This window comes from Podarcis vaucheri (assembly GCF_965113315.1).
Source record: "Podarcis vaucheri genome assembly, chromosome: 17".
In the NCBI taxonomy this organism is placed as follows: Eukaryota; Metazoa; Chordata; class Lepidosauria; order Squamata; family Lacertidae; genus Podarcis; species Podarcis vaucheri.
In genome coordinates, this window is record NC_138755.1 from 30873977 (window position 1) to 31970043 (window position 1096067).

Below are 1096067 nucleotides of genomic sequence, written 5' to 3' on the forward strand. Positions count from 1 at the left end.
CCAGCCAGCAGATCCCTCCAGCTAAAATATCACCCACCATAGATAATGCCCTCCACATTCTGTTTCCTTTCATCGCAAAGAGAACATGGGCTAAGAATAAAAATGATAGATTTTCACGTTGGCTCCCAGAACAGGCAGCTCAAAGTAAAGGACACACATTGCTCCCGTATGTGATGGATGAGGAACCTGCGGCTATTCAGCTGTCGTTGGACTGCAACTGGCATAATCTCTGGCCATTGGCTATGCTGACTGGGCCTGATGGGAATTCAGCAAAGTGTCCACGGGTTCCCCATCCCTGCTGTTGATCTGGGGGCAGTGTGTGTGTTTTGTCTGTCACAGACAGGGTAAAGGATGAGTTTCCCATGAAGCCATCTGCCTCAGAGATGAGGAAGAAGGACTATAGTGACATGCTGTACTAAATCAAAAGCCGCCATTTGCCAGGACACAGGCTAGGTGCAACTAGAAGTGTTGCTCTATCCCTCAGTCTCTGTGGCGAAAGGCGCATGTTCCTGGCATTGGCAGTCAGAGTGGCAACTAGTTGAGATTAATCCAAGAAGTGGGACAGGAATCCCTTGTCACCTGCACCTTCCTAGGGAGACCCAACCTGTAGCTGAGAATTGTCAGTCCTGTTACGTTATGAAGGGCGAAACCAGCCATTAATGTAGACCGATTGATAGTTACTGTGAGAATGAATGAGCCCAGAAATGTGGCATTTGTGAGGCAGTGGCTCGCAAGTAGCTCATTTTTCACCAGTGGTTCAGAAAAGTCAGCAAGCTGTCCAGTTATAATGAGAAGAGAGAGACAGCAATAAAGTGACAGAACCGATTAGCATTGTCTGAGAAGGAAGAGGCGACCTTGGCTTCACTGCTGTGTGTATCGTCTCTGGTGGAGTGCAGGCAAAAAGTGAAGATGACTTTAAAAAGCTGGGGGGGGGGGGAGGAAACACCCACTGTTTTGAAAGCTGGGGAAGCAGGTAGAGGTGAGGAAAAAAGAGAGATTGCAGTTACCAACATGTGCAAAGCCATGATATTACATTGTGATTTTCTCTGGCTTTTTCCGTAGATGGAACAAATTGAATTATTCAGGAGCCTTCTGTGTTGCTTGGCTGTTGGCCTCTATGGCTGTTTGCTGAGTGGTGTTTGCAAACTCTAGAATAGCAGCTTTTCTTGGAATGGCTGTGATGTAGGTTCTGACATGGTGTTCACCCTAAAGTTTGGAGTAGGAATTATCAGGTGGTGGGTGGTATTCACCTTGCTTCCACTGAAGATGCAGAGTCACGGGGTGGTCAAGATTCGTACAGTTAAACCACTGTAGTCTGATGATCAAAGGAGAGGGAGTGACTCTTTATACCCTTCCCTTGGAGGTTAATGAGCTTTGCATCAGCTAAGATTTGGGAAGGGAGGATACATATTGCAGTCATGCAACAACTGGGTGACCCAGTTACGACTCTTTTGAAGGAGAGATGACTGTGTGTGTGTGTGTGTGCGAGAGAGAGAGAGAGGAGTGCGCACAGAGGAGCTGATCCAGTATAATGCCCATATTTGTGTCGGTTACAGTATGCTTTAGGGTGCCCAGATTCACAGCTTTGTAAGAGTTTCAGGCTGAGAAAAGCTGCTCCTTCTCAGTCTACCTCTTCTGCAACTGTTTAAAGGCACACAAGCACTATCTTCTTTTGCATTTCCCCCTATATATACCCACCCCTTGACAATCTGCACTGTGGGGCAGAGAGCTTTTCTCTTGGCCAGATAGCACTGTCTTGGGGGTCTCATCTGAGAGGTGGGTGACGCAGACATTGTTGGAGGCTTAGGGTTGTACTCACTGTAATGCCTACTCAGAATAGACCCAGTGAAATTAATGGACACAACTAATTTTGGGCCATTAATTGCAGCAGGTCTGTTTAGAGTGAAGCTTAGTTGAATGCAACCCTTAGTACTTGGTACCACTTCCTAGGTGCAAGTTGGCAGTGTCTTTTAGAGCAGTGGGTGGCTTTGTATTCTGGGGGACAGGAGTACTTGTTTTGTCTGCCTGACAGTGGCCCTTGTGCTGGAACTGCCTTTTGTGCAAACCTGATCCCTTCACTGATGGTTCTATGAGTCTAAAGATGGTTTGAGCACGGTTTCCAAAGAGAATGAAAGAACATTAAATTATAGAAGATCTCTCTCTCTCTCTCTCTCTCTCTCTCTCTCTCTCTCTCTCTCCCCTCCACACACACACACACACACACACACACTTTGAGTATTATTTTCTTTCCTGAATGAATGAATCTGTGGGTGTTTTAGTGACCTGGATTGGCCCAAAGGCCAATGGCCATCTTTGCTTTAGAAAATTGGCAGGGAGAGGAGAGCGGAAACCAGTAAAAAAGCTGAGTACTGGTAGTTCAGGGAAAGGAAGGAAGGGCACCTGGGGAGATCCGTATCCTCAAAGGAAGGTTCCCCAGTGAAACATTCACCTTGCTCTTTTGCCCATGGATAAAACATAGCTACTACTGACATGCCATCCTCTCCCCCCCCCCCACTTCCTGTTGTTGAGAAGCTAAGGATGCAAACTGAGCCCGTTGTACACCATGTTCCTGTGTGGTAGCTTTAAAAGGCTGGGTAACTGCAGAGCAACCTTCTGCTGATCATTTTGCAGTACTGCAGGGCACCAAAATAGCCCCCGAGATGGCAGTTTTAAGTTGCACAATTGAAAGCTGGAGTGTGCTTCACACGTGCTCTCGTTCGCAATGTGTACCATAATGAATGCCGAAGCCTCATTGTGAACATTGGCGGAGCAAATAAATTGAAATGCTGCATTTTATATCTGTTCTTTCTTATTTATTTTAAGAACCATAGGGGAATTCTAATTATTTATTACTAGCAAAATGTCCGTCATGATGACGGAGCGTATCTGTTGAGGGAGTGCTTGTAAATTGCAAGGACAACCCCCACCCCACCCACCATTCCCACCCTGCGCCTCTCAGACAGCATCTCTGTTAGGCCCCTGAAGGTTTTGCTTTCAGTGCAGCATTGTTCCCAAGAGTAGCTCTTTGCTTTTTCTCAAAGCACTACGTTTATTTTTCCTGTATATTTGCTTCACAGGAGAAAACTGAAAAATGCACTTGAGGAAGCTAAGCTTTTTCCCCACCCCTGGTGACACGGGGACTCCAGCTGTTTGGGGCTCTGTTTCTTGGTCACGCTAGAATGCGACTGAACTATGGGTTGTGGCTTTTATATACATTCAGATACTTCTTTTATATTCACTTGAGAAGAAAGCTATAGTTGTTCTGATCTAGCATTTCCATAGTGGTGATAGGGACATACATACTCAGACAAAGGTGAACATTGATACAAAAGTACATCCCTACCTGGAATTATAAGCCATGTGCTTGACCTTAACTGGGGCCGGTTATTCCTTGAAATTATGCCTTGTTATTCTTTTAATCACTTCTCTTTCTTCTTCTCACCCCTCTTGGCCTTAACTTTCACCCCTGGATCTGTTCTTTGTGAAACAGCTCCACATTCCACAACACAACACTGCAGAGTAGTGTCTACATCCATGTGTATGTTAACTTGGCTTGTACAGTATATTTATAAATACTCTGTTGGTTGTACAGTATATTTATAAATGGTTGGTTGGTTGCTTGCTTGCTTTTAAAATTGAGAATCCACATAGTCCACAGTGTAGTAGCAATCTGGGTTTTCAAAAGGAAATAGGAATGCAAGCAGCGCTTAACCTTCTGTACAAGAATTGACCTTTAATGGAGGGTGGCCGACTAGGCTCAATGGGGCACTGCTCCACCCATGTTAGTCTCTCAGCCAGTTCCCACTAGCCTACCTTCTTACTTAAAACCAGTCCAGGGAGAGGCACTGGCTGTCAGCTTCTTCCCCCTTAGTCTCAGTGTTGCCCTTGCAGAACTCAGCGGGGAGGAGAGTTGGAATAAAAGTAGAATTAGTTGGCTCTACCTCTCATTGGCACTGGTTCTGTCTACTGTTTGGGCTCCCTGCATTCCACCCCACCACCTTTGATGGGCACCAGCCAGAACTGATGATGAGGTTATGATGAGATGGCCAAAACAGATTAGTAAAGTGTTGCTTTGTCTGCTCACCTACCGCAAGTAAGAATTGTCTCCAGGGAAACCATTCAGGATAGCTTTAGAAAATTCATTTACACAAATGACTAGCGTGGGTATGTGTGGGCAGATAGGCTTATAGAACTTTGGGTGTTAGTAGTTTCTGTGGTCTGACTTGCAAAGCTGGCCCAAATGCATCTTCAGCCGATGGGTTTTTGCCTAGTCAGGTTCCTCTCACACAAACGGAAATGGTTGGAAAGTATTCCAAATGCTGATTGCTCCCCATCATGTGCACATGCGCAGAGCTCTCTAAGTCAGTATTTCAGTTTTCCTCTGAGGAGTCTATAAGTAAACCATAAGTAAACTAAGTTCTGCTAAGCTGAGATCTTGCATCTGTTCCTGTTTTATTGCAATTAGATGCTAAGTAAAAATTATCTTTGAGAAAGAAAGAAAGAAAGAAAGAAAGAAAGAAAGAAAGAAAGCTCTTCGTTTATTTAAAAAAGACGATTTACAGCCTAGCCATTGTTCAAGGAGTCATTTATATTCTCCTTTAATTGTGAATATGACATTCCTGAGCTCAGGAAGCTTCTGGCAGACAGTTTGTATGGCATATGTGCTTGCTTTTAACATCTTGCAGTCATATCTTGCAGCTTCTACAACTTGGCACCTTCCCTGTGCCAAATTTGTGATCCGTTCCCAGGATCACTCCAAATGGTGGATTAAATCAACTTAATTTTCCGATTTGCAATGTGCCCTAGGTACCATTGTCTGCAAAGAGGTAATGTGCTCACGTTTCTCAGCAGACAGACTTGTCTGAAAATCAGTGATTGATTTAAATTCCTCTTTCAGACTGTCAAGACTGCTTTAACTGGTACACGGCAGAACAAAACTGTCTTTTCATCAGGCACTGTGCTAGAGTTTACTAGGTTGCCAGACATGGTTGCAAGTTTCGGAAGAGATTGGGGTCTTTATGTGAATATTTTTAAGCAAGCCTCCATCTCTAAGCCTCAGCTCCCCGTCTGCAATAGGCAGAAGATAGCACTGGGCTGCCAGATAGGGTTGCTGCAAGGCTTGCTGTGATAATTTATGTTCTGTGCTTTGAACACTCTGGAAATGTTGAAGTGCTAAGAATGATTCTATCCCAAATTTCTGGATTTCGTTTTGAATTTGGGCAGAATGAAAAGATGCGGATGGGAGGAGCGTAGTGGGTCAGTACCGTGTCTGGGCTATTGCCAAGGAAAACAGGCAAGATCATGAGGCAGAACATGAACCTTTGCTAAATAATGGGTCTTGTATTCTTGATGAAAAGGCCTGTAAAATATTTTGGACAGCTGGCTAGTGTCTCCTCAAAATAAAAACAACAACAATTCTTTATAGAGGCATATCGTAGCACTTAGGATGTCATACTGCATGTGAATTTTGCCTTGAGAACTTGAATCGACTGGCAAATTTAGAACTTAAATTTCACCTTGTACTAGTAACGTGTGCCATGCCTTTTAAGTGACTGTGTGTTGTATGACAGGTAGCTGTTGTGGCAGAATACAATAGGTCTCCTATTGTATAATGAGCTTATTATTTCTGGGTGCTTTGTTTTAGTCATCATTTCCTATCTCTACCCCCCCCCCCAAAAAAAAAAAAAATCACCTGTGAATGGATGTAAACTACAGCAAGCATTTGCCTCTTTTTCAGATGCGGCTTTAGGAAAGAAGCAGCCAGAGGCATTAGCTATTTTGTTCAGTTTACATAAGGATTGCTGGATAGTAATTCCAGAAATGTTCCCTTTAGTCCAAGCCTTCTCTGACTTCTGTGTTCATAGCAGAGATGGCATTTAAACCGCACGTCCTTCCCACTTGTTTCGACTTACGTTTAAAGTTTTTCTGTGTTTAGAATAGTGGTTTGTCTGAAGCAACTGTAACCACCTTTGCCCAATCCATAGCTGCAGTGAGCTTTCCATCCTCCCTTACGCAGAGGTATGTGAGATTCAAAAGCTTACATATTCATGTGACATTAGAAGTTAGTCCAGTCGGGACCCACTTTATTTCTTTGTTACCTCTTGAAGAAATGGTGTAGCTGACTTGACATTTGCAGTGATTCTGAGGATGAGGTTTTATTTATTATTTCTAACAGGGAAATGCCAACTCAAGGAGATCTTTCTGTACCATTGTTTTGTGGTTATTCATTTGATTTCTTGGTGGAGACATTTCCCTGTCAAAGCTGATTGTAAATGGTTAGTGGGAGTTTAAAGTAGTACCGCTGCATAATGTGTCGGCATATGAATCAATCGGTTGTGCATAGCAGTACTGAAATGTGCTCATGGGATCAGAAATACCATTAACAGGGACTTCATGCCTTGCTTCTGTTTCAGTAAAACGCCCTTAACACTTGCTTAGTTCCTCCACTGAAATTATACACAAGGGCTGGGCTGGACCCTGCTCTAGGTCTTGAAAGCCCATGTCCTGAGCGGGGAAGCTTTCACCATAGCAACACCGAAAAGGTAGCACACCATTTCTCTTTTCTTGGATCGCCCAGTGTCAAGGAAGGACATTTAAAGCTTACCCACACTTTAACTTTTGTCTCCCTCTTTCCATGCACAGGTCTGCACTTAAAAGTTCAGGGTCCAAGCGTTTTATTTTTCCTCCGGAGCTTTTCCTGCAAAAACCTGCTCTTTAGCACTCAATCAATCCAAACATCAATTTGGCTTGTCGTTTACTCCAATTAAGCTTTAAAGAGCGGGTTTTTGTGGGAAACCTCAGGAGCAAAAGCGGGGGGCGCTTGGACAGAGAGCTTTAAAATGTGGACTGTACCTGGAAAGAGCAGAGGAAAGCATGGATAAGCCCTTAAAGTCAAGGCAAAACATGGAGCTCTTCCCTTCCTCCTAAGCTTCCCCTCTCACCTCTAGTTCATCTGAGGCCTGCACACAGAAGAATCAGAGTTAAGATGGAAAGCATATCTCTCGAGTATCCCTCACATTGAGGGACATAGTGCATTACGCACTACTGCCAACCTCCAATGACTTGATGATCTTATCTCAAGACAAGGAGAGTAGACCAGACTTTTCTCAAAGGTAATCAAAAGGGTGTCCTAATGAAAAACATGTGGATACTGTTGTAGAAGGCAGCATGTGGAAGAGTTTGGTGCTGGTGGTGTTGAAGGCTGCCATCGGCTGTGGTGGCTTGTGACAGGTCTTCAGAGCCACACACAAGTCAAGAGCATCAGCCTTGAGTTGAGTTGATGGAACTCCCTCCTACAATTCCAGCAGCCATTGAGAATGCTGGTGTCAAGGTTGAACTTCAGCAGTCCTATACACAGCTGCCACCAAAATGGTTTGTTCTTGCTGGTACGAGCTTATAGAACATGACCTCTCTGGGGAATGTTGATCATAAGCATAATAGGAAGACAAAACAATTGTTCCTGTGCACTCATGCACACACATACACACAAACCTGCATGCAAACAAACTGGTGCAAATTCCTTTGTTACCCCTTTATTTTTATTTTTTTTAAGCAATTGTCCGTGTATATTCTAAGCTAAAATCTAAACAACAACTGAGGTTGAATTGTAGACTATACTAGCCTTCATCCTGTTACACGACTTGAGGTTGGAATAACAGACTATAACCCTAACCATGTTACCTGGCCTCCATCAGTCTTGGTTCACGGCCAACCCTTTCCCCTAATTGTTGTCCTTCCACTACTGTTCATTGGCCAATTGTACTATTGACCAATCATTTTCTTCTTAGATACGGAGTAGATTTTGTTATGCCAGGCAGGATCCTGAAGCTACTCTATGTGCCAGGATTCTGCCCATGAAGGTTAATTTCTCCCTATGGGAACAAGAAGGGGCAAAGCACAACCTACTTCCTTCATACCAGTAGCCAAAGGGTCCAAAGCATTTTGTTAATATTCTCTACAGGTACTATAGAATTTCCTTTAAAATCTCTATTCCCTCTTTACAGGTACTAGAAACGCAATTTCATATTTAATGAAGGCACTTATGGAGATCCTCTTCCACATGGTAGATGGACTCACTTATGTGGATATTGTTTTTATATCATTGAAATAATATTTTGGGGATTAAGTTTACATTTGCTTTTGGGTTTTTTCCTGTATATAAATACACTTCTGTCTGTTTTACCATTGCTGGAGTCTCCCTTCTATGGTATGCAGACAATAATTTGCCTGATGTTACAAAGCTGTGAGATATCGTAGTTTCCCCCCCAGCCCCTTTCTTGTGTACATGTTCATGACCATGACAACTACATTTTTTAAAAAATGAGTTGGAATATTCTTGCTTTGGCGCAACGAAAACATAAAGCCTCTTGGATGGATTTTTATGTTTATGGAAGTGAACAAGCTGGTGAAGGATTTCACTTATGTATATGATATATGTATATGTAAAAACAAAACAAAAAAACTAGAAAAGAAATAAACCAAATGTATTTCATCTGCTGGAACGGAAGGTCATTATTTAAGCTTGCCCTGTGGTACCGTTGCCAAAGAACAGCATAATTATCTGATTGGTTTTCACATTCTCAGAGCATCCCCACATTGTGAGTCATGTGTAATAATAATAATAATAATAATAAGGCACAAATCCCCATTCAGTTTTTTTTTGTTTTTTTCCATTTTTAAAAAATCGATATTCAGTTTAAGGTAACATTTCATTTTTCAGCTCCATCAGCTTTCACTCCCAAGTTTTTGTGGGCTCTTGACCCAGTGGGCTGTCAGCGAACACTGCTAGTGTCCTGAGGAAGATTTTGAGCATTTATCAAGCATGGTAGTCCACTGGAAAAGCTATTAATTCATATTGTGTTCATTTGTGCATTTTTCACCCATTGAATAAAGGCATATCACTGGCCTGTGAAACCATCCTCATAGTCTAATCCTCTCAATGCTCCGACTGCCTTGGCCAGCTTCTCTGCTAATGCATTAGACCATTCTTGACCTGTACATCCAGCCTTTTCTCCATGGAATAAATACACTTGTTGACAAACCTGGTGACACTTATGACAATTGTTTTTTTTCTTCCTTAAATCACTATTTAAAACAAATTTGGTTACATAACAAAAAGCATAAGGACAACTGGTTGATTTTTTTTTTTTTAGGCTGATACTTCCAGGGTAAACATTTCACATGAAAGACTGATCACTGGATAAGACCCAACTAGTTCAACCATTCGTGAAATATTTCGCTTTATCTATCTGTAAAAATGGCAAGCAAATACAAGGCAAAGTTCTAATATGTTTTAAAGGCTCCCTGGGACTACACTACATCATAAGACATTAGTATATATTTCCCAAACAACATATATAATCCCTGAACCCCATTCCCAAGCCTTGTATCCCCTCCTTGCACCTTACCTGCACCCCCTGTGCTTATTGACCTTGGGCAGTTGCCTCTGGATCACGTTTTGGACCTGAACCAAGTCTCTGCGCTGGACCCTGACTTGCTTGGGTGGTGTTGCGCCTTCAAACCTGCTGTCCTTGGTAAGTGTTCTGGTAAGAGGCTTATATCTCCTGGCACTGGGACATTAGCCCCCAGGGGTACCCACTGGAGTTTGACAGTCAGCATCATAATCCCTTCCCAGCACATCTCTTGCCCAACACAGAGAGAAGGGCTACCTAAAATGGCAAAGCTACCTTTCTTCCGGCAGAGAACCCAAGATAGCATACACGTGATTCCTAGGCAGTCAGCCCTCCAGGAACTGACCAGATGCAGACCTGCTTAGCTTCATTAAGCTGGTGGCCTTCAAACCATATTCTGGGATCATGTTTATCTGTCTTAACGATTTGGAATTGATGGAAGAAGTTGAAGCTCTTGCTTTTCCCATCTTGCCCCGAGAAGTAGGTATGGTGTTGAGAAGTTTTACCAATAAGATTCCTGTTTGCCATTCAGTCATTAAAATTAAGCTGATATGCCAGCCAGCTAGTAAGAGTCACGCTCTTGATTTTACCCAATTTTGATCAGGCTGTTAACCTATCCCAAAATATTACACTATTACATGAATGTTAATGTCATGGATATTCACCATCTCTATATCATCATCTCTCCCCCCAACCCTGCCACTGACAGCTCTGATAAGCATTTTCTCCTGATCCCTTTAATCTTTACTCATCTCGATTGCTCAGAATACATTAAGCAAGAATGGAATGGAATGACAAAGCAGTAGCTTCAGATTGCAAACTGGAAGACAGTTGTGCCTATTTTGACTGGGGCTGTATACTGTGCATTCAAGCCAAGGGCAGCCTTTGTTCGTTCATTTAAGAAATTCACATCCCACCTTTCGAAGGGGGGGGGGGAGGAAGAAATCCTTGCAAGGCAGCTTTACAAAATCTTTAAAGCAGGATCCAATAATTTAAATACACTTAAAACCAGCCAAATCCCCAAAAATAACAGCAGTCACTAACAACCAGCATGCATCACGATTTCTGTTCTCATCCTGAAGCAAAGTTCTTAACCTGAAGCACTATTTCTGGGTTAGCAGAGTCTGTAACCTGAAGCGTATGTAACCCGAGGTACCACCGTACTATAATATTTCTTTAAATAGTCCGAAAAAGGCATCCATTCTTCCATAAAGCACTCATCATTTTGCTATTAATGTTGCCAGTTCTGCCTTGTGCATTACCTTACTTATCTATTCTTTGGTTGGAATTCCTTCTTCCTTCCATTTCTGCGCATATAAAATCCTAGCTGCTATTGCTATGTACATAAAAGTCTAAACCACCTCAAAGGGTTGTGAGGATAAAATGGAGATAGGAAGAGCCATGTGTGCATCTTGAGCATGGTGGAATATATGCTTAAAAAATAATAATGAATCATTAAATTAAATAATACTGCCACCAGCACAATTGACTTATTTGTAATGCCAAAGAAGAGATGAGTAGGGTTGGCACGTCACGTCCAGCAGACCTGAAATCTTACCAGCTGCGTGACTTTCATGCAGTTGTTAAAGGCACCAAAGATGTGGCAGGGTAGAAAGTTGGCATGGTACCCTTTTGCTCTCTGGTGCCAGAAGGAGGACCAGCCTTGTCTTGCTGTATCTGTGAAAACGAGACTCATCCTGCCAGATGCCAGGAACAAGTACTCTCCAATGCGAATGGAGGAATGTTTGCTTGAATGCTTAAGGCCAGGCAAAAAGCCAAACTGTACTTCTGGTTTTAAAAAGGGGGCGGGGAATGGGAGGCTGCTGAAGAGCAACCAAAAGGAAGGATAAGGTAATCTCAGGCCCCAGGCAAATTCTTGTGTATCTGGAGTGATGCAAATGATTCCCCCCCCCCCTCTTCTCTGCGATACCAAGTTGGAATGATCATCAGTAGCCTTGCGGCTGTGCAATTGCAATTGAGAAGGGTGTGAGAAGAGTCACTGAGAAGTGGGGGAGGCCAATTGGCTCTGTTTTCCTAATGCTAATCTCCCACTTCCCAGAATACAACTGAAAATTAACTGGACCAAATAACTAGCGGCCTTTCTGGTCTGGTCAATTTCAGTTTTAAGGTGATGGAAAGTGCCCCAAGAGGTGAGCAAATCTGTTGGCTTTGGTTTCTCATAGTTTGTCATGTTTGTACCACATTTGTCACTGTATGTACCACATACAGTGGTACCTCGGGTTAAGAACTTAATTCGTTCTGGAGGTCCGTTCTTAACCTGAAACTGTTCTTAACCTGAAGCACCACTTTAGCTAATGGGGCCTCCCGCTGCCACTGCACAATTTCTGTTCTCATCCTGAAGCAAAGTTCTTAACCCGAGGTAATATTTCTGGGTTAGCGGAGTCTGTAACCTGAAGTGTTGTAACCTGAAGCATATGTAACCTGAGGTACCACTGTACATTTTGCCACATTTCCTTATCAGTTTGCAGTCATCATGAAAATCATCCCAGTATGCATATTTTCTTTGCGTTTACCCCTAATACAATGCCTTATGCTATTTTCACCAATCTATACAGGTTTTTTACACACTTTCCCAAATATACAATTTTTTACACATTTTTTTAGGGCTGGAAAACTGCACCACAACATTCAAAAAGTGGGAATTTCAATGGACAGCTGCATTTTGGTTTGTGCATCGTTGGAGGGAGCGCAAACAAGGTAGGTTTGCATTAAAATGTGAAAAGTACAAACTCCCCCTCATGCCTTCACGAACTTAGAAAAAAACAAACATTTTAACACATCAATAAAAATGCTCTGAGCATGTGGTGGGAGAAGGAATTGTAACTCATGGTTTCTCTTCAGTAAGTGGTCATTATAGTTGCACCCAGTGCTATTTTTCTGGAAAAAGAGGTGCCGGAACTCACCACGAATCCCTCCCTTGTTCTCCTATAATGGTGATGATACCCACCTGAGAAGTGCTGGAACTGAAATCCAGTGAGTTCTGGCTGGAAAAAAGCCCTCGTTGCACCAAAGCAATGACTCAAACACAAGGCTGTTCCTAACTGGACACATGCGGCATCAGGTGGTGAGTTGCATGTGTTGTTGCTTTTTGAAGTCTTTTTTGTTTGATTTTACAAATATAAGTTTATAACAATCCAAATACATATCCATATAGGGTGGCGCTTTGGGTTAAACCACTGAACCTAGGACTTGCCGATCAGAAGGTTGGCGGTTCGAATCCCCGTGACAGGGTGAGCTCCCATTGCTCGGTCCCAGCTCCTGCCAACCTAGGAGTTTGAAAGAATGTCAAAGTGCAAGTAGATAAATAGGTACTGCTCCGGTGGGAAGGTAAATGGCATTTCCATGAGCTGATCTGGTTCGCTAGAAGCGGCTTAGTCATGCTGGCCACATGACCCAGAAGCTGTACACCGGCTTCCTCGGCCAATAAAGCGAGATGAGCGCTGCAACCCCAGAGTTGGTCACTACTCGACCTAATGGTCAGGGGTCCCTTTACCTTTTTGCATATCCATATATGGAGATTACTCAGAATCTCGAGGCTTCCCCCCATCCCCTCCATGGATCCTAATGTTAACATTTAAAACTGCATATTGTTCCATGATCCATATTTTATAACAGTCCATATTGTCCGTTGCATTTGTTACATTACAAGTGTGGTTAAAATCCTGCTAGTTTTTTCACCTGTTTGCAGTGGTCTCCTAATTGGATTATAAATTTTCCCATTTTTTAAAAAAGTTTTTGTCCTCTTGGTTCCTGAGGCTTTCCAGTCAACTTTGCCATTTCAGCATAGTCCATCTTGATTTGCCATTCCTCTTTGGTAGGTTTTATTTTATTTGTTTTTTATTTTTATATTTTGGAAATGTACATCCAGTTTTCCCCCCTTTAAATTTTTTAGAGAGTGAGGCCCTAAGCTAAAGCTTGTTTAGCTTAGACGTAAATCTGGCACTGGCTATACCAACCTCTGGCATGTAGCTTTCAGACTGAAGAAGGCTCCTCACCCCTGCTTTATATACTACTGGAGCAGAGAAACTTCCTTCCATCGATGGGGAGTGTTGAAGTGAGGGTAGCATCAGAGGACGTGTGCTGTCTTGCCGTTCGAAACGAATGTTCTTTCCACCTTTTGTGCAACAATGCATTATAAAAGGAAGCGATGTCTGCAGCCTGAACACCAAGCTGAGCAGACTCTTTGTTAGCGCCGGTGCCTTTTATTTTAACAGTATTTCTTAAGCACTGGGAATCAAGAATTGTCAGTCTGCATATGCAGGGTGGAATATTCCTGCCAAGCTACCGGGGAGTTACATGCTGTGTATAAATATCAGAATGTACTTGCTTTCCATCTCGCCTCTGAAGCCAAATTTCTCTCAGCCAGCCAAGGGACTGTATGGCCCTCCTGCTGAGATAGCTGGGGGTCTCGACCTCCTCTAAGAACATCAAGTCTCTCAGCTGCCACCCGTCTCACCTAGCTTTCCCCCCACCCCTTAGGAGTTTGCAATTCTAAGCATGCCGTGCTCAAACAGGCCCCATCACGCAAGATCCTTTTGCACTCATGTGCTTCTCAAGCTAGTTTAGTACTTTGGCTTTCTTTGAGAGGGGATCTCTTTGTTCATGGCTGAGAAACACATTCAACTCAAGAACAGCATTCCAAGTAGATGCTGTAAGCCACATTGAGAGTGGAAAGGCAGCATACAAGTAAAATTATTATTTGTTTCTTGTTCCAGAAGGCAGTGGGTACAGATTTTTTCCTCAGGGTTTACTCCCAAAGCCACAAGGCAGCGGAGGTTTAGGATCAGAGTTTTCCTTCTCCTAGATGGGCTATGAAGTGTAGGTGGGTTCCCATGATCAAGACACAGTGATAACAGCAAGAACCTTGATTGAATTAACAGAACTGAACAACAGGGGCAAAGCAACTGCTTACATACATTTCTGAAGGCCTGGGCCACTCCCACTCCCAATGTGATTGGCTATCTAAACTACCAAGCTGCGAATCATAGCTCAGAGCTTAAGGGCCAATGGCAGAGGCCCAAATGCTGAAATGTTCTGTGATTGGATATCATGTATCGAATCAGAACACAGGGGCTCATAATCCTTAGTTTAAACTCAAGCTCCACTGAATACATAACAGGCTACCTTCCCAAGTTGATGAGCCCCATTTGCCCCTCACTTCCCTCTACAACATGTGCAGAAACTGCCTTCTTGACATTTGGACCCACAATTGGTCTCAGCTGCCCATTCTGCCAGAGCCTGTCTTCGCCTGCAGGGGAAATCCCTAACTGACCGACAGTCTGAGACTGTGGGCATAGCCGGGAGGTGGGGGGGAGCTGCCCCCTGGATCAAGTAAAACAATACAAATATTTAACTAACTGACCAATCACCTCGGTTCTGCTCCCCCCTAACAACAGTCCTGCCTCCACTAATGAAAATCCTGGCTATGTCCATGTCTGAGACACACCGGCTGCTTTCACCTGGTTTAGCCACCCAGTCAAAGCTATTCCTGGGATGTGTCTGCTGACACATGCCGACAGCTTCTAGGAGCCATAGGTGAGAGCTGAGTGCAGGGTGGGGACCCAAGGTGGACAAACTACTCCAGGAGGATCACATTGTGTCCCCCACCAGAGGTACAAACCAAGGGAGACATGCTGGCTCCCTCGGCCTGAAAGCAGAGATGAGCGCCACACCCCATAGTAAAAATTAACTGGACTTAACTGCCCAGGGTTTCTTGACCTTGACTTTTACTACTCTGCCCCTAACACCACGTACACCGTACCCAAATCCAGAGTGGAGTCCCTAAGGATGGGTGGCTGGCACCTTGTACGCCGCCTTCTGGTAACTTCTGCGGCCAAGAAGGTGCCAGAGGTATTGCTCTGCTTTCCTTTGGAGCACATCAACGAGGTTGAGAGGGAGGTCTTGTCTGGGCAGCCCAGGACCTCCAAACACACTGCCCAGGCCTGCATCCAGGGAGGTTACTTCGGTGCTGCTAGCACAGCAAAAGCAAGGCAGAAGAGGTTATTAGTGCATGTGCTTGTATATGTGTGTGGGCTGGGAGAGGGGATTTGTCTACAGGTATATGTGTGGAGTATGGGACACGGGTGGCTCTTTGGGTTAAACCACAGAGCCTAGGACTTGCTGATCAGAAGGTCAGCGGTTTGAATCCCCACAATGGGGTGAGCTCCCGTTGCTCAGTCCCAGCTCCTGCCAACCTAGCAGTTGGAAAGCACATCAAAGTGCAAGTAGATAAATAGGTACCACTCCGGCGGGAAGGTAAACGGCATTTCTGTGCGTTGCTCTGGTTCTCCAGAAGCGGCTTAGTCATGCTAGCCACATGACCCGGAGGCTGTACGCTGGCTCCCTTGGCCTATAAAGCGAGATGAGCGCCGCAACCCCAGAGTCGGCCACGACTGGACCTAATGGTCAGGGGTCCCTTTACCTTTACCTTATATGTGTGGAGTAGAAGGAGGTGTGGAGGGTATCAGTCCTTAGTCTCTCTCTCACACACACACTGTTCTCATCTACTATCACAGGTGACATCCAAGGCTCAAAGGTCACTCTGCCATGTGCTGAGCCCTGACAGGTGTTTGAAAAGCAGCAAACACCTCCCCAGAAAAAGCAGCAAACCCAGGAGAGTTATTGAGCCCCATAATATGTAGCTAGAGGGTTATGACATTCTCAGGCCAGGGCTAAAACCCAGCTCCGATAGAAAACTGCCTAAGAAGGAATGAGAACTGAATTTCAGTCATGGAACTCATGCCCACGTTGTGTTTCTCAGGCAACTGAGACACTTGAGTGGTGGGTGGTAGCTAGCAGTTTCAGCTGTATCCAAGAAACCAAGAAAATCCCAGTCCTGTGTGTGTGTGTGCGCGCGCGCAATTTGTGACTACATTTAAGACAGGCTGGTGTAGTTCAACTCAGGCTGACCGAAAAGCAAAATTATTCAGAAGGCCAATAAAACAGCATAGTCACGCGACAAAGGGGTGGAGGCTGGAATCAAATTTGTTTGGCCCTTTCTGGCAGAGTGACCTGCCATTTTGTGTGCTCTGTGGAGGCGGCAGCTGACATCTGTTGATCTTTTTCTGCTTCTTGCTCGTTGCACAGATTGCGTTTTTTTACCTGTGGCAAATTGGTCCCCCCCCCCCCAGAGTTAGCTGACATCCATGCTGGTGTTATGGTGCACTCACAGTTAGGAATTTTGATAAACGATTTGATGTGTAAAACCTTTGGGCTGATTAAGTATGAAGAGCTCCATTGCTCTGGCATCCAGACGGATGCTCGCTATGCTGTTTTGACCAGCTGGTGGGGAAATTGGGGGGGGGGAACTTCACGCTAATTAACAAGAAGCTTGGCAATGATTATTTATTACCCTTCTTTCCACACACCCCACCCCCAAACTTTGTCGTGAAAGGGGAAAAGCTACGTAACCCTTTGAATTTCAAAAGTGGGCTTTGCTGTTTGAGACTTCCACACAACCTATTTAGCATTCATCCCGATTTGTTTGCATGGAGATTAGACAATGTTGGCTATTTAATGAGCATTTGTTTATATTTGTTTGCAGAGAGGCTAGATGACATTGCTTCGAAGCAAGTGTTATATCACACTTTCCAGGGCATTTTCCTTACTGCAAAAAGTCTAGCCTTTCAGAGGAAATGGATTTGTTGCGCTAGACATCCTAATCAACCATAATTGTGCAACCTGAATTTGCCAGATTGTGACAGTGTCAGTGAGAGTCTGGGCATGCCGTGACTGTAACTGCTGGGGGAAGACATGCTCTCAGTCCCAAATTGGGTGTGTGTGTGTCTTGTGACTAGAAATAACCAACCAAAGAACAACAGCACTGAGAACAATTATATGCCAGAACAATGAGCATACAGATGAAATAGAATCCAGAATGTAAAACCAAAGGAACATTTTTATAACAAGCTATTGTACTCTGACTGTTCCACCTAAAACCAGCAATTTCCAGCATGCCAGGACACGCTGTGGCACTGAGAAATGATTTAACGAAAGGACACAAGGCTTTTGCGAGCACAAAGACAGAAGCTGTGGAGAAACGTACTCGTTGTGTCCTTGGGACTTAAGACTCTGTCATAGATTCAGTCAGACTGTATGTTAATCTAGCCCAGCATTGCTTGTTCTGACTGGCAGAAGCTCTCTAGAATCCCAGGAAGAGCGTCTTTCCCATCACCTGCTCTCTGAACCATTTTAAGTGGAGACGCCAGGGAGTGAACTTCTGAATACACAACATGTGAACTACTACTGAGCATGATCGGATGCTCTGATCTTGTCTTTTTGGGGTGGCGGGTATTTTGCCTGTCGCTCTAAGGTAAAGGTAAAGGGACCCCTGACCATTAGGTCCAGTTGCGGCCGACTCTGGGGTTGTGGCACTCATCTCACTTTACTGGCCGAGGGAGCTGCCATACAGCTTCCAGGTCATGGGGCCAGCATGACTAAGCCGCTTCTGGTGAACCAGAGCAGCGCACGGAAATGCCGTTTACCTTCCCGCCAGAGCGGTACCTATTTATCTACTTGCACTTTGACGTGCTTTCGAACTGCTAGGTTGGCAGGAGCAGGGACCGAGCAACGGGAGCTCACCCTGGTGTGGGGATTAGAACCACCGACCTTCTGATCGGCAAGTCCTAGGCTCTGTGGTTTAACCCACAGTGCCACCCGCGTCCCATCTGTCGCTCTAGATGCAGATAAATCGGCAGATCCATCCCTCCTCAGAGAAGGCTGTGCATTTTGTTGCTGGCTGAATGGCGACCTATTTGAGACTCTCTAGGAACCATAGAATCATAGAATTCTACAGTTGGAAGGGTCCCCGAGGGTCATCTAGTCCAACCCCCTGCAATCCAGGAATAGCAATAATCGCTTCCTCTGTGCCAGGTTCAGAACAGAGGCCAGTGGGCCTCCATTGGCCCCCAAGCACAGATCTAGACAGCTTCCTGAAGCACTCCAAGACCAGGAAATGCCACAAAACCCATTATTTTATTACAAAGACCTCACTCAAGATGGTGTGGCTGTCTTGCATTGGTAGGGACTGGACTAGATGAAATTTGAGTTCCCTTCCAGCTCTATGATAGCGTGATTCCACCCAAAGCAATAACTTGCACAGCAACAAAAACAAATCCTCTGAGAATGGATCGTTCTTATTCTTACACACTTAAAAGTAAGGCTTTCCTGTACAGTGTTTGAGAGTGAAGTGGTTTTGCTTCAGAAAAAAAGTATGTACCCTCAGGTATGAGAAGTTAGAAAACACTGATCTAAACAGAACTCTGACTTGACTGTGCCTCACAGTCCTGAGATTGTTTATCCTTTTTTTATTTAAAGAGGAAATGTCTTCCGATTATGATGGGGTTCCTCAACAAATCCCTTCACAAGTATAGAGAGCTGGGTTCTCTGAAAGACCAACTGCCCTGAGACTGCCTACTAATGTGTTTTGGTAAGTGTGTTATTAAAAAAAATGTCACTGGCTACCTCAGGTGTGGATAGCTTGTTATAAAGAATAACTCGTGTTGTGGACAGATGTTCCAATCCAGTATCCAGGCCAAATACATGGGACAAGTCATATGTAACTATGCCAGCTTGCGATCAGGCCATTCCCAGTAGTACCTCAAGGTGGACAAGCATCTTCTATGGTCAATTTGGCCTTCCTGTTTCCTTGGCCTAGTGATTACTTCAAGCCCTTACTGTTTCTGTCCCTTTTTCTCATTTTCTTAAATTCCAACAATGGCACATTCTTCAACATTTTCCCAGAGTTACCACAGAACTTTTTACATACAGTCATACCTCGGGTTAAATACGCTTTGAGTTGAGCACATTCGAGTTGCGCTCCGTGGCAACCCGGAAGTAACGGAACGCGTTACTTCCGGGTTTTGATGCTTGCGCATGCGCAGACACTCAAAATGACGTCATGCGCAGAAGCAGAAGCAGCAAAAAGCGACGCGTGTGTGTGCAGACATGCCGTCAGTAGATACGTTTACCTCTAGCTAGATGCGAACGGGGCTCTGGAATGGATCCCATTTGTATCTAGAGGTACCACTGTACTTATTTTGCTCTCTGGATACCAACCATGGTCACACGGAGTCTTTCTCTATGTGGTGCAGTGATGTTAATGCAGAAACGCTCATATCTGGACATTTCAGCAGCCCACTGGGTTGTTGCCAGAGGAATGATAACCTCACCACTAGTTTGGATAGCACCATATAGTCTTTGCCTTCTGTTTTTTTGATCAGCAACCGAAGTTTAAGCTTGAAGTCTTTGAAAGCGTTGAAACAGAGACATTCGAGACAGCTGCTTTTTAGGCAGACTAACAATCAAAGCTTGAAGCAACTGCTCCTTCGAGGAAGAGGCATGTTTTGCTTCGCTGTGACGTCTTTGGACAGTTGTCTCATTCTCATAGCATCTGTTTTCCGTGTCTTGTAGGTGGTAGCTGCTTTCAAGAGAGAATCCGGCTTGTGTGTGTGTGGAAAACCATGGTTTATCAGCGTGCTTGACATAGGAGAGTTTGCAATCAATGGCTAACAAAGTCTTGACAGATGCACCAACTCTTGGGGGGCGAGCTGTCTTCGGACCTCTCAATATTTGTTTGATGAGGGTCCGGCGCCCTCTACGTTGAGGGGCCAAGCACGCTGCCACAGAAGGCTACACCAGGCTGCACAGCCTTGGGAGACACTGCAGGGACTGGTCTTGCTACTCCATGTTTTGGGATCGGACAAGGAAGGCTCAGGATGGTTGTTTTGCATTCTCTAAAATGGGATGAAGTTTCAAGAGAAACATTTCCTTTGTGGGGGTGAATGTCAGAAGCTTCCTTGCAGGAGTAGCTATAAGCAATCACAAGAGAAGAGAAGGGAAATTGGGGTCAGGGGTGGTCTACTCCTTAAGTCTCTTCTTGGTGAGAGATCTTTCAATATACCTTTCCAGTCTTTGAGAGGAGACACTCGCCATATTCCTGAAAGTTGCAAACACTTCCCTTTGTCATTCTCAATTTCCCCAGTAAGTGGTCAGCTACACAATTGTTTTGTTTTTACTCTTGCAAAGACATTGTTTCTCATTAGATGACTGGTATCTTCTTTTTTTTCTTTTCATTTTTGGTGTTCTTGCCAAGATACCTTTTATTTATGGGAACAATGGGTAAATTGGATTGTTGTGTTTACTGATATTTTAGAGCAATATTCATTTGTACAGAGCATATCTGGCCAAGTGCATCAACGGTATCACCCTCATTCCTCTTGGGAATTAAGCTTGAGACAACAAACCCCCACCCCCCTTGCGCCATTGTAAGATGTAACTTCCATTAAAGTAAGGAAGGAAGGAAGCAAAGAGATTGATTGTATAAATGGCCTAACCAGCTATTAAGATCTCAGTGTGGAGCAGCAAGGTTTTCCTTGATTTTGTAAAAGGTTTTTAAAATGGCATAGCACTTTGTTCTTGATCGCAGCTTACTGGAGCCTGAATTCTCATTACTGCTCCGTCTGACAAAATGGTCAGTCAAAGCCTTCACCATTCCATACTTAAACGGGAAAATATGGCCAGTATGCAACATGGGAAGCAATGAGGCAACACAAAGAACAGGTAAAGGTAAAGGGCCCCCTGACCATTAGGTCCAGCCGTGGCCAACTCTGGGGTTGTGGCGCTCATCTCACTTTATTGGCCGAGGGAGCCATCGTACAGCTTCCGGGTCATGTGGCCAGCATAACTAAGCCACTTCTAGCGAACCAGAGCAGCACATGGAGACGCCGTTTACCTTCCTGCCAGAGTGGTACCTATTTATCTACTTGCACCTTGACGTGCTTTCGAACTGCTAGGTTGGCAGGAGCAGGGACCGAGCAACAGGAGCTCACCCCGTCGCGGGGATTCGAACCGCCGACCTTCTGATTGCCAAGTCCTAGGCTCTGTGGTACGGTGGTCACTGTTAAGAAACTCGCCTAGATTGTGGGCTTTTCCACCCGCCTCCGGAAATTCAGGCACCATCCTGTGGGTTCACAACAACAGAAAATCTTCCATGTCCAGCAGCTGATTTGGATAGGCTGAAATCCAACACAGATACAGGGAAGCGTTGGCCCTCCAGGTGGTCCTGAACTACAACTCCCATCAGCCCTAGCAAGCATGGTCAGTAGTCAGGGTGGATGAGAGTTGTAATTCTGCAGCATCTGGCAGGCAAAAGGTTCCTCACAATGGGTCTAACAGATTGGTTCCAAATGGGATATCAAAATCAATATTAATTTTGGTCTTACAACAGGAATAGGGAACTGTCACAGGAGTCAGTAGTCACACAGTTCGAAGTCAGAGTTGTCTTTATTAGCAAAAACACCATCTCTACAGACTTGGTTGAGTGTCAGGCCTAGTGAGCAGAGCAGCTCATTCCTGGTTGTCTTATTCTATGAAAATCAGGTGCCAAGACTGAAAGTCCCCACCTCCCCACAGGTGTCTAATACCCTTCCTCTCCAAGGCTTTTCCCAAGCACCCGCAGACTATGCCTGCATGCAGCCAACCTCTCCCCTGCCCTTTTCGTGCCTCTTCTGGTTCTGGGAGACAAGTATTGCAGCAGGAGGGGGAGAGACCCATGACTCATCAGCAGCCTGACTCATCTCTACTTCTGGGACTCCCTCCTCCCATGCTCCTGCTTCAGCTTCGACCTCTTATTCTGGACTGCTCTCTGCCACAGGCTCTCCCAGCTCACTAAGCCCTGTTACCTCTTCCACATCTGACACCTCCTCTTCCCAGTCTTCTCTCTCTGGCCACTCATCATTGTCCCACCAACCCTCCCTGGGCTCTGAGCCTTCTTCCCTTGAGGGTTCCCCAGCTGGTTCCTCCCACTATTCCTCTGTGTCCAATCAGTCCGTCCATGACAGGAACCTTAACCCCAGAGGCCACGTATTCCCAAGATCTCTGTCGGGCCTTGAGAACCTTCCCAAGCCACACACCTCACTGATCCTGCTTCTCGCCTTCCTCAAATGACTTTGCCAGGCTGAAATACAGACTTGTAGAAGGGCAATGTCTCTTGCTTGCCAGAATGGGGTGTGCGTGTAGAAATCTCCGGCTTTTGCACGGCTGGGACGTAGCCTACCATACAGAGGGTAAGAGTTGCACCTGTTGCTCCAACCACTTTGTCTCTGTTTTTGAAAGTACAGTTGGAAGTACCTTGGAAGTCGAACAGGTTAGTTCTCGAACGTTTTGGCTCCCGAACGCTGCAAACCCCAAAGTGAGTGCTCCGGTTTGCAAACTATTTTTGGAAGCAGAACGTCCAATGAGGCTTCCACGGCTTCTGTTGGCTGCAGGAGCTTTCTGCAGCCAATTAGAAGCCATGCTTTGGTTTCTGAATGTTTTGGAAGTTGAATGGACTTCCAGGACAGATTCTGTTCCACTTCCAAGATACAACTGTACTAGTAGTAAAATATCCTTTTCAAGTTTTCAGATCTGTTGTCCAGTTAATTGGGGCCTCTTTATACACGATCAAAAGGTTTGTATTCATGGCCGTACTAGTGGCACTGTTTCTGCCATGGACCCCTCCTTGGGTTTATGTGAAATATGAGATTTGGCAATCCAAGAATCTCACCAGACAAAACAGATGACGAGTGGGAGGATTGTGATGTGGAGCAACCGATATGTGCTATTATTCAGATTTGCTTCTCCGTCCTTGCCGGTAAAATGAATAAGTGCTCATCAGGTGCTTCGACCAAGCCAAGAACCTCATGCGAAAGGTTAATAAGGGTCACTTCTCTGAATCTTCACCTGTCGTAATTCTTCCTGGCAAGAGCTAAATTCTTAGAGATATGCAAAATCATTAAAAAAGCTCCAATGAGTTCTTTAAAATTTTGCTGGGAAGGTTCATGCCAATAAAAACGACCCTTCAATGAGCCCATCTTTCCTTCTCCTTAACAGCTTGGAACTATTTTAAAATATTCCACAAGGGGTTATCTCTTTTCAAGTTAGCCTGCAGTGACACTGCAGTGCCAGTCAGTAAAATAAGTGTCCTTGCTAGCTAGGAATATATTCGTGCCAACGAATGCTCAACTGTGTTAAAGGCCCTTGTGCAAAATTACGGAGGAGGACTAAAAGGAATACAGTGGTACCTCGGGTTAAGTACTTAATTTGTTCCGGAGGTCCGTTCTTAACCTGAAACTGTTCTTAACCTGAAGCACCACTTTAACTAATGGGGCCTCTTGCTGCCGTTGTGCCGCTAGAGCACGATTTCTGTTCTTATCCTGAAGCAAAGTTCTTAACCTGAAGCACTATTTCTGGGTTAGCGGAGTGTGTAACCTGAAGCGTATGTAACCTGAAGCATATGTAACCCGAGGTACCACTGTAATGCATAGTTATTCTCTATTAGGATGATTAAGAATAATAATGAATGTTGTTATTATCAGTTCTGATTATTGTTTATGAAGACTCCCAAGCTTTATATGTCGGATGCTCCCATCAGCCCCAGGTAGCACAGCCATGTTGCCAGCAGCTAATGTTTGGCGCAGTCCAATACCCGCTGCAGGGCCACAGATTCCCCTTCTCTGTCCTAGGAAATAAAGTTTTCTGATTGGTAGAGGATAGTGAGAACAAGCTGATGACTCAGTCCTTCAGCTCTCCTCCTATGAGATGGAGCCAGGGTGGAATGGCTGGTGAAATGTGAGAAATGGCCGTCGCCTTGGCTTTGGTGCGTTGCACACATAAGGCAAATGAGTTTGCCAAGCCTCCTTATTAATTTGATGCTGTGAGCAGCCATGAAACATTTAGAGTCTGTATGAAATATTCAGATTCCTCTGTGGCGATTTTTGAAAGGCTGTGTGCATAATTTAAAGGTAAGTGTAATAACACCAACGTCATTAGGAGCATCAGTGCTCAGTTTAGGGAGGCAGGAACAGAACCGGAACAATATGAATGTACGATCTTAGAAAAACACCCTCTTGAGCATAAGGCCACACACCAAAAGAATGTCTATCGCCCACACATTTTTAGCTGCTATTTAGTTATGTGTTTTGTCCTACATTCAAAGAGCCCAGAGTATTGTGTATATCCACCCCCCCCCCCGTGGCATTTGCCCTCCTAGGTGGGCCATAAGGAAAGGGTTAAATGAGTGTGAAGTGATTGGCCAGTGGGAACCCAAGGGGAGGAGTTAGAGTTGTTGGGAAGTCAGTTGGGAGTTGGAGAAGGAAGAGGGAGGACAAGTCTGTGGGTTGGTTTAGTTTTGATGTGTGAGAGTGAGGGAAACTGTTAGGAGGAGTCAGACAGATAGCTGGGATAATCATTTAGAAGTTATTAGGAAGGTATAGGCTGGTAAAGAAACTAAGATTAAGAAACTGACAAGAAAAATTATCTGAAACCATAAACCTGTTCATGCTTATCAAATAAACTTGCTTATTCGATTTAATGTTAACAACTGTCTAGACTCTGTGTCTACCCGAGAGAAACGGGTTGGTGGCAGCGGGGAAGCAATCACAGTGGTGGCACAGGGATCAATAGACCGTCAAACGTCCGGGGACCCTGTCTGATCGCCACCCCACCCATTATCTTCACAATAGCCTTGTGAGGTAGGCTGGAAGGCAGAGAAGTGGCAGCTTGCCCAAGTTCAGCCAGTAAGCTTTGTGACTGTGTAATTTGAACTTGGCTCTCTAGCTCAGTTGGTTAAAGCATGGTGCTGATAATACCAAGGTTGCAGGTTCAATCCCCGTATGGGACAATGGCCTATTCCTGCATTTCAGGGGGGTTGGACTAGATGATCCTCAGGGTCCCTTCCAACTCTACAATTCTATGATTCTATTATTCTGCTTGGTCGGCCACAGCACTAACCACTATGCCACACTGGCACTTGTATGTTTAGATTGTTTCTGTGGCTATGAGTACAGTTTGAATTCAGGTAGCTCCCACACAACTTCCAGAATGAAGAGTTTAACATAAAAGAAAGAACCAGGGGTCTAGTCCTTGAGCGAAATTAAAGGTAAAAATTAATTCAGAAGTTATGCATATCACTTGTCTTAATGTCGCTTATCTATGGCAACTCAATACTGCTAGTAGCCCATAAATTGCTTTATATTTTAATTCCAAACTGAAAAAGAAGACAAATCCTAGATAATACTTAACTCAATGGGGCTTACTTCTGAGTAGGCATATTTAGGATTGCACTGTTTGTGTAACAAAATTGTATGGAGAGCAAATATATCATACAGATTTTTTGAATAATTGCAAAGTACGGTGACATATTTCTTGCGCCCGTCAAACGCACTTCTCTTCCTACACTATAAATTTTTAACTTTTTAATTTGGCTTGAATCAAATGTTTACAAGAAAGGAAACAGAACAGAAAGAAAAGAAAACTCCAATGCAGTAACTGAAATGTATCATGTCATTGAAATCAGGACCAACAGATCTAATTATTCTAAATCCAAATTCTGATTCCAATAATTTTGTAAGGCTGCCATTTCTGAAAAGCCAGAGAATGATCTCTTTAATCACTGCCCCTCGGAAGGATGACAGTAAATCTGTCCATATATATGATGTCTAATAGTTTTGTCAGCCTGCCTGTAGTTATGGATAGACATCGCAAGCAATGAGCTAAGGCCATTTTTGCAGAAAGTTCATAAACCAAAGCTGAGTTCTCTAATAAGGTTCATCATCAAGGTAAAGCTTGAGAAGAATTGAGACAATATTCTTCCATCGTACTCACAACATAAATTTGCTGACTTGAGAATTACGTCCCACAGTTAAATGGGTTCACGTGGTAAGTCTCTGGGGAAGGGGTCATTGTTCAACATATTTTTAATGTTTTTTAAAAAAATAAATTTATTAAAGAAAGAACAACACAAAAAAGAGAAGGGGGTGAGAGGAAAGCAACTAAACAAAGACAACACTGTCAGCTCATCTTCGCAATATATCAATACATCTGTCATCATTTACACATACAGATCCAAATGTCTGAATATGTATCCAGACATGGTTGATGTTTTTAGAAAGTGCATTCAAAAGTAGAAAGGGTATTAACATCTTCAAAATATTGTGTAACAGATGGTGAATATTTACCCTCCCAAGCTCAAACTTTAAGTATCTTAGCAAGGGCAACAAGTTAGTCACCGCTGCTCTGAGGTACCATTTTACAGGAGCCTATGATGTGTCTCCTGTTAATTAAGAGATTAAGGTAAAGGTAAAGGTACCCCTGCCCGAACGGGCCAGTCTTGACAGACTCTGGGGTTTGTGCGCCCATCTCACATCTATTGGCCGGGGGCCAGCGCTGTCCGAAGACACTTCCGGGTCACGTGGCCAGCGTGACAACGCTGCTCTGGCGAGCCAGAGCCGCACACGGAACGCCGTTTACCTTCCCGCTGGTAAGCGGTACCTATTTATCTACTTGCCCCCGGGGGTGCTTTCGAACTGCTAGGTGGGCAGGCGCTGGGACCGAGCAACGGGAGCGCACCCCGCCGCGGGGATTCGAACCGCCGACCTTTCGATCGGCAAGCCCTAGGCGCTGAGGCTTTAGCCCACAGCGCCACCCGCGTCCCCCAATTAAGAGATTATAAACTGCTTAATTGTTTTGCCAACCTAGCAGTTCGAAATCCCATCAAAGTGCAAGTAGATAAATAGGTACCACTCCAGCAGGAAGGTAAATGGCATTTCCGTGTGCTGCTTTGGTTCGCCAGAAGCGGCTTAGTCATGCTGGCCACATGACCCGGAAGCTCCCTCGGCCAACAAAGCGAGATGAGCGCTGCAACCTCAGAGTCGGCCACAACTGGACCTAACGGTCAGGGATCCCTTTACCTTTACCTAATAATGTGTCTCCTGTTATTTAAGAGATTATAAACTGCTTAATTGTTTTGTGGATCTTGCCCCACATCTGATTGGACGTAGCATTCCCTGTGTCTCTAAACAGTCTTAAGAACAATCTCTCTTTCCCTTTTCAAATTCCAGATGATCTGACAGACCATTCGTTCAGTGGCTGAGCAGCTCCTTTTTTTACAAAGTCTATGGCAAGAATCTGCATTTGAGCATTTGCAAAATTGCACAAACCCAAACAGAAAGCAGTCATCATGAAATTATAAAACCGTATTTTAAAATCAAAGTGCTCAAACAGTAAAACACATCCGAAGGCAGATGTCGCTCATAATTAGGCAAGGAGAAAGGCCTGACTAGGAAGGGAAATGACACGATGCGTGGCTTCAAGTTTCAGTCGTGCAGCCTTCTCCAATAAGGTCATGTTGACTAGGGCTGATGGAAGTTGTCCAAAATATCTTGGTTTGGGGATATCAGTTTGGGGAAAGCTGCAGTAGTGGCTGGATGGCAAGATTTACCAGAAGGGGGAAAGACCTGATCTTGGATGTGCCCAAATGCTTCATTTTAGGACCCTTTGTTGTGGTTCAGTTTTTTAAATATCTCACAATGATCAATGGTGCAAATGTTCCTGATGGGGTGCTAGGGGAGGGGTAGTACCCCTAGTGGGGGTCCTGTTGTGCTCCTTCTGGAATAGTTTGTCCACCTTTGCTCCCCAATCAGCTCCTAGAAGCTGTCAGAATGCAACAGCAGCTACACCCCGGGAACAGTTTCAACTGGCCAGTTCTTCTTTCTCTTTGGTGATCCCTCATAGCCAAATAACATTGTCCTCCATTAATATGGTCTTAGCAGTGTGTCCATAAGTGACTGTGGAGGCCAATTCTGGATCCACACGTCCTTCCACAGTGGGGACATCCTCAAGGTGAGGATCTGCCACACGTGCCTTCCTCTTAGCTTGTTTCTCCCTTTCATGCTTCTTCAAAGTTCACAATGCCTTTGGTGAAGGCTACTCTCCAGCTGGAGTGCTTGCAGGCCAGTAATTCCCAGTTGCCAGTGCTTAAACTACATTTTTTAATATTTGCCCTGAGAGCATCTTTCAACCTCTATTGTTGTCCACCGGCATTACTTTCTATTCTTAAGTTGGGAATAGAGTACAGTGGTACCTCTAGTTAGGGACTCGATCCTTTCCGGGGTGCCATTTGCACCCCGAAAAGTCCATAACTAGAGCGCTGCTTCTGTGCACACACTTGGTGCGATGGAGCGCTTCTGTGCATGTGCGATGCGCACAGAACGCTTCTGCGCACACATGCATGGCGAAACCCATTTGCAAGCCGAAAGGACACAACATGAACCTAATGCAACATGAGGTATGACTGTAGTCGCTTTGGAAGACAGTATTCAGGCATCTGAACAACATGACCAGTTAAACCAGGTGATCAGCCATTTGCTTGCCACTGCATCTCACTGGTTCTCAGAGTTAGGGTTGTCAACACTGATTCTGGCCAATAAGTGAGGAGCATGCGACAGATCCCACAGCCGGTCCAGCGGCAGAGCCTGGGGAACATCTCCAGATACTATTTTTAATGGCACAATAGTTACCCATTTATTTCGGGGGTACAGTTAAGATAGGGGAATCGCTGTTGGGGAAAGAAAGCCATGGCCTTGCCCCTTGCTTTTCTGGCAACTCCCCTGTAAAGGGGATTGGGGTTGCTTGTGCATAGATGTAGCTGCTGCTCTAGGCAACGTTCCCTGGCTAAACCTTTCCCTGGCTGAACAGCCCTTTCTCCGTGGCTGTGTCAGTCGCTGGCAGAATCCGTCAGTGGGCGTTTCCTGAACTTCCTCCAACATAAAAACTCCTTGACACCAAGTCTCCGCCTAGACTCCCTGCGCGGAAGTCTCCTGCGCAGAGTGGGCGTGGCCAGCAGAGGTCCTGGACTCTCTCCGCTGGTCTCTGTGGAAGAGTCCTGGAGCCCTCTCTCCGAAGTCCCTCCCTGCTCCCCTTTCTCCCAGGTGTCACACTGATTTCCTTCCCCAACGGAAGTGTTCTCTCTCCCTCTGCTGGTCCCTTCTCCCGCATCATTGGGGAGCCTTACCTCCACTCTTGGCTCCAATGGCAGTTCCCTGACATCCCCTTAAGTCTGGTGTGTGGTGGGCCAAGGTGGCTTTTTACCTGGTTGGGCCTCGCAGTAGGTGAGCAGCTGAACCATAGATGCACAGCCTTCCCCCCTTGGGCCTCCCCGGACCTCGTATCCACAAGGCTGGGGCATGAACTGGATACGCGGCATGAATATTTCATCCCTCGTTCTCCGAGCGAACTCCAGGCTCCCATCAACAGCACCAGTGTGTCAACATCATCAACAACTCCTTCTACCTTGTTCCTGTCACAGCAGACAGTAGAGTGCAGCGGATTCCCTCCTGAACAAGACCTGCATAGTATATGCTCCAGCAGTTATTAAACACATCACTCACGGAATGATGTGACCTTCACAGGGGATCAGGCAGTAGAGTTGGCGATGCAAAAACTGATACTCTGTACCTGATCGGAATTATTTCTGAGGGAGGCAGGAGGACTGCTGAGGGGAGGGAGGAAAACTCCAGTCACGCTGCATAGCCGCTGCTCTCCAAACAACTGCAATCCTGCCATGCCTTATTTCCCTGTTTATCACAGATGGGTGCCTATTCAGCTCAGTTTTGAGAGTGGAAATATAACACCCTGCGTGACTTGGGTGTTTTAGGATGCTGATAGATGGAGGTGGGAGTGTAATGCTTAGGGGTATGGCCATGAATGCATTAGCGGCCTCCAGGTATACTAAAACACTGTGCTGTAAGCCTCTCCCCTCCCCTCCCCACTGCTTAATCTCAGGGGAGCTGTTATGGGCTAGCCTAGGGTCTTTTCTTTTGCTTCCACCCCCCTTCTGAAATCTTGATTTTAAAAACAACTTTACTTACAGGATAGCCAAACACGCTGCAAAGTGCAATTAGATCTCAGTCACCCACTGTCTTAATTTATCGAGAGGCAAATTATTATTATTATTATTATTATTATTATTATTATTATTATTACCCCAGCCACTCTGGACAGCTTCCAGCGAAATATAAAAACATAATAAAACATCAAACATCAAAAATTTCCCGATACAGGGCTGCCTTCAGATGTCTTCTAAAAGTTGTGTAGTTCTTTATCTCCTTGACATTTGACAGGAGGATGCTCCACAGGTAGGGTGCCACTGCTGAGAAGGCCCTCTGCCTGGTTCCCTGTGACCTCACTCCTTGCAGTGAGGGAATCGCCAGAAGACCCTAGACCTCAGTGTCCAGGCTGAACGATGGGGGTGGAGACGCTTTAACAACAAGAGACAAGAGTTCATCACTGTCCCCGTAAAGTGGCTTAAGTCTTCATATTTCCTTATAACTTAGCATATTATATTTCCTGCAAATTTGTGCCATGGCCCCGTGCCCCAACTATTTTAATTACCTAGAAACATGCAGCCTGTCTGTCATATGGGGGTAAGGTAAAAAGTAAAAGATAAAGGACCCCTGGACTGTTAAGTCCAGTCAAAGGCGACTATGGGATTGCGGCGCTCATCTCGCTTTCAGGCCGAGGGAGCCGGCATTTGTCCACAGACAGCTTTCCGGGTCATGTGACCAGCATGACTAAAATGCTTCTGATGCAGTGGGACACCATTTGAAAACCTGAGTGCAGGGAAACACCATTTACCTTCCTGCCTATTTATCTACTTGAACTGGTGTGCTTTTGAACTGCTAGGTTGGCAGGAGCTGGGACAGAGCAACCGGAGCCCACTCTGTTGCGGGGATTAGAACCGCCAACCTTCCAATCGGCAAGGCCAAGAGGCTCAGGGGTTCAGACCACAGCGCCACCCACGTCCCGATGATAATACTAGTCTACCTATTACTATGGTAATACAGTACTAGCCTATCTTACAGGGTTGTTATGAAGATGAAATCGTATGCACGAATCACTTTGAACAGTCAGAGGGCTTCTCCAGATCACTCATTTAATGAGCATCCTCTTGATACGCTTGAACAAAGTTTACGTGGGGATTGTACTTTCTACATGGAAGGTTGTATTTCTATTTGATGTGCATTTGTTCTAATACGTTTGCAGGAAGGTTATAAGGCAATGAGCATTCATCCTGCTGACACAACTTCTTTGTGCATTCCACATACTTCAGTGCATTTACTCATCCCTTTCCAAGCCACAAAAGTCTATTTCTTTTTTAAAAAATGGACTTACACTTTCATCCACTCTAACTGCACAAGCCTAAATTTTCTGATCTGTGGCATGTGCTTGAACCCCTTCCAGAAAGTCCTCCATGTATACAACACTAATGTCTCACAACAAATGTAATCGATCTGTAGAAAATACAACCTGAAAAAGAGACGTGGCACGTACTTTTGTAAACCAAGAATTTTTAAAACAAAATTTATTATAAAATAAAAGCAGTTATCACTTATGGTCTTGCCAGAGGTTTATTTTAGCTTATCTTCTCCTGTGTGCACATTTTATTTTGATACTTTTTGTGATGGTCTTTTTTAAATGTAGATTGCAGATTTGAAGTACAAATTATATTATTTTGCTATTTGTCATGTCTGCTCTGTCCTTTGGCTGCCAGCAATGTAATGAACTTTAACTTAATGGGTGCTGCAGTCTAACCAACACCTGTCTGCTCAGGCCATATGTCTGCAGAATTCATTAGATGAACTCGGCTGTGAATTTTGTGACTCGAAGGCCAAAGATTGATAGCTGCAGGGTGGGGTGGAGGGATACATTAAACAGTGATGTGGAAGTACTTCAGACAAAGAGCGGCAGGTCCTAAGAGTAACGCCCACACAGAGGCACTTGTTTGCCATGTTGGCATTGCTGGAAGGAATCTTGCAAGGTTTCCCACACCCCTATCCATGACTGGTATGCTGATTCGCAGGCAATAAGAATTGTCTCTATGTGCATCTGTAAACAAGCAAGTTGAGGGGATGGCACCACCACAGCAAATAAAATAAGGTGGAAAAGAACGGGAAGTAGCAGAACTTCAGGATACTTCAGGCAGGATACTTCAGGCAGCAGAACTTCAGGCAGTTATCAGACTAGCTCCGTGTTTCAAATGCCTGCAAACGTGACACAAAGGCCAGCAACAGCAAATGTGGGAATCCCTTGCAGACCACAGCACTGCCTGGAGACAGTCAAGCTGGGACCAGAGGAGAAATGACCGCTGGGAGGAACACAGAGAGAAGAAATGCCATGGTACATCAGCAGCAGCACAACCGGACACCTTCATCTGCCCCAGCTGCAGCAAAACATGTCTCTCCCGCATCAGTCTCTACAGCTACAGCAGGCACTGCAACCTTCCAACAGTTTGGCTTCACCCTCAAAAGTGCACTCCTCCATCGTTCCCCAAGACAGATGGATGCCAACCAAATTGATGGCCATTCCTTGAGTTCTGTCCTGTGCTGATGGAGGAACCAGTCTTGGAACTTGAACTAGCCAGAGCACTCCTGAAAGTGCTCTGGCTAGTTCATGGAGGAAAACAGCAGAGGGGTGATATATTCTAGGCATTACTATTCTAGCCACCCAGAGTGGCTGTGGCAATCCAGTCAGATTGGCAGGATATCTCAGCTAAAGCATCTGTGACAGATAGCCATCCAACCTCTGCTTAAAAACCTCAAAGGAAGGTGAGTCCTAAATGTTAAGTTGTGGGTGAACATATCAGACGACACAGCGATTCTCCAAACAGCTCTTGTTTATTCACAGGTCAGAAGAGAACTGAACTGAAGGGTTTAGCCAGTCTGCTTATATAGAGCTCCAGTACAATTAACTGTAACAACTTTCTGTAGCTATCTAATCACTGAACGTCACTTTCTATCCCTTATTTGCATATGTGGACCTGAACTATCGACAGTATCCCCCTGCTGGCCCAGGGTGAAACTTCAGTACATAACACTAAACCTTTCAATAATCTAAGTGATTACAGTTCTCTCCTTTCAGACGGTGGGTAGTAGTGGTACATGGTCTGAATCCAAAAGCAAGTATTATTGTAAGGTCACAGAGCTGGCAACCTAACTCCCGTTCTGCCATGCTTCAGCTCATCACTTTTAAGAGCTGGCATTGACTTGAGCCCTGACTGTCTCACGAGGGTTAGGCTCACAGAGCAGTGGGAGGGAACTTGAATGCTTATTTTTACTAGGCTGACAAAACCACACCACCGACTCTGCTTGCCACACTGCTGATCTTGTCCCCGGATGGGAAACCTAGGGCTGTCCAAATGTTGCTTGACTACAACTCCCATCACCTTGTGACCAAGCTGGCTGGAGCTGATGGGATTTGGAGTCCAACAACAGCTGGAGATGTGCTCAAGTTTCCTGTTCCTGGTCTGACCACCATGGTGCTCTCTCAGCCAATGTTACAAGCAAGAGAAAGCCAGTGTGATTGGATATGTTCTATATATAATGAATATTCATGAGATGTTCTGCTTATTGCCTGCTTTGCCTCCCCCATCACCCTTCTTTATGTGGTGAGGCTAGTGGAGGCTCACTTTTGACTCGGTGCTACTTACCTCATACAAAAGATACTGGCAGCCAAAATGCACATCTACAGAAGGATCTCTCAGGGCAAAGAATAAAGGCTTACTGTGCAAAACGGCGGCTGTGCTGGCACTAATCGATACTTGCCTGATGGATGGCCTGCCAGGAGTCTTTCAAGCACATCAGTTCAGCAGTGAGATTTTCTGCTTGCTCACTGCTTAACAAAATAAATAGAGATGAATCCAGGCATTTAGCATTAAGTTCTGATTCAGGACTCAGATTGTTTAAGATGCATTGCCGTCGCTGCTGGGTTTCATCCTTGTAAAAGCATGCTACGCTCTGAATTGTTTTTTAAAGTGTTTTTGTGTGAATGTTTTTTTTTTAAAAAAGAACTGTGCCCTAAATATAAGAATGCTTGGGAAGTAAACATTTTTCTTTGAGGGAGGGGAGGAGCAGAGTTCTGTTTTTCAAAAGAATCAGGCCAAGTATTCCCTTCAGTTTTATAAACTTTGGTTTCTTGCACTAGGCATAAAGAAGGCTGATCGCCAAAGAATTGATGCTTTTGAATTATGGTGCTGGAGGAGACTCTTGAGAATCCCATGGACTGCAAGAAGACCAAACCTCGCCATTCTTAAGGAAATCAGCCCTGAGTGCTCACTGGAAGTACAGATCGTGAAGCTGAGGCTCTAATACTTTGGCCACCTCATGAGAAGAGAAGACTCCCTGGAAAAGACCCTGATGTTGGGAAAGATGGAGGGCATAAGGAGAAGGGGACGACAGAGGACGAGATGGCTGGATAGTGTTCTCGAAGCTACCAACATGAGTTTGACCAAACTGCGGGAGGCAGTGGAAGACAGGAGTGCCTGGCGTGCTCTGGTCCACGGGGTCACGAAGAGTCGGACACGACTAAACGACTAAACAACAACAACAACCAAGCATAAGCAGCTGCAACTTGGGGAGTAGCTGAGATTGCTCAGCTAGTAGAGCATGAGATTCTTGATCCTTAGGGTTGTGGGTTAAAGCCTCACGTTGGGTGAAATATTTCTGCATTGCAGGGAATTGGAATAGATGACCCTCAACTCCATGATTCTCAGAAGGGTGTCAAATCCAGCCCCCACTTTACATGCTGTCACTCCCTTCAGAAATCTGGCTTGAGGTGGATAGAAACAGGGTCTTTTAAAAAATAATAATATTACTGTCTCATTGAATGTTCTGCCTACCAGACCTGACCTGGCCAGTTCACTGAGACAGAAATCAGCGGGCCTAAGCTAGTTGCAACTCCCTAGTGATTTCAGTTAGACCTAAGCAAAATTAAAGGAAAATCATTTGGACTAGAGGCCGTATGTTTTAACCTGTACGGTAGCCACCACAAAAATTAAAGCAGCCCCATGTTGGTACCAAGTAAATTTTGAAATGATGAGACAAAAGAAGGGGATAAAAAAAGCAAAACCCCCGAATAACACCAATGTTTGGGTGGTTGTTGCTTAAATCAGATGGATGCTTTTTAAAAAGAAAAGTAAACACAGCTCAGAATATAGTTGTATTTGTCTGATATGCTATGCATCATTTCACTAAAAAATTTGCATTATGTTTTGCAGTGGAAAATATGGATTGTGTGAGTGAGCAACAGCTTAGGTTTCGGTTGGCTTCTGCTTTAATATGATAGGATTAACAACTCTGCCAGGAGAGAATGAATGCAGAGCCTTAGAACTTTTGTTTGCAATTTCAAAACTTCTCCATCTCTAGCTGAAGAGTCTCCCCGAAAAGCCGGGGGAATATAATACAATTTAGGCTGTGATGTCATATGTACATATTTATGATGAAGTCCCACTGAACTCAGCAGGATTGAGTAGATTGCAGGATTGCTTTAAAGCAGTGTTTTTCAACCACTGTTCCGCGGCACACTAGTGTGCCGCGAGATGTTGCCTGGTGTGCCGTGGGAAAAATTGAAAAATTTGAAAGATTTTTTTTTAAAAAAATCAAATTTTTGTCTACTAGGCGGGCGCCGGACTGTGTCCTGGGTATGGGGTGGGGGTGGGGTTTTTGACCCCACCCTCGGCCAGCAGGGGTGCCGATTGGCGCTCCTCAGGGGGACACCCTCCACTTTTCTGATGTCCGGGCTGTGATTGGTCCAGACTCCAGCCTGGACCTATCACAGTAGGACATCATCTTCTGACTTCCTTCCCACCCAAGCACAGTGTGCGCAGCAGTGGAGAGAAGAAGACGTCGCGACTCAAGTCACCAGGAGGACCGGAGAAGTTGTCATTTTATTTCTCTTCAGTCTCCACTGAATGCCTTGACTGGGTTAGGGACCCTTATAGCTCAGCATCAGTTGGTGGAAAGGACATGACTTTACAGGAGCAGGAGGAACTAACTGAACTGAGACAAAATCGTGGTTTCAAGCTAAGATTTGCTGATCTACCTTTGGACAGTTTTTGGTTGGATACTGCCAAGGAGTTCCCCCTTCTGGCAAACAAAGCTATTTTGACATTGCTCCCATTTTCCACTACATATCTGTGTGAGATGAGCTTTTCAAGCATGATTGCTATAAAAACTAAATACAGAGAGAGACTGAGAGCTGTTGACGAAGAGCTACGTGTGTGTCTTTCTTCGATTCCAGCCAGAATATCAGCTTTGTGTTCAGCCAAACAGGCCCAGGTTGCGCACTGAATAAAGTACTTTAGGATTTTTCATATTTCTGTTTACTTACTATTTCATAATAAAGTAATTATAAAATACTTTCTTTGTGTTTATTTGATTCCTATTCAAGAGAATTACTTTATATATAGTCAATATAGGCACAGAGTTAAATTTCTTAACATTTTCTAATGGTGGTGTGCCTCGTGATTTTTTTCATGAAACAAGTGTGCCTTTGCCCAAAAAAGGTTGAAAAACACTGCTTTAAAGGCAAATTAGGCAAATTAAATGGAGGTTAAGGCTGTCATTGGCTTCTGTCCAAGAGGGTTAGTTACCTTCTGCCTTGACGGTTGGAGGCAGTATGAATCTGAAAACTAGTTGCTGGGAATCCCAAGTTGGAAAAGTGTTGTTGTGCTCAGGTTCTGCTTTTCAGTTTGCGATGGGCAGCTGGTTGTAAGAACAGGCTGCTAGAGTAGATGAAGCTTTGGCCTGATCTGAAGCTTCGGCTCTTCTTACATTTTTATGCCTGAGATCATGTTCCCAGCAGAATAGAGAAACTCACCTAGCAGCTTTGAGCAAGCCGTAGAGGGCTTCTGCATTTTCAAAAGCAGTAAATGGGAAATGATATGTAATGAATTAAAAAGGATGTTCAAAATAACCTTTGTGTAAAAAACACAACAACCCAGAAGCTTTCCTTCTGGGAATTATAGGGACTGAACTACCTAAATTGTCTAGAAATTTATTTATGTATGCTATTACAGCAGCAAAAATGCTACCATATTTTTCGCCCTATAGGACGCACTTTTTCCCCTCCAAAAATGAAGGGGAAATCTGGGTGTGTCCTATGGGGCGAATGCAGGCTTTTGCTGAAGCTTGGAGAGCGAGGTCGGTGCGGACCGACCCCTCTCGCTCTCCAAGCTTCAGGAACACATCCGCAGCCTAGGCAGACCTACGGGAGGTCCGACAGGGATGTCTAGGCTCCGGATAGCAGCCTGCTGCCCAGCGCGAGGGGCGCCCTGAAGCAGAGCGCCCCCCGCGCCAGGCAGACATCCGCAGCGTGGGGAGCCTTGCAGGAGTTCCCGGCAAGGCTCCCCACGCTGCGGATAGCAGCCTGCCACCCCGCGGGGGGGTGCCCTGATGCAGAGCGCCCCTCGCGCGGGGCAGACATCGGCCAGCCCCACAAGCTCGGGGGACAGCAGGGAGGCGCAGCGCTGCCATCCCGCTGTTCCTCGACCTGGTTCTGTTTCCCCGACCTGCTTTTGGGGGGGAAATAAAGGGAAATTTTTCCCCCTTTATTTCCCCCCCAAAAAACTAGGTGCGTCCTATGGGACGGAGCGTCCTATGGGGCGAAAAATACGGTACTTGCCCCAAAGTGGAAAGAAGCAGAAGTCCCAGCAAAGGAAGAACGGATACAAAAATTTATGGAATATGCAGAAATGTCGAAACTTACTGGAATAATAAGAAATCAAGATAACAAACTTTTTAATAAAAGAATGGAAATGGTTTGTTGAATATTTACAGATAAATTGCAAACAGATAAAAACATTGGCAGGATTATTGTAATAACCTGAAGTTTCATAAGAGTACATATTTAAAGTAGATGAGCAAATTAGCAAATTAAATGAGTTTGGAAATGCAGAAGATATTTAAAAAATAATAATTTAAGGAACCGCAGAAAGAGGTGGAAAGAAGTCAAGTTCTGAAATGTCAAAACAATTGTAAAATTAGTGAAATGTATAAACTTGAAAAGTATAGATAAATAAAAATAAAATAAAAAGGAGGCTTTAAATACCCTGAGAGAGGACCTGAGGGAAGCCTATATACTCTGTCAGGTTCACCCCCAAGGAGAACCTTGTCTCCAGGCCTGCCTGCTATTGGCCATCTGTAGGTAGGGGACTTCCACATGTTCAAAAGCATTTGCATAGTGTAAAAGACTGAGATGTGAGCAGGATATGCAGGAAAGGGTGGGAGAGTCAGATGCAATGCAGGGCAAAGCTTGATGTGGTTGGTTGATAATTCTATATCTGGGCAGATGCAGCCATCAGTGATGGTGGTGGTGGTGGTGATTTTATTATTTGTACCCCGTCTACCTGGCTGGGTTGCCCCAGCCACTCTGGGCAGCTTCCAGCATATACAAAAAACATAACAAAACATTAAAAACAGGGCTGCCTTCAGATGCCTTGTAAAAGTTGTATAGTTACTTATCTCATTGATATCTGATGGGAGCATGTTCCACAGGGAGGGTGCCACTACCAAGAAGGCCCTGGTTCCCTGTAACCTCACTTCTCACAGTGAGGGAAATGCCAGAAGGCCCTCGGAGGTGGACCTCAGGGAGATGCTCCTGATGTGTACATGCCCTTCCCAAACTGTCTCAGATCCTGATAAATCTTGTGTCCTACACAGGCATTATCCAATCACCTGCACTGATCCATGCATGGTACTTACCAGCTAAAGAGTTTCAGGGCATCGGGAGTATTTGATTAAACTGCATCTCTTATCGCCTCTAGGCTGTGCTTTGCTCTGTCATTGTCACCTTCCTGCCATTTCTGATCTTGTCTGCTCTGCTTTCCAGAGTAAGTGGCAACATTAACTCTAATGGCATTTAGACTAATAGGACTCACTTACTCCCAGTTCCAGCCCAGTGCTTTTGCTTGACAAAAGAGAAGGGGCTAGAACATAAATTAAGCATCTTGTGTTTGGTGAGAATGCATTGGAATGGCCCTGACATCTACTCTGTCCTCCTGCCCCTTCCTATCAGCAAAATCTAACTAAATATTTTCCAGGCAGTACAAGGGTTACAAACACATTGAGTTACAAACACTTCGGGTTATAGACTCCACTAACCCGGAAGTAGTACCGCACGTTAAGAATTTTACCCCAGGATGAGAACAGAAATCGTGCGGCGGCAGCAGGAGGCCCCATTAGCTAAAGTGGTACCTCAGGTTAAGAACAGTTTCAGGTTAAGAACAGACCTCTGGAATGAATTAAGTTCGTAACCAGAGTTACCACTGTAGTGAATTTCTAGTCTAGGGGGAAAGTGTCATGGGATGGCTTAGAGGAGACACCAGTCAAGAAGCTAGACAAGAACTTTATTGTCTCTCTCCAACAAGAACAGAACAGTGACGTGAAAATTCAGATTCCCCCTACATACAACCAAGTCCAGCGCCACCTTGTGTTTAACCACATGATGACACTATGTACAGACAAAAGGACAGCAGATAGGAGGAAATGAGAAGGTAATTTTGTCTTTAGAGAAATGTAGTAGATTTTGTAGCATTATTTTGTGTGCATCTAGGGCTGGCCCTGACCCTCAGCAGAGTGAAGTGACCTGCTTCATGTGGCACCATCAGAAGAGGATAGATGAAGGCAGAAATAAGGCAGGAACACATTTTCAAAAGCTGGACCCAGCAAGAAAGCAATGGATCTGTTAATTTTGGTTTTTTGAATGTATCAATTTATTCAATCAACAATTCAGTTCTCCATATGTCTGATGCAATCTTTCTTTCTCCTTCCTTCCTTCCTTCCTTCCTTCCTTCCTTCCTTCCTTCCTTCTCCTCATGAAAATTGAACTTTTTGGTCCACATTTTGCCCCAGTTTCTTCCAGCTATTTTTTGTGATTAATTTAGCCATAGTTCCTGAATTTTGAAAAATGTGCTTTAGATACGCACATATATATTAATGTCAGCAATGGTTTATATGGAAAGCAAATATATATGGACCTAGCTGTATGCTTGACCAGCCAGTTGCTAGCTACAAATTACTCCAATAAAACACATGTAAGCTAGAAGCTAAACAATTCAGCTTACAGCTTTGTTATTTACCCTAAATCTCAAGATAAATGGATTCTTTATTGCATTTTGCTTAAGATGCCCAGCAGCAAGTTGGGCTTTTTATGCTTTGGGGAGGGAAAATAATATAGCCCTTGCAAACAAAGGATTCCTTAAGTGTTCACCCTGGTTAGTTTCTTCAGTGGGCTATTGGAAATTCAACAGAGCATTTAGGATCATGGGATGCTGTCTTGTGTCAGTGAGACTATTGGTCTAGCTAGCTCACAATGGTCCATGCTGATTGGCAGTGGATCTTGGGAGATTCAGATAGGGTCTCTCCCATCTGTACCTGGAGAGGGCAGGGGTCCAACTTGGGACCTCCTGGAAGCAAAGCCTTTCAGCGTCTGCCCAATTGTAACCATGCACTAGCTTGTTTTCAGCCTCAAATGAAACTTTTTGGTGTGACTTCCCTCTAAGCCCATGGGCATGAAGACCACCAAAACATCTTGACTGCCCATTACTTCATTCAGCCTGAAGTTCAGAAGCACACAGAGGAGGACCCATCATTCTGTATGCTTAGTTATAACGTCCAGGGTTTACTCCCTGGTTAAAGCAGCAATAGGGCTCTACGTGGGGCTCCCTTAGAAGGTGACCCGGAAACTACAACTAATCCAGAATGCGGCAGCTAGACTGGTGACTGGGAGCGGCCACCGAGACCACATAACACTGGTCTTGAAAGACCTACATTGGCTCCCAGTACGTTTATGAGCACAATTCAAAGTGTTGGTACTGACCTTTAAAGCCCTAAATGGCCTTGGCCCAGTATACCTGAAGGAGCGTCTCCACCCCCATCATTCAGCTCACTGAGGTCCAGCTCTGAGGGAACCAGGCAGAGGGCCTTCTTGGTATTGGCGCCCGCCTTGTGGAACACCCTCCCATCAGATGTCAAGGAAATAAACAACTGTCTGACTTTCAGAAGACATCTGAAGGCAGCCCTGTTTAGGGAAGTTTTTATTGTTTGATGTTTATGTCAGGATTCCAGCCGCGGTCAGAGGTACACTGGCCTCACTCCAGGCATTCGGCTGGGATCCTTGTTGACCTTCCGTCTGCGTCTCCCGGCAGGCAAGGTCGTAAATCGGCGATCCTCCTCAAACGTGAGGAGAACACACCCTCCTCCTTCTCTCCCTCCCTGCTCTCCCCCAGGGAGGGGAAGAAAGACAAACAGGAGTCCTTTTTACATGTCTTTTATTCCTGTCGTTCAGCAGTACAGAGAAAACGTGTCTGTACCCTCCAGACTCCAGCAGTAGAGTCACTGCTCCTCCCCTGCACTTCCAGTACAGGTCAGATGACACTCTGAGCTAACATCCGGTGCTCAGTACAGAGAATGGACTGCCCCTTTTTCCCACCAGTACAGTTGCAGACATCAACATCCTGTTTTGCTTTCCAGCCACCTGCAGCTGGCTTTTGCATTGCTGCTTTTTCCTGACAGTTTAATCATGTTTTAATATTCTGTTGGGAGCTGCCCAGAGTGGCTGGGGAATAAATAAATAAATAATAATAATAATAATAATAATAATAATAATAATAATAATATCTGTGGCATCCTCAGATGACACTGGACTCCAAGCTCCATCAGCCCCAGTCAGCATGTCTAGTGGCCAGGGATGATGAGAGGTGGCCCAACTCCATCTGGCCCTTTAAATAATCCTCTACCCTGTTCTTGTTTGCATAAATTGATGGGCAGAGATGAGCATGGAGCTCTCCCACAAACACTACCCACCTTGTACCTCTTGCTTTAAGTCTGCAGTCCTCCCAACTGACTTGGAAGCAAGGCCTACTGAAATCAACAAGACTTGTTTTGCAATCCTCACCCACCTACCAAGGAGTAAGCTCCATTGAATTCAGTGGGGCTTACTTCTGAGTAGGCATGTTGAGGATCGTAGCCTTAGTTCTCAGTCAATGGGATTAGGACAAGGCAAAGGCAGCAGGTAGGTCAGAGGTTAGATACTCCTCCATGATACATATCCCCTCATACACATACGGATGTCAGATGTGTAGGACCACCCACAGCAACACAGCCCAAGTTTTCAATTGTACATGCTTGGGATTCATAGCACATTGAATAAGCTTACAGTTTTCAAGTCAGGGTGAAGCTAGCTTGCGGGGAAATGCCTCACAATGCAATATTTCAAAAGGAACTATAAGTTACCTGTGGGTTGTGAGTAATCTCTACTGCAGAAAACAGGTGGGAACACACTGGGACCAGAGTAAATGACAATGTGCGCACACAGCCTGATTCTCTAGTGCCAGTTTCTAGTCCATTTAAATATCATACAGCAAAAAAGGTATTTCTGAGTCTATAAGTCATTAAAATTACAGGCAATAGCAGGATTGCATACTTATCAGCTTCTGTAGTGCCTGATACTTGCTAAATATTAATGCATGTCAGGCAGGAAAATTAACAGCAGCAAATTGTGTCTATACATATTTAATAAAGCGTTCCAATGTATTAAACCATATGATTTATGCTTAAACATGAATATTTATTGCTTAGTACGATTATTGAGGGCCTGGGTCAAATCAACAGATGATTTAACCCAGTGCTAGTCCAATGATGTCAATAACAGCGATGATAATCTCATACCCTTCAACATTTCTCTGATGAAAATAGGGACGTCCTGTATAATAATAATAATAATAATAATAATAATAATAATAATAATACCCTGCCCATCTGACTGGGTTGCCCCAGCCACTCTGGGCGGCTTCCAACATTTAAAAAAACTTAATAAAACGTTAAACACCTGCCGTATACAGGTACTGTATGTCTTCTTAAAGTTGTACAGTTACTTATCTCATTGGCCTGGGGGAACCTCCAACATTTCTCTGATGAAGATAGTGACGTCCTAAAGGAAAATCGAGACATTCCAGGATCAAATCAGAAACAGGGACAAGACTGTTCCTGGAAAAAAAGGACACTTGGAGGGTCTGAAAGGAGATGGTGTTGGACTTTCAGAGGAAGAGAGGAGAACTAGCCCCGCTGTACATCGAGGAGGGCTGTGTGGAGAGAGTCTCTTCCTTTAAATTCCTAGGAGTTTATCTCAGTGAAAACATTACCTGGAAAATAAATACAAGCCAGGTGGTTAAGAAAGCCCAACAGAGACTCCATCTCCTCAGAGTATTGCGAAAGAATGATGTCAATCAACATTTGATGATCTCCTTCTACCGGTCCACAATAGAAAGTGTCCTTTCATACTGCATCACGGTGTGGTATGCTGGTTTGACATCAACTGATAGGAAGTGCCTACAAAGGGTGGTGAATACAGCACAAGATACTATGGGCTGTGCCATGAATCTGCTGGATGAAATAGCGGAAGAACGTTGCCTCAGGAGAGTGAGGAAAATTCTCAGGGATGATTCTCAGGGATGATTCATACCCTGGCCGGCACTTTCTTGATCTCTTGCCCTCGGGCAGAAGATTTAGAAGCATGATTAGTTGCTCATGTACTCTCACTGCATACAAGTTGTACAAGTGACAATAAAGTATTTCAATCCATCAAAGTTTGGAACTTGGACGAGAGTGGTTGGTTCAATAATGAAGCAGCTCAGCCTGGTAACTTATAAAGACTCTGCAGGCTTCAGCTCTTCCTGGTCCTCAACCAATCTTCTTATGTTCTTATGGCACCATCTCACTTGCTTTCAGGTGGACCAACCACCATCTCCCTTCTTCACAGACAGACAAAACAGAGTCTGGCCTAAGCAACTTGTTCTTCCACTGCTTATGGCACTGAAGTGAACTTCTGTAAATGCGGGACTGTCCCTGGAAAATAGGGACCCTTGGAGGTCTGCATGTGCAAGATCTTCAGAAATTGCTGTAGCAAGGGCAATAGTTGGTTGCCTAGTTTCTCCCAAAGACCATTGTGATGGGCAGGCATGCTCAGTTATTGCCTAGAAATAACCTCTTACACCAGTGAATGATATGCTTCAAAAACAAAACAGTATTTAGCAACTTGAGTGCAAGATAAGCAGGCTCCTCTGGGATAGATCAACGATCTATCTCAACTCACTACTTTTAAATCAATAAATCGCCTACCCACTTACGTTGCCCTTGAGTGCTTATTAAAACGCTCTTGCTCAGTGTTATTGCAAGCACTGACCTTATCCAGTTTGTAATTCTAATTTTTATTCTTTGTTTGAAACTTGGCTCTTTGCCTCAGCAATGATGGAGAATTCACAGCTTGGGTATATAGCTCGTGAAAAGATTTCACTGCAACTGCCTGAGGTTTATGGCCTGTAAACTTGGGTGCCGGCTAGTCCTGGCTTTAGAGATTAGTGGAATTATCTAGCTGAACCTCACCAGACAGTAGGTTATTTCATACAGCTCTATCAGCCTCTCTGCGGATATGTGGTCTCATTTTAAATAAGGGCCAGGCTGTAATAATTTGCTATGGTGAGTAACTTTATATAAGCAGTTTCTTTAAACTCCAGAGGGGTTAACTAACAGGGTAAAGTTCATAAGTATGAGTATTTTATAGATCAAATCTGTATTAAGCTTCTAAGCATGACTATAAATGTGGGAAAGGTGTAGGGAACCTTTGGCTATCAAGATGATGCTGAACGAACTACAACTCCCATCATCCTGAACCATTGGCTATTGTTAATGGGAGCTAATGGGAATTGTTGTGGATCCAATCTAGCCCTCCCAGTGGTGAGTTTGGATCATTTGAACCTTGCCCCTCCCACTCTACCCCCTGTTAAGCAGGAGCAGGAGGTCAGATGAGTCTGGCCATATCAGAACAGTACCATTAGCATTTGCGAACTAGGCACTATCCTTCTGTTGACGCTGTCTAGAATTGCATTAGCTTTCTAGATCACTGCATCACAGTGCTGACTCATGTTTAGCTCGTGGTCTACCAATACATCCTCTTCCCCCTCCTCTCTCCTTTAATTTTGAGTTAAACCCTACATTTTAAATTCCAAAGTGTCAAAGTTTCTCATCCCTAAATTCAAATGGCAAAACTGGAAATTTTGGTCTCTGTGTGTGTCAGTGAAATTCGTTTCACCTCTATAGAAGACACGGTAACGTGGTAAAATTCTAGATAGGTTTGCAAGGGTAAGGATGCCAGGATTAGTTCAGCATCCCTCCAGTAACAGATGAGCATATGCAGGGTACACCAGTGGTCATGTCCACAAAGTGCAAGGTGGCAGGATCTCCAAGGACATGCTCTATGGGGAATTGGCTTCTGGGACTAGGCCTGTTGGCAGACCAACTCTGTGTTATAGAGAAAGGCTGGCAACACCAACGCTGCCATATGGGAATCCCTTGCAGATGACCACAGGGCCTGAAGACAAGCAGTCATGCCATGTATCTGTTAGAATTCCTGCTCCATGATTGCAGTCATGGGATTGTTGTCTTTCACATGGTAGTATATGTTTTGAGTGGGATGTGACGGAATCAGGATGTTTGTGTTACTGTGTTCTGTGAAGTGGGACTATTGTCCTTTGTTTTTCTCTCTTTGCTGTCTGATGCTAAAGAGAGAGGGAGCCATGTTGCAGTGCTCCGTGTGTGTTTACATGTAAATAAAGTAGATTATCCAAAATGCTGAGTTGCTGAGGCCTGTTACGCATGATGCACAAACTCTGCGGATCCCTAAGTGTGCCAGTGTCTGTTGGCATTGGTCGCTGTGATGTTCAGGCTGAAGAAAGCTTTTGAAGCTCCCGAACGATTGACCAGGAGGGAGAGAACATGCCAGTCAGGCATGTGTCTCTACCAGGGTCCTACTCGAGTGTAGGCTGAGCTCCTGACAGTATCCATAGCTGTGACCAGAGCAGAAATGACTGCTGCAGGGAGCACAGAGAGAATAAATGCCATGGTGCATCTCCGGCAGCACAACATGCCCCAGCTGCAACAAAACATGTCTCTCCTTTATCATTCTGTATAGCCACAGCAGGTGCTGCAACTCTCCAATGGTTTGACTTCATCCCCGAAGATGCACCATTGTCTCCTGAGACAGACAGATGCCAACAACTAACAACGCCAGACCAACATCCCTCCAGATAGTCCAGTCCAGTCCATGCACGCCCCTGTGAGTATACTGCGTTCAGAACAAATACAGTGCAAGAAACAATCTTCTGTCACTCCAATTCAGTTTTTTCCCAACCTACACAACCTATCCAAACATATCCTCTTTTTAGAAATTATTAAACGTATCATCACAATTCCACAGAATTTATGGGAGTATTTGATTTCAGATAGCATGGGTTTCTTTTTTCATATTTGAATGTTCCTACACGCAAGAAAAACTCTCTTTATGTGGAAAATGAATTTGCCAAGAAGAAACCCACACTAGAATGCTTCTCCCTGACTTGCCAGTTTCCCACAGACAGGAAGATTTTTTTTGTGTGGGAGAGCATTCAAACACGTTTTTCTCCGCTTGCGATCTGAAATGGTGCAGTCCCAGAAATTCTGTGTATCAGCTCTAAATTGAAGGATGGGCAGAATTTTCAGACGTGCCCCAATTAGAATGCGAAAAGCCCTTTACCTTTAAAGGGACCCCTGACCATTAGGTCCAGTCGTGACCGACTCTGGGGTTGCGGCGCTCATCTCGCTTTATTGGCCAAGGGAGCCGGCGTACAGCTTCCGGGTCATGTGGCCAGCATGACTAAGCCGCTTCTGGCGAACCAGAGCAACGCACGGAAACACCATTTACCTTCCCGCTGGAGCGGTACCTATTTATCTACTTGCACTTTGATGTGCTTTTGAACTGCTAGGTTGGCAGGAGCAGGGACCGAGCAACGGGAGCTCACCCCGTCACGGGGATTCAAACCTCCGACCTTCTGATCGGCAAGTCCTAGGCTCTGTGGTTTAACCGACAGTGCCACTTGTGTCCCAATCTGTTACATGGTTGCAAATATGCACATACATTAGACTGGGATCTATGGCCTTTATATGCCTGTGTATGTATGTGTTTGTCTGTATACGTGTGGAAAGCTTTAAGGCTGTGTGGGCCATCAAAATCAGTGTGCAGCCTATTGACTCAGAGCTCACAGAAATGCTCAGGCGAACATGTGTTACAGTCCTCCATCTGGCTGATCCATCTCAGAAGCCATGTGTCCCACATTTTAAAAAATCTTCCTCCTTATGCAAAGCAAGGCATATCAAGAAGAATGTTTGTTCATGCTCCTGTGAGAGGACTGTACCACATGCACGTTTGACCTATGGATGGTTTTAAGCAAGCAATCTTCCATGGGCATTCTGATACATCACAGAGACAACTTTCCATGTATCTCTTGCTTAAAAATGAGTTTATTTAGGGTTAGAGTGCTAGCCATTTATCAGAGTAAGAGATGGTATTTTGGCTTGTTAGGCATTTGGGATGCTTGGGAGCAGGGAGGAGCTGGATTTAAAGGAGGAAATTTCACTAACTTTCTTTTAAGAATTCCCTAAAGACTTCAGATTTGATTCTCTTAAGCCGCTGAAACGTAAAGTGGGTTTTTAAAAATAATAATAAAAATCCTCAGCATTGCCACTAGGGGGCATTGCTTACTTTCATATGGCTGTAAAGAATTCTTGGAAGGTTATGCAAGTTTCTGTGAAGATGCGCGTGTGTTATAAAAGACAAATGGGACTTGCAACAAATTCTTGTAGTAAATATTCCTGACACCCTTCCTTCCCCTCAGGAGCGCTCATGTTCAGTGTTTCAGCCATCCTAGCCATGTCTTTGTCTACAATACTATAAACTACAGCAGTGTTTCCCAAACGTTTTGGGGCAACGGCACACCTGTTTACCGGGAAAAAATCTCGCGGCACACCACCATTAAAGCCCCGCCCCGTGACGTCAGCGCGCAGCGTCACGCCGGGAGGGACGCACAAAAGTGAACGTTTTTTCCCTTCCCCTTGCCGGGGTGGGAGGAGGCAGCAGAGCGAGGGACTGAGGGACGGCGGCAGCTGAGGCGGCGGCGGCTGTTGTGGTGGTGGCGGCGATAGCGGGCGGAGGAGGAGCCGTCGCCGGGAGTTGCTGCTGCTGCTGCTGTTGCTGCTGCTGCCCGGACATGCCGGCCTCCTCCTCCTCCGCTGTCTCGCGCTCCTCCCTGCCGCTCGGCACCACCACCGCGGAGCCGCCCCCGGCTCGACGCGGATCCTCGCCGCCGCCGCCGCCTCTCGCCACCCGACTCGCCCGCCTCCCTCCCACGGCACACCAGCCGGTGTCTCACGGCACACTAGTGTGCCACGGAACACCGGTTGGGAAACACTGAACTACAGTATTGGGGCTCAAGCAAGCCAAATGACCCCAACCCTGGCCTGGTCTGCTTTTCCTTTAGAACTGACACTTAGTATTCCATGGCTCATGCTGTAAATTAAGAATGCTCAGTCTTCACTGGGCTGCTTTTATTTATTTATTTATTTATTTATTTATTTATTTATTTATTTATTCATACATACATACATACCTCGTCCATCTGGCTGGGTTTCCCCAGCCCCTCTGGGCGGCTTCCAAAAAAGATTAACAATGCATTAAAACATCATTCATTAAAATCTCCCCTAAACAGGGCTACCTTCAGATGTCTTCTAAACATCAGATAGTTGTTTATTTCTTTGGCATCTGGTGGGAGGGCGTTCCACAGGGTGGGCACCACTACCAAGAAGGCCCTCTGCCTGGTTCTCTGTAACTTCACTTCTCACAGCGAGGGAACTGCCAGAAGGCCCTTGGCGCTGGACCTCAGTGTCTGGGTTGAACGATAGGGGTGGAGACTCTTCTTCAGGTATACTGGGTCAAGGCCGTTTAGGGCTTTAAAGGTCAGCACCAGCACTTTGAATTGTGCTTGGAAACGTACTGGGAGCCAATGTAGGTCTTTCAAGACTGGTGTTATGTGGTCTTGGCAGGCGCTCCCAGTCACCAGTCTAGATTAGTTGTAGTTTCCGGGTCACCTTCAAAGGTAGCCCCACATAGAGTGTGTTGCAGTAGTCCAAGCAGGAGATAACTACAGCATGCACTACTCTGGCGGGACAGCCTGCGGGCAGGTAGGGTCTAAGCCTGCATACCAGATGGAGTTGGCAGACAGCTGCCCTGGACACAGAACTGACCTGCGCCTCCATGGACAGCTGTGAATCCAAAATGACTCCCAGGTTATGCACCTGCTCCTTCAGGGGCACAGTTACCCCATTCAGGACCAGGGAGTCCCCCCCACCCTGTACTTCTGTCTTGTCAGGATTCAACCTCAATCCATTAGCCACCATCCATCCTTTTAGGGGGTTTTAGGGACCCCCCCCCAAATTGCATTTCTGCAAGGCTCAAGTTCCTCCCAGATGTCTTGATATACCTTTTGCTTGTAACTCAGTGGCCTTATTTTGGCTCACGCCCTGTGGGGCTACTGAGTTGGCTTTTCTAGGAGAAGTTGCTGAAGTAGGCTCCAGGCAGCCTTCCCCAACATAGTAGACGTTTTGGGCTGTAACTCCCATCAACCCCAGCCAGCATGTAAAGTCCCGAGGGGGAATGGCTAATAATAGGATGAGAGGAAATGTCAGTGGCCCAAAGGGAAGTGGGAATGGATGCTAAATGTGGGGGAAATGCAGAAGTGTGGAGGCCAGTCATCGGGGCCCTTGGATGCTCATAAATGATCATCCGATGAGAACAATCTGTTTCTAATTATGGAGAAGTCACATGTGGAATCCCAGATGCAGAAATGCATCATTGATGCTGCTACTGATGTTTGAGGAAACCCCGACTAAAGAACTGTGGCAAGAGAAATTGATGGACTACGCAGAATTGGCAAAACTGACACACAAACTACATGACAAGGATAACTGTGATTTTAAAGAGGAATGGGAACCCTTTACAAAGTATTTAAAGAAACAACAAAATGAACTGGACTCCTTGGCAGGTTTTGCATAAACATTCACAAACTTTTTATTGATAACATTTAGATAGATAAATTAAGGATCTGTACCGTTTTGTAACATGCAGGAAAATAGCATATGTTTATAAACCAGAGATAGGAGCTGAGGGAAGTCGGGGGGGGCTATGTTTTGGGGAGGCGGGAGGGAAAGAATGGGGGGAATATAAGGATGATATGTTTTTTGATAAAATGTTATGTTGAAATTACTAATAAAAATACATTAAAAAATAAAAATAAATGATGATCTGATGAGAACTATCTGTTTCTAATTATGGAGAAGTCACATGTGAAATCCCAGATGCAGAAATGCATCATTGATGCTGCTGCTGATGTTCGATTAACACAAGTGGCAAAGAGGTTTGGAAAAACTAATAGTTAAACCACGGGGAGGGATATTTATTTATTTATTTATTTATTTTAAAATGAGACTTGCTCTGGTGGAACTAAAGACTGTGATTGGCTACCGAACGCTTCATGGGCATCATCCTGTAGTCATTTGGGCTCATTTACAGGGCACTCAGCAGCTCATTACCCACCATGTCTACTGATGGAGTCTGCAGCAGTTAACAGGTCCCGGCAGCAATACTAAGGTCTGTTTCTGCAGGACCTGGGAGAGCTCCTAGGAAAGAAGGATGTAGCTCCAGCAATGTCCAAAGCTCATTTGAGGTCTATATTTTCCTCTTCCCATCTTAGGCTTCATCCGCACCAAACTTGTAAAGTTCTTGGAAGAGCCACTACCCTTTGGAGTCGTCGCTACCAAAATAGGTGGGTTAGTTCTATTTGGCGGGTTCACATGTTCAGCTGCTCCTGTTCCCTTGTCTGACAGGCCTTTGGGCAGTTCTTGGCATGGATGGCAAGTTCTGGAGGCAGAGCTGGCAATGACCAAGCAAGCTGTCAAGCTAGCAGACAGAGTAAACAGTCAGAAAGATGAACACTCTTGAGACGAGGCCAGTGTCTATAAATTGTGCAGATGGGTGAGCCAGGACAGTGTCGAAGGCATAACAGGGGCACATGAAGACACACCAACACCTTGTGCTGCCTGACCATTGCTGAGTTGGTAGCTGTGGCACCACCCTACAGCCACCTTCCTTTGTGGTGCCAAAGGACAACTGGTGGGCCAGCAGCTTTCTCCCCTAGGAAGGCGCAGAGAGTGAAGGTACCTGGTCCAGTTGAAGGTCACTGGTGTGAGAATGTCTACAGTTCCCTGGGGATTCTAGGTCAGGAGCACCTGAGAACTGTAAGACCTCTTGAGGAATGGGATGGCCCTAGCTTATTATCAGAGCAGTCACCGTCAAGCCATGTCAGGGGTACAAGAGCCAAAAAAATTATTTAGCTGAAGATTAGGCTGGTATAGTACAAGAAGCACAGTTCAAAGTGTTGGTGCTGACCTTTAAGGCCCTAAACAGCTTTGGCCTGAAGGAGCAGCTCCATCCCCATCATTCAGCCCAGTTCATTCTGGCGGTTCCCTCACTGTGAGAAGCGAAGCTGCATGGAACCAGGCAGAGGGCCTTCTCGGCAGTGGCACCCGCCCCGTGGAACACCCTCCCATCAAATGGCAAGGAAATCAACAGCTATCTTACAGTGGTGCCCCGCAAGACGAATGCCTCGCAAGACGGAAAACCCGCTAGATGAAAGAGTTTTCCGTTTTGGAGGTGCTTCGCAAAACGAATTTCCTATGGACTTGCTTCGCAAGACGAAAATGTCTTGCGAGTTCCTGCGGGTTCCCCCCCTTTTTCCCAAGCCGCTAAGCCGCTTATCAGCTGACCCTAAGCCGCTAAGCCGCTTAACAGCTGATCCGCTAAGCCCGCTAAGCCGCTAATAGTGCTAATCCGCTAATCCGCTAATGGGCTTGCTTCGCAAGACGAAAAAACCGCAAGACGAAGAGACTCGCGGAACAGATTCTTTTCGTCTTGCGAGGCACCACTGTACTTTTAGAAGACATCTAAGGGCAGCCCTGTATAGGGGAGTTTTTAATGTTTTATGTTTTACTGTGCTTGATGTTTTAATTTGCTGGAAGCTGCCCAGAGTGGCTGGGGCAACCCAGTCAGATGGGTGGCATATAAATAAATTATATCATCCTCATTATCCCTCACATTCAGATCACGAGAAGGGCCATGATTCAGATGTTTGCTTCATAATTCAAAGACAGCATAAGGGCACCTGTTCCTCAGCTCAGGACAAGGTGACAGACTTCATCACCATTGACATTAGTTTATTATCATTAAAAAAACCCATAGCTCTTTTCATTGTTTAAAGTGCTTCAGCTGAACTTACTCCAGATTCTCCATAGTCAGAGTGACGTCTCCTTTTCCGATTGTTTGGACAACAAGCCAGTGATGGCTCTTTTGTGTCTGTACAGAAAGTTCCCTGGTCTCTCTGCAGGGATTCATTAAGAGCTGCCGCAAGGCAAGGAGAGAGGAAAACCACAGAGTCGAGTGTTGGACTTGGCGTTTAGCTGGGACTATACGAAAAGGAGTTTTAATGTTCAGTGAGTCAGCTTGCAAAAGGCTGCAGGCTCCCTCTTCCTCTCCCCTACCATTACTTGCTCTCGTTACGGTTTTGCAAAATATAGATTATTTTCTTAATGCAAATCCTTTGGCTGTTACTCAAGTTCCCATGTGGAGTGTTGTGCATGACATACCATGCTGGAACCAGTTCCATTCTGCCCCTCCTTCTCCTGTTCCCTTCGAGGGAGACAGTGCCTGAGATTAGCTTTGCTTCATTTCTGAGAATAACTCTAGGGGACTCTGTGGTTCCGTTTCAATTGAAATGGCACAGAATAAACCATTTCCACAGAATAAACAAGCATGGATGACAGGCCGGGAGAAACGGCTGAGTCAGAAAGTTCCTTTTCCTTCCTTCCCACCCACCCACGCTAGATCAGGGTCTGTAATTTGTGCTGGGGCGTTTTCAGCGCCATAGCTCAGGGCTTGCTCCAGGTTCTGAGGAGGCCCTGAGAAAGGAGGCTTCTTGCAGGAACCCTCCTCTGGTCAGTGAGGCCTGATGGATTCACCTGAGCTCCAAGCACTGCTGGGAATTTGGGTCTCGCTCGCCACCCTTTTGATTCCCCACAATGTTCCACAGCAGTGATAGGTCAGAGGTGCAGTGGGAACTTGAAAGGAAGGCTTAGTCACGTAGCTCCCTGGTAGAGCAACTGCTTTGCATGTAGCGGGGCCCAGGTTCAAATCCTGGCATCTCTAGGTAGGGCTGGGAAGGAAGCCTTTCTGAAATCCCTGGAGAGTCAGTGTGGACATTATGGATGAAATATACTCAGAGTCGAGAGTGGATTTCATGCTCTTTATTCAGCTCATAGTGGTGGGGAGGAATGGAAGTTCCCCCAGAATGTCTACTTTATATACATTATTTACACAATGGGCCCCACGTGATTGGCTAATTCCGGGATTCACCTGTAGGCCAATCAGGTTGCGGATTCACTTCCACCTGGAGCTGGATTGGGTGGCTCCTGTGGACCAATCAGACTGCTGCATTCTGGATCCTATTGTTCTAGGACCAATCAGACTGCTGCATTTTGGATCTTATTCAACTCAGTACGTAACAATGAAGGTAGATGAACTGATATTCTGATTCAGGATAAGGCAGCTTCCTATGTTCCAAGATCCAGCCACCTGACACTGCTCAGTGCCAGACTAGAAAAAATGAGATAGATAGATGATAGATAGATATAGAGGTCTCCATCAGCTGTGCCCCACTCCACCAGGGTACTGGGGGTCTGACAGTTGCCCAGTGGGGTCTGACAGTTGCCACAGCATAACCCTGGAAAGAAAATACGATCATGTCCCTGAGCAGGTGCAGAGTGCAGAGTACGTTGTTGCTCAGTTGTAGAATAAAATCTTCCACAGAGTTAGAGGCACTCAACTCCAATGATCACAATGGCCTCTGTTAACTGCACAATGCTTCTCAGTTGTGTAATGATTGTGTCTTTAATTTATTTTCCAGTGTGGGTTCATCAGTTGCCCAAATCTTGTTTACTGGAAGGGCATTTTGTTTGCTCTTTTGTGCTCTGAGTTTCCCTGGAAGTCCCGCAGGACTACTGCGGCTGTTTAGATTGGATGCTACCTCTCTGTAGAGAATCCTGCCTATGCTCTTCTGTTATCTCTGGTGCTCCACTGCATACAGAAAAACCTCTTCACCCCTCATCTGGTATTGACACAAGCCTTACCAGTGCATCACAGCTGCCCTTGGGCAGCTTGCCTAGCACACGAGAGGCTTTTGATGAGGCAAATACACACAGAGCGGCGGAAGTGTGCAAGATGTGTACTTGTATAACTTGGAAAAGGAGAGCCAGCCAGCGGTAGTAGTTCTGTTGACTTAACCGCAGATAACCACAGGCCAAATATGCAATGGAAACAGATGCACCCAGCACAGTGGCAGAACATGGGGGAAACCACATAGGTAGTTGCCCTGGGCACAAAATTCTTAGGGGTGCAAAAATTTCAATGCCCAGTGTTGCCTCCATACAGCTATGCACTTCCACCACTGTGCTCCATTGAAACCGACTTCTCCATGCAAACCAGGAAGTGACTTCTCCAGGCAATGGAATGACTCTTCTTTATTTACCACTGCATCTGCGATTTTCTGGGTGACAAGGACGCCATCAGGCAGTTGAATGCGCATGTGTATTCCAGCTGATTACCTCCCTCCCACTGCCCCTTGGTGCTGGGCACCCGCGCTATGCCACTGGCACAGCATAATTGAATACACATAGGTTTTTTTCTATATAGAAATTTGCATTTGTTACTCAACAGTTATATTCCAATTCAACAAAACTAGTGAATTCCTGCTCAAGCATGGGAAGGGTGGAAAGAAAAGAGATGGAAAGAAGATAAAGTCCCTACCAGAGAAGAATGGCAGGTCAAGTCGTTGGAATCTGCCGAAATGGCCGAAATGACTGGAAGAATCAGAAATCAGGAAGACCAAAATTTAAATAAGGAATGGGGAAATTTTATAACTTACCTTAAAGACCATTGTAAACAGATAAAATCGTTACTGGGGTTGGAATATCACTTGTAGTTTAATGGTGAATTTTAGATACAGTGGAGAGGTAAAAGATTTGGATTATTATAAAAGATGCAGAAGGAAATGATTAACAGTGGAACCCACAAAGGGGAAGATGGAAGTCTAGGAGATGCCTTGGAATCTTGTTTTTATGTTGTATGTTGGATATGTGACTGTAAAATGTTAATCTGAAAAACCAAATAAACAATTTTCTTTGGGGGGAAAAAAGAATTCCTGCTCACCCAACACCAATGTTTATAACTCATATTACACACAATTGCATTTTAAGGTTCTGCCTTTCACCCTCTCCAATATGTTCAATGGTCAGATTTGGTGTGAGGCAGCTTCCTATAGACAACATCTCATTTATTCTGAAATGAGGAACTTTTACAGCTCTCTCCTCAAATTGATTATTAGTATTAGTGCACTACGCTTGGATCTTTACCCCTTCCTCTGAGGAGCTCAGCCTGATTTCCTGGGAGTTATGCCATTTTATCTCCACAACGTCCCTGTAAGGCAGGCCAGGCCAACAGACCCAAGAGGGAGATGCTCCTGCTAAGTGCGGACGGGAAGAGCAAGTGAGGCCACTCCGGGGGAACACGAGGGCAAAGTTCTCTTGCTGCAATGCCGACAGTAGCTGCCTTGGAATGTGGCACTAGGACTTGCCGATCAAAAGGTCAGCAGTTCGAATCCCTGCAACAGGGTGAGCTCCCATTGCTCAGTCCCAGCTCCTGCCAACCTAGCAGTTCGAAATCACGTCAAGTGCAAGTAGATAAATAGGTACTGCTCCGGCAGGAAGGTAAACAGCATTTCCGTGAGCTGCTCTGGTTCACCAGAAGCGGCTTAGTCATGCTGGCCACATGACCCGGAAGCCGTACGCTGGCTCCCTTGGCCAATAAAGCGAGATGAGCGCCACAACCCCAGAGTCGGCCACAACTGGACCTAATGGTCAGGGGTCCCTTTACCTTTATCTTTAAGAACCACCAGGGATGTGTCCACCAGCCATGCAAACATATGTCCAGAAACAAACAAGAGCTTTGCACATATGGACAAAAAGCATTAAGGCCTTGAGGGGGAAGCTTGGGAGCTCTGAACAAGCTCACTGAGAAGCCCTGTGCTCACAAGGGTTTCCCTGCTCTCTTCCTGGAGCGGCAGAATGATCCATGCCCAGGGCGATAAATGACCGGGGAAATGCAAAGCAGGTTCTGTCAAAGAGGGAAAGGGGGAATCCCTTTCAGCTGCCCTCTGACCTGGGAGAGCAGACATGCCGTTGAAACAGGGAAAATCCATTCAGAGGGGAGAATCTGGAGTGGGGGAAAAGGATTTGGATTGGGCAGGGAAAGGGAAGGCGTCTCCTCCTGCCTCCACATCTATGCCACTCACATCTGTAACCTCTCAGAGCAGCTTTTTCAATCATGAAAGGGTGCATTGGTGAGGCACTGCCTTCTCGCCCCCCCCCCCGTCTTTAGATGGTATTATCACACTTCGCAATGTGATAAGCTAGCCCCTGCTGTTGCTCCTTCTGCTGAGTTGGGTCCTGGACTTCTGCCACAAAATCCTGCCCTGACGACATCACTGATTTGCACAAGAACATGTAACTTTGCCTCGGTGGTGGTACTAGACGTCCCAGACAGCAGCGAACAAATGCCAGAGTCTCATGCCCCATTGCCCATCCTCTTCCATAATGCCAAGTTCAATTCGCCTTGTGTCCTCCTCAGGAATAACTTCCTGGTGGTAAGAGCTGTTTGACAGTGGAACGGTTTTGCTTGGAAAGTGGAAGACTCTCGTTCCTTGGAGGTTTTTAAGCAGAGGTTGGTTTGGCCATCTGCCATGGATGCTTTAGCGGAGATTCCTGCATATTAGAGAGTTGGAATGGAGGACTCTTGGGGTCCCTTCCAGCTTTATGATTCTACGATTCCTGCTGGCGATACGCTGAGCATTCCCTTTGCCCTTGTCAGTGATGGCCAATCTATGCTCTGGAGCAACGGCAGGTCACCACAAACGGTAATAATAATATTAAGACTGAGAGGTAAATTAAAATTAAATTAAATTAAGACTGAGAGGTAAACCCAACATAAGGCTGCAGCTTTGGGCAACAGTTCCAAGTGCATTTTGGTTATATCTCCTTAATTCGACTTGAGTAAAAAAGGAGATTTCACTCACAGAAGAGTTCTCATTGCACAGCAAATTGGAATGTTGCTTACCAACATTTTGGAAGACATCTGAAGGCAGCCCTGTTTAGGGAAGCTTTTAATGTTTGATGCTTTATCGTATTTTTAATATTCTGTTGGGAGCCGCCTGGAGTGGCTGGGGAAACCCAGCCAGATGGGCAGAATATAAATATATTATTATTATTATTATTATTATTATTATTATTATTATTATTATTATTACCACCATTGACCAGTAGTGCGATCCCATGCATGTCTACTCAGGCCAGAAGTAAATCCCATTTAATTTAATGGGATTTACTCACAGGTAACTTTGTACGCCTGAATCGTGAGCAATGAAGAGCCTTGTGCAGGAATGTAAAGACTAACAAATTTATTACAGCATAAGCATAACTCATGATAACATTCCATGCATCTGATGAGTTGGGCAGCAATCCATGGAAGATGATGGCATAATAAATCTGTAGGGTTGCATCGAACACTGACAGAACTTCCCTCTCCTCTCCTCTCCTCTGGAACCAGTGCTATTTTTCTAGAAAAAGAGGTGCCGGAAGTCACCCTTGTTCCCTTAGAATGGCAGCGGCATCCATCTGAGAGGTGCCAGAACTGAGTTCTGGTGAGTTCCAGCTGAAAAAAGCCCTGTCTGCAACCCCTCAGGTTCGAGAAACTTTCTGGAGCAGATGTTGGGTTGGATCCAACTCTTAATCTTTGAAGTGCTACAAGACTCCTCGCTGCAGCACACCGCCGTGGCTCTCTCTGAAAATCTGAGAAAATGAATGTTACTTTTAAAAAGCTAAGTTGAGAACAATATTAAAGCAGAAACATGTTTCGAAAGTCATTTCCCTTCAAACTGGCCTACTTTAATAATCCAAAGAAGACATATCTCTAGGTTGCATGGATTTTAGTTAAGAGTATTGAGCATATGCTTAAATCTCCGCCTTGGAGAGCAGTAGGTCAGAGAACTTTAGCTGGACCATATGTGCTCTGTTTTCATAGGGTGTTTTTATTTTATTTTATTTTATTTTATTTCATTTCATTTTATTTCATTTTACAGTGGTACCTTGGGTTAAGAACTTCATTTGTTCTGGAGGTCCGTTCTTAAACTGAAACTGTTCTTAACCTGAGGTACCACTTTAGCTAAAATAAAATAAAATAAGCCAGTGTGGTGTAGTGGTTAAGAGCGGTAGTCACGTAATCTGGGGAACCGGGTTTGCGTCTCCGCTCCTCCACATGCAGCTGCTGGGTGACCTTGGGCCAGTCACACTTCCTTGAAGTCTCTCAGCCCCACTCACCTCACAGAGTGTTTGTTGTGGGGGAGGAAGGGAAAGGGAAATGTTAGCCGCTTTGAGACTCCTTAAAGGGAGTGAAAGGCGGGATATCAAATCCAAACTCTTCTTCTTCTTCTTCTTCTTCTTCTTCTTCTTCTTCTTCTTCTTCTAATGGGGCCTCCTGCTGCCGCCGCACCACCGCCACGCAATTTCAGTTCCCATCCTGAAACAAAGTTCTTAACCCGAGGTACTATTTCTAGGTTAGCGGAGTCTGTAACCTGAAGCATCTGTAACCCAAGGTACCTCTGTATTTGCAAATATTTACCACCGGAAAGGACTGACCAAATTCTTCAAATTCACAGTTGAACTGTAACTTTCAGTGAATCCACAGTTCTTATCAAGCCATGTTTGTTTTGTTTCTAGAACTGTCATGGCAAGCCAATTAAGGACGAAACCCTATACGCACTAACCTGGAGAGTGATTTTTAACTGAGCTTAGTGGGATTTACTTGTGAGTAGATTTGTGAGAGTGGCTACTACTCATTGCAGTGGAGCTTGTTCATGAGAATTTCCCAGCGGATCATGCCCTAAACATCTGACAAATCCTCTAGAAGTGGATTTTCTTTGCATTGCATTCCACGAGATCTGAGTAGCAACATCTGAACGCCAAGATTCTCCCCAAGAGCTTGTTTTCTTCTGCTAAATCAGGTAGCTAACACTGTGCCCCAACCTGAAAGGACCTTTTCAGTTGTGGTACCATGACTCTAGTACACACTGTGTGTGTGTGTGTGTGTGTGTGTGTATGTATGTGTGCGTATGCCATCATTTTATTGGGTCATATTTCTATTGGTTTTAACTGTAAACTGCACTGCTAATCCCAACTGAAAGACATGGTGTGCATTTTACTAAATAAATAGAGGCTCATGGTAACTCCAGGAACATTATCAACACAGTTCAATGACTTGCCTTTTTTCTGATGAAAGCAGATGTGCGCCTTTGGCACGCATGCCTCGCGTACGGGTCTGTTTGCTTGTTTGGAATGGTGTGTGTTGACAGAACCTGTGGGCTAAGCTGATCGGAGATGGATGTACTTCTGGAAAGTAATCACCTGTGGTCTGAAACAAGCGAGTGATAAATGTCCCTCCCTCTCCCTAAACAATGCCCCTGAGAATCATAGCTGTCAACTTTCCCACTTTTTAAAGGGAAATTCCCTTATTCCAAATAGGATTCCTCGCAAGAGAAGGGGAAAGTTGACAGCTATGCTGAGAATTATGTGTTAACATGTATACTGATCCTAGACACATTAATTGTGAAATGAATATGAACTGGTTATTTTAGGAGAGGAGTAGGCGGACTTCAGGTTTATGAGATTATTATTTTTATTAATTAGACCCCAATCTACCAACCAGAACCAGATGCAAAAGATATCAATGCAGAATTATACTGTTAGAATTAGGGGTGGGGGATAAATTTGATGCAGTTTGCTTTTAAAAGCGAACCAAACTGATTCACACTTTCTGGAACAAAACAAAGCCACTTTCAGAATTCTCACTTCTCTGAATTTTGCAATGTTGTTCTCTGGCCAAGAAACACACAAATATACATATACTAAGGTAAAGTGTGCACCTTAGTGAAAATACCATAAAGAAATGTATTTATATTTGGGAAAACGTCTTTGCAAAAATGTGTATATTAGGCAAAAATTGCATACAAACATGGATATATAAAGGGGAATTTGCACTAAAATGCCGGTGAATTTTCAGGAGGGTTTTTCTTTTCTTTTTTTAATCACAAAACTGATGCAGAATTGCGGAGAACTGAATTTAAGACTGCAAAAGTGAGAAACTAGGAGAAAATGAAATGGACAGATACACCCAACCCTAGCTGGAATTAAGGAACAGGGTTCCTTTGAGCACATTCTGAGGCTAGGCATTTGATTTCGGTATCAGAATTGCACTGCACGCAGTCCTTTCACACTCCCACTCCTGGTTATCTTCCTTCATTAATTTATTGCGGGGGGGGGGGGGGAGCCATTTTCTCATTGTTATTACTGGGAGTCAGAAACCTTTACTGCAAATCACCCAAAGATCTAACAGGAGAGCCTGATCTACCGTCCACCCATCCTGGTCTTAGGAAACCAAGGATAATAACAACAAAATCACCGGGGGGGGGGGCCTACATTATAATGACAGCTAATACATTATCTTCCCTCTTGCTCCAAGACACTTCATTAATTCTCTTTGCCCTCCAAGGGAACAACGGATTCCGCCTCCTGTAGCGTTAAGTGGTTGGCAACTGGAGCCTGAATTTGATTATTACAACTGAGAGCCAAATTGCACCCCCGAGAGCCACACTTGGAGAGGAGGCAAACCACGTCAGCACATGCTAAAAGTGCCTGGTATGTGTGGGCGTCTTGGAAAAGAGACGGAAACGCCATTGGCAGGCATCCATCTCCTGTACACACATACAAACACACCGAAAGAAAGCAGTTTGCAGTTGCAAAGCTTAGAGGTGGCCGTGGCAAGGATGCATTTTTCTCTCCATCGCCCCAGGGATCCCATTGCCAGGAAAGGAAGAAAATGTCATATTGTAAAGGAGACCAAGAAAAATAATTGAGAAGATGTATGAGAAAAGGCGGGACGCAGGTGGCGCTGTGGTCCAAACCACAGAGCCTAGGGCTTGCCGATCGAAAGGTTGGCGGTTTGAATCCCCGTGACAGGGTGAGCTCCCATCACTCGGTCCCTGCTCCTGCCAACCTAGCAGTTCGAAAGCACATCAAAGTGCAAGTAGATAAATAGGTACCACCCCAGCGGGAAGGTAAACGGCATTTCCGTGCGCTGCTCTGGTTCGCCAGAAGCGGCTTAGTCATGCTGGCCACATGACCTGGAAGCTGTATGGCGGCTCCCTCGGCCAGTAAAGTGAGATGAGTGCCGCAACCCCGGAGTCATCCGCAACTGTACCTAATGGTCAGGGGTCTCTTTACCTTTATGAGAAAAGGCAAAGTCATGGCTTGCATGATTTTCAAAGATCTCTTCCTCTCTCTTCAGCCTAATTATGTTTACAATGCATAAATAATTTCAGTTCATAGTTCATAAATGATGCAGTCCACGCTTAAGGACATGTGGTATCTAGGATGCCCTCTGATGCACAGAAAAAGCCTGGGGTTGTACTGAAGCAAGACCTTATTGGACAAACTGCCCCAGAAGGAGCATGATGTGTCCCCCACTCCTCCTCCCCTAGTTCTCCATAAACCCCAAATGACTCCTGTTAAATGTAATAGTTGAGCAGGAGAGGGGATTTCAGCATGTGCAGCTTTTCTCAGTCCTGTATGGCTCAAGTCACACCTTCCAAAATTCCCCCATCCATAGGACTATTAAACAGGAAGCCCAGCAGGACCTCTGCTGCTGAGTCCCTCCTCCAAAGTCCTTTGGCCCATTCCTTCATCTTGCTGATGTTGCGTCTTCATCTGGCCTCTCCAGGAGACAAGAGGTCCAAAGGAAGGAGAAGCCCTGCATGCTCTCCTTCTGGGAAGTGGCACAGATTGGGGCCAGAGGGCAAGCGAATGGGTAGTGGCGACAACGGCACTGAGCTGAGTCCACGTGACCTAAAATCTGGAGCCAATGCTGCTGTTACAGACTAGCAATGTGTACATTGCAATCCACCCAACCCCAGAAGACGCAATGCGTCTTTGTGTCCTCTGCACACGCAAAAGCACGTCATCTCACATGTCAGCAAGGCCAGGCCACCCAGGATCGGGGGTTCGGTCCTGGCTGCAACACTGTCCCCAAGTGCTGTGCTTTCTTGTTTTCCTGTAGGAATGAATGTCACATTCACAGATATGGGATAAAATAATGGTCTTCCCGGGACTGGGGCACAGGCTAAATCTGCTCCCTGGATGCCCATCCACTAACTATCAAGCCAAAATTTATCTCCATAGACCCAGCATGGTTTCTGTTTCTGCGTCACAGGATGGAGTGTGTTTTTTTTTATTTATCCCATTAAATTTTGTCCATTAATCTCTTCCCATGAGTTGCTTCCAGAAGCATTTAAACAACAATAATAACAACAAAAAACCATCAGCAATAAAAACATCAGTAAATACGATTCTAGGGCCAACATGGGTGAAGGCCGCGATCAAAATCTCCACTTAGAAGGCTTGTTGGAAGAGGAAGTTCTTTAATAGTTGTAAAGACAATGAAGGCAATGGGTATCTAAAGGCTGGTGCTTCAATAGGGTGGGTGCTTCCTGATAAGAAGTTATCCACAGGAGGCTGTCTCCTGGCACAGCCCAATGACCGAATGGGTATTCAAATGGGTGGGGTGGTATTTCAGGTATCCTGGTGCCAAGCTATATAAGGCTTTGTTTGACAGCACTAGCACCTTTAACTGATCCCAGCTGCTGATTGGCAGCCTGTCCTTCAGCAGTGACTTAACCTGATGGTGACTTTCTGCCCCAGCAAGGTGCTGCATTTTGCTCTAGCAGCAGCTTCTGGCTCAACCTCAGGGCAGCTCCACATACAGCACATTGCAGTAGCTCAACCGAGAGAGTACTAGCACATGGATGACAGTGGTCAGGCCTGTCCTGTCCAAGAGAATCCCTAGTTGACTTACCAGTTGAAACTGCTAAAGTGCACTCCTAGACGTCACCGTGTGTGATGGCCTGGGACTCGGGCTCAGACTCAGAACCAGAGGAGACTGAGTCTGCACCGGATCATTTGCATCACCTGAACCAAGTCTAGGGCCTGATCCTGAAGAGTCCCAGTCTGCACAGGTTCCCCTGCAACAAACACCAGCTGGGCCGAGTCAGGGGCCTGAGCCTGCCATGGCTCCAGATGTGGGGACTACCTTGTTGCCTTCAGCTGGGCCATCATTTACAGCTGCTCCACTATCGGTTTGGTCAGGGGAGGCTGAGGTGGCCCCTGGGTCTGGTAACCCACTGACGTCTCCCGAGTTACAGAGACTAAGGTCTGAGAGAAGGAGAGACCTGAGTACTCGCAGGAGGAGTGCTCGCCTTCAGGCAAAACAGGGAGGTAAGTCGCCAGGGGATCAGGACCGGCCGCTACCCCAACAAAGATAACAGGCTGTCGGACCCTGCTCCAAGTTGCAGGAGCAACGTTGCTGTATGCTAGATCCTGCCTGAGACCCTGTTCCTGTCCTTGCCTGGTTTCCTGCCTCGTGTCCTGCCTTGGCCCTGTCGAACTGACTCCTAGAGGAACGTCCAGATTCTGGACAAGTCCTGGACCGCGTTTTGTGGGTTACCCCCAGGCCCAGGAGACCGTGGCCTCTAGAGAAAGATGGTTCTAGGGCGACCTCCAGACTACAAACCTATTCCGTCATGGGGTGTATGGCTCCTTCCAAAGCAGGCAATTGACCAGTTACCTGGACTTGTGAACTGAGCTCACCCAGGGTGCCTTCCCCGGGATTCAGAGCCAGTTTGCTAGTACTCCTCCAGCCCACCGCAGAGTCCAGGCACTTGTCTAAGACTTTCACAGCCTCTCCTGATTCAGATGTTACAGAGAAGTAGAGCTGTGTATCATAAACAAACTGATGGTACCGAAATCACCGTAACACAGTGGCCCCAATACCCTGTTCACTGAATTTGTTCAGGTCAATGGTATGAAAAGCCATTGAGATATCAAGCAAAATTAACAGAGTTGTACACCTCCTGTTCCTCTCCAGATAAAGGTCATTCAACAAATTGATGAAGGCCAATTTAGTCCCCAAACCAGACTGGAGCCTGGACCAAAATGGCTTGAGATAATTAGTTATCATGGCTGAGCTGGGACAGGGGAGTTCTGTCGGTCCTGGCTCAGCTGGGACATTCCAAGATCTGCCTATTCCAGACTTGCTCATCCTGGGGGGACCTTGGGCTGGCTTCAATTAAACAAGCAGGAGCCGACACAGGGTGCCCATTCCACTACCCTGCGCTCCCTGCACCTCTCAAATAAGCTCTGGAGGGAGGAGGAGAGGGGAGACTGTTTCGTCTGGCAAGCAGAACTGCTTGTACAGACGGAGCAATAATAATAGCCCAATGTTGAATTCCTCCCCTTGCATTTGGATCTTACTGTTACATGGAAGTGTCATGTTGATAATTTCCCATTGCCAATTGCAGTACAAGGTGACATCTTTGTGGTAGGTCATGACTCTGGGCCCCAGATCTTGAAAAATCATGCCTTCAGGGGTAGACGCATTTGCATTTCTGTCTTTTATCCATGTAGAAAATATAGGAGCTACATTCCCCTTTGCATCTGGTGACATTGGTCCAGAATCTGAACCCCAAACCCTGGTGCAAAATGAAGAGAAGTCAAACTCTTCCAAGATGCTTTTGCTCTACTCTTTAGTATTTTCTTTCCTCCCCCCTCCCCAAAGAAAAATAATATTTAGCAATTGCTCAGTCTATTTCCTAAGCAAGTCGCACCACGCAATCAAATGTCAGACTTTCTCAGGGGGGTTGGTTGTGCCACAAAGTCCAAGCTCAGAACTGTGGAATGTATTTTAAGTGCAGCAACCACCAGCTGCCTCTGAACCTCCCATGCTGCAGACCTTGGTTTCCTCGCTTGTGAAAGAAGCAGCCCTTCTGAGCTTCTGGGGCAAAGATCTTGGAAAAATCTGGGGAGGAAAAAAGCCAGCAGACTTTGAGAGTACCCATGCACGATACGAGACAACAGACAGACCATTGCGTATTTGAAAGTTAAAGGTAGTTTGTACAACTGAACAGTGGCGGCGGGGGGGGGGGCGGGCGGAGCACAGGAGCAGTTGCCCTGAGTGCAGAATTGTTAAGGGGCACAACATTTCAACACCTGGTTCTGCCTCAATACAGCTGCACGCATCTGTCGCTGGACTCTGTTGAAAACGGCCTCTCCATGCAAACCAGGCAGTGGCCTCTCCAGACAATGGAACAACTCTTCTTATCGCTGCGGCTGTGATCTCCTGGGTGACAAGGATGCCATTAGGCAGTTGAATGTGCATGCATGCTCTGTCTGTTTCCCTTTCTCCCTCCCACCCACTCTGAACGGCCCCTGGCAACCCACGCTATGCCACTGTGATGGAGGCATCATTTCCCAGTGGCATGAAACAGAAAGGCCCTTATCAAGACCTTGGGTGGTGGTGAGGAGTTCTCCTCTATGACCTGATCAAATTGGGCTCAGTGAAAAAGTAGGTCCCTTGGAGGGCATTGCTCAGATTCCTAGTGGCCCAGCTAGTTAGCTATTGCAAGTGTCGTAGGGCAAGGTTTCTCATACTACATAAAACAACTGCTGTGTTGTTTTAATGGCTGCATCATCTATTTTAATGGTGGGTGCCTATATTTTAATGTTTGTGTAAAGGTAAAGGGACCCCTGACCATTAGGTCCACTCATGGCTGACTCTGGGGTTGCAGCGCTCATCTCGCTTTATTGGCCGAGGGAGCCGGCGTATAACTTCCAGGTCATGTGGCCAGCATGACTAAGCCGCTTCTGGCGAACAAGAGCAGCTCACGGAAATGCCATTTACCTTCCTGCCAGAGCAGTACCTATTTATGTACTTGCACTTTGACGTGCTTTTGAACTGCTAGGTTGACAGGAGCAGGGACTGAGCAATGGGAGCTCACCCGGTTGCGGGAATTTGAATATCCAAAGTTAGTTCTACCTAAATGCAAGTTTTCTGTCCGAGGTTGTAGTCTGGCTGACTGCTGATAACAAAGCAAGCAAGCATTTTAAAAAGTCATTTAAGTCGGAGATGAGTGGGCAGATTTCAAGATGCACATTTACAGAATTCTGAGCTCCATAATTTGACTGAAGTACCAGAATAGAAAAGAGATCTCCTGTCGCGGGGATTTGAACCGCTGACCTTCTGATCCTTCTGATCGGCAAGTCCTAGGCGCCACCTGTGTCCCTCTCAATGTTTGTGTAGCTGGTTGCTATACTTTGTAAACCACCTAGAAATCCATTTTGGCATTAAGCAGCATATCACATCTTGAGTTGGAAAGGCAGATAGCAAGATAGGATCATTGGAAAGGTGTGTTAAAGAAAGAGGTTGTTATGAAACAAATCCCACAAAAAACACATTACTAATGAATGGGGATGTTTTCATGACCACGTTTGCTGCTTATCTGAGGGTGGGGCAACTTACCTTTCTTCTCTTGGTAGCTGCTTCCTTATGCTTATCGTTGTATTTCCACATAATACCCTGGATGTTGCATTTCCCCAGAGCATTCTGGGGGAAATGGTGACTGCCATCGAGACTGCTGATTTTCTTGTGTTGACCACCACCCCACCCCACCCTCAGAATGCTCCCAGAACAGAGCACTCTAGGAAAATAAAATTGCTGGTACCAGGAAACAGTCGCTGGAAAACTCTGCTCCCACTACTTCCATAAGCTATGTAAAAAAAGCACAAATAAGCACAAATGCATTTTTTAATGAATTAATGCAGGCAAACTTATTTTACAATGGAGTCATTCAGGAGAACTTCATGACGGACTGTGCCCAGCGAATGAATAAGATTGCGACCAAGCCAAATGTTTCGGCTACATTCATGTGGACTGACATTGAACTGTAGCATAAAATGCACTCTTCAAATACACATTTCCCCTACAATCCGTGAAAGGCCATCTTCACATTTAAATGACACGAATGCCATATTTTGTTTTCCAACACACTGCATTCCAAAAAACACAAAGGAATTGAGAAACTGAAAATTCAACACATAGGGGCATGTGCTGTTTTGGATCTAATTAAGTCCTGGAGTTCGTCATAGTATGTATTATGGTGTATGCAGAACAAATCAAATCAAAACATGATTTGCTTAAAGGGGTGGTGGCAGAACACAATGAAATTACAATGCTTCGTTCCAGTGGAATTTTGATCCACCCTGGATAGTTTTAAAAATAACAACCAATTCTCCCAGGCCTTTGGCTAATTAATCTATGACCTTTTTTTGAACTGTGTGTACAAGGGGAGTTTATTGTTTTGTTTGTTATTATGTTATGTATCATTGTGTTTTTTATATTGTATACCACCTTCCAATCCTCAGATGAAGGGTGGCATTTAACTTGAATGAATGAATGAATGAATATCAACTGCCAGGGAGCAGAAGAGACAGCCATACACACATCCCTGGTTCCCTACCACCTTGTATCTTTCTTTGCGTTAGATTATAATAGATTGTACACCAGGCAAAATACAACCATGTGCAGAATTGCAGCTTTGCTTCTGCCCCCTGCCCTCTGTGCCTGTCCTCAAGTCAACTGATTAATTCTGTGAACTCAGATTAGGTGAATGCCAAGGTCTGCTTCTGCAAACAGCTGGAACAGCTTCTATGAGCTTCTAGTAGTTACCCTTTTTCTAGGTTCACAAAACTCTCTTCTAATTCCCCCCCCCCCTTACAGAGGTCCTGTACCTTTAGCAACAGAGCTCTGTGGGTTGTGCTATTGCAGTCCGCAGGTAGAAGAGGACAGGTCTGAAAGCTCAACCACATTGAATAAATAAATAGACCTTTCCTACATACAGGAAATTAGACAATTTGGGATTATCAGTATCTACGTATTAAAAACAAAAAGACAAAAACTCCTTAGGCTCCAATCCCATGCTAATTTACTTGGTAGTAATTTCAATTGTACTCAGGGGTGTTTCTTCAAATAGGTGTACATATGTATTGGGCTGCATGTTATCAAACTATAACCCCCAAAGTGCCCTCATGGAGCAAACTGCAAACTCACCTGTTTTGCAGGTATTTGTGGTGCTATTTTCTTCTATACAATGCTGTCAACTGCTCATCCAAGGCAGACTGCATAATAACTATGACTTGTAGTTAATTCAGACTTGGAGTTTGATCTTTGCGGAGCATTTAAGCCTCTTAGGAAGACACTGAATGGGGTCTTTATGTATGTCAAACACAGAGTCATTTATTGCCTCTTTGGGGGTCATTGCATAGTGAGTTAGCAAAGGGATTTGCAAGAGCAACTGTTTTCATTTCTTGGCATTCCTCTATGACAGCACAACAATCATATAAACCCTAGATGAGGCCTACAATTGTAGATTTTGTACCACATGGTAGACTCTTTATGGAATACAGTGCAGTGAAATTTAGGTCATCTCCAGAATGACAGTATTTTGCGGGAGGGATTCAGGTGCATACAAAAAATGTAAAGGTAAAGGTACCCCCTGACTGTAAGGTCTAGTTGCGGATGACTCTGGGGTTGCGTACTCATCTTGCTCTATAGGCCGAGGGAGCCGGCATTTGTTCACAGACAGCTTCCGGGTCACGTGGCCAGCATGACTAAGCCGCTTCTGGCGAACCAGAGCAGTGCACGGAAACGCCGTTTACCTCCTCACCAGAGTGGTACTTATTTATCTACTTGCACTTGATGTGCTTTCGAACTGCTAGGTGGGCAGGAGCTGGGACCAAACAACGGGAGCTCATCCCGTTGCAGGGATTTGAACCACTGACCTTCCGATCGGCAAGCCCTAGGCTCTGTGGTTTATGTAGGTTTGCACAAAGTGAGTTTAAGTGCTCTGTTACCCTGCCACAAAGACCTTTTTGCTGTTAGAAAAGTGATAGGGCAATGGGATTAATGGGAAGACGCAGGACTGCAGCACAAACAAATCAGAATGAATTAAGGGACAACATTGTTTGTCGTATAACCCCCCCACTCCGCAAACAAATGGCGAGGAATGCTCAATAGAGACCAGACATTGTGTAAGTTTTGTGCAAGCAAATCAGGATAAATGCTCAATAAACAGGTCTTCTGGGGAACCCTGAGAAGAGAGGGAATGACCTATTCCTAGAAAAGCTGCTTGACGTTTTTTCACAGCACAGAGATCAACATTATTGCCTGCCAATGACCAAACATCAGGTTTCTGTTAAAGGCACAGCTACAGTTGAAAAGCTGGCAATCCTGGCTTGTGGGGGTTGAATGAGAAAGAGCAGTGGGAGTCCAGAAACTTAAATTGGAGAACTATCCAAAGCTCACCATGGCGCTAATGCCCTCTGTGGATATGCCATTTGTTGACAATCTGGCGGACTCTGTTTGGCGGACTCATGCAGGATTTCAGCCCACTGTTTCTGTAGCAGAATTGCTTAGGCAGGGTTTGTTGAAAAAGAGATGCAAAATTCTGAACAGCAAGGAGATGTTTCCATGCAATTTTCGTTGCTGGCAAGCTCATTACCAAAACTTCAGATTTCTGAATTTCTGTGGCAGCCCCCCTCCTCACACCAACCAGTGCCAAAATGTTAGTATTTCACACGCCCAAGAAGATGAGAAGCCGTTTTAGATCTTGGCACGTTATTCCACTATAAGCATTTCACTAAAACTGTAGGACACCAAAAGGTGCTTCGGAGGTGAGGGAAGCTAACTGAATTAAATGGTTTCAAGAAATGTCGAATGAGTTTGGCCCAGCTGGTTGAAATTCAATTTAGCACTCGACATCGACCCAAATCTGAAAAAGTTGCAAGGACCTGGAAGCAGGGGGAGGTTAGAATTGAATTCAGCATTAACAGGAAGCGTGTGCAGCAATCGCCAGAAGATACGATTAGAATTGTAGGAAGGCTCCAGACAAACTTAATTGCCTTTCAGGAGGTGACCAGTGTTACTGAAAAACTAAGGAAAAGCATACATAAATGCTGTAATTCGGAACCAGATCAAAGATAAGCAAAAGTGACTTAGGATATGAACACCCTGGAATATAAGAAGATGCAATTATTCATTACTGAGTATTCTTTATTGTGCGTGGGTGTTCCTCTACTTCTCCCAATTTTATTTTGTTTGGAGAGAAAGGCTGTGGTCGACAGAATGAAGAGAATCTGTTCCCATGGCTCAAACGATTTGTTTAATAAATATATGTAGGACGGAAGGGAGGTGGGGGTGGTGGAATTGGCTGGTTCAGAGAGGGCTGGCAAGGGAAGCGACTTTGTCCGTGAGGAAGACAGAGCTCCGCAGGAACTAAACGTTTTTCTCTTGGACCAAAATAAATAAATAAAGCAAAAGCCATCATTCCCCACCCTCCTTTCCCACCAGCCAATCATTTCCTCACTCTTGCACTTTTATGCAGCCTGGCAAAGGGCTGGAGGGACGATGTCTTTCCCATGCTGCAGAAATAGCCAAGGAACCATGTGAGCCTGATCAACAGAGGAGGGAAAGAACCAATAGCAGAAGGGACTCAGGCTCCACACCCACCACCCACCCCTGTAGTGGGAAGGGGCCGGCACCCGGCTGTCTCTCTGCATTGCATGCTTTTAAAAAATGGCTGGCAAGACAACCAGATACACTTGGCGGGTGGTATCTGCCCCTCTGGCATTACGAACTAGACGGTACTCAAAAAATGCAGCACGGGCTGTTTTAAATCCAGTGTCTGGATTTTCCTGGAATCTGGCTTTTGTTGTATAAATCGACTTCTTTGCCTACATGAAACAGAAGATTCCCTCCTGCTAAAATTGGAAGAGTCAAACATGTCTCTAAATTGACCCATGGGTGAAAGAGATGCAGACTGGAAGTTAGAGAAGAGGGAGAAAAGACAGAAAGAGAAAGAGAGAGAGTTAAGGGCGTCTGAAGGACTAGAGCAGAGAGCCACTATTCTACCTGGTAGAGATTTGAAGAGAGAGATATCAAAAGGAGACACCTGCCCAGAAACTGAAAGCTGGATTCAGACTAAGTTAGTTGAACTTAGTTCACATTGAAATCAATGGGACTGATGTTAAACCATGACTGATTTGACCCACTTATTTCAATGGGACCTACATTCAACTAATTTAACCAGGATCCACCATGGAGTAATTTGGACAGCCTATAATGCAAACAAAGAAATAGGTCACCAAGGGTCATACCACAACAAGAACCCTATTCGCTTTTCCAGTGCCAAAACTTTATCTCTCTTGTCTCAGTTATCACAACCCCAAATATTCTCTTCCTGCCCTTGTTGGTTTCTCTATTGCTGGGTGTGTGAAATTGTTAATAAATAATAATAATAATAATAATAATAATAATAATAATAATAATAATAATAATAATAATATACCCCACCCACCTGGCTTTTCCCAGCCACTCCGGGTGGCTCCCAAGAGAATATTAATATTATTAATAATAATAATAAAGTGACAGAACATCAAACATTAAAAACTTCCCTAAACAGGGCTGCTTTCAGATGTCTTCTAAAAGTCAGACAGTTGTTTATTTCCTTGACATCTGATGGGAGGGCATTCCACAGGGCGGGTGCCACTGCCAAGAATGCTCTCTGCCTAGTTCCCTGTAACCTCACTTCTCACAGTGAGGGAACCGCCAGAAGGGCCTTGGCGCTGGACCTCAGTGTCTGGGCAGAACAATGGGGGCGGAGATGCTCCTTCAGGTATACTGGGCCAAGGCTGTTTAGGTCTGTGAAGGTCAGTACCAACACTTTGAACTGTGCTCGGACTGTGCTGGTCCCATATGGGCCAATAGAAAGAGCCAAGGAGGCCACTTACATACAGGGTCCCATAGAAAGAAAGGGGTCAGACTGGGCCCGGACCAAAGGCCTGGCAGAACAGCTCCATCTTGCAGGCCCTGCAGAAAGATGTCAAATCCCTCAGGGCCCTGGTCTCTTGTGACAGAGCGTTCCACCACACTGGGGCCAGGGCTAAAAAGGCTCTGGCCCTGGTCGATGCAAATACATATGTAATACATTGGATTAATTAAAGCAGGTCAATATGCCTGTCTGCCTAGCTATCTGCTATGTGTTCCGCTCTCCTTTTAAGGCATTTAAGACAGGACGGTTTCCATTTTATCTTCACAACAACCTTGCGAAGTAGATTAGGGCGAGCACTGATGTCTTGACAAGGCCACCCAGTCAGGGCAGGACATGTATCTCTTATTGTGGCTGGGTCTGTAAACATATGCATTCCTTGAGCAAGTGAGCTAAGCAGAATCAATCATTTCCCAACTAGTTTATATGAAAATCTAGCTAACGCAATGTGTATCGTATTACTTTAGGAGGCTTGCTCAGTCCTGGCTCTGCGACTCTTTGGATATTTCTGGGAGTTTTTTTCCAGCTGCAGATAATTGTAATCAGGTTGAGAAGTGTTTTGTGCCATGGCCTAAATATGCTCAGTCCAATGTTAGCTGGCTTTGAGCCTCAAATCCTCGGCGAAGTACGTAGCCTTAATATGCTAAACATTATTAGATCTTCAACTTAACTCTCCCACTGACACCAGTGATATTCCAAAGTGCTTAACTAAGGTTGGATCACAGAATCCTAGAGCTCAAAGGGGTCCCTCAAGGGCCATCTAGTCCAACCCCTTGCAAAAGCAGGTGCCCATAGAGAAGTCAGCAAAGGCAGTATGGCAAAGGCAACCAGTTTATTATGGTCATAGACCAGCAATTTAAAAATGGCCAAAAATATAATAGTTATAAGAACAAGATACAATAGTTATCAAAACAAGCCAGAATAAAAACAGGGAGACAAAAGAGTCGCTAACCAACTAGAATTTTAGCTGTTACTAAAACAATTCAATTGCATGCCCAAGAAAAATATGAATGCAGCTTTGGAGGGGGGCCAAACTGTCTGTTCTCTCTCACTTGTCTTCTCAGGAGTGTAGAGCTTGGTGACTGGACAAATAGAAGCAACAGAGCATGTGCTTCTCCAGTGCCTATACTATAGAGACCAGGCATCCCCAAACTTGGCCCTTCAGCTGTTTTGGGACTACAACTGCCATCATCCCTAGCTAAAAGGATCAGTGGTCAGGGACAATGGGAACTGTAGTCCCAAAACAGCTGGAGGGCCAAGTTTGGGGATGCCTGATAGCTAATACATTCATATTCGCTTCCCCTCCCCACTACTCCATAAGTACCCAGGGTGCATAGGACAATTTTATACCTCCCTGCTGCTGCCAGATACCAATTCTGCTACAGCATACAGTGTTGCCAGATTCTGCACAGCAGCATTCAAAATTTGTCATATGATGACGACCTGTGCCACAAACTAGATTTAATGAACACTCACATCAGGGTGCTCTCTAAACTGATAGTTGTAGTCTTTTATATACTAACCTTTTATGCTCTTCCATATCCATTTAATGTTCCCAACCCTTCTTTTAGATTCTTATAGTCTTTTAGATACACCTTCTGTTTTAATACTTTTTAGCCTTCCAAAACATTTTACAGATTCTAAATTGTTGTACCCCAGCCTACTTATGCTGGTCTATGACCGTAATAAAGATCTGATCGATTGGTGAAGAAACTCTCCATGCAGTTAGGAAAGTTGCAAAGTCCTGGGACTAAGGTTACCAGTGCATTTTGGCTGTAGTGATAGTGAAAATTCTGGAGCAAGTTTGGAGGCCTCTGTTCAGGAAAAAAAAAACTTGCAAGGAAGAACGCAAGAGAAGTTCAGGAAGGTTTGTGATATTCCTTGGGCGGGGCAGGGGAGGCAGGGAGGACTCTGCATGTTCCAAATTGTGAAACAGGAGAACATGAGAAAATCAGATGAGCCTCCTGGATCAGACCAATGGGCCATCTAGCCTAGCATCCTGCTTTCACAGGGGCTGACTAGATGCAACAGCACTCTGTCCACTTATGATTCCCAGAAACCAAGAGACTGAGGCAACCTCTGCAAACTCTGGAACATCTTACCAATGAATTTTGGGCACAATACCTCAGGAAACTCTCTTGCGAAAGCCAATTGAAATAAATCTACTTTCATGTGGGACATGTGCAGGAGAAATTCTGGATGGATATTGCCCTTTATCTTTAAGGTGCATTTTTCCAGACCATATGGAACACACATTTGACACTTTTTCATTTAAATGCCCAACACCTGTATATTCTCCCACTGTATACTACCATGTGTGTGTAACTGCTGGTTTTTTTTAGAAGCTTAAATGCAATGCACTACAGTGGTACCCCGCAAGACGAATGCCTCGCAAGACGGAAAACCCGCAAGACGAAAGGGTTTTCTGTTTTGGAGGCGCTTCGCAAGACGAATTTCCCTATGGGCTTGCATCGCAAGACGAAAGCCCATAGGGAAATGCTGGCGGTCAGGAGCAAAGACTTTCGCCCACAGCCGGCCTTCAGAAGAGGACCTCTTCTGAAGGCCGGCGGGGGGCAAAAGTCTTTGCTCCCCCCTGCCTGCCTCCCCCCCCCGCCTGCCCCGGGCGATCTTAAAATGCTGGCGGGCGGGAGCGAAGCGTTCGCTGCCGACCCCCAGCATTTTAAAATCTCCCCGTGTCCTGGGAAGATTTTAAAATGCTGGGGGTCGGGAGCGAAGCGCTGCCGACCCCCAGCATTTTAAAATCTCCCCGTGTCCTGGGAAGATTTTAAAATGCTGGGGGTCGGGAGCGAAGCGCTGCAGACCCCCAGCATTTTAAAACGCTGTTCCGAAGTGGGGCGGGGGGGGGTCGGGAACACCTGGCCCCGCCGCCCCACTTCGGAAAGCTCTTCCGAAGTGGGGAGGGGGGGCGGGGACACCTGGCCCCGCCGCCCCACTTCGGAAAGCTGTTCCGAAGTGGGGCGGGGGGGCGGGGACACCTGGCCCCGCCGCCCCACTTCGGAAAGCTGTTCCGAAGTGGGGAGGGGGGTCGGGAACACCTGGCCCCGCCGCCCCACTTCGGAAAGCTCTTCCGAAGTGGGGAGGGGGGGCGGGGACACCTGGCCCCGCCGCCCCACTTCGGAAAGCTCTTCCGAAGTGGGGAGGGGGGTCGGGAACACCTGGCCCCGCCGCCCCACTTCGGAAAGCTCTTCCGAAGTGGGGAGGGGGGGCGGGGACACCTGGCCCCGCCGCCCCACTTCGGAAAGCTCTTCCGAAGTGGGGAGGGGGGTCGGGAACACCTGGCCCCGCCGCCCCACTTCGGAAAGCTCTTCCAAAGTGGGGAGGGGGGGCGGGGACACCTGGCCCCGCCGCCCCACTTCGGAAAGCTCTTCCGAAGTGGGGAGGGGGGGCGGGGACACCTGGCCCCGCCGCCCCACTTCGGAAAGCTCTTCCGAAGTGGGGAGGGGGGGGCAGGGACACCTGGCCCCGCCGCCCCACTTCGGAAAGCTCTTCCGAAGTGGGGAGGGGGGTCGGGAACACCTGGCCCCGCCGCCCCACTTCGGAAAGCTCTTCCGAAGTGGGGAGGGGGGGCGGGGACACCTGGCCCCGCCGCCCCACTTCGGAAAGCTCTTCCGAAGTGGGGAGGGGGGTCGGGAACACCTGGCCCCGCCGCCCCACTTCGGAAAGCTCTTCCGAAGTGGGGAGGGGGGTCGGGAACACCTGGCCTCGCCGCCCCACTTCGGAAAGCTGTTCCGAAGTGGGGAGGGGGGGGCGGGGACACCTTCTGAAGGCGGGCAGGGGGCGAAAGTCTTTGTCCCCCCCGCCTGCCTTCCCAGGGGCTTTTAAATCGCCCCGGACAGCGGAGAAGTCCTCCGCTGTCCAGAGCGATTTTAAAATGCCGCCCGCCAGCATTTTAAGATAGCCCCGCACAGCGGAGAAGTCCTCCGCTGTCCCAGGGTTTTTTAAAATGCTGGGGGTGGGAAGAAAAGCCCTTGTCCCCCCCCCAAGCCTTCAGAAGAGGTCCGGGGACAGACTGTCCCCGGACCTGGTCTGAAGGTGGTTTCCCTAGGAACGCATTAATTGATTTTCAATGCATTCCTATGGGAAACCGTGCATCGCAAGACGAAAAAACCGCAAGACGAAGAGAATTGCGGAACGAATTAATTTCGTCTTGCGAGGCACCACTGTATATCCAAAGTTAGTAAAGGTAAAGGGACCCCGGACCATTAGGTCCAGTCATGACCAACTCTGGGGTTGCGGCGCTCATCTCGCTTTATTGGCACCAGAGCAGCGCACGGAAACGCCGTTTACCTTCCCGCTGGAGTGGTACCTATTTATCTACTTGCACTTTGAGGTGCTTTTGAACTGCTAGGTTGGCAGGAGCAGGGACTGAGCAATGGGAGCTCACCCCGTTGCGGGAATTTGAATATCCAAAGTTAGTTCTACCTAAATGCAAGTTTTCTGTCTGAGGTTGTAGTCTGGCTGACTGCTGATAACAAAGCAAGCAGGCATTTTTAAAAGTCATTTAAGTCGGAGATGAGTGGGCAGATTTCAAGATGCACATTTACAGAATTCTGAGCTCCATAATTTGACTGAAGTACCAGAACAGAAAAGAGATCTCCTGTCCCTTTCTTAACAAAAACATTGTTCTAGAAAATTCATCTCCATTTTTCTTCATTTCAGCAGAGGGTGCTGGGGTGGGGGCTCATTTTCGTATTGGTTAGCAATTGGGACTACATTAGAAATCCTTGCTCCTAACTTATGTATTGTGCAGTGTGAGTCCGATCGATGCAGGTATTGCATCTGCCCCGCCCCACCTTTGCGGGAGTAAGGCTGCAACCTTGCGCAAAACTCCTCCAGTTCCCCTGGCCTGAACACAGTGGGATTCCACTTTGGCAGGCACAGGTATTGATGAAAGTATGGTAGCTTTGGGGAGGAGATACCAGGTGGGAAACCAAACCAGTCCGTCTGGTCCCGCTCATGAATCTCCTCCATCAGCTCTGGTTTAGCAAGGATTTTCCTATATCCACGTGGCGACTTCGGGGACGCGGAGACCCCTGAGCATCTTAATTCAATTCCCCAGTGGTTTCCTTCCGCGCCTTTGCAGCCCCTCGTCCTTTAAGTTTGGGGCTTGCAAGGCATTCCTCCGCCCACTGCCTTCACGGCTCCGAGCAAATCCAGCTGCGCCAAAAGGAAGCGAGCCTTGCAGAACGGTTTGAGCGAAGCCTTCCTCGCGCAAGCAAGGGGTCGGGCCCCTCCTCCCCTCCTCGAACCAATAGGTGCCGAGCTTCATTTGCATATTTCTATAAAGCGCCGGCTTGGGCGGGGTGGGGGGCAAGCGCGAGTATCTTGCCTTCGTGCCATTCCGAGGGCGCCCTCCGAATCCTCCCCGCCTTCGCCCGGCACAAGTTGAGGGGAAACTTTCCCGCACGGACGCCGCTCGCCACCTTGCGCTCGCGGAGCTTCTACCCGGGTCTCCGGAGCAATGGACAGGCGCGCGCTGCTGGCAGCCCTGTGCCTCGTCGCTCTCGCCTCCCAGCCCGCCGCCCCGAGCAGCAGCAGCAGCAGCAACGCCGCCTCCTCCGCCACCAGCACCACCTCGGTCCCAAGTAAGTGCAGACCCGCACGCAGCCCAGAGAGCGAGGCGGCCGCGCGACCAGCGAGCGCTCTGCGAAGCGAACCTGGCTGGGGTTGGCGGGAGAGAAGGAGCGTCGCGCGGCGCCCGCGCTGGCTTTGGGGTGGCGGGAGGGCGAGCAGTAGTAGCAGGTAGACGCGTCGAGCGGGCGGAGTGGAAGGGAACCCGCGGAGGCGGCTGAGGGGCAGAGAGGGCAGGAGGAGGACAAGCGGACGTCTGGAGCGCGAGGATAAGGCGCTGGTCAGTCAGAAGCGGGCGCCAATTTTTGCGGCGGGTCTTGGAAGGGCGGCTGACAGGGCGAGCTCACTGGGAAGTAATGCGCGCCGACGTCAGGGGACTTGGCTCCCAAGTTTGAGTGCAGGGGACGGTGCCATGTGTCAAGCGGGGAGGGGGGGTGTTCGGAGAAGTTCATACCTGAGGATGGTAGGGAAAGGTATGCGCGGAAGCGCGGAGGACCCTGTAAGGGCTTGTGGCACAGTCCGCGTTTCCGCAAGCAATCCAGCCACGCGTCCAGCGCGCGCGGGATGAGGCGACTCAAGTTTTTCCCGCCTGCCCGCGACTGCGGAAGAAGCAGGTGTGCTGTTTAGCGGTGAACCTGCCCCGCCCGCTAGGGCTTCTCTGTGATGAGGCGCCCTTAAGAGAAGGGCCTGCCGGGTGGACCATTGCGCGGCAGTTTTGTGCGTATTGGCGGGGAAATGTGAGGCGCCGCGGAAGGGAGAGAGAGGGGAGAAGACGACCCCAAGATTGGAAGGGCGAAAGGAAGGGGAGTGGTGGCGGCGGCGGGTTAAGATACATAAAGAAGTTTGGGGACGCTTGACGGGGTTACGGTGCCGCAGCTCGACGCCCTGCGGAACTTGAGCCGAAAAGGAAAGGCGCGCTGAGGCGAAGGGTTTGTGGGGCTCGGCGTGCGCGTCGGGGAGGCGCAGGTTCTGTGGCTCGGGGCGCGCACGCTGCGAGGCGCGAGCTACCTTCCCGCCCCTCGGCTGCTTTTGCGCGCTTCCTTGTTGCTGCCCGCCGCCCTTCCTCGTGTCAGCGCCGCCGCCGCCGCGTCAGGAGTGGGCAGGGCGGCTCTCCTCCGGCACCCGCGCGCTCCGGAGGAGTGTGCTGGGCGGGGAAGGGGCCCGCCGGCTGACGGCTGCTGCTGGTGACCGCTAGTAACTCCTCCGCTCGCGAGCCCAGGAATGCCTGGAACGTGGGCCAAGGTCACCCTGGTTCAAGGGCTGCTGGGAGCCGGTGCAGGCAGGGAAGGAGGGGAGGGGTCGTGCGGAGGGAGAGCGGCTGCCGCCTCGGCTCCAGCTTCCGTGCCGGGGGAAGCCTGACTGGGATGCTCCCTGGAGGATGAAAGCGCCACTCAAGGGAGGGAGGGAGGGGGGAGGAGGAAGTGCCTGTGGAAAGTTGTGTAGTAACCAGAGAGGGAAGGGAAGGGGAAAGCGCTGTTTCGCGGGTGTTTTGGTCTCCACAGGGTGCGTTGGAAGTCAGTCCTCTAATCCTCATGCAGGCGCATGTTCTTGTGTCCATTGGATGCCAATATAGCCACACACACCCCAATCTCCAGATGCAATCCTTAGAGAGCCGGGAAGAAAGCTGAAAGGATGGAAGAAAGATTGGCCGTACACTAGATTTGTACTGTAGTTCAAGGGAGATAGATGGAGAGTGCCTAAAATTCTCCTTTCCGCCCCTCACACAACTCACACAAAACTTGGCAAAGTGTTAGCAAAGGGCTTAGCTAATCGCACTGTGCACACTGCATATTTTATATTTGCAAGATGTAGCCCTTGTTTTCTGGTATATATGCTCCTAGTAAAGTACTTTCGCTGACTACCACCACCCCATTGGGCTCCTTGAAGACGTTGTTGTTGTTGTTGTTATTTAAAAGCCTTAGTCGGAGTTGCTAGAGTTGTTGAAAGTCCAAAGTTGCTTGTGCAGAAAAAGCACCTATTCGTTGCTTTTTAAAAGCACCTTTCACAACTGTAGGTAACAAGTTACCATCTGGTAAGGTAGTGTTTAGTATTCAGGTCTACATATTACAGATTAGTCACTCTGTGACCACATTCCAATTTTCATATGTTGCATTATTCCAGTTTTATGGCTGCATGAGCAAAAGGGCAGGACTAATGTGCTTTTAACAGATTTGTGATGGGTAGAAACAGCAAGTTCTGCCTTTCCTAGCTTCACATATTCTGAAGTCAAGGGTCATTTTACAGTTCACTTGCTTGCTTAACAGGTTGTAGTGAAGAAGGAGATCCTTTAACCATGATCCTGGGTTCACACAACACACAAAACCAAACCTTGGCTTAGTTGCTGTGCCATACTGACATAATAAGCCTGAGAAGGAACAAAAGAGGGAAATTCTCCTCTGGGAGATAGCATGTTTGCATGGTAATGGCAAACCAAATTCTGACTTACCATGGCATGTGAAGAAGGCAATAATTTGAGCACATGTGGATTCTTTCAGAGTTTCTGTCTCATGCTGCTCTGTGAATAACACTAGCATGCATGTCCTGCTCAGGCTTCTTTATTTATATTGGGGGTGGGGAGACCATTCACATTTATTTTGCATGTGTAAGGTTGGCAGTTCCATTCCAGAAGTTACTACAATGGATTCAAACACAGTGCAAGCATACCTGTGCTGTATCACTGCCACCTGGGAGGCCAGCATAATAGACCAGATCTAGAGGACATTGCGGGCAGCAGACATTTGGCCATGCCTCTGTTTATGAACTTAATCAGTTCCGGAAGTCCGTTCTTAAACCAAAACTGTTCTTAAACCGAGGCTCGCTTTCCCTAATGAGGCCTCCGGTCGCCGGTGCACTTCCACCACTCGGATTCCATTCTTAGACCAAGGTAAAGTTCTCAAACCAGGACACGTTTTCCGGTTTTGTGGAGATTGTAAACCAAATCGTTCTTAAACTGGACTATTCTTAAACCGAGGTACCACTGTACTGTTAAGTCCTGCATACTTCACCAGCAAAAGTTTAGGCCACCAGTCTAAACTGGGCAGAACAGGACCACACATCATCAGCTTGAAACGTTCTGTGCTGTGCTCTGAAAGCATACATAGCTAAAATGCAGAAAATGAAAAGAATGACAAGGAGAACTCTTTAGTCAAGTAGGAAAACCCCCAAATATTTTCTTAATCCCCCTTGCAAAATACCTCACTTGCAACCAGGTTAAACACCCATTTCTCAAAGATTAGGCTTGGCCTCTGGTTCACCATCGGGTGTCAGTCGGTGGGCTTTTGTTCCTGATCAGCGAAGCTGTTTACAACATACCACTTGCCAGCCACTGATCACAGCATCTTTTTTTGTGTCCTTCCTAGCATGTTAGATCATAAAGTCAGTGAGTTACACTGCAGGAAGTTAAGTTAATGTAGCTTATTTAATACATATTTTTCCTATTTCCATAATAGGGAAAATAATAACTACTTGAAAGGAACTTGGCAAAGCTTCATTTTATTGTGAATTGTAGAATTATAGAAAGTTTGTGACCAAAACTTAACATAACATTGGTCAGTTAACAGCTGAATTGCCAGGTTCTTATCTGTAGCAGTTGTTTCTGGAATACACTGTTTGTGTAAATGCTGATACAGTAGTTGCAAATTTTGAGTATTGTTGTTCATGTCAATTGCAGCAGTTTTGTGCACAAAGTTCAATAAATGCTTTCCTTCTGTGTTCAGCTGATATGAATGGTGGTTGCAGTGTTTTATAGAGAATACTCTTTCCCTGATATTAAACTAGCAGCCTTCTTTTCATTTTTAGTGGCTAATGAAGCTTCTCTCCTGGGATTAATAACAGCGTCAGGTGGAGAGGGTGGGGCTTCACCGGAAAACATTAACTCTATCCCTGATTGGAGGTTTTGATTGGGCCTCCAGATGGTTGGCATTACAAATTGCAGCAATAAAACAATTCTAATGCAAGTGTTAGTGTTGCATCCTGCTTTTGGTGCTTGAACCCTGCTTTTGATGGTTACTAGCATTCCTACTATACGTAATTGTACTTGAGAGGTAGGAAAAACATTCCCACTAACCTTTACTTGCTTGGTGAATTCTATGATTCTAGGGCAGAGCTTCCCAAAGTTTTCATGTGGGTGACACACTTTTTAGACATACATCATTTCGCAACACAGTACTGTAATTCAGTTTTACTAGAAAACCAGTGGTTAAACTAACCCCTTTCCTCCAACCCCGGGAGGAGCGCGGGGAGCGTTCACGCAACACACCTGCACACTGCAGCTGACACACTGTGTCGCAACTCAGTTTCTAAAGCTCTGTTCTAGGGTGTATAGACTGTTAGTTGGTCTAGACAGTTCATATTTATTTGAGCTCTTCAAAGGTGCTGTAGAAATCTTAATAACAGTCATATGCTGCATAAAGGCAGTATATGTGTATGCTATGTATACTTAGCTGGCAGGCAGCAATTCAAATGAAATAAGCTTGGCTTTTCATGCCAAGATGTCTTGCTAGGTATAAACTGGTAAAAGTTTTGTGTTTATGAAATTATATGAACTTACTGGAGTTGTAGAGTAGCTAAGTATAGAAATGCAAAGGTGTAAATAAAATACAGACAGGGTGTTCTTCTTTGTGTTTCTGTTTGGAACAAGAACCTTTCATGACCAGAAGTCTATTACAGGGTTTCCTGTATGCATTCTGTATAGCTGAAGGCTCTTTTTATTCCATCCAGAAGTCTGTCGATTCATCACTTAATGGAGCAGCAAAGAGTTTGTTTTAACTTAGCTTAAGACCTACTCAACTATGAATTTCCTTTTCTTAGTGGGTAAAATGAATATTTATTTAGCAATCTGTGATAAACCTAAAGATATACTTAGGAACAGGCAATAGGTTGAGGAGACAATGCATTTGTTTTGCAAGGCTACTGTGAGTAGTACTTGAGACTAAGAACAATAAGGTGCAAAAGCTGCCATAAAATATCATAAGCGATAATATGAACTAGCACCAGTCAGCATAAAAAAAGAAACCCTGTACCATTAAACAGCATGAACCTGGGAATGCCTGCCTGAACCAAAATTCTTCAGCTAGGACTGAAGGAATAAAATGTATTTCTCTTGAAAGGGAGCTCCCTGAAGATGGCAGTGAGTCCTAGCAGGTTGAAAGGCATTATGTAAAATAAACAAATGGGGGAAAAATAATTCTAAAATTTATTTAGTTCTAATAAATGCACAATACGGTATGTGTGATCCCAGCCATACTAAAATATTTTCCTTCAGAGGCAGGGGAGCCAAAGAGTCACAGATTCCAAAGTCTGAGAATAATTTCCACAAAAATAAATGAGTTTAATTGCTTCCTTTACTTCCCTTCCACTACACACACCTTTTAGCCTTCCTGGCACCAATGCACAGAAGCCAGTGAGACAAAAGTCCTACTGATTTCAACCCAAGGAATATGGTGCTGGACTCATTTTGCAAATATGGGAATACACCCTTTGAAAATGCTGGCATTTCTTCACCTAGAGCTTAGGTTAGGGTATTAAACATATAACTGTTAGAGGAACCATTGGCCTACTTGGATATGATGGGCTGAATCACCCTGAGACCTCCAGATGTAGGGTGGTATATTAATAATAGTAATAATATAAATAAATTCCAGCGCAACATTCGTGATTTCAGTGGGAAAACCTGTCAGTTCAATATTTTTGGTGTATATACATCCTAGGATACATGTAATAGCATGATAGTTTTTGTAAAGGTCGCAGAAAGTAAAATCTCAGCCTAATTAAGAGTAATCCAAGTCTCTGTTGTATTTGTACACATATATTAGACGCTGTGGTTTCGTCATTTCCTTTGCTAGTTCTGAACAGCACTCCACAAATATGTTCCCAGAACATTGTGAACCTCTTATGTGAAACAACAAATTGAATACACAGTTAGATAAACAAGGCAGCTGTAGTACCAACATTTGCTATGTTATGAGAAGGTGAATAAATATTTGATAGGTAGAAGCAGACCAAGAGCTGCCTATTGAGCAAAGGACTGAGATTAGACCATGCTTAATGTTAAAATTGGAGGGACGCGGGTGGCGCTGTGGGTAAAAGCCTCAGCGCCTAGGGCTTGCCAATCGAAAGGTCAGCGGTTCGAATCCCTGCGGCGGGGTGCGCTCCCGCTGCTCAGTCCCAGCGCCTGCCAACCTAGCAGTTCGAAAGCACCCCCGGGTGCAAGTAGATAAATAGGTACCGCTTACCAGCGGGAAGGTAAACGGCGTTCCGTGTGCTGCGCTGGCTCGCCAGATGCAGCTTTGTCACGCTGGCCACGTGACCCGGAAGTGTCTCCGGACAGCGCTGGCCCCCGGTCTATAGATGTGAGATGGGCGCACAAACCCCAGAGTCTGTCAAGACTGGCCCGCTCGGGCAGGGGTACCTTTACCTTTAATGTTAAAATTAAGCAATCTTCACTGCAAAATATGTTGTCTGCCCCTTTTGTTAAAGAGCAAGATGGAAGCTGCTAGTGAAGTCTAAATGTCTTGATTCAAGTAAAGTAAAATATTTGATGACGGTAGGATTTATAGATAGCCAGGCACACAAGCCAGGAAAGCTTTTATAAACTGTGTTTTGTGAACTGTGCTATGTACACACACATGCAGACAGATTACTAATGTTTGTGAATTAACTTGCAAGGCTAATTGGTAATGTGATATATTTTAAAATTGAAATGGTATGCATTTTCTTTGTGCGGCAAATGATCTACATGCTGATGAATTCCATTGTAGCTAGGGATCAGAAACAGGGTGGCACATCTGCCTCTTTAGCTGCTAATACAGCTGCTAAAGCAATGATAGTTGTGGGCATTGGTCTTGCCAGCATTCTAGGGATGGGCAGGGGACAGTGGTCCACCACCCTCCATACCATCCTCAAGGAAGACCCTTCAAGAGAACTATGGCCACATAGGCTGTGTGTGCAATGCAGAACAATCACATTATTTGCTGGCGTTCCTTTTCTTTTAAGTCATTTTAATGTTTTCATGTTTTGTTCTCACGTTAGGGAGCACTACGGACAAAAAGTGGGACTTCAGCAGCATTGAGAGCAAATTTTCTTTAAGGACACCTGGGAAGCCTGATGAAGACACCTGCCTCATAGTTCCTGGCCAGGAAACCAGTGTAGCACAGTGCAGCTTTAATCATACCAGTAAAACCTTTGTGGTTATACATGGATGGACGGTAAGAGGGGTTGCAGTTCTCCTGATGCTTCAGTTGCTTTCTGATTCAGAGCGGTTTGAAGAGTCTATTAGCGAATTTTCTGTATCATTCTCATATGCTATACTACTTAATAATAAGAATAAATTTTATTTATATCCCGCCCTTCCCAGCCGAAGCCAGGCTCAGGGCGGCTAACAACAATAAAATAGTACAGCATTCTAAAATAATTTCATTATAAAATTAATTCAAATCAAATTAATGTCAACCATTGGGCTAGAGTTCTGTGCAGATTGCCAAAGGAGGGAGCCAGGCTGTGCCCTGACCAAAGGCCTGGTGGAACAGCTCTGTCTTGCAGGCCCTGCAGAAAAATGTCAAGTCCCGCAGGGCTCTAGTCTCTTGTGACAGAGCGTTCCACCAGATCGGAGCCCCAGCCGAAAAAGCCCTGGCTCTAGTTGAGGCCAGCCTAACCTCTCTGTGGCCTGGGACCTTCAAGATGTTTTTGTTTGAAGACTTCAAATAGTTGTCACATTTCTGGGTGGCGGATAGCCTTCTGAGCTCCATTTAGTGTTAAAAAGTCTTTAGACTTGTTCTTAGAAATACATATTATGTGTTTATAAGTAATTTGCAGCAAATATAATATTAAGCTTAAAAAATAACTGTATCATAACCTTTAGCAAAATAAGAGCAGCAGAGTTCAATGAGAAAGCAAGGGCCAGTCTAGTGCAGGGTTTCCCAAACTTAGTTCCCCAGCTGTTTTTGGGACTACAACTCCTATCATCCCTAGCTAACAAGACCAGTGGTGAGGGATGATGGGAATTGTAGTCCCAAAACAGCTGGAGACCCAAGGTTGGGAAACACTGGTCTAGTCCATCATTCTGTTTCCACCGTTGGCCAGCCAGATACTTCTGGAAGCCAAGAAGCTGTCAAGGGTGAGTTGTAGGCAGCTGTCAGAGGTGGTTCAAGAGCCAGAGAGTCAGGGCTAAGGGGCGAAGTCAGGCACAGAAGAAACACACCACTGTTGAAAGACCTTACTATTCAGGTAGTGTCCCAGCCCAAACAGGGAAGGCTTTCTGATCCAGGAGGGCCCAATAAGACAGGGCCACCCAGAGCTTGAGAATACTTCATTGCTGGGAAGATGTTCTTAGCTGAATCACTTGCCAGGGCCCCATATGGAACTGAAGGTTCCCAGTACTAGCCCTGGTCCTTAAACAAGCAGGGCATTAAGACCAGGGCATTGTTCTTGTCTGACTCCAGCATCTGATATTCAAGGGATATATTGCCTCTGTGCATGCAGTTTCCATTTAGCTTTCATGGTGAATAGTAGACTTATCCTTCGCAAATGTGTCCAGTTCTGTTTAGGTAGATTTTCATGTTCTGCCTCCATTCCATTGCCTCCACATGCCTCCGAATGACAGTTGCTGGGAATTGCAAGTGGGCAGACCTTGTGCCCAGGTCTCGCAGGCTTTGCACAGGCAGTGAGAGAACAGGTTGGCAATTGTCAGAACAGGATGCTAGACTAGACGAGTAGAGTTTCATATTCTTATTTAAAGCCATCTAGGCTACAATTGATCACCACATCTTGTGAGAGGGAATTTTGTATGTGTTCACTATACTAATAATAGGTCTAAATTGGAAATTTGTGTATTCTGTGTGGAGTCCCCAGTCTAGGTGTGCATCTGCATTCTATGATTTTGATGGTTCAGGCAGTGGCTGTTTATATATATACACACAGCTATATATGGGACGTAGGTGGCGCTGTGGGTTAAACCACAGAGCCTAGGGCTTGCCTATCAGAAGGTTGGCGGTTCGAATCCCCACGACAGGGTGAGCTCCTGTGCTCAGTCCGTGCTCCTGCCAACCTAGCAATTCGAAAGCACGTCAAAGTGCAAGTAAATCAATAGGTACCACTCCAGCGGGAAGGTAAACGGCATTTCCGTGCGCTGCTCTGGTTCGCCAGAAGTGGCTTAGTCATGCTGGCCACATGACCCGGAAACTGTACTCCGGCTCCCTTGGACAATAAAGCGAGATGAGCGCCGCAACCCCAGAGTTGGTCACGACTGGACCTAATGGTCAGGGGTCCCTTTACCTTTACAGATATATATATATTATATATATTTCTTTTCTATGGTTTTGTCATGGCATTTGGCTCGTACAGTAAAGCTTTACTTACTTACTATACTAATACTGCTGAAATCTGTCCTCAGTGATTCCCATCCCCCTAAAATATACTTTAGATGCTGCTGTGATATAATTCCCTAATCAAACAGGCTTTCCTCTTAGGTTCCCACACTGGAAACCTTTGAAAATTGTGTTAATCTTGTGTGTTCATACACTGCTTCCTTGGTTGGGGGGTCCCTGTGACAGCTTGAGACAGAATAATGTGGTTTCTATTCCTGTCTTGCAGGTGATTGGCATGTACGAGAGCTGGGTCCCCAAGCTGGTAAAGGCTCTGTATCAAAGGGAACCCCATTCAAATGTTATTGTCGTTGATTGGCTGTCTCGATCCAGCTTACATTATCCAGATTCTGCTGCCTACACAAAGGAGGTGGGAGAAGATGTTGCCAAGTTTGTTGACTGGCTGGAGGTAAGCAGTTGCATTCATTTTTAGTGCATAATACATTCGAGGAAGGTTAAAGGTGTAGAATATGTACTATAAACGCTATATATTAAAGCATAGCTATGCAGTCAGTGAAATCTAGCGGTGCATCTCTTGTTGAAGTGTGCCACATGGGGCTGCAGGTGGGGCAATTACATGTTTAAATAGTCTCCCAATGGAGGGAACGTTCTGCATATAGACTGGGCAGAAGGCCAGACTAGAGAACCTTCTTTCCATCCTATTGGATTTCTGTCCGGGGATTTTTTAATATGGAAGAACATCTGAGAATCCGAGCTGCAGCTTGAAGCGGTACACTTTGGCAAGGATCACACCTCTTTGTCCTTTTTTTCTTTTCTTTGTCCTTAGTCTCCTGGATATATGAATAGTAGCCATGCTCCCCCAACCTTGGGTCTCCAGCTGTTTTTGGACTACAACTCCCATCATCCCTGACCACTGGTCTTGCTAGCTAGGGATGATGGGAGTTGTACCCTGCTCTAGCGCAAGTTGAGTGGGTTTGTGGTAGGCTTCCTGCTGTAGTATTTTTGGACTAAATCGGGGTGAAGGCCACATTCTTGTATAGATAACCTTCTGGGAGCCTCATTCCTGTGCTGGGAAGCACTGGAAGCAAAAGTGGGCATAGTAGCAGTCAATGTGAACTTTGTACTGTAGGTTGGTATCCACCCACCCACACACACACACACACACACTGTTCTGCAGCCTCCATCCAAGCAGGAAAGAGGCATGGTCAGAGTTCAAGGAGCCAATCCAGGCAGGCAAAAGCACTCAATGAAGGTGCAAAGCAGCGCTGGGCATGACGTGTGTGTGTGTGTGTGTGTGTGTGTGTGTGTGTGTGTGTGTGCGTGTAGTCTGGGAGCAGCCCAAGTGCTAGGCTGGCCCCTGTTGCAAATCAGTTCATCGGCTGTTCAGTGTCAAGCAAGATAAAAACTATAGATTTAGAGCTTAATCTTTTTAATATGATTTTTTTTCATAGGAGCAATTCAGTTACTCACTGAACAAAGTCCATTTGCTGGGATACAGCCTTGGTGCCCATGTTGCTGGCATTGCTGGGAGTCTGACCACTAATAAGATTAACAGAATTACTGGTAAGCTAATATTGATGCCATTGAGTTAAAAAAGGAAAGTTGAATGCCGTGGTTCCTTCCGCGTTACAAAATGAATTATCCTCAGAACAAAACCAGGCAAGGGTCATTAAAATGTTACATAAAGGCTTTACAACCTTTCTGAAATGGGATGTAGTGCTAATAGTTATAGGATTCTGTTTCTAGCATCACCATCACCATCATCATTTATTATTTATACCCTGCCCATCCGGCTAGGTTTCCCCAGTCATTCTGGGCGGCTCCCGAAGGATTAAAAACAGAATAAAACATCAGAAATTAAAAACTTTCCTAACAGGGCTGCCTTCAGATGTCTTCTAAAAGTCAGATAGTTATTTCCTTGACATCTGATGGGAGGGCGTTCCACAGGGCAGGCGCAGGTGCAGTTGAGAGCTATTTATATCTGTGGGAATTTTGCCATTGAACTGAATGAGAAATGGGGAGGAATTCAATGTTACACCAATCCATTGGTACAAGTATTTCTACTTTCCTGACAAAACAAATCTCCCCTGTCCTCCCACTAGGGTTCTTCCAACCCTCATTTGCGGAAAGAGAGGGGGCAAAGGCCCGTTGTGCTAATGGGAGACCTTGCACTGGCTTCTGCTAGAATGCAAGGTTAGGTGAATCCGGCCTATGGAACTCTACTACTAATATTCATTCTTTTAGACCAGAGTTTTCCAAATTGTGTGTTGTGACACGTTAGTGTGTTGGCTGCAGTGTGTAGGTGTGTCATGTGAATGCTCCCTGCACTCCTCCTGCAGCTGCAAAGGGGTTAGTTTAACTTCTGGTTTGCTAGTAAAACTGAATTACTGTGATGCACCATATGTCTTTAAAAAAGGGTATCACCAACATGAAAAGTTTGGGAAGCTCTGTTTTAGACAATGTGTCGTACAAAAGCATCACTACTTACAGGGATTTCTAACAGTTTTCTTCCCTCCTAAGGTTTAGATCCTGCTGGCCCTAACTTTGAATATGCTGATTCATCCGTACGCCTTTCCCCAGATGACGCTGTCTTTGTAGATGTCTTGCACACTTTCACAAGGGGTTCCCCAGATCGCAGCATTGGAATACAGAAACCTGTTGGGCATGTTGATATCTACCCTAATGGAGGTATCTTCCAACCTGGTTGCAACGTCGCGCAAGCCCTGCTCCTGATTGCAGAAGGAGGACTTCAGGGTGAGTTTTCAAGTCTGATTCTTAATAAAGGCATAAATATGACCGAAAGCTAGTGGTTAATTGTGTTCATATGTGCTACTGAACATTAAATTCTTCTGAAAACTTGCTTCCCTTTTTTCAGATCCTTCGCAGAAACATCCATTAATTTTATACTTTTTCTTGTTTGAATTCACGCTTATTCCAAGTTTAGCTACATTTTTTTTTTTTTTAGTTTCCCAATCACATTATCAATTCTCAACTGGGGAATTCAAGAGATGCAGTGGATGAATGGTTAATAAAACACTCAATATTCTCCAGAGGTGTTATGCATTAGAGAGCTGCTTATTTTAATGTTGGATGGCTAGGTCCAGCATATCCACTGCAAATTGGGGACTTGACCCACAATATTTTACTAGTAAAATACAATCAACAGTGTCATAGAATACATCATTCTTAAATGTGTCAGAAACACTCATTTTTAATTTATGATAGCTTAATCAACTATGGGACGCAGGTGGCACTGTGGGTTAAACCACAGAGCCTAGGACTTGCTGATCAGAAGGTCGGCGGTTCGAATCCCCGTGACGGGGTGAGCTCCCGTTGCTCGGTCCCTGCCCTGCCCACCTCGCAGTTCGAAAGCACATCAAAGTGCAAGTAGAAAAATAGGTACCGCTCCAGCAGGAAGGTAAACAGCGTTTCCATGCGCTGCTCTGGTTCACCAGAAGCGGCTTAGTCATGCTGGCCACATGACCCGGAAGTTGTACACCGGCTCACTCGGCCAATAAAGCGAGATGAGTGCCGCAACCCCAGAGTCTGTCACGACTGGACCTAATGGTCAGGGGTCCCTTTACCTTTAATCAACTATAGCCTTCAAGGTAATAGTATTTAACCTATATCATATATATGTGAGAATTGATCTTCATGCTGGTCCCTATTACATTGGTTATTTCTTCTTATCTATAGTGAAAATCCTTGCATTGGAATGAGCAGAAAAATCACATTTCTTCTTTTTCTAGGGGGGAAATCTGCATCATTGAAACTTACTGATTTTGGCCTCCAAAAAGTCAAAACTGGAGGCCATTTACTGCGCCTGCATATATTGTATATGTTGTTTAACAAAGGTCACGCATCTGTAAGCTGTGCATCCGTAACGTAATGGCTTCCTTTTCCCTAAAGACGCAGATCAGCTGCTGAAATGCTCCCATGAACGCTCCATTCACCTCTTCATCGATTCCCTCTTGTACGAGGAGAAACCAATCATGGCCTATCGCTGCAACTCAAAAGAAGCGTTTGACAAAGGGCTCTGCTTGAGCTGCAGAAAGAACCGCTGCAACAACTTGGGCTACAAAGCCAACAGAGTAAGAAGCAAGAGGGGCACCAAGATGTACCTGAAGACTCGAAGTCAAATGCCTTACAAAGGTAAAAGTGGTGACTTTCTCTATTCTAATCTCTGGGGGTTTTTTGTGCATGAATATATATAGTTTAAAGAGAATGATGGAAAAGCCTGGTAGTTCTCTTGCATAGGCACTACTTATTCAAAGGAGCTTGTGCAGGAACCTTCCACCTGAATCATGCCTCTCTTTCCCCGAGTAAGGAGAGAAGCAGGCTGCGGCCGTACCAGCTGTTTTGTCTGGATCTGACATTGTTAATTTCGCTGGTCGCCCACCTCTGAACTGAGTTGGGTCTCCCCTCGATAACAGCTGGAATCAATCTAGCCTACCTCAGATACTGGCACAGACTAAATGCCTCTGAGGGCCATATTCCTACTAAGCTCCTCTGGTTAGAGCAACTAAAAACAAGTGGCTGGGTGCAAAAGTGTCACAATAAGTTTAGGGCTTAAAATCTCCAAATGGCCCTGAGTTCACATGACCTTAGAAATTGGATCTTTGACCAGAATGCCAATCAAGATAGAGCATCCATTATAGCTGCTCGTTACTCTTCCTGGTACCCCCAAATTAAGATCAACCATTCAAGACCTTGAGACACTGACTTTCCCATGACTGAGTGGGGCATTTGTTGAACTAAGGTTCCAACAGATGCCCTCAGCATACTTAGAGGGGGAGATACCTGGGAATTCCCAATATGGAATGCAAATGCATTGATGGATGCAATCAGGTTGAGGATATCATGTGCTACCTGCTAATTTGCCCCCACTGTATACAGTATAGGGCCAATCCCCCTAGGAAGTGGCAGTCGAACTCTGATAAAGATCTACAGATGACACACCTGGTACCCAAATTTGCTCTGGCAGCTAAGAAGCTCTGTTCCAGACATGCTAATGCTCTCTAATTTTAAAATTTCATGCTGTAAACTTTTTATGCTGCAGACCTTTATAGGGTATGTCATGCAATTTCAGAGGAAAGCTTTGCCTTGCCCTCAGCTGTACATTGTAAAGGCCTTTGGCTATGAACAATAAATTGATTGATTGATTGACATTGTTAATTAATTCCATTATTGTCCAGAATCCAGTCACAATGCAAAAAAAAGCATTGTTTGCAGATATGAGATAATCAGATAAAGTTCTATGATTGGGTATAAATTGATTTATTTGTTAAATTTATACCCCACCTTTCCATCACATGATACAGAAGGTGATTATCAATGGATTTTATAATCTTTTGTTAACTGATGGTGAATAAATCTTACAAAACTGACTTTGTGACTTGGATGCAGAAGTATTGATATGCTTGAATAAAAGTAGTGGCTTCTAACTCAAGATAATTAAAAAGAATTGAATTTAGGTTTTTCATCTGTTGTTTTTGGTCTCTCTTTTTGTTGCTTAGTCTATCATTATCAAGTCAAGATCCATTTTTTCGCAAAGGTGAATACAACCAAGAAAGACCAGCAATTCCGTCTCTCTTTCTATGGCACGAAGGATGAAAGTGAGAATATTGCAATTTCACTGTGAGCATTGACAAACAACTGCATTTATTTTGGGTAGTAGAAAAATGTTAAATGTATGGACATACAGACAGACACACAGAGTTATACAAAGACTCTATAATCAATCAGTCATGCAGAGGCTTGCTTCTCAGTCTGCATCTTGTAGTCTGACTGAGTCCAAAACACACCTCAAAACACTTCCGCATACAAAGGCAGTCATCCAGTTTGAGAAATAGTTAAGGAGCTAAGCAGCTATGCAGAGCAGAGAGTAAAATCACTTTGCCTCTTTCTGTATTATGGGACTCAACTGACCAGGTATGGCAAAAGCTTCAAATTGTTAAGGAATTGTGTTGTGTAAATGAGAAAGCTATGAGTAGAAGTCATATGTGTTGTTCTTTGTGTATGCAGATCTCCACCCATTCACTTTAAAATAAAATAAAATGAAGAGTTCAGTAGGCACTGTATTTTTATGCCCTTATGTCTCGTGACTTAATCACATAGATAACTAAATTTTTATTGCCGAGTTCCTCTAATCATATCTTTGTGTACAAAGATTACAGTCACAAGGCAGTTAGGGCACCTAAGTCCACCAGAGATTTAAAATTAAATCTGAACTTCCTTCTCCCATGTGAGATTCTGTGGGCAGACGTAGTCTAATACAGTGGTACCTTGGGTTACAGACAGTTCAGGTTACAGACGCTTCAGGTTACAGACTCCACTAACCCAGAAATAGTACCTCGGGTTAAGAACTTTGCTTCAGGATGAGAACAGAAATCGTGCTCCAGCAGCAGCGGGAGGCCCCATTAGCTAAAGTGGTGTTTCAGGTTAAGAACAGTTTCAGGTTAAGAACAGACCTCTGGAACGAATTAAGTTCTTAACCCGAGGTAACACTGTAATGGTATTGAACAATGGGTTCTGTCTCTCTACTTCATGCTCTTGTTTTGAGTCGTCTCAGCTTGGTCTCTTGCAAGCCACTGCCCCTCTCTCACTCACTCTCGTGTGCCTGTGTGGATGCTACAGTAAGGATTGACATAGTGGGTAGAATTGATTATTTAGTGGAACATCTTTGCTCCTATACATGTTTGATACGATGTGTGCTATGTCCTATGAGCCAGCACCTTAGTCTTTTCCATGTTTCCTCATTTAAGAAACAACTGCATTCTCAGATAACTGAATTCTTACAAGGTTTCAGGGAAGTATTGCCTAAGAATAGATTTTCTTTTTTAACAGGCCCGAGATCTCCACAAACAAAACTCATTCGTTCCTGATCTACACAGAGGTTGACATTGGGGACTTGCTCATTGTCAAAATCCAGTGGGAGAAAGGCTCATTTCTCGACTGGGCCGATTGGTGGGGTACCCCTGAGTTTGGCATCCAAAAAGTCAGAGTCAAGGCTGGAGAAACCCAGAAAAAGTAAGAGAATGGATTGTGCCGTGTGTGTGTGTGTCATTTACCTTGCAGCGCATTTTGCTTTCATCTAGGACTAGTTGCCATCTATCCATTCTCTGTGAAAGTGGTATGCTGAAATTTTCTGTGGATGGGAAACCCAGATGAGTTCAGGCAGGGCTGGTGAACCTGTGGTCCTCCATCATGGCCCATGGTCAGGGAACATGGGATTTATAATCCAGCAATATCGGAGTTCCACGGGTCCACCAGACTTGAGTTAAAACATCTCTACTAGCAGAGTTGAGAGAGACCTTGGCATCATGAGGTGCACCATGTGAGCGAAAGGCAGTTCTTCTCATGCAAGGGAGACTCCCCTCACCACCAGCAGCCTTCCACACCATATCCCACATTGTTTGAGGGTCCTCTGACTCTTGTGATAAGCTGCTTTGGGGATGCTGGAGGATGGAGAGGAACAGCCCATTCAGTGAGCGGAATACTTGGCGCTCTCTGGACACTTTAGACCATGGGTTGGCAAACGAAGGCCCCGGGGGCTGGATCTGGCCCAATTGCCTTCTAAATCCGGCCCACGGATGATGCGGGAATCAGCATGTTTTTACACGAGTAGAATGTGTGCTTTTATTTAAAATGCACCTCTGGGTTATTTGCGGGGCCTGCCGGGTGTTTTTACATGAGGAGAATGTGTGCTTTTATTTAAAATGCATCTCTGGTTTATTTGTGGGGCATAGGAATTCGTTCATTTCTTTCCTCAAAATATAGCCCCCCCCCCAAGGCCTGAGGGGCAGTGGACCGGCCCCCCACTGAAAGTTTGCTGACCCCTGTTTTAGAGTGTCTCCCAATCAGAGTAGACAATATTGAGCTCTATTAGCCAATGGACTGTCTTGATATAAGGTAGTTCCATACAGTCAAACTCCCAGAGAGAGCATAGAGGTGGGCTTCCTGTCCTCTAGAGTGCAAGGAATCATCAATACATTGTGCAGCAAGCAAGGAGGAAATGCTGTGATATGGTCCAGTAAAAGTTTTACCATATAGGTTTGCTGACAGTGTCAATAGGATAATCAGCAAGCAACATTCCCCCCCCCCCAGTGTTTTTCTAATTTAGTCTTCTGCTAAAGATCTGACATCAGTGGGAGTATATAATTGTAATACTACTCTGCACTATACAGTGGAAGCTTGCAGTATTAAATGTTTTACAAAATATGGTCCAGGATGGTATTTTTAATGTCACAAAATCTTTGTGGTTTGTAAGCATAACTTGCTTCTCTGGAATAATTGAAAGTGCCATATGTATAATTTCATCATAGAAGAAATAAAGTAACATGTTAACCTGTCTCCTCCCCGCAATTATAAAATGCCACTATTCAGAAGACTTTTCCAGTGTAAGAAACAGATTAAATAACAAGAGATAAGACGTTGCATTTAGGATGGTGTATTAATAGCTGTTTCGGGAAAGAGCTATGGTAATATTCTGTGTACTCTGCAGGTTGGTGTTCTGCTCTCGCGATGGATTCTCTTACCTCAAAAAAGGAGGCGGAGCTGTGGAATTCGTGAGATGCCTTGGAAAAAACTCCGTTGATCACAATTCATGGTAAGAACTTTGCAGCTGTATCACTGAGAACTCGGTCATGAGTGATGGGTTGCCACCACCTTTCTCACAATGGGTGGGGCAGGGCAGTGGCGGGTTTGGAACTGCACAGGAACAGTGGCGGACATGATCCAGCACTTCTGCCGGTGTGCCCTCACAGCCCTTACGTCATCACTGCCCTGCCCCATCTAAGTCTGATTCAGGCAAGCTGCAGCAGAGGCATTGCTAGTTAGCAAGGTTAGTATCTTGAGTGCAGCAGCTCCACCCCACCCCACAGGTCACTGTAGAATCCAACCCAGGCCTGCTCTTCCTAAATGGTGATTAAGAGCCAAGTTTCATTATAAGCAAAATCAGGTGATGCACTCTTGCTAGAGTGACGGGGCCAGTTAGGGACAGAGGTGCCACCTTGAGAGTGATTAGGTCGGTGTGTGTATGTGTGAGCATCGTGCCTCCCTCCCTAAGCTGGGCAGAATCTTTCTGGGGTTTGGGAAGGAGGTGCCAGGCCTCTGACAGGATGCTAGAGCTCTGCTTCCTCTTTCCCAAAGCTACCTGGCTTTGGGAAGGTGGAAGGAGGGCTCTTGGACCCATTGGAGCAGCGTGCCCCTCTCCCTAAGCCAGGCAGAAGCTTCCTGGGCTTTGGGAAGGAGGTGCCAGATGAACATTTAAGGGGTTAGCCTAGACCCCCTAGTCCACTGACCGCACATACTGCAGGGTTCTCCTTGTTCTGTACGTAACCTGCTAGGGCATTGTAGGGAAAGCCAAACATAACGCTTCTCTCTGATTGTGTGCAGGCATGAGATATAATTCAAACATATCCTGAGGGAGAGAAAAAAAAAGCACAAACCACCAAATACTTGTGGGAATGTTCAGGGATGCAGGAGAGGATATATTGTTTGGTTAACTCGTGTTAACAAGTTCTACAATTTAGCTGAGTAACATTCCCCTTTTTAAACTTGCACAGCGGATGCGTTTGCTCAGGCTCGCTAAAGCCTCTAAAATACGTTTCCTTGTTAATTCCCCATTTAGTCTCTCACAAGAAGATAGACATGACAGTCTTCTATAAAAGTATAAAAAGAGTTTACTCACACATTCTGTTCACAAATGGATCCCAGAAGACAGACCTAAGTTACAAAAGTAATATACACCTGGAAACTATCCCATAAGGAGACAGCTCCTTTGTCCTCTCTTGGCTGGAAGCCAAGACGAATGTGGTCACAGAGAGAAAGAGATGGCTGACCAGTCCTGCTTTTTGGTTACCTTTGCAGGTGAGGTCACACCTAACTCTAGTCACATGCAGAGGAAGTCTGTCCCAGCCTAGGAGAAACAGGAAGTTCCCACTGGCTGGTCCAGACATCCCCTTTTATGTCCACTCTAGGGATGCTGTACTTGACTGCTCTTGTGTTTCACATCCCACAATACTGAACCCTGGTGGGCTCATGCCGACAAGCTATTTTAACTGCCCCCTCTTCTGCCTTCTGTCAGCAGTTCCCACCTCCACCCCCAAGTTCAATTCCCGCTGTGCCCATGGATCTCATGTTCCTCTTTCTTTGCCACCCCATTGTTTTCTTTTTTAGAGACCAGGTCAAGTCACAAAATAAATATCGGCGCTTGAGTTCCTCGAAGGATAGCAAGTGGGTGAAGAAGTTCCATTCAGGGAAAGAGCCAATATGTTGGCTGTTCGGGGGCTGAACCCAATGAAATATTTATCGGTCTTCTGCAATGCTGTCTACTTTCTTCGTTGCTCTAAGAGACTCTCGCCCAACCCAGGCTCTAGACTGGTTGCACCAGAATGCGGTTGGGGTTGCCCAGTTGAACGCACACCCAACTGAAATGAATGCAATGCAATAGACAACATTTTCAACGAGAATTCAAATCCTCACTGTATTCCCGATCCAGCAAATGATATGCGTGCAGAAGCCTACTGTAAAATATGGGGATGCCCTTCTCTGGGTCAGAGCATTTTTGTTACATCTCAGTATGCAAAAGAGCGCACACTAGCCAATTGTTCTTTTTTAAAAGAAGCCTCTCGCATTGCATTGAGAGCAAACTACCATAATTGTCACACCACCTTGTTACAGCTTCTCACTTTTTTATAATGTACTGTGTGTAAAAAAAACCAAAACTATTTATTGAAAGGCTAGATATTTCAATTGATGAGTTTGTATTTTTATAGGTTTTTTTAATGATCACTTGGACATTTTGCTGGACAATTTCCATTCAGGTCATTCATTCAGTGTTGCATCCTTTGACTGAAAGGCAATAATTTCACTTGAAGGGGGAGGGCAATAGATAGAGTTCTCACTTAACATATTCCTGTTACATACATTTCTCTTCCAACCCTGAACATGACTGAAAGACTGCAGGGTGAAGTCTCTGCAGTTGGTCAGCACTTATGTACACTTAGGTATTACTTATTGAACACTTACTTTTTAAATAGGATAATAAATTTTCCAGAGAAGAAGCTAGCATTTTTTAAAATGTCCTATCTTCATTTTTTAAACAAGAATGCAGTGCATCTGTATAAAAACATATGCACTCTCTGGCACTGTACCAAGCAATTAGTAAATAGGAGTAACGGTGTGTTAAAAGATTGCAGGAACACTATTTCCGTTATCAATTTCAATTTGACAACTCCTAGTCTTGAGCAATTGTTACAGCTGCAGTCATTGTTCCTAGGACTAGGATAAAGGACAAACACCTCTTTGTTGCTGGTATTCTTAAATTTGGGGATGGAACCTCTTTTGTTGCTCAGCAATATGAACAGCAGAAGCTTGAATAACAGTGTTTGTCTGAAATCATCTAGGTTTTAACAAAAAGCAGTATTGCACACTTTTAGAATATGCACACTTTCATATTATGCACAAGCGTTACACCCTTTGAATCAGAAAGTCATGGACAAGCTATAAAACAAAGGGGCCCTAAGAAGTATTTACTAGAATGCTCAAAATACTTTAGTAATCATTTCAGTTTTGTAGCTGATAACTCAGTTAAAACAAAAAGCTGTTGTTTTATGAGGATACCGGAAAAAGCATACCTGGAAATATATATGCACTGACCTTCTATCTCTTGTTCCGAGGGGCTATCTGACATTTAATATTCATTGTTTGAGCAAAAACATGTCACAAATAAATTGTTACCAAAATCCTGTGTGTGGCGGCAAAACTGTGGTCCAGTACGCACGTACCCCAGTCTAACACAACAAACTGCATCCTTCAAGAACATGCTTTTTAAAAAAGAATTTATAATAGTTTGCTGGCTCAAAAATGATTTCTATGCCCTGATGAACTATGGTGTAGGCATGATAATTTTGAGTTTGATAACTAAGTTCTGAAGGAGATCTATAAAGATGAGGCAGTGTTTCTTCTTGACGAAAGTTCATACTTCCATTTTCAAATTCCTGAAAAGTGAGGGTTCAGTATCTATAAATGTATTATGAATTGCACATTTCAAGGCAAAATCAAATATAAATATCAACAGCATTTGATCACCAAATGGTGAAGTATTTTATATGTGAGAAAATAAAACTAGGCTTTAAATGTTCTTATTTATTATCTGTAAAATACCTGTATGTATATGTGCCAAAAGGTTAGTTTGTATATATTGCTGAAGTTATCACGGCTATATGCATAATAAAAAAAGTGCCAATTTTTCTAAATGAGAAATTATCAATCAGTTATATGAAAAATGCTGCAATGAAAAACCTTTCCCCCTCCCCAAGATGCATCTCCATTTTGTACTACGCCGAAATATGAAAGCCTATTAAAAGTTAATTTAGAATGAAATCACTGGCATGACTTTCTTTGGAACAGGTGGGGAACTAGAACAGATCATACTTACAGAAAGAAATTTAGCAATGCACTGGAATATATGTGTGAAATTAACACTTTCATCCCGTCTGCAAGCAACACCCTGTCTCCATAAACATGCCCTCTAAATAGGACGGGCAGTCCATTCATATAACTAAAATCCCAGCAAAATACTGAGAAGATGAAAACTTGGTGTGATACATTAGAACAGTCCATGGGAGGAAATCAGTCCTTTTTTGCTTCGAGGTATTTCAAATCAATTGATCATAAGGTGCAAATTGTCCTAGGATCCCTACCAGAAGCTAACTCAATTATGTAGAACGTTCGTGTGTTTCCTTAAACCATTTGGCACTAAGGACATCTCTTACATGCTGTTAACAGTTTCACATTAACTAACTGTTGTGGCATCCCTCAAAGAATATCATCATCATCATCATCACTATTTATTATTTAACCCTGTCCTTCAGGCTGGGTTTCCCCAGCTACTCTGGGCGGCTTCCAACAAAATATTAAAAATACAATAAAACATCAAACATTAAAAACTTCCCTAAACAGGACTGCCTTCAAATGTCTTCTAAAAGTCAGATAGTTGTTTATTTCCTTGACATTTGATGGGAGGGTGTTTCACAGGCCGGGCACCACTACCAAGAAGGCCCTCTGCCTGGTTCCTGTAACCTCACATCTCACAGTGAGGGAACTGCCAGAAGGCCCTCAGAGCTGGACCTCAGTGTCTGAGCTGAACAATGGGGTGGAGATGCTCCTTCAGGTCTACTCGACCGAGGTCGTTTAGGGCTTTAAAGGTCAGCACCAACACTTTGAATTGTGCTCGGAAATGCACTAGGAGCCAATGTAGGTCTTTCAGGGCCAGTGTTATGTGTGAGGTCATTTTAATTTGGTGAGGGTGCAGAAAAAGAGGCCCCTGTCTCACTCCTCTCCACAGAACTACAGTTACTTTTTAGGTCATGAGGCAAGTTGAGGTTGGCAGCCGGGGGCAGCAGAATCCACAGGGTTTAGCAGATCTGGCCTCTGAGGAATGCATCACTCACTGCCACAGTGTCAGTGACAGCTGCGGCTCACTTCATGTAATTCAGATCTGCCATCTGTTCAGCAGCCCTTTCCTCCACGACATCTCACAGCCCTAGTGAAGAAATGCCATTTAGTGGTTCGCCTCGGGTGCCAGAATGCGTTGGGGCTGGCCTTGTTTTAGTTGCTTCCAGTGTGGAAGTGTGTGCTAAATATTGCAAATGGGTATCGCAAATGGGTCATTGGCAGCTGGCTGGTGTCTTGTTTTAAAGAAACTTGCTGCAGTTTCCATGGAAGGGATCAATCAATTAAACTGGGAAGAACGAGGGCTGACATTCTGATGCCAGTGATTATGTGAAAAACGTAAGTGCGTGAGGCGCACCCATCACACAACAAACAACCATCTGGAACCCCCACCCACAGGGAGTGGAAACTGTTGTGAAACCAGTTTATTCTGTATGGTAGATATACCTCCTTTTAAACCCTCAATGGTTTTCTTTTTCCCCCCTTATAAATATTTATTAGGATTTTACAAATTATAACAGATATATCAATACACACAAACACAAACAAAAATAAAATAAAAAAGAAGAACAAGTATAGTTTCAAAACCTTATTTTCTTAAAACTTATTACACCGACCTCCTCATACCTCCCCTTTCTGCATTCCCATTTCTAAACCCTCAATGGTTTTCACATGGCTGGAAATACTGTATTTTTCGCTCCATAAGGCGCACCTGACCATAGGGTGCACCTAGTTTTCAGAGGGGGAAATCAAGGAAAAAAATATTATTCTCTCCCCCCCCCAGCTCAGGGAGAAGCGGACAGGCTGTGTGCAGCCTGTCCACTTCTCCAAGAGCTTCTCGGGGCTGCCGGGGGAAGCCTGGTTTCTTTCCCACCCCAGCCCCAAAGAGCAGCTCAGGGAGCAGCAGACAGGCTGCATGCAGCCTGTCCGCTTCTCCCAGACCTTCTCCCTGCTTTTGTGGGAGGTGGGGGAATTCCCCCACCTCCCACAAAAGCGCACATTTTGGGGAGTAGCCTGTCCGCTACTCTTTGGGGCTGGGGGGGGGAACCTGGTTCTCCCACCTCCCGCCAAAGCCCACAGGAGCCACGCACCCTTCAAGGAGCGCGTGGCTCCTGTGGGCTTTTCTACGAGAAGGGAGAAGGGACTGAAGCGGCCAGTCAGTCCCTTCTCCCTCCTGGGGAAAAGCCTGCAAGAGCCGCGGGGGATTTCCGTGCCTGCCACCCCCCTGCATTCGCTCCATAAGACGCACACACATTTCCCCTTACATTTTAGGAGGGGAAAAGTGCGTCTTATGGAGCGAAAAATACAGTAAATTCAAAACAGCAGCGAGGAGCACAGGAGTCTGTAAATCAGGCTGGTGGTGTTTTGTTTTGTTTTCATTTATATTCAAAAGTTTTATGTATTGCCTTTCTCCGTCATTGTTTCTATGATGGCTCTGACTGATAACACCCAAATGCAGAGGCCATAAAAGTCTTACTGGATTCGTAAATTTAAGACAAATGAGCCAAATGGCAGCTCTTTAAATGCTGATGCTCTATTTTTAGTTTTCTAGCTCCCTGATTTTCAGGACCTTTTTCTCGTGAACTGTTGTTATCAGGATATACTGTATAACCTGTTGCCCACTTATCCAAATAGCTTGGCTAAATAGTTATGCAATTTTATTTAGCAATAAAATAGTGAGAGATCCTGTTGTGAATGGGAGATATAAGAAGCATGTATATGGTCAAAGCTTTCACTATAAGCCCACGTAGCTTCAGTGGCAAGGAATGCTTATTCCCAGCTTCAGCTGATGCAGTAGCTACAATAATTTCTGAACTGGGATAGCTTCGTGTAAGTAACCTATGTTCTAATATGTCCAGACATTGGGCTGTCCGTGAAGTTTGTCTGGAAGCTAAAGCTAATGTTTGAAAACACTACAGTCAGCCCCTGTGTGCCATCCACAAGGCTCAATTCAAGGCTCTATACTCAAGTATAGAGCTGTTGACATCTCTTAAAAAAAAGACAGGGCCTTTTTTCAAAATGAAAGTTGGTATATACTGCAAATAAGAGAAGGCAATGATTTATTTAAAGCCAAAAAAGCTCTCAAAGCTACTGACAAAGATCAGTAGTAAGACAGCCCCTGATCTCAGGCTTGCAATCTAAGAATCCTTCTCCAGAATCTCCTGAAATTAAATCTCCCAAGGGGTCAGTAGAGGCTGCCCAACAACCCTCAAGGAATAACCAGGAATAACCACCACTAAGGGTATGGTACTTTCTTCTAAATGGACTTGCATAGGACTCAACACAACTCAGCTTGCTGTTATTACTTGGCTAAACAACTGAAGTAAAAATAACCTGGGAAAGCTCAGAAGCACTGATCTCATTACTCCTCTGCGAGTGAAAGTTTAGTTAATAATAGCGCTCCACAGTCTGAATTGGTGCTGCCTCCTCAAATAAACTAATATTTTACCAATAGCTTCCCTTCTACATTCTTCGCTCGTTCTCACTATTCATATAAAAATACCCTGCATATGCTCAGAGGGATTTTTCCATGGCCAGGGAATATATTTTTGAGACTGAAAAACCCTCTTGAGAAATTTAATTAGTCGTACTGAAACTCTTCTAGCTCCACTTTAAATTACTCTCTCACCCCACCCCCGAAGTAGGAACCTCTTTGGGAACCTAGAAGTGTGAAGATGGTGAGGGGAGACAGCTGAGGAATTTTGCTGGTCTTATCAAAACTTGTTTGGCTTGCTTTGAAATTCCCCAGATGTTTTCAACAATCAAGAGGTCCCAAGTGTGCCTCAAATTTGGCTTTAGGCAATACTTGAGGCCAAGCTAGAGGTATTCTAGAAGCCAAGGGGATTATACGGTGGTGAGCACTGCTGAGATAATATATGTGGTATGTTCTAAAGTACGATATGGATGACATATATTGCTATTTCTAGTAGTAATAGTACTAGCACTATTGTGGTAGTGGTTACAGGAGATCCTGTTGACAAAATATCCATCGCTTTAGTCCCATGTGAGTGAAAGCTGAATTGCAGAGTCAAGACAGTAGATGCAGATCTTTGTCCTCCTCATATGATCCTCACAACAGCCCTGTGAGGTGGTTGGACCTGAGAGATGGTGGCTGACACAAGGTCATTCCAACAAGTTTCAGGGCTGAGTGGGGATTTGAACAGGCCTCTCCACTCCTGGTCTGTCACATAACACAAGGGGGGACTTATTCCAGAAGGAGGGACTAATACTATCCTTGGCAGCCTTCCAGGAGCCACGTGCAAGTGGTGGGTGGTTCCAAAGGCAAAAGTGGACAGGTGTGTTGAACCAAATGTGAGCTGCTTCGGAAGCTCTGATAGCGCTATCTTGGCACTCAAGATGACCCCACAATCAACTGGTAGCGGTTGTAGCCAAGGTCTGTGTTCAGCTTGCTTTGAGGGTACCCTTTTGGGCTTGGGATACCGGGTTCTGAGGCCAGAGAGAGGGATATCTGTGATGTTTTGGGTACTGGCTACCTGCCAGTCAGGTGATTTACGTATTTTGCTTTGCTGTATTAAGAAGCTAGTAGTATCCGTGCTGCTGTTGTCGCATACATAAATAATCGTCTCTGCTCCTTTGGTATCTCTGCACCTAAAATTCCTAATGAAAAGGCCTCTGGATACTATTGGCCCAGAAATGGAAAGAAGATAAAGTCCCAACCAGAGATGAATGGCTGATGAAGATGATGGACTACGCTGAAATGGCGAAGTTGCCTGGGAAAATCAGAAACCAGGAAAAGAAGAACTTTAAGAAGGAATGGGGAAAATTGACAATGTACTTAAGAGAACACTGTAAACAGCTAAAAACTTTGGTGGGATTTGAATAACGTTTGTAATGTACTGAAAACTAAGGTAAAAATGGATTATGTAAGAAAAATAGAGAAAATAAGGGAAGCAGTGGAAAAAGATTGAAAATGGTAACCATGGAAGGGTGGAGGGGAGTAAAAGGATGCAGGGAATCCTAAATGATGATGATGATTGTTTGAATTTAAATTTGCAATGTAAAATTCAATTAAAAATATTTATAAAAGAAAAAAGAAAAGAAGAAGAAGCTACGCCCTTTTGCTTGCATGTGGACAAGCCATCTCCTTGCTGCAATGCCTGCATGCTGCAGAGTCTGTAAGGGCAAGGGGAACTAGCAGGCTGCTTCACTGTAAGTCTATGCCTTTCTTTAATAAAACATTAGAACTGATCGCTCTGATGTTTCAGAATTCTTCCTTGGAACTCTTGCGTATCACAAACTCCCAAGAGCCCTGCTCTGGCTCTGTGCCGAGCAGCGACAGAGCAACAGACGTAGCGTTTCCTCTGCGCAACGCTTGCACACAGATACTTGCACTCCAGCCACCCAAAGTAGTTTCTACTCATCCACATCTCTCTCCATCCTGGGAAGAAAGAGACTTTCTCTTTCAGTTCAAAGACACATCCCAGGCACACAATTGCCAGAGAGCAAAGCATTTCTGCAGGAAAAAAACCCACTAGAGGGAACAAAATTGCTCAAGATCTACTATTTCCAATAGCCAGCGTCCCCCAGATCATCAGTCCAAACTGGCCTAAGCTCTGGGAGGACTGAGGTGAATGTTGTGGTGAAAATGTTTAGAAAAGAGGTTAGAGCAGATATTTCCCTCCCAAAAAACCCTCTGACAGTGACAAGAGGAGTTCACGATGGAAAAAACTCCACCACATGTGGAAATATGTGCCTGGCAAATTACAGCCCTTCCAAAACCCAAGAAGGAAGAGATTTTTTTTTTTATTAATGCACCAATGTTGGGCTGTTGCTGTACAATTCCACCACTATACCAGTCAAGCATCTTCTCTAATCATTGCCAAGACTTATTTCAACAGTAGTTTTTAATGATCTAGCATTCTAGTTGTAATCTAGCTTGCTTCCTACATTGACTTTCCCCACCTCCTTCAGCCCGGCAGCACAGTTCTGTATCTTTAAAATGTGCAGCTCATCGATGGAGGACTGTCCTTCAAAGAGAGGACTGCGGGACACATGTCAAGCAGGCCACATGACCATTCTAGTCCACTTTCTCACAAGCTTTCTTTCCACATTAATTGCCTGGTGTGTGATACAATGACGTAGCCTGGGATGACATGGTAATTCATAGGCGATGGCTGCTCATATCGAGTATTGTTGTTTAGTTGTTTAGTCGTGTCCGACTCTTTGTGACTCCATGGACCAGAGCACGCCTGGCACTTCTGTCTTCCACTGCCTCCCGCAGTTTGGTCAAACTCATGCTGGTAGCTTCGACAACACTATCTAACCATCTCATCCTCTGTCATCCCCTTCTCCTTGTGCCCTCCATCTTTCCCAACATCATGGTCTTTTCTAGGGAGTCTTCTCTTCTCATGAGGTGACCAAAGTATTGGTGCCTCAGTTTCAGGATCTGTCCTTCCAATGAGCACTTAGGGCTGATTTCCTTAAGAATGGATAGGTTTGATCTTCTTGCAGTCCATGGGACTCTCAAGAGTCTCCTCCAGCACCATAATTCAAAAGCATCAATTCTCCGACTATCAGCCTTCTTTATGGTCCAGCTCTGCAGGGCCACCCAAGATGGACAGGTCATAGTGGAGAGTATTAGAGATATATTAATGAATGGGGGAGTGTATCTGAGTGTGGAGAGCACAGCTGCACTCAGATCTTTCTTGCCAGCTTCTCTTGGGCATCTGGTTTTGAAGGAATGGCCACTGTGACAACAGAATGCTTGGCGGAATGGGCCTTGGATCTGATCCATCAGTGTTTTGCTAAGGGTTTTAAGCATCCAACAAAAGGGGGGGGCAGATTGAGGCTATGGGCATAAGCATAATGGGGCAATATCTAGTTATATGCCTACTGGGAATGAGGAAATGTTAAAAAGATGACAAAATATGGCCAGGGGACCGTGCACTTATCTGGAAGCAATACAACAATGCAAAAGGAGCAAGATATGGATAGCAGGCTGTCTGATCTGAAAGCAGAAGATTAGGAAAGTGTTTGCTGTCTGTGTCCTGAAAAGTTCAGCACATCAGCTCAAGACATTTGGCTGACCCCAGGAAGCTGCACTGCACAATCCAAAAGTACATTTCCTTATTCCACCATGTTGTGGTGTTGTGGTTTTTTTAATGAAGCCTTTCTCACCAGGCATGTAGGTCAGATATAACAATAACTTAGAATTAAAACATTCAATGGTATTAAAAATAGTCAACATAGTTAAAATTATTGGAAATTCCACAACCAAGTTTAAAAAGTCAATAATTTTTGAGTAGTTGTTTGCAAAGAAAAACTAAATTATATCAAATTCAAGTAGGTAGCCGTGTTGGTCTGCCGTAGTCAAAATAAAATTTAAAAATTCTTTAAAAAGATAGTTAAAAAGACTTTTCTTAAAAACCTCAAAACTCCCTTAAAAGAATCAAGTCTTTAAAAAAGTTATATGATCTAAGAAAGTATTTAAAAGAATCCTTCTATAAGAATTTAAAAATTATAAAGTAGCACCCTAGAGACCAGCTGAGTTGTTTTAGGTATAAGCTTTCGTGTGCATGCACACTTCTTCAGATACATATAAATTATATTAATTTAGCCAGCTTTTTAGCACCCATCATTTTTGGAATTTGAAAGCTGAAAAATTAAACCCTCCCTATTTATATAGTTATATACAGAGAATGCATTAAAACAGCAATCAGCCCCAGTAGAACTATGTAATTACAATATAATATGCATGGTTGGAAAAGAAGATTTGCATCACCAAGAGCGAAGGACTAAAGAGGACACCAATTTACATTAAAAATGCATATGGTAATTTTATATGTGTAGGCACAAATTTAGAAATGATCACTATAATTAGAAAAGCAGTAAATCTCAATATAATCAAAAAGACACCAGGAAACTTGCATGCTTGCTCATTCTGCTGACCAGGTGGTGCTGTTGATGGCAACTTCAAAGCTCTCACCCTTCATTTTTCTAGCTCTTTATCTTTAAACCAGTCTCAGACTTGGACAGCTGTCAAACAGAGTACGCTTTCAAACAGGATTTTGGCAGCCTGATTAAAACCATCACCAAAAACCCAGTTTTCAAAGCCTGCTTAAAGGCTTGGCAAGGGGGAGCCTGTCTAATCACACGTCGAACACAGTTCCACAAAGGTGGGGCCACCGCTAAAAAAGCCCCCTTCTTGTCCCTGCCAGTATGTTTGCTCTCCCAGGTGGGTACACAAACAGGGCCTCAGAAGCAGAACTCAAAGTGTGGGCAGGCTGCTCCAAGTCCAGTATAAAAATTAAGAACCTCAGTAATTATTTCTGAATTTCCATCTATGTATATAAATTAGCAAATACAAATCTGTGTCCTCCATGGTTCTACCCCTTGTGTGGTCACACATGTCTTCATTTTTGGCTGTGCACACATTGTTAGCATTTGTATTGTATTTGCATTGTAAACGTATTCCACAAAGAATATATGGTATTGGGGAAAGGAGGTGGTAGTTGGAAATTGGCAGCTGGCAAGTGACAGTTGGGAATTGGTTGGTTATTCTGTTAGTTGATTCTTCATGAATTGGGGAGTGTGGTGACTTCAAGCAGAAGTCTGTAGGAATTTGTGAGGGAAGGCAAGCTATATAACTTATGCACTGCTACAAATGAGTTTTTTTTGCAAACAAAAAGAACTAAACCCTCTCTTGGGCTCAAGGGAGAGGAATGTATTGGTGTGTGTGTGTGTGTGTGTGTGTAATACTTGTTCTTCAACTGCTGCCAAACTGACAAGTAAAGATTTGTCTTCAAGTCTTATGTAAGGCATCTATTTTATATTTTTATATATATATCAAAAATAGCTAACATAAATGGCCACCCTAACACCTATTCTCAAAGATAATAGTTTCCCTATTCAAATAAATTTGCTAGTTTTGTCCCAGGTTGTCTGGATCTTGGCACTTGAAGGAACACCTCCGTCTTGTATGTTCTTCTATGTGCCTCAAGATCATTAGATGAAGTCCTGTTTTGTGTCACCCAACCCCCATTGAATGAGGTAGTTTTAGGCCATTTCTTTAATAGCTCTTTGGAACTCCTTGCCTTAGGCCACTTATTTGGCCATTTCACTGCAGGTTTTCAGAAGACTTGGGTGAGACCTTTCGACTCAGCAAGGTACTTGGATTGTTAGAAGGCAGCTGGTAGTGATTTGATTCAGTTCTCATCCTGTTTCTGCTTTTCATCTGTGACTGTTTTATATCAGGGATGTAGAGCCTGGATTCCTCCAGATGTTGTTGGAGTCCACCTCCCATCAGCCCCAACTAGCATAGCCCACAGTCAGGGATGATGGGAAGGGCAGTCCAACAATCTTTGGAGGGCCTTTCTTATATTGTGGTTTTAAAAAACTGTATTTTCAGATGATGGAGTGTTCAGAGCTAGCCGACCTGACCGGAAGAGTCCGCGACCAGAAGGAGGAGGAGTACCAGGAAGAATGGAAGAAGTTGAATGATTGTTTAGCTACCTATGTTAAGTTAAACTAGTTGGAAAAACCTTGCAAATACCGGATAGGCTTAGGATTGCAATATGTATTAAGTGATGAATCAATATGTTTAATATTGAACTGGGAAGAAAGATGTCAAGAGATAAAGTTAATTTTATAAGAACACTGATTTGGAAAACCGTTAAAATGATACATATTGAAATCCAACCTGGGGGATACGAGGAAGTCACTAAACAATGTTAATTAGATTAAGGTTTTAAAAGGCTATGATCTATGTTTGTTTGTTTATTTGTGTGTATTTGTTTGTTTAAATTTTGGTGAAAAACTAATAATTTTTTTAAAACAAACAAACAAACAAACAAACAAACAAACAAACAAACAAACTGTATTTTCAATACTGTGCATGGCTTTGCAATACAGCAAAACACAGAGCAACACAGCATTTACATTTGCCCTACACTTGATCTTAGCCCATACCAGGTCGAGAGGCTCCCTAGCTTTGCAAAATATGCTACTAGAACATGCCAAGTTTTTCTTTTGCGGGTTGCGTCTGTATTTGGGATGTTCCTTGCACTCACCAAGGCCTCCACTGGAAACGAGTCCCAATTTATGCATGTTACAACTTCAGCTAGGATTCTCTATGCACAATAATGGAACAAAGCAGAAATACCCACTAAAGCAGAATGCATAAGCAAGGTGATGGATTAAAACAGAACTGACGAAGTTAATGGTTAAAATAAGAGAACCTAATGATGAAGGTTTTGTGGAAGAATGGAAACCCTTTTTTAAAAATCATTTAAAGAAATACTATCATATGATGAACACACGAGCAGGATTGGAACTATGAGCAACAGATGGGATTAAAGATCATAGTAGTTTTGTTAAGGGTTAAGAGATAGAAGACGTGCACCAGAGAGAGAAACAGAAACACCTTGGGTCAGCAAGTTGGGGGGGGGGGAGTTTTTTATTATGTATGTGTGAAATTTTGGAAAATGTAATTTTAAAAAATGGAAACAAGTCCTGAGAGATTTTGCATGAAGCAAAATTCTCTGGTGTGCAGATGCACATACACATACACATGAAGAGCCAGAAAACAGTGTGGAGAGTCAAAAATCAGTTTGTTTGCCAGAATCAAATGGGAGGATGAAGAAAACATATTTCCTTGTCAAGCTTCGTAACATAGCAAATATTCAATTAATTTCAGACCATTTTTATTATTCTTGCTTTTAGAGCCATCTTCAGCCAGCTGAGGAAGAGACATCTGAAAGTGGATCAAGATAAAAAGAAAATCCAATATAAAGTTATCTTTACTCCTCTTAAAAACAGTCATGCGAGGGAATGTTATCATATGTTGGCACAATGCCTAGTGACATAGGAAGTTTGATCTTGGCTGAGGTCCCAACACAGTATCAAAGAAATGATGGAGAGGAAACTGGTTTGCTTTCTTTATCCTGCTCAGTTAGACGTCGCAGAGACGTCTCTAGAGGCCCATTTTAATATCAGTCTTAAATTGCAGCCTTCTTTATTAATTCATTTTATGGAGCTTCATGTAGAGATTTAGTAATCTGCATGATATGTCTGTCTGAACCCTACAGAAATTCTTTTCACTTCCCTCAAGGCTTGAGGCCCACAGATGAAGATTCATACCTGGTTTTCCAAAAAGTTTGCTTTGCCACAAAATGCAATATTTTGAAAAAAATCAAAAATACTGTTCAAAGGAGAGTAACTTCTTGAAACCCTGTGAGATACTGTTACATTTACCCCACTTGAGAGTCAGCATGGTACAGTGGTTTGAGTGTCAGACCAGAACATGGGAGGCCACGATTCAAATCCCCATTCAGCCATGAAGTTCACTGGGTGACCTTGTGGCAGTCACTACCTCTCTCAAGGTTGTTTGTGGGGATTAACTGAGGAGCAGGGAGAACCATGTACGTTACCTTGAGCATCTTGGGGCAAAAGGTGGGGTATAAATACTATACTTTTACCTGCCCTACCTGGTAAAATACTGAGTCCAGTCAGGGTTAAATTGGAACATAAACTTCTGTTTATTTATTGCCATTTAACAAGCGTGTGGTTTTCATAAACAGTATCAGTCAATTACAATCATGGGGTGCCTATGCAGACCTAATACTTCTGCTACCTGCTCTCACTCACTAAACCACCTCTCAGATATTTCCTTGTCTTCCTAGCTCCTAACCGTTCCTCAAACAGCTTATTTCGCTACACTAACTCAACCTACCCACAGACTCTATCCCAATTCACTCCCACTCCAACCAACCTACCAACTCCCAATGAACTCCCCCTTCGCCCCTCCCAGAGATGGTTTCATAGTCCCTCTGACTCCACCCCCTGGGTTCTGATTGGGTAACCTGTTTAACTATTTCACCTCCAGCACTCTCATATGTTAACGTCACAGGCACCAACCCCCATCAGCCCCTGCCAGCATGGCCAATGGCTAGCAATGCTGTGAGCTGGAGACTGAAATGTATCACCTTTTTAAAAGGCCTTCTCCACTCCCCCCCAGAATGTAGAATGGAGAACAAAACATGGCAAGACATTTTATGAGGAACAGGCATGGTGCAAATGCAGAGCAGTGATTAGACTGGTGAACTAGACCCAAGAGACCAGGGTTCGGATCCCCACTCAGGCATAAAGCTCTTGATGTCACCTGGGACCAGTCACAGTCTCTCAAGCCTATCAAACCTCAGAGGGTTGTTGTGGGGCTGAAAATGGGGAAGAGGAGGACCACGTACGCCACCTTGTGTATCTTGGAGAAAAGGTGAAATATAAAGGTAATAACAGATGGAAAAGTACAAGAAAATGGGGACTATTCCTGGTGTAGAGGGAGAGTTGCAGTGCAGTCTGTGTTGGCCAGCTGTGACTTTCCCTTCTTAAAGAAAATGCATCCCATGAAACAAAGCAGTTCTTCAGTGCACATATAACCCCCTCTTTTTCCTTGGTGACATTTACTCTACTCATCTCTCAGTGACAGTGTCTGCCAACAGGGAACTATATTCCATATGTCTCAACTCCTTAGAGATGTAGAGGGTTAGATCGTGATTCAACAATCTGCTATGCCTTGGGAACAGTGGGTAGCAGGGCACAGATCGAAAGTTGATGTGGAGTCAAGTTTCATTTCCTAATAAGCTATGCTACCCTGAGGAATACGTAAGCAATTCCCTGACTGGTGGAAGAGCCTTGTGCCAAGAACTGAAGGTATGAGCCCCCTCACTGTGGCATTTAAACACGGGAATATAGGGAACGGTCTTAGACTGAGCCAACCTCTTTTTTTGGTATATTTTTTATTAAATTTTAGAATATTCATTTAAACAACCTTAAAATACCAGTGACTTCCTTTCTTCTCTCTCCATGGTTCATTTTGCATCACATAAATCCCTGCATATTTTATATAAACTAAACCATTCAGTATTCCATTGTTACATCCACCAAAACCTATTTACCCTGTTGAATTTATATTAATGCTGCCCATGTTTTCAAATACAGTGGTACCTTGGGTTACAGACGCTTCAGGTTACAGACTCCAAACAATGTCAAGCACACTCCATCTAGAATTTGCATATTACTGGGGTACATGGTTTTCTTCTACTTCCTAAGTTATAGCCCAGTCTGCAGACTTGCCATGTCCATAAACACATGCCTAAGACAGGTGTGCAGACTGTTAGAAGATTACCATGGAATGCCGGGAATTAGCTTTTGTACGTCAAGATTTCATGCTGATAGACATGGCTGTCAACTTTTCCCTTTTCTTGTGAGGAATCCTATTAGGAATAAAGGAATTTCCCATAAAAAAGGGGAAATGTTGACAGCTATGCTGACAGAGAAAAACAATTGATTCTCTTTATGCTGCAAGTGCTATTGGGACTCACTCAAGAAGATAACCATGATAACCATGCTCCTGTCCCCGCCCCCTTTGGTGAAAGTGTTTTGTGAATTGAAGTTTTTTTAAAAAATAATAAAATGTAAAGATTGAATTTGCATTTAACTTACAGCTGAGCCACTCAATCAGCAGACTTAGGTAAGGTAATATATATATGTTGCTGGATTGTACCACTTCATAGTGCAGGGGAAGACTAAATCTGAATACTGTAGAATGCTTCCTCCTTATCAAACTCTTGGAACGTACAATAGCATCAGGGAGAAAGTTAACCCCAGATTGCCTGGTTAACTGCACTAATATTTGAAGGACACTTCACTTGCTCTGGATTGTGCCCCATGTTTCCCCTCATTGTATGATTCTGTCGCCTATCACAAGACAGGCTGTGAATCCCAGCTAACTCCCCTTTACTGAACTTCATGTTGCAGAAATGACATTTGTTTGCACTGGCTTCAGGAGAGTTAATCCGATGGTCTTTGCCTGGAGAAAGCAGTTTCGAGTTCTCCAGCAATTCCTGGCTATCTCTGTTTCAGGTCCTTCTGCTAGGTTGATCTGTATCTCTGGTGCTCTTCGCAATCGGCACCTTTTAAGTTAAGCCACCCATCCAACAAAGTATCTGAAGAATGTCATTTTCCTCTGAGAAACGATGGTGGAATTTCTCCTAACTGATGCACCAGTGCAAAAGATAATGATAAATTGTAGGATTGCTTTGTGTAAATATTGTTTCACGGTTATCTGTTTCCCTATGGTGTGGAGAGTTCCAAGAGAGAACGTGGTCCAGCACTGGGCAAAGGAAGTTTGAACCCACGAATTTTAATGGACTTGAGTGTGACTAACACCATGTAACCATAGTGTTTTTATGACATCCATTTATATATAAATCACAAGCTAAGAAAGGGGCAGTAACCTGGAAAATGCCTGCCTTTAAAGTATCATCTGTTTCCCCAAAGGAAACATGATGCAATCTCAGATTCCCCAATCCCAAAGGCAGCAATTGGCCAGCTGACAGAAGTTCTTTCTCCTTCGCTGGCTGCATTTGAGGACAGTGATAACCTTCTCCTCCATGAAATTGTCTTATTCCTATATCAACTTTGCTGAGAACCTTTCATTGCTACTTTGCCTTATCTTCCATAACTCCATTACTACCTGGGAAGTTCTTTCTTCAGCCTTTGACACGAATTTGGTGGGGTTTACTCCCAGGTACATGAGCATAGGTTTGAAGCCTTCATGACATTATCCAACTGAGAGGTAATTTGGGCAAAGGACATGGGTTCTTCAGTAAGATAGAACAGAACAGGAAGTAGAGGCATGACACAAGAATTGGAATCATGGCACTGGGTGACTCCATTGGCTTTGGGTAAATTTGAAAAATATACAACTTGAGGATTCAGTCAGGCCTGCCAGTTATTGGGTACTGAGAATTGCAAAAGTTTAAGGGTTCTTGCGGTCATCTCACTTTGGCCCATATCTCTTTTCTTCCACTGCTGCTATAATCACACTGGACTTTACCCGCTACTATCCTAAGGGCTCTCTTTGAAACCTTATTTCCCCTTCCCACTACCCCACATGGTCTAAATACTTGGATGATGCATGGTGATAAAAGACCTCTTATACAGAGACACAGCTGATTTAAACCACCACCACCAGTTCAATGGAGTCAGCACATAAACATTGTGTCCTGAACCAAATTTAAAGGGGAAGTGGGGGTGGGGGTGATTTTTAGCAGCATGTTTCGGCAGGCTGACCAGGAAAAAACACACTGATGGAATAGGAGAGGTCATGCCCAATGGGGTTTGCACAATTCTGCCCCTCTGTTTGTTTTTTAAGAGTAACTGTGACTTCCGCACAGGAAGTGAGGGGAGCACAAGATAGGAGCATGTCATGAGGTCTTTATTAACAGTTCTGGCCAATTATGGTATCAGGAGGAAGATTGCATTAATTGCATGAGTTGCGCCCCATGTGCATGCATGCCAGGAAGAGATTAAGCAGGTCACCCGACCCTAAATTTCATATCTGAAGCCAGTTTGGTGTGACTAGGACTGGGGAAAACCACACTCAGCTAGTACGTTCACTGTGTGACTTTGGACCACTTCCTATCACTCAGGCCTGACTTAACTCTCAAGATATTTGTGAGAATAAAATGGAGGGGACCATGTGTGCTGCTCCAAGCTCCTTTGAGGAAATGTGGGAGAAAGATGTTAGAATGTCACAGTCCTGGGAGAATCTCTTATCCACATTTTCCTCATGTTACCTATTAAGACTAGACTGTAGCATCTTGAGATGACCACTGGGGAAGGACCATATACCGTATATACTCGAATATAAGCTGACCCAAATATAAGCCGAGGCACCTAATTTTAGCACAAAAAACTGGGAAAACTTACTGACTCGAGTATAAGCCGGTTCACCACACCACAAACCTGGTGGTGGCAGCAGCAGCGGAGGAAGAACAAGCAGCCCGAAAGGCTGCTAGTTCCTCTGCTGCCAACAGCGGCAAAGGCAGAGGAGGAGGAAGGAGCAGGGTTATATTTTGACAGTTCACAGTTTACCAGTATAGAAAAAAAAGAATCCATTCCCCTTCAAATCACTGGTCCATTTTACTCACTGTCATCTACACTGACAGGCAGCAAGAGGCCCCATTTCCAACTGGGTTGAACCTGGGATCTTTTGCATGCAAAATATTTGCTCTAACACTGAGCTGTGGTCCTTCCCATTTAGCCATCATTCTTCCCCATGAGCTGCCGATGTTTCCTGGTATGCCGTATATACTCAAGTATAAGCCGACTTTTTCAGCACATTTTTTAATGCTGAAAAAGCGCCCCTCGGCTTATACTCGAGTGAGGCGGGCAGCAGAGGCGGAGAGACGAGAAGCCCGAAAGGAGCCCTTTCTCACCACTGGTCCTGCCGCCACCTGCCTCTCACAAGGGCAAGCATAGGATCCGCGGTTGGGAGAGGCACCATGAAGTTTGTTTGTTTGTTTATTGAAGGCCCAGCCACAGTGGCTAAATGCAACATGTGATTAATAAACTCAAGCAGACAATGATCCGGACTAGAAATGGCCACAACTTTATTGGGCTGGATTTTTGGCTCAGGCCAAATATTGATTAATATTGATTAAATTGATTGATTAATATTGATTACATATATAAGTGGTACAGGGCGGTATATAAATTCAATAAATATAAAAAAGAGAAATAATTATTTAATTTTAAAAATGTAAGGGAACTCAGTTCCCCTGTGTTCCTACTCAAAAACAACAACAAAACCCTGAGCCTATGACTTATGTATTTATATATATTATTGATGTAATGTGTATGGGTTGCTCGTGCGTAAGTTGCCGCCTCTCCAGGCTTTGTTGCCTTGCTAAACCTTTCAGTCTGGGCAGCCCTTCACTTCGTGGCTGCCTCAGTCACTAGCAGAATCCGTCAGTGGGCGTTTCTTAAATCTTTTCCAACATAAAAGTTGTTTGACACCCAGTCTCCTCCTACTCTCTCTGCGTGGAAGTCTTCTGCGCAGGGTGGGCGTGGGTAGCGGAGGACCCGTGCTCTCCCCGCTGGTGTCCGGTGAAGTGTCCTGGAGCCCTCTCACCAATTCCCCCATCAGCCCCTCTATATCCCTGGTGTTGCGCTGATTTGCTTCCCCATCTGCGGAGCTGCCTCTCTCCCTGCTGGGCCCTTCTCCAGCATCATTTGAGAGCCTTCCCTCCGCCTCTAGCTCCGATGTCAGTTCCCTGACAATTGATTTTTAATTTCAGATAACGAAACATACCCACAGAAGCGGCAGCAGTGGGCACTGCTGGGCCTGCATGGTGGAAAGGCTTCTCTTCAGCACCAGACACTTACCGGTAGCTCCCAGGCAGGCCTTGTACACAGCAAGAACAAGAAAAGCCAGCACAGCGCCTGCCTGCCCGGCCTCCCACTTGTCTGTCCATTCCCAACTGCAAGGGCTGGCGGACTGGATGACGGGGCTCTCTCGCTTGCTTGCTTACTCCGAGGCTTTCCTCTGGACCACATCTGTGAGACCAAGAGCGGGGTCTTGTCATCTGGGCAGCCCAGGACCTCCATACACCCTTCCCAGGCTTGCACCCGAGGGAGGTCATTTTGGTGCTACTAATGCAGCAGTTTGACTTCACCCCCGGAGGTACACTCCATTGTCTCTTGAGACAAACGGAGGCCAACAATGTCATTGTGGCTTGTATATGGTCATCCTGCTTGGCCCCTGTGGGGAGCAGGATTAGGTAGGCCTTTGGTCTGACCCATAGGAGCCAACTCCTAGGGCCCGAGGGCTCTTCTACCCCCACCCCTGTAACATATTTGAAGGGACCGCTCCGTCCCCAAAGTTGGTGGTGTTATGTACTGAAGTTCTCACCCTGGGCCAGCAGGGGGATACTGTAGATAGTTTTCACTCAGGTCCACATATGCAAATAAGGAATTGAAAGTGATGTTCAGTGATTGGATAGTTACAGAAAGTGGTTACTATTGCATTGTAGTGGAGCTCTATATAAGCAGGTTGGCTGAACCCTTCAGCTCAGTTCTGTTCTGGCCTGTGAATAAACAAGAGCTGTCTGAAGAATTGCTGTGTCGTCTGATATGTTCACCCACAACTTAACAGGTGGGCATTGCCATTCAAATGGTGTGTGTGCATTGCATCTTGTGGTCAATTATGCAGCGTGGGGCTTATCTGCCCCCCCCATATTTTATTCAAGTTGGCACCCCTGGTCTGAACCAGCAGGAATTTTCTTAGGGCTGAGCCAAAGTATACACTGTAGTGCTCAGTTTTGCTTTCAAAGGCGCCTTGCAATATAGCCAGGGGTTATCTGTTTAAAAAAAGAGAAATAAAACATTCCACAGGAATCTTTCTGCTTCTGTCTGAGCAGATCTTCATTTTGTTTTTTGTTTGGCTTTGCTTTTTTCCAGACATCCAGAATATGCAAGCAGCATAAAAACCAGAAGCCCCATAGACTGATGGGAAAGCATGATAACCACTTACCCCAAGCGACTCCCAAGGTAGACATAACTCTTCTTCATGCTAAAACGGCAAGGTTTTCCCTCATATCAGTAATTTTCCAAGGCAGGTTGTTCAGCAGCTCATGTCAGATAAGAAGATTATAACTCATTGCCTCTGCTCTGAGCTACTTCCAGCCTTAGTTTTTGGATTGTCTCCAATCCACCGCACAGCAAGCAAAGTTGCAAACGTCAACATGTGCTAATTAAGACTGGGATTGTTAGAAACTTTGCCATTACATATATGCGTACAATCATTTAATTTATATGCCACCTGTGCTTGGTTCAAAGCATGCTCAAGATGGCTTGTGTGGAAAAAACACATAATTACAACATAACAAAAGTAGCCACAAACAAGAAATAAAAGTGCAAAAAAATACATAACCTAAACTTCCTAACCTGCCTTCCTAAACTCAGCATTCTTCCACTTTTGCTATGTTTGTTCCTTGCCCTTTGCAAGGTTATATCTTTTCTAAATCTGACTATAGAAGACTGTCTTGTACTAGCTAAGACTAGTATTGTCTTTTCTGATGGGCAGCAGCTTTCCAGGGTCTCAAGCAGAGACCCCTGCTCCCTGACCCTTTTAACTGGAGTTGCCAGGGATCAGAAATCCTGCCTGTTCAGCCTTTGCTTTGCAGTCCCTTCTCCAAGCAAAACATATGGGGATACACTTGTAAACAGGGCCAACTTAATTTACACATTTTGTTCTTGAATGCACAATGTCGACGTTTGGGGTGGTCAAGGAGGTATGTCCTTCCGTGGGCCTCATCCAATAATGAATCCTGCTCCTATATATTACTGGGGGGGGGGGGGTAGGCATAGAAGCCACTGAGTTCCTTGATCAGTGTCTCCAAATGCCTATATCTGATCTGACCTCGTCCTTTGGCACTAGAACACTCTTATTTAATCTTCTGCAGAGAATATTACTTGCTGCCCTGTGGCCTTGAGCCAATAGCTGATTTCTCAACATGTGCATGGCCTAAGAGAGTTGAACAGTGCCTTACACAACATGGGTAGTTCTGCTTCTGCATTTTTTCTCCCAGCTGTTCATCTCCAAGTGGGAAAATGAAGCAAGAATATTTGCTCTGGGTTATGGGTGAACAGCAGCAAAAAGGCAAGAGCTGGTGGCAGCAGGATGTATGTGAACATTCTCCTACCCTGGATGGAAAATGGGAAGATGGAAACACCCCTGCTTTGAACAGCTGCTAGGACCAGCTTGAAATGGTGGCGACCAAATTTCACAACCCTGCTCCTGGAGTTTGCAGCTGGAGCCATTTCACTTTTTTAGTTGGAGAGAGAAATGATTTGTGTTATTCGGGTGTGGGCTTCCCATGAGCATCTGACTGGCCAATGTGAGAATGGACAGGCCCTTGGGCTGTTGCAGTAAGGCTCTTCCAATGCTCTGAGGCATGTACAGTGGTACCTTGGGTTACAGATGCTTCAGGTTACAGACTCCGCTAACCCAGAAATAGTTCCTCGGGTTAAGAATTTTGCTTCAGAATGAGAACAGAAATTGTGCTGTGGCGGTGCGGCGGCAGCGGGAGGCCCCATTAGCTAAAGTGGTGCTTCAGGTTAAGAACAGCTTCAGGTTAAGAGCGGACCTCCAGAATGAATTAAGTTCTTAACCCGAGGTACTACTGTATAGGATTGTACTGCCTTAGGCACCCTACAATCTCTTGGTCTCAGCCCCTCACCTACAACACGAATACTCATTTATCGTTTAAGGGTCATAAGAACCAATGCAATGAAGCACACCTAGCAAGCATTGCCATCTTGTCCTTAGAGCCTCTGTGCAGTGGATCCCAGCACCAAACCTTTAGAGATAAATCAGAAACAAAACAGGGACCTTGCACTACTCTGCATTTAGAACTAATAGAGAATTAGCTGATTTGCAAAGATATATGTTTTATATGCTCAGTTGGACATAACATCTTCTCATTCAGTTGGCAATTCTTGAAGCGCATATAGTAAAAAGTGACCCAACAGCACTAAACTTTCCATTTGTAGATTAACATAACTTGGTTAACAAGACTATACGGCAAACCCTCAGCAGGGACTTGTAGTTTTATTTTTTTTTTCACAGTGCCTTGTGCAATCAGTAAGAGGAACCTCAATGTTTTATTTCTGCCTTCACAATTCATAATAGTGAAGGCCAGTACGCACAGGACAGAGAAGGGCAAGTATTTTTTCACGTTATTGGTAAGTGACTTAGGGGAGAAACTACCACAACACGCGGTGATAAGTCCAGATGAATTCCTAAAGTGACAAAGTCGTGGAGGACACATTTATCCATTCCAAAATCCGTAGACGGTTGATACTTTTATGAGGCCAACCAAAATGTTACAAAATGGCGTGCAAGCTTATCAGTGTACATGGTAACCAGGCCAGCCCCAAGACATTGTGTTGCCTGTGGCAAAGGACAAGATGGTGGCCTCCTCGCATTCCATGTACAAAAGTCAATCAGACCGAGAGCTGAAACTTCCTCCAACGGTGGCAAAGAGACAGCAGTGCATCTGAGGGCAGCAGGCTAATTTAGGGGATGCAGGGCAGGCAGACTGGATGGCGCACACATACTCTAACACGAGGGGCATCAACATAAGAAAACCCAAATGGATCAGAGCAAAAGTCCATTTTGTCCACCATCCTGTTCTCATTGTGGCCAACCAGATACCTGTGGCAAAGATTTTCAACCTTTTTCAGTCCACGGTTGCCTTGACCAACTACTTTCTTTCTGCGGCACCCCTGTAGGGCTCAGGAGCCCAGTTATGTCACCCCTTGCCTGCAGAGCTGGCAGCCTCTCACCCTTTTTCAAACACCCTCCCCTGAGGAGTGTTCCCTCAGCCTCCTCTCTTCTCCCCTCTCCTTGGGAGTTCTCTGGGAAGCCAGTGCTGCTGCCCCTCATCTCTGAGCCACACACCTCGTGCCCCAAAGAGAGGTGCCTCCTCACACTGCCCCACAGGGGTCTGGAAAGAAGAGTTCCCCAGCCTTAGCATCCCAACGGAGACTGGCCAAAAGTGAACGTGAGGCCAGCACCTTACCTTGGGATACAGCAGTGGCAGCAGTAGGCACTGTCGGGCCTGCATGCACTGGGCCCTTAGCTCCCAGGCAGGCCTTGCACACAGCAAGCACAAGAAAGGCCAGCACAGCGCCTGCCTGCCCGGCTTCCCACTTGCCTGTCCATTCCCAACTGCAAGGGTTGGCGGACTGGGTGGCTAGTCTCCCTCACCCACTTGCTTGCTTACTCCAAGGATGCCTCAGCTCCTGGCAATCAGCACCCCCTGGCCAGCCCCAGAGGCACCTTTGGGTTGTCTCTGCCTGCCTTTGGGAGGCAGAGATGCGAGAGGGCATCAGAGGATGGAGGGAAGGAAAGGAGGCCAGAGGCCAGTGTTGCCCATGGCACCCCTGACCATCATTCAAGGCACCCCAGGGTGCCACGGCACACGGGTTGAAAACCACTGACGCATGGGATTGGGCAGCCTACAGATTTAAAACCTTACATGTTCTTTCAGATTCCTGAATAATCAGTGGGTAGTTAAGTCCCTTGGTGGCACCAGATGTTTCTGGTGTCTATTCTTGTTAGAGAGAGACAATAAAGTACTTGTGTAGCTCCTTGTCCAAATGATAAGTTTCACCATGGAAGTACTAGCGGGACATGCTTTAACCCTTGCTCTGTGGCTTTCTCAGTGCATATTAGGCCCCCCTCCAGTTGGTATTTGCATTGGGAGAGAAGCTCCCATTGCTGCCCATGGGAGCTTCTCCCCCAAGGCAAGTAGCAACTGGAAGGGGTCTCCACTAAGGGTTAGGACTGCCATCAGGGCAATGGATCAACTTCCCTCTCCCTTATGCTACAGCCTCAATTCAGATCAGAATGGTTAAATTTAGGTGTATATACAAGTATACATATATACACAAACATGCGGATGAATGATATAAATCTGCTTTGGCCTTAAAATTGTGCAAAGCAGAAAACAGGATACTCCCTGGCTGACACTGCAATGAGTTCTTTCACTTTTATGATATCTCTTCAAGGGAATGAACTTACTGGCCAGATAACTCAGGCTGGAGATTCCGGTAACCTGAGATGGTGTGTGTATTTTCCAAATATGGATGGACATCTGGAAACACTCAGCCTCATGTGTTTGCAGAAACAATGCCCTGAGAATATCTGCATTGAGATGTGAGTTGATTTGGGCAAGGAGGTGTAATCTGATCAACAGTCTTGATGATGTTCCAAATGCAGGGTTCTCAAGACCAGGTTCTTGATTGCACAGGGAGTCTCCATTGGATACGCAAGACTCCCTGCTACAGAAATTTACTCCATCACATGAGGGGCTGGAAGGAATCATGTGGCCCTGTGGGTGAGGCTAAACCTGTTCCCCCAGCCATCCTGCCCTTTTAGGGTAATAATTCCTGAAAAAGACTAAAGGTATTGTGAGATGGTTCATGAGACCATAACAATGGTGCCTGGCCTGTTGTGGAGCAGTTTGCAATACTCCTTGAAAACCAGGTTTGCAGCTTGAGGGTGCTTTTAGAGCCAGTTTGACAGCTGTCAATGATGTGCCTTGTCCCAATTTGAGTTGGTTGATTGACAAGAAGCACGCTCTTCTGCAAAAGAAATCATCTGGCCACAGTTTCCTATCACACTTTGCTAACATCATTAGACTAGCACTGCAATATGTGGGGCTGCCTTTGAAATTGCACCAGGTTCAGGATACTAGGCTGTTGAATGGGACCCATGTTGTGTTGGCTGCCAGGTTCTTCCCAAGCTCAAGTCAAAGAGCCCCTTTGAACCCCTGTAAGTCCTAAAGGGTTTGAAGCTGGCGTACTTGAAAGACCGCCACGTTCCATGTGAATCTGCCCATTGGCTGAGATCCTCAGATCTGAGGATCTCCTCCTTGAATACCAGCCATTGAAGATTCAACAAAAGACTGCAGCACGGTGGGGTGGAAGCATTTCTCTGATCTCCTGCCAGGTGAGGCACTGCTGTTTACCAGGAGAGGCAGTGGCAAGGGTGGTGCAGTGCAAACACACCAATGGAGCCAACCCAGTGGTCCTGCCAGCACATTTTCACCGCACTCCCCTCCCCACTACCTTGCCCTTCCTTGTAAACGACAGTGACTCACCTGTTTGGACATCTCAAAAGTGACTCCAACCCACCACGCTGTTTCCTATTGACTGACTGGCAGAAGTTCTCCAGGGATTCTGGCAGGAGTCTGCCCCAGCCTTCCCTGCAGATTTTCAAGGACTGAACCTGGGACATTTTGGATGCAAACCATAACTCCACTACTTACGTCATTCCCACATTACTATTTCTTACATACTGTCCATCTTGTTCTTTTAACACACATTTTATTTTATCTGTCTGTAGACAGATAAGCAGGCAGTGTCACTTAATCAGGCCTCCTGATCAGTAAGTGCTGCCTTGATATATATATATATATATATAATCAGGAGAACAAATTTTTATTCCCTTAAAGGGTCTAAAAAGCTTGATGCACCCAGTTGGCACATAGAATATAGCAGCCCATTTGACGTCAGCGAAGCAGAGGCTGTTTGGAAAACTGGGAGGATAATCTGGTCCCCAGAGTGTGCTCGGCTGCAGTTTTAAGCAAAATAAAGATAAAATTCAAGGTTTGTTTGAAATCTACCACAAATTAGAAAGAGCACGATAGCAGTCGGTAGCTGCTTCCAGAAGGGAGCAAGAAATCCTTGATTTTCTGCTGTAACGTACAAGTGGAACTGCAACTCGCTTTTTTCACTATTCGAGATGTGGGACTTTTTCCTGTGGGTATCTCTATACATGCATTGTACATTTAAAGCAGTACCATACCACTTTAAACAGTCACAGCTCCTCCCAAAGAATCCTGGGCCCTGTAGTTTGTTTATTATCCCCTTTACAGAGCTACAGTTCCCTCGCAAAGAGGGGTTAATTGTTAAACCAGTCTAGGAATTATAGGGGAAAGAGGGGTCTCCAAACAAATAAACTATAGTTCCCAGGATTCTTTGAGGTAAGCCATGAATGACTGTTTAAAGCTGCCTAACACTGCTTTTAGGGACGCAGGTGGCGCTGTGGGTTAAACCACAGAGCCTAGGACTTGCCGATCAGAAGGTTGGCGGTTCGAATCCCTGCGATGGGGTGAACTCCCGTTGCTCGGTCCCTGCTCCTGCCAACCTAGCAGTTCGAAAGCACATCAAAATGCAAGTAGATAAATAGGTACCACTCTGGCGGGAAGGTAAACAGTGTTTCCATGCGCTGCTCTGGTTCGCCAGAAGCAGTTTAGTCATGCTGGCCACATGACCCGGAAGCTGTACGCTGGCTCCCTCGGCCAATAAAGCGAGATGAGCTCGCAACCCCAGAGTCGGTCACGACTGGACCTAATGGTCAGGGGTCCCTTTACCTTTTTAACACTGCTTTTTAAAAAAACTTTTCATTTGTGTAATGCTTTTCTATATTGTTATACACAAGCTGAAGAAACAACAAAGATCAAACACCTTATAACAGATCTGATACAATACAAAAACGTAATAATAAAAACATAACTTTCAAATAAACAACCTGTATCAAATAAAGTAATATTCAGTAACTCATTGCAATATAATAGCACACAGTAAAATTAAATATCAGCAAATAATAATTAAACAGAAATCCACTCTTAACAATGACAATAAATAATTTCTAAACTATAAAAATGACAGCAAGTCACAGTGCATAAGATAACAATAGAAATCGAGAAGCAAAGACGCAGGACAAAAATTATCCCTGAACTCCTGCTTTAAAGGTACAGATGGAGCCTCTGTTCCATCCACACCAATGGGCTTGACATACCTGTTGCAGCTGGAGAAGATGGAGACACAGTTTACTTGAGGGGATGTTGAATGAAAAGTTCCAAGAGGGCTTTTTTTAAAAAAAAAACCACCCACCCACCCACCCACCCACCCCATTATTTATTTAGTGCCAAAGAGCTTATTCATTTAAGCATGATGACCTGATTACTACCCATGAAGCGCCCTCTCCGATTGCATGGAGCCTGGACAGCCCCGTGGTTTTCCACGGATCTGAGGGCATTGCATGGAGCCCGGACAGCCCCGTGGTTTTCCACGGATCTGAGGGTAATGAAACAATCGTTGAGACGGCTAGAGCGCCGGTGGCGGATAACTCATTCCGAATCTGACCGGACACAGGTTAGAGCTCAACGTCGAGCCTACCAAGTGGCGATAGCGACAGCGAAGAAGAATTTCTTCGCCGCCTCTATTGCATCTGCAGAAAACAGCAGCAGGAGACTTTTTCAGGTGGTTCACAATTTAGCGGAACCACCTGCAACATCGGGGCCCAGTACGGGCCACATGTTCTCCTGCAATGATTTTGCAAAGTTTTTTTGCAGATAAAACCGCTCAGATTCGGGAAGAAGTAGACTCCACCGTGGGAGCAGGGCCGGGGCGGGAGAGTGCTAGAGTTCTGTCTAGTCAAGTTGAGTGGGATCAATTCCAATCTGTTACCTCCGAGGATGTGGACAGGCTGCTTGGACGAGTGAAACCAACCACCTGTCTCCTGGATCCTTGCCCATCCTGGCTTATAAAAGCTAGCCGGGAAGGACTGGGCGATGGGCTTCGTGGGGTGGTGAATGCTTCCCTCCGTGAGGGAGCCTTCCCAGACCCGCTGAAAGAGGCGGTTATTAAACCGCTTCTTAAAAAACCATCTTTAGATGCGGCCACGATGGCCAACTATCGCCCAGTCTCAAATCTTCCATTCCTGGGCAAGGTGATTGAGCGAGCGGTTGCCGAACAACTCCAGGCACTCCTGGAAGAAGCGGACCATTTGGATCCCTTCCAGTCGGGATTCAGGCCTCATCATGGGACTGAAACTGCCTTGGTCGCACTGGTTGATGATCTCCGGCGGGCTAGGGACAAAGGTGAGAGCTGTTTCCTAGTTCTGCTGGATCTCTCAGCGGCGTTTGATACCATTGACCATAGCATCCTTCTGGGCCGTCTTGAGGGGCTGGGAGCTAGGGGCACTGTTATACAGTGGTTCCGCTCCTTCCTCCTGGGCCGTGTTCAGAAAGTGGTGGTGGGGGATGAGTGTTCAGACCCCTGGGCTCTCACTTGTGGGGTGCCTCAGGGTTCTGTCCTCTCCCCCATGCTTTTCAACATTTACATGCGGCCGCTGGGAGAGATCATCAGGAGGTTTGGGCTGGGTGTTCATCAGTATGCGGATGATACCCAGCTCTACCTCTCTTTTAAATCAGAACCAGTGAAGGCGGTGAAGGTCCTGTGTGAGTGTCTGGAGGCGGTTGGAGGATGGATGGCGGCTAACAGATTGAGGTTGAATCCTGACAAGACAGAAGTACTGTTTCTGGGGGACAGGAGGCGGGCAGGTGTGGAGGACTCCCTGGTCCTGACTTGGGTAACTGTGCCCCTGAAGGACCAGGTGCGCAGCCTGGGAGTCATTTTGGACTCACAGCTGTCCATGGAGGCACAGGTCAAATCTGTGTCCAGGGCAGCTGTTTACCAGCTCCATCTGGTACGTAGGCTGAGACCCTATCTGCCTGCGGACTGTCTCGCCAGAGTGGTGCATGCTCTGGTTATCTCCCGCTTGGATTACTGCAATGCACTCTACGTGGGGCTACCTCTGAAGGTGACTCGGAAACTACAACTAATCCAGAATGCGGCAGCTAGACTGGTGACTGGGAGCGGCCGCCGAGACCATATAACACCGGTCTTGAAAGACCTGCATTGGCTCCCAGTATGTTTCCGAGCACAATTCAAAGTGTTGGTACTGACCTTTAAAGCCCTAAACGGCCTCGGTCCAGTATACCTGAAGGAGCGTCTCCACCCCCATCATTCTGCCCGGATGCTGAGGTCCAGCGCCGAGGGCCTTCTGGCGGTTCCCTCATTGCGAGAAGCAAAGCTACAGGGAACCAGGCAGAGGGCCTTCTCGGTAGTGGCGCCCGCCCTGTGGAACGCCCTTCCAGCAGATGTCAAAACGATAAACAACTACCTGACATCAGGAGACATCTTAAGGCAGCCCTGTTCAGGGAAGTTTTTAACGTGTGATATTTTATTGTATTTTTGTTTTTTATGGAAGCCGCCCAGAGTGGCTGGGGAGGCCCAGCCAGATGGGCGGGGTATAAATAATAAATTATTATTATTATTATTATTATTATTATTATTATTATTATTATTATTGTATTAAAGGAAATAAAGACTTCACCGCTGTAAAAAAGAGCCAGTGTGGTGTAGTGGTTAAGAGCAGTAGTCTCGTAATCTGGTGAACTGGGTTCGCATCTCTGCTCCTCCACATGCAGCTGCTGGGTGACCTTGGGCCAGTCACACTTCTTTGAAGTCTCTCAGCCCCACTCACCTCACAGAGTGTTTGTTGTGGGGGAGGAAGGGAAAGGAGAATGTTAGCCGCTTTGAGACTCCTGAAGGGGAGTGAAAGGCGGGATATCAAATCCAAACTCCTCCTCCTCCTCTTCTTCTTCTTCTTCTTCTTCTTCTTCTTCTTCTTCTTCTTCTAAATTGCTAGTGACGGTCAGAAGCTCTTCCCTCAGCAAGGACCCTGGGGGTAACAGTGCCCTTTCTGGGGTGAGGCAGCGGACCAGACATTTTCGGGAACTTGCCTTCCCCTGCAATACAGATCAATGCAGACAGTGGGGCATTTTTAAAAGAAACATTACATTACATAAGCTTTACACCACTTTCTCACTTAAGTGCTATTGCAAAAATGTTTTTTTTAAGATGTAGTTGAAGAAGCATTGGCTAATAATAATAGTAATAATAACAGGGAAACTTGGAGGGTCTGCTGAAGTGGCAAGTAAGGTGACACATTTGGTACACCAGAATTTCCCAATTGCACTGCAATTCCCATTCAGAGGTTAAGTGTGCCTTTGAGGCTGCCATGCCAGTCTTCAAGTATTACACAACATGCAATAGTATGGAGAAAAAAGCAGACTTTTTAACACTGCTGTCTGTACACTGTGCCCTACGCTCTAAGGATAATGGAGCCAGACAGCGCCAATGCATTATGAAAAGGCTGGGAAAGAGACTGTATCTCTTCTGCCATCTTCCGGCCATTAAAATAGCTACAATGGGTTATGGAGCTTTCCATTCCAATGAAAGTTGCACAATTTCAGATACATTTGAATGACAGGATCTAAATAGTTTTAGTGGAAGCAACAGGTCTCTACCCACCCTCTGAATTCTCCTTGGCAAGAGGAGCTCTGAAGTTCCCTTCAATGTCTCTGTATTTACTTAGTTATCTAAAACATTTTCGTCTTGGCTCATCGTATGGCTTTACAATCTAAAAGCCACAGGGTCAAAAACATTGCAATGTGATAATGGAATCAAAACTTGACAGTAGTGAATTTCTGTTTTAAATTACATTTTGGTGGGAGCTTTCCCAATTGCCTCTGTTTGAATGGTCAGGGACTTTTCCATGGATTATCAGCAGGCAAATCCTTCCCAAGAGTAAGAGATGCAGTGATCAGTATAGCCACAGCTGTTGATTTCCAGCTGTTGATTGCTGAGTTGCAGCAAGTCAACAGGTAAATATTTTCTGCAGCACAAAAACAGAGTGATAGGAAAAGTTGTAGTGGTTAGATTTCTGTCTTTTGTGGAACTGTTAGAAGCACCTGTCCATTAAGATTCCTTTTTTAAAAAAACCAAAACCCACAAGTGAGGTGCACTAAAAGTTTGCAATGGGAAATGTTCCTGTTCTTGATTCCAGGCAGCTGGCTATCACCACCTGCAGGATATTCCATTCCCCTCCTCCCATTTTCCCATTACTCCCTCCCAACAGACAGACAGCATTCTGTTTCCACCAAGATTCTGTTCCGCATCAGTGGCTTGCGGTCAATGGACTAGGGGGACTAGGCGAGTTCCTTAAATGTTCCGCGTAAATTAGAGTATTTTAGTATTAAAAGCTTGCAAGTCCTTTCCAAAGCCTGGGAAGCTTCTGTTTGGCTGAGGGAGGGAGGTGCAATGCTCACATGCGTGACATCAGCCAGACGCACCCCTCCAATAGCTCTCGCAAGCTGGCACCTCTGGCCCTAACTGTTCCCCTACGAAAAAGTTCACCGCATGCTGCCAGTCCTCATCAAGGTTTCCCCCCCCCTTAAAAAAAAACTTTCCCTATTTTTTGGTACTTCTACTAACTTTGGGGTTCCCCTAAGACTGCTGATTCCTTCCTCTTTCACATGGATGGTACCAAAAGAGGTTTGATGGAGATAGCAAGCTGTTGGCTTGCTGTTGTTTACCAGAAGGATGCAAATCTGGCACACCTGGTGGTGCTTTGCACCGCACTGACCTAGCAGCCACCTGGGCCGTCCCTCCTGGTAAGCAACAGTGACCCACCTGAGAGGAAGCTAGTGTTGTGGCTCTGTCTCTTCTCTGGCATGGTACCATTTTGGCTTTAAGAGCAAACTTATACTCCAAGAATGAGTTTGCTATTAGTGCATAAGATGCTTTTCAAGAAAACAGCAACACCAGTGAACAACTTTGATTTTGTAAATCAGAGACACCATCAAATGCATCGTCTTTTCCTCCTTGAGTGCCTCCTGCTGTAATAATAATAATAATAATAATAATAATAATAATAATAATAATAATAATAATAATATTTATACCCCACCCTCCCCGGCCAGAGCTGGCCTCAGAGCAGCTAACACCAGTAAAATTACATAATAGGGGAGAAAAAACCCCAATTTAAAATACAGGTTAAAATGCAATTTAAAATGCAGCCTCATTTTAAAAGAAGCCCATAGATCAAAACCATAAGGGGAGGGAAACATAAGGGTCAGACTGAGTCCAAACCAAAGGCCATTTCTGCTTGCCATCAGTGGGTTTCAGATTGTGCCCCGAGGATCCTTCGTGTGTGTGTGTGTGTGTGTGTGTGTGTGTGTGTGTGTGTGGTTTCTAGGGCGCCTTCTTAGAATCATAGAAGAGTAGAGTTCAAAAGGACCATGAGGGTCATTTAGTCTAATGCCCTGCAATTCAGGGATGTTTTGCCCAACGTGGGGCTTGAACCTGAGACTCAGTTTAAGAGTCTTATGCTCTACTGACTGAGCTATCCTGGGAAGTACCGTATTTTTTGCACCATAACACTCACTTTTTTCCTCCTAAAAAGTAAGGGGAAATGTCTGTGTGTGTTATGGAGGGAATGCCTACGGGTAGCATGCCTATGGATTTTCCTCCTCTAAAAACTACGTACGTGTTATGGTCGGGTGCGTGTTATAGAGCGAAAAATACGGTATTTTGCAAGCCTTCCTGCACTCCCCTTTAACCTGCAGCATCAGAGGTTGAAGCAGGGAGCACGTTTTGCAATCTTCCCTGTGCTTCTTCCGTCCTCCCACAATATTGGAGGCGCAAAGGAGAAGTGCACATCCTTTGCAGACATCCTACTTTGAACCCTCGGACGCCTTACAAAGTGCAGGAAATCCAGGGCAAATGTCCACAGAGGTGTTCTGCAGTGGATCATGTATCAACAATGCAATATCCCCCAAATACAGGAGGCTTCAAAAATTCAGACTGGGGTGACTGCAAAACTGTATCATCTCAAGGAGACTGGTTTCACTAGGCTTCTACCGTCCTGGAAAAGAAAAAAACATTCAGGGACGGCAAGACTACATATTTCAACCTTCCTAACTACTCAAGTCATCTCCCAATGGAGGCCTTGTCAGGCCAGGATGTTTGTGATGACAAGGATCTGGCTTCTGCAGCCAAAGGTTGTTGAACAATGTACAGTTGCTTCTGAAATGCCTTTTTGCCGCTGCCTAGTACACAATTCTGCTTACTCAGGAAAGGCTTGCTCCAAGGTTCTCAGTTTGTGCATGTATTATGGCTACGCTGGGGTCAAGTAGGAGTACTTATTTGCCCAGCACATTCTGTTGCACAACATTAGAGAGCTAAGAAGGCAAAAGGTTTTTTGGGGGGCGAGGGAAGGAAACTACGTTACTAGGGAGCAGTGCCATAGCTACAGGGGTGCTAGCTGGGTTTTCTGACCTGGGTGAAGCCTTCTGAGGAGCACCGTTGAGGCTCCCAGCCCCCCCTCTCTTTGTGTGTGTGTCCCCACAAATGTGAGTGGCAGGGTGTCAAACTGGGTCTTTGACCTGGGTGATATAAAGCCTAGTTTCGCCCCTGCTGGGGAGGAAAAGAAAACCCATGACACATTTAGAACTGTGTGTCCTGTGCTCTGTGTGAGGGTTTAAGGCTGCAATGTTATACATCTTTACCTGGGGAAACTCCATGATCACTGCAGATGGTGACAGCAGCCGCAAAATTAAAAGACGCCTGCTTCTTGGGAGAAAAGCAATGACAAACCTAGACAGCATCTTAAAAAGCAGAGACATCACCTTGCCAACAAAGGTCCGTAAAGTAAAAGCTATGGTTTTCCCAGTAGTGATGTATGGAAGTGAGAGCTGGACCATAAAGAAGGCTGATCACCGAAGAATTGATGCTTTTGAATTATGGTGCTGGAGGAGACTCTTGAGAGTCCCATGGACTGCAAGAAGATCAAACCTATCCATTCTTAAGGAAATCAGTCCTGAGTGCTCACTGGAAGGACAGATCGTGAAGCTGAGGCTCAAATACTTTGGCCACCTCATGAGAAGAGAAGACTCCCTGGAAAAGACCCTGATGTTGGGAAAGATGGAGGGCACAAGGAGAAGGGGACGACAGAGGACGAGATGGTTGGACAGTGTTCTCGAAGCTACCAGCATGAGTTTGAACTAACTGCGGGAGGCAGTGGAAGACAGGAGTGCCTGGTGTGCTCTGCTCCATGGGGTCACGAAAAGTTGGACACGACTAAATGACTAAACAACAACAACAAAACCTGGGGGAAAGTCCCACTGAACTCTGTGAGGCTTACTGCTGGGTAGACATGATTGCGTTCTAAATGGGTGTTAAATGTAAAACTCAGCATCTTGGCTTTGTTTCCTCTGCAATTTTCTGCAAAGGTAAGGCTGGAAGTGTGGGAAATGGGCAGGATCACCTGATATGAAAGAAGAGAGATTCGGCAGAGAATGGAGCATGCATGTCATGATTCACACCTGATGCTCTCCTTGACTGGCAGATGCGGAATCAATCATGCAAATAGTCAAACATATCATTTGCATAATAGATACAAAACATAAAATATTACATTTGTGAGAATGGAGTTCACCATGATACAGAAGCCCATTTTTATTTTGGATAACGTAATGCAGTATTTATTTTAAAGGGATAGGCAAAATCTCTAGCACTCGCTTAACTCTCCCACTGCAATAAATAGAGCATGGATGAGGAACCTGTGGCTGTTGGACTTCAGCTCCCATCAGCCCCAGCAAGCATGGTTGATGGTCAGGGATGATGGGAGCTGTAGTTCATCAACTTCTTAGAGGACCACAGGCTCTCCACCCTTGCAACAGAGCTTCAAAGAGTTATTGTCGGTCAGAATGATCCACTAAAGTATCACAAGACAGTGATCAAAGTGCCAAGTTTGGCAGAACTCTTCATCAGATGATTTTTAAACAGTGTTATGTATATTCTTGTCAAGATATTTTTATCCTGCTGTGCGCCACTTTGTGCGAACTTTGTCCCAAAAGCTGCTTTACAAGTGTGTATAGTTTTATAAAAATTTCAATACATACATAAATAAAATGCTATCATTCTATGCATGTCTTCTTAGACATATATACCCCATAGAGGTCAATGGGACTGCAATCCTATAATGACTTACTTTGTTGTAAGCCCCACTATGTGCAATGAGACACTTTTTAGTTAGTTGTGTGTAGGACTGTCCTCTAAGAAGCTACATCCACATTTCTGTTTGCTCTGCCACTTCCCCCCGAGGAAACCTGTCATTTAGTGCTGAATCGGAACAAACTACAATTGGATTTACCACAGGTTGTCATTTGTTCCAATTTAGCATTAAAGAGTGAGTTTTCCAAGGGAAAGCAGTGGGACAAAAGCAAAACAGTTCAGACACATGCCTAGAAAGCATGAGGCAAGCAGTAAACTGCTCAGAAACATGGAAGTGTGGGTAAGTCCTTAGTTAGGCTCTACTAAGAGACATCACCTTGCTGACAAAGGTCCGTATAGTTAAAGCTATGGTTTTCCCAGTAGTGATGTATGGAAGTGAGAGCTGGACCATAAAGAAGGCTGATCGTCAAAGAATTGATGCTTTTGAATTATGGTCTGGAGGAGACTCTTGAGAGTCCCATGGACTGCAAGAAGATCAAACCTATCCATTCTTCAGGAAATCAGCCCTGAGTGCTCGCTGGAAGGACAGATCCTGAAGCTGAGGCTCCAAGACTTTGGCCACCTCATGAGAAGAGAAGACTCCCTGGAAAAGACCCTGATGTTGGGAAAGATTGAGGGCACAAGAAGAAGGGGATGACAGAGGACAAGATGGTGGGACAGTGTTCTCGAAGCTACCAGCATGAGTTTGACCAAACTGCGGGAGGCGGTGGAAGACAGGAGTGCCTGGCGTGCTCTGGTCCATGGGGTCACGAAGAGTCGGACATGACTAAACGACTAAACAACAAAAAAAGTGTTATGCAGATCCCAAGTTGCACTGGAGGCTGATAGGACAAAGAAAGGAATCATGACTGATCCCCCATTTTTGAAAATATGAAATCCAGCAGTTTTTATAAGGCAAGCTAGCATTCACCCATGGGCTGCTCTTGACCCATGAGCTTCCAGCTGTTTACTACTGCTTATAGATTACAGTGAGAAATGGGTTTATATAACCCATCCTTAAAGCTTTATATATTTTCCCATTTTACTGATCAAAACATTTGCCTGAAACCGCATGTGGTCTTGCTAATGCAGCCTACTACAGACCTGGGTCATCTTTCTTCTGTTTGGTAAGCCTTTGCCTGAGAGTGTACGAGCATAGTCAGGTCGGTATTAACTCACGCATGCCATCAACTTGTCAACATGACGTTGCTTAATCTTGAGGCTAATTGTTTCCTTCCCTGCCCTTCTCTCTAATGCTCCTCAGACATAGATGGCAAGGGGAAATATGCGAAATTTAGAATGGTCTGTGAGTCATTTACCAATCACGGGGGAAATGTTGCTAAAGTAGTGCAATCTCACATGTTATATCCGGATAGATAAGGAAGTCAGTGGTATATTAGGCTTTAGCTTGTGGAAGTTGCTGGCCACAGGGTTACACAACCCTGCCTTTGCCAAAACAATACCAGTTATTCTTAACATGACAGGAGCAATCTGGGTACATTCACGAGGTTAGTAGTCAGGAAACTGTCAACCCCTTTGAGAACTTTAAAGTGGTCTATAAATAAATCCTTCAGGTGGGTAGCTTAGTTGGTCAGAGCCTGGTGTTGAAAACACCAAGACTGCAGGTTCTTCTTCTTCTTCTTCTTCTTCTTCTTCTTCTTCTTCTTCTTCTTCTTCTTCTTCTTCTTAACAATGAGTCCATAAGTGACTGCGGAGGCCAATTCTGGATCCACATGTCCTTCCACAGTGTGACATTGGTTTCTGGGTGGGAGTTGATCACGGTGTGGATTTGCCAAGCGTGCCTTCCTCTTAGCACGTTTCTCCCTTGTGTCCTGAGTTTTAGTGTCTTCAAAGCCCATGACACCATTGGTAAAGGCTGGAGCGCTCGCAGGCAAAGTGTTTCCCAGTTGTCCATGTTTATAATACATTTTTTAAGATTTGCCTTGAGACAGTCTTTAAACCTCTTTTGTTGACCACCAGCATTACGCTTTCCATTTTTAAGTTCGGAATAGAGTAGTTGCTTTGGAAGACGATCATCAGGCATCCGCACAACATGACCAGTCCAATGAAGTTGATGTTGAAAAATAATTGCTTCAACACTGACTAGGTTGTATTGATGCTTTTGCAAGACTCTTGCTGGTTATGCACACTGTCACCAGGGTTTCCTACCTGACCCTATGTACCAGGGCTTGTCTCTATTTTCTGGGACTTGCCTCAGTTAAGTGTTATTTTTTGTCTTTATTTTGCCATTCACAGAAATGTTAGGGATGCTTCTTCAAAACATTGATAGTGCAGAGAGCTAGCAATTAAGTCATCGCAGGGGAGGACAGGTGTGCCTTCTCTCTCATGAGCCCTTGCCTGCTGGTAGGACATCTACAAATGGGCATAAGATGCTTCCCGCCTCCATCCTCCCATAACCTCCCATTAAACCATTGATTCATTAATTGTCGCCAAATATGTTCAAGATCTAGCTGTTTCATTTTTAAAAAGGTACAATCAGATCCATTATGAGAACAAACACACAACAACAACAAATAATTATACAATTCTGGTCCCTTTCTAATAGACTGTGTCTGATAAAGAAAGCACTGGAAAAAAGGTGATTGCAGAAGGAAGGAAGGAAGGAAGGAAGGAAGGAAGGAAGGAAGGAAGGAAGGAAGGAACAGAGAGAGAAGAAAGAAAGAAAGAAAGAAAGAAAGAAAGAAAGAAAGAAAGAAAGAAAGAAAGAAAGAAAGAAAGAAAGAAAGAGGAAGGAAGGTAGAGAGAGAGAGAGAGAGAGAGAGAGAGAGAGGAAAGAAAGGAAGGAAGGAAGGAAGGAAGGAAGGAAGGAAGGAAGGAAGGAAGGAAGGAAGGAAGGAAAACTTCCAATACTGTAGTGATGAGGCTGATGAGATTGACTCGGTATCCTAGGAAGGAACATAGGAAGGCGCCTTACACAGAAACAGACTCTATTCCCATCTAGATTGGTATTGTCTGCACTGACTGGCAGCAGCTCTCCATATCTGGAGATGCCAGTGACTGAACATGGGACTTTCCACCTGCCAAGCCTAGGGAGTATTCTACACTGTCTTGGATTCATCGCAACACAAACAAGCTACAAAGAGGAGCACTTTGCATTCACTGCATGCATGACATGAGATCACCCCCTGGACAGCCACCTCAGTGTAGCTGCCCAGATAGGACTAGTGCAAACAGTGGAGGATGCAGAAAGAATGTGACCCCTGATACGCTGCAGTGAGGAAAGGGAGAAGCCCAAAGGGTGGGGAGAAATCTTTCATTTCTTAAGCTGCAATTGACAAGATAGGCTTTGGGGCTTTTAGGCTGATCCTTAGGCAACACCTGCTGATCCTTTGTGGTGAAAGTCATCCTGTATGTGTTTGTTTGTTTGTTTGTTTCTGTTTCTTAGCTCACCTTCCTACAGCCAGCGGAAGGCTTAGCTGGATATAATACCAAGGGCACCGCATTCAAAGTCATATTGATTCACCACCATGTTCTAAGCAAATCAGATTGTGTGGGAGACGAGGTCTGTCATCACAGAGATTTCAGCTGGATGCATGTAAAGGTAAAAGTAAATGACCCCCTGGATGGTTAAGTCCAGTCAAAGGCGACTATGGGGTTGTGGCTTTCATCTCGCTTCAGGCTGAGAGAGCCGGTGTTTGTCCATAGAGAGCCTTCTGGGTCATGTGGCCAGCATGACTAAATCGCTTCTGGCACAACAGAACACCGTGACAAAAACCAGAGCGCCGTTTACCTTCCCGCCAGAGTGGTACCTATTTATCTACTCACACTGGTGTGCTTTTGAACTGCTAGGTTGGCAGAAGCCGGGGCAGAGCAACGGGAGCTCACCCTATCGTGCAGTTTCAAACTGCCGGCCTTCCCATCAGCAAACCCAAAGAGGCTCAGTGGTTTAGACCACAGTGCCACCTGTGTCCCTTGAATGCATGTAGTCCTTTCAAAAGGGCAAGAAATATTTACTAAATTGAAGAATATATTAAGGACTGGGTCACATCACCTTTTTTATTGTTATGCACACCTGAGTACAAAATACAGTGGTACCTCGGGTTACATATGCTTCAGGTTACATAAGCTTCAGGTTACAGACTCCGCTAACCCAGAAATATTACCTCGGGTTAAGAACTTTGCTTCAGGATGAGAACAGAAATCGGGCTCCGGCGGCACGGCAGCAGTGGGAGGCCCCATTAGCTAAAGTGGTGCTTCAGGTTAAGAACAGTTTCAGGTTAAGAACGAACCTCCAGAACGAATTAAGTACTTAACCCGAGGTACCACTGTAGAGACAAAACTTGTGAATTAAAGCATTCACACATGAGTGGCCATTTCTCCGCACAAAATACACGAGTTTTAATTGTTTTTACCTGCTTGAATTTTATCTTATTATTATGGGAGTAAACAGGCATGTGATACACAAAAGTCATGCCTGTACCCTTTTAAGGTGGAATGGAACTATATCCTAACAGGCGGATCATCTATGCTGTTAAATGAAGTGTCCCCTGACTGAGCGATCTCTCTCTGTGCTTCTTCTAACCCTTTGTAACTTGGCAGCTCATCAGTCTCTGCCTCATTATCTCCCTCACAGCTCGGCTGTAATTCTTTCTTTTTTTTAATATACATTTTTATTAATTTTTTAACATATCATTTCCAACAGTCATTTAACATAACTTCTTATCTTATACAATATTTTAGACTTCCGTCAGCAACCTCTGAAGATTTTCCGTTCTTTATCACTTGTTCTGCATTTCTTAGTTTCTCTATTACTTTTAATTATCATTAACTAATAATTCTCTCCATAGTCTTCCTTGCAATATTTCACATAATCCTCCTTACAGAACTTCTTGCAGTCCTACTAGCGTAATCTCTTTATTACAATTGCTTTTCAAATAGTTCAAGTATTTACTCCAGTCTTCTAAGAATCTCTGGTCCCGCAGGTTTCGAATCCTTCCTGTTAATTTATCTAATTCTGCATAGTCCATTAATTTCATCTGCCATTCTTCTTTTGTCAGTAGTTCTTATTGCTTCCATTTTTGTGCCAATAATATTCTTGCTGCTGTTGTTGCATATAATAACAACTTACAATCCTGTCTGTTAACATCCTCCCCAACAATGCCAGCTCGGCTGTACAGTGGTGCCTCGCAAGACGAAATTAATCCGTTCCGCGAGTCTCTTCGTCTTGCGGTTTTTTCATCTTGCGAAGCACGGCTATTAGCGGCTTAGTGGCTTAGCGGCTATTAACGGCTTAGCGACTTAGCGGCTTAAAGAAAAAGGAAACAAACTCGCAAGAACTCGCAAGATGTTTTGTCTTGCAAAGCAAGCCCATAGGGAAATTCGTCTTGCGGAACAACTCAAAAAATGGAAAACTCTTTCGTCTTGCGCGTTTTTCGTCTTGCGAGGCATTCGTCTTGCGAGGTAGCACTGTAATAAAAACTTTGCTCATGTGCTCATGACATCAATTCCATAAAACATATTTTGTTGCACTGTGCAAAATATGAGCAAGCCAGGGCTGAACTGTTACTACCCTTGCTGGTACCTTTCCCGGGAAAATCAGAGGCTCACTATGTCAGGTTCCTAATGGAAGACTGGACAAATGCTAGAACATTAGCAGTGGCAAAGCTTTTATTGGTGGTTGCAAGAACCAATGATCCCTATATTCTGAACAAAATGCTTGTTTAACCTGGAGGTAGGCTGTATGAATTGTGTATTGCTTTGTAACGATTTGTTGGGTCTTTGGACCGTAATAAAGATTGTTATTGTTGTAATTCAGACTGGCTTCCCTCCTCCCTGTCAGCTACAGGAGAAGGGCGAGGAGATCTCCACCATTCATCTTCCTCTTGATTCCAGTCCCTGACTGCAGGCTCCGGGACCCAGAGACACACATGGGCAGGGCAGGGAACACAGTGGAAGCTGGCACCTGCATGGGCGCACCTGGTTTGCACCACCTCAAAATTGTGTGCCCAGAGCCACAGTCCCCCTAACTCCCCCCCCCCGCTATGCCTCTGGAATTATGTGGCCATATTCTACCCCCAAATGAGCACCACGTTAGCATGGAACATGGCTGTCTTGGGGCCTTCTTGGTGGTGTCCAGCTTGTGCCCCTAGAAAACACCAAAGCCCCCCAAAAAAACTTTTGGTGTTGTCTGAATCTGACAGTGGCCTGGTTCACAGTTCACATTTGTTGTTGTTGTTTAGTCGTTTAGTCATGTCCGGCTCTTCGTGACCCCATGGAGCAGAGCACGCCAGGCACTCCTGTCTTCCACTGCCTCCCGCAGTTTGGTCAAACTCATGCTGGTAGCTTCAAGAACACTATCCAACCATCTCGGCCTCTGTTGTCCCCTTCTCCTTGTGCCCTCCATCTTTCCCAACATCAGGGTCTTTTCCAGGGGGTCTTCTCTTCTCATGAGGTGGCAAAAGTATTGGAGCCTCAGCTTCACGATCTGTCCTTCCAGTGAGCATTCAGGGCTGATTTCCTTCAGAATGGATAGGTCTGATCTTCTTGCAGTCCATGGGACTCTCAAGAGTCTCCTCTACCTCCATAATTCAAAAGCATCAATTCTTTGGCGATCAGCTTTCTTTATGGTCCAGCTCTCACTTCCATACATCACTACCGGGAAACCCATAGCTTTTACTATACAGACCTTTGTTGACAAGGTGATGTCCCTACTTTTTAAGATGCTGTCTAGGTTTGTCATTGCAGTTCACATTAAACCATAGTTAAACCGCATGCTACTCCTGCCACTCCTGTTGCTGCCAGAAACGAAGCCATAGTTTGGCTTAGAGTTATGTCTCTGTATGCTGTGGTGGCTAGAACCCTGATTGTGAAAAATGGGGAAAAAAGAAATAATTCCAACAAAAGAAGAATGGCAAGATAAACTATTTACTGATTGACAGATGCGACCAGAGGTCACAGCAAACAAAAATTTCAAGAAGATTGGAAGAAATATATACCAGAAAAGGCAATGCCTGCAAATTACTACTTGGACTTGTTTTAATTAACTTTTGCAAATTGATTTATGCTTAGAATATAAATAAATAAATGGAAATATAAAGAGAGTAAAAAAGAAGATAAAAGGAAGCAGATTATTATGGTTGATAACAGAACCGTGCAGAGGATGAAGGAAATCATCAAAGAAAATGGATTTGAATTTTAGTTAAAATATACTGTCCATTAGGGTATTTTTCAGGTACAGTACACTTTTATTTTTGTTATGGTTCTTTTTGTTAATATTGTTATTCCTTTTTTGTTTTTCCTTTGCTTTTGCTTTTTTCATTTTTATTTGTTATATAATATCTGTTATGTTTGTTCGTCTGCACATAAAATAAACAAAATTTAAATTTAAGAAAGAAAAAAAGAGTTATGTCTGAATCCAGGCCTGTAGTTTGTTTCTCACAAAAATACAGTCGTATCTTGGTTGCTGAACACCTTGGAACTTGTACATTTCAGCTCCTGAATGATCGAAAACCGGAAGTGAGTGTTCTGGTTTTCAGATGATTTTTGGAAGCTGAATGTCCAGCGTGGCTTCCACGTCTTCTGCTTGGCTGCAGGACATTCCTGTAGTCAACTGGAAGCTGCGTCTTGGTTTTCGAACAGTTCCGGAAGTCAAACGGACTCCTGGAACGCATTCTGTTCGAGAACCAAGCTACGACTGTACTTTGATCGGTCAGTCAAAAATAAATCTTAGTTGCTGCTTAGGGCTTGTTTAGAGACATCACCTTGCCAACAAAGGTCCATATAGTTAAAGCTATGGTTTTCCCAGTAGTGATGTATGGAAGTGAGAGCTGGACCATAAAGAAGTTCTGATCGCCGAAGAATTGATGCTTTTGAATTATGGTGCTGGAGGAGACTCTTGAGAGTCCCATGGACTGTAAGAAGATCAAACCTCTCCATTCTGAAGGAAATCAGCCCTGAGTGCTCACTGGAAGGACAGATCCTGAAGCTGAGACTCCAATACGTTGGCCACCTCATGAGAAGAGAAGACTCCCTGGAAAAGACCCTGATGTTGGGAAAGATGGAGGGCACAAGGAGAAGGGGACGACAGAGGACGAGATGGCTGGATAGTGTTCTCGAAGCTACCAGCAGGAGTTTGACCAAACTGCGGGAGGCAGTGGAAGGCAGGAGTGCCTGGCGTGCTCTGGTCCATGGGGTCACGAAGAGTCAGACACGACTAAACGACTAAACAACAACAACAACAGGGCTTGTTTGGAGAGAAAGAAAACCACAAATGCAGCTTCAGGCATAAATCTAGCCCAAGCCATGGTTTTACTCCTGGCTGCTCAGCAACAGAGCCAGAAGCAAGTGAGGGAGAAGCAAGGTACATGGAATTTTTAGCAGTGTGCACATTTAAACCATAAAGCTGATGTCCCCTTCATTCTTTTTCGCCTTCCCAGCCCCCCACGCTGCACCAAATAAGCACCAAGTTGCCATGGAAAATGGCTCAGCTGGGGAATATCTAAGATAAATATCTCTTATAGTGCTGATCTTGGGCGCTTGTGAAAAAGCCTCTCCGTTGAGGGGGGCGGGACTGAATACAATGGTCCTTGCAGTCTCCAAAATATTTCAAAACAAATGATTTTAAAGGTATTGCATGCACATTTAGAAACAGATTAAGCTGAAATGTTCTAATCCCAGAAGATGTTTGGCGGGATTTCCCACCTAATCCCAGGAAGCCTCCGAGCGTATATAACTGCTGCAGATACATCACAGGTATCAAGCCAAGAGAGAAGTCCAAGCTGCTAAGTGAAGACCAATAAAAAGGTAAGCAATAATACTTGCACTGATATGTGTTTTGTGTCTTTGTCTGTACTTTTATGGTAAACAGGAATAATAGGTAGGTTGAAAAGTAAGACGAGAGCCAGCTTGCAAAATCTAAACTGCCTTAAGCTCCTTGAGTTCAGTGGAAGTAGCATCTCCTGTTCTTTCACATCAAAATCAAATGACTTGTTGTGACTTTGCGCTCCATTTCTATAATTTCTATAATTCTGATGTCCTGTAAAATGTGTGTGCTCTCTACTCTTATCAGTTTGCATAGTTAGTGATGGTCATTAAATGCATGGTGCTTTATTATTATTTTTTGTAAACCACACTAAGAACATATGACCGATTAAAATAGCTATAACCAATAAATAAAAAAGGAACATTTACTCTTCTTTCTTTCAATAGCATCCTCCTAATGCCCAAACGAAAGCAGCTACATGAGATCTGCTTATAGTGAATAAGTTCACAGAGTCCAGCACTGTCTCCCCTGAGAGGCAGAAATTCCAAGTTCTCTGGAATCTTTCTTAATTTACCTGTGCTCTTTTTTTAAATCAGAGATGCCAGAAGGCGAGCCTGGGATTGCTTGCATGCCAAGCCTGGGCTCTACCCTTGAACTATGGCCTCCCTCTAATAAAACTGGACAAGCACAACCCAAATTAAATCTTGACTTTGGATCCTGTCCACGTTTTCATACTGGATTCAGTATCTCAGGTTATGGTATGGGTCTTCTGAATGGCACAGGGTACCCACCCAGGCTTGTTGACTGTAATAAGGTTGGAAAATCTCCAGGTGAATTATTTGAAGAGCAACTGTAATCAACAAATTACGCTAGTAGGACTACAAGAAGTTTTGTAAGGAGAAATATACGGAGTGTTACAAAGTAGAAAAAGATAGAGATATTGGTTATGAGTTTGAAATGTAATAGGGAAAATAAGAAATGCACACCAAGAGATTAGACTGGGAAATTTTCAGACAGGACTGATGAAAGTCAAAAAAACTGAATAAGATGTAAAAGTATGTTTAATTATTGTTGAAAATGGTATGTTAGAAAACACACACACACACACACACACACACACACACACACATATATGGAAAATCTCCAGGTGAAACTACAGCTGGAGAAAGAGATTTATTAAATATTGCTAGGACCGCCAATTATAGGTAGTAACAACAACAACAACAACTTTGAGAGTGAGATAGATGCCACATACCCAGAATGTTCTGGTCAAATATAGCCACTTTGTTCACTTCCATTCTACATCATTTCTTAATTCTTGCCCCTGCCCATTCTCCCTCTCTCTCACAGTCCACATGTGAATACCTAAGTTCAATTTTAGTAACGCTAGCATTCAGTGTTGATTGTATGAGGCTGTTTTTGCTCATTGCTCTTAGGGATCAAACAAGCAGAATGAAGACTCTGGTTCTTCTTGCCTGCCTCCTGGCCCTCACTGCTCATTTTGAGGTAGGCATCGAGAGTTGCAGTTAAATTGCAGCAAGGGCTGGGAAGTGGGGGTTAGGCGAAGGTCAGGCAGCAGCGGCATGTGGCAGTGGTGGGTGAAGGCTGGGCGGTAGTGGTGGCAGGCTGCGGTGGCAGGGGGCAGTGGTGGCAGGGGTGGAGGCTGGGCGCCCACAACAAAAAAAATTGTGGCCCATTTTTGCAGTTCTGGGCAGGCAGCAGAAATGGTAGACTGGCTGATCACATGCTAGCTTGCATTTGGCTAGGAGAGTTGCATTTTTGGATAAACAGTACGATTGATGATGAACTTTGACTTGCCATAAAGGGCTCCTTATATCTACAAATGAAGTAATGGCATAGGAAGAGTGAAGTATTTTTATTTATTTATTTAATTCACCATGGGAATAAGCACAGAGTTAAATGCATTTATGTTTACCAATGTCTATGCCAACTCTCCATTGTTCTTCTCTGTCTCCTCTGTCCTCCCAGGCTAGCAAGAGTGGAAGTGGAAGTGACGAAAGAAGGTATTGGAGACACTTCCGTCCACAACCAGCCTACTTCCCTTCCTATGCAAGGAATCCATACTTTGCACAAGGGCCTTATGGATACCCCTCACAGAATCCATATTTCTCACAACCACAGTATTATTATGTCTTTCTCCCTGTCAACGCTACCCGTTGAGGTAAGTGTCCATTAAAATGGTAGTAAAGGATTGAGTTTTCTGCCGCTCCGCTAGGGACCAGGTGAGCTGGGCTGTTTTGAGCAGTCATTCAGTGACTGCTTGCAAGGAAAGTTCAAGCCCAGCTTCTATCTTTTTCACTGGAGAACTTGGCTTCATGACTTCATGAATGGTTTCAAGGCAAAACCCTAAACATTTTGTAAACAGTTTTTGGTGGTTGTATACCTGACCAGGCTAGCCTTCCCATGAGGAAAGGTGAGGTGACCACTTTAGGTGGCAGGATCCCCAAAGGCAACAGATCCCAATGTAGATCTTTACCCCCCACTGTTCCTGATGTAGATCTTCACTGATCTTCTACACAAAATCAAGTGGTGATTCTCTGGCTAAACCAGTATAAAAATAGCAGGCTCTGTTTGGTTTGTGTCTGTGTGTGAATGTGTTCTGAATAACTTGAAGCTGAAAAGAGCTTTTTCCACCCTTATGGATTTGATTATTACCGATTTGTTCTTTTCAATTAACAGGTCTCTCTGAGATGCGTTCTTCAAGACGGGCTCTCTAAGAAACATTTTCCTTCTGTTGCCATGAATCACCTGATATAATGCATGATACAAGATTTAAATTTTTGGAAAAAAATATGCTTTGAAATATATTCCTTTGAATAAATAAGTCCAGCATCTACTTAAGTTTCCTGTGGGTTGTTTCTTCCTTTCTCTCTATTCCCTGTCAGGGATGGCCCCAGACATTTTGGCGCCTGAGGCAAATCAGAAATTAGAACTCTCCCATAGGAGTCAATTCTTAGGCGCTGAGGGGACTTTGCACCCCCTATAAAATATTTGAGGGGGCCAGCCCTCCAAGTTGATGGGTATTGACATTCAAATGGTGTGGGTGCACTGCATCATGTGATCAATAATGTTGGGCAGTGCTTACCTCCCCCCCGCAATATTTTATTCAAGTTGGCACCCCTGAACCCTCCCAATTATAGTTTGCTAAACGTACTTTTTATATACTGTCGAGGCCCCTCACGCCCCACCACCCTGATGCTGTAACCCTTGCTTCCAATGCTGATCTTCTCTTGGGGAATACAGTGGAACCTCGGTTTTCGAGCGACGCGGAAGCCAAACAATTTGGAACCCGAATGCCGAAAGCTCGGAAGTAATTGCTTCCATTTATTAACGTGCCTCGGAAGTCGATAGAGTGATGCTTAAGATATAAATCTGCTTTCACTGATTGTTTTCTTTAAAAAAATGTTTAGGGGTACTCTCATTTTACTATTCATATTGAAATACTGCCCATCGATGAGGCCAAACTTAGAGTCACAAAATGTTTCGGTGTATGCATCCCCCTGCGTCCCCCAAGGAAAAAAAAGCACTGGAGACAACACAGGAGAAATGTTGGAAATGGGAGAGTCAAGATTGGCATCGGAAACAAGGGGAGGGAGTCAATATAAGCATCTTAAATGAGCAGGGAGCATGGAGATCAGCATCAGAATGAAGATCTTCACTCTCCTCTTCACTCCCCAATTTTACCCGGTGCCAGTGGCGTAGCGTGGGGGGGCGGGGGGGGCGGCCGCACCGGGCGCAACATCTGGGGGTTAGGGTTAGGGGGCGCAAATCCACGGGTTAGGGGGTGCAAATTACTTGCCTTGCCCCGGGTGCTGACAACCCACGCTACGCCACTGCCCGGTGCTGATGTACACTCCTTCCTTCTTAAACGTCACTCTTTGCTGCTTCTCCCTCTTCCCCAAGAGAGGGAAGTGAGGCTGTGAAACAACTCCCTTGAGTTAGGGGAGGTTGGTTGGCTCCCGGCAGCTGTGATTCCCTCCCTTAGTTCACCTTCTCCACTGTCTAGGCCAGGGGTCAGCAAACCTTTTCAGCAGGGGGCCGGTCCACTGTCCCTCAGACCTTGTGGGGGGGGCGGATTATATTTTGGAAAAAATAAATAAATAATGAATGAGTTCTTATGCCGCACAAATAACCCAGAGATGCATTTTAAATAAAAGGACACATTCTACTCATGTAAAAATCTGGGCTGGATTTAGAAGGCAATTGGGTCAGATCCGGCCCCCAGGCCTTAGTTTGCCTACCCATGGTCTAGGCGGTGCTGCAAACTGGGTTGTTGTTGTCCTATTATTTCTTCGTGTATTTCACTTATTAGTTACTCACTACAAAAGGTTCTCTAAGCTACTGTCAGGGACTGGGCAGAGGAGGAATGGTGGAGACCGCCTCCCCATCCTGACCCTCCCCGGGGGGAGGAAGAGGAAGACAGTATAGATTTACAACAGTGGTTTGTGGAGGTCACAGCACAGAGGCAGATGAGGGGGAAAGTTGGGAAATAATAGGAGAGGAGGAGCAGACAGCTGGTGGACACAGTGTCGTTAGAAAGCATTCCAGACCCTCCATCTCCCAGAATCCGGAGAGCCTTAAAAGTAGGGGAGCAAAGAGCAAAGACAGAGGGCACGTAGCAGCACCCAGAAAAGTGACGAATGAGGAAGTGGGAGAGATGGGGGGGTGGGTTTTCGCTTGTGACAACGCCATTATCCAAGAGGCTGGGTTCTATAGCCTCTCTCCGTAAAGATTAAAATTACAAAGAAACTTTTCCTTGTCTTTATACTTTCCTGGGCAACCAGCTGAGAGCCGCTGACAGCATCCTGATAGCAACATACCAGAGAGAGAGAGAGAGAGACTCAAAGGCATAACATAAAAACAAAAATAATGCATTGCAGCAAACCTAAATTTCTTAAATTTATATCCTGCTCTTCCTCCTGAATGATGCATAAACAGACCCAGAAAAACAACATCAGAAGATGAAACTTAGCTACAAACAGCAGAATATTTAGCACGATTTGTCAAATGCCTGGGAGCAGTGAGAGTTTTTCACATGGGGCCATAATGGTGTCAATGATTGTGTCTGGTGGACTTCACTGGGGAGCTGCAAGTGGGGAGCCACAGCTGAAAAGGCCTTGTCCCATGTTGCCATCCTCTTAATCTCCCTCAGAGGGGTTACCTTGAGGAGGGCCTCAGATGAAAGCCCAAGGACTTAGGTTCATACTAACTCTTCATCGAGTCTGATTCCCCCTGCTGTTTAGGGTGAAAGGACAAGGAGGTGAGCAGGTGGCAACAGCTGCTAGTGCTTCTCATTGCTCCTAGCACCCACAAATTTTCCTCTTGGCAGCAGTGGCAAAAGAAGTAGCTGCGGGGTCCCTGCTGAGGTTGTGGGCCTTGGGAGTTACCTGAAGAAGCCAACTTCTGACATCAGCCTTGGAGACAAGGAAAAACCAGCCTAAGAAGCATCAAAAGGGAAGGGTGATGGGGCAAAAAGAGGAAGGTGCTGTTGAAGGATGTCAAGGCCGGTGACTTTAATGCTGGTCATTAAAGTAAGTCCCACCAACCTTATTGTGAATTGAAGACTGGTGGTTGTGGAAAATGGAGGATATTGGTCCCAGTCTAATGACAGTCCCATGTTTAACCAGGCTAGGGGCATAACACGAAACTGGCATATATGCTATGGCAAGGAGATTGGCATTCCGTAGTGAGATTTGAAAATTTCCTGGTTGTATTCTTCAGCAGAACTCACCATGAGTTTTCTGCTCCAAATCCATGACCTGGTGGCTTCCAGTGGGGATGGTAAAACTCACTAGATGACACCCATGACCACACGGTGTGCTCTGTTATGGTCAGTGTGGGTGTGTTGGGAGGGCAATTTGTCATCATAAGCCACAGCAACATATAGGCCACCTCTCATTTCAGTCTCTGGGGCTTCCTAAACTAAAGCACAACGAAAGCAAATTAAGGGATTATCATCACACAATAGTTGACTTTAAGAACAAAACCCAGTCATTCCTTTCCTTCCAATTCATATCAGCCAAACCACAAAGCTCATCTTGATGAGGCAACAAATCCTTTTTGTTTCCAGGTCCTTCAGACTTAAATTCTTATCTCAATCCTACAAACATTATTATTCATTAACACGTTTGCATGAATCAAACATGTGGTTTTGGGCTTATTTTTTTAAAAAAGAAAGTTGTGCACTGATAACAGTGATACTGCCTTTGCCGTGACTAATGCAACTTTGGAGAAGCCAATAGGCTGGGTGATAAAGGGGGTCAGGTATAAATAGCATGGATTGCCGTGAGGCACCCGGTCCAAGGTGCCACAGCCAGTTTTTCTAGGAGTGTTGCATTAGGAAGGAATAGTCAACAGGTAGGTAAATTATCTGTTTTTCTAATTGAAGTTGCTTTATATTTTTCCTTGTCGTATAGAGTGATGCTTAAGATCTAAATCTGCTGTCACTGATTATTTTCTAAGTGGAAGCTGGGCTTAATCAGGCCCTTGATGAATTTTGAGTGAAGAATAGCCTAAAATGACTACAAGACAGGAAGAAGGGTCCATGGGCTTAAATTAGCCATAACTCAGTGATTCCTGGGGTCATGTCTTTGGGCAAATATATTACCGTATTTTTCGCTCTATAACACGCACCCGACCATAACACGCACATAGTTTTTAGAGGAGGAAAATCCGTAGGCATGCCACCCGTAGGCATTTCTTCCTTAACACACACAGACATTTCCTCTTACTTTCTAGGAGGAAAAAAGTGAGTGTTATGGTGCAAAAAATACGGTATTTCATAACACATGAACCTGTGAAATTCATTGTCTGAAATTCATTGACTGAAGCATCTGGAATTGATCCCTCTTCATGAACTATCTTTCTGCCTATCTTATATAGTAATACAGAAATTTTCTTTCTTCAAGTAACATATTGAATTTTTGATATTTTTCCATTATGAATATTATTATTATTAAAAACATCCCACTCTTTCTTCAAGGAGCTCAACAGAGCATACAAGAGTCTCCATGTCCCTCACCCAGTGCTATTTTTCTAGAAAAAGAGGTGCTGGAATTCACCATGAACTCCTCCATTGTTCTCTTATAATGTCAATGGTGCCCACCTGAGAGGTGCTGGAACTGAGTTCCAGTGAGTTCCGGTTGAAAGAAAAAAAGCCCTGTCCTCCCCATATTTTCTAAAACAACCCTGTGAGGTAGGTTGGACTGAATGAGTCCAAGGTCACCTAATCAGCTTTGTGACCGAGTAAGGATTTGTAATCTGGATTCCCCACTTCAAAGCCAATACTCTAACCACTATGCCACACTGAATTTCTGTTCCTATGGCCTATTTCTCTGTTCTGCTTCAACAGTCAGCCTTCCAAGAAATAGCACCCACCTATGAAGTGACTGGTTTGGGGAGGACTATGGAGACCAGGCGCACAGAAGCTTAGGGCTCCTATATTCTTATCAGACCAGCAACAATGGGGATAGCCACAGTGCCAATGTGGGTAGCACTGTGGTCTAAACCACTGAGCCTCTTGGGCTTGCCAATCAGAAGGTCGGTGGTTTGAATCCCTGCTGTGGTGGTGAGCTCCCGTTGCTCTGTCCCAGCTCCTGCCAGCCTAGCAGTTCAAAAGCATGCCAGTGCAAGTAGATAAATAGGTACCACTGTGACAGGAAGTTAAATGGAGTTTCCATGCGCTCTGGTTTCTGTCACAGTGTTCCTTTGTGCCAGAAGCGGTTCAGTGATGCTGGCCACATGACCTGGAAAGCTGTCTGTGGACAAATGCCGGCTCCCTCGGCCTGAAAGTGAGATGAGCGCCACAACCCCATAGTCGCCTTTGACTGGACTTAATCATCCTTTACCCTTTTCTTTTCTTTTCTTTTCTTTTCTTTTTTCCATCTTTTAGTCACCTTTTCTTCCCAAGAATACCTCACCAATTTTTTAACACTTCCAATATAGCCATACGCCAATTCAGCAAGTCACCACAGTAAAGTATTCTTCAGGTTGTTAAAAGAAAGAAACAAATCCTTCTGCCATCTCACGTAAAGTAAGTAAAAAAAATATTAGCATTCACTCACAACCCCTAAAGTTCAACACAATATTGGGGGAACATTTTTTACCCCAACCTGAAACTAATGAAATTCACATGGGCTGAATATTCGGCCCAACATGAATGCAAAGGTTTCTAGAGCTGTTTACAAAGATCAGTAATAAAACTAGGCAGTCATAAGGTGGTGTCCCTTTGAAGGAGAAATTTAAAAACATTGAGGAAGTGGGAGAGGAAGTGCAAGCACTGTGTTGGTTGGAGGAGGCAAGGAAGTGTGAACACAGAAGGGATGGTGTCTGGAAAGAAGTGGAAGAAGTGAGAGATGGAGGAGAAGGGTGGAAGAAAAGAAAGCAGCGAAGGCAAGTAAGGAGGGGGGGGAGAGAAAGGTAGCAAAAAGCTAAAAAGAAGAAATGAATTGGTGGGGAATTAAGGGAACAAGGAAGTGAATGGAGCTAAGGCAGAGGTCGGCAACCCGCGGCTCCGGAGCCGCATGCGGCTCTTTTACACCTTTGCCGCGGCTCCGCAGATCCTCGGGGACCCTGAGCAGAAAAGCAGAAGCGCCAGAAAGAGGAGGGGGATGGAGCTGGGCAGCCGAGCCGGGCAAAGCAAGGCAGCGGCGGCAGCGGAGCTCGAGAGGCGGCGGCTGTTGGGATGGAGGAGGAGGCGGGGGCGGCGGCCAGAGAAGGGCTGCTGCTGCTGCTGCTGCTGCTGCTGCCGCCGCCGCCGCCAGAGGGAAGTTCTGCCAGGCGGCTTCACGGCTCATAGCTTCCCCAGGCCACGCTCTCCTCAGCCCCGCGCGCGAGGCACCTGAGGCGAGGGGGAGAGAGAGCGCGCGCTCGAGATGGCGGGGCGGTATGTGTGTGTGTGTGTGTGTGTGTGTGTGTGTGTGTGTGAGAGAGAGAGAGAGAGAGAGAGAGAGAGAGAGAGAGAGGTGGCGGTGGTGCTTCGGGATCCTTTTCCGTGCCTTGCTTCTGAGTGGCTGCCGAGTTGAGGGAGAGCACCTGAGGTGAACCACAAAATGGGCCCGCCCTCCCTGTCAGGGAGGAAGGGGTGAATAACGTCAGTGATGAGGAGGGGGTCCAGAGGTAGCCAGCAGGAGAGGCGGGGGAGTGCGAGAGCAATTGCAGAGGGAGGGGGACTGTTAGGCACCAAAATCCTGCATGCGGGATTTCCCCCGTTCTCTTGTGCCTATGCAATTCCTGCCCTTCTCCCTTCCCCCTCAAGATTTGCTGCAGAGACAAGCAAATGAAGAAGGGAAGAGTATTAGCTGGCATGTCCCCGGATCCCATGGAAAGCACTACAGATTCCTTTGCTTATTTTAAGTTGGCTTCAAACCTGTAATTGTGTAGGTGTATGTATGTATACATATACACATATAAATATTCATATCTCTTCCCTCTCACCCTCCTTTCACCCAGTTTCTCTGGCACTGGTTTATAAATGCTGCTATGTAGAAATGATGAGAAAGTTGCACCAGCAGAAGGAATGGATATGTGCTGTTAGTAAAAAGAGAGGGAGTTGAACTGCAGGGAGGGACAGACACTTTTCTATGTATTAATTTGTATAATGCCCTCTATGCACATGGTGCTTTGCAAAAAATGGATATGAGAGGTACCATACCCCTCTTTGCTATCTGAAATAGACTCAGGGAAAAGAGAGAGAATGGGGGAAGGGGAAGAATGTGTGGTTATTTACATTTGGCTTGTTTTGCGGCTCCCAGTTTTTTTTTCCCCTTCGGAAACGGGTCCAAGTGGCTCTTTTTGTCTTAAAGGTTGCAGACCCCTGAGCTAAGGGAAGCTGAGGAAGCAAAAAGGAAAGGATGGGATGAAGGATGAAAACAAAGGTAAATAAATAGATGGAAAGGCAATGGGAGGGTGTTGTGCTCCCCTGTGATCTGGCCTACCACTGATATATGGCCTGCACAGGTAACAATAATATTATTGTTACTATTAATATATTAATTATTTATATAATATAATATACTATTTATATCATAATATATAATATATTAATTAATTAATAATAAACATTATTATCCTCATGAATAATATCCTTAATGAAGACAAGTAAAGCAATTGATGTGTACATAAGGAAAACTGCCCCCCCCCACTTTGTCGGTGTCCCTCACCCTCTGAACTTTGAGACTGGCTATGAGAGTAAGGCTCCAGCTAATTTGTATATTATCCTGGTATGTGGCTGAGACAATTTTTTTCTACCCTGGCGTGCAACTGGCACTTGCTTCATGTCACTCAGCTGGTTTCTCTCCCAACAGAAATCATCTGTACCAGATGAGACCCGCCATCCTGTTGCTGCTCTTTTTATTTGTCACCATGGGTTCCTCTCGCTCGGTGCGCAGAGTGAGTATAATTACTTTGTGACAGCCGGCATCTAACAGCTTGATCTGTCTGTCCAATCGACTGAAGTCACAGCCTAAACTTTGTGCTCTGCTGTGTTGTGCTGGTTGTCTGTGAACCTTGCCAAGGCATATTCAGCAATAAATAAATAAAATGGTCCCCCTAGTGCCTCTTAATGTAAGCACAAAAGGCATTTGATAGAGCAGAAGGAATTTTTAAAACTGCTGATCAGGGCTGGCCCAAGACATTTTGCCGCCTGAGGCAAAAGAGAAAACGGCATATCCTCCCTCCCTGCCACCTTCTTTTTACTACCTCACCGCCCTCCTCCTCCTCTGCTGCCTGAAGCAACTGGAGGTGGCCCAAGGAAGCCCCATCACACTGAAGACAGCGGAGGAGAAAAAGGGAGGCCAGAGAGAAGAAGGTTCCCGGGTGATGCCAGAGGGTGGCAAGTGCAGAAGGTGGCAAGCATCCTCCTCCATGGGAGCTTGGATCTGCTGCCCCTCCAATCTGCTGCCTCACTGAGGTTAATGGATGGGCCGGTCCTCCTGTTGATGCGGGGCAGCCGCACCATTCAAGAGAGCGGTACATGTGACACTAAAGCATCAGAGATGATGAAAATGGGATGTGGGACCCCCAGATCCAGTTTGCAGAGGCAATTGCACCACCCCTCCCCACTGCCAAACAGGGGCAAAAGCAGCAGGGGAGGGGCCCCTCCCCTTAGCCCTGGGCCAAAGCATGAGCCAGGACTCACCTCTGGTTTGGGCATAGGTTCAACAGTGCGACGGAAAGCAGGAGACAGAGACCAGCAGCGCAAGGAGACCCCATTCTTCAGGAGCCGATCTGCTCCTACCCTCGGCTCAGATCCCCACTCCTCCCAGTGCTGTGGGGCGCACGTCCACCCACCAGCCACATGCAAAAACACATGTCTTTTGGTCCTGCTGTCTCATGAGAGAGTGCGGAGCAAAAAAGCCGGGACCTTCTAGGATCCATTCAGAAGCCAGGATGGTTTCTGTAATTCTGGGGTGTCCTGGTCAAATCAGGATGGTAGGGGGATATGTCCATTCAGAGCTGAGGAAGGTCTCATTTGGTGGTGGCTCAGTGGGGCTGAACAGCCCTTATGATTCTGAAAGGGAATGTTCAGAATCTGGTCTCCAGTCACATCCAAACCATCCATTCAAAACACTCTTAATACCATTTCAACAAACCACGGCTTCCCGCAGAGAATCTCAGGAACTGCAGTTTCTAAAGAGTGCAGAGAGCTGTCCGGAGACTCCCTTACAGGGTTAAGCTTCCCAGCATCCGTAACAGACTATAGTTCCTGGGATTCTTTGTGGGGAAGCGTTAACTGTTGAAGTGATATGAGCACTTAAAATGTGTGTTGTAGGTGTGACCTTCTTCTCTGATCTCTCTCCAAGACCCTAGCAGATCAAAACAGATGTTTCCACTTGTCTTCATTGTGCAATGAAATTACCAGCGTACATGAGAACATGATTTGTTTTCACAGCCTAGAAATGGAGATTGGACCAAGTATAGGCCAACGCTTGGACTTCACTACTGGTGGTTCTCAGGAATTCCCAGGCTGCCACCTCATTTTGTGGCGGTTTATGTGCCTTTCAAGAAGCCCTCCGTGACCTCTGGTAATGCAAAGCCTGTGACACCTGGAAGAGTTCCGGATATAAACAGAACTAACGCAACACCGGGTTCAGAAACAGGAACCAGTGGTAGAGGAGACAGGAACATGGGAAGAGGGGATCGCGACCCACTGGTCACACCTAGTCAATACTGAATTGCTGAAGGAGTCCATGGTTAGATTTCCTGCATTTCAAAAAGGCAAATGCAGCCGAGTGTGTGTCATGCAGATTAGGTGTTGAGAAGGGGGCTTTAATTTCCCCACCCCAGTGCCATTTTATCCTGATCTAAATTGCGCTCTGGAGCTGCTCTGTGCTTTGGGAGGCAAAACATACAAACGCTATACGGGCTCCAGTATGCTTTACGCCTTAGCACAAATAGCAGTTGGGTGGGGTGGGAGGCGGGATTTAGGTCAGGTAAATGGCATGAGACGAAAGGGTTAACAGTGGTTCTGAATCCCCCCCCCCAGCTCTATTTTCTTTTTAAAGAAACTGTTAGAGAACCAATCATGAATCTTCTGCGCTCTCATTTTGTTGAGCCCTCAGATGCTGCACAGAATTGAAATGAAACACCATGTAATCAAAAGGAATTACAGAGATCTCAAACTGAGTTAGCATTCATATTGGGGTATAGTTGTTTTTTTAGTTCTTTTAGGGTTTTTTGGGTTTTTTTGCTGAATGGAAAAGTAAGAAGGATAAATATTAACCTTAGCTGTGTTTTCTTTTATTTCTGTTTTCTTCCTGTTCCCCTCAGAGACTCAATAATCCCTTAGTTTCTTTCAAATTTGTTTTCTTTCTGTATTTTTGTAAATCATCTTTATTATCTTTTATTGGTTGAAAGCTAGTTATGACTTTTGTAACCATTTAATATATATACGTACTTTTACATTAAATTGGAAATCCATGTTAAATATCATGCCAATGATATTTTATTTTTTTAAAAATAGTGCTTGGCTGACACGGTGTTTAAATAGTGCTTAAGTTCAAAACACTTTGACCACAGTGTCTGATTTGTAAAGTGCTGGCTTAAAAAACCCAACAGTTTTCTTCAATCTTTACATCTCTGTACCACATATTACAATCATAACATGTTGTATACCAACAGAACGGTGAGATCAACTGTGACAGGTGAAATAGGTTGGATGGTATGTTGCATTAATAAGTGAAGCTGAACCAAGCAAACAATTGTCTGTGGCTAACAAATCAATAGCCAGCCTGATCTTTGTAAATGGCATGATTGCTGTATTTCCTAAAATGGACACCAGAGGGAGGAAAAACACAAGCTTCTGCAGGATAGCATCTTTTTTTATTTTATATTTTAAAAACAACTTCATAAAAGAGAAATAAACGATATTTGTTTTGAGTTCAATACAATTTCTAAGATCAGGAATTGTAAGGAAACGATTGGAAACATCAGTAGTAATCTTCTAAATGAATATAAGAAAGGCAAATATAATACCTTGAGCTGTTTTTGGTGCTAGAGGTAGGTGTGATGTTTTTATCTTGCACTTGTATCTTGCATTCACCAAGAATCAGAGAAAAGGAAGTCTATTTTAACTGACAGTGCAGAGTCGGAATCAATGCCGGATTCACGTATAAGCTAAACAAGCTATAGCTTAGGGCCCCACTCTCTTGGGGGCCCCCAAAAAATTTAAAGGGGGAAAAAAACCCCTGGATGTACATTTCCAAAATATAAGATAAAAAACAAATAAAATAAAACCTACATACAGCAACAGTTCTTTGTATTGTGTAGGCTCCTATGATGTAAGTAATGGGCCCCGTCTGCTAGTCTCCTCCCTAAAATATCACTGGTTTGCTATTATTATTTCATGTTATAGCAAGTTTCTAGAGACTAGATTGTGAGTCTTTGTAAATTGTGTGTCTAAAGGAACCTTTGTTATTGCCAAATGCCAATGTGTTTGCATTATTAAGTTTGTTATGAATAAAAAAAATCATTTTAAGTTAGGGCTTAATAATTATTTCACTATTAATATACTTCTTCTCAATTGTATTTCAGTTCAACAATTACTTTGATAAAGTACATATTTTGTTATCTGCAAGTGCCTTTAGGTACCTATTAGGTTCATAAATTACCATATAGCAGATATTTAACACAAAAAAACCAGCGGCAATTTGTTGTTGACAAAGGACAGCTGGACATATAAAGGGCCTCATTACCTTCAGTAGCTTAGGGCCTCATCAGACCTAAATCCAGCCTTGGTCAGAATCATCCAACAGCAAGTGCCACACAATACAGTCCTAGTGATTGAGGCACCCTGGATTCAGCTGGCCTTGTTCTGCTGGAGCTTCAGTACAGGCTCCTGCAGTTGTGAACCCTTTGTAGCAAAGCAGCTGGAGGAGGAGGAGGAGAGGATAGAGGAGGAAGAAAGAGCTGTTAGTGGAGAAGGAGCCTTTCCCCATCCTTTGGACCCCCTGGGAAACTCAACAAACCTGCTGCACCTGGAACAGGGTGTGGAGAGCGCAGCTGAAGGGGACAGAGCTGTGGGCAGCCAGAGGAAGGGCCATCCATCTTGGGTCTACCCATAAAAGCAAGTGAGAGACTAGGGTGATGTCTACAATTTCCAGGAACTCTTCTTGTTGTGAGATTTTTGTGGGTGAGCTGAGAATTTATTTGGACCCTGGGTGAGAAGCCAGAGACTGAGAGAGCTGATACATGTAACTTTGTATTAATACAGTGGTACCTTGCTTCACGAAATTAAAAGACGCCTGCTTCTTGGGAGAAAAGCAATGACAAACCTAGACAGCATCTTAAAAAGCAGAGACATCACCTTGCCAACAAAGGCCAATATAGTCAAAGTTATGGTTTTCCCAGTAGTGATGTATGGAAGTGAGAGCTGGACCATAAAGAAGTCTGAATGCCAAAAAATTGATGCTTTTGAATTATGGTGCTGGAGGAGACTCTTGAGAGTCCTATGGACTGCAAGAAGATCAAACCTATCCATTCTGAAGGAAATCAGCCCTGAGTGCTCACTGGAAGGACAGATCCTGAAGCTGAGGCTCCAAGACTTTGGCCACCTCATGAGAAGAGAAGACTCTCTGGAAAAGACCCTGATGTTGGGAAAGATGGAGGGCACATGGAGAAGGGGAGGACAGAGGATGAGATGGTTGGACAGTGTTCTCGAAGCTACCAGCATGAGTCTGACCAAACTGTGGGAGGCAGTGGAAGACAGGAGTGCCTGGTGTGCTCTGGTCCATGGGGTCACGAAGAGTCGGACATGACTAAACGACTCAACAACAACAACAACCTTGGTACCCAAACAGCTTGGCCCCCAAACAAATCGGTTCCTGAACACCGCAAACTTGGAAGTAAGTGTTCCGGTTTGCAAATATTTTTTTGGAAGCCAATCATCTGTTTGGGCTGTCAGCATTGTTTCTGAGACCAATGAGCCAATGGTTTGCGAATGTTTTGGAAGCAGAACGGATTTCCAGAACGTATTGAGTTTGAGAACCAAGGTACCACTGTATATGTAACTGTGCATTTCTCTAATAATTTAAGTTGTCTGCTATTTCTCCAGGTGTTTTGGGTTTTTGTTTTGGCACACAGCTTAGAGATATTTTAACATATTAAGTGTTGAAGAAATAATTTTATTTGTACCATGGGCTAAATTATAATGATACCCCCCCAATAGGTCTAGGGTTTGAGCCGAATTTCAAAACTCAACAGAGATTTATATCTAAAACATACATGCTTCCGCACCTCAGCTGAACACCTTAATATCCCCCCTACATCTCCAGTTCGCATGAGCCGGAGCAGCACGGGGGTTTGCTTAGCTGAGGTGTGGCTCCCCCTTGCATCACCTGTTAGCTGGGCTGGGAGGCTGAAGAGCCTCAGGAAAGCTCAACTGTGCCTCCAGCTCACGAGGAGACCCTCCCCAGAGCGCGTAGAGGATGTTCCCTTCAGGCTCCACGGAGGGTCTCCTCATGAGCTGGAGGCACAGCCAGGCTTTGCTGTGGCTGGTCAGGTCTCTCCCCACACTTCCATGGACCAGCTGAGAGGTGCCAGAACACTGTTCTAGCTGAGTCCAGCTGAACAAAAAGCCCTGCTCAGAGCCAAGTGGTGGGACACTGAAGACAGGTCAGTGGATAAGTGGGGTAGGCACTTGGGTGCTGAACAACCAACAGGCTTGAGTGAGAGAGAGGAAGAAGCAGAAGCAGAAAGCATTGCAGACATAGGACAGACAGCTGAGGAGGAGGTTGGGGCTGAGGGGGCTGAGGCTGGAACAGATTCCCTGGAGCCTACAGATCCTGCTGTATTCAGCGCCCCTCCTTCCTTGTCTCCAAGAGCATGGAGAGTTTTGCATGTAGCAGAGCAGAGAATGTGGGGTGTGTGGCTCTCCTGTGGAGTTTAACACTGCTGGGAAAACAGCTGCACAGTGGAGAAGACTTCGGGGGAAGGGGGAGCCACAGATCTGCTTTGCCGGGGCCAGTCTTGCCCATAAGTTTCTCTGTTTGTATTCTGTTTCCCTGAATAAAGAATCAACTTTACTGCTCATCTCTGAGTCCCTTTGCTGACCTGCAATAGCCCTGACACCAGGTGCAAGCAGGCCTTTTACAGAGGCGGAGCTAGGTGTGCGGGGCTAGCAGCGGGGGCGAGCTTCCCGGGGGGGGGACCTGAAGGGCCCTCACCTGTGCCGGATCCTCGGGAGCAGACACCAGCTGAATCTGCTCACCAGAGGTGATCGAGGACCCATTGCCTACAGGTGCTCCACTATCAGCCCCGTCAGGGGAAGGTGAGGTTGCCTCTGGGTCCAGTAACCCTCCAGCCTCTCATGAGCTCCAGAGGCTCAGGGCAGAGAGGTGGAGGGAACTAAGTTCCCGCAGGAGGAGTGCTCGCCTCCAGGCCAGGAGAGGCGAGTGACCTGTGGACGGGGACCGCCCTATGCCTTGGGGCAAATAAAAGCCAGCCAGCCCACTCCCAGGTTGTGGGAGCAGCATTGTTGGTAACCTGTTCCTGCCGGCACCTTGTCCTGCTCTTCTGCCAGAGTTCCTGACCACACCTGACTCCCTGCCTTGGACCCCGCTTCAGCTTTGACGGACAGCCTCCATACCACACCCTCAACCTCGGACTGGACTCGGACCACGCCGCATGGTAACGCCCCAGGGACCAGCACATCCTTACTGAGGACAGGGATAAATCAGGATTGTTGATGTGGTATCCTGCAGAGGTTTTGGCCTCCGACTCCCATCATTCCAGCCAGCTTGACTGGTGGTAGAACATGATGAGAATTGTAATCCAAAACATTGAAGGGGCACCACATTAGCCTTAAAATCAGGCCTTAAAACCCTAGGTAAACACTTGGGACAGGTATGGGGGGAACCTTTGGCCCTCCAGATGTTGATGAACTGCAGTTGTCATAATCCCTGGCCATTGGCCACACTGGCAGGGCCTGATAATCATTGTAGTTCAGCAAATCTGGAGGGCCAAATGTTCTCTACACCTGGCTTAGGAGATGGAGGTATAGAAGCAGCCTAGCTAGGAGGTTAAGGTTGGAGCAGGGATGTTGTTATTGTTGGCATCCATCTGTCTGAAGAGACAATGGAGTGTGCCTCCAGGGATGAAGTCAAACTACAGAACCAAAGTGACCTCTCTGGGGTGCAAGCCTGAGTAGTATGTATGGAGGTCCTGGGCTGCCCAGGCGACAAGACCTCCCCCTCGACCTCACAGATGTGGTCCAAAGGAAAGCAGACCAATACATTTGGTACCAGCTCAGCTGCAGAAGTTGCCAGAAGGAGACATTCAAGGCACCAACCAACCGTCTCAGGGACTCCATTCTGGATTGGGGTAGGGTTTACTTCTTAGCCTGTTCTTCTCCTGAAGATGTCCCACAAGGCAGCAGAGGTTTAGGACCTGAGCTTTCCTCCTCCTAGATGGGCTTCCTTCCCAGGTTGCCAAGCCCCACGAGAAACAAACCCTATAGAAGAGGGATGGAGAGATAAAATTTTTAGCGCACAGACGTGCAAAGGATGAGTTGAATCAATGGTTCCTTTATGTGGAGCAGCAAATGTGAATAAGAGAGTGGGGGTTCTGTAGGCTCTCCCCGTTTTGGAACCTACCTCTGCTTTATCTTGAGAAAAGAGGAGGCCTTTTTCTCTTTAGGAGTGTTCTGCAGGGGGATTTCATTCTCCTTAGGCACCCAGGAATAAAGAGCAAGTGTGGGTTGTGTCCTTTCAATATGTTGCACTGCCAGCCCAACTGATTTTGATATGCAACTGATTGCATATCAAACAGCCCAACTGATTTTGATATTTGGCAATTTCAGTGTTGTGAGTCAAGGTGAGTTTGGTGTTACATTACTAGTCACCAGACAACCAGGAAGCCCTTAATTGGCAGCAAAAATCCGAAGTTTTTTTAGGAGATCAGTATGGGATTAGGAGCACCTTTTGAATCAAATGTGTGCACTGGTTCTTGCTCATTATGTCTACTTATGCTAAGTCTATTATGAATCACATTTTTGCTTACTGCACACTTTGAAAATAGCCCATTTATTACATGTAATTCTTAACCTAAATGGGAAACATTAGTTTCTTCATACTCTAGAGAAAAGTCGGGGAAGTAAAATTATATACCACCAGTCGATCTGTCATTTTCATCTATATTATCACAATCTAATTAACCATCATTTCTGTTTTGCTGATGCTGTGTTCATCTCTACTACAGATAATCTTGAGGACATTTTTGCCTTGTCTAAACCATTAATTATGGTATGATGATCAGGTTACCCAATTCCAGAATTAGGTGTAGGTTTGGTGCAAGAAGTAACTTGTTATAAATATTCTTTTTGTTTCCTTTTTCCTTTTTGTGTAATTAAGAGAGAGGTGGGGAAGGAGGAAAGCATGAAATCAAGAGGTGATCAGAAAAAGTGGGTGAGTTAACGTATGTATTTTTAAAAATGTATTGCTCGTGAAAAACAATGAATTTCAAAAGAGAATGACCTAAAAATAGGAGTTTTAGGCCCAGTCCTAAATATATTTATTATTCTGGGCACTTCCCACTAAGTTTAGTGACATTAACTTCCACCCAAACATATGTAGGGGTTAGGCTGTGTCCAATTTGCAAAACACTTTGCATTTCATCTGAACCGGACCCTATATATGGTTGAGTATCTGGATGCACCTCTGTTTCTGTGGTTACTGTTCAGTTTGTTCAGCCTAAGGATGTGCTCAGAATGTCCAGAGTTGTAAGGGCATTTGCCTAGCTGATTAAAGTAACCAGAGGTAGCATGTTCTGCTGGGTGGGCAAGACAGTAAACGCTTCTTTATAGGAAAGCAAGTTGCCAAAGGTTTGGAAGAAAAGCATGGCAAGACTATTACAGAAGGAACTCTTTTTCTTTTTTTTAGACCCCACCATTTTTAATGACTTCTGGCCTATACATTCCATCTGTATCAGATGCTTGACACCCCAACTTCAGGTGCTCCTGGAAGACACTAATTTTTTGGATCTATTTCTATTATGGCTCTCAGCCTGGTTTTGAGACTGAAATTGGAATTGGACGGGGGGCTTGCATCCTCATGCTGGATCTCTGATGGCCACACCGAGCTGTCAAAGGGACTCATGGGGAGGGGAGAGATTAGCATCCAGTCCACCAGGCAAATCCAGTTCCCCACTCCTGGTTTATGAGACCCCTTAGGCTTCCACCTTGTCCCCAAGCTGTTTAATATTTGCATGAAAGTTCTGGATAAGTTGTCCACAGATTTGGAGCATAGTGTCATAGAATCCAGAGAAAAGGGCAAAGCCCACCCCAAATAAACCCTCCAAGGAGGCCTTTGTCAAGCCCACTCCAGCTACTACCCATCTCTTGGGCTTACTATTCCTTTGGTCCTCCCACTCACAGCCTTTTCTTAGTAACTGCAGCGATGCATCTTCTGTTGTTCCTCTACTTCCTTCCTGAACCAAATAGGAAGCAAAGACGCACAGCTTATACCTCATTTCTCCCATTCATCTCCCAACCACCACCACCCAGGACCAATAGCACAGCTGCCTTTGTGATCCCCCCAGGGAAAACACATACATACACTGGGGGGGGGGGAAACCTGACCTCTCCCTGCAAATGTTAGGAAGAGAACAAAGGGCAGGAGCGAGCCTAATGGGCACGTAGTGAGGAGGGATGTAGTGATGCTTGCAGGTGCCACAACAGAGGCTCTGATGGGGCTATATGGATGCAGACTCAGAGAATGAATCAGAAGAGGGACCACATTTGCAGAACACATGTAATCTGTCACCCAGCTAGGGCTGCGCACACACCATACATGTAAAGCACATTCCTGCCCCCTCCAAGAATCCAGAGAACTGTAGTTCATTAAGGGTGCTGGGGACTTTAGCTCTGTGAGAGGTAAGCTACAGTTCTCAGGATGCACAAAGCTACAATTTGACGCACCCTTAACTACAATGCCCAAGATGTGCTTTAAATGTGTTCTGAATATTTGCTGTGTGCACAGCCTAGCAATGTTTGTGCAGAAGCACTTTCTGATTGTACATGTCCCCTCTGTAGGTTGGGCATCAGTCTGAAGAACCAGCGAGTTGGCCCTGGATATGGGTGCTCCTGAATTATGAATTATGGTGCTGGAGGATTGAATTATGGTGAATTGAATTATGGTGCTGGAGGAGACTCTTGAGAGTCCCATGGACTGCAAGAAGATCAAACCTATCCATTCTTAAGGAAATCAACCCTGAGTGCTCACTGGAAGGACAGATCCTGAAGCTGAGGCTCCAATACTTTGGCCACCTCATGAGAAGAGAAGACTCCCTGGAAAAGACCCTGATGTTGGGAAAGATGGAGGGCACAAGGAGAAGGGGACAACAGAGGATGAGATTGTTGGACAGTGTTCTCGAAGCTACCAGCATGAGTTTGACCAAACTGCGGGAGGCAGTGGAAGACAGAAATGCCTGGCGTGCTCTGGTCCAGGGGGTCACGAAGAGTCGGACATGACTAAACGACTAAACAACAACAAACAACAACATGGGTGCTCCTGAGGAATAATGACATGTGATCTGAAAGTGGGGTGATGGTGGTTAATTGCCTTCTCTCAGAGGCAGGTGTGTTCCACCCCTCAGAGAAGTGGGTCTGGTTTGGTTTAGCTCATTCCATGTGTGTTCCACCTCAGTGAGAAAAGACTTCCCTCAATAACCACAGACTTTCTGTGACATAATGATACTTGCTGCTAATAAGATGTTGGGCATTGCGTGAAACACAAATGACTGTGTGTGGGTTCGGCTTTGATCACTGCCCACTTGGAAGAGAGTTTAAATTCCATGCAGGAGACGGGCACATCCCAAAAAGTCTTCAGCAGCCGGGGAAAGAGCTTCAACAAAGCAGCAGGAAGACCAAGCCATTATTTCTTCTGAATTTGCCATACAACCACGTGGTAAGAATTCCTTGTAATGCCAAGGTTGAAATTTGCAATGTGAATAATGAAAGACGGTGGGGGAAAAAAACTCATTTCTGATTCTTTCATGCAGGTACCAATTTGAAATATGAAGATTGTAATTCTACTCCTTCCTCTTCTGGGGCTGGCAATCTCTTTACCAGTAAGTAGCTTTTAATCTACTCAAGCTTGGCTGTTTTGGTAAGACACATACATACCTAGCAAGCTACAGCAAGGTACACTTAATGCACAGCATAGCTCTGGGCTTCTAGCTGATAATGGTTCAACATGCTTCTCCCTAAATCCAAGCCTGCAGGGGTAGTGAAACTCACCATCCCACATGTAACTTGGCTTCCTCTGTGCTGCAATGCTTTCCCAAACAGGAGGCAACTTCATGCTCCAAATATTGACGCTTAGGTGTGAAAATGTTCATTTTCAGACTTTATTTTGTAATCAGCATTTGCACATACCAAATTTCAGCTGGTTGAAAGTAGTATTTTTTGGGTGGGTGGGTGTGTATCCTTATCTCTCCTCCCCCCCATTTCCTAGGGAGAGACTTACAAATGTCTCAATTTCACACTGTGCAAGTAATCAGGGGACTGCAATGGGCTTTGCCTATGCTACATGCTAGCTTTCTGAAAGTATTTTCAGCAGCGGCAGTATAATGTTTCTGGGGGCAGGCCTGTCAATGTCTTGCTTTTCAGCCTTTTTCTGCTAACTAGTCCCAGACTAGGTGTGCGCTTTCTGTGTGGCAAAGTACCTTAACCACATGGGTTGCAATTTATAACACACACACCCCAATTTGAAGGTGAGATATAGAAACGTCCTGCTTTCAGTGGTGTGTGTGTAGTAATTGGGGTGCACTGAACTTTACGTGTGCCCATTTTCAGAGCTCTAGCTCACTGAGAGATACTCATTTTCATTTCTCAAGTGAGCCAAGCAGACAGTAAGGGGTATATGTGTACATTTTCAGAGAATGGGAAGGTTTAGAAAGGTTTATATGCAGAGGAGAGATTGCCGGCTTGCTTAATTCAAGGCTAGGCATAACAACAACAACAATTTAAATAACTAACAGTTTGCTGCCCTTTCATGGTGTCCCAAATCAGCTGCCTGATGTGGAAGGTTTCCTTTGTGTAAAGGCAGCTGCTTGCCTTTCATTGCTCATGTTATTTTGCAAAGCACTATGTGCATTGATTGTGTCATTTCTGTGTTTCCCAAGCTTCTGATAGCTGACACACATTTGGCTTTTAAAAAATAATAATAATAAGTAAATCCTGAATTAACATTAGGGACATGCATCGGTTTCAAAGGAAATTCTAAAAGCTTACTTTTATGTATGAGAAAGAGCTACCCGCACACAGAAGTGCCCTCAACCTTGCTTTTTGAGGCATCTGCGTCCTGTGTGAGTCTTACCTGGGGTTGCATGTCCAGACTTTCCCAGAGATATTTGAAATACCGTGGTCAGCAGCAGTGTCTGGGCAAAAATTGTTGAAATGTCCGGGAAAATCCAGACACCTGGCAACCGATGTCGGCAGTGTGTCGTTTTTACTGATTTCCCATAAAAAATAGTTCAGAAACGTTAATCTTGTTTGCAGTTTTGGTAAAAAAAAAGCTCAACAACTTTTTTGTCCGCATTTTCATGGTTTGAAATATGGCAACCCTAGTCCTCCAAGGATAGATCATTCTGCTATGTCCCAGGTTCAACCCCTGAATGTCTCCAGTTTAAAGCAGGACTGGGTAGCAGAGGTTGTGAAACCTTTACCAGAGGCCTTGGAGAGATTATTAAATGCTTGGAAACAATACCCAAGAAAAGAATAAGCAGTTCCATGTATATTCCCTTAGAGTAACAATATTTACACATGTAAATCCAACACTAAAAAGTTCATCAGCAGCTCAGTGCAGATGCACCTGGCAAACACAGAGTAGTGAATTTTATGTGATAATTTATGCCATAAATATAATGCTGCAACTCACAAAGCTCTGCTGATGCTTGATCTCTGCCCATCTCATTGCACAGAAAGTTGTGTGCTCTGTTTCTGTAGACTTCCAAAACTTCATGCTATGACGCTGGGGAGATGTTGCTACCCTGATGCATTGCGGTAAACGGTGCACTGCCCAAGCAGTTGGTGCGACATGACCTATCAGACATAAGCATTCAGGAACTACTGCATTACTATTATTTCATTTTAGTAGGTTGCAATGATGCTCAGTGGCGTAGCGTGGGTTGTCAGCACCCGGGGCAAGGCAAGTAATTTGCGCCCCCTAACCCGTGGATTTGCGCCCCCTAACCCTAACCCCCAGGTGTTGCGCCCGGTGCGGCCGGGCCCCCCTGCACCCCCCACGCTATGCCACTGATGATGCTGGAACATGAACTAGGTAATTGTTATAGGAAAAGCGAATGAAATGCAATGCCAGCGGCAGAGGAAGGGGAGTGCGGTGGGGGCGGTCCACCCCGGGTGTCGCCACTGGGGGGGGGACAAAATGCAGGGCAGCACTCACCGCGGGGCCTGCAGCACGCCTGAGCTATGCGTCTCTCCTGGGAGTGACGTGGTGGCTTGTGTGCCTGCAGGCTCCACGCTGCCCCAAGTGGTCAACCCGCTGCCTCCCCCTCAGCTGTAGGGCGGCTGAGGGGGAGGTGGCAGGCAGACTCTGGAGGCCCCACGGAGCATCCTGCCCTGGCTGGCTCTGCCCAGTGGGTGGCTGGCCCTGCTCTGAGCACAGGGCATGCGCACCACCCCAGGCACCCCATCAGCTTGCTCCACCGCTGTGCAACACCAATCCATTTTGGTGTACTTCATCTGTTGTTTTTTTTAAAAAAATATTTATTAGAATTTCCATTTTTTTTACAAACAAAAAGAAAAAAGCAAACATAAAAAACAAAAACACATAAATTTCCCAACTTATTTTCTATAACATATTTCCCCGACCTCCTCATACCTCCCCCTTCTTGTATATCCAGTTCAAATTATTTATACAGCAAATCCTTGTCTCAAAGCATTACAGCTTGAAAAGAAAAGAAAAAGAAAACACCTTATTTTCTCTTCCATATCTTAGATTATTATAACTTTAAATAAAAGAAACCATTTTATCAAATTCCTTTTGCCATTACAGCTAGAAACCACTTAATTTCAATCCAACATCATTCAGCATTCCTTAATTGGTGTACTTCATCTGGAATGCATTTGCTTCCTCCGTAGGTGAACCAAATGGGCAGGATCCTTGCTACAAGCAACAGCAGAGAGGTAAGCAGCGTGCTTGTGAGCATGCTTTGTAACGTTAGGAAAGCGTTTTTTAAACTATGTATTTCCTTGTCGCTTTTGCAAGCTGGATAATTAGCTAGACAAATGCTTATCAAGATGGCAGTGATGCTGGAGACTGGCGCAGATTCTTCCCCCTATATACATATTGTGCGTTGCTGGGTTCCCTTGGCAGCTCCTCAGCCCCCCCCCCCCCAACTATTGGTTCTGGCCAAAGCAAAAGCAGAGGAGGGGCTGTTTCTCAAGGTTTGGCACTGTTCAGCACTAAGCCAGAGTGCACTTTGGGGTGAATTTGAGGGCGAATGCTCAGTGGAGGAAGCTGAACAGATGATCTCTGTGGGAATTAGACTGTGGTTCCTATTTGCAGAGTATGCGGAAGACAGACCTGGGTTATCTGACCCTTTCATTCTCTTTTCCCTCATATAGAAACGATGCAAGACACTCTCATTTAAAGTTAAAAGAATGCATAACTTTTACTTTGTGTACTTGCAGTTGTGATGTCCCCCCCCCCCATTGCCCTCGCAAGCTGGTACTTCTGTTCAGAAGTTTTGTGTTTCCTGCAAATATTTGGCTTCTCTGATGTACTATCAGCTGTGGTGACAAATGTTCTATAAGGGCTGGTGAAGCTGTGGGTATTATTGTGCCGTTTTTGTTCTTTTCTTCCTTTTGTGCCAACCCGAACATCTCCCAAAAGTCTTCATCAAAACATTCTGTTTTGTTTTACTGCTGTAGACACTTTGAATTGTTTTCAGTCGAAATAAACTGCCTCCCAAGCTTAAGTACATGTGTGTATAGGAAAACATCCGCAGTACAAGGGAAAGTCAGCAAATTACTATATATCATAGTATATGAATAGTCTACATCACTTCTCCAATGATGAATAATTCAGATTTATCACTTGCAAGAAACTGTTCTGTAATTCAATCCTCAGATACTACGACTGATGCAAAGATACAAAGCCATGGGGAACAATCCGCAGCAAACACAGGTACCTTAAAAGCAAAGTAATTGAGGTGCAACAAGTTGGAAAAGAAAAATTAAGTTTTAACTGCATTGTTCTTGTGAATGTGACTTCTCAAGATAATCTTTAACTGCTGCAGAATTAGGTCATAAGTTTAGTTCTGTATTCCTGTGTGCTGGCTTTACCACTGAATATTACCATCATTGAAATTTCAAGGCTAATTTGATGGCTCAGTAGAAGCATCAAATGGCAGTGGGATGAGAAATGGAGAATAGGGAGCTTGGAATGCCAACAATTCCTTGTCAGACAAGGCTGTCCCACTTCAAGTTGCTCAAAGCCCACTTTAAGCTTCTCCTAACTTAGATTTGGACTTGGACAACACCTCTAATCTTTGCAGCTGGAGACTGAGTACAAGACCCACAATCCTCAGCTGCATATGGCAACCAAGCCTAGGTTCTGCTCAGTAAAGGAGGTGCAGAACTAATAAGGAGGGGAATCATGGGGGAGGGTGTCTATATTCTGAGTTTTGCTAGCATTTATTGTGAACATGTAAAGGTTTCTGAGTACACAGTAGGAATGCTTCCAAAAACCCAGGTGGTTTTTTGAGACAAATAGGAGAGTGTCTGCACATGTTATAATCCAGGAGAACTAATGTAGTCTATTCTTGCCTCAAAGAGACATTTGGCACCACTACTCAAATAGACTTCTGTCAGTATCCTTATCTTTGAGCCTCTTGCTCTCTCTCTACTTTATGGGACTTCCTAATCTTCAGGATCCCCAGTAAAGCTATTTCTGTCCCTAGAAGCTGATGTGTGGTTTTAACCCCAGCCAAACTGACAGCATTGCTGTCCTTCACAGACCCACAGATACTGAATTGCAAACATTCTGATACACTTCCCACCCAGATATGATGGTAGACGACAGACAGATGATAGAAAGATGATAGATAGCTGATAGATAGCTGATAGATAGATGATAGATAGATGATAGATAGATGATAGATAGATGATAGATAGATAGATAGATAGATAGATAGATGAAGATAGATAGATAGATAGATAGATAGATAGATAGATAGATAGATGATAGATAGATAGATAGATGAAGATAGATAGATAGATGATAGATAGATTGATAGATAGATGAAGATAGATAGATGATAGATAGATGATAGATAGCTGATAGATAGATGATAGATAGATGATAGATAGATGATAGATAGATGATAGATAGATAGATAGATAGATAGATGATAGATAGATAGATAGATGATAGATAGATTGATAGATAGATGAAGATAGATAGATGATAGATAGATAGATAGATAGATAGATAGATAGATAGATAGATAGATAGATAGATATAGATAGATAGATATAGATAGATAGATGATAGATACTGTAGATGATAGGTAGTAATAGCTTGCTCTTCACCAAATGGTCCAGGGCAAGTTACAAAAATATCACAATAAAAACAGGTGCAATTTATATTAAAATCATAAAAGACCACAAAACTAACCGATAACAAAATTAACGAAACAGGAGTCCAGAACAGCAATGGATAGGAAGGAAAGAGGAAGGAAGACATATACGCAACCAAAGGCAATCCATACTGGATCTTCCAATAGGTAACAGTGGCTAACTAGTACAACCTCAGTGCAATATAGAATTAATTTCATCATTAGAAAGAGAAAATCTTGGAGCAGTAGCAACACTTTGGGGGGGGGGCTTTTCTTTATTTCAAACAGAAGCCATCTCTCTTTTAGAGCTGAAGCAATAAGCAAACATAAACCTGATCCTTAAAATAAAATAAAAACAACGTTCAAATTGCATACTTCATCCTTAATTTGTGTTCCCTCCTTGATGGTAGCAAAGGCCAAGATTGGGGCCTGGACTGCCTCCAGCAAAGCTGGTTCCAGATCAGAATCCATCAGTAAACCAGGTGCCCAATGAGGTAAGCTGGAAAGAATTCATCTCACAAGTCAGTGTTGTGTGATGCGTTTCCATGGTAGTGGGTACCGCTATTTTAGAAGTGCAGACAGAGAAATCAATGCCAGCTGCTCGACTCCAAATTGCAGGCCTTCTGGCTCATGGGGGAATGACCCAGTGGAACTGGTCTGGCTAGGTCCATTAAACAAGATGCTGTAGGTGGGCTGAAAGCAAGGAGCTTAGAAGTCCCAGGCCTTATGGTTTGAGAGCAAAAATGAGAAAAGTTTGCAGCAGGCAGATCTGATATAATGGCTCACATTCTAGAGGGAGTCTGGTGCCTGACTGCCTTCACAGATGAGGCTTCTGTTACTGTTGTGGAAGGCTGCATATACATCTGCTCTGTGTGGTTCAAGACAAAGAGATCTGGGCGTTGAATGGGAAGACATTTCTCTCTTACTGCTGGTGTTATTTGTGCTACTAAATTGACTGTGCAGAGAGGAAGTGAGGAGGTTAGAAATACATTTTCTTAAGCCCAAGTTAGTGGTTCCAGCTAGGTCCCTCCTTACTGCACATGAAGGGGTCAGCCTATGGACTGACAAGAATAATGATGATTCTGGGTCTGTGGCAAAACTAGTTCACATTCCTGCAGCAGCAAGTGTAGGACAGGTGGGTCAATCCTATTCAGAATCAGAACTGGGACTAATGGACCTCGAGAGTCCCAAATGCTCTTGCTCTCGTGTGTTTCAGAGCTAAATACCCTTGTTTTGAAGTCATTTCCTTAGTCTCGCCTATTTCCACTGGACCTACTTCTGAAGAAATGTGTTTGGGATTACATACAAACTCTTTTCACCACAGCTTGACTGTGGCTCAGATTTCAACTAAGAATTTGGGAGATAAATTTGGCATATCTCACGCCCAATAACTTGATTCAAACTATGCTTATACATATTATTTACTCTGCTAAAATTCTATACACAATGGGGTTAAGTCCTATTGAATTCTGAGTGGACTGCACTGTCCATCTGTTCCACCATAACCAGCTTTCCAGGTTATATTTATTAAATGCACGTTGATCAATGTGATTCTTTGTCACCCTTTAGCAGGTTGCTCCACTTGAATGGACGTTTGCAAATTTCCCAGTTACTTCCAATTTCCCCCAAAACCCATCAGAGCTGGGAGGGCCAAACATGCAAGTAAGGAAGCTTCTTAAAGGGTTATGTACCGTCTTAAAAGCAGATCATAAATGCATTGTGCTTTTCTAACTTGTAACAGAGATTTGAGTGTTATTTTATTTTATTTCTCCATGTAGTCCAAGAATTATTTTATTTCAGCGTATAGTCCAGATATTGTTCAACTCCAGCTCCCACCATCCCTGACCATAGGCTATGTTTACTGGGGCTGATGGAACATTTGGAGGTCCCCCTCCTATTACCTTCTTCTAGGAACTTGTTTTACCTTTTCCAGTGTTTTTAAATAAAACTGAAGGATACATTGGCCTGGTTGACACATCACAATCAGCCAACCATGGCTAAGCACATGTGTGTTGAGGTCTAAGCCACTTCGTTTCATTCTCCTGTTGGGCTGAGCTAAGCCATGGTTTGGCTTAAGATGTCTTCTGAACCTGTGCTCATGATGTAGCTCTCCCAGACTCTCTCCACAAGCCATAAACCACAGGGCAAACCTTAAAGCTCATAGTTAGTCTGTAGAGGGCTAAACCACAAGCCCATATCTGGATGACATGATAAGCCAAGCTATGGTTTATTTGCAGTGCAGTGCAGCTCAACAGCAGAACAACTGTAGAGGAGAAAAGCAGCAGCAGGAGTCCCCATGTTAGTACAGTCATGCTAGGCCATGGTTTCACTTAACGTGGTGTGTGACGCAGGCCATCAGTTCTTCACTGCTGTGAAACATTCATTGTGAAGTCACTCAACAGTAAGTTTTAAAAATGAGATTTCAAATGGTTTGATCTTTAAGGGCTGCTATTATTGATTTGAATGATTTCTCCTACTCCTCAGCCAAGAAAAGTTCCCAGAGCAGCAAACACTGCTCTGTTGCATCACCTGATATCCAGAATACTCTTTGAACATTAGAATACAAAGTAATATCCTACCTATTAAATGTGTTATATGCTATGACTTTCAATGTTTTTGCATAAATCACTTTTAAAAAGCTCAGTCATTTTTGTGTTACAGAACTTTCCTGGCTATAATGTACTACCGTTGACCCAGATGCTCCCATTGGACCTTAATTCTGTAAGTTATTTTTCTTCCTAAGCATGCCATGCTCTATATTTGGTTTCATCACTGCAAGGTTATTATTTTTTTAACAAAAAGAAAATGAAGAAATCATTTTGGTTTTGCTCTATAGGAAGTTTTGTTATATCTGAAGGTATTCTGACATAAGAAGACACCATTATTGCTGCTCCTATTACAGAACTTCTATTTATCTAAAAGAGTCAAAATATAATGTCATGAGCACGATGTGTCCCAATTTTCTGGTACATCTCTCTTTCAAACCACTGTCAATGACTTCCTTTTCTTTTTTGAATTGTTAAAGTTGTTGCTCTTTGGGGTTCTAAGAAACACACACACACACACACAATATCTCCCAACCCTGTAGCAGCAGGTGCTGTTGGGTCAGGGGAGGGGCAAGGTGCCAGAGACCTGGGTGCAGTGCGAATGGGCCAGATGAGCCAATCCAGTTCTCCCACAGCCCCCCTGCCGCTGTCCCAGTAAGCGGCAGTGACTCATCTGCCAGGAAACTAGCGTGCTGGCTCTGCCCACCCACTGACCTCATGGTCAGATTCAAGCTGGAATGAAATTTCTCTGAAAACAATTTTCTGATAAATGTGGTGAATTTTTCTTTTTTTCTTTCTTGAACTGAACTGCTGGAGAATGTATTTTGAGGGGAAACAGCCCTAATCCAGAATGTAGTTTCTATCAGTTTCCTACTTGAGCAGCACCCCCCACCCAGCTGCTTTTTGCCCCCAAGCTGCTTTTTGCTGAGAGGAGAGGGAATTTTCAGCAGGAACCTCACATAGGTTGCCTGTCTAAAACGGGACCCCATGTCTTCAAAGTCAAAGCACACTTTTTAAAACGCTGCAGATAAAGTAAAATGGTGTTTGGCCCTGTGTGCCCCCGTTTAGCAGGCAAGTGGAAGAGGATCTATGGATCACCAGAGGCACAGGTGCAACAGAACAACCAAAGGGCTTCCAATGTCCCATGGTGGTCTGCTCCTCAAACTGACACCTTTTTCTCAGAGGTTTCTGTCTGCTGTAGTTCCCTGTTCCAAACTGTGCTTGGTGCTGTGAGTAAAAAAAGCTGGTGCCCAATTCTCAGGGCTTCACGTTGAGGCCACACACTCATACCCTCCAACATTTATCCGATGCAAATAGGAACATCCTATTCCATAATAATAATTTCATTCATTATACCCCGCCCATCTGACTGGGTTGCCCCAGCCACTCTGGGCAGCATCTAACATGTTTAAAAACATAACAAAACATTAAACACTAGAAGAAGAAAAAACCCTTCCCTATACAAGGCTGTTTTCAGATGTCTTCTAAAGGTTATATTTTTACATATCTCCTTGGTTTGGATAACTCCATATTTCGCTGATGAAATGTCCTAAGGAAAAGTGGGACATTCTGGGATCAAATCAGAAACTGGATTGGCTTCTGTAAATACAGGACTGTCCCTGGAAAATAGGGACACTTGGAAGGTCTGCAGGCTGCCTGTCAAATGATGCAAACAACGACATTGTTCAAACTGACTCAACATTGTCTTGGCAACATTGTGGCTGCCCTGCTTACCCATCATGAGCTGGCCTGGGCTGAAGGCCTCTGCTATGACAACAAAGCTCATGTCCCTGTCATCTGCTGTGTTTGGAATTAAAATATTTATGGTTCTGAGAAATTTTAATCAGATTTTACATATTTGATTTCAAATGGAGCATTTATTCTCCTTCTGTATTTGTCCCTGATAGTTTCAAACCCTCATTTCTTTTCACATAGCTTGCTATCCTGTTGGGGGCATTGACACTTCCTCAGACGATGCCTGTAGCAGGCGTTGGAACAACTATGCCACAACAGCTGCTGCCACCCCAATCGGTAAGTATTTTATAGCACTTTGAGGATGCAATCTCATACCTGATTTGTTGTTTGGTCGTTTAGTTGTGTCCGACTCTTCGTGACCCCATGGACCAGAGCACGCCAGGCACTCCTGTCTTCCACTGCCTCCCACAGTTTGGTCAAACTCATGTTAGTAGCTTTGAGAACACTGCCCAACCATCTTGTCCTCTGCTGTCCCCTTCTCCTTGTACCCTCAATCTTTCCCAAAATCAGGTTCTTTTCCAGGGAGTCTTCTCTTCTCATGAGGTGGCCAAAGTATTGGAGTCTCAGCTTCAGGATCTGTCCTTCCAGAGAACACTCAGGGCTGATTTCCTTAAGAATGGATAAGTTTGATTTCCCTGCACTCCATGGGACTCTCAAGAGTCTCCTCCAGCACCATAATTCAAAAGCATCAATTCTTCAGCGATCAGCCTTCTTTATGGTCCAGCTCTCACTTCCATATATCACTACTGGGAAAACCATAGCTCTGATTACCTGGCAGTAAATCCCACTGAACTCTGACCATGCACTTATAGGATGGCACTGTAAACATACTAATGGTGCAAGTCTATATAAGTCTGCTCCAAAGTGAGCAAAGGATGGCGGCTAATAGTGTCTACATGATTCACCCTTCGCCATTTGGGAATTTATGTTGGTTCTAGTGAAGAGATACTGATGCAACACTAAAAAACACACACTCACCTTTCTAGATAAGACAGCACAGCTAGAGATTGGAAACTGGAATGCAAATGAGAATAATGTCCCCATAACTTCTGTGAATACTTGTAGCTTTGTAAGGGGTAATCTACAGCTTCCAGGATCCTTGTGTAGGATGTGCTTTAAAAATATGGTGCGTATTTTAAATTTGTCAAGGAGGTGCCAATTATGACAACTTCTCTTACAGATGCTTCCAATTATAGTTGCGCAAATGGGGCCACAGGTAAGAAGCTAGACAAAACTATTTTAATAATAATAATAATAATAATAATAATAATAATAAATTAATACCCTGTCCATCAGGCATCCACTCTGAATTTCTTGGGCTCTTGAAATATAGTTGTCCCTTTCTTTTTTTCTTTTTTCCTGAAAAATGAGGGGTGAACGCCTGTCAGATATTTCTGAGCTACAGTTCCCATCATTGCTGACCATTGGCAATGCTTGCTGGTGCTGATGGGAGTTGTAGTCCAACAACATCTGAAGGGCCACAGGATCCCCATCACTGCCTTGTTCTCTCATTGCACCTAGTTAGCAGTTGGGTGAGGGAAAGGAGTGACCTCACATTCCCTGCCATATCCACTCTCCACGTGCTGGTAGAAGGTCTGGTGAACCTGTACTACACATATAGGCTCCCTGCATGATTTAGCTCCCCCATGGCCTGGCAGGGGGTATGGCAGCAAAGGGGGGGGCTAATGGCCATGGCCTCGCTTTCCCTGCCCACCCTCCAACATTTTGCTGGGAAAAATAGGGACGTCCGATGCTGTTTTTCTAGAAAAAGAGGAGCTGGAACTCACCATGAACACCTCCCTCATTCTCCTAGAATCTGACATTATTGTTAATTGCGTGAGGGAATATGGCTCTAGCTTATTAGAGATGCTCATTCTCATAGCAAGGGGAGATGTAGCTTAGTCACAGAGCATTTTCCTCGCAAGCAGAGGGCTGCATGTTCATTCCCGCAGAATCTCTGGGTAGGGTTGGGAAAGATACAAAATACTGACCTCAACAGTCTGGCTCAATGTGAGGCAGCTTCCTTCCCACGTTCTGCTCTCGAGAGAAACGCACAAGTGGAATGCATGGGGATTACCGTACTTCTCTGTCCTGGATCTGGCAGGGTGTTTTAATTCCAATGAAACCTGCACAGAATCACACACAGGCAGATACCAGATGGCGTGCTAAAGAGCTAGGAACTGGCGGTGTTGCATAGTGGCTACGTTTGTTGACAGACCGAGCTGTGAACAAGGAAGTCCATTTCGTACGTTGCCTCTGCCATATAGTAATTTGCCTCATAAGACTACTAGGCTACGATTACTACCAATACTACCCAGTTGGCATTGAATTTGAATAGACATGTGTGTGTGTGTGTGTGTGTGTGTGTGTGTGTGTGTACACCCACACCCACACACCATTTCTATTGTTTTGATATACTGAATAGTTTCATATCTGTTATTAGCATATTGTAAATTTCTTTTGGGATGCCTCATGGCAAACTACTCCTAAATGAAATAAACAACAACCACAAAGCCTGCTGGTGTTAGTATGTTGTGTACATTCTTAAAGATATCATTTAAAAATATATAAAAATATTTCTGCAAATTTAGCTTTTACTTACTTCACCCCTCTCCTTTTTGGGGCTCTAGGGTGCAGTGCTCAGTTCTGAAGAAATGGTAAGTAGCTCGCTCCTTAATTTCTTATATTCTTTTCTCAAAATAGTTGGTCAGCAATCACCACCAAGCTGTTTCAAGCCCACCTTGTTAGTGTGGCCCCCTCACTTCTGTGGCCTCCACTACATAAGAGAACAATGAAGCACCCATTCCAAGATCCTGTGTCAAGGAGGGGGAGGGTATGTCAGAATTTAGTCTTGGTTTCAGGACTCAGTACCCCTGAGTATTTTAGTTTTCGTTTTGAATGTGAGGAAGCCTTTAGTCAAGGTATATGAAAACTCTGGGCTGAGGGCCAAAACTGGACACCTTGGAACTTTCCCCTGGCCTCCCCTCTATCCACACCTGATGATGCTCTAGGCACAACACACCCTAGCCAGCTTCCTGATTGTGGGTTTGTGTGACTACCCCCTCTGGTCACACCCTCACCCTCTGGCCTCGCCCTCTTTGGGCTCTGACCATACCCACCGCTAGGGACGCAGGTGGCGCTGTGGGTTAAACCACAGAGCCTAGGACTTGCCGATCAGAAGGTCGGCGGTTCGAATCCCCGCGACGGGGTGAGCTCCCGTTGCTCGGTCCCTGCTCCTGCCAACCTAGCAGTTCGAAAGCACGTCAAAGTGCAAGTAGATAAATAGGTACCACTCCGGCAGGAAGGTAAACAGTGTTTCCGTGCGCTGCTCTGGTTCACCAGAAGCGGCTTAGTCATGCTGGCCACATGACCCGGAAGCTGTATGCCGGCTCCCTTGGCCTATAGAGCAAGATGAGCACCGCAACCCCAGAGTCGGCCACGACTGGACCTAATGGTCAGGGGTCCCTTTACCTTTACCTTTACACCCACCGCTGCAATGTAAAGGGGCTTCTGTTAGTTGGATCTGGCCCAATAATAACTAATAAGGATTGGTGTGTGGGTAGGCTTGCCAAAACAAAAAAGGTTCATGTGCGTGACAGTATACCCATCACCGAATCCAACTTTTCTTGGAGCAGAATTTGGTATTCTCCCATCTCACCATGGGGTTTAGGGAGATGCTGAAGTTCCAACTCAAGCACTGTGGATAAGCAGGTGCACTACATTTCTCCTCCTCCTCCTCCTCCTCCTCCTCCTCCTTCCTCTCTCTCTCTCTCTCTCTCTCTCTCTAATGTCCAAAGAGGTTCTCTGTGACGTTGATGTTAGTCGTCAAACATCCTGACAAGTGTCCTATTGCTTTTCTTCTCCCTTTGTAGCCACCACAGTCGCAGATCGTTGGGGTTCTAGTCCCTGGAGGAGGATTCTTCCCTTTGGGCCAGGCCCTTCCTGAAGGTCAAGAAGATCTTCTTCCAGCAAACCAGGCTGGTTCTAATCCGGGCAACCTACCATTTCCAGAGGGCACAGCAGCAGCCATCCAGAAGATTTCTCCAACAGCAAGTGATGGTCTGAGCGAGGTTGCAAGTGGGTTATACCCAACCCCCTCAGGCTTCAGACAGCCAGGCCCTGTGACGAATGGTGTGTTTGCCGAACCAACTGCTGGCATGAATATGGAGCCGAGTGAACTCCGGGAACCACCTACGTCTCTCGTAAGACTTGATAAGGACAATAATGGGAAGCAGCAGCACAATCTGTCTCGGTCACATGTGAGAGGAGACAGCTACGTGCCATTAAGCACTGTGGCAAGTAAGCCATTGAAAGAACCATAAAGGGAGACCTCTCAATTATCATGTCTTCTGTATATTGTATATCGTATGCAGATGCTAACATGTGTGTGGTAACTGAGTTGAAATTTGCGCTAGGGGTGGTTGGAGGATTTTTTGTTTTTTGAAAAAATAATAATCATTATGGATTGTATCTAACATTAATCCTGCTTAGAGGAGACCCAATGACATTAATGGACACAAGTAACTTAGGCCCCTCAACTTTAGTGGGTCTTGGTTGGATACAGCCTTACTAGTTGGAAAGTTTGGGAATTCCCATTCCAGAAAGGGAAATACTCTTTTAACAGCCTTATAACAATGCTTAGCAGCTTTTAATTCCGGCTCTAGATCTTAATGACGAGGGGTTGAGTTGGGTGATAAATATTTTAAGAAAGATTATCGTGAGATTCTTTTTATTTAGTTTCATGCCTCTTTACAGTGAGATCCTTTTTCATAAAGATTCTCTCTTATATACAGGGAGGAATCTTCACATGCAGAAGTTCCATTTAGGGGGGGCAACCAGAACCTCCCTTTCCCCTTTTCCAGACACTGTGCAATAATTCATTGGAAGCCTAGATCCGTAGCCTGCAATCAAGTTCCATATACTGAGCGGCTATTGTGATAAATGATTAATGGCCAAATTACACATGTGGGCAGAAGACCTGAGTTTTTAAAGACAGGAACCGCCCAAATCACATGTAAAAGGGTGCCATTTAAAGTACAAAAGTGGGTGTATGATGTCCTCTGTGCTGTTTTTGTCCTCAACTAAGTCTGCAGGGGCCACATGCCAGTTCCTGCCTGCTAGGGATAAGACTTGTAACATTGCTTCATCCACTTTCTTATACGATGCAAAGCCAAAAAAAAGCAAATTATAAATTCATGGGGGATAAATGTATCCTGCCGAAGATATCAGATAATGAGAGACTGTCCATCAAAGAACACATTCATTATATTTCACGATTTGACATGACTTGGTGAACAGTGTGCCACAAATGTCCCTTTTCTCATTGTGCCATATTGCATCTGATAGTAATTTCTGGCGGCAATGCATAATAAACAATAAGTCAATAAATATCTTTTCAGAGGCATGTGATTAGGCTTGAATTTAGTGCGCTATTCCAGCTGAAGGTTTTAATCATATTAAAGGGAATGAGGAAAATTTTCCATTCACAATATGAAGCTTGTTCTGGTTATTTCTTCTTTATGGTTGCTTGGAAATGTTTGTCACGCTATTACAAATATTACGCCTGAGCAAATGTAACAGCTTGCCAGATGGAACAAGCTCCCCTCATCCCCATGTCCTGTTCTGGGGTTTCCTCATGCGCACACCCCAATTTTAGGGACACAAGGGGAAAACCCTGTTGCACAAGCAGAGGTTCATTAGATAACAAGAGTATCATAACAAACGTTGCTTGAGTTTAACAAAATCTAATATAGTTTGAAATCCAAACTAGAGCTTTAATAGCTACTCCGTTATTGGTGGAGCCTCTTCCCACCTCCTAGTTTTGTCTGATTATCATTCTTCTTGCAGTAATCCCAAGAAAACCCATTAATCCCAATTTTATTTTATTCTTTGGTAGATTTACAAAAAGAAAAACACACACCAATAAATAATTTTTAGAAAGGAGCAAGATGAGACACTGACGCACAAAGTATATTTAAAAAAAATCAAGACTCCTTTGCACTCTGCTCCGCTCCGAGCCAGTGTGGTGTAGTGGTTAAGAGCGGTAGTCACGTAATTTGGGAAACCGGGTTCGTGTCTCCGCTCCTCCACATGCAGCTGCTGGGTGACCTTTGGCCAGTCACACTTCTGTGAAGTCTCTCAGCCCCATTCACCTCACAGAGTGTTTGTTGTGGGGGAGGAAGGGAAAGGAGAATGTTAGCCGCTTTGAGACTCCTGAAGGGGAGTGAAAGGCGGGGTATCAAATCCAAACACTTCTTCTTCCTCCTCCTTTCTTCCCACCCAGGGCAGCCCTACCCTCTGCCTGCACTATCTATCTATCTATCTATCTATCTATCTATCTATCTATCATCTATCTATCTATAAAATTTATACTCTGCCCATCTGGTTGAGTTTCCCCAGCCACTCTGGGCGGCTCCCAACCGAATGTTAAAAACACAATACCAGCATTAAATATTAAAAATCTCCCAATACAGGGCTGCCTTCAAATGTCTTTTAAAAGTAAGATAGTTGCTTATTTCCTTGACATCTGATGGGAGGGCATTCCACAGGGCAGGTGCCACTACCGAGGGTGGTACATATTTTAGAGCTGACATGTCATGTGGGGCTGGACCTCAATGTCTCCCCCTCCTGGCCTGCTCTCCAGAAGCCACTACGAGCTGCCCAAGAGAGGAGGCTAGTGGTGGCGGCCAAGGAGAGGCCATGGAGAGGCCACGGGATGCTCCCATACCCCACCCAGAGGAATCCTTGCCAGAGTTTTCTGCCAAACACTGCAAGGTCATGAATCATGACAACAAGAGCATTCTCTCTCACAGGCTCACCAACCACAGTGTGTCTGTTTACCCAGTTACTATTTCTACACACATACTATTTCTTGCTGCAGAAGTTTACACAGCCCTGGTGATTTGTTGCAGAATACCCTCACTAAAATGCCAGCAATTGTAGCACAACCTGTGTGCTATTTCTGTTTTCCTGAGATCTGTTAACCTGAGAACAAAGCATGTCTGGGAGAAGCTTTCACACCCTTCAAAAAACAGGGGAGTTGTGAAGCTCCTGCAAGGTGAAATCCCTAGGCTGTCCAGCGAAAACAATCTAAGGTGTCAGGCCTGTGAAAGACCCCCAGAGCCTGAGAGTGTCTGGAGACAATATTGGACTAGATCAAGGTGTCCCAACCTTGGGTCTCCAGCTGTTTGGGGACTATAGCTCCCATCATCCCTAGCTAGCAGGACCAGTGGTCAGGGATGATGGGAATTGTAGTCCCAAAACAGCTGGAGACACAGGTTTGGGAAACCCTGGGCTAGATGGACATATGGTGTAAGGCAGTTCTGTATGCTTCTAGTTCATTGGCCATGTACTGCAGCCCTCCAGCTGCATGGCAAACTTTCCCCAGCTTTTGCAGTCTTAGGCAAGCAGCAAGAGTCATGCAGCTCCACAGCTGGCTCACCATATATCTCAGTAGACTGTGTGACTTGTGATAGATCACCAGTTGTTTAAGCAGCCATCCTGCTCTGTTGCTGTTTGAGACTTTCTTCTAACCAACTGCTGAGACATGTAACTACTGCTTGTCTCTCCACAAGTCTTTGCTCCTCCACTTCTCTCCCTTTCTTCTCTTCTCCGTTTACTCCTTTGTCATTTCAACCCCTCTTCTGGAACTCCCTCCTTACAACAAAGGCACGAGGTACCTGCACATTATTTCAATTTATGAACTGTCGCCCATTTAAAATGGTTTGCGCAGCTGGAATGTAAGTGGCTCTGAACACTTTGCAATGCTAACCGGGCTTCCCTGTTTGCTCAAACGCCCCATCTGGTCTCTTCAGAAGCCACTTATACGTATTGGGTACGCAGGAGACATCAGCTGGGTAATTTGCTAATACTTTAGGTTGCTCATGGCAGCTCCTGGTCTTTTTGTAATTAATATTTGTTCAAACGTTTCCCCAGGCTAATCAGTATTGATTGGAAAGATCAAAGCACTCCCCAATCCTGTGCGATCTTTACTTCTTTTTAAATGAATTGCCCCTTCTCGGACATGCATGGAATCTGACACACAGTCTTTGCAAGGAGAATATGAAAGCAAACTATTTTAGGATGGAAACGTATTTCCATTTCAAAGCCCCAAAGAACTATTTCTCTGGATCTTCCACTGGCAGACAAAGTCTGGGCTAGAAATACATTCACTGCAGAGATTGCTTGCCTCTAAAAGCAGTGGCAGAGCTTCATGCTCCAGCACTGGGAGGTGGAGAGCAGGTGGGGCAGGGCATGTGTCCTGGGGGCGTGGTGCCCAGTGCGGGCGGGGAGGCAGCCGTGATGGCACCCCACTGGGATCGCACTGCCGGGGCAGTGTGCTCCCCCCACACTCCTCTTCCTCCGCCAGTGTCTAAAAGAAGGAAGCCTGGATAGCTCAGCTGGTTACAGAATGGCGCTGATAACGCCAAGTTTACAGGTTTGGTCCCTGTATGGGACAGCTGCATATTCCTGCTTTGCGGAGCATTGGACGAGGTGAGCCTCAGGGTTCCTTCCAACTCTACAGTTCTGTGATCCTGTGAAGACCAGACTTTGTCTGGAGTTCCAGCTCTTCAGCTCACAAAGACTCCAAGGGAAAGCTCTAAGCCAGTTTCACTTCTACTTATGTGGTTGGTTTCACAAAATAGTATTGGGTGACTGTGATTCAACCCCTGCAGTGGATAGGCAGGGCGATATGACTGAGTCCTCAAGGCCACTTAACAGTTACATGAAGCCTCTGGGGGCAGTCTTTAGAAGATAGGTGAGAAGGGGCCACCAGTATGCTGGTGACACCTAGCCCTAGTTTGTGAGATGTAAATGAGATGTGGGATAATATTTCTTAATATTGGGGTGGACTTTATTATTATTATTATTATTATTATTATTATTATTACTACTTATTATTACCCCACCCATATAGCATTAAATATTAAAAACTTCCCTAAACAGGGCTGCCTTCAGATGTAATAAAACCCTCTCAATTCAAATTGAATTGGCTATCTCTCATTACACCCCTAAATAATCTTCCCATTTAAAAAAACAGCCCTTTCCCCAATATTCTGTATGTTCTTCTTTCTTTCTTTCTTTCTTTCTTTCTTTCTTTCTTTCTTTCTTTCTTTCTTTCTTTTTGCAACTCTGAGTTTTCCAGTTGTCCTTATCAAACTTAAGCCATAAATTCTCCTCCAAGCCTGGAAGTAAAACCTTGAAATCACCTGGTTTCTAGCTAAGATTGTACCCTCATTCCTCAAACTAATTGCCCCAAACAAGATTTCTGTCTCTAAACAGGGATGAAAAACTTGGTTAAAATAAAAACAATCCAATTTAACAAACATAAAGGCACACACCTGGGCAATTCCAGACAACAGGGGAAGTCATCACTCACACAACTTTAGTTCATATCTTATATCCCCAAAGTTCATCCCATAGTTTATAATTGGGGTGTTTTTCCTTGAACAGCTGCTTCCTATCTGAATAAAAGAGGAGAGACATAGGTAACTCTCAAATTCAGAACAAACAATATGTAACATCAAAAGGTAACTAAAGATACAAATGGATGAAAGGAGTAAGATATTTCATTCCCAATTAAGCAACAATTCTGTGTTGCTCCAGAACAGCCTTGAGGGGGTCACAGTGATAAATCTACTCCTTTTTAATTAGAATAGGGAGTAACCAGAATCCACTTCTCCAGGGATTCCTTTGGTGCTGCTATCAGAAAACTGTCAACCAAAACTATATTCAAAGGAAGATATAGTGTCCATCTCTTTGTTTATGTCAAAGTTTGTATGGTGGAAAGAATGATCCATGTATTCAAGGATGTTTAGCCATCATTTATTTTGCTCCCTCCAGTCTTTGGACTTGGCACAATTATCAAACCTTCCTGAAACCCAACTTCAGTTCATACAGGAAGTGTATGAAGGAACTGCTCCTTCTTACAGCACCCCAAAACCCAGAAAATAAGTGTTTAAAAGTCCAGTAACTAAAACAAAGTAGTGGATACAAAAATGCATGTAGTAGAGTAAAGTTTGAATAAGATGCCTATAACTATTAGGGATGCAAAAATGTGCCCATTAGGAAAAAATTGCCTGCAAAGTTGTATGTAATACACAAAATTCACACTAAAGTGCTGCTGGATTTTCATGGAGACTTCCTATAGGAAAAAATGCAAACTGATGTAGAAACGTGGAGAAGTGAACTTAAGAGTGGGAAAATGAGAAGCTGGGTAACTCAGTTGGTTAGAGGGTGGTGCTGATAACGCCAAGGTTGCAGGTTCAATCCCCGTATGGGACAGCTGCATATTCTTGCATGGCAGGGGTTTGGACTAGATGATCCTCAGGGTTCCCTTCCAACACCGCAACTCTATGATTTAGCCACTACTAGGTGGCTTGAAAGTTCCAGAAAGACATCTACTTCTGCTTCATTGACTATGCAAAAGCCTTTGACTGTGTCGACCACAGCAAACTATGGCAAGTTCTTAAAGAAATGGGAGTGCCTGATCACCTCATTTGTCTCCTGGGAAATCTCTATGTGGGACAAGAAGCTACAGTTAGAACTGGATATGGAACAACTGATTGGTTCAAAATTGGGAAAGGAGTACGACAAGGCTGCATATTGTCTCCCTGCTTATTTAACTTATATGCAGAACTCATCATGCGAAAGGCTGGGCTGGATGAATCCCTAGCCGGAATTAAGATTGCCGGAAGAAATATCAACAACCTCAGATATGCAGATGACACAACCTTGATGGCAGAAAGTGAGGAGGAATTAAAGAACCCTTTATTGAGGGTGAAAGAGGAGAGCGGAAAATATGGTCTGAAGCTCAACATCAAAGAAACGAAGATCATAGCCACTGGTCCCATCCCCTCCTGGCAAATAGAAGGGGAAGAAATGGAGGCAGTGAGAGGTTTTACTATCTTGGGCTCCATGATCACTGCAGATGGTGACGGCAGCCACGAAATTAAAAGACGCCTGCTTCTTGGTAGAAAAGCAATGACAAACCTAGACAGCATCTTAAAAAGTAGAGACATCACCTTGCCAACAAAGGTCCATATAGTAAAAACTATGGTTTTCCCAGTAGTGATGTATGGAAGTGAGAGCTGGACCATAAAGAAGGCTGATCGCCGAAGAATTGATGCTTTTGAATTATGGTGCTGGAGGAGACTCTTGAGAGTCCCATGGACTGCAAGAAGATCAAACCTCTCCATTCTTAAGGAAATCAGTCCTGAGTGCTCACTGGAAGGACAGATCGTGAAGCTGAGGCTCTAATACTTTGGCCACCTCATGAGAAGAGAAGACTCCCTGGAAAAGACCCTGATGTTGGGAAAGATGGAGGGCACAAGGAGAAGGGGACGACAGAGGACGAGATGGTTGGATAGTGTTTTCGATGCTACCAGCATGAGTTTGAACAAACTGCGGGAGACAGTGGAAGACAGAAGTGCCTGGCGTGCTCTGGTCCATGGGGTCACGAAGAGTTGGACCCGACTAAACAACTAAACAACAACAACAAAGGTGGCTTGAAGTCCCTTCTTAGTTACTGGAACATATTACGGCTTCCTTTCCACCATTGCCACTTATTTTTAGGAATATTGCACCAGAGGCCAGACAGCCACCAATACCGCAGGGCAATTAGGCCATTTCCATTGTCTAGCCAGATCTCTCCTTGCATTGCTGAGTTCTAAGTAAAGCTATATTTTTCTAACCGCCACAGATCATGCTTGTGTGTATCAGCAAGCAGAGCACCATCCATTACCAGCAATTTCAACATTGTGTTCTCTGTCTGCCCCATTTTAATTACCGTTTGTGCAACAGTGAAACGCAAAAGCTTCAGAAAGTCTTGCCTCATCATTCTGATCTGAGACACTACTTCACTTTCACACATAACCCAGCCTTCTGAAATGTGCAGAGAGATCAAAACAGGCACTTCTTCGACACCTGCCCAGAAACATCAACTTTCAGCCGTTTTGTCTTCTTCAAGAGTCACCCATAATTCAGACAACTGATGAGTCAAAGTCTGTCTTGGTCCAATTCCAGCCCCTTTCAGAAGCATTGCTGAGGGTAATTTGCTTCTCCTGCCTATACTAGCAGAGGTCACCCTATGGTTCAGGCTAGGCTGCCATCTGAATATTCAAGACGAAATGGAAACAAACTCAGCAACATTCACCAGGTTTCCCTCTCTAGCTCTGGGGTTATGCTTCAGGCATAGCATCAAAAGTGTTCCTTCCAGTGTTGTAACGCCAGCCTTTTGGCCACCAACAGGGTGCACAAAGACCACTTACGTTACCCTTCTGTCAAGGCCCACAGTGTTGGAATATAAATTGTGTGCATCCCAGAATTTTAGGAATTTTCCATGGACAAAGCTAATATTGACAATGACTTCCATCCAAAATGGCGTCACTATAAGCCACCACCACACCTTTCAACACCACACTTGGCAGAATGTCTGTGCATGCAAGATGTTTCTGACAATTCCTTCATCCAAGTCGTTTATGAAGACATTGAACAATAATGGGCCCAGGACAGAACCCTGTGGCACCTCACTCTTCACTTTTTCCCAGGATAACAAGGAACCATTAAATTCCTTCCAGTAGCACCTTAAAGACCAACTAAGTTAGTTCTTGGTATGAGCTTTCATGTGCATGCACACTTCGTCAGATACACACTATCTGAAGAAGTGTGCATACACATGAAAGCTCATACCAAGAACTAACTTAGTTGGTCTTTAAGGTGCCACTGGAAGGAATTTTTTTATTTTGACTATGGCAGACCAACACGGCTACCTATCTGTAAAAGGAACCATTAATGAGTCCTAGCCCAAATTTTCAACCAGTGCACCACACTGGCTCACTTTAGTTCTGTTTGCATGCAAATTCTTTCCAAAACCTTTTCTTTTTCTTCTTTGGTCTTTTTTGTCTTTCTTTCGTCATGGATGCAACAAGTACTAAGAATATATTCCATAGCCTCTTATTCCCAACTGCAAGGGAAGCAGGAGATGGTAGAGACAAAATTGACTTTGCCACGAATTTCTGCCTTGTTTGAACATATCTAGAGCACTTAAATAATACAATTTCCATTGACATTCTCTTGAATTCAATTCCTGAATTCTTTAGGCACTTTCAAAATTTCCCCAGAGAATCTGGCTATGTGACAAAGTAATTTTGCCTCGAGCCTTTAATTTAAAGGATGAAAGCAAGTCAAATCACATCACAGTGGAAGTCAAATGCCTGACTGCTGGTTTTGTCCTTTCTTCCAAGTTAAGAGAAAAAGTTCAGTGAAAGAAAAATAGTACCACAGCAGGAAACAGAGACAGCTTTATTGTTATAATTTCATTTAGACGCGGGGGTATATTTAAAAGGAATATCGAGATGTAAAGGCCTTATGTTAAGGGAGGCATTCAGAATGGGTGTGAGGTACATATATTCTAACTTCATTTATCAGAAATTTACTTCAAATATATATAGTCTTTCAAATCTCCCATTTTGGAGCATTAATATTGGTTGTAAGGTAAAAGTAAAGGGATCCCTGACAATTAGGTCCAGTTGTGGCCGACTCTGGGGTTGTGGCGCTCATCTCGCTTTATTGGCCGAGGGAGCCGCTGTTTGTCCGCAGACAGCTTCCAGGTCATGTGGCCAGCATGACTAAGCCGCTTCTGGTGAACCAGAGCAGTGCACGGAAACACCGTTTACCTTCTCGCCAGAGTGGTACCTATTTATCTACTTGCACTTTGACGTGCTTTCGAACTGCTAGGTTGGCAGGAGCAGGGACCGAGCAACGGGAGCTCACCCTGTCGCGGGGATTCGAACTGCTGACCTTCTGATCGGCAAGCCTTAGGCTCTGTGGTTTAACCCTATATATATTGGTTTTAGGTGAGCTTTTAAAAATGGTCATGTGGCAATTCTATGTCCCCTTTGAAAAAAAAGTGAAGAAGTGATTTGAATTCTTTAGTATTCAATGATTTTTATCTGGATGCCATGTTCTGAAGGGGTTTTTTTTTGGTTTGGTTTAGGTGTGTTTTTTTAGGGGGCATTATATGACTTTATATTTTCTGAAGAATTCATGGGATTTTGGGATGGGAGCATCCTGTTCTTAATGCAGGGGTATGTTCAACATTCATTCACTGTAGTCATTCATTCACTGTCAGTCATTTCATAGAATCATAGAACTGTAGAGTAGGAAGGGACTGTGAGGGTTATCTAGTCCACTGTTTCCCATCCTTGCTGTTTTTGGGCTACAACTCCCATCAACCCTAGCTAGCAAGACCAGTGGTCAGGGATAATGGGAATTGTAGTTAGAAAACAGCTGAAGACCCAAGGATGGGAAACACTGATCTAGTCCAACCCCCGAAATGCAGGAATCTTTTTGCCCAATGTGAAACTTGAATCCATGACCCTGAGATTAAGAGTCTCATGCTCTACTGACATATCCCAGTCATATGATGTCAATTAAAATTAAATACCTTTTCCAGTAAAGGTCTCTCCCCCCTTCAGTAAGGGATCCGGCGTGGTGCTATGGTCTAAACCGTTGAGCCTCTTGGGCTTGCTGATCAGAAGGTCAGCGGTTCGAATCTGCATGATGGGGTGAGCTCCTGTCGGTCTGTCCCAGCTTCTGCCAACCTAGCAGTTCAAAAGCAGGCCAGTGCAAGTAGATAAATAGGTACCACTGCAGCAGGAAGGTAAACAGCGTTTCCGAGCGCTCTGGCACTCATCACGATGTCCTGTTGCCCTAGAAGCTGGCCACATGACCCGGAAAGCTGTCTGTGGACAAACGCCGGCTCCCTCAGCCTGAAAAGCTTACCTACAGAAACAACAAAAAGAGATGGGCTCTTTGGCAGGTTTTGAATAAACATTCACAATCTTATTTAAGTAAAATATGAAGAAAGACAATGCTATAACATCTAAAGTATATTAATATGCAGACGATAAAAAATAATGTAACGAAACATAAGGGGAAGATGAGGGAAGTTATTGGGGAGGGTGGGGATTGTAAAATGTAAAATTGGATAATTGTATTTGCAATTTGTTATAACGAAAGAAATTTAATAAAATATTTATAAAATAAAATAGAAAGCGAGATGAGCACCGCACTCCATAATTGCCTTTGACTGGATTTAACTGTCCAGGGTTCCTTTGCCTTTACCTTTTACCTTTGCTTTGCTATTAAATTTCTTGAGATGAAATATTACAAAACAATTCAAAGTTTTCATTTCATACTTGTGTACAACAATGCACTCACATCTTTCTCTCTTATCTGAAAAGTCAACATCGTCAACGAAATGTTTCTGGTTAAAGACCACAAACCAATTCCAATTATCATTATGTCTCTTTATCTTGTTTATTCCTTTCCTTCATTCTTGATCCAACACATCCTCTCATCAGGTGTGTTAATGTCAACATAAGCATAACATCTTCTATACCCTGCTCTGTCTGATCCCCCTAGTTACAGGGCATATCCAAGTTCTTGTGGCTGCCATTAAATCAATGATAATTAATTGGGGATATCCAGTGCTTTTTTTGGGGGGGGGTACTCTCATTTTCCTCCTCATATTGAAATACTGCCCCTCAATGAGGCCAAACTTAGGTTCACAAAATGTTCAGGGGTATGCATCCCACTGCGTCCCCCCAGAAAAAAGCACTGAGTATATCTGTGACTTCCTTCTATGGAGTCTAAAATAAAAGTATTATTATCATTAACATTATCATCATCATCATTTATTTATTTATACCCCACCCATCTGGCTGGGTTTCCCCAGCCACTCTGGGAGGCTTCCAACGAAAAGTTAAAAATACATCAAAACATCAGTCATTAAAAACTTCCCTAAACAGGGCAGCCTTCAGATGATAGTCAGATTTGGCGGGATAATAACTGTAGGTATATTATGCCTGATTACTGATGAAACTTCCTTCCAGAATACCTTAATTTTACCTGGCTCCAACAGAATTTTCTGTGGGCCCAGTTACACATCAATGGGTGGGTGAGTTCGCACATGTGACTGCTTATATGCCTACTGTGACTGGGGAAATTCCTGGAGAAATTCTAAAACTGGGAACTCATCAGTCAGAGAAAAGTGCTGCAAAACTTCTCCAGAACTACACTGATCAACCCCTGCTCACAGAAACCAGGATGGTACCACAATGCCCAAAGCTGGGAGTCTGAGTGAATCCCCAAATGTTGGAGTCTTGATGAATCCCCAAAGCCATGAATCTGAATGAATGCCCAGATCCTTAGGCTACCTCAGGACCTCTTTTAACTGCTGAATATTTTGCAGAATTGGTTTCCATCCTTTCCCCCTCTCTTTACAAACTAAGCCTCCCATGTGCTTGTATCTCCTGCAGCTTCCTGATCAGACCTCTTGACTTCCATGTAGCCACTTTACCCAGCCTTGCTTCTCCACTGCTGGAGAGCATTCCCCAGGGCCCTCTAGTGTCCCTATTTTCCAGGGACAGTCCTAGATTTACAGAAGCTGTCCTGGTTTCTGATTTGATCCTGGAAAGTCCTGCTTTTCCTTTGTTGTTGTTTAGTCGTTTAGTCATGTCCGACTCTTCGTGACCACAGCACGCCAGGCACTACTGTCTTCCCCTGCCTACCGCAGTTTGGTCAAACTCATGCTGGTAGCTTCGAGAACACTGTTCAACCATCTTGTCCTCTGTTGTCCCCCTTTCCTTGTGCCCTCCATCTTTCCTAACATCAGGGTCTTTTCCAGGGAGTCTTCTCTTCTCATGAGGTGGCCAAAGTATTGGAGCCTCCGCTTCAGGATCTGTCCTTCCAGTGAGCACTCAGGGCTGATTTCCTTAGGAATGGATAGGTTTGATCTTCTTGCAGTCCATGGGACTCTCAAGAGTCTCCTCCAGCACCTTAATTCAAAAGCATCAATTCTTCAGCAATCAGCCTTCTTTATGGTCCAGCTCTCACTTCCATGCTTTTCCTTAGGAGGTCCTTATTTTCATTGGAGAAATGTTGAAGAGCATGAAGGTTGGAGTGAAGGAGATAAGTAAGTATACAACTGTTAGAAGACATCTGAAAGTTTAATGTTTTATTATGTTTTTATATATGTTGGAAGCAGCTCAGTGTGGCTGTGGCAACCCAGTCAGATGGGCAGGGTATTACTAATAAAATTATTATTATTATTATTATGGAATAATGGTAAAGGTAAAGGGACCCCTGACCATTAGGTCCATTCGTGGCAGACTCTGGGGTTGTGGCGCTCATCTCGCTCTATTGGCCGAAGGAGCCGGCGTACAGCTTCCGGGTCATGTGGCCAGCATGACTAAGCCACTTCTGGCAAACCAGAGCAGCGCACGGAAACACCGTTTACCTTCCCGCCAGAGTGGTACCTATTTATCTACTTGCACTGGTATGCTTTTGAACTGCTAGGTTGGCAGGAGCAGGGACCGAGCAACGGGAGCTCAACCCGTCACGGGGATTCGAACCGCCGACCTTCTGATTGGCAAGTCCTAGGCTCTGTAGTTTAACCCACAGTGCCACCCGCGTCCCTAGGATGGCCCTATTTGGATGTGCCCTATCAGCACTTGCCAATGTGGGACAGCACTGGTTACTTGTCAAATCTCCAGGATTAGCCTTAGGAGATTCCTGGAGATGGAGGTTGATTCCTGGAGATTCCTGGCCATACCTGGGGGGGGGGGCTGGCAACTCATTGAGACCACCAAATAAAATCAATTACATTCAAATGCAATAAATGAGATGATATACCTGAACAGTCTACAAACGGTTATTACACAATAAGAGGTACATTACTAAGTAAAACATCCCAAAGGGTACACAGTATACAAATGGTTCAGCTTACACTAATCAGTGTAACTGGCTGACAATGTTAGCTATTATTATCAGCTGAGGAAGAGCATTTGAAACAGTTGGTTATCCTGGAAGGACTGTCCTGCTGCTGCTGTTTTTGGAGCACCAACATCCTTCAACTTATTCCCTGCAAAACACTGCATGAGTTGTGCTTTGTCTGATTTTACACTTACCTTGGAAGGCATGTTGCCTCAAGCTTGAGTGAATCTTTGTGATGTTATACTTGCCAAAAAAATCCCTTACTTTGGGACATTTTCTTAACTCACATTAGGTGGTGTCACCATGTATATATTGTACGCGGATTGTAAATGAAGATACAATTCAGTAGTGATATAAAAGTGTTGTCATCATATTATTAGACCACCGTGTTGCTTTTGGACTGTCAGATTAACATATAATGTTGACACTGGAAGAAAACATGAAATGAACTATAAACCATTAAATAAATCTCAGCTGCTTTCATATATATTTTTCTTTCTTACCAGAAGATGAGGTTATGTCCTTAAATCAACATTTTCTCCTGGTTTTAGTTCATTTTGTACCTGCAGTGTGTCCATGTTTTGATACAGGTTTTGCAACTTGAACAGCTGAGTGGCAGGTAGGTATTCTACAGGGCAGTGTTTCTAGAGATGCAGCAAGGTGGAAAGCTACACCTGTGGGACAGCTACTGAAATGGAGCCGTTTCAGGTAGAACACTTCTGTTGCGGCATGGAGAGGGTGACCGCCGAGACACCTGGTGTCATAAACAAGATTTCATCTCCATTTTGCTTTGTTGCACACATTCTGTTTTTGTGCTCATTTTCTATGTGTTAGACAATGGGTTCTATAAATATAGACTTGAGGATGCAATTATAAGTAATGAGATATCATGGCTTTGAGTTTTATGTGCTGTGGTAAGGGTAGGTGGGAACTTGCTGGAAGTCTGTAATTCCCCTGCCCTTTTGCTCGGTATTGATTGGTTAGCCGGCCATTTCAATAAGGCTTATATTCTAGAGAGAGAAGTTTACAAATCATTCCTGTGAAAGCTTTATCTTCTGAAGATTTCTCGAGTTGCCTCAAGACAAGAAGGGTTGGGGGATTTTCAAGACAGCGTGAAGGTAAACATTTCTTTCCATCTTCTGTAATAGATATGCTTGGAGGAAGGGGACTGTATTCCATCACAGACAAGACTTCTGTCTGAGAAAGAAAGCAGTCACGACAGCACACACTTTCCCCTGAATTTTTGGTTCTGCTTCAGGCTAGTGGCGTGTGGGTGGGTGTGGGTGTGTGAAGATCCCTGTGGAAAAAAGTGACAAAGCTTACATTACGAGAGCTCAAGGCAAGTGTGCTAGGCCATTTCCAGAGAGTCACTATTTTGTGGGTAGGATTTAATTGCACACTGACAACTTTAGTTTGGGCAATTAAAGTGGATTTGGTGCTCTTGCAGAACAAACCCACTCCCCTTTCAAAAAAAATAACAATGGGCCTTTTGTGATGAAGGAAGTGGTCGGGGGAAGCACTGGGAGAAAGTAGGATAACAATTGTGTGAAGTAGGTCCTATAGCCTCCTCAGAAACAAATCAGAGTGAATGTTCAAAAAGTAGCAGGTTATCATATCAACGCCCTGCAAACTTTGTGCAAGTTAATTAGGACTCACTAAACACAGACCCACCGAGTGTCCCTATTTTCCAGGGACAGTCCCAGATTTACAAAAGCCCTCCTGGTTTCTGATTTGATCCTGGAATGTCATTAGGATGTCCCTATTTTCATCAGAGAAGGGTTGGGGGGCATGGAGTTACATGACTCCCAAGCCAAGGAGATAAGTAACTATACAACCTTTAGAAGCCATCTGAAGGCAGCCCAGTATAGGGAAGTTTTTTTAAAAAAAAAGTTTAATGTTTTGTTATGTTTTTATATATGTTGGAAGCCACCTAGAGTGGCTGGGGTAACCCAGTCAGATGGGCGGGGAATAAATAATAAAATTGTTGTTGTTCTTGAATAGGATGTCCCTATTTTTATCAGATAAATGTTGAAGGCGATGTAAACAGTCTTCAGGAAACAACCTTAGTCTTTAAGGTGCCAAATAACTTACTTTGGTTTTGATTTTTGCTGCAATGGGTTGTCATAACTTCTTCCATAAAATTTATCGTTAAGAAACCCTTTCACCTTCCCTCAGCTGCCACGAGGCAGAATGTAATGGCCGCCACAGGCAGCTGATTTGGGGCTTGTTATTGCTGTATTTTTATTCCCAGGGAGAGGCACTTTTCTGCCTCAGGTGCTAAAGTAACTTGGCTGGCTCTGTGTACAAAATACATTTTGTGGTGTGTGTGTGTGTGTGTGTGTAAGAGTTTGTTTGTTGACTGGGAAGGGCACATAACATTTGCTGCTTTGCTTCAGGCAGCAAAATATATTGGGCCACCCCCAATTCCCCAAGCAAGAATTTCCACATTTGTCTTCCGTTCCTCTATAAGTGAATTACAGGACAAGTGTATTTAATCTAGAAGCCCTGCCACTTGTGGAATATGGCCCCGCTGTGCTGGGGAGCTTGCTTGGGATCAATTCATTAGCATTGCTTTTTATATCTCTGTGCACTCTCAGCCTAAAATTACTTTTTGCAGTGTTAGGCTATAAACATATGACACAAGCTATTCTTTAGGGAAGAAAAATGTTTGGCACAGGGTGTATATTATGTAGGTCTGATTGTGATTGTTATGAAAACCCTCATTATCTTGTAGACTAAAGTTTCAGACAGTTTCAGCATTATTCTTATTGGAGATTAGTGTATGCTCAAAACATATATAAGCAGCAGAGCCACCAGGAATCAGAGAGGGGTTTACTCATGAGTACAATGGTACTTCTATTTGCCTTCACCTCCAGTTATGTATCCTTCGGGATACGTACACGGCAAACCTGGAAGTATTTTTCCAGGTTTCGCCCTGCGCTAATGCGCAGAAGCACTCTATGTGCCATGTGCATGTACAGAAGCAACACCTCCGGTTGCGGAAACCTCAGGATCTGACCGGAGCTCTGGAATGGATCCCACCCGCAACTGGAGGTACTTGCAAAGTCCATTTTTAAAAGGAACAAGTTTAGTTCAAGTTCCTCTTATCCAAAAATGAACTTGTCTGAGTTCAAGTTTGCACTTTTACAAAGCAAACAAATTCACTCCCAGTTCATCCAAGCTCTTCAGTTCATAAAAAGTTTATCTTCACCTGCTTCTATGCTGAAGTGTAGGGTCTGAAATCAAATCAGTAAATGCACACAAGTAATAAGCTCTTTTGACAGGCAGAATAGGTAAAGGTAAAGGGACCCCTGACCATTAGGTCCAGTCGTGACCAACTCTGGGATTGTGGTGCTCATCTCACTTTATTGGCCGAGGGAGCCGGCATACAGCTTCAGGGTCATGTGGCCAGCATGACTAAGCCGCTTTCTGGCGAAACAGAGCAGCGCACAGAAACGCCATTTACCTTCCCACCGGAGCAGTACCTATTTATCTACTTGCACTTTGACGTGCTTTTGAACTGCTAGGTTGGCAGAAGCAGGGACTGAGCAATGGGAGCTCACCCCGTCACGGGGATTCGAACCGCCGACCTTCTGAACGGCAAGTCCTAGGCTCTGTGGTTTAACCCACAGCGCCACAGGCAGAATATTAACAGGTAATGATTCCCCCATAGCTGCATTACAGTACCAGAAAAGGCTTGCCTGCCACACAACTGGCACAAGGCATTGTTCATTTAGTTCCTGTACCTCTCCTTTTCTCCATAAGCTACTCCTGCTGAAAGAGCAGGACTCCGTTCAACAGGGAAGATTCAAAAATTCCTCGCATTCCTCCTTCTGACTGCTTGGCAACAGTGTTAAGTGACGAAGCATCCTTAGACATGCAGAGCATTATGGGAAGGGCTCCCTCTACCATTAGGTTGAGTGTGATGTCATGATTTGGGGTATAGTGAAAAAGCAGCAATTAAATCCATTTAATTAGTGATTAAAATAAATTATTTGATTTATTAGCATTGTATTAACATTGTATTGTAATGTTGTATAATAATTGTTTTTTTTTTCCATCCTCCTAGGGATGTGGGGTTTTTGTTTCAGTTGATAAAAGAACTTCACCAGCCATGGGTATTAAGTACCTCAGGCATGGAAGGCAAACCACATTTGTCAAAGGGGTCTTTGCACTGACTATGCCACTATTTCACTGTTTACTATATTTCATTTCCAGGACCTCATCATCCTCTGAAATTCTTCCCAGGTCCTTTTTTTACTCAAGACATAACATCAAAGATATGAAAAAATGGATCCTTATCTCAGTCCTATTAGGAATCTGCTCTGCAATGCCGGTAACTAATACAATTTTACCTCAAACTGTTGTCCGTCAAATTAAGGAGAACCTGTTTCATGTTTTGCTTTGTTACTAGTAGTATAGATTGTTATTTTGGAGACTTGACATGCACAGTGCTTTCCAGAGTAGATGATCCTCTGGTTTTTTCTCATGTTGGAGGGAAATATAACATCATAAATATCAAGATGGCTTCCAAGGCATTTTACAAATGGTTTGAATTTTATATGACAAAAGCCCAGTGTTGCTACAACCCTGCTGAGACTGGGAGCAGATTATGGGCTTGATGGCTTGCTCCTCACACAACCTCTTTCCCTATCCAGATAAATTTTCCCCCTTCCTTTCTTCTCCCAACATTACCTTTAATTTTGCTTCAGATGAGCAGCAGCAGAAGCCATGGGCAATGCAAACCAGGGCTGAAAACTATTGTTTGCAAGTCTTACAACATTAAACAGACATGGCTTCCTCCAAAAACTCACGGGAAATGTAGTTTGTTACGGGTGCTAAGAGTTCTTCGGAGACCCCTATTCCCCTGACAGAGCTACAATTTCCATAGTTCTCTGGGGAAATGGGTTGACTGTTAAACCACTCCGGGAACTGTAAGTTCAAATGGGAAATAGGTATCTCCTAAAAACTCTCAGCATCTTTAACAAGCTACAATTTGCAGAATTCTTTGAGGGGGAGCCATTATTGTTTAAAGTGGTGTGATGATGCTTTAAATATGCAGTGCTGGTGCAGCCTAGGTGATGGGGAGTCCCATTGCTTTAATCAGGACTATGTCATGCCTAACCCAGCTTGGATCGGGTCCATTCGTTTTTGTGTCAACAATGTGTGGTTGCACAAAGCTGAATCTGTGGCCATTTTTAGACACCTAAGCCTCAGTACAATATAAATTCCATGCAAAAGAGCAAGTCAGCAATGGCAAACTTGCTTCTTCCCTTTCTGAATACAGATGATTAGCACCTTCCCAAATGTAAGTGTTGCAAAGGGGGGGGGGAGAGATTCAAGAGATATTTTGTTTGTCCGCAGATGCTTCTTCAACATGCCGGGATACCTGGAAGGGGTGGTATAAGCCTTGAGGTATATTTTACCCCCCACCAGCAGTTGCAAGTACAGTGGTACCCCGCAAGACAAACGCCTCGGAAGACGAAAAACTCGCTAGACGAAGGAGTTTTTCGTTTTCTTAGCCGCTTCGCAAGACGCATTTCCCTATGGGCTTGCTTCACAAAACGAAGCTTGCCCCGCAAGCTCCGGGGATAGCGGGGAAGCACAGCGCGTCTTCCCCGCTGTCCCCGGACCTCTTTTGAAGAAGGGGCGGCGGGGAGAAGATTGCTTCTCCCCGCTGCCAGCCCCGCAATCTCCATGCACGCCTTCCCCTCTCTCCCCGGACCCCTTTTGAACCAAGGGGCGGCAACGTGGAGAAGCGATTCTCCCCGCTGCCCCTTCCCTTGCTTTAAAACAATTGATTTCCAATTGGCTGCAGGGAGCCCTGCAAGTCACGTCAGACGTTTGGGTTCCAAAGAACATTTGGAAACCGGGGTGCTCACTTCCAGGTTTGCGGCATTCGGGAGCCAAAATGTTTGACTCATAAGGCCTTCAGTAACCAAGGTATGAATGTACTCTGTGTTAAAAGCTAAATATCAATTACCTTTAAATGCTCGATGGCAATATCTTCAGAAAAAGCATTTGTCCATTTACAGACCAACAGCTTTTACAACCTCAGAGGCCCCAGAGATATTAAAACAGCTGATTAATTCTTATGTAACAAGAAAAAACAACCTGTTACCTTATAGAAATATTTATTAGCAGCAAACCAGTTCAATGAACATATATTAAGGGAGGAGCGGAATAAAGAATTTGAAATCTCGATCTCGGCCAAGCAGTGGGAAACTGTGTTAAGCTCTGTAACAGGGTTTCCCAAACTTGGATCTCCAGCTGTTTTTGAACTACAACTCCCATCATCCCTAGCTTGCAGGAGCAGAGGTCAGGGATGATGGGAACTGTAGTTCAAAAACAGCTGGAGACCCAAGTTTGGGAAACCCTGTTCTATAACAAGGGTGTCTCTGGGCCTTAAACAAAGACTCGTACAACCTGCAAAGAAGGAAATTTGACAAATTTTCACCACCCCTTTCCTCTCCTGGACGCTAATGCTTTGGGCCACCCCATGAAACTGTCCAGTAGGAGATTCTGAACAGATAAAAGACAAGTGCTTCTGTGCACAATGCATAAGCAACTTGTGGGAATTGCTGCCACAATGGCCATTAGTTTGGATGGCTTTCAAAGAGGAACAGACCATTTTAATACAGGATTGGTCTGCCAAGGGTTACTAGCTGTGATAGCAACCTCCACTTTCAGAGGCAATGTATTTCTGAATACCATTTGCTGGGCACAAAAAGTTGAGAAGGGCTATGGTTTCATGCTGCGTTTGAGGGCTTCCCAAAAGAATCTGGCTGGCTGCATTTGGATACAAGATGTTGGCCTAGACTGGATGTGTGTGATCTGGGTGTGATCCCGCAAGGTTCTTTTATGTTGATCTGACACAGGCATTCTACAATATCAGGGAGTTCTTCCACAGTAAGAAGGCTCTCTGCACATGCTTAGAAGTGTTATTACTTATGTTCCGGGCACTATATCTGGCATCAAAAGATAAGGACCTTGAGTTAAATACCAGTTCTGAGCATCAGAAATGGGCGGGGGGGGGCAATAAGAAGGAGACGAATATTGCAAAGATAAAATGGTTGGTATTAATGTTGTGGGTTTTTCATTTCTTTTCAGCTGATGAGACAATTGGCGGGACCAAACATGGCAAGTGTACTCCCGCAGGTAACTGTTGCTAACTACAGATAACCTCTTTGAAAAATTCTCTTTCTAAGTGAATGTAACTGCAATAGAAAATACATGATGCAATTCTAGAATATTTTCCTATATGACAAACTACCCCAAAAATCTGTTGTTCCTTTGGCAATAGAAATCCAATTGTAATATCCTGCTTGCTCAGCAGATATCTGCTTGCATCTCCAAAAAGTTATCCGGAGGGTTGGGGGATGCCTCTAGAGTAGATTTGCAGGGGCCCAAATCTTCATAGGGGAAGGAGAATTCCCATCCTATCTGCTGGCATGATGTTGGATCTTGTCTTAATATTCAACAACTGATGATTTCCTTCTATCGGTCCACGATAGAAAGTGTTCTCTCATACCGTATTACGGTGTGGTACGCTGGTTTGACAGCCCTGGACAGAAAGTCCCTACAGAGGGTGGTGAAGACAGCACATGATATCATGGGCTGTCCCCTGAGTCCATTAGATGTCATTGCAGGAGACCTATGCCTCAGAAGTGCGAGGAACATTCTCAGGGATGACTCACACCCTGGCCAGCACCTTTTTAATCTCCTGCCCTCGGGCAGGAGATATAGAAGCATGATAAGCCACAGCAACAGGTTGACGAACAGTTTCTACCTGTGGGTCATGAGCCTGCTGAATGGAAGACAGCAACAGTGCAGCTTATGTCCGGGGTTGGTGGTCGTACAACAGCACACAGAGTATAAGAAGGACTGAGAGATTGTGAGAGGGAGGGGGGCTTGTTTAATTTCACTGTAAACAAGTGGTACAGTGACAATAAAGTATTTCTATATTTCTATAACAACCACACTGTGTTCAACATGCGCACAGCCTGTGCACCCAGATAGTTGCGCTGTATACTTTGTTCAACAAGTGTGTGGTCTATGTATCTCTGTATACAATAGCTGAGCTGTACAGATGCATGAATTGCACTGCTTCACACAAATACTTGTGCATATGTAGAGACAGCTTGGGCCTGCAGGCTGTGCAATGTGTGATCAACCCTCAAGCAGTTTAAAAGTCAATTAAAAGAGACAAAGGAAAGGTACATTCTGGCTCAAGTTGGCCATGACCAAGACTGCAATCCAATCTGCAATTATTTTATGTTCAGTGTGACATATAGCTTAGTAAACGTAGAAAGGATTTGTCTGTTCTACATTGAGAGGAATGGAATCTACTGTGTTATCCTTTACATGTCTTCTCAGAAGTGAATCCCGCTGAATTCATATAGGACTGCAGTCTTAGCCTGGGCTATCTTTGTTCCATTGGTTTATTGGATATGCAGCCTATTTTAATGCATGTTTACTCAAGACTAAGTATGCTTACTAGAGAATAAGTACTTACTTCCAAGCAAACTTGCCTAGGATTGCAGCTACGTATGGTCACAAACTAACTTTATCTAGAGGACTATGGATAAAAAGTGCAGAGGTTTTTATTTCAGAAGGCATTTGGAGGTCTTAGAGTTTAATGCTGTACTTTTGAAAAATCCTGTTGTGCTCTTGTAAGAAAGGCTTTATGTTTTATTCATTGATATGGGTTTATGTTGTCTGTATTTCTTTACTAATTTGTAAACTAACTTGAGGGTTCCTTGGGTACCTAAAGGCAGAATAATTGTAAATACTTCTTTGTTCCACCTTCCTCTTCTGCCTCTATCCCTCTGTAATGAAATATATGGCTGTATTATCGAGCAGAAAAGAACTGGGTATGTCAACATAACAGAAATCAATAAGAAAACCCATTCCCAACTATTTATGATGCCACATTCTAACGCGAGTTTTTAAGAATGCTAAAATGTGAATTGCAGCTGCAGAATATCTGCATTGATTTTTGCCATTTCTTTAGTATGCTCAGGCTTATAGATATGCAGATCCGTTTAATACAATGTGGATACACAACTTTCTTCCACCACATTCATCTTACTATTGGTTAAGAGGAGGACCTCAGCAACATGAAACTCAACAGGTAAGCTGCTTGTGCTACAGTAATTTTGGGAACTGTACTCAGTATAATGAGGATTAAAAATAAGGTGTTTCCAGGCCTTTAGAATTTTGCAGGAGAGATTCAAGCACTTACTTGGACTTTAGGTTTGCCCCATTAAAGTGGACTAAAGCCTGAGTTCAACAAATCCTTTTTTAAAAAACACCCAAAAACCCCTTGAGCTTTTTGTGGTTTGGAAAGCAATGGGGAAATGCATTGAAAAGTGTGAGGAGAATGAAATATTAATAGGAAGATGTGCAAAACAGCCTGCAAACAAATCAGGATGGATGGAGGATAAATGTTCATTGTCAAATAAAATATCGGACTCAAGTCATAGTCTATTTTGGGCAAAAAGATCAGGATGAATGCTGAATAAACAATGCATCTGGATGTGATGCAATCGCTTTCATATCTCTTAAATGATGACAGCCAAACTACTCCCCAAGATATTTGCTAGGAAGAATGGCAATTTTCTGTTTGCTGTTAGGGCACAGTTTATAGGGAGAAAGCCCTCTTGGAACACATAAGGAATGATTAAGGATTGTGCTTTATAGGCATTTAAAGAGATCATCTTTATTTCAGTACAACTCAGTCATTAGCATCTTTTGCTAATTATTTGGCATCTTGAATACTAATGAAAGAACGTGAGATTTTGCAGGCAAGAGCCTAATACATTAGATACTTTTTAAAAAGGCATGCACTGCCTTTGGTATCATGGACATAACTTCTTAATGACTGTACCCTTTTCCTTCTGGCTATTTGTCCTCCCACGCTCCTCTCTACAGTATGAAATCAGCATGCCTGTACACCCTCCTCCGCTACCATCTCAGCAGACACCCATTCTGCTTCAGCAGCCTGAACTGCAAGAGCAACCTCTCTTCCAGCTCATAAATCTCATTCCTACAAGGCAAGTCCAACTCCAGCAGTATGATATGCAACCACCATTCCAGCAGAAGCCATTTCTGCTGCCGGAGGGAAACCAGCCCGTTGTCCAACAGCAGCCATCAGAGAGACAACCTCAGCAGGTCAGTTTTATAAACAGGTGACATCTAAGTCCCAAAACAACCAGTACAGGTTTCAGGGACTCCAGTGCTTGAAAACTGAGCTCCACCCACCCCCAGATGATAGGTTCATTTTCCTACCAAAGGCCAGTTTCTGAATTTTTGGAAGATTTTTCTTCCATAGAATTTCAAATTTCCATCCAAAACACTGCTGTAAAAGCATCCAGCCTCAACTGCAAGTTAGGATTAAGGCCTGTCTTTGCTTTTCTTATTCACTTTGCGTCTCCCAGTCTTATGTCTCTAAATGTTTTCTTGATAGATACAGTTACCCACTATACAAGAATACTCAGGGACATTAGGTCAGGCAGTCAGTATAGAATTTTATTTCATATCGCCTTGAAAAATTAGCATTGAATTCTATGCACAAATAGGCAGCACCCATAGTTCTTTGATACTTTTCTTGGGTACGTATTATAGTACCTATTCTATATATATATATTAGTTTTTGCCTTGCATTTCACTTCACTGGATGTTTCTATGCTCCTTTCTCTTGCAAAGCTCTACCCAGGTTTACTTGGAACCCCACAAGATGTAGCCCAACAACCACGGCATAGATCTGTATGTTGATTCTCAAAACAGTCATGCTGCCAGCACACTGATTCACATATCTGAACTCTCTTAACATGCAACCCCAGTGGTGCACTTAGGTGCTTTCAGGCTCAGAACTTTGTGGTATTACAGTGGTACCTCAGGTTAAGAACTTAAGTCATTCTGGAGGTCCATTCTTAACCTGAAACTGTTCCTAACCTGAGGTACCACTTTAGCTAATGGGGCCTCCTGCTGCCGCTGTGCCACCACTGAAGCAAAGTTCTTAACCCGAGGTACTATTTCTGGGTTAGCGGAATCTGTAACCTGAAGTGTCTGTAACCCGAGGTACCAGGGGAGGTGTGAGGTTCTTTAGACAGTAATACATATTACTTAGATCACTCCAAAATGTGGTCAGTTAGTTTTTCTGCTAGGGGTGGAAGGAACTGTCAATTTCAATTATCTCAGTTTCTTGTTTTTCTTAAATTTAGTTCTTCACATTTCTGCAATTCTTAAAAAAACCCCTCAGCATTTTAATTTGAATTTCTCATAATAAACACATCTTCCCATGCAATTTTGTCTCAAGTTCACATTTTTTAAAAGCAATTACGGTACCTATAATATAAGGCATCTTAATGATATTTTCATTGACAGATTAGCTTTTACACACACTGTCCCCTAATATATTAATTTTTGTAAATGTTGGAGAACTGCATTGCAAAATTTGGATAAGTGTCAATTTTGAAAGATCCATGTGTTTCAGTTCTTACATTACAAATTTGATGCAGTCACCTTTAAACTGAACCAGACTTCTTGCCCATCCATATTTGTGGGTTAATGGGGGGAAGGGCTCCTGCTCATTCTCCTGCATTTGGCCCTGGACTTATGACCCAAAGTCCTACCTTGAGTGCATCAAGTAAGTATCTTGCACAGGTTTAAAAATGAGCTTGTGTCAAAGTGACTTTTCTGAGAAGTTAAGCTATGCAAGAACTCTGTTTATATGCGTGCTTTCTATACTATCCATCATGAAGCAAAGCAGTGCATGGTAACACAGAGACTACAACTCCCATTATCCCTAGCTAACAGGACCAGTGGTCAGGGATGATGGGAATTGTTGTCCCAAAACATCTGGAGGGCCTAGTTTGGGAATGCCTGGACTAGGCAATACAGGGGGTGGGAATCCCACTTTATCATTCTTACAAGTAGGATTTATTGACCTTTCTGGAGAAAAGCCATCAGTACAGTGAATCACGTAAAATTATTGCAGTACCTTAATCTCACCCAGAAGAGGTGTTGGACTCTTCTTCCTTGGAGGTTTTAAAGCAGAGGTTGCATGGCCATCTGTAATGTATGATCTAGCTAAGATTCCTGCATTGCAGAGGTTTGGACTAAATGACCCTCAGGATCCTTTCCAACCCTACATTTCTATGATTCTATACTTGCTGCGAAGAAGTGATGACTTAAGTTGACAGTGTAGGTGCTAACTATAAGAGCAAGAACTGGGAACCTGTGGCTCTTCAGATGTAGTTGGTTTACAACTCCCATCATCCCTGACTAGTGGCCATGTTGGCTAGACTGATGGGATTTGGAGTCCAGCAGCACCTGGAAACTCAAAGGTTCTCCATCCGTGTCTTAGGGCATTTTGGCAAGACTACCATTGAGAACAAGATGCTGACGGGCCTATGGTCTGATTCTAAGCTCTTCACTGTTTTGCATGAAACAACAAAGAGTACTGTTCCTGAAACCAAAACTACTGCTAATTGGTTTTCTCCTTTGTCTAGATGCCACCCAGTTTGCATTACATGTCTTACATAGCCAACCAAGGAGTAAGTATATTGCATTCATTTACAGGCAATGAAATCCTTATCATTATCATGTCAGGGAGACAACCAAAACATTAAAGGAATATCTGGGGTGCGGTGCATCTCTGTGTGCTCTGCGCACAGTATGAGAATGCTGGCGACACCAATATTTTATTATTATTATTATTTTTAGTTTGGATTTGATATCCCGCCTTTCACTCCCTTTAAGGAGTCTCAAAGCGGCTAACATTCTCCTTTCCCTTCCTCCCCCACAACAAACACTCTGTGAGGTGAGTGGGGCTGAGAGACTTCAAGGAAGTGTGACTGGCCCAAGGTCACCCAGCAGCTGCATGTGGAGGAGCGGAGACGCGAACCCGGTTCCCCAGATTACAAGACTACCGCTCTCAACCACTACACCACACAATATTGTTGTCACCCCAGTAGAAGCTGTGGCCAGCCAGCACCAGAACCAAAGGGCAAAGTGGATCTAAGTGCAGCACTTTTCCCTCACAGGAATGAATGGAGAAGGAACTCAGAGATGCCACCTGAATGAGGGCAGAGCTGGCCCTTCCGCTACGGCCAATCCCAGCGCTCCCTTTCCTCCCCACCCAATGTTTTCCTTATCATAGTTTGATTATTTTGTCTCAAAAAGCTCAACAAGAGTATCTGAGAACTAACTTGCCACCCATCTACACATCTCAGCCCATTCATCAGCATAGTCTCATCCTTTTTGTCAATCCCACTAAAATATGACAAACGGATGAAATCAAGGAAATGATTTTTCCGTATGCTGCTTGCGAAAGAATAATTGCATTCTAATTTAGCTATTCAAATGTGTGTGTGTGTGTGTGTGAGAGAGAGAGAGAGAGAGAGAGAGAGAGAGAGGGAGGGAGGGAGGGAGGGAAGGAGGGAGGGAGCACACTTATGGGAATGATCATAAACCTACCCCTGGAAGCTACACATTGCATTTTTTTTTTAATTTCAAAAGACAGGAAGAATTTTCAATGAAGGAAAGCAAAACACTCCAGAGCTCGTTAACTTGTTTATGATACACTAATGTTTCAAAGGGAAGGAAATAATATAAGCAGCAATGTGGACTTTTAAACCATGTAGACAGAAATGTTTTATGAAGTACAATCAAATGTGTATAATATGCTTTAAAATGAAGGGTGTTTTCCCTCCACTGTACGTGTATTGGCCTGGGATGATTTGGTCCTCATATGCTGTTTGCTTACATGTTCCTTAGGCAGCTCCTGCCAGACTAGGAATAGTAAGCTCAGAAGAAATGCCGGTGAGTCATGATAAGTTGAAATATGCCTCCTTAATTACTACATTAATTTACACTGTGAATGAATAAAAAAGCAAATTCTGTCTACAAAGATACCTTATGCCAGTTTTCCCTTACCTGGTGCCACCCAGATCTTGATGGGCTCCAGCTCCCATCAGATCTTGTCTACATAGCCAGCGGTCAGTGATGTTGGGAGGTTTCTACCCTAAAACATCTGGGGGACAGATGGTTGAGGGATGGCTGTCTTATGCTATAAACATTAAAAGCTAAGTATTATAATAGCTACCATTCAAGGGACTCTATGAATTGTAGTGATGGCATTCAGAGTTGCTAAGGAACATTTCTCGGTTGCCTCACAAAAAAAATTGACAGTACTTGGAGAGGTCATCACCCTCAAACTGATATAATGCTGATTACAGGATTGTAATGTCAGCAGATCTCCATAATTCTCCTACATGGCTAGATAAGTATCACAGTACAGGTTCACCAATATTGAGTGATGTATGCAGTTTACCACTGATGCTGGAAGAGAAATATTTGGGAGAAACAAATATATAGTAGGGTTTCTTTTTCTTTTTTCTTTTTTTTAAGCCTGTCAGTGCCAAGGAGGGTTAAAAAAAAAGCTTGGCCTTTGAATAAGCAGCCACACCCTTTTTGACACAAAACATTTCCCCTCAATTAAAAGAAACTACTCCAATCTGAAGGGACGCGGGTGGCGCTGTGGGTTAAACCACAGAGCCTAGGACTTGCCGATCAGAAGGTCGGCGGTTTGAATTCCCGTGACGGGGTGAGCTCTCGTTGCTCAGTCCCTGCTCCTGCCAACCTAGCAGTTCAAAAGCACGTCAAAGTGCAAGTAGATAAATAGGTACCACTCTGGCGGGAAGGTAAACAGCATTTCCGTGCGCTGCTCTGGTTTGCCAGAAGCAGCTTAGTCATGCTGGCCACATGACCCAGAAGCTGTCTGTGGACAAACGCCAGCTCCTTCGGCCTATAGAGCGAGATGAGCGCCGCAACCCCAGAGTCAGCCACGACTGGACCTAATGGTCATAGAATCATAGAATCATAGAATCATAGAATCATAGAATCATAGAATCATAGAGTTGGAAGAGACCACAAGGGCCATCGAGTCCAACCCCCTGCCAAGCAGGAAACACCATCAGAGCACTCCTGACATATGGTTGTCAAGCCTCTGCTTAAAGACCTCCAAAGTAGGAGACTCCACCACACTCCTTGGCAGCAAATTCCACTGTCGAACAGCTCTTACTGTCAGGAAGTTCTTCCTAATGTTTAGGTGGAATCTTCTTTCTTGTAGTTTGGATCCATTGCTCCGTGTCCGCTTCTCCGGAGCAGCAGAAAACAACCTTTCTCCCTCCTCTATGTGACATCCTTTTATATATTTGAACATGGCTATCATATCACCCCTTAACCTCCTCTTCTCCAGGCTAAACATGCCCAGCTCCCTTAGCCGTCAGGTGTCCCTTTACCTTTTACTCCAATCTGAATCAGTAAGTGATCCCCAACACTAAAATCCTACATTAGACTCTAATTCACCAGGTGAATGAGAATCAAGCCCAGAATATTCCATTAAACACATACCTGGCATCAGAAATGCCAGCCCTATTTTTTAATACTCCCTTCTCATCCCAAAACATCTAGAGCAAATGTTTCAGCACTGAAGTCACAGCCCCCACTAGTAACAGACCATGATGTGGAGCAGGAAAACATGCATTGGTTCAGTTTGCTCGACGCCTCTCTCCTCCCCTGGCACAAGCAGCAGCAGCAACAAACCATGCTCCCTGGTTTAGCCTTTCATCTGAACCAGGGACTGTTCTCTTGTTTCACTCAGGCCACAGTTGGTAAGCCCAAGAACAAACGAAAGGGAGCAAAGGAAGGGAGTGAAAACCACAATCTCCAGTTTGGGTATAACACTAAGCCAGGGGTTGTGCAAAGCAAGGAGTGAAGTGAGAGTCTCCTGCACATTCACAGCTATATTAACTATAGCTTACCGTAATGTGAAAATACTGCTGCCAGTGTGGATATTGGAAGAGCTCTGCTAAATGCTACTGGGGTGGGCAAGGGCAGAGATTTAAGACATGGTTTTCATTTCATGGACATGTAGCACTGCTCCCTGGAGACCACCTTTCCTCCTGATATTACTGGGAGGTTGACACCAGGGGTACAAATGGAAATACCAGTGCAAATGGTTAGAGCATGCTGCTGATAATGCCAAGGCTGCAAGTTTGATCCCCATATGGGAAAGCTACACATTACTGCTTACAGGGCAGATGATACTCGGGGTCCCTTCAAACTCTACAATTCTATGAAATATCTTCGTTGAGATTCTAACTTTGGCAAAATCCACATTTGTTTTTCATAGCAGAGTAAAACTTAGCAATGGGAATTTATGGCAGTCGTGGTAATGGGACACTCTGAAATTTTTTCTCTCCCAGGGTGGTGGATTTGGCGCACCAGCCTATCACGCACCAGGCCCAAACCTGTTTGCCATGGATGCTAGATATGGAAACATGCAACCGAACCTCGGTGGGCCAGGTGATTACACTGTGGAAGACGACCAGCTTGGAATAACAGAGCAGCCTGAAGTTCAAGGAGGAGCCAACGCAGGAGCTAACCCTTCAGGCAAGGGGAGCAACACCATCTCCCTAGATGGCACGCAGGGTGGTGCCTTGCCCAATGCCAACAGCAACCTGCTAAACCCTGCGGCCCAGAGCAAAGGACCAGCAGGTGGACCCCAGGCCACAGCAGCCCCTCCGGCAGCTGAAGGGCTCCCTGACAGCTTCATGCCTTTTAACGCTGACGCTGCCATGCCTTTGGATCCCACCATGTTCCCCAACACCGTACCCACAGCCAATGCAGGAAATGAAGCTGGCTACCCACAAGTAGGTCAAGATATGTGGCATTTCCAAGAGCCTTGAGTGCCCTTAAGCAACGCATGCCCACTTCTGCTCTTCAGGTATTTCCTGTGCTTGATGCATTGGCTTAGGAGGACTATTAATCTTCTACACAATGAGCACCAAAGCATTAAATGTGCTAATCAATGTATGCAGCTTGTGGCAGTGATGGCGTAATTTCCCGCCTCCCCCCCCCCCATGTCTTACATTTCACGTCTGGAAAAGCAACAGAGGTGCCAGATGATTAATGGCTAAAAAATGAATTCTGTTTCTGCTGGCAATCGTGGAGGTTCCCTTCCCTTTTGTTTATGCCATTTTAGCTTTCATATGCTTTAAGCCCTCGCCTGATTGATATTTTAAAGAATGATTATTATTTATGAAACCTTTGGCATTAGAAACCAGAAATGCACTCAAGATTTATAAGCAGTTGCGTGTTAATCTGGAGCTTACGGTTGGTGTGTGTCTCTGATTCTGATTAGAAGGCTCACTGTGTTGCATTGATTTATGTAGGCAGCATGTAATAAACTTTTATTTAGCCATATTAATGCTTCTTGCGGCTTGCTTTTCTTAAAATGTCGAGTAAATGACAGCGCAGTTATGCAAAAGCTATTCGCAAACATAACCAATTCTTAACCCTCAGTTGGGTCACCTTTTCCTTCCCAGATACTTTGCCTACTGCACATTACACGCAGAACTTTCAGGTAACCAGATTTAATTTTGGGGAAGCCAAAGTCCCCCATTCATACGCTTCCCTGGGTGGCCAAGGTCATGTCCCTAATCCCCAGGGGCAGCCATCTTGTTTTGCTGCCTAATGAAGAATGGGAAAGTGCTGTCCCTGCCTGCAGCTGAAGTCTCATTTACCAGGGTCACATGGCAGTAGCTTCTGGTGAAATCTCTCTGGAAGCCAGCCAGAAATCTCTCTGTGCCCCCCAGCGGTAGTAGGGGGAGGCAGGGTACCCATGGAGGCACCATGCCATGGGATTGTACTGCAAACCCCATAAACTGAACTGCTGACACACCCAATTTTACAGATGCAACTCCCTTCGCATCCCTCTTTACTTAGCATATAGATTTGCAACTGGAGAAGCCAGTAGCTCAAGGGCTTCCAGCTGCTTTCCTAGCACAGACCTTGAACTGCCAAATTGTCATAATCTAGGCTAGGGACATGTGACGCTGGATCACAGCAGGGTCCATGCATTCTCTGTTCCAAAGCGGCCAGCCCAAATTCCTCTGGGAAACGTCCATGCAATTCCAACACACTTTGTGAAAGATTTTTGGTGGTCAATCCAATACCTTTTGCTGCCAGAGGCCATCCTGCTACTGCCACCCTCAGGCTCAGGTCAAGGTACAAAACGATTCAAGGGGGACTAAGGCATTTTAAGAACTGTGACAACATATTCCACAAGCACTACCCTCTTCTTCTTCTGACAGACTATTTGCTGCCCTTTCTTGACACCTCAAACCAGTTACCTGTCTTTACCTAGACCTGGTTTTATTTCTTTGGCTGGAAGGAAGGAAGGAAGGAAGGAAGGAAGGAAGGAAGGAAGGAAGGAAGGAGGAAAGAAAGAAAGAAAGAAAGAAAGAAAGAAAGAAAGAAAGAAAGAAAGAAAGAAAGAAAGAAAGAACTTGCTCTCTCACTGCCAGTTGCGCCAGCCTTCACAGACATTGTTTACTGGAGGGGTTTTCCAGTGATAAAATAAATTACTGTATTTTGACCTGTTGACCAAATGAAGAGTCTGACAGAGAGTCTGGGTTGAACTAGAGCCTCTTTATAGAAGATTAAAACCCAGAGAAACCCTGCAGAGGGCAACACTATTGCATACCCTCCAACATTTCTCTGATGAAAATAGGGATGTCCCATTCCACAGCAGTAACAACAACAACAACAACAACTTTATTATTTATACCTGCTCATCTGACTGGGTTGCCCCAGACACTCTAGGTAGCTTCCAACATATATAAAAACATAATAAAATATTAAAAATTAAAAACCTCCCTATTCAGGGCTGCCTTCAGCTGCCTTCTAAAGGTTGCACTGTTACTTATCTCCTTGACTTGGGGGGTCGCATAACGTAACTCCATATCTCCCGACATTTCTCCCACGAAAATAGGGATGTCCTAAAGAAAAGCGGGGCATTCTGGGATCATATCAGAAACCAGGACAGCTGGAAAATAGGAATCCGTGGAGGGTCTGCTATTAGTGCAGGAGCAAACCTGAACCCAACTGCAGCCTCTAGAGTACAGGCGCTGGAAGCATGGCTGTCCAGCCTACATTCTACTTCCAGACTATACCCTGAATGTGTGTAGGAAGGCCTATACTGCTCCACCAGCAAGGCTCCATAGCTTCAGGCTGATGAAGCAGTTTAGTGTCAGAAGCAGCCCATATCCCACCTCAAAGCCCAGACAGGAAACCTCAAGGGCAACCCATCACCCTGAAAGGTGCCTAAAGGGGGTCACCAGGCTGAAACACAGCTGCTCCCCTTCCCACACCTGAACTCCCACAAAAGGAGGCAAATCTCTATTTAGTCCCCTTTCCTCCATAGCTCACCCATTGGGCTAGTGAGATGGTTATATCCTTGCAACACAGGTCCGTCTTCAACCACCATAGCTGAAGATGAGCCTGGCCATCAAGGGTCAACTGAGAAAACTACTCCATCAAAAAACTGGCACTCCCCAGAATCAGAAGTGCCAGAGAAAATCATTTAAACAGTGCACCCCCTGTGCCAGACCTGATCACCTCTGGACCACCCACTCCAAAAAATGCACCAAACATGTACCAAGCAGCCAATTGTAAAAGCTATGTCAACAAAACAAGAGCCATCCATCAAGGCCCAACAAATAAAAATCCCAGGGCTGACAGGCAAAAGGCAGATTTAATATCGCATTTGCCCATCAAGGACCCACTAACACAGTTCTGAACCATACAGATCAAAGGAGGTATAGGAAACTGTGCACAACTGATCTGGGATGTGACGATTGAGTGATGGGACAAGTGGTGAATAAGCTTAAACTCACTTGGGGCTTTCTAGGGCACTATAACTAGAGGCAACACCCTAAGAGAGGGCATTGGAGGGACAGAAAAGAGGCCTAAAACCTTGCCTTTGTTAAATTCCTTATCTATCTTCTGCCAGGCTAGAGACTCCATGCCTAATACCGACTTCAGATTCCTTGCAAAAGAGGGCCCTCATAAGGGATGTGAAAACTAAAAAGAATACCTCCCTGAGGTTTACCTCAGTATCCTCCCTAGGGGGATAGTCCTCCAGAATTTGGCACATGGCATCCACCCTAGTTGGACATGGCCTTTTTTGAGATGCACTGTCCTCCCTCAGATCCTGGATTTTTGCCCTGGGAATCCCTGTAGCTGTACTTTAAGAACTGACACATTCAAATTATGAGAGGTCCCACAGATGGAGCAGTCATGTTGACATTTGTAGGGATTCGGTGTGCAAGGGCCACAGGAGCTGTACTCCCACAAATACATCCCACTGGCTGGTACTGAGGTGGACCAAGTAGTGGACTGGACCTTTGCCATATACAGAGGCCTCATAATCCAAACTGTGTTGGCAGCCATCACAGAGGCAGTGTCGTTTATTATTACAGCTGAGCGATGTGTTGGCAAATATGGATTCTTACCATTCTTAGAAAGTTTTGAACCGGACCTTTGGGACAGCGTGAAGACTTTTTGCAAAAAATAAAATAAATGAACCGCATACACATTTAAGTTTTTGAATATGTAAGGCCCCAGAGGCAAAATGAGGCCATATTCTAGAGCTGCTTGGCAGGAGCTTTTGCCTGGAAAGATGTGTGGAGAATAATTAGTTTAGTACTCAGAACTCCAGAAGAAATCTGTGCCTCCACAGCTATCTTGGGAGCGTTGCAAAATGCTGTTGCCATGAGCAACGAATCCTGTCCTTGTGACCATGAGCCCAGTCTCAGAATGATGTGGATGTCACGAACACCCCCTCCTTCCCTGAATTCCCTGCACATGGAAAAGTCTTTGTAAAGAAGGGGAAGGGTCATGTCTTGTGCCTGGTGGGACTGGCAACCTGATCATGAGAGCAGAGAGCAGAGAGTCGACCTCTTATTTAGCACCAGGACCCTGCGCTGCAATGCAGCAATCGCCTCTTTCTCTTGCCTGATTCTGTGTGTCTTCAAAGCACACATTACTTGTGGTGACACAAAAGGGGGCTTCGCTTTGGAATGCACTCCCTGATGAAATATGAGAGGTCCACTCTGTATTGGCATTGCACTGTTTACACAGGCATTCCCATGATCTTTAGATCCAAATCTCCTGTTTGTATTGATGTGTTGTTCTAACATATATTTTAATCATGGGTGTTTATATTTTAATGTTTTTATAACTGGTTTTAATAATTTGCAAACCGTTTAGAAGCCTATTTTGGCATGAAATGGTGTATAAAGTTGTTGTTGTTAAACATGAGTGAATGGCTTATTTTGTGTTGTGCTTTGAAGGCACTCTAAGGCAGTTAGACAAATTCTTCTTCCTCTGTGAGTCTGCAAATCTCATCACTCAGTGAGATTCTGACCTCATTCTTTCTTGAATCCCCCAAAGATACCAAGATCTCTTAAAGATATCCGGGGATGGGGGGACGGGACAGGGCAAACACAAGTAATGACCGGGCCGCCTGTATTTTGGATCTGTATATCCAACACTGTAAGTCCTAGACAAATACACACGACTGTGAATTCACAGAGCTCTGTTAACAACTGAGACTTGGTGCTTGGATAGACATTGGCCCATGTGCACTGAACAGCACAACACACTAAAATTTACAGTTAGGAGGCATATTATGAGCTGTAGAGCACAGCGAAATATGGAAATATTTGTTCAAGGTGTTTGGAAGGTTTTGATGAAACCCATTACAGTTTTATGAATGTAACTTGAAAATATATTCCCAGAGGGTAAAAATAGGGCAGCACCAAATAGAAAAGAGAAGGAAGGAAGGAAGGAAGGAAGGAAGGAAGGAAGGAAGGAAGGAAGGAAGGAAGGAAACCTTGCAAGAACAAGTCAACAATTTGTATTCTTGTTTTGCTAAGGAAGATTTCCACTGAAACAGGCTGTGCAATTAACTACTCATATGATCACATTTCTCCGAGCAGTGAGATGTTCCAGAGGTGCTGTTATATGTTGTTTTCACAAATGCATGCATCTTTATGGAGACTTTCCCCTAATCTACACCTTTGTGTTAATATTTTTTTGCTGGAGAACTGCACCACAAAATTCAGAGAGGTGCAGAGTTTGAGGGATAATTGTGATTAGGTTTTGGGAAGTGTGAAATTGGTAATTTCACATTTAAATGTGAACCAAATTTCTCCCCCCCCCCACCCCCAGCTTGAAGCTTACTCAATATTCCCCCTCATCTTCATATTGAAAGGAAACATCAGTAGCAATAAGCAAGTGGCCTTTCAGGTAAGCTTGTCCACCATTGCTGATCTTCATACCAAGAAATACTGACTGGATAGCTGATAACGCCAAGGTTACAGGTTCGATCCCTGTGTGGGACAGCTGTATATTGCTGCCTTGCAGGGGGTTGGACTACATGATCCTCAAGGTCCCTTCCAACGCTTCGATTCTATAAATCCCCTTCCAAGTCAAGGAATCACCAAAATGCAGTCTAAAAGTCCCTGGACCAGTCAGCTGAATATTTATGCACTGATTTCTATTACCCTTTCTGGTTACCCTCTCCCCCCCAAAAAAATTCTTGTGATCAGAATTTGCTGTGAATTGTGTTTTCTTTTCTTTCATAAAATACTAACCCACTCTATAAATGCCAGACATGACGGTGATTGTCCAGACCAGTCCTCGAAATCCTTTCCAGCGAAATGCAATTCAGCTATACTTCTTTTCTTTAAAAATGCCTGATGTTTGGCAGTAAATATATGTTGTGAGAACAGAAACAAAGTAAGCCTAGGAGAAATTTTCAGACAGTGGTGAAGCAGTGCCAGACCTCTGGAGCCTAAAAGGAATAATCAGGAAACGTGACGTCTACCCTGATTCTGCTGATGGTTTCTGTATTCTCCTTTCATCTTTCATTACAGTTCAGCACCTTTCTACTTTCATTTGCTCTTAGATGGATAATTTCATACCAGGGAAAACAAGCTGAAGGGAGGGAATGTTTTTTGCCAGGAAAGGTGTGCAATGTAAAGAGTTCTCAATGCGCTCAAGGGCTGTTTATAACAAGGAGAGGGTTTGTTGTTTTTACACATGTAAAAACAGGGCAGAATGATACACTAGAATCATGGCAGACGCTGCCATGGCAGAGAGTGCAATCATAATTTTACATTTCTGTCGCCTTTTCCAAAAGATCAGCATAAGAAGGCTCCGTATGCTGGGTGCAGTGGATGGGTAAGAGTTCTTAACTAAGTTGTTGTTGTTGTGGTTTAGTCGCTTAGTCGTGTCCGACTCTTCGTGACCCCATGGACCAGAGCACGCCAGGCACTCCTGTCTTCCACTGCCTCCCGCAGTTTGGTCAGACTCATGCTGGTAGCTTCGAGAACACTATCCAACCATCTCGTCCTCTGTCGTCCCCTTCTCCTTGTGCCCTCCATCTTTCCCAACATCAGGGTCTTTTCCAGGGAGTCTTCTCTTCTCATGAGGTGGCCAAAGTATTGGAGCCTCAGCTTCAGGATCTGTCCTTCCAGTGAGCACTCAGGGCTGATTTCCTTAAGAATGGATAGGTTTGATCTTCTTGCAGTCCATGGGACTCTCAAGAGTCTCCTCCAGCACCATAATTCAAAAGCATCAATTCTTCAGCGATCAGCCTTCTTTATGGTCCAGCTCTCACTTCCATACATCTGTACTGGGAAAACCATGGTTTTAACTATACGGACCTTTGAGAAAGAGTTAACTAAGTTACCTTTGAGAAAGAGCTGTGGGGGGGGGGATTTGTGCACATAAAATCACCTCAAAATGGTCATTTGCAAATTTTGATGACAAATGTTTGCATTGTAGTCTCTGATTATTTGCTGGGTGCTTCTGTTCGACACCCAGGGCAGATTCACACTATGCGTTTAAAGCACATTCAGTGCAGATTTAAAGCAAATGATTGCAAAGGTTGCAGGTTCGATCCCCATATGGGACAGCTGCATATTCCTGTATTGCAGGGGGTTGGACTAGATGATCCTCAGGGTGCCTTCTAACTCTACAATTCTATGATTCTCTCCCCCCCCACACACACACTCAAAGAATCCTGGGAGCTGTACAGCTCCCAACTGCTGAAAAAACTACAGTTCCCAGAATTCTTCGGGGCAGCCATGTGCTTTAAATGGGCATTACGTCTGCTTTAAATGTATAGAGTAGATCCACCCATAGTCATACTAGTATTTGTTATTGACAGCTGGTTGTTTTTTTATAGTATTGGAAAACTAACATCAAGTGTAATAATGGTATCTGGCAACCCCCAGAGGCATATGTTAGTCTGTTGAAGCAAAGGCAACAAAGATTCATGCCTCAGCACTTTAAAAACCAAACACCGTATTTTTCTGTGTATAACACACCCCCGTGTATAAGACGGCCCCTGTTTTTGGGGACTCAAAATTAAGAAAATGGGGGGAGAGATTGCATCCGTGTATAAGATGACCCCAATTTTAAACCTATTTTTAAAAGTAAAACCTAGTCTTATACACGGAAAAATACAGTAATTTCTTGTGGAATGCACCTTTATAGATCAGATGGCTGTAGTTGGCAAAAATGCCATAATAAATCTCAGTGCTTTAAGGTGCCACACGATACATTAGTTTATTATATCTGACAGTACTGAGCACTGCTGGAATGCAATAGTGTACAGCATGCGACAAAATATTGTCAGGGGCATGCACAGAGCACATAGGGTATGGCTGCACATCACCATCGGAACCAGAAATCTTAGGGTATAACCCATTATACCTGGGAATAAATCTATTTGACCCCATTGAGGATTACTTCTGTATAGGTTTTGCATTGTGTTTGATTACAGGTTTAAGCTGATGAATCAATTAAGTCTGCATGAAGTCTTGCATGTGAGACAAAACCAACAGTTCTACAAAGAAAAGCATTTCTTTGTTTTTAAGGTGATGCGCACCAGTTCGCAGCATGCGTCTTCTTAGAAGAGCAATTGCTTCCAGGTTGAAATATAAGAGGGCATTAACTCTTGCAGAATAACACTGGTTGCAGGGCCAGCCCACTCATGAGGCAAGGTGAGGTGACTGCCTCAGATGGCAGTAGGAGCACCAGCTCCTGGGGACACCAGCTCCCCTTTGTCCCCCCTATATTTTTGGGGTAGGGGCCAGGGGGGCCCCCAATGCCCAAAAAGCGTAGAGGCATAGCCACAGCCAACCATGACAGGGCTCCACCGGCCAGCTTCTTCTCCTCCTGCAGCAGAGGGAAAAGAGAATTGACACCAGGAGGAGGTGTCACTGGCCATTGAAGCCACACAGCCACCACATTTGGCTTCCCCGTCCAGCTCCCCCCAATGTCCTGACATCACACACAAAACACTGGGACATTGGGACATCACACGTGTGACACTGAACCCCCCCCCAATCGCCCTGACACCTCTGGATGACAGGATCCACAGGGGCAGCAGATTCCCATGTAGATCTTCATTCCCCGCTTGCTCCTGATCTAGATCTTCACTCACTCCTTCCCTGACGAGAGAGGAGGGGTGCATTTTGTGCTTCGCCTCAGGTGCCAAAACGTCTTGCATCGGCCCTGACTGGCTGTGCCTGCAGTTTTTGAAAGCGTGAGCTTTAAAAATAATTGCATTAAAAAAACAAAAGCCTGCTGACCAATTCATCAGAGGTATGTTTTTAGCAGATTAAAGTGTTTTTAATCCAATGAACTAATCAATTAAATACCGTAGGGCTGAAGGCATTATTTACCCATTGTGAACAGGGACTATTCCAAAGAGTACATTCAGCATCCATCTGTAATTGCATACAGCACTGGTGACAATCACTTGTTTTTTCATTCAGGAAAAACAAACCATGAACCTGGGTTTGAACATGGTTTGTTTCCCAGCAGTGTGGTAGCAGCAGGAGTGGGGGAAGAAGATAGTGCCCACAATTTCAGCAGCTTATGCCACTATGCTAAAGATTTTCATTTAAACCATAGTTTACTATATGGTTTAAAGTGATGCACGAATAAGGCCATTGGGCTGCATATGCTTATATGGATGGATGCACATATAGCAGTGCATATTATTTACTATGCCTTACTAGCTTGATACGTAAATTATTTGATTTCTGTAAAACAGTGCTTTCTCAAAGCTTTTTTTCCCCAATGCAATTCATGAACCCTCTTTCGATGCAAGTTTAGCTATTATTTGAATATGGTCATGTAGTTTCTTGAAGTTGCTGTTCCAAGGATACACTTCTATATCCATTTACCTGCGAGTAGGGATGGAGGAGAAATTCAATTTTGTTTGCATTGTACCTAATTTGCATTTCTCAAGGCAACACATGAACCAAAATGCACCCGTCCCCCAGATTTTAGCCATCCTATGAAATTTGTACTTCTGTGAAGTTTGCAATGCAGTTCTCTGGTCAAGTAATGTGTACACACCAAAATGTACACACGAGGATAATGTGTGCATAAAATACGTATATTAGAAAATAACACACAAAAATGCATTATACAAGGGGAAATTGCTTGCAAAAATATGCACCTTAACAAACCCGCATACAAAACTGTTTATTAGGAGAAATTCACACTAAAATGCTGACATTTTTTCATAACGATCTGAAAAATAAAACCTCACAAAGTACTGCAGAAATATGAAGAACTCAGTTTAAGATTAGGAAAATGAGAAAATGAGAGAAAGCAGAAAGGACAGCTTTGTCCATCCCTATCCAGGAATAAGCTCAACTGAACCCAAAGAGACTTACTGCTGAGAAGACATGTATAGGATTGCACTGTAAGCTTTTCCTCCCCATGACTTGTTATTAAACATAATAAGAGACTTTGAGATTTGGCAGCTCCTGTAATAACATATGCAAGACCTTACATACAGTATCAACTGCCTGGCTGTAGCCTAGAGTGACGTCAAATGTCTCACGAGCACTGATTGGCTCCAACCTTGCAAAAACAACATTTAAATGTTGCCCTGCAGATGATTTTAGAATGGAGAGCAAATTGCTTCGATTTTCAGTCTTAAGTTGTTTTCCCCCCTCATCCCATCTCAGGATCCCAAGAATGCTTCCCCACATTTAAGAGGTAATTCTATTTCATATGACTCCCCTTCATTTTGATTTTTGAAATTTGCGTTTTACTTTGCTAAAGAGCATAATGGTTGATTAACTGAGAAAGGAACAACAAGCAATCAGTGACCGCGTTATGTATTAATTGATGTGTCATTTTTTTCATTACTTTGCAAATACTGTGCAGCAAAATAGATATTGCTTTAGATTTAAAATCATAATAATAACAACAGCACAGTCCAATCAGAGTTATGTGACAAGTCCCACTGATTCCGACAGGAGAGATTTAAACATTCATCCATGGGACCTACTAATTTAGGAATAAATCCAATTGAACTCAGTGGGGCATACTTCTGTGTAGACAGGTATAGGTTTGCACTGTAAATCGATGTTTAAAAAGGCAGTGGGGACCCAATCCAACATGCAATTGGGGCTATCTAAAAGTGAAAATTCTTAGGTATGGCTTTTGCCATGCTTCCTTTGCTGTATCAACTTTGCAAATGTCAGTAATTTGCCTTTTTTATTTAAACTGTTTGAAAACAAGGATGGTTGGTGATGTGATGTAATGTTTCTTGGGATTTTGTTGTAATGTATATTGCCTGATCTTCCCAATGTCTATTGTGTATGATACAGAATATTTAGATTTTTTCACTGTGTTTTGAGATTTGCAACTCAATTCTGTTTTAAAATATTAATAAAGCTTGTTACTTCTATCTATATGGTACGGTGGTACCTCGGGTTACAAACACCTTGAGTTACAAAAACACTTCAGGTTACAGATTCCGCTAACCCAGAAGTAGTACCTTGGGTTAAGAACTTTACCTCAGGGTGAGAACAGAAATCAGCCACCACCAGCCGCCAGCAGGAGGCCCCATTAGCTAAAGTGTTACCTCAGGTTAAGAACGGTTTCAGGTTAAGAACAGACCTCTGGAACGAATTAAGTTTGTAACCAGAGGTACCACTGTAATGTGTTCATTTTTGAATCTAAAAGATGGAGTTGTCCACAGTAGCAGATCTGATGTGGAACTTCTGCTGGGGGTAAATGTGCATAAATGTCCCTAGGGGCATGTGTTAATCTCTTCTGCGTGATCTGTAGATTTTGCAATGTTCTGCTTATGCAAGAACTCTTAGGCTCGCAGACTAGAGAGGCTAAACTTCTACTCCAGCTGTGGACTTACTTTCTCTGTGGGGCAGGGTATGGGGTGTGAACAGTGCCGGATTTACGTATAAGCTAAACAAGCTATAGTTTAGGGCCCCACTCTCTTGCCCCCCACAAAATATACTTCTTCTTAATTGTATCTCACTATGAATATACTTTTTCTTTATCGTATTTCAGTTCAACAATTACTTTGATAAAATACATATTTTGTTATGTGCAAATGGCTTTAGGTACCTATTACAGTGGTACCTTTCTTTACAACCATAATCCGTTCCAGAGGTCCGGTTGTAAACTGAAACAGGTTGCAACCCAAGGAGTGCTTTCACCAATTGGGCCCCCCCCCCAGAAAAGGGGGGTTGTAATTTAAAAAATGGGTTGTAATCCAAAAAAAGGGACACACACTTCCGGTTTGACGTGGTTGTAATCCAAAACGGTTGCAAACCAAGGTACCACTGTAGGTCCATAAATTACCATATAGCATATATGCAACACAAAAAACAGCGACAATTTGTTGTTGACAAAGGACAGCTGGACATATAAAAGGCCCCATTACCTTCAGCAGCTTAGGGCCTCATCAAACCTAAATCTGACCCTGGGTGTGAAATAGCAGAGGCATCATATCTTCCTCTGCCTTTTCTGAGAATATATTTATCAGACACTGTATTGTCTTATATACCTACTACATCCAGGTAACAAGTGCATTTACCTGAATGGAATCAAACCAATGAAAATACATGGGTCAGATGACACGTACTCAAACCCATGTCGTCAATAGACTCAGAGTGCCCAGAGTGGCTGGGGTAATCCAGTCAGATGGATGGGGTACAAATAATAACCATTATTTAAAGGAGGCAACCATCAACTGGCTGTAAATGCCATTTCAGAAAGGGTAAAAAGACAAGAAATTAAACAAGTTATGGAATTATGAACTGGGTGTCAGCCACTGAAGGCGCCTGGGTGACAGAGATTCAGCTGGTCCTCCAGATGTCAACTCCAAGGCAAGAGAAGTGTGTGGCGACAGACTGGCCGCTGTGGAGATTGAGCTTTCTGGCAGTCCGCTTTATGGAATGGGGGAGGGACTTGGGCCACCCCCCCTCAACCCTGCTCCCTATTGAAGTCATGGCTCAGTTCTGTAATTACTGAGGTTTTTTATTATCTGTATTGTTGCTTTATACTATTATGCTGCACGTTTTTAAACAGTATACCACCTTGGGGACAGAAAGGAAATTCGTAAATTACTGTATAACTAGTAAATGAACAACCATGGCTGAAATGGGTTATTATGCTACACATATATAATAGCAGCGCTGTCTCTGAGTTCAGAGCAGCTTAAAATTGTATGGGGCAACTCCGGCCAGAGTCTTAATAGCACAAGGATGGAAGAACGAAGAAAGCCCGACAAAAGATCAGTGGCAAGGGAAATTGATGGACTATGCGGAGTTGGCGAAACTGACATACAAACTGCGTGACAAGGACAACTGTGACTTTAAAGAAGAATGGGAACCTTTTACCAAGTACTTAAAAAAAACCCCAAAATGAACTGGACTGCTTGGCAGGCTTTGAATGAACATACACAAATTTATTGTTGCTAATATAATAGATGGATAACTGAAGGGTCTTTATATTTTTGCAACGTGCAGAGAATAATATGTATTAAAAAATCAGAGAGAGAAGCTGAGGGAAGTCGTAGGGGGGGAGGGGGGAGGGTATGTGGGGGAGGGAGGGGGAAAATGGGGGAAAATATAATGAAGATGATTTGTTGGAATAATTTGTTATGTGAAAACAGTTAAATTAAAAAAACAAAATTATATGGGGCAACTCAGCCCGCACTCTAGAATGTGTGCACGCATGCACACACATGCATGAGAGAGAGAGAGAGAATGTCTTATATGTGGGACATACAATAAAGTTAATTCAGGAAGGATTCCACACACATGGGGAAGGAGACAGAACTTCCAACAGCCTGCCAGGTCCAGGACAGTCAGTTGGGAAAGAGTTGGGTGTCTTCTTCCCCCCCCCCTTCCTTCCCGGTATAACTTTCTTGATCCCCACCCTCCTGTTGCTTTCAGCAGGAGGAAAATACCCATGCCAGCTGCAAGCCAGAGGAGTAATGGTGATGGACCTTTCTGCCACCCCAATGAGGCACTTTCCACTAACAGGGGAGGGGGGGAATTCACAGGATCAAGCAGCCCCACAGCAGACAGGCTGGAAAGATACAACTGCTCCCTAAAGCATTATTTAGCAGAAAACTATTGCAGTGGTGGTGGCGCTGTGGGTTAAACCACAGAGCCTAGCGCTTGCCGATCAGAAGGTCGGCGGTTCGAATCCCCGCGACGGGGTGAGCTCCCATTGCTTGGTCCCTGCTCCTGCCAACCTAGCAGTTCGAAAGCACGTCAAAGTGCAAGTAGGTAAATAGGTACCGCTCTGGCAGGAAGGTAAACGGCGTTTCCGTGCGCTGCTCTGGTTCGCCAGAAGCGGCTTAGTCATGCTGGCCACATGACCCGGAAGCTGTATGCCGGCTCCCTCGGCCAATAAAGTGAGATGAGCACCGCAACCCCAGAGTCGGTCATGACTGGACCTAATGGTCAGGGGTCCCCTTTACCTTTTTATTGCAGTAGTGGGGAACAGTTGACCCTCCAGATGTTGTTGCAGCCCCAGCTTGCATGGCCAATTACATGCTGCAGAGGAAATTTCGAACACACAACTCTTGGGGTCTCGCAGGTGGCTCTAACGAGCGATTTTTGGGGGCCGTGCTCTCATGAGAGCCAAAACGGGACATCCCAGGATCCAGTCAGAGGCTGGGATGGCTTCTGTAATTCTGAGATGCCCCGTTGAGGTGTATGTAATAATTAGGGGTGACAGGAGTTGGAGTCCATCCTCACCTGGAGGTTCACAGCTTCCCCACCCCTGTGCTTGGCAATTATAAAAAAATAACTGTCCTGCGTTTCTCTCAGGTGTCGTTTGTGGGGTGTCTTCTTACGCAGTGCAGTTCTGAGGCTCCATGGTAAAGGAGACGACGTTTTCAAGACATAGTCAACATCAGGTATGCCTGGATCTGTTTGCTGAGGTATACCAAAATCTGTTCCTGCTTCACTTCCAACTATTCTACGTATCTTAGAACTAGGCTATGTCAGTCTTCCATAACCTGGTGTCTTAGGTAGGTTTGTATTAACATGCAGGCCACACAAATGTCTCTTCCACCCCTAGGCATGTAACCAGAATGAAGACTAGGCTGCTGATTTGCAGTAAAGAACGCCTGAAGATGCCCACTCTTAAAATCATTGCATGATAAAATCAAGGCAGTGTGCTCAAATGAATGGCCCAATATATGTGATGGACTGTTGATTGTGTGTATGTTTTTTTATAGGCTGGAAAAGGTGAAGGATGAAGCTAACCCTCCTGTATCTTTGCCTCATGGGCACAGCTTTTGGCATGTCGGTGAGCATTTCAGACCCAGCCAATTTGCTAGGCCTCCCCCCTTTTTAATTTTCCTCTGTGTGATCACTCAGACCACTTTTTCTTTCTTTCTACCGTAGTTGCGCAGACCCCGTAAGGCGGGATTTGGAAGTAAGAGTGAAGAAGTAAGTAAATTCCCTTCCATTTTTCTCCTTCAACCAGATTTATCCAGCTCTGTATTTCCAGGGGCTACTCTGTCCCCCAATAATCCAAGCCCCTTGCAGGTGGTTTAGTCCGTTTCAGCTAGTAAACACTGCTTCATCGTAATGGAGAACCCTGGCTCAGAGATGGCCAAAGCCAGAGGTGAATAAAGGGGAAGGACCATAGCGGCAGAGAAAGTCCGAGATTCACTCATAGGCATATCCAGGGCTGAATCTACACAGATATTAGAAAATACGCTGCTTTTTTAAAAAACATAAAATATATATGGAATTTGCCATTAGCTCACTAGCGCCACCTAAGGTAACATTTGTATAATGCACTTAAAACATTATATTTCCAGCTGTATAGCTGAGTCCTAAGTATGGCTAGGAAAAGCCCCTGCCTGAAATTCTGGAGAGTCCAACTCACCTCTGTTCCGAAGCATTGTACAGTGGTACCTCAGGTTAAGTACTTAATTCATTCCAGAGGTCCGTACTTAACCTGAAACTGTTCTTAACCTGAAGCACCACTTTAGCTAATGAGGCCTCCTGCTGCCGCCGTGCCGCCGGAACATGATTTCTGTTCTCACCCTGAAGCAAAGTTCTTAACCTGAAGCACTATTTCTGGGTTAGCGGAGTCTGTAACCTGAAGTGTATGTAACCTGAAGCGTATGTAACCCGAGGTACCACTGTATATACACCCCAATCCCAAAGAGAAGCAGCAGTCTCACACACTCTCTTATGCAAACATTTCCCCCTGATGAACTCAACATCTGGCAGCATTAGAGTGGCCAACTGAAAAACAGAACAGGACACGACTCTTGCACCTTTATTTGTTGTGTAGAAGACAAACTCAGCTGGTGTAGCTTGTCAGGTTGGGGGGGGGGTTGAGCCCTGCCTTCCTTTACCCCTGTCCACCCTAGCAGAATTCTTCCATGCCTGGCTTCAAATTTGCCCATTTCAAGTTTGTCTGTGTACAGCTGTAGTTCTCAGCTTATTGTCTAGGGCTGGGTCAGCAAACTTTTTCAGCAGGGGGCCAGTCCACTGTCCCTCAGACTTTGTGGGGGCCGAACTATATTTTTTGGGGGGGAGAGGGATGAACGAATTCCTATGCCCCACAAATAACCAAGAGATGCATTTTAAATAAAACACATTCTACTCATGTAAAAACATGCTGATTCCTGGACCATCCGCGGGCCGGATTTAGAAGGCGATTGGGCCAGATCTGGCCCCCGGGCCTTAGTTTGCCTACCCATGGTCTAGGCAGCTCTGAAAACAAGTGAGGTTCGGCAGGCTTAGAAAATAATTTATCACTTCCAGCATTTTGAAATGACTGACAGGATGCAGGCCAGGGATAATTTACCCTCTCTCAGTGCTAGTGAAGCCAATGGGACTAGAATCAAGTTGATTCAATTGAAAACTGGTTCTGTTTAAATACTGTTGTTCACAGAGAGCCAGATTCAAATGAAACAGAGTCTGACAGGTATATTTCTTCACAGATGATGCAGTTTGGTCCATTTGGCTACATGAATTCCCCACAAGTAAGTTCACTCTTTTCTTGGTTCTTGAAAAATACACTTTCTATACTTCAGAGGATAGCTCAGTCAGTAGACCATGAGGCTCTTAACCTTAGGGTTATGGGTTCAAGCCCAACATTGGGCAAAATATTTCTTCATTGCAGAGAGTTGGAATAGATGATGCCTTTCAATTCTGTTATTCTATGATTTTATTACATGTTTTATTATTATTTCTTTATTATTTGTACCGCAACCATCTGACTGGGTTGCCCCAGCCACTCTGGGCAGCTTCCAACACATACCGTATTTTTCGCTCTATAAGACGCACCAGACCACAAGACGCACCTAATTTTTGGAGGAGGAAAACAAGAAAAAAAATATTCTGAATCTCAGAAGCCAGAACAGCAAGAGGGATCGCTACGCAGTGAAAGCAGCAATCCCTCTTGCTGTTCTGGCTTCTGTGATAGCTGCGCAGTCTGCATTCGCTCCATAAGACGCACACACATTTCCCCTTACTTTTTAGGAGGGAAAAAGTATTTAAAAACATGTATATCCTGCCTTGGCACTAAGGATCTCAATGCGGCGTATATGGCTCTCCTTCAATTTATCCTCATGACAACCCTGTGAGGTACGGTTGAGGGAGACCCAAGGCCATCCTGCGAACTTCATGGCAGAGATGGTATCTGAACCTGGTTTTCACTGGTCTTAGACCAAAACTCCAATCAGAAATGCTATCTCACCATGTGCTGCTTTTATTTCTCTTTTAATCACATTTCAGCTGGCTCATTTGGCAGCTTCTTTATATGGCTACCGATCGGGTTTCCCGCAGATGTTCCCCCAGCGGCCTATATTGCCCCAGCAGAGATTTCTCCTCTGGCCGCAGCAGACACCAGTGCATCAAGTCGCCAGGCTGCCCCAACGCAAGCCTCACCAAACTCCAGTGGCCAGGCAGCCAAACATCAGGCCGCAGCCAAGGCCGCAGTTAAAACCACAACTTCCGAGGCGTCCGCAGCCACAACCACGATTACAGCCGCCACCACAGCAGCCTCAAAATACCTACCCTTCTCAGACTCACCAACAAGTGCTGGTTCATCAACCCCAAAGGGGGAAGCAGCAACAGCCTCAGGTAAACAAGCAAGTTTGATGGGAGGGGGGAATTGCTCCAATGTCCCCGGCAATTCACCGTCTGCCAGTGCAAGGGATCAGCAAGGGATCATTAGCCAGAATGAGGGATATGCTTCAGGCAGCAGATGTTGTAGGGCAGCAGTGGAAGCCACACACACACCTACTTCCCTCTGTTGGAGGACAGAGCTGTGAGTTCCACACAACCTTTCCTGAAACTCCTAATATAATTGGTTTTGCTCAGGTGGGTGGCGGATCATGCTGTCCCATTGAAGTAAGAGCCGGCTGCCAGTCCAGTCAGCTTCTGTACATGGACCAGGGCTGAGAGGAGGTGCCATATTGACCTTTGCCTCAGGCAACAATATGTCTTGGGTCAATCCTTGCCTTCAACCCTTACTCCCATCGCTGCATTTCCAGGCCAGGGAAAGAAGCTGCAAATTTTTTACTTGTCACAAAATGTTAAGGTGACCTCTTGGCCTACTTTACGGTGGAGCGTCCTATATTTGAAGGCATTCTCTATTTGAAGGACTGCTCTGCCCGTATATGGGTTAAAAATAAAGAACCCCAAGATGGGACAGCTGTGGCCTTGAAATTAGTATTTGGATGGCAGACTGAGCTGGCACCAATGTCACTTGGTCACAGTCTTCCCGCTATGGGGAGATTCACTTTCTTCCTATGCAAATTACAAAAATTATGTCTAAATTGTGCCCATGCATAAGTGGCCACCCTAAAAACACAGGAAAAAGACACAGGTGGCGACCCTAGTTTTCATTTTTAGGCTATGATTATAGGACATACGCATCAGAAAGGAGGGGTATAAGGGGAAGAAAAATGAGAGCATGTGACGTATTGCACATGTGCCAGCACTGGACTGTACACACCATACGTTTAAAGCACATTTCCCCCCACAAAGCATCCCAGAAACTGTAGTTTGTTAAGGGCGCAGTGTGGGGGTAAACTACAGTTCTCATGTTTCTTTCGGGAAGGGTGCATGTCTTAAATGTATGGTGTGAACACAACCTTAGTTTGGGGCATTTTCCACGTTAAAGGGAATATGTGTTATGTGTTGGGTGGTGTCAGGCAAACCAACAGAACAGAAGCTACTCTCAGTGGTCATTTTAGCAAAACAATGATAGCTGGAAATGTACCGTATTTTTCGCCCTATAGGACGCACTTTTCCCCCTCCAAAAATGAAGGGGAAATCTGGGTGCGTTCCATGGGGCGAATGCAGGCTTTCGCTGAAGCTTGGAGAGCGAGAGGGGTCAGTGAGCACCGACCCCTCTCGCTCTCCAGGCTTCAGGAACACATCCGCAGCCTAGGCAGCCTTGCGGGAGTTCCCGCAGGGCTGTCTAGGCTGCGAATAGCAGCCTGCTTCCCGGAGCGCCAGGGGCGCTGAAAGCAGAGTGCCCGGCACTTCGGGAACACATCTGCAGCCTAGGCAGCCCTGCAGGAGTTCCTGCCACCCGGCGCAAGAGGCCCCCTGAAGCAGAGCGCCCCGCCCGCCGGGCAGACACCCACAGCGTGTTGGAGCCCTGCAGGAGTTCCCCGCAGGGCTCCCCACGCTGCGGATAGCAGCCTGCCACCCCGCGCGCCCCACACGCCAGACAGACATCGGCCAGCCCCACAAGCTCGGGAGACAGCAAGGAGGCACAGCACCGCCATCCCGCTGTTCCTCGACCTGGTTTGGTTTCCTCGACCTTGTTTTTGGGGGGAAATAAAGGAATTTCCCCCCCTTTATTTCCTCCCCCCCCAAAAAAAAACTAGGTGCGTCCTATGGGACGGAACGTCCTATGGGGAGAAAAATATGGTAGGTGGAATCACACCATTCTTTTTTATTGTAATCATTACATAGTGACTGGTTGTTGTTGTTTTTTGCAGGGAGTGTTAGATTTTGTCATAATGACACCTTCTCTTTCCCTCTCCAGGTATTCCCACCACAGCAACAATATCCTTGGCACTTTTCTCAGGTGAACGGATGTTCCTTGTTTTACACACAGAGAGAACTTTTAAGGGCCACAGTTGTGGGGTATTTTGTTTTCTTTTGTTTTTGATTAGAAAGGACTTCTGATTAATTGGCCAGCAGATCTCTCCTTAAAATAAAAATGCTTCTAAGTTAAATTCTTCTAAATTCACAGGTGGAAGATGCTTTCTCAGGGCAGCGAAAGTTTCCTCCTCTCAAACATGGGAGGAAGTGCTCAGAAGCTCATTTTGGCATTAAGCGGTATATTGATGGATTCATTAATATCATTAACTGCCAATAATCATACTTTTGAAAATGATCCCCATTGTGACATGTATGTACCTTATCTGAAAGAATGCCTACCCCCTCAGCACCGTCGTTGAGTCAATACTGTATGCAGATTGAGCTGATCACTGAAAACTCACATAGTTAATCTACTAAGATTTCTTCAACGGATTTGTTGCCAGCACCACGACAGCATTGGTCCAATGCACGCTTCCTCACAGATCTTTGTCATTTTTGTTTACATAGGAAGACAAGCGAACCACCCATAAATCAGAAACCACGCCTGTGTTTGGGTGATTTGGGGGAGATTCCATGTAAAAATTATGCAGTTCCATTATTATCCATGTTTTTGTACCATGAAAACACTGGGAAACACCAGATCTGTGGTTCTTATGGTAGAGTCAACAGGTGCCAAAATGATCTGTCATGTGATTAGGGGTGGAAGGAAGAATCCACGAAGAACTTAAGCAGAATCAGGGGGCTGCATTTTTTTGGATCGTTGTGTCTCCTAGATCTCTCCCCATTCTCTCTTATCTTCTTGGTCACTCTGATGCTGTTCAGATGCTCTGATCTCTGAAAAGCGGAAGTGGAAATTGGTGCTGACCTGCTGGGAGCCTGAAGGGCCCTGCCCTTCTTCTCTCCACCTGGCTTGGGGTGGGGCCCGACAGGCTCCAGAAAGGAGTGCTGCTGCTGCTCAGCAGAGAGGGCCCTGTTTTTGTTTTGTTTTGTTTGTTTTAAATTCTTTTATTTTTTATCTATGTCATTTTAAATTGTGATTGATATTAATGCGCCAGAAGCGGTTTAGTCATGCTGGCCACATGACCCAGAAAGCTGTCTGTGGACAAACGCCAGCTCCCTCAGCCTGAAAGCGAGATGAGCACCGCAACCCCACACTCTCCTTTGAGTGGACTTAACCCTCCAGGGGTCCCTTTACCTTTTTAACCTTTTTTACCTAGATTTTATGATTTATGTGGAAATTGTTTTCCATTTGGTTGTGTACTTTTTGATCTGTTTTGTTTATAGTGTATGACTTTTGTTATGTTGGTAATTACGTAAATCTTGTCATGTTGTAAGCCGCCTTGAGCAGTGTTTTAACTATGGAAAGGCAGCTTACAAATAAAAGAATGGATGATGGATGGAATTGCTGCCCCTTCCTCATTAAACAACAATTATGCTAACGTGGCTGTTTTTCTTCTGCATTGTAGATGTTTGGTCATGGAGGCTTCCAACAGCAACCATTTGGTCCATATCAGGGAGTAAGATATTTCATTTAAAGGCTTCGGGGGTAGTGGGGACAATTTTGGGGACCACTTAGCTCTATCCCATAGCTAAAGTGGCTTGTTTAATCAGGAATGATTGGTTGACAATGCCTTTGTCTGAATTAGTATCTCCGTGGGCTGCTAGGGATTGTGTTTTATTCTTAAGATTATGGTTGTTTTAATTGTGTTGTTATGGTTCTGATAAAGTTATAAAAATAAATAAACAAGCCCTGTGAAACTAATATAGATCCATACAGTGAATCCAAAATGCTGTTGATTCTTCCATTAGAAATATAAAGAAATGAATTCAGTAGAACAAAGGGGGGAGAAGTTAAGCACTTTTTGTAGTGTGGTGGGTGGGTTTGAATCTGTCCCTCATTATTCATCAGATAGCTCATGTCTGAGAAGCGAGGGAGAACCTTGCAAATTTCAACATATCATGTGTGCTTAGACACTGGTCTTTATGTTTTAGAATAGCTAAGCAATCTAATTTCTATGCCCTCCCCACAAAGTCTATCCAAACTTACTCGGTTTTCTTTTTCTCCAGCGTATGCCATTTGGACAGCCACCTGCCAGCAATGAAGAAGGGGTAAATACAATTTGATATAATTGGGATGGTGTGAGCTAAACTATATATGAAGCTGCAGGAAAGAGGACTTCTGAGGCATCCTTCCACATTCTCCTGCTATAATGTTCACTTGGGAGCCCTCCCTCCCCTTGACCTTCAGGAAGGTCAGGATGCACCAACCACATGGCTTTAATGTTTCCTGATTCTAGTGCTCAGGACTGCTGAGTGATGAATGCAGCTCTGAGGTCAAGGGCTTCAACCCACAGTTAAAATAACTTTTATAATTCTATTAACAATAACATTTCATTCACAATTGCTAGTAATTTTATTGTATTGGGTGGTATCAAACTATTTTACTCTCTTAATTTATTTGCAGACCCCCTATTATGGATATGGCTACCTTGGGATGGGAGGCAGACCTCCGTATTCTGAAGAAATGCTTGAGCAAGACTTTGAAGAGGCAAAAGAAAAAGAAACCCCAACAGCTGATCCTGCAACCAACTCGACGGTCTTGGAAACAAATTCAACCATCTCTAATCAACCAAGCCAGGCAGCGAATGGCACTTCTTCTGGGCTCAGTTCAACAGGCAATGGGGCTAATTCACCAGGCCTTGAGAGGAACTTGCTCAGTGGAAACGGGATCCCAACACCGTCACCCACGGCTCATGTGTCGGCAAGGAACGGAGCAACATGGAATGGCATTGATCCCTCAAGTCAAAAGCCTCCATCTCCAGATGTCAATGCCATTCAAAGCTTTCCTTCAGGGGGCCAACAACCCCCAGGGTATGGTGCACATGTCTATAAGCCCCAACCAGATATGGGAGATACAAGGCACAATGCTTTGATTTCTAGAGGAAACCCCTTTACCCAAACTGAAAACCCAACAAATTCCTTGACTTATGGAGAGTACTCTAACCACAGAGGCAATCTCCAGAATACAAACAGCAACCCTCCCTCAGTAAACAATAGACCTAACTTATATGAGCAACAAGGGCAACCCCATTATCTTGAGAGGAACCCATCAGGTCAAAGAGAAAGAGTGCCTTTTCCTAGTTCTGATCCACAAGGCCGGTGGAATAAAGTTCCAGTCTACAGGGATAATGGTCTAAATCATTCCCCATCTGAAGGCCGTTCCCTGGATCCACAGTTTAATACAGAAGGACGAGTTGAGGATGTCTATAATGAAAGAGAATACACTGAACGGCATCAGCCTTCTGGAATGCATCGAACAAGCGCATTTTCCCATCAGGAAGCATTCTCAGCCACAAGCAGAACTCCATTTGAAACAGAAGCCCGGCGGTATGAGTGGAAGAAGAAGCCCTTTATTCATCCAGATCGCGAAAGAGAACAATTTCAATCTTCACAAAACCGGAGGTGGAACAACCAAGAAGATCCACAGGTCTTCCGAGATGCTCCTCCCAGGTATAACTCGATGTATTCATCTAGTTCTTTTCAACGAACGGGACATGCTGCTTACTCTGAAAGGGATCTCAATGGCCAGCAAACCCATTCCTTTTATCCCAGAGGATGGGAGGATAGAGAACATTCACCCACAATGAGCCCAGCAAACCAAAGAGAAAGTCCACCATATTCTCCAGATTTGCCTTCAGGTCAGATGCAAAGAAACACCTATCACAGAAACGTTCTGCAGGAGGGTGAACCCTATCCCAGGCAAAACCCATGGCCCCAAGAAAAACAGGTGTTTGACCTTGACAGAGAGTACAGAAACCCTCCATACAATCCAACTCAACACCATACATATCCAAAATATTCTATGGAGAATCCAGCCAACCAAAGAAGTAATTTGCCATATGAGGAAATTAACCGGTGGCCTCCAGAAGAACATTCCCCAGTTCGTGGTGCAGAAAGATTGAGACAAACAGAAAACACCCCATATCGCGTGAACAATGCATTCGGACCCAGAGAAAGGAATCTGGAGAACCAAGCACCACATTCTCCATTACAAAGCGGCACTCTCCTCCAAAGCAGACCACAGTATCCCGAAAGAGATGTTTGGGTCCCCCAAATGGTGGGCCCATCTGCTCCGAAAGAAACTTCGCCCTACTTTAATACCTACCCCACAGACTTCAGGAAAAGCCCAGCGCAGGCTGAAGACCCAGAGGGAGCCATGCATGGGAGAGCACCCATCTCCAGTATTGATATTGCAGAAAGAAGACATCATTCTGACACACTGAGATACCCAGGTGACTACCCAAGAGAACCCAGAACTGCCACCTCACACACAACTGAAAGCCACCTGTGCTGTGCAGGTGACTCCCCAGTGCCAAGAGAGAACTTACTGGCACCACTGCAAAGTGCTCCTCGTTTCCAGTTTGCTTCATGGGAGCAAAAAGGAAGCTCGACATATCCAGAGAGCAACCATGCAAAGCATGCCAGGCATGCCCCTTACCCAGCTAGCATTCAGTCTAATCACAGGGATATTTCTCTAAAGACTGGGGAAACAAAATCACAGAGAGAAAACTTGGATGCATTTGGAGAGGAAATAGCAGGCCTACAGACTGGTCCACCGTGCTCCAAATCACACCTAAGAAAACAGAATGAACCTGAAGCCAACTATGAAACTGGTCTACCTGCACCTAGGAACACACCTTGTTATGGAAGCAGCATCCGAGGTGACGGACACAATGTCCTTGCTTGGATCGTGGGGGAAAATCAGTCCAAAAGAGAATCTGAAAGGGCAGCTTCTATGAAGCTTGTTCCTGAAAATGTACCACCGCCACCTGAAGGGATCAGAAGTGCAGCTCCTGATGGTGAAGATGTTAGGAAAGGAGAACGCGCAGCACTTGGGTTCAAGAGGACTCCATGCTTTGGAAGCTGGTTAAAGCAGTATTTATCCAGCACGGGAGCTCCATCTGGTGATCAGCAGCACGATCAGTTTTATCCAGATAGCCCATTGCCCACTAGGAAGCCAAACATCATGGTGCCACCTGTTCCACAGCCTATCTCTAGTACTGATCCATCTCATGATATAGAAGAAGCACCATTGAAATTCGGATCCCCGGGAGAAGAATTGGCTGAGCAAGCGAAGGAAAGGACACCGGACTGTTTACTGTTCCCAAACAAATGAAATGCTAAAGAACCTCCTTTTTTCAAGTTTGGAAAACAGCATCTCTAAAAAACGACAACGGCATGCTCATTCAGAGCACAGATGCAGGAAAATGAAACATACTTAATTGCATAATTACAAAGAGGGAGAAATAACAGCTGAATTGTGTAGATAGTTTGTGCATGTGCATAATGTAGGTCATTTGGTATTTGGTTTATCAAACCTCGGCTGGCATTTCACCCTTCAACATTCTAACCTTCAACCTTTCTTCTGGTTTTCTGTAGGACTGAACCAAAATGGGCTCCCGAAACTCTCTAAAACCTAAGGTTACCAGATTCCCCCCCCCCAATAAATCAAGGGACACTTTTCAACTTCCCCATTCCAGGGATGGATTTTGTCAGGGGACTAATTTGTAAATCAAAGGACTGTCCCCGGGAAACGGGGATGTCTGGTAACCTTACTATAACCAGTTTGCAGAGGATGGTGAAATTCTTATTAATATATTTCGATTTATTATCTGCCTTCACCATCAGGTCCCAGGGCGGGTTACAATAATTTAAAATTCAATGTTAAAAACAATTTAAAACAAATTACGGCCATAGGGATAGGTGAGGGTGGGGAAGTTATTTCCCTAAATATTCTCTTGGAAGCATGCAGAATTCAAATGGAGAGAGAGAGAGAGAGAGAGAGAGAGAGAGAGATGGACTATGTACTTTTGGCAAGCTTCTCCCCTTCAGACCTTCCCTCAACATGTTAGTAGTGTGGGACTGGTCTGAGATGTCACAATATGCCCATGTTGAGTGTGTGCAATCCTGCTGGCTCTCTGAATAGGGCCTTATGTATATGCACTAAGCCTTTTCCTTCCCTGCTGGTTTCACTTTGCACAATGCTTTTCAAAACGGCAACACCATCAACATTATGGAAACATCGGCATGGCTTTTCCTTACTGGGGCGCAAATTACTTGTTTGAAACAAATGTAATCTTCCCCTTCTTTTCTGAACATTTACTTGACATTAAAGTGCATTTATTATGGACACTTTTCCTCCCTTCATGTCTGTGTGGCACATTTTCCTGGTTCCATTTTGCTCCGTCTCTCATCGCAGAAGATGCCAATTAAACTGTCACAAGTTTAAAGAAGTTCAGAATTCAAAACTGGCAGGGTTTAATGGTGCTCTTAAAATAGCATAATTAACCAGCTTCCAGGGAAAACAGCAGTCTCCGTCGCTTCACCAGTGATATGATGTAATATAGTCCCGGAGACAGCAAAGTGGTTTAGTACTACCTTAAAGCCAATTAAATGTAAGAGGTGCTGATTTAATCCAACAATAGAAGTACCAGGATGTCAGGTTACATGGGGATAATGGTCCTCTCTGTCCTTCAGAAGGCAATTAAAATGTTATTTAAGCACACGGGACACTAAATGCACAGGAACACAGGAAACTGCCTAATACATAGTCAGGGAGTTGGCCCATCTTCCTTGCTATTATCTGCTACAGTGACTGGTAGCATCTCTCCAGAGTCCTGGGCAGGTGTATTTCTCAGCTGTATCTGCAGATGTTGGGGACTGAACCTGGGATATTGGACACACCAAGTGTGTGCTTTGCCCCCGAGCTATGTATACACAAACAGGATGGGCTGCAGTCTTGCACACGGTAACAACAATCCACACACTGAGCTGATTTCAATGGACTTAGTTAAACCTAAAGGTGGACAGATCTAGCCTATTCTGCCTCGGATGTCTTGCATCAAGGCATTGTCCTTTTGATACATGTTGTCATGAACACACCTGCCGCAAGTAGAGAAACACAGCATGTGTTAATAAGCAGTCAGATAGCTGGGAGCAGCCCCCTCCCCCTTTCTCTGACACAGAATGGAATGTTGATAAGGAGTTAGCAGAGAGTGGGAGGGTGAGAAGTCAGCTCACTCAAGAAGCACTAGCAGACTTGCAAAGCAGAAGGAATAGCATTTCTTCACCGGAAGAGGAGGCAATTAATCATCTGAGCCCAAAGAGTTGACATATAGGAAAGGTTGCAAACCTATGGGACATATGGGACAGGAAGCAAACCTAGAAACATAAGTGTCATAGGTTCAGGATATTCTGCAGAACCAGGAGGCATTCTTCAGAAGGGTCAACTGATTCATATGCCACGGACGTTTGGTTAGACATCCGAGGCTAATTGTTTGCTTTGCAATAAATCTTCAAGCTAATTACGACTTGTGCGCTGTGTTATCAAGATGGCAGCCTGGGCTCCTGACACATGTCCCCAAATGGATGTTTGGACTAAAGGTGGGTTTTGTGTCTGAAAACTGGGTGGCTGCTGCCTGCTTCTATGCGTGTCTCAATGGGTTTAATGAGACTTATGCCCGGGGGTGCCAACTTGAATCAAATATGGGGGGGGGGGGAGGTAAGCCCTGCCCTGCATAATTGATCACATGGGGTGATGCACTGATACCATTTGAATGACAACGTGCATCAACTTTCTGCAATCCTTTGTGTGGCAGGGGGCCATTTGTAGTACTTGGACACACACACTCCAGGGTAATGAAGGTGTTGGTTGATGAAGTGAAAAAGAGGGTCAGGCTTCTGTAGCTTTAATCGTTGAGTGAATGAGATGATTTCAGCAGCTGTAGCTTGCATGAAAAGCTGCACCTGCTCAAGTTCCATCTACTACACAACTGTGAAAGGGGCCAGTGCCGTTTTCCCTTTTGCAACTCATTAAATGCCAAGGTTCCAGCCACCTCTAGCTCAAGGAAGGCCTGTGGGCTGGATGCAACCCTTGACATCTCTCCATCTGACTCTTGGGAAGAAGCAGGAGCTTAGGGGCAGACCATCCACTTTGCATGCAGGAGGTCAATCCCTGACATTTCCAGTATGGACGATGTCATGGTTTTAGGGGTTGCTCGTGCGTAAGTTGCCGCCACTCCTGGCGAGGTTACCTGGTTAAACCCTTTCTGACTGAACAGCCTCCAGCATCGTGACTGTCTCAGTTGCTGGCAGAATCCGTCAGTGGGCGTTTCTTAAACCTTTTCCAGCATAAAAGTTCTTTGACGCCAAGTCTCCTCCTACTCTCCCTGCGCGGAAGTCTTCTGCGCAGGGAGGGTGTGGGCAACGGAGTACCCGTACTCTCTCTGCTGGTCTCCGGCGAGGAGTCTTGGAGCCTCCTCTCTGATTCCCCCATCTGCCCCCCTTCTCCACTGGTGTTACGCTGATTTCCTTCCCCAGCAAATGGGCTGCCTCTCTCCCTACTGGGACCCACTCCTGCATCCCTTTGGAGCCTTCCCTCCGCCTCTAGCTCCGATGACAGTTCCCTGACAGACGACACTGGGCTGGATGGCCAAATTGTGAAATTGAGGATGGAAAGAGGTGTGTGTAGACAACTCTGACTTTTGCCTTTCTAGAATGGAAGTCTACAAGAGTATGAGTCACATCCATTGCTCCACCTACTTTTGTCTCTTGTCCCCCCCCCCCTCAGCGGCAGAGGTTTTCAACTTTTTTGAGTCCATGGCTCAATAATAATAATAATAATAATAATAATAATAATAATAATAATTTATTATGTATACCCCGCCCATCTGGCTGGGTTTCCCTAGCCACTGGGCAGCTTCCAACACAATATTAAAATACAGTGATGCATCAAACATTAAAAGCTTCTCTAAACAGGGCTGCCTTCAGATGTCTTCTAAAAGTCAGATAGTTGTTTATTTCCTTGACATCTGGTGGGAGGGCATTCCACAGGGCAGGTGCCACTACCCAGAAGGCCCTCTGCCTGGTTCCCTGTAACTTGGCTTCTCGCAGTCTTGAGTCCATATCAGGGGAAAAGGAGGAGTTTACACAAATATATAACAATAGCATTGCACAAAAGGGAACATCACCCTTAGGCTGGGAAAGCTAACCCACCCTGACTTCAAACAACTATCCTCTCCTAGCAAATATATATATATATATATATATATATATATATATATATATATTAAAAGCTCAAGTGGAACACTTTGTTACAAATGTCTACATTGCCACTTTCTCGCAGGGCTGCTTGAAGTATAGGAAGAGGAGCTCCTTGACATGTTCTGTGCCAGCTCAGTAACATTTTCAGGATCTGCACATAAAAACAAGAGGGGAGCAAAATATTACCCTGAACCTTTCTCAACAGCTATAGAAAAGCAGTAAAATCTTATGACAGCCATATGGCTGGTTTTACCATATAACTACCATATACCATCTCATATATCAATACTGTATCTGTTCATTTCACTTCAATAGGCCTCAAGCCTGCTGGTTTGCGAGAAAGTGAGGGGCACTTCCTGTAAGCTACAAACTGATGGGCTTGTGAGGGAGCCTTGCTGCTCAGTGGCACTTTCTGTGTATGCAGAAGCCCCTAATTTTAGTCCTTGGCATCTCCCAGCAGAGTTGAAAATATCTCCTGTTGGAAACCCTGGAGAAACTCCACCAACTAGTATAGATTGGGTTCAGACCCTTTGGCCTGCCAGATGTTGCTGGACTACAAACTCCCATCAGCCCTAGAGGCAGTCCTGGTATCTGGTAGTCCATGCCCAATGGCAAGGGATGATGGGAGTTGCAGTTCAACTATGGCTGGAAGGCCCAGTTTTCCCACATTTGTACTGAGTTAGGTGGACCAATGGGCTGACTCTGTCCGAGGCAGTTTCCCTATGTTCATTACATTACAAAACCAAGCAGTCTTTCACAGAAACATTTGGGAGATTCTGTGCTCAGATCCCCCTTGTGAGCTTCCTGTAGGAAGTTCATAAGACCAGAGCTATGGACTGGAAATCCCAGTTGCTTCCGATCTTGTCACAGTAACCATGCAAAGGCAAGCCAGCTGTTCTGCTCTTCTAGGGAAGATGACTCAGGAAAGGACTTCAGCCCTGTGGTTGGGGACTCTGACAACTAAGCATGCAGCATGAGCCCCTCCTCATGAATAAGCTCCCGAAACACCCAAGCTCCCTCGTGTAATCCCACACTGGAAACACCAAGAGGCACACAAGGAGGATGCTGAATGTCAGAGATGCACACATTTCCAAGCTAGCACACGGCCCCTTTGAGTCCACTCCACTCTCTGTTAAGGGGTGTACAGCTTCAGAAGTCATCAACTCCTCCATCAGGACAGGAGGTAGAGATGTGGATCCCATGGTCCTCCAGGTGTTACTGCTCTCCAATTCTTGTTGCCCCTGACAATGCTGGTCTGGGCTGACAGGGTCTAAGAATATCTGGAGGGCCACAGGTTCTCCATCTCTTCTAGAAGACCTTATCTGAATGCCACACTCTCTTGAAACAACATGGGCTGTATTGGACACCTTGCTGCCAGCTATGCCCCTTTGGATTATGCTTAGTGCCCAATTATCCTGCCACTGGAACAGGCAACTTCCAATACATGGCTTTCTCCGCCGATCTAACAGGTATGCCACTCTTTGTCTTTCAATATGGCTGTTGCATTTTTATTATAATTACTGCACGTTCCCCAACTCCTGTCTCAATTTGGTTTTGACACTTGCAAAAGATTCCACACCCATCCACACCATACACCAAATCTGACTTACTTGGTCCTTTGTTTTCCCATGCTCATTCCCCAAATGGAAGTTGTGCTTCTCTGTAACGCCAAGTTTACTAGCAAGAAGCCTCCAGTTTCTTTTTCTTGTGGCTATCTCTGTGGCCACCTTAACAAGTTGCAGGTCACTCAGTCCTTCTTTATCCTGAATATCTGCAGTGAACTGCAAAAACAAAGTGGATTATTAGAGAACTGCATTCCATGGGTGAGCCACATGGGCTTCGATGGACTCAGCTTCTGGTTAGAACTTTATTCTGATTGGTTAACAACATAAAGTTATATTTTAAATGACCTTGCTAAGTGGAAACCCATTAAACTAAACAGTAGCCATACTATAAAAACTTCTGAGGAGTTATCAGGTTTGCATCTAACAGCCTTGTATATTTCTCTTTTGCTCCCTTCACACTCTGTGAAAAGACAGAGCATGTAGAATGATGTGCAGTGGTACTTCCGGTTACAAACTTAATTCGTTCTGGAGGTCTGTTCTTAACCTGAAACCGTTCTTAACCTGAGGTACCACTTAAGCTAATGGGGCCTCCTCCTGCTGCTGCCGTTCCACCGGTGCGCGATTTCTGTTCTCATCCTGAGGTAAAGTTCTTAACCTGAGGCCGTCTTAACCATTGGCACCAGGAGTGCGGAGCACTCGGGTGCCGGGCTCTCAGGGGCGCCAGGCCGAGAGTCTGGGGCCCGAGAGTTGGAGTCTGGGGAAGAGCCTGCCCGTCAGAGCACCGTAGCAGGCTCTTCTGCTGCTGGAGGCTCTGCACTATGAGTTCGGGGGCAAGTGAGCCAGCGAAGCACTGAGGCAGCTCCATCCTCTGCATGCCTGGGATTGGCGTAGGGCCATGGAGAGGCCCGCCCAGTGCATGCTGCTCATGCCACGAGGCACATGGCTTTGCTCAGCCATCAATACTGACGCTTCGGGTTGGTTTGTTGCACTGGGCTGGGGGGCGGGGATAGGAGGGTCTTTGTACCCCGGCGCCGCATGTGCTTAGGACAGCCCTACCTGGGGTACTACTTCTGGGTTAGCGGAGTCTGTAACCCAAAGTGTTTGTATCCTGAGGTACCACTGTAATAGGGCTGTGCTTGTGGCCCCGCCCAAACCATGTGCAGCTCCTCTCATTCATATAATTCATGAAATTGCATGGGTGCCTCTGCATGTAGTTACTGGCTTCCTCAGCTCTGGAACCTCACACAGTAGATGATGGGGACAAAGGGAGAAACAGGTGTGTGTCTGGGCAGGTCCAGATGTGTGGGCTCACTGCAGCTTTCTAAGCACTTTGTCCCTTCATGCAAGTAACTGTTGGCTGCTTTCGGCAAAACGGTTGGCAACATCTCGCTTTGGATCACAAGATAAGATGGTATCCAAAATGCTATTTCAGAATGTTCCGCTGAGTTCTCTTTAGAAGCTATGATTCCATAGGAACAGGTGAAGAGTCTACATGGACATAGTACTGGGATTTCCACAAGATTTGAGACATGTTCCATATGCTCTCCATGCAAACAGCCCTACCTGCCATTTCTAGACTACTGCATCTCAAACCCTTGGGTCAGATTAAGTGTACTTCAAATAGATACACAAATCAAAAGCAGACAATTTAGAATTGCACTCTCTCTCACGCACAGCCTTCTGGATTAATTTGATCTTTCAAAAGCCAGACCAATAAGAATGCCATTCAGAAGGCTGCTAAGCCTTGGCATTTTGCAGTTCTCTGTATTTAACAGATACGAGCTTTGCAAATATGTGGACTTATTAGAATTCTGGAAAGAGATGTTGACTGTACTCATATTGCTGGTTAGATGCAGAGATATTAAAAGTCCAACAGATATAATCTTGTTACGTATAATATGTCATGTGCATATTCTTTAATATAGATTGGTAACCACTTTCTTTTCTCCCACAAATTATTATTAGTGAAAAGTGACAACTTTTTTTTTAAAAAAAGGGAAATCTTAAAAATAAATCATAATGTCTACTTACACTCAGATAAGAAGTAGGATGCTCAATTTGTGTCAGATTTGGAGGTATTATTGGAAAATCTAGTGTAGATTTGACTATTTCTTCTGAAAAGGATAGAACCCAGGCAACAAACATATCTTCAGAGATATACCCTAAGGAGAAAATGTTCTTCTTACATTAATGCTATTTATCTGCAAGATAATGGGTGCTATCCTGTAACTAAAGTTACTAAATACTCGTCAGTGGCAGCCCCACACAGAGCACATTACTGTGGCCCAGTCTGGAAGTTCCCAAAGCATCATGGATATTCTACTACTAGGGAAGGTTGGTTTTAAAATGTGCTCTGATCCAAAGCTCTTCAGATATTCAGAGCTGGAGAAACGACTTCTAGGAAGAGCAGGACTCCCTATTCACTGAATTGTCAGGGGCAATAGCTGCACATGAGTGCAATGAGGATGGTTACATATTTCTATCTGGAATTGTCATGAATAGGAAAGTCCTTGTGGATGCAGAAAAGCTGTTTGCACACTGGGTTTCTGCGTAGAAAATAGCCTCTGGATCACAGAGTAATTTACAGGTATGTATTTACATACATAAATACTTACTGCAAATTTATGTATGTAAAGAACCAGCAGTGACGGTATACGATGCTTTGGTTTTAAAATAATAAACACGATCTAGCCATAGTTAAGCACTTTTAAGCCCCATTGGTTTCAGTTGGGAGAAAGTGAGTACATTCTTAATTGTCTCATTGGAATTAACAGGAACAGCTTGACTTCAGTTGAGTCATGTAAAAGCAAAATAATCCTGGAAACCACATCTCTTTGCAAACTCCCCCTCGTTTCTGTTTGCCACATAACGAAGAATCCACAAGATGGTGCTGTGTCACATCCTTTATGGAAAAAAATACATTGTTTTTGATCTTCTTTCAGTCAATTTAAGTTTCCTGTTAACATGGTATCCTATACATCATGGACCCTGGAATGCGCATTTCTTCAATCAATATTCTCAAAAAGTCAACAAACTACCTTGATTGTCTTTATCCACTTCCTTGAGGAAAGTAGCAGAAAGTTCATCAACGGCACTGCAACTTTGCATAGGATATAAGTCATGCAGCAAACCCCTGAGTTGTTCCTTGCCAACAATGCCAGAGAATAATGTTTGGTATAGTCCTAAGCAAGGGAGATGAAAAACAAACTAGAGGTTATTTTCTAAATCTGCTCCAAATATTTTTCCCGTTTTTATTATTAGTTAGAATTACTGGCCATTTTGGAGAAGTAAAAAATCCTGCCATCGCTGTCCCCCTCTCCCCAAAATTACTGATACTTCCACCATTCAAGATTATTCACATGGGGAATTCCAACCAGTCATGGATCACAGAGTGAACAGGATGATTTTGTGCCATGGATTCATCTAACAAGTTGCTAGGCAGTAGCGGAGGCTAAAATCTTATGGGTACAGAACTGAAATCTTGGGTCAGATTTAAAAGCCCGTCTAGATCTCTGAACATTTTAGATCAGGGGTCAGCGAACTTTTTCAGCAGGGGGCCGGTCCACTGTCCCTCAGACCTTGGGGTGGGGGGCAGACTATATTTTGGGGTGGGAGGAAATGAACTAATTCCTACGCCCCACAAATAACCCAGAGATGCATTTTAAATAAAAGCACACATTCTACTCATGTAAAAACATGCTGATTCCCGGACCATCCGCGGGCTGGATTTAGAAGGCGATTGGGCCGGATTCGGCCTCCGGGCCTTTGTTTGCCTACCCATGTTTTAGATGGGGCAGGAAGTCAGTGATGTTAGCCAGCAACCTGGCATCAGCAGTCTGGTTCTGAAGACCTTTCCACATCACACTATGGAATCTGAAGCAACCAAACAGCACCACCACAGAAACTGCTTCTCTTCTGCAAGTAACCAGTTTAAGCAGGAATTGCCTATTCACCAAGACGCCACTGTAGACACAGCTTTGGGAGCAGGACAAGGAGGTACATCAGTAGCAGTGGGTGAATAATTTCTTGGAGACTGGATCTACTGCCCATATGGATCCTGCTGCCCGAGGTGGTCACCTCACCTTGCCTCATGGGTGGGCTGGCCCTGGGTCTAGCCCACAGCCACTCTCTGCATCTCCTCCCTCCTCTGCGGTAGTGGCTTCAATCATGGAGCCAGTGTGGTGTAGTGGTTAAGAGTGGTAGTCACGTAATCTGGGGAACCGGGTTCGCGTCTCCGCTCCTCCACATGCAGCTGCTGGGTGACCTTGGGCCAGTCACACTTCTTTGAAGTCTCTCAGCCCCACTCACCTCACAAAGTGTTTGTTGTGGGGGAGGAAGGGAAAGGAGAATGTTAGCCGCTTTGAGACTCCTTAAAGGGAGTGAAAGGCGGGATATCAAATCCAAACTCTTCTTCTTCATGGATTTAATGGGACTTTGGTCTGAGGAAGCAAGGAAAACAATCTTCTCTTAAGTATATTTATCCAATACCGCACAGACAGAAGAAAGGAGATTTAGCCAAAAAGGGTTCAAGAAGAATTGACTTTGGCCTCAAGGCAAATACAAGCTTAGCATTCACAATATTGTTCTCTGGTGACAATATCAGAATGCCACTTTTATAAAGCTAAACTCCTGTGTACCAATGACACTTACAATCTGGAGCACCCTCTGCCCCACCAATTTTGTTAAGGAAAAAAAGAAAAGCATGCACTTGGGAAATCAATAAATCTTTAGATGTGCGTCATTATCATTTTTATGAGTTCGGTGAAATCACAGATGCTGTATCCTCTTCATTTGGGATAATTGCATTGTTTGCATGCATCACGGGAATTAGAGTGGAATGACGGTAATTTATTGATTTGAACAAAAGGGCTTACCACTCATGTGGTAAAAACAAACAAAAAGGTATTGGCTGGTTTAAAAGCCAGATGTGCCCCAAAATCCTGTCAATAACTGATGTTTCTAAGAACCATTGATTTGTTCTTAAGCAAAGCCAATCTGCAAAGGGTTTTCCCTCAAGTTTCCCATGTTGGAGCAAGTTAATTGAGCTAAGGGGCAGGATCTCAAAAGATACAAGAACTGTTTATGATTATTCTTAAGCTCAAACCTGGCACTTTTTCTGTGGGCACGACCAGTGCTATTTTACTAGAAAAAGAGGTGCCAGAACTCACAATGAACACCTCCTTCATTCTCTTAGAATGTCAAAGGCACCCACCTGAGAGGTGCCAGAACTGAGTTCTGGCTGAAAAAAAAAAACACCCTAGGCATGGCATTGCTGATGTTGGCAAGGTCACAAGCTGATCTTTAAACCCTAAATGGCCTCAGTCCAGTATACTGTACCTGAAGGAGCGTCTCCACCCCCATCATTCAGCCTGGACACTGAGGACCAGCGCTGAGGGCCTTCTGGCGGTTCCCTCACTGCGAGAAGTGAAGTTACAGGGAACCAGGCAGAGGGCCTTTTCGGTGGTGGCACCCACCCTATGGAACACCCTCCCGTCAGATGTCAAGGAAATAAACAGCTATCCAACTTTTAGAAGATATCTGAAGGCAGCCCTGTTTAGGGAAGTTTTTAATGTTTGAAGTTTTATTCTGTTTTTAATGTTCTGTTGAAAGCCGCCCAGAGTGGCTGGGAAAACAAAGGCCCTAGCATGATAGAAAGGAATTCATTTTTTAAAATTTTATTTTAAAATGGTTTGCAAGTAACTTTAACACACAATGGTGGATCCAAACTAAGGAAACTGTACTTCATTCCCATTGAGATCATTGGGCCAAATGAGCCATGGTGTAAGTAAGCTCCATTGATTTCAATGGAAACTAAGAGAAATTAAAATGCAGTGTGATCAGCCCTCTGTTTACTCGGGAGTATTCTATCCTTTCTATTAATTGCTTTATTCAGCTGCCCAAATCTTTCAACATTGCTAAAATGTTGCCATACTCCCAAGCTTCTCTTTTCGTTTTCTCTCCCCCACAGCTCAGTTTTCTTCATTGAAAAACAGCCTTCAGCAGAGGATATCTAGATTACTGAAGTGTGAATCTCCTTGCAAGCCTGGCAGTAATCCAAAATTCCTATTAATTTGGAATATAAGAGTCAATTTCATGGTTTAAGTCTCATGATGCAAGCCCACATTTCAACGCTGGTCAGAGATACCAGGCTGTGTCGCAAATACTGCGGACTGATGCTCTGCCCTACTCAGAAATGCTGGGCCTTGCCAACGAACCTTATCAGGGATTCTCAAATAGCCACCCTATAGAATCAAGCAATGCCTAACAGTGACTGATGAATCTATTTTTGATGCTATTATTCTGTGACCAGAGTTAGTACAGTTGGGCTGATGAATTTTTATTCGGACGTCAGCTGCTAGCTACACATCTGAATAATTCTTCAGCCTGCAGGATAGATGCATTAGTATCTGTCATGGCCCTTGGGGGGCTCTGTAGCTATCTGTTTTTGTTGCTGTTTCATTGTCACAGATTTGCAAGAATCCAAGCAAGCTTCATCTTATTCCAAGAGAAAAGAAAACAATCACGGAGTCCAGCACCCCAAAACTACAAAAGTGTTATTACTGAGGTGGATCCTCGCTTCCCCTTAACGTTTCCCCATCAAGCATCTAGTGCGGCTGTTAACAATTTTATAACAGTCTCAGTCAGTTTTATTGCACATAGCCAAAGGCTGCCGCAATGTACACAGAATTATTTGACAATTAAAAGAAAATATACTGAATTGGTAAAAAAAGACTTAAAACATTTATATTATTAAAACATTACATACTCTAAACAAAGCTATAAAAGTATCCCAATGTACAAATAAAAACATTAAACGATAAAATTCATAAGCTAAAATCATCACATGGTCACTAATGTTAAAAACAATATCAATTAATACAGTGTGCAATTTATACTCAGAGTTTGGTGACAAAGATAGAGCATAGCCTGAGGTAGATAGATGGGATCAAATAAATTCATCTCCTTTACAGTTGATGGCTACCTTGGCTATATAATTTGCTCTAATTTTCCTAGCAGCAGTTGCAAAAAGTGCTACCCGCCAGGTCACATACTTATCTGTGTCTGCAAGGAAATATAACATCATATCAAGGGGGTTCTGGCCAGGGGACCCTGCCATTATAGGTACTAAAAATCTTTTTCTTGCATCATTATATAACGGACAGTGCAAGATATAATGCATAAGGTCCTCTACTTCAGAACATCCCCTAATGCAAACACGTTCGTTTTTTGGTATGCCTCTATGTCTCCCATCTCTATAAGCAGAGCTTATTGTATTTAGTCGTAGCTCTGTAAAAGCTTTTCGAAGCTGTGCAAAAGTCAATTCATTAAAATAAGATATGTCTTCATTGACCTCTCTAAGTTTAAAATACAATGGGGCGCATGTAGATGTGCACATAGAGTTTAGATCGTTTTTAGTTGCCACTGCCCTTATGATTCGTTTAAAAATATTTTTCTGTGAATATAAGGGGAGTTCTTTAATCTCAGTCACTGAGAGGTCATATTTGCCCATCAGTTGGGCAGCATGATGTACCCAGTTTTTAAAGGGTAATCCATTTGAGAGCTCAATCAGGCATTTCTTTGGTAGCCTAGTGTTGTCCATCTGTTGAACTCTAAACCAGTAACAGAGAATTCTTTTATCTATTTGGCTCTCTATGCTCAACATGCGAGTTTCCAACCTGACCATGGCAGATTGCACGTCTTTGGGTAAACCTAAAAGAACTCTTAAAAAATAATTCTGTGGGGGTTCCAGACCGGAGACCTTTGAGGTACAATTTTATAACTAAGAACATCCTAGTCTGATCTATCAGCCACGTCTGGATCAATAGCTGCAGCAAACAGCTTCAAACACAGTCATGGGTCCCTAAAGCATGCAAGCCCCACAGCAACGACCCTTGCTAAAAAGAAAGCAGTAGAAATCCTGAATTCTAGTCCCTACCATTCCTTCACTAATACAGTGGTGCCTCGCAAGACGAAAATAATTCGTTCCGCGAGTCTTTTCGTCTTGCGATGTTTTTCGTCTTGTGAAGCACGGTCCATCGCAACTGCACCTCTTCAAGCGGCTTTAAGAAAAAAGCGCAAGACGTTTTCGTCTTGCGAAGCAAGCCCATAGGGAAATTCGTCTAGCGAAGCAACGCAAAAACGGAAAACCCTTTCGTCTAGCGAGTTTTCCGTCTTGCGAGGCATTCGTCTTGCGGGGCACCACTGTATGTTTTCCTGTCAATGATGGTGATGTGAGGTCCTTAATATATCATTCATACCTTCAGACTCACTGCTCCAGTACACGAAAGTTTAAAGCCCTACAGACATGTTCTAGAATGAAGTGAACCACTCATAAGTCTCTGACACTGACCTAGCTAGGAAGATCCAGGTGTCTTCTTATTATATAATATATGAGAAGAAATGCACCAAAATTGAGTGAATATATGGTATAGGAGGAACTAGTGTAGTGGTACCTCGGGTTAAGAACTTAATTCGTTCTGGAGGTCCATTCTTAACCTGAAACTGTTCTTAACCTGAGGTACCACTTTAGCTAATGGGGCCTCCCACTGCCGCCACACCACCGCCATGTGATTTCTGTTCTCATCCTGAAGCAAAGTTCTTAACCCGAGGTACTATTTCTGGTCACTGGAAGGACAGATCGTGAAGCTGAGGCTCCAATACTTTGGCCACCTCATGAGAAGAGAAGACTCCCTGGAAAAGACCCTGATGTTGGGAAAGATGGAGGGCACAAGGAGAAGGGGACAGTAGAGGACGAGATGGTTGGATAGTGTTCTCGAAGCTACCAGCATGAGTTTGACCAAACTGTGGGAGGCAGTGGAAGACAGGAGTGCCTGGCGTGCTCTGGTCCATGGGGTCACGAAGAGTCAGACACGACTAAACGACTAAACGACTAAACAACAACAACAACTATTTCTGGGTTAGCGGAGTCTGTAACCTGAAGTGTCTGTAATCCGAGGTACCACTGCACTAGGCATATTTACTTGGGCAGGAGTGGGGAACCTCAGGCTCAGGAGTCAAATGCCCTTTGTATCTGCCACTCATGACTCTTCCCAGGCCACACTCCTGGTTGGCCCTGCTTTGCTCCTTGATTGTTTTTGTCTGGCTAGAATGTCTCATCCCATCGAGTCATAGAGTTGAAAAGGACCCTGAGGGTCATCTAGTCCCAGTGGCATTGCTGGCAACATCAACCCTGCCATGTGGGAATCCCTTGCAGATGACAACAGTGCCTGGAGACAGGCAGCAAAGTTGTGTAAACAAAGTAGTGGCCAGAGCAGAAAGGACCGCTGGAAGGAGAGCAGAGAGAAGGAACGCCGTGATGCATCTGCAACAACACAACTGGACACCTTCATCTGTCCCAGCTGCAACAAAACATCTATCCCACATCAGTCTCTACATCCACAGCAGGCGCTGCAACTGTCCAACAGCTTGAACTCACCCCAAAAGGCACACTCCTCCACTGTCTCCCAAGACAGATGGATGCCCACAAATTACCGTATTTTTTGCTCGATAAGACACACTTTCCCCCCACCTAAAAAGTAAGGGGAAATGTCTGTGCGTTTTATAGAGCGAATGTGTGGTTGATCGCTGGCTCCGTTTCTGGCCCCGCGCCCTTGCCCAGGCCTCCATTGTTGAATGTTCTGCAGATGGAGGCTGTTTCTTTCCCCAGTGACATGTGACTGGCTGATTAAATTATCTGTCTGGAAATTGTAGAAATGGCTCCCTTTCCTTTCCTAAAGAAGCTGCAGAACTGTGAGCTGATCCCCCCCAAAACGGGGTTTCCCCCCTTTCCTCCTCTAAAAACTAGGTGTATCTTATGGTCAGTCTTATGGAGTGAAAAATATGGTATTTATATACTGAGTACTGTAAAATCTATATTTATGCTATTTTCCTCTCATATACCTACCATGTCCATAACATCTGTGTCTTTTGTTTGTTTGTTTTTCCTTTTTTTTCTAAGATGTATATCTGTTGAATCTTTTTTTTTTTTTTTAATGACAGAGCCACCCCATTGGAGCAATGGATCCAAACTACAAGAAAGAAGATTCCACCTAAACATTAGGAAGAACTTCCTGACAGTAAGAGCTGTTCGACAGTGGAATTTGCTGCCAAGGAGTATGGTGGAGTCTCCTTCTTTGGAGGTCTTTAAGCAGAGGCTTGACAACCATATGTCAGGAGTGCTCTGATGGTGTTTCCTGCTTGGCAGGGGGTTGGACTCAATGGCCCTTGTGGTCTCTTCCAACTCTATGATTCTATGATTCTACTCACAACAACTCTGTAAGGTAGGTTAGGTGGAGAAGCAATTGTGGGCCCATGGTCACCCAATGAGCTTTGTAGCTGAGTGGGGATTTGGTCTTCCAGCATCTAGTCCAACACACTAAGTAGTCATTGGACCACACTGGCTCTCAAATGAAGTTTGATGGGTAGGCTTATAAGGAAAGACATGATCCTTCAGATATCCCAGTTCTAAGCCACTTAGGGCTTTACATGTCATAACCTATAGAAATCACACAACTGAAGTTACTCTCAAGAAATTCACATCCATATTTTTCAATCAAAGCTCCTTTCTCCCATGACTGTAGGCGAAATAATTTTAGAAAATGCTGTGAGATAAGAACTGGATGACAGTCTTTTGTTTCACAGAGAAGGCCAAGCCCCTAGAGCTATAACATTTCTGTAAAGCATTGGGTGTGTGCCTGGGGCTGGGGTTTTGAGAAGAAAGGAGCAGTTATTCCTGTTTGGTTGTTTTTAAACAAAATGATTTAATAGCAATAATAGTCGTTCCAGAAAAGGATTGTCCAGCAGCCAGCTGGAGGTAATAGCCCAAAACAAAGCAAAATTCCAGAATATCAGTTTCCCCCATCTGGCCATTAATCTGCAGGAAATGCACTGTGTGCTGTAATTGCTTTAATTAATCAAATGAACTCTGCACTTCAAAACTGGTATTCCTGGGTTTTTCAATTGAGACTGCTAATCCCATCAGGTATTTCAAAAGCAAAACCTTTCAGCACTTCTTCACTCCTTCCAAGCCTGTGTAATGAATCAATAATTTTATTTTGAATGCAGAGCAGCTGAACGTGGGCAACAGATTTATACCTACAGCAATGTGATGCCTGAGTATAATGTTATTCAACCTGTTTCTTGGATTTCCCAAGAAGGCTAATCCAATAGAATTTATCATTAACCAACTACAGGAGGAGACCCTCCCTGGGGCTTGAAGAGGACCTCTGTAAAGTAGAACATATAGTCACCTTACAGGGCAACAGGGGAGAAGAGAGGATGATAATTTCATGAACTAAGAATACCATTTTAGGATCCAGCCCCATGCCCAGGAAAGATAGTTGATGTATAAAATCATTCTGATAAAAGTCCTGATCTAAATCTACAGCAGAATGGACTAAAACAACCTAATGCAATACACATAAGAAAGTGAGTAAACCCTGAACTACGAGCCAGTAATGAATTAGTATGCAAAAAGCAAGTAAACTAGAAAATCCTGTGGCTTCAATCTCTACTCACTCATCTGGAAGCAAGTCCCATTGAAATAAATGGGGCCCGTGTCTGAAAACATGTAGATGCCATCAAAAAGTAAATGGCATTTTCCATTCCAAGAGACACAAGACACAACTTTTCATGAATACTAAACTACAGAGAAAATTGATAGTGATCCCTGGAGAACAAAATACTGGGTAGAAGAATATCCCCCGACAACACGACAAAACTACCACACACGACTGCTTCTGTATAATCATCCCACACAAGCAAGCAAACCTCCCTGGACTTGACTGGAGTTCGGCTGATTTACAAAGGCAAAGCCCATATCTTACTCAGACTCTTAGTCTGCCAATAGGTTGCAGACTGCAGTACTGAAATAGCCATACATTCATTCTCATTTGCAGCACAGGGCATTTGCTGATTTGATGTCCCAAGCCATAAACTTGTCCACAATGAGGTGGGAATTGGGCTACAACCAATGTGGGTGCAACCACCTATACGAATCTTCATTGTTGAATATATAGGTCTTTCCCCTTTGCTCTTTCTTCCAAGGCTCTGCCTTGCTGTGTATTCGACTCATTCATTTATTTTTTTTGTCATAATATAGTGCTTGCTTGGTCTATTCTGCATGGTCTCTGATCTGGCTTTTTTTGTTTGGGCCAGAAGATAACCCTGTAGAAGATTTTTTAAGTACTTAGAACATAAGAAGAGACTACTGGATCAGGCCAATGGCCCATCAAGCCTAGCATCCAGCTATCACAGTAGCCAGCTAGATGTCTATAGGAAGCCAGTAAGAAGGATCTGGGCACAACAGCAACTGAGACTTCCTGCTTCTTGTAGAGATGGACCATAGCCATCATAGCTAGCAGCCTTTGATGGGTGACAAACACATTTAGTTGAGTTGTGATGGTGTCATGGCTAAAGCCACAATTCTGGAAGATGCTTCTTGAAATATTTAGATTGTTTTCAACCTTCTTTACTGGTGTTCTGATAACAGTAAGGACTTGTGAGATAACACACATCAGACAGAGTTTTATACATTAATAGCACATTCTGCAATTACATTCCTAATCAATGCAGAGAATACAATAGGTGGCTTTTATTTTTTTTAAAAAAACTAGTTTTGTGAGTGAAACATCAGTCTTAATCATTTCCTTCGTTATTATTTCCTCAAGAACGTTAACCCTTGATTGGGTATCATATAGATTCATCATAATGACTGTTGGATAAATCTGTCAATTTAAGCTTCTCTCGGTTTCTTATTTTCCCAGTCTTGTTCAGTTCTCCATATTTCCACATTCAATTGTGATTTGTTTTTAAAACTCTTGAAAATTTACCAGCGTTTTAGTGTGAATTTTTCCCTTATGTACACAGGTTTGATGTAGTTCTGCCTAATATACATATTTTTTTGCAAAGTGCATAATGTAATGCATTTTGTGTTATTTTCATCTATTTCTGCATTTTTATGCAAACTTCCCCCTAGTAAATGCATATTTGTGCACATTACTTTGTGTACAAAATTCAGAGATATGCAAAGTTCAAAGGATGGCTCAATTTTGGTTTATGCACTGTTTCAGAAAGTGTGAATATGGCAGGTTCCCCTTAAAATGCAAATTGAAATGGATTTCTCCTCCCTCCTTAGATATGACATGAATGGATCTCTCAGTAGCCTTACCTTATTATATGTTTAACAGCGGTAAGAAGGAAAGGAAAAAGTCTAAAGGCATATCTGCTTCTTAAGTATATTCCAGCTGTTATCTTACCCAGCTAGGGACAGTATCTTAACATTTGTTGTGACAGCAAATAAGAGCTCAAGATCAGATGCCCGCATACTCTACAAGGATAATACTGTGCCGTGCGAGGCCTCTGTCGAATGTGTCAGCAGATAGTGTCTACTGCAAGATTTAACACTGAAACTAACGGAATGTTGTGCTTAAGAGCAATTGAATAAACAGAGAGGACTAATATAAATCCTGGAATTATGTCTTACCTTTTACTTTGGTCTCCAAGCTGCTTTTAGATAGCCAGGACAAAGCATTACAGTAAGTCTGGAATGTTAACTGGTCACCATCCGTGACAGGAATTTGCTTTAACAACTGAAACAAACAGACAAACTTATTCAAAACCAAGGAGATAAATGATTTCTCTATCTTAAATACAGTGGTACCTCGGATTCCATACGGTTCAGGTTACATACGCTTCAGGTTACAGACTATGCTAACCCAGAAATATTACCTCGGGTTAAGAACTTTGCTTCAGGATGACAACAGAAATCGTGCTCCGGCAGCAGCAGGAGGCCCCATTAGCTAAAGTGGTGCTTCAGGTTAAGAATAGTTTCAGGTTAAGAACAGACCTCCAGAACGAATTAAGTACTTAACCCGAGGTACCGCTGTATTTTTCTCCTAAATTTCCATGCAGGGGCAGCCATAACATTAGGCATAGTGAGGCAATCGCCTCAAATGACAGGTGTTATGGAGCAGCAGCAGCAGCCATCCAGCCACTCCACCTGAGCCTCCTATTTGTTCTCCTCTGTCAGAAGACACAGCTATGTGTGCTGCACAGACGGTCTACTTCCTGAACCCCCAAATATTAGCAAAAATGGAGATTAGTACTGAGCGATCCATTGTGTATTAATGACATTGTTTTCCATGCAGAGCAAGACACTCATCACAGTGCAAATATCTGCATTCTCCATTGGCTACATGCTCAGGATTGATGAACCTAGTTTTTGCTATAGTACACATATAACTAACAATTAAGCTCCTTATTTTGGAGATTGATAGCATCATCACTGTGTAAGCTTGAGAATGAAAACAATATTTGCCAATTTCTTTTGTGTGAAGTGACTGGCAGCAGCTTTGACTGTTGCACCAATTATGCTTTGCACATATCTATTTTAAGAGTACAGCACATGCATTCCCCTTGCCACAGGAGGGAGCACTAGAATCAAATTTTAAGCAAGCAGCATTTCCTGCCTCTTTGCTTCCTTTTATTAAATAGGTTAACCAAATATATTAAAAAGCACCAGGTTGTCAACTGCAACTGACTTCAAAACATAATTATTTATTTATTTATTTATTTATGGCTATTAGCCCATAAAATATGTACAAACATCAAAGGACAGAGGCATAAAGACCGATATATTCGACACCAGAAGGTGAACACCACGATGCAAGGGTGGGTCATTGAGCAGAGCCAAATAACAGCTTGGGGCCCGGAGAGCTCCAAGGGACGGATCACAGAAAAAGGAAAACTGAAGACGAGATCCGACATGCACTCTCATCATAACTGTCCGGTTAGTTTTTGATGTTGTTGTTGTTTTTTAGTGGGTTTTGTGTGTGAGATAACCGCGTTCAGGAATCTCGCCACCTGCAGAGTTACAGAAGGATCTGTATCCTGCAAAAGTAGTGCGGCGTGTGACTCAACAGGCCTGCCAACCAAGCGCAGTAAAGCAGGACCCAGGAATTTAGTCCTGGCTATGCTATGTAGGGGACAGTTGAACATTATATGTGGAAGAGATTCAACAGTTTTCCCGTCACACACGCATAGCGGAGACACCAAACCCCTGGAAAATCTGTGGCTCAGCAGGTTCGATGGAAGGACATTGAACCTTGCACGAATAAATGCAAGTTGGTGTGGTACAGATCAAAGAGATGACATGTATGATGGAAGGCCAAGTGGTGGGGTTATTCCATGATACCTTAATTATTTATATTACTTGCCAATTAACAGCTCTTTGTTCTCTTAAAGACTCATCATGTTGCAGAATATAAAAATATGGTTACTTATACGCCTTAATTTTCCATCCACCTTTCTTCCAAGGATTCAAAAAATTGTAGAATTGGAAGGGTCATTGAGGGTCATCTAGTCCAACCCTGTGCAATGCAGGAATCTTGCATTATTTTCTTGCGCCCCCCCCCCCAATATTTAATCTTCACAACAACCCTCCAAGGTTGGTTAAGCTGAGAGGATAAAAACCAAAACAAAAGTGTTGTTTCTACAGCGGCAGGAACATAGGAACAGGGGAGAGAGAATCACTGCTTTCTCATATAAAATATTGATTCTATAGATTGGTTGCTATGCACATTTCTAACACTTTCTTCCTTGGGGGGGGGGGTCACTGCTGAAAAATACTTATAGTATATCATCTGGATGATGTGCTCTAACTATTCTTCAGAAATTGCTCCTGAGAGAGAACTCGAGTTTAAAGTCTCCAATATATAGAATAAATATTCCTTATCATTAATCAGCGGTTTTCCTGTTTCTTTTGTTCCACTTTCAACCGCCAACCACAAATCTTCCCATTCTTAATCTGTGGAATGAAGGCAAAAACTTTTATGCCTTTGGCCACATGTGTTTTGTCCTGGCTGCCAATATATAGTAGGCTTACAGTTCCAAGTTTTTAACGATGCGTAACGATTACTGCAGGTTCTTCTCATATTTGCAAGACCTTTTGCATCGCACACATTCCTGCAACTGGGTTCTGTGAACAGCTAGTTCTGTGAGTAGCGAGCAAATTTCTAAGGAATGTTCAGGGATAAAGGCTGACTTACTGTACCTTCAGAGGGCCAAGAATCTCCATGGAAACCCCACTACACAAGGACCAGACTGGCAAAGGAAGAGAAACCATTGCTGGAAGAAACTCCAGAAGGCAGTGAGGTTGATGAGTCTTGATAGCTGTGATGAGCAACCAGCAAGACTTTTTCATATTTTTATTATTCTTTTAAGGAGGGGGAATACTGTCCTTGACTACCTTGTCTGTGAAGTAAGCTAATCCCCCACCTCAGTCCCTGAAATTCTTAGAAAATTCTCCTGCTCAGTCACAGTTTGGAGATGGGTTTTCTTTCCATTTCGCTATTACAGTGGTACCTCGGGTTACATACGCTTCAGGTTACATACACTTCAGGTTACAGACTCTGCTAACCCAGAAATAGTACCTCGGGTTAAGAACTTTGCTTCATGATGAGAACAGAAATCGTTCTACGGCGGCGTGGCAGCAGCAGGAGGCCCCATTAGCTAAAGTGGTGCTTCAGGTTAAGAACAGTTTCAGGTTAAGAACGGACCTCTGGAACGAATTAAGTACTTAACCCGAGGTACCACTGTAGTTTGACCAAAAATATCAGGCTGGCTGTAATAAAAAAATGTACCATTTTCATACTTTCATTGCAATTAGGTTCTCCCTATCTGTTGCAGAAATACCACTTGTGAAATACAAGCATATCGTTTATTGACTCATAAATAAACCTTCTTCTATATAGAGATATATGTTTATTTTCATAGAACATTGTCTATTTTACAGTGGGTTTTTTTAAAATAGAAATAATAATATTGTAACCCACCCTGGAACCTTATGGTGAAGGGTGGGTAAGAAATCTAATAAATATCATATTTTTCTTGGCTTCCACTGCAAATGTTCTCCTGTGGGGCATCCAGCGCCAAGCAAGGTTTTCCCCATCCTTGGACAAATCCCTGTTTAAAATCCCCCAAAAACCTTTCTTTAAAAAGCAGGAAGTGGAAGTGTTATCAAGGCATTTGGTTCAATAGATGCAAGCATTCAAGCTGTAGGATCTCTTCATTCAAAACATAAAAGAAAACAATACTTTTTTATATTAAAAATAACCTAAACTCCACCCTGTTGGAGGCGAATGCAGGAGGTATGAGTACCACATGCCTGCCTGAATAACAGTTTAATAGAGTCTAAAAGTCTCTAGGAGGCAGACAACAATTCTCCATTTTTTTCAAGGACATGACCAGAGAACAAAAAGCAGAAATAGGACTGCGACCACAGAATTCCAAGTAGAAGCTTGAATCTGAATTCCCCTGGAATGAAGAATCCAGCCCTGGAACAACGAAGGCCTTTGGGAAAAGGTGACCGCCCACCTCTTAGGGCAGGAGCTAATTTTGCAAGTCCGTAGAGATGGCGAGAAGGGAAGCTTGTGCAAAGCGAACAAGGGAAGCTTATTCAAAGATAAGGATTCCATTCTCCGTATTACATTCATTTGGTTTGAATGAAATATGGTAAAATGTTGAGCCATTAGTTAAGTCAGGAAGGCTTACATCTTCCTAAGGTTGTCTAGGTGACAACAGAACACAAATGAGAAGAAGGATGCACACAATTTCCTGACTCCCAAACTGGCTGTTGAGCTGTATAGTAGCCATGACAAGCAGGTCATATACCCTTTCTAATCTAATACTATTTGAAGGAGGTAAAGAGGTAAGTCTCGCCTCATGTCCTTGTAGTTCATGTGTGGCTTGGCTTATTCTCCGTTGCAATCCAAGCAACTGTTCACTATCGCAAAGTGAAATTCACAATTTCTGCATGGCAGAAATAAGAATGGTCCTTTCCCTAGTAAACTAACTCTCTGTGTACCGATTTTTGGACTTTGTTCTTCCACAGCAGACAGAATCCTGTTGAAACCCCTTGAGGCTGGAACATCTTATAAATATACAATTGATCCAACAGCTTTGAAACGCTGTTGCTCTTCTGCATGACCTTGATTTGCGGCAGGTTTATGGAATTATGAACCTGTGGAAAAGTTCAACTATGTTATTTCCGATATCTTTGTTTTCAGTTGCAGGGTGGATCTGTAGGCTGATTGGCTCTGGAGCTTTTCTGTATCTCTAGAAAGAAACAACTTCTTGGCTTCTCAGACAGCAAAGCAATTATAAATTCCTCAGACTCTAATTAAAAACCAGATAGGTTTCCAAAACACTATTAAAGACACACTAGGGGAATAAGGATTTCAATTTATTGTCATGAATATCAAGCTCGTTTCCTTATTAGCTGCAAAGCAGTGAAGAGTAAATGTTCCATAGGCAAAGCATTCTGTTTAACAATGGTAAAAAAAATGTACCTCAACAAGAAAATGGTGTTTTGCAATTTGTGCCTTCTTTCCACTGAAATATATCTACAGTAAATGAATCTGCACTAATGAGAAATATTTCCCATTAGGAGACACTATAATCTGCAAGCAAGTGGCAGGCATGTCGCATCTTGTCTAGGTTTATCTTTTTCGCTGTATGTTTTCAAAATCTATGCATATTAATTTTGATTTATGAGCCGAGTTCTTACACTGGATACCTCCTTAAAATTGTTCATTCCATTTGACTGGTAACTATCTAGTTCATTAATGCCCCTCTCCTCCCAAGATAAATCCTGTAGGTCAGGCCCATCCAACTCCCAAGAGAATGTGATCTACTCCCAGTATAAAAAAAACCTGGCAGTGATCTATCCATTGTCATTGAGAATTGACCACAGTTCTTCAGTTTTTCTTGGGGAGAGAAGAGTGATTAAACTTTTGGGGTGAAATCAGAGTTGTTGAGCTTTTCTGGGGGGAGAGCAGAGTTGTTGACCTTTTCTTCGGGAGGACAATATATTTTTAAGGGGGAATAACATACACCGCTCACCTCATTTGCAAAACACCAACAAACAACATTGACTGGTTGAACATCGCTGCTGTAGGTTATGCATGTGCAACTGTCAAATCTTTCCCCCTGAGGAGACATAGATGCCCACCATGTCAACTTACGGAAGTGGGTGGGGAACAGAAGGAACAGCAGCTATGGCAATGGGGAATGCTCTTAAGTTTGCTTGGATCCTAAATCGCATACTCTTGCCTTACTGTGCATGAGCTAGAGACCCCACATTATCATGCCACATTTTCTTGTTCCTTCAGCAACTCCTGCCTCACTTACAGCTAGTAAGTGAACTGCATCCACCTTGAAATATTCAAGATAATCCCCCCATTTATCTGGTCGCATCCAAAAATGAAACTGAGATGAGTCAAGACCCTCTCATGATTCTGAGACTCTTCTCCACACTTTAAGTTCACATCAGATTTATTTATTATTTTAAAATGTTTGTGATCCAGACTTATACTAAGAGCTAATAAAGATAAACAGCCACTGTCTATTACATAATGGTCTGAGGACCTCACTGCCCTTACTCTTTGCACATCTGGATGGATTATATAAATGTATATGTTTTAATTTAAGATGGATGTGCTGGTGGTTATTTCATGTGAGCTGAAGTTTTTTGTTGTCATTTTTCCCTTTCCTTTTCCCTTCTTTATTTTTTAATAGCAAATTTAACAAACAAAAATATTTCTTATAGTGCTCACCTTGGGTGGAAACCTCTGGTAAACCAGTAGATTCTACAAACAAATCACTGATGTTAAGGTAAAATTGTTGGCCTGTTTCTAAAAGAATTGTAATTTAAATATGTGCTTTTTTATTAAGCCAACACATTTGAAATGGATCAGCTAAGTCAGCTTTCAAAAGCAGTTCCTAGTCCTTTAACAATGGACAAAGATTATTTTGTGTGTATGTGTCATAATATTCCAGTCCAGATATTTTAAAGGGATGCTGATAAAATGATGTTCCCTTTGAGGCTCTCATGTCTTAAGTACAATTAAGACGTTATGCAATAACAGGCTATTCTGCAGTTGTCTCATTTTAAAAAGGGGAGAGATTTTATTGTTTATAGTCAATTATTAATAGCAGTGGAACTATCCAGAGTAGGTCAACTGGCAATCGCTGCCTCTGATTATTATTTCATCTGGCTACAAACATTCATGCTTGGTTTTTAACTCTCTTAATAAAATTATGTTCGCTGTCCTGGCTAAAATGACCCAGTGCCTCTTCTTTCTTAAGGCTATTGTCTACTGGGGAGCGAAGCCAGCACGGTGATGCCCCTTGGGTTTAAAACACACTGCTTTAAACTAGGTTGTGTGTTTTTTTAGACTGCAGCTTCTCTGCAGCCAATAGAACTTTATTGGAGCTGAGTGAATGGTCAGAGAACATTGTAAAGCATGTTGCTGGGCTGTGGCGTCATTGAAGCTGAGCAGCTGTGGACCTAATCAGTGCCTGGATAGGAGACCACTGGGAGCCCCACATAAGTTGCTTGGAGAGCAAAAGTTGCAAAGAGCAGGGGGGCAAAAAAACAAAAACAAACCCATGATGAGCTCTCCAACCCCACTAACTGTTTAGTTGAGCATATTCATTCTTCTAACATCATTACAATGTCCATGTCCTGGCTTTGCTTCAGTATCTGCTGAAGCCAGTGCTGCTGGTGCCAGAGGCAGGAAAACATAGACTGCAACATTTTACAGATGGGAAGCTTGCCTTGTACAGAATGAGACATGGCTCATCTAGCTCTGCAGATCTCCAGGGTTCCCAGGAAAATGCTCAGATGTAACCAGGGACCTACTGCTAGAACTTTCCAAGGAAGGGCAGTATCCGAATACAAAAGACCAGGTGAAACTGTGAACCCCTAGGGGTAATTGTTCGTAGAAGTGGCTTGGATAAAATAGGCTAAATGCAGAAAGTGAAGAAGTTGGCAAACTTTATAAGCGGGTAGGCTGAATAAAACTCTAGCTGCAAGATTGCTATAAATAAGAACGTACAGAGTCGTCTGGTTAGCAGTCAGACAGAAGCCTAATCTGCTCTGCTCTGCTAAAAATAAATGCATGTATTACTGCAACTAGAACATACTGGACATTCTTTTATACTCAAGAAACTCAGGCTGAAGGAAACTTCTTTGGCTCCCCCCAGGAGCTCTTAATTAGCTGTCAATTAGCTCAACCACCATGAGTGACTCTTGCAATTGCACCAACTAGCGGCTTTAACACTCTAAGAAGAAATGAACTCTTAGCTTACATTTTGATCCCTTCGCATTGCCATTCCAAGATAATAATAATACTATAATCAAGCAAAATACTAAGTTAGATCCATTCATTTCAATAAGTCTACTCTGAGTAAAACTTAACTGAATCTCACCCAATGTTTTCTTCTTCCACCCCCTTTTATTAAAAACAGCTTTTCCGTTTCATTTTCCACCATTATACCTTGCCCTTAAATACAAAACTTTCCCAGGAAGGCTGACAAAATAATAAACATATATATAAACCATTCAAGACAAATCAATGCAAAACAACAATAACAACAACAACAACAAGTGAAACAGTAGGATAAAAACAATAACCTACCATCAGTTGAACAAATCATTACAAGGGAAATGTTAGGGAAAATAAGATGGTTTTTGCCTGGTACTGAAAGGGCGTGGAGGCTGCCAAGCATGTTTCCCCTGGGAGAGCATTCTAGAAGAGGGACACCCACAACTGAAAAATGAATGCAAGAAAAAAAGATTTGCAGTTCCTACTCAGTTAAGCCTGGAGCCAAAAACCTGAACAGCCAACTGAAGCCAATGTTGTTCTGAAAGGATGCATGTATAGCTGTGATGTAAGTTTTCTGGGCACCTCTTTTGCAGTGACATCTCTATCAAATGTGTGAGATTCCTAATGATTTTCTGGACGACTTTCCTTTCTCCCTTTGCTTATTGCTGGGCAGGCCTTATCTAAGAGAAAGAGCAGAAAAGTTCACCCAGCGGCTGCTGGTTGTACCTTCTGGGCAAAAGGACTGTTGGTTTGCAGGAGGCGCATTCGTGGCACGTTCCCCTTCTGGTCTGGCTGAAACATAAGGAACCTACTCCAACATCTTTGAACCTCCGGCACTGGCACTGTTCAGAGAAAGAAGGCAAATAAAATATTGACCGTTTTTAAGAGTACATCCCAGAAATTTATTTATTTTTAATTACATGTTAGGTGTAACATTGTGTGGATATGCCAAATATGTGTTATACAGGTATGCTGGTAGCTCAGGTAGTTGTGATTGGCTATAGCACCCTGTTGAATGTAAAATAACCAGATTTACTACTATGTATGGGAGGTAAAGGTAAAGGGAGCCCTGACCATTAAGTCCAGTCACGAACAATTCTGGAGTTGCGGCGCTCATCTCGCTTTACTGCCCAAGGGAGCCGACATTTGTCCGCAGACAGCTTCTGGGTCATCTGGGTCATGACTAAGCCGCTTCTAGCGAACCAGAGCAGTGCACAGAAATGCCATTTACCTTCCCACTGGAGCGGTACCTATTTATCTACTTGCACTTTGACGTGCATTTGAACTGCTAGGTTGGCAGGAGAAGGGACCGAGCAACGGGAGCTCACCCCGTTGGGGTGATTCGAACCACCGACCTTCTGATCGGCAAGCCCTAGGCTCTGTGGTTTAGACCACAGCGCCATCCACGTCCCTGTATGGGAGGTGGATGTCCTCAAATCGCAAAAACCTAAGCTTACCATATTTGCACTAAAAGCACGGAGAGGAGTCTCTGGGTCTCTCTGACCTTTGAGGCTCTCTTTAGGCCATTAAATTTTCCCAAGCCACACCCATCACAGGTTTTGCTCAACTCCTCCCTTAAGTGCTTAACTATGACAGTGCATCTTCCCAGCTTAGATGGAGAGGTCCACTCACTTTTGCCACTTATCCCTAGTATATGGCCCCTGAAAGTTTGCTCGTGTGGGAATGTGGCCCTGGGGCCAATATGAGTTTCCCACTCCTGCACTAAAAAACCCCCGCTCAAATGAATTGAGTGATATTATATTAAGGCCAGGCTAGATGTTTGATGTGGTGAATGTGTACATTTTTAAAGAATGTAAATAGCAGCTCAACCAGCACTGGGGACACAGGGGTGGGGGAGAGTAAGTTTAACCCCTTCCCCCCGCCATAGTCACTGAAAATTCCCCACCCCACTTGCTATGTTTATCCGGAGGGAAGGATACCAGTGACACCACTGGAGATGAGCTCCTCCAGCTCCAGCAAGAGCAGATTTTAGGTCATGTATTCCCTCGTTTACAATCACACAGATATGGGCAAACTATGGGTGGTTGCTCCTCTTCTACTTCCACATATATCTGCTTGCAACTGAAGAAGAAGAGTTTGGATTTGATATCCCACTTTATCACTACCCTAAGGAGTCTCAAAGCGGCTAACAATCTCCTTTCCCTTCCTCCCCCACAACAAACACTCTGTGAGATGAGTGAGGCTGAGAGACTCCAAAGAAGTGTGACTGGCCCAAGGTCACCCAGCAGCTGCATGTGGAGGAGCGGGGAAGCGAACCCGGTTCACCAGATTACGAGTCCACTACTCTTAACCACTATACCACACTGGCTCTCCAAAAGACTGTAGTCTTTTGTAGCAAGCCTTCTCAAGGCCAAGCTTGGATCGGGATGCCATTGGGACCACAAGGGAGCAGGCAAAAGATTAAGGCACCACCCATGCCAAGGTAGTGCCTGCCACCACTGCAATTTACTTTTCAAAAGATATTTCTGCCATTGCTAACCGCATAGTGTCAGCTCCAGTTTGACCCTTATTTATTCAAGTTGGATGCTCCCACCATCACCCTACTGCAAAGAACAACTAGGAGGAAAGCAAAATGTCCCCAGACTGCCACTACCATCAAAGTTTTTGAAATTGCATTGTATGAGAAAGAAAAAATAGGCTTTTCTAAAAAAATACTGCTTTTATTTATTTTGATGGTACAGAAGATAAATTTTGAGAAAACAATTGTTACAACAATAATCAGCAACTAACTTGTCCTGATAAAATTACAGACTTTTATCATGCCGTGTGTTAAAGTTTCATTTGATTACACTAAGAGATCATGCCACATTTTCCCACGAGTGCTGGGTGGGTGCTGGCATTTTTGTCAAGGCAGATTCCAACTCAGCTGCAAAAACAGAAAGTGATTTTTTTTTTCCACTGCAGCACTAGTTTTCAAAGGAGGTTCTGAGTCACTGAAGCTTCACCTGTTATTTGCTTGACAGAATTCTGGTGCAACAAGAATGTGCTTCAAAGACAGATGTTGTCTTCCCTTTCTCAGCTACAGGAGTCGTATTGCTCATTTTATTACTAAATTCTGTCTGGAGATGTGCATCAAGAAATGCTGATGTGATATTCACCCTGGGTAGAAGACGGCTTGCAGGGCTTTCTGGAGAGACAAGAATCTAAGCAAGGCTAAACAACCCCCTCTCTCCAGATTGAAGAACGATTGCTTTGTTTTTTGTAACAAAAAGTCAAGTAAATTGAATTAGAAGTGTGTCTACACCAGACCTCAATATGTTTGGGGCTACTAATCTCATCAGCACCAGCCGACTTGGCCAATGGTCAGAGATGCTGGGAGTTATATTTAAACAACACCTGGGAGGCAGCAGGTTGGTTTACACTTTGTCCTAAAGAAGGGACATCTTTTGGGGTTTTGTTTTTGGCTTTCAAGTCAATTCACACATTTTTAGTTGCATTTCAGCATCAATAAAACTGCTAATTTTTTCACTTCTGAAAAAATAGAGCTTTTCTAGACATCAAGCAACAGTATCAATTGCAAGCATTACTATTGTCATAAATTCAGTTTCATTAATAAATCATCAATAAAGACCTGCAGTTCAAAGTGGTTCACGAGATTTTTTTTAAAAAAGGTTCATTTTTAATTATTACTGAGCATACAGTGTGAATTATTTTAGCTTATGTCATGAGCCACTATGAAGGTCTATGGACAAAAGGTGGAATGAAATAAATAAATACTGCATTGGGTGTTCTACTCACGTGTAAATACAACGTGTGAGTTGGGAGAGTGGGGCCAAGTATGCCAAGCATCGTTCCTGTTGTCCTCTGTCAGCTGGAAGATGAATTTCCTCAGTCAGTAGAGCATGAGACTCTTAATCTCAGGGTTGTGCAATCAACCCCCACATTGGACAAAAGATCCCTGTGTTGCACGGGGATGGACTAAATGAACCTCAAGGTCCCTTTCAATTCTACACCTCTATGAGCTTGTGGTATTTGCAGAGGGTTCCAATTGTGATGGGACCTTCCACAAGTACCATAACCTCTCCACTTTGGAAGTTCATCCTCCAACTTAGGGAGGCTGGTGACAACAGCAGGCAGAGCTTAGCATGCTCATCAATACTTACATGTTGTTTTGACATATGAGTGCAATGCCTGAATGCCGATGAAGGTCCATATAATTAAAGCTATGGTTTTCCCAGTAGTGATGTATGGAAGTGAGAGCTGGACCATAAAGAAGGCTAATCGCCGAAGAATTGATGCTTTTGAATTATGGTGCTGGAGGAGTCTCTTGAGAGTCCCATGGACTGCAAGAAGATCAAACCTCTCCATTCTTAAGGAAATCAGCCCTGAGTGCTCACTGGAAGGACAGATCCTGAAGCTGAGGCTCCAATACTTTGGTTACCTCATGAGAAGAGAAGACTCCCTGGGAAAGACCCTGATGCTGGGAAAGATGTAGGGCACAAGGAGAAGGGAATGACAGAGGACGAGATGGTTGGACAGTGTTCTCGAAGCTACCAGCATGAGTTTGACCAAACTATGGGAGGCAGTGGAATCCAGGAGTGCCTGGTGTGCTCTGGTCCATGGGGTCACAAAGAGTCGGACATGACTAAACAACTAAACAACAACAAGAGCACAATGCCTGAAAGAGACTGTAATGGTTTGCCCAAGGCAACAGAACAAACCTTTTGGCTGAGAGTGCTTTGAACCTTGGGCTTCAGTCCTATGCACAATTACCAGTACTTTTGAGTGGACCTGTATAGGATTGCACTTAATTTAGTAGCATTCACTCTGAGTAGACAGGTATAGGATTGTATGTTAATACCTGGCCAATATTCTCCTCTTATCTTATCTTTGTGGAGAGTTCAAGACGAGGAGCCAAGTGTTAATCTAAAAATTAGTTGCAAAGCCGAACAATTTCAAAAGGCAATGTTGCTGCTTCATTACTAGATGTCAGGGACTGGGCTGAGGAGGAATGGTTGGAGCCCCACCCCCCTTTTCTGAACCTTCACAAGGGCAGGAGTACAGTATTGATTTAGAATAGTGGTTTGCAGAAGGGCACAGCCCAGAGGGGGAAAACTGGGAAATACTGGGTGAGCAACAGCTAGAAGAGGAAGCACCAAGAGAGATACAGCTGGTTAGATTCAGTGTCCTGGGACAGCATTCCTGACCCCCCCCCCTTCGCCCAAGACTAGATGGGATTGGAAAGTTATAGAACAGAAAATGCAACAGCAATAAGCTCAGATTACCCGATGTAGGAGTGACATATATTAATGGGGACAGAGGGGGTAAACCTTTACTGGGAGCGACACCATTTTTTAGAGAGAAATTTGCATTCCTTTGTCTCTCTTTGTGATTATTAAAGAACCTATCTAGTAAGAACACTCCTTTCATTTGATCTGCTTAGTTACTGCCACCAGGGGAGGGATCCGCTTCTCCGAAGCCTGACACTAGAGTGTGTAATGTCTTGTTTTGCAATTCTTTCCCTCCGTACAATTTATAATTGTGATCGGTTTGCTGATGGGGCAAACGTCAGGCCTGGAAAGGAGTACATTCAGTGCCCTCCAGCTTCAGCAAAACTACTGATTGCAGCTGGACTCAAAGCTACCACTAGGCATTGCTTCAGGGTAGAGGGATTATTTGTTTTGTAAGAAGCTGGAAAGTTAAAAAAAATGTATCAGAAGCTAAAACAAATACCTATTTATGGGTTGGAAAGATTTGCTCTTGAAAAGTATGGTATAAATGAATAAAACAAAGATAAATGGCATCAGATGTAATAAACCAAGTGTGTAATGGCACAACCATATGGAAATGTCATTTCATAATGACTATGTTGCCACATAGCCACTGCCCTCGCTGTCCCATCTTCCCATCAAAAGTTGCACCTTTTGTCATCAGAAAACGTCTTAGATACTTTAAGCTGCCCAGCAAGGGAGGAATCAGCAAATACAGTACCTAGGTGTATAAATTCTCCGTGTGGCTGTGCAATGTTTCTCACACTTTATTACACTTTCCAGACCCCCCCCCCCCGTTCTTCCCATGTGTGCAGTAACTTAGCACATCACAAGAGAGCTGTTGAGGATTTAGTACATACTTGGCCATTGTTGCCTCACTGTTTATTGGATGCAGAGGAAATGGATATGTTGATGAGTTGGAAGGAGTGGGTCCTAATAAGTGCTTAATTTCCAGAACAAGAGATGCTGGATCTGGAAATAGCACTCTCAGCTGGAAGCCTGTATGCAAATCCCCAGTATGTTTGGCAACAGGCATGGGGTGGGGGCTCTCTGTGCTTACTCCATGAGAAAGGAAACCCATCCCGAACCTGTGCAGGGTTGCTTTCATCTATTATTCCTTCATCTGCCCCTAGCACTGTGGACAGATGGTAACGACAGGGTTCAGCCCTGGCACAATCAACTGATCTAATGCAATATTAAAGCACGTGCATTAAACCTTGTGCATTGCGGTTTTTCAGCATCATCACTGTTTGAAGGCTCTATTGACTTGCACATTCTCCAATCCACATGGCTAACACGAAAAATGTGTACAATGCCAAGTGGGCTGGATGCCTTAAATGGATGCCAACTGCAAACAGCTTACACTGCCTCATTCCATAATCTTGACCACACAATTGCATAACAATTGCTTCATTCCGATGACAAACATCCTGCAACATCAGCTGTTTTTGAACCATGTTCAAAATCACTTTGTAGGCTTCAGACGATGGAAACTGCACCCTATCCCAAGGCAGAGTGCTCTACTTTACGTGTACATACACCCTATTACTGGATGTAAAAATAAATTGCTTCTCTCCATGGGACATTATGAAATCTGCTCTTTTATATTAACATTGGGTTTGTAATTAACGTGGCAGCTGCAGTCACGTGAACAAAAGTTCAAAATCATTGTTTTTTCTTAGTAAATCATTAAGATTTTTGTAGGGATATCGCGGAGTGGACAGTGAGGTCCGGAAGGAGCATACTCTCCACCAGCAGGCGGCCTCAGTCTGCCTGCATGCGTGACCCTGGGGTGCAGGAAACCCCCCCCCCCTCAGACAAGCCACGGCTGTCGGAACATCGTCCCCTATGTCTGACCTTTTGCGGTCTCAGCAGTCAGCGGTGTCCTGTCTGTAACCTTTGTCCCTGAGACCTTTTGTCTCCTTCGTCATACACTGTGCAAGGGGAAAATGACGCGGTGGAAACTGCCATAATAGCTTTGTACCACCCCACGATCTTGGGACGGAAGATGTGTAAAGGTCACAGCCCAAAATGTATTTGCCTGGCTTGCATATTTGTCTCAATAAAAGGAGGCTCCACAGGAATGGCAGCAGCTCGCTTCAGCCCACCTGTGTGCTGCTCACATGATGATCAACACCTGTCTTGGGCCTTCACTTCAGATTTTGCTTTTGCTTTTTTGGATTTTGATCTAGTTAGTTTGTGTTCACAACAGACTTAACACAGCATGTGCTAGCCTTACTATAATGATATCACACATGGAATCTGGGCGGCATGTCATTCTTCCACGTATCTCCATGCCAGCATCAGTTTCTACCACAAACCAGTGGCACTAGAATGAAGACATATTATCTGGGGGGTGGGGAATATGGTGACTAGGTCTAGATAATATTTACATACATACATACCACGCCCATCTGGCTGGGTTTCCCCAGCCACTCTGGGCAGCTTCCAACAAAAGATTAAAAATACATTAAAACATCAGTCATTAAAAACTTCCCTAAACAGGGCTGCCTTCAGATGTCTTCTAAACATCAGATAATTGTTTATTTCTTTGACATCTGATGGGAGGGCGTTCCACAGAGTGGGTGCCAATACCAAGAAGGCCCTCTGCCCTCATGCCATGGCAGCAAAGATAAGTCATGACTGACTCGGCAACTGTTTCAGATTGTTCCCTTGTAAAAAGTGCAGAAACATAGGAAGGTGCTTTATACATAGTCAAATTGGTGTGTAAGGTCTGATGAAATGGACAGTTGCCTTGAGTAACCATCCAGCCAAAGCCAAGGTCCCATTTCCATTACAAACATATGCTGGGTTCGTTCCCCCTTTGACCATCATTATTTCCTTAAGGAATCCTAGGAACTTAAGTCTGACAAAGTGCTGAGGATTTTCTACTTGGGCCTCTATCCATTCCTTTCACAGATCTAACAGATTTTAAAGGGGAAGGCAAATGGCTCAAACCAGCACAGTCTATTACATGGAGAAACTATGCCGCTAATAATATCACCATAAATATGCCATTAATTAAACTTATTTTTGCTACGTAACGGGTAAAAGGCGCTGTATGAAGTCACTATGAAGGGATACATTTTTTTAAGCATGCAAATACTCTACTGTAAAAAGGATTACAGGAATGTGTTCAGCAATTATTGGTGTGGACAGAAATAGCACTTTATCCTTCAGAGGCCAAGAGAGAAGATTAAGGTGTGAGTCACAGCAGTGGCTGATGCTTTTTTAAAAAAATAAAGGGATGCTCTTACTTTTGCAGGTCTCGGCATGGATCGCAATCCAGTTGGCTTGAGATGGATTTGTAATTGCCGTAAGGATCTGACCATCGTTCTTTTGGAAGTGACTGGCATAGATTCCCATAGTCCAAACAAATCCTACAACCTGAAGCAGTGCAGTAAACTACTGTTAGGAGAACTCGATTCTGCTACACTAGAGAACTAGAAATCCTCACTTTATTCTAGTGCAGAGTAGGGACACTTTTTCAGTGTGATAGCTCCATTTCCTTCTGGGCAAGCCTTCAGGGACAAAAAGCCTGTGGTGGGTGTGGGCAGAGTGAGGAATGTATATTTTACCTACAGTAAGTACAGTAAGGCTAGGTTCTATACAAACACCCTCCTCTCTTTCCTGTGTTAAAGGTAAAGGTAAAGGGACCCCTGACCATTAGGTCCAGTCGTGACCAACTCTGGGGTTGCGGCACTCATCTCGCTTTATTGGCCGAGGGAGCCGGCATTCAGCTTCCGGGTCATGTGGCCAGCATGACTAAGCAGCTTCTGGCGAACCAGAGCAGCGCACGGAAACGCCGTTTATCTTCCCAACAGAGTGGTACCTATTTATCTACTTGTACTTTGACGTGCTTTCGAACTACTAGGTTGGCAGGAGCAGGGACCGAGCAACAGGAGCTCACCCCATCACAGGGGATTCGAACCGCTGACCTTCTGATCGGCAAGTCCTAGGCTCTGTGGTTTAACCCACAGCGCCACCTGCGTCCCTTTCCCTGCATTGTTAACTGTTAATTTTGAACGGGCTCCTTCACAGTCCTGTTTCAAGTCTTACCAGCTTGGGGGAAAACTAAGTTTGGAATCCTAAACAGATGTGCTTGGAAGTAAGCTGCAGTGAAATCAGTGGAATTTCCTTTCGAGAAAATATATAAGATTTTGTATATTTATTTTAATTTTATTTATGTATTGAATTTATATACCGTCCTATACCTGGGGGTGTCAGGGCGGTTCACAGAATAATTTGGCTGTAGGACTCTACTGCTTGCCAGGAAAAAAATTCCATTGACTTTTTAGGCCTTGCATACTATGGGGCTGGATATATATCTTTTCATGACCTATTCGTATTATGTGCATTAAACATAGGCCATCTGAAGCTACAGTTTGCTAGTAGCCGTGATGACTATATACAGGGTTTCCCAAACTCAGGTCTCCAGCTGTTTTTGGACTACAGTTCCTGGTCCTGCTAGTTAGGGATGATGGGAGATGTAGTCCAAAACCAGCTGGAAACTCACATTTGGGAAACCCTGCTTTATTCCATCTCCAGTACAGGAACAGATAGGTCTCTATATACCAGTTTCTGGGAATTGTTCTGGTGGACTTCCCCATAGGCCTATGATCGGCCACTATGAGAATAGGGTAAGGATGCTGCGCAAAATGGTCCTTTGTTCTGATCCAGTAGGGTTCTATTTCAAGTCTTACTTACTTACTTATTTTCTAATGCTAGGAAGAAAGTATCATAGGTAAATTGGAACAAGCTCCATGCAAAGGCAATAGTTTTTAAGAAACTCTTAGCCAGTGTGGTGTAGTGGTTAAGAGCGGTAGTCTCGTAATCTGGGGAACCGGGTTCGCATCTCTGCTCCTCCACATGCAGCTGCTGGGTGACCTTGGACTAGTCACACCCCTTTGAAGTCTCTCAGCCTCACTCACCTCACAGAGTTTTTGTTGTGGGGGAGGAAGGGAAAGGAGAATGTTAGCCGCTTTGAGACTCCTTAAAGGGAGTGAAAGGCGGGATATCAAATCCAAACTCTTCTTCTTCTTCTTCTTCTTCTTCTTTGAGGATATTTAACATTTCAGAAGTTATCTCCCATCACACTCATTTGGAAAGCGCCACCCTCCCCCATCCCACCCCCATAAATAAATAAATGTGCCAGTAACAGATTTTGAGCCTGGAGTTACAGAAGATAGATATGGAAATTGAGAGAAGCATCCTTGCCTGAGGTGTGCATACTCATTTGAAAAAATCCAATCACTGTCTCCAAGCCAGCAAGTTTACATGTTGTTGTTGTTTTGAAACCAAAACATGTGAATAGAATGGGATGAGAAACATACACCCCATACTCAATGATGCCTCAGAGCTTGGGTGTAGGTAGGGACCTGTGTTTCTCCAGCCAAACTATAGCAAAAGTGCTTCTGACTTTGAGGTCATCATGTTAATTCACAATCTCAATTAACTCGAGACACAGCTTTGCTGAGTTTGTGGCAAAAAGAAACAAAGGTTTTAGGGAGTGGTCTTGCCCTGTGGCTCCCTGAAGGGGTAACCCGAAAGAGAAATACTCTGAGTCAATACTTTGCAGATACCCCCACTATCTGCAGCAGGCCATACCCTAGAAGTGGTACTGTGTACCCTGATACCAAGCTGCTGTTAATGTCCAAAAACAAGGCCATCTTAGATGGCCTTGCATCCACACATACACCCATGCGCCTCTCTTCAAACACTTACAAATTTGCCACCCCCAATTTAGTGCCCCACACTTTCTTGCTGTCCTGGACCCATTGAAATAGTTCCACTGCCTAGTTCCCCTCCTTATGCAGAAGCAACACCTGCAGAAACTAAATGGGGCAGTGTGGAGGCATGTTCTTTCTTCCCACTTCAGTGGAACAAGAGCTGCTTCTCACCTCTGGCAATGCTGTTGGGGAAATGGCTGAAGAGTTGTTGTTTTTAAATTATTCCAGGAAAGCAGATTTGCAAGGGGAGGGAGGGAAGAAAGCCGAGAGAGAGAGAGAGAGAGAGAGAGAGAGAGAGAGAGAGAGAGAGAGAGAAGGGCCTCTGCTCCTTTAAACTAGTTTAAGCAGTTGAAGTTACAGATATGCCTGGGGTTGCTATTGCCTGATGTGAGAGACAGTGAAATGGCTGAGGAACATGTCAGTCTTGCTGCTCCCAGGCGCTTTTCCTGAAACAAAACAAAGGACTCCCTTGCCCCCTTCTTCCCACATACAAGTTTGATGAATCCTTTTGAAAGAACTCCGACAAAGAGGGAGAGAGAGAGGTTGCAGTTCTGAAGCAAGTACTCCCCACACTGACAGCTCTGCCTCGCATATAATATTACACCTTGAAAGGAAAGATCAAGCATAATTTAGAAAACGTCTCAAGATCAACTGAGCAGGGAAGCGGGGACGAAAAGAGCAGCAATACACTCACCTCGTTTGTTTGTTCTCTCTGCAATACACAAACACACCTTTTCAGGTTGCTACAATGCACTGTATCCAGGAAAAGCCTCCTCATCTTGTTATTGGATGGAAGTTCTCAGGGCTTGTCTTTGCCCAGAAGCTCTCCACTCATGGCAAATGGCGGTGGGGTGGGAAGGGGGGAGAGAGCCACAACAGCATAACCCACTGTTGCCTGGCCTTCGTCTCATTCTTCCAGAGCTACCAGAGCCTTCAGTTGAGCTTGGAGGAGGGCTTTGTTGTCTGTATGTAGCAAGGAGAGAGAATGCCTCACTGTACAAGGAAACAAAATTAGTGGTTGCTTCCTAAGGGTTAACCCAGGCTTAAAAAAAACCCAAATCTGCTCCTTATTTATTGCTAAGAGGAACTTGTGAGCAGCAATTAATGCAGTCAAATTATTTGTAAATTAAATAGATTAAATCGTTCAATTTGTAAATTGAATAAATAACTTGCTGTTGAAAGCTCAAGATTTCCCTCTAAGTAGGGATGGAGGAGAAATTTGATGCAGTTGACTTTGAAAGGTGAACCTACCTAATTCACACTTTCCCAAGTAATATGCAAACTGAAATCCAAGCATCCTTTGCCCTTACGTGAATTTTGCAATACAGTTCTCAAGCCAAGTAACGTGTATGAAAAATCCATGTGCTACAGTAAAGTGCGCATATGAATGCATATACCGTATTCATAAAAAATGACATACAAAAAAGCAATATATTAGGGAAATTGCTTTGCAAACCTGTTTGTCTTAGGCAAAATTGCACACATGGGTGTCTATTAGTAGAAGTTCACTTTAAAATGCTGACCAATTTTTACGAGGGCATTTTTAATATATCACAAATTGATGCCAAAATGTAGAGAACTGAAGAATGGGCAAACGAGAAACCGGGGGAATCCAAAACTGACACATTCACCCATCTCTACCTATTAAGCACATCATCACACCTGAAAGCCTTTCTATGCATAGGGCTCGTGAGAAATGGCCTCTGAGCATGCTCAGATGAACTCTCCCTTAGGATGATTTTGTATGTTATACAAGACATTGAGAACAAGTTCCGGGACTGAGATCTGGAAGACTCTCACACTTAGAGCTGACACTTTTTAGCCTGCCAGCTTATGAACAGTTCAGCCAGCCACTCACTGTGGCAGAGTACAACATCTCAGGGTGAAAAATATCATCCTTGGGACCCTGCCGACATTTTATTTTAGTGATTAACTACAGAGCTTGAGATCTAGCCACAAATTCCTTGTTATCCCATAATATGCCTTCTGCAATCTGGTGCCCTTCAGAAGTTTTGGATATAATTTTCAGCATCCCCAACCAGTATGGTAACCTGAAACAATACCAGGATGGAAAAGGCTATCATAAAGCAATTACAGTGGTACCTCGGGTTACAGACGCTTCAGGTTACATACACTTCAGGTTACAGACTCCACTAACCCAGAAATAGTACCTCAGGTTAAGAACTTTGCTTCAGGATGAGAACAGAAATCACATGGCAGCAGTGCGGCGGCAGCGGGAGGCCCCATTAGCTAAAGTGGTACCTCAGGTTAAGAACAGCTTCAGGTTAAGAACAGACCTCCAGAACAAATTAAGTTCTTAACCCGAGGTACCACTGTACAGCTTTCCAGAGTGTGGTTAACAGACAAGATAACACCAGTATAAATAAAATTTCAGCACCCCATCCCCTTTCCCCCCCTAATTCTATCCTACACACACATTTTAGCAAATTTCTGCTGCTTTTGAAGAAGAACTCTGTCCCTTTGCCCTTAAAAATGTGTTCCTGCAAATGAAAGCAGCTCTGATCAAAGAATGTTTACTTTGGACACACAATTCAGTTTGCTCATTGAACATGTGAGCAAACACCACCCATGCTCTGCTTTCTCCCTATTATGGAGAGAGTTTTCAAAATATGAACTGTCCATGGAAATTATAAGCAAATGTCAGTCTTTCCTGTCACAGTTTAAGCTTTACCTAAATTGCTTTCTGTTGGGCCAGCCCTAGATTTCCAGGATATAATGAGAAGTAGAATAAAAATGTTGTACCAAAAGCACAACCTCCTATATCACCTTCCAGCTGAGATTATTCCTTTCCCTGTTCTATGATATAGGATGTCTGTCTGCAGGCCTCAACTACTAAAGTTGCTTAGAGATGCAGTGGGACTTACTTCTGAGTAGGTGTGCATAGGATTGTGCAGATAGTTCATTTCAATGCAAATTAGTGTAAAGTAAGTATGTTTTTGAGGCAGGGGTGTAAGAAGGAGATACAAACATCCCTAGGCCAGTCTCCAATGCTCCTGTTCCACTAGCATAAGAAATTTGCACTAGCAGAATGGAACTCTCCCCAGCAGCTCCTCTATATCTCAAAATCAGCTCAAAGGGGTTGCGGGACCCTTAGCAGATTTGATTCCAGCATGCAGCAGGAGGAGAGGAAACTGAATTGGCTCAGCACCAATGGAGCTCTGCTTTGGACATAGTCCCTATTTTACTATGATCAGGAGTGGAGGAAGGGGGTGCGGTGGGGGCAGTCCGCCCCAGGTGTCACCACTGAGGGGGGTGAGAAAATGCCGAGTGGCACTCACCAGTGTGGCCAGCGTGGTGTAGTGGTTAAGAGCGGTGGACTTGTAATCTGGTGAACCGGGTTCGCTTCCACGCTCCTCCACATGCAGCTGCTGGGTGACCTTGGGCTAGTCACACTTCTCTGAAGTCTCTCAGCCTCACTCACCTCACAGAGTGTTTGTTATGGGGGAGGAAGGGAAAGGAGATTGTTAGCCGCTTTGAGACTCCTTACGGTAGTAATAAAGCGGGATATCAAATCCAAACTCCTCCTCCTCCTCCTCCTCCTCCTCTTCTTCTTCTTCTTCTTCTTCTTCTTCTTCTTCACCACGGGGCCTGCAGTGCGCCCGAGCCACACATCTCTCCTGGGAGTGACACGATGGCTTGAGTGCCCGCAGGCTCTGTGCTTCCCCAAATGGTCCTCCCGCTGCCTCCCCCTCAGCTGTAGGGCAGCTGATTGGGAGGAGGCAGGCAGACTCCTCAGCGGCCCCACAGAGTGTTCTACCCCAGTTGGCCCCGCCCTCAGGTACAGGGCACGCATGCCACCCCAGGCACCCAAACGCCTTGCTCCGCCGCTGACTATGGTTACCAACTAAAGAAGTGGCCTGCTTTCTCTTTTGACTGGAAGACAGTGCCTTCCACACAGCAAGGATATATGCATTGTCACCTACGAATGACTGCAATTAAAAAATTCAATTCAAGGCAGAAGAGCAGTAGCCAGTGAAAAACCTGGCAAAACCTTAACTTGCTGGAGTATTGTTAGGGGTATTCATATAATATCTAACTGTCTAGGAGGCCAGTGAGTTTTTTGTTTTGATCCTGGAGCCACCAGTTGTCTTCGATATGCCACAGAGTTTTCGGCCTTTAAGCCTAGCACCTCTTGCCAGGGACCCAACAGAGATCCAGTCTGGAGTCTGGATTCAGCTTGTTGAACATCCATAAAACATTTGGGCTGCTCAGCTCTTCATTCAGAGTTACTTCCAGATTGAATTTCAAGTGGCTAGACCCATTCCAAGGACAAACCTAAGCATGCCAAGCAGCTACCTAGCAACGCTTTCCATTTTCCTTTCAACTTGCAGGATGCAGCACACAGTAACTGCGGCAGCATGAGCTTCAGTTAAGAAGCCTTTCAAGCCACCATGGCAGCCATAATTTAAAAATATATCTGGCGGCCAGCAAAGAACAAGCAAGCAAAAACTGTGGCCTGTATGTTTCCAAATCATTGACTTGAATTAATGCAAGTCTTCCTTTTAAACTCCCCCCCAAAAAACTTTTTGGGCAAACTTAGTACAAACTGGTCCAGGGTCTGAATCTGTTGCCAAGGACAAAACATTATGGGGTTGCACTCCTAGGCTATTAATACACTGGTTGCTGTGAAGGGGAAACCTCTTAAAAACTACAGTGTGCTATTCTATAACAGCCTGAGTTACATATGCTCATACTCTTAAGAAGCACAGATTCCCACCTTTCTCTTTAAAGTGTAGATTCAACTGGTGATTCAGTCAATGATCAGGACGTGATGGGCTGGAGTACAAAATTTTGCCAGGAAGGAGCTTCCAGGCTAATTGGAAGCTGAGCCCAAAAATTACCAAAAAATATACTCCCTTCATAATTAGTCTGAGCCCAAATACAAATTCTCATTGGTGTTGCAGCATCCACGCACTCTCTTCTCTGGCTTGAGTTTCCCTGGCTGCATGGATGCTGATGAGAACTGATGCTACAGTCTTTATTAAACACTGCAGTGTGGGTACTTACACCCTAGGAGATGTTAAAGATAGGAAATGTTAATAAAGTCCTTATTATAGATCAATAGCTTCATGACTTGACAACATTTATGGGGCTCAAGCAATGTATGTTGAAAGTGTAAAGCAATTAACAGTGACACATACCATTTATTTGGTATTGCTCAAAAAGAACATCTTTGTAAGAGAGATCGTAACAGGATCATAACTTACCAGCAGGCTCTTTCCGCACTATACTTTTAAAGCGGTATCATACCACTTTAAACAGTTACAGATTCCCCTGAAGAATCCTGGAGACTGTAGTTTGTTAATGGTGTTAAGACCCCTATTCCCTCCACAGTTCTCAGGAGTTCCCTGGAAAGAGGGGTTGACAGCTAAACCACTCTGGGAACTGTGGCTCTCTGGGGAAAATAGTGGTCTCCAAACAACTCTCCAAACAACTGTAGCACCCAGGATTATTTGATGGACACTACGACTGTTTAAACTGGTATGATACTGCTTTAAATATATAGTCCAGATGGGACCTTAATGATAAAACACTCCAATTGGCTAGTTATAGGCAATAAGAACCCATCAGTCATCATGGTGTCTGAGTGGGAGGTTGGCTGACCTCTAAGATTGTAATTGAACTTGTATTTCACTACAGGGAGGGGTGAACCCTCCCTTGATGTTCTAGAACTACATTATAAGCACATGAGGGTTTGTGGCACACTTCAAACTCTTTGAACTCAATGGAGCTTATTTCTGAGTAAATATGTATAAGCTTGCATTGTACCTTTCAAGCGTACACTTTAAAATGCAGCATTTAAAGAGTCTTATTTTAAAAAACCCTATGTGACAGCGATTTCTGTTCTTCCTTTTATTCTAATAGTGTGGAGAGTTTTGTAATTGATTTAAGGCAGATCTTGGAACCAATCTTCAACTCACACACGAACTCTTGGCTTTATGTTGACAATCTTTTCAATTAACTGAAGAAATTAATTAGCAGACATTACACACAAGAAATGCTGTGAACTGCAGGCATTGTGTTGCTGACCGTATGAAGTCTTCCTTTCGTTAAACTGCTGACAAGGATGTTGTGCTGCGATCACTGAGATGACTGCAAATTGCTCTGGGTCTCAAGCAATGTGCAAACCAAAAGCTTTTTTGAAAATATTTGTGCATGAGTAAATTACATTATTTTCATGGTCCCGTCGAATGCTCATAATTATGAAGTTCAGGGTGTTACTGGAGGGTGTGTGTGTGTGTGTGTGTGTGTGTGTGTCACAAAAGATATCTGTCTGATCCAAGAATGCCACATGGCCACAGCTAGTCTACTCAGCCTACTCTATTCGAGCTAGAATATTGCTGCCAGTAAACAAAATAGAAGCAGTATTAAAAGTTTTTAAACAGGAGCCCTTCTCAGTAAGGAAAGAAATCCTATCCCCCCTTGGAGTCAACTGCCAGGTGACTCAAAAATCATTGACTATTCCCCATTCAATCAGCACCCATTGCTCATTCCCCCACATGTCCTGACCTAGCGAGGAACTAGCCAGGCAAATAAATTTAGAGCAACCTAGCAAGGGGAGCTTCCTCCATGAGCTATAGGGAGTCTTAGCTGATGAAATGCCTTAGCTCCATCTGACAAAGGGTGAAGGAGAGTTAAGCAGATGTTCAAATTCAGCAGCAGGGCAACAAAGCTGGGGCACACCACTCTCCCTTGACCTAAAGCAAAACCAAGCTCTCAATAAAGCAACTTAAACTACAGAAACAATTATGCAGGTAGAATGCTAGTGGGGGGTAGGGTAAATGCTTTTCACTGTTTTGCACTGTCTGTCACATGTACAACTATCTCCCTGTTGGACAGAAGCCGTGGGTATGTCCAAGGTGCAATGAACTCCTGGCTCTCCAGGAACAAGTTTGTTTCCTTGAGACCAAGGTGGTTGACTTGGAATAGCTAAGAGAGGCAGAGAGGTTGGTGGGGTGTTATAGCTGTGCATGCTCAGGACAGGGTACTGCAAAATATTTGCAACCCATTTGTGTCCTTGTGCTGTGTGCTTAAGGATGACATCATTGCAACTTATGGTGATGATGAAGGAAACAGCCAAAATCTGGCAAAGCAATTCCCAAAAGGTCTGATTAATCTTGGCACAATCCCTTTACACTGCATACACTTTACACTGTAAAAATAAGACCAGATTTGGTACTGGATTCCTCCTTTAGAGGGGCCCAATGCATAGACAGACAGGGCAAGTATCTTTTAATTGAAGAGGAAATCTCAGGAATTATAACTTGCCATTCAAAAAACTGTATTTGAAGAACATTCAGGAACTGAGGTTGGTGTAGGATGCTGCTGTCAGAGCCTTGTTGAGGGCCCATTATTCATAGCATATATTATTCCAATATTATTCAACCTCTACTGCTTTCCAATTTGTTTCTGAGCCCAATTCAAAGTGATGGTCATCACCTAATGAGCTGTTATTGGTTTGGCTCCAAAATTGAAAGGCCGGCTGGCTCCGGCATGATTCTCCCCACCCACTGAGATTTTTGGGGGTGACTCTGTTCTGTGTTCCTCCTCTGTCTGGAGCAAGGTTAGTGGGTATATGAGACAGGGCCTTTTTGTGGCTTTGTTGTGCTGCTCCCCAGGAGAAACCCGTGGGACAAGGCACATATTAGCACTAAGGACAGCTCTTATGAGCAACTCGCTGAAGTTGAACAGATGTCTTTCAAGGCTCTAACACTGTAATGCTCCGTCCTCTTTGTTGGAATACTAGAGAAAGGGCCATGCATCTAGCCTGAACATGATACAATGACCTACTTCCTGTGTCATTGGACCAGCGAGTTATTTAGGAGGTACCTACTTTCTTAAACCCATGAGTCTGATCTGGTTCTACGGACCCTGGTGTTATGGGATCCAGTTCAGCAGGTTTCTGCCCACCTCAGGTTCTGAAGTCCCCTGGTCACCACCATCAGGGTCAGAGGCAGAAACCTGGTTCAGTGCCCAACCAGTGACACTGTAGCCTCTGACATGATGTCCTGCTCAGCATTGGACTCTGACAGTAGATGAGCAGGACAGCTGGAATGCCCTCATTTAGTGCTTTCTCTCTCAACTTTTAGATGAACAATGAAGACAACAACAGTGTTGTTGGTTTTTATTGATGTTTTATTTAGTTTGTTGTTGTTGAAAACCTATTTTTGTATTTTATGAGTGTTGAATACAGTCATACCTCGGGCTAAATATGCTTCGAGTTGAGCGTGTTTGAGTTGCGCTCCTCGGCAACCCAGAAGTAACGGAGCGTGTTACTTCCGGGTTTTGCCGCTTGCACATGCGCAGACGCTCAAAATGATGTCATGCGCATGTGCAGAAGTGGCGAAAAGAGACGCACACGTGCACAGACGTGCTGTCGCTAGTTACATTTACCTCTAGATGCAAACAGGGCTCCGGAACGGATCCCGTTCGTATCTAGAGGTACCACTGTAGTGTGTGTGTGTGTGTGTGTGTGTGTGTGTGTGTGTGTGTCTGGCTGGCTGTCCGTCTGTCTAGAGATATAGATGCATACATCACACAATTTCTTATATCTCAAAAAGTCGAATTCATACAATCTTTACAAACTTGGGTGGATTCAGAATTCATATATTTGGTGGCAAGATATTAACATGTGTCCCACTATTCAAAGCATCATTAAATCTAGATTTTGTAGATCTCAAAATTAAATGCCCTTGTATGTACTGAATTCAGCATTTGATTATAGAGCTTTTATACTTTACCAGTTCTAGTGTTCTGCCTCCCTGCCAATTTACCATTTGGTTAGTAAAACACTTATTGGTGTTACCTCTAGCAAACTTTAAGAATGAAAGCTGACACATATATTATATTTTAACTTCAGAAGGTTAGACATGCCTCTGCAGAATTAGTATTATTAACATCATTATTATTTTAAAGCATATATACTCTGTGATACACACACACATATATGAATAAGAGAGAGAGGGAGAGAGAGAGGCTTCTGTTCTTTCTCTGGTATCACTTAGATTTGAACTATAAAAAACCTTGCTGAATTATAAGCCAATAAAATGATCTTCCCGCCCCCTCCCAACCCTGCCCTTTTTGCTACTTTGCTTTGCATCTCCTGCCACGAGAAAACAAAGTGCTGCAATGTTCCCCAGATTTATCTGTTCATATATTTGGTTGACGTTCTACAAGGCCAGCAGCAGAAGCTGGACAGAGAATACTGCTGTAACTTTCACCTCCGTTTATGCTGAAGACTGCGTCATTTCTTTTTCATGAATTGAATTATAAACCTTATCCTATTGATAATATATAGATCTTATATCTCAAGGCTTACTTCTTATAAGCTTGTCATCAAAAGCAGGGACAAATCTGGGGCCGCTTTCTCATTGGCCAGTGCTGGCTCCGGGATTTTGATTGGCCCTTGAGCCAGGCATCCACATCCTCTTCATATGGAAAAAATATGGTGAGCAAACAGAACCCTCACACACTGCTTTCCATGCAAAGTAAGGATGATAGCTCCATTGCAGGGGAGGCAGGGTTCCTGAAGCCCTGGCCTCACGCCATTTAGAACTGACCCTGCAATTTGCCTTAAATTCCCTTTCCCTCTCTGTAAGCTGAATCTCCAAGCACAATCATAGAATCATAGAGTTGGAAGAGACCACAAGGGCCATCGAGTCCAACCCCCTGCCAAGCAGGAAATGTCCTCACTTGATTTGCAGGAGAACCTTTGGAATGGCAATTGTGATGTAGCAGGCCTGTGCTGAGGAAGATTCAGGTGCAAATTCCAGTCTAGAAACAGTGGTCCTGGTCCAGTCCACATCTCTCACACTTACCTACCTTTTAGGACTGCTGGGCAGATAAATGAGTCCCTTGGAGAGGAAGGTTAGGACACAACCGTGATAACATATAGAAAAACAGCTCTGAAACATTTTTCTTCTTGCAAGAAAAGAGGAGCATCAGCATCCCTCCACACTACTGTGACAAAGAAATGTGCTCTGTGCTAAGAATATTAACTTAGCTCTCTAAGCTCTATGACAAATTACAGCTAAATTGTAATAATGTGCCTGCCTTTTCTGTAATGAAACGTCTGTGTTTTGCTGCACATGACTGCACTTCTGTTTTGCTTCCCCCCCTTTCCCCCCTCCCTCAAATGGAAGGTGTTCTTATATAGCTCACAGATGATATTTCTGTGCATAAACCAAAGCTCTGAAAGACTTTATCAACTCATGTCAAGCTGCTTGAAGACCTGGCACAAGCAATTTCATCCAGGACTCTTACCGGTGATGTATTTTGAAGGGAAATATTTTGTAAGAAAGATCCAAAGATTGATTTAAATCTTTTGGTTAAAGCAGAGTTGGAAAACCCGTATCCTCCAGATTTTGTTAGACTACAACTCCCATTCTCCCTGACCATTGGGACACAGGTTCCCAACCCCTGATTTAAAGACTACAACTCCCACCATCCATTGGCCATGCAGGCTGTAGTTGATGAGAGCTGAAGTCAACAACATCTGGAGAAGGCCACAGGCTCCAAAATTATAAGTTATTCTAAACAGCCTTCTATCTTTACGACAAGATATCTGGCAAAACCTTTGCTCTTCTGTTTATTTCAGTTCACAGTATTGTCATACCTTGGTTGTTGAACTTAATGTATTCCAGGAATCTGTTTGACTCCTGAAACAGTTCAAAAACCAAGGTGCGACTTTTGATTGGCTGCATAAACACAGCATGAAGAAGAAGAAGAGTTTGGATTTGATATCCTGCTTTATCACTACCCGAAGGAGTCTCAAAGTGGCTAACATTCTCTTTTCCCTTCCTCCCCCACAACAAACACTCTGTGAGGTGAGTGGGACTGAGAGATTTCAAAGAAGTGTGACTAGCCCAAGGTCGCCCAGCAGCTGCATGTGGAGGAGCGGAGACGCGAACCCGGTTCCCCAGATTACAAGACTACTGCTCTTAACCTCTACACCACACTGGCTCTCTCGGACACTCAGTTGCAGTGAGAGAGCAAAATCTACCCTGCAAACATGGAGCTGAGTGGCCTGGAATTTATTGGTGGGAACTCTGCAGGGTGTGTATACCTTGTAATTGTGAGCAGAATGCCTTTTGCACACACCCAGGGTCCTTGCAGTATACAAGCCAGATATGCACTTCAGCCATCATAATGGTGGGCACTTTGTGAGAGTTATAGAACAGTAATTATTTGCTACTTTGAAGAACACGTTGTTCTGGTATGCTTGTTTTTGGGGGAACCTTTTCCACCTCACAGTATGGTCTCCGCACCACAGCCTGCCTCAGAGTTTTCGGTTTTAAAATTCAGCTCCTCTTGCACTAGGCTTGTGTGTACTGCAGTATGGGGGGGAAACTGTGGCTTGAAGGGAAGGAGAGCTAGGCAGCCGTTTGACGCTGATAGGTATGGCAATACATCATAGCAGTATCAGTCAAAACACTGCGACTCAGGGCTTATTCTTACATATAGCTGACAAATGGGAACCAAACATGCTGCTACATGCTTAAATAATATGCTGCGGGGAAAGGGGGGAGGAGGAGTGAGTGTGGGTGTTGTTGCCATCAGAGATGCTGGGAAACTGGGTTTGCTCCTCAGTTTTCCAGTGCTGAGACCCAGGGTGATAAAATACTTTGGATAGGCAGCCTGCCAAGTTCAGGCTACCAGCAGTTGGTAAGACAGGGGGCAGGCTGAAGATCAACATGTTATCGGAAACTGGGGTGAATGATAGGTAGGTAGGCAGGCAGGCAGGCAGAGACAGAGTACAGTGCTATTTCTATAGACAAAGAAGTGTCAGAACTCACAATGACACTACCTTGTTCTCTTAGAATGGCAATGGCGCCCAAATGAGAGGTGCCGGAACTGCGTTCCAGTGAGTTCTGGCTGGAAAAAAGCTCTGGATAGATGATGATTATAGATAGGTAGATAGGAAGGTAGGTAGATGATAGATAGATGATAGATGATAGATGATAGATGGATGGATAGATAGATATAGATAAATAGTTGATAGATAGATAGATAGATGATAGATAGATAGAGATAGAGATAGAGATAGAGATAGAGATAGAGATAGAGATAGAGATAGAGATAGAGATAGAGATAGAGATAGAGATAGATAGATAGATTTGGTGGTTTAGAAATTCTTTTATAAATAAAAAATAAATAATGCCACCCCAAGAAAAAGCTGATCTGGAAGCCAGTGGCACCAAGCTAGCTTTCCAGTACCACCAGCCTCCACAGGTCAGGAGGATTTGTGTCTGCTATGGCTGCATTCACACGGCACTTTATTCTGTTTTCCTGATGTTTCCCTAACTGTTGATTTCTGTGCTCTGTTTGAGCTTTCACATGAAGTAAAAGCAGGATATGGCACAATTTTAATACTCATTTCCATGTTATTTGAAAACTGGTGAGTGTTTTTGTCCTCTGGAAGCAAAGAACACAGAAAGGACTGCTAAATGAGCGCTGTCTTTTGATATATTTATGAAAACAGCTTTTATGCCGTGTGAAAGCTCAAGTGTAATGCAGAAATTTACGGTTAGGCAAGTGTCATAAAAAATGGAATAGACTGCCAGGTGAAGGCAATCTCTGTGAGTATCCCAGTTGAAACTGGCTACCTTTCCTCCTCTTGCCAGGAGCCCAGGCAGCAACACAGAGAGTGGCGAGCCAACACCTGCTTTGCAAGTCCTACATCCACCTGATAAAGTGTTATTTTGAAGAGTAAACCCGGCTTGGGGAGCAGTGACAGATTGTGCTACTAATTGGCTAATAACTGTGGGAATTAAATTGGGGGGTGGAGAGAGAATCACACACACCACCTTGAGCTTTTTGGAGAAAAGGCAGGCTATGAATACAGTAATTACAACCAAGAGCATTGTCTACTGTGCTCTTTTGGGTCTCTAATTTATTTAGCCAGAGTTTACACAGGAGACAATCAGTTCATGCCATTCCCTGCCCCTCTTGTGCTCCAGAAAAGAAGATGGTGCAAAATAGGATAAGTGATGTCTTTACCAACAGACAATATCACTTAGTTCATTTCATCTCTACTTCATGTATACAGATTTCTCACCTGGCAGCTGCCTTTTCAGATATATGGTTTTAATAGTATACAGTCATACCTCGGGTTATGAATGATGTGGGTTGCGTGTTTTCGGGTTGTGCACCACGCTGAACCTGGAAGTACCTGAATGGGTTACTTCAGGGTTTTGGCGCTCATGCATGCGCAGAAGCACAAAATGATGTCACATGCATGCGCAGATACGGTGCTTCAGGCTGCAAACTCTGCAGGTTGCGAATGTGCCTCCTGCACGGATCACGTTCGCAACCAGAGGTATGACTGTCTTTGCATTGAGACCATTTCAGTTTTCTTCCAATGGAAAATACAATGTAACTAACTGTAACTGTCCAGGTGAACAACTAGGGAATGTTATTGAGCCGTCTCACCTTTCCTTATGCCACTGCAGGTCTACTTTAAACAAAACGATAAAAGTCTATTTAAAGCCAGTTATCTCCTTTATACTGAGATGCTTGGAAAGGTCATATGGACCTTTAGAAATATTTTTGCATGAATCAATGCACATCCAAATTGATCCAGCCCCGTCTTAATGTTTTGTCAATATCTGCTAGCGTATTTCATATGCCGCCCACTAGTAGCCTCTCCGACAGCTTCAAATGATGCTACTTATTCATAGGATGGTTTGCAATGGCAAAGTGAAACCAGACAGATTGTCCAGATGTGTAAAAACTGAGGAAAAATATGGCACATTGCTCCAGGTGTCCAAAAAATATTGCATGGAATGCAGAGCAGACACAGAGAGAAAGAAAAAGAAGCTCTTTGTAAAAGCAAGAAAGAGTAGCTGCTGCAAATAAGTTTTCTCCCTTTACCCTCCCATTACCGTCTTACCTCTTTATAAGAACTAGGCCATTATCAGTACTGTGTGCCATCCATGTGCAATTATGTTATATTTAAAAAGGACTGAAAATACTTATCAGGAAAGTGAGTCACTGGGAAAACTAATTTGATAAAGGCTTGCAAACTTGGACCCCAGGATGAAGGCTGGATGGCTCTATGGGCCCTGGTAGTAAGGGCATATAGGGTTTGTGTCTGTTAGTATGACAGGTTGATCCTGATTACAGGGAACATATGAGCCAGCCAAATAGTGCAGCCGAACTGAAGCTAAAAGCTCCCATATGGAGCTATCCAAGGTACTGTAATCCTTGCTGCTGAGTTGTGTACCAATTACTCAGCTGTGTTAGATTTTGCAGCTTGGCACTTTGCTCCCAGATAAATGATTTAGAGAGGGTGGGCATGCCTCCTCCCATATTTGCAATACGCAGTTGTCCAGAACACCTATATTTCTGGCCAACGTATTGTTTCTACAGTTGTTACAGAAGTTTATATGGGCCTACATATTGGCTGTATACTAAGGGGTTGTATACTATGGGGTTGTGGCACTCATGTCGCTTTCAGGCCCAGGGTGCCAGCATTTGTTCACAGACAGCTTTCCAGGTCATGTGGCCAGCATGAATAAACTACTTCTGGCACAGTGGGACACAGTGACGGAAGCCAGAACGCACAGAAATGCCTTTTACCTTCCTCCCCGCATTGGTACCTATTTGTCTACTTGCACTGGCATGCTTTCGAACTGCTAGGTTGGCAGAAGCTGGGACAGAGCAATGGGAGCTCACCCTGTCACAGCGATTTGAATCGCTGACCTTCTGATTGGCAAGCCCAAGAGGCTCAGTGGTTTAGACCACAGCGCCACCCACGTCCCACAATAAGATAGTACAAACAAGATAGTCCCTGTGCTCAGGCATACAAACTCGATGCAGGGACCTATAATTAACTTATGTTACTCTGTAAAGCATTACATCTATAGTGTTGTTGTTGTTGTTGTTGTTGTTGTTGTTGTTGTTGTTGTTGTTGTTGTTGTGTTTTAAAAGCATTTTTACCAGGCTCTTCAGCTGAAAAAAGCCCAGCTTAATAAGATCAGTACAAACAAGACAGTCCCTGCATTCAGGCTTAAACTAAAAAATACAATGCAAAAGGGAAGGTGGGAAAAGCAAAGCTTGACCCCAGCTCTTAAAGCTGCCCAGTTCCTATAATGACCTGCTTGAATGGAAACAGTTCTGCTGTCTTTCAGCAGAGCCTATCAAGTGGGATGTGCTTCCGATCCCTTCATCTGCTAAAGCCAGGTGGAATACAGGTGGAATGATGAAGGTGATTATTTCATACCATCTAAAGATAGAAACACACCAGCCTGGACACTGTGTACCAAGCATTTTGATAGCAAACCTACTAGCCCTGTCTCAGATATACTCTACAACTCTACAACCTTCAATTCCATCTCATAAAACGTATGCCAAGAAGGATCTGGAAAGAATTCATCCCATTTGATCCACTTAACAATGATGTCATCTGTAGCTACTTCATCACAGATCAGTTTGTTGCCAAGAGTTTAGCACAGACTGGTGGATGCCAGTGTTGTTGTTTATTTTGTTTTTCTTCCAGTAAGTCCAAACTATAGCAGGACAAAAAGCATCACTGGTGCCAAAGTGCAAAAGACTCAAGTTAAGTTTTGACAGCTTGGGTAGAGAGAGCAAGCTTTAAAGTCCTGTGGTGTATTAGCATTTCTGTCTTGTGCTGCAGATACTGCCGTGGGAAGAAGAATTCATATAAGAAAAATTATGGTGGTGGAATATTGCAGCCAATGGTGGCTGTACCCATTGTGATGGATAGGGCAGAAGGCAGGGAACAAACAAACAAAAATAAAGGCAGTGTGGGAGCCAATGCTAGGCAGAGCCAAATAATTCTGGTCTTGTCCCCATCTTCCTCCTCTCTGCTGAGTTCTAGAAGTGCAACATTGAGACTAAGGAGAAGGAAGCTGATAGACAGTGCCACCTCTTTCGCTGGTTAAAAGAAAGAAACAGCATTGCCCCATCTGCCCAAACAAATCAGACACCACTTATTTCAGCTGCGTGAACTGAAAACGTGAATTAATTCAAGAGAATCTGGATCCAAATACTTTACCTTTCTCTCTGTGTTTAGAAATTAGTGCTCCTTTAGATCCTACTATCTTCTTAAAAGGTAGCTCAGATTCCACCAGTTGTGGAATTTTTCTTGCATTGTTTCTGAAGAGTGATATCAGCAGCACTAACCTGATGACATTATTTGAAGAATGGTGTTTCATGGTTTATGTCAGGATGCTCTCAGTGGCTCCCGGCTGGTTGTCCAGGAAAGTATAAAGCAAGGAACAGTTTCTTACCATCCTTTTTTATTTCAGACTTTACAGAGAGAGGTTATAGAACTCTGCCTCTTGGATAATGGCTTTGTCCCAAGTGAATCTCCACCCCCATCTCTCCCACTTCCTCATTCACCATCATTCTCATCATTTCCTCTATGGGTGCTGCTACGTGCCCTCTGTCTTTGAGCTCTTTGCTCTCCTACTTTTAAGGCTCGCCGGGTTTTGGGAGATGGAAGATCTGGGATGCTTTCTAATGACAACATGTCAGCCAGCTGCTGCTCTGGATCTCCCATGATTTCCCAACTTTTCCCCTCATCTGCCTCTGAACTGTGACCTCCCGCAAACTCCCATTTTAAATCTATACTGTCTTCCACTTCTTCCTCCCTGGAAGGGTCAGGATGAGGAGACGGTCTCTACCATTCCTCCTTTGCCCAGTCCCTGACAGTTTAGCTCCCCTTGCTCCAGGAAAAACACTAAATGGACCCTTCACGGCATGCTTACCAGGGATTCAACAAGTATTCATGCCTACCTGCTCTCAAAGCAAGAGCCATTTATTACCTATGGCATATAAATGTCCCGATGAGGTAACAGGCTTACAAATATTATTGTGTACACAGTAACAAAAGACATTAAGATGAGTGCTGAGTCAGAATAAGGTGCAGGTTTTGTGAATATTTTTCTCCCCCATGTGAAACTCACCATCCTCTTTGCTGATTTTTTATGAGGTTCCAAAGGGGGGCACAGTCATGACATGCAGTGAATGTTCCTCAGAACCTTGCCTTGGAGCAAAACTCCAAAGCGAGTGTCCTCCCACCCCGGAACAGCTGTTTTTTCAGCACCACTTTTGGTCCATATCTGAGTTCTTCCTTACAACAGCCACATCATCATGTAGCCTCCAGATGTTGTGAACTACAAGTCCCCTCTGTCCCAGCCAGCATTGCCAATTATCAGGGATGATGGGAGTCGTAGTTCATAACATCCACAGGGAACCACATTAGCTATGCCTGATATAGCCACTCAGGTATGCTAGGGGATGGAATGAGGTAAAAACAGCACCAAAGTGAAATAGGAAGGTACATATTTATGGATAGCAAGAAACTAAGTGAAGAGGATTTTCCCTACAGCAAACATATGGACCATTCATTATTCTGATTCCAGGGCTGTGTGTGTGTATTTATTTTCACACCAATCCAGTTTGATAGGATCTTCCTTTCGCTGCCCTTCTCTTTGCTTCCCATAGCTGACTGTGACGGCCGGCAGCTGCAGGGGGTGTGATAAGTGCAATTTATTTCCATCTAATGCAGATAGAATTTTAATAGCACTAATTCATGAATATATTTATATCCTCCCTCATTGCTTTTATTCTTTATGAATAGCTGTAGGGGGAAATGTTGGGTTATAATTCTCTCCCCTCAGGACAAGGGAAGAAAGGGTGGGGGGAGAGGAATTGATAATACCTTGGGGAAGCCATAAGTCTAGTTTTCAAAAGGTTAAAAGAGGCAGGGGCAGAGAGGTTTTACAGGTTCCAGGGCTTAGTAGGGGAAATTGTATGGCTGCACCAAAAGCAGAAGGGAATCACACATTTGAGATAAGTGCAGCTCTGCTCTGAAATAGTAAATGAACCAAATATCTATGTGTGAAACATTCCAATGGCTTGAAACCTAGATTTCCATAGTCATGAGCTGTGACTGCTTCCACCTTAGCTGAAATCAATATTTTGCACATTTTTTTAAAAAAAAAATCTGCCCGGTTTTCAAAGTCAGATTTTGAACATTAATTTTTGCCATTCTAATTTGCCTTTTCAACACAGACTTAACCCCAAAATTTGAAATCTGGTTTTGGTGTCGTTTTATCGTTTTGATTTTAAGAGGCATCAAAGGTAAATTGTTATAAAATGTAATCAATTGCATATTGCTTAGCATTGCTGATGGAGTTTTGAGCCCTTTTCTTTGTGTTTTTCCCATTGCTGGTTCCCCCTTTCCCCATTTTCTTTCTTTAATAATTTTGCAATTATAAAGTTACTTTTTTAAAAAAAGCATGGCATTGTTATCAGATGCTAAATATTAGCACATGTCAGCTGGCCAATAACAAATTCATTTGCACAGAGTTATGTTGCAGAGTCTCGTAACTGCCTGGTTCAGAATACTAATTGGATGTGGTTGAATACACGCTGATATTCTGAGTTGGGGCTCCATGGCTCTTTGCCCTCCACTCTTGCTCTCCATGGTTCTTCTCTGGCTCAGATTATAATGTCCCTAAACACTCTTCAGGAATTCAATACCAAATTCATGAAATGGCTCTCAAGAAAGATGAGGCTAGCTTATACATCTCCATGCGTGTAAACCCCCTTAAAATTACAATTGCAAATCATCTGGTTTTGGGGGGCTGGTTCACACATCAAAATCCAGGAGATAAGCAGGTTCACTCCTTCTCAAGAACACCTCCATGTGTTTGTGCCAAACATACAGAAGTAAGCATATATGCTCACTTGTCGTCATGGGTCATAGCAGAATTCTAAGTTCTGTAGGAATGGGGAGGATGAGGAAAACAAAATGAAAGAAGGAGATTGAGGGTGAGAAGGAGTAAGACCAACTTCTGCCACCACCATCCACAATGACTGCCAGAGCCCAGAAGCTGCAGATACCATGCAAAAAGGGGGGGAGGGAGTTCAGATGTTAGGGGCTAAGTGGGTGAAACCATGACAAATACAAGGGATGGAATTTTTAAATTAAGAAGAGTTGAAAGGCTGACTCTCCTTATTGATTGCTAACTGGTTAAAGAACAGTAAGCAGGGAATGAGAATAAACGGGTAGTTCTTACGATGGAGGGATGCAATCAATGGGGTTCCCCCAAGGGTCAGCATTGGGACCAGTGCTTTTGTATATGTGTGTGTGTGTTCTGGAACATTACAACAGAATGTGTGATGCTACATTACAATTAAAATTCATGATTTGCAGTGCAATCCTAACCATGCCTACTCAGAAATAACTCCTATTGAATTCAGTGGGGCTTACACCTAGATAAGTGGGGTCACAGTTGCTGCCTTAATTTCTAAGACCTGTTTCAATCTACTATGGGAGAAAACTACCATGGGTTTCCCTAAAGATATGGTAGTTAATATTTCCCCAAATTTGGTTTAGTTGTAAAAAGAACAATTTCCCCCGCTTCCTTTTCATATGTAATACATTAAAATAAGCTACATTCCCCATGTAGTTGAGGAACAGATTGTCTTCAGCGTTCACTTAGATTCTTCTGCAGTGTTGATAATGGGAAGCAATTCTATGAATTCAGGTGTAATGCTGAGCTTTCTGCCTGGACAATTTAGAAACATGTTTGCTAGCTTTGTACATTCAAATGGCTTGAATAGCTGCAAATCAACAAAGGAATAATACATGTTCTTGATATTCTTTCAGCCTATTATTAACATGCAGCTTATAAATGCAGGGGGAAACAGCAGGCTCTTTTTAATTTTTAATGCTTCGGGGCATGCGAAATTACTAGTAGTAACATAATTACATATTATGATACAATAAATGTTTGCACAGATTTGCTTAACATAGGTGTAGAAACGCATACCTTGGACAGCCTTTGCGTCAAGTGGTTTTTCTGATTTAAATCAATGCATTTCACAGGTGTAGCTCTCACCAGTCACCTGTTAGGAAATTTATTCTGAATAAGCACATTTCATTGTAACAGCTATTGACATTTAAATGTTACCGCAGTGATCTACTCTGGTCTCAATATATTTATGTTCGTGGAGATTTATTTTATTACAGTCATTTGGCAACTTTATACAATAGTAGATGTGAAATGAGTCACCCTGTATGTCCTCTGTGCTACTATAAATAAATAAAAAGAATTATTTGTTCGTGTGGGGGAGAGGAGAGAGAGACTCATGCACTTGTAAGGGCGAGAGTTACTGGAAGGGGTTGAGATGTTGTAAGGAGAAATCCCATGTGTCCTTCCCACATGCCCAGTGAAAGAAGGCATGTTGCTTGACAAGAGTGTGGGAATGTTAAAGACAGTAGGGAAGGATATATTGAATAATTATTATCCCTCCCTCCCTCACACTAGTGAAGTGATGTAGCAGAGCAAATTCCCCTCAATACAGTGGTACCTCGGGTTACAGACGCTTCAGGTTACAGATGCTTCAGGTTACAGACTCCACTAACCCAGAAATAGTACCTCGGGTTAAGAACTTTGCTTCAGGATGAGAAATCGCGCAGCAGCGGTGTGGCAGCAGCGGGAGGCCCCATTAGTTAGAGTGGCGCCTCAGGTTAAGAACAGTTTCAGGTTAAGAACAAACCTCCAGAACGAATTATGTTCTTAACCCAAGGTACCACTGTATACCAAACTTTTTCATGTATTGGATGATTTTTTTTTCTTAAAAAAAGTATGTGAAAAACTGTGGGTCTTCTTATACATGGGTAGTGCCTTGATGTGGACTTAGGATTGGTTGCTGCCAAATTTGTGGGTGCGGCAAGCTGTGTTGTTGATTGGCTGTTGCTGGAGTAATTGGGTGGGTGCTTGGCTGCTTTTGCTGGAGAGGGGAGCACAACAACTCTGGGCAATCCCCCCCCATTTTCTAAATTTGGAGTCCCCAAAAGCAGGTGGCATCTCATACATGGAGGGGGTGTTATACACACAAAAGTACGGTAGTTGGAAGCTAGTTTGAAGATTCATTTGAATCTCTTAGTTAAGATTATTTCCTGGTGTCCCCTTTAATCCCTCTTAAAAGCATAAGGACATGAGAGTCTTTCTGAGTAAAGTAACAAAAGGTTTACTCACATTTCAGTTCACGGTTTGATCCCAAAAAGGCAGATTTTCCTTGGTAGTTACACAAAGAAACTGTGCGTTCATCTCATATGGAGACTGAACTCATGGGCTTCAGGCTGAGAGCCAGCAGACAACAAACTTACATTAAGACAACAAAATGGCTGCAGGAGAGCAGCAACAAGACAGCAAGAATCAAGACAAGAGAAAGGCAAAACAGGCTGAGAAAATGGCTGCATGACTCAGCGCTTTTAATTATGGAGTCAGCCAGAGCCATGCCCATCTCCCAGATCACATGCAGGGGGAGGAATAAGGAATGTTGCATTTGACTGCACCAATGGATTACATCCCACAATGAGCCCTGGTGATGAGCCAAATTAGACATTGTGAGGAATGTATGACTGTCATGTAGGGCAGTAGTCTTGCTTAAGTGCTCCTCATAGCTTCCCAGCAATGTCTCGTGAAAGAATGATGCATGACTGAACATCATTGTTCTCAGACTATCCTTGGTCCCTGTAAGTGATACTAATACAGTGGTGCCCCGCAAGACGAATGCCTCGCAAGACGAAAAACTCGCTAGACGAAAGAGTTTTCCGTTTTTTGAGTCGTTCCGCAAGACGAATTTCCCTATGGGCTTGCTTCGCAAGACGAAACGTCTTGTGAGTTCTTGCGAGTTTGTTTCCTTTTTCTTAAAGCCGCTAAGCTGTTAATAGCCGCTAATAGCCGCTAAGCCGCTAAGCCGCTAAGCCGCTAATAGCCGTGCTTCGCAAGACGAAAAAACCGCAAGACGAAGAGACTCGCGGAACGAATCAATTTCGTCTTGCGAGGCACCACTGTAATGTACCTTGGAGGTCCAGGGGATTCTGGGAAGCCATGAGGAGCACTTAAGCAAGACTACTGCCCTACATGATAGTCATACATTCCTCACAATGTCTAATCTGGCTCATCACTTGGCCTCTTGGACTTAATGAGTGGCTTCACAAATTCCTTGCCCTGCATGGAAAGAAATAAAAAGAGAATTAGTTCATTCACAACATCTACGTATCTTGATTCCAAGGCTGATTGTTCAATAGCAGAAATGTGTAGACATTTGACATCTCTTGGCTGCTTCCTTCTCCCTCGCCCGTCACTAGAAAATGTAAGGCGATTGTTCTCAGTATCCCTGTCATTTCCTGGACTTCTGCCATTATTTTATTTTGTGTGTCATTTATATGTCAGTAAATATTTGAACTATTGAAAAGCAATTGTGATAAACAGATTATGCTAGCAGGACTGCAAGACTTTTTGTAAGGAGGATTCGGTGTAATATTGCAAGGAAGACTATGAAGAGAATTATTAGTTAAGGACAATTAAAAGTAATAGAGAAATTAAGAAATGCAGATTAAGTGATAAAGAACAGAAAATCTTCAGAGGTAGTTGACGGAAGTCTAAAATATTGTATAAGATAAGAATGTATGTTAAAGGATGGTTGGAAATGATATGTTTAAAAAAATTAAAATGTATGTGTGTGTGTGTACACACACACACACACATATTTTAATTATTTTTTTAATAAAAAATTTGTACCCCTGGAATGAATTAAGTTCTTAACTAGAGGTACCACTGTACCTGTCATTGTAGAACGTGGAGGTGTGTTTGGATGCTGGGTGCTGGATTAGTAACCAGTTCTCAGGAAGTAGAGACTGAGGTTAGATCTGCAAATGCCCTACCAATGCTACTGTCACTGCTGTTGCTGACTGCTGCTCCTCACTTGAGTGCCTGGCTATTTTTCTTTGTCATCCTATATATTTCTTTTTTAAAAAAAATCCTGCAAATTTGTAAATAAATACCTATTAGATGAGCCTCCAGTACTTTTCCACATGAATGTGATAGCACCGTAATGGCTGCTCCTAAAATATCCTCCTTCTCAAGGAAGCGGAGGAGCGTGAAGCAATAATTTAAGCCCACAAATTAATCTACTGGAGGGACTCTTAAATGCAAAACCAGGGCAGCTCAGCAATGCATGTGAACTCCAAGGGACCACAGAACATTCGCATTTGATGGAGGACACCGTGCAAATTAGCCAAGGATGCTCTCTGCAATTGGCTTCCATGATTATGCAGCTTCCACGACAGGCTATTTGTGACAACCCGTAAGGTAGCCGTCAACCTTTAACAACTTCAGAGATGAGAAAGGAAAGCCTCCAGTGAGCACTCACACCCTGCTTATTATGTAAACGCTGCACTTGGCTGAGATGTGGCACTTGGGAAATGAAAAGCAGATCTGAAACAACCCATATATAAAAATATAACAGATCTACAGCATTTGCCTTCTGTATACATTCAGAAAGCAGCTGCATCTTCACTGCGCAAAGTCTTATATATACACACACACGCATACACTGACCAACAATGCCAGGGAATGCTTGAGTTCATTGAAGTGCAATGGCGAACTGGGAGCTAGACCGGGGTGAGGAGGGAGAGATGTTTTTCAATGTTGGAAGTAAGCTATGAAAGCAGGAGCTCACACTGACTCACTCAGATTTCACAGGGATTAATCCCTGCTAAATTGTTCCTCTAAAAAAGAACCATTTTCTTATAAAACACCACATGTGCAAAAGTGAAGACCCCGCAGCTCATCATAAAAGGATGATTTCATCAGTCACTGAAATTACCTCTCTTCTCTCGTCGTAGATTTGTTTGTCATAAATGCAGACATTTTGTCTCCTCTTCATTTGTCGCAATGTTTCATTTCCATCCGTAATTGGAAAGCTGAAGCACCTAAAAATGAGGTGTAGTTTCAAAGGATAGAGTTGCATTTCCCTTTTTTTTTTTATGCCTGGGTCACAGGTGGCTTTCGGGGATTTTTTTCTGGATCAAAATTGGAGTTCCATTTCCTACTTACGTAAAAATACATCTATCCTTGAGCAGTTTTCAGATGAATGGGCAGCCATCACCACTGCAAGAGCAAGGGATTGCCCAGTTAATAGTGCCATTCTTATTTCTTTCCTCCTCCTCCTCTCTATTTTCTTTCTCTTCATAATAGCTAAGCTTTTATTTATTTCCTTCCCTTTATTTGCTACACATTTCTCATTCACTAAGAATATAAGAACACAAGAAGAGCTCTGCAGCTGGGTCAGGCCAAGGTCCTGAAGGAATGGGTTTCTGTGTAGTAAGTTTAAAACTGACTCAAACCCACCCCCTTTTGTTCTTTCAAAAGAGAGCACTCTAAAATGCGTAAAACTTGAGCTGTTGAGCAAAAGCATAATAAGGACAGCTGCATAAACAAGCACTCTCCTTTATCAGTCACGGCAAGGGATGACCCTGGCTCTCTAGGGCAGTGTTCCCCAACCTTGGGCCTCCAGCTGTTTTTGGACTACAATTCCCATCATCCTTGACCACTGGTCTTGCTAGTGAGGGGTGATGGGAGTTGTAGTCCAAAAACAGCTGGAGGCCCAAGGTTGGGGAACACTGCTCTAGGGGAACAAAGAAAACATGTCAGTACCTTATCGTATGTGCTGGCCACAAAGTAATCGCAGACCGATGTCCGGGGAAAACGCCAAAAGCGTGTTCCCGGAGATGATGACCTCTTCCCAGATAAGAGTAGGAAGAGGAAGATCCTTTTATGGTTGAGAATACCAGAGCAGGAACATATGTGGTGTCAACCTGCATACATAGGCTGACGTGGTTGGGCACCTAGGGGAGGAAGGAGAGGGTGCCTGGAGGATATATATACTGCATGAAACTTGTCATTTCTTTGGACTTGTTGTGGACTTGATCACACAAGTGCCTTCTGCTATCCGGAGAGCAGAATAAAGTCTTTCTTTGAATCCACCTCGGTGTCATTTGACTTCCTTCCTCCTGTCCAGGAGCAACGCAGACCCAATCGGTGAACACCAATAAGGCTACATTTCCATCTGGTCCAGCATCCTCCTCTCGCAGGGGCCAACAAAATGCCTCCAAGCAGGAACTGAGCACCACAGCACTCTCCTGGGAGTGCACACTCAGGGGGAGCAGTCCCAAAGTGTGATACAATGTCAATCAAAACACAAAGTAATATATCAATAAAATACTCTGATGTGGTTTGGCACTGAAACCACCTTGGCCACCTTTGGGATGAGAGAGGTGGGGAGTGTGAGTCTGTTGATTCCCATCTGCTTTCAAAACCACCAGCCATGGTATCCTTCTGGAGACACTGTCCAATTAGGGTGTGGGTGGCACTATGTTGCAGAGTTTGTGTTCGTATGTAGGTGGCCATTTCCAGAAGGTGGTATTGGCAGATCTTTGCTTGACCCAAACATATCTATACGTCAAGATTCTGTCTCATCCCTCAAGCAGGACCAACTTGGGATGGACAGCAGTTCTGATGCAACCATCTTTCCTCTTCTGATCTCCCAACAAACTGAAGCTCAATCCATTCCAAACAAGACAGAGGCACTGTTAGTAGGTGGCTCCTCTGTCCAGATGGCTGTTTTTGTTTTGTTTGTTTTGGGTGTTGATGTTTGTTTGTTTTTCTGCTGGGGTGCTCCTGGATTCATCACTGTCATTAGAGGTTCATGAGGTCTCTGTGGCATGGAGTGCCTTTAACCAGTTTAGACTCTTTGGCGGTTCATGCACTGGTAACTGCCCACTTGAATTACTGTCATGCACTATAAAGTACATGGAATCATCAAATTGCAGTGTTGGAAGGGACCACAAAGGTCATCAAATCCAGCCCCCTGCAATGCAGGAATCTTTTGCCCAACATGGGACTCAAACCGACAGCCTTTGTATTCAAACTGAGCTATCTTCTATAAATATGGTGCTGCCTTTGAAGATGATCCGGAAACTACAGCTGTTGCAGAACTTAGCAAGAATTCCGATAGGAATGGGAATTAAGAACATATTGCGGCATTTCTTCTTCACTGTCACTGGCTCCTGGTCCATTTCTGGCCTGATTTAAAGTGGTGGTTTTGATCTATAAAGCCTGGTGCAGCTTGGGACCTCAGTATCAACATCACCTTACCCCGTATGTGCCTACCAGAGCCTTAAGATCTGCATCAGAGGCCCTTCTCTGCTTTCCCTCTCATTTTGGAGGGTGGTTTTCCCTAGAAAGACTAGACTGGTGCCCATGCTAATGTATTTTTGGTGCCAATTGCTTTTTAAAATCTTTTTTTATTCCCAGACCTTTCTGCATTGTATTTTGATATCCTCTTAGCTTCATTTAAACATATGCATAATATCATTTAAATATTGATATTGCATTTTTGCATTTGTTTTGATGGCAGTTAGGGTGCATTTTAGCCTTTTTAAGGTTCTTTTAGTTCTATGTATAATTTGGTTATTTTCTGTTTTAGTGTTGGTTGGTTGGTTTAATTTGATTTTAGTGTTGTGTTGCGTCGTGTGGGGTTTCTATGCTTTTCAGCTGGTTTCAGTTGTCTGTATGTTACCCAGAGAATTAAAGAATATAATAAAAATATAAACAATGAGTGACATCACATCTGAAGCAGTTCCATGTATCTCTTGTACCATATATACTCGTCATTACAATTGAGCACACACACAGTTATTCCCCAGGAAACTAGAAGAATAAAGTGAAATATTAGGTGAAATTATCAACAATAAAACATGCATTGGGTACACAGATCATATAAAAATAAAAATAAAACACGCTATAGAAGACCATAATAAAAAGCTCTGGTCTGACACAAAATTATTAGAAACCAACACCCTGTTAAGCAGATCAGTGAAATGTGAAATAGACTATAGCTCTGAAAGTCAACAGAAATCTATCCATGACTATCTCTGAAGAATTTAACTATAAGAAGCCATATATTGCTTACAGAGTCATCAGCCATGTATGAATTTCATGAATTAGCAGGAAAAGTAATAGCCTGCTTCCTATTCTGGTAGGAAGATTTTCTGAATAGGAACAAACACATACTTTACACAGCTACAAATACGCCCTGCTTTAAATTTCAGTGATGTGCTGAAGCTGGAGTCTTTATCCACAGAAATTTTAACCAAAAGGCTTGCCTTTTTATGGACTAATATATGTTTTACTATTGCTACATATATATTGCATATCACTTCCTGCAACAGGAAACAGTAACTGCCCAGGACTGCCCAGGCCATAAACAATATTTATGCACTTAGGCCCAGTTCAGATGTAATGGGAAAGTATGCCTGACCAAGTCTCAGGCTCACAAAATCCCTCGCCTTGCCTCATCTCTTCTTCTGCATGTTATGAGGAGGGAATCAGAAGCATCCGGTTCTGATGTTAAACTAACCACAGTTTTCTGTGTCGTTCAATTTAGGAAAATGTGGTTTGTTTGAACTATGGTTCTGAAACCATGGTTTAATCGTGACCTTTTTTCACTAACAACTATAGTTTAAATAAGGCAGTTTCCCAAGCTCAGATGTCACAGGAAACAGTGGGTCATTTAAAATCAGTGGATGCTTCCCAACTCCTCCTCTGGTGTGCAAATGAGCACAAGGACCAGGCAGTTTTGTTGCTTGTTTGAAACCATGAAATAAATCACATTCTCCATATTGATGAAATAATGGCCGCCTAACAATATTGGTGCTAGCTATTATTATGAGGGTGGTCATGTCTTACAGAAGACAGGCACTTATATAAATGAGTTCTATATTTGAAGTGCTATTCAGACTGATATAAATATTTTAAAAGTCTTAGGAATGGAGAAGAGAAACCTTGAAGTTGCCTACCACTGAACCTAGTGAATTAGTGAAGCCTAGTGGTTGGCTGTTCAGAGTAATTGCTCATATGGAGAAATGTACAATACTTTGATTAAAACTTGAATTGTTATTTCTAGATTTGCATCAGTAACTAAATTAGCAAATGCAAATTTCATACAACGCTATGTCCTTTTTGTCCTCTTTTTTGGGGGGGCCTGTTATGCATTTCCAAAAAAGAGGGAGATGCATTGACAAGCCACCCTTATTATAATTAATGTCAAAGTGGTGTGAGGGGTGAGATAAGAGCTAGCTAAAGTGTTGGTATAAGATCTTAGTCTAGACCAGTTGTACAAAAGCTTAGTCTCTCTGTTAATGACGAACAGGTTTTGTATCCACGTAGATACACGCACAAGCAAGCACACTCACTGGTTTAAAGAAGCATTGAGAGAAGCACTCAATCCTCATACCTCCCTACGGAGCCTTCTTTCACACATGAAAGACCATGGCTGTGAATTGCTCATTTGGGCAGGCTGTCTCACACATATTCCCATCCAGCTAAATGAGGGGAATGTTGTTAAGTGATGCTAGCAAAATCAAGTCGGAAATTAGTTTTCTTCTAAAATCTCTATGTTTAACCATGTCTCCCATGGTCAGGGGAAAGGGAGCTTGCATCAGAAGCCAACCAGCACAACACAAGCATTTTGTTCTAAATCCGCGTCATAAATTGCAATGGAAAGGATTAAAATTTAACCAGAAGCTTATAAACAAAGAATTGGCTGGTTGGTTCAAATCAATCTATGAAATTTAAGCTTCCCTAACTATTTATTTTGGGTGGCACTGTGGGTTAAACCACAGAGCTTAGGACTTGCCGATCAGAAGGTCGGTGGTTCGAATCCCCGCAACGGGGTGAGCTCCCATTGCTCGGTCCCTGCTCCTGCCAACCTAGAAGTTCAAAAGCACATCAAAGTGCAAGTAGATAAATAGGTACCGCTCCGGCAGGAAGGTAAACGACGTTTTCGTGCGCTGCTCTGGTTCTCCAGAAGCGTCTTAGTCATGCTGGCCACATAATCCGGAAGCTGTATGCCGGCTCCCTCGGCCAATAAAGCGAGTTGAGCGCCGCAACCCCAGAGTCATTCACGACTGGACCTAATGGTCAGGGGTCCCTTTACCTTTAACTATTTATTTGCGCTTGTTACCCCACTGAGGGTCCCCAAGCCCCAGTGCTCTAACAGCAGCAGAAACAATTTAACACATGTCTTGGAGCACAGGGGAGCAATCTGCATCTGAGAGGCCACACATGGCCTCTGATTTCATTTTATGTGGCCCTCATCTATTCCTGGAGCTGCCCCATTCTTCCATCCCACCAGCTTCTTCCTTCTTTTTCATTTCCTTCTTCTTTTTCCTGGCTTTAAAAAATGTTTTCCCCTCTCCCTTTAATTGGAAGGGGAAGTGTTTAATTCACTTAAAAATGGCTCAGAGTAAATACTGCAACAGTAATGTCATTATTATTTATTGTCTGCTATGTCTGCTATTTTGATAGAGATTTGGCAATAAATGATCCCAACTCCAGTTCCTATTGAATTCAAGTTTAATCCCCTCCCACCAAATGAATGAGGTTTTAAACTGCTTAACTAGGTCAGGGATGGGGGGGCTGGTCATATAGAAATATCCTGCAAGATGATAACAGTGATAGCCCTGCAACATCTAAGTTGTTTTGGATTTTTGTTTAGAACATGTATGACTTAAGAAGAGATGGATCACTTGAAAACCTTGTCTTCTGGCATTTTGAGCATTAGTTGGGGATCCCTTGTGGGCTCAGATATTTCTTGGAATTTGTCTAAATCTGAACCAAAGAACTTATGAACCAACCCAAAGAGGTTGACCAGTCAAGTCCACCACCAAGGACTTGAGGTTGCTATATGTCTCGGCCTACATAAACAGGGGAGAGGGGTTGCCTATTTGACTGGCCATATATGTTGTTAAGACCTAGCCTAAAGGGAGACTTACAGTGCAAACCTAATTCTACTTACTCAAAATTCAGTGGGGCTGACTCCCAGGTAGATGGGGTTTGAATTGCAGTCTGGAACAGTAGCTAAATATATTATCACAGAACACTCACACATACCCACAAAATTAATAGAATCCTGTCCCACAATTTAAACCACTTTGTAAAAAAAGAAATAGTAAAATATACGGCATAGTGTTAATATGTTTCAGCCATGTATCAAGAAAGATTATTAATGGTTAAGATTTATGTGTGAATATTTCATTTGTTTATATATTGATTTTCTTTCTTTTCAGCCTTCCTGAAAAGGCAAGATCTTCCTAGCAGAAGTAATTTATGTGCTTATTCAATATCTTATCAATTCAGTTTTGCATATCAAGAAAAAATTACTTCTCATCCAGATGATTTCTTCAGCATCTGCACTTAATTTCTTTCTAAATGTCAGTGTGACACCGCAGTGGTAAAGAAGAGAGAGAGACCAATTTTCCAGTTAACATTCTCTACAAAGCAAAGTACAACTAGTACTAGAAATGAATGCAAATGCTTTCTGTGGAAATGTCTCTATTTACTTTCCTCAGAGAGCATGCTGCAAGCTAACTCATGCTGCCTAGAGAAGGAATTAATAACTATGTTTATAACCATTATAAATATTATTATTTTTAATTGGGCAAATGCTTGTGAGGCAATACACTTTTGTTAATGTGTTTAATTAAATAGATATGCCAGTTGCTACTTCTATCAGGGGCTTTTTTCAGCTGGAACTCACAGGAACTCAGTTACCGCACTTCTCAGGTGGGGGCCTTTGCCATTCTAAGAGAATGAGGGAGGCATTCATGGTGAGTTCCGGCATCCCTTTTTCTGGAAAAATAGTGCTGCTTCTATCCCAGTTTGCTGGAGTTACTCGATTTAAACCAGGCATAGGCAAACTTGGCCCTCCAGATGTTTTGGGACTACAACTCCCATCATCCCTAGCTAACAGCTAACAGAACCAGTGGTCAGGGATGATGGAATTTGTAGTCCCAAAACGTCTGGAGGGCCGAGTTTGCCTATGCCTGGTTTAAACCATGTGTGTATTGCCCCATTTCCCTGTGTGGGAAAGAACCACACTATGCAGCCCTCCCTGTCAGGGGCTGGACTGAGGAGGAATAGTGGAGCCCTCCCCTTCTCCTGAACCTTCCTGAGAACAGGAAGACGGTATAGATTTAGAACAGTGGTTTCCAGAAGGCCATATTTCAGAGGTTGCAGAGGGGGGAAGCTGGGAAATATTGGGAGAGGAAGAGCAGGAAGAAGCCGCACCGGGGGGAGGGACAGCTGACAGATTGAGTGTCTTTGAAAAGCATTTCTGAGCCCCCTCTCCCAGGACTAGGAGGGCATTGAGAGTAGTAGAACAGAAAGCGCAGACACAGAAAGCTCAGATCAGCCGGCACAGGGATGATGTAGAATAGAAGAGATGGAGGGGGTTGGACTTTACTCGGATCAACACCGGTATTTCATTGTCTCCTTACTCTCTCTCTGTGAATACTGAATAAATTACATGGTAAGAACTCTTCTTGTTTATCTGTTTTTTGGCTGCCACCGGGGGAGGGATTGGATTCCCTGAAGCCTGACACTCCCACATGGCTGTCCAATGAGCAGCACGGAAAGGAGATACACCCAATAGCTCCAATGCTGCTAAAGATGATGTCAGAAGGCTTCCAAAAAACATTTTCCTATGGAGATGCTCCATGTGACAGGCCAAGAATAACTTTTTAAGGCCTTTCACCCTTTGTACACTGTCCAAAATTCATGCAGCAGCTCCATGTCAGGATTATACCGGAAGTGCTTGCATGCTGTGGACTGATGTACCGGGGAAGAGGCTCTCCAACTTTATGCATGGAGATTCACCCATGGGGAAGTTGTTTTTATTTTTACACCAGCATCTGATGATCTCTGTCAGGCAAGCATCCTGATAAGCAGCAAGGACTCTCCATCAGTTTTATGTAAGTTTATTTACAAGAAAAAACACATTGAGAGATCAGCTCCCCACCTGCTCTCATTAACAGTAGCTGATCAGTCTAAATCATTGTCCATCCACCAACAGGAAGAACACCAAAACCACGCCTTTCTTCTCCTTCCCTTCCTTTGTTCTCTGAGCTTCTCCAGTCGCCTAGAACGGGGCCTGAATGGCTGGCCTGTCTCCTTCCCACTCCCAGAGGACACAGCCTCAGACTCTGGCTTATCTGCTGGTTGCCTGGCAATGCTCTGGCTGCCTTCCAAGTCTTCCTCTCCTTGGGAGCTAACAGCGTCTTCCCTGGGAAGAAGGGGGACCAGACTGCTCTTTCTAGACTCTGACAGCCAGCTCTCATCTGCAGAGTCAGTCCCCTGCTTGCTTTTTCTGAGGCTGAGTCTTCTGCTGCACTCTGGGGGGGGGGCACGTTCCTGACACAGCAGCTGCCTTGTGGGCAGGAGCAGCATGGTTAAAAATCAGCCCTGAGATATGCCACCCTTTACTTTTAATCCAAAACGTATTCCCTCAAAATAAGGCTCTACAGTTTACCTTAACTATTTGGATAGGTATCAATGCAAGAATAGTGTGTTCCTCCTATTAATTCTCCGTAGGAAAATATATGTTTTCTGATGTGCTTGGAAAATTAGCATTTTGTGAAACCTAGAAAAGGCAGATGGAGTCAGAGCTGTGCAGGTGGATCAGCAAACAGCAGTCATGACCCGAACTCCCTTATGAGGAATTAGGAAGGACTACCTGTCCAATCAATGTCAATATGCATCCTTGCTGATGTGCCTGTTTTCCCTGAAGCCCCCTCTTTGGTAAGAGCCACATAGTGGCGCACAGACTAAATCCCTGCATGCTCCAGTTGCCTGTTCAAGAATAAGCCCACTGGGCTAGAATCCTTGCAAGACACACGGATCATGACTGATGAGGCTGCATTGAGACAAGGTTAAGCTGTGTTGAAAGTGTCAAGGCATAGGGAGGAGAAATAATGGTACGGATCTACATGTAGCTTTGATTGCATTCTGGCAAATACAATCTGTTCTACTGATGGGCCAGTTGCTTGGCTGAAAGTATTTTTGCAGATTATTAGCAGGAATGCTATGGTACCCTGTCCAGGAGAAGGTAATGATTCAGATTATGCAAAGGAGCATTTTTTGTGCGTTTGTTTTTTAAATGGCGTTTTCCAAGCGAGTTGTTCCTTTAATCCAAATAGAAACATTAGGAAGATACGACACAGAGCAGCAAATAGAATGGCTGTAAATTTTGGAAATGGGATGTCAAGCTAAAAAAAAAAAAATGCACAGAAACCCATGTTCTACAAGCTGACTGCAGATATGTGGTGATGCTATCCAAAACAATGATCAAAGGATATGAATTACCCAATTCAGGTGACATATGTAACATCCTACCAGGATGCGCCGAAGTCATCATAGCAGTCAATTAAAGTCACATTTTCAATGCATGTTTCAAATCTGCCTGCTTTCATCTTTCATCCAGCGGCACTTTTTAAAGAAGTATTCTGAGCTGAAACACAAACATGCTGCTTTTGAGTTCTATTCAAAGGCTTTGATTCAGCAAAACACTCCAATGTATACTTTAACAGAAATCCTATTAGCTTCGATGGAATTATAAGCATGTCTTTAAATAATGCTAAATGAAACAGAGGAAAGATAAACCATAAATTCTGCTGCCGGTTTTACTGAGCAAATTGTGTGGCTGAGGACACAGGGAAATTCCTTTGGAAAACGCTGTCGGAATGATCTCAGCTGTCCACGGAAGTTTACAAACATCACTCTAATCCAAAGGGCTTCTTTTTGACTCATCTGTTCAGTATGTCTGAAAAGGAAACATGTTTAGGATGGTATTCAGCTCCCACTTGCCACCAACTATGCAAGGATTTCCACTTGTTTAAAGGGATTTGCCCTCCTTCTCACCAAGTGCATGTCCCAGGTCCTCACCAAAACTGCTGCAGAGGGTCAGAAGAACCCCTAGATCAGATCAGATCTGAAGGAGAGGAGAATGTTCCACTGAACAAATGCCCTACGAAAATTCACATAACACCACACTGAATACAACCCTTAATGTTTAGGGCTGAGGTGAGGATGATGAAGATTACAATTTCATTTAATACCCACCCTTCAGCCTAAAGTCTCACGACAAGTCCTAAAAATATACACCTCAAGTTTCAAAAGCCAAGGCTACTCACCACATTCCGCGATCTTTTTCATGTAAAAAAAAACCAAACACACACACACTCATTCCAAGAGTGTTAAGAGTAGTCAACATGATTGAATAGTGGTATGTGCAAAACCACAAAAGGAGAGGGATGATTATGATGCCTCCCCAAAAGCAGCCAGGATGACAACAGGGCACTGGGTGGCAGCAATTATACAATAAAAAATCATATACAAATATGAATTGAGGGGCTGAGCTATGGGCAGTCTGATCAGTTGCATTAGATTAGCTATATATGAGGCAAATACAGAAAATTAGAGGACATTCAGTATAGCTCTAGTAGTGACAATGTATTCTACTGCCTATGAGTGTTTCTGATGCCTGGTACCAGGGCTGGACAAGATACCTTTGGTCCGCTTCTTCATCCAATGTTCCCTAACTTCCTTGTGGACTGGAATGCAGCTCCTAGTCACATTATGCACATGACTGACTGTTGTAATGCTTTTTGGCGTACAAAAGGGGGTCACCCCAAAAATTTGTGTTTTATATAAGAGTGGTGAGTGAAAAAGGACACCGCTGCATACCCACCCTCCTGACAGCTGAGTCACTACTGTTTACTGGGAGGGAGAGGGATGAGGTGGCAAGGAGGTCGGCGCTGTGTGAGTGCACTGGGAGCACCAGATTGGGTCAACTGATGCACCAACACAACACTAACCTCCCTGCCACATTGTCGCTCCTCTTCTAATACATGACAGGCACTCAGAAGCTGGAAGACCAGGTGTGTGGTGCCTCCCCTCCTCACCAGCCACTTCTGGCTTTACATATGTGATGAACACACAATGCACATGTGAATGTGTTTTACAGGTGAATGTGTTTTACAGGTGAATGTGTTTTACAGGTGAATGTTTTGAAAAGCATTGAAAGGGAGATGGATGGATGGATGGATGGATGGATGGATGGATGGATGGATGGACAGATAGATTGATAGATGGATAGATGGACAGACAGACGGTACAACTGAGGGAGGAAATTTTCAGATTCACATGCAGTTCAGCATAAAATAGTTGGCAAGTGATTCAGTGCTGTGCCTTCCAAGCCCATTTCAGCAAAATGACCCAGAAGAATGAGATGCCATGGTAGATTATGATTGGCGGTTGCTGAGAGGTCTAGAAGAATCAATAGGATCACACACACATATACACTAACACTTTAGTTTCAGGCACTTGGGAGAGATCCTGCCACAGCATAGACAGCTTTAAAACTGTCCCAAGCAGCCTTGCTTCACTTCTTGATTTGGGACTTTCTGTATCTTTTACATACACCCCTGATATTTACGCCCTCAAAATATATATTAAAGCATGTGTTTTCTCTCAATTAAATGTGTTTGTTTAAACTACTGAGAATTGTGCTGCAATATTCAGAGATGTGTGAAATCTGGTGGACCATCTAGTTTCCATCCACACAGTGTGTGCCAAGAAGTGCAGAGCAAGTCGTTTGATTTAGGAACATGCAAAAGTCCAATTCTTCAAGCATCCCTTTCACTTGTGGATAATAAAATCCATCTTATACACACATATTAAAGATACGTAACCTTTTCCCTGCTTTGAATATGGTCACCCTAATTGTTGCATTTTTAATCTTTAGTGGAGCATTGCAGATATAATTTACCCCCAAAAATTGTGGAATTCAATAAGACATGCAATTATGAGGGAAACATGGTATAACTTTTAAGCAGAATAATCAGTGCACTCTTTTATATAAAGAGAGTTGACATACAACATAAATGGTATTGTCTGGGGACATTTTAGAGAGAATGCTTTTTAACTGTTGGGGCAGTATATGTTTTGGAGAGCTATAGTAGCATAAAGGGAAATTTTCAGATTCACATTCAGATCAGCCTAAAATAATTGGCAAGCCATGCAATGTTGAAGCTTGGATGTCACTGCGAATCAGACCTCATTGTAGTAATGCTGGTGGAAATTACTGAGCCGTTTAACAAAGCTGAATCCTCAGTAGATTTTGCAAATTATTCGTTTCTTTTCGTGATTGCCAAGGGCTTGATCCTCAATTTGCACACAGAAGAAAACCATTTCTCCTGGCCTGCTGTTTCTCTCCACTCTGTGAGTTGGGATTAGCAGGGAGTGAACAGGCAATGAACAAGGCTGGAGAGTTCGAAGTCACTCCTAAGCACCTACCATACTTTTCCGTCTATAAGATGGATTTTTTTTTTAACCTTAAAACAACACTTTAAAATTGGGGTAGTCTTATACATGGGTAGTGCAGGGGGGGACAGTGGAAATGATTCCTGTCTTGAGTAGTAGCTTGTCACTGGTGTTATTTTGGGTGATAGGCTGCTGTGACAATGTCTGCTTGTGATTGGTTGTTGCTGCGAGAATGTCCGCTGACGATTGGTTGCTGCTGCGAGAATGGCTGCTGGTGATTGGGCTCTGCTGCGGCAATTGGGTGTGTGATTGGCAGCTGCTGGTATCAAATGGAAATACTATAGGAGGCTTCTGCATTGCGTTTGATCGCAAGTGTTTGGAATTTGGGTGAGGTTTTTATCAGCATTCCTCCCATTCTGGATAATCTCCCCCCATTTTCTTGATATTGAGTCCTGAAAATTAGGGGGCGTCTTATCCATGGGGGCGTCTTATAGATGGTAAAGTACAGTAGGTCATGCTTCCCCCGAAGTGAGCATAACTGCTGCGCCACCATGAAGGAAGAAAAGTCCACTGCAAAACCTCTTTGCTTCACTGAGATGCTTGATGAGTTAAATTCTAGTGTAGCTGGCCTCTTTCCTGGAAGCAGTCCCATTGAGCATCAATAAGAAAAGGTCAAATCTGGATTCAGTATAGCGTCTCTTGAAAGTGACAGCACAGAAGGTCCACATCAACATGTAAACCAATCACTGTCCACTTCTGATTCACTGGATCCTTGCAAGTAGGCAGTTGCTTGCCTGTGCTTTTCAGACTGGTTGGAAGTACTACTGAACTACATATTGAGATAGTGGAAATGTTATATATGCCACTACTGCAGCCCGTGTGTTGTTAGCCCCGAAATGGAAAACAAGCGAAGTCCCAACTAAAGAAGAATGGCAACTTAAACTGATGGAATGTATGTTGTGGACCTAACATATAGAATAATAGAACAAGAAGAACATATGTTTAAAGAAGATTTGAAAATGTTTATTGAATATATGGGGGGAATTGTGTATATTTGAAAACGTGGGCAGCATTAAGATAAATTCAACAGTGTAAGTTTTGATGGATGTAATAATGGAATACTTAATAGTTTAGTTTATATAAAATATGCAGGGATTTATGTTATGCTAAATGAACCATGGAGAGAGGAGAAGGGAAGTCATTGATATTTTAAGGTTGTTTAAATCAGTGTTTTTCAACCACTGTTCCGTGGCACACTAGTGTGCCGCGAGATGTTGCCTGGTGTGCCATGGGAAAAATTGAAAAATTCAAATTTTTGCCCACTAGGCAGGCGCTGGACTGTGTCCACCCTATTTTCCATCTGTCCTGGGTGGGGATCAGATTGGATGGGATCGGATGAGAGCGGACAGACGGTCTGCTCTCATCCGATTCCCCATAGAGAGCAGCGGGGCTCTGACATCTCCCTCTCCGCACACAGTGGTGGTGTGCCTCGTGATTTTTTTCATGAAACAAGTGTGCCTTTGCCCAAAAAAAGGTTGAAAAACACTGGTTTAAATGAATATTCAAAAATGTAAAACAGAACATTTAATTAAAAATATGGAAAAAATAGATCAATGGTCTGATGCATAAAGCAGCTTGCTGTTAAAAGAAAGAAAAAGAAATGTAATAACAAATTATCTTCACAATAACATGTTCTTGTTATGACAAAGAAATAATATTTTGAGATACAATAAACTACTATACCTTTCAACACATATTCATGAAGTCAACTATAGAGGATATGACTCTGAACTTAATCCTGATTTGTGTCCTAGATCGGGTGTAAGATGTAAGTGCTGTCAAAACTGCTTGGGAACAGTAATCACATGCTACCCAATTCAATATAAATCTGATTGAAAAATTACCCAGAAAGTATAATATGATCATTTTTAGTTTTCAAAAGAGGGAACTTCTCAAGTGTTAGAGCATCAGCTGAAATAAACTTGAAAACATAGGAGCCAGCTGTTGGAGTGTTGTGGGTATCAAGGAGTTAACACTCTGTGCTAAGAGGAAATGCTGACTCAGCATCATGTGATGAGTCAGCATCACAAGACAAGTGGGGAGTTGCCTAACTGGTCTATAGCCAGCTAGTGGCACTGTGGGTTAAACCACCTATCCTAGTACTTGCCGATCAGAAGGTCGGCAGTTCGAATCCCCGCAACAGGGCGAGCTCCCATTGCTTGGTCCCTGCTCCTGCCCACCTAGCCATTCGAAAGCACGTCAAAGTGCAAGTAGATAAATAGGCTGGAAGGTAAACAGTGTTTCCGTGCACTGCTCTGGTTCACCAGAAGCGGCTTAGTCATGCTGGCCACATGACCCGGAAGCTGTATGCTGTATGCCGGCTCCCTCGGCCAATAAAGCGAGATGAGCACCGCAACCCCAGAGTCGGCCACGACTGGACCTAGTGGTCAGGGGTCCCTTTACCTTTAAATAAAAGCACACATTCTACTCATGTAAAAACACCAGACAGGCCCCACAAATAACTCAGATATGCATTTTAAATAAAACAACACATTCTACTCATGTAAAAACACGCTGATTCCCGGACTGTCCATGAGCCGGATTTAGAAGGCGATTGGGCAGGATCTGGCCCCCGGGCCTTAGTTTGCCTACCCATGGACAAGACTATAATGGAACCTGGCAACACACACACATGCTGATAATAAGGCAAGCGGCAAAAGAGAAAGAAATAACTTGAGGAAATAATGAAAACAAACTATGAACATTATCTAGATGCATTAGGAAGAGGAAACCAGCCAGCCGATGGACTAACAGGCCACAAATGTGTGAAATGATCACTGTGAGGAAATTTTATTATTTGCAGTGGTCATCACTGTGGAAGATATTGGGCAAATTCTCCAGCCTCAAATCACATTTGCTAAGGGGTAAGTTCCACTGCATGGTTGCCGTCGTTCCTGTGTTGATTTCTATAGCTGAGAGCCTTTTGACAGCTATTTGGTAGGATATAAACGTAATGCATGCATATAGTTATTCATATATACATGGTTGCATACATACATAAATATATTTGCTTGTTCATTCATTCATTCATTCATTCAGGGTGGTGAAATCCCATACGCACAGTGAAGATCTCTGAAAGGATCTCTCATAATTGGAGATTGGGCACCACCATAGCAAATGAGGCTTCCTTGAGTAAAGTGATAGAAAGATGTAAGCGTAACGTCCATAGTATTCCTACTGGTGTGCCATCGTTGCCATTTTCCCGCAGAACTGGGGGACATGCAGATCTGTTAAATTTGGACAGTGGAAGCACATGGAATTGCCAGATTACAGTTCCTGCATCTCCTTGAGGGTGTGGGGCTTTGACGAGACTTTTACACTATTTATCCGTCCCGTGTAAATCAAAGGTTAAGAGCCTATCTGGCGTCAATCCATGAGCAAGGCACCTCCCATACAGTTGTGGCAGCCACACCAAAGCATGGGTAGGCAAACTAAGGCCTGGTGGCCAGATCCAGCCCAATCGCCTTCTAAATCTGGCCCACGGACGGTCTGGGAATCAGCATGTTTTTACAGGAGTAGAATGTATCCTTTTGTTTAAAATGCACCTCTGGGTTATTTGTGGGGCCTGCCTGGTGTTTTTACATGAGTATAATGTGTGCTTTTATTTAAAATGCATCTCTGGGTTATTTGTGGGGCATAGGAATTCATTCATTTCCTCCCCCCCAAAAAAAATATAGTCCGTCCACCCACAAGGTCTGAGGGACAGTGGACCGGCCCCCTGCTGAAAAAGTTTGCTGACCCCTGCACTAAATCGACCTCTCCTTTTTGAGGCAGCTTGTTTAATAGTTGCCACTTCCAATTGCTACCACTACATAGCAGTTTTGTTTCACACATCACTTTTGCCACATGGAGCAGAGCCCACATAATTTCAATGCAGGTGGCAACCACACTGCTGAGCTCATATATGAATTGGGCCTCAGGCTAAGACAAGAAGCAGAAGAGCAGTATAATTGGAGGCAGCCCACTGGAGCCAAGACTACAGAGGTGGTCTTTCCCCTTTTTTAAGATAAGCAGATGGTATGAATAAAGTGGCATGCTGACAACTAATTCAGTCCCATCACTAAACCCAGAGGCTATTCTAAGCCTTCTGTTTCTGACGGGAGGTCCTATCTTAGCAAACCAATGGATAAAGCTTTTTTCACCTGGCATGCAATTATCCTGTAGAACCCGTTATCAGCCAAGAGACAGTATGAAGGCTAATGGTAAGATTCAGAATAGGATTAGATACATACAATGCACAGTTTCTACACTTGCAAATTAAATAGTACTAACTGACTTAAAATGCTAATATATAACAAGGCTCCTGAAAGAACAAATTCTTGGAGAGTTATTAACCTTATTCAGCTCTCCACTGGTGTGTATTATATTAGAAGCCTCTCAAGTTGTTCTGAAGAGAAAATGACGAAACCGTATCTCTCTTTTTTTGAAAACTGGTTTCCATGTCTTTTCAGACAATGTTGTTTGTGTGATGTCATTCTGTTTAGCTGGAATAGAACACATTGCTAGAGAGATTCAGCTGGAGACCTGCAGCAAAAGGTATATGTTGCTGGTGTCTGTGGCTAAGAGAGTTGAAGAAACAGAATTTAGCGTCAAAGACAGGCATCCCTGTTTGCATTTTTTTAAAAAAGTTTTGGAACATTTACAAGGGCAAGCAGTCTACATGCAAGTCAATGGAGCATGAGGATTCTGAATGCAGTTCAGTTCTTGACTAGGCCTCCGGGGTGACTGAGGGGGTAATATAGGACAATACAACATGCACCAATTAACATTGGTGTGGTAAATGCAGTTCAACATCAGTGAGCCATGCTAAAGAAAAACAAATCCCAACTTTGCATATACACTGATGGGCACTGAGTTGGCAGTTGTTAGCATCCATCTGTCTCAAGAAACAATGGAGTGCACCTCCAGGGGTGAAGTCAAATCGCTGGAGAATCACAACGCCCGCTGTGGCTGCAGAGACCGGTAACTCGTAACTGTTGCCTCTCAAATTGGTTTTGCTGCAGCAGCACCTAAGTGATTTCTCTGGGGAGCAAGCCTGGGCAGTGTGTGTGTATGGAGGCCTCGGGCTGCCCATCTGGCAAGACCTCTCAGCTTGTCTGCAGGAGTTGCTGGAAGGAGGCATACAAGATGCAATTCAACCATCTTAGGGACTCCGGATTTGTGTAGGGTTTTCTCCTTAGCCTTTTCTTCTCCCCAAGATGTCCTGCAAGACAGAGGGTAGAGTTAGTAATGACTGTCCAGAAAAGAGATCTTAATGGTGGATAGCTCAACGAAAAGTTTGACACCCAGTGTGTGTCCACTGTGAAAAGATGGGCTCCATGCTGGAGACCATTAGGAAAGGAATCAAGAATAAGAATAAGAATAAGAAATGGAAGGAACAGAATGCTGACCTAGAGAGAAAGTTTACTGTGATTTAGCAAGGCTCTTACGTCCTTATGCAATTACCTTTTCAAATCTCTCCTTGCAGCCATGGAAGTGGGAAATGCTTTAGTTTTATAAATGAAAGACAGGTCATAATCTGGCTTTGTGGCACCATATTTAACCCCAAGCGATGTACGGAGCTTTATAATGGCATCCAATGTGTTGATGTCTTGGAAACCTGTTCTCAACAAATTTTGTACCTCCCATGGCACAGTACTGCACCCCAGCCTCAGGTTCCTCCCAACCACAAGATCTTGTGGCATGTCTTCTTCTTTGGCAATCACTCATAGCTGAGTAAGATTGTCTTCCATAAACATGGTTTTAACAATGAGTCCGTAAGTGACTATGGAGGCCAATTCTGGACCCACACGTCCTTCTACAGTGGGGACATTGGTTTCTGGGCAGGAGTTGATCACGGTGTGGATTTGCCAGTCGTGTCTTCCTCTTAGCACGTTTCTCCCTTGCATCCTGAGTTTGAGTGTCTTCAAAGCCCATGACACCTTTGGTAAAGGCTGTTCTTCAATTGGAGCACTCGCAGGCAAGTGTTTCCCAGTTGTTGGTGTTTATAATACATTTTTTTAAAATTTGCCTAAAGACCACCTTTGTTTATCTTTGTTGTGTATCACTGCTAGCCCAAAAGCCACATCAGGGAGCATGTGTTCCTTCAGATGTGGTTGGGCTCCTGCTTCCATCAGCCTCAGCCAGCATGGCCAAACGCTCCTCATCCCTTCTCTGTGCTACCAGAGCAGCTGATCAGAGGAGAGAACTTCAACCATTTCAAGCCAGAATGCTAGCAACACAAAGCAGAGTCCTCCTGGTCCTTTGAATCAGATAGTCACAGACAGCTGAGCCAAGCCACTTGCCTGCTTTGTAACGCCAAGTTCTGCTCCATTCATTTTGTATGGGCAAGTTTGTCTGGAGAAAGGGCTACTTGGGTACCTTTAATGGAACACAAGCAGGCAGCTCCCTTATTTTCTAAGTACTTGCTGCCTCTCCAGGTTTGTTTTTGGGGGGTAGGGTGGGGGTGAACCTTACTTGTGCCTGGGTCAAGCTCCTAATTGGCCACTTTGCTATTCTGTGATAAAGCAGTGTTTGTGCTTGTCGTCTTGCAGTTGCCAGGCAACTATAGAACAAAGTCCTCATGTCACCTATAAGTCAACCTTGGAAGATTACTGAGTGGACTTCCATAGAAGCGAGTTTCTGGGAGCAGTGGGAGCACCCAGCAGAGAGCTGCTTAATGCCCCCCAAGGCTGACATCTGGTCCAAATGTCTTGTTTGCCTTTTGGGCACTTTGGCTCCATATGCATCTTAATTCAGCTTGTGCTCTTAAAATGTCCTCAATTATGTCAGATTGAACCTTGCAAAAACAGCGGGGTGTTAATGAGATTATTTGTAGAAATAAGCCTGACAGGGTTTTCTCCCATAACACTAAACGGAAACACGTTGTTTTTCTGGTTGATAGAAAAACCCCTAGTTTCATTTTCTAACTTTAATATGTATGTTGTTGCTTTGGGCAAAGTTTAGCATGCTTCCTAAAATATACATGGGGGCGACCTTCGCCAAAAAATAACTAAATACACTACATGGAGTGGTTGATGTGCTTAGCATTTTGCAGTCAATATTTCCCTCGCCCCTTGAAGAAGAAGAAGAGTTTGGATTTGATATCCCGCCTTTCACTCCCCTTCAGGAGTCTCAAAGCGGCTAACATTCTCCTTTCCCTTCCTCCCCCACAACAAACACTCTGTGAGGTGAGTGGGGCTGAGAGACTTCACAGAAGTGTGACTGGCCCAAGGTCACCCAGCAGCTGCATGTGGAGGAGCGGAGACGCGAACCCGGTTCCCCAGATTACGTGACTACCGCTCTTAACCACTACACCACACTGTGGGGCTGATTTTGTGTGTGTGTGTGGTTAGACCAAGGGATTGTTTTTAAGATTTGATTACCAGTGTGGCGTAGTGGTTAAGAGCGGTAGACTCGTAATCTGGGGAACGGGGTTCGCGTCTCCGCTCCTCCACATGCAGCTGCTGGGTGACCTTGGGCTAGTCATACTTCCTTGAAGTCTCTCAGCCCCACTCACCTCACAGAGTGTTTGTTGTGGGGGAGGGAGGGAAAGGAGAATGTTAGCCGCTTTGAGACTCCTGAAGGGGAGTGAAAGGCGGGATATCAAATCCAAACTCTTCTTCTTCTTCTTCATATTGTGCGTTGATTTTATAATCATACAATTACAGAGTTGGAAGGGGCCTCAAGGAACATCTAGTCTCACCCTCGGCAATGAAGGAATCACAGCTAAAGAATCACTGACAGATGGCCTTCCAACCTTTTTTTTTAAAAAAAAAAAAATCCAGTGAAGGAGAGCCCACCACTTTCTTTTTTTATTTTTAAATATTTTTATTGCTTTTTCAGATACAAGTGTACAGTCAGTATAAAGAAATAACAATAAGAGAAAAAGAAAAGAAAAGAAAAAAGAAAGAACAGAAAAAACCATCTTTCCAGAATGTTTTCTCATAACCAACTGGACTTCCCCACATCTCCCTCACCCTGCGTTCTTTACAATAAAGATGTCAGCAAATTATTTCCTTGTTTCATGCATTCCTTTGTACTTTCAAATAGTTATGTTTTATGTTTAAAATACTTATTATCTAATTGCTTTGCTTTTTAAAAAAGTATAACATTACTTTAAACATTAGTCCTTTCATACTTGTAACTTAATTTCCCATATACCGAATCTTATTGCTGAAGCAAAATTTTCAGATCATACAAAACTTTTAACATTCATATAACTTATAATATTTTTGTAAATAGTCTTTAAATTTTTTCCAGTCCTCTTCCATTGTTTCTTCTCCCAAATCTCAGATTCTGCCAGTCGAGAGCCCATCACTTTCTGAGGGGGTCCATTAATGTCAGAAAGTTATTCCTAATGTTTAGTTGGCATCTCCTTTCTTATCGTTTGAACCCATTTAATTATCTTGTATTATGCTATTATTTGTAAGAAGCCTGGAGATACTGTTATAATGGAACAAGTTCCCCGTGCTTTATTATACTTATCTGTAAGATGCCTGGCAAAGTGTTCTCCCTCTGTTATTTGCATATTCTTCCATAAGCACACATTGATTTAATAGAAGGCATCACCCTGGTATTTGGTACTTCACTAGGGACCAATCAGGCAACCACATTCTGCACATAAACATACAGCAAATCCATTTTAGGAGGGATCTTTTGTTGCAGATGGCATGTGAGGGAGAACGAAGAGCAAAGAAAATGCTAGATTTGTCTTAAAGGAAAGCAGGAGTTTTTACTGCCTCTTGAATCTTGAGACATCTGGCTAGCTATAGAGGCAGTGAGGACATATTTATGCAATAGCCGTGATGGGCAGGCTCTCCCTCCATCCTTGCCCAGTTGGTATTGATTGGCTGTTTACTCTCATTAAGCGGCTGAGAAACGCAGCTACAGCCACTTGTCAGCAGAGGCTGCTCTGCTGCCCTAGTAGAAAACTAGGAACGGTATGCCTCCTGATGTTAAGCAGGACCTGGTATTTCTGAAATCAAGTTCCTAGTTTTCCTACAAGCACTAGTGTGATCCAGCAAGAGGCTATGCAGGCAGGGGGTAGCTTGGTTCTTAACAGCTGAGCTTACTATGGCCAGGGACAGATTTTTAGAGTTTCGCCTAAAGTGATTTCTATTTGCTGTTAGGATGACAAAGTAATGTGCTACAGTTTTGCTTGGGGGCAGGGGGTTGTACCACTATAACACAATGTTCCACTCTATGTTCTCACAATTTAATTATTTGAATCAAATAAGATATATTTGTGGGTTTGTCAAAAAAAAGGAAGGAATATACTTCTCTTGGCTAAAATACTGCTAGTCCCTCTCTTTCTCTCTCTATACGGCAGGTTTGCTTATACAGCTTTTAAAAATAATAATAATAATACAGATAGCTTTTTGCTCAGCTGGGAGGTTGCAAGTTAAGTTGCATAACTCAAAATGCATTCTTCATATCGCTTCTTATCTGCCCCTCTCTGCATATGACAAAACAATATATATGGATGCATATGGACTGAGAAATAATTCATGTTCAGTAGTTCAGTTAAGTAATTTTAGATTCTGGACCCAGTGCTTTTATGCCTCCCCAACCTCTTTAGATAGTAATGGGCATTAACTTCAAATAGCATTTGTGTGTGAGTGGGGACCTCTTTAGATGGTAATGTTAATTACTTCAGTTAATTCTCAAAATGTAGTAAACCAGCCCTGCTGCTTTTTTTGGGTAGTGGGGCTCCTGCTCATTTTGCTGAGTGGGACCCTGGAATTCTGCCCCAATTCCTGTCTGGACAGCACTACCTTTCGTGTCAACACAGGCACCCAGGTAAATGTGTTCCCACTATGGAGCTCTTTGCACAAACTGTACATTATTACTTTGAAGCTACTAAGATCTTCATGTGGGGGAAGGTAAAATATAGCTGAAGCTTCTGTTGTGGTTCTTCAGTGGTCATCCAGGAAAGGGAAGGGTGATGAAAAGCAAGAGATGCATGTCGAATTACAATGGCACACAGTGCTATTTTTCTAGAAAAAGAGGTGCCAGAACTCACCACGAACATCTCCCTTGTTTTCTTAGAATGGCAATGGCACCCACCTGAGAGGTGCCAGAACTGAGTTCTGGCTGGGGGAAAAAAAGCCCTGGCAACACATTCTATTTCTCCTCCTCGTTTATATACAAGTACAAACTGTTGCCAAACATATCTTTTCATAATTCCATCAGATTAGATGGCTGCTTGTTATGGGTCCGCATTCTAAGGGCTGAACAACACATATGGACATGAATGTATGAACCACCTCCATTGAAATGGAGGCACCTGACACCATGGAAGTTCCCCTAAAGCTAAGCAGGTTTGGCCCAAACTCACCTGGGAACCACGTGTAAGGTGTTCTGAACGCTTTGGAGCATGAGCACAGCATAAGTGTAATAATGAGCTCCATCTGTGGTGTTTGTTGTACGATTTCTCATTGTCGCATGAAGGCACCACATGATGATGCATCATTCACTATGCAGAGCCCATGCAGGCCAACTCAGGAGTAATTCCAAGTTAAATGATGCTTACTCTAGGACTTTTTTCCAGCCAAAATTCACAGGAACTCAGTTCTGGCACCTCTCAGGTGGGCTTGACCATTACCATTCTGAGAGAAAGAGGTAGGAGTTCGTGATGAGTTCCCACACCTCTTTTTCTAAAAAAATTATCACTGCTCCTAGGCAAGAGCGGACGTACAATTGCTGTCTTAATGACGCACCCACATGAATGCCCATCACCTCAAGACACTCCTCAGGTGATGAGCATTCACAGGATTTATTTGGTGAACCAAATACCCTGGATTTATTTGGTGAACCAGCTAAACCCACACTTGTCGCCTGACCAAGTTTACACATCAGTGATGGGTTTGAAAGGCATCTCTCTCAAGACGCACGCATATAAACAAACTGCACACAAATAACCCCATGTGACTGTGGGGGAGAATGGTGTCATCATGCCCACACTCCAAGGGGGCGTAGTGGCAGTGGCGTAGCGCGGGGGGTGCAGGGGGGGGGCTGGCCGCACCGGGCGCAACATCTGGGGGTTAGGGTTAGGGGGCGCAAATCCACGGGTTAGGGGGCACAAATTACTTGCCTTGCCTCGGGTGCTGACAACCCACGCTACGCCACTGTGGTGACTGAAGGCAATGCTTCAGAGGTACTCAGCACCTAAGCTCAGGCATCACGTCGCATCCTCAGACACACCCCTGTATTAGTGAAGTGGGGGAGGGGTCAGGCTAAGGCCGAAAGGGGAGGAGCTTCTATGCAGGTGAAGCATTCAAACTGGCGCGTGAGGCGAAAACATGCTGCCCCTACCCCATACCCTAAGCAGCTGAGGTAAAAGCGCGCGCAAAAGAGGGCGCCCGCAGAGCCCGCGCGGAACGTAAACAGAGCCCAGGAAACACATGGCTGCCGGCGCTGCTTCTGCTGGCGGCCTCGCGCCTTCAGCCGCCTCCCGGCCTCTCGCTGCCTCCTCAGTCAGTCGGCTTCAGCCACTGCAGGAGCAGCTCCTGGCGGCAGAGGCTAGAGAGGACTGCTAACAGTTGGGCAATACCAAGCAGCGTCTTCCCCGGCCACGGTCGCCACCTGCGCGCAGCGGCGGCGGCGGCGAGGCGCGTGGGGCTTAGAGAGCAGCGGCCCCTTCCCCCCCCCACACCCGCCGCCCGCCCCTCAGGCGCTTTCCCGCCTTCCTCTTCCTCTCTCCTCAGTCAGCGGCGGCGGCAGCAGCAGCGGCACCCTCCCCCTCCCTCCCTCCCTCCCTCTCGGCCAGGCCAGGCGGCGCGCAGGTGGCGAAGCTCGAGGCTGAGGGGCACGCTGGCGGCGCCCGGCGCCAAGAGAGCTCGGGGCTGCCCTCGCCGTTTCCCGCCGGCCATGGCCCCCCGCCTGCTGCGCCCGGTCGTCGTCGTCGTCCTCCTGCTGCTGCTGCTGGGCGCCTCGGCCTCGGCGGGGGCGGCCCCGCCGTGCCCCTCCTCGCCGCCCAGCGTGGACTCGGTGCAGGGGCTGGCCCGGCGCGCCTCCGTGGTGATCGAGGGCAAGGTGCTAGCTCACAGCGTGGTGGAGCCAGGAGGAGGCGGAGGCGGCGGCGACGGAGGAGGAGGGGAAGAAGCGACGTCGCTGTTGCTGCTGCTGCCGCCGCCGCCGCCGCCGCTCCTCACCCTGCCGGAGGAGCAGCAGCCGACCGCCGCCTCTGCTTCCAGCACCACCTTCTCAGGGACCGTCCCCTCGGCAGCTCCCCGCGCGCTGGTGCCCAGCCCCAGCCCGCCGCCCGTCTCCTGGGTGACTCGGGTGCGCGTGCACCAGGTGTGGCCGGCCAAAAGCGGCGGGCTGCGCAAGGACGGGCTGCTGTGGGTGCTGCTGGCCGAGCGCGGCTCCGCCTGCGGTGGGAGCAGCCTCAAGGAAGAGAGCCGCTACATCTTCTTCATGGAGCCCGTCGCCGCCGCCGCCAGCGTCAACGGCACTGGGGCGCCTTCGCTGCTGCTGCCGTCGCCTTCGCCGCTCTTCCGGGCGTCTTCCCCGCCCCTGGAGACGGGCAGGAGTCTCAAGAAGGAGGTCAGCAGGGCGCTGTGTACCCGGGGATGTGGTAAGTCGGCTGGCTGGCGAGGGGGGTCCGAGGAGCGGTGCCTGCGCTGGGCTGGCCCGCATCCGCTTTGCGGGGCAGGTGGGGGGGGGATGAAGGTGGGGAGAAGGATGAGGTTGGTTGGTTCTTCGTTCCTTCGCTGCTCGCCCTCTTTCTCGCCACCTCCGCCCCCGAGGTGGGGGACTTGTGGCCCGCTCTGGATCTTTCCTCTTTGGAGCGATTTGCAGGTGGATGTGGATCGCAGGTCCTTCAAGTTGGGTGCCAACCATGGGTGGGAAACTTTGCGAAAGCTCCCTCTCTTATACGCACAGCAACAAGCAGGCTACGAGTTTGGGGTTGTGGAGAGTGGGTATATTACTGCAACAGAATGGAGCCTTTATCTCTCCTGCCGATTTATTTTTTAGTTAGTTTGCTAAGAGAAGGCTGCATTTCAGGCCATCAAGAAAGAGGGAGGAAAGTGGAAGGCTCCTTGGTGCGGGGTAGGGTGTCTTTACATCACCTGAATAAAGGCCTTGGCTGTTTGTTTGTCTGTGTTTGCTTTCTTAGAAGGAGGAAGGTGCTTGATGGGGTGATGCTTTCCAACCCTTGTTTACGTTGGTATGTTGTTGGATGTGTAACTTTAGATGAAGCTGTAGGTTTTTGAAGCAGAACGAACGAAGAATTTGGTTGCATGTTGTATCTGGAAAGGTTGCTCTTTGGTCGTGGTGAATACTTGCTTGCTTGGATCTCCTTTGGCACATGGGATTGAATATGTATTGTAAATAAATCCAGCAGGGCCCAGCCATTTTTCAACTGCTCACGTTGTGTCCACTCTTAAAGTGTTTTGATGCCTCCAAAATCATTTCCCTCAACAAAAGAAGCAATTGCTCTCTCTCTCAGCTTCTGGAAATTCAGTGGCTCCCAAATGTTAACAGTCCTCTAGACGTAATTCTGACCTCCCATTTCTAGATGTGTTAGTACTCATGAGAGCCACTGGATTTAACTGGATTGTTTGCAAATGCAGTGCCCTGTCTTGTTTTATAGCACCTGAAATTCAGTCTGTCAGCTCTTGTTAACGTGAGGGTTTCAAGATGATTTTGTTTTGTGGCTGGGAGAACGTAAATGGTTGTTGGAGGCAGAGCTGCTGAGACTGACCAACCAAATCCATGAATCCTGGTGATCCTTTTCATTTTGTGTACTTTCACCTCAACTCAATCGGTTTCTGTTTTCCTGTTTGTTTAATTCATAATTGTCACCATAATCATTTCGGCATTTTCTAGCTACCCTGTGCCAAATTACTTCAGAATGGCTGCAGAAGGGAGCTGTCCACATTAAACGGTGCTGATGTTGAGTGAATGACGTCGGGATTCCCCAGGACTGGCGGATAGATGTCACTGTAAAACAAGGGAAATACTCTGCGGGGACCTGACATATTGGCTGATATAAAAGCTGAACATTTTTCTACATCAGGTTGTTTTTTCTTATGGTGCAGTGAGGAAAGAACGTGTCTTTATCAATCCTTTGTAGTAAGGTTTTTGGTGTGATTAAACAAGATACAACAATGGATTGGGCTGCTGCAAACAAAACTGGACACTGGCATAATATGAATTAAGTGTGGGGGAAGAATTGTGGGAGTATTAGAATCCTGTTTATTCTTGTCTATTCCAAAACATTGCCATACATCTCACAGGTGTGTTAACATTAATAAAGCTTCTGCTTTTCCTGTGACTTTCATTCATAACAGTTTTGAGGCTCCTGTGATCTGCAAGCTAACTTGAAATATATATTCCATTTCATGTAGGATACAATGTTGTTGAGACACACACAGACACACGTGTTTGTGTTTAAAAATCTGAATACTTCAGTAGTTGAGGCATTCTATGGAAAATGAGGAAATATGCAAAGGCGAGTTAACGTATAAGAGTTAACCAGAGTGGAATGTTTTTGTTCCCTTTTTCCTGCTGTGGATTTGAAGTATGCAAATGAACATATACAGCATGATTGAGTTTCTTCTCAGCTTGAAATGTGAAAACATAAAGATGGCAATTTCTCTCTTTTTTTGCAGAACTTGAATTTTAAAATGTAGGTTGTGGTGTTGGTTAATTGTGTGTATCTGCTGTTGATTAAGTAATAAAATGCGAATAACACCCTTTGCTGAGGTACAGGGGGGGGGGGGGACGGGGACTCTCAGCAGATTTTTGCCTTAACCATATTGAGTTTAGCCATTCCCAGAAAAATTAATGAAAGAATGGATGGTGTCTCATTGCTGACGTCTCAGTTCCCATCTTTCTGTCCATAGATTGGTGCTTGTTTATGTATTTAAAATATTTACTATTTATCTAAGGCAGTTACTGACTCAGGATTACTGCCTCTTTTCATCTTAAGATAGGATTCCACCCCTTTTGCTTAGTCTGTAATAAACTGAATTTACCCTGCTGCTGTGACTTCTCAGCATCTGACAGCCTTTGACTTCCATAAAAGTCAAACCTGGTGAGCTCCAAATGCTCTAAACTCTGCAGTGAGGCCCTAAACGTTTGTTTGTTTTTCAAGTCAAGGACTAGGGTAAACCATATGTTATAACAGTATTTAGTGAATAATGGTGGAGAAGTGTTAAATGGAATATCAGATGGCATTAATATCTCTGGCTTCAAACTCAGCAGTTCAGTTCTAATACCATGCTGAATCATGACTAATGGAAGTTTAACTACAGTTTAGTGTGATGCCTGAACAGATAAACCATGGATTGCTATTGATCAGCAGTTCAGAATCAGAAACAATGTTTAAAATAGGCTTGTAAATTATTGCTTGTACTAATTATGATGTGTGAATTAACAGAAGATAGAAACAGCCATCATGCTGCCTTTGGAGGCCACTGCATCTAGTGATTGGTGTGCTGAGCATACGTAAAATTAAAGCTGATGAATAACTGTAACCATGTTTTGCTTGCACATTGGGAAGCTGTAACCATGGTTTGCTTGCATATTGGGAAGCTGTAACCATAGTTTGAGTTTTAATCTATATTTAGCTGTGACGTCTGTCAGAATAGATTCACTATATGATTAGTGGTTGATATGGTTTCTCAGGGTGTATTAATTATGGGGAACATCCATTACCATATATTCAAAAGGCCAACTTCTGAATCTAGATAACTAGGTCTCATGCTTATGAGATTTTATTTATAGATTGATATGTTTTATTTCATCTATCAATCAAGTTCTTAATTTTATGATGTTGTTTACTTAATTTTGAAAGGAATGAATCCTTTCTCTTTATAAGTGTACTTTTTAATAGCAACCTTCTTCCCCCACCATATATTAAATATAGAGAATTCCCCCCCCCCACTTCCCAGTTCAGGATTGTAGGAGAAAACTGGTTTTTGACTTCAAGTAAAATCTCACAAAAGAAGGGGTATTATCTCAACCATCACCAAAGTTACTTGCATTTCAGGAGTAATGCATAACTCAAAGATAAAGACTGTAAACCTTAATGATGTGATTGCTCCTTACTCAAAATAAGATGTTCTATTGACATCATGGGTTATAGATTATACAGAGATCAAAGCAGTCAGATAAAGCTCTTTTTTCATGCTGCGGTAAAACTTACACAAGCTGCCTGATGAAGGAGAAGCTGTTTATCTGCCTGTTTTGTAATGTACAAATGATTAGCTGTGTGCACCCTTACTCTCTCATTAGTTGCATTAAGTCCACACTATATAAATTATATGCTTCCAATATCAGAGATGCTGCCAGCTACCATACATTCTCCACGCAGTGCATATTTTACTACAATTCTTCTCTAACACTAGCAGCAGCTGGTCAAGCTAGAGGAAAATGCCAGCCATTTCTGGGGGAGCAATCAGTTATGGGGGAGGGAGGGATGTCAATTCCTTCATCTATTGGTTGGTAATCATTAGGATTTGGCATTGAAAGCAGGTGGTGGGCATTGCAACCATGTGCAAGTGTAAGATTGTTGATTGGTCCCTTGCCCACACTGATATAGCAAGTTTGGGGGTGGCTAGCCCATCAACATTAGTGTAGTTACATGCTCCACAGGGCCTCTTTTAAAAGACTCACCCTGTAAAAAGCTCACTCTGTGTAATAAACCAGGGATCAGACAATACCAAAACCTTTTCTCTGATGTATTAGCATAGATGTGTGGAGGGTTTTTTTGGTCTGTGGAGAAGCATTCAGAAGCATGTCTTCCCCACCAGCAATCTGAAGTGTTATGGCTGAGAAGTGGTACCATTTCAGTCTGCATAATTTGTGGATCAGCTGTTGCTGCACACCACGCTACACAGATGTTTTACATATCCCTTGATTATCTGTTTCATACAGATGGGGTATGCAGTGTAGCTTCCTAGTCCCTGTGGATGGCTCCCGTTCCTTTGTCCTACATACATTCCAGTGCCTTCTACTTGGGTCCTTTTTAAGAAAAAACGGGCAGGGGGATGCCATGCAGTTGATTACAGGGGACCATCTGGCCCAGGGTTTGTTTGATTGGACTCTAAATGAGCCAAGAAACATCTGTGTACTTCTTTCTTGAATCGTGCAAAGCAGCCTTAAGTCCAGCCAAAATTAAAGTTGGCGTCTTCTTTCTGTACTACGTGTTTTGATTTGGCCTGCAGGAGAAGATTAATAAATAGCATGCATGAACTTGCTTTGTGTTCATATATATCAGGTATTTGGAGAACTGATTCCCTTTGTGCCTATTGATCTGCTGTTTTTGAGGCATCCAGTCATTTGCATTTTCTATTTCTTTCTTGTAGTTTGTTGCCTTGTTTCATTTACCTACTGTGAGGGATTTCTAAAAGCAAAACATTGTGCTTGTCAGTGTATGTTGACTATGTGCCTCCATTTACATAAAATATTGCTGCAAAGGATTTTCTGTCCAGAGCTAAAGAGATTTCTTATAAAGCTGTATTAAGTAGTAAGCTTTAAGAATAGCAATAATTTTACTGCCAGTTTTACATATAAGACTGCAGCAGCAGACTTAGCCAATAGCCAAGATAGCCTGCATGTGCATCAGTATTATGTTTAAATGTGTGCATTGAGTCTGCTAAAAGCCACATAAAGGAGGGCCTTCATTACTTACTTAACTTCTTACATTCTTTCAGATTCAGTATCTATCAAGACAGTTATTTGGGTGTCGTCGTCCCCCCCCCATAATCCTGTCTCATCTAACTGAGTAAAACTTGAAATATAGTCACCTGGGGAAACCTTAAGTACAATCAATTTTAAATGTATTTGAAAAGCTGTCTGAAAAATAGTTCACTTCCTTATTTACCCACTCTGGGGAGTATATTTTCATCTCTATATACTAGGTTAGACAGACTCAGTACTAATGGAAGTGACATACATACCTTCCTAGACACAGGAGTTATGCGGTTCTCAGGAGGTTTGAGGTTAACAATCTTGTTTTCTTTTTTAAAAAACAAAACAAGTCTCAAAAGAGCATATTGTAAATATCATTATTCCTAAATCAGTGCAAGCTTAGGCATGTCTACTCTGAAGCAAGTCCCAAGGAATTCGGTGGGCTTCTTTCCTAGGTAAATATGTATAAAAAGGTAAAAGACCCCTGACAGTTAAGTCCAGTTGCGAACGACTCTGGGGTTGCGGTGCTCATCTCGCTTTACTGGCCGAGGGAGCCGATGTTTGTCCGCAGACAGTTTTTCAGGGTCATGTGGCCAGCATGACTAAGGCTTTCTGGCAAAACCAGAGCAGCGCACGAAAATGCGGTTTACTTTCCTGCCAGGGTGGTTCCTATTTATCTACTTGCACTTTGATGTGCTTTCAAACTGCTAGGTTGGCAGGAGCTGGGACCGAGCAACGGGAGCTCACCCCATCATGGGGATTCGAACTGTTGACCTTCTGATCGGCTGGAACAAGCTCCATGCAAATGCAATAGTTATCCACGAGAGGTTTTTTAAAAGAAACTCTTTAAGGATCTTTAACATTTCAGAAGTTATCTCCCATCACACTCATTTGCAAAGCGCCACCCTCCCCTATCCCACCCCCACCCCATAAATAAATAAATGTGCCAGTAACAGATTTTGAGCCTGGAGTTACAGAAGATAGATAAGGAAATTGAGAGAAGCATCCTTGCCTGAGGTGTGCATACTCATTTGAAAAAAATCCAATCACTCTCTCCAAGCCAGCAAGTTTGGCTAGGTTTGCAGGAGCAGGGACCGAGCAACGGGAGCTCACCCCATTGTGGGGATTCGAACCGCCGACCTTCCGATCAGCAAGCTCAAGAGGCTCAGTGGTTTACATCACAGCGCTACCTGTGTCCCATGGTAAATATGTATAGGATGATAAATTTAAATGTTTTAACCAAATGAAAGAGAAGAGGACAAAAATAGCTCCCTCTCATGTTATCAATGTAGCTGCAAGCAGTAGATCAGGTTAGGTAACCTGTAACCTAAAGGGCTGCATGCAGCCCTCCTCTTGCTTTCCTGTTTGTGTGTGTGTGGCAGCCCGGAGGGAAGAAAATGGGGGCTGTTTTGAAATACGGAGGATGGAGCCCTCTGCACGCAATCGGTTCACACCTCTAGCAAGAGCCGCTTGTCCCCATTCAGCAGCTTATTGAATGGGGAGGAAGAGAGAAAGAGGGAGAGAGAAGAATTTGGGTGTTCTCCCCACTTTTGGCCGTGGACTCACCCACTGCTGTCTTCTGCCCTGTGCACATTCAGCACGTTCTTCTCCCTCAACAGATTACCATTGAGGCAATGAGACCCTTGGTTGAAAAAAGGTTCCCCACTGTTGCAGTAGATTGATCAATGAAAAGTATAGCTGGTTGACTGATGGAGAACCAAGGGCAAATTTTAATAGCTTGGTTGTTTTGGCTCTGGTGTGTTCATGTAACACAGAAGTAGGAAACTCCCATGGAGTTTCCATGTATGGCAACTTAAAGTCTCCTTGAAAGTCTTCAAGGTCTGCTGGAGAAGCTCTCCTTTCCATCTCGCCATTGGGTGGGTCAAGGGACGGGATATGGCAAACATCTTTGGTGTCTTGTTTCCACCAACCGTTAAAATCATTCTTATTTTCCCAAACTAGACTGCTTCATTATCCCCTGCTTAATTGTGTTGTTGTAGCAGTTTCGATGTTGTTTATTATTGTATAACAGTTTGGGTACGTACGTGAAAAGTGATATATAAAATATTTTATACACCAGCGTGGTGTAGTGGTGAAGACCGGTAGACTCGTAATCTGATGAACCGGGTTCGCATCTCTGCTCCTCCACATGCAGCTGCTGGGTGACCTTGGGCTAGTCACACTTCTTTGAAGTCTCTCAGCCCTACTCACTTCACAGAGTGTTTGTTGTGGGGGAGGAAGGGAAAGGAGAACCTTAGCTGCTTTGAGACCCCTTTGGGTAGTGATAAAGCGGGATACCAAATCTAAACTCTTCTTCTTTAATAAATGAATAAAATAAAATAAAAAGCCTCAGGTCTAGAGTCCGAATGCATCCCTCTAGGCCTCTCTGTCTAAACCTTAGGACTTTCACCAGGTCACATGCCTTACTAGCCCTGCACAGCACCCTTCTTTACCTCTACTGTAATTGTGCCATTTAATTGTGATAACGCCTCCTGCATGCTTGGGTGAAGAAGGATGGAGAGGTGCTGGTGGGTGGGTCAACAGCTGTAGAAGTCTCTGACTTGTGTGACTGAAATGTAGCCTATTGTACGAAGTCACACCCATTTTTTGCCTCTGGCCCCACTTACCACTGGAATATGATGCCCCAAACATTCCCTGTGAGGAAATGTGTGTAGTTCTAAGGCTGAAAAAGTTTCCTACCCCAGCTGTAACAAAATGAAAAAGACAATATTAACAAATCACTTTTCTTTCTAAGAGTGGCTGGTAGCTGCAGCTCATTCAATTCTAAATAATCTTCAGTTACCTTCATTACCTCAAAATGGGTGTCTATATTGCCACTTTTGTACATTCATTTAAATGTAATCGATCATCATTTCGTCAGTTAAATGGTAGAGGAGCAGTCAACTAAAAGTTATTAATTCAGTTGGCAATATGGGTTGTTTTAGTTAAATATTGTTTCCATATTAACCATAAAGAAACAGGGGTACATCATATGGTGGCTATGTATGCTCAAAAGTGGGTGCAGCGAGAAGTCTACCCAAAAAAGAGAAGTGCATTTTATTTCATCTAGGACATGACCATACCAACAAGAGGAAAGAGACTCAGCAGGGTCCAAGTTGGTCCCACATTTTGGAGTCAAGATGCTTCAGAGAGAGACAGAGAGAGAGACAGAGAGAGACACACAGAGAGAGTGTGTTATTGGTTCCAACAAAGTGCAAATGTAAAATACATATAAGAAAATATAATAAAAAATAAGAAAAGGGGAGAGGATCTAAGAAAACTTACTGCCACTGAGTACATTATGGGAATACGTACATAGCTCATATCACCCACATTAAAATAGGATACTATTTTTTAATTGTTTTTTATGTTCACAGTATCCTATGGAGAAATCACAAAGAGAGAACATATGGACCAGATCTCCAAATCATCTCTCTTAAGCTTGGTACCAGCTCAGGTTATTGGTGAGGGAGACTGAATATTTGAATGCTCCAATATATGTATTCCCTGTGAATAGAAAATGAGCATGACAGGGGGAAATTTCTAGGCTAGCTAGCTTCTTGATATTCAATATTTAAATGTGCTGGGATCCTACAGAGTCTCCAGTCCAGGAGCAGATACTGCTGCTGTGCTCTGCCTCTTTTTTTCATTTCTGCACTGTGTGGGTCTTATAATGCTGCTTGAGTACATCTGATCCCTGAAATAAGCACCATATGGATGTACCCTAGGTAACAGAAATGTCAGATTGCAGTGCACACTGCTTGTCAGTACGTTGTACAGACACTTTTTAAAGAATGTAAATCCTACTGCTGATTAAGTGAGTGGATTACATGACTGTAGTGCAGGCTACTTGTGTCTCTACCTCTGAAATAAGCTCACTGATTTCAGTAGACCTAGTTTTCTGAATAAAACCAGCTGAATGTTGTTTCTTATGTGCAGTGGTTGCAGAGATACGTCAATGGAGTTTTTGTGTTCTTAAGGAACAATTCTAATAGGGTTCTTAAGCCAGAAAACGTTTTGCAAGTTACTTTGTCCAGTTACGAATCAAACAATGCTAATCAGTTAAGCTGCCATCTGCTACATTCATATTATCACTAGTAATTATAAATATGAAAACAGATTTCTTTTTCTTTACTGGGAAAAAAGGAATAAGGATTAAAGAGAGAGACTTTAGAATAGTATGGAAACTCAAAGCCATTGTTTGCACAATTGTTTAATTTAGTTTCCATTGAAAATATACCTTTAAGGCTTTCTGATAATGGGTGCAATTATCTATCTTGAGATTGTGAGTGTTTATTCTATGTCTATTGCCACATATAAGTCATATTTTATTGTGTAATGTTCCGGAACTGCAGTACTATATTTCTCCTTGTGCCAAGATTATCTTTAGAAAAGCAATGAGAATCTAAATTACAATGTGCCATGATTATTTTATCCGCAACAAAAAATGTGAGTCATAGACAACATGAGTGGCTGTCTTAAAACACCTAAAATGAATTGTACTACAGAATGTGTAGAACAAACCCTTCTTAATGAGGAACAATATATTAAGATTCACTTCTTTCTGGAACTTATATGTTTAATTTATCTCTTGGAGCAAGTTGCATCAATATTTAAAGTTCACCCTTGACTATGCAGTTGTATTTATTTTATTTAGTAAATTTAGAGAGCCGCTCTATTTTATCCTGATAAATGGTGAGATTATTGTTCTGCTAATTGACAAAATGTTTGAAACAGAATGTTTTGTCATCAAGAGTGAAACACCCACTCGGGTTATTGCAAAAATTCCAAAGCTTATTTAAAGAAACATGCAACAGTCACCTGTATAGGGGAAAAAAGCAGACATGTCTTACAATGATTAAAATCCTCTCCAAGTGACCTTTGAGAAAACTAAACAATAGGTGTTCTATCTGTACTGTCACAGGCATTATGCCTTTGAATACCAGTTGCTAGGAATCGCAAGTTGGGCAAAGTGCTGTTGTGCTTGAGTCCTGCTTGTGTGTTCCTACAGGTTTCTCGTTGGTCCCTGTGAATACAGGGTGTTGGATTAGATAGAGCATTGGCCTGATATAGCAGGTTCTTCTAATGTTCATTTCCTATCACAGTGAACTAAAACAAAAACATGGTAGGAATGGACACGTTCAGTTAGTGTTACAAAGAAGAACTGTCCCCGCTTTACGTATTTCTGTATAAAATGCATAATACAAAAATAAAAGCAAAGTTAGAACTGGAAAAATCCGGGGGGGGGGACATGTCTCTCCCCCCCCAATTTTTTTTATTGGTTTTCACAACATTATAAACAAACACACACACACACACACACACACACACACACACACACACAAGACAAACAAACATAAATCATAGCCTTATTGAAAATTACACTTATTAACATTGTTAAGTGACTTCCTCGCTTCCCCTTGGTTGAATTTCATTGCACATCCTTTTAATGGTTTTCCAAACATGTCATTGCACCAAACTGAAATATTTTTCTTCTCCTGCAGCCATATTTTCCAAGCTGTATATCTGCCCATATTATTTAAAACAAAAAAAAATGAATATCACTTACCGGTAGCTGAAAATATAATCCTCTGGTAGTTATTATTCTTTAGCCTTAATTAACTTGTTATTTTTTCCATTATTGCTATATCCCATAGTTTGATCAACCAACTCCATAACTCTTGGTATATTTCATAATCAGCGTTACAAATATTTTCTGACACAATCACTCATTGAATCAAATCATGATCTTCACAACTGATATTATCAAGGATGTAGCCCACTAATAACAGGCCTCAAGCATCTGGTAACAAGTACATATAAATTATGCCTATTACATGTAAAATTTCTGTCCAAACTTTTCTCATTTGGGGGCAGCCCCGTCACATGTGCAACCATGTACCCGTGGCACTACAGCCCTTTGAACATATGCTGGTCCCTAAAACACTTTCTAAAAATCATCCACTCAGCAAGATACTATCTAGATACTGCCATAGACTGGCCTCTTTTAAACATTAGCAGTAGGGGAAATATGTAGTTACAAAAATAATATGTAACAATATTTAAATTACACTTTCCCTCAGAAAATAGGGAAAAACAGTGCCTAGGACTTGCCGATCGTATGGTCGGCGGTTCGAATCCCCGCAGCGGGGTGAGCTCCCATCTTTCGGTCCCAGCTCCTGCTCACCTAGCAGTTCAAAAGCACCCCTAAGTGCAAGTAGATAAATAGGTACCGCTTTATAGCGGGAAGGTAAACAGCGTTCCGTGTCCTGCGCTGGTGCTGGCTCGCCAGAGCAGCTTCGTCACGCTGGCCACGTAACCCAGAAGTGTCTGCGGACGGTGCCGGCTCCCGGCCTCTAGAGTGAGATGAGCACAAAACCCTAGAGTCTGACAAGACTGGCCCGTACGGGCAGGGGTACCTTTACCTTTACCTTCCCTCAGAAAATATGGTGGCAATGAGAAAAGGAAGCTTGTACTCCTCCTTGCCTCAATTTCTATGTTCTAGCATAATTTTAATTGCATATTCTCAAAAGTTTCTCTACTAAAGTGGGGGTTCATGTCTTTGTGCAGCTGCTGATACTTAGGTTGTTGTTGTTGTTGTTGTAAATCAATTAGGCTTTTCAAAATTACCATATAACAAATCATTTAATTCCTATGACATTTTTAAATGCTGGCCATACACATGCCGACTGCTGTAAATGTGCCTCATTGTGAGTTTTCATACACTGGTAGTTCTATATACATTTAAACATTTTTAATATGTTGAGACAAATATTGATTTTTATTATAACCCAGTTAATATCAATCAGGATGCTCTCTAGTGGTTGTGTTGTTTTTGTTTTTAGTGGCTATCTGTGCAAGCAACTGCACCTCTCCTTGCATTGAAGGAGAGCCTCAGAACTGAAGAATAGAGACACAGCAAATGTCTTTAATAGCTACCTCCACACACTCCATCCTCTTGTGATGCTATATTGTTAACATGATTGCTAACTATCTTTCTCCTTGTCCCCTCTTCCTGGTTTATTATTTAGCAGTGTGCTAAACTGCCTCATTAGGAACTGCTGTTAGAACAGTTAATGCTACTGTATTCAAAGCTTAGAGACTCGTAAGAGAAAATGTACAGGATCTAGATAACTGCCAACTGGATAAGGGAAAGCGTTAGAACTAATTTAAGATCTTGACCTTGAGAAAGCAACCAGCATAAATGAGTTTTCAGTAAGAGCTGCAGATTGTTTAAAACTGACTTCATGCAATGAAGTAGTTAAGATATCTTTTATAACTTTCATAACCACCACAAGCTGGTTTTAAATAAGAATATACGTTTCCAGTTGTAAGAAACCATGACTGAATCAACTGGTTTGTTTGTTTTTTTATTGCTGTAGGTCACTTTGGATGCAATATGTCTAGAAAAGTGACATGTAACAGACCATCCAAGTGTCTCTATTTTCCGGGGCAGCCCTGGATTTACAGAAGCTGTCATGGTTTCTGATTTGATCCCAGAATGTCCCTCTTTTCCTTAGGACGTCCCTATTTCCATCAGATAAATGTTGGAGGTTTTGGAGTTATGCAATCCCTGAGGCCAGGAGATAAGTAACTATACAACCTTTGGAAGACATCTGAAGGCAGCTCTGTATAGGAGAGTTTTTAAATGTTTAATGTTTTATTACGTTTTTATATTTGTTGGAAGCCGTCTAGAGTGGCTGGGGTAACCCAGTCAGATGGGCGGGGTATAAATAATAGAAGTATTAAAAGTATTAATGTTGTTGTTGTTGTTAAATAGGGCACTTCTTTCATTGGAGAAATGTTGGAGGGTTTGATATTATAAACACTCTGCAATAAAAATTAATAATAGTAAAACACAACATGTGAAAGGCTTTGTTTAAGTTATCATTTTATGGAGTTGCTCACATGTTTCCTGAGTTGCTTACATGTTTCACAGTGAATGGGAGTTGAGCTAAGTCAGGGTTGTGAACCTAAGTGGCCCTCCAAATGTTGGTGATCTGCAGTTCCCATCACTTCTGGCCATAGGTCATTCTGGCTAGGGCTGATGGGAGTTGGAGTCCAGCAACATCAGGAAGGTCACAAGGTTCTCCATTCCTGACCTAAGGTCTGAAATTGAATAGTAGAATTGTGTTGTGGGTGTGCATACCAACTTTCAACCTCATATTGTATGTCATTTTAAATCTGGCTTTAATTAATTTTGTATGTTTATATTTTATTGAAATATGTCACAGGTTTGGGCTAAAAATACCAATAAAGGAAATTCTGGCAGCAGCATTGTTGTGCAAATGGTTGCATAAGAGCTCGTAGAATACTTTTCACAACATGGACTTGGCATCAAGCCTACATCTTGAGATGCGGTGCGGTTTCCTATTCTTGCAGACATTGTGCAAGAAATCAGTCAGTGCTTGTGCCAACAGGTGCATATTGCTGGATTTCAAGTCTCTTTTCTCATGCAAGGATCTTGCGCTAAGCTAGGGAGAGTTCTTCCACTTACAAAAGGGACATTCTGCTTGCCAAGGGAACCTCTGCATAGATGTGCAGACTGAAATGAATGCTGGGAGTCTGAGAGGTGTGCTGACACGGGGCCTTCACCATGTGTACCCCCTGTACCCCCTTCCTTGCTGCAAGCCCTGACACACAGCACACTGATGACGACAACAACAACATTATTTATACCCTGCCCATCTGGCTGGGTTTCCCCAGCCACTCTGGGCGGCTCGCAACAGAATATTAAAAACATGATAAAACATCAGACATTAAAAACGTCCCTAAACAGGGCTGCCTTCAGATGTCTTCTAAAGGTCAGATAGTTGCTTATTTCCTTCACATCTGAAGGGAGGGCATTCCACAGGGTGGGCGCCACTTCTGAGAAGGCTCTCTGCCTGGTTCCCTGTAACCTCACTTCTCGTAGTTAGGGAACTGCCAGAAGGCCCTCGGCGCTGGACCTCAGTGTCCAGGCTGCACACTGCTGAAAAGTTTTTCATAAAAGATTCATATCAAGTTATTAGTACATTCCTCTTTTGCTGCGCTGCCAGGATACAAGCCAGGCTCTAGCACCAAAACACTGCTTGTTCACATTAAAAGTAGTGCACCAAACCAATGAGATTGTTACAGTAAGTGCCATCCTTTTAACCATTGCTTTTCTTCAAGAAAAAAGTGCCACAACTGCATTCCCTTGAGTACCCCCAGAAAAAAGGCACTGACTAGACAAATTCTAAGTTGTCTTTTCAAACTGTATAAAGGTGGGGTTTTTTTGGTTTTGGGGTTTTTTTTATAGCCAGCCATGTGCATAACAGCAAGTATGAAGTGGTCTTCATTTTTTTATGATCAGGCTTGCTGATTATCACCTGGTTTCTCTTGAGGGCAAATCCTGTTAATTGAGTTGCAGTTCGTTTCTCTCTCCCCCCCCCCCCGGAAAGAGCTGGTTTCAGACTCATGTTACAGGAAGTGTTTTTAGGAGTAATGAAATAAAACTTTAACTCTACCTAATCAGGAACCAGTATGTTTTGATCAAGGTGTGTGAGAGAACTGGGTAACAGCTGGCCTTTAGGTTTTTGGTGTGTTTTTTTTAAAAAAGGGATCATCCACTGCCTCTTTATTCCTAAATTCTACATATAACCTAATGCAGGCACCCCAACCTGCGGCCCTCCAGATGTTTTGGCCTACAACTCCCATGATCCCTAGCTAACCAGTGGTCAGGGATGATGGGAATTGTAGTCTAAAGCATTTGGCGGGCCAAAGGTTGGGGATGCCAGTCTTAATGCCTGCTATACGTAGCAGAAACTAATATGATCTGTCACCCCCATTTTGAAAGAGTTTAAATGCAGACCACAAAGCTACAACGTACAGTGGTACCTCGCAAGGCGAATGCCTCGCAAGACAAAAAACTCGCTAGACGAAAGGGTTTTTTGTTTTTTGAGCTGCTTCGCAAGACGATTTTCCCTATGGGCTTGCTTCGCAAGATGGAAACGTCTTGCAAGTTTGTTTCCTTTTTCTTAGCACCGTTAATACAGTTGCGACTTGACTTCGAGGAGCAACTCATAGAACGCGGTGTGGTAGCCTTTTTTGAGGTTTTTAAAGACTTTGGTGATTTTTGAAGATTTTCCAAAACTTTCCCGACACCGTGCTTCGCAAGACGAAAAAAATCGCAAGACGACAAAACTCGCGGAACAAATTAATTTCGTCTTGCGAGGCACCACTGTACAACTTATTTTTTTGTACTTTTATGAGGAAAGAGTCCCACATCCCCTTAACAGAGAGTTCTGGAGAACTTGAAAGGCCGATCATTATTTTGCGACATTTTCAACTATGAAATTTGGAGTTTATGTAGTGCACTACGCTTCTTCTTGTTCCTGGATTGTTCATTTTACTTCCATCAATGTTTTCCATCTTATTTCAGCAACTATGAGGATCACAGAGGTTCTTTAAAAGGATTGAAAAGTGGCATTCTCAATATTTATTTCCTTTCAAAAGCCTGCAGGCTACACAAATGCGTCTTGGGTGCCACATACTGTGTGCAGACATATGTTGCCCACCCCCAAGATAAAGCAGCACACAAAAAGGATTATATTAGCTAAGCTGGACGTTAATTTGCAAAGCCCACTAGAAACAGAGTCAGTTCAATGCCAATTTGATCAAATTACCTACTCCTGTAGGAAGGAAGGTTGTGTGATTTTAAGCTCTCTGTGGGAGCACTGCCCTGTTTTTTTAGAACTCTTTCTTCTTTGGCGATCACTCGTAGCCGAGTAAGATTGTCTTCCATAAACACGGTTTTAACAATGAGTCCATAAGTGACTGTGGAGGCCAATTCTGGATCCACACGCCCCTCCTCAGTGGGGACATTGGTTCCTGGGCAGGAGTTGATCACGGTGTGGATTTGCCAGGCGTGCCTTCCTCTTAGCACATTTATCCCTTGAGTTCTGAGTTTGAGTGTCTTCAAACAGTCAGTTCAATGCCAATTTGATCAAATTACGTAATCCTGTAGGAAGGAAGGTTGTGATTTTAAGATCTCTCTGGGAACACCGCCCTGTTTTTTTAGAACTATGGAAGGCTCAGTTAACACTCTTGGTGTCTCCCTTTATTCTTCTGCTGTAAAAATCCCATTTGGGAACTTAAAAAATCAGACATCCCCAATAGATTTTTAAATTTAATTTTACTATTTCCACTTAGTGTTCCTTTCCCCTTTTTATTTTACTATTCAATAAATATGCAGTTATACAATCAACATCTAATGTAAATATTTCAAAAGGCATATAGATATTAATATGCAAATATTTACTATGTTTATAAATAAAATGAGGCCATTTTATACCCGGGCAATATTTAGATACGCTCCGCCACTAACCTAGGCTCTTAAAAATATGGTTAACACGTTAACTCTCACAGAAGGCAGAGATGCTTTTGGACAGTAAGAACCATAACGTGGGGAAGGGTATTTACCCTGTTTTAGATGAGTTGGCACTAACTCTGAAGGGTTGAGTGAGGTGCAGAGCATGGGAATTCTCTTGAGCTCAGCTTTGCTCTTGGATACCTGGGGCTACCTTTGAAGAGCATTTAGAAAATGCAACTGGTGCATAACGCTTCTGCCAGGGTAGCGCTAGGACGCAATTATTTGCAGGTTATTACTACAATATTTTCCCAACTACAGTGGTACCTCTGGTTACGACCGGGATCCGTTCAGGAGCCCCGTTCGCAACCTGAAAGGACCTCAAACCATGTCTGTGCACGCGCGGGTCGCGATTCTCTGCTTCTGCACATGTGTGTGACGTCATTTTGCACGTCTGCGCATGCACAAGCGGCAAAACCCAGAAGTAACCCTTTCCGGTACTTCCAGGTCACCGCGGGACGCAACCTGAAGACTCACAACCTGAAGCAAACGTAACATGAGGTATGACTGTATAATGATTCCCAGTTCATTTCTGAACCCAGTTCAGAAACTTTGATATTCAAAGCTCTAAATCAGGATTTCCAAGCCACCCTCTCCTTGACCTCACTGGTTGTGGTGGCAGAAAATTCTGCTGCTATCTAGGAAGAATTTCTGACAAGGGACAGCCCTCTCCATGGGCAAAACATCAAGATGCCCACTAGGACACTCTCCAAAGGGCCATGTGATTGAATCCACTGGGGCTTTTATGAAGAAAATGTTGTAAACATTATATTTGAAAAAATATTCAGAAGATCGTATAGTAATACATATAAACTCTTCTTTGGAAAGACAGTAAATAGAATGGCTTTCAAAATTGGTGAAAGTCATCGCTTACTTGCCATGATCACTTTCCTCCAGTGAGGCAGGGAAATCTTTTGTCTGAGCTGCTCTTTTATAATAGCTCCAATAAAAGACACATGCAACAAAGGCAGGTCAGAGAGGGAGTATTTTTGCAGTGGCACAGAATGGCTTTGACAAAGTTAGTGAATCAGTGGAGCTGACAGACGAGGCTCTCTCAAACTGATTGATATTTTCCAAAAGAATGATTAAATACGAAGAGTGGTGCCTTGTCACAAAGAAAAGAGCTTACCCACTAAAGATTAGGTATTTGATATTACACTGATAGATGCACACTTTAAAAAGGCCTTACCCCGGTTGTCACATTTAAGGGCACCTAAATCTTATCAAAAGTGTCAGCCTGTTTTTGTTGTTTTTTGCTCAGGCATACTAGATCCAAAAAGGAGGGTTTTAAAAAAAGAAAAAGAAACAAAGACCTGTAGACAAGCCTGGTGTGTATGTATGTATTTAAAAATATAAAAGCAATCCAAGGGATTTTTGATACATGTGATACCAAGTAGTGTCGATTATCTGTGGGACATAAATAGATTTTGATGTCCAAATTTATTTTCTGTATAAAAGCATTGAAGATGCTTTGGTAGCCAAACCATGAGAATGAGATTTTAATTATTTACCGTTGTCAGGGGTTCAGGAGCAGAGGCGAGGGCAAGGGAGGAAACAGAGAGCGAGGGGGAGGAGGCAGAAGAAAAGATGAGTGATGACGACGACCCGAGATCTCCGAGTCTTTCCAGTGAATCAGAAGATTCACAAAAAGGAGCACCAGTGGCCAGGGCAAGGGGGGAGACTAGGGGGACACCCCAGGAAGATAGAGCCAGAGGGGACTCAGAGGGGAGCAGTTGGAAATCGGGACCAGCATCACCGCCAGAGAGCAGGGATGAGGAAGGGCGCCAGGGATCAAGCGCTGGCAGCTCACAACAGGAGGGAGGGCACGAGTCAGGAGTGGCCACACCTCCATCGGGGAGCGAAGAGACGGTTAGACGGAAAGTGGAAGGTTGGGCGCGCGCGCCAAGTTCAAATGCACAGGAAGGTGGCGCAGTAGGCAGCCCGGAAAGGGAGCCAGGTCCTAAAGCCCGGCGCAAGGAGACAGAAGGGTCCGGGGGGTCAGCGTCAGAAGAATCCCGGAAGGAAGAGACCCCGGGGGGCAGAGGGACCCAGAGGAGAACTGTCAGGCGGAAAAGGTGGAGCAGAGCTAGGATATTAAGTTGGTGCACAAGGGGCGGAGACTCAGACAGAGCTTCGCCGATCTAAGCATAAGACGTAGAGTTGCGCGCAGCAGCTTGAGAATGGAGACTGTAACTCAATAAAGACTTTTATTTAATGATCGCTGGCTGGCGTGATCCTCTGTGAGCTAGGATCTGGAAGCAACCCTGACAACCGTATTTTTATGTGTATAACACACCCTTGTGTATAAGATGACCCCCTATTTTAGGGGAATCAAAATTAAGAAAATGGGGGGAGACTGCCCAGAGTTGTTGAACTATTTTTAGGGGAAAATGCTGAAAGTCGCTCACCCGTCTGACCTACGCTGCTGTTCGCTAGCATCGCTAAAGCCACCTAGCGTCCCTCCCACCACCAATCCCCCGCCCTACTGACGCAATGACCAACAGCCAATAAACACCAGCCCTTGACGCAGCCACCAATAACACGCCAAAAAGCCGCTGACAATCTCAGGCTCGTGGCAGCAACCAAACCCACGTCCCCCCCTATGCACTATCCATGTGTAAGACGACCCCCAATTTTTAACGTAATTTTTAAAGAAAAAATCCACATCTTATTCACGGAAAAGTACGGTAGTTCTAATTTTCAGCCTGTTCTAGTCTGAGAATTCAAAATGTGGCAAAATACTTTGAAAAAAACGTAAGTGATGCATATTATGGTAAATGTCAGAAACTTGGAGAAAGCTGACACACTGAGCAGTTTATAACATTTCTGTTGAGCCTGTTCAAAAACATACAACTTAGTAGTAAATTTCATATTTTACCACATGTCAGATATTTGGTGTAATGTACCCCTCAACATATCTTATATGAGGGGGAGTAGAGAGGGGGAATAAGTTTGTCTATTTCCACTGAAGGGCACTGCCAATAATAATAAAGGGATGTTCTACTCCATAGTAGTAGTAGTAGTAGTAATTTTATTCTTTGTACCTTGCCCATTTGACTGGGTTGCCTCAGCCACTCCAGCATAGACAAAAACAGAATAAAATATTAAACATTAAAGACTTGCTTTTAGGTGTCTTCTAAAAGTCAGATACCTCAGGATACATACGCTTCAGGTTACAGACTCTGCTAACCCAGAAATAGTGCTTCAGGTTAAGAACTTTGCTTCAGGATGAGAACCGAAATTGTGCTCCGGCGGCGTGGCAGCAGCAGGAGGCCCCATTAGCTAAAGTGGTGCTTCAGGTTAAGAACAGTTTCAGGTTAAGTACGGACCTCCGGAACGAATTAAGTTCTTAACCCGAGGTACCACTGTAGTTGTTTATTTCCTTGACATCTGATGGGAGGGCGTTCCACAGGGTGGGTGCTACTACCGAGAAGGCCCTCTGCCTGGTTCCCTGTAACCTCATTTCTTGCAGTGAGGGAACAGCCAAAAGGCCCTCGGAGCTGGTTCTCAGGGTCCGGGCTGAACAATGGGGGTGGAGATGCTCCTTCAGGTATACAACTCACTGTGCTCCCATTTTGTAGAATTAGCTCCCAATGAACATCAAGCAAGCACTAATGATGTGTGGCTTTTGCAGACAGCGAAAGACCTCTCTGTTTACCCTGGAAGTTCCTGATACCAAGCTTTTTTCGTTTTGTTTCTTGTTTTGTTTTGTTCTGGCTGCTGTAGTTGTTGAAGTTTCACAACCATTTCGATGTTTTATCTGCAGTTATTTATTGATTTTAATGGTTTTTATGTGCACTGTGAACTGCTCTGAGATTTATAAATCTTTAAAAAGTGGTATATAATGTTGACTTTTTAAAAAAAAAATAAAGTTTTTTCGCTCTTTGTATAACCCCCACCAAACTACTCTGCACCATCAGAAGGCAATGTCAACAAATACAAGATTTGCTTGACATTAGCAGAAGTTGAAACTGGGTGTTTGGTTTCTGGACTCTACGCTTCAGTCCTAATGAATCAGCTGTTTAGCTCTAGTCCTCTGTGACACCATAGCTTCATATTCAACAGCAGCCAGAGCAGCTGTAATGACAGTGCAGCCTGCAAGCCCAGAACCAAGCTTCTTGGGGAATTCTTACATAGCATCACTGTGATGTCAGATCAGACACTGTCCTCAAGAGAGGTAGGGCAGGGCAGGGCAGGGCAACTCTATAAGGATGAAGGTTCAACAGCACACACTGCCTGTAGTACCAACTAGGGGTGGATCTACAAAGAGGGAAAAGAACGCTATAAACAACAGAAATTAAATCGTTATAACAAGGGGGGAAACACTATGGAAAATCATAGAATTTTTTTTTGCTCACCAGTACCATCAGGTGTTGCATGACCATTGAATGCATAACAGATTCAAAACACTGTTTTTTGACTAATGTAGCTGAGTTCAAGGTCTTTGCTGGGAGTCAGGTACCACAGAACCCCCTTCTCTCCACTTCCGGCTACATGTGTTTATAAACATACGTAAAGAAAACTTGGATCCTATTGCCTGGCTCTTCTTTGACGTCTATGGTGCAAGCCCTATTTCTTCACACCCATGATTTTCCTGAGCTGCGAAAAAGCTCATGAGTCAAGGGCAGGCGATGGCAAGACTGGCAATTCCCTCCTTTTCTATCAGCTGCTAGTGCAAGAGCGCTGACCCAACAATGTGCATTCATAAGTTGTCAATCTTTGTGACGTGATACCTTATAGTAGAAGCTTGTGCTTCGTTGTAGTGCTGTAATTTCTCCTACCCTGAGGTTCTTTTAAAGCATTTATTTCTTTCAAAGATTTATATCCTGACCTTTAACAAGCATCTCAGTCAGGGCAGCTAATAAACAAAAATACCTCCCAATTAAATACACACAAAAATATAAATAATAAATAAAACTCCAGTAAACAAAAAAATGTTACATTCTCAATCCCACATCGCTAGTCTTCATGGAAAGTTGGTATCTTAGTGCCATTTGTAGCAAGAATGTATCCATTCCCTTAATATGTACAGATTTTCAGTACAATAGGGTTTTTAACTAAGAATATTCAAGAGGAAGGCAGGCTGGCTTTATATGGTTATATCAATATTTGGATTACTAATGCAGAATAACTCCTCCTGATTGCTGGAGGGAAGATATTGATCTGAGAAATCCCTTTCAAGTGGCATAGCAGACTATTTAACTTCCAGAGATAGTGTGGAGGGATAGGAGAATATCTCCTTTTTCAGTCTTGGAGATGTGACCACCCTTATTCCCTTTTAATTAAAACTAGTAATGTGAGTAAGTTCACAACTGGGGGAGGAGATGATGTCTTGCTGAAGTCTGCTCCTAGTCAACCCTCTCTGCCATTTCTGAAGTTCTTGTTTTTATTTTTAAGGTTTTAAATTTTTACTTTTGAGAAGGTAGAAGAGATAAGAGAGTAGGTCAGATACGGTAATGGCTTCATGGGAGCTGATCTGGAGGAAATATTACCCTCCGTGCTTATTTTTCTTCCAGTTTCTTACTAGACAAGTCCAAGAAAGATATCCTTGACATCTCTGTGGAAATGTTTAGCTCTAATCCTATTCTGTACTGGAGGAGGATGTGCCTTTCAAGCATAAGTTGACCAATTTATTGGTCTGGGGTGCCTTCTTTCTTGTTTGTTTATAACATATTAGCACAACTTTTGATTTGCGAATGTTATTGCACCTCACCAGTCATTTATTCAGGTCTGCCAAGAACATAACAGCCCTGCAAAAAGAAGCTAGACCACCATATATAAGTTGTGACCTCTGTTTGGCTTGCTGGTTGCAAATGGTGCAGATCTGGTGTATAACAATAATTTTGTCCCAACCCAACAAGCTAGCAGACACCCTAATAGTAGCAGAATGATCAAAAAATGGTGGGAAAGCATATTGAAATGTGGGCTAGGGAATCTTTCCATAATGTATAAAGGTTGCTTTGGTGCCTTCATACCTTGAAAATCTTATTTTGTTTCTCCCGTATATGTCACTCAGTTATCTGTGCAGGGAACAGTTTTTCTGATTGGACAATGTTCTGAAATTTGCGTGGGCCCAGATTGCCGCTTCCTTCTCTTTTTAAAATTAAGAACTATTTCCCAAATATAAAGATGTGAGTAGTAGGCTTTGTTGATTTACTTGCAGATATTTTTATTCATACTTGCTGTAAGTATCGCCAACTGACTTTGACCAGCCCAGACATCATTTTAAAATGTGATAATCCCATCTATACAGTAATGTCCTAGGATATATTATGGTGGGTACTGGTTGAACTTCACTGATGTCACAGTGAGGCTGCACAGCAGAAATGTAGGAACTAAAAGCACTACAACTTCCCAGTCATCTGCGAGGCAGCATAGGCTAGAAACTCCCTTTGACTGCAACTGCAATGATAGCTCATGGATTAAGATGCCACAGGACTCCTTATATCAAGATCTCTCAGATGATAGTTTAGAAGTAAGTGAGTCCCGAGTCAGGGTTACTGAAGGAAAGAGGCAAAGCAGGCATTGAAATGAGAAATGGGAGTGTGCTTAAAGCATAGGTTTAAAAGGAGGTCTGAGGAGCAAAGGGCAAGAGATTATTAGTGGAATTATTATTATTAAAGGGTGAGTGTTCTGGAATGGTGAAATATTCAGCAAATGTTTTCTGTGAGTTGCCATTTTTAATGGAATATTTTTGCCGGTCATTCTCTTGTACAGTGACTAAACATCCAACATTGCTACAGTCCACTGGCAAATTATACGCAATCCATTATTTTGCCACTTCCAAACCATTCTGATGATTGTGGGGTAGGGGGAATGACACTTCAAGTGTATTAAGGGTTAACTACTCAGGAATAAATTATATTGTGTATATGCCCTATGATTCCTTGATAATTCATAATGTTCATTCATCAGTATGGGTGACAATTAAAAAAACCCTCAAAATTACAGAAAACAGTTATGAGGTTGGCAGGCAGGTAATTATTTGCAGTGTGTTTTGCAATTACAGAATACTCAACCATTAAAATGCCAACAAGATTTTTTTTTTTTTAACAGCAACACAATTTTGCATAAGGCTTTCTAGAAAAGCATTCAACATGTTTTGCTGGAAGAGAGGCTTTTAAAATGTAAAATCCTGTTGAAAATTTGAATGTGAGCAGCAATAATAATTATCTGTGTTCCAATTTTGTTAATTAAGGAAAAGAGGCTGCAGGAGAAGGAATGTGGATGTGTTCACAGGGTCTCCCATTCTTATAAGCATATGAAGTTGTCTCATTAAGTCAGAGCCTTTCTCTGTCTAGCTCAGTATTAGTTCCATATTATCTGCTAGGACTGTTGCTGTCACTCTTGTGTTCCAGGTGAGGTCTCCCCTTCCCTCTGTTCTTGATACTTGGGATCTTTTTGATGGGCATGCCTAAATCAACTGAGAACCCTTTCCAAAGCCCTATCATTATCCACTCATAATGACCTGTGCTCATGGTCATACTGGGTTGGTTATATGTGATCCCACTTTCAGTTCTAGTTACACCTGCCAAAGGTTCTGGGTGGACATCATGCTTTGTTTCAGTGGGTGTCCTGTAGCTTCCTGCTGAAATTCTGAAACTTTTTATGCCACAAACATTACGCTTTTGTTGTGCTATAGTGCAAGAATGGCCCTCCAGACAGCAGTAATGTGGTAACATGGTTCATTAGAACAATGAAATAAAGTGGAATGATTTGTGGATGGTGCAGTGTAGATCCAACAGCAATGAACTATTGTTGGGTCAATGACACCTTGCCAAATACACCTAACAACAACAACAACACCAGGGTGATATGACTGAGAAGCTAAAAGCCTGGCTGATGGGACCTTACACCCTCTTTCTCCCAAGCTTGTGGGTATAATTAGGCTTGTCCAGTAGCCTTTAGAACCCTGAAAATCACATGGTGACTGTTGCTTCTTCTTCTTCTTCTTCTTCTTCTTCTTCTTCTTCTTCTTCTTCTTTTTTTTTTTTTGCTGTCTATGAGCATCCAATACATAGGATGTCTTTCAAATAGCACTTAATGGACACATCTTTTTAAGTGCCTTTAAAATGGAAATGCTTTTATCTACCTGTCTTCCACATTGCATATTGACTCCGAAGTAAAAGAACGATGACACCAATGACCATTGTCCAGTGACTTGAATGGAAGACGCCCGTTTACAGGCAGCAGCAAACCACTTGCTCTCCCAAGCACAACCAAAAATTCTTCTCTTTCCTGTAACCTCAGCACAAGCAAGCTGCTGCTAGGGTAAATGAAAATGAATGAAGAGATCCATCATGAACATTCTGAACATTCTTGTTTCAATTTCTTTCATTTTGGTATGAATAGTGAATGTCACAAATTTGCTGTGCTTGTTTTAGGTTCTTCCTGTTTTTCACAAAACAAATGTGCCTTCCCAGGATTATGTAGACTTCCTCCTCAGAGCCCCAGGTTGGATGGGGGGGGGGAGGGCAGGAAGCACACCATGTTCCAGTTAATAGCCAGTATAGTCAAGTATAGTCAAGGAAAGCCCTATAATGATCCCTCTGTTCATAGCCAAGGAAGTTGTGTACTTCATTCTTAAAACCATTCAATGGGAAAATGTCCTTCATTAAATGCTTATTTGCTTGGAAGTCCATTTTTTAAAATGTCATAAATATATTATATGTCTAATATTAGTAAGCTGCACTATGGGTGAATGAACTCCTCTACGCTTGATTAAAAACAAGTCTCAGAGAGCATTAAAAAAAGAAAAAGTGTTTCCTGACAGTTTTCTCCCGGTTGATAATGTTGATGTGTGTACATTATCTCATTGCCCCCTAGGAACTGTAGTTTGGTGTTATCTGCCCTGCATTAACCACACAGCATCAACTACAAAGGAACAAAATGTGGTGAGTGGGGCAGACAGGAGAAGGTTTTAGATCTGAATGCAGGACAGCAGCCCCACAAAATGCCTGCAGGAAAGTTGATGGACCCAAATACAGAAGATGCTCACTAAGCATAAAAAGTGCTTTATCAAGTAATCTGGTCATTTACTTCACACAGAAATCCAGGAAACTTTTATCAAGAGGAAGGGGTTAGCAGTGCATTAAAGAACTTCCATGCAGATACCGTATTTTTTGCTCTATAAGACTCACTTTTTCCCTCCTAAAAAGTAAGGGGAAATGTGTATGTGTCTTATGGAGCGAATGCAGGCTGCACAGTTATCTCAGAAGCCAGAACAGCAAGAGGGATTGCTGCTTTCACTGCACAGCGATCCCTCTTGCTGTTCTGGCTTCTGAGATTCAGAATATTTTTTTTCTTGTTTTCCTCCTCCAAAAACTATGTGCGTCTTATGGTCTGGTGCGTCTTATAGAGCGAAAAATACGGTAATTTGCTGCGGCGCAGTTAGATAACATTAGACTCTGGTCATAGTAGTTTTACAGGGGTCCCCCTCTTTAGATGGAAACATGTCTTATTTCACTTAAGCCAGCGCTGCTCCAATTCACAACGAGCTGCACATTGCGCTGTGTGGGGCCGTGGACTTCTACAAAGTCCTGCTTTTACAGCGCCAGCATCACCTGGATGCTTGGTTTATTAGATGTGGGGGTTTTTTGTATGCATGCATGACAAGAATCCAACATTCCAAGCTGGGAAAAACTCTCAGGAAAATGGTGCTTCATTCATAATACAACTGAGTAGTATAAGGTTAGATGAAATCGGCATAACAGAAGATGCAATTTTAGCAACATCCTTAGTACTTTGTAGCTTGTTTCAAAGATTATTACAAAGATTTGTCATCGCCAGGGAAGCATATAGGTGTGCATCTAACCAGTGGAAAGGATGACAAAGCTTTAAACTGTTGTGCGCCTGTATTTGTTTGTTTATTGCTGACATGAATTTCAAATCAAGGTCTTGCTTATGAAGAGGTAGAAGCATGACTGTGGAGTTTTGAATTTGTAAAAGAAGGATTTGTTTTCTTTAGGCCTGTCCAAAGCCATTCTGATAATCTACCTAACTTCTGAGTAACATTTTGCATAGCATTCCAACTAGAAAGTTGTACTGTATATTGATTCACATCACTCTGTTTGAACTAGGTCATTACTAATTCCTAAAGCACGTGTCTCTTGTCTATCTAGATCTCCTTATTTATGCACATCTTGTTCTTCCATTCTGTTCACCCACCCTTCAGTTAGGGATTTTTCCATACATCCAAGTAATTCTGTCATTTAGCATTCTGGTATAGCAAGAGAGATGCAATCTTGGGGTGGCTGTTCTTGTGTGTTTGTACATGATTTGTGCCTCATCCCATGCCCTAGGCCTTATCTTAATAATACCACATTAAAACAAGCATCTTACAGATGCCAACAATGCTTGTGTAGACCTCTAACAATATACTTCTCTTTGATTATTTTTCCACCACTGCTCCTCAACTGTTAGTAACTCCATTTCTTTTTGTTCATCTAATTCTTATACTTCATTTTGTATTTTGGCAGGAACCCTAAACCAGTATTACACAATTTCTGGAAATTCTCAATCGTATTGAGATTGAGATGTCACTACAGTAATTCCCTTTCTGCAGGTGTCACTCTTGGATGTACAAGCGAACACAAGTGTGTTTGCACATACTTAATATTGTTCCAAACACACAAGCGAACACAAGTGTGTTTGCACATACTTAATATTGTTCCCCCCTTCATGGATCACTGCCTTGCTGTGGCGAAGGGGCTTGAATAACTCAGAGAAGCTATGAGCTATGCTGTGCAGGGCCACCCAAGATGGACAGGTCATAGTGGAGAGTTTTGACTAAACATGATCCACCTGGAGCAGGAACCGGCAAGCCACTCCAGTATCCCTGCCAAGAAAACTCCATGGACAAAGACAACAGGTATATAAAAGTTATGATGCTGGAAGATGAGCCCCTCAGGTCGGAAGGCGTCCAACATGCAACTGAGGAAGAGCGGAGGACAAGTACAAGTAGATCCAGAGCTGATGAAGCGGCTGGGCCAAAGCCGAAAGGACGCTCAGTTGCGGATATGCCTGGAAGCGAAAGGAAAGTCCAATGCTGTAAAGAAAAATATTGCATAGGAACCTGGAATGTAAGAACCATGAACCTTGGTAAGTTGGATGTGGTCAAAAATGAGATGGCAAGAATAAATATTGACATCCTGGGCATCAGTGAACTAAAATGGACGGGAATGGGCGAATTCAGTTCGGATGACCATCATATCTACTACTGTGGGCAAGAATCCCGTAAAAGAAATGGAGTGGCCCTCATAGTCAACAAAAGAGTGGTGAGAGCTGTACTGGGATGCAATCTCAAAAATGATAGAATGATCTCGATACGAATCCAAGGCAGACCTTTTAACATCACAGTAATCCAAGTTTATGCACCAACCACTGGTGCTGAAGAAACTGAAATTGACCAATTCTATGAAGACTTACAAGACCTTATAGAAGTGACACCAAAGAAGGATGTTCTTCTCATTATAGGGGACTGGAATGCTAAAGAAGGGAGTCAAGAGATAAAAGGAACAACTGGCAAGTTTGGCCTTGAAGTTCAAAATGAAGCAGGGCAAAGCCTAATAGAGTTCTGCCAAGAGAACAAGCTGGTCATCACAAACACGCTTTTCCAACAACACAAGAGACGACTCTACACATGGACATCACCAGATGGGCAGCATCGAAATCAGATTGATTATATTCTCTGCAGCCAAAAATGGAGAAGCTCTATACAGTCAGCAAAAACAAGACCTGGAACTAACTGTGGCTCAGATCATCAGCTTCTTATAGCAAAATTCAACCTTAAGCTGAAGAAAGTAGGGAAAACCACTGGGCCTGTAAGATACAATCTAAATCAAATCCCTTATGAATACACAGTGGAAGTGAGGAACAGGTTTAAGGATTTAGATTTGGTGGACAGAGTGCCTGAAGAACTATGGGTGGAGGCTCGCAACATTATACAGGAGGCAGCAACTAAAACCATCCCAATGAAAAAGAAATGCAAGAAAGCAAAGTGGCTGTCCAACGAGGCCTTACAAATAGTGGGGGAGAGAAGGCAAGCAAAATGCGAGGGAGATAGTGAAAGATACAGGAAATTGAATGCAGATTTCCAAAAAGGCTGGTTTACCAGCTAGGGTAGCCTGGCCTCAGTTGCCCATGCTCTGGTGACTTCCCATCTGAACTGAAGTTCAGGGAGCATGTCTTCCAGGACTCGCAGCTAAGAGGGTACTGCTTGCCTCACTCCTTTATTACCTCCACCTACAGCTTCCCTCCAGATTTCCACCCCCTCCAAATTGTAGCAAACTATGCTGAATTACAGGCACCATTTCCAGTTCTGGACCATGACTAGAGAGTGGTAGGTGGGATTTAAAAAGGTACTGTGGTGCCAGGTGTGAGGCAGTTGCGGTTTTATCTCCAGAGAGCAGACCTGAGTTGGAGTCCTCAGTGGACCCAGACAGGCCCCTACACCCCAGAGTAAGCCTGCCCCGAGCCTGCCAGCCATTGGTCCAGTCTTGCAGGCGGGCTGAGTTCTAAGAGTCCAACCAGAGGGAGAGAGGTTGCAGCATCTCTCTCCCAGCAGGAATTTCATAGCTGTGGTAGTGGGCTGTCACCGTCCTGCAAAGTTGCACACTGCTCAAGTAAGCGGCATTCGCCTGCAAAGGTCCCCACAGAGATGGGAGGGCAACAGCAGTTGAATAGGAGCTCTTGAAACTGCAGTGCCTGCACACATATTTGCTCTTGAGTGGTTTTCTTAGGGCTTCAGGTGGCTTGCAACTGACAGGTGGCTGACAATGAGGTTTGCCATTGGCCTGAAGAAAAGAAACCATCTGTCAGCTAACCTATGTGATCAGTTTTAGCCAGAGTAAAGGTTGATTCCAGATTTATTTTCATTCCGAGGGCATATATGGGCATCAGCAGTGGTTAAGGTAGTAGTTCTTTTCTTTAAGAAGAAAAGAAAAGAAAGTGACAGCAATGAAACTGATGGGCCACTTTTATCAGTTTCACCAGAGAGACAGCTATAATCCCAAAGCCAGCTAACAGTAGAGATCTCTCTTCCCCAGGCTGCTAAGACAAATGGGTATATTTTTGTTCAAAAGGGCATCTGTGCACACAGTATTTTTTCCTTGATGTTTAACATCTGAATTGAAAACTTTGGCTCTGTAGTCTATATATGAAAGCTGAGTATCACACACAGGGTTCTTGTGGGATTTGCATACAAGATTTCAAGAATCATTCATAATCTTTTCAGGCTCCGGAAGTGCAAGCTGTAATAATGGCAGAAGGCAAGTACAGTGGTGCCTCGCACGACGAAAAGAATTCGTTCCGCGAGTCTTTTCGTCTTGCGATGTTTTTCGTCTTGCGAAGCACAGTCCATCGCAACTGCGCCTCTTCAAGCAGCTTTTTTTAAAAAGCGCAAGACGTTTTCGTCTTGCGAAGCAAGCCCATAGGGAAATTCGTCTAGCGAAGCAACGCAAAAACGGAAAACCCTTTCGTCTAGCGAGTTTTTCGTCTTGCGAGGCATTCGTCTTGTGGGGCACCACTGTATGTGGGTGGTACTCCTTGGCCCATGGCAAGGTAAACTGGAACTGCTAAATCTGTGGAAGAAATTGGAAGTCTCGCCTCCTAGGAATGATACTGACATGTGACTGTACATGTCAGAAACAATTCTGCTTTCTTCACTTCTGAGCAAAGTACCACCAGTCTCCAACCAGGTTTTGTTGTGCTATCAAGGACTGCTGATCCCCTTATGGCATTCCTTAATTATAATAGCTAAAAGGCTTCAAGTTTGCAAAATACCCAGTGAACAAGGCTGCAGTCCTACAAACCCTTGTTTAATGGTAAATTTCCTTGCAATCAGTCGGTTTTACTTCTGTGCCTGGGGCACAAAACTGAATAACAGTTGCTGAAAACATCTTAAAACTATTCAGCAGTTGGTGGAAATACCTGCTTTTTCATTTTATTCAGACCTGTCCTTCCTAGCTAATTTTGCATTACATAATTAATGCATAGGAGGGTGGTTGTTGTTGTTTTCCTTCCTGCGGATTCTGGATTAGCAGTTGCAGAGGCATCAGATCACAACAAATATATTTGTTACGTATTTATTTAAAAAACACCCTATGAGCTTCTTGGTCTAGTTACCAAATGGAGCATGGGAAGTTACTAGAGTCATAAAGAACGGAAGCAAATGAAAAAGCGGTAGTTTCTTGATTTCTGTAAGAAATAATAAGAAGCAAAGTACCTTTTAAATTGAGGTGCTTATTGGCAAAGTTTAGGTCAGAACTTCTGTCTACTGGCTGCCATTTTATTTGCCATTTATTTCAAGAGCACCTGTGCTTTGTAAACTCGGTATGGCTTGCTGCATGTATTTCAAGGTGCTTATGCTTTGTAAGTGATGAATAAAGATGTCAGGTGAACTTTAAAGAGAACTACTTTGTATAGAATGTCATACGACAACTTGGAAAGCCCAAGTTAAAATCCTTGGTCAGGAAACTCGTTATGTGACCCTGGACTAGTCACATAGTTTTAAAATTGGGGGGGGGGGTTGTATCTATGCCACATTGAGTACCTTGGAGATAAGCCAAACCATAGTAATTAAGGCTATGGGGGGGGTTTTTAAATAAAAAATAAAGGCGAAAACAGCTCCCCTTAAATATTTGGTGTTCACTTGTTTAGTTGAACTTGTTGAGAGTGCTCCATGAACTTGGAATGAAATATTTTGGCATGTCCTATCAGTTACACAATTATTTCTTTGACTTGAAATCAAAAATTTAAAACAGTCTTACTTATACATAACCGAGCAGTAAAAAAAATAAAAATGAACGAAATCTTCCTGGTTACCTTATTGCAGACACAACTTGAACTGTGAAGCAGCACTGTTGCATCAGGAGGGGAAAGCCACCAGGGAGGTATATTTTGCTTAAAAGCTGAAAGCATTTCAATTTTAACTTTTAATAAGGCAATATCAATATATCTGGGCATGCAGAGAGTGGCACTCAGTCAAAATATCTCTTCAAGTATGAAGCACAGGGAAAATTGTTCTTAAAATACATGCCTTTGAAAGAAGCAGTGGCAGCTTAGGGACTTGCTATTCAACATCACCATTTATCATCATTTATTGGAATTGTCAAATCCTTCTAGGAGGTGCATGCTTCTTGGTCTGACTGCTTTATTGCTGCATGTGTCACTCAGCATTTATGTAACCGAACTAATTTCCTACCATTGCCAATTCTTCCTTCAAATTTCTCCATCTTGTTCTCATTGAGACTCTAGGCCACTTAATCCCTTTTAACAGTTTTAAAAACACACACACGGCTGTAAATGTCTGAATACACTCCAGCAGCAGCCTTATTTTCACATCACAAACCATGGCTCTATACTGATATATTGCAGTATTCAAAAGATGTAGGTGAACAAGGCTACAATCTTATAAACACTTACATAAGAGTAAATTCCCTTGCAATCTGACATTTTTGCAAACCTGTAAAAAAAACTGATATAAAAATCACGCTTTTCTCATTTTAATTTCTTACATTTGTGTTTATACCTAACTAGATACCAGACTGACTCTGAAAATCATATTTCTCTATCCACTTCAGGTGAAACAACTTTCCCCTCTTTTTGTTTGTTTGTTCTTATCTAAAATATTCCTGATTTGGACAGAAAATGTGAATTATAGTACAGTACTGAAATGGTATGCAATAGTAGTAGGAGAAAAGACAATTCCACATGAATTTATAATGAATTTCATGTATCCTATCCTATCCTCCTTGCAGAATAGTAATGTGGTTTCTTTCTCACACACACAAAAAACCACCCACTACATTATCTCTGCACTGGTATCACAAATGGAGTACGTGGGTGGCTTTGACTCAGCCCCGAACCAAGAGTCATATGTATCACACTTTCTTCGTGAACAGAATATTAACGCTGTTCTGTGTTGTTGATGGCAGTGTTGGTCAACTTAGGGCTGATTCTTATATAATTGTTGCAGCTTGGGCGTTGTTTTTGCATGGTTCTTAGCAGCAGAGGCTGGTTCTTATTAGGACTAGTAGGGCAAAAGGCCAGGGGATGCCAACTTGAGACAATGATAGGTGGAGCCAACTCATTCTTCTTCTGGCCCCATCCTTCTCCATGTTGAGTTTCTACGAGGGCAGTACTGAGTCTAAGGAGAAGGAGGTTAACAAGATCCAGTAGCACTCCCTAGACTGGTTGTTCAGTAAGGAGGTGGGCAGGTGGGGGCAGGCTGAAGGCAAGCTGAGCTCGTTATGGCAGTGCCCCATTTGCCCTAACAGACCAGCCTTCGTTGGTTCCTAGAGATGCCAAGAGTAGCAATTTTGCAGGTGATTTACTTCTCTGGCCAACACTGACATGGAAAGTACCCGTGTAATCCATCTGTTGCATATGGTTTCAGGTTGGAGGCATTCCTGGTGCAGAATGAGACTATACAGTGGTACCTCGGGTTACACATGCTTCAGGTAACAGACTCCGCTAACCCACAAATAATACCTCGGGTTAAGAACTTTGCTTCAGGATAAGAACAGAAACCGTGCTCTGGCGGCGCGGCAGCAGCAGGAGGCCCCATTAGCTAAAGTGGTGCTTCAGTTTAAGAACAGTTTCAGGTTAAGTACGGACCTCCGGAACGAATTAAGTACTCAACCCAAGGTACCGCTGTACAAAGCAGAACTGATTCCCATGCCATGACTATGGTTTTATTTTTATTTTTTTATTACATAATGAATACAATATTACATAATGAAAAAGAAAAAAGAAAGAATACAAAGTAGAAAACAGTTAAAAACAATTCCATCCTTTTGTCACTTATCTTTCATTTACTTGTTTCCCGGACCTCCTCATACCTCCGTTTTTTGTATTCCAGTTCAGTTTATTAGTTCAGCAATTCCTTTCACTCCTTATTTTATCCTGATCTTTAATCTTAATATATTATAACATTCAATTTTTACCTGTTAAAAATCCATTTTTTTCATATTCTTTTATACCATTACAGCTAGAAACCACTTAACTTCAATCCAACATCATTCTAACATTCATTAATTTTGCAATATTTCTGTAAATAGTCTTTAAATTTCTTCCAATCTTCGCCATGACTATGGTTTTAAGTCCACTTACCTTACGCAATGCAAGAACAGGCCTTTTCTGCAGCGGCTCCCCGTTTGTGGAATGCTTTCCTCAGGCAGGTTCAGCTGATGCCTTCATAATACACCTTTAGGTGCCAGGCAAAACCATTACTCTTTCACCAGGCCTTTGGCTGATTGGCAACCAGTTCCCTTTTAAAATGTGTTGGGAAATGGGGTGGGGCATTACTGGGTCGTTCTTGCTTTTATTTTCATTATGTGTTCTGTGTTTTTCTACTTTGATTTTACGTTGTGAACTGCCCTGAGACCTGTAGGCATAGGGCGGTATAAAAAAGGTAAAGGGACCTCTGACCATTAGGTCCAGTCGTGAATCGACTCTGGGGTTGCGAGGCTCAACTCGCTTTATTGGTCGAGGGAGCCAGCGTACAGCTTCTGGGTCATGTGGCCAGCATGACTAAGCCGCTTCTGGCGAACCAGAGCAGCACACGGAAACGCCGTTTACCTTCCCGCCAGAGTGGTACCTATTTATCTACTTGCACTTTGATGTGCTTTCGAACTGCTAGGTTGGCAGGAGCAGGGACCGAGCAACGGGAGCTCACTCCGTCGCAGGGATTCGAACTGCCGACCTTCTGATCGGCAAGTCCTAGGCTCTGTGGTTTAACCCACAGCACCACCCGCGTCCCTATAGGGCGGTATACAAATTTAATAAATAATAGTAATAAAAATAATACCTTAAGTGGTCAGGCGGCATTGCAGCCTGGCCATGGGCCCTATGTCAGCGATCTGGCTGGTTGGCTGGGAGGACTGCAGGCCTGTCCTGCAGATTGGCCAGTGGTGGGCAGGCCTCAGCCTGGGGATTCCCCAGGGATATGGGCATCGCTTGGGTCCGCCCCTGGGGGAATAAATTGAGGTCAGCCCAGCACTCCCCCTTGGGGGCCTTGGCACGCATTCAGCCTTGCATGAGGATTTTATGGTGTGGAAAAACGTTAATATATCCAAAACTATGTACCATAGCCATGTTGCCTGCAGCTTACACCCCCAATAGCAGAGAATTGCTCTATATATTTCAAAGGCTGTCTCTGGGAGATGGAAAATCTCTTTCCCCCCACCTCCCTCTCCTGCATGTAGAAGCTTTAGATGTGGAAATTAATGGTCTGGTGCTTTCATCATATCTGGTCAACAGCTTTCTGCTCCATGTTCTTAGGCTAACTGCTATAATCAAGGTTGAAGTGGATTATTAATGTGTTGAACTCTGGCAACCAGCTTAAGCAGGAACAAATATATTTACTATGATTCATACCTCTGTTCTGTCTACCAGGTAATCCACTGTTAAATTAGGCTTTACTATGCATACGTATCTCTCCTACAGATCAAAGGTAATTCCAGTGAAACTGAACGGATGCAAAGCTAGAATGCATTGGGAAATTAGCAGGGCAGTTTGCTATTCAGGATTATAGAGAACACAGTGAAAGCTTGCCTGACCACTGTATTATGTTTTCCAACTGGAGAACAGTGAGGAGCGTGCATATATATACATATATATGCACACAACAACAACAACAACAACAACAACATACAGACATATATGTTTAGAACCATTCAAAGAGAATACTGTGTCTGTGTCAAAAACTACCGCATTTTTCGCTCTATAGGACGCACCCGACCATAGGACGCACCTTGTTTTAGAGGGGGAGAAGAAGAAAAAAAATTCTCAGCCTCTCTGTGCAGTGCCCCTTCAGCGAAGCGGCAGGAGAAACAGAGCCCCTTCCATTTCTCCTGCAGCTTCGATGAAGGGGCACTGCGCATAGAGGGGGAGAATTTTTTTTTATTGTTCTCCCCCTCTAAAACAAGGTGTGTTCAGTGCATTCAAGGTGCTGTTCAGTCACCTTCAGTGAAGGCAACCCGAAGCCTCCGGAGCGCAGCGGGAGCTCCCGCTGCACTCTGAAGGCTTCAGGCGGCTACCTTGGAATTCCGGCTTTCCCCCGCCAGCCTTCTGTGTGCAGCCTTCCCGTTGCTCCCTGAGCTTGTGGGGCTGGCAGGGGAAGCCCGGGTCCCACCCCCTAGCCCCAGGGACCACATATTCACTCCATAAGACACACAGACATTTCCCCCTAGATTTTAAGAGGTAAAAAGTGCATCTTATGGAGCGAAAAATATGGTAAATTGTGGATCTGTGAAATGTATTGCTGAATCAGCATCAAATCAAATGCAGAGCTCTTGAACCTAGTGGGGAGGGAACAGGGATGATAATTTTATGATCCCCAATGATGCTTCAATTATTTGAAGGGGTAAAGAGGAAGGGATAAGGAGTAAGACCGAATTAAAAACTTGCATGAAGAAAATTTACAATAAAATAAAAAAGCAGAAAAGTTTACTGTCCCCATCTTATTGCCATGATCTGCCTCAATGGTGAGGAAATCATCACCATCATTTTGTGCCACTTTCCCATAAAATCATTCATGCTCAAAGCAGCTTACAGCAAAGAAATAGTGAGAGGAAGAATTTTTGTTGTTGTTGTTGTTGTTGTTGTTGTTGTTGTTGTTGTTGTTGTTATTTGCATGTATGAGAATGTCATTCGTTTCTAGCAATCTTGCTCATGTGTTTCCAGCTGCTGTTCATGTATATGCATCTTCCAAGAGCAGCTCAGAAGGTGGAGACTGCAGTTAAATAATCATCTTAAACTTCTCCAGTGCTTTATATGGCACCTTCTTTAACCCTACTACATGGCATGAGGCCCATTTTTAATTGTTTCCTATTAGGTAACATATGGTTACATAGCTGTGCAATAAACAGACACTAATCTTAAAACTTGTAACATGTAGTTTGATACTGTGCAATATACATAAAAGCAAGGTTTTAAAATATATATATATAAAAGCCTGAATTAATAGTTGCAGTATTTACATTTGCCAGTAGCTTTATACAAAAAGAGCCTCAAAGCGACTTAACAAGATAACGTACAAACAGATAAAGGCAATTAAAACCCAGAATAAAGTAAAAACAACAATCTAAATCTAAAATTATAAAAAATCTAAATCTAAAATTATAAAAAGAATTATGGAAATCTAGCTTTCCTTTTTCTGCTATTGGCAGGTTAGCATACAGCTTCTTAAATTGTTTCTATGTTTCTGCAATCCTTCCTCAACTTCCTTGATCTCAAATAATTTTTATAATTTAGCTTCATGGTATGGCTGCTGAAGCAAAATTTACATTCTCTTTGTAAATGAACAGATGGGTATGGGAAATATCTTGCTTGCTTGGATGTGCCCTACATCCACGGTTCTTTCTGTCAAAAAAAGTTTCCCCAAACAGGAGCAGGAAAGGAAGGAGCAAGGAATGTCATGGTGGGCAGTTTCTTAATGAGAAGGCTAATTTCTAGAGAGACTCGTCTGAGTGTCTCTGCAATCTTTATCCTCCCATTAGCCAGAAAGTGCTGCAGACCTTTTGTGAGTTCAGAATTTATGCACTACTAATGTCAACATTGAAGCGGATGAAATGATACCACTCGCTGGGCCTCCTGTGCTCTTGGCCATTAGCCACCAATGATTGCAGATCCATTGTGAGTTCAGAATCTGCGTGCATTAATGTCAACACTGAAGCAAGCTAAGAGGTGCCCCTTGCTGGCTTAGTGGTGAGATAAATACTTGGCAGTTAAGAAGCTGAGCATGAAAGATAAAGCTGTGCAGGAAAGCTCTGGCTCTTTGGGTTCCTCCCAGGCGGGCAAAATGTATAGTCAAAACTAAGCTGTCCACTCCAATGCTTTCTGCTTTTGCTTCATTGCAAACAGTCCCTCTATTTCCTTATTCTCTTAATGTCAATTGCTCAGACATCGTCCTGATGAAAGCTTTTTCCTTGGGGAATCAACTCTCTATTGGACTCCTGTGTCTACATCCAAAGCACCAAAGATCACACCCTGATCTGTCTGCATTTTTGGCCCACAGCCTGCAGGTATCTCAACAATTCACTGGCAATTCTCCTCTATGGATTTTCCCATTAAAACTCAAAACTACATCATCTCACCTAGGTTGGCTGAAACAGATCCATAGGATGCACCCTTTCAGGGTTGGAGATTTTCCTTGTGTACACCCTAGCACAGGGGTGGCCAACCTTTTTGGGAAACTCTTCAGGGCATTTCCTTCCTCCCAATAATTTTTGACTTGAATTCTGAGAGTGGAGCAAAATTTTGAAGCTACAGAAACAAGGGTGGGCGGGTGGGCAGTGGTAGTCTCTACTCATAATAGCAGCAGTGGGTTTTGGTTTTTTTAACACATGGGCTCATATCTTCATGATCATTGATTTGTCAGCCACTTTTACATGATAAATCATGCATTCTCAATGCAGCTTGGAACATCAACAGGTTTACGTAGGTTAATTCACTAACAATGATGAAGCACATACTTTTTTAAATAGCCGTGTAAACGATAAGCTGGTGAAAACATTTCACCTTAATAAATGTATTCATAATAACAATACAACAACACAACCCAGACAACAGCAAAATTAAAACATCTCCATAACCAAACCTTGACCTGAGCAACAACCCCTAAACAGTTCCCCACCTTGATGGCCTTTAGGCACTTTGGGCAGCAGGAGCAACCTTTGCAGGTGGAGTCAGTCAGGGCCCCACTCTGCCAGACCAGGTGGAAATGAGCCAGACAGAGAGCAGGTTTGGTTTTTTTGCAAGGCTTCAGTGAGACGGTCTCTGGCACCTTCAGAGTGTGATTGTGAATGGCTTTTTTGTTTTGTTTTTACTTTTTGCTGATGGCTGTGGCGGCAGCGGCTGAAGCAATGCTGCTTTTTGGTTGCCCAGCAACCATTTTGTCCCCCCCCATAATGTCCCAGACACAGTATCTCTCTAGACATTTTGGGGAAATACAGAGATCTGTAGGTTAACATAAGTGATGAAAGCTTGGACCAGAAGCAAATGCTTGGATTAAAATACAGTGGTACCTTGGGTTACATGCGCTTCAGGTTAAAAACGCTTCAGGTTACAGACTCTCCTAACCCAGAAATAGTGCTTCAGGTTAAGAACTTTGCTTCAGGATGAGAACGGAAATCGTGCTCCAGCGGTGCAGCGGCGCGGCGGCAGCGGGAGGCACCATTAGCTAAAGTGGTGCTTCAGGTTAAGAACAGTTTCAGGTTAAGAACGGACCTCCAGAATGAATTAAGTACTTAACCTGAGGTACCACTGTATAAACAAGTCAGTGTATGATTACAGATAAGAAATTTCGATCCCTTCAAGATTTCCAAAGTATAGGCGTGCTCTAAAAGTTCTGTAAGACATTCTGCTTGTTTAACTTTGAAGGGCAGTTTATAACCTCCCACTTGGCTCACCTGCTGAAATCAGTGGACTTTTTAAACTTTGCTTAACTTGAGCTAGATCATGCCCAGATTTGTAGTTTGTTATATACTGTTGTTATACACACTCTAAAAACACACGCATGTTTTATACATATTCCAAAGCAGCCAAGTAGTGTGTAAAAATAAACACCAACTTTAAAGCAGAAGCAATGAAAATCATATTTTTGTTTTCTTGGGTGGCAAGAAAAACAGCTTTGCTAATTAGCATTTAGCCCTATGAATGATGCAATTATAGCCATGCCAATGAGAAATCTCAAAATATGTCTAAAATATAGCTGTGATGTGAACAAAAACTTAATAGACCTCACTTCAGTATTTAATTATAATATGCTGTAAAAAGAAACCACTGGAATTGTTTTGCAACCTTTCAAACCAGATCTATCTAGTTTCTTTTTGCTATACACATTCCTTTATTCTTCTCCTCAAAAAATTCAATCAATATTTAATATCAGAGCATGCACTAATATTCAGTTCTTTCTCATCATTTACCTAAGACTGCAGGTTTCTATATGAACCAGAACAAAGCTGTAATACAAACAGTTTGTTTGTATCAGCAAACAGTAGCCATAAGTATGTTTGCTTGTTTTGTTGCGATTCGAAACATGGCTTTAGGTCAAAAACTGCTGTCCTTGGAAAATAGAATTACACTCTGTTTTTTTACCAAAGGCTAAAATGTAGTGAAAATATTGTTTAAGATACATAATAGATTCAGAATCCTTTGTTATTTGTTCTTCTGTAGACAGTGGAAGAAATAATCAGGGATTATAGACCCGTAGGGTAAAAGATGTACAAAAAGGCTGTTGTACCAACATTTTGTTCTAGTTTCGGATGCTCCTTTCCTCACAGGATTCTACACTGATGAGAGAATGGGTGAGATTCATGTGTAATTTCACTTATTTCTGCTATGACTTGGGATCTCCTGGTTCACCTACAACAGGGGTCAGCAAACTTTTTCAGCAGGGGGCCGGTCCACCATCCCTCAGACCTTGTGGGGAGCCGGACTATATTTTGCGAGGGGAAATGAATGAATTCCTATGCCCCACAAATAACCCAGAGATGCATTTTAAATAAAAGGACACATTCTACTCATGTAAAGACACACTGATTCCCGTCCCATCCACGGGCCGGATTTAGAAGGTGATTGGGCCGAATCCGGACCCCGGGCCTTAGTTTGGCTACCCATGACCTACAACCTGCATTGCAAGAAGAGTGGGAGATGGAGCGCACAGCCTGTGTACTGCTCCTGTTTTCACCCCAGACAGAATCCTGTTATAGTAAAGTACCACCAGAAATGGCCAAGAAATGGTGAAGAAGAACAATGCACCCCTATCTTGGAGGCATTATTATTGATATGCCTGTCATCATGTGGTGCCAGGAGCAGGTGCCAGGAGCAAGTCAGCAATAAGTCACACGGTTTCAGTGAAGTTAATTCAAATAAACAAGACAGCTCAAGAGGCCAAGCCTAGAGAGCACAGCAACTCTTCCTGGTAGAACTTGCCCTGATGAGGCAGTTGTGAGGACTAAAAGTCCCCACCTTCCCACAGTTCCTTCTCCCAAGCAACCTGAGGCTCTGTCATCTTGCCCATCTTTACTTCACCCTCTTCATACCTTTTCGGATTCTGGGAGATCAAGAGGGAGGGGAGCTGGTCGCCACAGGACGGGGAGACAGCCTGGCTTCCTCACCAGCCTGAGTCATCCCTGCCCCTTGGTCCCCTGTGCTCTGCAACCTCCTCTTCTGGACTACTCTCTGCCACAGACTCTTCCTGCTCACTAAAACCTGTCATCTCTTAAGCTTCTGACACCACCACCTCCCAGTCTGCTCTCTCTTCTGATGCTGGCCACATATCAGGTTCATATGTGAAGAGGCTCAGAATACCCAGAATAGGCACACTGATGTTAATGGCCATGGCTAATTTAGGTTTGCATATTTCAGTGGGTCTTCTCTGAGTAGAATTTAATGGGATGCAACCTGCAGTGCCTGATGCAGTGCATATTGAAGAACATCAGTGTGACAAAAGAGGCAGTGAGGTGGAAAGCTCTTAAATGGATTTGACACGGGACACTTTGGGGACAGCAAGGAGAAGATTATGACTCATGCCCCTTGGAAACAGGGAGAGGACAATCGTGTGTTGAAAGGAAGGCAGAAAAAGGATCTTAGTAATATTGCGTAGAATAGAGTGAGGAGGTTCACTTTCAGCCCACAAAGAAGCACTCGTGCACATACTGGGAGAATTATGTCTAATTATTTTTTGCTTTTTGCCCAAGATTCAAAACCTTGGATTGGAAGATGGGAAACAGATCAGGTGTCGAGTCGTATTAGATTTAACATTCTTTATACTGAATGGATTTCCCTTTTTCTTATGGTGGAAGGGGTTTAGTCCCACATGTGTGGCAAAAAGAACCTTTCAGCTGATGTTTACAGTTTCTCTGAGCATCCAATACAGACTGTTGCTTTTGCTTTCTCCTATTTTGAAGTTGTACCTTTCTTGACATACGAGAGTGGTTTTGAAAAATTAAGAACATTTTTGAGTTAATGAGCATATGAGCAGTTGCTTACAAATTCTTAGCTACTGATTTGATTCTGTGATTAACTGCTTTTCACACATTTTAAAGCACCGAGACCAGTTCAATCATTTATTTATTTTCTTTCCATGATAGCAACCATAAATTTCCCTAGGTATGTACTGACAGAGAGCCATTTCATACATTACACAGAGGAATACCTGAATTTACCATATACACTGGACAGGGAGCTGTGGATCTTTGTTTATGCTACAGTTGTGCTGTTGTTATTATTAATTATTATGGCTACTACTACATTTATTACCAGCCCTTCACTAGCAGGTCCCAAGTGGGTTCCGACAATCTAAAATGCAACATTAAAAGCAGTTGAAACAAATTACAGACACAGGAATATGGCGGCTCCTGAAAAACACACATCTCAGGTGTCAAAAGAGAGGTTAAAGAGGTGTGCAGTAATTTACATTAGCTTTAACGTATTGTTTGCTTTCTCTGCTATGACAGCTTTCACCACAGTCAAGGTTTTACCACTGTAAACTTTTTCATATGTAAGGAATTATGCTACATTTTATTCCCCTGTTTCCAATCAGTGTTAATTGGCTGCTATTGAGCCAAACTCTGAGTATCTCAGGTTTAGAATTTTCTGAATATTTCTTATTGCATATTTTCCTGCTACAAATTCTGCATTAGAGAAAAATATTGTTGTTGACAGGCATATAAACCTTCTGCCAATAATTTTCTAACATCCACATAATTTAATTAGCCAAAGGCCTGGGAGAAGAGGAACATTTTTGCTTGGTACCTATATGTAATGAAGGTGCCAGGTAAAGAAGAGTTTGGATTTGATATCCCGCTTTATCACTACCCGAGGGAGTCTCAAAGCGGCTAACATTCTCCTTTCCCTTCCTCCCCCCAACAAACACTCTGTGAGGTGTGTGGGGCTAAGAGACTTCAAAGAAGTATGACTAGCCCAAGGTCACCCAGCAGCTGCATGTGGAGGAACGGAGACGCGAACCCAGTTCACCAGATTACGAGTCTACCACTCTTAACCACTATGCACACTGGTTCACCCTGAACCTCTCTGGGGACAGCATTCCACACGTGGGCTTGGGAAAGGATTGGTAGCTTGTTTTAAGAACATCTTCAGAGACACATCTGTGTGCAACACATTGTAGTAGTCCAGTTTTGAGGCAGGAAGTGCCACGGTTTGTGCACTAGGACTGGTTATTAGCAAGGACTAGAAGGTAATCCATGCCACTGAAACTGACAGGGCCTCAAATGACAAGCAGAGGATTTTGCCCTTAACAGTTAACACATCGTGTGCCATCCATCAGGCTTGTTAGAAGCGATGCAGGCAATGAGCAGATGGAGCCAACACTGGTCTTTCATCCCAAATATTAGGAGCCTTTGGATAGGTGTTAAAACGTTAGCTTATGCTGTGCTTTACAGCCATAGAGTAAAAAGTCTTTATATTTTCCACTGTTGTTAAGGCAACAGAAACCACATTCTCATTCTCAGTGGACCAGGGGTTTGCCAGACATCAGGGTTTTATGAATATCCTACTCTATGTGAAATGCATTTTACAAAGATGTTAAATATTCATGGGCTTTTATGCAGCCAAATTTCTTCCTAACATTAAATGATATACGATATAATCTCTAGTGATTTTTAAAGGGGGCTGGTGATCATTGTTATGCTGGTAAAGAAGGAAGGTTTCCAGCTAACTGGGCTGGGCTAGGTTTTAATTTGAACACATTGGGTGATAAAGCTTTTTTGCATGCGTTCTGGTACTTGTGTAGCATCATGGCTGTGGACCAGTCACAGTTTAAATCTTATCTCTGCCATGAACTTACTATATGAACTTAGGTAAGCCATTCTTTCTCAGCCTCCACTTCATCAGTATTATGTGGGTGATGATTCAGCCCTGTAACAAGGACTTCTGAGCTAATATACATGAACCACTCTTCATGAAATAATCTTAGTGTGCTGTATAAATGCAAAACCTGATTAGCATTTTCCAGAAGAGTGGCTTCATTAGTACATTGCACTGAAAAATAAATCTTCTGGCACCTTAAAAAGGTAAAGGACCCCTGACAGTTAAGTCCAGACGCGAACGACTTTGGGGCTGTGACTCTCATCTTGCTTTACTGGCTGAGGGAGCCGACGTTTTGTCCGTAGACAGTTTTTAACAGCTTAACTAAGCTACTTCTGGCGAAACCAGAGCAGCACACGGAAACACCATTTACCTTCCTGCCGGAGCGGTATGTATTTATCTACTTGCACTTTGATGTGCTTTCAAACTGCTAGGTTGGCAGGAGCTGGGACGGAGAAACGGGAGCTCACCCCATTGCAGGGATTCAAACCACCAACCTTCCGATTGGCAAGCCCTAGGCTCAGTGGTTTAGACCACAGCACCAACCGCACACCTTAAAGACTAACAAATTTATCGAGGCACATGCTTTCATGGACTTAAGCCCACTTTATCAGATACATTATCCTGAGTTACAGGTATATCTTTTTGTAGCTGTTCCACTGAATCTGCTATCAGAAAAGGTATTATTTATAAATAAATAAAAAGCCTGCCTTTGAAGACCCTGTTTAACTGACCTGGTCATCCTTACACAAAAGGAAACCAAGTGGGGTATGCATGTGTGGAACAAGATCCAACCATGCAATGAAAATTTTCAAAAGGTGTTTTTATTTACAAACAACGACCAAACAAACTTTAATATCTTGTTAGGTGTCATGTTCTGAATCAACATGCATTTTCAAGTTTCTTTTTCAGTCCTCTGTTCTGTGCATGTTTCTGCAGTCTTTCTATCGGCTTTTCTTTGTGCCATGACTGCAGATTAAAACAAGACGCAACTTTATTGTTCTTAAAAAGAAAGAAAAAGATATCCCAGATACTTTGGGCATATTGCAGATGGAGTGTAAAAAGTTTCGAGAAGAGTTTCCTCCTTGTGTCCTAGCCTATGGATGAGATGGGAGGGTGGAATACAGAGCGCTGCACCCTGTAACAACCCTCAACATGCATATGCAAAGTAATACAGTTAATTGCTCCCCTGTTGCAAAATGTTTCCCCACACCCACCATTCCATTTGCAGGGGGAGTATAGCAGCTAAAAAATTAATGGTAAGGGAAGTTGTGCATTTCACCTCAGTTATATATGTAGTGTGATGGGCAGCTATGGTGTCTTCCTAATTCTCCCCCTTTCCGTGTTTGTCATTGGGGGCGAATGATGCAGATCAGCTGGCCAACCAGCCTGCCAATGAGTGTTCAGTAGCTGGAAGACAGCCGGTCCATCCCTGGTCATCTATCAGTGGCCAGCTGCTCATCAACAGAGCTCTTGCTGGCTGACTAACTAATCTTTATCTCTCTCACAAACACCAACACAGAAGGGAGAGAAATAGGAAGCCACTGGCATTCAACCCACTACATACAGTGGTACCTCAGGTTAAGAACTTAATTCATTCTGGAGGTCCGTTCTTAACCCGAGGTACCACTTTAGCTAATGGGGCCTCCTGCTGCTGCCACTGCGCCGCCGCTGCATGATTTCTGTTCTCATCCTGAAGCAAAGTTCTTAACCCGAGGTACTATTTCTGGGTTAGCAGAGTCTGTAACCTGAAGCATCTGTAACCCGAGGTACCACTGTATACATAACTAAGGCAATTGTGGAGATTTTGCTATGTCCTTATGTGCATCATGCCTTAATTCACTGGCAGGGGAAGACACACCTCTTTAGGGCAGGTGAAGATGCACGCCATTGGCGCAGGATGAGATGCATAAGGGACTGAGGATGCTAACGGGCTGCTGCATATATGGCTGATGAATTGAAGTTTAGATTGGTGGGTCAAAAATTGTGCTGTTCTTTGTAACAACATCTAATAGCAATGTAACAATGCCAAGATTATATAAAAGTTATTTCGTAATGGATGCAACTCTCATGAACTAGTATAAAAATAAAGTGAAAACCACGTGGCAAGACTATCTTACCAATATGTGACTCTTAACTTTCGAAACATCGCATTGCGGAATCTATTTTGTTATGTTGCCTGCAAAAGTGTACTTGAACCCTCTCTTCATTTCATTCTAACGGCGACAGTGAGCTCCACAAAGCCTCTGTCCTTTGTTTCCTTATTGTTTGTATTATTTGTATGGAGTTGCTTTTGAAAACTCAATAAACACACCTTAAAAATAATAATGTGAAAGCAAAATGAAATTTCAGTTCAAATAAAAAAACTAAAACAAAAGGTACTGTCATTGTTAAAGGATGGATTGGCCCTTTCTAGTAACACTGCATCAAATATTTAAGGTATCATACATTTTTAAGGTGGTTTTAGCTAAATTTAATTTCTGACAGGAGTACCTTTCTTGTTTAAAAGCTTTGTTGTTTGTAACCTCCAACCCCCTTCTGCTCTGATTTTTTTCCCTTTTATGTTTTGTAACCACCCTTCCTTTACCTTTAGTACACCTTTTATGTCTGACCCTAGACCAAACCAAATAAAATAAATTCAGACAAGCAGCTCCTTTTCATTGCAGGTGTATCTGGGAATTTCTAAAAACTGTGTTAAAACAGATTTAGAGTTTGGGTCTGCTTTGTAGCTATCATCAAAATGCACAGCTCTCTAAAAATTAGGCCAGTTTGTTTTCAGACTGTAATAAGCCTACTAAGATGGCTGATGAATCAGGGGCAAAGGAAGGCGTTGTGACACCCAGGGCGGGTGTCGCCATATAGGGCACATGTGTGGAGTCACTACATATGACGTGTGCGCCGTATGTAGGGCCGCCGCACATGCACTGTATAGCGGTTTTCCACCGGCGCCGCTCCAGTGCTGTACGGACAGCTGTAGCGGCGACAGAGGGATCCTGGCACCATCCGTACGGCGCTGGAGCAGCGCTGGTGGCAAACCGCTATACAGCGCATGTGCGGTGTCGCTTCATACAGTACATTTGTGTGACGCCGCACCTGCGCTGTACTTAGTGGTTTGCTGCCAGCGCCAGGATCCTCTGCTTACAGCTGCAGCCGCGAACAGAGGATCCTCCACATGCGGCTGTGATGGTGCAATGGCTACTCACGCCGCCACGAGCGCCCTTCTTGTCACCCCCGCAGACATGGAACCCAGGGCACACTGCCCCCCCCATTGCGACGCCACTGTGATGAATTGCTTCCTGTATAGTGGTTAGATATTGTGCAGGCGTAATGTAAATAAACAAAGCAACAAGCCCTGTCTTTTCTATTCGTACCACAGTTCTCTGGCTTTCATTTAGGCTGTGTATATACTCCTTTTTACTCTGCTGTCACCGCTGGTTTGGAAAGAGTTGTACACAGTGTTTTTTTTCTGGGGGTACGCAGGGATATGCATACCCCTAAACATTTTGTGAATCTAATAGGAGAAGAAACTAAAAGTTTTAGTTTCTTCTCTAGCATGGTGAATTGTCAGTTCCATTGAATAGCATGGCGAATCGTCAGTTACCGTTGCTACCCCTGCTACCTCATTTCCTGTCACGGTGTTTCCTGAGTTTCAGACGGAAGCGGGTGTTTAATGTGTGAAGTAGGAATTGGAATCTAGCATGGTAATTGGTCAGTTTCGTTGTTACCCCCTCCAATGGCGGCTTCATTTCCTTTCCCGGTGATTTTCTTGAGTCAAAATGAGAGTACCCCTAAACATTTTTTAAAGAAAAAAGCACTGGTTGTACACATATGCTGTATCTATCTTGTCATTTCTTATGAATGACTTACTTGCGTAGTAAGATGGTACAGTAATGTGTACATAAACTTAGAATGCATTTGTGTTGTTCATCCAAATTGCAGAGCACATTGCAAGCTGAAGGGCCTTCTTCTACTGTTATTATTATTATTTATTGAATATGTATTCTGCCCCCATCCGAAGATGGTTCACAACATAAAAATACAAAATCAGAACACAAAATGCAAAATAAAACAAGAACAGAAACAAACCAATACCCCCCTTCCCCACCTACAAATACATTAAAAAGGGTATATCATATTACATATACACAATACACATCTGAAAGACAACATACAAACCTCTAATCTGATAAAAGACAGAGTTCTTCTGCTACTATAGACAGAAAGGCTTGATGAAATAAAAATATTTCCAGCTGTTGTCAGAACTCAGGTACCATAGGAGACTGCATAATTTCATAGGCTAACTCATTCCATAGTCAGGATCTTACCACCAAGAAACATGTTTTCCAGGTTCCAGCAAGTTGGATTTCCCTTGATGGTAGAAAAATCCACAGAGCCTCACCTGTCATGTAACTTACCTAGCTGAAGACTGCCCATCCCCTTATATATGGCAGCCCATCAGTAGCCTTGCAGTTTCACACCATGCTCGATTTTGCCACATGGAATCCACAAGGGTTCTTTCTTATTACTGACTGCAGTCCCATTTCTGGAAATTAAATCCACAGATTAAACCCACTACACAAATTAAATCCACAGCAGAATATTCAACATATTGTAGTCTTTGCTTGGCTAGGTATCTTTACATCTTTATTCTCCTAGATGTCCGTAACCAAAGAGATTCTTATACAGAGACTGCCTCTCTTGCTTTTCTTCCTAGAACATAATCTGTTTAATTGATGTATGTATGTGTTAGTACTAATGCTACTCCCATACTGAGATGAGAAAGAGTGTCCTTGTATGTTGTTCCCAGAACAAGTCCCTGGATCAATGCATTTTGATTGCAGAACATTGTTTTATTAGAGGTATTTGTTGGGTTTAATCTCCTTAACATCCCTCAACACATGGCAGGCATTAGTGATCCTTATGTCTGTAAAAGTGTTTCAAGGGACAGACCTTCAAAGCCATTAATAAGCTGATTTTCAGAGATGAGGAAAAGGGTACATTCTACTCAGTGGTGTTCAAGTATTGGATAGGAATACAGAAAATGTACAGGGAGGAAATAACACCAAATGGGAGGCAGGAGTGAGCATTTTAAGGCAAGGAGACATCATACTTACAGTTGTAACACTGGAAGATGTCCATCTATACGTGCACGTTTCTGTGCATATTGCTGCTATGAATGAATGCTTGCATACGACTCCAGCAAATATATGCTAGATGTTGGTGTCCCAATTACTGTATTATGTGCAATCTGCAAATTGCTTTTTCCAAGAATATCCTTGGGTGAAATTCCAGTAAAGGCTTTGGGAGAAAGCAAGGCAACTGAGGAGTAAATGGTTTGTAAATTGCAGATTATTTTTTATAGATTTCTGAAATGTATATAGGACATTTTTCAAAATGAATACTTGGAACAAGTGGGGAGAAGAGTCATCTTATGTGACAAGAGGAGCTTTTAAAAATAAACATTATTAAAATTTATCCACTGCTAGAATGATTCAGGCACTGTATGACTTCAGGCAATGCAACTCTCTGACCTTGGGTGAATCTATACACTGGGGGGACGGGGGACAGACCACTATAAATAAGTCAGAAATTAAATCATAACAAAACAAAACTAAAAACCCGCTAGGGAAAATTCCATAGAAAATTTTATTTGCTCTCCATCGCCATCTGGTGTTACATGTTTATAACGCATTCAAAACACTGTTTTTTGACTAATGTAGGTGAGTCCCTTGTGCCTCAGTTAGCTCAATTATAGGTAAGGGGACAGAAGCTGCATCTGGCTGAGAAAGGCAACTGGTGCTGTGGTACAGTGTTGTTTTAAATGAGAAAATTATTTACAGCTCCAGTCCCACGTGCAATCAGAGTGATTCCTGCTGAGTTCACACACACACACACACACGTTTCTCTCTCTCATCTTTACTCAAGGATGATTTCCTTAGCCATATATTGGTGGCTGAAGCAGGATGGGGAGCACACAATCAATGCCTGGTAGAGGCATCCAACATTACAGCTTTCCTAGGCCTAACATTGATTAGGGAGGTTAGGCTGAATCAGGGGTTTCCCAAACTTGGGTCTCCAGCTGTTTCGGGACTACAACTCCCATCATCCCTAGCTAGCAGGACCAGTGGCTAGGGGTGATGGGAATTGTAGTCCCCAAAACAGCTGGAGACCCAAGTTTGGGGAGCCCTGTGCTATATACCGGCGCTATTGTTCCATCTTGTGGCACACTTATATGGCCTGGCATGTGGTTTGGGAATCATTGTTGCAGACTGCTTGGTGTTTTGTACATTGTGGTCTGCTTGTGGGACTCTCTTGCCAAACTATAAAAGGAGAGACGGGCAGGTCCTTTTAATTTGTCTCATATAATTCTAGCCTGACATTATAGCAAAATGCCTGCTTGTGGCGGAGTTCATTACGTGGAATTGGAAAATGCTTTTGAAATGAATTGCTGTTCTAAATGCCAGTGGAGTGTAGAAGCAGATAAAAAAGGAATAGTGAACAGCATTTGCGGGTTTAGGTTTTATTTTTATTCTGTGCGTTGCTGCCCTGAACCCTGCCCATCTTGGCAAGTTGTTAATAAAACCAGAATTTAATTACTGTTTTTTGCTGGGATAGCGACTCCAATGATTGTGTCTACCCACCCACCCCACACCCTGGTAAAATCACTTTGCCTTACTAGAGCTGTGATTGGTGCCTTGATGGGTGGAGAATCTTCTTTGCTGTTGAGGGTTATATTCTCTGAGGCATAATCTGTCAAGGCTAGCATGTTGGAGGTGGGTGGGTCAGAGCCAACTCTCTGCCACTCCTTTCTCTTCTTTCACACCCAACAGACTGGGGGTGGGGGCAGGTCACTCTAGCTGGTGGCCTGGCTCTGAAAATGATGGTTTGCGAAGGGCCTTCCCCCACTCTCCCTCCTTTCATTACTCCATCCATTTCAGCTTTCCCCTCCTCTCTCTCTTGCTCCTTTTGCTCCCCCTCCACTCATACCTAATTAAACCAAAATCTGCATGCACCCATTGGGCCACAGGCTAGTCAGTGTGGCGTAGTGGTTAAGAGCGGTGGACTCACAATCTGGTGAACCGGGTTTGTGTCCCCGCTCCTCCACATGCAGCTGCTGGGTGACCTTGGGCTAGTAACACTTCTTTGAAGTCTCTCAGCCCCACTCACCTCACAGAGTGTTTGTTGTGGGGGAGGAAGGGAAAAGAGAATGTTAGCCGCTTTGAGACTCCTTCGGGTAGTGACAAAGCGGGATATCAAATCCAAACTCTTCTTAATCACCGTCACTTAAAAGGCAGCACAGTGGTACCTTGGTTTACGAACTTAATCCATTCCGGAAGTCCATTCTTCAACCAAAGCGTTCTTAAACCAAGGCATGCTTTCCCATAGCAGCGGGGGACTCAGTTTACAAATGGAACACACTCAACAGAAAGCAGAACATGTTCTGCTTCCAAGGCAAAGTTCACAAACCAAAACACCTACTTCTGGGTTTGCAGAGTTCTTAATCCAAGTTGTTCATAAACTAAGCTGTTCTTAAACCAAGGTACCACTTTACCTGTCATTCACACTTTATGTATTTGCCGCGGGAAGCACTGGGGTAATACCTATACTGTAACACCCTCAGCAAATATGACTGCTGCATAAATTGTGAAAGTGTGTAACATTCTAACAGTGGGTCACAATGGATTCTTCACTCAAAGTGTGAGTGTCCCTTCACAATGTATTTTGTACACCTGAATTTCAGCAAGTTGGACCCTCCATTCCTACTTCAGGCTGCCTGCATTTTTTTAAAGTGGCCATTCATGCTTCATCTATTTTTTTTATTTAAAGAAAATAAAGACTGCCCTGGATTTATTTGGAGGGATGAATAGGCAATGTCAGAGGCACTAGCCAATTGGTGCTGTTCAAATCCAGCTATTCGGTTTTAAATTCAAAACACTCTCGAAAGCTGCAGAGTTGATTTCTCCCCCGCCCCCTCAGAGCTTGTCTTGGGAGGAAAAAACATGTAGATTTGTAACAAAAACATTGAAGGACACTTCTAAATCAGGTTGCACACTTATTTGAATTAGCCAAGATAGGCTTCACAAACTGCAATAAACCCCAGGACATCAAAATACTACAGCAGCCTTTGCCAGCTCAAGTTGATGGGAGATGCAGTCAAACAGCTGGAAGGCACCTGGTTTGTGAAGGCTGAACTTTAAGGTGTTGACTAACAGACACTGTGGCAACTGATGGCATGTCCAGAGCCAATTGCAGGCAGCTATGCATCCAAGCTGTCATATTATTAGCTGGCACTGCTCCTCACTGGAATTATCTCATGGAAAAATTGTTCTTCAAGGAATGATTGATGGGGAAACATTTAGAAGCAGAAACATTATTGCATTACATTTACAGACCTGCAACACTTGCTTTTTATTGCTTGGTTATATGCCTCTGTGCTACACTATCAATGGATAATAAATAGTTGTGTATCTCTCTCCCCCCTCCCCCATCTGTTATTGATGGCAGAATCTCAAATAACTACCACAGGCTTTTTTTGTTTTTCTTGAAACTGATAATTTACTAGTCTTCCCCTACCCCAGTTGGGCTGTTCCTGTCTTTCCCTTTGTTTTATATTGCATGCAGCAATTATATTTTTATGACAAAATGTTTGCTAATGTGTAGAATGCCAATTCAGCAAGCACTTGTTATTTAATTCAAGGGTACATGCCAGACCTGAATTCAAAACCTGCAAGATCTCCTGGAAATTTTGTTACAATTGCAGGAATAGTTACTCTCACTTTCTTTGAAACTCATGTGTCTAAACTCATGATCCCTAGTAGTAGGGCTTAAAAATGCTGAAACTATTGCGCCCAAACAGCCAAAAACATAATCTTGCAATCTTATACGTGTCTGCTCAGAAATAAGCTCCACTGAATTCAACAAGACTTACTCCCAGGTAAGAGACTAGAGGATTGCAACCTACATTGTTAATTAATGCGGCAGGGGGAAATCAGACTATTTCTCTTAACATTTGACATGGCAAATGGCATTTGTGGGTTTAGGTTATATTTTTACTCTGTGTGTTGGCACCCAGAACCCTACCCATCTTAGCAAGTTGTTAACAAAACTGTTCTAATGGTAAGTTTAGCATTAGAACACACACCTTTCACTGGTCCTGGTCCGTAATCTCCTGACGGTGCTTTTGCCTGTCTAGAATGTATGTTTGAGCTATAATAATGCTTCTTCCTTGCCTGGACATTGGATGGAGGGTGTGGGTGATTGATTGATTGATTGATGGATGGATTGCATTTATATCCTATTTACAGTGGTACCTCAGGTTACAAATGCTTCGGGTTACAAACGCTTCAGGTTACAGACTCCGCTAACCCAGAAGTAGTACCTCGGGTTAAGATCTTTACCTCAGGATGAGAACAGAAATTGCGCGGCAGCAACAGTGGGAGGCCCCATTAGCTAAAGTGGTACCTCAGGTTAAGAATGGTTTCAGGTTAAGAACGGACCTCCGGGACGAATTAAGTTCACAACCAGAGGTACCACTGTATAGGTGTGTGTTCTAACAAGCTAAACTAAGGCCTTACTATAAACTCAAGATCTTCTTAAACCCAGGGCTAAGGCAACAAGGAGCCAGTGTGGTGTAGTGGTTAAGAGCGGTAGTCTCGTAATCTGGGGAACTGGGTTCACGTTTCCGCTCCTCCACATGCAGGTGCTGGGTGACCTTGGGCCAGTCACACTTCTTTGAAGTCTCTCAGCCCCACTCACCTCACAGAGTGTTTGTTGTGGGGGAGGAAGGGAAAGGAGAATGTTAGCCGCTTTGAGACTCCTTAAAGGGAGTGAAAGGCGGGATATCAAATCCAAACTCTTCTTCTTCTTCATTATGCCACATGGCCAGTTGCTAACTCTACTGCCCAGAACATTCACCTAGTGAGAGCATGGCCTGGTGTAGACATAGTGATTAACCAAGAAAACTGTGGCCTGTGGTGAGGTGAAGGGAGAATTATGTGGGATGGATAGAAAGGCCTTTAGTCTCTGGGCCTGAGGTTTCCCACCCTGGCACAGAAGTTACATTTCACAGCAGTTTGATTTTATGACTGGTTTATTTCTCCTAAAAAGAACCCAGGAGGCAGACAGAATAATGAGACTTGTATTGCTCTATTCTAGAGAGGGAAAGAATCATACACAAATTATATTGGAGGGGCTGAGAATCTTTATATTAAATAGACGTGATTTTTCAAGTGAATCCACTGAAGTCTTGCAATTCTACAGCATTAGATGTTCCTCAAGGAAACGTATTAAAATATGGTATGGTCTCTCGTGGAAATAAGTAGGTAGTTCAGTGCTATTCAGATAATAAAGTTCATTATATATGCTCCCTATGTCTGGGTTTATAAGGTTATGAGGCGTGAGATGTATTTAGTAGAAATATTTGCAGATTCCTACTTGGCAGTATGTTCCGTCTCGTTGGTTGGAATTTTACCTAAACAATCTCTACTGCCCACTGGTCTTTGAACTGATAAGGAGCTGCCTTGTTAATTAAGACACATGCAGCACAATCTTATGCATGTTTGTTTGGAAGCAAGTCCTACTGTGTTCAGTGGGCCTTATTCTGAAATAACTATGCACAGTCAGAAGAAAAGCCTGTTTGAAGCCCAACTGGGACATATACCTCAAGTAGACAGTCCTTCACAAAGGAGCCTTGGAAACTGAGCTGCAGCTCTCTGAAGTAGGGGAGTTTGGAATACCCAGCGAAGGATTCTCAGCCCTCTGTCCAAAGTCTTATTCTCCTTCCATAAGCTATTGCTTCTTCTTTCATAAGCTATCACTATTAAACTGGTATAAAAGAGATATAAGTCCATAGTGTAGACATGTCCACAGATGCAGCAGGGGTTCCTCAGGGGACATTTTTTTATTATTTTATTTTATTTACTTATTACATTTATATTCCCCATGTCATCCTCACAACACTTGTGAGGTAGGTTAGGCTAAGAGATGGAGACTGGCCTAAGGTTACCCAGTGAGCTTCAAGGCTGAGTGGGGATTCAAACCCAGCTCTCCCAGGTCCTAGTCCAACACTCTAACCATTATGCTTCAGATAAGCAGCAGCCACTAACAACGTGTCTGGGACTGCAAAGATCAGAGGCCCAGAATGCAAGGAACACACCAGCCTTAAGGAGCGGGTGAGACCCACCACCAGTGAAGGCCTACAAGCTGCTAAGTAATCCTAAGACTATTCACCCCTCTTGGAGAACTTCTGAGGAAGTGGAGGAGAGATGCCCTTAGGAAGCTAGGAAGATGCCTATTTACTATTCATGCTTGGATAGTCCAGGTTTTCCTCTAAGAGCCTTCCTGAAAAGCTATCCAGAGTTGGATAGATTCTGGCAACTAACTGATGGTAGCTCCTCTTTCACCTTTCTCCCCCACAAATATTCATCATGATTTTTCACAGGGCTAAGGTGGTCATGTGTAGAGGACAGTCCTCTCTTTGAAGGCATCTTCTGTTTGAAAGGCTGACCACTTGAAATTTAAATGGAAAAAGTCAAAAGAGGGGAGAATTCACACTTCTCCAAATCTGGCTGTTCTCCAGCCAGGTATTGTGTACAAAATGCATGTATTAGGATAAAGAATGCATGGGAATGCATATATCTGTGAAAATAACATACAGGAATTAATTATACTAGGGGAAATTGCATGCCCAAAGGGGTGCATTAAGAGAAATTCACAGCAAGAGGCTTTGGGTTATGTATTTCCTCTTTCAGCGATAAATAAGTGGCTGCTGTATTAGGGCGTGCTGAAATTCCCAAAATGAGGAGTGCTTAAAAAGTTGCAACATGACTTGGGGGATTCAAAATATATTTTGGCTAAATTAATATAAATCAGCTTTGCTTTGTAAGGAAAATGTATGTAAAATTCCATAGAAATAGTTAAAAATGATTACCAAGTACTTGTATTAGTCTTAATCATTATTATATTATATTATATTATATTATATTATATTATATTATATTATATTATTAACCCTATATTATTTAGCATTTACCTGACCATTTTAGAAGGTAAAATTAAAATTATTTGGTTTTCCAAAACCAGTACTGTATACGTACTTCATCAAACATAGACTTACCAGGCTAAATGTTGTCCAATCACAAAAATAATAGCAGATTTGAATTCCTCAAAAATATATTTAAGACTCACTGAATAAATTTGCAAAAATTAAGTTTCACCACTTAAAATGACGCACTTACATAAGCTTTAATTGGTAATGCAAATTGATATTCAAATCCATGTGTTTTTATGTAGCTGCTGAAACATACAAAGGAAATCATGGGGGGGGAGGGGGGAATTCATGCATACATATGTAAAGGCATCAAATGGGATACAAGTATTTACTTACTTTGTTCTCGGACTTCCCTTGGGGATAAATAAATATCACAGCTGGGTTTTCTAATCTTTAGTCAAAGGTCAGTCAAAGTTCAGCTAGTTGTTTGTCAGCTATTCATGTCCATAAATGACACTGATATTTGAAAGCCAAGGAAATGTGTGCGCATATATCTCCCAATAATTATTAATTTATCAGCTCAAAATGCAACTAAAAACAAATTTCAGAAGCTCTAAATCAATCGCTAGTCAATAACCTCACACATATCCAAATGTATTCAGATGATGAAGGCTTTCCTAAATTGCTGTAGGAGAAAAATTACATCAGGAAATGAGCATGCTTCATTTCCCTGACACAGCCAAATTAAAATGAGACAAAACCTAAAGAGTGAGGACTGTTTCTCCTGCTCATTTTAAAAATAAGCAAGCAAGCAAACAAACAAACAAACAAACAAACAAACAAACAGTGACTGCTTTAACTTGATTTTCAGATTTACACAAAGGATTTACTTTGCGGAACATAGATTAGATTGAATTTCAGAATCTGCAGAAGATATGGAATGCAAACCAGCTGCACTGACTTTAGCGGGAGCTAGATTGCATGCTGCCAGAGGTAAGCCACAAGTTTATGGGATGGCTCACATGGGATGAGCCAGTAAAGGAGTTTCACCAGGGGATCAAAGCCAATAGTGGAGGCCAAAGGACAAAAAGGAGGCAAAACTATGTAGAAGGCAGAAGGCAGGACCAGGGGGGAGAAATTATACAAGATGACCAATGTTGTTCAACATAAGGGAACACAAATTCTTCCTATATTTGTTTTCTATAAGAATTCAGTGGTCCACCAGGGCCAGCGAGCCCAAGCATACTGCTGTGAGCTTCCATTCACTACAACTGAGTTTGGCTTTGGTTTCTCTTTTGGGCCCGGCTGCTGACTTTGTCCCTTGACTCTGATTCCCTGGTGCAATCCCTGAAACCCAGCTCATCTCACAGTGCTACCTGTGGTTCAGCCCTGGCAGTTGCTGATGCAGCTCCCACTGAAGTTAATATGCTTGTTTTGCATTCTTTATCTCTCTCTGTGTGATTGTATGTGTGCAAGTGCTGTGACTTCCAGATGACCTGTACATTGAGCATTGATCCTGATTGGCTCATGTCCTTCTGGCTTGCAATCTTTATAAAGATTTGAGGAGTGAGGTTATCACCCCTCTATTATTATCCATTCCGGGTCACCCAACCACCATTACAGTGTCCTTTCTCTTGGCAGATCAAGATGAGCAGGTGACAGCAAAGGTTGCAAGGTTTTTAGCTGGGGCAGTTAGAATAAGATCCATTATTTGACTATTGACCCTAACCCCCAAAATGTATTTTATATAATTGACTTTTTACCTTTATCCTCTGTAATACCACATTTTGTTTGTTTTATTGCTATGGCTGGTGGCTGATGCAAAAAAAGATTCATTCATTCATTCATCCTGATTTGCATGTGGGGATGTTGCATCGATGACATCTTCCAGTGTGTTCTCCTGTCACTTTCCTTACTGCAGAAAGGTCTGGTGGGGAGATGGGGGTTTGTTGTGCAAGAGTAAATTTGTCTTCATGTGATTTAATTCCACCCAAAACGAGCAACCATCTGGACTTGCCCTCCGTATGTGTATTGTAGACGTTAGAATGAGTTGCCTATTCCATTCAAACACTGTCCATTTCTTTATATGAAACATTTTTGAAGGATGCCAATTTTTGTTCAGTTTCTCGACTTAATGTGGCTCTCAGAGACTGTGGCAGGTAGACCAAGGTCCCTGTCCATTTAATGAAAAAGAAACCACATATTTATGGATCTCTTAGAAATCTCAGTACGTAAATGGCGTGTTTGTCTAAAGTGGATAAAGTAGGTAAGGGATTGCAGCTTAAGCACGAGACATACACTGGAAAATACTCTGGTTTGATAATCCCATCTGCCTTCTGTCCGTATTTATGGTTTACAGTGCAATCCTAAGCATGTTTACTAAGAAACAAGTCCATTGTATTCCATCAGCTTTATTCCCAAATAAATATGCATAGGATTGTGCAGTTTGAACTTTTATTATCTTATTTCTGTTGGATCCATAGGTTTTCCTTTCAAGTGCTATAGTATTCTTCACTATTTTCACTACAACAGAATAGCTGTAAAATGTGGCACTGCGTAATTCAGCTGCCTGAAAACATCAGCTTTTCTTTTTGTTATTTTTGAACATGTTGCCAATATACGCTTGACTGTGACTCGTTCTGCCTGGACACTGAGGTCCAGTGCCGAGGGCCTTCTGGTGGTTCCCTCGCTGCAAGAAGCCAAGTTACAGGGAACCAGGTAGACAGCCTTCTCGGTAGTGGAACCTGCCCTGTGGAACGCCCTCCCACCAGATGTCAAAGATAAAAACAACTACCGGACTTTTAGAAGACATCTGAAGGCAGCCCTGTTTTAATGTTTAATAGATTGTTGTATTTTAGCATTCTGTTAGAAGCCGCCCAGAGTGGCTGGGGAAACCCAGCCAGATGGGCGGGGTATAAATTATAAATTATTATTATTATTATTATTATTATTATTATTATTATTAATGCTGAGTAAGACCTCTTGTGGTGAATGGGGATGAACCGGGGGTGGAGGAAGGGGGGTATGGTGGGGGCGGGTCGCCCCGGGTGTCACCACTGAGGGGGGTGTCAAAATGCCAGGCGGCACTCAGCAAGAGGCCTGCAGCGTGCCCGCAGACTCTGCGCTGCCGCAAACAGCCCGCCCACTGCCTCCCGCTCAGCTGTAGGGCAGCTGAGTGGGAAGAGGCAGGCAGACTCCTTGGAGGCTCCACCTCAGCTTGCTGGCCCTGCGTCCTGCCTCGGCTTGCCGGCCCTGCCCCTGGGCAAAGGGCACACATGCCGCCCCAGGCACCTGATTGGCTTGCGTCACCACTGGGCTGAACTTCAGTATCCTGTACAGTTGCTTCCTGTTCCCCAAGAACTAAGCAGAAGCTGAACAAAAAACGATTCACAGAGAAGTAATAAAACAAAACAAAACAAAAAACAAAACAAATTTGTAGAATAAGAGGAGCCATGCACCTTGGCCAAATTTGCATAAACTGTACAGTGCACAAAATCCGGTTGTATTGTATTTTTTTTAAAAAAAAAATATATTAGGGTTTTCAAAAAGTTTTTTAGACAAACACAACAACAAACAAACACAACACACACATAACAAATATAGTTTTAAAATCTTAATTTCTTAACCACTTTCCCGGACTTCCCCCACCTCCCCTTCTTGCATCCCTGTTCCAGTAATTAACTCAACAAGTTATTGTCCCCAAATTATCCCTTTTTAGCATTTTACTTAAATTATCTTAATTTATCAAATTTCAACTTCTGAACCTCATTTTAATACATAACATTTACCCCTTTTTCTAAGGTCATCCCACGTTCCCTTTCACAAATTTCCCAATTTTTATAATTGTTACCCAACAACTTATCCAATAGAAACATATAATTATACCCCTTTGGATTCCAAAATCTCCCCCCCCCTTCCCCGGTTTTGCTCCCCAAAAATTGTCTTTCAGTCTCTCAGTTCTCAGCCTGGGTCTATCACATCCGAGGCCTTTAAGTCTCTTTCAGTCCCTTTTCAGCCAGTTTTGTTGACAATCCTTCATGTTGAACATCAAGTCTCGGAGCAGCTTTGACCCACTAGGGTCTGTATTTTTTCCAACCCAAAATCCGGTTGTATTGTAATCAAAGTGTTGAGATTCCTGCATTGCAGGGGGTTGGACTAGAGAACCCTCTGGGTACCTTCCAATTCTAAGATTCTAAGTGGGGGTTTTTTTAGCTGCAAATTATGCATAGTGCTAGCATGCAATCAGCAGAAAATCTCCAAAACTGTCGTGCAGTTTACCATACAGAAGCCTACATTACCCCTGGGTTTGTCATGAGTAATGATTTCCGTTTTCAGCTGTGGAACCCTTTGGAAGTGTGTGGGGCTCCAGTTTCTGTACATGCATTTAACATGTGAGGCTTCCCATCGCTTTTAGGAATCTAATTAATTAGGATGTGAGACAGCATGCATACAGGTTGTGGAACTCCCTCCCTAGAGAAGTTTGTTTAGCATAATTCTTTTTTAAGCTTCAGGTGGGCTAGTAAGAACTTTTTTATTTTTCCAAGCTTTTAGTGTGGATTAAATTTCCTTATTTTGCTGTAATTTGACTTTTTTTAAAAAAAACAACCCCCCCCAAAAAAACTGCATTTTTTGCATTTCTGAAAGACCCTTTGAGTTTATTTTGTAAATAAAAGTAGGAATACTTGGCCAACAAACAAGTGGGACCAAATAGCATTTGCTTTTATAGCAAAGATGCACTTGCATAAAACACTTGCATTTGCCTCTTCATAGTTTTCAGTTTTTCATAATTGTTGAGTGTTCAATGTCAAAGCAATTTATTAAGGTTGAAAGCTAGGGAAGATATTGTCTCCAGAGAACATGCAGTAGTAGTATATGGTTCAGAAAACTACAAGGAAATTAGAAAGAATTTGCAAGTCTAAAATTCTAAACTCCCTCCATATCCCTTCCTAGATATAAAGACCTAATGCTGTCTTAATAATGGTATATTCTCATTTTCATTCCCCATGTCAACTCAGCAACCTGTCATTGAGACATGACTGTCATATAATTCCTTGTTCATGCATTTTCACACACAAAACCCCCTAAACTTATAGACGAATAGGTGCATAGAATTGTAGTGTTGGAAACTGTGCAACCTTTTCTTCACTTCAAGTGCTCAAGTCCATTTTACTCTTAGCTTAAATGATAAAATGAAAATATTTTAAGAATTAGCCTGACATGCTTCATTAATTTGGAGTTGCTTTCTTTTTTAGAGCTGGTGCGTAATTTCCATGTCGACACAGCAATGGCAGGGTAAGATTGGAATGGATGAGATTATAGCATGGTCAGAGGTTATACAAATGAATGCCAATAATTTAGAAACAGAGTTGATTTTTTGGCACAGTTCTCCATGTAGAATTATTGTGATTTTAACCTCAGGGATCTAAAAACAGAGAAAGGGAAACAGTTTTATACCAGTCTGTTCCTAATTAGGATTATGCAATGTTTGCCCATGATGTCTTTGCTGAGATGTATATTCACATTTCTGATAATGATATGTTTACGACACTACAGATTAACCTAATCTTTCTCTAAACCAGATTAAAAGTTATAATTGTTCCTAAGGAACTCTTTCATCACATGGCCAAAGTAACACTTCTGTGGTCTAGCAGGTTCTATTATCATGTAGGAGATCACATTATAAATGGCCTCAGTCCAGTATACCTGAAGGAGCATCTCCATGCCCGTCGTTCAGCCTGGACACTGAGGTCCAGCGCCAAGATCCTTCTGGCAGTTCCCTCACTGCAAGAAGTGAGGTTACAGGTAACCAGGCAGAGGGCCTTCTTGGTAGTGGCACCCGCCCTGTGGATGTCAAGGGAAAAAACCTGTCTCATCAGATGTCAAGGAAAAAACAACTGACTTTTAGAAGACATCTGAAGGCAGCCCTGTTTAGGGAAGTTTTTAATGTCTGATGTTTTATCGTGTTTTTAATATTCTGTTGGGAGCCGGCCAGAGTAGCTAGGGAAACCCAGCCAGATGGGTGGGGTATAAGTAATAATTTGTTGTTGTTCTTGTTTGCATAGGCAATATCTTTGGTTCAGCTCCTGACATCTTCAGTTAAGCACAAAGGATCTCAATAAACATGACCTTAAATCATAGAGAACTGCTGCCAGTTAGGGCTAGATAGACTAGCGTTACTTGAGCTGAACAACCAATCATCCAGTTCCGTTCGTCAGCTTCGTATTTTTAGCTAGACACAAAGCCGGCATGCTAATAGATGGTGATCAAATGTTCACACCAGAAGTGGGAAATTACAATTAGTGACATTCTCTAATAGGAAATTGTCTCGGGCTAGCTAGTTGCATGGCTATGATTTAAACTTGCATCTTGACATCAAACTAGGAAGTGCTTGTGACTCTATAAACCAAAGTTAAAGAATGTATATATTGTAAAATGCTGCCATTCAGAAGGTTTCCCCCGCTTCTCCTAAATGTTTATGTGAGAGTCTATTAAGTTTCTAATGTAACCCTGGTGACAAGGTGACAAATCAGCCTTGACACAGACATCAGGAAAATTACCACAGTAGCTTATAGCAAGAGAAAGGAAAACTGCAATGTAAAAGATTCAATTTCCTGGCTTCTGAAGGATTTTGGTAGGTTGAAGCCAATCTATTTTTGCTGAATTGTGTGTATTCCCAAAGCTTGCCAGATGCTGGAATGAACAAGCAAGCAAGAGGCAGGTCCCTGGAGATAAAAAGTTCTCAATACAGAAGGGAGGAATGTGCCTGCTGTAAACAGGGAATTAAAAAAAGAAGTTGGTTTTGCTGCAGTGACAGGGCATGTGTGTGTGCGCTTGCTTGCTTGAAAGAGATATCTATCAAGAGAGATGTGCAAACGAATGTTTATTTTCTTATATTTAGTAAGTTAGAAAAATTATTAACCATCTTCACGGTGGTATCTGAAATTAGGGATGTCACAGAACTCTACCATTGCAACACTTCTGCAGTAAATGAGGCACTAGGTTTTTTATTTTTATAATGACGCACTAATTTTGCAATTAAACAACCAAGGACATTGCTGGGACCACTTGGGCTTTGTTTTGGACCACCTTTGTCTATCCTACTTCCAACATCCGCTGCCGGTCCTCTCCTGAAACTAGGATAAAAGGTGTAGGAGAGCAGTTCCTCAGCCACACTGGTCCCAGTCTGTTTGCTTGCTTGGAAACAACAGGGCCGCCAAGCTTTAAACAAGGACTCAGAGTCACCTGCATTAGTGGTGATATGAGGGTCTGTGGGGACACTGGCAAGGGAGTAGCAGGTACAGCTATGAATACTGAAAGCTGCCTTCAGCTTCAGTCAGGTCACAGGTCCACTTAGTCAGCAATTGTCTACACCGATGGACAGTGGCTCTCCTGGGTTTCAGGTCGGTTCTTTCTCACCCTTGACAGAAAATGCTAGACATTTAATTTGAGACCTTTTTGCATGCAAGGCATGTGCCTTCCCACTGTGCCTCAGTCCTTCCCAGTACTGTTGCCTGGCTGAGAACTACGGCTGCTTTTGCAAAGCAAGGGCAAGGCAAATTGCATAGATGGGTACTGTGTTTCTCCCCAGTGCCCACCCCCGTGATACCCATTCTCTCACTATCAGTAGGAAACTTGTGATAGAAGTAGCCCGAATTCAGAATATGTTTGAGGCGTTAAAAAAACCCCCAACCTTATCAGAACTCTATATTATTTTGAAATATAAAAAGGACTACTAGAACTTAATCGTAACATCTCATTTTATAATATTCAGATCTGAATATCAGTACAGGCATAGATACAAAAACCCAGAGAACTCGTACTCCATTAAAAAAAAATTGGGGAAAGATTAATCACGCTGCAAGAATAAGTAATCACTGAAAAATGACTTACAAAACAATAATTTAAGTTATTGTCTACTTAATGGAAAAAACAATATTTTATTGATGAAATAGGGATGGCCTCATTTAACAATTTCCACATTCTTAAAGTTCTAGGTGATACATTTGATATTATCTGATAGTATTATCTGATGACATCCAAATTTATCAGTCATAAAATTAGGCAATTGTGGTTTATCAACTTATTTGAAACATTATTAAATAGTTTGATAATGATGTCTGTTGGATGGGTGTCAATCTTAGCACTGAAATCACTCTGCCTTCAGACTTTTACTTGCAGAAGCTGCTCCCCATATAATCCCTCACGGAAACCTTGTATTATCATGTTGTTTCTCCTGGTTCCATTTTACAAATAATGATAATGTTTCTTTTCCAGATCATCCAGTTTATTTTGCCGTTTTCTCTTTTAATCTTCAGCTTACTTATCTGATTTATCGAATTTTCTTATCACTATTGTGTTCTGCCAATTTTAGATAAAAGAATATTCTAGTCCTTCTGGTGCAATTCTAAATGTAATCATTATTGTTGTATGTGTCTTTTGATTTGACCTGCAATGAAGTTGAGCAGCCATTTTGTCAGGAAACTATTCCGGGTGCATCTTTCTTCATTTCCCCTGCCATTAGAAAGTTTAAAGATGTCCAATTAAACTCAGTTCGGTTCACAATACAATCAGTGAACCATTCACCAACTCAAAAAATAAAAAGTAATCTATCTGTTCTGATTATGTTAATTGGACTAAGCACAATAGACAAACCCCTATCTATCTATCTATCTATCTATCTATCTATCTATCTATCTCTCTGGGGTTCCAAGCAACATGCTCTGTTAGAGCAGAAGATTGTGGTATGGATTCAGAGTGGTCTTGTGCAAGAAGAATGATGCTTCTGATTGTGCAAAGCAGCACTGCCAAAGTCCACACTCAATGCACCCCCCATGGACCCTCCTTTGAGGAAAGCTGAAAGGGGCAGGAGTGGGAACGAGAAGATAGGAAACCTCTGTTGCTTGAACTCTGTTGCTTGAACTGAGTTCCACTTCTTCTTTGGATTCAACCCATAGTGTTATATTGAGAGATTTCTTGGTACCTGTCGCTCCTGTTACTCCTAATTCCACTGCACAAATCATATCAGTGTTTGTATTTAAATACATATTCGAATACATGTGTTGTCTAAAAGTACAGATTTTAAAAACATATAGTAACTTTTTGTTTTTGTTTTTGAATTTTATAGCTCATCTATAATACATAAAGACCACCCACTTACTGGTAAATTACAATAAATTAAAAGCAATGTGGTTGTAAATTATCATTAAACCTTTTATTACAGAAGTATTAAGGAAAAGTCAATTTGTTGGTAGATTAACTTGTGCTTTTTAATAATATGTTAGTTTGATCGTTATCACAATAGGTCATTCCCCCCCCCCAGTCCAAGCACATTCAAAGAGCAAGGTATACTGATCTCCAGAATATAACTGGAAGTTTCAAGAGAGCATGACCCTTTAATGTGGAGATTCTAGAGGTGGAGGAAAGCCCATTAATGAAAAGGGAGAATTTAGGAAGCATGAGCCAGAAATACAAAACAGCACAGCTTGTTATTTGTTTTCCTTCAACTGAATGTTGTGAGAATTCTTCAGTGAAAAACTGCCTATGTAAGAATGGTACTCTGTGTTGTCAGTTTGATGAGTGAGTCAGGTGTGGAATGTCAATGTACTCAAGGAAAGAAAGAGACGCAGCTGAAATGTGCTTGGCCTTTTTTTGTCAGATGTTGCACTAGGAAATGTGAGGCAGAAAGAGTTACTGCCACATTGGTTTGGCTGCTCTATCAAAATGCTTCCTCTTTCAGGATTCCTGTGGTGCCTTGAGGAAGAGTTCAGGAAGATGCCTCACCTGAGCAACACACACACACACACACACACACACACACACTACAAACCATGCATGGTCCATAACTACACACACACACACACACACACACACACATGCAAGTGTGGCCATCCCACACATGTACCCCTAACCAGCAATTAGTCTTGAAAATGGAGTTTTCACCTTTTTTCCAAACCTTTTTTTTTGGCAGGGCTGTGATCTTCCTGAAGAATACAGCAGGGGAGGCAAGAAATTACCTTCCATCTTTGGTTGCAATCTCCAGGAAGCTCACAAACTCCACAACAGTTAGGGCTTTTAAGAAAGCCTCCCACCAGAGCCAATATAATGTTTCGTACCAGCTTAATTGCAACTGGTGAGCACTAAGAGGCAGTTGTGGAGGGGTCCCCAGCTGTAGAGGGAAAGGTTAATGCTTCCTTCAGAAGCTACGACTCCCCTCCACCCCCCAAAAGAGCCTCCCACCAGCACCATTCAGTGGTGGGCTTTGGACTCTTCAACAGCACCCTGTTCAACACTAAAATTCAGCACCCCCTTCCTGTGTGGTGTAGTGGTTAAGAGCAGCGGGCTTGTAATCTGGTGAACTGGGTTTGCTTCCCTGCTCCTCCACATGCAGCTGCTGGGTGACCTTGGGCCAGTCACACTTCTCTGAAGTCTCTCAGCCTCACTCACCTCACAGAGTGTTTGTTGTGGGGGAGGAAGGGAAAGGAGATTGTTAGCAGCTTTGAGACTCTTTAGGGTAGTGATAAAGTGGGGTATCAAATCCATACTCCTCCTCCTCCTCCTCCTCTTCTTCTTCTTGCACTCTATTCTACAATATGGTTGTGGCACCCTCTGCAGTGTAGCGCCCGGTGCAGCCGAAGCAGTTGCGCTACCCTAACACCACCTCTGCACCGTTATTTATAAGATTTTCTATTCAACCTTCACATAAGATTCCAGGGCAGGTTAGAATGTTAAAACAGACCATTATAAAAACCAATAAAGACCACTACACTTACGAAACAAATAAAACTGTCCGAAGCGGGAAAAGAACAGTATAAATAAAACCTTACTGTCAGATGCTAGGCTAGGGTAAATATGTGTGTCTTCAATTAGTATTAAAATTGGCTACGGTAGGAATATAGCCTTTAAAAACCATCAGTTGAGCCACGGAGGGAAAGGAGGTAATCCCCATGCCACTTGCCCAATCCTCTGAATTGTGGGGCCCCTGTTAGTCATTTAGTGTTGCAGTGCTGTGATTAGCTCTGCTAAAGTGGTGTGGGAGAAGATGTTTCTGCGTTGAACTTGATGCACTGGAGAGAGAGAGAAATCATAGGCCACCTCATTTATCAGTATAATGCCACAATAGCCAGAGCGGGGTCTAATGAAGCTTTAAGATTTTGATACCTTCCAGGTCTGCCTATTTTCAGCCACTCGGTTGATGAAATTATACCAGCAGTGCAGATATGCCAGGATAAAGTTGCCTTAGTTGTGTACCTTTGGCATAGTATCCCCAGTAGTGCCATATCTCCACCATGCCGGGAACATACAAAAAATCCTAAAACATTCCATCCCTCATAATTGAACATTGCAATGTGATCTGATTCATTAAGGAGATATTTATCTTTTATTATTATCTTCAGTCCCACCCTAGCATATTAGGGAGGATAACAGCAGTTTGCATATGCATAAGCGGCAAACCAGATGGGACATTGGAGATCCGTGAACAGCTGTCTTGACGAGAGCTGAGTAGAAATTTTCTGCAGAACATCCATTGAATTTGACAGTACCTGCGAGACCACATAACACTGGTCCTGAAAGACCTACATTGGCTCCCAGTACATTTCCGCGCACAATTCAAAATGTTGGTGCTGACCTTTAAAGCCTTAAATGGCCTCGGCCCAGTATACCTGAAGGAGTGTCTCCACCCCCATCATTCAGCCCGGACATTGAGGTCCAGCGCCGAGGGTCTTCTGCGGGTTCCCTCCCTGCGAGAAGTGAGGTTACAGGGAACCAGGCAGAGGGCCTTATTGGCAGTGGCGCCCGCCCTGTGGAACGCCCTCCCATCAGATGCCAAGGAAATAAACAACCCTCAGACTTTTAGAAGACATCTGAAGGCAGCCCTGTTTAGGGATGTTTTTAAATGTTTGAAGTTTTATTCTGTTTTTAATGTTCTGTTGAAAGCTGCCCAGAGTAGTTGGGAAAGCCCAGCCAGATGGGCAGGGTAGAAATAATAATTAATAATAATAATAATAATAATAATAATAATTATTATTATTATTATTATTATTATTATTATTATTATTGCCGTCCTTCCTTACTCTTCAACAATATGCATTTACTCTCTATTTACCTTGATACACAATATGTATCATACTGTATAACTTAACTTCCAGTCTTTAGCTTCTGCTATTCGAATGGCAAGAACTGAGAGGCTGGAGACAGAAATGTGCCCAGGGATACACTAGCTGGCACACCAATCTTAAACTGTGAGTCTGACAGATCTAGCCTGGTGGATATCATCTTGAACTAGATTAAAAGAATCATTGTTATTTATCTGCACTGTCCAGTTTCTTTGGTTTTTGTATTTAATTATTGTTTAGCTTACGTAATGTGCAATAATACTATTTGTAAGCCACCAGATCATGATTGCACAGCTTCTGTCTGTTTTTCCCCTAGACGAACCATCTGCATCTGGTTCTTTTAGACCAGATTAAAGTAATTCTCTCTTTACAAGAGATTTATGTACAAATTGCTTGCTTTGGTGAAGATCAGTCATGAAGGGACAATTGCAACATCTACTTCATAAACAGGAACTCATGATAAAGAGCTCAACAACAACAAAAATCCATGTTTCAAATAAATCAGTAAGTCTATGTTGCAAACCTCCCAAGAATGGACAAGCAAATTGAGGCAGGATGGGTCATTCCACGGCATACATTTGGATTTCATTCACAAAGTGTTTAATCTAGGTATGGACATGTATCCTAAGGCCCCCATGGAGTGGAACTTCACCAGATGGTCATTTTTCCTCCCGAAACAAACAAACAAACAAAAATCTGAAACATTTGAGGGGGGGGGTGTTAAATAAAAAAACCCATGCATTTAGTGAGGTTGAAATGTCATTTCCAAACAAATTCAAACTTTTGCTTGGCAGTTATTTTTATGAGAATACTTGTAAATATTTTAAAACATGACAGCACAATAGCACACCCATTCCTCACATTTAATTTGAACACACACACATCCCAAAAGTGAAGGCACCTTAAAACTGTTAGCAGACTAATTTTAGTGAAGATCTGTGTGCCTCTAAATATATGTATATCCTGGGAACAGTCACCTTCAAAAGTTTGTTGCAAGTTTGATTTTTATATTAGATTGGCATTGTGTGCATTCTGATTGTGAAAATGTGGTCACCTGGTTCTCGATAAACGGTGTTGTCAACCCTCTTTGAAATAATGATGACATAGCCCAGGAAATCCTCAATTGCTCAATTGTGTGGGTGAGGTGGGGAGGGATGCCATGAGGAAGGAGCGATTGGACGGAAGGATAATTCTTACTGTAATAAGCCAATATATGTTGAGTCTGAACTGGGTCAAATTACCTCATACTGCCCAAAGTCTTTGTATCAAATTCTAGTCTTCCCAGTATGACTACTGGAAACCAGGCCGACTCAATACATTTTGGCTTCTGGGGCAAACCACAGAATGGCAAGGGAAGAAGAGGTGAGTGAAGATCTACATCAGGAACAGCAGGGGAGGGGAATAAAGATCTACATTGGCATCTTCCACCCCTGTGGATGCTGCTGCCTGAGGCAGTCGCTTCACCTTGCCTCATGTGTGGGCCAGACTCTACTGCAAATGTGAACTGTTCTACACAAAGTTATTCTGGCTGGTTATTTTTAAGCAGTATGAGATAGCTGAAGGAAATTGGCAAACCCCCAGATAGTCTGCAATAATGAATTGAAAGCTATGTGTTTTATTAGTTGTGAGTGCTGGATAATTATGTGGTTAAGATAATGCCAGCATAGGAATCATTCTGTAATAACTATAAGCAGAGATACATGGAAGATAAGAGCATGAACAAGCATGTGATTTGTCTAGACAGCTCTTGTTACCTACATTCTGTTATTGCAACAACAACAAAGGTGTTTGTCAGGGTAGTGGAACTGTCATAAAAGCAGAAAGCAGTCATAAAACGTGTTTGTTTCTCAAACCCAAATAAGACCATTTATTATAAATGTATATATTAAACACATTCAGAAAACCATACAGTTCAGGTGTCTCCCAGGATTGTGCCACTTTAGGAATACAGCTGTAGAGTGTGGGGGAATGTTCTCCCAGGTCAAAGACTCATGGGAAGGCTAACATTTCAGGAACGTGATAAAATCAACGCAACAATTTTTGAATTCCACTGTAGCAATTCATGAAGACTGCAAAGACTAGAATTGGGATTGGCTGTGTCACTGAGTTCTTCAGTGAGTTCCCCTTGCAAGGAGGCCTGCTCAGCCTTTCACATTCAATTTACTGGTGGTGCTTCAATCCATAGAATCATAGAATCATAGAATCATAGAGTTGGAAGAGACCACAAGGGCCATCGAGTCCAACCCCCTGCCAAGCAGGAAACACCATCAGAGCACTCCTGACATATGGTTGTCAAGCCTCTGCTTAAAGACCTCCAAAGTAGGAGACTCCACCACACTCCTTGGCAGCAAATTCCACTGTCGAACAGCTCTTACTGTCAGGAAGTTCTTCCTAATGTTTAGGTGGAATCTTCTTTCTTGTAGTTTGGATCCATTGCTCCGTGTCCGCTTCTCTGGAGCAGCAGAAAACAACCTTTCTCCCTCCTCTATGTGACATCCTTTTATATATTTGAACATGGCTATGATATCACCCCTTAACCTCCTCTTCTCCAGGCTAAACATGCCCAGCTCCCTTAGCCGTTCCTCATAAGGCATTGTTTCCAGGCCTTTGACCATTTTGGTTGCCCTCCTCTGGACACGTTCCAGTTTGTCAGTGTCCTTCTTGAATTGTGGTGCCCAGAACTGGACACAGTACTCCAGGTGTGGTCTGACCAGAGCAGAATACAGTGGCACTATTACCTCCCTTGATCTAGATGCTATACTCCTATTGATGCAGCCCAGAATTGCATTGGCTTTTTTAGCTGCCGCGTCACACTGTTGGCTCATGTCAAGTTTGTGGTCAACCAAGACTCCTAGATCCTTTTCACATGTACTGCTCTCAAGCCAGGTGTCACCCATCTTGTATTTGTGCCTCTCATTTTTTTTGCCCAAGTGCAATACTTTACATTTCTCCCTGTTAAAATTCATCTTGTTTCTTTTTGCCCAGTTCTCTAATCTGTCAAGGTCGTTTTGAAGTGTGATCCTGTCCTCTGGGGTGTTAGCCACCCCTCCCAGTTTGGTGTCATCTGCAAATTTGATCAGGATGCCCTTGAGTCCATCATCCAAGTCGTTGATAAAGATGTTGAATAAGACCGGGCCCAAGACAGAACCCTGTGGCACCCCACTAGTCACTCTTCTCCAGGATGAAGAGGAACCATTGATGAGCACCCTTTGGGTTCGGTCAGTCAGCCAGTTACAAATCCACTGAGTGGTAGCATAGTCAAGACCACATTTTACCAGCTTCTTTACAAGAATATCATGAGGCACCTTGTCAAATGCCTTGCTGAAATCAAGGTAGGCTACATCCACTGCGTTCCCTTCATCTACCAGGCTTGTAATTCTGTCAAAAAACGAGATCAGGTTAGTCTGACATGACTTATTTTTCAGAAATCCATGCTGACTATTGGTGATCACAGCATTCCTTTCTAGGTGCTCACAGACTGTTTGCTTAATGATCTGCTCCAGAATCTTCCCTGCTATTGATGTCAGACTGACTGGGCGGTAATTATTTGGGTCCTCTCTTTTCCCCTTTTTGAAAATAGGGACAACATTTGCCCTCCTCCAGTCTGCCGGGACTTCGCCTGTTCTCCAGGAATTCTCAAAGATGACTGCCAGTGGTTCTGAGATCACATCTGCCAGTTCTTTTATTACTCTTGGATGCAGTTCATCTGGCCCTGGAGACTTGAATACATCTAAACTAGCCAAATATTCTTGTACTATCTCCTTAGTTATTCTGGGCTGTGTTTCCTTTGCTGAAACATTTGCTCCAAATTCTTCAGGTCGGACATTGTTTTCTTTATTGGAGAAGACTGAGGTAAAGAAGGCATTGAGGAGTTCAGCCCTTTCTGTGTCCCCTGTTTGCATTTCACCATCTTCTCCTCTGAGTGACCCCACTGTTTCTTTGTTCTTCCTTTTGCTACGAACATACCCATAAAAGCCTTTTTTGTTGCTTTTAACCTCTCTAGCAAGCCTGAGTTCATTCTGTGCTTTAGCTTTTCTGACTTTGTGTCTACACGTGCTGGCTATTTGTTTGAATTCCTCTTTGGTGGTTTCCCCCCTTTTCCATTTTTTGTACACATCCTTTTTTAATCTTAATTCAGTTAAAAGTTCTTTAGATAGCCACCCTGGCTTCTTTAGGCACCTTCCATGTTTCCGTCTCATCGGTATTGCCTGACGTTGTGCTTTTACTATCTCCCTCTTAACAAACTCCCAGCCATCATGAACTTCCTTTCCTTTTAGTATTGCTGTCCATGGGATCTCACCCAGCACTTCCCTAAGTTTTATGAAGTCGGCTTTCTTAAAGTCAAGAAATTGAGCCCTAGTATGCTTGGCTGCTTCTTTCCGCTGTATAGTAAACTTCAGAAGAGCATGATCACTCGCGCCTAATGATCCTTCCACATCTACCCCACTAACCAGGTCATCAACATTGGTTAGGACCAGATCTAAAATGGCTGTTCCTCTTGTTGCTTCTCCCACTTTCTGGACAATGAAGTTGTCTGCAAGGCCAGTGAGGAATCTGTTTGACCTTATGCTCTTGGCTGAGTTTGACGTCCAACAAATATCCGGGTAATTGAAGTCCCCCATTACTACTATCTCCCTTCCTTTTGCATGCTTGGCCATCTGTTCCAGGAAGGCATCATCTATGTCCTCCGTTTGGCTTGGGGATCTATAGTAAACTCCCACAATGAGGTCTCTGTTATTCTTCTCTCCCTTAATTTTGACCCAAATGCTCTCACTTTGGCTTCGAGGTTCTAAATCTTGGATCTCTTCACAGGTATACACATCCCTGACATATAACGCCACTCCTCCTCCTTTTTTGTCTGGTCTGTTTCTCTGAAATAGATTGTATCCCCCCATTATTACATTCCAATCGTGGGACTTATCCCACCAGGTTTCAGTGATGCCTATTATGTCATATTTAGTTTGCTGTACCAAGAGCTCGAGCTCATCTTGTTTATTTCCCATGCTTTGCGCATTAGTGTACAGACATTGAAGTCCATTAATCATTCCCCCGTGTCTCTTATTTAAGGATTTTTTCCTCCCACCACTAGGTCCGCGTGCTGTTTGCTCCATTTGGTCTATGACATTTGGATGATCATCTTCATTAATTGATAGACTCCTACCTTCAGGAGCACTGTCTCCCTCCCCCACATTAGTCAGTTTAAAGCCCTCCTGATGAGGTTTCTGAGATTTTTGGCAAAAACATTTCTCCCAACCGTTGTGAGGTGCAGCCCATCACTTGCCAGAAGTCCATCTTCAAGAAACTGCAGTCCGTGATCTAAGAATCCAAACCGTTCCTGTTTACACCATTTGCGAAGCCAGCTGTTCACTTCCACTATTTTCCCCTCTCTCCCTGGGCCACGTCGTTCAACTGGGAGGACAGACGAGATGACAATTTGTGCATTTAGTTGCTTCAATTTCCTGCCGAGAGCCTCGTAGTCTCTTTTGATCTTCTGGAGGCTATTGCTTGCAGTGTCATTGGTTCCCACATGAACCAAGAGGAAGGGGTATTCGTCAGTGGGTTTTATGATTCCTTGCAGTCGTTCAGTTACATCTTGGATCTTAGCCCCAGGGAGACAGCACACTTCCCGAGACATCTTGTCAGGCCCACAGATCACTGCTTCTGTTCCCCTCAGTAGGGAATCCCCTATCACCACTACACGCCTCCTCTTGGGTTTGGTCGGGGTTCTTCCGTGAGCTGTCCGTTCCAAGGTCGCCTGCACATTCCCTGAGGACTGACTTTGCTGCTCGTCTTCATATACCTGATCGACTGTAATGAGGGAGAGATCCTCAAATGGAGTCTGCTCTTCGTCTTCCATGCTAGGGGAAAGGACCTCAAAGCGATTGTGTATTTCTAAACAATCAGAGTGAACCCTGGGCCTCCTACTTCTTTGAGTCACGTTTCTCCATATATCTGGCTCCTGAGTTGGTGAATTAGCCTCCTTCTCAGGGGAGTCCCCTGTCTCCTCCTTGGTGGGGACGGTGTGCTCTGTTGCTTCCAAGAAGAGCTCCAGCTCTCTAATTCTTTGGAGCGTAGCTACACGTTCCTCCATTGCTCCACGTTCCTCCATTGCCCACGAGCTTTTTGCACGTGCTGCATTCCACTTCAAAGTGTCCCATCATCTGACATAATGTGATTGACAGCATGGCAACACGCTTATCATAGTTGGCTTGCAAGTGGAAGGAGAGGATAAGGATCTGGTCCACTGGTCAGATCTAGTTCCCCATGCCATGCATGAAGCCAAACTTTGGTTTAGCTTGGTGTGGAACAGCAGCAAAAAAGTACTGGGGAGGAGCATAGAGACTGCAAAATCCTCTTCAGGAATCTGCACATTTATGCACTAGAGCTAAGACAAGGTTCAGCCAATATAAGAGAATTAGCCCCATTGAAATGAGGAACTTGCTTCTGAGCAGACATGCAGAGGATTGAAAGCTTTCTAAATCTCTTATCCAATAATATAATGCTTTATTTGCAATGTCAACAAACTCTCAGTCTTACAGACTAGGTCTTTATCATTTGATCAGTAAATGAAGTTTGTGCAACATCATGGTGCTTGATTGCTTTAAAAAAAGAGAGAGAGAGAGATACTGCAATACCGTACATGATGACATCAGTATAGACCTGGAAAATAGTCATGCCAGGAATCATCATACCAGCATTTCTTGTATTTTTTTTTTGTTTAATTTTTTATTGGAAGTATTCTTCCCTTCCCCACCCTTCACCCTAGCCCCCCAAAAAAAATAAGGTTCAGAAATTAATGAACCAACAATTCAATACTAGAACACCAGAACAGGCAACATCTTCTATTAACCTTGAAAAATAAATAAAGCTCACATCTAGAGGTATACCCAGATGTTGAGAAAGCAGCCTCTGCCCACTCCCACCCCCTTTCTCAAATACTTCACCCAAACAATCCGCCTTTCTTTTAACAGAGGCCAATCTTTTAGGTGGGTCGTGATCTCGCAATGCTGTTTCTCTCTTTTGTTGCTCAAGTCAAAGCCAATTTAATGGTGGCTTTTGCTTAATTAACATGCTAACCAGTGATTGTTAAGTCTGTGGGAGTTTTTTTGTTCTGCAGTGCTCTGATGCCGTATGGTGGAAAGGCACCCGCTGGCATGCATTGCCTGTGCTTCCCTGGCGACGGCTCATTGAACCGGCGCCCGCAAATCCGACTGTACTTGACACAGTTATATTAAAAGGTCAAAGTAATTGCTGCGCAGAGCCAAGGTCACGACACAGCCCAAACGTGGTTGGCACAAGGCCTTCCTTTCATGCTCTGCTGGCTTCAGCAATCCCCTGAGGTTGTGGGTTCTGATTGCATTTCCAGATGGTCTCCTTTGGTAGGAACACCAGTCATGATCTGTCCAGAGGCATCATTTATGCTGGCAAAGAGCAATGCAAGGAGGTCGCAGTAGTGCATGAATTGCAGTGGGGACGTGAGCTGCAGCAAAACCTTGGCTCCTGGCTAAACTATTATTCAGGAGAGGAGGCTGTGTTTGTTTAGTTTCCACAGACAACAACAGGGAATATAAAGATAAGCGATACTCCTCTAATTCTCATTGTTCATACTTTTTCATTACAGAGTATAAGACTCCAGAGTGTGCAGAACTCCTCTAAGAAATGTATCTAGCCATATTGGTAAAAGTGATACATATCTGTCTGATATGCATTTTGGATTTATTTATTTTTAAAAAAGAAATATTTATTGGCTTTTAGACAAACACAAGAACAACTAAACCATTAAACATTTAACTAGCAATACATCTAATACATTTGTTCTGTTTTTAGACGTAAGTTCACACATTCAGTGTTCAAACCTATTGCTTAACATAACCTCTTCACTGAGAAGATGGAGCAGTTGGTATAAGAAAGTCTTGATTTGGGTCATTAACATAGTTAAAGAAAGGGGTTCATGTTTCTTGGAAAGTGACTCTTCTCATTACGTCTTTAATGGCCTTTTGTTGTCTGGTGAGATGCTCAAACCTTCCTGCATCCCAGATAATATTTCCCCATATCTTCAGGAGTACTTCAGTCTGGTTCTTCCACTGCTGAGCTACCCCTAATCATGCTGCGCTGAGTGACAATTCTACTAGTTAGCCTACTAGTTCTCTGTGGTGCAGGGTGGAGCCCAAGTCTAGGTCCAAAGATAGCAGGACCAGGGCAGGATTTGGAGAAAGAGGTTGGCTTGTAATTATGGATATAATAGAGAATACTTTATTCTAAGAGGTTTTTTTTAACATGGGGACATTCCTATTAAATGTGAATAAATGAACCAAGTTTTCCACAATCCTTCCAACATGAAGGAGAAAGGGAGGGATTCATTTTTGCCAGCCTGGTTGGCATTCAGTGCCAATGGAGAATGACCTTGAGTGAGGCCTCCTGTAAGCTAGCAGAGATGGTTTTAAGGGGGGGGGGGTAATGCAGGCTGTTAGGATTGTCATTTGTCCTCTTTTTCCAGGACATGTCCTCTTTTTCGTGGGTATGTAAAATGAGAGTCATCCATAGTTGAAAGTAGAAGTCGGCAAATGTGTCCTCTTTTTTGCTCTTCAGAATATGGCAATACAGTGGTACCTCGGGTTAAGAACTTAATTCATTCTGGAGCTCTGTTCTAAACCTGAAACTGTTCTTAACCTGAGGTACCACTTTAGCTAATGGGGCCTCCTGCTCCTGCTGCCGCCATGTCACCACCTCGCGATTTCTGTTCTCATCCTGAAGCAAAGTTCTTAACCCTAGGTACTATTTCTGGGTTAGTGGAGTCTGTAACCTGAAGGGTCTGTAACCTGAAGTGTCTGTAACCCAAGGTACCACTGTATATCTGATTATTGCTCATAGTGAATACTGTAGTCACAGAGATTACTGGGTCATAAGAACCACATGACCAGGGCTCCATGCCCTTTGAGGAACAACATTTCTCAGACAACAACCTCCTCCATGACCCATGGCATTAGGATTGCCAAATGGCAGGGCTGTTGTACAAAAAACAATGTCCTGGTACCTTTAACAGCAGCTCAATATGTAGGAATTAGCAGGTGAAGCTTTCCAAGGCATAGAGAATAACCACCTGCTAATTACTACAAGAACAAAGGGCAGTTGAAAAGTTAGCAACCTTCAATAGCATCCTCTTTTGATGCTGGAACAACTTTCAGTTTGTGCTGTGGGGGATGTCTGCTGTTCAAAGGCAAAAAGCCTAACATCCACCTGGCTATGTCCACAATAGCTATTTTGGATATCATACACAGTGTTTTATCTTCTTTTTTATACAATAAAAAAGCAAAATGCACACTCAGAGTCAGACCAACAAGCAATAAATAGTTGCATGAGGAGGCAGACCTAATTAAAAAAAAGACTTTCCTAGCCTACTTCAAAGCAGCTCATCACATACTTTTTACATGAGTTATCCCATGAATACTTAGAAGGTCAGCTACAGAAAATAGCATCCTGTTTCTTTCTAAATTGGGATAATTAGCAAAAGGGTAATTAATTTATATACCCAAATCCCTGTTTCATCTCTTTTGACCACTTTGCACAACATCACTGGCAACATTAGTGTCTCCCCCCCCCTCCATATTTCCATAAGCTCAGCTGTACTAAAAGAAAACTTTATAATTATTCAGTGGAGGTAGTGTCTAAAAATAAATCTAAAACTAAAAATGGAAATAAATAGGTGCTGAGTTGCTTTCACACCATCCCTTCACTGGAATTGTCATTTGTGGTTCACTCACTTTTTACACAGTCAGGTGCTGCCTCCAAATTATTGTAGTCCACTATTTTCCTTGTTATCCTCTCATTTCAGACCAGACTTATAGCGAACTTTTTGTACAAACACAAAATGCAATTGCAGCATGCTCCACCCTCAAATCTGAAGTGGTACGCCTATGGCTCTGCTGTTAATTATTCTTAGCATATTAGCATCTGGATTCTTAGTACAGGAAGGAAGCCCCATTGACAGAAATTAAGCCAGTTTATGCATGCATGCTTACTTGGGAGTAAGTCCCACTGAGTGCAGTGAAGCTTGCATTCTCATTAAACACATTTTGTGAATTCTATGCATGCAAAATTATACTGACTCCAAAATTGTACAATTCATTCTGCTTTTCCCTGCAATCTTAAATAACTCTTCCAAATTAGGAATTTGCTAGTTAAGAACCTTGTGCATGATAGCTATATCATGCTCAATTTGTTAGAAATGCTGTTATTTTCCAGGCAACAGCTGTATGCACACAAAAATAGTCATGCCCATAATGCATTTTTTTATTATTGCTGAAATATCTGTTACTTAAGATTGCTTTCTGTCTGTTTTATAAACAGTGTAGAGAAAAGGGGTTTTTTAATGCATGCTAACTGCACTTAATTGAACAAATTGCTGAAGTATCTATAATTTTCAGAGCTCTTAATTTTTCAAAGAAATAGGAGAGAAGACAAATTAAATCCTTGGTTAGCTTAAAGGCAGGTTCTAATTTTAATCTTTTTGTGCTATGAAAACTTAATGCTGGCTATGAATCAGCTTTACTTCCTATCTCAATTACCTGTCAAGAGCTTTTAAGACTGTATGAGCAAGACCTTTAATCCTGCAAGGACATGATTTTCATAGGATTCCTATTGGCTTCCTTGGTGTTTCCCACCGAACAATAAAGCTTCAAGAGAGGCTTTCTGCAAGTCATTTGGTGTCACCTAGCCTACATAGAATCATAGAATTGTAGAGTTGGAAGGGACCACAGGGGTCATCTAGTCCAACCCCCTACACCACAGATTTGTTTTGAGAATAAAGGGATAATCTCTCATATGCTGTCCAGAGTTGCTCAGAGGAAGGGTGCGTTACACACTGCATAAAGCCAGAAGCCATCACCAAAATTTATTCTCTCATATCACTTCAAATATTTATCTAAGGTGGTGAAAGGCAATGGCTGCAGAGGTGGCAAGAATGTTCTGCCTCCTACAGATGCCACCTTCCAATCCACAAGTGATTTTTTTGTAGAAAATACCACACCTTTTTCCAGCTGCTACAGTAGTTCTGCTCTCTGTGACAGCATCTTCTCCTGGTTCCCTTCTCTACAGATGGACTCTTTCCTCCCCACCCCCACCCCCGCCAAAAAAAGATCAGGTTATTCCGTACAACTGTATTTAGAAATGTCAAAACGGTTTCAAGTTGGCTTGTTTCAAACAGACCGTAACATTAGCCACCATTTGTAAGTTTGTGTAACACAGCAAGCTGCAGTGGATAAGCAAAAATGCAAGTGAAACTTCTGAACTCCTGGTATCAGCAGAGAGGGAAGGCTTGCCTCGACTTGCTCATCTCATTATTAAACTACAGTGGTACCTCTGGTTAAGAACTTAATTCGTTCCGGAGGTCCGTTCTTAACCTGAAACGGTTCTTAACCTGAGGTACCACTTTAGCTAATGGGGCCTTCCACTGTCGCTGCATGATTTCTGTTCTCATCCCGAGGTAAAGTTCTTAACCCGAAGTACTACTCCCGGGTTAGCGGAGTCTGTAACCCAAAGCGTTTGTAACCCGAGGTACCACTGTATGGTTTAATGCAGGGATCAGCAGTTTCTGCCCTGTAGACAGGATACAACCTCTTTGGTACTGGGCCCTGTGTCTTCCCTTTCTTGACCCTCCTGTGTAACACAATTAGCAGAAGAGATGTAAATGGGATCTCTTTTGCTAAGCTTTTGCTAAGCCAGTGGTCAGGGATGATAGGAATTGTAGTCCAAAAACAGCTGGAGACCCAAGTTTGGGAAACCCTGAAATACTGAGCAATATGGACTAACTTGGTATAAGGCAGTTTCTTATTCTCCTACCATAATGATAAAGGTTATCTGTCATCTATACAGTGCCATTCTCAGAATATTTGACATTTGACCACAGTCAAATAATAAGAGTCTACCATCAATATTTGGCCAGCATTTCTATTTTAACATATTCTCAGATTAATAATAATAATAATAATAATAATAATAATAATAATAATAATATACTTCCATGCTCTTTCCAAAAGAAAATTGTTAAACAAAAACATCACCATACCCATTTTTTGGTACCTCTTGTTTTCTGAGGAGAAACACAGCAATAATGCTTTAAACAGCTGTGGAAAATATCGCAGCTAACAAAGTAGTTCCACCTAATGGGTCTAGAGGGGCAGATTTCACCATACATTGAAAGCAATAGGGTTTTACCATAATTATTGCAATCAAATGTGAAGGTACAATGGCATATAAAAAACACACACACACACAAAGGACAAAGATTGCTACGGAGAGAAAGAAAATAATCCTGGAGCACATGACATGTTACTTTTCTCTTCCATTTTATTTAATTGTAATTGTTTTTAAGATTAAACGCTCTCTGGGGACACAATCAGTTTTAAAATTGAGCTCGAAGGCAAGCAATTCTTTTAGACTATTTGTGATTCCAGGGATGTGACTATAATTTATCAGCTGAAGGGAGGAAAGCAAACTGTCCCTTGGTAATTAGGTCCTGGTGCAGGAGAATATGTGTTTTCCTTACTGTCCCATGTTGAGTGCCACAGGATTTTATTTTATTCTGTTTTTGTATTTTGTAAGGGCACTGCAGTGATAATAAATACAAATAATTGGCAGGTTGTTAAGGGAAGGAAGTTAGAGGATCACTTGTTTTAGAAGCCTAAAATTGATTCCCTTGAGAGCAGCACTGCGCTGCCTGATTCAAAAGTAGCCCATCTGAACTAAAGATCTACAGGTGCAATTTGCAAACTACCTTTGCTTAGGGTTGCATGGGGAGAGGAACATAACAATCAAAACTGTAAATCAAAAGAAGCTGAATTCTGTGACATGCACAAACAAATTTGCCTAATTTGTTTTGCAGTGAAGTCTGCCCTCTGTGATTTATTATCCAGTTGAATAATTTCACTTCTACCTTTGCAGTGGGACTTCTCCTCTCCATCCCCTGCACACACCCTAGACCAGGGGTAGTCAACCTTTTTATACCTAACACCCACTAATGCATCTTTCTTGATGGTAAAATTTCCTTACTGTCCACCAGTGCTGATGGAAGGAGGATTCAGCTTGTGCCATAGAACGCCCCACTGCCCACCTAGAATCCTGAAACACCCGCTAGTGGGCAGTAGTGACCAGGTTGACAACCCCTCCCCTAGGCCATCTCCAAATCTGCTCCGAACGGTTGGGAAGAAACCCAAAACAGAAGTAGTGAGGTGGAGGAGTGGAGGAAGGCCTGTTGTACAAGCAGAAGTCATGCAGTGAGATACTTACTGCTACTTTGGATACGCCTTTTGTTTTTGTTTTTGTCCATGGAGTTTTCTTGGCAGGGATACTGGAGTGGCTTGCCAGTTCCTGCTCCAGGTGGATCACGTTTAGTCAAAACTCTCCACTATGACCTGTCCGTCTTGGGTAGCATAGCTCATAGCTTCTCTGAGTTATTCAAGCCCCTTCGCCGTGACAAAGCAGTGATTCATGGACTGCAAGAAGATCAAACCTATCCATTCTTAAGGAAATCAGCCCTGAGTGCTCACTGGAAGGACAGATCCTGAAGCTGAGGCTCCAATACTTTGGCCACCTCATGAGAAGAGAAGACTCCCTGGAAAAGACCCTCAGGTTGGGAAAGATGGAGGGCACAAGGAGAAGGGGACGACAGAGGACGAGATGGTTGGACAGTGTTCTCGAAGCTACGAACATGAGTTTGACCAAACTGCAGGAGGCAGTGGAAGACAGGAGTGCCTGGTGTGCTCTGCTCCATGGGGTCACGAAGAGTTGGACACGACTAAACGACATCAACACTTTGGATACAACCCTATATATTACATATATTTTCATAAAGACCCCACCAAGCCTTCTTAGCGCTCTCCTGATTCCACTAAGCTTCACACACTTTCACTATCTGAATGGCTAGATCAGGGGGTTTCCCAAACTTGGGTCTCCAGCTGTTGTTGGACTACGACTCCCATTGCCCTTACCTAGCAGCACCAGTGTTCAGGGATCATTTGGGAACTGTACTCCAAAAGCAGCTGGAGGAACAAGTTTGTGAAACCCTGGATATACTTTCTTTCTTTTTCTTTTATAATGAAAGTTGTGGTTGTCAGGCCAAATGTTATGAGTTTTCTCTTGCACACAAACCTTGGCTGCCTTGTTAATACCAAAGTGGAGTCTATGAGAGTCTTATAACTCCCATCATCCCTAGCTAACAGGACCAGTGGTCAGGGATGATGGGAACTGTAGTCCCAGAACAGCTGGAGGGCCGAGTTTGGGGATGCCTGAGGTAGAGGGACCCTCTGCAATTTGCTGTAGATGTTCCTTCCATTTCACATTTATTGCAGACAAGCCTGAGCTGGGTTTTTGGTGTTAGCATAACATTTGGCAAAGAAATCAATAATTGCGTACAGTCTGAAGGGGACTATGTCCTTGTTCTATCTCTGCTTGCTTCTGTGTAGGCTCACATTTAGCTACGTCCATGAAACTTAAAAGCTTGCATATTTGCTCTCCAGCTGAAATAGTTTCAGCATTATCACATGCCATCTTATCTACTTTGGCCTCTTTTCACAAAAGGGTATTCTATCTATTGTTATATCCTGTATCTGTATTATGGTGGAATAATAGTACCTAGCACTCCAGTGTTCAAAGCATTTCACATACATTTACTAATCTTTACAATAGTTATGCAGAATAGTTTAGCATTGTTATTTCTATGTTTCTGATGAGAAGCTAAGATTCTGATCGGGCAGGGAGGACTGTGAGGTAGCAGATTGCCTGTAGCTACTTGGTGAGTTTATAACAGGCAAATTTTGAATTGGGAATTTCCTGGTTCAAAGCTGTTAAAATGCCCCATCAGCTTCCATTGTATTCTAATCTACATGATGCATTTTCTAGTCCCCTTGCTAATACCAGTTTTCTAACTCTGAAGAGCACTTGCATCCAAGAATATGTTGTTTCTCTTTGGTGAAAAATCACAATCAACAATGATATTCTGCCAGGTCCCTTTACCAGATCATTCATATTATAGTAACTTCTGTCCCAAATAAATCATATGAAGAGAATAAAATGTTTCAAGTGGCAGATGATCTGAATGTTTAGCACAAAATGGTAGAATTAGTGTTCTTTCTAATATAAAGAAAATAAATCTGAAACACAGTTCCATGTATTAACCAAGGAAGTATAAGAATAAACACCATCTGGGTCCTGATTGGCTCCTGCGAGATGCTTATCTTAGATAGATTTATACATAAGCTCTTCTGGCAACAAAAGCCAGAGAGGTCTGACCTGTATCCATGCAGATCCCCCCAGCAAATAGTAGTCAAGAGTAAAAGGACATTAGTCTTGGACCAGCAATACCAAACAAGACTTTTCCTTTTTGCTGACCCCTGCTCTAGACTAGAGCATGACTAAGAAGCCTGCCTTGTTAACTTAGAATCATAGAGTTGGAAGAGACCACAAGGGCCATCGAGTCCAACCCCCTGCCAGGCAGGAAACACCATCAGAGCACTCCTGACATATGGTTGTCAAGCCTCTGCTTAAAGACCTCCAAAGTAGGAGACTCCACCACACTCCTTGGCAGCAAATTCCACTGTCGAACAGCTCTTACTGTCAGGAAGTTCTTCCTAATGTTTAGGTGGAATCTTCTTTCTTGTAGTTTGGATCCATTGCTCCGTGTCCGCTTCTCTGGAGCAGCAGAAAACAACCTTTCTCCCTCCTCCATATGACATCCTTTTATATATTTGAACATGGCTATCATATCACCCCTTAACCTCCTCTTCTCCAGGCTAAACATGCCCAGCTCCCTTAGCTGTTCCTCATAAGGCATCGTTTCCAGGCCTTTGACCATTTTGGTTGCCCTCCTCTGGACACGTTCCAGTTTGTCAGTGTCCTTCTTGAACTGTGGTGCCCAGAACTGGACACAGTACTCCAGGTGAGGTCTGACCAGAGCAGAATACAGTGGCACTATTACTTCCCTTGATCTAGATGCTATACTCCTATTGATGCAGCCCAGAATTGCATTGGCTTTTTTAGCTGCCGCGTCACACTGTTGGCTCATGTCAAGTTTTGTTGGAAGCTTTTGAAAGATAAATCCCCACTCCATAGGGGACAGACAGCACTTGAATCATAAAGGTTGTGATCCTGCACACAGTTATGAAACCCATGGAATCTAGGGAGATTTAAGCAGCTTAAATGTTATGCAGAACTGCCATTGTGGGCTAGAATTTAAAACAGTGGTGCAGCTAAGGCTGGGCCTTGAGAGGAAGCTCAGAGCTCTGCAGCGCAAGAACCCCGGAATGACCACCCAGGGAGCAGCAGTTGATAGGAGCAGTGGAAAACAGTTCCTGCATTGGCACCTGATATGGCATGGGCACACTAGGGTGCACACTTCTTCTTTTGAAAAGCATGTTATTGGATTTCAGTATCACACTATTAAGATCATTCGATCAGCCAAGCAGTTTTGCTTGCCAGAGACTGGGGTTTCACCAATGCTTAGTCATGTGGTGCCCGATGTGGTTACATATTTGCAGTTACAGAAGAAGAAAAAGAAGAAGAAGAAGACGAAGAAGAAGAGTTTGGATTTGATATCCCGCTTTATCACTACCCAAAGGAGTCTCAAAGCGGCTAACAATCTCCTTTCCCTTCCTCCCCCACAACAAACACTCTGTGAAGTGAGTGAGGCTGAGAGACTTCAAAGAAGGACTTCAAGGTCACCCAGCAGCTGCATGTGGAGGAGCAGAGACGCGAACCCGGTTCACCAGATTATGAGTCCACCGCTCTTAACCACTACACCATAGATGCTCATTTTATTGTTTTTACATACATACATACATACATACATACATACAAGTGCGTGTCTGTAATTCTTTCCTTCTTCAGGTCAGCAGAAGCACCTCTCATTTTACCCCTGAAGTCATGATGGTCTGTGACTTTTAAGTGAGTTTAATCTATGAAACTGTATGTGCTCAGGGTATTCTTTTTTTAAAAAGTAAAGCATTGGCAGATTGTTTCTTTGCTTAATTTTTGCTGCATCATGGAACGTTGAAGGCAGTGCAAAGCACAAAATGGTGGTGTGGCAGAGAGAAGAGAAATGTTTTTTTAACCAGCTTCACAAGTGAAATAATACACATGGACATCTCAGTGCTCTCTGCCCCCTGCCCCCAGTTAAGACCATTAAATCCAGGGACCTAAAATCATCCAGCTAAAATCATGAAGGCCTGAGGACTTTAGACAAACTACTTGTGAAACAGTGTGGGAGTGGAGGGTATATAAAACAATTCACTGTGCTAAAAACAAGGCCACCTAAGCAGCTATTTGGATTCTGTCTCTATAGTTACTGAAGTTTAAGTTAGTATGGCATGTCTACTCAGAAGAGAACTCCCTTGACTCCAAAGAGAAATTGTGTGTAGGATTGCAACCTTAGTTAGTTAAACATTTAGCAAATTTCTTAGACAATTTCTAGTACATAGACCTGATCAGCACCATATATTCTCAGAAGAGGCATGGTCCTGGAAGACCTCCAAAGAATGCAAGGTCTGTAATTGCAGCCATGACAGCCAGCTAGGGGCTAGTTAGCAAACATAGAGCAACTGCTAACAAGAACTGAGTTTCAAATTTCAAAGCACCAGCACCAATAAATCAAGTTTAGAATCCCCCATCCCCTCTCCAGCCCTTTTATACTTATTGTCATGGAAATGTATTCCTTAGGGGATTAAGGAATTTTACAGAGAGGGTCAAGCTGTTTTCTTCCACACTGAGTTCAAGGTTCGCTACACTAATGTCCATCCCTTTATATTTGGCTTCAAGTAACATGCATCTGACAGTGGTAATGGATTCTTGGCAAAAGCACTGAAACATCAGGTAGCTCCACATCCTGCCAAGTTTAGGGCATCATTGCAAAAACAAACAAAACAAGGGATCATTACTCAGACCATCATAAACATTTAAATATCAATCATATCTACTTAAGCCTCCTTTGCTGTAACACTGTAATACTGGCACCAAGCAGGCCTGTGAGAGGTCAGGGAAGCTAATGATCAACCTTTTTATGTCCCAAGGGTTATGGAGATCCATTTAAAAGTGGCATGGTGCAGGGAGGGAGAGAGAGAGAGTACTAATACTTAGCATTAATCCAGTGAACTAGGCTAATATTATTACCATTCTCTAGAGATGCACTAATCTGTCAAATTCGGTTTCTCTCCGTTTCTAATTTTTCCAGTTCACTTCTCCAAAATTTCAGTTTTCAGTCTTTCCCAGTAAAAAAACCCCATGAAAAATCCATAAGCATGATTAATGTGATTTGTTCACTAACACAAGCATTTTTATACATGTTATTTTAGTAGGAGAACAGTGTCACAAAAGGGGTGAAGGATGTGATTTGGTTTGCATATTTGCTTTGGAACTGTGAATTAGGTAGGTTTGCATTTAAATCTGAACAAGAAAATCTAATTCTATGGACACAGGGGCACTGGTTTCTAAGGGTCGAGCCCTTTGGGGGGGGCTATATTTTCCTATATGTTGTCCCAAAAGTGCAAAGCCAAAGTAGGGTTCACATGGTGGAACTGAGAGAACAAAGTGTTTGGTAATCCTTCCCCCCAATGTGAAGGGATGTGACCTAGCTAAGTCTGGCGGGCAGCTTACTCTGTGGTCTTAACCCCTTATTACATAAGTTAGAATAGGCTACCTATCTGTACATAAGTTAGAGTTAAGCATGTCGGTTATATGAGGGTGATGTATCCCACAAATTTATGAGCTAAGTAACAGCTAGACTATCTTTCTCCATTTGTTTTTTATCTCTTCACAATGTGAACATACACCCATCGCCACCATTTTTCTCCTTTTTCTTTCACCCAAGTTTGCATTATTTTGTTTTATTGTAATCAGGTGTGTGTGTGTGTGTGTGTGTGTGTGTGTGTGTGAGAGAGAGAGAGAGAGAGAGAGAGAGAGAGAGAGAGAAAATTAACAAGAAGAGGCAGGAGAACAAGGGGAGGTGTTCATGTTGATTTTTAATTGTGTTCTAATGGTTCCTTTTTATTTCCTACATTGTATTTTATTGTACAGTGGTACCTCGGGTTACATACGCTTCAGGTTACAGACACTTCAGGTTACAGACCCAGAAATAGTACCTCAGGTTAAGAACTTTGCTTCAGGATGAGAACAGAAATCGTGCTCTGGCGGCGCGGCGGCAGTGGGAGGTCCCATTAGCTAAAGTGGTGCTTCAGGTTAAGAACAGTTTCAGGTTAAGAACAGACCTCCAGAACGAATTAAGTTCTTAACCCAAGGTATCACTGTATTACAGTTTGAATTCTATGGAATACAGTAGCCTATAATAAAATAAAAGAAGAAAGAAAAATACAATCAAAAATCATACGGCACCCAGCACAGCTGGCCCAGACTACCCCGAACTTTCGGTATCAAGAGCATTACTTTTTGGTGCAGTATTGATCTGCACATAGGAAATGTTATATAAACCAGAATAGCTCTGTAGACTTCTGCCACTCTTGACATTACACCAGCTCCACAGTGAAGCAGCACCCACTGCAATTCTAGAAAAATCAAGATGTGGTTTATATTTCCAGGATGCACACAAGGCCAATATTCTTGTACTGTACTAAATTAGGTTATAGATAATTAAATAGCAGCTAACGTATATGTGCCTGGGAGACGGTTCTTAAACATCCCGAAAAGCAATGATTTGGGAGAGCTTAATGTTTTGGGGGCACGAGAGGGAGAGAAATTAGAAACATTTTACAGAGATATGAAAGGCACTTACATCCATTCACGTCACTTATCATCTCCCCTGAGCTTTAACAAGAAGCAAGGTTAACATTTGGTCATTGTTGTTGTTTTTAATGCAATTTGCCTCATTACATTACCCTGTTAAAATTAGATTCTTATAGCCTCCTTAGTGTGCAGCCCACTTAAGGGTTTTCTGTGGGCTTGGAAAGTAAAGGTGATATTAAGGGGAATCGCCAATCAGTATAATTATCCTAAATAATAGGGAAACAACTCATGCAAGTGATGATCTTTTACTCTGCTCCCTCTTAAATACAGTTCTGGCATTTATCTGCTCATGTTAGGAAAAATAGCTGCAGCTGCTCTGTAGAAGTTGGGCTTGTTTATTTCTCTTTTTCTGTTAATAGCGTCTTCCCAAGGTATGTGGAGACCACAGGTCAGAGGCAAAGCAGATTATGTTTAATACAATATTTTTTCTCCTACACATTTTATTACTTAAGCTGAGAGTTTTATATAAGAAGAATGTCCCTGGCATTTTCAGAGGCCAAGATAGGGGAAGAAGGACCCTGGTTCAGTCCCTGGCATCTTCATGCATTATTCAATATGTGTTGTCCCAGTTTGGGTCCTATATCTTGCTCATGACTTAAGTCCCACTGAAAGCAATGGGATTTCTGTTAGTGAAAGGGGATGAAATAGGAATGACTAACCATAGCCGGATTTGCAGCTTTATGTACATTGCCTGAGCAAAATATGGCATTCCCTGCTTAGTCTGTCCATTTCTGTGAACACCATGCTTCATCCATTCATGTGGGCGTGCAAAGTCTGTGGTTTTATGTACATTCTCACACCCTTTGATGTTCACGGCAAGCCATCCTACTGCCCTCTTCTTCTGCCTAGAACACTGAAAGCACCTAAGTTGGCTTTCAACTCTTAAGTGCAGTGTTTTTTTTCCTTTTAAAAAAATGTTTAGGGGTACTCTCATTTCCCGTTGTTGTTTAGTCGTTTAGTCGTGTCCGACTCTTCATGACTCCATGGACCAGAGCACGCCAGGCACTTCTGTCTTCCACTGCCTCCTGCAGTTTGGTCAAACTTATGCTGGTAGCTTCGAGAACACTATCCAACCATCTCATCCTCTGTCGTCCCCTTCTCCTTGTGCCCTCCATCTTTCCCAACACCAGGGTCTTTTCCAGGGAGTCTTCTCTTCTCATGAGGTGGCCAAAGTATTGGAGCCCCAGCTTCAGGATCTGTCCTTCCAGTGAGCACTCAGGGCTGATTTCCTTAAGAATGGAGAGGTTTGATCTTCTTGCAGTCCATGGGACTCTCAAGAGTCTCCTCCAGCACCATAATTCAAAAGCATCAATTCTTCGGCAATCAGGCTTCTTGATGGTCCAGCTTTCACTTCCATACATCACTACTGGGAAAACATCACTTCCATACATCACTACTCATATTGAAATACTGCCCCTCAATGAGGCCAAACTCAGATTAACAAAATGTTTAGGGGTATGCGTACTCCTGCGTCCCCCCAGAAAAAAAGCACTGCTTAAGTGGAAATTAAAACCCTCAACAGAGGCAGCCACACACAGCACTACTTCTTCACCAGGGCACAGTGATGCACTTCTTAGGCTTTTGTCAGACTCCAACAGCACAGTGAGATTTGGGGATACTTTATCAGAGGGACCGAACAACTGCTCAGGGCCTGCTTTCATAATAATAGCACTGCAGTTCAATGCCTTCTGCAGGTGAACGATGACAAGTGCTTTTTATTTGTCTTTGTTCTGCTGCCTGTCAGTTTTACTTGTGTGTCCCCTACCTCTTGTATTATGAGAAAATATAACTTAAGTTTTCCCTGGTTGCCATTTCTACATCATCCATATGGTTCATAAAATGCATACCCTATCACATATATAAAAAAGATATAGCTATACAGCAGTGCTTACGACTGAACCGGGAATAAAATGGATTATTATTCTGTGTAAATGTGAGTATTGTAAACTGACCTAGACCCTAGAGTTCCCCTCTTTCTTTATTTCTTTCTTTCTTTATTTATTTCTTTCTTTTCAGTGGCTGGAATTTTAATGGGTGGAGGATAATGCGCTAACAGGAAGGGAAATGAAAAGGGAAAGTATTTGTAAGGTACAGGAAATTCGTTTTTTGCTGTCATTTATTTGCTTTAGGGACCGTTAGGGTTGAGTTGGCATTTCCTCAAAGACTCTTTTATGTACAGAGAAAGTGTCGAAATACATTTACAGCAAGGACGGCTCTTGCTTTTAGATTGCAAGCCATTTGTAACCCCTGGGTTTAGTAATTGCTGTTGATAAAAGGAGGTATCAAGGTAAACAGAGATCCATCACTACAGCAGTAGCATCCATACTGCTGCAATTGAGCTGGTGGCAAGCTCTCTCTGTTCAGGGTTGACTACCTGACCTATAGGAGCGATGCAGCAGCTGAAACACTCAGTATATTGAAATGCTTGCCCCCGTGTATCATAATCTGAGAAAAAAATTGAATTGTGTAACCAGGAGAGAGGGATATTTTTCAAGATCACTGGCAGTCATGCATAAGCCTCTTTCTATTGGGGCTATTTAGAACTGGGTTATTTCTACTGCATATAATTGAGTTGTTAATTCTAGTTTCATCGTAACTTGGATGCAATTTGATTATTTTGTTTTAATTCTTCACTGCCTTCAATATCCCTGCATTCATTCATTTACACAGAAAGGCGGTCTGCAAATAAAACTACATTTTTAAATGTTGTAAATGTATTTAAATAGTCCAGAAGGGAGCCATTCTCCAGTCCTGGAGCCTGAAATGCAGCAGGCAGAAGATAAGAATAGAAGGCAAGGCTTGTCGTTTTTATATAATGTGGCCAATTTCAGAGTCTTGTAACCCGCCTGGATTCAGCAAAAGACCCATCTAGTCTTGTTTCCTGCTTCCTGCAGCAGGTGCATCGAAAAAGCGCATAACTAGGGCAGAAAGGATGCAGTTATTTCTCAGTAGCTGGTAATTCGGAAGCAGAGAGTCTCTGATTCCATCTGATATGCAAATATTGAACCCATTCTCCAAGTGTGGATCCTTATGTAGTCAGCAGGCACCAACAAATTTTGCAGAAATTGCATTCTCACAGGGCACAGCATGATGGCTGACATTTGGGGTTGGGAATGTGGGGGAAAGAATGCAATGGAGAATTCTGGAAGAAGACATGGCTGTCCTCAGACGCTTTACATTTTCATCATAGGGAAGGTGCTCCAAAACTGATAATTTTAGCTGCAACCCTGCCCCTTTGTTTGTTTGTTTTCCTCCTCTTCTAGCTCTACAGCAACTTTTCCCCTTCGCCTGCCATTTGCAGAGTCTGATGCTGCATTTTCTTGTTCCATTCTGGGGCCGAAGAATATGTACATGTGATACCAGGCTTGGCCCCAGCTTCAGGTTCTTACCAGTATTTAAGGTACAAAATAGGTGTATCAGCCATTACTAGCAAAATGTAAATTTATTGTATAGGAGAGGCAGGTAAAGAGGCCCCGGAAAGAGCTCCTGGTCCTATAACCACAAGAGCTGTCTTTAAACACCTGTGCACACTTGTCTTCCAATCTTTCCACGTTTCGTGCAGGAAACAAAAGTGTACACAGTTTATGCAGCAATTTCCCACTTATAGAAGATGCCCTCTGGCTATCCTGCATTACTGCACTGCCAACACCAGGTGGTGCTATATAAAGCTATTATGTCACCACAGCCCACACACCACTGTGCCATAGATCCCCTTGGTTTTTGGTACAGTATTTTAATCTGGTAACCCAACTGAGACTGGATTTCTAACCCCACATACCTGGGAGTAAGCCCCATTGAGTTCTACAGCACTAACTTCTCTGTAGGTGTGCATCCTAATAACTTAGAAATGAAAACTTAAACAAAACAAAAAAAAATGTGTGCAGTTTTATGTACTGGCATTAAGTTCTGTGTCACTGCAAGTTTAGGATCATTTTTTGCACTGAATTCTAGATCCCATAGCTATAAGCTGCTCCATGAGTGCAGACAAAGGACAAGTATTTATTATACTCTGCAGTGTTTAACCAGTTGGGGAAACTGCAATGTGATCGAATTAAAATATATTCCTGTAATAATGAAACATGTGCCTCACTTTGGGCAAGCATCTGTCTTTGTCTTAGGCTGGAACTATACTTTATGCTCTCACTCTATTATGCTGTTTGCTGCTATTTGCCGGGGGGAACTTGGAGAGCACTGAAGCCATGTCAGCTTTTGAATGACCAGATATTACTGGGGAGATGGTGGAAATGAGATGCAGTGCTGCTGTTTTTTTAAAAAAAAGCAGCCAAGAATCGTCCACAGTGTCTAGTTCAAGGTGATATATACTATCTGTTGCCTCACTGGCAATGTTTAAAATAGACATGCTACAAATCCCGCTAAAGATTGCGTCTTGCGATCCTAACCTCTCACCCCCATTGAATCCAACTTTCTTCTGAGTAGATATGGTTAGGATAAGGCTATCAGATTTTTTTTTTTAATGAATCCGAGGACACTTTTCAACTTCAATGGATTTTGTATGGGGACTGATTTGTAAATCCAGGGACTGTCCGTCTGGTAACCTTAGGTTAGGATTGCATTGTGGCTGACTGCAAAGTTAGTTTTGTTTGTTTAGATAATAGTAAAAGAAAACCAGTTCCAAATAGAGTTCCATATAGATTCCCCCTCAAGTAGGTGTTAGTTTTAAAATATTTATATCTAGAAGTGGAAAGTTCATTATTCCTTATGAGTATTGCACAGGTCAACAAGTCTAACGCTGAGTGACTCTCAGTGCGCGAGTGTCAATCTAGTTCAAAGTACTGTAGGGAATTTGTCGTAAAGTATTCCACTGCGGTGTGAATAGATTAATTACTTAAGCAGAGATTCCCTCTTCACTTCAATTATATCATAGTGGAACACTTTGTACATCCAGTGTGTATTCAGTGACATGAGCCTGGCTGCTTTCTTACTCTTGAACGACCCTCCAATAAGGATCCACCCGACCACAGATTTCAGTGGCTGAAATTGTATCTAGAACTCTGCAATCCATATTGGATCTTACAGCATGGTCATTTCAAGAGGGGCTCACAGCAGTGCAGCCAGCCTGCAGCCAGCCTGCCCAAGATGGATCCCAGTCTTTCTTCCTCCTCCCTCTTCCCAGGATACCCTGCTAAAAACTCTTTTCCTGTCACCTCACACCCAGTTACCCTGGCAACCTTCCAAACTCCCAGCCTCTGTTCACACCTCAGGACAAGGGGGGAGGACAGTTCTGTTGCATTGCCAATGGCTCTCATTGCTGCTGTATTGTTTCTTAATGGCACTAGCTTGGCCAGGCTGTTTTGCATCGGCTAGCTCAAAAAATTCCTCTGCAGCTTGTATTTCTCCCTTCACATCTCAAATAATCAAAATCCTACCATTTATTAATTTCTAGGATTTAGAAGGCCCACACCCCAAATCTATAACAATATATTTGTTGTGTAATTTCATTTCTGATAAAATTCCGATGATTAGGGGTAGAGTGGACTTGTCTATGAAGTAAGGTGATTATGCAGAATATGTTGCTGGTGATTATATATAAATTAATGAATAAAATATGTGTACCGTCCCTTAAAAAGGAAGCCACCGTGACTTGCTTTTGATGCTGTTGGAACACATTATATCACATGTCTACTAAGAAGTTAGCACCACTGAGTTCATTGTGACTTACTCCCAGGCAAGCATGCAGAGGACTGCACTTGAAGGCTGCAATTCTGTTTACTCACTTAGCTGGAAGGACGGAAGCCCCATTGAACTCAGTGGGCCCTGCTGCTGAGAATGGGATTGCACCAAATGCCCTGGTGCTAAAGAATCTCAAAAATCCATTACCTGAAGATTATCAAGAGCCTGCTGTCTCCTTTAGGCTCTTTCACCTTCATCGCTGCTCGTTCTACGATAAGAGCTTGTTCAGAGCTTTCTCTGACAGTGACTGAATCTCTTTCTTTTCAGAATAAAATTACTATACATCTCTATCATTAGGACTAATGTTGTGCATCTGGTTTTGGCACTTTAAGATTTATAAGAGTTCCCCCCTGTTGAAATAAACATTTGGTTTAAAAAATATTCTCAAAAACATTATTGAGAGCCTTTGCATCAGAGGCAAAACATGCATTAGCCAGAAATCTTCTATCCCAGAAGGAGAAGGAGGAGAAGGAGTACTTTGCTGGGTCAAACCAAGTGTTCATCTAGTCAGCATCAGATTTCTGATCATGACCAGCCATGTCTGACAGTGCTGAATTAATAGCTTTTTTAAAAGGTTTGTTTCATTCCATTCTTTTCATCCCCCTGCAGAAGGAAATAAACATCAGTTGGACATGATAAATGTACATTTTCAACATCAACATCCCCTTTATTTAATCAATAACCCTATCAACCCAAATTATCATAGAAATACACGAACATTTCCATCAATGTCTACCAAACATGCAGGTGACAGAGTAGGACCAAAGAACAGAGGATGGGGGGGGGGAAGGTCCCATTCCATAAAGACACATCTTTCAAATTTTACACCATCCCAACTCTTGTTTCCTGGTGTAATTTTGTCTTAAACAATGCATATTGGAAGGTGTCCCACTTCAGTAGGCTGTCCCTTGCAGTAGGTACTTACTGTTCCTGACGTCCTTGTACCATTAAGTCCACCACTTAAGTCCACTGTCGATGGGGTACAGCTGCTGTTTCGCAGCCTTTGTTCCCTACAGGACCTTACATTGTTCTTCCCCGGGGCTCATGAGTGCGTGGGCATCAGCCAAAGCTTTCTGGCTTGCAAAGCTTAGGAGCCATCAAGTGAAGCACACACCACCAGTTGTGTATTTTGACATGTGAGGTGCTGGGTAGCTCTCCTGCTTCTGCATAACCAGTCAATCTGCAGAAACAGGCAGCTTACTGAGCACATGGTACTATGCCATGCGTGGCTGGTTGGCTGCATTTGGCTGGGCCGGTCACAACAAGTGGTGCACATCTCTGGAAGTCTGTTTCCGCCTTGTACGAGAAATTTACAAATCCTAAAGGTGATCAGCAAGAGCCATGGCATCCCATTTTTTGTTCTCAAATAGTGTGTGCCAAGCTCCGCTGTGAGCATTTACGAGAAGAGAAGCAATGGAACCGCGCACACCCGGCAAATGACTGTGTGGCACGCCTGCCAAGCACTCAGAAGCGCAGAGTGAGGGAGGAAAGTTGGCCCTTCATTTGCTACAAAGAAGGCTTTAAATGCCGGTGAAGTACATGGCAAGTTGCTTAATAAGCCTATTCGCTCCACTTAACACTGTAAAGGCAAATGGGCTTTGTGGGAGCCCCTGTACATTGGATCTGCACTGTAGTGTCTGCTAAGAAAAACAAATAAATTGAAATTCAATGAGGGGGGGAAACAAACCCACATGAGGTGTTCAAAATTATACAGTGATGCCTGTTGTTCCGAAACAACAAGTGGTCTATCTTCCTAGCAGTAGGTACTGCGCCAGATTCTCTCATTTACATCCCCACAACTTCATTCAGTCCAACTGGTGCCTAAGCAGGCAAAGACACAGTCTTTCAGGGAGGATGAAAATCTACAGTACTGAAATTCTAGCAGAGCCTATTCTGGTTGATTCTGGTTAGGTGTGGTCATTTGCAATGCAGCTGTGAGCCAACAGTTTTCAACAATGACCCATTTTCCTCACTGGGGCCAGCATTTGTCTGTATGTCACAGGAAGTTCCCCTGATCACAGCGCCTCTGTGATGCCAATGATTCGAGTGTTGCTTGTGGGTATTGACATGCGCTGGAGGTAGAGGAAAGAGACACTCCTTGGGAGGGGCATCTGTCAGGTGAAATGGGGGTCACAGGTTGAGGGCGGGGGCACTTGCAGGTCACCAAAAATGAGGAAATGTGTCACACACACCCAAAAAAGAGGACAAAAGTAGACACATATTTGCATAACTTTTTGTATATGTATTGATACAAATAAGGGACGCGGGTGGCGCTGTGGGTAAAACCTCCGTGTCTAGGACTTGCCGATCGTATGGTCGGCGGTTTGAATCCCCGCGACAGGGTGAGCTCCCATTGCTCGGCATCTGCTCCTGCCAACCTAGCAGTTCGAAAGCACCCCTAAGTGCAAGTAGATAAATAGGTACCGCTTTATAGCGGGAAGGTAAACAGCGTTTCCGTGCGCTGCACTGGTGCTGGCTTGCCAGAGCAGCTTCGCCACGCTGGCCACGTGACCCGGAAGTGTCTTCGGACAGCGCTGGCTCCTGGCCTCTTAAGCGAGATGAGCATGCAACCCCAGAGTCGGTCACGACTGGCTCGTACGGGCAGGGGTACCTTTACCTTTATTGATACAAATTGAGAAATATGTACTATGATTCAGTGGAAATAGAAATGTAGAGTTGTAGAATTGTAGAGTTAGAAGGGACCCAACCCTCTGCAATGCAGGAATGCAAAGTCCCTGACAGATGGCTGTCCATCATCTATTTAAAAACCTCCAATGAAGGAGATTGCATCTCACCATAGCAGGGAAGCCTATGACCAGGTAACCTGTGTACCTTCTGCTGCCTGGGTGCTGATTGTTGATCAGCGGCTTCAAAGCCCACTGTTCTCCTTTCTTTTGTTCTTCCATCTTTCATTTGGGCTTAGGTCAGATAGCCTTTCAAATAGAGCAGTGGTTAGGGATTATGGGAGTCGTAGTCCATAAAATAGTGAGGATCCCATGCTTGGCTACCCCTGAAATAGAGGGTCACCCTCTGTAAAGTAGGACACATGGCCACTCTAGAATGAGGCCCAGGTGAGGGTCCAGTATGTGCAGGAAGGCAGTCAATGCCAGGTAAATGTGGAAGAAACAGGCAGTTGAAGTGGTGAGATCAGTGGAGTTGAGAAGAAATCTGTAGGGCCCACAATAAGTACTGTGGCTTGTTTTGATGAGTCCAGTAGAGGAACAGTGACTCCAATGAGTTTGGTTCCAGCTCAGATTCAGGACCAAGTCTCAGTGTGGTGTAGTGGTTAAGAGCGGTAGTCTCATAATCTGGGGAACCGGGTTCGTGTCTCCGCTCCTCCACATGCAGCTGCTGGGTGACCTTGGGCTAGTCACACTTCTTTGAAGTCTCTCAGCCTCACTCACCTCACAGAGTGTTTGTTGTGGGGGAGGAAGGGAAAGGGAAATGTTAGCCGCTTTGAGACTCCTTAAAGGGAGTGAAAGGCGGGATATCAAATCCAAACTCCTCCTCTTCTTCTTCTTCTTCTTCTTCTTCTTCTTCTTCTGCCAACAGGTCTTGAGGAAAGGCTGTTTTAAGCAATAGGCTCACTTTGCGTGCTACTACAGAACTCTGGCCGCAGAAAGGAGCTGCAAGATGTCCAGCCGGACTATCAAGAATAATTTGCTTTTCTGCATTTGTTTCAGTATTAGTATCCTCCACAACCCTTTGGGCAAATATTTCCTTTTCTTCTTATTATCGCCCCAAAGGAATGGTCCTCCTCCTCCATGGACTCCATGATCTGTGCTGAAGACAGGATGGTTTTTAACTTTGAACCAGAGATGCTCTTGTTCTTATGTTCTCATCCCTTTAATACCTTCTTGTCTTCGATTCCCAAGACCTTCCTCTCTTCCATTTCCTCTGCTTCCCCATTTTCAGGTTGAAAAGACTACATGGGAGCCTGAATACTGAAATCATAATAAAAGCGGTCGCCAAGTTAATTGCAGAGAAAAACACTTTGTGCATCCTGAATATAGAATTAGGACTCTCTACATCTCCTTTAAAAATAAATAAATCACAGCCACTGGGCTGTGCTTCTTTGTCATTGGCTGCTCCCATTTAACGCAGAGGGAATCCCTAAGAGAATGCTGTCTAGGACAATGTGGCAATTTGACCTTGGTGGATTTCTCTTTTCTCTGTTTAAAACGCTCTCCAGAGGGTGGGGAGAGGGCTTGCACATATTGTAGTTGGCAGGGAACTCAAGCAGAACATACTCATTGACATGGATATCATTAAGGCCTGTGGGAGTTTGATCCGCTTGGTCTCAGATCATCAGAGATGCATGGAGTTTCCTCTGCAGGAAAGGATGTGGAAGTGCTAAGCCTGAGGCTGCAATGCTGTGGAAATGGCAGAAAACTGGAGCAGGGGATAAGATGCAACCCATTCCCCAACCTGCAAAGCATCGGTGATGATAAAGCGTTGCTCCGTTTCAGAATAGGGGTGGAGGAGAAATCCAAGGGCATTAGTATAAACTGGAAGAGGCAGGAAGAGCAGCAGAAACATGCTCAGTATTTGGCCTTATATGAAACTAAGAGTTGATTTGGAGTGCGGATCCTTCAAGCTTCCTAATTTTGAAAGTAGATTATTAAATCAGAAAAGTCAGTAAAAGAAAATAGGAGAAATCCCAAAGTCAAACAACAGTCTTTTCCACCTGCTTTTCCTTTTTCTCAGTGCATTATTGTATAAGCCCACCATGGGTGATGGTGACTGCAGAGGTTTGAAGTGATGCATTGCAGGTGAACTGGAAGAGGATAAAGCTCAAAAGTAAACAAAGTTGTAGAAGGGCTTAAGGACACATTTTGATGTAAAGAGTAATGTGCCCTTCAGAGGCAGCTCTGAATCTATCAGCATAAAAAGACACATTGCTCTTCTTTCCATTTCAATCTCCTCCCCTCACTCCCTGTTATTGGCTCAAGAGAAACATTTGCTTGAAAAGTGAAAATTTGGGCTAAATGTTTTATGGTTCTCCAAAGGTAGCAACTCGTGCTGAAATGGCATGTAAGACATGAGACATCTTTTACATTTTTGGCTTATCTTAGAAAGGGCACCTGTTTCCTTTTTCTTTGAATTTGCTTTTCAAGGCCCTCTTCCCCTTAATTTGTTCTCTTCCCCATTGCCAAAGTATTTGAGTACTGTACAAACTTCATAGGGATGAAGACCTCTCTCTTTCTCCTTTTCTTTCTATCCCTCTCTTTTCCTTATGAAACAAGTTCTATAATCTTGAATAAAACTTTGCTTTCGTGTGTGCTTAGGATTGCAGTCATATTCTTATCCTTACCGAGCTTCCAAATAAGGCATGATCTAGTCTCCTTCCAGATAAACATTTGCATGGAGATGTTCAGTTGCACTGTTGTTAAATGCTGCCTTGTCTAGTTGGTGAAAATTAACAATAAACAAAATCCTTCTGCCTTAATCCAGAATTCTTGTACCTTAAATGGCACTGATTTGTAGTTCTGTTGAGCTGGTCTGAGCTTTGTACGTCCCTGTTTAAAAATGAAAGCTCCTGGCAAAAAACATTTTCAGACAGGCAGGGAGGAAAGGCATCTTTTTCCCGACTGTTGCATCCCCCATCTTCCCCACGTGTGTTGGAATACTAGTAAAAAAGAGACTTCATTGCTCTAGCAGGGAAAGTTAATTGTTTGGAGACGTGTGTATTTTTAAAGGACAAATGCATGGAAGTTTTATAAACACAGTGCATAATAATGAAATAACAAAAGCAAAGCATCACGTGGCAATCAATCAGGACACAGGTCAGAAAGATTGACTCACTGAAATGTCTGAATAATGAAAAGGGGTTGACCAGTGTAGTCAATTCTATATCAGCACAGAAAAAAGTGCAGTTAAGTGGAAGGATCAGCATGGCATTAGTGGAAGACTGGCAGCTCACACACTGAACACTCACTGAGAAGGAAGGAAGTGGAGGAAGCTTCTGTGCTCAGTACCATTTGGTAGGAGCTGCGTAGCTTCCACATATAGGGCTGGCATGGCAAAGATAAAAAGGGAAAGTAGATGGGTAGGAAGGGACGCAGGTGGCATTGTGGTCTAAACCACTGAGCCTAAGGCTTGCCAATCGGAAGGTTGGCAGTTCGAATCCCTGAAGGACCCTTCCTTTGTTTTATTTTGTTTTGTTTTGTTTTTCCTGGGATCCTTGGAGCAATCAGGGAGTTGCTTCAAAGAGTCAAAATGACAGCAGTAACAGAATCGTTTATTTTGTCATGACAAAAATGGTACAGACAAGTGTTTGCCCGATGTCTGCCCCCCAAATTCTGAGCGAGCCAGCTTTTTTATACATTTGCAGAATACAATACCACCTAATTTCTTGTAAACCACCTGATTTCTGGGAAATTGAAAGTTATAGTAAGTTCCTATTACCATGTAAGGTCTTGGCCTCCCTCCCTCCTTCCTGCAATCTCCCTCCTCCCCACAACACCACGGCTATGTGCATTCCTGAGTTTGCTTATCTCTTTACAACCTTGAATAATAAACATTTGAGCCTGTTCTCCTGACGGACCTCTCCTTTCTCAGAAATGCCTTTGAGGGGGGTTTCTTATGGCGCTACATCCCCTCAACGGGGTGAGCTCCTCTTGTTCGGTCCCTGCTCCTGCCAACCTAGCAGTTCAAAAGCACGCCAGTGCAAGTAGATAAATAGGTACCGCTCTGGCGGGAAGGTAAATGGCATTTCCGTGTGCTGCTCTGGTTTCGCCAGAAGCGGCTTAGTCATGCTGGCCACATGACCCGGCAAAAGTATCTGCAGAAGCGGACAAACGCTAGCTCCTACGGCCTGTAAAGCGAGATGAGCACCGCAACCCCAGAGTCATTCGCAACTGGACTTAACTGTCAGAGGTCCTTTGCCATTTTTTAGATTGGTGGGGGGGGGACCCCTGCATATTTATTAATGGAAAGGCACTTCTCTGCATTATCTTTTAAACAGAATGAATTCCATTCATACATGTGTGACTTATGGGAGCACTGTTGGATTGTGGATTTTTTTTAAAAAAACAACAACACGACATACAACAGACAGTGCTTATAAGGTGCCCAAACTGCTGAAGTACACATGCTAATCTGACAGTGGCCCATCACCCTCAGTGTGTTTTGTTTGCAAGGCAGCATGAGAAGCAGGTTTTTGCAAGATGTGTTTAGCAGCTCCTAGAGGGGATTAAATCAGGCTCCAAACTGAAACGGAGTCCTGTCATTTTCTTGGAATTGGGAGGCATTCTGTTTGCTCTCCCTCATATACGAAACAGCATAAGAGGAAAGCGCAGGAACTGCGTCAAGCAAAAGAGAGCTTGGTCAGCAAGAGATTTTCAGTTGTTCCTTTACTAATCAAGGATTTACTGTCAGAGTACCTTTCCGCTTATCTCTTATACAGGAAAATTTGTGCCTGTTCAGCAGATTAAAGATAAGTCAGACTTGGAGAGGAAGGTGTCCTCTGTAGATCCTTGTCAAATACGCAAACACATAAGGTGGAAACCTTTTGCTATATTGACATTTAGTGCTCAATTGCTCTCATGTTCCATTTCAAAATACATTAAAGATTTATTCCAGGCGCACACACAAGTTGTTGAATACAAAAGGCAGCTGCTGCTGATAGAAATGTTTTACAATAAATACTTTGGTAGTGATGTTGCCATGTTGAATCCAGGTTTATTTACTGCATTATCATAAGCACACAGTACTCTACAGTATTTCTGAAACCGAATGTAACTGACCTGTAGAAAGGAATACAGTGGTGCCCCGCAAGACGAATGCCTCGCAATACAAAAAACTCGCTAGACGAAAGTTTTTTCCGTTCGCGATTTGCCTCGCAAGACGAATTTCCCCTATGGGCTTGCTTCGCAAGACGAAAACGTCTCGCGACTTTTTTTCTTTGACTAAAAACAAAGACATGTTTTGTTTATAAAGTTAATTTATTTTCCCTTAAATTTTTGAACTGCTCTTTACTGTATGTGTGACTTTAAAGAGCAGTTAATAAACTGTTGTTGTACCAAATTTGGCTTTGTTTGGACTTTTTTTGACCATAGGAACGCATTAATTGATTTTCAATGCATTCCTATGGGATTTCGTGCTTCGCAAGACGAAAAATTCGCTAGACGACAAAAATTGCGGAACGAATTAATTTCGTCTTGCGGGGCACCACTGTATATGAATTGAAAACAGAGATGTGTATGTACAGTGGTACCTCTGGTTAAGTACTTAATTCGGTCCGGAGGTCCGTTCTTAACCTGAATCACCACTTTAGCTAATGGGGCCTCCTGCCGCCGCCGGAGCCCGATTTCTGTTCTCATCCTGAAGCAAAGTTCTTAACCTGAAGCACTATTTCTGGGTTAGCGGAGTCTGTAAGATGAAGCGTATGTAACCTGAAGCGTATGTAACCTGAGGTACCACTGTACCCTTCTTAACTATGAGAATCCTTTAATAAAAACATTTTTCAACAACAACAGCAACACTGTTCTACTATCACTTAGATCAGAATTTTTCAACTTGTTTCTCCAGCTGTTTTTGGACTGCAGTTCCCATGATCCCTAAGCACTGGTCCTGCTAGCTAAGGATGGTGGGAGTTGAAGTCCAACAACAGCTAGCGAACCAAGTTTGGGAATCCCTGACTTAGATCAAAGCATTATGTCCCAATGCAGGGTGTTTCATAAGCAACAATATTTATCTAGACCAGGCATAGGCAAACTCGGCCCTCCAGATGTTTTAGGACTACAACTCCCATCATCCCTAGCTAACAGGACCAGTGGTCTGGGATTATGGGAGTTGTAGTCCCAAAACATCTGGAGGGCCGAGTTTGCCGATGCCTAGTCTACACTTATACCCCCTTCACACCTCAGATTATAGCAATAAATAAAGAAAAAGCAGCAGTGAACAAAGTTCCCTGTGACTCAAGTGAAGGGATTATAATACAACTGTTTCATAGATGCAGCACTTTCAATTCTGTGATAGAAACTAGAAATCAAAGACTCCTTTTAGGATGGATTCCCTGCCCCACCCCCCAATAAAACCATAGATTGTACATATATTAACTTTCTCACCACCACCTCAATGATTTATCCACTCACCCTCTGCTCCGATGCTGCCTCCTTCCATTTATCACATAAGATATCTTGCACCATCAGTGATCATGCAGCAACAGTGATGACATCAAGCCTATGCAGGCACCAGCTGATGATGTCAGCACCAAAAAATCCTTCTATATGTTGCCTGACTACCACTACTATCATCCCTGAGCATTGGCCATGTTGGCTGGGGATGATGGGAGTCCAACAACATCTGGAGGAAGGCAGGTAACTGTAACTGTTTAAAGAATAACAAAATTTATGCACCACCTACTACTCAAACCAAAGACACCCGCAACCATTCCTCCTCTCTCTCCATCCCACAGGGCCCACGAAAACCCAAAATAATAACAAAATGTGTTGGTGCCCTTGCCCTTGATGTAACCCAAAAGGCTGCTATGACATAACTTGTGGGGAAAGCTGTTTGCTTTGATTATTTGCTCCTTGTCAGTGTACATTTCTCTTACAGATGTCGAACATCGGATGACAAAAAAGAAAAGAAAAGTCACTTTCAACTCTCTTTTTTAAGGACATGGCGGCAGGTGTGGGGGTGGGGAGGAATCGGGCCCAGAGGATTGCTCAGTGTCATGCGGTAACTCTCCCGAGTTCCAATCCATTGCCTGAAGATGATATAAATTTGACTGATAGATGCTAACCCTCTGTCCTACTTGTTTTGCTGATAAGCGTTGTGTGTGTTTAAAAATGTGGCTCGCTTTCTTCATCCCCTGAGATTGGCAATGCTCCTGGGTGGCACATAGATAGGGACGATAATGCCTTTTTGTATTAGTAGTGCTGAGTGGCACTTTTCACAGCTGCTGTCTTCCTTCGGAGCTGAGGGGAAAACATTTTTATGGCCTGTCATTTGCACAGGGATTTCTTCAACTCCTGCATCGGAATATGAAGCCAAATGATGAGAGGATATGAGCAACGATTTTCCTTTCAACGGGAATGATTTGTCAGAGGAATACTTTGCATCAGTGTGCCGTATATACTGAAGGCTGAGGGGAAGATACCCACCCTCATGATGAGGGGGAAAGTGAGGGGTGCTACGAGACTTCACAGGCAACAGGGGAAGCCCTCTAGGGTGTCATTATGTCCATGGGCACCACTCTGGCAACTCCAGCTCTAAGCATTGGGGCAGAGTGTTGTTAGTTAGAACACCTGTGGGGGGTACACCTAGGCAGCTAGACTGGTGACTGGGAGTGGCCGCTGCGACCACATAACACCGGTCCTGAAAGATTTGCATTGGCTCCCAGTACATCTCCGAGCACAATTCAAAGTTTTGGTGCTGACCTTTAAAGCCCTAAACAGCCTCGGTCCAGTATACCTGAAGGAGCGTCTCCACCCCCATCGTCCAGCCCAGACCCTGAGATCCAGCACTGAGGGCCTTCTGGCGCTTCCCTCATCGCGAGAAGTGAGGTTACAGGGAACCAGACAGAGGGCCTTCTCGGTATTGGCGCCCACCCTGTGGAACGCCCTCCCTTCAGATGTGAAGGAAATAAGCAGCTATCTTCTCTTTAAAAGACATCAGAAGGCAGCCCTGTTTAGGGAAGTTTTTAATATTTAATGCTGTATTGTTTTTAACACTTGATTGGAAGCCGCCCAGAGTTGCTGAGGAAACTCAGCCAGATGGGCGGGGTATAATAATAATAATAATAATAATAATAATAATAATAATAATAATAATAATAATTTATTATTTGTACCCCGCCCATCTGGCTGGGTTTCCCCAACCACTCTGGGCGGCTTCCATAGAAACCAAAAAAACCAGTAAAATATCATACATTAAAAACTTCCCTGAACAGGGCTGCCTTAAGATGTCTTCTGAATGTCAGGTAGTTGTTTATCGTTTTGACATCTGATGGGAGGGCGTTCCACAGGGCGGGCGCCACTACCGAGAAGGCCCTCTGCCTGGTTCCCTGTAGCTTTGCTTCTCGCAATGAGGGAACTGCCAGAAGGCCCTCGGCGCTGGACCTCAGCGTCCAGGCAGAACGATGGGGGTGGAGACGCTCCTTCAGGTATAAATAATAAATTATTATTATTATTATTATTATTATTATTATTATTATTATTATTATTATTACACCTGTTCACCTTCACTGATCTGCCTCTGTTTTCATCTACTGGTGAATAACCAGTTTTCACTTAAAATCTGACTGACTTTTGGTTTGTTCATACTGTGTGATCTGTGTTGTGTCCTGAGGTTCTGAAACAGCCTTTCCCAACCTGGTGCCCAACCTCCAGATGTTTTTGGACTATAACTACCAACATCTGGCCATCTGGCACTGATGGGAGTTGCCGTCCAAAACATCTGGAGGGTACCAGCTTGGAAAAGGCTGTTCTCTAAAACGATATCCACATATCTCTTCAAATGGTGTCTTATCTGTGCTGTGAATATGGGGGGTGGGGTGGGGAGTGGGAAGCAGGATATATTCTCGTTCAGTGCAATGCAATTTACAAAACGGTTTCCCAAAGTGCCAAAAACATGTAAAGCATTTGTTTGGCTAAATCAATATTATCATTCTCTTTTCTTTTTTGCATGTGTATTGTTAGGTAAAAATGTGTGCGGAATTAGTCAGAATATAGTAGCAGGTGGAACCCCCACAGTGCTTGTTGGTAGTGCAAAAATTGCAAATGGAAAAAGGACTCATTAGCGCCTTATGAAAAAAATTACAGTGTATGGCCTGGCACAATGAAGTCTCTCTCTTTATATATATAAGATTACAAATACCTTTTAATCAGTGCATTGTGAGCTATTCTGTTAAAAAGGCATGTCGCCATCGCTAGGTTTATTATACAGTTCTGCTTTTGTCGTGAATGTATTAAGGACATGTGTATTTTCCTCAAAATCCGCTTTTGAAATTCGTTGACTACTAGGGAATGGAGACAGGCACAGTAGTTTTCTAGTCCCAATGGTGATAATTTATGGAGATGCAGGCCTCCAGATGTCTAAGAACTAAGGAGAGAAGTGGAGCCACGATGATAGTTTTCAAATATAGAGCTTGGCATAACATTATTTGAGACTTTGGCATATTTGTGCTTGGCAAAATCTCTCCATGCAGAATGTGTGTTTATGTTATTCAGGTAATCTCATGTCTCCAAACCTGGATGTTAAAGTAAATCAGCCGGGAGTAAACTGAATTTATTCAAAGGCAAACAGTGAGCTTAGCAGAGCTGCCTCAGATGACAATGAGCAATGATACAAAATTTACAGAAGTTGAATTGTGAGTTGTTTTCTTTTCGTGTTGGGTTAAATAATGGTTTAGATTAATAAATTTCCCATGTGAGACATCACCAAACCTAGAAGCATAGGTTATGGTACATGTACTATAGAAGACAGATATATTTATGTAGCATGGCTATTATTCTACAGTAATGAGCCTAGAAGTATGCATTCTATGCAGTTAGAATCATAGAACTGTGGGGTTGGAAGGGACCACAAGAGTCATCTAGCCTAACACCCTACAATGTAGGAATCGTTTTCCCAAAGTGGGGCTCGAACCCACAGCCCTGAGATTAACAGTCTCATGCTCTACCAACTGAGCTATCCCAGGAATAGGCTCTGAGACAATAGCGAATACCTAAGAGACTGTTTATGCTCCTTCCCCCTGCTTTGGGAAAGGTAATTATTGCCGCTTCAGTACTGATTTCCATTCCTCTTTGCCCCTGTCTCCCTTATTTTTCTGATCATGCCCTCTTCCCACACATGGCTGAAAGGCAAGCCATTTACACTTCAATTTGCCTTGTTGCTCTTGGTGTTATGTACTGAAGTTTTCACCCTGGGCCAGCAGGGGGGATACTGTAGATAGTTTTCACTCAGGTCCACATATGCAAATAAGGAATTGAAAGTGACGTTCAGTGATTGGATAGTTACAGAAAATTGTTACTGTTGCTTTGTAGTTCAGCTCTATATAAGCAAGTTGGCTGAACCCTTCAGTTCAGTTCTGTTCTGGCCTGTGAATAAACAAGAGCTGTTTGAAGAATCGCTGTGTCGTCTGATATGTTCACCCACAACTTAACACTTTGGCCTGCATTTTGGTCTGTGAGATTCCTGGCATCTTCCCCACCTCCATTTTTCTTTCTTTACTGTTATCCATAGAACTAGCCAATCAAGCTGTTGGTCCAGTTAGGCTAGTATCTGAGAAGCCTTTGCATATATAGCTATATCTGCTAGCTGTTTCTCTGTTTTGTAAAACATATGCAAACCCAATTGAGTGTCTTTCCATACCTATTTTCCTCTGTAAATTGTGCAAAACAACATCCCCATGGCATTTTGTGACTAAAGGCCCAATATCCTTGAAATCACATGTTTAGAAATTACAGATCTTGATAACACATGGGCATGTGTTAATACTCCTCCCTCTGGAAGGTGGTAAGAACTGCTGCTCTTCCTCCTTGCCAGGTGCTGTTGGCTTGCTTATCTGTTGGCACTCTGGGCAAAGAGGTGAAGCAGTAAGGAGGAGCTGTAACTGCCGACTCCTGTTCAATTGCTACCTCACTAGCTGCTGGACAAACAGACAGCACTCGAGGGGAATCACTGCAGAAGGGGTGAAGGTCCCTGCAAAACCCATTTCCAGTGTTTTACAACCTGATTTTGCAGTCCAAGGCAGGCAACAAAATGTCTACTGAGCTATAGCAAGCTGCCCTATATGATTGGTGCGCTGTGTTCAGCATGGTGGGTCACAAGCTGTGCGTGCCTGAGTTAAGACGGGTAGACTCCTAAATGTCATTGCTCATAACGCAGCAAGTTACTAGCATTAAAGAACCTAAAGAAAGCCTAAAGTGTGCTCTGTGGACATTGTTGACCCTCATAGTTCTTCATAACCCCACCAATACTAACAACAACAAATGTCAGAAGGCTCAGGGATTTCTCCGTCGTATTTATTACCAAGGACAGAACTTCTGGCTATATTCTATGCAAAGCTAGTTCACCTTGTGCATTGAATACTTGCCACTTATTTAGCAACCAGCAGGGCTTTTGGATACCCCCTCCCTGCCATGGTGTTACAGTGATTACAGAACTATAAACTTGAATTAATGTCCTGGCATTTCAAGGAAATTGTGGTGTGTAGCCTAACGGCTTTAAAAAATCCCCATCCCCTGTAATTTTATGGCAATCTGCATTGGTCTGCCAAACAGTGGGTAAAAAAATGCCCGTCCTTGTAATTCTTTGGTGTCTCCCAAAGCGAAGGCACCTTTACCAGCCTGCTTCTGTGATTTATATAGGTAAGGTCAACAATCAGACTGATGGATGAGAGACATATAAGCCCCCCAGCAGAGGGAGCAATGTCAATGTCACTGCTTTTGCTTTTATGTGCAATAAGAAAAGGGTAGCTAGGAAGCAGATCTGAGAGTGGGCACAGGGCATCGTTTCACTGCATGAGATCATTAACTGGCCTTAGGCAGGTCTCACCCACCAAACACACAAACATACACCACAATATATAAACAATAATACTTGCCTCTCTTACAGGGTTATTGTCGGGGTAGCTGGAATACAGTATGTAAGGTGATTTAAGTGTTTAAGAAAAGGTGCTATAATATTTTCTTATTTATTCATTTTGCTGCAGAAGATTAAAGTCATACAGTCCCATTTGCAGTCTAGTTAATAAAACAACCCATGGCAGGGGAAGGGGGGGTGGAGTGGGAATGAAGGCAAGAAATCAAGAGGAGGAAGAGGAAGCTGTACAAAATTATGGGAAGGGAAAGCCAATAAACACGTTTTAACTCTGTATATGACAAAACAACTTTTAAAATCACTACAGTGACAAGGACTAAAGTGTGGATGACAACTGATAACAAGGCAGTTAAAATACAAGCTCAGCTATATAACTAGGCAGCCACTGCATGGAGATAGCACCTAGTCATATGTAATTGTAAAACTGCCCTGTGAGGTCTCAATCCCTTTTTCTCGCTTCTGCCCACTCTTGGGTGGTTTGTGGAGGGTGCAAGGAGGTGATGGCTGTTAAACACATTTGCACCATCTACCGCAGGCAACTTGGGCCCAGATCCCCAAACCTTTTAAAATGTGATAGTCACACATTGCTTGAGAAGCAGCCCTGACTGCATGCCAGTTTGATCTAGTCAGGTTAAAAAAACAAGCATTACTTGTGTTGACAGTCTGGCTGTGTGAGCAACACCAATAAGCGACAGCATCTCAGACATGTTGACATTGCTTCCTGAGCCACGTTAAAAGATATTACCACTTAACCTGCTGAGCAATTCTACAAGTCATACAATGCAGTAAATGTGCAGGTATGTCAGCAACAATTGCTGGCGGCCGGCTGGGAATAAGACACTGTGGTAGACAGAATGCCCCCCCCTCCAAAGGCTATACTAAGCTGTCATTGGCACATGCTTTTGAGGAACATCAGCTGTAGGATTGGCTCCAAGTTTGCTTCCCTATTGGTAAGTTACGAACAAAGGGTGGTACTCAACTACGTCATGCTCAGAGTAGAAGTCTACTCTACCTCATTTGTCAGACCACGTGATTATGTTATTATATCCCTGGAAATTAGCCGTATGAAACTCAAGTGTGTAGACATGCATAGGATTGTGCTGTATGCCTCTGGTCACCTCTGCTCTGTCCCTGCTCCTGCCAACCTAGCACTTCGAAAGCATGCCAGTGCAAGTAGATAAATAGGTACCGCTGCGGCAGGAAGGTAAACGGTGTTTCCGTGTGCTCTGGTTTTCATCACGGTGTCCCACTGTTCCAGAAGTGGTTTAGTCATGCTGGCCACATGACCCAGAAAGCTATCTGTGGACAAAGGCCGGGTCCCTTGGCCTGAAAGCGAGATGGGTGCCACAACCCCATAGTCGCCTTTGACTGGACTTAACCCTGCAGGGGTCCTTTACCTTTTTTACCTTGTACACATGGACACAGCAATCTTAAATTGGTGGAACTCACACTAACTTAAGTTAAGCTGGTGTAAATTAACCCTATTTCAAACTCCAATCAGGAGCAGGGCTATTGGCAGCTGAACCAGCCCATGCCAGACAGAGACAAAACAAGCCTTTAAAATACAGATTGACTTACACCATTCTTTTGGCCAGCCTATGTTCCACCAGATTGTCAGGTTACATGATTAACCTGAAGGAAGTTTGCAGTAGGTGTAACTCTGTCCTTGCCTCACCATACCCCCAGAACGCCCCTTTTGAGGGTGAGGGGTTATACCAGCTTATGTTCTGCTGACTTAAGTTCTGTTGTCAGAGCCCTGGCTGAAGCAGAATTGAGGAATTTATACCAGAATATCCCCAGTGAACCAGGATGCAGGTGTTACAGTGGTGTAGCCCTGGCTGAACCCTAGCATAGCCAGGACAGCCCAAGATCTACCAATTCCAAACTCACTCATCCCAGCAAATCTTGGGTTTGGATTCTGCTGTGAGCTAACAAATTAGATAAGCCAATGTAAATTTCTGGTGTTGTTTTTTTTTTGGAGGGTTGTACATTTAAGTTTTTTGGGGTGTAGCTTGCTTATTTCTTTATTTAGACATTTTGTAGCTGCATACCTGTAGTGTGTGCATGTGTAATTTTTAAATAATAAAACCAAATACAATTTAAAAAACTTCTTATAAAAACACCAAAGATATCACTGAAGCTATTTTTATTCATAAGCACCTACACATAGTTGCGCCATGTTCATAGCATTATATCCTACAGAGACTGAAATCCTCATAATTCCTTTTTTTGTAATCAGAATTTACTTCACTGGGGATTTGCACCAAAGGAATAATCCGATGCCTGGATGTGAGAAAAGGGGTGGGTGAGTGGGGATTTTGTCTAACTTCTCTCTTGACACAGATTAAAGGAAAACTGATGCTCTCTTGATGGAGGGTTTCTTAGCTACTTGGAGCATTGTTCAAACAGCCTTTGGACTTGCATCTTGCAGCTTCAATCACATAGAAAAGGGAGAGTTTCTGAAATCTTAAATATTGGATTAGCCGTTATTTCATTCTTAGCATGCTGTGAAAAATATATCCGGAGTCATTAACAATACCTTAGCATAAATGGTTATGCATTAAAATATGAAAGGTTCCGCATAGCTTGTTGTGGCATACAGCTGAGAAAATGGTAGTGGCTTAATGTACAGCTTTAACAAATAAATAATTCCATGCTGCATAATGAGCTTCGAAATATATATTTCCAGCTCTGTGACTTAAATAGACCCACAGCTAAAGAAAGATTGAGTGAGGTACTATTCTACCTGCACTTACAATTTATACCCTACCTCACCTTCCATTGCCATGTTGCAAAAACATGTTAGATTTCCATCCCTTACAGCTCAATCCTGGGGCTTACTCTCCTGTGTGAACAGAACAACCTTTCTGCTTAAGTCTAATTAATTCATGAAGGGGTTAATGCCATAGAGTAAGCTGTACTGTCAGACATAGCTAGGTCATTCCCCCTCACCTTGAGTGTAAGGTAATCAAACTACCTGAAAAGCTGAGCATGTGAGGAAGCTAAATTACGGTAGTTGCTCCAGCTGAGCCAAATGGCTCTTACAAGCCACTCTTGATTTGCTATATGTTCCAATAATTTAGGAACTTTCACCACTGTAACTAAGCCAAGTTTTACTACCTCTACTGCTTTTTCTGAATGTTGTATGGAAAAGCACATGAATCTGACCTTTGCAGAGTTTGTAGGTAAACCATTTTTAACCTACCCAGTGTGCGGTCTTTTTCTATGCCACCTGAAGATGGAAACTTTTGAAGGCACTTAGAAGGGCATAGTTTAAATATATTTCCATGCTTTACTTTGCTGCCTATTTTGTGATTTTAAATCTCTGCTGGAGTTCTGTCACCAAAGTGTTCCTGCCCCAAACTTGGATCTTGGCATCCAGGAATTCTCCTTTATTTCTGTATTTATTTTTTACTTGAACAAACATATATCATCTGCCCTGTTGCTCCTATAGACAATGGTTTGAATATTTTATCACTCTCAATGACTGTGTGCTGTAAATCTTTTACATGCAAGGGCATTCCTCTAAAACTCAGCCTGAAAAAACAAGTCAGCGATTACTGGAGGTGTCAGTCTAAGTTATTATTAGGGTAAGCCTGGGGAATTGAACAAATTCCTAAGAGTGAGCTAAAAAAACTGCTGCTTGGCCACTACTTGGCACTCCATTCAACTTGATGGCAAATAACATCGTGATCCGTGATAATAAATTGAAGTCCTTCAGGCTTTACATGGCCGGGCATGATGATTGGGAGGGGCTGGATAAATATTGCGGGGAGAGCAACTGTTATGTGAAGTGCCCTGCAATTCACTGTTAAATAAGCATGCCTCAAAGGAGTATAGGCAGACCTGGCCTAACCCCAAAACCTACAGGTGCCCAGAAACGCAGCCTGAGGAAGGAATAATTTTCCACATCCATGGCAGAGACGCGGACTTATAAAAAATATTGGGGGGCCCCCCCGGGAAAGCTCATGAATAATAAATAAGCTCATGAATATGCAAATAAAGTGGCGTCGCCTCCTCGTGAGCGAATAGGGGAGAGCGTGCTGCGCCTATTAATCAGCTCCGAAGGAAATTGGGTGGAGATTTTGCTCGGGAGGGAGGGCAGGAGGCATGCAGCCCGACCCTGTGCATTTTGGGCTGGGGGAGGTGCGGCGATGGCGATCTGCTGGAGGGGCGCCCGAGATTATTGGGAGGGCTGAGCCCCCCCAAACGAATTTTTGAGGGGGCTCGGGCCCCCTCAAGCCCCATGGAGTCGGCGCCTATGATCCATGGCACATCAGTTTCCATTTTGCTCCAAGTTCTGACTTGCTGGTGGTGATTAGCAGACCCTCCAAGTGTCCCTATTTTCCAGGGACAGCCAGTGATTTACAGAAGCTGTCCTGGTTTCTGATTCGATCCTGGAATATCCAGCTTTTCCTTAGGATGCCCCTATTTTCATTGGAGAGTATGGAGTTATGTGACCCCCCAAGCCAAGGAGATAAGTAACTACGCAACCTTTAGAAGACATCTGAAGGCAGCACTGTATAGGAAATGGTTTTTTAAATGTTTAATATTTTATTATGTTTTTACATATGTTGGAAGCCGCCCAGAGTGGCTGGGGCAACCCAGTCAGATGGGTGGGGTATAACAACAACTACTACTACTGCTACTGCTACTACTATGGAATAGCACGTCCCTTTTTTCATTGGAGAAATGTTGGAGGGTACGGACTAGGAGTAGTGAGAGTGAAGACCTACCAGCAAATGTCCCAGTAATGGCTCACGTAAAGAAGTTATTTATGTAATTCAGACAATTTATATACCACTTAATAACAACCCTGTTGAAGTGGTTGTTGGCTCAAGATAGCAGGCCAGTGAAGAAATAGATAGTTCACTGACTTCCTCTCTTCCCAGCCACAGAATGCTTTCTGCTTTCTAGGTGTTCATAGTTGCAATTCTCCCTCTCTTCCTTTGCAGTTACAAAAAAAGCGGTCAGGTTTATTTACCCATTTTCAGCATTCTTAGTCTTGTTCCCATTCTCTCCCGAGGACCAATAATGGAAAAAAACCCTAAAGGATGAGCTGTTGGTTTTTTGTGGTTGTTTTTTTTAAAAAAAGCTCCATGAGTTACGTTGAAAACCGTGAGCTAATTACATGCATCATCAGAATGAGAATCTCATTTCTGTGAAGGTGGTAGATGTCAAGCCACAGCAGGTGAACAGGCAGTTATTCCTAGCTTGTCTTTGCACTGGCTTTTTCCATTGGTTTAAACATGGTATTTAGCACTGTTAAATGGGCATCGCACAGCAGAGTCCACAATCGATAGCTACTAAAACCAATTTATCTAATGCAGTGAAGCTTCATTTTTAGTAGCTAGGAAACGTTTCATCAAACCATAAGGCAGAGCTGTGTGTACTCTGTACTAAATGTACAATTCTGCAACGCTAACTTTAATAAGATGCTAAGAAAATCCAGAATGTTACATGTGTAAATTATGCAAAACAAGTGAGAAGATTTGCATTCTTGCTTATTTTGCATTATTCATTGGCTACAGGGGACAGAAACCCTGTCCAATTAAAAACTAAAAACCTTATTTAACCATCCCTGTGACTTCTGAGATTCACACAATTCCAAACATACCTTTTCAGCCTTAAGACCAAGAAGCCTGACAGAAAAAAATAATAAAATTAAAACAAAAGGAAGCTGAATTTTGCAGCCAGCAGTGCATTCTGTGGCTTCTTATGTATTCCTCTAATATTATACATAGCCAGCTTCTGAGAAATTAAACTACCATCCTGCCATGAAAGAGCTTTCATGGTGGGCTTATTCCTGTATTTATCAACTTGCCCAGTTGGATGAATGCTTGAAATCAGATCACAGATTAAAAGTGCATATGTCTAGTGGGGTTTCTTTTTTAAGGCAATAGCTTTCTTGTATTTATTGGGCTGCTGTGATCTGTTGGAATGCCCCACCATAACCCTGAATATTCACTCTGACTAGCTGGTTTCCTTGCAAATCTCTTCCTTTGGAGTGAACATAAGAAAAGCCTTTCTGGATCAGAGTAAAAGTCCATCTAGTCCAGTATTTTCTTTTCACAGTGGCCTACCAAGAAGCTTGTGGTTAGCACAATAGCCCTAGCCTACTGTTGTTTCCTAGCAGCTGGTATTCTCAGAGATATGCTGCCTCTGATTCTGCAGGTAATATAGGCATCACTTCTAGTACTAAAAGCCATTATTATTATTATTATTATTATTATTATTATTATTATCATCATCATCATCATCATCATCATCATTAATACCCTACCCATCTGGGCGGCTTACAGCATACCTTAAAAACACAATAAAAACATCAAGCTTTAAAAACCTCCGGAAACAGGGCTGCCTTTAGAGGTCTTCTAAAAGTTGTGTATTTCTTTATCTCCTTCGCATCTTAAGGGAGGGTGCTCCACAGGGAGGGCACCACTACTGAGAAGGCTCCCTGCCTGGCTCCCTGTCACTTCGCTTCTCACAGTGAGGGAACCAGCAGAAGACCCTTGGAGGAGGACCTCAGTGTCTGGGCTGAACGATGGCGGGTGGAGGCGCTCCTGACCCTCCCTTAATTCTTCTAATCTTTTGAAGCCTGGAGTAAATTCCATACTGTTTAACTATGTGCTGTGTAGTTAAGTATAGTACCTCCTCCTGCCTTTTCTGAAACTTCCAAAATTCATCTTCATTGGATAGCCCTGAGTTTTAGTGTTACGACAGGGTGTTTAGCCGCTGTCGTCGGACCATGTATACACCTCTGTCACATGTCCCCCTTACCTGCATTTTGTCTCAACTAAAAAGCCCCCAATGCTGTAACCTTGCCTCATAAACGTCTTGCTTCAGCCACTTTGATCATTTTGCTTGCTCTATCCTTTCCAGCTCTTCTACAGTGTCCTTTCTGAGGAGTATCAAGCAACTACACTGAGCATCCCAAGTTGGGGTCACACCATAGATTTGTATAATGGCTGTATGATATTGGCAATTTTATTTTCAGTTCCTTACCTTAATGGTCCCCAAATATGGAATTCATATTTTTCACAGCTGCCGCACACTGAGTAAGGTTTGTACTCTGAGAACATGGCTACCTTCATGACCTAACTCTAGGTGATTTATGAGCAAGTTAAAAAGCACAGGTCCTTGAGGGGACTCCACTTTCTGTATCCCTCTATAGGGAGGATCGACTTCTTTTTAAAAACATACCAACAAAAAACAAAGTCAATATGTAAATACACCAAAATGACTAAATTGTGCTAGTAGGAAAAACTGACTTGAGGTCTCTGGATTTGAGGAGCTGCACGACAGTGCTTATACTTCAGTTCTCCAGACATGTACACAAATCAGTTTCTCCAAAGTTTGTGTTCACACATGCACTTGATAACAACAACAACAACAATAATAAGTATTATTATTATTTGTTTACTCAGCATTTGATGACTGAATGTGTGGACTGACTCCATTTAAAAGCTCTGCATCCTGAGATAATTTACTGCCAGTAAGGAGACACTGAAGTCTTCTAAGCTACTAGAAAGAGTAACAAGTAATTGTTGCTTTGTAAGAAACATCGGAAAGCATTGCCTCGATGCAGAGAAAGGCATAGACCTATAATGAAGAGGCTGCAGTATCTAATTGGGACAAGGTTCCTTTGTTTCACTTGCACATCCTTCTTTGTCATCGTGATATATTTCCATGTGTGAGCACATAAATAGTGATAATATATGGAAGGAAACTCTGGTGTGCAGCTGGCATGCATCCCAGTATACATAAACTTCTGATTTAAAACAATAGGGACATGAAGAGGATGGCAGGATGGAATTCTGTTGTTTCTAAATATGCTGGTGCAATTCATGGTTAGAGTCAATTAAAACGGAAACACTTTATTATAGGATTAAGGTAAAGAGTGTTCCTAATTGGGAAGCGCATACTTTGAATACATGCTGGTTCCTTAATTAGAGATATTCTTCTGTCTTTTGGTAAACATGCAAATTAGAGACTAGTTGGTTCCCCACAACTTTCCAGATTTTTCCCCTTAGTGGTGTTTCTTAGGATGCTTTTTAAGTCATGTCATGTAGATCTGTCCACTGGTATTAGTGTCTGCAGTACTTAGGCTGTTATGTTCATAGTATTCAAGTTAGAGCCCAAAAAATATGACAATCACAGCTTTACCTTTTAAACTAATAATCCGCAGGCATGTAGGAATAAACTCTCTTGAAAACACTGAGTTGAAATATACCTTAGAATTTTAGCATTGGAAGGGACCCCAGAGATCATCTGGTCTAACCCCCTGCAATGCAGTAATACACAGTTGCCCCATACAGGGATCAAACCTGCAACCTTGCCATTATCAGCACCATGCTCTATCCAACTAAGCTATCCAAAGAACAAGGCAGCTAACAAAACGGAATGTGTAAAAGTTCGATGTGAAACATACAAAGGTTATAAAATAAAATGGTAACAGAAGTAAAATAATGGCAAGGTTTTTTATATAAAAATACTACTATTCCCCCCCCCCCAAAAAAAATAAGGCTTTCCTAAGAAGAAATGTTAAAGCATGAGCTTTATGGATATAAAAGCATTCCATGTTTGGGAGTGGGGGACTGGAAAGTTGAATTGAGTATGAGAAACAAAAATATCTCTGGTAAATTGCAGAACAAATGATTCTGGACTGCAGCTATGAATGAATGATTAGTGTAATATAACTAAGGCTATAATTGATAAATTGATCCCTTGGGACAGTTAATGGAGGACATAAAGGGGAAGGTTGTTCACTCTTGAGAAGGATGTCATTACAAGAAAATATGAAAAAAATAATTGCTCTTGTGTCATTTTGCAGAATATCTAGTATTATTGAACAGATAGGGTGTTCTGGTGCAGAACAGGTGTAGATATGGTATTTAATGATTGTCACATATTGAAAACTCAATAAAGACATTTTATATGTTATACTATATTTCTATCCCACTTTCCCACAGAGTCCTGAAGGCAGTACTTTACATGCTACAAAATTGTCCCCATCTCTCCATGTTATCCTCACACCAATCTCCTAAATTAAGTTATGGCTGAGGTCATCCATTCATGGCTGAGAGGGGACTTGAATCCAAGGTTCCCAACTCCTAGTCTAATCGTAACTTCTACACCGCACCATTTTGTAAAGTATAAGAAACGTCTTAGGGTTGCAAATATAAAGCTGTGAATAAGAATCATCTGAGTGAGGTCTGCACTGGAGATGACTAAACAGAGCCAGACGTTTACATGTGAGCCAACATCCCTGAATGACATTTTTTTAAAAGGCCCTTATCTGATCGTTCTCAACTCTATCTTATGTCTTGCCTCATATGGCTAAATATAGTTAAAATAGTTGATATTAAAACAGCTTCTAACATTTCAGTGCAATGAAATAAAGTTATTAACTGCAGTGGGTTTTAATAAGGACTTGAAAATGTCAGGAGTAGTAAAGGATGCAGCCAGAACATTTGGATCCCAGGAAGGGTTGAGGAAATGCAAAATGGGAACCAAGGCTGACATTTCAGTGGGTTTAGATGAGCTGGGGCCTACGTGGGGGACAAGATTCATAGCAAGTGTCAAAGGCCTACTTTTGGCTATATTGAATTTTAAATATCAAGGTAGGGAAATTGGCGCAATCCAGGAAATGTTAGTCACCACTAAGTCCCCTTGAACTCAGTGGAATCTAAGCTAGCTGTGCCTGCAACTGAAGCAAGAAATGATTAGGAGGCAATACGATAGCCATCTTCAAATATTCAATGGGGTGTCACATGTTGGGAAATTTCCATTCCACCTTTAGTTACAGATATGGGATTGTTACATGTCACATGTCTGTTTACATTCCAGCACTGTTTGCTGGCGTAAGCGGAACTTCCGCTGTGTTTTAATGCTTTTGCTTTTCTCTCTCGGAAGAGACAGCAAGGAGAGACGACATGTTTCTTTGTCTTGCTTTATGTTTAATAAATCCGTAGTATATAGTATGTCTCCACAAGCCTCAAGCCTCTTTCATTTTGCAGTTTGCTCTGCTAAGTAAAGTGTGCCCATGTCAGCAGACTTGGGTCACTGATTTATGTCGCACCAGAGGTTGAAGGATCTTTGCAGCGTGATGGTTGGAAGGAGACGATCCAGCTGGGGGCTATCCCGCTGGCCATTCAACCCCTGGATGCCGACATCACATAATTGATGAGGCAAATTTTCTGCTGCACCGAAGGACAGGACCTAAACATTTGGAAGAATTTCCCAATGCTACAAGCTGTTTGACAGTGGAACAGACCACTCTTGGAAGGTGGTGGACTCCTTCATTAAAGATTTTTAAGCAGAACTAGAAGGCTAGCGATCAGGGATGCCATAAAAATGGATTTTCCTGCTTCAATAGGAGGCCAGACTCCATGATGATCTTTGACCCTTCTTCCGACTCTTAAATTCCATGATTCTAATTCCCATTCTAAAGCTTTAAGTGGAATTGACTGTGGTGAACTCTGACAGGAGAGTTATTATGATTACAATTAAGTAAGTAAGTAATTGCCTCCTAAACAACCACCACAAGGCAATTTACACATAAGATAATTAAAAATGCAAACACTGTACAACAAATTTAAAACAAGACTAGTGGATACTCATTGATAAAGACCCATTTATCCAACAAAAATGTCTTCAACTGCTTCAGGAAAGTTCCACTAGTGGGCACCTGCCGTATCTCAACAGGAACACTATTTATTCCACATTATGTGCATTACGTGCAGCCACAGTAAATGCCCTGCTCTGAGTTATCGTGGAGCAGGCTTCTGAGATATTTGGAACTTGCAGGGGGAACTTTCCCACAGACCACAGTCATCTACTGGGTACACCAGCTATATTTTAAGATTGCTTGTTGTGGCTACTTTGTAGACCTCATCATAGCTCCCCCCCCAAAAAAAAATTAGGTATGCTCCTGAGAAATAATCACATTTGATAGATCACACTTGATTGGACTTGTCTGCACAGGGACTATTAGAATAAAAGGCAGATACCGCATGCTAATAAACCAGAACAACATTCTGTTGTGTTTGCAGAGGTGGCGTTCTGTTAAGGAGAAATATTTTGGGGGATGAATACTAATATACAGAAGCATTTTACCAAATACTTTATTCCCTTAGTGGGCATTTTAATGTACCAATCAATCAATATCCACAAAAACAACTTTGCTGCTTTCCAGCACCGTTCCCTCTTCCACTAAAGTCAGCTGGCATCTCAGCCCCATCAGCGGCCACCTAAAATTAAGCACTCTCATATAAATGTCAGCTCCACAGTCCCCATAAGCTAATGCTGAATGAAGACTTTAACAACCTTTTTTAGCCAGAACTGAGAGGAAAACACGATGTCTCTCCCATTGGTACTTCTTCTCATTAGCTGATTAGTTCTGCTGTAAATCTCAATGGCTAGAATCCAAAGGACTGTGGAACTACTTCCAGGAGCTGCCCCCCCCAGAGAGTGTTTCTTCTTTATTGTTTTTAAATACAGTGGTACCTCAGGTTAAGTATTTAATTTGTTCCAGAGGTCTGTTCTTAACCTGAAACTGTTCTTAACCTGAAGCATCACTTTAGTTAATGGGGCCTCCTGTTGCCGCTGCGCTGCCGGAGCACAATTTCTGTTCTCATCCTGAAGCAAAGTTCTTAACCTGAGGTAATACTTCTGTAACCTGAAGCGTATGTAACCTGAAGCATATGTAACCCAGGGTACCACTGTAGTAGTTACCGCAACCCTCCATGCCATATGGCAAATGGCTTTTGAAACTGAGGGGGAGATTCAGAATCAGTTTATATGGTAATGGCAGCAAAGGTCGCAGTGCGAAACCTGTACTCCTCCAGAGATTGTTGTTGGACTCCCATTATTCCCAACCAGTATATGTGTGATGGGATTTGTAGTCCAACAACATTAGGAGGGCTACCAGTACTCTATATCGCACGTAGCTGTTCAAGGAAAGAGGCATTTTAAAAAAGCAGCTCTGCTTTAGGGATTATAGGGACAGAAGTCGCCAAAAAGATGATTACCGTAAGCTGTTTATGTATGTAACGACAGTAGCTGGGATTTCTTTATGCACAAAAATGAAAGGAAGAAGTTCCCAGCAAAGAAGAATGCATAAGTAAAGTGATGAACTATGCGAAATTGGCAAAGCTAACAGTCAAAATAAGAGAAGCTAATGACGATTGTTTTGTGGAAGAATGGAAGCCTTTTTTGGAATATATATATATTTAAAAATCATATGATGAATTCGTGAGCAGGATTTGAACTACAAGCAACAGAAGGAATTGGAGATTATTGTATGGTGGTTGTGATTTAAGAGTGATTGTCAGGGTGCAATAAGGGGGAAGAATTAATAACACCATGGAAAACAGGAGGAGAAGTCGATAAAACCAAAGGAAAAACATTATTGTGTTTTGGTGTGTATATGTGAAATTGTTGAAATTTAATAATAATATAAACTGTGCATATATATATATATATATATATATATATATATTTGCTTTCGTAGATTTTCACGGGTATAGGAATGCAGGTTTTGGTGTCTTCGGGTGTCTTCCCGTGTAAGAGTCGGGGTGTCTGTGCGACGTTTCGACGAGGTCTCACTCGTCATCTTCAGGCTGGTGCTTTCGGCTTCTTGTTACTGGAACAGAGCAGAGTCTGGTGTTTGAGTTCCTATAAATACTGTTGAGGGGTGTGGTGTATAGCCTCCAACGTTCTGGGCAGAGAGGAAGTTCCTAGATTAGTGTGCCTTTTCTTCTTTTGTTCCTTAATTACTTGAGGGATATCTTGGGTGATTTCATGAGTGATATTCTGAATATCACTGGGTGGGTCATTAATTACTTGAGGGATATCTTGGGTGATTTCATGAGTGATATTCTGAATATCACTGGGTGGGTCATTAATCGCAATGAGGGAACCGCCAGAAGGCCCTCGGCGCTGGACCTCAGTGTCCGGGCAGAACGATGGGGGTGGAGACGCTCCTTCAGGTATACTGGGCCGAAGCCGTTTAGGGCTTTAAAGGTCAACACCAACACTTTGAATTGTGCTCGGAAACGTACTGGGAGCCAATGTAGGTCTTTCAAGACCGGTGTTATGTGGTCTCGGCGGCCGCCCCCAGTCACCAGTCTAGCTGCCGCATTCTGGATTAGTTGTATTCATATACACTGTTTTTTTTTTAAAAAAAAACAACACAATTGCTACAGATGTACAGTTAATATTTTATAAGTGACTGGGTCACACCTCAGGGAAAGCCTTTTAAAAAAATAATAATCAGAAGGTACCTAAACATTATGACGCTTGGTGCCTGATTCATTTCAGCTAGAGGACTGGGGCTGCGACATGAAAAGCTCCTAGTACCTATGGGGCATGCCGTATTCTCAGCAGTGCCCCATCTGAGGAGTGCCTTTGCTAGGCAAGAATATATAGGGGCAAGGCGGTTCCTTAGATAACGTGGTCTGAAGTTGTTTAGGGTTTAAAGTGCCAGAGGAAAATCTTGAACTCCACCCAGTAGCATATTGGGAATGTGTTTACGGTAGCTCCCACAGCAGAGGTGTTATAGGGCATTAGCAGGACAACCTGTTCAACAATCCAGCTGCTGCATTCTGCGCCAGCTGCTGCTTCTGGTTTAAGGTGACACTTTGCTCCAGATCCCATATTGACCACACCCAACAGCTTCATATAGGTGCTAAATAGCACTTGGGACAAAATAGTGCCCCAAGGCACCCCATAACACAAATGCCATGCCCTAACATTACAATGAACATTACAACAGCATTCTTTCCAACATTTCTCCAGTGAATTATTATACAGTCATACCTCATGTTGCTTCATGTTACGTTCTTGCAGGTTACGTCCCGCGGCAACCTGGAAGTATCGGAAAGGGTTACTTCTGGGTTTCACTGCTCGCGCATGCGCAGAAGCACAAAATGATGGCACGCGCATGCGCAGAAGCGGCGAATCACCACCCGCACGTGTGCAGACGTGCTGCTGTGGGTTGCGCTCTTTTCATGCTCCGGAACGGATCCTGTTGGCAACCAGAGGTACCACTGTATGGGGAAAATAATAAGAATAAGAATAAGAATAAACAATTTTATTATTTATACCATGCCAGCTGACTTGGTTGCCCCAGCCACTCTGTGTGGCTTCCAGCATATTAAAAAAAACATAACAAAACATTAAACATAAAAAAATCCCTATACAAGGCTGCCTTCAGATGTCTTCTAAAGGTTGTATAGTCACTTATCTCCTTGGCTCAGGGGTCACGTAACTTCATACCCTCTGCTGAAAATAGGAACATCCTGCCATACCCTCCAATGTTTCTCCTAAGAAAATAGGGACACCTAAGGAAAAACAGGAAATTCTGGGATCAAATCAGAAACTGGGACGGCTTCTGTAAATCTGGGGCTGTCCCTGGAAAATAGAGACAGTTGGAGGGTCTGCTACAGTCTAGAACCAACCCTATAGGTAACATCAGAACCATGGTAAAACAGTGCTCCCCAAACACCCACCCAACATACAGTCATACCTCATGTTGCTTCAGGTTACATGTTTTTGGGTTGCAGACCACGGGAAACCCGGAAGTACCGGAACGGGTTACTTCTGAGTTTCGCCGCTCGTGCATGTGCAGAAGTGCCAAATTGCACCGGCGCAGATGTGAAGAAGAAGAAGAAGAAGAGTTTGGATTTGATATCCCGCCTTTCACTCCCCTTCAGGAGTCTCAAAGCGGCTAACATTCTCCTTTCCCTTCCTCCCCCACAACAAACACTCTGTGAGGTGAGTGGGGCTGAGAGACTTCACAGAAGTGTGACTGGCCCAAGGTCACCCAGCAGCTGCATGTGGAGGAGCGGAGACACGAACCCGGTTTCCCAGATTACGCGACTACCGCTCTTAACCACTACACCACACTGGCTCTGTGGTGCTTCAGCTTGCGAACACTGCGAGTTGCAGACGTGCCTCTGTCACGGATTATGTCCGCAACCCGAGGATCCACTGTATTCAGTCCAGGAGAATACCATGGTATAGAAAGCCACAGAGAGATTCTATGGATGTACTCATAGAAGTCAAACAGATTGAATTCAGTGGGTCTCGAAGGTAACCATGCAGAGGATTGCAGCCTGAGGCTTTGTTTCGACTTGGAAATGCGTAGTAAGAAGTTAAGCCAAAGGTAATAAGCTCACCTGTACTACATCTGACCTTGCCAAATTTAGTCAGAAGAATTATAGTTCAAGAGTCCCTAAAACGTACTTGTCCATTTTACATCTGGTGCTCAAGAGCAATTAGGTGTCCTGTGTAAATTGTAAATTGCCTTTGTGGGAGCAATTAATTTACATATTTGGTCTGCAATGATATTTCCTGAACTGCAGTCATAAAGTTTCGCTGAATGCCTTCTCTTTCGATCTCTCCCCTAGCCCTGTGCTCTTTCTCTTGTAATCTGTCTTTTCATCATATAATTAGTGCACTTAAAATCCATTTCCTTGCCATTTCTTTCATTTATTACAATCACCCACTGCCTATGGAACCACTCCTGTTTAAAGAAGGGGTGTTTAACATTTGATACACGCTTTATATTTTCCATGAGACCTGGAACACAAGCCTGCTGGACTTTTTTTTTGCAACAGTAGTAATCCTGCTTGGCATTTCTGCACATCATAACTGTACTGGCCCCTGGTAGCTCTGAGGTTATTTTGGATTCACTCTGGTGGGGTTGGAGTGATATGATTTCCTTTCTGCCAGTCACCATTGGCCCGGCAGCTTGTCACTCAGTGCAATTCCTCCTCCAAGGATGGAGAGGTGAAATACAGTGGTGCCTTGGTTCGCAAATGCCTTGGTACTCAAACACCTTGGTTCTCAAATGCCGAAAACCCAGAAGTAAGTGTTCTGGTTTTTGAACATTTTTCGGAAGCCAAATGTCCGATGCGGTTGTTGGCTATTGTTTCTGGGCACCTGCACCAGTCAGAAGCTGCACCTTGGTTTTTAAACATTTTGGAAGTCACCTTTCTGTTACGGCCACTTCTGTATAATTTCTCTGAGAAAAGTAGCAATTTATGTGTGCAGCTGCCGCTCTCAACTAAAATGGCTACCTCTCAGCCTGGAAGTGAATATTCAGAATGCATAGAGCTTCTAACTGGGATAAGTAACAAATTAAAGGAAAATGCCTAAATGTGCTGCTAGCATTTTAAAAGCTTAAAGAGGGATCTTCCAGATTCCAGCCACTACATTTTCCTACAAGTCTCATCTGATAAGAGTGGATCATACTGCACCAAAGCTTATGCCAGGGGTGAGGAACTGAATTCAGTCAGTGGGCCACATGCTTTTTTCCACACACACCCATGGGCCCAAGTGTGACAGGTGTCAATCACCTGATGTCACAACAATGTCAGGTGGCCAATTCCACTTCCAGAAACACTTCCAAAATACTAGCAAGCAGCTTTGTATCATAATAGATTTGTTGTCCTATTGGGTGCTGCAGGATTGCTATAACAGACCTAACACAACTTATCTTCTCAGGAAATTAAGCATCTCATCTCCTGAAACCAATTGTCTCATTGCGTTCATGGTTGTGGGTAGTTGTGATTCTCATTCATTCAGTAACACCAGCAGTAAAGCCATCATCTAATTTCATACTGCCTGCCATGACTGAAAGCAGCAAAAGTTAGTATCTGGAACCCTCCTTTGGGGGGGGGGGTTGCAAAAGATGAGGAACACTAGACAAGGATCCAGTTACAGATAGGTAGCCGTGTTGGTCTGCCATAGTCAAAATAAAAAAATTCCTTCCAGTAGCACCTTAAAGACCAACTAAGTTAGTTCTTGGTATGAGCTTTCGTGTGCATGCACACTTCTTCAGATACACTGAAACAGAAGTTGCCAGATCCTTCTATACAGTTGTTAAGAGTCGTCAACAGGCTCATCTCAGCTATCTGCCAATCTCCCATTCCCACCACCCTTCTGAGTAATACCCCTCCCCACCTTCTCACTATATAGAAGGATCTGGCAACTTCTGTTTCAGTGTATCTGAAGAAGTGTGCATGCACACGAAAGCTCATACCAAGAACTAACTTAGTTGGTCTTTAAGGTGCTACTGGAAGGATTTTTTTTTATTTTGACTAGACAAGGAGTTTGTCTGTCTAGTTGCTACCAACTGTAACCTGGGCATTCAAAATTCTGTCTGTGCTCTTGCCTTTTTTCCATGATAGTCAAATATCCCAAATTGTAAACAAAATGTGGTGATTGACAGAGGAGATTGACAGTGATCAGCAAAGCTCTCTAGTGCCCTTAAGGCACTCCAGAAACTTTCCTACTAAACAACTGAGAATGTAAGCAACTGATATTGTATCCTCAAAAAGGGAAGCACTTCAAGAAGCAGATACTGAGGTTTTCTTAATGACCCCACATACAGTAAGAATTTGTCTGCCAGAGTAAATTGTATATTTAATGGACTAGGTGATGTGCTACCAACTGGGAAATCTGATGTGTTAAGCATCTAAATTCAATGCAAAGAGCACTAGAATGATATGGACTTTTGGAACTAAACGATTACGTTGGTTAAATTTGCATGCTACCACTGTTTAGAATTACACCATGCAGGAATGTTTTTTTTTACTGCGTTTTGAAACCTCCGGATCAGAATTATTTAGCACTTTTATAGCAGAGTGTGGAGAAAACCCAGCTGCTAGCATATATGCAAGCTGCAGTGTGGACAAAGTGTATATCCATGCAAGGTTTAATATGCCCCAAAGTGCTATCCACATTTAATTTTTTTAAAAAAAAAAATCTGTGTACTGGTGCCTTCATTTGCACCTTTAGCAAGGTAATCATAACATTTCAACCTAGATTTGCTTGTGGGGTGTTTATATGTCTTCCTGTTAAGTCATTCATTCTTCCCACACTTCTCTGTGAATTTCTCTGTCATTTTCTAAATCCCAAAAACGATTTCTTTTTTTACTTAGATTTATTGCTCTGGAGTGACAAAGTCCTTTAATCCACTTTAATTTTGCAAACCTCTAATTCCAGTATACTCTTGAATCCCTGCTACAGAATAATGTTATGAATTTGCAGGCGGTAAGCTGTATGCCAGAGCCTGCCTTCTAATATCTGGATACAGCACTATACCCTCCAACATTTCTCCGATGAAAATAGGGACGTCCCATTCCATAATGATGATTTTTACATGAATGCAGAAGGAATGTTTGTTGTACATCTTGCCTTGCCAACAAATCAGAATGGACATTCAGTAAAGACCGGGTGCAGTCTAACCACTGCATAATCTTGCTGCATGCAAATCAGAATGAAGGTTCTGAAAGCAGAGAAAGCAGTTTTAGGAGAAAGGGGATTGTGGGAAACTTCATAGAGGGCAAATGGGACTGCTTTCAGGAAGGGGATAGCTGGAAAGCCGGGCTGTGGGAGCAAGGAGACCAGAATGGAGTTGTGGGAAGAGAAGGATATTAATTTGAACTCATGAAAAAAATATTTGCCTAATCTCTATTTTTTTATTATTATTAGCATCATCGTCATCATCATCATCATTAAATAATTATTAAAACTTTATGAGCTGGGAGAAAAAAGGATTCAGGAGAACATTTTCCCTGCTAATTAAGCCATTTAGAAGTCATTCATAGAAAATAACCTTGGCAGAATTTTATGTCAAAATTATAGCTCGCGCTATAACACTCAGACCAAGTCCCCAGTGCATTTATTTCATGTCATTTTTTTCCTTGTTGAATATCTTGCTACATGACCGGAAGAGTGCTCTGGGTCTCATTTAATAGTCCCAGAAAGGCTGGAGGAGGAAAAGCCACATCTCCCCCCGAAAGCGAAAAGAACCTTGATTTTTGTATGGCTGGCTGCTATCTCTCTTGTATACTTTTATGAAAACGGCGTCTCAGGGGCAGGGAGGCTGCATGTAATTGGCAGGAAAAGTCTACGGAACTGATGTTAACTTTCAAACTCGAACGACGGCTTGCGGGCGGGGAGGGCAGTTTAGGCCCTGATTAATGGCTCTTCTCTGCAGCGCTCAAGGCTGCGGTTTGGTGGACATCACAGATTTGCCTCTCTGTGTACCTTTGATCATGAAGCATGAAGGTTATTCCCTTGTGCATCTTGTGCCGTAAGCACATTCGTTTCTAGAACTGTAGATTCTTGCTGCTCCGTCAGCTTTTCAGCAGTGAAATTAGCTGTTACAAATGCAGTTGTAGTAGAGGTCATTTCATGTCAGGGTGGGTTTCAGGAAGGGGGGGAGAAAGAGTTGTCATCTGTCTGCTGTGTAAAAGCTAAATGTATCATGGGAGAGGGCTTTGACAAGTCCGTGCCTTTTGAAAGTAGCAGCCTAACATTCTGGAGCAAACCCTGTTGAGTTCCAGGGAGCTTTCATGATCTACATCCCTGGAGAGCATGGCATTCAAGTCAGAAAAATAAGTATATAGACAAGAGATTAAGTGTTTCGCCAATGCTGGGCTTGCAGAAATAAATGTAAAACCTAGGCTTAGCTGTTCATTTCTATTTATAGGCACTCACTCATGCTATTTTATTTATTTATTTATTTGCTAGTACATTCTAATCTATGTGGATTAAACGTTTATCAAGTGGTTTATACATTATTATTTTTTTTAAAAATTGTGCTGCATCTGGGTTATTTGGGATGCTAGTTCATGAAGCCAAAAGAAAAGGTGCAACCTGTCAGTAGAAGGTCTGTTATACGAAGTTGAGCCTATCAGAGGTCTGTCCCCCCCGACACCCAGTTTCTTATTTATGCTCCTTCAGTCTCATACCCTGCAACTGCACCAATCCATCCTGTACTCACTGCTTTTGGTCTCGTGAGATTAACTATTAAGTTAATAGCTGCTTTAGAAGAAAACGAGGGGTTTGCTCCATGGATAGTGTTATGACTGTAGCAGCTTGCCTGGTGGGGCGGAGCCATGCTGAACTTCGCCCCTCCAAAAAAGACAAATAAATGCATACAGATGCCTCCCTGCAGTCTTTAGGCTGAAATTGTGTACAGTGGTACTTCCGGTTACAAACTTAATTCATTCCAGAGGTCCGTTCTTAACCTGAAACCATTCTTAACCTGAGATACCACTTTAGCTAATAGGGCCTCCTGCTGCTGCCGCACAATTTCTGTTCTCATCCTGAGGTAAAGTTCTTAACCCGAGGTACTACTTCCAGGTTAGCAGAGTCTGTAACCCAAAGTGTTCGTAACCTGAGGCGTTTGTACTGTATTTCTGTATCTGCGTTTCTGTATCTGCCGCTTCCTTCTTGCCAAGCCGTTGTCACAGTGAGTTTTCCTTGAAGGTGATACAGTGCTACTCATTTCCTATTTGCCACCAAGCCTCTCCAGCCAGCGGGAAATGCTGCAAGGCATAAAGTGAAGGCCCTTGTCAGTCGACTTGTTCTGGAAACCACTGAACCCCTCTTGTCAAATCATTGCTAGTCTTCTCACACACAGCCAAGCCTTTCGTGTTTTTGTTGAGGAGTCTGAGTCATGGGATATGCATCGCTGGAGCTGCTGAATCCCCACATGCCTCTTGCAGCCAGTCACCTCTATAATGATTTTACTTGGTAAATAAAACAAATGTGACTGCTTCTCAGTACCGGAGAGCTTTGTTTTCAGTCAAAGAAGTGCTTCTGAATAGTTAGCACAGAGTCATATGGTACGTTTCCGGGCAGAATTCAGAGTGTTGGTGCTGACCTTTAAGGCCCTAAACGGCCTCGGTCCAGTATACCTGAAGGAGCGTCTCCACCTCCATTGTTCTACCCGGACACTGAGGTTCAGCTCCGAGGGCCTTCTGGCGGTTCCCTCACTGTGAGAAGCCAAGTTACGGGGAACCAGGCAGAGGGCCTTCTCGGTAGTGGCACCCACCCTATGGAACGCCCTCCCACCAGATGTCAAAGAGAAAAATAACTAACAGACTTTTAGAAGATGTCTGAAGGCAGCCCTGTTTAGGGAAGCTTTTAATGTTTGACAGACTATTGTATATTAATATTTTGTTGGAAGCCACCCCGAGTGGCTGGGGAAACCCAGCCAGATGGGCAGGGTATAAATAATAAATTGTTGTTGTTGTTGTTATGGGGAACAGGGTCTCTTTCCCCCCCCCCATATTTCCAGTGTTAGGCAGTTTGAAATTGGTATATGGGTAACTGAGAAAAGAAAAGCAAAATCTTAGTCTATCTGGGAGAGTTATCCCCCACCCCACCCAGCTTTTAGTGAAAAACCTTTGGCTGTTGATGGTCACCGTTTTGGAATTTATTTTAAAAAAAAGAAAACTTCTGAAATTGAATATTAGATACAGTATTTGTGTATTAAATAATCAGTAGTCTGAGGAAACAATGCTTTAACATTTAAAACTTCCCCTTCTTCCCCCAGTTAGGGTGACAGATTTGTCATTGATAGTTGGTGGTTTTCCCTCAGATACTCTGAAATTCAAAACTGGGATGGAAATTAAGGAAATACAAGTAAGACCTGCGAGAAGATATTGCTGTGTGGTCTGTGCTCCTGTTCAGGACTTCCTTCTTCAGGATACTATATTCTGTGCCCTCCACAATTTTCTCTAAGCAACAGTCAGTCATTTTGTGCCCACATACAGTACCTTGGGTGGTTTATATACAATAAATAAGCAGGGAGTGAAAATCGACATCAGGAGCAAAGGGGAATAAAGAAAGACCTCAAAATCTGCTGCCCCTGTGGATCTTGCCGCCTGAGGCGGTTGACTCCTCTTCCCTTCCCTGACTCTGTCTGGCACTGGAAAGACTATAAAGATGGGTGCCAGGTGAGCCGCTTTGAAAGACTATTTCTTAACTGGGATTGTGATTGCTGAAAAGGGGGCAAGTTCAGGAAGTATGAAGTTCTGCAGGCCATAACACATGGTTGTTGGACAGTATTCAGCTCAATAAGCCATTAGCTGGCCTGGTCTATAAAATGAAGCTTTGTCTATGCAAGGCTTATGCAATCTACAGGTGCAGTACATATTTTTGTATTCACTTTCCAGTGCCACTGTACTTCATCTTGCCCTGTCCATGCATAAAATATGTAACAGCCAAGGGTTCTTTTTCATGCTCAGTTAATGTCATGGGTTTCTTTGAACAAGATGGGGCCATCAGTGTATAGAGTCCCAGGTTTTCATAGGGTTTCACTTGGATAGGTAGCTAATCTTGCAAATGGCTTCTTCTTTCTTAAGTTTGGATTTTCCTCCAGTCTTTTCCCAGTTCAGCCCACCAGCTGATTCTGCTGTCCTGAACAAGCAACACCTTCTGGTCAGCAGGTGGCACTAGACAAAAAGGTATTTAATAACAAGGGATGGTCCTCTTAGCAAAGAAACCTTTAGATTTTTGCTATTGTAGTTCTTGCTTTCAGCTTTGTCAAAACCTTATTTCAGATGAACTGTGATACCAGAGTCTTGTACATCAGTAAGGAGAGACCAGGAATTGGGCAACCCTGTCATCTGCATGGACTAAGTTTCCAGAGAAAGGAACATAATAGTTTAAAGCCTGACTTGATCAAAGCAAACAAAACTGTATTCATTGTGTGTTGTGGGTAACTGTTTAATCCTAAAATAAAATAACATAAATGTTATGCATATCAAAACAGAATCTAGGAAAATAGGAGTGTTGCAATCACAGCCATCACTCGTACCCCCCACCCATAATGGTTTGTTACACGTTATCTCCAAGTTATCTCAAAAGTATCCAATTTCCAGAAGCAGGTGATAAGGAAAGCTATCCAATTGGAGATGAAAGCCTTTATATCTTCAAATAGGCTATCTTTGCTAATCATGGCGTGAGGATATTTCTTCACTTTGCATTTTCCAGACAATTATTGCTTGATCCAGACAGTTTTAAGGGATTAATTCTGGATGTAAAAGCAGCTAAGAAAGATCCCCCCCCCCTGATTAATGGCCCTGAATACTGATAAAAGGAACTGATAACACTAATAACCTGTCCATAAAGGAGTTTAATGACAAATCTAACCATGCAGGCAATTATGGAGGTAGGGGTGATTTAAAATGTTTAAAATGTTTCCCAAACATGTTTATGTGGGTGTTTTGTCTTCCTCACTATCCATATAGAAAAGCCAGTTCCCAACATTCTGTCACACTCTAATATAACCAGGAAACAGTAACCAGAATTAGGCTGTGCTGGTGAATGGTTCAGGCATATACTCCATGCCTCTCCTGTCCTTAAAGGCTGAGGTCAGGAGCAGTGTTAGAAACTCAGAGATATAAGTTAGGCACCAAATGGCCCCTTAAACCAGGATTACAGTCGCAGAACAGAATACCTTGTTGCCATTTGGGAGCTAGACAGCTTCAGTACATTTTTTGGTTCCTGAAATTCATTCTGATTGTGCAGATAAAATATAATAGACGGCGTTCTACAGGATGTGTTGCTAGTGTGTGAAAACAGTCAAGATCCAAGGATCCCCAGGCATAAACTTGCAGATGGTGGAGACATCTGGTGCCATCCTGGCACTCAAACATCCTCACTTGGTCGCAAAGGGTTAATAGCAAGGTGCAAAATGCACCTATTGCCTGGTGAATTTCGAGCTGGTCAGGAGGGGTGGAGGGCATATTTAGTCTCACGCCAGTAGTGTAACTAAGGCAAGTCAGGGACTACAACAGGACAGCTGCATGAAGTAGCGGCTCTGGAACTGCAGCATCTACTCCACTTAAGGTTGATTTTAATTAAGCGGTATATAAATTGTTGAAATAAAAATAAATAAAAGGATGGCAAGTTTATGAACCGTTCACATTTCTGGTTATGGGAGCTTTATGAAAAAGTAGTTCTGTGATTAATGTATTGGTATTGGGCATAAAATTGCTGTAAGTGTCTGTATTTTTATAATTTGGGTACTGTATTCTGCTCAGTATTAATTATTTTTACATAATTTTCTTGCTATAATGGCCAGCATTAAAATGTAATGATAAACAGATAAATGAAAGGGGTGTAATAAATGAAAGAGCCGTAGAAGCAGCAACCCCAATACAAAATCTCAGCCTAGGAAATACCAGTGGGTACGCAACCCATTGTAGCTCTTCAGAGCACTTATTAGTTGTAGAATTTCTGTCCTGCCCAGAGGCTCTCAAAGTAGCTTACAATAATTATCAAAACGATAAGATCGATGGGGGGGGGGAGAGAGAGCACAAAGAAACAGAACTCTTCAGTACCATATGAGGTTAAAACAAGAGTCTAATAATTGTACAATCTGAAAAGGCCTTGGCAGATAAAGTGGTTTTCACTTTGCGCTGGAAAGTCCTCAAACTCATTGCCAGACAAGCTTCCCTGGGGAGAGAGTTAAAAAGTATAGCCCAATCTCAGATTAGGAGTGGGGAGAAATTAGGTTTGGTTTTCATTCTAAAGTGAACCTAACTAATTCACACTTGAAATGCAACCCAAACGTAGCTGTCTTTTGAATCCCACACTTCTTTGACTTTTGTGATGCAGTACAAAAAGTGCAGCCTACAAAATGTATATATTAGAAGGAAATGTGTATTAAAACGCATGCAAAAAAGGTGCGCAAAAATGCATATATTAGTAAAAGCATACAAAATGCATTACTGTATATATGGGGAAATTGCAAAAGCATGTACCTTAGGCAAAACTGAACATTAAAATGCTGACAAATCTTCCTGGGGATGGATGGATAGATGATAGATAGATAGATAGATAGATAGATAGATAGATAGATAGATAGATAGATGATAGATAGATGATAGATAGATAGATAGATAGATGATAGATAGATAGATGATAGATAGTGATAGATCAGATTGATGTAGAAATGTCATTGTAACATCTTAATTTAGAAGCCTAAATTAATCCATCCCTTATCTCAGGTCAACCTGCCTCATCTCCTAAGGTGAACACATTGGTGCAAGGAAAAAATAGGTATAAAAGGAGAATTCCTAGTTTCCAAGATTTGTGGCAAGAACTCCTTGGGGAGAACCACTCGTATTTGTTACTGAACAGCTGCTACCACCTGCCCTTCCCAGAATGCCCTCGACACACTGTCATTCTGGGGGGTTCTGGGAAATGAATGGCAGGTGCCATTCTTTTGTGGCGGCCACCAGACAACTGCTGTAAATATATTTACTGTTCATCCTTGCTGAAAACAGGGCCAGGGCCAGGCTTTGGGGAGGCCTGGGGTATCCCCACCCACTCCTCAACATCACTATTGCTACTGCTAGAGAAAGAGGGCACAGTGAGAAAGATTTATCGCAGCTTCTAATTGCTTGCTCTTCTAATTGCTTGATCACACAGGATCAAACAAGACGTTCAACTTAATGCTAAGAGAGGTGTGCATGTGTAGAAAGAGGTCTGCTCATGCAGCTGGGCTTCCCCTCCCCTCCCCCCACTTGCCCTCTAAACACATGCTGGAATTTACACTAACAGCTCCCCCAAGCAGATTTAGGGGACGCAGAGGGCATGCAGGGGGAAAGTCCATTGTGTGAGTAGACTTGTTTCTATTCATGCAACATATTAGTTGAGTCCCACCAATTATTTTTAATATGTAGCCTGCATCTATATATATGTGTGTGTGTTCCCCCACCCAACTCTTTTTAAAAAAATCCATTGTTTTTCAATGAAGTTCACCTCAAGGAACATGAAATCCCTCATAATTCACCCACATCACAGCTCCATGCTTTGTGCTTCTTCTCAAACTTGCTACAGTTGTTTTCCATTTTGTCTTTCACATGGAAGATTTTCTAGCTACTGCAGGTGGGGGGTGGGGGTGGGGAATAATCCAAATAACAGTTTTTATTTCCTCAAAGCAGCAGCAAAAGAAAATCAGTCTCCTGGACTGTAATACAATTGCAAAATTTCAGGGCTTTTCCTCCCTGCTGTTCTCTCTTTGAACTTTTCACTAAATTACTATTTTCAGATCTCTGGGGGAAAGATCTGGCAAGTTACGATGACATCTCTTGGCAAGCACTGTCTTCGGAAGCGTGTACCTGTCAAAATATGTGATGAATTCAAATGGCCTCAATGGAAGGAAATGTCATTCGATTGTCATCATGACAAATTATATCTCTGCATGTAATGGATAAAACTTTATCCCAAGAATCAAGAAACTTTATATATGTGTGTGTGTACACACATACACACAGATTATCCCCCCAGGGGTTGGCATTTGCAGGGCTGGGGCGGGGGTACTGTCTTTGAAATTACTCTCCATTCCTCTGACATGGCCAGACTTCTTTCTCTGCTGCTGCTTCTCAGCTGATTTCTGTATCCTGTAACAGTGTTCGGTTCTCTATTTATTTACTTGTTTGTTTGTTATTATATATAATATAATAACAAACAAACAAATTCACAAGTAAATAAATAGAGAACCAAACACTGTTATTACAGAACCCTATTTTTTGTAAAGTTAATTATTATTTCCATTTTATAATGTACATAAAGCAGAGAGAACGATCCTAACAATGGACAAAAATTGAAATATGAAACACAAAACTATAAAATAGGCATTTAGAATGAGTAGTTGCACATGAGTTAAAATAATAGAGTTCAAGTCATAAAGTTATCAGGTCATCAAATATAGTTCCAGAAGTACTGTTTCGGGGTGGGAAGGTGGGGGGGGGGACTTCCCGAATGGAGTAATTGTGCCCCTAAAGGACCAGGTCTGCAACTTGGGAGTCATTTTGGACTCACAGATGTCCATGGTGGCACAGGTCAGTTTTGTGTCTGGGACAGCTGTCTACCAGCTCCATCTGGTATGCTGGCTGAGACTCTACCTGCCTGCGCATTGTCTCACCAGAGTGGTGCATGCTCTGGTTATCTCCTGCTGGGACTGCTGCAATGCGCTCTGTGTGAAGGTGACCCAGAAACTACAACTAATCCAGAATGCAGCAGCTAGACTGGTGATTGGGAGTGGCCACCAAGGCCACATAACACCGGTCTTGAAAGACCTACATTGGCTCCCAGTACGTTTCCGAGCACAATTCAAAGTGTTGGTGCTGACCTTTAAAGCCCTAAACTGCCTCGGCCCAGTATACCTGAAGGAGCGTCTCCACCCCCATTGTTCAACCTGGGCACTGAGGTCCAGCTCTGATGGCCTTCAGGTGGTTCCCTTACTTTGAGAAGTGAAGTTACAGGGAAGCAGGCAGAGGACCTTCTTGGTAGTGGCTCCTGCCCTGTGGAAAGCCCTTCCATCAGATGTCAATGAAATAAACAACTATACAACTTTTAGAAGACATCTGAAGGCAGCCCTGTTCAGGGATGTTTTTAGTGTGTGGTGCTGCATTGTGCTTTTGTATTAATTATGCTGGGAGCTGCCCTGGTTGCCTGCAGTAAGCAGCATATAAAATTATTATTATTAGGATGACATCAGCGAGGCCAAGAGAGCGGTCACGTTGCCTGGGCAGCCCAGGGCCTCCATGCACACTGACTAGGCTTGCACTTGGGGAGTTCACTTCAGTGCCAATAACACAGCAGTTTGACTTTCTCCCCAGAGGCACTCTTTGTTTTCTCTCGAGACAGATGGATGCCAACCACAGATATCTTTTCAAGTGGTTTCATAGAATCATAAATTAAATTAAGCAATAAAGAGTACAATTTAGAAACTAATCTCCCCCCTACCTATTAGGCTTAATAAATTTTCAAATTGTGTTAAAATGGAACCCTATTATAATATTATAATAACATAATAATAAACAAGGATATAAGAAAACAAAAGAGATCAGCAGTAACATCAAGCAATAAAGCATCATAATATCAATGTATTAAAGTCCCATCAAAAACATCATGAAACAGCAGGTTACTGACTAAATGCTAGCCTAAATATTTATTTATTTGAAATCTTTATATACTGTCCTTCACTGTGTGTGTGTGTGTCTCCCCCAGGGTGATATACACAAAGAATGAAAACAACAATATATTACTATGTAGCAAATTATCCACATTAGAAACCCATCAGTATTTTCTTCAATATATATATATAAAATAGCATATTATCGGATATCAGAATTGAAAGCCAGCAAATAACTGGGTGAGCAAATGGGGTTTTAAAAAGCTAGATGTATGTGTATATGTATGAATGTTGTGAACATTTGCGGGGGGGGGGGGGTGGATTGAATATATAGAGAGGTAAAACTTCACAGACAGAAAACTTTCCTGTGACTTTCCTACGTATTATTAACAAATTATGAATGTGTATTGTTAGTTTCGTAGCCGAAGATCTTGCCAGAAGCTAGGAAGACAGGGACTCTTATCTCTTTGTGGAACTAAATATAGTTACAGATTATCAAGATGTTTTTTCTTCCTTATTAAAACACTTTAAATAGGAAAGTCATATGCATAGATTTACATTTGTTATTTTGTAACATGCCTTTCATCATCCAACTTCAGAGCATGCTACGAAGCATAAAATCAGCATAATTAAAATAGATATTCATCAGCCTCTAACCAATTATAATAAGTATGCTTCATACCTGTTTTAAGGATTCACTGCTATCCACACTGATCCATTGAGTAGTTGGGACATACTGCTGGGTGAACTTTTATGGAACAATAAACAAATTCTTCCCCATCTAGAAGGGGAACGATTATGGGACTCTTTTTATTCCTTCAGGTACTCCTGATCCAAACTGCATAGGCCTATCAACATAACCACCAGCACTTAGAACTGTGATCAGAAATGTACTGGTGATGTACAGGGAAGGTGTTTAAGAACTGGCAAGGTAAAATGCAAAGGTAAAGGACCCCTGGGTGGTTAAGTCCAGTCAAAGGTGACTATGGGGTTGCAGCACTCATCTTGCTTTCAGGTTGAGGGAGCTGGTGCTTGTCCACAGACAGCTTTCTGGGTCATGCAGCCAGCATGACTAAACCGCTTCTGGCGCAACGGAACACCATGATGGAAACCACATGAAAATGCCATTTACCTTCCCCACCACAGCAGTACCTATTTAGCTACTGGCACTGGTGTGTTTTTGAACTGCTAGGTTGGCAGGAGCTGGGACAGAACAACGGGAGCTCACCCTGTCGTGTGGATTCGAACCGCCAACCTTCTGATCAGAAAGCCCAAGAGTCTCAGTGGTTTAGACCACAGCGCCACCCTAGAACAGGCAAGGTATGACTCCACTGACTACTCCCCATCAAAAACTTGCAACTATGTTCTGAACTAGCTGACAGCCTTCAAAAGCAACCTCACATTCATTGCATGAGTCTAATCTGGCAAAATTCTTCAAACGTGAGATGAACAGCTTCGGCTTGGTATTCTGAATTCTTTTCATTCAAACGAAAAACTTAGCCCGGGTTAATTTTGTTTATTTTTAACGTGGTAAATTAATTTTTCTCCATGAGAGCTTAGTGAGAAAGGAACAAAGAAAGACAGGCATTGTGTTGCCTGTGGCTGCTATCCTAGATGTCACGAAGAAAGTGAAGACCGTTTCCCAGTTGGAAGACTCCATTGTGTTGTGTTTTATTGTTGATGATAAACAGAAAGTGGTGTGTGTCACTGAGCACTGCCTGTCACACCGCTGGCATTCTGCAGGTGGGAATTTAATTGACAATACTCAATTTCTGATTTCAAGGGGAGTGATTTCCTTGGCTGGAGACATACTCCTGTGCCTCTGCTGACATTGTTTTTTAAAAATGTGTGTTGGAAGCTGAATTAACAAGATCACCTCTTATGATATAGAAAAAGAAGAAGCAACTCGGGGGGGGGGATAAAATGATACCTAATAGCACATAACAATGCAAGTATTTGGTTAGGTGAAGTTTGGGGATTTTTTCGTGTATCTGCTTGACTCCACTAATTGCAATTCTCTAAAAGCAAAGGCCAAAATTAGTGTCCTAGCTGGACCTGCAACAAAATTAGCCAGCCAGGCAACCCTGCCTTATTTTAGTGTATTCTATTTCACTCAATCCCAATTATACTTTACTTTTCTTTTTTTTACCCTTCCTGACACTTGACATTCTGTGGCCACTGATCAGTTTTCATCGTGCTTTTTTGGAGTTTGAAAGTTTGTTTTCGTTGGGTTGTTTTCCTAAATATTTTTTTCTACTTCTTCAAAACTTGAGGTTTCCCCAAGCATATTGATATCTCTCTTTTGTGTTCCCCGTAGCTTTCATAACACATCACTTGAGTTCACTATCACTATATATAAAACTGGGATTTGTAACAGACCATTGCAGTATGGAATGCTGCTCTTCAGACAATGCATTCCATCCCTCTCCGAACCCTCCCCAGTTTAACATCACCACCAGAAACAATTAATCATTTTTTTATGGCCACTGAGTATGAATGGTCCTCACTTGGCAATTTGGGTATCGCTTTTTTATATTACATTTTTTTAAAATTATTTTGTACTTCTGCAAATGCTGGAATTCACCCAAGACTGTTGATGCCTCCCTGTTGTATGTGTCGTGGTGCTGTTTTGCTTATAGAAGCGATGGCGTTCACAGCCTGAACACCAAAAACAGAGGGAATTATGATTCAGTGTGGCTGCATTGCAGAAGATATTAGAGGAATACCCATATCTAAGTCATTTTTTTTTCCAGCTGGTGGATCTATGCCGGACTGAGGCCACAAAATCTGATACTCAAGAACTAGGTAAAGGTAAAGGGACCCCTGACCATTAGGTCCAGTCGTGACCGACTCTGGGGTTGCGGCGCTCATCTTGCTTTATTGGCCGAGAGAACCGGTCTACAGCTTCCGGGGCATGTGGCCAGCATGACTAAGCCACTTCTGGCGAACCAGAGCAGCGCACGGAAATGCCATTTACCTTTCCACCAGAGCGATACCTATTTATCTACTTGCACTTTGACGTGCTTTCAGACTGCTAGGTTGGCAGGAGCAGGGACTGAGCAATGGGAGCTCGTCCCATCGCGGGGATTCGAACCGCTGACCTTCTGATCGGCAAGCCCTAGGCTCTGTGGTTTAACCCACAGCGCCACCCCGTAAGTGCCCACTATTTTAATACTAATTGACATATTTAAAGGCAATCTTTGCTTGAGCATAATACTTAGCTTCTGCGCAGCACTTTTTGATTGTTCAAAGTGCCACTCAGTAATCTTGCAGTGCTTCATTAAAATACATAATCATTATTCTGTTATAGATGGTCAGGGACGAAATATGAATGATAGCTGCTTGCTTTAAAAACTCCAGAAAATTCATGGGGCACAACTCACACCCTTAGATACAGGGGACCTTTTTAATTAAAATTTTATGGCGGAATATTTTAATTGATTTGTAAGCAGTTATAAATGCTTTACAGATGTTACAGAATTCAAAAATAATAACAAATCTATATGACATAGATTTGATGTCATATAACATAACATGACACTTCCACTGTCTTAAGGCCAATTCCCCCCCCCCATAAAATTTATGCACCACTAGACGGTAAAAAAACCTCAAAGCAGTTTACAAAAAGATAAAGCCATTAAATCAGGAAAAATAAACATTAAATATATTAAAACATACGATAGGTTAAAATACTAAAACAGACTAAAATTCACACCAGCTTTCCTAAGCATCTTGGTAGGCTTGACTAAACAAAAATGCTTTTAGCAGGTACCAAAAACGGGTGGCTCTGTGGGATGCGGGTGGCGCTGTGGGTTAAACCACAGAGCCTAGGACTTTGCCGTGCTGCTGTGGCTGTACATACTGATACGGGAGAGACATGTTTTGTTGCAGCTGGGGCAGACGAAGCCGTAACAATGCCCCCTACGACCTTTCTGTTTTTACCGTTCAGCCTGTGCCAATATGAAAACTTGTCAGACATATGTTGCTAGTTTCTACTTGAAAATCAAAACTGGAGAATGTTCAGCCAAGTTCTACTTGATTCAAACTGAAAAAGTTTCCCCAACTCTGTTATTGCATACATCCAAATGCCCAAAATTCTGATTACCTATTTCTGATAATTGTTTTAGCTTCATTAATCATCGCACTCCTCCCAAACTTTTTCTTAGATAATACGATTTTCTAAATAGTTAAACTTCCTCTACAACAACTGTGGCAAGACTGGCTCTCAACCACATATTTTCAGTGCTATTTTTCTAGAAAAAGAGGTGCCAGAACTCACCATGAACACCTTATAATGGCAATGGTGCCCACCTGAAAGGTGCTGGAACTGAGTTCCAGTGAGTTCCAGCCGAAAAAAGCATATTTTCCATATAAACTCCCTCAAAGCAAATGTTTTATATGCAGAAGGAAACAATGGGGTAGTTTGGTGCAGATATATTTTGCAAAAGAAGTGATGAGCTGCTACACTGAGTCTCAGTCATCTAAATTCTGTTCCATTAACTTTCTCAGCAAACAACCCCCCTCCCCCCCAAAAAAAAAATCTGTAAATGAATCCTCTGGGAATCCAATTCTGCTTTAATGCTTTGATTATGTCATGCCACATGCAGCCATTAATAGCCTGCTAAATCAAAACGACCGCAGCACTTGACACCTACCATAGTGAGTCTGTGAAGAAGACCCATTACTTAGGTACATAATTTGAGTTTATTACAACTTTATTGCTTAGCTGTCAGAAAAGTGATGTGCAGAAGAAATATTTAACACGGGAAGGTGCATGATGCGTGGCTGGGGAGGCGAACAAACAAGCAGACATTGTTGTAAACTTACGGTAGCTATTATACCTTGACATTTAAGATAATATTGACAAGTAATATTACAGTGTTTATTGTGCCATAGCTAATGACAACACATTGTGCTGACATCACACCTCTAGACAGCACTCACTATATACTTTGCAAAACCATAAATGATTAACATTTCAAAGCATTTCTGTGTCAGGGAGTTGACAAGCCTGTTTGCTTTGTTGCCATTCTTTTGGACTTCACTGTCATTGGACTCCATGCAATTGAGGAGAGGGAAAAGTAAAACTGCCAACAGTTTGACTTCACCCCAAAGGCGCACTCCTCCATTGTCTCTCAAGACAGACGGATGCCAACCAACCAAGCCAATCAGACATTTACAAGAGAAAGGATAGTGAATACAGACAGTGAGAGTAATTTAAAACAGGACTCTTAGTGGTGTGGTAATGCCTCCATAATTTTCAAGGATCAGCTCCAGACTTGCAGAATCCAGAAGATTTTAGGTTGAGGGCAAATATAACCTGAGAGAACTGAAGTTCTGTAGCTAAACATTCACTTCACTCAGTCTTGGCCATAGAACTATCTCACACTTTATGTTAAACATACTGTAAATTGGAGATTATAGGCCACCTTTAGTTCCTGTAGAAAGAATAAACAAATGAATTGTTCATCTCGTGCCGTAAGCAACTTCATGATGGTGAAGGTGAGAGTAGATACGCTAAGAAAAAAAAGAGGCGGCCAAGCTATTCTTAGCATGAGATGATCAAAGAAACAGTGGAAATAGTTGCTGAAAGCGTTGGTGCAGAGAGAAGAATTACTTTTGTAATAGCAAAAAAAAAAGCCAGAACAACCTGGCAGACGTTTTGCAGAGAACATGGGCTTAATTTCCCTTTTCCTCCACATCCTTTTTTAAAAAATAAGAATCTGTCCCTTGAATCCGCCTAAATATGACTAAGAAGACATTTCTGTGGAATAACCTTTCTAGAAGTAACAAAGCGTGATCTTCCTTAATTTGTTGATCTGAGTCTGCTCTCCCAATTAGTGTTTTAATTGCTGGCTTGAAACATTAATATCATTCAGAAAATTCCACCATGGCACTTTGCCCCCAAGGTTTTCCAGGGAGAAAGGCATTACATTTAATTCATCTTTTCAAAAACAATTAGTTGTTTTGGAAACCTCAGTTGCACGCAAAGATTTCAAAGTGAGGTGCAGTCTGTAGAAAGTAGTGAGTTCATATGAATTGTCAAATTACTTTCATTTTTTGTATTCATGAGAAAGGACGGGGGCATTTTCATGCTTGTGAAATAATTATGACAATCCACATAACGTTTTTTTCGCCCCTTTGAAACATGATTTCATCCTTCCATTGAGAAGGTTTAGCTGGGATTATCTCCATTCGACAAGAAGGGGTGGAACAGGCACAGTGCTTCCCAAACAATGGTGGGCAGGAAGTTGAAGAAGAAGGAGGAGGAGGAGGAGGAGGAGGAGGAGGAGGAGGAGGAGGAGGAGGAGGAGGTATTTATTTATACCCTACCCATCTGGCTGGGTTTCCCCAGCCACACTGGGCAGCTCCCAACATAATATTAATAACAATAATAAAAAAGCAATAAAACATCAACATTAAAATCTTCCCTAAACAGGGCTGCCTTCAGATGTCTTCTAAAAGTCAGAAAGTTGTTTATTTCTTAGAAATCTGATGGGAGGGTGTTCCACAGGGTGGGGACCATTACCTGGTTCCCTGTAACCTCACTTCTCGCAGTGAGGGAACTGCCAAAAGGCTCTCGGTGCTGGATCTCAATGTCCGGGCTGAACGATGGGAGTGGAGACGCTCCTTCAGGTATACTGAACCAAGGCCGTTTAGGGCTTTAAAGGTCAGCACCAACACTTTGAATTGTGTTCGGAAACATACTGGGAGCCAATGTAGGTCTTTCAGGACCAGTGTTATATGGTCTCAGCGGAATGTCACAAGTGCTTCATCCACTAATACTGGCCATGTTGCTGGCTCCATTGAGTTGAATCACAGACCAGTGAGCCAGTGGAATGGTGGTTTACCACCTCTGCCATATAATAAGAACTGGATTTTGGCCACTTCTCAATGTTATTGGAACTCCATTCGTCTCCACCCCCCACCCCCTACAGGGAACCAGAGCCCTAAGCTGAGTGTATTTCAGGAGAAATGTGTGGCTATTACATTTAATAACAATATTATTAACTTATTTTTTACACTTTCCCTTTTTATTGCTGTGATCTGGACAGTTTTAAAAGACTCTGAAAAGTAACTGTTGTGTAATAATAAACAAAAACAAAAGAAATGCCCCACAATTTTTTTCAGCAATTCCCACCCCACCTTGAAAGGCATCATTTCCTGAAGGAGGTGTTCAGCATATGTCTCCAACAAGCCTTTACCAGCCGCAGATGACAAGCTTTTGCCAAGTCTTTAAAACTTCTTAAATAAATTGCTAGTATCTTTCATATGAACTGTCATGTGTGAGCCTCCCTTGGGAATTTTAGCAGCTCACTGTGTTTTGTTTTGTCTGTTTCCAAACAGTCTTCAAGTTGTTGTTAAAAAAACACCTGGAGAGTCCACTTTGTATTATTTCCTTGCAGGTAGGTTTAGCATGAAATACCAATCTCCGATAGTAATATATAAAAGCAAATAAAAGTTTATAGCAATATAGCAGCATACTAAAGGGGGTGGAGAGAGCTGACAAGCCAGGAAAAAAATGCTATTCAGAGAGCTGCATTTTAATAGTTCATCCAGTATTCCACCAGAACATTAAAAAAAAAAAAATCAGGCAGTAGAAAACTTTGTATTATATGGATCAGTCATGCTGATATGGTGCAACCCAGTGGGGTTTTTTAGAGTCATAAAGCTGCTTTATGTGCATTAGAACAGGGTGGGAAACCTTTGGTCCTCCAGATGTTGTTGGACTCCAATTCTCACTGTGGCGTTTGCCTCCTAGGCGGGTCATAAGGAAAGGGTTAAATGCGTGTGATGTGATTGGCCAGAGAGAAACTGACAGGAGGAGTTAGAGTGAGAGTTGGAGCTGTGTGGAAGTCAGTTGAGAGTTGGGAGTTGGAGAAGGAAGAGGGAGGAATAGTCTGTGGGTTGGTCGAGTTGTGTTGTGAGGGAGTGAGAGGAATTGTTAGGTGGAGTCAGATAGATAGTTGGAATAATCAGTTTGAAGTTGTTAGGAACACATAGGACAGTTAAAGAACTAAGATTAAGAAACTGCCAAGAATAATTAACTGAGACCATAAGCTTGTTCATGCCTATAAATAAACTTGATTATTTGTTAATGTTAACAACTGTCTGGACTCCGTGTGTATCCGTGAGAAACGGGTTGGTGGCAGCGAAGAAAGCAATCACAGTGGTGGCACAGGGTCAATAGACCATCAAACGTCCGGGGACCCTGTGTGATCGCCACACTCACCATCCCATACTATTGACTATGCTGTCAGGTGCTGATGGGAGCTGGAGTCCAGCAACATCTAGAGGGCCAAAGGTTCCCCATCTTTGCTTTAGAACAGGTTATCTACTATTTTACAGTCTCACATTTAATAATACTAAAAACTCAGCATTTATGCATTGCTGGGGGTTGGACTAGATGATTTTTGGCCCTCTATATACTTCACAACCATATATGGTAGGTCAGTATTATGGTGTGTACCTAATTGGCATCTTTAATCCTGTGGTTCCAATCTGACTATAACATACAGGTCTGGAATAATTAACCTTGTCACAACCAAAGCCCCTTACAATATGAGGGGCAGGGGGAGAGAGAATTGGGTACAGTAGCAAAAGACCCTCATATTGATGTTCTGTGGCCTTAACTATGCAGAGAAGATACCTATAGGAAAGGAGATTAATTCTCTAATAAACACAATAGTATTTGCTGGCATAGAAACATAGAGTTGGAAGGGAACCAAGGGAAGAAGAGTTCACCACCTCTCACGGGAGTCTGTTCCACTGCGAAACAGCTCTTAGTATCAGAAATGATTAGTCAGAATCTCCTTTCTTGTAACTTGAAGCCATTGGTTCAAGCCCTACCCTGCAGAGCAGGAGAAAACGAGCATGTTCCCTCTTCCATGTGACAGCCCTTAATATAATTGAAGATGGCTATCATATCTCCTCTCAGTCTCTTCTTTTACAGGCTAAACATACCCAGTTCCTTCAAACACTCCTCATAAGGCTTAGTTTCCAGACCCTTGATCACCTTGGTTGCCCTCTTCTGCACACATTCCGGCTTGTCAACGCCCTTCTTAAATTGTGGTGCCCAGAATTAGACACAGGACTCCAGGTGTAGTCTGACCAAGGCAGAATAAAGTGGTCTTTACTTGTTTAGAAGGATGCTTCATTGAAATCAGTGGGATACCGATTAACTATTGCAATATAATGCCTTATGTTAGAAATATATAAGTAAAACATAATTTATGCTAGGTTAAATATTATATAGGGACGTGGGTGGTGCTGTGGTCTAAACCACTGAACCTAGGGCTTCAATCGGAAGGTTGGCGGTTGAAATCCCCGCGACTGGGTGAGCTCCCGTTTCTCGGTCCCAGCTTCTGCCAACCTAGCGGTTTGAAAGCATGTCAAAGTGCAAGTAGGTAAATAGGTACCACTCTGGAGGGAAGGTAAACAGTGTTTCCATGTGCTGCTCTGGTTCGCCAGAGTCATGTTGGCCACATGACCTGGAAAAACTGCCTGTGGACAAACTTCAGCTACCTCGGCCAGTAAAGCGAGATGAGCGCCGCAACCCCAGAGTCGTTCGCGACTGGACTTAACTGCCAGGGGTCCTTTACCTTAAATATTATATAAGAGGCAGCTACCAAGGAAACAAAGGACCCACGCTGAGGTTGACAGAAGTCAAAACATAAAGAAGAATGTTATTTTATTTTTATGTAACAATTTCTTAGTATTCGATGTTATGGGGTTTTTTATTTGTGTTGTGTTGGTGTGTTGTGTTGTTTGAATGTTATATATAAAACTAATAAAGAGTAATTAAAAAAAGAGAAATCAGTGGGATGCCTCTAAGTAAATGTGCTGGAGTTTGGGATGTAAGGCAAAAAAGTGATGGCCAATGCTATTTTTACACACACCAGACAATTGCTATAATTTGCACTGCAGTTGCTATAAGCTATTGATTGCTACCCACTCTGTGTTATACTGAGGCTGAATATTTCATCTTTTTTCATATGAAGATGAACTTGTTGTCCTAGTAGTCCCTGTTGCTAAGCATTTTCTTTCCCTACTAAATCCGCACAGTCAATAACCTATTAGTATTCAGTGCTCTATTAAAAAAGAAGAGGCTGCAAACAGTTTAAACTTTCAGACTACCAAGAAATCTATAATGCAAAACAATGCTGATGAAGTACAGCATGTTGGCTTACAATGAAGTGTCATCTTTCTTCTTCCTGAAACGCTGCTGATATTTAAATGCTTGGGTGCCTGGTTCAGAAAGGCACACAGCATGGAATAGGAGATAACAGCTGTAAAGCCATGATATAGTTCCATAGTACAAGGACTGGAAGTTTTTGCAGTGCATGCAACCAATTGGGACTGCAGCTATGCGTTTCACAAATTTAACCTTTTTATGACAATTTACACACCAGAAATTTCCTGCTTGGGCTTCCGAAGTACGCCTCTTGAGTGACTTCCAAGATGAATCAGTCCATGGTATCCTTAACACCCATGGGAAAGAGCCTCTGATTCTATAACATACATTGTTTTCTGTACTTGGATCAAGGCTGCAAACCTTTCCAATAATATGGAGCTTTCCAACAAACTATGTCAGTTTCCTGTCTTGTCCAGCTGAAGGCCACACAGTAAAGTGTGCAATTTTGCACACGCAACTGGGAGGCAGCTTTCTGTGGTCACTGAAACCATAGACTTGTGCTTTAAGGGCTGTTGGGATTTCAGTAAGGATAGGAAGAGTCCAGGTTGGGAGATTCAAGATCTGCAGGACTGTGGACAGCTCCCAAGCAGATAATTTCTTCCAACAATATTCAGAGGAGAACTGAGTCCCTTCATAGAGTTGTAGATTTCACACCATAGTCCTTCAATGAGTGGATTTCTTAAATACCCCCCACTCCCTCCCCCTCCTTATCTAGGTCACTTGACCACTTGAATGTGACAGGGTGTCTCATGTCACTGCCTAGGTTACTGATGGGAGTCATGAAAGTTGGGATAGGCAGCTGCTATTATTTGTGGCCTAACAAAAAGCCTTATTGCTCCTGGAAGCAGAGTCCAGGTGACTAGGGTGTTACACATGTACATGTATAACCCAACTGCAGTCTTAGACACTGAGGGAGCATCCATATTGCAGAGCAAAACAACATTTAGTTCCAACAAAAAGAATTATTTGTGTGTGTTTAGTGGGCAGGCAGCTGTTTGAGGGTCAACCTTGGTAAGAGAAGCTATTATGGTATCTTCATCATGGAGGAACAGTAGAGAGATGGATGGTGATTACAGCCTACCATTGTAGTATCTTGTGTTTGTTAGGAACACAGGAAGCTGCCTTAAACCAGGTCAAACCATTGATCCATCTAGCTCAGTATTGTCTTCTACAGCTGGCAATGTCTCACCAGGGTTTAAGGCAGGGTTCTTTCCCAGCCCTATCTGGAGGCACCAGGGATTGAACTGCATACAAGCCAGGTGTTCTGCTACTGAGCTATGAGCCTTCTAAGCCATAATGGACAGTCCAATTATTTTTGCCTATCTTCAAATTAAGAAATGCTTCTTCTCCACTGTAGCCTGGGGCATTGTTAGCCAGTAGGGCCTATGCTCCAGCAATGCTATGTCAGGCTCCAGATCTCCTGTCTTATTCCTTAATAATAATAATAATTTTTTAAAACTCTGCTTACGGGGTACCTGAACACATTACTCAGCTCAAAATAATAATAATAATAATAATAATAATAATAATAATAATAATAATAATAATTATATATCCTGCCCTCCCCAGCCGAAGCCGGGCTCAGGGCGGCTAACAACAATAAAACAGTACAACAGTACAACACAACACTCTAAAATCATTCATTATAAAATTAATTCAAATCAAACCACTGGCAACGATTGGGCCAGAGCTCCGCGAAGATTGCCAAAGGAGGGAGTCAGGCTGTGCCCTGGCCAAAGGCCTGATGGAACAGCTCTGTCTTGCAGGCCCTACGGAAAGATGTCAAGTCCCGCAGGGCCCTAGTCTCTTGTGACAGAGTGTTCCACCAGATCGGAGCCACAGCCGAAAAAGCCCTGGCTCTAGTTGAGGCCAGCCTAACCTCTTTGTGGCCTGGGACCTTCAAGATGTTTTTATTTGAAGACCGCAAGTTTCTCTGTGGGACATACCAGGAGAGGCGGTCCCGTAGGTACGGGGGTCCTAGGCCGTATAGGGCTTTAAAGGTTAAAACCAGCACCTTAAACCTGATCCTGTACTCCACCGGGAGCCAGTGCAGCTGGTATAGTACCGGATGGATATGATCTCGCAGCGAAGACCCCGTAAGGAGTCTCGCCGCGGCATTCTGCACCCGCTGGAGTTTCTGGGTCAGTCTCAGGGGCAGCCCCACGTAGAGCGAGTTACAATAATCCAGTCTGGAGGTGAGTCCTGTTTTAAATTACTCTCACTGTCTGTATTCACTATCCTTTCTCTTGCAAATGTCTGATTGGCTTGGTTGGTTGGCATCCGTCTGGACACCATGGTCCATAGGGGAAGGTGCCATCAAAAAAATTATAACAATTGGGATTAACCAAATCAAAGAGCTTGTTACTTTTTTAAAAAATATATTTTGGTAGCCTCTATTGGTTGGTTCTTTGAATATGGAGTGACTAATTTGCAGCACTGTAAAGGATGTTGGATTCCAACTCCCATCAGCCTCTGCCAGCACGACCAATGGTCAGGGATGATGGGAGTTGTAGTCCAGCAACATCTGGAGGGCATGCAAGTTAGCTAACCTAATTTAACCAACAAAGCTATCAATTACCTTTTGGTCTTCCTACAAAGCAATAGATTTCCTCCTGCAACAAGTCTAGAAACTTGGTGACAGCAGAAATTTTTAAGAAATGTACTTTACCTCATTTTAGTCATTATAAAGATTACAATTTAGATCCAACCTTATATGGATGAATTTGATAGAGGCATGATTGCTGGTTTTGTTTGTCTGTAATTGTGGGGTCATTTTATTATTCTCTTTTAATTATACTTGGAGCTGCAAATTATATTTGAGAATGTTTAGTTGTATTTTACTGTATTTTACTGTTTGCCAGCTAATTATTGTGTGTCGTAATGGCCAGCTGGCTGAGCAATAAACCCAAGCTTGATTTGACTATTCAAGTAGCTTTGCACAACTATGACATGAATAACCATTTAAAGTAACTTGTCACCATCCCTTGCTGCTGTAAGGGAAGTTCTTCAAGCAAGTTTGTATGTGCACAGACCTCTTGGATAGACAGCAATAGCAGAGGCTTAAGTAAATATGATCATTCTGTGTTTGTGGGTAGATTATAATAGACACTTCTTTATCTGTGAAAATTCATAGGTATCTTTCTTGTATACGTATAAAGCGCCAACAATTATTTATCTTTCATTAAGAGCACTGAACAACTTTTAATTGCAAGGCTCAGTGACATACCCAGATTTTGCATCACAGCTGTGGCATGTTTGTATTATGTGTCCAGCACTTCTGTTGGATGAAACCATGATCACGGCAGGGGCTCCGCAGAGCCTTCACAGCTCTTTCGAAAATCTGCAAAAACAACCTGGTATCTTGCAAAACCCAGCAGGATTTTGCAAACTCCTGAAATTTATATTGGCAACACTCTCTGGCTGCCAGCATCATAAATAAATTCTGATCTATCTAAATAATGAAAATGTGTTGATTGTAACATGAACAAAACAGCTATATTTTGCTCTTCAGATTCTGAAGACCATTTGGCTCACAGCAAGATATTACATCAAGGTGTATAACCAGCCAGTTAATATTATTGCAGGCAAAACAGCAATTTGTTTAAAATGATACTTCTAATATTTCTGTTCCATTTTGCATTTAACTGGAGTTTCTACATGGTGTGAGTCCAGGGTCACTATGGCCAACACTCAAATGCACATCTTAACTTAAAATTACAGCTTGTTTAATCAACCTAAGCCCCCCAAACCTATGGTTTGCAGGGGAAAAAGAAATTCTATTTGGTACCTTAGATATATTTCCAAAGCTTTCTAAAGAACTAGCTATCTAAATCTATTCAGGCTTTTATCTCTTCAACTATGGCATCATTGGTTCACATTTAGTGAGAAACAGCAAGTCCATCAACATTTATTTATTTCAAAATGTATAGGCTATTTTTCCATCCAAAGGCTTTCAGAAGTGTGTACCACCCCTCTCTAAAAGAAGCTCTGCAATGAGAAAATCAACCAATTACAATGAAAAGAATCAGTTACATAAAACAAACATTAAAAGCAGAATTTAAACTCTTTAAAAAAGCGGGATCAAAAATTAAACAGTCTGAACTTGTTTTCCTATTAAATCTATGTTCTATGCAAGTGCCAATATCAAGTGTCTGTATTGATATAATATGCAGATACCTTCTGATTGTCCAAATATACATATGAAATAAAATGTTGAGAATTTGATGAAGTTTTAAATTTTGTACGGTAATTCATACTTTGATATCAAGATCCAACTTCAGAATTTGACATTCAGAATTTGAGGTGAAAAGTCAAAGGCTGCCTATTCAGATTTGTCATACAATATAAATGCATTGAATTACAGTGGTATCTTGTTTTACCAACTTAATCCATTCCGGAAGTCTGTTCTTAAACCAAAACCGTTCTTAAACTGAGGTGTGCTTTCCCTAATGAAGCCTCCTGCTGCCGGTGCCCTTCCACTGTTTGCATTCCATTCTTAGACTGAGGTAAAGTTTTCAAAGCAGGACACTATTTCCAGTTTTGCAGAGTTTGTAAACCGAATCATTCTTAAACCAGACTTTTCTTAAACCAAGGTACCACTGTATACTGTAAATTAGCACTGTCAAATGTTGATTGTATTACAGAAACTTTGGATGCCAAATATTGTTGCTAGAAATCAAATATTTGCACATCCAGAGAAGACTAAAGATACTATTTGCTGTGAAAATTCCCAGAGAGAGACATTCATTTGAGCAATAGCTGCACCAGTTGGATATTGAAGTAGCCTTGGTTCTGTTCTTCATTGTTTACAGTTAGTCTTCTATTCTTGTTATTATTTGTATTAATCTTTCCTTTTAGTACAGAAATGATTCCTCCTTTCTTGAGGATAGTGCCCATCTGGTAAGACATGCTGTTTTGTTCCTTCCTTGTTGGCTCGGGACACATAAAACAGACAATAGAAAGAGAGATTAGCAGCTTTCTGAACTCTTAATTGCTGCTTTATAACTAGAGTGTCAGAGACAAAATTAATACCCATGTCTGTTCCTTTCATTTCTCTCACCTCATTGAAATTATTGCGGCTCACCGTCTGCACCAACAGTGAGGGATCCATATGAAGTAAATACAGTCATACCTTGGAAGTTGAATGGAATCCGTTCCAGAAGTCTGTTCGACTTCCAAAATGTTCGAAAACCATATTGCAGCTTCTGATTGGCTGCAGGAAGATCCTGCAGCCAATCAGAAGCCGCAGAAGCCCCGTTAGACATTCGGGTTCCAAAAGAATGTTCACAAACCAGAACAATCACTTCCCAGTTTGTGGTGTTCGGGAGCCAAAACATCTGAGTTCCAGGGCGTTCGGGATCCAAGGTATGACTGTACTGTATTAGATGAGAGAGCTGGTTAGGTTATTATTGATTATGTTGTATTTTGTTTACTTGCTCATCTACCCACTAGAAAATGACATATTTGATAGACAATAGATAGATGATAGATAGACAGACAGACAGACAGACAGACAGACAGACAGATTCACATTCTATCACTTTGTTGTACAGTGAGCTGTCACTCTCACACCATGGCAGAACCAGGTACTAATAGGTTTAGGAGAAATACAGAGGAGATGAGTAGCAGGTATGCAGTTTCGATACATTACCATTAATCTCCCCTCCTGCCTTGCCCACCACATTGCAAAGTCTGGTTGGGATCCAAAGCCTGATAACCTAATGCCTCTCAGAGCCTTGGGCCACCCCTTTGAGTTGTTATTTCTTTCAGTATTGAGTTGTACATAAATCTATTATTTTTATCCAGCCCCTGGGCATTTCCAGGAACTCATTCACTGCTGAGGTGGTGGTCACTGCTGAAGTGGGGCTGAAACCACTTCAGAAGGAAAGAGCTCCACCTCAGCAGTATGTATAAGGAAGTTAGATGGTGCCTGGCTGATGAAGGTCATTCTGGACTGGACTAGCCCATCAAGCAAAAGGGCAAAATGTGGCTTACACTGTTGTTTCCCCAGCCCATTTCAAAAATATTTGCAGCACCAATTTCTAAATTCTGAAAACTTGTCCACCCATACACAAAATCATACATTGGATGTAAAATTTTGCAAAACATGGCATACAGTATGTAATTATGCCTACTAACAGTCCAATTGCAGAGTCTGAGCTTATTATTCGCTGGGTTTGGGATGCTCCTCCATACTCAGTACACAAATAATTCAAGATTCTTAAGTGTAAAATAGAAAGGATAGAATGAAATATGTTCGTCCTTATTATGCCATTCAGCAACCCCTGTAATATTTCTTTCATGTACTAATAAGATTTTTCTTTAGAGTTAGAGAGGGATTGACACAGGTGTAATGCCAGGTGTAAGAAAATGAGCATCTCTAATGGGCATCTTATATATGGTGAAAAATTATCTTGCTGCATGGTGTTGCATGCAGCTGTGTAGAAGCTCTGCACTTTCCCCTTGAAGAGCATATACTGGGAGCAATTCTGCTTACATCTGTTTGCGTGTGTGGATTTGTGACTTGATACTTCTGAGTCATCCTCTGCTGCAGCTGGCTTGCAAGACCATTCATGGAATCATCATTCATCTTATAAGCGAATGTAAGATACAGAGAGATTTCTCTGGATCCTGGCGGGGAGTGGATGTCATTCCAAAACCAGCCATCCTATTTCTGCTGCAGCAGGAGAAAGACAATTAAACGTATTAATAAAATGTTGAGTAATGATTTGACAGATCTCAAAGCAGCATTTTCTCCTAATGTTGTCTAGCATGCAGGTTATGCCAGTATTCCTCTTACTGCTGAACCCTAACTTAATTTTTGGACTCTGAAAAATCCAGATAATTCAGGCTACACGAATACTGTATCTTATAACTCAAACACATGATTTCAGGGGCATTCACTGTCCTGGTTAGAGCTTTAGAGCTAAGATTGTTGTTGTTGCTGCTGCTGCTGCTGCTGTTGTTGTTGAACAGTCATCATTCATCCCAAGCAACCTGTTGTTTCTTAGGCTACCAAGGCCTGTTTACACTTGTCTGTTCATCATTTAATCAAGAGGTGACCTTGAAAAAGAGGAAGGCCAACACCCTGAGAGCAGTGAGAGACGAGATGACCATGCTCACTATTGGCATGCAGCTCCCAGCAGGTTGACCAAGAAAAAAAAAACTGTTTGTGACATATAGAGAGCAGTACCATATATATAATATGAAACAATACCAATGAGAAACAAAATCCATTTCACAAGAAGAGCACAAGAACATGATAGGCACCAACAGAATCCTTAAAACCGCAGAGCAAACATCATCCTTCTATCCATAATATTAATATCCTGCAAATGCCTTGCAAATACAGTGGTACCTCGGGTTACATAAGCTTCAGGTTACATATGCTTCATGTTATAGACTCTGCTAACCCAGAAATAGTACCTCGGGTTAAGAACTTTGCTTCAGAATAAGAACAGAAATTGTGCTCCGGCGGCACAGCGGCGGCAGCAGGAGGCCCCATTAGCTAAAGTGGTGCTTCAGGTTAAGAACAGTTTCAGGTTAAGAACAGACCTCCGGAACGAATTAAGTACTTAACCCGAGGTACCACTGTAAATGGGTTTTAATCTAGTGCCAAAACAAGTGTATTCTATAAGCAGGGCATGGGCTGTCTGGTACAGAAATGTCCCTCAAATGTTTAGGTCACAATTCACTTAGGGCAGGGTTTCCCAAACTTGGGCCTCCAGCTGTTTTTGGACCACAACTCCCATCTTCCTTAGCCAGCAGGACCAGTGGTCAGGGATGATTGGAATTATAGTCCAAGAACAACTAGTCCCTAGTTTGGGAAATCCCAATTTAGAGCTTTTAATGTCACCTTGAATTTGACCCACAAGCATTTAGGCAACTAAGGCAGATCCTTCAGAATTGGTGCTGGATGATTCCAAGCCTCTTTACCAATTAACATTCCGACAGCTGCTTTCCGCACTAATTGCAGCTTTCAGTTCCCCTTCAAGGTCAGTCCTGTTGCCTGCAAGCAATAAATAGAGAGATGTGTCTGGAGTGTAGAAACCCCTTGAGCTCTATTGTGCAAAGGTAAGAGTGTCACCTGCTGTTCCACCTACTCCTGCCTTGGACCCACCCACTATTGGCATGTGGCCTCAGGAAAATTGCTCATGAGGGTATGTGACTATCAGGCTGAAAAGGGGTTTCCATCCTCTGTTGTATAGGGCCATTGATTTGAAGAGAGGATCCATAAAAGGAACGGTGCATCTCTCTCTCTCTCTCTCTCTCTCACACACACACACACACACACACACACCCAAGGGCAGATTAGCAGTGGTCATCATATGCCTTTTCAGACATTCATTGCACAGACAGACTGTGGAAATGTGAACATTTTTCCTGCATCACAGGCCACCAGTTGGCCAGTCCTGCCCTGTGATGTCAACAACATATCTGTTTGAAGGCTGGCATACAAATACTTTAAATAAATACATTATTATGCTCTAGTGCAGGGGTCAGCAACCTTTTTCAGCTGTGGGCCGGTCCACCACCCCTCAGACCATGTGGTGGGCTGGACTATATTTTTTGGGGGGGGGGAATGAAAAAATTCCTATGCCCCACAAATAACCCAGAGATGCATTTAAAATCAAAGGACACATTCTACTCATGTAAAAACATGCTGATTCCTGGAGCGTCCGCAGGCCGGATTGAGAAGGCGATTGGGCTGCATCCGGCCCCCGGGCCTTAGGTTGCCTACACCTGCTCTAGTGGGAGCATGAAAAGGCATACAGTGGTACCTCGAGTTACGGATGCTTCAGCTTACAGACTCTGCTAACCCAGAAGTAGTACCTCGGGTTGAGAATTTTACCTCAGGATGAGAACAGAAATCGCGCGGCAGCAGCACGGCGGCAGTGGGAGGCCCCATTAGATAAAGTGGTACCTCAGGTTAAGAACGGTTTCAGGTTAAGAACGGACCTCCGGAACGAATTAAGTTCTTAACCAGAGGTACCACTGTACAGTGGTGCCTCGCAAGACGAAATTAATTCGTTCCGCGAGTTTTGTCATCTTGCGATTTTTTTCGTCTTGCGAAGCACGGTGTCGGGAAAGTTTTGGAAAAGCTTCAAAAATCACCAAAGTCTTTAAAAACCTCAAAAAAGGCTACCACACCGCGTTCTATGAGTTGCTCCTCGAAGTCAAGTCGCAACTGTATTAACGGTGTTAAGAAAAAGGAAACAAACTTGCAAGACGTTTCCGTCTTGCGAAGCAAGCCCATAGGGAAAATCGTCTTGCGAAGCAGCTCAAAAAACAAAAAACCTTTCGTCTAGCGAGTTTTTTGTCTTGCGAGGCATTCGTCTTGCGAGGTACCACTGTACTTTGGTGTAATGTCTACACCCAATGACTCTCTGTCCCCCACCCAAAAAAAACTGTATGCTTACATGATTTAGTGATATCGTAGGGTGACCAAAGAATTCTGCCAAATAACTTTGAACTCAGTCTTTCTAAATGAGGAGCTCTGTGGACATTTAATCAATATTATGTATTAGTTTTAGAGGGGACAATCTCGGCTCAAAAGAAATCTCTGTTGGCTTTCTTCTACATAATGTCACACCACTTATACTCAGATTTATTTCGGACACTGCCGTTTTAATTAGAGCAAATAAGCCAAGGTTAATATTTTCTTCTATAATCGTTGAAACCAATTTTGTCCCTGCAGTAACTCCTGGGATAATAGCAATGTCCCAAATGGTAGTAGCTCAGTGCTTAGCTCTGCTATCTACACACACGTACCACATTCTGCAGACAGCGGTCAGATGGCGCTTTCACATCTATCAATGGCTACTAGTCAATGATGGCTATGTGGGGCTTCCAGGATCAGAGGTGGTGGGCCTCTGAAGACCAGCTGCCAGGGTATCAATGAGTGGAAGAGGGCTTTTGTGCTCATGTTCTGCTTATGGGCTTCCCATAAACATCTGGCTAGCCACTGTGAGAATAGAATGTGGACTGGATGGGCCTTTGATCTGATGCAGCTGGGCTGTCCTTGTGTCCTTATCTTCACGTGAATATGAAAGGGAATGAGACTGGAAATCAAAAGATAGGACTGTCAACTGATTGTTATTATTTTTTAAAACAGCTGTTTAATTCAATTTAATTATCTAAAGCTCAAAAAATGTACATTGGAAATAACTGGGAAATTGAAATATTGAAGGAAATAAACTTATTACTTAAGAAATAACCAGTAATAAGAAGGAAAACCATATTTATCATATTGTTTTTAATTATCACTGCCACAAGGCGGAACCAAAAAAATAAAAAATAAACAAGTGTGCCCTAAAACATTAGCCACACCAATTGAAGCTTTAATCAACTGAAGCTTTAGATGATAGATCAGCTGATGAAGCCACACAGCCCTAAACAAACACTTTGTTCCGTAATGGCACAGAGAGGGTTTCCCATGAATGTTACACAAGGCACTACTGTTTTTCTGTTGGCATTTGTTGAGAAAAATTGCCATGAACAGATTAGCAGGTGGTGAGAAAGCTGCTTGAGGCTAGTCCTGTACACATTTACTATGGAGTAAGTCCCAGTGATCTCAGTGTGTGTGTGTGTGTGTGTGTGTGTGTGTGTGTGTGTGTGTTTGATATTACACCTTCCCCACCCCCTTGCAGGACCTACAGGGCTCATGACATGAATTAGATACAGCTAAAAAAAAACAACCCAAACCAGTCAGTTATAAGTATTTAAAACCAATTAAGCAAGTTGCCATACTAAAAACAGCACTGAATCAAAACAACTTAAAACCATTTACAAGCACAAGAGAAGAAGAAGAGTTTGGATTTGATATCCTGCCTTTCACTCCCTTTAAGGAGTCTCAAAGCGGCTAACATTATCCTTTCCCTTCCTCCCCCACAACAAACACTCTGTGAGGTGAGTGGGGCTGAGAGACTTCAGAGATGTGGGACTGGCCCAAGGTCACCCAGCAGCTGCATGTGGAGGACCGGAGACGCGAACCCGGTTCCCCAGATTACGAGACCGCCGGTTTCTGATTTGTTCCCAGAATGTCCCACTTTTCCTTAGGATGTCCCTGTTTTCATTGGAGAACTGTTGGAGGGTATGGAGTTATCCAACCCTTGAACTGTCTGAAGGCAGTCCTGTACAGTGGTACCTCGGGTTAAGAACTTAATTCGTTCTGGAGGTCTATTCTTAACCTGAGACTGTTCTTAACCTGAGGTGCCGCTTTAGCTAATGAGGCCTCTCACTGCCGCACAATTTCTGTTCTCATCCTGAAGCAAAGTTCTTAACCGAGGTGCTATTTCTAGGTTAGCAGAGTCTGTGACCTGAAGAGTCTGTAACCTGAAGCGTCTATAACCCGAGGTACTACTGTATAGGGATTTTTAAAAAATGTTTAATGCTTTATTATGTTTCTATATATGTTGGAAGCTGTTCAGAGTGCTGGGGCAACCCAGTAAGATGTGTGGGGTATAAATAGTAAAATTATATTTATGAAATGGGACATCCCTATTTTCATAGGATAAATGTTGGAGGGTATGAAATATGCAACCAAGCAGCCACCATAAAGGTTCTCTCTATCCAAGTATAACTTAGTTCTTCATAGACATGCATAGGATTGTACCCTGAATAATGTGCTACAAAACTCTTTTAAGGTGTTTGGGGTTTTTTTAAAGCCATTTCACAAGACTAGTTTGGGTGATGTTCCATTAATCATGGCGCCTGTAAAATTACCTTGGAATTCCACTGTGAAGCCTTGCAAAATAAGCCAACACCACTTACAGCCCATAAATGATTTTAGGAACTACACACCTAAATTAGTCACACACACCCTTTCTTGCATGGGCACTTTGGAAGAAATTTTCATTCACTACAGGTGACCTGATGAGTGGCTGTTTACAAGCCTGGCCCTCTGCCGAAATACTCTTTGACCCCTACAGCTCCCTGCAAGGTTTCCAGCAAGGAAGGAGCTCCTGTGCTCTTTAATGCTTTTATTGGAGGGAGAAAGAACATCAGCAGCTGCCACAATTCGCACCACTGCATCATCTGCCAACATTCTCGCTTCTAAGCAACTGTTAAAAGGGCATGGAAGCCTTAACCTGTATTGAGTTTGGCAATCCTAATTCAGTGCTCCATTGTTCCTGTTGCAAACTGTGTGGCCTTGAATATAATAGCCTTCTGTCTATTTTTTCACCCCTTGCCTTTTGTGTTCTTTTCACTTCCACAAAACAGCTATCTCTCTGCTAAGTAACTTTGCTCATCAGAGAAAGACTCCTCCCTCCCCAGCTTTTCATCACCATCATCATCATCAACAACAACAACAACAATTTAAGGTATAGCCAAAATGAAGCACCTTTTCTAATGGGGAAGATTTAAAGAGATACATAACTATCCTATTGACATCAATGGGATTTAAATGTGTCCAATTTTGGATGAATCACTAAACCTTAGCAAAAAAAAATCCTATAGGTCACTTAATTATTTCCATATGGCAGGTGATGGGGAAGGGGGCTGAGGCTTGCAAATCTGGGAGAAAAGGACACTTTTAGGGTCTGCTTTAATTCTTTCCCAACCCTTAACCAGCTTTTGGTTATGTATAGCAGCTGAAATTTACATCCAAATTCCACCCCCCTCCCCCCATGCACATTTCCAAGCCCCATTTAAACTAAAAAAAAAAAAAAGGTTCAGGAGAGTGTGAGTGCTAGAGAAGTAATGGCAAGGGGAGGGTTTGCTTTCTGTAAATCACCCTCCCCATACTAGATGTGGAAGAAAAGATGGAGGCACAGCAACCTTTTCCTACGAAGAGAAAAGCACATCGGCATGTGTTGCTTTGAGCAAAAAGTGGCCAGAGGTGAAAGCGGGTAAATAGTTTATGTATCTCCACCAGCCTGTTGTGGCTGTTTTTGGGTTGTTTTGCTTATTTGTTTTTTGTTTTGTTTTAACTGGGAGGGGAGGAGATATACACAACTGCATGTCACATCTTGTTTGGGCCTCAGTGTGAGATTGTCCCTAATTGGGCCTTGAGTCTTCAAACTATGCCAGCTAGTTAAGCTTCCTTTTTTCCCCCTTCCTGGCTTGTCAGGATGGTGACAGATGTCAAACAGTCACATGCTTCCAGAGCAGCCCAAGCAACTAAACTGTTTATTGACTTCTTGACATATACAAATAAAACAAGTTTCATTTTGCAGCAGCTAAGCTTTGGGTTGCTGCCAAATCTCAACAATGGCAGAATCTGGCTCAGAAACTGCAGTTCCAACATACTGGAATATTCATCGAAAAATGCAAAGCAGCCTTAGCAACTTTCACAACACTTTTTTTTTCCAGATCCATTGCATGCTCATCCAGGAGTGGATTTGTGGTTTCAGTGAGCATTTTACAGTTTAACAATATTTTAACCCTTTTGTTCTGAGATCTTGGCCATCCCATGATCCTGCCTCTATATGGTATGAAGACCCCTTTCAATGTGATGAAAAAATTGCTGTTCAAATTAGTTGCTGGATGACATTGCAAAGTTAAGTGAAATATTCATGTTTGAGAAAACCTATTAACTAATTTGTGGGAGATGATGATGATGATGATTTTTTACTGCCCTTCATCCAAAATATCACAGGGTGGTTCACAGGATAAAAATACAAAATGAGAACACAAAATACATCATACATAATAAAACAAAACAAGCAATAACCCCCTTCCCACAAACATATCTTAAAAGCCTTAGAATGTTAATCAGCCAAAAGCCTAGTTGAAGAGAAACTTTTTTGCCTGGCGCCTAAAGAGATGTAATGAAGATGCCAGGTTAATCTCCCCAGGAAGAGCATTACACAAGCAGGGAGCCAATGCAGAAAAGGTCCTTCAGACCTCTTGAGGAGGAGGTGCACAAAGAAGGAATCCAGTTGGTGATCACAGGGCACAGGTTGGATCATATGGGGAGAGGTGGTCCTTGAGGTATTGCAGTCTTGACCTGTTTTATAGGTTAAAACCAGCATTTTGAATTGGGCCCGGAAAGTAATTGGCAGCCACTGCAGTCAGGCCAGGATCAGTGTAATATGCTCAAACTGCCTTATCCCAGGGAGCAACCTGACCGCCAAATACTGCACCAGCTGAGGTTTCAGAAGCATCTTCAGAGGCAGTCCTATATATAACACGTTGCAGTATTCTAACCTAGAGGCAGGGCCAGATTTAGGTTTGATGAAGCCCTAAGCTACTGAAGGTAACGGGGCCCTTTATATGTCCAGCTGTCCTTTGTCAACAATAAATTGTCACTTTTTTGTGTGTTGAATATATGCTATATGGTAATTTATGGACCTAATAGGTATCTAAAGCCATTTACACGTAACAAAATATGCATTTTATCACAGTAATTGTTGAACTGAAATACAATTAAGAAGTATATTCATAGTGAAATACATCCCACGCAACCAGTCCATGCAGAATGTAGACACCCTATATATAGAAATGAGCAAACCGGTGATACTTTAGGGAGCAGGCTGGCAGGCGGGGCCCATTACTCACATCATAGAAGCCCACACAACACAAAACACTGTTGCTGTATGTAAGTTTTATTTGTTTTTTATCTTATATTTTGGAAATGTACATCCAGTTTTTCCCCCTTAAATTTTTTTGGGGGCCCCAAGAGAGTGGGGCCCTAAGCTATAGCTTGTTTAGCTTATACGTAAATCCGGCACTGCCTAGAGGTTACCAGAGCATAAAGGACAGAAGCTGGGCTATCGCTGCCCAGATAGGGATGCAGCTGGAACACCAGCCAAAGCTGATGGAAGGCACTCTGTGCCACCAAGGCTTCCTGAGCCTAAAGCAACAGCAAAGTATCCAGAAGTACTCCTAGTTACATACCTACTCCTTCAGAGAGATTGTAACCCTATCAAGAGCAGGCAACCTCCCATCCATCTGGTCTAGTGAACTGCCCACTAACAAGAGCCTCAGTCTTACCTGGATTGAGCTTGAGTTTGTTGGCTCTCATCCAGTCCATTACCGAGGCAACACAACTGTCCTACACATCCACTGTCACACCTGCAGATGTAAAGAAGTAGAGCAGACAACGTACTCCAAAACGCCAGGTAAATCCACTCAGCAATTTCATGTAGATGTTAAACAGCATAGAGGATGAAATTGAACCCTGAGGAACTCCACACCAAAGCCTCAACAGGACCTAAGAGCACTCCCCCAGTATTACCTACTGGAAACAGCCATCCAAGTTGGACCGGAACCACTGCAAAATGGTGCCACCCACCCCTAACTTGGACAGCTGCTCCAGAAGATACCATGGTTGATGGTACTGAAAGCCACAGAGAGGTTAAGAATTAACAGGGACACATTTTCACTGTCTCTTTCCTGACAGAGGTAATCATACAGGGCAGCCAAAGCAGAAACCAGGCATAAACCCTGATTGAAATGGATCTAGTTTCGTAATTGCTGTTGTTTTGTAGAATTCCTTTCTTTCTTTCTTCCTTCCTTCCTTCTTTCCTTCCTTCCTTCTTTCCTTCCTTCCTCCTTCCTATTTTGCATAATTTAATTCACTAGCCACAGGGAGGAAAACTGAAGCCCAAGATCAGCCTCTTCTGGTTTCTTAGGGAGGAATTCAATACCATGCCCAGGCATTCTGCAATCAACTGCTTTGCTCTTGAAACCTATATTTCAGTGCACTTGTTTCGGCAACTCTGCTGATCCAGGGAAAGCAGCTCAAGGGAAGCATAGCAGGTGGCTTTCCTGTTGACCAGTGTGCTTGGAAAACAGCTGGATTCTGTCTCAGTAGCAGTTCCTTCAGAGGTATGGCAGCAGATGGCAAAGTGCTCCTTCTTTGATGGGCAGTCCAAAGACAACTGTACTTGAAAGATGCACATGTGTAGTCTCTCTGAAATGAAGAAGAAAAATGGCTCCACCTGTTGATCAGCCTCTGTTAATGATTGAATTGGTGCACATAAGCTTTCCTGCTCATTTTTCTTGGCATCACTTGAATAATAATTTGGAGATATGTGATAAATGAAAAATGCAGTTTTTAAGCCTAAAGAAGCTGTGAGGATTACTGTATGATGGGAGTATGATGAGTGATATATATATATATATATATATATATATATATATATATATGGCAGGTGTTGGAATGTGCAATATTTACATATTGTTCTCATTGAAAGAAGGGGAGTGTAAAGTTGCATTGATCTTTTGCAGAAGTATCAAGGTGTTATTTCTATAAGCAGGGGGCATAGCGCCATACCAAACTGATAAGCTTGCTTCCTGAGCAGGGTTATAGGAGAATGAGACAATTTATGCAACTCAGTGTTGGTTGGTGGTTTGGCTAATGAATAAAATACTAGGTATAAAATAAAAGGAGAATTCCCTGGATGCCTAAATCCTCCCTGGCCCAAAATATGGCAACAGAGTATAGCATAACGGACAGGATGGGTGGGTGGAAAATCCAGCAATGATTAGGCAAGAGGGCAGCCTGCCACTCCCTTAAATTGGCCAGGGGTGGGCTAGGCACAGCCCCAAAGCCCCTGCCACTGATTGGCCTAGCGGGCATTGCCCACCCATACCTAAAAGGCCATTGGGGCTAGAGGTGGGTTGACCAACCTCTCCCCCGCAGCCGCAGCAGAAAATGGCGGCCTCCCTGGACCCACTGTGGCCACACTATGCGAAAAACATCACCCACCTGGAGCCCCAGGTGAGCAGTTATTATCGAGAGTTGTTTTTGCATGGAGCAAAAACACACATATAGAACTAGAGGGGTTTTTTTTTGGGGGGGAGGCAGGGTTGGTGTTTGGCTTAGTAGGTCAGAAGCCATGCACCTCTCGATCTAGGGAAAGGTAACATGGAGTTCAGGCCTCCTCCTCCTTACCTCCAACTCACAAACGCACGCAGAAAAATGAAATAACAAGGAAAAAAGAAATGCAGAACAAAAGCTGGCAGCCCGGTCATATGGATTAGTTTAAGCTCTGCACAGCAAAATGTTATTTATCCCATGACAGTTAAAATGAAACCCTGTCCCTGGGAGAGCAGGGCAGAGACTGCTGATTCTATTCCAGTATGCAAAGGAAGTTATTTGCCTTCCCTGTGGCTCACGAAGCCAGGCAAGGAGCTGGGAATGGACCCTCTTTTCTGTTTTGTTTGCTCCCATCAGAAACAGTGGATTTCCTGGTGGAACTACGTTGTGTGGGTTTGGGAAAGGCAGAACCTGCAAAACAAAGGACAGAACTCTTAATAAAACCTGAGAATCTGTGCTGTGTAAGTGCTAAGAATATGAGATGGGGAGCCTGGGGCTCAAACCTTGTCTCACCGCAAAACACAAGGCCCTTAGGAAATCATTACTTCTGTGACTTCAGACCCTCTTCCCCTCCATGGGCATAAAGCATTGTTACAAGAATGGTTACAAGAATGCAGTTGTCAGGATTACTTTAAGGATGTGGTATATGTAGTATTAGGAGGGACGCGGGTGGCGCTGTGGGTTAAAGCCTCAGCGCCTAGGGCTTGCCGATCGAAAGGTCGGCGGTTCGAATCCCCACGGCGGGGTGCGCTCCCGCTGCTCGGTCCCAGCGCCTGCCAACCTAGCAGTTCGAAAGCACCCCCGGGTGCAAGTAGATAAATAGGTACCGCTTACCAGCAGGAAGGTAAACGGCGTTCCGTGTGCTGCGCTGGCTCGCCAGATGCAGCTTTGTCACGCTGGCCACGTGACCCGGAAGTGTCTCCGGACAGCGCTGGCCCCTGGCCTATAGAGTGAGATGGGCGCACAAACCCCAGAGTCTGTCAAGACTGGCCCGTTCGGGCAGGGGTACCTTTACCTTTACCTATATGTCGGGCATCTAGTCTAGCATAGCTGTCAACTTTTCCATTTTCTTGCGAGGAATCCTATTCGGAATAAGGGAATTTCCCTTTAAAAAAGGGAAACGTTTGCTGTCTGCAATGCAGGAATTTTAGCTAAAGCATCCATGACAGGTGGCCATCCAACCCTTGCTTAAAAACCTCCAAAGAAGGAGAGTCCACAACCTCTCAAGGGAGACGGTCCCACTGTCTAGCAGCTCTTACGGTCAGAAAGCTCTTCCTGATGTTTAGTCAGAATCTCCTGTCTTGTAACTTGAAGTCATTGGTTTGATCCTACCCTCCAGAGCAGGAGAAAACAAACTTGTTCCTTCTTCCATGTGACAGCCCTTGAGATACTGTATTTGAAGATGGCTACCGGTGGATTTGATTTAAATCAAATAGATTTAAATCACGATTTAAATCACTAGTCAGTAAGACTTGATTTTAAAGCGAGATGAGTGCCGCAACCCCAGAGTCGGCCACGACTGGACCTAATGGTCAGGGGTCCCTTTACCTTTACGACTTGATTTAAATCATTTTTTTTTCCAGAAAGACTAATTCTTGTTGGTATCATCTCAATATTGACAACCAGAGGAAGGTTTCATTTTGGGAATAATAAATTATCAGAGTAGTTTTTACATTTATATCGAATATTACTGATTTGGTTATACTATTGGAAATACATAGACAGATAATTATGAAATTATTGTGAGGTTTAATAAGTTAACTGCTTATATTTGGACAACTTTTCTGCTGTATTTTATTGGAAGGAGAAAAGCAGTCATTTCCTTAATAACAATTTAAGCAATTTGTTTAACTAAAACAATAACATTATAGAATATGTATCCACGTTTGTTAACAGATGTGGTGAAACTTTTTTTATAAAAAAAACTTAGACTGAGTTTTAGCATAAATGAAAAACTTAAACAAATCCTTATTTCCTAATGAATAGCCTTTAGACTATAATGTAACTTCAATAGAAAACTATCTTTAGAAAGATTTTTCCTCCAAAAGCATTTTATTTTAAAAATCCAATTTAAATTTAAAAAAAATCTGATTTAAATAAAAAACATTTGATATAAATTTTAAAAATCTGATTTTTTTATTCTATTTTTTAAAATTAAAAATCATTGATTTTTATCCACCCTGATGACTATCATATCTCCTCTCAGTGTCCTCTTTTCCAAGCTTAAACATAAGCTTTATTGTTAACAGAAGGCAAAAAAAGGAAATAATATTATATTAGGTGGCAGCATTTTTAAACTTCTCTCATATTATTCAGTTAGTTTTGCTTTTTTCACCCCACATCTCCTCTAGACATTCCTCTTCTTGGTCCCGTGCTGCAGACTAGTTTTGTAAACCTCATGGTCAATGGCAGGGACCAATTCAGAAACATTTGTGACTCCTTATATGTATAACCAACTCTTCCTTTTAGAAAGCTCTGTGGCTTAAATGGAACTGACTCTTGGTGGCTTCCACCTTTTCACAGCGATCAAGTCAAAGCACCATTGACTATTTACCAGAACTTTCACTAATCTCAATAAATTCTGTGTAAAATAATTATTCCTGAAGGGTGCTCTTTTATCCAGAGGCTGATAGCACAGTGGTACAGCATATGGCTTACATACAGAGATACAAGGTTAAATCGCTGACATTTCCAATAAAAAGGGCCCTTCAGGCAACAGGGCTGAGGGGAAATGATAGCACGATAACATGTGGGAGAGTTATTTGGTAAGGTTAGCTGGTCTCCTTAAAGGACAGCTTTTTACAGTCAGTAATAAAAACAAAGTGAAGTATTTAAGATAACATTATGTTTCTGTCCATAATTTAATGCAAATCTTTATTCGTTTTCTTCAATAAAAATTTCAGACGCCAACTCATGAATCATAGCAGAAACCCACAAAGCCAAATCCATAGACTTTGTGGGCAGAAATAAAAAAAGAGACCGTAAGGAAAAGATACAAATGTACTTTGCAGAGAAACACAGCACAGTCTGTCATATGTACATGCCGTTTCAAATGTCTCCCTGGCAAGTACAGAATACAAAGAAACACTCAGTTCATCCACTTCTGAAATATGTCAGGAAGGAAGTACGGCATGCAAGATTAGACAGGCTCATTGTACATTGTTAAGTGACCTTTTTCAAGCTAAAATCCCATTCTGAGATATTTCATGTCCTATCATGCACCTGGCCTGGCATTCAAATGAAGGGAGAGTTCCTGTTTGTCAGTGCTGCAAACTTTTTCAGGAATAGGCCAAAGTGGAAAGGTAATTTCCCTAGCTGCAATCCAGATTTTGACAGGATCACGCACTGATAATTTCATAAATGTCCCCACCACAGGATAATGCAGATAATTCCATTTATTGCTTATGGAATTAAAGGAGAACACTGTTGTGCAATTTCAACTGAGATGACCTGTTTCCTAATCTTTTAGTTAAATGCTGCAGATGATTCCCTCTTGGCCAACCTACCTGCAAGATGGAGCTGGTTGGGACTGAGGAAGGGAGGAAAGAAATCTGTTTCCAGTTGGAATGGGGCCAGCAGGACAGAACTGCCTGTGTTCTGAAGCAGGTTTCAAAGAAGTAGTCATAATAATGAGAAAGCAGGTTCATCAAAGGCATGGTCATTCGATTTGGGGGATCTGATTATTCTTTATAGACACAAGCTTTCTGTCCGTGTAGCTTCTCCATTGCCACTGTGTAGAAGTGTAAATACAGTAAAAGTAGCATCAGGCATTGTTAAGTCCCTAGTAATGTCCCATCCAGATAGATACACACATCCTCTGAACATTGGCCCAGGTAAATCTACAATTCCTGGACACAGCAACATATCTGAGCAAGCACTCTCCAACGCCAAACACACACACATTTCCCTGAAACATGCCACGTGTTGTTTCTGTCACAAGTCAAGGATCTTCTCAGAGACAGAGACAGGTATGTGTAGCATGATTATAGAACAGAGCTGGGGAACATTTGGTTCCCCAGATCTTCCTGATCTACAACTTTCATCATAGCTCATGATTCCACCAGCAATATCTGGAGGACCAAAGGCTCCCCATCTTTGTAACATAGAAAATCTCCAGGATGAATTACCCAACTCTATCCCTTCTTAGTTGTAGGCTGCAAGTAAAAACATTCCTGTTTGCCCAGGCATTTGACTCCTGGAGCTGAGTAAAATGTTGGACCTCTGGCCCACAACTCCGAGAAGAAATCAAGTGAGGTTTCTGCTGGCAGGTTGGGGCAAAGATACCACTGCTCTAGTAGCTTCCTTTTTAGCCACAATTTTACCCAAAAGGGTTCCCAATGAACCATCCCTTTGGGCATAGCAGAATATCTAAGTGCACACAGCCACAGGGTGACCCTATAACCCATGACAGCTTCACCCTTGTCTTATCCCAGTGGTTTGAAATGTTTTGTATTGTGACACCAATAAAGATATTTGATTTGACTCCTGGAGCTGAAATCTGAAATACACTTACTAGTCACATTGAACGCAGTGTTGCTTCTGAGTAAACATCTGTAGGATTGAACTGTAAGCTTTCTAAAACAAAAAAAAAAAACTGTGATGCTCTTTCTTCATCTCCTTCTGCTGTTGCTGCTCAAGAAATTGTTTAAATAAAAAATCGAAATAATATGGTCAGCCTAGAACTCCCCCTCTGTCTTGGCCAGGTTCTAATGTTACAACAAACCATGGTCTGTTGTTAGATGTTATGAACCAGCACAAGCCTCATTCTTCTGTGCTCCTGTCCCCCATTCACACACAAGAGTTAAAGCTTCTATTCCTGGAATAGAAAAAGAAGTGGTTTATAGTGGCATTTGAACTGAGCAAACTGTTTTGTTAACAGAATATTAAACCAAAGGCATTGGCTTGTTCTTAAACCAGGAAAGGACGCTTTAAATCTCTTCCCTTCATGCATGAAGGTGAGGGGGAGTGTGCAAGCCCAAGGCTTATGCCAGCTCACGCTTGTAACAACAAATCATGGTTTGTCATTATATCATACCTGGGCCACTGAGTCCATCCAGTATATGAATATATGGTGACAGGGAAGCTGAGCACTTCAGCTGCAAACGCAGCCACCTAGAAGAAAGTCTTGCTGGTTTTAATGGTACTTAACTTCCAAGTAGCCTAAAATGACAGCCTTAATCCAATACTTCTAAGTATATTTCAGGAGGAAATGAAAATGCAGCTATCCGAACAAACATTCAGTGCCCTGTTATCTCTTTCCCTCCTGAGAAAGCAACATGACATTAAGCTTTTCTTTGTGTTATGCGAGTCCTTTTTTTTTTTAGTGCCAGTTCCTTTAAAGTTCAGTAATCTTTCTAGTTCTTATGTGATCTAAACTGTCTCCGGAGAAGTGATCGAGAATGTTGTTAGGGAAATGTTTGTGAATAGGGTAAAAGGATGGGTGGGTGAAAAAGCACACTCCACCACTGAAGTCCTCTGTCACACGCTTCAATCCTAAACACATTTACTCAGATGTTACTGCTGTTTAATTCCGCAGTCTTAGATGAGGATGAGGGCCAAAGTGGAAATCCGTGCAGACTTTTTTGTCCAAAGGCTCCTTCATGAGGTGTTCATGAGGTCTGCTGGGTGTCATTCCAATAGTATTGTGGAGCAAAGGGGAGAGAGAAGCCAGTGTGGTGTAGTGGTTAAGAGCGGTGGACTTGTAATCTGGTGAACTGGGTTCGCTTCTCTGCTCCTCCACATGCAGCTGCTGGGTGACCTTGGGCTAGTCACACTCACCTTGGGCTAGCCTCACTCACCTCACAGAGTGGTTGTTGTGGGGTAGGAAGGGAAAGGAGATTATTAGCCACTTTGAGACTCCTTAGGGTAGTGATAAAGTGGGATATCAAATCCAAACTCCTCTTCTTCTTCTCTCTGCTATCCAGATAAAGATCACCTGCCCCATGCCTGCCATTAAGAAAAAATACACTACGTAGCACATGCCTTATATGTATAACCAACTCTTCCAAATGAAATCAGTGGGGCTTGGTTCTAGAGCAGGCATCCCCAAACCCGGCCCTCCAGATGTTTTGGGACTACAAATCCCATCATCAATGACCACTGGTCCTGTTAGCTAGGGATGATGCGAGTTGTAGTTCCAAAACATCTGGAGGGCCGAGTTTGGGGTTGCCTGTTCTAGAGTAAACACATTAAAGACAGTGCGGCTAAAGGAGCAATCAATTGTTTTCATATGAAGCCATGTTTCATTGCATACCCTCCAAGTGTCCCGATTTTTTCCAGGGACAGTCCTGGAATTATGAAAGCCGTCCAGCTTCTGTTTTGATCCCGGAATGTTCCTATTTCTCCTGCCAGCACTGAGCTTGTGGAAGAGGGTGAGCCACCTTTTCCCCCATGCGGTGGCAGGAGCAGTGGCGGCAGTGGGGGGAGCATCCAATTGCCTCTCCATGACTGCCACTGCCTAGGCCCAGCCCCTCACTGTGTACCAGCTCGGAAGGGCAGACAGAGGGCAGGGCCCCCCTGGATAGGAAGAAAAGGAGAATGGAGCGGAGCTCAATGAGTCTTGATTTAAATCAACAAAATTTAAAATGCTTTGTGCATCCGCGTCTAATCTTGCCCCTTTCTAAAATGTATTTATTGGTGTGTGTTTTTCTTTTTGTAAATTTACCACAAAATAAAATAAAATCGGGATTAAGGGGTGGTGACACTCACCTTCTTCTAATAGGAAATGTTCTGTGGTGGGCAGGGGGGGGACACAAAAAATGGGGTGGTGGTGAGCGGAGTCCGTTTGGGGGAGGAGTGAGAAATGTCCTTATTTTCATCTGAGGATGTTGGAGAGCATGTTGTTACAGGCGGTCTTCCGTGGCTTGTGGAAAGAGCCTCTAAAGCACAGTGTTGTCAATAGGCATAACTGTGCCAGCGATACATGCATAGGATTGCAATTTTAGTGTCTTTGAAATAGCCGCTTAACCATACTGATGTAGGCATCAGATGGAATGCTTTCCAGACTTTCCCTCTACTGCCAACATATAAGCAGACCACAATAATATATTAAATGGCAACCTGGGTTTTTGCTTGTTAAATCACCTGTTTGGAACTTTTTAATACTGTGCCTTTTTTTTACAACCAGATCCTGGAAAACAACAGCACCTTCCTCTCTGCTGTCCCTGTTTTACAATGGGCGCTCACACCTGAAGCCTGTTTTTCTAAGCCCCAGCATATCCTGTGCAGGCCTTAGTAGAATTCGCTGTTTAATATTTTAAACTTTTGTAGTTCAGTTTACCCACTCTTCCTCCCAATCCTGCATTTATGGAGTGGGAGCTGGGCCAGATACCCTTCCATAAAAGATTTACATTGTATTTTTTTATTTTTAATCCTCTGAGAGAGATCTTCATTTGTTATTAGCTTTATTTTGAGAAGCAACAGGAATGTATGCCGTCATACAGAAAGACAAAACAATCTTTGAAGGCGGTGAAATGTTGCTAATTTCAAATTTCCTCCCAGGTTTGCTGAGTCAATACTTGCAACCCCTGCAAATGTACAGAAACAGATGTTAGTAGCTCCCCCACCCCACCCCGCTCCCTCTCTGAAATAAATTGTATTTATTCCTGTGGAAGTTAAGTGAGGAGGCCAGAATCACAGTACTTTAGAGGAAAGAGCTGCTTCACATGATCAGCATTCCACTTGCAGGACTATACCACTGACAGTTGAAGATCACATTTTGCAATGATTCCTCACGTTAATGAAACCAATCTTTTTAGGAAGAATGAAGGTACATTTTCCTTAACGTGCTAGTTTTGTTTGTGCGTACGCGGTTTCTCTTTTTTTCCTCACGTTGTTGTTATTTTTTACATGGAGGAGCATTCAAATATTTGATGCCCTACCCGCAACCTGCAGTGGTTTAATCTAGCAAAAGATGTCCCTCTCGTTGTTCTGCTGATCCTGTAGTCTCACCATTATAACAACTGGAAGAGGGGGAAATGAGATTTTATGCATAGGCTAACCTTTATCCACTCAAAAACTGAAGAAGGTGTTATGTACTGAAGTTCTCACCCTGGGCCAGCAGGGGGATACTGTAGATAGGTTTCACTCAGGTCCACATATGCAAATAACGCGAATTGAAAGTGACGTTCAGTGATTGGATAGTTACAGAAAGTTGTTACTGTTGCTTTGTAGTGGAGCTCTATATAAGCAGGCTGGCTGAACCCTTCAGTTCAGTTCTGTTCTGGGTCTGTGAATAAACAAGAGCTGTTTGAAGAATCGCTGTGTCGTCTGATATGTTCACCCACAATTTAACAGACATCTCAAACAGGGATATGGCAATTTGCATTCATTTGCAAGGCTGTTATCCCTGAGTTTAAGGGCTCATCCAGACTTCCCTGCAGGCAATGTGCTTTAGAGGTCACTGGTTTGAATCCAGCCCTGGGCTGAGGTCTCCTGACAATAATGCTGATCAGGTGAGGAGGAGGGTTTTGATCTTCAATACAGAACCCCGGGCAGTGAGGATTAAGCCTCCTCACCCAGCACATCACAGTGGAGAACAAAAGAACCCATCCTTATTTATCGGGGTTCCCAAATAACGAGGAGGGAGAGAGGTGGCCTGAAGGACAGGAATGGTTTGGATGAGTGTCAGGGGAGGCTCTGAAGGCGTGACTAGGAGGGTTGCTCATCCTTACACATAAGATGGGAATTCCAGAGGTTGGGTTCCTCAATGGACAATGCCTTAATAACCTGCATTGCAGCCAGATTCATGTTTGAGAAACAGGAGACAGAGAGCAAGACCTACCCTTTTGACCAGTTGTGTTTGTGCGTGTATATGTCTACATCGCTTTGAGCCATTGTGGGAAAAGCAACTAACTATGTGATCATAAGGATATACAAATTCAATGGGACTTAGTCATTGTTTTGGAATGCAAGCTAAGAAATGTTTTAAATAAATAAGTGAATGCATGTGGCAGAACGGTGTTGTGGCATGTAATGGTTATGCTTTGGGACCAGTCCAAAGGATGAGGGTTTTGTAAGACGGTTGTTTCCTCTGAGTTGGTGTAATGAATCAAGAATCCACCATCTACATGGAGAATATTTCAGGATGTTCCATCTCCACCCTTTCTCTCTCTGTGAGGCCATTTATTAGTCATTAAATTTACAGGGAATTCTGCACACCGTCAACTTTGCATACCAGACACAACTGTGCTTAATTTATTCTAATTTTTTATTGCAAAGATGTTCAGACTTCCTGCTCTCAGGAATCACTGCCTCACAGGGAAACTACCGTATTCTGCTCCAGGATGGGACTTGAGGGATTGATTTAACTGTTGGGCCAGAGACACAGAGTGAGGATATTGCTTCTACCCTTCCAGCAATCTTGTGCAGGTTTGTTTGAAAGTATGTCCCATTGTGTTAAGCAGGACTTACTCCAAGGTAGATGTGCAAAGCACTGTAAGCTTGGCAACTCAAAATATAGCTATTCGCTGAAGCTTTATCCACTCAGAAACTGAGGAAGTCTCAAACAGGGATATGGCCATTTGCATTCGCTTGTAAGGCTGTTATCCCAGAAGACATCACTGAGTTTAAGGACTCATCCAGACTTCTTTTTGTGTTGCACGTTCCAGGCACAGGCCCACACTTTAAAGTTCCTTGTCTGAGGGTGTTTTGTTTTGTTTTTTTTGTCCCAGTGCTTTCCATGGGAAAACTTGCATTTTACTGCTGAATCCGAGAAAAAAAAAAGTGTTGTAACAAAAACAAAAAACCACCACTCGGACACAGAGCTTTAAATCTCAGACCTGTGCATAGAAATGCAGCACAAAACGAAGTTTGAATGAGCCCCAAGTCTTGTGGGGAAACCTGGTCAGTTTAAGTCCCAAGAGTAAATGAACCAATATTTATTGTGAAGGTGGAAGAATGATTCAGGATGTCCTTTGAATCTGCAGGAAATTATTAGACCTCAGGAACTGATTCAATATTGATTAGAAATGAGTGTGTGTGTGTGCGCGCACGAGCGCACCTTTATATATTAAAAATGTTATCCTGAAGGAGTAATTCTGATATTGCTGAATAGACTATACTACTAGAGAGTTAAGAGAAAGTGACATAAAGATAGGGAATGTGATAAATATATAAACAAATAAATTTTGGATTATGATGACCGAACATACATTTTGAAATATTGATGTTGCCATTTATATTATTAGTATATGTCTAATACATTTTGCATGCTTTCCTGATGTATGCTATGCAAGTCTTTACACACACACAAACACACACACTTCATATCAGTTCTCTATAGCCTAAGGCTCCAATCTGAAATACTCACCACAAGCCTCCACAGAAAGCAGTAGGACTTACTTCTGAGTAAACAGAAGTATTGCACTGGCCATTTTGCATTGTGAATCTGTTGACAAACCGAAACTATACAGTACCCAGAACAAAATCACTTGAGGATTGTGGCAAGGTGGAAATATAGATCACTGAGCTCTGTTTTTGCTTTCTAGATTCAAGAGATAAGTAAAAAAGGGGGGAAGAAAGAGCAGCCATAAGCAATAAGCTTATTGAAGAAAAAACAAGCAGAAGCAATAAGCGTTAAGAGAACTGGGTGGAGGGGGGTGATTGCATTTCAAGTGAGATGAAGCGTTTTAACATAAAGAACACGATGTTTAAGTTTGAGCTAATTTCTTTTACCATTCTGCTTTCTAAAAATAACCGCAAACGACGTATCGTTTTTCTGTTCCATCTTGTTTAAGAGGCTGCTGTCAGTGTGCTTGCTTATGTCAGTGGCCCTGTAACTTCAATTTGAGCACTGTGTACTTTGCTCCACATGACAACATCGGCTGTTATCAGCGATAAACAGAATGGAAGGCTTTGCAGTTAAAGGTGTCGTGATGGGGCAGAGACAGGATTTTAAGAAGCAGGCGGACACTTATCAGATTTAGCAAGGAATGGGCCCTGGATTTTAGAGAATACAACCCATGGGTCAAATATAGGAATTTCTTTCAAGTCAGGTGACCTCCCTGCTCAGGACCAAATGAAAGAAAACTCTTAAATGTCACTCGTGTACTGTTTAGATTAGAATGTATTTTGTAAGAACTACTGTGAATGCAGTATTTTCCTTCATTGGGATCAGGTTTCTGTCTGTCATTTGGACCAGCGTGCCTAAGGAGAAAGCTGCAATACAATTTTACAATGTGTACTGTAATACTGTCTCTCACCCCCCCCCCAAAAAAATCGCTTCTCAAACTTGGGAAATCGAAACTATACAGTCTTTGAACCAGAACCTTCATTTAGCTGTCATGGCTGTTGATGCATCAAGCTTCCGTTTACATATATCTGAAAGAATCAAAATGGATCATTCAATACAATGCAAAGATCCAGAACTTTCTGAAATGTTGTGTGAACTGCCATAACCATTTGATTGTTCTTCTTGAGGAATTGTAACCTTAGTTCATAAACCTCAATAAGCAGCTCTACATATCTCTGGGCTCTGGTAAAGCAGCTGTCTATCCTTTATAAATAATGTCCCCCCCCCAAAAAAAAAAAATTAATTGAAAAGCCCAATTAACAAATGTGGATAATACTGTACATTTAAACTTATGGTAGAACATGAATCTGAACCTGCAAAAGCAGGAGGATAATTCTCTGTGAACTAAAATGGCCATAGTTTTGAGAGATCTGATGAAAAATTGTCACTGTCTCTTTGTGTATATTGTGCCATTTTTTATTTTAAAAATTCTTATTTTCCACATGGAAAGTCTTGTTGTTTATCTTTGCACATATCTTTTATCCTGTGTATCATTAATAATAGTTAGGCTCTTTGTTCAAGGCAGCTACAGCTATTTCTGAGCATACCAAGTAAAACTGTGGTAGAGAGATGCAAAATCTGTTAAGGCCAGTGCCCTACCAATAGGCAAATTGAGGAGTCCTCCTCAGGTGGCAGATGCAAGGGAGGCAGCAGCAGCAAACCCGTGGTTGTTCTTAAGTGCCCCCCCCCGCAAACCCCTTTCTTTTGGAAGGCGGAGCTGCATTGGTTACGTGGTCTGTCCTCCTGCTACCTCAGGAGCAGTGGAGGTATGTAAAGGTAAAGGACCCCTGGATGGTTAAGTCCAGTCAAAGGCAACTCTGGGGTTGCAGTGCACATCTTGCTTTCAAGCTGAGGGGGCCGGCATTTGTCCACAGACAGCTTTCTGGGTCATGTGGCCAGCATGACTAAACTGCTTTTGGCACAACAGGATACTGTGATGGAAACCAGAGCACACGGAAATGCCGTTTACCTTCCCACCGCAGCAGTACCTATTTATCTATTTGCACTGGTATGTTTTGGAACTGCTAGGTTGGCAGAAGCTGGGACAGAGCAACAGGAGCTCACCCCGTCACGGGGATTTGAACCGCCAACCTTCTGATCAGCAAGCCTAAGAGGCTCAGTGGTTTAGACCACAGTGCCACAGTGCCACCTGCTCCCACAGTTGTGTAGGACACTTTGTCCTACACTGGGTAATGTTGGTAGGGGTGTGTGTGTTCGCGCAGCCCTGACACTCCAAATTATACTATCCATATGCTCCACAGCAATATAAGAATCACAATATTTTTTTGGTTTCTTCGAATTTCTGGGAAGTGCCTGCTAATTCTAAATACATTCTTCAGAATTCAGTAATATAAAGCACTGTCAGAAAACACACACACAGACACACACTACAATGCTTATTTTATTTTCCTCTTCTTTTAGGCACTGTGCTTCTGATATTTTCCTCAGTGGCAGATAGACCAAAGAATCACTCCAGCATGTTTAGGAAAGCCCACGGGATCGTTTGTGCACATTTACACATGAGAGCCTTTGGGCCCTGATACTGCAATATGTTGCATTTGGTGGTGCCTGTCAAGAGTTTCCTCCAGGCCAAGTGAGGCGCCTGGAAATTAAAAAAATAACAAAAAAGCCACCAATCCGTTTCTGCACAAGCATGAGGAATCAGCTTTGCAGCAAATCTTTCATGTTTCTTTGCTTAGTTAAAAAATGTTGTGATTCTGATTAAATTGTTACTGTACCAAGAAGGGCCAATTTATACCACCTGCAGTCTTGATTAGAAGTCCTTTCCCCACCCACCAAAGCATTATAGTGCAGCTCACAGTTGCTTGCCCTGGGCAAATGTGGAAATAAATGTGGAAGGCAAATAATAAATAATGCAGGTTGCTTCACATGACCGACTGCTGTAGTTTAAGGAGGCGAGGGGAAAGATACTAGTCAAGGTAATATAAATTCACTGGGATAGGAATAAAGTTTATAAATAGGCAGGGGCTGGAAAACACCATAGGGAGTACTCCAGGCAGTGATGATGATGGTGATGGTGTATTTCTGTGGCTGAGAAAGCTAAATTCTGCCCCAAGAAAAGCCACCATCTGTTAACATGGGGTGGAATTCTCTTAATGAATACACACACACACACACACACACACACACACACACAGACACACACACCCCAGCCAAGACCGGGCTCAGGGCGGCTAACATCAGGTATAAAAACAACTGATTAAAATACAACTTAAAAACAAGATTAAAATACTACTTAAAATGCAGCCTCAGTTCAGTGGAAGCCCAGATCAAAAACTGTTTGGGGGGAGAAAACGTCAAATCTTCCCCAAGGCCAACTATCCAGACTGGTCCTACGGGGGCCAGAAAAGTCAGGCAAGTCCCCAAATAGGGGTTCCATCACAGAAGGAAAATGAAAGAGGGGGAGGGGATCAGGCTGGTTCAAAGCCAAAGGCCAGGTGGAACAACTCTGTCTTACAGGCCCTGTGGAAAGAAATCAGATCCCGCAGGGCCCTGGTCTCATGAGACAGAGCATTCCACCAAGTATTGAAAAGGCCCTGGCCCTGGTTGAGGCTAATCTGACTTCCGTATCAGGACCACCTGAAGGGCAGGCAACCCAAAGAGGTTTGAGGCTGAAACCTGCAGGGCTCATGACGGGCTGCCCCTGACATAGAATCATAGAATTGTTGAATTGTAAGGGACCTGGGATCATTTAGTTCAACGTCCTGCCATGCAGGGATCGAACCTGCAGCCTTGGCGTTATCAGCACCATCCTCTAACCAACTGAGCTATGGGGGCTTGGACATGTCTTTCTGCTCCTTTCCCCCCTGCTCCGTAACTTTTAAGTGATATGGAATGTGTAGCATGATGCCAAAAACCAAGATTTTCACACTATGGGTCCACTTCATTGACCTCTCTTTCAAGGGCCTCTCTTTCACTGCACTCCAGTGCAGTGAAGTAACATCAATCATTTTATTATATCACTAGAAGTTAATGCTACTGAAGAGAGGAGTTACCGAGATGCAAGGCTGCTGTATTCAGCAGTGGCACGCTCTCCGTCTGAAGCTGCAATTCTAAGCTCTCCATGTCTTGTTCCCCATTCCAGTTCTTCTGTTGGAACTTTGAATTCAATTTAATGTGCTCATGTAACAGGCAGATTATTGTGAGAGCTATCAGAGTGCTGAAGGGCAAATGGAATAAATTGGCGAAAAGAATGTATATAGGAAGGACATGCAGAACACAAGTCCATTTAAATCAACTGGTTAAAGCCTGGAGGGCTGCTTGAAAGAAGAGTTTTTACATTAAGGATTTTAGAAGCTTTCTATACAAAAGTGTTATGTATGGAGCTAGGGTCAAAGAGAAAATATAGATTCCTCTCCGAAATATAGAATTACATTGCTATTGTCCTCTTAAAATTATTCACAACTAAAATGATATTTGTTTTATATTTCCTGGGGCTTTGTCACCATAGCTGCCTGCAAGATTATTCACATTGGAAAGTAATGCCCTTCTGAGATTTGGGTGGTTTTTAAAAATATATAAATTGCATTGTACTGGCTTATAGATGGGACGCGGGTGGCGCTGTGGGCTAAAGCCTCAGCGCCTAGGGCTTGCCGATCGAAAGGTCGGCGGTTCGAATCCCCGCGGCGGGGTGCGCTCCCGCTGCTCGGTCCCAGCGCCTGCCCACCTAGCAGTTCGAAAGCACCCCCGGGGGCAAGTAGATAAATAGGTACCGCTTACCAGCGGGAAGGTAAACGGCGTTCCGTGTGCGGCTCTGGCTCGCCAGAGCAGCGTTGTCACGCTGGCCACGTGACCCGGAAGTGTCTTCGGACAGCGCTGGCCCCCGGCCAATAGATGTGAGATGGGCGCACAAACCCCAGAGTCTGTCAAGACTGGCCCGTTCGGGCAGGGGTACCTTTACCTTTACCTTTATAGATGGTAGCCAAAGGAGCAGCAGCAGAGAAAAACACCTGAATAATTTGAAACACAACATGAAGAAGATCTCCTTCACATTGCAGTTCAGATTATTCAGATGTTTGTTTTTCTGCTACTCCCCCCGCCCCATAACCTAAAATACACTGGCCTCAATCCTGCTTTAGTTGTGTGCAGCAGTTGTTGCCGCAAACAGCAAACTCTTCCTGGCAGTTTAATTGGGCCCAGATAAGTTATGCAGATGTGCACCCAGATACACACTGCAGCCTCATCACCTGCTCAAGCAGAAGCCTGATTCTTGTTCCATGTACAGATCTCCTTTGCTGGACTGCGGCAATGATGCTTTCTGACTTAATTATTTCAAAATGGATTAAATAAAAAAGCTCCCTCAAATACAATACCTCATATACCCCAAATTATTTGCTGCTTTGGAAAAACTTAAAACTGCTTTGCACTAGAGCTGGTAAACACCTCAGTAAGTGTACCTTCATAAAATATTGCCCTAGATTAGCAAGAGCCCTGAAACAATTTTGCCATATGCTGTCCTCATCAGGACTCGTTTTTTAAAAAATAGCTCCTTTATGAAAGAGTTTTTACACAGCTCTGCTTTTACTGCACATCGTGCGCAGGAAGTTAGAAGAGAAACAAAGACATGCAAAACTTTTAATAAATTTAGACTGCAATCCTATTAACTGGGATGATATGCCATTGAATTCAACAGGACTTAACGTCTCCTGAGAAGATAGGTCTAGAATTACACTGTCAGGGGACAATTGAAACCCTGCATCCGCCAGAAGGAGGGAGTTAGGATCCGGTGGATCTCTGGCTCAGCCAGCTGCTTCCTGGCACAGTCATGCTATGCCTGTGTAAGCCCCACATCCCGGCTCTGCCAGATATATACACCAATGTAACACCCTTGTGTAGACAGAACTGGGACTCAGCTGGCTGAGACAAGACAGGTAGATATTACACTGGTGTGCTCCCAGAAAAATGGACTCGGGAAACAGGTGGACTTTTGCTGGATCTTACTTCTGTTTAGCTTATTCTGGTGGAACATACATCAGCAAAAACGGTGATCCGAATCAAGCCCCTTGGCTCAGCTGAGAGACCAGCAACTTTTGGTTCCTCCTCTCTTTGAACACTTTCCACTTGGCCCTTATAAGGTCCCTGTTACTAACATCTAGTGACTTTGTTTCCTTTCCTCCCTCTCAATCCCTTTTTCCTTTTGTGTTATGTCTTTTAGATCATAAGCCACTTTGGGTGCCCTTCTCAACTGGAGAGTGAGGTAAAAATATTTTAAATAGGTAAATTTGCTTTCCTGTAAAAAGTGTGTGTGGTAAAATAGTAGGGTGAGGCCTGCATTCTATGACAGGGGATTCCTTTTATGAGATATCCCTCTGTGACTGTTATTCACACTTCTAACACAGCAGCTCCCTTTAGCTCAGTGCCACTAATGTGACCTATTTTCCTTTTCTTGGTTGATTCATTCAATCTGGTTTAATTAATGAATTATAATTCCAACCTTTTCTCCAATCCCATTTCTAACTTATCACTTCACAGTCAGCACAGCATGGCAAATATGGCAATTTAAATGGATTTTTCCCCCTTCTCTCCTAGAAAAAAAAAATATATAACTTGCCCAATACTAAAGTGATGCATTGATTCCTGGCAACAGCTGCTAGGAAGCTATTAGGAACTGGAGTTAATCATTCTTGATTGTTATTGTCAGTCAGTTCCCATATTCACAATGCAGAACAATGTCAATACTGCTTACACGGATTTTATTTACAGTCATATCCACTGAAATTAGAAAAAAAAAGAGCTGCTAGGGGTTTTTCTTCCCCCGAGACATGGGATGTGAAACTTTAGGCTAAGTCTGATTTTTCAGTTCCACAAAGCTGTTGGGTAGAAAGTCTTTGTAGGAGTGTACCAGTTCAGTCTGCCAGTGGAATAAAATGTTTCTGAATTCTCCACATTGCACAAGTCTCATGTTGATTTCATAGAACTTCTACCTTAAAGGGATGAAGAGAAAAGACTGCTGGCAAGCATCTATTAAAAAAAAAGAGAATGAACACATACATTAATTAAAATATACATAACACCATAGAGCAATATGTACACTATAACAACTTCCAGAGGTGCACTAATATTATTTATTATTATTTCTTGGACTTCTTATCCCCACTTAATCATACATGCCTACGGCTGGTTTGAACAATATAAAAAACACAAGACTAAAATCAGTTAAAACAATTTAGAAGCAGAAGACGGAGAGTATATAGTGCATCCATTCTCACTTAGATGACTTACTGTGCGAGCCACTGCCAATTTTAATCTGGGGACTATTCCTCGCCATTGCAGCTGGCCAGATGTGTAAGCCCCTGGCCCTCTTTCTGCTTTATGTCAGCACTACCACTAGGGCTGGATTAAGGTTTGATGAGACCCCAAGATACTGAAGGTAACGGGGCGCCTTTAAATGTCCAGCTGTCCTTTGTCAACAACAAATTGTCACTGTTTTTTGTGTTGAATATATATGCTATATCAGGGGTCAGCAACCCACAAGCAGCTCACGGGAGCAATTTAACCAGCCCAGGAGCTGCCCCCGAACCCAGCCGCCTGCTCAGCGAGTCCCCGTATGCTGTGCTAAACTGGCATGGCACCGCACGGGGATTCGCTTCCGTGGCGCTGGAAATCACGTCTGCATATGCCCAGACACCGGAAATCGCGCACGCACACAATCCAGCCCATGGAGAGATCTCTGCGGGACTTGACCGGCCCAGGCAGGTAAAACCTTGCCGAGCCCTGTACTGTATGGTAATTTATGGACCTAATAGGTCCATACACAACACAAAACACTGTTGCTGTGTGTAGGTTTTGTTTTATGTGTTTTTAATCACATATTTTGGAAATGTACATCCAGGGGTTTTTTCCCTTTAAATTTTTTTGGGGGCCCCAAGAGAGTGGGGCCGTAAGCTATAGCTTGTTTAGCTTTTACGTAAATCTGGCACTGACTACTACTGTAGATAGCCAACGAACAGTGCTGCAGCAGCCAGCTCAGGAAGGATCTACAGTTCTACCTGGTCTTATAAAGCTGGTTAATGACCTTCTTCTCTCTAACCAACTTGTGGCTCGGGTCCTAACTGAGATGCATTGCCTGCCCATTCACCACTCTCCAGATCCCCAGTCCTAATACCCTTCTTACTCAGGACATTCTTGCTGTGTTCACTGTCCATTGATGGCTCATGGCATGCTTCCAAACCTCTACGGTATATCTCAGTTGAATTAACATTGATTTCATATACTGCTTAAGTGTTCATAGAGCTGGCAGCTCTTGCCAATGGTGGTTCATTCTTTTTGCTTTAAAAAGCAAGGTATTGTGGCACCCGAAAGCTTCATAAATTTACCACAGTGTGATTACATTTGTAGAGAAGAACCTGCATGAAATGGAAGCTCATGCTGCAATTGATTGATTGATTGATTTAGCTATTTAATATCCTGCACTTCGAAGGGATGCAGGTGGCGCTGTGGGTTAAACCACAGAGCCTAGGACTTGCCAATCAGAAGGTTGGTGGTTCGAATCCCCGCGACGGGGTGAGCGCCCGATGCTCGGTCCCAGCTCCTGCCAACCTAACAGTTCGAAAGCTGGCCAGTGCAAGTAGATAAATAGGTACCGCTCCAGCGGGAAGGTAAATGGCGTTTCCATGCACTGCTCTGGTTTGCCAGAAGCAGCTTAGTCATGCTGGCCACATGACCTGGAAGCTGTACGCCAGCTCCCTCGGCCAATAAAGCGAGATGAGCGCCACAACCCCAGAGTCAGCCACGGCTGGACCTAATGGTCAGGGGTCCCTTTACCTTTACCTATCCTGCACTTCAGCACACATTTCTGGGGCAGCTTCCAATACAGAAGTGTAAAAGTTTGTAAACATGTGCTAGTCTTTAAAAGTTAATGTATGAGTCCTTATGGTGCCATGTCATTGGTCTTACTTTAGTGATTCCACTCTTCCCACAAATTACAGTGGGGCTCTTGCCCAACATTGGAATTCCCCATTGTGTCTCGTCTCCCCTTTCCTATGCAGACTTTACATTTTTATTGAAATTTCACATTTTTTCCAAGTACAATTCAAATTGCATAGCACGGTACAAACTTCCAAGATCACAACAACATTTTTTTGTCCTAACCCTTTTTTTGCCATATCTTCTTAGGTTTAATGGCTCAAGCCTCACTTTTATTTCTCCTGTCCTGTTGTCCTGCTCATCCACTGAGGACTTGCTAGCACACCATGCTAGCCATGCCATTACCATTACTAATATACTTTCAGCCAGATTCATGGTTTTATGTAGAAGCTGCAATTTCCTCCACACTGTTTTCCTGCTTGGGAAGAACTTGTACCCAGGATTTTAATTCTAATTTGCCCGCTCAGTGGTGTGTTATAAGTGAAGTGACTGTTGAAGAGACATGGTTTTACACTTGTAATGCTTTTAAGATCCAATCAGATCCCATCCTTCAATTGTCAAAGGAATTCTCTCAAAACAAAAAAAGTCTCTCTGTCTCATATATCTAGAAGTTACAGAAAACAGCAGTGAGATTGCTTGGTCTGGTTGTTGTTGGTTTTTTGTTTCCTTGCAATTGTAGACCGACTGAAATTGGACTTGTTTTCAAACTAATTCCCTTTTTTTAACAGATTGAGTTTGCTGTTTAAAATAACCTATCACTCTGCCGCATGCAAGATGAGTTCAGTAGACCCTAGACTCCCTTTAACACCACATTTTGTATCAAAGAAAATATTGAACAGACTTTATTGGACTCTTTGGGCTGCTCTGGAAAGGCACAAGGAAAGTTTATAGTGTTGAAAACAATGCAAAAGGAATGAAGAATTCTGTCCAGTTCCCTTGATTATATAGTTAAAACTTACCTTTTTTTCTGGATCAACTTTTTAAAGGTCAGGCAAACACATGATTTAATTATCATTGCATTATTAAGACTATTGGGGTTGTTCCCTAGTCCCAGATATTTCCCAACATTAATGGCAAAGTTGTCATCTCCACAAGTGAACACAATATATTACAGTGGTACCTCAGGTTAAGAACTTAATTTGTTCTGGAGGTCCGTTCTTAACCAGAAACTGTTCTTAACCTGAGGTACCACTTAGCTAATGGGGCCTCCCGCTGCTGCTCCTGCGCCGCCGGAGCACGATTTCTGTTCTCATCCTGAAGCAAAGTTCTTAACCCAGGGCACTATTTCTGGGTTAGCAGAGTCTGTAACCTGAAGCGTCTGTAACCTAAGGTACCACTGTAGTTTCTTTTAAAGTGAGCAAAGGGTGAAGTGATCTTCTAAACCTTCCAAGCAGTTTCAGATCTTGGTACACAAAATCCTGTTGGGTTGCTCTAAAAACCTAGTGGGAAGTAATACTAGTGGGAAGTATCTGGCATTGCTTGGAAGCCGATAGTACCACTGACTGACAAATCAGTGCAGTTTTGAAAAGTTCAGTCCACCATTTTGAATCAGTATGGTGAGCAACAGTTCAGAATGATAAGAGACAGAGACAAATCGTGTTTCTTGATCTCTTATGCTCTACTGATTGAGTTCTGCAAGTAAATTGGCAGCGGACTCAGCTATACAGCTGCAAATACAGTGGTACCTCGGTTTAAGGAGAGTCCTGTTTAAGAACGATTCGGTTTACAAACTCTGCAAAACCGGAAATAGTGTCCTGGTTTCTCATTAGGGAAAGCACGCCTTGGTTTAAGCACGGTTTCGGTTTAAGAACGGACTACCGGAACGGATTAAGTTTGTAAACCGAGGTACCACTGTATAATGTTTTAAGTGTGTTTTAAGCGCAATATTCAATGTGACAATAGATGGCGATGGTGAGCCTTATGGAAAATTCAATCTATTTTTTTTAAAAAAAAAAAACACTTAAAATTTTTTTTCAATGCGGTTTTTATGTGTGTCTAGATCCCTCCAGTGTTTGTTGGTACAACTCATGGCACATCATTGGAGACGGGTCCTGAGTCTGCCAGGCCAGCTTGGAGTCCAGCTGTAGCTCATGTGCCTCCCTAGTTGTTGGGCAACCTCTCTTGCAAGAAGTAGCTTGGGCTGGCTAAATTGAACCCGCCTCCCCGACTCCAGAATGTCAGGCTGTTGCAGGGTGGGGATGCCGCCCAATGAACCACTCAGCCCCTCATCAGCTGCCTCAGTAGTCTCACCCCAATCCCTCTCTCCCCACGATCCTGCCAAGAGGCCCCCCATTTGAGGGTGATAGCACATGGGATAATTGTTACTGCACACCATGGGGGATGGGGAAACATTCAAACTAGATATGTCATTTTTGTGTCAGCAAACCTTACTCAGAGGCATGCTTCTTAAGCCAGTGCTTCACACTTCTCAAACCTGTGTTTCCACAGGCAACAGTGTGATTTCATTTGTGCGCAGATCGTGCTTTTGATTCAGTGTATGAATTTACATATGCAATGTGGGGAAACAAGCATTTAAAATCCAAATGTTAGTTCTGGGGAATGAGCTCCCCGCCATCTGAATGATGTGACAGGCTGATGGGTTGTTTTATATGCTGGTAGGCACAACTGATAGTGTTGTGACACCTTAAAGGCTTGTAGATTAATTGTGGGCTCTGCCGCGCAAAATATGCCACAATATGAGTGCAGTTTTCCCCAATTACCTTCCTGGGAGCAGGTCTCATTGAACACAGTGGTCTTACTTCTGAGCAAACATGCGTAGGATTCCACTGCACTTCTTGTTAATCTTTAATGTGCTTAAGACTCTTTGTCGTTCTTAAATACCTGCATTATGGAAGGCTAATTTGTTGTTGTTGTTTGCCCAAGATTCATGACATCTAGACTTATGTTCATGGCAGACAGTAATATGGATGATGTGAGTTACCGGTAATTAGCAGGCAACTGATGATTAAAAGATCCTTAGGGCAGGAGCAGGTTGCCCCAGCCACTCTGGGCAGCTTCCAACATATATATATAAACATAATAAAACATTGAACATTTAAAAACTTCCCTATACAGGGCTGCCTTCAGTTTGTATATTTACACTACTTACCTCCTTGGCTCAGGGGGTCACATAAGTCCATACCCTCCAACATTTCTCTGATGAAAACAGGGTCGTCCAGAGGAAAAGCAGGACATTCTGGGATCAAATCAGAAACTGGGATGGCTTCTGTAAATGTGGGACTGTACTGTCCCTGGAAAATAGGGACACGGAAGGTCTGAAAGCACACATCCTGTGCTGTTGAACTTCACTTTTAAAATATTTTTACATCAAAGATTATAGTACGTTAGACTAAAATTAAAAAGTTAAAGCTCTGAGAGTAATGAGCCTCTTTAAAACTGTACCTCCTCTACACCTTGCATGCATTTTATATGCATTGCATGCCATCTTGACACTGCGTTCATTCTTTTGTAGTCATACTTGCATTTTTAAGAATCTTCTTGATATACCGGTATTTTCCCTCAAGGAACTTCCAAATGCACCTGGATTTCTGCACACCTTTTGGAATTTGTTTCTGTCTACTGTTTCTAAGTTTATCTCCTCTGTTGCTTGGGCTGCTTCTTAGCTCAGAGGTATGCACCAGAGAAAGACACGATCAAAGAAGAAGAAGAAGAGGAAGAAGAGGAAGATGAAATTGATATGCTGCCCATCTGACTGGTTTACCCTTACTCTGGGCAGCTTCCAACAAATTCAAACACAATATGCACTGTCCTATTCAATAAACATTCCATAAGGGTTAAGGTTTGCAGCACTGAATTTGAAGCTGGTTGCATTTCAAAGCATGTTGTTTAGATTCTTCCAGCAGGTCAGCAACACAAGCCTCATCTTCAATTGATTTCAGCAGGGGCTTCTCAGATGTACCCACATGCAGAATTTAATTCCTGTTGAGCCATTGATTTGTGTGACTGGTTATGGGGAAAGACTGTAAGAGGCTTGATATAGTTAATATCCTAAACTGCCTTTGCTTAAGAGCAGCTTGCTGTAGTAAAAAACAGCCCTGAAGGCATCTATTCTATTATTTTCCCCTCAGGTGTGGGGAAAAAAATCTCTTCAGAGTAGATTGCATAGCCAGCAGGTTTAGATTCTATTTTGGAAATGGAAAAAGGAGTCTGAATGTTGTAGATGGAAATGTCTAGGGCACCCTGGAATGATTTATTTGCTATCTTTCAGAAGGCTGAATTACCCTAATCTATCAGCATTTAAACTCTGTGCTTCGGGTGTCATTTAAAATATTTAGGAGCTTCATGGATAGGCTTGTAGACCTATTTATCCTCAATGTTCTCATGTGAGACAAGAAGGATGTGGTATTAACTACATATGTGTATAGAGATGTTTCCGTATATATATATATGCAGATCTGAATGTGGCATGTTACATTGCAGAATCTTCTCTTATATAAACACATGTGCATCTATGCATTCAGACATCAAGATCCAGTACCTTGTCTGTTTGTAAATTGCTTTTGGATTGCCATGGGCAATATAAAGCAGATAACTAATAATAATAATAATAATAATAATAATAATAATAATAATAATATTCCTCCCTGCAAAATACAGACTTAAAGCTTATTCAGAGCCATAGCTGGGGGGGGGGGCGGGGAGCCAGGGTTTTTTGCCCAGGTTGAAGCCTCCTGAGGGGCACCATTGAGGCTCCCAGCCTGTGTGTGTGTGTGTGTGTGTGTGTGTGTGTACAAAAATGCTTGTGTGCCAAACTGGGTCTTTGACCCAGGTGAAGTAAAGCCTTGTTTTGCCCACCTAGGTTTGTTCACATTGTGGGTTTTGCATCCCAGTCCTGGAGAGCTGGAATTAGTGAGTGACAGACAGCAAGCAAGAAAGAGACTCTTTGTGGTAGCCATTTTGTATTAAGACACTCTTCCCGTGGGGGCCATTTTGTATTAGACCTCAACTTGTGGTCATTTTGTGAGTGGTGCCCCAGGGCACTTTCTCGAAACGAGTGCTTCACAGGCCAAAAACGAGCACATGTAATTTATACGTAATAATTGAATTTGGGCTGTCAACTTATTTGAGCAGGTTTGAATGTCATGCTACACAGGCAGTAGACATGTTGTTCTTCTGTGCCGCTCTTAGTGTGAAATTCTTAATTTTAAACCTGGCAACATACCTGATAAGAGATTTGTTTGTTTAACTGTGTTCCAGATATACACTATTAATCCCATTGGTTCAATGGGATAAATTACATATGTGCTAAACGCTCCCAAACTGAAATAATTAAAGGTGCTTCGTGTTCTTTGGTTCTCTGCCCACTATTCCCAAGTGTTCATTACAGAAGCCAAAAACTCTTCTTGCATTTGGATGTAGATTGGAGGCCTAATGCCAATCTCATCAGAGCACAGGAAAAACCTCTTTGTCTGCATATGTGTGTGCCCCACAGATGCTGTGACAGTCCATATATCATCGTAATAGGTACCCATTAATTTCCGAGAACCTGATTTTTCAATTTTCTTGAGTTGACAGAAATGCCGTGGCAATCCTTTGAACTGAGTTCAGGAAAGTATTACATGCAGGGATGGTACATTGATATATTTTATTCCTCAGCAGTATCTTTATTCAGGATAAACCTGCGTCTTCCGTAAGGCCGAGCACAGTGCATATTTGTTTGACGTTGGTTCATGAGGCTGATGCCACCATTATCCTTCGCTGTTGATTTTAGAAACTGCTGCTTGCATTTTAAACAGCCCCGTGTTTTTCAAAGCAGAGAGCTGTCTTATGGCCGAGGCTATCCCAGAATTATAGGTATCATTTTGTTCCACTATGCTATGGACAGTGGGCACAGTCGACAAAGTGAGGTACTTTTCAGCCCCATTGATTTCAGCGGCAGACATTTAAGCATGTTTGATTAACTCTTCCATGGAAATCACCAAGACTTCAGGGGGATTTGGACAGAGTAATACCCAGTTTTTCCTTGCTCGCCACCTTCATAGTTCGTTAAATAGAATAACGCAATATATTCTACATGACACATTGAACTCTATAAGACTTAGGCTGCAATAAGTTTAACTTCTGAGTAGACACATAGAGGCAGAGCCATCTTTACCCAGGGGTGCAAGGGGTGCTGGGCACCCGGGCGCCGAATTCGGGGGGGCGGGCGCTGAAGCTGCCTAAGCTCTTAACTATCTACCTGTTATGAAATAATAAATAATTTTGATCAAGCTAGAAAAACAAAATACATATATACCTAGGTATTACCGAGATGTATACCTACTGTTTCACTAAAGGACTTTCGACTTTGTGTGCTCATTTACCAAAGATGTGTGTGCTTGTGATTCACACCAGCGGCACTTGTCAGACTCAACGATGGCGCTTGTCATTCTCAATGGCGCCGTGCACACAGAATTAACTCTTACATCAAAATATTATGTTATGTATTATATTGAGCTGATATACGGCAGCGGGGTCAGCGACACCTTTGACACCTTTGGGGGCAGCTAAACTAAATTTGGGGGCACTGGGTGGATCTTTGCACGCTGGCGGTACATATGCTAAAGATGGCCCTGTATAGAGGATTGCCCTATTGCTGATTGCAATCCTAAATATATTTGCTGCTATTATCCATAATTACTTCCAAATAAGCATGCATATGGTTTCACTGCAAAAGTGCTTAATTTTTTATATATATCATGCTCCAGTATTAGCAGTACTTAATCTCAAAAGTTGGTTCATGTGGATAGCCACAAGCAGGACACAAACATAATAGCTCTCTTATGTTTGTTATCCCCAGCAACTAACTATCACGACTAGTATCTATTATACCCTTATCTTCCAAGAATCTATTTCCCCTTCAAATCCACTCAAGTTCATGGAGAATATCATTCTACAATGGAGAAGTAATAGAGGTACAGAAAGCTTGCTATTAACATTAAATGGGGTATGGACATGCCCTTGTTAGAGAAATTATCTACAATTCCCAGGGAATCTGTTTAGGAGGCGGACATACAGTACAGACAGATTCAGGTCGTTGTTTCAATATGCTTTATTTAGAATATGAAAGGCTCCCAGCAGAGATGCAAAAGACACAGACCCAACACAAAACAAAAACAAGGCCTTCTAGAAAGGGATGATGGGAGTTGTAGTCCAAAAACAGCTGGAGACACAAGTTTGCTTTAAAGGATGTTTAGACAGATTTATAGAGAATGACTATCAATGATTATTACCCATAATAAGCAAAACAAATGTGCTTGGTGTTGGAGCTTTGTTGTTGTTGTTGTAGTTGTTGTCGTCTCCTTACTCTGTTCATTGGCAGCTGATTGGCCACTGTTGGAAACATGATCTGGGACTAGATTAGATCTTTGGTGGATACAACAGGCTAGGCTCTTAAATTTTTCGGCTGCTAATGAATGGAAAAAAGTATTCAAGCATGCAGACAATCTAAACTTTTATTTTTCTGGAAATGTCCTGCATAATTGATCATTGTAAATGCATCGCCCAATCTAATTGTCTTTGGTTTTGCTTTATGCTGCTAATCATGTCAGTTAACCCTGCAATCTATTTCAGAGAGCAACAGAAGTTAGAAAGCAGCCCATTCACTTTTTTTAGGTTAGAGCCTTCTGAATAAATGTTCTACTAGCAAATTATCATTGCTAGAAAAGCTCAGGTGTACACATGTGGTCTAGATGTTGCATTCACCATATGAGGCTTGGCATTATGAATTTTCTGCCCTTTAGCAGTATTGTTTGGTAGAACTCATCACATGAGTTAGAGCCATCATCACATGGTATGCTTACCCATACCATGTCAGCAAGTAGCACTGGTGCAGATTATTGCAGAAAAAAAATTACACATAAGTTACAGGTTTCTAAGGGACAGGAAAATTCTGGTGATTCTTGCTCATTGTGGTAGAATTTTATTTTATATAGTTTTATTTCAGATTTACAGGTATCTCTGCCTACGCCATCTACAGAAACCTGGATGGCACGATCTTAGATTGGATGTCATTACTTAATATGCTTAGGTTTTGTATGCCCTTACTTTAGTTGGTCATATTATGATTTTTTTTTAATCTGTCTTTGTGGTTCTGTAATAATTAGAAAAATGAATGAAACAAACAAACAAATAAACAGCCAATCACCAGATATAAGTGTTGTGAATCTAAGATTTCTGGATTGACATATTTTGTTTGGTATAATAAAAGCTGGTGTCAGGGGATGGTTAGCTGCTTGTGCTTAAAATAGTGCCCCTTCAGAGTTTGTGCGACCCCACAAACCTCTGTGTGTGACAGAGCTCCTCAGACATGTCTGCTCTAGTCACTAGTAGAGTCTGACAGTGGCTGTCTGCGGAAGCGCTTCCAGCAAAGAAGTTCCTTAACGGAAACGCGTCTCCTGGACTCACGACGTGGCAGCTTCCGGCGCAGCATGGGTCTCCCTGCAGTTGCTTCTGACACCTCCCCGCTATTTTCGCTCGAAGTGTCTCTCACCCCTTTCTCTCCCCTGCTGCTTCCTGCCTGGGCTGCTGCGTCTCTCTCAGCATTACTGAGATCCTCCTCCAGAGACCCCGCGCTCCCCCTGCTGGTCCCTGCTTTGGCTGTTGACTCTCTCCCAGTCTCTGGGAGCCTTACCACTTCCCTTTCCTCCGATGTCAGTTCCCTGACATCCACCTCCCCTCCAGGGCCCCCCTCTCCCCCGCCCCTACTTTCTCCTCGGGGCGGTGAGGAGCTGAAACCCCTAAAAGAATCCTCTTCATCTTCAGACGTCTCGAACAATTCCCTCCATCGGTCTTCGTTCCGACTCGCTGAATCCTCCTCCACCTCGGAATCAGCGAACCCCTCCAACTCTTCTTCGTCATCGGTGGTGGCGAAGTATTCCCTCCGGAACCTCGCCACTGGCTGGGGTTTTCTAGGGAATCTCTGATGAAAAGTTTCAATCAAAACCTCGTCATCTACCTCCTCTGCCCTGACCCAGGTGTTTTCCGACTCCGGCTCCCCTTCCCACATTACCAAATACTCTACTTGCTCTCCCCTCCACCTGGAATCGAGAATCTCCGCTACATGGTAGCTGTGTTCTTTTTCCTCCATAGCTGGTCCCCTATTGACCCTCCCCTCTCTGTCCCCTATATACGGTGACAGCAATGATCTGTGGAACACTGGGTGCAACTTCATGTGGTTCGGTAACCGGAGTCTGAAAGCCACTGGGTTGACCTGTTGCGTGACTTCAAATGGGCCCAGTCTTTTGGGTCTTAACTTCTTACAACCTCCTTTAAATGGTAACCCCTGGGTGGACAGCCACACCTGGTCCCCCACCCTAATGCTTTCCCCTTCCCTTCTGGTTTTGTCTGCCTGCCTCTTATATTCCTCCTTCGCCCTGTTTAAATTAAGTTGGAGCTGGCGATGGATCGCTTCCATTTCTTCAACGAACTGTTCTGCGGCAGGAACGCTCCAGTTCTCCCCCTCCCCCCCTGGGAAGGCTCGGGGATGACACCCGTGATTGGCCAAAAAAGGGCTCATCCCCGTGGACACGTTCTCTGCATTGTTATAGGCAAATTCTGCCAACGCCAGCTTCTCCACCCAATCATTCTCTCTGTCATTCACATAACACCTCAAATATTGCTGGAGGACACCATTAGCTCTTTCCGCCTGCCCATTGGTTTCTGGATGACGGGCAGTGGAAAAATTCACCTCTACATGCAATAAGCTCATGAGCTTCCTCCAGAACCTGGAAGTAAATTGTTTCCCTCGGTCCGAAACCACCCTCAAGGGGGCACCATGCAACCTAAACACATTTTCCACAAACAATTTAGCGGTTTCTTCTGCTGTGACCGCATGTGAGCAGGCTATAAAGTGGGCCATCTTGGTTAACAGGTCTACCACAACCATAATGGCTGTCTTCCCTTTGGACCTGGGCAGATCAGTCATGAAATCTATTGCCACTGCCTCCCATGGTCTTTCCGGCGTGGGTAGTGGTTCTAATAAACCTGCCGGTGCCCGCCTCTCCCCCTTGGCTCGTTGACATCGGTCACACCCTCTCACATATTCACGCACATCTTCCCTGACCTTGGGCCACCAGAATTCCCTGGTAACCAGCCACATGGTTTTGTGTTGCCCAAAATGCCCTGCTGTGGGGCTATCGTGCAGTTGCTTGAGTACCTTTTCCCTCAATTCCCCTTCAGGTATGTATAACGCTCCCTTGTAGTACAACGCCCCGTTTCTCTCCTCAAAACCCCCGGGTTTGTCTCCCTCCCTCCTGAGACCCCTGAGTTTGTCCTGGGCGTATTCATCCTGCACCGTTCCCTCTACCAGTTCCCTTTGCCCCACCAAAGCCGCCCCACACACCCAACGGTCCTCGGGAATAACATGGGTCTCTTCGGGTGCACCCTCTCCCTCCAAATATTCAGGTTTGCGTGAGAGAGCGTCCGCCCTAACGTTCTCCGGGCCTGGTACGTAACAAATCTCAAAGTTAAATTTGGAGAACTCCTGGGCCCATCTCAACTGCCTTTGGTTGAGCACTCGCGCAGTTCTCCAATACTCTAGATTCTTATGGTCCGTGCACACTTGCACCTTCTGTTGTGCACCAATTAGTAGGTGCCTCCATCTCCGGAAGGCCTCATAAATCGCAAGAAGTTCCCGGTCGTGCACCGTGTAGTTTCTCTCAGATTTGTTCAGCTTTCGCGAAAAGAAGGCACACGGTCGCCACTCTGACCCCTCCTTCCCCGGCTGCAGAAGAAGCACCGCCCCTATGGCTCTGTCCGAAGCGTCTGTTTCGACCCTCAGCTTTTTTTGTAAATCCACATGTAGAAGTTGTTCGTCAGAGGCGAAGGCCCTTTTCAGTTCCTCAAACGCTCGCTCCGCCTCCCCCGTCCAAACAAACTTCTTTTTGCTGCTGAGACAGTCCGTGATGGGCGCCGTCAGGTGGGCGAAGTTTCGGATGAACTTACGATAAAAGTTTCCAAACCCTAGGAACCTCTGCACATCCTTCTTGGTCTTGGGTGTTTTCCATTCCAGCACCGCTTGAACCTTGCCGGGGTCCATGGCCAACCCCTTGTCTGACAAGCGGTACCCCAGGAATTCCACCTCCTTGGTATGAAACTGACACTTTTCCAGTTTCACCCACAGTCTGTTGGCTTGCAGCCTGCTCAACACTTCTCTGACGTCTCTCACATGTTGCTCCTCATTCTCCGAATACACCAACACGTCATCTAAGAAGGCCACGCAATTCTTGTAGAGCAAAGGCCCCAGTACATGGTTCATAAAGGCTTGAAAACACGCGGAGCCCGTTTGTAATCCAAAAGGCATAACGAGGTATTCAAATGCCCCCAAAGGGGTGAACATGGTGGTCTTCCATTCATCCCCTTTCCTTATACGTATCAGGTTGTACGCCCCCCTTAGGTCCAGCTTTGTAAAAATCTTTCCTTTTCGCACCCTGGTCAAAATATCATCAATCCTGGGCATAGGAAAAGCCGCCGGCTCTGTCACTGCATTTAGGGCCCGAAAGTCACATACCAGCCTCGGCTTGTCCGTGTTTTTTTTATCCACAAAAAACACTGGGCTACCCCCCGCTGCCTTGGACTCTCTGATGAAGCCTCTCTTCAGGTTCTTGTCAATGAACGCTCGCAACTCCTGCATCTCCCTGTCTGACATGGCATACAACTTGCCTACAGGAAGCTGTGCTCCAGGGAGTAAGTTGATCTGGCAATCAAAGGGCCTATGCGGGGGTAGTTGGTCCGCTTCCTTCTCGCTGAACACGTCGCTGAGATCAGCATACTGTGGTGGCACCTTCCCCTTCTCCATCACTTCCGTCCCTGCTAGGGTGGCTTGGGCTCCTGCTGACCCCTTTTCCGCCCTGCAGTGTTCTAAGCAGTGTGCGGAACCGAAGGAAACCACTCTTTGATGCCAGCCCACCAGCGGATCATGTAGGGCTAGCCAGCTCATTCCCAAAATAATGGGAGCGCCTCCCAAGGTGGCCACATTAAACGCTATCAGTTCTGTGTGCCTTGCCACCCTCATTATCATTGGGACGGTCTGCAAGCTGACGCCTCCTCCCAACAGTTCCCTGCCATCAATCGTGGTCACCTGCAGGGGGTTGCTTAAAGGGATAGTCTGTATCTGGTGTTCAGCAGCAAACTCCTTGCTCATGAAATTGCAGGAGCTGCCTGAGTCCAACAGCGCCTTTATTTTTAGGGGGTGTCCATTTTGCAGCTCTAGCGACACTTCAATCACTAGAGCAGGTCGAGGAGCTTCTGGCACTGGCACTTGGGGAAGGGGCACTTTCACTGCTCTTTGGCCTGGCTGCAGTGCCCTGCTGGCAACCAGGCGTTGGCTTTTACCTGCTCCGTTTCTCCCTGCTCTTCCCCCTCAACAGCTCCCACCATCCCTTGCCATTCCTTCCTCTGGGGGCAGACTCTGGCAAAGTGGCCTGGCTGTTGGCAGAGATAGCATTTCCGGGCTCCCTTTCCCTCCTTCTTCGCCCCCTCACTGGGCTTTGAAACTGCGCGCGCGCGGGCTGTTCCGATTTCCATCGGCTCTGCCGGCGGGAAAGCTGGCTCAGGAATGTCTGGAATGCGTAACTCCTTCCAACGTTCCCCTCTCCCTTCCCGCCTCTCCAAGGCTCTTGCCTCCTGGCGCGCTCCAATGGTCAGCGCAGATTTGGTCAGCTGATCCATAGACCCCGCCCTGGGGCTCCTGGCCAGCTCGTCTTTCACAGCTGAAGAAAGACCTTCTTCAAATAGCATCTGAATGGGTGCCGCCGATAAATCCCACCCCAATCTGTGAATCAGCATGGTAAATTCAGTCCAGTACTCACGGACAGATCTGCTTCCCTGCTTGCAAGCCATTAGCTGTCTGCGTACCGCCCCTTCCTCAATATCGCTGGAAAACATGATATCCATTGCACGAAAGAATTTCATAGTGTCCTTTAGGATATCGTTGTGCGTTGCCATCAGGGGTCGAACCCAGTCCCGCGCCCCCTTCTCAAGATGCCCAATTACGAACGCAACTCGCGATTCCTCATCAGGGAACTCATCAAACTGCACATTCAGAGCATATTGCATCTCAGTCCTAAAGGCATGGTAATCCTTGGGGTCCCCCCCAAACTTCTGCACCAATCCTGGTACCTTTCTGGGGAACTGAGTGGTTCTCCCCTTTTTGTCAGCATCCTGAGCCCTTCTCTCCTCGAGCCTCGCCGTCTGCAGCGCAAGTTGGACCTCCAGAGCTTGATACCTTTCTTCCAAGCTTGGACCAGCTCCAACCCCTGCGTCTCCGGTTCCGACTGGGTTGCTCATGATGCTTTCTCCTGCACAGGCAGCGTACAGAGACTGTCAGACTGCTGTCAGGGGATGGTTAGCTGCTTGTGCTTAAAATTGCGCCCCTTCAGAGTTTGTGCGACCCCACAAACCTCTGTGTGTGACAGAGCTCCTCAGACATGTCTGCTCTAGTCACTAGTAGAGTCTGACAGTGGCTGTCTGCGGAAGCGCTTCCAGCAAAGAAGTTCCTTAACGGAAACGCGTCTCCTGGACTCACGACGTGGCAGCTTCCGGCGCAGCATGGGTCTCCCTGCAGTTGCTTCTGACACCTCCCCGCTATTTTCGCTCGAAGTGTCTCTCACCCCTTTCTCTCCCCTGCTGCTTCCTGCCTGGGCTGCTGCGTCTCTCTCAGCATTACTGAGATCCTCCTCCAGAGACCCCGCGCTCCCCCTGCTGGTCCCTGCTTTGGCTGTTGACTCTCTCCCAGTCTCTGGGAGCCTTACCACTTCCCTTTCCTCCGATGTCAGTTCCCTGACAGCTGGCCTATCATTAATTGGGCAAGATAAAGAAGTCTACCTCAGGCAACATATTACCAATTAAGTATACTATTCTATTTTTACCATCAGAAGGAGGGCATCGTGTTGATATTTTGCCTCATTTACTGGAATGTCCTGAGGGAACACCATGGAAAACTGACGTTAAATGCAGATCCATATGCAACTTTATATGCTTGAGGACTGCAAGAGAGGCACTTTGGTTTGTAAGGGAGTTGTCAAAGCATGAACAGATGAGAGACTAAAACAAGTTTATTGGTATGCTTTCAAGTGAGAATATCTAAATATTCCTTTCCTTTCTCTTTCTCTTTCTCTCTCTTCTCTCTTTTCCCTGTCCCTTCTACCCCTCTCCTTTCCCACTTACTGTCAGGAAGGGCCACTTCCGAAGGGCCAAGTCAGGATAGCCTGGTATCGGCAGAGACTAATGGCAACAGCAGCTACAACAGTGAGTGGATTTTGAATTGGGGTGGAGGGAGAGGGGGAACCAAATGACAATGTTATCAGGTGTGGCATTCAGCTCCTGAAATATGCTGTAATAACCTGTGTTGAGGAACGGAGAACATGTCTTCCATCTCCAGCAGTCCTAATCAAAAGAAGACTTAGCAAAATGGGGTTCGTGATTTCAGCAACAGTTTTGTCTCCTTGGCCACTGTGGGTGACTGAGACAGACCCATCTGCCTTACTCCATTGTTGCTCATAAAGACGTATCAGTGGCATAAGCTGATGCAAGAAAACAGAGGCTTGGAGCCAGGCATACAGTTAGTGGCTCATCAGCTAAATGAGTCCCTTCCTTGGCATGTGCTAATGGGCCTCTGCCAACCCCCAGTTTGGTGCTGAGCAGGAACATTGATTTATGATGCCGCATATGCTTTTCCTGCTCTATTCTTAGAATGGGCAGAGAGACCCTGCTTTCTGCACAGCTTGACTTACCTCCAAGCCTTCTTTAACCACGAGAAATAAAAGTCATAATTAACCTTAGTAATGATTTGGTTCCTTCTTCCCAGAGTTTTGCAAAGGACCCTCTTTTCCCAAAGTTTTGCAACGAACCCTCTTTTTTAAAAAAATAAAACAAGTTATTCCTCGCAAGGAAACAGGAGAGGGAAAATATCTTCGCATCTAGGGCTCTTCTGCTAGCTCCAAGACAAAATATCTGCCCCAAAGGTTATGGGTTTCTGCAGAAATATCCTTGTGGCAAGGAATTCTGAGGCCCTTAGCTCGATCCACTGCAGTGTTGATAGAGGAAAACTGAGAATGGGGAAGAGCAATACATGTGGGCTGGATAAGAAGTTCTAGTTTGTGTGCCGGGTGATGATGTGGGTTGAGTGATGCAGGCAAATGACAACTGATGCTGATGAAGGAGGCAAGAAGGATAATCTGTTAGATGTACTATGTGGGGATTAGCAGAGAACATGGAGAATCCAGCATCTGGCAGTGTGCCTGGAATTGGGAAGTACAGGCTTTCTAATAAAGCCATATGAATGAAAAATATATTTGGGAGGTGCATGGTTAAACAGAATGTTAATTCAAAGAGGTGGTTCAAGAACTTAAAATAGTCTCTGTTTTCTTTGGCAATGCAAGACGACCCAGTGTTTTTGAAAATGTTATTGTAATAGGTATGAGCTACTTGTGCGTAAGCTGGTGCCTTTCTCGGTTAATTTGCCTTGTTAAACCTTTCTGACTGCACAGCCCCTTCTCATCATGGCTGTCTCAGTCACTGGCAGAATCCGTCAGTGGGCGTTTCTTGAACCTCTTCCAACATAAAAGTTGTTTGACACCCAGTCTCCTCCTTCTCTCACTGCGCGGGAGTCTTCTGCACAGGGAAGGCGTGGGTAGCGGAGGACCTGGGCTCTCCTCACTGATGTCCAGTGAAGAGTCCTGGAGCCCTCTCTCCAATTCCCCCGTCTGCCCCCCTTCATCCCTGGTGTTGCGCTGAATGGCTTCCCCCTCTACTGAGCTGTTTCTCCCCCTGCTGCTGGGTCCTTCGCCAGCATAATCTGGGAGCCTCTCCTTCGCCTCTCCCTCCGATGTCAGTTCCCTGACAGTTCTCTTCAGTGGTTTGAATTGCCTTCATTGTCACATGTCCTGATTTGTCATCAGTGACATCACAGAATCAAATCTGATTGGATATATAATATTGTGAGTGGGGATAGTGCATAATCCAGGAAGCAAGGTGCCACCAGGTAAAAAAAAAAATAGTGCCAAAGCAGCTGCGGCTGCTGCCACAAAGTGTAACAATGTGAAAGGTGAAAATTGCCTAGTTTTTAAAGAAGAAATTTCCACCTCACCACCTGCAAGTAACTGATATAGCTGGATCAAGCACTTCTTTTGAGATTCAGGGCTTGACACAAAGCTCCAGACCTCTGTCTCTTGCCTTAAACACAGTACCTTTAATATGTTTGCCTGTGAATCATGTTGATACCAAGTTCATTGAGTAGGTTTTCCTCTGTGTATTTCCTCTCTCTTTTTAATGAAGAGAATTTTATTGCTCTTGTGTGAGTTTGAACATAGTTAAAATGTTAAATAAATGCAACTCACACACTTAAATACCAGAGCCGTTTGTTGGAAGTCATATTCTTGCTAAAAATATAAGCAGTATTTTTGTGTGTGTCCCTCTCAAAATCTGAAGCCTGCCTCCATATATAGAACTGTGGGCATTTCTGTTTAATGCGTCTGCGAGATTAGGCCCCACTCCGACCCTTCTTCATCTTTTGGATATGTCTTGACTGGGTAAGAAGTGATCTAAAGAGTGCAAGGTGTACATAGACACCTTAATCTAAAGAGGGAAAGAATCTAACTATGGCATTGTGCTCCCCAGCCCCAGATAATTAAAAGACCACTGAGCCTGTTTTGGATCGAAACAGGCCACAACTTTATTGAATACAGTTGAAAGAGGTTTAGCTTGGGCATGGGGCAATCAAAATACTTCTGACTCGCCCACCAGAAGTGACATGTAGGTCAATCCAGGCGGGGGTTCCTAAGACTTACATCAAATAGGGTAAGCTGCTGAATTAGAATAAACTGCTGAATTGCAACTCATTACCAAACTTAAAACCATGGAGAGACCTGGTCTGAACAAATACATTGGATTCTTATCTCATTATACATGACTAAGCCATTTTTCACCTTCTCACCCCTTGCCTTTTCCTGTAAGACCTATTGCAGTCGTTAAGAGTCGTCAACAGGCTCATCTCAGCTATCTGCCAATCTCCCATTCCCACCACCCTTCTGAGTAATACCCCTCCCCACCTTCTCACTATATAGAAGGATCTGGCAACTATAATAATAATAATAATAATAATAATAATAATAATAATAATAATTTATTACGGCCGTAGGCCCATACAGATAAAAACAAGACATAAATAACAGCTTGTGCACGTGGGAAAAAACAGCTGCCAAAACACTACTATAACAATAAAATACTATAAGATGGAATGGCATACTACGCCTTAATTAGCTTGTGGTGCTCCTTGGCAACGCTTTTGGGTAAGGACAGTGACCAGGAACCTAGCCACTTTCAGGGTCGTGTGGGTATCCTTATCCTGCAAGATTTGGGCAAGGTGGAATTTTGGTGGGGTACCCTCTAGTTTCTGTATGATTGATCCCAACAAATTTGCCCGTGGCACCTTGAATAAGGGGCAAGTGAACATAATGTGCTGAAGCGACTCCGGCGTCTCCTTATCACATTCGCACATGGCGGAGGCTTGGCCCTTTGAGAATCTATGTCTCAGGACATTGGAGGGAAAAACGTTAAACCTCGCTTTGGTGAAGGCCAGCCTATGGGCAACAGTCGAAAGGGAGGAGAGGTATGATGGAACGCAGTAAGTTAAAGTGATACCAATGTTCTGGGGCGAACAAACACCTCCCCCCAGCATATAATTTCGCTGTAAATCGATGTCATCCAGTCTTTGGCGGATCAGTCTTTGAGCAGTGATTTGATCTAGTTTTAGGGAATCTAAGGGAGAGATTCCAAAGCTCAGGAGTTTGGCATGAATTCAACTTCTGTTTCAGTGTATCTGAAGAAGTGTGCACTGGAAGGAATTTTTTAATATCAAATAGGGTGACCACCACAGGGCCGCCATCTGGGAGAGTGCCATCGGCCCTGGCCCCACCTCCCCCTGGATCTCTTTAACAGGATACCCCAGCGTTTTGGAAGGGCAGGCAGAGACTACAACCTCCCCTCCACCCAAGGCAAAGGATTGCCCCAATGCCCAACCCGGTTGTGATGATTGCTGTTGTTCCAAGCCAAAAATGGCTTATCTCCTGAGTTTATGCCAATAAAACCCAGAAGCTTGAGGAGTCCGGAGTCCATCGTTGTTTATTGCAAGACAATAGGTTACAGTATGATCGTTTCACAAAACTGCAACCGCGCCCAGTGGTCCAGACAGTGGTATTTATAAAGTTTCAAACAAAGCATTTCAGTTTTCACCAATCATATACATCATTACCTCATTTCATGTTTAATACACATGTGCAATAAGCGCTGGCAATTTATGCTGATACAGTTTTGATTCCCACCGTGTTCTGTTACATTGTGTTAGTATGCTTGTTGGGAACCTGTGTTACGTGTAGCCATTTGTACCATGTAGCATCTTACGTTCTAGCTTTGAGCTGTATCTTTGTGATTCACATATTAGCTGTATTTATGCCTCAGTGGGGGGAGCGGCAACTTGCAAAATCATCAGTTTCATAAAGCAACAGGTTACCATAACTTCCCTATTAGAAGCACACTCAGGAATTTACAGGGGTACATATTATTACATTTATTGTGGCCCTTTGGGCCACCACCACACTGTGAGGTAGGCAAAACCACCGGGCCGGAGCCAATTTGCCCGGCGGACAAATTCCTACCTGGCCCCATAATATGGTGACCACTGTAGCCAGAGCAAAGTCATTGACCATTGGCTTTAACCAAGGGTCAGTGAGTAGAATCATAGAATCATAGAATCATAGAATCATAGAATCATAGAGTTGGAAGAGACCACAAGGGCCATCGAGTCCAACCCCCTGCCAAGCAGGAAACACCATCAGAGCACTCCTGACAGTAGGGAACCTGATGAAAGAAAAGCAGGCAGGGTCCTAGGTGTGGGCTGCTTAAATGGCTAGGGAGCGGTCCCAAGGGAAGCCTTCCTGCTCCGCTGGCTCCCCACCCCAGCCCAGCCTGTGTCTGAGCCTCCATTCCTTTTCACAAATCCCGGGAGCAGGCCAGGATCCAGCTTACGCCCACACCACCTATCCGAACAGGGGACCGATGCCACAGTTCTCTTGTTGGGGCCTTAGAGGAGCCTTTGCCAGCCTTCAACACTGCTGCACCAAAAGGGTGAGAGGACTTCTCAAAAGCCTACAGAAAGTGAGTGGGACAATTTTGCCACAGAACCCACACTTAACAGCAAGGCAAGAAAGGGAAGAGGAACGGTAGAATTGTCCTGAAGTGAAGCATAGTGTCAGGCTGGTCCTTGAGAGCACAGAGTGAAAAGGGGTCCGTGTTGGAGATTTGAGAGCTCCCCAACTATTGAAAATCTAGGTTTAAGTTCTGTTTTGAGCCCATATATTCCAATGGAGAAGGGAGGGGGACTTTTAGATGAGCAATTCCTATTATTCCAATATTTCTATTGTACTGTTGTCTCTTCCTAGGGTTTCCTGCCTATTTCCCATTTTGTTTACTCTGCTTAATTAAAAGTTGAAATTACATCATCCTAGTGAACAATGACTAAACTAGTTACCTTTGTTTCCTGTCTTTTTGTTCTCTTACTGTTTGTCTGTGTGGCAACAATTATTTAACAGGAGGTGTTGATTAGATCTTAATGCTATCTAGATTATATACTATTTGCCAGGCAATTGCTCTAAATGCCTTATCCCATCAAGGAATAGATGAATTTGTAATAATGTCAGGGTTATAAATGAGTTCTGCACATTGACTGTGATGAAGAACATCAGAAAATCTTTGTTACAGCAGAGGGATTTTCATATGTCAAATAAGGAAAGAATTTCCTTGTTTAGTTTAGGACCTTAAAAACGCAAAGGACCCCTGACAGTTAAGTCCAGTCATGGATGATTCTGGGGTTGCACGCTCATCTCACTCTATAGGCCAAGGGAGCCGGCATTTGTCCACAGACAGTTTTTCCAGGTCATGTGGCCAGCATGAGTAAGCGGCTTCTGGCAAAACCAGAGCAGCGCACGGAAACGCCGTTTTCCTTCCCACCATTGCGGTACCTATTTATCTACTTGCACTTTGACGCTCTTCGAACTGCTAGGTTGGCAGGAGCAGGGACCAAACAACGGGAGCTCACCCTGTCGCAGGGATTTGAACCGCCGACCTTCTGATCAGCAAGCCCTAGGCTCTGTGGTTTAGACCACAGCGCCAGAGTTCAGGGCCTTACACCTGACTTAATCTTATATAGAAGGGATTAGAAGCAGCTGTTGATTAAAAAACTAAGTTGCATTAATATTCAAAGTAAGTCCAGGTAGACTGTTGCTATAGCTGGAGGCTTCACATTTTTAGTTTCCTTTTTGATCAAAAGATTATTTGCAGGTAAAGTATTGTTGTACTGTAAAAAGAATGAGAATAACAATGAGAAAGTGTCTTAGTGGACTAAAGGAAAACAAATCAGTTTTTCTTTTCTTCAGACTCAAATCATGCAAGCCCTTTATTTAGAGTGTGTAATTTTACCTGCAGTAAATTTATCTAGCCATCAATCTAGGACCTCCATGCACACTGGCCATGTTTCGGCCCCAGAGAGGTCACCTCAGTGCTGCAAATGCAGTGGTTTGATTTCACCCCGCAGAGACACTCCATTGTCTCTCGAGATAGAGGGATGCCAGCGACAACATGTGCTCATCTTTACACAAAGTATTAGGAGCTCAGAACGGCTCCTCAGTACTCTCCAGGACACATTTGAGATCAGAATGGTACCAGGGTCAAGAAAGTTCATAATGGGAATCTCTTTTCTTATTAAGTTACGCCAACTTTTACTCATGCCAAGATCTACAGTAATAAACCATGGGGGGGGGATCAGGTTGACACACACCTGTTCACACCATGATGGGAATAGGTCTGGTCTTTTCTGTTGGGAAGACAGAGAATAGAGTACAGCTAGCTCCTAAAGAAAGAAAAAAACAAAAACACAGCTATCCTAATCTCTGAGGTGGCCCGAGACCCTGAAACTGTGATAATCAGTTTAACTGTCATGGTTTAACATAAACTACAGCTTGCTGAAGGTGTGGAGAATTCTCTGTTGATAATTACAGTTCTCAGTGATCCCTGGGGAGGTGGAATCACTGGGCGGATTTAAGATTGTTGTTGTTGTTGTGTCCCCATCGTTCTACCCAGACACTGAGGTCCAGCGCCAAGGGCCTTCTGGCGGTTCCCTCTCTGTGAGAAGCCAAGCCACAGGGAACCAGGCAGAGGGCCTTCTCGGTGGTGGCACCCACCCTGTGGAATGCCCTACCACCAGATGTCAAGGAGAAAAACAACTACCAGACTTTTAGAAGACGTCTGAAGGCAGCCCTGTTTAGGGAAGCTTTTAATGTTTGATGGATTTCTGTATTTTATTATTTTGTTGGAGGCTGCTCAGAGTGGTTGGGGAGGCCCAGCCAGTTGGGCGGTGTATAAATAATAAATTGTTGTTGTCGTTGCTGTTGCTGTCATTTGACTTTACATACCACCCTATCCCTCTTGGTCTCTGGGTGGTTTACAGAATAAAATAATAATATAAAACCACAAACTCCATAATCAAAATAAAAACAACAACCCAATAACCTCCCCCCCAACCCCCACATTTTAAAAGGGCATAGGATGTCAATCAAATCAACCAAAGTCCTGGTTAAAAAGGAACATTTTTGCCTGACGTATAAAGGTGTATAATGAAGGCGCTAAGCAAACTTCCCTGGGGAGTAATTTCCCTCTAAAAAGAAAAAGAAATCCTTCTCTACCCACATATTAACTAGGCAAATAAATTTTCATAGGTTCCTGCAAATTAAAAAATACTGGAGAGGGAGGTTTTAGAAAGCATCTATGTTATAGAACTGAATTATTGCTTCTGCAGTCTTGGCTGGGAAAGGTAGAGCGAGCCATCCTCATTATTCCCTTTGTACTGATGAGAACAGTAGCCATTTATCAGTATGGTAGATTTCCTGTATCCAATAGGTAAGCTAGGCTTTAACAGTCACTGAAATGAGAGCTAAATTTAGAGCTATTAAGTTTAATAGCTTATGGAATAATAAGTTACACTTTGCAAAATAACAGAGAGTGGAGGAGCACAATTAGACAGGGACCAGAAATGTGTGTCTATTTTTAAGCTTTTTGTACTACCTTTCCAGTGTTACCTATTCCCAAAAAATGTACTGTACTGCAGCAACAGCAAAGAACCGCCATAAAAAACTCTATTAAAAGTTCGCAAGTTTAAACTTTACTGAAGCAGTTCTGTCTTAGCTTGGCATCTAAAAATATGGAAAGGTGACACATTGGAAAGAATTCCAGAGAGCTGGGATGAAGGAGAAATTTCACTCAGTGTGCATTTAAATTTGAATCTATCAAATTCACACTTTATGATACAATATACAAGGAGAAACATAGTTATCCTTTGACATTGTCACTTATCCAGATTTTGCAATGCAATATTTTAAAGACCATTTTGCTGGTCTTAAAAAGCAGGCGCATGGGTGTGTTGAAGGAGTTCTCTTGTTTAGTCGTTTAGTCGTGTCCGACTCTTCATGACCCCATGGACCAGAGCACGCCAGGCACTCCTGTCTTCCACTGCCTCCTGCAGTTTGGTCAGACTCATGTTTGTAGCTTCGAGAACACTGTCCAACCATCTCGTCCTCTGTCGTCCCCTTCTCCTTGTGCCCTCCATCTTCCCAACATCAGGGTCTTTTCCAGGGAGTTTCTCTTCTCATGAGGTGGCCAAATATTGAAGCCTCAGCTTCAGGATCTGTCCCTCCAGTGAGCACTCAGGGCTAATTTCCTTAAGAATAGATAGGTTTGATCTTCTTGCAGTCCATGGGACTCTCAAGAGTCTCCTCCAGCACCATAATTCAAAAGCATCAATTCTTCGGTGATCAGCCTTCTTTATGGTCCAGCTCTCACTTCCATACATCACTACTGGGAAAACCATGGCTTTAACTATACGGACCTTTGTTGGCAAGGTGATGTCTCTGCTTTTTAAGATGCTGTCTAGGTTTGCCATCGCCTTTCTCCCAAGTTCTCTAGGACATGCTAATTAGATAAATAAAGATAATAAACAATGCAAAAACTGTTTATAGCAATATATTTAGTCAATAATTTTCTTTTAGAATTAGTTCCTTGTGTCGCTGTGGGGTTATATTTATTCTTTTTAAACTAAAAAAATGTTATATTTATTCAGTGTAACAGTGAAGTGTGTCCCCAGATTTAATTTAGTAATAGCTTTGCCTCAGCTATCAGGAGGGAATCTCTATTCAAGATTAAAAGTAGACTTAGCACAGGCAGCGAAACCTTCTTTTTTTAAGGTTGGGCCCAGGATTTACAGGGTTTTGAGGATCAAAAACGAAACCATGACTCATTTCTGGAAGTCAATGTAATTGAGGGAATCTTGAGGAACTTCATCCTTGTGACTTCTGATCTGCATCTCCCCAGCAAATGTATGATTTAGAACTTGGCTAGCCATGCGCTTTCATCCATTCCAAATGTTCCGGTAATGTCCAAAAGTATACAAAAATATATATCTGAAATTCATAATTTGTGAGAAAGTTTGTCATATGTATTTAAAAAAGAATTCCTGTGTGTATTTGGACACACACCTCACAATTTAATGTAGAACTGGGACAGATTGGGGGGAGCAGAAAAATATATATGTGAACAGGTGACCTGAAACAAATGAGTACACCTGCCAGTCACTGATAATAATAATAATAATAATATTTTATTTATACCCTGCCCATGTGGCTGGGTTTTCCCAGCCACTCTGGGCGGCTTCCAGCAAAACATTAAAATACAATAATTCATCAAATATTAAAAGCTTCCCTAAACAGGGCTTAAGGGACGCGGGTGGCGCTGTAGGTTAAACCACAGAGCCTAAGGCTTGCCAATCAGAAGGTCAGCGGTTCGAATCCCTGCGACGGGGTGATCTCCCGTTGCTCGGTCCCTGCTCCTGCCAACCTAGCAGTTCGAAAGCACGTCAAAGTGCAATTAGATAAATAGGTACCAATCCAGCGGGAAGATAAACGGCATTTCCGTGTGCTGCTCTGGTTCACCAGAAGTGGCTTAGTCATGCTGGCCAAATGACCCGGAAGCTGTACGCCGGCTCCCTTGGGCAATAAAGCAAGATGAGCGCCACAACCCCAGAGTCGGTCATGACTGGACCTAATGGTCAGGGGTCCCTTTACCTTTACAGGGTTTACGTTTAAGGAACCCAGCAACCCAGGTTAAGGCTTAGGTGCTAACTGTTTGTAACACTGCAGTGCTAGAATGTTCATAATGCATTTGCAAGGGAGGAGAATGGCGAACAATTTGGCCACACCCCTGTGACCTCCTAAGAGCCCTACTAGGTCCACTGGGTACCAGCCCCCCCCCCATGCTTGCAAGTCATCTTAAAGTTCAGCTTCAGATTGTTGCATCATCAAGTGCTGCAGGCACCTATTTGCCATTTTTCAGCAAGCTTGCTTGGGGTAAAGATGGTGTGGTTGAGCATGTTTGTTAACACCACTGTCACCCCAATAATTGAGACATATCTTTATTTCTAAGTATGACTGAAATTAGGAAAGTGTGCTAATATATTTGTAGTACCAATATTATTTTGTGCTTAATACTGCCTAGTTTGAAAAATATTGAGAGAGAGAGACAGAGAAAGACACACACAGAGATTCCATTAAATCTATTGCGTACACATGCAGGTACCTGTATGTATCTGACAGGCTCTTCCAAGATTGCATTCAGCCCTCTACCTACTGACCCCCTGAGGAACTCCATTACAAATACCCTGATTATATTCACTTCGTGATAAGAGGAAGAATTATGCTGCACAAAGTCAGATGTGGGGAATCAGTCTGCATTACTCGCTTATCTTATTTTGTTCTAATTTTTGTACTGGTCAGTAGAGATCACCATAAAAGGGCTATCTTATTTCTCATCACATCCTTTTTTTTCTTCATCTGTATATTGAATACTGATTTATCCTGGTCTCCTTTTCAGTCTCATTCACAGTTACTTTTCTATGCTGTGTTACCATTTTTAGTTCTGGATTCGGCTCTCCTATATACTTTCTAAATTTAAACCTAACTTCATATTAGTGCACTTCAACAGAAGTGTAAACTATGCAGCTGGATTTTTCAAATTCAGTCCAACGGCTGAGAACAGAATTTGTACCTGAACGACAATTATTTGGAAATGCGGCTGTTTGAAGAGAGAACTGTCCACTGTGTCATTATGATGAATTGTTGTCTTCATGTGTAACACATGTTCACTTGAATCATCTGGAGCTATTTGTTTTTCAACAACCTGCTTCTGGCACATTGGAGTCTCAGCTATTGTAAACTGATCTCTGCAAGGCCGAGATTTACTAGCCTAAGTGTGGTCCAAAAGGTGCAATCCAGTATCCCTTAAAACCCTTAACTTGGAATGTGTGCTCACACGGGTCAGCTTAAAAGACAGCAAACCTAGACAGCATCTTAAAAAGCAGAGACACCACCTTGCCAACAAAGGTCCGTATAGTTAAAGCCATGGTTTTCCCAGTAGTGATGTATGGAAGTGAGAGCTGGACCATAAAGAAGGCTGATCGCCAAAGAATTGATGCTTTTGAATTATGGTGCTGGAGGAGACTCTTGAGAGTCCCATGGACTGCAAGAAGATCAAACCTATCTATTCTTAAGGAAATCAGCCCTGAGTGCTCACTGGAAGGACAGATTGTGAAGCTGAGGCTCCAATACTTTGGCCACCTCAGGAGAAGAGAAGACTCCCTGGAAAAGACCCTGATGTTGGGAAGATGGAGGGCACAAGGAGAAGGGAACGACAGAGGACGAGATGGCTGGACAGTGTTCTCGAAGCTACAAACATGAGTTTGACCAAACTGTGGGAGGCAGTGGAAGACAGGAGTGCCTGGCGTGCTCTGGTCCATGGGGTCACAAAGAGTCGGACACGACTAAACAACAACAAAACTCCACAGAAGAAAGCATCTTTGTTTCTCCTTTCCCAACTTGACCAAAGGTGCCTTGGAACCTGTTTCTTCCCAAAGCTCCCTACTTTTCTGAAGAACCCATCACTTAGTTATTTGTACTAGTCAGTTCAAAATATTCCTGCCTTTCTCCCCTCACAAATAGAAGTGTTTGCATATATCACCATAGTGTCTTTTTTGGATAAGTAAAATTATGTTGGTGGCATATTGACCTCAGTGTTGTCCACATAAGAAAGTAATCCTGCATCCTTTTGAAAGTCTGTTGTTTTTCTCCACTGATGATTTGTAAATCTTTTTCCTGCTGCTTATGTCAGTGGGAAGTGTTCCAGAAGGCATCAAACAGACCTAAGTCTACAGGGAAGAGAGATATTTTGGGATGTTTGAACCATGGGCTGTTCAGTTTCCAAACAATATAGGCACATAGGCATTTTGTCAACAATGGTGGCAATGTCCACCATGTTTGGTGGGAGAGACAGACATCACCATTGGCCACTATTTGATCAGGCATTTCAAATGTATGATCACACATGTACACACACATCTGGCCAGAGGTGTAAACGCCACCTTTAGTTTTATTATAATAAATAATGATCTCAGGCTTGGATTTCATATATGAGATAGCTGCATCATTGTGCACTGAAGAAAAGGGGAATCCTAGTCTTTTCTTTCTTCGGCACATAATTTAAAACTGTCGGATCTCCTTGAAAGTCAAACATGCTGCTCTGAAGATTTCTGAATTTGTAGACTAGAAAGTCTGGGGGGATTTCGGGTTATTTTTTTCCTTCCAATGTTCCAACCAGTGCCAGATTCTTCTTAAGTAATTCCCCCTGGCCAGTTTTTATTATTGTTCTATTCTGTTCTAAACACTATGAATGTGCTGTTAGTTTCTCAACTGGTGTCTGGATGAAGTTTCAAGCTGTTGGGGCACCTTCTTCCTTCTCCACATATATATGCCTGTTTCATAAGCATATGACATTCCAGAATGGCAGCACATCCATTTTATGTCATTGTTTGTGGTTTTGGGTAGCATTCACAGCCTCATTGGGCATCTCCCTTTGGATGGTGCTAATTGTTCATCACTTGTCACTTTCTCATATGGCATGGTGGGAGGGTGATGATAGACATATCACACAGGTCATACACAGGAGCAAGCTTGTCTTGCACACTGGGAGTTCGACACTGAAGCCAGCCATCAAATCTGTGGCCTTCAGTGATCCTTTTGAAGGGGCCACGGCACTGTGCTCAGGAAGTGTTGAGGGCAACTCTCAGCAACATATTTTGCAAAGGAGAAAAGTGGTAATCTGGAACGTGAATCACATATGACTACCTGCTGAAGTGAGTGCTCATTGCTTGAAAAAACATTTGGAGTCTTGTAAGTGTAATTAGTAATTTGTTCCAAATTACGGCTGTCATAGTTATGCTGATTGACAAGGAAGGTCCTCACTGAGGGAATTTCTTTTTTAAAAAATAATAATAATATATAGCTTGTAAAGTGGTTTTAAAGGAAACCTTTCTGGGTACTGTTGACTCCTGATATCATTTGTGGTGGCGTCAAGAGAAGTGAGGGATTTGTTTGCTATCGGAATGAACAAAGTGTTCTTCTCTCTCTCGCTCTCTGTGCCCCTTTCTCACATTAGATAGTCTAAGTGGGGCATATTTCTGTGTAGACATTTATAAGACTTTATTCCCTGGCTAGGCTGCTGCTTCTGCCAGCAACTGGAGCTGCAGTTCTGCCCCCATATGCATGGAGAGTGGAGTCTGGAAGGGCTCCCACAGGAACACAGTAAACCACTACTGTCCCTTCCCTCTTTGCCTATCCAGCGTGTAACTGCTCTTCAGAGTGGACTGTGTCACTCAGCAGCATTCAGGTTAGAGCCTCCTGCCTTGTCTTAAAATATCACAGTGAATGCTCTCCCCCAAGTTCCCCCAAATGATTCTCTGCTCATTTGCTGGAAGTAGCCTGCAGACCAGAGGTCTAGAATAGCAAACTGGACAGTAGGACAAGAGATAGACTTGGATGGACTGACCAGCACATTCGGAAAAGCAAGAATTTGCTCCTGGGGGTGGGACAGAACGAGTACACAGGTTGTTGTATTAGACAGTGTTTGAGGACTTATGAAATGCTCCATAGAACTGCCTTGTCAGATAATGGAAACGGGTACCATAAGGTTTTAGGATAGTTTATTATACTAATAATTTTGAATCAACAATGAACTCCAAATGCAGTTTTCACATGGGAAACTGGGTCCAGCAAGGAGCCGGACTATTGACTTTTCCCTTTAAAATATACTTCACAAATATCTTGGTCAATAGGTTTGAGCCCGTCACTGGTACTAGGCTTTTGTAAATTTGTGTATATATTCATTTTCTTAGAAATTCAGGAGAGTTTTAGGTTTGCTGGAGGCAAAATGCTGCTGAGAGCAGAAGTATGAAACTTGGGTAGATCAGGAACAGCGATGATTCCTTCCAGGTCCTTCCATAACCACCAGGCCATCAGTAATTGCTTGACAACACCTCTCATAAGGCCAGCTATACAAAAAGAAGAGGGAAATATTTTTAAATAAAAAAACAAGAGTTTAAGGATATGTGAACACAGTACTCTACATGTTTCTCCTGTACACATCCCCTGAAATAGATATGAACCAGAAATTCCATACTCCTGCTCATTCATTTCAATGAGGTCTCCAGTCCCCTGGTGCATTGGTTCTTAGCACATTGGCCTATGATCTCCCCACCCCTGCAAACAAGTTTGAGTGTTAGGGTGTACAGCAAAAAACACATGTCGTAGCCAAAGAGCAAGCAGCTATACTGTGTGTATTTGAAGTGTTACTTTAATAGTCAATATTAGGGCTGTCAGTCAATTAAATAATTTTTCATTCATTTTTCATTAGTTAATTTTTCATTAATTGCTTGGGGCAGAGGAAGCATGAGAACTTAAGAGAACGCTTTGGGGGCAATGTATAAGGTGCATTATACAATGCAAATTTTAAAATACGATTTTTAAAAAATGAGCTCTTCTTACAAAGAAGAGATTTTGTGATGAAACCATTAGAATATCACCAGAACAGAGAAGTTACACTTGAGATGGAGTAATTGCAAGAAAGTTTCTTATGTTAAAAAATAAAGTTCCCTATCATCTGCTGTAATAAGATTTGCCCGAACTGAACTGCAGAAAATCTGATTTTATTTAGTCATCATCACTATTGGCCTTAATTGGGCATCATCATATTGTCTAATAACTTTTAATTAATTTAAATTATGTTCATATCCCAAAATAGCATGATGATGCTTTATCAGCAGCTTTAGCAGAAAACAGGTTTCCTGGCACTTAAATTGGTACTCTCATGAGCTCAGATTTACTCAGCAGGGAACAATTAGATTCAATTAAACATTCATTATATATTAGGTGATGAAAAATGGAGGCATGTTTTGTTGCTGCAAGTTCAGAGAGGTGAATGCTCCACTGTTTCAAATGGGAAGGCTGTATGTGTGAGGTCTCAAGATGCAGTATCTTCTTAAGTCATGAGTTTCTGGAGCTCCTCAGGAGGGGTTCCACAATATTAGCTAAATCAGAGACTTAATCAACTGGATTCAGTTCCAGAGCAATTTGCTGCTTGTCGCTAGTCTAGGCCCAACCCTGCTTTGGTAGCAGATAGCCATAGGGAAGAAGAATAGGAGTCTTGCTTTAGGGAAAATAGGCATGGCAGCAAGGAGATAAGGGATAAGGAAATATCTTCACAATGCAGGGGCACTGAGGCACGCTCTGGAGGTGTACCCACACAATTAGGCGAAGCACATTTCAACCATATTTTACTTTTATACACCCCCTCCTGCCAACCCTTCATAGCACTATATGCCCTCTTTTTTCTTTTTTCTTTTTTGCAGGGGTATATGCCAACCTAGCAGTTCGAAAGCACGTCAAAGTGCAAGTAGATAAATAGGTACCGCTCCAGCGGGAAGGTAAATGGCGTTTCCGTGTGCTGCTCTGGTTCGCCAGAAGCGGCTTAGTCATGCTGGCCACACGACCCGGAAGCTGTCTGCAGACAAACGCCGGCTCCCACGGCCAATAAAGCGAGATGAGCGCTGCAACCCCAGAGTCGGTCACGACTGGACCTAATGGTCAGGGGTCCCTTTACCTTTACCTTTATGCTGAAGATACAGTTTCAATTTGGAGAAATAACTATGCCCCCCTGTCCCCTAAAGCAGGACTGTGTGGATGCTGGAAACACAGGAAAGGAAAGGCCCCATCTAGTCAGGGGCACAGAATTCAGCTTCCAGACAATTCCAACTTTTCTAGACCTTGTGGCATATGTTTGAAAGAAGCTCGCCATTGCTGCCTAAATAAGCACTAGCCAATATATGCCTGTATGGGAGCTGATGAAGCACAAAATGGCTTAGTGATGCTGCTCTTACCTCGAAGACTGAAAAGCAGAACAGTGGTACAGTGATACCTCGCACTACATATGCTTCAGGTTACAGATGCTTCAGGTTACAGACTCCGCTAACCCAGAAATAGTACCACAGGTTAAGAACTTTGCTTCAGGAAGAGAACAGAAATCGTGCTCCGGCGGCACGGCAGCAGCAGGAGGTCCCATTAGCTAAAGTGGTGCTTCAGTTTAAGAACAGTTTCAGCTTAAGAATGGACCTCTGGAACGAATCAAGTTCTTAACCCGAGGTACCACTGTATAATGAGATATATATATATATATATATATATATATATATATATATATATATATATATATATATTTGCTTTCGTAGATTTTCACGGGTACAGGAATACAGGTTTTGGTGTCTTCGGGTGTCTTCCCGTGTAAGAGTCGGGGTGTCTGGGCGACGTTTCGACGAGGTCTCACTCGTCATCTTCAGGCTGGTGCTTTCGGCTTCTTGTTACTGGAACAGAGCAGAATCTGGTGTTTGAGTTCCTATAAATACTGTTGAGGGGTGTGGTGTATAGCCTCCCAGAACGTTGGAGGCTATACACCACACCCCTCAACAGTATTTATAGGAACTCAAACACCAGACTCTGCTCTGTTCCAGTAACAAGAAGCCGAAAGCACCAGCCTGAAGATGACGAGTGAGACCTCGTCGAAACGTCGCCCAGACACCCCGACTCTTACACGGGAAGACACCCGAAGACACCAAAACCTGCATATATATATATATATATATATGCTTTCGTAGATTTTCACGGGTACAGGAATGCAGGTTTTGGTGTCTTCGGGTGTCTTCCCGTGTAAGAGTCGGGGTGTCTGGGCGACGTTTCGACGAGGTCTCACTCGTCATCTTCAGGCTGGTGCTTTCGGCTTCTTGTTACTGGAACAGAGCAGAGTCTGGTGTTTGAGTTCCTATAAATACTGTTGAGGGGTGTGGTGTATAGCCTCCAACGTTCTGGGCAGAGAGGAAGTTCCTAGATTAGTGAGCCTTTTCTTCTTTTGTTCCTTAATTACTTGAGGGATATCTTGGGTGATTTCATGAGTGATATTCTGAATACCACTGGGTGGGTCATTAAGTGTAGATTAGTTGCTAAAGCTTTCGTGTCTTGACCTCTTGAGCTTGTGAAGAGTTTTTCTGAGAAGATGGCTGTGCTGCATTTAGTTGTGCTCTGGCTTGGCTTCGTGTATAGGGGCGAGCTGTGGTTTTGTGCCTTGTGCCAGCCAGATCTGTGTAGGGATTGCAGGGGGGTGCAGCATCCGGAGGTGCCACTATAGTTTGGCTACTGGATGGAGTCTGTAATATGTCTGTGGAGAGGGTCTGGGTTTGGGTCTGGTGTGGTTGATTGGTGACGGCGTTCTGTGTGCCTCTGGTTCTGGTGTCGGTTTTTGTGGGGAGGGCTAATTTCCAGATGTCTGGCAGGCGGGACGTGTCGTCACGCTTGTTCATGTTGTGAGGGTGTTTCTCTATCTCGATGGCTTCCATGATTATTCTCTTGTGGTGATGTTCCATGTTAAAGAGCAATTTGGAATCTGCAAAATTAATTTCATGTCCTGTTTCTTTCATGTGTTGGAAAAGAGAGGAAGTTTTTTCTTCTTTTTTGACGGCATTCTTGTGTTCTGCGATACGTGCATTTATTCGTCTGTTTGTTTGTCCAATGTACGTGGCTGGGCAGACTTTGCAGGGTATTTCATAGACCCCTTGGTTTTCCAGCTGGATTTTGTCTTTTGGGTTTCTGAGGATATTGGCTATTTTTTGGGTTTCTGAGGATATTGGCTAAATCACAGCTCGCCCCTATACACGAAGCCAAGCCAGAGCACAACTAAATGCAGCACAGCCATCTTCTCAGAAAAACTCTTCACAAGCTCAAGAGGTCAAGACACGAAAGCTTTAGCAACTAATCTACACTTAATGACCCACCCAGTGGTATTCAGAATATCACTCATGAAATCACTCAAGATATCCCTCAAGTAATTAAGGAACAAAAGAAGAAAAGGCACACTAATCTAGGAACTTCCTCTCTGCCCAGAACGTTGGAGGCTATACACCACACCCCTCAACAGTATTTATAGGAACTCAAACACCAGACTCTGCTCTGTTCCAGTAACAAGAAGCCGAAAGCACCAGCCTGAAGATGACGAGTGAGACCTCGTCGAAACGTCGCACAGACACCCCGACTCTTACACGGGAAGACACCCGAAGACACCAAAACCTGCATATATATATATATATATATATATATATATATATATATATATATATGAAACTTGAATCCAAATTGAGATAAAATATTGCTGGTAGTTTCTTTAAAAAGTGTTATTCACGCCGCTCTGCAATAGACACATGACACAATACATGCAGTAAAATTCAGCTATCATGAAAGGGCAATGGCTAAAATTCATTCTCCCAGAACCCATTTCTGTCTCTGTTAAAAATTTTTTGGCAACCTAGGACTTTATCTCTCCCTGAATTGCAACAGATAACCCCAAAATGCTCTGCCTCCTTACTCCATCAGCACAGCACCTTTAACCTGGGAGGGTCTCTCAACAGCTATCAATTCTTCCTTAGCTTGACATGATCTAGTTCTTTTCAGCCAGTCTCTCCAGGTTGCATTGACTTCCTAGAATCTTCTCATTCAGAACTTCTGATGCAAATTTTTAAAACGATTCTAATGCTCTGGGAAGCCCCGTTTAATTAGGGACCTCATCCTGGCTACACTTGAGGGGAGCCACCTGTTACAATCTTCCATAACATTCTGCCAGCAGCTGTGGGGCCTAGATTCTTTATAGCCATTTGTGTCAAGGAGAAAGCTACTAGTATGATCTGCATGAATTTTATACTTTCTGCTGGTGTAAGATTACTGACTACACCAGGTGCAGAGCAGTGGAAGCTCAAATTGTATTTTCCCCCTTCTTTTGTTCCACAGCAGCTGTAAGCCCTGAACTAATGGCATCTTCCTGTTGTGTTCTGAAGCAGTGGGGGGCAGTGTTGGCCTATAGTATGAATATTATATTTGTGCATTCCCAGTAATAGAATGTCAGAACTATATAGCATTGGGCATTTCTCAGGATGCACAGGTTTATGAACCTGAAATGCATAGTGCATTGTGTTGATGGGAACCTGGGGCTACTGTTTGCTATTCTAAACTATCTGAGCACCTTATTATCTGCATCTGAACTGACCATCCTGCAGTCTAAGGCCTGAGCTATTCATTACATGTAGCCCCATCTTGCTTTCTTCCCCCTCGTTTTTTCCAAGTTTTGTTATTCAGTGCAGCCACTGAATCTGCAGTCTGGAGCAGAAGACCTGCACAGGAAGAAAAGAAAGTGCTTTTTTTTTTTACCCTTTTCCTCATGCTATGTTTCTGTTTGAAGCCGGACCCCAAGCGGCTTTTTACCTTTGCTGGGGGGAATACACAAGTATCTGTATTGTTTCCCCAGTGGAGTTAAGAAACCCCTTTGAGTGGGGAGTCAACTCTCCATGTGGGGGTAGAGGGGGGGGACTATCAGTGGGATAATCACCAGAGGGTGGGGGAAGTTAAGAAGTCCTTTGCTGCTGCTGTTATTTGCTTTGAATTGCAACTTCAACAATTGCACGGTATACCAACAATTGCACGGTATGCAGAAAAGAAGGCCCAGAAAAAGAATTGCAGATAAGGAGAGAGGGGAAAGGGCCATAGCTCTGAGGTAGCATATATGACTTAAACGCAGGAGGTCTCAGTTTTGATCCCGGGCATCTCCAAGTAGATTTAAGAATGTCCACTGACAAAGAATGTCCAGTGTCTAAGAATGTCCACTGTCTCGAGCCCTGAAGAGCCACTGTGTAGACTATTCTGAACAAGACAGACCCGTAGTCTGACTTAGTAGAAAACGGCTTCCTAACAACACTGAATCTTTGGTTTTGCCCTCAGGTAGTTTCCTGGGCATCTGTTGAAAGGGCAGAGCCTGTTTGGTGCCTGCTTGATCTCAGTTTTGCGGTAGAGACTTTGGAAGCTTAGTGACACTGGAGCCTTTTTTAAAGTACAATGTACAGTGGTACCTCGCTTCAGATTACAGACTCCGCTAACCCAGAAATAGTACCTTGGGTTAAGAACTTTGCTTCAGGATGAGAACAGAAATTGTGCAGTGGCGGGGCGGCAACAGCGGGAGGCCCCATTAGCTAAAGTAGTACCTCAGGTTAAGAACAGTTTCAGGTTAAGAACGGACCTCTAGAACGAATTAAGTTCTTAACCCAAGGTACCACTTTATTGCAATGTTTCCCCTAAGCCTTTTATCTCTACTGCTAACCCTGACACCCAGAAATGTTGTAAGTGATTTCTCGCCCCCACAGCATGAAGATAAGGGGAATCATTTTAGCTACAAACTTTCTGCAAGTTAGGCTGCCATTAAAGCATTCTCTGTCTTTTATTTCTATGCCAGGAAAAGCTTCATCAACTCCCCCCCCCCCACGTCACAGAAAAGGGCTGGTAAATAAAAGTTGGCAACCTTCTGTGTACACCACTGTAGGCAGAGGAGTGAAGGTTCCTGTGAATCACTGTAGTATCAAGACATATCTAGAAGCACCTTAGGCTGTCATATAAATCTCACTGAGCTCAGTGAGGCCTCCACAGCTGTTGTTGTTGTTGCTGCTGCTTTGGGTGAAGGAAGTAGGAAACTTTGAAGATGGGTACTGGACCTTTGGGGAGCAATTTAGATTCTGTCATGCTCTGTGTTAGGTGCATCAGGATCCAAAACAGGCTTGGAATTGAGGTTGGGTTTGTTGTTGTTTCAAAGCAGCCACAAGCTATTTCCAGGGCATGGGTGTGGGGGGAATAGCTTGTTTTTTCCACAACCCAGTTCCACGCCTGACTGGAATTCACCCACCAGTAATCCCTAGTTGGAGGATAGAGTGGACGTTGCAGTATGTTTTCAGTCGGGAGTCCTAGGGTTCTGAGAAGAATTGGCAATCTCTTCCTATGCATGAACTGACAAAAGACGATTAATGCAAACGGCTTCCTACTTGTGTGAAATGCCCTTTCCACATCATGTTTTGTCCTTCTGTGCTCTAACTGTACACAAAATGAGGTCAGAGAGGTGTAACCCTATGCCACATTCCCTGACATCAGAGTATCTGTCTCCCTCTTGGGTATTTATATGTTGTCGTAGCTCTGCGTGGAATTAGTGTGAATCTAGCAGCATGGTCTGAGGCACAATAAGATTTGGTATATGTCTGTATATCTCCCCCCGCACCCCTGTCTCTTGGATAAACTTGTGCCAACATACCCCTGACATTATGGCTGTATGTTATCACTGGCAGAAAAATATCTCAAGGTGTGCAAACGCAAGGGGCTTTAACAAAATTCTAAAGCTGCAGGGTTTGATTAAGCCCTCAGTAAATTATAAGAATTAGAGCAATAATAATTTCCATTACTGAGTTTGGCATTCAATATCTGGAGGGAACAGTAAGGGCACAAACATAGAAACGTAAGGCTACATTTTCCTTCTTCCATTCTAGAGGGCTGCTGTTTTAATAGAAATCTGAACTTTCGTTGCATATTGTGATTGAATTAAATTGTATAGTGACAAGAGTCAATTCAGCCTACGTTTTGTTATTTCTCTGGCTGCAGTGATGCACGGCTCATTTGAATGAAAGCAAAGTTAATTTTTCAGTTTACAAAGAGAGCAGTTCTGTGCCATTCTTGTTTCCCTGACAACACTTGCTCTAATATTCAGCACTGTCCTAATATTTTTGATATTATAGTGCAGGGATGTGGCAAACACGGCACCGGAGGATTCTGAACAGCAATGCCGGGTAGCAGAGGGAGGGGAGGCAATTTTCCTGCAGGGTTCAACGAAACAGCTTCACACACACATACCTTACACAAGCGCGCACGCACACACACCAGGAAAGCTGAAAGGAATGGGGTGAGATGGAAAAGAAAAATATTGGACAAGCCTGGGTGAGCAGAGATTTCCAAAAATATCCTCCCACCAGTCGGACTGCAGATGCACCACTGTTTATCAGAAGATCAGGCCATCTGCTATAGTGTTTCCCTGGAAAATCCTAGCAGTGCCCCTCCCTCTGTCTTTGCCAACCTTCCCTTGCTATCAACGACTGCCCTCCTATGCACAGACTGTGTAAGTTAAAAGAAAGAATTTCCCGATGATGTCAGTGCTGTTCTCTTGCAGGGAATCCCTGAGCAGGGTGGAAAAAAATGTTTCTTGAGAAAAGCCAGTCTCTCCTCTCATATAAGGAAGGAAACCTCTGGCCATAAAGAATTATTATGGTGTAGGAGATAGGGCACTGCTACAGTCCACATAATGCACCTCTTAATGGGTTCTTCTGAAAATTGTTTTTCGGAACCCCCCCCCCCCCCAAAAAAAAACCCACCCTGATACAGCTGTCTGTTAAAGATTGCTAGCCAGCCGTGGCAGCTCTGCAGCAGATTACCGCTGGGAGCATTCCTTAATCCACATGCTATTACAGGATCAAAGCGAGTGTAATGAAAAATTGAAAGATTTTGTAGACCCTCCGATAGCAAGCCTGCACTACTCTTTTATAATGAGTGGTATTTTCCTCCCTGAGTTGTCCAAAGGAAATCAACAGACTGCACAAAGGGGCAGAACGGAGTGTGCCTCATCGGCAGAGGTGTTCTGCAATTTTATAGAATAGATTATACAATATATTCTTATAAATAACTTGTAGATTTATCTTTTTCTTTATTAGAAATTTCTGCTCCTGGGTGCATAAAGTTCCATTCTTTCTGTGAGTAAGGTAGTAATAGACTGAGAGTATATATATATATATATATATATATATCTGTATTTGTTGGATATGTGTGTATTTTTAAAGAATTAATATCTGGGATACCACAAAATAGTTTGGAGGAAAGGAGGGCAAATGATTATCTCTATTTCATAAGTACATAGGAAGAGCCTAGTAGATCAGGGCAAAGATTCATCTAGTCTAGCATCCTGTTCTCACAGTGGTTACCCTGTGGGAAACCTTCAAGCATGAACAAAGCACAAGAGCATTCTCCCTTCCTGTGGTTTCCAGCAATTGGTATTCAGAAACATTGCTTCCATTCGTGGAGCCAGAGCTGCTGCTGCTGCCGCTGCCTCCTCCTCCTCCTCCTCCTCCTCCTCCTCCCCTTCTTCTTCTTCTTCTTCTTCTTCTTCTTCTTCTTCTTCTTCTTCCTTGGTGATCACTCATAGCCAAGATTGTCTTCCAAAACAGGGTTTTAGCAGTGAGTCCGTAAGTGACTGTGGAGGCCAATTCTGGATCCACACATTCTTCCATAGTGGGGACATAAGTTTCCAGGTGGGAGTTGAACACTGTGTGGATTTGCCAAGTGTGCCTTCCTCTTAGCGCGTTTTTCCCTTTCGCCCTGAGTTTGAGTGTCATCAAAGCCCATGACACCTTTGGTAAAGGCTCTTCTCCAATTGGAGCACTCGCAAGCCAGTGTTTCCCAATTGTCAGTGTCTATACTACTTTTTTGCCTTGTGAGAGTCTTTAAACCTCTTTTGTTGACCTCCAACATTACGCTTTCCATTTTTAAGTTTGGAATAGAGTAGTTGCTTTGGAAGATGATCATCAGGCATTGGCACAACATGACCAGTCCAAAGAAGTTGATATTGAAGAATCATTGCTTCGACACTGGTGATCTTTGCTTCTTCCAGTACACTGGCATTAGTTCCCATAGCCACTGTGACTAGTAGTCACTGCTAGCCTTATCCTCCATCAATTTTTGCAGTCTTCTTTTAAAGCCATCCAATTTGGTGGCCATCAATGCCTCACCTTGCCAACAAAGGTCCATATAGTTAAAGCCATGGTTTTCCCAGTAGTGATGTATGGAAGTGAGAGCTGGACCATAAAGAAGGCTGATCCCCGAAGAATAGATGCTTTTGAATTATGGTGCTGGAGGAGACTCTTGAGAGTCCCATGGACTGCAAGAAGATCAAACCTACCCATTCTTAAGGAAATCAGCCCTGAGTGCTCACTGGAAGGACAGATTGTGAAGCTGAGGCTCCAATACTATGGCCACCTCATGAGAAGAGAAGACTCCCTGGAAAAGACCCTGATGTTGGGAAAGATGGAGGGCACAAGGAGAAGGGGATGACAGAGGACGAGATGGTTGGACAGTGTTCTCAAAGCTACCAGCATGAGTTTGACCAAGCTGTGGGAGGCAGTGGAAGACAGAAGTGCCTGGCGTGCTCTGGTCCATGGGGTCACAAAGAGCCGGGCATGACTAAACGACTAAACAACAACGGCAACAACAACTATGTGCTGTGTGAAGAAGTACTCTCATTTATATGTCCCGAATTTTCCAACTTTCTGCTTCATTGGATGTCCGCAAGCTTTAGCGTTATGAGAGAGGGAGGAAAAAACTTTCTACTATACACTTTCTCCATTCTATTCATGACTTTATAAACTTCTACCATGTCACCTTTTTTGTAAAATAAAAAGTCCCAAACACCTCAACGTTTCCACAGAAAGGAGTTGCTTCGTTCCCTTGATCATTTCCTTACATAATAAATGGGAGAGAGACTTTTTCGATTTTAACCTGAGCATAGTTTCCCTTAGAAATAATACAAAACAGAGAGGGATAGGATTTCTTTTACACAGCACTATCCTGTTCTTCTCTCCAGTTTACCTTGCCAAGCAGCGCAGGAGACCAATAAGATCTTGAGTGGCCACCAAAAACGATGGAGTGGATTGTTCTATTATGGGGAATACTTTAAGATCACATCAGAATGGCTTGGCTGGGTTAGACTGGAAGTCCCATCTAGGTCAGCAATTGTGTTATTAACATCAGGCAAGCAGATGCATCTGGAAGCTCCCAAGCCAGACACGAAAGTGATACTCATCCTCTGTGTTTGTGGTTTTTTTTTGTGTGTGTGTGCATGTGTTTTCTTATTCCCCCACACCCACCATAGCATCTGGTACATTGAGGTGGTGCTGTCAAAATCTGGCCTCCCGTTTGTTGGATGTTTGCTTCCTCTGTGAAAGAGGCTTCTATTTTTCTGCCCCTTACTTCCAGGGGACTTGAGAATTTCTTTAGCATTTGGGTAGGTGCAGGGTTTTGAGTTGAGCTAAGGTGGCCATAGACAGGGCTGGCCCACCCATGAGGCAAGGTGAGGCGAACTGCCTCGGGCAGCAGATCTGGCCTCCAAAGAACACATTTGCTTTGTTGTGGCATGCTCCTTGGACACCAGATCGGTGGCCTCCTCAGTAGCCCCTCCCCATACTGCCTTTACAACAGCCTCTCAGCAAATAGGAGGCGCTGCTAGTCTCCTCCCATTCCTAGGGATGCAATGGCGAGGGCTGCCCTCTGGGGTCTTCTGGGGTCTGCACTCACCCAGCGTGATTCAGAGAAGGCCAGCCCACCACCCCTCTGACAGCCTGGCCTCCCCTGATCCCCTCCCTCTTGCTCCTAATGTAGATCTTCACTCACGCCTTCCTTGGTGGCAGGTGGGCTCCATTTTGTGGTTCACCTCAGGTGCCCAGCTGTCTTGTGCCAGCCCTGGAGTTGATGAGTGTGTTTTTCTTGTAGCAAACACGTCCCCAGTACTCTGAAGCCTCTTTGGCTCCTCGTTATTCCTGATCTGAAAAAGCCCCATGGGAGAAGCCACCTCATGATAGTCTTTAAGCAGGGGCACATGTGAAGGTTGCAGAGTGCAGACCACTGGGAACATTATTGGCAGAATGAAAAAAAGGACCCTTCCAAAACCCAAAAGTAAGGCATGAGAATTTCAACACCTCCCCCCAAAAAATTTTCTCCCCTATGATAATTTTTGAATGCAGTTTCGTTTCCCATTAATTGATGGAGAATAGCTGGAGGGGGGCGGATTAGGAGGTTTTTTTTGGCACAGCACTAATTGAACCACACCATATTGTTTTGTGTGCTTCTGATTTAGCGCAGAATGTCTGGATTTGGAAGAGGTTCTATTCCAGAATTCTGGAGCGGAAAGAAAAAGCATTACATGCTGAAAGAACAGCAGGCATTCAATTCAAGATTCATGTGCACTGTGTACGTGTGGCATTCTTTGTGGAGGGAGAAGAAGCAGGCAGGTCACCACAAGTTCAGGAAGTCCCAGTTCCTTGCAGCAGGCTCAGAATCAGTAAAAAGGAATATGTGCAGGGGAAGGGGGAAGGGAGCCATGTCAGCAAGCATTTTTCTGCCATTTAGCTCAAAACCTCATTCTCTGGACTCAAGATTTAGAAATTCTAAGATCAGGATAACCATGCAAAAAATAAAATAAAAAAGTCACCGCTATCTCTGCTAGCAATCATCTTTGATATTGTTATTACAGCACTTTTCATTGTAGAATATGTATCTTTTCCAATTTTAGCACATCCACAGATTTAATATTATTTTTGGCAGCGGTAAAGATTCTTACATCATTCCATTATCTACATAAGTAATGTAGAAGATGAGGTGTTTCCAGAAACTATTATTGTAAACAGCAGAACTCCTTAACTTACAATCAACAATAATCAGGATTTTTTCCCCTTTTGTGAACAAGATATCTGCATTCTTAAACATCCCTTCACCATTATTCCACTTAAGAAACCTAGCAAAACAGCACAAGCTTGAAATGTGTACATCTGGATTCATTTAGTCACTTGAGCATAAAACTTAAATGTGGAATGAGCATATGCCAATACAAAGAGAACAATTAATAACTCAGTGCCACTTCTTTAAAAAAGAGGAACTGATTGATCTACTGCTTCAGGATTTAGGGCTCTCTTGTGGATCTACACTGGCTTATGTCCAGATTCCACCAAATATTTTCAGAGCTGTCTTGATCAATTAATGGGTAGACAAGTATTCAATGCGTTCTGCAGGTGCATATTCTGTTAACATAAATGAAACTTCATTATGGTATAAAGTACATACAGTTGCTTATCATTTAACTCACAAAGTAGTAGTAGTAGTAATTTTTATTATTTTTATTTATTTATTTATTTATACCCCACCCATCTGGCTCGGGTTCCCCCAGCCACTCTGCGTGGCTTACAGTACATATAAAACAAATTAAAACATCAAACTTTAAAAACCACCCAATACAGGGCTGCCTTCAGATGTCTTCTAAAAGTCATATAGTTGCTCATTTCCTTGGCATCTGATGGGAAGGGCATTCCATAGGGAGGGTGCCACAACAGAAAAGGTCCTCTGCCTTTTGTGAAGAAAAATATTGGGAGTATTACAGTCCTACGGACAGTCCTCCCTTTAAGTCCCACCCCTTCCCTAGCAAACCTATCCTAAAAAGTGGGGAGGGGATCGGCAGCAAGGAGGCCTATTTCTTAAGGCCTGGATATTGCTAAACATGTATAGGGACATCCTTCCCTGCCAGAGAGTGAATGGGAGTTCTATTTCACAATAGGCCAGGAGGCATGAAGTGGCAGCATATTCTGCTTTACCAAGGACTGTCCTCTATTTGAAGGTGTCCTGTGTTTGAGGGCTTTCCAGTCCCAAGTCTGGTTTAAATATAAGAAACCATAAAATGGAGATAAGGAGCCCTGAAGTCCTTTATCAACAGTGAGCAGTATATGATCAGCCAATGTGCTGCCATCTGCCTTATTGCAGGGCAGATATGTGGTTAAACCGCATGTGGACCAAGTCTACCCCTGCAGCCTGATAGAGCTGGAAACCGTGCTCTCATGTCATTTTTATGAGGATATACGCTTATCCCTGTTATACAGAAAATTCCAAGTGGGTCTGAACCTCAATGAGCCAGTGTGGTCTGAACCTCAAAGAGTGGGTCTGAACCTCAAAGAGAGCCAGTGTGGTGTAGTGGTTAAGAGCGATAGACTCGTAATCTGGGGAACCGGGTTCGCTTCCCCGCTCCTCCACATGCAGCTGCTGGGTGACCTTGGGCCAGTCACACTTCTCTGAAATCTCTCAGCCCCACTCACCTCACAGAGTGTTTGTTGTGGGGGAGGAAGGGAAAGGAAAATGTTAGCCGCTTTGAGACTCCCTAGCGTAGTGATAAAGTGGGATATCAAATCCAAACTCTTCTTCTTCTTCAATGCTTCAAATCCCTGATAGAGGATAAGGATCCAGAGATCACGTTAAGGGTGGCCAAATTTTGCGCGGCTACCATAAAAATCAGGGAACAAGGTGTGCTATTACAAAGGCCTCAGATGCAAACCCTAGATAATATTTTAGAGACTAAGACCTAAACCACATTTTAAACGGTTCTCATATTCGTATTGTTTATTGTTATATTTGATTGTTAATTCAAACTTAATTCTATTGTGTTTTATGTTCACTTAGTATGGTATGTGAATCTGGTCTGGGACTGTAATAAATTTCATTTCATTCATTTCATATGATCAGCAGAACAAGAAGGCACACCAGCACCTGATGTCTTTCCCTCTGTGGTGAGATTATTATATTCTAGTAACCATTTCTAAATTTGCCTCATACATTTAAATTACCATGTGAAAATGTTATGTAAATTGATAACATCTCTTCCTTTTTTATGGCGACACGAAGGCTATTTTTGGCAATGCGTAATTCCGATGCATCCCAGTGGCAAATGGCACAGTGGCCAGGATGAAGCTTACAAGCTGTTTCCTGTCTCCCGCCTATGCCAGCAGCTCATTCAAAAGGGCAGATTTCACAGAGAAGGAGGGAAATGTCAAGCAGAACCTGGCTGTCAGCATTGTTGGCAAACCAATTAAGAGCCAGGTCCAAATTTCAGAGGGGGTTTGAACTTGGTTTGTCGTGGGACCAGGATTTTTGGGATCTCCATCCCAAACTGGGTTTGGTAATTAAGTCTTCCAGTATGGAATCAACCACACTAGCTAGCTGTTCTACAGGACCATATGTATATGTATGGACTATAGCTGCATATGTATTAGGGATCTGAGAAACTCAAAGGAGGAATTCAGTTGCTTTGACATTCCCCATTTCTCATCCTTGATTAACAGGGGGAAAGCATTGGTCAATTTGAATTTTTCCAGCCTCATCATGGAAATACCTCCTCACCTTTTGAGTTTACTCTTGGTTGAAGATGTTGCACGCACACACAACATCACACACATCTTCATATGTGATGGAGCTGCTCCTAAGGTTTTGTGTTTATTAGCTGCATATTTAGCTAGACAGGCACCCTCTTCTCATATCTTCCTGATCAGATCAAGGAGTCTATTGTTTATTTGGAAAGCCACTGGATCAAAGATGGTGTGCTTACCATTCCCTTAGAAATAAATCCCACTGGTGAGAAATAAATTCCCAGTGAGTGACTTCAGACTATAGCAAAGGAGTGTCATTTAATCACATTCAAAGACAGACAGAAGAGGATAAATGTAGCTTGTACTTGGGGCTGTAGGAAAAAGAAGAAGAGAGCTTTCTAGCCATATTCGAATTGCAATGGTTTAAACTTCAATCTTCTATTGATAAACTGGAATTAGTTTAATTCTAAAACTAGTTTAGAAAAGTGTGATTGGGGGGAAACGCTTGCTAGACTAGAAGAAATCCTTAGTTTGTCTGTAAAACACTCAGCAAGCAAGCATTCTGTTCTAACATGACGCCTTATAGACCTATTGGTCAAGGCAAGCCCTGAATATGAATATCTCGTAGCAGATGTCGTCTCTACAACCTGTGACCTAAAAGCAGCCTGCTAACCATAGAGCCTGCTAGGTGTCTGGCAACCACCACCAGCCTTTGCAGTCCCAGGCAGCTATGGAAATACAACTGACCTTGGTGAGCTGCTGTATATGCCTGGTGGGCTGCATTTGGTATGGTGAATCACCGATTGCAGTAGTAGGCAAGTATTAGGATGTTCTCTCCCCATATTGTCTGAAATCATTGACATCCACAAGGATAACTGTCCACAATGATAGGCATCCTTTCAACTATAGTACAGTGGAACTTCAGGTTGCGAACATGATCCATATGGGAGGCACGTTTGCAACCTGCAGTGTTCACAGCCTGCAACGCCATGTCTGCGCACGTGCGGGATGTGATTTGGCGCTTCTGCACATGTGCAAAGCGCCAAAACCCAGATGTAACCCGTTCTGGTACTTCCAGGTTTCGGTGCGTCTGTAACCTGAAAGTGCGTAACCCGAAGCATCTGTAACCCGAGATACCACTGTACTTATTTCAGTCCATAATGGGACTCTCAGGTGACTTTAGACTCACAATGGGAAATAATCAACTTGAGGCAGAAGATGCACTGCCTCATTATTAATGAATCTCCACCATAGAGATAAGCAAAATAAAATCATCCTGCTCAGTAGAAAGCTTAGGATGTAATACGAATTGTCACGGAGACCACCCCTGGAAGTGAGGTTTCCTTCCTCCTTTCTAATGTCTTTTCCACTCATTCAGGCTGTTATTTTCTTAATCTCCATGTCAATGCCAGTTTGGATCAGTGAAATCTTGAGTCATTAGCATTCCTCCTCTCAAAGAATGACTCAGGCTAAATAAACTGGCAACAGTACATGTCAGGGCCCTCTTCGCCTCTTGGTTCCGGCCCTGCATTGTTCGTCCAGGAATGAAATTCCAACCCACAGCATTCCTTAAAAGCAAACTTTAAATTTGGTGTCTGTTAGGTATTTCAACAAATTGTTTGGTAGTGTAATAGGTCAATGCTGGAATGGAACCCAGTACAGACTTGCAGTGCATGTCAGAGTGACATAATTGCATAATGAACATGATCAGATACAAAAGGATTGGAAAGGTAAAACCTGAGGGGGAGGCATCATGTTATTTAAAACTGCTTTTTGGTTTCTTTCCTCCATCAATCGCCATCAACCTTTCCTTTGGAAAGGTTTTTACAGTATCTGGTGAAATAAAATAATACATGGAACTTGAATATCTGCACAGAGGTTGGTTATTGGCAAACCTCCCACCCCAAGGAAATGTCACCCAGCTTCTCCAGATACCAAGGCCCTTTCTCTGTTACCTTTATGTAGCTTGAAATACTTTGAGGTGCGGGCTGGGGAGAGCCATTGAGAAGTAGGCAAGGGAAGAAACCTTCCTGTTGTTGATGCAATCCAAAGAGAAAGGGCCATCTTTTTGCTGTTGTGCTCCAGTCTTTTCCTTTATTCCAGATGGAAAGAGATGAGGAACAAGAGTTTGTCAACAGCCCATCAGGAGAAGCGATTAGCTTTTTCGCCCACCAGCTTTGAAAATGGACCATAGTAGAACTAACTGTCGAGTAGCATTCTTAAAAAATACCAGGTATATTCAGAACAAAATAATGGACCGACTCCCATCTTGAATTTGTTGGTGCTACTGCTAGCAGGTCCGCGAGAGAGGAGGTGTAGAACAGAACAAAGCATAAACCAGATGGGATCTGGCTGGCATGGCAAGAGTCTACTTCTGACAGAGCTGTATATATGGCTTCAGCCCTATAAATACCATTTTTCTACTCTATGTTCCTATGTTTACTAATCCCACCTGTATGCCATGTTCAGGTTGCAAGATCATGTACACACAGTTGTTTTTGGTGGCTACTGCAGTGCAAAATCATTTAAGCTGGAAGTTTGCAAAAGCTCAAAGATCCACCGGCACTGCCATTTGGTGGTTAAGTTTAAGTAGTCGGGTATTATTTTAAATTACTATATTTCACTTCTTTGTAGTTTAATTGTTATTGCTAATATTATATCACTTGCATTAGACTTTTGGACGGGGTAAAAACAGAAGTTAAAACCGGTGCATAAATAAATACAGTTTTGTGACTTTCTGAATTTGAGGCTTGAAAATCCATATGAGATTACAGTCTGACATCCCAAATAGATTTTGTGAAACCCCAAAGACACGGTGATCTCATTAGTGATGGTAATATTCGTTCGTACGAAAGGAAGTTAATACAAAATGAAATAAATGGTTCTTCAATTCATCTATCAGGTCCTGTCAATTATTGACTCCTACTGCATGCCAGCTGTCAGATACTATCAAATGTTGATTGCTACATGTCTGATACTGTCAAATGTTGTTGTTTACTGCATGTTGGCTGTCAGATACTGTCGAATCTTGATTACTAATGTACGTCAGCTGTCAAAGGTTATCAAATACTGACTTCTACATGCCAGAGAATGTCCAATACTGAATCCTTTTACATCCCAGCTATCAAATGCTGACTGTTTTCTTCTAGAAAGTATACTGTACTAAAAGCCACTGCATTCTGCCTGTCAGGGCAATGTCAATTACCGACTGCCACTGCATCTTCTGATGTCAAATGCTTGACAGAAAACATTCAATGAATATTCAATTCTCAAATATTCACACTTCAGGAGCATGTTCTTTGGCACAGTTTTGTGGAGCAAATTGTTTCAGCTATAGCCCCATGTTGTACAGGGAGCCTGAAAAGGTGAACCTGCAAATTTTAAGACAAAAACTCCTCCCATCCACACACATTGCTTTGGCCTCCAGAAATCTGTACCAAGCAAACCTGACTCTGGATATAATCCTGTACTGAGCCACATGTTCTCTTCTTTCTCTTTTCCTTGTCCTGCTACTTGGCTATAAATTAGCTCCTGAACTTTAGACGGAGTTGCTAACAGCAAAAAAGCAAGTTGCAACACTCAGATGGGCTCCATTTCCAGTTCTTTGCCCTGACTTGATTAGATGAGTGATGCTGGGTCTTCATTGTCATGGTTTGAGTCTTTATACCAAGGTGTGGCTCCTACGTCTGCCTAAACTTGCTCTGGGGAAGTCTATATTGCTACAACTTCAGTACCACCTCTGCATTCTGGGTTTTTTTGCTTTAAAGGGAGTGGCGGACCAAGAACGGGGGGTGGGGGGGAGGAAGAAGAGGAGCATACCAACGAAACAAGGAAAAGCAAATAGCGTTAGGAAACAGCAGGCAGTATTTTACATTTCATGGCTGAAAGCTAGATATAGATCTGAAGCCCGATTATTGTGTCATATATTAAAACGACAGCCTCTGCCAACCATTTATCACATTCTTATCACACGTTTTTTCTTAATTATCCCATATGATAAGCATTTTGCAGACAAGTGTTAGAGGCAAAGGGGTATATGACTATATATCTCACGTTATTTTTATGTTGCTCTCTCAAGTGTCTTAAGTATATTCACGTTGGATATGAATGAGATCATGTTTAAATACATGCCCTTGGGCATATCCTGTCTCCAGCAGGTAAGGGTAAGGAAAGCGAGTGAGATCAGATACTGTGGAACACAAGGAGTCATCATGCCAGTGAGTGCAATACAGGGATGGGTTTTTTGCCATAGCAACATTTCCATGGTCTTGTAAACTTAGGAAACCCTGGATCTTGCCTCCGGGACTCTAGCAGAAGGACCTGCATGCCAGGAGAGGGAGTTGCTGCCCTACCTCTGCTGTGGTTCAGTGCTGCCACTACGGATGGCCTAAGAAGGGTATTGCACCTACCAGCTTAGAATAGGTCAAGTAACACTGACTGCTGCTGACTCTGGCCTGACTCCGCTTTATGAGCATCTTTCCCCTTGGATACAGACTAAATTGGTCTTGGAGTGCCCATCTCAGCTTACCTACTTGCCTCCAGGCCACCAGCCCTGATACATAGGAGCATTTGTTTATGTGTTAGGGTACCTGAATGTGCCTGGTTCATTTGTGTGATGGTTATAATGTAATAGTCTTCTTCTGTGTGCAAACTTCACTGCAATTGCATTTGATGAAAATAATCCAGTGTGTGTGACAGGTAACTGACAGATTGAGGGGAACGTGATGGTTGTGTTATGGTATTTGTGATGAAAAAATATGCTCCTGGAAATACCATAGGGAAACCAATATATTTTTCAAGCTGTATGAAATACTCTAAAACTCTTAAATGAGCATAAAAAGGCATATGGTTTCTCCAGTGCCATGCAGTGACAGTTTACTCCACTGGTGGCTCTTTTTAATGTGGTTGAAGTCCTGCCATGTGGTTTTTGTCCTGCTAAATATTCCCAATCTAGACCACTACATTTCAAAACTTCTACCTTCAGGTAAACCTTTCCACATCAGTTTTTCTGTGGGCACTAGCACAAAGGGGCTTCCATGGGCAGCAAAAAAAGGAGTACCACTGGTGAGTATGGCCACACACAAAAACCCTTAGGTCTGTCTATCTACATATTGAAAGTACTATTTAGAATCATAGCTGTCAACTTACAGATTTGAAAATAAGGGACCAGTAGCCTTGAAAATAAGGGACCAGCAGCCAAAATAAGGGACCTGCAGCCTCACCTGTTCCAGGCACTCCAGTCTTCCTGTCCTCCTGCAGGCTGGTCAAACTCATGCTGGTAGCTTCGAGAGCACTGTCCAACCAACTTTATAACCAGAGGTTCAACTGAATAGAATCTGAATCACATGCACCACAAGGCCTATACAGCCTCAACTTAAGATGGCTCCCCGGCCTGGCTTTGCACTGCAAAGTTTGCAGCAGCACGTGCAACAAAATGGCGTCCAGCATTCAAAAAACCCCTCAGCTTGCATTAACTAGGCACACACAAGGCGTGCAAGCTCCACCCCCCAGTTGTTCTTAGACTTCTTATTGGGTGAGCAACACAGCCAAGCAACACAGTTGGAGCCTCCCTCCTCCCTGGCCGGCAGGGAGGGAGGGAGAGGAGCTGCTTCCTTTGAAATTTAAGGGACATCATTTAAGGGACATTTAAGGGACATCCACCAATAAGGGACAGCTGCGGGACATGGCACTGGAATAAGGGACTGCCCCTTCAAATAAGGGACACTTGGCAGCTATGTTTAGAATGTGTCCAATACCCTTTTGCAGCTGGTCAGTGCAAAAAGAGATTGATAACAGGAGACAGACTATCTTTTAGGCATTTCATCTGCCCCTGCCAATCTTTTAATTGAGGGAACCCTAGAGTTCCTAGAAACAACACTGGATTAGGGTAACTGCTTTGAGCTCAGCCAAGAAAATAACAGTGAAATCCTATACATGAAGACTCGTGTGCTGGTCCCGGGGGGGGGGGAGGTACTAATACCGTAGCCGAAGTTCAGTCCAGAGTCACTAGCAGGGTAGACGATCACTAGATGAGACGCGAGGTCCGAAACAGGGAGCCGGGAGGGGAAGCAGGAACGCTGGTAGGGCAGCAGCAGGAAGCCAGGCGGGTAACAGGAACACTGGTAGAGCAGAAGCAGGAAGCCAGGCAGGGAACAGGAACACTGGTGGGTCAGCAGCAGGCAGCCGGGCGAGGAACAGGAACACCGGAGAGTCAGGAGCAGGAAGCCGGGCAAGGAACAGGCACACCGGGAGTGCAGATCTAGGTCTGGGTAAAGCAGGTACTCCACAATGACGTTGCTCCCGCAACCTGGGACCGGGCTGCCTGACCTTTATCTTCTTCTAAGGAAGGGGGCGGCCCCGGCCCCCAGGAGCCCCGCCTCTCCTGGCCTTAAGGCGAGCACTCCTCCTGGGAGAGACCAGTTCCCTTCGCCTCTCTGCCCTAAGCCTCTGCAGTTCAGGAGAGGCCGAAGGGTTACTGAGCCCCGGGGGAGGCTCACCTGTAGCCACTGAGTCCTCCAGCACCTCTGGAGCCAGAATGGTCTCACCTGGTGCCTGCCCCTGAGGATCTGGCACAGGAGCAGGCTCCTCAGCATCTAGGCCTTGCCCCAGTTCAGCCGGCCCTGGAGGCGGGGACTCCTGTGCCGGCTGGGATTCCTCCGGTTCACTCTCAGACTCGGAATCCCAGGCCATCACAACTCGGATGTCAGACCCATGGAGTTGTATGGGGTAAGTGGGTATATGTTTTCAGCTTAAGTCACACACTGAGATTCTCATTTCAGTGTCAGCTTTATACAAGTTTGGAACATTCTGGAGATGTTTAACATCCAATGTTAACAAAAACCAACTTTCATATTTATGTTTTAAGCCATGCAGCTTGGTACTGAGGTTTTAATCAACCAAGGTTTACCCAGAGTAGACCCTCTGAAATTAACGGACCTAACCTGGTCATGTTCATTAATTTCAACGATTCATCTTCTGAGTAAAATTTAGTTGGAATACCACCCACAGATTCAAGAGGCAGTTTTTAAATACACAGGGGATGAATATCCACTAAACGCAACTCTTAAAGTTGCTGTGTTTATGCATGTTTAATACTTAAATATGCATGCACAGAAGAGCAATGTCTCTACATTTTAAGAACATTAAAAAAAACATGGGTGAGCTCCCCCTCTCTGGCATGCTCACACTTAAAAAAAAATATTTTTGGAAATAGAATTGACTGGAAGCTGCTGCCCTGCAAGTCTAGTTAATTTTATCACTCTTGTACAAGAGAACAAGGGAAAGTGATTGCAAATACTTTCTTTTTCACAAAGACTTTCCCCCTTTTCTCTTCCATTTGAAATTACTGTTATTGGCTCAGGACTAGGGTCGTGGTAGCAGCAGCAGCAGAGAAGTCTCTTCCATTGCTTTATGGCATTGGTGACTAACCTTATTTGGCCTGAGGGCAACATTCACCCTTGGCCAACCCTCCAGAGACTGCATGCCAGGAGTGAGTGCAACCAGATGCAGGTGTGGCAACCCTACATTCTCACATGCACATGCGCACACACATAAACATGCACGGGAGGCACATGGGCACGCACACACAGAGAGTCCCTCCTCCTCACCTGATCTATGCCAATCAGGAGAGGAATGGTTTTTATTGTCCCTTCACTGCTCCTCATATTATCTGTTTGATGACCAGGGATGGGATTATTTGCATTCCCCAACAAGACACTGGACTTTGCCCACCCCAGTGTTGTGTGTCTACTTTTTTAAAAAAGGTGCTGCTTCCAGCAACATTGATGGGATCTTTGAGGAAGTGGAAAAACTTGCTTGGGGACCAAATGACCCCCCCCAAAAAAAACCTGGGGGTTAGTCTTCTTTGTTTTATGAAAATGAATCTCTGTACCAGAACCTTTAAAGATAACTACACCATGTATAATAACTCTTACACATCTGTTCCATGAATCTTCAAACTTCAAGGCCTGCGCAAGATATTTTGCAGCCTAAGGCGGAACAGCAATTGTCACCCTCCTCCTGCAAATCAAGGCACACTGTACCCAACCTGGTAACTCCCATAATTTGACCATTGGCCTTATGCTGGATGGGGCTGGAGGTCAACAGGTTATGGGAAGCTGCATTAAACATTGTGGAAGGAAACTGAAACACAGGGGTATCATTTTCAGGGGCAATCATGGCTTCTTTGTTACTGTATTTTTTGCACCATAACACTCACTTTTTTCCTCCTAGAAAGTAAGGGGAAATGTCTGTGCATGTTATGGAGGGAATGCCTACGGGTGGCATGCCTACGGATTTTCCTCCTCTAAAAACTATGCGCGTGTTATGGTTGGGTGCGTGTTATAGAGCAAAAAATACGGTATATATACATGTTATATATACAGTACATGCTATATATACATGAGAGGTTCCAACTTTTCAGTAGTTCCTGTATCTATGCCTGAGTTTAAAATTCAACTTATCTTAAAAGTAGCAGGATAACTGAAAGTTGTTTCATTGTTTAAAATTGTATTTCCCATTTGATAGATCTAATATCTCTCATCCATACAGTTTTTTTCCCATACCCCAGTTTTTTATTATCCTAATAATAATCTTTGTGAGATAGGTTAAGCAGAACCCAGTGATCTTCCTGGCCGAGTGAGGATTTTCGCCCAGTTCCCCCACTATCCACTACAGCACTTTGAGTATGTTGAATATACTTTCATTACTTTGTTTATCTGAACTGTGCGGACTACCACAAAAGTTATTGTTCCTATTTTTTGTGGATTTTCTCAAAATGACTTTAAGCCTTGGGCTGAAGCGTAGCTGTTCTCTTGCCAGGTAATAGAACTAGTCTAGTTTAAAGAAGCTCAAGAGAAAAGAGGACCTATAGTATTCACAAATATCACTGCTGCCACCCCAAATCTGACAGTGTCACTTTCCTCCACCTTAACATTTTAAGCTGTTAAAGATTAACTAAAAAGTTGGACATTAAATGCCGACAAAGGCAATTGGCTTCACTGTTTTGGCTTTGCAGAGAGGCCTGGGACATTGCTTCTCTTCCATATGGACTCAGAACTCTATTAACGACACCAGCTATTTGTCAGTATGTCAGCAGGGAACAGCCAAGCTGAGAATATTTTATAAGGCAATAGGGAAATAACTGGGAAGAAAGCTTATTCGTTGGGCTACTGGCAAGAAGATCATTTTGTTTCATTCTCCCCTTTTCCCCAAGCAGTAGGATGTTCCAGGGTAGCATTACGGGATCAGTTTCCTTGTGAAGCGACACAATACACTGGGTATGTGGTGCTTTTGTAATACATGTTTATTTACAAATATACGGGCTGAAGCAGGAAGGATGCAAAAAGGCACACGTTGCAGGCACTGCTGGCTCCCCGTATCATCAGTCCAGCACCCAAAGATCATAAAAGTCAAGCAAGAAATGTCCGAGTCATATTTTCTAGCCAGCTGCAAACACAAAACTATTTTCTCTTTCTCTGGCCAAATGCATGCTACTGCTCCTTTCAGCCTGCAGAGGGGTGGCGTCTAGGTGCCTTCCACACTGGGCAACATAATTCTTTGAGGGAGGAAATGTGCTTACTCTCTTGCTAAATTTCTCGTTCCATTAAGAGAGATCACTTTATTAGCTTTGTGTGTTTAACATTCTGGAAATCTTATATTGGGCCTTACAAACTTCTTTGTATTGAAATCACAGCTAAGTGACAGAGTTCCAGCCAGCCATTCTCTCTCCAGCTTGGTCCAATCTCATTTGTAAAATGGGAATAAAATTATCCAGGCTGCCAATAAGAATAAGATTTTTTTTTAAAAAAAAAAAAATCCACCCTAAACCTAAGAGACAGAGTGGACTATACAAAATAGGTAGATCTGCATTGTGCTTTGTCTCCAAATACATTTTTAATTTATTTTTAAAAAAAACTGTGTAGAGCTTACATACTGACCCTAGACATCATTAACAAAATTCCCTTTGTAGAACAGATCTATGGTGTGGTTTCTTCAGAAGACTATTGAAACATCAGTTCCCTAATAGTGGGTTAAGTGTGTGTTTGCTTCTTTTCTGTTGCCATTAAATTCTTTTAAACACAATAACTCAATTATTTTCTTGGGCTTTCTGCCTATGTGCAAGCTTTCTACTTTAAGGAAGATATGTTCTCTTGGAATTTGGCTCTATAAGACATTTCAAGTTAAGTCCTGTAAAAATAATAATTGAGGATTAAAGAATGGGAAGCATTAGAAGCAGGGATGGAAAGTGTGGATCTTTACCTGCATGCCAAAGATTCCTTTCTCATCCAATGACTCTGGTTTTGCTGGACCACGTCTAACAAATGTACCTGTATGCTACAATGATGACTTGTACCCTTAGTATTTGACTCCCTAGAAGTTTGACAGTACTGTGCTCCTATCTCTATGCTCACTGTTTTATGGGAGATTCCATTACAGCCCACAAGATGTCACTGTGCAAAAGTAAAATCCGAAATGAAGCAAAATGTTATTATCGATAATTACTTATCATTTTTTTTCCTCCTTACCCTTCATGAGAACTCTGGAGATTTTCGCAGCTATAATCAGAGGGAGAGAGGGGTGAGGTAATGTGGAAATTAGATGCACTGGATTAATTCAGGGCTTTCAGGGTTTTTTGGCATTTAATTGCATATGTTTAGCACACAGTAATTGTATGTACTTCATAAAGTATGATACAAAAAATAGGGGGTTCCTTTGGGGATGTCGGATAGACACAAACATGACACGGTTACTATGAATTAGGCCTAGCACAACAAAAATTAATTCATTTAAAACATAATAATTAGTATTGTGAGAAAATAAATTGTCAGAGAAATGCATGCAGCTACAAGGAGCAATTAACAACAGATACCATAATTAAAACAAGCAGAACTAAGTACTGCATATCTGTTAAGTACAATAGTTACAGCAAAGCATATGATTATGTTCTTGGTTGCATTGTTTGAAATGCAGATATGAATAAGAACCCCCAGCCATAATCAAAGCACTGGAACAATTTATGGAAATCCACACAGCAAAAATTATATTCAATATTCCATTTCTATATGTAACCTGACAGTTCAATAAGGAGTATATCATGAAAACTTACAAAGGGTACTTTATGCAGGCATTACTCTAAATCCTTTTTTTTTAAAAAATGCTACTTTATTGTAAGCATATTGTAGGCCACTCCATGGAGACATGAACAGTTGCTAGGAAAGTGCAAATAAAATTGCTGTCCTGAGAGCCATATTTAGCCAGTGATTCCTCTGAGCATAGAGATGCAGTATGAACTTGGCTTTTACTTATTTGAGGTAAAGGTAAAGGACCCCTGGACGGTTAAGTCCAGTCAAAGACAACTATGGGGTTGCGGTGCTCAGGCTGAGGGAGCCAGCGTTTGTCCACAGACAGCTTTCCGGGTCTTGTGGCCAGCATGACTAAACTGCTTCTGGCACATCAGAACACCGTGACAGAAGCCAGAGTGCATCGAAATGCCATTTACCTTCCTGCCGCAGTGGTACCTATATATCTACTCGCACTAGCGTGCTTTCAAACTGCTAGGTTGGCAGGAGCTGGGACAGAACAACAGGAGCTCACTCTGTCATGGGGATTCGAACTGCCAACCTTCTGATCAGCAAGTCCAAGAGGCTCAGTGGTTTTGACCACAGCACCACTCTCGTCCTTTACCTTTACCTTCTACTTATGTATTGTTGTAATATAGCAAATCTTTCCCAGTGTTCTGAGTTCTGAGACAGATCCCAGTGTTCTGAGACAGATCAAACCTCTATATAGCACTAGCCAAATAGGCACGAGAGAATTATGGATGTAGTGGGAATTTGCAGAAGCCTGGCTTGGGTTTGGACCCCATGGTTTAGAAATGGCAATTGAGCCTTCTAATCCCCCCTTTCCCCCTCCTTCCTGCTCAGATCAAAATCTAGACAGTCAGGAGAGGAAGTCCTATTCCTCTCTGATGCCCTCCAGCTCCCCACAAAGCCATCCTTGCAGCCCTCAGCCCCCAGGATATTCCCTCTTACCTTGGGTGGATCGAGATACAGGAAGAAGAAAAAACTCTATAAATAAGTCAGAAATTAGATCATTATAACAAAAGAAAAAAATCTCTATGGAAAATCATGTTTTAAAGTTTCCTGCTCTCTGGTTCCATCTGATGTCGCATGTTTAATAATGCATTCAAATCGCTGCTTCTTTACTAATGTAGCAGAGTCCTTCGTTTGGCAGGAACAGTGGTGGCAGCAAAATGAGGTCTAAATCGGAAAATATTGTATGCTGTGTGGAGCCTTCAATCTACATGCACATCTGCATTTTATGATCTTGATGGTTCAGGCAGTGGCTCTGCTTTTTATATACAGTTACATAGTTGTATAAATTTTTCTTTTCCTGACGGTGTTCATATGGTTTTGTCACGGCCTTTGGCTAGTACAATGAAGCTTATTTTGATTAGAAGATGCAAAATGGGTACTTCCTTCCCCCTCTTCGTACCTGGACCTCTCCTTCCCCCCTTTCCATTGGCCCATACTAAGTGACACAATATCTCTGGCCTAATCTCCTACTTCTCATCCCTGGTTATGTCTGCTCTTCCCACAAGGCTTTCTTGCCTTTACCTGCCTCCTCATCCCTCAGAGCCACTTTTCAGCTGCCTCCCAGCCTCTCAGAGTGTCATCACTGCTTCATAACGGGAATAAGAACTATGGTGATGTCAGTCAAGGGAGGTGGGCAAAGAATGGGCATGCTACCTGCCTGCTACTCTGGGGAAAATTACCATACACACACACCCCAACATTTTGTGAGGGTAATTCAGGCAGCAGAACAGGCCAGGCGATGCTCTGGGCTGGTTTTCCACAGACCACGCCGGGCCTGCGCCTCATTGGGAGACGCAGTGTGGCCTGGTGTAGTGTGCCCAAGCAGCTTTGGGAAAGTTGCTCCAGCCTGTTGCCAACTGGACCTGCTTCCAGCGCCTCCGGTGCCACAGACAAACTTCTCATAAGTTTTTCTTCCTTTTTCTGGTCCTGTTTGTGGACTCACACCACAGCAGAACTAAAAAAACACCCATCTTTTGCTCCCTTGCTCTGGCGCAACCAGCACAGGGGAGCAAAATAGGGACATTCGGGATTGGGAGGAGAAGTAGGGGCATCTTCTGCCAATTCAGGATGTCCTGAATAATTCGGGACTATTGAGGGGTCTGAATTATTACTTGCATGGTACTGCACTTCTGAATATGCCCTGGGCTAAGTAAAGAGTACATGTGAATGCACACTGGTGTACTAATACGTAAAGTTATGCAACAGGAATCCGCTTAGTCATTTTGCTGATTAATTGTTTCTGCCCCTGGAGAGAAATGCTAGCTTTATACGTATGTATTTTTGGCCAAAAAAGAAGGCTGTTGTTCTGCCATTTTTTGATATCTGCCTGCCAGAACAAATAAATATGACAAAGGAAGAAAATTATAGAACTACGTCAGAATTCAAATAAGAGGCATGAAACAAGAACCGTTCTAAGCCCCAATGCAGCAATACACTTGCTGGATCGTGGCCTAGATGTGTTTTGGCAGAAAGGGCAGCATAATTCTTGATTAAATTACTTAAGTGCTATTGTCAGGCAAAGCTCAGGCTGAGTTGAAAAGCAACTTCCCTCCTCCTTTGTAGTGTAGACATTTTGTTAACAATGTGGTGTTTGGCCTTGCTAAACTGCATAGAAGCCAGATATAAAGGATTCAAATACCAGTATGGGAAGCAGAGCAATTCATTTGGTATTTAAGTAGGTGAAAGCCTGCACATTTATTTCAACCAGAAAGTTAAGAGGAATAGTAGTAGTAGTAAATTGTACTGTACATTGGAGCTCAGTCAGGTTGAAGGTGAGCCGGAAGGGCAGACAGGAAGAAAATATACCTTGAGTTTTGAAGCACAAGAAGAGGAAAGCACCCAATCAGCAACAATCAGTGAAGGAGAAATCAATAATGTGTGCAAAATTGGATTTATTAAATGGACAGGAAACCCTAAGATAAAACTGTATATATCCTAAAGCATATATAAAATAGTATTGAAATATGATATAAGAAAAGGGACGCGGGTGGCGCTGTGGGTTAAACCACAGAGCCTAGGACTTGCCAATCAGAAGGTTGGTGGTTCAAATCCCCGTGACGGGGTGAGCTCCCGTTGCTCGGTCCCTGCTCCTGCCAACCTAGCAGTTCGAAAGCCCATCAAAGTGCAAGTAGATAAATAGGTACTGCTCCGGCGGGAAGGTAAACGGCGTTTCTGTGCGCTGCTCTGGTTCGCCAGAAGTGGTTTAGTCATGCCGCCACATGACCTGGAAGCTTTCTGCGAACAAATGCCGGCTCCCTCGGCCAATAAAGCGAGATGAGCACCACAACCCCAGAGTCGGTCACGACTGGACCTAATGGTCAGGGGTCCCTTTACCTTTACGATATAAGAAAGTGTTTGTGTTTTTCTCCTTTTGTGTTCACTTTTTCTCCAAGGACCTCAAGACAAATGTGCTGAAATCTACTTTATGGAAGGCTGTAGCCTCTCCTTCTAGGAGTGCAGCTCAATGCTGCAGCCATAAGAACATAAAAAGATTACTTCTGGATCAGTCCTTCCAGGATGTGGGAGAGAGCTGTTTAGGATATTTAATCTTAATTATGCTAACTAGAAATCACCTAATTGAACTCAGTAGGATTTCCCATAAGTAAACATGCTTAAGCTGTGCTTCACATCTTGATAGGAAAGTTTGGGTAGGGACGATTTTGCCTCAATTAATTATAGGACTACTAAACGGGTCCCCTCTAGCTGTTATGAGTCTGTGGCTCTATCATCATACACAATTATGAAGATAATTATCAAAAATGAATAATTCACTTGGGTGTCTCAGCTGCGGTACTTGGAAGAAAGCAAATAAACATTTAAGTATGAAGCATTCCTGTTCACCGTTCCTGTCAGTCAGCCTTGCCCTTCCCCAGAATACGCCAATTCATTCCTCCTCCCTTTTCCCCACCCAACAGTAAGTCAGCATTCTGTCATTTGGCTATTTTTAGGGTGTCTCCCACTTAGCGTCCTCCCCTCTAAATATTTCTGTACTTCTACAAACATTGGGGTTTGCTTAATGATACCACCATCTTGTGCAAGTGTGGCGCCATTTTGGCTACATGGTCAGTGCCCCCCACTGAACTCTCTTAAGTCACCACTTAGACAGGTGGAAGGATTACCTTAACTAAGTAAGGATTAGCTTAGCTGAGCCATCGTTTAGTTGGAGTCCCTAAGCCTAGCCATGGTGATGCAACCACGGATCGCAGTAAAAGCTCTGGAAGACTGGCTTCATTGCTTCCATTCTGTCCCCAGCTCATTGGAACCAAGTACTGATTGTGTTTCCCTTTCTTTTCTTCTCTCTACCTTCAATATTTTCCAAGTCTTGCACATCCCTGACTCTCACTAGGTGGCAAAACCTACTCCTCTGAATGTAAACTCCTTTCCTGGTTCTTTTGCATTCCCTATAGCAAAAGACTCTATTTTGCAATTCGATATTAAGAGGACTCTCCGCCTACGCAACAAATAGGTGGATTGGCCTATGCAATGTATTTAATAGCTCTTTCTATTCTGTATGTTTCTGTAGTGGGGTTTCAAGTCATAAAGCATTTTGTTGTTTCTAAATAATTCTATATTTAACTTTAATCCTTTATTCTTTTATAAACAAATATTGCAACTGCAACAATGGTGTAGTTTTTGCTGGCTCTCCAAAGCAAGCAAGCAAGCACACCAATACTGGTCAGTGCTAAATCTCTCTCCCCCCCCCCCCCAATAACAATAATTAAGATAATCAATGCCATCACAGTTCCATCTGTGTGCAAGCAATTATCTCCAGTAAAGATCCAAAGAACAGTTGTGCTAATTCTAAGTTTAATGTTGCTTTTGCGTGAATGGACATGTAGGATACATATGTGTACACCGACACACTTAACAGATCTGGCAACAATTTCAAAAAGCAGTAAGTAGAACATTCAGAAATGATAAGAGTTGCCAGCTGGACAGGAAAAAAGACTAGGATGGGCATAGACATTTTCATGGACTATTGTCTAGGAAACATGTTGTTATTAGGAGCATAGACTACAAGGAAATTTTAAAAGCTGGTACAGTATTTCTAAGATATTGAGTGAAATTGTTAGGCACTTTTGAAATACACTCGAGGTTGGATTCCAAAATACTACACCAGAAGCACATATTCCTTTTCCTTTCCTTTTCTGATTTCAAAATGAAATCCTTCTAGTTTCAGTGCAGCTTTGCTGCCTGAGAGTCACTGGAACTGTATAGTAACCTTTCTATGACAATCCGGGAGTGGTTGATGTTGTTATTTCTCATGTTCTTTTCTGTGAAATAGTACTAAAAGTATCCTACCTGACAAAGAGTCAAGCAAATCCAATCCAAAATAAGTTAATCGTGTTTAAGTTGCCACTGAGATTAATTTGTTGAAGATTTATTGTGACTAACATACCATTATTGATTTTAATGGGGCACATGTGTATTAGCTTCTGGTATTAGCAAGTCCATGCATCATTAATTTTGTTTTCACGTCCCTCATAGTAGTTCTTCTCCCAACTTCACAACCCTTAAATCTATCTGACTCGAAGTTAGCAACAGTGATGTTTTGATATGGGTAATCTTTGTGAAATGCAGCACTTAACTTCATCAGAAACTGTTCCACTTCATCAGCTTTTCTTGGGCAGTTCTGGAACACTCGGAATTGGATGGTGAGATCTCCATTTTGTAATCACTCTGAGATTTTCAGGGTCATTGGCACCACCTTTGCTGCTAAACCATGACAGCTACTGTCACAGCATCAGCCCCTTTTATTTCAGTAACCAAGCACTTTAACAACAGAAACGTTTTTGATGAGTGTTACGTTAGTAAGCTTTCAGCACTGTGGATAAAATTCATACAGGGTTTTGCTTCTGAATTACCTATTCTCTCTCCTTGTCCCCCATCAATAAACCCTACCTCTCGGGCCCATTTCAACTTAACAATACAGCAAACCCATTTTCTGTAGACAAACAAGTCAGAGTCATCTAAAGTAGCCAGGTCCCCACAATAAAAGATTTGAGGGGGCTGGGCTCCCCAAAGTTGATCAGCACTCCCATTCAAATGGTGTGTGCGCACTGCATCATGTGATTGATTATGCCAGGCAGGGCTTACCTGGGTCAATATTTTATTCAAGTTGGCAACCCTGGTGGTTATCTGTTGTTGCTGCTATAAAGCACCAGCAATAGCCACTGTATAACATGTACAGTAAGCAAAAAGGAAAGAGAGAATGAAAGAAGTCCCTGCCACAAGATGCTTACAATTGGAAGTTTAAAAAATGGGGAGAAAACAAAAAGTACATTTTATTTTATATAATGATGAGGAGGAGGATGATGATGATGTGAAGCACCCCAAGATCTTCGGATGAAGGGTGGTATACAAATTGGATGAATAATAATAATAATAATTTATTTTGGTGGTTTACAAATCCTGGCTAGAGTGAGGAATTATCCTACCTCTCACTCTTTCTGTGATAGCAACTGTAGTACTGTGGTAAGACTTTTCCGGCAGGTAATTGGACTACTGTGTTGTTCATTTTAAACTGACTCATTTTTTCACAGAAGTACTGCCCCCCCCAGCTATCTCCTTTATCACTGTTTTTTATTTTTACTTTTTTATTATGTAATTGTTTTGACTTCTTGTTGAGATTGTCTGCTGCCGTAATTGCAAATGGTAACAATTACGGAAACAACTGTAAACAAGTGTTTCCCAAACTTGTGTCTCCAGCTGTTGCTGTTTTTTTACTACAGCTCCCATCATCCCCAGCTAGCAGGGCCAGTGGCCAGGGATGATGGTAACTGTAGTCCGGAAACATCTGGAGACCCAAGTTTCGGAAACCCTGCTCTAGGCAGGAGCACAGTGAAGACTCTTCTCCCTGCACCAAATCCCTACCTTCCAGTTCATTTAATCAGCAGAATCAAGTGGTGAGCATCCCTGTTCAGACTCAGGGTATACAGTGGTACCTCGGGTTACAGATGCTTCAGGTTACAGACGCTTCAGGTTACAGACTCTGCTAACCCGGAAGTAGTACCTCGGGTTAGGACCTTTGCTTCAGGATGAGAACAGAAATTGCACTGTGGCAGCACGACAGCAGTGGGAGGCCCCATTAGCTAAAGTGGTCTTCAGATTAAGAACAGTTTCAGGTTAAGAACGGACCTCCAGAATGAATTAAGTTCTTAACCCGAGGTACCACTGTATAGTGGGTTGCCGAGGTGGGGAAGGGGAGAAGAAACCCTCCCGAAAAAGAGCGTGTGAAAAAGAAGGTTCCAGAAAGCACTGACAGGCTGAAAGTGGAAACCTAGTCCTGGAGCGAGAAAAGAAACTGAAGAAAGGATTGCAAAGAGAAAATGAAAGGCTGAGAGAGGAAGGCTTTAAGTAGCCCTTCCAGCTGGCTGTTTCCATGCGCCTCCCACCCTTTTGCACACTGGAGGCATTTGCAATTCTGTTCACCACCAAACAACTCGTTCTGCCCACAGGCGAGAGCCAAACAGTGAGCCAGCTGTATGTTTATATGTGCCCACATAAGACTACCTATAGAAGCATTCAGCTTGCTTGCCTTTTGGCACACCAGCCCTCTCCTGTACGTGATCCTCAGACTCGAGATGTTAATAGCATGCCTGGCGGCCCAGCCCAGCCAGGTGCTGGTGAAAGTGCCACTCCTTTTGTGTCAATCAGCAAAGTACAGTTATGTAAGATCAGGAGTGGAGCAAATGCTTCTCTGAGTATGTGCTGCCTCAGGCGGGTGATTTGCATGTGCCATTTGTGTGTTGAGAAAGAGGGATCAATTGCAGCCACATCCCTTGGCGTGCACATGCACATCCAAGAATAATATATGGCTATTAGAATGATGTGCGCACACACTCCACAAATGATCATATAGATGCAATCATGAGACTTAAATGAAGAGCCAAGACAAATTGCAACCTGGCACTGACAACCTACACTTTGTCCAGGACTTCATCATAATTCTCTGTACAATCCAGTATGTCTAAATTCAGGAAAGAAATGAAAGAAAAGCATTGTTTGTCTTTGTCCTCCTAAAGCATAACAAGGAGAGCACTTCAGCTTTATGCTGTAACATTCCAAAGGGTGCAGGTGAGATCCCAAATATAGTCCCCCCAACATCTAGGTAAAGGTAAAGGGACCCCTGACCATTAGGTCCAGTCGTGACCGACTCTGGGGTTGTGGCGCTCATCTCGCTTTATTGGCCAAGGGAGCCGGTGTACAGCTTCCGGGTACCATGTTTCAATTCCCTCTCTAGACTCTTCCTTCGGAAACTACAAATTAATTTTACAAAACCTCAAAGCCCAATTGCCAATATTATTCATTACTGTGAAATGGTCTACATTATATTAAGATGAAAGATGAAGTTGAGGTATTTTGTGTGTGTGTGTGGAATAGTTCCTCCTCCCCACAAAAGGCCTCCCTCCCCATTTTAAAAAGTCACATCTTGCTGCAGAATCACAGTCCATTCCCCACTTATCAAGGCACGTGCCAAGAGAGTGGGAGGACCATAATGTTTATGATTCCCTCCATTAGAGCCTTCCTCCCTTTTGGACAGAGAGGGCAAAGATCACATTCTGCATACTGCTGTCCGTTGCCTCCTTTTCAAGTGGCATGCGCTCGAAAGGAGATGATCTAAAACACTGCAGGCAGTGTGTGATCCAGTGTCTTGACAAACAGCCTACTGAGGAGGAACGATCACATCGCATATCACAGAATGGGCTGTGGACACTTGAAAGGAGGCAGTCCACAGCACTATACAAGGCATGATCCTCCAACTCTTGCATGTGCTTCGACAAGAGGTGCATGGATTATGAGTTTGCAGAGGTGATTCTCTCTCACCCTACCCCACTCTGTAATACTGCTCTTTCAGCTAAGTTTGTGCCCCCTGTTTGCTGTTTCTTTTCTGTTCTGACATTTTCTATAGAGAGTTTGTTAACTTCCTATTCTTCTTCATAGAATTCATAGAACTGTAGAGTTGAGGGTCAATTAGTCCAACCCTCTGCAATGTAAGAATTTCAACTTATCCAGCTTCTACTTAAAAACATCCAGAACCTAATGAGGGAGATTGTTCCACTGTCGACCAGCTCTTACTGTTAGAAAGTTCTTCCTGATGTTTAGTCGGAATCTCCTTTCTTGTAACTTAAAGCCATTGGGTTGAGTCCTACCCTCAAGAACAAGAGAAAACAAGCTTGCTCCATCCTCCGTGTGACAACCTTTTAGATATTTGAGGGTGCATATTATATCTCCTCTCAGTCTCCTCTTGTCCAGGCTAAACATACCCAACTCCCTCAACCATTCCTCATAAGTCTTTTCTTGACGTACATCTCTCAGGATGGCATCTGTGTTTTCAACAACTTCTAGCTAACCCTTTGTTATTCCCCGTGATTCTATCTTGCATTGCCAGATGTGGGAAAGTCTGAAGCACCTCCTTTGTCATTACAGTGGAATGTATTTTAACTTTGCCTCATCTTTTATCACTCAGTATAAAAAGCACTGAGATCCTCCCTTTTGGATCCCTGATGGCCTGATGCTGTAAGTTGAGGCAGTAGCTTATAGGACTGAGCAATAGAAACCTAGCAATACATGCCACAAAGTTGGTGACCTACCCACACTGCTGGGGCCAAGACCACTGATTTGTTGAAAGAACAGTAAGTGAAGGTATGTGGGGGATTTGAATGGACAGAAACAACTTCTGATATCTTTGTACGGTGTCCAGTGACCCTTTATACTGTACAAGACTCAAAGAGGGCAGTAAAAGTTATCCTAGCCCATACTCTATAGTAAGGGAAGCAGGGCATGTTGCTCAAGAGTAAATCAAATGAATGAACCTTTAAAGCCCTGTATGGCCTAGGACCCTCGTACCTATGGGACTGCCTCTCCTGGTATGCCCCACAGAGGACTTTACGGTCTGCAAATAACAGCACCCTGAAGATTCCGGGCACCAGGGAGATTAGACTGGCCTCAACCAGAGCCAGGGCCTTTTCGGCCATGGCCCCAGCCTGGTGGAATGCTCTCTCACAAGAGACCAGGGCCCTGCGAGATTTGACATCCTTCTGCGGGGTCTGCAAGATGGAGCTGTTCCTCCAGGCCTTTGGTTAGGGTTCAGTCTGACTCATTTTCTCTTTGTATAAGAACAAGCACGAAGGAGGTTTCCCAGCCCGCTCACAGGTCCTTAGAATATCAGTGGAAACAGTTGTTCCTGGCGAATATTAACCACTTTCAATTTTAACCTGAGGATTGTCATTTGTCCAGTTTTAAATTTAACTTTAATTTAAATTGATTGATTGCTTGTTTTTATGTATATTGTATTATTTATATGATGTTAGCCACTCTGAGCCCGGCTGCAGCCGAGGAGGGTGGGGTACAAATTATTATTATTATTATTATTATTATTATTATTATTATTATTATTATTATTATTAATGTATTCCTATACACCTTCCCATGACAGACAACCACAGTTACATTTTCTGCTCTGGGCTCCTTTGGAGGATTGTACAGGATATAAATTTTATAAATAAACGTATAAGAACAATTTCACTCGGTGCAGGGATTGGTGAAACTGACCCCCATCAGTGGGGCAAGCCCAGCGTGGGGCATAAAACTCACCTTTAAGGCTGTGGATGACATATATGTGTGGGAAAACGCACTACTGCTGTCGCAGCAAGATCAATCGCAGGGGAAGCTTCCAGTTCTCCTCACACTGAGGCACAAAGGCACGTGGTAAAGTGATTTTTGGCGTGGTGGCACTAACACACCTCCTTTGCTACAGACCCTCCTGTGTGTGAAGATCTTTCTGATACGGAATTTTATTTTGAAATATAGTTTAAATTACAAAGTTCGGGAAGCCCCAGGAGAGGACATTATTTGTGGCAGCCCTTAATTTGTGGAATTCCCTCCCCACAGAGGTGTGTCTGGCACCTTCACTGTACAGTTTCTCCTTTTATGCTGAAAATGCACCTCTTTACCCTGGTCTTTAAAAAAACCCAAAAAACTTATGCTGTATTTTAAATTGTTGTGACCTGCTCTGTCATCTTAGGATGAATGACGGCTAATAAATCAAATTGACAACAACAGAATTTATTATTATTTCTCCTCGTGCTGTTAAGTTGGTCTCAAACTTCCATCAAAATGTCTAGTTGAATGGATTATATTTCTTGGTGGATATTGGTTGCTCCTAGCCAAGATGGCTGAGTTCCACCTCCATTGTTAGAGGAAGTAAAGCTTTGAATATAAGTAAAGGGACCCCTGACCATTAGGTCCAGTCGTGACCGACTCTGGAGTTGCGGCACTCATCTCGCTTTATTGGCCGAGGGAGCCGGCATACAGCTTCCGGGTCATGTGGCCAGCATGACTAAGCCGCTTCTGGCGAACCAGAGCAGCACACGGAAACCCCGTTTACCTGCCCGCTGGAGCGGTACCTATTTATCTACTTGCACATTGACATGCTATCGAACTGCTAGGTGGGCAGGAGCAGGGACCGAGCAACAGGAGCTCACCTCCTTGTGGGGATTCGAACCGCCAACCTTCTGATCAGCAAGTCCTAGGCTCTGTGGTTTAACCCATAGTGCCACCCGCATCCCAAAAACTTTGAATACCATTTACTTTGTGCTCAGGTCCTGCTTGCGGGCTTTGCATGGGCATCTGGTTGGCCACTGTGATAACAGCATGCTGAACGAGATGAGTCTTTGGCTTGACCCAGCAAATTCTGCTTATGTTCTTGGGCTGATGCCTTTTAGCCTACTAAGGCCCTACGTGACCTAGCTTCAGATTTGCAGCATTTGTTTGGCATGATTTCTAATACTATTGTGCTCTTTAAGCGAGGCCTACACCACTGAGCCAAACAGCTCAACAACCAAACACTGTGGTCTGCCAAGTACTTGACAGCCGATGTGCTTTTGAAGCCCCAAGCTGGAAGCAGAAGCAGGATGTTTATTGAGTATCGGTGGGCTACCATACATGGCTGGACTGCATTTGGCCCGGTAGGTCACAGGTTGTACAGGCTTGTCTTAAACAAGTTTCTAACAAGTCAAAGCATATTGATGGATGGAGCTTCCTTGAGGCAACTGTGTGCATGTAAATATTGATAGGGAAGGTTTGTTTATAATTATTACTGAGAACTGAACTGAACTTGTAATGGGTGTGTAAGAGAGAGAGAGGAAGAGAGAGAGAGATCATTGTTTTTTAATGTGTGTGGGGAGGAGAGCCCCTAATTTACATATATTCAGAAACTATGCTTTTAAGAAGTCCAGGGGAGAAATGCCAGCACTGTTCTAGTTTTGTCCAGAAAGGGAGAGGCGTGTTGAACTTCCTGATAGGCTTGCCCACCCTCTCCCTGTTCAATGAACTCATTTAACTTACATTGTCATATGCCAAGATAGGTGGGCCTATTGAAGCTGCTGCCCATTCACCATAGTTCTTGCATGAATCATTCTTCTTATGAATGAATGCTGAAGATGAGAGAGAAAAGGGCACAGAGCTTGTTGGTGGTGCCTTTGATATTTCATGAATGATTTCTGGAAATAACTTCCTATTGTTTTCGCATTTTTCTCCCTCAAGAAACAGGGACTTTCTGGTATGAGCTATTTCATTCACATTCTTGGTCCTTTTACTAGTTGCCAGCATGCATAACATTCCGCGGAGAGGAGGATTACAAAATAAAGTAACAAACTGCTACTGAGACCTTCCAAGGGGTGGATATGAGCGCAGCCAGCCAACAAAGAAAAAGGTTGATTAATCATTTACCTTTTAACCAATTTATCAGTTAAATTTAAATAAAAAAAACCTCTGTGTAGATGCCTTTTTGAGATAGGCAAGTGGTAGAAAACTTTATTTTTTTAAAGCTAGTATTTAAATATATCTAAAGAGAGCATTTAATCCTAGCATTAATACTGTTACATAGTACAAGAGAGTGAAAAAATAAAGTGTGTCCTTAACTTGCAGCCCCTGCAGTTAAAAACGGCCCACTCATTTAATTTTGACCCAGGTTAAAGCAATGTTAGTTGCAAACCCTTGTAAACAGAGATAGTTTAAGAAGAAGGTGTTCAGTCCTAGTTTAGTTTAAAGCTAAAGCGCCTTCATAGGGTTTGAACAGGGGCCTTCCACCTAGCACCTGGACAACTCATCAAGCAGTCACACAGGTCACAGCCTCAGCCTCACACAACAGGACTTCTCCCTGTGCCCCATCCAAATCCCCCAACCCACTAGAGCAGAGGTTGAGAGCATACAGAAGTGAGGAGGGGGAAGTTCCATTGCGCAAGTGGAAATCTGTTGCATAAGTGGAACAGCACTGTTAGATGCAACTCATTATCCATAATTTAGCATCTGTACAAATGAATTAGTACATGTATATTTTATCAATAGGGACGCGGGTGGCGCTGTGGGTTAAACCACAGAGCCTAGGACTTGCCGATCAGAAGGTTGGCGGTTTGAATCCCCACGACAGGGTGAGCGCCCGTTGCTCGGTCCCTGCTCCTGCCAACCTAGCAGTTCGAAAGCATGTCAATGTGCTAGTAGATAAATAGGTACCGCTCCAGCGGGAAGGTAAATGGCGTTTCCGTGCGCTGCTCTGGTTTAAGTAGCGGCTTAGTCATGCTGGCCACATGACCTGGAAGCTGTACGCCGGCTCCCTTGGCCAATAAAGCAAGATGAGCGCTGCAACCTCAGAGTCGGCCACAACTGGACCTAACGGTCAGGGGTCCATTTACCCTTTACCTTATTTTATCAATAAGTGTGTCCTCTCTCTTTTTTTAATGCCTAATGCCCCCACAATGACTCACACTTGCATGTATGAAAGAGTTAACCTGAGCTCAGGTTGCCCATGGGCATGGCACTTTTCAGGCTCCCTGCAGTCTTTTGTTTTGCTCCTCCTATTCTCCCCCACCCTTCTTGCTTCCTGAAACAAGCAAGAAGTCATGTGGATATGGCTCCCAACTGCAAGAAAAGCCAAGTGAACTAAATTTCTCCCAAAGGGAGATTTTACAGCCTGCATCTTTGCTACCCCAAATATTGTGTGGGCCTTTTTGTAAGGAAACCAAGTACTTTTCTTTCAAGTCATTTGGAAACTTAATCATCTTCAGTTTACTGCTAACAGAAAGAGACCTGTTTGCTGTAATTTCTGGAAACTCTGGAAGCGAAACATTCACTTATTTGCAAAGCTAAATGTCTGCAATTTAGTCTAAGTATTTTTATGGGGAATGTTGACTTAAAGGTGTATGAGGGTAGCTATAAATTGAACCAAGTTTAAGTGTGCTTGTAGCAATCACCATTGTGCTAACTCTGCTTCAAGAGAGTAAGAATCTCTCTTCCAAACCACTCTCTACAACACTCTACAACCAGTCTGTGATATCTGTGTATTGAGCCTGCTCCAATTCATTCTGGCCAGCTACAGAGTTCTGCACATACGAAGAAACTCCATGATACACAATGGAAAAGAATATATTCTGGGTAAATTGGAGTCCACTGCCTGCTATCCCCTCCTACTTGCACAAGGTTAGGGCATTTTTCTTGCAGAAGGAGTAGCAGAGAGTGATGGCAGTGAGTTGCAGGCCTCAATTTGAGACTTGCTTTTTTGTGTGTGTTCACCTCAAACTGGGGGCTCAAAGGTTTCAAGCACCTCCTCAAGTAATTTCCCCATCACTAAAATTTACATTGCTCTACCAGAGTCTGTACTTCTTTTTTATTTTCCCCCTCATCTGGGCAATATTTTTATTCTTTAAAGGCAGCCCTTTTGTCTTTTATAACTGACTTGACTCTGCTTGCTTACCATGCTGGTCTCCTCTTGATCCTGTTCATTCTTTTCCTAATCTGTGGTGTACATTCTAGCTGGGCATCTATTATTGTGGTTTGAACCTCTAAGCTTCCCAGGGAGATTTGACGCTGTTGACTCTCCCTTTCAACTTCCTTTTAATTAATCCTCTTCTCCCGCTCCACCCCCCTTTAAAAAAGTTACTTCTTTTGAAATTAAATATGGCTCTTCATTGGCTTCCTGGGCAATCTTTCACTTAGAAATATGCTGAATTTGATAGCGCCAGTTCAACAATATCTGCATCTCTTGACAGGTTCTGGGACTAAGTCCAGAGTCACTTCCCCTCTAGTTGGTTCGGTGGCCAAACTTTCAAAGGCGCAGGCCTTTGAGGATAGTTTATGTCACCCACTAATGCAATACTTTCTCCTTTGGCTTGCCTCCCTGATCTTTTTTTTTCCCCTATTTGCAACTTGCTCTCACTGAGAGCCAGTGTGGTGTAGTGGTTAAGAGCGGTGGACTTGTAATCTGGTGGACTGGGTTCGCGTCTCCGCTCCTCCACATGCAGCTGCTGGGTGACCTTGGGCTAGTCACACTTCTCTGAAGTCTCTCAGCCTCACTCACCTCACAGAGTGTTTGTTGTGGGGGAGGAAGGGAAATAAGTTTGTTAGCAGCTTTGAGACACCTTAGGGTAGTGATAAAGCGGGATATCAAATCCAAACTCCTCCCCCTCCTCCCCTTCTGCTCCTCCTCCTCCTCAACATCAGGAGAATGTTCCCAGTTCCCTTTTTCAGACCTGTTGTTTCTAACCATCACAGTTCTGCTGAAGAATTTGTTCTTCTCAATTTATCTGGTTTATTGGACTGTATGCACGCCTTTGACATTTGAAACTCCCTCCAATACACCCTTCCCTATCCTTCTACAGACTTTGTATCTACATATAATCATATCCCACTTATTTTGTCCATTCCATCATATTTCTAACACACCCATTACATCTTTGTCTCTTGTTCTCCAGCACCAAGTACTCACTTTACGCCCAGCTTGCCATAGAGACTCCTAAGATTAGCATACAAACACTTATACATTGCATTGCCCCCTTAATGTCCTTTGTATGTGTATTTTCCCCGATGACCCTTTGGTCTCTTTATATGAAAAACAGCTGGTGCAAACATATTCTGAGTATTCCGAGAACAGTACAAGGACTGGGGAGGGAGGATCTATAGACCTGTATGCATCTCTAACAGATGCAGAGAGTGGTCTCTGAGGATTTCCCCATACTCTCTGGATTATCTCTCTTCTGACCTCCTGCATTGACTTCCATTACTTCATTTCCCTAAACAGACTTGTTTCTAATATTTTTACATATTCTTGAAGCAGAAATGATTTATAGGACATATAACAAGAGCTGTTCCATAGCAAATATTCACAATGGGTCCATTCTGCCCGTACAGTGGGTAAAAAAAATAAACTCCAGTATCATTTATTAGTGCAGTGCGCTATTTGAATAATTTGCAAACACCAGCTTTTTACTGCTTTTGCTCTTCAATTCATTCATTATTCTGCAATTTGGGAGGACCAAAGGCAGATTATTAAATTCAACTAATACTAATTTAGAAAGAGTAAAATAAATCCAAATCAATAAATCCATGTAAAAAGACACTATGAAATGAATTGTGCTTGCTTTAAGTGTATGTACATGTGTGCAATTTTACATCGCTACTCAACTACCCTTTGGCTAAAAGAATTTGCTTCCAAGAATAAAACAATGCTTGAAATCATAAAGCACTGTCTGTAACTTATGCCCAGAATTTGGTGACTTATTCAGATTTTATGGCTGAGTTGTCAAATCTTTGTCTTTAAAAGTGACCTGATTCCACATTTTGTATTAACTTTTCCAGTAGTGCTTCCCCCATAATGAAACACGCCAACTAGATCACAGTTATGTGAAGATTTTATTCCCCGTTTTCTAGTTTGTGGGACAAATCCATATCTTTGAAAAGAAGAGTCATGTTTCTGGCAACAAACTCCATTTTGCTAGCTGCCTTTTCTTAAAGCACCAGTTTCTGACTGTATATTTTGTGACAATATTGTTATTATTATTATTTAATTTACAGTGAAGAATTGCCATTCCTTTAGGACTGCCAAGAACAGCTTGGAAACATGAACTGTAAGGTCTCAAATGCCCAAAGGCAGATAAAACACTCCAGCTGCTTGAGATCGCTTTGCTCTAAACAAAATAGGTCCCTACACTCAACGCATGTGCCTTGTTTTCCCCACCTGCCATTATCCTATTGCAGCATTTATCCCTTCCCCCACCCCTGTATTTTTGTCCCTTCTTCTACCTTCTGGCTTTTCTGTTCCTGTCTTGTCTTGATCTCTCCTATCTCCTACCTCCTGCTTGACCAAGAGCAGGTGTGGCATGGTGGATTGAGTGTTCCACTCAGGCCGGGGAGATGTTGCTCAACATCTCTGCTCAGCCATGAAACTCATTGTGAAGTCATGGCCACTTGCTGTCTCTCAGCCCAACCAACTCACAGCATCACTGTGTGTCACAGTTTCATAAAGGTGGCGGGTGCCCTGTATTATCTGGAGAAAAGCTGGAGAAAAACATGATAGATAGATGATGGATGATAGATAGATAGATAGATAGATAGATAGATAGATAGATGATAGATGATAGATAGATAGATGATGATAGATAGATAGATAGATAGATAGATAGATGATAGATAGATAGATAGATAGATAGATAGATAGATAGATAGATAGATAGATAGATAGATGATAGATAGATAGATGATAGATAGATAGATGATAGATAGATAGATGATAGATGATAGATAGATAGATAGATAGATAGATAGATAGATAGATAGATGATAGATCGATAGATAGATAGATAGATTATAGACAGATGATAGATAGATAGATAGATGATAGATAGACAGATAGATAGATAGATATACCTCCTACTTCTTCCTCTTAATATCGATCCCATGCTCTGGCCAGTTGAGCAGATTTGTTTAAAGCCAAACAAAAAACAAGAGCAAAACAAATGGCCCTATACTGTGTCACATCCCTGATGTCTCTGAAGCCACAATTGCCTGCTCTGAGTGACAGCATTATATCAAGGCCATCCCGTGTACCTGGCTGGGGACTGACACACAATCTTTCTGCATGTGCTCCAGTGCTCAAATTACAAGTGGAGCAGAGGGGGCCTGGCCCCCATACCTTTTGCTATGGCGTCAAATTATTGTTCGTGCAAGGCCATAAATCAGCTAAAATCAGGAGAAGTTGGGGATGAGTATTAATTGTAGGATGCTTTCTTTAAAAAGCAACGACAACCAAATGCAGCTGTGAAGAGTGCAATTTAGAATGAAAAACCAATATGGGGAAGGGATTTTAACCTTTACCGCTCCAGGACTTTCCCCCTAAAACAAGCAAACAAACCCATGAAGCTCCTTTGCAAAGGAGAAATGTGTGCTTTATTCTGGTGGGGCTGGGGAGCAGGCTGAGAAGAGGCAAATTTTCTTTAGGAAAACTATCAAAGGGCTAAGAATCCCTTCTACAACTGGATTGGGCTGGAGTGACAGGAAGGATAAAGTCCCAGAAGGGGAAATTTCATGCTACTGAGCATCATGTGTAATTTGGTCCTCAGACAAAGAGGAAATATGAGAAAATCTGGTGAATTTTTTTTTTGGGGGGGTGAGGGAATATTTGAGCATTCAGTAAAGGAATGAGCAGAGAATTCCATGCACCCACATGCTCTCACTGAATTATCCGAAAACTCCCTCCAGTGTTTAACTTGTCAGATACAGTTTTGTCATGTTCTGGTAGAAAATATTTACTTTTAGCCCAGTCTTGGTGCTATGCTTCCTGGGGTGAACATAATAGGAATTAATATATTTCAGCTTCTGAACATGAGAAGAATGGTTCAGTGTTCCTTCTCATCACTGTATAGAATTTTATGTTTTGGAAGAAGTCACCTTTTGCCTGATCATGTGTATTTATCAGTTGAAGGTCCAGGACTGAGAAATAGAGTGTACCGTATTCAAGTAGTTCATTAACAGAGTTGTGCAAAACTACACAGAGAAATGTACTGGACTTTAATTACAGCAAAACAAATGAAATTGTTGTGATTATGAAACATTTTTCATTCTTTACTATGGTGTAATGCTGCCTGAGCACACATTTACCAAGCCTCTCACATGGGGCTAAAGCACTTTTCACCTTCCTTTTCAAGGCATATTGGAACATTGATAAGAAGCAAAATGCACAGTGAAGACAGAAGGAAACACGATTCAAGTAGGTAGCCCTGTTGGTCTGCCTTAGTCAAAATAAATTAAAACAATTCTTTTTTAAAAAAGTTAAAAAGACTCTTCTTAAAAACCTAAGAACTGCCTTAAAAGAATCAAGTCTTCAAAAAAAAGTTATATGATCTAAGAAAGTCTTTAAAAGAATCCTTCTAGAAGAATTTAAAAATTATAAAGTAGACCTTAGAGACCAACTGAGTTTTAGGTATAAGCTTTCGTGTGCACGCACACTTCTTCAAATACACTGAAACAGAAGTCATCAGACCCTTATAGGAGGAAACACGGTTATTAATAAACTAATAATATTTAGGACTGCCTGTTCCTCTTAGAAATTTGGCTGAAAAGGCATACATTTTTTCAACTTTCCAACAAATTGTTTCTCTCTCTCCTTATCTCTCCATTGATCTTTTTCTTGGGCTGTATTATAACTATTGAATTCATGACCTGTTAGAAATTCAGGCTTCTCTTGCTCATCCTCCACTGTTGTTGTTTTAAGAAGCAACTTTAAAAAAAATGTTTTAGATTATTCTTTCCCTCTGTAATACTTGTTTGCAGATTAATTTACACACTTTTTCCCTTTCAGTGTTGACAGTTCTCTTTCTTGAATAATTTCACTCCTTTCATTTATTTTAAAACTTCCCTTAAACAGTTAACATACAATTATTATTTTTGCTGCTGTGTACAGTGTGTCATTACTTAGGTGCTTAATAATAATTATCATCATCATTATTACCTTCAAACATTGCTGCAGCCAAGTGATTGGGGCAAAGAACGTCATTCCTAGTGAGAAGCTACAACAGCTGCTCCTACAAGGAAAGGAAGGAACTGAAACACAGCTTTATTCTTGTGGTCGCTTTCTGGGCATCAGAACATCCTTGAAATAAATGCCCTATCCCCATGGATTAGGAGCAGATGGAGCATGATCCGGCTGCATTGAGGCATTCTGCCCTGCTCTGAAATAATTGGGGTCTAAGGCACAGTTTAACTCACCTCTGCTGGGGGCATTTCCAGCCTATGACAGCGCAGAACAAAATCGTTGGCGCCATGCCAGTTTAGTACATACTGGAAAACCACATCTCATTGCTCACTGATGAACAGACTAAACAATGGTGAGTGATGCAATGGAGGTGATATCCACAACTAGAAAAGACAATATAGCATTTGGGTATGGTGCGACAAAGCTTGAATCTTCAAAAAAATCAAGATGGGTGCCAGAGAGTAGATGGAAGAACGGGTTACAAACTCCCTTTTACCTGCCGATTCCTCCCTCAGCTAGAACAGAAGTAAGCTTGGCAGAGGTCTGTGTTTATGTAGGTGTGTTGAGAGGTGTAGGAATGGCCTTGGAGAAGGTGGGCATTGCCAGAGGAAAATCAGCGGCTACAGAATGGGTTAAGCCTTCCCTTCCACTGGCCACTTTCCACCTTGCAAATTATTGGGTGTGGGAACAGTTTCTGCATTGATGGCTTCAGGTCTCAGACAACAGTGAAATCCCATTAATCTTTATGGAGTAAATCATTTATTATTGTATATGTTTTTGAAATGTCCACAGATAAAGGAGACATTTTTATATACTGGACAAAAAAAACCCTAAGGACTAAAACCTAAAATTTATCGTCCCCTTTGTTATACTACGCCTTTAAAATGAACAGTGAAATCTCATGGCTCATCAATAATTTTCAAGACTCTCAGTGGTTTTTTGTTTTTGTTTTTAAAGGAACTGCTCTTGGTGTTATTTTGATTACAAAATAAGCTTATGTTTTTGTTTTTTTAATCTTCCTACGTACATATGGGATGAATGAATTCCTGCAGTAGGTGGAAGAATTCAGAAGCAGACTCTGAAACTGCAAATTATTGTGCACTTGTAATCTCTTGTTTGAACCTGACAGTTTTAAAGTTACCCGTCTGTACTTCCTTTATAAATGTTCATAAAAGTGCTCTTTTGATTAGGTTATGAAATGCGTTTTGAACGTTGGTTTTAACAGTGAATTACTATTTCAAACTGTGTCACAGTGACACAGTTACGGTGTCATTTGGCTGCTGTTTGCTTGTGAATATATCCATGATGCCCCAATCTGCTATGTCAGAGAGATGAAACACATACCAGCTGTTAGAAGAGAATCCTTCGAGATCAGATGTGAATCTGTTGCATAGAGCGTTCCATGGGCACATACCCAGATCAAATTCAGGAAGGCAAAGAAAAATGTTGTTTTTTATATAATAATAATAATAAAATTCTTCATCAGGTCCTACCAGTAGGCAGAGTGAAGCAACTGCTTAATATAACAGACACTAGGCTGTTCCTCCTGATTGCCTTAGCCATTCTCCTCTTCAGAAGAACAGAGCTGTATATGCAACATGACCTGTCCTGAACCCCCTAAACCAAAACTGCTTCACAGGATGCGGTTGAGGATGGTATACATTGCTGAAGTAAGAGTCAGCTGCCTCTCAGTTATCTTCAGTACATGGATGGAGAGTAGGCACTGTCCTGTCCTTTGCCTCAGCAAACATGCCTTGGGCTGGCCCTGCAGGACGTTATTACAGACCATCAATCATTTATACACAGATCATGGGAACTGACCATTTGGTGAATTTGGTCCCATTATTTCGGATGGTTCAGAGTCCCTATGGAAGCCATGAATTTCGTTTTTCAATACACCAGGACTATGACTCTACAGAGGCTTCCAAGAATTAGTCAGTAGCTTTCCCCTGCTCAGTCACCATTCCACATTCCAAGACAGCGTTTTCCCTAGGAATTAACATGGAAGTGTTTTCGAATCTTCAGAGGCGTGAGACCCTTTGCCTTTGGTGAATATGGACTCGGACTGTTCAGCAGCAGCATCACCATCACGACCAGTTAATTAGCTTTAATTTAAATTTTAATTACCGTAACAACTACATTTACATTTTTGTTTTGCACACAGTTCTGTTAATGAATGTGGTTTCTGCTCATGCATCCAGTCATTCTGGTGATTCATATAGTTCATTCATACAATCTGACAAAACTGCTCTCTTTTTATGCAGAGTGCCCATTCTTCATTGTTCTTAGCCACCAGAGTCCCCCATTCAGAGCTCTTTAGGTGTGCCAGAGTCCTGCACCAGTGCCTTATCATTAGAGTTTTTCACTTCCTACGTGGGGTTTATAGGCTTGTGGTGGAGTGCTGTGATTGGGTGCTAAGCTACACTATATCCTATGCTTTGTTGTGATCAAATGGGCAGGGTGGTCATACTGACAGGGGCAGCTATTTTCTAATTTCCCCTCTCCCATTGCAACCAATGGAAATGAGATTCCTTGCACCAGGTCCCCTATCAAAATGAGCATAAATGTGATATGGGGAAGCACAGAATATGAGTATGGCTTATGAGTTCTCCTCTCCTGTACTGTCTTCATCATGCCCATGACTCAACCCTTCTCTGGCTGTTCTGCCTGTCAAGATATGCCAGTGGAACAGCTACACCGGCAGAACATCTTCCACCAGCATATCGGTGGAGTTCAGCATACTTGTCATGGCTTGGGTATTCTGCTAGTGTAATGAGGCTTCTGAAAAATCCCATAGTGTCTCAGAGGGAATTACTTGAATATAGGATTGCCCTGTCAGTCTTGGTTAATTTGTGAACACATTAGGCACCTTCAATACTGTTTGCGTTCTTGACAAGCTAATGAGGACAAATTGGTTTTTAATTCCTAGTAAATATGTATTTAATAGTCCATTAGCACTACGTGAGTGTGCAATAAATGTTAGTATCCTTGAAAAGTAGTACTTAATAGCTCGCTTAAGCACAGGCTTCAAACCATACAAGCCATATTTTCCCATCAGGTAAGCAGAAGAAGAAGAAGAAGAGTTTGGATTTGATATCCCACTTTATCACTACCGAAAGGAGTCTCAAAGCAGCTAACATTATCCTTTCCCTTCCTCCCCCACAACAAACACTCTGTAAGGTGAGTGGGGCTGCGGAACTTCAAAGAAGTGTGACTAGCCCAAGGTCACCAAGCAGCTGCATGTGGAGGAGTGGAGATGCGAACCCGGTTCCCCAGATTACAAGTCTACCACTCTTAACCACTACACCACACTGGCTCTCTCACACAGGTACAAATCAAATGGGAAGGTATGCAGATACATTCACTTCATTCATTCTCCATGACAAGGAATGTTCACGTCCAGGTGACCACAGAGGCAAGCTTTTTGAGGTTGTTTTGTTTTCAGTCAGGCTATGTAAGGGTAAGAAGGTTTCCCTAGGGAACTGAACTGGGTAGGCAACTGCTAGCAGAAGCCAGATGAAGCTGCCTTTAACTGAGTCAGGTCATTGGTCCATCTGGTTTGGCATTACTCCATTTGACTGAGATTGCACCGGACAGTATTTTCATGCTGTGTTGCCTGAAATCTTTTTTAACTGGAGATTGAATTTGGGATTAAGCTCTTGTGCTGTACCACCGAGCTATGGACTTTCTAAGAACTACCATTTGCTGGCCCCAGAGACTAAGTGGCAGCTGCTGGCCATAAATTTGGTGAGGTCCACATTCCATTAATCACCTCTGATTGGCTGATGTTGCTATATTGGGTAGCCAAGCAGCTATTATCAACGAAGTCCTCTGCAAGCTACAGCGAGTGGCTGGAGAAAGCTCTAGGTCAGAAAACTACTGAGATCCTGGCAGCAAGAAGTAAAAGGAGAGGTCCTCTTTCTTTTCTTTTTTTTAAGGGAATGGTGCAGTGGTAGTTATGAATCAGTGGCTCTTTATGAGAAACCTCTAACCTCACCTATGAAAGATTTATTTGCAGATTGTTAAAGAGATGTGCAAGACTTCAGTTTTATTAGGGCAAATTGTTTATTTTGGTCAACCACCAGACAGTTAGGCGGCACTATTTTTGCATATGTAAGTAAAATGTTTTGAAAAAGGGGTTTGACTTTGTTCTTATATAAACATCATATATATTCAGAGGCTGTCACCGTTTGAGAGATTCTGAGACACAAATGCCATGGAGTGCCTTCCTTTTACTCCGCATTTTCAAAAACCCTTTTCAATAGTTCTGGAATATCTCCTCCCCTTCTATCTCACATTCAAAATTGGGTTGTAAATAAAGTGTTGAACATTTGATGCCAGATACACACTTGTTTCATACACTTGCATATCACTTTATGGTTGATATAGACAGCTATGAAATAGTCCTTGAAACTTTGCCTTTAACAGCAGCATAACATCCAGACGTCATCAAATGTTCATATTTATTAACCCCATTCTGTGATCAGCATCACCTGAAATCAAGGTGAAAGCATGGCTGCGGAGCCCTCATGGACAACCTTCTAGTGGCTTCATGCTAGTGCTGGGTTTAACCTGATATAAAAATGGGCATGGCCAGAAGCTAAAGTGGGAGGAGCAATGGTTTGAAGGCTACCTTTATGAAATGAGCTATATTCCAGTCATGCAATAACAGAGGTTTCTATACATGTGTGTATACCCACACATCCTCTAGCCTCCATTCAGGCAAGCAATAAGCATTACCACAGTTCAAGACCCTTTCCAGGTAGGGTAAAGCACTCTAGGCACAGAGCTGGGTTGATGAGGGGTGTAGAGTGGGGAGGAGGCAGGGTCGGGAGAAAGTCCTGAAGGTCAGATAAAGGCCTGAAGTGTCCCATTTGGGCTCATGGTGAGAAGATACAGGGGCCCAAGATAAAGGTTCAAGAGCAGGCCAGGCTATTTTTTTTCTTGTCAACTGACAACTTAGGAAGGTGGACCTGAGACCCTACAATATTCATAGGCATTGTACCTCTGAATGCTGGAACGAAGAACATGAGATGATGATCGCATCCATGTCATCCTTGAGCTTCCAGATGCAGATTACCAGCTGCCGTTGGAGATGATAGTGATACTTCCTTGTTTATTTCCTGTTCTTCTACTAAATGTATACAGCATACCATATGATTAAGATAACAGCCATGTGATCTAAGCCTTGATAAAGAAGAAATACAACTAACAAAATTTATACAAGCTAGAACGACCAACTTGTAATATAGCCAACTTTAAACAGACAGAAGCCAAATACCAGGAAGGGTGAAACTGGCAACAGCCAAACTAAATGATGGACACCCAAAAACAGGTTTTGAGATGCTAGTTTCCCTCGTGACTAGAGAATCCTTTAACAGCTAATGTGTGTGAGGTTACTGGCATTTTGGATGCAAAGAACATAATCAGTGGTTGCTTCAGGAAATGTAAATTCCTGTCCTATGATACTGGAAAAGGGGACAGGGCTAATGGTCTTAAGGTACAAGAGGATAGATTTCTGTTGAAGGTTAGGAGAAACATTTAGTAGTTAGTGCAGTTCTACAATGAAATAAATTACCTGGGAAGCGGCTTTCCCTCACCAGAATTATTGAAACAAAGGCCGATCATCCATCTTTTGAGAATGCTCTAACTTGGTCCTCAAGGCCCTCTCCAACTCTGTGATATCTATCACATCATGCCATACATTATGAGTCATTATATGCGACAGTGGGGAGAGTATGAAGAGACTGGGAGCTGTTGCTTTCTGTCATAGCTTAAGTGTGCAGTAACATCTGGTTCCTCCACCCTGTATTTCTGCCTGTGTACATCAACCATGTGTCAATGCACATCTAATGTAAGCCCAATTCATGTCCACCCCCCAACCCAAGAATTGTGCTCATGCATGCAATACCATGCACAAGTGAATCGCACCTCCTCTGAGCAGAAAGCAACTCTAAAGCCATTCAGCAGCAAAATCAGAAATTTGGATTTCCTTGCAAGCACTCCAAAGACCCATAAACATGGTATTTTTTAATAGGTGTGGGAGGTGAAATGGGTTATAGGAAAAAATAAAGCCATGTTGCGCCAGTCCAAAATGAATGGTTAGGAGCAGTAGAAATATAATTATTACAGTTACCTTTCACAATGTAGATGGTGCAGAGTTGCTTAATTATACCCAGCGAGAGTTTCCTTCAAATGATTGCTTTAAATGTCATCTTTAGCTGAGGAATGTTTTCTTTAACAGCATCCCGACACAATACTACTCGTTTTGTGTTCTTGCCTCAATGTCCCTAAACACCACTCCTCTCCCCCCTCCCCGCCTCGCTTTTATAAAAGTCCAGATTTCCCACATTGTTTTTCCACAAATAAGTGTAAGTGTAATTTTTCTCATGAGCCCATTACATATTTGCCAAAACTATTTTTATGTTGCTCTTGGGTGGTTATTTTGCCTGTAAGTTACATGTGGACTAAGAAAGCAATTGTTCTTAAACTGTAGTATTTTCAACAGTGCCTGGGGCTGGAAGAGTAATTATAGGGAACGAAACTGTAACTTTCTCAAATGTACGCAGCAGTAATACAAACTCTTAAGGGCAGCCCTTTATACTGCTGGTGTTCTAAATCCTGGCCACATAATACGGCAACTCCTGAGCATTGTTGAAATTCAATAGTTAGAAACAAGCAAGGATGCCTTCTGAGCCCTTTGTTTTATATTTGCTTTTCATTTCTTGCACTTGAGCACCCAAGAGACCCAAGTGCATGACATCTTGAGATTGTAGATACCTTTCCCACAGTGCTGTGGGGAATTCTCTGGTGCAAGCCTTGTTGAAATGAATGTTTGAAACACAAGTGCAGGCTGCAGTGACAAAGTGTTTTGAGAAGTTGGCCTCTGGCCGAGTTCTCCAGACTCTCGTGTATACATTCCTTAAGACCCAAAGCCTGAATTTAGGCTGCAGACCTGCACACTCTTACTTGAGTGTAAGGCCCAGCCAATGCATAAGGAGTTGTTTCTGAATGAATGCACATAGGGCCGGGCAGTTATATAAACTCTCAGCTTGTGACATATCCTGAACAATTGTCACTAGCCCTTAAATAGTGTCTTATGTCATAGCATTCCTTATTTCCAACTTCTGCCATGAAAAAGCTTGTTCTCCATTAAAGATGTGCAGATCCTCCAGTGATTGCTCTTGAATAGAGGTCTTTCACTTCCCTCTAATAATGGCTAAAACTGCAATCCGAAGCCTTCTTAACTGGGAGTAAACCCCACTGAATTCAGTGAGACTTGCTTCTAAGCAGACATGGCTGGGATTGCTATTCAAGTCAGCATCCCTGCCTAAAAATAAGATACCACCACACCCCTTGGAGCATCTCAGAAAATTCTAAATAGTTAAGGTGTATATGCATCTCCTGAATGGACTCCTGAATCACAACCAGAAAGTGGCTGCAACACGTCCCTCACATAATTATTTTTTGTCGTGATAAATCTTTCATAGGAGATCTGATTCTCTGTTAGGGTTTTGCATGTAATAGAGAAGCCATCTCACCAGGATAGTGTGTTATCAGAGCTTTTTAAAATTTATGTTTAATGCTTCATTTGCACCTTTCCACTGGTACATCCATTCACAGCAGACGTTTAATAATTTCTTTTTTTTCAGAAGCTTAGCCATGTAGCTTCAAGCTCCCGGACCCTTGTTCCTTCATAATCTTGTTTCAGGGTTAAAGGGTTTACCTTCCTGACGGAGCAGTACCTATTTATCTACTTGCACTTTGACGTGCTTTTGAACTGCTAGGTTGGCAGGAGCAGGGTCCGAGCAACAGGAGCTCACCCAGTCACAGGGATTCGAACTGCGACCTTCTGATCAGCAAGTCCTAGGCTCTGTGGCTTAACCCACAGCACCATCTGTGTCCCGTTTCAGGGTTACCCACTGCCATATTTCTTTTGCATTTGGGAGGGTGGGGTGGGTGATTTTCACTGAAAGCACAGCGTAGGTGGGAAAGTGTTAAATCCCCCCCCACACACACACACACATTTCATGGTCAAATGCTGATCACCTTCCTTCCCCTCCACTGTTATTTTTAAAAGGAAATAAAATTAGGGGACAAGACAAAGGAATATTTAAATGCAACCCACACATTTAATGAATCACCTGCTTTGACCCTGGGTTCTTTGGAGCTGTTTCCTACAGATCTGAATAACTGTATATATCGCTATTAGTTCATGAATGTTTCCCTCCACCCCTCAGGATCTATGACAATTAAAATGATAACATAAAATATGTCTGCTACTCTATTGGATAGGAAGTGACTGTTCTTTCCAGAATTACTATCCTTAGGGGATTTCAAATCTGCTACAGTGAGTCAGCCGCTGGTAATGACTAGCATGAATACAAGTTGTTTCACCAGTGACTGACAAGCAACCCATCTTGGCCTGTTCTGGCGCAATCCTCTAACAAACTAGAATTTGAGTATAATTGTTTACATTATGAGCAATTATACGACTCATGTGCAACAGCATGTTTAGATGTCCACAAATATCCAGCAAAAATTTGCCTATTCTCAGTATCACTTGTTACTCATAAGAGACATTTAAGCAGAGGGTTCCCAGTTTATTAGGTTCACTGAGAACAAGACTCAGAGGATGCACTAACCCACTTCCTTACATAAAAAGTGGATATAACACTGATTAGAGAAATGTGTTTTTCTTCACTTTGGTTGCTCCCTTATATTAAAAATGCCAGTTTGTTATCTAATTGCACACATTCCAAATCTCAGTGGTATGACAACTAGGTCTGGCAGATATATGGTTTTCAGCGCTGTGATATATCACCAGCTAAACACCAAAATATGCTGATATATCACAGTGTCTGAAATAAGGATGGAGCTATGTACAGGCATGGGATGCGGGTGGTGCTGTGGGGTAAACCACAGAGCCTGGGGCTTGCTGATCAAAAGTTGGCAGGTTGAATCCCTGTGACGGGGTGAGCTCCCGTTGCTCGGTCCCTGCTGCTGCCAACCTAGCAGTTCGAAAGCACAAGTAGATAAATAGGTACCACTCCAGCGGGAAGGTAAACGGCATTTCTGTGTGCTGCTCTGGTTCGCCAGAAGCAGCTTAGTCATGCTGGCACATGACCAGGAAGCTGTACGCCAGCTCCCTCGGCCAATAAAGCGAGATGAGCGCCGCAACCCCAGAGTCAGTCACGACTGGACCTAATGATCAGGGGTCCCTTTACCTTTTATGTACAGGCATTGGCTGGTTTCACAGTTTTCTCTGCATCATTATTTTTGCATAGCACACACACTCACACACACACATCATGATTCCCAACATATTACCAGGTCAGAAATTATGAAACCGATATCACGATATGGACTTCAAACCAGTTTGGGATTATATATCTATCACCCAGCCCTAACTACAAAATTGGGTTTGGTCACTGTGTGGCACCTCAATTACTGTAAGCCAGGCATAGGCAAACTCGGCCCTCCATATGTTTTGGGACTACAATTCCCATCATCCCTGACCACTGATCCTGTTAGCTAGGGATCATGGGAGTTGTAGTCCCAAAACCTCTGGAGGGCTGAGTTTGCCTATGCCTGCTATAAGCAGATACTAACTGACTTGGCCACACCCAACTTATAGCTGGCTCGCTAATATTTCTGTCCTACCTGGATCTTTGCAACTTGTCCACTGATAGGGACAAGGTAACCTAGCAGGACAAAATTCTACTATATTTTACCAGGGCTTTTAGTAACTGTTATAAATGGAACTGGCACTATAACCCCTAAGTCTGGCATGAGGAGCAGTATTCCAGGGTATAGCCTGAAGGCATTATAGTGTACAAAACTTGCTGAAGCTAAGTGAATTTAACAGTGCATTCCTTCGCACATCTGTTCAGAGCTAAGCCCTATCGAGTTCAGTGGGACTTACTTCTAGGAAAGAGTGTATCGGGGTTGCATACAGGCCGTGCATCTAAAGCACATGACTTCGCCCAAGGAATTCTGGGAATGGTAATTTAAGGGTGCTGGAAATTGTAGCTCTGTGAGGAGTAAACTACAGTACCCAGGATTCTTTGCAGGAAGTCATGGTATGTATGTATGTATGTATGTATGTATGTATGTATGTATGGTATGTATGTATGTACAAAGAGCCTAAGTCTGGTCAGCTCTCGGATACAAGATTAGGAAGAAAGGATGGGATTAGTGAAACAAGCGCTATATATTTTGCAATCATGACACGCATCAAATCTCAGCTGGGAGTCTGGCTGCATAACACACACACACACACACACACACACACACACACACTTCCCTTCTGACTTCACCGGAATAGCATTGCCTCTGCACACTCTCATGTAGCTCTGACACTTTTTCTGAAGTTGAGGCACAGAGGTTCTTTAATCCCATCTTTTGCATCAAGAGAGCCTTTGAAAGGAGCAGAATCACCACCACCCTTTGTGTACCCCGGCTGTTTCCCATATACAAAGCAAGAGATACAGACATGGGGATGCCTAGGTAACTTCTAGAGGGCACCAGGGTCTCCAACTCTCTTCCTACCTCTGGGTTGAGGAGCCTGTGACCTTCCAGTTATTGTGGGGCCCCAACTTCTTTCAGTCCCAGCCAACATGGCAAATGGCCAGGGGTATTAGGAGGTGTAGTCCAGAAACAGTTGGGGGCCCCTGTCCTACAGACAAGCTTTTGCTGTTCATAGCATGAGAGAGGGAGTTAAAAAGTCCTTTGCCTGTGTCTCAGACTCAGCATGAGTGGGAGTGAGTCAGTAGGTGGAGCCAACATTGCCAGCCCTCCAGCCTTTGTTCAGTCAAAACTATGTCCCCTGTTGAAAACTCATTGCCAGGAGTGAAATGAGTGAATGAGTGTATAAACCAGAAAAGAGGGTGGGGATATATGCCAGATGTCACAGCTCTAGACGCTACACAAGAATTTACAGGTACAATAGGTCTGCACAGCTCAGGGTTGCTAGGATCCGTTGCCAAAAATCCAAGGCCCAGATCCACAAAAATAATGAGATAATTGAGCTGATGAATCAGACAGGTTTAGCTTGCATGCTTTTTCTAGAGAAGTAAAAGTTCAGCTTCTAAGCAATGCAACCATATACCTAGTTCATTTTTTTAAGTACACACCCATACATTAAAGTTTTTAGTGGATAGCCTTCTTGGCATTGTTATCCCAAGTGGTGGAATTCTCTCCTCAAAGAGGTTTGTCTGGTGCCTACCTTATTTTCGTTTCAGTACCTCAGAACTTCTTGTTTCTGAGGGTATCTTCACCTAGTAAGCTGCTAAGCAAATAAATGAGATTCCCATATCAACATGCAACCAAATAAACGAGTTAAGCAACTAAATGAGATTTTCTCCATTTCACCATGCATATATGAAAAGGGAACTGTTATGGTCTTGATAAAACTAACCAATATATGCAGTTAAGCACTGAACATGGACACTGAACCACACATGACAGTTGTTGAACTTAAAGGTGGTGTCTATGTGCTAAGAAGTCACAATATGCACACTGGCCTGAAGGAAAACTATTAGTTTATTATGTTACTAATCTTGAAGCAGGGGGAGAAACACCCATGAGATCCTTAATAATTACCATCTGGAAGGCTGCAGGTGTTGGATGCTGGATTTAGTTTTCCAAAGCAGACAGAGACATTTCCTGAACATTGGAATCAGATCTTCAGCTGGTCTGAATCAAACCTGTTTCATTGACTTCAAAGGTGAAATGACTTAAGCTGAAGCTCTGTTGATCTAACCCAGTACAAGAGCTGGCCTGGGGTCCACAGTTTCTTTTATGTTATGTGCAGCTCAGAAGGTCAAGCATATTACAATGGTATTGGATGGGATCCCAATTTTTTTGAAATGTGCTTCAAAAAAGATAAATGTGCTTCACCTTGCTCCGGGCCCTGAGCTCATACAAGCAATCAACCTGCTTCCTTTTCATAAGGATTACAATGTCAAAAATGGTGATTTATTTTTTTAAAAAAGATAGCTAAGGTGTCTTTTCCAGAAACATCTGGAACACACCACATTCTAGTTAGGGAAAGTATCAGTCTCTGGGTGTTGATAGCATGTACAAGCTGACATAAGACAAGAGCAAATGGGCCTCTGTTGACTAGTTAGCACATTTTAATACATCTGTCTGCACCAATGGCTTTCCATGCATCTTCTAGTTTAGCAGGGACAACGCCCCAAAAAATATGAGTGGGCACAGCCCTTCTTGATCCTCCTGCCATATTTTGGAGTTGTCCTCTTCTCCTGAAGATTGTACCTGTCTTGGTTGTTCTTTCCAGGCCTTCTTTCATGGTTTTTCTTTGTGTAACTATAGTACCATGCTGAAAAAATATACAGTAAAAACATCCCCAAACGCTTGATTTTTCTTCTTTCCCTTTTTTGATTTTATACCTTGAATTCCAGTAAGCACCATTTGCATAGCCATGGTGTTTAAATAGTAACATTAAAATAATAATAATAATAATAATTCCTTTAACGTCATTGTACAACCTGTGCACAATGAAATAAAATGAGCCTCTCCCCACCCCCACCCCCCAACACTCTTATTGGATATTTGGTCCAGGTTGAATAATCCTGCTGTGCGGATTTTAATTGCCGGGAGCAGCCATACACACAGTGGGTTAAGTGGTTGAAAAATTAGGACAATATTTTGCTCAAGGTGGTAATAAAAACATGTCTGCTCTTTCTAAATATAGAAAGTCAAAAAGCAATTGAAGGGATTGCATTTAGTAAATCAGGGGGGAAATTACACGCAGGCTCATATATAAGCTTTAGACCGAAAGAGGCCTTGGACAGACTAACACACTTAGTGAAACCTTGCCTTACCTCAGCACAGCACAGCAGTAAACAGCAGAGGAGCAACATTGCTATGAGCACATTCCCCTCTCAAGGATGGCATATCCATGCCGTCATGGCAAGCTACAGTTATCGAGTCATGCAAACTGCTCCCTGCTTCACAATCCAAATAATCACATCCCTTCAAATAGTTTCTGTGTAGTGAAGGAGGCTTTTGACAAAAATCTTTACAAGTGGAATTGTAAATGATTTCCTTTCCACTAAAACAATAACTCTAGTGGGCAGTTTGTCGATGAGAAATCAGGAAACAGCCACTTAAGGCTGTAATTTCTTGAGTATTCTGTTCAGTTTGACTTGTCTGGCATGAGTTATTTTCTTGGTTAAATAAATAAGATGTAGATTGGTTTACGTATGATTTGCACTCACTGTGCTGCTAGAGACAGATAAGGGTTCATGTTTTATCTTCACATTAGAAGCATGTTTTATTCCTAGAAATATAATGTACATTAAAGTGTCAAGAGGGTGGCACTCCTAAAAAGCATGTAGGCTTGTTATGAAGTTTCTGAGAGATGGAGGAAGGAGGAGGAGATAAAATTGTTTTGACATGTCAGAACTTGTCACATTTACCCTGTAGTATTTTCCATTGATTTCAAAGGCTGTTGTTTCCAGTTAGCAAGCTTAGGATTGCAGCCTAATTCTCCTGCTGCCTTACAGTGCAATTTACTATGTCCAGAATTTTCTATAAGTAACTATTTTAAAACATTGCATCAGTTTTTCATTGTCAGACTGTTGTGTCACCATTGCAAATTTGTGACAATATCCCACTTCATGAAGAGGAAAAGTAGTCAGGGATTATTTAATTTATGTACCCATAACACCACTGTGGGAACAGCACAAAGTGTGGAACCAAGCAAAAGAGAAAGCACTAATTAGACACCATTTCTGTTTGGTCCTGGCTTTTAGACAAGCAGTTTGAAAATTCATGGGAGCTGCCCCTGATGTTATACAAAATTTTCTCCCAAAAGAATTCTCAAACAGATAAAGTCCCCCAAAAGAAGAGGAGTCTGAATGCTGGTGGGGGAGTCAGAAATGAATTCCCATAGCAAATTCCTGTGTCTTTCTAAGAAAGCCCACCGTACAATATTCGGCTCTAAAATGAAATTGGTTTGTCTACTGACTCCTTTTAGGCATTAGGATATGACATTCTAATGCGTTTCTCAGCTGTATGTTTGGAAAGTGTGGTCATCTCAGGCCCAATCCTTTCTCATTCCTCAGTTAGCCTAAACAGCAAAGTGGCATAAAGTATGTTCACAGTAAAAGACCGACTGTGTCAAAAGCATTTTTCTTACTCAAATGCTGCCTTGGGATGGTTGTGAAAGTTTGACCTTTGTGTCCCCTCTGGAATGGAGCAGCTGTTGATTTAGAGCCCCCAAAATATGCACTTTGACACTTGTTCTGCTAATATGAGAACAGCTGAGAACTCACCCAGAGTGCAAGCCCCATTGTAATGAATGGGATCTGTGCTAGAGTGAAAGTTTGCTCTTTGCATCTTTCATTCATTCCACTGTGTAGCCATGTTTGCGTGTTCATAGTCTTGAAGGTGCCACAAAACATTTTGCTGCTTTCATTTTAATGCAGCTTTTATATTAAATATATACTTTACCCTTCAGGCATATACTTTCACTCTTAATTGCTAAACTAACAGTTAATAAGAACTATTTAAACAGAGAAGGATAGCACAGGAAAACTGTCTAATGCATTGTGCCACGCAGACACACTAGGCAGCTGCTTAGGACAGCTCAGTTAAAAGGATCTGTTAATGTCCCTTCAGGGACATGGGTGGCGCTGTGGTCTAAACCACAAAGCCTAGGGCTTGCTGATCGGAAGGTCTGCAGTTCGAATCCCTGTGACGGGGTGAGCTCCCATTGTTCGGTCCCAGCTCTTGCCCACCTAGCAGTTCAAAAGCACATCAAGTGCAAGTAGATAAATAGGTACTGCTCTGGCAGGAAGGTAAATGGCGTTTCCGTGCATTGCTCTGGTTCACCAGAAGTGGCTTAGTCATGCTGGCCACATGACCTGGAAACTGTCTGCTGACAAACGCCGGCTCCCTTGGCCTATAGAGCGAAATGAGCACACAACCCTAGAGTCGTCCGCGACTGGACCTAACGGTCAGGGGTACCTTTACCTTTACCTTTACCTAATGTCCCTTCATGAGACTACTGCAGAATCCTCATTGTTGTCCTTGGAAGTGGCTAAAGAAAACTTGGAGCCAGCCTTGGGGATGTGCCCAGTGCTAGCATTATTTCCCAGGCTGGTAGAATTTGCTGTAATAAATGGCTCTTGATGTTAAAGCATAACCAAAATAAGAAAACTAGCATCAGATGTGTACTCTTTTATAATTAACTCATCTGAGAATAGTGGCATGTGGCTGATTGCATCATTTTCACGTGGTAAAGCTTTTAATGATAAACTATCAAGACTTGATAAGTTATGCATGGAGCTGGTGTTGGGATGAATGCAGCTTCCTTGCTTGATCTTCACTTTTGTATCTCACTTCTTTTCTCATTTGACCTTTGGATAGGCATCAAATGTGCAGCTTGCATAAGGCCAGTCTCTAAATAAACACTGAAATGTAAAGGCATGAGATACAGACAATGGAGAGGAGATTGACTGGAAAATTTGGAGAATGTTAGTCACCAAGCACTGTGGGGTGGTTGTACTTCTTTTAAAAATGTGTGCCTTCTTTTCTATAATATTTGAGGCCATTTGAGGGAGGACAAAATTCGTAAATCCCAGTATATAATTGTTGCTATAATGGGAATTATGCTCAAGAAGATGTTTAACTAAGAGAAACAGTGAATAATCAGAACAATTCTCTTTCTTTTAATTGAATTGCCGTGAGAAACAAAATTGGTTATTCCTAACGCTCCTAAAAGGAAATTAAACCACCACCATTTGAAAGATAAATGCAATTCATTATGGTGATGGATGGAATAAGTATGGTTATTTAATGCTGGAACTCTCCAATAAAGGTTGTCACCTTTTTCTCCTGGACAGAAAGTCTGTGCATTAAACATCTGGATGGCAGGCAGACGTTCAACAGACAAGGCCTTTTTAGCATGGAGATGTTTTAGAAATAACTTGGGAATTATTGAGAAGAGTAATGGAAAACACTCCAAGTGTGGGATTCCTACTTCTTGTTAAAAGAAAAGCAGGCTGGGTGATACATGAAGATCCAGGCAGATCCCTATGCCTCTGTTTAGAATCGTTGAATTGTAGAGGACCCCAAGGGCCATCTAGTCCAACCCCCTGCAGTGCAGGAATCTTTTGCCCAGTGTGAGGCTCAAACCCACAACCCTGAGATTACGAGTGTCATGCTCTACCAAGTGAGCTATCCCAGGGAATACTTTGCAAGGCCCTACATCTGCCATCTTCACAGTCTAAACAGTCATGCTTCCAGGAAAAGCCTATAGCCCTTATCCTATGGAGAGCCCAAGAAGCAGCCAGCTGTGCTCATCCATATATGTACTGCGTTGTGGAGTGTGTGTGTGTGTGTGTGTGTATTGGTGCCTGCAGCATCCCACCTAATCTGGGCTGTAGTAGAGTTGCTGCAGACTGACAGCTAATGGCTCATGGACTGGCACCATCAAATGGACTACAACTTTGAATAGCATCCAGTGCTGTGTGTGTAGAATTCTGCTTGCACACTACAACTTCCATTTCCTCTCTTCTCCTTCCACGGCCCGGCCTCAAAATCTGCTCAGGGGGGGGGGGGGAGAAAGAGATGCAGGGGAAAGGAGGTGAAAGTTCTGTTGTGCAAACAGACATCTGTTGTGCTGGGGAAACAGCAGCGCTGGATACAACCCTAAATGTTTGTAATTTGATTTCTTCTGATCTGAAAAACCTAAGCAGTAGTAATTACTATGGAGAAAATGCTTTATGTGAACAAACTGTATCACGTTAATTCTGTAAATGCAATTCTGAAAGAATTTCATTAAACTAACAGCCAGGTGTGTTTCATTTGCATTTTGTTTTGTTTTGGGTTGTTGTTTGTTTATCAGATAATGGGGGAGGAAAAAACAGACCTTAAAGAATAAGCAATGGGCTTAAGGACTTGCTTTTTTCCCTTAGATAAACATGGGCATGAAATACACCAAATTAGTTCTTTTTTTTCATCTTCGCCTCCCCCAACGGACATGCATGTATTTAATGCTCCATTTAGAGTAGGCACTTTCTTTGTCCGATATCAGTAGAAAACAATTTAATCTACAAAGGCTCACATGTATGTTTAAGTTCTGCTCGGGGCTTTGCAGTGGCATCTGGTTGACTGAGTGCTGGACTAGACAGACACTTGGCCTGATCCTGCAGGGCTCTTAAAGAAACTTATTTCAACTGACATCTAGTCATATGCTGCTGTGCAAGTGGACACTTAAGCATAAATCTTAGGCATAAGTCCCAACAGGATAACTATGAATGTGTAAGTGTAAAAGTCAAAAAATAATAATAATAGTGATTGTTGACAGTTACCCACATTAAGGGCAGGATTATGATGGTTTCCCTGGACCATCTGCGGCCATGCCTTGTGGCAAACACACACACACCCAGTCCTAGCTGAGTGGACATTACCTTTGGTTTCTGACCATAATTTCATCTGCATTTGCACCATTGGCTTGTATCTAATGTAATGTAAAGGGACCCCTGACCATTAGGTCCAGTCGTGGCCGACTCTGGGGTTGCGGCGCTCATCTTGCTTTATTAGCTGAGGGAGCCGGCATACAGCTTCCAGGTCATGTGGCCAGCATGACTAAGCCGCTTCTGGTGAACCAGAGCAGCACACAGAAACGCTGTTTATCTTTCCACCAGAGCAGTACCTATTTATCTACTTGCACTTTGATGTGCTTTTGAACTGCTAGGTTGGCAGGAGCTGGGACCGAGCAACAGGAGCTCACCCCGTTGCGGGGATTCGAACTGCCGACCTTCTGATCGGCAAGCCCAAGGCTCTGTGGTTTAACCCACAGCGCCACCCATGTCCCTATATCTAATGTAGCACCAGGTAACTGTTACATCAGTTCAAGGATTCATGCTTGTGCAATGGGACACCTCCCCCTTGTGCCCTCTAAGTCCAGAGCAGATCTGTGGGGAGTGCAGGGGTGCACATGGGGAAGAAGACAGAGTAAACTGCACTAGTGGAAATCCTTGCGCTGCTGGGACATAATCTACTTTATCTACTTTGTAGATTATGACATTTACTTTGGTCAGCCTGGTAAGTCAAAACAAGCCCCGTCGTTCAATAATTCTTAAGATTTACTGGCCATTTTCAAGGCAAACCAAGTGCCATTGACAAAATCTCACTCCTATTCCTTGCAAAGGAAAAGACAAATTTTCATAGGGAGACATGTGTTACATCGTGCTTTTTTACAGTGTTCACAGCAGTTTAGATACAGCTTAGTTGGTAGAGCATGAGACTCTTACTCTCAGGGTTGTGGGTTTGAGCCCCCACAATGGGCAAAATATTCCAGCATTGCAGGGGGTTGGACTAGATGACCCTCATTGCCCCTTCAAACCCTACAATTCTGTCTTAATGGCCTTTACAACACATCTTTGGAGTGGAACAGAATTATTGTCTCTATATTACAAAAGTTGGGGAAAGGGTCGCAGTAATGGCTTGCCTCGGGGCAACGAGTGAGTCACCCATCCTCACGGCGCACACCCCTCACAATTTTGCTTCACCGGTTCTCAATTTTATGTTAGTCATGTGTCATGTTTACAGCATGTGCTCTGAAGAGATTGCAGTGGCTCTGTCAGGCTCCTAAATGTGGCATAAAATCAATCCCTCAGTTCTATAGAAGAAACAGACTCAACTGCTGATAAAGATCATCTGTGGCTTCCTGTACTGGGGACGAAAAGTTGAACAAACTTAAAGGTCATCTGTGTTTATATTAAAAAATACTGGGTTGCACCATGTTTTGTAACAAAGTTGGGTCATTATTTATCTACTTATCCTTCTTTTCTTTCTTTTTCTTTGCTTTGCTTTGAGCTGGATGAGTTTGCTTATCGTGATATTTCCAAGTCTGTAAACAGCCGATGAGTAGGAGCTCTACTTCCCTAAATAGAGTGTTAGCTCACTTTTTATTATCAGTACAATAGAGAACTGCCCATCTGTTGCTCTTTCACATCTGGAACCACAGATGCTCCCTCCTTGCAGCCATTAATTATTGCAAGGAAATTACTGCAGTGTGTTTACCAGTTATATTCTCTCTCACCTCTTCTCCTCTCGCTGCCTTACGCCATTGCTAGTGTCTTTGAGTCATCGCACTTTAGGAGCTGCCCAGGAAACCAGCAACTCTAGTCGCTCCTTGGCGTAATACATTTTTGGAGATGGGTATTATAGCAGCAAACATATGCATATGACCGGTTGCTCATTAGTGTTCTGTTGGCTGCTCATTGTATATGTTCTGTCAGTGGTAAGAGAGCAAACTAGTACTTTGTGGCTATCTTCTAAATTTTTATTGCTTCTTTTGTTTCTTATATTGTGTTGTATAAAATATGATCTATAAGAAATAAAAGAAGCAAATAAAAGTACAATTAAAAAAACCCACAAAACATCTAGGACAATTGCTACAACAGGCAGAAAAATCATCAAGTGGACCCCTTGGCTGAGAGCCAGTGTGGTGTAGTGGTTAAGAGCGGTAGTCTCGTAATCTGGGGAACCGGGTTCGCGTCTCCGCTCCTCCACATTCAGCTGCTGAGTGACCTTGGGCTAGTCTCTCAGCCTCACTCACCTCACAGAGTGTTTGTTGTGGGGGAGGAAGGGAAAGGAGAATGTTAGCCGCTTTGAGACTCCTTTGGGTAGTGATAAAGCGAGATATCAAATCCAAACTCTTCTTCTTCTTCTTCTTCCCTAAGGCTCTCAGCAATTTTCAAGTGGACCCAGCATCTTATAGAAAGCTTATTTCTTTATGGCAGAAAACCAAAGTAGACTTGGGCATCCTGGGAGCCAGCATGGTGTAGTGGTTAAGAGTGGTGGACTTGTAATCTGGGGAACCAGGTTCGCGTCCCCACTCCTCCACATGCAGCTGCTGGGTGACCTTGGGCTAGTCACACTTCTCTGAAGTCTCTCAGCCCCACTCACCTCCCAGAGTGTCTGTTGTGGGGGAGGAAGGGAAAGGAGAATGTTAGCCGCTTTGAGACTCCTTTGGGTAGTGATAAAGCGAGATTTCAAATCCAAACTCCTCCTCCTCCTCCTCCTCCTTCTTCTCCTCCTCCTCCTCAATGAAATCTTTAAGAAAATTCTAAGTCCTTTCTGGATCAGACCATGGTTCCAGCTAGTCCGTATCCAACTGTGACCAGTTATGAACAGAACACAAGGGAGATACCGTAATTCCTCCTCTACTTGTCCTTTGCATCTCATCATTAGAGGTATATTATCTCAGAACATGGAGGTTCTCTATAGTTGCCATGGCCTCCATCAATTTTGTCCAAACTACTTTTATTAAGTGATTTATGATCGTATGTTCTCTGGGGACAGAGTTGTGGGCACCTTAAATACATTTCTTGTGGCACGATCTTTTGCAGACAGTACTGCATTGTCTTCTCCATTGGATACATTAAGTAGTAGACAATGAAGTGTTGGAGAAAATATATTGGATCCAACCTTTCCCTTCCGGGAACAGAACAGGGGTAGCACCCACAGGGTGGGACTTCCGTACCATATCCTTCACTCTGCAGGCCCCTGTCCCCAGTTTGTGATCCAAGTGCTAACCTCTCTCACATTGCACCCATCAAGTTTGTGTGCGGGGGGGGGGGAGGGAAATATGGATTTAAAAGATAAAGGCACACATGCTGAAAGTAGTGATACATTAGCATTCACTACCCTGGTGCCCTCTAACTGTTTGGACTACAACTCCCATCAGCCCCAACCAAGATGGCCATGTTTGCTGGTGCTGATAAGGGTTGTAGTCCAAAACATCTAGAAGACACCAAGTTATTGAATGCTGCAGTGCATTAAGTAAGTTCGTCGGTATATGTCTGCTTAGCAGGGTTCTATATTCCTATTTATAGTTATGCAGCCAGTTTATTGTGGCTCAGATGAGCTGTCATTCAGTTCTAGATCAAAACGTACATCTGCATGGGATCAGAGTGCAGAAGCCTCTTTCCCAATGGCATAATCCTGCATACATTGAAAATACTAACCAGGCTCCCTTTGATCTATATATAAAGGAATAGAGTTATTTTGTAGAAGAAGAAGAAGAAAAAGAATTTTAGAGTCTCAAAGCTGGTTTCACTACCATACAGTAGCATCACCATACTAAAAACGAATTCAATGTATGAGTATTTGCTGCATATATTCTTATGCTGATTTCATAGGCACACGAGAACTTTGCAAAAACACACGGGAATCCAACTTTCTGATAGTTCTCTTCTGGAGTTTCAAGAGAAGCATTACTTTATATACAATACTACTGTGAGGGAAGTGGAGTGATCAGAGGCAGTGGATGTGAAATCACTGACATTACATCAGAAGACTCCAGCCTGAAGCAGTGCACTCCTCCCTGTGTATATGTATGCTGTCCTGATGTTTTTAGTGTTCAGACAGGTATTCAAGCATGTTTTACTCAAAGCAGGCCTAAGTTAGGTCCATTAGTTTCAGTGGGTCTACTCTGAGTAAAACTTGAAACCCAAACTCAATATTTGGGGCAAAAGAGCCATATTTCACATGTTAAAAGCTTTCTCTCTCTGAGCTGAAAATTCATGGTTTATCTCACTACAGCCACTATTTAGATAATTGCAGACAACAAGGACAGCTTACGCAAATTAGTGCCTGCATAACAAATGTCAGCAGACCAATTTACGTAAGTTGCACGCAGTAAAATTCACAATATGGCTTTGCTTCTCCAGAACCAATATGCATCTGCAAATCAATGGGGGGGGGGGTTTAGGACATGGTCTGAAGACAGTTGGGTCAGCTGCAGGACCTGCTGCCTCTTCTACCATCTACAAGCAGACGATACAGCTTGCTTGCATAGTATGTTAAATAATATGTGATATTATACTCTGCTTCATGGTCAGCAGCAGAATTGGTAATATAATTCCATTCATAGTGCCTTATATTACTTGACTTCAGTTCTCCTATGTGGAGTGACTTCTGGGAAAGAAAAATGGAATATCAGGGACAGGGTGGGGGAGGTAATTGGCTGTCACTAACAATTGTTTAATTTATGTAGACCTGTTCTATCCTATTTCTTACTCTTTGGTTGACCTATCTCATTGGACTATTTTCTTAATTCATTGATTTGCCTATCTCACGTTCCACCCGCTATTTCAGTTATGTGTTCTGCTCAGTTTTTCTGTGTTCATATTATAGAACTGTAGCATTGGAAGGGAGCCCTGAGGGTCATCTAGTCCGGCCCCCTACAATGCAGGAGTCTCAACAAAAGCACCCATGACAGGTGACCTTCCAACCTCTGCTTAAAAAGGTCCAAGGAATTAGAGTTCACCACCTTCTGAGGGAATTGAACAGCTCTTAGCATCAGAAAGTTATTCCTAATGTTTAGTCAGAATCTCCTTTCTTGTAACTTGAAGCCATTGGTTTGAGTCCTACCCTCTGGAGCAGGAGAAAGCCAGCTTGCTCTACCTTCCATGTGACAGCCCTTTAGATATTTGAAGATAGCTATTATATCTTCTGTCAATCTCCTATTATCCAGGCTAAACAGACCCAACGTCCTCAACCGTTCCTCATAAGTCTTGGTTTCCAGACCTTTATCATCTTGGTCACACTCTGCACACATTCGGGCTTATCAATATCCTTCTTAAATTGCATTTTTTAGATTATCTCCATTGGTTACCCATCATACACAGATTCAGTTTAAGATTTTATACTAACTTTTACATGAGGTACTTGTTAGGCTCTGCCATTTTTTTTGCTTTCATTTTGTTCCCCTCATTAAAAAAAACCACCACAATCTTCTTTATTATTGCTTTTTCTGACTCCTGGAATTTACTGTATTCTAAAAAACAGGGGGTCAGTCATTGTGTATTTCTTTGTACCAGAAATCCAAGGTGCAATCTGGAACCCGTATAGCATCTAGTAGAACCTAATGCAAGTACATGAGCTATCTCCTTCTAAACTCCATTTGAAGACTATGACTGTATAAAGACTTTAGGTTTGAACCTGAATACTGCTTTTCTTAGCGTCCATCATAATGACAAGTTTTAGGAAAAATCAAAAATATTGCTCACAATTCTGTTTTTACAGACCGACACAGATTCCTTTGCTTATTTAAAATAACTGATTGTAAACCATATCCATCAATTTATTTAGAAATCATTCCAAAGTTAGTAGAAAGCGGGAACACCCTGTTATCTTCCAATGTTGTAATTTTTGAACCTGCAAAATACTTTTTTTTTTTTCAAAAGGCAGGAATAGCTGGGTGACACAAGAGGAAAATATGTGATCCATGGGAGTGCCCTCCCATATACCGGTAGGCATTTTGGGAAGAGGTGATAATCACTCTAAAGGGCAGGAAAGATACTGTGGCAGCACAGGCTCTTTTGTGTTTTGGTGGACCAGGAAAAGGAGACACTTTCAAAAACAAGAGGGCATGGAAAATACTAGGAGCAGCAGCAGCCACAATCATTATTGTGGCTTTAGTAGGAGGGAGGAAATGGAAAGTCACTTACTCTCCTTAGACTTGCACTTTGCTAATCTAGTCTTTTGCAGAGACTGAAGAACAAGTGACACTTGTTCCATGTCCCTGTGTTTCAGTTGCCCTTTGCATCCACAATCTGTAAATCACGTTGCAGTAATCATAGGATGCATTCACCCTATCTGGTAGCAAACACATTATTAGGCATTATACTATTCCATTGTTGCCATTCCACCCATGCCATCCAAACTGCCATTCTTCAGCAAATATATTTTCAAGAGTGATTCCAGCATGGAACCATGGAATTAAATCTCACCAGGAACTTTGGTCAGTTTGGGCAAGAATGCAGACCATGGTTTTCCTGTCCCACGAAAGGTATTAACTACCTTAGTATTGCTAGGATGATTTTTATATCTGTAAAAATATTAATATTAATAACAGAGTCTGTTAATTATTATTGTGACTTCGTAGTTATTACACTTGTCTCAGACTGCTTTATTTAATGTTATTGCCTTTTTTAAAAAAAACTTTTACTAAGTTTTACAATTTTATATTCAACAAAATCAGCATTATCACATACAAAATATATGAATCCCAATTTCCCCCACCCCCCCTCCCATGACTTCCCTCAACTTCCTCTTCTGGTTCTTTAAATATTTGCTTTTCCTGCCTAATTTATTATACCTTAATTTTGTAATCTTTTACTTAAAGATTGTTATATTCTTATCATTTTTATACCATATTTCCCAAATCACATCTTATGTTTTGTTATTTACCCAATTATTACCTCTTAACTTTTATGCTTATTTTCTAAATTGTGTTTACTCAAACCACTTCTTTACAATGTTTCTGTAAATACACCATAAACAGTTCCCAGTACTTTTTAACGTCTCTATTGTCCTTGTCTCTTACGTTTTCCAGTGAGTTCTGCCATTTCAGCGTATTCCATCATTTTTCCTTGCCGTTCTTCTTTCGTTAGTATCTTGTCATCTTTCCATTTTGGGGCTGGTAATACCCTAGCAGCTGTTGTAGTGTACATAAATTACCGTATTTTTCGCTCTATAAGACGCATCAGACCATAAGACTCACCTAGTTTTTGGAGGAGGAAAACAAGAAAAAAAAATATTCTGAATCCCAGAAGCCACAACAGCAAGAGGGATTGCTGCTCTTGCTGTTCTGGCTTCTGGGATAGCTGCGCAGCCTGCATTCGCTCCATAAGACACACACACATTTCCCCTTACTTTTTAGGAGGGAAAAAGTGAGTCTTATAGAGCAAAAAATACGGTAGTTTCTTCCATTCTTTTGGCAAGTCTTGACCTGTAATGCCTAACAAAAAGGCTTCTGGTCTTCTAACTAAGGTTATCTTAAGCATTTTTTTCATTTCATTATAAATCATTTCCCAATAACTTTTAGTTACTCATGTTATTGCCATTTAACCCTGTTGTTTACATAAAAAAATGTCTGCAGCCGCATATATATGTACCAGCCTACTAAGAATAATATTTTGTCCATTGGATTAAATGGACTCTAGTCAACGAAAGCTTCCACCATAAGAATTGTGTTAGTTTTTAAGGTGCTATAATTCTTCATGGGTTTTGCTGCAACAGATCATCATAGCTCTGGAAATGGTATTCCAGGAATTTAAGCATTTCCCCAGTCTTCTAGAAAATAATAAATAGTTGTATATCATCTGAGTCTTAATTATGCACCTTAACTAGTGCACCTTGTGCCAGATTTTACTCAACCATTCTCCAATCCGTTGTTGCTGCTGCTGCTGCTGTTGCTGTTGTTCCAACATATTCTTCTGTCTGTAGCTTCTTGAACTCTGGGGGGATGGGATCATCTGTCCCAGATGAGGTCACATGCTTCCTGAAGGAGCATGTTTGCATCCCAGTTGCTCCTGGTTTATACCCTCAAAGCTCAAACAGCCGAGACTTCTTGTATCCAAGGTAGCACTTATTCCCCTCAACCTCAGGTCTACAAGGAGAAGCCCTGCTCCGGGGGCCTCCTATTAAAGTGCTACGATGAATGAACATCCAGGGTCGTGGTTTGAACTCCAGCATAAAGTGTCCTCTTTCAGACTGCTAAAGCTTAACACACGGGAGTTCTCACAATGTTGTGTGGGTTTTGTTTCAGGATATTTTTTTTTTAAAAAAAGCATTATCCGTGTTCGTTTTCGAAGTAAACTGGCCATTCATCAGGGCACATGAGGTACGTGTGCGGGGGTTTCTTATGTAAACTCACTTGGCTGGGATCAGTAAACATTTCTGCATTGTCGCAAATAATCAACAAGAGTGTAACAAATGCAAGTTAAGGCCTGTTTATCATTATGACTTTAAACTGTTTATAGGAAGGGGAGCACTTTGGACATCCTTCAAGGGAGTGGGCAAAGCCATATGGGGTGGTTTTGGTTTGTTGTTTTCAGAGGGACACATGGTCATTATTAATTTTTTGCATCCATGTTGTGGCTAACATTTAACTGTTATGATAGCTTGCAATGTTTATGATTATTCTAGCTATATGATGATTTTAAAGCTATTAGACAGGTCTAAAGCTTAACTTGCTTTTGTTACATGCTTGTTGACTGTTTGAGTACCTCGCATGCCCTTTTGAATCACTAGTTTGCCCTGAGAAGGTGTGTGGATAATGCTTTCTCTGCCCACATAACATTATGAGAGATCCCAAGCATTAAGCTCCCAGCAGTTTACAAAAGGAGGCATAATGATTGAGATGGAAGGCACCACCCCACTTCTTGGGCATATGCATCCTATAGGACAAAGGCCCCCGTTTTTTAAAAAATGAACCCAGATGTAGAGATCTTCATCATAATTTATCTTTAAAGGTTGGGGTTTTGTTATTGTTTATAAGGATAATGTCTGCACAACTTTTCATCTGGGGAAAAGAAAAAATGGCCAAGATAAAGTGGATTTTCTCACACTTGCTTGTGCAAAACACTGAAACATTCACATGGATAATGTATCTAATTTCTGTTTCACCTGTTGAGCTTCTTAACATGTTTATACTCACCGATGAGAATGTACTGTATTGTTGTTGTTTTACTGATGACAACAGTTGCTTTTTATCTCAGTTTTACGCCCAGAAAAAGTTCACTATTTTCATCAGTATAAAACAACAGCATTTCTTCTTCTTTGGCGATCACTCGTAGCCGAGTAAGATTGTATTCCATGAACATGGTCTTAACAGTGAGTCCGTAAGTGAATGTGGAGGCCAATTCTGGAGCCACACGTCCTTCCACAATGGGGACATAGGTTTCCGGACAGATCATCACTTTTCTGTTGTAATGATGATGATGATGATGATTTTATCACTTATACCCCACCCATGCTAGGCAGCTTCCAGTACATATAAAAATATAATAAAAAGTCAAACATTAAAACCTACCCAATACTTGGCTGCCTTCCGATAATAATAATAATAATAATAATAATAATAATAATAATAATAATAATAATTTATTATTTGTACCCCGCCCATCTGGCTGGGTTTCCCCAGCCACTCTGGGTGGCTTCCATAGAAACCAAAAATACAATAAAATATCACAGATTAAAAACTTCCCTGAACAGGGCTGCCTTAAGATGTCTTCTAAATGTCAGGTAGTTATTTATCGCTTTGACATCTGATGGGAGGGCGTTCCACAGGGCGGGCGCCACTACCGAGAAGGCCCTCTGCCTGGTTCCCTGTAGCTTTGCTTCTTGCAATGAGGGAACCGCCAGAAGGCCCTCGGCGTTGGACCTCAGCATCTGGGCGGCTTCCATAGAAACCAAAAATACAATAAAATATCACAGATTAAAAACTTCCCTGAACAGGGCTGCCTTCAGATGTCTTCTAAAGGTTGTGTAGTTCTTTATCTCTTTGAAATCTGATGGGAGGGCGTTCCACAGGGAGGACACCACTGCCAAGAAGGCCCTCTGCCTGGTTTCCTGTAAGTTAGCTTCTCGAAGTGAGGGAACCGCCAGAATTTTTCTCTCTCTCTTAGTTTTCTTCTTTTAAGTTCATACTTGTGTTGTTTCAGAACAAGATGTACAGCATATGTATTTTCAAACAAAACAAAACCCAATGCCAATGAAGATGTTACAATCTCTCACAGTCGGTGCTCCCAGCTGTATTGCATTTATATGGTAATATGCTAACTACGGTGTGTCCTTCACTGGTCACAGGGATTCTTAGTTCTTATTGCAAAATAAGAATCTTGCATCAATTGATCCTGTTTTTTCCAGTGTTTGTTCCTATAACATTCAGCTTTAGGAGTATAATTTAGGTCTCACAGCAGTTCAAAAGAGCATCAAATCGACTGTTTGGAATCTATTTTAAAGAAAAGAAGACTGCATTTGGCAGAGCAGTAGTAAGAAAGAAAAGGAATAATGCATAGCTAAACATTTCAAAACTCCTCAAAATATGAATGGATTAAGTAAAACAGATGTGGGAAGGGAATAAGAGGTCAGTTGGTTCTCTGGAGTACCTCCATCAGTTCCCTCATAGCCCAGGTTCCCCATATAACCATGGATAAGAGCCAGCCTTCTGACATAACTTTCTGCCATTTCATTCACATAGAAACAGCAAGCATTGCAGGGCGTGTTGCTCTTCATGTATATGAATATCCCACTCTGCTTGGCTAGAATTCATTGCAAGGGTTCGCACCGCACCCCGCACCCCCAGTGGTCTAGCACCTTTTGCAAATTCCTGGAACAGTATGTCTTAGGATGAAATAGTGCATTGAAGGCTATTGACCATAGCTGCTTACATTGGGCTGCATCCAGGCTAAATTAGTTAACCTTAGTTCCCATTGATATCAGTGGGAGCGTTAGTTACGACATAAATTCAATTAATTTAGTCTGGATCCAACCCATTGTGGATCAAAGAACAGAAAGTAGAGAATTGTCGAAAGAGAGAACACAGGTTTGCATAACATTTGCATAATTTTTATGTATAGATGCAAATTTAGAAATAAGTATCCTAACTTTGCAGGCAACTCAGTTTTTTCACCCCATTCCTTCACTCTGTGTCTCCAGCAAATAATGTGGCATAAGGGGTGGGAAAAGGCAAAAAGTCAGGAATGCTGAGCAAATGGAGCAAAGGATGCATTTGAACAGTGCAGTTTTATACATGCTTAGCTTACACAGACTGAACTCACTGGGACTTGTTTCAGAGCAGACATGTCTAAGATTACACTGTTAAACAAAAGAAGACTGCCTACTTTTTGATTACTTTTCTCATGTCTATATTTTTTTTTTAATATTTTTATTGGGTTTTCACATTTTATATAGACAAGAACAAAACACAGAACACCAAAACAAACATAAAAGACAACAAACATGTACAATTTCTTAACATCTTATTTTCTAACCCTGGTCCTTGACTTCCCCCCACCCCCACCCTTGCCTCCCTATTCCCAAATTTATGTCAGCAAGTTAGCATTTCCTTTTCCATCATAATATTAATCCTTTTATAAAGAAAAACAAAAATAAATTTTCCCTAAGTTGGACCCCAATTCTCTTCCCTCGATTTCTCATTTTTTCTTGAATAATTTTCTTATTAACTAAACCCCCTGGTCTTGAGTGTTGTTTGAATTTAAATGCTTCCCTCCCTCCCATCCCCGGTTTGCGTCCTTTCCCAAGACATGTCCAAAATAACAGTTTTTAGCCTGGGTTCCGCACGTCCGAGGCTCTCAAATCTCTTTCAGTCCCTCTCCGCCGGTTTTGTTGGTAGTCCTTTTTGTCGGTCATCGAGTCTCGAAAGAGTTCCTTCACAATCAATCCAATCAATCCATAGTCTCTTCCCTTATTTAAAAACATCTGCTGCAGGATTTCCACGAGGCCTGAGTCTTGATGATAATCAAAATCAAAGTCTATGTGGAGGCCCCAATTGTACTTCTTTATTTCAAGTTCCTGAATTCCATAAACTCCCGGGGCCTCCACTTTCGTCTTCTGTATCTTTCGTAGGCTTAAAATGGATTTAATCCAATAGTCTCCTTGCTTGTGTTCTCCAGATGTCGGCTTCTGGTTAGTATTTTCCCACTTTACTTGTTCTCTTTCTTGTTTTGTCTTCTCCTCTTCTTTGTTTATTATTTCGAATTCAGCTGTGGGTTCTTTCGCACTCAAGTCCTCATTACATTCAGCAGAGCTACTTGTTTCAGAATTCAAGGTCATCAGTTGTTTACTCATAGCTGTAGTCTGCTCCTGTAAAGTTCCCACCAGTGAAAACATCCTTTCGATTTCTCTCAGTAACTTTCCACCCACAGCCATTGTAATTCCACAGAATTCCCCCTAGAGGGAATCTGGTTACTTAATGTTCTTTTCTCCAACAATCCTCTGTCCTGTTATTGTTTCTTTGTTTCCAACAATTTTGATTCAATTGTAACTCCTTTTAATCCGGAGAGATCTTAGATAACAATTTTTCCACTGTTAACAGTCCATTTGACAGCTTTGACAGCTGTCAAATTCTGCTCCTCTATACAGGCTCCAAAGCAGGTCGCTCCCGGGCCCGGGAGGGAGGGTTGTTTACAACAAAACAAAGTCTCTTCCAACACTCCACTCTCCTGCTCAAATTTACCTTTCCAAATCTTGGAAGTTACTGTCTTTTTGAAACTCACCCTTTACAGGGTAGGCACTCCAGCTTAGCTCTTATATCGTTGCTCTGGATCGTCTGCAAGGGGGGGGTGGGGACTTCCTTTTAGCACACCCCCCGGTCGTCTCAAATTCAGAAGGTAAAATTTTTAAAGTTCAGTTCCAGATTACTCACGGGTTCTTTTTTTTTTCAGTCTAAATTTCAAGGAAGGAAGTCAGCGCTCTCCAGTTATGGCTCGCGGCTTCGCTCAGCGGCGGTAGCGATCGACTCTCAGTGCCGCGCCGTCCCCCGTATCCCCTCCGTAGCCTTTAAAAAGGCTCTTCGCGAATCAGGGGGGGCGCTTAAGGCACCCGCCGAGTCTTCAGTCCGCAGGCTTCCGCGCCTGCGGTTTTTAAGGGTCCCCGTGTCGCCGGCACGGCAAAGACCCATCCACCGCTGAGCCGATTCCCTCCGGAGCTCGGAGGGAATCCGCCATTTCCAGATCGCGCCAACCCGGAAGTCCTACTTTTCTCATGTCTATAAGACAGTGCAATTTCTCACATTACAAAATGCATACACAGAAGTGCAGGCACCTCTTATGAGATGATGATATACACAGGTGTATTACGTTTAACAAATTAATAAATTATTTTTTAAATCACAGACACACATATACACACACACATGGGTATATTCTACAGCAATGTGTATGAGTGTCACAATCAAGATTCAAGCAATATGGATTCAAGATTATTGTGATGCATTAAAATTATCATAAGAACTTTGTAAAAATGTTAAGGACTCCTAAACAGATATTGTATTCCTAGAATTTGGTGTCCTTAACAAAGCTGTTCAGAGAAATGTCTTAAAATGTGTGAACAACATAGGCCAATTATGCTGCTATCAGAATGGAGATTGCTTTTGCCATTCAAATAATAACAAAAACTATGCTTGAGTTGCTTTGCAATTCATTTGTAAGTGAGAGGCAATTAATCATCAATTGACAAACTCAATCAGTGAAATTAGATTTTGCCTCTTTAAGCCAGAACAAAGGCCAAAGTAATTATCAATGGTAGATGGACTACCTACTTCAGATGAATGACCTTTGGGCATCCTCATGTACTCTCTCTCTCTCCTATTTTTAAAACTTCAAGGCATTTGCTTATAGAAAGATCACTGAGCATTCCTTGGGTGCCGCCAAGAGTTTCCAAAACTAACAGAGCAATACTATCTCACCTTGGAGATTACAAGTGTCCCGGCATGTGGTTTGTGGTTGTTTTTCTGAATGCTTCATTGACTGTATGAATAGATTAGCAGCGCTCTTCAGTCAAGAAAAGAATTAACTTTAGTCCTTTAGCCCCGTTTTCTGTTCCATCCCAAATCATTGTTGCCAGAAGGTTACCCAAAAGGTTGGCTTCGCCGCTGGTGGCTGTAGCCACATTTATAGCCACAGTAGCAGGGCCCGTTATTTATTTATTTTCTCACTGAGCTACATTCAGATTACAGTTCTGCTTCTGACATTGCTGTTCTAGTGCTTAGCTAATTAACCCACCCTCCCTTCAGTAGTGCAGCTAGGCAGGGGTTGCCCAGGTGCGTGGGGGCTTAGGGTGCCACTGCAAGGGCCCACCTCTGAAATTGGCGGCTATGGAATTTAGGCAGCTCTCCTACAAAAAGTTCAGTAACTGATTTTCCAAATAAAAAGGTCAACAAATTTGATCAACCCCAGGTGCTGGTGAGGGTTGCTACACCACTGCCTCCCTTGCAAAAATATATATTTCCCCTCACAAAGATGATGGTAATAATAATAATAATAATAATAATAATAATAATAATAATAATAATAATAATTTATACCCTGCCCATCTAGCTGGGTTTCCCCAGCCACTCTGGGCGGCTCCCAATCAAGTGTTAAAAACAATACAGAATTAAATATTAAAAACTTCCCTAAACAGGGCTGCCTTCAGATGTCTTTTAAAAATAGGATAGCTGGTTGTTTCCTTGACAAAGATAGCAAAGCAAATGTGCTATATGCAAATTTTAAACAATGCCGTAGAATTAAAAGCATTTTCTTGGGGGGGGGGGTTGCCACCACTAGGCTATTATGGGAATAAAAGTCCCTCCTTCCCTGCCTAACATTGTTTTCTGCATCTTGCCCAAAGGATTGTTTGCAGGCCATATTTGAGCTGCCAGGAAATCAAACCCTATTAGGACTGTAGGTATAAGTGGTTGTCCTTATGGCCACTTGGTTGCGTAGGTCAATTGTGGGAGGTGCTATGGGATCTTCCTGCAATGGTGTGCGGGTGTTGTGTGTGGAAAGGAGTAGGCACCAGATTCTACCACAGCATTCCTGCTACAGCCACATATTGACTGGGGCATATTTGACGGGGGGGGGGGCGACTACAGTTAGTAAAGAATGTCATGATCTGTGGGTGGCAAGTAAACTTGTTAGTCAGTAAAATTCCATCAATGGTGTCTCTGAAAAATTTTACACATCACTTGGGAAGACAGGCGAACTAATATCAGTGTACTGGAAGAAGCAAGTTAACATCAACTTCGTTGGACTGGACATGTTGTGTGGATGCCTGACGATCGTCTTCCAAAGCAACTACAGTGGTACCTCAGGTTACATACGCTTCAAGTTACATACGCTTCAGGTTACACACTCCGCTAACCCAGAAATAGTGCTTCAGGTTAAGAACTTCACTTCAGGATAAGAACAGAAATCGGGATCCAGCAGCGCAGCAGTAGCAGGAGGCCCCATTAGCTAAAGTGGTGCTTCAGGATAAGAACAGTTTCAGGTTAAGAACAGACCTCCAGAACAAATTAAATACTTAACCTGAGGTACCACTGTACTCTATTCTGAACTTAAAAATGGAAAGCGTAATGCCGGTGGTCAACAAAAGAGGTTTAAAGACTGTCTCAAAGCAAATCTAAAAAAATGTATACACTGAGCCTGCGAGCGCTCCAGTTGGAGAACAGCCTTTACCAAAGGTGTCATGGGCTTTGAAGACACTCAAACTCAGGATGCAAGGGAGAAACGTGCTAAGAGGAAGGCATGCTTGGCAAATCCACACCGTGATCAACTTCTGCCCGGAAACCTATGTCCCCACTGTGGAAGGACGTGTGGATCCAGAATTTGCCTCCACAGTCACTTACGGACTCACTGTTAAAACCGTGTTTATGGAAGACAATCTTACTCTGCTACGAGTGATCGCCAAAGAAGATGATGCATGGGCCTATAGCTCCTTAGTCATAAAAACACTCAGCATTGTGTGAATCCATGACAACTCACATTTAAAAGGAACTCAAGCAATAGTGTTGGGAAATAGCCTGGAAAGATGCTGCTGGACTCGATGCTACAGTCACTTAGCATGACAGCTTCAAATGTTAATGGGCACAAGTAATCACTTCCACATGAGCCCATTGAATGATGAAACAGCAACATCTGCAGACAGGATACGACATGGAAAGAGCAACACCAGTGTGGGAAATTATCATGTCAGATGCTTCAACAACATGGTATCCTGTTTGCAGATGTTACCATTGCAGCATGCAATAGAAACATCTGTCACACCAAGACATTCATACAAGAAATAGCTCTATCTTAAATCCCGTTATTGTCAACAGGCACAACTAGTTATCTCTTGATCAGAAAAAAAAACATGTGATGTATTTGTGCTTTTCTGCCAGCTCTGAAAATCATGCTGTTGTTCTTAACTAAAATATCCATTGATATGTGATCATCCCCCCCCCCCCAATTTTAGGCTTTTAAAATTGCTAGGCTGGTAATTAGGGGGAAATGACAACCCGCTGTCAAATACTGAAAGAACCTGCACTTTTCCATTGTCATTATCTGCTGCATTTGTTGGCCAAAGAGTTCTACTTTGTTCAGATGTAGAAACGGCAGATGACCAAAGTACTTATGTGACTGATAGCTGCTATCCATCTTACTTATCACTTCATGGCACCTAACAAGTGAAAAAGGAGATTACAGTCATACCTCTTGTTACGTTCGGTTCAGGTTACATCTTTTCAGGTTGCGTCCCGCGGCGACCCGGGAGTACCGGAAAGGGTTACTTCTGGGTTTCGCTGCTTGCGCATGCGCAGACGCTCAAAATGACGTCATGCGCAGAAGCGGCGAATCGCAAACCACGCAAACGCGGGTTGCGTTCTGCTCATGTTCCGAACGGGGCTCCTGGTAAAGCAAGTTAATATCTATGCTGGACTTTTAAAACATACTGCTGCATGCCACCCCAGTCTCCAAGCAGCATGAGATTCCAGAGGTTGCAGGCTCTGACCCTGGGTTCGTTTTTGGAAATGAGACACAACAGATACTGTTTAGTCTTTATGATATATGGTTTGTTTACACATGAGCCTACAACGGAGGGGTTCACAGCATCAACACCCTAAATGGGTCTTGTTTCTCCCACAGTCGCAGCTTTGGAATCAAACAGAAATCAAATATTGCTCTCAAATGTTGCTCTTTCTCTTTCTCCAGCTTGCTGCTTTACTTCTAGGTCATATCACTGCAATCTCTAAACTCAGTGTTTGTCCTTCTATCTATGAGTTGAGGGAGGGTCCTCACCCAATTGCCCATCTCTCACAGAGCCCCCTTAACTTTGTTCTCTTAATGGCACATCGCCCAGGTGATCACCTCAACACAGGAAGCTGGCCTGGCTTATATTTCAACACTTGCTGGATCCAAGAGTTAGGAGGATCTCACATACAGCCTACTCACCCCCTCCTCCTGCAAATTCTTAACATTACACTTATGTCCCTAAGCTCAAAATGTGCCTATCTTGCTGAACCAACAGCTGAAATAAATGACTTGTCACTTCAGAGATGCTGATTTCACATTTCTCGTTGGTGTCAATCACATTTAAGCAACATAATTGATGGATTTTATCCAGTCCAGGGAGGAATAAGAAATTATATTCAATTGATGAGCATGTTATTATGCAGAACATAACAATATTGAACTTGGACTCCTGCTTTTAAAAATACATAACTTTTTTCAATGTATCGACTTTGGAGAGGGGCTGGTTATAGAGCTTTCCCTTTTTCTTGCGAAAAACAGTGTATTTTCTTTTTGCGGGATTATAAATAAAATGGGTATGGTTCAGAGATATATGCATACATATATACCCCTCAAAAAACTAGATAATTATAATTATGAGCACAACTGTGAATGGTATACTTATGTGTAACATTGTAGAATAAAGACTCATTTTCACAACATCACAGTTCTCGCCAGGTAATCCTTTTCAAGTTTGCAGCATCTGCTTGGGAGAATGGGGGGGAGCATCAGTGCCCAGGCCATAGCTGTCAACCGTCCCTTATTTGGCGGGAAACTCCCTTATCCTAGCGCCGCGTCCCGCTGCTGTCCCTTATTTATGATGTCCCTTAAATTTCCCGGGTTTCAAAGGAGGCAGCTCCTCTCCCTCCCTCCCTGCTGGCCAGGGAGGAGGGAGGCTCCAACTGTGTTGCTTGGCTGCGTTGCTCACCCAATAAGGAGTCTAAGAACGACTGGAGGGTGGAGCTTGCATGCCTTGTGCTGATCAAATTGGTCACGTTGCCTGGGGACTCACCTTTGCTCAGCGCTTCCCAGCGGAGAGGTGACAGTGGTTTTCCTTGCTGCATCCCCTTTGCCAGGTTGCTGCGCTGTGGGAACCACCGCTTGAGGCTTCGTTTGGCTGCTGCTTCGTTGGGCTTTCTGCCTTTGGCTCAGAGGGGCTCAGAAGTTGAACATACCTGTGCCTGGAAAATCCCTTATTTTGGCTGCTGATCCCTTATTTTCGAGGCTGCTGGTCCCTTATTTTCAAATCTGTAAGTTGACAGCTATGGCACAGGCTCTTGCACTCCTTTTTGTTCTTTCTTTCTTTTGTTTTTTCTGACTGCATTGTACACATGCAGCAATCTCCCACTGAACTTGTTTACTGAGTGCCATTTGCTTGTTGAAAATCTCACAGAAGCCAAAACCTTTCATTTTGGTCCTACCCTAACCAGCAACAGCCTCAACCTATCACAACGTGTGCTTTAATTGCTCCTTCGTGGCTTCATATGCAATGTTCCCCAAGAACATGGAGCTCAGGGACCCCTCCGTAGCAGGATTCTACCCTGGCAGGCCCGCCGTGTTCCACCTCTAAATCCTCCAGACTCCCAGTCTTGCATGAATTATTTAGTTCTTTTCTTGTGTTTTCATTTGAAAGAGGGATGATATTCTTAAAACTTCTTAGAAGAGTTTTTAGAGACCTCTCATACAATTGCATTAATTGTTGTGACTGTTGTAAATTTTAAAGTGATAGTTTTGTCGAAAGTACATAACTACAGTACATATAAAATACCACTGAACAAACTATACAATACCTCCCATCTTTTCAAATGCTAATCTCAGCACATTTGTCAACCTTTTTTCTGATTCATTTCAGAACGTTTATTAATCTGAGGCTGTGTTTCAGCAGCAACGTTGAACACAGAACACAATTCTGATTGACAGGAGTCGTATTAAACAGCTCTATTTTGGCAGCTGTTGATCAAGCAACATCCACTGGAAGCTAAGAAGTTGGTTCTGTTGTTTGAGGTTAAAAGAGAAGTTGGAAGATCAAAGTGGAGGGAAATTAGCATTTTAGAGCCTTAGGTTTCTCTAAGCAGTCTATCACACTGCATTTTTTAAAAAAAATCAGAAGGTATTTCGTTTTAGGGAATACTGTGAAGTCATGTGGTACAAAGTTGAAATATGCAAATCAGTTGAATTAGAATCCTGGTCTGATTATGATGTAACCTCATTCCCCTCCCCCCACTGTTATGAAGGAAGCCATGAAGCCTGGGTCCATTAATGAGATGAGGTGAGTTAAAGAGATAACACCAGGGCCCTTAAATTACTGGAAAGAGCCAGTGGGCCACTAAATGCCACTGTTTCCAACCACTAGTGGAATGAAATTAGCAATAAGCAAAATAACATTTATGCAGACAACTCAGGTCAAACTTCTTCACATGCATTGTAAGGATAAAATGTATTCAACAAAAATGGCGGGGGTGGAGAAAATTTAAACTGATATATGCACACATTATCAAATAAGAACAATGACAGCATTTTCATACCCACAGTCTTTCCCCTCAAGCCATCAGTCAAGAACCAATTATTTAGTTTAGTTTAGAGAATGTTTATACCACTCTTCCTTCAATGATTTCAAGTGGTTTACAATAAATAGAATGCTAAATACATACCATTTTTCAATTAGAACCTCAGATTTCTTCAAAGCTGACTTTTGAAGATTCCTTGGTTGGATGTAACTGCAGACCTTCAATCTGTCTGTCTGTTGCTGTTTGACTAGATCAGGCATCCCCAAACTCGGCCCTCCAGATGTTTTGGGTCTACAATTCCCATCATCCCTGACCACTGATCCTGTTAGCTAGGGATCATGGGAGTTGTAGTCCCAAAACATCTGGAGGCCCAAGTTTGAGGATGCCTGGGCTAGATAGTTGGACAGCTGTGACATGTTGCCAATTGGATGGGGACAAAAGACCATTGACTTCCTTCACTCTTTTCACATCTCCTCTTTGAACTTCTCTCCCAACGTCTAAATCATCTCCATCTCCTGTGCTTTTGTCTCCTTAGACTTGTACAGCTCATCCTCAGAGACAAAAAGCACTTTCCCAGAACAGAATCCAGCAGAGTGCCCTATTCAAATGTTTACTGTGAAATCTACAAAAGTGCTTCAAAAATGGCTTCAGCGTAACAAGATAGTGGCCATATCTAAGCCATACATTCATAGCACTCTTACACCACTTAATGCTTCTAGGAACTGTGGTTTGTTAAAGGAGCTGGGAACTGTGGTTTGTTAAAGGGTCTTCTAACAACTCTCAGCTCAAAATCATACAGCCCTGCAAAATTCTTGCCTTGTCACTTCTGTTACCATCATGTACTGAGCCATCAAGCAAGATCTGAAGTTAAATGAAATATTCCATGCTGAGAATGGCAAAGCATTGCAGTGCAATTCCATATGTGTCTAGTTAGGAATAAGATGGATTTAGTTCAATGGGACTTACTCCCAGGTAAGCATATATAGGATTACAGCTTTTATTAAACCAGTTGAGAAAGCTATGGATAGTGGCAGCACATGGGACTGTGGAATTTTTGATTCTGGCAATGGATTCATTGCCTGAGGAAACCTATTAATTGAGCTTGGATAGGCTTTGTGCTGTCTAGGTATCCCAAATATTACCTTGTTATAAAGAATCATGTGAAGTTATGGAATTATGTAATGGATGTATGGAAAAGACCAGCTCTCTTGTTATGCACACTAACTATGATTCTTATGCATTTGCATTCGCAGGTATTGTTGTATGTGAACTTCGCTGCAATACAATAGGTTCAGCCACTGGTTCCTGGCAATGTTTCATGTAGTAACAGGCTGAAAACTTCCCGCAAGGAAGTTGCCCCACAGAACTTACCACAAGGAAGTGTCAAGTCTGAGAGAGGCTATAGAATGGACATTATGTTAAATTTGCAAAATTCTACCAATCTAATCACCTGGCATCACTGACATCGACAGGGGACACACAGTCATTGAGTTATTAGTTCAGTACATCCAGTGCAGTGTAAGCACTTTTTGCAACACTGGTAACATTAATGGTGATTAATAAAGGATTTTTAGGACTGCTAAATCGTTTGGAAAACATTTTGCAAAATGACTCGGGGGCTGCATCCTCCTCATTATTGTTATTATTTCTGTGTTGGTGTCATTGTACCAAAACTTGACATGTTGGGAAAGAAAACTGCCATTTGGTCAATGGGAAAGAAAAGCAAGAGTCTTTGGTTTTCAAGTTACACATTTAACTGAATCTGGGTTGCCCCAAATTCTTTAAATTGGTTTTAAGTATCTGCAGTTTTGCTGTCCAGCAGGAGAGTATACGGTCTCCTTTTCTAAAAAATCTGTGACTATTTGAAGGAGATAATGGATTGGACAGCTGACTAAGCAGTCTGTTGACCTCTGTAGCAGCCAGCTAGATTGATGGTCCTTTCCTTCTCTCCTGGGGAACTGAAGCATGCAAACCTATCTTTTGTTATTTTGGAAATACAGAGTTCTTCTGTAACACTTTATTGAGGAGGACTCTGTAAGATAACCTGTTGAGGGTAGCACCTCTAGGATACAATAGATGTACATCAAAGCAAAGGAGAAACGAAGAGTTCATAAAACGTGAAAGTGAGCACAGCAGAGGATTGATGGCCATGGGATCAGAAAACCAATTAAGTTAAATATTCGCCCAGCAATGACTGCTGTTCTGTCTGACAGAGAGGTGGAGGAGAACAGTATTATGGGATTCACATGCAAACACATGCTGCTCAATTTCTGTAAACCTAATGAAATGAACAGTAGATCTGCTGTCAATTCATATTTTAGAAATATTCATGACTTAGTAATAGCAGCAGCAGCAGCAGTAGTAGAATTTATTATTTGTACTCTGTCCATCTGACTGGGTTGCCCCAGCCACCCTGGGTGGCTTCCAGCATATATAAAAACATAGTAGAACATAAAACCTTAAAAAGTTTCCCTATACAGGGCTGCCTTCAGATGTTTCCTAAATGTTATATAATTACTCATCTCCTTCACATCTGATGGGAGGGCATTCCACTGGGTGGGGTTTTATTACTTGTTCTACAGTTACTTTCTGACTTGGGCCAAATTAATGGGTGACTCTGCAAGGCCCTCCCTGAATTTCAGCTTCCATTTTGAAAAGGAAAAACCTCTGGCCCCTTTCTACTAAAGATATATAATTCAAAACATGCTCACAATATACAGTACTACCAAATCATTCAGTAATTAGAAATCTGTCCTGCTTTACTTAGAAAAGCTCTTAAAGCATCCAGATAAAGGCTGTCAAAGCATTTTGTCTTAACCAGTCTCAAATAATATATGAGATATAAAACAAGTCACTGATTATTTCATGTGACTATAGCTAGCATCCCAGTATAAACTAACACACCAGCAAACATCCAACCCCAGTGCAGATAATATTCTCCTGTCTTAACCTCCTCTTTATGGCTTCTTGCAGTCTCCAGAACTCTCTTGGTTAGCTCCAAGATTTGAGCTGGAATGAGGAGTAGGCGGTTTTCTCCTGACTTCATGTTGTGTTTCAGAGACATAGTACAAGGTCAGGGTTGGCAACTATCATTCTTTAGTTGGCCAGCCAAAATTGTCAACCTCTGTCCCCTTCCAAATACAGTGGTACCTCAGGTTACAGATGCTTCAGGTTACAGACTCCGCTAACCCAGAAATAGTACGTCAGGTTAAGAACTTTGCTTCAGGATGAGAACAGAAATCGCACGATGGCGGCGGGAGGCCCCATTAGCTAAAGTGGTACCTCAGGTTAAGAACAGTTTCAGGTTAAGAATGGACCTCCAGAACGAATTAAGTTCTTAAGCCAAGGTACCACTGTACCCGGTGTTCTAGATGACAGCTTAAATCTAGAAAATCAAAAATTTAGGAAGACAAAAGTACCAAGAATTAAGACAAAAATTTAGGAAGACAAAAGTACCAAGAACTAAGCTGAAACGTGCAGAACCAAACTGAATGCCTATTCTGTAATTGTATGGAATTATTGTTTTTCTTATACATAACAAATCCAACTGTGACAATAAGCAGCCTCATTGTATAAAAATGAAACTAATTGGCCTTAAGAGCAATTCCAGCTCTAAAATTCTGTGAGCTGCTAAACCATCTTAACAATTAAATTTGTGGGGGTGGAGGGAGTTTATAATCAGTAGCAGACTCTGGCAACACAGGCAACACTTAATATCCTACATGTGGTAACACAAAAAATCTACTGAAAGGTAACAAAAATGCATTTATAAACTTCTTTCCCCACATTTCCTGTCCAGTATTTGTCTCTGGAAGCTGTGAAGAGTGGCAAATGCAACAAGGTTTTTTAAGGGTTGTGGGAATCATAATATTTAGATACATCCGAATGACACAGCTTTTTCCCGTCAGCATTTCTCCAAGCTTCAGAAGGGGCCACCGCTCAGCAAAAGGTTCTAGGTTCATTCTCTGTCAACTCCAGGTAGGGCTCAGAAAGACCTCAGGAGATCTGTTGCAAGTCAGTGCAGGCAATAGCAAACTAGCTGGACCAAAGACCTGACTCCGTATCAGACAGCTTTCTGTGTCCATCACATGGTACAAGATACCTATAATTGCTTCAACTGCTTTTTTTTACCCCCACTAATGCTCAAATGATGTCAATGACGCTTTCATCTCCCATCCCAATGTTTCTTTCAGTGACTTAAGAAAAGTGACAGTGACCAACCATAGTCAATCCACAAATAATATTGAAAGGCATTGAAAGTACAGTGGTACCTCAGGTTAAGTGCCGTATTTTTCACTTTATAAGACGCACATTTTCCCCTCCAAAAATTAAGGGGAAATGTGTGTGCATCTTATGGAGCGAATGCAGGCTCCTTGGCTTCAGCGATAGCAACGCGAAGCCTCCAAAGCGCAGTGGGAGCGCTCCCACTATGCTCCGGAGGCTTCGCGTTGCTTTCTCTGAAGCAACATTGTTATACAGTGGTACCTCGGGTTAAGAACTTAATTCGTTCCGGAGGTCTGTTCTTAACCTGAAACTGTTCTTAACCTGAAGCACCACTTTAGCTAATGGGGCCTACTGATGCTGCCACGCCACCGGAGCACGATTTCTGTTCTCACCCTGAAGCTACGTTCTTAACCTGAAGCACTATTTCTGGGTTAGCGGAGTCTGTAACCTGAAGTGTATGTACCCCAAGGTACCACTGTACTCAGTTATCTGAGGTTCTGCCCTCCCCAGCAGAAGTCTGCCCCCTGCAATGTACTGTTTACAACAACTTTGATTTCCTTAAAAAAACCAAAAACCTCAACAATTTTGGCTGCCTCCTCCCCACAAAAATCCCATGTGACCTACTCTGAAAAGCTGTTTTACACAGTGGGGGAGGTAATATGGTAAAAGAGGAAGAAGGGGCAGTGTATATATCTTAGTTTCCCCCTCAGCCCGTTTTCATTTTTAGCCACCCCGGGCATGTCCCCAGAGTGGTTGCTGAGGGACATCTCGGGTGAGGACTGTGAAGCATGTATCTGGCCAGGGTAAGAAACCACAAACTTTCTTTGCAAGAGCCTCTTGGATTTCAATAGGTCAAAGTAGGCCGTATGCCAAAGCTTGTGACTCCAGTGGAAAGCTGGCCCAGGATTTGGTCTGAGCAACAAAGAGCTTGCTGCTGCTTCCTGCTCCACTCTTGCTGTGTCTTCTCCCACTTTGTCTTGCCAGGCCCAACCCAGCCTTGTATGCCTTCTCTTTGGTCCTTGCGGTAAAGGACTTGGCAGGTGCAGAGTCAGACAGACCCTATATTATTGAAAGTGTGCAAGAACCTTTGTACCTGGCACACCAGGAACCAGATAGTTCCACCCCCCAAGGGCCTGTGAATAGACAATTCATGGCATAATAATTTTTCTAGGATCACTTTCCTTAAAGGTCTAACATGGGATTCATTGCTTCAGAACAATGACATGAAGGTTGTGTCGTGGAAGCTGCGTCCAGAAAGTGTAGTAAAATATGTGATGCCAGGATGCTCATTCTACCCAGAAAGAATGTCTTAAAGTGTTCAGATAATGGGAAATTAAAGATGTGTATAAAGAGACCCTCACATCTGCTATTTTTGAAATTCAAGGGTAACTCATATAGGGGAAGCCACACAAATTTCCTAGGAGAAAGTGTGTGAGCCATAGCTGTCAACCGTCCCTTATTTGGCGGGAAACTCCTTTATCCCAGCACCGTGTCCCACTGCTGTCCCTTATTGATGATGTCCCTTAAATTTCCCGGGTTTCAAAGGAAGCAGCTCCTCTCCCTCCCTACCTGCCGGCCAGGGAGGAGGGAGGCTCCAACTGTGTTGCTTGGCTGCGTTGCTCACCCAATAAGGAGTCTAAGAACCACTGGGGGGTGGAGCTTGCATGCCTTGTGCCGATCAAATCGGCCATGTTGCCTGGGAACTCTCCTTTGCTCAGCGTTTCCCAGCGGAGAGGTGACGGTGGTTTTCGTTGCTGCATCCCCTTTGCCGGGTTGCTGCGCTGTGGGAACCACCGCTTGACGCTTTGTTTGGCTGCTGGCTGGGCTTTCTGCCTTTGGCTCAGAGGGGCTCGGAAGCTGAACATACCTGTGCCTGGAAAATCCCTTATTTTGGCAGCTGATCCCTTATTTTCGAGGCTGCTGGTCCCTTATTTTCAAATCTGTAAGTTGACAGCTATGGCGTGAGCTATAGCAATGACTGGAGCTTGAATATCTTCCCAGGGGCTGGGGGTGGGGAAGAAGTGTCTATTTAGTTCACTTACCTCCCCAAAAAATAGAGACATGTAATTTTCCCGCTTTGCATTATTACCCTGGAAGCACAAACCCTGCAGTAATGACTCACACACAATTTTCACCATTTCCTATAAAATGGGAAACCACAATATATAAACTGAGGTTGTTTGTAAGCCACATGTTCTGTACAGACAAGATTGTACCAATGTGAAGGCAGCCGCAAAAATGATATAGTTTGCAATGGAATTTAGCAGGCTAGAAGCAATAAGCAGGAACATATTCAGAAGATGACCAAGGTGTGAGAAACCAGGTATTCACCATGTACACAAACTGGGAGGCATATGCCAGTAAACGTCCTGCTCCAGCAAAGACAATCCCCGCCCCACCCACCAAAAAATCCTGCCAAACTGTGCTTCCCTTAGCAATGACCCATTCCACCTTAGGGTTCTCTGATTCATATTTTGAGACACAGAGGCCTAGGTGTTCTCCAGACCTAGAGTTTTCCCGTCTCACCTTCAAGTCACCCCAGAGAGGCAGTAACCCACCAGTCACCCATGAGAGCAGCTGCAAATTTATTGTCACTCCTCCAGAAAAAGCACTGATGCAACAATAAGATGCCAAACAGCAAGGAGGTTTAGCAATCTGCTCTTGAAAGGAAAAGAAAGAGGAAGGAGTAGGTGGGAATATCAGTAAGTGAAACATGGGAGCAGCTGGGCCCTCGTTTTGGTCAACGTATTATCCAAACTGTTTGCAAAGTCAGATTATAAAGATAACAAAGTGTAATTCAGTCATCCTCCGTATACATCTAACGTCCACAGGCTGGAGCTACTGCTCAAGAATGAGTGTGTGACGCTCTTTAGCAGCTAATTGAACACTGAGTGGTACAGGCGGAGCAGCTGTCTCAACTTGTGACATTGTTTTGAGTTAGTGCAAGAAATCTGAGCACTAAGCATCTCTGAACACCAGAACTGCATGGCATGAATGTAAAACGAACCCGCTTCCAATGTGGACAGGCTTGAATGGGAATCCTCTTTTAAGGAATATTTGTTGATTAAAAATATGAATTGTTCAACAACCTTACAAGAGTGACTCACTCTAAATCCACAATTAAAGGCAACTGAAAGAGTTCCATTGGTTTCCATGGTAAAATGGCACAGTATTTTATTGATTGATTGATTGATTGATTGATTGATTGATCGGTCGGTCACTTCTAAAGGTATGGTACTAACATAGAGAGAGAGAGGAATACAGTATATGTCTTCCTAGTTAACCACTGCGAGAACAGAATGTTGAACTGGAAGAACATTTGTTATTATCCAGCAGGGTTCTCATGATCTATTGAGGCTGCTTCCAGCACTGTCTGGAACCAACAGCTTCTCGCTTTGTGCCATTATATTTGGCCATAGCCAGCCTGGATAACTTATTACCTGTGGAGTACCTACCATGTTAGGGATGCAGGTGGCGCTGTGGGTTAAACCACAGAGCCTAGGACTTGCCAATCAGAAGGTCGGCGGTTCGAATCCCCACAGTGGGGTGAGCTCCCGTTGCTCGGTCCCTGCTCCTGCCAACCTAGCAGTTTGAAAGCACGTCAAAGTGCAAGTAGATAAATAGGTACAGCTCCAGCGGGAAGGTAAACAATGTTTCCGTGCGCTGCTCTGGTTCACCAGAAGCGGCTTAGTCATGCTGGCCACATGACCCGGAAGCTGCACGCTGGCTCCCTTGGCCAATAAAGCGAGATGAGCGCCGCAACCCCAGAGTCAGCCATGACTGGAGGTAAAGGGTCAGGGGTCCCTTTACCTTTACCTTTACCTTTACCTTTACCTACCATGTTGTAGTAGCAGGCCAGCTACTTGAAATCTGTCTTGTTTTAGCAGTCTCAGGCAGACAGAAAAAACTAGAGATGCAGCCAATAGGCTGCCAAATATGACTTAGTAGACTGTGTTAAGCTCCTGGATCACAAGTAGTACAGGCCAGAGTTACAGAAATTCTTGCCATTTTAGCTACACCACTTCACTCCTTGCCTTAACTTAAAGCATTTTTACAAGTGACACCAGGAATGGTGGTCAGTCTGGTATATATCACATGACCGCCGTTCAGAGTAAAGAAAGCAGATGATTCATATTAAAATCAAATGTCCGTTCCAGGCTGTGTAGCTTTATAAATTTGATTTGCAAATACAGAAAATGCAAAAATGAGGACCCCAGTGAGGAGTTTTGCTGGTTATTGATTTTTCAAATATTTTGTTTGGTGAAAGGACCCCTAAATCTGCTTCAGAAGTTTGCCTTAAGTGTTGCTGTGCACCAAGAAAGCTTGCTTCAAACTGAGCCATTCCCAACTCTCCCTAGCCAAGGTACTGCATGTTGTACTGTTCACATGGTCTGTGGTCACGCTCATACCTCACTGGGGAAAGAACAAAAGCCAAGTCAAAGAGAAAAGGGTTAATGCTGTGTACACCTGATGCCTTTAAAGCACATTTGCAGCACACTCTTTCTCAAAGAATTCTGGGCGTTAATTCCCAGCAACTCTTAAACTTCAGTGCTCAGAATTCTTTGGGGGAAAGACTGTGCCTTGAATGTGCTCTAAAGGTATACTGTGTACACTGCTTAATTCAACAGTATTGATTTCCTTCTGGCAGAAGGGTGAATGGATGTTAGCAATAGCTGGACAAGGCCTGTCCAACTCCAAATATCTGTAGCAACCACTGGCACTAACAGCCATTACAAGTACCCAAAACCTTTGTAGACAAAGGGATCTCCTTTAGAGCCTATATTGCTCTCTTCCTATCTCTTCACTCCCATTAGTCCTGGTTTTACCCATAGGTTGTGCAGGTAAATAAATGAAAAGCTGTACAGAGGTACAGAGTTAATAGTGACAAACTCCTGTTACTAGGCTCAACCCTATTTTTCTGGCTTAGAATTAAAGTTGTGCAGAATAACCTAGCCTTTAAGCAGTGTGTTTGTGACTAAACATGACTTTGCAATGATTAACTTAATTTTCTTATTATCATTAGTTGACTTAATTCATTGGAGGTGAGGGCTACTTCACACAGGCTTTTTTTAGGCACACACCAAAGTATAGCCTGGAAAATATAAAGTGTGAATGAAAGAAACAGGCTTTCCATCATGTGTCTCACACAGGTATACTTGATAGGGACCTGAATTGCTCTGTAGAGTGTATACTAGTAGCAAACCCAGATTAGCTCCTGTGTAATTTGTAAAATGGCTGTTTACCCAGTCCTGGGGTAGGTAGTGGTTGCAGCCCATCGTGGTAGACGCTGATCCTGGGAGAGCTATGCAGGACAAGGTGGCTGGCAGTTGGGGGAATCCCCTGGCCGGCTGCTTGGATTGGCGGACTTTCCCACCTACTAGTTACTTGAATTTTGGGCTTCTCAGAGGAAAGCCTTGCCTTGCCCTCTGCTGTACATTGTAAAGGCCTTTGGCTGTGCACAATAGATAGATAGATAGATAGATAGATAGATAGATAGATAGATAGATAGATAGATAGATAGATGATAGATTGAATTTTGGGCCAAGCCAAGAGGGCAGGGCTTGGTTGGGAGCGAACAGGAGTGGAGCAGTCTTCACTCTAGTCCTTTCCTAGCCAATAAAAGCCGACTGCAGCTGACCGTAGGACCGCAATTGGCCAAAGTAAACATCCTTAGAAGATGACTTCTAAAAGGGTATTATTGGTACCTAAAATGTTTAGAAATCATCTTTTTCCTGGCTTATGGTCACACGTCAGCCAAAGATAAGTTATACCTAAATGTAGTCACTGAACAACTTGATACTGTAATACAGAACACTGAATTTAATTTCACACTTCACAGAAGGTAAGTTCGCATTTTTTCCCATTCATGTTTCTTTTTTTAACCAAGAGCTTTGTCCAAACTAGAGAATGAAATGTTGCAATAAAAAAGAGTTTTATTTTGTTTGAGGTAATGACATTATGTCAGCCCTGTAACTTAAGAGACCCCCAAATCATTCCACTAGAAAGCACAGGGGTGACCTCTCCTGTGGAAACTTTTATTATACCTGCACTGCTGCTCCCAGTTGTCTAAGATGACTCACTGGGTTTCCGGTCTGAGGCAAGAGCCACTGTACTTACCTGGCATCTCAAGGGGCAGAACTAAGTGGAATCTACCTGATGGGCTGGAATCAAATTAAGGTTGATCTGCAGGGCCAAGGGGAGAGCCAGGGCAGAATCTAGCAAGTCACTTGTGGCCACCCAGAAAATGTTCTGATACTGCAGTGCAAAAACAACAACAACAACAGAATTAAGAAAAGGCAGAAGCAATGATTGAAATGGGTTTCCATAGTTCCCAGCTCAAATCCAAATGCCATATAGGGGGAAACGGTCCCATGTATAAATTGGATTCGCTCGAACAACAGCTTTCTAAATCTCATGCAGTTGATTCCAGAGTAAATGAACCAGGCTATTACTGCTTAGTGCTGACTCAATAAATGAGTAGCTCCCATTTAGCATATAGATGTTGTCTTCTTCTCCATTTGGTTAGCACATTTTACATTCAAAATGTGCTGGGGAATTTGAAAACAATTTACTAAGAAACCTGCCATATGTCTGCCCTTTGGTTTGCCTTCTGTATATTTCTGTGGAGATTACCACATCCAGATGTCAGATTAGCTCTAAAGTGTAGTGTTTGTTCAGATTTTCATATTGGTTTCTGCCACAATGCAGATTAATTAGTCATTCCAGTCTGACTGGCAACACTACCTGGGCTCTTTAGGATACTAGACCCTCCAGCCTTTAGTTCGTTCGTTCGTTCTTTCTTTCTCTTTCTTTTTCTTTTTTGCTTTGTTTTCTTTGGATAACTGACCTCACAGCTGCTTACCATACATCACTTTTTAGGCTTTTGGATGCTGTTGCAGAAAAGCATGATAATTTGTGGCAGATTACCCTTTTTTGCTGTTGCATCATGGCAGCCCTGGTGCAAAAGTTTTGAGGATCTAGAAATGAGATGTATGGAGTGACTTGGTTGCCCTAGAATCATATGGTGTCAAGAACCAGCAAATTAGCTCTGCAAATATCCATCCTTTAGCACGCACCCATAAGGTGATCTGTTGCTAAACAGCTGTAGTTATAAATCTTCCACCTTTCTGAAGCAAATGCCTGCTTGATCCTGAGACCATGCATAGTTGACAAGCTCCTGCTGCCAAAGGAGTGTCTAGATCTGTAAAGTGGGGCTTGTTAAATCACCGCAAGCTTCTCTGTTTCAGCTGTTTATGGTTTCTCATTAGAAATGGGTCCATTAACCCTCTGTCAACACATTTGTTGGTGGGATAGAAGCCTGGATTGCCTTAATTGCAATAAAAAATATGTACTTTTAGATACAACATTTTAAAAATCTGTGGCGCTTTGAAGCCCCAAATTACATTGCATCAAAATTTTAACGCCATGGCTAGATTTTTGAAACTACAATGGAATATCTTCAAATACACTGTGACACTAAAAGGTTTATACATTTTTTGATTAAAGAAGTTGTTCAAAATCAGAACTGATCCTGATATTTTAGGGCTAGAGATGCAAGCTTTAATCATTTAATTAGCAGATTAATTAACTAAAGGTTTAGTTAACTGGAATGGAACTTCAAAATAATGGCACACCTAATACAGTTTTTGAGGCTATTTTGGTTCTGGCATGTTGCTGTCACAGGGAAGAGAAAGGGAAATGTCTTACATTTCTTTTCTTTTTAGCAATGAGTGGTCATTTTTCTTCATTAAGCTTTCAATTATTGTACGCTAACCTTTGTTATCTCTAATATTCCATTTATTTAAATTTAATGAATCAGTTGCTCATAAGCCAGCAGATTAACGAACTAGAAAGTATAAAATCATTTATTAGCCATATTTAAAACTAAATTTTAAAAATGGAATAAATGTTCAGAAACTGGCACAGTCATTATTAGTCTGCCTATTTATAGCCACTGAAGTTGCAAAAAACCCTGAAATTTCCTGTTCTTTATAGATTTTGTAGTTTACAAGTCTCATATCCACTTTTGCCAACCTAATGTGAATATTACATGCAATTTTAGCAGTATGTAGTGCTTCCCTGTTTGAAAAGTTTTGGCATTAGTCTTTATTTGCTAAATATCCTGGGACACATGTATCTCAGACATTTCACCACTCTGAGTTCAACTAAAGGTGTAAATATTTAACAGTTTTCACAGAATTCCATTGGGACAACTGACTATTTAAGTTCCTACCTGAGTAATTGCAAACATAAAATGTTAAAAGAAAATGTTAATATGAAACGTTGTTTATACAAGTTTTTCTGGAGGTAACAGACTTTTTGTACAGTTCTAATAGATGTGACTTAAGGCCTTGATAGGGGACGCAGGTGGCGCTGTGGGTTAAACCACAGAGCCTAGGACTTGCCGATCAGAAGGTCGGTGGTTCGAATCCCCGTGATGGGGTGAGCTCCTGTTGCTCAATCCCTGCTCCTGCCAACCTAGCAGTTCGGAAGCACATCAAAGTGCAAGTAGATAAATTCCCGCTCTGGCGGGAAGGTAAACGGCGTTTCTGTGCGCTGCTCTGGTTCGCCAGAAGTGGCTTAGTCATGCTGACCACATGACCAGGAAGCTGTATGCCAGCTCCCTCGGCCAATAAAGTGAGATGAGTGCTGCAACTCCAGAGTCGGTCACGACTGGACCTAATGGTCAGGGGTCCCTTTACCTTTACCTTTAAGGCCTTGATAATGGATTATGATTATTGTGTTATGATGTTTAGACCAGGGGTCCCCAAACTGTGGTTCATTGACCACCAGTGATCCACAAGTGTCATTCAGGTCGTCCATGGTGTGCTGTGGATTTCGGGTTGAAGACAGGAAATGGCACATCTATTGCAGTAAATACCCACCTTCATTTTTAATTGTATTTTTAATGCTTCTTTTATTTCTTATGTTGTGTTAAAATTGTAATACAATATATGAGGAATAAAAGGAACAATGTTAATAGAATTAAAAACCATACAGCACCTAGCACAGTGCATTACAATTGCTACAAAAGGCAGAATAAATCACGAAGCTGTTTGATAAGCAATTTTTAAAGTTGTTTGTAATTTTTAAAGTTTGGGAACCATTGAACTTGACTATTAGAATTCTGCTTTTAATATTTGTTATTGTCTGTTTGTATTATTGGGTACTATGGCTCCTTTTTGAAGGCAGAATGGCAGGATATGCATGAATAAACATGCCTGTAAATTCTTGAATAATTTATAGCAGATCCTTCATGTTTGCTGCCTAAGGATACTATCTGATAAGGTCCTTTATGGCAGTGCTGGATGTTCCCAGAGATGTGTAGCTGCTGCCAAACAAAGAACATCACTAGAAACATGAGGTTTAATTATAGGTAATTCAAAGCATCTTCCATTTGACAGCTGTAACATGCTCACAGGTCTAGTAAACCACTGCTGCATCTTTGGGCTGATCTATACATTCAGAAGAATCACATGATACAGCTTCTCCTGTGCTGTACTGTACAATATACATATGGGACGCGGGTGGCGCAGCGGTCTAAACCGCTGAGCCTCTTGGGCTTGCCAATTGGCAGGTCGGCAGTTCAAATCCCTGCGACGGGGTGAGCTCCCGTTGCTCGGTCCCTGCTCCTGCCAACCTAGCAGTTCGAAAGCACATCAAAGTGCAAGTAGATAAATAGGTATCACTCCAGCGGGAAGGTAAACGGTGTTTCTGTGCGCTGCTCTGGTTCGCCAGAAGCGGCTTAGTCATGCTGGCCACATGACCTGGAAGCTGTACGCCAGCTCCCTTGGCCAATAAAGCAAGATGAACACCGCAACCCCAGAGTCGGCCATGACTGGACTTAACAGGGGTCCCTTTACCTTTACAATATACATAGAATGATACTTCACATTGTACACAGTCAGTGCACAAGTGGCACACGTACAGTGCAATAGCACATACTTCAGTGCAGTTCATTTTTTTAAAAAAACAAACATTTTATTCTTTGAAAAAGCAAACTCTAAAGGTGGCTAGCATGAAACCCCCAGGAGTTACCTGTCTGAAATTGGCAGGATTAACCCCCTCTTGAGGGGATATCATGTCTTCACGTTACATGCACATATGTGGGGAAAAACCAAGGAAGCTAGGACCATGTTAGTTTTTCAATGCAAGCCAATGGGGTTTCTGAATATTTTTTTTTTTTATTGGATATGGATGTCAGGTCAGGCTGTGACCAGATTGTTCCGGATCAGATTGAGGCCAATGTGAATTTTTGAATCCGGTCCTGAATTGCATGAGGGGCTGTGCGCACAGCCATATTGTCCGAGAACATTAATCACTAACATGTGGGGGAGAACAAGATAGAGTTTGTTCTTAATTCCATTTGGATCGTGTTCACAGATTTATATTTGGAAAATACATGTGTACCATGTCAGGGGGAAAATATTATAACTCCTAGCAAAATGACTGTATTTGATCGCCATTAACAATGTTGTGTGTTCTGCAGAAGACCAGCAACAGAGAATTGTAATGCTTACTACTAGAGGAATACTGTGTGAGTAAAAATATTTCCATCACAGTTACACAAGGGTGCAGCTTAGCTTGGTCGAGGCATGCCTTCTATACTCTTCTCTTTGCCTACTCAGACAGGATACATTTCCTTTTTGTCATGTTATCTCCCTGGCTTTAACTAAGTCCTTTCCTTTTATAGTCTCAGAGGTTGTTGAGCAGTATTCCTCAGGAATACGACAATGGAAACAACCGTATATGGATTCTTTAAAAAAAAAAAAAAGCTCTGCTGGTGCACATACATCAGTCTTTTAAAAATGTGTTAACGGTAGCCAGACATAGGCTGCACAGTAATTAATAACAGAATACATTAAAATATGTTCTCAAGAGTTCAAAGGAGGCTACAATCACAGGGGAGGACAATAAACAGCTGTGCAAGGAAAGGCAGTATCCTTTATTTCCAGTGTGTTTGGAGGTCTATGACTAAGTATATCTTGAGAAAGAATATAAGTCCAAAAATGCAGTTGCCAGGTGACAAGTGGCCACCATAAATCTTTTTTCTGGGGACCACCTGATCTTGATTGCTCAGCACAAGTTGAAAGACTTCCCTCCCCTTTTCTGAACTCTTCAAGCATCGCAAGGACCTCAGAGGCAGGAAAGGGCTCTCACTGCAGCATACAAACTTGCATGCCAGGTTCCCCTTCCTTCAGGACATGAGGAATCACCTAGGAGGCCTTTGCTTCATCACCAAACTCTCTGCAATAACCTCTCAGTTCAGAGGCATCTGTCAGTTTCTTGAGTTTGCGACCAATGTTAATCTCAAGGGTGACACTGTTGGCTATCCTGGCTTGGTAGGGATCCAGCCCCCAATTGGCTTCACTACGCTAAGTTCTGCCTCTCAAGTTCAATAAATTGGCTGCCCTGTTCTCATTCACCCAGCCTTGTGGATGATAGAGGAAAATAATGCTGCTGACAGCTACATTTATGCTATATATTGTACAGTCCATTTATGCTATAGCCCTAAGCTATAGCTTGTTTAGCTTATACGTAAATCCGGCACTACAGCAATCTGTTCCATGCACCTTGGGCATGACTCAAGAAAGGCACAAGCAAATGGCTCTTGAACTCTCCCCCCCCCCTGTGAATTGTAACAGGAGCTTGGCCAGGAGCAGAGCCCTTCCTCACACTATATACCTCAGTCTCTCACCCCAAGAAACAGGCAAACATTTCAAACCCCCTTTCCCTGTGAGGCAGTTAGCACAGCTATTGCCACTGACCCCATCCACCCTTGGGTCAATTAAAAATACATTGTTATCCCTCACCCTCCTGCTTACAAACAATTGTTAATTGGTGATATATGAACTGAGTGATTTCAGATGAGCCCTTGAATCCTTTTTCTTTTCCAATTTTCAGGATTTTAAAGATAGCCTTATAGGCTAAGATTAAGCAGAAGCTACACAAATATACATAGTACGTGTTGAACTGTGAAAAAATGTGTGAGAGTGAATATATGTGTGTGTGTGTGTATATATATATATATATATATATATATATATATATATATATATATGGCAATTCCGTAGAATGGTTATTTGAGGGTTGTCATGACCAAGCTTTTATGGCTTTAATTTAACACATGAGTAGTTTCCTGGGTAAACTTTCACTTTAATCCCCATTTCACGGCATGAAATAATATGATATCCCCACACAGCATATTTCCCATTCGGAGGGAAGCTCAGGCAATTCTCATATGCTTGCGTAGCTCAGTTACTGTATGAAACTTCTGTGGCAACTCAATTGTACTGCAAAAGAGGAAGAAGAAGTAAACCTGTTGAAATACATTTTTAAACATAGTTGTTGTTGCTGCTGCTGCTGCTGCTGCTTCTGAGGAAGCGTGTGGGAAATTTGCACTTGTGAGGCTTGTGTCGTTTTTTTAAAGACAGAATGTCAAAATATCCAGCGTGTTCCACATTTAACACTCAGGGCAGGTTAACATGCACTGAGTAAGATTCAAATAACAGGGTTTTTTTCTGGCCAAATTAGATGTTTAAAGAGAAATGCAGCTGATATTATCTCTTGTCTTTTTCCTTTACCACACTGAATGCAATCAACATACAATGTGGGGTCATTGTACCACGTGTCACCTTGTCCTTATCTCACATCAGCAGGGTGGTGTAAGTGAACCAACTCACAGCACAACGATGTTCCATTGCATGGACTTTTTATTAGCTGTGGCAAGAAAGAGTTAAAAACGTTTAAACCCTTGGGAATATGGCCTTAAACTCTTTCAACCTGACTGAAAGGTCATGTCTACATTTATACCTATTTAATGGCCATGGCTTTCCCCAAAGTATCTTGAGAACTTTAGTTTGGTGAGGGCGCTACGGCTGTGGGCAGGATTCTTGCATCGCATGGGGCTAGACTATATGACTCTTGGGTCCCTCTCAACCCTGCAATTCTATAATTCTGTTAGATATGCCTTGACACGTGGAGATTCTTTGGGATAGAACACTTGTGAGAGTTACAGGTTTTGAGTGACCCATGGCAAAGGTTATGTCAGTGTCCCTCCTCCATGAGAGCACCTATTTTCTTCTCTTTATGATTGCAGCCATTGCACTTTCTCTTGTATCTTTCTCTGGGCCTCTCAGATGCAAGCACCTCTCACTGTTCGCTCACTTGGACAATGCAAATGAGAAGGTTTCAATAGCAAGGGGCATTAGGTTCCCAAGTATTGGCAGTAACCGTCCATGGGCCTTGCAGGTGTGTCCAACAACACCAGCCCCCGAAACCTAAGTCCTGCACTGTATTATCCCCGATAGATCCATGTCACAATATGATGTGTAAGGTTAGCACTCTCATGCATCCAGATAATCGCTTATCCAACTGTTTTGGATAGCTTTGTTTAACTATAACATGGTAGGGCAAGCGCTCTCTTTAAAACACAGAAAATTGTTCCCCATAAATCCCTTCCATGATCAGAAATTCTTATGAAGTGTCTTGCTGGGATGTAGCCATTTCCGGCTTGCTACATAACTAGTGGTTACTGGTTTTAAGACCTTGAGAGCTCAGAAATAATAAATATTAAAGCTTTTCTGCCCACATGATGACATCTTCCTGAACTTTAGCAGATTGGGTCCATAAAATTGGTGATAAATCAGATGATGTTAGATCTTTCACATCGCTTTGTGTATACAAAAGCAGATATACAAACAGCTCAAAAGTCTGCCACCGCCGCAGAAAATACGCTAACAAAACGTCAGCCGCTGCCACAAGTATTACTGCTGCCGAGTCACTAGCTTAAAAGCCTGAATGCCCCCCCACACCCCAATGTTCCCTTGGACCAGTGTTTAGATGTTTTATATAACCTGGAACTTTATAAATGTCAATAGAATAAAAGCCACTTTTAGACTGATTCAGCTGAGTAGGTGCAAAAGATTTTTATTAAGCTTGGAAATGTTTAATTGCTGGGAAAACACAGAGCTTAGATACAAAAATTCTGTTTTCTTCTGGCCAGACCCTCAACTTCTCATCAATCAATCCTTGACAGATACACCATATGATGTCGATATAAACATGAGTGTTCCCCACACCACCATCCTTTTTGTACCAGGTTGGGATTGTAAAGCAAAATAAATTTGGCTCCCTCGGCCAATAAAGCGAGATGAGCACCGCAACCCCAGAGTTGGCCACGACTGGACCTAATGGTCAGGGGTCCCGTTACCTTACTATATTAGCTAGGTCCATGTTGGCTTACAATCCCAACATAGAGAGATACAAGATAACCTGATGGAAAGAATAAAGAATAAAATCATCCTGGACTTCAATCTAGATGCCAAAAAAATGAGAGACAAATATCTATAAAGTTCATCTATAAAGAACAAGTCATACAGTTTTGGGTGTGAAACCCAAGCAGAATAAAACATATGTATATGCATACCTATTATGCACACAGAGAGAGTGCAATATGATCAGTATGATATAAGGATTTACAAAATCAGTACATGGAAAAAATACTGAATTGGAATATGAACTCAGAAGAACTGACCAACAACAATGAATGATGAAAAATATAATCAACATTGTCCTAACTACATGCTCCCTCTTGTTTGTGGAGATAGTTACATAACACAAAGCTCATGACTTCTGTTATCAGCCATGTGTAGTATGAACAAGCAGCTGTGCAGGTAAGTGAATACTCTTCTGCAAAATGGTGATTGCAATAAGAAAAATCCTCACCACAGTGTTTCAACATTTACAAATTGCTAATTGTCCGGTGCTAAAAATATTGGCAATATCTAAAGCAGTGTCAGTGAAGCTCCACTGGTGCAACAACGCTTCTATTTCCTCCTCTTCCCCCGTCTTCTTGGGATGACCCCCCCCAACTCCCTGGAGCTTATTTCAAGGGTGCCGGGGGGGGGCTGCAGGGGAAAGGAAGGGGGAAGTTCCATTCTGCTACTGCAAGTCTTAGGACATTAGATACCACCCCATTAACTGAAGAAGTCTTCCATCAAAGTTCTGGAGAGGCTCAGATCTGTGTATGTTCAGTTGGAAGTATATCCCATTGAATTCAATGGGGCTTTGCAGTTTTAAAGAGACAGAAGTACATTGGACCACACAATTGCATGTGCCTTAGCTTAATAATACAACAACCAGTTATTAATGTATTTGATAAATGCAATCACCCCTTTCCAGGATCAAGCACGTTTTTCGAATGACCAAAGATATATTTCACTTTATTTGAACTAGCTGGTAATGTGATTTCATTCATAAATTATTATCTAAATATATATAAAATTCAGTACCTAACATTCCCTCATTCTAGCATTACCAACAAACAGAATGCAGAATGTATCTCGGTATCTGAAGACAGCAGAGGCAGTGAACAGGTTTAGCCTTTGCCCCAATGATATTGCCAACTGCACACTTTTACTGTACAATATCCCATATGAATGAATGATTTCCATTCACCTGTAGGGGTGAAAGTAGGTGACGAAACCAGCCCTTTGATTGTTGGTTGGCTCTGTGATGGCAATCATTTTGGGCAATGCAATGTGTCTTTGTCAGGGTGGTTCACGAAGGAAATCTTAACACTCAAATGATCCTTGAAATATACACTTCTGTGTCTTGCTAATGATGGGCAATTTCATCATTTTAAGCAGCAGTGAACTGAGCATTTCTGATTGTTTCGAAAAGAAACAATCTCTTTTAACCCTGCTGTGTAGAGAGAAAAAATCAAACTTGTGGAAAAATTTAACTATGAAAATCTTCACATCTGTTTTAGAATTATATTTATAAAGGCACACATTCAGCCAAACTATTTGCTGCTTACTGAGCACTGACCTCTTAAGGAAATAGAGAGATATTACATCTCATAATATAAATCCCCTTTCCCAGTGCCCCGGCTCTGCAAATATCACTTAAGCTCCAATTTGTTTTCTGTTCCTTAGATGATTCTGCATTTTGATAGCTCAGGAAATGATGTCACAGTATTATGCGCCAGGAATTCAAACACAACATGAAAGCACTGTAGATTGCAGAACTGAGTCTTATGTCATAATTTGTTTCTCTTTTAAAGCATTCTGCAGTCATATCCCCTGTTCCTTGTTGCATGAGATACTAACATATGAATTGAATTCACAGGATAGCTTCCAATTTGATGGATTCAATTTTTGCGACTGCTTTCTTTTTTCTCATCATGCTGTAAATAATAATAATAATTCTGTTATTGGTTACCTTAGTAAGATACAGTACTGCTAATTAAAGGTAATAAAGTTTCTTTGGTGTTCAGGAACTGTTGATTAATATACAGTGGTGCCCCGCAAGACGAATGCCTCGCAAGACGGAAAACTTGCTAGACGAAAGAGTTTTCCGTTTTGGAGGTGCTTCGCAAAACGAATTTCCTATGGGCTTGCTTCGCAAGACGACAATGTCTTGCGAGTTCCTGCTGGGGTTTTTTTCCTCCGCCCCCTTTCTAAGTCGCTAAGTCGCTTATCAGCTGATCCTATCAGCAGATAAGCCGCTAAAAGCCGCTAATAGCGCTAATCCGCTAATCCGTCAATGGGCTTGCTTTGCAAGACGAAAAAACCGCTAGACAAAGAGAATCACAGTACGGATTCTTTTCGTCTTGCGAGGCACCACTGTAAAGGTAAAATATCAGCTAAACTAATTTGAGGGTTTTACCCTTCTTTACTTGAAAAATGCAATGGCATCTAATGTAACTCTGATTATTCTTTTTTTCTCTCCATGAGACCACCTTATCAAACTTGCAACTAGGTTGAATATTTTGTTAGTCTTTTAAAAACAAATGGTAGTTGGCAGTTGCCAGAGTGTAGAAAAATGACCACCTTTTCTTCCCCAATTCAGTCTATAGCACCACTTTTCTGTTACGTCAAAATCAGGAAACTTCTGTTGCACTACAAACCAGGATCTTATCCGGAAGGAAGCTCAGAATTATCTCAAATGTCTAAACCACTGAGCCTCTTGGGCTTGCCTATTGGAAGGTCGGCAGTTCGAATCCCTGCGATTGGGGTGAGCTCCTGTTGCTCTGTCCCAGCTCCTGCCAACCTAGCAGTTCAAAAGCACTCCAGTGCAAGTAGATAAAAAGCTACAGCTGCGGCAGGAAATTTCCATGCACTCTGGTTTCCATCATGGTGTCCCATTGAGCCAGAAGCGTTTTAGTCATGCTGGCCACATGACCCAGAAAGCTGTCTGTGGACAAATGCCAGCTCCGTCAGCCTGAAAGCAAGATGAGTGCCGCAACGCTATAGTCGCCTTTGACTGGACCTAAACATCCAGGGGTACTTTACCTATATCATGTTGCCTCTTAGCATCCTGATGATCTGACAGTGCAATCCTATGTATATTTAGTCCAACATAAGGCACGTTATATGGGATGCGGGTGGCGCTGTGGGTAAAACCTCAGCGCCTAGGACTTGCCGATCGCATGGTCGGCGGTTCGAATCCCCGCGGCAGGGAGCGCTCCCATCGTTCGGTCCCAGCGCCTGCCAACCTAGCAGTTCGAAAGCACCCCCAGGTGCAAGTAGATAAATAGGGACCGCTTACCAGCGGGAAGGTAAACAGCGTTCCGTGTGCTGCGCTGGCTCGCCAGATGCAGCTTGTCACGCTGGCCACGTGACCCGGAAGTGTCTGCGGACAGCGCTGGCTCCCGGCCTATAGAGTGAGATGAGCACACAACCCTAGAGTCTGGCAAGACTGGCCCATACGGGCAGGGGTACCTTTACCTTTACCTTTAAGGCACGCTATCTTCAAAAATGTTCAGGAGTAGGAACATTATTAAATTTAAGAAATCATGTATTTTATGTAGGATCAGAAATGGAATACCATTGTTATAGGTTCAAAATAAAAGCTGCTCTGCTAACTTATTTTAGACCGCTCTTCTGCTAATAGCAAGTTCGCACAACTTGTTTACATTACCCAAATGTTATAGGTCACATTACCGAAATGAGTGATTATCAGACTGTGAGTCAGGATACTCTGATGTCCTTCGACTATGAAAGGGGCAAGCCTTGAAAAAATAAACTATGTTGGTGTATACACCATTTGGTACACTCTGAATGTGGAGAACAACAGATTAAATGAGCACTGATACTCCCTTCTCTCTGCCAAAATAGGGATCTGACATCATCCTGTGTGAGACAGTAAGGATGAACCAGGATACCCTGATGCAATGAGACGGTACACGGAAATCCCAGAAGCATCATCATTACCCAGAAAGCACAGTCTTATCTTCGAATTCTAAATAACTGGGTAGAAGAGAGAGTAGGATACAGTGATGCATAACTAATCTATGTATCTGGCAAAGCAGATGTCTGGCTATTGCTTTGTGGGCTAGTTAAAAGAGTATACATATATCGTATTTTTCCATGTGTAAGACGATGCTTTTTGCTTTTAAAAAAGGCAAAAGTTGGGTGTCATCTTATACATGGATAGTGAATGCAGAGGGGGGACATGCAATTAATGGCGGCAGCAAGCAGGAGATTGGCAGCGGCGATGGGGCGGGTGATTGGTGGCTGCAGCAAGACCTACTGGTGATTGGCTGTGACTGTAGCAGTTGGGCAGGCAATTGGTGGATGTGGCAAGGCGGGCAGGCGATTGGCGGCTGCAGCAAGTAGGCGGGTGAGCTGTTGGTGGCGGCAAACGGACAGACAATTGGCGGCTGTGGCAAGGTGTGCGATCTGCAGTGGCTGTGGCAAGCGATTGGCAGTGGCAGGCAGGTGAGCGATTGGCAGAAGTGACCTCCTCCACCCCCAAAAAGCTAAACAACTTAATTTCTTAATTTTGGATTTTTTTTTAAAAAAGGGGATCGTATTATACATGGGGGCGTCTTATACATGGAAAAATACAGTATATTTCTTCCTAGATAGGTAACTGGGTTAGTCTGCTACAACAAAAACAACTGAGCCCTATGTCACCTTAAAGATCAACAAATTTGTATGGCATAAACTTCCATGAACTAGAATCCAGTTCATCTATTAATCTTAAGACACACACACTCTACGTGTCCTATGTGTGAAAAGTACAAGAAACACGAGTCCAAGTACTAAAAGATAAAGTCAGTCTACATCTTACACATCTTGATTAAAAAAACAACACTTGATTGTAAATGCAAATGAAGTTCCATGTTAAAGCATGCATCACTCCTAGTTCAGGAATTTTCTGAGAAATCTGAAGATGCTGACATCATTACTGTTCTTATGACAACAAGGAACATACAATATCCATGCAATACTGGTCACTTCTTTTCTGAAGTCACTTAATCAGATTAAGGTGTCGAAAAACTTGTACTGATATCAAGATTTTATTCTCTTAGAAGCCAGTCCACTACCTTGCCTTTCTAAAGGGTGCTGCAGCTTTCTTTTCACTGTTTATTTACCCAACTAGGAGATGAAACAAAACTTGAAGAGAGACAGCAGTGATGTCAGATCACTGCTAAAAGTATGTAAATTGCCATAGTTGTAGTCTTTTCAGCTACTGGCTGCCAATATGCTCTCGGACCCAAATCAAATGCCTTTGGGCCCAAATACTTGGAGTGACTCTCCTTGCCACATCAAGCCTGGTGATATGCTGAGAGAGTCATGCTAGTGGTCCTGTTGATGAATGAAGAGTAGTGTGCATGTGTTTGTGTGTTTATAATGTATTGGAAGGCCTTCCTGATGGTGGCACCCTGGTTATGAAAGGAGGTGTGATTGGCTTCCTCATTAGATAGTTTTCAATGAAGCCTTGAGACAGATCTCTGCTCAAATCCTTGATGTTACTCATGAGTCTTGTGCATTGTTGCGTTTGTTTTATGAACTTGCCTTTTAATTTTTAGTACTGGTTATGTGGTTATTGTATTTATTGTATTAATTTTATTAACTGCTGCCCTGGGATCTTAATGAATGCATGGTGGCTAATAAATTGAGTAAATAAGTAAATAAACACTGAAATACTATTAAACCTGTGATTGTGGCACCAGATGAGTAGGTATTTTGCATGTCCACCTAAGAATGGTATTGCTCGCTTTCCACATGATTCTTCTATAATTGCTAATGTTCACAAAAACTGTACTTCAATCGGATAATACACTAACACAATACAAACAAGTGGGGTACAGAATCTCTTTCAACTACCAACATATAGCCTGGTTCATAGGATGTGTAGCAAGATTAAATCTGTTGCACCTAACAGAAACAGCTCATGCTAACATGGGAGAACTTGCTTTTTTGAGACCTTGGAGTGCGGCCCTGCAAATATTTACATGTGAACTAAACAAATGTCTTTCTTATACAGAGCTCTGGATCTAACCCAATTTGTGGAATGCATGATCAGGATCTACCTGTGTAGATCCTATATAGTTTCTGCTAGCCTGTGGGGCTTCAGATGATGGGGGCTAATCAGGAAAACAGCATGGGAAGAAAATATTAACCCACTCCCAGCATCGCAGCCTCAAGCCTGTTCACACACACACCAGAACACAACCAGCCGTGCAGCTTTTATAACAAACAAATCCTAATTTCCTGATCAGAAATATCCTGACTCACATCTAGTTTCCATGCAGCATAGCCTTAGGTAGTAGTTGGTGCTACTACTTTTATTCTATCTCACCCAAAGTTTTGTGCTAATATTTTTTATTGATTGTAGTTGTTTTTAAGTGTTTTGTTTTGTAGTTGTAAATAGTATGGTTGTGGGCTTTTTAAAGCCAGCTTAGAGAATAGTAATAATGGGCAGCTATGCAAATTTAATAAATACATTAAATTAAATTACAGTGGTGCCTCGGGTTACATATGCTTCAGGTTACAGACTCCACTAACCCAGAAATAGTACCTTGGGTTAAGAACTTTGCTTCAGGATGAGAACAGAAATCGTGCAGTGGGGTCAGTGGGAGGCCCCATTAGCTAAAGTGGTGCTTCAGGTTAAGAACAGTTTCAGGTTAAGAATGGACCTCCAGAATGAATTAAGTTTTTAACTCGAGGTACCACTGTACTGGGATAGCTTGATCCATGAAACAGCTCTGTATAGGACAGTTTTATAAATAACTTTAATCAATAGGATGGTTCTATGAATGAGGCTCAGAATCTTTTCAAAGTATGGTATTTTCCCCAAAAGAATACTTTTTTCTCCTGTGCTTTATTCATGTTAGACCAGGCTTCCTCAGCCTCAGCCCTCCAGATGTTTTTGGCCGACAACTCCCATGATCCCTAGCTAGCAGGACCAGTGGTCAGGGATGATGGGAACTGTAGTCTCAAAACATCTGGAGGGCCAAGGCTGAGGAAGCCTGTGTTAGACACAGCAAGTGATATACCACCCTAATACAATAGAAAAAGACAGAGATCACTTTGCTGCAGGGGACAGTTCCCTCCTCCTCAATCCCCAGTAATGTGTGCTGAAATTGATGTGTCGGGGGGGGGGATACAGAGTAAAGCTAGCTTTCGGTGGTTAGGAATTCGAAATGGAACAGGAGCTGTGGAAAACACCTTGCAGTTGCGTAGGTACCTGTAGGTTACTGTGAGAACATCAAAACGTATAAAACAGATATACTTGTTGGAGCAATTCTGTCATCAATAAAGTGCAATAAATAGGATTGCACTTTAAAGCTGAAATTCTAGAGACAGGAAGTACCATAAGTATCCCTATTTTGGTCCAGGATGAAATCCACAGGGGGGGCAACACTTTTCTGCCCCCACCCCAGTATGCCCAAATATCCCTCAGCCGGGATCCATGATGTCACAAAACGGTGCCTTCCGAAAGCTCCCTTGCTCCCCTGTAACACCCACAAAATTGGCACAATTTTATGAAAGAAAGTGTGTGTTCGGGTGGGGAAAGGAAATTCTACTAAATGCATGGAAATTTCCATGCTGGGGAAAGATAAAGGATGAGAGAAGATGCTGCTGTGTTTAGAGCAACACAAGCATATGAATAAGTTTTTCTAAGTACTACAATGTCCCCTACAATAACCCTGTTGCTCAGTATTGCTATCCTCACATAGGGAACCTTGCACGATATAGTAGTCCACCAAGGGAGCTTGTGGGTTAAGAAGGTGAACTTTGAAACAAAAGCATTATCTGATTCACAGCTCACAAAAATCTCCAGTTTACACTGGGAAGTGTAATATTGTTACTCTGATTCTGTTTACTGATTGAAGCTTGTTCTAAATAAAATCATGTGAATTGCTGCCTTAGCCAAAAGGCAATAGTAGGTGCAGGTATTCTGGCCTGATCCAGTTAGGCCTCTTAAGATTTCCCATAAAAGACCAGACTAGATGAAACAACCCTTCTCTGTCTTTAAATTTTGGTCAAGGGCAGAGAAGAGAACTGGACAGCTCTACTGTGCAAGCAGAGAGTGTTCAAACCCTTTCCAGGTCCGCTATTATACCAACACTTTCCCACTTACCCCTGGGGAAACATTTGTGCCGGGCAGGGGTGCCAACTTAAATAAACTATTGGGAGGGAGGGCAGTTAAGTCCCGCCCTACATAATCAATCACACAATGTTGTGCTCGCACACCATTTGAATGGCAGTGCCTATCAACTTGTGGGGAGGGGCAGCCCCCTCAAATATTTTATTGGGAGGGGACGAAGGGCATAGAAAGCTAAGTGACAGTGGCCATCCTCACACCCATCTCTCTAGCAATACCAGCTAAAGAACAACAAGGCCCCTGGCATAGATTATATTCCCGCAGAACTTCTGAAGACCAACATTGGGTGGTGGGCCCCCCTATTGGCAACAATATTCTCCCACATTGATTCATCAGGCCTATTTCCCGAAGGGTGGGCTGAGGCGATAATCATCCCAATTTATAAAAAGGGCCCCACATTGGACCCGGCGAGTTACAGACCTATTAGTCTTTTACCTATACCTAGCAAATTATATGCAAAACACCTCTATATCAAATTAATTAGTTGGATGGACCCTGAGGCCATCTTGGCAGAGGAGCAAGCTGGATTTAGGCAAGGCAGATCTACCATAGATCACTGTTTTGTCCTAGCACATCTTACTGACAAATACGCCAAGAAAACCCGTGGGGTCTTATAGGCAGCCTTCATTGATTTGAAGGCTGCCTTTGATTCAATTTCTCTAGCACTACCCAATGGGAATATTTTATTTCAAATGGAGAAGCATTTAAAGCCATAAATGGCCTCGGTCCAGTATACCTGAAGGAGCAGCTCCACCTCCATCGTTCTGCCCGGACACTGAGGTCCAGCACCGAGGGCCTTCTGGCAGTTCCCTCACTGCGAGAAACCAAGTTACAGGGAACCAGGCAGAGGGCCTTCTCGGTAGTGGCGCCTGCCCTGTGGAACACCCTTCCAGCAGAGAAAAATCAAACTTTTAGAAGACATCTAAAGGCAGCCCTGTTTAGGGAAGCTTTTAATTTTTAATAGGTTATTGTATTTTAGTGTTTTGTCGGAAGCCGCCCAGAGTGGCTGGGGGGACCCAGCCAGATGGGCGGGGTAGAAATAATAACTTATTATTATTTAGTCACTGAGACCCCTGCATTCTGACGTGACAGCCAATACACGGGTCTAGTATGGGAGGGGAGAGAACTAGGCCCGTGTCCTGTTAGGTTGTACTAGTTTTTTGTTTACTTCAGAGTGTTTTTTGTGGGGGGTAGGAAGAGAAGAAGAGACCCTGGCTAAGAAGCAGCGCCGCCCCCCCCCCCCATCACTGCCTTATCCAGCTGCAACTGAAACCACAAGGTGTTTCCCTCGGCACCAGCCGGAGCGCGTTTCACGTCAAGCCCAGCCCGGCGTCGCTTTCCAGGCGCAGCTGAAGCGACCTCTGCCGGGCTCTGCCTGCCTCGGGAAGAGCGGCCCGCCGCTGCGCTCCTCCCCGCCCGCCCGCCCGCCCACATTCCCACACCCTCCTTGCCCCCAGGGGCTGGACGAGGCTCCTCCTGTCCCCGGCAAGCGGTGCTTGCCTGCTTGCTTGCTTGCTTGCTTGCGTGCGTGTGGGTGCCTGGGGCGGGCAGAAAGGAATCCCCCCCCACGCAACTTTTCCTTCCTCCTTTTCACTCCCTCGCTCCCCCTCCAAAAAAGAAAAACCCAAAACGCGGAGGGGGGGCAGAGTTTGAAACCAAGCAAGAACTCCTTGCGCCGAGTTTCCTCTCTCGCAGCAGTCCGAGGGATGGGAGCCAGGGCAGCAGAGTGAGAGCTGCGGGTGCGCAAAGAGGAGCGGAGGAAAGCGCGGGGGGCTCAGCCACCCCCGAAGCCCAAGCGGAGAAGAGCCGAGAGACAGAGGAAACTTCTTCTCCCTTTGCCCCGCCGCTCTCGACTGGAGGATCGCTCGCTCCGTCCGCGCGCCGTTGCCCGAGACCAGCGAAGGTTGCGAAGGCGCAGCGGCAGCAGCAGCGCTGGACATGAGCGAGTCGCGCCGCCGGGCAGCGGGGAAGGAGCGCGGGGCCGCCTCCGCCTCGCCGCCGCTCGAGGGTCCCCCGAAGAAGCGGAGAGGCAAGGGCAGAGGAGGGGGCGCCGGCCGGAGAGGCGCCGCGCGCGAGGAAAGCGGGCCAGGTACGTCTTCCATGGAGGCGAGAGGAGGAGAGGCGAAAGTACCTGGGCTGGGGTTGAGCACACAGGTGGCGGCGGCGGCGAGGGGTAACTGCTCTGTCCGGGGGGGGGGGCTCTGAGGGGGTCAGCCTCACGTTAACTTTCTATCTCTCCCCCCGCCCCCCCAAAAAAACACTTTCTCCTTCCAACTCCACAAGCCCCTCTGGGGGGAAAGAGGCGAGAGAGCTTCTGCTCCCAACTTTTGGGGGAACCCAGTGCTCCCCCCCCGCCCCGTGAGCGCCCCACGCTCTCCTTCGGCCTATTCCTTTCTACCAACATTGCTGGGTCTGTGGAGATAATCGGTTCCTCAAGTCCTAGTCCGCCTGCAGCTGCGCGCCTAAGTCAGGTGCCCGTCCAGGTGGCGAAGGAAACCAGGCGCGCGAGGTTATCCTGGCTGCTTGGCAGGACAAACGCAGGCGAGTAGCTCTAGGGAGCTGCCGCACGGATCCCATAGGAAGGGGTCGGCTGTGATAAGGGGCGATGTGTATTTACCCTTTGATACGACTCCTTTTCCTCTTGGGTTGAGGGATCATGTCTGAACAAGTCTGGTTCTCTTCTCCCCACCCCCACAGCCTAGCCTTCCTGCGTACCTTGTAAGCCACCAGCCCTAAAGTAACTCGCTAGGGAGCAAGCCACGTTGCACCCAGCAGAACTTTTGATTACGCATCCTAAGGATTGCGCCACACAGGGACAAGGAGCCAGGGAACGTATTCTTACCCTTCAGCATCTTTCAGGTATCTGGTGCATAACACCTGTACAGTTACCTCACCTGGATGCATTGCCATCATTCCATAATGTGCTCTAGCCTCCCTTCTGTATTCACAAAGTGATAAAAGTATGAATTGATCACATTTTTTACCTGCCCTTTCCCTTTATGAGTTCAGGGCAGCGTCTTTGAGATGATCTCGTTTTGTTCCCTTAGCCCCATGAGGAAGATGGTGACTTGGCCAGGCTTACCTGTGTGGCATAACTCAGTGTGGGATCTGCCTAAATCATATTCGGAGGAGACCCTTTGAAATTAATGGACTAACAAGTCCAGTTACTTCATTTCATTAATAATAATAATAATAATAATAATTTATACCCCGCCCATCTGGCTGGGTTTCCCCAGCCACTCTGGGCAGCTTCCAAAAGAATATTAAAATACTGTGATACATCAAACACTAAAAGCTTCCCTAAACAGGGCTGCCTTCAGATGTCTTCTAAAAGTCTGGTGGTTGTTGTTCTCTTTGACATCTGGTGGGAGGGCGTTCCACAGGGAGGGCGCCACTACCGAGAAGGCCCTCTGCCTGGTTCCCTGTAACTTGGCTTCTCGCAGTGAGGGAACCGCCAGAAGGCCCTCGGCGCTGGACCTCAGTGTCCGGGTAGAACGATGGAGGTGGAGACGCTCCTTCAGGTATACTAGACCGATTAGGTCGTGACTCTTAGGTCCATTGATTTCAGCTGGTCTACTTTGAGTATGACCTAGCATGATCCCATCTTTTGACTCAGGCCTTCCATATTCAACAGCTTCTACTACGCCACTCTTGACTTTTCTCCAGTTTTTATATATTTCTCTGGATGAAGTAGGAAGAGTCTCTGATTACACATGCAGAGCCACAGGTAGCAGCTCCAATTTAATTAGCACAGAGTTACAGAAAGGTGTGGATTGTATGCATGTGGTGTGTTACTCCAGTTGCTGAGGGCACAAAGTGGATATTGCCATATCAGTGCATGATTTTGGTTAAAGTTTGGACTCTAATAACTGGATAAATGTGGAACAAGAGGAGACTGATCATTCTTAAGAACTGATACATCAAAAACCACCAACACTGCCTCTCTTATACCCATTATATCGATAAATACTTTGCTAGTGGCATATAAATTTTGCATTAAAAACTGGGCTAGAACACTGCAAATGCTACACTGCTGGGACTCTTCCAGAAATAGTTCTAGCTGCCACAACACCTGTAATGTGCTACTGAAAACACTGGTGAGATTCAGCAGTCTTTTATTCAAGAAAATACATGGTTTTGTGAGAATATAGTATCTCGCAAGTCAACTGACACCATAGTAGACAATAACGCTGGGGAGGAAACCGGCTGAAACATTTACTTGAAAGTTAGTCCCATTAATTTCAATGCTTTTACTTCAAACAAGTGTGTTTAGGATTGCAGCCAAAGTGCATTTCATCATTTCCAGTGAGATACAAAATCAGTAAAGTGATCCTCAACTGAATTTACTTCTGTGTGACTTTAAACCTTGAAAAGTCATAACTCCAACATAATTTTGCAGCATGCTCCCTTGAGTTCAGTGAGACTCCTCCCAGGATTGTAGCATTAGTCTGATAGAGAGAGCTGATGGGGTAGTTAAGCATGTGAGCGGGGAAGTCCTTGTTTGAAATCTCACCTCAAACTCCTGGTAGCCTTGGAGAAACAATATTCACTCAGCCTCAGCCCTGCATTTACAGTATGGAGATAATACGGACCTATCATGCAGGACTGAAATGATTTAAGTTAAGCACTTTGAACGTTTGAAATGTGGCATATAAATGCTAAATACTATTTTTATATTTTGTGTATTATATTTCCTGAGGCCAAAAGCAGCACTTGCCCTTTCATTGGGTTTATTCTTAATTTTTTTCAGGTTCACAGATGTGGATTCCAAAATATGTTAACTTAAGGAAGTTCATCTGACCCCTCCTTCACCCTCCAGTCCCCTAAAAAGTCTGTTGTGGGGGGGATGGCTTCCAGAGCAATGGAGTTTAAAAGTCGCACGATGTCAATCTCCATCATACTGGAAGTTTGATAGGAACCGTATCACTATGAAAAACTGTTTAATTGTTGTGGTCCAAAGCTTTATAACTTACAAGGCTGGGGAAACTTAATGATAAAAAGTAAAGCTGCAAAAGGAGCTGCCTTTTAATTTAGAAATTCATAGATCTGCTCACAAATCCAAGCCCCTTTTTAGGCATTCAACTTATGGTTAACACCAGCGCACGAACAGAGAGTCGGGTTGTACTGAGTATCCCCTCCCACTGGTGTATGTGTAATAGGCTGAACATCTGGAGTGAGATACTTTGGTGTCTACAGACTGCCATGTGATCTGGAATCCCAATGGCTTAGGTTCCAGATTGTATAGAAGCTTGTTTAGGAGAGAGCTACTACTCACTTCAGTCACTTGGACACAGAAACACCTAGAGGCGGGTCTAAGGCAGGGTGGTCCAACACATGGCCTTTTGGGGGGGGCAGCCCTCAGCAACATTTGATAATTCCCTCCTAGCCCTTCCCAAAGTCAGGTGAGCAAGGAACTAGGCTTGGGGAAAGAGGCATGTGGACTTCTTAAAGCCTAGTTAGCATTTTCCTAGCTTTGGGAAGGAGGCAGAAGCGCTCTAGGCCCCTGCGAGGAGGCTTGCACTCCTTCCCCAAGCCTAGCACCTTGCTTTGGGAAGGAGGTGAAAGGGCTGGGGGGGGTGTCCAGTGTTGGCCTCACTCGCCCCCTCCCCACGTTACAAGGCAGTGTGCAGCTGGTGGGTTCCGTGTCAAAGTACTCTTGCAGCCCACTTGATATGAAAACTTGGACCACTCTGGTCTAAGCAGTGCAACCCTACTTCTTGCTTATGTGTTGGTGTTAACCTTTAGTAGCATGGCCAGGTAGGTTCATGTCTCCAACACTCATCACTGAACAACTTTGAGCTGGCAGTTTCTTGTCAAATAATGAAGGGGATATATGTGGGGGGGGGGTTGTTGCACTCTGTTTAATGCAAATCCTAAATTGGTAGACTTCAGTGCATTTTGAGGTGTTTCAAGACGGACTGCCAGTAGAACCAAGCTGTTTATATTAATGCCAGTAAGAATATGTAAATATTATGCCAATAGACAGTCACTATAGAGGACCTTGGGGAACACTTCTAGATCAGGAGCACTTTTTAATGGAATTTTCTGTTTAGGAGCAGCTTTGCAAGATAATGTTGTAAAATACTGCCCTCCCCTGTTGTTTTCTCAAACTGTATTAATGTAATAATGCCAACATTGCAAAAGCCAATATGCCATTGTACTAGGCGGTAAGCAAATCCATGGGGACAAGTAGATTTGATCCTGAACCTAATATACACCTATAATCTTGTTTGTTTTGAGGAAACAGTATGTTACTAAATACTTCTTTATATTAAACAGAGGCGGGAGAGATGTCACTCTTTTGCCTTAAGCAGCTTTTAAGTTGTAAGCTGAAAATATTTTCAGATAGTATTTTTTATTCTTCTTACGTTTCATGATATCATTTTCAGGTGATGGCAACAGATACTGCTGCTAAGTAATTAAATCTATGGAAATAAAGTTCTGAAATAAGCAAGCTTATTTAGAACAGCAGTTTATATATACTCTGTGTTTTTAAGAAGTGCAATGGAGAATTAACCATTAAGAAAATAGAGTGGGTTATTAGATAGGATACAGTATTGTATGTATGGAAGGAGGGACCATTATACAAGGAATGCAACTACTTATCTTCAGAAGGTTGAAAATCACAGTGTAAAAACCTTTAAAACTAAAAAAGATACGCAATTAAGATTAATTAGACAATAGAAAAATTCAGCGATTTTATCAGTCTGAAAAAAGTTAATAACTCAGATTTAAGCCTCCATTATAAATCCATCATTTGGAAGTAAGTCCTGATTTTAGTGTTGGTTTGAGGTCAATAGCGTGCAAGAAACAAATGAGGCAGTTCTAAACCCTTGCTGTTTCTGCAAAAGAACAACAAACAAGCTGTAAATTCTTGACAATGCTTATAAAACCTTTGTTAGCCACAGATAAACAGTTCAAGTTAGATACGTTGAAGCTAGAAGGCAGTGCAATAGTTTGAGAATAGGATAATTTGTATTGGGACATCACTCCAAATTGATCTGAATGCTAGGTAAAGGTAAAGGTAAAGCTACCCCTGCCTGTACGGGCCAGTCTTGCCAGACTCTAGGGTTGTGTGCCCATCTCACTTAAGAGGCCGGGGGCCAGCGCTGTCCGCAGACACTTCCGGGTCACGTGGCCAGCGTGACAAAGCTGCATCTGGCGAGCCAGCGCAGCACACGGAAACGCCGTTTACCTTCCCACTAGTAAGCGGTCCCTATTTATCTACTTGCACCCGGGGTTGCTTTCGAACCGCTAGGTTGGCAGGCACTGGGACCGAGCAGCGGGAGCGCACCCTGCCGCGGGGATTCGAACCGCCGACCTGACGATTGGCAAGTCCTAGGCGCTGAGGTTTTACCCACAGCGCTACCCGCGTCCCTTAGATCTGAATGCTAATGTTACCCCAAAAGATGATCTATCTTAAATTGATAGTTCTGAAGGCAGGTGGATGTCCGCTTGTAGTTATTCATCTTTGGACTTGACATGGTATGCTCAGATGGTTTGGTGCATGCAAGCTTAGCCATAAAGTGGTCCTAGAACATTATCAGATAATGTTTTGAAAGGTTTGTTGAGTGTTCAAGGAGGAAGGAGACTTGTCTCTCTTTTGACACGTAATTTTGATTGATCTGCAGCTACAATATTTCTAAACAATGTACATAGGCTTTACAGATACACCTAACCACAGAGGCTAGTGTTGGTACACATACATTTTCATTTACCATATTTTTTTGCACCATAACACTCACTTTTTTCCTCCTAGAAAGTAAGGGGAAATGTCTGTGCGTGTTATGGAGCGAATGCCTACGGATGACAGGGGGATCTGCTGCAGTCGTGAGCAGAGGATCCATGGTTACAGCCTGCACCAAAAAAATCACGCACCCACTGTTGCCTGGGGCCACAATGGTGCAAAAACATGGTTACAAAGCATGGATCCACATGGATCCTCAGGATTTTTGCATTGGGCTACCCCAAACTCACCGTCAGATCACATGTCTGTGGCCGCAGCATGAACCACAAAAATCATACATCCACCGTTTCGTTTAGAATATTTTTTTTCTTGTTTTCCTCCTCTCAAAACTATGTGCGTGTTATGGTCGGGTGCGTGTTATAGAGCGAAAAATATGGTCTATAAATAAGGGAGCATTATAAGTTCATGTAAGCAAAAGAGACTAACAAACTCATCTAGTTATCCCTGAATACAGCTGTGCTTTTGCTGTCTTCCAGAACTAAGTAGGGCATCACATATGTACATAGTTCACAGGATCACACCCATTCAAAATACAAAAGAATTAAATACTTTTCTAAGCAACTGAAAGCTAATGACTTGTGCCAAGTTGCATCATGTGCTCAGTTTTATATACTAGCATGGTCAAGTGTACTCAAACGCTAAACTTAGTATTAAAAAAAAACAAACACCAAAAGCCTATGCCTGTTTTAACTATAAACATATTTCTTTCCTTTTGAGGAAGAGGGAAAGATTAAGTATCATTAAATATGACACTCTAATGGCACTGCCTGATATTCCAATAAAACTGAAGAGGGGAAATCTGACATAGCAGGTGAAAGAGCAGACTATGCTAGTATGAAAGAATACTTTGAAAACATTGCATTTGAAGTTGTATACCTGTTGTATCCATCTGGCCATATAATGTGTTTGATAGATGCTGTAATCCAAACAATCCATTTATGCATCCACAAAGCACTCCGCACATGCATAAGAATATTTTTCTCCCTTTTTTGACCCAAGACCCTCACCTCCCACTCATGTAAATGTTACAAGGACTTCACAGTACTACTAAATGGGAGGGGATATGTTCTATCAGAAAAAGGGAACTTGATACACACATGGCCTTTCTTGGGCCACAGCCATTCCTAGTTAGCATGCAAGTCCTCTTTTCTTTTCGCTTGTCCTGTCCTTCTGTGCTTAGAGGATTTCCTTAAAATTGTAGCCATCAGCTTCTGTATTCCTCTTGCCAGTTGTTTCCATGAGATTCCTGGCTCTCTCCCCAAGATGAAATGTAATAGTTGTGGGGAGGTGACATATCTTTGATTCTGCCAAGAGTTATAGGAATTACTGAAAACACATATATCCCAGGATATTCAGGTAAGCAGAGATTTCATTTGTCATCTCAAATTCTTAAATCTCTTCAGGCATTCTGGAAATATATCATGTGAGAGGGGCTGTTGGAATGTGTGTGCTAGGTGCATCGCTCTCTCCTATCTGGGAGCCAGTGTGGTGTAGTGGTTAAAAGCGGTGGACTCGTAATCTGGTGAACCGGGTTCGCTTCCCCTCTCCTCCGCATGCAGCTGCTGGGTGACCTTCGGCCACTCACACTTCTCTGAAGTCTCTCAGCCCCACTCAGCTCACAGAGTGTTTGTTGTGGAGGAGGAAGGGAAAGGAGATTGTTAGCTGCTTTGAGACTCCTTAAGGGGAGCGAAAGGTGGGATATCAAGTCCAAACTCCTCCTCCTCCTCCTCCTCCTCCTCCTCCTCTTCCTCTTCTTCTTCTAACACTCTCTATGAGTTGGAAGTTGACCGTATGAAATGGGAAGCCCACGTCTGTTTGTGTAGGGCTTCCCATGTGATGTGCAACTCTGAATTTTCTACAGTTCTGCACCATGTGAGGAGCTGCCATAAATACAGGAGGATTCTTGCTTGCACTGAGACAAAGGTGGAGCCAGCACACTCATCTCCTTGAGCTCCCTTCATGAGCTATGGGTTTGAATGCCTGAATAGACCTTGAGCACTGTGTGTTTCTATTTGTAGGGTTGTCATATGTCCGGAATATTCCAGACGCATACGGTATTCGGCCCTCGTAAAAAGCTCGACAACTTTTGTGTCCGGGTTTTCACTTTTTGAAATACGGCAACCCTACTACTTGTGCCTTTATATAACACAGATATAAGGGGTGGGATTTAACTGAGTTGTTGCATGCGTGGAACAAGGTCCATTAATTCAGTGGTACTGCCCCTCTCACCTCACCCTTTCAAACTCCTGGGACCCCTTTATTTTCCGCTTTGGGGAAAACCCCAGAACAGGCTTAGGGGGCATGTGTGGAGTAGAGAAGGGGGAAAGTTTCATTGCAAAAGAAGACCTTGTTCCATGCATGCATGCATGTTCCACTTGCCCACCTAAGTTCTTTAAACCCATTTCTTAACAATACAGCTTTCTTTAGCCAATTGGGGAAAAGTCACTTTAAAAATTGCAGATTATACATAGATTTTCTTACTCTGTTCCATGGTGAGATCCTTTTGGAATATGGATTAATAAAGGCATTCAGTTATTTATTGGTGGCTTCCTAGCTATCATGCAGACACTCCCAAGTGCGTTGAAGAAGACTTGAGTTCCACACAGCTCTCTCTACAGCTGACTGAGCGGAGAAACTAGTCATGTGAATCCATCCATAAAATGTCTATAAAAAATTAACTTATGAATCAAAGGTGATGGTTAATAAAACCATTTTTGTAGGCCTTGGAATTGTTTGGTCATTTTACGTAACGGGTACTAGGTAAGGGGCACTATCTCAGGTTCAGTGGAGCTTGAGTTTCATTGAAATCAGTGACACATGACATAATGCCGTACATATGTAACTGTTTGAGAAAGCTTGCACTTAACTTTTCCTTCATCTTCATATATGAGATTATATGATAGTATAGGGCACGTTCCAAATATTTGATGTAATATTTCTAGGGCCATTTGCAAAAGCAGAGATATTTAGTGTAGTCGTCAGCAGTCACCACTTCCAGACTGAAGTTTTCTTCTTTCCTCCCCTGCTAAGCTACTCAGTTAGGGAGCGGTGGCACGTTGGAAGTGATTCTGTGTTACAGCAGTTCCTTTCTGTAGCTTGATACCTTATGGAAGGGGAGTTCTCCATTGTTCTACCTGTTCATTCAGCACAGTGCAAGCAGCAGATAGTCTGTGTGCATCTTCCAATTTATGTTGTAGCACTAACAATTTAGGAAGAATGTAAAACCATGAAGACACCCCATTAACTTTCTCATTCCCTATAAGTCCTTTGTGGGCCTTAACACATATTGTGTTAGTCCCCCCCCCTTTCTTTTTTGTTGACGTCTTCCAGAAAATGGATGACCCACCTAGCTACTTACTTGAAAAAGTTTCAGACCTACCCATCCCCTCAAAGAGGTTCAAGATAAGACCTTATGCTCTAATCAAGTTGGATATCAATTTTGTCCACCATTACTATAGACCCACATATTTTCTGTGACTCTTTCTATATTGAAGTGAATGTTCATGTTCTCTTAGGAATCTACCTGTTTGTATGCAAGAGAGAGGAGACATACTAATCAAATAATGCTAATTGTGGCAGCGTATCAGCAAGACCTCTTAAGGACTAAGCAGGATGGTATAGTATGGATCTGTGTGCAGACCTGCAGTTGATACAATTTTTAGTGGAAAGGATGCATACATATTTTTGATTCATGGCTAAAACTGTTCGTTGTAGCAGGTCAATAAAAGACTTCAATTCTGTGTTTAATATTTTACTCCTGTTTGCTATAGCAATCTTGAATTAAACACTAGGTTATACAACATTGTTATACAGTGGTACCTCGGGTTAAGAACTTAATTCGGTCTGAAGGTCCATTCTTAACCTGAAACTGTTCTTAACCTGAGATACCACTTTAGCTAATGGGGCTTCCCGCTGCCACTGCACCGTTGGTGCGTGATTTCTGTTCTCATCCTGAAGCAAAGTTCTTAACCCGAGGTACTATTTCTGCGTTACCAGAGTCTGTAACCTGAAGCGTCTGTAACCCAAGGTACCACTGTATTAGGTGTGATGGCATAAGATATAACTCTGACTTTGTGAGGCAACAGCTCCTTTCTTACAGAAAATATGCATGCATGGTCCACAGTAGTCCAAAGGGGGAGAAAAACCAACTTCTAAGCACTTTTCTGAATTGGCAGTAGTACGTGCATTGAAATAAATGTCAGACTTTAATGTGAGGATATGTGGAAGGGTTTGTTGCTGTGTTTTATTTGTTGCTAATACTTCTCTTGCCCTCAAATGTTCTTGAACAAATGGATTTAGCTTGGCTTGTTCTTAAATCCGGAAAAAATTGCATCTCCATTCAATGGGACATATTAACACTTGTAAGTACAGGTGGCGGAAAAACTGAGAGGCTTGGAACTGCAAATCACTTGACTCCTTCTCTCCAAATGATATCATCAAACTGTTATTCTAACCAAGTTTGTAAATAAGCTCAACAGTTTGCTGGGTATCTTTGAACTTTAGCAGAGTGCCCAGTATAGGCAGTTGAGATTCACAATGACTGGTTCTAGAACTGTATATGCTAGATTTATGTAGTTGCAGAATTGCATATATGCTGCAGTTCTGTACGTGTATATCTCACAACAAGACCCTTTGAATTCTGAGCAGATACATTACACTGTAACGGTTTCAAATTTTTAGCCTCAAGGAGAGGGTATACCAAATCATTTGCTAAGAAAAAGCAGCCTATTGAATTGACAAATACACTTAAGCCTATAAACATAATTCAGTGTGTTCTACTTGTGCCACAAATAAAACTTTGTAAAGAGGTTCTTATAATACGCAAAAGTTGATGTAATTTACTCCAGATAGTAGTAAATCTGATCTAAATATACAGGTTGTGGGGGGAGAGTAGAATCCCATGAGGTAGACAATACTTTATATAGACTTTATGGCAAATGCTTGCAACCAAATCAGCTCCATGTGTACTGATTTCTACTTTGCATTCAGTCTCTGTGTTGGACAAATTTGTCTCCATGTTATCCATGCCCCATGCTGATACCAGGCTTGTACAGCAAACCATAGAGTGCAAATCACAGGTGTACAGCAGTCTTAGAAGCCGCAGTTCCAATAATATTTATCACTTTTATTCATGTAGAAGTATTTAAGATCGATGGAAGTTGCAAGTAAATTTGTTCATAGTCGGAACCCAACTGCGTATCAGACTTAGACTGGACAGAACAGAACACAGTTTTTCCTTCTGTCTGGTATAAGTCCAAAGTAACTCCAGTGATTCATCATATGCATGTGGTTTGCATTTCCTTGAAACCAGTGAGTACTCCTGGACCACCAAATGTGTTATAACATTTCCATTATAAATACAGTTCAGGAGGGAATATGAAGCGAGAGGGTTTAGAAACAAAGGGGAAAGTTGCCACACTTAAGTGCTATAAAAGAAGAAGAGATAAAAGAAAAACAGAAAATCAGACAAGAAAACAAAAATAGAGAAACTACAACATAAATACATAAAACTGTTGGCAATTTTTTGTTGTATGTATTGTTTATTCTTTTTGTGTGCAAAAAAAAGAAATCCAATAAAAATTATTAAAAAAAAAAAAAAAATAGAAACAAAGGGGAAAGGATTGGAAAATGACAAGAGCATATCTGGAATCATAAGTTGAGGTTGTAGGAGTGCCAGCAACTAATCACCAAGTGACAGAGCATCCTCGTGTCTATCAGCATAAGACAGAAGTGCATAAGTGCATTTTGAACAGTTCCACTCCAGGGTATGACTTTGCAGTCAAGTGCGCTTTGTCAAATCCCTATTCTACATACCTGCCCACTTGTGAGATCGCAGTAAAGTTTACTTCACTATTAGTCTGAATGATCCAGGTTCTCAGTATAATTGTATTATTTATATGATGAACTTACGATTAGCCACTGTGCCTCCTGAATATTCAAATATGAGGGAAAGCTTAAGGGAGTCTGAAGATGGCTGGAAGGGGTGGGGTGCACTAAAAAATGAATGGTTGTCAAAAATGGATATATGGAAAGTAATAAGATATACTGTGTGTGGCCATGGAAGATGGACCTATAGATAATTGATAGAAGGGTGAAAGATTTAATTGTGAGCATCACCACAGCCATCAACAAAAACTGTTTGCTGACTCCTTAAGAGATGCATTAGACATTGTGAAATCTAACTGAATCGTCACTGGCTTATGTACTCAAATCCGCTCAGGCAGTTTCCTGTAACTAAATCAGTCAAATAATGATAAGCAACTGCTGGGTCTTCTTTAAATGTTAGAAGAAAGATGTGTCGTGCCAGATAATTGCTGAAGAGGCCAACTTACATGATCCGGTAAAGGCATGCCTAATGATAACCTCTTTTTGATATTTCTGTTAATATGTTACATCAAACTTTAAAAGTCAGTTTTACATCTCTTTACATCTGAGTTTGGGGTGGTGGGGGAGTTCATTTTACTTGAGCCAAGGGCATTCCTGAGATGGAAAAGTAATGCACACTCCCATATTATAAAGCAACAGATAGTGGATCCTATATGAAGCAAGGTACCCAAAGCCATTCTTATTTATTATAGGAAGGCTTGCTAGAATGGCACCGTCATGGAGTATTGGAACACGGGTGGCTGCATTCTGGCCAAATTACCAGCTAGAATGAAGCATCACTTCTGGCAGTGGTATTCTAGCTGCCTATACATTTCTAAGCCAAATTCAGAATTCTGGTTTTAATGTACAGGACCTTGTATGCCTCAGGGCCCCAATCCGGCACAGAACACCTCTCCTAACACGAACCTATCCAAACTATGTTCCCTTCTCCATGTGCTCCTTTTTTTGATACATCTAAATGGTGGTAACATGGGAGAGTGCTTTTTCAATTGTGCCCCCCCCCCAAGCTATGGAATGCTCTTCCTAGTAAGCCATCTGGCACTGACTTTAATGTATTTTCAGTTCCACGTTAATACACTCTTTCCAGGCATTTGTTGGATTGTGACTAGTTACCCTACTGTTGATATTTTTAATGTGTTGGTGGTGGTGTGGTTCTTGAGGCTGTTGTTTTGTTAGTGTATTGGTTGCTATGTGTTTTAACACTGTTTTTATTGTTTCTGAGTCATTTAGCCTTTTTTTTTTTAATTAGGCGACTAATGCAACAAATAAGTCAAATTAATAATATAAAATAACTGTAGAAAGCTGAGGGACTTTAAATCTGTTACACCCAAACCCCAGACTTTATTACTGTCTTCCATTCTGAGTGCATGTCATAACCAGGCTTGCCTTCCGTTTCACCCCAGTATAATACTCTGATCAGGCCTCTATGTGCGTTTCACAGGCAAAAACTTATAAATTGTAGAGCAATACCCTTCAGTTTGGAGTTAGCAGTGTGGACTTGAGAGAGCACAGTTAGCTGCTTTTGGCTGGAAGGTAGAGAGTGTTGTTTCCTGACTCAGCAGTTGTCTTTTATTTTAGGATTTGCTTCAGCTCGTAAGATACGATTGTGCTTTCTTATTATGCCAGCTAGTTTAGAAATAATTATTTTCTAAGTTTATTTAACTGATTGCAGTTTGTGTTAGGCCAATAAATCTAGTTGTTCAGTTAATTACAACTGGTGTGGTCTGATCCAAGGCTTTTCTAATTAACCTACTTATCTAAACCGAGCCAATATCCTTTAAGAATGAATGAGTGCTGACCTCTCTTGGAGAGTTAGGTGAGCAGAGAGTGGGAACTGACAAAATGATGACTCAATCCACTAGTGAGACTTTTTCAGCCCATAGCAATGGGGTGCTGCTGCTCTGTTAGCCTCATTTATTGTTGCTTTAGTCCCAGTCATAAATGTGGAGAAATTAGACCCTTATTTGGCTCTTCTGGTGACTTCTGGGGTGCCAAGATTAGAAGACTTTCCAGGACCCAATGCAGATGCGAACAGGTGAAGGCTGATCATTTATATGGCCAATTAAAGATATATGTTTTAATGTTATGTTTTTACTAAGGTCATAATAAAAAGTTCTTCTACTACTTAAAAATATGAAGTAGATAACCAAGGAGGAAGAGGTGATTTTTTTACAGTTGGTTTTACCATCTTACTTATCTTTATTCATTTCAACAGTTAATGTACAGCTTAACACCTTGGTATCTAAGCAGTGTACAGTAAGATTACAAGCGATAAGATAAAATCACTTAAAACTAACCATATAAATCAAAACATTTACTTAAAATGCTTGCTTAAAAAAAGGTGTACTAGATGTACTAAAATCTAAAAAACTATAATTTGCAGCTATCACATGCAGTGCAGCAAAGCAATAATGCCTACAGAATGGCCAGCCAGCGATCTTCCACCAAGGGTTCAATGGACAATAAGGCGTTGTTCAGTCTGTGATCTGAATGAAAAGAACATATTTGCACTTGCTAAGAAGCTGCCAATCTCTCTAGCCTTTCCATGATACTTTTTGTTCCTTGTGCTCTTAAATTAATGTTAGAAAGTGGGCTACAGTTGACTACTAATATGTCATTTAGAATATAAAAAACATGTTAAAGGTGCAGAACTCTAGAAAACTTGGGAGAGCTATGTCAGGTGTGTGTCTCAAGCTTGTTTCTGACCAGTATAGATGTACAGTATGTCTGTGTGGCCATATTCTGACTGCTTTATACACAATTTAAGATGATGATAGGAACATTATCCTAACGAGCGAGATAAAGTTACCTCTCTGAGAATGTTAAAGGTAAAGGGACCCCTAACCATGACCGACTCTGGGGTTGCGGTGTTCATCTTGCTTTACTGGCCAAGGGAGCCGGTGTACAGCTTCCAGGTCATGTGGCCAGCATGACTAAGCCACTTCTGGCGAACCAGAGCAGCGCACAGAAATGCCGTTTACCTTCCTGCTGGAGCGGTACTTATTTATCTACTTGCACTTTGACGTGCTTTCGAACTGCTAGGTTGGCAGGAGCAGGGACCGAGCAACGGGAGCTCACCCCGTCGCAGGGATTCAAACCACTGACCATCTGATCAGCAAGTCCTAGGCTCTGTGGTTTAACCCACAGTGCCACCTGCATCCCTCTGAGAATGTTAGGCCTTTCAAATATTGTTTCTACAAAGAAGCAGAGAACGATGGTTGGTCCTATTGACTTTATCCTTGGCTGCAATCTTGATTAGGATAGTACTTTGAATCATAGAATCGCAGTTTTGGAAGAGGCAGCAAGGGGCATCTCATTCTTGTGTAAACCAGGATAAAGAGTGAGTAGGTTGCAGCTACAAGATTTAGAAACTTGTGTTCTCTCTCCCAAAGGTCCCCCTCCCCTTTTTGTGACTCAGTAGTGGGCATTTGGAATTAAAAACAAATAAGTCATGATACCACTGGTCTAGTGTAGAGGAAGAGCAACCACACTCTCAAATAAGATACGGCTAATTGTTGAGGAGAAATAATCTTTTGAAATGAGTGACAAATTAATCTCGGAGGTGTTATTTTCCTAGTAAAAATATTTATATGCTCTTGGCACTCCTGCCCTGTTTTGTTTGAGGAGGGAAAGTTAAAGCCTTTAACCTGGATGTAACACATGAACGACTTCAAATATGTCATGAAAAGGGTAAAAAACAATTTGATAATTAGTCTTCCCCAAAGTGTTTGAATACAGACATCGTTTGAGAACTAACTTTACTGCTCAATCTTATTTTGCCTGGAAATGACAAGAGCTACTTGGCTACAGCCAGTGGAATGCAAATAAAGTGGTAAGGACATACCAGCACTGTTGCAGCCCAGCTCTACAGTCAATAATATTTGTGTACAGAAAGACAGTCCCTGTGCAATAGGCACAGAAACTATTCTGGACATTGTGCAAATATTGATAGGAGAGAAAGGCAGAGCATATTTTGTGTCTGGTGAAAAGTTGAGGTTTGTTAGCTTATGTAAGGTTTTTTAAAACAAACAAAAAGAGATAAAAAGCTGACAATACATGCATGTTTTTTTTTCCTTCTGGGAAAATGAAATTCTTACCCCCACCCCCCAAAATTAGAAGCATCTAATTTTATTCTGTAAACTGCATTGGATTGACTCCCACCCCCACCCCACCCCAGTAGTTACCGGTATTTCCTGTTATAAAAACCTCTAGCTCAATAATTTCCAAATAAAGCCAGATTGGGGTGGGGACAAAATAAATCCCTGTTACTTTTTAAGGTTCAGGAAAAAGTGGCACCCAGTGAGCCTTTTTTAAAAAATAATTGTGTAATAGTGTGTCTGTGGCAGGTGCTTAACAGTAGACAGTGAGGAACAATACTTTCAGCAGACTGCTGAGTGTTCTGGAAATGCTATGAATTCTTACCAAATCAGTGTGCTGTTAACATTCCAAAAGTAACAAGACTGAAGGCAACTTTAACAGTGCTGATAGTTTATCATGTTCCGTTTTGATACAAGAAAGCAAACCAAGTGTCAATAGTTTATGTGAGTCACTCAGGCAGCGCAAAAAAAGCCTACATGGATGTCACTGGTCATTTAACCCTCAGTTACTTTCCTCTGCATGCTGTACTCTTGTGGATTTGGTTTGTTTCTGCGTTAAGTATTGTTGCAATGTCACAAGGTTGGGATGAAGTTGTCCTTTCTTTTATAGTTAATATAAAAGCTGGAGCCACCTTCTACTTGAATGTCCTGCCTGCTGGAGTTGCTTTTATTTTTAATTAATCTTCTCAGCATTGCATCGGAACGCCTTACTTTCTTTTTATCATTACTTTCAGTGATGCAGGCTTTGTGTAGAGGGGAGGTTGGAGTCTTTAAGATTGTTTGAAAGGAAAAGTAGAGATGCTCCTCATATTTAACTTGGACTGTGCATACCCTTATGAGAATGTTGTGTATGTAAGTTGTAAGAAACCTTAAAGTAGTCTTCTATGTATGGGACCTGAAAGGGAGTGCCACTTGTTGTGTTAGACAACGTACAACTTGCTGTATTGGACATTGGTCTTAGTACTAATTATAGATAATATAATCTTTTTCTATTATACCATAACTTCATATGTAAGCTATATGAAAATTACATATTAGGGATTATAAATACCTACATCTTCTGCTGCATGTGGCCAACAGTAAATTTGCTCCAGGTAACCATGTAGGAAAGGTTTTAAAATGTCCTTTTTTCTTTTTACTTCATGAAGAACATGTTCTTTGAGGAAGTGGGCCAGTAACACTTGTGGGCTTCCTTGCAAAGTTGCACATCACAGTTGGCCTGGTGCCAAACTGGAAAGAGAGTGCCTACCTCCAAATGATGTGTCACTGATTTTTCTGTTGAGAAAGGAATACATTTGGTAAAGCTAAAAAGGTAAAGGATCCCTGGACAGTTAGGTCTAGTCAAAGGCGACTATGGGGATGTGGTGCTCATCTCGCTTTCAGGCCAAGGGAGCCGGCGTTTGTCCACAGGCAGCTTTCTGGGTCATGTGGCCAGCAGGACTAAACCGCTTCTGGCTGCAGTGGTACTCATTTATCTACTTGCACTGGTGTGCTTTCAAACTGCTAGGTTGGCAGGAGCTGGGACAGAGCAATGGGAGTTCACTTTGTTGCGGGGATCTGAACCACCAACCTTCTGATTGGCAAGCCCAAGAGGCTCAGTGGTTTAGACCACAGCACTAACTACATCCCTCTCTTATAGCTTCCTAAGATCTGTCCCCACCGCAGTGTCACAAAACATTCAGGACAAACATTTTCAGGCGTATATGGTAGTGCGAATGTGTATCATCTGGAATAATTTGCCTTTTCCTGGTGAAATCTCCTGGTGAAATCAATTCACATAGCCTAAAAATGGGGTGGTGGTTGTTTTAAATAAGACGTGTAGGAATCTAGAATGGCATTTCTCTTATTGCAGTCTGGCTATCACATAATCTTTTAATGTAGCTACTCCCCTGGCACATTTTTCTGGCCACCAGAGGGTGCTCCAGGAGCAGCACATACCAAAACGCAACCTTTTATACGCTTACTTTTCCTATACTCGTGTAAAATAAGAATTCAAAGGCCAGTCCTTGCATGTTCCACACCTCGTGCTTAACATTTTTCAAAGATTTTTAATCAATCCCCAGTCACTAGCTGTAATATATATATATCCACACAGAGATCTTGGACTACTTCTTCCTTTAAGTCTTGACTTTTTATACTATAGTCTACTGCCTTTAGTTTGAAGGGGTTAGGAAATGCTTGTGTATTGTTCTTAATATTCAGGGGGAAACGCAATTTGTTTTCTTACTGCAATTGTTATCAGGCAGGCAATAAGACTTAGTGCGTTGTTTTCAGTTGAAACAATGGTTTTTAAAGTCTTCCCGCCTCCCCTGGTTAAAATTGTGGAGCACATGACGTTTAAATACTTAAAACAAAGAAAGAAATGTGTTTAAACCAGTAACCAAGCAGACGGGGAACTGTTAATATGAGAAAGTAAGACTGTAACCATAGGTTCTTGCAACAGTTGGTATTCTGTAATGTAGGGGCAGTGGAAGAGTCCTTGCTAGTTTCCACATACACTTTGTAAAAACCCATTGTGAGCATTTACTCATTGCATGAGAAAGTGCCTAAGCAAACATTTTTAATCATTAGTGTATACAACTGCAGGATTTTGGTCACATTGCCAGGACATGCCAGGCCTTTCAGATCACTGTGACAGCAAGGAGGCAGCTGCTTTCACTAGACAGCTGTTCAGCTGTAGAGTTAGCCTTGCGTATTTTACTGGAACCATATAGTTCCATGGGTTTTTTTGCGTTTGTTTTATGTGCATCAGGAAAGTTTACTAAAAGGCTGTTTTTTTAAAAAAAGTTGCCATTTTCAAAAAGTTAAAAAGCTCAACAGATCTATACTAGTGCACATGTGCATACATGTACTTTCACACACACATGCACACACAGGTGGACTGGATAGAAACACAGGTCTTGGCATGCATTATGATCCGATCTCATGTGATATGATTATGGAAGAGGTTCAATGTGAGGTCAAAGGGATGTTCATGAACATGCTGTCCTTTTTCATTTCAGATTCATTTTCTTCAGCTCCGCTCTGGTATTTATGTTTACTTTATATTTCTGCTAAGGGGAAAGAAAACCCATCAGGGATTGCTGTGTGTGTAGCCAGTTTCCTTTCTTCTTTGCCTTTATCTGTATAGACACAAGACTATATATATATATATTCCAGTGGGGTGGCCATGTTAGTCACTTTCAGGAAAATCTTATCAGGAGCCCTGTGACACCTTTGCTGCCAAGGAATTTGCTGCCAAGGAGTGTGGTGGAGTCTCCTACTTTGGAGGTCTTTAAGCAGAGGCTTGACAACCATATGTCAGGAGTGCTCTGATGGTGTTTCCTGCTTGGCAGGGGGTTGGACTCGATGGCCCTTGTGGTCTAATCCAACTCTATGATTCTATGATCTTAGAAACAAATGTACAGACTTAAGCGCAATAAAAAAGGCAGTCCATACATAAAATGAAATCTTAATTAGCAGGTATATAAAGGCGAAAATTGTATGGTCAGAACTGAATGACAATGAGATACGAAATAACAGGATAATTAGAACTTTAAAATATGTTACACTGGCAAATCTTCAACCTTTTACAGTAGCAGAGATTATTGTAGTGAGCTAGGAAACCACTTGAAAGGAGCAGTCGTAGATAGATGTGTCTCATGTTCTTCATAATTCTGTCTTAAATCTGCCGACACTTTTGCCAGGAGCCATCTTTCACAGTGCAAATTTATGTTCTTGTTATGGTACGCATAATATATTTCATGTTCTTTAAAACACTAAAGTAAGCTGAGGCTTAATAAAGTTATAACGATTTTATATAGTTACATTTTTTTTACAGTGCCGATGTATAAAACCACCCCATGACTTAAATTTCCTGTAAATTTCATATCTCTAGCAACTTTATTCCAGCCACTTTATCTGTGTGTTTTTTAATAGTCTTAACTTTGGCTGATCAAAGTGTGTAGGTATTGATCTCAACCTTAAGTCTGATTCTGAAGTTATTACAAGCTGCTTTTTCCCCAGACCAAGTTTAGGCATTATGTGCTTAGATCAGCAATACTAGCCAGAGCTTCAACTAATAAGGAGAGTAATTCCCCAGCAATACAGTTGTTGGCCTGAAGTGAAATTTGACACGGGGAACTTCAGAGTTGTCTCCTGCAGTCAGTTTTAATACCAAAATGGTTGTGTTTTGAAAGTGAGGTTTCCATTGCTTTGGTAACCTATCAAAGGTAGCTGCAATCTGCTATTATGTTCCTTAATATTATTATTAAAAAGTAAAGGACCCCTGATAGTTAAGTCCAGTCGCAGACGACTCTGGGGTTGTGGTGCTCATCTCGCTTTACTGGCCAAGGGAGCCGGCGTTTGTCCGCAGACAGTTTTTCCAGGTCATGTGGCCAGCATGACTGAGCCGCTTCTGGTGAAACCAGAGCAGCACACAGAAACCTTCCTGCCAGAGCGGTACCTATTTATTTGTTTGCATTTTTGGTGTGCTTTCAAACTGCTAGGTTGGCAGGAGCTGGGACTGAGCAACAGGAGCTCACCCTGTCGTGGGGATTTGAACCGCCGACCTTCTGATCAGCAAGCCCAAGAGGCTCGGTGGTTTAGACCATAGCGCCACATGCAAATGCACTCTATGTGGTTGGTATGGAAGCAGCAGTTAATGCGGAATCATGAGGCTCAGCTACACATCTGCAAATAAAACGTTTTAAGAGTGTTTTAAGTACAATGCACAACGTGGCACTAGGTAGTGATGGTGAGCCTTATGGAAAATTCAATTTTTAAAAAAAAACACTTAAAAAAAATATCAGAACAATATTTATATGTGTGTAGCTTCCACCCTGGGGTGTGGTTACAGACAGAAGCAAAATCTTGTCAGCATATTACACCTCTGCCCAAAGATCTGCATTGGCTGGCAATTTGCTGGCAGGCCAAGGTCAAGATAATACTAGCATATAAAGCTCTTAACAGCCTGGGGCCAGTTTACATAAGGAGTGACATTGCCCCCAACTCCGGTATGCCTGTTTAATAGCTTTGATCATCAGAACTTTGCAGCCTTGCACTTGTCCACTTCACATCTGTAAGTCATTGTAGCAGGGCACTTTGTGCTCTGTCGGACACTGTTGTGCTGTTTTAGATGCTTGCTAAAAACCTTGGTTTTTACATGACTAAAACATGTAAATAACATGTGTGCGTGTTTTTAAATCTTGTTCATTTTATTTGTACATTGCTTCTGCCTAGCTGCTTAAAGGGTAAAGGGATCCCTGACCATTAGGTCCAGTCGTGGCTGACTCTGGGGTTGCGGCACTCATCTCGCTTTATTGGCTGAGGGAGCCAGCATACAGCTTCCAGGTCATGTGGCCAGCATGACTAAGCCGCTTCTGGCGAACCAGAGCAGCACACAGAAACGCCATTGGCAGGAGCTGGGACCAAGCAACGGGAGCTCACCCCGTCTTGGGGATTCGAACCGCTGACCTTCTGATCTGCAAGCCCTAGGCTCTGTGCTTAGAGAGGCATAATTGGCCCTTCTATGCACTGCCTCCTTCCAATCTGAAATATAAGGGACAGGGCCTTTTCAGGTGAGGTAGAATGCCATTTTAGAGAAGCCAATTTGGCACTGTTGCCATTGGCCTTTCACCATGTTGTAAAGATGTGTCTCTTCCATAGAGCATTTGGCAGGAGAGCTGTAGAATAATTAAACATTTCTTTCATTCCTGGCTAATTTCATCTTTTTGGCAAACCCTTAACAATATTTTGCTTTGTTGTAACAAGTTTACTGAGATTAATTAGTGGGATATATGCATAGTTTGTTTATTAAAATGTACTTAAGTATAACAGCAATGCACAACCCAAGGTAGCTAATACGTCAGTTTAGGTGTGGCTGCTTTGAGGCCCCTTGAGCTATATTTTGTCTTCAAAGGAATTTTATCATGCTCCCTGCACCAAATTTGTATCCATGTGTGGTTCAAAAGGGGGGGGTTCTCATTGTATTAGTGCACAAAAGGCTTACCTGCCCTAACCTTTCTAGGAGCCACAGGTGAGAGCTGAGTGCAGGGTGGGGAGCAAAGGTGGACAAACTAACCGCAAATGACATGTCCCCCACCAGAGGTACTGCCCCTCCCCTAACACCCCATGAACCCCATCTTGTTCACATTATATTTGCCAATGTTATTTAATATTTCCACATTGTGTGTGCATATTCTTTTCCTCACAAAAGGAAGGAAGAGGAGCTAATCCTGAAACTGTTTTCAGGACTATGTAGAAGGTAATTTAATTACATCATAGACCCTGTCACCACCTAGGTTGGGGTGGTGGTGGTGGAAGAAAAGCCTGTGTTTTAAAACTCTGTTTAATTTACTATTTCATTAAACCTTTGGCACTTTAGTGAGCCAGGCTCCCTCTGGGAATGGTTCTGTGAAATTTGTCAACAGCTGAATCACACAGATTTGGAAAATGTTACTCTTCTTAATGAAGAAAAATAAGGACTACCGAAACAGTTTCATGATTTACTCTATTTTTGAATTAATTCTGCAATAATAACCTCTTTTTTCCCTAGAGTGATGTGGAAAGTCATCCAATTTTTGCTCAAAAGCAAAAAATTTCTATTTCTGAAAATAGCTAGTTTCCTTACCCCCTTCCTTTGAACTGAAATTGATTCAGATTTCCCTTGACAAATTAGATGTCAGGCATCATTAGGACTGGCTAGTTTCATGGTGGATTTGTGACTAATGACTCCCACTCTGAGCACTGACTATCAGTTTTCATGGAAAAAGTCACAGTCCAGAACAGAAAGAGAATAAACAAAAGTACGTAGAGAAATGCTTTGAACATGTTCTCTCTACCCCACCCCCAGCTTCCCCAGAGAAAAAGCTTGAGGTACTGAGAGAGAGGTCTGAGGCCACTTAAATTCAAAAATCTTGTCCTGCATAAACTCTTAACAGTAGTATAAAGGTAAAGGGACCCCTGGCAGCTGAGTCCAGTCACAAACGACTCTGGGGTTGCGGCGCTCATCTCGCTTTAAAGGCCGAGGGAGCCGGCTTTTGTCCGCAGACAGTTTTTCCAGGTCATGTGGCCAGCATGACCAAGCCGCTTCTGATGAAACCAGAGCAGCACATGGAAACGCCATTTACCTTCCTGCCGGAGCGGTACCTATTTATCTACTTGCACTTTGACGTGCTTTCGAACTGCTAGGTTGGCAGGAGCTAGGACTGAACAACGGGAGCTCACCCCATCGCAGGGATTCGAACCACTGACCTTTTGATTGGCAAGCCCTAGGCTCTGTTGTTTAACCCACAGCGCCACCCACGTCCAACAGTAGTATAGGTAATAGTATTTCTAAGTAATATAGACAGCTTAGTGGGGTCATTTTCTCATTGATAAATAGGAAATTCATCTGTCATTGTTAACATCAATATTAATTTTGCCTTTTCTCCCCTCACCCCAAGTATAGGAGGGGGTTTTTTTTGTCCTTTTTTGTGATGGGATTTGAACCTGGTTGATGCCACATTAGTAGTATTATACATACTGAGAAACTATCTTGGGCCTCAGATTCATGACATGCACTCAGTGGCGTAGCGTGGGTTGTCAGCACCCGGGGCAAGGCAAGTAATTTGCGCCCCCTAACCCGTGGATTTGCGCCCCCTAACCCTAACCCCCAGATGTTGCGCCCGGTGCGGCCGGCCCCCCCTGCACCCCCCACGCTACGCCACTGCATGCACTTGTTTGTTTTCACACCTTCTGCACCTATTGGGAGCTGCTATCCACGTTCATTTCCCAATACATGTATCATAAAAAGGTGGCAACTGCTGGCTCCTGGAGGAAACATAACCCATTTGTGAAAGCTGTATGGACTTCTGCCAGAAACGGGGGGTGGGGTGGGGTCACCTCTAATTTTCTTCCTGTCTTTCTTCTTTCACTCTTGGTGGCATTTGAAATGACCTAGGGCTGTGTTTTATAAAGTTCACTGTTTTAAATTAAAATTGAGTCGGCTCTTCACATTTTAAACCTAAATGTTAGCTTTTTGTATGTATCAGAATAAGAATTACCTTGCTTCAGAGAAGCCAGCTGTTTGAAACAGAAAAACAGTTACTTCTTTGGTCATGGCTTCTTGTCATGGAAAAAGGTGTGATATAAATAATAATAATAATAATAATAATAATAATAATAATAATAATAATCCCGGAGCTCATGCAGAGATTCAGCGGTTAGCCTCCTCTGAAGACAGATAATTCTAAGTGCGTCTGCACTGGGAGTGAGTGAATGATTCAATCACATCCAGTACAGAAAGCCACAATAAATACCTGCCCCTAGGATAGCCTGCTAAGAAATCATGCAGAGGTACAGTGGTCACATCCTCTGTTGCTCATTACTTTGGTCTCATGTGAGCCTTATTTGTGTGGAGAGAAGCACACAGAGTTCACAGAGCACACTGTTAAAGAATTACTGATGATGATGATGATGATGATGATGATGATTATTTATATCCCGTCCATCTGGCTGGGCCTCCCCAGCCACTCTGGGCGGCTTCCAACAGAATTAAAAACACAATAAAACATCAAACATTAAAAATTTCAGATGTCTTCTAAAAGTCAGATAGTTGTTTATTTCCTTGACATCTGGTGGGAAGGTGTTCCACAGGGCAGGCGCCACTACTGAGAAGGCCCTCTGCCTGGTTCCCTGTAACTTCACTTCTCGCGTTGAGGGAACCACCAGAAGGCCCTCAGAGCTGGACCTCAGTGTCCGGGCAGAACAATGGGGGTGGAGACGCTCCTTCAGGTATACTGGGCTGAGGCCGTTTAGGGCTTTCAAGGTCAGCACCAACACTTTGAATTGTGCTCAGAAACGTACTGGGAGGCAACGTAGGTCTTTCAGGACTGGTGTTATGTGGTCTTCCATTATAATGACTTTCATAATTACCCAGCTGTGTCAGTGTTAGAAACTCAGGTATATAAGCTAGGTTCCAGATGGCACCTTAAACCTAGGTTACGGTCACCACAACAGAATATCTATTCGCCAAGGGGGTTGGACTAGATGACCCATTGGGTCCCTTCCAACATTAATTCTACAATTCTATGATCTCAGCTACATTGCTTGACTGTAGCCTGCTCTTACAACAATTTACTTGTCCCAGTATGCAAGAAGGAGAAACACACACAGTGGAAACACAAATGGTATTAACTATGGACTAAAGCAGTAGACCCATGCCAGTTGCAAAACACACCTGGCTCCTGGCTAATTTCTGACTCTGCTCTTGTTATTCTCAGCCTTGTCAGCAGTGCCTAGATATTGTTGCAATTTTCGTGGAACTTTGAATTTTCAGAAGCAAGTTTAGTTTTGTGTAGGCAGAGAGTATCTTTTAAACTAATGACTGCCTCAGAGTTTTGTTGGAGAACAATATGTTTGCCCACTGCTGTACCTCTTTAAAACATTAAACCTTCGGTTGAAAGCACAATGCTGCAAATGTTTGAAGGAGGACTGTGAAAAGGACATTTTATGGCAAACTCTTTGTCAAAGAAGGGCTGGCATTCCATTTAAGTACATCATATAGAAACTTGTTTAATATTGTTCCATTGGAGAATCAATTCATATTTTTTTTCTGAGTATACTTTTATTGTACTATGGCATAATTCCAGAAAACTGTTTTAATTGATTGGTGAATTCAATTTAATACACACACAGAGAGAGAGAATGAAAGCTGTGTATTGCTACAAATATAATAGAGGTCTTAAACCAAGCTATTCAGTAGTGAAAGCTTTAAAAAGCACTACAAGTCCTTTCAGTTACTTTCAGAAATGCATTTCTCTCGATTTTAGACTGCATGATAGACTTAAGAGCATCGTAGTCAGCAAGTACATTCCATCAATCTACCACTAAGATGAGGATAGTTAATTCATTGCCTCTTAATAAGTAAACTCTGCAGAATAGTCTTCTGAAAATTGATACAATGCTACATCAAGACATTTTTAGTCTTAATTTGAGAAATGTTGAAAATCAAGGGTTGATTACAGGGAAATTGTTACCTTCCCCAAAATATGTGACTTCATACAGTATGCTTAAAAGACAACCTTGAACTTTCCTCCTTAGTTTAGTTCACATAAGCCTCTAGGTAGATCTGCTAAAAGACATTGCATAGGTTGGTGAGCATGCATGTTCAACCTTTGTTGACTGTGATGCAATATCACATGATTGCTTGCATGTATGAAACAGCCATTATAGATCAAACACCACAGAATTTTCATTATCACTTCAAATAAATATGGAAGTAATGATTCTCAATGGAAAAAAACAACCATACACTTATCTCTGTGTAATCAAAGCAATGAACAAGAATTTATGAATCAACCATATGAAAGCTACATTGGAATAGCATATTCTACAGAAAAGGCTGTGGAAAATTAGCAAGCAACTTCATAGTAATTTCCACCATTCTTCACATCCCACTCCCCAAAACTGTAGATGAACTCAAAGTCTAATCAGGGCCATAAGTTTGAGTCTGGCACAGAAACCAAATTCTCTACCTGATGAGAGCATTCAATTCGTGAATCAAGAGCATATGGGAACTATACACCAGATTCTAGAAGGACTAGCTACATGTCCTCATCTGTACTGGAGAAGAACCTTCCATTGGAGAAAGCAATTATCGTATATGCTCAGAAGTTTGTTTGCTCTTACAACTGGGGAGCTTGAAAGTTTTACTCTTTTATTTTCTTATATAGCTTTGTATCTTCTTGGTTTCCCCTCAGTGTATATCCTCCTTCTAGCCTCTCTGTGGGCTCATCCAGTTGATCAGCAACTGCACAGTACTCTCTTTTCATGTGGGACATGCTTATTTGAAAGCATCTCTTCTGTAACTTAATACTACAATGGGATCTATAATCTTGAAGTTTTGTTGTGGGTAGAGATTTTTCACATAGAAGTGCTTTCAAAGAAGTAAGTCATGTGCAGCTTTAGATGTATTTTGAGAAGACTGTACCACATCAAGCAATGCATGCTTGATTATGATGGGGAGGAGATTATTATATCCCATACAGCAAGCTCAGTGTTTGCCTCTATCTCTCTCTCCCCCCCCCCTTTCTTATTATTTAGATTCTGGGTCTAGGGCTTGCTGATCAGAAGGTTGGCAGTTCAAATCCCCGTAATGGGGTTAGCTCCCGTTGCTTGGTCCCTGCTCCTGCCAACCTAGCAGTTCGAAAGCACCTCAAAGTGCAAGTAGATAAATAGGTACCGCTCTGGCGGGAAGGTAAACGGTGTTTCCATGCGCTGTTCTGGTTCGCCAGAAGCGGCTTAGTCATGCTGGCCACATGACCCAGAAGCTGTACGCTGGCTCCCTCGGCCAATAAAGCGAGATGAGCGCCACAACCCCAGAGTCATCCGCGACTGGACCTAACAGTCAGGAATCCCTTTACCTTTACCTACATATGACAGAGAACTCTACAAGCCACATTTCCTCCCCCCCCCCCCAATTTAATAGAACATAAAACTTGAGAGACCAGTATTCAAAACTAGTTCAGGGCAAAGTAAATTTATGGACTCTGACTGAGTGGTTTAGGTACGGTCTTTTAGGACTTGCCATTGAGGAAATGTGAAGGGGGAGATAAATTAGTGCAGAGTTCTTGGGGGCAGCGGTGACACAAGTTGTAATGAAATTAGACATGTAGTGAAGGGGAAGGAAACTAAGGAGACTATGTATGAAAAACTTGGAGGAGGTTGAAGCAGGAAGACTGAGCTCAGTGGGAGCATGAGGGGAAAAGAGAAAGGATGTGTGAGTGAGGAAAGATCTGTAGCGGGGAAAAGTGAATGCAAGGGAGTAGAAACTGGAAATGCAGCAGCAATTGTGGGAGGTATGCATTGCTTATGAGAGTTGGGGGTTCTGTAAGGGGAGGATGGGGATGAAATCATTTCAGGGGGCCTTGTTGTGCTCTCCCCTACTGTACTGAAGCCAAAATTCTTCTGCTAGACCTCATCCTTAATTTACTTTACCTAGCCAAGAAGTCTTTATGTGCTCACTATGGCAACAAGGACTCTTTGCTTGTTTCCTCCTGAAGCCAGTATGAGCATGGCAAGTCTGTCTGACTGTGGGGAGAGCAGCTGTGCAGCAGAAGGAAGTTGCTTGACTGCAGTAATCGTGTTTGGCAGGTCAAGGGTGATTCCTTGCCTGCGGGGATTTGTGCAATGCTGTGGGCTAGCAAAGTGGTGTTATAATAACCCCCAGATGTTTCCTCTACTTTCAGTGTATATGTTCTGCATAAGCCTAAAAATTAGTCCTAGCATAGGAACAATGAGAATTTGACCATGGGAGGGAGAGAATAGCTGTTTGTTCCTTAAGAATTGCCTTTTCTGCACTGTATATATCCCTTCTTAGTACTGATGGCTGCCTGCTTGAAATAGAAATCTTTCAATATATTTTGTACTTGTGGCATGTCCCCACAATAAGCCATTCAATTTTGATTTCATTTGAACACATGCGTAACACTCTAGAACCTTTAGATTTTACAGTTCAGGATTTGTAATTGATATTTAGCCATAGCTAATACAAAAACCACCAAAAAGCAGGTTTCCATTTCTTTGTCATACTGATATATAGACAGCTTGATATGCTAAATCTTCTATATTACACCACAAAGAATCTAGCATAAAACTGGATGGCGTATATAAAACCGAGAGAATCTCTAGGTTAAAACACCAACTATGTTAGCTTTTGTTGTTCAAAATCTTGATAGGAATTCTACCTTTGCCCATCTTCCTCTCATTATCTCCCCCTTTTTCACTTACTCTCATGTGTTGTCTACATTTTAAACATCAAATCGAAGAAAACTTGCTAGGCTTTTTTTTTTAAAAAACTAACTCTGGTTTGCATGAGATGGATTTATATAGTTGAAAAATTTGAGTTTCTAATGCAGAAGTACAGACCTTGTCCCTAATGATATATTGCTGTCTTATTGACAGAAAGCATCTCTGACAGTAACTATATTTAGCAGCCTCTATCTCAGTGCAGGTTTTCGTAATCTTATAAACTTACTTCTTTCCTGTGATGAATTGCAGGAGTTTGCATTTCCTTTTGAGGCTTTACAAACCTACTTTCATACTAGTTTTTTTTATTCTTTATTGTTCTTATACAGCACAGGCCCCCTGGGTAACCCAGAAAAAACTAATAAGAATAAAATAACAGAATAACTCTCCAAATGTGCTTTTTGAATTTCTTCTAAAGCATCAAAGTCTGAAATATTACATTGTCAAAACTTGATTTAATCCTGTCAATATATTTTTTTTTGGGGGGGGAATACTGTTATGCTGTTTCATTATATCATCTACAAATTCCAGACAGAACCACAGCCTAGATAATGACTTGATCTACACTCTGCAATAAATACTTGACCTGGGACTCATTTTCCTAGAGCAATGTGTGTCCCTCTGCTTCTCTCTGTGTGTGGATTCATAATTCTACCAGCAGGGGGCTAACGATGTGTAAGATTAGCAGAGCTGCTTTTTCCTTTTAAAATCAAAAACCGCCCAAAAACATTTCTATCCCTTGCCCCCCCCCCCACATTTCTCTTTCTAATCACTTCCTTCTAAGCATCTTCCCATTTCACTTTTGTCAGATCAATATCAGTTTATTGATCAGGTTTACTGAAACAAAATGCTGGAGAATTTACTGGCTGTTGGATCATAGGCTCATAATTTGTAGAGTTGGAAAGGAGCGCGGAGGGCATCTAGTCCAACCCCCTTCCATGCAGGAATCTTTCGCCCATCGTGGGGCTTGAACCCACAACCCTGTGATTAAGAGTCTCGTGCTCGATCAGCTGAGCTATCTCAGGCTTGTTCTTGCTTTATCTAACTGGGGCTCCACACTGAACTATGGAAAAGGCAAACACACCTCATTAAGGACTCGGTGTAAGTAATCTTCCTCCTACCTTGTTAACTATGTATTGGGGAGAAAACAATATTGATTAAAAACTAAGCTGTCTTCGATAAAATAAGGTTTCAATGTATATTCCAGTAAAACTAGAATCATCCAAATCTTCATGGTGCTTACGTTGCATATATTTAAGCTTTAAATATACAGGCTCAATAAGATTCTAAACTACTCTAGTAACTGAGCCACCAGCCAAGTTAGCAGTGGTGCTCAGATTGATTTCCTAATAAACTGTTTTTTGCTGCAGATAAATGCATGGCATTCCTAGTAATTCCCTTCAGTGTCCTTTTCAGAAGCATCTTTACAACCATAAACCTCCAACGATATAAGTTAAGGCAGCTTCATAAACCATTAAGGAAATTAAGGCAGGATACATTCTCGTAGAAAAAGCTCATTGAATCATGCATGTGTATTTAAAATACTTTGTTGGGAAGCAGTTGGAGCAGATATTTGCTACTATTTCTCTTCCCTCCCAACCCATAACGTCCTAATTGCCCCAAATTAGAACAGTTTTCTAAATGCATTGCTTTTGCTGAATTTGAGCATTTAGAGAGGAAATACTTACTACAACATCAGCAGTGCTATGCCAACAATTATATTACACCATCGTTACAGGGATGTTGTGCTGGCATTGCAAGTAAATGTAGCTTAATGTATGTTTATATTCAAGGCGCCAATAAATAAATTAAGATTGTGTGAACAATATTGTTTAACTTGGGAGGTAAACTCCAGCTGATTCACACTGCTGAGTTTCTCATTGTGATCAGGTACACAGACACAACTGCATAGAGGTATCTCAGTGTACAAAACAGGCGACAGATACAGTAAGTTCACAGGCATTTCTGTCACAGCTACCCTTTTTTTGCAATAATGCAGATGGCTGTCACTTTAATTGCAAAATATACACTGGTTCACGCTAGCTTTCTCTATGCAGTTGTGTGTCTGCTTAAATGATTACATGTAGACATTCAGCAGCTGTTGGTCAGTTCTTACTTAATACTTTTTTGTGACATGATAACTACTGACCCGTGCTAGGGATCATGAGGAAATGAATTGAAAATAAGACTGTCAGTATAGCTATGCCATTATACAAATCTATAGTGTGACCACATTTGGAATACTGTGTACAATTCTGATCGCCTCACCTCAAAAAGGATGTTGTAGTGTTGGGAAAGGTTCAGAAAAGTGCTACCAAAATGATAAAGGGAATGGGGTGATTCCCTTAAGAAAGCTTGCAAGGTGTGGGACTTCTTAGTTTAGAGGAAAGGTTTGTAAGAGGGGACAGAAGTTCATAAGATAATACATAACACAGAGAAAGTCGGCAGAGAAATTTTTTCTTTCCCTCTCTCGCAGCACTAGAACTTTTGGACATCCAGTGACACTGAGTGTTGGAAGAGTCAGGATGGATAAAAGAAAGTACAGTGGTACTTTGGTTGTCAAACTTTATCCGTTCCAGGAGTCTGTCGGACTCCCGGAACCGTTCGAAAACCAAGGCGCAGCTTCTGATTGGCTGCAGGAGCTTCCTGCACTCAATCGGAAGCTGCGCCGGACGTTCGGCTTCTGAAAAACGTTTGCAAAAACTCACTTCCGGGTTTGTGGCATCCGTGAGCTGATTTGTTCAGGAGCCAAGCAGTTCGACAACCAAGGTAAGGTAAAGGTAAAAGGACCCCTGACCATTAGGTCCAGTCGTGACCGACTCTGGGGTTGCGGCGCTCATCTCGCTTTATTGGCCGAGGGAGCCTGTGTACAGCTTCCAGGTCATGTGGCCAGCATGACTAAGCCGCTTCTGGCAAACCAGAGCAGCACACGGAAATGCCGTTTACCTTCCTGCCAGAGCGGTATCTATTTATCTACTTGCACTTTGACGTGCTTTCGAACTGCTAGGTGGGCAGGAGCAGGGACCGAGCAACAGGAGCTCACCCTGTACCGGGGATTCGAACGACCGACCTTCTGATCGGCAAGTCCTAGGCTCTGTGGTTTAACCCACAGCGCCACCCGCATCCCAGTGACAACCAAGGTACCACTGTACTAATTCATGCAGCACATAGCTAAACTATAGGACTCATTTCCCCAGGAGACAGCGATGGCCACCAACTTGGATGACTTTAAAAGAGGATACATTTTCTCTCTCTCTTTATAATGTCTTTCATAATGTTATGTTGGAAACTTTCTCTAAAGTCGTTTCCTGGTGTCTGCCTGAAGCTCTTCTAAGAAATCTGTTAAGAGTATATTGATCCTGTACTATGGATTTTTTGTGGCTTTATCGCGTGTAGTAATTCACCTAGCGAGGGTAAACTTGTCTCTGAATCAGGTGCTCATTTACACACTCATGAATTTAATTATGAGTGTATTTAAAGTCTCAGACTTGAGATTTTGAAATGCAAACACCACATGGATTTAAGCAGGCCTGAAATTAATGTTCTTTATTTCCATACCAGAATGGTTTAAAAGAGCACATACCCTTGAGCTTGTTTTGGATTCTAAATATATATTTTGCCACGGAGAGACATGGATGTAGGTTAACCATTTTAATGAATGCTGCCCATGCCAACTCTCAGCAAGGTTAGACAGCTATGTAAGGCACACGTTGAACTTAGGGGTCACTACCCCAAACATGAGACTTGTTCTTTAATTGGTCCATCCAGCTTCTCTCTGTGTTTCAAAGACAAGTGTAAAGGACGTATTTAAGGACTCTGGAGACAAGAGGAATAGGTCTCCTGTTCCAGGAAAGACCCAATACAAGTCTCTTGCTCAGGAATGGATGGGAAAATGTAGAACTGGCTCTGAGATTATATGAGCAACTTTTAAAAAATGCACTGAGAGGGCTTAATAGGATAAATCTGAATGGTTATTTCCCTCTACAAGGCAAAAGTAGCTAACCATTTAGATTATTAGTCTCCTGTATGTTTACAAAGCATCTCTAGAACTCGGAAGCATTTTCTCCTCAGAAGTCTTGGTTCTTATCTTGGTTCTTACTAAGTCTTGAGATCGTTACCTAAACAGTTTGCAAATTTGTGAAAAAGTTGAGTTTTACCCCTCACTATCATACAGGGGCTTATTATGTAAGTTTTTGGAATGATTATAAGGCCTGTTGTTTTTGTCCCATCAAAATAACTGAACAAAATTTAAAGGGTTTTGTTTGTTTTTTAAGCAGTCATGAAGATTGGCTGTCTGGCCATGTGGTACTTAGGCACAACCCCTTTAAAAAAACCTGTACAGATAAAATAGTTTCTGGATCATGTCTTGATTTGAAAAGAGGCAATATATTAATTCTATAGCAACCTATTAGCCTATGGACTGTGTAAAACATAGCAATTTACCAAATGTTAAGGAATGCAAAGCAAGCACACCCCTTATGAGAAATGCAGACACCCCTTCCTTCTTTCTGAGTGTTTGTAGCTCTCAAAAGAGGAAAAAGATTATGTGCTTGCTTTGCATTCAATAATATATGGTAAATTGCTAAGTCTTAAATATGGATTTAGGAGCTTCTCGTGTGGTTTGGGTACCCAGCATTTGGGACTTAAAGAGTTCTTTGTTGACTTTATTGCTTGCTTTGTTTGTTTTGAAGGTTAAATATGGCCTAAGTAACATAATTTATATCTGAAGCTCTCTGTGAATTTCCCATTTTCATCCAGAGAGATTTATGTTTTACTGCATATAGCAATATTCTGTATATTCCAATAAAAGGAATCACTTTACCTACTGTGGATGTTTCAGAAGTTCATTGGAGAAACCAGAGAGTTTGGCAGCTAAAGCAAAGAGTTGAGGCACATAAATGTACTGGGCAGTAATATGTAATTGGGAGAGGGGGATGGGCCTAGGGTTAAGTCTCAGTGGAAACCACCTTCTGCTCTGAAAGTTCTGTTATCTATCCCTGACATGAGGATTTGGGTTAAGTAACTTAATACAGAGGCACATGCAAAACATCTCTATATAGCAAATGTTTTTTCTGTATATACAATCTCAGCTATTATGATTAGTCAACTTATATAACAAATAAATATGGGATTTAATGAGAACTGGTTTTAGATATTACATTATGAATTATTTTATTTTTATTGTATACGGCCTTGCAGATTTTTAGGCAAAGGACAGTATAAAAATATATCATAAAAATGATATAGGAGATGTGAGTGCTAGTGACTGACAGTGTGCTAAGTGAAATAAATTATGAGACTTAATCCCAGTTCATGTTAAAGATCAAGCTGCTGCTGCTGCTGCTTCTTCTTCTTCTTATTATTATTATTATTATTATTATTATTTATTATTAAGGTTTGTTATGTTAAACAAGCATGATGAAATGTGGTGCCTTACAAAAGACCATTTGCCTACAAAACAATGGCTACAGGGGGTTTACAACCAGAGAAAATCATGATATGGCGGCTGTTTGAGCTGGCCAATCATACTTTTTTTCAGAAGTAGGCTTCACTGAGTTCAGAGGGACTTCCTCTCAACTTAGGTCTGCAAAGGCAGCCAAGCTGCCGTCGTAATTTGCAGCGCACTTTCTTCCCATGCACCTTCCTTTGAAGTTTAACTGATCTGGCCTTGCAGGATTGTAAAACCACAGCAGCTAAGTGACTAGTACAAGGTCAGTCAATGACTCATGATGGAGCAAAGAATAGAACTGTGGTCTGCCAAGTTCGGGGCCGATTTCTGCAAGATCATTTCTCTCATTTCTTCCTGGGTAACCCGGGCTGCTTGTTTCTTTGGAAATTAATCATGTTAAAAGAGGGACATGGAGGATCATATTGAGGGGGAAGTAAGAAATCTCTAAGGTAGATTTGGATGTCTGTCTGTCTAGTCCCCCCCCCCCCCGTTACATATGAGACTGTGCAGTATTTCAGTGAATTTTCAGGCATGGAATGTGTATGAAACATGGCTCACTTTACCTTAATATGAACACCGCTGCTTTGAGGATATTCCCTAGGGCATTCTTAATGGCTTTTCTTTCTTTCTTCTTTTTCTCTGAGTTTGTTTTTTACTGTCTCACAGCATATCATGTAAAGTTACAAAAATTATTTTAAAACAGCTCTGTCCAATGTCTTCTTGCTCTGCAAAGGATCAGAGCTCCATAAATGGTGCATTTACCTTATAAGCAAATTGATTTGCCAGCAACATTTGCTTTAAAAGGAGCTATTTTTCTAGAAGCTGAAAAGCTTTATTCTTAGGATATCATTCCTGATGTTCGCTAATTGTTATTTTAGTTGGTGAAAACTATAAATGCTTTTGCGTATTAATTGGTGCATAATAGTAAAAAAAGGGGGGAAATCAGATCATTTTGGCATGTGCTCTTTTAACAAATGTTGGTAAATGTCAACATTATAGTAGTGGGGATTGATTAAAGTGGTTGCAAAACATCTGAAGCTTGATAATATTACTGCAAAAGTGAAGAGCTTAAAGCAGAGAGTTTTCTGTAACAAACAAATATGAACCATCAAGACTTAATCCAAATAGATTTCTGTTCGGAATATTGCATTTGCTATGTGAATTGAGTGACAGCCTAAACAACAAATTTATTATAACAAAAAATGTAAACCATTCTCACCTAATTTATTATTAATAGGATATATTGAACCTAGGAACATTGTCTTTCATTTGCTTCAATGGTGAATAACGGACTAAGGTTGCAATCCTACCATTGAGGGCTAGCTGAGGGCACTGAGAAGTGGTATAAGTTCTGATGGAGGTCTGCAGAGAATATGCTGCCTACACTACTGAATATACCTGAACCCTGAAAAAAGCTGGCTTAAATGCCCCAAGCAGCAGGAGGAGATTAACAAAGGTGTTCAAGAGAAGTTTGGGGTTGCCAAGGATCCATTAGAACCAGAGCCGCCTCATTTTTTCTCTTTCACAGGGATAGGCCTGACCTTCCCTTTGTATACACAACAATCAACTGACATGCATCTTTCCAGTTTGAGTGCACCATTAGCTGTTGGTTTTGTATGCACATGTGCTACAGGCTGATTGTCTACATCAGTTTTTCCCAAGCTTGGATCTCCAGCTGTTTTTGGACTACATTTCCAATCATCCCTAGCCACTGGTCCTGCTAGCTAGGGATGATGGGAGTTGTAGTCCACAAAAAACAGCTGGAGGACCCAAGTTTGGGAAACACTGCTCAACATTAACACAAAGTGTTTAAGAGCCATCTGCACGGTTTGTATTCTTGAAAGTTCATAGAGGGTTTAAAAAAAAAGTTTTAAAGTGCTTTGGGTTTGGGGGGTTTTGAAGCCAAAGTCACCAACTGGAAATGAAGCACGTCTCAATTCACCTAGTTTCTTTACCATTCATCAGATTAGAGGGGGCAATCATGCTTTATATGTGTTATTTAAAAGTTTAGTGTAATAGCTAATTCACTAGCTGTACCCTTACTTTTGCCCATATGTTCATGGGTATACTACTAACCGATATCACCTTAGGATGAAGTGGTGGAAAGATACCTGTATCTCCCATCTATTCATTGCTACTTTGCAGTAGATGCTTGTATAAATATGTGGCTTTATAATCCAATTAAATTAGTCTCCCTGCAAAATATTTCACCTCCCCAAGTAGAAATAGATGTTTTAAAGACATGCTAAAAAGAACATTATTTTTGAACCCATGCAACTTTGGTTACACTGAACATCTGCATAAACTTTTCTTTTTCTTTTTGTTAAAGTACAATTTCTTCTTTGTATGTGATAATACTCTTAATATATCCACATGGCTACCATAAATTAGTGATTCTCATTTGTTCCCTGGCTCTTGATGCTTGACTCCTCCACCCCTCTCCTCATTCTTTTTAAAAAAAGTCAAATGATCTTTATGAATCTTAGAACACCCTGAATTGTTCAGATGAGTCACCTTTTGTCTTTGAAAGGGGAAAAACAAGAGCTAATTAGTCACTTAAACATTCTTTTTTCTTTCTTTCTTTTTTAGCTGTGCCTCCTAAATTGAAGGAGATGAAAAGCCAGGAATCAGTTGTGGGTCAAACATTAATTCTCAGATGTGAAGCCATTTCTGAGCACACCTCTCTCAAATTCAAATGGTTAAAAAATGAAAAGGAAATAACAAAAAAAAATAGACCGGAGAACATCAAGATCAAGAGCCCCAAAAAACAAAAGTAAGTATATAGTGATGTATCTAAGAAGCTGAGTTGTAAGAGGAAAATTGAATTATTCACCACAGAGTGGGCATCTACTGCATTAATTACCTCCTTGTGCCCAACAGTGTATTGTGATGTGTGCAAATGAATGGAAATAGGTTGTCACTTCAGTTTCACTGAATGGTTTTATGATGGTGCTGCTGTTATATCTTGCTTCATAATAATAACATTGTAGCTCTTATATAATCCTTATATTTGTTCCAAGGTGCATACATTGCTTTATAGTTATTATCCATATTAGCATCTGTTGAAAGAACCAAACTGTTTTAAACCCAGTTAGGAAGATTTGCATCCACAGTGCTTTGGGCACACAAAACATAATAACTCTTTGAGGAAGGTGTTGAGGCTTTTCATTATTTTCTTTCTAGGTGTTGTGCTGTGTTCGGAAAGGAAAACGTTCCCATCCTCTCTTGGATGCTCATGGACCTAGACCAACATTAGCTAACCCAGATGCCCTCCATTTGCTGAGCTGGGGAACACCAGTTGGCAAAGGCTGGCCTAGACACTATTAGCAGAGTCTGTGAATATGTGATTGATCTCATGCATAGGTCCATGGGTGTTAGCTCCAGTTTTTCTTAATGTGGCTGGGTCAGTTTTTAATCATTAATAATGGTGATGTCCATATCCAAAGCTACTATCATACCACAATGACATTATCCAATTTGGGCATTTTAAAAACCCTGTTTAGCTATGAAACTCAATAAATCTCATAAATAGTTGGTTGCCTCACCTACCTCACAGAGTGACCATGAAGCTAAAATGTTAGTGCAAACCACTTGAAAAATAAGCATTTCACAAAGAAAATTATATTTTTTGTGTGCAGGCAAGTCTGAGGTCTGCCTCCCATATTTGAGTAAAGGTGCACATTAATTCCTACAGTGCTTTATTTTCATTGAATTTATATCCCACCCTTTTCTCCAAGGAGTTAAGGGTGGTGTACATGGTCTCTCTCCCCCCCCTTCACTTAATCACCACAAGTTATGCTGAGAGGGGCAGTGACTGGCCCAAGGTCAACCAGTGAGCTCCATAGCCAAGTACAGATTCAAACCCTATTCTCCCAGTTTCTAGTTCCGCTCTCTAACCACCACACTATGCTTTGCGAGACAGAAATATTAGTACAGTAGTTGGCTGAGCCTTGCTTTGCCTAGTCTTCCCCAGAGGTAGTAATATGCCTTGGTTCTTCCTTTGCAGCAGTTACATTTTATAACTTAAATTCTGTCATATGCCTCACCTGAACAGTGGCCCAATGTCAGCGTGTACAGAGGAAGGGAAGGAGATGGCTTATACCCTAGATTCCGGCGTACAGTGGTGCCCCGCAAGACGAATGCCTCGCAAGACGGAAAACCCGCTAGATGAAAGAGTTTTCCGTTTTGGAGGTGCTTCGCAAAACGAATCTCCTATGGGCTTGCTTCGCAAGACGACAATGTCTTGCGAGTTCCTGCTGGTTTTTTTTCCTCCCCCCCCTTTTTCTAAGCCGCTAAGCTGCTTATCAGCTGATCCGATCAGCAGATAAGCCGCTAATAGCGCTAATCCGTCAATGGGCTTGCTTCGCAAGACGAAAAAACCGCTAGACGAAGAGAATCACAGAACGGATTCTTTTCGTCTTGCGAGGCACCACTGTATTAGGCGATTGGGCAGCTGCCAATTTGGGGGGTGGACTTATACGCCCAGTCTTATACGTGGCAGCTTCACTGGGCAGCAGAAGTGGGTGGCGGGCTCTGCTCCAGGAGGAAGCCACCCAGCGAAGCCAGCTTAGCATCGCTGGGCAGCTTCGCCAGGCAGCTTCCTCCCGGCGCGGAGCCCACCGCCCACTGCCGCTGCCCAGCAAACCCATACCTGGCGTATAAGACGACCCCCGACTTTTTAGAGGATTTTCCGGGGTTAAAAATTCATCTTATATGCCAGAATCTACAGTACTTTAGTTTCATGTCATTGGATTCCCAGATTCATGAAACATTGGTGTTTTTAGTGAGTTCTTCCTGTTCAAATGCTATTGGATCAAGTATCAAGGCACATATGTCCTCCATGCTGCTGATCTTGGCATATGTCATTTGCTAGAGTGAGAAAGAACAGAGCTTTCATAGCTTCATTTCGAAGAACTAACATATGGAAAGCTTACTGTGCTTATTGTCATGGCTGCAGTACTCAGTCCCACACAGCAGCCAGAATCAAAGAAAGCACTTAACCTTTTTTTGTGGTACACAAAACATTTTTTGCTTCTTACAATTAAAACCAGATAAATGCTCTGTTGTCCTCATCTGTCATTGTGTCAAAGGTAGTGACAAATGGTTTGGTAAGAGTCTGCAACCACAAACTGAGTCTGATTGATCGTGGCCAAAGTATTTTTAAGAGCTTTGCATAAGACGCCTATGCAGGGAAGGCTGGCGGAGGAGACCTCACACCTGTACTTTCTCAACTGTGCCTCCTCCAGGATACTTCATGCACTACCAATGCAGATTAGGGGGGTCAGGAAGGGCATTGCCATTGTTCATTAGGGATGCAATCTCTCACTAGTGAACTAGTCTCCTTAGGAGTCAGGTACAATAAGTTGTACCTCGTATTGAGCCAGAGAAAGACAGAGTTTGGTTGTGCCACCCACCACAAGTCGCCAACATTCTCCCTCTCTGAGCTGGCAAGGGTGACATGGTTCTGGGAAGAGGATGGGGCAGGAACCCAGACTTTGATTCTAGGGGATTACAACATGCATCTTGAGATCACCTTAGGAGCCCTTTTTTGGGATGTCATGGCCACCATGAAAACAGGGAGATGTCCCTGTGGTCATTTATTTTCTCTTTTTCTGTATTTCAAAGTTCTAACAAAAATCCATATACCATGGGCCCAGTTCAGATAATATGGCATATCTGGAATTTAGTTATTTATTTGCAAATGAGACCAGTAGATGGTTTTGTGGCATGTTAGTAGTGGTGTTGCCCTGCATGGATGAAGCACCCCTAATTTTTAGCATCTCTTTTTGAATTTTCTTGCAGCATTGAAGTGACCATTTGTTTTCATATTTTTTTTAAGGATGGGCAAAATATATCCCCGCCAAAGGCTATTGGTTTGTTGAACCCTTAAAATGCAAAACGAATGGCACACTGTTACTGTACTTGGAAACCAGCGGAGGATGGCGTGTAAAATAATTGTACTGAACTTTTAGTACAAATATGTGTTATCTTTTCAAAAGCGATAATAAGCCAAAAGCAGTGATTTCTTCCCCTGCCCCCATTTGCGAGCAGAATTCCCAGAAGCCTTTACTTGTTAGTACTGCTTCACCTGGCTGGTGAAAATCAGAACTGAAACCACTGAGGATGGATGGCACGTGAGTCGCCCAACACGTTGCACAGTCAGAGTAGTTTCCTTCTAGTTCTTCCTCAGAGACACCTATTCCAGTTGACAGGCCCCCAGAGTTCAAAGGTGATGGGAAAGTGACTGTGGCTACTCACATATACAATCTTTTAGCTGCCTTTTCTTCTTTGAACATGCCTGCTCTGCAGTGAATAGATACAGTGGTATCTTGGGTTACAGACGCTTCAGGTTACAGACTCCGCTAACCCAGAAATAGTACCTCAGGTTAAGAACTTTGCTTCAGGATGAGAACAGAAATCGCGTGGCGGCAGTGCGGCGGCAGTGGGAGGCCCCATTAGCTAAAGTGGTACCTCAGGTTAAGAACAGTTTCAGGTTAAGAATGGACTTCTGGAACGAATTAAGTTCTTAACCCGAGGTACCACTGTATGTACTGTGGATTATTTTTCACTTGCAATATCTTGTAACGGCCAAACTCTTGGGGTGGCTTTCTGAGTTCTTACTCCAGTTAGAACACTTCATAGAGGTTTGTCTTTAAATATATATATATATTAGATGGCACTGACTGTTGCTGCTGTTTTTGTACGTTTATCAAGCATTCGACCCAAATTATCTGAACAACATAACAACAGCTGTTAAGTGGTTTCCAATATGGATTTGGAGGCCTTAATAGGTCACTAGGAGGAGCTGGAAGTGAAGCATTGAATAATTTTGAGGAATAGTTTCATGAAGATGTATAAATCATGGTGGGTAACCATGCTGTCCAGTGCAGAAGACAATCCTAAGAATCAGCTTTCGTTTTTTTTAAGTTTACAAAACTGAAAGCCTGAAACTAATGTTGTAAAACTCTCCAGCAGTCCCATTTATTTCAGTGAGAGAGTTAAATGTGCTAACCTTCCTAAAATGCTTGGTTTTGATTAGATGGGTAAAATACCCACTTTTCTCTTTTTTTCTCCCAACTCCAATGGAAATTAATTAACAATGCAAAGAAACTGCTTGTGTTATAGTGCAACCTTCCACAGCCTCGTGCCCTCTAGATGTTTTAGACTACAATTCCCATCAGACCTAGCCACCATGGCCAATGGTCAGGCACAATTTGACTTGTCATCCAAAACACCTGTAAGTTGGAGGAGGCTGTTGTAATGTATAAGTGGTTGTAATCCTTATTGTTCCTGTTTTCCCTTAGGACATTCTCAGAACTTCGCATTTCTAGGGCTTCACTGGCTGATGCTGGAGAATATACGTGCAAAGCAAGCAACAGGCTTGGGAATGACAGCGCGAGAGCTCGGGTAACAATTACAGACACCAATGGTAAGACACCAGTGCTTTTTATTTTATCTGGAAGTGCTTTCAGAAGTAGGCTTTCTTGCAAAACGTGGGTGGAAGATCACATGGAGGAGCCTAACTCAGATAAAAAAACGCTGAAATGAAAAATACTTGTTTGCTGAATGTAGGTAGTAAAAAGCACCTAATGTAGGCACAAATAAATTCCAAATGGTATGGTATTATTCAAAATATGAGTAATGTAACCGAGTGCTGTCTGTATTAGTTTATTTATTAATAACTTGAAGCAACTTAGAACTCTGAAAACCTAACTTAAATGTATATTTAGCACTCATGAAAAATACACTTTTTAAAACTGGGTATTTGAGCGTATCTGTTATATTCTGCAGATAAGTGTGTGCATGTTTCTTAAGTGTGGAATCAGTCTGTCAGGGTTGGCATTTAGAATCTAGGCCATTTTCTCATGCTGTGCTTGTCTTCAACCTAGCTGCTAAAATGCCTACCCCCTTTTTTCGGTGTCTCTCTGGTTTCTGGGCAGGTAACAAAATTGACAAATTTATCTCTAAGCATGTGGGTGCTTGGTCAGTTACTGTCCTCATTAGGTGAATTGTTGCAATACAAGTTATATGAGGGATAAAGGGAATTGTTAAATGCATTACCTTTTCTTGAGGAATGTAATTTAGATTTGTGATTGTGAAGAGCAGAAAATAGGCCAAAAATAGGTCTTTCTGAACTAAGAAACATGTATGTTTAAACCTTTGTTCTGCTTTACTTATCTCAGCAGATACTAAAGGTTCTGTTTACTCCATCAATATGCATAATCTTTATACCAGTACTTCTGGTTATGAGCCTCTTGGCATATATACACAAGTTGCCATATTGTTTCTTTAAGTGGACTAACTCAGACATACTGACAGCAGCAATATGTCTGTATTTAAACACACCAGAACACAATGGAACTTTGGGCTCATTAAACTTCGTAAAACCTGAAAGAATTTAACTCTTTTGAAATGCTCCTTTTTAAAATGTAGTTTAGAAGGGAAAGCCACATACTAGACTCTTTGGTCACTACTGTAATTCTACATGCTTTTTTAGTGTATAGCTTATGAGTTCATGCTTGATACAAAGCTTATAGTTATGGTCGCAGGTCCATTGAAGTAGCTGAAATTTAATCGCAAGTGGTGCTAATGTGTTCTATAATTTGCATAAACTAAAGCTCTGGACTAAACAACTGAAATTTTAATATTAATATTAATATTAATACCCAAATGTGTGACATGGCTTCCGCTAGGTGCAAGAAGCTCTTGCAACCAATGGGAAACTGTGCCTCGGTTTTTGAACGTTTCGGAAGCTGAACAGGCTTCCGGAATGGGTTTTGTTCGAGAACCAAGATACCACTGTATTACCTTTCCCAGAATTTGCTTACGCCACCAAATACATTGTTCTTCCATATACTGGACCACATGCAGGTAGATTACATATTATGCAGGATTATGTTGCTGGCCGTTGCATGTATAAGCGAAAAAAGCCAGACTGACCTAGGGAAGAGCCCTGTGCTACCATCCCAACCTGTTTGAACCCAGTACTGAGCAGGCTTTACTTCCTCCCATGCAAAGCAGGTAGCTTTTGTAACCTCATTGCTTACTGGGCTTTGGGAAGGTCTTGTGAGATATCAGGTGGCCTTTCCAGGCAAGTTTTCCGCCCCCTCGCCCCTTTTTAATTTAATTAAATTTTGGCGATCCGCATAAAGTTGCAAATGGCGTAAGGGAAATTGGCATAAGATGTGATCTACCTGTATACACATTTGATTATTAGCAGCAACCCTTCCCCAACCTCCTTCAAATCTTTAAACCAATTCATACATTACCATAAGGAAGAACGAAGCCTGGAGTCATTACCTTGTCTATATTATTGAATATTGTCAAAGCTGCTAGGCAATCAGGTATGCGGGTGGCTTGGGCATCAGTGTGGTAGCATATTGATTGATTCCTCATTTTTTTCCTACCCAAATTACAATATTTTCAAGGATGAAGGTATTGAGGAGTTTCTCCTGGAGTTCTTGTTCAACTTGCTCACTGTTGCTTTCATTTCTCAGATATTAATAAGGTAGTTTCCATGCAGACCATAAATGCATTAAAGTGTTGATCTGTATACATGTAATCCAGATGAACTATAAAAAGATACCTAAAAATAAATAAAGTAACAATATTCATGGTACTTTAGACTGTCACTACATTAATTATTGTGCTGGATTACTGTTGTATAAATATTGGAATGATGGGTTGAGCAGATTTTTATTTTTCTTTGTAAACTTACATAGTTCCCATGCATAAAGGAGTTGTTTGCTCATAAATCTGCACCGTTTCACACTTGGAATAGATTTACCAGTTCCGAGCAATATCCCAGAGAGTCAGGACTAAGCCAGACATGCTAGGCTGAAGTAATGACTCAGATAAATGGACACATGCCTGAGAATAAGGTTATTCCCATACTGTGTTCTAGCCAAAGAAATGGGGAAAGAATCGTAGAATATGTGGGGGATCTCATTCAGAAACCTAAAAGGTACATCAAAAAATTCCACCAGAATACACACATCATTTGCTACAGTTGCATTTTTGTAGCAGTGAGGGCCTTGAAGATACTATAGCTAAATAAAATTGGCATAATTACTAAGAAATGCAAACTAACCAAGATGACAAGTTTTTGATCATGTAAAGAAAATACTTTGTACAATACATTTTTCCAATAAAAGGTTCTGATTTTCCATAACTGCTTGCTAGTACAACCATAGCAACCATCTTTCATGTTAATAACAATAATACTTGGCACTTGCTGTTTCAGACTCTTTTGAGGAAACAGGCTAAAATTTGTTTTTGTGTATGAGAGAAGGACTTGGATATGATAAGATTAAAGCTGAGCCAGATTTATCAGTGGACCACCCGGAACATGGTGGTAAAACAATTACTTGCAGTGATTATTACTGGATTTATATTATGACAATAATAAAGAGTACTGCATTGGGTAGGGCTAAGCTATCTAGAGACATGCCCACTGGTCTATTGCAATTGTGGAGCTTATCATACTGCCCTGAATTCCGACATTACTTTTGCAGACTCTGTACAGTGTATGCTAGGGACACGGGTGGCACTGTGGTCTAAGCCACTGAGCCTCTTGGGCTTGCTGATCAGGTCGGCGATTCGAATCCCAGCGACAGAGTGAGCTCCTATTGCTCTGTCCCAGCTCCTACCAACCTAGCAGTTCGAAAGCAAGTAGATAAATAGGTACTGCTGTGGCGGGAAGATAAATGGCATTTCGGTGCGCTCTGGTTTCCATCATGGTGTCCCGTTGCACCAGAAGTGGTTTAGGTATGCTGACCACATGACCCGGAAAGCTGTCTGTGGACAGACTCTGGCTCCCTCGGCCTGAAAGCGAGATGAGCACCGCAACCCCATAGTTGCCTTTAACTGGACTTAACCCTCCAGGGGTCCTTTACCTTTGCCTTTTTTACAGTATATGTTATTATTTTCACTCAACATCTAATTGGAGAACTGGTGAAATTGTACACAATTTGAGAGGACTGTTTCAAGACAATTGGTCAGGGGGTGAACAAGTAGAAGATCAGAGCGATAACTGTGTTCACAACAACTGGAAGGTTGGTGTGCACATGGAGAGAATAGTAACAGAGGTCTACAAAGACCCCTGTTGTAGTTGTCAGTTGATTTTGACAATTACAGACCCCTTGTTGCTCAGCCTTGTTCACTCTGAAAAATCTCCGAATAACTGTGGAACATTCTACTCTCTCTTGAATGGAAAAGAGAGTTGTTTCAAGATAGCTCTGTATTGCTCTGTGATTTTGCTTGTCAAAAGTTAACACTCCCGGTTATCCGTTGGGAATGCTTTGTATTGTTTTTCTGAAGGAGGCTATTTCATCTCAAGAAAGTGGTATTAATCTCCATTAATCTCAAAGAGAGCGATGTACAATTCGGTGAATGTACCGTTGCTGCCCATTAATCTGGTTTGCACAGCACACTTGCTCTAATCCACAGCTTTGCATGAAGGATCCTGCGGGGGGAGGAAGGGATTGTGGTCATTAATTACTATTATTATTATTACCCTGCCCTCCCTGGCCAAGACCGGGCTCAGGGCGGCTAAGACCAAATATATAATACATTAAAAACTCAAAATCAAACGATTAGTTTAAAATACAATTTGAATCATATTGAAAATCAAAATACTGACCAATATAGGAAAATACACTTTTTTTTGTATATGGGGCAGATGATGCCTGACATTGTCTCTTCATTTTTTTCTTTCACCACCATCTTGTTCTTTAGGTTTTAAAGGTGGAGGATCTGCATGAAGGCAAGCTCTTTTTGGGATTTCCTTCCCAACAGGGGCATGTGAATGTTCTAGAGGCTGCCTTTTCCATCTATATTTGAAAGATTTTTCCCCTTAATAAGGCTGCTGTTCATTCTGTTTTTATCACAGGTTATTTCTCCTTTTTTCTGCTAGCTGTTGTGATGCTGGCAGTCTCATCTACCCTTCAGCTTATTGTCCTCCCAGGAATATTATTTCCACTTAGCCAAGTATTTCCTGATAAGGTTGCCTTACTAGCAGGTATTTGGATACCTAGGTCACCTTCAAATAAATAATATTTTGAAACCAATTAATAGAATCAGGGGGGGAAACTAAAGGTCACATACATATTTAGCTTTTTAATGCTAATAGGTTCTCTGTTCTTAAAAACTACAATAAAGAGTGTTATTTTGCCATGTTTCAAAATGCAGCCCTCCTTAGGAGAGAGTAATTGAGGTCAGGAAAGATATGTGAAGTTCTCCAAGAGGGTGATATAAATAGCAAACACTGAGGCTTAGGTACATTTATGATAATTGCTTTTCACCAACTAATTTGTCACTTTTTTTCTCTACAAAGAGTCTTGCTACACCTTTATTGTGAGGGTTTTGTTACACTGTAAGTATCTTATGAAACTCTAATGAAGGGCACTGATAACATCTCTTATAAATTAAGGAAAACATTTTAAGGTATGTGTGCCAAAAGTAATAAATTTGAATCTATATTTAGACTTGTATGGAAAGGGCTAGCAAGCCTCATACCCAGCAATGCTTGAAAATTCCAAGAAGCCAACAAATCAAGGAGTAGTTAAAATCAGTGCAGTTGTATAAGGTTCAGTCCTCTAGTTTGATTAAAATTGTCATCCACTTGTATCCTAACATAGGCAAAGACCTCCTTGCCCTAAGGACCATGATGCAAAGTCTGCTGACCCTATATTGAAAGTGTCCAAATGCATGCTGAGCAGCAAAATACATAGTAATGTTTAGCATCGGTTGTGTTGAACCTGGGAGGTAAAGGACACTGTGTTCCGTGCGCCAGAAGCAGTTTAGTCATTTTGGCCACAAGACCTGGAAAAGCTGTCTGCGGAAAAACGCTGGCTCCCTTGGCCTGAAAGCGGAGATGGTGTGCCGCAGCCCATAATCAGATTTGACTGGACATAACCATCCAGGGGCCCTTTAAAGGTAAAGGTAAAGGTAACCCTGACCATTAGGTCCAGTCGCGGACGACTCTGGGGTTGCGGCACTCATCTCGCTCTATAGGTCAAGGGAGCCAGCGTTTGTCCGCAGACAGCTTCTGGGTCATGTGGCCAGCATGACTAAGCCGCTTCTGACAAACCAGAGCAGTGCACGGAAACGCCGTTTACCTTCCCGCCGGAGCGGTACCTATTTATCTACTTGCACTTTGACGTGCTTTCGAACTGCTAGGTTGGCAGGAGCAGGGACCGAGCAACAGGAGCTCACCCCGTCGTGGGGATTCGAACCGCCGACCTTCTGATCGGCAAGCCCAAGAGGCTTAGTGGTTTAGACCTTTACCTAAACATGGGACCTTTTTGCATGCAAAACACAGTGCTCTACCACTGAGCTACAGCTTTATCTCTTGTCTTGAATAAGATAATTACTGGATTGGTTACCTACTGTATTTAAGCTTCAAGAGCTTAAAGCTAGAATAATATTGATAGTTCTAGTATGCCACGCCTGCCTATAAAATGAACTGGTCCTTGCCCCTCAGAAAAGTTTGAAATGTGGCTCGTAAATAAGTTTAAATTATTAAACAGCTGTTAACAGGAAGTTGACCAAAGATCATTCATCCTCCTCCATGGATTAGGGTTTTAAGAAAACAAAAAAACCAATAGATTATTTGAGGACTTGAGCAGAGGACTTGTTCCGATTCCAGGAGTCATGCCTCCTGAGTTTCCTGTGGGAGCAAGGAACTCCTCTCCATCAGCTAGCCAAATCTATGTGCTAGAACAATTGATTGTATCTAGGGTGGCTGAACTTTTCTGAGGATTTCTTAGGCTACAGATACCATCTTTAATCTGTTTTCTCATTTTCTTCTAAATATATGCTTATTCCTTCTGCTCACCTGTAGAAGGGGAAGACGCACGGGTGAACATTTCTCATTTCCAGGGGATTTTGTGGTGCTTCAATCAAAGATTGAATTATGAATTGGCTCCCTTAGAAGAAATGCTTTGCTGTTGTGAACATAGATGAAGGAAGACAATGGTTCTGTGTATTTCTTGAAGGCTGGCAAATATTTAGAAGGCAATTGTAGCTCTTCCAGAAATCTTGTTGCCATCTGCCTTTGGCAAGCACTGGAGCAAGTATTGCACTCCTTCAAGTAACTTCTTCCTGTTTTCTGTTTATCCCATTCCTGTTTTCTTCTAATGGAGCCAAGAACTAGCTTTTCCTAGAACAGTGATTTTACACCAGCTGTAACATAAATGTGGTAATGATAGAGTTTAGTAGTTACTATCCCAGGGTCTATGTGACTGAACTTCATGTGACTATCAAATTAAATACTTGGTGTATATTATTAGCTCACTAATATTTAAGTTGGTTCTATAAGCTTGGCCTTTATTTGGCTGAATGATACATTTGTTTCCTGTAAGAAATGTGCTTCGTAAAAAAAACCCTGGACTTTTTGTTAGGAAAGTGACGGGGAAATGCAATGAAAAATGTGGGATGAACAAATGATTAATTCGAAGACACTACACAAGCAAATCACGAAGAATGCTCATTGTTGCATTACTTTCCTGAAAACAAATAAGAACAGATGTTCAATAAAGACCGGACACATTCCTCTAACCTCTGCATAAGCATTGTGCAATTAAATCAGGATGAATTTTCAATAAACAGGTAATCTGGAGCCCTCTACAGCATCCCCAAGGATGGAAGAGAGGCTGTATGTTAGTCTTGGAAGCCTTGAACTGTACATTGGAGAGAAGTAATAAAAGTATTTTGTGTGGACACCTAGTGGCTTTGTATGACTGGGAATGAGTACAATTAATAGAGGAACTTCCTTGTATTTTGCATAGCATTCAGTATTTCTAAGAGTCTGGCAGATCTGAAGAATTGGATTGCCATAACTACATCTATCATATTCCATCTGGCATATTCATTCCTTCAAATGTCTGAAATTTCTTCTGCTGGCTCTTACCATTCTAAGCCAGAAAACCCTGATGCATCTTGAAATAAGATTACCCATGTCTTTTCTCATGTTTCATGTTGAACTATAGACACCATTTAGCTCATATAGAGAGGTGAGATACACATGCATTATGGCTTTTCATACTACAAGTTGAAAGTTTACAGTTTAATTGAAAGACTTGTCTATTCAGGTATCCCTAAGAACAACCCTAGCAATCATCTTGGGAGGTGACTAATGGTTATATATAGTTGCTTTGTCAAAGGGTTCATGTGTTACACAAGAGTTAAGTGTCCAGAATTAACTGAAGTATTTTTGTATGTGTGCTCATTGAGATACTACATTAGTTGGAAAAAAATCAATTCTGAAAATAGACACTCAAAACATTTTTTCTTTGGTACCACTTCTGCATGAATAGCATTCTAGGTCTTGGATGGGGGGGGTGTCATCTAGCCCAACCTCTTGCTCAATGCAGATGCAATGACAGCATCCCTAATAGATGGCTACTTATGGATGGCTATCCACCATGTTCAGCTTCAGCAAAGGAGAGTCTACAGTTCTCTTCATGATTACACTGTCAAACAGCTTGTACCATTAGAAAATTTATCCAAATATCAGCTTTCCTGCAATTTCTACCTAGAAGGTCTAGTCCTGCTCCTAGTCTTGTCCTCTGGAGCAACAAAGAACAAGTCTGTTGCATCTTCTGTGTGACAGGCCTTCAGATATTTGAAAGCTGTTACCATGTTTCCCCCTCAAATGCCTTTTCTCTCCAGGCTATGCATACCCAACTCTTCCAACTGCTCCTCATAGGTTTCAGGTCATTGGCATCCTTGTCCCCCTTCTCTGGGTGTGCTCCAACTTGTCAGTGCCCTCTTTAAAATTTGGTGCCCAAACCTCAACCCAGTACTCCGGATGTGGCTTGACCAACGCAGAATAGGGTGAAACTCTTGCTACTTTGTACAGTTCTATTTACACAGCTTAAAACTGCATTAGGTTTTTTTTAGTAGTCATATTGCAGTGCTGGCTCAACTTCAGCTTGTGGTCATCTAAGATAACTAGATGCTTTTTGCGTGACCAGAGGAGAAATGACTGGGAAGAGTGCAGAGAGAAGAAACGCTGTAGTGCACCTGGACCAGTGAAACCAGACGCCTTCATCTGCCCCGGTGGCAATGAAACATGTCTTTCCCATACTGGTCTGTAGAGCCAGAGCAGGTGCTGTAATTCTCCAATGGTTTGACTTTACCCTGGGTGGTACACTTTTCCATTGTCTCTCGAGATCAATGGATGCCCACAATAAACACTTCTGTGAAACCAGGTCTCCCATATCTTATACTTGTGCCTTGTTCTCCCCCTCCCTTTTTTTGTACAAGACATTTGCGCACATCTATATCTGTTGAATTTCATCTTATGTGATTCAACTCTGTGTTCCAGATAGAGAACATATCTATCATTTTCCAGGTTCTAATATAATTCCCCATGTTGGAACAGACAGAAGCAAAATAGCAATTGAGTAAAATTAATTCACCAGGACTTGGCTTGCCAAACTCTACACAGCCTTCACTTATGTCAACCCTTTTCAGTTTTGCCATTTAGGATATTTAATTGATATGATACTTGTTCTGATCTATCCACTTATAAGGTGTAATTTTCTTAAGGCAAATGAAGAGTTGCAAGAAACCAAACCTCACTCACTGTCCTAAGAAGAACTAGGTCTTCATTTCTTCCCTGTTTCTCAAAAAAAAATATTATATTAGACGTTTTGGGTTATATTAGAATTTGACTTTGCTTTCCCTGCAAGTTTCATCAGGACACAGCCTTTTACACATGGCAATGCCCTGGCATGTGTAACTGCTTCTCATTTTTGTTTTGTTTTGCAGAACCCACCAACATGATACCAGTTTTGACAAAAGCATCAAACACATCCTCACGTAAGTCAAGTTGAAATGTTTGCCTCCTTGAAGCAAATTCTACAGGCTCAGCCTTTCTCTACATCTTTACAGTTTACCTTACTGGATCTTCAGCATGTGGGAGAAAAAAGGAATCAATATGATTTCCTGGATCTATATCTCTGACTTTGTTTAATACAGTAGTGATACCTCAGCTGGAGTTTAGTGCCACCATCATCTTTAAATGTGGTCTTGGGTTGCCCATTGCAACAGCCAGTCCCTTACAGTAGGGCTCTAGAGATCACTGTTTATAACTTGGAACCTGCTAGGTGTTCATCCTTTCTTCTTCCTTAATAATGGCATCTTTCTTATTTGGCCCAGTATGTAGATGCATCTAATTTCTTCTGCTGTTGCATGTGCCTTCTTGTAGCATGGCAGTGCTGAATTTTAGTGCTTTTGGAAGTTGTGAAAAAGCAATCTCAGAATAGGTCTTTTGCTTCTATAGTTAATATCGCATATCCTTCCCTTCTAGGAACATGCATGCTTTATAAAATATTATATTAGTGGAAGCATTTTAGATCTGCCTTCCTTGGGATGGTTCTCAGGGTATTTATAATGGGGGACACATTCAGGTTTTCTATTAACTTTTCTTTATGATGTCACAAGATTGAGTTCCACCTCCCTGATAAGTACCTGTACTTAATGTGCATACTGCATGCAGCTGCTTGTTCTGCTGAATTGTCAATTTCGTAGGACTTCCAGTTTTCTGAGACACCTCTGTTTAACAGAGCCTGGCTATAGAATGAAATGGGAGCATTTCTGAACTAGAGCAAAAGGATTCCTTCGCAACATTAATGTGTATTTTGAAATTGTCTTCAGTCTATTCTTGGCTCGTTTTTAATCGGTCCTATGTTCATTTTCCATACAGTTTCAGAAGCCTAAACAATCCTGATTCCTTTCCTAGTTCTCTTTATTTCAACTAGTCTTCAGAGTCATTTTTTAATTATTTGTCAGCTGGTCTGTATCAGTTCTTGTGTTTTACATTTTAAACTAATTCAAGTTGAGTTTCTATTCACTCTAAAACTTCCGCACGTTACACTGGCTAATCTGAAGCTTCTTTAAACTTGCCTCTTGGTTTGGCCTTCCCGTCCTAGCATGGATATTTTTAAAAGAGCTACATGTTACAGATTTTTTGTTTGTAGAACCATCTAAACATAGCATTTGTTTCTTGTGAAACCAAAAGTCCAATTGTCATGAGCCAGGAAGTGTTTTATTTCTTGCACTTTCTGCCAATTTATGTAATAAAACAAAGTGATTCTTTTCAACCCTTGAATTTCTGGGTGGCCTGTTACAAACAGCTGAAAACATTTCCCAAGCTCTACCTATTTTGTGCCAAGGACTATGGAGCTTGCTTATTTATTTAATGGGTTATTCATAGTGTACCTAAGACATCATCAGATTGCTTTCTCTGTTGCTTATATATTGAATTTATATACCACCTTTCATCCTTGGATCTCAGGGCGCTTCACAACATAGAAATACAAAAAAACAAACAAACCACATGCTAAATACAAGAACAAACTGATAACTCTCCCCCACACAGACAAACACATTTTTGAAGATATGGAATATCAATCAGCTTTTCAAGATTCTTCCTTTCCAGAGCTGCTTTTCCTTCTTTTTGGTTTTTCTGGGAATGCACTGTGGGCTCCAATAGGAAGGCAGAGCATCTCTATTATCTATCATATTGCCTTCTGTGTATTGCAGAACTTATAGACAAGATTCCAGCATCGACTGAAGGAACAAATACATCTTCTTGTAAGTACATACTAATAGCAATCTTATCTTACTGAATTCATTCAATGCGTTCTTTCTGGTTCGGTTAGTACACAATAAATATTCAGGGCTGCAAAAGTTTTCCAAAACATAAGCAACAATGAGATTTTCTAGAAATGGGTTTGGACTCCAGGTTTCAGAGGGAGAGAGCAACGGAGACTTAAGTGTGCCATTGAGAGGAGGGGTCTTTTTCCCCCTTCTTGGCATGTTTTAGTCTTTTCCCCTGCTTACAGCAGGGATGGGCAGACTTCCATTCTACAAAGATTTGGCAGAAGTGGAATAATATAATTCTTCTAAAGCTACAAAATGGATTGTGGAAGTTAGAATGGCGGATGTGATGACTGCAGGCAAAAGTTGTGCACTAAGAGACATCTCTGAAAGTGTTGCATACAATGTAGAGCGGTGTTTTTCTGACACAGAATCATAGAGTTGTAAGGGGCTCCATGGATTAGGTAGTCCAACCCCCTGCAGTACAGGAATCTTAACTACAGCATCCATGAGTGTAGTGTAGTGGTGTAGTGGTTAGGAGCGGTAGTCACGTAATCTGGGAAACCGGGTTCGCGTCTCAGCTCCTCCACATGCAGCTGCTGGGTGACCTTGGGCCAGTCACACTTCTGTGAAGTCTCTCAGCCCCACTCACCTCACAGAGTGTTTGTTGTGGGGGAGGAAGGGAAAGGAGAATGTTAGCCGCTTTGAGACTCCTGAAGGGGAGTGAAAGGCGGGATATCAAATCCAAACTCTTCTTCTTCTTCTTCTTCTTCTCTGCCTAAAAATTTCCGATGAAAGAGAGTCCATCATCTTCCGAAGGAGTCAGTTCCACTGTCGAACAGGTCTTACCGTCATAGAATTCTTCGTGATGATTAGTTGGAATATCCTTTCTCGTAACTTGAATTCCATGTGACAGCCCTTTAGATATTTGAATATGGCTGTCATATCACCTGTTAGTCCCCTCTGACTCAGTTGGGCTAAACATACTCGTCTTACTCAGGCTAAGCAACTTCTCCAGACTCTTTTATCATCTTGGTTGCCTCAGCACAACTTGTCAGTATCCTTTTTAAATTGTGGTACCCAGAATTGGACTCAGTACTCCAGGTGTGGTCTGACCAAGGGAGAATAGAGTAGTACTCTTCCCTTGATTAGGACACTACTGTATATGTCTGTTGATGCAGCGCTAGTTTTATTTGCTGCTACATTAAGCTGTTGACTCATGTTAAGCTTGTGGTCTACCAAGACCCCTAGGTCCTTTTCACATGTACTACTGGCAGTCCAGCTGTATTTGTACAGCTGGTGCTTCCTGCCTATGTGTAGAACCTGACATTTGTTCCTACTGAAATTCATTTTGTTAGTGTGGGCCCAGTTCTCCAATCTGTTAATGTTACCTTGAATTCTGATTCTGTATTCTGCGGCATTAGCTACACCTCCTGGTATGATGTCATCTGCAAATCTGATAAGCATCCTCTCAATTCCTTAATCCGGGTCATTTTTAAAGACATTGAACAACAACAGGTCCCGGATAGAACCTTTTTCCAGGATGATGAGGAGCCTTTAGTGAGCACTCCTGGGGTTTGGTCAGTCAAGTCAGTGCACAAGGATGCTACATATTGGAGGAAAGGTTGTGATGCAGCACGTTCAGTATAAACACCACCATTTTATTTTAGCAGAAGTAAGAGTATAAGTGCCTTATCTCAGATTCCGGTAGTCCTGCCTTGTAGGGGCAGGTGGTGTATTGTATTGTATTGTATTGCAGGCATTCTATCACGGGATGAGGATGTTCTGTTGTGCTTGGGGGTGTGATTTTGGTATGCTCAACTCATGTGGAGGGTGTGATGATAAAAAAGTGGGAAAACCATCCATGGGACCCTGAACTCCTTGGAGTAAGAGTGAGATTGACATGTCAGAAATGCGTAATATATTCCACCTGCTGGCATGGATGGTAGCTGTTTGCAAGCAACGCTTCAGAGGGCCATCTTTGCCCATTGAGGCTACTCTAATAGCCCATTGGCATGACAACTTTAAACAGCACTTGACTGATCCAGTGTGATCTTGGGAGCCTGGAGTTCATCTCTGCTTCCCAGCACTAATTACTTAATTATTCCTCTTTTAACGATAGCCCAGACCTAGTACTCTATATGAGATAGACCATTGGACTGATCCATTATGACAGCTCCCGTGTTCTGTAAAGCCTACCGTGCAAAACTGCAGATGAACTATATATAACTGACCTTAATTCACACTGGTAACTACAACAGAAGTGAAATATCTAATTTTTCCAAAGTATCTTGACCTTGCTATGAGGAGAATTGAGGGAAATATGTCTTAAAGTTAGTATTAAGATTTCACTTGCATATTATACTAGCTATTGGGTTGTTTCCTGATTTTAACTGGGTCGCACAATATTTATTTTTAGGTGCATATAGTAAATAAGTCTCTACCAACAGCAATAAGGAAGTTAGCATTTTCAAAGGTATCCAACACTGTTTTGAGGTTCAAGCTAAATTTCATCCTTCTGTGCTAATGTAAGATAAAAATACGTTGGGGTCCACATTTTAAAACTGATGAGCTCAACATTTGCAGTTGTGTGCCATACTGCAAAGATTTTATTTTTTAAAAAATGTCCAAAAGACAGGGGGAAATGGAATTGGCCTCTTAAGAAACTGATTTTCTCATTCTAAACACAACTATCTGAAAATGCCTAATGGATTTCAGCTTGTCTCTCCCCCTCCCACCAAAGTAAGCATGGCTGAGAACAGAATGACTATTCTTAAAGTTTCACAAGAACATTGCATGCTGATTGGTATTTCACAGTTACGTACAACTTGTAACAGCCACCATGAGAACAAAGTAACTTTCTTTCCCTTCTATGACAATATGGGAGCTTATTTTAGAAAATTACATATTAATGACACCTTTGCACCAAATGTTAGAAAATTACCATAAGACCATTAGAATAAAAAGGCAAGCTTCTATATGACACTTTTAAAGAAACTTTACCAAAAACAAAGAACCATGGCTATTTAAGTCTTCTTGCAAAACATGTTTAAGTAGCTAATTTTCCAGAGTTCTTTTTTAAAATATTTTTATGGAATTGCTTTGGGCTTTGGAAAACATATTTAAAATACATAATTATCTAATTTTGCAGAAAGGTGTTTATTTGATGCAGTATCACTCCAGTGCTTTAATTGAAGTTATTTTATTATTAAATATTTATTTATACCCTGCCTTTCCCCCCCCCCTAATAAGACTCAAGGCAGTTTACAGATGAAAATAAAAACGACTTAAAAACATAGAGAAAGTAATCCTTAAAAACAATTATGCATAGAGAGAATTAAAACTATATACATATATAAAATATATTAAAACTATATCAATAATTGCAATAAAAAACAGCACAGTCCCAGCCCATTCATTAAAAGCAGTCAGTTTCCCAAAAGCCTGTTGTAAAAAAAGTGTCTTCACCTGCCGGTGGAAAGAGAAGAGGGATCCAGTCTGGCTTCTCTAGGAAGGGAGATCCAAAGTCTGGGAACAGCCATTGATAATCCCCTCTTCCCACATCCCTATCAAGCACCTGTGAAGGTGGCAGGACGGAGATAAAAGCTTCCCCTGAAGATCTCAAAACCCAGGCAGATTTGTATGAGGGAATACAGTCTTTCAGACTGCTTGGACGATTTTTAGCACCTATAATGACAAGGTCTCCTAGCCGTAACCCCTCTGGCATGATTTTATAGCTCCTCACAAACATAGATAAGTATGTGACCTGGCGTGTAGCACTCTTTGCAACCGCCACTAGGAAAATTAGAGCAAATTATATAGCCACCAACTTTGAAAGAGATTAATTTATTTGACCCTATCTGCATCAAGCTATAGTCTATCTTTATCACCAAACTCCGAATATACTTGCACATTGTATTAATTAACATTATTTTTTTAATATATTAGTGGCCATGTGGTGATCTTAGCCTATAAATTTTATTGTTTAATGTCTTAACCTGTGTATTAAGGTACTTTTAAAGCTCTGTTCAGAGTAGGTAATGTCTTGATAATATAAATGTTTTGTTTTTTGTATTAATCCAGCATATTTTCTTTTAATTGTTGAATGATTCTGTGTACATTGCAGCAGCCTTTGGCTATGTGCGATAAAACTGACTGACTGACTGCTTGGACCTAGGCCGTGGAGGTCTTTATAGATCATAACCAGCACTTTGAATTTTGCCTGGAAACAGACCAGTAACCTGGGAGTCATGTACTTGCTATAACCAGCCCCAGTCAACAGATTGATTAGGATGGTAACTGACTACTTTTGAATTGTTAGGGAGTCCAAGAGAATGTGAAAATATTCATATATGGTTTTAATTAATTTCACAATAACTACAAATGACTAGATTATTGCTTTTCAATACTGCGATTTGTTTGGAGTGAAGAAAAGTGACAGTACCCATTATGGTTCCACAGGTTCTGTTTTTTGCTGCAGCAAACCAACATGGCTATCCCTCTGAGAAAAGAACCCACTTAAGTACAACGTATATTGCAGAAAATTGAGTAACACAGGGCCTTTTTCCTCCTTGCTTGTTGCAGGGTAGAACTTCCCCTGCAAGTGAACAAATAGCTGACGTTCAAAACTTACTGTGTTTTTCATTAAACATAACTTCCGAGCTCTTCCTTAAAAGTCTTTGGATTAGTTAAGCAGTAGATGCAGTTTTTCTTGTGTGTTCAGGGTTGCAGTGACCTGGAACAAATCTCTAGCAATCTCCAGTTCTTTTGCATTTTGCTGGTAAAGGAGAAGTAGTTCTGAAATCCTATACCCTAGGGCCTTGGTGGCTTGATTTCATGAGTTTTAAAGTCAACTAGCTGCTTTTACACCCAAAAGGGAAATGCTGTCATTTTGTGATGTTAAAGGAGGAATTCACGGAAACATACTGCTTCAACATCACAAGAAAATAACTATAAACTGCGCTTTCTAAACACAAGTTGTTTTAAAATCAAAACATGTACAAAATAAGTTTAAACTTTTAGTGCAATGGTGGGATTGAATCCAAGGCCATAATCACGGTAGCCATGTGTGATTGGCTATAGTGGCACCTTGGTTGTCGAACAGCTTGGTTCCCAAACAAATTGGCTCCTGGACACCACAAACCCGGAAGTGAGTCTTCCGGTTTGTGAACTTTTTTGGAAGCTGAACGTCCAACGTGGCTTCTGTGGCTTCCTATTGAGTGCAGGAAGCTCCCGCAGCCAATCGGAAGCCACACCTTGGTTTTCAAACTGTTCCAGGAGTCGAAGGGACTCCCGGAAAGGATTAAGTTTGACAACCAAGGTACCACTGTACTCCCAATGGAAGGTGAGTGCATTTAACTTGGGCAGCAGCCCTACACATACCATAGCAAATTTTGTAAGTTGGTGTTTCTAATATGCAGAATCGTGTAGAGTTTTCAAGTTTTATTGGACACACTTTAGTAGCTCTCAGCATTGGGATATGAACAACGAGAGTGTCCCGCCTTCTGTTCAAGCAAGTGTTGATGCACCCCTAACCAAATGCCTATGGAGAGCCTACAAGCAGGACAAAAGTCCTGCAAAAGCACCCTGCCCACTTGCAATTCCCAGCAATTGATATTCAGAGGCATACTGTCCCCAGTAGTGGAGCTATAACATAGCTTGTCTTGAGCAAGACACTATATCTAGCAGACTAATGTACTATTTCACAGAGTTTTGAAGATTAAACATTCAGTATGGGTAACTTTGTACATGGAAAGTGTTGCAGGAATCATTGAGTAGTGAGTTTATTTTTCTAGGGACACCATTCCTGAATCTCTGGAAAAGAACTAAAACAAATAGCCTTCTAATTTTCAAAATACAAAAATGCTTATCAGATCTGTATATATTGAAGCTGGTGCATGTTACATGTGGCCTTCTGTGGAACAGCAGTGTACTGAAACAGGTTGGACTATTTGCCTTCAGCCCAAACCCATTTTGGTACAAAAAATAGATAGTATGGGTTTTTCCATTACTACCTCTATCAGCACTTTGTTCCTTCTTTGACATAAAAAATATGGGTTCAAAACCTAAACAAATATTCACCTAACTTGTACATAATTGGATAGTGTGCTGAAGGACAAGAATATACATACCAAATATCAGTATAGATACTTTGTAGACACAGAGTCAGAAATAAGTCCTTCATATATTCAAGTTCAAATAATAGTTTATTTTAGGGTTCAGAAATGCTACTCTTATCCAACTTTTTATATTTCTTTGAGCATATACTTTACTGTCCGTGTTTATAGCCACTGAGCTTTCGGTAAAGAATCAATCAAGTGCATATTGTTTGGTTAAGACTCCTTGATATTTATCTGGTTTATCTACATCTCAAAACATATTAAGACTTGCCTGTTTAAATATAATTTAGACAAATAGACCATTTGCAGCTGAAATTAGCCATTAAAGGAAAATTCATTGCTTTGTACTTTTCAGAGATTCTGTTTGAAATATTTACTATTATATTAAAAAGAGAGAAACATGGAGGGAGAAGATAAATTTTCTCAAAAGCTAAAGGGGCCACATGTTGATTCAAAGCCTGCAGTCTTAAAGAGGTTGAAGCCTATGAGGATGTAATTAGCACCTGGATTCCTTCCCTCTCCCCTCCTTGCCAATGTCAGAGGCAGTTCTGACTGCTTTGGCAATGGGACAAAGAGTCACTCTCCCCTGGAAGCATCTCCACCCATGACCAGACACAGAGGCACAACAGGTAACACAGGGACCACAGGGTTTTCCCTGCCACATAATTACTTTTCTCAAACAGCAGGGATGGAAAGTAAATGTACAGGCTGTTTAGTTATTAGTATGATAAATATTTATAGAGAACTGAACACATTGCAGAGCCGCAGTAGTTGAAGGGCACTGAATATCACCCATATGGAATTCCTGTGTACGGTTGTACCTCAGGTTACAGACGCTTCAGGTTACAGACGCCACTAACCCAGAAATAGTACCTCAGGTTAAGAACTTTGCTTCAGGATGAGAACAGAAATCGTGGGGTGGCAGCACAGCGGCAGTGGGAGGCCCCATTAGCTAAAGTGGTACCTCAGGTTAAGAACAGTTTCAGGTTAAGAACGGACCTCCAGAACGAATTAAGTTCTTAAGCCGAGGTACCACTGTAGATCCCAGTGCCTGTGCTGTCTTCCTAGTTCTGGAATCCAATAAGTCTGCAGTGGAAACACAATAAATTGCTTAATGTGCAACTTTTAAAGGTAAAGGTAAAGGGACCCCTGACCATTAGGTCCAGTCGTGACTGACTCTGGGGTTGCGACACTCATCTCGCTTTATTGGCCGAGGGAGCCAGCGTACAACTTCCGGGTCATGTGACCAGCATGACTAAGCCGCTTCTGGCGAACCAGAGCAGCGCACGGAAACACCGTTTACCTTTCCGCCGGAGCGGTACCTATTTATCTACTTGCACTTTGACGTGTTTTCGAATTGCTAGGTTGGCAGGAGCAGGGACCGAGCAATGGGAGCTCACCCCGTCGCGGGGATTCGAACTGCCGACCTTCTGATCGGCAAGTCCTAGGCTCTGTGGTTTAACCCACAGCGCCACCCGCGTCCCTGTGTAACTTTTACTATTTTGCAAAAGTTGCTATACGAGCCAAGTGTTGTTTTGCACCATATTTGAATGAAATGCAAATCTCAGGCTTGTTGCAACCATGATCAAGCACTTTACATTCATCCCCTTGCATGGGGGGGGGGGGGATATGTGTGAGCCCGAGTCTCTCTGTGCCATGTTTGTGTAAACTTGTGAACCTTTCTGGAGGTGGGTATTTCAATTACGGCCACTAGTGAGAAGGTCCTCTCTCTCCTTGGCCTCGTTTCATTCGGTGGCCCCCAAGCTCACATGGTCCCAAGCTTATCATTAGGCAAAGCCAGCACTTTATGGACTAAGCTGCTACAGCATTGACAGGATGTAACTGAAACACATGAGATGCCTTCCTGTCTGTGTTTCTGGTCCAAGTTCTCCATCACCTTACAATGGCTGACATTCATTCCTGCAAAGCTAGTGGAAAGTGAAACACTGAACTTTGAGGGTCATATTGCAGTGATGGCAAAACCCTGCCCTCTTGTCCCTGATGCGGATCTCTCTGGGGAATATAATATATTTTAATGCAGAAATCAAACAAAGGCAGGCTGCGCTCCACACGACCATATCATTAGAAAAGTCTTAAGCACCTCAGTAATCCCAAGGGACGCGGGTTAAACCACAGAGCCTAGGACTTGCCAATCAGAAGGTTGGCAGTTCGAATCCCCGTGACGGGGTGAGCTCCCGTTGCACGGTCCCTGCTCCTGCCCACCTAGCAGTTCGAAAGCATGTCAAAGTGCGCTGCTCTGGTTCGCCAGAAGCGGCTTAGTCATGCTGGCCACATGACCCGGAAGCTGTACACCGGCTCCCTCGGCCAGTAAAGCGATATGAGCGCTGCAACCCCAGAGTTGGCCACGACTGGACCTAATGGTCTGGGGTCACTTTACCTTTACCTTTAATCCCAAAGCAGGTATTTTCTGTGTATGAAATGCTTAACATTTATACCACTTTTCAATTGATCAGAGTTTTTCACACGCATTATCTCAGTAGTTTTAGACATGAAAGATAGCCCATTATTATTCCCATATTGCAGGATAGCCAAGTCTTGCCCAAGGCCACAGTAAGTTTGTGACTGAGATGAGATTTGAACCAGCACTTCCTAACTTGCAACTCTTTTATTTGCTACACGGCATGCTTTTTGAGTTTGAGAAATTCCTTTTTTTGTGCTTTCCCATCCAATTTGACTGGCCTAGTATGTCAACAGAGCTGGCCTTGCGCCCCTTGTCCCTTAAAATCAATATGTCTCCTATCACTGAGAACTTTATCACACATAATGTCATAGCTAATATGTGCTCAGGAGGGAGCTGCAACTAATACTTGATTCCTGACAAATTTATTTCCGTGACATCTGTGGTTATAAATCAGTTTGGCACATTCACACTTTGTAGTTTTATGTATGCACACAAAGCATATTGCATTAATACCTTAAAAAGATAATGTGTGAAGCAGCTTTAACTCAGCTTGATCTTTTATTTAACCATTTAGAAGGATATCTTGTTCATTCCGAATGTTCGGGATGGGCAATAGACGTTGAAAAAAGGAAATCGCCTGCCCCTCCACAAATACCATAAAAATGTGATCTAGTTCAAAATTTCCCTATGCTTTGCTGATATAAACTAGATTGCTAAAGTCAATAGGCCTTACAACTCTTCTGAGGCATCTTTGTTCACAGGGATACTTGAGCACTGTTTGGATTTTGTGAAAATATGTGGCTTTTGTTTTCAAGTTCAGAAGATGCACTTAGCAACATGTCATTGTTATATTTAGTAACACCTGCTGAAATGTGGGAAGAGCAGAGCAGCTAAGGAAAAAAGGCTTTGGGTAGAAAAACCTGACAATTGGGAGCAATTTGTACATGCCGTCACCTCAGAGCTTTCATTTTTTTATTCCATAGAATAGATAAAGGACTTCATGCTGGCATAATAGCTGTGGTCCGGGTTATTCAGTTTCGTTGGATAGTCTTATATGCACTGTCCTTTTGAGATAAAACAATTAAAGCACAGCTAGTTGTATGGTCTCTCCAATGGAGGTCCAAGTGATAAAAGGGCAATGATAAGTGTGAACAATATTGGAGCTGAAAGAAGCTGATGCTGCAGTCACAGAGGTCTAAGTAAAAGTATATATAATGATGAAATATACCTGGTAGAATTGAAAAGGTATTAAGGAATGATCACTATCAGCTATTTTCTGCGTGTGAAAAGTAGATATCTGGGATTGGCAGCTGAGACTGCTGGTTAGCAATAGGAATTGTTCAAGAATTTTCAATCTGCTTTGGGGGGGGGCATTATGGGATTGTGATCCTAGATTTTTTTTTAAATATAAAGAAACAACTTGTACACATTATAGATGTTTATTTATGCAGTGCTACATACTTTATTTATTTACTTATTTATACATTGGATTTTACAGTAACGGTAGATGGTAGAGTTGGAGGAGGAAATTCACTGGAGGGGTGTAGTTGGAAATACAGTGGTACTTCGTGTTACATACGCTTCAGGTTACATACACTTCAGGTTACAGACTCCGCTAACCCAGAAATATTACCTCAGGTTAAGAACTTTGCTTGAGGATGAGAACAGAAAACGTGCAGCGGCAGCGCAGCGGCAGCAGGAGGCCCCCATTAGCTAAAGTGGTGCTTCAGGTTGAGAACAGTTTCAGGTTAAGAACGGACCTCTGGAACGAATTAAGTACGTAACCAGAGGTACCACTGTAAGTGGAGACATTTAAAGATAATAAGCAGCTTGAGTCGTATGTATCATAACATAATGGAAAACCAGTGCAGGGATTTGAGAAGGATTGTTACTACAATATTTTGAATCTCTTACATTGCTGTGAAAATGTCCACTCATAAGAGTAGATTTCAGAGTTGTTCTTCTGATTACTTTTAACTGAGGCATGGTCATAGAATTCCAGTTCCTGTACAGAAAGTGTTACTAACAAAGTGTGTTTCCATTGGTACCACATCTACGAACCAAAGTTCTAATCTTTATAATATATTTGAAAAACAGAAAATGGACAATAAGAATGTTTAGAGACCCTCTCAGTATGGGGCTTCCTCATACAGGCTGCTGCTGATTTCTCTTCCAGCTTTTGGGTCTCAGTATATCACTTTGTACTTAACATGCTCTGATTCAAGTGACTAGTTTGAGCTGGCTTCCAAACTAGATGCAGATTATTTACCTCCTGTGCTTTGCATTTCTAAAATGTTGGAAATTGTGGAACAGATGACAGGTTGCTTTGTTTTTTAAAAACGTAATTTATAGAGCTGGTGCTTGCAAGGTTGTGATTTATGCAAGGCAGGGAAAATTATTCTGTTTTTTTAATGGCAGTAATGTCTGATTTCCCTCACTTTTATAATACTTTCCCTGCTGTATTTCATCCTTAAGCATAGCTTGCTAGTTCATAACTGTTTTGCATCTTCAGTCTGTTAAAAATGCATGGCGAGTGGGCACAAGAAGCTCGTTTAGATTGTCAGGAAGGAAGTTGTGGCCTTTTGAGTCATTGTGATTTATGAATATTTGGGTGATGTCAGTGTTTCTTCAATGAGTACATACATATCTAAACACATGCATGTTGTTTCTTCTTCCGATTGCCCTTTTTATGCTGCCTGCCTGCATCTTGGTAGTACAGAGGTGCCTCAGGTTACAAACACCTCGGGTTACAAACACTTCGGGTTACAGACTCCGCTAACCCGGAAGTAGTACCTTGGGTTAAGAACTTTACCTCAGGATGAGAACAGAAATCGTGCAGTGGCGGCAGCGGGAGGCCCCATTAGCTAAAGTGGTACCTCAGGTTAACAACAATTTCAGGTTAAGAACAGACCTCCGGAACGAATTAAGTACATAACCAGAGGTACCACTGTAGTTGTTTGTTGTGGATATTAATTTTTGACTCAGAGTTTACTACAGTGAACCTTCCTAATTCTGGAAGCATAGCAATAGAATCCTGCTGACCACAGTTCTACTTCTAAAATGAGGGTAATCTCTGGCTATGAGCGGGGGGCGAGGGAATATTAAGAGACAATGCCCATAAAAGCTAGGGTTTGCCTTATGAACTTATGAAGCTATTGGCAAAATAACAGTTCGTCAGGAGTGTTTTTATTATTTGGGGGAACAATTCATAGTAGAGAGTTGTTCGCATGTTTTCTAGCAATAGTCTATGCCTCTTTGAAAAGTCCTTGATGTACCCCTTCAGAATCCTGACTTTGAATTACCATTTTGGAACTTGTGTCTTGGGATCTGACTGTCATGCTGAAAAATATGCTGCCAATGAAATGGTGGTAAAACTGCTGTGTTTCTGGTGGAGGCTATTCCTCACCTGGATCTTCATATCTGAAAATCTCAAAGAAGTGTACTGTAATATGTATGTAAACAACAAATTTTTAAGTTATACAGATAATGTGTTTTATTGTTCCCATCCCAAAGGATTTAATGATACACTAGGAAAATAAAATGATCAGAGTATCAAGTATCAAGTGTAAAAATTGACTATTGTTATCCTTGAATACCCCACAAAAAATAGGTAAACTTTTTAAAATAACAAGGTCATGAGTAATATGGTCATGTCAGGGAATGAAATGTTGGCAAAGTTTAAATTCATCTTTCAGCTGTAAATAATTGTTGGATGATCAAAATAGACATTGGTTTGTTACAAAACTTATAATTCATTTGCCTGGCCATAGAAAAAAATGAAATTGATAGTCTGTCAACATATACACGTTCGCTTGCAATAGCCAACTCAAGCAGGGCTACTCCACGACTTTCCCCATGATTTTGGTGTGCCTAAGGTAAAGGTAAAGGTACCCCTGCCCGAACGGGCCAGTCTTGACAGACTCTGGGGTTTGTGCGCCCATCTCACATCTATTGGCCGGGGGCCAGCGCTGTCCGGAGACACTTCACGTGGCCAGCGTGACAAAGCTGCATCTGGCGAGCCAGCGCAGCACACAGAACGCCGTTTACCTTCCCGCTGGTAAGCGGTACCTATTTATCTACTTGCACCCGGGGGTGCTTTCGAACTGCTAGGTTGGCAGGCACTGGGACCGAGCAGCGGGAGCGCACCCCGCCGCGGGGATTCGAACCGCCGACCTTTCGATCGGCAAGCCCTAGGCGCTGAGGCTTTAACCCACAGCGCCACCCGCGTCCCATTTTGGTGTGCCTAATGGTGTGTAAATGGGCCCCTGAATCTGGAATACTCCCTTGCTTCCATTTAACACACTTGTCTTATAAACCCACAATGCTTACACACTCATTCATTCATTCATTCACTCCAGTATACCTGAAGGAGCATCTCCACTCCACTGAGGTCCAGCTCCGAGGGCCTTTTGGCGGTTTCCTCACTGCGAGATGCGAAGTTATGGGGAACCAGCCAGAGGGCCTTCTTGGTAGTGGGGCCCACCCTGTAGAATTGCCTCCCATCAGATGTCAAGGAGATAAAATAACTATCTGGCGTTTAGAAGACAGCTGAAGGCAGCCCTGTTTAGGGAAGTTTTTAATGACTGATGTTTTAATGTATTTTAATCTTTTGTTGGAAGCCGCCCAGAGTGGCTGGGGAAACCCAGCCAGATGGGTGGGGTATAAATAAATAAATATTTTTATTATCATCATCATCATCATTCATTCATTCATTGAATTTATATACCGCACTATACCTGGAGGTCTCAGGGCGGTTCACAGAATAAAATCAAGATATAAAACCACAAAGTGCATAATCAAAATAAAAAAACTCAATACCTTCCCAAAAACCCCACATTTTAAAAGGGCATATGTTATCAAATCAACCAAAGGCCTGGTTAAAAAGGAACGTTTTTGCCTGCCGCCTATAGGTGTATAATGAAGGGGCCAGGCGAACTTCTCTGGGGAGAGCATTCCACAGATGGGGAGCCACTGCAGAGAAGGCCCCTTTTTGTGTTGCCAACCTCCGGACCTCTCAAGGAGGAGGCACACAAAGGAGGGACTCAGAAGGTGATCTCAGGGTCCGGGTAGGTTCATATGGAAAGAGGCAGTCCTTGAGGTATTGCGTTCCTGAGCAGTCTGCAATATAGCAGTAGTCTTGTTCAAAGCTCAGCAGTCCTTTCCATTCTAATTTTTGGTTCTTGGTGCCAGATCTGAAATGTGACTATTTAACAGGCATTCAAGGATATAGCAGCCAGAAAGGGAGTCAAAGCATTACTAGGGGGAAGGTTGGTCTTTTGCTGTAAACCAAATTGCAAAAATCCAAGCAGGCCATGGAGACTAAATTGCAAAAAAAAAAAAGAACTGTTTTTGCTATAAAGATTCTGCTATATAAAAATTACTGGAAACCAGTTTTGGTATAATGGGTGATATATTTTCTTTGACGCTTGTTTGCTGGATGCTGTATGGATTTAACAATGAAAACATTTTCTTTATATTCCAGAGAGGTAGCTGTGTTAGACTGCTGCAGCAAAAGCAACAATAAATTCTAATCTTTAAGTACTACAGGAGTCTCTTTATTGCTTTGTTGTCCTGTAATACAATAATGAGAAGAGTTAGAAGGATTGTTGATCATTTAAAGCAGTAGAACAAATACAAGTTGACCTTATTCTAGTTTAATCATAGCCACCAATACCGATTGTTTCTGTTTGGGATTGCAGACTTCTTACTGCCTTTTATGGCTGTTCTAGATATATTTCCCCTGTATTTGTGTATATATAAATATATGTAAATCTGCCAACAAAATGCAACGCTTCAATGGGTCTTTGAAGGTGGGGGGGCACAAGATGCCTTTTTGTTCTTTCCACATCAGACTAACATGACTTACCTTTCTGGAATTCATCAGCAACCTTGAAAAGTGGAGGCTGGGTGGGATTCACATGTGTAATAAAGCAAATAGTGGATTATTATTATTTTTCTAGTTGCATAAAATATATTTGCTTCATTAGTGAGCAGCCCTTTTCCCTAATAGGATTAGTGCAAAGAATTATAAAGGATCTCCATATCATCCAGCACTCTTGTTCGTACGCCACAGACACTGAAGGGCATTTGTATGGAAAGTGTATGTCAGCTGTCGGAGCCTAGCTAAAGAGGTTGCTGGTAATCAATGGCCACATGGGAGAGACAGAGCCATCATTCAAGGGGAAGACTGCAGCTTTTCCTGCCATGGTTCTCAGATTCACATGGACAAGAAGGAAAAATAATGACTTGTTAAGTGCCACCAGCTATTAATGGTACACCGCTAATAAGAACTTGGATAGAAGGTGAAAGTCCATAAGATAAAGGAGAAAAACCTGAGCACTGAGGCTTGTTGGCTTCCCCACTTTTTAAACAATTTTTTTTTTTTTGGAAGATGGAATTGCTTTTAGTAGAATTCTACTCAACCTCTTCTACAGCAGACAAGCGTAGCTACCATATTAAGCGTCTTGTGCATGGGGAGGCAAACTAAGACACGGGGGCCGGATCCGGCCCAATCGCCTTCTAAATCCGGCCCGCGGACAGTCCAGGAATCAGTGTGTTTTTACATGAGTAGAATGTGTCCTTTTATTTAAAATGCATCTCTGGGTTATTTGTGGGGCATAGGAATTCATTCATTTCCCCCCCCCTTCAAAATATAGTCCGTCCCACCACAAGGTCTGAGGGACATTGGACCAGCCCCCTGCTGAAAAAGTTTGCTGACCCCTGGTCTTGTGAATTTCCTCCCAGCGCTGGAGTTACTTTACAAGAATAAAAAGTATGAAACATAACGGCTACACATTATGCTCCTAGGTGTGCTTGGAAAGAGCATCGCTGTCCTTTGTATGTCAGTTTCACCTTTCTTGAAATCTTAAAAGATAGGGTTTGGGGGTTTGTTCATTTTTTTTTTACTTCTTGCTTTTACTCATTCAGTTTTCATACAGATGCTAAATTCTGTCACTGCTCATACCACGTGCCTTCTGGAAAATGCTGAGTAAATACACTTGCACTTAATCACATTAATAGATCAAAGGAAATGTGCAAGCCTATTACAATCAGTTAATTGCTACAGAATAATTTGAGGTTGTCTGCTGGGGCACTGCAGAGCTCTGCTATCCCCACAAAATCAAACATGGTTGGGTTTTTTTTTTCCCCTTCCTAAATATTATTTGTTATTACTTAGCTATTCTATTTGGCAAGACTATAGGTCTAGCTCATCACCTTAATGCACAGCCTCATGCTTCCCTCTGCCAATAACTATAACTTACTATTTCAAAAGTAAACGCCATGCATAGACTTTCTAGCTGCTGCATCCACATAAATAATGTATTAGGCTTCCTGTACTGATGGATGCTGGTTGGTGCATAGAGAATGGGGGAAGGAGTGGCTGGACAATGAGCTGTAGTAGAACCGACTGCAAACAGTTATTACCCCCTAGACAAATGTTTTTTAATCTCATCAACATCTACTACTCAAAAAATTATTGTAATATCTTTGGTGCTTTTTTTTAAAAAAAATGGCAAAAGCTTAAATGATTAATTCTGACCCTCCCCGTTTTACACTGGACACGTTCATTTTTCTTGCTGCAGCAATTCTGGAAGCGACTATTGTCCGTCCGCTTGATGGACTAAAATAACCTGGTTGGTGATTCTATTTTTGTTTTTGTTGATGCATTGCACTGTGTTCTTTGCAGCAGTTCAGAAGCTGCTTGTATGATGCAGAGCAGGAGAGGTTCCGCTTTCCTTTCAGCTCACCCTGCTGGTGTTCGGTCAAAGCAAGGTTAGAATTCTGCAAAGGGTTGTGCGTAGGGACCATAACATTTAAAACACAGTTAGAACATGTCTGAAATTGTCTTTTTCCTGTCATGGCTGTGAAGACATTGAATTTGACCTCTCTTCCCTTTTTCCTACCATACCTCTTTCTTAGTAGAATCAGCAACTTCTTAATGACTTATCTGATTATGCAAGCTTCCTTGGATTTGATATGGCCTGATCATTGATGATCAATTAGGCTGCCTTACATCTACAAAGAGCCAGCTTGGAATGTGACAGACACCTGTCAGGTGGAGGGATGTGTGGTTTCAATTTTTATTGCCAGGAGATGTCTACATACCAAAATTGCAAAAGGGGTAACAAAGTTTAGAGCTATATGGCAGAAGTGTAGATTTTCAAAACTCCTACTGTTGATTTGGAAGCAATAATGCCACTGGCAGAGGAAGGGGGTGCAGTGAGTGTGGTCCACCCTGGGCATCATCCCTGGGGGGGGGTGTTGACATTGCTGTGCCCCCCCCCGGACACTTGCCACAGGCAGCATCCCCCTGGGCCACTCGCAGCACCCCCCTGCCCCTGGGACGTTCACCATGGGTGGCAAAATCACATTTCAGTTTACCAGAGTTGACAAAGACTGCCTCTCCTACCTCACGAAATTTGACGACGATATTTTGAGAGGGGACATAACCTGTACCAAAAAATGAGTGAAGTCAAATCAATGTGATGTTTTACTCTGACATCTTGAATCAAAATGGTGGTCGGTGTCCCAAGATAGATGAAGATTGCCATTCCCACCACAGGAACCAAGTTTGGTGATAATATATTGAGAGGTGGCTAGACCATAGAGAACAGATAGCCAGACAGATAAACCACTTTCCAGAATATATACTGGCCTGAATATAAGCCACACTTTTATTTCTAATTCCAAACGTGAAAATTTTAAGTGCAGCTTAAATTTGCAACCTTACAAAAAATTGGCTTTTACGATATCACTGTAGGATTTTCTTTTACATTTGCCATTTATAGGTGTGAGTGCCTGTGGAATTTAAAGGGAGTGGCTTATATTTGTGTATTGTCATTTCTTCTATTTTCCTCTTGAATTTTAAAGGTGCGGCTTATTTGCAGGTGCGGCTTATATTCGGGCCAATACGGTAGATGTTTACCTGTAGTTTTATGTGAATGAACAATGTACTGGTGTACATTCCTAGAGACTCCTTGCTTTGCTTCAATTGTTTATTTCATCTGGTTGCTGCATAATGTAGAATTGTCTTTCAACAAATGCTTCATCTTCTAGGAGATAGTTGCATTCAAGAATATGCTAGGCTATTGAGGAATCCATTTAGGGAGTACAGTGAATCTAATTTAAGGAGCAGCTGCTGGATATTTAAAATCTGACAGCTTTTAGTGGCAAGAATAAGACTAATTGTGCTAATTCTAAAAAGTAAACAGATTTAGGTCTGGGTGGCCAACCGAGATTAATGGTAGTAAACATTTGTTGCATTCTCGTGGGCAGTGGAAGGGTTATTTGAGCAATTTCTCCTTTTAAAACAGTGTTTTTCTTCTAGAATAGTTTTCTTGTAAAAATAGTCCCCTGTACTAGGATGTTGGAAAGCTACTTTATCTATCTTCCTTCCAACAGAATCCTTGATGCTAACAGATTGTTTCCCTGCTTAACTCTTGGCAAGAATATAAATTTAAACTGGGACAAATCTTGATTAGTGTTCACAATTTGGCCACAAAATAAAGTAAATCTGAAAATTCTCCAACCCTTTTTTGTGTGGGGGTGTTGTATATCACTAACAGTATGCACAGTTGCCATTACATTCTCTCTTTTACAGCAGTCACAAATTGTATGTGGGATCACACATACTGTCCGGTCTTATAGAATAGTGCTTGCCTGCCTAGGGCTTCTGTTGAGTAAATCCCTTTTTCTCCTTAAGTCGTTCTCAGCCATGACACTTATCTAGTCCATTATAGAAAGCCGAGCAAGTTATATTCAAAGCATCCCTCTTCATATACTGTCTGGCAGAAAGGCAAAAGATCTCATGCTTATATGTCAAAAAATGCTTTCCTGGACTAAGGCTTATCATGCTTCTTGCATGTTGTACCTGATACAGTGGTACCTCGGGTTAAGTACTTAATTCGTTCCGGAGGTCCGTTCTTAACCTGAAACTGTTCTTAACCTGAAGCAGCACTTTAGCTAATGGGGCCTCCCGCTGCCGCCTCACCGCCGGAGCACGATTTCTGTTCTCATCCTGAAGCAAAGTTCTTAACCCGAGGTACTATTTCTGGGTTAGCGGAGTCTGTAACCTGAAGCGTATGCAACCTGAAGCGTATGTAACCCGAGGTACCACTGTACCCTGGTGAACCAGGACTTTTTTCAAAGGCAACTCACAAGAACTCAGTTCTGGCACCTCTGAAGCGAGCACCATTGCCCATTCTAAGAGAATATGTTCATGCACCACTTCTTCTGGCACCACTTCTTCTGGAAAAACAGCACTGCTCAGAACCCTTGCTAATTCATCACTAAATGGCTTGGGTCCCCAGTACTTGAAAGAACATTTTCTCCAATACCTCCTGACCCAAAAATTGCTGTCTGGGAGAGAGGCCTTACTTGTGGTCTCACCAGTGTGAAGAATGAGGATGCAAGATAGGTCATTCTCAGTGACAGCGTCTCAGATATGTAACCCCCTCACAAGGAAGATCTGTCAGTCCCCCTTTTTATCTGCATTAAGGAAATAGGTAAAAACGTGTTCATTTATCCAGACTTTTGGCCAATATTTTAATGAAGTTGTAATTCCTGTCTATATTATTAACTTCTGAATTGTTGTGTGTCACTTTAATGAGATCTGCCCTGGGCTCCCCTTGTGGTTAAAGGGCAGCTTGCACATTAGAAATAATAAATAGTGCTAAATTATGCAAGGGCATATCTCAGCTGTTCTACCTCACAAGGAAAGCAGAAGGAGGTTTTTTCTTACAGTGTGACTGTAAGGAAAGAATATAATAATATAAAAAGCTCAATTGAGATGAAATTGAGAAGAGTGTTTAAGTGTGCAAAACAGGTCTGCAAAAGTGGAATTCCATGATAGTCTGGCAGCCGTGTTTGTTCCTTCATGTTAGTTTAACTTAGTCCACAACTTTAAATAGAATTTTGGTGAAAAACTACTTTCCTTCTTTCTCTTTTGCCTGTACTGTAGTTACTTGCATCATAGCTTTAGCAGGATTAAGGTATGGATAATGTATTTCATTTTTCTTATTGATGTAGCTGTTGCAAAGCCTTGGGAACCATCAAAAAGGATTTGAACAAAGGACTTGGAAATAGATCTTAAGTCAATGATAAAGCATTGTTACCAGCAGCAAGTTTACTGCAGAATCTCTACACTTTATGCAATATTTCAGTATGCAGTGGTTTTCTCTGGTTTTCTCTTAATGTCACTGAATGCAGGTCATTAAATAGCTTTTCTTTCTGCATTTTCTGTTATATCACTTCCATTCTATGATTTCACAAAAGGATTTCTTTCTAAGACTGACTTTGCAGTCCTAAAGTAAACTTATATCCCCCTCACCTAACGTGGATTACTTTATTAAATCTCATAGATCTTAACCCATTTGATAATATTTTCTGGCTATGCCAAATGCCAGTGTTAATAACTGGTGGCAATTGTACAGCATGCGACTCAAGGGTGGAGTTTTGTTTTAAAGTGAACATGTGGTTCTGAGGTTGCATTCTGTCATGGTCTCTGGAAGTAGTTTCTAGTGAGAGGGCCGTTGCCATGCTTTATTCAGTTCTGTTCAGTACCAGACTGATGTTAGTAAAGCAGAAATGATTCAGAACAAACTGACTGAAATGATGCCTAGGCTGCAGGGGCTGACAGGAGAAAAGATTGAAAGAGTGAAGTATGTGGAGGTTGCTCAAAAGGCTGCTGTGCAGAGGAGATGGGATAGCAGAGGCCTGATAACCTAGGGCAAGCGAATCATGTCTGAGCAATCATGCAAGGATGCTTTTGTGAATGAAAGATGGCTTAATTCTAATTTCTATCTCTCTCTGATGCTTTATATGATACAGATATAGTATCCTCTCTCTCTCTCTCTCTCTCTCACACACACACACACACACACACACACACACAGGAGGGAGGCAGACATGCTAGAAAAATTGTGGATTTGCAAGACTGTAATTTCTTCCACTGAGAACAGTCACTATAAAGTGGGTCAGAAATCGAACATATTTTTATGTATTTTTGAAAAAAATAACAGACATTTGAGAAAAAAATTCAGAAAAGTTGCTTGGTTTACAGCAAAGAAAAGCAAAAGCAAAACAAAAAACCACATCAGCACCTTAGAGATTAACAAAGCTTCTCTGTTATCATTGAGCTTTCTTCAGCATAGTTCAGGCATCCCCAAACTCGGCCCTCCAGCTGTTTTTTGGGACTACAATTCCCATCATCCCTGACCACTGGTCCTGTTAGCTAGGGATGATGGGAGTTGTAGTCCTGAAACAGCTGGAGGGGCCGAGTTTGGGGATGCCTGGCATAGTTAATCATCAACAACTAGACAGTCGCACTATAGTATTTCCTGGGAATCTTTTCTTCACCACAAGCCATATGCTGAAACTGAAAGTTTATTAACAGATTGAAAATGCTTGATTCAGTGGCTGCAGTCCACAAACCATAGATTACAATGAGTTTTTAGTGTGGTGAGAGTTCTCTGTATGTTGCCACTTATGTAAGCAAGGTTGTGAAGCAATGGCTAAGACTATCAGGTTTCCTCCTGCATTTCAATCACTTGAGAGAGGAGGCGGAGTCTAGCCGAGTCCAGCCCTACCATGCTAAATCTCAGTAAACAGCAGAGGCATGCTAGAGTCTCTTGCACCTTTACCAAGGAGCTGTATCAGCGCCTTCTCACCCCCCGAAGAAAATCACTTTACTATAATAGCTACATTATAAATTAATGCATTTTATGCAACCCAAGTACAGTGGTACCTTGGTTTAAGAACAGCTTAGTTTATGAACAACTTGGATTAAGAACGCTGCAAACCCGGAAGTAGGTGTTTTGGTTTGTGAACTTTGCCTTGGAAGCAGAACATGTTCCGCTTCCTGTTGAGTGTGTTCCATTTGTAGATTGAGTCCCCTGCTGCTATGGGAAAGCACGCCTTGGTTTAAGAACACTTTGGTTTAAGAACAGACTTCCTGAACGGATTAAGTTTGTAAACCAAGGTACCACTGTACTCAAAGCATCTAGAGCAGAGGTTCTCAACCTGTGGGGTCCCCATATGTTGTTGGACTACAACTCCCATCATCCCTGAGCTCTGGCCTTGCTAGCTAGAGGTGATGGGAGTTGTAGTTCAACAACATCTGGGGATCCACAGGTTGAGAAAGACTGGTCTAGAGTGTGGGTGAAGCAAAGAGGAAGGGCAAAAAAGTGCATGTGTTGTGCCACAGTGCATGGATGGGAAGCTTCTTGCCACACATATATATAATACACTCCATAGTGGTTTTAACAATCCCTAGGTATACCTCTGCTTAATATCACTGACTTCCTCATTTAATAGCTTTAATCCTAGGTGGTATCCCATCCAAACATTGATCAGAACTTTGAGTTATCAAGGATGCAGGGTGTCAGTGATTTTCAGTGCAGGGTGCCAGTGTTTTGCATAGCTTTGTATTCCTCTCATATAACTCATGTCCACCTTGCCTTAAACGTCATCTAACTATCACGTGTACACTCATCAATCTTTATTTTTCTTCTTTCCTACTGCTGTCCTAATGTGTGCCTTCAATTACCGAATTATCAGGAGTGGGGAAACCTAAATCTTGGGCTAATATATATGCAGATTTTATCTTACGTTATTCAAGAACAGGGTTTTGATTTCTAAGGTTCAGGAAAAACATGAAACCTCAGCTATTATTTATGCTGCTCACTGCCTAATTTTTTACCAGGAGAACATGTGGAATCACAGTCACATTAAACCACAGTCAAATTAAAGCTTACATGAGTATACTGTACAGAAGAATCACAGAGCTGGTTCATGCCAACATCACAAGAATACCTATCCAAGGCACAGATCCTGTCAGGTGCTGTTCCGGTTGCTCGAGAGTAACCAGGCAAGACTCCGACCTGCCTTTTACAGGCTTTATTTTGGTGCAAACCATTTACAGTGAAGAGCGTCATAAGTTCATGTCTGGCTCAATTGCTAGCAGAATCCGGGAGTGCTCTGTTTTTGTACCTCCCCCAACATAAAAGTCTCGTCACCCCCAGCCTTTTCTGCCCCTCCCTGTGCCTCAGACTACTGCGCAGGATGGGCGATGGCAAGGGCGTGCTCCCCGCCTCTCCAGTTTGCTGAGGCTCAGTGTTAAGTCTCTTCCTAGCATCCTCTGGCCCTTGCACCTCTTCTCCACTGGAAGTGGGGCTTTCCTCCTCGCCGGAAGAGGAACTGCTTTGCAAGATTTTTGGAGGCTCCCTGTAACACAACTGCCCTTTGATCTCTCGCCTCTGAGCCGATGGCAGTTCCCTGACAGATCCTTGTGGAAAATTTCATAGCTTTTTACAAAGAATGATGACAAAAACCCAACAAATCACCTAACACTTCTGTAGGCACCAGGTTCCCAGGTTCCTTAAGGGCTTCTCCTTAAGGTGGTCTCTCTCCACTCCTCAGGGTGGGGCAGACCCGCAAGCGATGCTGTGCAACAGAAGGCTGTGCTGCTATGCTGCTGCTGAACGCTCCCTTACCTGGGTTGCTTCTCCACCAGTGGCAGAATCATAGAATCATAGAGTTGGAAGAGACCACAAGGGCCATCGAGTCCAACCCCCTGCCAAGCAGGAAACACCATCAGAGCACTCCTGACATATGGTTGTCAAGCCTCTGCTTAAAGACCTCCAAAGTAGGAGACTCCACCACACTCCTTGGCAGCAAATTCCACTGTCGAACAGCTCTTACTGTCAGGAAGTTCTTCCTAATGTTTAGGTGGAATCTTCCCTCTTGTAGTTTGGATCCATTGCTCCGTGTCCGCTTCTCTGGAGCAGCAGAAAACAACCTTTCTCACTCCTCTATGTGACATCCTTTTATATATTTGAACATGGCTATCATATCACCCCTTAACCTCCTCTTCTCCAGGCTAAACATGCCCAGCTCCTTTAGCCGTTCCTCATAAGGCATCGTTTCCAGGCCTTTGACCATTTTGGCTGCCCTCCTCTGGACACGTTCCAGTTTGTCAGTGTCCTTCTTGAATTGTGGTGCCCAGAACTGGACACAGTACTCCAGGTGAGGTCTGACCAGAGCAGAATACAGAAGCAATGGGGAGGGTGGCACCTGTGGCAGCACTGCCTCTTGCACTTCCTCCACCTCAACCTGGTGGTTGAGTCGACTCTGGAAGGCTCTGTGGTGGCCTTTTCATCTACTTGAACTGGAAATTGAAAGGACTGCAAGCAGAAACTGACCACCCTGGCCCCAAAGCCTTGAAACCAAGCGAAGTGAAGCTACTTCTCATGGAAGAATTCTGATTGCTTTATTCACTTACTGCAAAGAATGCTCAACATTCAAAAATTTGGTGCCTTTAGTGGTTAAGCTTGCTTGCATTGAACGGAAGGTATGTTGTTTTCTACAGGCTTACATTGGAGTGGATGAATTATCAGTATTAACCAAAATTCCTCCCTAGTGCCTCTTGATTAAAGCTCATAGAGACGCAGTAGGCTCAGCGGTGCCAGGAAAGCTGATGCAGTGTTCAGTCTCCAGCAGCTGCTGATTAAGGGTTCCTAGCACGTTCCATCACTATATATTGACACATTGGGTTGCAAAATCTCCAAAGAAGCTCCTACAGTGCCAATAAATCTGCTTTATGCAAATGTTACTTACATTTCCATGACCGTACTTAGGCTATTCTTTTGTGCAATAAGGATCCAATATGAAGCAACAAAGAGGGGGAGCTGCATTTTAATATTTTGCTGAAATAGCACCAAACGCTAAGATTAGGGTGGGCGAGTTTGGCGTCCTGATAACTTCATTTCTTCTGATCTTACGTAAAATGACAGTCAAAATCAGAAGAACAACTATTGCATATATTTCAGTAGTATGGATCCGACAGAGATCTGAAAGTGGGAGGACAAGATTCCCAGTGATGGACAAATGCACGCCCTTGGATATATTCAATAGGGAATTCTAAAAGAGATGTACGTTTTAAAATCATTGTTGTGGTAACTTTTCATAGAAAACACTGGTGCTCTTGTGAAATAATAATGATATGGTGTGGGGCTACTTTCCAAAAATGGTGTCCCTGGCTATTTTTAAAAAATTATTGGTGTAAACAACTGCACAGAAGGCAATGGGGCAGTGAGGTCTGTATCCCAAAATTCCTTTTCTTACAAATATAAATAGCTTTATTTGACATGACTTTGTCATGCAAGTCATGAACCATCTATAGGAATTACTCGGTCTGTTGCAATTCTCGCTGATAGAAAACCTTTGACTATTTTTCATTGGGAAACCAAATGTGAATTTTATTTGCCAGTTAATTGTGTTTGGTTTCTACTCAAATTTATAGTCCTTGAAAGTGGACTGTAGTGGAGCTGATGACATTTTACTCAATATAATTAGTAAATGGTTTGTAAATACTAAGAAAGAGTGGAAGATGTCAAACTGAATAAACTTTAGCTTTGGTCCTCTTTAATTTTGGAAGACAAAACATAGTATTTTTCAAGCAAGTTTTCCCTCCCATACACAGCTAATGCAATACTAATATAGAATTGTGTTCAAAATATTTATTCCAAAATCTAACACGTGGATCGTATGCTTGAGAAGCTTCTATTTAAATAAACAAAAGCAAACAAACCCTGTCCTTTAAATCATAATTGTGTTGCCTGTGATGAATTCTACTTACTAGACTGATGAGAAGGCAAACTTTATCTCTAGGTAGCAGGCAGAAAGAAACTGCAGCTGAAAGGCCTATGTCCCCTGGGAGGGATCGGATATCCGACAGTCTTAGCATTAAGTCCAGCCCATAAGGCTGCCACCTACAACCTTCCCCACCCTCATCCTCGTTGCAGCTTTGTTAGATTGCTCTAATCGATTGCCATCCTTTCGTGACCACACAGTGGGAGAAAGAGAGAGAGTCTAACTGGCTCCTCCATTCCTCCCTTAGATTTTATGGCCTCTCCTCCATCTAATTGGATGAAATAGGAAGTCACCGGCAGTGCTGTGTTGCTGGGTGTGCTGATTTAACTCGGACCAGCCCTGCAGAGGGGTGGGGGTGGGGAGAGAAGAAGGGAAGCAGAGGGAATCTGTATGTCAGAAGAACAGAGTGAAGGAAAGAAGAAAGGGAAGAACTAAAGGGAAGGAATACTGGGGAGGGACAAAGAAGAGGGAGGTGGTAAGGACCGAGGACAGAGTTGCCATTATCTCCTTTTCGAATCTCTCTGTAATGATATTGCTTGCAGTGATGCCCAGGGAGCAGGCACCTGCTGCTCTGTAATGATTCAGCCTCTTTCTGCCGGCTCTTTCGCACAACAGGATGCTGTTGCTACTGTCATTGCTGCTGCTGCTGCTGCCGCCGCTGCTGCTACTGCCGTTCTTACTGATTTTCCTTTTGCTCCTGCTGCATGACGGCTGTGTTTTCCTCCATCTAAGCAGCCACCCGACTCAGATGCTCAAGGTGAGAAGCCAGCCTCTCGCTCTGGGCTCTTCGTTCACTTAAACAATTTCCCTCAGGATTTCAGATTCTTCTTCTTTCCCCTTAATCTTCTTGTTTTTCGCTCCGTGAAGAACTGAGATGGCTTGAGAGGAATTATAAACAACAATTTTTTAAAAGTGAGCAAGGAGGAGGAGCAGGAGCTGAATCATTAGCAGAGGCTTTTCTCCTTTCTGAATATTTGGAAGGATTTCTCCCCCTTTATTTGGATCGTGTTCTGACACTTGAACTCTTGATACCGATGCTGTGATCCGGTAAGATTTCTCTGGATCTTTTCCCCCCATCTTTTGGCTTGCTTGTTAGTGATAATGGAAAGGTTTTTTGAGGCCTTCTAGAAGAGAGCTCAACTGAAGAAATACATGCTTAAATATGTCTGAAGCTACTCTGGAGAGTTTTCCCAACCCCTCGAACCAGCTCAGTCCCACTCCATCACTCGAGGGGCTTCCTGCTGAAGAGGACATACCAGAGAATCAAACAGCAGACACAAGGGTGCAGGGAATAGCAGGCCTTGCTGCTACTTGCTGTGTGTGTCTGGAGGCAGAGCGGCTGACAGGCTGCCTCAACTCTGAAAAGATCTGCATTGTCCCGATCTTGGCTTGCCTGACCAGCCTCTGCCTCTGCATTGCTGGCCTCAAGTGGGTCTTTGTGGACAAGATTTTTGAATATGATTCTCCAACACATCTTGACCCAGATAGGATTGGGCAAGATCCAGTGACTGCCGTGGATCCTACTGCACTCTCTGCTTGGGTGCCATCTGTAGTGCATACTTCTTACTTTCCAGTACCCACCAATGTAGCTAACTTTGAAGTCACAGGGCAGCCTTCGGGTTCACCAGTTCCCCCTGAGGTTGCTTCTAAGCCGTCTCCATCTAGAGGTGACCAGTTAGAGGATCAGTTTTTACTCTCTTCAGTGCCCTCCTTACCCCCACCTAGTATAGAACCTGAAGTGAAAGGGTCCACGACAACATCTCTGCCACAAGAATTTGAAACTAATATCCAAACAGCTCCACCAAAACTAGGTAAGCATTCAATCCTATTCCCTGTGCAGAATTGTCATTCATATGCGTACAAAACAGGTGCAATCGACATTAAAGAGTATTCATATTGTGATGATACGATTGATACTAACAGATTTGCTAATAATTAAAGAGGCGTGTGTTAGCTCAGATATTTGCTTTAGCCAGTCCTTTTGTTAAAGTTGCAAAAAGAGATACTTGAGAAATCGGGGGTGCTAGTCATGTAATAATGACAATAACTTTGTTCAACTGATGGTACTTTACAAACAGTTCCTCTGGTCCATTTAAGTAACGAATTGTATATGACTGTTATCATCACTCCCTTTTGATCTTGATTCTTTTGTGTCCCTGACAGATTATGCCCTTCAACACTCATTCATACTCCCTCCCCTTAAGTTAGCTGGTTAGTGCAAAGAGAAAAAAACAAAACTGTTAATTTAGCAAAAGCAATGAAGTCCTGCGGCACTTTAACCAATTTTACTATGGCATGAGTTTTCATGGCCACAGTCTGCTTCATCAGATGTATGGAATGTGAGCTGCACTCCTAGCATATGATGAACTGGGCTCCAGTCCATAAAAGCTTATGCCCATAAAATCAGTGAAGTCTTCAAGGTACCACAAGACTCTTAGTCTGTTACAGCAGAGGTGCCAAGCATGACTATCCCTCTGGAAATTTGTCAGTAATTCTGATCATTTATATTTCCAGTTAGAACCTGGTACCAACCTGTACAGATATGAGCTACTGGCCCAGTATACCATTGTGTATAACCCTTCCATTTATGGCTAAATTTGAGCAATAGCTTGCCATAGGCTAAAGCCCTGGAATCTCTTTATATTGGGAACTCTGTCTTGGGGAGTGTGGTTTAATGATAAAGATGAAAGAGACTCTAAGCATGTGTGGAGTGCACTTCCTTTGCCACTGAGTAATTTCAGCCATGTTCCAATATCTGGGATCAGGACAAACCATTTTCTGCTTGGAGGATGTTGCTTTTAGCCTGATAACTTACATTTTTTTAGAAAATCCCTGGAAACATTGGAGGCAAAAGAATATCAATTTGTTTAGATGTATAAGCTTGCCCATTCTGAAACAACATCAACAAATTTATTGAAATTCACCCCACCCTTTACTGGCTTGTGTCTAAGCTCCACAAAATAGCTTAAACTGGAAGATCTAAACTCTAAAGTTTCTTTTTCTTTTATTCCTCTATGTAGGAGACTGGGCATGAACAAGCTTTTAGCTTTCACTTGAACCTCTTGCTATTAACATATTTTAGAGAATAAAATGCTATGTTGGAAAATAAAATTGCCAACGTTTTTTTGAAATGCAAATCACTGAAATGACACATAAATAGTGAACTTCTATTAAACATGCAAAGGGGGTGTGTTTTGAGAGGGTGGTGATATTTAACAGAGATGTGCAATGGTGAACACTGATTTGTTTGTTCTTATAACATTGTAAGCTTTATTCCCTACCTCCTCACCCCCTTTTTAGCTAATATACTTTTGAGGTATTATTTCGAGAGCATCATAAATCAACCACATGGTCATTTCTGGCAGATGTATGTCAAATGTAAAAAGATTAGCAGTTATACCACTAATTTACAGACCAATCCTATGCATGTTTGCTCATGTGGACTTTTCTGTCTAGTAAGTATGTTCAGGATTGAGTCTTCATTCACCAGATGATTTGAACGGTATAACGAGAAATCTCCATTGCTAGCAGTGCAGCTACACCCATCTGCAGGAGCTGTGGATCTTGCCCAGTTATTATAATAGTCCAAATGTGAGTTCTGCAGAGACAGGATTCAAAAGGCACAACATTACAGCTCCTTCAGAGATCCTTTGCATGAGAATCCATTACAGAAATACTGGCCGAAACACAACTTACCTGAGTTGATAGTCTGTCAGATTGCTGAGCAAATAAAGTTGATTAGTATAACAAAGATTGGTCATGTATTTGCCTCGTTGACTTATGGAGCTTAACCAATTTTAGGTAGATGGGGGACATGGGGGGAGCAAGCTTCTTTCTCACCTTTTTTTTGGGGGGGGGGTCTCCTTAGGAATGTTGCCATCCCTCTGCAGTTGGCAAACTGAACATCGTTTACAAAAAGCAGCTTCCCGTAGGAACAAAAATGACAAAGACCTGTAAAGAAGCAAAACCGAACGTATACACAGACTGCAACATTCTGTACAACAGAGAAGAGTTTATGAATTCAGTAATTTGAAATTGAGACAGAATTTGCTCATAGCCCACCCATCTAGTGGGTTTCTTGAGAGGAGTGGGGGGAAGGTGGCCTAACAGCAAATCATTATCTGCATTCCTCTCAGCCCACATTTGCAGAAGGGAGGTGGTGGAGGAAATTTTGGAGGATTGCAACAACTGTTTTGTTCTTTAAGTCTTAAATTCCATATAGGTATTTACAGAAGGAGTAAGGAACTTGTTAACTGATTTGTCTTCGGTTTGCGTTGAGTAAGAATATTTACTTAGACGCATAAGCCAATACATGCTTTAGAACTATGAAGATCCCTCTAGAATTGGTATGGGGAAGCAAGTCTGCAAGGTACTTGCCATGGCTCTGAACTTACCATGTGCATTACCTATTTCACGCAGTGCAAGTCATTTGGGTAAGGGAGGGTTTTATTTATTTATTTAATCCTCTAGGTGGGTTGTAAGAGCCGGGTGGGCACTTAAGCAAGTAGATATTTATTCCTAGTAAGATTGCAAGGCTTCATACCAGCACTTCTTCAGGGCTAAATATGTGCTGTCATCGTTCATAGTTTGAGACTGACATGTCATTTTTGAACCAGACTTTTTGTGGTTACAGAATCCCATTTTCTCCTCTCCTTTTCATCCAACTCAGCATATTCTGTTTGGGGCTCTATCTTTCAAGGTCATAGTCTGACAAGGGCTAATTGATTCTTCTCTGTACTGGAGTCTGGGGGAGAAGCAATCCTAGTAATTGTCTCCGCTGTCTCGAGAACTCTTATACCTTTTAGTACCGTACACTTTGTATTTTTTCAATATAGAAATAATCCCTTTTCTTCCCTATGCATTCTCATTCTAAATTAAATGTCACCCTGGTTCTGTTGAAATAGGAAAGAAAACCTAGTGTTTTACGCAATCATATATAGGGCATATTCATATACACATCTGAATGATGTATCTATGGTTTACATTATATTCTTGCCATAACCTGCAATCTCTCTGTGAAGATGAGTTGGTTTCATGATTACTAATCATGCTCAGATGAAATAGTGCTTTACACATAACCCACAAAAACACCTTCGTTACTATAATGGTTATGTTCAGGACGCTGCAATCATTTCTGTGGTAATAGCTATATTGTATTATATCGTCAACATTTTTTCCTGTTATTAGAGCTTATTAGAGGTTTGAGCTTTTTTCATTTTCTATTTGAATGAACTGTAAGGAGTTCCTGTGCAACATTTGATCACTAGCTTCAAATAGCCCAAATATTTGATAGTGGCTTTTTACCTACCACTCCCTACCTGGTTTCACCTGCCAGATTCTGACTCTTTGTTTCTTTGCACGTGCATAATGACTAACAGAAAGGCACAGTGTGTGTGTGTGTGTGTGTGTGTATAGATAGATATAGATATAGATATAGATATAGATGATATAGATATAGATAAAATTTCTATCAGAAGACTTTGTGTCCCTGTTGGCCAGCAGGAACAGCCCTACTTAAAGAGTCCCCTTGATGCATGATCAGCAAAAGGACAAAGCAGTGCTTTTTAAAGTGGTAGCTTCAGTCCTATTTAAGTTACTGTTGAGGAAGGCCTAACTAAATCTAAGGTTGCAAGGTTTTAGGAAACAATGGCTGTGATCCAGTCTAGGCTCTAGGCACACCTGGAGCCTTCTTGAGTAGGTGGGAAATAGACTTAATAAATCTAAAGCAAATAGATTATTCATTGTAAAGATGGGGGGGAGTTGAATTAGGATCTTGAACAGAGCTAAGGGTGACTTTTCACAACTGCACAAAGTTTGAGGGCAGTAAAACTCACTCAACACTAAAGGTAATCATTGTGCAGCAGGTGTGACTTATTTTCAGTGAGTCTTACTCCCAGATAACTTAAGAATAGACAGTCAGCCAAGGAGGTGTGAAATGTAGCCATATTAACTTTTCATTTGTGAACAGAACTCTACTGCAAGCTTTATTAATTTAATCATTGTGTCTCGGTATTACAAGATAGACAAAAGTGGGTGAGATTAATCTCTTTAATTTAATAATGGCTCAACCTCCATAAAGTGTGTTATACCCTGCCCCTTGGCATCCTCTGGTTCATTTTAGCTAATGCCCACTCTGCTGTTTTCACAACTTCGCTGTCCACCCTTCCTCACACCCTGAGTTGGTCTTTGACAAAAACTGCATTAGCATGTATGATAAAGCTTCATACCAGGATACCTGTTGCCACATCCTAATTATACTACAGCTTAACTAAGATACTTGCTGATATACTTGATAGATATATTTGCTGTATTCAATTCTGGAGGTGTAATGCTTTTCATCTGATAATACTTAGTCACATTCTTTGCTGCAGAATTAATTTTAACTTTATCTAGTAATAGAGCTGTCTTGAACAGCACACCAGCTTCACCTTGTAGATGCAAGTGGAGTCTTCAACTGTAAACTCATCCTCCCCAGTAAAAGAAGAGTAAACACTTTCTTTTCCCTTTCCCTTTTTTGAAGTGTCCATAAGAGGAACTTGTTGGGTCAGGCCAATAGTCCAGTATTCCCACAGCAGCAACCCTATGAGAAGCTCAAAAGTATGACCTGAGTACAACAGCTCTCTGCCAACCTGCCATTGCCAGCAACTGATATTTAGAGGCATATACTGCTTATGACAGGGGGACGCGGGGGGGGTGCTGTGGTCTAAACCACTGAGCCTAGGGCTTGCCAATCAGAAGGTCGGTGGTTCAAATCCCCGTGATGGAGTGAGCTTCCGTTGCTCGGTCCTAGCTCTTGCCAACCTAGCAGTTCGAAAGCATGTCAAAGTGCAAGTAGATAAATAGGTACCACTTCGGCGGGAAGGTAAACGGCGTTTCCTTGTACTGCTCTGGTTTCGCCAGAAGTGGCTTAGTCATGTTGGCCACATGACCCGAAAAACTGTCTGTGGACAAACGTCGGCTCCCTCGGCCAGTAAAGCGAGATGAGTGCCACAACCCCAGAGTCGTTTGCGACTGGACTTAACTGTCAGGGGTCCTTTACCTTTACCTTTTACTGCTTATGACAGTGAAGGCAGAACCTACCCATTATGGCTAGTAGTCATTGATAGCTTTATCCTCCAGAATAAATGCAGGGGCTGAACTTAGGGATAAGTTACGTATTTTTTTTAGTGGATCAACAATTTCACATTCAAGCTCTTTAAGAACTCATGTGGGGATGCCTCCCAGATCCAGCAATTCACCAGCTTTTAATTTTGTCGATAAGGCCTAGAATTTTGTCTCTCATCACCGCTGTCTGCATCAGTTCCTCAGACTCCCTTCCTGTGAAAGTTAGTTCAGGAACAGGGACCTCAGTTTGCATCTTCCTCTGTGTGGCGTTCAATCTCTTTTTGTCTCCTTTATTATCCAAAGGACCATCTCCCTAGGCAGTCTCCTGTTGCTGATGCATTTAAATAATTATAGTGGTTGGGGTATTTGTGCTTTTAGCAATATGCTCCTTAAACTCTTTTAGCATCCCTTGTTGTTGTCCACTCCGCTAGCATTTATTTTGCCAAAGTTTGTGTTCCTTTTGGTTCTCATTTGGATAAGACTTACATTTTCTAAAGGAAGTTTTCTTGCCTCCAACAGTGGACTCTGTTAGTGGACTCTGTTCACTAACCACCTAGGGACTACCTTTGTTCTGGTGGTACATTTCTTGATCTGCAGTATACATTCTAACTGAATATCAGTTTTTGATAGCACTATGGTCACTATTCCCAAGTGGTTCAGCAACACTTACACCGGGTCCTGGGTGCCACTCAAGATTAAGTCCAGGGTCGCCACCCCTCTGGTTGGCTCCATGACCAACTGTTCTAGGGCACAGTCATTTAGAGCAGTGTTCCCCAACCTTGGGCCTCCAGATGTTTTTGGACTACAATTCCCATCATCCTTGAACACTGGTCTTGCTAGCGAGGGATAATGGGAGTTGTAGTCCAAAAACAGCTGGAGGCCCAAGGTTGGGGAACACTGATTTAGAGTATCTAGAAATTTTCTTTCTTTGCCTTGACTCGAACTCACATGTAGCCAGTCTGTCTGAGATTAGTGGATATCACCTGTTACTAAACCAATCAGTGTCAGTGCTGATCTGTGACAGTGTTCATTTGGTCTTCCATATTCATTCATTGGCAACCCAGTGAAACAGGTGATAACCAGTGATTAAAAAGTGATTAAAAAGTTCAAACTCAATATTGTACTAGGAAACGAATAAATTCTTTATTGGTGTTCACTGCATCATTTAAGATGCATTGTTCCCTTCAAATAGAATATAATTTTATTAGGATTTTTTAGGAAACAAAAATAAATTGAAGCATTTAAAGTACCTGTGGAAGATAGTAGAGATTAAAAGTGGCATAAGTTTAAGTCTATTACTTAAATGCATTAGTTGTTTTTTACCTGAAAGGCCTCTAAGCATAAATATATTATGCCATAGGGACAAAACCAAAATGCATCTAAAATATTACAATTTCCATACACCTTACAACCCTCTACACCTCCCATAACAGCTATAGAAAATTTGCAGGACAGTATCAATAGAAAAGAATCAGCTCAGTCCATCAAATTATGAGGGGGAAAGGTAAATCTTTACCTGCTGCCAAAATGATGTTCATGAAGGTGCCAGGTGGATCACAACGGGAAGAACATTCCACAGAAGTAGAGCCACAGCTGAAAAGGCTCTCTCCTTTAACGTCATCGTTCAAGCCTCCCTCAGAGTAGGGAACGGAGAAGGACCTCAGAAGTTGATCTATGACTCCTCTGGGTAGGGTCTTTAAAATATTGGGGTCTTGAGGCATAAAGAGCTTTAAAAGTCTAAACCACTACTTTGAATTAGGCTCAGAAGCCTACAGGTACTAATTGCATTAGTACCGTACTAATTGCATTGACAAAGCAATCAATTAGAGCAATTAACATCGCCTTCTAACTTCCTCCAGCCCCTCTGTCTAGTTGTAAAACAGAATTGGTAAGTTTCCTAGCATACTAGCATTCGGGAATAAAGTTAATAGTTGCCCATCTAGGTAGGGCTGTGGTTCAAGATCCTTTGGCGTCCGGCTGGGTGAAAGCAAATAAAGCGAAGTTGGATAGACAGCAAGCAGAGAGACTTGTGATATTTACTCAACATTATGTATCAATAAGAAACTGGACAAGGAGGATGCAATTTTCCATCATTTCCATTGATTTTGTTACTTACGTAGGTGAACCCACAGAAATTGTTGACTATGGATTGTTGTAATCTGTCGGGGGAGGGGTAATAACTGGGACCCCTGTTTTTCCATCACATTAATTTGGAGCATTCCAACAATGTTTATAATTCCATGTCCATTGCGGCACTCTTGTTCCATTCTTCTCATATCTTTATGTTATCTTTAGTCTTCTTCTCATCCAAGATGCCAAGGTCTCACATGATGGTCAATGACACCTAGCACAAACTTCCAGCAAACCTATACATAGTATCACAGGCTTGAACTTTTCATCCATTTGGCTTGATGTTTGCTGTAGTTAATAGTTCTGCGAACCTAGCAAGGTCCAGGTTAGCATAATACAGTGTGTTCTGTTCTGTTGTACAATAATGTTGTTAGTTGCTTTAAAGTTTAAACTTTGTTAAAAGGTAGGGAAATAACACTTGATAGTTCAGTGTCTGTGTGCTATCCTACATTGCCTTGCCATCCTTTCACAAGTATCTTCACTGCAGTAAAAGTCAAATGCAAGTGAATTGGTATTACAAGGGCTGGTGCTGTGACGTTTTTGTTGTAACATCTGTATGTGATCTTAATTTGTATATATTTTAATTCTACTAATGCTTAATTGTTTAAAAAGGTGGGGTGTGACATGTGGGCCTAGTTGATCTCCTGGGAGTGAAAAATGAAAACATAAAAGTGGAAATAAAAGCAGTCTGGTAAATATGAATTGAGGGTATGGCTGTCCTTTCATCTATTTCCCTTGGGCTCATCCTCCATCACCCACAGTCCCCTTTTTCTTCTCCAACTACACCCCTGTTACCATCACCCAACTCCCAAAAGACCAGGAGGGAATTAGAATGGGCAGCTGTCATTATCATTTTTCTGCCTTTTCATTGTACAGAACAAATGGCAGCTGTTCTCCGTCTTGCACTAAGTCCCCAGAGAACAGTCTTAAGCAGGAAGGAAGGAAAAGAAATCTCCCTTCCACACTGTTACGGAAGTTGTGCATTGACTGTCTCTTCCTTAACCCTCCACACAAGATTCAGGAAAGGCAGAGTCTATGATGCACACCAAAACTTCAAATTTAGGTATATAGTCAAAATTAGGCTTGAACCTGCAAAAATCAAGTAAGCAAATGCCTAACTACACAGCCTCTGTGTGAGCCTTTCTATAAATGGAAAGGCTTCAACATATCTAAATCACATTTGAAAACTGGAATCCTCGCTTTCTAGATCATATATGTGAGTGTGACCTTGAGTGGAATAGCCAGGTGTGCATACATATTTTGGAAGAAGGTGTCACATATCAGAACGATACGTATCTTAAATTCCTTGTATTAGTAGCAGCAGAGTAAAATAATAATACTGCAGTTACCCAGCTGATGTACTATGCCATTTTGAATAACTAGGCGATACTTTATACACACGTGTCATGTGATACCATTCAAAGTGTCATTGTACCCCACTCCCATTTAGAAATTTGCTAGAAATAGCTGCCATCAATTATCCTTTTTCATTGTTTTAGTGATGCTTTATTTGCCTTTGTGCATTGCAGATATGTACAGATGAATTTCCCTTCAGTTTGCAATACAGTCGTTTTTATTTTGGAACAGAAAAAAGAGTCTTTCCCAACAGCTGACAGCAAGGCAAAATGGTGTTTCCAATAGGGCAATGTTTCAAGTTGATGTGTAGCTGTGCATTTATTCCGCAGTATGCAGCTAGAAAGATATAAATGGAAGCTTTTATGCTTTGAACATTTGCAGTCTTGCTAATGGAAATGCAATAGATTTTGCTGCAGAAACCTAACTCGGAATCAATACTGATGCAGGGAACCAGCTGGTTCAGCAGTGAAGCATGTATCTATAGAAAGAGATAGAACCCGGCTATACAGGCTCCTGGAGTCCATATTAATTTGGGATAACACGGCTCAACCAAGCTTGGAAAGCAGATTTAGCCCCACCCATTTCTTAGTATGGCCTCATTGATGGACGAGATGGGGGAGTGGGAGTTGAGGGGGGGGGACTTCACTATTCCATAAATCACTGAGGGTTAGTACATGTGACGTTAGGAGCAATGTAGTTTCTGGATACAGCTGAATAATGCTTTGGTAATTGTGCTTGCTGTGTTCTATCTATCCTGCAGCTATTCCTATACTATATCTAGCACCAGCACAGCATAATGAATGACGAATATCAGAGGTCAGCAAAAGTTAAACATTTGTTCACAAACCATGCATGTAATTGTAGGAAACTGGCAACTATTTCTAGTCAACATATATATATATATATATATATATATATATATATATATATATATATATATATATATATATATATATGCTTTCGTAGATTTTCACGGGTACAGGAATGCAGGTTTTGGTGTCTTCGGGTGTCTTCCCGTGTAAGAGTCGGGGTGTCTGTGCGACGTTTCGACGAGGTCTCACTCGTCATCTTCAGGCTGGTGCTTTCGGCTTCTTGTTACTGGAACAGAGCAGAGTTTGGTGTTTGAGTTCCTATAAATACTGTTGAGGGGTGTGGTGTATAGCCTCCAACGTTCTGGGCAGAGAGGAAGTTCCTAGATTAGTGTGCCTTTTCTTCTTTTGTTCCTTAATTACTTGAGGGATATCTTGGGTGATTTCATGAGTGATATTCTGAATATCACTGGGTGGGTCATTAAGTGTAGATTAGTTGCTAAAGCTTTCGTGTCTTGACCTCTTGAGCTTGTGAAGAGTTTTTCTGAGAAGATGGCTGTGCTGCATTTAGTTGTGCTCTGGCTTGGCTTCGTGTATAGGGGCGAGCTATGGTTTTGTGCCTTGTGCCAGCCAGATCTGTGTAGGGATTGCAGGGGGGTGCAGCATCCGGAGGTGCCACTATAGTTTGGCTACTGGATGGAGTCTGTAATATGTCTGTGGAGAGGGTCTGGGTTTGGGTCTGGTGTGGTTGATTGGTGACGGCGTTCTGTGTGCCTCTGGTTCTGGTGTCGGTTTTTGTGGGGAGGGCTAATTTCCAGATGTCTGGCAGGCGGGACGTGTCGTCACGCTTGTTCATGTTGTGAGGGTGTTTCTCTATCTCGATGGCTTCCATGATTATTCTCTTGTGGTGATGTTCCATGTTAAAGAGCAATTTGGAATCTGCAAAATTAATTTCGTGTCCTGTTTCTTTCATGTGTTGGAAAAGAGAGGAAGTTTTTTCTTCTTTTTTGACGGCATTCTTGTGTTCTGCGATACGTGCATTTATTCGTCTGTTTGTTTGTCCAATGTACGTGGCTGGGCAGACTTTGCAGGGTATTTCATAGACCCCTTGGTTTTCCAGCTGGATTTTGTCTTTTGGGTGTGACGACACGTCCCGCCTGCCAGACATCTGGAAATTAGCCCTCCCCACAAAAACCGACACCAGAACCAGAGGCACACAGAACGCCGTCACCAATCAACCACACCAGACCCAAACCCAGACCCTCTCCACAGACATATTACAGACTCCATCCAGTAGCCAAACTATAGTGGCACCTCCGGATGCTGCACCCCCCTGCAATCCCTACACAGATCTGGCTGGCACAAGGCACAAAACCATAGCTCGCCCCTATACACGAAGCCAAGCCAGAGCACAACTAAATGCAGCACAGCCATCTTCTCAGAAAAACTCTTCACAAGCTCAAGAGGTCAAGACACGAAAGCTTTAGCAACTAATCCACACTTAATGACCCACCCAGTGATATTCAGAATATCACTCATGAAATCACCCAAGATATCCCTCAAGTAATTAAGGAACAAAAGAAGAAAAGGCACACTAATCTAGGAACTTCCTCTCTGCCCAGAACGTTGGAGGCTATACACCACACCCCTCAACAGTATTTATAGGAACTCAAACACCAAACTCTGCTCTGTTCCAGTAACAAGAAGCCGAAAGCACCAGCCTGAAGATGACGAGTGAGACCTCGTCGAAACGTCGCACAGACACCCCGACTCTTACACGGGAAGACACCCGAAGACACCAAAACCTGCATATATATATATATATATATATATATATATATATATATATATATATATGCTTTCGTATATATATATGAGAGAGCTTTGTTCACAAGTTTTGTCACTATCCCATGATCATCCTCAGTGCTGCAGTAACCTGGTTTTTTGTTTTACTCCCTGTGCTCTCACAAGCTAATTGCATATTGACTGATGCTTCAGTTAGCTCTTGACTGCTGCTAAATTCCTAAAGGCTATCCAATGGATTATCTTGAATGGTTGTGGTCTATGACAACTGATTGGCTTGGGGTATGTTTGTATGTAATGCATGATAGTTGGCCACTTGACTTGCAGAGCAGTGCAGACATATCCAGCCTACATATGAATTCTTATACGTAGTAATGGGACCAAGACTTGTTTTCCCACAAAAGGTAGGTCACCAGTGTGATACCTACAGATGTACATAGGTTCACAGAGGCATTCCTTAAGGCCCCTGCTCCTGATGAAATTAGATTTGAAAGAAGCATTCTTTGGAAGCCAATAGAATAGGTTGTGGTGTTGCTGTCATGCCCAGGACAGTATCTGGTTTGCAAATATGCCCCCCAAGTATGGAAACTCCCGATGCGGACTCTTGATGGGTGTCTAATTTACTCCTATGATTACTAAAAAAAAAAAAAAAGATCCACTAGTAGGCAGTTCAGGCCAAAATAGAGTGCAGATATAAGTCACTGACAACCACACACATTAGCAAGGGGTGGAATCCAATGTGGCAATAAGGCAACATTTCATCAGTACACGGAGTTCTGCTTGTGCAACAGAATGGTCTCTTTCCCCCCCCCCATCCCTCCATGCACCCCTTAAATCTCTTCTGGGGTTCCCCAACACTTTTGAGCAGATACTGTGGAGGGTGAGGGGTGTGCATGGGGAGAGAGGGGAAGATACTGTTACACAAGCTAGGTTAGTAGGTCTCTTAAGCTTCTGTTCTCTTACATTGGAGAAAGTAAATATAGGCCTTGATAGGACTGCACATTTTGCTAGTTACTGATAATGGTAGTTGCTTGTAAATGTTACATCGGCTCATATCTCATCCTGGAAATTTCGCCATCAACAATTCACAGTATTTTAACTTAGCACACTTGTTGACAAAGTTATTGATGCCCAGTAAGGCATATTGACATCATTAGATAAACAGCATCTAAGAAATTGATGTCCCCTTGTGATATAGGCCCCACAAAATAGACATAAACAAACATTAATCTTCAGTTTTACTGGCACTACATTAATGATCTTTCATACTTTATAATATTTTTCCCCTCTTCTACTAACTGTATATGACTTTTTCTCAACAATTTGTACATTGGTGATTCATGGGATATGGTTTTCAATCACTTGGTAGCAGATCATTTTTGAGATAAAGGGAAACCAGCAATGGCTCATTCATGTAGTATGCAGTGGCATGCGACATGCAAAACAAATCCCAGCTCTGATTAGAGTCTTTGCTGTTACTCTTTCACCAGTCAATTAATTCTGATGATGAGACACATCAAAGGGGAATAGAAGGCACCAGGTATATGCAAATGTTTCTCAACCACACAAACCCAGCATCTTAAAATGGCTTGATTTTTCTAAGGTCTTAGCTGCAATCTACATGAAGGTACTAGAACTAGGTCTCTGCTGTGATGTTTACAGTTTTTTCACAGCAGCTAAGTTAGACTGCTGACAAAGATGGTAATTTTGAAAGAGAGGGATTTTTTTCTCCATTAAAAAAATGGCAGTCCCTAACCTGTGGAGGTACAGAGGTACAGCTGGCATCCTCATTATGCAGTTTTTGTCATATGCAGAAGACTTGCCACATTTAACTTCTGAGATGTATGTACAGCTTACACAGGGGTTCTGTTCCATGTATTACATGAAAATTGTGTATACCCAAACCCTTATAGCTTCCCCATGATGGACAGGTGAAGGGGAGAGTGGGAGCATTCCCAGCACTCCCAGATCCAGTGCACTGTGTGGGCCTTGCCCAGCAAGCAAGGCAGAGGGCTTAAAAGCTCTCCACCTTGCTGGGTAAACCCGGCATGATAAGAGCTTTTAAGCTCTCCACGTTGCTGGGGACTTGCACAGTTTCAACCAGCCTGCCTTCAGTCATGTGTGGTGGAAATCATGCAAGACAAATGTGCATAAGATGAGGGATTGCTGTATTTTACAGCCCACCCCATTAGTTTGACTATAATTTGTTTTAATTAATTTTAGTATTGTATTTTTGCATTATTGTCACCTTATAGTGAAGGGCAGGTAAGAAATCTGATGACGATAATCACAATGATAATCAGGAGTTCATAGGCAAGTCGGAAGTTCGGAAATCTGGACCAAAATGAGAAGACAGGCAGAAGTTAGTCAAGATTCCAAATCCTGAAAGTAAGGGAGGTTGGTGGTAGGACTTTCAGGACCACGGACAGAGCCCAGGCAACAAACTTGGTGTTCCAAGGAAGGCTCCCTGCACTCCCTAAGCCTGGCTACATCTCTCAGACTCTTCCTTCAGGCAGGAGCCAATAAAAGAGAGATAATTTATGACCTTATAACTCATGAGTTAATTGACTTCTTTTTGAAATGTGATTTCTATTCTGTGCTAAATATCCGAGAAATGAGATTCCTCACTTTTCTTTGTAAGACTTCCATTAATCTTCCCCACCCCACCCTTTCTCAGTTTTTAATTAACTGTCATTCATGCAAAACTGGTGTTATTGACTTCACAAATTTGTTGTATATCCTTTAACCACAATTAGAAAGTATAAGCTCCTGGTGACTTTACCAGATGTGCAAAGCGATGCTTTTATAGAGGCCTGACTTCCAGGGGGAGGAATAAATTGTGAATGGTGTACATTTAGCTTGATTACTTAGTTAAAAGAGCATTAGAAAAGAGAAGGCATATTTGGTGAATGCATCAGGGATTCAGGATGAATTAAAACATTCTGTTCATTTAGCAAATTATTCTAGGTACCATTTGGTAATCCAACATGTGGACTGTCACACATGTTCAAATATGATGATATTGGGCAGATTCCCAGCAGCAGCAGAAGCCAAGCTAATATTTGCACATCACATTTTGGCTACTGCCTGTTATATGTGGCTTATGTATATGTACATTTATTTGAAAATGTATATAATTTTGTATAACATTAGGATAAGCTATTCAATGTTTATTTATTTTATTTATTGAATATTAAAGCCTGCATTTTCATGTAAAATGGCAATGGCAACTAACAACAATAAAAGCAACCAATATTACAATGAATGTAGTAAGCAATAACACAGTAAAAATATTGACTACCAAGTTAAATGTAGACAAAAAGTCAGACAATGGTAACCAGCTAAAAACATATTCAGATTAAAATATATATTTAGTTGTTTTGGCTTAGGTTTTTTGTTTTTGTTTGTTTATATACTACCTTTCCATAGGGAGCTGTCCCCCAAGCAGCTTACAACAAACATCTAGTTATCAAAATATAAAGCAGTGAGGTGGGGGAGAAAAAAACTGTGTACAGAATTTACCAATTCAAATATGGCAAAACAATTTAAAAATATAGAATAAATTAAATATTACAAAAGGAAATGATCCAGGTTTAATACATAAGTATAGTGCAAAATTAAAGTTCACCTCCTTCCTAAAACTGGTGATGCCGGTCAGCAGTCTTGCTGCAGCATTCTGAACCAGCCTAAGTTTCTGAGTAGCCGTCAAAGTCATCTCCATCATGACAAAAGATGACACCTCTAGGAATGATGCAGTTGGTACAGCAGCCTCAGATGGGCGAAAGTGTTCGGGACACTGCCGAAGTATTCTGGCCAGTTCCAAATTTAGAATCATAGAATCATAGAGTTGGAAGAGACCACAAGGGCCATCGAGTCCAACCCCCTGCCAAGCAGGAAACACCATCAGAGCACTCCTGACATATGGTTGTCAAGCCTCTGCTTAAAGACTTGCAGGAGTTCATTCAGGAATGCGTACAAACTATAAAGTTGATTTTTTTAAAAATGCAATCCATCTAAAACACAATAAATTCCAATACTTTGAAGTACATTTCTACTGATCAGGAGCTTTTCTGTCTTATCCAGAGACAACACATCCATTACTGACACCAAACAGCTATTCAGAAAAATGAACATTTTCCTTGGATTTTGATGGAGAGGCAGATGGTTATCTGCATACGATGACACGAAAGTCCAGGCAGCGTACCTGATCAGTTTTATGTAGATGCTAAAATACCACACAAATATACTGAAAAGAGGAGAAAGAAGAACACTGGGATTTAGGAGAAGTAAGCTCTGGATTAGAGAATGAGAGAAGGGATCAAGAGAGACGTGAATTGAGGATCGGGCACGCAAACATCCTGACAATCAGTTAAACTATCAGAAGCTATTTGCATCGGACACAAAACCAGCCCTAGTTTTACACCACCACCCCTTTCCACTGTGGTTGACTTCCTCAGGTAGCATAGTATGTGATAATTTTATGTTTCCCATGCTATTTTTTTACTGTGTGGAGGGAAAGATAAAACTCTCAGCCATCAGGCATCACCTAACTCTGTCTCTTTGTTCTAGCCTAGATTCAACAAGGTGCATGGAGAATAATTTTGTACTACCAAATAAACTTTAGTTTCTTTTCTCACACGCCATCACTAATGAAGTTCCAGCTATAACACGTGATTTATTGAGCACCAGGAAAAGGAATTCACCCTCCATTACTATACCACCCGCCTCTGTCATTACATCATTATATTTCCTTCATATCTCCTCTGTCAGAACATTCCAAGCCCTGACATTACTTTAGTACCTTGCAGGGAATCAACTTAGTTTCATTGCTAATAGAATTTTGCAAGATATCAATAACAATATTCCCAATTTGTAGATCCTTCATCCGTGTAATTTTAGTGATCTATGGCTATAGGTATATTCCATTATGTTTAAAGAGAAGCAGTATTTCAGGATCAAAGAAGCAATCAATATGTTAGCACAAAGTATTTTTCAATGCTAGTTAACTGGAAATTGATGTATAGATCCCTCTTTGTGTTAATAAAAATGGGAACAATAACACGAAAGTATTGCTAGTAATTTTCAACATTAAAAGACCACAGAATGAATGAATTTTACATATATATATATATATATATATATATATATATATATATATATATGCAGGTTTTGGTGTCTTCGGGTGTCTTCCCGTGTAAGAGTCGGGGTGTCTGTGCGACGTTTCGACGAGGTCTCACTCGTCATCTTCAGGCTGGTGCTTTCGGCTTCTTGTTACTGGAACAGAGCAGAGTCTGGTGTTTGAGTTCCTATAAATACTGTTGAGGGGTGTGGTGTATAGCCTCCAACGTTCTGGGCAGAGAGGAAGTTCCTAGATTAGTGTGCCTTTTCTTCTTTTGTTCCTTAATTACTTGAGGGATATCTTGGGTGATTACATGAGTGATATTCTGAATACCACTGGGTGGGTCATTAAGTGTAGATTAGTTGCTAAAGCTTTCGTGTCTTGACCTCTTGAGCTTGTGAAGAGTTTTTCTGAGAAGATGGCTGTGCTGCATTTAGTTGTGCTCTGGCTTGGCTTCGTGTATAGGGGCGAGCTGTGGTTTTGTGCCTTGTGCCAGCCAGATCTGTGTAGGGATTGCAGGGGGGTGCAGCATCCGGAGGTGCCACTATAGTTTGGCTACTGGATGGAGTCTGTAATATGTCTGTGGAGAGGGTCTGGGTTTGGGTCTGGTGTGGTTGATTGGTGACGACGTTAGCCCTCCCCTGGCTCTGTCCCAGTAACAAGAAGCCGAAAGCACCAGCCTGAAGATGACGAGTGAGACCTCGTCGAAACGTCGCCCAGACACCCCGACTCTTACACGGGAAGACACCCGAAGACACCAAAACCTGCATATATATATATATATATATGCTTTCGTAGATTTTCACGGGTACAGGAATGCAGGTTTTGGTGTCTTCGGGTGTCTTCCCGTGTAAGAGTCGGGGTGTCTCATTTTCTCTAATATGTTCATTTGCTGTCATTGGGGTATGGAATATAGTTAACATGTATTGAGGTAAAACTTGTGTTACATTATAAAGTGTGTGTGTGTGTGTGTGTGTGTGTGTGTGTGTGATGAAGGTCATGAGGCAAAAATGTTTGAAACCTTCATTCATGCTTTTAAATGCCCATTTTCCTGATCACTGATTATCATGTTGTTTTACTTTAGTTTAAGTCCCAAATACTCAACATAGGCAAGAATGGTAGATGTGCGGGGGGGGGGGATGTGGGATGTGGGTTAGTAAAATATTGTACCTTTGTGGTCAAAATGTACGCAAAAAGACTCACCTTTACTTTCAGATGTCATCTGCAATTTCCCCAGGGTATTTGACTCTCAGGATTTTTATTTTTATTTTGACTCTGTTTTCAGAAATTGATTTGTTGGATGCAGTTCAAACAACAAAAAGTCAGAGCTGAATATTGACATAGTTAACTATGTAGGTTAGATGATATATCTCAGTACCTGACACTGCAGTAGCTGAAGCCCAAAGTGATAAAACAGGTACCATTTTCAAGAGTAGGGATGTACATGAAAACATTTCGGGGGAGGCCCATAGCTCAGTGGGACAGCGCATCCTTTCATGCAGCCCCAGCATCTCCAGAGAGAGAGTCCTGCTGGAAAATTGCACTTCAGTATCAACCACATAGGGCTAGATGGTCCATTGATCTCTCTCATTGTAAAGCAGCTTTATATGTTCCCATGTTTCATTCAAATACAGAAATTATTGATTTGGGTGGGGGGTTGGCTTGTATTTTATAAACTAGAGGAATGCTGGTGGAGCTTGGCATTTAGAGAATAGTACTGATCTGGGTTCCAGCTCAGGCTCTGTTACCCCACCCTTCTGTCCATGTACCACCACAGGTTCTTTTGGTCAGGTTCTCTGTGATCTTGGCATTTTTCACTATTGTTGCTGTTGTTGTTTAATCGTGTCTGACTCTTTGTGACCGCATGGACCAGAGCACGCTAGGCATTTCTGTCTTCCACTGCCTCCCGCAGTTTGGTCAAACTCATGCTGGTAGCTTCGAGAACACTATCCAACCATCTCGTCCTCTGTCGTCCCCTTCTCCTTGTGCCCTCCATCTTTCCCAACATCAGGGTCTTCTCTTCTCATGAGGTGGCCAAAGTACTGGAGCCTCAGCTTCAGGATCTGTCCTTCCAGTGAGCACTCAGGGCTGATTTCCTTAAGAATGGATAGGCTTGATCTTCTTGCAGTCCATGGGACTCTCAAGAGTCTCCTCCAGCACCATAATTCAAAAGCATCAATTCTTCGGCAATCAGCCTTCTTTTTTACTATGCTATATAGCCAATGTGCTCAGTCCCTACGCATTCCCATCTGTTAACCTAATCTTTTTTCTCTTTGCTCACATCACACTTTTCCTATACCCCCATTTCTCCATTTGGAATTATCCCAGAGGTTTGCCCACAATATATTCTGGACTGCACTGCTTGAGAACTAGAGGCTGGGCAATTACAAGTTTGACTGCTCCCCCTTACTACTTTTTTATTTTAAAAAAGCTCAGTGTATATAGAAAAAGAACCTAGTCTCCTTAAAATATGAGGGGATTTTTTTTCCTATGGGAACTTTGGAATGAGTGATTCCACCTTAGGCATTTTCTGCATTAATCCTCAATTTTCCAATTAAATGTGGGTCCTAAAACATACTGTTTTATATTAGCCATCATGTCAATACTGTAATACAGTATGCAACTTCCTTCTTAAACAGTGAGACAGAACTGTGACTGACAGTAGTGCCAGCACAAACATTCAGTATTCATGAAGAGCAGCATAAACACCCCTTCATTTCATTTGTTACCAGTTTACCTTGAGAGAGAGAGAAACATGCAATCCAGCTGCAAAATGAGCTCAAATGGTTTTATCCTGCTTAATTTTAATGCACAGCCTACAAGGGTAATTGATCTCACAATTGTTCTTCTCTCTCCAAACCTCCTGCAGTCTCACTTGACTTGGTTAGTTTTAAAGCACAATTAGTGACATTACGATTAAGAAAGGCGTTCAAGAAACATGAATGAAATACTGAAGGGTTCTGGAAAAATCTTTTCAGATGAACGTTCATGGGAAAGGTGTCAGTTAAGAGTAACAGTCATTGGAAACAATGCTGTAATGCAACTAGGAATTGTCCTTTGTTCACAAATGAGTAAAAAGATAAAGGACCCCTGACAGTTAAGTCCAGTCGTGAATGACTCTGGGGTTGCAGCGCTCATCTTGCTTTACTGGCCGAGGGAGCCGGCGTTTGTCCTCAGACAGTTTTGCTGGGTTATGTGGCCAGCATGACTAAGCTGCTTCTGGCGGAACCAGAGCAGCGCATGGAAACGCCATTTACCTTCCTGCCGGAGCGGTACCTATTTATCTACTTGCACTTTGACGTGTTTTGAACTGCTAGGTTGGCAGGAGCTGGGACCGAACAACGGGAGCTCACCCCGTTGCGGGGATTTGAACCGCCAACCTTCCGATTGGCAAGCCTAAGAAGCTCAGTGGTTTAGACCACAGCACCACCCGTGTCCCACCACAAATGTCCAACTGGAGGCTAATAAAGTTTTGGAATGTAAACTATCACCGCAGTTTTGTTACATAGAACAAATTACATGAAGGAGCACTTTTTCAGTACCTTCTGAGCCGGACTTTGGAATCATTGGGAGAGATTCTGCCTATGGAACTCCCTCCCAGGTAAAATCAGGTGGTTCCCCACTCCAGCTACGTTCAGGTGCAATGTGAAAACTTGCCCATTTGCCCAGTCTTTTGAGGAGAGATTGATGCTATGGGGGTATTTTTTCCTGTTGTTTTTGAGGATGATTTATTTTTATTTTTCAAGATTAATGCAGTGTTTTATGTTAGCCATCATGTGATCCTGATTGGGAAGAAGGGTGGGATATAAAACTGAATAAATCTGTATTGCAGAATTTGTACTTTATTTTTATTTTTTTTTCAAACAGTGCTAGACAAACGTGACTCAAAAGCCTTCAGATCAGACATATGCTGTTTGACATTCTGAAGGTAGGCGAAGCTGCCTGTCTGCTCCTAAATACAGTTGGCTTTTTGAATTATGCATTAGGCTATAATATGGGGACAGCACTTCATATTCTTCTTGGGGGGTGATGATGGAAAGAAGGGGGAGGTACGAGATATACTGCCACTTTTCATTTTTTATGTGTTAGCTGGGTTAAAAGCAACCCTTGAATTGTGTCATTTTTTTCCCTGGGCCTAACTATTTAATCATCTAAGAGAATATCAGCCTGAGTTTTGTGGTAAGATTTATTATGCCCCTAACTGTCAGCAAAGTGCTTGCTTCAACCGAGCATTGGGAAGTACTCCAGTTTAGAACACTAATGGGCTTCAGTCTCAGAGAAAAAATAGTGTTGGTGATTGAAATGTCACTGCAGAGTTAGCCCTTCGAGCTGCATGCTAAATGGGACTGAGATCTTGGAGAGATTGGTCTCTCCTTCTCCCTGAGATATTTGGTATAATGGCAGAGGAGCTTTTATTTATCCTTGTTTTAGAAGCAACAGGTTTTTGCATTCATATGCAAAGAAAATAATACCATGTTCCGGACATCATTTTATTGTCATTATTTGTTTGCACAGATTGGTACAGGTCAGAAAAGACTTAACAAATTTCCGAATACTGGGAAGCAAACCAGCAACGCCACTGGGAATAGAATGAATGCTTCAAATCAGACTGAATTCAGTTCTGCTGCATCCCTAATCCGAGCAATCTTAGTGAGAGACTAATATCAGTCTGTGTAAAACATAGGAAAATATTCCCTTTTCATCAATATTGGCTTGACAGAGAAGCCATTAGTTAGGAATGTGGAAAAAGGTGGCTGTTTCCATGGCATGAAGACACTGAGAACACTCTCTCTTAGCTTTGTCCTTGACTGATGTTGTCATTGCTTTGGTCCATTTAATAACTCTGGTGCACTGCAAGTATGTTACCTTTAAAGCAGAAATTGAGGAGAGGAAGCTAGAAATAAGCCTTTCTTCCTCTGCCAGTTTGCCTCTTAATAATCATAGATGCCATTGCATCCAATTTAATTGTTCCTGCTGCCATGAGCAAAAACAGTCACAAAACACTTGCCTCAGCTAGAAATTTGGGATTGATTTGATTAAGCCTGTACTCTATCGAAACACTCTTTCGCTAGGCTGCAAGGTTTGGGACAATAAAATTACCATGACTTTCCCTGTGTGGATTCCATATGATGTCGGGAAGAGAAGCTGTAAAAGCTGCCTCTAGGCTTTTGTCACAATCCAAGATCAGCAGTGACCCAGACACATAGACTGAGGTGCTATTGTTGCTGACCGAGGAGACATAGGGTTTAAGAACTAGATATCACTACGACCTCCACTCCTAGGCCCCCAGAAACTGCAGCCCTTGAGCCCATTACCATCAAATTGCTAGTGTGACAGTGTAGGCAAAGTGGCTGCTTGTGGAAAGTTGACAAAATGCTAGGCTCTAGGTTGGGAAGGCTCTGACCTCAGCAGGGAAGTAGAACCTGCAAGGTGTGTAGTCAGTCTCTGGGAACATAAGATGGATCACTTGAGAATGAAAGCATTGAGCCCTGAAGCTGAGCTCTGTCCGGGGTCCTGAAAATTCTACCACCAACCTCCCTTGCTTTCAAGAATTCTAATCTTCACTGAATCCTGCATTCTATGAATCTCATTCTAGTCCAAACTCCTCACTGGATTTTTAACCTCTAGTCTGTGGGCTCCAATTTACCAAGACAGCTGCAGGAACGCAGAAATAATACATCATAGTATATTCAAGCTAGGGAAACTTAAGTCTTCCATCCATGTTGAGAAAGTGCTGTGTGACTAGTTATAAATGTTATATGCACCCTGTGTACTTTTCCTGCACATTTAGCCCTTGGCTCCAACATAAGAGTTATCGAATCAAGAAAGGTCAATAATTTTCCATTGTTGCTGCTTTTCAAGGGAAATTTTTTTTTTATTCTGAATTAGTCCTGTATATTTTCAGTCCCTGTGTCTGTTTGTCAACCCCCATAAGAAGTGTCAGGCGTGCTCAAAGATATGGGTTGTGAACTGTATTTCTAATCAAGAGAAATTGTTGTTTTCTGTATATCTCTCATGCTAAATAGAAGGCTTGCACAGGAGGCAATAGATCAAGGATGGAGAATCTGTGCTCCTCTATATGTTGTTGGACTCCAGTTCCCATCCACCGTAGTCAGCATCTATTCATCTATTGCAGAGATAGGGATGGCAACAGCTGGACGATTCATTGGTCTGCATCCCTGAAATAGATTATTATAAAATTATAAAATTATTATTATAAAATTTTTGCCAGAAATGGCCGCTTCCCCAATTTTCCTTGTTGCAGCCAGAGTATGGGCCTACACAGGGCTTGGAGAAGATTGAACAGGGATCAGAACAGTGCACAGCAAGTTCAGGTGGCTAGTGCAAGGTCAGATTGTACATCATCTGGGACAACTATCTGTACAATCTCACAAAGAAGGTGACTGTTACTTGAATAGAAGTCTGAGCACCTAAATAGCACAGCCTGCCTATTCAGTGCCTGCCTCCCACCGACTCATTTTTCTAAAGGCCTCATCTGCTTCCAGTGCATTGACTTCGTGATGTAGCAAAATATCTTATTGAAGTTGTCACACATTCAAAAAGATATATTAATGATAACATAAACTGTAAATGAAAAACAGATTGTGTTGGTGCATTTGGCCTACCTGCACCTTCAGAACCAAGAATAGTAGGGTTGGGTTTCTAGGTTGTGGTAAATCTCAGCAATTGCATCCTACCTATCCTTAATTGCTGTCTCTTGAGTTTTGGAAATGTTAACCAATAAGAAACATCTTGAGTATAAGTCATTCAGTTGTTCAACCTTTGGATGACCTTGGAGTAAACGGAAAGGAATTACCATCATAAATATACAATCCAATTATATGCAGCTGATGTATTTTCTACTGTCTCTCCAGTTGGTGTTTATTTTCAGGCCTCCTGCACTGTACTGCTTCAGCTGAGCAGGGTTTTATCTCCCTTTAAGCATAACCAAAGATTGCTGATCTGAAAAAAAAAATGTTTAGGGTGGAGTATATAAACTGTTGTGCCAGCAAAATGTTATTGTTATTATTACTAATTATTATTATTTGCCCACCCCTCCACTCTAAGGTCCCAGTTGCAACAATTAAAGCACAATATTAGAAAACAGTTTAAAACAACTTAGTTGCAGGCATAAGACGGGTTCTTATCACTCAAGCAATGATATCAGGAGATTGACAAGTCAAGCTTGTCTTAATATATATGTAACCACCCATGCCTAGGCATTGTTTTTGCATCTAAACATTGGAGCTAGAAACTTACAGCGGTACATGACTGGCTGATTCTATGCCCTCAGGTACTATGATAATGTACCTGTTAGCCCTTGTTAGCAAAATGTTTTACAGAATTTGCAGATGTCTTCCTGGTCATTTTTTTTGCAGTTGCTCTGACAATAACTCTTGTCTCAGTGGTGCAAACATACCCTGTATATAATTTCCATAATCTAGGTGTGTTTCAATGCACTATTCAGTGTAGAATAGTACTGTATAGCATGTTTCCTGTAGCAGATCACAGCCAATCCGCTCTCCCTTATCTTTACTTGATGTTGCAAAGGTAGGATACAATCCAATCAAAATTAAGCACTTTTAATTTCACTGATTTGAGTGGGGGAGTTATGCACATGCTTGAATGAAATCAGAAAGCTTAAGGGGAAAAAACACTTTAGCAGGAGTATGTCTGTTGCTTTCAACTTTGCTGCAACCCCCACCCACATTTAACATTCTGAATGTATTAATGGGGTACTGGGGTGAAATGGAATCACACAGGAAGGAATACATCATCAAATAGCTTTAAAAATATAATGATTTGTACTCTCTTGGGGGTTATTACTAGCAGTGTGTATTCACAAGTTAATGCCCATCTAATGTAGCCATAGTTTGTACATCAGGATGAAAAGCCATTAACAAGCCCTTTGGAACATCCAAGTGCTTCCTACTATTTTCAGTGTTCATATGTTCCCTAGAATTAGCACGAGATTGCTGGGTACATCAAATCCAAACAGTTGAAAACTACTAAGCAACGTTTGGTTAGGAATATTGCCTACCAACAGATTTTGGACGATCACAAGTAGATCTTAAAATAAATTGTTTAAATGGCAGGAACAACCATATAAACATTGTAAAGTTAGCAGCTTTGCAATTGCAGCCTGAAATATCAGGGGTAAATAAAAGCTTTTTCTTGCTTTCATCTGTACTATAATTTGTGTACGATTTATGAGACTTCTAAAAGGCATGTGGCAACTTGCACATTAGAAGGATATTGTGCGATATTCTGTATCATGCTTAAGTTATCTGATATTAGCACAAAATCACTTTGTAGTAGTAGAGAATCTTTATCAATTGCCATTGGACATGAATAAAAAACGTCTTTCAATTGTGGATTTGTTTTCTGATTGAATCTGGGGCAGAGGGGAGCTTTTACAAGGCCAAAATGACATACTGCTATAAAGTAGAATGCTGTTGGCTACTGCCTCATATCAACTGGGAGCAAAGAGAAGGAAAAGCATATCAAAAGCATTAATCTCTTATGGCTGCATATTTATCGGTCCTACCCTGTGAGACTTACTACCAAGTATAAATTTAGAATCGAGCCTTTAAAATCATCTCATTATTCCACTTTCTTTGCCAATTAAACCATAAAGTCAATAAATGGTAATGTTTATGCAATTTAAAGAAATGCAAATAACTTCTCTGCAGAAATATTTCCAGAATGGCCAAATATACTCACCATTAAATACTTCCCAAATTCTAATTTCCACTTTTCCCCATTGCTGTTATTTGGCATCTTTCAACCATCCTTATGCATGCATCTAAATAGGGTTGTGGATATTTATTTGGTTTGAGGCTTTGCTGTATTCAAATGACTTTTTGGGTGTGAGGACCTTCAACACCTTCTCTCTCTCTTACGCATAATCCAATAGGGAATTTTGTTCCAATTCAAATGCATGTTTGAGGGGAAACATCAGATCAGGTTGGTCCACTTCAAAAGTCCACTAAACAAATTCCTCCCCACCCCCTACATTCAACTTCAGCCATGATGGAGCAAAGTGCCTACAGTTCTCAATAGTGTCATCAAAACTGTCTTTCTGTCTATAAATGTGTCCCTTGATTTATTCACCTCTTTTCACAACATACTAATGAATATTGACCAACTGTGCTCTCATCTGATAATGACCGCTCCCCACTTGAAATGGGGGGCGCCCTTTGCGTGGACGCGTGCAGCCCCTAGATCTGGAGCGGCTCCAACAGCATAGGCTTGGCTTTGCCTTCCCTCAGGTGGGATACCTGGAGGTCTCCGCCTACCTCAGTCAGTTGTCCAATCCCACCTGGGGGAAGCGTTGCCAAGGAGACCAGGCCAGGTAGGGGAGGGATTACCTGCCCGATAATTAAGATTGCTCTCCTTGGGAAATATCTGTTTTGTAATAAAATCCCTTCTAAGAGATGGGTCTAAACTGAAGCATTTAAGGATATTTTACAACCTATCACTAGCTAGAGTTTTAGTGTTCTAGTCCATTAACACTAAGCTGCTGGAGACAAAGATCACAAGACCAGGTTAGTTTTAAACCTGAGACTGCAGAGCTATTTCCTACAAAATCATATTGTAGCTGAGCATTTATTTCAGCAGCAGCAGGATTTCCCCCAAAGTTATGAGACTAGCTGAAATGTATTGTTAAAAACCACAAACCCAAATGCTGTTTTGTTTTCTAACCTCTCAAAGAGGCATCCTATAACCAAGATACATTACTCTTGCGACTAAGCAGCTGCCTGTGAATTGCAGGTCATAGATTTCCATTTGTAATCTCTGCATCCTTGTTTCTCTGAAAGCATTTATCAGTTACAATTAGGAATAGAGGAGAAATCAAATTCAGTTCCAGTTTAAACCTGAATTTATCAAATTCTCACTTTCCAAAACAAGATGGAACCAAATCACAACCATCCTTTGAAATTTGCACTTACCCATATCTTGTGAAAGGGGATGTGGGTGGTGCTGTGATCTAAACCACTGAGCCTAAGGCATGCCGATCAAAAGGTCAGCGGTTTGAATCCCTGCAACGGAGTGAGCTCCCGTTGCTTGGCCCCAGCTCCTGCCAACCTAGCAGTTTGAAAGCACACCAAAAAGTGCAAATAGATTAATAGGTACTTCTCCGGCAGGAAAGTAAATGGTGTTTCCGTGTGATGCTCTGGTGTCGGTGTTCCGTTGCACCAGAAGCGGCTTAGTCATGCTGGCCACATGCAGAGCGGACAAACGTCAGACAAAAGTAATATCTTAGTAAAAATAACATTAAAAATGCATTATTTTAGGATTTTTTGCAAAAATGTTTACGTTAGTCAAAACTGCATGTGGAAATGTGTTTATTAGGAGAAATCCACACTAAAATGCTGGGGAATTTTCATGGAATTTTAAAATACAAATTGCAAATTGCTGTAGAAAACTGAAGAACAAATTAAGATTGGAAAAATGAGATCTGGAAAGAACCAACATTAACAAATCTTTTCATCCCTACTTATAAGCAATAATAGAGCAGGAGCAACTACCAATATATAGCAAGGATAGTAACAGATTTAAACTCCAAAGTAAGTAATATATAACAGTTTAGAAAGCGACACCTACATGATTCCAGAACTCACCACTTTCTGAAAACATTGGGGTGATCCAGGCTACATTAGTTGAATAGGTATCCCTTGATTTCAATTGGAACTGGTGGTCATCCTAAATCCACTTATCTGGGAATAAGCCCCATTGAATTCAATAGGACTTTTGAGTAGGCATGTTTAGGGCTGCACTTTTAAACTGGATCCAAACTGAATCCAAACTGCTACCCTTTGTAGATAGTTTGTGCATTTCAACTAAGGCATTACAGAAAATATAGTATCCTTTTACTAAATAGATCAGTATTCTTTAGAGAGATACGTATACAGCTAAAAGTTATCACACTACTTTACCAGCATGTAATGGCAGATTTAAATGTGTGTGAGTACCTCAACATCTGTTAATCTCTTGTTGTATTGTTTTTAAGATTGCATTGTTAGAATAATTCTTACTTACATAAATCACAAGAGCAATGAAAATAAAAAAATTCCTTCCAGTAGCACCTTAAAGACCAACTAAGTTAGTTCTTGGTATGAGCTTTCGTGTGCATGCACACTTCTTCAGATACCTCTTCAGAGCAATGAAATATGAGATAAAAATTGACTCAGCAAAAATACTGCTATTTATCTTATTTATTTATTAAATAATTAATAATTTGCCTCTCAGTTGTCCAAACCAGCTTCCCTTACACTACCACCTTAGAAAATCTTCCCCTTCTTTCTGCTTATCATGAGTCAATCTTCTTATTTTATTATTTATTTATTTTTTAAAACAACCTTGAATCGGGAGACACTGAACAATGCAATGAAGTGGTTTGCAATGTTGTGTGGTGATAAGGAAAGGAAGGAAATTGCTATATCTTTCTTTGGCAAATCTCTACAAAACCTTTCCGAACAATGGCACTTGTCAGACTCTGTAAAACTAACATTCTGTGTCTGCAACAGGAATTGCTGTGGGCAGAAACCTGTAAAAGTTTGTGTTGTAACCTTCTCTTTTTGTGTTATTGGTGTGGAATTGCATACTTCATATGGAATGCTGAGTATCTTAACTTCACGAAACTCTTTGACCCTCTTTCACATGTCTATAACATTCACACAAAACTGGATGGAGGGTACTAATGAAACATGTTGAAGCCACAAATGCCACTGCTGGACTTGGAAAGTGCAACATTTAATTCAGAGTAGTTTACACACTTAACTACCAAGCTACTACATCTGATGGGCAGTCTTGGGAAGATCATGAAATACCATATTTTTTGCTCTATAAGACTCACTTTTTCCCTCCTAAAAAGTAAGGGGAAATGTGTGTTCGTCTTATGGAGTGAATGCAGGCTGCGCAGCTATTCCAGAAGCCAGAACAGCAAGAGGGATTGCTGCTTTCACTGCGCAGCGATCCCTCTTGTTGTTCTGGCTTCTGAGATTCAGATTTATTTTTTTCTTGTTTTCCTCCTCCAAAAACTAGGTGCGTCTTGTGGTCTGGTGCGTCTTATAGAGCGAAAAATGTGGTAATTCATTTTTCAGAGGGTTTTTTAAAAAAAATTGTACGTATTTGTTGTACATAACTATACATATAAATGTTGGCACTCAGGAAAACTCATGGGCCTTTTAGGATCCTGATCAGTGCCATTCCATTCCCCAAGCCATACTTGTTTCTCCCCACCTGAATTCTAGATACTAAAATACTATTCCTGAGAAAATATGAAATATGCATATGTCCTAATCATGGAGCCAAATATCAATAGTCAAATATTTAGTTTCACACTTGCAGGTGTTGAGCATCAGTTGGTAAATGTAAAATGGGATACTAGGAGCAGAGCTTATTTCCTCACTTCAACAAAAATTTGATGTAACGTTTGGACAACGCCTTGTAGTTATGACGCAAGGCTTAACTATTTTAACATAGGCACTGCCAGTGAAATTCTAAGGAAGCCTTTATCTGCATGATTCATTGCCACAGTATTAAGGGTAGAATGTCATTGCAAATTTTAACTGTATTTCTTGGGGGGGGGCTTCTTCAGCTAGAAGGCAGCTGAGGAACTTGTGTAAGAGAGAAAATAATGAGGGCATATATGTAGGAGGAGAGAAAGAAATGTTTTGACACTGCAGAGTGACAGATATGGTGTAGTGCCTATCACTGGGGCCCAAAATAGGTGTGTGTGTGAAGTAGATATTCAGGCTGACTTGAAATGAGGTTATGTGTGGATTTTACAAAAACCTGCTGAAGTGAAGGCACAAGACAGGTGTTGATCATCATAGAACAGAATCATAGAATAGAATCATAGAGTTGGAAGAGACCACAAGGGCCATCGAGTCCAACCCCCTGCCAAGCAGGAAACACCATCAGAGCACTCCTGACATATGGTTGTCAAGCCTCTGCTTAAAGACCTCCAAAGTAGGAGACTCCACCACACTCCTTGGCAGCAAATTCCACTGTCGAACAGCTCTTACTGTCAGGAGGTTCTTCCTAATGTTTAGGTGGAATCTTCTTTCTTGTAGTTTGGATCCATTGCTCCGTGTCCGCTTCTCTGGAGCAGCAGAAAACAACCTTTCTCCCTCCTCTATGTGACATCCTTTTATATATTTGAACATGGCTATCATATCACCCCTTAACCTCCTCTTCTCCAGGCTAAACATGCCCAGCTCCCTTAGCCATTCCTCATAAGGCATCGTTTCCAGGCCTTTGACCATTTTGGTTGCCCTCCTCTGGGCAACAGGTGGGCTGCATGCAAGCTGCCAGCCAGCCCTGTGGAGCCTCCTTTTATTGAGACAAATATGCAAGCCAGGCAGATACATTTTGGGCTGTGACCTTTACACATCTTCGGTCCCGAGATCGTGGGGCGGTACAAAGTTATTTTGGCACCTGTTTCCACCGCGTCATTTTCCCCTTGCACAGTGTATGACGAAGGAAACAAAAGGTCTCAGGGACAAAGGTTACAGACACCGCAGACTACTGAAACCGCAAAAGGTCAGACAGAGGGAACGATGCTCCAGACAGCCGTGGCTTTGTCTGTGAGGGGGAGTATGCTACACACCCCAGGGTGTGGCTGCCTGCTGGTGGGGAAGTGTGCTCCCTCCGGACCCCACTGCCCACTCTGCGATCATCCCTACAACCTGCAAAAGAAAAAGAATGGCCTGAATGCCTATAACAGTAAGATGTAGGCATTTGAATTCCCCATTTGGTTTCCTTCTCTGTTTCTCTTCCCTCCACCACCTCTGATTTTTAACATGCCTGCTTAACTATAAATGGCAGGATATTATTATTATCCTTGGGATTTTATACGTAGGTCCCTCCCCGCAACACACACCTGTCTGGCAAATGTAATAGATGTTTTGCATCCATGAATATCATCCTAACTTAAAACATGCATAATTTTTCTGAGACGGCGCTGTCAATGCAGGTCAGGAGCGTGACATTTTGTAAACAATAGGTGCCTGGCTGTTGTAAATCTAAGTTAGCTGAATGGCACAGGATCTGGCCCTTAGTCTCTGCTGCTGACTCACTGCTGGCAGCCACAGCAGCAGGAAAAGGGGGGAAATCTGTGATGGGAAGTTGTAGTGACATCCCATCTACTTCATCCAATAAATTCTGCAATGAAAGTAAGAGCAGGATGAGAATGAAAATGAAAGATGGGTCTGGCTGCCTTGCACTTCTCTGAATAAAATGTCTTGGGGATATCATGCTTTGGTTTTGATTACCAGCATTTCTTCTTTTAAAGCATTTGACAGAAGGTGTCCCACTCCTCTCTCCAAAGGAAGAGATTCTTCTTAACAAAAGGCAAGCCTTTCTTTGTAGTGTAATCATCCACCTCTTTTTTCATCTGCATATAGCTGTCATAATTCCAAATGCTACTTTGTGGGCCTTCCTCATTATTGCATGTCTTAGGAAAGCCCCCCCCCCCCGCCACATTATGATCTTGAGACATGACATGATGCACGGAAGCACTTCCATGTCTGAAAGGAACGGCACATTTTATTGTCTGTCTAGCACTTTTCAGTGTAGTCTTGTTCTGTTGTAGTTGTCATTTTTATTCTTGGCAGAACACTGTGAGAGAACACTCAGAACCTATCAGCACCAAACGGGTGCATTAGAGCTTACGGTTTCTCCAGTACAGTGGTACCTTGGGTTAAGTGCTTAATTCGTTCTGGAGGTCCATTCTTAACCTGAAACTGTTCTTAACCTGAAGCACCACTTTAGCTAATGGGGCCTCCTACTGCCGCTGCGCCGCCAGAGCACGATTTCTGTTCTTATCCTGAAGCAAAGTTCTTAACCTGAAGCACTATTTCTGGGTTAGCGGAGTCTGTAACCTGAAGCGTATGTAACCTGAAGTGTATGTAACCCAAGGTACCACTGTACAGAGAAATGCAGAAACTTCATGGAGTCTCAAGATTTGCTATGAAACAAGAACATTAAACAACAAAGTAGTCATCTCCTTCCTTGGTTCAGCTTTCAGATACAGCTACTATAAAGTATCAGATAAAACAGAAGGGGGAAAAATATGATGAAGATGATTGAGAGCTGGAAATGTTTTGGGAAAGTTATGCAGAACTTTGCGCTAGATCAGACCAAAAGTCCCATCTAGTCCAGCGTCCATTCTCACTGCGGTGGCATTTGGGAAACCCAGAAAACAACTTCCCTCTTCCACAGCTGTTCCCGCCACAGCTGGTATACAGAAGCATGCTGCTTTTCCGTTAGTGGAAGTAGCGTAGAGGCGTTAGGACTAGAAGCCATTGTCCTCTCCATGAATTTGTCCAAACTCCTTTAAAGCTATCCAGGTTGGTGGCCATCATCACATCTCATAGTGAATTCCATGTTTTAACTTTGTGCCAAGGAATAAGTCGTTCCTTTTGTCTGTTATAAAGGATAAGGCTGTCATTGGCTACTAGCCATTATGGGTATGCAGTGCATCCGGTGTTAGAGGCGGCATCTCTCTGAATCCCAGTTGCTGGGACTTGCAGGTGTGGAACCTGTTGCAGTCAGGTTCTGCTGGTGGGCTTTCGCAAAATGATCTAGGTGGGCATTTAGCCTCACCCAGCAGGGATCTGTTTGTGTTCTAATGATTCCTCAGCCCTCCAGCTTCATTAGATGATGCCAGGTTCTAAAAAGACTGTCCCCATACCATACACTTCTATAATGTCTTCTCTTCCTCTTAACTAAAGAGAAACCCCGCCCACCCTTAACTAAAACGCCCCATGCATTTGTCATATAGGTAACTTGCAATTTATGTGCATTTAACTTGGGCGCATTCAGCTTTAGGTGCTTGGCAAATATATTTATATATATTGGGGCAGGGGGAATCTTTGGCAATTTCAGGAGCTTCCGGTTTGTCTGCGGAGGGAAATGGCAGCACAGAACTGTTACCAGGCAATATGGACGTCAGGGGTGCATGCCAGGGTTAGGCGCCCCCCTTAAATAGCCGCGTGGATAAGCAGGGTCTCGAGGGGACCAGCCAAGCAAAGGGAAACTCGCCGCGCCACCAAAGCTCCGCCGCTGCACTGGCAGCGAGTGAGGGGGGAGGTGAGAGAAGCGGTTTGAGTTCGCAGTTTCATCTGCCATTGCACCCAGTGTGTTTTGACTATACACAATTTGGGCTGTATGCGCTATCCCTGGAATGTAATGCCCATGTAAGTTGAGTTTTCTGTATTTCCTTATAGTTGCTCCAGTCTTCTTATCATTTGGATTGTTCTTTTTTGCACAAGGAAATACTTCTTTTTTGTAAAGGTAAAGGGACCCCTGACCATTAAGTCCAGTTGTGGCCAACTTTGGGGTTGCGGTGCTCATCTCGCTTTATTGGCTGAGGGAGCCGGCGTACAGCTTCCGGGTCATGTGGCCAGCATGACTAAGCCGCTTCTGGCGAACCAGAGCAGCGCACAGAAACGCCGTTTACCTTCCTGCCGGAGCTGTACCTATTTATCTACTTTCACTTTGATGTACTTTGGAACTGCTAGGTTGGCAGGAGCAGGGACCAAGCAATGGGAGCTCACCCCATCAAAGGGATTCGAACCGCCGACCTTCTGATAGGCAAGTCCTAGGCTCTGTGGTTTAACCCACAGTGCCACCCACATCCCTCTTTCTTTCTTTCTTTCTTTCTACGAAGTGCTAATACTGTGTCTTGTCTTGTCAACTTAAATCAGCCCTGAGACCTTTTTTTCTTTGAGGTAAAACATAATTTAGCTTGATGAAAGCAGTTATTGCCGGGGGGGGGGATTGTTTTGTTTAGCAAAACTAAATTAGACATAGTTTACCTTCTACATGTTCTAAATAGGCTTTGCTGTATATTGTAAGTGAATATGGAATTTAACGTGAAAAAGAAATAGAAAATATAATTGTTATGAGGTATACTGCCACCTCATAGCAATTACATGTTCTGTTGATATTGGAGTCAGTGAAGAATAGTACTGATTTTCAGTTACAAGCAGTGGTTGTATTCAAAATCCAAGAAGGCAAAAATATACTAAAAAGCCGGCACAGTTTTCATAGGTTTCAAGGGGATGAGTGCCAGTTTGGGGGAGGAAAATATTTATGGGTGAGTTGGGTTGTGAGGAGTAAAATGGAAGAATTACTTGAGTTACTTAGCTGTAGCATTATGCAGACAAAGAGTAATTAAATATTAACTACATTCAGCTCCTATATATGCACTGTAATCTCACAGCAGAATGTAGAGGCTGTATATTCTGGAAGTGTAGGAGAAAAGCTTGAGAAAAACTGCATTGTGAAGTTAAATAGACTGATACTGCCTATAGTAATGCCACCAAATTTCACAATATTAGAAATCAATAGGGGCCAGTGAAGTATTCACCCCCACATTGTAAATATATAAACAAAATCTCTGACCATTGGATGAAATGATACCAAATTTTAGAAATACAGAAGTACAACTGAGACATTTGGTAAATGCTGAAAATCATTTCAGAAAGAGCGACTTGACCAGCTGGCAGGATCAGAAAAACTGAAGTCCATATTACATTTGAGAGGGGGGAAATTTGCAACAATAGAGCAAAGATACTAGAGCAGAGTTCATGTAGCATGGTGTATTAAATATACCTACCACAAAGCAATGTCCAGTTCAATGGCAAAAGAACATGTATGGCTGTTCGTGCTCACGACTCTGAAAGTCAAAGGGGATCCCGAAAGAGTGCTAAATAACTCAGGGACTCAGAAGATATATAGCGTTGAAGAAAAACTTGACAACCCTTTAATATAACTGCAGCAACTGTGTTTCTCAAATCAGTTAACTGTTGGCAGTGGCAGCTTAACTGCAGAAGGAACCATCTGCAGTCTATTTGCTCTGCGGTAGTCTTAACCATAAACGTAACAAAATTAAAATTAAAGAAAACACAGAGACTTGGCAACTATATTGATAACAGTAATAAGTATCCCACTAGTTCTCTAGAACAGGTAAAAAATAAGGTTAAGTTCCTTGCTTTCATTTGTATCACAAGAGGAGTAAGGTAAAGGTAAAGGACCCCTGAAAGTTAAGTTCAGTCGCGAACGACTCTGGGGTTGCGGCGCTCATCTTGCTTTACTGGCCGAGGGAGCTGGCGTTTGTCCACTTGACAGTTTTTCCAGGTCATGTTGCCAGCATGACTAAGCCGCTTCTGGCAAAACCAGAGCAGTGCACGGAAACGCCATTTACCTTCCCGCTGGAGCGGTACCTATTTATCTACTTGCACTCTGGTGTGCTTTTGAACTGCTAGGTTGGCAGGAGCTGGGACCGAGCAACGGGAGCTCACCCCCTCATGGGGATTCGAACCACCGACCTTCCGATCAGCAAGCCCTAGGCTCAGTGGTTTAGACCACAGTGCCACCTGTGTCCCACAAGAGGAGTAGTTGAGAAAGAAGCTGGAGAAAGTTAAACTCACCAGATTGTGCTATGTGCTGTTGGAGGAGATTGCTGATGATCTGGGATGCTGGCAAACATCATGTTTAAACCAGGACTGTAGTTAGTATTAGCAATGGTTTGTGTGAACAAGCCAACTTCACCATATGGTTTGTGATCCTGGCTTGTTTGGATAAACAATTGTTACAACTAACTTGTTTCCTGTTTCAGTCATAAAAAGATACTGTAGTTAGCTGAAAGCAAATGTTCTCAATCTCATCCTTGCAGCTGCAGACATATACACATACAACTATTTCTGAAAAGGTCAGTCGCTGAAATTATAGATCCAGAATGTCTTTGAGGGCCAATTTAAAGGGTAAGAGAACATTAGGCTGGTATAATGGTAATTACAGACATTTGGAGCACCCTGGAAATGTGAGTAAAAATAAGCCTGTTTAGTTAGACAATAAGCTAAGAAAATAACTTTCTTGGTAAAGGGGCCTTATAAACCCCAAAAGACAAAGTACAGCTGACATAAATCTGAAGAACAGATGAAGACTAGGGAATGCAGCAAGCTTAAGAAAGCATTTTAGTGTGTAGAAATTGAAAGCTACTGCGGCACCATTCATTAAGTTGGCTTTAGACAGCTGGCATCTAATTCTGCAGACCTCTATGACAGGAAGAGGCTTGTTTGCAGCGCTTCAGCGTCATTGGTAAAGTGCAGCTGTAGTAAAAGCTGTTCAGCCTGGTGTTTCTGTTGCTTCCAAAGCATGTTAAAGGTAAAGGACCCCTGACAGTTAAGTCCAGTCGTGAACGACTCTGGGTTGCGGCGCTCATCTCGCTTTACTGGCCGAGGGAGCTGACGTTTGTCCGCAGACAGTTTTTCGGGTCATGTGGCCAGCATGACTAAGCCGCTTCTGGTGAAACCAGAGCAGCGCACGGAAACGCCATTTACCTTCCCGCCAAAGCGGTACCTATTTATCTACTTGCACTTTGACGTGCTTTTGAACTGCTAGGTTGGCAAGAGCTGGGGCCGAGCAACGGAAGCTCACCCCGTCGTGGGGATTCGAACCACCAACCTTCCGATCGGCAAGCCCAAGGCTCAGTGGTTTAGACCATAGCGCCACCCACCAATGCACGTTACGTCAAGGCTAAAAGATTGACAGCAAATAATGCCAATAAGACAGCATAGTGGCTGTGAAGTGGCAAAAAGTGGCCCATATACAAAGGAGATTATACACATTTGGTATTTTGGGCCCAAACACATCTAGAGGAGTGACAGATTTGTGTCTGTAAATGCCCATGTCTCTGCACAGCTTGACACAGAGGAGAGACAGATGAACTTGCTGGCTTTTAACCTTAATGGAAAGCCACTCTGTCATTCACTCTGCTTTGTAGCTTATTGTCCAAAACTGCCTCCACCATCCTGGCGTTCTGACACCTCACTCTTAAATACAACATATGCCTTGTGTCCCAGATGTCTTCCAGAAAAGGATACAAGCAGCCAAAATAAGCAAGATGGTATCTTGAATACACACAGGGACTTGATGTTACGGAAAACATCTGCACAGCCAGTCTTCTAGTTGCATGAGGAAATGTGAACACACAATTTGTAAAACAGGGGTGTTGTTTTCAACCCAAATCCTTCTCAGTGTGGTTCCCCCCCCTTTATAACGTTTTTTACTTCATAGATTTTTGTAAACTGTCCATTTCTCAAGCAGATAAGCCTTTTCATAACTGAAGGAGGTGCATATGTTGACTGCATAAGCTCACTGTGATCTACATTAGCCTCAGCCTGAAAATTGCAATGAATATGTGAAAGTACTGGACAACTAAACCCAGGGCAGTCAGTCTGGCATTATCCCCAGCAGATGGGCCCCTTTTCCTGCTCTTCCTCATACAACAAAAAAGAAAATATTTCTTCCTCCACCACCTGAAATCCAACATGCAGAAAATACTGCTCAGCTGACCAGGCAAAGGCAGAAGCTTATTTTACTTGACCTGGTTAGTTAATGCAGAGGCTGCCTCCCCACCATTCAGAGGCAATATTGTACAGTGGTACCTCCGGTTACGAGCTTAATTCGTTCCGGAGGTCCGTTCTTAAGCTGAAACTATTCTTAACGTGAGGCACGCTTTTGCTAATGGGGCCTCCCACTCCTGCTGTGCTGCCGGCCCGCGACTTCCGCTCATATCCCGGGGCAAAGTTCGCAGCTAGGGGCATCTACTTCTGGGTTAGCGGAGCTCATCACCCAAAGCATTCGTAAGGACAGTGGCGTAGCATGGGTTGTCAGCACCCGGGGCAAGGCAAGTAATTTGCGCCCCCTAACCCGTGGATTTGCGCCCCCTGACCCTAACCCCCAGGTGTTGCGCCCGGTGCGGCCGGCCCCCCCTGCACCCCCCACGCTACGCCACTGTGTAAGGAGGATGGTACATAACCCGAGGTTCCACTGTACACGTCTGTGGTTTCTTCTGTGCCTGGAGGTTCCAGCACCCCAGGTCACATACAGTCCAGATTAACTCACTAGGCTAGGTTGTGGCCCTGACATTATATGGTTCTGTCTGCTACAGCTCTGTATAGCCATACCTCATTTTACATCCGTTTCATGTTACATTCTTTCAGGTTACGTCCTGCGGCGACCCAGAAGTACCGGAAAGGGTTACTTCCGGGTTTCGCCGCTAGCGCATGCGCAGAAGCACAAAATGACATCATGCGCAGAAGCGGCAAATCGCAACCTGCGCGTACGCAGACGTGCCGCTGTGGGTTGCGCTCTTTTCATGTTGCAAACGGGCCTCTGGAACGGATCCCGTTCGCAACCAGAGGTACCACTGTAATTGATGAATCCTGACAAGGGTGCTGTGTTGGCTACACTGGTGTGTTTGCAAACCTCCCCACCACTTTGCCTCTCCCATTCTCCCTCCCAGGAAGCAGCAGTGACACTGCTACTGGGAGATCAGGTCAGTGCCAACGCCTCCTTCCACTACTGGGGGGGGGCTCTTTTTTGTGTTTAGTAATGCTATTTCTTATCTGGATGGATTCCTGCATTCTAGATTTCAATACATCGCAACAGAGTCTTTTTTACTCTGACGTTTGGCAAAGTGAAATAGTGTGCTGTTTGTTTTGATGCAGGACTCCTAGTGGTTGCTTGATATTCTCAATATTCTAAGTCTGGAGGCCAGGACACATTGAGTAAGGAGGGAGGCAGAGGTACAACAGCTGAAGAGAAGAGAGATTAACAGAAACAGAACAGATAATTTAGTGAGTGCCTTCCAGGAAAATTAGTTATTGCAGTTACTTTTGGTACTTCTGTTCTCAAAGAACAGTTCAAAGGGGAAAGGATTCCCACTGGCTATGGATATGATTAGTGTCTATGGGAATATTAAAGACATGTTTCACTTTTGACAAGACTTTTGATTCAGCCTTAATGATGTTTTTATAGAGAGAATAAAGGATGGGTAGGCCTAGCATAGGATCGTGTGACCCTCTGCGTGGTGAGCTCTGATTGAATCTGCTAAGCATTTTGTACTGCTGAAATAATTAATTAATCTAAATACTATTTTTACCTCAAAGGATGTATTTCTTTGTATAATCTGTTAAGTGATGTGTGCATTACAGATTTAGCATTACGAAAGATGAGATAATTTTAAAAAACCACCCAGAGTACTTTAGGCTTATGAGCTATACCCCTAACAAGCTGCACACCAATAATCCCAGCTCTCCCCTTTCCCCCTTCTAAAGTGCTGCCTCTTCCCCCGCATCCACCAAACTCTGGTTAGATGTACTCAATCAGAATGAGGTTACAGCTCAGCACCAGGGTGGAATTCTGCTGCACTGCACGACCAAGCTCTGCTCTAGTTCTGAGCTCTCAGTCACAGTACCATATCTTCTATAACAAAGTATGTCTGATTTACTTGATTTAAATCAGATTTACTCTCCAGTTCATTAGGGACACGGGTGGCGCTGTGGGTTAAACCACAGAGCCTAGGGCTTGCCGATCAGAAGCTTGGCGGTTCGAATCCCCGCGACGGGGTGAGCTCCCGTTGCTCGGTCCCTGCTCCTGCCAACCTAGCAGTTTGAAAGCACGTCAAAATGCAAGTAGGTAAATAGGTACCGTTCCGGCGGGAAGGTAAACACTGTTTCCGTGTGCTGCTCTGGTTCGCCAGAAGCAGCTTAGTCATGCTGGCCACATGACCCGGAAGCTGTACGCCGGCTTCCTCGGCCAGTAAAGCAAGATGAGCGCCACAACCCCAGAGTCGGCCATGACTGGACCTAATGGTCAGGGGTCCCTTTACCTTTACCTTTTCTCTCCAGTTCCAGTAAGAAATTTGGAGCTTTGTCATGGATAATATTTATTTATTTATTTATTTATTTATACATACCCCGCCCATCTGGCTGGGTTTCCCCAGCCACTCTGGGCAGCTTCCAACAAAACCTCTGCCTGGTTCCCTGTAACGTGGCTTCTCACAGTGAGGGAACCACCAGAAGGCCCTCAGCGCTGGACCTCAGTGTCTGGGCAGAAGAATGGGGGTGGAGATGCTCCTTCAGGTATACTGTGCAGAGGCCGTTTTGGGCTTTAAAGGTCAGCACTAACACTTTGAATTGTGCTCAGAAACGTACTGGGAGCCAATGCAGATCTTTCAAGACCAGTTAGCCCACATAGAAGAGCAGGGCTCCTCTGTAAACCATCGGTGGAGGGTACAAATTCCATCATAGGTTCGTCCTCCCTTTCCACGTTACTTTTACTCTCATGGATCAGGGCTTTCAAATACAATTTCTGGTTCAGTTTGAAAACTAGGTTGGCCAAAGTAGGATAAAAGTGGAAGAAGTTATAATAAGTGCTGGGATGAAAATTTGAAATCCAAATTAGCCTTCCTTTGATAAGCGGACTCATTGCAGTATTGGGATGTTCTCTAGAAATGAAAGTCCTTCAAAGGGAAGCTAGGACATAAATAATAAACTTCAAATACATCACAAAGTAAAGGTAGTCACAGACTTGTTAAGTGGAATAGCATTGGCGCAGGATTGGTTTTGTTCGCCATTAAAGGAAATTCCCTCTGGAATTTCCGCAGGCACTTTGAAATAGATTAGCACGAAAGGCATTTTAAAATAGGGTGCCTACACTTGTCTAGTTTTCTTTATGCCTGATCGAAAGGTCTGTTTAAAAACTATCTTTATAGTTTCTTCTTTCCCTTTTTGTAGACCTTTTTTTCTATTTTAAAAAAATTACTCCTCATCTGTGGGAACTACAAACAGGTCTTCTGTAAAGTCTTCCGGCACCTTTTGATGCTGTCATGAGCTTTTGCCATTGAGATGAGCAAATTTTCTCAATTTTAGCATTTCATCTTTCTTATCAGAGCAAGTGGGTGAAATGTATTTTGTCTGTGAAACCAGGGAGATGTGTTTATCGGGTAAATTTGCTTGAGATCTTATCAGCTGCACAATGTCAGGTCTGATGTTTTACCTTAGCTTCTTACATACAATTTTAAAATTGACATACTTGCTCCTCCAATGAAGAGTCCCAGGAAACTCCTTGCTTTGGAAAAAAATTGACACTGCTCATACAGACATTGTGCTACCCTTGTTGAGATCAAGTTTTTGAGTTAAAAGATACTTCTGTTTTAAAACACACACACACACACACACACACACACACTTTTTTTGTCCTTCATCAAGTCCCACTGAAAAGTATCTTACAGTCCATGTACCATACATACAACTGGACCTGCAGTCCAAAAGCTCTTGTTAGCATCCTGAAAATAGCAGCCTTCATTTTTAAAATGTTCATGGATACAGATAAGTTTTTGAGCAGATGGTTGAGCAAAAAGGCCAATCAGATCTCCATGCCTGCCTTTGAAAGTACTAATCACCTGACTATCCTTCACATTTCATTTCCCCCTATGCAATGGATGTTTCTTTTAAAATGAGCCTAAGACAAATGAGAAATAGAATGTAAGTAGAGTTATAGTTAGGGACGTGGGTGGCACTGTGGGTAAAAGCCTCAGCGCCTAGGGCTTGCTGATCAAAAGGTCGGTGGTTCGAATCCCCGCGGCGGGGTGTGCTCCCGCTGCTCAGTCCCAGCACCTGCCAACCTAGCAGTTCGAAAACACCCCAGGGTGCAAGTAGATAAATAGGGAACGCTTACTGGCGGGAAGGTAAACGGCGTTTCCGTGTGCTGCGCTGGCTCGCCAGATGCAGCTTTGTCACGCTGGCCACGTGACCCGGAGGTGTCTCCGGACAGCGCTGGCCCCCGGCCTCTTAAGTGAGATGGGCGCACAACCCCAGAGTCTGTCAAGACTGGCCCGTATGGGCAGGGGTACCTTTACCTTTACCTAGAGTTATAGTTTAGTGAAGTCATTTGGTGAGCAGAGGTATAGGATTGTCTGTGAACAACGACCTGTGCTCCTGTTGATGAGAAAAAGGTGTTCTTGGACAAACCCCCCCTCCCCCCGTTCCATATTTTGTAACACAGATAACACAAAACTAAAATTTGTCGTTAATAGTTAAGCTTGTAAGTATACAGCAAAACATACTACTCCATTTGTTTTGAAGTATAGCTGGTGATTGTTTTGAAGTATTCTCTGGTATGCATTTCTCTAATTTAATTTAAAGTTCTGTGTCTGTAATTTTTTCATAGATTACCGTATTTTTTGCTCTATAAGACTCGCTTTTTCCCTCCTAAAAAGGGGAAATGTGTGTGCGTCTTAGGGAGCGAATGCAGGCTGCGCAGCTATCCCAGAAGCCAGAACAGCAAGAGGGATCGCTGCTTTCACTGCGCAGCGATCCCTCTTGCTGTTCTGGCTTCTGAGATTCAGAATATTTTTTCTCGTTTTCCTCCTCCAAAAACTAGGTGTGTCTTGTGGTCTGGTGTGTCTTATAGAGCGAAAAATATGGTAGATGATAGCCAAGCATAGGTCTTTATTTTCAAAACATTGCTTCTGACCCAGTAGGAATAATTATCAATTGCCGTGAACTGTTGGGGTGTCTGTTGCTCCACTCTTATTGCAGCAAGTTTGTCCTTTGGTTTTAAACCAAGGTACCACTGGCACTGTGACTTGGTGTGACAGAAACTGCTGTGCTGTTATACCCTTGCCTTTAATTAAGTAGTCATTAAAAATGAAACACTTTTCACTTCCTCTTGCTCAGAAAGTGACAATGATGGAAGGGCCCAGCATGCCCATGATGGTGCAGAAATTGAATCATTAAATTAAAGGACTTGTAAAAACCCCTATCCTGATTAGTTAAACAGCTTGCTTTGCTTCGTGATTAATGGGATTGCAAGAATCAGATCTGATCCCCCCTTAAAAGAGAGACTTGCCTGAATGATGATTAGAATATGTGCACGCAAACAGATGTGGAGATCTTGCAACAACAATAAAAATGAAGAACCATCTTATTTTGGGAACACACAGCCTTCGATGTGTTGTTATTGTCCATTATTGTCACATAGCACTGAATGATTTGTAGCAATCACTGCCGGAGTTGAAATAAGGGGGTGAAGTCTTAGATGATCTCTACTGGAGTTGCCACTCAGCCAAGCTGCAAATTCTGATTTGCTCGTTTGGTTGTTTGTCTGTCTGTCTGTTGTACTTGGTACCTTCTTCCAATGAGCATAGTCAAGCTTATAGCAGTAGACACTTGCCTTTCTACTAGAGCTTCCCTATGCATGTTCATGTTCAGGACCGCCTCTCCTGGTATGCCCCACAGAGAAACCTACAGTCTGCAAATAATAACATCCTCAAGGTCCCAGGCCTCAGAGAGGTTAGGCTGGCCTCAACTAGAGCCAGAGCCTTCTCGGCTGCTGCTCCAGTCTGGTGGAATGCTCTGTCACAAGAGACTAGGGCCCTGCGGGACTTGACATCTTTCCGCAGGGCCTGCAAGACGGAGCTGTTCCACCAGGCCTTTGGTCAGGGCGCAGCCTGACTCCCTCCTCTGGCAACCTGCACAGAATTTTGCTTAATTGGTTGCCTTCAATTTGATTTAATTAATTTTTATAATGAAATATTTTTAGATTGTGTAACTATTTTACTGTTTGATTATTTGATTGTTGTTAGCCGCCCTGAGCCCGGCTTCGGCTGGGGAGGGCGGGATATAAATAAAATTTATTATTTATTATTATTATTACAGTGGTACCTCAGGTTACATACGCTTCAGGTTACAGACTCCGCTAACCCAGAAATAGTGCTTCAGGTTAAGAATTTTGCTTCAGGATGAGAACAGAAATCGTGCTCCGGCGGCGCGATGGCAGCAGGAGGCCCCATTAGCTAAAGTGGTGCTTCAGGTTAAGAACAGTTTCAGGTTAAGAATGGACCTCCAGAACGAATTAAGTACTTAACCTGAGGTACCACTGTATTGGTCAAACAGGACAAAGTGTACAATACCCAAAGAACAGCCCATTATTTGATTATAAATGGATGTTAATTAAAAACATTTAATTTCGTGTTTGTTTTTATCATTTGATCTCGCCTCTGACTCAGAATCCAAAATACTTATGATTTCTGCCCAGTGATAGCTTCGTTCCTTGACTCATTTCTGTGTCAACTGAGATTACAGTAGGGGAGATCAGCTTCTCAACTAAATGCCAAAATAAAATAGGCTTACTGAGATCCTGTGTAGAAAGGTGCCTGGAGGTAATGTACTCCAAAATCTTCCCTACCCTAAAGCATACCTTAAGCATTGTCTACATCAGACAAAAAAAAGCACACCGAACAAATGTGTCATTTTTTTAATGGTAACTCTGTCACTGGAAGATATATATATACTTCACGTTTTCCTGGGCCATCTCAATTGTATCTGTCATTGTAGCTCCATTGAGGAAGACTATACACAATTATATTTTCAAGAAATCTCAAATGCTTTGTCTTGCCAAGGGTTTTAAAAATAATAACATTAATCTCCTGGTCCTGATGTTCCCACATTTCCAACCTTGCTGTCTACAGTTGATACTGAACAGTGTAGCCATCTGCAAATAAAACCTTTAGAGACGATAAGAGTAATACCGGAACCTTTCCCTTCTAAAATGAGGATATCAGGAAGGTGAATATGATAAATCAGAAAATCAATGATGGGAAAAGGAAATTGGAGGGTCTTCTTTCACTTAGCATATTCCCTCATGATTCACAACATGAGACTGATTGGTAGAGAATTTTCATGCTAATGACAGATTTGGTGTAGCATGTACACCATTTCCTTTTCTTGTAGCCGTCCTTCCTCCAAATGTGTTTCAATAAGAAAATGATGCTAGAAACATGCTGCTCTTTATATCTTAGCCAGACTATTAAACTAAAGAATGTATTACAATACCACTGGGGCATCTATCATACAGAAAATGGAATAGAGAAACAAGACTGAATTTCATCTTGTTCCTGCACACACACACACACACACACACACACACACACACACTACATTCCCTTAAAAATGATAATATAATATGCCAACCATGTTATGAATTCCAAGGACAATGACTAGCTTACTTTCATCTTTTCATTTTCTTCCTATCTTTTTTCCTTGAATACTTGGATCAAAGGAGTTTTAAAAAACAATTTTCTTTCTAAACTTTGGTTGAATCTAGGTCATTTAAGTTTTGCTGTCTCTTGGGTGCATAGCTCTGCCTGGATTTGTTCAGAGTAGAGGGAATACAGTAGGACTGATTTTTGCTCCTGCATATTAACAATTCGGTGAATAATGCATCATACAGAAATCAAAGAGAGAGTTGTGGAATGGATATGGAATGAGGAAAAGACCCACTTTCACAAATTTTTGATGAGGTTTTCTGCTCCAGGTTTTAATTGACAATTGCGTATCTGTCAGATTTGTGTGACATGCCAAGTTTCTACAGAAGTTTTTTTCTTTAATATGTGTTTGTATGAGCATGGACAGTTTTATAAGCCACGGACAAACATTCAGCATAACCATTCAGCATAACAGGGCAGCTCTGATTAGGGAAGTTTTTAAGGATCATTTTTTTATGTTAAATCTGTTATTATTACTATTACTATTACTATTTGTGCAACCAAATGCACAATATTAGATTGTGGAATAACAGACCAGTCGTACAATTAACAGCCAGAATAAATGCCATTGATTTAGTCATGCCACTAATTTTTTGGAGTACAATATTGAAAGAGCAGTCACATACGGAATCTAAATTTATGACTACCTGATGTAAATCCATATGTGATTATCTTATGTTTTGACAAGCATTACAAGCATTATTTGTTACTTCATCTATACTTTATATACTGTATGAAATTCATTAACATTTTATAATTGTATAGTTGTTCACTTGTTTCTTACTGATTGGTAAGGTAAGATTCTCATTGGCTGCAGCTCTACAGTTTAGATCAGGGGTCAGAAAACTTTTTCAGCAGGGGGCCAGTCTACTGTCCCTCAGACCTTGTGGGGAGCTGGACTATATTGGGGGGGGGGATGAACGAATTCCTATGCCCCACAAATAACCCAGAGCTGCATTTTAAATAAAAGCACACATTCTACTACAGTGGTACCTCGGGTTACATACGCTTCAGGTTACATACGCTTCAGGTTACAGACTCCGCTAACCCAGAAGTAGTGCTTCAGGTTAGGAACTTTGCTTCAGGATGAGAACAGAAATCGTGCTCTGGCGGCGCGGCAGCAGCAGGAGGCCCCATTAGCTAAAGTGGTGCTTCAGGTTAAGAACAGTTTCAGGTTAAGTACGGACCTCCAGAAGGAATTAAGTACTTAACCCGAGGTACCACTGTAATGTGAAAACACCAGGAAGGCCCCACAAATAACCCAGAGATGCATTTTAAATAAAAGGATACATTCTACTCATGTAAAAACACGCTGATTCCCGGACTGTCCGCGGGCCGGATTTAGAAGGCGATTGGGCTGGATTCGGCCCTCGGGCCTTAGTTTGCCTACCCGTGGTTTAGATCTCTTGAAACCAGAGATCTAAACTAGAGCAGCTGAGGTAATTGCAAAAAATGAAGAGTGTTTTCTGCTTTGTCCTCTGCCGCTTCATCCTAGCACAATTGGCATTTAGACAGCTATGTTGCTTCAGCTCCTTGGGGAGGCAGCTACACAGTTGGGCTGTGAGTTGTGCCAGAATACACACCTCGGGCACATTTAAGTTACCCCCAGTAAGGAAAAACACTAAAGTTACATCAAGATTCTGCTTCTGACAGCTGAACTTCTGTTTCTCCCCTTGGCCAGATAGCAGCAGCCTGCTGTTCATTGCTCCCTGATCATTAGAGCTGTTCTAGAGGTTTGGTAGGCGCTTGTGTGAATTTCAACTGTGCAGGATTGCACCCTACCTTTTTGAGGTCATTGGGTGTTGGTCCTGCAGGAAGTTGTGATGAAAGGCTTGGAACTGACAAAGGAATGTTAAACTGAGATGATCAGTTGTTGAAACAAGTTCTGAAAAGACCTCTAAATGCTTCTCTTTTGAAATGTTAGAAGGAGATGCCCTTGCAGCGCTGGCGGGTTTATTTGAGGCTTCAGCAGATGTGGTCATGTGTTTGCCTTTTGATAGACCTTGGCCGATAGCAAAGGGAACAGAGGTGGTATATAAGCCTCCTTTTTCCTACTCTCTTGCTCAATCAAAAGTCAGCGCATATGAGTTCCCAGAGAGGCATCTTGTCAAAGATCATAAGGAGGCTAGATCTTCTGAAGGATAAGCTTTTCAAGTTTCAGTAGTTTAATTCTTAAAGCATTTCTTGAATGGAGGCTGAGGAAGCCAGAACAGCCACTCCCGCATTTTTGATCTGTACAGTGGTACCTCGGGTCCGGAGATCCGTACTTAACCTGAAACTGTTCTTAACCTGAAGCACCACTTTAGCTAATGGGGCCTCCTGCTGCTGCTGCGCCACCAGAGCACGATTTCTGTCCTTATCCTGAAGCAAAGTTCTTAACCTGAAGCACTATTTCTGGGTTAGTGGAGTTTGTAACCTGAGGCGTATGTAACCTGAAGCATATGTAACCCGAGGTACCACTGTACATACTTGGGATTCAATTATTAAGAATAATTAGTTGCAGTTGAATCTTTTTCCTTGCTACTTACTACTGTATTTTATGATCTTTTTATCCGTTTGGCAGTGACTTACCTCTTCATAGAATATGTTTGAATGATGGAAGGTAATGAACAGGGTTTTTTGTTTTGTTTTGGCTCATTTGGTGAAATTTGTGAACTATTGACTTTGTGCCAAATACCTGAGCATGAATCAATAACAATTATGCTAAAACCAGTGGAATGGCTCTCAAATTAATCTCAAGATTTTGGGGGCAGACTTAGCGGTTTGGATAAATTCAGCTGTTTTAATCTAAGGGGGAGAGGTGGCAGAGACTGTTAAAATTATAAAGCACATTGAGACAGTCAATTTGAGGGGGTGGGGAATCCCTATTGTGTTACATGAAACAACTGGTTGAATATTCAGAATGTCAGAAAAGAGTCTGCCACCATGCAACACACACACACACACAATGTGCATACTCTGCAGCTGATGCCTATAATTTGAATAATCAGGAGGTACTTTCCACTTGCTCTATTCCTGACTTTACCTAACAGGAGTTGGTCTGCTACAGTGGTAGAGTCTATGCAATGGCACAAGATAGGCCCAGGGTCATGTGTATATGTGTGTGTAGGTGAACGCTGTGTGTGTGAACGCTTCATCTGCCACTCTCATAAGCTCCTGCCTCTAAGCCACTTTGACTAAGCGAATGCATTGATGGATTGATTAAATTTGTATCCCATCTTCCTCCAAGGAACTCAGTGTGTCCGTCGTGATTCTGTCTCTTTCATCACCCTGTGACTTAGGATAGGCTGAGAGATCATCTCAAGTAATGCCGCCACCCCTTGCCACCATTTACAAAGAGTCTAAAGTAATATCCCACTTCCTGGGGACAAACAACAAAAGAAGGCCTTCTCCAGCTGCCCTATGTGGGAGCTTTCCAGGGGTATCTAACTAGCCACTGAAGGAAACAGAACACTAAACTAAATGGCTCTTGGTCAAACCCAACAAGGCAATTCTAAATTAGTTATTACCTAAAGTTTTGACAGCAGCAGCAAAAATTAAGGTGGACATAGCACTGGGTTAGGAAGACCCCAGCTCCACAATGGTGGTGCAGATCTTCCCCCTCCCCAGTCATCAAATCAATGATTTAATGAGAGGAAAGAGGACAGTAACCACCTGTCCTAACCTGCTGAGCTACTTTTAGCCATGCCCAGTGATTGGTAGGGCCCAGAAACGTGGCACATGTCTGTGATGTCACATGTGTGTCAATGGGAGACCTTGCCCAGTGCCACGTAGCTTCAATGGCCACAGCTGCTACTCTCACACACTTAGAAGGAGCCTGTCTTTGATGTTACACCATGCTCGGCTCACAATTCTTTGGCCGCCTCCGCCCCCTCAATATTGGGGGGGGGGTCCTGAAACCCCTGCTAAGGAATATTGAGGGGACTTGTGTTACTTCTGCCACCTAGAGTTGGCACGCCTGGCCATGCCCAACACTGGAGGTGGCCAATCAAGATTGGAAGTTGACCAGAAGACATGACCACAGTGAAGATTAGAGCAGGGTATGCATTTTCTATGAAGAGCAAGTATGGAAGAGCCTTGAGAAAAGTCAGCATCTCATAGGAATGATATTAAATGATGATTTGATTGGTATATTCTTATTCATTAAGTATAAATGATTGAAATATAATTTATTGTGCAGGTTCTAATAAAAAACAAATAATTGATAGTACATTTATCAAATATTCTTCGCTGAAGTTGACCACAGGTATTTTTCAGTGCCTAAATCATTTTTGCTTTTTTGCTTTTAAATTAAAGACTTTAAAATTAGTTTTACTAAAGTTAACAATACCAAATGTTTCATAGAATCATAGAATCATAGAGTTGGAAGAGACCACAAGGGTCATCGAGTCCAACCCCCTGCCAAGCAGGAAACACCATGAAAGCTGAAACAATGTAATATTATGCTACTTTATATTTTCTTATTTATTACACATCCTAGTTTGCCTTCAGAGTCTTTCCAAGGTCATTGAGCACTTAACTTAATTACTTTTCATTGATTTCTTGATATTTCAAGCCTGCCTTAGTGGGGCCCTTCTTTAAAAACAGAAAATGTAAATTGTGCTTTTAAAGACACAATTTTCTGCCAATATTTTAGTCACGTTTGTGAACTTAACTGCTTTCAGAAAATGAGTGAAAATACATTTCAATTCATTTAGTAGTACTGCTCCATTTTTAATCCTAATTTCTTTTTACTCGGTATGAGCAAAATAAATAAAGACACCCTCTTTTGTTTTGCATTTCCAAATGACTTAGCACAAGTGATTTAGTAGAGGTGGGAGAATTAAGAATCTGGGAGATTGTGGAATATAATGGAAGTACATTTTGTATTGTCTATTATTACACCGATTTGGTTATGGGAGAAGTCATTTAATCACAGCTACTATCCACTGAATAATACCTTTTTGTGATCTGAATAATTAAGGCTTGAAACAACCGTGAAGAAATGACCTTGCACTGCAATCATAAGATTTGGTGCAACAATAAATAAGAATTTAGGCTGGACTGAATTGTTGCACTTAGTCACTGACACAAGAATGCAGTGTACAGTTTTTGTATAGTAGGCAGATATGCCAGCACAGATGATTAAGATCAGGAGGCCAGAGAGGAATAAAGTGGCTTGCATGCTCTCCTGGTGTCCTTCACACACTGTAAAGCATTTTACATGCTATGGAGATAAGATGTTATGGTGTATATAAGTGAGCAGATCATTTTTATAATTCTTTCAGCAGTATCTTCGCAACTGACTAATTCACACCATCACTTTTCAAGCAAAGCATTTCCTGTCATGGGTTGACTGCTTGGAGGAGTTTATTTCGTCTAAAACTGCATCGCTCTGGTATCAGGAAGGAACAACAAAGTTCTTCTCTAATCCTGCAGAGAAATGTCAGCAATTGTGTTGACCTTACCACTGAGATGCCATACTCTTCTCAGCTGAGATTAAGATGTACATGATTGATCTAGATGTATAGCTCCCAGGAAAGCCCTAAAGTCAGCTCTGCCGAGTTGTAATGGAATAGCCCGAAGAAAGATTCTGCTTACAATTTTGCCCTTACCTAGTCAAATTTAGTTATATCTTAGCTGACCTTGACAAAACTTTTTTCCTGGAGAAATAGAATCGTGCTTGGCCCACTGAGTGAAAACAGCCAATGAGATTATATTTATTATGGCATAAAATCACTTAAGTCACTTGAACAAGCCTATGTAGTAAGAAGCATCAACATGAGTGGTAAGGTCCAGATAAAAATACTGAAAATCAGCACAAGCACTTATGTAATCAATTGAACGTATATGATTTAATTCAACTCAATTACCTTTTTATTGAGTGCCATGAAGGCACTAATCCAGAATGCGGCAGCTAGACTGGTGACTGGGGGCGGCCGCCGAGACCACATAACACCAGTCTTGAAAGACCTACATTGGCTCCCAGTACTTTTCCGAGCACAATTCAAAGTGTTGGTGCTGACCTTTAAAGCCCTAAACGGCCTCGGCCCAGTATACCTGAAGGAGCGTCTCCACCCCCATCATTCTGCCTGGATGCTGAGGTCCAGCGCCAAGGGCCTTCTGGCAGTTCCCTCATTGTGAGAAGCATCTTAAGGCAGCCCTGTTCAGGGAAGTTTTTAATGTATGACATATTAGTGTATTTTTGGTCTTTGTGGAAGCCGCCCAGAGTGGCTGGGGAAACCCAGCCAGATGGGTGGGGTACAAATAATAAATTACTATTATTATTATAAGGCAGGAGCACACCTATGTAATGGATTCATTCATACAATATTTTTATGGGCTCTCACTGCACTTCCCGCTGTAACGAATGTATGAATATCCTTGAACAGAGATATTGATGTAATGAATGTATGAATATCCTTGAACAGAAATCATGAATTATTGATGTAATGAATGTATGAATATCCATGGCCTGAAATCAGCACTGCTCAAAGCTCCAAGCTAGCTCCAGCCTTGGCCATCTTCTGGTGTCCTGCTGGAATGCTGTGTGGTTCAGGCGAGAACTGATCTGGTATCATGCACATTGCACGTATTGGCTTTGAAGTGGATCCCAATGGTCCATTGACTTCACTAGCCTGTTTCCTTCTAGTACTGAATTTAAAACATTTTCCCCTCTTGCTCTTTGTTTTTGGTAATGTGCACCTCAGATTCTTTTTTTTAACATCCCTAATTGTCTGCTTGCATGTCTTTTGCCAAAGTTTGAGTTCCTTTTTTGCTCTCCTGTTTCGACAAGGCTTTCATTTTCTAAAGGAAGCCTTCTTGCCTCTAATAGCTTCTTTGACTCTTCTCATTAACCACACAGGAATCCTCTTCATCTCAATGATACTTTTCTTGATCTGTGGTATACATTCTAGCTGAGCTTCTAATATTGTGGTTTTAAAGAATTTCCAAGCATTTTGGAGATATTTGACCCTTGTGACTTTGTGTTTCAACTTCATTTTTACCAATCTCCAGAAGTTTCTTCTTTTTGAATCGAAATATGACTTGTGTTCGCTTTTATTAGCAACTGTTCATTTACATATATATTGAAATTGATAGCACTATGATAACTGTTTTGTTTAGTCGTTTAGTCGTGTCCGACTCTTTGTGACCCCATGGATCAAAGCACGCCAGGCACTTCTGTTTTCCACTGCCTCCTGCAGTTTGGTCAAACTCATGCTGGTAGCTTCGAGAACACTATCCAACCATCTTGTCCTCTGTTGTCCCCTTCTCCTTGTGCCTTCCATCTTTCCCAACATCAGGGTCTTTTCCAGGGAGTCTTCTCTTCTCATGAGGTGGCCAAAGTATTGGAGCCTCAGCTTCAGGATCTGTCCTTCCAGTGAGCACTCAGGGCTGATTTCCTTCAGAATGGATAGGTTTGATCTTCTTGCAGTCCATGGGACTCTCAAGAGTCTCCTCCAGCACCATAATTCAAAAGCATCAATTCTTCAGCGATCAACCTTCTTTATGGTTCAGCTTTCACTTCCATTCATCATTACTGGGGAAACCATAGCTTTTACTATACGGACCTTTGTTGGGAATGTGATGTCTCTACTTTTTAAGTAGATAACTACTCACAGTCAATTCAACAGCATTTATATCTTGCTCCGGCTTTTAGGTGCCACCCCAGCTTCCAGGGTCACTATTCCTCTGGTCAGCTCCATGACAAATTGTTCTAGGTCTCAGTCATTTAGGATCTCTAGATGTTCAGGAAAGTGCATTGGGACAGCTCTGCTCAGAGGTGAGCTGATGGCAGGGGACATAGTATGTCAGCTTCACTTCAGTGAGGTTGGTGATGGGGGCTTGGCTTCTACAATGGGCAGCAGAGAGGCACAACTAATCTCATAAATGTGCATGGGTGTTCTACAAAGCAATCTTCTCATAGCTGGAATTGGGCCTACACAATCAACAAAATCCACATTGTGTTTCTGTTACGGACTTAAGAGCCCTGCTGGATCAGACCAAGGAAACACCTAGTCCAGGAACAGTGACCAGCCAGATGCCTATAGGATGCTTATAAACAGCTGTATGCAATTGGCATTCAGAAGCATCATGTGTCTGACACTGCACATCATGTTATGCAGACTTCTATACGTTTTTAAAGATCATATCCCCTTTTTTCTGTATCAAATATCAAAATGGACCAGGTAGCCCCCTAACCTGACAAAAGTTTTAGTTTTCACTTATGGACTAATATCTATTGCTTCCCTTTACAGATGGGTAGCCGTGTTGGTCTGCCATAGTCAAAATAAAAAAATTCCTTCCTGTAGCACCTTAAAGACCAACTAAGTTAGTTCTTGGTATAAGCTTTCGTGTGCATGCACACTTCTTCAGATACACTGTGTATCTGAAGAAGTGTGCATGCACACGAAAGCTTATACCAAGAACTAACTTAGTTGGTCTTTAAGGTGCTACAGGAAGGAATTTTTTTATTATTGCTTCCCTGTTACAGATATAGTATCCCTAGCTTTATCTTACCCATTAGATCTTTTAGAAATCAGGTTTGCTTTATAGAATGAGAGTCAACATGAAAAACAATCAAATCACTCTTAATAATGATTGCATGTAAGATAATTTCAGCATTTGGTCCGAGTCCAAAATTATAATTGAGCAGAGTTAAAATAGAAGATTCTCATCCTGGCTTTGAGTGTCATTTGTCCATTATTAAATTAGCAGCTGAAACTCAGGAAATAATATTATATGACTAGAAATATAATTTTGCAACGTAGTCAGCTATCAGGTCCTCCTAAAGAAGTGTTGGCAAAGAAGTTGCCTCAAACTTTGTATAGTTTAAACAGGAAAAAAGAAAAATTGTTAATTGTTTTGTAGCATTACTATGCCAGACTACTGGTGTTTGTAAAGTTATGTTGCAGCTCTTTATCCTGTTACAACTTCATTGGGGTTATTTTTTATATTAGATAAAATATACTACACCTTTCTATTACAATAATACAGCAGCTTACAATATTTCTAGAAAAGGGCACACTGAATTCAGGTGGTCAAGGTTGGGTATTTTAAACCTGGGGTATTAAATAAAAAACACCAACATTATAGAGGACTGTATATACCAGGAGTAGGCAACTTTTGTGGCACTCCAGATGTTATTAAACACTGGTTCCTAATGTCCCTGGCCATTGACCATGCTAGCTGGAATTGTTAGAGTTGGAATCCAGTGAAATTTGGAGGGCCACAGATTGTGTTAACTTTAACTAGGAGGGAGTGTCTGGCATTGCTGCTGTTTAGATTCAAAATGGCACCCAATGGTTTCCAAACACAGACCAAAACCAGCTCCTCAACTTCAGTGGCTATTGTGCCAAATTTGGTTACATTGTCTTAACAGTTCTCCAAATACGTGCATTTTTGAAATGTTGAGTCAACTTTTTGTTTCAAAATGACATCCAGGTTATCCAAAAATAGACGAAACCATGTTCCATGACTACCATGTTGGATATATTAAACTGTGTATAAATGTTCTGACAAACAATTTTTCAAAATACATTTAATTGGTCCATTATGGCACACAATTGTGTCCCAGTCAAAATAAGTTAACCCTGACAGCCTGGGAAGTTCCCAGTTTGTGAAGATAAACAATGAAGAAGCAGTGCTGCTTAGAGAAGTTCATGTGAAGAGGTTTTTACAACAAATTTTACGTTTCTCCCATAAACTATTGTTAAGATGACAAAAAGCAGGTGTTACCTTAAAAGGGGTTACTACAAACAACAGCAAACTATAATAATAAAAAACCACCATAAGACAATACCATACAATGTTTTCACTGCTGTTTCCAATTAGGTGTTATAATTCGTCTTTATTTTATCAAAGGGTATATCTTACCTGTAGCTGAGTAACTTTAACTGAACCTCTTTGGAAACAGCAATGAAAAATGTCATGAGGGACATCCTCACCTACTCCAAAGATTCCGTGGTGAAGGTTAAATGGAATAATATGGAAATGCTTGTCTTGGTTGTAGATAGCACTTACTGAACGCTGAGTAAAGTGAAATCTTTCCTCAGGGGAAATTTACAAAGGCCCAATAAAGAGGATTCATAGCCATGATAAAATTTTATCAATGAATACTAAGGAACCATCTTAGAAATTGGTATGGGTGATGGATCTTCTTGAATAAAAGTATTGTGGATTTTATTCCCAAATTCTATTTTGGCAGCATAAAATTTCATTATACAAAAATGTTCTACCGAAACACCATCAGTTGACTCATTTTTGCTACCCATGCAATCTATGCGGGAGAACAAAGTTTAAGTTCTTAAGATCGAAATATCTTAGGTAACCTATTCTCAGCTTGAATTTAAAGTTTAATGCAATGCTGCTCCAAATTTGAATAAGGAAAGACATGTGGAGCTAAGTCTCAGCTAATGAGGTTCCTTCAATGCATTTGGCTGCATCAAATATAAACCTGTATATATTGAAACAATTTTTTTTAAAAAAATCCTTCCAGTAGCACATTAGAGACCAACTAAGTTTCTTATTGGTATGAGCTTTCGTGTGCATGCACACTTCTTCAGATACCACATGTACACGAAAGCTCATACTAATAACAAACCTATTATGGCAGACCAACACGGCTGCCTACCTGTAACTGTATATATTGTTTTTTCTTGTCATCCTGTTAACTCCCTCTGCTCAGAGAAGTCATACTCCCTTTATTATCTGCAGAATTTCCATTCCTCTTGGTCCTATCTTTATCGTAGCTAAAGGACAAAAAAGACCCCCCCACACTCAAAAAAAAAAAAACTTGGGCTGTATACATGCTAATCTGTTTGTAGCACAAAAATGTAGTTTTTCTCACACTGAAATCATTCATGCTCTGCTTTAGCTGCTTTCAACATAGATTAATTCTAGATCTTACCACCCATATGGGTAGGTGTGGTTACCTTATAGGCATTTGAAAATCATCCCCTTGATTATATTATCCACACTTCTTCCTACTCCCTAAATATGCCCCAGGGGAATGAAGAAGGAAGTAGTGATTGTGATCTTGGTATACACTCACCCACAACATTATTGGGCAGGTGTGGATATACTCTCCCCTATTGCCAGATCTGCCTACATCTGTTTTCAAACGGACAAGGAATCAATCTGCAATGAGCTTTTATTTTTGGAATGAAAGTACAAAAGTACTTCCAGGAGCAAATAATCTGCAATAGATCTAGATAGTGTGTGGGCTGCATAGAAAAAAAACAAGTACTGCAATCATGTGTAAGCAGCCTTAGATTTTAATACTTCAGGGCAAAGCTTGTAAAAGAAATATTTTTGGAATGAAAGTACAAAAAGTACTTCCAGGAGCAAATAATCTGCAATAGATCTAGATAGTGTGTGGGCTGCATAGAAAAAAAACAAGTACTCCAATCATGTGTAAGCAGCCTTAGATTTTAATACTTCAGGGCAAAGCTTGTAAAAGAAATATTCTCAGGGTAGCCAGTGATTGACCAGTACAGATTTAAATAGATTATTTAAATGAATTCTTGTTCATTTTGTTTACTGTGAGTAATAAGTAAGGGAGGGAGGGATATAGATTTATTATTGCAGCACCATTACATTAGGAAAGCTACAGCGAGGGAACTTTTTAGCATTTCATTATAAATCTTATTTTTGACAACCTAAATGCATTCTATAAATATTAAATAACAGAAATGTATCAATTTAGTCTCTGCGTGAGATATCTATGGAATCACTTCTGTCGATGAAATAAGATAACCACACAAAGAGAATAGAGGAAAGTCAAGAATTCACTGTTTGTTAAATGGAACTCTTCTGCTACAAGAATCTGTGCCTTTTTTGTACATTTCAAAGCATCACACACAACAGGGGAGGTTAATCCATTATGGAGAATGCAGTGCTTCTCCACTAGGTCAGGCTACCCCAGACTGTCCACTGATAGCCTCCTTATTACTATAGCTAGAGGGTGTCACTGACTGTTAACGATGTATGTTCACTATTCTGTGATCTCTAGTCTAGAGTATTCTGCCTGCAGTTAGAAGCTTTGGGGGTAAGAGTAAGCAGGAGAAAGGAAGCCGCTTTAAAATGTGAAATACTTTATTTGATGAATAGCTGCAGTGTGTCAGTGACATTTTACTGTAAATGTTCCTTATGTGGCTGAAAGGAAAATCCCAATCATGCTATTCTGCAACTGTGATGAGATTTGGAGGAAGATGGTTGAGATGAAAAGGGTGCATTTTTCTCAAAAGAGGGAAATCGTCCATCTTCTTGAATTTGCAATGTGCAGCATGCCCATGCAGAAAATCTGATTTCACTGTTTAAATGATTAGTAGCTCACCGAGAGCTGCCGAGTGATTCTCAGATTAGGAACTGCATCGTCAAGAGTTTTTAGTTTTCCTAGGAGGAATCTCTTTCTGACTCCAGTAATTCCTCCCTTTGGGTGATAGGGCAGAAATTGGATGAATCTATATTTCCTTTTTAGATGATTATTTTTAAGATTGAACTAGACCATGGGTAGGCAAACTAAGGCCCGGGGGCCAGATCCGCGGGCGGTCCGGGAATCAGCATGTTTTTACATGAGTAGAATGTGTCCTTTTATTTAAAATGCATCTCTGGGTTATTTTGGGGGCATAGGAATTCATTCATTTCCCCAAAAAAATTATAGTTCAGCCCTCCCCCCCCCCCGGGTCTGAGGGACAGTGGATCGGCGGCTCCCTGCTGTGAACTAGACACACACATAATCATTACAACCCACTAGGAGGGGTGCATAGAGAAGAAACCCCATGGAGCACCTGTAGCACCAAAAACAGATGCCCTCATCTGTCCCACCTGCAGTAAAACATGTCTCTCACATATTGGTCTCTACAGCCACAGCTTCCTCAGGACCAGAGCAGGGAAGGAAAGAGTAAAATTCCTCCTGTACACCTGTGGCCGTTCCTATAAATATGAGGGGGCCCCCATGCTATTTTGGCCTTTAATTGATATGACAAAAAACGCTGAAGACGCAATAGTTTTGTTTGCATTATTGGGGCTATATTCTAGTACAATATTCTGAGGCTGAGTTTCCCGAAGTTTGGTGTCCAGAACTCTGGTACCTGTTTTCCCATTTAGGTTTTTTTATATCCAGCAAGGTGAATGTGTGGGATTCTGCCTATCCGACGTTGACCAAAGGGTAACGGCGGGGGTAGCTGAGTTTTTGGTAGCAGCCCTCCAAGGAGCAGGTTAACAAGGAAAACCACTGACTCTATATGTATATATATATATATGTATGTAGCCTACCGCTGCTTTTTTATATATATTTCAAGTCACTTACATGTTATTTTCTCTTTTATGGTTTTATTTGTACAATGCCTAATAAAGGTTTGATTTCAATTCAATATCCAGTGTAAGTAGCACTGGAACCATCCCTTTTGGCAGGACATTTCTGCTTCGGTTATGGATTCTGCTAACAAATAGGAGTTTTTACCGCCTTAAATTCATGCTGTTTTGGCTCTTATGGCAAACTGAGAATTATGTGTGCTCTAGGCAGTTAAAAAAAAACATTTTGGAGTTAGAGCAGTCAGAATGATCTATCCAAATATGAGTACAATGGTACCTTGGTTTAAGAACAACTTAGTTTATGAGCAACTTGGATTAAGAATGCTAAAAACCCGGAAGTAGGTGTTTTGGTTTCTGAACTTTGCCTTGGAAGCAGAATATGTTCCACTTCCTGGAGTCCCCCGCTGCTATGGGAAAGCATCCCTTGGTTTAAGAACACTTTGGTTTAAGAACAGACTTCCGGAATGGAAGTTTATCTTCTTACGGAGAGATAAATGTACGCTTATCATCCTTCCAATTTTCTTTTCCCCTCCTATGGTGTTGCCACCCATCACATACAACATATAAAGAACTATTATTATATCACACTGTTCTCTCTGAAGATGTAAATTGTTATTTTAGGTAGAGTTGATCAAATAATTTTAGTAATAGAATAATTTCTATATTCATTTCTTAGAACATGATACAAAATCTGCAGATGATTGGTTTTGTTTTTAACCCAAGTGAAATGTTCAGCTTTAGGAGAGAAAAATGTTTCTCTTTTCTGTTCTTTTTGACCTTGTTAGAATTAGGCTTTTTAAGACTCGAGAGATAAGATTTGATTCCGTTCAGAATCTGTAAAGGATGTCTTATCTGATGTAGTAGTAGTGTGTGTGTGTGTGGTTTAAATAAATAAAAGATAAGGGTCTTTTCTGAACAGTCATTTTATAAATGTACACTTGTTTCTCATTTGTTACTACTGTATTGGCCCGAATAGAAGCCGCACCCGAATATAAGCTGCATCTTTAAAACTGGAGTGGGGAGAGAGAAAAAATTCCCGAATATAAGCCACTCCATTCCTCGCTGCTCATGGCTGCATACTGGGGGTGGGGGGGTGAGCTGCACTGCGTTGCTGGCAGCCTTCCCCCTTCCTTGCTCTCTCCCTTCCTGGCCTTGGGGGAGAGGAAGGGGGACTCCGTGTGGGGCGGGCACCACTTTGCCCCGCTCCTGGCTGCATACTGTAAGGTTGATGTGGCGTTTGCCCATTCCTTTGAAAATGTTTGAACAGGGGGGAGAGAAAGGGTTAAAAATATAGACCAATAGGAAAGCCGGAGGCGGAGCCTGCCTGATTATAAAAGGGCTTACCCCGAGGTTTGAGTTAGTTAGTTGGTTTTAGTGGGTGGGTTGGTTGGGAAAGGCAGTTGGAGAAGCAGTTGGCAGGCAGTTGGAAATAGTTAGGGCAGTGGGTTCTTGAGTGAGGGGAGGTAGAAGAGATAGAGGAAAATAAGACTAAGAAAGTAAAGAGTAACAATGTTTGGAATGCCATTAAAGTTTGTTTGTGTCTGAAATAAACTACACTCTTCTTTATTAACTTGAGAACCTGACTGAGACTGAAGTGATTTTACCGGGGAGGACCTTTAACTTTTCACGATTGGAATTTGGGGGAGGGGAGGCTTACATTCAGGCCAATACAGTATGTAGGACAGTGGTACCTCGGGTTACATACGCTTCAGGTTACATACGCTTCAGGTTACAGACTTCGCTAACCCAGAAATAGTGCCTCGGGTTAAGAACTTTGCTTCAGGATGAGAACAGATATCGTGCTCTGGTGGCGCTGCTGCAGCAGCAGGAGGCCCCATTAACTAAAGTGGTGCTTCGGGTTAAGAACAGTTTCAGGTTAAGAACGGACCTCCGGAACAGATTAAGTACTTAACCCGAGGTACCGTTGTACTAACAGTCTTCTTTCAGTATTGCAGTTCTGTTGAAATGGAAGTATGAAAATCTTCCTAGACCCCATTGTCATGGTCAGACCATTTCCTGGTGAGACTTAGGCTTGCAGCTGCTTCTGCTCTTCCTGGGTGGTTAAAATGGTTTGTTTCTGAAGGTTGATGGAATCTGATAGATTCTTTAGGGTCTTTGGGGAGTTTCCAGCTAGCATGGCAGGCGCTCTCTCAAAGCCCTAGTTACTCTGTAGAATATAGAAATGATTCCAGTTGTTTCACAATTACTTGCAAGTTCCCCCACACACAGTGCACAGAGTCTTGCTCCTAATTTACTAGAGAGCTGGGGGCATTGAAGCAGATAGGGAAATGGCTTGAATCCAAGTGGCAGAAAATATCATGCTGGCAGATACACAAGTAAGAGCAGATTGCAATCACGCCTACTTTGTGCCACCGATGGCAGAAAATCAATATTTAGCCTCACCGTGGCACCTTCAGGAGATTGTCAGGTGGATCTTTTCTCGGTGATTCAGGACCTACTTGGTCTTGTTTTAGTCTGTTTTTATACTGATTTTTTTAAAATTGTTGCTTCTATCTTCTTGTAAACTGACTGGAGAACCGTCTGGTTGAAGCTTGGTATGTACAGTGGTACCTCAGGTTAAGAACTTAATTGGTTCTGGAGGGCCGTTCTTAACCTGAAACTGTTCTTAACCTGAAGCACCACTTTAGCTAATGGGGCCTCCCGCTGCCGCCGCGCCACCGGAGCACAATTTCTGTTCTCATCCTGAAGCAAAGTTCTTAACCCGAGGTAATATTTCTGGGTTAGCGGAGTCTGTAACCTGAAGCATCTGTAACCTGAGGTACCACTGTACATGCAGAGGTTAGATAAGACTGTCTTGCGGTGTCAGCTCACGGGTGCTTTAAAATGGAACAGAAGCATTTCAGCACCAATGCAGTATCACAAATCAGGGCCTTAAGCTGGCATGACAATGACGTAACCATGCTATTATAGGAACATAAGCCGGCAGAAATTATAAAGATCAGGATGTTAGTGTAAGTGAGAGTGAGAAGCATTAATTCCATTGTTGTTTAGTTGTTGTTTTTTTAATCTTTATTGTCTTAGCATATGCAGCTGCCACCATATCTTGCATTCGTTTTTTTCCACAGAGCTTACTTATTTATGTTGTGCATAAGGATAGTCTGGTTTTCCTTATATTGGGATATATTTAATAATAATAAAATAATAATAATAATAATAATAATAATAATAATAATAATAATAATAATAATTGATAATAATTTATTTGTATCCCACCCTCCCCTGCCAAAGCCGGGCTCAGAGCGGCTAACAACAGGTAAAAATAAATGCCATTTATTTTAGCGAACATAAAAACAAAATCCAGATGTTAGGGGAAAGCTTTACAGTTGCCTTTTTATCATGACGATGCTATTTCTGTATTCATATGTAAAATATTTACTGATAAAATTGTATATTTTATTTATTTCGGGTGTTCAGCTGCCCTTAAGAGTATTTAAGTTATGAGGACATACATTTTTTAGAATAATAATATTGATAATAAATGCATTATTTTAGTCTTTGGCTGCAGTGCCCCATTGAGTGCAGTGAGAGGTCACCATGCAACAAAATGAGGGGTAAACTAGGTTTAAAATATAAGCCTAGAAATAACTAAAATTTCTTGAATGGTTATATGCCTCAGATTACATTCGAGATTTCAGAATTGCTTCTTCCACACTAACTTCAGAGTAACATTAAGAATGAAGGCCTGAATCTGCTTCCCTCTTTCTTTTTATACCATGTTGATTAGATTGTAAGCCTGCTGGAAGGAATAGTAGTAGTAAAATAATGATACAGATGTGGGTGCTATCCAGTAAAGTGAAGCACCACTTTTTCCATTTTCCTTGCTGCTCACATTTGGTGGAGGTGAATGCATTCCCAAATAAACTGTGTCTTTGGTACCAAATAATAATAATATTAATAATAATAATAATTTATTATTTCTACCCTGCCCATCTGCCTGGGTTTCCTCAGTCACTCTGGGTGGCTTCCAACAAAAGATTAAAAATACATTAAAACACCAGGACTTCCTTAAACAGGACTGCCTTCAGATGTCTTCTAAACGTCAGATAGCTGTTTATTTCTTTGACATCTGATAGGAGGGCGTTCCACAGGGCTGGTGCCACTACCAAGAAGGCCCTCTGCCTGGTTCCCTGTAACTTCACTTCTCACAGTGAGGGAACCACCAGAAGGCCCTTGGCGCTGGACCTCAGTGTCTGGGTTGAACGATAGGGTTGGAGACGCTTCTTCAGGTATACTGGACCGAGGCCGTTTAGGGCTTTAAAGGTCAGCACCAACACTTTGAATTGTGCTCGGAAGCTTACTGAGAGCCAATGTAGGTCTTTCAAGACCGGTGTTACATGGTCTCGGTGACCTCTCCCAGTCACCAGTCTAGCTACTGCATTCTGGATTAATTGTAGTTTCTGGGTCACCTTCAAAAGCAGAGCGTGTTGCAGTAGTCGAAGCGAGAGATAACTAGAGCATGCACCACTCTGGTGAGACAGTCCGCTGGCAGGTAGGGTGTCAGCCTGCATACCAGATGGAGCTGGTAGACAGCTGCCCTCAACACAGAATTGACCTGCGCCTCTATGGACAGCTGTGAGTCCAAAATGACTCACAGGCTATGCACAGTTGCCCCATTTAGGACCAGGGAGTCCCCCACACCCGCCTGCCCCCTGTCCCCCCAAAACAGTACTTCTGTCTTGTCAGGATTCAACCTCAAACATTGCTCAACTTCCTTTCAAAACAGCTCCATTATCTGCCCCCTCTCGTCTCAAAAGTCAACACAACCCAAATGTTTCTGGTCGTGCTGCCTGCACCATAAATTAACCTAGCCGGCCTCTTCTGCAATTTTAGATGCTTTGCAGAGACAGCACAGCTGCCAACTGGGTCAGTCTCAAGTCTATCAGTGAGAAGGCAATCTGGCACACTCAACCAAAGTGTTTGTCTTTTGTATTTCCTTTTCTTTTTTCAGCTTGAGCTCTGAAAGGAAATCAGTCCTGACTTTGAGTCATGTACTGCAATAAGACACACGAAATTGTTTCAACAAGTTTACATACCCTTGCTTTTTCCTGAAGTGTCTATCTTCCAGGCCCAGTGGTTTCCTGTTTTCCTTAGGAGTTGAATGGAATCTTTAAAGGGAGATGTCTAGTGTTCATATTCTAAAACTGTATTGTAAAGCTGTGGAAATATTATCCCAGTTCAATAATCAGGAATAAGAAATAGGGGTTGATCTTTTTTCAAAGGTAAACATGGCAGAACAGCAGATGTGAATTTTACTTTTGTAGACTAGTTTCTACATCCACACCCCTCCCATCTAGGCATCTAAGCAGCATGAGCACAGAAAGCACACATTACACCCTTGCAAAAATACTCAAGAAGGATATGAAGTAGGGGTGTGTGGTCTAGGGAGAATCTCAAGGTCCAGTTAGAAGGAAGTGGAGGGCTGCAGTTGGCCATTGGCTCTGAGGTTCCCCACACCTGTCCCAGATAACCAACACTAATAGTTAATGGCATAAGCTGTACTTCTTCCCATGCAGACCTCCTTAACCAAGCTGAAATAATGTGCCATTATCTCTGTGCTAGAAACATCTATGGTGGTTGAGGAACCCTTTGCAGTGGGGTTACTGTTTTCATGCTAAGGAATTAACAGGTGACTCCCACCCATCTAACTTGTTACTTGATTCAAAATGGTTTCTCCGTGTTTTTTTTCCCGTTTTCTAGAAAATCGGCAGTTCTCAAGGTTATATATATATATATATATATATATATATATATATATATATATATATATCGCTTCTTGAAAGAATCAAAGTAGTGAAGGCTACTTGGTTTCTCCAGAAAGCCGATTCTGTCACACAGTGGTTTACTCTGTGATTTAGGAAGCTGTTAAATGAGAGATGGGGAGAAAGGAAGCATATGGAAATACGGTGTCACAATTTCTCATTATGTTATTCTCCTCCTCTTACTGCTTCCTTGCAACTCTGCCTGCATCTCTTGAAGTGGAGTGAGTTACAGCGAGGTGTCTGCTGACAGCCATGAAAGCAGTACTTACTCACAGAAACGTGTGATAGAGTGAGCTCTTTCTTCTTTCAGTCATCTCTTTTTTTGCCAAAGGAGACACCCTTGTCTATTTACAATTCAGCAAAGGAGTCTTGTTCATGACCCATAAGTTCTGAGACTGGCACATTTTCTCTTCACTGAGCAGTGACATCGTACCTTGTGGGTCTGATTGTGTATCCACTTGAAATTACACCTGACATCGGCAGAAACCCTATTAAAATACGTACAAGTATATCTTGCACTTGAGTTCACACAGATCTAAAGGTAGCCTAGGGAACATGGGGCTTTTAAAAAAAGATTAAGGCTGTATAAAAGATACTCAAAAGGTACTTGTAAGCTTTAGCAGTGCAGTGTGGTTTGTTTTGGGTTTTTTTTTTGAAAGAATATAGAATGTATTTCCCTAAGTTAAGGCACAAAAAGGTCAACAATGCTTCAGGTAAGCAAAACTTTACCTTGGTTTGTTGTTGTTGTTGTTTGCAGAGAATGTATTATGATGAATTATTAAATTGGTTTTACTCGGAAAATTGTTAGGTGCTCTGTTAAAGGCGGAGGTAAAGAAATATTTAGAAGAATAGATGAATTATTATTCTCTGACATGAGAGCTCTTTTTATTTCCTTTTGGTAAAATACAAATCCTTCTGGGATTTTCTGGCTGCCTTAAAATATTATACTTTGAAAATCTAAAAAGAGAGAGAAAGAGCTGAGTAAAAGTAAAATTGCTGCTTGTGACATTTCATTGTGCGACACTTGAGACAACTAGTTAGTAATTCTGTATTTCTAAATATTTAGAACTTAAGTTTTCTTCTTTTGGAGTGAATATGACTGCTTTGCATAGATTCATGGAAAATAATAGCCTAGACTATCGATCAGTGCTAAAGTCAAGATCAGTGCTATTTACTCAATTCCTGTTTGGAGTGAAATTATTCATTCTAATTTAGAAGGATTTTCTTTTATCACTTTGTCTCAGTATTGTTTCATTGATACTGTTTTGGAGTTGTTAGCAGATGAAGTCAGACTAATGCGGTCAAAGGAATCAGCATTAAGGGGCTATTAGTAAAAAAAATAAAAAAGAATTGCATAGAGGTGATGCATTGATGTTATGTAGAAGGATTTCTGCTTTATTAGCCATGTTAGAAAGTACTGAACTTGGTAATGTATCAGAGTTGGTGCAGATTAATTTAGGTGCATGTAGCACAAGTCTGTGAAGGATTTAAGTCTGAAGACAACAAGGCAGCCACTTAGCAGAGGTTTACACTATAAACTTGCATAGATTTTGTACCACTTTAACAAACACGGCTTCTCCCAAATATCGTGGGAATTGTACTTTTGTGGGGATGCTGAAAATTCTCTGGTTGGCTTGCATCACAGTTCCCAGGATTCCCCAAAGAGGGGGAATGACTGTTAAACCAGCTTTGTCTGCAGTCTAGATTTGTCCACAAGTTTGTATCAGCTAAGAGCTAATTGTTACTCTGAAACTCCCAGGGTGATCAGTTCTGATCTCACAGCTGCTGGAAGAAAAAGTGCAAAGCAAGAAGGCCGCAGCAATTATAGATAGCTTTAGGCATGACTCCTCTACAACCATCCTTGTAATTCAATTTAAAGCATTCCATTAGCCTTTGTGGCAGTAATAAGCTTTGTCTGCAGGAGCTCAAGCAGACAATATTGCTTTTCTTTTTCAAATTAATGCATTCACTTTCTGAACTGCAGGGCGTCTCCAGAGTAATAGTCTGCTTTCAGGAGGAAACATTTTAGAGGGTTAAAGTGGGAGGAGTGGGAAATGGAATTCACATGTGATTCTAGGTAGGCATATGCAATAAATATTTTGACATGCTCAAACTTCTTAACACAGCCTGTGGATTATTAAACCGATGTCTAAGTAAAAGGAGAAAGAAGATTATATTAGGAGAGATTACTTTCCAACCTGGAGTTACTTAACAACATCTCTTCCACATATTGAAGATAAGATGTGGAGTTCCTTAGAGGACACTGAGTCAGGGAAGACCTCCTGGAGCCTCTCCCTCCTAAGGGCTTAACCATATGCTTGCTGAGCGATTCTGCAGAACTACGCAGAAGCAATGCCAGCCCCCAGATTGCTAAACCTTGGAAAGCAGTAGTCCAGTGATCTGGAGAATTGGCAAATGCCTTGGAATTGGGAGTAGAGCAACTAGCAGTTCACATATGAGAGACAGAGAGCTGAGATTGTGAATAACGGCTCTCCTACTACCTGTTATATCTCTCTTGTGTGGTGGGTGCCATCTAGACATTATGCTAGCCATGTGGGAGCCACCTATCTATGAACAATTCCTGCTGCTTTCCTGGGAAGACATTTCAGTGTCCCAGCCGCATGGAACGAGTCAGATCACCCAAGTCTTTTGTATGGGATTGGCACGTAAACTTACATTCTCCAAGCTACATGGAATTTCCTCATTGTGAAGCAGCTCCCACCTAGCTAAGAGAACACTGAACAAGCACCAGTGTTGAGATCATACATGTGTGAGCATTCTGAAGGTCAGTTATAAAATTAATGGTTATAGCATTGGTGGTATTATTAGCTTCCTTCTCAGGTGACCCTCTTATAGCATTATAAAAATTATTAGAGGCCTCAAGCAAAATATTCAGCTATTTCAAAATAATACATTAGTTTCAACCATCTTCACTTCTGTTTCTTCCTTTTCCTTCACCAGCCTTTTCTGCCTGCTTTGCCCCTCTATAAAATTGTCTCATACAATGGCAGCAAAGCTATTCCTATTTACTCAGGAGTGCATATGTTCAGTGGAGCATACTTCTAGGGCAGTGTGCATAGGATTGCAGACTCAACTAAATTCTTCATTGGAGTGCTGGTGATGTATTTTCCACACTGTAGTGTCTGACAATAGCAAAATAATTGCAATGAGCATATTTGCAGGATTACCAACATAATTCTGTATTTGATTATTTCCTTACAACCGGTGAAATGTATGTGAGGCCAAGAGGTTGCCAGGCTATTAATGTCCTGTTCTGGTTCCGCATTAGAACCAATGGAGCAAGACAGCACCAGGGAGAGCTCCTAGTGAACAATTTGCCCCCAGAAGAGTTGGGAATGAATCATAGAATCATAGAGTTGGAAGAGACCACAAGGGCCATCGAGTCCAACCCCCTGCCAAGCAGGAAACACCATCAGAGCACTCCTGACATATGGTTGTCAAGCCTCTGCTTAAAGACCTCCAAAGTAGGAGACTCCACCACACCGAGGCCTATTTCAAAACTAGGGTATTTGGAGGGCCAACCTGTCAGCCTGAAAATGGACAATTCTCCTATATTCAAGGCCTTTTTGCCTGCAGGGCTGAACTGGTGAGGCACTTGAACCAAGGGGAAGAGGACTGTGAGCCTCTTCATTCTGGTTCTGTGTGCCAGGGAGTTGTGACATCAGATTCAGTTGGTTCCTGAAAGTGTCCTTTCATACTGCACCACGGTGCGGTACGCTGGTTTGACATCAACTGGTAGGAAGAGCCTACAGAGTGTGGTGAATACAGCACAAGATATTATGGGCTGTCCCGTGAATCCGCTGGATGAAATAGCGGAAGAATAGCCTCAGGAGAGTGAGGAAAATTCTCAGAGATGATTCACACCCTGGCCGGCACTTTCTTGATCTCCTGCATATAGAAGCTTGATTAGTCGCACCAACAGGGTAAATAACAGCTTCTATCCGAGGGCTGTTAGGCTGCTGAATGAAAAGATAAGAACAGGCCAACTGACTTTCGGGTTTGGTGGGTGTGCGTCAGTAAACGAGGGGAATTAAGACTAAGATTGAGATTGAATCCTGACAAGACAGAAGTACTGTTTCTGGGGGACAGGAGGCGGGCAGGTGTGGAGGATTCCCTGGTCTTGAATGGGGTAACTGTGCCCCTGAAGGACCAGGTGCGCAGCCTGGGAGTCATTTTGGACTCACAGCTGTCCATGGAGGCACAGGTTAAATCCGTGTCCAGGGCAGCTGTGTACCAGCTCCATCTGATACGTAGGCTGAGACCCTACCTGCCCGCGGACTGCCTCGTCAGAGTGGTGCATGCTCTGGTTATCTCCCGCTTGGACTACTGCAATGCGCTCTACGTGGGGCTACCTTTGAAGGTGACCCGGAAACTACAACTAATCCAGAATGCAGCAGCCAGACTGGTGACTGGGAACGGCCGCCGAGACCATATAACACCGGTCTTGAAAGACCTACATTGGCTCCCAGTACGTTTCCGAGCACAATTCAAAGTGTTGGTGCTGACCTTTAAAGCCCTAAACGGCCTCGGTCCAGTATACCTGAAGGAATGTCTCCACCTCCATCGTTCTACCCAGACACTGAGGTCCAGCACCGAGGGCCTTCTGGCGGTTCCCTCACTGCGAGAAGCCAAGTTACAGGGAACCTGGCAGAGGGCCTTCTCGGTAGTGGCGCCCTCCCTGTGGAACGCCCTCCCACCAGATGTCAAAGAGAACAACAACTACCAGACTTTTAGAAGACATCTGAAGGCAGCCCTGTTTAGGGAAGCTTTTAATGTTTGATGTATCACGGTATTTTAATATTCCTTTGGAAGCCGCCCAGAGTGGCTGGGGAAACCCAGCCAGATGGGCGGGGTATAAATAAATAAATTATTATTATTATTATTATTATTATTATTATTATTATTATTATTATTATTAGAGCTGAGTGAGGGATGCTTGTGTAATCTCACTGTATACAAGTTGTACAAGTGACAATAAAGTATTTCAATATTCCTGCTTGGCAGTCTATAGTTCAGTGGATCACCAGCAAGTTCTCAGGCTGGTTCCTTAGCCAGTGACACCATAGTCTCCAGTTTAATGCCCTGGTCACTGCTAGATTCAGGGTCAGGATAGTGTTTTGGGTTTTTGTTGTTGTTTTTGCAAAGAAAGGAGACATGCAAGATACCATGGGCTCATCTACACTCATTGTTTATAATATTTAAAATGTGTTATTAAAATGTGACACCAGAAGGCGCTGTAGAGCAGTGAGCCTTCGGCAATGAAGATGCATTGAGCATTTTATAATATTATTTTTAATGACGTTTTACAGATCATTGTAGACCCAGCCCATGTGTAATAGAACTCTATGGCTTTACATTGTATATACATTTGCAAATTTGTACAGTGACTTTGTTACATGCAAAGCATAGTTTACCAATTATTTTAATTTCACTGTTAATTATAGCTGAACTATAGTATGATATAGTTCATCTTTTCTTTAAACATTCCCAGCTGGAGTGCTTTCCTTTTGGGCTTTTAAAACCAATGCAGTGCACCATGGGGTGTGTTTTGTGTGCCTGAGCTCCCCCACTCTCCTCAAGAGAGTGAGGTGGGGATTCATTTAAACACACAGGTGATGACTGACTGCAACTTCTCTCCCAATCATTTTCGCCTTCTGCAGAACTCATGGAGGTGAACTTAGCTGGGAGAAAGATCTGATCACAACACTTCCTCTTTCTTTGTGACTGGTGCAGTTCTATATTTAAACACAGAGAGCTAGGTGACACGATTGCAACGTGTACAGCGGGTGTAAGTAGAGATCATAGGAGTACCCAAAATTATTCTGGACAGGCTCATAGTTGTTTTTCTTTGTAATCAAGAAGCTGAATGTTTATTGCACTAATATTTCAAACACTAAAATGCAAATGCTGCCATTCTAGTTTGACGCTGTTCTGTGCAACAATATTAACATCCCCCCTGTGTTTATTCTAGCCACATCGACATCTACCACTGGGACAAGTCATCTCACAAAGTGTGGTGTGAATAAGAAAGACTTCTGTGTAAATGGAGGCGAGTGCTTCATGGTCAAAGATCTCCCAAATCCACGATATTTGTGCAGGTAAAAAAACCAAAAACTTTTCTTTAGTAGAGTTGTAGCATCTATTGACAAACACTTTTTCTGTGTTACCTGGTAAATTGTTTAACAATGAATAATTTGATTCACAAATGAACAGCAGAGTCACTGCATTTATTTAACCTCCAAAACACATTGTATTATGGTCTGGTTCCCAGGGTCACCTCAACAATTTACTAATATTAACCTTAGATCTATTGTTAGATCCAGGGTTGGTTTGTCAACAATCATGTGCATTATTAGGAGTGATGTATGTAAGTGTGACACTTACATAAAAGGTTTTAAATGCAATTGTTACTGAAATGAAGCAATGTTTAATAAATCAGGAGGTGTAAAATACAGTGGTGCCTTGCAAGACGAAATTAATCCATTCCGCGAGTCTCTTCGTCTAGCGGTTTTTTCGTCTTGCGAAGCAACCCTATTAGCGGATTAGCGCTATTAGCGGTTTAGCGGCTATTAAAGGCTTAGTGGCTATTAAAGGCTTAGCGGATTAGCGGCTAAAAGGCTATTAGCGTCTTAGCGGCTTAGAAAAAGGGGGGAAAGCGAAGAAAAATCGGAACACTCGCAAGACGTTTTCGTCTTGCAAAGCAAGCCCATAGGGAAATTCGTCTTGCGAAGCAGCTCAAAAACAGAAAACCCTTTCGTCTAGCGGGTTTTCCGTCTTGCGAGGCATTCATCTTGCGGGGCACCACTGTACAAGTTCTGTTTTGCTTCCATTTTTAACTAACTATCCAGTACACTGTCAGCAGGAACACCTTGCAATATTTAAGAAATGCATGCTCTTTTTAGTTTTATGGCCATCCATATTAGCATTTAATGACGGAGCTGACCGAAAACAGTTTAACTGATAATGAATTCTTATCAGACATATTATACCTGTCCAGTAATAAACACCATTAAAGTTCATCCCAAAACCAACATAAACAATACTTAGAAGAAAATTAAAATGTATCTAATCATATTCCTTAAAAGATGACCTTTAAAAAATGGAAGTCTGCATTAGCTGAAAGCAATATATGAAATTCGCATCCGCTGCTCCTTCCTACCTCTTGGCCACATAGTCCCCTTAATGTTGCCAAGTCACAACCCTGCAGTGATATTGGCAGATTTCCTAGTCAAATTATAGATTTCTCTTCAGAAAGGGGAGGATTTGGATTAGCATTATATGTAAAGATAACTGTGAATCTGAGAGTGAAAACCCTGCCAAATGCATCTGATTAAAGACATGAGGACTGAGGAACAAAACTGATATTGCTATGTCAGTGTATTATGTCCAGCCAACCAGAAGATGTGGATGATGCTTTCCTAAAACAGGTTACAAAACTTGCACAGAGAAGAGTCATAGTATTACTGGGGTATTTCAACCACCCTGACATCTGATATCAGTCTAGTTCTGCTAAGAGTGAACTATCCAATAGAGTCTTGCCTTGCCTTGCTGACAACTTCGTATTTCAGAAAGTGGAAAGAGTAACAAGGGAGTCTGCAATCCTGGATTTAATCCTGGTGAACAGGGGAGAACTGGTTGATGAATTGAGAGCAGGGGAAACTCTGAAGGAAAGTGACTGTGTCATCTTGGAATTCATAAGGGGAAGGGATGTGAAAAATGAGCGTAGGTGGACATCTTCCGTGGACTTTGGGAAAGCCCATTTCAAATGGCTCAGAGAAAAGCTGGGCAGGGTTTCACGACTAGAAATACTTGAATGAGGAAATAATTCAAAGGGGATGAGAGATTCTGAAAAGTAAATTGTGGAAGGCACTATCACAAACTGTTCCATTGAGAAGGAAAAATGGAAGACAGTTAAAGAAGCCTGTGATTCCTCACAGGGAGCTCTCCAACAAGAGACTTAAAGGGGGCATGCGTGGAAGATAGCAAGAGGAACAGATCGCCAAATATGAGTGCACTGGATTAGGCTGAACGTCTAAATATGGTGTCAGGAATACTAAAGCTCAGAATTAGCTAAGGCTTGCAGGGGATGGGGGGGGGGACAGCAACCAACTCACTTATGTTTGGAGCAAGAAAAAGAACATGGAAGGACTGCAGCTTGAGGAAGATGGCCTGAGAGATGGCAGAACTACTTGAATGTCTATTTTGCCTCAGTCATTTCCTGCAGTGGGAATTCTACCTAGGAAAAGTAGAACAAATTATACAAGGAGAAACTTGCAGCCTACAATTGCGAAGGAGGTGATTAGAGAACAGTTAGACACTGGGAATTAGTTCAGGTCTCCAAGACAAGATGAATTCTGTCCAGTGCTTTTTTTTCTTTAAAAAAATGTTTAGGGATACTCTCATTTTGACTCAAGAAAATAACCATTTTATAGTTCAAATCAGGGGAAATAAATACAGTAAATGGGTAAAAGTACAAAGAACATGCATTACCTCATATTACACAGCTGACAGCTCACAGTTACTTCCACATTGGCATGAGGTTGTGTGCACTAACATCTTCCTACTCATATTGAAATACTGTCCCTCAACAAGGCCAAACTTTCATCGGTAAAACACCACACATCCACATTCCACACTCCTTCACACATTAAACGCTCGCTTCCATCTGAGACTCGTGCTGGTAGCTTCGAGAACACTGTCCAACCATCTCGTCCTCTGTCGTCCCCTTCTCCTCCCAACATCAGGGTCTTTTCCAGGGAGTCTGCTCTTCTCATGAGGTAACCAAAGTATTGGAGCCTCAGCTTCAGGATCTGTCCTTCCAGTGAGCACTCAGGGCTGATTTCCTTAAGAATGGAGAGGTTTGATCTTCTTGCAGTCCATGGGACTCTCAAGAGCCTCCTCCAGCACTATAATTCAAAAATATCAATTCTTCAGCGATCAGCCTTCTTTATGGTCCAGCTCTCACTTCCATACATCACTACTGGGAAAACCATAGCTTTAACCATTTTTTTAATCAATAGGTATCACCATTTTCATGGCCACTTTTGGTTGCTGCAGAGACAGACCTATAGCATAACAGGGGGAGCAGCTGGGTCTTTTTGAGTAATATGTGACATGGAAAAGTTAACCAAATGTTGCACAACCCCCTTGGCATGAATGGCAAACTGACATTTAATTTTAATTGCTTTCTATTTCTTCCTTTAAGTATTACTTCTGCATATGCTACATATATACTTGTGTCAATAAATTGGCAAGAGTGCTAAATAATAAAAGAACAACTGTACAAATTACATGGCAGTAATAGCAACAACAACACAAAAAGAAGCAACACCATTGCATCTGATTTAGAAGTTTAAGGGCGACACATGCCCATTCTGGTTATTTAAAGGTTCCAGAGGCAGTTTCTACATGTAACCACTGGGAGAGGCTATCTGTAGGTTTGGAGTATAGTGTCATCAGTATGTAGATGATAACCACCTCTGCCTTCCTTCTCTATTAAGATTCTAACAAGGGAGTGAAAACCCATAACCAGTGTCTGGAGGCTGTGATGGGCTTAATGTGAGCTAACAAGCTGAGTTTTAATCCAAACATGACAGAGGTGCTCCTAAGTATGTCCTCTGTTCTGGAAAGGGGTGTGTTTCCTCTGAAGAATAAGGTGCACAGTTTGGGGGTTCTCCTGGACCTGGCTTTGCTCCATGATGCTCAGGTGGTAGCCATGGCCAGGAGTGATTTTGCACAGCTTTGGCTTATGCGCCAACTGCGCCGCTGCCTGAAGGGCAGGTCTGGCCACTGTTGCACATGCTTTGCTCACCTCTGAGTTTGATTATCGCAACACACACTACTTGGAGGTTTCCTCTGAAGAATGTATCTAGCGGCTACAACTGGTGCAGAATGCTTTGGGCAGAAGTGGTGGCGAGGGCATGTTACTTGTGCTAAGTTGGCTCCCAGCTTGCTTCTGAGCCCAATTCCAAATGTTGTGTGTGGCCTTTAAAGCCCTAAACAGCTAAGGTGCAGGTATCTGAAGGAATGCTTGCTTGCATCCATGTGAGACTGCCGGCCTGTTGTGGTCATTTGAAGGGTCCTTACTCCACATCGTGTCTTGTTTTTGTCTGAGGCGAGTGTGCGAACCAAAGTCTTATCCACATTGGTATCCAGGCTTTGAAACTTCCTCCTTCTGGAGTTGCATTTGGTTCCTTAGACAATATTTTCCATTGGGCTTCACCTTTTCCCCACCAACCCCTGATGTTCCTAAGGTATTATTATTGTTTGTCATGACATAATCCGACAGCAAATGTATATTTTATATATTTCATTTTGTAATTTAAGTTCTTGTGCACCTCTATGAGTGGCCTTTCAACTAAAATGTGGCATTAAAATAAACCTTAACTTACTTTACTTTTTTAAAAAATGAACTCAAATGAATTGACAGATTTATTTATTTTTGTCATTGTTTATCATTTACATTGCAATGTCAAGATTATGAATTTGTTGTTGGAAACGAATGCAAAGAGAACATGTGATCTAATAAGTTAACTAATCAGCAAGTGATGAGATGGTCCATTGTGAATATACAGTGGTACCTCGGGTTACAGACGCTTCAGGTTACAGACTCCGCTAACCCCGAAATAGTACCTCAGGTTAAGAACTTTGCTTCAGGATAAGAACAGAAATCGTCCTCTGGCGGCGCAGCAGCAGCAGGAGGCCCCATTAGCTAAAGTGGTGCTTCAGGTTAAGAACAGTTTCAGGTTAAGAACGGATCTCTGGAACAAATTAAGTACTTAACCCGAGGTACCACTGTATGGTGCTTTTTTTCATGATGTAGATTTTTTTGTAATAAAATTGCAAATTAAATCTATGCAATCAGAGTATCTATAATAAATTTAAAAAATGTCCAGTAGCACCTTAGAGACCAACTAAGTTTGTTCTGGGTACAGTGGTTCTTAACCTCGGGTTAAGAACTTAATTCGTTCCAGAGGTCTGTTCTTAACCTGAGGCGTGCTTTCGCTAATGAGGCCTCCTGTTGCCGCTGTTCCGCTGGCGCACGATTTCCATTCTTATCCTGGGGCAAAGTTCTTAAAAATATATATATTAATAATTTCAACATACAAACCATCGAAACCTATCATATTCATTAATTTCCGCCCTTTTTTCCACTCCCCCTCAAACCCTCCCTCTCCCCCCAAAGACTTCCCTCAGCTCCTCTCTCTGATTTCTGAGCACATGTTATTCTCTGCAAGTTATCAAAATGTACATATCCTTATGTTAACTATCTATCATGTTATCCTGGGGCAAAGTTCTTAACCTGGAGCAACCACTTCCTGGTTAGCAGAGTCTGTACCCCGAAGCATCTGTAACCCGAAGTGTCTGTAACCTGAGGTACCATTGTATAATCTTTCATGTGCATGCACACTTCTTCAGAAGTGTGCATGCACACTTCTTCTTCTTCTTTCGTGCATGCACACAAAAGCTTATACCCAGAACAAACTTAGTTGGTCTCTAAGGTGCTACTGGACAATTTTTTAATTTATTTATTTATTTTGACTTCTTCAGACCAACACTCTATACCTGAATATAGAGTATCTATAAAACAGACTTGGATATTTTGTCTTTTTCCATTATTATTTTTTCCCTCCCAGAGGTCTTTGCGAGGAGTTTTCATGTTCCATAGGAAACAGAGTAGCATTCTCTCTGTTTTTCTGGGGTTTGCTGTTTTTTTTCAATCGCTGATCACATTTTTGCCCTTTAGGTGCCTACATGGATACACTGGGAAAAGATGTGCTGAAGTTCTGCCCATGAGAAGCCAGTACCCAGAAAGTATGTTGTAAAATAATGTGAAATCTGCTTTCTCCTCCAACTGCAGCAGTCAAAATCAGTGTCACTTGGTGTTTTCATCCTTCAGTTTGAACTGGGCTCTGTTTCTTCTGCCTTGGGCTGTACATTGTCATATGTACATTATAAATCAGTGTAATGGTTTTTTCCTCTTCAATGCATTTTTTTTTTTCATTATTAAAACTGCAAGCTATCCTATATGTGTCCTGAAACTTTGACCTAGAAAGAAAGCTTGCTGGTGTGTACTGATCTCATTTTGCCATAAAACAAAAGTGATGTTTTCATTTGGAGTGTTGTACTCTCGTGTTATATTTCTCTAAAGTTCACCTCAATTCACTTCACTTTTGAGCTTTGATGGCAGTGATAAACAGAATCGGTTGCTGGAGATGAACACACCAAGTCCAGGCCACACACACACTAAAGAAGCTTCTCTCTTAGCGTGTATTCACCTCTTCTCTTTTTCTCTGTTTTCTCTACCTTTTTGTTTTTGTTTTTACTCTCAGGTGCCCAAATGAATTTACTGGTGATCGCTGTCAAAACTACGTAATGGCAAGCTTCTACAGTACGTCCACTTTCTTTCTGTCTCTGCTTGAATAGGAGCATGCTCAGTTGGTGCTGCTTTTCTTATCGCTTCATCTTTCCTCAGATTTTTTTATCTGTTAACTAAACGGATTACACAAACTCTGGCGTAGATTGCCTCTGCCTTGTTTGCATGGAAAAGTGACGGCACAAGAAATTTCAAGAATTCAACTAAGATTTGAGTTGGCAAAATTAGGCAAATTGTAAAGGCACCTCTCTAGTTTTAACAGTTGAACTCAGCTGCTGCAATATGAAATAAGCCCAAATAATAAATAAAATGTAGCGCTGCGCTAATGGAGTACATCCATAGGCCTAAATCCAACACAGAGCTAGGCAGACTTAAGCCCACCAAAACCAGTGAGCTTGAGCAAATTAGATTTCAACCATAGTAGTTATCCAAACAATAACCATGTAGCAAGCACGATTTGAAAGGTGAATTTAGGCGGTCCAATTTTATCAGCCATGACCATGTGAAAAAGCATGCAAGGTGAGATACATAAAGAAGGTTTTCACTGGTGGTAATGAATTATCAATAAATATTTTATATCACGCTAGTCTTTTTCCCCCAAAGGGTGTTTAGTTGCAAATATTGTTTTATTAAAAGTATGAAAATATCAAGAGCTCTGCCGGTGTCCCTCAAAACCTCACTAAGCATTTAAAGTACCTCCTTAGATGCCAGACAATTTTTTTATCCTAATGAGGATAAAAACAAGTAAAAACACTCTCATAAAAAGCTGAGACTGAGAAAACCCCTTGAATGTCAATAGAAATATAATTTCATATGTTCTTACAAATACTGGATCTACTCATGGAGTGAGTGTCCTGTGTTTGTGCTAAGTTGTACAGTTTTTTTCTAAAACTAGAAAAGATGGAACCAATCAATATACTGTATGCTAGTTCAGTTTAATTTCAATTAGTGTACAGCCTGCACTGGACATACAGTTCCATCTTCCTCATCTATGAACAAAAAAATGTATATAAATAATCTACAGTAACCCTCCTAAGCCTTACCTCTCCCATATTTCAAGTTTTCTGTTGGGAATGAGGGAGTTAGATTCCACACTGGCCAGATGTTTATCTTAAGTACTAAAAAGCTCATTTGTATAGACTCTACGTCATAGTGCTTTAAAAGTTTTCTTGACAATCGTATTCCCCAAATAATATGAAACTATTTTCTAATTTATTTTCTATTGCTCTTCTTTTTTTAAAAAAAAAAAAAGTATTTTTGATGGTCAAGAATATATGAAAACATAATATTAAAATGGAGTTGTTTGCCTAGTTAGATTAAAACATTGAATATTTTATGCATTTGCTGCATTTTATGTGTTAGCCATTAAAATAATTGATTTTTACTTGTGTTGCTTTCCTAAAATATAGACCTAAATATTTCAACTTAAGTAGTCCCGTAGACCATTACTGCTTTTGAATTCCAGATTACTGTTACTGTGGACAACAATGAACAATGTCCACTCACTTGCCAAACAGAACCCCTGATTTGTCTTCTCTTTACCCTACTCCCATCACCTGCATATCCCTCAAAATCTTCTCCAGAGATCCTCAGTCCTCCAGAGCAATTTATTAATTTGTTAAATTCTTTACTGCCATTCATCTGAAGATCACAGGGGCGGTTCACAACATAAAAATACGAAACGAGAACACAAAATACATAATAATAAAACAACCAATAATCCTTCTTCCACAAAAACATTTTAAAAGGCTATCGAATGTTAATCAGCCAAAGGCCTGGTTACAGAGAAAGTCAGTCTCTTTGGGGGAGGAGACAAAAGAGAACCCCTGTTGCATGAGGGGGTCACTTGCTCATGCTACATGGGATTCCACCCTTTATATTTACATAGAATGCATGCACCACATGATTTTCTTGATATTGCTTTGTAATACAAACATACATTTCCTTTTTGTATGCTACAGTGATTCTCCCACTATAAAATACATGGTGGTCAACATTGACCCATTTTGAGGGATATACAGTACCACGTTTTGGATTTTTGTGCCTAAGATACTCTGCTATGAAATGTCTTAAGATATTTTCAAAGCCGCACCTACTCATACTTCTTAGCTCCCTCAACTTCTGATGAGCTTGAACAATCAGAGAACCATAGAATATTAGAGCTGGAAGAGACCCCAACCCCCTGCAATGCAGAAATCTCAACTAAAGCATAATTAAGAAACAAATTTACAACAAGAACTAAAAAGTGCACTATGTTACTATAAACTGCAAAGGGCAGAGCCCAGAGAGAGTATTAACTGAACATGCAGCCAATCCATATTCTCTATATTTTTGTTCAACCTAATGTAGTTCAAATATGGATATTAAATGGAGATGGATGCCATTACTGTGCTAGATGCTCTATTTTCAACTGGATTGAAAATATATGAATAGCAATTTTTATTTTGTTGGCATAGAGAATTCCATCATCAGTGTTAGCCAGGCATGAATCCAAAACCCATGGCCAGAGAGCCAGCAAAACTATGAACATGTAGATCATTATTTGGTTTAAATTTACATAATTTTGGAATATGAAACGGCTTGTTTCAAAAAGAGGCAGCGCTTTGTTGCGAGTGTCTTAAATATTGCATTTGACATTCAAAGTTAAGACTTTATTATGTTAAATATGAACGTACAGAGATGGTATTATACCAGTCTTTCCTGGTTTTAATCATAGCTGGATTATTATCATCATCATTTATTATAATTATCCTTATTATCACAGTCAATATGATTGAAAGCTGTTGGACAATGAGCCATCACCACATGGGCACAGCTGACCTCAGGAACAGATAGTTGCATGTGTGCTGCTAGAAAAGTGCAAAAAATACTCAGTTGAATCTACATTCAACTCTCGCATGCATTGGCTGCCGTACCCTTGTGGTGATGGATTTTGTTAACTGTATTTAAAGTAATGTTTTGTTTCTAATACAGTATATCACAAATGATGAAATATAAGAGAACAGTAGCAGAGTAAATTAGAATACATACAGCTGTCTGGGTTATTTTTTAAAAATCAGGGGAATGTTACCATGAATATCAAATATCAATTGGAGTGATATACATATTATTCTGGAGTCAGAATGAGCGATGCATGTTTCCCTTGCATGCTTTTTGGCCAAGGTTTACGTGCCAGAATATATTTTCTTTAAGTACCGATCTCCCGTTGAATTATTTCAAATAGAAGCTGTCTGAAATGAGTTACTTTCACTGGAATTAATTTCCATTCGGCCTGCCCTCCTTGCCTACAAACTAGTGTAAATGCAGTAATATATACGCATGAGCATGTCACTAATTCTACTGAAGACTCAACCAAGCTTTCTATGCAACTAATATATATTGTTAGTAGTGTTCATGTAGGCATGTAATACTGGCTCTGTAGGGGAAAATCTCTGAATTCAGATTCGTTTAAACCCTTAAAATGTTACTGATTGCTGGGAGGGCAAATTTCCCCACCACCACCCTTACCATGTATAATTATTTACCTTAGGTTTCTAAGAGTAAATAAGAGTAAATAAATGTTGGTCTTATTTAAATACAGAGGAACAGAAAAGGTGGTTGTTTTTAAAGATGTAGAGAGGGGATCCAGAGGTAAGCAGAGTAGCAACATTTTGGTGCAGGAAATAAGGATTAAATGTAATATGGGCAACCATATGTTTTATAAAATATGCTCTTGTGCACGCTACACACACATGTAACTCCCACTATTGTTGGCCTTCCAGACCTAGCAGCCTGTTGAAGAAAGTGCTTTTTTTCTTAAAAAATGTTTAGGGGTACTCTCCTTTTCCTACTCATAGTGAAATACTGCCCCTCAATGAGGCCAAACTTCGATTCACAAAATGTTTAGGGGTATGTGTACCCACAGAAAAAAAGCACTGGCCAAAGACAATTTCAAAGGAACCATATAAACTAACTCCATGGGTACTATTATTTAGGTGTTGCTTCATTGATTAGTCAGAGTACCAGTGTGAGAGAGTTAGGCACTCCAAAATTTGCCGCGTCTAATCCGGCCCCAAACTTTTTTTTTCTGCTCCAAACCCCCATGTTACTGGAGATACATTCTTTCTTATTTCCAGTTTATAATAAAATGTAAAGAACACAGGAAAATGAGTTGTATCCCCAGTAATTTTCAGCACAATCAAAATTTTCTGGTGCCATAATGTTTTGCAATGAGGAATGCTGTTTTAAAATGAGATCCTAGCAACTCTATTCCTTTTCAAGCAGTTTCCTCCGTTCCTAATTCCTCTTCTGAGACTTCCATCCCAGACGATAAGATAAAAGTAGTGTTTTTCACATTTGTGCCTTTAAAATATAAATCTACCTAGTTGATCAGCATGTGAAACCAATTAGCTCCACAAGGCAATGGACAAAGAAGATGGCACTTTCCCTTCAGACATAAGCACTGTCAAAATATAACTTGGTTCTGTTTTAACTAATAAACTCCCCGGGTTCAATTTATTACTCTGTGTAATAGACTGAAAGACAATTTGATACAGCCCAGCGTAAGAGGGGAAATATAGAAATATAAACAGGAAGACGTTGCCTTGCTAGAGTCACTATTTTAAATGCCCACTATGAGTTACAGGCCTACACACTAGCAAATTTCATATACAGATGTTTTTAGATCCACGTGTTGGGCAGATGCTACAATAGCCAGGTGTTACAACAATCAGTTCAAAGAGTCCATCACCATGATATATCAGAAATATATTTAAGGGTTCACATAAACTGGTGCATTCACCATGTTCTTCCAGATTATATACAGATGCCAGAGTGTATTTGCTGTAAACAATCGTTTCACAAATGGACACAAGAGCCTGCCAAAGCTTACATGAACTCTGCCACATTAACCTCATGCCATTTGTCCTGTCTCCGTGTGCAAACACCAAATAGATATAATATCCATGTGTAACTTGTTTTTTTTTCCCAGTACAGTGTATTGCTCTTTTCTGAAACTATTTTCCTTTTTCTTTCTTTTTATGTCAACTTTCTGCATTGGCAGAGCATCTTGGGATTGAATTTATGGGTATGGACCAATCATTCCTTTTAGCTTGCAGATTTTAGACCCTGAGAGATTGAAAACCTTTTTATTTCCCCCTCTCCCTTCAATTCCTAACCAACTTCCTTATGCTTTAGAAGGGATCATACAGCTATAACAGTTTTTGCCAGCTCCCTATCTGCACTTAACATAAACATGTATAAACTGTGGATTATGCTTGAGGTGGCCATAAAAGACTGGAAATTTACTTTTCCTGCTCGATTTCTTGGCTAACTTGCTTTTGCTACAATCTAGCATTGCTGCTGTCCTGTCTTGGAAGCACCTGCCAAATTTCCATCTGTCACAAAGAAAGAAAGAATGGCCATTCTGTAGAATGGCAAGATTACTGTTTAGGACATAGGAGACCTATTTTGAAACTTGCACCATTCTACCACCACAAATCCTGCTGAAATGAATGCTTTAATAGAGGATTTGAGGATTGCAGATTGAAGCACTTGTGGACTTGACTTATTCCATGTATTCGGCGAGCATGGGTAGTGCCTAGCATGTGAAGCAAAACCAGGTAAAACAGAGGCAATGTAAGGCAAAGCACAGGGAAAGTGAAGCAGGCCTATAGCAAGGGACATCTGCAGCAGTTTTAGTACAGACCAGAGACCTCTACTTGAAGCCTTTTCACATGATTTGCTGTGACCTATTGCTTTGCAAGGGACGCGGGTGGCGCTGTGGGTTAAACCACAGAGCCTAGGACTTGCCAATCAGAAGGTCGGAGGTTCGAATCCCCACGACAGGGTGAGCTCCCGTTGCTCAGTCCCTGCTCCTGCCAACCTAGCAGTTTGGAAGCACGTCAAAGTGCAAGTAGATAAATAGGTACCGCTGTAGCGGGAAGGTAAATGGTGTTTCCGTGCGCTGCTCTGGTTCGCCAGAAGCGGCTTAATCATGCTGGCCACATGACCCGGAAGCTGTACGCCGGCTCCCTCGGTCAATAAAGCAAGATGAGCGCCGCAACCCCGTGTCGGTCACGACTGGACCTAATGGTCAGGGGTCCCTTTACCTTTACCTATTGCTTTGCAAAAGGCTTTCTGCAGGATATGTTTGCTATACTTTGGTCCCATATTTTTCCAACTGCTTGGTGACTGTGCACAAACAGCCCACCTGACTTTCTTCTTGCTCCATGTTGGGACCCTCTGTGGGCTCAGATCCTAATGTCATTAAAACAGATAATGTTCTCTGCGGCAATGAATACACATGTTGTGTGTGTTGCACTGCTTGTGTTTCTGAGCACCAGCCCAAAATATAATATTGGAAGCACAACACTTAAAGAGAAGTCCAGACCACTGGAGCGTGCAAACCACAGGAGAGATTATTTGTAGCAGGAAAGGACGCACCTGATTGATGATTTTTAAAGTAGGATAAGGACAATAAAAGCCTTATACTGGCCACACCCAGTGTAATAATAATAATAATAATAATAATAATAATAATAATGCTGCTGCAGGAGGAATTTTCAGCAGAGTGCTAATTAGATGCAGCAGAATGTAGATGAGATCCATCTGTTCCTCATTATTTCTAGCTGGGTGATGTGTATTCAGATATACATCCCCATCCAAAGTCGTCTGCAATTAACCTGTAACACGTACAGCTGGGCTGGGGGCAAGTAAGCGTTCTTCCCTCATGGCACCCACTCCCTCGCACAGATGATTGAACCCTTTTAGGAAGAGGTACAAAATCACCAAAAAGTGGGGATACGGTTTTATGGAGGGTTTGCAAAACATTTCCTCCATTTTGGCACCAAGAGAGAGTGGGCAGGTGTGAGAATGAGCTGCAGGATTATAAACTTGGAAACTGTCGAGGACGTTGCAAGAGTGAGGAAGTGAAAGGACAAGGAGGGAGAGCGCAGGTCCACCAGGAAGAACGTTTGTAACACATTTCTTCAGATTACTGGCTTTTAAGTAATAATAAAAGCTTTCCAGAAAGTATCACAAGAAGATACACAGTTCACCACACGTAGCATGTTGTATGCCTTGAGGACGCCACACAGACTGAGAGACTTCTTGTTAATAAGACAGAGGCTGACTCAAAACGGTAGCGAAACGGTTTACGTTTTTACAAACGTTTTATTGTCTTTTCCATAGTCACGGCCATATTATAGCTTAAGCTGGACACAGGATTGCCACCAAAGCCAGCATTCCCGTGAAGTAGCCTCTGCATGCAGTAATATCTAGGAGTACTTGCCACATGGCAGTTCTGCATCATGCAACACATTATTGCAGGGAGAGATCGCCATAGGAGATGCCACTGGTGATGGTATCCCTGGCGTTGGTGTAATCGTAACCCTGGTCTATTGTGGGCAGGAGGGAGGAGAAAACACTATTTTCACAAGTTGATAACTGATAACTACAAACAGAATTCTATGTTAACCCTTTCTGAACTGCACTAATTAACTGGATTGCATTTAGCATGACCTTTCTGTCTCTTGTTGTATTGTAACATTATAAGACTCCAGGTGCTTGGCTGCTCAATCAGTGCTTTCAGGTGAGCATAGGTTAGGAGTTATGCTGTATGTGAAATCCCTTCAAACTCTGCTTCAATCTTATTTTCAAGCATTTTCCTTCACTCTTTTTTCCAGTTATCAAGCATGCTGTGCCAGGCTTATAGTTGACTTCTCAAACTTTTAACTTTCTCTTTCCCTTCAGTTCCTCTCTTTTTCTTCTCTCCCATATATTTGTGATTGCTTCCCTACCTTAACTTCCTTTTCTTGGATTTTTATTTGTATAATCAGTTCAATGTTCTAGTTTTTCTTTTCTCACAAAACTGACCCTTCCTTCCCTCTTTTAATAAGTAGTGCTATTAATTTTTGCCTGAATATGTTCAGAAGCCTGTTAACTGATGTTCACATTGGGATTGGCTTGTAGGAAATAACTCATCCAACAATAGGATGCATTGTATCATAGAGATGAAAGGGTTTTATTTAATTCCAGTCTTGGTTCATAGTAAATTTCAAGTTGCCCTATTTCTTTGAAGTATGTCTCAGAAACAAACTAGATGATATCCACAAAGTGTGTGTAATGCCTCTCATGGCTTTTTTTTAATTAGAAAAACTATTTTCAGAGGGGTTATGGTTGTGGGAAGGGAAAGAGAGTATGCCTGTGATCCTCTGTTCAGTCCTCGATAAATAAATCCCATTGAATTTAATTCATTTTAAGGAACGTAAGAGATCACAGCAAAAGGGGCAATACCAAATCTAATAAAAAATAAAGTGGTCTTGCTAGAGAGCCTAGAAATCTCAATTATCCATTAAACATTTTGGTAACTGTTGTTTAATCTATGATACAAATAAAAGTCCACACAGGCAAAGCCTGAGGATAATAGATAAGTACAAGAAAAAAATTCTTCCTTTAATCTATTTGTCTCGAAAGAAATGGGCAGAGAAAAAAACGACTTAGAAAGATGTGCCATGAAAAACAAAACTATCTATGCAAAAACACCAGTGTGCATGTAGAAGCCAAACTACGTTTTCCAAAATGCCATGAAAGGAAAGCAAAATTTCTTCCAGGCACAGTCAGCACTTCATGGAAGTTCCTTCCTCCCAAACTGATACACCGCAGCATATCAGCACACGCTGCCAATTATTGGTCAGTGCCCACTATGATGTAATCAAACTATACGCTGGGTCAATGTCTAAGCAAATATTTACGCTCTTAGGAGCAACAGTGACGGCAGAGGTGAAGAATTTGGGACCTAACAGGCTAGTGCCAGAAAACAGTAACAGATGAAGGCAAAGCAAGACCTAGCAGATGTCTTATCTGCAAACATACAAAGATCAGCATACCAGGAAATTGCCAAACACTAACAGACTCTTAAGCATAAAAGCAGCAGACTTTCAGATTCTGTCCCATTGATGGTAACCTCATTTCCAAAAGAAATTGAAGTTATCTTTTCTTTCCCCCTTAAATTTAAGCATTTATGTTTATCAACAGTGCTCCATTCATTCAGGGATAGGGAACCTGTGGTTTTCCAGAGGTTTTTGGACTACAACATTCCTGAATGGCTGGACCTGGTGGGAGTTGGGTGTCCTACGTCATCCAGAGATCCACAGGTTCCCCATCTCTGTACCTCCTTGTTGGATCCTCACACCTTGGCTGCGTTAATCTTGCTCTATCAGGATGATGTAACAGTTTCGCAATTTTGTACTGAAAATACAAACCACAAAAGGAATAGAGGAAACGAAAAGTTCCATGAGCCAGTGTACAGTTAGTATCAATGTTCTAATTGTAACGTTTCCTTTGTTCAACATACACAATGATGTTTTGCCAAGTGTGACAGACAATGGAATGCGGTGGGGGGGGTTTCCAAACCAAACATTGCTTGCCCTAAGAATTACTTAATAATGATAAAATATCACTTGAGTGAGGTCATTGCGGTGGAACAGATCTTCTTCATGCAACTGTTCTTTTTGCTACAGTTATGACATTTGAGTAAGCACAGCAATATCTATGTGATACAATGCATTGCTGCCTATTGCTGCAGCCACTTTGGGGCCAGTGGAAAGAATTGGGGTGAGCAGATAAACTGCATTAGCAATCCTCTAAAAGTGGTGCAATTTTCACCGGTGGCGTAATTGCAAGCCAAACTCAAAAGTACAATGGTAACTTTTCTCATGTAAAGATTGCTGTGATCTAAGTTAATACTTGAAAAGCAGCAGTCTGTTTTAAAATGCCAAAGAAGAAAGGGAAAGGGGAGAGAAAATTGTTGGGTTCGGGGGAGAGATTGCTGTAAATCTATCTTCATCCAGCTCTCTTTGCAAGGAGGAAAAACCTGTTTCTACACTACATGCATTGTTATTCTATCAGTGCATTTTATTTTGCGTAATTTTTTGTTTTTCTAAATTTTTATTAACATTATGTTTAAAAAGTACAAGTACAAATTAATTTGAATTATATTTATTTTAAACTTCATATTCCTCCATCCCTAGTATTGCATTTGGATCTTAATTTCTAAACTTAAATTTTGTATGGTGATTGTGCCATTGATTTCACTGCGTGAGATTGTAAAATAATTGTTTGTGGCATTGGTTGCTCTGTCTTTTATTATCTAGTGTACATTTTGTAACCTTCTCCTTTTTGCCCCTTTCTAGAAGCTGAGGAACTCTACCAGAAAAGGGTGTTGACCATAACTGGCATCTGCATTGCTCTCCTAGTAGTTGGAATCATGTGTGTTGTGGCCTACTGCAAAACCAAGTAAACTTTCCTCTTCCTTTCTATATTTGTGTTTATCACTGAGGGATCGGGACCCTGTCAAAACAAAAGGCTAAGAAATGTGCTTGCAACTGTTGATGCAAGATTAAGCAGCTAAATAAACTCAAGAATTTATGTGTAACCTTATAGTGAAGCTGGAGTGTGCTATACTGTATTGTATAATCACAAAAAAATCCTATGGAGATGACCCCTCAGAAGACTATTATTGTTATTGTTATATTATTATTATGCCACCCATCTGAATGAGTTGCTCCAGCCACTCTGGGCAGAAGGCTGCCTTCAGATGTCTTCTGAAAGTCAGATAGTTGTTTATTTCCTTAACATCTGATGGGAGGGCATTCCACAGGGCAGTTGCTGCTACCAACAAGGCAGGTAGTTACTGGGGTTGTTTGTCTATAAGGAGACGATCCCTTGGACTTTTCTAATCTAACTCATGACCCACTGAGATAACTGCCTAAGTGTCCCATCTGTTCTGAAGGGCTTCAGAACTAAAATTCATTGTTAGAAAGTTCTTAATCATGTTGTAGGATGACTCCTGAACCAGGTTTAAATCCAAAAATCTCACCCACACTTTAATATACTAGCTCAGTATGTTAATAATGAATGTCAAAATGCATGTTGATAGGTAACTGATCTGTCACCCCATGAATTGGCAGCCTTCAGTGGTGTCGAAACTTTTTTCAAAGAGGGCCAAATTTGATGAAGTGAAGGGCCAACCAAATCCTTTTTTTAGGATTGAAGTTGTTGACCTTTTTTATGATTTTACCCCAAAGTTGTTTAGCTTTTTTTAGGATTGAAACTGTTGAGGTTTTTAGGGTTTTACCCCAGGAAATAAACTGCCACAGGGGCCGACCAGCGGTCCAGATTAGGCCCCCAAAACGAACTTTGGACATACCTACACGAAAGTCTTATTACTGTGTCTTATATTGTACACCTGACCCATGGTTAAACTCTGATCTATTTATTGTGCCTCTTGACATTCTGAAATACATACACCCAGTCTGAACATAACCCTAAGCCTAAATTGCATGGCAGCAGCTGGACTAGGGGAAGAGCACTGCAGCTGTGAACTTCATTCTGAGAACCTGCTCATTTGCTCATGCTAAGCCATGGCTGGCTAAATTTTACATGCAAAATGGGCCATAATCTAACTGCAGTGTTATCTAATCTGATACCAGAGCCACACTTGTTTGTGAACTAAAATTGGAGGTGCACTTCGTTCTTAGAGAAATATAGGAATTTAAAGCATATTGGAATAAGAATTGCTTATTCTTAGAGCAGCCCATCCTTATGTTTACTTGCTGAGGGTAGGTAATTCTGTTTCATCTCTGTATTGGAAATGGGCCATTTTTTTTCTGCACATGAAGGGCACTCACTAACCAAAAAAACACAAAAGCAAATCACTAAAGGGAAACAGAAAAGAAAAAAGTATTGCAAAAGCTAAATGCGCATTCTGTTCCTTGCAGCGGTGCCTCTTCATTGAATTAACTGCTGTACAGATGGAACATTTTGGAAGAGTCAGTGTTATGTGATGTCACCTTATCACTTTATTAACATTGCCACTGGAAATGCCACTACACTTTCCTATTAATGAAATTTAAATAAGAAAAACGCATACACTTACTTTGCAGCTAGTAAAGGTTTTAGTGAGGGATCGTTCAGTCATTTCCTGCTATGAGAACACCTATTCTTAATCAAGGGAATGCCAGCGTTAACCTTCGTGCGCAGAGTCAAACCAATATAAACATACACTATAATATTATATAATAAAGCAGATTTCTTTGCTGCGGCTGTATCCCTTGACTCAGGTGAATTTGCAGTTGATGCAGTATCCTCCTCCCATCTATAGTTCAGCACAGGCCAGCGAGTGATTCAGCACTTTCTGTGACAGCAGAGCTTGGGGAAAAGCTCAGTAAAAAAACAGTTGCATCATTCTGAACAAAGTTCATAGCTTAAAACCATAAGAATTACCACCTTTGGATTTTACTTTATTTAAAAGCATTTTGAAACAGCTTACATTTTTAAAATATATGACTGCTGTACAAAAAGAGTTTCTTTTCTTCTCTTTGCACATGTCCACGGCTGTACATTATATTGCAGGCAGGCATCAGGATAACCAGGTTATTGCAGAAAAGTGATAGGATGCACATGAATTCAGAATAAAGCCTTGCAAGGGCCTCTGGACCTAGATATGGTACAAGAAACTAGCTGCTGCTGCTGGGAATGGTGCTCTCCTGTAAAGATAAGAGATAAGAGCATTGTTTTCACTGAATTGTAAGGGACCCAGAGGTGCATCTAGGCCAACTCTCTGCAGTGCAGGAATCCTGCCCACATCCATCCCTGGATAGGTTAACAACCAGATACACGGACCCATTCTGCCACCTGAGTTTCTTAGAACCCACCTATTAAAGTCATAGGCACACTGACAAGGGGAGAACCATGATCATACTCCATAGAAAGTCCTTGTGCATTATGCCAAGCACCTTCCAAAACATATGAAGTGCACTTTTGGATAGAGACAAAGAAACAAGGGTGAACGTGAACAGATAACATATATATCATAGGGACTTGCTTCTCAATTGAAATCCATGGCTGTCGTCCCCCCCTTTGATCTCAAAAGAGCAACAGACTGCGAAAGTTTCAGAAAGGCAATTCATTTTGGAAGGTAGAACACCTTTCCCGATAAATCTTCTCTCCTCATAAGCCTGACAGAGTTCTGGAAGTCCTGAACTCTTCGCGTCGTATAGATCTCTTGCAGTTTCTTGTCGTTCAGATAATCCATGTATGGGAATGTGCTGGTCAGATATGGTTGCAGAGCAGAACTGCTTTGTCCGTTTGACTATTTAAGCTGTTCTTTATTTGAAACACAGGAAACAGCGGAAAAAGCTGCACGACCGCCTCCGGCAAGGCCTTCGATCTGAGCGCAACCATAGAGTCAATATGGCCAATGGGCCTCACCACCCACACCCACCGCCAGAAAATGTCCAGCTGGTGAATGTAAGTTTTGCAAGTGTAGCTCATCAGTTCATCACCAGTTTTTATCTGAGAGCCATTTAATCAGTTATCAGATAGAAATGATAAGCATGCTTCTCTCCCCCGCCCAAATAACTTGTTATTCTACCATGACAACCTAAAAAAGCAATTGTAAGAGTGAAGAAAGTTTTCCAATGTAACTGGTGTGCCAACCTGAATAAAATATGGGGGAGGCCAGGTCAGCCTCATCCCATATAATTGATCACAAGATGTGGCACATGCTCACCATTTGAATAACAATGCCCATTAACTTTTAGTGGGGGCTGAGCCCCCTCAAATATTTTATGGAGGATGCCAAAGGAACCCTACCCCTAGGAGTTGGCTCTTATGAATGTAACTCAGAATAATACTAATTTACAGACTTTCTTTTTCTGGGCAAATGCATAATTGAAGTTACATAAATTTAAGTTATAGAGAATTCAAATCCTGGTAGTTCTTCTATATGAAATCATGGAAATTAGATTTTATCAGCACAGCAATGTAGAGACATCCTTTTGCACAGATTGTCCACAAAAAAGCAATCATGAACCATGCACCTTTTCCAGACAACAACAGAACCTGAAGTTAGAAGCAGGGTATTTTTGTGGGCACCCTTTCTGGTTTTGCACATGGAATTTTACTTTGAAAGCCATCTTAAGGACATAGAATATTAACGTCAAAATAATACTGAGCACTGCCAACTCAGGTTGAACCATCTGCCTAAGAGGTGGGCTACAACAATGTTCATTCTCACAAAATGGAATCCATGTGAGGTGGAATATTCCCATGGTTGAAGCAAAGGGTGTGCCATATCCTGTGTGGATCCCACATTCATTCACTTTCTTAATCACAAGAGCAATCATGCCCTTGGTTCTCCGAGAAAGTAGATAAGATTTTGTTGCAGTTCTTTTGCCTGCCACCACTTTGTTTCAAGTAAAAGTGCTGCCCTTGGTCATACATAGCTCATGTAAAATATTACCAGTGTGGTGTAGTGGTTAAGAGCGGTGGACTTGTAATCTGGTGAACCGGGTTCGCTTCCCCGCTCCTCCACATGCAGCTGCTGGGTGACCTTGGGCTAGTCACACTTCTTTGAAGTCTCTCAGCCTCACTCACCTCACAGAGTGTTTGTTGTGGGGGAGGAAGGGAAAGGAGATTGTGAGTCGCTTTGAGAATCCTTCGAGTAGTGATAAAGTGGGATATCAGATCCAAACTCCTCTTCTTCATGTTCATTTCAGTGGAGGTTCTGCCCTCATAGCTTCCAAGATGTCTTTAGAGCCCAAACATACTCCCAAGAAAGTGTTTCATGAATATGGAGGCGCTACTGGCTATGTTACTCAATGTACACACAATGCTTAAGTGTAAATAGCATTAACAATGTGATTTCTCCTAATCCATGCCTGCTGGCAAAAGGAGAAGCAGCTTCCAATCCACTGCTACTGAAGAGCTTTTTCAGACATTCTCAGGTTGAAAGGGAGCAATGTCTGCTGGCCAGAACAGAAGTGGAGAGGTCTTTGCAAGATTAGACATGCAGGGCACCACCTCATTTGACAGGTGCCACTCTGAGCTAAGGAAAGGGCTAAAAAAAATGACAATGAGAGTTGAATGCAGTCCATGGCCTACTAGCCAAAAAACCTGATTTATGGATTAAAGATAAAAGAATTGGGTGAACTCCTGAACAGAACCAAAATAGCACTCAGCTAGCAGTACATTTTACAGATGAACCGGAGCTACCTTGGAGGTAATCCTAAGGATCTTTGCAGTCAATAAGTTTTGCCGTCAACTCCAGCGGACAAAGTATTTCACCTGTTCTCTGTGTTTAACCAGTGTAGATATTTCTCATATTACATCATTCCCTGAGAGAGCCAATTTGTAGACAAACTATGCCTGTTACTTAGGTACCATAGTATTTCTTCTGTCATTTGCTTTTTGAGCCATTAGGAAAGAATAGGCCAGAATTCAGACTCTATTGTTCCTATAAAGTCCCCAAACTAAATATTTTGAAAGACTAGTTTGTAAAAACACAGGAAATTTATGCTGCCCCTAACACACTTCACAAAGAACTTAAGAACAGGTTGCCTCCTCACCACTGAAATTCAGGGGACCAACATATTTTTTTTTTTTAGTTGTTATGGGTGGAGAGAGAAGGTATTTGAAAAGGGAAGTCAAAACACATCCATAGCCCCTACTCAGAAGTCTTCCCCTTGGTTAGCCAGAGCATTAGGAGAAAGCCAGTCCATATTCTGGCCAGATGTGCTGTTATCAGAAAGCACCTTTAGTGCTGTAATTTTAGATAGCTAAACCTTTCTCCCTAATGAACTAGTTTGTAAGATGGAGGGAGTTTCAGTGGGAGTATTCATAAATTTTATTTTTGCATTTTCTATTTTACATAAACAAGTGAATTAAATACATAAACATATAATCCCTTTTGACTTCCCTCCCCGCCCTCCATTGTGGATCTTAATGTAATGATTTCCCCCTCTGCATCTCTTTTATAACTCTTATTTTTATAAATCGTTTGTTAATCCATGGTTCAAATTTTTACCACAAGTTTTCTGTCAATCCTACCAATGTGTGTAATTGTTTGCAATAGCTTTTCAAATAAATCATAAACTTTCCCCATTCTTTATTAAAGACCTCCTGAGGTCTCAGTGGGAGTATTCAAGCACATTAACCTGCCAGACCAAATACACAGGGGTCTCCTGACCCACACACAAGCCACTGGTGGGGGGCCACAAGGGAGAGGAGAAAGGCCAGTTACACAAGTAGAAGCCCTTCCATTTAAAGGATTAATTGGGTGAATCCCATCCATGATGTATGAGTTGTGCTTATAAATATGAGTTGTGTCTCCCTTTTATTTAGCAATATGTATCAAAAAATGTAATATCCAGTGAGCATGCTGTGGAGAGAGAAACAGAGACATCATTTTCTACAAGCCACTATACCTCAACCACTCACCATTCCACAACGGTCACCCAGACACCTAGTCACAGGTAGGAGGCTGAAATAAAACCTGCAGGTTTTTGTTTCTTCCTGTTTTAAGAAAAGGTGCATCTTGGTAAACTTTTAACCATGTTGGACCTTTCCGGTGATTGCAACAAATCTTTGATTACAGAGACTTTTTACTGGGTGCTGAAATGTTCACATATTCTTCTAAACCATATTTAAAAGCAGCTTTTGTTGGCTGAGGGGAAGGGCTAAAGCAATTGTCAACCTTTCATGATTTTAGAGCCCATGTCTCTTGCAGAAGAGCTTTCCAAACTGTCTGTCGTCACAGGTTAGTGTGTCGGCTGCAGTGCATAGGTGTATTGCACTAACATTCCCTGCGCCCATCCTGGGGCTGGAAAGGGGTTAGTTTAACCTCTGATTTGCTAGTAAAACTGAATTAATGTATCCTGAAATGATGCATGTCCAAAAAGTGTGTCACCAATGTGAAAAGTTCGGAAAGCTTTGTGTTGCAGTAATTTCATACCTTGATCAGACTATTATTCCTAATGACTAATGCATCATATGAGTAACAAAGTAATCAAAGTAACAAGGTAATCAAATTTTTGTTCCTGGGTGTTGCAATTATTCCTTTGAATAATAGATTCATTGCTATTAAGTTGTTGTGTGGAATTAGGCTATGCCTAATTCTCATTGATGCCTCTGATGAGAACAATGTTGAGCAGTGTTCCTGCCCAATGAACATGTCTCACCAACCATATTTAGCTGCTTGCCATGTGCTTGACAAGGGACGCGGGTGGCGCTGTGGGTTAAACCACAGAGCCTAGGGCTTGCCGATCAGAAGGTCGGAGGTTCGAATCCCCGCGACGGGGTGAGCTTCCTGTTGCTCGGTTCCTGCTCCTGCCAACCTAGCAGTTCGAAAGCACATCAAGTGCAAGTAGATAAATAGGTACCGCTCTGGCGGGAAGGTAAACGGCATTTCCGTGTGCTGCTCTGGTTCTCCAGAAGTGGCTTAGTCATGCTGGCCACATGACCCAGAAGCTGTACACCGTTCCCTCGGCCAGCGAGATGAGCACCGCAACTCCAGAGTCGGCCATGACTGGACCTAATGGTCAGGGGACCCTATGTGCTTGACAACCCTGTTTTTCTAGCGTGAGACATACAGAAAACTATTAGTGGCCCCAAAATCCCCTTGGACCCTACCATACAGGGGGCAGGCAGGCAGTTCAGCTTGGTGGGTCACTGGTTGTGAAGGTCTGGCCATTTATTCCTTTGCATGATGGCAAAGCCCACTTACTTGGGAATAAGTCCTGCGCAATTTACTCCTGGGTAACCCTGTATAGATACTATAGGTTTGCCACAGTTTACCACTCAAGGCTAGATGAACACACTCACGTCCAAGTGTCTTCATCTTGCATTTGAAGAAATAAAAAAATCTGGTGGACGCTAGCCAGGCTATTCAGCTCTGTAGCCTATTTTAAAAACCATTTGCTCTTATTTTGTTTAATTTACTGTTTTGAAATGTGTGTATTCCTCTCCAGTGGTTTTATTTGAGAAGAGGTAAGCTACAGTATAGCAGATGCGGCTGGCGCTGTGGGTTAAACCACAGAGCCTTGGGCTTGCCTATCAGAAGGTCGGCGGTTTGAATCCCCGCGACGGGGTGAGCTCCCGTTGCTCGGTCTCTGCTCCTGCCAACCTAGCAGTTCGAAAGCACGTCAAAGTGCAAGTAGATAAATAGGTACCACTCTGGCGGGAAGGTAAACAGTGTTTCCATGCACTGCTCTGCTTCACCAGAAGTGGTTCAGTCATGCTGGCCACATGACCTGGAAACTATCCCCCCTCTCTCCCACAACAACCCTTTCCCCTCTTATCTGTGGTTTGTGTATCCAACAATTAGGTTTTAATGAGGATGTGCAAGACCGTTAGTGATATTCCGAATAAATTCCAAGTAAATATGCTTATAGTGAACTTCATAATTTATTCAGAGCATATAATTTCTTATTTGTTTATATAATTTGGCTTTCCTTGACACAGAGCAGTACAATTTGTTCCTTTGTATGACAGTTGATGGCTGAAAGTTTCAGGGTATTCCCCCCCCCCATTTTGTGTACATAGTAGTTTTTTAAGAATTATCTTCTTAATCAGTAGCATCAGAAAAACCTTACCTCTATGCACACTCCTGGATCATGCATTACGTAGTTTTCTCTTTCCAATGTTAAATTTTAAAATATTCTCTTCTGTTCTTCCCAACGGCTTTTTATTAGTTGGAGCAACGGTCGGACCGAAAGCATAATCTCCGAAAGCCATTCTGTGCTTGTGAGCTCCTCAGTTGAGAACAGCCGACATGCAAGTCCATCAGGCCCCCGAGGGCGTCTCAATGGCATTGGAGGGCCACGGGAATGTAATAGTTTTCTCAGGCATGCACGAGAGACACCCGACTCCTACCGCGATTCACCACACAGTGAGAGGTACCTACAGCCAATAATTCAAAAGGTGTGACTATCTGGGATACAAGCCGGCAGAAATGAGTTCATTTTTAAAACTGCCTTTTCAGTCTTTCAAGAAAATCCTTAGGTTTTTGATTGTATGTTTGTTTATTCATCTCAAATTTGAAACTCGGTGATAGATGGGAGTTGGGGAGGGGTGGGGGAGAAATTCTAAGCTGAGAGCAGACTTCTTTACAAGGGGATTCTATGATCTTCTAAATAATTAGCCAAAGATGTTGATCCATCCCATGGCACAAAGTCTTTTGGAGTGACTTTTTAGGAGGAAAGTGGAGCTTAAGTGCAGATGCAGCCAAAGTAGACTGTGAATAAAGCAGGTGATCAGAATAACCAGGAAAAGGTTCCTACCAGGAATTATGAAAGTCTGGTCTGCTTTTTCCAACCTCCAACCTGATGCACCATGTGTGTAAGAGAGATGTGCTTAAACTATAACATTAATACACAGCCTATACCCTTCTCCTTATTTTAATAAGAAATTTCGGTTGATTTATTCTCAACCTCTTTCAAAGAGCAAAAGATACAAAAAGCAGGTTGAAGGCATCTTCCCTTCCCTCAGTTGAGGTTTTGGGAGAAGAAAACTCCACTCACTTAGATACCACTAATTGATGTCGTAGTCACGTAGTTGCCTCAGTTCAACCATATAGTTAACGTGCATCAATTCCTATTAAGAGAAATGTGGAATATAGAATAAGCATCACTGAATTATTGTTTATGTGACTATTTATTATCAGAGTAGGGCCCATTTGATTCTTCTCCAGGAGGTCTCTGTTAACTTCCTTTCTGGAAAGCAAATGCAGTGAACGCTCGGGTTGCGAACGTGATCCGTGCGGGAGGCACGTTCGCAACCCGCAGCGGCACATCTGCGCATGCACGGGTTGCGATTCAGCACTTCTGCGCAAAGCACAATTTAGCTCTTCTACACATGCGCGACCGCCGAAACCTGGAAGTAACCCTGGAAGTAAACTTCTGGGTTTCGGCGCGTCTGTAACCTGAGAAAACACAACTTGAAGTGTCTGTAACCCGAAGTATGACTGTATCTGGAATATACTCCCATGACGCATACCCAGTGTGGCACAGCAAATGGAAGACACACATGGAGGAAATAAATCAATAGTAATGATAGATACATAACTAAATCATATAAATGTGAGATTCACCTCTGAATAACCTTTGCAGTATTATTTGCATGTAGTCATATGCCTGAAAGTCAGAAATGCCTGAAATGCTGCAGGGCCTTATGGTAGATTAATTAACTGGGAAGAGTGCTTCCATTGTGCTACTATTCTTAAACTTAGCCTAGAATGTTTTCTGAATTCATATGTAAATGAGCACCATGATGAAGATCCTTGGTGTAAAACCTTGAAATTCCTTTGACATCCATACAACCAATTTGCCCTTCCCAGCCTTGAAATCTTTCAGCGCTAAAGATTAAATTTTCTCTTCTCTAAAGCTGATGGAAATGAATATCGCTGGAGATGTTATCTATATTTCATCATGGGTTGCTATTCATTTTCATGAGAACTTGTGAAAATGAGGAACATTAATATATAAAATTTAATTATACATGCTAATCAGTTTTGTCTCAAGCATTGTACAGATTTGGAGTTTAGGAATGCAAGTATTTTATTTTATTTTTAGAAAATGAAGAAGTGTATCACTGCAGCCCCACTAATGTAATTCAGTATTGCTAGCAATTTGGCAGGCTGTGCATCAAGAATCCAAATGGCTTGGGAACCTCCAAGAAATTATTTTTCTTAATGCTGTCACGTTTTTGTTCTTTCACTTAATTCTTCTCCAGCTCAATTTTATCTGTACTTCTTTAGGTACGTATCTGCTATGACAACACCAGCTCGCATGTCGCCCGTAGATTTCCATACTCCAAGTTCTCCAAAGTCGCCTGCCTCAGAAATGTCTCCGCAAGTCTCCAGTTTAACAATGTCTGTCCCTTCTGTGGCAGTCAGCCCGTTTATAGAAGAGGAGAGGCCTCTCCTTCTGGTGACCCCACCCCGGTTACGGGAAAAATACGAGCATCACATGCAACAGTTCAACTCCTCTTACCACCACAACCCCGCGCATGAAAGCGGCAGCCTGCCACCAAGTCCGCTGAGGATAGTGGAGGATGAGGAATACGAAACCACACAAGAGTATGAACCGACGCAAGAGCCCCCCAAAAAACTAGTCAACAGTCGGAGGGCCAAAAGAACAAAGCCCAATGGCCATATTTCCAATAGGCTGGAAATGAACACCGACACAAGCTGTGAGAACAGTAGCTCAGAGAGTGAAACAGAAGATGAGAGGATAGGGGAAGATACACCTTTTCTGAGCATACAAAACCCCATAACAGTCGACCTGGAATCAGCTACTGCATATCGACTGGCTGACACCAGGACTACCCAAAACAGTCGGTTCTCAACACAGGAAGAATTGCAAGCAAGATTGTCCAGTGTAATAGCTAACCAAGATCCCATCGCTGTATAAAAGAGAGAGAGAGCGAGAGAGAGAGAAACACAAAAAAAAAAAACCCAACCCACATAGATTCACATGTAAAACTTTATTTTATATATTGAAGTACTCCACCTTTAAATTAAAAACAATTTATTTTATTTTAGCAGTTCCGCTATTAGGATTAAAAAAGACAAAACAGGAAAAAAACTTTTATAAATTAAATATATAATGTATATACAAAAAGTGTTATGTGCCATATGTAGCAATTTTTTTACAGTATTTCAAAAATGAGAACGATATCAATGGTGCCTTTATGTTATGTTATGTTGAGAGCAAGTTTTGTAAAAGTTACAAGTGATTGCTGTTCCACAGTATTTCGCAGAAGTCTCTAACATTCTGGGTTATATCTTCCCCCCAACCTCTGCCCACAACCCGGTCCCCTTTTTTTCTTTGTGCATTGCATTAGTGGCGACTGGCTGTACAACTTGCAAGAACTGCAACAGTCCCTGTGTTTGCTTGCTGTAGCCCCTGGTCAAAAACGTTCTGTACTGGCATAGCTACCTAAAGAACAAAGCATACGCCTTTCTTTTATAAGAGGTGGTTATTTCCTTACCTTATACGAGTTGGGTTTTGTCTGCTCTCTCACAGGACCACGGTTTGCTTTGGGAGCCTAGAAGGAAATGGTAGATCCAAATGTTATGCCATTGTTTACGACAGGTCAATACCAAAAGACGTAAAGCTATATTAAATATTTGACAGAAATACTGTGGGCTTTAAGTTCAATATAATCAGCCAAGAATCTCCCTGAACCTCTATAATTTTTTGTAATCGTGTTTCTTTGAAACACAAGTTCAGGCTTGCTTGGTCACAAAAAGTAAATGCGCCATAATCCAGCAGGGAAGTCCTCCTATGCAACCAACTTTGAAATAAATGGGAACTATATATCAGGCCTTTTGACCAACTCCTATTTATTCCAGTGTGGCATTGTGCCCAAGGTAAGTTGGTTGCAGTTCCTGGGTAAAATATTAGACCAGCTTTTGTAACCAAACAAAAAGAAGAGGGGGACTCATAGTGTGGGGAATTAAAATGCCAATGATAAAACCACAGTCATTTTGAACCTGTATCTGTACCCCTACCATGGAGTGAAATCTGGTGCGCTTCAAATGGGTAACTTTTTTTTATGTTCAAACTGGAAAACAAATGTCTCTTCTACTGGGGCGGTATCTCTTCCTTTGCAATCATTGGGACTTAAACATGCTTAACTTTGGTTAGATTTGGATTGAGCCCAAAACTGCCAACTTACATACAAGATGAAACCCAAATGAGCTAGAATGAGAGGTCTGGTGGGGAAATAGTAAAATAGAAGGAAAGTGTTGATCTGTATTGGTTTTCATCTAAGTATCTGTAAGGCAAAAATGGTACATTTGTCAAGCATGCATTTTGTTAGATACATTATGCCACTAATCAATCAAATGACTTTTTTGCCCCTGTCACCTAGAAGGTGAGCTACGCAAGACCCTATTTTTAGAGAAAAGGGGAGTGCAAAAGGGGATCATCTCCCCACATCACTTTTCACCTAGCCAAACTTATTCCTCAGAGCTCAACTGAGGGTAAAAGAGCTGGGGATAGGGCAGGCTGTATGGGGATATGCTGCAGGTAGTTTATCCTTAAAATGTGGGCCTCTTACCCTGATTTTATGTGTGAGTGAGGCAGTCTCTGGTTTAAACAAACAGGTATCCCATCTAGTTTGGTCCTTAGGCACCAGGAATAGAGTTATTTCAACTTCTCACTTTACAAGCCAACAGCCCCTTGTTGGACCTGAGTTTGGGTCAGAATGATAGTCCTAGCCTTTATACATCTCAGTTTGTGCAGCACAGACTGGTGACCGAAGGTGGTATTTTCATTCATTTTTGTGAATGAAAAATAAGGTTGGTTGTGCTGACATTGACTCTCAGGAGAGGGTTAGGAAAAACAAATCTGTTCACAGTTCGTAACTAGTCCTTTGAGTTCAGTTAACACTGATGTATGAGGCTGAGATCTTTGCAACTCCCAGAGAGCCTAATCTGGATAATGTAACTTGAGTGCACCGTAGTCTAAGGCTGCAGTCCTAATCCTATGTACCAGGAGAAACTTAATCAGTAGGATTTACTTCTGCATAAAGCTATTTAGAATCATGTTGTAACTGTTGATTAAGTTATATTACAGGGGGAAAACCATTGAAACAACTTTCCTGCAATGTAATTTACATGAACACAAGCTTGAAGTTTCCATTTCATCATACTGAGTTCAAGCGCATGTTTAAGTGCTTTGCTGAGTATTGGCTGCCGGTTCAGAACCTAACAAGGGAATGTTTTCTAGCATTAGCTTCCTGGCACCCTGGGATTCAGCAGTATTATCTTCCTTTACTGGTGAAGATCTTGTTTTCTCAAGGCAAGAGAAAGCATTGCTCTGTACCCAGAAACCCTACAGTCTCCTAAGCCAGCTCAAAACATTACATGGCTATAAAAGTTACACTGCATTGGTCAAGTAAGTCACAAAAATATAACAGTAAGAGGCAGAAGGAAGGAGATTCTTTACCAATCCCCAACATTAAACCTAAACCCTGCCACTGGCCTTGGAAATGCATACCTTCCGCATTCATCTTTATTCCACTTCCTAAGGTTTCACATGTATTAAGGTGAGCTACTACTTCAGTTTTGAGCTCTAGTGTGAGTTAGGCCCTGCTACTGTGTGGATCTGAGAGAAGAGTTTAAATTGAAAACGGATCAGCTTTAATCCACTTTACAGAGCAGCTGATGTCAGACCTCAATGTTTGGACTGAGTAGAATACTGTGCAGTTAAAAAGACATCAATAGAAGCTGCAGACTTCTCATTAATATTCCCCAATAGATTTCTTCATTGTACTTGTCTTCCTTTTAGCTGCGTTTGTTTTGCTCCATTTTGTCACATAACAGAAAGGGAAATCACTGGACCTTGTTCTTCACCCGTGTCAGTTTTGATCCTAACTAAATCCACTCTTCCTAACCTAGGACTTGTGCAGACATTTGCTTGTCTTGCCACTTCCCACCCCCACCCAGTCTTTCCTCTGAAATGGAGTAAAATTCATCGGGTTTTCCAGCGATTGACAATTCAGCGCTAAATAGTGATTTTTCCCAGGGAAAAAGGCAGGGCAGTCAGAAAACCTCTTAGTGCACAACTGTACAGGATTTTACCATTATTCTGTGGTGCAGTGCACCCCTGCAAGTCCAGAAAATGTTACCAGTTACATGATGTTTTGTGTACCTACCCACTCCCTTTAATGCTGAACATTCATGATTTCTCGAAATATGTTGTGCAGACTACTGCAAGATGAAAACTGAATGTGGTACATCAGCCCATCCAAAAACCGAAGAAGAAATAGCACATACTTTTATTACCTTTTGTCCCTTTCTGCTGGCTAGCGTCATTGTTGATAAAGGTTGCTGGATCTCACACTGCTCTCTTAAGCTCCTATCTAGGCAAGGAGCTGTCACATTTCTCCATTTAGCACCCTGCTGCAGCTGACAAGTCGCCACTAGAAACTGCCTGTTAAAATCATAAAAGTGGGAAAAGAGTATAAGGGCTTAATATTATCCCAGTATTGTAATAATATCTTGGAGGGTAAGTCTGAGTATATATGATATATAAAATATATTTGGTGATACATTACCAAATGATATTTTAAAGTAATAGCTAAATGTGACTTTCCCCTGGCAAGGTGATAAAAGTTAAAGAGTTCCGCCAAAAGTAGCAAGCATTCAGAACGGTTATTACATCTCTTATGCTGACATTTTATTGATGTAAAATAAAATAAAAAGTTATTTGCTACAACTGAGGTCAGCATTTCCAAGGTCCGTATGCACTATCATGGATTTGAATGCCGTGGTAGAGGAATTATCAATTTAAAATGTCAGTGCAAATGCATTTTGTTGTTCATTCTATCTGCAACTACAATATAGAAAGTACCGTAGGTCTCATTCTTATGCACCAGTTTTATCATTGTTTCTATATTGACAATATATCCTCAGCTATGCTCAAGCATCTGTCATTAGCTGCTGTGCAATAATATAATTAATTAAAAGTTACTAGAGAAATTCTGGAAAGAATGGATTAAAGAGATGAGAAAGTCAGTAGCTAAAATGGAAGGGGAGTATCTATGCATTTTAAGGTGGCCCTTTCATTTACTATTATTTTGCATTTTGGAAATATCACTTAGTTAACGAGAGCAAACACCTATGAATGAGTAAAATATTTGTGAAGTGGATGTTTATAACCAAATCACAGAAAGGCTGCTGAGAATTAGGTGTCTTTTGCTAGATCTCTAAGTTCTTCTGAAAACAGTCTTGTGTACAAAGTACTACATCTGATTTTAAGTCGTTAGACGATGAGGGGATTGGTAATACTTCCATGCGCCCAAGTAAAAATGGGTTACCTATGTATCACCACCTTTGCTTAAAAAATACCTGGAATGTGCTGTATATTAACAACAGTCCTCTGAAATGTAGTAGCTTCTCTCTGTTCTGTTCTTAAAGCTCTGTTCTCTGAAGCACATGAGGTCATAGATTTCCAAAATGGGAACAGTACAAAAGAATCTGTTTTAAAACAACTTTTTTCCCAGTTGTTGTGATTGCTAAGGGGCCCACAGCCATTAAAATCTAAAAAAGAGAGAAGCCAGCAATGATCAGCTGATTCAAGTGGTTTAAAATTTAGGCACAATTTTTTGAAGTAGCTTAAGTTCAATGAAAAACTGGTGGTAAGGCCTTTTAGACTTTTTAAAAAATCTCAGCATTACAACCCTAAGACAATACAGCGAAACCTCGGGTTTCGAACGTCTCTGTTGACGAACATTTCAGAACACTCAAAACCCGGAAGTAAATGCTTCCGTATGAGCCTCGGAAGTCGAACTTCCAAGGTGGCTTCTGTTTTGAGTTTCCCTATTGTATTGAGGCTTCTGCGTTGAGTTTTCAGTTTTCAAACATCTTGGAAGTCGAATGGTCTTCCGAAATGGATTATGTTCAAAAACTGAGGTTCCAGAGTGGCTTAAGACAGGGATGATGATCTTACAGCCATCCAGGAGTCATGGAACTTCAATTCCAATCATCGCTGACCACTGGCCAGTGACAGTCATTCACATGCTGGAGGAAGTGTGTAAGAACAGAGGGCACAAACAGAGGTCAACAGAACATTCTGATCAGCATAAAGCTTCCCGTTAGTTCATATATACATGAACTTTGGTCTCTTGTTAATTGTTTGGTCTCTCGTTACTTGTTTACAGTTAAATGTATTATGTTAAAAGAGTTTATTTTGGATGACAGGAACATTCCATCTGGGTTATTAATCGGCAATGGCTCATTTGCACAACTGCAGCAACGCTGCATCTATGACAGAGAAACATGAGGAAATAAATCAAACGCTTAGACAACAGCTGTGGTAATGAGCAAGAATTTCTGACCCATCAAAGCAAGCTCTAGAAAAAGCTGCTATTATGATTAATATTTTTTAAAAAGCAACTTCAATTCTCAGGGCACTCTGTTCTAATGCATTCAAGCTTTGCACCATCATCATGTGTTTATTAGGTGTAGTCTCCCGTCTCCCACTTAATGTTTGCTAAAAACTTGTCCTGAACGAAACAGCAGTCAAAGAACTCCTATTCTGAATGTAGTTCATGCTCCCCTGTGGCAAATAGTACCCTATCTCGTAAGAAAGAGCATGGCAGAGCCAGCTCTGCAGCTGCTATGGCGCATCAGAGTTCTCCGCACAAGTAAATATCTGCCAATGGATAATTTGTCTGCATCCTTATTTTGTATCCCATCTCACCCTGCCATTAATGCACAACCAACAATATAGGCGATGCCTAACATTGGAGTAAACCCATTGAAATCAATTGGCTTAAGTTCATTTGTTTCAGTGGGTCTACTCTGGGTAACAGTCTTATGTGTTTCCTTTTACCTCTTATTTCTTGATCCCAAAGCTGCCACCATGTTCATATTTTCCCTCAGCTCCTTCATCTTAATCCAGCTAAGGATTGGCACCTTAAGCATTTAGAAAGCCTGGCTAACAGTGCACATCTTTCACTTGGAGACATAGCAAAGGCTGTTCTCACTCTTTTCCAGTACTGGCTGAATTCCTACCAGCCGTGGCAATATCCAACAAACCAAACATATATATACGAAATGCTGCAGAGAAATGTAGACAATTAAATGGCCACATACCATTTTAAGTATATATTCTTTTTTCTGTAAATACATCTTGTACATACGTGGATGTTCCCCCACAATCATTTATTGTCTTTGTTGTCTTTATGAGTTATATATCAGTTATATCACTGTAAATAACAATGTTCTTTATTATTTATATTTAGGCATTTAAGAGAAAGAAAAGAGGAAGTCTTTTATTTTAAGATAAATGTCAAAAAATGTTTGGTTATACCTTCTCCCTCCCCTCCCAAAAAAACCCTATAATGTATCCATTAATTTTCATATATATATGAAAATTATATAGAATTTTCATATGTATATGTATATATATATATATATATATATAATTTATTGGTTTGGAGAGAATGTATCTGTAATGGAAAATGTACAAGGAATGCACAGTGGAAGGCCGCAAGGTACTGATAAACTAAAGAATCTATAATCCCAAATATTAAGCAATAAGCAATTGTTGATTTATTTAACGTTTTGTTGTTCATTTTCAGTAAAGAGGTGCTGGAATAAATTGCTACTGTGTAGTATTGGCACAGTTGCTCTGTAGACCATTTCAGTCCACGAGAGTTCTCCCAACCCCACCTGCTCCTCCAGTTCCTGGCACTTGTGTCCAACTATAATGGCAGAGTTCTAATGTCATCTATGTTCAGACATCTGTTTGAGAAAAAGTTTGATTCTTTGTTGTCAGTTCCCCCTCATCTTCCCAATTTCCTCTGTTCTTATTTCTGGAGTAGAGTTGACCATCCAAGTCTGTTACTTGTTGCCTATGTTCTTAGAGATCACATGTCTAATTGCTGCTAAGCAGTTTGGCATTAATCAGGGTTCAATAAAACAATTAACAATAATTCAGCGACATGTCTGACATGTCCTTAATGTCGCTAGCAGAAACAACGCAAAAATGTTAGCGGCGGTGGTAGGAATGTGGAAGGGAGAACAAGAACCCACAAACTGCAGTGTTATGTATACATGGCTAATTGCAACCATCTCATGGTAACAAAGGCACTGTTAGCAAGAAGCTACAGCCAATCCCATCTTCCTGACAAGGGCACCTGTGTGCATGCTCATTTTCAAATACCTGCTTCTCACATTTGTATACACCTACATAATTCACTTTTACATTGTCAGAACTATTAGCTGTGCACCTTGAAAGGAGAGGGGTAAAGAAGACTGTCACATTGCAAACCGGTCCGTATCCTGAAAAGCAATGGAACTAATTTTCACTATGACCACAGCATCCCTTTGTGAAGCTTAATTCCAGCATCAGGTGCATATGCACTATACAATAGGCTACTTAAGAACGCTTGTGGGCCACTCATTGCCACACTGTACCCTGGTTCAGATAATTGGCTTACAAGATGCTGCCCATCCAGACCATCATCATTCTATTAATCGACCCAGGGTATATTTTCTCCACAAATATCCACACACATCAGGGCTGATCAGTGCATCAGTGGCGTAGCGTGGGGGGTGCAGGGGGTGCCGGCCGCACCGGGCGCAACATCTGGGGGTTATGGTTAGGGGGCGCAAATCCACGGGTTAGGGGGCGCAAATCACTTGCCTTGCCCCGGGTGCTGACAACCCACGCTACGCCACTGCAGTGCATGTTTCAAAAATCCAATGATTTAAAGGGAAAAGCCTCTTGGGAGACACAGTTATTCATAACTTTACCCTATAGTAAAGGTAAAGGTACCCCTGACCATTAGGTCTAGTCGCGGACGACTCTGGGGTTGTGCGCTCATCTCGCTCTATAGGCCGAGGGAGCCAGTGTTTGTCCGCAAACAGCTTCCGGGTCATGTGGCCAGCATAACTAAGCTGCTTCTGGCAAACCAGAGCAGCGCACGGAAACGCCGTCTACCTTCCCGCCAGAGCTGTACCTATATATCTACTTGTACTTGGCGTGCTTTTGAACTGCTGGGGGGGCAGGAGCTGGGACCGAACAACGGGAGCTCACCCTGTCGCGGGGATTCGAACTGCCGACCTTCCAATCGGCAAGCCCTAGGCTCTGTGGTTTAGACCACAGAGCCACCCACATCCCTATTACTATATACATATATACTATCCCATAGAAACAGCATATTTATGACATGCTCTTGTGGTAGACCGACATCACAGCTGCACACAGAGTAGACAAAGGAATTTGCTCAACCCGCCCAGCTGAAAAATAGGGAACACAGCATGATCGGCTGGGATGGGTAGAGCATGAGGCTCTTGATCTCAGGGTTGTGGGTTCAAACTCCACATTGGATGAAAGATTCCTGCATTGCAGGGGGTTGGATTAGATCACTCTTGTGGTCCCTTCCAACTCTACAATTCTGATTCTAATGGAGAGCAGACAAAATCAGGAAAGAAGAGCAGATTAAGTAGAGTTAGAAAACCGCTCTACGGTGCTTACAGCTACAAACGTTTTTAAACTATTCTTTGCTCACTCAATTTAGGTTCCACCTTTTCTGATATTTTCTGCCGAAGACAAACTCATAATTTTTCAGTGAAGCAAATGACCAGGGCTTTTTTTCCAGTTAGAACTCATTAGAACTCAGTTCCGGCACCTCTCAGGTGGGCGCCATTGCCATTCTAAGAGAACAAAGGTTCATGATGAGTTCTGGTACCTCTTTTTCTAGAAAAATAGTACTGCAACTGATAATCTGCATATTAGAAAGGGCAGATAAATTCCACACACACATACTTCAGCTCCAGTACTTTAAAGGTAAAGCGACCCCTGACCATTAGGTCCAGTCGTGGCCGACTCTGGGCTTGCGGCACTCATCTCGCTTTACTGGCCGAGGGAACCGGCGTACAGCTTCCAGGTCATGTGGTCAGCATGACTAAGACGCTTCTGGCGAACCAGAACAGCGCACGGAAACACCGTTTCCCTTCCCGCTAGAGTGGTACCTATTTATCTACTTGCACTTTGACGTGTTTTCAAACTTCTAGGTTGGCAGGAGCAGGGACTGAGCAACGGGAGCTCACCCCATCGCGGGGATTCGAACTGCCGACCTTCTGATTGGCAAGTCCTAGGCTCAGTGGTTTAACCCACAGCGCCACCCGCGTCCCTCTGCAGTACTTTAGCTGGGTACAATTATCCCAAGTCAGAGTATTGGCTCATCTAACTCAGCATTGCCTCTACGATGGCTGGGAGGCTCTCTGGGGTTTTAGGCATGTCTCTCCCAGCCATAACTAAAGATGCTGGAACATTCTGCATACAAAGTGGATGATCTGCCACTGAGTGGAAGTGCTTCCTTCCCTTAGGAGAAGTTGCATCAAACGGCAGGCAAAAGTAGTTTTCTATTGCTCGCGGCACGTCCTCCTACAAGCAAAGAAAGCTGTGCATAATGCGGCTTGCAAAAATTGAACGTGCTAATCAGAACCAAAACCTTATTTCAAACCCTTGTGAAAGGTCTTAGATGTGGTGACTGTACATTATTCAAGGTTAGGATCTATTCAGTAAATACAGTCGTACCTTGGATCTCGGATCTCAAACGCCTTGGTAGTCAGACGTTTTGGCTCCCAAATGCCGCAAACCTGGAAGGGAGTGTTCCAGTTTGCAAACGTTCTTTGGAACCTGAACGTCCAATGGGGCTTCCATGGCTTCCGATTGGCTGCAGGAGTTTCCTGCAGCCAATCAGAAGCTGTGCTTTGGTTTCCAAACATTTTGGAAGTCAAACGGACCTCCGGAATGGACTTCCAAGCTACAACTGTAAATGGCATTGCGTCTAAAAAAGCCCCAAACCATGTTCATGAGCTGCTTCTCATTGGACCCAGCAAGGACGCACTATGCACAAACACATATCTGCACTCAGATATGTGTAAAATATACACAAACAGCCATGTATGTCCTCTCATCAATGCACAAAGATTCCACACTCTTCACGCATAGTCACATGAATCCAAGAAAATGTGCCTGTAATCATGTAACCAAGTGTTAGCCTGTAACCAGATGTACGTTGAAAACAACAGTCAGGGAGAAGAGTTCTCATCTAAACTCCCTGACATACTAATTTTCTTTGTGTGGGGATTTTCTTTCAGGGGAGGAGCATTCAAGCAAACATGTCTCTTCCCCAGCACATGCACACACCTGCAACAAGTGGTATGATTCAGGAACATTAAAAGCCATTGTTTATGCACATCAGCCAAGACTACATTTGCCCGGGAAGCAATGGGAGTGAGCACAGAAGCAGAAGATTGAATTAGCAAATCAGATTGATCCGCTCACATGCTTGAATAGGATCTGCTAAGTGGTCACGGTGGGGGTGGGGACAGCTTGGCCTGGGGGTGGGGAATTCAACAGCTATAGCTTTTCACAAGAAGGAGATAAACACTGTCGCCTGCTAATACATATTAGGGGAAAGTTTGTATTAAAATACAGAGTGAAAAATAGAATTAAAAATGCCTTTTACTAGGAGAAACCGCTTGTAAGAATGGGCATAGTAGGCAAATTTGCATACAAAATTGTATGTTGGGAGTAACGAACAATAAAATGTTGACAAATGCTTGTTAGGCCTTTAAAAAATACACCCACGGAAACTGATGTGAAAATGTGGTGGAATCAAGTCTGGAAGGCTAGAAACTGAAATTTGTGTGCCCATTTCTAACTGAGAATACAGGTACAATTCCACCTGCCCTGGGCCCATGTGCATTGCCTGTACATACAAAGAACAAGTGTCCAGGCCTCTTGCTTGATCCCCTTGCTTCTGCTGGGAAACTCCCAGATTTAACAGAAGAGTAAGGATGTAGATGCCCAGAACAGACAACTCTTGGCTGACCCAGGAGGAGAACTTACAGTCTGAGCAGCTCTGTTAGGCTAAGCGGAATTGCTGATAGGCTCATTTCTGCCCCTGGCACTTTGCCATTTATCCTCCACACTGCCTCTGAAATGGAAATTACTGTGATAAAGACCCAAGTGCTTGGGGGGGGGGTCATGCGCACAAAGGAGGGGGGAGCATTTTGCTGTTCATCACTTTCCTGCCCTGTCCTACAAAGCACTCAAGAGAAGCCCAGTCCCCTATATTACTTACAAGACAGCTGCTTGGTCCTAGAGCCTTAGAAAACGAGACTGCAGCCTGCCCTGTCAAGTAACATAAGGCAAGACTTCTCTTTTTCAGATTAGAGATCTAATAAATGCAAATGCAGGTTGAGATGGGAAGCTGGAGAAGCAAGGAGGTTAGGATGGCATTATAAGGCTGCTATCCCTTTCCATTTTAACAGTGTTAGTGGGATTCTGTTCTGCTATTTAATCTTCATGCTACTAGTTGGCACCGACCCAAACTGTTCTATAAATGTCAGCTACTACAGACCTTGCAGCTTGCTTTATTAGAGAAATGCCTCTTATCTAATAGGAAACAAAATGTTAATCTGTTCGGCCAATTGGGCTTATGCAGAGCCTGATTATCATATGCAAATAGAGAGCACGCTAATTGCAAAATGCTGAAGGGCCCCATTTGTCTTCTGACCTTTACAAAAGCTTAGTGGATAGATTTCAAAGACATGCTGGCGGCGGGGGCGGGAGCAGAGGGACAACCAGGTGAACTCTGATAGGGCATTTAGCAGGAGGAGACTGCTGGCACAACCTATCAGTGAGCTGCCACAACCTATAATTAGAGTTGCCAGCTTTTTTTGGCAAAGCTCCTGTGCTATTTAGTGGGACACAGGTGGCGCTGTGGTCTAAACCACTGAGCCTAGGGCTTGCTGATCAGAAGGTCGGCGGTTCAAATCCCGGCGACGGGGTGAGCTCCTGTTGTTCGGTCCCTGCTCCTGCCAACCTAGCAGTTCGAAAGCACGTCAAAGTGCAAGTAGATAAATAGGTACCGCTCCGGCGGGAAGGTAGACGACGTTTCCGTGCGCTGCTCTGGTTTTGCCACAAGTGGCTTAGTCATGCTGGCCACATGACCCGGAAGCTGTCTGTGGACAAACGCCAGCTCCCTTGGCCTATAGAGCGAGATGAGCGCTGCAACCCCAGAATCGTCCATGACTGGACCTAACGGTCGGGGTACCTTTACCTTTACTATTTAGCATTAGGGTGCTCAATGTGGTGTGCATGGGCACCACCAGCACTCTCCTTAGCAGCCCCCAAGGCCCACTCCCCTCATAGTTTTTTAAAATAAGTTTTTTGGGGGACGGGGGGGGGGGATTTTGCTTTTTATTTTGATGGTTTGGTTAAGAAGGGCTGCCTGATGGGGAGTATGGCTTTTTGTTTGTTTTTTTTTGTTTTAGTCTGTGTTCTGTTTTGTTTTTGTTGTTCTTGTTTTTGCAGGTAGGTAAATTGCTTTTCATGGAGTAGTGCTTCTCAGCATTGCCAGTTTTCCTTCTCAGAAATGGATATTTTTGTGGTGCTCACAGCAGCCTTGCAGCTTTCCAAACGGCTCCCCAGGCTCAGAAATATCAGGGAAGCCCGCTTTAGACAAGCAGACATTTGGCAGATGATGCCTGGTGGGGAAAGCTCCACTTACTGAGACCTTGTTAAATGCAAAGGACAGGAGCCATGCCAGAAAGCTCCTGTTAGAAGAATTAGCTTCCCCACCCCACCAGAATGTTAGCCCCAATTTTTGAGACTGTGACATTCCTATGTGATGGTGTCTAAAATGTCCTTGCTCAGAAGTATCTCCCCCCCAAAAAGTATGCTTTAATTTCAATCTATCTCCCCTTCTAACTATAGATTTGCTACTTCATTCACAGAAAGCAGCTGCAGATCCAAGCCTGAAAAATCACAGTCATTCTCTTCCCCCCGCCCTTCTCTATCCGTTTAACAAGGGCAGCTGCCTGGATAACAATTTCAATTACTATACAGAAGAGGGAGAGAGAAACCTTCACTGCATCTCTGTAAATTCTCTCAATCAATAAGGCAATGGAGTGATGTTGCGGGGAAAACAAACTGTATTTACTCTTCCAATTCAGGCGATTGTGAAGGGCTGCTGGAAACGTACTTACTGAGAAATTAGCCCAGTGTGAGTCCAATTGGAGGACAAAGCAGCATGAAATGGATGGTGGCCTGCGGGTACCACTCCATCCAAGGGAAAACCTACTGACAATGAGCACTGGATGTGCCCCCTTCTGATTCGGAAACTGCTGCAGCCAAAAAAAAAAAAAACCGAGAGAGAAGGTGGGGAGGTTAATTTCACGATAGCAAGCTCCAGTTCCCCAGCAGCAATAGGGAGACGACAATTCCTTCACACAAATTGTTTTAAAAAATGTGAACTCCCCGCAAAAGCTGTGCTGATAACCTCTTTCAGCTTTATGCTAACTATAAAGGATGGGGCAGGGGCTGACAAAGCCATAAGGGGCCTGGAAGATCTATTTTCAAATTTAGCCAAGAAAAGAAAAGAAAATGAGTGCTACTGCCGTAACAAAGCCAAGTTCCCAACACTTGTTTACACACCATATATTGCACAGCAAAACATTACAGTGGTGCCCTGCAAGACGAATGCCTCGCAAGACGGAAAACCCGCTAGACGAAAGGGTTTTCCGTTTTTGAGCTGCTTCGCAAGACGATTTTCCCTATGGGCTTGCTTTGCAAGACGAAAACGTCTTGCAAGTGTTCCGATTTTTTTTCGCTCCCCCCCCCTTTTTCTAAGCCGCTAAGCCGCTAATAGCCTTTTAGCCGCTAATCCGCTAAGCCTTTAATAGCCGCTAATAGCCTCTTAGCCGCTAATCCGCTAAGCCTTTAATAGCTGCTAAGCCTTTAATAGCCGCTAAGCCTTTAATAGCCGCTAAACTGCTAATAGCGCTAATCCGCTAATAGGGTTGCTTCGCAAGACGAAAAAACCGCTAGACATAGAGGCTCGCGGAACGGATTAATTTCGTCTTGCAAGGCACCACTGTATGTTTTTGAAATAAAAAAAAAATCCTTCCAATAGCACCTTAGAGACCAACTAAGTTTGCTCTTGGTATGAGCTTTCGTGTGCATGCACACTTCTTCAAATGTTTTTGTTAGTCAGGGACAGTGAAGTTCTACTTCCTAAAAATGAAAATCCTGCTCTGGCTCCCTCTGGCTTTTGAGTTTGCATCAGGCACTATAGCAACGTACTTCCAAGTTTAAAAAGTAGAAGCAAAAGCTGAGGTTCTCCAGATGGTATGTTCTGCTGCTCTGCTTTCAGGTGAAGTTTGTTTATAAAGTGACACTTGGCATCAACAGAAATGGAGTTTTAGCTGAGGTCAGCCTCTTCCATGGCAAAGATCCTAACCGCATAACACTATGCATGTTTAGTTAGAAGTAAGCCCCACTCCCCCCACCAAGTAAATGAGTACAGTGGTACCTTGGTTCTCAAACACCTTGGTACACAAACAAATTGGAACCTGATTTGCGAACTTTCTTTGGAAGCCGAACGTGCTCCAATTTGAGTGTTACGCTTCTGATTTGAGTGCCACACTTCCATTTTGAGTGTTACACAGAGGTCTGTCTGCTTTTGCTATTGATTTTGTGTTTTTGTTTTTGCGGCTCTTTTGTTTTTGTGACTATGTGGAACCCAGTTCAGCTACTGATTGATTGATAGTGTGACTGCAGTACATTGATTATTGCTTTCATCTTATGGATCAATGGTCTCGTTAGATAGTAAAATCCATGTTAAATGGCTGTTTTGGGGGTTGTTTTTAAAAGTCTGGAACGGATTGATCCATTTTGCATTACTTTCTATGGGAACGCGTGCCTTGGTTTTGGAACGCTTTGGTTTTGGAACAGATTTCCAGTATTAAGTAGTGGGTTGACAAAGCAGACGACACAGAGATTTCTCCAAGTGGTTCTTTATACTAAGCTGGAACTGAACTGAACTGAACTGAACAGCAAACTGCTCAGCCGGCCTGCTTTTATAGGCAGCCGGCTGTCAACATTGTAACAACAATAACCCAGGGTTTCCCACCTAAAATAACTGACGTGGACCTGAGTAAAAACTATATACAGTGGTACCTCGGGTTACATATGCTTCAGGTTACATATGATTCAGGTTACAGACTCCGCTAACCCAGAAATAGTGCTTCAGATTAAGAACTATGCTTCAGGATGAGAACAGAAATTGTGCTCCGGCGGTGCGGCAGCAGCAGGAGGCCCCATTAGCTAAAGTGGTGCTTCAGGTTAAGAACAGTTTCAGGTTAAGTATGGACCTCCAGAACGAATTAAGTACTTAACCTGAGGTACCACTGTACATGATACTCCTGGTGGCCAGGGTGAGTACTTCAATACATAACATCCAGAATGGTTTAAGTTTGAGAATGAAGGTACCACTGCATAGGATTACAGCTCAGGAGATGGGAAATTGGTGGCTATATTCTGCCTCCAGTCATGCTTCTGCAGACCAGTTGCTGGAAGCTACAGTTCCTGCAGGCATCTGGGTGACCACTGTTGGAGCAGAGCTCATCTTGTGGTTTTAGGAATTCCTCACAAGATGAGCTCACTGGGTAGTATTAGGTAAGCCACCATGCTGTTAATCAAACTCCCCCCTACAATACACCATGAAGATATTATAGAGTTGTTGTCAAGATCAGTGGCGTAGCGTGGGTTGTCAGCACCCGGGGCAAGGCAAGTAATTTGCGCCCCCTAACCCGTGGATTTGCACCCCCTAACCCGTGGATTTGCGCCCCCTAACCCCCAGATGTTGCGCCCGGTGCGTCCGGCCCCCCCTGCACCCCCCACGCTACGCCACTGGTCAGGATTAACTGAAACCAGACTCTCCAAATGCCCCTATTTTCCAGGGACAGTCCCGGATTTGCAGAAGCCATTCCAGTTTCTGATTTGATCCCGGAATGTCCTGCTTTTCCTTAGGACATCCCTATTTTCATCAGAGAAATGTTGGAGGGTATGTGATACGATGTACTTTTACTGTAAGGCCCTGCTGTGCAGGCTAGGTTAAGCTGGAGGTGGGGGATTCGGGGGTATTTAAATGCCATTTCAAAATAAGAACATGTTTCTCAGGATTACACTGAAGATGGAGAGCATCAGATTGGGGGGTTTTATTTTAAAATAGAGGGAAATCTTAATCGGTGCTTCATTAAGTTTCCCCTGGCTTTGTTGGCTCAGGCAATGGCAATACGCTGAATATTTTCTCTTTTGTTTGTCAACATCTGTGAGTCGTTCAGGTCAATTAGTTCCATCTGTAGCTGTGGCAGCAGCATCTTCTGGTGACACAGCAAAAGGGCCATTAAGCGGCTAGAACAGCTGCCTTTTATGTTCCAAATAAGAACTTCCTGCAGTTTCTTTGCCATTCACGTTTGAGTCCAGCATCTTCTGCACTGTTCTTCTGCTAAATAATGGATAGTTTCTATGCAGAGCTTAGTGTGTTCTGTTTTTTTATTTTAATCGGCACCTTGGTAAGACATCTTCTGTGTCAAGAAAGGCAAAGTGCTGCAGACTGAATAAAGTATGCAAAACAAAGACATTTTTATTGCTTATTAAATTTACTCTTTTTCCCAGTTGTGCTTCTTTTATTTACAAGGCCAGGTAAAGACACAGAGGTTCTGATGAACAGTCACTTCTCCAGCTTTTCACTAGGCAAGCCCTAATGTGGGCTGGTGTCAAAGTCTTATACACATTTACTTGGAATTAATAGGTAAAGTTTGACTCAACGGGGTTTACAGTGAACTTGGGGAACTTGCAGTCTTATAGATGTTGCTTTATGATAACTTTCATCATCCCTGACCTTGATGGCTGGGAATGATAGGAGCTGGAGTTGAATAATTACAAGTTCCCATATAAGGTAAAGGTAAAGGGACCCCTGACCATTAGGTCCAGTCGTGACCAACTCTGGGGTTGTGGCGCTCATCTTGATTTATTGGCCGAGGGAGCCGGCGTACAGCTTTCGGGTCATGTGGCCAACATGACTAAGCCGCTTCTGGCGATCCAGAGCAGTGCACGGAAATGCCATTTATCTTTCCGCCAGAGCGGTACCTATTTATCTACTTGCACTTTGACGTGCATTCGAACTGCTAGGTTGGCAGGAGAAGGGACCGAGCAACAGGAGCTCACCCCATCGCGGGGATTTGAATTGCCGACCTTCTGATCGGCAAGTCCTAGGCTCAGTGGTTTAACCCACAGCGCCACCCGCGTCCCATAAGTCCAGTAATTACAGAAAGAGGAATCCTTGCCTCTGAGATGTGTGGAAAATCTCTATGTCTTGATGTAACATCTTTGTTTCTGTTTGTGTGAAAGAGGGAGGGAGGGGGGAATTTGGAACAGCTCAACTCTCTGCGTATTGCTTTAGATTGTACAGCTTTTTCCCCTCTCACCTCTCCAGCAATTAGCAAAGGCAGCTGAACACCCAGCTAGATCCAAGAAGGTCGGGTTTCTAGTCCAGAATGGAAATGGCTGCATGCATGACCCATGAAAAAGCTAATGGCAAAAGTATGAACCCAGATCGTAAACAACAAAACATAGCTGGGAACAGAGCTGGGCTCTTCTACAGCAGTTGTGTTCATTCAATCAAACAGAGCAGCCAGCAAACACTCACTTTTCCTGAGCAGAAGCTAACTGTTCCCAGGCAGACCATATTCAAAGTGCATATGGACACACACACACACATACATATACCGTATTTTTCGCCCTATAGGACGCACTTTTTCCCCTCCAAAAATGAAGGGGAAATGTGTGTGCGTCCTATGGGGTGAATGCAGGCTTTCGCTGAAGCCTGGAGAGCGAGAGGCGTCGGTGCGCACCCACCCCTCTCACTCTCCAGGCTCCAGGAAGCTATCCGGAGTTCCCCCGGGCGTGCAAGGCTTGCAGGCGGCAGCCGGCAGCCCGGAGCATGGGGGGCCCTCCGGAGGACGCCCCATGCTTCGCGCAGGTGTCCGCAGCCTGCCGCCCGGCGCGTGGAGTGCCCTGAAGCAGAGCGCCCCTCACGCCGGGCAGACATCGGCCAGCCCCACAAGCTCGGGGGACAGCAGGGAGGCGCAGCGCCACCATCCCACTGTTCCCCAACCTGGTTTTGGAGGGGAGAAATAAAGGGGGGAAAATTTCATTTATTTTCCCCCCAAAAAAGTAGGTGCGTCCTATGGGACGGAGCGTCCTATGGGATGAAAAATACGGTATATGAGGATGTAGAAGCACAGCTGATATGATTGTGTAAGAAGCAGAGAAGAAGCCTAGAGAGATAAAAGCCATTTTAAAAGCTCTGAACAGCTCCTGCCACGTGGAACAAGCAAGCAAGCAAACATCACTGCCTATCATGGGAATTGGGGTTGCTTGTGTGTAAACCTCCAGCCGTTCCCAACTGCTTGGGGTGGTTGCGTCTTTCCCCGGCTGAGCAGCCCTTCTGCGCTGCTGCTCAGTCGCTGGCAGAATCCGTCAGTGGGTGTCTCCTAAATTTCCTCCAGCATAAGAATTCCTTAACGGACAACCTTCGCCTCGCCTCTCTGCGCGGAAGCCTTCTGCGCAGAGTGGGCGTGCCAAGCGGTGGTCCTCCACTCTCCTCACTGACTTCACTGGAAGAGTCTCGGAGCCTCCCCTCTGAAGTGCTCTCTGCCTCTCCCTTCTTCCTGGTGTCACCGGGACTTCTTTCCCCAGAGGACGTTCTCTCTCTTCCCTTACTAGTTCCCTCTCCTGCAGAATCTGGGAGCCTAGCCTCTCCACTCTGCTCCGATGTCAGTTCCCTGACACTGCCCTTCTCCACATGGCTGGCATTTTAATATCTGCTGCAAGAGCCCAAAGCCTGCTTACAGCACAATCCTATGCATGCCTACTTAGAAGTAAATCCCTAGGGAAGTGGGTGTAGGACTGCAGCCATAGCATCTCTGGATGGCCACTGTGGGAACAGGATGTGGGACTAAGAAGGGCCATTTGCCTGATATTTGAGAGCAGCAGAGAGATAGCTCAGTTAGGAAAGCATGATACACTTAATCTCAGGGTCAAGGGTTCAAGCCCTACTTTGAGCCAAAGATCCCTGCACAGCAGCAAGAAGAAATTCCGACAAAAGAAGAATGGCAGACAAAAATTAATGGACTATGCAGAATTGGACAAAACGACAGGAAGGATTCAAAACCTATGGGACCAGAAATTTACAGAAGATGGGAAGAAGTATGTGAATTATTTGAAGAACAACTATAATCAATAAATTATGCTAGTAGGACCACAAGAAGTTTTGTAAGGAGAAATATACGAAATGTTACAAAGTAGAAAAAGATAGAGATATTGGTTATGAGTCTGTAATAGGGAAAATAAGAAATGCATACTAAGAGATTAGACTGGGAAATTTTCAGACAGGACTGATGGAAGTCAAAAAAATTGAATAAGATGTAGAAGTATGTTTAATTATTGTCGAAATGGTATGTTAAAAAACTAATAAAAACTTATACAGTGGTGCCCTGCAAGACGAATGCCTTGCAAGACAGAAAACCCGCTAGACGAAAGGGTTTTCTGTTTTGGAGGTGCTTCGCAAAACGAATTTCCTATGGGCTTGCTTCGCAAGACGAAAATGTCTTGCGAGTTCCTACGGGGTTTTTTTTTCCTCCCCCCCCTTTTTCCCAAGCCGCTAAGCCGCTTATCAGCTGATCCTAAGCTGCTAGGCCGCTTAACAGCTGATCCGCTAAGCCGCTTAACAGCTGATCCGCTAAGCCGCTTAACAGCTGATCCGCTAAGCCGCTAAGCCGCTTAACAGCTGATCCGCTAAGCCGCTTAACAGCTGATCCGCTAAGCCGCTTAACAGCTGATCCGCTAAGCCGCTAAGACGCTTAACAGCTGATCCGCTAAGCCGCTAAGATGCTTAACAGCTGATCCGCTAAGCCGCTAAACAGCTGATCCGCTAAGCCGCTAAGCCACTAATCAGATGATCCGCTAAGCCGCTAAGCCGCTTATCAGCTGATCCGCTAAGCCCGCTACACCGCTAATAGCGCTAAGCCGCTAAGCCGCTAATGGGCTTGCTTTGCAAGACGAAAAAACCGCAAGACGAAGAGACTCGCGGAACGGATTCTTTTCGTCTTGCGAGGCACCACTGTGTGTGTGTGTGTGTGTGTGTGTGTGTGTGTGTATATATATATATATAGAGAGAGAGAGAGAGAGAGAGAGAGATCCCTGCACAGCAGGGGGTTGGACTAGATGACCATCGTGGTCCCTTTCAACTCTACAATTCTATTCTTCTTATGTTCTTGGCTGTTTAGCAAGTCACCTTTAATAACAGATGAAAGATCCCTTCTTTTTTGGATTAGAAGGAAACAACATCACCCTACCCTTAAAAAAAAAAAAAAACACTCCTACACGATTGAGTGTTCTAGTCTCTTCTTTTATCCAAAGCTGTTTCAATTTAAATGGAATATATTCTCCCCCATGCAATTTTCATGAGGTACAACATGAGAGAGAGAGCGCAGAGCGGCTGTATCATTAGTAGTCGTGCAGGAGAGGGATTTCTGCAAGTGGAGTTTGTCACGCCACGGGGCTGAAGGGATTTGAGAAACTACTCCTACCCAGATCCCCTCCATCTACTGATATTACTGGTACAGAATCCCTTAGCATTACTATCTAGAGTGAAAAAAATAAGGTAGCCCCTTTTTTGTCAATCCATGAGCCTAATAAAATGATGAGCCATGTTGGGCGTTGAAAATGAGTAGTTTTCACAGGGGGAAAAAAAACAACCACATTACAATGTAATCCTATACATACCTACTCAGAAGTAACTCTCAATCCGTTAAGTTAGTCTTACTCCCAGGTAAGGTTCGCAGCCTTAATTGTGTAAAACAAAAAACCCATAGTCAATAATAGATAATTTTTAAAAATCTAATATCCAAGTGGGCTATCGGTTTCATGCCTTTAGCCCGAGAGGGCAATAAATTTGTGGAGCTTCACTGAAAAAATGCAGACTGAACAGTGTAAACTCTGTAATGATTGTGATGGAAAAACCTTATTCTTTATATTTCACTTATGGATAAAATTGAACTGTCTTCTGCATTTAATACAGCAAAATGTTCCTCACTTAGCCTGCTTTCCGACACTGATGAGCGATTAAACATCTCTTTATCGAGAGAACATTGCTAGTGGAAAACAATATTCTACTTTCATCCATCAGCACAATTCTAATTATACAGACTTCAAAATGGGGTGGTTGGTACCATACTGAGGAACTAAACTATTTTTATAGACTTATAACCTTAGTAGAATTACTAGACATGCTGACAGTAATGGATAGCTTTCACTGAAAAAACATCTTGGTTGGGTAAAAGAGTAGGCGGAATCTAATCCATAATACCCAAATTTGAGCAACAAAACAACTTGACAAATCTGACATATTCTGTGACAGTGGATTGTATCCAATGAAGTCACTTCACAATATAGTGGTACCTCAGGTTATATATGCTTCAGGTTACATACGCTTCAGGTTACAGACTCCGCTAACTTAGAAATAGTGCTTCAGGTTAAGAACTTTGCTTCAGGATAAGAACAGAAATCGTGCTCCGGCGGCGCAGCGGCAGCAGGAGGCCCCATTAGCTAAAGTGGTGCTTCAGGTTAAGAACAGTTTCAGGTTAAGAACGGACCTCCGGAACAAATTAAGTACTTAACCTGAGGTACCACTGTATGTGACTTCCGCTCACACAACAGAACTTCCTCACCTTCTCCTCCCCACGTGCCCCCCTGCCTACCGCGCAGCTGTAGTGGAAATGCTGAAGACAATTGTATTTTGAGGAGTTAGGTGGCATGTCCCTTTCCCTTTAACACCCCCAGTTTGAGGTCTGCTGGATTCTTGTGTTTCACACACCTGTTCAGAATTTCTTGGGTTCTTCTGTGTTGCGAGTGCTGGCTGGATGCCCGGCTGCAGGTAGTGGGAGACTCTCAGCCGCTCTGTATTAATTCCATCTCAGGGTCCTGTGCTAATCATGAGTAATGCCAGGCGCACTTGATTACATGAAGGCAGGCTATAAAAGCCATAGGTGGGAGGGGCCCAGAAGGGGAGATTGGGTAGCCCCTGTCGGGTATGTTTTATTTTATGCTTTGCATGCCTGCTGTTTATTGTTAATTAAACTGTTTTGGTTCCCCTTCCCCTTCCTCATTCCTTTTGTCCTGATACTCTTGGGAAGAACTGCTGTATTTGGCAGCACAGCAGCTTCCAAATATGTTCTGTCTAGCCCCAACTTCCCATGGAAGGGCATTCTACAACCTTGGAGCCACTACTAAGAAGGCTCTGTCCCGGCCAACTAGACATGGAGGTGACTGTAAAAGACAGTTCATGCAGAAGAAGCCAGCCCTTCAAATATATTGGCCTTAAATTGTTTAGTGAGTTGATCCCTGAAAAGTGGACTACACATCTTAACCACATTCAGTACAAGAGGCAAGAGTGTTTCAATTGGGCCTTTCCGGTCCAAGTCTAAACACTCAATCTGCTAAGGGTTTATGTTTGCGTGACTTTGGGCTAGTGACTTTCTCTTAGCCTAACCTACCTCAGCTGGTTGTTGTGAGAATGAAGATAGCATGTATGGGTGCTCTGAACACTCTGGACAATCTGAAAGAATTTTGTTATTATTAAAACTATCCAATGAGTTCATACTCAGTGCCCCAAACAGTCATTCCCTAAGAATGCGCATCTAACCATTTTTGGCATAAGAGCCTACAGAATGGAATTTGTCGCACAGATAAAGCTCTCAAACAACAGCGAGTCCTGATTCCAAGGACGTTTCCTCTGATAACAAACCGTCAATGTGGGGGAGAAAAAATATATATTATCCACTAATTTGTCTGAGGTCGATGATTTAAAAAACCATGTTTAGGAACTCCAGACACGCCCCGTGCAAATAATGGTTTTATAACTAATCCAGGCTGCAATCCTAAACATGCTGGCAGCAAATCCGTTTGAACTGGATGTGACTTCCGAGTAAACATGCTTAGGAATCCTCAGGAAGGCTGAAATTCTACGCTCAGTTGCAGAAGAGTAAGGTACATTGTGCTCTATGGGACTTCCTTCCACGCACAAGAACAGGCTGTAGGTAGTTTGCTAAGTCTTGCAGCTTTTCTTTCAGCCAGGTACATACACGTGAGCTAGCAGGACAAGCCACAATGGGATCAGTGCTGATTATTTTAAAATCCAAACATGAGTTTAAGCGAGAGTGCTGAGGTTGGGGGGGGGGGACTTTGGCTCAGTTCCCTTTTCTGATATGAAGCTCACTGTGGGTGTTTATAGACACTGGTGCTAGAGTGACAGCAACATGAAGACACCTCCTGAAACAGTACAGTTTACTCTATGGTTTTAACCTCTTCATGAATTAATTAGACTCAAGCATGCTGGTTATACAGTCATACCTCAGAATAAATACGCTTCAGGATAAGTATTTTTGAGTTGCGCTCTGTGGCGACCGGGAAGTAACGGAGCGTGTTACTTCCGGGTTTCGCAGCTCACGCATGCGCAGACGGTCAAAATGATGTCACGTGCATGCACGGAAGAGGGTGAAACGCGACTCGCACATGTGCAGTCATGTCTTACGTTCTGTTCAGGATGTGAACGGGGCTCCAGAATGGATCCCATTCGCATCCTGATGTACCACTGTATGAGTCAAATTTCATATACAGATCTCATCTTAGAAGGCTTGTTGAAAAGGAAGGTCTTCAATATTTTATTTTATTTTATTTTATTTATACAGTCGTACCTTGGTTTTCGAACAGCTTAGGTCTCGAACGTTTTGGCTCCTGAATGTCACAAAGCTGGAAGTGAGCGTTCCAGTTTGTGAACTACTTATGGAAGCCGAACGCCCCACCAGGCTTCCGCGGCCAGAAGCTTCCTGCAGCCAATCAGAAGCCGTGCTTTGGTTTCCAAACGTTTTGGAAGTCTTCCGGAACAGATTCCGTTCAGCTTCCAAGGTATGACTGTATTTCATTTCATTTATTAAATTTGGATACCACCCTTCTTCCAAAGATGTCAGGGCGGTTCACAGCATAAAAATACAAGATTAAAAAATACATAATAAAAACAAGGATAAAAACAAAGCACACTAATAGCACCCTCCAGCAGACACTGAAAAGACAACTATTCAACTGTCTACTATTCAAGGGGAAGGACTTCCACAATGTTAAAGGCCCAATTCCTATATTATGTGGAAAGGACCTTTCAATGAATCAGCATCCAGACACTCCTCACCTGCAGAACGCAAGGATCAGTTGGGCACATAAGTAGCTTTCTCCACCTACATAAAGGCAACCCAACGAATCTCCATAATATTAATCATGTGCTTTTTAGCTGCCAGCTCTGCATGCCAAAAAGGCGTGACGGGGGTCTGACAGGAAAACCTCAAATCTGCATCCTTTTAAGATTCAACTTCTACACTGCATTTCTGGGTGACACTTCAGCGCTGAAACAGGAACGAGCCGTTTCATCTATTGGCAAGCTGTAGCTCAAATCCTGCTCTCAAGAGACTACCAGTTAGGAAAGAGAAGAGTCTCTCGAAGGTTGCTTGTACATTTTGTAAACTTCCCCCTCCCTGCCACACACCTACAATCCCCATTTGGAGGGGTTAATCCGATGACAAGTAAAGGGATTATTAATTGAATCGGCTTTAGACAAGTGCAGTCCAGGGAGCCGTATACTTCTGCCAGTACACCTGCAGACTCCTTTCCCTGTCTGTAGCCCACTCCCTCCCTCCCTCCACAACACACACACACACACACACACACACACACACCTGCTATTCTTAGGCATTCCCCAAGGAGGGACTTGCAACGCTGCCAAGTGGTATGGTTCATTCTGCGTGGTGGATTAATATCCACTCAGGGATCGGGATGAGATCATCTCGTTCAGTTTCATCCATGCTGTCAGGGTTTTGAATCTTTGCTAAGACCTCATATATGCTGCAGCCTTTAGGCCCAGTACCCCCATGCACTCAGAGTCCACTCTAACATAAGGCTGTAATAAGAACATGTCGCATTAGTACTGCAGCAAATGGCAAAAACCCAAGTCTTCATGAAGAGCAGCTCTAGCCAATAAAGGTAAAGGTGTGTGTGTGTGTGTGTGTGTGTGTGTGTGTGTGTGTGTGATGGAGGAAAACCAGCTGAGGAATAATGAAAGTATACAGTGCCATGCGTTCACTTAATTTTGGAAGAGCCCCACCCCACCTCAGAGTTAAGCAGTTTGAGTTGTGAGAATTAAGGGACGTGGCTTCCTGAATGGAGATAAATGCTTCTCTTTCTTCCATTGACAGCGGCGTAGCGTGAGTTCTCAGCACCCGGGGCAACGCAAGTAATTTGCGCCCCTAACCCGGGGCAAGACAAGTAACTTGCGCCCCCCCTAACCCCTAACCTGCAAGTTGCCGCTGGCGCTGGCGCCCAAACGACGCCGCTGGCCCGGAGGAGGAGGGGGGCAGAGAGGCGAGGAAAATGGAACGGCCCAGCAGCTGCAGCAGCACCGGCGGAGGCGGGGCTGTGAGCAGGGGCTGCCTGGCGCATCCTCCGCGGCGAGCGCTGAGAGCCGCTGCCTGCCGGGCGCCTTCAGCCCGGACGCGCGCACAGCTCGGCGGTTCCGCGAGACATGCGGCTCCGCTACAGCCTGCGCCGGAGGCTCTTCAGCGACTCCAGAGGCAGCGAGCGCGCCCCCCCAGATGTTGCGCCCGGTGCGGCCGGCACCCCTGGCACCCCCCACGCTACGCCACTGTCCATTGATTCATAATAATAATAATAATAATAATAATAATAATAATAATAATAATAATTAATAATAATAATTTATTATACCCCACCCATCTGGCCAGGCCTCCACAGCCACTCTGGGTGGCTCCCCATAGAATATTAAAAACATGTTAGAACATAAAAAAATAAAAACTTCCCTAAACAGGGCAGCCTTCTAAAAGTTGTGCAGTTGTTTATTTCCTTGACCTCTGATGGGAGGGCGTTCCACAGGGCGGGTGCCACTACCGAAAAGGCCCTCTGTCTGGTTCCCTGTAACTTCGCTTCTCACAGTGAGGGAACCACCAGAAGGCCCTCAGCTCTGGACCTCAGTGTCTGGGATTAACGATGGGGGTGGAGATGCTCCTTCAGGTATACTGGGCCAAGGCCAAAGATGTGATGATGGCCATTAGCTTAGCCTCTTCTTTTTTTTAAGAGCTGGAAAAATTAATGGAGCATAGGTCTAACATTGGCCATTAGCCATAGTAGCTACATGGAGCCTGGGCACGCAGATAATTAATCTGGAGGTAAGTTTTTTTTCTCTCCAACATTAGTTGACAAGCACTCTCCTTTCACTGGCCTTGCTCAAATTTGCAATGGTCCGATGGCGAGATTGGGTACCATTCAGAGATCATTGCTTCTAGCAGCTGTAGCACACATTTTGGCAGGGGAGTCACCTGTCACTTGCAAAAGCAGATGGCATCTAGGGCATCCTGGAGCCAGAACTTGTCATTTGCCAGCCTGTTGTTTTCCCATCTAGCTCAGGTGGCAGGCTGGAAAATGCCACTGAAAGATGACAGGCTGAAAAAATCCCACCTTCGCTTAGCAATGACCAAGTGAAGGGAACATGCATACTTTGATCCATGAAGGAAATGTTAAAAATGGCTCTGTCAACAGTGGTAGGATGATATGATCAGAAGCACAGCTGCTTGTTATCTCATCTACCTGAGCACCAGTTTGCGATCTGTCCGTGCCTGCAAACTATGAACCTCAAACAAACATCCATACATACATACATATGGACAGCTCCCTTGCACACCAAACACAAACATTTTATAATTTCTATAATATTCCCTGAGTGCTCACTGGAAGGACAGGTCCTGAAGCTGAGGCTCCAATACTTTGGCCACCTCATGAGAAGAGAAGACTCCCTGGAAAAGACCCTGATGTTGGGTAAGATGGAAGGCATAAGGAGAAGGGGACAACAGAGGACGAGATGGTTGAACAGTGTTCTCAAAGCTACCAGCATGAGTCTGACCAAACTGCGGGAGGCAGTGGAAGACAGAGTGCCTGGCGTGCTCTGGTCCAGGGGGTCACGAAGAGTCGGACACGACTAAACGACTAAACAACAACAACATAATATTCTTTCTTTCTCTGACACCCAAGCATACACTGCTCCCTATCCAGCTATACTTCTATAGGATACAGTGTGGTATAGTGGTTAAGAGTGTTGGACTAAGATCTGGGAGACCAGGGTCCTAGTTTCCACTCAGACATGAGGCTTACTGGGTGACCTTGGGGAAGCCACACTGGTTCCAGATTAAGGGAGGAGGATTTGCAGCAACAGTCAAGAATATAATTCTGAAAATAGGACGAATGTGACAGAACAGGGGGTAGGCGGGAAGATGACAATCTCCTCCTTCACTTGATTTGACAATCATCAGAGAAGGGAGGGGTGGTAGTCCAGAACATATGTTTGCAAAATGCAAGGTGTATTTACTAATGTTTAGCAGTGGTTTTAGCTGCGAGTCTGCTATGCCATGAGCGAATGAAAAAGCAAAATAAAAGAGTGCTGCAGGAAACCCTCAGGGGAAAGTGTGTCATGATGCACAAAATCTACTGCTCACAAATGCGGCCCGTAATTTTTTTACTAGCCTTGCAGCCAGTGTGGGTAGGGTCCTCACCTGACACCACAGCCAGGATTTACAACTTTCCCTTGCTCAGCCTCATTCAAATAGAAGCTTCCTCCAGTGACATTTCCACATTTAAAGCCTTGATGAGCACTGCATGCTCTGGCACCCATATAATTTATAGCCTGTCATTAAGGGCTTTAGATGGAAGAGACGTTACACAGAGGGTGCTTATGGCAGTGGATGCTTTTGATAGACTCTCAGTCTCACTCAGCCTACTGCTCTGTGTGAGCAACTATTATACTTTTATTGCCTGCAGAAGATGAGCTCGACTGGCTTTGAAGCGTGACCAAGTTCCTGGCATTGTATTGCAGTAACCCAGAATGACAACATGGCTCTGTTGGGGGATTCCCCACCCCCTAATGGTAATTGCCCTACCGGGGAAGGGGGGAAGGGATTTTAATGGAAACTGAGACTGGGGAGGGAAGGCTTATTGCACAGCAATCTCTACAAGCATCATGGGAAGAACTGCCTCAAATCTAGTGTTTAAAACATGTGACATGATTGCTAGGTATCTCATTGGTGTGACATGTGCAGTTGGGCTCTCCCTCAGTATATAGTGAACAGGGAAGGCTAGTTATTCGCTTGATTTTGCTCTTGTTGAATGCTCTGGCCCAGTTCTCAGCTCAAGTAAACCTATCAAAAGTGCATTTGAAAAGTTGCATTTTCAGTGAAAATACGCTGAGGTCCCGCTCCGAAGGCCTTCTGGCAGTTCCCTCACTTTGAGAAGTTACAGGGAACCAGGCAGAGGGCTTTCTCAGCAATGGCGCACTCCCTGGGGAATGCCTTCCCATCAGATGTCAAGGAGAACTATACAACTTTTAGAAGACATCTGAAGGCAGCCCTGTGTCAGGAAGTTTCTAATGTTTTGTGTTTTATATGTGTTGGAAGCTGCCCAGAGTGGCTGGGGCAACCCTGCCAGATGGGCAGGATACAAATAATAAAATGATGATGATGAAGAAGAAGAGGATTTGTCCACCTCTAAAAGTGAGCAAGCAGAACATAGGATAAGCAGCATATGAAAAGTAGCAGGTCCACATGACACAGTGTAGAGGCCATGGCTATTATGAGAGCCAAACAAAACCTTCAGCTAGGTCCAGTCATGGCCGACTCTGGGGTTGCGGCACTCATCTCACTTTATTGGCCAAGGGAGCCAGCATACAGCTTCCGGGTCATGTGGCCAGCATGACTAAGCCGCTTCTGGCGAACCAGAGCAGCTCACGGAAATGCCGGTTACCTTCTCGCCGGAGTGGTACCTATTTATCTACTTGCACTTTTTGAGGTGCTTTCGAACTGCTAGGTTGGCAGGAGCAGGGACCGAGCAACGGGAGCTCACCCCGTCATGGGGATTCGAACCGCCGACCTTCTGATTGGCAAGTCCTAGGCTCTGTGGTTTAACCCACAGCGCCACCCGCGTCCCTCATTAGGAATGTATCCCCTTTAAAGACAGCCTTTCCCAGTCTCAAGTCTAGGGTTGCCACCTTTGTTCTGGCAAAATACAGGACAGGGTGCGCGGAGAAGTTGGTGGACAATTTTTTGTTCATCTGGTGCAGACTTCAAAGCAATCCATTACAATGTATTGCAGTCTAACAGGATGGTCCCTCTTGAATTTCTTTCTCTCTCTCTCTCACACACACACACAAATCTGTAAATTTGTCTATGCTTGGCTACCCATAGGTTAAATACATGACCTATCACACACCTTTTCCAACACATACATTTGGAGAGGATCCCCAACTTGGTAGACAAAGAGACAGAAGGCCTGAAATACAGGACAAAACTGTATCAATACAGGACATAACATTTTACATTGAAATACAAGACAATCCTGTATTATACAGCACAGGTGTCAACCCTACTTGAGTCCCCAGATGTTGTAACGCCCATCAACTCCAGCCCACATGATGCCCAATGGGATTATGGGAATTGTAGTCCATCAACATCTGGAGACCCAGGCTTAGGAGTAGCTGTCTTTAAGCCTGAATAGCGGCGTTTTGCCATCCCACACTGGATAAGCTGCGACCGTCCCTTATTCAATCCAGAAAACTGACATAAATCAACGCAGAAAACAATGAGTTACAATGATTTGACAAAGATGTCGCCTGGACTCTCTGTTAAAACAAATGGGGTGGTGGTGGGGAATTGCAACTCCAGAGGAAAGATGGACTATAATTCACTTAGTCCATCTCTAGAATAAATGACAGAATTCTCTCCACATCGCCACCTAGGCATAAGCATGGCAGTCCATTATGGCAGCCAGCCCTTGCTAGCAGATCATTCATGGCTAAGGCTTCACATCTCTTTGACAGTAAGCACTGTTTGGCTGCCCAACACTTTTGCAAAATAGAAGGCAGGTCATTGGTCTATGTCTGTACACACAGCACAGAGAGACACCTAGTGGACACACCTGGTTTTGCCTTGTACTGCAAAACAGCTACCTGCCTTCTAGACTGACCAAGTTGCTTCCATTTGGACCTTCAAACAGGTCAGTGGGGCTTTACATTTCGTTGCATTTTTAAGCTAATAACATAAAATCTATTTTAAAAGTGCTTTTTTTCTTAATTTCAAAGTCTGCTTGAAAGTCTGTTTTAGAGGAGTCTAAACCTCATTTTTTGTGAGTTGGGGGGGGGGAATAAGGAAAAGCAACGCTTTTTAGCCTCATTAATCAAATTCAGCCAATTGAAACAAAGTAAAGGAGGAGCTCCCAGGCTAACATCAGCTTAAATGCAAGTCTTTGGTTTGGTTTCTGAGCCAGGGATGAAGTGAAAAATTAGTTTCCTTTCACATCTTAATGCAAACCTAGCTTAGTCGCGCTTCCCAAACCCAAATGTGCAAACCAAAGCATAGCTACCTTTCCAAATGTGCACTTCTCTGAATGTTGCGGTCCCATTGGAAAACCAAATAAAAGCATACAAAAACAAGTATATTAGGGGAAAGAGTGTCCAAAATGGAGTATGTTAGGAAAAGTAATGTGCACAAATGCATATTGGGGGAGGGACATTTAGCAAAAATGTGGGCATTAGACAAAAAAATGTGTACAAAAAAGAATGAAAGAATGTATTGAGCGACATACACATGTGTATTTGGTATGTACAGATTTACTTTTTAAAAAAGCAAATGGATATGTATATGAATTTAAGGTTGGGGACATGAGACACTTATATCCGATTATCTTCCATCGCTTTCTGGGTCAGTTGCTAATGGTGCCTTACAAACTTTCATTCAACATTACGCACCACAACCAAATATCTTTACCTAACTAAAAGCGTGCCAAAATTACATGTGCGAAGTGTGTGTGTGTGTGTGCATTAATTATCTGTCGTGGTGGGGGGAAGCAGGTGCCAGCCAAGAGGCCAAATACCTATCCAAATAATAAATTATTATTATTATTATTAATACCCCGCCCATCTGGCTGAGTTTCCCCAGTCACTCTGGGCGGCTCCCAATCGAGTGTTAAAAACAATACAGCATTAAATATTAAAAACTTCCCTAAACAGGACTGCCTTCAGATGTCTTTTAAAGATAAGATGGCTGCTTATTTCCTTGACATCTGATGGGAGGGTGTTCCACAGGGCGGGAGCCACTACCAAAAGGCTCTCTGCCTAGTTCCCTGTAACCTCACTTCTTGCAATGAGGGAACCGCCAGAAGGCCCTCGGCACTGGACCTCAGTGTCCGTGATGAATGATGGGGATAAAGACGCTCCTTCAGGTATACAGGACCGAGGCCGTTTAGGGCCTTAAAGGTCAGCACCAACACTTTGAATTGTGCTCAGAAATGTACTGGGAGCCAATCCAAATCTCTTAGGACCGGTGTTATGTGGTCGCAGCGGCCCCAAAGTGCTGTCCTTAAACATTTCCAACCACAGAAGCTCTTGTCTCCCTCCACCCATCTTGCCAGGTAAAGCCTTGCCACTGGTTAACCAGGACAGAACTATTCTGTCGCCAAACTACAAATCAGCCCCATGTACAGCCCCTCTTGCTGGTGACGAAACGGTTATTGAAGGCTCTCCATCGCTAGCATTGCAGTTGGAAATGTCAGAGTTCCAGATGGCACAGCCTCCTGGAAGGGCGGGGGGCGGATGGAGGCTCTCTGCAAATACTCTTCAAGAGTAGCTTCCATTTCACTTCCAGCCTATTGCTAATTTTATTTAGTCACTGATGCAGGCTATTGATTTCAAGGCAGATTTAAACGTCTAACCAAGCCACGGGGGAATAGCGGCATGTATTTAAATTCCATATGTTGATTAAAGCTGTCAAGGGTCACAGATGCAATTATATATGCAAAGCTGAATGCAGTCTATTCCCCGTGTCCTGAAAGGCAGTGATTAAGGAAATGGAGCAAAGCTAAATCCAGAAGCCGAAAAGATTGCGGAGAGGGGGAGATGGGTTCCTCCTGCAAAGACACTTACATGTGTTTATGTTAGAGGTCGATGGATATTGCCCATGTTAAAGGGTATGTGGTGTAGTGGTTAAGAGCGGTGGACTCGTAATCTGGGGAACCGGGTTCGCGTCTCGGCTCCTCCACATGCAGCTGCTGGGTGACCTTGGGCCAGTCACACTTCTCTGAAGTCTCTCAGCCCCACTCACCTCACAGAGTGTTTGTTGTGGGGGAGGAAGGGAAAGGAGACTGTTAGCCACTTTGAGACTTCTTCGGGTAGTGATAAAGCGGGATATCAAATCCAAACTCCTCCTCTTCTTCTTCTTCTTCTTCTATGGCAACCCACTGGGTAAGCCATGGACTATTTACCCATCCTAAGAAAGTGAGGGGCAAACCCTATGTTGGACTATAGTCACCAGTTATATTCAGGGCCAGATTTAGGTTTGCTGAGGCCCTAAACCACTGAAGGTAATGGGACCATTTATATGTCCAGCTGTCCTTTGTCAACAACAATTTGTCGCTGGTTTTTTTGTGTTGGATATACAGTGGTACCTCGGGTTTAGAACTTAATTCGTTCTGGAGGTCTGTTCTTAACCTGAAAATATTCTTAACCTGAAGCAACACTTTAGCTAATGGGGCCTCCTGCTGCCGCTGCGCCACCAGAGCCCAATTTCTGTTCTCATCCTGAAGCAAAGTTCTTAACCCAAGGTAATATTTCTGGGTTAGCGGAGTCTGTAGCCTGAAGTGTATGTAACCTGAAGCATATGTAACCCGAGGTACTACTGTACGCTATATGGTAATTTATGTACCTAATAGGTATCTAAAGCCATTTGCACATAACAAAATGTGTATTTTATCAAAGCACAGTCATACCTCGGGTTACAGACACTTCAGGTTGCGTTTTTTTAGATTAAAGGTAAAGGTAAAGCAACCCCTGACCATTAGATCCAATCGTGACCGACTCTGGGGCACCTCACTTTATTGGCCGAGGGAGCCGGCGTACAGCTTCTGGGTCACGTGGCCAGCATGACTAAGCCGCTTCTGGCGAACCAGAGCAGCGCACGGAAACGCTGTTTACCTTCCCGCCGGAGCGGTACCTATTTATCTACTTGCACTTTGACGTGCTTTCAAACTGCTAGGTTGGCAGGAGCAGGGACCGAGCAACGGGAGCTCACCCCATTGCAGGGATTCGAACCACCTACCTTCTGATCGGCAAGTCCTAGGCTCTGTGGTTTAACCTACAGCGCCACCCGCATCCTTTTTTAGATTACAGACCGCCAAAACCTGGAAGTATCAGAACGGGTTACTTCCAGGTTTTGGCGGTTGCGCATGCACAGACGCGCTAAATCGTGCTTTGCGCATGCACAGACATGCCACTGTAGGTTGCGAACGTGCACCGCACACAGATCACGTTCGCAACCCAAGCATCCACTGTAATTGTTGAACTTATCTTACATTTTGGAAATGTACATCCAGGTTTTTTCCCCTTTAATTTTTTTGGGGCCCCTCAAGAGAGTGGGGCCCTAAACTATATCTTGTTTGGCTTATATGTAAATCCAGCACTGGTTGTATTAACAGTCACACATTATGCCAAGTTGCAAAGTGCCCTTGGGAGGGGGGAGTGATTTGTTCCAAGTTCCTTTACCCTGACCCTCCCACATAGCTACTTCCACCCAGATCCAACACTGACTAGCAGGGATCAAAATGGATGGTGAGAAAATTTGAGGGGAAAGGCAGGGATAGGATTAAGTAACCACTTTCCTTCTTCTGCACATGCATGCACTCCTGAGAGCACTTTGCAGCAGAGATGGGCAACGTCGCGATTAGGTCATTTTAGACTTTGAACCTAATGGTGAGGAGGGGCGGGCGAGTGAGCACTTTGCGGCCGATATTTGTTTATTTATTTACCTAGCAAAACTGATATGTTTACTTTAGTCATTGGAAGACCTCTAAGCCGCGTACAAAGGACACTGCTTAAAATAGTCATTTAAAAGAAAACCCTTATAAAAACAAAAATTTAAAAACAAGTTAGCATGAAATTTAAAATATGAATATGGCCAGCAATGTCAAACAATTATAAATAAAATATAAACAGGAATCAGCAATTTTAAACAATTAAAAACAAAATTACCGTATTTTTCGCTCTATAACATGCACCCGACCATAACACGCACGTAGTTTTTAGAGGAGGAAAATCCGTAGGCATGCCACCCGTAGGCATTCCCTCCATAACACGCACAGACATTTCCCCTTACTTTTTAGGAGGAAAAAAGTGAGTGTTATGGTGCAAAAAATACGGTACTTGCTAAGATTGCATGCCTGGGCAGGCTTGCTGAAGCAAAAAAGGAAAGGGGGGGAGGTGTTAGCAGGCACCAAAAACAATACAGTGAAGACCTTTCTGGGAAATGATATATAATGAGCTAAAGAAAATGTTTAAAAATACATTTGCTAAAAAAAACCCCAGAAGTCTTTTTACTAGGTATTCTGGGTGAAGAGTTTCCAAGAGAAGATAAAAGACTTCTTATGTATGCAACAATGGCAGTGAGAATGCTTCTAGCCCAGAGATGGAAGGAAGGAGAAATACCTACAAAAGAAGAATGCCAGATGAAATTGATGGAACATGTGGAAATGGTGAAAGTGACGGGGAAGATCCAAAACCAGGAAGATCAAGTATTTTCTAAAGACTGGAGTAAATTTGTAATTTACTTAAAAGACCACTGTAAACAATTAAAAATCTTTGGCAGGGATGTAAAGACACTTGTAATGTGGAATTGTTTTAATGGTAATTATGGTTATATAATAGATAAAGGTAAAAGATGCAGTAAATTTAATCTTAAAGATGGAACCCATGGAGGGCCAGAAGGTGGTCTAAGAGTTCAAAAGAACTCTGCATTTTAATGTTTGAAATCACTGTAGGTATTAAAACTTTTCAAAAATTAATTAAAACATAATAAAAAAACCAATACAGTGAACACATTTTAACTGCCGATATCAAAACTTCACCGACTTTTTGGCTTCTTAGAATACCTGAGCAACAGCAGGTATGTATGAAACAGCTAGTAGACTATACAGATGACACTCAGGCAGTGCTGCGTGGCCGGGCTGGGTCTGTAGGAAAGAGTAACCTTCACAGTACTGCCATAAAACGGAAAGCCAGTATTTGCAAAGTCCAACACACCCTGCTTACTGCAATTTGCCATAAAACGGGATGTTTCCCCACCTCTCCTTCAGCATGTCTGACCCACAAAAATCACAACACAGATGGAACAGAACGCTGGGCTCTGCCAGTTTCACACTCACCTTCAAGCAGACTCAAGAAGGGTGTCAAACGCAGACTCAGAGGGGTGTCAGAGGTCCAGCAGTAGGAGATGCGGCTGAACAGCTGCGCTCTTTCAGACTGCAGGCGGAAAACTGCATGTTGTTGGAAAACTCTCTGCATGTCAAAAGCTATCAGAGGACGAGAGAAAGACAAACCTATTTCCAGTGCAACTATAGGAATGAGCAGTACTGAACGTTTAAAGTAAAGGTAAAGGGACCCCTGACAATTAGGTCCAGTCGTGGTCAACTCTGGGGTTGCGGCGCTCATCTCGCTTTATTGGCCGAGGGAGCCAGCGTACAGCTTCCGGGTCATGTGGCCAGCATGACTAAGCCGCTTCTGGCAAACCAGAGCAGAGCACGGAAACACAGTTTACCTTCCTGCCAGAGCAGTACCTATTTATCTACTTGCACTTTGATGTGTTTTTGAACTGCTAGGTTGGCAGGAGCAGAGACCGAGCAACGGGAGCTCACCCCGTCACGGGGATTCAAACTGCTGACCTTCTGATCAGCAAGTCCTAGGCTCTGTGGTTTAACCCACAGCGCCACCCACGTCCCTTATTGAACCTTTGCCTCAGTTGTGATTACTGTATGTTATTATTTGGCTTTTGAGAAGTGCACAGGTGACAAGCACTACCTGTTAAGTCATAACTGAGGCCTGGTGTGCGAATGCAGCAAAATGTGGCAGTAGATATACTGAGGTGGCAGAATGGACTGTGCCAATTTGGACTAGGGTGCTTTTCATTTTAGAATAAATTCATGTTTAGAGTTCTCTGCAAGATTTGTCGTTGTTGTTTTTTAAAAGCCTAGCATGTAAGGGAAAGGGCTTCCAGCAAAGCCCACACCCTGCTATTCTAGTTTTTTACATGTAGTGAGTTTTTATGCAAAAAGCAAACACTACCAAACCGCTCTGTTGTGTACATAAACCAGGCCTCTGTTCCACGCAATTGCTTTCAATGAGATATAGACCATGATGAGTCTTTGCTGCATTTGTACTTTTATATCTTTTCCTCTCTTTCTTTGCAACTAAATGCCTCGTTCCACTTAGTCCTTTGGCTCAACTTTAAGCACTGCAACAGTTGGCTGTGTTTAAAAATGTACCAGTCTTCCTATTCATAAAATCAGGGCTTAATCAGTTGTTTCTCAGGGCTTAATTTCTCTTAAGATTCATGTTTGATCTCTAGAAAATCTTTACCCAATCCTAGACAACACGCTTACCTGAGAGAAGCTTTTAGGCAAGACCTTCCAAAGTACGTACGACTTGTCACAGTCTACCGGTCACTGTCTCCTTCAGCGTTAATTAACCCCTCTCCACTTCAGAGGTGGCATTCTCAGCCCTCCACAACTCATTTCTGGTTGCTTTTCAGCTGCTTCCTGTGGTTTCACAGGACTATTTCTCCTGTGAACACAGCAGAACCAGACAACTAAATTGCATCCAATCATTACTGATTTGCTCAACCTGAACTGCCTCAAGTCATTCAACCTGAGCAATCACTCCTGTGATAACACTTTTAATGGAATCTGTAATTTTGACATAAAAACACAGCATTTCTCGTTTCATAAGCTCACTTACCCATGGTTTAATAGTGTGTGTATTAAAACTTCATTGATCCAGATCACCCATATCGGAATCTTTTTTTATAAGCTATGAGTGTTTTGTGTCTTCGCTTACATGGATTTTTATATGCCTTATTTTCCCTTTCTGTTTCTGAACCACACAACACACACCATGAGAGCAAGCCTTGGGCTCAAGTGTGCCTCTGACCTGTCCTTCTTAACACAGAGACAATTAAATTATTAAATTCTGTGCTTACCATGTTTTATTTGTAAACACAATCTTTCTAACACACAACAGATACACTCAATCCATGGATGGGATCACCATTAACAGGCCCCCTCAAAGATCCACAGAGACCTGGGGGTCACTTCCAACTTTTGGGGCTCCTGGCCATGATAAATATTTAAAAATGACAACACATAAAACCCAAAATAAGGCACCATAAAGGGGGTGGGGCATAAGGCAGCTGTCACTAGTTGTGGTTTGTTTATATCAGGTGTGGAGCACCTTTGGCTCTCCAAATGTTGATGAACTACAATACCCATCAGCCTTAATGGGCAAGCTCAATGGTCAGGAATGATGGAAGTTGTAGTTCAGCTACACATAGAGGGTCAAAGGCTCCTCACACCTGGTTGATATAATCAGCGGATCTGAAAGGACACAGTCCTGCTGTTGTGCCATCAGAATTGATATATTTTTATATCAATTTAGACCTGAAGGAGCGTCTCCACCCACAACGTTCAGCCCAGACACTGAGGTCCTCCTCCGAGGGCCTTCTGCTGGTTACCTCACTGTGAGACGTGAGGTTACAGGGACCCAGGCAGAGGGCCTTCTCGGTAGTGGCGCCCGTCCTGTGGAACACCCTCCCATCAGATGTCAAAGTAATAAACAACTATCTGACTTTTAGAAGACATCTGAAGGCAGCCCTGTTTAGGGAAGTTTTTAATGTTAGATGTTTTATTGAGTTTTATATTCTGTTGGGAGCCACCCAGAGTGGCTGCGGAAACCTAGCCAGATGGGCGGGGGTATAAATAATTTTATTATCATTATTATTACTTACTTACCGGTACTTACAATATTCTTTATGGCAAAACCTACATCATTTACCAAAAAACTGTGCCTGTCATCACACATCTTATTTGCAGCTCTAAGCTAAGAGTGTATGTCACATTTTGGTCCACTGACCATAAGAATAAGTTATCAAATGCAAAACCATTAACAGGTGTCTAAATTTGAGGCCCACTTTGAACATAATGTGCAGGCAACATCCCCACCACCAGGGGACCCCTGTAATTGGCCCTGATCACAAAGCTCTCTGCAGAAGAGATGCTCAAGTGTTGAATAATTTCTGAGTGAGAAGCAAGGGCTCAAAGCCCACACCGAATTTTGTTCACATTCGGCATTGATGCTTGTAGCAAGGGAGGCTGGTAGACGTGCCAATGCACAGGTGCCAAGGGGCAAAGGGAGCTGGGGCATGCGGTGTTAGGGCAGGAGCCTTGTAGCACAGCCCCATTCTCTGCTGATTCAGCAATTCAAGCAGTGCTTCTAAAGAAGGCTGCAATGTCAGGGAAATCCTAGCTACAGATCGTGGCGACATCTGTGCATCTAAGTGGTGAAGAGGAATCTACAACTCTTCTGCATACCCAGTTAGAAACCTTGGCATACCCTCCAACATTTCTCCAATGAAAATAGAGATGCCCTTTTATTTATTTATATATATATATATATATATATATATATATATATATATATATATATATATATTATTCTCGGTAGTGGCACCCGCCCTGTGGAACACCCTCCCACCAGATGTCAAAGAGAACAACAACTACCAGACTTTTAGAAGACCACTGAAGGCAGCCCTGTTTAGGGAAGCTTTTAATGTTTGATGCATTACTGTATTTTAATATTTTGTTGGAAGCCGCCCAGAGTGGCTGGGGAAGCCCAGCCAGATGGGCGGGGTATAAATAAATTATTATTTTATTATTATTATTTATTAATCCCCCGCCCATCTGACTGGGTTGCCCAAGCCACTCTGTACGGCTTTCAACATATATAAAAACATAATATAACATATTTTTTTAAAAAATCCCTCTACAAGGCTGCCTTCAGATGTCTTCTAAAGGTTGCATTGTTACTTACCACCTTGGCTCGAGGGTTGCATAACTCCATACCCTCCAACATTTCCCCCAATGAAAATAGGGGCAACCTAAGAAAAAGGGACGCGGGTGGCGCTGTGGGTAAAACCTCAGCGCCTAGGGCTTGCCGATTGCATGGTCGCGGTTCGAATCCCCGCGGCGGGGTGAGCTCCTGTCTTTCAGTCCCAGCTCCTGCCCACCTAGCAGTTGGAAAGCACCTCTAAGTGCAAGTAGATAAATAGGTACCGCTTTATAGCGGGAAAGTAAACGGCGTTTCCATGTGCTGCACTGGTGCTGGCTCGCCAGAGCAGCTTCGTCATGCTGGCCACGTGACCCGGAAGTGTCTCCGGACAGCGCTGGCCCCCGGCCTCTTAAGCGAGATGGGCGCACAACCCTAGAGTCGGACACGACTGGCCCGTACGGGCAGGGGTACCTTTACCGTTAAGAAAAAGCAAGGCCATTCCAGAATCAAATCAGAAACCGGGACGACTTCTGTAAATCTGGAACTGTTCCTGAAAAATAGGGACACTTTGAGGGTCTGCAATGGGAGGAGTGTTACAGCTAACCAGGCGCTTATGTAATAATGAATTCTTGCAGTTTCTTCTGATTCAGGTTTGGGGCAGACGTGCAGTAAAATTATTCCGAGCAACTGGAGGGCGAAACAGATGATCTACCTGGCCCGTGATTGCATGAGCACTACGATAAGTGACCTTCCAGGTGGATGGAAGTGGACATTCCAGAGTGAGAGAGCTCCACTCTATCATAACTGGCCTCCTGGTATGGGATCTTTGTACACAGCCGCCCAAGGCAGCAGCAGAATGGCATGCGTGCTGAGAGAAATATGCATTGCTCAGCACCTACAAAGCTTCACATCTGCCGCAGAAAGAGCTGCATGGCTCTCCGAGATTGAAGCTAGCTGCGGCAAAAAAAAAAAGGATGGACAGTCCTCCTGCCAACTGCTAAAAGCTTTTCTCCAGCAGTAACAGACTGCCAAGCACTATCCTTCTGGGATATGGCTAAGTCATGTCAGGGTCAACTGCTCTGACAAATTACTGGAATTCTGTCAAGGTACGGAAACTCAGTACTTCCCCCTCCTCCCCTCAGCCCACTTGCGCTACAAGAATCCCCCAGGCTAAACAGCGGCTGCTCTGCTGAATGAATGAATGAATGAATGAATGAACTAATCTAGGAGTTAACATCAGGAGTATGAATGTGTGCGCTGCCGTCAATGGTACTGGATTACAACTACCTCCAATAAAGAGGTGGCCTGCAGCGCAATCTGGGTTTGTTTGTGTAGAAGGAAAACCTATGGAGTTTCGTGGTGCTAAACTCCCGCTAGCAAGTAAGGGCACATCCTTAAAACCTTAGCTTTCACAGCGGTTTTTTAAGCACACAATATCTATATATATATACAGTGGTGCCCCGCAAGACGAATGCCTCGCAAGGCGGAAAACTCGCTAGACGAAAGAGTTTTCCGTTTTGGAGGTGCTTCGCAAAACGAATCTCCTATGGGCTTGCTTCGCAAGATGGCAATGTCTTGCGAGTTCCTGCTGGTTTTTCCCCCCCCCCCTTTTTCTAAGCCGCTAAGCCGCTTATCAGCTGATCCGATCAGCAGATAAGCCGCTAAAAGCCGCTAATAGCGCTAATCTGCTAATCCGTCAATGGGCTTGCTTCGCAAGACGAAAAAACCGCTAGACGAAGAGAATCACAGAACAGATTCTTTTCGTCTTGCGAGGCACCACTGTGTGTGTGTGTGTGTGTGTGTGTGTATATAACGTCGCACAGACACCCCGACTCTTACACGGGAAGACACCCGAAGACACCAAAACCTGCATATATATATATATATATATATATATATATATATATATATATATATATATATTCCAATAGCACAAACCTATACGTGTCCACCCAGGAGTAAAACCTATTGAGTTCAGTGGGGTTTTATTCCTAGGTAAATAGTAAAATCATAATATTAAAACAATAAAAACGTAATAAAAATCATAATAACAGAAAGCATAATAATGGAATAATCATAATAACAGTCCCTGTCCCCCCAACAAGCTTTAACAGGCCATAGATTATTTAATGGCTAAAGACCTGTATCCCATATAAATAAATAAGTAAAAATGCCTTGGACCCTTTTAGAGTCTAGGTCAGGCATAGCCAAACTCAGCCCTCCAGATGTTTTGGGACTACAACTCCCATCATCCCTGGCTAACAGGACCAGTGGTCAGGGATGATAGGAGTTGTAGCCCCAAAACATCTGGAGAGCCGAGTTTGCCTATGCCTGGTCTAGGTGAAGGCTCTTGTGACTGAACCGTCGTGCCATACAAGATGAAGTTCTGAATTAGAGATGGAATTTCCCCCTTATACACACTTTCATATGAGGATGCATTCAGTCATGCAATTCCCCGCCAACCAGTGTAGATCCAGTCTTGTCAGGTTTCAGAAGGAGGTACAAATATCACTTTGGAAGGTACATGGTCATAGCTCGTAATGCACAGGCTAATAATGGCCAATACAGAATTTCAGCACAGCAAGGAGAAAAACAAATTGGTACTACTCTACACTTCCCCATGGTAAAGATGTGGCGGTTGCTTTCACACCCCTTGCCAGACCATCACATCCATCAGTGACTCCTTAAACTACATTCAGATATGTAGTATAGCCAGAATCTATTGTTTCTTTCTCTCAATTTTCCTGAAGCTTCTAATATCACATAGGCCCGTGTAAAGAATCGCTTCCTGAAACAATTCTCACATCGCCAGTGAATTAGAGCCTTGAATTTTAACACTTTATTGCTCTTTCATTATTTTAAGTACTGTGGAGAAGGGGAGGAAATTCTGCACTGAAGATATGACCAGCCCACCAAACATTATTCAAAGATCAATGTAATTTTTTATCGGACTGCCATCGCAACTGCTTGAATGGCCTTACATGTTCATTACAGAAGGAACAATTCTTCAAAAATTATATTGGTTTCTTCTATTGACTGGTCGTCTGGATAGCATTTCTTCAATTTGGAAGCATAAAGGTCACCTAGAATTACAGATATATTTTAGACGAGGAAAGTACCTGTAAAAATATTTATCCGAAAGCCAATTGTAATCAACCCCAGTGACTTGTTTGCGCTAATCCAGATTTTTCATTTGTGTGCTAGTGAAAGCCCTCTGTGCACACAATACAGGCCAGGGAGTGTGTATGCAATCACAATTCTCTATATAACCTGCACAACTGAGCCAAAAAACTATAGCTCTGCAAAGAAGGCTGGGGAGGGGCATAGGGTCCACCTCCCCTAAACACTTTCCTGAATATGGGGAAGGGCACACAGCTAGCAATGTCAGAGGATTCCCAAGGAAATGGGAGCAGAAATTGCCAATGTTTGCTTATTTACCCCACGCTCAGAAAGGAAATCAATCCAGCAAATACAATCAATATTCACTGTTGCTGTTGCTGTTGTTTTCAATCCATAAATAATATGGATTGAATTTGCACTGCATTTGCTTTGCAGATAAATGAATGGGTTGGAATAACATGAGAACCACATAAGTAATTATGTAAAATTGTGCCACACCAGGCAGCAAGTCAAGTAATATAACTTTTGTCAGAAGCTAAGCTGCAGTGGAATGGAAACAGCGCTGCATGCAACCAGTATTACACGGAACGGAAATCAGTACCTTTTACGCCTCCATTAAATGAACTCCCCGTCCTAAGTAGCCCAGTCTTTTTTTTCAGTTTTGGTCACAGTGGCCACCAATTCCCTGTCTTTCCTGTTGGGACTGCATGTTGGGAAACATGCATGCCATTGCATGTTTCAGTAAGGGTCAAAGATTTTTTGGAGTGTGTGACTAGAATGAAGATTCCCAGCAAAGGTCAGAGGATGGTTTTGTGATACATTCAAGATTAAACTGCAAAAAGCAGCACAATGTAAGAACATTTATTCTGGTTATTTTTTATACTACCCAATAACCAGAAACATATCTACCTACGAAGAACGGGCATACATGATCTGTGAAAGAATGAGAAGTGTTGCATTCTGTTTAGAGGTCGTTATCCTAATTGCTCTTATGATTAACTGCTAAACTGTTTTGATTCCCCCCCCCCCCAGAAACATATTCTTTGAAAAATCTTAAATTGTTGGCGATTAAACCTTGATGGCTTGATTTCCATATCATGCATAACTGCCTTAACCAGATTTATCCCCTCACAGAGCTACAATTCCCAGCACCCATAACAAACTGCAGTTCCCAGGATCCTTTGGGGGGTGCTTTAAATATATGGTGAGTACATGGCTGAAAAGGGACGCAGGTGGCGCTGTGGCTTAAACCACAGAGCCTAGGACTTGCCGATCAGAAGGTCGGCGGTTCAAATCCCCGCAATGGGGTGAGCTCCCGTTGCTCAGTCCCTGCTCCTGCCAACCTAGCAGTTTGAAAGCACGTCAAGGTGCAAGTAGATAAATAGGTACCGCTCTGGCGGGAAGGTAAACGGTGTTTCCGCATGCTGCTCTGGTTCGCCAGAAGCGGCTTAGTCATGCTGGCCACATGACCTGGAAGCTGTATGCCGGCTCCCTCGGCCAATAAAGCGAGATCAGCGCCGCAACCCCAGAGTCGGCCACGACTGGACCTAATGGTCAGGGGTCCCTTTACCTTTACATGGCTGAAAGCTGGGATAAGTGTGCATGTGTCTGCTTTCAAACAGTTTTGGGGATTGGGATTTATGAGCCTATTGGGGGTCTTGCTCGAAGCTCTGCGCATAGCCCTAAAAATATCTACATGTCAACCCCCTAATCGTAGGTTTATAAATGTGGCCTCTACCACAAGGCAATATAAATCTATAGAACAATTTCATTTATATGAATTAACTGGGCTGACATCCAAAACATTACGAAAAGTGGAATTATTGGGAAATGGGACGTTGCTTCTCTATAGTACAATCCAGCAAGGCTAAGCAGTTTTAGGTCCCATTTAATTTAGAGTTAAGCAGGTGCATGGCTAAGGAATCCTATGCTATTATTGTTGTACAAGGAAGAGATGCTGGCACTAAATGAATGCAATGGCTGCCATGTTTTATACTTGCCTAAGAAGGGAAACCCATGGATAGGAAATTCTCAGAGTGACAGGAAATACAGCATGCTCACTGTCTCCTTCACAATCAGTCATGTCCAAGCATCACATGGGCAATAAGAGAGCCAATCTGGCCAGTCCAAGCCTCTCAAACCCCCAAACCTCCAACACAGAAAGAAACCAGACTACCAGGTGGCTGCCACAGGTACAACCAGGTAGGACTGGGAGAGACTCCTGCCTTGAAATCCTGGAGAGCCCCTACCAGCCAGTTTAGATGGTCCAATGGTCTCATTTGGTATAAATAAGCTTCCTACAAGGTGTGACCAGAAAGTTCAGTGAACGGTCACAAAAATCGGATGGCGAGAAATATTTGAACATACACACCTTACAGAACTTCAAAGTAGGCCCCCTCTGATACAATGCACCGTTGACAACATTCGTTGAAATGTTGGAAACTTCTGGAGAAGTCCTCTTTTCGTACTGCTTTCAGTTCCCTCGTCACAGCAGCCTGGATGTGTGAAATGTTGGGAAATCTGTGCCCTTCCGGTACAGATTCAGTTTTGGAAAAAGGAAGAAATCCGCTGGGGCCAGATTGGGAGAATATGGAGGGTGGGACACAACTCAGTAACCCCAGTAACGATTTCACGTGGAATATGCAATTATTCCACCATCATTTGGATGGACAAACGCTGATCCCACATCAATAACTCATGAACTTCGTCAACATTTGCCACCGTTCTGCTCGTTGGTGGTCTGCCAGACAAGGGTCATCTTCAATGGTTTGCCGCCCTTCACAGAAACACTTAAACTACTCATACACTGTCTTTCGAGTTACCGCTTCATCTCCGTACAAAACTGTGAGCCTTTCATGGGTTTCCGATGCTGGTTGTATGTTCGAATATTTCTCGCCGTCTGAATTCTCTGACCATTCACCGAACTTTCCAGTCACACCTTCTACATTCCTAGCTCTCTGGAGAGTTCTATGATCCCCTTGTAGCTGTCTTTCCTCTAGTGGAGGAAATGCATCCAGCCACACGGCACCAACAACCAGTGGCGGATTTACGTATAAGCTAAACAAGCTATAGGTTAGGGTCCCTACTCTCTTGGGGGCCCCCCAAAAATTTAAAGGGAAAATACTGGGTGTACATTTCCAAAATGTAAGATAAAAAACAAATAAAATAAAACCTTCATACAGCAACAGTGTTTTGTGTTGTGTAGGCTCCTATGATGTAAGTAATGGACCCCACCTGCTAGCCTGCTCCCTAAAATATCACTGGTTTGCTCCTTTCTATATATAGGGTGCCTACATTCTGCATGGACTGGCTGCATGGCAACTTCTGCAAATGGTTTTAGATACCATTTCGCTGAAGCCATGGAGCCTGCATTCGCTCCATAAGATGCACACACATTTCCCCTTACTTTTTAGGAGGGGAAAAGTGTGTCTTATAGAGCGAAAAATACGGTATTTTGTTATGTGCAAATGGCTTTAGATACCTATTAGGTCTATAAATTACCATATAGCATACATTCAACACAAAAAAACCAGCGACAATTTGTTGTTGACAAAGGACAGCTGGACATATAAATGGCCCCATTACCTTCAGTAGCTTAGGGCCTCGTCAAACCTAAATCCGGCCCTGCCAACAACCAAAGAGACCTTATGTGATGTGCCCAAACTAAGGCCCAGACCTAAAGCACAACCGCTGGCCCAGAATCAACGCTTCAAAAACGCACAAGGGATATTTGCTCCATTCACTTCATCTGAAGTTTTCAGAGAACTTAATAGCACATTTTTCCACGTCATTAATTCTGGATCCCACAATGTCTTGTTTGCCTGTCTGTTTACCGTTACTAGGTATTGGGCTGTTGAAGTCAGTCCCTTTCGCATGGACCCCTTCCCATTTGCTGCTCCATACATCAACTATTCCCTCGACTGCTTCTTTAATTTCAGGCAAATAATTATTTTATCATTTTGCGATGATTTGTGCCATCTGCTAGCCCAGGCACTTCAGTAATCCAATCTTGGTGACATTGTTTCTTAGTATTTGTGCCTTCTCTGCTTTTTTGCTTGTGTGTGTGTGTGTGTGTGTGTGTGTGTGTGTGTGTGTGTGTGTGTGTGTAGGGGGTTTAACTATAAATTCAGAGACCAACTCCACCTTCAGCCATACCAGTGTTTTCGAAACAATTCTCTGGCATGCATTTTCTTTTTTTTTTTTTATAATAATTTTTATTACATTTTTCCAAATTACAGATAAGAAAAGACAGAATAAAAGAAAAGAAAAGAAAAAAGAACAAAAAGTCACATCCATTTCAATAACTTATTTCAAATTTCCATTGGACTTCCCCACATCTCCCGCATAATGCATTCTTGATAATAAAGTCATCAGCAAATTATACCCTTATTTCGTATATTTCTTTATATTTTCAATTGCAATTTAAGTTTAAATCTCTTGTTCTCCGTTTACTCTAAAAATATAACCTGATATCGTTTTAACCCATTTAAACTTTGGTTCTTTCACGAATGTTAACAATTTCATAAATAATTAAACTTCATTGCTGGGGCTAACGTTCTAAATCATACGACATCTTATATTTCATACAACTTGTAATACTTTTGCAAATAGTCTTTGAATTTTTTCCAATCCTCCTCCATTGCCTCTTCTCCCAGGTCCCGGATTCTTGCAGTCATCTCAGCCAGTTCCATGTAGTTCATCAGTTGCGTCTGCCACTCCTCCAGTGTGGGCAAATCTTGGGTCTTCCAATACTTAGCGATAAGAATTCTTGCTGCAGTTGTAGCATACATAAAAAAAGTTCTATCCTTTTTTAACACCTTCTGGCCGACAATGCCCAGAAGGAAGGCCTCTGGTTTCTTGGGAAAGGTGTACTTAAACACCTTCTTTAACTCATTATAGATCATTTCCCAAAAGGCCTTCAATCTTGGGCACGTCCACCAGAGGTGAAAGAATGTCCCTTCAGCCTCCTTACATTTCCAACATTTATTATCAGACAAATGGTATATCTTAGCGAGTTTGACTGGGGTCATGTACCACCTGTATACCATTTTCATAATGTTTTCTTTCAAGGCATTACATGCCGTAAACTTCATACCGGTGGTCCATAACTTTTCCCAGTCTTCTGACATGATATTGTAACCAATGTCTTGAGCCCATTTTATCATGGCTGATTTAACTGTTTCATCCTGAGTGTTCCATTTAAGCAGCAAGTTGTACATTCTCGATATTACCTTGGTCTTTGGTTCTAGCAACTCTGTCTCAAGTTTCGATTTTTCCACCTGGAATCCTATTTTTTTGTCTTGCTTAAAAACCTCATTAATTTGGGCATAATGTAGCCAATTTTGCACCTTATCCTTTAATTTTTCAAAGCTCTGCAACCTCCAATTACCTCCAATGTTTTCTATTATTTCCCAATATTTCGGCCAATATGCCTCCATATTGGATGTTTTCCGAGCTTTGGCCTCTATTGGTGAAATCCACCTCGGAGTTTTGCTTTCCAATAAGTCTTTGTATTTTTTCCAGACCATAAATATTGCTTTTCTGACAATATGGTTTTTAAACATTCCATGTGTTTTCCCCTTGTCATACCACAAATACGCATGCCAACCTAACGAATTGTTAAAGCCTTCCAGATCTAGGACATCAGTGTTTTCCAATAAAATCCAATCTTTCATCCAGCAGAAGGCCGCAGCTTCATAGTATAACCTTAAGTCCGGCAGGGCAAACCCCCCTCTCTCCTTTGCATCAGTTAATATTTTAAACTTTATTCGGGGCTTTTTGCCCTGCCAGACAAATTTAGAAATATCCTTCTGCCACTTTCCAAAACAATCCACTCTGTCCACGATCTGCAAAGCCTGAAACAAAAACAACATTTTTGGCAAAACGTTCATTTTTATAGCTGCAATTCGGCCTAACAAGGATAGTTTCAATCTTGACCAGATTTCTAGATCTTTTTTAACTTCTGACCAACATTTTTCATAATTGTCTTTAAATAAATTCAAGTTCTTGGAGGACAGATTAACCCCCAGGTATTTCACTTTTTTAACAATGTTTAGTTCTGTTTCCCTCTGAAACCCCTCTGTTTCAGTAACCGTCAAGTTTTTCCCTAACACCTTAGTTTTTTGTTTATTCAGCTTAAAACCCGCCACCCGACCAAATTTCTGAATCAATTCCAAAACTCTTTTTGTGCTAGATTCTGGCTCCTGTAATGTTAAAACTAAGTCATCTGCAAATGCTTTCAGTTTATATTGTTTCGCTCCGACCCGTATTCCTTGTACTTGCCGATCCTCCCTTATCATTTTCAGCAAAACCTCCAGGACTGAAATAAACAACAGAGGGGATAGGGGGCACCCCTGGCGTGTTCCTTTTTCAATATGAAGTTCTTCTGTCACCACATTGTTCACTATCAACTTAGCTTTTTGTTCAGAGTAGATTGCCTCTATTCCATTCTCAAACCCCCTTCCCACTCCCATCCCTTCCAAGTTTTTCTTCATAAATTTCCAAGAAATGTTGTCAAAGGCCTTCTCCGCGTCAATAAAGATTAACACCGCTTTGGTGTTAATATTTGTTTGTAAAAGTTCCAAAATATCGATAATGTTCCTGGTATTATCATACAAATGTCTACCTGGGAGAAAGCCTGCTTGGTCCTTATGGATTACTTCATTTAATACTTTTTTAAATCTGTTAGCCAAAACATCCGCAAATATTTTGTAATCCACATTTAGGAGTGAGATGGGGCGGTAGTTCTTAAGTTGAGTCTTTTCAGTTTCCACTTTAGGTATCAATGTGATGAATGCTTCTTTCCACGTATCTGGTGCCCTCCCTCCCCCCATAATCTGGTTGCAAACCTCCATTAATGGTTGTATCAAATAGTCTTTTAAAGTCCTGTAGTATTTGGAGGTAAGTCCATCGGGGCCCGGAGATTTGCCTAGTTGCATATTCTGAATGGCATCCTCGATTTCCTGTTGTGTTATTTTACAATTCAAGATTGATCTCTTCTCTTGAGATAATTTTGGTAGGCCATTATCTTTCAAGAATTGTTCTATCTCAGTTGTCTCCTCGGGTTCTTGTGTGTACAATTTTTTAAAATATTTCTGGAAACACTTTCTAATTTCTCCCGGTTTCTGAAAGTTTTTCCCTTCAACTTCTAAGTTGGTGACATAGTTTAATTTTTGTCTCTTTTTCAACTGCCAAGCGAGCAGTTTCCCACATTTGTTCGCAGATTCAAAAGATCTTTGTTTCATTTGTTTGATTTTCCATTCCACTTCTTGGTTAATCAATTTCGCATATTGTGACTGGTGAAATTTGATTTCTCTTAAAGTCTCTTTTGATTTTGGATTCACTCTTAATTTTTTCTCTCCGTCACTTATCTTCTCCAATATCTTATCTTTTTTACTATTCCAAAATTTTTTCTTGATTGTATTCTGTTGTATCAGAAACCCTCTCATAACAGCTTTACTTGCGTCCCAGATAATTCTTTTTTCCACCGAGGTATTCAAGTTAATTTCAAAATAGTCCTTTAAAGTTTTTTGGGCCTTCTTTACGATCTCTTGATCTCTTAACAGGTTGTCATTCATTTTCCATCTGAAGGAGTCGGCAGTAGTAAATCTCATTTCCATTTTCAAAGCGTTATGGTCGGAGCAAGTCTTTGGGCAGATTTCTATTTTTGTAGTCTTAGGTGCCAGCCCTCTAGTTGCCCAAATTTGGTCGATTCTTGTCCATGACAGGTGGGCCTCAGAAAAAAAGGTTCCTTCTTTACCTAGGGGGTTTCTCGTCCTCCATAAATCAATTAGGTCCATATTGTCAGTTAGTTCAAAAAAAGTTTTTGGTAGTCTTCCGTCTTTAGTCAAATTCTGATTCTGTGACTTATCCATCAAAGTAGAGACGACCCCATTCATATCTCCCATCATAATGATGTTGGAGTAGTCCAGATAGTCCAGTAATGTCTCATGCAGCTTCTTATAAAATTCTGATTTCCCCTCGTTTGGTGCATAGATTCCTAATATCAAAACTTTTTCTCCTTGGGTCAGAATTTCAATAGCCAGGATTCTTCCTTGTTCATCTTTAAACAAAAATTTTGGTGATAGATTCTCTTTGGCGTAAATCACCACGCCTCTCTTCTTAACTCTATCTGATGAAATAAATTCTTGGCCTAATCTTTTATTTGTTAACACCTTCCTGTGTAACCTGGTCACATGAGTTTCTTGCAAGCAAATTATGTCCAAATTCTCTTTCTTTAATATATGGAAAATCCTTTTGCGTTTTTCTGGGGAATTCGCGCCATTAATGTTCCAACTATAGAGCTGCAGAGACATCCTGTATCAATCTGTTGTTACTCTTGTTGGGTGTCTTCTTTTTTGTCCAAATCCGAGGGTGGTGGCTCTTTTCCTAGCTCTGGTGGTGGCCAAATAGCTACCGCTCCTTTCTGCAAGTCTTCTCCGTGGTCGTGTAGGAACTTCTGGCTATCCTCTTTCGTTTTGATTTTTATCTTCTTTCCTTTGTATTTGAACGAAAGGCCTTGTGGAAACTCCCACCTGTAAGGTATTCCGTTGCCTCTCAAAAGTCCAGTTAGGTCAGTGTAGTTAGATCTTAGATCCAGTAATTGTTTAGGTATGTCCTTGTAGATTTGTGCTCTTCTGTCCTGGATCTCAAGTGCTTTATTGAAATGTAGGTCGAGTAGCTTGTCTCTCTCCTGCTTAGTCCTTAAAATAATCAAACAGTCTCTAGGTCTGTCCTTCCCAGCAGCCCTTCCCAATCTAAATGCAGTTGTTATTTTAAAGTCTATATCTTCGTTTATACCCCAGAATTTAGAGAATTCTTCTGTCAAAAAGCCAGTCAAATCCTCTTTCTCAATCTCTGGGATAGAGCGTAATCTCAAATTATTTTCCCTGTTTCGCAGTTCCACCAAAGACAGATAGGCCTGCTGGTCGGTAATATGTTTATGGAGTGGCCTTACCTCTCCTTTCAGTTCCTCCACTTCTTTAGTTACTGCTTCTACTTTCCCATTCGCAGCCTCGGCCAATTTTCGATTTTCAGATACGACGTCCTTTAGGTTTCCAATATCTTGTGAATGCTTAGCCACCCGTTCAGAAAGTTTGTTAATTGAAGATGTGGCTAAGTCAATTTTTGCAGTTTGATCATCCACTTTTTTGTTCAAAATTGCAAATTGTTGTAGCATTTCCTCTAGAAGAATGTTGGATCCCCCAGCTGCCATATCTTCACTTGTTAATTGTTCTGATTCTTCAGCTGGGGTTGTTGGTAATGGTACAGCCTGTAGTACCGCAGGGACTGAAGATCTACGGCCCTGGGAAACCAAAGTTGTTTGTACCAATTTGCCTTTCCCTGCTTTCGACGCAGCTCTTGTTTTTGGTTTACCACTCATTCCACACTCATTCCACACCTGTCTTTGGATTCAAGGTCAAGCTGTCAAAAGTTCCATGGGAAAGACAGGCCTCAGAGTGAGTCACCAGACCACAGAGAGACAAAACAAAGTCAGTTCTCAGGAAATTGTAAATCCCAAACTCCACTAGAGGGAGTATTGTTCAGTTCATGAAAGAAGAAACAAAGTTTCAGTCGCCATTAAAGTTCCTACAGTTAGTTAAATTAATGAATGTCTTTAGAGAAGAACTTTTCCTTCTTGCAGAGCCCTCTCAATTTTGCCACAGTAGTTTCTTAAAAGGTGCAAAATACAGTTGCTTAATTGTATCCACCGGTAATGCCTCTAAGTATCTGTTTCAACTTTGTAAGTGTATCCGCAACACAACTTTTTGCCCGCTGCAAGTCCGGGACTAGGGATTTTCAAGTCTTTGAAGTTTTGAAAGTTTTAGCGGAGAAGAAACCCCAAGTAAAATAGACACAGTCACAGAAAAATAAAGATAACTTGCCTTTCCCTTCAATTTCCGAACTTCTCCAGACGTATGCTGTCTCTCATTTAAAAACCCTTTTGTACTGCTTCCAGCTTGTCAGTTTCTTTGCCTTTGATCATTAAGCACCTCCGGGAGACGGACTTCCTTTTTCTCGTCTCCCGCTTTCAGCCGAATTCGCAAATTTGTAATCCAATCTCAAATAAATCCTACTCACGAGTAGTTACTTTGTAATCCAATGTAAAGGAAGAAAGGTCGGCGCTCATCGGTAACAGCCGCGCGGCTTCACTCCCGCAGAAAGAGCGATGAATCCACAGCACCGCTTCCCCTCCGCGCTTCCGGAGCCCCTTACGGGGTCCCTTCTTCGTTTTGGGGGTCGCTCTCGGTGCCCGCCGGATCCCACGGCCACGAGCTCGCTCTGCTCGTGGTTTAACTTAATGGGTCGTCGCTTCGCCGTAGCGAACAACCCTTTTCTGCGGAGCCCCTCTTTGCTGCGCAAAGAGGACCGCCATTACACGTTTCGCGCCGCCTCCGGAAGTCTCTGGCATGCATTTTCAACACCTCTATCCAAGAAAAAGAGGGCTGCATTTTTATGTGTCGGTAATTTACACGCTGTGAACAACAGATGTCCTAAATTTAGCAGCGAGGGAAGTGTCTCTGAAACTATCAATACCCGAGGCAGAGGGTTCCCCCTCTCCACTGCCTTGCAGGATATCTTCAGGAGAAGAAAAGGCTCGGGACAAACCCCTAAGCAAATCGGAAGTGGAGTCCCTAGGACAGTTGAATGGCACCTCCTTCTGGCAAATCCTACAGCCAAGCTGGTGCCAAACGTATTGCTCTGCTTTCCTTTGGACATCAGCGAAGCCAAAAGAGGGCTCTTGTTTTCTGGGCAGCCCAAGATCTCCATATTCACTGCCCTGGCTTGCGCCCCGGGGAGGTCACTGCTAATACAGCAGTTTTACTTCATCCCTGGAAGTGCACTCCATTCTCTCTTGAGACAGACGGATGCCAACAATATGGCTGGATCATGCCCACACTTTTGATTCCAGCCCAGGTTAATACATTTTTATGCTTAGCAGAAGCCCGAGTTTATTTAATGCTCAGTTTTCCCGCTGATAGAAAGTATATAGCAGTACATAATACAACACTGTGACATGTGTCCGGGGATGACAGTTTATGGCACTTTGTGGAATAAACTGTAAAAATCCTGGGAAGCCATCAGTTGCATTTTGCTGGACAATTTATGCCGGGATGCTGGGAAAATGAAAGCAGCATTGTTAAATAGTAAATGGCCCCCCTCACCTCCTGTGAGAAATAGCACTTGGGGGGGGGGAGGAAGCAATCCAAAACATTTCACCACAGCACTCCTTATTCTCCTATTTCAACGAAGGTGCCAAAAGTTACAGCCCAATGTATTTTAATTTTTTTTATCCGTGAATGTGAATGGGCCCAAATAACTGAAGAAACCATGGAAACAAGGCATGCTCAGGATCTGGGGCAACCCATAAGAACTGCCAGAGTTTTACCCCCATCAAAGCTGCTATGCCTTTTTAGCAGCTGGGTGACAAACCGATATTTGGGCTTTTCTCCTCACAGAGGCCCTGCGAGGTAAGTTAGGCTGAGGGACAATCATTGCGCCAAGACCACCCAGTGAATTTGACTGACCTAAAAGAGACGGGGGGGGGGGAGAGATAAGATATAGGGAAAGAGGAATGAATAAATGCGTCAATTTCAATTTCTTACTTTTCCAGTCTTAAATTCAGTTCTTCTTGAAATGCTAGATTAGATTAACAACAGATAAATAAATAGGATATGAATTTGCTAAATTAATTTTTTTAAAAAGGGATACAAGAATGGGAGACGTGAGGAAGTCGGGAAAATAAGCTAATTGAAGATGAGAAATTAAGAAAGAGGGAATTTTTGTTTTTTGTTACTATATGCGTTTCTATTTCTTTTTTTTTCTTTTTTCCTTTGGATGTGTTTATGTTTGCATTTTTGTATTGTATTTTTCTTTGTGACTTTGTATTTTCTTTGTATGCTTTCTTGATTGTGAAAACTTAATAAAATATTTTTTTAAAAAAAAAATAAATAAATTCAGTTCTGTTTGATCCTGAAACAATTAGTGACTTTTTTTTAAGGCTCATTAAATGTTGTCAGCACTTTAGTGTGAATTTCTCCCAAGGTGTTTTTGCTATGGAGTTTCGACTAATATAATGTACAAGCAGGTCCTGCTACCTGCCCACTCATTACCATCCACAAATTCACTTATGCAAACATAAAGAATTATGCCCCAAACCTCACTATACACTCTGCAGATTCAAATAATATCCAGACAGCTGCAGCTTGTCCACTTCTTTCCTTGTTCATGCTTTGCTGGTCAGCAGCAGCTATTTGGGGGCAGAAAACTTGGAATGAGAGAGCAGGGAGAAAGATTGGACAAATCAGAGAGCAGGAGAGAACAGGCAAATCATCTTTTTCCCTTTGGCTCTCTTCTGTTCATTGGCCACAGCAATTTTAGGAAGAAACCATTTCAGGAGCGGGGGGAGATCACTGACTCTCATTGAAATCAGTTGAAATCTTGGGCTCGTTAGGCAAATGGGACCCATGTGTATACATTTTTGCAACTACCTTCCCCTAAAATAATACATTTCTGTAAGTTATTTTCAGTAATATATGACATTTTGTGCACTCTTTACCATAGTATATGTGCATTTTCGCCCGCATTACTTAGCTGGAGAACTGCATTGCAAAATTTAGAGTATTTCAAAGGATGGTTCTCATTTTGTTTTGGAAAGTGAGAATTTGGTAGGTTTGCCTTTAAGTCTGAACTGAGTTGAACTTCTGCCCCCACCCCAGTGCCGGATTTATGTATAAGCTAAACAAGCTATAGCTTAGGGCCCCACTCTCTTGGGGGCCCAAAAAAAAAAAATAAAGGAAAAAAAACCTGGGTGTAGATTTCCAAAATATGATTAAAAAAACACTATTAATATACTTCTTAATTGTATTTCACTATTAATATACTTCTTAATTGCATTTCAGTTCAACAATTACTTTGATAAAATACATATTTTGTTACGTGCAAATGGCTTTAGATACCTATTAGGTCCATAAATTACCACATGTATATATTCAACACAAAAACCAGCAACAATTTGTTGTTGGCAAAGGACAGCTGGACATATAAAGGGCCCTATTACCTTCAATAGCTTAGGGCCTCATCAAACCTAAATCCGGCCCTGCCCCTCCCTATGGGGTAATAAGCAGTGGGAAAGGAAAGTTTCAACTCTTTTAAAAATATATATACCATAAGCGATTGGGATTGCTGTCATCACATGCAAGATTGATCCTGATATAGCAAGAAGAAACCCCTGTTTCGAATTCTTAGTACTGTAACGCTTTTCTGTTGCCATTCCGATTGACAAATTTACTCATCCACGGCTTACCGCTGCAGCCTTTGACACAGAAACCCTGGACATGTATTTGTCTGTGTTAATAAGTATACATGCTATGTAGGTCTTTCAGTACACATAAAGTCCAAGTAAACAAATTGCAGTTCCATCTGGTCATCTCCAAGGCAGTCCTCAGAAAAGCTTTCAATTGTATGAGTCATACTTTCCCCCAATCAGTGCAGTCTATGATGTAGGTGATTGTGTAAGAAAATGTCTGGAATGCAATTCACCTAAGTTTAGAATTGTGTCGCAGGGCATGACTAGGTAAAAATAACAACCTTTGCTCTATGATGGAAGTGGGAGAGAGAACATTCATTCACACTCTCTCTCTGTCACACACACACACACACACACACACACACACACACACACACTATACCTGCTTTAGTTCTGAACTGTTGAAAGCAGTCTTTAATATTATCAATAAAGAGATTTTACTTTCTTGGGCTCCATGATCACTGCAGATGGTGACAGCAGCCATGAAATTAAAAGACGCCTGCTTCTTGGGAGAAAAGCAATGACAAACCTAGAGAGCATCTTAAAAAGCAGAGACATCACCTTGCCAACAAAGGTCCGTATAGTTAAAGCTATGGTTTTCCCAGTAGTGAAGTATGGAAGTGAGAGCTGGACCATAAAGAAGGCTGATCACCGAAGAATTGATGCTTTTGAATTATGGTGCTGGAGGAGACTTTTGAGAGTCCCATAGACTGCAAGAAGATCAAACCTCTCCATTCTTAAGGAAATCAGCCCTGAGTGCTCACTGGAAGGACAGATCCTGAAGCTGAGACTCCAATACTTTGGCCACCTCATGAGAAGAGAAGACTCCCTGGAAAAGATCCTGATGCTGGGAAAGATGGAGGGCACAAGGAGAAGGGGACGACAGAGGACGAGATGGTTGGACAGTGTTCTCGAAGCTACCAGCATGAGTTTGACCAAACTGCGGGAGGCAGTGGAAGACAGAAGTGCCTGGTGTGCTCTGGTCCATGGGGTCACGAAGAGTCAGACAAGACTAAACGACTTAAGAACAACATTTTTAAAAAAGTTCTTATAACTATATTTCCAATCATATTTATGCCTGTAAGTGGCCCTTAACGGCTGAAATTCCCTGGCATTTTGGAGCTTGAAGGAGCACATAGCTGTCAACGTTTCCGTTTTTTTAAGGGAAATTCCCTTATCCTGAATAGGATTCCTCGCAAGAAAAGTTGACAGCTATGAACGAGCATGGGAAAAAGCCCTTAATACAGCAGGTTACACTTAAAGATTTTTGTTTTAAGTGAATCCTCTTTCATTTGCTTTATGTGGCTGTATCTAGCACCTTGGGCTGCCTCTGGCTCCTCTTCCTTCTAGTTTCCCTTCCATTGCATCTTGAACCAGGCCCTCATTTCTTAGGATATGTCCTATCCTGCTTAATTGCCTCTTCCTCATGCTTTGCACAGGTCATAAAATGCAATTAAAATAATCAAATTCAGTTCAGCCTCTTATCACACTACTTTCAGGTTTCTTACAGCCGATTGTCCTGTCTCCAGCCTGCACCATCATGCTGCCTTTAAGCAGATCTAAATCAAACCTAAAGCACACAGGGCTTGATTATACTGAATTATTCTTTTATCAAATTGCAACCATAAACCATTTCGGCACATAGCAAACCACAGCCATCCTTGATTCAAACCCCCTCATCTCCCCTGGCTCTCTAGTACTCCAGAAGCTTCTCAGAGTCATGTCATGCACACAGTTCCCCTGCTTTCCTCTATCTCCGCCCCACAAGCACTTCGATCCCACATGCCATTAAGTGCTGTCAGAAATAGAACCGACTGGGCTGATCACCATTTATTTCTCATCCTGCAGCAAGATCAAGCAACAAGGTCAAGAGGTTTCTCTTGACATATTAAAAAAAGAGGGAAGGGAGGCACATAAAAATCTGTTTGCAGAACAGCAGGCATGTTCGTGTCCTGTAGCAAGAACAACAAAGATCCCAGTGGCCCGTTAGAAAAGACTTGGGCAAATTTATTGTTACATGAACGGCTGCAGGATGGAGCCTCTGCCTTGTCAGATGCCTGTTGAAGGAGTGTAGAAGTTGGTAGGGAAAGGGATGAAGATCTGTAATTTATTTATTCATACATTTACAGAGCAAACCTATATAAGTCTACTCAGAAGTAGGGCTAGGGGAGAAATTAGATTCTGTTTGCATTAACCTGCCCACACACTTTCTCACCAGAATGGTACATGCCCTGGTTATCTCCCACTTGCAATACTGCAATGCGCTCTACATGGGGCTACCTTTGAAGGTGACTCAGAAACTACAACTACAGTGGAACCTCGGAAGCCAAACGCCTGTAAACTCAAACATTTCGGCTCCCGAATGATTGGAAACCAGAAGTGATTGTTCTGGTTTTCGAATGATTTTTGGAAGCCGAACGTCCGGGACAGCTTCTGCCACTTCTGATTGGCTGCAGGACGCTCTTGCAGCCAATTGGAAGCCGTGCCTTGGAAGTCAAACGTTTTGGAAGTCAAACGGACTTCCGGAATGGATTCTGTTCGACTTCCAAGGTATGTCTGTTGTCCAGAATGCCGCAGCTAGACTGGTGACTGGGAATGGTCTGTGGGATCACTGGCAAATTTGCTGTATTGGGTCTTAAAAACCAGGAGCACTTGGGAGCAGCTGCTCCTTCAAACATGGTGATAAATGTCCTAGTCCTGCTGGTTTCAATGGGAGACTTGTTTAAATCTCTACCTTTGACGTCAATGGTATTTTTTAAAGGTTTATTTTGCCTAGGCAGTGCTCTGAAAATTAACCTTGTTTAATTGTTTCTCACTGCATAGTTTTTTTTTTGCATGAATAATCTTCAATTTTTCAATATAGCTGATTTGTAACACATCCCTAAAATTATTGGTCTGTAGAACCGACTTTTGAATGGCATTAGTTAATGCATATCCATTGTGCATGATGCTTTCTGCAGATTCCCTCTATAAACCAGCCTATAATTTTGTGAATATAAATATCTTAGTACTTCATGGGTAGCAATTAACCTTTCCCCAGCAAGCTCATTTATCACTTGAGGTTGCCCATGAAGAAACATCTAGATTCTACCGCTTTCAAATAATTCTGAACGTAAATGAGCCCAGAAATTTGCAGTATGGCATATAAACACCGAGAACAATATAGAGATGTTCAGCATGCTTGCATCTTATTGATTTTGCAGGGAAGTATTGAAGTCCTATTGATTTGATGGGACATAAAACTTGTTCAACATGTTTCAAGGGCAGCTTTGAGCAATTGGGTTGGGAGGGACCCTATGTCTGAATTGGCCAACTTTATAAATTTGATTTTGCACCAACAGTTCTGTGTGAAACAGAAATATCAAACACACAAAAATGCATCACTGTATTGCAAACGTGCCTTCAGCAGCTGGTGAAAATACGCACACTCCTATCCTTTGGGTTGCCAGAAACGAAACAACTGGGTATTGCCCAAGCAAGAAGCAAATGAAGTAGGAGGTGCAGTGACAGAAAGTCCCCAACAGAAAAGGTAAAGGTGAAGGACCCCTGGGAGTTAAGTCCAGTTGCAGACAACTCTGGGGTTGCGGCGCTCATCTTGCTTTACTGGCTGAGGGAGCTGGCATTTGTCCATAGACAGTTTTTCCAGGTCATGTGGCCAGCATGACTAAGCCACTCCTAGTGAAACCAGAGCAGCGCATGGAAATGCTGTTTATCTTCCCGCCAGAGTGGTACCTATTTATCTACTTGCACTTTGACATGCTTTCGAACTGCTGGGTTGGCAGGAGCTGGGGCCAAGCAATGGGAGCACACGCCGTCGCAGGGCCTCGAACTGCCCACCTTCCGACTGGCAAGTCCAAGCAGCACATTAGTTTCAACCACAGCGCCACCCGCGCCCCCAACAGAAAGCCACCATAAACTCATAGTGAACCTCCCATTGAAAAATGAAGGCACAATGCACTGAGGCACATCTACAGTTGGGCAAAGTATGAATTTATGCAAGAGGTGGACCCAATGTCAAGAAAGTACAGGTTGGCACTTGGATGAGGATGTTAAGCAGATGTCGGGGAAAGCGTGCAGGTGTGAGTTGTTCCAGATCCACTGCCATGTGAATGGGCTCCTGGTTCAAGAGGCGAGGGAGATGGACTTGCAGGCATCTCAGAAATCCCCAGAGAGCTGCTGCCAAGAGGGTGCTATGCTGTCTGGGCAGGAAAGCCAGTAAATCATAAACTGAGAATGGCACCTCAGTGATCAGTAGGCTTGCCGCATTTTTCCTGGTCTCGAAAGACGACTCAACCCACTGTTCCAGAAATGACTCTGCTTTCCCCACTTGGATCTTTACTAATTTGCTGACGGTCTTATACAAAGCATCTCATAAAAGCTCATAAAGTCCCAGCTTGGGAATTGCTAAGAGACGTCCATAGCGTTGCCACCTAGTGGCCAGAAGCCAAATTCATTTCATTAGAAAAGTTGAGACTCAACATTCTTCAGAGGACGAACACTTTTCCCAAGATGGATACCATAGGCTTGGGGCCTGTGTGAACAGAGAGCAAAACGAAAACCAGTCATTACCTCAGATTTCTGGCCTTGCCTCAGTAAGTTATAACTGACACAAGGCATTAACCAAGTTTCCATTTTAATGTGACATCGTATACCAATTTGTTTTCCCAAAGTTTTATATAGTACAGTGGTACCTTGGTACTTGAACGGCTTGGCTCCCGAACAAATCAGCTCTCAAACACCACAAACCCGGAAGTGAGTGTTCCGGTTTGCAAACGTTTTTCAGAAGCCGAATGTCCGGCACAGCTTCTGCAGCTTCTGATTGAGTGCAGGAAGCTTCTGAAGCCAATCGGAAGCTGCGCCTTGGTTTTCAAACCATTTCAGGAGTTGAACAGACTCCCAGAATGGATTAAGTTCAAGAACCAATGTACCAGTGTACCTACCGTATAATGAACACTCGTTCTGATTTGTCTCTACAGAGGTTATATGACACTCTATCAATCAATTGTTATCCTGTAATTTTCAGTGCTCCCCCCACTTTTGCTACTGCGAAAAATTCAGTTTTTCTTAGCACTGAGTTTGCTGTTCAAGAGTGTCAAATCTATGTTTGTGCGCCCTAAACTTGCTGTGTATTATTTAATCCCACCTACCAAAGACAGGCAGCCTGAAAGTGGATTTTTATTTTCTGAAAACTTAATCTCTTATTGTGTGGTGTGAGAATAACATTGTTAGAGCCACAGCCCTTTTCTATTTCACTGCCTTAATCTTCCATACTTCATTTACATCGTTAAGAATCAAAGCTTTTGGGCTGTGCAAGCTTTCGAACTTTTGAACATGCTCACACTAGTGAGTCACAGTTTACCAAGCTGCTTCAGAGCACACAATTGCTTTCCTTGCGGTAAATAACGGGAAATGGGAGGGGGTAAGAGAAAATATTTGCTTGAGCTATGCATGCATGAAGCAAACGGAGTAAGAGGCAGAGGCAGCGAGGAAAGAATACAGGCTGGAATTAGGATTTCTACCATGAGCCCTCCCTGCTTTAAAACATACAATGAAACAGGCACTTTATCAAAGCTTGTGGGGTTTTCCAGTGTTGAGTGGGATCAATGCTTCCTTCCCAAATGCTTGGGGAATGAGTCACTAATCAAATGTCAGCTACAATTTCTTCATTGTGCCAAATACCGATTGCTCTGCAAAACTTCACAGAGATGTTGTTTTGCAGGAGAGGGTATTCTGGAATGGGCCCCCTCCCACCAAATCTAGGTCTCCCCCCCCCCACTCCCAAATCTAAGTTTGTTCTTAAATGTCACTGTAAAATATTGACAGATTCTAGAGTCGCCATACATCTGGACATATCCAGAATACTGCAGTCGTAAGCAGTGCCCATGCTACCAACTATATGAACCACCAGTGGCTTTGCTTGTTGTCTGGATCTGCAGAAACAGGAAGTGTTGGTTTGGTGGGTTATGAACTGTGCAGGCCTGCACTAGAAGAAGCAAGAAATCCACTAAATGTTTGGAATCTGTATTTTTAAATGGGTGAGAGGTGGGTGGTGTTGGAGAGAGGTTTGGGAGAGAGAGTCTTACTCTCTTGTGGCTGAGTGAAACACAATGGCAAATGCTCTTAGCACATTAAAACTTTGTTAGATTTACAGTTGCCCTCCCCCACCTTTAAACAAATGTTCCCCACAAAATTACTTAGGCTAGAATAAATCACAGACACTTAGCTTTGCACATAGGTGAATATTTTACTTATGAATTTTCCAGATGTTATGGCAAACAAGCCTCCATGCTGGCAGTAAAACATAGATGAAAAAGGTTCCAGACAACTTTAAAAGAAGATAACTTGGTTTCCTTGCAAAAGGGATCTTGCAATCTTTGGGTTGGCAAAGATGCAGGCTTTAAAAGCTCCCTTTTGGGGTTGATCCAGTTCACTTGGTTTTTGTCGCAGTTGGGAGCCATAGCCACATGGCTCCTTGCTTACTTGTTCCTGGAAGTTACCTGAGCAAGGATCATGCCACTCTGACTTGTGGCTAGATAATACCTCCACTACCACCTCTTGGTTGACTGCCTTACTGTCACCAGAATTAACCCTTAAATTACTAACTCAATAATGCCTTCCATTGTACTTTCAACACTTCTCCTTCCTGGCTTCTTTAAAATGTGATAGCAGTGTATGTGTGTGTGTGTGTGTGTGTGAGAGAGAGAGAGAGAGAGAGAGATAACTTTCAGGAACCAGAGAACAAGTTCTGTATTTATCATTTTCTTGCTACATTCTTGCAGAAACTTGCTTGGCACCTGTAGAGCAATAGTAGGGCATGTATAGGTGATAGAAGTTTAAGCACCAGCAGAGGCTCCATTTTAATTTCATTAAAAGCTTCTCGTAAAGTTCTCATTAATCACTTGGTAATGCTTTCACATTAATCTTCCCACTGTGAAGCAACTGCAGCTTTGTACCACGTCTTTAAGATGCAGGGAATATAATACTGCCGCTGCTTTGCAAAGAATAGAACTTGGAAGATATGATAGGCTGGCCAGGATAGCCCACCAAAGTCCCTTGAGCCAATCAGAAGGCTGCTAGGCCTCCCTATTTAGGCCAGCAGTCCCTGGGTGGCTGAAGAACAACCCTCCCGCCTTCACATTATGTTGTGCTATGTGTGTCTATTTTTTCACATTCAAGGATGCAGCGCCTGATGTATGCTAACCCCTTTTCTTTCCTGCACTACTCAAATGACCTTTGGTGGAACATCCCTATCCCAAACAAGTGTGATCTCAGGGTACCCTGTTAGAGGGGTCTAGTGGGAAGTCTGTGTCCAGAAGCCAGGCGTGGAGCAGATGGACCAAAGAGCATTCAGCAGCAGCCTCAGAGGGCCACCTAGGTAGACTCTCATCTTGAGGTGGTCCTTCCATTCCAGGTTTGACCAACAGGGGCTGAAAATGAATATACACCCAGTGCCTGAGCCAAAGCCTACCTACATCTGGAATCAATAAAGTTGATACCACGCCCTTAGAATCTCTTGGCCCTTCTGCATAATTTTTTCCTAGCTACTTGCATAGATGTTTGTGCTGTGCTTGGACTCTGTGCCTATTTGCCTGAAGGTTATTATTTATTGTTAAAGACTGCAGGCATCACTCCTTAGTCAATTGTATGCCTACATGAGCTGCACTTGATTTTAAAGAAATGCTCAGATTTACACTACTGGAGAATCTACTCCATTATGTGAACTGTGTGCGACTCAGTGACAAAAGACATCAGCAATGCAGCAATTTGAAAATGAGATAGTTACTGAGAGAGAAATTTCCTAGTGGAATGGCCATGTAAAGCAAACTAATGATGCTTTATCTAGACTTTTGTCAGTATGGTGTAGTGGTTAAGAGCGGTGGACTCATAACCAGGGTTCGCTTCCCTGCTCCTCCACATGCAGCTGCTGGGTGACCTTGGGCTAGTCACACTTCTCTGAAGTCTCTCAGCCCCACTCACCTCACAGAGTGTTTGTTGTGGGGGAGGAAGGGAAAGGAGATTGTTAGCCGCTTTGAGACTCCTGAAGGGGAGTGAAAGGCGGGATATCAAATCCAAACTCCTCCTCCTCCTCCTCCTCCTCCTCCTCCTCCTCTTCTATCTAATACCTTGGAATGTCACTTAATTACCACTGGTGACTATTAAGTAGTTGCTTAAATTAGAATTTATTGCTGATGGCTACTAGCTAGTGAGCACCACACCACACTCAGTACTTACTTGTAAAAGTTATTAAATTTAATTACAGAAAGGAGTCAAGTACTTGCTGGAAATTTAGTCCAGTAAGTGGATTAAAAGCCCTTTGCCACATTTGTGCAACAAATCCACTTTTATATATATATTAAAAAATCAGCCTTTTTGCTGTTAGAAAAGTGATGGGGAAATGCTCTGAAAAGTGTGGGGTCAACAAACAATTAACAGGAAGCTATATCAACACCCCACAAGCAAAGCAAGATGAATGCTCTTTGTTGTATAACCCTCTGCAAACAAATCAGAATGAATAAAGACCGGACAAAGTCTAAACCTCTGTTTAAGCTTTGCAAATCAGGATGAATGCTCAATAAAGAGGTTATCCGGAGGACCCTCATGTCCCCCCAGCTTTGGAAGAAGAAGAGTGATATTGCACTTGATGGTTCAGTTTATGCAGCACCTCACTTGCTGGCACCAATACGAAATGATCTCACTGCTGCTTTCAAGCAACCCGCTCCTAAATTCACAAAAGCAATCTCTTTTTATGACTCTCCGGTGCCAGATATCTTTGTCATGTCAGAGTGTATGTTTGTGCTGGTTGTTACTTTGATTGATCTTTACAGCTTAGCATTTTCGCTTTTTATTCACCAGCGTTACAATCCCATGTCACGGGAACTTTATAAATGCTCTGCACGACAGCACTCCAAATTCAGGCGGTCTCTCCCAGGAGACCAGCAGCGTCAGCCCTGTCATTCTCCTGCCTCTTCAAGCCAAAGGCTTATTCCATCTTGCAGCCAGTAGGTAGGTTTGTGGGTGTTCACATCCCCACATTTCCTCCAAGGAGATCAAGGTGGCAAAGATGATTCTTCCGCTTCTCATTTTCTCCAGCCCAAGGTCACCCAATGAGCTTCACGTCTGAGTCAGGATTTTAACCTGGTCCTACATGGACACTCCACTTTTGGTGCTGCATTCTGTATACAAACTCATTTGGGTATCATGGTGCACATAGGCACCAAAATACTTCGATACAGACTCCAAAAAAACTTCAATCCTGACTCAGGCGTGGTTACTTTCTATATTATAGCAGTCACACAGAGGCTACATCTTCTGAGGAGCATCTTCCCATGGTTCAATCCTGTCCTTTCCACGAGTGAACACACCTAAGAAAGGCATCTTTGGGCAAGTTGGGCAGCTCCAGGTAACCAACTTCTTCTGAGAATAGCCCTCTAAGGTGTCCTAATCATCATCATCAATATTATTACTTATTACTTATACCCTGCCCATCTGGCTGGGCCTCCCCAACCACTCTGGGCAGCTCCCAACTGAATGTTAAAAACACAATACAACATTAAACATCAAAAACTTCCCTACACAGGGCTGCCTTCAGATGTCTTCTAAAGTTGTGTAGTTGTTTATTTCCTTGACATCTGATGGGAGGGCGTTCCACAGGGCAGGCGGCACCACCGAGAAGGCCCTCTGCCTGGTTCCCTGTAACCTCACTTCTCACAGGGAGGGAACCACCAGAGTTGGACCTCAGTGTCCGGGCTGAACGATGGGGGTGGAGACACTCCTTCAGGTATATGGAGGAGCTCTTCTTCAGATACCCTCCAACCCACAGAGGGTAACCAAAATGGCAACAGTGTTGGGTGGAGCTGGAACTTTCAACTGTCCATACATACACTTGCTTGTTAAAGTCTAATCTGAACTAATCATGTCTTGTGGGTTTTCCTCTTTTCTCACCAGCAGTATTGTATAAGCCTGGGCAATGGATACTGCTGAATCCTGGATCCCAACCCAAATCAGGCCAAGCTGGGTTGATTGGATGGGGTTGAGGACCATTTGGTCACCTTGGGTTAACCTGGAGTGATCTGGGGGGGGTGTCAAAGGGGGGGGCAGTCTGCCAGTGTGGAGTAGAGCCTGTTTGTGTCTCCTTGACCCCTCCATCCACATGTTTAATTTGGATTTAAAATCCTGATTAAACATGTGGATGGAAAGGGGGGGTAGGAGAGGCATGCCCCATCCACCTCCCTCTCACCTGACTATGGAAGGCCCCCTAATTGGTTTGGAGCCCGGATCCAGGTTGGATCGGGTCCACTTTGAAGTGCTGGATCGGGTCCCGAGACAGATAGGGGTCCAAAAGTGCTTTACTGTGTCAGGCTGCAGGCATGGAGGTCAGTGAGGAGCAGCAACAGCGTGGACTTTCCTCTGAGCAAGCTGTTATACCTGGCTTGAAGACAAGCTCAAATATATGGCATATTGAAAATAAAACATAATGTGCGGTAGTTTAATATAATTTTAACAGCTGTCAATATATGACACAATCTATGATGCCCATGTTGGGTCCTTTTCCGCATTGCACCCGTGCTAGGTCTGGTGGATCGTTTATGCAGAGTTTCCCTGTTCTTCTCTGCCCCTGCATCTTATTAGCATGCGACGGAGCATTTTTAGAATTGCCGAGTCATCAGATGTCAGCCTCTAATATTGAAACAAATCAATTGAGTGCTGCAGCGAGCGTGCATTCCTGCCAGTTTATGTCACGTCCCCGAGGTTAATGCTGTTGGCTACTTCCAGGGTATATTACATTATTGTGCCTGCCGTTTTCATGTCTGCGTCTATTTTTGGATTTCAGACACACACTGTTAAAGACGTCGCCCTCCCACTGAATTACAGCATTGTGAGATGTTAGCTGTGAATATATACCCAAGTGTGTGTTTTTCTCTCAAAATCAAAACAAGACACAGTGTTTTGCATGTAATGACAGGCACCTAGATAAAGGTAGGTGTACTCTGTAAAGGTAAAAAAGGTAAAAGGTAAAGGACCCCTGGACAGTTGAGTCCAGTCAAAGGCGACTATGGGGTTGCGGCGCTCATCTCGCTTCCAGGCCAAGGGAGCCGGTGTTTGTCAACAGACAGCTTTCCGTGTCATGTGGCCAGCATGACTAAACCGCTTCTGGTGCAATGGGACACTGTGACGGAAACCAGAGCACACGGAAATGCTGTTTACCTTTCCGCCGCAGCGGTACCTATTTATCTATTTGCACTGGTGTGCTTTCAAACTACTAGGTTGGCAGGAGCTGGGACAGAGCAACGGGGGCTCACCCCATCACAGGGATTCGAACTGCCAACTTTCTGATAGGCAAGTCCAAAAGGCTCAGTGGTTTAGACCACAGCGCTACCCGCATCTCTCTGTAAAGGAAGATGACCTCAATGGCCGTCTAGCCAGTGGGATGTAGTGGTTAGAGTGTTGCACCAAGGCCTGGAAAACTAGGTTTGTTGTAAACAAGCAAACAAACCCATTTGCAAACTGATGCAAACCAAGCTTCAGAATGGAAAAACCGGAAACTGAGAGGAACAGAAAGTGACAGATTTACTCATCATTATAAGGAATGCCCTGGAGAACAGGAACTGGCTAACGTGCTGGCTAACCAATCCAGTTCCCCAGGCATCAGCACTCAGAAACTGGTGCCTAGATAGTCACAGTGGGCTGTGTCATCAGGCATGCTGAATTTTTCAGCTGTCAAATTCCCAAAATGACGGTTGCTGGAAAGTTGCAACATGACTTGGGGATTCAAAAGGTATTTCAGTTAAATCAATACAATTTAGTTTTGCTTGGTAAGCAAAATGTGTGTAAAATTGAATAGGAATGGTTAAAAATGATTGCCAAGTACCTGCAGTTATGTATTAATATTAATAGTATGATTATTTAGCATTGTTTGACATTTTCAGTAGGAAAAATTAAAATTATTTTTGTTTTCTGAAAGCAGTTTATGTGCTTCTTCATCAAACGTAGACTCACCAAGCTAAATGTTGTCCAGTCCACAAAAATAATAGCAGATTCAAATTCCTCACAACCATATTTTTAAGAAATCTGTTTTACTGAAGAAATGTGCAAAAACTATCCCCCTGTCCCCTGACAATGGCACGTGCCCTACTATGTCAGTTTGACTTGCCACTATTTGCCTGCAAAGGCACAGGGTCTCTAACATGGGTTTAGGCCTGATTCTGTAAACATCTGACCTTGTACATGTACTAGCTAAGTCTAGAAGTCAGCTACAGAGCCTAGGCTTTCAGCTACCTGGGAGGTCTGAACATATCAGTGCAGCCAGCAACGATGCTGAAAATACAGATGATATATTGCAACAGCCCTGAGAAAGTTGCTGTTGTGAGAGGCACGCTAGCAGCAGAAATGTGCTGGGGTTGATGTGTGCCCAGCAGCAGCTGTTGAGTTTTACGTGACCCTTTTCATGAGAGTGTCAAGGAAAACAGCCCCCCACCCCAATGACTATAACAGACCCAAAAAAGCCACAAGAAGCAAGCATTTCATTTCAGGCCGTTAAGGGTGATGCTGTAAGAGCCAGGCAAGTGAAGGAAGGAAATATGCTGTATTGGGCTTCAGAAAACTCATCCCAAGTCAACCAAATGACAGCCTCTCCAGTGGGTTCAGAGAGTCATGAGGTTGCTCCTCTTATTTTAGCCTAATTAGGGATTTTTTAAAAGAAAATAGTTTCATAAGTTGTTTCTCAATTTAATAATAATAAAAATAAATTTTATTTATATCCCGCCCTCCTCAGCCGAAGCCGGGCTCAGAGCAGCTAACAACAGTAAAACGATAAAACATTCTAAAATCATTTCATTATCAAATTAATTCCAATCAAATTAATGGCAACCATTGGGCTAGAAGTTCTGGGAGGATTGCCAAAGGAGGGAGTCAGGCTGTGCCCTGTCTTGCAGGCCCTGCGGAAAGATGTCAAGTCCCGCAGGGCCCTAGTCTCTTGTGACAGAGCGTTCCACCAGATCGGAGCCACAGCCGAAAAAGCCCTGGCTCTGGTTAAGGCCAGCCTAACCTCTCTGTGGCCTGGGACCTTCAAGATGTTTTCGTTTGAAGACCATAAGTTCCTCTGTGGGACATACCAGGAGAGGCGGTCCTTTTACATGGTTTTGTATGCATTGTGGCATTTTATGCGTTGTGGCTTGCAGTTATTTTTTATTGAACATAGTTTAATAATTATTTATTGTAGTTGTTAAAGAGTGAATTTCTGTTTAATTGTTCTCCGCGGATGTTTTGAGGGTTAACTATTGTGTGCTATTATATTCTAATAGATTATTGAATATAACTTGCACTGATATAAGTTATTCCATTTTAAAGTTACGTTTTACTATGACTTTTTGCAGTGGGTCAGATTATTATAAGGAGTGTGTGTGGAGTAATATAGAATGGTGGTATACAAATAAAAAGTGAAATGAAATGAAATGCCCGTGTTTGAAAATGGCAAAATGCGTGTGATGAAGGCTTTAACATGCAGGCTTGCCACGGGGAGTGTGGAAACTTCAGTGCAGTTGGAAAGTGCCTTTGATATGTTGTGACTGTCACCGTGGCTATTACAAAACCATTGTAATTTGTGGCATGCCATGCCTCCCTTGCTTGAGGTTTGTATGCTGAATGTCAGCAGAGACAGAAAAGAGCTGAGTGTATCCCTGGCTGGTAAGCTACTCTTAGGGGCTGCTTTTGCTTTTCAGGACTGATGCTTCTTCAGGAATTAGCATTGTCTGCAATGGCTTTTCAACCTACTCATATAAGGTAAAGGTAAAAGGTAAAGGACTCCTGGGTGGTTAAGTCCAATCAAAGGCAACTATGGGGTTGTGGCGCTCATCTTGCTTTCAGGTCGAGGGAGCGGGCATTTGTCCACAGACAGCTTTCCGGGTCATGTGGCCAGCATGGCTAAACCATACTATTTACCTTCCCACCATAGCAGTACCTATTTATCTACTTGCACTGGCATGCTTTCAAACTGATAGGTTGGCAAGAGCTGGGACAGAGCAATAGGTGCTCACCTCGCTGTGCAGATTCAAACCGGCGACCTTCTGATCAGCAAGCCCAAGAGGCTCAGCAGTTTAGACCACAGGGCCACCAACCTACACACACATATATATACAGTGTTCTACAAAAGGTGCCACTAAGCGCCAGCTTTCTGTCCTCACAAGAAAACTGACCCTGTAAAAGTTTGCCCTTGGGATTTCCTTCTACTTGGGCCGGTGCAACATGACGTGAGTGAGTTATATTTCACAGAGTTGCAGGGAGGACTTTTAAGCAAAATGAAAGCTAAGTATTTAGCATGATAAGCTTCTTTTTTTTGTTAGCAATCTAGTCACCATTTCATCCGAATCATGGAACCGTGCAAACAAAATCAAGACAAAAAAAGGAAAGCCTCTAATCAACTCTGCCTATAATGCCAGCCCTATAAACTGGAGATTGGCTTGCAGGCCAAATGTGCTGTGATGTTTGCAGATACAGATTATTTGTCTCTTTCATTATGGTTATCAAATGATGCATTTGTGGTGTATGGCATGAAAATCTCCCTGTCCTATTAAGTGGAATACCAGCAGCCTTAGGCCAACCAATCTCTCTCTCTCTCTGCATTAAATATATATATATTGCCTTCCAGATTTCTATCTTTTTTTATTTAAAAAAACCAACTAAATAAACTCACAATCAAGAAATGTGTGTTCTTCAGCCACCTTAAAAGGATTAGCTGCATCTTTCTCTGTAGATCTGGCAAAAATCCAGAAAAAGCATTCATGCTGTTGCAGGAACTGAATATATTTTTTTTAGCCGATAGGAATGGGCAGTGGCGGGGGGGGGGTGTTGCAGGAGAGACACTCAACCAAATCCTGGCCTGGCACCCAGCAGGCCAACTGGGGACAGACTAGACATATGCGTGATTGGATCAGTCTGTGTTAAATTGTTTTGTTCTCCTAAGAGAAGGTGGAGAGGTGCTCCTGCTTTCAATCAGATCACAGCATGGAGGCAAGGAGGCTCTAAACAGTGGGCGCTGGTCTGTTAGGGCAAATGGGGCACAGACCCAGCTATCTCGTCTGCTTGCCATCCTACTTACGACCGGTCCAGGGGGTAGCACTGGGTGTCAGCTTCCTCCTCCTTGGTCTCCGGAGCTGCCCTTGCAGAACTCAGCAGGGAGGGCGATGTGGATAAAACTAGAATTACTCAGCTCTGCATGTCATTGGCTCTGGTCTCACCTACAGTTTGGCTTCCTTGCCTTTTGCCCTACCAGCCCCAGTGGACACGATCCACTATTCCGCATGAGGCTAGATGTTGGGGAGGGGGCGGAAAACATGTGCATATGAGGTGGAAAGAGTTATGTTCAGGAAAACTGGGTCAGGGAGAGTTTTGAAACTTTGCCCAGCTCAGAACAATCTGTTGTTGTTGTTGTTGTGTACTGAAGTTCTCACCCTGGGCCAGCAGAGGGATACTGTAGATAGTTTTCACTCAGGTATGCATATGCAAATAAGGAATTGAAAGTGACGTTCAGTGATTGGTTAGTTACAGAAAGTTGTTACTGTTGCTTTGTAGTTGAGCTCTATATAAGCAAGTTGGCTGAACCCCTCAGTTCAGTTCTGTTCTGGCCTGTGAATAAACAAGAGCTGTTTGAAGAATCGCTGTGTCATCTGATTTGTTCACCCACAACTTAACAGTTGTTGTTATTGTTATTTTGTTTTCCTGAATATTTACCTGACAGTAAGAGTTCTCAGCGGCACCGTTTCTTTTCACACAGTATTTTACATCGAAAAGTAACTACTGCAAGGCCCATTCTCATATTTTTTTTGTAGTGTGTGGCAAAACTTGTGGTTTTGAGGCAGTCTGCGTGTTTTCTGTGGAGAGGCAGAATCAAACAGACATTCTCTTCCATCTTCAAAGGCCACAAGCAAAAGCAGTTGTATGAATGCGGATAATCTACACAGAATTCGGATGCCAGGATTCTTCGTGCTGAGATTATAATCCTTCCAACTGTACTAAAAGCTTAAAGCAATGCCTCCTCCCCAATTTCTTACAGGCATGCTTTTTTCTGAGTTAAAATTGCTGGTACACTTCACTCTTAGCAACCCATGAGAAAGTCATGTCTGCTCCAGGTTCTCTCAGTGTTTCCGTCTTAAAAGTTACTTGTGATTTTTTGTTCTAGGTTTGGTGTGCCTTCTGATTGGAAGGTGGCACATATAGAGCTGTGTGTGTCTCATGCAGAGACACAGTAGGAACCCATTTTGGAGGACAGGTAACTACCGTATTTTTCGCTCTATAAGACGCACCAGACCAGAAGACACACCTAGTTTTTGGAGGAGGAAAACAAGGAAAAAAAATCTGAATCTCAGACGCCAGAATAGCAAGAGGGATCACTGGGCAGTGAAAGCAGCAATCCCTCTTGCTGTTCTGGCTTCTGGTATAGCTGCGCAGCCTGCATTCACTCCATAAGATGCAGACACATTTCCCCTTACTTTTTAGGAGGGGAAAAGTGAGTCTTATAAAGCAAAAAATACGGTATTTGTTTAAGAAGTAGCAGAGCAACTCATTTGGACCTGAGTGAGGCTGTTTGGAAGGACAGCAGGCTGGAGCAATAAGCCATGCATAGACGCAGCAGACAGAAATGAAGACAGAGAACCCATCTCTATTGATGGTTACCTTAAATTCACACAGGAACTTTTAACTATTTTTATTTTATTTTTCGCAGCACACAATCAAGGCCGTCATGCATATACCTAAAGACCAAGTTGGCAATAAAACTACTGTTTCACATAATGGCTGAAATCAAAGCACTTGTCTTTCTCTCTCTCTCTTCAGGACAGCATGTCTTTTTAATGTGTTTTTAGTGGAAACTGTGAAATACAAGTTTTATGTATTATTAGACACAGCATCCCTCCTGCCAATCATATGCCTTATAAATGGCAACAGGCATAAAAAGCAAACCTGTGATGAAAAGTTATGATCAGGATACTGAGTTTCACAGGGAGCCGTTTTCAAGGCCTTAAGTTTGCCTCCATCTGTTTAAACGCTCCATAAATCTCACCAAGTGCACAGATGTACCCGCTGAAGCAATAATTACGTGTGTGAGGTTTGATCCTCGCCTGGGAGAAGCAGAAGTTAACCAATTTACCTCAACTATAGAGTCAGCCTTGTCCTGGGAAATAAACAATACACCATACCATGATAAAAAAATGCACGGTACAGTGAGAAGATGACCTAGAGCGAAATAAGGTGCTTCCAGATTGTCATATTCAGTGCTTTTTTCTTTGGGGGGGCACAGGGGTACGCATACCCCTAAACATTTTGTGAATCTTTGTACTTCGGTCCATATACTGTATTTATTTCCCCCTATTTGAACTATGGGATGCGGGTGGTGCTGTGGGTTAAACCACAGAGCCTAAGACTTGCTGATCAGAAGGTTGGCAGTTCAAATCCCCGCGACGGGGTGAGCTCCCGTTGCTCAATCCCTGCTCCTTCCAACCTAGCAGTTTGAAAGCACGTCAAAGTGCAAGTAGATAAATAGGTACTGCTCCGGCAGGAAGGTAAACGGCGTTTCTGTGTGCTGCTCTGGTTCGCCAGAAGCGGCTTAGTCATGCTGGCCACATGACTGTACGCCGGCTCCCTCGGCCAATAAAGCGAGATGAGTGCTGCAACTCCAGAGTCGGCCACGACTGGACCTAATGGTCAGGGGTCCCTTTACCTTTAAGCTATAGTATCCTCCCCTCTCTCTCACAGCAACCCTGTCCCCTCTTATCTGTGGTATTTGAACTATAAAATGGTGATTTTCTTCAGTCAAAAGGAGAGTACCCCTAAACATTTTTTAAAGGAAAAAAGCACTGGGCATATTTACACACAATCCTATATTATTATTCGTATCATTATTGCTACATTTATTTTATTCATACACACCCTTTCCTGCAAAAAGCTCAAGGTGGCACACAGCGTTCTCTGTGTTTACCTTCTTGACAACCCTGCAAGGTAAGCCAGGTTGAAAGATTGCGGCTGGCCCAGCGTCACCAGGTGAGCCTCATGAGATCTGAACCCAATTCTCCCTAGCCCCAGGCCCAAGATTTTATCCACAACAACCACAATAAAACTTTTTTTAAAAAAAAGTTTTTATCTATACTTTTCAGGTTTATACATTTCATCAATTTTACAATCATTTTAACATTTCAAAGCTTGACTTCCCCCACTTTCTGCGGTTCCTTACATTTATTTTTTAATATCTTCTGCATATCCTAATTCATTTAATTAGCTCAATGAGTTATCTTTTAAATATATACCCTTATGAAACTGCAGGTTATTACAATAATCCTGCAAATGTTTTTATCTGTTTGCAATTTATCTGTAAATATTCAATGAACTATTTCCATTCTTTTATCAACAGTTTGTTATCTTGATTTCTTATTCTTCCAGTAAGTTTTGCCATTTCTGCATATCCTATAAGTTTTTGTATCCATTCTTCCTTTGCTGGGACTTCTGCTTCTTTCCATTTTGGGGCAGGTAACATTCTTGCTGCTGTAGTAGCATACATAAATTAATTTCTATACAATTTAGGTAATTCTGTCCCTATAATTCTCAGAAGGAATGCTTCTGGTTTGTTTGTTTTTTACAAGGGTTATTTTGAACATCCTTTTCAATTCATTATATATCATTTCCCAGTAAGTTTTAACCTTACTACAAGACCACCACACATGATAAAAAGAACCTTCTTTCTCTTTACATTTCCAACAACCACAACAAAACTTCCTAGGGCATTTCCCCACAACCTTTGGTGTAAGTAATGTTTTCATTTGGGATGTCAAGAAAGGCCCATGAAACTGAGCGGACAGTGCATGTCCTCTCAGAAGAAAGTGCTGCTGAATTCAGTGGGGACTTGCTCTCAGGTGAGAGAGGGGTAGGAATGCATCCAAGGGCGTCTTACCCATAGAGGCTAGTGGCGCGGGGCATCAGGGCATCAAGTTCTGGAGGGCGCCAGGGAAGAGGCAGAGGCTGGACGTGGCGCCTCCTGGCATCAGCTCTCCGCCCTCGCCCGCCTCCACCATGCCACGCCGAAGCAACACCATGCCCAGAGCCTCCGTCTGCCATGGCCACCATGGCACGAAGTGGCCTGCTGAGCCAGGAGCCACTATGTCCAGCCTCCGCCTCTTCCCTGCCAGAGGAGCCGCCCTCTGTGGCGATCACACAGGGTCCCTGGACGTTTCACTGTCTATTGATCCCTGTGCCACCACTTTATTTCTCACTGCCACCACCTACCTGGTACAATACTGAGTCCAGTCAGGGTTAAATTGGAACATAAACTTCTGTTTATTTATTGCAGTTTAACAAGCGTGTGGCTTCATAAACGGTATCGGTCAATTACAATCATGGAGTGCCTATCCAGACCTATAACTTCCACTACCTGCTCTCACTCACTAAAGCACCTCTCAGATATTTACTTGTCTTCCTAGCCCCTAACTATTCCTGACTCATATTATTTCGCTACACTAACTCAACCTACAAACCTAGACAGCATCTTAAAAAGCAGACAGCATCTTAAAAAGCAGAGACATCACCTTGCCAACGAAGGTCCATATAGTTACAGCTATGGTTTTCCCAGTAGTAATGAATGGAAGTGAGAGCTGGACCATAAAGAAGGCTGGTCGCCGAAGAATTGATGCTTTTGAATTATGGTGCTGGAGGAGACTCAGGGAGTCCCATGGACTGCAAGAATATCAAACGTATCCATTCTGAAGGAAATCAGCCCTGAGTGCTCACTGGAAGGACAGATCCTGAAGCTGAGGCTCCAATACTTTGGCCACCTCATGAGAAGAGAAGACTCCCTGGAAAAGACCCTGATGCTGGGAAAGATGGAGGGCACAAGGAGAAGGGGATGACAGAGCATGAGATGGTTGGACGGTGTTCTCGAAGCTACAAGCATGAGTTTGACCAAACTGCAGGAGGCAGTGGAAGGCAGAAGTGCCTGGTGTGCTCTGGTCCATGGGGTCACGAAGAGTCGGACACGACTAAATGACTAAACAACAAAACTCAACCTACCCACAGACTCTATCCCAACTCACTCCCACCCCAACTCCCAACGAACTCCTTCCTTCGCCTCTCCCAGAACTGGTTTTATAGTCCCTCTGACTCCACCCCCCTGGGTCCTGACTGGGTAACTTGTTTAACTATTTCACCTCCAGCACTCTCATATGTTAACGTCACACCCTCCAGCTGCTGCCTGCCTCTTCCAGCCCCACCGGCAGCGCCGTCCTCCCTAAAAAAGGTCAGCAACTCTGGGAAAGGGGGCGGCCCCGAAGGGAGCTTTGCACCATGGCACCGGATATGCTTAAGACGGCCCTAGATGTATCCTTACTCACCAATGAACATGCATAGGTGCAGGTCACAACGTTTTCCAACACAGCAAGTTGTATGAAGGTTTTTTTAAGAGAGAGGTGCTCAGACTGTTCCTTTTTAAAACACCAGCCTTAGGTCAGGCCATGCAAAAGCTGCTGGACCGATGGAGCTGAGGTAATCTGAGCCCTCTGTTTATTCACAGAGGAGATAAAAGCAGACTGCACAAGCCCTGCCAGCTTCCTTAACGCTCTTATGAGCTTCAGTGAAAGACTTACTTGATGGGGAGAGAAGGAATTTCAGTCTAAAGTAACTCATGGGTCACTGACCTTCCAACTAACGTCGCTTACAAGCCACGTACACACCGCCCAGATTGCTCCGGAATCTTCCATCAGAAGTTTAACTGGTGTGAGACTGGGAAGGGGTGGCACAGATAGTGAGAGAAAACCCGTTTCGAAAGCGCTGTTCTAATTCTTTCACCTTTCCTGAAGAGCTGACTCTTCCGGACTAAGAAAATGCCTGTAAATGTCTTAACAACCTGCGCGTGCATCGTGTTAAAAGTCAAAACCATTTTTTAAAACTGTTCAGATGACAAGGATGCAAATTGTGTTTCTATGGCCTACACCACAGTGACCCCTGGTGGTCTAGATCCAAACAGCCCCATCTGCGATGTTGAAAAGACCTGGGGAAGTTATACGCCATGAGACCACTTAAAGGCGGAAAAAGCCATGGTAATTTCATTTCAATATTGATCCTTAGGATGCGGTTGGAAACTTTATGAGGAGGAGTATATATATCGTAAGAGCTAATAAAAACCCCTGGAATTAAAATGTTGTTTTTAAACATCTAAGTCGCTGCTCGCAAGAGATGCAGCTGGCACTATGCTGTTAAGTAATGTTCTGCTTCGTCCTCGGGTTTGTCTGTGTTAAGAATTTACTTATGCTGAGTTCCAGGAATTGACGGAGCAGTCATGACAAGATGCATTTGCACAATTTACGATGTGCCCCTCTGAAGAAGGTAATACTTTCATCTAAAATTATGCAGAAATGTTGTTGTTGTTGTTTAGTCGTTTAGTCGTGTCCGACTCTTCGTGACCCCATGGACTGGAGCATGCCAGGCACTCCTGTCTTCCACTGCCTCCCGCAGTTTGGTCAAACTCATGCTGGTAGCTTCGAGAACACTGTCCAACCATCTCGTCCTCTATTGTCCCCTTCTCCTTGTGCCCTCCATCTTTCCCAACCTGAGGGTCTTTTCCAGGGAGTCTTCTCTTCTCATGAGGTGGCCAAAGTATTGGAGCCTCAGCTTCAGGATCTGTCCTTCCAGTGAGCATTCAGGGCTGATTTCCTTCAGAATGGATAGGTTTGATCTTCTTGCAGTCCATGGGACTCTCACCTACTTTGTCCCAAAGTTAAATCTGGCGATGGCTCCCATTGGAACTAGCAGTTCGGAAGTCAGGGAGGCCAGCAGTAGGCAGAGGCAGAGCCAATGACCTCTACAAAGGCAACATTGAGACTAAGGATGTCACAGGAACGTGCCAGTCAATGATCACGCAGTTCAAAGTTAACTTTATTCACAAAAACACAATCTTCATAGATTTGGCTGAGTGTCAGGCCTAATGAGCACAGCAGCTCATTCCTGATAGTCTTACTCCATGAAAATAAGTTCCTGAGACTGAAAATCCCTGCTTCCTCACAGCTGTCTAAGCCCCCTCTTCTCCAGGGCTTTTTCCAAGCAGTTGGAGACTGTGCCTGTGTGCAGGCAACCTCTCTTCCACCCTTTTCATGCCTCTTCTGGTTCTGGAAGACAAGGAGGAAGGGGATATTGTCGCAACAAGAGGGGAAGATACCTGTGATACTTCACCATCCTGACTCACCTCTGCTACTTGACCTCCCTTACCCCACTTTCATGCTTCAGCTTCTGATACTGATTCTGGACTGCTCTCTGCCACTGACTCTCCCAGCTCACTAAGCCCTGTTACCCCTTCAGCTTCCAACACCTCCTCTTCCCAGTCTTCTCCTTCTGACCACTTTGTCGTCATCCCACCACCACTCCCCTGGCTCTGAGCCTTTTTCCCTTGGTGGTTCCCCAGCTGGTTCCTCCCACCATTCCTCTGTGTCCAACCTGTCCGTGCCAAAGGAGGAGGAAGCTGGCAGCCTGGTTGTATGTAAGAAGGCGCTGACTGAGCGCAGACTGAGGTAGGTGGGACAGTGCCCCATTTTCCCTAATAGACCAGCCTCCTCTGTCCAAATCTGATTGGCTGCAGAGCATCATAACATTAATCTACCAACTCTGCAGTGTTTGAAACTCCCATTGTTCTAGGCGCATTTTGCGATGGGGGATTTCATTAGTGCGAGCAGTTTCTGAGCTCTAGGTGCAGTGCTGAGCCTAAGATTTCAGATTAAAAGTGCAGAGTGGAAGGAAAGGAGGATCTTTTTCTGCCTACCTACTTCCAGCTATTCTCTGAAGACTGGAGAAGAGACCCTCGTAAGAATATTAGTGGGGTGGGCAGGGGAAGGACTAGACCATGTGAAAAATGAACAGAATATTTTAGCTGCAGTTTATTCACTTTCAGCTTTGTATTCTTGTTATACTTCACCATCCTGACTCACCTAGAGTGAGTTAAGTACCTTGGGTTAAGTACTTAATTCGTTCCGGAGGTCCATACTTAACCTGAAATTGTTCTTAACCTGAAGCACCACTTTAGCTAGTGGAGCCTCCTGCCACGCTGCCACGCTGCCGCTACACAATTTCTGTTCTCATCCTGAAGCAAAGTTCTTAACCTGAAGCATTATTTCTGGGTTAGCGTAGTCTGTAACCTGAAGCGTATGTAACCCGAGGTACCACTGTATATATAAAAAAGTGTGCCTAGACATACTATTGTTGTGTCCTGTTATGTACTGAGTTGAATAGGATCCAAACTGAAGCAGTCTGATTGGTCCTAGAACAATAGGATCCAAATTGCAGCAGTCTGATTGGTCCTAGAACAATAGGATTCAGAATGCAGCAGTCTGATTGGTCCTAGAACAATGCAGCAGTATGATTGGTTGGCAGGAACCACCCAATCATGCTCCAGATATAAGTGAATCCACAACCTGATTGGCTTACAGTAGAATTCCAGAATTAGCCAATCATGTGCAGCCCATTGTGTAAATAATGTATATAAAGCAGATACTTTGAGGGGACTTTCTTTCATTCCTCCTCACCACTATGAGCTGAATAAAGAACATGAAATCACTTTGCGACTCTGAGTATATATCACGCCCACAACCTAGGTTTAAGGTGCCATTTAGCTCCTAGCTTTCATATCTCAGTTTCTAACACTGCAACTCTGTGGTCCCTGTGTGGCTGAGATTGGCCATGCTACTTTACCCAGGAAAAGGAGACTCCATAATTATAAGAGGGAAAGTGGTTCTAGGACAGCAGTAGGTAGGCAGCAAAAAGCATCAATGAAAGTTGAGCCATCGCACCATTTCACGGGGAGCAGGAAACATTTCTGTGCTGTTTTTGACCCCAATGTGGGAGAACATCTGGCACAGCTCTAATTCTTTGTGAACCACGCCCCCTAATCAGTCGTCTTGATTGCTATGGATTGCTGAAAATATATACCACAACCCAGAGCCAGCTGTCAAATATAAAAAATATAGATCAAAGTATGTAACAAAGTGAAAACCATGTTTTCATAAATATGAACCTCTAGAGGTCAACCTTCATTTTAAAATAAAGTGTCCTCATGCAAGATACTATTGTTTGCAATGCAACCAACAACAAAAAAGAGCTGGGAATCCATATTACATTCAGCTGCACACATGGAGTGAATAAGGCGATGATGCACTAATAATGTGCTGGTGTCAGGTGGCTCTCCATTGGCTCTGCAGTGTGATCAGCCTGGCCAAAAGTACGGTAAGCAGAGGAAAGCCAGCAGTGTGGCAAGATTGCCAATGCAGACGTCACCCCATATAAGATGATGCTGTGGTGAGAGCAGTGGGTCGCTGGAGGGTGAGGCAGCAGCTGGTTAGAGGGAGTGGGAGGGTCACGTTTCCCAGCAACTTGGCCTTAAGAACGAGGTCAAGGCAGAGCTAAACGGCTTTGGGAAAAGCTAAGCCAGGATCCTAAGGAGAAGCTTCGATAAAGACACTTTTCCTACTCCTCCCTGCCAGGAATAGAAGGTGGGTCTGCTACCTACATTCAGTGGTGTGAACACTTGCTGGTGGAGCACAGTAGCGGCAGCAAGAAGTGAACATTTGTTACTGTTGAAATCAAAATTATTCAATTCCACCCCATTGCAAATCAGGGGTGGAATAATAGTGAGACTGGAGAAACCAGTACAGTCATACCTTGGTTGCCGAACGCCTTGGAACTTGTAAGTTTCAGCTCCCAAACGATCGAAAACCAGAAGTGAGTGTTCCGGTTTTCGAATGATTTTCAGAAGCCGAACATCCGACACAGCTTCTGATTGGCTGCAAGAAGCTTCTGCAGCCAATCAGAAGCCGCATCTTGGTTTTCAAATGGTTCTGGGAGTTGAACGGACTCCTGGAACACAGTCTGTTCAAGAACCAAGGTACAACTGTATAAGTTGAATTCAGCTGAATTTGGAGTAACCACTTGAAGCATCTGTTTGTGTTAAGCTAGTTCAATTGCTTTTCTTTGATTTGCTTATTGCAAACAGCTGAACGTCTATAAATTTTGATAATAAACCTGATTTGCAATGGGGGTTGAATAGTTTTGATTGCAACTGTATCTCAAGGTCGTAGTATTTAAACTTTTTCTTGTGTTGGGTAGAGAGAAAACAATAGAAATGCCTACCAAATTACCTTTCAGTTCATTTTGATATATATGCGGTATTTTAAAACAACTATGTTTAGATCTTTTAATTTCATAGAATCATAGAGTTGGAATAGACCACAAGGGCCATCGAGTCCAACCCCCTGCCAAGCAGGAAACACCATCAGAGCACTCCTGACATATGGTTGTCAAGCCTCTGCTTAAAGACCTCCAAAGTAGGAGACTCCACCACACTCCTTGGCAGCAAATTCCACTGTCGAACAGCTCTTACTGTCAGGAAGTTCTTCCTAATGTTTAGGTGGAATCTTCTTTCTTGTAGTTTGGATCCATTGCTCCGTGTCCGCTTCTCTGGAGCAGCAGAAAACAACCTTTCTCCCTCCTCTATGTGACATCCTTTTATATATTTGAACATGGCTATCATATCACCCCTTAACCTCCTCTTCTCCAGGCTAAACATGCCCAGCTCCCTTAGCCGTTCTTCATAAGGCATCGTTTCCAGGCCTTTGACCATTTTGGTTGCCCTCCTCTGGACACGTTCCACTTTGTCAGTGTCCTTCTTGAACTGTGGTGCCCAGAACTGGACACAGTACTCCAGGTGAGGTCTGACCAGAGCAGAATACAGTGGCACTATTACTTCCCTTGATCTAGATGCTATACTCCTATTGATGCAGCCCAGAATTGCATTGGCTTTTTTAGCTGCTGCGTCACACTGTTGGCTCATGTCAAGTTTGTGGTCAACCAAGACTCCTAGATCCTTTTCACATGTACTGCTCTCAATTTGTTTAGTTCTTGTGTGTTTGCAGCCCTTTTGGAGGAAGAATGGAATGCAGTTATAATAAATAAAGTAAAATAGACTACAGCAAGCTCCATAACACTTCAGCTTTTTTGGGGGGTGGGGAATTCCTATGTTTGTTTGACTCACACCTTGACCTGGGTGTTTCATGCCAAACACTGAGAAATACAAATTCCGAAGACTGGCTATGTTTCGGGTCATATATTGCTTCGGGAAGTGTGAATTAGGTGCGTTCACTTTCTGATGTGAACTGAATTGATTCCTCCCCCCACCCCATCTTCATCTGCACCTCTCAGTTCCTGCTGAGCAAAACTCGGGGAAAATAGACCCGGCCACCACCATGGATGTGAACTCTCTAGAACTGAACCTTCTGCAACACACACACACACACACACACACACACCATTCTAAGGCAGATGGCTTTGGTCTTCCTGCAGATACCTTAGTTCGGAAAGTATGAAAAGAAATCTCACTGTGGGAGAGGAGCATTCCACAACTGAAAGATCTCTGTGTGTGTTTGGAAATCATTTCCCTCTGTGATCCTAAAAGCATTTTTCAGCAATTAGCACACACATGCGATGTCGTCATAATGGGAGAGAATGAAGAAGAGATTTTTAAGATCAGCTGTATGTTCCAGGGATTGTAGGTTTCACGTTCCCGTTGTAGAAATGCAAAAGGCGATTTTCCTGGTGCGTGAGAAAGGTGCATATGAAACCTTTCACAGAATTACAGGAGACTGGAGACAGACTAAGCTTTCTTTTGGGAGAGTAGAAAGCGATTTGAAACAGCCATCACACTGTTTGTGCTCTCGCCCCGTTCTTGCCTTTGGTAGGCAGTAGGCAGGCTGCAGGTTTGTGCATTGTTTCAAAGCCTACATAATTCCTTTGATCGAATGTGACAATCAAACAAAAGAAGTGTGTCTGTGTGCCTGTGCACACACTCACACTTGCATACAAGGGAAGCAAAATGACTATTGAACTGTTTTCAGTTCCCTCATAAAAACTATTGTCCATCTTTAGTCAATGTTGGATCAGATGGATGATCTACTCCAAACCCCCGTTCTAAAACAGGATATTCTATACTTAAGCCTTTCCTGGCAGGTATCTGCCAAACTATCCAAGAAAGGAGATGTTTCCCCAAAATATCTGCTTTATATACATTATTTACACAATGGGCCGCACGTGACTGGCTAATTCTGGGATTCTCCTGTAGGCCAATCAGGTTGCGGATTCGCTTCCACCTGGAGCTGGATTGGGTGGCTCCTGCGGACCAATCATACTGCTGCATTGTTCTAGGACCAATCAGGCTGCTGCATTCTGGACCCTATGGTTCTAGGACCAATCAGACTGCTGCATTCTGAATCCTATTGTTATAGGACCAATCCGACTGCTTCCTTTTGGACCCTATTCAACTCAGTACATAACACCTAGGAAGCTTGTTCCATTCACTGCTCATTGGTTTCTGTAGTTAGAAAGCTTTTCTATGTCTTGTTCATTCATATACATACAAAAGGGTATACTGACCATGAGTTGGATTTGTGGGCTTGTGCTTGATCACACTGTCTGCATCCCTTTGCAGACATTTGTTAAGGGTGCTGAGAGTTGTTAGACCTCTATTCCACTGACACAGCTACAGAGTGGTTTAAAGATCAAACTCTTCTTCCCAGGCAACTTTGAGAATTGTAGCTCTGTGTTGGCAATAGGAGTCTCCTAACAAAGCACCCTTAACAAACTATAGTATCCAAGATTCTTTGAGGGAAGCCTTGAGTGGCTGTTTAAAATGGTAACGTGATACTGCTGTAAAAGGATAGTACAGATGAAGCAAAGTATCTGCTGAAGATATTAATGTACAGGAGGGCACACATGGAAAGAAGCGATTCTTCAGTGTCAGGAGCAAGCCAGCAATAAATCACATGGAGTGAGTGAAGTTAACTCCTTATTAGAAAAAAGCACAATCTGTACAGGAATGTCAGGCCTAATGAACACAGCAACTCTTCTTTGGTATGTCTTGCCTCAGCCCAGTATACCTAAAGGACTGTCTCCACCCACATTGTTATGCCCGGAAACTGAGGTCCAGCTCCAAGGGCCTTCTGGCGGTTCCCTCACTGTGAGAAGTGAGGCTACAGGGAACCAGACAGAGGGCCTTCTCGGAAGTGGCTCCTGCCCTGTGGAACGCCCTCCCACCAGATGTCAAGGAAATAAACAACTATCTGACTTTTAGAAGGCATCTGAAGGCAGCCCTGTTTAGAGAAGTTTTTAATGTTTGATGTTTTATCGTGTTTTTAATATTCTGTTGGGAGCCGCCCAGAGTGGCTGGGGAGGCCCAGCCAGAGGGACAGGGTATAAGTAATAAATTATTATTATTATTATTATTATTAGGCAGTTGTGGAGACTGAAGGTCCCTATCTTTCCAAAGCAAGCTGAGACTCTGCAGAAGCACCTGTCTCTGCTCCTCCCTCTTCATACCCCTTCTTGTCCTGGGAGATCAGTGGGGAGGGGAGCTTGTCACAGCAGGAAGGGGAGACTCTTTGGCTTCTTCACCACCCTGGCTCATCTATGCCTCTTGGTCTCCCTCCCTCCTCTCCTGCTTCTGAGTCTGTCATAGATTCTCCCTGCTCACTATGCCCTGTTATCTCTATGGCTTCTCACATTTCCTCCCAGTCTTCTCCCACTTTCCTCCCTCTGACCACTCATCATCATCCTATCACCAATCCCCTGGCTCTGAGCCTTCTTCTCTTGTGGGTTCACCAGCCCACCATTCCTCTGTGTTGAACCAGTCCATGACATCCAGGTTCTCTGGCTCTGAACCATGAAGAGCTTCAAATGTCAAAACTAGCACTTTGAATCTAACCTGGAAACGAACTGGAAGTGCAACTGACTGATGAAACACTAGCATGGTGCAGTCATAGATCACCAGTTAACAATCTAGGAGTTGCATTCTGCACTATCTTCAGTTTCCGAACTGTCTTCAAAGGTGGCCCCATGTATAATTTGTTATGGTAGTCCAGCTGTGCAAGAGCAAGACTACATGCTGCATTAGAAGTATATTTAAATAGCATGCTTAGAACTGGCTCTTTTTAAATAAATGCATTCTCAGGGGCCCCAATCCTCAGATCAGGCCAGTCCACAGGAGAGGAATTTCCTTCTTTGGAGGTCTTTAAGCAGAGGCTTGACAACCATATGTCAGGAGTGCTCTGATGGTGTTTCCTGCTTGGCAGGGGGTTGGACTCGATGGCCCTTGTGGTCTCTTCCAACTCTATGATTCTATGATTCAATTTGTCTCATTTTCTCATTGTGAAGCCCTCTCCCCAGAAAAAAGCTGCTATTTGCTCCCCAAGGCAGTATTTGCTGGGAAGAAGGGTGAATAATGCTCCTTGTGGAAAGGTTAATCCCCCTTCCCCATTCAGCAATCTTAATCTGGATAGCGGATCCCCACAGCTTTTCGTTAAGAAAAAGAGCTACTGGTACTTGGTTTTAAGCACACTGTTTAAATACTGTATGATGTTATTCTTGTATGGCATGGTCTCCGTTGGGAACGTGAGATGCTAAGGAGTTAGAATTTTCGGGCGCGGGGTCGAAGCAAAGCAGGATATGTCTATTATTCCAGGAGGCTATGCCAGGATCAAGGGGGAAGCAGGGGACAATGGGAGGAGCCATTCCTCAGAAGGCCTATAGACTTACCAAAAAAAAGTAGACCTGTAAACATTGCAGCAAAAATGTAGAGCTGTTTGGAGTGAGACATGATTCTTCTGCCCTTCTATGCGAGTTTACCCACATTTGCCATCTTGCTCCTTCCGTTTCTGCTGCATAGTCTCATCTTTCCAAATCATAAATGTGCCACAAAAGCTCCCCTTCAGTAGAATTCAATTTTTCATGGACACTAAATTATTCATGCCCTAATGTGTCCTCCTAGCAGTTGCTTGCAATTTAAGCTATTTGTTCCTCCAACCCCAACCCTCCGGCCAACACACAATAACTCTGCCATTTTGACTGAGCCAGCGAAAACATATCCTGGGCCTTCCATCTCAGTGTACATGTTTACAGTCAGCACAAGTGTTCTGCTGCAGCTGCAGCTTTGCGCTGGTTATTTTACTACCAAGAGTCAAATGGATATTCTTGGAGATGTCCTTCAACAAAGATCTCCATTTGTCCTGCTTTTTCCTTTTCCTTTTACACAAATGACTCAAACATATAATAGGTTAAAATACAGATTCTGTCACAAAGACTCATTTAAGTGCATCTCAGTAGCTGACTCATGCAACACTGCCTACGGAAAATGTGCTAAGGAAAATCACCCAAATTATCATTTGGATCCTAGCACAGAATTTTCCTTTTTCATAACTGCTGCACACTGCGTTGACATCTTCATCAAGCTATCCACCTCAACCAGTCAAATTCCTGGTAAATCATTGCCAGTTCAGACGTCATGAGTGTACATGTGAATTTAAGGGGTTTTTTTGTCTTGATATGCATTGCTGTACAGTGGTGCCTCTGGTTACGAACTTAATTTGTTCTGGAGGTCCGTTCTTAACCTGAAACCGTTCTTAACATGAGGTACCACTTTAGCTAATGGGGCCTCCCGATGCCACCGCACCGTGATTTCTGTTCTCATCCTGAGGTAAAGTTCTTAAACCAAGGTACTACAGTGGTACCTTGGGTTACAGATGCTTCAGGTTAGACTCCGCTAACCCAGAAATAGTACCTCGGGTTAAGAATTTTGCTTCAGGATGAGAACAGAAATTGCAGTGTGGCGGCAGCGCGTGGCCCCATTAGCTAAAGTGGTGCTTCAGGTTAAGAAGAGTTTCAGGTTAAGAACAGACCTCCGGAACGAATTAAGTTCTTAACCCGAGGTACCACTGTACTTCCGGGTTAGCCAAGTCTGTAACCTGAAGTGTTTGTAACCCAAGGTGTTTGTAAGCCGAGGTACCACTGTACACAGCTTTACATTGAATTGCACGTGTCACTTTAGAAAACCATAGAATTGTAGAGCTGGAAGGGACCATGAGCTCATCTAGTCCAACCCCCCTGTGGTGCAGGAATCTTTTTGCCCAACATGGAGCTCGAACCCATGAGCCTGAGATTAAGAATCTCATGCTTATACTGACTGAGCTATCCTACCTTTTTACTACCCATTCACTCCGTTTGGAGAGATCAGATGGGGCTCCTCACCATCCTTTTTTGTTTTAACTACCCTGAACAATTTAGTATCAGCAAACTTGGCTGCCTCACTGCTCTCCCCTAACTCTAGATCGTAGATCATAGAAATAGAAGGGACCCCGAGAGTCATCCAACCCCCTGCAATTCAAGAATATCAGCATGCAGTCTCCCATCCAATCTGAAACCATACTAGACCCTGCTTAGCTTTACAAATGTGCTAGCAGTTTTATTGCTGCCCACCTGTCAATCAACCAATGCCATGATGCCAGATTAGCTGGTCTTGTGTCAGCCATGAAACCACCAGCTCTTCCTTACCAGAGCAAATTTCGAAGTTTAAATAAACAGGGAATGAAAGCTTCCTTCCTTCCTTCCTTCCTTCCTTCCTTCCTTCCTTCTTTTCTTTTCTTTATCTTTCTTCCTTTCTTTTAAAGAGCACCCAGAAAACCCTACAGTTGATAAACTGGCAGGATATGGTGTGGGGGGGGAGTAGAATATACACCCTGCCTGGAATGGGTGGAAACGTCTTGTGATCCAAAGTCTGTTTGTGGCTAGGGGAGCCAACTTGAATAAAATATGGGGGGGGGGCAGATAAGGCCTGCCCTGCATAATCAGTCACAAGACACGGCATACGCACACCATTTGAATGGCAATGCCCATAAATGTTGCAGTTTATTTTATTGGAGGGTGAAGGGTCCTCAGCCCCTAGGAGTTGGCTCCTATGTTTGTGGCAATTGAGGGACAATGAAAGGCAACAGAGCTCACCCTGCTGTTGAAAAAACCCATTCCTCTTTGGGAATACAGTGGTACCTTGGGTTAAGAACTTAATTCGTTCTGGAGGTCCATTCTTAACCTGAAACTGTTCTTAACCTGAAGTACCACTAATGGGGCCTTCTGCTGCCACCGCCGCACAATTTCTGTTCTCATCCTGAAGCAAAGTTCTTAACCTGAGGTACTACTTCTGGGTTAGCAGAGTCTGTAACCTGAAGCATCTGTAACCCAAGATACCACTGTATTTTAATGACGATACACATCACAATCCCTCCCTCTGTAGATGGAAAGCTTTTTACAAGGGCAGGCTGATCGTCTGCACTCAGAAGCATTCCAGCCTGGCCAAAGGATACAGCTTTCACTTTGATTGAATTTATAGGGAGACCTTTGCTAAGCGTTATGGTTGCCAGCTTGTTCTTGAGGTTCTGAGAAATGCCAAGAACCACGTCAAAGAGGGAAGAGGGTCAGCAGACACCAGATCAATGAAACTGATGGATGCTGGAAAGGAGTCCGGTTGAAGCCCAAGAGGGGGCTGGTTTTGTTTTGTTTTGTTTAAGTACGTAAAGTTAAGATAACCAAATTAAATGTGATGAGAATGAATAGAAGCATTGCTCCTTTTAAAAAAAAAAATACTATGGTGAGCTTTGGTCTGCATAGACTGACTGAGGAAGAAGAAGAAGAAGAGTTTGGATTTGATATCCCGCCTTTCACTCCCTTTAAGGAGTCTCAAAGCGGCTAACATTCTCCTTTCCCTTCCTCCCCCACAACAAACGCTCTGTGAGGTGAGTGAGGCTAAGAGACTTCAGAGAAGTGTGACTGGCCCAAGGTCACCCAGCAGCTGCATGTGGAGGTGCGGAGACGCGAACCCGGTTCCCCAGATTACGAGTCCACCGCTCTTAACCACTACACCACACTGGCTGTGGGTCTCTAAATCTGTGGGTCTCTAAATATAATAATACTAATAATAAATTTTATTTATACCCCGCCCTCCCTGGGCTCAGGGCGGCTAACACCAATGTAGCTGGGCAATTCTCATCACCCCTGCGCATTAATGTGCAGGCCTGTGTTAGTGGGGCAAAATTCAAGGCTGCAGTCCCAAGCACACTTACCTAGGAGCAAGCTCCATTGAGTACAGTGGGGCTTACTTCTGAGTAGGAAGTGGTGTTGTAAATATGCTACCGAGGATATTTGGAATGATGCCCAAGAATCTGGATTGCAGCCCCTGTCTGTGGATGTTCCCTTTTTAAACACTAGATGGTGGGTAAATCTTAACCAGCACTTTTTGGCCTGTCTCCAGATCTCAACATATGAGTGCCAAGTGCTAATGCATTTTATATTCTTCCTCCGTATCAGGAAATTTCAGTCTGCCAAGTAACAACGGAAACTGCTGAGGCTGGGGGTCGGGGTGGGAACGGATGATGCATAAACATGCTGAGCAAAGGAATATTCTGATAGACCCACCCACCTGCTCTGAGGTGTGTTTGGTCAGAGAGGTCAAACCTGCAGCGCTATCGCTGTTCTTGCCACCCAGCATGGCCTCCGTCGCTCACCACAAACAAAATGCGTGATCAAGAGCAACAAGCTGTGTGTTTGTGAGCCTTGATTATGTCTTGTCAGGTCTTGATGCTGCAGATAATGATGTAGTCCTAAATTGTCCCCGTTCCACATGCAGTGATGAGAACATGTTGACGCAGCGAGCGGAGGGGAGGGGAAACCTCTATCAGCCCAATTTGTACTTGTTTACCCCAGCTGTTGGGATGCGGGTGGCGCTGTGGGTTAAACCACAGAGCCTAGGACTTGCTGATCAGAAGGTTGGTGGTTCAAATCCCCGCGACGGGGTGAGCTCCCGTTGCTCGGTCCCTGCTCCTGCCAACCTAGCAGTTTGAAAGCACGTCAAAGTGCAAGTAGATAAATAGGTACCGCTCCAGAGGAAAGGTAAACGGCATTTCCGTGCGCTACTCTGGTTCGCCAGAAGCGGCTTAGTCATGCTGGCCACATGACCCAGAAGCTGTACGCCGGCTCCCTCAGCCAATAAAGTGAGATGAGCGCCGCAACCCCAGAGTCGGTCACGACTGGACCTAATGGTCAGGGGTCCCTATAGCTTTATCTTACCCCAGCTGTTAAAAAACAAAACCAAGAGTCTTAGCAGGAAAAAATCGTGGCAACACATAGTTGCCATTTTTTCCCTGGTAGGGCTGTTGTACTTTTTTAACAGCTAGGTAAAAAGCACCAATTTTCACTGATAAAAGGATTTCCCCCTCTTTTATTTCCCCCTGGAATCAGCATGTTGGGAAAAGCGACACTGACTGTGCGTGAAGAAGTCTTTTGGCCCCGTACTTCCAGTCCCAAGTAACGAAAACCATAAAGATACTCAAATCAAGCCCCAAATCATCTGATATTGTGCAGGTCTTAACAAAAGAAAATCCCTGCCTCCATGAGTCTCTGCATGGTCAGCCCTCCCTCCTTAAGAGAAATGCTTCAGAGCATGGACATGCTGCCTTGCCATTGCTGTTTATAATGCTGTTCAATAGATGACATCTCCATCACCCTGGCCCAGCCAGAAATGAAAAGAAACAAGGTCCTTCATTCAAACCACAAAGTGGCTCTTTACAGAATTTGCCAGAGTGGCACAAAATCCAGTCTCCAATAACAGGGACCACACTTAGGTGTAATGTGTATGGGCTGCTCGTGCGTAAGTTGCCGCCTCTCCAGGCTTTGTTGCCTTGCTAAACCTTTCAGTCTGGGCAGCCCTTCACTTCGTGGCTGCCTCAGTCGCTAGCAGAATCCGTCAGTGGGCGTTTCTTAAATCTTTTCCAACATAAAAGTTGTTTGACACCCAGTCTCCTCCTACTCTCTCTGCGCGGAAGTCTTCTGCGCAGGGTGGGCGTGGGTACCGGAGGACCCGTGCTCTCCCCGCTGGTGTCCGGTGAAGAGTCCTGGAGCCCTCTCGCCGATTCCCCCATCTGCCCCTCTATATCCCTGGTGTTGCGCTGATTTGCTTCCCCATCTGCGGAGCTGCCTCTCTCCCTGCTGGGCCCTTCTCCAGCATCATTTGAGAGCCTTCCCTCTGCCTCTAGCTCCGATGTCAGTTCCCTGACATTAGGTGAGACTCTATTTCTAAGGCCTGCTTTCCGTAAACCATCCCCCCCTCCCAGAGCATTTGGCACACTGCCCCTGAGGTTGCTCCTCCTCCTCCTACACTGCTCTGCGATTCATCTGCAAGGTCCTCCTTTCTCCTGCACGGCCTGGCTTCCTGTCAGGTGCAGAAATGACATAAGCAGCAAGGCCACCCCTTTAGACAAGGCCCTTCGCTTGAGCGATGCCAGGAAACCAAACCATCTGGATGGAAGACTTGACACATATCCAACTCAAGGGTGGGAGGAACTGCAGAGGCAAAATAAACCACACACACACACACACACACTGGGAAAGTAAAGTGCAGATGGCTGCATTTTGCTGTGAATGCTCCAATGTTAATTACACTAATAATTTATATTAATAGTTTATACGTTAGTATAAAAAATATAAGATGACCCAACTGGGTCCTTCGTCTCCTGGATTAGTATTCGCTGAATGCGATGATTTCTCATCATCTCAGTGGTTAAAACTGCTTCCTATCTTATTAAGGCAACCGACAAACAACAGCTCCTCATAGAGGCTCCTCTGTGTTAGCTTGTTTCCCCCTCTAGCTTGAGTCAAGGGCCTATTGTCTCCCTCTAAACTCATTCTCTAAACACCATAGTCCAAAACTCCTGAGCTGTGAAATTTCTGTTCCTTTCGACCAGCTGCCTCAGCGCGTGAGCTTCTCTCTTGGACTGCTCAAAGCTCGGTATCCACATCTCCCGCAGTGCCGTTCTGTGCGCATTGCGAGACGAAAAAACAAATGGTTGAGGTTTAGGGCAGCTCAGGTGGCTTGCTTCTGCATTCCACTTTTTGGGTAACATTCCCTGGTTGAGAGAGAAAAAGAGAGAAAGAGAGGTGGGAGGACACAGTCTGAATTTTATCAACCACCACGTAAGCAGGGATGAATATACACTCACTTTCACTTACTGGTAAATAGTGGGGCAGGGGCCTTGGCTGGGGAGGGCGGGGTATAAATAAAAATTATTATTATTATTATTATTATTATTATTATTATTATTATTATTATTTTAGTGGAATGGCTTGCACAAGAGAAAGTGCAGGAAGCCGGAATGGTTCTGATGGCTGGTTGCACAACAGACTGTTGTAAGCACAACCTGTCGCACAGCCATCTTCCACTAGCACAACAGTTGTGCTGGATTTCATATTACACAGGTATTATCACCATCATGTATTTATTTATATAGCGCCATTTGTGTGCATGGCTCCGCATTGCAAATGCAGCCCTCCGTCTAAAAAAGACTCCCCTCCCCACTGAGCTAGGAATGAGGTCTACATGTTCGCTCCGTGTAGCTTCGAACGGCTGAAACATGCTTGATGAATTTAATAATAATAATAATTTTTATTTGTTATTGTATCCCGCTCTCCCAGGCCAAAGCCAGGGATGCAAACTTGACAGGGCTTGGATGAAAATGTGCCTGCCACTTCTTGCAGTCTTTTTTAATGCTGCGGCGATTCTGTAAACAAGCATTATGTTTCACTCAAGAGGCTGTGAAATATTGCAGTTTAATAAACTGTGGGCTGTCATTAGATCTAATCATTGCTTGATGTGTGCAACCCACTCTGTAGGTCAGCCTTGACTGCTAACTGAAGACCAAGTCAGCAGCAATTTCACTCAAGGCAATGCCTGATGAATTATTTCACTGCAATATTGTAGGCAGCTGGAGAAGAGTTGAACTCACAGAATATGAGACTGGGGGAAGAGGGTATTAGAAAGCAAAGAACCTGTGGCCCTGCAGATGTTGTTGGATTCCAACTCCCTTCTACCCATGACCATGTCCATGCTGCTAAGTCTGATAGGAGTTGGAATACAGTGGTACCTCGGGTTACGTATTTCATTCGTTCCGGAAGTCCGTTCTTAACCTGAAACTGTTCTTAACCTGAAGCACCACTTTAGCTAATGGGGCCTCCTGCTGGTGCCGCGCCACCAGAGAATGATTTCTGTTCTCATCCTGAAGCAAAGTTCTTAACCTGAAGCAATATTTCTGGGTTAGCGGAGTCTGTAACCTGAAGCGTATATAACCTGAAGCGTATGTAACCTGAGGTACCACTGTACTACCACAGCTGACATGCCACAAGGTCCTTATTCCTCTTATAAAGACTCATATAAACTCGGGACTCTGGGAGAACAACATCTGCCTTCCTTTCCTTGGGAGCTCTCCTTGGTCCTGGAGAGCTTGTCTCCACACCTGCCACAAAGTGACTCCACTCTACAATTAGTACCTGGCAAGTCTGACTCATGAGATGGTGCAAGCCTGGCTATAACAGGGCAGATGGCTTTATAATTACCTTTGCTTGTCTCCTCATATTTCCCCATATTCTAGTGCACACCATACATTCAAAGGCATCTATGTAATTGTCCTTCATGATATCTTGCACTCCCCATGTGCGTTCCTTTATAGCAGCAAGCAGGTGTTGGTTGGAGATGTCCCCTTTCAGCTTCCATTCAAGGTAGGCCTCATATTTCTCATCATCTGCATCCAAAGCTTTGATGTACTGTGCCAGGTCCTTGGGGTGTGAGAATCCTGTGACCAGGATTGCACTCTTATTGCTAGGAAGCCAGTCTTTGACGCTAGGAGAGCCATAATAAACTGGTACCACACCCAGCTTCAGTGGTCTCCAGAGCTTTTCAGTGATATAATCTTCACAGACAGCATTTTCAAAGGCAAGGACAAATTTGTACTGAGCAAGTATCTTGTAGAAGTTATCGTTATCCATGGAGGCAGGGTTTTCAAGCTGCTCCGGCAGATCTCTGTTATGCAAGCAGGCACCATAGGAATCTACTTCAATGTGAGCCATAAGCTCCTGTACATAGCTGTCCCGGTCAGAGGGAGGATCGCAGTCAGACTGTACATATACGAGGGGTGCGAGTCTTTTCCTCAAGCTGTTCTTGTTTTGCAAAGGAATCATGTACCTCAGGGATTTTAAGGCCTCAATGCTTTCAAGGTACTGTGTGGTGAGTGGCAGGTGTGAGTGGCGGCTGAACGTTGCCGTGTGGTTGAACAGAGTGATGGCAGGTCTCTGGAAGAGCTTGTAATTGTTTTTGGGTGACTCCTCGTGGAAAAGGGCCCAGTCATGGTGGTCTTTTCGGGGGAGAGGTAAACTATCTATGCTGAAGTCAGTACCTAGATGTTGAAAATACAAATGGGAGAGAAAGAAACCAGTATTGCTCCCAGTGAAAGAAATATTGGAAAACATTATTCAACCTGGCTGCCCTCCCATGAATGATATGAACAGCATATTACCAAGGCAGCATAGTATTCATGACCATCACCGCCCCTCTCTCACCTATGGCTCCCCCCCCCAACATCTTACTAACATGCAAAACAAGTGGGACCCACAATGGAATGTTGCATGTGCTTCTGTTGAGAGAGCCATTTTCCAGCATACTCCATTCCATTCCCCTTTCTCCTGCCCCAAGATTGCCATTCCACTCATCACACACACACCAACAGTTGGATAGCATGCCTGTTGAGATGCTCAGTTGTCAGAAGCAAGCCAGTGGCAAGTCACACTGTGCAAGCTGGAGTTAATTGGCAAAAACATGACCACTTGGCGGAGTGTCAGACCTAATGAGCACAGCAACTCATCTCTGTCAGGTCTTGCCTCCTATGAAGTAGTCATTGAGAATGAAGATCACAGCTGCCTAAGTACCCTCCTCTCCATGGTCCCCCCCCCCAAGCGATAGGAGACTGTGCCTGTGTGAATCTAACTTCTCCTTCACCCTTTTCATGCCTCTTCTGGTTCTGGGAGACCAGGGGGGAAGGGAGCTGGTCTCAGCAGAAGGGGGAGACACCCATGACTCTTCACCAGCCTGACTCATCTCTGCTTCTTGGCCTCCCTTACCCCAATTTCATGCTTCAGCCTCTGGTTCTGGTTCTGGACTGCTCTCTGCCACAGACTCTCCCAGCTCACTAAACCCTGTTACCCCTTCAGATTCCAACACCTTCTCTTACCAGTCCTCCTTCTTCTCCCTCTGACCATTCATCATTGTCCCACCACCACTCCCTGAGCATTGAGCCTTCTTCCCTTGGTGGTTCCCCAGCTGGTTCTTCCCACCATTCTTCTGTGTCCAACCAGTCCATGACATCAGTCCTCAGTGAGCTGTACACAGATATACACTTGGGTTCTTCCTAAAGCTTTTTTTTTTTGTACTTCTAGTCCTTGGATTTCCTCCAGATCTGCTGAGAACTCCCACTTCTGTGTGGGTGATGCCATTTTAGCTACAAATGGGATCCTGATTCTGCTAGTAAGCAGGTAAGCAACAAAGGCTGCAGCAAGGCTGTTCCCAATGGGTCTTCGCAATATAAAACAGTTAACACTGCAATCCTATATAAGACCCATTGAATTCAACAGGACTTGTTTCTGAGTAGACATTTATAGGACTGCACTGTAAGTTTATGCTAGTTTTCTATTTGGAGTTCATAAAACATTGCAGGATAAAAAGTGCTGTGATAGGTATCTAAAGTTATATATAAAAAGGATGCTATACATTCTGAGAAAAGCTCAATAAAACTTGATTCCCTTAAACTTCCAGTGTTCGGGTCTATCTGAATAATAAATCTCTCTAGATGTGGTTTTGAATTATAAAGGGAATATCCTGCGGACATGTATTGTGAAAATAATATTTTTATTACAGCTCTGAGGAGAGAGATAATAAAGTCAGTTTTGTGCTTGACAGCCAAAATAATTCAGCCCAAGAATCACCAGCTCCATGGGAATTGTGAAACTTGTTTCAAAACTTTTATCTACTTTTCCTGCTTCTGGATTTGAGTTGTATCCATTGGGGGCAGCTGCAGGTTTTTAAAGAGAGTAGCTGCATGTTGTGACTTGGGTTTCAGAAACAGAGGCTTTGACAACATTAGCAGCAAAAAAAAATCAGTGCACCCACTAGAGAAGTACTGAATACAATTTTTAAAACTGCATTAAACTGGGGAACTATGAGCACCCTCAAGTGGATATTACAACTTTTAGGTGATATTGTAAACAAACAGAGTCCAATTCTTGCTGAGAAAATAAAGTCAGAGCTGTCTACTACCGTAATGGTGAAGATAAAGGATATGCAGAGAGAAGCCTATAAAAGGATACTTCCAAGGTGAAACACTAGGATGACTGATTGATTTGATACAACGCATTAATCTTAGCCAAGCTGATAGACAATATGTCTTAAAGGATAGAAGAGATGATAAAAAATATGCTTCAGACCAGAAAAAGACAGAGAGGCATTACAAGGTTTATGATGAGAAAATGCAGAATAAGATTGTAATTATGAGCACATTTCATACTTTAATGTTTGTGACAAAATAAATAAATAATGGTCTAAGTTACGGATGGGCAACATGCAGGTCACTGACATAACAAGTTTTCTTATGATCCCCATAGGTATTTTCCAAGAGCTTTTATTAAAATAAGTAGCCAGTCCTTATTTAGTAAGTAGCCAGTCCATTTAGGCTTGAACTGAGATCATGGTTTCCTGTCCCACTTAAGGTATTATTAAGATCTGCAATGCTAGGATGATTGTGTTACAACCAAATAGTATTGTTGTGAAACGTATGTAGATTTTTCACAGACCGTACTTTTTACATCTTGTTACCGTTTGTCTTCATTGTTTGCAATATTTTTTCCTCTAAAAGTGTGTACGTATGCACACACACACACACACACACACACACACACTACAACTGAAGATAACAATTCATGCACCTGAATTTATGCCCAAGTAAATCTGTTGGTCTTTATAGTAACGATAAAACTGGGTTTTTTGCTTGAAACTAATATGGCTACCTCTCTGAAAACTGACTATTCACATTAATTATCTCCATTTCCAGTGTTCAGCTGTGAGTACCAATCTTTATATAGCCAAAATGGCACCATCCCCACATAAAAGGGAGGTTTCAGCAGACTTGGGGAAATCTCAGGGTTTGCAGGAGTACAGAAACATCCTTTGGGGGGAGGGGACTTAAGGCAGTAAGATCAATGGCCATAGCATGCTCACTGACCATGGTGGGGAACAGAAAACCCAGAAGAAAGGAGGACTGAAATGGAGTGGCTGGAATCCCAAGCAGCAGACCCCGAAAAGCAGCACGCCACGCTGCAACATTCTGTTGCAGGCCCCACTTCTTTTCTCTGTTATGCTTGGCAGCTACAAGATAAATGAACCATGTGAGCGAGGAGGAAAGGCAAAGTCACTCATCATCTTGAAGAATAAAATGAACCAACCTCTTACCATAAAACAGAAATGCTTTAGTCATAGAATTGTGCTGATAGGTCCTGTTGATAGTAAAGAAGCAAGCGTCTTGTCCACACCGACCAAGCCGCCCTGTCTCTCCTGTCAGCGGAGACCACCACAGCAAGATAGGATATCGGTCGTTGTTCAAAATGGTCTTTGTATCACTGGGGAGTTCCGGCTTCTTTACAAACAGATAGGTGTATTTCTGCCATTCTTCATCTTTCAGTGCACTGTTTTGTGAAATGGAGGTTTTCGTCATCTTCCTTTCAGACTTTCCAAGCTCTACAACCACCTTTCAAGGGGAAAGAGAAATCTATCCTTATTGAAGTCTCATTATACATGGCATGAACTATCGTTCTGTATAACAGAGCACCCACTGAGGCCTGTTTTACAATGGAGAAAAAGGTAGGGACTGGTCTCTGTAGAATTTAGTTCTAGTAGATAGTAGTTGGGGAAATGATTCAATGATTGTGACCTTACTATTCTCATGTGACTTAAGATGTTGGGTTGGTTGGATTATTGTTTTCATCATTAGGCTGCCAACTTTTCAATCAACCACTGCAGCTGTGTCTTTTAACAGTATATCCCTGAGAAGCTCAGGCTTCCTCAGCCCTCCAGATGTTTTGAGACTACAATTCCCATCATCCCTGACCACTGGTCCTGCTAGCTAGGAATCATGGGAGTTGTAGGCCAAAAACGTCCAGAGGGCAAAGGTTGAGGAACCCTGCATTAGCTCATAATATTTACCTCCATACAGTAGTACCTCAGGTCACATACACTTCAGGTTACATACGCTTCAGGTTACAGACTCCACTAACCCAGAAATAGTGCTTCAGATTAAGAACTTTGCTTCAGGATGAGAACAGAAATCGGGCTCCGGCGGCACGGCAGCAGCGGGAGGCCCCATTAGCTAAAGTGGTGCTTCAGGTTAAGAACAGTTTCAGGTTAAGTACGGACCTCCGGAACGAATTAAGTACTTAACCTGAGGTACCACTGTACTGCTAAAAGCTTCACATGTTAATATCATGCATGCATCAAATTCCTTTACTAATGAAAAATCCATCAATGGGGGAAGCTCATCAGCAGAGGGCAGATGTTGGGAGCGTTGCCTCAGGGAAAGGATGTTGCAGGAGTACACAACTCCCAGCAGCCCTGACCATTGGCCATGCTGGCTGGGGCAGATGACGGCTGAGAGTCCAACATCCATGGCACCAATAGCGGCCCCAGTATTTTGGAACACTGTTCCTATTGGATGTAATTCAGTGTAGTGCTAACTGTGGCATGCACGCAAGGTCTGCTCACGCAATAAGAATTCCCCCCCTTCGCCCCCTTTGTCTGGGTGTTCCTCCAACCCTCCAGAGCAGATTTAGGGGGGCATGGGTAAAGGAGACAGTGGGGAAATCCTGATGCAGGAACAGGCCTTGTTCAATGCATGCGCAACAACTTAGTTCAATCCCAATGAAATCCCAATTTTGATGCTCTGTCATCTGCTGAAAACGAGGTGTTTTTGTTTTGCTCTTGTCAGGAGTTTTTATTTAGAGAAATCTATTGTTGGTCATTTGCTTTGGTGTATTATTATATTTTAGTCCGTTGTGTTTTGGGTGCACACAGCTACAATGTTTTTCTGATTTGAGTTGGTGCCTTATAAATAAATATAAATACAATCTGGGTGGTCATGGAGATGCCATACCCCTGGGGTAGAAAGATAGGCAAAAGAGGGTCTCCCTTAGGACCTGGGAACCCAGGGGACTGTGCTGAAGCTGTCTGGGTGGGCAAGCCTGCCCTCACTTCTCTTCATGCCAACATTCCTGCCACAGAATCATAGAATTGGAAGGGACCGCGAGGGTCATCTAGTCCAACCCCCTGCAATGCAGAAATTCTTCGCCCAATGTGGAACTTGAACCCATGACCCTAAGTTTAAGAGTATGGCATGTTTCAGCCTAAATCAGTGCTCAACTCCTGACCCTGAGCATCTGTAGTACCTGGAGGGTGACGAGCAGAAAAAAGATGGCCATTAAGCAGAAGCAGGATGCCCAAAATCTCTTCTTCCTCATTGCATTCATGCCTTACGTCTGGGCATAGGAAGCAGGTGTTGCCTCTTCAGAATTGCTGCAACATACTCCACAGATGGTCTTGACTTCCCTTCACCTCCTGGTCCTTCTCCATTGCCACCAGTGATGGGGGAACCGATGCCATCAAAGGCCGTGATTAAAAATTGGCCGCATTTCTGATCTTCTACCATGCAGCTTCTTGAACCAATGACTTCTTGGAAGCGAATGCATCTGCTAAAGGGAAACAGGGCAGAGGTGTGTTTTAGAGGCACTGGTACAGCCAGTTTGATATACAGTGGTACCTCTGGATGCGAACGGGATCCGTTCCGGAACCCTGTTCGCATCCAGAAGCGAACGCAACCCGCGTCCGCACGTCTCACGATTCACCGCTTCTGCGCATGCGCATGACGTCATTTTGACCATCTGTGCATGCGCGAGCGGCGAAACCCGGTAGTAACACGCGCCGTTACTTCTGGGTCGCAGCAGCGCGCAACCCGAAAATACTTATCCCGAAGCTACTTCAACCTGAGGTTTGACTGTACTGCGCTTCACTTTATATCAGAAAAGATATTGGACGCAAATGTTATTTCATCGTAATCAAGGCTTTGTGTGTTTTATGTCTGTCACTATACAAGTACAAAAGAGAACAGGCTTTCATTTTAGGAACAGAATTCTGCAGTCCAAGAACTTCAGCTTTCTTTATATATAACAGAGTTTCTATTAATAACCAGTTTATAGTCCTTATAGGCTTTGTGCAGGCAACCCTTTTAAAAACCGGTGTTCCACTGACCGCTTTCTAGTCTGCAGGTATGGAGGCTTATCTAAGTGTCAAGATATACATACTTTTGTTAGAAGACCAGCAACTTCACATTTGAGTCCTCAGTGCCATCTGAACCCAATGATATGCCAGTTTTTAATTTGTCAGTAAGGCCTAAAACCTTGTCACCACTCACTTCTTCAGGTTGGTTGGTTCAGGCACAGGAATCTATCTGCCCTCAGACTTCCAGTGTGAACAACTCATTTTATTTCTCTGCCATCTTGTTTGCCTCTTTTAGCACGTATCTGACTCCGGTCATTGCTGAAAGCTCCCTATCTCATTTCCTGCTACTGCTGTACTTAAATATTTTCTATGGTTGGCACTTATAGGAACATGCTCCTCAAGCTTTTTGTTGTCCCCATCATGGTTTGATTGCATTTATGTCAACAAAAGTCTGTATTTATTTATTTTTTCATTTGCCCAAGACTTCCATTTTCTGAAGGATGGCTTCTTGCCTTAAATAGTTTCAATGACTCTGCTTATTGACCAATAAGCAGAGTACTGGCATCCTCTTGCCCCTGGATTAACTGTCTGGGACAAAAAACCTGAAGCAATTTGTTTCCTTTTCGTGGGATACTTTGGTGCAGCACTTCTGTTAAATAGCTAAGGCTCACACAAGACAAGACCTCTCACTTTAAACAGGGTAGCACAGTGGTACCTCGGGTTAAGAACTTAATTTGTTCTGGAGGTCCGTTCTTAACCTGAAACTGTTCTTAACCTGAGGTACCACTTTAGCTAATGGGGCCTCCCGCTGCCGCCACGCAATTTCTGTTCTCATCCTGAAGCAAAGTTCTTAACCCGAAGTACTATTTCTCGGTTAGCAGCATCTGTAACCTGAAGCATCTGTAACCCGAGGTACTGCTGTATAAGGGTCCCTTTGACTAGAAGAAGCTTCCAGAGTCAAAGTTGCCAACTTTCCTTTACTGGCCCTACTCCTCTGCCTTGAACAGTAGTGACAAGCATAACTACCACTACTCCTTCTTCTTTTTAAGTAAAGCTGTTCCTGGCACAAGGATAAAATAAAATGTGAAAATTAAGCAAGCAAACGTTTCCCCATCAGCCTTCTGTTACAGGCACAAGGGACCAAGACAGCAAAACACGATTAGAAATCTGAATTCCTATCCTTGTTTCCCGATGGACTGAAAGACTCAAGCGGCCCTTTTATCAGGGCAGCTGGGAGGGCGGGGGAAGCTTCAGGGAACCAAGAAAGTCTTTCTTTTCTCTCTTTCCCCCAGTCCTTTAAAACATACAACAGCCTCAAGCGGCTCCTTCATCTTTATAGCATTGTGTAACATCCTAGACTGCAGGAGATCTGTCTCTGTCTCTCCCTCTGTGTATGTTTATATATCTATATTTATATTATATTTAGAAAAAACTCACCCCGGATAACAGCTCTTCCGTCTTGTTGCTGCTAGGCTGTTTTTTGTGGGTTGGTTTTTTTGCTTTTTACTTTCAGTTTGTACTTGTTTTTTTTTAACAGCTCTCCGGATTACTGCAAAACCTGGAGAAGGATGGGAAAGCTACAGTGCTAAAACCGTCCGTCCGTTTGGGAAAGCGCCTGGGAAATCCAGTTCATGAATTCCCACGTTCCGGGTTTCACTTGGGAACCAGCTTCGGGAAGCAGAGCCGGACCCAGGAATTGCGGGGAGAGGCGACGTCGTCTCTCTTTCTCTTTAGATATTGTAAAGGAAAGTTAGTCTAATTGCACTAATAGTATCAGCATTTTAGCGAAGTCATTCCCTCCCTGGAAGAAACCATCCCCCGAGCCAGGCGATCTTCGGTAAGCGGAGTAGGAAACAACAACAACAACAACAACACGCAATTAAATAAATTAAGCATCAGCGACAATCTGGGGTTTTTTTGGGAGAAGGGCTTCGGGCTTCCCGTTGGAAAGAGCGCGTTTAAAAGAACCGGCAGCTGCAGCTCTCGCCTTTGGAAGGATGGACGGCTGCTGCATTATGCTAAAGCTCTTTGCCAGCGGGAGGACTGAGCTGCGTCAGTGGAATACATACATATATCTTTACAGGAGCGCTAAAAAGCCCTTTGAGATCATTCATCACGAAGCAGCTGAGGATCACACACACATCCGAATCATTTAAGGCGGGACAGTTCCGTCTTTTATCCCTTAATAATGCTTAGCATGTCTTTACTTAAGGTAATTTGTGCATCACGCCTTCTTCTCAGGGAGAATTCACATAAAACTGAAAATAAGAAATTCAGCAGCCAGCAAATTATTGGTCTTATCAACTCTTCAAATATATATTTATATGCATAGATAATTTGAAACATGCATACTCTTCAAATATATATTCATATGCATAGATAATTTGAAATATGTATACTCTTCAAACATATATTCATATGCATAGATCATTTGAAATATGTATACTCTTCAAATAGATATTTCAAATTATCTATGCATATGAATATATATATATCTACTCTTCAAATATCTATTCATATGCATAAATAATTTGAAATATGCATACCTGGCCATAGAATTGTAGAGTTGGAAGGGTCCACAAGGGTCATCCAGTCCAAGCCCTAGCAATGCGGGAATCTTTCACCCAGGGGTGCCAACTTGAATAAAATTTGGGGGGGCGGCAGGTAAGCCCCATCCTGCATAATCGATCACATGATGTAGCACTCACCATTTGAATGGCAATGCCCATCAACTTGAGGGGCGCAGGGCCCCCTCAAATATTTTATTGGGGGAAGTTGGAGCCTATCCTTTCACCCACCATGGGACTTGAACCCACAACCCTGGAATGAAGAATCTCATGCTCTACCAACTGAGCTATCCAGCCACTGATGTGGCATTGTGGTGTGCCTAGGACAAGGCTCAGCAAACTTTTTCAGCAGGGGGCCGGTCCACTGTCCCTCAGACCTTGTGGGGGGCCGGACTATATTTTTTGGGGAGGGGAATGAACGAATTCCTATGCCCCACAAATAACCCAGAGATGCATTTTAAATAAAAGGATGCATTCTATTCATGTAAAAACATGCTGATTCCTGGACCATCCATGGGCCAGATTTAGAAGGTGATTGGGCCGGATCTGGCCCCCAGGCCTTAGTTTGCCTACACATGACCTAGGAGAACAGGTTCATATCCCCACTCAGCTATTGAACACACTGGGTGGCTTAGGCCCAATCACAGCCTAAGAGCAAGGTCATTGTGAGGATGGCTTGGGATGGCTCATGTATGCCCTTTCGAGCCCTTTGGAGAAACAGTGGGATGAAAATAATACACACACACACACACACACACAGTCTCTTGAGACAGACAGGTGCCTGCAACAATATATGCACACATACACCAAACACTATAGGGATGCTGGTGGCGCTGTGGGTTAAACCACAGAACCTAGGACTTGCCAATCAGAAGGTTGGCGGTTTGAATCCCCACGACGGGGTGAGCTCCCGTTGCTCGGTCCCTGCTCCTGCCAGCCTAGCAGTTCGAAAGCACATCAAAGTGCAAGTAGATAAATAGGTACCACTCCGGCGGGAAGGTAAACGGCATTTCTGTGCGCTGCTCTGGTTTGCCAGAAGCGGCTTAGTCATGCTGGCCACATAACCCGGAAGCTGTACGCTGGCTCCCTCGGCCAATAAAGCAAGATGAGCGCCGCAACTCCAGAGTCGGTCACGCCTGAGCCTAATGGTCAGGGGTCCCTTTACCTTTACCTTACACCAAACACTCAGGACAGATAGTAGTGCGCAGTTAGGTTTTTTGTTTGCTCTGAACTTGTCTCATGCCTCCCCACCCCACATTAAGGGACATCCTTGAAGCCGACGCAGAAAATCCAGCTACTGCAAAATGCAGCGACTTGGCAGACTATCAGCACCATGTTACACCTGCTGCCAATTAGCTATAGTACCAAACTACTGAACAAAATTCAGAGTGTTGGATCTGCTGTACAAAGCCCTTTACAATTTGGGGTCGGGATCCTGAGAAAATCCTCTCACCCCTTATGTACCTAGCAGTGCTCTGCAGGAGAGGAAATCCTGCACATAGGATCTTATCAGGAGGCCCATTACGCATATTACAGGGATCAGGCCTTTAGCCCAGTGTTTCCCAACCTTTTTTGGGCAAAGGCACACTTGTTTGATGAAAAAAATCTCAAGGCACACCACCATTACAGCCCCGTGACGTCAGCGCGCAGCGTCGCGCCGGGAGGGACGCACGAAAGTGTAAGTTTCAATTATTTTCCCTCCCCTCCTGTGTAAAGGGGAATGCACTCTGCTAAGTAAAGGCACTTGCCACAGCAGCGTCAACGTCACAGCACCCACCGGCACCCAAGAGAGAAGGGGTCTCAGCAGCCCTTTTGCCAGGAAGAGGAGCAAGAACGAGAGGAGGAGGAGGAAGAGGAAGAGAGTCCCCCCCAAAAAAAAACATTCTCCTTTTGATCTTCCTTATTTGCAATTCTTCATTGCAAAACAGCGGTTGATATACAGCTGATTTTTTTGTTATTACAGTCCCCACCCCCTCACCTAGAAAAACACCACCTGTCAATTTTATTATTATTATTATTATTATTATTATTATTATTATTATTATTATTATTATTTTATTATTATTATTATTATTATTCCCCGCCACTCTGGGAGGCTGAAGCCCTTTAAGGCTTCCTTCTGTCCACTCTCTGTGAATTACCTGCCCGGAGCGGGTTTCTGGGGGGGGGGCGCTGCTGCCGGTGTCCTCCCCGTCGACACCGGCAGCATTTAACAACTTTAAAGATGTGCCCCCCCCGTAATTTCCATAACAGTTGGAAGGTCAAAAATATAACCTCCTATGACAACTCCTGCAACCCATGAGCTTTCAGACAAAGATCATGCATGGACAAATGTAAAGATCTTTGGAAAGTATTGGTCGAAACCACAGTAACAAACGAATCAATGTATCTTCAAGGGAAAGAATAAGTAGATCCATTTGCATATATAGCTCTGTAGGCTTAATTATATTCCATTGCTATTTTGTTATTGCTCTTTTCCTCTGCTTCTATTTATTTTTAATGCATGTAACCTTTTTATTCCCCCCCCCCGCCAATTTAACTCCTTGTAATACTCTCAATAAAATATAAAGAAACAAGAAAGGAGATTCCCACAAAACATTAGGAAGGCCTTTCTGGTGGTGAGAGCAGTCAGACAGGGGAAGGGGCTTTTAGGGAGAGGTGGGGGGGGCATCTGCCAAGGACGCTTTAGCTGTGAGTCCTGAATTGCTGGGGGTTGGACTGGATGACCTTTGGGTTCCTTCCACCTCTATGATTCCATGACCTTTAAGGGAAGTCACCTCCATCTTCCTCTCAGAGCAGATGCCCACAAGCCCTGGGTGGGAAGAGCCAGAGAGAGAGAGAGAGAGAGAGAGAGAGAGAGAAAGAGAGGAGGACATTCCTAAGAACAGGCAGCTCAGCTCTCGCCTCCCTCCAGGAACCAGAAAAGCCAGTTTAGGGCTCAGATCTTTCCCACAGGCCTTTCTGAGTTCTCCGGGGACACCCCAGGATGGCCAGAGCGTCACAAGAACCGCACCAGACATTCACCAGACCCCAAATCTTTCCCCCTTCCTGGCCTGAGAGGCTGCAAATTCTACCTGCCTTCCCCCCTCCAATTGATCAACACACAGAGATGCAGGTGGCCAGGGACCCACCTGTGCACACCTGAGCCTGCAAGGGGCAGCCAAGCCCCCTTCACCGCCTGCCCCCCCGCCAGCCCCCTCTCCCCTCCTCCCTAGGCGGCAGCTCCGCCATGACCACAAACGGCGGCGGCGGCAGCAGCCGCGCGCAGCCCGGGCTCCCCTCGCCGGCCGCGGGAGCCAAGGCGCGCGACGAGGGAGCCAAGGCGCGCGATAATTTTCTTATCAGCGGCGCCCGGCAGAGCAGCCCTCTCGGCCACGGCAGCCCGGCTCTCCCAGCCCCCGGGGGCCGCCCTCCTCCCTCGCGCACCCGCAGCGTTCCCGCCCGGAGAGGCGGCGGCGGCAGCAGCAGCCGCGCGCGGCCCGGGCTCCCCTCGCCGGCCGCGGGAGCCAAGGCGCGCGACGAGGGAGAGCCGCGAGGCGGGCGCTGTGGACGGAAGCGCTGCCCGCCGAGCTCGCAGGCAGCCAGGCAGGCAGACGGCAAGAGCCCCGCGCTGGGCGGCCTCTCCTCGCCGCCGCCGCCCCGCCTCTCACCGCCCGACTCGCCCGCCTCCACGGAACACAAGGCAAAGTTCCACGGCACACTAGTGTGCCGCGGAACACCGGTTGGGAAACACTGCTTTAGCCTGTCAGCACCTCCCAGCTTAGGAATTCCCTCCATTATATATCAGGTGTCCCCTTTGATAATTAATTGTTATTACTTTTCGATTTTTAAAATGAATTTACATCCAATTAATTCAATTTAATACAAATTTAAAGTTGACTTCCTACGTTGTTTTTGTGGTGTTGCCCTTCTCTCTCCCCCCCCCCCCTTTCTGGCTTCATCATACTTTACTCTACTTCACTTAAAATAAAAAAAACCTTTGATAGCACACTGCTTCCGATTGTTTTGAAATTATTATTTATTTTTACTTAGATTTTTTTGTGAAATGAAAACAAACAAGGAGAAGTACATATAGCATCGCCACTTTCAATTCATAAGAGTCTTTTTTCACGGGCCGTTTACATTCGGCCCATTGTCATAGACTTTGATTGTTGAATTTGGTGTTGGATAGATATGATGTGATAATGAGATGGAATATAACCATGTTACTTGACCTGCTCTGCCATCCACAGGAATCAAGAGGTTACTACATTCTCACTACTGAGAAAGTTTAACATGAAGTAAGTTGGCGCCGTGGGTTAAACCACAGAGCCTAGGACTTGCCGATCAGAAGGTCGGCGTTTCGAATCCCCGCGACGCGGTGAGCTCCCCTTGCTCGGTCCCTGCTCCTGCCAACCTAGCAGTTCGAAAGCACGTTGAAGTACAAGTAGATAAACAGGTACCGCTCCGGCGGGAAGGCAAACAGGGTTTCTGTGTACTGCTCTGGTTCACCAGAAGCGGCTTAGTCATGCTGGCCACATGATCCGGAAGCTGCACGCTGGCTCCCTCGGGCAATAAAGCGAGATGAGTGCCGCAACCCCAGAGTCGGTCACAACTGGACCTAATGGTCAGGGGTCCCTTTACATTTACCTTTAAGTTTCAAAATTTAATGTATGGAGGGCAGTGTTGACAACCTACAAGCTATGAGCTCTTCTTCATGGTACAGTAGTAGAAAAAATACATTGCATCCGATGTGTGTTCACTGTTGACACTTCAGGGATCTGATAACAATGTTAAACCTTTATTGCAAGCTTGTAGTCAGGGCTCTTTTCTTTTTTTAGGGTTGAGCAGAAATGAAAACATTTTGCATGGCCACAAAAGTGGTCCTTATGTCTACAGGGTTCTTTTCAGATTGCTAGTTTAGAGAACAAGAGGCACGAAACACAAAATCACTCCTCCCAGCTTTTCTCCACTGCCACTCCACATTTCTTCTTTCCCACAAATCCCCATTTGCTCTAGGGCAGTGTTTACCAAACTTGAGTCTCCAGCTGTTTTGGACTACAGTTCCCATCATCCCTGATCTGCTAGCTAGGGATGATGGGAGTTGTAGTCCAAAAACTGCTGAAGACCCCAATTTGGGAAACCCTGTTCTAGGGAATAAAAGAGGAGATCCCAGCAAGCCCCAGTATTTGGCAACTCGGGCCAAATTGCCGGCCTTATATAACAGCAGCCCAGCACTATTTTCATTTTATTTTATAGTTAACTGTGTCTTGCTTTTTAAGGCATTTAGGAAATCAATGTTACTGCTTGTTTATTAAACTTCCAGTACAGGAGATCACAGGGCACAATAATAAAAACCACCGCTCCCCCGGCAGTTCCTCCTGCTCTGCAAACTGGTTCCAAGTCTAGTCATGCAAAACTTGTGGGCTCAGCTACAGATGTGCAGAGGTTTATTAAACGAGTACAAAACTTTGGCATCAGTTTGGAGGGGGTCCCAAAATTTGGGGTCTGTCTTTAATAAAGCTGATGTGTAGGTGTGTAAAAAGCCACATGGGGTCTGATCTGGATGAGCACTGTGATGAGCAATCCAGATGTCACTCTGCATGTATGCATTGTCTGCAGACTCCTGCTCTCCCACAAAGATCTGTCTGGACTGGGTTGTAATGATCTATTTTAGCTTATAGAGAAAACCAAAGTAATGATACATAAAAGCAAAATGTACAGCCCAGCTCTGTGCGTGTTTACTTGGAAATTAAGGCTGCAGACTAAACCTCATTTGCACCGGGTAAGCTGGACCATAAAGAAGGCTGATCGCCGAAGAATTGAAGCTTTTGAATTATGGTGTTGGGAGGAGACTCTTGAGAGTCCCATGGACTGCAAGAAGATCAAACCTATCCATTCTTAAGGAAATCAGTCCTGAGTGCTCACTGGAAGGACAGATCCTGAAGCTGAGACTCTTAATACTTTGGCCACCTCATGAGAAGAGAAGACTCCCTGGAAAAGACCCTGATGTTGGGAAAGATGGAGGGCACAAGGAGAAGGGGATGACAGAGGACGAGATGGTTGGACAGTGTTCTCGAAGCTACCAGAATGAGTTTGACCAAACTGCGGGAGGCAGTGGAAGACAGAAGTGCCTGGCGTGCTCTGGTCCATGGGGTCACGAAGAGTCGGACATGACTAAACAACAAAAGCAGGTATTTGCAGTGCATTGAAATAATCATGCTCTTCATCTCCCACCCACAAAATTATTTATTTTCAGGAGGGTGATCCTGATCATGTTCCCTTGCAAGACATGTATGTACGGTATGTATATATGTATGTATGTATGTATGTATGTATAATGTATATCTAACTCAGTGGGTCTCAACCTTTTTTTGGCCATGCCCCACCTAAGCATCTCTAAAATCCTGATCCCTCACACCGTGACATATAATTATTATTATTCAAAAAGTGATTTCCCAAAAGGCCATTAACTGTTAATAACTCCTTCTCAAATTGCCCCTCTTAAAAAAATCAAATTGCCCCCCTGTGGGGCATGTGCCTCACATTGGGAACCACGGATCTAAGTATGCTATTTATCAATATATATTAATAGATATATTAAAGGTACAGAAGACGAAAAGCCCTACGATGCCTTGCATATGGAAATGAAGGAGTACCCGAAGTGGAACTAAGGAACGCAAAGCTCTTTGGGCATCATGTTCTTCCTGCACTTCCGGTGCGGCGACTTCCGCTTTCCTATCTCTATGGCAAAAGCCTTGTTCCCGTTGGCGGAGAGAGAAAGGAGGGCGCTGTGAATCTCTCCCGTTCCTTCCCGTGCGGCTCTTTCGTGGTGGAGGCGCTCTAGGCCCAGCAGCTGCGCCTCTATGGCTCGGGGCGGCGCTTGTTCCTCATAGGGAAGCCTCCGCCGCTTCCTCTCTTCCGGGGTGGGCGGGAGGCGGCTGTGATGATGGCGGACGGGGAAGGCGGCTTAGACCCCGAGCCCTGCGCTCCTCACCTGGAGGCGGAAGGCGAGGCCGCTGGGGACAGCGAGCTGGACTCCGGGCTGCCCCTAGACGCCGACGGCTACGTCCTGTACAGGTATGTGCGAATGTCGTGCTTTATATACATATATATATATCTACATATATATCTATATGGGGCTTACTTATGAGTAGACGTGCAAAGGACTGCGCTCCAAAACTTAATTAATATATGTAGAGAGAGAGAGAGAGTTTTGGAGCGCAGTCCTTTCCACGTCTACTCATAAGTAAGCCCCATGAAGTCCAATGGCATCGACCCCTAGGTAAGCGTGCTTAGGATTGTAACCTCGGGATGCCTCTTTTGTTGTTGTTGTTGAGTCGTTTAGTCGTGTCCGCCTCTTCGTGACCCCATGGACCAGAGCACGCCAGGCACTCCTGTCTTCCACTGCCTCCCGCAGTTTGGTCAAACTCATGCTGGTAGCTTTGAGAACACTGTCCAACCATCTCGTCCTCTGTCGTCCCCTTCTCCTTGTGCCCTCCATCTTTCCCAGCATCAGGGTCTTTTCCAGGGAGTCTTCTCTTCTCATGAGGTGGCCAAAGTATTGGAGCCTCAGCTTCAGGATCTGTCCTTCCAGTGAGCACTCAGGGCTGATTTCCTTAAGAATGGATAGGTTTGATCTTCTTGCAGTCCATGGGACTCTCAAGAGTCTCCTCCAGCACCATAACTCAAAAGCATCAATTCTTCGGTGATCAGCCTTCCTTATGGTCCAGCTCTCACTTCCATACATTACTAGATGCCTCATTTATGAAAGTCCCAAGCCCCAAACCTGCTGTTTGGTTTATTGCTAGGTGTGTGTGTCTTTTGAGTTTGGGTGGGTTTTTTTTTTAGCAAGTTGGGGTGTAAATGTCCAGATAAATGAATGAAACACATTCCCCTAAGCAAGGCTTGGGTTTTTAAAATGAAGGATGCCCAGGTCTGTTTGGAAATAGCCTCGTCCACTTTCCTGGGCTTCCTTATTCCCGGAGAGGGGCTGATCGCTGTGCTTAGCATAGATGGAGAGACACTCTGAATTACTTTTATAATGTCGTGAAACATGTGGTTGGAAATAGGGAAATTGTGGATGGGGTTTAGGGCAGTGGGGAAATTGCCAGAAAGGAATCATGCAGTGCTGCCCATATGTGCGAACCAACCTTGGTCTTTAGGCAGTGGCTCTGAACTATATATGTCCTAGTATTTCATTCTTTACCCCGGTTGTCAAATTATGATTATTATTTTTTTTACAGGGATAGGAAGGAATGGGCTGATGTTGAGCCAGTACCTCAAGATGATGGGCCAAATCCAGTAGTCCAGATCATATATAGTGAAAAGTGTAAGTTTCAAGTTCTTCGGTTAAAAAATAAAATCGGTATGCCCACCTAAACTAGAAGTGTGGCCATAGAAAGGTGATTCATTCTTCATTACTTCATTACTTCAGAAGTAGAACTGACAGAGTAAGGCAATTATGATGATTCAGGTCATGAAAGAGTGTGTGAGATTACTGCACTTGCTACTAGCACTTAGGTGGGGCTAAAGATTGTTTACAACCCCACCCACATATTAGAAAGCTATCATTAAAGCTTCATGTATAGGAGAAGCTGGGATACACATTTAAGCCTTATTTGATGCTTGATTGCCCTCGGTTTCTTCAGAAGAAAAGACCATCAGTAAAGAAGTGTCAGAGTTGTTTTTAGTAGATAATCTAGATGCACATAAAACAGTAGCTTTAATGCTAGTTAATGCTGCTTTTTCAGCAAGAAAAAGCAAGCTACATTAGGTACTTTTCTGTTTGATACACAAACATATCAAAAGGGCATTTACATTTTAGGTGCATTTTCCAGATTACTGTACCTTCAGTGGGTGGGGGTGGGTTTAAAACAATATTTCTGTAAGCTGCTTAGAGGTTTTCTTACAATCAAGCAGTATATAAGTTTTGTTAAGTAAGTAGATAAAACACAATAAGCCAAAAAAAGAGAGAGGACAGGTTCCCTTTCTCCTCCGAGCCTTCAGTCCAAGTGTCAACAGTGGGAGTGACAAAGCAGGAGGAGGAGATTCAAAGTTAACGCACGACAAACATTAACAAGTTAACTTCAGCTGAAAATGGTAATTAAAGGTTAAAGCCATTTTGAGGAAGGATTTAAAGGAAGAGGCTGGGAGGTTGAAGGAACAACCTGCGTGTATAGGCTGATGTGGTTGGATTCCTGGGGAAGGAGGGAGAGGGTGCCTGGAGGATATATATACTGCATGAAATTTCTCATTTCTTTGGACTTGCTGTGGACTTACCACGCAAGTGCCTTCTGCTATCCGGAGAGCAGAATAAACTCTTTCTTGGAATCAACCTCGGTGTCATTTGACTTCCTTCCTCCCTCCCGGGAGCAACGCAGACCCACTTGGTGAACTCCAGTAAGGCTACAAGGTGACGAAAGAGAGAGAGAGACTCAAACTGTGTTGGTTTTCTGAGGAAGAGTTCCAGGCATAAGGGTGAACTGGCAGAGTTGATGAAGAAAGCAATGTGGACTGTGTGGTACTTCCTTTGCTCCTGATCTGGAAGCCGCTGTTAGTGTAGAATGCAGCAGAGCAAGACCCTGTCAGCATATAGCACCTGTGCTGGGAGACCTGTGCTGCTTGCTGGTTTGCTAGCAGGCCAAGTTCAAAGTGTTACTATTATTATAGAAAGCCCTTAACAACAGGACCAGGTTACCTGCAAGATGGCCTTACTCCATATAGACCCACTTGGCTGCTTCGAACTGCGGAACTGGCACTGTTACAGGTGTTGCATCATACTGAAAATGGCTTAGGGTGCCAAGAGTTGGAGAAGGGAAGATCACAGGCAAGGACGTGGCAGGTAATAAGGGCAGGGAGAGGGTGGGGCAAAGCAGTGGAGAGCTCTAAAGGCCACAGGGCATTTATGCTGGATAGGGAGCCAGTCTAGGGAGCCCAGGGTCTGAGCCATCAGGGATGCGAATGGTTTTGGCAGTAGAACTTTGGGAAGAGATGAGAAGATCTTTGTCCTTCGAGGAGGATAAGACAATTGATGGTCATGATGGCTGGTGTACTGCCTCCAGCAATGGCCCTGGTATGCCTCTGAACACCAGTTGCTGGGGAAGACTGTTGTGTGTTCATAGCCAGCTTGAGGGATTCCCATACACATCTGGTTGCCCACTGTGAGAACAGGATTGTGGACTAGATGGGTATTTTGGCTTCTTCTGACCCATAAGGAAGGCTAGAGAGTGATTTGACATAAAGCGATTTCTCTCTCTCTCTAGTTAAAGATGTATATGATTACTTCCGGGCTGTTCTGCAATGTGATGAAAGGAGCGAAAGAGCTTTCAGCTTAACGGGGGATGCCATTGATCTTAATGCTGCGAACTACACTGTGTGGTATGTAGTGATGATGAATCTGTCATTTATTGTTAGTTGGGAATTGCTGAGTATACATGAAGAAAACCACAAGTTGAGTCTGAATTTCTTTTATTTTTTGTGTGGAATCTCTAATATTTAAGTAATTTTTATCTGAATAGCTTGATTAAAATGCATTTTTAACTAAGCACAAGAAACTAGTAGTGAAACTGTGCTAAAATGCTACTTTCCCAGGCCTTGTTGCAAAATAAGTGAGTAGACATTTTCCTTGCAGAAAATTCTTGCTCATGTGAGACTTGTATACCATGAGACACGACTGCCATTAATGCATGGCATTGTAACCTTGAGGTTGGATTACTGTCATGAGCTCTAAGTTTGGCTGTCTTCTTTTTAAAAAAAATGTCCAGAAACTGCAGGTGATCCAAAATGAAATGGCTAGACTCTCTTCTGGAAGAAACTGGGGGAGAACCATGCAATATCTGTTCTTCAACAGCCAATGATTGCTGGCCTTGATGAAAAGTGCTGGTGTTCACTTTTAAATCTGAATGGCTGCACCAAGGCTACCTGAAGGAGCAGGTTCTACTGAGTATTCTTCTTTGGGTCTCGCATTTTGCTGAAGAGTATTTTTCTTGTCTGATGATTGTTTTTTCTTCTGTAGGCATTTCCGCAGGGTTCTTCTGCAGTCCCTGAACAAAGATCTACACGAGGAACTCAATTATATCACAGCTATCATTGAAGATCAGCCAAAGAATTATCAAGTCTGGTAATGTCTGGCTCCTTTTTGATAAGGAAAGTTATTTCCCTTGAAAGGAAATGCCCGCTTGCGTGGACTTGCCTGTCTTTTCTAAATTATAAGTGCAGAATGCTTACGTGGAGACCATTGTACATGGCAAGAATGCTTAAGATGAGGAGGGTTTTGTTTATATGATGACACGACATACATAATGCGTTTTGCAGAAATGCCAGTATTGTAAATGCTTATAGAAAAACGAGAAGAAAGTAGGAGTGTTTGCAAACATGCACAAACAGCAACAGAAAGAAGGGGGGGGGGACCCAAAGCAACATTTCATTGGCCATTTTCTGTATATAACCTGAGAAGAATTACAGTGGTATATGTTAATATATTATGAGGTATGTTAATATATTATAAGGTGAAATGCAGCAAACCAAAAGGATTTCAGGGGGGGGACATGCACACACTCACAATCATATAAAATTCAAAATTCTTTATAAACGTTCTTAATGAAAAACAACAATAATTTGACGTCCACATAAATGCTTTGAGAAGGTGAGCAAAATGTCCTTATAAGCCAAGCTACTAGGTCCATCAATAATTACTAGTCTATGAAAATGGTCAGAAGCCTACTTACTAGTTCTTCATAGCATAACAAATAACATTACCTTTGTAAACTTCCCTGTCTGATCACCTTTGTGCAGTTTGTGCTCGCCATAGATAACTAGGCTGATGGCTGTTTTCATGGCTGCCTTTGTCCCTCTTTATTTGTTCTTGGTTTGAATATGGCAGGCTGGCAGATGCTTTTTGACTGTGTTCTCGGTCTGTTTCCTTTCCCACCCCAGGCTCAGTTTAACACAACAGCCTGCATTTCTTTTTCCTCATTTGCTAACGGTCCAACAATAGCTCAAACCCAGAAGGGCAGCCTAAGCCCAATGAGGCTTCTTTAGTCCAGCAGTAGAACTGGTAGCTTACACTGTTGCAGCTGCAGCATCTGGCACTTGACAAAGCAGGGCAGTGCCAAGTGACTCTTATAAAGTGCCTGAAAATCCTTTTGCTAGCAGGAAAGCTGTGGGCAAGAGTCTGTTGGTTTTCCTGAGATGCTATGCTAAGACTGCATGCATTGGGGTGTTGCATCTGTGGGTGGGACTCTGTGCCCCACCTGATTAATGGCTATTAATACTTTGCACAGAAGACGTGGCAAATTCAGACACGCACATCACTTGCATGCTGGCTGTGGCATCAAATGATGAAATTGTACATATGAATAAGCTAAGTGGATTAATCGCTGCAAGGACAGCTTTCTTTCTGCCTCGTATAAACTCAACACAATGCTCGTCAGTGGGTGCAACTTGCACTTTCAGCGGGAGAGTTGCCAAGCGGTGTGATAGAACATTGCAGCCTTTAATGAGCTGTCTCGCACTACAAGATCAGAAACAACCAAATATGACGATGTGCCACTCATTCAATTACCATTCCATTGAACATTTTTGTTTTCGAGTGCAAATGCCCATTATCCATCACTCTTGGCAGGATTGCATTTCAATAAAAAAAACAACTAAACAGTAAACAGGCACTGAAGGGATGCTGGTTTTTTTTAGTTTTGTTTAAATAAGGATTTCTTCATGTTTTAGGCACCACAGACGAGTGTTGGTGGAGTGGCTGAAGGATCCATCCCAGGAACTAGAATTTATAGCAGACATTCTTAACCAGGATGCTAAGAACTACCATGCATGGCAGCACAGGCAGTGGGTCATTCAGGTATTTTGATGTTGCTCTTAGTAGCAAAATGCCCACTGATATTGTACATTGCAAGGAGCCCTGGGGAATGCCACTGGGAGTGGAATCCCTTCACTGATCACTATGGTGGGTAGAAGGCAGGTTTTGCCCCCTCTGCAATGTTGTTCCCATTTGCGTCACTTTTATTTCCGAACCTCCTAACCCTGGGAATGAATGGCAACCATTGACCAAACTGCTAAGGAAGCAAAAAGGTGTCCCATATTTTGGGTTCAGTTTCTTGGTCATACTAGAGTGTGACAGAATGTTGGGAACTGTCATTTATGTATACAGGTTATTACTGCTTTGAAATGATTAAATCAAGGTTGCATTGCAGGAGGTTGGAATAGATAACCCTTGGGGTCCCTTCCAACTCTGATTATAAGTAATTAATCTCATGATTAATGGTATTCTCACGAAATGACTCTCATGACATTCTCCTGTGTATGGTATTCAAGATGCTATACCATGTTTGTATCGTTGCTTTTCTCATGGGCAGCTTGGCTTGCTAAAAACTGCCTTGTTTTTATTGTTCTATTTATCCTGAATTTTTTGCTGCCTAACTCTTAAAATCTAGAATTGCTTCAGTTGCCGCTGTGGAAATGAGGCTATTTCTCAAATGTACTTCATCCTTCCAGCATTTCTCCCTTAATTGTTGTACTTTTAGGAATTTAAACTGTGGGATGATGAACTCGAGTATGTGGAACAGCTCCTGAAAGACGATGTCAGAAACAATTCTGTCTGGAACCAAAGATACTTTGTAATTTCAAACACAACTGGTTATAACGATCCTGCTGTTTTAGAGAGAGAAGTCCAGTAAGTAAAATAAATACTCAACTTCATTTGAGACCATTTAGACTTGTCACAGGCAGAAGGATACATCAGAGATGCTTGCATGGCTTTTCTTTTGTTTTAGTATATTGGGTTTTACCATTAGATAAGGAAGCATCTGCCAACCTGATGCCTCCTGATGTTTGGGACTACAACTCCCATCAGCCTCAACCAGCACAGCAGAGTTTGAGAGTTGTAGTCCTCAAACTTTGGAAGGCATCAAGTTGGTGAAAGATGAGCTAAGGACATCAAAACTCATGCCCTTGGATTATTTCCGCCTTGTGAATTAATCTTTCTATAGTATTATCTTGAGAGATTCCCCACTATTTTCTTTTTCTTTTTTAAAAAAAGAATCTGTAGAATATCTTTTCCTTGGTAGGAAATTTATTTATTGGAGAGAAGACATTTTTAGTTGTGTTCAGCTAAGTCATACTTAAGAATAGACTCACTGAAATTTATGAGCCTGCTAGTCATGTCCAGTGGGTTTACTCTGAGTAGGACTGGTGTTGACTACCACCTACTCTTATGTTGAATGCCATTTACTCTCTGCTATTTGGAGAAAAAAAATGAGTTCTTTGATATGCATAACATATGACTCCCTATTTCCACACTTCTTTATCAAATACTCTGCTTTTCTTTTTCAGGTTTACCCTAGAAATGATCAAGATGGTGCCCCATAATGAAAGTGCTTGGAACTATTTGAAAGGGTGAGATAAATTTGTTAGCGGCTTTGGCTATTCTGAAGTGCAGAATATGCTAGTATTTGTTATTTTGTTATATATATTTGTTATATCTGAAGGAGCGTCTCCACCCCCATCGTTCTACCCGGACACTGAGGTCCAGCACCGAGGGCCTTCTGGCGGTTCCCTCACTGTGAGAAGCCAAGTTACAGGGAACCAGGCAGAGGGCCTTCTTGGGAGTGGCGCCCTCCCTGTGGAACACCCTCCCACCAGATGTCAAAGAGAACAACAACTACCAGGCTTTCAGAAGACATCTGAAGGCAGCCCTGTTTCGGGAAGCTTTTAATGTTTGATGTATTATAGTATTTTAATATTCTTTTGGAAGCCGCCCAGATTGGCTGGGGAAGCCCAGCCAGATGGGTGGGGTATAAATAATAAATTATTATTATTATTATTATTACATTTATATACCACCTTTAAGGGATGCGGGTGGCGCTGTGGGTTAAACCACAGAGCCTAGGACTTGCTGATCAGAAAGTTGGCGGTTCGAATCCCCGCGATGGGGTGAGCTCCCGTTGCTCGGTCCCTGATCCTGTCAACCTAGCAGTTCGAAAGCACGTCAAAGTGCAAGTAGATAAATAGGTACCACTCCGGCAGGAAGGTAAACGGCGTTTCTGTGCGCTGCTCTGGTTCGCCAGAAGTGGCTTAGTCATGCTGGCCACATGACCCAGAAGCTGTATACCGGCTCCCTCGGCCAATAAAGCGAGATGAGCGCCGCAACCCCAGAGTCGGTCACGTCTGGACCTAATGGTCAGGGGTCCCTTTACCTTTTTACCACCTTTAGCTTACAGGGATCTCAAGGTGGTGTTCATGGTTCTCCTCTTCCCCATTTCACCCTCACAAAAATCTTGTGAGATGTGTTAGGCTAAGAGATGGTGACTGGTCCAAGGTCACCCAGTGAGTCCAACACTCTAACCCAGGGGTTAGCAAACCTTTTCAGCAGAGGGCCGGTCCACTGTCTCTCAGACCTTGGGGGCGGACAGCGGACTATATTTTGAAGAGAAAGAAATGAACGAACTCCTGTGCCCCACAAATAATCCAGAGATGCATTTTAAATAAAAGGACACATTCTACTCATGTAAAATCACTCTGATGGGCCAGATTTAGAAGGTGATTGGGCTGGATCCAGCCTTTGGGCCTTAGTTTGCCTACCCATGCTCTAACAGTTATGTCACACTGGCTTGCTGTTCTAATAGCAGGCCCAGGGTTCAGCTTCCTGAAAAATTTTGCTTTCATTTTTAAAACAAGTTTCCAGCCTTTCACCGCAGAGGTATTTGTGAATGTACATGGGCGGTGCCTATTGCAGCCAATGCAGTTGTGGAATACAATTTCCTACGGTTGGTAAGCACTTAAGTGCATTTCCTTTGCCGCCATGACTAGCAAAACCAGAAAAAAATTGTGCAAAAGAAGACAGAAAACGTAAATCTATTCAGTTTGCCTACGTGTTATAAGATGCAGAACCTATGCTTTTTTTTCATTTGTTTTTGATTGCGTAACTTCCATATTTTTAGCACAGTGTACATGGGAGCCCTGGATATTTTGTAATTCCAGATATTTTGTAATTCCAGAGGCTGTAAGAAGGAGTTACTCCAAATGATTTTCTGCTCCCAGTTTTGGCAAGGGTAGGAAACTGTAACAGAAGTAGAGGATGACTGAGTTGCAAAACGGCATGGAGTGCAGACACAGAATGGCTTGCAGAAGGGCTGTGTCCTCCATGCAGGTTTGCTAGAGGGGTGGAAGTTCTCCAAGTGCTTCAGGTGCTGTTGCATGGGCAGAGTGATATAGATCAGCTTCAGGTACCAGAAAAAGACTGTCACTACCCAGTTCTGGAGGCTTTGCGTCTAAGATGAGAAAAGAAAATGTCAGGTGATACATGGCCTTAAGAGTCACATTGTAGAGGAAGCACATACTGGTGAGGATGTGGTTGTCTTCAGGGTTGTGTTGTTGTTTTTTAAAAAAAAATTAAAATCATATACTTTTTTGAGCTGCTCTTAGCATTCAGGGATAGAAGTTGTGAAGAACTGTTGTTGTTGTTGCATATTCTGTACATGGTGGGTGGATGTCTTACATAATGTAAATGGCTTACATAAACATATTTATATTGATGTAAGCCATTTTATTGAATAGAGCAAAGTGGTTTGCAGTCAGCATAATCTTCTTCTTTTTTTAAGGCTACAAAAAATAGAACGAGACCAGGAACCACAGGTCCAAAAGAGCCTATAGCCCTGTTTTGTTTTGTTTTTAAAAATATTTTTTATTAGATATTTTCTTGGTTTACAAAAGTACGTGCAATGTCTCTTTTTTCAGGTTGTAAAGTCTTTTCTGCAGATCAGTTTTGAGACAGATTTGTTTTGAGACATTAGTGTTGTGTACAGTCTAAGGTTGGGGAAGAAGAGAGGGAGGAGAGGAGGGGTGGGGTGGCGAAACTTATATTCTGTTATATAGTGTAGGTGTGGGGTTTTGTGTCAGCATCAACTGAGCAGCTTCTCCTCCTGCCTTGTTGAATAAAGTTGTACCTGGTGCCCAGATGACATCTGGGAGGATGCCAGTCGGATTGCACACGCCATGGAGTTCCAGATGTTGTTGGACTCCAGGTCTCCCAACCCCAGCCAGTATAACCTGTGGTCTGAGATCATGGAAGGTAGGGTCCAGCAATGTCTGTGGAGCCACAGGTTCTCCAGCCATAGTGCAGACTTTAGTGCTGAGCAAATTGCCGAATCCTGATTGGTCTGTTGAGGTGCTTTCCTGGGCCTTGTTTCGTTTTCCAGGACTTTATCAGCTGTGCACGTTCCCTCTGGCACTTAGCTCATTGCCATATTTCAGGGGCAGGGGGATCTTGCCGCTTGTCTTCTGAATAAAGGTAAAGGGACCCCTGACCATTAGGTCCAGTCGTGGCTGACTCTGGGGTTGCGGCGCTCATCTCGCTTTATTGGCCGAGGGAGCCGGCATACAGCTTCTGGGTCATGTGGCCAGCATGACTAAGCCGCTTCTGGCGAACCAGAGCAGCGCACGGAAGCGCCATTTACCTTCCCGCTGGAGCCTATTTATCTACTTGCACTTTGATGTGCTTTCGAACTACTAGGTTGGCAGGAGCAGGGACTGAGCAATGGGAGCTCACCCCGCCGCAGGGATTCGAACCACCAACCTTCTGATCAGCAAGTCCTAGGCTCTGTGGTTTAACCCACAGCACCACCCGCATCCCTCTGAATACCTGGCACTGATTCATGATACTGGTTGAGATGGATTGTAGGTTAATGATACCTGACACTATTTGTAGTTGCTTGCTTGCTTATCATTTTATATAGGCCATAGGAGATTTCCACATTCTGTAGGAAGCGTCAGATTGGTAAATGTACAGCAAATGGTGTGGTGACCGCATGCAAATGAAGTGTGGCATTCACAGCTGCATTTTATTTCAGGATCCTGCAGGATCGTGGCCTTTCGAAACATCCAAACCTCTTAGGACAGCTACTGGAATTGCAGCCAAGTCATAGTTCCCCCTACCTGATTGCCTTTTTGGTGGACATATATGAAGATATGCTGGAAAACGAGTGTGAAAACAAGGAAGAAACTCTCAGCAAAGCATTAGAGGTTAGTTTTTAAAAGTTGTTCAGCCTCTGTGTTACCCTTTTAATAGACTAGTTGCAATAAGCAGATGGGGAACTCAATCTTTTCTCCAGTCTTCTGTAGAATTTAATCTCACCTGTGGATAAATAGTCTGTCAGTTTGAATGTGGCAGCACCAACTTTTGGTACCGCAAACAAATTTAGTGAAAGGATAGTGATTTTTAAATTGACATAATTGCAGAATGTTATCCATTTTTGCAGAATTGAAAATTGGACAGAAATAGCACAGACCACTTCTCTGCCATGCACTGCAGTCTGGAAGTTATAATTCTGAGGAAAATACTTGTTTAAGATGCAGTATTAATATGCTGTATAACTGCTGTCACAATTACTTTTATGCGTGCTGATTATCAGATTGCTATTTAATGCCAGCTACAAAGGAAATGTAAAAATTAAAGGGGTTTCACTTTTTATGTAACCATTTTGCCTCTTTCCATATACAGTGGTACCCTGCAAGATGAATGCCTCGCAAGACGGAAAACCCGCAAGACGAAAGGGTTTTCTGTTTTGGAGGCGCTTCGCAAGACGAATTTCCCTATGGGCTTGCTTCGCAAGATGAAAGCCCATAGGGAAATCTCCGGGGACCTCTTTTAAATGCTGGTGTTGGGGAGCAAAGCCTTTCGCCCCCCGCCCGCCTTCAGAAGAGGTCCAGGACCTCTTCTGAAGGCGGGCGGGGGGCAAAAGTCTTTGTCCCCCCTGCCTGCCTTCCCAGGGGCTTTTACATCGCCCCGGACAGCGGAGAAGTCCTCCGCTGTCCCGGGCGATTTTAAAATGCCGCCCGCCAGCATTTTAAGATCGCCCCGGACAGCGGAGAAGTCCTCCGCTGTCCCGGGGTTTTTTAAAATGCTGGGGGTGGGAAGAAAAGCCCTTGCCCCCCCCCCCAGCCTTCAGAAGAGGTCGGGGGACAGACTGTCCCCGGACCTGGTCTGAAGGCGGTTTCCATAGGAACGCATTAATTGATTTTCAGTGCATTCCTATGGGAAACCGTGCATCGCAAGACGAAAAACTCGCAAGAAGAAAAAACTTGCGGAACGAATTAATTTCGTCTTGCGAGGCACCACTGTATGCTGTTCTGTACAGCAGCTGACTCCCATTTCATCCCTAAATTATGCGCTCAGAACTTCTGACTTATTGTTAAGGGCTTTCAGCCAGCTGCTACCAGTCAACATATGAGGGACAGGATTTGCCTTTCTGTCTAGATTCAGCACTATTTTTTATTATTATTTTGGTTAGAAAGAACTGTGGGTTTTTTTTAAAAAAGGCTTGGTTATAACCTGTGGTACATTAAGAAATGCAGTCTTCGGTTGACAAAAAAACTAGACTGGAAGGGTTGGAAAGCTGTATTTTAGTGTCCATTAAGAGAATTAGGCTTGTATTTTATCCTGCCATGTAGGAGAGAGAGAGAGAACTTTGTGTATTTCATTTGCTTTGCCAAATCTTAAAAGCCAGGCTGAGCTACCAGATTATCTGGATAGAGTATTTTGCTTTGAGAAAAGGAAAGTCTTTTTTTACATGCTGATAAAGCCCTCTACCAACTTCCTTTGCACTCCAAAAGATGCCTTTTAATTATTATACTATTATTACCATATTGTATAAACAGTGAAAGGACAGATCCATACGCAGTGGTGCTTACACTTTAGAAATAGAGAAAAGGGAAGCAACAGAAGGTTAGGAAAACTGAAACTGGTAGGGGAATACAGTAATGTGAATGAATACTCCAGTTGTACATTATTCCACTTCATTGTTGGTGTGTATGGGGCTTGGGGGAAATGCTCCTCAGCTAAATTTCTGTTCTTTGCTGTACCTTAAGATTTATTTATTTCTGCTAGAAAAGAATTCTAAATCAGTTAGCGTGGAGTGGGTTGGAAATTGGAAGATTGTTGGGTATTTACTACTGGAGAATCAATAGTGAATTCAATTACTTGTCTCTCTTGAATATTTCAAAATAAATATCACTGGTGAATACCACACATAACTTTCAGGCTTTCTAAGGGCACTGATGAGTATTCCCCAGGAAAACAACAGCAGAGGATTCCATCCTTTTTGGGTCAAAAAACATTATAGAAACTTTTAGAAATAAAATCATTGGCTTAAAAACAATCCCTGTAGAATTAGTCTCGATAAATCTTGGTTAGGTTAGGATTCCACTGCTGAAAAATAGAAAATAGTTCTGGCAGGGGCTGATGGGAGTTGGAGTCCAAAACATCTGGAGGGTTACCAGGTTGTGGCACGCTGGGCAAGATTAAACCCATAGTTTGACTTGGCAGAATGTGGCTTCAGATCCATGCACCTGCTAACCCAGCAGAGTTCTTCCAGTTCCACTATCCAGTGTTGTCTTCTGGTCTGTTGCAGGTTTCCAGAGCAGGGAACTGCCTTTCTGCTTATATTGGCAAAACACCATGAGCCTTTGGGGTGCTATATAATAAACAAAATAAACCATGCAAACTGTTCAAACTTATAATTCTCCTTTCTGTAGCTATGTGAAATCCTGGCTAAAGAAAAAGACATAATCCGGAAGGAATACTGGAGATACATTGGACGGTCCCTTAAGAGCAAACACAGCCCAAGTGAGGAGCAGAATGTGCCAACTAACGATGATCCGCAGTAACTCCATGTTAAAGCAGGAAAGAATATGACATTTGGCTCTGGGTGTGAACTACAAGAACTTTAAGAGTGGAGATAGCTAGGCAGGCAATTAAACAGAGTGATGTTCTCCACCCCTTCCCAAAATATGTTGCAACTCTACATTACTACAGAGGTATTGCTTCTAATCTCACCAGGAGTGTAAGGCACTCTCCATAACATACTGACCCCTGGTTACTGCTGCTGTACAGATTAACTGTGGGGGTGGTCCAAAGCACTGTGCATTTAAAAAAACACTTAGCAATTACTTGAATTGTACCAAATAAAGGAATTGTTTTCTTCATTTTATGTGAATAATGCTGTACTAGTGATTTTAATGCCCTAAATTGGTTCCCAGTCTTGGCCTCCACAGAGTGGCCGCTGTTCTCATAAAGCAAGCGCATGTAAGATTCTGAAAGTATTTGAGTTGGATTGCAGAGTCCTCGTTTACAGTGGATTTATGGAGTAACTTAATTTCAGTTACTTGAAAGGAATGAAGTTGTATATCTGAGCAGCTATGCAACACTGACGTGTGTTTTCATTGTATCCAACTAATGCCATCAATAATTTGTATTAAAAGATATAGAACTTGTACAAGGACTTGATGTGTGCTTTGAGATTTGGATTTTCTTTAAAAAGAAAGAAATGGTGTCCCATACAAAGTGGGAATGGCGATGCTGTTGTGAACTCACTGCTAGTTTTGCAGTGCAGGGAAAATGCCTGATCTTGCCACCTCGGCAGCCAACCTTGCAACAAACCCACTCTATATAGTACAGTACAGTCAAACCTCAGCTCCTGAATGGCTCCATTTTCAAACATTTCAGCTCCCAAACGCTGAAAACCTTTGAACGTTTTTCAGAAGCCGAACATCTGACGCGGCTTCCGCTTGAGTGCAGGAAGCTCTAGCAACCAATCGGAAGCTGCTCCTTGGTTGTCTAACATTTCGGAAGCCGAATGGGCTTCCGGAACGGATTACGTTTGACAACTGGACTCGGTAAAGACCTGAGCCATTGTTTACAAAGCCTGTGTATTCTCTTCAATAATCAGGTCACAATTTTTTAAAAAAATGCCTTAGGCAAGTCAATATCTTTTAGCCTCAATATTCCATTTGCAATATGGAGATATTACTGATTTAATTTGCAGAGTTCTAAACATCATGACGTGACACTAAAGAATGATAAAAATGCTAAATATTTGTGGGAAAATATTAGTATTCTTTTCCCTAGAGTGCTTCTATTCATTACAGACAATATAGTTATTTTCATTGTATGAAGCTATTATTATTTCTTACATTTATATACCACTGTTCATCTGAGGATCACAGAAGCTAAACCAAGAACAATTCTGGATTATTCCACCTCAAACCCAGTATGAGTTTGCAAACCGTAATTCTCTTCTCTTTCTGGGGCAAAATCAACATTTTCTTTTGCGGGGACTATCTCGAGTGTGCATGGGGCTTCCCCTCCATTTAATCTTTAAAATATCCTAGAGCTGGATATTTCTGTGCAATCTACCTTCTTGCCACTTAAGTTAATGAAACCATGGGGCATAAGAATGTTTCACTCCAGCATGTGGAATTTGAGAGTACTTTCAGCTTCTAATACAGTACTCATATATTTTGTCTTCCCAAATAGCCATGGCAACGGAGCCATAAAGCTGCCCTTCGTAAAAATGGCTGGCCACTTTCCTATATTCTTTCTTTCAGGCCAGGCTGTCACTAGCAAAGATGGCCACTTTTTTTGTTGCTTCCAAGAGGACCAGATCAAAAAATGTCCTGAGAGAAGAGTCACAATTTGGTTAGGGGAAACTGGGTAGAAAATCACTGGAGGGAAAGAGTAGGCAGTGAAATGCAAGAAAGGAACAACAACAACAAGTACTATGGCATCTTAATGACTAACTCTTATTGTGGCTGAAACAAAATAAAAAAAATTCCTTCCAGTAGCACCTTAGAGACCAACTAAGTTTGTTATTGGTATGAGCGCTTTTGTGTGCATGCATACAGTATGCATAATACAGTAGTCCACAAAAGTTTATGCACTGCTATAATAAACTTGTTAGCTCTAAGACACCATAAGTCTTTCTTTCGTTTTTATTGCAAGACACTAACACACAGCCACCCCACTAAAAAAAGAGATAGGCATTGGAAAGGATACGGGAAATGGGCAATAGGTCTTCAGAAGTGTGAAGAAAAATGAGTGGGGTTGATGAAAAGTTTGGGGTAATCGGGGACAATGAGAATCAAAGCATGGCGCTAAAAATATGGAAATTTAGCCCATTTGAATAATTTATAAATAAATCAAAATATGCCTTGTGCCTCAGCCCTTGAAGTGCCTCCCAAGACGTTCATGACATGGGCAGCCACAGACGCACAGTGACACCAGCAGCCTCCAAGTAGGATGGGGGGAATGGAAGGTGGTGGGTGCCCTCGTGTGCAAAGGTATACCTAGGGATTGGTTAGGTTGGCCCCTACCAAAGGCGCAGGCCCAGGGGGTTGCGAAAATGGTGCCTCTCACTCTGGTTTGGAGTGACTAGGAGCCCGCCCACCCATCCAAGGACTCTGTGGACTGCTTTGCCCCATTGGGTGGCCAACATCTCCTTGCCAAGGGCCCAAGGGAGCCTAAATACGCCTCTGGTAATGTGTCAATATATAAGCTTGTTTTTTAAAAAACAACTACCTATTCATTTTCAGCGGTTGATGTGCGCTATTAAAACAAGTACTGTATCATTGTTGCCTCTCCCCCCCCCACATATTAATCTTACATAAAATCTTTGTTTATGTAGGATTGATATTACCTTAATAGCCTCAGAGTAAGTGTGGTCCCCGCACTGAGCATGGTTAGTGATTAAAGAACAGTGCAACAGTGCCCCAAAACGCAAGCCACCTATCTGTATTGGTGTGCATCTGAAGAGTCAGTAATAAGTTTCAAAGCTGGAGGAAAAACTTGCTGGGCTAAACTTACTGAGAGATGGCATGTCGATCTGCGTTGGTTCTGCAACTGCTTTGTCCTGGAGGTTAAGTGGTACCTTGTGGAGAAAGAACTTGACCAAGTGTTGCTGTTTGTAGACAATGCTCCTGGGTCATTCCACTTTGCATATACAGTTGTACCTCGGTTTACGAACTTATTCCATTCCGGAGGTCTGTTCTTAAACCAAAACCATTCTTAAACTGAGGCACGCTTTCCCTAATGAGGCCTCCCGCCACCGGTGTCCTTACACTGTTCGGATTCCGTTCTTAGACCGAGGTAAAGTTTGCAAACCGGAACACTCCTTCCGGTTTTGCGGAGTTCGTAAACTGAATCGTTTGTAAACAGGACTGTTCTTAAACCGCTGTATCACTGTAGTAATGTTGAAGTTGTCTTTCTCTCTCCCCACAATATCACCTCCATCATCAAACCTGATGACCAAGGTTTTATTTGCTGTTTCAAGGCAACTTACATAGGCTTACATCCTCATGGGTCCATAACATTAGGGATGCTGATCCCAGTCTTAACGCGATTGAGTGTTGGAAGTCCTTTAACATTACCAATTGCATCACATATATTAAGCAAGCTATAGATGCAATCAAACCTGAATCAGTCGATGCATGTTGGCGAAACTTATGGAAAGAATGTGTGAATGATTTTAAGGAATTCCCTACTATTGACAACAAAGTGGAATGAATTGTTCAGATGGCCAGGCAAGGCAGTGGTGATGGCTTCACTGATACCCTTGAGGAGGAAGAAATTAAAGAATTAATTGAGGGACAAAGAGTAACATTGACTAATGAAGTGTTAGAGGAGCTGATAAGATTATGAACAAAAGAAGATGAGGGTGATGAACAGTGTGAGCCAGCAAGTTGGAATCTACATAAATTAGTTGAAGTGAAATGCTTGAATAATTTAACTGCTGACTATGATCCCTCTATGGAATAAAGGCTCAAAATCACACATGCTGTTACAGACGCTTTGAGACCATACCAAAAATGCAAAAATGTTTATTTTATTTAATTTATATTCCACCTGTCCCCCAAAGAACGCACGGTGGCATACAGACTTCTCTGCCCCATTTTATCCTCATAAGAAATCTGTGAGGTAGGTTAGGTTGAGTCTATGACTGTCCCAAGATCATCTACAGAGCTTTATGCCAGCTTGAACCCTTGTCTCCCAGGTCCTAGTCCAGGGGTCTGCAACCTTTAAGACAAAAAGAGCCACTTGGACCCGTTTCCGAAGAAAAAAAAAAAGGGAGCCGCAAAACTCGTCACTATAAAAATAACCTTTTTGTCACTTTTTAAATTATTTCTTTGTTTGACCCCTCAGAATTACTCCTCCTCATAGAAATGTTAAATTAACAAGTTACCTTTTTGTGTGTGTGTGTTCTTCACTCCCCTTCAAAACAGTGACCAGCGTACATGCCCCTTACAATGTAGCGGGTGGGCGGGCGGGAAGGTGATGTCGGGATGGTGCGTGACTAACGCACGCACCGTCCCCATGCGATGTCACAGCCAGTACAGAGCCCGCCACAGTGGGGAGTGTCGGGGCGCACAATGCACCTCCTCCCCTTGCTAGTATCCGCCCCGGAGCCACGGCAAAGGTGTAAAAGAGCCTCATGCGGCTCTGGAGCCGCGGGTTGCAGACCCCTGTCCTAGTCCAACCCTCTAGCTGCTTCACTCTTCCACAGTGTGACCATATATGTGAGGACCCACTACACTATTTTTACCTGTAAACAAGAAAATGGATTAAGAGAAGGATTCGCAAGTGTAAATATGTCTCCGACTCTGAGTTTGAAATTCTAGTGGATTTCGAGACATAAATATATGGGGGTTTTTTTGGGGGGAGGGGTGCTCTTTGGTTTAAAAACCCCACACAATTACCCACAGCCAGGGCAGAAAACTGATCAAGAGTAAAAGTGTGAGAGTGGAAATTAGCAAGCAGGGAGGAGTAGCCAATGTCACAGAAGACAGAATTGGGATTCAATGTGACCTTAACAGATTGGAGAGGTTTTACACTTAGGAAGGAAGAACCAACTGCACAAATATAAGATGAGAGACACCTGGATTGCCAGTAGTACATATGTGAAAAGGATCTAGGGGTCTTAGTAGACCACAAGCTTTGCATGAATCCACAGTGTGATGCAGCAGCAAAACAAGCTAATGCTGTTTTAGGCTGCATCATCAAGAAGTATAGAGTCCAGATCAAAGGAAGTCATAGTACTGCTCTATTCTGCCTTGGTCAGACCACACCTGGATTACTGAGTCCAGTTCTGGGCACCACAATTTAAGAAGGATATTGACAAGATGGACCTTGTGCAGATGAGGGTGACCAAGATGATAAAGGGTCTGGAAACCAAGCCTTACCAAGGAATGGTTGAGGGAGTTGGGTATGTTTAGCCTGGATAAGAGGAGACTGAGAGGAGATATGATAGCAATTTTCAAATATCTCAAGGACTTGTCACATGGAAGATGGTGCATGTTTTTCTTCTCCTGCTCTGGAGGCTAGGACATGAACCAATGGATTCAAGCTACCAGAAAAAGGAGATTCCTACTAAACACCAGGAAGAGCTTTCTGACAGGAAGAGCTGTTCAATAGTGGAACAGACTCCTAAAAGAGGTGGCAAGACTCTCTTTCCTTGGAGGTTTTTAAGCAGAAGTTAGATGGCCATCCGCCATGCCTAATTTAGCTGACATCCCTGCATTGCAGGGGGGGGGGTTGAACTAGATGACCCTCAGGGTCCCCTTCCAACCATTCTCTGATTCCAAGCCTCAGCCTCCCGAGTTTACTCGGAAACAAACCCTACTGTGTTCAAACGATGCCTTCCTGACACGTGAATTAACGTGGTAGCCCAGCGTGTGCTGCTGGGACCCCCAAAGCTGCAAGGGCGGGGAAGAAACCAGCGCTTGGAGCGATGTAGGAATTCCGCCCCGACCCCCAAATTTCTGCACATCTCCCAAGCTGTACATCTATGGGGAGGGCTGTGGGGCCTGGTCTTCCGAGGCTGAAGCCCAGCTTCTCGATTTCATTTTATTCTTCAAACGAACGGTTGTTGTAGCCGCCCAGAGAGGGAAAGCGCGTTTTGTGAGGGAAAAGGAGGCGGTTTTGTGAGGGAAAAGGACTGAGAGCCGAGAGCGGGGCTGAGGTGCGTGAGGGGAAGGCGAGACCCTCCTCCCCTCAGCCGCCCGGCCGGCTCTTTCCTCCCTCTCTGGCCCGCTGTGTTATTTCCTCTTCCTCTCGGCGGGCGGGAGGAGAGACAGAGAGAAGGGGAGGTAGGCTGGGCAGGCCGGGCTAGGAGGAGGAGGAGGAGGAAGAGGCAGCGGCGGCGGCGGCGGCGCTGTTACCGCCGAGCGTGGTGGTAGGACGACGGACGACGTGGGGAGGGGAATAGACCAGGGAGACCGACGAGACCCGCCGCCGCCGCTGCTGTCGTCGTCGGGCGGGAGGGCGGCGCTAGGAGCTGGCGGGGCCCTGAGCGAGCTTACAGAGTCACCGTGTCACGGCGGCGGCACCCGCCCGCCCGCTTGCTGCCTCCCGGGAAGGCGGGGAGGGAGGAACTGCAGCCGCCGCCGCCGCCGCCACCATCCTGGAGAGGCCTCACCATCACTACTACTACGAGCGCCGCCGCCGCCGATTCGCCTCCCTCCGCCCGCCCGCGCCGAAGCGAGCCGCCTCCTGCACACGGAGGGGGTGACTTGGGAGAGGCTAGGCCCAGCCTCGAGCCTCGCCCGGGCCCAGGCTGCGGAGCCGGTGCCGGACAGCCAAGACCGGGGGTGGGTGGGTGGGTGGGGAGGGAACTGGAGCCCGGGACGGGCCTGGGCTGGGCCGGGCCGGGCCGCTGCCGCCGCCTTCTCCTCTGAACTAGGATGTCCCGACATGAAGGTGAGTGAGTGCGGGGCCGCTGCCGCTGCTGCTGGCCGGGCCTGGGCGACACCGGGCGGGGGATGGGGAGAAGGAAAGGGAGCCAAGGAGAGAGCGAGAGGTGGATCATCATGGCGCCGCCGACGCTGCACTAGGAGGGGTGGCGGTAGTTCGTAAGTCGGCAGCGGAGCCGGGCCTCGGGTAGCAGCCGCAGCCGGCGGTGGCGGGAGAAGGGCGGGCCGGAGTTGCTTTGCATTGTCATGGGGCCTGTGTCCGTTACGGCTCCCTTTTCGTCCCGGACCAGGAGGTGGCCTGAACTGCGGCCTAAAAAAAAAACCGAGGCCCAGGCGGTTGTGGGCGCCTCAGAGCCTGGTCTGGCTTTGGCCCCGCCCTAAGGGGGGAATATAGTAGTTATGGGGCGAATGAATGCCGCCCCGTTTACCGGGACGATCTGCTCCTTTATGGCGGGCGTGATTTGATACGGAGGGGGAGAGTGGATGTGAGCGAGCCAGGCCCAGCTGGCAGGGCAGGGAAGCCCATGGCTTGGCGGGGTTGGGGGGGGGGAGAATAGGAAGGGTGGGTTTTAGGGGCAGGCTTGCATTGCCGGACAGAGTTGGGGGTTGTTGTGGGGCACGTGGGAATGGCGTACATAAGGCTTCAGGGCTAACGGCAAGTGAGCGCTTGGGACTGGAGCCGGAGAGGGAAGCTACATTTCGGTGTCTAGGCTTGGTGAACCAAGAGGAAGGGAGAATGGCAGGTAGGGGTGGCTATGCGCAAGGAGAGGATGTTGGGAAAGAAGTGGGGGCAACGCAGAGGGAGGAAAAATGTAGTTTGGCACTGTATTGCCGAAGGAAAATGGATGCATGCTCGTCAAAGTTATGGGTGGGGTGGACGATGATTAAATGGTGGAGAAAAACTGGCAGCAGTACCAGTGGGGATATATGCCTGGCGAGGAGGGTAATGTATGGGTACCAGAAGCCTGAAAAGTACACAGAGGGCACTTTGTGTATGTGTTAATCTGGTAAGAGAAATGTGCACACAGAGTTGTGCCGAAGTGAAGTGTGGACATGTGAGGAAGTGAGTTTTGAAGAGGAAGTTGAAATTGGGAACACTTCAGAGTTGGTGTGACTTGCAGCATATGCTTCAGGGAATTCTTATTTTGGATGGCAGAGAAAGGCTTGCGATGGGTGGTAGCCATGAAGAGCAGAAGATAACGTAAAGTTGAAAAGGTTCCCTAAGGGAGAGTGAATATATAGGGCCGGATTGTTGATGTAGATAAGGGCTTGGATTATATTCTAAGGTGGTTGAATATACATTTTCATACTTTTTTGCTGTAAAGTTGATTGTAATCTGAGTAGCTGTTGAGAAACTAGTAAATTGCAATTCTATCTAATCTGATAGGTCTCCCCTAGTCTAGGGCAAGTAAGAATTATTTATTATTTACCACATTTACATTCTGCCCTTTTCTCCCAATTTGTTCGGTGTTGTTCTCCCCCTCTTCATTTAACCCCCCCAATAGCCCTGTGAGGTAGTCTGAGAGGCTGTGGCTGGCCCAAGGTCAGCCACTGAATTTCATGGCCAAGTGGGAATTTGAACTCTGGTCTCGCAGGTCCTAATTTGACCCTAACCAATGCACCATACTGGCCGACCATTCAAGTACATATCTATTCAAGCGTCTTTGTGGCATATATGTGCATATGGGCTGATAAATTCACAATAGCTATTTACAATATGACACCTTAAAAAATAAGTGGCTAATGTGTGGTCCTCCTGATGTTGCTCTACAAGCACCTTCATCTTCCTTGATCGTTTACAGTTCTGGTGGCGCTTATGGGAATGGTAGTTCACCAAGTTCTGGAGGGCCACACATTAGCCACAGCTAACTTGAAACTTACTTTCTTGGATATCATTGTATGCTGCCTTCCTCCTTTTGTTTACTCACATTTTGCAGCACCATAGAAGACAACACGGACAATAGTTCACATTGCTCTTGATATTCTTTTTTTGTTGATGTGGAAGTAATTGGATGATCAATGATCAAACAGTGAGAGGAACTGAAAATTTGAAAAGGTTTGTGGGTAATAGGAAGAATTATGTGTGACTAATGGACCATATTTTGTTTTGTCTTCATTTTTCTGGTGATGTTAATTAGCAATAAGATGACATACAGAAGTTATATGTAGTAAAACTTTTAAACAAGCAAGTACGAATTTAACAGCCAATGGATATGGAACATTGTCATGGAGGCAGATACGTATATATTAATGATACTGAGGAATACGTAATCCATGACAACAAAAAAACTTTTGTATTTAAATGTTAAATGTTGCTGAAAGTGTTAACTTCAATTACGTGAAAAATAATCTTCCATTTTTTTACTAATGGTTGGTGTCTTTTTGATAGTTGGAACTCCATTAGCTAATTCCATTAGCAAATTCCAGCTATCAAAGGGCACAACAAACCCAACAGTAAAAGATGGAAGATAGTTTTTCAGTGTTATGTAAAGTTCAGTCTTCCATATTTACTATTGGTTAGTGCCTTTTGACAGTTGAAATTCCATTAGCTAATGGAATTTGCTGCCAGATGTGTCAATGAACACAGCTTAAATAACTTTACCAGGGGATTTGATGAATTCATGGAGAGGTATGCCTATCATGGAACCTCCCTGTTCATAGACAGTAAGCCACTGAATACCATTTGCTAGGGGCCAAATGATATGGGAGTGTTGTTCCCTTTGTGCTCTGCTTGTTGGCTTCCTGCAGGCCTCTGACTGAATACTGTTGGGGACAGACTGCTGGACTAGATGAATCCTTGGTCTGATCCAGCAGAGCTGTTGCTTTTAAATTAGCGAATAGTAAGTTATTTTACTGTTGTCCTTTTGAGGCTGAATGGTTCTTAAAAGGGCTGCAATCCAGTTGTGTGCAGGCTTCAAGTATAGTAGTGGAATAAAGCTCCATTGTAGCTGTGCTAATTAAAATTATAACGGAGAGATGCCAAGTACGTCTGAGGTTTATATGTATCCTGTAGATGCCAGCTCTTCAAAGTGTGAGAGCTTTCTACTATAAATGACTGTAATAATAGCTGATTTCAAAATATTTGCTTAATTGTAGGATCTTGGAGATTCTGCAGCCACACAATCAACTTGGTGCATGTGCACATGTCCTTGTAATTTGTGAACTTTTGCCGTTTTACAGCCTGATCATGTGCATTTTTACTTGGAAGCCCCAGTTCAATGTTCATAGGGCTGCAGCCTTAAAGTCAGTTTTAGTTCCTGCAATGAGAGTTCAATGATGAAGAGAGATAATATTTTTTTTATTAATGTGCATCAACCCAAACTCAGACGCTCTAAAAAAATCTGAAAGAAGTGTGATAATCTGGAGTGTTGTTTTGCAAATTATGGATATTATTCTTAGCTGCATCTTGTTTTATGTTTGCTGTATTAGTATTTTGGTTGTTGTTTTTGTTGTGGCCAGTCCATAAAAGAGGACACTAAAATATGATGCAAACATGGCTACAATGCTTGTTTTGGCACCTTCTGAGTTCCCTGACCATTTTGTCCACTAATAAATCTACATCAGCTGTGAAATTACCTGAGTAACTCCTGTTTCAGTGAGTAATGTTGATTTTCTCACAAGTAGTTATCTGGACACGCAGTTTGAGTCTTAGCAGGAAGCAAGTAAGAAGATAAATGGAAATACAGTAGAAAGTTTTTGTGCATCAGACAGCTGTTTGAGAGAACTATGTGTTAATGATCTGAGAAGCCTTGGGTTACCAGGGTCCTGTTGTTCAGCAGTAGGTTGGGGTATATTAACTGGCGGCAAAGACTTGGGAACCAAAGCTGGAGTTCCAGGAAGTCAGCCTACTTAACTTGTAGCTGATCTTATATTGGATGTGGCCTCAGTGCCTACTAGAGCATGCTGACAGTTTATGTAGTGTGGCTGCTCCAGATCCCTGCTGGTAGCTTAGTAAAGGAAAGCTTTGATTCTGCAACTAGTTATTGGCTTTCAGTGAAACTGCTTGCTGAACAGTTGTGTTTGATATATTTTCAGTGCTCAGACCATATTTTTTGTTGCTCCCTCTTTGGGTTATGGCAGTTGAGCAATCTTGATCCTGGCTGTAGGTTTGTGGGAACATTTGTTGGGGAAAAGTATATATCTGAAAGGCAGATTCTTCTCTGTTTTATGATAGTTCTGAACTGCCCCATGACATTGTCATTGTTTTTGAAGAAATTGTTTTATTCATCCTTCAGTGCAGATGCATTGTAGTAGGGATGGCTTGGACTTAGCTTGATTCCACGCTTATTTTGGCATTCTTTGGCTGGTACCCGGTTTTGGCACTTAGGATGCACAGCTCCAGAAACAAGTACATAACAAGTTTGAAACAATGTCTGTAATAATGTGTGACATTGCAGGTTTGTGTATTGCTCCAAATATTGTACAAATTGGTCTTTGTAATGAATGGATGTTGAGAATTGCCAAAAGCCTATTTCATCCAGATTCTGTTTACAACAGCAGTTAACCAGATGACTGTGGGACAAACAGGGCATCAAGCTAGCAGAGGTATACTGCCTTTGAGTAGGAAGTTTGTTTTTAATTCTCGTGGCTCATAATCAGTGAGATTCTTGATGCTCCATGAATTCTTCTAATTCTCCTTTAAAATCATTAAGTTAATGGAAACTACATCTTGAAGTAGTGGGTTCCTTTTGATTGTGCTGACTCTGTCCTAATATAATGAAAAAGAGGAATAACTTGATTCAATTTATTCTGTGTACAGTGCATAACATAGCCTGGATTCCCCGTCCCTGGCCCCTAGTGCGTAGGTACTCACAATTGTTGCAGGGGATGGGAGACCTTGTAAGCACTCTACTCTGCTTGTCCTCTTGTACTCTGTAAAGCCACACTGACATTTGACATCACAGTATACAAACAATCTGTAACCAAAAAAATGAAAGAACAGAGGTGAGGGGTGGAAGTGAAGGCAGGAGTTAACAGAGGAATAATGTTATTTCAGTTAAACACATTTAGGTTGAATTATGGAGGGGATTGTGAGTTGTGTCAAAGTCTTCACAGAAAAGCTTGGTTTTGAAGGAAAAGAGAGAAGGGGCACCATGAAGTTTTTCTGGAAGGCAGTTCCAGGGGAGAAAGTAATTTCAAGGAACAGGGGATCTTGGGACACCTGTGGGTAGTGGAGTTGGTGGAGCAAAGGTCACAGGCAGTCATATATAGACATGTAAAAATCAGAGATTAAGGAGGTTAAGGCTGTGGAGAGGTTTGCAGGTAAGGACAAGGAGCTTATACCTGAGACTGGAAACCAGTGTAGGAATACAAAGAGGGGAAATATGAGCTTATTATCCACGTGCCTAAGCAGTAGGAGGAATACTGATCAAGGAATGTCGATCAATTTCCTAGACTAAGCAGAGTGAGGAGGGCTGTTAGGGAATTAGTTGTATTAATGAATCCCACTTTTCTGTTAAAACAATAGAAGCAGTTTACAGTAGGAGTATAAAAACACATCAAGGTAAAATGAAACTTCAGAAACACATAACAATATAACAACAGCAATTAAAACTATCAAAAAGCGAGCTAAAAACTCCAGGAAATAACAGTTCATATATTGTACCAAACTGGGATTTTAAAGAAAGGCTTGACTAACTATCTGAAAGCAGGAGATAAGCATGGTAGATCTTCACCAGGAGGAAGTTTTCTAGACCTTTTACAATCTTGGTGCTACCACTGAGGAGGCTCTGTCTCAAGGACCCACCTATCTGATCTTATGTATGAGTAGCATAAAGAGCATGACGTCCAAGGGTTTTTTTTATTGACATTTTTAGGAATCCAAAAGTGCAGTAGCAGGATTTTACATTGTACCATATACATAACAACCAGTAAATAATAAGAAACAGAATTAGTGACACCAAGACTTCCATGTTTCCTTAACTGGCATGAATGTTGAATATTGAACACCTAAGTCTGAAGCAAAGGAAATAAAAGTTCCACCATAAAAATGTTCTGGATCTTCTGTCCGTCCTGCAAATACGCAGTTTTTATATGCAGGTGTGTTTTTGGGGTGTTGTTGTTTAGTCGTTTAGTCGTGTCCGACTCTTCGTGACCCCATTGACCAGAGCACGCCAGGCACTCCTGTCTTCCACTGCCTCCTGCAGTTTGGTCAAACTTATGCTGGTAGCTTTGAGAACACTGTCCAACCATCTCGTCCTCTGTCGTCCTCTTCTCCTTGTGCCCTCCATCTTTCCCAACATTAGGTTCTTTTCCAGGGAGTCTTCTCTTCTCATGAGGTGGCCAAAGTATTGGAGTCTCAGCTTCAGGATCTGTCCTTCCAGTGAGCACTTAGGCTTTAACTATATGGACCTTTGTTGGTAAGGTGATGTCTCTGCTTTTTAAGATGCTGTCTAGGTTTTTTGGGCAATCTGTCCTAATTTGTTTAGGGCTTTAAAGGTTAGTGTGAGCCCTTTAAATTGAACCCAGAAACAAATTGGCAAAGAATACAGATAGAACAACATTTTTTTCTTTTTCTTTTTTTGTCTCGATCCCTGAAGATGCCAGCAGCATTTTCCATTAATTGAAATGTCTGTGTTTTCAAAAAGGCAGCCCCATGCAAAGAACTATTGCAGTAGTTGGAGTCTGGAAGTAACCAGGTCATGGGTAACTGGCAGTAGGTTCATCTTCTCCAGAAAAGGCTGCAGCTGATGAACCAGTTAGAAATGATAAAAGGCCCATTGCCCATTGCCACCTTCATTATCAGAGAGGTAATGGATGAAGGAGTACCCACAAGCTGCATACCTTCTGCTTCAGGGGAGTGTGTCTAAAATAGGTTAAATACCCTTATGAAGAAATACTGATGGACAATATTTTTATTTTATCTGGATTACATGTGAAGTTAGGATTTCTTGGTGCTGAAGTTGAATCTGTTTAAGTTATTCTGTTTGTTTAAAAAAATTCCAAATGATTTCGTGACACAATTACAAACTTTGACTATCAGTGCTGTTCACTCCAGCTTGCATTCTGTGCATTAACTGGCACTTGCCAAGTATATACATTGTTGTTGGAGTGTTCACTGTTTACTTCCCTCTCCTGTGAAAACTGTTTATGTAGGACTATCTCATGCTTTCTGCTTTGCTTAACTAGTTACTAGTTTGTAACACCCATCTCCTTATCCTATAACTGCTAAATTTCCTTAAGAGCATTTAGTAACGCTCAAAGTCTCTTTGAAAGCTCAAACACAAAATGTCAAGACTGTCTTTGTTCTGGACATCCTCAATGAATCTTAAGAGGCTGGTGAAGCAAAACTTCCCATTGCAGACTGCTGATTCCACCCCCGTCCCCCCCAAAAAAGCAAATGATTTTCCTTCTATATAAAGCCTTCATATCCTTAAGTTTACTTTTCACTAATTTATCTGATGAACATGTTATTTCCTGAAGACTCTTGTTTTGAAATTCTACACAATTGGCTACTACCCTATTGGCAAGGAGGCAGGCAGATTTTTAGAAATCAAGTGTTACCATATTTTAGTCCTTAAAATATTAACTTGGATTGATGACATTCCAATCCTAGTTACTTGTTGCTTTGAAATTGAAATTTGAAATTGTCAGTTCTAGAGCCTCATCCTTTCTCACCTCTGTCCTGTTTTAAGATTAAATGCTTGAAAATAATGGTTCACTTGTGACCATCTTTCTAGCATCTTATGTAGTAAATAAACATGGATGCAAATGACTTTGCTTCCCCACAGTTTCCCTTTCATTAGTACTCCTCGCATATCTTTGTTACCTACTGATCTCACTGCCTCTTTGATGGGATTCTTGTTACTAATGTGTATTTTTATTTAAGTTCTGAAATTGATTTATTGTAGTTTTATAAGTTGGAGATCTTTATCAAGCAGAGGCCCTTGGCTTTTGTTCTTTAGTTAGCATACAACATGGAATAATTTGTGGCCCCCAGGAAGAGAAACTAAATCTTCACATCCTTTGTTTTAAGACAGCCAGCGCACAATCTATTCATATATATATATATGGCCAGGATGTGGGCATATTACATATTGGAATATGCTGAATGTGTATGTCTTTACATTTTCCTGTTGGTGCAGTTTAGATTAGCAATTCAGCTATTAATGAATTCTATTTATCAGTAGCTAATGGGATGAACTGCACTTTGAACCATTTTACTTGCTAAATGCCTGCCTTGGAAGGCCTGTGCAACATCATGGTTGTACAAACGTAATGATCTGTGCAGAACAAGGGACTTAATAAGACATTATTATTTTTTAGTCTTGTCTGCTGCTCCTAAAGACCTTATATCCAAGGTAGAAGTGGACGCTGAGCGGGGTGAGATATATTCCTGATTCTCTGGTTCCTGCCATCTGTGATTTTTTGGAACATTGTCAGTTATTGGCCTTAAATGCACAAAATCATGGGTGGCTTATGAACGGAATTATAGAATAGGCCTGAGTCCTCTTTCATACTTACATTTATAACCCTTCCTGTCAGTATTGAATACATATTGAATAAATATTCCAAGATTTATTCTACAACTTTGTTTACAAAGTGTGTACCTTCTTACGCTGAAAGCTTGAAAGTATTGCAACTTCAGTGGTTGGAATTCAACATATGTACTGTACATGATGAATGAGGTTTCCTCGTGCAAGAGGACTTTCTCCCCCTGTGTTTCTGATACATCTTCAACTTCTACACAGGAAACTAATTCAAACTCCTCTTAGAATCTCTGAATTATAGAGTTGCAAGGTACCAAAAGGGTCATCTCGTCCAACCCCCTGCAATGAAAGAATATTTTGCTTTACGTGGAGCTCGAACTCATAACCCTGAGATTAAGAGTCTCATGCGCTACCAACTGAGCTATCACAGAATCATAGAGCTGGAAGGGACCACAAGGGTTGTCTAGTCTAACCCCCTGCAATGCAGGAATCTTTTTTGCTCAGCATGGGCTCGAACCCCCATGACCCTGAAATTTAAGAGTCTCGTGCTCTACCAACTGAGCTATCCTTCTCACATTCTGCTGCTGTGCTGGCAGAATGGCTGCTGTATCCAGTACAGATCAAGCATATGTGAATAGGGCATATTCAGTAGAATGGTGGGCTCTCCCTGTGTATTTTGCCTGCAGCAGCCAAGAGGCCATCTACTTGGGACACTCATTCACCTTATTCAGGTGATGCCTTGCAGCAGCAGCAGCAGCTGCTGCTGCTGCTACTACTGCTACTGGCTTTTCTCTCAGAGGGGTAAGAAGTATCTAACAGATGGCCTTAATGGAAAACTTGTACTACCAGAACATACAAATGCAATGAAATGCAAATGCACTACCAGAACATACAAATGCAATGCAAAAAAGCAGCACCCGCCTGCATAATACAGCCCATTGGTGGGTACAGCCCACCAATCAGAGAAACTTCTAACAGCCGATGAAATCACCATGATGAGCACACACTTCTGCACCACCAGAACACCCCCTCCTCATCAGCCTCAGTAACACCACCAGCAGTTAGCCCACTATTGCCAGTCTCCAGACATCCTTAGATTGCCATAGGGGTTCCAGTTCCTTAAAGCTTTTCATAAGCACATACACAAAGGAATGGAAGGAAGATACACACAACACTTGCATATATTTCTGGGCAGGCTTCTTCTGCAGAGCAAATACGGCATTCCTGCAGTGGGTCCAGGATCTACAAGAGAAGGAAGGATCCTTTTACGAAGCAGCCAAGGGGATGGGCCAGGATATGACAGCAAGGATACGTACACGGTGACAGCCTTCAGTGACATTGTAGGAGTTAAAGTCCTATGAAGGAGAAAGGGATGGGACTGGCCCTACTCACCTTTTGCATGCATGGAAAAGCTTAGTCATTGACAGTGGACCTGGATACAAATTTAATTCATTCCGGGGTTCTGTGCGCACCCTGAAAAATATCCAGAGGCGCCACTTCTGCGCATGCATGTGATAGAGTGCTTCTGTGCATGCGCAAGAGGCGAAACCCCCCAAAAATACTTCCAAGTTTGCCGCTTTCACAACCTGAACTTTACGTTACTCGAGAGTCTACTGTATTTAAATATTTGTAGGGCACTTTACAGGGATTAGTCCTTGCAAGGCAGCTTACAATATTAATTACATTCAAGTGTAATTAAACATTGAAATATTTAAAATTATTATAGAATTGGCAAGAAAACAGTATCAACAAAAAAGGTATAAATATAAAAACAAAAACAAGCTATACAGAAAGTTTAGAAGACAACAATGAAACAACAAAATGCTCTCTTCCCCTGTGTTGCGGGGTGGAATGTTTTCTGTTTCATAAGTACTAACAATGAATGGTTGCCAGTTGTAAATACAGCACTGGCTAAGCTTGAAAGTTTCAAAGTTTTTAGCTTTGTTTACTACAACAATAGGCCTGGAAGGTTGCATTTGGCCCATGGACCTGAGCTTTCCCATCGCTGCTCTATAGTGCATCAGAAGGATTTCCAATGCAAACTGAAGAATTAACCTAATTTGCTTAGGAGAACCCACATTGTTGCTTCCTCCACTATCTCTTGAGATATTGGAATAATGAAAGTTTTCCTATCTGGGATAGTTGTAGGAGTTACTGGGATCATGTACATGAAGCACTCAAAATTTGCTGTATAAAATCATAAATGTTTTTTTAAAAAACATTGTTATTGGTCTTCTTGCCAAATTGAATTTATTTTTAGCCTTGCAAGTCTTTGGGTAGTTCTCAGATCTTCTACTTCAGCTTCTTAGTAGACTTCTGTGTAACATACGAATATGTTTCTTCTTTAGAATCATTTTGCATTTGAAATCTTTTGCAGTTTGTGGAATTATTTTGGCCCTTTTTGTTGTAAGTGTGCCATGCTGTTTACACTTCATGCAGCTTGCAGGCACTTCTAACTGCTGATGACGCATTGGGCAAAAGATTCCTGCATTCCAGGGGGTTGGACTAGATGACCCTTGTAGTCTCTTCCAACTCTACAATTCTGTGGTTCAATGATGCTATGAATAGCAATGTCCTACCAGCCCTCATTTGATTTTGTTTTAATTCAGATGCTGCACTGGATTTTATAGCTGTGTTGTCCAGCGACACAATGTTGAATTTCACCACTGTTGTGCTTAATTATGGTCAATGCTACATTCCTTTATTCAGTTAACAGACACACAGAATCATTGGGTTGGAAGGGGACAAACAGTCTTGTTTGGTATCATTTTCTTTGATTAAAAACTGAGACAAACAAGACAAATGCTCTTTAATTTCCTTTCCATCCTTTAGGTACAGTGGCTCCGCATGATTTCTGTTCTTTTTATATATGAAACTGCAAAGTCTCTTGCTAGCTTCAAGGGATTCTTTTATATTCTACGCAAGGATGAATTTTACTTTGCCTTTAGCTCTTCTTCCTACTTACAACTCCTAGTATAGGCTTCTTATATCACACTGGTCCAGAGCAAACTTTACATTAATAGAAAGTTCACCCACAGTTGCATACATACATCATTTTGTTTATATGTCACCTTTCTGTAGTTAAAACCAGTTCAAGGCAGCTTACAACATAAAAATTATATAATTGCAAACATAGCAAAAGTAGTTGTAAACAATAAATAAAATATCAAAAAGTACACAACCAAATTAAACAATTTCTACGTAAATCGTGATAGGATCTAAAATAAAAGTACAAAAAATTAATATTAGTAGCAGCAGCAACTCTCCCCCCCCCCCACCAAAGAAAACCACCTAAACCAGGGTTCAGCAAACTTTTTCAGCAGGGGGCTGGTCCACTGTCCCTCAGACCTTGTGGGGGGCCGGACTATATTTTGGAGGGGGGAAAATGAACAAATTCCTCTGCCCCACAAATAACCCAGAGATGCATTTTAAATAAAAGTACACATTCTACTCATGTAAAAACACCAGGCAGGCTCCACAAATAACCCAGAGACACAATTTAAATAAAAGGACACATTCTGCTCATGTAAAAACCCGCTGATTCCCAGACTGTCCGCAGGCCGGATTGAGAAGACAATTGGGCCAGATCTTGCCCCTGGGCCTTAGTTTGCCTACCCATGACCTAAATGGTACCCCAGTCCAAGGGTCTGTTCAGCAGCATTCACTTTTGTAGCTGGAGTCATTTGGGGCCTCGCCCTTTCAGGGCAGGTGGGAAAAGGCCTGCAAAGCAGGGAGCCGGTATTCCAGGACTCACAGCCAAGATGGTCTGATAGTTATGAGATCATTAGTGGGACATGAGGTTGCCTGTCCTCTATCTCTGCTTACCCCCCACCAGCTTACTACAGCGGTGCAGATATTTACTATTGTTAAGGTTAATTATAGTTCTCTCTTGTCAAGATGTCAGGATGTCAGACACCTACTGATCTGGATTGAAGAGCATAGCCTTTTCTGCATCCTGTTTCATTTTGAACATTTTGCTCATATTCATATTTTTATTTATTACTTGACTAATAGTATAGATTCTTACCTGATCTTTCCTCTCTCTCAAAATACAGTTCTTCAGCAGTTCAGAATTGTCACATTTGGACCTGTTGTCTTGTGTGTCAAGAACTGCAATTCTTGAGTGACAGTGATGTACTGGCCTGGGCGTTAGGCTTGCCCCTGAAAGATCTTGGTCAAATCCCTAGTGAGCCACAAAGCATACTGATGACTTTGGCCAAGTCACTGTGTGTCAGTTGATTCTATCCCATAGGGTTGTTAGGAGGAGTAAGGAGAGGGGACCCTACCCTGTCTTGAGCTCTTTGGCAGAAAGATAGGATAAAACAGAAGAACAGAATTAAATTGACAGAGCCACAGTTTTTGAACATCTTGTTGTCTGAGATCTCTATACATTGTAGATGTGAAGAAGTATAGGTAAAGGTAAAGGTGCCCCTTCCCGTACGGGCCAGTCATGTCCGACTCTAGGGTTGTGCGCTCATCTCACTTAAGAGGCCGGGAGCCAGCGCTGTCCGCAGACACTTACGGGTCACGTGGCCAGCGTGACGAAGCTGCTCTGGCGAGCCAGCACCAGCACAGCACACGGAAACACCGTTTACCTTCCCACTATAAAGCGGTACCTATTTATCTACTTGCACTTAGGGGTGCTTTCGAACTGCTAGGTGGGCAGGAGCTGGGACCAAAAGACGGGAGCTCACCCCGCCGCGGGGATTCGAAGAAGTATAATTATTTGTTAAAACTTACTCATTTTTCTAAACCTGTAAATTTGGTAGTTTAGATGGAGTAAATGGTGTCCAACCTGTTTTTAAAATGTCTTATTTCAAGAGAGGATGGAGGTATATGGCGGAAGGGATTTTTCTTTGAAAACAGATGAAAGAAAATTCTAAGTGCAGGGACAGCTTATAACTTACAAAATCCATGCACTTTGCAGGCTCCTGGGCTAGACTGCTCTGTACTATTTTGGAGATTACAAAATCTGGATAGAGAGGATTTCAGGCATTCCCTAGGAGACTTGGTACAAAAAGTTTGATGGACCACTCTGTGTACTAATATGAAAATACAGTGGCTTGTGTGGTTTATGATTATGGGAGCTGGTGAGAATACAATGAGTGTGTTTACAAACAGTGTGTGGGTGGTGTAATGCGGTACTTGACGATTCATAAGTCTAAATGCAGGATGAATCGGAATGGGTGTTTTGTCTTTAGGAAATGAGACTTGTGATCTGGTGCAAAGTATTCATAGGCATCAGTTTTTGAAAAAGGTGTCATGTAGTCTCTTGAATTTATTCCAATACATTAAATTGACAAGGAGTTCAAACTATTTGAGGAAAAGGTACTAAATAAAGTAAAACAAGGAAGCATATGGCCTGTGTGCTGGATCTGGCCCACCCGTCTCCACAGCTTTATCTCCAATTCCTGGCATGATCTTTTAAGGGCAGCTTGCTTTATTGTTTCATCTCAGGAGATAGCAGAGGTGGGAGATAAAGCCCCTGCCTGCTCTTTAAGTGTAATGGGCAGCATTTTCACTCACTCCAGCACTAGAAATGTTGCCTTTTAGTTTGCAGCTCCTTTAGCTGAGGTTCAGGAAAAGCAAAACTAAATGCTGCAGAAATTGTCTTCACAGTTGCATGGGAGGAGACAAGGGAGAGGGGAAGTGTGAGAGCTTGATACTTGCTTAGTCTTGTTCCAGCCAAGCATAAGTGACATGCATGTGTGATTTATCAATATAAAGAAATCGAAAACTATTTTTATTGTGGAACTGAAGTTAAGCTTTCCCATAATTGTATTTTCATGCTAGAAAAGGCTTAGCCTGTTGAATTTCTGTATGCCATATTAAAGGCACAAGAATCCTGTGTCCCCCCCCCCAATGTCAACCATAAACTGAAGCCTAGGCGAACCTTTTAGAGACCGAGTGCCCAAACTTCAACCCCAAACGCACTTATTTATCGCAAAGTACCAACACAGCAATTTAACCTGAATACTGAGGTTTTAGTGTAGAAAAAACAATTCATACATTAACACCTTTTGTCTTAAAAGGAAAACGCAATAACAGAGCTTTCAGTGATACAAACAACTTTTTTTGAAAGGTAAAAGTTTGCATTTGGCATGCTTTTGAACAATTAATGTGATTTTTGCTGTTGTATGCATGCCGATAATTTGTCTAAGCTTGCTGAACTCAAGGCGGCTTCCTCCCACGTAAAAACAACAGACTGGCCGGAGGCCCTGGCGCTTCAGAAGTTGACACCTGCTCAACTGCTCACCAGGGTTACCACCCGAGAGCAGAACAGGAAGGCGGGTCGGGCACAACCAAGTTTGATGGCGGAGAGGTGGAGCTAGCCCAGAGGCGGCCGTCAGGTTTGGTTGCGGTGGCAGATGGGCTTGATCGGTGACTTGAGTAGCGGTGGCACAGGCTTTGGATGGAGCAGCAGTTTCCCAGCATGAGCCCTCCCCACACCCCACCCCTGGTGCAGCCTTGAGGGTGAAAATGGTGCCCTAGCAGTGCTGGGACCATGCTGGAAGCGGCCAGAAGCCTTCTGCAGTGCTGGAGTGCCAGTTTCACCCCCCTAGCTATGGCCCTGCTGGGGCGACGGTGCGTGTGCCCACAGAGAGGGCTCTGAATGCCCCCTCTGGCACATGTACCATAGGTTCACCACCACTGGCCTAGGCTGTCAAATATTGTTGGATTACAGTAGCTGTCATAAGCCTTAACCATTGACCAGCTCTTAGGAGCTCCCTGGTGTCCAAACAACTCACATATGAAACACAGCTCTGACTCCAGTCATTGGCCAAAAGCACTGGTACTAAAAACACTCAGAGGTCCTCTTAACATTAGGTAAATTTTAAATTGAAATACAGTTGAACCTCCGTTTACATAACCCTCTGGTTACGTAAACATTGGGATGTGTGCACGGCAAATCAGAAAGTATTTTACCAGGTTTCTCCATGCGTGCATGTGCAGAAGTGGTCCTCAGGTTGCGAAAACTTCGGGATCCACCTGGACCTCCGGAATGGATCCCGTCCGCAACCGGAGGTACCACTGTATTAACCTATTCTAGTATTTTTTTCTCCCAGAGGAATAACCTCTTTGTAGCAGAAAGAACAATTTGTAGCACCCTAAAGACTAACAAATTTAAGTAACTAAATTTGGCACTGTTTATATACTTTAGAAGCAAGATGTATATATTTTGTAATGACACAGATTAAATATTTGTATTGCAACTATGGTTTCTAAGAGCATTTAGTATGTGCATGATACAGTTAATTGTACTGAAGCTGCATTTCTTAGTGATGGCAAATTTAAAATCTGGCGGCAGAGTCCTAATCACGCTTCTCATGTCAGCTGGTCTGTAGCAGCATCTTTTATTTCCAGAGCACTCCTGTTCCATTTTCTGGTTGCTTGGTGTTCTGTAATCAGTTCAAGCTTTTTATGAAAGGAAGATTGCATAGAAGAGATCTCCTTCCTGTCTATGGTCCATAGCCAATGGTAGTGAAGAACTTCATTGTTGTAGTATTATTGCTGCTACTATGTCATCCATGTACAGTACAATATGTTTTACACAGAATGAGAGGACACGCCCTTTCCCCAAGGGGCTTACACCCTAGAACAGTGTTTGAAATTCCCATTGTTCCAGGCACGTTTTGTGACAGGGAATTTCATTAATGCAACCAGTTTCTGAGCTCTGGGAGCAGTACTGGGCCTAAGATTTCAGTTTAAAAGTGCCACTGCTGGAACGAAAGGAGAAGCTTTTTTGCCACCCACTTCCAGCCACTGTACGAGGACTGAAGAAGGGACCCTCATGAGAATATTATGGGGGTGGGCAGGGGAAGTAGGGTTTTGTTTTTTGCAGTCTTCAGATGAGGACTAGAAATAAGATTTCTGCTGCAGTTCATTTTCAGCTTGATATTATTATTTTTAAAAAGCGCGCCTAGTCATTCCGTTGCGGCGCCTATAATCTAGTTTTAAGGTGCCATTTAGCTCCTAGCTTTCATATCTCAGTTTCTAACGCTGCTCTAAAAATGGACGTGAGGGAGACAACAGAGGAAGGAGAGGGAAGCTTATGTGGAATAATTAAGTGGCAAATATGCTATTATTTTGGCTTTAGGTGTCCCTGGTCTCAAGAATGCATTCTAGTCTAATGGTTTCAGTTCCCTGGTTTCCGTTCCTATTGTGAAGGTGGGAAATTGCCTGAAGACAGGTACAAACAGGCAAGCTGTTCTTCAAGGGGGGGGGGATTATCAAATCATATGACTGAGCAGAATGAGGAAGCAGAGCCAGATTGATAATGTCCAGTGGGAATTGGGGACCAATTTTCAAGTGTTGGTAAATGAAATCAGAGTTGTCTTTAGTTTCTGTTTGTTTAAAGGGTTAAACACTTTTAAACAACCTCATGAAAGTATTCCCCACATTGTTTTACCGTTATTTGAAGTTAAAGACAATCATAACTATTAGGGAAATTTTCATATCTTTGAGATGCATTTGTATTCATTAAATGTTTTGAGATCATGCAGGGTAGATGCAAACTGAAAAAGTACTGCAGTTGTTTATTATGGTGTGTTTCTGTCATTTTACTAATTCAAGGAGTGTATGCACTCCATTAATTGGGCAACCTGAGTGTATAATAGTTTTCTCTCTGTCTGTCTAATTCAGTTTGGAAATAGTTTTCCAGTGTAGACCAGTTTTTGTGCAGAATTGTGCATCTTAATTGAAGTCCTAAAAGGGGTAAAGCACCTTGTCTACTTTGTTAGCCTCAATAAACAATAACCACACATCAAAATAGGACAGTGGTAGTATCAGTGGTGTCCAATGGTAGTATCCTGGTTGTTGTGGATGCAAGCAGTTTTATTCTCCCAATTTCACCGGCCCCACCTGGGCAGACTGCAAAAGACAGAGCCATCCAGAAAAGGTCGGTTGAACAGCACTTTGTAGATGTTGGGGTGGTGAAGAAATCTTTATTTGCCATAATCACTGCCACAAGAGGAAGGTGGCATAATGAACTGTATTTGATCAGAATTGCTGTGATTTTTTTTGCCACCTGGGTTCTAGCACCCTGAAGCTCTGATGTATACCAAAGATTGGAGCAGACTCTGTGAAGCTGGAGAAGAGTCGCATCAGCCACCTGGTGTTGTGTCTCCATTCTGCAGAGTAGCTAGTGATTTGACAGGACTGTTAGCCATGCCATCTGGAAAGCCCCCTAGGGTCCCCAGTAATGGAGAGTCTATTAGTCTCCCTGTGCGTGTATCATTCTAATAAGGCCACCATTCTTGCATGGAGGAGAAGCCACCAATAATCTAAACCTCAACAGGAAGTAATCTTGACAATGACAAGGTGCTTGCTAATAAATCCTCACCCTCAGATTGCTGTCCTCCTGCTCTGTTGAGAGAATCGAGTATGTCTTGCCATATGTTGGCACACACCTTTGATTGTCATGGTTGCAAAATGAAAACAAAGCAATATTCCCCTCCTTTGCTGCAAATGGTCTTATGTACATAAGAGTATATTGGAAGTCTCACTGAAGTTAATATCCCTTGTGGAAATATGTGTCACTAGCTCTGCTGGAATGTGGTTTGCAATACGTACCTGAGTGCACCTCTAGTTCAAAGTAGTGAAGTGCATTGAAATTACATCTGCTTTTGGATGTGTTTTTGATTTAAGCTCTCAGGTGTGTATATAAATGCTAATATGTATCTTGACTAGATCATTTGCATGGACATTCCAGCACAGCTAGTCACACGTAGCCATGACTAGAGTTAGAATAAGATAATTGTGTATTGTGGTTTTATCATTCCCCAACTTTGTGCACTCTAGATGCTTTTGACTACAGTTTCCATAAGCCCAAGCAATCACAGCTGTAGCTGCTTTAGTGAGTATTTGTTGTTGTTATTTTTTCATTTATATCAAACCTTTTTCACCAAGGAACATTTTCTCCAGGTTTCTCCCCCTCTTCTGTTAATCCCCACACAAACCATGTTGAAAGACAGTGACTGGCCCATGGTCACTCAGTGAGCTTTATGACCAAGTAGGATTTGAACCCTGATCTCCCAGGTCTGACATTCTAACCTCTCTCTACATCACACTCATAGTTAGTGTTTTCATAAGTTGGGGTAACTAATGCTACAGTGTTGCCCAGTTTTCCCTGTTGTATTTTTTCTGTCTACTTTGAATGGAATATTAGGCTGCCATTTAGAAGCCATTTTAGAAATACAGTACCCTTAAATTGAACGTCGTCATAGTTCAAATGGACATAAAACCTTGGTTCATGATACCATGATCATGGGCAAATCAAGCAGACTTCCATGGGAGAAATATTTTTGTTCAGTCTTCTTCATAGGTAAGGATTTTAAGGTGAAGTCCTATATCTTCACTGATTTTTTTAAAAAATATAGTCTAGTTCAACTAGTAAATTACATGTCCAGTGAAATCCTGTGCATATTTGGAATTAGCCCCATTGTTGCTCCCTAATAAGTGTTCATAGTACTGCAGCCTGCATGTTAAAATGTCCAGCAGGAAAGCTCTTTTTGCTTTTGTACCAGCTGAACTATAAGAAATTGGGTCAGAAACCAGTAAGAGATGGTCGCTCCTAAGGTATTTGTCTGAGGATAAAGCTGATAATTGCTCTTGATTATATTGTTTCCTTGTCTTCAGCATTGGAAAGTAGTTTTAATGAGTGAGGTTGCACAGCTATAGACAGGAAGCCCAACTGAAATTAGTTGGACTTAACTTCTGAATAAACATGCTTGGGAACTTGCTGCATATATGACTTCAGCATATAAAATGTGTTAGAATTGTGAGAAAATTGAACTATTTCCACCACATTATATTCATTGGAGCCTGTTCAGAATCGTAGCTTGTTTGTATTTCTCCTCTGCTACTCATATCTGTGTGTTTGTTTTTTGCCAGAACTATTTTATTTGCCCTTCCTGTTTTTACCTTGCAACTTCTCTGTTTTTCTTCATGGCAGCAAAGTGTTAGGTCCCTACTCAATACAAATCAGCCTGTTGTTTCTGCGCTAGGACTTCCCCTCATCCCTAGTTAGAACAACTGAAATCTGTTTTGTAGTGTTTTTCTGGCACACCAGCAAGCCTTTCAGTCCATGGATATTGTTCAGTGATACGCCTTCTTGAATTAATTATAGGAATGAACATTTCAAGACATTATATTGGGTGCTTGTGAAGGAGGCTGTGGAGTCTCACATAAACAGACTCTTTGAATTCATATTTTTATTGATAACTTTAATTATCAATAAACATACATTCAGGAATCCTACCTACAAAAAACTACATTGATAAAATATGTAATATGGTTTTTCCATCACATAGCAACAACAACAACACCCCCATAAGGTTATAAATATTTTTTGCCCCATAAGCCACCTCTCAATGCTTGGTAAACATTGAAATGATTTCAGATACAGTGGATTGAAATGTCCTTTGTTCCTAATGCAATATTAATCTTATTAAGCCAACAATGAACTGAGGACAATTCATTAGTTTTTAATTACTCTGCTATTAACATTATTGCTGCTACTAAAAAAATTGCAGCTAATTTTCAGTCCTTGTACCAATATAATTTAAAAATTCCTAAAACCAATTGTGAGCACAGCAGAAGGCAGAGAAGCCACATTATAATAAAATGAGTACAGTGGTGCCTCGCAAGACGAAATTAATTCGTTCCGCAAGTTTTTTCTTCTTGCGAGTTTTTCGTCTTGCGAAGCACGGTTTCCCATAGGAATGCATTGAAAATCAATTAATGCATTCCTAGGGAAACCGCCTTCAGACCAGGTCCGGGGACAGTCTGTCCCCCGACCTCTTCTGAAGGCTGGGGGGGGGACAAGGGCTCTGCTGTCCCGGGAGCAAAGACTTTCGCCCACAGCCGGCCTTCAGAAGAGGTCCTGGACCTCTTCTGAAGGCCGGCGGGGGGGGGGCAAAAGTCTTTGCTCCCCCCCCCGCCTGCCTTCCCGGGACAGCGGAGACTTCTCTGCTGTCCCGGGGAGATTTTAAAATGCTGGGGGTCGGCAGCGAACGCTTCGCTTGCTCCCGACCCCCAGCATTTTAAGATCGCCCGGCGCAGCGGAGAAGTCTCCGCTGTCCCGGGAAGGCAGGCGGGGGGGGGAGCAAAGACTTTTGCCCCCCCCCGCCGGCCTTCAGAAGAGGTCCAGGACCTCTTCTGAAGGCCGGCTGTGGGCGAAAGTCTCTGCTCCCGACCGCCAGCAATTTAAAACAGGTCCCCGGAGATTTCCCTATGGGCTTTCGTCTTGCGAAGCAAGCCCATAGGGAAATTCGTCTTGCGAAGCGCCTCCAAAACAGAAAACCCTTTCGTCTTGCGGGTATTCCGTCTTGCGAGGCATTCGTCTTGCGGGGTACCACTGTATGTAGTTAAGGAGTAAAGTTAATTTGTAAGGCCTAAATTATAATGTCAACTCCTATACAAGTTGAAATTATACTTAATACTAAAGATACATTTAGTGTAGAAGTCCAGTGACCTCACTAATAAAAGCTAAGGAGAAATTAGGACTTTGGGTGAATTTTGAATGAAGACAGAACTAAACTTACAATGTTTTAGCTTAATTAGTAACAGAGCGGAAGTATTTAGTATATTTGGAACAATACAGTAATGTAAATCTGTACATTTGGAATCTGTCCCCCACCTACCCACAAGCATAAATGACGCAAGATCCAGGTCCCCCCCCCCCCAGTTTTAACTAGATTTTGAAGTATGGGGTTCTTGGAGACTTCTTCTTCCAAACTATTTGAAAAATTTAGCTAAATTGCACCCTCTACACCACTGTTTCCCAACCGGGACCCCCCTGGATATTCCAAGGGGGCCACATGTGAAAATCACCTCAAAGCATGAGGTTAGGGGAATCGCAGAGGGAGGTAAGAAGTGAAGAGCGGGGAATCATTTCTTTTTAAAAATCCTGATTGACTGGCTATCCGCTTGGCCAATCACAAGTGGGTAAGGGGGCGGACCACCGGGGCCTAATGCTCCTTTTTGCCACATGCGTTTTCTTAGAGCAGTTTCTGGAGGGAGAGAGTGATTGCTGAGCCTCCCATTTTTGACCAGTAGAACCTGCAATCCAGAACCTCCAGGTCAGGTACGTGTGGTGGTGGGGTGGCAATTGGTAGGGCTGCTTGTTGCTGCCACCAGTGCTAGGCCTGACTCTGCAAGGTGCAATCCACCCCAGCACCTGGCAGATCAGGGCTTTCAGATGTTGCCAAAGGACATGGCCCATTGGCAGCTTCGGCCCGGCTCTTCAAGGCACAGGGTGAAATCCACCCCAGTACCTAGCTGAATGGGGTCGTCTGGTGCGGCTGACTTGCATCTAGTAAATACCTAAGTGTCTACTCAGAAGAAAGCCTCACTGAGTTCAGTGGGCCTTACTCCCAGGTAAAGGTGTGGGGGGCTATAGGGTTTTATCTAGGCAGCCAGGACTCCTCCGGATGACAAGATTTTTTTGCACCAGGTCAGTGAAGACCACTTGCTTTTTAAAATTTTCCCATATATACAGAACTCCCTGTGCACCTTTTGGATTATATCTGTAGGTTTCCCTCTCTGTGTCAAATAACTGTGCTCAGATAAATGTTGTTTACTTTTTATAATACATGGAAGATGGATCTCCTTTGGGAGGTTCTGAACTCTCCTTTCTTGGAGGTTTCTAAGCAGAGGTTGGATGGCCATCTGTCATGGATGCTTTAGCAGAGTTTCTTACATTGCAGGGGGTTCCATGTTTTTCTGCTTTAACTATTTCATTATGTTCCTATCATTTTATGTCATTGTATTTTGTATAAATTATAAAAAATATAAATAAATTACATCGTATAAATTATAAAAAATATAAATAAAACATGTTCTATTTACAAACAAAACATTTAAATAGGTATAAACCTTTCTACCGGTATGATGGGAGGGGACATGGGTGTAGCCAGAATTTTTGTTAGGGGGGCAGGCTTATGTATTGAATTGTATTGCTTTTTACTTATGGGGGGCAATTGCCCCCCTTGGTTACACCCATGGGGGGCCACAGTCGGAAAAAAGCACCATTCTGAATTCAAAAGTCCTGAAAACCGCAAAATGATAGCTGTTGGCAATGATGAGAACATGGATGTATTTCTTGTACCTTGAACTTGTCATCATGGGTTTATTTTTGAGACGTGCAGATGTTTTTGTTTATTTTTATATTGTATTCTGAAAACTGCCATGAACAAATGTGGAATTCCAAGATGTGGTCTTATTGTACATAAAGCCACATCCAAATCAAGCATTTATCTTATTAAGACTGAAGAACTTATTTTTTCTCCCTTTATTGCCTATTCATCTTCTGGAAGTTGAAGGGGGGAGGGACCGTTGCATATCCTGTTGGCTTAATTAATGCAGTGTCATGTGATGCTTGTGAGTCAGTGTGAAATGAATTTACCTATAACTAGGGTTGCCACATTTCAAAAAGTAAAAACCAGGACACATCAAAAAAATGGTTGAGATTAGACATTTGGGTGCATTTACAAACAGTGATTACATAATTTTTAGTTAATGAATGTATTTTAACTAATTGACTTAAATTAATATTGCCAAAATATCATTCATAGGTATTTTAATAGATACTGTAATAAGTTTAACATACAAACTTATTAACCCCAAACTACCATGTAGTATTAAAAATCACATTTGCTTCTAAAAATAGTTTTTCACTCTCTACTGTACTATCATATTGGAACCATAGTTGTCTCAACCAATAAAAGAGTGTAGCCTTCACTCTCAGCCACATCTATTACAATTTGACTACCATTGTTTAATAAGGAGAAATTGTGGTCTACAATCTTTGTTCATGTGGTCACAGAAAGGTTGAAGAAGAGTCAAGAATATTTGACCTTGGCCCTGTGCTTGATTAATTTTTTTCTGTTGTGATGGTAGAGATTGAGGCTGTTTTGACCAGTGCCAGATTATTGAACTAGATAACAAGGCCCTGGCGTGGGGCCCTTGACCTTCATAGTATGTTGCTGGTGATTACTGATTTCTCCCTAAACACCTGCCAGTTAAGGTACTCATCTTAGCAGTCTAGCCTGGTTTATTACAAGATCCACAAAGAACCTCAGCAATTTTCAAGTGGCCTATGGAAAATACAGGGGGGGGGGGAGTGAGAACGATTGGTCAAATGACACTTTAGTTCAATCTGCCCATTTAAAATTGATCCCTCAAACAAAAGAGGATTTGCACCTTCATGGACTGGTGTAGTCTGGGTACTGGAGTCTCTTGAACTTCCTTGCAACAAGTGATCAGGTTCTTGAACTTGCACTGGAAAGGTGTGTAAGTGGTGTAAACTGGGCCATTCCCACTTTATGAATTGTAAATCAGTGTTAGAAACTCGTATACTGTCGCCAAATGACACCTTAAACCTGAGTTACAGTTGCCACAATGGAATATCTAGGCGCCACCCCACCCCCCATTGTTATGCTGAAAATAAATTGTGTATATCATCAGTACAATAAAATCCAAAAATCATAATGTGGTGCTTTTCCACACCTTAGCTGCCGTTTTGATTCCCTTGGGTTATTTCAGGTGTCTTTTGTGGCCTTTGAAAAATGGAAGCAATTAACCATTCTGAAAAGAAAGCATCAGAAGGAGCACCGGAAACTGTACAAGGTTGCCTGGCTCCTCCTTCAGGACTGCCCCAATCAACCGTCAGAGCCCAGCCTGGCCCTGCAACTTTTTTTTGGGGGGGGTGCTCTTGTAAAGGAATCCAATTAAGTAAACACTGCTCCAGAGCATTTAATTACAAAATTGAAATACTGTGATATTGCATATTGCTGTTTGATACAAACATTATTTACGCCTTCATTATAAGAAAGCTTATAACATTTTGATGAGAAAGCAAACCCCATTAAGCTCACCTTAACATTTCTAGATGATACCAAATGAAACAGCAGCCTTTTAAATTTGGACGCGGAAACGTTAGCGGCTGAATAATGCTGAAAACATCTTAGGAAAGTAGTCTGTTCCATCATTTAAAATTAGACTGAGCCATTTTTATCTTTATCCTTCTACCCTCCAGTGGCATAGCTTTCAGTGGTTCTGTCCTATTTCTATTGGCAATCTAAATCTGTTGGGGAAGTAAAAGTGTGGGGATTGGGGAGACAGAAAACACCTCGGCGAATGGTCATAGAACAACGTTGGAAATTGGGTCAGCGTTCTGGAAATCCAAAGAGAGGTGGTTTTATTGCTGATAAATGGAGTGCTTGTATGTTGATTGAGGCCTGCCATTTAGTTGGAGGACTGTTGGCTTAAAGTGTGGGTGTGATTTTTGTTAGGAAAGCAGTTCTATTTTATTGTCACTGATGCACATTCATATTTCACTTATCAATAATTTACTAGGGCTGGCAACGTTGGGGGGGAGGATGTCCTCATTACAGGTAGTCTGAAAGACGAAAATGCATGGTGCATTCTTGGTACAAGCTCACTGCATAGCAAGTTGCTATATTTTCTCAGCCTCGGTGTTCCCTGCCCTCAGTTGCATTGTGTGGTCTACGTTACAGTGTTGCTGTAAGCACTATTTTGAGTACCTTGATTTGTAGTAAGTGATCCGTGGCAGTACTGCCCTTGTGAGGGCTGTGAGCTGGTGTCTGCCAGTTAAGTGTGAGAGTCATTGTAGAAATACAGAACCAGCTGCCAGGGTCTTCTGAAAAATAGTTGTGTTTTTGAGAGATTGGCGTGGATTGAAGCGAGGTACTGCTCACGATCTTTGCTCTAGATCTGTAACTGAAAGAGAACGTTCAGTTCTGTTTAAACATTTGCATGGCAATTACAGACAGGCAATTGTGCAATTACTATAAATTAGAAGCTTGAGATTATGAGTTTACTAGGTATTTTAAAACATACCTAGAAACATTTTAAAGTTGGTTAAATGTTATGTGGCTCTTAACAGATTCATAAATAAGATTCCTATTCATGCAAACTTCTAAATAAAAAGTGGGAAGGTTATTACACTTTGTACTTGTGGGTTGTTGTTTTTTTGCAAATTGTTATCTTTAGGATTATGCATATGTTGGGTTGGATCAGGATATAAAGGTAAAAGGACCCCTGACCATTAGGTCCAGTCGTGACCGACTCTGGGGTTGTGGCGCTCATCTCGCTTTATTGGCTGGAGCTTCCGAGTCATGTGGCCAGCAAGACTAAGCCGCTTCTGGCAAACCAGAGCAGCGCACGGAAATGCCGTTTACCTTCCCGCCGGAGCAGTACCTATTTATCTACTTGCACTTTGAGGTGCTTTTGAACTGCTAGGTTGGCAGGAGCAGGGACCGAGCAAAGGCAGCTCACCCCGTTGCGGGGGTTCGAACCGCTGACCTTCTGATCTGCAAGTCCTAGGTTCTGTGGTTTAACCCACAGTGCCCCCACCCACGTCCCTGGATCAGGTTATACTCTTGTGCAAATATAAAATCAAACAGAATAACTTATTCTGCTTGGTGGATGGGATTCTGCTCCAGCAGTAGCTCCACCTTAAGGACAAAGTGGGGGGAAGAGCGTTCCAGGAACAGTATTATCCTTGGAAAGTCTGCATCCAAATCCCTGGCTGCAGAAACATTGCAGAATGTGAAGAAAATTTGTATTGTAGTGCAAGGAGATCTCTGGAATGTTGCTACTTGGGTAAGATCTCTGGAACTTGTTGCTACTTGGGTAACAAGGACTAATAGAGAGGTTGTTTCAGATGAAAGATGTGGAGCTGAAAATTTTCTTCTACCATATTCTTCTGTTGAAAAGTTCCTCCTTTTAGAAACTCATTATTTCATTTTGTTATTGACCATTCTTCTGAATTAACACATTGCCAGTCAACTGAAGTGGACACAATAGTAGTTATAGTTAAACTCAAAGTTACCATTAACTTTTAGGTGACTACTGCTAGGAAGCACAGATATTTATCTACACAGCTCTTCAAGCATGCTACAATTAGTATGTTAATGATATCCAGTGATTTTCATACCTTGAGTTCTTGTTTTCAGGGTTAATCAAGAAGATATTCACTAAGCAACCCAAATGTTTCCTTCACATAACTGCAATAACTACACCCAAATTTGTTGTTTGTTCGTCCAGTTTATAGCCCACCTTTCTTTCCCAATAGAAACTTATATGACTAACACGAAACACTTAACAGTGGAGTTAAATTAATTTTTGAAGTTGTAGGTATTACTAGGTTCACTACTTTACATTTAAATATAGTATAATGTATAGTTAATAACCATTTCTTTTTGTTTGTAGGTGTCAGCTGCGATGCATGTTTAAAAGGAAATTTTCGAGGTCGCAGATACAAGTGTTTAATTTGCTACGATTACGATCTGTGTGCATCTTGTTATGAAAGTGGTGCAACGACGACAAGGCATACAACTGACCATCCAATGCAGTGCATACTAACAAGGGTAGATTTTGGTAAGTGATTCTTGCTTTTTTGGGGGGTCACAAGACATATATAGTGATTTTTATATAACTTAGGATGTTTCCCAAACTGACCTTGCTCTTTTCAGATGGCATACGTATACATTATTTTGTTTTGCTTTTATTTTTCTTCATTTAGTTTTGATTGCATGTAATATGAGCACTATTCAAACAAGCACTGCACAGGGAATTTAAAAAAGTTAAGCCCCTTGCTGACACTTTATGATTTTTAGCCTCCCATCCAATCGATGTTTACTTGGGAGTGAAGCCTAACTGGACTCAGTGAAACTTCTGAGTCAACTTGCATAGAATTGGATTTTGTGTATAAGAAGAAACAGGAAGATGGGAAGAGATATTCAGTTATTTAAAAAGCACATGAGAATTTTCATAAACATGAATAATCAAATACAGGTTAATTCCTTTTTATTGTTGCTGTTCATCAGTGGTTTGTTTTGTTTTATTTTGTTGAACCCGGAATTAGAAGGAAAAACAAGTGAAGTTAATTCCTTAGCCTTTCAAGAGGAAGTAGTAGTGTGGCAAGTAGAAGTAGAATGCAAATTGTAGATACAGAATTCAAAGTGTAGGGAGATGTGAGAGCGAGAGAAAACATTTCAAAAATGAATTGGTACCTTTCCCCAGAAAACCGAAGGTATAAACCTGTGCAATATGGCTATTCTCATTTTAGTGGTACAGAACTTCAAATATTAAATTCCAATAATATATATATGAAAAGCCCACAGCATAATCAGAGCAGAGTAAAAGTGGCCAGCATTCCATCAAAAACAACAAGTTGTTCCATTTTGGTGGTCAAAACATGTGTTGGCTCAGCTGGTGTATGTTTTGACCACCAAAATGGAATTAGATGTCCCTAATTTGTAACTGTTTCTTGTTCGTTTTCTCTTTTACACTCTCTCTCTCTCTCTCTCTCTCTCTCTCTCCCTCCCTCCCTCCCTTGTGGAGTAGAACTGCTGTAGCCACTGCACTACACCTTTTGACTTTGATACATAACATATTCACTTGCTTAAACCATGTAATTTTGCCTTGCTAGACATACTACAGGTTTGGGCAGCCTCTGTAGCTTCAGTGCACCTTACTCATTTCTTGTATCTCCTTGGGACATACCTGGGTTATAATAGTGCTACGGGAGTGTAGCTATAAAATACCTTCCAGTGATGTAAGCAGGTTCTCTTTTACTAATTTTATAGCTCTCTCTTACTTTGAGGTTCTATGACTTTATCATTGTTGAAAAGTTATTTTTAATATCTATGATCAAAATTTATTTGTCTGAAGCATTTTAAACTCCGTTCTTCAGCCTGAGATAAGACTCCTTTGAGGCCAATATTTTGTTTTGAAGTGGTATTCAAACAGAGGGAGGGCATATTAGCTCTCCAGACAAGTACCAGAGCCTATATTTAGCAGAATACTGCCTCCAGTGTATGTGGTTGTACGTCTATCAAGTACAGGTTTGTTTATAGTGTGGTTTACTTGCCTCCTCTCAAGCTTGTTTGGTGGTTTGACAAAAATAGGAGAGCTGCAGTTTCTTCATTCACACATTACAGTGTTTCCTCCTCATCCACTTATGAATTATGTTTGTCTCCTGTATTCCAGTTTCGACATACAGCCCTTAGCTTGTCCTGTCCCTATTCTCTAAGTGGAGTTGCAGGAAGTCCAGCCAGAAATTTCCCTCAATTTATTCCCTCCCTTCTGCCTGTCCATTCCTCAGCCAGGCTTTCTGTCAAATCTCTGGGAGAAGAGGATCTGTGAAAGAGCCTGTGTGGTGTCAAGCAGGGAACTGGGGAGACTCAGGTCCAAGTTTCCACTGCACCATCAAGCTCATTGGCTACTTCACAGCTTGTTGCAAGGATAAGATGGCGTTGAGGGGAAATCTAAAGGCTCATATGTGTTTATTTCAAGAAAATGGGTTCATCCTGGAAGTGTGGTGGTTGTTGCATGTCAGGGGTAATCACCCCCCTTCATGGATAGGTTGGTTTGCATAGTAAATCACCACAACCCGTGTCAGTACAGGGAAGTGTATCATTGGTATGGTGCATTTTATTATAGAAGAGTCTGCACAGGACATAGATTACAGATGGTAGCTATATGCACAACCAGCAGAGGGTTGTGATTGTGCCGGACTGTGCGTTGAGAAGAACTATCCTGCTTCTGCAGCAGAAGCACAAGGGGAGAATTCGCAAAGTATGAGTTATGAATCAGGCCTGAGTGGAACTAACTTGCTGTTTACACACCAGCTCATATCCTGTTCTGCTTTCTGGTTTGTTTGCTGTAGTGTAGAAAAGGACTTCTGGAGCTGCAAACCTCTTGCAGAAAATGAAGGGGCCAAGTTTCACTTTGTGAAATGTGACTAATGTCTACTGTGGCTTATAATTTTTCCCATGTTACATTTTGTTCAGACATGTGTCACTGGAAGACCTGAGTATACTGGGCCTTTTCCACTATATTGGCATATCATTTTGCTTTGCATTTCATTTTAAAAGAAGATTCAGGAGTGAGGAGCAGGAACAATTCATAAACACAAAGGGACAGGCGGCTCTTTGCATTTCCTTCTCTTTGATGAACCAACCCCTTTTTAAAATTGTTTATTTTTAATTCAATGGGTATGCATGTGTGTTTTTTTAAAAAAAGAGAAAAGAACAAAACAACAGTACACATCTTGGGTACATAAAAGAAAAAAATGGCACCATTTATATATATATAAATTCACATTTAGATTAAAATAACGAAAGAGCGTTAACAGATTCTAAATGTAAGAAAGAAAAATTTGGGTAAGTCATGGGTAAGGTAAACAAATGGGTGAAATACTAAAACTACTTTCAGATAAATAATTTGTGGGGACTATATTGAGCTTCGGCGATTCTGAGATATGTAATAAAATTACAACAAATATTCACACAATCCTCAGGCTCTGCATTTTCCTGCAGCATACACCGCTGATGAGCAATTTTTTCCATGACTGCAGCATGTACAACCCTTTTGAGCCAGTTATTGATTGTAAAATTTGAAACCATCTTTCCATCCCTGGGCCCACAGCAGGGCAGGTTTCCGCTACCAGATAAAGGACAAATGGTTTTAATGTTGCTGAGGAGTTGTTGCTTTAAAATGTAGAGAGGAGGTACCGAGCTTGAACTGGCTGGACTACGTTACCAATAATGTTGCTAATTTCCCCCATAACTGCAACCCAGTACTGACTCTTTGCATTTCCTTCCCTCTGATGAAACAACCTTTTTTATGATAGTAGGATCTAGTATATAGAAGACTTCTATCCCACTTTTAAATATGGGTTCTCAGAGCTGCTTGCGAAAGAAAAATAAAACAATATGAATAAGCATCAAATGAAAACAAATAGCATAAAATGGAACAGGTCCATCAAAGCCAGCCATTAAGTGCCTCAGCAAATTGATTCACCGGCAGGGTTGACTGCTTCAGCCTAGAGCTCTACTGGCAAGCACCACTCCCCACTCCCCACTCCCCATGCCCCCAAACCACAAAACACCACTAGCTTTATCTATGGTGTTACAGATACATTGTGATGCCTGGATTGCAGTGCGAAACTTAAGATTTGCCCTATTCGGACATGGATTCCAGAGGTTTCTGGCTAGTGTCTGGGATGACTGTTGCAAATAGCTAAACCAGAACATCATTTACAGAAACAGCGGTAATGGTACCAAAAGCTTTGCTTTGCAGACCAAAACTGATTGGGAGGCTACATGTACTCTTAAAAACTCTTCATGCTCCTACGGAGATTAAAATCCTTTATAGTGAGAAACACATGTACAGTGGTACCTCGGGCTAAGTACTTAATTCGTTCTGGAGGTCCGTTCTTAACCTGAAACTGTTCTTAACCTGAAGCACCACTTTAGCTAATGGGGCCTCCCGCTGCTGCCGTGCCGCCAGAGCACGATTTCTGTTCTCATCCTGAAGCAAAGTTCTTAACCCGAGGTACTATTTCTGGGTTAGGGGAGTCTGTAACCTGAAGCGTATGTAACCCGAGGTACCACTGTATTACAAAAAGTGATGGTTCTTCAGTAGATTTTCATTTAAGAAAATATTGGTTGACTACAAGGGGGCGTAGGGAGCTTGTTAGCTTATTGCCATGGATATAGTTTTCTGGGATATTCATTAGAACTCACTTGAAAACCGTATTAATGTCACTTATGTGGCCTCATTAAAATCTGCTTAAGTGCTAGAGTAGAGATATATAGAGCAAGCTTTCTTAAGTACTGTCCTATTTCTGTTGGTTTCTGTGGGACCAGGTAGCAGTCTGTATTCCCGAGTGACATTCTTGCTCTTTTTCAAGTTCACATAAGCATCATTTGTGTATTTTCATAGCTTGGCACGTGCAACAGCATTCAAGGATGTTTTCTATTTTGTATGTTTGAGGAAGAATAGCTGTACTTGGATCTTTTACCCAACCTTTCTTGTATTGGAGTAACTTCCACTGCGGGGAGAGTGGGATTATCCGGCTTCAAGCATTCCGTGTTGCTTTAATGTTTGCATTGTGCAGTCATAACATTTGTTCCCTGTTGAGAAGAGGGGTCAGCAATCAGAATCTAACATCTGGGACCTGAATTCTGTCCCTACAACTTGTCTCATTCCTGAAGCAAACCTTTCCCCAGGACTGCATTTAAACAGTTTGGTGGTATAGATGTTAATCTTGGTTTCAAATTCTGGTTTAAGGGAATTGTTGGTTAGTTCTAACCAGGTTTAATGTTAGAGCTGACAGATTCCTTCAGCATAGTTAAGACATGGAGAATAGGTGGCAGTTTTTCAAGTGAGGCAGCACATATATCTAGTAGAGGTTATGTCTGTCATTATCATAGAATCGGAAGGGATCGCCAGGGTCATCTAGTCCAACCCCCTGCAATCCAGGAATCTTTTCTAACCCACAACCCTGAGATCAATTCTCCTGCTCTACTGGCTGAGTCCAGTCTGCCAAGTGCACTGCTGCTGCTGCTGCTACTCATGGTATATCCATTTCATTGTGGGACTTCTGCGGGAACAAAGAAAATGCTTCTGCTTTCAATGGGGAAATAACATTTTCCTTGCATAAACACATGTCAAGTAAGGCTTTATTGTCATTCTATAGTTGTGGTGGTGGAGAACAGCAGTTTGTGTTTCTGCTTGTATATTTGTTTGGGGTTGCTTGGCTTTGTGACCACTTTCTTGTGAGTCCAGGTGTACAAACTCCTACCAGCTACAAATGCAGCAGAGGAAAACTGGATCTGGTGTTTGAGCTTTTCTTGTTTAAAGAACTAATGATGTACCATATTTTTTTGCACCATAACACTCACTTTTTTCCTCCTAAAAAGTAAGGGGAAATGTCTGTGCGTGTTATGGAGGGAATGCCTACAGGTGGCATGCCTACAGATTTTCCTCCTCTAAAAACTACGTGCGTGTTATGGTCAGGTGCGTGTTATAGAGCAAAAAATACGGTATATTATTCTGTAAGATGCCTTAGTGGTTGTTGACACTGGTTTTTTTTTCAGGTGTGAAAATATTAACACACTTAGCACTTCTAAGCATAGTATTATTAGGATTACTTTGTGTAGGAAAATGCCATTTGCCTTGTAGATTCTTTCTCAATTCTGAATAATAATAATAATAATAATAGATTATGTGGCTATCAAAACACAAAATGAAAATCCTGTATTGTGAGAGATGATTGTGTTCAATTGGGTGTGCAGAACAACTTGTGTAAACACAATAGAACTTCCCCCTCCCCCAAATCTGCTCTGGAGAGTTGGGAGCAAACCCAGAGCAAATTTGGGGGCTGCAGGGGGAAGAAAGAGGGGGAATATTGTGTTGTACTCATGGAAGTTCCATACATACTGTGAATTAGTTGGATGCAACTCTTCATAATTGAATTGTACATTAGACCATATGTTTGAGTTAAGTTTGGTGTGTCCTATATTTGTAACCATGATCATTTTTTATGAATGGAATTCTCACATATCTTATTTTTCCCCCAGATTTGTACTATGGTGGAGAAGCTTTCTCTGTAGAGCAGCCACAGTCTTTTACTTGTCCTTATTGTGGAAAAATGGGGTATACGGAAACATCTCTTCAAGAACACGTTACTTCAGAACATGCAGAAACATCAACAGAAGTGGTAAGCACAGTCAGCCTTGCTTCTCAATAACACCAACAATAACTTGAAACTTGAAATTCTGCCTATCGTGGGGGGTTTTTTAAAATAGAAAATTAGTTACAATTTATAAATACTAATTTAATATTAAAAGTTGCAGGAGATCACTTACCAATGTCTTTTTTTCCATTGACAATTTTATTTTCAGGTTTTCTCTTCTGGCCCCGCTTCCCCTGGAAAATAATACAGACTTTACCTTGAGAATGCTTTGTGCCATATCTGAGCAAATGCAGTTGCCTTTTCTCCATTCTGAATGCAAGGCCATGCTATTTACACTTAGAGGAAAAATGTGACCAAAAGGCTTTAAAAGAGAATCAAGCAAATTCATGGAGCAGAGGGCTATTGAGGGCTAGTAGCCAGGATAGTTATGGTCTGCCTCCATAGCCGGAGGCAGCAGAGCTTTTGAATATCAGCTGCTGGAAACCACAGGAGGGGAGAGTGCTCATGCGCTTGAATCCTGCTGGCTGATTTCCCACAGGCATGAGTTCGGCCGCTGTGAGAACACAGGATGCTGGATTAGATGGGCTACTAGCCTGATACAGCAGGCTCTTCAGCCAAATATCTATCTTTAGGGTGTTCAGAGACCTTCACGCACATTATCTCAATAATCCTTACAACTACCCTTTAAGGTAGACCAGTATTGTAGACCACAGTGATCCATGCGACAGTCACCTCCAGGCTTGACTACTGCAATTCGCTCTACGCGGGGCTGCCCTTGAAGCTGTCCCAGAAACTCCAGCGGGTGCAGAATGCTGCAGCGAGGCTCCTCATGGGGTCTCTGCCATGGGAGCATATTCACCCAGTGCTTTTCCAGCTGCACTGGCTCCCGGTAGAGTACAGGGTCAGATTTAAGGTGCTGCTTTTGACCTTCAAAGCCCTTCACGGCCTAGGATCCTCGTACCTACGGGACCGCCTCTCCTGGTATGCCCTGCGGAGAGCCTCAAGGTCCATAAATAGCAACACCCTAGTGGTCCCGGGCCCTAAGGAAGTTAGATTGGCTTCAACCAGAGCCCAGGGCCTTTTCAACACTGGCTCCGGCCTGGTGGAACACTCTGCCTCATGAGACCAGGGCCCTGCAGGATCTGATTTCTTTCCGCAGGGCCTGTAAGACAGAGTTGTTCCGCCTGGCCTTTGGCTTGGAGCCAATTTGATTCCCTCTCTTTCTTTTTTCTTTTCCTTCTCCTCCTGTGATGAGGCTACATTTTAATATTTTAATGTTTCAATATTTTAATATTGTATTTTAATTTTGTTTTTAAGTTGTAATCATTCAACTTGTTTTTATTATTGCTTGTAAGCTGCTCTGAGCCCGGCCTTGGCTGGGGAGGGCGGGGTATAAATAAAAATTTTTATTATTATTATTATTATTATTATTATTATTGCTGCTGCTGCTGCTGCTACTACTACTACTACTACTACTACTACTACTACTACTATCCATGCATTTCCAGAGGCAGCCTATGAAGCTCATTTGAGCCAGAGACTTGCTGGCTTGTAGCTCACACTCTTAACTATGCAATATGCTAGCTTTCAGAGGATAGCATGCATGTGAGAATCTTCAAAAATATTTGGGTTATGATTTCTTTTGGGGGGGCATCAGAGGAAACCTGGTTCTCTCATTTTCTGTGCTTTGGTTACAGTAAGATCCCTGTTCTTTTGTTAACATCGCAGGCTTGAGCTTAGTAGGGTGCAGTTTCACTTTTACCTAGGTAAAGGTACCTATATACTGTTGCCATTGAATCAGCATATTCTGAGTTCATCAGCTTGTGGACAGTTTGGTGGTTGGAGAATAAAACAAATTTTGCTTCCAAGTCCAGGTTTAAATAAGAAATTTGGTGCTGAAATTTGCTAGTTTTCAGTTAAAGAATGTTCAGCTGATTCATCATTTTCCTTTTAATTGATTATGTGTTAACTAAATATGCACATTATCAAAACCTCCATATGCTGGCTTGAAATACTGGACGAAGAACATCTGTTCCATTATTGTCCTTATAGCAAGGTGTTCCAAATATATAACCAAGCACACCTTTCTGCAGTTGAGGTTTTTGTATACCTTATTGAAAGGCTCAGTTAATGCTCAGAGTTCAAGCTTTCATTGACTAATCTACCAATTAAACCTTGCAGCACTACTGATCTTACAATTCAGCCCGTAACATAGTTAGGATTGATTCCACAGGGTGGCAGTAATGTTTCATAGATGTGAAATACTATACCAGTCTGAATGGTGATGATAGTGCTTAGCAAAGTGCTCCATTCTTCCTGGTATCCCAGGCATTGCTCTTGAGAGTTTTCTGCGCAATGCCGTAGGGAGGTTAGGCTTATTCCAGAAGTAATCAGAGGATCCATAATCCTGTCTCATTCACTTAGAAGTCTCTCGTGTCTCTGCAAATGTGGCAGGTTGCTTGCAGGCAGCTCTTAAGGTTTTCCCCCTATGCTCCAAACTGGTGACTTAGCAAAGGCAGTTCAAGTAACAGCAAAGGAGAAGACTGGAAGGGGCAGAGGTGCCTGAGCACTGCCTAACAAAATCAGAACTTGTATATAGGTTTATTTAAATTGTATTCATCAGATTTGATGCACCAATAGGTGTGGCACAGAAAAGCTTTGAAGTCTTTTAAGTTTTGGTCTCCTGGACAAACTCAATTTAAATTGTATTCATCAGATTTGATGCACCAATAGGTGCGGCACAGAAAAGCTTTGAAGTCTTGTATGTTTTGGTCTCCTGGACAAACTCACACAGGATTATCTGTCATTTATAAAATCCCTTGGGTTTAAAGAGACTCTGCAGAAAGAAATATTAACCTTCTCGGGAAGAAATATTGGGCAGCAAAACTTCCTATGTGTCAGTGCATGTTCTTGCATAGTCAGATAAGTCTGCATTTTGTGTTCATTTTACTTCTCATTATTGAAAACAGAATGGCACAAGAAGACACAGCAAGCTTAAAAGTATGGCGACATGGCTGAAGCTGTTTCCCGTCCCTTTAGTAAAATGATTGAGCTAAATCAAATCACTCATATTTATTGAAACACAAGTGCTGTTAAATCTTCCCTTTGTAATGGTTTGTTTTCTGTCTAAAGTGGCTGCTGTGTTCCATGTTTCCAATTATTATTACAATTGTTTTATGTATTGCCTTCTAAACCACTGAATCAAGGCAATTTGCACATAGGATAATTAAAAACAGTTAAAGCACACAAAAAGAACAAATGCCTTTAAAACAGAACTAAAACTTTTAACAAATGGACACTCATGGTAAACACCCATTTATCCATCTGGGAAATATATTTGATGTTGCATCTGCTTTGTAGTTTTGTTTGTTTCTTGTACAAGTCCTACTTTCAGTACTTTTATCTGGCTTGAAAATAACCTCTTGGCTGGGGTAATAATTGTTTTCAGACAAGACAGCCCTGTGTTTAGTATTGTCCTGTAATATTAGTACAAGTGGTAGGTGATCTGCTTTTCTCCTCATCTCCTCCTGGAAAGGAGAAACAGCTCCTGTGTACTGCCTCCAGAATGAAGTTCCTCTGCTTTCAAGGCTGCTTACTAGGCTGTCTGTTTTTCTGCCTTTCTAGAGAGGAGTGGGGGGGGGGGTGAGTGCAAACCTCCAGAACGAAGCGCTCTCATACAGAATTCTGTTTGGAAGGATGTGCCCCAGTTGCCTGGACTGACCCTATATTTCTTTCCTACCCTTTCTGGGTAGCAGAGTGTTAGGGACCAAAAGTAGTTCTGTTAGGGAGAGATGGCTAGAGATTCAGTCCAAGCAAGCCCCCTCCCCTGGAGTTTGCCAGGATAAACTAGGTGGAGCTGATGAACTACTTCCTCTCTAAGCAAGGAAGAATATACCATCCTACACTCTGTCTCCATAGCAGTGCCATGGAAGCTCCCTGCTCTTTTGCCTTCTTTTAGACACAAAGTGCTCCGTGTTACGTCTGGGGGAGTCAGAAAAGAAGCAGTTGCCTTAAGAGCCGTGGTTTGTGAAGAAACTATGAAGTATCAAGGACAGTTGCTCATCTTGGCTCTTCCCTGTCCAGGAGCATGAAAGGCACAGGGCTGTACCTGTTTGTATGATAGCAGCTCCTTCCTGTTTGTACTGGCAGCAAGGAGGGGAGCAGTGCTCAGGCGACAATCAGGTGAATGAATGGGGGCTTTCCCTGACTTCCTGATTATTTGGAAGGCTGGTCTTGAGAATCGTTATGAACTGGAGGGTGAGTTGTACGAGGGCTGCTATTTTCTCAGCATGTAGTAGCTTCTGTTCAGCGTGTTGGTCATTTTTTGGGGGGCCTTGAAGACACTTGCTCCTATGGCCTTTCTTCTGTCATTACAGATTTGTCCGATATGTGCAGCGTTACCAGGAGGAGATCCCAATCATGTTACGGATGACTTTGCAGCTCATCTTACACTGGAACATAGAGCTCCAAGAGATTTAATATCCTTGCCTAAGTCAAGAAGCAGCAACTGAAGAATTTTTTTGCTTTCTATACTAATAGCCACCCATGTTGATTCTGAAATAGGTGCTTTTGTTAGTGTGTTACATAGTTTTCTTTGAATAGCTAGATAAGCAAGAGAAACTCTGGAGCACTTCATGTTAATTGCACCACTATTGGCTAGTATAAACTGATAGGATTTACCGTATTTTTTGCCCTATAGGACACACCGTCCCATAAGGCGCACCTAGTTTTTTGGGGGGAAATAAAGGGGGGAAATTATTTCCCCCCCAGGCGCAGGGCTGGGGCGGGGGAGGCCCGAGCTTCCCCCGACCCCAGCCCCCAAACAGGCAGCTCTCTGCAAGCCGTGGGAGCCCAGCGCTGGCTCCCGCTGCTTGCGGAGAGGTCCGCGAAGCCTGGACGCGCTGATCTCAGCGCGCGCAGGCTTCGGCATGCCGGCAACTCTCCGCAAGTAGGGGGCATCCATGGCTTGACTTTTAAATAACAAGAAATCCACAATACTTAGCTAATTGGGAACCACTGTATTATAGCACTGGGGGCAGGCAAGCTGGAGCATGCCTCTAACTCTAGCAGAGAAGCACACCCCAAACTCAACACGTTTGGGATGCCAGCGTTTACACTAAGCAGAGTCTGCATACTCTGTGCATCTGCTCTATGTGACCATAATTGTGTCGAATAATTGGGCCCTTTCACCAAGTCTGGTGTTCCATTCCTCCCATGCAAGTAATGCAATGGGGAGGGAAATTGCTGCGTCTGCTCTTCAGATGCCATGATTGCAGCACTAGGCTGGGAGGAGAGATTTAGGCCTCTCAGCCTAGCGCTGGCCACGAGAGTGGTGTGTTCCAGTTAACAAGAGCTTGTGGGGGGGGGGGAGGTGTGTTTGCATACAGTATGGATGCCTGGTGAGTGTAGTGCACGGGCCTTGGAGGGCTGGCTAGCCTTGAATGTGGTCATTGCTCCTCTAAACTAAGAAGGAAGCTTTGCTCCTGTTCTTTACAAGTACATTGTCTTAGTGGCTAAGGCATTCCTGTTTGCGTGTTGACACTTTCCTTCCCTTAACTCATTGCTTACGACGAATCCAGTGGTGTTCGGCATGTACGTAGAATGTTTCACCCAGGCCGGGGTTTGGGTGGCCCTCGCGCACGTAGATCCAACATGCACTTTACTAGCAGTTCCACTGGTGGTTTTTCATCTTCGCAGAGTTCATATTCTCCAAGCAATAGGGAAGCCATGGATCCTATAGCTGGTAAGATTTGTGAATATTTACATATCCCTTTGTATTTTTGTGCACTTGCATGATTTAAATTCTTCCACCTCACCCCCCAAAAGCAGGAATATCTGTTGTTAGATTTTATCTCTGTTCCCTCTAGAATAGTCTTCAGTGAATCAGAGCTTTAAACATCTACATGGATGTTTATATTTTTAAGAAGTTGGTGCAACGATGAACTATTTGGGCTGGCTGAGAAAGTTTTAAGGAACTGCTGCTTTGAGCAATAATTCCGGCCACTTCAAAAGTATCCTCAAGGCTTGTTGAATGTACTACTGTGCTGTTAAAACACTAATGATGTGTCAGGGTAGGGGATCATTGGGGCTGCATTTTAGGGACTATGAGTATACCTTCATCTGTTTTACCTTGTAGTAGCAAAATGGGAAGCTTATGGAACAGATACTGTGGGAGAGTGAGGTGGTAGTGGCAGAGGACTGTTTGGTTACATTAGATTTCACTCTTAATTCCCGAATCCATTTTTTATATTGGCAGAGCTTTTATCTCAGTTGTCCGGTGTGAGGCGTTCTGCAGGGGGACAGCTCAATTCCTCTGGCCCTTCCGCGTCTCAGTTGCAGCAACTGCAGATGCAACTGCAGTTAGAACGGCAGCACGCACAGGCAGCACGGCAACAACTGGAGACTGCACGTAACGCGACAAGGCGCGCCAACACTAGCGGCGTCACCACCACTATTACACAATCCACAGCAACAACCAACACATCCAACACAGAAAACAGTCAGCAGGCTATCCAGAACTCTCAGTTCCTCCTTACAAGGTAACTCGTTCTAGAGGGTCGGAATTGCAATTATTGGTTCTGAATCACTCCAGGAATTCAATCCCGGCTTTTGAAATTTGTGTATTTTGATGGCATGTTCCTCCTTCCCACAAGCTGCTTTTTAGCCACCTCCTTCAGCAGTCATTATCTGCAACCAAGCACACGTAAACTTTTGTGCCTTTTCTGTTACTGCTTGTATCTATTAAAATGAAATTGTTGGCTTAAGTGGCAAAGGGCAGAGAGGGGATAGAGTTTTAAAGTGGCTCAAACTATAATTTAAAAGTAGGCGTTGAATACAAGTTTTTCTTGCAATTCGCATTCCTGGAAAAATCAAGAAAATTACTGAGCAATCTGAGGGCCATTTAACACAGTGCTGTTATGTGTAGCTGCAATTCATTATGTTTAACTCTCAATTCCAAGATGCTGGCATATTTTTAAAAAATATTATGAATCAAAATATATTACAACAAATTAAATCCTTCATATACATATTCTCAAATCTACGCATTACAAAAATTGTATCTGTTGTAAAGTAGAAATACCGAGATAGTAATGGATTCATCAAATATTTCTCTTAAATTACTCTTTAATTCTCTTTAAACAAAATCTCTATGAGAACACATAATATAGAACAAAAGGGAACCAATTAATAATGGTCCTCCACTGTAGACTGATTATCATATTTTAAATATTATGTTATTTTAAAATCATTTTCATTTCTTCTGACTTCTTCCAAAGACATTATTTTACTGAAGGAGACTGAGTGTTGTCAGTTTCAAGTTATGGTCAACTTTGCTGTCACAATTTACATTATATGCTAACTTTGAAATAGTATATAAAGCCTAAATGGAAAGTTAGATCCTGTAGAACTGAGACTAATAATCATCTGCTTGCCTCGTGTGCCCACTACATATGATTAGCAGCTTCAGCTGTCTCCCAACAGCCTGCTTTTGTACCATTAGAAGTCTTAGGTAACCCCAGTGGAGTAAAAGACCACATATGGAGTACCATGGCATGGGCCTCTCAAATCTACACAGATGTACACAGTTGCCATATTTTCAAAAACTTAGCCACATTTTTGAAAAGAGAATTCTTAAGCCACTTTCCCACTTACTCATATTGGCCTCAGTAACTTTGGCCCCTTCAGTTTGGCCCTTCAACTTTGCCTTGCTTACTTCCTCTTTAAGATTACTCTTCCTTCCTCAATTTTATCTTAAGGGAATGCCTTCTTTAAAAAAATAGAGAAGGAACCTTGTTTTAAACATCTTGTTTGTTGTGATTCCTTCATTTAAAAAGGACTTCTCCTTCTTTGCTTACATCTCGGCAACTTTTATACTTTTGATCAGATAAATTCTAAAAGATACCCAATACCATCTTTGGGTCAGAATAATCCCTGCATGAAGATTCCTGGGAAATAGATTTTAATCTCATCTCCTGAATAGGTTCCTGGGGTCTTCCCTTTGTAGCAGAACGTCACAGCAACCCTCCATTTTGTTACATTTCCACGCAAAAAGTACCAAGGTGGCAAACTATCTGATAGCAGAAGATGGGAAAGTTGAATGGCGTGTGCAGCATACATTCAACTGTCTGAGCAGTAATCCCTCCAGATACTATGCAGGTTTGCTAAAGTTGTACAACCCTGCGGTAAACCGAGAATTTTTCAGGGGAACTGAATGGGTTCCATAGAAAGCAGCGTTGGAGCAGTTAAGGTCTCAAGAGTGCTGGTGGTAGGGACTCAGGGTATTGGAGTGATCACTGGCAGTCTCTGATCATCTCTTTCCCAGAAGTGTAGAAATAAATCAGATGCCTCTTTTCTGAACCCAAGACATCCACAGGTCTTTTCATGATCTTGTAGATTATTAGACAGTGTTCCCAAGCCTCAGAATTTTCAGCTATTTCCTGTTTTGTCTCCCCATCTTGTGCAGGTTGAACGATCCCAAGATGTCTGAAGTAGAGCGTCAGTCAATGGAGAGTGAGCGAGCTGACCGCAGCCTGTTTGTTCAAGAGCTTCTGCTGTCCACTTTAATGCGGGAAGAAAGCTCCTCCTCTGATGAGGACGAGCGTGGGGAGGTTGCCGATTTTGGTGCTATGGGCTGTGTAGATATTATGCCTTTAGATGTTGCTTTAGAAAATCTAAATTTAAAAGAGAGTAATAAAGGAAACGAGCCTCGTCCACCTCCTCTTTGATGACATCCCACTTCGCAGACAATGTCCTCTGTGCTGTATTTGCCAATGAAAGTGGACAACAACTATCTTGGGTTTGTTTTGGTGATTGTAATTTCAGGTCTGTCACTCTTGTTACATTGTGTACATTCAAAGGAAGAGAGAAAGATATATATGATAATCATTTCCACTTAAAAATAATTTTTACTTCTAGCAGGTAAATGTAGGTTGCAGATCAGAGGGGAAATCCTCTGTGCCCTGTACTTTTTGACATGCAAAAAGGTTCTCCTAATACTCCACATTCAAACTGAAGAGGAAAAAAAATAATGAAATCTCTAATGAAGCTGCTGTGTGTATTTATGAATATTAATGAATAAAAACTGCTTGGATGGTTTACCTTTACTGCATGAGGTTTTTTGCAGCGTGCATGAGTTTTAGTGACCTTGTCATTTAAAAAAATTTAAATACAAGGAGTAAAACTATAAACGACTCCCTCCCCCTCCCCCAAAAGCTTTCCCATTATTCAGAGGTTACAAGGCAAAGAAGTTAATGCTCACTTAGCATTGTGTGGCCATCAAGTAGCTTTTGAATAATGTACGTCTGAACCACTTTTATTACATGTGCCGTTTGCACATCATGCAAGCTCTGCAGTGGGACAGCTTGTTTCCAGGGTGTGACGTTTTGCTCGGTGTGACCCTTGTGTTGCTCTCTTTAACCACCGCACATTCACGTGGAGTTTCAGCCTGCTTTTTATGCATCTCTAGGAGACACAAAAGTAAGGCCACTGCCAAAATCTTCTGGCAAAGGGGGCTTTTTGTGTGCCCTATAATCAAATACTTGTTCAACTTTGTTTAAAAGGTTTTTTTTCCTTTTTGTGGTTGTTAAAAGAAAACCATTTTCAAACTGTTAAAACATGTTTTATTCAGGTGTAGATTATTCATTTGCTCATTGTCTTAAAAGAAAAAAAAGTTAACCTGGATTATGTTGTCTTAGTTTTAAAAACCTTCACAGTCTCAATCATATGTTTTTGAGTTATTTATGTATTTGCTACCTAGTTTGCAGAGACTTGTCAGCAGCAGGAGAGCTTGAGGAGGTTGACTTCCCAAACTTTTGTCAATATATTACAACTGCATTCTTAATGCTAATTCTAGCACCTTTTTATTTATTATTTCTTGATTTTTTTCCTGGTATAAAAAAGTAAAAAGCCTTTTTAATTGAATCATGCCACCTACATGCCTATACTATTAATCCTGTATGTATAAAAATGTACAGTGTTTTTGTGCATAGACTTTCATAATAGCCCCAAGGCAGGGACAGGAGGGTTTTTTTGTTTTGGGGGGGTTGGGGTGGTGGGGAAGGGAATGTAAAGTTAGACTATAAAGACAAAATTGCACACAGCTTCTGATAAAATCTAAACTAGGCTTAGACAATAATCATGTTTCTCTCTGGTTCTCTCACTTTCTTCATCTCTATCTCCCCTCTCAACCCTTTCCACTTCTGCTACATAGCAAGCATCTTAGAATTAAATTGCAGACTTGAGCAGTATGGTGGGGTTTTAAAAGGACAGATTCTCATCGAAAATGGGGAAAAGCCCCACCCACTGGTTTTTAGTTTCTGACTCCAGTTATTTCTATATAAAATACAGTACTAGATTTGGTTCTTCTTTTTTTTAGTCTCTGCAACAGAATGTTCTAAGGGGGTATTTTACAGCAGCCCTCTGGTTATCTTGGGAGTTTAACCCAGCTAAGGATTTTTTTTTAATTGTTGAGGATTTTCAAAACCAGTTTTCAAGCTGTAGTCTTTTCAAACACACCTGCACATTACAATAAGACACGCAGTTCAATAAAGCATTTTCAAGACTGTTGTTCAGTTGGTTCTTCTTTGGTGTTGGCGTGTTATCCAGACACATTGATGCCAGGCATTCTTTTTTCAGTGATATTTTAATAAGACCTGCACTGGAGAAGTTCTTGGCTCATAAGATGACACTGTTGTTGTTTTTTGAGTTTGTTTTGTTGTAAAATGTAAACCTCCAGTATCCGTAGTGTTGGGGCATCTGCGGCAGAAGTACGGGTTTGAGACTGTTCTGAATTTGGGCACCCACAGCATTCCCTCACCAGCTGATAAAGACAGATCTAGTCTCTAAAGCCTCAACTACTGCGAACTCCCCAGAGTGCAAAGGTGTGTTACATTTCAGTTTTTCCAGGCTTTGTTAGATGTTTGTTGGCATCCTGCTTTTCAGTTATGCTGGCAGTGTCACTACCAATCAACACAATTCAGCACATCAAAGCAGATGGCTATCACAGAAGTAGACTAAAATTAGATTCAGTTAATTGTTATCAGTGACTGACAATTTTGTTTAAAAAAACACCACATTTTTGGCAGGAAAAGGACAGAAGTGTGGGCACTAACCCAAGCATTTCTGGGGACAGCAGTCCAGAGATGGACAGCTGTACCCACAAAGGCCTTCACCACTCACCTAAGTGAAGAGGTTTGTGGGGGAGCCAAGGCACTTTCAACACCTCAGTGAAACTTGCAAGTAGGTGTATAGATTCTGATGCTGAGAATACAGTCGCCGTGACACTGCGCTTCTCAGAAATGCATTTCAGGCATTGTATGCAAACAGTTTCGGGGACCTTCCAACCTACCTTCAATATTGGGATTAGCTCCACATTTCTGAGAGGTTCTTGGTGAATGGGTCACGTGCCATTTTTGCTTGGATGCACTGCTGAGTGCTGCTTGTTCCTGGTGCTAAGCTTCCTTCACAGTACAGGACAGTGGCCAAAATAATGTGCTAAAGTTGTCCATTGGGTGCTGATTCCCTTCCAATGATGGCTCTACTTGTTCACTGTTTAAATTCTTGCCCAGAATTACGTTTTAAAGAAGTGTGCAGTTGTTGGAAGTAATGTTTTATGTACTGTTTTGAGATCTTTAAAAAGGTATAGAAGTCACGTCACAGGATCACCAGTGGCAGTGCCTAGGCGGTGAAATACACACACACACACACACACACACACACACACCCTTCTGAGCTGGATGCAGGTAGGGGGCCCTTTTTGCCAGCACAACAGCATCAAATTTTGCTTCCCCCTGATTGCGTCCAAGAAAAAACACCTGGCCTGACTCTTCCAGGTACTGTAGTTGACAGCCCATCTGTTTCAACCTGCTACTGTCCTGGGTATAGTACTATAATCAGGTTATTTGGAGAAACCTGTATCACGGCCTGAAGGGCTATGTATTGTTTATGGAAAGTGATTTTATCTACTTTTATCAGAAGTAATCCATATTAGCACGAGAGGCAACTTAGCAACTCCAGCGAGTAGTCACAATCTGCTATTTATTGGTCAATGCTTGCTTAGTATTTTGACATATTCCATACTTCTCTTTCAACACCAACTAAGTTCAAGCCCATCTGACACGTTGCTAACTTTTGGTTAGGCTTTTCTTGAGAATGAGATAGTAAAGAGAAGTCTATAATCTTACCTATTTTATGAAGTTCATCACTGCCTTCGAGGATGTCTTCACACAATGCAAATTACAGGCACCTCCACCATCTGCGTAGATGAAAATTACCTATAGCCTGCTTGCTCAAAGTAACATAAAGCTGTTACCACCCAACCCAGCTACATCTCTTCACTCATCCCAAGACAGCTCTTGGGGCAGGGCTAATAGACTATTTGTGGTGGTGGTGAAGAGTTCTGCAAAACCTGTATTAGAGGAAGTTTGTAACCAAACCAAGATAACAAAACTTTTGCTATAAAAGGCATTTTCAAAACGGGGGTGAAAAAATCAACAGGAAAATAAATGAGTAACGTAAATAAGTGTGATGTTGCAACTTCCTCAGACAAATCCCCCCTTCCAAATTGGGGGTTTGATGCATTTTGGGGCTAGGGTAGCATGTTGATTGACATTTGGTTCTCTTTCCTTTGGAATACATTTCTTCTGTGCAATAAGATTTTCTCCCCTCTATCACGGTTCTAGGTTGATAACTTTGATTGTCTCACTGTTACCTATAATTACACTGCCTTAAACTGAGTGTGCAGCACTATTAAACATGTTCAAACTCCAGCTGTCAACATGGATACATCATATCAAATAGCCCCTCTTAGTGGTGAATTGTCTTGACCCTCACAGAACTATTTTGAGGATAAAATGGGAAAGACCGGGCGCAACAACCTGAGTTTTCCAGAGAAATGCTGAGATATGTGTATGATAAATAACAATTGCTTCATGTAATAAAAAGCAGCACCAGGTTTTATATAAGCCTTTATTTACAACTTGTTTAACAACTGTACACTGGTTTTGTAGCCTTGGAAGCATTATTATTTGAATGGGGAAGGGGAGGGTGCTTTGAACACCTGACCATATTACCTTGTCTTTACACACATTCATACTAAAACCTCTACCATGGCAAAATGGTAGATACAGGGTAAGATTCATAGGTGGGGAGAGAATTAATATTTGGTGGTTGGAGGAGTTTACACTCTTACCGGGGGGGGGGGGGATATCACCGGCAGTTTCATAAACAGTAATTTTGGTAACCAGTCAACATCTAGATCAGGACAGTCAAGTTGCTATTGAAAAATGGACAAAGGGGGGGGGGGGAGAGAGAACGCGAAAACTACATAACACACAGTAACCGATATGTTTAAAACATGCTTAGGATCTCAGAAAGTTGCAGTTGGACAAACCCAAACCGTTTCAAATAGACAGCCAAAAGTGCCTATTGGAGTTTATACTTTAATCTCACATTCCTCTATGACTTCAGCTAGTGGTCTGACATGTTTTAGTAGGCAAGGGGGAAAAAGACACAAGATACAAAAAAGCCCCTGACCTCAAGCCATGTATGCTAAGAGCAGCAGCAAACACAAAACAAGAAGACTCCAAAAGCAACCACACCAGACCAACTACAAGGCAATTCCTTGCAAACCAGTTAACTCAAAAGTTTGTGCAAGAGAAGAAAAGGTAGGAGAGGATATTGATGTCTCATGATTAGGTATTGGAATAATGAAGGCAGTAGACATCTCCCCCTCAAACTGCAAGGAGTTTGGAACTTACATAGTACTTGTCTATCCAAGTATCCGGCAAGTCTTACATTCAAATGCTGAACATCAAATTCCTACTACCAGGTCCTACACATCTGCCTAATTCAATCCTAAGCCAACAGCAACCCAGCTTCTCGATGTCATAGATCCCCACATCCAAGCGGGCAATGGTGAGTGGCATGCAGGCCTCATCATCTGAGCCTGCAAGGGAACCAGGATTCAAACTGGACCTCAATCTTCCCCCTCCCCTGGCGCACACATTCCTTACTCAAGTTGGGGTGAGAGCCAACAATGGAGAGAACTTTTGCCACCACGCCTATCTTGGAGGCAGCTTGGGAGAGCTGCACATTTTCACTGAGCTGCTCTGCTACTTTGGAACTGATCAAATAGTTTATTTTCACCTAAACTACGTCCTTGAATCATCAAATTCAGAGCACAACCAACATTCGGGGGGGGGGGGAGACTGTTTAGAAGTTGCTGGTGCTCAGCAAGAGGAAAAGTCTTGGATCAAATAACTTGTCCTCAATTTAATCCCCCTCTGCATGCTCACAACAGAAAGAGAGGCTTTGGTTCTGCAGAACACAGTCTTCCTCTCTGTTTAAGCAGGCGACACCTGGACTAAAAGTGTAAGGCTGTGCTAGAAAAGGCCTGCTAATCAAACCATACAGCGCTTAGTAAGAGTTTCTTTTTTCACTTGACTGTGTAGACAATTCCTATGGCTTAAAAGCAGAGACCAGCAGCTGCACGCCTTGAGGCCAAGTCTGTCCCCTTGAGCAGTCCCAGGATGAAGGCCAGCTGTCAACCAAGAGGCATGCAGAGTGGATGTGATAGCCCTGCCAATGGGACTTGCTGGCATTTTGGAAGCACGGGGATTGAGAATTGGCCTGCCAATTTCTATTCCATCCTCAAAGCAGCCCTCCTATAAAAATGGTTGCTAACCAGAGGCTTGGAAGGATCATTCACCATCCCACAGGACGGCTAACGTAACAGTAAGATACTAATGCAGCCACAAAGCAATCTTTCCTCGGGTTTTCTATCACACTGCCACATTTCCTAGGTCTGCTTCAATACAAAACAGAATCTAGAGCAGCACAAGCGTGTGCTTAAAAGAGTATAACCTTTTTCTTTTTTTAAAAAAAGCAGCTTTAAAAATAGTTTAAAGGCAGCACAAAGCATTCCAAGTTACACTGTCAACATAATGTACATGTATCGCATGTATGATAGCAATAATTCATAACGTAAAGAAAGACATTAGTGCAATCTGAAAGGAAGTTAACGCGGGTATGAGGAAGAGAGAACATAAGATAAATACAGACAACCCTAAATGTAATCCAGAAAGGCCATGTCACGTATAATACTGAAACCAAGGAAGAGTATGCTTCTTTGATATTTGTGATCTCCACTGATGTTCCTTTCTGGAGCTGCTTGTACACATCTGCACAGATGGGAAAAGAAGCCTTTAAAAGGAAATGTACAAGTCCACAGTGGGCGAGGGGGGAAAGCAAGAAAGGATATATACACATTAAGACAGGATGCAACATCAATAAATAAAATATTGCATATATGTCAAGCCTCGGAGTTTCAAATAAAAAACCTGAAAGAGGTCAGGTACCACTTCCTATCTGCTTTCTCCAAGGAAACGTATTTCTGGACTTTGCTGGTACTAAAAAAAAAAGTATATATATATATATAATATCTATATGTATGTATATAGTATTGAACAACATGGCTCCTTTAGTGCACTTTTAAAATAATAGCAGTAAACAAAGGTGCATTTATAAAATACATTTAAGATTAAATGTTAGCTTAGTAAATGGAAGAAGTTGCAAGAGACTTGCATGTTAATACTGTTAACAGGAAGAATTAAGTAGCAGCGGCAATGGATGTTAGCATACTAAGTGCTACAGGAGCTCAACAACCTACCCAACACCCATTTTTAGAACTTATGAATACTGTATCAAGTTTCACTCTCTTGGTGGCTGAGAAGAACTGGGGGCTTTATAATGTTGGATGGGAAAGTGGTAAAATCGTATGCACACACGGAGATAAGCATCTTTGCAAGCAACTTTTTGCTTTGGAGAAAAAGGTGCCAAGACCTTTAAAATGAGAGGTTTTGCTTATGTTGACTGAACAGGAGATAAAAAGAGAGATGGCGTAGACCAAAGAGCCCTTGTTTGATAAACAGTGCAGCAGGTTAAGCAGCCACATATCATTGCATATATCCAAAATAAAAAGGGAGGCGTAGAAGCAGCAAATATTTAATTGCTGTCAAAATGTATTTTTTTAAAAGACGTAAAAAAGATGACTACCCTGTTTAGAGACATTTTAAGAAGTTTAACAAATATGTATAGTTTAATGGTTCATAAAACATAAGCTACAGTATTAAGCGTTGAAAGCTCATTTGCTAATAAATCCACATAAGATTTTACCAGCTGACTACCAATTTACCCCTATATTAGATAGGATGTCAATGTGCTAAAAGAAAAAGAAAAGAAATTGCTCTTGCAATTTAAAACTTTCCTGACTGGTTGACTGGAGGAGATCCTGACCATATGTCCCCCCCCCAAAAAAAAAACACCATTGTTGAGAGCATGTAGAAGTTGGTTTTCAATATACTAAAAGATATTTTCTACATCTTAAAAACTCAGAATTGCTTCCAATGCAGAAACGTCAAGGCTTCTCCGACATGGAGGTCGACGTCTTTTCTCCTAACTCTGACTGGGGTTCTATCCACGTAGTTTTATAAAAATATTCAACCCAAACTGACAGTGTTTTGAAAAGAGCAACCAGTGTCAGTCTGCTGGCAGTAAACACAACTAAGTGTCTTGTAGCACCTTAAATACTAAGAGATATATTATGGCATAAGCTTTCGTAGATGAGTGTCCATTTCAGATGATGCTTTTTTTAATCATTGGTTCAGCCTGAACCATTCTCCAACCCAGACTTCCAGCATCCAACAAAGAACCAGTATGGGAGGATAGTTCTAGTCTGTCTTCAAGCCACAAACACATCTTCAGACTTCCCCTGTATGTGGAAGTGGACTGGGGCTATTGTGTTAAGTGACCTGTAACCTGAAGTTCATTGCAGGATAAAGGCAGGTTCAAATGTGCATCAGTCTGAAAATGAGCCCTCCCATTGAGGAATAATGTCCCTTTTTTCTTAAAAAAAGGTATCCCAGGGATGAGTTCCACATTTACCTGTCTCTTTGCAAGGTGGAGGTGCAGTTCCTGATCCTGCTCGCATGCAGTGATTCACACAAAGAACTTTGTCAGACATTACCCTGTGGGTGGGGTGTGTGCACACGGCTAACCCAAAGAGAATCATGTTCCTCCAGTATCATCTGTTTTAATGGCTAGGAGACGGAAGGTTTTTCTCTCTTTAAACCTCCCAGTTATGACTTACTAGGTGACACCGTCAGAAATGCCGCATATCTGATCTGTTTGCAAGCCATAAAAAAATAAATAAATCTGATACACCTTTCAGAGGGTCCCTTCACTTTCCAGTATTCAACTGAATATTGTAACTGATGAAAAACCTAATTCGACAGGAAGAACGCAAGGGACAGATAAAACCTACCAATGTCCTCAATTTGGAGAAAAATACAAACATGAAAAGGAAATTTTTGGAATACAAGAGGGAACATTGCCTAATTTTTAAGTTAAAAATCATACAAGCAAAAGCTACAACCCACACAACTGCAGGGTGTGCTTTTTCTTGCATCAAGCCAACTCATCTTACAGTAGCCCCCTCCGCCTCTCTAGCCTTCACTGCCTGAAGACAACCTAGTTGGAGGGATATATTTAAATACAAGCCTGGTAATGCCCACACAACTTGCTGCTAAATGTTTCTTTTAGAAAAATATGAACTCCATTCCATTTGCCTAGCCCAAATTTTATCCATCGTTAGAACACATACTTCTTGAATAAGGAAGTACAAGCCAACATTACTGCTGCTCTATCCGAGGAAAATTCAGTGAACATGTTTATAAAAAATTAACAGACTTGCTTGGTTTATGAATTGTTTCCATCCCACCCAATATAAATATTTTAGAAACAAGCCTTTTATTTCTGTCTTTGCCACAAAATCAGCATACAGCAGCAAGACACAATGACCCTGATATACAGAAAGCCAGTTGCACTTAAGTCCTCTAGAATTTAGAGACACTTAATTTAACCACAACTGTCTTTATTCATTTCAGCAGGAATTAAGTGCAACTGTCGTTCTGGGAATTTCGTCCTCGACTGTTGCTTTCCTTGGCTTTTAATGATCAACAAGAATGTATATTCGGTTCTCAATGCGTCAAAGTAAAATTTAATTGTGTTTTTAATGAAGGCTTCCTGACATTTCAGAATACTGATAATAAGCCTGCCTCCCACTTCAATGCAAACAAGAAATATGGCAGCCAAAGTGGAGAAAGAAGTTGCTTTTGCTTTCATGCTAGATGAAAAATGAAACAAAAATATGCTGTGGAAGACAGGCAAAACCCCAGCGCCAGCTAAGAGAGAAAGGAAAGCAAGAACGGAAATCAAAAGTAGAAAAAGAAAAAGATGCGGGTTCAATTGTAAAATTAAAGTTGTCTTCAAGTTTCTTTCAGGCACAGAACAAACAGGAATAGTTCTATCAGATGCACAACAGCCTGCGGAAAAGAAAAAAAAACTCTCTCCTGCCACTCCCAACAGAATAAGAAGTTTTTGCCTACAGAAGCATTCAGCTGGCAAAATTAAGACTGCTGGAGATGTTATCTGACCCGGAATAGCAAGTGTAATAATATGCATTACTCTAAAACTGGTTAACTCAATACTAATCACTGCTCTTTTGCTTCCAGTACACTACTTGCCACCAGCAAAAACAGACAGGATGCCAATCTAACACCTTTGCTTGTAAGTGCAATTGAAAACTATGCATAGATACCTCCCATATTTTGTCTCCAGCTTCAAATTCACCATTGCAGAAAATAGGCAGATTACCAAGTGAATGATCCTGTGAAGAATTTTTTTATTTACTTTTATGCCTACTGAGGGAAATACCTGGCTTACTTCATCTAACATTGAAACCATACTACAAAGGGCTAACAGCCACACCCTGCCTTTTAATTACTATTCTACACATTACTGAACTTTAAGAACTCCTTTTATGTACTAGGGTGGTGCTGAATAAAGGCAAAATTCCTTTTTTAAAATAAAGATGCGCTGTGCATTCTCGCACAAAATGAGGATGAGAAGAAAAACATTTTATACTGAAAATGTGACCATAAAAACCAGGTGGACTTCCAAGTTAAAGCCATCTCCGATTCCTTTCCCCTCCTCGAAAGGAAAAGGTCACTATGATCTACATTTGGAAGGATACACAACAAAAGCTGTTCTCTGCTGAACGTTAGACACACTGAATTTTTATTTTAAGGTGAAGTTTTCCAACAAAACCTCTAAACTACTTCCATGGCGGATCCATATGGAACTACTCGTCTTGAGGAACCCCAAACTTCTCACACATTAATTTGAAAAGGGTGCAAGTGGCTCAACATCTAGAACGCAATACTTGGAAGGATCAAAATCTGAAGGGGAATTGCTAGCCTTCCTTCATGACAAAGACCCATTAACAGTACAGGCATGTATGAAGATTTGGCACAAAAGGACAGCGAGTTTTCATGTCAGAATCACCAAGCCTGAAGGCAATGGTACCATCTGTAAGGCAATGAATGGACTCTCCCTCCTTATTGACCTATTAAGAATAGTCCTCAGTGGTAGATGGCAATTTGAAGACACCATCCACCAAAGACATCCAATCAAAATCAACCCTAATACACCAGGAATGGGAAAGTTTTTGAACTACAATTCCCATCATGCCTGATCCTGTTGCCTGGGACTCAGAGGAGTTTGAGTCAAATGATATCTGGGGGACCAGGAGGGCACTGTTCTACACTGCTTCATAAAATTTCTCCATGATGGTTGAACCATGTAGAATACTAGGCATCTGTAGGATCAAGGCACACAGTAAGTAGAATACTACTATGGTCCCATCTCCTAGGATTTCCAAGCAGGTGGAGAACTGCGATAACACAGCAATGAAAAGGATGGGTGCTCCACTTGGTTAGAGTGCAGAGAGGGAAGCTTTAAAGCAATTGGCCATGCAATGAATGGTTGCCATATTCCACTGTGATTGAACTAACCAAGAATGGAACAGGAACATCAAATCATTTTTAAACCTTAGTGATGCTAAAAGGGGAAAAAAGAACATGGGCAAATAAGGACAAAAATCAGCTTGCCTCTACAAATTGAAGCCAAGAGAAGGATAAATAGAAGGACATGAACACACGCGATCAGGTACTTGCAGCCAGGTTACAGCTTCTGCCAGCATCTGACTATTGCTGCTAACACATTTCATAACAATTCTATGGAAAACCATTGCAAATTCCATCACATAATTTAAACAGATCAGACTGGATCGAGAAAGAAGAGGTAATTCCCTTTATACAATGGTAGCCTTGGAAAGGATGGCAACATCATTTGCCAATGGGACATTTTCGGTTTGCTACTTAGCCATCATCAGCTTTCAGGTGAGACAGGACAATTCCATATAAACAAGGGGAAGAGAGGGGGAGATTCCGTTATTACATTCCACTAGGTGTTTTCCAACATTTTGGCACATCAAAAGACAAAGGGAAGGCTCCAGAAAGTAAGACTAAAAACATTGAGAAAGTGTTTTCTTACAAAAGGAAAAAAAAACAACCACCTTCCTGAAATGAGAAGTTAATAGCAACCGCAAGGAACAAAGATACAGAAAGGATGCTGGCTAAAGTTTCCTGAAATGCTGTCACTCGTAATAGAAGTAGGCCTTGATCCCAGGATGGCTTCCATTCAAAAGGCAGGGCCTTCTTCTACCTTGCTGTCGCTGGCTGGACATGGCCAGGATAGGCTCTTCTGGTGCTGGTGGCTTGCCTTTGTCTAGCCAGGAAGGACTGTCCTGAACCTGTGGTAGCAAGTCTGTCTTCTGCTGCTTTTTTATGAAGAGCCATACCCTAGGAAGACAAAAGGCAGGTAGATAAAACAGCAGCCTTCCTGGATAATATCAAAGGCCCCTCCTATCCAGCATTCTACTCTCACAGTAACCAGCCAGATGGCCATGGGAAGCCCACTATGAGGACATGAGTGTAACAGCAAACTCCCATTCATGCTCCTCATCACCCAGTACTCAGGGAAACAGCGCTTCTGATACTGGAACTAATGAAACTAACATGACTGGTAGTTATTGATAGCTTTATCCTTCATGAATTTGTCGAATCCCCTTTTAAAGGTGTCCACGTTGGTGGCCATCACTATAAATTGTGGTAGCAAATTCCATAATTGAACCATATGCTGTGCAAAGCAGTAATTCCTTGGTCTGTCCTGGTTCTGCCATGGATCAGCTTCATCGATAACCCTGGGTTCCAATATTATGAAAGAGGTAATAACTAAAACATGCATTAAGTTTGCTCTACTATGGTGTGTTGGCTGCGCTGGACCGTCCCTTTCCCAAGCACGGCCACCCAGATTTGGGGCAGGGAGCCAAGAGTCCATAGTAAAACCCAAATGTTCATCGTCAAATTTAGCATTTCCATTGCACGTTTTGAGAGTTCTGGCTAAAGCTAAGAGAGAGTAGTTTGCTTAAGGCTATCTAATAAATTCATGGCAGGGGTGAGATGAACTGGCAACTTCCCAGGTGACAATCTTAGCCACACTGCACCAGCATGCATGACCTCTATCAATTCTCCAGTGGCAGTAGTGAACAACTAAACTTCAGAGATATGGCAACTATAGTGGCATGTCTGTGATGAGGTTGCTTCCTGTGTACAAGTGCAAGAAGAAGAAGAAGAGTTTGGATTTGATATCCCGCCTTTCACTCCCTTTTTAAGGAGTCTCAAAGCGGCTAACATTCTCCTTTCCCTTCCTCCCCCACAACAAACACCCTGTGAGGTGAGTGGGGCTGAGAGACTTCAGAGAACTGTGACTGGCCCAAGGTCACCCAGCAGCTGCATGTGGAGGAGCGGAGACGCGAACCCGGTTCCCCAGATTACGAGACTACCGCTCTTAACCACTACACCACACTGGCTCTCAAAAGCTTCCACAGATGAGCTGACGCTTGCTGACCACCCCTACGTATGGGTAACTCCTGGAGGAAGACGAAAACATGCCCCTAGACCCAGCTTCAAGGTTATCAAAACCTTTCCTTTCACACTGCTTGACAAATTGATCATGATTCTTGAATTATGGAGGCTATGACAGTAGGAACCTGCCACCCTTTATTTCCATGATTGCTTTCTGATTAGGGTAGGAATACTTGCAAGCCTCACTTCCTGGCCTGTAGAGAGAAAACGGACTTTGGAGAAGGCAGATGCTCATAAAAGGCACGTAACACAGCACAGGGCCACCGTGAACACCATTTTTTCAACAGCTTTCCACCTTAGCTTTCCTGTGTGTTGCTGAATACTTGTTTATATCTCACAGAAATTTGCCTTTTCCCATCCAACAGCTAAGCTGGACATGATGGGGCAGCAAATGTGTATTTATGCATGTGTCTGTCCTTTTTGCGTGCAAAGCAGGAGGTGGTTTTATACATCTATATGTACATACATGAAAGTATGTATGGCACATACACCTTACCCTACAATGACCGGAAATCTTATTGAGGCCTCTGAAATTTTATTAGGCTCATAGCTGACATACTTTCAGGTGCATCTTCAGAGCCAAGAAATATAGAAAAAAAACTCTTTAAAAAAAATGAAAGCCGAGATTCTCAGGAAGCTAGATTTTGTACCCTGCTGTTTCAGGCAAAATCAGCCAGCCATTTAGAAGGGTTTTTTGAACTATGCTTGACAATTATAATGAGACAGCTGAAAGAAATAGGCCTGGATATAGAAGCCACAGAAGGATGAGTCATGCTACGGAAAGAATTTTAAAAATTCCTCTAGCTTACACCTGCAACTGATCTACTAATCAGGAGGAGGGGTGAAAAGTAGTATTTAGGTGGCATTTTAAAAATCAAATATGGATTTTAAAAAAACCTGAAAGAAGGTAGGCTTTTCGTGTGAAAAGTGACTTTAGCCACAGTAGACTATTTCGTGTACCTCCATTATGGAGTTTCCAGGAATGTTTGGGGCTTAGGACCAATGCTGTGCTCTCCCACCCCTCTCCCACCTGTTTCCTGCAGCATCACAGCACACACACTTCCTCCTGAGGCCTGGAGCAGAGATCCTGAAGCAGCAAAGAGTAAAAACATACCACAAACTACAAATCTCTATGGTAATCAAATCGACGCCCCTGCACTTAACACTCTGAAGTTTGAGAGTCATCCTGGTTCAGGAAAACCTATTACAAACACAAGTCATATCTGAGTGTTTATTTTCACTTTGGACTACTTACCATATTGTACCAGGCACTGACAAGGTATTTCTCCTCCATATCTCTTTGAGTTTTCGTTTTCTCGTATTCTTTCTAATTAAGAAAAGCATTATCAAGAGCTTTTGATTATTTGGCATTCATGCTAAAGGTATTTATGCAGCATTGCAGGTCCAAGTGCATGAATTTTACTCCCCATTAGTTGTAGCAACATGTGCTGGAGGTCACAGACACCTCACGTCATTAGAGCCATCATAAAAAAGCATTTTCAGTTAGTGACTACATGGTGCAACGGGGTTGCTCTGTCCCAGCTCCTGCCTACCTAGCAGTTCGAAAGCACGCCAGTGCAAGTAGAAAAATAGGTACCACTGTGGCGGGAAGGTAAACAGTGTTTCTGTGCTCTCTGGTTTCCGTCATGGTGCCCAGTTGCGCCAGAAGTGGTTTAGTCATGCTGGCCACATGGCCTGGAAAGCTGTCTGTGAACAAACGCTGGCTCCCTTGGCCTGAAAGCGAGATGAGTGCCGCAACCCCATAGTCGCCTTTGACTGGACTCAACCGTCCAGGAGTCCTTTACCTTTTACTTTTACATGGTGCACGGCTGCCTGTTTTTACATTCAGGCTGCTACTTCAAATCAGGAGCCCAGGATGAAAACTTAAGCCAGCAGTGAACATTCAGGAGCACAATATAATTGCCAACAGCGCAGCAATTCTAAGCACAAGGATAGAGCAATCCTAACTTGGGGCCAGGAAAGAGTGAAGTGGCAGATCTCCTGCTGCCTCTGGAGCTCTGGCACTCACACCAACCAGGGCAAAAGGTTTGTGAGTGGAGGTGGGTGTGTGAGGAAGCAGCCTCTTGTAATTGTTCATTATGCCAGATCCAGCGCTGCAGGCATTGCACCCCCATTTTTTGGCACTCCAATTGATACCACTGGAAGGAGATCTGCTAGTGATGGCTTTCTGCCTGCCTGGGCAAAGCTGGGACCTCTGATGCAGAGGAGAAGTCCCTCTGACTGGCAATATTCCTCTCTGTGATGAAGAGGCAGCTGCTCACAATGCAAATCTTGTCCTCATCTATCAGCATCAGGGGAGGGACAGGATTGCTTTCTTGCCAGAGGATTAGCCAGCTGGAAAATCAGTGGAACTTGCTTCTGAGAAAACACACATAGAACTGATCTGCAAGTTACTACTACAGTGGAACCTCGGTTCCCAAACATCTCCGTTGACGAACGATTCAGAACCCAAACGCCGAAAACCTGGAAGTAATTGCTTCTGTTTTTGAATGGCTTCTGCTGTGTGTTTTCTCATTTTTTCAATGGAGTTTGCCAACCATCCATTGATCCTCAGTTTTCGAACGTTTCGGAAGTGGAACGGTCTTCCGGAATGGATTACGTTTGAAAAGCGAGGTTCCACTGTACTGCTATTCATTACAGATGCCTTACCCACCCTTGGCAATAAGGTCTCAGGGTAGGATACAACCGAGTAAAAATACAGTGGGGAAAATTCAGTGTAGCCCCATGGCAATCGTTCCATCGGTGCAAGCTTTTCAGCTTCTGAAACAAGTCAATTTTGAAGGGCATGGTGGTGGCGGTGGGGGGGGGGGTGCCCCACTGCGCCAGTACAGGCTTCCATTGGCGGGACTTGTTGGTTGAATCCTGCCCAATGTCAAACTCAAGTTAAAACCATTTAGGCTAACCCAGCATAAGTTACCTCTAAAGAATGGAACATCCTGTCACGTTCTTGCAGCTGATTTTTCAGTGCCTGAATCTCAGGTGCGGAGCCTTGGTTCTGTTTGGGATCTAAAGTACGGATCACCTGCAAGGGGCAAGAACCATACAGCACAAAGTAAGAACGCAGGAAAATGCCTTCTCCTGGGTCACACTATTTCCCCATCTATCCTAGCATTGCCTGTTATCCTTGGAAGTGACGCTGCAGGGTCTCAAGACAGACAGATGTCTCTCCCATCACCTACGTCCCAACTCCTTTAGGTTGAGATACTAAAGAACCTGCAAACCTTCCGAATGCAAAATATGCATTCTGCCAACTGCGCTATGGATCCTTAACAAGATACACAGAGCTGGCAGAGTTTTTAAAAAATAAAAACCTTAAAACACAATCTAACTCATTCTTGGTATTGGCATATTGTTAATTCCTATTGATAATTTTGTGAGGCTACAGAGGGAGGACAAGTCTCAGCCCCCTAAGGAACGTGGTGGAGAACAGAAGATACTCACGCTTTTAGCCTTTTCCAAGTATTTCTTGTATCTTTCCTCCATTTGCTTCATTTCTTCTTCTTTCTTCCGCAAAGCTTCCTGCAACTCTTCTATTTTGAGAGCTTTATTGGGAGAAGATGTCACATTTCAGATATTGCTGACAGCTTATAGGAACACTTTTTAAAGTAAGTTTGAAAAGACAGGTGTGTTTATGGGGCTTTTAAGAATATTTGAAAATGGAAATCCAATCCCTTTGACAGGGAAGATTGCTGGCTTGTAAACACACCCTCCCCCAAGAACACCCCCCCCCATTGCACATAAACATGATGTTCAAGTCAGACAGCTCTCTCTCTCTCTATACCTACACATACACACACACTGGGTGGGGAGGTTGAAACCCCTCCATCCAGTGTAACAATGGAGCTGCAAAGGAAAACAAGGCAGCAGAGTACACCAAACCTTGTGTTCTCCTCTTCCTTTGGGTTTCATTTGCGTGGACCCATATGCAATTAAACTGCTGTTAGGGAGTTTAGTACACCATTTAAATGATGTTGTGCAAATGGATTTCCAAGACTGGACAGGGGACTCAAAATTAAGATGTTGACAAGCCTAATTCTGGCATATGTATTGGGCATGTTCATGGCAAGGAGAGCGCAGTGTCTACCTCAAGCAGAAGATCTGAGGTGTAATTAAGGGGCAGCAAAAGGTTCTTTGTTTATTTATTTATACTCCCGGGGAGAGGTGTTTGTGGGATTTTTTGCATCAGGTGCCAAAATGATATGGGCAATCTTACATACCATGATCCTTGACTCAATTTCTTTTGGGAGGTGGGGGAGTTTGGGGGTGTCATTTGCTGTTTTGCTACAGGCAGCAAAATGTCTTGGGACAGCCTTGCAACCTGTGGTTTTGTTTTTGTTTTTTTAAAAAAAGATTACCTGTCTCCACATAGTGGTGGTATATAATACAAATGGAGGCTACCTATGCCAGACTATTCAATGCCATTTAGAGTGAGTGCCAGTTACAAACATACAACACTGTGTTAACTAAATGAAGAAAAGAGCCAGTTATCATGATTTAGCTGAAAACAACTAAATGCTGTGTTGTAAATAAACCAAATGCAGAGTCCTAAATTAGCCGTGTTAAGACATTTATTTGTGTTTTGAAAGAAGCGTTTTTACGATTATAACAATAAAATTCAGTTACGACGCAAAATATAAAACTACTTACAACTGTTGTTATATCGAGGCTCTAACTCTTCAATGATAGCTCGCTTCTTCTGAAGCTCATTATTAGCTTCATGCAGCTTTTCACTATTAAAAAAGACAAGAGCCAGAGTATGACCGGTTGCTGAACTGCTTTTCCCTGGAAAATTCCTATTTCAGAATAACACTCTAAAACTTCTGTCAAATTTAACAAAATATATGCCACCTGATCCCTATTGGTAAAATTCATTAAGCTAACAATAGAGTCCCAAGGTACCCTGAACTGGTGGTACTAACTTTTCAATAAAAATATTTAGGGTTAGGATCTAAAAATAGCTTTTAAATGCTCAATGTATTAACCATCTTCAGCTGGTTCACTCCTAACTGTGCTGCCTGGGATAAGAATAATTGTTTTACTGTTCTTACATAAGTAGTAGAAAACATTTTACTACTTACAGATGTTCATCAAGCTTCTTTTTCAGAATGACTGACTAAAAACGAAAGAAAAAAGTGTTATTTGAAGCATTCATTGTGACATAGCTTTGAAAACTGAGGGTAGAACAAAAAGTTAAAGCAAATGTGTGCAACAAAGCCTAAATGGGCAGCCTCAGGTACTTAGTATTTTTCAGCTGGACCCTCTTAAGTTTATTTCTTCTCACAGTGCAAGACATGTGAAAGCAAGGAAAAACAAATATAAACCTGGAATCCCACCAGGGGAGGGGTGAGAATTGGAGCAGGGAAAGGTTAAGGACCACCTGTTCTTATATCAAATATCACCTCCCCCCCAAAAAAGTAACTTTTCTCTGACAAAAGTGCACCACGAGCACAATTCAAAGTGTTGGTGCTGACCTTTAAAGCCCTAAATGGCCTCGGTCCAGTATACCTGAAGGAGCGTCTTCACCTCCATCATCCAGCCCAGACACTGAGGTCCAGCGCCGAGGGCCTTCTGACGGTTCCCACACTGCGAGAAGCCAAGTTACAGGGAACCAGGCAGAGGGCCTTCTTGGCAGTGGCGCCCTCCCTGTGGAACACCCTCCCACCAGATGTCAAAGAGAACAACAACTACCAGACTTTTAGAAGACACCTGAAGGCAGCCCTGTTTAGGGAAGCTTTTAATGTTTAATAGGTTATTGTATTTAGTGTTTGCTGGAAGCCGCCCAGAGTGGCTGGGGAAACCCAGCCAGATGGGCGGGGTATAAATAATAAATTTATTATTATTATTATTATTATTATTATTATTATTATTATTATTACCACCACTGGGTTTTGTTGCCAACATTAGCATATAGATATATTTTATGGGCGGAACTAACATTTTTACAATTTAACAAAATGCTTTTTAAAAAAAGATTAAGGTTGTTCTCCTTCGTACCGCTCATGTACAATGTAATGTGCATTGATAAATTCATTTCGAATTCAGTTCACACAGCAGCCCCTAAGCAAGGTCCTGACCCATTCCATCTGTAGCAGCTACCTGTTCACTCACCCACCTCGAAAGATGAAGGAATCCTTGAAGCTATCGGAAGGTCAGTGAAAATTGCGGTACCCTCCAAGCCGTATGCATGGCCAGGCAGAATGGTCTCATTTAGTGCCTGCTGCATGAACTGACCCACAGGTGCATTGGGCATGCTATGTTACAGGCTGGGTATGTGGCTGCTCTGTTTTGGCAGCAATTTTGTCAATTGTCAGACAGCTACTACCCTCCGCGACTTTGCAAAATAAATGAGGTAAGGTCGAGGGAGTTAACCGGTGCCACACAAGCCAAAAACATAGCTGCTACATACATGCAATGTAGCCCTATACAGACAAGGTTCATAGCATATGTGCACCGTTGATCTAAATGCACTAACTTGATCAAGTATGGAAACGTTTTGCTTTCTAAATATATAAGAATGCATAGTACATAAATTTGTTAAAACCACTTCCAAATTGTTCAAAAAGGTATAGCTAGGTTTGGATGAACATACTGAAAGTCTCATGTAAAAATCTTGTACATGCAATCGACATGTACATTGCCATGTACAACATTTGCAAAAGAGCAGTGATGATCTCCAATGCCCTTCCCTTCAGAAGGTGCAGTTGAGTCATACATGGGTTTCATGCCAATTCCTACACAGAAGTGTGTTCATTTAGGAATGTTATAAAATATTAAGGCATCCCTATTTAAGAAACACCGGGATGCGGGTGGCGCTGTGGGTAAAACCTCAGTGCCTAGGACTTGCCGATCGCATGGTCGGCGGTTCGAATCCCCGCGGCGGGGTGAGTTCCCGTTTTTCGGTCCCAGCTCCTGCCCACCTAGCAGTTCGAAAGCACCCTTAAGTGCAAGTAGATAAATAGGTACCGCTTTATAGCGGGAAGGTAAACGGCGTTTCCGTGTGCTGCGCTGGTGCTGGCTCGCCAGAGCAGCTTCATCACGCTGGCCATGTGACCCGGAAGTGTCTCCGGACAGCGCTGGCCCCTGGCCTCTTAAGTGAGATGGGCGCACAACCCCAGAGTCGGTCACGACTGGCCCGTACGGGCAGGGGTACCTTTACCTTTATTTAAGAAACAAGGGATTTACAGCCCATCATGTCATGATTTCTGTCATAAGAACAATGTGAATTTTAATGTGGCTCAGTCCTGCATGGAAACGCCTACATGAAAATAGTGTAAAAGCATTAACTAAAATTAAATTCCATAATAACTGAAATTGTGGTTGTTAGCAGTTCTTGCAAACTTCTTCACCTGTGTCGAAGGAAGCATGCAGCAAACACAGCTGAAGCATTGCCACGATGACAACACACATAAAAATATTTGGGAGATGCACTCCCCTAAGGCTCTGCTAAGCCACAGGTGCACAACACGTAGAAAGTGTGAAACATAACATGAATAAGAACGAAAACTTTATCCATTTAAGTTTCTCTTAAAAAGAAAAAACATAGAGCCACAAATCGGCATTGACTGATTAAGAGCAGATTGAAGAAAATAGGAAGCCATACTCACAATAGCCTTCAGCAGAAACCCGTGCCGAGAGACAGAGGCAACAGATTAGTACGAAGCAAACAGCAGCCAACAGAATAAACTACTTAGTATCTTTCTGAAGAGAACACATTTAAAGCAAGGCATTCTCAGAGCATGCACATTTTCTTCTCTCTCTGCTCTCTAAGGTCTCTTCCTCCTGTCTCATCCTCTAGAGAGCTGTGGAAAGCTAGCACAAACCCGTTTCAAGTATATGAATAGGTGCTCTAATTAAAACACAAATGCTGCAACGAGACATCTTTAAATAAAACACATACACGAATATCAACTTGACCTAAACTTTCAAAAGATGGTGGCTGAGGTCACTGTAAGGACTACATGCAAAAGCAACCAGAAGTAATTAGATGAGGTGAATGGCAGCCCACCTAACAATGATACAAAATGCAAATCTTTTTCCCTCCCCATTAAAAAGTGGCTGGGGTTGTACAGCATATACATCCAAGGAAAAGTAAAAAACTAACACACTTTGTTGAATGCTTTTAGGAGCATGGGCTGCTAATCTGTGGGCCTCCAGCTACTGCTGAATCACAACTCCAAAGACTCAGAGTGGGAAGGGACCCCAAGGGTCATCCAGTCCAACCCCCTGCGATGAAGGAATATACTGCCCACAACCATCTCTGGGTGGGCTCGAACCAACAAACGTCTTGTCAACAGCCAGACACACTGACTCACTGTGCCACAGATGATGCAAACTGTAGTTCTACAATGCCTGGAGGTCCACAAGTTAGCCACCTATGATTTGGTGTTTAATTGGTGGTCCTGTACAGTGAACACACCAAACAGATGATCAACTCAGTTGCTCCATATTGACTAGGTTTGCCAGCAGGAAGCTTCTTATCTGAAAGTGGGAACTCTGCTCCCATTTAAAAATAGTTAGAACCAGGGAATCACATTATTTTATTTTTACACGTGAAAGCAAATGAAGCTTTGAAAAATTTAAAGTCGACTGAGTTGGAATACCATAAACTGATTGCAAGAAGATTTTGTCTTTTTCCACTTACATCTTCTGTTTTTAAACCTTGCTCCTGTAAGGATTTCTGCAGTTCTTCAACCTGAGATTGTACTTCAAGCAGTCTCTGATTTACGAGCCTAGAAATAATGAGAAAAAAAATCACTTTCTTCTCAGACACAACTATTAAGTCTTATTTATTCCCCTTAAAACAAAAAAACCATAGTCGCCCAATTTTGTTTACAATTCAGTGTGCAATTCATACAGCATTTGAACAAGTGGCACCAAGTATTATTTTTAAACACACTGATAGCCTCACCTTTCCTTGTGCATTTCAAGATGGTTAAAAGAAATCATAAAAGATGTGAAAAATAGCAAGGTAGCAATTGAAGAAGTTAAACATAGCAGCAATAAAAATCTAATAGACAAGTAATTATAACAAGGCCAAAGGCCTTAACGGTAAGGTGGCAGGCCAAAAAGGAGGCAGCAAAACAAACCTCTGTCGGCAGGGAATTCCAAAGTCAGGGCATGGCAACAGAAAAGACCCACTCTGTCATTCCACCCAAATGGGGAACTGACAATAATAGGACCTTTCTAAACAAACTTTATAGTGTGATGAATTAAAGGGCAGCTAAAAGAACAATATTGATTGCCATCTCTTGCTGAATACAGCACCTTGCAAGCTGCTTCCAAAGGAAAATCAATAAGAAAATATTAACACAGTATAAAAAAATCCCTCTGACATTAAAACTTTTCCAGAATCCCGTTGTCTCAAACTGCAAGAAAGCTGAGCTCGGCAGGGCATGCCTTTGAACCACCAGGGATAAAGCTTGTGGCTAAAAGACTTCCTAGATAGAGCCCCAGTTTAGAAGCATAATTTCACCAGAGAGTATGATCTTTTGTGGAATGGAGAAAAGAAAGGAGAAACTGGGTCTTCAAGCCTGAAGAATTTTAGAGCTACCTTTAAAAACATACAGCGTGTGTCATAAGACTTCCCTAAGACCTACACTTCAAACATGGGTCTTTTTGCATTTTGTAAAGATTTAGGAATGCATTACACAGTACAAACGTAGGTGTATGTGATAAGTGTCTCCCATGATGAACACAGCAGCATATGAAGGGGGCACACAAAGATTTTCAAAAATGCAATTAATATATCCCGGGGTCAGCTGTGGCTTGTAAGTGTGTTTAACAAATATCTGCAGACACAATGGTCTTCTTCAAAAAGTACATTCTTCTTCCTTTCAAATATTATCTTGTTTACCAGGGGTACATGCATCTCCCCTTAAAATACTGTGGAATTCACTGCAGAAACAGAACTTTTGTCATGTCATATGATCAGTGAAAGATAAAGCTATTAGAGCCCATAACCTTTGTCACAGGGCAAGTAGAACTGAAGAAAAGAGGAACATGGCCCCATTTTGAAGGGAAAACAGTCCTTTCTTACCTGTTCTCAGTCTCCAATTCATTCTTTCGGAGATTAGCATCATCCAGAAGGCTCTGTAACAAGGCAATTTTTTCATTATCAGATCCTTCTTGGTTCAACTTTAGTATCTTGTTTTCATGTTGAAGGCGAATGAGTTTTTCCCTTGAACAAACAAGATGAGAGCCAGGATTAGAAATTCAGCAATGGGACTCAGAAGAACACATCAGTAGCATTAACACAGAAAGAACAGTATTTTAAGAACTGCCTTACCAAACATTGGGGGGAGGGAACATTATAAACTGAGTAGAGACTGATAACAACAGCTTCTCTTACTACTAATGAAAACATTAATGAAATACAATGCTAAATGCATACCTATACATCCTGACATAAAGAGGACCATATAATTCAGACTTACTTGATTTCAGGGGTACTAATTTCAGCTGCTAAACTGTCAGAAGATTCCTGACCTCCCAGGGGCAACAATCCTATTTTAAAGAGTGAAAAAGAAAATGCTTAGATCATGTAGGGCTAATCTAGGATGTGACAGAAATAAATTATTTCAAATGTAGGTAAAGGGACCCCTGACCATTAGGTCCAGTCATGGCTGACTCTGGGGTTGCGGCGCTCATCTTGCTTTATTGGCCGAGGGAGCCAGCGTACAGCTTCTGGGTCATGTGGCCAGCATGACTAAGCCAAATCTGGTGAACCAGAACAACGCACGGAAATGCTGTTTACCTTCCCGCCTGAGTGGTACCTATTTATCTACTTGCACTCTGACGTGCTTTCGAACTGCTAGGTTGGCAGGCGCAGGGACCGAGCAACGGGAGCTCACCCCGTTGCGGGGATTCGAACTGCTGACCTTCTGATCGATAAGTCCTAGGCTCAGTGGTTTAACCCACAGCGCCACCCGCGTCCCTCATTTCAAATGTATTTCCATGCACATTCCAACTTTCATGCTACAATAGAAAGACTTAAAATGTAACTGATATAATCTATAACTTAATTTTGATTAATGAAACCCGGGTGTTTGACAAGAATTCTGAATTAAGGCATTTTGAGCTCAAATTGCTGAATCTGTATGCACCATTGCAGGATTGCTCCAGGTGAACAGGCAAATGAGCTATATTTCAATAGACTGTTACACCTTTTATGACCCATGAAGCAAACCACTGTGAGATTTTTATGATATTGTGAGAAACAACAGCCTGATCCTCCAATTCTATAGAATTCAAGTGCTCTGAAAAAAGCAGTTTATTTATAACATCTGAAGTCTCTCCCTCCCTCCCGGCATGTTTTATCTTCCATATGGAAGGAACCTACTCTTACACCCTCGGACCATAAAGCAAATGACCCTCTTCTCTGGCAACGTCAACCAATTTATTTATTTCATGCAATATAAACCAAAATGTGGGAACAGCAATAAAGGAATATTAATGGAAAAGAGACCCAGCAAAGGATACTAACTTGGGGCACACAGATTATTAAAATATACTCATGAATAACAGCACCAACCTATTCCCTGAAATGCCACAACAAAATCTTGTATTTCACACACCACACTCTCTACATGATGTTTTAGGTGAAATCTCATAATCTTGATTTTCTTTACCTGAAGTAGTAAGCTGCCCCTCTTGTGCTTGTACACATCGAATCTCTTCAATGGTTTCTTTCAGGGAATCTCTCTCCGTTCTTAACCGCTACATAACAAGAAAAAACATAGATAAATATGTGACAATTCTACAAGTCAACTCATGAAGCACTGCTAAAATGGCTACCATTGCATGTCAGGATTTTAATCATCTATGTATCCAAAAAAAGTCTTCCATGTGAAGAACTTCAAAGCAAAACTAAAAGAAATTAAATGAAATATCTGCTAGTTTGTCTTCTGAAAGGGCCTATTATGCAGTAGGTAAATATATCCAGACTCCACAGACTTGTGGAATCTCACCCCATCAAAATCATGCAGGGCTTTGAGCAGCAGAGGAAAAATGCCAGTGCCAACTGTCAAATAGTTCCTTGCACTAACTGGAAAATTGTATTAGCAATTCCAAAAAGTTATGGGGAAGGAAAACAGGCAAGATAATGCAGTGAAGAAGTATCTGATATATTCCCCATGCCACTTTTTGGGGGACATCAGCAGCATTGCTTTAAAGCAGAAAGGCATTAACTCCTTGTGACCCCCAGAGCAATAATGCCTGTGTGCCTAGCAGTTTAGAGCTGGCCGTATCCATCTACTAAACAGAAAGAAGACAAAGACCTTCCCCTGCTATATAGTAACTGAATGTTTGCACACACTGTCCCAACCCAACAGTCCACCACCTCCAGTCAAACCCTCTTTTACATTGAACGAGCGGTTGTTGCCAAAACCAAGAGTTCAATAGCAACTAGTTCAATTTTTGCCAGTGTTCCAACATCATTACAATGTGCATTTCCTTGCCCACTGTCAACCTATGAAATGGAGTGATGCAGCAAAATGCACAACATAACAGCGTCAGGGCCAGACAAGTTGAACTAATTGTTAGTGGAGGGAGGGTTGAAGGACTGGGGAAGAGACTTGGCAAGGGGCTGCCATTTTCAGCCCCATCTCAGTGTTCTAACATATACTTAGTAATGTATTTGAATGTAAAAAGCTAGACCCTTTAGAACCTGAAATTAATATACGTTTTATGTTTTCAATGTATGAATGGTATGTAGGTTCAGAAATGGCCCAGTCAGGCCTACACTATGGTGGCAGCAGGGCCCTCAACAATAAACAACAAAAAAGGAATCACGATGAAATACGCTGAAAAGAGATTTAATTTCTACCTAGGAAGCAGACAACGATGAAGCAAGAACCAAGATAAGGCTTTGACATAGCAGTTGCAATTGTGGGAGAGACAGCATTAGGCTGGAGAGGCAGAGAGGTGCCTCCAAGCATAGGGAAGGCGAGGACCAGACAGACATTAGCAGGGAGGAAAAGCAACGAAGACAGATGTTGGGAGAAAATTTGTGCAGCAGGAAAGGGTAAACTTGTGCCAAGCCGAAGAGATAAAGATGGAAAGTGACCCAGGTTTTTAACGAGTAGACTTAAGAGCAAGATGTTGATGTACAGACAAACCTCCCTTTCTCCACAGAGCCTGCTCTAGTTAATGAAATAAGGGTTTTTCTACCTAAGGTTGTGCAACTACTCATGTATATCATCTGAAGAAGGGAAAAGTAGTGTTGATGACAGCTGAGCTGGCTCTGGTGTTACAGCCAAATCCATTTTCTCCCCGCACACTGAAAGCTTTTTCAAGTTTATTTTATGCACTTTGTCAACAGAGAATCGAAGTACAGAAGCAGATTTAAATAGAAGAGTACATTGACCTTAGTGGTAGGATGTTTTGTGAAAGGTATTCTGAAGTTTTTAAAGGATAGTGAAAGTGGCAGGAGAAAATGCCAGCTCTGGGGCACTGCCTGAAAGTGTGTCAAAAAGAATGCAGAGATGAGCTAACTAACTATAGTTCTGGTAAACAAGAAAGATAAATGCATCACAAACAGTGATGGAAAAGCACAGGATAGGGAAAGATTAAGGCAGACAGTGAACATTTCAATTTTCACCACATTAAATCTGAGATGGGAGACACCCACATTCAGAAGGAAACATCATACATCAAACAATCATACGGAAGACAAAAAGTCAGGTATGAGAAAGTAGATCTGGGAATTATTTGCATAAACCTAAAACCACAGAGGAAAATGGGTTGGTTGACATGTAACTCCAAGCTAAGGTTTTATGCCAACAAGAAAGAGCCCTGTGCTCACAATGCTCTTTCGCCCCAATCCCTGTCTGAACTGCTAAGTTATTTGGTTTACGGCAAACCATGGCTTCCAGAGGCCCTCTAAACACACAGATAAACTGCGGAGTGAGAGAGGGAACAACATGCAAGCTCAACCCATAGACATAGGGTAAACCATGTTTTGGCATTACATATGAACTGACGTGTGAAACAGCAATGGAGCCTTGTAGAAAACCACGCAGAAAGTGAGACAACATGATCAGTTGCAGTAGTTAAAAGAAGTTACTAGGAACTGTCATGGAGACTTAGAGTGGGAGAGGAGGTCAAAGAAGGTAGACAAAGATAAAGAAGGCAGGAAACCAATAGAAGAGCTGGAAGAGGCTTTTAGAAGCACTCCGGAAATCTACTACATTACAGCACAGAAAAAGACATTTAACCTAGGATTTATAAGGGGACAACATCAAAAACCAACTCTTTTAAGAGATAAGAGTTAATAAAGTTGCTTCTATCAAGGATGAAAAAGCAACATTTAGATACATACATCTTTTTCTTTTTGCAGACTGTCTACTTTTTCTTTCAGCATCTTGTACTCAAATTCTAATTTGTCTGCTTTCTTGGATTCTTCAGACAATCTATTCTGGAGTTCAACTACCTGTAAGAGCAAGAAGGGATCACATCACCAATAACACAAAAATGTATGAATCATCGTAAGAGCCAATGGCACGTTCATTTGCAACAATAAAAAAATGTTTATTGTTACAAGAATGAGCCCAGGTGAGTCTTGGACTTGTGCACTCCCCGCTGCAATCTTCCTCGGGTGCAGTAACGACAAGTTCAGAAATTTTTGCTTCTGATTTCAGTTAAGTGCAGATTAGCTTTATATCGCACCCTAAACTGGTAAACTTTACTATGATTCATTGAAACGAACCAGCTGATAAGGGAGATGTATCAATGGTCGATTTTCACTCAACGGCAATCATAGCTGCCTTCCATTTTCAAATACTGAAATTGCTAAACTGAGATAAATACAATTACTACTCAATCTGTTGTTTTACTGGTGGTAATATCAGTAGATATGGAGAAGCAAGTATTAATGGAAATGAAACTGGTGTCCAGCTACTGTCTCCTGTAGAATTAATTACCCAAAGATGTAAGCAGACTGCTACTGATATCTCACAACTTACTCCATAACACAGCTATGTTAATGCAGCTGAATCTCAATTCACTCTCTTCAACACAGTCTCAGAGTATGACATGCTTTTCTGGTTATTATACCAGATATATAAAATAAATGCAATATTTGTTCTGCCCTATCAGGGACTCTTAAGAAAGACAAAGCTGTTGTTTCCTCAGGTACATGGAGAAATATCAGGTGGATGATTTTGCAACGAAGGATAAAACTAAACCAAAATGTGGCAAATTGGAAGCCTTTTTTTTGGACCATGGGCTCTGAGTGCCCTATAAATAACCCATTTTAACTCCCTTCCCCATTTTACTTTAAAAAAAAAATTAAAATATTGATGCAACTGAAAACGTTTGTACAAAAAAATATAATTACAACAAAAGGCATTATATTTTATATTTATGTTTATAATTTCAAAACATTATAAATAATGACTGTCGTTTGAAAAACTATTGGCTGTTCATTACACACTCATCTAAAATGTGCCATTTTAATCATAATTATAGTTGACAAGATTCTATCAAACACGACTGTTAATGACAGGGATTGCTTTTCTTCTAGTTTTTACTTGTTAACAAATTCACCGCTATTTCTAAGTTCACTTCTAAGACTTGATCCTTTAAAAACAGCAGTCGCCAAGTGAGTTTTGTAGCTGTGGGAATATAAACCTAACCATCCCTAGTCCAAGTCCAACTCTCAATCCAAAATATCATATGGATTTTATGAAATTTGGAATAGTGTTTTAAAGCATTTCTGTGAAAAACTGCATGAGGGATTTTTTTGGTCACTGGCTTGGCTGAGGAACAGAAGAAATTGTAAGGTGACTGGCATAAAGCGATTTACAAGTGAGGGGCAATGTAGTGGCTCCAATTTCACTCCCTCCTGTGCTCACCTGTCTCTTGTATGTTTCCAGCTGACTGCGGGCTGCATTGGCTTTCCTCAACTCTTCTTCTAAGCTGACAGTGTTTTGCATATACATTGTGTTCTTCTCCTCCAAGAGCTTCACTTGCCGCCGTAGATCTCCAAGATCTTCCAATTTCTTTTTGTATGATTCCACCTGGCCTTCTAACTTGTCCACTTTGTCAGATGAATGCCTGGAGGGAGGGATGTTGCACAGATTCCATAGGTGGAAAACCTTTACTGAATGTGTTTTAATGTAAGCGTTTATTAGCTGCTGCTCGGCCAAAGCTCTTAGAAAGCATTATTAAAAAAATAAGCATACTACAAATAACAACAGAATTCCAGCATAATATAAAATCAAGTAATCAAAAAGAAAGGGGCAAACAAAGATATTTTCACCTGTCAGAAAAGGAGGGAAATGATTGCACCAGGCAATCTCTCTGGGAATTCTAGAAGCAAAAGACACATCTGAATATGCCCTGTCTCAGTTATCACACCACCAGCCTTAGTTCAGATGCTGGGAGGACATTGAGGCAGATCTTAAATGTTGAGGGAGTCATACAGCCAGTGTGGTGTAGTGGTTAAGAGCGGTAGATTCGTAATCTGGTGAACCGGGTTCGATTCCCCGCTCCTCCACATGCAGCTGCTGGGTGACCTTGGGCTAGTCACACTTCTGTGAAGTCTCTCAGCCCCACTCACCTCACAGAGTGTTTGTTGTGGGTGAGGAAGGGAAAGGAGAATGTTAGCCGCTTTGAGACTCCTTTGGGTAGGGATAAAGCAGGATATCAAATCCAAACTCCTCTTCTTCTTCTACAGACAGAGTCAATTGGTTAAAGTAGGCTGTTCCTAAGCCATTTAGGGCTTTAAAGTTTAAAACCAGCACACTGAATTGTCTCAGTAACGGTCAGGAAGCCAGTGTAGCCTATTCAGAACTGGCAACGTACATCCATCAGAAAGCTGTGTATAGAATGTATCACTGAACTTTGTTCTTGAGAATCAGCCCCATGAAGAAATATGCATTCTTATGGGCAGAGAACTGGCTTACCTTAATACATCCATTTCGTCCTTCAGAGACTGAGCTTCTTCAGCCAGGTTTGTTAATTCTTCATTTTGTTGCCGCAAGTCTACAATTTCCTTTTCCAACTCTTCACAACGAATTCGATAATCATCCTTTGCTGCTTCTAATCTGTAAACCACAACAGATTTCTTTTGAATAAACAAATAAACAAGGCAACACACACAAAATGCTTAGCAGCTCCTAAGCAGGATTCAAATTTTCCTCTTTTGCAACCTGAAAACAAAGAAACATAGGACACAACTGAGTTGGTTGTTTGTTTCTTTAATGAAAGAAACTTAGATTACAGTGGCTGAAAATCCAAAAATAGTATGCCAGAGTTGCCTCATTCAAACTCTATCCTCCAGTGACCTTGCAACCCAAAATATATTTTGCCATATAAACTGATCTATTTGCATCAGGAACTACCATCTTGTAGTAAAAACTTCACAGTTACACAGCACATTTGGCCAAGCTACACACAAAATTGAAACAGAGCAGCATAACATGAAAGTGTGGAATTTCTTTCTCTTACATGCAGGCATTTAAAATAGTTTTCTTTCTTTAAAGTGAGGAAAGAGATAATGGGGCCTTGCTCTGCGGCCCACATCCAGCTGATAAACTTCCATCTAGCACAGGAGTAGGGAACTGTAGCTGGTCAGCAGGCCAGATCCTTACCTACCCCTTCACCCTGCCAGAGAAGAGATGAGAGGTGGGTGGGGCACTCCTTGCAAAGAGCCCTGCACGGTGCTTTGAAATGCCACTGATTACTGGAGCTTCAAAGAGCTGAGCGTGACTCTTTGCAAGGAGCAAGGGGCTGTCAAAGTGTCCTGCTCATGTCTTTGCAAGGCCCTTCAAGAATCGGTCCCATGGGGAATTCAGTAGTACAGCCAAGCCCAATAAACATTCCTGCTGCAATCAAGTGGCTACAGAACTTCCCACAAGGAGATCAGTAGTGGTCTATCCCAGCTCTCTTGCTCTCAGCAAGCCTCCCCTGCCAAGGTACAATCAGAAGTGTGTTTTACGGCTCCCCACTATGCACTGGAAGCTGTGCCTCCTCCACCTGCCCTTCACCTTTCAACAAATTACATAATAATGCCAGGTCTGAGACAGGTGGGTATGGTTTGGAGAAGGTTGCAGGAGAAATCAGGACTGCGCTGGACCTAATTAGGCCTGTAGTCTGAAAGTTGCCCACCCTAATCTAACAAATGGGAGGGAATACAAGTGAATTTCTGATCAACTTTAATTTCTTCAGTTTAGAAAGTGAAATTGTGCTAGTTCTCAATGCAACATTCATAGTAAGCTTTTAGTGAACATTTCAGTTGCTTTCGTTGTCAAAATTATGTGCCACTGTGGAAGTTTTTATGATCTGTGATCTAAAACAAATGAAAGAAGAAAAACCATTGTGTTCCCTATTTCGTAAGTCCCTTGCGCAGAGGACTTTAGGTGGTGGGATATCAGATGGTTCAAAGGTGGATTGTCCCACCCACCGGTCAAAGCTGGTGAATGGGAGGTGAGGAAAGATAGTGATCTGGCTTGCCAGGCCAAAAACATTCCCCACTCATGACCTAATGTGAAGTTATTAAAATATAACTGAACAAGTTAATATAGTTGGACTGAATTCATTATCTTCCAATACATGGTGGCTGCTGTGACTTTGCACCACCATGCAATTCTTACCTGAAAGTTTCCTCTTGGAGTTGCTCTAACTGTGTCTGTAGCTGCAGATGTCTACGGCCCGCTGGGCTGTTGGGATCTTCTATGGAATCAGACTGATTTAGGCGTTCCATCAAGACCTGGTTCTCTGCTAGCAAACTACTCTTCTCTTCTTGCAGTGTAGCAACCTATTACCAAAACACAACAAACAAATGTACAGCTAAAAGCAAATGATGGTGCCACTAGTAAGTCTTAAAAACTAACGTAGAGGTGCAGGACCAAACTACACATTTAACAATAAAATCAGGTGAAAATCGTTTGGGGGTACATGTGTGTAATTCTCATAGCATAAACCAAAGAGAACTCTATGCCCACTTAGCAACTCAAACAGGGGTTGAAACAGTTCGACTATGGGACAACCAATGGAGTATGAGGGAAGAAAAATAATAATAGTGCCTTACAAAGGCAGGAAGAGCATAGATTAATTCTTTAGGTCCATTATTTTAAGCGTGTCTACTCTGAGCGAAACTTAGTTGGCTAAAATATATTCACTGGTGTGGACTGTAAGTTACTAGTAAAGGGTGGACAGATGGGAACACCACAGACATGGTTCAGATCACATATTCCCTCCTCCCCAACTTCTTCTTTTGCAACAAAGAATGATTTGCTGCAATACCTAAACTGAGCAGACTGGTTTGCTATGAAAGGAGAAGTCAGGGAGAGCACAAGGGAAGTGGGATGTGAGCACACAAGCTTGAGTCTGCTTCATGTAAAGCCAACAATAACAATTTTACTATTCATATGCCACCCATCTGACAGGTTTGCCCCAGTCACTCCATGCCAAATCATAGTTGACCACGCTCAAATCAAGACACACAATCATGAAATGCACTTTAAATATACAATTATATCTGTAATAATGTTATACAAAAATATTTTATTTCCTACAGGTTGAGATTTATAATGTCGAAAATCTTATTTTACATTTACTGTGCAATAGTCTGCTTACCTGCATATCAAGTTCATGGCATCTCTGGGAAATTTCTTCTTTGGTTGCTAAGGCTTCATTTAGTTCTTCTGTTGTTTTCTTCAACTGTATTTTAAAAAACACAATATATTTCCATTTGCTAAAAAGATTATGATGCAATAATTTTCTAATGCTGTGATCCAAAGAAGTCATTCATGTACAAGTAAAAGAAACTAGGGATGCAAGGCACAGCTTAATTTTATTTTTTAATCATTTCTCTGCAAAATCTCCCACAGAAAGGCAAAAAAAACTGACAAAGCCTTGCTTCTTTTGGGCTATGAGATGCTGCAGAGAAATGTCTGAAAGCACCAGACGTATACTCAAACGATTTTTTGGAATTACAATGCACCACTGTAACAACTTGCATAGTTACAGCATCTTACAAGGGCAACTACTATCATGGTTAGACCACTAATTATATGTAAACAAGACATAGAAGTATTTTACATATTGACACTGAGCCCTACGATCTGTACATTAAGAACACTACAGAAAAACATTACCATGCAAAGTTAATAAAGCTTTTAAAAAACCACTTTTCTTTATAGTTGCATGAAATGAATATTGTTTGCTTTAACTCTTTTTCACACAACACAAAAGACTGGGAAACAAAACACAAGGAATAGACATTAAAGGTAAAACCTGCATAGACCTCTATCCTTACTAGGAGATATTCTATCCTTACTAGCAGAGACAGTGTGCTGGGTTATTTAGGAACATACCAAGCCACTTTACATCAGGTCACACAACTTGTCTATCTAGTCCAAAACTGTATCAGGCAGAGGCCTTTCTTTTTACCTGATACTTGATCCTCTTTAAAGTAGAATCATCCCAGATTGAATCTGGGACATTCTGCATGCGAAGGGTGTGCTGTACTAACTGAGCTACCAATTCCTTCTATAATTGTTGCAGCGTTCACCCATATTCTATTTAAAAAATGGCTCACATCCAGCATTCTACAATTTTATATACAATTAGATTCAGATTTGTTGTATGCTGCTTACTTTGATTTTTTAAAAAAGATGCAAACTCAAAAAAGCAAAACACAAAAACCTCCAAAAACCCCAAGCTGTAGCATATTTACAATATGCCAAGAAAATTGCATACTGAGTTCCACTAATAAAAAGAAAGAAAGAAAACATCTGGCATTAGGTACCTGACGGTCAAGATCAACGTAAGCATCATTTCCAGCAGAGACTGGAGATTCTTTACTCATCAACTGCAATTAGATTACACTGGATTAGAAAAAGCAAAAGATTTATTTTTATTCGCTTAATAAACAGGGCAGTCTAAAATGTTCAGAAACTTTGGGGTTTGTAGATATATACCCAAAAAAATAAAGTCAGAAGCAAGCAATCAGGAAAATAACTTACTTTTACTAGTTGATTTCACAAGAATAGATACTCTTTTGCATCATTGCTTGGAGAGGGGGTTTGGGTGCGGGGAAGAGACCTTTTCGTTAGGCTGTGTCTATGTGTCTGAACCTGCCACATTCCTTGTTACTTTATAGTCCCTTGCTATTCCAAAGTTATCTTTGTACTGTACATTTACCAGACAGAACACTTCTCACTCCTAGAACGGAATGGGCAAGGAGTTTTCTTTTGTTTTATTATCAACACCAAGATTTCCTAACTGGGCCTGCAACTGTATGCCCTTATTCACGTTCTTAGTTTTATGCTGTGTCGTGATCAAAAGCAGAGATTACCTTGAGGCATGATCATAAATCAGACCATATCCAAGGTTGTGGAAGAGCCAGGTTGTCAGCTTCTGCTAGCAGATGCAGTTGGACAACTCAGTATGTGAATGGGTATGTGTAAAAGCGCCCACGCACAAAAATGACCAGCTCCAATGGTAAAGGATAAAGGGGAAATGGAAGGCTAGGATGCTTGGATGTCTTTCCCCCCTTTGATTTTGCAAAATGAGCACCTGGGCCACAGCTCATACAGTGCCAGTTTATGGGATATAATGAACATTAGGACCGGGTTGTATGAAAAACTGCAGAAGCAAACAGAACCTTAGTATTTATGATCAGGACAGGTCTGTAACAGATGAAGATGTATATAAGACATTGTTATTGTTGGAGATCATGTGCATTTTAAACTAAGCTGAGGTCACCACATGAATGAAGTGTGCCAGTGGCAGGAAATTCACTTCTCTGAGCAGTATTGTAGTTTTAATATTAATATTAATTGTGTGCCATGAAGGGGAAGAACCGCAATACACCATCTTGGAATAAAAACAGGACACAACTTAATTGACTCTAGATGTGAGGTGAGATTTTGGCTCAGGCATTGGGTACTTCCTAAACCAGCCAGCCCACCTGCTGGCTGCTCAACGGGGGTCGCTCCTGAGTAAAGGATAGCCCCTATGACACGCATCAAATAGGGGCAACTTATCAAGAACGCTACCTTTTGAGGTGTGCCATGGCCCTCAGCCCCTATCTAGATGTTCAAACAAAAGCACCTCCCCAAGGTTCAGGATACTCTGTTACCATAAAGGGTGAAGGAAAAGACTTACAACCCCATCAACAGACTAAGGATCCTACCCAATGCCTTACAAATGGCATGAAAGTTCACTTCTTTGAGGAGTAGTATATTTAGTAGTATATTTTTAATATAAATATTATACTTTCCTATATACATTACCATCAAGGATATTACTTGGAATTTTGTGCAATATTCAAATAAGTGGCTGAATTACACCTAGATTTCTAGTCTAGACACATACAAATTTTGTCTGAGGGACTCACGCATGATCCATTGTTATTTGTTTGCCATTTGTTGCTTGTCATTTATTGAAGCAATCTAGGAAATGTGATGCCTGATGAGTTTCAGGTATGGCATAAAGCTTTTCATCACAGCAATGGTCTCTGCTTTTCCTGCTCAATGTACTTTCAAGTGTGTGTTTTAATAATAATAATAATAATAATAATAATAATAATAATAATTCATTCGTTTATGGAATTGTGTCTGCCTTCTTTCTTCACCTTAAGGCTTTCCCTAGATTTCCTGGATCCCAGAAAGTTCCAAACATTTTAAATTCTGGGGTCTAGAGGAATGAGCATATTAAAGCACAATTTAAAAACACAATGTTGAAAAGTAAGCATACTGGTCTACACCAGAATGGTTCTAGTACCTTCCCTGTTGACTGCAGAAGAACCTCAAGTACTATAAAGAAGAGATGGGGAACCTGTGACCCTCCAGACATTGTTGGAGAAAAGCCATCAGCCCTAGACGGCATGGCCAATAGGGATTATGGGTAATGCAGTCCAACATCTAGAGAACCACAGATCCCCCACTCCTGCTATAAAGGGTCCAACACTGAAAGTGCAATGCACTGACTTTCCCTCACCTGTTATGCATGTGCTTGTTATCAACATTGCACTCATGTTGGACAAAAGCCAGAGCCAGTAAAACTAGTTACTGAATAATAAGTGAATGTTCTCTTCAGGGCCAAGGTGATTTAGCTTCATAGTACCTAGACTGCTTCCATGCTGTTTTCTTTGCAATTGCCATCCTTTGCAAGAAACTTAGTGCCACAATGAATTCCACCCTTCCTCTTTGCAATTTCCCCCTTTTATACTATTCCATGCTCTGGGCTTGGAGATTAATGATGAAAACCCTCTTGAAATAACTCCAATGATGGTTTTTTCCTTGTGAAAAGGTAGAAGGTTTTAATTACTGATTTGATTTATATTCTTGTTTTACTGTTTCCTCTCATAATTTATTATATTTTTAGTGGCAAAACAGTATGAAGAAAAATGTTAGTAAATCAATAAATAAAGCCACACAAACCCCAGCAGGAGAAACTGACACTGGGGCAATTCAGAGACACTATTCAAGGTGCAAATCAAAGTCTACTCATAACTAATTCCCAGATGCGATCAAGAGGAAGTGAAAAACAAAGGCTGAAACTTGCAAACAGGAAACTTTTCAACTGGCATTTGAAAGGACCTTTGTCGAATGGAGCCTGCAAGCAGACATTTCAGAAGGATAGGGAAGGGCACTGCTGGAATATACAGTGGAATATTAATTTTTATGTCAAACCTTTGCTGAAATTCTACTTCCAGCTAATTGCAGAAAAGCAGTGCACTAGAGTAGAGCCCTTTTCTGCAAGTGTGGAAGCACTCCTAGAATCCTTTTTTTGTCTCCAGGAGTCACAGGGCAGCTTACTAAGCTGTTGATTTTCTCTAAGCATGTCGGATGATGTTTTAGTAGGAATGTAGCTGTTTCATATGGACTAGTTTGCTTTAAGGCTGGTAAGACATTCAATAAAATTACCTGCCCCTCCCAGAAAAACCTGCTCAGTGTTGACCAACCAGTTATGAATCCTGTTTCGTGCCATATACAGAGCTACCAATACGCAACAGTGGTTGAAAAAATAACTCCACTTAAATTCATAAATTGAATGATCATTCAGAAGCAGCAGGGTTCAAAGAAAACATTGCCTAACACACCGCCCTATGAAGTATCCAAATCAACATTTACATCATTCTCAATTGCACCACTTGCAACATTAAAACAGAAAGCTGAAATGACTTCCCTTCAATTAGAGGATATCCGTTTCTAGCATTTCTTAAGCTGCTAAACTGAAATCTGGGACACAATCCAACCAAGATCAAAACACTTTTCATCCCTATTAATTTCAGTGGTAACGATTTAAACAAATTTTTAAACATGCTCTCTTAAATTAAGGGGACTTAAAAGTGCTTAACTTTGGTTCAAGTGGATCATTGGTTTTCCTACTTATTCCAATACTACTAATTACTCATAATTCACCTTTATGCCAGCATACTGCAAATAGTGCTATCAAATCCAATTACAATTAACCTGAAAACTAGTCATCCAGTTTTAAGAACAATGTTCAAACAACATTTAATGATTACCACAGCATAATCCTATGCATACCTACTCAGAAGAAAGTCCCACAGAATTCAGTGGGATTTACTTCCAGGTATGTGTGCACTGAATGACAGCCTCAGTGAGCCTAGTTACCCTTACTGGAAATGAAGTTCAATCGCCAAATCTTCTACTGCAAACTAAACTAGTAGTTCTAAATTGTTGTGGGAACCACAGGGAAGGAAAGACAAGAAGGGAACCTAGTATTGGTATCCAGAAGGTTATATCTTCTAGATTTAAAGAAAAGTGGAACAGTTTATTAAATATTCAATATACATCAGAAATTTTATTTTGCCTATCAGAGGGTGACAATATTTCTCATTTTTACATACCATGCCCTTTTCTGTTAAATTACTTCTTTCTGCTAAACTGAAAGAAGCAGTTGTAACAAACTGCTGTCTCAGCCTTCCATTTACCACCATCCAATTCCTTACCTCCTGAATGGCTGTCATGACAACATGTTGAACAGACTCCTCCATCATCATGATGGTCTGGATATACTCTGTAAGAGAGAAATTTGAGCACGTAATCATCTATACTTACAACAATCAGAAGGATAAATAGCTTTATGCTTCCTGCAGTATTCAAAGCTTCCATCTATCATATTGTAAAGGTAAGTTTTTTGTTTATAAACATAAATGAGGCAGAAGAATGGTTTTCAATGCTTGCTGAAAACCTTGCTGCTTAGGCAAGTCTACTCAAACATGAAGTTTTATTATGCATTTTTTTTTAAAAAAAAACCCTGTGATTTTATCTATATTTTGATCATTTTATTATGTCTACATGTTTTTGAAGTTAATTTTATTGATAGTTTCTAACAGATATTTTATGTTACTTTATGTAAACCACTTAAGAGGGTTTTTGTTTTTATTAGGTAATGTATAAATATTGTTAAACAAAACAAGAATAGTTGTTTGTGTGTCCAGTTTGAATGATGCACCCTTTCCACCAAAGTTTAACTGACCTTGTTTTTGTTCACAGTTTACAGCACAGCCCAAAATAAGTTGAAGCATTCTTCCAAGCTCAGCAACTTCCGAATGCTCCCCAATCAAGTTGACATCAGGAAGGATAAAATCATTGATCTGTTGCCCCAAAATCTGTGAAAATACAAAGATGCAGACATGGTGAATAGTATAGGGAGAGGGCACATCTCTTGAACTTGGCAAGCCTCCATATCTCAAGGACGCTAGATCTTCAGATGTAGGTCTGGGCCAACAAGGAACCAACCAACAGTACAGAAGGGGTTTATCTATAGTGGAGGAAAACAGAAGGCAGGAACAAGAAAACCCTTCCCTTGCTTGTTAATTTCATCCAGCAACCCACTCTGCCAAGATGCTGGGGGAAATTTAATTTTAGTCATGCTGTGGTATACGTTCAAGCCCCATGATGTGGGCAGCTCATTTGGTCTAGACGCACATGCACATTGAACCAACTAGTCCACTCTTTCGGTGAGAACAGTCTTCTCTTATGAAAACAGCACAGTATCTCTTCTAAGCTACAACTGACTTTTAACAAGTATCTTGAGCCACCAATGTTCAAAGACTTAGCTCCATAAATATTTTGTTGTTATTGTTTACATTTACTGGTTGCTTTTTTGCCATGGCAACTCAAAGTAACTTACATGGGTAATTATTATTATCTGTCCAAAATGTATACCAGAATGTTCTTAAATGTATTTGTTGTAGATTGTTTCTCTTTGTGAAAATAGAAAGCAGAAAGAAATTTTCTGAAGTGAGAGACTCTCCAATGGATATATCTAGAATTGCATTAAGGACTTTTTTTTATTAATACTACAAAGCTGTCTACAAAATCAATTAATGCTGAACACTTAGTGTTCCCTATCTTTCCAAAATAAATTTGAATTCTGCTACTGATGGGAAGGCATAGCTATTGCTGAGATAATAAAGCTTAGCCTTTGTGGTTTTATCAAGAGACTTTCCAAAAGTATCTATTTTAATTGCTCTAAGAAAAAGAAGCTATGCGAGGAAGCATTCATCAGCTTAATAGGAGGTACATAAACAATGGGCAGCATACCACGGGAGGGGGGGGGAGTGAGTGTGTGCAATTCCTTTTCTATAAATTACAAATTTGGGGAAAGATTGTCCAAGGGCCATCTAAAATATTTATAAAGGATCAGTTTTCTGAATTAAAGAGCTATACTTTTATCTTTAGTAATCCTTATTTACCTGTTACAGAAACAGAATAATGAAAATGAAGCATAACAAGTTGAAAGGAGAATGAAGTGGAAAAATCAGTTTGTATAAGCAAACAAAAGACCTTACCTCATGATTGTAATCCAGAATTCCTTTTAAAATTTTCTTCAGATTGCTCACCTTTTAAAAAAAGGAAGAAAAAAAATTGCATACTGAGAAACTGTGAGAGTAGGCCACACCGAAGCACAATCTTACATTGCTGTCTACAAGAATTAATCTTTCTAGCCAAAAGCCATTTTTGCCTAAAACATACAATCGTTAAGATATTTTTCGGCCTAAAGCAGCCAATCATCAAATCAAGATTTTGCAATTAATTTTATTTCTCATTTATAGATTTTCTCTGCTCATTTTCAAAGGGACAGGAAAGCAAATAGATATAGCAACTACCTACATCGATGAATTTTGGGGCTCAGCCTTATACCCCCATGGTGCTTCTCAAATATAATGATTTCTTTTTGGACCACACTGGGAACACTGTGCACACAGCAGGGTTTCTGAGCCCTTTCTTGGCAGTATCTGCTTGTCCAAATTGGCAGAGCTTCAAAAGCAGCATCAACGCAACAGGAGTTGGGGGTGGGGAGGACAGAAACAAGTTCTTACGCACAACAGAGCCATTAGACAGGCTTGAAACAAGTATGCTCATTTTTCTACCCCACTTCTGAAACTCTTTGGACCTTGCGGTCCTTTTAAGTTGACAGCAAGATGTCAAAATGCCATTAAATTTAAAAAGCTGGATGGCATTTTGACATCTTGTTTTCAGGTTATCAAGACCACAAGCTCCCAAATAATTTAGATTTCCTCATTAGCCAATAAAAATCAATACTTAGGCTTGCTCTCGTTCTCAAATTCTTTAAACGGGCAATGCCAAAAATTATACCCTAGGCAAGAATCAGGACCCACGAGAATGGATTCAATACCGTGTGCCAGTACTACAATAAAATGCTTGAAATGATTGTGCAAATCAGCATAATATTTGAAGTGAAAAACTTTATTGGGCAGATAAATTATAGTGTAAACAGGAGAAGTTAAGATTCATTACCAAACTTTTTGAATTAGACAGAATTTAAGGAGCGCAGTTCAATGGGAAGAAATAATTTACTGAGAAAATTCTATAAACTGATTATCAGAAATGTATATCTGGATCATGCACAATGCTTGCTTTGTCAGATGATAGATCATAGAACACAGAATTGTAGAGTTGGAAGGGACTATGATTGTCATCTAGTCCAGCCTCCTGCAATACAGGAATCTCTTGCCCAATGTGGGGCTCCAACCCACGACTCTGAGATTAAGAGTCTCATGCTCTACTGACGGAGCTATCTTTCTTTAAAAGAAGCTATGCTTCTTTAAAAAAAAAACAACCCTCAATTATCTAGACAAGTTATTTCTAAATGGAACACAAGGGGTTGGGGAGTAAATGGTACCAACATGGGATGCAGTCTTGAGTGCCAGAAGATCATAATAGAATTCCACCCAAGAAGAGCAAAGTATTTAATGTCCCTGATGGAGCACAAAGCAGTCTTTGGGGCAGTTTATCTTTTACTCTTCTGTGGACATGCTATTGGTTGCTCCATATTACCATCAACCATATCTTATTTTTGAAATACTGAAGTATCATTTCAAATAGTCGCAGGCAGAACATTTTGACTGTACTGAAAGATCTTAGTTTTTGTTCTCTGCCATTTCCCCCAAAGGGAAAGCCACCCAACCGTTCCTTGCAAGCAACTCTATACATAAGAAATAATGCAGCTTGGGTTTCAATGCTGCTGCCTAAGCCTGCAGTGTGAATTCCGAGACAGATTTAGACAACCTGGGGTGACCCACTGACAATACTGCTTCCATGATTCTACTGTGTATCCTACTGTTAAGAAATATGGAAAGCTGTAAGACCCCTGGCCGAATGCAAATCTTTGATACGTCTTCATGAGAACATTGCCCACGTATGGAGAGGCTGCTAATGCATGGAGAAGTGTTCAAGTTGCCTCAACCCTGAAATCATTACAGATATTTTGGCTATGGGTCTCTTGTTTTCAAATGTCTTTCAGGGATCAAAATGCAGCAGCACCACCTTAACTGTTTAGAAAATTTATTCATGTGTTGAATATTCCATACAATTCTCTTGAACTTTCCTGTGAAATTTCCCATCTTCTACCTGCTCAGATATGTAAGAGGGGCAAGTTTTTAATCTTCTGGCTACATAAGGAATGCAAGCATCTATGTGTACTAGAACATTTTCATTTGGGAACAGATGGGTAGAAAAAAGTATTTCCACCATCAATGCAATTGTCTCTCAACTTTTTACATTCATAAGTCTTACAAGGACAAAGCCGTTTGTGCAAGTAAACAAGAACTGTCAAGGATTCTGTTTTTCCCATCCATGAATCACCACAAGGCCAGATTATACTCAATCAAATTTAAAAAGGTAATTTGTAATATTTCATTTCCCCCTGACAACAGTACCATCAAGAAGCAAAGATTTCAGCAAAAGCTCGAGACTTGAAAATCAACAAATGTGGAATAATGAGAGTAAGATGTAGCAGTTCCTCCCCTCTGATTTTTACTAGCCAAGAGGAATCTGGGATTCAAGGCAAAAGCTCCCATTTTACCTCCAGATCAGCAGGTTAGACTGAAAAAGACTCCAATGGAAAGAATTTTAAGCCTTTGCCTTCTGCAAACATGAACTGCAAACATAAAAAGGATTAATTCAGTCTTTTGGCCTGTAGTGTAGACTCCTCGTCAGCAACTGGTATGATGAATATGGCACATGGAAAAAGGAGTGGAGAGCAGTGGGACAGGCCATCCCCACCAAGCAAGTCATGAAACCACAACCTCCACTTCCTCCATGCATGTTCCTGCCTCCAGGCTGGCAACTTGGGGCCAGCTGTACATTTTGGAGTAGTAAGAGAAGAGAGTTTTGGCTGTTGAACTTACTGGGAGCCGTGACCACAGTGCTATCAAATTTAACATATATGTAAGTGGACAACTGCCAAGAAAGTTCACACAATCACGTTTTATTTCAAAAAAGGAAACTTCCTGAAAATGAAGGATTGGTAAAAAGGGAGCTGAAAAGAAAAGTCAAGAAAAGTCAAGGTCAAATCTCTCCAGAATCCTTGGGGGTTATTCAAAACCACAATTACAAAAACTTCGCTAGAATGTACACCATAAGGAAAGGTACCCCAGGGCCAATACGATGCCAGCATGGTTGATGAACAAAGTCAATAAAGCTATTAGGCATGAAAGTCTCTGACGTCATGCAAACACTGAAAGTTCAGAGGATATTAGCTGAGGGTCTCTTAGTTTCCATGTGATCCAACAGAACCCCCTTTACCATGTTACTTTCCTCTCATGATCTCCCAAAAGAATTCAGAATTTTTGTTCCATTAACACTTCACTTCTGAATCAGCATAGAGCAGGGAGTGGTACACTGGGATATAAAAAACCCACACCTATAGATAAGAAGAAAGATTTTGGTATTATGGATGATATTGAACGAATTTTTACTTAAAGCGAGCCTACTGAAATTAATGGACCTAGCCCAGTCCTTTTCATTAATTTCAAGGGGTTTACACTGCATAAAACGTCACTGAATACCACCCTATATATTTATTTTGGCTTGATCTCATGTCAGTTGGGTGCAGAGGGTCCCATTGTGCAAGCAGAAGTCCTTCAGCAAGGCTTTTGCTGATGGGACCGGTTAGGTAAAATCAGCCCTGATTCAGTATAATTCCATAACCTACTCTGAAACTGTGGAAAAGGCAACCTAAAATTCATAAAATGCACACACACATATAACTGCAATACTTTGTGTACTGAAAGTTAAAGTCAGAGTTAAACTATGAAAATACCTTTAGTCTCCAGTTGTCCCCTACTTCAGTTTTGATTCTGTTTAACCAGTTTTCATCAAAGTATGTTGGATCACTGAAAAAACAAAAGCAGAATAATAGTTAGCAATGTCTCTTACCACCATCTATAGTTTTTAAATAAAATATTAGGCTATTACTTAATAATATTATTCATTTCATTTCTATTTGGCTGTCTGGAATAGATATCACGATTGTCAACTCCAACAAAGCTTTCATAAGTGTATTATTATTGACATTTATGAGTTGTATGTCTCAATTATATGTCATATGTTTACTTTCATCCAAAAGTTCTAGAACATTAATTAATGTCTTATGGTTCCTATATTACTTATCACAATGTTTTTGCAGCCCCCTTTTTTAAAAAAGCTACTTTATTTGAAGATTTTTCTGCTTTCATTAACCACCATTAAGCCCTCTCATGTTTCTATGAAGTCCTAGAATTCCTCAATTACAAGATCAGTTTCCTTGCGCACAATTACCAATGCACAGTTGAAGGGAAATAGTGGGTGTGTTCTAGCACACACCATTTCATCAGAAGAAAGCCAAACTGACATGATCGACAACTTATATAACTGAATGAATGGAACGTTTCCTAAAGTCCTCTACTGCAGTTTTCTGAAATAGTTGCATCACAAAGTTTTCTGGTGCCCTAGGGTGCTTTAACTGAGCATATTTATTTTACTTGTATTTACTGATTTGTGGGGTTTGTTTCATTCTTGTTTTTGTAACTAACTCTCATTTTATTTGAAAATCCACACACTGGCTGACTAGATCTGCTACAGAATTACAACTTAGAAACATTTTTGGTTCCTTTGCCTGTTCATACTTTATTGCTAGATAACTCACCTTCGCTTTCTTTATGAAGGTTTCTAACAGTGTGTTTCCTGAGCTTTTGGAAGCAGAGGCATCCTTTTTCAGACGTAAAAATCAGTCCTACACTTCACTCACACCTGCAAAATTTACTTTCAGTGTGTATAACACCACTAAGAACTACTTACCCACAGAGGAGCCTACTCACAGTTTTTTCTGCACAAATCATTGATCAGGGTGTGCCTCCTAACTAGAAAGAGCTAAGAGTTGAAGCAGGAAGCCCTTGCTGCAGCTGGGTACTTTGGGCTACAGGCCCTTAAAATATTCAGGGTGGAATTCAACTGGATACTTTGTGCTCACAGAAGATTTTTTCATCTGGAGGACAGTTCTCCTAATGGAAGAGGAGGGGAGGTGAATTTGCTGATTTACCTTCATGCCTCAATTCCCTCCTCTTCCATCAGAAGCGGCATCCACCAGGATAGCTTGGTTGGATAGAGTGTGGTGCTGATAATGCCAAGGTTGCAAGTTTGATCCCCATATGAGACAACTGCGTATTCCTGCATTGCAGGGGGTTGGACTAGATCAGAGCTTTCCAAACTGTATGTCGGCTGCAGTGTGTAGGTGTATTGTGCGAACGTTCCCTACACTCCTCCCGAGGCTGAAAAGGGGTTAGTTTAACCTCCAGTTTGCTAGTAAAACTGAATTACTGTGTTGCAAAATGATACATGTCCAAAAAGTGTGTCCCCAGCATGAAAATTTTGGAAAGCTCTGGACTAGATGATTCCCAGGGTCCCTTCCAACCAGATTCTATGAAAGGCCCTTCTGTGAGTGCAACAGCACCACATGTATTCCATCTTTAATTTCTTTCTCACAGCGTGATAGTGCACTCCGCCACATAGATTTGGAATTTCTGGTCTAACACCTACCTTCCTGCTGTCATGCCTTTTTACGCTTGCAGGTTCCCCCCCAGAACTGCTTGATTTTGAAATAGCAAATTATGCTACTGATCTAGAAGCATGTCAATCCCTTGGACACTCTCCTTCACTTGAACAGTCTCACCTGCCTCTTGACTAAGTCTTTTCTGTGATACCTGTTTGGAGGAGCAGAAGGAAGAGTAATTTGGATATAGTATAGTAGTTCATAATGTTCTTAAATCACAATTTTTAAAATCATTGTTGGGAGGGGAACTTTTTTGCTTACATTTTTTAAAATGCTATGAAAACATGTTCTGTATTTTTCTGTTTCATTATGCTCTGGGAGGATTCAAATTCAGTTTTTGCTGTTTGTTTTCTTTGTTCTAAAAAAACTATTATTCAAAGTTATGGAAGTTCCTACTATGAGATTAATGTAACTCACAATGAATGAATTATTGCATCAAGTATAGCTTTGTACCAGACTGCAATTAAGAACAACTAAGAACTACAAAATCCATGGTACAGAGACCAAATAATCTGTTATGAAGCATTTCTGGTAAAAGATTCATCCAGAATATTCTCTATGCCTAGAAGTCTCTTAGAAATTGGTTTGGCAGATCCATCTTCAAAAATAAATTTAGTATATACTCTAATTATCTGAAAGGGAAACTTCTGACATTACTCTCAAATTACACAAACTGGAACATTCACAGTTAAATGTAATGCCTCTGTTAGCTGACTTTCCCCAAGTACATAGGTTGTAATGATAATTAATTAATGTTAAAATTTATATTAAAGTCTTACGGTCTCACATCTACTGCAACTGACTAAGAATTGTCTTGCAGAACAAACAAATAATTAGGAGCCAACGATGTTAGCAGTGTCAAAAGGACTGATGAGTACTCATTTGTATGCTCCTATTTATGTCAGTCGCATGGGAATATAAAGAGCTGCCATATAAGTCAAGGGTGGGGAACCAGCCAGCATGGGCACCAGTCAGGGATAACAGGAGCTGTAGCTCAACGACATCTGGAAGGCCAAAGTTTCCCCACCCTGATATCAGTGCTACAGCTCTGTCTGTCACTCTCATTTCTAGAATAGATGAATGTAGATCCATTAGGAGCTTATACCTGCAGTTTATATGGAATGTACATGAGAAAAGTACAACCTTAAATCTGCAGATATGTTTGTATACTGCAGCAGCGTGAGAGTCAGAGTTGTACTGACCTCATTGCCCTGTGCACTCTTTTCTGGTTCAGACTGCACACATTACTCTTCAAACATAGATCACCATCTTTCTGCTCTAGAGCATGAGATCCAAAGTGTGATATGCAAAGATGTGATTAGCCAATGATATGTTGGGACAGCTCTACAGTTGTCATGGCAGTCATAAAACTCTGAATTGCCTCAAAAAGGCTCCTCATGGACCACAACCATCATTTCGAGAACATCTGAAAGAAGTCAGGTAGGAGAATGGTGGGAAGCAGGAAAGGCTTGATTTGGGTGAGGGGGATAAGATTTAATTTTCAAAATTGGAGTTCAACAGGACAAGAAGCCTGGTGAGTGTGATGGAATCCTCAGAGGCTATGATCCTCCCTCCACCCCCACCCCCATCATTAAGCCAAGGCTCTATGGCTTGTTTATCTCATAATTCAATATTCTTAACTTGTTTCCACTGAAGAGGAAGTCCATCTCATTTCACACGCCACTCTTTAATTTGTAGGAATTTGAGAGTTAAGATATTAGTAGCACAAAATCTTTGAAGATGCAAGTTAAACCTGCTGAAGTACAGCTTGATTCTCAGTGGTGAATAACAGGATGGTTGAAATAGAGAGTACAGATGAAATGCCAGTAACAAAGCCCCAACAAACTGGTTTGGTTAGTTCAAGCAGTGAATGAGGTAGCTTCCATTCCATTTCTGGCATGTTGTGGAGAAAGCACATTCACAATTTCTGTGAATAAGTTCTCTGTATTTTTGACGTAAAAGTGACACAAAATGAGCACAAATGTTTTATGCCATATAATAACTAGCAATATGTCTACCAAATGGTGGGAATGCCTATGGAAATGTAGATCCAACTCGGGATATATCCAAAAGAATGGGTAAAGGAACAAATCAACTTATTTTCCTTGATAGCTTTGATCTGTCTTTATTTGGCATACCCCCACTTCATTTCACTCTCTGGGCCAATTTCTTCTGCTTCATCTTTGCTTTACTGCAGCTGCATACCCCTTTTTTTCAGTCCCATTAAACCGTAGTCCACCCACACTGTCACATTATTCAGAGAAAAGCCCAGTACAACCAATCCCCAACAGGAAGTCAATGTCTCTTTCTTTTTTAAAATATTTTTTTATGAACGATTTTCTTTCTTTACGTATGTTGATTGCTAAATACAGATCCACACCAAAAGTAGGGATTACTGTAGCAACTGCTGACGTTACAAAGAAAGTTCTTCATCCTTAATGCAAGAGAAATCTGTGCTGTTTCCCTTCACAGTTGAAGGGAAAGGGTCTTTTTGTAGACCTCTCTTGCAGATGAAAGGTTGTAGGCCCACCAAACATAAGCTGTTACTTTTCTCTCCCTCTGGTTTCAGACTGTACCTCTCCCAGATAAAGGGAGAGCTGTCTGGGAGGAAAAGGTGGAACAGTGACAGAGAGGTGTAGGACATTATTATATTCTAAATGCTTTTTGTGAATATTACCCTCAACAGAAAACCAAGTACTGGGGGCAGGGGGGGATTAGTCATCTTCAATCACATTTAATGTCCTTGAAAGATGCTAGATGTAGAAGTGCAAGAAACAGAGCCACTCTGTTTCTAACAGAATGCATCTTATGTAAGCAACAGCACTTCCCCCAGCACTGCCTTGACAGAGTCATGTCACTGAAAGGCTAACACAGAGTGGGGGGTGAAAGGGTAATTTAGACAGTTTTCAATAAACAAGGTCATTAACAATGCTACTTATGAAGAATAGCAATATGGAGACGTCATTAACTGAACTCTTAGTCACACCAGCTCTGCTATTTCTTTCACTACAGTGCAATTTACTGAACAAGCAGTTTTATTTTTTATTGTGTATGCTTTATATAAAAGCCCACCAAATACATTAAACATCCATCCCCCCTATTCCTTCCTCTATTGCCAACAGGACTGTCAAAATATGCTCTTCTGGGTGGAGATCCTTATTCTTTAGTTAAATATGCTATCTTGCAATACATCATATGCAGTACATTAGTCACAGTCTATAAATAATTTTTTTAATTAAAAAAAAACCCTACTACTAAGAACTGGCCATGTTTGCACATAATGCTAAACCATTAAAGCCTGGGTTAGTAAACTATACTGTGCAGAAATGCCTCCCTTCATGAGAGTGGATAAACAAATCACAATAGGGATAGTTTAACATACCAGATCAATCTGGCATTGTGGTTTGTTTCACTTTAACAGTCTTGAGCTACAGTTTTCTGTTGGACTGTCAATTGTGGTTTCCTGGGTCAATGAAAACCAGGTTTGGATGTTACACTAAGCTATGGTTTACTTGCTCATGCAAAGGGAAGCACGCAGCTCATGCACAGAATTGTTTTCTGTGTTTGAAAACAAAAGCTTGATACACCAACAATTACATTCATTAATAAAAGTAATTAATGTTTTGTTGTTAAACAAAACTTATTGTTGAGCAGTAAGAACACTTAAGAACAGAGTATAACATAGCAAGTTCTTATTAGGTGGATACTTGTCAGGGGCAAGGGGGAAGTTACTTACTTATTGAGTAAGTAAACACATTCACAATGATTTTTTAAAAGTGTTCTCTTACATCTTTTGCAGGACTTGGGCCATCACGACTCCATTGGTTAAATCATCCACAGTCTGGCATGGTGCTTCAACATTAAATGTCTGGATCTGAGGAGGAACAGGTACATTTAGTCAAGTTACACCGTACTGCATCACGCCAGCACACCAAGAGATTTCAAAAGCACTGCAGCTCTTACTAGCCAACTACAATACATTATATTATTTATACATTGCAGAGAAAAGTAACAAACGAAAACAATTTAGCCCCAAAGGATAAATACACTGTCCCTACTGGTAATCAAAATTGTAAATAAAAAACTAAAGACTTCCTCCGCAAGGCAGTAACTCTCTCAGCCCCTTTACTTATTTTACAATTTATTGATTATATCTCACCTTTCCTTCAATAAGCTCAAAGTGGCACACACAATTCTCCTCCCTCTCCATTTTATCCTCACAACAAATCTGTGAGGCTGAGAGACCATGACTGGTCGAAGGTCACCCAGCAAGCTTTAGGGGTGAACAGTCATGAACAGTCCTCATAAAGTGATGGATCCTTTAACAGGGTCTCTACATTAGATTTCCACAGCCCTCCAGTCACTATGAAATTTACTTTCCCTAGGTGGTATGGTAGCTGAGCCAATGACATCTTGGCCCTTTTAATAAAACTTCTGCTATAAAGATGCCCTCAGAAGGTGACTGTTAAAAATCACAGTAGGTAAAATGTGTCAACTGAACTTAACTCAAGAGAAAATAAATTATATGAACTGCACAGATCATATAATGCCACATTAGGTTAAAGTTTCTTTTTATGTCACTTTTCAATCAAACATGACTCACAAGAATAAAATACAAAAATGCAAAGTAAGAAGGAAAAGCAAAATACAATTAGTATCAATCAATTCCAACAACAATGACAAAGGGCACATTATCTCACACAAGAACCAATGTATCTATGTGTGAATTTGAGCAAGAGTATCCATGCGTAAGAAGCCCTTATCAGGATATTTCTGCATGCTGTGTCTTGGCTCAATTAATACTTCCAAACTTCCACACAGTCCATCATATTTTCTTATCTGGAGATGCACAGGTATTTCTATACCTGAAGGCACACACCTTTAAAAGCAATTTCCACAGGGTGGAAGTGTGCATAACAGAAGATTGCATCATAAATTTGTTAAGCATTTTGCATACTTTCCCCTAAAAGTGAATGTTGTTTTTCTCTGCACATTGACATGCTATAAATAACCACTCTAAGCTTCTTTGACTTTGAAATTACACCCCTTTCCACCTTTAAAATACATATTTTGGTCTTCCTGATGTGCTGTGATGGAAATGAATTTCACCTCTTCCCTGTCTGCAGCAGCCACCTTCCCTGCCTTCTAGCCAAGTGTGCAACACCAACTCTATAATATTGGATAATAGTGGTGATTGCAACATTAATACAATGTCTGCCCATCATCTCCTCCTTTTAGTGTGTGCATGTCTTCTCAAAACTAAGTCTCAGAATTCCCAGTATATGATATTCAGGAGTAAGTGGCCTCTAACCTTGAAACTTTTAGCTAGAAATTATTTAAAAAGTGACCTTTCTCCCACAGCTCAAAAAAGATAACCTCAAAACAAAACATTAACAATAATCAATGATGCTGTTACATGCCACCCCAGTCTCGAAACGTGGTATCTGTATGATATATAGTTTATTTACACACATATACAACCTGCGGCTATGATAGAGGGGCTCACACCATTATCACTTCAACAAAGTGCTGTTTTTCCCACTGCTACAGCTTTGGAAACCATCCTTTCAACATATGGAAGTCCTACTCCCAACATCAGATAACTCCTTCTTCCACAAAGTTTTGAGTCAGTGGACTTAGCTGTGGGCACAAGCTCCCTTCCACATTTAAGCTCATCATCTTCTTGCACTCCGGGAAGGACTAAACATTCCAAAATACTTGTGCATGTTAAAAATGGTGATTAAAAACACAGCTGCCTCCTCCCCTTTCATAATAGGTGCTGGCATTGCTAATACCTGCCTTGGTTCCTCCTTTTTAAAACTTTCAGTTTCCCGGTCACTATGTGTTTTTGTAATGGCAGCCATGTTATTAACATACATTATCTGGGGGGGGGGGAATGGGGACTAGGACTTGGGGTGGGGGGAGAAATAAAAATGGCAGCTGGAAGACACTTGACAGTGATCAGTACTGCCTACAAGGTAACTACTTTGGCTGAGAGCCCGTACAACCTTGACCCCATCCCTGGTTTTACTAGACGTTATGGCAAGGGATGTTCCTTGGCAGCAGCTGATCTTTTATTTTATTTTTATTGTTTCAAAGTTCCAGTTGCAAAGAGGCCAGTTTTGGCCTCATCAGATTGCAAATGAATGGGAAGCACCTGGAATAGCTAAGGGATGCCTACTTCCTGCTTCAGAGAGGGAGGATATTTCGGACTCTTACAACTGAGAAATCATAAAACCCAAGGCATGCTGGCATGTGTTATACTGCAAACAAAGTGGCTGCTCTGAAACTTTGCCCAAAAAAACAAACACTCTCAACACACAAACTAGTTTAGGAACTTAAGTCCTTCTGTAGAATGCAGTATTCTACAGTGCATGAACAACAATTTTCAAACCTATTTCCTAACCCTGGAGAGTAGAAATATTCAACCAGTTCTTCATAATAAAACAGGAAGTTAACACCCTGGAAAAAGAATGGGAACACATTTCATCCTGCCCATCTTCACCCAGCTGCTATTTTTTATATATATGGAGAGTTTCAGCTAAACAAGCTTGTCGACCTACTGATCATTTGATCTACCCTAACCAGTTCTTAAAATGTTCACAAACAGGTTAGAGTGCTTGGGTGGATGTGGAAAGTTTCACAAGCAGGTCAAGGACAGGTTTAACTCATTTTCTCACCCAAGTCATCAAAAATACATTTTGGAACATCTTTCCATCAAATAATTAACATACACACTTTGGACACAAATGTTAACACTGGAAATTTCCTTTCAGTTGTTCCTTTCAGGTGATAACTAAGTGGCTCAAAGCCTTTAACAACAGGTAAGTATTCTGTTTGTATGCAGCTTCTTCTTGATTTTGATTGCACATTGTTATTCTCATTATTAGGTGCCCTGACAGGTTTCAGTACATATTTTAAAATACACTGTGTACTATGACTTATTAATATCTGTTAATCTCAATGTGAACAGATGCCCTGGGCCCAGGAAACACCCTTACGCATACCCTTTGGTTTGGTTCAGATGTTACCATCTCAGTCCAATGAACCACAATTTGTGTAACTGGGGACAAGATTTGTGCTCACATGCTCCCCCTCCCTTATTTAAATATTTACAGGCTTTATTTAACCGTAGTCTGTAACTTTGAAACCAAGGAAGCTATTGTTTAACCCAAAATGCTGCCTTCCAGATGTTTGGACTACAATTCCCATCATCCAATGACCATTGGCCTTGCTTCCTGGGGCTAATGGAGTTTTAATTCCCAACCAACTAGAGGGGTACCACACAATGTTAGAAACTCAGATATATAAGCTAGTTGCCAAATGGCACCTTAAAACTAGGTTGCAGTCACCACAGCAGAATGTCTAGGCACCCCCCACACCCCAAATAAGATTTATTATTGTTATTATTATTTTTCATATTTTAAAGGGGAAAAACTCAGTGGTTTACAACACATTAAAACATCAAATAAAGCAATCCAAATAAAACAAATTCAAGCTTCAATGAAAATATTTCAGATCATTCTGTAAGTGACATTTTGCTTTCTCCATATTTATTTACCTACTTAATTTATATAGCTGCCCCATAGCAGAAGTACTCTAGGAAGCCACTATGGTATAGTGGTGAGAGTGTCAGACTAGCACCTTGAAGAATCAGGGTTCAAATCACTACTCAGTCATGAAGCTCACTGGGTGACCCTGGGCCAGTCACAGCCTCTTAACCTACATCACGGGGTCACTGTAGGGAATAAATGAGGAGGGAGTGAACCAAGTACACCTTGGAGAAATAGGTGGGATATAAATGCAATAAATAAGCTCTTCTGCTTACCTGCTTAAGAAAGCTGGAGGGGCCAGCCAGGTGGAGATGTCAGCCGCCAAACTGGCATCCAAAGATCTCCACATGGTCACAACTGGACCCGCACCAGTCACAAAACACACCTGGCACATGGCTAATTTTAAACACTGACACCAAGTTAATAAAAGCTGGTTTAAGTAATCCCTACTTCGTGATTCCTCCATCATGGTTTGATAACCTGGGCCATAGGAATCACCTGTACAGACAGCACAAGAAACTGTGGTTTCTCCCACCTCTGGAAATATTGAATTACGGCACACTAGATAAGTGAACAGATAAATGGATTTTTCTCAGTCCGATAAACTATGGTTTTTTAAACTGAGATAATTATGTTTTAACTGACAACCCCTCCAACAGTTGACTTTCAAAAGCATTTGCAGGCAGCCCTGAATCAGAAAGTTTTTAATGTTGATGTTTTAGTATGTTCCGATATACGCTGGGAGCCACCCAAAGTGGCTGGGGAAACCCAGCCAGATGGGCAAGGTATAAATAAAATATAATAATAATAATAATAATAATAATAATAATGCCTACAGTACTACAGGCGCACTGTGACTGAATGTGCATGAAAGAGTGTGTGCACTGTTCAGCAGTAGCCTCCATTGTACATTCATAGCATTTCTTCTTTGGATCCCAGCCCATAATTCCAACATAGGCATGTCAGTGAAACAAGAAAATCTTCTGAACTAGTCAACTCTAAACAGAATTCAAGGCTACAGCAGGGACAGAATGACTCAAGTTTGTGTAACAGACATATGACACAGACTCCTTTTTGTCAATTTCATTCCTACCAAGCAAATATTCTGAAGAAAAATCATTCTCTCTTGCTTACAACTTACTAAATTGTGTGTGCAAATATACCTTCTTCCCATCATTGATAAATAAATAAATAAAAAGAATAGGAATCTGTTAAATACCGCATTTTTCGCCCTATAGGACGCACTTTTCCCCCTCCAAAAATGAAGGGGAAATGTGTGTGCGTCCTATGGGGCGAATGCAGGCTTTTGCTGAAGCCTGGAGAGCGAGAGGGGTCGGTGCGCACCGACCCCTCTCGCTCTCCAGGCTTCAGGAAGCTATCCGCAAGCCTTGCGCACCCGGGGGGAGTTCCCGCGGGCTCACAAGGCTTGCGGGCAGCAGCCTGCAGCCCGGAGCACAGGGCGCCCTCCGGAGGACGCCCTGTGCTTCGGGAAGGTGTCCGCAAGCCTCCTGCGCCCGGCGGGAGGTCCCGCCCGGCGCGTGAGGCTTGGGGCGGCAGCCTGTTCTGGGGGCTGGGGTCTCCACCCTCAGCCCCGCAAGCTCCCAGAGCGATGCCAAAGCTGCACGCAGCTTTGGCATGGCTCTGTGTCCCGTTCTGGGGGCTGGGGGAGGGGGAAGCTCGGGCTTCCCCCTCCCCCAGCCCTGCAAGCTCCCAGAGCGATGCCAAAGCTGCACGCAGCTTTGGCATGGCTCTGGGTCCCGTTCTGGGGGCTGGGGAAGCTCGGACTTGCGGAGAGCTTCCTGTTCTGGGAGCTGGGGTAGGGGGAAGCTCGGGCTTCCCCCGCCCCAGCCCCGCGCCGGGGGGGGGAATAATTTTTTCCCCTTTATTTCCCCCCAAAAAAAATCTAGGTGCGTCCTATGGGCCGGTGCATCCTATAGGGCGAAAAATATGGTAAGTTGCTTTATAGAACCCCAAAAATTTAAGTTTTTAAAATAAAAAGAACAGCCACCACCTTGCAGATCACAATTATAGTAGGACTGCTGCAAATATGTTTGAGAAACATTTCTCAAAGGCTGTGCTGCAGTCCACAGACATGAAGAATTCCAAATCTGAACCCAGTAACTACATTACTTAAAAAGTCTTCATTGCTGATTGTTGTTAGTTACAAACCACATACTGCCTTCCTCAGGCTGTACCAATTAGCACACACAGATTTTGTAAATCTTTCTAATATTGGTCTCCATGAGAACTACAAATCTATCATCAAAACAAAAAGGTCCTGCAAATGCCTTTATTTTAAAATGCTTTTGTTCTATTCAATAAAAGCAACCAAGAGAGTTTTCTACATAGGGTTGGATCCAGACTTATGAATGGAAGTTAACTTTAATTGATATTTGGCGTAGCCCCTCACTCCATCTTCCCTGGAGCTACTTAAGTCTTGAGAGAACTGAGGAAAGGCACAGGGCTGCCTTACCCATAGGCACTAGGGGTGTGTGGCATCCGGGTGCCAGGCTCTCAGGGGCGCCAGGCCAAGAATCCAGGGCCCGAGAGTTGAGTCCGGGGAAGAGCCCGCCCATCAGTCAGAGCAAAGCAGCAGGCTCTGTGCCGTGAGTTTGGGGGCGACTGAGCCAGCAAGACGCTGAGGCGGCCGGCCATCTCCGCCCTCTTGCGCGCCTGGGACTGGGCAACCAGGGGTGGCGCCGGGTGGATCTTTGCACCCTGGCGCCGCATATGCTTAAGATAGCCCTGGAAAGGCAGAAGAGAAAGAGCCAGGTAAGAGTCCTTGAGCCATCCGTTTCTGAAGAGACCACCACTTGGCCTTAGAGGACTCTGTTGCTCTACATTTTATACCATTTATTCTTTCGGTATTTTAAAACTGTATACTACTTCAGGTGCCTTGGTATAAAAATGGTATATAATAAATGCAACAAGTAAGTATTGCAAGTGCTATTTATTTTGCTGGGTTGGCTCTTAAGAATAACTAAATATGCATCCAACCCATAAATGTTTCTCATACTGATGACAAGACAGTTTAAAGAGAAACACTGTGGTCATGTCAAAACCTGTGAAAGTAGTAGCAGAGTAGTAATTTGTAATATCAACTAACTATAAAGTTCTGGGTCTTTACAAGCTTATGAACAAGTACAACTGTGTGACTTGAAGAACACATCATACCAGTGTGTCTGGATTTAGGTCTCTGCTTCCTTCGGAAGTGCTGAGTATGATCTACAAAATTAACAGAGCGCTTCCTCTTAAACCTACCAGCTAAACACCAACATAGGATTGCAAAGGTATTCCTGGTAGCTGATGCTCACCTAAATATATATATATATTCTTCTAGAGACTCATTAAAACCCAAGTTTCTTCCAGAAGCAGCATAAGACATGATGTATCAAATGATTCCCATTGACAAGAAGGAACATAGGAAGCTGTCTTATATAGAGTCAGAATACTGGTCCATCTAGCTGAGTGTTGTCCACACTGACTGTAAGTGGACCTCCAGGATTACCAACAGGGTTCTCTCCCAGCCCTACCTGCAGATGCCAGAGGACCGAACCTGGAACCTTTTACATGCAAAGCAAGTTATCTACCACTGAGCTACAGCCCTTCTGGAATTTATGCTACTCACCCATCCATAACTATACATTATAATTTTAAAAACTTATTTGAATTAAACTGTAAATGGAATGGGCTTGCTTAATCCCTTTTCTCTCTCCCTTAAAGGTTATGCTGATTTAGGCAATGAGAAAGACAATGCACAAATGGGATACATCTGTCTGCACTGTATATGCAGAAAACAAGGCCACTGAAATAGAGAAAAGAGATTAATTTATTCTGAAATGCATTTTCATAATAATAATAATAATAATAATAATACAGTAATAGGATCTGATGTGTATCCCAGGGCCATTTAAAGGTTCCAACATGCAAGGACTTTCTGCCAGTTAAGATTGGTGCAAAAACTGCCCGTTATTTACTTCTGTTTCCAGGAAATGTAGAATGCAATAAGTATTCACTTCCTTATTAATTGCTTCTCTAGAGAAAGCAGCAAGTTGGAGAGAAAAATACCAGCAATTAATAAATATGCACTCAATGCAAAGCAGTGGAACAGAAAGCCTGCCCTCCACATTGTAGAGTTTACACACAATGAGAAGTTTCTCTATCTCTCTCTATTACAACACTAAAACTTCAATACAGCTGAATTTTTAAAGATTCGGAACAGACAAAAGTGTGCATAATGAATTTAAAAATCGTTACCCCAAGTTGTAGCTGATGGCTACTAATCTGGATGTTTTTAAAAGGGGTTTAATCAAATTCACAGTGGATAACCAATGTAAAGTCCCACAGATTTCAATGAGTCTAGCTGAAGTATGGCTTAAGTTTGGAACCAACACATGAAGTCTAAGATGCATATTAACTAAAACAAAGAAAAATCATAAATGCAGAATACAGTTACAGGAAAATGAAACAACCAGTCAAATTAAAGATTACATGGAAAATAAAGGTGTCCACCTCCCTTTGAAAGTCAGCATGTATGGACAGCATTCCAGAGATATACCGTACTTTTCCGTGTATAAGACAAACTTTTTTTACCCCAAATCAATTCAAAATTGGGGTGTGTGTGTCATCTTATACATTGGTAGTGTGTAGTTTGCCCTTGTGATTGGTTCTTGCCGCGAGCCTGATATTGTCAGCAGCGATTGGGCGGGTGCTTGGTGACTGCGGCAAGCTCTGTTGTCTATTGGCTGCCACTACGTCAATCAGGCGTGCTCAACAACTCTGGGCAATCTCCCCCCACTTTCTTAATCTAGAGCCCCCCAAAATAGGGGGTCATCTTATACATGGGGGCGTCTAATACATGGAAAAATATGGTAGTACTGCAACAGAAAAAGTCAAATCTGGACTCTACATAAGGTGAAACTGAAAGCAGTCTCATTTGAAAAATATTAGTTTCCAGGAACTCAGCCTGGAAATGAATTGGCAGCCAGCACAGGTATTTCAGTCTTGCACAACATCTGAGTATGCATTCTCAAACCTTTTGATAGAAAAAAAAGCAGTATCTTAAACTAGCTGGAGTCTGATGAAGAGTGTACTGGTGTGATCTTCTGTAGCATGGTGAGAAATATTGTACTTTGCTAACTGGAAAACATCACAGGATGTTGCACTAATACAGCAGAGTCAAGCCTGCACTGGCAACAGTCACCCTCTAGATACCTAGCATTACAAACACAGAAATGGACATAGCATGTGGGTGGCAAGTACAACACTGGAGACAATTTATGCCCCTTTTCAGCAACCACAAAACTAACTATGTCCAAACATAACACATTCAATATGTAGCTGTTAAAAATCAAAGTGCAATTAGACAGCACAATAAACTCTGCATACATACATTCATTCGGTTATTTGTTTATTTATTTATTTATAGGTTCAAGGTGTAAGAGACAAATTTTCACCCGGCAAAGTCCTGCTGAATTTGTGTATCATCCCTGGTGTCCATGTACTTTTTGCTGACAACCTGAAGGTAATTTAGTTCTAGGGATAACAGATCACATGTTCTTGACTGGTGAGACAATTCAAACCCCAGAGGATATGTCAGCTGGGAGAGGTTAGGCTGTGGCATATCTTCTCACCCCAGAATAAACCAATATAAATGGCTTACCCTGGCATATCTACTTACAATGGCTGACAAAAATCCCTGCTGGCATAAATTAAGGCAGTGGAACGTTACTCTGGTGTAAAGGTCAAAAAGGGTTTGTGTCATGGAAAAACTAAGTTATGCTGCATCCTAACTCCATTCACTGGTTCCACTCACAGACTTCTGTGTAACATATACCATCAAGAATGAAGGTTAACTAAAATTCAGTCCACAGGACTTAGTGGAAGGTCGAAAATTAAAGGTTTACACTGCTCCCCACAAACCCACACAGTGGCTGTTAGGATACACCTTACCTTAAATTGAATATACACTGGCATATCTGCCCAGACTGCTCTGTAATTTAATCAACAATGCACAGGTTTGTAGGCAACAGCATCTTTCAGAATAGAATTTGATCTTAAATGGCCCAGCTGCAATCAACAGAATTGAATTTGTTTAAGTTCAAGGGTGCAGATTTCTTTTTAATTGAAGAAATAAGAACACTACCTACAAAAGAGTTAAGGACCCTGATACAAGTTGATATTCTTTATCTCCTGCACATAATGGGAACTTTATCTTCAGAAGCATTGTTTTCCAGGGTATTTGATTATGGATTCACACACAAGAACATGGGAAACCAGGCATGGATCCCAACTGTCTGCATACACATCTGGCTAAAAAAATACACATATGAAATAAGCTACAACTATCTGCCTCTTAGCAATGCAGGTTGCCTTTATTTTCTCCCTGCAAAGTGCTCTACAAAAGACTGACAAGTATGACAACATGGAGGTATACCCCAAATATCTCCAACAGTGTATCTCTGTGTTCCATCACTCCTAGCTCTGGACCTGTGGAAATAATGCTCCTCTGGGCCCAAATACCTGAAGTCTCTTTAAAATAGAACAAAGACAACCTACTGATTTTAGATAGACAAAGCACACTACAACAGAATGTGTGGGTAGATTTCCCCCCCAATGCCCAAGTTGCTTGGATGTCAACATCTGAAAACCACAACTAGATACTCACTTCTCTGAAAGAGAGAGAGATAGCTATGTTAGTCTGTTGGAGAAAAACCAACCAAGAGTCTTGCAGAGTCCAAGTACTAGCCTTTAAGTAGTTTCTCTCGCGGGTGGCACTGTGGGTAAAACCTCAGTGCCTAGGACTTGCCAATCGTATGGTCGGCGGTTCGAATCCCCGCGGCGGGGTGAGCTCCTGTAGTTCGGTCCCAGCTCCTGCCCACCTAACAGTTCGAAAGCACCCTTAAGTGCAAGTAGATAAATAGGTACCGCTTTATAGCGGGAAGGTAAACGGCGTTTCCGTGTGCTGCGCTGGTGCTGGCTCGCCAGAGCAGCTTCGTCACGCTGGTCACGTGACCCGGAAGTGTCTTCGGACAGCGCTGGCCCCCGGCCTTTTAAGCGAGATGGGCGCGCAACCCCAGAGTTGGTCACGACTGGCCCGTACGGGCAGGGGCACCTTTACTTTTACCTAGTTTCTCTCCAAGAAATGCGATTAGGTGCAAACTATCCCACTGGTAGCCGCAAGTGCAAAGTTTTGCACAAGTTTATACAAACACCAAAAGAGACTGACGTGATTTAAAGGGAAGCAGAAGCTGCATTTACAGCAAAGCTGTGAAGGGAGAGATGGCGAAATAAGCAAGCCCAGCCCTTTCATGGCTTGATGACATTAATGCCTTCAAAGGACAAGAAAGATGGGGCGGAATCCAATATTAGTCATAGTCCATACAGACTTATTGAAACTAATGGACATCAAATATCTTAGATCCATTAATTACAGCTGGTCTACTCTAAGCAAATTTTGCTGGATACAATCCACGGGGAGAAGAAAGGAGATACTAGGTGTTCTACTGTGCTTTTTCACACACTAAAAAACAAAACAAAAGCCAGGTGGACCTTCACAGGGAAACCAGTGGCTGGTTTCTTGAGACTGTGTACCTTGCCCAACACATGCTTTGCAGAAACTTACTTGCCACCTTCGCACTCTGAATTTTGCATATGAAAACAAATAAATACACAGAATCACACCACTCACTATACGCAGAGTGAGCTGGTAGTTAAGCCCGGATGAATCCAGCGGGTTGCCTGCATCTGAATAAGCAGGATGAGGCTGGACACATCCTAGGGGGCCGAAGCCCATAACCGGGGTGAGTGAGGCAAAGCGTGTGGAGCCCCTCAAAGGAACAGAGACCGGCTGGAGGCAATGGCAGGGCCCAACTGGGAGCTCGAGTTAGAGACAGAAGGAAGCCGCCCAGGCACCAAACTGGGAAAGGGATGGAAGGAGAGAAAGCACAGGCCCAGGGGGCGAAAGCTCCCGGGGAACGGCACCTTTCCCCCCCGCCACAAGCCTCGGTCACTCACCCAGGTGAGCAAGCTCTCCCCGAGCTCGGCCCGCTCCAGGCTCTCCACATTGAACATGGTGCAGGCCGGGCGGGGCTTTTTCTTCCAGCCGAGGAGCTGCCGCCGCCGCCGCCTGGGCCTCCTCGCCAGGCAGTGTCTTCGAGAGGCGCCGGCCTGCTTTCCGCCGCTCGCTTTCCGCCGCCGCCTCCTCCTTTCTCCTCTCTTCCTCTCAACCCAGGCCGGCACAGCCGGGCCGGGCTGCTCTGTAGCGCAGACACGTCAGCCGGGCCCCGTCGTGGGGGATCCGCCCGCTCCGCTGGCACACCGGCCGCCGACAAGGCGCAGGCGCCCGCCGGCCCACTAGGCCCGCCTTCCCTCAGTCACGCCGCGAGGGAGGAGCGGCGCTCGGGTTGGCTGAGGCGCGCGGGGGGAAGCGGCCGATGCTGCCACTGCCGCCGCCGCCGCCGCCGCTGGTTGCTGAGAGGCCTCGCTTGAGCCCGTCAGGAGCTGAGGTACTGAGGCGAGTGGCCGAGCGCTCGTGAGGCGACCCGCCGCGCCCACTTTGGCGCTCTTTCCCGGCGGCTCCCGTCCCGCCATTAGAGGCGCACCCCTCGTTTCCTCTGAATATTCTCCCCACTCGTGTCCGCTTGGGCTGAGGCAGCTTTTCCTGAGCCCCTTCGGCGGGACGGGATCCTTATTCCGAGTCCTGACGGTTCTCACGGGTGACTAGGCCGAAGAAACGAGATTTTTTTTTTAAATAATAATAATAATATTTTTTTGGAGGGAGGTAGCTTTAGGGTTCTTTCGCGCCAGGCCTCTCAAACGGTATCATGAAATATTTGCTTGCACTGAAATGAACAGGTTTATCCCACCCCCACCCCCGTTGGTTTTATTTTATTTTATTTTAGGCAGTGCAGAAAAAAGTGTAAAGCAGCGTTTCCCCAAACTTGGGTCTTCGGCGGGCTTCTTTTCTTTTTTTTTTTTGGACTACAACTCCCGTCGTCCCCAGCGAGCAAGACCAGTGGTCAAGGATGATGGGAACTGTAGTCCAAAAAAAGCAGCTGGCGCAACACACAAGTTTGGGGGGGACGCATTTCTCGTCCCCATAAAGTATTGAAATGCTTTATTCCGTGCCGCTGGAGCTAGAAAACTTTGATTTAAGCGAGGCTGGTTTTTTGTTTTTTTTTTTTAAACTGCTGAAATTGCTATTCGGGTAAGCAGCTTCGTTTTGAGTGGGTGGGTGTAAATTTACCCTGAGGTTGCGGTGGGGGTGGGGTTGCACTCCTTATGGGGGCTGAGGAAAGAAAGGAAATCAGAAAATGGATCTGGTCTATGTGGTCCCAGTTTTGAGCACTCTGGAGGGGAAACTCTGAGAACTTCTCTTTTGGGTCGTGCTGTATTGGGGTGTGTGAAAAATACAGTGAAACTCCTATCTGGGATTAACTGGGAATAACAGTAGCACTTCTCAGTCACTAATGCATTCCTGCCTTCAAGAGTTGCCTTGAAGTTCTACCTTGCTCCAAGGTAGAAAATGGCACACAAACCCACCCACCTTCTACCTGGTCACACCGAATATCCAGCTAACCCAGTATTGTCCACTCTGACTGGCAGCAACTCTCCAGGCCTCAGAAATCTCTCCAAGCCCCTGAAAGCTGGTGCCTTTAACAGGGCTTGCTAGGGAATTGAACTTGGGACCTGCTGCATGTGACTCAGGCAATCTACTACTGAATTATGGTTCACAAGCTACAAATTCTTAGAAAACTTGCTCTTGCAAGCCCTACTGAAATTAACAATTGTGTTCTTGAAGAAGCTTTACTAAATATCAGTTGGGATTGCAAAGGGTAAGGCCTAGTATGTTGGGTTTATTGTTGCTTTCTGACCCTGGGGGAGGGGGAATTTAGGAGTCTGCTTCTATGCTTCAAATGAGAGCTTGTGGCCCTCTTAGTGTTGTTTGACTACAATTCCCATCATTCCTGACCATTGGTCATGGGGGCTGCAGCTGATTGGAGGCCCAGGAAGATCTAGAGGGCCAAATATTTGCTACCCCTAGAGAGAAGCTTTACATGACTTTGAGTTTAATGCTCTTAAAGTAGCTTCAGAGACTAGTTCATTTGGTGGTGTCCAACTCTGTGCCTGATTCAACTCTCTCACCTTGTTACAAACTAAGTACAAATCATTGCAGACTCCTTATACCAAGTTAGGCCATTGAACAGGAAATAGTTTTTATTTACAGTATTTCCTTTGGATACTTGTATCTTGCTTTATAACCCAAATAGGCTCTCAGAGCAGTTACAAAGTATTTTCATAATAAGAATCAAATTTGACTCAAGTTACCCTTTAGAAGTTACTCTTTAACTTGAATCAGCTTTCTGTTCCACATATAAGTTGGTGGTGAAATACACTCCTTTGTCATTTAGATTTTGAGTATGCCAGGGTGGTTAAAATTATGTTCACTATGTGTCCTTATTAGATAGTCCACAAATAGATAGTGCACTCACATTTACAGTTTGCTAATATGTAAGAAGCACCTCAATTAAAATAGTATAGACCAACATCTAATGGAGATTCTTGAAATCTAGTATATCCTGCACTGAAATGGAGGTTGCATTGGGTGTCTCCTAAGGTCCTTCCAGGTTGTTTTATTTTCTTATTCCAAAACATTGAATGTTCTAGGTAAGTTTTAAAATGATTTTCCTAAGTCTTTACCTGGAACATTTATTTCAATGCTGTATCGCATTGTTATATTTAACTATCCTTTAAGATCTATATTGTATAGATTCAGTTTGTACATATTTGGGTCTCTTCATTTATTGTGTAGATAATTGATGTGAGGCTCTTAACAGTGTAGTTAAGTACATGTAACTTGCAACTTATGCAATTAAACTTGCACACATTTGGTTTTATGTGCTCTGTAAATAAAAATAAAAAGGGGTGAAAAGGGGTGGTCATTCGGGGGGGGGGCACTTTGACAATCACACCTGCCATGGAACCCAATGTGTTTTGACTATATGTGATTTTGGCTTTATGTGGTATCCTTGGAACATAACCCCTGCATAAATTGAGAGTTAGGTAAAGGGACCCCTGACCATTAGGTCCAGTCGTGGCCGACTGGGGTTGCAGCATTCATCTTGCTTTATTGGCCAAGGGAGCCAGCGTACATCTTCCGGGTCATGTGGCCAGCATGACTAAGCAGCTTTTGGCGAACCAGAGCAGCATTTACCTTCCCGCCGGTACTTGCACTTTGACGTGCTTTAGAACTGCTAGGTTGGCAGGAGCAGGGACTGAGCAACGGGAGCTCACCCCGTTGCGGGGATTCGAACCACCGACCTTCTGATCGGCAAGTCCGAGGCTCTGTGGTTTAACCCACAGCACCACCCACGTCCCTAAATTGAAAGTTACCTGTACACAAAAAATCGTGTTTTCTTTCTAATAATAATAATAATAATAATAATAATTTATTATTTGTACCCCGCCCATCTGGCTGGGTTTCCCCAGCCACTCTGGGCGGCTTCCACAGAAACCAAAAAACACTAAAATATAATACCAAATAATCCAGGCCATTCTTAGTTTTCAGCATTATTTTCAGCATTATTTGCCAACCCCTGTTGTTGTTGTTTAGTCGTTTAGTCGTGTCCGACTCTTCGTGACCCCATGGACCAGAGCACGCCAGGCACTTCTGTCCTCCACTGCCTCCCGCAGTTTGATCAAAATCATGCTAGTAGCTTCAAGAACACCATCCAACCATCTCATTCTCTGTCGTCCCCTTCTCCTTGTGCCCTCCATCTTTCCCAACATCAGGGTCTTTTCCAGGGAGTCTTCTCTTCTCATGAGGTGGCCAAAGTATTGGAGCCTCAGCTTCACGATCTGTCCTTCCAGTGAGCACTCAGGGCTGATTTCCTTCAGAATGGAGAGGTTTGATCTTCTTGCAGTCCATGGGACTCTCAAGAGTCTCCTCCAGCACCATAATTCAAAAGCATCAATTCTTCGGCAATCAGCCTTCTTTATGGTCCAGCTCTCACTTCCATACATCACTACTGGGAAAACCATGGCTTTTACTATACGGACCTTTGTTGGCAAGGTGATGTCTCTGCTTTTTAAGATGTTGTCTAGGTTTGCCATCGCCTTTCTCCCAAGGAGCAGGCGTCTTTTAATTTCGTGACTGCTGTCACCATCTGCACTGATCATGGAGCCCAAGAAAGTAAAATCTCTCACTGCCAACCCCTAGGGAAGAATAACTCAGAATGCCTATTGGAACCTTCTAGTTCCCTGTTGTGCCCTTTGTAAATATGAAAGAGAGTAAACACACACTGAGAGAAGGTATGAACAAAACTTTGAATTCTTGTCAATGGAGAAAGAAATCATTCAGCATGAATGTAGTTTCTCTTTCTTGCCTGATGAGAGGTGTGGTGGCAATTCAATAATATTCCCTTCCTAAGAACAGTTTTAGCTATGTGTTCTTTCTGGATGTCCTCCTGCTTAGGAAGGGATGCACCTTGGTGCTCAGAACAGTGAGAACATTCTATGGGCTTTTCAGAGTGCTAAAGTAATAAATTATCAATAGATAATAAAAGTAATAAATATCAATAGATCAGGCATCTTTTCTGAGTAGCATGAGTCTTGAATTCATCTGTGCCTTTAGTAGGACTGGGATACACTTACTGCTTTTTCTTGATAAAAAAATTCCTTCCTGTAGCACCTTAAAGACCAACTAAATTAGTTCTTGGTATAAGCTTTCGTGTGCATGCACACTTCTTCAGATACACACGAAAGCTTATACCAAGAACTAACTTAGTTGGTCTTTAAGGTGCTACAGGAAGGAATTTTTTTTTATTTTGACTATGGCAGACCAACACGGCTACCTATCTGTAACTGCTTTTTCTTGGTTTTCTTTGCCTTTTAGTTCCCATGTGTAAACAAAAATATAAAAGCATTAATTTTTGGGGTCAGTTCAGTTGCTCTGGTTTGGTAGCAATTCATGTCAATAAAAGTTCAGCAACTGATTTGGTACACATAATGTAACTAGTACAATTCAAGTTCACATGATAAATTTAAAAGAAAAGGCACACGATGATCATTTGCTCATTGCGATGGAGCAAGCCAACAGTGTTGCAACTAAAGGTGTCTTCAGTCATTCTGCTGAACACACATAGCCAAATCCAGCAGTGCTATCCTTCCCCCTTTTCTTGGAGGAAGGCTTGTTACCTCCCCCATCAAGATTTGTGTTTCACAACTATTCATTTCTGTGTACGCTGATAGCTCCTTATCTCTTTCTTTGTTTCTGCAATATTGGTTTTTCATGTTTGGCTTCACAGTTCATTCCCTATTTCTATTTTCAATTTACATATATGGTCTCATTAATTGCACAGGTAAAGAACATTTGATAAATATGTACTGTATTGTTTACTTTGTATTATTCTTTCACCTCGCGTATGTGTTGCATGTTCAACTCTTCCATTTTTTAACTTGTATGTTGACCAAGCCCCTATTATAAGGAGAAGGAGGCCTCCATTGCAATCCTTGCCTAATGCTTCCCAGCCCTTTAAAAGGACAGAGTATAAAATTCCAGGAGAAACCTGAATATATAAACCCTCCCACACACTGGATTTATTTTATGTGGTTGTTCTGGTTTTGTGTGAGCCAGAGAGTGTACTACATCAAGAGTTTTGTTGCTTAGATGAATACTTATTTGAACTATTTTTTTTAAAGTTCTGTTGCAGTTCATACTCAACAGAGACTTTCTGTTATGGTTCAGTTCTCTTATGGTTTAGGAAAATAATAAATGTTCATTCTGGTTTTTGATTCATGTTTGATTTGACTCCCTATTCTAAACTAAATACGGTAATGTCTCTACCATAAGGGTTCTCTCCCCATACAGGCTGAAAATTATTGAGCACCCACCCCTTCACTAAATGGTGCAGGAGTAGTGCTAGTAACACAAAGGCAGCAGATAAAGACAAGGATTGGCATAATCAGCTGGCAATTACTAACTACATATTCTATTGCTATGCAATCCACTTTGGAAATTGCCATCTGCTGCCATTATGTTATTGGCTCTGCCCATGCACCACCATTTTGTGACTGATGGACCTCGGTAATTTTCAGCCTCTCAAGTGGGCCCTGAACATAGACATTTTGAGAACCTCTAATATGGACCACTGTTTTCCAAACTGTATTCTAGGAAATGCTTACGTTCTTCAGCACAATTATGGAATTCCATGAAAAGGTATCCCTACCAACCTTTCTCTGCTATCTTGACTTGCAGGCAAGAACTAGGAATGGGAGGTGCCTGCGGGGTCCATGCTGCCTCAATAAGGCTGCCATGATGCCCCACAAGTTATCTACTCTATATACCAGATGATTAACAAATTTAAATTGGATTTGGGTTCATGGGGTTAGACTCTAGCTTTGCTTTGTACTCAGTGTCTTGGGCAAATTGTTAGCAAGGTACTCACACCAGCCTTTATAACTAGCAACTATTTATAACTAGCAACTATAACTAGCAACTATAACTAGCAACTATTTTGTGGCAGTGATCACTAGGCCCAAAAAGTTGGCATCCCATAGGCCTAGGGCAATATTGTTTGTATGGGCTGCTGGTGAAGCCAAATATTTGCCCCAAAAGAGGCGTCGGGTTCAATAGGGTTCAATAGTAGATTCACATAGGGTTCAATAGTAGATGCTCAGGTTCCTCAGCAGACAGGCATTCTTAAAAAAGTTTTCTGAAGGTAGAAAATCTGAAAACCACTGGTGTAGAAGATAACTGAGGTTAATCTTCAAGGAACAATCTTATAAAATGTGAAATGCAGGAGAGAAATCTTTCTCTAATTTTAAGGCTTTAGCTTTAATTGGTCTTATCTGAATGTTAAATTAATTGATTGAAATTTTAATCAGAAATTTAAATTTTAACCACAGATTAAAATTTGTCTGATGGAGGTGAATGTCATCAGTCTGACATGTAACCACTCATGCTTGCCTAACTAAATGGGCAGAAGAACCAGTTATGCCATATAGTGTCATAGCAGCAACTATACCTCTCCTTGTATCTTTCAAGGACTTGAAAAACAGTGAAATGAGCAACCCATGTGAAAAGTGAAGCAATGAAACTGAACAGCAGATAACTGAGAAGCTCTTGGATTGTGCTGCATGCATGATGTAAAAGGGTAGCTAAAAGAAAGTGAGAAGCAGATAATTTTTCCGTACTCGTTTCTACTATTGAACTTCCCACTTGCTAGAGAGGAAATGGATGCTACAGTTAGAATACTTTGTAAAGTTCCGATTGCTGCACATCAAAAAGGATGTTGTAGAGCTAGAAAAGGGTAATCAAAATGATCAAAGAACTGAGGCAACTGGAGAAAAGGTCAAACACTTGGGGCTTTTTAACTTAGAAAAGAGGTTGGGAGACGCGTAAATTATGCATGGTGTGGAGAAAATGGCTAGGGAAAGGTTTTACTACCTCTTGTATGATACTAGAACCTGGGTTATCTGGTGAAGCTGAAAACTAGACAAGAGTGAATACAGTACTTTCTTTTATCTGCACACCCCTATTTTAGTTTTTGTTTCTTGGTCATGCTAAAGTGTGATCACAACTTGGAAGAAGGGGACAAAATGTTGGCATTTTGCTTTTACACTTATTGGTTGGGGGATCAGCATATTTATTTAAGCTCACTTTCTTTAAATTATAATGGTTACACTATAGACATCACTGCCTGTGCTTTACTACATAGCCTAACTATTCAGGGCAAAAAAGATTCCAAAACAGTTACTTATGGGAGTTTGCAATCAGTTAAATGTTGCGAATTCATTTTTCACCAAGTTTCTATTGTTCAATTTAAATTGATCCTCCTGGAAATAGAAAATGACACTATAGAAAATAACTCTTACATACATTTTTGTTGCTTTCCGTTTCTTTTCCCCATCACACATGTGAGCCACAGAAAAGCCAATTTAAGTCTCTTTTATTAAAATGGCCTTGATTAACTCAGGAATGCAGATTACGAGGCAACATGTATTCAAGACAGCTATAGAAAAGGGTTACTTGTATACTCAAATATTAAGAGTCTTACATACCCATTGTGCATTTTACATGAAGAGCAGAAGCTGTGGTTTGCCAGTGGCAGCTGACAGTGCAAACCTATAAAGGTCTACTGAAAACTAAATTTCATTGAGTTCAATGGGACTTACTCCCTGGTGAGAGGGCATAGGAGTCTTTTATCTAACATTAAGAAAGGAGTACAATAAATGTAGTTACTCTGGAAGGATATAAAAAGATCAGGGCACATTATTTGAAATTACGTAACGTGCTGAAATTAGCTGGACTTGCCTCTAAGTCTAAGCAGATGCAATTAAGATTTCATTTTATTTTGACTGGCCAGTTACAATTATTTATTCCATCCGACACTGGAGGGCATTCTAAGTATTTCTGAACCATGCCATGTGGCAAAATTCCAGCTTTACCACATGAGAAGCATTTAACAAAGTATTTTCAGTGTCTCTCTTATTAGCTATCTATTCAAAAGCCTAGTGAAATAATACATCTGCACCAACATGTTCTTTTGTGACCTTAAAATTCAGTGCTTTTTTTTCAAAAAAGAAAGAAAACTTTGCTCACAAGAATAAAAGCATCTGTTGTAATTAAAATGTAGGTGTTTTGTGGTGCTTTGTTCTTATTCAAGAAGTGATGGAAATAAAAAAAAGAATGTGAATAACTTGAGTTTTTTGCCGTGGGGCCAGTAAATTAAATCGGCCTTCAAAAATTCTATTTGCTAAAGGCAATAAAATTGTTTTTCTCCCCTGCACTCTGCTTTCTTGTTGTGTTCTTGATTTTCGTAGCAGCTCTCATCCTGGTTTTGCTAGATAAAAGTAAATGCTTCTGCTTTTATCAGCACTCACCAGTCTATGTATGTATATTTGTAAACACTGATGGGACTGCGGTTGCTTTTGGTCTGTCTCCTTTCCTTGGATGCAAACCTTAACCAAGTACTGCTCAAAATATTTTGAGTCAACAGGTTATGTGCATATTTTCTTCTCCGTACTCTGTTCCTTTTCAAATGCAATTCCCCTGCTGGATGTACCTTCAGCAAGCTGATCAGTAGTAACATTAACCCAATTGTAGTTTAGGGTTAACTGTGGTTCCTCTTTAACCAACTTGAAATCATGGTTTCAGATCCTATTTCAAGCACATCCCTGTTAGGGTTAAGTTCAGTTCATCTCACTTCCCGCACAACAGCTAACCATGGGTTAGGCCCAACAACATCTTTGCTCCATAGCAAAGGAGTAGCTGTTCTTGATTACTTAATAGCATATTTCAGATTTGCATATTTGAGGAGTAGTTAACAGGTCTTCTGAATTTTGGCAAACATGAATGATTGCCATGCACAGAAAGGTGCAAGATAACACTGCTAGCATTTTCCCCAAATTGGAGATAGAGGGAGAGTGACCAAAAACAGAGACAGATTAAATGGATACTTGTTTATATCCAACTTAATATTTTTAAATGTTAGCTCTTTCATCAAATTTCTTTTTTTTAATTAATATTTTATTAAATTTGTCAGTGAGAAAATTCAGAAAAAATACAAAAACAGAAAAATACAAAGTCAAAATACAAAAATGCAAACATTAAGCACAAAGAAGCAGAAAAAAGAAGAAAAAAGAAAAACACATAAAGAAAAAACAAAACTCCCTCTTTTTTAATTTCTCATCTTTAGTTAACTTATTTTCCTGACTTCCTCACGCCTCCCTTTTTTGTATCCCTTTTTTAAAATTAGTTCAGCAAATTCATATCCAATTAGTTTGTCTATTATCAGTCCCATCTTACATTTTACCTTGTTGCTAGAACCCCTTCAATTCATTTCAACATCATCAACATTCAAAAACTTTACAGTGTTTCTGTAAATAAATTTTAAATTTCCTCCAGTCTTCTTCCACCAGCTCTTCTCCCTTCTTTCATCAAATTTCACCTCAATTTCTTAATGTTTGCACCTCTGTATGTTTCTTGAGTGGATAGGGATGATTTAATAGCATGTTCCATCCAGACCTGACTTGTTTTATATACATACAGCTGCACTTTACTCTGTGTGGGCATAGAAATTACTCAAGCCTATATCTGCAGGCGCGAAAATAATGTAAACATATGCTGTGTTGAAGTATATTTTAAAAAGTAGCCTGAAAATGTTCTCTTTTTGCAAGTACAGCACAGCGGTTTCTCAGATGCTGTGTGTGAAACATTTGCTGTGGGCCTGAAGAAAGCTGCTAATGACATGGTGCTGAGTCTTCCAGATGAGGTAAATAGAAGGAGTTGATGTTGTCAATCTCATGTCACTAAACAAAAGGATTTACCCATTGGCATTTTCAGTCATGTCCTTTGAGGAGGGGAAGCTTACCTGAAAATCAATTTATGAAAGCATAAAAAGGAAAAGGGAAGGCAAGCAAAGAAATTGGCATAAAATTATCATCTTAAATGCATTTACACATCTCACCACCATTACTACTACCACTAATAATAATTTTATTATTTGTACCCCGCCCATCTGACTGGTTTGCCCCAGCCACTCTGGGCTGCTTCCAACATATATAAAAACATAATAAAACATTACACATTAAAAAGCTTCCTTATACAGGGAAGGCTCAGTGTTATTAAATGCATTTACGATTAGCTAATTTCCTCCCAAAACTGGAAAAGCCAGCTGGCGGTGCAAGAGAAGATTGAAGTGGTCAGGATGGAAGACAGGAGTAGTTTGGATGAGGAAAGTGCTTGATTCAGTCTGCCATCAACTTCTCTGATATATTGATAAATTGCATAAAAATGGGAGGGAAATTTGAATTCTAAGTGTGTGAGCAAACAGGAGACCACGGTTGTTCAGTGGGAAGGGGAAAGTGGTCTGCATATGCTCAGATGGGCTTTCCCAGGACTCAGACCTGGTATGGAAAACTGACTCCTGGGCTAAGCCCTCGTGATGTCTTAGCACAAATTAATTTTCCAGACTTTGGGGGAGGAGTTTGGAAAGTAGAACAAGTAAGGACAGCTTGTCTGTAACACAAGTGGAGGAAGAAAGAGCATGGTATTGTGAAGAGTTGATGGAAAACAGAAACCAAAGCATGGATTATTGTATGGAGGGGAACACTGTGTATGTGTTCTCTGGTTCAGTTGTCTGGCAATGGAGGTGGAGTTAGTACTCAATTTCAAGGGAGATGCTGAAGCTTTAATCTATAGGGCAGATATACCATTACCCTGTAATCCTCTTAATTCTGTGATGACAGAGTAGGCTGCAACTTTTTAATGCTGGGGGGGAAGCACTCTGTATATGCCCTGAAGCACACACCATTACTACATATTTCTGCTTCAAAATTCTGTGCCATAGCTTAACTGACTGATTTTGGACTAATACCTTATTACTGTGCCTGTGCTGCCTAGCTGTTAAATGGGACTGACCTCCTCTAAAGGATAAGAAGTGCCGTATATTGCATATATGCATATTATATATGTTTGCCTTACTATGTAGCCCATGGCTTGTCTATCTGCTTTTGATTTTTGTCACTTCTAGTGCATACTTTCCACTGGCAACACACTTGAGACTGGTTTGCGTTGCACGTGTCATTAAGCTATTGGCTATTCCCACTGCCTATTGTCCGAATTGTCATCCATTTAAGCACATGTCACCACATGAAATCCCATGAAATTTTAGAATTCTAGAATGTAGCAGGGCATGTGTGACATGGAGTTTGGCCATGTGGAAATTTACCAGTGTGCCAACTTGTCACAGAACACAGTTTGATTTTAAAGTTTGAAGACCAGTGGCAACTTCAAGCGTTTTTTGTCTACTCCTTTTTAGTTGTAGATGTGAGCTAAGCATGAATAATTTTTATGCACATGTATAAATCTGAATGCATGTCTTTCCTGGATTCTAGCTTTGGAATGGCCAGCCAAGAAACAGAAGTTCAGAGATTGATCCTAGATAGTGATTCAATGATCGAAGGAATAAGTGACCAGGTCCTGCTGGCAGTGGTGCTTAGCATCACATTCCTTGCTGCACTGGCATACATACTTTTAAGGTGAGATACTGTTAGCACTTGACAATGACCTACTGTATTTGTAATGTGTCAGGCATATATATTTAAAGTAATTTAAAATATTTTTAATGATACAACACACCTGTTTTTTGACTGCACATTCTTGGAAGCAACACTTCAAAGAATCAAACTAGAAAGTCAGTAGGGTTGATTAAAATCTCTCTTCACCCACAAAGCTTTTACTGAGCTTGGGCCAAATGAGATGACCTCCAGTCCTGCATGCCACTCATACTTGGTATATTTACAACACTAGCCAAATTGGGGAAGGAGACAGAGAAAGCATCTTTCCACTGCAGAGTTACAAATATATATATATGCTACGAAATATTTGCTTTCGTAGATTTTCACGGGTACAGGAATGCAGGTTTTGGTGTCTTCGGGTGTCTTCCCGTGTAAGAGTCGGGGTGTATGTGCGACGTTTCGACGAGGTCTCACTCGTCATCTTCAGGCTGGTGCTTTCGGCTTCTTGTTACTGGAACAGAGCAGAATCTGGTGTTTGAGTTCCTATAAATACTGTTGAGGGGTGTGGTGTATAGCCTCCAACGTTCTGGGCAGAGAGGAAGTTCATAGATTAGTGTGCCTCTTCTTCTTTTGTTCCTTAATTACTTGAGGGATATCTTGAGTGATTTCATGAGTGATATTCTGAATACCACTGGGTGGGTCATTAAGTGTAGATTAGTTGCTAAAGCTTTTGTGTCTTGACCTCTTGAGCTTGTGAAGAGTTTTTCTGAGAAGATGGCTGTGCTGCATTTAGTTGTGCTCTGGCTTGGCTTCGTGTATAGGGGCGAGCTGTGGTTTTGTGCCTTGTGCCAGCCAGATCTGTGTAGGGATTGCAGGGGGGTGCAGCATCCGGAGGTGCCACTATAGTTTGGCTACTGGATGGAGTCTGTAATATGTCTGTGGAGAGGGTCTGGGTTTGGGTCTGGTGTGGTTGATTGGTGACGGCGTTCTGTGTGCCTCTGGTTCTGGTGTCGGTTTTTGTGGGGAGGGCTAATTTCCAGATGTCTGGCAGGCGGGACGTGTCGTCACGCTTGTTCATGTTGTGAGGGTGTTTCTCTATCTCGATGGCTTCCATGATTATTCTCTTGTGGTGATGTTCCATGTTAAAGAGCAATTTGGAATCTGCAAAATTAATTTCGTGTCCTGTTTCTTTCATGTGTTGGAAAAGAGAGGAAGTTTTTTCTTTTCTTCTTTTTTGCCGACTCTTACACGGGAAGACACCCGAAGACACCAAAAACGCTACGAAATATATATATATATATATATATATATATATAGCTTTCGTAGATTTTCACGGGTACAGGAATGCAGGTTTTGGTGTCTTCGGGTGTCTTCCCGTGTAAGAGTGTACTCTTAACCCGTGTACTCTTACACGGGAAGACACCCGAAGACACCAAAACCTGCATATATATATAGCATATATATATATGCTACGAAAGCATATATATATATATATATATATATATATATATATATATCTACACCCTAACCTGAAAAACCAGTCATAGAAATTGTATATGTTAACACCCTTAGCCTAGCTAGCTTGGAGCATTACCTAGCATAATAAAACTATGATATTTTCCCACCCAAGTTCTCTGTTTCCATAGCTGCTGCTACTTAAAACTGAAAATTCAGTTTTAAGATAGCCCATTTTCAAAATTAATATATGATGAAAACTAATGTAGACTACTTTGATGGGGATAAGAAATTCATTAACATAAAGGAAAAGGGAATGATGTCATTACTTTCATCCTAGAGCACAATCCTGTGCATGTCTGCTCAGAAGTAACTCCCACTGAACTTGGTGGGACTTACTCTTAGGTAAGAATGAGTAAGATTGTAGCCTTGAACACTCAAATATTTTTTAAAAAGCTTTCCATTTATGTGCTAATAGTATTTTTTTTTGGAAAAAAAAATACATAGGGTTAGAGTTGTATCTAATGAAGCTCTACGCAGAGTAGACACATTGAAATAATGGACCCAAGGTAGACACGGTCATTCATTTCAGTGGGTCTACTCATGATAGTATGACTAGCATTGGATATTACCCTTACTCTCTGGGACAGGGGGAAGGAATTTTGCGCTGAAGTTTGGATCAAGTCACTTACTACTGCATAAAATGCCATTGTCCTGCAGTTAATTGGAGCATCTTAGAATTATGAACATGCTAGATGAATTCCATTGTGTATAGCTCTGATTTTGAAGTGTTTTGTTAGCATTGTATTATGCACTGTATTTTCTCTTAACAGAAATGCCCACCCAGCTATTCATCCAGAAAACCAAGAGCTAGTGAGAGCAATTAGACAACAAATACAATCAGAACAGGTATAATGCTAACTGCTCTTCCTTGCATAAATTGCATTTGGTGCCAATTCTCAGATAATTTCTCATGTGATGACCAGGAGGTAGAATCTGAACCTCATGGATTTTGTGCTCCTTTAGAGCCAAATCTGGTTATAATACACGGATGCTAGAGAATAGAATTCATGTCTCATGAACCTTTTGTAATAGCTGGAGACTATTCCCTCTGTTTCCCAAGTTCAAGGATGGGTGCTGTGACTTATGTAAAGAAAATGGCATAGCATATGCACAAGAAGGAAGCATTGGCATGCTTGAGGCAACACTGAGAGTGACAGAGGTACACATTTAAAAGAAAAGAAACATTTGGGGGTTGGAGGAAGCCCAAAAGAGGGGGGAAAGATTGACTCTGTATGTGTGCAGTCCCAGGAGGGAATGGTGCTAAGGAAGGAGCAAAATAAATACACAGACACAACCATCCCTCAGTTGAGAAGACTTCCCCATTCTCAGCAGGCTCCTTGCCTGAGAATGGGGAGCTTTAAAGTTGCAGGTGGGGCCAGCTGACAGTCTGCAACTTCAAAGGCTCCTTCAAATGAGTTAGAACAGATAATCATGCCTCCTGTGTGGTGGTGTAGGCAGCAAATAAAGTCTACTTCATAGCCTCCGTCACATCCCAAAGTAGCCACTTGGTAGAACTCTTCATTCTACGGCCATACTACCCTGAACATGCCTGCTCTTGAAAGCTAAGCAGCTTCAGGCCTGGTTAGTAATTGGATGGGAGACCACCTGGGAATACTGGGTGCCGTAGGCCTTTGCCTCCTTTGTGGGACGTGGGTGATGCTGTGGTCTAAACCACAGAGCCTCTTGGGCTTGCCGATCAGGTCAGCAATTCAAATCCCCACGACGGGGTGAGCTCCCATTGCTCGGTCCCAGCTCCTGCCAACCTAGCAGTTCAAAAGCACACCCAAAAAGTGCAAGTAGATAAATACCGTATTTTTAGCTCTGTAAGATGCACCAGACCACAAGATGCACCTAGTTTTTGGAGGAGGAAAACAAGAAGAAAACTATTCTGAATCTCAGAAGCCAGAACAGCAAGAGGGATTGCTGCACAGTGAAAGCAGCAATCCCTCTTGCTGTTCTGGCTTCTGGGATAGCTGTGCAGCCTGCATTCGTTCCATAAGACGCACACACATTTCCCCTTACTTTTTAGGAGGGAAAAAGTGAGTCTTATAGAGCAAAAAATACGGTAGGTACTGCTCCGGTGGGGAGGTAAACTGCGTTTCCATGCGCTGCTCTGGTTTCAGTGTTCCATTGCACCAGAAGTGGCTTAGTCATGCTGGCCATATGACCGGGAAAAACTGTCTGCAGACGCCGGCTCCCTCGGCCTGTAAAGCAAGATGAGCATCGCAACCCCAGAGTTGTCTGCGACTGGACTTAACTGTCAGGCGTCCTTTACCTTTACCTTTTAGAACTCTTCAGCGAGTGGTCCATGGTCTGATGAAACCAGCTTCAGTACACACAGACTTGAACCTTCTGGGAATGTGCTATGACTCTTTTGCTAGGCACTTTGAGGACAAAATCACCAACCTTTATGGTGTTGTTAATGTGGCCTTTCCTCGTATCATCCTGCTTGAACCCTTAGGCCAGAAAGTTTATTTAATGAGTACCCAGGGAAGAACTTTGTGTGGTGGCACCCGTACTTTGGAATCCACACCCAACAATTGGTTCTTTTAGGCAAATCCTTAAAACTTTTTTTAATCCAACAAGGCCTTTTCAGGGTACATTGTTAGATAGTTTTCTCATTGGTTTTACAGATTAAGTTAATATATTCTCATTGCTTTAATTAACTTAGTGTTTCGTTTTTACTTTTTTAGACTCTGTAGGCTAACAAGTTGGGTTTCTGCCCTTCATTTTCTACTGTATGATTGTTCTTATGTGAGAATAAAGTCAGGAAAATATACTTGTGAGAAACACTTTCTTCAGATCTTGCAATAAGGATTAGTTTGCTGTTTCTGGCAGGTACAGCGATTTGCTCTGCTTGAACAGGTGACACTTCTTATTTCTTCCAGCAGAATGTACTTGAAGACAGACAACGTTTCTATACTGATATGTCATGCCCAGTGTGTTTACAACAGGCTACATTTCCCATTGAAACAAACTGTGGACATCTTTTTTGTGGTAAGCAAAATACGTTTTTGCGTCACTTATTGCACTCTGTTATGCTGGTAAGATGTGTTAAGTAAATGCTGTACAGAAAAAGGTGCTTTTGAAAATGTGGGTTAGTTTTACAGCAGCATGGAATTCCCCTTTGATTGTTTTCATTCAGCTGACTGTGTTAGATACTAGTTGTTTCTAACAGGTATTTAAACTATGTCCAAAAATGTAAAAATGATAATTGCTATAGCAAATATATTAAATTACTGCCCATTTTTATTCCTGTCCCACTTCATATATATTTTATGTCTATTTGTGTAAGAGGCTCACAGCAACTCATAATACCAGTTTCATAAGAAAGGTTAGGCATCATTGGCATTTAAAGCTGGCAACCGCTTAAAAATGTAGATTGACACCTATTTCAATATTGTTTGTAAAGATTTCTTAAGATACTGATTTGCACAGATGATTTAATGTGTTATGGAGAAAATAGTCCTTTCACCCCACAAAATGACACTGTTGCATCAGCTTATCATTTGGATCAGCTCATCATTTTTGAGTGTTTGTTGAAATAGCAACTTCTATTTGGGATACTGTCAGTTTAAGAAAAGAGTAATGGTATTATTTTATCTAGGTTCCTGCATTATTGCATACTGGAGGTGTGGTCCATGGGGAGGTGCAATACATTGCCCTATCTGCAGGCAAACGGTAATAAGCTGATATTCAAAATTCTGATGTTAACTTTTGGTAACTTTCCCTTCAAAGTTTTTACATGTTTATGTTTCAGGAATATACAGAATACCATTGATACCTGAGTAGAATAGCATTTGCTTTCGAATCTAATGGCTAGGCATCATTTTAGATTATGAATCCCAGAGCAGTATCTACGTTAATCTTTGTAGCAAAGCCAACTAATAATCCCATAGCACCTGCATATTTAAAAAATAAATAAAGACATTTATTTCAAAAATCTCTTAAGTGGGGAGGATAGTGATGTCATCATCAATTACAGAACAACCTACTGCTCTGTCCCAGCTCACAAAATAATAGCAACATGCTGCCATCTATATGTTTTCTCATGTGCTCAAAGTGAGTGGTTCTTATGGGATATGCCTCATAGCAAACACTAGACCGAAAAAGGAAACTCCTGGATTTCTTCCTCCCTGATAATTCCTGTTTCAGAGACAACATCATGACAGCTAAGCATCTTAAAGGGAGTAAAGCAGACACAGTGGAACAAGATGAAACAGATGCCATGGCAAGCTTAGTTTCATAGATTTGTGAAGAACTAGCATAAGATTGGTCTAAAGTTCTTCTATCTCTAAGGGAAGATATCTCTAAACTGACAAAAAGTACAGCTGAAACTAAGGGCAAGTGACATGATCAGGGTGTGTGTGTAGTCTTGGTAACATAGTTTCATATGTAGATAATAGTTCAATGTTTAAGTCTCTCCCCTGCAACCATTCAAACCAATCTTATGGACTGAATTTCCTGTTTGCTTTGGGTTGTGGATAATTCTACTGTAATATCATGGACAAATTTGGCAGGTGGTTCACAGCCAAACATCCTGGTTTTCAGAACTTGCAGATTTGTTTGAGCTCAACAGTAACTTTAATCTCTGTGGTTATAAGAAGATAACTACAACTGCACCCATCTTAGTGCTTGGATTTTGCTTTTATGCTTCAACACATCATTAGTTGGCTTTAAAAAAAAAAAACCCACACATTACATTCTGTAACCTTTTAAAAGTACGGTATAAGAAAGGAAACAATCCATGTAAAATTATTAAGTAACTGATTTTCTATTGTGTTCAGGTAATTTTATTTTTACCTCTCTTCAGTGAGGGGCGAGAGGATGCAGTGCAGGTGCCTCAGGATGTCAGTGATTACAACAGGAGATTCTCAGGACAGCCAAGATCGGTATGTGTAGGGACAGAGTCAGGAAGACCAGGGACCCACAGTTTCACCCATCTGTTGCATCCAGCTTTCCTGCCAGCCTAGCCTTGGGAACTGAAGAGGGAGCTGAGGATTCTCCTTCCATTTAGTGTACCTCTGAAATCCACAAGGACGGTCCCCTCCCCAGCTGCAAGATTGAAAGAAGGACTGGGCTTCTGAGGTACCTGTGGCGCTCCAGAAGCAAAGCAGGATAAGGACATGTCTTAACCTTCCTCTTTGGCTATCAACAGCGCAGCCAGGATTTGTAGTTTTGCAGCTGTGGCTCTGAGAAAAGCCCAGGCTGTGTAATCTAATTCTAAGGCACAATTCTCACCCCTTCCCAAGCCCCAAGCTTGAATTTGGGTTGAGGAGTCAGGAATTGTCTGACTTGGCACTGTGTTACAGAGATGGAGGAAGAAGCCCCCACCCTTTGTGGGGAGGGGACTAGAAACAACATCTTTTGGTTGGCCAGCAAAGCCAGCCAAATTTGAGAACCCGAAAATTTGAGAACTCTCTTGGATGGAAGTTGTGGGTGTGTCCAAGGCACAATGAGCTCCTGTCTGTTCAGGAACAAGTTTGTTTCCTTGAGGCCAAGGCGGCATATCTAGAAAAGCTTAGAGAGGAAGAGAGAGTGGTGGATGAGGCCCTCAGGGACATTATAGCTCTGTTCCACTTCCACAGTGATAGCTCCAGGGAGAGTGAGGGTCTTGATGTAGTAGGTATAACAGAATCATGGTGGAGTGGAGAGAACCAGTGGGACACATTATCTCTGGATATAAACACCATAGGAAAGATGTACTGGAGATGGTGCTGCTCTGTACATCAAAGAGAGCATTGAGTCCAGCAAGCTAAAGGGGGTGGACACCTCCACAGAATCATTGTCGAAAAGCAATTTAGTACTAGAGATGTGCTATTGTCCCCTTGATCAAAACGCTCAGGGAGATCAGGAGATAAAAAATGAAACCAAGAAAGCATCCCAAGGGGGAAATGTTGGGTGACTTCAATTCTCTCACATAGACTTGCTACATTTGTGTTCGAGTCACAACAAATAGGTAAAATTTCTAGATACTCTAAATGATTGTTCCTTAAAACAGTTGGTCATGGAACCAACCAGAGGGGTGGTGACCCTGGACTTGAATGGCACCCAGGAATTCTAGTGTCTGGACTAACTTTTGCAGGAGAGTCAGAGGAACTGAGGCAGATAGCAGGGACACTAGATGAAGTTCTAGGCCTAATACAGTGGTACCTTGGTTCTCAAACGCCTTGGTACTCAAACAACTTGGAACCCAAACATTGCAAACCCGGAAGTAAGTGTTCTGGTTTGCGAACTTTTAAGAAACCGAACGTGCTCCATTTTGAACGTTACGCTTCCAATTTGAGTGTTACGCTTCTGTTTTGAGTGTTATGCTGAGGACTGTCTGTTTTTGATATTTATTTTGCATTTTTTATTTGCGGATTTTTGTTTTTGTGACACTTGAAAAATACTAGTTAAGGGGGGAAAATAACCAAGCATGTGTTGAACAAAACATTCCTGCATTGCAGGGAGTTGGACTATATGATCCTTGTGGTCCCTTCCAACTCTACAATTCTATGATTCTGTGTATATAGAAGAACAAACCTTGCTGAAGCAGAACCAGCATGGCTTCTGCTAGGGGAAGTCCTAACTTACAAACATATCTGAGTTATTTGAGAAAGTCAACAAGCATATTGATAGAGGTGATCCAGTTGATATCGTGCACTTGGACTTTTGAAAAGCTTTTGAAAAGGTCCCTTGCCAAAGACCCCTTAGTAAGCTTAGCAGTCATAGAATAAGAGGAGAGGTCCTCTTGTAGAACAGAAATAGATTAAGTAGCAGGAAGCAGAGAGTAGCAATAAATGGACAGTTCTCTGAATGGAGGGATGTAGAAAGTGGAGACACCCAAGGATCAGTATTGGGACCTGTGCTTTCTAACTTCTTCATCAAGAGTTAGGACTGAACAGTGAGAGGGCCAAGTTTGCTGATGATACTAAATTGTTCAAAGCTGTTAAAAAGAGGTTGTAAAGAGCTCCAAAATGATCTCTCCCAACTTAGTGAATGTGTGGTAAAATGGCAAATGCAATTCAAGTGCAAAGTGTTGCAATGTTGGGGCAAAAAAATATTAATTTCACATATATGCTCATAGGGTCTGAACTGGCAGTGTCTGACTAGGAATGAGATCTGGGGGCTGTAATAGATAGTTCTATGGAGATGTGCAACAACTGAAAAGGGCAAATTCTATGCTAGGGATCATGAGAAAGGAATTGAACACAAAACTGCCAATAGCATAATGCCATTGTACGAATCTATTGTGTGAGTACATTTGGAATACTATGTGCTTCTGGTCCCCGCATCTCAAAAAGGGTATTCTCATTTGGGCCAAATCTGTGCCATTTGCATTTGAGTTTCCCTATTGTGTTTATTAGGCCTTCATTGAGCCTGCTGGGTTCCCTAGTGCCATTCCCATTCCTTGCACGGCAACACTAACATTCCCCCACCTCCATCTATCTGTGTAAAATTAAGCAAGTGTAAGTTGTTGGCCTAGGCATAGTGATGTCTTGTGAAATCTGTTACGTATTATATGCCTGTTAACCATATTTATATTCTACATAGAATTTAATACTATATGTTCTTACATAGTCTTGCATTTCTGTAATAATTAAAAACCCTGATTCCCACTGCATGGGGATTCAGTGGCCTGATGCTAGTCCCCCTTGTAATCAAAATTAGAGGCAAAGTTCCCATGGCAGAATACAGCTCTAGGCTCAAGTTCTTGGGAAATCATGTGTCAGGGAACTGACATCGGAGGAAAGGGAAGTGGTAGGGCTCCCAGAGACTGGGAGAGAGTCAACAGCTAAAGCAGGGACCAGTAGGGGGAGCGCGGGGTCTCTGGAGGAGGATCTCAGTAATGCTGAGAGAGACGCAGCAGCCCAGGCAGGAAGCAGAAGGGGAGAGAAAGGGGTGAGAGACACTTCGAGCGAAAATAGCGGGGAGGTGTCAGAAGCAACTGCAGGGAGACCTATGCTTCGCCGGAAGCTGTCACGTCGTGAGTCCAGGAAACGCGTTTCCGTTAAGGAACTTCTTTGCTGGAAGCGCTTCCGCAGACAGCCACTGTCGGACTCTACAAGTGACTAGAGCAGACATGTCTGAGGAGCTCTGTCACACACAGAGGTTTGTGGGGTCGCACAAACTCTGAAGGGGCACTATTTTAAGCACAAGCAGCTAATCATCCCCTGACAGCAGTCCGACAGTCTCTGTACGCTGCCTGTGCAGGAGAAGGCATCATGAGCGACCCAGCAGGAGCCGGAGCCGCAGGGGGTGGAGCTGGTCCAAGCTTGGAAGACAGATACCGAGCATTGGAGGTCCAACTTGCGCTGCAGACGGCGAGGCTCGAGGAGAGGAGGGCTCAAGATGCAGACAAGAAGGGGAGAACCACTCAGTTCCCCAGAAAGGTACCAGGATTAGTGCAGAAGTTTGGGGGGGACCCCAAGGATTACCATGCCTTTAGGACTGAAATGCAATATGCCCTGAATGTGCAGTTTGATGAGTTCCCTGATGAGGAATCCCGAGTTGCTTTCGTAATTGGGCATCTTGAGAAGGGGGCGCGAGATTGGGTTCGACCCCTGATGGCAACGCACAACGATATCCTGAAGGACACTATGAAATTCTTTCGTGCAATGGATATCATGTTCTCCAGCGATATTGAGGAGGGGGTAGTGCGCAGACAGCTAATGGCTTGCAAGCAGGGAAGCAGATCTGTCCGTGAGTACTGGACTGAATTTACCATGCTGATTCACAGATTGGGGTGGGATTTATCGGCAGCACCCATTCAGATGCTATTTGAAGAAGGTCTTTCTTCAGCTGTGAAAGACGAGCTGGCCAGGAGCCCCAGGGCGGTGTCTATGGATCAGCTGACCAAATCTGCGCTGACCATTGGAGCGCGCCAGGAGGCAAGAGCCTTGGAGAGGCGGGAAGGGAGAGGGGAACGTTGGAAGGAGTTACGCATTCCAGACATTCCTGAGCCAGCTTTCCCGCCGGCAGAGCCGATGGAAATCGGAACAGCCCGCGCGCGCGCAGTTTCAAAGCCCAGTGAGGGGGCGAAGAAGGAGGGAAAGGGACCCCGGAAATGCTATCTCTGCCAACAGCCAGGCCACTTTGCCAGAGTCTGCCCCCAGAGGAAGGAATGGCAAGGGATGGTGGGAACTGTTGAGGGGGAAGAGCAGGGAGAAACGGAGCAGGTAAAAGCCAACGCCTGGTTGCCAGCAGGGCACTGCAGCCAGGCCAAAGAGCAGTGAAAGTGCCCCTTTCCCAAGTGCCAGTGCCAGAAGCTCCTCGACCTGCTCTAGTGATTGAAGTGTCGCTAGAGTTGCAAAATGGACACCCCCTAAAAATAAAGGCGCTGTTGGACTCAGGCAGCTCCTGCAATTTCATGAGCAAGGAGTTTGCGGCTGAACACCAGATACAGACTATCCCCTTAAGCAACCCCCTGCAGGTGACCACGATCGATGGCAGAGAACTGTTGGGAGGAGGCGTCAGCTTGCAGACCATCCCAATGATAATGAGGGTGGCAAGGCACACAGAACTGATAGCGTTTAATGTGGCCACCTTGGGAGGCGCTCCCATTATTTTGGGAATGAGCTGGCTAGCCCTACATGATCCGCTGGTGGGCTGGCATCAAAGAGTGGTTTCCTTCGGTTCCGCACATTGCTTAGAACACTGCAGGGGGGAAAAGGGGTCAGCAGGGGCCCAAGCCACCCTAGCAGGGACGGAAGTGATGGAGAAGGGGAAGGTGCCATCACAGTATGCTGATCTCAGCGACGTGTTCAGCGAGAAGGAAGCTGACCAACTACCCCCGCATAGGCCCTTTGATTGCCAGATCAATTTACTCCCTGGAGCACAGCTTCCTGTAGGCAGGTTGTATGCCATGTCAGACAGGGAGATGCAGGAGTTGCGAGCGTTCATTGACAAGAACCTGAAGAGAGGCTTCATCAGAGAGTCCAAGGCAGCGGGGGGTAGCCCAGTGTTTTTTGTGGATAAAAAGAACACGGACAAGCCGAGACTGGTATGTGACTTTCGGGCCCTAAATGCAGTGACAGAGCCGGTGGCTTTTCCTATGCCCAGGATTGATGATATTTTGACCAGGGTGCGAAAAGGAAAGATTTTTACAAAGCTGGACCTAAGGGGGGCGTACAACCTGATACGTATAAGGAAAGGGGATGAATGGAAGACCACCATGTTCACCCCTTTGGGGGCATTTGAATATCTCGTTATGCCTTTTGGATTACAAGCAGGCTCCGCGTGTTTTCAAGCCTTTATGAACCATGTACTGGGGCCTTTGCTCTACAAGAATTGCGTGGCCTTCTTAGATGACGTGTTGGTGTATTCGGAGAATGAGGAGCAACATGTGAGAGACGTCAGAGAAGTGTTGAGCAGGCTGCAAGCCAACAGACTGTGGGTGAAACTGGAGAAGTGTCAGTTTCATACCAAGGAGGTGGAATTCCTGGGGTACCGCTTGTCAGACAAGGGGTTGGCCATGGACCCCGGCAAGGTTCAAGCGGTGCTGGAATGGAAAACCCCCAAGACTAAGAAGGATGTGCAGAGGTTCCTAGGGTTTGGAAACTTTTATCGTAAGTTCATCCGAAACTTCGCTCACCTGACGGCGCCCATCACGGACTGTCTCAGCAGCAAAAAGAAGTTTGTTTGGACGGGGGAGGCGGAGCGAGCGTTTGAGGAACTGAAAAAGGCCTTCGCCTCTGACGAACAACTTCTACATGTGGATTTACAAAAAAAGCTGAGGGTCGAAACAGACGCTTCTGACAGAGCCATAGGGGCGGTGCTTCTTCTGCAGCCAGGGAAGGAGGGGTCCGAGTGGCGACCGTGTGCCTTCTTTTCGCGAAAGCTGAACAAATCTGAGAGAAACTACACGGTGTATGACCGGGAACTTCTTGCGATTTATGAGGCCTTCCGGAGATGGAGGCACCTACTAATTGGTGCACAACAGAAGGTGCAAGTACGCACGGACCATAAGAATCTAGAGTATTGGAGAACTGCGCGAGTGCTCAACCAACGGCAGTTGAGATGGGCCCAGGAGTTCTCCAAATTTAACTTTGAGATTTGTTACGTACCAGGCCAGGAGAACGTTAGGGCGGACGCTCTATCACGCAAACCTGAATATTTGGAGGGAGAGGGTGCACCCGAAGAGACCCATGTCATTCCCGAGGATCGCTGGGTGTGTGGGGCGGCACTGGTGGGGCTAAGGGAACTGATAGAGGGAACGGTGCAGGATGAATATGCCCAGGACAAACTCAGGGGTCTCAGGAGGGAGGGAGACAAACCCGGGGGTTTTGAGGAGAGAAACGGGGCGTTGTACTACAAGGGAGCGTTATACGTACCTGAAGGAGAATTGAGGGAAAAGGTACTCAAGCAACTGCACGATAGCCCCACAGCAGGGCATTTTGGGCAACACAAAACCATGTGGCTGGTTACCAGGGAATTCTGGTGGCCCAAGGTCAGGGAAGATGTGCGGGAGTATGTGAGAGGGTGTGACCGATGTCAACGAGCCAAGGGGGAGAGGCGGGCACCGGCAGGTTTATTAGAACCACTACCCACGCCGGAAAGACCATGGGAGGCAGTGGCAATAGATTTTATGACTGATCTGCCCAGGTCCAAAGGGAAGACAGCCATTATGGTTGTGGTAGACCTGTTAACCAAGATGGCCCACTTTATAGCCTGCTCACATGCGGTCACAGCAGAAGAAACCGCTAAATTGTTTGTGGAAAATGTGTTTAGATTGCATGGTGCCCCCTTGAGGGTGGTTTCGGACCGAGGGAAACAATTTACTTCCAGGTTCTGGAGGAAGCTCATGAGCTTATTGCATGTAGAGGTGAATTTCTCAACTGCCCGTCATCCAGAAACCAACGGGCAGGCGGAAAGAGCTAATGGTGTCCTCCAGCAATATTTGAGGTGTTATGTGAATGACAGAGAGAATGATTGGGTGGAGAAGCTGGCGTTGGCAGAATTTGCCTATAACAATGCGGAGAACGTGTCCACGGGAATGAGCCCTTTTTTGGCCAATCACGGGTGTCATCCCCAAGCCTTCCCAGGGGGGGAGGGGGAGAACTGGAGCGTTCCAGCCGCAGAACAGTTCGTTGAAGAAATGGAAGCGATCCATCGCCAGCTCCAACTTAATTTAAACAGGGCGAAGGAGGAATATAAGAGGCAGGCAGACAAAACCAGAAGGGAAGGAGAAAGCATTAGGGTGGGGGACCAGGTGTGGTTGTCCACCCAAGGGTTACCATTTAAAGGAGGTTGTAAGAAGTTAAGACCCAAAAGACTGGGCCCATTTGAAGTCACGCAACAGGTCAACCCAGTGGCTTTCAGACTCCGGTTACCTAACCACATGAAGTTGCACCCAGTGTTCCACAGATAATTGCTGTCACCGTATATAGGGGACAGAGAGGGGAGGGTCAATAGGGGACCAGCTATGGAGGAAAAAGAACACAGCTACCATGTAGCGGAGATTCTCGATTCCAGGTGGAGGGGAGAGCAAGTAGAGTATTTGGTAATGTGGGAAGGGGAGCCGGAGTCGGAAAACACCTGGGTCAGGGCAGAGGATGTAGATGACGAGGTTTTGATTGAAACTTTTCATCAGAGATTCCCTCGGAAACCCCAGCCAGTGGCGAGGTTCCGGAGGGAATACTTCGCCACCACCGACGAAGAAGAAGAGTTGGAGGGGTTCGCTGATTCCGAGGTGGAGGAGGATTCAGCGAGTCGGAACGAAGACCGATGGAGGGAAATGTTCGAGACGTCGGAAGATGAAGAGGATTCTTTTAGGGGTTTCAGCTCCTCACCGCCCAGAGGAGAGAGTAGGGGCGGGGGAGAGGGGGGCCCTGGAGGGGAGGTGGATGTCAGGGAACTGACATCGGAGGAAAGGGAAGTGGTAGGGCTCCCAGAGACTGGGAGAGAGTCAACAGCTAAAGCAGGGACCAGTAGGGGGAGCGCGGGGTCTCTGGAGGAGGATCTCAGTAATGCTGAGAGAGACGCAGCAGCCCAGGCAGGAAGCAGAAGGGGAGAGAAAGGGGTGAGAGACACTTCGAGCGAAAATAGCGGGGAGGTGTCAGAAGCAACTGCAGGGAGACCTATGCTTCGCCGGAAGCTGTCACGTCGTGAGTCCAGGAAACGCGTTTCCGTTAAGGAACTTCTTTGCTGGAAGCGCTTCCGCAGACAGCCACTGTCGGACTCTACAAGTGACTAGAGCAGACATGTCTGAGGAGCTCTGTCACACACAGAGGTTTGTGGGGTCGCACAAACTCTGAAGGGGCACTATTTTAAGCACAAGCAGCTAATCATCCCCTGACATCATGCTTCTGTAATGATACATGTGTTTGTGTAATAATACATGTTTGTGTGTAATGTGATATGGGGCATGTGTAGTCTTGGTAACATTTTATGCGCAGGCAATAATTTAACACGTTTTAAAATCTCCTTTGTGCAGCCATCCAGATGAATATTTATAGTGAGATGCTATATTTATATTGTGGGCTGTTTCCTGTTTTGCTTCAGACTATGGATAATGCTACTCTAATCTATTGGACTCCTTTGCAAGTGCTTTGCACCTTGGTTTTCAGAACTGTCAAATTTCTCTGAGCTGTATGGTATGTGCAACGCCTGTAGTTGTAAGAGACACCTAGTAAGAATATTTACAGTCACATATTTTGTTCTTATGCTAGAGCACGTCATTTGTTAGGGTATGGCTTTTCTGTAACCTTTTAAAATTTGGGTGGGGAACCTGTGGCTTTTCAGCTCCGATCGTTCCTGAGCAGTGGCCATGGAGGGAGCGGTGGATGGAAGTTGAGAATCCAACAACATTTGGAGGGCCAACAGATTCGTCACCCCTGTTTTAAAATCACTGCAGTGGAAAGGGGGGAAAGTTTGCATGCAGGTATTAAATGTTCAATTTTCTATTGTGTTCAGGTAACTTTATTTTTACCACTCTTCAATGAAGAACAAGACGATGCAGTGCAGGTTCTTCAGGCTGTCAACGATTACAACAGGAGATTCTCAGGACAGCCAAGATCGGTATGTGTGGGGATAGCGTCAGTGGGACCAGGGGTACAAATTCCATTTACCAGTAGCACACAACATTACAGAGCACTTGAGCACCTCTGAAGTGCAGTGCAAGCACAGGGGCCAGTCCCTGTCCTTCCCTAGCATTGAGGTTGGAAGGAGGAATGGGCTTGTTTGGCTATAGTGCTTTGAAGGTACTCAAGAGTATGGTTGCAGAAGGACAAGCCCTAGCCTTGTTCTTTAGCTCTGGAGAGAAAGGCCTGGGTTTGTGGTTTTGCAACTGGGCTTCAGAGACAGTCCAGTTGTCCTTCCAGCCTTGGAGATGGCTGTTTGTGGACGTTTGTGCTAGAGTTAGTCCCCACTTCATCCTTTTCTAGCTCCAAGGTGGAGAGGAGCACTGGGGCTGTTTCTATAATGCACTGTGTAGTGTAATTCTAGGAACAATCTTCCCCGCCCCCTTTCCTAGCCATAAGCTTGCATTTGCGGTGAGGGATTCTCTTTGCATTTGTACTGTGTTGCAGAGATGAAGGAAGTAGACAATGACCTTTGTGGTGAGGGATCCAGAAACTACATTTTTTTTTGTCAGCCAGCAAAACCAGCCAGATTTGTGGCCCCCACCCAAGACAAATAATAATCGCTGTTGATGTGGTGAATTTTTGGGAATAAAATAAGGGATTTAATTGAGAAATACCAGCTTTAGAGGCCCCAGGCATGGAGAGTTCTCCGCTTTTGTATGTCTTTAGAGACTCAGCAAGCTTTGTCAGAAAAGAGTTTATGCTATCTAGCAGTTAAGAGAGGGAGCTGTAAGCCTAAAGCAGGGGTAGGCAACCTAAGGCCCATGGGCCACAAGCGGCCCATGGGGGGTTGTTTAACCAGCCCACGAGCCACCCCCAAACCAAGCCATCTGCTTGGTGAGTCCCCACGTGCTGTGCTAAACAGGCACAGCATGGTGCAGGGACTTGCTTCCACGGCGCCAGAAATCGCGTCTGCTCAGACACAAGACGCCGGAATTTTTTTTTGGGGGGGCGCTCAGGCACACACGTGATCTGGCCCATGGAGGGATTCCGCTGGAGTGAACCGGCCCAGGCGAGGTAAACCTTGCCAACCCCTGGCCTAAAGGCTCCTTGTTGAAATCTTGCCCCAACCCATTAGCGATGCTTTGGCAAGCCACACTCTCTCACGCTCCCCCTCTGCAATCTATTATGATTAATAATATTGGTCTGCCTTCTGGGTTCTTTTGGGTATGGGTAAGGATTGTTGAGATATAAAGCATTCTAACACTTAGAGAAAGTGATGTTTCAATATTGAGTCTTATTCAAGCATGTTTTGTATTGAATGTAAAACCTTGAACAATATTTTGTTTTTCCCATGTGTTTGTTTAATCTTGTACTTGGTATAAAAAAACCCTGATCCAAGATGCTGTTTATATTCAGAGTCCTTATGAATGAGAATATAGATCTTTAAGAGGGAGATACTGAGGGAAAGGGTCATGGACACAGTCCAAGAAGGAATTACACTATCATGCTTTTTCACCAATATTACAATTTGTGTAAATGCACGTGAACTTGTAATATATGTGTCAAAAGTCCCTGAGATAAATGTACCATGTATAACATTTACCAAAAATTGGTCTTTCTACATTTTGTTTAGATTATGGAGAGGATTATGGATCTGCCCACGTTATTGCGCCATGCGTTCAGAGAAATGTTTTCCGTTGGCGGTCTCTTCTGGATGTTCCGCATCCGAATATTCCTCTGCCTCATGGGAGCTTTGTTGTACCTGGCATCCCCCCTGGATTTTCTCCCCGAAGCCCTGTTTGGAATTTTGGGGTTTTTAGATGATTTCTTTGTGGTGTTTCTGCTACTCATCTATATATCTATAATGTACCGAGAGGTTGTAACACAGAGACTGAACAGATGAAGGTGGATGTCAGTGACCAACATTCAGGAGCACTAAGGGGGGTGCTTAACTAAATGAGCCACTATGAAATAATCATCTTGACACATTTTCAGTTTCTGCTATTAAATAGCTTCTAGCCAAACATCTTATGTAAGCATGAAAATTGTCATAATGGTGATAGTGAACTGGATTTTCAGTGTTTGTTATATAAAAGAGATCTGATTCAATATGTAATATACTGCTTACATATGTTTACAGTGGATGAGTAATTGTACGTTATTCAAGGTACCACCAATTATAAGGGAATTTCTTTTTGAATGTTTAACAACAACAAAAAGTATTCGGTTTAGCTGGACATGTATTTAAGGCACTACTCAATGTACAGTTTTTTTATTCAATGTACAGTTTCAAAGACTGCTTAATGTCTCATTGCGGGTGCTGAAGTGGGAGGGAATTGTTGGTTTTTTAAATAACCTAGTTTAGCATCTCTGCCTATGCAGTAAGTGCTCAAGCTTGGGCAGCAGCATACTATTGCACAAACATTCTAAGTACAGTATTGCTTTAGCTGCAATTACATACATCTCTCCGTATAACATTTGTACCTTGCAATGTACACTTGTCCATGCCATGATTAATGATGGTATGTGTTACAGATAATTGCTATTTACATTGCAGGTTCAACATGATGGTTTGGATAAAATAGAAGACAGCCCATCTCAAGAGGGGAATATATAGTATAGTATAATGTAATCTTAACCAAACCTTTGAACTTGAATCAAAACTAGGCTCCCTGATCATGTGAAATGCTAAGTGCTAGTGATTAGCTGAAATCTAAAACTGAATGTTATACTTGAAATAACTTCTCGTAATGGGGACTATCACTGTCTAGTAGATATAATTACATGTGTGCTTGCTTAGAAGTAATCCTTATTAAACTCACTGGGACTTGCTTCCAATTAAGCATGCATAGAATTGGGGTGCACACCTTCTAAGCTTGCACCACATGGTGTCCATGAAATGCTATGAAACACCTTGTTTGAGATGCTTACCCTCCATCAAATTTAAATGGTTCTTGAGGCAGGAGAGAAGTGTTGAACAGGTGCAAAAGCACTCTTGATGCTATTGCACTTGGGCATGCACTGATCTGTGAACCACTTGCCCCCTTACGTCTTGGACATACAAAGAACTTTGGCACTGGTGCTTTGAACAGCCCAGGAAGAGGAGAGATAGCATCCTTTTATTTATATACCTATGTACAAGATTTACAAAACACCCCCCAAAATGCACAGATTAGATGCAGGGACTTGAGGCCACTGTGCCTGGAATGCTCCTTATCACGAAGTCACAGCCTTGTTTGGCCAGTTCCTGCCTCAAATAGTCATCGGGAAGAGAGCGTTTTGGCATCACTAGAGACAGAGCTCCTTAAGAGAGAAAGATATGGCATCTTCTGGAGCAGCCTATGGGATCTCACCTGACTCCTCTCCAGTATGAATTTTCTACACTATGGTGAAGGTTTACAGCAACACTAATATTAACTATAGTTAATATCAATCAAGGTTTTATTTTAAGCAGCTTCACTCTCTGTTTTTTTCATACTGGCAAAACCTGGCTGGTGTTAAGCATGATTGAAGTCAGTACCAATGCAACTCAGCCATAGCAGGGAAATTCATGCCAGAGGAGAGGAATGTGAGACACCACAATCTACTCCAGATCATATAACCATGGTTAAGGGAGTGAGAGCATTCTGCGCACTAGTCCTTTGACACTTTGCTTTGTTTAAGGCAGTAACTCCTTCAATTTGATGAAATCCTTGCCAAAGAAAACTCATCCCTCACTTACTTAACTGTACTTTTTTCTATTAAAGTCCCTAAGTACTTGAAAATATATTTGATCCCCTTGTATTCCAGACAAGAGCATATTTTGAAATATTTGTATTGTCCATGCATCCATTTCCTTTTCCTTGCATGGTATCTGAGTGACATTGTAAGCATATGAACATGTATCAAAATATAAGAAAAGTGCATTGAAATACTAACTTTTGTAGAGTGGGGAGGTTTCTCTCTAGTCTCAGTTTAAGAATCTGTGCATGAACAAGGCAAAGGTTCTCTTAAAATACAAAGGCGATTTCATTCTCACAAATGTTAATTGTTTCCATGAACTTAGTCTTAAATCTGCAAAATCATGGCTGGGGAAAATGTTTGAATGTATTAATTCTGTCTCGAGATTTACATTTGGTTTGTTCTATCTCTACTTGACATGAATGTTAAAAACAAGGGAAGGAAAGAGAGCGAGTTTAAAAAGAGAAAACACCTCCCATCAGTTTTACTGTTTTTAAAGGCTGCCTCTAGTTCCTTTCAATACTTCTGCTTACTCTTGTCATCACTAGTATGTGATAGTGATGTGTCGCCTACCTCGGGTATGATGCCAGCCTGGTGCACTAAACAAATATTCCTTTATTTTTGGTAACCCAAACTCTATGTAGAAGTTGGGGGAGAACGTATGAAAGCACTACTGCGCGTCAAGAAGTGTAGAGCCTAAAATAAAGTATATAAGAATATAAGTGGGCTGTTTCAGTCTTTGATGTTCCTCTAAAACATCCAAAAACAGTTGCAAAAAGAGGTTGAGTCAAACCCTAGTACATATTGCCTTATTTATTTTCTGGTGGCTGAATAGTCTTCTTATGCAACCCATTTTCGCTTTGAACAAAAACAGATTTCAACTGATAACGGTAACCACAGAGTTGTTTAGTAGCCTTAATACCCTGTTTGCTACCTGCGCTGATAATTCTCTTTATTCAAGTCTGCATCATCAGTGCAAGTCCCTTTACGTAACTTTAGAATGTCTTCCAAGTGGCTTTTGTGTGCCTTCCTTGTCTGTCACTGGTGCTGATGTGAGAAGTGGGCTCGGTCCACATCACACCTTGTCACCTGTCACTGTTCAGCACTCGATTTCTGGAATCTCTGCAATCATTCTTGCAACTCAAAAAAATAATACAAATATTTTTGTTAGCTATCCCTGTTCGCAGTGCTGATACTATGCACAGCCTTAGTTATTGGAGCCTTATGCCTCCTCACCCATGCTCTTCTTGCACCTGTTCCCTATAGGGTACCTTGTTTATTTTTCTGCTCAGTTGTTTTAGCGTCAAATGATAAGGCTATATTTCTTATTTTTAAAAACTGGAGAAATCAACATTTTATATTCTCAGTATATAATTTTAATATGGAATCAGTCATATGATCTCTGCATAATCTCAAACACATACTGTCGCTGCCAACACAAAACTGTGGAGGATAACAGGAAATTTTTATTTCCTATTGTGCATTCTTCTGCATTGCTCTAGAGACGATTTTCTTCCAAAAGGAAATCTGCTTCCTAATCCTTGATGGGTAATGTTTGATGTGAGGCATGAACGAACTAATGCTATTTTACAGGAATCATTGCCCTTTTTGCCTGCATATTTTAATATGTCCCTCTGAATCATATCTGGGGACCTACATAGCAATTTCATTCATTCCTAGTAGTAATAAAAATCCATTAATTTGGGGAGAATATTTCAGCTCAAAAGCCACATGCAGTATTACAATCAGATAAGAGAGCTTTTCTGTTTTATTGCAAGGCACTTCTCATTCAGAGGAAAAGATGGATTTTTCCAGTATTAGCTTTAAACATTATCTGGAAGAATCACTAACCAGAAATCCTAAAGTTTAGGAATGAATCCTGTAGAAAATAAATGATTAAAGTAATAACTATAAAGATTTGGACAAGAGAAAAATACTCCAAACAGAAATCTTGTATCTCTTTTTCTTCCATTTCCCTGCTAATTAATGGTCTGTATTAATAAAGACACTAGTGGCTACACAATGCTTTTTGATGCATACACACTCAATTTCCCAAAACAACCTTAAGGCCACATACTGATTTATTTGCTGCAAGTACTATGTCAGTTGACTTTCATATGAGGAACAATTAATGACCAAAGTTGGTGTAAAAAGGCTGCCAGAGATCTATGCAGTTGTAGGCAGCATGCTACCATAGATGTTTTACACAAAATGTAAGCTGGCTCGTGTATTTACTGAAAATAAACCATGTTTGAAATAAGATAATTTTTTTGTCCATTTACTGCATTTCTGCATATTTGTAACACTATAATCTTATGCTTTATTCCTTGAAACATGTTTACAGACACAAAAAAGTTCTGCACTTTCTGCAGACACTTTTTTTCAAATACCTGCTCAGTCATGAAGCTCACTGAATGGTTTGAATCCATCAGTATCTCTCAGCACAACCAGGCCTCTTGCAAGGATAATGTTAGAAAACTCCAGCTACACTGCCCCATGCTCCTATTTTTTTTAAAAAAAAGTTTTTATTTATACTTTGACTTCCTTCCCCCTCTTTCTGTGGTTCCCTCAATTATTTTTTTTAATACTTTCTGCATATCCAAATTCATTTAATTTGCTCATTTAATTATCTACTTTAAATACATACTCTTCTAAAACTGTAGGTTATTACAATAATCCTGCTAATGTTTTTATCTGTTTGCAATTTATCTGTAAATATTCAGTAAATCATTTCCATTTTTTTATTTTAAAGAATTTGTTATCTTGATTTCTTATTCTTCTGGTGAGTTTCGCCATTTCTGCATATCACATAAGTTTTTGTATCCATTCTTCCTTTGCTCGGACTCTGCTTCTTTCCACTTTGGGGCAAGTAGCATTCCTGCTGCTGCTGTAGTAGCAGACATAAATAAATTTCTGTATAATTTAGGTAGTTCTGTCCCTATAATTCCCAAAAGAAAAGCTGCTGGGTTGTTGTTTATTTATAAAAGTTATTTTGAACATCCTTTTCAATTCATATCATTTCCCAGAGGCTCCTTGGAAGGGTGGATGAGATAAATAAAAGGATGTTATCAGAGTAAATTGAGGTAAGAAGCCCTTTAGGAGCCCACAGTGCTCCATGACAAATTAAAGCAAATCTAAATTTGCAGTGTACAAATTCCCCCATATGCTGCAGAGAAAAGCTGTGAGTCACTAAGGCTCACTAAGACCCAAATCCTAGAAAGGAACATTCCCCAACTCGACAGAAACTAAAATTTTTTTGGAATAACTTGGGTGACAATCTGGTTCTTCTCTTCTTCTTGGGGGAGGGGAAACACTGAATCCTTAATTATTATTTACAGCAGATTTCTTTTTGTCTGAAAATGAAATGTTTTATGCCTTCATAAGGAGATGATTTGTTTTTGCCTGGCGAACAGATGCTTAATTAGCGGCAGAGCAGGAGAGGGAAGATCAAAGCGGAGCAGGAATGCTAATGGAATGGCTCATTGCTGGCAGGTGACTAATGAGTAGTAGGGGGGTATATCAGGTGTTACTAATAGCTTGGCTCAGAAAGCTGTTGTGCTCCGCTCGAAACATATGCTGCGTTTCAGATAACAAATCTATTTCTCCCACTCTTCCCTGAAAATTTAGGCGGCAGTCAACAAATGGCTTGCGCTTCGGGGTTGCCAACTGACCAGCTGGCTCTTGTACCTTCAGTATGGGTCACTCTGCTGTGGTAAAGGGGTCTGCATGGGTGCAAAGGGGACTGACCCCAAAATCAGGACCCGAGCAATGTTTTTGCTCCAGTTTCTTCTTACAATGTCTCACTTGGGGCGGTAGAAGGGCACAAGCAGCCACTCATTGTTCAGGAATACTAAGCACTCATTCTAAAAGGGTTCCAAAACACCCTGCAGGAGTCCCAATCAACAAGTAGAAGACTTAAGGCAGGGGTCAGCAAACTTTTTCAACAGGGGGCCAGTCCACCTTCCTTCAGACCTTGTGGGGGGCTGGACTATATTTAGAAAAAATAAATAAATGAACGAATTCCTGTGGCCTACAAATAACCCAGAGATGCGTTTTAAATAAAAGGACACATTCTACTCATGTAAAAACACACTGATTCATGGACCGTCTGTGTGCTGGATTTAGAAGGCAATTGGGCCGGATTCGGCCCCTGGGCCGTACAGTGGTGCCTCGCAATGCGAAATTAATCTGTTCCGCGAGCCTCTTCGTCTAGCGGTTTTTTCGTCTTGCGAAGCAACCCTATTAGCGGATTAGCGCTATTAGCGGTTTAGCGGCTATTAAAGGTTTAGCGGCTTAGCGGCTAAAAGGCTATTAGCGGCTTAGAAAAAGGGGGGGAAGCGAAAAAAATCGCAAGACTCGCAAGACGTTTTTGTCTTGCGAAGCAAGCCCATAGGGAAATTCGTCTTGCGAAGCGCATCGAAAAAACGGAAAACCCTTTCGTCTAGTGGGTTTTTCGTCTTGCGAGGCATTCGTCTTGCGGGGCACCACTGTACTTTGCCTACCCATGACTTAAGGTGTTGTACTCCTGCTGGGTTTTTCACACCAACCCTTCCTATTTCACAAGAATCATTTTTAAAAGTCAGGAAAGAAGAGAGCATTGCTGAGACCTTCGCCTGGAAAACTACCCTCCATTCGAGGGGAAGATCAGGGAAATAATACTCATCAGTCCTCCAAAAGTAGAAGCATCATTTGGTACTTGCTCACCAGTTCCAAAACTCAGACCCTCTAGTCAGATTCAAAACCTATCAAGCTCTTTGCCTTTCTGGTCTTTGCTTTGGGTAGGGATGACCCACACCACAATCTGAAGATCAGCTATCATATGTCCATGAAGCACCCTTAGCTATCAAGCTGTACAAAAACCCAGAGAGTTGGTCGTCTTTGCATAATGCAAATAAATGCATGCCACAAATCTGGTTCCCTTCCATTATTGTAGGCAGATGTTGGAGCTTCCTCTGAAGGAGGAGGGGAGTGGCTGAAAATTCATGAGCCTTGATCCAGCTAGGGAGAATAGTGTGCAGAACCAGAATGATGCAAGCACAAGTGTACATAAAAATAGTCATCCGAATCCTGGCTGGATACACCTTTTATACAGATGTGCAGCAACACCTGGGGACACTCCTTGCACATGGCTTGGGCTGGATTGAGGCCATGGGTTTGTATCTGCATGAATTTATTGACTGAAGATCAGACCCATTTTCACATATCTGATTAGATCCAATCTGATTAGATGCTTAGGACTAAGCCCCATTCACTGGGACTTATTTCTGAATATACTTGACTAGGGTGTATGGCTGTATACTTCATTTATTCCATACCTAATCATGACACCTCTTCTAAAATGAGCAAGCATAGCTACAAAAACACAGTAGACATACCAGTTCAGCAGATGAGAGCAAAGTGTTTTGAACAACTACAAAAAAAATTCCACTGGAAATAGACAAACATTTCCATGCTGCTCTTAACAACTGCTTCTCTTCCTGAAAATGTGTTCCATGAACAGCCTAAAAGAAGTTTCCTTGCAAAGGCCCTGCTTTCCCATTAAGAACCAGTTTAATTTTTGCCGATCTAGGACTCAGATTTAGTCTCAACTGACAACATATGATCCACTGTTAAGTTCTCACATCTAACATTTACCATCATTATAGCTCTCTAGAGCAGCCTTCCCCAACCTCATGCCTTCCAGATGTTTTGGACTGCAAATCCTATTCATCCCAGCAGTGTGGCCAATGGCAGGTGTAGTTCAAAACATCTGGAGAGAACCAGGTTAGAGAAAGCTGGTTTAGATCTACTATTTCGCTTTTTCATCTCTTCTCCCCTGGTTTCTCCAAAATGTTGTCTTGATCTACCAAATTAAGACCAATGATCATATTCCTCTGAATTGTTCTTGGTCTAGTCATTCATTCCTACTCTGTCTCCAGAGAAGGTGACTCCCTACAGAAATCAATCAATCAATCAATCAATCAATCAGGCCTTTATACATTTTAATTTCTGTTCAGCAATGCAACTCCCAAGCAGTTTAAAAGACAATAATAATATAAAGCAACTTTTAAATTGCAAACACGTGCAAATAAAGTCCAGGGATTATAGAATCATAGAGTTGGAAGGACCCACAATGGTCATCTAGTCCAACCCTCTGCAGTGCAGGAATCTTTCGCCTAATGTGGGGCTTGAACCCATGATTCTGAGATATCTATTGTCTCTAATGAAGACGGTTGCCATTAATTTGGTTTTAATTAATTGTTATAATGAAATGTTTTAGAATGTTAGATTATTTGATTGTTTGATTGTTTGATTATTTGATTGTTGTTAGCCGCCCTGAGCCCGGCTTTGGCTGGGGAGGGCGGGATATAAATAAAATTTTTATTATTATTACTATTATTATTATTATTATTATTATTATTATTATTATTTAGTGTATCTAAGGAAGTTATTCCATTAGCACAAGCACCTCCACCTGCACAACAGAACTTCTTTTCCTTCTCTTTACACAACTCCTCCCTAAAATATATTCTGGGATCCCTCCCCAACAGAGCCATCTTAAGCATATCCGGCGCTGTGGTGCAAAGATCTGTGCCCCACCCCCCATTTCCCAGAGTTGTCGACCTTTTCCCAAGTCTTCAGGGATCGCTCTCCTCCTGCAGAGGCTTGGGAGGCAACCTGCACGCCCGCCAGCCATATGGCTGACGGGGCACAACTGGCAGGTGTGCAGGAGGGAAAGGGGAGGCCGCCGGCAAAGCCACGCAGCTCCCCCACTCGCTGGGGCGTCCCTGAGAGGCTGGCACCCTGGCATAACGCACCAGTAAACCCAATGAGAAAGACGGCTCTGCTCCCCAAACATCTGGAGCAGATTGGAGGGGTGTGGAGACACAGGGAGAGGAAATCCCATTGAGCAGGCAGCTGTCCTTGCAGTAATGGGACAACCTTTTGTAGACGTACTAAAAACCAGCAACTTCCAATTCCAATTTTTTAAAAAATGGTGAAACATGACTGTTTTAACAATAATTTTGAGATATTAAATGAAAGAGCCTAGTGAGGGGGGGAGAATACAAGAGCAAGAGTGCCACCACTCAAAAGACCCTGTTCAGTGGGAATAAAGCTATTGACACCACCAGTGTTTATAGCTGAATAAACAATTATCCAGATTAATTCCTGAAGATCCAGGCCACTAGGACTTTGCAGGTCAGGACTCCTTTAATTTTGCTAAACTGGTGGCCAGTTAAGACAGTGAAGAACAAGCATCGTTCTCTGTTTGCCACTCTCCTTCAAGGCAGCCCACATACAGTACATCACATTAATGATGTTTCGATGTCACCAGAATGTGCTAGAGAGAGTGGCCAAGCCTTGGAATTAGTTACAGCCAACTCATTCTACACATCAGCTGGAGAGCAGCCTGCATCCCTCCAGATGTTTTCACACTCTTCACACCTGACAGCCAGCATGGCAAACTGAGATTAAGAGAGCTATTATAGTCCAGCCACATCTGCAGTCCTGCAAGTCACCCTTGCTATACATACTTCCTATAGCTAAACTCAAAAAACTGCTGGCAATGTGGTGTTAATAAAACGATCAAGAAGGGAAAGGTGAATCAACTTGGAGATTAGTCACAGGGTGAGTGGGCTTTAGAGAGGCGTGAAATAAGACTCAAAATGTAAACTAGCTTGGTGTCCACCCACCCTCCCATCATTAACAAGATATGCTTTTCTTACAAAGAAACAGATATGCAATAAAGAACTGGCTTCTTACCAGATTTTCTGCAGTCAGAGGTCAGTACTGCCAGCTTGTCTGGTGGACGTTCATGCTGCTCAGATCAACACGCACACTTAAGAAAGCTTCTAGTATGCTATTTTGACCTTGAGTGGTTCACTAGTCACGAAGGGGAAACACAAGCTGAGTGGGTAAAGCATGAGACTTTTAATTTCACGGTCATGGGTTCGTCAGAGTCATGCGTCCCCTAGTGTGCCATTTTTAGGTGACCAGGTGCAACTGGGCACAAGAAGGGGGGATTCCAGCAGGTGAAGCTTTTCTTATGCATGAGTAGAGAAAACTGCAACTGCCCAAAATCTGCCCCTCGCCCTTCCTGGCAAAGCAGCACCCTGAGAGTCTTCAAGGTTGAGAACAGTATTCTTGCTAATTGCTGACAGCTACTGCAATGACTGGACAACGCAGTCAGCGACAGCTCATCTGTGATCGCTCTTACCTATTAAGATTGTCCACTGGTTTTTAGTTGATTAGTCATCGCCAGTTAAGGAACAGTATCATCTTAAACTAGAGAATTTGGAGCTCTTCAGTTTAAGGATGACTAATGGGGCATGTGCCAGAGGCTTATAAAATTAGGAACAGTGTGGGGATGATACAGAGAGAGACTTTTTCTCTCTCACACACACTTGGTTGGAAGGTGCACCATCAAAAATGATGATGGAAGTTGATTTAAGAGCAGGATCGAGCCAGGTCAAAGCTGAAGTGGTATTTCATTCAATACATAATTAACCTGTGGAATCGCTACCACTAAATGTGGTGATTCAGGCGGATCATGGCTTTGGCTTAGAGAAACGCATGAAGAATAAGAGCCGTCCGTGGTTATGTGAGCCAACAACTTTCTATTTATTTAGTCTATTTTTACTTGGCTCTTCAGCTGAAAAAAGGCTCTCAGTACAGCCTTCAAATGTTTTCAGTAAGAAAGTTCCTGCTTATCTAAAAGACGTAGCACCAAAGGAAAAGCCAAATGTAGATACAGAGTACTTGCAAGGACCATCAAGAACAGAAAGAGCTCAAGGACTAAAGAAGCCAAAAGCTGCAAATGGAGAGCTCTGCCATTATTTATTGTATTTGCAAGTTAAGAAGGAATAAAGCCTGTGTTTACCGACTGTATATTTCATGAGTAGCAGATGCTAGAAACAAACTAGAGTCCTTAACCTTCATGCTTTGCTTGTGATCTTCCAGATGTGTCTGACTACCTGCTGTTAGAGACTATTGGACTAGGACCCCATTTAGTCTGACCCAGGAAGGCAATTTGTATGGTCCTTAATTGATTATATTTAAATAAATTTGCTAATTGCAACATCTGCAGTATTGGCCACTTTTTGAGATGCTGAAGGAAGAGTACACCAGTTTCTTTGTTTTATAAAACCGAACAGAAGAAAAATAACAGCTTACTATTTTATTTTTCATTCCCTTTTACAGTAAACACTCACACCAAAGGTCTGCCTTTAAAACTGTCAGCTCCACTAGTTAAAAATATTCCATATATACAGTATTTCTCCCTACTGGTTAATCAGCTAAAATTGAGTTGATTAACCTACATTTAAAGTGCTCACACCCCTAATTACGATAGATGGATAATGGTTCAACACGGGTGATTAGCTTCCTAGCTACTGAGAGCCCAAAGTAGAAAGTATCATGGACTCACAAGTATAAATACAGAATTAGAAAAAAATAAAATAAAGATAGATATTTTTTAAATATATTTTCAAAAATGATGCCAAGCCATCTGTGGCTAATGCAAAAAAGAAGAAAAAGATGTAAATAGATGACACATTGTTTACTGTGCGCCATGTGAGCGCTCCATCTGCCACAAGGAAAGTCAACACTCCTCAGTGGTAACTCTCAATGCTTTTAAGAGTACTCGTGGGATAGAGAGATAAAACATTTCCAAAACTTTATATAGTTGAACTCTCCCCTTTCAGAGAACAAATCTATCACCACCAGGCAGGTCATACTGAACAACTAACACCCCGTCATGATTTGCAGGTAGGAAGCAGCTGCCACCCATCAAACAACTCAGAAAGGCATTTCATAATATTAAGTCAAACGCAGTGTTTTCCTTCCCTTCACACAGCTGCAGATCATCCAGAAATAAGAAGCTGAGCTATAGCTATGCTTGTGTGACTCAGACTTAAAAGGGGGCTGTGGACCTTTAACAGCAAAACGAGATGCTCAGCTGAGTACAGTGGTACCTCGGGTTACATACGCTTCAGGTTACACACGCTTCAGGTTACACACTCCGCTAAACCAGAAATAGTGCTTCAGGTTAATAACTTTGCTTCAGGATAAGAACAGAAATTGTGCTCCGGCGGCGCGGCAGCAGCGGGAGGCCCCATTAGGTAAAGTGGTGCTTCAGGTTAAGAACAGTTTCAGGTTAAGTACGGACCTCTGGAACAAATTAAGTACTTAACCCGAGGTACCACTGTACCTGCTTGCATGTAGAAGTTCCCAGGTTTTCCTTTAAAAAAAATTTTTATACTTTTCAAGTTTATACATTTCACTAATTTTACAATCATTTTGACATTTCAAAGCTGGACTTCCTCCCCCCCCCCCTTTCTGCAGTTCCTAAAATTTATTTTTAATGCATATTTTCTGCATATCAAAATTAACTTAATTTGCTCATTTATTCATCTTCTTTAAATATATTTTATGAAGCTGCAGGTTATTACAATAACCCTGCCAATATTTTTTCATCTGTTTACAATTTATCTGTAAATATTCAATAAACCATTTCCATTCTTTTATATATAATTTTTTAAAATCTTGATTTCTTATTCTACTGGTAAGTTTCACCATTTCTGCATATTCTGTAAGTTTTTGTATCCATTCTTCCTTTGCTGGGACTTCCGCTTCTTTCCATTGTGGGGCAAGTAACATTCTTGCTGCTGTAGTAGCATACATGAATAAGTTTCTATACAGTTTAGGTAGTTCTGTCCCTATAATTCCCAACCTGGGAAGGTCTCAGGTTTGATCCTTTGTATTGCTCAGGAGACCTAGGAAAATCTCATCTCTGCAGCCTTGGAGAATTGCGGCCAGTCAGCGCAGACAATATTCTGCTAGATGAGTCAAAGTCCTGACTCAGAATAAGGCAGCTTTCTATCTGAACAAACCGGGGAAGAAGGCAACAGTTATTGTAGTATTTGCATCTGCAGGTGGCATCTTATTTAACACCAAAGCTTCATTTACATTTCTCATTTGCATTCAGTCATATGAAGATGATCCAATACTTGCTTCAAAGTAATTTCAAAGGGAATGGAATTAGGAAAGCTGTCAAGCCGGGATAGCTAATTTGTTTAGAACTGTCAGGAGCTCAGCCTACACTCAAATAGGACCCTGGTAGAGGCACACGCCCGACTGGCATGTTCTCTTCCTCCTGGTCAATCGTTCGGGAGCTTCAAAAGCTTTCTTCAGCCCGAACATCACAGCAATCGATGCCAACCGACACACTTAGGGATCCGCAGAGTTTGCACATCATGAGTGACAGACCTCAGCAACTCAGCATTTTGGCTAATCTACTTTATTTACATATAAACACACACGGAGCACTGCAACATGGCTCCCTCTCTCTCTAACATCAGACAGCAAAAAGAAAAAGAACAAAGGACAATAGTCTCACTTCACGGAACACAGTAACACAAACATCCTGTCTCCATCACATCCCACTCTGTGGAGTCAAAACACACACCGCCATGTGATAGACAACAATCCCATGACTGCAATAATGGAGCAGGAATTCTAACAAGAACATGGTGCTGATAAGCCTTTTTATTGGGTATAGTGGGTAAAGAGATACCAAGGGAAGAGAAAATACTGTTTATGTATGCAACAACCGCAGCCAGAATTCTTTTAGCCCCAAAATGGAAACAACAAGAAGTGCCAATGAAAGAAGAGTGGCAGATGAAGATGATGGATTTTGCAGAACTGGCGAAGCTGACGGGAAAAATCCAAAACCAGCATGATCAAGTATGGGGTAAATTTATACGATATCTGAAAGATTATTGTAAGCAATTAGCATCACTAGCAGAGCTATCTGAAGACTTGTAGTGAGAAGTTTTCTACCTTTCTATATTTATTTAAATTTTGAGCTATTTTGTAATGAGTGTAATTGGAATTGGAAAACGTACAAAATGCAATGATATAAAGGTTAATTTTGGAAGCCATATCAGGCGGGAGGGAAGGAAGTCGATAGGCTCTAAAGAGCCAGGGAGGTAAAGTGGATAATAATGATGTGAATGTATATCATTAAGTGGAAAATAAAAGCTGCTTGGAGGTTGGATGATCCTTAGAGTCCCTTCCAACTCTATAATTCTATGATTATTTGACTACAAACTGAAATAAGTGTGTCAATGCATTTCCCTTGATTGAAAATGCTTCATACAATAAATTCTCAATGTGGGGAGCCCCCTCTGAAAATGCCAAACATAATTGCTGCTGTCTTCACAACTCATACAATTCTGAGAAGAACAGACAATCAGCTAAACCATATACTACAGATAAGGAAAAGTATCAGCTGGGATGAGAGGATGCTAGAGCGGTGGTTAATGCGCAGAGTCAAGGAAGTTTATCAGAGGCAAGAAAGGCTTCTTTTATAAAAGGGCAGTCTCGTCCAAATGGATGGGGGTGGGAAGGGAACACAATTTTCTGCGAGAGAAATGCATGCAGACAGTAGAGAATGCACAGAAAAGTAAAGGAGAACGTTGCTAAAAACAAAGGACAGGAGTTCCACAGGCAAAAGCTATGTGGTTGCCCCCAACTTCCTGTGGCACCCCTGAAATTGGTTCAGGGGAGTCAGGAGAGCCCCAATAACAGTGTGCAGAGGAAAGAGAAGGGGGTCATTCCAGCTGGCAAGCTGCAATGTTGGGATGCTCACGACAGCTCAATGTTGAATGCCACCAATTAAGATCATAGATACACACAGACGCATTATTATTTTTAATTAAATTTATTTACCCCTCTTCACCCAAAGATCACAGGGTGGTTTACAACCTAAAAACACAAAATCCAACATAAATCACAATTAGCATTAGTAGCCGGGGACCAGCTAGGCAGGTGGCTGCACCTTTGGACATGCTGGGAATCAAACAAGGAAAAGGAGATGGTGGAGAAGCAAATATGCTGTTACAGATTTTGGTAGAATTAGCAAAAGTTAAGAGTTAATGAAGGTTTGATTGAATTCCTGAAGTTATAATTTGCTAATGAGCCAGAGCAACCTGGGAAGGCTGCTTGAGTGTAGTCATTAAGAAACAAAACAGAGCAATGGCTCATGAATGGAAAACCATAATCAAGGCAAGAGATTCTCTGCGTGGACAGAGAGGGGGCTTCCCATGGTTATTGCAGGCAGAGAAAGGTTTAGCATTCCAGGTTCCATGATGTAGGAAAACAGGGGAGGAGGAAGGCTGTGCCCACAGGGGGGGGGGAAAGGGGGGAATGTGTGATTTTACACAAGTTTAGGGTTTTCTAGCAAGGGTATTTCCCAGTAGTGATGTATGGAAGTGAGAGCTGGACCATAAAGAAGGCTGATCGCCGAAGAATTGATGCTTTTGAATTATGGTGCTGGAGGAAACTCTTGAGAGTCCCATGGACTGCAAGAAGATCAAACCTATCCATTATTCAGGAAATCAGCCTTGAGTGCTCACTAGAAGGACAGATCCTGAAGCTGAGGCTCCAAGACTTTGGCCACATCATGAGAAGAGAAGACTCCCTGGAAAAGACCCTGATGGTGGGAAAGATGGAGGGCACAAGGAGAAGGGGACAACAGAGGATGAGATGGTTGGACAGTGTTCTCGAATCTACCAGCATGAGTTTGACCAAACTGCGGGAGGCAGTGGAAGACAGGAGTGCCTGGCATGCTCTGGTCCATGGGGTCACGAAGAGTCAGACACGACTAAATGCCTAAACAACAACAACAGCAAGGGTATTTGGAAAGGAAAAGGGTGGAGCCAGAACTCCAGGCAGAGGCAATATGGGGCAGAACCATCTAGGCAAGCTGGGAGATGGGCATGCAGGAGGCCTTAGACTCTACTGCTCCACTGCTGTGGGGAATAAGTCCCTCTTGAGATGTAATGTTCTGAACTCTCTCCCAAGTAGACCCAGGTGGAAAGATGTGTACAATAAATCATATTTCTTAAAGACACTATTCTCCGTTGTGCCTTGATTTCCCACCAGAAACACAACCCTGGGTCAAAATAAAAAAGTTCCTTCCAGTAGCACCTTAAAGACCAACTAAGTTAGTTCTTGGTATGAGCTTTCGTGTGCATGCACACTTCTTCAGATATTTTGACTATGGCAGACCAACACGGCTACCTATCTGTAACTACAACCCTGGGTGAGAGCCTGGAACCCCTGGAAACTTGTGGAGCCACTCAGCGGAGATTGGGGTGTCGTGCAACAATTTGCAGAGGTAACTGTGCCCCTGAAGGACCAGGTGCACTGTCTGGGAGTCATTTTGGACTCGCAGCTGTCCATGGAGGCGCAGGTCAATTCTGTGTCCAGGGCAGCTGTTTACCAGCTCCATTTGGTACGCAGGCTAAGACCCTATCTGCCCACGGACTGTCTCGCCGGAGTGGTGCATGCTCTGGTTATCTCCCGCTTGGACTACTGCAATGCGCTCTATGTGGGGCTACTTTTGAAGGTGACCCAGAAACTGCAACCAATCCAGAACACAGCAGCTAGACTGGTGACTGGGATCAGCCGCCGAGACCACATAATACCGGTCTTGAAAGACCTACATTGGCTCCCAGTACTTTTCTGAGCAAAATTCAAAGTGTTGGTGTTGACCTTTAAAGCCCTAAATGGCCTCAGTCCTGTATACCTGAAGGAGCGTCTCCACCTCCATCGTTCTGCCCGGACACTGAGGTCCAGCGCAGAGGGCCTTCTGGTGGTTCCCTTGCTGTGAGAAGCCAAGTTACAGGGAACTAGGCAGAGGGCCTTCTCGGTAGTGGCACCTGCCCTGTGGAATGCCCTCCCACCAGTTGTCAAAGAGAACAACTACCAGACCTTTAGAAGACATCTGAAGGAAGCCCTGTTTAGGGAAGCTTTTAATGTTTGATGGATTACTGTATTTTAATATTTTGTTGGAATTTTAATATTTTGTTGGAGTGGCTGGGGAAGCCCAGCCAGATGGGTGGGGTATATATTATTATTATTATTATTATTATTATTATTATTATTATTATTATTATTAGTCTTCACAGCAGATGTAAAAGCAGGTCCCGATGCTTGAACTAACTTTCCCAGGAAGCGTGTTGGAACAACTTATGGGAATATTGATGGCAAAATACAAAGGTTCTAGGCATTATGGATAAAGTTAAAACTGGAAAATTGCCGGGGACAGATGTCATCCACCTGAGAGTTCCTAACAAATGTGTAACTGCTGGTCTTATAACAAAAATACGGAGCGTGTTCCTAAGATCAGCTTCTGTACCTGAGTGGTGGAAAGTGGTCAGTGTAACACTGATTTTTTTAAAGGGCTCCAGGCGGAATCTGGGAAATTACAGACTGCTCAGCTTAACATTTCCCCCCAGGAAAACTGGAGAGACCCCTGTCTAAAATCCTTGAGGGCTGCTGCCAGCCAGTGTAGATAAAATTGAGTTAGATGATGGGTTTGATTCCAGTTACGGCAGCTTTTGTGTTCCATAAGGTAGAGGAAAGCAATTGTCACTGGAGGACAGGCAAGTTGTCAGTTAATTTGGGTTTCTGAAGTAGAAAACATGTTGAAAACCATGTGTGTTTGCTACTCTGGGTACGAAAATATATTGGTGGGTTGGACCCGCTCCTATCATGGGGGTGAAGCCAGCTGACAAAAAGCTAAGCCTATTGTTAGATTGCTAACTACACTTTTAGGGTGGGTCAAACACCAGATTGCCTTAAATCTGTTCATGCACACCCACCACTATCACAACAACTCACTGCTGCTTCTCCAGTCAGTTCCTCCCTCTCTCATTTCTGACAACCTCCAAATGGGTGGGTGGGTTTTTCTTTGCTTCTGCAGTCTTGGAATATACAATTCCTAGCCTAAAGCACAGGCAGATTCCAGAGGTGCACCTCCATTCTGGAAAAACGTGATGGCTGTTAAAGACAGGGCTTTTTCCCCCCCAGGCGGAACTCAGTTCCAGCACCTCTCAGGTGGGCACCATTGCCATCCTAAGAGAACACGGGAGGTTTTCATGGTAAGTTCCGGCACTTCTTTTCCTAGAAAAATAGCACTGGTTAAAGCCTTTATCCCACCCAAAGTCTTTTGAAATTGAATACTTGACCGTGTTAAAGTAAATAGAGACAAACTGAGGAAAGAGTAAGAACCCAATTTGAATCCCTTTGATGGACACTGCTAGGAAATTCTTTGCCGTTACTACCAGGATATAGACACATCCTCACATGTAAAAGGTAAAGGTAAAGGACCCCTGGATGGTTAAGTCCAGTCAAATGCGACTGTGGGGTTGCAGCACTCATCTTGCTTTCAGGCCGAAGGAGCCAGTGTTTGTCCGCAGACAGCTTTCCGGGTCATGTGGCCAGCATGACTAAACTGCTTCTGATGCAACTGTGACAGAAACCAGAGCGCATGGAAATGCTGTTTGCCTTCCCACCACAGCAGTACCTATTTTATCTACTTGCACTGTCGTGCTTTCAAAGTCTCAGGTTGGCAGGAGCTGGGACCGAACAATGGGAGTTCACTCTGTCGTGGGGATTTGAACCACCGTCCTTCCGACTGGCAAACCCAAGAGGCATAGTGGTTTAGACTAGAGCGCCACCCGTGTCATTCACATGTACCTATACACGCACCTCCAAAGTCCACCCCGCCATTTTGCTGAATTAGATAGATTGTGGATGGGCCAGTGGGTTCAGATTACAAAGAGGTTTCATCAGGGCTCAGAAGC

At 42.8% G+C, this 1096067-nt stretch overlaps 12 protein-coding genes and 4 long non-coding RNA genes across 50 annotated transcripts; 10 read left to right on the forward strand and 6 right to left on the reverse strand.

Annotated features, from left to right (window-relative positions):
* Positions 1-77247: 77247 nt before the first annotated feature.
* Positions 77248-99224, forward strand: LPL (lipoprotein lipase). Of its 2 annotated transcripts, XM_082205935.1 has the most exons (11): positions 77248-77468; positions 77505-77531; positions 84547-84722; positions 87106-87285; positions 88289-88400; positions 89358-89591; positions 90747-90989; positions 92354-92474; positions 93684-93866; positions 95341-95445; positions 97017-99224. In XM_082205935.1, coding segments are annotated over exons 1-11 (1443 nt in total). In that variant the 5' UTR covers positions 77248-77407; the 3' UTR covers positions 97018-99224. The 2 variants fall into 2 exon arrangements, with proteins under 2 accessions (XP_082062061.1, XP_082062060.1); XM_082205934.1 differs by having other exon boundaries at positions 77248-77531.
* Positions 99225-140575: 41351 nt separating this feature from the next.
* Positions 140576-143935, forward strand: LOC309522133. Its single transcript, XR_014214892.1, has 4 exons — positions 140576-141119; positions 142515-142584; positions 143068-143260; positions 143779-143935. It is a non-coding gene; the product is annotated as an uncharacterized lncRNA (long non-coding RNA).
* A 5154-nt stretch (positions 143936-149089) lies between these two features.
* LOC309522186 lies at positions 149090-153462 on the forward strand. The gene is made up of 3 exons (XR_014214958.1): positions 149090-149131; positions 151404-151488; positions 152990-153462. It is a non-coding gene; the product is annotated as an uncharacterized lncRNA (long non-coding RNA).
* A 1964-nt stretch (positions 153463-155426) lies between these two features.
* AMTN (amelotin) lies at positions 155427-176815 on the forward strand. 3 transcript variants are annotated; one of them, XM_082205135.1, is made up of 12 exons: positions 155427-155666; positions 159945-160008; positions 162592-162660; positions 165695-165739; positions 166686-166742; positions 168585-168668; positions 169744-169836; positions 170836-170895; positions 172656-172751; positions 173656-173691; positions 175106-175132; positions 176348-176815. In XM_082205135.1, exons 3-12 carry the CDS (start codon positions 162607-162609, stop codon positions 176795-176797), a joined length of 1002 nt encoding a protein of 333 aa, XP_082061261.1. In that variant the 5' UTR covers positions 155427-155666; positions 159945-160008; positions 162592-162606; the 3' UTR covers positions 176798-176815. The 3 variants fall into 3 exon arrangements, with proteins under 3 accessions (XP_082061261.1, XP_082061260.1, XP_082061262.1); XM_082205134.1 differs by lacking the exons at positions 155427-155666; positions 159945-160008 and adding an exon at positions 162401-162497; XM_082205136.1 differs by lacking the exons at positions 155427-155666; positions 159945-160008 and adding an exon at positions 162401-162497 and having other exon boundaries at positions 169747-169836.
* A 14442-nt stretch (positions 176816-191257) lies between these two features.
* AMBN (ameloblastin) lies at positions 191258-207527 on the forward strand. The gene is made up of 8 exons (XM_082205122.1): positions 191258-191371; positions 194472-194589; positions 197364-197411; positions 199267-199386; positions 200187-200426; positions 202769-202813; positions 204036-204080; positions 206528-207527. The coding sequence occupies exons 2-8, from the start codon at positions 194536-194538 to the stop codon at positions 207008-207010; spliced, it is 1035 nt and encodes a 344-aa protein (XP_082061248.1). The 5' UTR covers positions 191258-191371; positions 194472-194535; the 3' UTR covers positions 207011-207527.
* Positions 207528-216993: 9466 nt separating this feature from the next.
* Positions 216994-234396, forward strand: ENAM (enamelin). The gene is made up of 10 exons (XM_082204626.1): positions 216994-217199; positions 221297-221385; positions 221710-221780; positions 221879-221923; positions 223438-223479; positions 224234-224581; positions 226503-226544; positions 228028-228078; positions 228629-228670; positions 229026-234396. Exons 3-10 carry the CDS (start codon positions 221727-221729, stop codon positions 231735-231737), a joined length of 3336 nt encoding a protein of 1111 aa, XP_082060752.1. The 5' UTR covers positions 216994-217199; positions 221297-221385; positions 221710-221726; the 3' UTR covers positions 231738-234396.
* An 862-nt stretch (positions 234397-235258) lies between these two features.
* On the reverse strand, positions 235259-271828 carry LOC309521958 (uncharacterized protein). Its single transcript, XM_082205127.1, has 10 exons — positions 271793-271828; positions 270050-270318; positions 266884-267013; positions 259122-259237; positions 250712-250817; positions 240267-240410; positions 239260-239390; positions 237274-237444; positions 235678-235814; positions 235259-235647 (listed from the first exon to the last, which is right to left on the reverse strand). Exons 2-9 carry the CDS (start codon positions 270131-270133, stop codon positions 235689-235691), a joined length of 1008 nt encoding a protein of 335 aa, XP_082061253.1. The 5' UTR covers positions 270134-270318; positions 271793-271828; the 3' UTR covers positions 235259-235647; positions 235678-235688.
* Positions 271829-302714: 30886 nt separating this feature from the next.
* Positions 302715-311901, reverse strand: LOC309522216. The gene is made up of 3 exons (XR_014214986.1): positions 311448-311901; positions 302967-303036; positions 302715-302868 (listed from the first exon to the last, which is right to left on the reverse strand). It is a non-coding gene; the product is annotated as an uncharacterized lncRNA (long non-coding RNA).
* A 5815-nt stretch (positions 311902-317716) lies between these two features.
* Positions 317717-816839, forward strand: NRG1 (neuregulin 1). 21 transcript variants are annotated; one of them, XM_082204822.1, is made up of 16 exons: positions 496572-496613; positions 513455-513529; positions 572680-572741; positions 675782-675965; positions 680497-680621; positions 689969-690019; positions 691745-691795; positions 788295-788421; positions 794656-794714; positions 799741-799764; positions 802234-802269; positions 804872-804974; positions 807863-807989; positions 810864-810994; positions 813212-813415; positions 815275-816839. In XM_082204822.1, the coding sequence occupies exons 3-16, from the start codon at positions 572708-572710 to the stop codon at positions 815927-815929; spliced, it is 1911 nt and encodes a 636-aa protein (XP_082060948.1). In that variant the 5' UTR covers positions 496572-496613; positions 513455-513529; positions 572680-572707; the 3' UTR covers positions 815930-816839. The 21 variants fall into 21 exon arrangements, with proteins under 21 accessions (XP_082060958.1, XP_082060960.1, XP_082060959.1 ...); XM_082204823.1 differs by having other exon boundaries at positions 496597-496613; positions 513459-513529; XM_082204828.1 differs by lacking the exons at positions 496572-496613; positions 572680-572741 and adding an exon at positions 317741-317988.
* On the reverse strand, positions 741976-870827 carry LOC309522059 (uncharacterized protein). Of its 6 annotated transcripts, XM_082205273.1 has the most exons (5): positions 829045-829358; positions 825581-826448; positions 819313-819460; positions 816510-816566; positions 804981-807226 (listed from the first exon to the last, which is right to left on the reverse strand). In XM_082205273.1, the coding sequence occupies exons 2-5, from the start codon at positions 825826-825828 to the stop codon at positions 807197-807199; spliced, it is 483 nt and encodes a 160-aa protein (XP_082061399.1). In that variant the 5' UTR covers positions 825829-826448; positions 829045-829358; the 3' UTR covers positions 804981-807196. The 6 variants fall into 6 exon arrangements, 1 of the variants encoding a protein (XP_082061399.1); XR_014214821.1 differs by lacking the exons at positions 804981-807226; positions 816510-816566; positions 825581-826448; positions 829045-829358 and adding exons at positions 851252-851398; positions 870209-870827 and having other exon boundaries at positions 816884-819460; XR_014214822.1 differs by lacking the exons at positions 804981-807226; positions 816510-816566; positions 825581-826448; positions 829045-829358 and adding exons at positions 851252-851398; positions 870204-870827 and having other exon boundaries at positions 816884-819460.
* Positions 870828-906624: 35797 nt separating this feature from the next.
* On the reverse strand, positions 906625-917028 carry FUT10 (fucosyltransferase 10). 3 transcript variants are annotated; one of them, XM_082205010.1, is made up of 5 exons: positions 916811-917028; positions 914545-914844; positions 912560-912854; positions 908623-909458; positions 906625-907139 (listed from the first exon to the last, which is right to left on the reverse strand). In XM_082205010.1, the coding sequence occupies exons 2-5, from the start codon at positions 914623-914625 to the stop codon at positions 906915-906917; spliced, it is 1437 nt and encodes a 478-aa protein (XP_082061136.1). In that variant the 5' UTR covers positions 914626-914844; positions 916811-917028; the 3' UTR covers positions 906625-906914. The 3 variants fall into 3 exon arrangements, with proteins under 3 accessions (XP_082061136.1, XP_082061137.1, XP_082061135.1); XM_082205011.1 differs by having other exon boundaries at positions 914633-914847; XM_082205009.1 differs by having other exon boundaries at positions 914545-914847.
* A 7799-nt stretch (positions 917029-924827) lies between these two features.
* FNTA (farnesyltransferase, CAAX box, subunit alpha) lies at positions 924828-939206 on the forward strand. The gene is made up of 9 exons (XM_082205102.1): positions 924828-924999; positions 926166-926251; positions 928185-928299; positions 928937-929041; positions 930646-930772; positions 931455-931603; positions 932263-932325; positions 935778-935949; positions 938461-939206. Exons 1-9 carry the CDS (start codon positions 924866-924868, stop codon positions 938590-938592), a joined length of 1083 nt encoding a protein of 360 aa, XP_082061228.1. The 5' UTR covers positions 924828-924865; the 3' UTR covers positions 938593-939206.
* A 5601-nt stretch (positions 939207-944807) lies between these two features.
* KCMF1 (potassium channel modulatory factor 1) lies at positions 944808-987486 on the forward strand. Of its 2 annotated transcripts, none has more exons than XM_082205088.1 (7): positions 944808-945454; positions 972114-972281; positions 978275-978414; positions 982767-982868; positions 983959-984133; positions 984647-984929; positions 986855-987486. In XM_082205088.1, the coding sequence occupies exons 1-7, from the start codon at positions 945439-945441 to the stop codon at positions 987114-987116; spliced, it is 1146 nt and encodes a 381-aa protein (XP_082061214.1). In that variant the 5' UTR covers positions 944808-945438; the 3' UTR covers positions 987117-987486. The 2 variants fall into 2 exon arrangements, with proteins under 2 accessions (XP_082061214.1, XP_082061215.1); XM_082205089.1 differs by lacking the exon at positions 944808-945454 and adding an exon at positions 946169-946190.
* On the reverse strand, positions 949999-951541 carry LOC309522165. Its single transcript, XR_014214937.1, has 2 exons — positions 950261-951541; positions 949999-950155 (listed from the first exon to the last, which is right to left on the reverse strand). It is a non-coding gene; the product is annotated as an uncharacterized lncRNA (long non-coding RNA).
* Positions 987487-991341: 3855 nt separating the features above from the next.
* HOOK3 (hook microtubule tethering protein 3) lies at positions 991342-1048515 on the reverse strand. Its single transcript, XM_082204805.1, has 22 exons — positions 1048184-1048515; positions 1036403-1036488; positions 1030848-1030920; positions 1027072-1027122; positions 1025754-1025886; positions 1025224-1025291; positions 1021048-1021110; positions 1019874-1019957; positions 1018889-1019052; positions 1017200-1017340; positions 1016147-1016348; positions 1014613-1014723; positions 1011923-1012010; positions 1010729-1010798; positions 1010332-1010472; positions 1008937-1009024; positions 1005374-1005408; positions 1004943-1005025; positions 1003737-1003837; positions 1003213-1003317; positions 1001530-1001601; positions 991342-999149 (listed from the first exon to the last, which is right to left on the reverse strand). The coding sequence occupies exons 1-22, from the start codon at positions 1048238-1048240 to the stop codon at positions 999009-999011; spliced, it is 2157 nt and encodes a 718-aa protein (XP_082060931.1). The 5' UTR covers positions 1048241-1048515; the 3' UTR covers positions 991342-999008.
* Positions 1048516-1048563: 48 nt separating this feature from the next.
* Positions 1048564-1081698, forward strand: RNF170 (ring finger protein 170). Of its 4 annotated transcripts, none has more exons than XM_082205178.1 (9): positions 1048564-1048674; positions 1058353-1058442; positions 1060067-1060210; positions 1062478-1062553; positions 1064596-1064704; positions 1065315-1065388; positions 1066495-1066599; positions 1075604-1075708; positions 1077347-1081698. In XM_082205178.1, the coding sequence occupies exons 2-9, from the start codon at positions 1058438-1058440 to the stop codon at positions 1077614-1077616; spliced, it is 888 nt and encodes a 295-aa protein (XP_082061304.1). In that variant the 5' UTR covers positions 1048564-1048674; positions 1058353-1058437; the 3' UTR covers positions 1077617-1081698. The 4 variants fall into 4 exon arrangements, with proteins under 4 accessions (XP_082061304.1, XP_082061306.1, XP_082061307.1 ...); XM_082205180.1 differs by having other exon boundaries at positions 1064599-1064704; XM_082205179.1 differs by having other exon boundaries at positions 1048637-1048674; positions 1058347-1058442.
* The last annotated feature ends 14369 nt before the right edge of the window (positions 1081699-1096067 follow it).

Excerpts from the sequence above, each read along its gene's own strand:
- LPL (XM_082205934.1), top strand. The coding sequence starts at position 77,408 with ATGGACAGGCGCGCGCTGCTGGCAGCCCTGTGCCTCGTCGCTCTCGCC. Across the intron at positions 92,475-93,683 it reads GAGAATATTGCAATTTCACT|GCCCGAGATCTCCACAAACA; the intron begins GTGAGCATTGAC and ends CTTTTTTAACAG. Across the intron at positions 93,867-95,340 it reads GCTGGAGAAACCCAGAAAAA|GTTGGTGTTCTGCTCTCGCG; the intron begins GTAAGAGAATGG and ends TGTACTCTGCAG.
- AMTN (XM_082205135.1), top strand. The coding sequence starts at position 162,607 with ATGAAGATTGTAATTCTACTCCTTCCTCTTCTGGGGCTGGCAATCTCT. Across the intron at positions 166,743-168,584 it reads ACAATCCGCAGCAAACACAG|CAAAGGCCAAGATTGGGGCC; the intron begins GTACCTTAAAAG and ends CCTTGATGGTAG. Across the intron at positions 172,752-173,655 it reads AGCTGCTGCCACCCCAATCG|ATGCTTCCAATTATAGTTGC; the intron begins GTAAGTATTTTA and ends CTTCTCTTACAG.
- AMBN (XM_082205122.1), top strand. The coding sequence starts at position 194,536 with ATGAAAAAATGGATCCTTATCTCAGTCCTATTAGGAATCTGCTCTGCA. Across the intron at positions 202,814-204,035 it reads CTTACATAGCCAACCAAGGA|GCAGCTCCTGCCAGACTAGG; the intron begins GTAAGTATATTG and ends CATGTTCCTTAG. Across the intron at positions 204,081-206,527 it reads TAAGCTCAGAAGAAATGCCG|GGTGGTGGATTTGGCGCACC; the intron begins GTGAGTCATGAT and ends TTTCTCTCCCAG.
- ENAM (XM_082204626.1), top strand. The coding sequence starts at position 221,727 with ATGAAGCTAACCCTCCTGTATCTTTGCCTCATGGGCACAGCTTTTGGC. Across the intron at positions 221,781-221,878 it reads GCACAGCTTTTGGCATGTCG|TTGCGCAGACCCCGTAAGGC; the intron begins GTGAGCATTTCA and ends TTTCTACCGTAG. Across the intron at positions 221,924-223,437 it reads TTGGAAGTAAGAGTGAAGAA|ATGATGCAGTTTGGTCCATT; the intron begins GTAAGTAAATTC and ends ATTTCTTCACAG.
- LOC309521958 (XM_082205127.1), bottom strand. The coding sequence starts at position 270,133 with ATGAGGAGGCTTTTCCTGGATACAGTGCATTGTAGCAACCTGAAAAGG. Across the intron at positions 250,818-259,121 it reads ACAGTCCTTTTGCCCAGAAG|TTGTTAAAGCAAATTCCTGT; the intron begins GTACAACCAGCA and ends TGTTTGTTTCAG. Across the intron at positions 240,411-250,711 it reads CTTGGAGACCAAAGTAAAAG|GACTATACCAAACATTATTC; the intron begins GTAAGACATAAT and ends TCCCTTGCTTAG.
- NRG1 (XM_082204817.1), top strand. The coding sequence starts at position 718,155 with ATGTCTGAAGCTACTCTGGAGAGTTTTCCCAACCCCTCGAACCAGCTC. Across the intron at positions 794,715-799,740 it reads CGTAATGGCAAGCTTCTACA|AGCATCTTGGGATTGAATTT; the intron begins GTACGTCCACTT and ends CTGCATTGGCAG. Across the intron at positions 810,995-813,211 it reads ACCCAGACACCTAGTCACAG|TTGGAGCAACGGTCGGACCG; the intron begins GTAGGAGGCTGA and ends GCTTTTTATTAG.
- LOC309522059 (XM_082205273.1), bottom strand. The coding sequence starts at position 825,828 with ATGCCATTTACAGTTGTAGCTTGGAAGTCCATTCCGGAGGTCCGTTTG. Across the intron at positions 816,567-819,312 it reads CCAGCAGAAAGGGACAAAAG|GCTCCCAAAGCAAACCGTGG; the intron begins GTAATAAAAGTA and ends ATTTCCTTCTAG. Across the intron at positions 807,227-816,509 it reads CAAAACCCAACTCGTATAAG|GAGAGCACCATTCCCAGCAG; the intron begins GTAAGGAAATAA and ends TTATCTTTACAG.
- FUT10 (XM_082205010.1), bottom strand. The coding sequence starts at position 914,625 with ATGAATGCAATGAGGAAGAAGAGATTTTGGGCATCCTGCTTCTGCTTA. Across the intron at positions 912,855-914,544 it reads TTCTGCTCGTCACCCTCCAG|GTGGTTGTAGAGCTTGGAAA; the intron begins GTACTACAGATG and ends TCCCCTTGAAAG. Across the intron at positions 909,459-912,559 it reads TAAAGCATTTCTGTTTTATG|GTACTGACTTCAGCATAGAT; the intron begins GTAAGAGGTTGG and ends TTCAACATCTAG.
- FNTA (XM_082205102.1), top strand. The coding sequence starts at position 924,866 with ATGATGGCGGACGGGGAAGGCGGCTTAGACCCCGAGCCCTGCGCTCCT. Across the intron at positions 929,042-930,645 it reads CCAAAGAATTATCAAGTCTG|GCACCACAGACGAGTGTTGG; the intron begins GTAATGTCTGGC and ends TTCATGTTTTAG. Across the intron at positions 930,773-931,454 it reads ACAGGCAGTGGGTCATTCAG|GAATTTAAACTGTGGGATGA; the intron begins GTATTTTGATGT and ends TTGTACTTTTAG.
- KCMF1 (XM_082205088.1), top strand. Across the intron at positions 984,134-984,646 it reads AGCCATGGATCCTATAGCTG|AGCTTTTATCTCAGTTGTCC; the intron begins GTAAGATTTGTG and ends TTATATTGGCAG. Across the intron at positions 984,930-986,854 it reads TCTCAGTTCCTCCTTACAAG|GTTGAACGATCCCAAGATGT; the intron begins GTAACTCGTTCT and ends CATCTTGTGCAG.
- HOOK3 (XM_082204805.1), bottom strand. The coding sequence starts at position 1,048,240 with ATGTTCAATGTGGAGAGCCTGGAGCGGGCCGAGCTCGGGGAGAGCTTG. Across the intron at positions 1,027,123-1,030,847 it reads GGGACAACTGGAGACTAAAG|GTGAGCAATCTGAAGAAAAT; the intron begins GTATTTTCATAG and ends TTTTTTTAAAAG. Across the intron at positions 1,016,349-1,017,199 it reads GACGAAATGGATGTATTAAG|GCATTCATCTGACAAAGTGG; the intron begins GTAAGCCAGTTC and ends CCCTCCCTCCAG.
- RNF170 (XM_082205178.1), top strand. Across the intron at positions 1,062,554-1,064,595 it reads AACAAATACAATCAGAACAG|CAGAATGTACTTGAAGACAG; the intron begins GTATAATGCTAA and ends TATTTCTTCCAG. Across the intron at positions 1,065,389-1,066,494 it reads GCCCTATCTGCAGGCAAACG|GTAATTTTATTTTTACCTCT; the intron begins GTAATAAGCTGA and ends TATTGTGTTCAG.